Below are 1,034,862 nucleotides of genomic sequence, written 5' to 3'. Positions count from 1 at the left end.
GAGGAGCGCGTCCGCGTGTCGCTCCAGTTCTCCGGTGTGAGGATCTGTACGAGGGGTAGGTCCTCCCATGGAGCTGGGAATCGGTCCACTAGTTGGTACTGGCGGAGGTGCAGTTTCTGATAGAACTGGTATCGGTTCAGCTTCTCCATGGCCTGGGAGTTGAGCTGCCGTTCTTGCTCGAAATCCCGAGGGACCTGCAACTCCACTAGGACGCGTGCCCTCACTAGGAGGTGGAACTCCCACTGGTAATGGGCCAAGGCTCGACTGGTTTCGGTCATCAGGGTTTTCATGCCGTGGTGCATCTCGTGAGGCCCTCTCCGGTGAGGGTCTTCGGGTTCTTTCCCTTTCCTTGAACTTGCCATAGTCTTCGGCGTCGTCGTCGGAGAAGTTGTTGAGATGAGGGGTGAGGAGGACGCCGGTAGATCCTGGTTGTTGAGGACTTGTTCCTCTATCAATTCGTCCAGCATCTGGTCGGTGAGGACTTGTTCCTCTTTCCACTCGTTCGACATCTGGATTGGCGACCATAAGGACGACATCGGGGGAGGAGTTTCTGGATGGAGACGAAGCATCGTGGTCGTCGTGGAGGAGCATTCAAAAAAAAAGGGAGAATGTGTTTTGAGAGGGGAAGAAGGTGAGAAGATGTTCTTGTTGGAGTCTTCTTGTCGCTCCTTTTATAATCTTTCGTCCCTCCTCTCAGGCTGTTCCTGGACGGGGTTTGTCTGGGTATTGGTCATGGAAATCTTTCATGGCTTCTTCCGCTGTTCCCTTTAGGAGAGTGTAGGGCTCCCAGGTGTTGTCTGCTTCGGGATATCCCATCCACTTGACCAAGTATTTGGTTCCCCGTCCTTGCCGTTTTGAGTCCACGATCATTTCCACTTCATAATGTTCTTCATCGTTTAATACTTCCGGTATTGGTCGCGCGAAGTTTTCTCCGTGGGCTTCGGTTTCTCTATATTTGGTGAGCACGGCGGCGTGGAACACCGGGTGGATTTTCCACTGCGGAGGGATTTGGAGCTTGTACGCCAGGGTCCCTACTTTTCCCAGTATCTTGAAGGGGCCATATCGCCTAGGGGCGAGCTTGAATTTAGGATGGGTTGTCCGAATATGGGTTCCTTCTAACCATACTTGGTCTCCTTCCTCCCATTGGGGAAGTTTCCTGTGAAGATCCCGGTCTTTGGCGTAATTGCTGGCTATTTGTAAGCTAGCAGCGGCTTCTTCCTGAACTTCTGTGATTGTCCTAATGCGTTCAGCTACCGCAGGTACCTTTGTCTCCAGCGCCGTGTCAGCTGAATAGGGGGGATTGAAGCCGTATAGCACTTCGAAAGGGGATTTCCCGGTGGCCGAGTGTTTCCGTGTGTTGTGTGAGAATTCGGCGAACGGCAAAAGGTCTACCCAATTGTCCTGATGGTAGTTGCAGAACGTTCTCAGGAATTGCTCGATCTCCTGGTTTACCCGTTCCGTTTCTCCATCTGTTTGGGGATGATATGCCGTGCTGAGAGCGGCGGTGATTCCTAGCCGTTTCCAGAGTTCTCGGGTGAATTTGGCCGCAAATTGAGGGCCCCGATCGGACACTATTTTGGTCGGCAGTCCATGTCGATTGAAAACGTTATTTTGGAAAAGCACGGTTGTTTCTTCTGCCGTGATCGTTTTCTTGCATGGGGTGATGACTATGCCTTTTGACAGACCTTGATCCACTACCACGTTAATTGAGTCGAAACCTTTGCTTTCGGGTAGGTCCGTGACGAAATCTGTCGAGATGAATCGCCAAGGAACGTTGGTGGTTTCCAGAGGGTGGATAGGTGGATGTGTCTTGTGTGTCAAGTTCTTCGTAGACTGGCATATGGCACATCCATCCACATATTCGTGGACGAATTTAGTCATGTTTTGCCACCAGTAGTGTCGTTGCACCATTTCCAATGTTTTTGCTCTACCCGGGTGTCCTACCGCAGGTGCGTCGTGATGTGTTTTGACGATGAGTCTTCGGATGACGTCGTCTTTGGGGACGCATATGTGGCCGTTGCGTCTGGTGATTCCGTCTTCGTATGTCCAATGTCCCAATAATCCTCTCATCCCTTGTGGTCCTACTCTTAAGAGTTTTGCGAGGGCTACCCTCGTTAGGGCATCGTGTTCCGATTTCGAGTGTCGGATGAGGGAAATGAGGTTTGAGGAGGCGATTTCCGTGGATTTTATATGCCGTGTCGGGGACGGTTCTACCAATGTTTCGTCGGATTTGTTGAAAAGCTTGGCCGGGAGTAAAATTTGAGATTTGTTGTCAGATTCTACCCCCTCACTTAGATCTGGACGCCTGGACAGAGCATCAGAGTGATTTGTCGATCCTGCTTTATAGCTGAGTGTAAAGTCGAATCTGCTCAAATAAAGGCTCCAACGGGCGTGTCGTCGTGATAGGTCTCGCGCCGTTTGGAAGTGTTCCAGGTTTTTATGATCTGTCCAAATCTCGAAGGGGTGTCGTGCGCCTTCGAGGTAGTGATTCCAATGTTCCAACGCTTTGATTATAGCCAAGAGTTCCCGGTCGTGAACATCGTAATTCCGCTCTGCTGGTGAAAACGATCCAGAGAGGAAAGCGACTGGGTGCCAGTCACCATCTTTTCCTTCTTGTAGAAGGGTAGCTCCATAGGCGATTAGTGATGCGTCCGTTACTAGTCGATATGGGTGCATGGGATCTGGATAGTTCAGGACAGGTTTACTGATAAAAGCTTTCTTTAATCGTTCGAAAGCTTCTTGGCATTTTGTAGTCCAGTTCCATTTCTCGTCTTTTTTGGTGAGGTCGTGTAGGGGGCGCGCGATGAGTGAGAACTTGTCAATAAAGCGCCTGTAAAAATTCCCTAGACCCAGGAAGGAGCGAATGTCGCGGACTGTTCGTGGGATTGGCCAATCTTTTATTGCGTCCACCTTTGAGTCCTCCATGGCGACATGGTCTTTTGAAATTGTATATCCCAGGTATTGGAGCTTTTCCTTGTAAAACTCGCATTTTTCGGGTTTCAAATATAGATCGTTGTCGCGTAGGATTTGGAAAACCTGGTTTAGGATTTTGACGTGTTCCGCCATGGTTTTGGAGAAGACGAGGATGTCGTCCATATATACGGTTATCTTCCGGGCTGTGATGAGCTCTCTGAAGATCATGTTCATCATAGCTTGGAAGGTGGCTGGTGAGTTGGTCAGGCCGAAAAACATCACCGTGGGTTCGTAAGAACCTAACGGAGTGATGAAGCTCGCCTTCCACTCATCTCCTTCTTTGATGCGTATATTGTTGTATCCCCATCGCACGTCCAATTTGCTAAAAATGATGGCCCCTTTTATCACATCCAGTAGTTCCTGGATTAGTGGAAGGGGGCACACATTCGGGATGGTGTGCGAATTTAAGTGGCGATAGTCCTGTACCGGGCGTAGTTTTCCATCCTTTTTTCCTATAAAGAAAAATGGGGCTGCTGTTTGCGAGGTGGATCGACGGATGGTTCCTCTCTCCAGATGTTCCTTGATGAATTTTCCTAATTCGTCGTGTTTCTCTGGGCTCAGGGCGTAGATTTTGGGCACTTGAGGTTTGAATGTTGGTTTCAAGTCGATGGCATGGTCCCAGTAAGTGTGTTCTGGGAGTCGCTGGGACTTTCGTTCGCTAAAGATGTCCAAAAATTCGTGATGCGCCTTGGGAACTCTTTCCTTTAGATTGGTGACGATAATCTCGTCTTCCAGGTCTTGGTCGAAACTGGCAAATCCTGACGGTTCGGGGGCCAGTTTCCGAATAACTGGGTCCCGGGTGGCCGGTTTTCCTGAGGGTTTGTCTGGGAGATCAGGTTCTCCCCCGTTTGGTGAAAGAGATGGCTCGTCTCGAGCCTTTCGTTTCTCTTCTGCGTATTTCCTTATGTCCTTTAGGAGCCATTTCCTTTTGAGGTATGCTCGTAGTCGGACGCCAAACGTTCCGCTGTGATCGCGGAGTCCTACATCTTCTGATAGTCTTCGGAGATGTTCCAGGCGCTGTTTTTCGCGCTCATTGATGCGTGGTTTGTGCCGTGGCTCCACGTCTGATAACCGCCTACCGTATGGCGGTTCTTCCCTTGCCCTAGTGAACCCATATGGTTGCTGGCATTTCTGGGGGCACCGATCAAAGTGCACTTCACGTCGCCTCCATTCGATGGAGGGATCGTGGTATTTCAACCAATCTGTTCCCAGGATAAGGTCGTCTTTCCCTAGATTGGAGATAAACATCTGGACGCGCTCGGTATGCGTTCGTCCACTGATGTCCCGAATGGTGAGGTTCACATCCAAGGCGGATCGGATGAGACCTGCTTTGTTAATGGTGTCATCGACATTCCGGACGCGAATGGGGTTATTGAGTGTATAGGTGGGGAAACGATGTCTCTTGACCCAAGTTTCGTTTACTATAACCCCTTCGCAGGCCGAGTCGATGGTTGCTTTTGCTCCAGCGTTTTGACTCCTGTTTGATACTTTCACGTTCAGGCGTATGGGGGTGATGATACGGTCGTTCATTGCTCCGATACGAATACAAGTGCGGGCATCAAACTCGGGTCGTCCTTGACCTCTCTCCTTCGCTGGCGAGGGAGAGGTCAGGAAAAACGCTCCGCGTGTCCCAAGATTACTTCTCTTGCTTCATCTTCCCCTAATTCTCCGAGTACTGCTCCGATTCGAGCAGAATGACTGACGCCTCCGTCTCCCCGTCGTCCGTTAGGTAGCATAGCGCGCTGCCCATGGTTCGTCTGGGGTCGTCCGGATGGGGTAGAGTGAGGACGTTCCATCGAAGGACCAGGTTGTGGTACCCGCTGGTTGTCGCGATGAACATCCTCTGTCTCCATTCCTCGATATATTCCCGCTTGGTCTCCCATAGCGGATGCGTCGTCTTCTCCTTCAAGATCGACCGCGCGGTTTCCTCTCCCTGTCGTACCCAAGCGTCTCTTCGAGTTTCCTCGAACTGGTGGAACGCCTCTGCGGGCCGACCAGCAGTTAGCGCTAGAGTGTCCTATCTTTCCACAATTTGAACAAGAGGTGGCTCGCTTGCCATCATATTTCCGCTTTTGGCTAAGGGCATTGCGCTTGCGCGTTGCGTCAATGTCCATGTCAACAACTTGGTTGTTCATTCTGCGAGGGGCGTTTGTGGAGTTGTAGCGGGGAGAGACTTGGTTATGAAAACGATTCAAATAATCGCTTCGAAAGGAGGTGGAGTTGGCGAGGATGGCCTTTTGAGCTGTTCTGGCTCGAAGTCGTCCATCTATTTCGCAGGCTGTATTGATCCAGTCCTGAATCGTATCCTTTGGCTGAACTTCCTTGTCATATATTTTGTCCATGACGCGCGGGTCTAGTCCGCGTTGGAAGTAAGGGACTTGCTCTTTATCGGAGATGTCGGCATCGGCGGCGATGAGAATGAATTGGTTGGAGTATTCATCAACCGTCATTCGTCCTTGGGAGAAGGCCATAAGTGCGCTTCGTGCCTTGTCGGTCTTGCCTGTCTCCCTGAACTGTAATTTGAACTTGGCTAAAAAGTCCTTCCAGGTGCCTAGATCGGTAGGTGGGTCTGCTCCTACTGATTTGAGGAGGAAGTTCTCCGCCCAAGCTCCCGCCGTGCCGTATCTCATGCATGAGAGCACAAGGGATATTTTGTCTTGATCGGTCTTGTACCGATCGGATTCTGCTGCGAAAAGAAGGAGGCATTGGAGCATGAATTTCTGGGATTCAATGCGGTCGCCTGTGTAATTGTCTGGGAGTTTGACTTTTCCTCTTCCGGGTTGTACTGTCGCGGAAGGGGTGTTTGTAGAAGTCGAAGCTTGTCCCGACATTTCGGCGAGTGGTTCGTTTCGGGTGTTGATCGGTGTTTGGTCTGGTGAGTCGGAGTCTGATTCCGAGGTTGTTTCCTCTTGCTCCGAGTCTTCGGGGATTACCGGCGCCGGTTCCCTGTATTGTGGGGCTAGTTCCCACTGAGCTTCTGTTTCGTTCCAAATATCCTCTTCTTCTGTTCCGTCTTCAAGGGTGAAGTAATAACGCCCGTTTCGGTATGAGCAGTTATCGTAATTCGGAGGGGCAGTTCTGTTATTGTCTTCGTAGACCCAGAAGTCCCCTTCGCGCCGGATAGGGCGATTGTTGTGACGGAGTTGGTTATTGATACGTCTAGTGCCGGGTGGGTATTCCTGGCCTAGGTCTTGCTCCAGAGTGTGTGCAGTAACGCTTTCTCAATGGGGGTCTATATCCCCACTGAGCAAGGTTATGAGAGAGGGTGTGGCAGCAAGCTGGTGCGAGCAAGGTAGGGGCAGAAGAGTCTATTCTAGTGTTACGACTGCTCGTCGGTAACCCCAAGAGTAGGAGGTTCTTCCCTAGGTCACTCGTGGAGGATGTGTGGAACGGTGGTCTCAACTGTACGTGTAGCACAGGAGCCAGAAGTGTATTGCGTTATAGCAATGAAAGGTACTGTAGGAAGACAGTACTGAACGAAGGTTCCTGTATGTGGAGATACAGGAGAACGAAGAGAATAGACTGAAGATCGTCAGCCTATTCTATGGGCCTTTTATACTACTTTGGGAAGTAGGGCGTGGGAATACCGAATATGTATCTGTAGGTATTCTCTAAGTCGTCTCTCTCAATAACGACTACTCTTGTGCTTCTCCGTTGGTCCCCTTCCGGCCAGGAGAGACTAGGAGGTTCATGCCCTGCGTGTGAGTAATTTATAAGGCGGCGTTCCATGCCCGCTAATACAATAGGCCCGTGATACTCGACCAACGATAAGGTGATCCGTTGGGAGTGGATGACCAAGGTTAATATCTGTACCTTGGTGTACGCCTCAACCTGTGAGGCCGCGTGATATTTGTGATGATCGTATCGGAATAGACCGCCGTGTAGGCCCGATAGAACGTGATCATAACAGGTGCTATTTGTCTTCTTGAGGACTGTAAACCAGTGCAATTGGTAGGAAGAATTCGATGGCTCATAGACTCCAGCAGCGATCTTGGTTTGATAAGTCGGCACACTTTGTCATAGATGCCTGGTGGAATCGGGATGTTGCGCTGCACCCAGGGCTTGTGCTCAACTACCAGCATATTGACTGGTGGGAAGAAGTCCTCGCGGAAACGTCCGTATTCCAAATTGTCCCAGGCGAATCCCATCTCTTGTAAACACATGAAATGGTGCATGAGCTGTTGTTCGGCCAGCCAAAGGAAGTCATCCGAGTGGACTTTGTCGATGAGGTCGCGTCGTTCGGCTGTGTATCTGCCGGTCGGCGCAAAGGGTGGGGGGTTCGGTGTTAGTGTCGGAAGGGCAGCGAGAGGGTCACTAAGGATGTTCCGAATGATTCGGAACTTTTCGGGGAGGTCGGCCAAGACTGGTCGTGTTTTCTGAGCAACCAGTTTGTACTTGCGCTTGGCGGTGAAGATGGCGACTGGGTCGGCGGTATTAGTGGAATGGAAAGAACCGGGGACAACTAAGGAAAATAAGGATGACATATCAGAATCGAGATTGTTTTTGAGATGATTTTCGGGCCCCAAATCGGAGGCCATAATGTATTTGAGACAGAGATCGCGATGAGAGGGAAATGGAGAATGGAAATCTGAGGATGCTTCAATAAGTGGGAAATTGGGGGTATCATGATTGGTGGAAATGATCAGTGCAACTTTTCCTTGATCTCGGGTCAATTCATCGAGTCGCGAAAACCCACTTGTCTTCAGTGAAGGACTTGAGGCGGTCCTTGTCTGATCGTCAGAATGGTGGCTCGTTGTCCCTTGTTCGGGTCGCTGATGGTGATCATGTGGTCTTCATTTGAATAATTTTTGACAATACTTTTGGTGAGGATGTTGAAGGGCTGACCGAGGAGAACGTCGTAGGCTGAATTCCAAATGATGAGGATGTGGAGGTACAGGGTGGTGTCGCCGATGAGGAATGGCACATTGTGTGCCAGGCCCAAGGATTGGTCGATTTCGCCGTTCGCCGACTGCATATTGAGGACGATTTCAGGGTCATAGATGAGTGCCAGTTTGTTGCAAATGCCTTCCGACATGGCAATGACTTAGGAACCTGGATCGATGACACATTCGACTTCCTGCTGATGATCAACAAGGGGAACAATAGACCTTAGGGCAGACAATTCTTTAGCAACTATCAATGGCTGAGGAACCTGACTGGGCTGTAGATTCTTCAGATATGTTTCGTACATGTTGGGGATGATGATTGCACTAGGCGGAGGTGTTTCCGGTTGGTGCAGGATGTTGATGAAGGAGGAGACAGTCAGTTGAGTCAGTGGTTCAAGGTCGTCGATGGCATAGGGTAGATTGGCATCTTGGTAGAAGGTCCGAACATTGCTGGCATCTTTGGCAGGCGATCGGCATGCTGACGTGGCTTCCCTGACCTGCAAACGGACTTCGGCGGAGAGGGAGAGTAGTTTGCGCTGGGTAAGCATCACCTGAGTGGCCATCACCCTGTTGTAGACCTTAGCTGCTACCTTCTCGTCATAGATCGGCGCCGTGGTTTTGTAGGCCGGAGCGTCCTTCTTTGCCAAGGGTATCTTTGCCGGGGCTCCCATGTTGCATTTATGTGGCGGTGCATAGGTGGCGTCTTGGGCTTTGGCATATGGGTGGATTGGAGCATCGTCCTTGGCTGGTACCGGGGGTGGTCACTGAGTTGGGGTGGTCGGTTAGGGTTCGGTTTCCAGAGTTTCGGTCATCACTTGTCATTCGGGGACCGGTGAAGGGGTAGGTGCCGAACATCTTGTCTGCGCCATTTTGCATGCCTTCATGCCCCACGTTCAGAGTGCGAATAGTTCACATTTGAGGCTCGCAATTTGCTGGACATTGGTGAGTTGGTAAGTTGGGGTGATATCCAGCAATGAGGGGGAATCGTGACAGGAGGCTATTATCATCAGGTGAGTCGGCGCCGCATTTACCATGAATATCATCTGTCCAGTTGCCAACTGTCCTGGATTCCTGCGATGCCATTTGTCAACTTGGTCCTTTAGGTTACTACCTATGATTTCTCTGGGTACAAATGCCCCACTTGACAATACAACCTTCCCCTCGATATTCCGCTTGCATTTGCCGATCTGAATATATTTGGTGACATCGGGACAGGTGCACATGAAGTGTTCGGGACTGCCACAGAACATGCAGTTGTCGCCGCCTTGTCCTGGTTGTTGGGATGGTCGATTGGCTGGCCTGGACATCCCTTGAGCTGCGATGGACTTGACAAAGGTGTTGGTGAGTCGTTCAAACATGGTTGCCAGGTCTTTGGCTTTGATTGCATTGGTGGGTGGCACAGCGGGGGCTGCTTGAGAGATGTCGGTAGAGGTTGTGTTGTAGGCGGACATGGTGCCGTGCAAAATGAATCGGGCCGTGTCATGGATGTCTTGGAGGTTGTATGGGCCGTCTGGGAAATGATTGGGGAACTTGAGTTGTAGACATTGCAAGATTCTTGCCCATAGCTCCAGTTGGAATCCTCTAGCGAAGGCACATTCTTGTTCGGCAGCCAAGATTTGTGCCTTGCTAAGGAGGAATACCATGATTGCCAGGAATCGCCGATGATAGTTGCCAAGTTCGCTGAGAGACAAGATGCCAACCCTGCTTGTTTCGCCAACTAGCTTGTCCATATCTGATACCGACCATTTGCGCTCTTCCTCCGATCCGGGGTACAATCTGTAGACTTCTTCGCAGAACTCCTTGAATGTCTTTGTGGCATCAGTGAAAGTGGTGAGTGATTCCCAAAGCTTGCAAGTGTCGACGTCCAGGAATCAGCAAGCATGTTTCTTCTTTTCCTGTTCGTCTTCTATCGCTGACCAACCAAAGTGGAAGTCTAGATTGGCGAAATATCGTCTCAATTTGCAGGGTTGATGGGGGTCAAAGGTCGGGGCCGTTTGATCTCCACGAGCAGGCATGGATGGGGTTGCCATAGTAAGAAAGTCAAAGGTGGGAGAAAATATATTGTTTGCTAAGGTGATCAGGGATGGAGTTGCTGGTTCGAAGGAGCATTCTAGTGATGTTGGTCGGATGGTCGGCATCCAGAAGACGGGGCTGCGTGGGATTAACGGAGAGATGGAGTTATGGGGAGATGGTATAGGAGACAGGGGTGATTGTTCTAAAAGCGCAAGATCAAGGATGGGGGAAATCAGTGGGAGTAGCAATTGGTTTGGCAACAACGGTGGGGTTAAGAAGAAAGTGGAGTTGGGTGGCGGCGAGAGCAATGGTAAGGATTCGAGATCAAGGTAGTGATGGTGGGATAAATGTTCTGGGACTATATCGGCATCTCCGAACAAACTTTGGTTGGCAGATGTTTCCTGAGTATTGAAGCTGTCAATAACTGTTTGTCATTCTTTGCGCTCCGCTGTTGGTCAGGACGAGCGATGTAGATTCCTTGAAGTAATTTTGAATACTAACCCCTCGCGGTGGGCTCCAAAATAATACACTAGAGGTGGTTCTAAGTGCCGAGCACAATACTAAAACAACCTCTAATGCAGGGGTGCTGGAGCTAGTATCTAATACACAAGGAATTATTAGTAATGACTTTAGAAATTGAAGGCATAAGGAGAAGCAATGGGGAGTGTGAGATTATAGCACCCAAATAGTTTCAGGACTGCGCCAAACACCGACTGAACATTTGATTGGTCATGTTGGGGACTCGGTCGGTAACAAGAAGGTAGTGTCACAACTAACAACTACGTGCTTCAAGAGCCACATGGGACTCTGACAATATACAAGGGAGGATGGGGGGGTACGAATGAAGAGACAAGTACAAATGCAAATGAGGCTGAATGATGAGGATGACAAGTTTTCAGAAGTTGACAAAGACAATTTCGATGGTTGAGATGAGTGCAAATGAGCTCTAAACTGTGGGATGCAAAAGCTGGTTTATTCCAGAGTTGTATGTAGGTTTTTTATAGTAAACAGTGCCCCTAAGTGAAATTTCGAACACGAAATGAGAGTAGATGTCGAATGGACGCCAAGCCCCAGCGATCAGAGAAGATAAGAAGGTAGGTAAGATATCTATATGGGTTCCGAAGGTAATAAGGTAAAAAGGTAATCAGTGATGTCAAAATCCCAGACATTTGGGATCTGTCGCCCAAGTGCAGGTGGCTGGAACAGGTGTTGGCGAGCCAATAGCAATAAAGAAGAAGTAATGTATGACCAAGGTGGCCAAGTCATGGTGCAAGATTGCGTTTGACCGACCATGTGGAAGTCGGGAAGATAAGCGATAAGGACCGACCGCCTCACGGAGCACATTGGTTGACACGGAATACCAGCTCTGATCTCGTAAACACCTATCGTAACACTCCTATGCAGTCATGGTAAGTACATGACATATGGGCAAACTGACCCAAGTGCTGCCAAACGTCCTTTGGAGGGTTGCAGTCGGTCGGGTGGGGACCAACCGTGTTTGGTGCAAGTCAGCATCTTTGGTACTTGTCGAGCGCTGTTCGGTATCTCCCAAAAGCTTCCTGAATACCTTCCTCAGACCCTAGCATGGGTGCATGCTTATCACCATTATTTTGGAATACCTCGAAAATAGCAAAGTGCTGTAGGCCTCCAAAGCATATAGTTCCTTGCCACATTGCTAAGGATAGTACAACAGTGCCATCAGCCATGCGTAAATGTTATTTGGAGGAATGCCATCCAGTAATGCTTGAAATGTGCATTCGGGGTTTTTTGAATTGATAAGAGACATGGACTAGATAAAGGGCTGGTAGGTGGTTTGGGTGGTTTAGGAGAGCACAGAATAAAGGTCAATGATATCAATTGCTCATACAAAAGAAGTATTAGACATGATGGTTGGAGTGGTATCTGTGTCTTTTGTGGTGCCGCCCCTGGGCATTGCAGCAATATGTCTGAGGGCCCATTGTCTGTTGATGGGAGTCTTAAATTCTAGGGTCATCTGTTGGCCTTTTATGTAGATGACCCTTCCCCATTTCCCTGCTCATCACTGATGTTTTTTACTTTGTCATTGTATTCACCAAGATGCATCCTTCCCATTCCATCTGTGATATATACAAGGTTGACTGCGGTGGCGTTGGTAGTGGCAGCGTTTGGTAAGCAGATGATGCCAAGCTCACAGTTGCACAATGCACGCCAAGCCGTCTCATTGCGTAGTAATTACAGGTCGTAAGGTATCTGACAATTAAAACTGTAGTGGCTATGAGTGCCATATTTGAAGCATTCCCCCAAGCACAGTTTAGCCATTCCAGGGCACAGGGGGTATAGGTTGGATGTGGAGGCTCGGCTACCAGGACCATGGAGGGCAGTCCAGTTGACAACTTGTTGGTTATATAATGTAGTGCTATTGACTGTGGCGGGGCAGAATGTAGTGCTATTGACTGTGGCGGGGCAGTATGGGAGGAGGTTGAGGAGGCAGCTGAGGTTGCAGCATTTGGTCTCAGGTAGGGGTTGCCTGCCTAGCGGCCGACACTCCTTGTTGAATGGTATGAATGTATTTACATGAACACCCGTGAATGGGGCATTGGCATATCCACTAGTTGTGCATTGCAGGCTGGGGATGCTAGGTACTATACTAGGCTGTATGGGTATTGGCTGGACAGGGAGTGTTATAAAGGGAAGGGCTCAAAATCTACTAGGGCAATTGTTAGTGACTGTCTGTATCATGGTGCACAGGCATGTTTTGTCCTTTGCTTTGATTGCCATATGGTCAATGTAATCAAAAATGGCTTCCATATTAATGCCACATATGGATTTCATGAATGCCGTCCAATTGGTGTGTGTGAACCCGATCTCGGTTTTCAGGATGTCAGAAAGGTGCTGTCTGACAGATTGGATGTACGAGGAGGATGCAGCTAGTCCAGCTTGTATTATGAGTTGTAAGGCATCATTGCCCATTTTACATGGGTCTAAACCTTGATTCCTCTGTTATCAACTTTTTTGCCCAAATCTTTGTCTCAAAACCTAAGTTTTAAGATTTCATCCTCATATTCTCCTTGTTGTTTTTGAGTATGTTCTGACTTCGGCCATCATTCCAAAAAGGCAGCTTTAAAATCCATCTAGTTGGCAGTTTGGGCTGCTGTTAGGCCATTAAACCAGTCATCTGTATTGTGCCTGGACTTGACATAGAACAGGAATCGGCTGATTGCGAGGGTTTCTTCAGTGTTGAAGTGTATATGTTTCAATGGATAAAGGAATTCTTGGGAGCTCTCTGCAGCCCCTAAGTTGCCTGAGAACAGTTCAACCTTTTCTGTCATGTGTGGTTTGTGTGGTGGGATTATAGGAGCTAGGATGGCAGATGTGGTGATTGTTGGTGTGATGAATCCAGTGGGTAGCAGCAGTTGTGATGGAATGTGTGTTACAGTAGGCTAGAGGCTGTATTTGTCTGGGGTTTTGCTACAAGAAATGCTGGTGGAGTTGTGGAATGAAAATTTAATAGATGTGAAGATAGATGGTGTCGATGGGAATGTGGAGAATGTGGAAGAGGAGTGCGGGGATTATGTGGCTGTGGGCAGTCTCTGTAGGAATTGTACATGTAAGTCTCTAATATATAATGTGGGGTTGTTCAACTGTTGTTTGATACTGTGGTTTTCTGAGGGTATCGGTGCCAGCGTGACTTCTTGTTGGCAGTTGTAGTAGCAATGGTTCAGTAATGCATTGTTGCAAATTGCACTCTTGTCACTAAGATGGAATGGGCAGGGATCGTCAGTGGTATCACTTTATCTCATCAATGTCCCTCTACCGTACATCCTATGGCTACTGTGGGGGATGTTGCTGACTAATGTCTATGGCATTTCCCACTCTTGTTCTCTCTATTCTCCACTATCTGCCACTCTCTGCCTATCTGCTCCTCTTCTCTCTGCTTCCCTATTCTAACATGCCTTATAGATGGCTAATAGGAGTTCTATTGTGCTAGGAAAAAATGGGTTCCTAAGTACTTTGCTTCCAATATAGCCTAATCTTCTTGTATGACCTATATGTAATGATTACACTTCACTTTGTTCATGATCTCTATTGTAAGTCCTTGAGATAGTAAGAGTAGATGCCCATATATTATTAATATTGAGGAGATGTCAGTGAATTTTGTCAAAAGAGACTGCAAGGTTCTTCTTTTTCTTAAGTTTACCTAGAAAAACATCTTCTTTTAATTAGATCTGATTATTCAAAATACTAATCTTAGCTAATCATATATTATCCATAATCAATTTTATAATCAAATCTACAAGTAAAAGTAACATTGTCTATACTACTATAGTCCCATCGGAATCTACAATCCAATTACAATTTTACACATTTTAAATCTAAATTGTGTAAGTGCTACAACCTCATTTTTACTGTATTCATTATTTCTTATTAGTTTACTATATCATTGTCTAGTGCCTATATTCAAATATCAGCCCTAATTTTCAGGGCATTTATTGACCTCTTTATATATAGGATAGATAAAAGATAAATATCTAAGAAAATCAGAAATATTGAGAAGGCCTTATTCATATCAATATATTTAGGTTACCAGGTAAATAATTTAGATCGTGTGGCTTAGTAGTTTAGAGCACTAGTCTAGGATATACAGGCATAAGATTGTTGGTTCATTTCTAGTAATGGGCAAGTTTATAATAAGGTGCGACTTTAGTTTGATTAGTAAGCTTTATGCATACTCTATGATTGGAGGTGTGGTAATAGTAGAGAAACCATAGAACTGGGTTGGTTGATATTTTTCCAAAAGTCCATATAATAAATTAGCTTTAATTAGCTCTAATTAGATCTTATAATTTCAGAATTAGAGAGGGGGTAAGCTAAAATCCTTAATTGTAATTCGCAAAAATATAGCTATATTTATGCTTAACTATGGTTAATTTAATATGGAGCTTTTCCCTGATATCTATATTATAGTCTAATAACAACATACCATATATCTAGACTATATATATATGAGATATCTACTTTTGTGAGGAATATAAGTGACCTGCTTTTAAACTATGCTCTACAATGGCCAAGGTTTCTCTTGATGAAAACCTTAATAGTGACCTTGTCTGATTGTTCAAGTACTTGACAAGCACCCTAGATGCACTAGAAGCAACAGATTCCCAAAACTAAGCTTTCTAAACAAATAGTAAGCCAGTAAGGCCTATAAGGGTTAGATAGAGTACTATAAAGAGATGAGCATAGTTTGCTGGGAATAGGCTAGGAGTAGACTAGGAGTAGTAGTGCTTGAAGGTATGATAGGGCTTTGCCAATTATCCTGACCTTTAGTGCTTAGTTAGGCAGGTCTAGGCTTAAGAACCTAGTTTTTTTGATGCAACTCTTTCAAAAATTATGCAAGACTCTAGTCTATATCCAAATTAATCCCCTCTTATAAGTAGTAGGCATTTCTGCAGGAATTTAATATTTTTTTTTATTTGTAACTATAATATATATTTAGTATGACAAAATCCATATTATCTACTTATATGGCCTTATACTGCTAGTTGCATACTTAACATGCTATAACATAATATGCTCTTGTGTAATTAACAGACTATATTTGCCTGACCTACAAATACTATACTTGCTCATTTCAATTTTATATATTATGGCTAATGAGGATTGGTACACTTTTATAGGTTTGGAGGCTCTTAAAAAATTATTGATGGCCTTGTTTTATGGCCAGCAAGTACTCATAACTAGTAGCTTATATCTACCACATGCTCTCTTAGTGGCATCAACCAACTTATGGTCACTATATTGGTGATGGGAAAATGGCAGCCACATACCTGCTATTTCTCATACTGAAGAAGCTCACTATAGAGCCTGATCTTCCCTGGTATGGAACTAGAGTTCTGGACAAGCCTATCATATTGATGATTACTCTTCTAAGTGACCTTGGGCATGATAAGATAAGCTACTAGAGTATTGTTAGTCCTAGAAGGAACAACTGAATATTACTTAAGGTAGATAAAATAAAAAGGCTTGGTATTGCAGCCATGGTGCTCAATGTTGACAATGTCAAGACTATCTCTAAGAAAGGCCAGAATCTATTAAGGGAAGTGAGTTAATACAAATAGAAAGTTGTCATTGTGTTTTCTAAGTAACTCACCTTTTTATAGTTTGACACTGTTCTATAAACATGCACTTTCTGCAACATCCTTGTACTATATATGGTTGACAAAGCCCATATTGTTACTCTATAGAGCCTCATATTTCACAAGCCATATGGCCAGCTCAGTAAGATTTGCACATAGATACAATTAGACATACCTATTCTAGTATTGATAGTGACATCTATTGTTGAGATTGAGGGCCATATGATAAAGCAATTAGGGATTCAGCAATATCAAACACTGTAGCAATCATATAAGCATGCAAACCTCCAGTTGGCATTTTACACCCTCTTACATGGTCTTGATGGCCATGAATTTCCCAATCTTGCATAGGTTACATGTGCCTAGAAAAAGACAATCATTTATTGCTTCTCTATTGACCTCAGCCATTATCTTACAGTTTATCTATGGAGGCTCCTTTTCCTAGGTAAACAATATTTCACATCCATTCAAAAATACAATGGACTTACTTGGGCTAAATCTAATGCATAAGCTGTGCACTTATTTGCTGATAACCCAAGGCCTTGATCATGATTGTGATGATAAAGTCCAGCATGAGAGTTGATATCTGAAATATTGAAGTGTCCATCAACCTGGGTTTACCAGAGTTAGCTGAAGCTATACTTTAGCAAAATGGTAGAGCAGGTCACTAGAGTGAAGCAGAAATATATGGATACATGTGTATTCAAGCCTTAATTGTAGCATTGGTGGTAGTAGAGAACTAGAGAAGTATACGGTCAAAGACAGGTAAGGGAGATAGCTTGAGTAAATAAGCAAGCAAGAACATTGGGTTCAGAAAGACAACCCACTTAGAGGATCCTTACTTGCAATGCTTGATTTGGGCATATATATAGAATGAATGCCTTATAGTCACCTTTAATGTCATGTTTGGTAGCCCTTAGATGTATTCATATAAGAACTGCTTCAAAGCACAGTGGCACTTACCATGTTTAATATGCTTATAATGCTCCCAGTTTCTCTCCATGATTATACAGTCTCCTTAGGATGTCTCTTTCTCCTGCCTAGTCATTGGTGGTCCCTTAGATGCTATAGAGAATGTGATGGATATTAAATAAATCACTCTGATACCTAGCTCAAGCTTACCAAAGAGATAAGGTAGCATACAGTTAAAGGTGTCTACAAGTTTCAACAAGAGCTCTGGCCTCTGTAGAATACTACCAAATCATGGTACTTACCTTTAGTCTTCTTTATCCTATTAACTATCTTTTTATGGCTTATAGACCATTTTTACCTAGTATATAATTGGGAGATCCTTGTGGAGATTATGGTGGACTAAAAATATCTTAAAATGGATAGTAATACACTATATAAGGTGATTAAGAGAATGAATAAGGAGTTTGACAATATGTTTGTGTATAGGAGAAAGAAGAGTGCTGCAAAAGCAGCTCTAATATAAGCATCCAATACTGCTTAGAAACTTAAACTAAAAGTATCATATGCTAGTAGGAGTTCTGATTATACTGTTTTATAACTGATTATGTTATTTTAATAGACATGAGTAGTACAATTGTGAATGAGGGCACTCAGCTGAGTAAGTCATAATTTGGTTATGTTGATCTAATAATTGAGCAGCTATAGCTTATGATTTCCTTCCTATAATAATATTGCAGTCACTTCTACCTTCTTTAACATCCACAGTACTATTGACCTTCACTACTGTAAAGGTGCCTATAGTCCAGTGCATCAAGAATGACCATGCTAATAAAAAGAATGTGTGTATGCTTGCTAATAATACTTACAATCCCAATAATCTTGTGTTAATACATACTAGGAAACAATAGAAACCAACAGGAGTTATAACTCCAAGAAAACATATGAGGCTTATTCATGGTAGGAGAAGGGCATAATTGTTTAGAGTAAGTACCAACAATCAACTACACGATTGTATTAGCTGACTAAGAAAGCAATAATTGCCTATTTTCATAATATATAGGTGTATACATATATGTGGAGGCATTAGCAGTGTCCGCAAGGTCTTGAGTTAAGGTAGCTATAAAATTAGTAATTTTGCCTTCATAAGCAAGCTTAATATAGCCAGCTGTAAGTGAGTCTGAAGAATAGAAACCCTTGTTGTTGTTATAAACTGCTTGTTTAGTAACCCTAAGAGTGGGAGGTTTTTCCCTAGGTCATATGATAAGGAAGAGTAGAATAATGGTCTTGACTATACAAATATATAGGGGTAAATAATATTTAGGGTAGATACAGTAAGGAAGGCTATAGATGAAGTAGGCAGTATGAAGACTATCCAAAAACAAAGAGAATAGACTAAAGATCCTCAGTCTATTCTATAGGCCTTTTATACTACTTTGGAAAGATGTGAGAATATTGTGTGTATCCTTTAGGCATTTTCTAAGCCACTGCTCTTTCCCAGTGACTAATCTTGTGCTTCTCCTATCAACTTCCTTTAACCTAGGAGGATGATGGCTTGTGATTCCCTATGTGAGTATACCTTTGTGAGCCTGTCATTAGTCACCTCATATTATCTTGTTGTCACACTCAACTAGTGATGATGATATCTACTCAGAGTTGATGACCAAGGATGTTACCCTAGACTGTGATGTCTGTGCCATAATAGACACCACCTAGTAGTTATGATGATTGTTGCCAGTATAAACTTGACTATAGAGGCCCTAGCAGACTATGATTATAATAATTGTGATACAGCACAAAACAATGCAATTTGTGCTCTCAGCAGATACATATCACTACCTTTATCTTGTTTTCAGTATCAATGTCTATATGGCCCTTTCTTGGTGTTATAAGAAGTACCATACTCTTTATCTCTTCTTTTAGACAGAGAAAATGATGCATATGGGCTAGCACATTTTAGTACCACTTATCTCCAAACTCCTTGCCCTTATACTGGGTGAGCACTTCAAGCCAAAATTTGAAATGCTCTTGTATAAGATTGAGCTTATAGAAATAACCAGACTTCTCTTTTAGGTTGACAAGCCAATTATTGAAGAAGGCCAATTGGATATCCTTAGGATATTTGCATATAATGTTATAGTATATCTTGAGCAGATATTGAGTATAGGCTGTGTTTCCAGCTCCTTCAAATATAATGATACATACTTGGATACCTAGTGAACCATTGATATCTTGTATTAGCAAAAAAGCACTGCTTATTTTTAGCACTTCCCATACATAGCTAATGTTACCACTTGCAATAGCCTGGCACATCTCCAGGAACCATATACTATCTCATATCAATAAAATGGAATTTATGAGCAGCTAGTCTCCCTCAAATACCTTGTCTGTAGGAACCATACAATTATCCTACTCTATCTTGCTAAATGGTTCCACAGCCAATGAAATATGTTCCTCTCTACTTATATTAGATCTAGGGTGTATCTTGAGTGCACTTTTATAAGCTTTAGTGCTAAAGTACTATTAAGCAAGAACTTCAGCCTATCTTATAAGTTTGGCTAGTATTAGGAGATTCTTACCAGTGGCCAAGGCTTGAAAATGCCTGCAAAAATTAGTAGTATTCAGTGCAACCCTAGGTACCAGTCATTAGCTTGACAATAAGCTTTGAATATAGTAGAAGCCAACCTACTCCTAATATTGCAAAATGTGTCCTCACACAATTATATCAAGTAGGCATGTATTCATATAGAAGTTGATCTTACTAAGATCCAATAATATAGGGCTATTGATAGCACTAGCTATAAATCCTATAGTGGAAGGATCATCTAAGCTACTAGTTTTCTAAGCACCTTAACAGATTTGACTCAAGTCTGTCCACTTAGTATGCTAGATTTTAAGCACACTATGTAAAAAGTGAAAGAATTTGAAGTCTCTCTCCTTGCTTAATAGGTACCTTTTTATCCTATTAATATTTGTGAATGTTAATCCATCTTCACTGAAGAAGGATATTTTACCCTGTGTTGATGCCTCCTTGATTCTAGTTTAGGCTAAGAAGTCAGCAATGGCATTCTTTGCACTATATAGAGTGATTTCTTCAGCACTCATTGTACTAAGGGGATGAACTTTTGAATATCAATAAGGATTGATTTGATGCTTAAGAGCCTGCTCCTTGAACAAAGTTACAATAGGTCCATAGTGGCCTACAAGATTGGGGACCATGTATCACAAGGATAGACACCCAATAAAAGATTAATATATTTTCTTGGTGTTTGAAGTCAATATTAGTTGCCAAACTCTCCATAGTAAGTCTCTTATATTTTCTTTTTGTATACTACTCAAGGACTGGCCTTAGATCAAAAGCTCCATATAGACAGTCCTTTATCTCTGCTGCTGTTCCTCCAGTACCAGTTATTATATGGCTTTGCCCTCTTATATGTTGCTTCTAGTGCCATGCATAAACTTGGACATCATCCATGACCATTATGAGATTCTTCTTACCTATCTCAAACAAAGTATGTAGAGTGGCATGCTCCTCTTTTGCTATCTGAATAAGGCCCCAATAAGTAGTCAAAAAAGGTATATACTATGCAAGCCAACTGCCAACTCTGTATGTTGCATGATGTGCCTTAGACCTGAACAATGTGATTAAGTGACAAAGCAGCAATAGGTTGGCCCATTAATTCCATGTATATATGAGCTCATTAATAATGCTTGTGACAGCCTTTTCAGAAAACCTCAGTAAGTCAAATCCTCTATTACACAAACTGGACCAGACTTACAATCCATTCAGGTCAATGCATGTTCTTTTTTTTGCTTCTATGGCTTGCTTCCTGGTTTTGGTGACACAAAATTGGATAAAAGATGCCAAGGTATAGGAGCATAGTCTTGGTACAAAGTTCTCATTCTTTAAAAGGAAAATCCACTAACAAGATCCTACAAAATAGCCACATGCTGGCCTGTCAAAGCACGCTTTGCCACTATGAGATAATCTGCTAGATTAGCTCTTGTTTGGTCACTTGGTTCATCACCTACAGTCTGCCTACTGGCCTCTTTATCTATCTTCTAAGGAGCCACCAAGTCTATTAGCTGTTTACCCTCAGTGAGTGTCTTGTCTTCAACATTATCCTATTCATCTTCTGATCTAGAATCTTTATCCATGGCTATAATATCTGAGGCTTCCTTTGACTGTGGGTCCTCCTATGTGCTAGATAGACCAGTAAGTATTGCTGCTTGTAGTTCCAGTGCCTTAGAAGTGACACTATATAACAAATCCTTTTTTATCTTTTATGAGGCCTGTACTCAAAGGCTAGAGTTATTAGAAGCCAGGTATGGTGATTTCTTTACTAGCTAGGCTATCATAAGCTTTAGTGCCCATGTTGACAGAGTAGGACATGCATATTCTATAGACTTAGCAGCTGAGTCTATCAAGAAGTACTTATGTATATTTGGATGAGAATAGGATAGGTGCACTACTAGGTACATTAACTTAATAATATGGTAAGGTGTGTATTTCATACTTCCTGATGAAAATTTGTTTATAAAATGTCAATGGCTATTAAAATGATGCCACACTAATTTTTTTCACTATCATCTTTTGTTTGCCTAGTTCTAAAAACAATATATAAAAAAATTCTCCTAGAGTCTAATTGGCCTGTCAGACTGTAGCTAGTAAAACTTCAAGCTTTTGTGCTTTGGGTCAATGCTGGATGTAAGCACATTTTACATAGGGTTGTAGCTAAGCAGCAATAGGTCTATCTTCTACAGGTGCAGTATTTTGGACAGAGTTAATATTGGGATTGGGTGTTTGATAGAAAGGAGGGGGTTCTGTGTAGGGATTGTGTAATTCCCTGTGAGCAATAAAACACAAGGGATGCATGTCTCATATGTTGTTTTGCCTTTATCCACTTTCTCTCATAGCTATACATGATAATCACGCTGACGCTCAATAAATTACTAAGCTCGGCATCTTTCGGCATGCGTTCAAAAACTCTCGAGCAAGTACGGCAAACGCCGAAATCCCAATTTGGAAGCAGACCCTATAAGCAGAACGACCATCTTCTGCGTTAGGTCAGCAACGGAGACTAGCAAGACCCTGTAGATGTGCGGTGCTCAGATCCGCTCGCACTAAGTCTACGGTATCCCAGATCCACCAATAGCCATGTCACTGCTGAGCGACCCTGAGTACGGCTTCATCATCTCTTAAAAGATCTCGTTCAATAAACATCATATCCTTTAGGTTCCTAGTCCATAGCCTTCGTTTAAATTACCTCCGCAACGTCGACGATCCTTATGGGCCCCGCCTCATCTCATTGAACCCATCCTTTTCCTCCAACCCATATATCGTCGCCGCCTCTTTTGCTGACGTCGATCGATGGCCGGAACTATCTGCACCGTCGAGCCCCCCTCTGTCTGAAGATGAGGCCGATGGTACTCGTATCCGGCACGCCTCTGGGTTTCCTGGTGCAACTGGTTTGAGATATACCCAGACCATCTTAGGGCCTTCACGAACGGGATTCATGGGGATGAGAACCGGTGATCGCAGGTCTGGCTCAGCGCGGCGGTCAACACGCTACGCTAAGCGTGATGAGGAGCGCAATGACGATCCGCCTAAGGAAGCTGGCGGCGGCATCAGCTCCCAGCTAGGGTCGTTGTCCTCCGATGGAGAGGATTTATCTGCTGCCGATGACGAAGACGATTTTGACGACGTCGGTGATATCGACAACAGTATTGATATGGATGGGGATGAATTTGATACGTAAGTGCGATCTTTATGCTACACTATTCTTTCTGAATATCTTCGTGAATAGACATTCCCATCTGAGTCCCGTCAATGAATGTTCAACGATCGAGGGCATGTCGTCCGATGCATCCCCATTTCAAAGCGAGAAGCCTATCGATTCCTATTTTGAGATGGTCACTCCACCTCCTGTGAAGACAGAAGATCAATCCTCTGACGACCGAAGTCCTGAAAATCCTGGGGATATCGCGCCAGTTGCTGCTGACTCACCTCTAGATGACCTTTTTGCCCGACAAGAGATCGTCCTTAATCGTCCCGCAAAATCCGCGCTCAGCTCTTTCCTTGCTTCCTCCAACACAACGAATCCCTTTTCTGATCTTTATTCTTCGATTTCTGGGCGAGGCGTGCCCACTTCTGCGGCGACCACCATCACAATATTCTTTCCCCATGCACGGGAGCCTGCAGGGAAGCCAATGGAGCTGAATGTGAGAAAGGATGCCACGATGGAGGAGGTCCTAGGGTTCGCGTTGTGGAACTATTGGGAAGAGGATTGGCAACCAAGACTAGGTGAAAAGGATGAGTCCGACGACACACTGAGTGCTGTGGGCTGGGTTCTGCGAATTGCAGAGGATGATGGTGAAGTAGACGAAGATTTCCCTCGTAAGTACTCATTCTATCGCAACATAGAGTCTTGTTTAGACTTGTTCACAGCACCTGACCGGACGGGAAAAATCTCGAAGTTCAATTTTGATGTTTATGCTGTACTAGAAGCGACTCCTATTCAAAGTAAGTCTGGTTGACATCTTTGTGTTCTTCTATTGATCGGGCTCCGGATCACCATTTACAGTCCAGCAGAACAAGGTCCTCGAAAGTAAGATACAGCGCAGTCCATCTCGTGTTGCAACCAAAGTCAAAAAGCCCGAAGGCCTAACCGTCGCTGGTCTAACAATACCAGGCTCATCTGGTCCTGGTACCAGTGCCATTCTTGGATCAACCCTCGGGAATTCCCTGTTCTCCTCTTCGTTAGGCCCCTCACCTAGCTACGGCCCTCAGATGTTCTTGAGGATCCGTGTTTTAGATACAGCTGATGCGGTCCACATCTCCACAACCATTCCTGTGTATGTTCACTGCCGATCATCATCCCTGGGAGTTATGTTAATGATCGTTTAGATCGGCGACTATGTACATGCAAGAGGCGCTTGAAATGGTTTGTCGGAAGCGAAAATTGCAGAATGCAAAGGAGTATGCACTTCTGCTCGGTGATATGAGCATTCTCATCCCTTTGGATCGCACCGTCGCCAGTCTTCAAGGCAAATCCGATTTGATGCTGGTGAAGAGATCTATGTTACCTCGACTAGGAGTTGATGTTGGAAGGATGACTGGCAAAACAACAGATCCTAATGGTAAGTCCTCAACAGCGAGCAGAGATATGAGCGACTCAAATTTTCACCTCAGCATCAATCTTCAAGAGCATGTCTGATGTCCCAGAAGCACAGTACAGCCTTGCTGGTGACTATACATCGGCATATAAGGTTTGCCTCGCATTGATACTCGAGGGAGAAAACACTGATTTATGAGTTATATATAGAAATATACAGTCTACCGAAAGATGCCCATGCTTGTTGGTCGACACGAGAGAACACTGGCGATTGATGGGGCATATATTCACGTAGGCTCACTATCATTATCAAGCATTGTCATAATATAAATGTTATCCCATCATAGATTATGCCTTCCTCGAACAAAGCAAAAGTGGTGTTTGAGAGTGGTAAAACTTCATCATATCATATCAACAGTATCATAGCATGTCAACAATCTGCAAAGTCGTCATCATCCTTCCGCTTTATTGTGCATCGTGATGGTGGTAACAAACGATATGAGTTTGAAGCAGAAAGCCCCATACTAGCTAGTATGTTTGATATTTTTTATAAAACAGGCACATATGCTAATATGTTTTTAGATGAGATTGTGCAGATTATTAGGGGATTAAAGACTATGCTAGAAAGATCTGGAACTATAAACAAGTCTAGAAGAAGCAAACAAGTAGGATAATATGACTTTTACTATGTATAATGCATAGGTTTTTATGCCTAGTAAAAATTCCTCATAGCTAAGAGGATAGGGTTGGAAAGTGCTCATAGAAACAAGACTAGGTACAAGCAGGACAAAAATAGATACAAAGCTGTTAAAAAAATAAAAGAACACTCCTTGAACTTTAACCACTATATGGCTAGGTTTTTTTCATAATTTGCAGCTAAGCAGGGGTGTGTGTCTACCAATATATAAGATAACTAGCTTGCCTTATACAGCTAGCCTATTTATTATTGGTACTTGACAACACTCTCAGATAACATTTAGCACATAATAGAAAGGTAGGCTAGAGCCTTAGATTCACTACTCTACCATATGTGATACCTTACACAATGATAATGCTGCACTTATGATAGCTCTATTATTTGAAAAAATCTGATTTGTTAATACTATTTAAATTAGAGATAAATAAGAGCTTGTGGTCTAGTCAGTGCTAATGTTAGCTAATCACAATTCCATTTGTGCTCAAGTAATTAGTTGGCTAATTATTTACTAATATAGAGCTAATTGCCTATAAAAACTCAACATGTCCTTGCTTAAATCATTAGACAGCTCCTTAGTATGAAATATGTAAGCAGAACAATTATATTGCATCTAGACACTATATTACAGAACTCTATGCATACTAAACTATAGTGTCCCCCTGCTACTGATCTACTCTGCATCTTTGCCTCAAACCTAATTCCTCTTATCAAACACAGGTTTGTAGGTGGTCTTCTGCAAGTGTAGGTAAAACAAAGAGATAGTGGCAAGAAAATATAAGCTCATACTTGTCTTATACAAGCATAGGTGGAGGTAGATGGCAGTAGCAAGAGAAGATAGGCCTAGGCAGAGGTGAAAGGCAGCAGTGAGAGAGTACAAGCCTACACTTATCTTATATAAGTATGGATGGAGATAGATGACAGTAGTGAGACAAGGCAAGTATAGAAGGTTTTAGAAGGTGATAGTAAGAGAAAATAAGCCTGGGTAGAGGTAAGAGGCAGTGGTAAGAGAGTACAAGCCTATACTCATTGTGTACAAGATGTGAGGCAGTAGTAAGAGAATACAAGCCTATGCTCATTGTATATAAGTATAGGCAAAGGTATGAGGCAGCAGCAAGAAAATATAATCCTGCGCTAATATGCTAGAGGTGGCTCTAAGTGCCAAGCACAATACCAAAACAACTTCTAGAGCAAAGGGATGCTGGAGCTAGTATCTAATATACAAGGAATCATTAGTTATGAATTTTAAAAATTGAAGGCATACTGAGAAGCAATAGGAAGGATAAGATTATAGTGCCCAAATAGTTTTGGGACTGCACCAAACACTGACTAAACATTTGGTTGATGTTGTCAGGGATTTCAGTTGATAACAAAAAGGTAGTGTCATGACCAACAACTACGTACTTCAAGAGTCACATGGGACTCTGACAATATACAAGGGTGGATGAGGAGTATAAGTGAAAAGATGAGTACAAATGCAAACAAGGTTGAACAATAGGGATGACAAGTTTTCAGAAGTTGGCAAAGGTGATTTTGATGGTTGAAACGAGTGCAAATGAGCTCTGGACTGTGGGGTGCAAAAGCTGATTTATTCCAGAGTTATATGTATGTTTTTATAGTAAATAGAGCCTCTAAGTAAAATATTGAACAAGAAATAAGAGTAGATGTTGAATGGGCACCAAGCCCTAGCAAACAGGGAAGATAAGAAGGCAGGTGAGATGTCCATATGGGTTCTGAAGGTAATAAGGCAAAAGTTAATCAGCAATGGCAAAATTTTGAATGTTTGGGATCCATCACCAGGCATTAGAGAACTAATGAAAACAAAGAAGAAGTAATGTATGACCAGGGTGGCTAAGCAATGATGCAAGATTGCATTTGACTAACCATGTGTAAGTTATAAAAATAAGCAATAAGGACCAACCAACTCATGGAGCACATTGGCCAACATAGAATACTGGCTCCAATCTCATAAATACCTATCATAATACTCCTGTGTGGTCATGGTAAGCATGTAAAGTATAGGCAAAGTGACCCAAGTGCTGCTAAATGTTAGTAGGTTGTGGTTAGTTAAGTGGGGACCAACCATATTTGGTAATAGTTAGTATCTTCAGTACATATCTAGCACTGTTTGGTATCTCCCCAAAGCTTTCTGGATACCTTCCTTAGACCCTAGAGTAAGTACATGCTTATCATCTCCTCCCTACTGAAATCCTAACTGTTCTCAGTCAGTGGTCGGTAGCTATGAGTTGGAGTAAAAAAAAGTGGCATGGAAATTGTGGTAGTGTGGAAATACTACATATGAACAGGGTACATAGTATGTAGGTGTGGGAAAGAGTCAGTAACAAGTGATGGCATAGAAAAAATAGCTGTGGCATGTAAAGGAAGACTGGAGCTATGTTAGCAAAGTCCTATAGCATGGAAAATGGAGCAAAGGTGTGGAAAGACTGGATTGGTATATAAAAAAGCCCAGGGCAGTGTTAGCAAAGTCTTGTGGCATGGAAAACATGAGTGGGAACTAATTAGGTGATGAAGCTGCTAAGCCCTAGAGTGCCCCAGCTAGGTGCTGGTGTGAGAGTCATGTTGGCAAAGAGCAGTGGCACTAATTTCAGCCTCTGCTGAGCACCATGACATGAGGCCCAGTTAGGTGATCACTATCACTTATTGAGCCCCAGTGGGAACCCAGGCTAGCATAACCTAGATAGAACGAGTGACGTCTATCTTGCGATTGGCCCATCTATTGTCACCTAGTACTATTGTAAAGCATAGCAGAATTTTTTTACAAAAAGATGACTCTTCTGACAACCAGGCACCCTAGTACATCTTTCACCCACCTTCTTGAAACAAGCGCAAGTCGTCCAATGACTGAGCGTACTGACTGCTTTTCCTATCAGGCCAACCAAGTGACATAATCAACCGAACGCGGTGCGCGTAGCTGGTCCTCTGGGTCATGTCTATAACGCTCGACTTTGTGCTTTTCCATGTAAGTTCTCCATGTTTACCTTCATTGGTCAAATTTTCTAATATCTTGTTGATCTCAGGATGCCCCAAGCACCCAACGGCCTTTATTATTGCAATTGTCCCCTGCAGTGCGAGGGGACCTGGCAACAATGTAGTCAGAGAACCCACACTCAACATGCCCCATATCGCTATGTCACTCTAGCACCATCCTCTGTTTTTTTTACAGATTTTCTAGATACTCTGCCTCCCCAGGAATATGTCAACAGCTCAACCATATCGCAAGGACTACCAGAAGGAGCACCTGCAAACCATCGGACATTGGCACTGGTAGACTATTCTGTTCTATTCGCTTATATCTCCATTGTAACTAAAACTTGCTTCATAGTTACAAAGGGCTGGTTCTCCACTTGAGCTTGCAAGGGCATCGCTTGCCAGTTCCATCCCAAACCATGCCAATTTGGCAGCCCTACCCTCGAACGCGCCCCTCGCCATTCCCGTGCAAGACTGTACAGCTGCGTTAGTCCCTTCCAAACTGCTTCTGCTCTATAAATGGCATGACCCTGGATCTGGATTGGCTTCTGGTACGGTCACTGGGCCAAACCCACTGCCAAGCAGCACATTCTGTGAGGCCTCGTCTCTTCCCGGGAGCCAATTTGACTTGGGAGCTGTGTGCATTCATGATATCAATGAGATCCCTCAGTACTTCAATCATCCTTCTATGACAGACAACAATCTACCCCTCCTGCCAACCGAGACACACAACGACTTCGGTGGAGACCCAAGTGGACATGATCTATCGGAAGGCATGTAGGATGAATCACTTGACAGCTCTGGTCCAGATCCTGGTAGCCTATAAGACAAGGAGATAGAGGGTGCTTGCTTGGTGCCAATCTCTGTTCCAGAGGTCGCCGTGGACAAGGACGAGGATGAGGACAATATCACGGCTGAAAATTCCCCCTCTCTCATAGAAGACATTCGCCTCACTCAATCTTTCATCTCAGAGCTTCGTTCCACAACCTTGAAGAATGGTGATCTCTCTTTGTCCATGGTTGAAGCACTGCAAGATCCCACCCATTGTCCAAAGGGTCCCCCGGTCGACCTCAATAACCCTGTGCTCCGACTGTCTCTCGACATATTCCTCACTGTCAGCAATGCCTCACAGCAAACTTACAGTGACATTTGCACAGCGCTGCTAAATTATGATCCCAGCCTCAAGATACTGTCATTCGAGCAGATATAGCGCCGTGTTGCCAAAATCAGTGGTGTTGTGCCTATTATTCATCACATGTGCATCAATATCTGTATTGCTTACACAGGACCATTCCGTGACCTAACAGAGTGTCTAGTGTGCCATGAGCTCCAATATGACCCTCTCAAACCAGGGTTGAAGGCCCCGCAGCAGGAATTCCACACCATCCCTTTGGGCCCACAGCTTCAAGCGGCTCGGTGTACCCTTGACAGCTTCCAAGCAATGCGATATTGCCATGCATGTTACGAAAAAGCTATCCAGAGTATCACAGAGAAGCATGGCCTCACAGAGTACCAAGATGTTTGGGATGGTACTAATTTCCTCGGCACAGTCAAAAACAGGCATGTTGAACAACACGACTTGGTCATGATGTTTTCAAATAGATGGGGCCCAGCTCTATCGCAACAAAGCTTTGGATTGTTGGATATATATTTGGGTACTGTTAGACCGCTCACCCGACATGCGGTACAAGAAGAACTTTATCTTGCCTGGGGGGTTTATACCTGGCCCCTCGAAACCAAAAAACCTCGATTCATTCTTATTTCCTGGCTTGTATCATCTAGCGGCACTACAACATGAAGGGATGTACCTCTGGGATGCAATAGACGATGTGGTGGTGCCCTCAGTCCCTTTTCTCGCTCTGGTGACAGCGGACAGTCCTGCCATAGCTGCAATATTTGGAGGTGTAGGCCATTATGGGGCCTATGGATATTGCTTATACTGTCCCTAGAAAGGCCAGCACAAACCAGGAGGTGCTCAGTACTATCCTGCATGCTTGAGACCTCTTGATTCCGATGTAGCCACTTCAAATCACCCTGATTACAATCTCCGCGAAGTTGGGACTTTGTCTGGCCTGCAGACCGAAGAGAGGCATGTGACCAACTATGGTGTGCATTAACACTGAAGATACAACAATTAACAGATATCTTGCAAACTTGGAATTTGTCTCGAACTCTTGCTCCGCAGCAGAGTACCGTGCACGCTGACTCCAAACAGGGGTGTGCAAGCCAAGTCTTTTCAGTGGTTTGGACCCGTCATGTCACCTTCACATTCTGGCTCTGTTTCCTGCAGACCTCATGCATTTGTGCTCCTTGAATCTCACTGAACTGGTTGTGGGATTGTTTTGTGGGACACTTGACTGTGCTCCGTCAGACGATCGAGCTCTATGGCTGTTTGCCATCTTCCGGGATCCTACAGTTTGGCAGGCTCACGGGAAGGCTGTCGCTGCTGCAACACCGTATCTGCCTGGGATATTTGATCACCCTCCACGGAACCCAGCAGAAAAGATTAACAATGGCTACAAAGCCGTGGAGTTCTTAACATGGATTTGTGGCCTTGCGCCGGCCCTTCTCTTTGGCGTCCTTCCAGACATCTTTTGAAGACATTTTTGCAAGCTGGTCACAGGCATTTGTCTTATCCATCAGCAGCAAATCACACATACTGAAATCCGACTGGCCTATTGGCTGTTAATAGAGTTTTCGGAGGGGTTTGAAGAGCTTTACTACCAGCGGAAGACCGGTCGGCTCCATTTCTGTCGCCAAAGTGTCCATGCCCTATTGCATCTTGCTCAGCAGGTCACTCATTGCGGCCCACCGGGATACACAACGCAGTTTACAATGGAGCAAATGATTGGGGATCTTGGCAGCGAAATCAAGCAACATTCCAACCCTTATGCAAACCTCTCGCAGAGGGGGCTACGTCGTGCGCAAGTAAATGCTCTCAAGGCAATGGTACCAGACCTCAACGCCGTGACAAACACACTCCCGTGCGGTGCATAAGCTCTGGCTAACAATTATGTTTTTCTATGCGCGAGAGATTCCTATGCTTGGATGGTGCTCCCTCGGAGGCAACGGTCATCAAGGCTTGACAACACAATTGATACTCGTTCCAGAGTATGTGACAATGAGGCAAAATGGGTTCCTAAGGTCTGGCAGTAGGCACGGTTGCACCTGCCAAATGGGCAGGTCACTCGTTCATTGTGGAAAGAATCATGCAAGGCACTGCATAAGCTTAGGATCGCCCGCAATGTGAAGGTACTGTAGCATGAATTGGCGGTTCACATTCCCTTAAATGCTGACAATCTTATCAGGTGTTATTCAGAGGAATGACACAGTTTGCTGAGGTTCGCTTCTATTTTTCATCGCGCATGCAGGAAAAGGATATCCCTCTTGCCCTCATCAGTTTATTCTCTCCGCCCGACCCTGGGCTCATGGAAGCCTCTTCAAATACTGTCCTTTCTTGTATGCATCAAGGTGATGATGGGCTGGCTGTGGTTGAGGTTAATTGTATTATTGCAGGGGTTGCAATGGTCCCATATACAAATGGGCCTAATAGCATAGGGACCTGGTTCTTTGTAGCCGAGAAGATGGGACTTGATGTCACATGCATGGATGGTAGACAAGAGTCGATTGTCAATGAGTAGCATACAGCACTAATAGATCTATGGACCTGTACACCTACGTTTAGATGGAAGACCATGCACGGCCGCAAGGATCAGTATACGAGCAGCAAAGAGAGGCAATTGTGCCCCTCTCTAAGCGTGCTATAATGTACTATTTCTAATTAAGTCAGCCTCAAACTCTAATTGGCATATGTGACTGCATACTTTTTCTCTGCCAATAGCTTCATCAACACCCTTCCTGTGCCCCCTGCGACATGGTCTATGGAATGGCCATGCCGCTGCCTATCCCTCCTATGGTCCCTACAACTCCCTCCAATTTTCCATACCATCACACTCCCCACCAGTCAGAATCTGTCAGCTCTTTGTTTGGCATCCAAAATCTTCACACGGTGTCTCAGTTTAGTTTTCCTAGTGACTATGGACTTCACAGTAGTCAAGGTGGGACCCTCTTTGACAACTCTTCTGATAGCCCAGGATTTTTGGCACATGGACATATGGTGCCCGCAGGCGGACTAACGACATTGTATCCTGGCATGCCTTTGATAGGGCGTATAAGTGAAGTCAATCAATATGTATCTAAAAGCAATGGCACCCTACAACACCCAGAAATACAGGGCAGTAACATGGCAGAATCATTTACCCATGGATCTCTGAGCACTGAGCTGGTTGCATTGCAAACAGAGATCAGAGTCCTACAGTAAATTCTTGAATTTATCAACACTATGAAATGATATTACAACAAGAAGCCTGACAATTTGCCTGCTCACATAGATCGGCCTTGTCAGATATACTTGCTGCGATACCCGAGATACTCGTGTTGAGCTACGTGGCCCTCCTAAACAACTTCGTAGTCCCAGATCCTGTGCCCTATGTGATACATTTGCGTGAATCGGGTGTTGTGGTTACCAATAGTCCTCTTTGTATATGAGATCCATTGCTTGTTGTTAAATGGACAGATGTACAACTAGTCACTATCTGGACAGCCCAAGACTGGGCCGAGGTTGCAAAGGACGACAACATTACAGACACCAATCAAGTGAAGAAGAAGAAGGGGAAGACAAATGCTTACCTAGGGTTCAACATGACTATGAAGTATGTCCAGGATGAGTCTGGTCATGTCATCTTGGGGTATTATGCATTGGAGATACATGATATCGCCTACCAAATGTGGTATGAGCTCTTACTGCAATGCCTTGCCCTTCTGAAGTAGTCACACATTACTCTATGCGCTGCTGACTTTTACTACCAAGAGATGGCTTATAGATTTCCGCCACTACAATTTTGTGGGGGTTCGCCTGCGCACTGGAAGGCTTGGCAGATTGCCACCAACAACTATCCCGCTTTTGTGCAAGGGCTCTCCAGAAAGAACATGGCCCATCTGCTGAGGCCAATGCCATTAGCTGCCATGGCACCAAGGCCTGCCGTGGCTGACATTACTCCCGCAGAGCCTGAGAGCGAGAGTGAGATGGTGCTGTTGTCAGACCTCCCTCTTGCCTCTTGCTTGAAATAACAACCTCCCAACCACACCACTGGATTGCAAGCAACAGGAAGTACAGCGAAATATCAAAAACGTATATCTGCCGCCAATATCCCTACTTGCTCAACAATTACCATGGGTTTGCAAGATGCCTTGTTTGTTTTTGTTCCTGTTGATGATACCTGATTAACACTTTTACTTTAACAGGGCAGATATCTTCACGGAAACATTACCCCCATTGTCTTTAGACATAATAGATCAGCATCGCACAGGTCATGCAGTGGTTCCCAATAGTACTGACTGTGCCACGTCACAAGGCAATACTCAATGTGGTACAAGGCCAACTTCTACCCAGAGCATGCAGCCAGCACCAATCACCATTGATAACATGATGCTGGAACGTGTTCCATCTTGCAATCGCTCTTTGACACCTAGTTACAATGTAGGTTCTTCATATTGTCATGAGCCAAACACATGCACTGACATATATCTAGGACCTAGCAGAAACTATATCTGTAGCCGAAAACATTAGCCCAGACACTGTCACCAACCATGTCAAAGATGGCATTGCTGGAGTCTCTGTTAGCATGCCTGCGCTCACATTTGTGATGACAGATGAGGCCTCAATAGCAGAGCAATCAATGACAGCGGGGCTTGTTCCAGGTACTGCCATCTCGCTTAGCATAACGGAAGCAGGCCCAGTAGCATTGTGGCCACTCTGAACAATCATAGCAAGGTGTGTCTGCATTAGGAATAGGGTTTAGTGTGGTCGCATTCTGACTGCTAGTTATACAGAAACCTTTGTGGGTATCAATGGAAGGAAAGAACACTAGATGGCAGCAAAAAATACTTCAATGTTCACTGGAAACAGTTGTCTAAGTCAGACAGGAGGGTGCATATGCTAGGGTTTCTGTGAAGTCGTTGTTGTGTTTTGATGACATCGTTATTTGGTCACACAGATTTACAACGACCAAGCAAAAGATATGGTATGTATAATCTTATTGGCACTATGGTGATTGGCTTACTCGTTCCATGGACAGAAAGCGGCACAGACTGCGCGGGGCACCAATTGCATGCCAAACTGATGCAGCTGGTGATACAGATTAGAATGTTAATGGTTTTTACCAGCACAATGTCGTGCAATTATGTATACAGAGACTGCTAGGTGGTAATATAATCTACAAGCATCCTGGATAGAAAATAGTGTACCTGACACGGTGGGTGCTAGCAGGTGATAGGACCACCAATAATGACAATATATTCTGCTATCTTGTGATAGGAAAGACTGATTAAGGAACACCAGTTATCTAGCAACCAATAGCAATACCAAGGTTATGAAATATGTTATGGTGGTACTGTACCACGATAGATCACAATAGAGGAAGTGAGACTAATGATCTAGCAAAGGGCCATTTAGCTATCACATGATAGCAGGTTCTATCTCGGTGCCTCTCGTTGAGCATGCTAGCTCTAACTAGCATAGGTTCCCACTGGGATTGAGCATCCAGTAACTAAGCCCCTTGTCACCCTGCTCCTACCACTTCACTTCATTATCTCTTCTCCTTCTAGCATGTCCGCTATCCTTTTTATCCTGAAGACCAAACTTGGTGAGTATATGCTCTCCTTCCTAGATGGTGCCACCAAATACAAGGACTATGAGGCCTGGGGGCAGGGTTTTGCCAAAAAAGTGGTAAGTTAGCCCCTTTTTTTTGTTGCTACTAGCTGCTGACATCTTTTCGGGCTGTTTTCAGCCATTCAGTGCATAGGCAAGACATGCCCAAACTCACCACCTGGATTGCCAAGGCCAAGCATGGCCTCAATTATATAGCCATGGCAACTGGCTAGCCTAGGGAATACATATCCTACCACAGCAGGTAGCACACTCTATGACATAGCAACAGTGACAAGCAGCTGAAGCACAGGCCCTGGAAGAGGAAACGGCATAGGTCGCTATTTGTTAGGACCATGTCCTAACACGTGCTTGGCATGTGGACAGAAGGGAAGGTCAGGTGTTTCTTTGGACCTGAACAATTAACGACTAGGACTGTGACTTGACACGCATCTAGGCACGTAACTCAGGACATGGTCATGAGCTACACACATGACTTGGATTTGGACTAATTATCATTTACATGCTGATGCATGAATGCTTACAATACTATGACTTATTCTTCCTATATTTGCTACGAGGGTTACAATAATCAATCATGATTGAGCTTCATTTGATATTGCTGCAGACAGACATTTAATATACTTACTACATATGGTTATATCAAAGAGCCATGGAGTACAAACCATGACTGCAGATTACTTAGTATTTAGAAGCATGGACCATATGTTCATCCTACCCTAAATAGCCTGTACTATATATAGGAGAGCTGAGCTTCTTAGAAGATCAGCTCATTCACTTTATATACATCTCGATCTCTGCACTGCACCTGGCATCTGGCCCCTTCAGCCCACACTTTGTGAACTCTGCCAGATCCATAGAACCATACTTAGTCTAATGAAGCACTAGACTCGTCTCAAAGCTCTTATCATTCTCTACCGCCTGCAACATATCAAGGACTCGCTGCTTATCAAGTCATTTGTTAGGATCCCTCCAAAGTCATCTGTTGCATTGGAGAAGACTTGTTCATACTAGACAAACAACGACACTTAGTTAACCAGCACCTCCTCCATTTATTCGAGAACAAGATCAATAGTGATCAAGAATTCCTGAACCAAGCCAGAAGACAATCAGTTGTCTTTATACGTTGGGCCATCACTATCACAATTAGCCCAGAGAACCCTTCTTAGTGTAACAAAGTGCACATGATAAGCTTAGCAGCTTAACACTATTGCTGAATACAAGGCTGAGAAGGCTAAGGTGGCACAGGCTGCTGCTGCCCTACATATAGCCAAAGGTGATTGTCAATAGTGCTGGGAGGCCTTGGTGAAGGCCATGTTCAATGGATTGATGGATCTGGAAGAAGGAGACTATCAATTAGCTGCCCTAAAAGCAGAGTCCATCCTACCCCTCCTCCTCTTTCTTCACTCTCCTTCTCCTTCTGCTCTTGTCACATCTTTTTCCCATCCTGCTCCTTTTGTTGCTGACTCTTCCCATCCTGCTCCTTCCATCACCGACTTGCTCTCTTGTCTCAGATCTTTGATCACTGATCCTGAACTCCCCTTCATGACTGCTGCTATAAACTAAATAAGTGTGGATCTAGTCACTTCTGCCGCCCCAACTAATATGAAGGGCAAGAAATCAGCTGCTGCTATTGTCATTGAGTTCATGTGCCAACAGATGCTGACTGCTGGATAGGTTGTGCTTTCTCTGGGTCCTCGCACAGGCCAAATGTTGATGGGATTTCCCCTGGTGGAAAAGAACAGCACTAGTAAGGTTCTTAAGAATCCCCCTAGACTGCTTCTTGGTAATATCTTGGTATGTTCCCTCCCTTTTGCTGCCTTGTCCTGATACTGATCTTCTTTTGTTTCTAGGCTGGCTATGCCTGTCATCAGTGTGCCGACAACTTTACCACCAGGGCAATTTATTGTTATATAAGGCCTGGCCAAGTATCATGTATTAAATGCACTGGGTGGGCATTAAAGGACAAGGGAAAGGGGATATCAAAGAGGAAGGGGAAGCCCACCAGTAAGGCAAAGTTGACCAGTAAGGTAAAATTGATCAAGAAATTGGTGGAAGAGGAGCTGTCCTACCCAATAAAGAGATGTAGGATAGAGGTGCTTGTTCCCAAACAGTTGGTCAGGGACAGCATTATGCAAAACAAAGGTAAGTTGTTGTTTAGTAAAGTTTTAGAGGGGCTTATTGCAATTTGTACAGCCATTCAGACCAGGAAGCCAGTGAAGCACCTGCTAGTGACTACCTAGGCTGTCTCTTTCTCCTCTCATCCTTCTTGCTCTTGTCTGGCTGCCATTCCATCCTCTTTCAACTCTTCTTATCTGTCACTAGCCATTATACAAGGCATTGCCTCTGGGATTCAGTACTGGATTGTCATTGCCAAGGGTTTGCATGCCTTACTGGCATGTTCAATTGCAATGTGGCAGGCTGAGCTAGAGTCACTCAAAGCATGTTTGGGTCCTATGATCTTGGACATGATGATGGTCAATGATTCATTGCAGTTGGAAGGTTCAGATATGTCTGAGTCAAGGGATTTTATACCTAACAAATGAATTTGGGCCTTTGTATAATAGTTAGAATATAAATAGAAGGAGAAGAAACTGTTCTAAATGAAATGTGATGTTCAGTGAAGCCTAAAAGCACTACTCAGGAGATCAATTGGCAAAATAATTGTGTGAGGATATGCGTATAAGTGGAGTGCCCAATAATAGTGAAGAAGAATAAATTGAAAATTTGAAAAAACCCTCAGTAAGTCATCATAGGCATAAAACCTTATGGTTTTGCACAAATCAGAAGAAGTCTTCAATATGACTTGGTACTTGAAGGAATGATAGGAACATGATGGGCTAAATATTCAGTCAGCATTTGGTTGGTGGCAAAAGTACTAAAAGATGTGAAAATAATTGGGTATCAGTCTATGTCTGTAATGGATAAATGAAAATAAGGAATGGGTATATCTGTGAATTCTCCTCCCTACTGAAATGATGACTTTCCCTAGTCACCAACTGAAGAAAGTAAAGGGTGGGAGGGTAGGATCAAGTTGGAGGTTGCTGAAGCCACATTTTTGTCTTCCACCAATTAGACTGAGCTGGTGTCGGCACCCTCATCAGTATTGTTGTCCTTGGCATCATTATCTCTTGGTCAGGAATCTTCTATGGCCCGAAGGCATTCTTGTGGGATGTTAAGGAGGGCTTTAAGATTGGCAAGCTTCAGAGACCTACAAGCAAAATAAGGAATAACATGGAATGCTGCCACTGGCTGATTAAAGACTGATCCATCGAGTTTGGCCAAAATATATGCTCCTCCCCAATTCCTAGAAATTACTATCAATGGTCCTAAATACCATGGATGCATCTTCCAATTGAGCGCCTTTTCTATAGCTGTATTATGCATCAGGACAAGCAAGCCTTGGTAGAAATTAAAGTTATAAGGGGTGGCCAAATACTGCTGTTTGAATTAGATGATGGTCTGGACACAAATGCTGACTACCAAGCTGTGAAGGTGGGTGAGGTCTGATTGGCATTTCTGCAAGGCAATAGCATGTCGGGCAATAAGGTTAATGGTGCTGAGAATTGTGGTCGGCAGTAGCAAAAGGTAGGTAGCTTTGGCAATATCGAGGGGGAGATGGGGATGGGTTCTGGTCACTGCAAAGTATGGTGAGCAACCCATTTGGTGCCAAACAGTACTATGATCAGCCTAAAATACAAAATAAGCAGCACAATTCCACTTGGCCTGGTTTTTATCCACAGCTTTGAACAGAGCCTGCTAAACATTGAAGTAAGGTCATTTAGCAATGCCATTTGTGTGGGAATTGTAGCCTGAAATGCAAATGTGCCGAACATGGTACTTTTTCACTAATTAGTCTAGTGCTTTGACAAATGCTGGTCTATTGTTGGAGACAATCTCTACCAGTGTTCCCCATTTACAAAGGATGTCCTCAAAGATCCAGTTAGCAAAGAATGAGCTTGTTTCATGCCAGAGCATTCAGAATTTGGGGTAGTGCAATACTGAATAGTAGCCTTGAACAAGATACTTGAAACCACTAGTGGTCAGCACATGCATAGTGTCCATATACATCTTTGCAAAGAGTAGTGTAGGCATGGCAACAATTGGGGGGATAAGGACATTGTGGGTTTGGCAAATCTGGCAAAGGTGACATATCCAAATGCACTAGGAAATGTCTTGCCTCATGTGTGGCCACCAAAAGTGTTTGGGAACCATAGTGGTAGTAGCATAGAATCCTTTGTAAGCAATGTTGTCATGGGTGGCAGTAAGAATTGCAATTTGACTGGAGGGTGCTGCAATAATCTTGTGTTGGCCATATGAGTCCTTTATTCATAGCTTGTTGGCTGCGATGAAGAACTCAGTGCAATATTATAGAAAAGTGGCACATTTGGTGTTAAAGAGAGAAGGGGGCTGAACCAACGTTTAGTGCCAGTCATAGACTAACTAAAGGTGTTCTTTAGCTTCCAAGGCTTTCTGCAATCTTAGAATATCTAAATAGTTAATAGCTGGCTCCTTATCGGCTAAGTCAGTGTCAATTGGGTGGTTATCTATGAGTGAGGAGGTAAAGATGGCAGTTGTAGAGGCTAATATAGAGGATGTGAATATGTTATTAATCTGATAGAGAAAGTTGTAGAGATTGTTGATCCAGTCATCAAAGCCATCTTTGGATTCAGGTTGATTGGAGGGTTGTGGTGGTCATCAGGAGAGTCTATCAGGGCCATAAAAGGTCCTAGAGACATGGACAACTGTGAAATTGAAGGTGAGGATAGAAATGATCTATCAATTGATGTTGGCACTGGATTTGGGATCTAGGTTAGTAAGCATGCCCTTGATGTAGCATGTGTCTACTTCAACTATCAGGTTTTGCATACTGATGAGGTATATTTTGAGTGATTGGAGGGCATGAAAGAGGCTGTAGAGCTTGAGCTTTGGTTGGGAGAATTGCGATGTGTGATCATTAAGGGTGATGGAGCCAAATTGGGCATAATACTGAACCTAGGGATTGTTGAGCACACATTGACAAAGATGGAAGCCAACTGCGATTTGGGAGGTGTCAATGGCAAGGATAACATTGGCTGCTGAATTATAGTCAATCAGCCAAAGGGCTGGCAATTTGAGAAGTGCTAACTGGAGGTCATCCTAGGCCACTATCTGGTCTGGGCCAAACACAAATGGAAAATCTTTGTATGTTAACATATTTAGTGCATGCACTCTATGTGCAAAATTCCGAATGAAGATCCAAATGACTCTAATTGTCCTCAAAAAATGCCCAAACATCAGAGAGATCCCTGCATGGTCCTCACTTTATAATTGATTCTACCCTTGATTTGTCTAGTAACTTTCCTTTGTACATACAGCAATGGCTGACAACTGTGATTTTAGCCATGCAAAGTGTCACTTTGTGTCCCAAAAATATGCCTCTGCTGTACATCATCAAAAAGACAAATAGCACCTCTACTGGCACCAAACTCTGAATTATTTACAGCCTCAAACCCCTGAATACAGTCACCATCTAGCATTCAAGTATGCCCTTATATACTGATCAGATCACTAAATAGTTTGCAGCTTGCACTTGCAGCAGCATTCTGGATCTCTATGTCAGATATAATGAATGAGGGCTCACTAAATCATCTTACAACTTCACCATGTCCTAGATTCTGTTTGGCACCCACCAACTTGTCACCCTGCCCATGGGATGGACAAATTTGGTCCTGATCTTCCATGATGATGTCATCCACATTCTCTAGCCAAACATCCTAGACACCACCATTCCTTTCATCAATGATGTCCCAATTCGGGGTCCACCAACCCAATATAAACTTCCAAATGGCAGCTTCAAGATGCATCCCAATAACCCCAGCATATGACAGTTTGTGTGGGAGCACTTTCAAGGCCTTAATTGGGTAGTTCAGTGGATGACTGTGAACTAGCATGATTAGTAGGAAGAATTCGACAGCTCATAGACTCCAGTAGTGATCTTGGTTTTGATAAGTCAGCACACTTCATTATAGATGCTTGGTAGAATCAGGATGTTGCGCTATACCCAGGGCTTGTGTTTAACTACTAGTATATTAATTGGTGGGAAGAAGTCCTTGTGGAAACATCCATATTCTGAATCATTCCAGGCAAATCCCATTTCTTGCAAACACATAAAATGGTGCATGAGCTGTTGTTCGGCCAGCCAAAGGAAGTCATCTGAGTGGACTTTGTCAATAAGGTTGCATTGTTCGGCTGTGTATCTACCAGTCAGTGCGAATGGGGGGGGTTTGGTATCAGCATCGGAAGGGTAGCAAGGTCACCAATGATGTTCTAAATGATTCAGAACTTTTTGGGAAGGTCGGCCAAGACTGGACATGTTTTCTGCATGACTGATTTGTACTTGCACTTTACAGCGAAGATAACAACTGGGTTGGTGATATTAGTAGAATGGAGAGAACTCGGAATGACTGAGGAAAATAAGAATGACATATTAGAATTGAGATGGTTTTTAAGATGGTTTTTGGGCCCTAAATTAGAGGCCATAATATACTTGAGACAGAGATCACAACAAGAGGGAAATGGAGAATGGAAATCTGAGAACACTTTAATAAGTGGGAAATTGGGGGTACCATGATTGGTGGAAATGATCAGTACAACTTTTTCTTAATCTTGGATCAATTCATTAAGTTACAAAAATATGCTTATCTTTGGTAAAGGACTTGAGGGGGTCCTCGCCTAATCATTAGAATGATGGCTCATTGTCCTATGTTTGGGCCACTGATGGTGATCATCTGGTCTTTGTTTGAATAATATTTGACAATGATTTCAGTGAGGATATTGAAGGGCCAACTGAGGAGAACATCATAAGCGGGGTTCTGACATAGACTTGAAGGTATAAGGTGATATTGCTAATAAGGAATGGAACATTGTATGCCAGGCCCAAGGATCAGCCAGTTTCACCATTTGCTGACTGCATATTGAGGATGATTTTGGGGTCATAGATAAGCACCAATTTATTGCAAATGCTTTCTTATATGGCAATAACTTGTGAACCTGGATCAATGATGCATTCAACTTCCGGCCAATGATCAATGAGAGGAATAATAAATCTTAAGGCAGATGACTTTTTAGCAACTATCAACGGCTGAGGAACCTAACTGGGCTGTAACTTTTTCAGATACATTTTGTACAGGTTAGGGATGATGATTGCACGAGGTGGGAATGTCTTTGGTTGGTGCAGGACATTGACAAAGGAGAACATGGTCAGTTGAGTCAGTGGTTCAAGGTCATCAATAGCATAGGGTAGCATCCGGAAAACCACCCCCTTGTATTAGCTCCAGATTATATCTAACAGTGTCTAAAAGTATCTAAAAGTATTAATAGCATCTAAAAGTATCTAATTTCCTAATTGGGAGCAACACATTGTAAGCATTGGATTGGTTTCTAATTTTATAATATTAGCACTAATTCCATACCAAGAAGTCTTCAATTAGCAGTAGGAAATAGTAAGTACTACTGCTCTATCAGTGAGAAGGTAAAGATATGGCACATTCTATACTATTTCAGCATATTACTCTCCTTCATATATGCCTGCACCATTATCTTGTAGCTCTTTTGCTGACTTTCTAGCTGCCTTTACAAGGGACATGGAAAGAGAGAAATATGCATTGATGCCCCCAGCCACTTTGTTGGCAGCTTGGCAGCTGCCATAAGAGACTATGAAGACCTCAGTACCTTGGCCTTGCACACAAGATCATTGAAGTTGTCATTGTTAGCCAATGCCTGCTACTGGTCATTATAGGACACAATATGCAGGTTGGGTTTAGGGATGTGCTACACACAGCCTTGCAGACCTTGTCTGTTAGTGCAGTGGTTAATACTGTCTTGTGCAGCACATAATCATCACTACTCTTGATATTATAATACTTAGTGCCATCCACACTGTCCATTGCCTTGTTATACAGAAAATGCTCAAAATTAGTGTTTTTCTCTAGCTATTCAGCTGTGGACAAGACAGTCATGTTGGTATGTGATGCTAGAATGATATATTTGCCTGTCATATAGGAAATATGTGCACTAAGCATATCAAGATTATCTCTAACAATCTTGTGCTTATTTATACATAGGCATGCCATATATATACTCTTGTCCCCACCTTTTACTTCACTAGTGGCCATTTGGAAAACCCCTCTCTCTTATTGGATCTGAATTATTAATAATCATTAATAATACTAATTTGAGCTAATTATGGCTAATTATTCATAATTATGTTTTTGGTCAAATTTGCAAATTAAGGTAGCATTGTCTATATTAGTAGAGTTCTATTGAATATTACACTTAATCATAGTTTTACACATTCTAAATCCAAATTGTGTAAGTGCCATAATTTATTTTTACCCTATATAAAGTGTATTATTTATTTTCCATTGGTTTATTATCTTCTTAGCTGGTGTTTAAACTAAATCCTAAAAGGCCTAACTTTTTGGGTATTTATTGACCTGTTTATTTATTAGATAGAGGAAAGATAAATGTTGAATAAAATCAGAGATATTGAGGTTGCCTATATTATATCTACTTATTTAGATTACCAAGTTAATATATTAGGCCTTGTAGCTTAGTAGCTTAGAGCATCTATTCTGGGTGCTTGTATATATGAGGTTATTGGTTCAACTCTGGCAAAAGGCAAGTTTGTTGTAAGGTATATTCTGTGTTTAGGTATTTAACTAGTGCACTAATGGATATGACTCTATAAGAAGGCTATGAGAACTATGATGCTTGATTTATTACTATTTTTCCGGAATTCCAAGTTATAATTAATCCTAATAATTCCTAATTTGGGAAAATTATGTCTAATTAGAACATGTTTAGGGAGGGAGTAAGCTAAAAATGTCTAATCCTAATCTTTTATAATTTAGTATAGCAGAGCATCAATTATAGCTAATTAGAGCTTAATATAAGGGGGTGGTTTTCCAAATGAAGTCCTTGCAGAAATATCCATATTCAGAATTGTCCTAGGCAAATCCTATCCCTTGCAAACACATAAAATGGTGCATAAGCTGTCATTCAGCCAGCCAAAGAAAGTTATCTGAGTGGACTTTATTAATGAGGTTGTGTTGTTTGGCCGTGTATCTACCAGTCAGTGCGAATGGTGGGGGGTTCAGTATCAGCATCGGAAGGGTAGCAAGGTCACCAATGATGTTCTGAACAATTCAGAACTTTTTGGGAAGGTCAGCCAAGACTGTATGTGTTTTTTGCATGACTGGTTTGTACTTGCACTTTATAGCAAAGATAACAACTGGGTTGGTGATATTAGTAGAATGGAGAGAACTCGGAATGACTGAGGAAAATAAGAATGACATATTAGAATTGAGATTGTTTTTAAGATGATTTTTGGGCCCTAAATTAGAGGCCATAATATACTTGAGACAGAGATCACAACAAGAGGGAAATGGAGAATGGAAATCTGAGGACACTTTAATAAGTGGGAAATTGGGGGTACCATGATTGGTAGAAATGATCAGTACAATTTTTCCTTAATCTTGGATCAATTCACTAAGTTACAAAAATCTGCTTATCTTTGGTAAAGGACTTGAGGGGGTCTTCGCCTAATCATTGGAATAATGGCTTATTGTCCTATATTTGGGTCACTGATGGTAATCATCTGGTCTTTGTTTGAATAATATTTGACAATGATTTTAGTGAGGATATTGAAGGGCTGACCGAGGAGAACATCATAGGCTAGGTTCTAAATGATGTGGACTTGGAAATACAAGGTGATGTTGCCAATAAAGAATAGAACATTGTGTGCTAGGCCCAAGGATCATTCAATTTTGCTATTCACTGACTGCATATTAAGAATGATTTTGGGGTCATAGATGAGCACTAGCTCATTACAGATGCCTTTAGACATAGTGATGACTTGTGAACCCAGATTGATAACAAATTCAACTTCTTGTTGATGATTAATGAGGGGAACAATAGACCTTAGGGCAGATGACTCTTTAGTGACTATCAACAGCTGAATAACCTGACTAGGCTGTAGACTTTTCAGATACTTTTTGTATGTGTTGGTGATGAGCATGCACTCACACTAGAGTCTGAAGGAGGTATTTGGGAAGCTTTGGGGAGATACCGAGCAGTACTAGATAAGTACCAAAGATGCTGACTTGCACTGAACATGGTCAGCCCCCATCCAACCGACCATAACCCACTGAAGAATATTTGGCAGGACTTGGGTCAGTTTGCCCATACTTCATGTACTTACCATGACCACATAGGAGTGTTACAATAGGTGTTTATAATATCAGAGCCAGTATTCCATGTTGGCCAATGTGCTCCATGAGTCAGTTGGTCCTTATTGCTTATCTTTCCAACTTACACATAGTTAGTCAAATGCAATCTTGTACCATTGCTTGGCCACCCTAGTCATACATTACTTCTTCTTTGTTTTCATTAGTTCTCTAATGCCTGTTCCTGCTACCTATGCTCAGGTGATGGATCCCAAACATTTAGGATTTTTCCATTGCTGATTAACTTTTGCCTTATCACCTTTGGAACCCATATGGACATCTCACCTGCCTTCTTATCTTCTCTGTTTGCTGGGGCTTGGTGCCCATTTGATATCTACTCTTATTTCTTGTTCAATATTTTACTTAGAGGCTCTATTTACTATAAAAACCTACATATAACTCTAGAATAAACCAGCTTTTGCACCCCACAGTTCAGAGCTCATTTGCACTCGTTTCAACCATCAAAATCACCTTTGCCAACTTCTGAAAACTTGTCATCCCTATTGTTCAACCTTGTTTGCATTTGTACTTATCTTTTCACTTATACTCCTCTTTTGCCCTTGTATATTGTCAGAGTCTCATGTGACTCTTAAAGTATGTAGTTGTTGGTTGCGACACTACCTTTTTGTTACCGGCTGAAATCCCTAATAGTACCAACCAAATATTTAGTCAGTGTTTGGTGCAGTCCCAAAACTGTTCAGGCACTATAATCTCACCCTTCCCATTGATTCTCAGTATGCCTTCAATTTCTAAAGTTGTCACTAATAATTCCTTGTATATTAGATACTAGCTCCAGCACCACTTTGCTCTAGAGGTTGTTTTGGTATTGTGCTTGGCACTTAGAGCTATCTCTAGCATATTATTTTAGAGCCCACCACGAGAGGTTAATATTCAAAATTACCTCAATAAATCTACATTGCTTGTCCTGACCAATAGCAAAGCATAAAGAGTGACAAACAGTTATCAACAGCTTCAATACTTAGGAAACCTCTGCTGACCAAAGTTTGTTCGGAAATGCCAATATAGTCATAGAACATTTATTCTACTATCACTATCTCAATCTCAGATCCTCGCCATTGCTTTTGCCACCACCTGACTCTACTTTCTTCTTAACCTTACCTTCATCACTAAATCAATTACTACTCCTGCTGATTTCCCCCATCCTCAACCTTGCACTCTTAGAACAATTGCCACCATCTCCTATACGATCTCTCCATAACTCCATCACTCTATTAATCCCACACAGCCCCATCTTCTCGACACCAACTGTCTGACCAACTTTACTAGAATGCTTCTTTGAATCAGTGACCCCATCCCCAATCATCTTAGCAAACAATATCTTTTCCCCCACCTTTGACTTTTTTACTATGGTGACCCCATCCATGCCTGCTTGTGGAAATCAAATGGCCCCAACCTTTGACCCCTATTAACCCTATGAATTAAGATGATATTTCACTAATCTGGACTTCCACTTCATTTAGTTAGTGGTAGTAAACGAGCAGAAAGGAAAGAAACATACTTGCCGATTCCTAGATGTTGACACCTATGAACTTTGGGAATCACCCACCACTTTTACCAACACCACAAAGATATTCAAGGACTTCTATGAAAAAGTCTACAGGCTGTACCTTAATGATAAGCATGCACCTGCACTAGGGTCTGAGGGAGGTATTCGGGAAGCTTTGGGGAGATACCGAATAGTGCTAGATAAGTACCGAAAATGCCAACTTGCACCAAACACAGTCGGTCCCCACCCGACTGACCATAACCTACTAAAGGATGTTTGGCAGCACTTGGGTCAGTTTGCCCACACTTTATGTACTTACCATGACATAGGAGTATTACAATAAATATTTACAAGATCAGAGCTAGTATTTAGTGTTGGCTAATGTCCTCTATGAGCTGGTCGGTCCTTATTGCTTATCTTCCAGACTTCCACATGGTCAGTCAAATGCAATCTTGCACTATTACTTGGCCATCCTGGTCATATGTTACTTCTTCTTTATTTTCATTAGTTCTCCAATGCCTGTTCCTGCTACCTATGCTTAGGCAACAAATCCCGAACATTTAGGATTTTGCCATTGCTGATTAACTTGTACCTTATTACCTCTGGAGCTCATATAAACATCTCACTTACTTTCTTATTTTCTTTGTTTGCTAGGGCTTGGTGCCCATTTAACACCTACTCTCATTTCTTGTCTGATATTTTACTTAGGGGCTCTGTTTACTATAAAAACCTACACACAACTCTGGAATAAACCAGCTTTCACACCCCACAGTTGAGAGCTCATTTGTACTCATCTCAACCATTGAAATTGTTTTTGTCAACTCCCAAAAACTTGTCATCCTTGTTGTTCAGCCTCGTTTGTGTTCATACTTGTTTCTTTGCTTATACTCCTCATCCTCCCTCATATATTGTCAGAGTACCATGTGGCTCTTGAAGTATGTAGTTATTGGTTGCAATACTACTTTCTCATTACCAATCAACTCCCTGACCCGAATCAACCAACTGAATATTTGGTTGGTGTTTGGTGCAGTCCCAAAACCATTCAGGCACTTTAATATTACCCTTATCATTATTTTTTAGTGCACCCTCGCTTTCTCAAGTCCTAACCAAAGATTCCTTGTGTATTAGATACTAGCTCTAGCATCCCTGCATTAGAGGTTGTTTTGGTGTTGTGCCTAGCACTTAAAGCCACTTCTAGCATATCATTTTGGAGCCCACCATGAGGGGTTAATATTCAAGATTACCTCAAGGAATCTATGTTACTCATCCTAACCAACAGCAGAGTGTGACGAATGACAAATAGTTATCGACAGCTTCAATACTTAGGAAACCTCTGCCAACCAATGTCTATTCAGAGACACCGATATAGTCCCAGAACATTTATCCCACCATCACTACCTTGATCTCAAATCCTCACTATTGATCTTGCCACCACCCAACTCCACTTTCTTCTTAACCTCACCTTTGTTGCCAAACCAATTGCTACTCCTGCTAATTTCCCCCATCCTCGATCTTGCACTCTTAGAACAATCACCTCTGTCTCCTATACCATTTCTTTATAACTCCATCTCTCTGCTAATCCTATGCAGCCCTGTCTTCTGGATGCCAACCATCCAATTGACTTCACTAGAACACTCTTTCAAAGCAGTGACCCTATTCCTAATCACCTTAGCAAATAACACCTTCTCCCCCACCTTTGACTTTCTCACTATGGTGGCCCCATTCATGCTTGCTTGTGGAGATTGAATGGCCCTGACCTTTGACCCTCATCAATCCCACAAACTGAGATGGTATTTTGCTGATCTGGACTTCCATTTTGTTTAGTCTGTGGCAGTGGATGAACAAGAAAGGAAGAAACACACTTGCCAATTTCTAGATGTCAATACTTATGAGTTTTGGCAATCGCTCACCACTTTTACTGATGTCACAAAGATATTCAAGGACTTCTGCAAAGAGGTTTACAGCTTTACCCCAAATTGGAAAAAGAGCATAAATGGCCGGTATTAGATATAGACAAGCTAGTTGGCAAAACCAGCAGGGTCAGTATCCTGTCCCTTAGTGAGCTCAGTAACTACCATTGGCAATTCCTAGTGATCATGGTATTTCTCCTCAGCAAGGCATGAATCTCTGTCACTGAACAAGGATGCACCTTCGCTAGAGGATTCTAGCTGAAGCTATGGGCAAGGATCTCTCAATGTCTACAACTAAAATTCCTTGATCATTTCCCAGACAACCTGTACAACCTCCAGGACATCCACGATATGGCCAAATTTGTCTTGCATGGCACCATGGCCGCCTACAGCGCTATCTCTACTAACATCTTTTAAGCAGCCTGCACCATGCCACCCACCAATGCAATCAAGGCCGAAAACCTGGTGGCCATGTTTGAATGGCTCACCAACACCTTTATCAAGGCCATTGCAGCTCAGGGGACATTCAGGCTAGCCAATTGACCATCCCGACAACCAGGACAAGGTGGCAATGATTGCATGTTCTGCAGCAGTCCCGAATATTTTATGCACGCCTGTCCCAAGGTCACCAAATATATTTGAATAGGCAAATGCAAGCAGAATATCAAGGGGAAGGTTGTATTGTCAAGTGGGGCATTTATACCCAGAGAAATTACAGATAGTAACCTGAAGGACTAAGTTGATAAATGGCACTGAAGGAATCCAGGCTAGTTAGTAACCAGACAGATGATGTTTATGGTAAATGCAGTGCTGACTCACCTGATGACGATAGCCTCCTATCACAATTTATCCTCATTGCTAGATATCACCCCAACTTACCAACTTACTGATGTCCAGCAAATTGTGAGCCTTGAATGCAAACTATTTGTGCTCTAAATGCAAGGCACAAGGGCATGTGAAATGGCATAGATAGGACATTTGGCACCTACCCCTTTACCAGCTTCTGAATGACGAGCAAAGACTAAAACTCTCAAACCTAAACCATGACCAACCATCCCGACTCAGCAACTGCCCCCGGTACCAGCCAAGGACAATGCTCCAATCCACCCATATGCCAAAGCCTAGGACACCACTTATAGCACCAAACTCCGAATTGTTCCCAGCCTTGAACCCCTAAATGCAGTCACCATCTAGCATTCAGGTGTGCCCCCATATACCAATCAGATTGCTGAACAGTTTGCAGCTCGCACTTGCAGTGGTATTCTGGATCTCTATGTCAGATATGACAAATGAGAGCTCGCCAAATCATCTCATGACTTCACTACATTCCAGACCCTGTTTAGTGCCCACTGACTCATCACCCTGCCCATAGGATGGATGAATTTGGTCCTGATCTTCTATGATGACATCACCCACATCCTCCAGCCAGAGATCCCAAACACCATCATTCCTTTCATCGATGATGTTCTAATTTAGGGCCCACTGACCCAATACGAACTTCCAAACGGTGGCTTCAAGAGGCATCTTGACAACCCCAGCATATGACAGTCTGTGTAGGAGTATTTTCAAGGCCTCAATCAGGTGGTTCAGCAGATGAAGTATAGCTGAGGAATGTTTTTGGGATACAAGGTGACACTCTGCATGGCTAAAATCACAGTCATAGGCCATCATTGCACATACAAAAAAAGGTTGCCCGATGAGTCTAGGGTAGAGTCAATTATGAAGTAAGGACCTTGCAGGGATCTCTCTGATGTTTGGGCATTTTTGGGGACAATTGGTATTGTTTAGATTTTTATTTGGAATTTTGCACACAGAGCACATATACTGACTATGTTAACACGTAAAGATTTTCCATTCGTCTATGGCCCAGACTAGATAGTGGCTTAGGACAATCTCTAGTTGGCATTTCTTGAATCACCAGCCCTTCAACCGATCAACTATGGTTTAGCAGCCAACGTCATCCTTGCCATTAATATCTTAAAAATTGTGGTCGGCTTCTACCTCTGTCAATATGCACTCAACAATCTGCTGATACGCTAAAGGTGGCTCTAAGTGCCAAGCACAATACTGAAACAACCTCTAATGCAGGGGTGCTAGAGCTAGTATCTGATGCACAAGGAATCGTTAGTTAAGACTTGAGAAAGTGAGGGCGCACTAAAAAGTAATAAGGAGGGTGAGATTAAAGCACCTAAATGGTTTTGGGACTGTACTGAACACCGACCAAATGTTTGGTTGGTTAAGTTGGGTTGTTGATTGGTGACGAGAAGGTAGTGTCACGACTAATAACTACATGCTTCAAGAGCCACATAGGACTCTGACAACATATGAGGGAGGATGAGGGGTATGAGCAAAGAAATGAGTATGAACACAAATAAGGCCGAACGACAAGGATGACAAGTTTGTGGGAGTTGATGAAAATAATTTCAATAGTTGAGATAAGTACAAATGAGCTCTGAACTGTGGGGTGTGAAAGCTAGTTTATTCCAGAGTTGTGTGTAGGTTTTTATAGTAAATAGAGCCCCTAAGTAAAATATCAGACAAGAAATAAGAGTAGATATTAAATGGGCACCAAGCCCTAGCAATTAGAGAAGATAAAAAGGTGGGTGAGATGTCTATATGGGTTATATGGGTTCTGAAGGTGATAAGATAAAAGTTAATTAGTAATGGCAAAATCCTGAACATCCGGGATCCGTTGCCCAAGCATCGATAGCAGGAACAGGCATTGGTGAGCTGATGAGAATAAAGAAGAAGTAACGTATGACCAAGGTGGCCAAGTAAAATAGTACAAGATCATGTTTGGCTGTCCATGTGGAAGTCTGGAAGATAAGCAATAAGGATCAACTAACTCATAGAGGACATCAGCCGACATGAAATATTGGCTCCAATCTCATAAACACCTATTATAATACTCCTATGCAGTCATTGTAATTATGTGAAGTGTGGGCAAACTGACCCAAGTGCTGCCAATTATCCTTTGGTGGGTTATGGTTAGTCGGGTGGGGACTGACCATATTTGGTGCAAGTCAGCATCTTCAGTGCTTGTCTAGTGCTGTTTGGTGTCTCCCAAAGCTTCATGAATACCTTTCTTGGACCCTAACATGGGTGCATGCTCATCATCTTTTCCCTACTGAAATCCTGATTGTTCTTAGTCAGTGGTCAGTAGCTATGGATTGAAGTAGAAAAAAATGGCATGGAAAATGCGGTGGCGTGGAAAAAGGGCGTGTGGTATGTGGATGTGGGAAAGAGTTGGCAACAAGCAATGACATGGAAATAATAGTTATGGTATGGCAAACAGAGTGGTGGCATGGAAAATGTGGTAGTGTGGTAAGTTACATGGGAAAAGAATTGGTAATGAGTGGTGGCGTGGAAAAAAGTAGGTGTATGGGAGAGATGTGGCAAAAGTGAATAATTGGCAAGGGGATATTATAGCCAGGACCAGGTTGGCACATAAGAGAGACTGGGGTTGAGTTGGCAAAGTCTGGTGGCATGGAAAGATTAGGTAAGGAAGTAGCTGAGATCTAGAGTGCCCCTAACTAGACACTAGTATGAGAGTTATGTTGGCAAAGAGTGGTAGCATGTATCATGGCCTTTACAGCATGCCATGGCACTAGGCTTTGTTAGGTGATCATCTGTTGATTGTTGATCCTTCAGTGACCAAGTCCCTCATTGTCGTCTTTCTACAGCTTCGTTCCTTCGCCATGTCTGCCATACTCTTTATCCTGAAGACCAAACTCAGGAAGTACATGCTCTCCCTCCTGGATGGTGCCACTGAATATGAGGAATATAATGCTTAGGCGCAGGGGTTTGCTAAGCAAGTGGTAAGTTAGTTCATCCTCTTGTTTGTGCTTAGATGCTGACACCTTCGCAGGCTGTGTTCAACTGAATGGTGCATGGGCAGGAAGTACCCGAACTTGCTGACTGGATCGCCGAGGCTGAGCACGGCCTTGATCATATGATCACCAACCACTGGCTAGCCTAGGGAACATGAATCTTGCTACAGCGCATGGTGCACTTTGCTATGCAGCAACAAGCAGTTGAGGCACAGGCCCTGGAGGAAGAAGCTGAGCAGGTAGCCACTGCCGAACATGAGGCTGAGGAGGCTGAGGTAGCACGCGCTGCTTCTGCCCTTGAGGTGGCTGAGAAAGATCATCAGCGTTGCTGGGAGGCACTAGTAGAGGTGAGATGTTCAGTGAGTTGCTTGATGTGAAAAAGGGGAATCATCAGATGGCTGCCCTAAAAGCCGAGTCCATTCTTCCCCTCTCTCTCTTTCTTCATTCTCCTTCTCCATCTGTTCCTGCTATGTCCTTCTCTTGTCCTAAGCCCTCCTTTGCCCATTTGCCTTCTCAACCCAATCCCTTGGTCGCCGAGTCCAACCTTGCATCCACAACCACCACCTTGCATTGCATAAGCATTGACCCGGTCACTTTGGTCACCCTAACCAATATGAACGGCAAGCCGTTGGCTGCTGCTGTTGTTGTTGAGTTTGCGCATCAACAAACACCATCTTTTGGCTGTGTCATGCTTCCACTAGGCCCTGGTTATGGCCAGATGTCAACAGTTTGGGCCTCAGAGGAATGGAATGGTGCCAGTAAGGTCCTCAAGAACCCCCCTGGGCTAGTATTTGGTGATTGCCTAGTGCATCCCTTCCCTTTTGCTGCCTCCTAAGACTAACCTTTTTCGCTTTTAGGCTGAGTATGCTTGTAGTCGATGCTTGTCCAATTTCTCGACCATGGCGTTTTGCTGCTACACCTAGCCTGGTTAGGTGTCTTATATCAAGTATGCCAACTAGCAAAAGGGGTGCAGTTTCCAGCCTGGGTGGACACCAATAGGTAAAGGAAAGTCAACAGGTAAGGGGAAGTTGAAGGGGAAGGCTTCTGACAAGTTAGAAGCAAATGAGCTATCACACCCGTCAAAAAAACACAAGGTCGAGGTTCTCATGCCCAAACATTCAGTTGCTAAGAGCATAGTGCAGATGAGAGGTGAGTACAGGTCTGATTAGTGCTGGGATGAGAGCTTATTAGATTGTCTCAGGTGTGTGGGCCTAGAAGCCTGTCCAGCATCTTCCTACCATCACTTGTGCTGTTCCCTCCTCCTTCTGCTCCTGTTTTGCTGCCATCCCCACCCTGTTCAACTCATCTTGTTTGTTTCCAATTGTTGTGCAAGGCATCACATCTGATCTTTGGTACTGAATTGCTATGGCTGAGGGTATGCGGGCTTTGTTTGGCATAGTCAATCAAGATGTGGCAGGCAGAGTTAGAGTCACTTAAGGCATGGGCAGGTCTGTCTACATCTTCAGATGTCATCTTGGTTGAGGATTTGTCAGCAGTGGAGGATTTAGATATGTCTATGTCAGGTAATTTTGTACCCGATGAGTAGAATAGTTTTAACAGTTCTACAGTAAAATATAATAGAGCAGCAAAGGGACTGTCCTGAATTGAAAGAGCCATTTGGCTTAGACCAAAGGCATTATTTAGGAAATTGGTCAGTGAAATTACTGTGGGTGAATGTACTTGTAAGCGAAGTATTTGGCAGAAATGAAGAAAATAAATTGGAATATTAGAGGAAGCCTCAGTATGTTATCACAGGCATAAAACCCTATGGTATTGTGCAAATCGGAAAAAGTCTTCAATGCAGCTTGGTACTTAAAGGAGTGATAGGGAAAATGAGTGCCAACTATCTGGTTAGTGATCAGTTGGTGGCAAAAGTACTAAGAGATGTGGAAATGATTGGGTGTCAGTCTATGTCTGTGATGAATAAATAAAGATAATAAATGGGTATATCTGTGAATCCTCCTCCCTACTGAAATCATGACTGTCCCCAGTCACCGACCAAAGAGAGTGAAGGATGGGAGGGTAGAATCTAGTTGGAGGTTGCCAAAGCTGCATTGTCATCCCCTGCCAATTGGACTGAGCTGGTGTCAGTATCTTCATTGGCACTATTGTCTTCAGCGTCGTTATTGCTCGATTGGGAATCTTCTATGGCCCAAAGGCGTTCTTGTGAGATGTTAAGGAGGGCTTCAAGGTCAGTGAGCTTCAGAGACCTGCAAGCAAAATAAGGAATAACATGGAATGCTGCAACTGGCCAATCAAAGACCAATCCATTGAGTTTAGCCAAAATATATGCTCTTCCCTGATTCCTAGAAATTACTAGCAAAGGTCCTAAATACTGTGGACACATCTTCCGATTGAGTGCCTTTTCTATGGCTGTGTTGTGCATCAGGACAAGCGAGCCTTGGTGGAAATTGAAGTTATGAAGGGTGGCTGAATGCTGTTGTTCAAATTGGATGGCGGCCTAGACATGGGCGCCAACTACTGTGCTATGAAGGTGGGTGAGATCTGATCAGCATTTCTGCAAGGCAATGGCATATCAGGCAGTAAGGTCAGTGGTGCTGAGGGTTATGGTTGGTGGTGGCAAGAGGTAGGTGGCTTCAGCAATGTCAAGTGGAAGGAGGGGATGGGTTCCAGTTGCTGCAGAATATAGTGAGGAACCCATTTGGTGCCGAACAGTAATGCAATCAGCCCAGAATATGAAATAAGCTGCATGATTCTACTTAGCCTAATCTCTATCAACAGCTTTGAATAGAGCCTGCCAAACATTGAAGTAAGGTTATTCAGCAATGCCGTTTGTGTGGGAATTGTAGCCCAAAATACAAATGTGCTGAATGTGGTACTTTTTTGCTAACTGGTCAAGCACCTTGACAAATGCTGATCTGTTCATCTAGAAAACCACCCCTTTATATTAAGCTCTAATTAGTTTTATTTATGCATAATTAAGAACAATTAGGATTAGACATTTTTAGCTTACCCCCCCTTTAAACCTGTTCTAATTAGACATAATTTTCCTAAATTAGGAATTATTAGGATTGATTATAACTTGAATTTCGGAAAAATCATAATAAATCAAGCATCAGTGTTTTCATAGCCTTCTTATAGAGTCATGTCTATTAGAGCACTAGTTCAATACCTAAACACAGAATATACCTTATAACAAACTTGCCTTCTGCCAGAATTGAACCAACAACCTCATGTATGTAAGCACCCGGGACAGATGCTCTAAGCCACTAAGCCACAAGGTCTAATATATGAACTTGGTAATCTAAATAAGTAGACATAATATAGGCAACCTCAACATCTCAAATTTTATTTAACATTTATCTTTCCTCTCTCTTATAAATAAATGGGTCAATAAATACCTAAAAAGTCGGGTCTTTCAGGATTTAGTTTAAACACCAGCTAAGAAGATAATAAACCAATGGAAAATAAATAATACACTTTATATAGGATAAAAACAAATTATGGCACTTATACAATTTGGACTGAGAATGTGTAAAACTATGATTGAGTGTAATATTCAATGGGACTCTACTAGTATAGACAATGCTACCTGAATTTGCAAATTTGATCAAAAACATGATTATGAATAATCAAGATCCAATAAGAGAGAGGGGTTTTCCAAATAGCTACTAGTAAGGTAAAGGGTGGGGACAAGAGTATATGTATGGCATGCCTATATATAAATAAGCACAAGATTGTTGGAGGTGATCTTAATATGCTTAATACATATATTTCCTATATGGCAGGCAAATATATCATTTTGGCACCACATACCAATATGACTGTCTTTTTCACAGCCTAATAGCTATAGGAAAACACCAAGTTTGAGCATCTTCTGTATAACAAGGCAATAAACAATATAAATAGTGCTAAAAATTATAATATCAATAGTGATGATGATTGTGTGCTGTACAAGACAGTATTAGCCACTATACTAATAGACAAGGTCTATAAGGCTGCATATAGCATATCCCTAAGTCCAACCCACATGTTGTGTCCTATAATGATCAGTAGCAGGCATTGGCTAACAATGACAACTTTAATAATATTATGTGCAAGGCCAAGGTACCTAGGTCTTCATAGCCTTTTGTGGCAGCTGCCAAGCTGCCAACAAAGTGACTGGGGGCATCAATGCACATTTCTCTCTTTCTATATCCCTTGTAAAGGCAGCTGGAAAGTCAGCAAAAGAGCTACAAGATAATGGTATAGGCATATATGAAGAAAAGTAATATGCTGAAATAGTATAGAATGTGCCACATATTTACCTTCTTACTGATAGAGCAGTAGTACTTACTATTTCCTACTGATGATTAAAGACTTCTTAGTATAGAATTAGTGCTAATATCATGAAATTAGAAACTAATCCAATACTCACAATGTGTTGCTCCCAATTAGGAAATTAGACACTTTTAGATGCTATTAACACTTTTAGATACTTTTAGACACTATTAGATATAATCTGGAGCTAACACAAGGGGGTGTTTTTCCAGATGAAAATAGCATAGAATGTGCCATATCTTTATTTTCTCACTGATAGAGCAGTAGTACTTACTATTTCCTACTGCTAATTAAAGACTTCTTAGTATAGAATTAGTGCTAATATCATGAAATTAGAATACAATCCAATGCTTATAATGTATTGCTCCTAATTAGGAAATTAGGCACTTTTAGATGCTATTAACACTTTTAGATACTTTTAGACACTATTAGATATAATCTAGAGCTAATACAAGGGGGTGGTTTTCCAAATGTTCTTCTCACCAGTTAATATGCTAGTAGTTGAACACAAACCCTAGGTGCAGTGCAACATCCTGATTCTACTAGGCATTTATAACAAAGTGTGCCAACTTATTGAAACCAAGATCACTACTAGAGTCTATAAGCTGTTGAATTCTTTCTACCAATTGTGCTGGTTTATAGTCATCAAGAAAACAAATAGCACCTCTACTAGGACCAAACTCTGAATTATTTACAGCCTTGAACCCTTGAATGCAGTAATCATCCAGCATTTAGGTGTGCCCCCATATACTAATCAAATCACTGAACAGTTTGTAGCTTGTGCTTGCAGTGGCATTTTGGATCTCTATGTTGGCTATGATAAATAAGGACTCACTAAATCTTCACATGACTTTACCATATTCTAGACCTTATTTGGTGCCTACCAACTTGTTATCCTACCTATGGGATGGATGAATTCAGTCCCAATCTTTTATAATGATATCATATACATCCTCTAGCCAGAGATCCCTAATACCACTATTTATTTTATTGATAATGTCCTAATTCAGGGCCCACCAACCCAATATGAACTTCCAAATAGCAGCTTCAAGATGCATCCCAATAACCCCAGCATATGACAGTTTGTGTGGGAGCACTTTCAAGGCCTTGATTGGGTGGTTCAGTAGATGAAGTATAGCAGAGGCACATTTTTGGGATACAAGGTAACACTCTGCATGGCCAAAATCATAGTTCTTAGCCATTGCTGTATGTACAAAGGAAGGTTATTAGATAAATCAAGGGTAGAATCAATTATGAAGTGAGGACCATGCAGGGATCTCTCTGATGTTTGGGCATTTTTGGGGAACAATTAGTGTTATTCAGATCTTTATTCGGAATTTTGCATATAGAGTGCATGCACTAAATATGTTAACATACAAAGATTTTCCATTTGTGTTTGGCCCAGACTAAATAGTGGCCTAGGATGACCTCCAGTTAGCACTTCTCAAATTGCCAGCCCTTTGGCTGATTGACTATAATTCAGCAGCCAATGTTATCCTTGCCATTGACACCTCCCAAATCGCAGTTGGCTTCCATCTTTGTCAATGTGTGCTCGACAATCCCTAGGTTCAGTATTATGCCTAATTTGGCTCCATCACCCTTAATGATCACACATCGCAATTCTCCCAACCAAAGCTCAGGATCTACAGCCTCTTTCATGCCCTCTAATCACTCAAGATATACCTCATCAGTATTCAGAACCTGATAGTTAAAGTAGACACATGCTACATCAAGGGCATGCTCACTAACCTGGATCTCAAATCCAGTGCCAGCATCAATTGATAGATCATTTCTATCCTCACCTTCAATTTCACAGTTGTCCATGTCTTTGGCACCTTTCATGGCCCTGATGGACTCTCCTAATGACCATCACAACCCTCCAATCAATCTGAACCCAAAGATAACTTTGATGACTGGATCAACAATCTCTACAACTTTCTCTATCAGATTAATAACATATTCACATCCTCTATATTAGCCTCTACAACTGCCATCTTTACCTCCTCACTCATAGATAACCACCCAATTGATACTGACTTAGCCGATAAGGAGCCAGCTATTAACTATTTAGATATCCTAAGATTGCAGAAAGCCTTGGAAGCTAAAGAACACCTTTAGTTAGTCTATGACTGGCACTGAACGTTGGTTCATCCCCCTTCTTTCTCTAATACCAAATGTGCCACTTTTCTATAATATTGCACTAAGTTCTTCATCGCAGCCAACAAGCTATGAATAAAGGACTCATATGGCCAACACAAGATTATTGCAGCACCCTCCAGTCAAATTGCAATTCTTACTGCCACCCATGACAACATTGCTTACAAAGGATTCTATGCTACTACCACTATGGTTGCCAAACACTTTTGGTGGCCACACATGAGGCAAGACAGTGCATTTGGATGTGTCACCTTTGCCAGATTCATTAGACCCACAATGTTTTTATCCCCCTAATTGTTGCCATGCCTGCACTACTCTTTGCAAAGATGTATATGGATACTATGCATATGCTGACCACTGGTGGTTTCAAGTATCTTGTTCAAGGCCACTATTCAGTATTGCACTACCCTAAATTCTGAATGCTCTGGTGTGAAACAAGCTTATCCCTTGCTAACTGGATCTTTGAGGATATCCTTTATAGATGGGGAACACTGGTAGAGATTGTCTCCAACAACAGACCAGCATTTGTCAAAGCACTAGACTAATTAGTGAAAAAGTACCATGTTCGGCACATCTACATTCCAGGCTACAATTCGCACATGAACAGCATTGCTAAATGACCTTACTTCAATGTTTAGCAGGCTCTGTTCAAAGCTGTGGATAGAAACCAGGCCAAGTGGAATTGTGCTGCTTATTTTGTATTTTAGGCTGATCATAGTACTGTTTGGCACCAAATGGGTTGCTCACTATACTTTGTAGTGATCAGAACCCATCCCCATCTTTCCCTTGACATCACCAAAGCTACCTACCTCTTGCCACTGCCGACCACAACCCTCAGCACCACTAATCTCATCACCCAATGTGCCATCACCTTGCAAAAACACCGATCAGACCTTACCCACATTTGCAGCTTGGTAGTTAGCACCTATGTCCAGGCTGCCATCTAATTTGAACAATATTATTTGGCCACCCTTTGCAACTTTAATTTCCACTGAGGCTTGCTTGTCCTGATGCGCAACACAGCTATAGAAAAGGAACTTAATTAAAAGATACATCCATGGTATTTAGGACCATTGATAGTAATTTCTAGGAATTGGGGAGGAGCATATATTTTGGCCAAACTCGATGGATCAGTCTTTAATCAGCCAGTGGCAGCATTCCATGTTATTCCTTATTTTGCCTGCAGGTCTCTAGAGCTTGCCAATCTCAAAGCCCTCCTTAACATCTCACAAGAATGCCTTTGGGCCATGGAAGATTCCTAATCAAGAGATGACAATGCCAAAGATGACAATGCTGATAAAGATTCTGACACCAGCTCAGTCCAATTGGCAGAGGACAATGATGCAGCTTTGGCAACCTCTAACTAGATCCTACCCTTCCACCCTTTGCTCTCTTCGGTCAGTGACTAGGTACAGTCATGATTTTAGTAGGGAGGAGGATTCACAGATATACCTATTCCTTATTTTTGTGTATTTATTACAGACATAGACTGGCACCCAATCATTTCCACATCTTTTAGTACTTTTGCCACCAACCAAACACTGACCAAATATCCAGCTCATCATTTTCCTATCATTCCTTCAAGTACCAAGTTGCATTGAAGACTTTTTTCAATTTGTGCAAAACCACAGGGTTTCATGCCTGTGATGACATACTAAGGCTTCCCCTAATATTTTAATTTATTCTTCCTTACTATAGTCGGACACTTCACTTACAAACACATCTTCACATAAACATTTTGCTGACTGATCTACCAAATATTGCTTTTTGGCCTTACTAAAACATTACATTTGACTCAGTACAAGTTTTATTTCTCTATATATTATTTTGGACTACACATACAGAACTAGGAACTACTCATTAGGAAGAAAGTCATCTGACACCAACATTCCCAAATCTTCTGCCTCTGATGAGTCCTTGACCAAGATAACGTCCGAGGATGTGGATGGATGTACCTATACCTTAAGTGACTCTAGCTCAGCCTGCCACATCATGACCAAGCATGCCAGTGAAGCACGTGTACTCTCAGCCACTGCAATATAGTACCAAAGCTCAGACACAATACCTTGGGTAACAATAGATAAGAGGCAAGATGAGTCAGTAGGAATGAGGAAGGCAGCTGAATAAGTGTGAGAAGGGCAGGTAAGAGTAGAGATGGCCTTAGCAGTGGTGGGAAGCCACTGGACTGGCTTTTGGGTATGAGCAGCTATACTGAATAATACCAAATAATGAGCTCTTATTTCTAATCCAATCAAAAAATAACTCACCTTTTATTTGGGCAATGCTATCCCTAACTGACTGCACAGGGACAACTACCTCTATCTTACAACACTTTAAGGGACACTCCCTCTCCTCCAACTTTGGCACTGGCTGCTCCTTTGACTTCCCCTTCCCCTTCTCCATTGGCATCCACCTAGGCTGGAAGCTACACCTCTTTAACTCCCTGGCACATTTAGTGCACAGCACTAGCCCAGGTTGCTGATAGCACTGGGACACCTTGATCTAGAAGGTGGTCACACAGCAATGACAAGCATAGTTTGCCTAGAAGAAGGATGATTAGCAATAGGAAAAAGTGGTAGTAAGAGGGAGGGAACTCACCAAAACATCACCAAGTAATAATTTGGGAGGGTCTTTGAGCATCTTCCTGGCACTATTCCGCTCTATAGAGGACCTAACTATTGACATTTGGCCTATCCCAGGGCTGAGAGGAAGGACAACGTGCCAAAAAGATAGTGTCCTTTGGTGAGCAAACTCAACGACAACAGCCACAGCTGACTTTTTGCCCTTTATGTTAGTTGGGGCAGCGGCAGTGACCAGACCCACACTTATTTAGTCCAGGGTATTAGTTGCAGACATAAGCGCCAAATTAACAGTAGACGGGTTAGGATGGGATGAGTTGGTGGATAGGTTAGGATGGAATAAGTCGGTGGACAGGTTGGGATGAGAAAAGGATGTGGTGGCAGAGGGAGAAGGGGAGTGAAGAAAGAGAGGGAGGGAAAGGATGAACTCTGCCTCTAGCTCAGACAGCTGATGATTACCCTGTTTAGGATTGAGCAACCTATTGAACATGGCCTCCACCAAAGCCTCCTAGCACCACTAACAATCTTCTTTGGCCAACTGATAGGTAGCAGCAGCCTGCATTACTTTGGCTTCCTCAGCTTTACATTTGGCAATAGTGACCTATACAGCCTTTTCTTCTAGGGCCTGTTCTTTAGCCACTTATTGCTGTTTCTATGTTGCAAAGTATGCCACACACTGTAGCAAGATATGCAACCCTTAGGCAAGCCAGTTGTTGGTAGCAACATAGTCAAGGCTACTCTCAGCTTTGGCAATCTAGGCTGCAAGTTTGGGCACATCTTGCCCACATGCCAAATGATTGAAAATAGCCTCTAAGGATGTCAGCAGCCAGCAGAAGGCAAAGGAAAGGACCAACTTACTACTCATTTAGTGAACCCCTGCTTCTAGGCCTTGTAATCTTTGTATTTGGTGGTGCTATTAGGAAGGGCAAGCATATACTCCCCAAGCTTGGTTTTGAGGACAGAGAGAATAGAGGACATGCTGTAAAGGCCAAAGGGTTCAGACGAGGAAAAAAAGTGGCAGGAGAGTGGCGATAAGGGACTTAGTCACTAGAAAATCAATAATCAGTAGGTGATTGTGGTTACCTAACAAAGCCCCATGCCACTGCACTCAGCAGAAACAACAATAAGCACCATTACTCTTTGCCAACACACTCTCACACCAGCATCTAGTTGGGATACTCTAGGTCTCAGCCACTTTCTCATCTAATTAGTTGCCACACCATAGGACTTTGCTAACTTAGCCCCAGTCTTTCTTGCACACTAACCCAGTCCTTTCTATGATATCTCCTTGCTGATTATTTACCTTTGCCACATTTCTCCCATATACCCACTTTTTTCTATGCCACACTTATTACCAATCCTTTTTCTATGTAACTTGCCCTACCTCCATATTTTCTATGCCTCTACTCCATGTTCCATGCCATAGCTATTCTTTCCATGCCATCACTTGTTACTAACTTTTTCCCACATCCAAACTATCATATTTTCCACACTATTTTTTTGTTCACTCTGACTCATAGCTACTGACCACTGACTAAGGATAGTCAGGATTTTAGTAGAGAGGAGATGATGAGCATGCATCTGTGCTAGAGTCCAAGGGAGGTATTCAGGAAGCTTTGGAGAGATACTGAGCAACACTAAATAAGTACCAAAGATATAGACTTGTACCGGACATGGTCAGTCCCTACCCGACGGACCACAACCCACTGAAGGATGTTCGGCAGCACTTGGGTCAGTTTGCCCATACTTTATATACTTACTATGACCACACAGGAGTGTTATAATAGGTGTTTACAAGATCAGAGCCAGTATTCCATGTTAGCCAATATGCTCCATAAGCTAGTCAGTCCTTATTGCTTATCTTTCCAACTTACACATGGTTGGTCAAATACAATCTTGCACCATTGTTTGGCCACCCTAGTTATACATTACTTTTTTGTTTTTATTGGTTCACCAATGCTTGTTCCTGCTACCTATGCTCAAGTGATGGATCCCAAACATTCAGGATTTTGCCATTGCTGATTAAATTTTACCTTATCACCTTCTAACCCATATGAACATCTCACCTACCTTCTTATCTTCTCTATTTGCTAGGGCTTGGTGCCCATTTGATATCTACTCTTATTTCATGTTTAATAATTTACTTAGAGGCTCTATTTACTATAAAATCTACATATAACTCTGGAATAAACCAGCTTTTGCACAGTTTAGAGCTCATTTGCACTTGTCTTAACTATCAAAATCACTTTTATTAACTTCTGAAAACTCATTATCCTCATTATTTAACCTTATTCACGTTCATACTCATCTCTTTACTTATACCCCTTGTCCTCCCTTATATATTATCAAAGTCCTGTGTGACTCTTGAAGCACATAGTTGTCAGTCACAACACTACCTTCTCATTACTGACCAAATCCCCAACACAACCAACTGGATATTTAGTTGGTGTTTTGTGCAGCCCCAAAACTATTTAGGTGCTATAATCTTATTATCCCCATTGCTTTTTAGTGCACCTTCAATTTCTAAAGTTGTCACTAACAATTCCTTGTGTATCAGAAACTAGCTCCAGCACTTTTTTGCTCCAAAGGTTGTTTTGGTACTGTGCTTGGCACTTAGAGCTACCTCTAGCATATCATTAGGAATAATGATCATGCTAGGTGAAGGTGTTTCTAGTTGATGCAGGACATTGACAAAGGAGGAGATAGTCAGTTGTGTCAGTGGCTTAAGGCCATTGATGGCATAGGGTAGATCAGCATCTTAGTAGAAGGTCCAAATATTGCTGGCATCTTTGGTAGGTGATTGGCATGCCAACATGGCTTCCCTAACCTGCAAACAGACTTCAGTAGAGAGAGAGAGTAGGTCACACTAGATAAGTGTCACCTGAGTGGCCATTGCCCTATTATAGACCTCGGCTACTACCTTCTTATTGTAGATTGGCACTATAATTTTGTAGGCTGGAGCATACTTCTTTGCTCATGGTATTTTCGCTGAGGCTCCTATGTTGCATTCATGTGGCAGTACATAGATGGTGTCCTAAGCTTTGGCATATGAGTAGATCAGAGCATTGTTCTTGGCTAGTACTAGGGATAGTTGCTGGTCAGGGTGGTCAGCTGGGGTTTGGGTTCAGGAGTTTTAGCCATTGCTTATCATTTGATTAGTAAAGGGGTAGGTGCCAAATATCCTATCTGTGCTATTTCATATGCCTTTGTGCCCTGCATTTGGAGTGCAAATAGTTCACATCTAAGGCTCACAATTTGCTATACATCAGTAAGCTAATAAGTCAGGGTGATATCTAGTAGTGAAGGCAAATTGTGACAGGAGGCTATCATCATTGGGTAAGTCAGTGCTGTATTTACCATAAATATTATCTATTCTATCATAAGCTAGCCTGGATTCTTGTAGTGCCATTTGTTAACTTAGTTCTTTAGGTTACCACCTATGATTTCTTTAGGTATGAATACCCTATGTGAAAATACAACCTTCTCCTTGATATTCTGCTTGCATTTGCTAATCCAAATGTATTTGGTAATCTTAGGATAGGCATGTATAAAGTGTTCGGGACTGCTGCAGAACATGCAGTTATTGCTGCCTTATCCTAGCTATCAGGATGGTCAATTAGCTGGCCTAGATGTCCTTTGAGCTACAATAGCCTTGACAAAGGTATTGGTGAGCCATTCAAATATAGTTACTAGATCTTTGGCCTTGATTGTATTGGTGGGCAGTGCGATGGGGCTGCTTGAGAGATATTGATAGAGATAGTGCTATAGGTGGCTGTGGTGCCACACAAGACAAATTAGGCCATGTCATGAATGTCTTGGAGGTTGTACAAGTTGTCTAGTAAAGGCTCATCCTTATTTGGCTACTAAGATTCATGCCTTGCTAAAGAGGAATACCGTGATCACCAGGAATTGTCAATGATAGTCACTAAGTTTACTGAGGGACAAAATGCCAACCCTGCTCGTTTTGTTGACTAGCTTGTCTATATCTAATACTGACCATTTACGCTCTTCCTCCGATCCAGGGTACAGCTTATAGACCTCTTTGCTATTGCTACTACCTTATACTTATCCTATCTCTCTCACTACTACTATGGACTTTTGCTTGTGCTTATTTAAGACAAGCACACACCCATCTTATCTCTCCTACTACTGGCTTCTGCCTATGCTTATAAAAAATGAGCATACATCTGGAAAAATTACTTTCTTAATTATGCTTAAATTCTCTGTAATTATATAGAATTTCTGCTTATTATGATTATGGATTTTTAGCTTCCCCTCTCTTTTATCTACAGTTTATAAAGGCTAATTATCTTGAATTATGCGTAATTAGCTCTAATTACACATAATTTTTATTCAAATTTTCTGGAAAATAATACTTAACCAAGTACTGAGGTTAGTTACTAGTACTATGATTATCTACAACTTTTGAATAGAGCCCAGTTATAGAGACTATCAGTTAATGATCTATATCTAAAATTGTACCTTACAATACACCTACTCTAAGCCATAGTTGAACCCACAACCTCATACATATAAGCACTCTAGCAAGATGCTTTAAACCACTAAGCCATAAGGTCTTACTTACTTAGCTTGTTAATTCAAATATATAAACACATTTTAAACAGTCTTAACATATTTAGTTTTATTCCACATTTATCTCTTATTTCTTTTACTTATAAGTAGGTTAATAAATACCCCAAAAAATAAGGCTTTCAGAATGTGAGTCCAGATACCATATACCACTATTAAAAACTAATAAAACATTGAGAATACACTTTATATCAGGGAAAACTATTTATGACACTTACTTAATCTGGAATTTGGATATGTTTAATAATAATTAGAAAAATACTTTTTTATAAGACTCTAATCATATAGACAGCATTATGTTGATTTGTTGATTTGATCATGATTATAATTAATGATAATTAGATAAAATACATTATAACTAGCACTGATTAGTATTGTTAATAATTATGATTTAATAAGAAGGGCAGGTTTTCCAGATGTGCACTTATCTTTCTTATGTGCCACCTCCCACCTCCACCTACACTTGCATAAAATAAGTATGGGCTCATATTCTCTCATCACCACCTTTTACCTCTATTGTGCTTATTGTTACGAACTGCTCGTTCGGTAACTCCAAGAGTAGGAGGTTCTTCCCTAGGTCGCTCGAAGAGGATGTGTGGAATGATGGTCTCGACTGTACATGTAGCACAAGAGCCAGAGATGTATTGTGATGTAGCAATGAAGATTGCAGCAGGATGACTGCAGTAGAGTGAAGAGTACTGTAGGAAGACAGTACTAGAATGAAGAGAATAGACTGAAGAACCTTAGCCTACTCTATGGGCCTTTTATACTACTTTAGGAAGTAGGGCATGAGAATACCATATATGTATCCATAGGTATTCTCTAAGTTGTTTCTCTCAATAACAACTACTCTTGTGCTTCTCTGTTCGTCTCCTTCCGGCCAGGAAAGACTAGGAGCTCAATGCCCGATGTGTGAGTAGTTTGTAAGGCGGCATTCTATGCCCATCGCAATATGGCTCGTGATACTCGACCAACGATAAGGTGATCCATTGGGAGTGGATGACCAAGGTTACTATCTGTACCTTTGTTGTACGCCTCACCTTGTGAGACCACTTGATATTTGTGATGATCGTGTCGGTATAGACCACCGTTAAGGCCCGACAGAACGTGATCATAACAATACCCCCTTTCTACGTCCTATTTGCCTGGTAGGACAGCGCCTTGCGCTTCATCGCCACTCCATATATGATTTGCTTTCTTAATTCAAAAACTGGTTTCCGGATGCAACTTCCGGGACATGACTTCGTTTTCTGGGAGGAAGACTGACTTACGTTGTTTGATCCTCTAGGAGTTTTCCTTCTCCGTTGAGCTGTTTGTTTCTCAGCCATAACGCAGGGAGTTCCAAGCCCTGGGCCACTAGGATGTTTTTTCTTCATCTGTAAGGATTAATTTTGCCACGGTAAACTTCTTCGCGGTCTTACTTCCAGCCTCCTCTGGAACAGCATCAAGAAAGGCGTATGAATGCGAGTGGTGTATGGATGAATAGAAACTCTAGCATGTGGGTTCCAAATTCGTGTCATCAGATTCTTCTTCTTCCTTCTCCGAGGGCCAAGCCTCAGTGTTTCCAGGATAGTCGTTCTATCCTTATGACTTGTTAGTTCCTCTTGACGACGAAGCATGCCCACTGACAAGTAGGTTGATTGCTTAACCAAGGCTTAGGCCTACTTCTCCAGACTACCCTATCGTCGTCCCAAGCAGTATCGCCCCCATACAGTGAGCTCATCTCCAGTGAGGTTGCTCGCCAAATCCCAAGCAGTATTTGTTGAGCGCAGTGACAATGAAGCGACTGGCACAGAGAGAGTGCCAAAAAGAAGCTCTATAACGACAGGACTGTGGTCCAGAGGGTAAGAGTCTAAGTAGATACAAAGAACAGAGGGGAGCGCACCTGTGGTCCAGAGGGTAAGAGTCTGAGAAAATAATCGCCCTCGGACCACGGGTATTTAAGCTACACAGAACAATAAGAAACGAAATAGGAAGGTATGACATCAACGGGTCATTACATGTGAAACATCTTACAAAGCGGTCAAAAGCTCCACCTGGAGCTCGGTCCGGAGTGTCAATGACATCACACCGGACCGCCTCATCCGGCTAACCCGGTGAAACAACTGAAACAAGGTGAGACCAAGTGAAAACAAAGTGAGACAGTCCAAATGGAGAAAGAAAGCAATATACCCGCTCTGGGAACGGCTGTAGGGCCGCTCCCGGCTGTAGAGGCGAGTAATCAATGAGTCCCAAAGGGGGCACCCATGTGGCATCTATGCCACATTAACCAGAACGGCCAAAAACAACAGTATTGTCCCCATATGGTGGACTCATCTCTGGTGAGGCAGTTTACGGTGTCCAGAGTTTGTTTGTCACAAACGTGGGCCTATGGTGGGGAATACCACATGTAGTGTTGGGTTCGAGGCAAGGATGTGAAGAGAATTAGACTAGAAGGGCGCCGCGAGGAGCAAGGAGGAGTCTGACTCCTTCTCCAAGTTGGCCCATTCACATGCACGAATAGATCTCAAGACCACAGCTGATATATTGTTCGGGTTGTGAGATATATCCACAATGCAGTTTAAACGTCTTGCCGGACGTTCCGTATGTTGAGCGCAGTGACAAAGAAGCGACTGGGACAGAGAGAGTGCCAAAACGAAGCTTTATAACGACAGGACTGTGGTCCAGAGGGTAAGAGTCTGAGTAGATACAAAAAACAGAAGGGAGCGCACCTGTGGTCCAGAGGGTAAGAGTCTGAGGAAAGAATCGCCCTCGGACCACAGGTATTTAAGCTAAACAGAACAATAAGAAACGAAAAAGGAAGGTATGACATCAACAGGTCATTACAGGTGAAACATCTTACAGAGTGGCCAAAAGCTCCACCTGGAGGTCGGTCCGGAGTGTCAATGACATCACACCGGACCGCCTCAGCCGGCTAACCCGGTGAAACAACTGAAACAAGGTGAGACAAGGTGAAAACAAAGTGAGACAGTCCAAATGGAGAAAGAAAGCAATATACCCGCTCTGGGAACGGCTGTAGGGCCGCTCCCAGCTGTAGAGGCGAGTAATCAATGAGTCCCAAAGGTGGCACCCATGTGGCATGGATGCTACACCAACCAGAACGGCCAAAAACAACACACCTTCCTGATTGCACACCTCTACAGCGTCCAAAACACCCTCCTAATGCGGCACATCCTCTAGTCCCATCAGGCCGCAGCAAATCTTCACCTTCTCAGGTGGAACAGCCTTCGTCAGGATGTCCGCAGCGTTGTCCACAGTAGGAACGTAGGCTGGCGCAATCACACCAGCCTCTACCTGGTCCCTGAGCCAAAAGAATCGAAGATCGAGATGCTTCATCCGCCCATGGTGCTCTGGATTCTTGCTAACTGCAACAGCCGACTGGTTATCGACACGGAGAATTGATGGCTCGGACAGGGAGTAGCCAAGTTCAGTGAGCAAATTCCGCATCCAGACGATCTCCCGGCCCGCATCAACGGCAGCAATGAATTCCGCCTCTGTGGTCGACTGTGCAACCAGTCCCTGGAGCTTGGAGCTCCAGCTGATCGCTCCAGAGCCAATGCGCAACACATATCCACTGGTGGACCGTCCGTTGTCTGGGTTGCCTGCATGATCAGCATCACAGAACGAGGTGAAGAGCTCCTTGGAGTCGGTGGGACCATAGACGAGTCGATAATCCAGGGTGCCTCTCAGATAGCGAAACAGATGCTTCACAGCCTTCCAGTGCACAATCCCAGGATTCGAGTTGAAACGGCATAGGACAGAGACCGTGTGGGCGATGTCAGGACGAGTGGCGAGTGCAAGGAACAGCAGGGAACCGACAGCAGAGATGTAGGGAACCTTCTCCATGTACTCCTTGTCCTCAGTCGATACAGGAGCCATGGAGACAGAGAGATTGGTGCCAGGGACCATGGGAGTCTTCACAGGGGTCGAGTCGGCCTGTCCGTAACGCTCCAGCATGTCTAGGATGTATTGGCGCTGGAAGAGCATCAGGCGACGATTAGAGCGATCCCTCGCAATCTCTATACCAAGAAGAGCGGTGGTAGGCCCCAAATCGCGAAGCTTGAACGACCTAGAGAGCTCAACGACAAGATGATCGAGCAGGGACAAGGAATTCGACGCAAAAGTGCAGTCATCCACAAAGACAGGCAGAATGACCTTGACCTGATCCTTGGCATAGACATAGATGCTGTTGTTGTTTGTGGCCGTTCTGGTTGGTGTAGCATCCATGCCACATGGGTGCCCCCTTTGGGACTCATTGATTACTCGCCTCTACAGCTGGGAGCGGCCCTACAGCCGTTCCCAGAGCGGGTATATTGCTTTCTTTCTCCTTTTGGACTGTCTCACTTTGTTTTCACCTTGTCTCACCTTGTTTCAGTTGTTTCACCGGGTTAGCCGGCTGAGGCGGTCCGGTGTGATGTCATTGACACTCCGGACCGAGCTCCAGGTGGAGCTTTTGACCGCTTTGTAAGATGTTTCACATATAATGACCCGTTGATGTCATACCTTCCCTCTGGACCACAGTCCTGTCGTTATAGAGCTTCTTTTGGGCACTCCCTCTGTGCCAGTCGCTTCGTTGTCACTGCGCTCAACAGGTTATGGGCCCTGCGCTCTAGCGACTTTGCTCTACATTGCTTTATCGACGCTTTCTGGTCTCCCATCTGCTGTGCCACTCCTTTCTGGCCACACCCCATTGCTGCCACATCTTCCCCATTGCTTTCCCTGCCTTTCCCATCGTCACACATCGCTTCCAACACCTTTCCCTCCTTGTGCCACTCGTCCCACACCATGTCTGACCCCTCATTCGCTCTCCCTTCTGTCTCCCCTCTCAATAATCGCAACTATCCTTCCTGGTCCAAGGAGATCAAGGCCTGGCTTCGTCTCAAAGGCCTGTGGCTTCTAGTCTCTGGTGATGAGACAGCCCCTGTTGGCACAAAGGAGAAGCCTGCTGAGGCAAGGGAGGTGGCAGAGTGGAAGAGGAATGCTCAGAAGGCTGCTGGTGCGCTCTTACTATCAGTTGAGGACCAGTTCAGAGGCGTCTTGGATGGCATTGAGGACGACCCCATTGCCATTTGGACCAAACTGGAGGAGCAGTTCAACAAGAAATCTGCTGGATCACGTTTCAACGCAATGGAGGACCTCTTTTCGATCAAGAAGCGCAACGATGAGTCCCTCCAGTCCCTCATTCATCGTGTGGACGAGTCTATGCGCGTCCTGAAGAACTTCCGCGACTCTGGCTTCGATCTCAAGAAGCAGGATGAGGAGCTCACTTGCATGGCCCTCTTGTGGTCTCTCCCCTCCGAGTTTGACACCTTCTGCTCCTCCCTCAGTCTCATGGACGTCTTGTCTCGCTCCAAGCTCGAGGACGCGTTCAGGCGCGAGGATTTGAACCGTGCGCGTCGTTCTGATCCCACAGACTCTGCACAGGCCCTTGTGGCATCCTTTCCTTCCTCTCCCTCCTCTTCCTCCACCTCCTACAGACGTTCTAGGCCACCCAGGAAGCAGTACAAGTGTGACTTCTGTGGTGCCACTGGCCATACTGATGACAGGTGCTTCAAGAGGATTAATGAGGAGCTGAAGAAGTCCAAGCCACAGCAGGCCCACTCGGTTCAGGCCCCTGAAGCCTCTGGTCCCATGCAGTTTGCAGGCAATGCAAGTTTTCGTTCCCCTGCTCCATCCCCTTCATCCACAGCCCCCTCACTCGTCACTGACCTCGATTGGAATGCGGACACAGGTGCGACCTCTCATATGACGCCCCATCGCCACTGGCCTCGCAACTATCGTCCCTTTGTCGTCCCCATTCGTCTTGCAGACTCGTCTGTCATCTATTCTGCTGGTGTTGGGACTGTGGTGTTCAATCCGGTCGTTGGAGGCAAGAGGGCGCAGTCTGTGGAGTTCTCAAACGTCCTGCATGTCCCTGATCTCGGTTGTAATCTCCTGTCTGTGCTGTATTTGACTCAGCACAAGCACTTCTCTGTGCTAATAGAAGGATCTTCGATGCATTTCTCCCGGGATGGTGCAGTGTGGTTCATGGCAATCGTTCCTGATGGTTCCAACAACGCATATCTTCAAGGGACCACATCCACCGTTGTTTTGCAGTCTGCTGGTGCCGCTTCTACTCTCCCTCTTGACTTGTCCCTGTGGCATCGTCGTCTCTGCCACCACCACCATGCTGGAGTGCAGAAGATGGTGAAGGAACAACTCGTTACTAGTCTACAGCTCGATTCGGACATGCAGCCTGACCCTGTGTGCGAGCCCTGTCTCTCTGGCAAGATGCACGCTCACCCCTTCCCCTCCACTGGCTCTGTGACCTCCAAACCGCTTGAACTCGTTCACTCTGATCTCCACGGTCCTCTCCCTGTTGCAACTCACTCTGGAATGCGCTACTGGATCACCTTCATTGATGAGTTCACCAAGCTCAAGGTGGTCTATGTCCTGCGCTTGAAGAGCGACGCGTTTGAGGCTTTCAAGCGCTACAAGGCCTATGTGGAGAACCTGACTGGACAGCGCATTTTGGCTCTGCAAGATGACAAGGGAGGAGAGTACATGTCCAATGCCTGGGACTCGTTTTGTTTGGAGCATGGGATTGCTAGGAGGCACACGGCGCGCAATCGGCCACAGCAGAACGGCGTGGCAGAGCGTGCCAATCGCACTATCATGGAGGCCCTCACTGCTATGCTCTCTGAATCGCATTTGCCGCTTGTCTTCTGGGGCGAGGCTCTGGCCGCTTATGTGCACGTCTGGAATCGACTCTGGACATCTACACTGAAGGGCAAGACACCATTTGAGATGGTCCATGGGAAGAAGCCGGACGTTTCGCACTTGCGGGTCTGGGGCTGCTTGGCTTATGTGCATGTGCAAAGAGACAAAAGGGATGGATTTGGATCGCATATGGAGAAGTGCGTGTTTATTGGGTATCCTGAGGGCTACAAGGCATGGAAGTTCTACAATCCTGCGACTCGGAAGGTCATCATTTCGGAAAGGGCAGACTTTGATGAGCGATTCTTCCCTGGCACTCGCAACTTTGATGCTAACACCCAGTCTGCCACCCCTCCTCCTTCATCTCTGTTCAGTCTTTGGGATGCAGATGTGGATCCGGTGCCGGTTCTGGGGGGGGAAGCAGATGCTCCTCCTCCTGCTGGTCATCTAGAAGATGCTCCCATCGATCAGGATCATCCTGTGGCAGACCCAGCACCTCCTCCACTTCTTGCTCCTGCCATTGTCCCTCCTGATGCTCTCCCTCCTGTCATTCCAGCGCCACCTCCTGCTCTTAGAACGCGCTCCAGGAATCGCTCTGCTACCCCTGAACCAGGCCCATCTGTTACTCGACGCTCCACTCGCACTCGTCGCGCTCCTGGGGAATGGTGGAAGGTTAGGACACTGTCTGCAGACAATGATGCTCATTCGGACACTGCTGAGGACGCCCCTGATGCTTCTGGAGAGGCAGAGATGGAACCCATTGTTGAGGACGCATTTCTGGCTGAAGTCGAGCGTGCCCTGTTCACCTCTGGTGCTGAAAAGGCTGAGCCCTCGACATATCGTCAGGCAATGAAGCGTCCTGATGCAGATCAGTGGCAGAAGGCGGCAGAGGAAGAGATGGAGGCTCATGCTCGGAATCGCACCTGGGACATTGTTCCACTCCCTAAGGGCTGCAAGGCAATTGGTTCTCGTTGGGTTTTCAAGGTGAAGCACAACACGGATGGCTCTGTCGAGCGCTACAAGGCTCGTCTCGTCGCCAAGGGCTTCAGTCAGCGCCCTGGGTTTGATTACTTCGAGACATTCGCCCCCACAGCCAAGTTTGCAGCCGTTCGCGCCATCCTTGCTCTCTCTGCCCTCGAGGACTTTCACCTGCGCTCTGTCGACATCTCCCATGCGTTCATCAATGGCGATCTGGACACTGTGGTGTACATGGAGCAGCCTGAAGGATTTGAGCAGGGAGGACCTGAGATGGTGTGCCGCTTGATGAAGGGCTTGTATGGGCTGAAGCAGGCGAGTCGGCTGTGGTACAAGAAGCTCAAGGCGGTATTGGAGCGCATGGGATTCAAGGCGATCTACTCTGACAACAGCATCTATGTCTACACCAAGGATCAGGTCAAGGTCATTCTGCCTGTCTTTGTGGATGACTGCACTTTTGCGTCGAATTCCTTGTCCCTGCTCGATCATCTTGTCGTTGAGCTCTCTAGGTCGTTCAAGCTTCGCGATTTGGGGCCCACCACCGCTCTTCTTGGGATAGAGATTGCCAGGGATCGCCCTAATCGTCGCCTGATGCTCTCCCAGCGCCAATACATCCTAGACATGCTGGAGCGTTACGGACAGGCCGACTCGACCCCTGTGAAGACCCCCATGGTCCCTGGCACCAATCTCTCTGTCTCCATGGCTCCTGTATCGACTGAGGACAAGGAGTATATGAAGAAGGTTCCCTACATCTCTGCTGTCGGTTCCCTGCTGTTCCTTGCACTCGCCACTCGTCCTGACATCGCCCACACGGTCTCTGTCCTATGCCGTTTCAACTCGAATCCTGGGATTGCGCACTGGAAGGCTGTGAAGCATTTGTTTTGCTATCTGAGAGGCACCCTGGATTATCGACTCGTCTATGGTCCCACCGACTCCAAGGAGCTCTTCACCTCGTTCTGTGATGCTGATCATGCAGGCAACCCAGACAACGGACGGTCCACCAGTGGATATGTGTTGCGCATTGGCTCTGGAGCGATCAGCTGGAGCTCCAAGCTCCAGGGACTGGTTGCACAGTCGACCACAGAGGCGGAATTCATTGCTGCCGTTGATGCGGGCCGGGAGATCGTCTGGATGCGGAATTTGCTCACTGAACTTGGCTACTCCCTGTCCGAGCCATCAATTCTCCGTGTCGATAACCAGTCGGCTGTTGCAGTTAGCAAGAATCCAGAGCACCATGGGCGGATGAAGCATCTCGATCTTCGATTCTTTTGGCTCAGGGACCAGGTAGAGGCTGGTGTGATTGCGCCAGCCTACGTTCCTACTGCGGACAACGCTGCAGACATCCTGACGAAGGCTGTTCCACCTGAGAAGGTGAAGATTTGCTGCGGCCTGATGGGACTAGAGGATGTGCCGCATTAGGAGGGTGTTTTGGACGCTGTAGAGGTGTGCAATCAGGAGGGTGTGTTGTTTTTGGCCGTTCTGGTTGATGTGGCATGGATGCCACATGGGTGCCCCCTTTGGGACTCATTGATTACTCGCCTCTACAGCCGGGAGCGGCCCTACAGCCGTTCCCAGAGCGGGTATATTGCTTTCTTTCTCCATTTGGACTGTCTCACCTTGTTTTCACCTTGTCTCACCTTGTTTCAGTTGTTTCACCGGGTTAGCCGGCTGAGGCGGTCCGGTGTGATGTCATTGACACTCCGGACCGAGCTCCAGGTGGAGCTTTTGACCGCTTTGTAAGATGTTTCACATGTAATGACCCGTTGATGTCATACCTTCCTATTTCGTTTCTTATTGTTCTGTGTAGCTTAAATACCCGTGGTCCGAGGGCGATTCTTTCCTCAGACTCTTACCCTCTGGACCACAGGTGCGCTCCCCTCTGTTCTTTGTATCTACTTAGACTCTTACCCTCTGGACCACAGTCCTGTCGTTATAGAGCTTCTTTTTGGCACTCTCTCTGTGCCAGTCGCTTCATTGTCACTGCGCTCAACACAGGAACGCGAGGTATGGTCAGGAGAAAGGTCCTACGAGTCCTTATCAAGAGGGTGAGAAAAGTAAGTAAGCATAGATAAAGTGTTTCATAACATTACCCCCCCCCTCTAGGCCGTCAGTGCCAGAGACGGTAAGTAATAGTCGAGGAAAAACATAAGCAATGCGTGCAATCTGAGTCATACAAAATAATACTTAGGGCACAGATTCTCGCTGCCCATAGTCAAGTCATGACGCGATAGCCCTTGAGTACGGACGTCACGATACCCCACCTCGTTACCAACCATGCGGGGACTGCGTTCTAGAGCTGAGTCCCTCGTCTCATCATGGCAGTGGGTACCGGCCCAACGGATTCGAACCGTCGTCTGCCCCGGCAGTTTTACGTCATACCGGACGAGGGTATCTGTCGCTCTCTAAGCTCCACGAGGGCGGAGTACAACGGGCGCGGTGTCGGACTCGCTAGAGTCGTGTTCAGTGAAAGGGAGGGGAGGTCGGGTTCGCGTTGAAGAGCGGATAAGACCGAGACGCGCGGGGATGATGTGATAGCGGGGGGAGACTTGTGCGAACCGATATACATCTCGTTCCCTGTCAGTTCTCGTGGGGTAAGTTCCCAGCATTGTGCGAAGCGGAGCGCCATTTGAGGCCGAAGACGAGGCACGAGATACCACAGCCGTGGTAGGCATATGATATTCGGTGGAGGGAGTAGGGTCGTCAGCAGGGTGAAAGGAGTCTTGAAGGGTTTGCAAGCCCATGAGTTTTCGCTCTCTAGCATTGATACGGGCAATGATCGTGCCTTTTCGGATCTGCAAGGCTCGCTGTGCGTGTCGAACAAAACTTCTCTCCTCTTCCAAGATCTCCAACGCCCTCTGAATCTCCGGTCTAGTCGGCCCTGACACAAACTCTGGGTTGGGTGTCCCTTCGATAAGTCCCATCATATACACGACGGGGGTTGTGAGGTAGGTTTCCCTATCCGGGAAGACAACGCCTTCGTTAGCTTCACGGATCAAAGGGGGTGGTGAGGGGGAGGATGAAGGGGATGTGGATATGTCTATGACGTTGAGTACGGGGGACCCAGGGGTTTGTGCCGCGGCTGCTTCTTCTGCTGCGTTAGCGTCGACTAGAGCTTGATACCTCCTCTCTACTTCCTCCATTTGATCTTCCTGCTCTCTCATGCTGAGCATGCGAGTTTCCTCCCTGACGTATCAGGCCTCAAAGTCTCCTACTTCTGACACCGTGGGGGAGTAGTCAGGGGTCGGCGTTTGTTCGTCGACAAGGGTGTTGTCAACAGAGGAGAGGTAGAGGGATTCGTTAGAGGACATGTTTTCTCGGGGTTAGATTGGAAAGGAGTGGTCGAAGTGTTGGAGGGATTACAAGGATCGAATTTGGGTTTTTATACGTTTCGTGCTTCAGTAGTTCCATGTTTACAAGGGCCTCTCGTAAAGGTAAAGCGTTGCGTCTTTGGTCAAATGCCTCCAAAAGTTCTTTGGCATTCCCTAAGTTTGCCCTTGTGATCCATTCGTCCGCCGAACTTGGGTACCCTTTCCAGTGTACCAAGTATTGGTACCCCCGTCCTCGTTTCCTCTTATCGAGGATGTCTTCCACTTCGTATTCTTCTTGTCCTTCGATTAGGTCAGGTGGTGGCTGTTCGAAGTTGGGGCCGTGAGCTATTGTTTCTTTGTATGGTGTAAGTAGAGAGGCGTGGAACACGGAGTGTATTTTCCATGTTGGCGGGAGCTTCAATCGATACGTAATTGGCCCTAGCTTCTCTTCTATTTGGAATGGTCCGTGTAGCTTAGGGGCTAATTTGTCCTTTGGGTGTGTAGTGGTAATGTTTTTTCCTGAGAGCCAAACTTTCTGTCCTACTTCTAGTTTGACTTCGTTCTCGGTGGTTTTTCTCTTCATTAATTCTGCCGCAACTTCCAAGCTGGCTTTCGTTTCTTTTCGAAGCTGTTCTAGCCTTTCCAGCCTTAGTTCCACTCCGGGGATGTCAGACCTTGGTGTGATTTGGGGTACGAAGGTTGGGTTATAGCCGTACATGAGTTCAAATGGTGATTGGTGTGTGGCCGAATGTTCCCTTATGTTGTGTGCAAATTCGGCATATGGTAGTAGCTCAGGCCAGTTCGTTTGTTCGTAATTGCAGAATGCTCGCAGGTATTGTTCTAATTCTTGATTTACTCTTTCTGTTTCGCCGTCTGTTTCGGGATGATAGGCGGTTGATAGCGCTGTTGTGACCCCTAGTTTTTTCCATAGTTCTCTTGTAAATCGAGCGGCAAATTGTGGGCCTCTGCCGGAGATGATCTTCTGTGGGAGTCCAAATCGTTTCCAGACATTTTTCATGTAGAGATCGGCCGTTCCTTCAGTATCTATGGTTTTGTCGCACGGGGTGTAGATGACTCCTTTAGTGCTTCTGTCCACTGTTACGTGTATTGCGTTATATGATCCGACTTGTGGAAGATCCGTAATGAAGTCCATTGTGACTGTCTGCCAGGGTCCTTCTGGTATTTCGTTAGGAATGAGCGGAGTACGTGTGAGATGTGTGATATTTTTGGTATATTGACACGTTGCACATCCTGTTACGTATTCTTTTATGAATGTGGACATTCCTGGCCACCAGAAGTTGTCTGACACTAGGACATAGGTCTTCCATCTTCCTAGGTGTCCTGCTGCTGGTGAATCATGGTACATTTTTGTAATTTGTCTTTTAAGTTTATCGACTGGTGGAACGTATATTTTTCCTCTGTGCCAGATGAGATCGTCTTCGTAATTCCATTCTTGTAGGCCTTTTGAGAGTGCTCTGGGTCCGGATGCTTTGATAAGTTCTATTGCGTCTGTTACTTCTTTATCTTTGGCTGTGACTTTTTTTAACTTTCGTCTTAGCTGGCTGTTGAGCATTTCGACTGTTCCTCGTCCCGTTGCACTTTTGACGAACATTTGAGGTTGTAGTAGTACCTGATTTTCGTTGTCAAATTTTACCCCCTCTTTTAGGTCTGGACGCCTGGACAGAGCATCGGGCCGGTGGGTAATGCCCGGCTTGTGGATGAGGGTGAAATCGAAGCGGGAGAGGAAGAGTGACTAACGTGCTTGGTGGCAGGAGAGAGTTCTTGCGGTAGAGAAGTACAAGAGGTTCTTGTGATCGGACCAGATCTCGAACGGGTGTCGTGCACCTTCAAGGTATACGCGCCAGTGATCAAGGGCGTGTATGACAGCAAGTAGTTCTTTATCGAAGATATCGTAATTCCATTCGGCCGTATTGAACGATTTGGATAAGTAAGCGACGGGGTGCCACCCGTCATGGGGCGTTTCTTGTGACAGGATGGCTCCTGAAGTGAAGTCTGATGCATCAGTCTCAAGACGGAATGGGTGATTACCGTCCGGATAGACAAGGACGGGAGTGGACGTGAAACAGCGCTTTAGTTGTTCAAATGCTTTGTTTCTTTCGGGGGTCCATTCGAATGGGACGTCTTTTTTCGTCAGGTTGTTAAGGGGTCGGGCCGTAGTGGCGAAGTCTTTGATGAACCTGCGATAGAAGTTTCCAAAGCCCAGGAAGGATTGTACTTCCTTTAGGTTCTTCGGAGTTGGCCAGGCGGCAATTCCATCAATCTTAATGGGGTCCATAGATATATTGTCCGTGGAGATGATGAATCCGAGGTATTCAACCGTGTCCGTTTCGAAGGTGCACTTGGAGGGTTTCAGGAACAAGTCGTTATCCAAGAGTATTTGCATAACTTGGGTCGTCACACATCGGTGTTCTTCGATGGTTTTCGTGAATACCAAAATGTCATCCATGTAGACTGCCAGGACCTGTGCTACAATGAGGTCATGGAAGATGATGTTCATCATTGTTTGGAAGGTTGTGGGTGAGTTGCAGAGGCCGAAGAACATTACGAGGCATTCGAACAAGCCGAATTTAGTCATGAAGGCTGTTTTCCATTCGTCGCCTTTCGCTATGCGGATGTTGTTGTACCCCCATTTCACGTCAAATTTAGAAAAGATCCTTGCCTTTGACTTGGCGATGGTTCTTATTATGTCATCAATTAGGGGTAGTGGGTATTTGTTTTTTATTGTCCATTCATTCAGTCTTCGATAATCTTGAACCGGTCGTAAGCTTCCTTCCTTCTTTTTTACGAAGAAAAAGGGTGATGCTTGCAGGGATTTAGATATCCTAATGGTTCCTCGCTTTAGATGCTCTTGCAGCATCTCGTGTAGCTGATCTTCTTCTTCTTCCGTTAGCGGGTATAATTTACATCCTGTTGGTTCCCATCCTGGTTTCATATTGATTTTATGGTCCCATTGTGAGTGCTCTGGGAGTCGTTGTGAAGCTTCTTGGCTGAAGATTTTGGCGAACCGTTTAAGAACGTATGCCGGAACTATTTCCTCGATAGGTCGTTCCGTTTTTGCCTTGTTCACCTTTTCTGCCAGCTGTTGTGACTTGTTTCCGATGGAACCGATATGAATTGCTTCGAAGGGGTGTACTTCTAGTGGGTTTTGATAATACCATTCCTCATAGAATTCGGAAAAGAAGGTATCTTCGATTTCGTCTTCTTCTAAGTTGTCTTCTATTTTGGAATACCCAATCGTTCTGTTTCTTCTTTGCTTGGTAGGCATTAGTGCTTGTATAGTAAACTTAGGTCGGCTGACTAGACACGTGGTGGCGCAGTTTGAAAACGTAAGGCTGTTTTTTACCCAGTTGATTTGCGGTTGTGTTCATACAGCTAGTCCGTTCCTAGGATCACATTTTCGCCTCCCAGGTTAGCGGCTAGTAGCTCGTATTGTTCGTCATGATAATCGCCTTCTTCGTTTGTTATTCTCATGAGCACGCGGGCTTTGTCGGTGATTTTTCCTCCGTCGTTGGCTGTTCCATCTACGTTAAACACAGGGATAGGCCTGTCGATTTTCTGCGTTGGTATGTTGTTATTTAGGCAGAATTGTTTGTCGATGAAGAGTCCTTCTGCTCCCGAATCGATCAATACCCGGGCTTCGGTGGTTCCCTCTCTGTGTTTTAGATGCACGTTTATCCTCATAGACGATTTCTGATTGGATTTGGTGAGCCGTATGAATGTTTTTACAAGAGGGTCTGGGGTAGGTCTACAGTACACCGGGGCTGTAGGCCTATTTAAAAATCCGATTCTTTCTGCTTGCTCATCTCGCTTAACTCCTGAAGGAGTGCCTCCTGTTCGTCCCACCTCATCTTCCCGATAACCCTTTGGATCTCTTCTCGGCTAATCTCATGCTCCTTCTCACGTACAGGCGCATCCGGTCCGGGTGCGTGGGCCTGGCGAGCTGCGAGTCTGGCTTGGAACGGGTTAATTGTCACCACGCCTCCACCTTGCGTCGTAGCGCTTCTCTGAGTACCGTTTGAAGTTCCTGTTGAGAACGTTCGGCCATAGCCGCCTCCTCTGCCTCCCATCCTGCCGCCGGTCTGAGTCGAGCGGTTCCCCATCATTCCACTACTCTGTTGAACATATCTAGCTGACCCTTCATATACCCTAGACGAACCCCTGACAGGGCATTGGTTGGCCATATGTCCTTTCTGGCGACAGTAAAAGCACCCACCCTCCATTCTGAGGCGGTTGCGCTCTTCGTCGGTGAGGGTCATTCGGACCGTATCCATGGCCATAGGGACAACAGAATTATTCATGGAGGATGGAGCGTTGGAAGAGTTGTAGCGGAAGGGGTTGTTGGATCGAACAGCAGTGGAGGGTACCGAGCTTTTTATACTCTGTAGCTCCCTCCATTGGTTGTCGAACCTTCGGGTGTATTTTACCCAATCGTCCATGGTTGTCGGCATGTCAGGGAGTCTGTATATCTGCTTGAGAATTTCCGGATGTATGGCGCGACGGAAGTAGTCGACGGTGGACTCGAGATCGAATCCGCTTTCTCCTGCCGTCATGAGGTAGTCCATAATGAATTCGTCTGCTGAGCGTTTTCCCATTCTCATCATGAATAATTTTTGTCTCGCCTTTTGTTCGAGACTTTCATCTTTGAATGCGTCAGCTAGTTCCTTCAAGAAACTTTTGAACGTTCCCCATGTTTTCTTTGTTTCCGTTGCTTTGTATTCTCGAAGTTCCCTGTCGAAGTAGTATTTCTGGGCGAAGAGTGATGCCGTTCCTTCCCTCATGTATGATAGCACCATTAGGGTTTTGTCCTTGTCGGAGTCATACTTGGTCAGGTTGGTGAGAATGTACATGTGACATTCGTAGATCCATTCTCTATATTTCGACCTCGTTCCGTCGAAATCTTTCAGCTTGTTTCCTTTGTCCGACATTTCGTCTTCGTCATCTGTGGTTTCTGCGGCTGGTAAAGGGTTCGGTTGTGGATTCGGGTTTGGGTTTGGTTGACTCGGTCCTGCTATAGGTTCCGGGTCTTCTTCGTCGACCGGGGTTAATACTCCTGCGGGAATTGGGGTTTCTCCGATGTCTTCTTTGGGGATGTCGACTGGTGATAGGACGGGTCTTGTTCGAGTGGGGAAATCGATGGTTCTGAGAGGTGCTTTCCTGTCTTCCCAGGGTACTAGCGGGGCGTCAACTGTTCTTCCGCTATTCTGTCCTCCTACGTAAACCCAGTTTCCCTTGGATGTTCTTCTGATAGGTTGTCCGAAATGGACGTATGTGTCAGAGTGTTTCAAGTAGTCGGTTCTGTGTGGAACTCGCCCTACGCTTCTTCCTGAACCTTGGGAAGTCGTCTTGTTGGATCAAAGAGCCCGCACTAGTCTCGACCTGATCAAGGTTCGAGGGTCAAGGCAACAGCAGCTCTTCCTAGCCGGGTATAGTATTTTCTGCTTCTGGTATAGTACCGTACGTAACATCGAGTGCAATTGTTTTGGTCGTACCTCCACTGGGTTGATTACCAGATAGAAGTATTCTACAACCTGAAACGACCCACACTAAAGTAGAATCGTCCAATCGTTCGCTCGAAGTGTATAGTAACTATTACGGTCAACGGACGCTTGTCTTTTGGGACTGCCTAGCGCCGTATGTAACTAGCTGGTGTTTTGCTGCAGAGAAAAAGGTGGAGTAGGATTTGTGAAGAGAGGCTATCCAGATGTCACGAACGGCTGTTCGAGATGAGAGGATCCTAGGCCACAAATAACGCGGGAGAATTGAAGAGGAGGATCGGGACTGATCAGACTAATGTCTTAGAATCAGAGAAGACTGTGTGAACAGCAGTTCTTAGATTGGACAGAAGTGGATAGCCTAGGGCCTCCACACTGCACCACAGTATGTATAAATATGTACAAGCAGATGCACGGACCAAGTATCAGTGGAACAGGAACGCGAGGTATGGTCGGGAGAAAGGTCCTACGAGTCCTTATCAAGAGGGTGAGAAAAGTAAGTAAGCATAGGTAAAGCGTTTCGTAACAGGCACTCTCTCTGTGCCAGTCGCTTCGTTGTCACTGCGCTCAACATATATGTGGTAGTTATCTTAAGTATCAAACTAAGACAGATTTGCTAATAACATTCTATAGGTATGAGCATAACATATAATTATTATTTGTAGAGCAGGAAGTATTTGCAAGATACACTAAAATTTTATCGATCACAAATAAATAGTACCAAAAAAATAGTTTTGGTAGTGAATAGTATGCTGTACAAGTAGGTGATAATGATGTAAGATGTGTACACCTAATCAAGAGTCAATATGGAACATCTCCTAGAATAAGTGCCATTTAAGAAAGGGGATCAATATCTGAATTAGTTAGTGTTGTACATAGACAAATAGCAACTTCAACTCTTAGCTAAACAGCAACACATAACTTTAAAAAAAATGTGTAGAGATATATAATAAAGGATTCTTACAATGAGTGTACTTATTAGTTAAGTATGAGCATATTATCAATGAACATGTAAGAGTGCCTTATCTGTGTACTACAACAACCACAACTATATTTGGTAATGAGTTCATTTATGAGTATACAATGTGATGAGAGTATTAAATAAGGACACTTAATAGTTTAATGAACAATAACTAGTTAATTTCCTGGTTTGGTAGACATACCCTGAATAGTATAGCAAGAAAAAATAGTCCAAAAAACAAGTAGAGGGTATAGTACTTGAGTACTTTTGCTTTCTTGCCAACCAAGGAGTGTGGGGTATATGAGAGGTATGTATACATTAAGTGTGTTTTTATGTGCTATAGTAGGATGTGTGTCTAACTTGTATAGGATAAATATGTATGCATTAAATAACCTGGTCAATTATGCTTAAGTATATATATGGAAAGAGAATGGGAAAGAGTAGGATATTGTTAAGCCAGAGGCTTATTATATATACTAATGCACTAAGAAGGATTCCCTAGACTATTTGGATTATAATGCTCTAATAGATCCAAAAAGAATGAAAGGGCAGTATCTCACATGGCAATATATGAAAACCACATGATAACCTAAAGCATGAGGTTAAAACAATTACTTTATTGGCCAAATTATTAATTTCTCTTCTCCTAATAAAAGCATTTTCTATACTAAAAGTCCAAAAAAGGGAACCTAACAAAATATAACAAAATCTATGAAGCATAAGGCAAAATAGTCTGACTCTAATCATTAATGTACCTTATATTTTCAACTCAATACCTGCTAAATCCATGCATTCTATGTATATGTCTTTTACAGTAGTGGAAAACTCTAAGAATATTACTCAAGTTAGATCAAAATGTCTAATAACCTATAAAAAGAGTATAATAACCATGATAGAAGCACACACAATAAGAGCACATATAACAGGAGCACATATAATAGGAGCACACATAATAAGAGCATATATAATGGAAACATATATAATAAGAGTATACACAATAGAAGCATATGCAATAGGAGCATACACAATATAAGCACACATAATAAGAGCACATGTAATAGGAGCACAGGAGCACACATAATAGAATTACATATAATAGGAGCATACACAATAGAAGAGAAAAAAGCACATATAATAAGAGCATACATAATTATTAGCAAAATTGCACAAACCATATATACTTATGTATTTAATTATATACCTTGTAACCTCCTCAAGACCTCCAATTGGGAGGGAGTTAATATATAATTATATAAGGGACTAGAAAAAATTATAATCTTTATAATTTTTGCAAATTTCACAAGGCTTAGGGAAAATATAATCTCCTTAAGGCTTAGAGAGAATATATTTGCACTTAGCCTGAAGCAGAATATATTCTCCCCAAGCCTTAAGGAATTTATATTCTGCTTAAGACTAAGTATAAATATATTCTACTTAAGATTGAGCATGAATATATAGCTCTTTATCAATAAGCAAGAATATATTGTTTGGCAATGCTTACTGGGCATTGCATTGTGCCCAACCAAATTATGAGCTTATATTATATAGTCAGACTATATAAACGCGGCCATTGAAAGACAAGTATATATTGAACTTAAATGCTATTAGTAAGTATCTATCAGTAAGGGCCATGGAAACATAGGATTGAGAGTACCATGGAACACTACAAAGCATAAAGCACAAAAGACAGACCCAGGACATAAGAGGATAGAGTTAAAGATAAGAAGAATGAGGCAGAGTTCTAGAGATAAAGGGCCATAACAGCAACAGTTAGTATTATTTAGGACCTCCCTTTCCCTTTAGAAGTTAATATAGTGCCAGTGTTTTTTTTAGCTGTGTGTACTCTTAAGGTATGGCTACTATTGATGTCATAGTTTGTGTACATAGCTATATGCTTGCACAATTATAGTATGATATTGCTATTACCATTACTGCCACTGCTACCACTGTCATTGTCATTGTTGTACCCTAGCCACTTGCATCTACATGATTGAAGCACAGCACTGTTATTATTATTGTTTTCATTGTCATTATTATTGTTGTTATGTGTGGACCTCTTGGATAAGCTAGCAATGGGCTTATCAAGGTGTATGTTCTAGTTCATATCCACAATATATAATGGCAGGCCTCGGATACCTTTACCATGATACATAAGCTGGATGATAGTTAGAGTGAGAGCTAGAGGGCTCAATGAGCTAGTTGTTAAAGTACAGTCACTGTAATTAAGAGTAGCAATAGTGTTGGTGCCACCTCCAAGGGTAGCATAGGAATTCGAAATCAATGGCAATAAGAGGTTATTTGATTGTTGGCTAGAGGTACTGGACCCAATAAAGGTGAAGGCATGGCAGGAGTTTGTGCGCCAATATTTGGATCAGTAGGTTGTACTGTAGATATTGATGCAATGTATTAGTAGACAGGAATCAGATATGAAGATAGAATACTTCATTTTCTTCAGCCTGGTGTTGATAAGTATGTAAAGGGCTTCCTACTCACTGTCAGTATTATTGGTATTGTTTTTGCCTTTAGGATTGGTCGCCACAAGCCCTGATTCATGCCTAAAGACCATTCTATGTGAAATTAGGTTATGGCATGCAATGGGAAGAAAAAATAGAAAGGAACTTGTTCTATCAAGCAAGAGTCTCTTTTGTCTACTTATCAGCCTAATACTTCTCAAAAAGATTGATGATTCTGCTGTAGAATATAAGATAATTAAATATTCTATCATTTAGGCTCCACATATCAATGAAGCTAATAGCAAAGTATGCCTGTAAACTAGTTAGCATGTACATAAACATATTAATCAATGATGTACCTAGCAAGTGGCATATGTAATAGTTTAAGGCATTACCATATAGATGCTGTACAATTTTGTGTTGCCACTCTTGGTGTATATTATTATGGCACCTAGCACTGATTTTGCAGCTGAGGGTCCTATTTATATGGCTTTTTATATCTATGCAATAATAGAGTGTCACCACATTGGTGATAGCATGAATGAAAGCTTACATAGAGAAGAAAATGGCCATGAAACAAGCCTTTCTTATAGTTGCTAAGGTCATATTAGTAATCTTTATATAAGAAGGTAGACCAATGCTTGGCAATGACCTTGATCTTGTTATCCTTGAGCTTGTTCTAGATGCTATAGAAAAAGAAAAAGAAAGTCAAAGAAAGTCAGTAATCATCACATAAGTGAGAAAAATAAAGATACCCTATTGGGTCCTTGTCAAATATTGCAAGGTACTTGTTAGGGCATAAAAAATGCACAAGCATTTGATGTGAAAAGCCACAATCACACTTGTTGTTCAGTATGAGTGCCAGTTCCATTGGCTATATGACTAAATCAAGTGGTGCATACTTAGCAACAAACTTCTTTATGTGTATTGTATCAACAGTACAAGCATTTGTGCTACTTTTAATTATCTAATAAGAGGTAATTACAGCATATATAATATACCTACCATGTTAAGCAGCGACTAAAATGAATCCTTATTACCTTCAGACTTAGCCTTAGCATGAAAGCCAGGGATGAGGTTGATAATCTGTTTGAAAATCTTAAGATATATCTTCTTTTGTTCCCTTGATCTATCCAATAATCCTTGATATATCCAATAATTAAGGGATAGTCAGTGCAATTAGCAGTCATAAGCTCATATATGAAGATCTTCAGAAGAGTGTCTAGTATTAGAATGATTGCCCAACTTTGTATCTGATGTCATATGGTGCCCATATTCTATATACATGCTAATGTGGAAGATGTCATACAAAGCTTCATAGAGATTGTTCCCTTGAAGAATCCAGTATGCAGTGCTTTTATAGACATCTTGATTATCATGCCTGTCAAGAATGAAAGGAGTTAGTTGATAAGAATAGAAGAAAATATAACTCACTTCATAGCATCCTTTTTAGACTTCTTGTCCTTGTATTGTGCTATGCTTTTTGGTATGCAGCATGCATCTTCTATGGCAAGTTTTGCTATTATTTTGTTGTGATTTGAAAGAAGCCTGGAAGATTCCTGGTCTGAGTTAGAATCATTGGAGGGAGAGAGTCAATAGGGCATGGCTAGATAAGAGTGTGAGAGAAAATAAAAGTGGTGATGAAATGATACAGTTATGATGCATTAAGTGGTCATATGACAGGCTCAGATTTTTTTTTGCAAAGTCACTCATCTTTTTACTTTCTTTGCTCAAGGAGGCTCATATGCCCTTAATAAGCATAAAAGCTCTAATATTTTTGCTATTTTTCCTCCTTGTAATAGCTCTGTATTGCATCACCTGTCTTTGAAGCTTCAATAACCAATGCAGTCTCAAGGCGCACTAATAAAAATAAAAATGCCAAGCCTATTAAAACATACAAGACATTACCTTTTAGCAGAAGTGTGCTTGGAAAGAACGGGAGAAAACAAAGAGTCATCCAAGAAAAAAGTCACAGATATCAATGGTCCCAAAAGAATCTACTATAAAGATAATTTTCATTATGTATATGTGTACTTATCATTTGCTAAACAACCTTGATATTTTGTGTCTTTCAGGGAAATATTCTGGACTTAATGCTTCTCCATGAAACTAAGATGGTTTAGATTTAATTTTCATATAATATTTGTTGTCAATCTCCTGCATAAGCTCAAGCTTAGTATATGAAAGTTAACCTTCACTCATTTGATGCAACTACTCTAAGTAGTAGTAGATAATGCTATTTAAAAGCTGAATCAATGGCAAGCTTTCCTCATCTTTTACATGATATAAACAATTCTTATGACACCTACATTACAACTATTGTGCAATTTCCACCTTTGATCATGGTATGATATAACAGCTCCATATTAAAAATACTTCTTTTATATGAAAGCTTGTAGTGTAGGACTTTGAAGACCTCTTACAGGTCTGTACTAACCCTGACCCAAGGATTAGCTACTAATCTTGATTTCACAGTATGCTACACCTATATTTGAAGGCCTTTTGCCTGCACCCTATGACACTGTCATTGCCAACCTCCTCTTTGACCTTGCAATATAGTATGCCTACACCAAGCTTTACCTACACATGGACACTACCCTTGAACTCTTTAGCACTGCAATAATCATACTTAGCACCACAATGAGTTGGTTCATCAAAAAGACCTGTATTACTTATAATACCAAAGAACTCTCTTATAGCCATATGAAGAAGACATAAGGCTGCACTAGTCCAAAAGTCTCTTATCACAAAAAACAAAGACCAGCCCAAAGCTTTTTGGTTCTGAAAGGGTGCAAAAAGTATTCAACCTAGTCACATACAAGTATCACTCCCTTAGGGACTACATATATATGATCCTATGCTTTAAAATAATGGACTTATATAGTATTCAAGTAGTAAGTTATTCTCTTTCTTTGCAAGAATAAAACTAATTATCTTTTATATAGGGCAAGCTTATACATAAGATCATTAAATATCAATATGACTATACTAACAAGAATAGTTTTGTTCTATAGCTCACAAGACATGACACTTGTGAATGCCTTCTTTGCAAAGTTGTAAAGCAGTCCAACAAACATTATAGGTATGAATAAGCACATGCACATAGAGACAAATGCAAGAAGGCCAAATTACTCCTTTTTTATAAACTCCATTTTAAAGGAGTTTTTTTTTTTTTACTTTTCTTTCACCAATGCTGGTGGCAACTATTTATATAATTTAACTTTTAAAATCTTTTTTTTAAAGGATTTCAAAAGTAAAATAGTCACTATCATATTGCTGTCTCAATGAGGAAGCACTTCAGTATTTGGTATTGGATTCACAACTACTCTAAAGACCCCATGCTCAAGGTAAGTAATGATTGTTGCTATCATGTATGAACTACTTAATTTAGTATGACAGGATTTCTTGCCTTGTCTTCAGGACCATCTCCTAGCATACATGCTCAGACTTGCTTATAATAATGATGAACAAGATTTCACAAATAAGGACCATGACAATATCACCATTATCAATAACTAGCTGTTCCAATACAGTGTGCTCCATATGAACTACACTACTTATAACATGTGATAGCAGCAAGACTTGATGAACACCCAAACCTAAGCTGATATTATGGTCCTTTCACAAGAAAACAGTATCCCTGGCCACCTAGCACATTTATTCTAATACATGTATATTGTAGGCATTTTTAACTACATGGTTTACCACCATGACTATTCCTTCAAGCCTAAGTGAATGGACTTCCTATAGGTCTGATAGTTTGGCCTTGATACTGATATGACAGGTGGCTGGGATCACAAGTGGTTGCATAGTGTCACTTTTATCCCTAAAGACAATCCTGCCATATCTGGATTCTTGGACCCTAAGAAAGTGATCAATAGCACATTATATTGATTAAAATTACTAGCATAATACAAACAGATTTATTTTGTTTTTAATAAAGCACTTTTATATTTATATGTAAAATCTTTATCTATACCTTAGAAGACAGATGTTTCTTCTCTATTGGACATTATCAATAACATTGAGAAATATGAATTTGAAGAAATTATAGACTCAAAGATGTATTCTAGAAAGTTAAAGTATTTGGTATATTGGAAGGAATATCCTATTAAAGAAAGAACTTGGAAACCTATTGGGAACCTATCAAAATTTTGGGAATATATTGATGAGTTCTATAGGAAACACCTCTCTGCCCCTTAATATGTTAATATTTCACAAATATACTTTCATAAGATTATACATAACAATATTTCTTGAAAACCCATGCTTTTTGACTAGACAGATAGCAAAATAAAAGGACTTAAAGATAATAAATTAAAATTATAGATAATCCTCTTAAAAATAGGGTGATGTCATAACTTAAACATAAAATTTTCTTTTCTCTTTCTTTTTCTTACTTAATTATGCTGAACCATTTACATGACTTACTTATATAATATTATTTTATGGTCTATATTTAGATACATTCACTTAAGTAGTTACCTAATATATACTTGCTTGCCTTTGCTATATAGCTTGTATGTAGAGTACATAGTATATATAGAGTTATGTAGCTAGCAATAGATCCCCAGCTTTAAGCTGGTTTTACCTCCACCCATTAGGACCATATTCAAATATATGCTTCAAATGTGACCTAGGAAGGAAGTCAGGTAATATACTCATTACTCAGACTTAGACTATGATTCATTTTTAATTACTATTAACATACTTATACATAAATACTTATGGTACATAACTTATTCATATGCTTCAGCACAAACACTTACTTACAATAATCATGATTAGTTCCTGGATTGCTAATGATGTGGACAGATATTTGATATACTTATCATATATAGATAAAGTACAGACTATAGACTACTAATCTTGATTAAGGACTCAATTATCTTGGTGCCTTAACATTTATGATGTAGATTAGTATTCAGAAGTACAGACTAGATCCATGTCCCATCCTAAATAGCTTGTATGTATAAATAGCTAAGATGAGCTTTTAAAAAGCTCAGCTTGTTCACTTTGTATACAACTTGATCTCTGTACTACACCCAGCATTTGGCTACCTTCTAGCTTACATATTACAAACTCTGCTAGATCCATAGTATCATACTTAGTCTGATAAAGCACTGGATTTGTCTCAAAGCTTTTATCATTCTTCTGTCTCTATAACATACCAAGGACTTATGGCATATAGAGTCCTCTTTTGAAATCTATCTCATATTATCTGTTGGACAGGAGAAGACAATCACATGTCTAAAGAACATTATCTTTTTCTTGAGAATCATTTTCTCCACTTATTCAAAGACAAGATTAACAATAACTTGGAATTCCTTGTGTAAGCTCAAAGACAAGCAGTTGTCTTTAACTATTGGACCATCACACTTTAGTTAGCCTAGACAACCTCTATTAGTGCTTAGCACATATAATAAGCCTGCCAGCTTAATGCCACCCCTCTAAACTCTCTTATCTTTCTAAGATAGTAGAGCAAGTGCCTGATGACAGAGAGTTGTTGTTAATAGTATTATTAACTATAACAAAGTTATACAAGTACTCATGCCCACGAAAAGTGTTTGAACAAGTGACTGTGACATGATATGTCTCCTAGTTTCTGACTGTCTTCTGAGAGCAATTGTAAATGGATTGACAATTTGATAGTCTTTATCAAGAGCTAGGAATGCCTTTTATACAATACAGTAGCTAGAATCTTGTATGCCAGCTTTTTGCTGCCTAAACCTGTAATTTCTTCCCATGCATGCTGTGCTGCTAACCATAGGTTCTCAAGAGAATTGCTGGCATCTGGAGTATAAGCAACATGGTTTTTGAGCAGCAGCCATAATGGCTTGATAGGGTTAAGATCAGGTGAAGATGGAGGATGTGTTAGGAGTATGATGCCCAGTTTCAACCAAGCAGATTTTGCGAGGCAGCTTGTGTGGGCTAGTGCTCTATCTTTGACAACAAGCATGAGATATATCTGCTGCTACTCCATCCTGTCAAAAAAATTCTTTAGAGGCTCTTCAAGAACCTGTGCAACATACTTTTTTACACCCAAGCCTCTACCTCATCTTTGGCCCTTCTTACTCATGGTTGTAGGCAGAAATTCTAGCTTGATCAGTGGACCTTTCACACTATATGCAATACACCCCCATACCATGATAGATTTACAACCACTCTTGAAGGTTGGCTGTATGTTCATGGAAAGAAATTCTTCACCTGGTAATCTCATCACTCTCCTATGCCCTAGCCTCTCTTCTAACTCCAACTTTGCCTCATCAGTCTAGACAACCTCATTCCAATCCCTTGTTATATTTTCCTTTGCCCAAATGAGACATTTCCAGATAGCCGCTGGTAATAGGAAGGGCTTGCGACGTGCAACTCGGTGGTGGTAGCTAGCAGAAGTTGCTATGGTACAAACTTGTTGGGATGTTACATATTTAACATGCTTGGAAATAATGGGATAAGGGTCTAGATAGTGTGTACAGATCTCATAAAAGACCCTGCACTATATATGGCTATCAATAATATGTGGCCAGCCAGATTGAGAGAGACTGTGTCAGGTATGGAATTGGTTCTTGCAAGTGACAGTATAATGGCATGCTCCAACAGAAGCACCAGTCAAGGAAGCAATTTTTCAATATGAGTATCCAAGATTATGCAAAGCAAAGATCCAACCTCTTTTTGAGGGTGTAAACTTAGTGGTTCTAGTAGAAGGCATGAATTTCTTAAGACTACTGAGGCTTAGCAACTCATATAAAAGCTTCATGTGATGGTGTTCAAACACTTTTTGTGGGCATGAGTACATATTACCCACTATAACAACATGCTGCTTATTGACAATACTACAGAGTTGTATACCCTCTATATCAGTAGTAAGAAAGTAGCTGCTACAACATTATCTTTCAAAGTATAAGTGCTGAGGGGGCAATCTTCCAAGACCTGCTATCATTTCAACCAAGGACTTTGAAAGTTACAAAGCTATTCCTACTGACATGCTTGTTCCAACTGTTATACCCACTTATATGCTATTATTAACTATCCTTAGCCTTCTAACTCTGGACCTGAGCAATATTCTTGGGAAACAGGTAAGTAAATAGCTTCAGTACTTTTGTAATCTCGTCTAGAAAGATTATGAAATTACTATAATGCCATCTACAACTTTAATAAAGACTGCCCCTCTATTGCCTAGTTCTCTATTACCCAAGTTTCTCAATAAAGTAGCTCACTAAACTGTCACCAAAAATCCTTTATTATTCTCTATTGTCATACCTATAAAGATTTCTTGTTTCAAAGCTTCCCTTGTTCACTATCCAAACCAACCTCTTATTGACTTTGTGCTTTTTGGTCTCTATCAAGGTTTTTGGCTGGATAACAACACTTTTTGTTAGTAAGATTCAGGAACCAAAGACTGACTAGGAGCCAGAGGCTGTCCAAAACATAAGTAAGTGTTCATGAAAAAGCATGTAAATTGGGTAAGTATGAAAGTGTTTATGTGTTAGTATATCAATAGTAAGGAATCATGAATGAGTCACTACTAAGTTACTATACAAGCCTACCTTCTCATATGCTTTGCATGTGTTAAAATGTGGTCCTAGATATGGACATACATAAGTGGTTATCTTATTATACTTAGATCTTTGATAATAAAGCTTATTATTAACCATAGATCTCAATTGTTTATTGCTATAGAGTTATTCCTGACACCTGTCACTTCATAGATACATAGATTAGCTTTAGAAGCATGGACCAGATCTTGATCCAGCCCTAAAATAGCTTTATATATATTTAGACAAGTCAAAGAGAAGGCATGCTTCCTTAGCTCATTTGCCTGTAATATACTTAATCTCTGTATTACACCTAGTATCTAGCTACCTTTTTAGCTCATACTTTGTGAACTCTATTAGATCTAAGAATATCCTTACATGGTCTGATGAAGCACTGGATTTATTTCCTCACTCTTATTATTTTCTAATATCTATAATGTATAATGGACTTACTATTTTTTGAGCCCTTAGCTAGATACCTCCTAAATTTATCTGTTAGACAGAAGAAGAAGACCCTATCCCCTAAGATCATCAAGACATTCTTAAAGACTATCTACTTTATCTTTTCAAAGACAAAGCAGATAGCGATCCTAAATTCCTCTCATGAGTATAAAGACAATCCATTATCTTTATTTATTGAAGTCTTATGATTTAGATAGCCTAGAGAACCACTTTTAGTATATAAAGTGCACATAATAGATCTCTGACCTAACACTTGAACAAGCTCTTCTATTCCCTACTCTATCAAAAAAAGCTAGATTGCCAACATCTACAAGCACTAACAATGGCCATTAAAAGAGAAGTACAAACATAAAGAAGCTCTATCTAGGATAGAGCCAATAGCTCAAAATCCCCCACAGGAATCCTAATTATTGCTAGGCACCAAGCATTAGGAAAAACATATGCTAGAGTAGCCATATTTTGGCTACAAAAAGCCCCTAAATATTTCTTTGACATTGATAAGTTTGGATACCCATTTAATAAACTCTGCTTCATTAATAACCCAAACTCCTTCATTGGAAGAAACAATATAGGACTCTATACCATCCACACCATCTATACTATTAATATGGATGACAGAAGACCAAGTGACTACCTACACACTCTTATCCCTAATTTCAGAAGAGCCCCTATAAAAATCATTAACTGTGACAGAATCAGAGAAGAACTTATCTATAGACATGAGTAAAAAGCTTACCATGCAATTTTTATTTTGTGGATATTCACCACCATGAAGTACAACAAGTTGGATGCAACTAAATATCCACTAGTTAGAACCAAAATTAACAGGATTATATTTATCATCCACAGTGAAGAGTTCACCCACAAAACTTATTATCTCTAGGCCCTCATCTCTAGATAAATGTTCTCCAAAATTATCTAGCTCCTTGACCAGATCAACATTTTTATTAACAAAATCATTAAAAAAGACCCATATGCCTAGGAAAGCTTACTTATAAGCCAAAGATATACAGTTTCCTTCTACTTTAAAGAATGAACCATTGAGTTGACACTCTTACAAAGATATCTAGCAGAGCAAGGATATATCTCAGACCCTGCCAAAGTTCTCAGATTTCTTCTAGAAGATTCAGACCTAAAGATCATTTATTACAATAAAGCAAACAAACACTTTTATGTCAACAACCTTCTCATCAGATTCACATCTTAGAAGGATTTTTTTATTCCTGGAACATGTCCTATTAGAACAAGAAAATCTATAGAGGACCAAGCCTACAGACTATTATAAACTGCTTGTTTAATAACCCTAAGAGTAGGAGGTTCTTTCCTAGGTTGCACAATAAGGAAGAACAAGATGATGATCTTGACTATACAAGTATATATGAGAAGATAGTATTTACAGGGAGTATTTGAAGATGACAGTACTAGGCAAAGGGTACCATTGGATGGTAATACTGAATGAAGACTACTATAAGACAATAGTAGCAAATAAAGAGGATGGACTAAGGGTCCTTAGCCTATTCTATGGGTCTTATATACTACTTTGGAAGTTATGAGAATTCTAATAATTTCCTCCAGGAATTTTCCTATGGGCATTACTCTCTCTCAGTGCCTACTCTTGTATTTTCTTCATTGTTTCCTTTTAACATAGGAATTCTGACAGGATGGATTCTCTTGTGAAATAGTAATTAGACCTTTTTTTAATTCTCCTTTTAGAATATATTTCCTAATACTCAACTAGCAATGATGATATCCATTGGGAGTCAATGACCTAGGCCTTGAAGGGCCTTAGCAGACCATGATTATAACAATACCCTTTTTCTATATCCTAGTACCTAATAGGACACATGCCATGCATGATTTATTGCCATTCCATATATGATATGCTTTCTTGAGCCAAACAAGGAGCAGATGTGACTTCTGCTATGACTTTATTTTCTAGGAAGAGAGCCAACTTATGTTGTTCAGTCCTCTAGGAGTTTTCCATCTCTCTTGAGCTGTTTGTTTGTGGACTCTTGGGGTTTTCTAGGCCCCTCATCAGTAGGATGTTATTCCTTCATCCACTAGTTTTGTTATGGACTGAGCTTGGATTCTCAGGCCAAGCTGGTTCCACTATGTCTACCAAACTGTATTAGTTGGGCTTGAAAGAAAGGCATATATGTGGAACAGTGTATGGATAAGTAGAAACTTGTCAATGTGGTTTCTTTCTAACACCATCATATTCTTCTTCTTCCTTCTCTAAGGGTCAAATCTCAATGTTTATAAGATAGCTTCTTTGTTCCTCATGATTGCTGTGCCAAGAGGGACTCTAGACAAGTAGGTTGATTGCTTTACCAAGGCTTAGGCCTACTTCCCTATTGCAACCACACTTGCAATTTGTTTTGAGTCTGGTAGGGTTCCTTTAACAATCCCAACTAGTATCACTCTCATATGGTGAGCTTAAGTCTAGTGAGATTGGATGTGCATCCAGAGTTTGTTTGTCACAAATGTGAGCCTATGGTGGGAAATACCATGTATAGTGTTAGATTTAAGACAAGAATGTGAAAAGAATAGACTAATATTGGTACTCCTATTAAGCTGTATCACTCTTATATAGTGAGCTTATTTCCAACTGAGATTAGGTTTGAGAGCCAAAAGAGAGTCTGGCCTCTTGTTTTTTGACAGATACCGACCTATATGTGCAAGAAGATTTTTGCGACCACAGATGGTAATTAATTTGGGTCATGTAAGGTAAATCCAAAATAAGCAGTTTAAATATCATGTAGGATGTTCCATAATTTGACATCTTTGCAGACTTCATGGCAATTTTATTTTTATCTTGCAGGACAATTATTTTGAGATGGCTTTTGTGCAGTCTGCTAGTTTAAGAGTAAGGTAGGGACAATGCAGTGCACAGACACAGACCCAGTCCACAACACTCCACTACTATAGATACATAAAAGTATGTACATGTCTAAGTATGCAGCATGCCACATTAGATGTTAATGATAACAAACAAATAAAACAAACAAGGGCAAGGTCATTGTGGACCTTCTTCATCATTAACATGGAGTATCTGTAAAAGAGAACTTTTTTGTATGCTAGAACATACATTGGTGATGTACATAGGGCCCTAGACCAGGTTTCAACTTCTTCAGATCTCTACTAAGGCATGATGAGAACAGTTCATAATATATCAAACTAGATAACTTAGGCCATGTGTTTTGGCTAACTCAGTTTAATGCCATGAGCTAGGCAACTGCTATTATCTAATGTTGTCTTCCAAGTCACAATAGATATTGTCTTCTAGAGATGAGGGTAGTTTACCATTATTTTAGACTTGGCTAATATATTGTCATCAATAATAACATTGATTGACAATCCCTATGCTAAAAAGGACAAGTAGTTTATTATTATTGTGGACATATTGTAGCTAGGATAATTCTAGCTCTAATATAATCTTTAAAACTGAGGGACAGTAGTTTAATATTATTTCAGATATTAGCTAGTTTAACATTATCCCAGACATTGGCTCAAGGAGCAGTCAGGACTTGGGAATAACCAACTCAATATCATGATTTCACAATATACAACTATAATGAGTCTTGTGATCTAGTTTGCCACAACTAGACCTTTGACTTTAGACATATATTCTAGTTGCTTGCTGACTAGGTCTTGGAGTGGAATTTCTTGTCTTTGACTCTAAGACTAGACTAGTGCACCACAAGAAAATGCCAGCTTTTTCATGTCCCCAGATATCTTATCTGGAATTAAGGAATTAAACCAGAATGACATCATGATCCCCCACTAAAAGGTAGAAGAATATGGAAGCACCTGACCATTTATAAATAAGGTTCTGCAATATGGAAATTTGGGTTTCGTGCTTCACCAGAATATATTCACTATTCATAGGTCAATAGTAGTTTAATGTCATTGCAGATAGAAACTAGTTTATCGTCATTGTGGACCAAGCCTTTGATAGTTTTACATCATTCTGGATATTATTTTCTGCTCCACATTATCAAAGCTGACATATTTTTTATCTCCTAGTGGGTTGAACACTCCCATTTATCTGTACATCAGTATTGGTAGGGTTCCCTAATACAGAAACAACCTTGTAAAACTAGGGATCCAAAGTAGGATGCCTAAATACCTATCATACCTTGACAATAACAATCATATAAGGAAACCTTGTTCTGTAGTCCTTTTATACCAGTTATGTTTCTATCCTTCTTAGTCTAAAAAAGGAGAGATGGCTTGTTAATACCAAATATATTCCTATTGGGTTCCCTAATGTATAAAAAAACCTATAAAACTAGGGATCCAAATGGGATCATCTAGAAAACCACCCCCTTGTATTAAGCTCTAATTAGCTATAATTGATGCCCTACTATACTAAATTATAAAAGATTAGGATTAGACATCTTAGCTTACCCCCTCTCTAAACCTGTTCTAATTAGACATAATTTTCTTAAATTAAGAATTATTAGGATTAATTATAACTTGAAATTTCGGAATAATAATAATAAATCAAGCATTACAGTTTTCATAGCCTTCTTATAGATTCATGTCTATTAGAGCACTAGTTAAATACCTAAACACAGAATATACCTTATTACAAACTTGCCTTTTGCCAAAGTTAAACCAACAACCTTATATATACAAGCACCTGGGACAAATGCTCTAAGCCACTAAGCCACAAGGTCTAATATATTAACTTAGTAATCTAAATAAGTAGACATAATATAGGCAACCTCAACATCTCAAATTTTATTCAATATTTATCTTTCCTCTATCTAATAAATAAACAGGTCAATAAATACTTAAAAATTCAGGTCTTTCAGGATTTAGTTTAAATACTAGCTAAGAAGATAATAAACTAATGGAAAATAAATAATACACTTTATATAGGGTAAAAACAAATTATGGCACTTACACAATTTGGATTTAGAATGTGTAAAACTATGATTGAGTATAATATTCAATGGGACTCTACTAGTATAGATAATGCTACCTTAATTTTCAAATTTGATCAAAAACATGATTATAAATAATTGGCCATAATTAGCTCAAATTAGTATTATTAATGGTTATCAATAATTGGTTTCCAATAAGAGAGAGGGGTTTTCCAAATGGCCACTAGTAAGGTGGAGGGTAGGGACAAAAGTATATATATGGCATGCCTATATATAAATAAGCACAAGATTGTTAAAGATAATCTTGATATGGTTAGTACATATATTTCCTACATAGCAGGCAAATATATTATTTTGGCACTACATACCAACATGACTGTCTTTTCCATAGCCTAATAGCTAGAGAAAAACACTAATTTTGAGCATCTTCTGTATAACAAGGCAATGAATGGACAGTGTGGATGGCACTAAGAATTGTAATATCAAGAGTGGTGATGATTATGTGCTGCACAAGACAGTATTAACCACTGCACTAACAGACAAGGTCTGCAAGGCTGTGTATAGCACATCCCTAAGCCTAACCTGCATGTTGTGTCCTATAATCACCAGTAGCAGGCATTGGCTAACAATGACAACTTCAATGATCTTGTGTGCAAGGCCAAGGTACTGAGGTCTTCATAGTCTCTTATGGCAGCTGCCAAGCTGCCAACAAAGTGGCTGGGGGCATCAATGCATATTTCTCTCTTTCTATATCCCTTATAAAAGTAGCTGGAAAGTCAGCAAAAGAGCTACAAGATAATGGTATAGGCATATATAAAAGAGAGTAATATGCTGAAATAATATAGAATGTGCCACATCTTTACCTTCTCACTGATAAAGCAGTAGTACTTACTATTTCCTACTGCTAATTGAAGACTTCTTAGTATGGAATTAGTGCTAATATTATAAAATTAGAATCCAATCCAATGCTTATAATATGTTGCTCCCAATTAGGAAATTAGACACTTTTAGATGCTTTTAACACTTTTAGATACTTTTAGACACTATTAGATATAATCCAGAGCTAATACAAGGGGGCGGTTTTCCAAATGATACCTATATATTTGTTGGATTAACTCCTTGATAGCAAGGATGCGAAATGCTTTGCCATAAGTTTGCTGCCTTGTGACATCTCTGCTATATGTGTTGCATATGCATAGTGCCAGTATTGATCAGATACTTCCCCCCACCTTTTTCCCTTTTCACAGTTTAAAGACATGTAGGTCTGGTAGTTTGGATGTCATTACAGATAGAGGCAGTTTTATGTTGTTGTGGATGATCATACAATTTACTGTCATGAGGGATGTTCACAGTGAAGATGACAATGGCCACCTACTAGTTTAAGGTTATTGCAGACTTAGCCTTCTTCAATATTCATCAGCTTTATAATCTCCTCATCCTTTATTGGGCCTATAGTATGAATCAGCATCCTCATAATTTTCCAGGTCCTTATACTCCTGTGTTTCATCTAGGGCATCCCAGGCATCTAAATTGCTCCAAGTCCAGTAGCAATTTGTTCTAGTCTCTATATCAAGCTGCTAAGTTTGTCAATTACATTAAGGACTCAACTCCTCATTTACATAAGATTGAGAAGTAGGAGTAGCTTCTCCATTTCTTGATTGTATAGCTTGCCCAGTTAGTGTTCTATAATAGTTGGTCATCTAGGTTCCTCTGCTTTGATGCCCTTTATTTTGTCTATAGATAGGTAGTTCCTTATCTATAACCCAAAGAACATGGATAACATTTTGAATAGTATAGTTCATATTCAAAATGCCCTAGCTTCTAGAAACCTCTGTATATCTAACTGGCAGGCTTCAGATAACCATATGTTGAATCTGGATAGGCAGAATTATAGGGGAACTAGTTCATAGTTCCACTGAGAGAGGCCAGGTGATGACCTAAAAGGGGTCAACATGCTGAGGGGTAATGGGACCCAGTTTCCTGGAAAAGAGGAGTGCTGTGCTGATAGTAGTTCTTGGTTAACATAAAGGGTGGACTTGTCAGAATAGATGAGGAGGGCTTGGAGTTAGTTGTCCCCTCTTGCTTCCTATATGGTGATATTGGGATAAGTGTCCAAGGCAAGTCATTTGATCTGTTGGCTTGCACAAGCCAGTCATCAAAGTACCTCATTATTCTCATTTCTTGGTTGTCTTACTAAAAAATTAGCAAGACATTGGAGTGCTATGGCAGTTGCCATTTATATTACTGTAGAGATGGTATTTTGTTATAGAAAAGCATCTGTATGTCATTCTAATTCTCTGGGCTGAGAATTTGCACTAAGGGAAGGAGTTTCTAAGGCATATGGAGGCAATTCGACAGTCAATATTGTATTTGGTACAATTCCTGGTAAAATCAGAATTAGAGTATTCATTCTAGTATTTGATTATTGGTGTCTATTTCTTGGTCTAGGTCCCATATGGGTTGATTCTCCATCATTTCCTTAGATTCTGTTAAGATGTTGATCTTGAATTGCAGATCTACTAGCATTGCTAGAGTCTCAGTTATTAGGGTTCTCAATCAGTAATAGAGTTCTGGGGTTCTGCCACACTAGTGGTTTGATGTCTCTTTCTTAACTTTGTTTGAGACTAAGATGGAGAAAGAGTCAGGCATCTTGGCTTTGGACAGCTTGGAAATATTATGGGGCTCTAATTTATTGAGTTGTCTGAGATCTGGGTTGATCATGGCTAGAGTGACATCTAGAGAGGAGTTTCTAGATAGTGATGAGAAGGTGGATTCATTATGAATAAGCATTTTGCAATGAAGGGAGGTGTGTAAAAATGTATGGAGGTTAAACTCTTAAGGCAGAGGGATAAGGGTCCTGCTCCTTCTATATGCTTTTTAACATTAATCCTGTAGGTTAGGGTTTGTCAGAATAGGCCTGATGGAAATCTTGGAGGGCCTTCTTTGCTGTCTCTTTTAGGAGGGCATAAGGTTCCCATGTGTTGTCAGCCTCTAGATATCCTTCCCATTTCACAAGACATTTAGTTCCTATTTTTTGTTGTTTTGAGTCTAAAATAGCCTCTACTTCATAATGCTCTTCATTGTTCAATATTTCCAGTGGTAGTCAGATGAAGTTTATGCTATAGGCTTCCATTTTCTTGTATTCAGTTAGCATGGTGGCATAAATACCAGATGAATTTTCCAATGAGCAGGGATTTCTAGTTTGTATGCCAAGGGTCCAACCTTGGCAAGGATTTTGAAAGGTCCATATCATCTTAAGGCTAACTTGAATTTTGGGTATATTGTTCAGATATGGGTTCCTTTTAACCAAACTTGGGTCCCTTCTATCTAATGTGGGTTATTTCAATCAGAATCCTGGTCTTTAGCATATTAGGCAGCCATTTACAGACTAGCTATGGCTTCTTCTTGTACTTTTATTATTGACCATATTCATTTTGCTATCATGAGTACCTTGGTTTCCAAAGCTCTATCTGCCAAATAAGAGGGATTGAAACCATATAGTATTCTAAAAGAAGATTTTCCCATGGCAGAATGCTTCCATGTATTATGGGGGAATTTGATGAATAGAAAAAGGTCTACCCAATTGTCTTGGTAGTAGTTGCAAAATATTTGGAGGAATTGTTCAATTTCTTGGTTTATCTGTTGATGAACATACACCCATACTAGAGTCCAAGGAAGGTATTTAGGAAGCTTTGGGGAGATACCAAATAGTGCTAGACAAGTACCAAAGATGCCAACTTGCACCAAATATGGTCAGTCCCTACCTAATTAACCACAAACCACCAAAAGATGTTTGGCAGCACTTGGGTCAGTTTGCCTATACTTCACATACTTACCATGACTGTATAGGAGTGTTATAATAGGTGTTTACAAGATTGGAGCCAGTAGTCTGTGTCAGCCAATGTGCTTCATAAGTCAGTTGGTCCTTATTACTTATCTTCCCAACTTTAGCATGGTCAGTCAAATGCAATCTTACACCATTACTTGGCCATTATAGTTATACATTGCTTCTTTTTTATTTTCACTGGTTCTCCAATACCTGTTCCTGCTACCTATGCTCAGATAACAGATACCAAATGGTTGGAATTTTGCCATCACTGATTAACTTTTACCTTATTACTTTTAGAACCCATATGGACATCTCACCTACCTTCTTATTGTTATGATTAGGTCTATTGGAGCCTTGTGGCAGTCTATGCCAATAACAATCATCACAACCACTAGGCGGCCTTATAGCATGAGGTGTATATTATAGTATAGAGTAATATCCTTGGTCATCTACTCTTAGCAAACACTACTATTGCTAGTTGAATATTATAGGGCATATTGTAGATGACCAACACAGGCTTATACATATGGACTCATAGAGAATGGAGCTCCTTGTCCTCCTGGTCAAAAGAAGACAAGTAGAGAAGCAAGAGTAGCACTAAGAAAGAGCAGCAGCTTAGAGAATGTATAAAGGATATATTTGGCATTCTCATGCCCTTTCCAAAGTAGTATAAGAGGCCCATAGAATAAGCTACAGATTTTTATTCTATTCTCTTTGTTTAGTACTGTCTTCCTATAGTACTCATTACTCAAGAATAGTCCCCATACTATTCACATCTATAATACTATCAACTCCTGTGCTATGCATATAGTTGATACCTTCATCCATTCTTCCTTATTGAGTAACCTAGAGAAGAACCTCCTACTCTTGGGGTTATTGAACAAGCAGTTCATAACACTTATCTTCTCTGTTTGCTAGGGCTTGGCACCTGTTCAATATTTACTCTCATTTCTCATTCAATATTTTACTTAGGGGCTCTATTTACTATAAAAACCTACATACAACTCTGGAATAAACCAGCTTTTGCATCCTACAGTTCAGAGCTTACTCACACTCATCTTAAACATTGAAATTATCTCTACCAACTTTAGCAAACTTATCCTCCTCATTATTTAGCCTTGTTCATATTTGTACCCATCCCCTTGCTTATACCCCTCTTCTATCTTTGTATATTGTCAGAGTCCCATATGACTCTTGAAGCACATAGTGGTCAATTGTAACACTACCCTCTCATTACCAATCAATTCCCTGACCCAACTTATCCAACTAAATATTCAGTTAGTGTTTGGTGCAGTCTCAAAACCATTCAGGCACTTTAATCTTACCCTTCTCATTACTCTTTAGTGCACCCTCACTTTCTCAAGTCCTAACTAACTATTCCTTGTATATCAGATATTAGCTTCAGCACCCCCTGCATTAGAGGTTGTTTTGGTGTTGTGCTCAACACTTAGAGCCACCTCTAGTGTATCAACACAGTCTTAACAACACACCTATATAGGAAGGTTAATAACTAATCCAGTTATAGGGGGTATAAAAAGGATGGTTTGGGGAGTGGTTATAGGGCTTGCTACTACTAGCTAAAAAATCTACACAGTATTTAAATTTATTAATTTAATAATAAATAAATAAAAGGATAGGCCATATATTAATGAGTTATTATGATGTATAAGCATGTGGCTTTTAGTATACAAACAAATCATGTAACAATACAGGCTCCTACCCATCTAAAGGTGAGAGGAAGTGGGTGACTATGGATGATATATGCCAAGTAGATTACAGTCACATATAAAATATTTCCTAATAAGGAACTTTTAAACTTTAACCGCTAACCTCTCACCAATGGCTGGCATAAAACATTGATAAACAAATGCCACCCACAGTGCCAGCCACCCAAATTCAAAGCCTAACACTAGTTTAATAACAATATATTTTATTCTTTTGTTTATTGACAAGAAATATGAAATGGTATGTTATGTCACATTGCAATAGTCTTGCCTTCTATTAAAATGGGTCTACATCCACACTTAGATGATATTCTACAAACTCTTGAATCATATTGGTTCAATCTCTCAAAATTACTACTATCCATTCTACAAAGCCCTCTTCATTCTGACTACCCTACCTATTAGCATCTTAGCCAAGATATCAGGAAAATCCTTTCTACTCTCTTCCTACACCCTCACTATTATGAACAAATCAGGCTCTGGGTGCATAAAACTTCTGCCAAAGTCTATGCAAAGAGAATTGGAGAACTCTCAGCAAAAGAAAATAGATGGCACTTTAGTGCCATCTATGCATCCCTTAAACAGATCCAGGAGTTCCATATTCACAACCTAGCAAAAGATATTCATGCTCAGGCTCCAAAAATATGGGATCTTTTAGGTGCTATGCTTACCACCAATGCTACATAACACAGTGATTTAAAGTGCTCACTAGTAGATGGTAACATTCCTCACAATAATGCTGAAGATGATGACATGATCTATTAGAATGAACTATCAGACATAAGCAAAAATGAAGCTACCAAAATGGAATTAGATTACAATGAGACTACTACCAAGAAAGCACCACTGCATAAGACTCTGCTTGTCCTGGTAAATAGATGCTTGTTCTAGAAGCATATAACCTTAACTGACCTTTCCATCAGAAACAGGTGTTGATTGTCAGTATTCTGATGCAATCACACAACCAGCACTGCAATGCTTTCTAGAAAATCATTGGAGTATTTTTGCACTCATGTAACACACCTGAAAAGGTCATCAAGACAATTACTAGACTTGGACTCTCAATCTTGATAGGCTCTATTTATAATGCCATTCACTCACTTTCATAAAAAGCCCATAAGTATATCCAAGAAGTTGGCCAGTCACTTGTGGCATTGTATGCCTATGACAACCTTGATATTGACTTCAAAAGATCCCTGTTAATAGTAGAGCAATCTGAGGACACTTTAACATACCTTACTTCTGGTCTGCTCTTTCCTCTCTAGCACAGAGTCAAGCTCAAACATTTGCAGTGCTCAGAGCTTTTATGGTAGTACTCAAAGTTAAATAACATGGTTCCAAAGGTATCATCAGCACCAAATCCCTTAATAGTGGATGGTAATATTGAAGAAATAATAAACCTCCTTCATTAAGGAGGTGTTGGAGATCTCACCAATGATATGGAATATGATCCAAAAAAAGGAAATGACTCATATGAAGATAGTACCAAGCAAGCACATCTTGAAGCGCTAAAAGACCTTCTTATACATAATATGTGTGATGTGACACTATATGTGATTTTCATTCAAGAAGACATGGGCACACAAGAGCATGTCAAGTCCTTGCTCATGGAATGTGCCATCAAGGACACACCTTGGCATAGGTTCCAGTTTACAATCTTTATATTAGGGTTCTTTCACCTAAAAACAGCTGCTGTTGATGCAATATGGAAGATCTTTATTTAGCTAAAAGAAATGCAATATGATCCAAAATCACTCCAAAGTTTCATAAGAATCCTCGATCTATGAGAAACCAGGAAGATTGCCTTAAACCCTGGCTTTCATCATATGCATGAGATCATTTCTCATGTAGGGACTGTGCTTTGTTTAGATTGCTGAAAAGTTGAATTGCAGAAGCAAAAGGAAGACTAGGCAACTCTGGAGGACTTTGTGCAGTTACAACCATCATTTGGAGACCTTCAAAAATTATTCTACAAACTGGTAAGTGAATATATCATAGGTAAGAGCATCAATATTTACAAGTTATGTGCATAAATTGGAACACTTCATAACCAGCAACATGAAAATGTTCTGCTGCTGCATCAATGTATGCTCCTATATGAAAAATTAGCATTTGCCATCAATGCTGGTAACACTGGAAGGATCGAGACTCTTTTTATACCATGAGTCTGCTTGTTCAAGGCCACCAGCAAACACAAATATGCCAGTGCAATGCATGATTTTCTCATGGATGTGCACTTTATGTATCTGTCTGGTCTTAAGTGAGTGTTCAGCCCCCTTTGAGAAAAAAATAAACACAAAATGACTCACATAATATGGTATAGACATGCTGTGTGCTACAATGTCTTAGTAAACCCAACAGGTCAGCTGAATGCTTTCCAAGCTATGGATTGGTTAGTAGAGCTCAATAACCTGTGTACCAAGGTAATTCTGTGCCTATTGTAGCCATGCTCCAGTGCTGATATCATCTTTATAGCATACATATGGCAGGTCTAGCTCCAAATATATACAGCACTGTGTTATTGACAAATCACTGCTGGTTAAAATCTACAGATGTTGCCACAAGCAACTCACAGATGAGGTCAAGCTACTAGGCCTGACATATAGACACATTGTGAGAGATATAAAGAAAATCTACACCAAGCTGGGAATCCATATTCAGATAGCCCATCCCAATGAGACCCAAAGGGACTGCTGTATGTTGTATTCAATTCCAGATATGCTGGACAAAGGGCTTGCCACATGGGCCAAAATGGACAAAGGCTCAGGGGCTGGCACAGATGGTAATGATAACATTGGGGCAGTGGTTGAGATGGAGGATCTCAAAGTTAATGAATAGGGATAAATGAGCAAATATAGCTATGGAATATAGATAATAAGTAGTGCTATCTGGAGACCATGATAGTCTATGTGCACCATGCACTTTGCTTCCTCTTGAAATGCCACATACTTCCACCGCCGTCAGTCAAAGGCTCTTTAATAGTAGAGACATGGGCTCACTATGGTGAATAGACACACTTGAAAGGCATAGATGCCACAAACCTGGATATGCTCTCTGTCAACATGCAGCTTACTTACTATCACATTTCTCTGAATCCTGTGCATCTTCCTCTTCCCCTCCCCTATATTGTTGTTGCCATCGATTTCCTTTTTGTCACTGATTTGCTAATCCACAGCACATAGGTAGGTGTTCCTGCCCTTCTTGCATGGCTTGGTACGTGTTCCTGCACCTTATCCCTAATGCATATGCACATTGTGGCCTCTCTGTGGGCCCTTCCTCCTCATCCTCAGTACTCCTCACAGGCTCAGGCTCAGGCTCAGCAGCACAACTAGCACTGTACAACCTGCTATCTGATGCCAAACTGGTGCTCTTGAGCAGCATCACATGTGTGTACCCTTTTGTAGCACTCACACTAGTGCATGCCTTCAAATGCACAGAGTGCCTTTTCCTCAGGCTATTGCATGTGTCTGACTGGGATGAGTGCCTCTGGCAGCTGTGGTTTGACATGTTTGCCAACATCACTGCACTCACAGCATTAGCCAGGTGCATGCTGCCTGACGCCCCTGCTCTTGTACCACACCTGATCATGGTGAGTGAGTGGCCACTTTTGCGCACTTCATGCAAGGCTACTGAGCTTATGTATGGTTTCTTTGTGGTGCACAGGAAAAGGTAGTGATAAAGCACTGGCTGAGCAGGCAGTATAGAAGCGAGAGCTATATGTTGGTGGTAAAGCAGATTGAGGTGCTAGGCATGGGAGATGATAAGTGACTAGGGTTGTTGGGACTCATCTGTTATGAATGACATGGGGAATCACTGCTGCCCTGGTTCCTACAGAAGGTATCACTGGCATCATGGAAGAGGATGCAAGCACTGGAGGGTGAGAGATGGATATCAAGGGCTTGATAGCCATAGGTGAGAACATTGATAAGCTACTCAAGGAGTCATATAGCAAAAGAGGCCCCTGTTGCCTCTATGGCAGAGTACACATCGCCCAATGTGCCGGCCTATGTAGGTAGTATAGCAACAGGAACATCCACAACAGCACTTGCATTTGTTGACAGAGAAGTGGTCCTATTTAGGGAACCAAGGGTCCTGAACCCAGCCTGCCCATGTTAAAGCATGTATGGCCAACAGATCTGCCAATTAGAGGCTGTAATACATGAGTTTATTATCACTTACAATATAAAATGTAGGAGCATACCAATATAATCCTGCCCTCCATAGCATGCACATATTCACTTTCACGCAGGTTGCGAACTGCTTTCTGGCACTGCTAATAGTGCTAGCAATTGGCCAGAGGGGCTCAATAGGGTGAAAGGAGTGTCTGAGCCCTTGCGGGGTGCTATGTTGGCAATGTGAGGTATCTCATCTCTTGCAGAGAAAATGGCCACTCCTTTTACAGGGTGACTCTCTGCCTAGCATAGGCATATGCTGCAATTGCTGGCTACCTTGCAGAGATCTAGCTTTTAGCAAGGTAGCTGATAGGGCAGCCATGACATACCTATATATTTTATAGCACCACAAGATCCATATGTCCAACCTTTGATGCCTCAAGCCATCCTAATATTATAGGAACCCAAGCTTGCCAATGTGGCATTAGCCTAAAGTGCTGGTGGGTCAGGTACTGGTGGAGGGCAATGATGTTAGATTAAGGCAAGAACCTTACTGCCAAGATTAGGTATGCATATCTGATACATGAGGTTCCCAACATCCCATACCTTATTAATAAGATGAAAATGAGCACCGTTGATAATATGCTGTAAGATCTCATTTGGCATCAGGATCCCAGGGCCTAATGTCTTAAGAGTGGTATGGCCAAAGAGCTATACCATCTGTTTCTTGTGAAAAACATAGAGCACCTGCTGCAAAGCATTGTCCTACAGTGTTGTCTCATACTTGCCCTTGACTTGTGTGCATAGTGTTCGTGTGGCTGGCCTTTTTGTAGAGCTATCATCCATCTGTGCAAATGTCATAAACAATACTAGGGAGCACATCTCGCAGCAGATGGAAGGTAGAGGGAGATAGCACTATAAGCACCCTGCTAAGAGCTTATGCCAGCAGAGCATATGATCCAAAGTTAACAAGAGTTAGGTAAGAGCACACTTAAAGACAAGCAAGTGATATACATAGTTTGTTGTTGCCAAAAAACATATCCACCACAGTATGGAAACAGATGTATCCTGCTTAGAATGGGTTGATGAAGTCATTTAAGGCTCTATATCATTGACATTTATTTTAAAAGCCTTTGGTCACACACTTGAGGTTGTGACCGTATCTTGACAATATAACAATCACCTTTCTGTATATAGATTTGCCTCTTCATCAGTACTAGACAGATTGTCAAGCTCATTGTCAGATCCTAAGCTCTCTCTGGGTTGGGTGGCACTACCAGATATGTGATGACTATGTTCTGCATCTTTTAGACCCCCCTCATTATCAATCACATGAAGTCTCTTTTTGTTAGGCTTTCATCTGGAAAACCACCCCTTTATATTAAGCTTACCCCCCCTCTAAACCTGTTCTAATTAGACATAATTTTCCTAAATTAGGAATTATTAGAATTGATTATAACTTGAAATTTTGGAAAAATCATAATAAATCAAGTATCACAGTTCTCATAGTCTTCTTATAGAGTCATGTATATTAGAGCACTAGTTAAATACCTAAACACAGAATATACCTTATAACAAACTTGCCTTCTGCCAGAGTTGAACCAACAACCTCATGTATGCAAGCACCCAGGACAGATGCTCTAAGCCACTAAGCCACAAGGTCTAAGATATAAGCTTGGTAATCTAAATAAGTAGACATAATATAGGCAACCTCAACATCTCTGATTTTATTCGACATTTATCTTTCCTCTCTCTTATAAATAAATAGGTCAATAAATACCTAAAAAGCCAGGTCTTTTAGGATTTAGTTTAAACACCAGCTAAGAAGATAATAAACCAATGGAAAATTGATAATACACTTTATATAGGATAAAAATAAATTATGGCACTTATACAATTTAGACTGAGAATGTGTAAAACTATGATTGAGTGTAATATTCAATGGGACTCTACTAGTATAGACAATGCTACCTGAATTTGCAAATTTGATCAAGTACATGATTATGAATAATCAAGATCCAATAAGAGAGAGGGGTTTTCCAAATAGCCACTAGTGAGGTAGAGGGTGGGTACAAGGGTATATATATGGCATGCCTATATATAAATAAGCACAATATTGTTGGAGGTGATCTTAATATGTTTAGTGCACATATTTCCTATATAGCAGGCAAATATATCATTCTGGTACCACATACCAATATGACTGTCTTTTCCACAGCCTAATAGCTAGAGGAAAACACCAAGTTTGAGCATCTTCTGTATAACAAGGCAATAAACAATATAAATAGTGCTAAAAATTATAATATCAATAGTGATGATGATTGTGTGCTGCACAAGACAGTATTAACCACTGTACTAATAGACAAGGTCTATAAGGCTGCATATAGCATATCCCGTCTAACCCACATGTTGTGTCCTATAATCACCAGTAGCAGGCATTGGCTAACAATGACAACTTTAATGATCTTGTGTGCAAGGACAAGGTACCTAGGTCTTCATAGCCTCTTATGGCAGCTGCCAAGCTGCCAACAAAGTGGCTGGGGGCATCAATGCATATTTCTCTCTTTCTATATCCCTTATAAAAGCAGCTGGAAAGTCAGCAAAAGAGCTACAAGATAATGGTATAGGCATATATGAAGAAGAGTAATATGCTAGAATAGTATAGAATGTGCCACATCTTTACCTTCTCACTGATAGAGCAGTAGTACTTACTATTTACTACTGATAATTAAAGACTTCTTAGTATGGAATTAGTGCTAATATCATGAAATTAGAAACCAATCCAATACTCACAATGTGTTGCTCCCAATTAGGAAATTAGACACTTTTAGATACTATTAATACTTTTAGATACTTTTAGACACTATTAGATATAATCCAGAGCTAATACAAGGGGGTGTTTTTCCAGATGTTGTGGGAGGCTCCCAAAGCTTTTATTTGGCACACATATGTCACTGATGGTGCTCTCTTGCAGCAATCCTCTTCTCCTTTTTGTTGTCAAAGTGCTTTGGCTCAACCAAAAATAATACAATCATGTGCTGTGTGAGATCTTGGGCTCCTTGACTAAAGCACTGCCATAGCATTGATACCCTAGAGGTGGCTCTAAGTGCCAAGCACAACACTAAAATAACCTCTAATACAGGGATGCTGGAGCTAGTATCTGATATATAAGGAATCATTAGTTAGGACTTGAGAAAGTAAGGGCACATTGAAGAATAATGAGGAGAGTGAGATTAAAGTGCCTAAATAGTTTTGGGACTGCACCAAACACCTGACTGAACATTTGGTCAGTTGAGTTGGGTTGGAAAGGCGATCAGTGACAAGAAGGTAGTGTCATGACCGGCAACTACATGCTTCAAGAGCCACATGGGACTCAGACAATATGCAAGGGAGGACGAGGGGTACAAGCAAAGAGATGAGTACAAACGTGAACAAGGCCAAACAACAAGGATAACAAGTTTTTGGAAGTTAACAAAGACAATTTTAATGGTTGAGACAAGTGTAAATGAGCTCTGAACTATGGGGTACAAAAGCTGGTTTATTCCAGAGTTGTATGTAGGCTTTTATAGTAAACAGAGCCCCTAAGTAAAATATTGAACACAAAATGAAAGTAGGTGTCAAATAGGTGCCAAGCCCTAATGAATAGAGAAGATAAAAAGATAGGTAAGATGTCTATATGGGTTCCGAAGGTGATAAGGTAAAAGGTAATCAGTGATGGCAAAATTCTGAACATTCAGGATCCATCACCCAAGTGTAGGTAGCAAAAACAGTCGTTGGCGAGCCAATAAAAATAAAAAAGACATAATGTATGACCAGGGTGGCTAAGTAATGGTGCAAGATCACGTTTGACCAACCATGCCGAAGTTGGGGAAATAAGTAATAAGGACCAACTGACTCCCGGAGTATATCGGCCAATATGGACTACTAGCTCTAATCTCATAAACACTTATTGTAATACTCCTGTGTGGTTATGGTAAGTATGTAAAGTGTGGGCAAATTGACCTAAGTGCTGCCAAATATCCTTCAGTGGCTTGCCATTGGTTGGGTAGGGACCAACCGTGTTCAGTAATAGTCGGCATCTTTAGTACTTGTCTAGCACTGTTTAGTATCTCCCCAAAGCTTCCCGGATACCTCCTTTGGACTCTAGCACAGGTGCATGCTCATCAGCATAGACATGGTGCAGGTTGCACACTATTGAATAACAAGTTCAATATCTGGCAGGTCAATTCCCTAAATGTCTATAAGCATAGGATAGCTGACTGTTCATCTGATAAAACCTCACCATGCCAAATGAATTGGTGCAAAGAAGCCCCCATATGTCACCATCCTTTATGGCTTGTAACTCGGTCTCATGGAATTGCTCTGTCATATGAGCATTAAACCATTTGATTTTCTGGCAATATTGCATAGGTAACCAGGCATGTAGGAATTGACTCACCTTTACTAAATCTGTGATCTTGTCAAAAAATATAAGGAATTTTTTAGGTGGGTTATCTGGAAAGAAATTGTTAGGGATGAGGAATACAAGATCCTGGAATGTATAAAGAGGGTGCTGCAACTTCCGCATGGCCAATAAAATATTGGTACGATTATTAGACTGCTGAATGAGTAGATAGAAAGCTAGATTGATTTGCAGAATCTTTAGAACATCACAGTAGATGGCAGGTAGTAAGGTGGCAGAGGTCAAGTGAAAGGGGATGTTGCAAGGTATGAGATATCACAAGCACTTTGCTCCCTTGTACTCTGGCTGGAATCCACCCCACTTGCTAACATAGTGTGCCTTGTCCCAAATAAGACTGATAATTTGAAAAGTAAACTGTTTATTCTTCTAAAGCTTCTCAAAATCTACATTCTCCTTTATAAGCTCTTTAGAGCTAACAATAATGGCACAATACTAGCCATCATCAATTGCCTAATAAATTATGAGAATGAGAGGCTAGTGAGAAAATGATATTTTGTACATTACCTAATAAATTGCAGGGCTAGAAGTTTGCCCTGTAAGTGTAACTGCTGGAATACCCAACTTCATCTGGAAAAACACCCCCTTGTATTAGCTCTGGATTATATCTAATAGTGTCTAAAAGTATCTAAAAGTATTAATAGTATCTAAAAGTGTCTAATTTCCTAATTGGGAGCAACACATTGTGAGTATTGGATTGGTTTCTAATTTCATGATATTAGCACTAATTCCATACTAAGAAGTCTTTAATTATCAGTAGTAAATAGTAAGTACTACTGCTCTATCAGTGAGAAGGTAAAGATGTGGCACATTCTATACTATTTCAGCATATTACTCTCCTTCATATATGCCTATACCATTATCTTGTAGCTCTTTTGCTGACTTTCCAGCTGCTTTTATAAGGGATATAGAAAGAGAGAAATGTGCATTGATGCCCCCAGCCACTTTGTTGGCAGCTTGGCAGCTGCCACAAGAGGCTATAAAGACCTAGGTACCTTGTCCTTGCACACAAGATCATTAAAGTTGTCATTGTTAGCCAATGCCTGCTACTGGTCATTATAGGACACAACATGTGGGTTGGACTTAGGGATATGCTATATGCAGCCTTATAGACCTTGTCTATTAGTATAGTAGCTAATACTGTCTTGTGCAGTACACAATCATCATTATTATTGATATTACAATTTTTAGCACTATTTATATTGTTTATTGCCTTGTTATACAAAAGATGCTCAAACTTGGTGTTTTCCTCTAGCTATTAGGCTGTGGAAAAGACAGTCATATTGGTATGTGGTGCCAGAATGATATATTTGCCTGCCATATAGGAAATATATGCATTAAGCATATTAAGATCACCTCCAACAATCTTGTGCTTATTTATATATAGGCATGCCATACATATACTCTTGTCCCCATCCTCTACCTCACTAGTGGCTATTTGGAAAGCCCTTCTCTCTTATTGGATCTTGATTATTCATAATCATGTACTTGATCAAATTTGCAAATTCAGGTAGCATTGTCTATACTAGTAGAGTCCCATTGAATATTATACTCAATCATAGTTTTACACATTCTCAGTCTAAATTGTATAAGTGCCATAATTTATTTTTATCCTATATAAAGTGTATTATCAATTTTCCATTGGTTTATTATCTCCTTAGTAGTGTTCAAACTAAATCCTGAAAGACCTGACTTTTTAGGTATTTATTGACCTGTTTATTTATTAGATAGATGTTAAGCCGCTAGGCTTATCACGTGCACTTAATGCACTAAGTAGGGTTCCCTAAGCTAAAACTAAGATTGACTGCCCAACGAATGAAGACGATGGCTCGTCTGCGTGCGTGATCCAAGAAGTCTTGGTTACTATTGATCTTGTCTTCGAACAAGTAGAGAAGATGATTATTTATAATCGACCGATGTTCTTCAGGAACGAACAAGTCTTCTCCGATAGAGCAGATCACTTCAGGTGGATCCCAGCAAACGACTCGATAAGCAGCGAGTCCTTGATAAGCGATAGAGACGGGAGAATGATAAGGGCTTTGAGACGAATCCAGTGCTTCGTCAGACTAGGTATGATTCAATTGATCTGACAGAGTTCACAATGCATGGGCTTGGAAGGAGCCAGACGTTAGGCGCAGTGCAGAGATCAAGATTGTATACGAAGTGAACGAGCTGAGGCTTCTAAGAAGCTCAGCTCGGCTATTTATATGTACAGACTATTTAGGGCAAGCCGGACATATGGTCCGTGCTTCTAAACACTAAGTACGATCAATGATCGGCATATGTAATCCGCAGCTCTGTGCTTTTATCCAATTATAGTAACAACGACAATTGTCTGTCCGCATCAGTAAGTAATTTAGGAACACAGTTAAGTGACGTCATAACGGGCATACGTAAACGTTCAAGCCGAAGCTTGTGAATGAGTCAGTAAGGTAAGCGTTCATGCATTGGCATGTATATGTAATCAGTCTTTGTCACCCAAATATGCCAATGAGTCACGTGCCGAGCACGTGTTAGGACGCAGTCCTAACACTACCCCCCCCTTTTACACAAGTCTTCGGTGTTTATGACATAGACCAATCGTCGGCGGCGGCTCACGCAGGTTGTTGACATCGTAGGTGGGGATGGAGCGATTGGGATAACCAGTCCAGAGGGCCGTGTCGATCATGCGTTCCCAGGCAGGTTTGTGATAACCATATTCCTCAGCCACTTTATCCATCTGCAACCTAAGACGATTAGTGGCTCCGCGATGCGCGTCATAATCGCGTAGAAACTGATGCGCCATGACGTCCGTTCGCATCCGAATATGTGTGATTGAACAGGCTGCGAGGAGATGTCCGCTACGTCCGCATTCCCAACAATAGCGTACCTCTGGTGGAGCAGGAGACGCGGGAGGAGAAGGGGTGAAAGCGGGGGTTGCGGGCTAGACGAGTTCTGATGCACGTGCTCCTTCGCGCCAATCTTCCGACGTGACTGGAACCGTTGCAGGTTGAGAGGAGGGCGCGTCGACAGGCTCAGTAGAGGTGGGGCCTTCCTCAACGAGGGTCATGGATGAGGGTGTAACAGGGGGTGCTGGGGGCGGCGTTGGAAGTGGTCGACGAGCCTCGCGATCCCAGACGGTTTGTTCGGGGTCGTAAGGGGGACTAGCGGGGAGCATGGGATCGTCTTCTTCCAGGTTAGGGATAGGGGCAAGCTGGTTTCCCGGAAAGGGGTCGGTGTAGGCATGGGGGAGCGTGGCCATTGCCCATTCTTCAACTGCCGTGGTCCTTTCGGCCGAGACTGCATGTTGAAAAAGCACCGGGATGTCAAGCTGGAGAGGGGGAAGGGGTGGCGAAGGTGCGAGGAGGGGAATTGGTGCTAGGGACGATTCTCTGAGCATAGGGAGGGAGAGGATGAGGGATTTGACAGGGGGACGTGCAATATTTCCGGAGGTTCCCGGAGCGTCAATGATCCTCTGTGACTCGTAAAGAAGCTCCTTGGGTCGGAGCAAGTGATACCCATCCTCTGCAATGACGTCTGATCTTGCCATGTACCAGGGCCTCACGTTGTCTGATGGGTTAGACCCTTCGGACCAATACGCGGCGACGTGCTGCTCCCCTCGACTATTCGTGGGAAAGAGGCGTTCCGGCAGCATTCCACCCGGCATGTATTCTTCAATGACCAACCGTTCTCTTCCAAACCCTGTAATGCGGAACCAACGGATGGTATTCCGTCGGAAGGGGATTCGTGCAAGAGTGTCGACCCATTCGGTTGGGGAGTGGTGGAGGAGGAGACTCATGGCGAGGGAGCTATACCCGGTAGGGCGGTAGCTGATCATGTCGCTGCGGAGCGATGGGAGATTAATGAGTCCCTTGTTCATCACAATCTGCTGTAAATAGAAAAAGAAGTTTGTGGGATCATCCAGCCCAGATTGTTCCAACATGATCGGGGCCTCGTCGTCGGTGAAGGTGATGTGATAGAGTGCGCCGACAAGGTTGGGGTTCAAGTAGCGGGTCAAGTTATAGATGGGGGAAGGGTAGACGGGAATGAGAATGCGGGGAATGGTATTAAATAGAGTGAATACTTGTGCCGCACTAGGCGTGTGGGGGTTCATGATGCGACTAGGGAGACTGGGGACGCCGATTTTGAGGTGTGGGTCGTCTATGGTGATGCCGTCAATGTGGTTGACGGAGGCGAGGGAGTCATAAGAGTCGTTAGAGTCGTCGGTGGCGGTTGATACAGGGCAGAGGATGAAGGGAGGGGAAGTAGAGTGGGAACGAGCGGAGGGAGAGGTAGTGTGGTGGAAGTCAGCCATGATGTAGCAAGGGGATTCGAGGAAGTGGAATTTGTGGACGGTCAAGGACATGTAGCTGGGGAGCTGGAGGAAAGTTTTTTTGTCGACGGTGGCCTCGTATTTATACGAGGTCACTGGTGATGAGACAAGAGCCTTGGCAAATGGTTCTGACGAGAAAGACAGCGAGAGAGATGGCTAGAAAGGTGGCGGTTGTGACAGAGGTGTAAATGGCTACCTCTGCTAGAGTGGGGTTCAGGGGGGTCATAGCCACTTGCCTGGCCATGCCAAACCGCGGTTCGTCTGCTTTTGTAGCTCTTGGTAGACTTGTACTTGCCAATTAGAGCTGTCCGATCGTTTGTGCTGCGGCACAGATCGAGACGAGCCTAAACTGGGCTTCTTCAATTATGTTCCTTGATCGTCAATCGTTGATTCTGTCCTCCTTGACTGCAGAGGTACTGATCGCTTCTTTAACTGTGTCATCCGTTTGTCGATTGCTTTCATGATCTGGGGAATTTCCAATTGTGTAGATAGAAGTCTTCTTCCAATTGGATGCTTTTGAAGCTTCTTTTTGATTTGGTTTTCTTCGGCAACTCTGTTGTATTCCAGCTCAATCGTTAAGGCTAAGATTGAGGCTTCCATTTCTCTGACTACGGAGGGGTGTCTATGATAAAACTCCATGATGGCTTCTTTGGCGTTTGTAACATTTGCCGCCGCTTCCCATGAGTTGTCCGATTCGGGGTAGCCCTTCCATTTGATTAGATACTGCAAGGTCTTCCATCGTCCAAAGCGTTGAGCTCCGACAATAGCTTCAACTTCAAATTCTTCTTGCCCTTCGATCAGGTCCGGGGCCGGTTTAGGATAGTTTGGGCCATAGACCTCATTCTCCTTGTAGGGTGTAAGTCGACTAGCATGGAAAACGTTGTGAATGTGTTTCCAGCTGTTGGGCAGTTTCAGCTTGAAATTGATAGTTCCGATTGTGTCGATAATTTCAAATGGTCCAAATCGTTTGGGTCGCAGTTTCTCTGAGGGGTGACCGGTATGGATATTCTTTCCATCTAACCAAACTTGGTCTCCTTTCTTGAAAGGCGGTAGTTTTGTTCCGAAACGGTCATGTTGTATCCTCATGGCTTCGGCTGCAATTTCGAGGCTGGCTTACGCTTCCTTCCTAGCGCGTTGCAGAGCTTCGAGGCGTGTGTCAGCGGTGGGGACATTCATGTTGCCTATAATGGCTGGATATGCTCTGGGTTGATATCCGTGTAATAGTTCGAATGGGGATTTCTTTGTGGCTGAATGTTGGTGTGTGTTGTAGGCATATTCTGCGTAGGGAATTAATGCTGCCCAATCGTCTTGTGATGAGCTGCAAAAGGCTCTAAGATATTGTTCTAGTTCTTGATTCATTCGTTCGGTAGCGCCGTCTGTTTGTGGGTGATAAGCCGTGCTTAATGCTGATTGGATTCTGAGTTCTTTGAGTAGGGCTTGCGCCACTTTTGATGCGAATTGGGTTCCTCTGTCTGATATGATTTTATCGGGTAGTCCGTATCGTCTCCAGGTATTTTCCAGTAGGATTTGCGCCATTCCGTCCGAGTCGATGGTTTTCAGACATGGTGTGATTATTGCCGTTTTAGTAAATCTGTTGGTTACTACGTGGAGTGAATCAAATCCTTTTGATTCCGGGAGATCGGTGATAAAATCCATGGTGATTGTTCCGAATGGTCTATCCAGAATCTCCGTTGGTTGAAGTGGTACCATAGTAGGGTGCATGTCGTTTTTTGTAGATTGACAGATTGCGCATCCTTCCACGTATTGATGAATGGTGTTTGAGATTCTGGGCCATGTGAATTCTTGTCCTACGGCCGCTAGTGTTCCTCTCTGTCCTAGATGTCCTGCAGCTAGATTGTTGTGATTTATCTTGATGATATCTCTGCGTAGTTGTTCATTTTAGGGGACGTAGATTTTTCCTCTGTGTAGAACGAGTCCTTCTTCATTGTTCCATTCTTGTAGTCCTTTCTTCATGCTGTGAGGGCTTAGTGTTTTGACTTTGGTTAATGTTTCTAATAACCATTTGTCTTTCTTGTTTGCTTCGATGATACGATTTTTTAGGTCTTCGTCGATTATTGTGACACCTCCTCGTCCGGTTGCTCTAATGTGGAATATCTGATGGGGGTCTAGTGATTCTTCTGTGCTAATTGCGTTGACTTCCGCAAAAGGTTTTCTAATCTTTTCTTGTTTTTGATTGAAAAGTTTGGGTTCCAAAAGTGTTTCGCCTGAATTGTCAAATTCCACCCCCTCTTTATGGTCTGGACGCCGTGACAGACCGTCGGATTTATTGGTGACTCCTGCCTTGTGCATTAATTTGTAGCCGAAACACGAGAGGAAGAGTGACCATTGTGCTTGCCGACGGTTTAACTTTTGGCTTGAGCGGAACCATTCCAGATTTTTGTGGTCCATCCAGACATCGACCGGGATTTCGGCGCCTTCTAAATAGTGTCGCCAAGCTTCGAAAGCTCGGACGACCGCTAGCAACTCTTTATTATAGATAGGATAGTTGCGTTCTGTTGGTGAGAGTGATTTGGAAATGTAGGCGCAAGGGTGCCATTTTCCATCGGGGGCGACCTGTGATAATACTGCTCCGGTAGCGAAGTCAGATGCGTCACATTCAATGTGGAAGGGATTCTTGGTTTCTGGCATAACAAGTACCGGGGAGGATATAAAGGTTTTCTTTAGTATTTGGAATGCGTTTTTGCATGCTGGCGTCCAATCCCAGTTGCGATCTTTCTGTGTTAACTTGAATAGTGGTTTGGCTATTTTCGAGTAATCTTTGATAAACCTGCAATAGAAGTTGCAGAATCCTAAAAATGATTGTACTTCTTTGACTCTGGTTGGTGTCGGCCAGTCCGTGATACCGGCTATGTTGATTGGGTCCATTTCGAGGTGTCCGTGAGATATGACATATCCGAGATAGTCGATTTTCTTTTTGTGGAAATGGCATTTTGACGGTTGCAGGTACAAATCATTGTCTTTTAGGATTTGTAAAACTTGTCGCATTGTTTTGATATGTTCGTCCATGGTTTTGGAGAATACCAATATGTCGTCCATGTAAATTGCCACTTTTCCTGCGTAAATGAGGTTTTTGAAAAGCGAGTTCATCATAGTTTGGAATGTTGCTGGTGAGTTGGTGAGTCCGAAGTATATCACCAGTGGTTCATACATTCCTAGGTTTGTGACAAATGCTGCTTTGTGGACGTCCTTTTCGTCCATGCATACGTTGTTATATCCTGTGTCGATATCCACAAGTGAGAAGTATATGGCTTCTATTAATAAGTCCAATAGTTCTTGAATAATTGGTAGTGGATATTTGTTCTTGATAGTCATTTCATTGAGTTTCCGATAATCCATTACTGGTCGTAATTTCCCGTTCTTCTTTTCAATAAAAAAGAACGGCGATGCTATGTGTGATTTGGATTCCTGGATGAATCCTTTCTTCAGGTTTTCGTCAATAAATTTCTTGAGTTCTGTTTGTTCCATTGGGCTAAGACTGTATAATTTAGGTCTGAGCGAGTGTTCCATTCCATCCTTGAGTTCAATTTTGTGATCCCAAGGGCGTTTAGGCGGTAGTTTCCCTGGTTTTCGTCCTTCGAAAACTTTTCTATAATCCCAATATTCTTTGGGAACTATTTCTTCAAAGGATAATTCGGGTTTCCCTTTTGAAGCTTCTTCCGCTAATTTCTGTGAATTTGTGTGTTTGGTTTGTTTTCTAATAGGTTCCTTCCTAGGTACCGGTGTGTTGGTTATGAGGGTTTCTGTAGTTTCGGCTCGGTGGATATCAAATTTTTCTTTGCTGTCATTGTATAGTTCGAGTGCCTCTAGTTGTCCTGTGTCAAGGCATCTGACGAGATAAACTCCGTCTTCCTCTAAATCTGTGGAGGGAAGTGCTGATAGTCGAACACCGTCCTCTGGAATATCCTCTTCAGCCCATGTGGGTGTCGTGTAATGTTTGGCTCGGGCTCTGAGATATTCCGGATTTCGTCCTTCAGGTTGCGAACCTCAGATGTTAGGTTTTATCCGCAGATGTGGTACTGTAGTATTTCCCACTTTCCGGCCTGGCTGTGCTTTTCCTGGTTTTTGCAATGGTATTGAATAGTCATTTTTTCTTGGTACTGTCTCTATGCATTGTATTTCTGGGTTTTGACATCCTGGTTTTCTTGTAGCCCTTTTTGCTTTAATAGGTCCTCCTTTGATTTGACAGGAGAGTGGGCATCTAGTAAAATGTAGCCCATAGGCATGCCAGTCGACCTCTGGGTTGTGTTCTAACAACCAGTCGGTTCCTAAGATGACATCTTCTTTCCCGATTTCGGCTATATAGAATTTTGCCGATTCGGTGTGTGTTCCCCTAGAACTTGTAGTTTTAGTTCTGCGAATTTTGTGATTGGTCCTCCTTTAAATTCCATGTTTTGGACCGTGTTGACTGGGATGGGGGCTGGGGTTTTCCGGGTTTTTATTCTATGCGTTTCCACGAATCTGGGGTGCATGAATATTCCTGTTGCTCCGCTATCTACGAGAGCTTGAGTAGCAGCTTTTCGATTCTTGCCTATTAATATTGTCTTGATTCGGAGTGATGGTGCACCATGTGATTTCATTTCCGAGAGATACAATATATCTGGATGTCTATGCTCTTGGTCAATGTCTTCATTGGCCAGCGGAGCGTACCAATTTCCTGCAAGAATCCTACTCTTCACATCTGCTGCCGATGGAAGAGTCTTTAAAAATTCTTTGGTTCGCTAAAAGCACGAACTTCTTCAATTTCGTCCATGCTGAGGCCCATCATCATTTGTTGAATGTGGGCGACCCTCTGCTTTCCTTCCTCTTAGTCTTCTTCATCACCTCCTTCTTCTTCTTCCATGGCGTGCATCATGCGGTGCTTTGGTTGGAATCTTCCTCAGGAAGGGGGTGGGAATCTTTGTTTGGGCCGAGAGGGACACCCGCGCGCCATATGCCCGGGTTTCTTACAATAGAAGCACTTGCCTTCTTTGGCGAGTCGGCTTCTTTCCTCAGGTGTGAGCTTCTTGAAGCGAGTGCAGATGGCATCGGCCTCCATTTCTGCTGCATCTACGTCTATTGGGACGTATTGCGATTCCCTTTCTTGGCGAGGAGGTGCGATGTTGGAGTAATAATTGCTTGGGGTAAAAACTTGGTATTTTCCCTGCCTGAGGTCGCGCGCGCGCATTTCTTCTATGCGCATTGTTTCGTGTCTTTTAGCTTTCGCTACCAGTTCTTCCCATGTATCTTGTTTGGCAGGATCTTGGTAGATTCCTCGAGCCAATTCCCATTTTAGGCCGCGTAGGAAATGTGTTTTCTTGGTTTCTAGGTCGACTCCAGACAATTCTGCTATTTGTTCAAAAAGTTGGAGGTATGTGTTAAAGGATTCTTTTCCTTGATTTATTCTAGCCAGTTTGTCTCTGGCGTCTGATGTCTTGTTAAATTCCTCAAAATCTGTAGAGATTTTCTTGCGGACTGAGGTTTTTCCTGTGGTTTCCTTCCATGTGTATAGAGTCCAGTCATCTGCTTCGTTTCTGGATTTTGTGAAATTTCTAGACCATATACCGGCGGATTCTCCTTTCATGTATGACAGGGCATAGGCGATTTTAGCGAATTCGTCAGGAAAATCATATTTCCTGGCGAGGATCATCAAGTCGATTTCGTGGAGGAACTGCTTGGTTCGTTTCCTGTTTCCGTCAAAAGGGGTTGGTTTGGCCATGGCTGGTCCCTTGGACTCAGGATTTCTAGGATTTGTCGACATTTCACTGGTTGGGGGCTCCAGATCGTTAGGAGGCTCTCTACTTGGATTTGGTTCTTCTTTAGGATAGGTCGCAAAGGGGATTTCGAACGGTGAAGGGGTTCTGACGGGTTCCGGTGCAGCAGTTTCTTGTACCGGAGATTGGACGGGGGTGTTTCTTTGAGATGTTCGACTTCCACTGGCTGTTTCTCTGGGTAGGTTATATATGTGTGGCCTTGGTGTGTTACGATTCCGATTTGTCGGTGATTTAGGCTTGATGAGTCGGAGTGCTCTGACTGTTTCAGCAAGTTTAACTGTTGGTAACCCGGGTGCGGTGTGGATTTCCTTTCCTTGAAACGGTCTTGCGTAATATTCCTCTTTTCCGTTCTGGGTATAGAATCCCCAGAGGATTCCGCTGTGGTAGAAGTGTCTGTTTTCCTGGTCGCAATAAACGTTGTCCGGGTCGACGTCTTCAGGTAAATGTTCGAAGATGTAGATAGGATCGTTGTGGTATGGGGGCGGGTATCCTTTTGGAAGTGATGGCTCAATGGTTTATTCTTCGAAGTGGAAGGGAACTTCGAGTCTTCTTCCGGCCCTAAGTCCTTCTTGGAGAGTAGGTTCTCTTCTGATGATTTCGTTGATCCCGATATTGATTTGGTCAATAAGCGTGAGGATCTCGTTGATGGTTTGTCCGCTGATGAAACTTCTGAAATAATAAGTTTTGAGGGCGAGCTCTCCTCTTCTGATAATTGATACAGTTCCGGTGATTTCCGTTCGATGGGGTGAGTATCCAGTATTGTCCAGTGTGTCTTAATTCTGGGTGGTGTAGGTCCAAAAGATGATAATTGCGTATTGACTCCTCTGTTCACTTTTCTCGACGAGTTCTCTTCTAATTCCTTCGGAATCCACGCCTCTGGTGATATGCCTACGGAGATCGGCGATGTGTGCTGCTGGAAAATTACTGGGTCTGCCGTCGTCCACATCAATGGTACTTCTTGTGTGGAGAAGGTTAAGTCCTGGGTTTCCAATGGAGGAGACGGGGGTCTTTGGATCATTGATGAAGCAAAGCCCGGGAAAAGGGAATCCGAATCCATTGACGAGGTTGAAGAAGTAATCGTGGTATTGTTGTAGCCTAAATATGGCTACTCCTGCGTATGCGTTTCCAGTTACTGAATATCTAGAGGTTGTAATAGTACCCGTGGGAATTTCTTGGCTGATGACCGGGGTGGTGGCCTCGGGTCTGAGTATGTCTGTGTTTATTGCTTGACTGATCTGTGTGGCTCTGCGGCTTCTTTCTTCTAGTATTTGTCGAGCGACTTCGGCAAGAGATTAGATGTTTTGTCATTCCAGGGTGTGATAGGATAGGGAATAAAGAGCTCGTTCAAGTGTTAAGCCGCTAGGCTTATCACATGCACTTAATGCACTAAGTAGGGTTCCCTAAGCTAAAACTAAGATTGACTGCCCAACGAATGAAGACGATGGCTCGTCTGCGTGCGTGATCCAAGAAGTCTTGGTTACTATTGATCTTGTCTTCGAACAAGTAGAGAAGATGATTATTTATAATCGACCGATGTTCTTCAGGAACGAACAAGTCTTCTCCGATAGAGCAGATCACTTCAGGTGGATCCCAGCAAATGACTCGATAAGCAGCGAGTCCTTGATAAGCGATAGAGACGGGAGAATGATAAGGGCTTTGAGACGAATCCAGTGCTTTGTCAGACTAGGTATGATTCAATTGATCTGACAGAGTTCGCGATGCGTGGGCTTGGAAGGAGCCAGACGTTAGGCGCAGTGCAGAGATCAAGATTGTATACGAAGTGAACAAGCTGAGGCTTCTAAGAAGCTCAGCTTGGCTATTTATACGTACAGACTATTTAGGGCAAGCCGGACATATGGTCCGTGCTTCTAAACACTAAGTACGATCAATGATCGGCGTATGTAATCTGCAGCTCTGTGCTTTTATCCAATTATAGTAACAACGACAATTGTCTGTCCGTATCAGTAAGTAATTTAGGAACACAGTTAAGTGACGTCATAACGGGCATACGTAAACGTTCAAGCCGAAGCTTGTGAATGAGTCAGTAAGGTAAGCGTTCATGCATTGGCATGTATATGTAATCAGTCTTTGTCACCCGAATATGCCAATGAGTCACGTGCCGAGCACGTGTTAGGATGCAGTCCTAACAATAGACGAAAGATAAATGTTGAATAAAATTTGAGATGTTGAGGTTGCCTATATTATGTTTACTTATTCAGATTACTGAGTTTATATATTAGACCTTGTGGCTTAGTGGCTAGAGCATCTGTCCTGGATGCTTGCATACATGAGGTTGTTGGTTCAACTCTGGCAGAAGGCAAGTTTGTTATAAGGTATATTTTGTGTTTAGGTATTGAACTAGTGCTCTAATAGACATGACTCTAGAAGACGACTGTGAGCACTGTGATGCTTGATTTATTATGATTTTTCCGAAATTTCAAGTTATAATCAATCCTAATAATTCCTAATTTAGGAAAATTATGTCTAATTAGAACAGGTTTAGAGGGGGGGTAAGCTAAAAATGTCTAATCCTAATCTTTCATAATTATGCATAAATAGAACTAATTAGAGCTTAATACAAGGGAGTGGTTTCCAGATGTTGCGGAGGTCATCTTTGTTTTGCTTCCCTAAGATATTCAAAGGTGTGACTATAATCTGAATTCTAGATGCAAATAGTAATAGCATCCAGAATGTCAGTGTCTTTCCAGAACCTGTTCCAGAATGTCAAGTCACATCTCTGTTACCCTTCAGAATTGCTTCAACAACCTTCAGCCACTACAAGCATGGGTGCTTCTTAAGGAAGCTCAGAGTCTTCTTGTAAATTTGGCTCAAAGAGGGAAGCTTTGCAAGTGCCAGCATAGGATCATAGAGTTGACAGGATGACAAAAGGCATGCAGTAAATAGACTGATGCAGAGTGATGTGACATAACACACCATTTCATATTTCTTGTCAATAAATAAAAGAATAAAATATATTGTTGTTAAACTAGTGTCGGGCTTTGAATTTGGGTGGCTGGCACCATGGGTAGCATTTGTTTACCAATGTTTTATGCCAGCCATTGGTGAGAGGTTAGTGGTTGAAGTTTAAAAGTTCCTTATTGGGAAATATTTTACACGTGACTGTAATCTACTTAGCACGTGTCATTCATAGTCACCCACTCTCACCTTCGGATGGGTAGGAGCCTGGTAACAATATCACAAGCTCACCTGTAATACTATGACCTCATCCTCATATACTACAACCCAGTTATTAGGGTGACTAGGGTGACACCGTGTACGGGGAACTGCTAGAAATCTCAATTATTCGGTGTAGGAGGTGTATGATCAAAGTTCAAATTTTGTACTAACTGTGGGCAACGAGTGAGGTGAAAGTATTGAGTCAGGAGTGCTGATGACGTACTCGATTTTTCAGCGACAAATAAACTCATACTTTTCCCCGTTTACTCATCTTATAGACGCTGCTAAGTCACCAGATTCCAACAGGGGTGAGCTAACCTGTCCAGCAAGGAAACCTGCTATTTGCCGTCAAATTACGGACAACTCATCTGGTTATCGGGGATGATTTTCCTGATGCAACATGCCTGCGACGCCGGTCTTGATAGCGCCCAAGACGAGTGTGGTGGCGACTGGGCAGACTCCCGATCGCGTGAGGCGGCGCTGGGGTGGTATATGCGGATTCAAGAGCGCGAGAGCGAGCGAAAGGAATATTCGTGTCTGGTGTGGCAGGCGTGTATCCGGGTATATACATTCATCGATGTCGTTGTATGTACTCTATTTGTACAGTGGAGTGCTCCAGTATTTGGTATGGGTGTTATGTCGTCGTCGTCAGCTCCTTGCGGACGAGGTCCTTGAGCTTGTCCTCCATTTCGCCAAAGATCTTGAGCGCGTCGGCGAGCTTGCGAGTACTCTCTGCGTCGGCGGCGAGGGCCGCACGGAGGTTGGCCCCGCCAGAAGCGAGGTAGTCGGTCGACGGGTCGGACGAGGCTGTGAATTAAATGCAGTATGAGATGAGGAGCAGATATGTGAGAGCGATGAGGACTGGGACGAACATTCGGTGGGGGGTGCTGCGGGCGCGCTCGGCGGAAACTCTGCGGCAGGGAGGGCCGCGAGTTGGTCGAGGACTGACCCGGAGAGGGTCAGGTGGTCCGGGTGGAGGGACACCAAGGCGAGGACCTGGTGCGTGTCAGCAGACATCAATGCTCAATGGTCAATATTTCAGCCTGAAGGCAATATCGGACGATCAATTTACTTCGGCTGCCGTGACGATGCTGTTGGGTAGACAGGTCATGAGACGGTGCGGGGGAATACGTTCGGTCACGCGAGACGCACCTGGCGGGCATGATGAGGGTTTTGGATCCGATCTGCTTGTACGTCTTGACGATATCGGCGATGACCAAGGCCATCGGGTGTTCGGCGGCCGTGTCCTTGTACTCTTTCCAGATGCCGGGCTCGAAGTGGACGCGCAGTTCTTGGGTCGCAAGGACAGATTAGACCGAGACTGTGTTAGGCATGGGTAGATGGGTGTGCCTACCGTTAAAGTACGGGGCGATGTAGAGGCATCCGGCTTCAGAGGCGGCGAGGGCCTGCGAGACGGAGAAGAGGCAGGTGGCGAGCGTGCGGATGCCGATCTTCTCGAGATATTGGCAGGCCACGATAGATTCAGGAGTGGTGGGGATCTTGATGGATATCCGTTCCCTGTACCGACGATGAGCTCGTGTATAGACAGATTCTGGGGAGCGCTGCTTGCTTGGGGATGCCGTTGGCCTCGAAGACGGAAACGAGACGTTTCGCGTGTGCGATGGTTTCCTCTGTATCGTAGGCAGCTGCGGGGGAGGTCTGGGCATGAACGCGGCCCGTGAGGTGCGGGTATACGGCCTTCGCGAGGAGGACGGTCTAGAGGGCCATCGATGAGGATGGACAGGGAGACGTCTGTGCCAAAGGGCGCACGAATAGATCGACGGCATCGTCGACAATGCGCTGCTCGTTGAGGACCTTGCCTCTCGCGCGTGCCTTCTGCACGGCTTCTTTGAAGAGCGGCAGACGCTCTGGGCGGATGGACTCGGAGTAGACGATGGCCTGGTTGGAGGTCATGTCGCAGAAGCGCTCCGTCGCGGAAGTGTGGCGGGCTGCAACATCGGGGTCCATAGAGTCGACATCGACGACGAGGGCGGTGCGCGTCTGGGCGAGGAGAGTGGTAGCCATGAGCAGAGAAGGAAGGAGATGTGCGATCGCGGTGGGGGTGGGATAGCTGAGTGCGGAGCATAAGGACGATCGCGACGCGACGGGCGGGAGGCGCCGAGGTCACGTGTGGACGCGTCGGGGGCGTCGGACGAGTTTGGAAGTGGTTGGAGGCGGTTTATCCAACGCCCGCATGGCCAACATGCTGCACCCGCACTCGTCCTCTCGCCCTGTCTCCCGCTCCTCGCCCATCAGGGGCACGAACACACAGCGCAACCAGCTCGTCATGCATGACGTCTTCGCGAACGTCGCATCCCAGCCGCTCCATGGGCTCGATCCTGCACGGACATTGATCAGCCCGCCCCCAGAAGACAGTATGCGGGCGGCAAGCGCACATCAAGTTTGTCTCCTTCATCTACATACATACACATCGCTTTGTCCTCTTCGTGGCACTGACCAGCGCCACGTTTTTTTGTTCCTCAATCACACCCTTAGCCTTTGTACTACTCGAGATCGGGATCGGAGCCCGCACACCCATCGTCCTCGGCGTCGTCGCATCCTTTCCAGCCGCTACGCTCAGCCACCAACGCAAACGACACCGATTCGTTTAAGCGCAAACGAGCCCCGTCCTCGCTGTCCAAGTCGCACATGAAGCACGCAGGCCCACTCGATCGCGCCACGCGCCCGACAGACCAGGGCACTGACGAGCCCTCCGAAGCCACTCCGAACCCAAAGCCCCGCAAACAAAAGCGAAACGCGCGCGCCGTCTCCCCCGAGAGCCCCACGCGCTCCATTCTCCACCGCCGCTCCGCGTCCCCCTCCAAACCGACTTCGCCGGCCAGGCACGTCCTCTTCCAGTCTCCTCCCCCCGTACGCGACGTCAACGCGGACAATATACCCCCACTGTCTCTCGCGGTGACCCGCACTCGCCAGCGCACCTCGTCTCGCGCGCGCTCGGCGACGCCTATACCCCACTATGAACCCCCGACCGAGCGCTTCACTCCCCCGCGCGAGGTGCTCATGACACCGTCGCCGTCCAAGGCCAGAGTCTCCAAGTCCAGCAAGCGCAAGTCCGTCGCGGGCAGAGACGCCCTGAAGCTTCTGATCAAGAAAGAACCGCCCGACATCGACCTCAGCAAGCCCCCGCCTCCACCGTCGCCATCGGACGACCCCCTCCTGCTGCGCGGGAGACCGCGCAGGCAGAAGATGCAGGTGAGGGTGATGACGCCTACGATCATGAACACGCGCGACACGCCGTCCATGGCGTCCACCTCGCCCCCCGACGCTACATTTCGCGTCTCCTCTCCTCTGGCAGACAAAAACAGCCCTATTGATCTGACCCTCCAGTCGGGCGACGAATCCGACATGCTTCCGGCGCCGCCAGTGTTCGACTTTATGGGCGCGGATGGGGCCGACGACGGTTGGAGCTCGGGTGAGGAGGGCGGTCAGGAGCAGCAAGCGCAGGACGAGTGGGAGGAATCGGGGGAATTTACGGGCAAGTTTACGACGGTGAGCGTGCCGACCAAGGCAGATCCCCCGACGAGCGCGACGAGGGAGAGGATCGAGCACTGGGGAAGGCCGAAGAGTCCCCATCCGCTGAAAAAGAAGGGGGGATTGTCGTTTGTAGAAGAAGGTGAGGAAGAAGAAGGGACATTGGGAGACGAAGAGATGGACGAGGAGATGGGGAGAGAGTTTGAGACTGAGATTGAGCCTGGGTCGGCGGCGGGACCGTTGGGGACGGATCAAGAGCAGGATGTCAATCGGGCGGCAGAAACAGGAAATGGGCAGGGAAGTAGCGGAGCGAGGGCCGATAAGGAGGACGACATGGAGCAGGAACAACCGTCGTTCGCGGACGAAGGCCCCCCACCACCTGACGAACCCAGCGAATCTCCGGAACGCCATAGTCCTGAGCCTGATGTGGAAGACGAGTCGCTAGAACGCCGTAGTTCTGAACCTCACGACGAAACGGTCGAGGCCGTGGCTCCCCCGTCACCCGTTATTGGAGCGGGGGAGGATGAAAATGTCGAAGAGCCGGGATCCATGAACTTGGAGGACTCAGAGCAAAATGAGCCACATCCGATGGATCTGGACGTGTCGCAGGAGTACTCCGTGTATACCTCTGCTGGGGATGTCGAACCACCGATAGAGGAGACGCATGATCATGAAATTCCTTTTATCGCGAAGGCAGAGTTGAGCTTCGAGGAGGCGGTCCCCGAAGAATATCCTGCAGAGGTTGGTGATGTCGCAGCACCTCAAGATATCTCTGTTCAACCGGTGCAGCAAGAGTCACTCCTAGAGGAGGACGATCCATCGCAATATTTCGAGCGTGAACTATCCTACATTAGCAACCCAGAGGAGAGGGTGCAACCCCTCGTTCAGCCTGAAAGATCGCTGGATGTGGAGATGGAGGAGGAGGAGGAGGAGGAGGAGGAGGCTGTGATTGATCGACACCTCTCTTCTGAACCAGGTTTGATTGACGATGATTTGTCTAGGGAAGCCGAGGTCAGTGGCCTCGCAATGTATCCAGAGTAGTCATCTTAACGTCCTCGAGCAGCCAGATGAGGATGAAGACATGATCTACACAGACGATGAAGCTGAGGAACGGAGCGAGGATGAAGAAGAGGAAGACGAGGAAGGGGACCCGAGCGTCGTGAAGATTGTTAGTGATAACCCATGGGCGGCTGCTCGCGCTGCTGCCATTCTCAAATCGGTATGCTTTATTTTCCTATTCATCGCTCTGATATTGACTGTTTTGGCGTTGTAGCATGACTATGACATGATTGTCAAGGACGTGAACAGCGCCCGTCGCTCACCTCGGACCGTTCAGTCTCTGATGAAGGACGCACGTCGCGCGGACGCTTCCGCCTCGGGTGTCAGCAAATCAGTCTCGCCTGCCCGTGGAATGGGGCGAGGGTTCACGCCCAGCAGTCCGTCCATGACGCTGCCAGAGCTGCTAGATCCCCTCGAGGCAGAGCCACCCTTGACGGGAACGCCGAGGAGATCCGCAGGAGCCATGCACCCGTTCCGAACGCCTTCACCGGCGACCTTTGCACCCCATACGCCCGAGCCGGGCCTCCATATCGATACAGACGGCCCGAGGGACTGGTCTCGAAGCGATTGGAAGTTACTTGACGCATGCTTCACGGACGAGCGGCTCGAGGTCGGCCAACGCATGGCGGTAGACGGCGAGAGCGGGGTACTGGGGGATGTCGATCGGGTGGATCTGAATAACGTCGTCGATCGGTTCGTCGCACTTCTAGGAGGTGCAGACGTCATTGCGCGTCTCGGTTCCGCATGGACTCGGTGAGGAACCTCGTGCGTGACTCGACACGTTGCGTCGCTAATGGCCCTTGCAGCGATGATCTGCTCAAACGAGCGAAAGCACTGCAAAGTAAGCAGCGCGCTGGGAACGTGGCGCCGCCGACGCCGACGCTGCGCCAGCCGCCCGTTTCATCGACCACGCCTTCCGTGCCAGACTTTACCCCGCTCAACCGTGGCCGTTTCGTCTGGTCTTCGAATCGTCAAAAGTTGGCGGCTCCTACGTTCGCTTCGCGCCTCGACAAGCCACCACTGCCCCCATCTTTATTGGGCCCCCGCTATTCACATCTCATGGAAGAGGCGAGATCCGTCAGCCGATCTTCAGACGACGGGTCGAGTGTGATGAACAATGATGACGCTGAGCTTCCGATAGATTCAGATGAACCATCAGTTGCGTCCAAAAGTACATACGGAGAGGAACCGCGAGCTGCACCGGCACCGCCAGGTATCGGCAGCCGTGTCAAGGGGTTCTTCTTCTCCTACCTTCCGACCCTGTCCAAGACTAAACCGCCGCCGAATGCTCCTTCGAGCTCGCGGCCCGGGCTTCCTCTTCCCCCTCCTGAGATGCTAGAGAAACCACGCGCGCCCATCTCGACGCCCATGAGCAAACCGCCGCCCAAACCCTCCCACCCTAAGGAGCTTGTTAATCTGCAGCCCGCACCGCCGCCTCCGTCGAAGATACCCCGCCTACAGACGAGGCCACGGCGCCTCGTGGATCTTCGGCCCGTGACGTCTATACCGGAGCCGTCGCAGCCCATCCGTATTCCCAATGGGCCGAGAAGCAGCGGGGGAAGCGTGAAGGATCTGGTGAGGAGTTTTGAGGAGATGGACAACAGCTCGTCGTCGATTGGGCGACCTAGTTCGCAGATGTCGATGCGAAGCCAGACGGGCACGATTGAGACGAAGGGGGGTAAACCGGCCTGGAAGCCGTGAGATCTTATAGGTTTTTTTCGCTGTCGTCGCGTGTTTTATGGTATTTGCTTTCTTCAGGCGGAGCGTATGTTCAGAAATATCTTGGTTTTTATTCTAAGATCTATGCATCATGTATCTCAAGTTTTTATTCGGGCCGCTTGGAAGGCAGAATTTAATCTTTTGTTTTGTTTTGTTTTGTTTTCTTGCTCCATACAGGAAATATCTTGTCGGGCGGCAGTCTGCATGTGGTCACGCGTAAACTTGAACCTTGTTTAGATTGTTATCGATCGGATCGGAGTCGTTGTTGACTCAACGTCGTCAAGCTTGTGTTTTGTTCGCTAGCTATCTGCGCAAAGATCATCTTGAACGTGAACAAAGGCCTCCTAGGATCCAGAACCCAGAACCGAGCTGTGAACTGCGAGCTGCGATCGTTGCGAAATTCTGCCTCGAGACTCGATCACTTTCCCGGCTTTCCTGCGCGGCCCTTCTCTCTCATATACTTCAAACGGCAATTGTCTTCGAGCGATAGCTCATAGCGATCATCCATCATAGGTCCCGTATCAACGATATGAATGCGTTCACTGAAAGAAAGGCTTCATACAAGCAACCACCCAATAGCATCACGGACAGGATGCTGTCGCAGAACGCTCGACGTGCTAAAGTGAGTGTGCTCTCCAGACAGGTGCCGATGAGCCCTAACGAACTGATTTTAGGCATTAGGAGAGCAAAAACGAGTGAGCCCACGCTCCTCGTTCTCTCTCTAAGTACACCCGGTTGAACATGTCCTGTTCATTGTACACCCTTTTGACAGAGACGAGCACAGCGCATCGAATCTGAACGTCATATTGATCTTTTCGCAGATCTTACCCTTGGGCCTTCTGATGACGAAGTCGATATAAAGCGCCGAGGGCATCAATCCACTGCTGATGAGGATACGATCGTGCGAGAGGGTGTAGGCCAATTCGCCACTTTACTTCAACCAGGACCTTCTGTCTCCGCACCAGAACCTCATGTCGAGGATATACCTGATGCATCCATGGAAGTTCGAAAGAAACAGAAAAAGAGAAAGGGGCACACGAAGGCACAGCCGCAGCCAAAGGTGAAGAAACCGAGCCCCTGGGCAGACAGGTGCATGTATGCGGAGCTTTTAGAGATGAAAGAGATGGAGCCGTGGGTTATGGCGAGTGAGAGAGGAGAAGGACATGCCGACGGGCTGCCGGACGATTTACAGACAGGCTGGGTTGCCGTTGCGCCTGTTCCGGTGGGGAAGAGGTGTCTCGCGGTTTCCCACTTTGGGAGTGGTGTCGTGGGTGTCGGTATGGATCTCTATTTTTATCGCTGTCTCGTTCTTTGTCACTTACTCATATCGTGTCGGCTTAGTGCCTAACACGACCTTACGATCGAGGGTGCTTGGGAAGCCGCTCATGCCGAGGTTTCCCTCGCCCTTACCGTCTGACACGGTACTTGACTGCATCCTGGATCAAAACTGGAAGGTCAACGGCGTGATTCATGTGCTCGACGTGCTGAAGTGGAAGGGCCAAGATGTGGCAGATTGCGAAACGTCTTTCAGGTCGGTTCGAATCTCACGTTACATTGATATACGACGAGTCAATGACGGCCGCCCCGATGTTTGGCGGTTCGTAGATTCTGGTGGAGAGATACCCGCCTTTCTGAGCTTCCTCCTCCGAGACCACCGACAAATGTCGCACCAATTGCGCCGACCAGCAACACATTAGGTGGCGTTGCAGAAGGATATCACTTCCCATACCCGACATCATTTTTGCCCGTTTCGTATCACGTAGACACAACGGCTGCGAACCTTATATCCCATGTCATACCCCTCGCACGATCCCCTTACACTGTCAGCGTCTCGGTCCCAGTGTCTGCGCCGCATCCGCAAAGCGAGGCTGCTATGGACGTGGAGACCACACAACCAACAGTTCGGTCAATACAGACGGACGTCAAGTCGGACGGTCTCTTGCTCTATGTCGCGCAGGCGATATACGAACCAGGGACAAGCCCGTTGAGTAGCTGGGTGCCGATTACTGGGCCCATTCAAGAGGATGTAAAAGCAGGTGAGTCCGGATTAGAGATGCCTATCGATCAGGCAGAAAGCGCTAGTCGAAGTCCATTGGATGTGTTCGAGAGGTTAGTCAATTTGATGAGTGTGGCCTAGCATAGTCTTGACATAAATCCCAGGCTCATCAAGAGACGAGTCAGTACACGAATAGGAAGAGCGGGTGAAATATCGATGCAGATGTAATTTTCCTTGTACTGGATAGCTCAACTTGTACTTCTGTGGTGATTACAATCATCAAATTTTCATCTGTAAGTGAACTGTACACAAGGATCATACACGATCATCAAACGTTATAGCATCACGTCGTCCAATCATAACAGGTAGGTGTCTCTTCCCCCACTACCGATCACCGGCCTGGGCATAGGACCACCACATCTCTTATACAGAAAAGCGTTCCTAGGGAATGACAGGACCATCAAACATTGAACACACCATGCAATGTATATTACTTACCCGGAGTCGGCTCCCTTTGATTTGAATCCACGGTACGATGAGGAAAAACAGGCCGGTTACAATGCTATGATTTAGAGCATAATGTTAAGTCTGCCGCATTGATGCATTAATTGCACTCACGCGGCCTCTACACCGAATGTCTGCAGTGCTCCGTGCTTTGTAGCCCATGGGACTTGGAAGTATGCGACGCTGAAGCCTCCAAGCGTGCGTGCAAGGTTCACCAGTGCACTGATTTCTCCCTGGAGGGCGGTCAATTAAGGAGGTTTTATAAGATAGAGATTACGTGCCTGCCGCTTAGGGAAGCAATCGTTACAGTAGGCATCTTGTGATCTTTTTTTCAGTATTCATAGCGGAGTATTTGCTTGGGTGGTACGCACAAACAGCAACAGTGTTGATCATCACAGCAACCTCTGCGATACCCCAACCCATCACAAGCGCACCAGGCGAGAGACGCATTTGTAGAGATGCCCCCAAAACGACGAACCCGCAGATATACAAAGGTACGGCAAGGTAGCACGTCCTATCCCAAACAGATGAGTAGGAGAAAATAGCGTATTCCAGCAGTACGTACCATAGCCGACTTTCCGCTTCGAAAACACCTCCATTGCGACGAATACTCACATTCATGATCCAATCGTTTAGAAATCGGCCGACTACTTCGCCAATGAGCACGGCAACCTGTGCGAGGCATGAAACAAGGGTCCACATTAGATATGAAACAGTAACTGACAATGGGTGTGCCATAGGCACCAGCGATGGCGAAGGGGCTGAACCCAAATCCAACTGGAGCAGGTGCCCCGAGAAAGACGGCATTGGTTGTCTGGCAGGAGTCACTTCAGTTCGATGATCTATGAAAAACTTATGGTACATACGTTAATCCCAATGCTAAATCCGAACAGGAGGCCCTGGCACGACGGGTTCAATCACAAGATGGGAACAAATCAAACGACACTGACTTCGAAGAACAGTATACCAAGCAGATGTGGGCGCCATACAATGTCAATGCACCCCAACATGATATCTGTCCAGGAAGACCGATACTTAGCCATCTTGAGGCCCGTGACCCCGATGAGTGTTTCAATGCGGTATCGAAGCCCGAACGATGGGCGTGGAGGAATAGGCTTGACTGTTCGATCATACATACTGGAAATAATAAATCAGAGGACAGAAAGAAGATAATTATAAGATTCATACGTCTCTTCACCGAAAAATACAATCAGGGCGAGCACTATGGCACCATAGATTGACCCAATTCCATAGGCCCATCGCCAGCTAAAAATATATTAAAGCGAGTAATCTAGTTCAAGTCGAATGATGTACCTTGCACGCGCAACTAAAAATCCGAATGCAAATGGCGACAAGAAAGGGGATATGATGAAGCCCATAGTCCATATGTTCAGCTGAGTTCAAGCGTCGAATTTTTGGGCTGTGAAATGAGATCATTACATGACTCTACCTTTCGAGCCTGAAGATGGAAAGGGTAGATATCGGTGACTATATATAGTCCCTGAAAATGATGTGAGCGCGATACCAAATGAACAAGGGTTTGCTTACTGTAACTTGCGGACACGTTCTACATAAAGTCAGTAAGTCGTATGGAACGCCAGATTTAGATTGACACGCACCCAAAGAATGCTGTTAAGCATCGCATTGCTGGGATAAGAGATGACATGAGAATAGGGTCGTCAATGAGAGTTTTTAACAACCCGCTCACCCGTGAATGTATTGAGATTTGGTGCAAAAGTGCATCCGACAAGGAATCCAAGACTTAATACCTATTTCAAACACCTAATGAACAAGGAGAACACAGCGACATATCATATAATATACCTGCGTCCAGAAAAGCACAGGCAGACGACCAAAACGTCGCATAAGCATGACAGCAAAGATACTTCCCCATCCTGGATTCATGCATTGGTACAGATCAAGTCAATCGAGGATGACATGACTTCTCACCCAAAAGGAAGATACTCCAACTGACAGAAGCTCAACAAAATTGGTATATTGGGGGTATAAATATTCAACGCACTTCGAAGTCAAGTTGTTGATCACGCCCGTGGTCGTATTAAACTGTTCCGCCAACGCAAATATAGAAGCAATTCCTGCGTATAGTTCGTAAATTGCGCGCTGCAAGTGAGGAAGAAGCAACCAACCTATCCCCGAATCAAAATCTGGTACAATGGCAGCCAGCGTAATGATGATCAATTGAATTGCCTTGCGACGAGAGCTCCACTGTCATGATGTTATGTCAGAGGTCATTTGACGGGAGATGGACACAAAGCGCTCGAAAAGATCATTGAGCTCACGTTTTGAGGGTCTTCGGGGTCATCAGTAGGCTGAGGCCAAAGGACCTTGGATCCGTCCTTTGTGAGTTTCAACTTCGATGCGACCTTTTCACCGAATTCAACCCGAGCTTCGCTGCATGTCCCACAACATCAGAAATGAATGTAGACAAGACGCTGCAGGGTCTCACTTGGGATCCACCACCAAACGGCCAGCACGATGCTCATGGTAAGAAAGCAGGTCGATTTCAGAGTCCACTGACGCCGACTCCTCGATCACAGACTTGTCCTTCTCGTGAACGCTGGCAGTGTCGACGGGGGGTTGACTTTGTGACATTGTGGAAGCTAGACGTGAAAGGAGACAAGCCCGGCGAGGGCAGAGGGCCGCCCGCATCTATACCTTATGTATCCATCGGTTCTTTCCAGGGACAAAACCCCGTGGAGGTATGTAATGTCTTCTTTTGGATAATCGTGAGCATCTTGTGATAAACTGGGTAGTCACCATTCAACACGGGTTGCGAGCCCGGCTGTGCGGCGCAAATTTAGAAGATCTACCCGTGAACAATCTAGGATCACTTACTATAGTCGTCTCCATTCTGCCAGTGAGCAACACTGCGCGACTATCCATAGCCATTCTTCATTCGCTACTAAGCCAAGGGGTGAGAATAGGGTACAGGCGTGTGAAGTGCTGAGATGCTGGATTATGAGTGTATGTAACGTGATACAGATATATGACCAAGATCAAAAAAAGATCATCGAAAGCGCACAAGTCATCAGGAATGCGAAGACTGTTCAATGTCCTGATGTCCTTGTTTGTCCATTGCTAAGCGATCCATAACTTTCCTCACTTCTACATCCCAATCAGTGGCGAGGCACAGATGCACACCAACAACGGCGCAATAGACAAGCGATACTGTTAGGCCGATCCACAAACCTTGCAATTTCATCCCGCATCTGAACGTGAGCCATAATCCAAAAGGAATCCCTGTTTACAAAGATGATTGGTCAGGGATAAAGAACACGTAGAGGTAAGATTGTTCCATACCAATCACATAGTATGCACTGCAGAATCCCACGGCGATAATTCGCCAGCGATCAAAATCAAATTCGACCCAAAACAGAGTTAAGCTCGTGCACGCACCTCAAGTTAAGCAAGGCACCTGTGAACTTTAGACCAAAAGAATGTCAATGATAGAATCGTGTGACTTCACGAAGGCAAAACTTACTTGCTTGCCTCTAGCTCTCAGGACACCTCCAGTAACGGCGCTCAGAGCGTCGAAAACTTGGAATAGGGAAACAAGGGGTAAGATGGATGCCACTAACGCGATGACAGCTGCGACAGTCTGTTGAGTGACATCAATAGAAGTGCAGGTATGCAAGAAGACTCACCAGGGTCGTTGTTGAATAGGTAGCCCCAAGAGTGTCTAAAAACAAGGAAGATAGTACTAGATAGGCAGAAACGATCAGCCTGCAGTAACATTCTCGTCGGTAAGATGACTGACCTGGAGATACCTGCGAGAGCAAGTGCAAGCAGCAAAGATATTTGCGTGGTTAATGCTGCGCGCTTCGCATTTTGTTCGCCCAGTAGATTACCGATTCTAAATAGCTTCTGTGAGCCCAGCATAGCGGACGATTATTGAGGGTCATTTACCGTACGGAAGCCGCGACGCTCAGAGCAAATGGGGCTTGGAATGCGGTGGATGCTGATACCAAGAGGACTGACTGGGTGGCTAGCGCGACAGGACCAAGGCTGCGATCTCATAGATTAGTTGTCTTGTATCACAGTTGAATATCAACCACCCACAGACTAGCAGCAACTGTGATAAGAGAGAGGTGAGTTATATATCTGTCTTCATTTTAAAACGACGTACGACCAATGAGCTCCCAAGACCACCACTCAGATGCAGTTTGACCTTGATAAGTTGTTGAGTATAATACGTTCAGAGATGGATAACAAGCGCTACTCACCAACTCCGGCAAGTCCCAGCTGAACGAGTAAACCCAGATTTGTAAAACTGCGACGAGACAGAGGATGCCAAGCCGTTCGCGGGACAAACCAGACACCGTAAGCTATGGATACCAGAGAAACCAGATTAAACGAGATTGCGGTCGCAATCGGAGCACCGATGAAGCCTAGAGAAATAGGCTTGGGTCCCCAGACTAAAAAAAAAAGTATAAGAGATGGATCGGAATGCCAGGAACATCAAGGATCCACTTGCCAAGAAGATAGTTCAGAAGCGCATTGATGGGTGCAATTGCGGATATAACTCGGGTCGGGACAGCGAATAAGCCTAACGTTTGAAACATTCATGAATGACTTATACATGAAATTTGTCGAGATTTGGTACCTTGAGACTGAAAATATCGACTGAGGAAACTCGAGTTAGCAATGGATCCTGGAGAGAGTGAAATCAAAAAGCTCTCACCGAGATATGCAATTGAAAGCATAGGCGGGTAGACCGATCGAAACCCATTTGAGGTACACCGCCGCAAGGTGTGCGACCTCCGGATCTTGTCTGAGACCAAGGAGAATCGATTCTGAGCTGAACCAGATAGCGAAGATTGGCTGGAGAGAATGATGTCAATAATAATTCTGATGAATAGACAGACAGATCATTCCAAACTTACGATAAGAGTGATACTCATGACAACGGCTATTGTTCGGCGTCAGCTTCTAAACATAGCCCCAAAGGCGTATGAAAACACGGACCCATTCGCTGAGACCATAATCCTACGAGCTCAGGATGTGAAGATGTCCAGGCGCTGGGAAGCATGGTATCCAGGGTGCTTGTAAACCCTTGGATAATACTGAAGCCTGACACGCTTGCGGTCATGGATCCAAGCGTGGATGCTGCTAGAGCAGTCGTAGACAGATGTCCGAGTGAAACAACAGACGCAATGACGAACGAATACTCGAGAACATGAGTTCTAAAGACGTTCATGTCAAATTCGTTATCGTAGGACTTGATGAGAATGGAACGAACCCGTAGACTGGCAAAGTATATTTCATGAGAATACGCAGCTCCTCCCAGAATAGGCTGCGAGGCGCATGCTCTCCAGCTGCGCCTGGGAGGTCGTCACTTTCTTCCTCAATCCGAGGCACAAGAAGGGGCGTGAATTCGTTAGCAAGCGTGACTGGTGCAACAGAAGTGTCGGGACGAGAAGCTATGGTCGGGTTCAAGGGGCGGATGAAAGGCGTCGGAAAGTTGCTGCGACGCTGGTGGGTGGAAGAAGCGTCGGAGGGTTCTCCGGCATCGTGATTGTTATTACTAGCTTCGAGTTCTTCGTTAGATGCGATAGTATTAGTGTTTTCGTCCAGACTACGAGCAGCGGCATAGCGAGATAGGATGGCATAATCCGAGGGAAGAGAGGAGGAAGTTGCATAGTGCATGTACGTCTGGGACATGGTAACAAGTAGGCTTTACCGTGGTCTCAGCCAAGGAAGAGATAGCAAAGAAAATGCAAAAGAAAATTGCAGCCTGTTAGGTCGGCTCCGAAGAGCGCCTGCGGTAAGCCGGAGGAGACCAATTGCAAGACGCGCTCGACATCTCGGTCACGTGCCGGACAGGTTCCTGCCAACTGCCGCCTAAGGTCCAGCGACATTAACATGAGTTCGCATTCCCTTCATCTGGCCGACCTGGTAAACGAGCTCCAGAACTCATTTAACAATCCCCGTTCTGAATCAATATCATAGGTCAATGAAAGTCTCGACTTTCCGGCACGCATAGCGTCCGTACGTGTCGACGGCGCCCTCCACACGCGCAAGACTTTTCTCGCTTCCTTGATTGATACTTATCTTCCCCATGACCAACCATCGAATTTAGCATCCGTTCTTCGCACCACGCGAGAAATCAGCCATATCCTTCAGCGCACTGATGTTTTCAAGTCGATAGACGTCAAGTTGGAACGCAGTCGCGCAGCTTTGGCGGGAGAGAGCGATGTCGACGTCATCTTCACTACACAAGAAAGGGGTAGATTCTACGTGAAAACCTCAACTGAAGTGGGGAATAACGAAGGCTCAGCAGTGAGTCTTGGGCATCATCGGCTTGAGCATGGGGACCTCAACTGTTCTTACAGAACGCAACAGGACGCATTCGTAACGCATTCGGTGGAGCAGAGGTGCTCGAGGCGAACGTCTCTGTTGGGACGAAAACACGTCGCTCTTTCCATGCGACATTGTCTGCGCCGGTCACATCGACTCTCAAAACCTTTGGCGACGTCTCTGTATTTGCCTTGGACAGAGATTACACCGGCCATGCGAGTTGTACCGAGGGGTTGCGTGGGGTTAAGGCGACATTGAAGGTGAGTAGAATCCGACCTACATCATTCATATCCTCCACGAATGCCAACAACTCGTCCCAAGAGCGGTTCGCCATCGACAGGACAACACGAGGTAGGCTATGAAGCAGTCCTCAGGCATGTCGGAAATCTAATGCCCTCTGCGTCTATCAGGTGAGAGATCATGAACATATTGCACGCTCTGTATATACTGATGTGACGGAAAGTATGAGAGAGGCTACCGGCCAATCAATCAAGTCCTCTGTCTTCCATACCTGGATCCGGGATACCCGAGACGCAAAATTCCCTAGCAGCCGAGGATATTTTACAAAGCTGTTCCACGAGCTCGCCGGTCTGGGCGGTGATGTTTCATTCTACAAGACCGAAGCCGAAACTCGGATATCTCGTCCTCTCTTGCCAGGCCTCGTGAGTCTTGCCTCCTTGGTGCCTTTCACGATCGGTCTGACGCAATGAAGTCTCTCTCGCTTTCTGGCCGTGCTGGACTGCTTTATAGCCTGAAAGGCCTTTCCCGTTTCTCGGATCGTTTCCAGTTAGGGGGCCCGCTCAGTGTTCGCATGTTCCGCGCGAATGCCATGGGCCCCCGTGATGGCTGTAAGCATCTAGTCAAACATTGTTCTGAGATTCGGCCCTAATTTCCTCACTTTGCGAGTAGCCGACGCTGTTGGCGGTGATGTATACTGGGCAGCTGGACTTAACTTGACATCGACCATTCCTCGCAGGACACAATGGCCACTGCGAGCGCAGCTTTTCGTCAATGCCGGCCAATTACAAGCGCTGCAGCCTTGTTCGTGACTTCTCCATCTTGAAAGCACCTACAGTGACTCATGTTCTCAGGCGCTCTAGCCAAGACATTATCCAGGAATCTATCAACTTGCGCTTTGCAACCATCCGTATCTGTGGGGGTGGGGCTCGTGTACTTGTTTGACCCACTCAAGGTCGAACTTAATTTCGGCGTGCCGCTGGTCGCAGCAAGGTCGGATGGTTGCAGAAAAGGTTTTCAGATCGGGATGGGTCTCGAATTCTTATAGCACGCTGGTAGTCCTGTCGAGGATATGCTTATACATTTTTTTAAGCGGCTAGCTTCGATGTCGGATATTTTCCTGAGAAGGAGCCTTGCTGCGAGCCTGTACGAAAAAAAATAGACGCAGACCTGTCAAATTCTCTGAAGCGTGTTCTTTTTTCTACTGGAATCGCCAGGTCTTGTCCCCGAATCTTTTGACAATTGACTGTGTCGTGGCGTGCGCTTCGTAGCAGAAATTCTTGCAGTATTTACCTTTATTTAATGAGACTACTACGAAGGAAATACGAGGTCGCTTGCAACTTCGGAGCCACGACAGTAGAGCCCATCCAACGACCCCGACCAGTTTTATCCCGGAATAAAACCTTGGATAAACTTTAAGGTTTTGTTTTGATAATTTCCGCGGACAAGCCCAAACAAACACTTTATTAATATCTATGGGTTTATCCACGGTTTATCCCAGGAAAAACCCTGCAGTGCACGCAGTGTTGAGCAACTCGCCACTTTCAACTTCCCTCTTGCCATGATTTACTTTCTATACTCTGAGTTTCTTATGGCCAAGCCTCCTCATGTTATCGATATCAAGGTGGATGCGAATGAAACGATAGACATTCTGCTCTATCAAGTCTATAACGAGTTCAAGATGGAGTTCGAAGGAGCAAGGATCGGCCTGGCAAGGCTTTCTCTCTATCCTTTGGTCAGCTACATAGTCGTCACTTTCATCCATGTTGCTCATGCTGTATCAGCCGTCCAATCCGCCCATTCAGCTCCCTCCGTTGGAGACGGTGACGGCGGTTCCTGAGCGTGTGGAGAAGTATCTGCAGTCTCATTGCCCAACTGAGGCTCTTGTCATCGACCGCTTGTCAGACTACATTCACGAAGGGGAGTCCCCGCGGCGCGTACATTTCGTTCTTGATATCAGTGATGGTACGTGGTTCACCCGTGATTTCTTTGCGCCCTATTCTGAACGTTCTCGCCAGAACCTGTGGCCACCCTTGACAAGGCTGAGCAAAGTCATACACCTCTTGAATATCTAGTCACAGTGGTCAACTGACAACACATGTTCACAGCACAACTGAAGGTCATAGATGCAGCTTTTGAAGCCCAGGCACCGTCATCGGTATCGGCTAATGTTAGGACGTTCAAAAAGGAGCAGCAGGAACGGCCAATCTACAATGGCCGCGACGGTTTCGATGGTCCACCGATCACTCTGTACAGCTCCATTTTTGCGGAGCTCAAGGAAAATCTGGCCAACCTTTCCGCCGTCACGCCCAACGCGGAAGAATTGGGTCAAGTAAGAAAGCTCTTCCATGTTTCGTCCAAAGTCTACGAGAATGAACGCGAGCGGATTGCAGGAATGCTACCCATGCTAAATTCTCTGCTACATACCACCATATCATTGTATGTTGCTCAGACCGAGGCTAAAGTGATCCTCGATGGCTCGGTGTTCGCGGTAACCGAAGGCAACAACCGACCAATCGTTCTCCTCGAGTGGAAAAACGAGCTTGGGATCGGCGGCGACCCTTCACTTCAGATTGCACTCACCTATCGAAAGTATATCGCGCAAAAAATCGTACGTCTTGTCTTCGCGTCGTCTACCTGACCATTCCTCACACCTTGCAGTTCACACGCATTCGCAATGCATCCAATTGTCCTTGCATCCTAATCGCAATCGGCGGCCCTCATATCTGCATCTTGGGTGCTATCTTTGTCGACATTGTCATCGTCCAGCCTTTGACAGGCTACTTGTTGCTCGGCGGTAACCCTCTCAAAAGGGAGGCCGCGGACCATATCGCACGCATCTTCCACGTGGTAGCCAAAGCTGTGGGGAAACTGGACGCCATGTACATGAAGCTTAAACCGTCCGAAATACCTGTACACAACCGTCTACTCCCTTCGCCCACCTACCGCCCAGGCTCAACATTTGAAGATCAAGATGCGCTATCTCCTCTCAATCTAAAATTTGAAAGGAGATACGATTACAAAGGCAGACATCCCCAGGAATATCAGCGACCTATCTTCTTGGGCACGCTGCGTGGTCGAGATGTCGTGATCAAGTTCTGCGAAGCATACGGTGTCCAGGCACACAAGCTGCTGGCTGACCAGGATCCCCCACTTGCACCGAAACTGCATCTCGCCGTCATGGTGCGCGGTGGGCTGACCATGGTCGTCATGGATCGCATCGAAGGTCAGAACGCGTTCAGTCGCTTCGGGAAATCTTATCCTCGAGACTCAGTCTCGCCATCTGAAGTTGAAGACTTGTCTTTCAACAAGGTGAAGGTAGATGTGAAGAAAGCCATAGACCTTCTCCACGCGTCCAACTTGGTCTTCGGGGATCTGCGCCGCCCGAACATCATGGTTGTTCGGAGGCCGGGGACAGGTGACGCATCCGAATATGATGGCGGGATGCTGATCGACTTCGACTGGGCTGGGCCAGTGGGGCAGACGAAGTATCCCTCAGTAATCAATGACTCCGGGGAGATTGATTGGGCCGAAGGTGTGAAAGCTGGGGCCCTCATCGAAAAGCATCACGATTTGGTAATGTACCAGAGGCTATGAAACGCATCATGACATCGTGTATATATGTTGCCAGGTGGCACGATAATTGGAGCAGCGATGAAACCCAGTGAGAATCTCCCTACGTCTGACAGGACGAGGTCGAAAACTTCCCATGGGAATGAGACTAGGTGGCAACAACTTCTTTATCCTGACCTTCTCCTTTTATCAATCGCAGTGAGAATACCCCCTGTGGTGGTCAAAGTGTCGTTTTATTCATTCCGCACAAAATATCGTCTGTGACACTTCCGCACGAAACTTTCCGGGTGCGAAACAATAGATAAAGCTAGTTTCCACGCGCGAATTCCTCACTCGGGCTTATTTTGCGCCGCACCGCTCTGCTCTCCTCAGTCATTTACCATCGTAGATGGCACCCCAGATATCAATATCCCTTTTGCCTTCCCTCGATTCCACGCCCATCGGTCTCTTCGCACCACCACCCCGCCGCCGCCTCACACGATCAGGACCGTCAGCACCGTGACGCTGAACCCCGGCGCCGTATAGTTGAATGTCCGCCCGGTCGCGACCACGCTCGTCTTCGGCGCTACCAAGTCTGGCGTCGCGGGCGTGTTGCTGTCCGTCTGGCCGCCCGTGAGCACCTGCGCGGTCCCGCGCGCGCCCACGTCGAACGGCAGCTCGAAAGTCAGGCCCGCCACGGTGCCGACCGTGTTCGCGACCTGCAGGCGACGCGTGTCAGGCGATCGTGTCTCTGCAGACGAAGAGAGCGCGGGAACGGGGCGCGCACCTTGATAATCACGGCGGCGGGCGTGTTCTGGCGCACGACGGACCAGAAGAGGGTACCGCTGGGCGTGGGCAGCGTGCTTGGAAGGTACTCGTCGCCGCGGTTGACGCTGAAGAGCTGCACGCGAGCGGTCAGCGGTCGCTCGACGATGGCAGATGTCCATCCCCGCTTACCTGCTGCACATAGTAGCTGGTGGACCTGTACACGTGGCCCGCACTGCATGTGGACGATCAGCACCACTCCCGTATAGGTATCACTCAGAAGGAAAGACTTACTCGAAGCTGACAAGATTCGGAGTCTAGCCCTATGTAAGCTTCTCTCCTCGTATCGACTCGCAAAACGACTCACCCATTGCGAGCTGTTCACATGCTAGACGCGAAATCAGCAACACTCTCTTGGCAATACACGAGCACGCAGACACTCACGCCCAACAGCGGTGCATAGCTGGCGGCGAACACGATGTCGCTGTTCCTCTCCAGCCCAGTCATGAACGCAGCCTCGCCAGAAGAGCCTACAATTCCAAGCCTTGAGCAAGGGCACTCAAGCACAACGAACTCGAGACACGCACTCTCCATGGTTGGCCACAACAGCCGGCCGTCCGCCGGAGCACCGAAGATGTCATTAGGGTTGGTGGAGATGGCCGCATACTCGCCCTAGAACGCTCATCTGTCAGGCCTCTGCACGATGCTCCTGAATCAAGGCCGACTGACCTCGAAGTACGTCGTGCCATTGCGCTGCACGTCCATGAGCATCTGTTTTACTCGAAAACGTCCAACAAGATCGATACACGCACCTGGAAGCTATCGTAATAGAACGAGTTGGAAGCAAACCAACCTACGTCCGCCCAACGGTCAATCTCAACATTGTCTGGAAGGAGAACACAATCGCGCACGGGGTGTCTGGTACACGTGCACGTCGTACGACTTGGGGACGGGGTGCAAGACGGGCGACCAAGCGTCCGTGGTCCCGATGAAGCCTGCGCGAAAACGCCCCCCAAAAAAGTCAAAACAACGCGATCAATCAAAACGCATCAAGAGCGACCCACGGATGTCGGGATACAGCGCCGACAGGTTACCGACAAAGTCGGGCCAGCGATACAGATAACTGCCCCGCCCCGCCGCGCGATTGCGTGAGCGTGAACATCGGACTCAGCCCTCACCCGCGCACAAAAAAGCTCACCTCGAAGCGGCGAAGAAATCCTGCGAGCGCGGCGTAAATATTTTTTTATAAAAATCAAGCAGCGTGCGCTCAGCTGACCGCGCGCGCGTCGCCGTCACGAGCAGACGTCCAGACGCACCTCGTTGCCAACCTCCACCCACTTCAGCTCGAACGGCTCGGGATGGCCCAACGAAGCTCGCAGGGCTCCGCCGGGCGTTTCCGTGCTCCCGACGACGAACTCGATCTGTCCCAAGTCAACCCGACATCAATCGCATGACCACAGCAACCCGGACTCGCATCACGCACCTGCTGGCGGGCCTGCTCGATGTAAGGTGCCAGCCCGGCCTCGGGCTCGCTCGCGCCGTTGAGAGAGTAGCCCGCCCAGATGGCCATGATAGAGGCCATGTTCGCGTCTTCCGTCCAATGCAGATATTCAAGAAGTCCCAACCCACTACAGACGTCCATCTGAATGAGATCAAAGCAAAGTGACGCGAGCGGTCGACTCACTCTGTGTTGATGTAGCTCCAGTCGCCGAGGCGGCCAGGACGGTCGGTGAGAGGGCCCACGGTAGCATTCCATTGCCAGCGTTGAGGAATCGACTCGCCCTCCTGCAAATCGAAACGAAGCAAAAAAAGTTACATCCATATCCGGCCCAAATCCAAAGAACCGCACTCACGAGGTTGTTGCCACCGACGTAACGGAAGAACGACGGGTTCAACTCGGCCAAAGCCTAACGAAAGAACGCGCGCGATGAAATACAGATCACGGACAAACCCAGACCAAGCACCGCGCGAATAGAACACACCTCGGCGATGTCGATCCGCATCCCGTTCTCCCTGTCCTTGAACGTCGGCGGGAACAGGCTCAGCAGCGCAAAGTGCGCCGTCTGTCCCGCAGCGCCCTCGAGCGTCACCTGGAAGCTGTTCGCGGTGTCGCTGGCGGAGCGTGAGGGCTTCAGGCTGAACACTAGGGGCGTCCACGATGCGCTGGGCGTGACCCGGGCGGACTTGCTCGCGAAGACGGTCCCGGAGGACGAGACGATGGAGACGGTCAGCGTGACCGGAGAAGTCGTAGCGGAGGCAAAACGGTAGTGGAGGGAAGCGTTGTAGGTGAACGCCGAGTTGACCGCGATACCTAGAATAATATCATGCGTCAGTCACATGAACTTGTGCGAGGCGGGACGGGTGCCGTACCCCAGTAACCTTCGTTGCTGAAACCGACTGGGCCAGAGCTGTTCGAGGGAATTGTGACCTCGAGAGCATTGGGCAGCGCAGAAGAGAGCGGGGTGGGATCTGCAACGACAGCGATCCCTGCGCCGTTGACCGCGTGCCAGGCGTTCAAAGCGGCTGAGGTGCCTGATGCAACGCGACATGAGCGGGAAGGACTTAGATCATGGCAGATGCATACCGGGCGTCACTTTTTGGAACGCGCGATTTTGTAGGACTGAGGACATCGTGAGACGAACGAACGAAGGTAGTTTGACGAGAGGACGCACGTTCTCCGTAAAGACCTCCATCGCCACTCTGCAGGCAACAAGTAAGTATTCTACGAGTTAGGCACGATCCATGGCGAATCGCGGCTCACATGCTGTGGATGAAAGCGGTCAGATTCGATCGACTAGAGCGTGATGAATGCAAAGCTTACACTGATATCCTGCAGAGCGAGCACATATTCGTTGTTGTCTGTCAAAAGAGACGCGGCTTTTTTACACTTACCTCGTACATGAGTCCCCCTTCGTCCGCAAAAGGTGAGCGAACGATCACGATCGAGAACGCGGCACGAAACTCACATAGGGTAGAAGGTATAGCATGACTGGGAGTGCCTTGCACGACCACCGTAGTTTGAGCATTCGTCGAGACTGCAAAGGCAAGCGACGCAAGCACCGCGGCAGAGGCGATGGAGAGCATGGCGGCGAGTGGTGCTCGCCTCCCCGGTCGTGCATTCTTTTTGAATACAGACGGCGGGCCGAAGCGGGGAACGGTAGACCTTGGCGCACGGAGGTTACATGTCAGAAGAGAGGGATCGCTGCAGCATCCTGGAGAAGTTCCAGGGACGGGAGATGGAGCGCGCGCTGACGGATATAGTTCCGTCCTATGACGGCGGGCAACGCGCTCTAAGAAGGGGCGGACATGAGCAGGACCGGACCGTCGCGAGCAGGGTGACTGGCAGCGGGCGCGCGCGTGATCTGCAACGAAGTTCGAAGACCGAGGGCTCAGAGGGCCAGCACGCGGCGCATACTCGGTCTAGGCGGCGGCGACGAGCACGACGAGGTCACCTGCGAGCACCACATCGGGCCAGCGATCGGTCCTGTTCACGTGATCCGTCCCGACACGTTGATCACGAGGATACTTCAGGCGCCACAACCGCGTTCCGTGACCGCCACCGCCACCGCCACCGCCACCGCCACCGCACTCTCCTCCGTCCATGGCCAAACGAAAGCGAACAGACGATGACGCTGACTACGCCGATCAGCCGCGCCCTGTACCCGCGCGCACGAAGACACGTGCAGCCCCTAGATCACCGCAGTCCCCAGACGCGTCCTTCGCAGCCCCGTCGCACCCTGCATCCCGACACATAATCTCGCAGCCCGAGCCCCTCCAATCCGCGCTCCTCGCATGGTATTCCACAGTGCACGATGCTCGCCGAATGCCCTGGCGCAAGCCCTACGACCTCTCCTTTAGCCCAGAGGAGCGTGCTCAGCGCGCCTACGAGGTCAGTCGGTCATTCGCGACCGTACGCGTCTGAACCCTCACCGCGACGTTCATACAAAGGTCTGGGTCTCCGAGGTCATGCTCCAGCAGACCCAAGTCGCCACCGTCATTCCCTACTATAACAGATGGATGCAACAGTGCGCGTCTCTCCACATTCTACGCGCGTCATACACGTCCGCTCACTCCACGCTCACCCTCTCAGGTTCCCGACCATCAGACATCTGGTACGTCTGTGCGTCTCCATCCTATCGTCACCCATCCGTCCCATGCACATCGTGTTCCCGACGTCGACTCCTCAACGGCTTCTCACTTCCTCTCCTCCACAGGCGTCCTCCGACATAGACACTATCAACGGCATCTGGAAGGGTCTCGGATACTACTCGCGCGCCGCGCGCCTCCTCTCCGGCGCCAAAACGGCCGTCGAGGACTTCGCCGGCCGCCTCCCAGACAACGCGAAGGACATGGAGTCGCGCATCCCCGGCATCGGGCGCTACAGCGCCGGCGCGATCTGCTCCATCGCGTACAACGAACGCGTCCCCGTCGTGAGCCCTCCATCCCCCATCCCCCATCCCTCATCTCCGCTCTCCCTGCGGGCACCCGTTCTCGCACGACTGAAAGCCCGACGCAGCTCGACGGGAACGTGCACCGCCTGCTCAGCAGACTCCTCGCCCTGCACGCGCCACCCAAGGCCAAGGCGACCCTCGACGTCCTCTGGTCCGCCGCCGCGACGATGGTTCGCGGCGCCGCCCGCCCCGGGGACGTCAACCAGGCCCTCATCGAACTCGGGAGCACCGTCTGCAAGCCCCGTGACCCCGACTGCGCCGCGTGCGTCCTCCAACCGTGGTGCGGCGCCTACCGCGCCTCCGCCGCAGACGTACGTCGCGCCATGGCTGGCACGAGCGACCGGCGCTGACCGCCCTTTCTATCTATCTATCTATCCATTTAACGCAGCTTAAGCCGTCTATACCGGACGTCCCGGATATCGAGGAGATCTGCACGCTGTGCGAGCCCATTCCGCTCGCGAGCGCTGTCGGCACGCCCGAGCCCCCTGTTACCTCATACCCCATGAAAGCAGAGCGCAAGAAACAGCGAGAAGAAACGGACATCGTCAACGTTGTCGAATGGCGCAACGCCTCCGGCAGGTGGTTCCTGCTTGTCCGGCGCCCAGAGGGAGGTCCGTCCGTGCACCCCCAAACCACACCCATCCGAAAGCTCACCCCGATATTCCAGGCCTCCTAGCCGGCCTCCACGAGTTCCCCACCTCTCCAAACGTACCGACCCCGACGACACCCGCGGAACTGAAACGCCTCCCGCACTCTCTCCTACGCCCGCTCCTCAAAGTCCCGCCTCTCCCACCCTCATCTGGCGCCGCCCAGCCCACGACGCGCTCAAAGCCTGCAGCGCACGCGCCGGAGGCCATAGGGGCCTCCGCTCCTGCGCCCGGGGCGGCGTGCCAGATCGTAAAGGTCAAGCCCGCGGGCGACGTGCTGCACGTGTTCTCCCACATCCGCAAGACATATCGCGTGGAGTGGGTCGTGCTCGAGGGCGGCGGCGACGCCCCGCCTGAGCTCCTCGTCCCCGAGCCCGAGCCCGAGCCTGCGGCGTCTCGCGGCGGGCGGGGCAAGCCCAAGCCCAAGCGCAAACCCAAATCGAAGAAGAAGAAGAGCAACGCGAGCGACGATGAGGACGAGGACGAGGACGAGGGCGACGGCGGTGCAGGGGCGGCCGCTCCCGCTTCTGCACGCCCCTGCGCCGCGATGTGGGTCCCCCTGGAGCAAGTCGAGGACCAAAAGTGAGCGCCGTTCTCTCTCTCGGACGGGCCTCCTGCCCTGCCCGAGCGAAGCTGACCCCCCTCTGATCGAACGCAGCGTCGGGACGGGCGTGATGAAGGTCTGGAAGCTTGCGCGCGCGCAGTGGGAACGACGTGGTGGCGGAGGTGGTGGCGGAGGCGGCGGAGGTGGTGGGCTCGAAGCGTACGGGTTCGGGCCCGGATAGTGGCATCTCTGCGCTCGAAAAGGCGGCAGCAGTACGGTGATTTAGAGTGATTTAGACGTTTTTTTTTTGAATGCTTGATTTGTCTGATGGCCGACGAGGTTTCTGTCTGCTGCGTGCGATCAGAAGGTCGAGCTGGTCAGTTCGATCGCTTCACTCGACCGCGTTCCGAACCTCATTGATTCCTCAAGTCGCACGACACGCAAAGTTCAAAACCGTCATTTATATTCATCAAGATAAGATACACAGTTCCCTCGTATGATACTTAGACTATAGCTGTTGACAGGCTTGCGACTGTTTCTCGCTGGCATATAGAACACACATGTCAGCAGAACCAAGTCTGAGAGCTCGGGGTTCAACATACACGAGCCTGTACGCCGCCCCGGCCAATTTTCGAGCCCAAAGATGATAATCTCCGTGGCAACGAGCACCCTCTCCAAAGGTATTGAGAGCGATGATCTCAGGCCGGAAGTTGAGCTGTCGCAGTAGAAGGTTCAGACCCTCTCCTAGCCAGGGATAGTAGTGCGTATGTCAAACGAAGAGGCGGTAACAGGATATTCTTGCAACGTACTATTGTGCACTCCCAAGTAGCGAGGGTCGTGGCGCATCCAGTAGTAATAAAGGGCCCATGAGGGGTCCGAGCGCAATTCTTCGGGCTTGATATCTTCAGCGGCCTCTGCGACAGCAGATTCTTCGAGGCCACACGAGTAGAACACTGACGAAAAGTCAGTCGTGTCAATCGCATGTGAAGTACTACTACTCACTAGCTATCACCTCCTGTGACGACATCGTTGGTGCGAAGTCAAAGGTAATGTTTTTCCAAAAGTATGAGATAGTGAGGGGATTCTCAACGTGAGGGATAGATTGTAAGTCTGGGCCACCCTGTATTTGTCTCTCATCGAATGTGGCGTATGTGTTTTATGACGTACATCGAAGCTGTATATCTTTTATGGCGTGTACTTGTGTGTCTTATCCTTCCGTGCCGTCCGGCCCGTCCCTGAAGGAAATATTTGAGTTAAACGTATAGCGTGAGGCAATTAGCACTGCACCTTAGAGGCTACACACAACATATGATAGGCAATATTTGACGTCCTCAAGAAAGCCCACCTGCGCTAAGAGACAAGATACGTTAGAGACAACCTGGACCACGACCGTCTCGAAGAGGAAGTTTGACGAAATAAGTAAAGGTAACGAAGCGACTAGAGAAGCCGATGTGGTGGTCCGACGGGAGAAGAGAAGTGTTGCGCTTAACGATAGATCGGTCACGCAGAATATAGAAGCGTACATGCGTGCCGTATATCTTTCTCAGCGTACATTTTGAATGGCGTGTATGATTTGCGCTGTGATGATGTACTCTATGATTCTGTCGTCACCGGAAAACAGACGAGCATTGCTCTCGTATCGAATATGACGTACCGTATAGAGCCGTATTCAGATAAGGACGGGTCCACCCCGTGCGGCACCAGGAGTGAGGAGTCTAGTGATAGACACCAGTGTATCCTATAGGCTATGAGGTCGTAGTGCAGACGAATTTTACACCTACAATTTTGAAGCTCCAGCTCGCATCCAACTTGATTTCGTGATGAGTGTCGTGCTGGTTTCTAACAGCCGTGGTGGGCCTGGCTTTCGAGCAAACTTCGGAAAAGCGCCGTCTCTCCAGCTTCCTTAGCTAGCTTTCGAATTCAGCAGAAAGTCCAGCTTTGGATTTGGACTGTCCGAGCGCTGCGCGCATCACGAGTAGACGGCTAGACGCACCTCGTTGCCGACCGCCACCCACTTAAGCTCGAGCGGCACCGTCTTTGGGAGTAAGGCTGCTGAGGTCACGCCTCATTTCTCGCCTGAAGCCATCGCACCCCGCCAACGACACCATTCCCCAAGTCGCACAACACGCAAGGAGCAAAACCATCGTTCATATCATCTCGAGAAGGTACACACTTTCCTCATAACATGATTAGACTATTGCTGTGAAGACGTTTGCGCCTGTCTCTCACTTGCATATAGAACACATATGTTAGCCGAACCAAGTCAGAGACCTTGAGACGCGACATACGCTAGCCTGTGCGCCACCCCAGCCAAGCGCTGAGCCCAAAGACGACAATCCCCGTGGCAAAGCGCGGCCTCTCCGAAGGTGTTGAGCGCGATGATTTCAGGCCGGAACTTAAGCTGTTGCAGGAGATTGTTCAGACCATCTCCTGGCCAGGGGTAGTAGTACGTGTGACAAATGAAGAGGCGGCAACAGGATAGTCTTGCGACGCACTGCCGTCGACTTCCAAGTAGCAAGGGCCATGGCGCATCTAGTGATAGAAGGGCCTGAGCCCGCTTCTGTGGGCTGGATATCTCCAGCAGCCTCTACGGCAGCGCGTTCCCCGAGGCCACACGAGTTAGAGACTCAGGACGGAAAGCAACTCGTGGTGTCGCTCGCGTAGGGAGCACCACTTACTGGCCGTCACTTCTTCCTGCGACGACATCGTTATACAATGCAAAAGGCGATCCCGATGCTATTGCGCGCAGTTGCTGACGCGCTAACGGCCCCACGCAGGCCGACGCGGCCACCAGTCTCCATGTGGACCTTCCACTTCGTCGTTGCCTCTGACAAATCGAAGTCCCAATGACAGACGACGGACGCGTACAGTATATAAGCGAGACCTCAGCTTGTCGATCGACGCGTCGGGATGACCTGCCTTTTATTGGAACCTCTTTCGCTCACCAAGCCCCACGAAAAGAGCATATTCTTAGCATAGCACGACTAGCTGCTAAGCGAAGTCAACAGATTCCACATGCGAGAGCTGTGATGTACCCTCTACTCATCAGTCCCTGAGGGACGGTGGACGCACCCGAGATCAGTGCAGTGTCCTGCATCCATCCTGCAGCAGCAGACTTACAGATTTCAATAATCTGTCGGCAAGAGTCTGGTGAGCGGGTATCCTTCGATGTCACCCCAGGTCATCGCCGACCATTTCTGCGGGTTCGTCTTCGCGTCGTGGTAGTGCGCAAAGGCGAGGGCGGTGTGCTTCGCGCACTGGTTCGCCGAGATGCAGCCGGTGCCCGTGGCGAGGCCGGTCATGGCCACCGTTTCGACGGGCAGGAGCCGCGGGTCCGCGGCTGCGCGCGCGTTGTGCTCATCGATCTCGACGAGCAGGGACCAGACGCAGTTGTACACGAGCTCTCTGTGCCACGCGACGGAGCCGGGGAAGCGCATGGTGGGACAGAGCGCGACGAAGCGGCATGCGAATGGATTCGCGGCGCATGGCGTGTCTGAGAGGGGGATAAGCGTGCATGTGCCGGGGGGCGCGAACCCGCGCCAGCGGCGGTATAGTACCGCTTGAGCGGTGCGCGTGAGGGCAGACGGATCGTCTGGGGGAGCTAGCACATCGGAGAGGATCTGGTCGAAGCTAGTCGACGCAAGCACGGCGGCGAATCAGCCAGAAGACGAGCGTCCATAATGCATCGCCAAGACTCACCCACCATCAAATCGACCGAAGGAGTTAGCAGGAGAGACGATGCAATCAAAGGGAGATTTTAGGTCTGAGAGTGCACTTTCGACGATGGTGACTTGAGCCTGGCATTCTTGGGGGACGAGGGCCGCGAAATCCTGTCGCCACGCGTCGACGAGGTCGGTGGAGAGATCGAACAAGACGAAGCGGGGAGGCATGAGGAGTGTGGAGGTGTAGGGAGGTGTACGGACTTAGACAGGGGCCGCGGCAAGGACGAGTCGGCGTGCCGCGGCAGACCCAGCCCGGTCTCGTAATCAGCGAATATAATCGTGTTTGTGGTCCGACTGCGCCCTTTCCTCCTAAAAAGCCCTCCGCCGCCGTCTCCCCCCGCGTTGCCCTCAGCCTCTCCTTCCTCAAAGGAGACCTCCCCTCCCCTGCCCACTCGCCCAACTCAGACCCGTGCACTCACAATGTCCAAGCGCATCCGCATGTACACCGCAGAGGACGTTGCGGAGCACGCCAACGCCTCTAGCTGCTGGGTCTCCTACAAAGGCCGCATCTTCGACGTCACGCGTTTCCTTCCCGACCACCCCGGCGGCGACGAGCTCGTGCTAAAGTTCGCCGGCCATGACGTCGAAGATGCGATGCGCGATGCGACAGAGCACGAGCACTCCGAGAGCGCGTACGAGGTTCTCAACGAGTTTTTCATTGGCAGGGTTGGCGTCGGCGAGAACCTCGTCAGCGACGACTGGGTCCCTGCAGATGACTTCCACCCGGAAAACACGGACGAGGCGAAGGATTACGAGAAGAACCAATTCTTGGACTTGCGGAAGCCCTTGTTGAAGCAGATGTGGGAGGCCAATTTCAGGTATGTGGGTGTGGTTTTGCGATAGGCCGTGCAGCATGTTGATACTCGCCCAGTAAATCATACTACCTCCAGCAAGTGCATCAGCCTCGTCATCTTTCAGAGCCTGTGCGTCTCTTCGGTCCCAGTTACCTCGAGGTACGCATTCTCTATCACCTCCTGACGAGTCGTTCACAAAACCGCTCATCCTCCTCCCAGGTCTTCACGCGCACCAAATGGTTCGTCATCCCCACCATCTGGCTGCCCATCGCAACATACCTCGGCCTGCGCTCCATTTTGCAATTCTCCGGGCCTCTCCCGCCCCTCACATCGAATCCATACCTGCCGCTCGCCGCCCTCCTCTCCCTCCCTGCCAGTGCTTACCTCAAGACCGGCGCGTGCATCCTCATCGGCAACGTTGTATGGACCATCCTCGAGTACACGCTCCACCGCTTCCTGTTCCATGTCGACTACTACCTCCCCGACACACCCATGTTCCTGACGCTCCATTTCTTGCTGCACGGGATCCACCATTATTTGCCCATGGACCGGTGCGTGGATCTGTTTCCCCTTGCTTCTTTACATACCACGGGCTGGCGGCTGCTGACGCTGGAGACAGGCTGAGGCTCGTCATGCCCCCTGTACTCTTCACGACGCTCTCGCTGCCCTTCACCCGCCTCGCGCACAAGCTGTTCCCTGCGGCCGTGGCCAACGGGATCATCGCCGGGGCCTTCTTTTTCTGTAAGTATAGCACAACCTCTCGCTCTGCTTCACCGCTAACGATCCTTCCCCCGCCAGACGTCATCTATGACTGCATGCACTATGCGTAAGCGCCCTTACCCTTGAGCTTGAAGACACGTCAGGAAAGTTCTAATGCGTCATGGGGACTTCTGACAGGATGCACCACACTAAGCTGCCCGCGTACCTTCGCGAACAGAAGAAATACCACCTCGCGCACCACTACAAGAACTTCGAGCTCGGGTTTGGCGTCACCAGTGCGTCTTGTTTCTCTCCCTTTTTTTGCGTCGTATGCCGTTCTTCGTTTCATCTCACACATATGGCTGTACAGGCAAGGTCTGGGACTACGTCTTTAACACCGTCATCCCCCTCTAAGGACCAAAAGCGAGGAGGCCCACGAAGTCGTCCATACTTCCTCATATTCCCCCATGACGCGCCTGATGAGGCGCTTTGTTTTGTTCTGCCGTTCTGATGATTAGACGGACGGTTTGGCTATCTTAATTAGTTTAGAGGATTTGTGCATCCCCGCTCGTTCCATTGGTGCTTGCATTCTTAATCGTTGGCCGTGCCGCTTTCGAGTCCAACCTTTGATATGTTCAACGTGTGATCGTTCGTATCTAGTTTCGCGAGCTTACAGATCTGCTACATGAAACACCAAGTAGAACACTTTTCATTTGTTGTTAAACGCGGTCACTACGCGCGACCGAAGCAACGTTTGACAATCGTTTGACCCTTGCATCAATACGCGTGCGCGCGATATTTCTGCTAATAGCCACCCTATCAACCTCGAAGCCCGAGCTCTCAACTTGTTCTGTTCCGGCGCCTGACGAGAACATATCGAGGATCTCCTCGACATCCACAGACTACCAGGCACTGACGATCGCATTCAACAAGCCTCTGGACGCATAACACGAAGCAAAGCCTTCATCCCACAACCCTTCGAGGAATCGAGGACACACGAGCACACCCACAGCATGGGTAAACTGAACTTCGACCCGGACGAGGCAGCCCTACTCAAGGCGTACAAGATCTCGACGCTCTCCCCGTCGTGAGTGGCGCCCCCCTTTCCATCTCACGTTGCGCGACTGACAGCCTGACTTTCTCCGTTCTTTCATTTTCGTTCTGTGATATCTCATGCTATGCTATGCTACCCCGGCTGACATGATGCAGGAAATGGGAAGAGGCAGATCATGAGGACTCTGTTGCGGGGCAGATTATCAGCCCCACGACGAGCACGTCCGAGGCGGAGGGGGACCCGCTCGGGCTGGGCGCATTCGTCGAGTACGTCCCGAGCGCAGCTCGCTCTATGCGCACACAGATGACCCTGAGCCCTCCCCACCGCGGACAGCGTGAAGAACATGGACATGGAGCAGCGTGCGTCCGCATACACACTTCCCGCTCCCGCTCCTCCTTAATCGCCCTCGCCCTCGCTTGCATACCTATACCTCCATACAGGCGCGGCCATCCTCACCTCCTCCAAGTCCTTCGACCCCAAGGCCTTCCTTTCTGCCATACACCCCAACGCGACCTACCAAGACCTCGCCGCCGGCATTGCACACCTCCGCGCATCCATCGACTCGCGCTCCGAGGCGATCCGCGTCCTCGTAGAGGACAACTTTGACAAATTCGTCGCCGTCAAGGCGTCCACCGACGGTACGCCCCCTTTCAGTCTCTCCAACTCTCTCCTGTCCTTCTGTCTATTCCCGTCTTGTTACCTATCTCTTGCTGTGAGCTGAGTATCGCACGCGTGCGGCTGTTTTAGCGTTGCACCTGGAGATGAAAGAGGGTCTGCTAGCCCCGTCGACGGACTATGCGTCCAAGCCGCTGCGTGACCAGCTAAAACGTACGTCCCCTCCGTGAATCATCCTACCCCAATTTGTCCCCTCTCGGAGCACAAATAATCGGGTCGTGTGGGCATTGATTTGATCTCGTTATCACATATGTAGAGGCCGCAACGAAAGCGAACCAAGTCTTCCTCCCCGTGCTCGAGAACGCGAGCAAGGCACAAAAGCTGCGCACCACGCTCGGTGTATTCGAGCGCTCGAAGTTCTTCTTTAATCTACCCACATCCATCGTGGAGTCCATGGAAGCCGTATGTCATTCTTTCTCGAACCCTCCATTGTCTCCACCTCCGCCAGCTCTTGGTGCTCACCGTCCAAACATCACAGGGCCGATACGAAGTGGCCATGCGCGACTACAAGAAGGGCAAGTTCATGCTCGAGACGCGGCCCGGTCAGCTCCTCCCCATCGGAGCCTCAAAAGACAGCCAGAACACGACGGCAGAGCAGCAGCAGAAACGGATACTGGACAAGGTCTGGAATACCGTCGAAAAGGCGATGAGCGAGATGCGGGCCCTGTTGCTCGGGCAGCTGCAGCAGCCTGGGAGGCCGGTTGAGGACCAGGAGAAGACGATCGAGTGCGTGCGGTCGCCGCATTTCTCGTGTTCGTGCTGACTTCATGTTCGGCACCGAAGGATTTTATTGGAGCTGAATACTCCGGACGATCCTGTGTGGACATACTTTGACGCCCAACATAGGTTTATCCTGGAGCAGATGAAGAAGACGTATCAGATTGCTGTCGGAGTCGTGCACAGTATGTGTTTCCAGGGCCCACGGCTCACCCCTTGTTCTTCGGGCTCACTGCGGGACTCTAGGCAAGAAGGAGAAGACGCAGCCGTCCATACAAGGCCTGGACTCGTCAGATGCGGTCTTGGCATCTCAGTTGCAGACATGCGTCGCGGCGTTGAAGTCGAATCAATCAGAAGCCGTCCTATGTGCGTTCTCTGTGCACCTTTCTCTTATTGACTGAACGAAGCGTGACGGCCACCCACAGCTCAGTCGGGTGGACACGAAGTATGGCAGACAATCGTGGACATGGTCAAGGCCGTGTCCGACGTGATGATGTCAGCCCTGCCTAATTTCTGGAGAATCGCCAAATCGTTCTTGGATGGTAAATACAGAAAGGTGCGTCCCTCTTACTCGTAGTAAAATCACCCGTCCAAGTGAATAATCATGCACGGCGCAGTCTCCAGGATCCTCCAACTCGCGCCGCAGTCCCTCACAAGTACGCACCATGGCCCTCGACATCGTCAAACTATACATCTCCCTGCTCTCCGAGTTCTTCATTTTCTCCGATATGGCTGTGATGACGCCTCCAGCCGCAGGAGGCGATGGCACTCCTCCGCTGATCCCAGGTCACTCAAACATACTGACGACAGGCCATTATCTCATGCGGATCCTCGGCGAAATCCAGGAATGCGTGAACGAGGTCAATGCGATGGAGGTGTCGAACGACACGGCTACGAGTCTGAAGGGTCTGTTGGAGAGCGCGCGGTGGAAGTTCGTGGACATCCTGGTAATGGGATGGTTGAGAGGCAGGTTCTCTTTTTTTGAACGATCCCTAATGTCGAAGTCTAAAGAGTATTCATTTCTTTTCAGATGCGAATATCTTCTATCACCTTGAGACCTGGACGACATCTTTGAGCGAGCCGTACACGACCGTTTACCTGGACGACATCCAGCTCTTTCAAAAGCATGTCACGACCTACTCCTTCAAGCTCGCAGGCGGCGTCGACCTCTCCTCGTCAGCGTCAGCGTCCTCGTCGAGAATGGTGAAGCAGTACCCCATCCCCTCGGAGTTCGTCGCGAAGATCACCAAGGCGTTTTTGGACACTTTGTATGCGTTCCTGGACGGGCTGGTGCATCTGGCGTCCGACGAGTTGCCTGTCAGTGTGGACAAGCCGGTGCAGGCGCCGGGCGACACCGTCGTACATAGCATGTCAAACTTAGACCTATCAGACGTCGTGAGTGCCTTTATCGTCGCAGCGGGGCTGGGCCGTATCAGGTTGCTGAGGTTGATTCTATCGGACGTTTTAGGACACGCGGACAATTTTGGTCGTGTCGAATATCGGGTACCTCAAACAGGTACTAATCCCAAGCATGCTCAAAGAGTTGGAGACTGCGTTCAACGTGTCCGCGGAAGCTGATCGTCAGGTAAAGCAATTGAGTCGTACTCAGTTGTCCCTCATACTGTTTCACGTCACACTGTTCCTCACCGATGCTATTTTGTAGAACCTAATGAGCGTGGTGGATGAGCTCGACCAGACTCTGTTCGATGGATATGTCAAGCCCAAGGCGGCGGTGGTATCCAATGCCATACGCAGCGGAATCCTGGATCCTTCAATGGACTGGTATGAGACGCCTCAGCCCACAGGTGCGCCTGTCTTCCTATTCGTTCCCTGTGTCATTGATTCCAAATCTGCACTCTTCGCAGAAATCCGTCAATACATGTACGAGACGTTGATGTACCTCGTCGGCGTTCATGCGCAAGTCAACAACGCCGCGGCGCCTCTCTTGGAGCGCACTCTGAATGCGTTGGTTGAGGACGTCGCGGAGGAAGCTTTGCGATGCTTCAAACAAGTAAAGAGATTTGGCATGGGCGGCATGCTCCGTGTAAGCAACTTATCCGTCTTCAGCTTCCGCGGTCATCGCCGGACTCATTGCCACCATGTCACCTTCTACAGGCGACGCTAGAGATCGAATTCATGCATCAAACTCTCTCGCGTTACGTGACATCATCGGCAGCTAAGACGCTACAGGACCTGTACAACAAAATATCGCAGGCATATGCGCGGCGGCCGGGTGACGAAAACCTGCAAAGCCATTTGGACGGCGTCAAGAAGACGTTAGCAGACACGCGGCGTGCGACAGGAATTGAGTTTCTATGCTTCAGGGCCACCAAGGAGCGCAAACCTGCGAGCAAGGCGGAAACCAGCGGGACTCCTAAAAAGGATAGAGAAAGATCGACCAGGGAAGGGAGGTAGGTATTGACCCTGGTGCCTGCGGAGTCTTCACATGATATCTCTTCTTTCAAATCCTGGACATTGTGGTCGAGGGCTGGATGGACTAGTTACGATAGGTGATGTAAAAATAGTAGAAGATACCCATGACGAAACGATGCTTGTGTGTATGTTACATGGGTGCGGGAGAACCACTGTGCTTAGGCAAAATCCGGTCAGATAGAAGGAGCGAGGTCAAGCAAAAAGATCGACGAGAATTGTAACGATACCCAGAACTAGATGAAGGCAAATGCCGTGAGTGAAGAAGTGAAGGAAAGGGACAAAGGGAGCGCACCAATCTCGATGCCGATGAGGGCGATGACGATCTGTTCTAGGCGTTCCGAATGGCGACTTGAGACGGACTCTTTCAGAAGCTGCAGCATATCTTGCAAAACCTAGGATCCAGAAGAGATAGATCAGGAAAAGTGATCATGTCTCGACAGGAAAACGAATTACTCCGACGCGGGTGTTCAAGAGGTTGATACGTTGCGGGAGCTCTAAATAGCTCCGTGCAGCGTCATATAATGGCTGGAGATCGGGATATGTCTGTAACCAATGATGTGTTTGATAATCGACAAGGCAAATGGAGAATCCGCAGCTCACCCAGAAAACGTCTGGCGAATCCAAGACAGATCCAACAGAGGCAATATTAGATCGCAAAAGAAAAACCTCGCCCATCTTCTTCATGATTTCTGTCATGACCGATTTGTCAATATGTTTCTCTGGGCGCCGAGCTGCAAAAATAGTCGCACCCTTATGAGGCATACCGATCTTGCCTGTTTCGCTGATGATCTCCGGGTAGTCTTTTGTCTCCTCGATAGTAGTCGATATTCGCTCCTCGAACTTGGAAGATGTTCAACGCGAGCGTTAACATAGGATAGGATGGATGATTTACAAGAGAAATCTTGACAGATTGCGCCAGAGCGTGTGATAGCGAAAGCTTGGTCCTATCGCAAAGTTATCAAAGCACCTGTAGGTTGACGGAAAACGTACATGTAACTCGATCCCTTGCGCAGTGTGATCACATCGTTGTAAATCCTTCAAAACCCCAATCACTGAAACTGCCAAAATTTGACCCAACACGCAAGCTCACCGACTGTAATTAGCATAGTAGAAATTGAGATCTTCCATTTCGACGTCCTGCGGGGCTTGAAATAACAGATTCGATCACAGCATTCAATTGAAGAAGTTGATTAGACGATATACCTAGCTTCTCAATCTCGAAACGTTTTCTAAAGTCTCCCATGAATATATATGACTATCATGCGGCTGAGTACTCACAGCGAAGACAAAAAACGCCTTTCTTGTGCTTCCGTCATGCCCCAGATAACGACAGTCCCATATGGGAATAAAAATATTTCGGCCTCGCTTGCGGAGTTATCGAATTTACTCTTCTTCTTGCCTTTTTGTGCATTGTCTGCCTCTGGCTCGGGGCGTAAGTCGGGAACGCCGAGGAGATCCCCTGTTTGAGATTCAGTGGGTTGCCATCGCACTTTCGACTGGCGGGATGCGGTCGGGGAGGAAGGCACATCGTAGAGGTAAGGGGTATATACGACATCATCGATCATGCGTGGATTCGTGTGATAGGACGTCCGTCGAGCGTTGAAGAACTTCATAAGATCTTGGGATACATATGAGCTGTGTGAGAGTGGGCATGTCAAAAACCGTGGAAGAAAATATAGCGCGACACTGTTGTACCCTGCCGTTGCGTATGCTGTAACTCGGGGTAGAGACCTTGCCTTTTTCTTTGTGAGTCTCAAGGCGTCTCTGCGGGCAGTTCCTGCGGGTATACGTGCAATCTGGTCGTACACCTGGTTCAACGATGAAAAGGTAAATTTCGGGCGAACATGCAAGAAACAAAGTCTCTACACACTTCGACATCCTCCGTCTCTTCTTCATCGTCCCCTTCGTCATCCTCGCTTTCTGCAGTGCTTGCAGATCCATCCTCCCTGTCTTTCTTGACCCTTGATGGTACCAGCATTTCTCTCTTCACGGAGACTGGCTCTGGTTCCGGTTGTTCAGGGAGAACTTTGAGCTTGCCTGCTACCTTCGTGGACCGATTTGCACCTCGGTGCTTCGTTTCGTCAGAAGGTGTGAGAGACTGATTTCTATGAGCTGTTTGATTAGACAACATTGTGAGCGGTCGGATGACAGAGATGTGTGAGTTGAGAGAGAAAGCTCAGTAATTCAGCAACGAGCGACGCAGACGTCACACACAATGAAGGCGCTAGTCACGTCCCTTGTCACACCGAAGGTCACTCGTGTCCTTCAAAGTCGCACACTGGCACCACCAACGTTCCTTTCTCTGTTCTACTGCTCAAAATAATTCTGTCATCTTTGCATGACGTCCTCTGATAATACAGCCAATCCCACTAACTACTCCGCCAAGGACTTCCTCTAGTCAGTACCCCGCCTCTGTCATTGACCTACAGGCCTCCAATTGACGGAGTGCAGCTCAGTTCTGAATCTTCCCAGAGCTGCATCCGACAATGAAATAAGAGAGCGGTACCGGGCTCTGTCTATCGTATTTCATCCTGATAAACAACATGATGAGTCCACGAAGGAAACGGCGAACAGACGGTTCTTGGAGATCCAGAAGGCGTATGAAGGTATATACAACCCATACACGAATGATGGTTGATCCTGCTCACAGCGTCGAAGTTCTTTCCGATCCATTTCTTCGGTAGGTAATATGTGTTATGCTGGAAATGCGCTTCATTCACCCACGAATAGGCAGGTCTACGATGTGCTAGGTGCGCTCGTCAGTCTTCCTTCGGTTTGCTTGACCATCGACCATATAGAAAAATCTCAGGCTATGATGGCCTATCCATTGATTGGCCACCGCAGCTTCGCGACATGCCTCGAGATCAAGTCGGTCCTTGCAATTGTACTGCCGTTTTTCTACTTACACTTTCCAGGTTCGACGGATTTTAACCCAGACAACACAACAACTCAAAACCCATAAACTAGTCGACATGATAAATCCTCAGGGACAAATGACCTTTGGTATCGATGCTCGATCTCTATTCACATCGGACATCCCTACCAGCGGCTCAACTTGGGTAGAGCAGGCGGCTGATAGGGTCTCTGATATTAGAATTTCGTCATTTGTTCTCCAACATACAATTCAGGTAATTTCTCAATCGCCTGTCTCACGGGCGTACGTTAAATTGACATACCTTAGAGAAGCGTTGATGCAAAAACACAAATAACTGCAACTGCCAAGATGGGGCGGGGCGCAGGTGGGAATGTCCTAGGCACAGTACGACATCAATACTCACCGCGTCTGAGGTTTGAGGTAAAGGTGATCGGTCGCGTTTCACCCTTGTAACTGACGAGAGCGATTCGCTGCATATCACCATAGGCCACGGCATCCCTTCTTCGCTCGCGTCTCCTCAGCGTCAAGGGAATATATCTCGGCGATGACGAAACGATAACCGCTCAGACGTCGATGTCACTGCAATCGCCCTCCTCGCCACCTCCTCTCACGGTTACGTATAGCCGCCGCCTGTCCCGCACATCACCTATACATGGTGTGCTAGGTTTACACGCCGGAGAGATGCCTTTTTTCACTCTTGACATTCGGTGCCCATCTCCCTTTGATCTTACCTCCCAGATTGGGGCAGGGGAAGAAAGCCCTCGCTCATCAAGTTCTGGATCCGTTTCTGGACTCAGCAAAGGTCTCACTTATTCGTCATATGGTGTCACGCTGGCGGGATTGGAAACAGGTTTGAGAGCGCAATGGGGTGTTACGTTCTCAGAGCTTCAGCTCGAGACTAGGCTATTACTGCAACTCAACGTGAGGGGCCTTTCATGGGCGCTTGTTGGTAGCTGGGGTGACGATCAGGGGGGCGTCTCGACATCGGTGGAGATAAACGCCGGCGGTGTAGAAATGAAATTGGAGTGCGCGGCTTCGTTTCTATCGTTTATTTCTCATTGACGGCGATCTATTTGCTCAGCCTGACCTACCTCGGGCAGCGGCTGGTCGTGCCCGTTACAGTGGCTGATGATTACGACCCTTCGCTTGGATTCCTTACGGCAGTTTTACCCACCACCGGCTTCCTTCTGGCGTATCAGTTGATCTTGAAACCTCGTCGGCGGAAGGAGCGAGCTGCGTGAGTACGGTTCCGTAACTTCATTCGCCTTGCTGAGTCGCCTCATTGGTGCACCCTCGCGATAACGTTTCCTAGGTTCTTCCGCAATGCGCGAAAAGAACTCTCAGAAGATCGGGCATCGGTGAGGCGCGAAGTCGAAGAGACGATATCGCTACTCAAGGAGACCGCACGGAAGCACATGCAGGCCGAAAAGGCGAGAGAAGGTAGAGATCCTGCTCCTCGATCGATCTCATTCTGATCAGAAGTCCCAGGCCTAATCATTCTGGACGCAAAGTATGGACCCACGGATTCGGATCTGGAAGCCAGATCTCTTGAAGTGGACGTAACCATCCCAATCCAGGCGCTCGTGTATCACAGCCAACTGTATATTCCAGGCCACCGCACAAAGGTGAGCAGGGTCCATCAAATCGAGTTGCTAACCATGGCTTCTGTTCCGTTCTCGCGCTCCACGTTCAAGTTACCGTTTGGAGAAATCATGGTCGCTGACTTTGCTATTTGATAGTCCGGTCTTCAAGGTTTCTATGACCCTGCGCCGTCCTGTAGCAAGGCACTGCGGATACGTTACTCATTCCTTGGCCGTATGCACTACGCTGAAATACCAGACTTTGTCCCTGTGGTTCTGCCACTCGAAGGTGAGGCTACAATTGACCTGTTCCGTTCACGACAATTGTTAAGCGTCTTTCTATTGTGCCAACAGATCACCTCGTCAACACCGCACTATTATAAGGCCACCCTATTGTACTGCCCCTGAATTCACTGCCCCCACTCATGGACATCGAACTTTAGGCACTCACATCTCACTCGCATCTGTGTTGAATGATAGAAGACAATTAATGCATACAATGTGACGAAAGGGCAGTGACGCGACATTCGGCTGTGCATGTGAGCTCGGGCATTCTGGCCTCGCCGAGACTTCGCCCCCCACGCTTGCAGAATAGTGCGCCCACCAAGGTGAGAATCGGACGGTGGACTCGGCTCCGGTTAGTTGCATAAGGCGGGCGAAAGGACGCCGGTAAATCTGAAGAGAAGAGATTGGAGATGGATTGCCGGACATCGCACCGCTAACTGTCGCGAATCCGATGCCAGCATGCTTAGCGCTGGACATCGCCGAAGAGGAGGTGATTCTTCGAGGGAGTTCTTCAGGAGGTCGGAAGCAAATGAGAGATCGCGGTCGATAGAGTCGGATGACCGGAGTTTGATGACCTTCGCGTTTGTGTGTTGGAACAATGCTCGACGCCTCCGAAGATCCGTGGCGAGCGCTGAACCGAAACACAATAAGCAGGACTTGGGCTAACTGATGGCGAATAGCCTGATGCAGACTACAGAGGTGTTTGAGTTTTAGGCGGTTGCCGACACATACGCTTTTGTATCGAACAAACCTTGTGTAGGTAAGCCCCGTTTGAGGGGTGCGCGCAACGTGCTATCAGCTCTGAGTGGGATCTAGATCGGCTACCGCGTAAACGTGTTTACATACGGCAACTTACGGACTGACTCGCGGCCCAAAATTGACCGGATAGCGTAAAGGGCTGTAAAGGACCGTTCTGATTGTAATATTGGACGATAACCGGCCACATTTGGACGTCGGAATGTCCCAGAGTGGAAAGCGTGTCCTAGCGTCTCCCGCCGGACGGATTCTAGGAAGCGTTTTCGTCCTTGGGCTAGGGGATTTAATGAATCTTAATCTGGTAATCTTCTGGCGAAACTCAAATATAAGCTTCTTAGGGCCGACCGAGCCGTCTGTCCCTGACAGACTTTTGCGGCTATTTGGAGAACATCTTATAATTCTCCACTTCGGTCATGTTCCCTCCCTCCTCCTCCTCTTCCTCGCCTCATCTACACCCCATCCCAAATGTCCCCCACCTACAGGCAGCAGCCCACCCTCAACAACGTCCGCATTCGCACGGCTCAGGATGCTCTACAGGTCTTTTACGGCGTCGCCAGAAACACCCTCACCCTCTTATCCCGTCGACTCGATACCGACGAGCGCAGGCAAATTCGCCCCGGAAACGTCTATGTCTGGGAGGACCGCAGCGCCACTACCTCCGAAACCGCAGGCCTCAACATGGAGCGGTGGTGCGTTCATGCCGTCTCGAGCTCTGTGGCATAGCCCTCATGCTTTATCTTTCCATATCAGGACCGACGGCATGTCGTGGGGGCCTAGCAGAGGCAGAGACGTGAATCTCATTTATCTCTATCCACGCAGAGCGCACCGTTCAACGGCTTGTTTTCGTTGCAGGAATTCCTGCTCTATTTTCAGAAAGACCCACAAGTAAATGAGAGAACCTCCCTCGCCGCGCCCGCGTGAGCATCTCTCTTTATCTTCAACTTCAAAATGCGCACTCATCTTCTCGTATCCAAAGTATAACGCAGCATATTCCCGAGTCCGACAAATTCATCAAGCAGACGTGCAGCGTCTTTGTATCCCTACCAGAAGACCGCGCGCAGGGCATCACGCGCAAGTGGCATCTCAGTTAGTTCCCTTGTTATTCTCACACACCGCTTCACTCTCCTGATCCTATTATTCTAGCCGCTTACTTCAATCGGCGAACCGCTGACATACTGGGAGATATTGGCAGCATCCCTGGTATAGGCGATGTCTCCATTCCAGACGGCTACTTTTGGAGTGCGCGGACTTCGAAGGATAAAAAACATGACCCTAGGCCGAATGGACAGTTGATTGCTTCCGAACAGAGCTTTACTGCCTCCTCCAGTGCAGGCGCCCTGTACACCATCTTTTCATCATCCAGCTCTGAACCTTCCCCTTCTCGAACATTTGAAGCTGCGCCCCCGACTGAATATACGTATGTGGCGTCGCAACCGCCTCCTCCTCATGATCACTCCTATCCAGTTGCTACCACGTCACGTACGCAACGCACATACGCTGCTTTCCGCTCTCAGTCCCATCTGACCCCTCCACTGACCCCACCGCTCAACTATATGCCTCGCAATCAATTTCCCCCGCGGTTCCATCCTTCGGAAGGTACGAGACGAGCGTACGAGGACGCTCCATCGCTCGTACCCCTCGAGGATCTTAAAGCTTGTGGGAGGATGTACCGAGACCCAGAGGACGAGCACGCCCTACGGAAGCTCTCACTTTTACGCGCTTCGCCATCGTCAGCTGTTGAGAATGACCCCGCCCGCACCAGGAGTCCCTCGGTCGGTGACACCGGCGATTACACCTCGGAATCGCAACAGCAGCCTTCACGTGGAGCAGCCTGGCTCTGATCCCTTGTGTTCCTCGCGACGAGCGAACAAGCAACCCGGGATCATATCTAGTCGACCGGCAACGCCATACCTCATGCCCGCGTGTGCCGCATAGCCGTTTGTGTATATCCCTCCCGTCCTCCTGGTCATATCCCCCTCCCGTCCTCCAGGCAGTCTAGCCTCGAGCTCCTACGCCGCTGGACAGGTTCCCGAATGTTCTTACAGGCGCCAAAGTCGCGTGCTCCCTCATCCGATTCCGCTTACATTCTCTGATGCCCATTCGACGAGCGCCTCGGTGTATACATCACCATGTCCTTTATCCTTTTTTATCTTGTCCGCCTCCCTAATCGGACTTGGGGCTACCGGTCAGACGTCGCAGATCGCGCGCAGGACTTTTCCCCGCATGTGTATCATTTGTATATACTTATTCGCACCTTATTCATGCTATCCCTGTTGTATCTCTAGCACGGTTGGCCATCGGCGTGCGCTTTGCTGCGCCATTCGTGTTTCCAATTGTCGGCGCAATGCTCTCCCTCACACAAGAGCAGATCAATGTACAAATGCTATACTCCTCTTTTTTTCCATTTGAAATCTACGCCGTATGGGATGGAAGTGGAAATCCTCATTTGTCACGATTTTTCGTTCTACATCCTCTCAGACCAATCACATGGGCCTAAGCTGAAGCTTGCTTGTCATAGTGTACGTACAGTTTGTGTAACACGAGATCGCAAGCATTTGTAACCACCCAATGCGCGCCTGGAGCAGTTGTCCTCGTCGAACTCTTCGCACAAGAAAGGCTACCTGATTTTGCAAGCCATCCACATGTGCGCCGACTCGAACTGATGCATCGAAACACCACATCCCGTTCGCCGGCAGGCCTACCCTCAGGATGCGAGTCAAGCAGCGTTACAGGATAATTTTCTTCAAGGGCATCGACGACGAGAGCCATATGATAGAACGTCGGCTCAAAGCTCAACGTCGGCATCGTCGGCGAGGGAGGGACGAGGACGCAGAAGACTGTCGAATTATGATATCCGGTATATCCGCGGGCCAATGGTGCAAGCAGAAAACCAATCCAAAACACTTACTGCATGGCTGAGTCACCGCACACTCCGTAGTTCCTTGACTTGGTGAACCAAAACTTCTCCGATAGCGAGTCTGCATCGGAGAGAGGTAGAAGAGTCCGCCGTCGATGGTCGCCGGCCCAACTCGAGTCCGTCATGGCCTCGCCTAAGTGAATATATTCCTCGAAGCTCGAGGATGAGAGTAAAAGACAGCCCCCGACTCGGGTTGCCATTTTCGAAAGATCCGGAAAGCTGGAAAGAATACCACCGCCCAATGCACCTAATCGCAGGCGGATATGTCGCTATTACTAGCTTGAGGCCATGCAGCCTATCATCGTCGTCGGAGACGGAGGCTTTTCTTTGTCTAGATAAAATGAGCGCCGCTGCGCAAGGGGGTCTGCTGAGATTAATATGGCAAGCACTTTCCGGGGACAAGGCGGAGGCTTAAATGGAGAAGAGACGAGAAATGGTTGTCTTCCGGCGCCAAGAGACGTGGGTGGTACATACAAGGGCTGCAGACATGGGACTAGATGATACTGACTCTAAAGCTGATAGGCACTTCCGCCCGGATCTATGTGGTGTGCAGACACTTAGCTATAGCCTTTTTTGATATAAACCCAAGCTTGGCGATGGAAACGAGTCAGGTGTGCTGACTTATAAATCGGGGAGCTGTTGGAAAGCAAGAGCGCCTATGGGCTGTTGGAACCGGTCCAGAGCATCAACCGGTCATAGAACTTGCGACGCAACATTCTTATTGCTTACAGGGAAGGAGGATCGAGATTGCAGCTAACCACTTGAGTCGACAACTTAGAAGAGTCTATGGTCCTGCAGATAACGATCATCAAACATCATCAGGCCGGAATCAATTTGTAAGTCACCCTTGTTTAGAAAAGGGTGATAACCCCACTTGGCTCAACATCAATCCAGGCAGAGCTGCATATCATGCACATACAGTGCGGCAAGGTGCTCCGACGAAACCAGCAGACTAGCTACATCGAACATGGCTAGTGTTCCAGAGACCAGCTATATCGGTTGCTACAGGTTCCGGTATTGAAACATCTTACCCCAAACTGGGGAAGCGTTGAATCCTTATCCTTGGAAACAACGATGCCCATCATTGGAGACAACTGGGCGTAATGAGCCATGTCGATTCTATGTAAGATTTAGCACACCGCTTAGGCTTCAACCTAAACGAAATTTCAAACTGGTCCACCGCCGGCGGTATGTTCTCAAGTCCTAGCGAGCCCTATGTGAGTGAAGCGCTCGGATGCGCCCCTTGGGACGGGCTGATGCTACGCGAGCGAGTTTGGACATTGTCGGGGGTTACACAAAGCCCAGTGGGAGGCGCCATGAATGGCGGTCAGCGGGTGTCCATCCAAGCCCATTTTCTCAGCTGCGTCTGCACATCGCGGAAGGAACGGTGCCTTTTCCACGCACCACATCGACGACCGCACGTTGAAGGCACATCTGCTTCTCTACCGCATTTAGATTTAGACACCAAGTTGAGAAGTCCAATCAGTGCTTACCGGCTCTCTTACTAAGTTGGTGGCCAGGGCCTGGTGCCAAACCTTCTCCAATCACTGGCATCTGATGCCGGCGCACCCCAAGTCTGCCCAGACAACAAATACTCCTGAAGCAAAACGTCATTCAATGTCAGTGAAGCAGGCGCCCCAAAATAGGGGAAGGTCGCGATCCCAGGCACAAGTGGAGGCCATGTGAGGTACTCACTTATGGAGCCTGCGGCTGCGTGGCTGGCGATGAGAAACCGGATTGGGAGAGCAAGAGGCACGTTGATGGCAATTTCCACGCAACCTCGTCCCCTGGGCGCTCGTATTTCTATGGAGTGTTCATTCGGTGCTTCCTGGGTTCCTGCGGACTTGTGTCGTAGATACTTTTTAGCCTGGAAGGAACATGCGACCTGCTCCAAGGGCAACTCTGCGTCGCCACAGGAGGCAGCTGTAACAGAAGGGGATACGTCAGCTCCCAGCCGGCGATAGATGATGTATCAGGAGTGGCTACAGACGCAAGCTGCCACTAAGCTGCTGTTTGAGGTGGGCCAGCCGTACCTTGCAGTATGCACTGTCGAGTCGGCTACGAGCGCCTTATAGCCAGACACAGCTCGTGCCAATAGAGCCTGTTTCAAATTCGTCTCGCTGGCTGACGAGCTCGGATATCTACATAAGGGTAGGAGGTTAGCTTGAAGGAGAAGATGTTATCGGAAAATGCTCTCCCGGCTCGCGGGCTGCGGCTGGGCATGACCTGCCCGCACGCATCGGATATGAACAGCCATTAACCACCCCCTCAATCGATTGTAATGTAATTTCGATCGAACGGATCGGAAGCAGCGTTTGCGACGCACAATTCTGCAAGCCCCGGTCCACAAGAGTACAAGTCGTAAGATACTTGCGAACATGTTTCATAGTATGACCAGCTTCGAAAGAAAGCAGCACGCGCAATGTTGAGTACTTAAATATTAGAGAGACGCTGAGATGCGGTCCCATAGAGGGGAGGCAGTTGACCTAGCAAGTAGACGAAGATGGTCAAGCTTGCTGGACGCAGCGGCCACAAGCAAAGCGCAGCATCATAGCCATTGCTTACCAACGTGCAAAGAACCGGCCCGGGCATCCAGACATCCAGCTTTGAACAGCTCTAAACCTGTTTGGAGCGATTCACGAACACAAACAGACCTTGATCCGAGCCTAAGCATCTACGCCTGAAGTCATCTGGGCCCGAGAATGGACAGACCAACGCCCGGGCAGTTGAAAGTGCTAGAGCACCCCTCCCTCTTCGTGTACACAAGCGCTCATGCAGACGAACCATAAGTGAACCTACCTCGTAATCGAGATAGAGTTTGGGTCCAGCGCTCGCTGAGCAAAATACTCGAGACCTATGTCACACGCACCAGCTGCATGTGCAGCAGCGCAGACTGACCCAAAAAAAGACAATTGAAACACATTGAGAAAGAAGAAAAGTGAGAAAAGAAAGGGGTGCCATGCCATGCCATATCCCCACACCGGTTCCCTCACACAAGAATGTACACGGTAGTACCGAGAGGCTCAAGGCTCAATAAATACCGCGTTCCGACCGGACACTCTCGCTCGCTCGCCAATTCTTGCCCATCCATGATCCGTGATCATTGTCCATCTGCCGTTTACAAACACCCTTCCGTCTGCGGTGCGACGAGCAACGTGGATGAGCTCTTTGCACGCTGACTTTTAGTAGTTCTTCTTCTTCTCGTCTACCGAGAGGCCGCCTGCGGAGAAGTCGGTCGCGTGAGATGCGGCTTCTGTGCCAGAGTGAAAGAACGAGACGCACCAGGACCCATGTTTACGAGGAGGATGAGACCGCCAACGATTGCTACAATTCAAAGATGTAAAGAGAAGATGCTTTGAAAAGGTAGACATTTGAAAACTTACAGAGGGTCTGGAAGAAGTCGTACCTGCCGAGATCACGCGTCAATATCGAGTTTCAGACAATATTCAATCAGACTCACTTGAGGAAGTCTCGCGCCGGGTGCGCAGAGTTCACAGACCACCAGTTGTTGACGGCAACATTGAAGATGGAGAGGAGGATGACAAGGAAGGATGCCGACCACTTGGCTTTGAAGCCCACGGCGACCATGACACAAGCGACGAGCCCGATGAGAGACACCAGTGCGCGTCCGATGCTCCATTTTCCTTGGATGATGAAACCGAGGAAGAGGAAGATAAGGAGAATGCGGCCGGCAAGGAGGAAGCTGACGTCCACCGGTGCTTCAGTCAGCGAGCAAGTCGTCGCGGCGGAAAAGCGGAAGTAACGCACTATTTCCTGCGGTCGTTCTCAGAGAGGCTCGGGAGGCCGGCGAAGAGTTTCTTGCGGGTGATCATTGAGTCACTGAAGACCATGAAGAGCCCGCCGATGACGCTGAGGTTGCGGAGGAAGAAGTTGAGATCGAAAATAAGCCCGTATCCGAAACCTTGAACGATGACGACACCGAGGAGCCCCGCTACGGCGTACTCCGTGTGTCGTTTCGTGATGACTGCACCCGAACCCACGAGCATGACCTGACGGAACGGAGCACACGTGTCACAAATGGCAGTCACCGGGATACGTTTTAAAGTACTCACGATGACGTTGATGAGCAGGAACAAGTGGGAAATTCCCCAGGGGAAGTGTCTGTGTCTTTACAACGCGAGAAAGTTGAGTGCGAGGCCGGGCGGGACACGAGCCGCGGACGAGTGCGGAGAGCGCGCACGTACCTCTGCAAGTACCAAAGCTGGTCGCCCCACTGAGTGACAATTCTGAGCGCGTCCTCGAGGAAGGTGACGACAATCATGAAGCGGCCAATGGCGGGGAGATGGGGCTTGAGCGGTTGAGCGTATATTTCGATGTTGTCCTCGGCCAGCTTGCTATACGTGCGGAGTTTCTCGATGGGATCGTCGGGGTCGGCGGCCCTGTAACCAGACGAGGGCCGCGAGTTGCCAAAGCCGTGAGGGTCTGGGCTATATGAGCCCTGCGGGCGGGCGATTGAGATGCGGGAGGACATGGTGGACGGTGGAGGTGGATAAGGAACAGAAGAGGTGCGCTCGCTTTGGAACTGGCGACGTGGCGGCGAGCGTGTGAATTTGAGTCCTGCTCGCAGGGTTGGCCACTACACCGCCCTATTGATGAGGACAATTTGGATGGGCCCCTTTCACTGGCATCAAAACATAGTTACTGTTGCAATCAGCTTCAGCCATCATTTTTTTTCTCCAGCCTGATGCTGGTGGGAACGTCGTCAGACACGGCGCGCTGCCGCTGCGAACAGCGTGACTCTGGTGAGTCACATGATGTCACATGGAGTGTCACCTGTGACCACGTTGACTTGCAGGTGCACACGGAACATCATTACAGTCATTTACCGGTCCTCTAGACACCATCACTCACCTAGACACCTGGCTCTTTTACTGCCAGAATTCGAGTTCCTCTGCACTTTAAACTCTACACAATTCCCGAGGGGTAGTGCTGGATGGCACAAATATATCTGGGTACTTTTTTTTGCTGGTGTGAGTCTCAAACAGGTGGGAAAAAATTCATAAGCTTCGGCATTGCCCATTTTTGAATTTTTGAGTGTGCATGGAGGGCTGGTATTGTGTGCTTGTATAAGACAAGAGAGGTTCATGCAGTCTGAAAGATGTTGGTATGCTATTGGTGTACCTACTTAACACAATAGTGACTTGTGCAACATGACAAGACCTTCACAACTTCCCAAATAACGTGAACTTACACCACAGGCCTCTAGACAGTCACAAAATGTCACAAATGTCACACTAGGAACACCTGGTACTCAGGGTGGCATGCATGGTCTGCCTACCATTACCCTTGTGAAGATTCAAGGTCTATGGCATGGCTCTGGTATTGCTCACATATGCTCTGGAGTTTTATCCCCAATTTCTCTACCCTCTTGTCTGTCTACTTCAACTCATGTCTGTGTCACGTGTGACAGAGCCCCAAGGTGTCTAGGTGACCCATATGTCACGCTTTGCCTTCTCCCACAAAGTTTTTTTGTTTTTATACCTTAAAATGCCTTCGTTCGGCCTGAAACTTTTTGCTTGTATCCTTCTTATGTATGTGAATGAATGACCTCAAATAATGTACCCATGAAAATAAACATCCGAGTCACTAAACATCAAAGCAAATTGGGTGTCTAGAGGAGTGGTGAAAGACTGTATCAGTTTGGTCGAAATGCACCCGGAATCGTGGGTTTCTGTCAGCTCGGATCGACGAAAGCGTGTGAGATTCGCATGAAAGCCGTTTCCATTATGGACTTGTGTGACTGCATTTTTGCCAAAGTGGCGTCGTTACATGGCTTTACTGACTCGTTCGTCGACGATGGCAGGGCAAGCGGCAGACATGTCGAAATGGCACTCTATCCGTCCATGGCATCCCCGCCTCTCCCTCTCCGTTCGCGAGATCACCTCCGTCTCCGCAACCTTCATCCTCTCTTCTCTCTCCTCCCAGACAAATCTTTCGCTCATCCTCGACGGCGAGGACGACCACGCAGATGATGGCACCGTAGCGCTGTCGTCCACCTCCCCTCATCAAATCATGTCCGATGCTCTCTCGGTAAAGGTCAACGGCGCCTCGTGGAAGCTCTTTCTCATCCGAGTCGACGACGAGGCAGACGAGGCGCTGATCATCATCTACGGACTCATGCCGGGAAGACAGTACGACATCGAGCTGGGAGTCCTGCCGGGGGAAGAGAGGGTGAAGGGACAAATCGTGACCGAGTCTCGCGGTGCGCATCGCTTTCATTCGTCGACCCTCAGCTGCTTGATTTAATTTTTAGGTCGCGACAACGACACGGACGCGAATCAGGACGTCCCTGAGCTCACCCACCTGTTGAGCTCATCTTCCCAACCTAACCTCGTCGATCCCTCTCCATCTCCCCCCTCGCCGTCTCCCCCCACCACGCCGACGTCGACCACGCACTCCCATCAGACCCTCGAGGAGTACATCGCCTCTCTCCAATCCACGCTCTCGCATCTGCAGAACGAGCACACCACACTGCTCTCCTCACTCAAAGCTGCTCGACGCGATGCGCAGAAATCGCAGTCTGCCCTGCGCTCCGAGATCTCCTCTCTAAAAAAGTCTTCGCAGAAACACGCCGCCGGTGATGCCAGGGCACGACAGAAGGTGCGTGCGTTGGAGGAGGCGGTGAAGCAAGCCGCCAAGGGCCGAGAGGACGTCGAAGCAGAACGGGAGGTCGTGGAGGCCGATCGGAAGGATCAAGATGCGGAAAGCGAGGAGAAAGAAAAGCAGTGGGAGGCCGTCAGTAGGATGGCTGAGGAGGCGCGGAAGGAAAGATTGCTCAGGGAGAGCGAGGACAGTGCGCGGCTGCAAGTGATCAGGACGGAGCTGGCGGCAGTAGAAGCGAGGCTGGAGAAACTGAAGTATAGGCGAGAGAAATTTGAAGGCAAGAGTGGCAGCGAAGAGGAGGACGAAGCAGCTCAGGACAGAGACAAGGAGAGTGACGGACAGCAAGACGGCACCAGCAACAACAAGGGCCTCATCCGCGATCTTGAAGACCGGCTGAGAAAGATCCAGCTAGAGAGGGAGCATATCGAGGCCGATCCATATGGCTACATTGCCTCTAACGATGACGCCCCCGACCCCAACACCTCCACCTCCACTGACAGTGCCGCCTCCCAGGCCGACCGTGCCGAGTCCGTACCCCGTCTCAACAACGGGCACCACCACGGGCACCACCACCACCACAGCCATAACCACTTCCACCACCTCCCCTTCGCGCCGCGCGGGAAGCGGCACGCGCCCTTTGGACCCCACCAACACCCACAACACCAGCAGCACCAGCACTCGCACACACATCCGCACGTGCACCCGAGGGCGCAGAACCAGTTCACCAGCCCGCCCGCGGTGCGACAGGTTCAGCAACGCTCATCCGCGCAGCAGCAATTCGGCGCGCGGGGGGCGATGGGGATGCAAACGCCTGGCGCCGGCAGCGGGAAGCGGAGGGCCGCCGAGGGTGCCGAAGGTAATAGTCAGTCAGCGCAAGGATCTGGATCGACGTTGTCATCGCTTGCGCCCCCCTTTGAGCCGTCAGTGGTCAGGATACATGGGAAGGAGGGCATGGGTCAGGTTCGAGGTAGCGGTGTTGGTTCGTGGTTTGGAGCCTCAGGGAGCGATCGATAGGTTTTGGTACCTTTTGGCGGGAGGTGCTTGTGGGAAGTAGTCTCATCGTGTATTGCTTATTTATCTAGGGTGGTTGCTCCATAGCTAGCGTAGAGGTAGTTTGCTCCAGTATAATATTTAATTGCAACGATAACCATCGTCCTACCTTCGAATCGGATTCGAAAGTGGGTTTTCTCGTTCACACCCACCGGGAACAAGGTCGCACCCGGGACATACAGGGAGATAGAACAAAAGAAAGCAGCACACAGATATCGAAATCCACCTGTCCTCCGGATGGGTCGTGGGACCTATAACCGTCTGAACGTATTTTTACTTCCACTTCTGACCCCCCGCCTGCGCTCCGTCCTTCCGCTCCTGTCCTGCTCACTCAACCCCTTCCCACTACCATACGGTTCCTCGCCTCCCCGCTCCATGCCTGCTCCGAACCGCTCCACACCCTTCCTCGTATCTTCCTTGCCCTTGCCGCGCCGGCGCTTCCCATCTGCATCATCCCCATCGCCACCTGCATACTTCTCCGATGAACGGCCAGAGGGTACCCAACTCATCTCGACGGTGCCGTCGGCTTTGCGCACGACGTGCTCATCAGCGGAAGGACGGTTCTTAGAAGTAGAGAAAGATGTGCGAGAATTTGACCGCCGTTGACCAAAGGAGAGGGACTTGGCGGTTGCGTTGGAATTTGCGGTGTTTGGGCGCACGGGAACGAGGCGAACTTTTGCGTGGGCTTTGTGACGACTGGCCATTTCGCTTTTTCGCGCGGCCTCGTGTGATGGACGCAGATCTAGGAAAACAAAGTTTATGTTCAATGCCTGGTGAATACAGACGATCTTGGAAAATAGATATTTACCACCAGCATCGCTGCTATCATCGCTACCAGAGCCATCTTCGCTGTCAGTGCCGTCATCCGACGAATGTTTTTCGCTTTCCTCTTCCTCGTCCTCGACGGCGGTTTTACCTGCTGATCGCCCAGCACCCTCCTTCCGGCCTTCTGCCCATTTACCCTTACCCTGCGCCGCGGTCGATGGGTTGAGAAGTGCAAACTCTCTGCTTTGCGTGTCCACCTCGAACTCAGGGTCTTCGAACAGCGCCTTGAACCGCGGATCGGTCAAAAGGTTCGCAACTTCGCCCTTGGCCGTCTCCTCTCCTTCAGCAGCCTCATCGATATCCATGAAATCCACCGCCTTCTTCCGCGTCTTGCGTTCCTCCCGCTTGCGCGCACGCTCCGCATCCCTGGCCACCTTCTCAGCGAGGGCTTTGTTGACCTTGACGCTGGCTTGGTCCTTGCGCGCGCGAATGCGGCCTTCGGCGAGCTTGTCGAGCTTGTCTTTGACCATCTTCTCGCGAGCTTCTTCGTACACATAAGGATTGGTGATGACACGGGCCGCATCGTACAACTTGAGTGAGATGAAGTAGCCGTGCATGTACGGTTTGAGAGCCGCAGTGCCGGTCAAATGGTCCAAACCAAGGCTGCAAACAAGATTACCGTCAGATACTATATGGACGGATAATGAAATAAAATAGCAACGCACGTAGCAAGCTCGGCCCGAGAGACAAACTTGTAGTCTTCATAGATCCCACGAGCACCACCAGCGCCCTCTTCCATCTCTTCAGTCAAGTTCTCCAAGAAGGAGCACCATCGTGGAGCAGGGCCTAATTGCGGGATATAGTACGTTGCCATTTGTATACCTTCATTCGCGGTCATGAGCAGGCCGCTGCTGGGGATATGATGAATATCGTTAAGATCGTTCGCGGGGGTGAGCGACGTGAAATTTGTTGAAGGCTGATAGGAAGAACAAGATGCATTGAGAGCAGCCCAACCATGATGTAAAAAAGAAGATGTACGCTATTTCTGTCCCAAATCTTTACGACCTTCTTGTCTGCACTGAGTATGAGGCCGTCACCTGCCATCCTGCTTCCGCTCTCAATCCAAGATACCCTCTTGACAGGGAGACCGTAGCCTTGGTCCTTGATGGCAAACGGCTGTGGGGAACGGATATCGTATAAGAGTGTGTGGCCGGTCGATGTGCCGACTGCGTATGATAAGCCGTCTGATCGAGACGAAAGGGCGGTAATAGACAAGCCAGATCCACCCATGCCATCCGTGCCATTCAACAGAGTTGAAGACCCTAGGTTGCCAGAAGGAAGGAGACGCGAACGTGGTAATCGCAGGATGCCGACATTACTTCGTGAGCGAGGATCCCAGAATTCAACGGTCCCATTGCCGTCAAGGCCAAATGCACATAGCCCATGTGCTGGGTTGATGTCGATCACGTTGACACCCTCAACACTGTCGTCGTCATTCCCAAGCCCGAGAGGATTTAGGAAACGGCCTTGGTCCAGGTTGAGTCGATAGACTTCAGATCCTGACGCACCGAATAAGGCGTCGCAGGAAGGAAAGTGGTATGCGACAGAGCGACCGAAACGAGGTATTCGTGTTCGATAATGGAATCCTCCTTGCGTATGCAGTTCAATAGTACGATCCGCTTGAAGGTGCAGAGATTTTGTCCAGTCGTCGGATAGAATCTGGGAATGTGTTTAGAGATGGCTCAGACATGGAAATACGACGATAACCTTGGAAGGACTTTAATCTCCAAGATGGGTCTGATGCCAAAGAGGAGGGGACTCACTATAAAATCGACATTCTCCGCGTCTGAATGCCTTTCAAACTTCAGAGCCAACTGGTCCAAGTCCCAGACTCGCATCTGAGGCTTATACGTGCCAGTCGCAATAATATGGTGCCCATCTCGTGTCGTCCGGACACGATTGCTCGCTTCGGGGAACTCGAAATGTTGGATGAGCTCGATGGTGCCTTCAACATGTTCTCGGACTGCACGTTTGCCCTTGGCTTTGGCAGCTCGCTTGCGAATGAGCCAGTCTGGCAGCGAGGAAGAAGACCCGGCAGGAGCGCCATTCACGGTATAGATTTTGACGGAATTTGGATCGACGGCCACCATTCTTCGGTGTGTCGAAGGACTGATATTGACAAGGAAAAGCGTGCAAGGGCTTGGGACACTGAAAGCCGAAAGAACCAAAGGGTCAAATTTTGGTAACATGTGACGTTCTTTCTGCAGCACATGATGCGCGCGTCTCGGCGCGTGCCCGCCTTTCGCCCTCTACCGTAAGTAAAAGCCCACGAAAAGGAGAACGGCGCTATCACATATGTCTCCTCTTGAAGCTCACAAGAACAAGATATAAAAACTAATAACGAAAATTGTCAGCTACATTGTGTATTGGACATAGTGGGCAGATAGCTAGTAAGTACAATATGCTCTGTAGACGAGGTGCGTTCAATATAACCTAATCAACCCTTCTCTGTAGTCCCTCGTGGGTATAAGCTACATGCAGTCATATATTACGGGATTCAACACAAAGTCAGTACCAAACTTGAATACAAACAAGACTATAAAAATACGAGTCTAGTGATTATCACCAGTGATCTATACAGCCACAGCCGTTGCCATTGTTGCGACCAGAACAACGCAGTAACTCCAAAAGGAGACGAATAAATCAATGCCTCCAGAATGAGGCAAAGATGCCAGGGCTGGGTCGTCGATGACAGATACATTGGAGCAACTCGAGGGCAGAAGCGAGGAAGACGTCTCCTCGCTGGCCGACGCGGTTTGGGAGAGGGTGCCTGGAGGAATCCCAGATAGTGATGACGACGGTTGAGATGAGTTCGACTGTACATCATGAGCGACCTGCTGAGAGGAGTTGAAGCGAATTATGATACTGAGTGGGAGAGACTACACTCACCGGTTCTGACATCCTACAGCCCCAGAAACAAATTCGTCGATTAATCTCCCAGCGAGGATTCCTCAACCCCGCATGCGAGGAAAGTTCGAAAGCAGTCGACAAACAGGAGACTAGTTACCCAATATTTCAGCTCGTTACAACATGATATCTGATGTAGAAGGCGGTAGACTCACACTGAAGACAGAGAACTAGGAGAATGAGTGTCTGAACGAACCTCAAACGCATCAATCGGTAAAGAACGATGGAGAACTGAAAGCCTGATTGGGAGGCATGTAGGGTCTTCTAGAGAAGGAAAGGGATGGACCCACAACTCAGCACACTTATACTTGTGCTTTGAGCCGTAGTCGTCAGTGTGTGAGGGTGCCGTGAGGGTGCCGGTCTACGTTTCTGAGACAAGAGCGCATCCCTGCGGAAACATAGCGGGGTGAAGGGTTACGCAGCCTCCCGGACTCTCTGGACACGGATATGCCACTTTTGAAAAACAAAGTAACGACCCATAACGGTCTGCGTTCCTGTCGATCAGTACGTGGTACAGGCCGAACTGAGGTTCCGTAAAAGCAAGGCGAGGGAGAAAACGTGCGCCTACATGTGGTACAACGGTGCGTTGAAACGAATTTGTAGCGGAGAATGTCAGATGACAAGTTAGTAGGCGAGACGGATATGGAAGTAAGTTTGTTGGTCCACAAGCTTGCCGTCATCTGTGTGACGAATTCGAGGCGATGTGTACCTCAACGGGTCTCTTTGTTCCCAAGTAGGCAGGCGGTTTGTAGTTCTGCAATCATTGCCAGAGATCTTCTATTGTGCCTATGGGTTTTGCACTGTCACCACACAGACTGTCCTGTGCCGATCCGGATGTAGCTGCCAAGGGACGTAATAAGGGACCAGTACTTGCCCCATTCTTGCAAAGGGATAAAAGGGCCTTGGGCCCCACATCCTTGAAGTCCTCCTATAAGTAGCCCACATAGTACGATTGATACCTTGTAGCCTGGCGAAATGGGAACCTCTATTCACTTTCCAACCAGCTCTATTGTGAAGAATCGAGAACTAGGCGGTGCGTTTCTTGTATTCTTCATGGGCCCATGGGCCGTAGTCATTGACGCGTGCATTGAACCCGAACGACTCATCCTGTCAAGATCTGAGATGTTGAATTGAGCCGATGCATTTTGTTCGAAGCTATGTCTATTATACAAACATGGGTTTGAATTTCCTCGCGTGTACGACGAATAGGATCACCAAGTCGTCTCGGGCGGGAACATCATTGGCCCCTGGACTTCTTCGCGCTTAGTGGCGCCACAGAGGTGCTCAATGAGAGTGAGAGCAAAGGGAAACGCAGTGCCTGTCCATGCTCGTCGCTGATTGCCATAAATACGATAGTGGAGAGAATGGGCGTACCTGGGCCACGGCTAGTGATGAGGTTACCCGAGACGACTACAGAATCCTCACGGTAGTCATATTCTGAGACGTTCACAGTGGTCATCTCGCTGATATATCTCAAGGCAAACGTCAAGAACGTACCTGTCTCAAGCTTTGACTTCACAGATGGATGAGAGGTCAATGGTTGCTTGGGAAGCTTCGACGTGAGCGCCGCCATGCTTCCTTCATGATGGAGTAATCAGAATGAAAAACCCGAAATTCAAGACAACGCTACTTGCCTGCGCAGATCATACCTACAATCTTCTTCTGTTCATAGAATTCACGTACAAGGCGCTGCACAGCGGGCGACTCAGCCATTGTTCTCGCACCCTGTGCCCCACCTGGGATGATAATCGCGCCAAACTTCTCCTGCCGCACGAAAAATGAACTCTCTGTATTGGATCTTCATGAACTTGTGACACGCACGACTCGCAGAGCTTGTAGAGAGAAGTAAGTGTCTGGCTGAATTCGGATCCCCCTGGAGCCCTTTGCAAACGGAGGGCTGATGCGCGCATCCGTATCTGCTGCGCTTGCGTCGGAAGGGACGAAAGCGGAGGTACAGATGATCCCAGCGCGGACGAGAGTGTCATAGATGATAGTGCTGCAAGTTGGAGCAGGTCACTCTTATAGTCAAGGGATTCCTGGAAGATATTACGGACAACTCCATCTCTTCCGTGCCATCTGCTAGTAAAATGAGTGCTGAGACCATGATGAGGATCAAGTTCAGAATGATTTGAGAAGAAATTCTGATAAGGTGCGGCTCCCTGCGGCTCCAGTGTGCTTCGAGGAATATGGAAACCAGGGTTAGGGCAGTGTTAGGGCACGTTACACAATGACGTAACATTGCTGGTCAACCTCGAACTTCCAACTCTCGTAAACTTTCAGTGGCCCATTGAACTGGAACGTATGTGTTTCCCCTTTGTTATATGCTCCTTTTCGAAGGCTTGACGTACTTACTGTAATTCTCCGATATCCGGATACAGAAAATCTTGTTAAAATATAGTCTGAGCGACGTCACGTTCAAGTTAAGCGGCTCCGAGGCTCTGAGAAAAATCAGGCGGAGTCATTTGCTGCTGAGACTGAAGCCACAGGCGTAATGTCTGTATTATCGATTTCTTCCGTCGTCCGACTCTCCTCTGGTAGCCAGCCATCCATGCACTATGGGGGCCATCTCACTCAGACCTGCTACCAGGCCACTCGATGCCCTTGCTTGGTTTTGGCGTATACCAGAACTATAATACAACGGCATCGGTCCTTGAAGCGTTAGCTGCGGGCTATCGGTGCGTTGGTCGAATGGTATCCCTTTGACCAACAGATACTTCTCTGACCTGCAATCAGCCACATCGATAGCGCTCAGGCGTATTGCAATGAGGCGCACGTCGGTGAAGCCGTGCGCCAATCGAGCGTCCCTCGCAGCGATGTATTCGTCAGTGAGTCCCCTTACACTTACCACACTATGACGGGCGGTTTTGTCGATCTGTATCGATGTGCATATCAGCTACGAAATGCATCAACAAGACGCATGGGTATGAGAACACCCTGCGCGGCGTCGATACGTCACTTGAAAAGCTTGGATTCGGTAAGCCCTATCATACATGTACAATCGTATCTTGACTGTGCATGCTATGGTCACTCAATTCAGATTATATCGACCTTTTCCTCATACATGATCCTATGTCTGGCACTGAACGGCGTCTCGCGACATATCGAGCCTTGCTCGAGGCGCGTGACCAGGGGAAAATAAAAAGCGTTGGAGTATCAAATTAGTTCGTGCGATTTACTACCACAATCGTCCCTGATTTCGACGACGACACATTTCAGCGGTCTCAAGCATCTAGATGAGATCAAGACCGCCGGACTTGAGTTGCCCACCGTCAACCAAATCGAGGTGCGTGGCCTGTACTCGATCAGTCTGGCCACTTTATTTCCATCCACAGCATTGCGTCAACTCACCTTCCTTTAGCTGCATCCGTTTTGCCAACAGAAGCCTATTGTGGCGTGGTGCCGCGAGCACAACGTAGTCGTGCAAGCGTACTGCCCACTACTTCGTGGACGTATGGACGACCCGGTGTTGGTCGACATCGCTAATAAGGTAAGTGATGAAACTGGGACGGATCGGCATGAAGTTTGATCACTGCTATATGTGCTCTGGCATCTTAGCACGGGCGTGATCTAGCACACATCCTCCTTCGCTGGTCGCTACAAAGCGGGTAAGCTCCGTGGGCACGTAACCCTCCTGCCCTGACTCTGACTTCTGACGTCGACGGCGGCAGCTATGTCCCTCTTCCCAAATCGGCGACAGCGGTACGCATCCGTTCGAACATATCGCTTTACGACTTCGCTCTAGACAAGAACGACATCGCTCGTCTCGATGCGCTCGACCGTGGCTCTGCTGGTGCCATCAGCTGGAATCCCGTGAACCACGCGTGATCGAATGACTGTCTATAGTGCGTCCAAGGGACTATGAATACACAGTTTCTTTTATCTACAGTGCTGGGGTGAGTGTCATGGTCAGGCCAAGACAGAGATCGATAGTTCAAGAAGGTCAAGACAAAGCATACACACGAATACAACATAACAAACCATATATACAACTACAACGACAGGATGACAAAGAGGCAGACGCAACTAGCGTCTGACACGTATGATACAATGCGCTGGCGAATCAAAACCAAACGCTCAGCTACACGACACGATGCAATTCCAATCAAGAATCTCATCAAATCCAACACAAGAGCAGCAGATATCAAAACAATACACGACAGTGAACCAAAGATCCCGCGCAAGCTGCGGACTACTCCAACGTCCCACTCAATGCCGGCTGGAACGGATGCTGAATCGATCGTAGAATGGGCCTGTACAGACCTTGTAATCTTTTTTCGCCTTCGCCTTAATCTCACCCAAGTCCCGCATTGCGACATTCCAAGGGAAGCGGCTAGACTTCGGGCAATGCACGTATGCGTACGACGCACGCACGAGCCTCACATCATCCTCGCTGAAGAACAGTAGCTGAGATGTGAACTTGTTTGCGATGCCTACGAATTTGAGCGAGTATTTGCGGAGAAAGTCTTGGCGTGTTGTGATCGCGAGTCCTGTAAAGCCCCCTTTCTCGTCCTTTTGCTCTTTTCTAAACTCCTCAAACAACTTTTCAACAGGTCGTTGGATCCTCTCCACAAGTTCCGCCTCCATCGCTGCACCTGGCACCTCCATCGGCTGTTCCAGGATCCGGACCACGAGGTTTTCCAGCATCACAGCTTCCATCTCTATCCCCGCAAGTCGCACGCTCTCGCGGATGTCTCGGTCAAGGTCGGTCAAGGTCGTCCGTGCTCGCTTTACATCTTCATGAATGAGATTGCCTAGCGTCGCCGCCCGTTCTGCCTCGAAATCAAGGCCCGCACAAACATGCTTGACCACCTGCAGCAGTCTATGGCCAAGGTTTTCTTCCATCGTCCTGCGCACCCCCTCCAAGCGTTTTTGAGCCATCTGCCACGGTCTCTCAAGATCATCGTCCTTTGATGGCATGTGGGCCGATAGGTCGTCGAAGTAATGTTCCACAAAGGCAAGCTTTTCATCACGGACTTTGTTTGCATCGCTCGTAAGCTCATCCATAATGAACTTCGTGGACTTCAGTACTTCGCAGCGATGGACCAAGTCTCGCTCTTCCGAAAAGCGGTCCTTCCCTTTGCCCTTTTTGTTTTTGTTCTTTTTTTCCAATAGTCGGTGGCGCTTCCAGGCGGGTTCTCGGTTGGAGCCGAACTTTTTCTTGTCGTTCTTGAGGACTTCGGCGCTGACGGTCATTCCCGTTTTGGAACCATCTAATACGGTGCAGAACCTGGATGCTCATGGTCAACAGTCCTCTCTTAAGAGAAGAGCAGAGAACCTCTTACATCCAGGCCAGACGAACAGTGTCTGGGTGTCCATAACCAAACTGATAAATGGAGTTGTCGTGAAGAGAGGAGTAGATCCCCACAACAGAGAGGTCACGCAATGGCCCCATCAGGACCCGTTGGCGTTCATGCGTGCGTTTGGACACCGGTTCTGATTCTGGCACGCGTTCCAAAAAGGCTGCGACGCTCTCATTCTCCTTCAGGAAGGAATTTTCGAGATCCGTAGGAGGGTTAGCGAAGTCGGCAAGGGCATTTTGAAAGTTATCAACGATCTCCGGCTGCCAGATACATTGCACTTTGTCGCCATCATAGTCGCCTACAACAGATGTCGATCAGACCCCGGTGCAACCACACATTCTGACTCTGCCACTTACCGGTCCCAAGCATACTTGCCAGATGTCGAGCACCCTTGGTCGAGAAGATGATGACATCGACGTAATGATCGAGTTCGGCTTTGAAGACGGCTTTGACCTTGGCAGTTTGATGATATCGTGAGTTTGGCTCTGGTTGACAAAAATAAAATATACCTTCTGAACATCAGTAGGAAGTTTGCACGGGTTTCTTGTCACCTGGCAAGTATTACGATCAACAATCTCATGCTCTGAGAAAGTCACTGACTAGAACATCTCCAAGCACTCTGTCACTCGTCGTACCATCTGGTCTGATCAGGTCCCGAGACGAACTCTTAACATGAATCTCGCCCTCCTCTAGAATGCCACACGGATCTGTCAAGAATTCAGAAAGGGTAGCGACAAATATTGAAACATCACGCACCTGGGACAATGAACGCAGAGCAGGCCATAGGTATTATTATCCTGCATTTAGAGCAGTACGAGTTAATTGACTTCTTGATAACCTCGTGAAGTTTCTTCGCCAGGATGGGATTCTCACTCGGCAAGAAACCTGAATCGAGGAAAACCAGAACTGTCTCTTCGAGAGATGAAGGACAGCCGCTAACAGTATCTGCCCACCACGCAGCCGACTGTGGCTGAGAGGACACAACTGCCTCATCATCATCACTATCGTCTGACTCCACGTCATGGCTACGCAGACCACGGACTCGCGCCGTACCTGACATCTGCCGTGCTGCTCGTGCAGGAATGACACCGCCTGCCTTTGCAACGGTATTCCATAGCTCAGCCATGCCGTTCTCACCATCCCAGTCCAACAACTTGTCAACGACGTCGGTGAGTGACGCACGTAAAAGAACTTTGAAGTGAGCAGATTGTACTCCGTTTTCTGCAAGGTTGATTATTGTCTCGTTGGCTAGACGTACATGAGTAGTCATGTGTGACGCTCGCAAGACATCGACGATGCGCTTCGCGGGATCGACAAGGGATTGTGGAGTATATTTGATTTTAGTTTGAGAGGGCCTAACCCAGACAGTGGGATGCTCTCGACCGTTCTCCACATCACTAGGATGTCTTAGCAGAAGGCCCTGACCGGAAACCAATCATCAAACCACTCCGCAGTGCAACTTTGCCACAATGACACATACCTTTGCCCCCGCAATGCGGCATTGGACAGCAGTAGGCATTCCTGCCCAAAATCCCCTTTTGTACAGTGCCATCAATCCACTAGTGTTGATGAACCCGCAGCCGTCGGTCATCTCCATTTCGCTAGGTACCTTTCCGCTCCCCTTGAACTCAGGCGAGACTTGACGAAATGAGCACGAAGTATATGAAATATGATCGGTAGGATTGACTTACTGATTTCAGGTTCATCTAGTATCTCATTTTCGTTCAGGAGGACACCCGGGACCGAGTTGGACAACCCCAATGCCATGCGTGCTGCCCATTTTGCCACAGTCTACAAGGTTTTAACGTCAAGAGCACAAGTTCGCTGGCGAAACGAAAAGTTGTACCTGTGTGAAGTTCGTATGCATTGAGTTGTGCCATTCAAAGAAATCCAGTAGGCTCATGCGGCGGCTTGTTTTAGGGTAGGCCCTAATGACCCCATCGGTGCATCCCTCGTTTGTGGCCATGAGAAACAAGTTGCGCTCCTTGTTGGCATAGAAAAATCGGTACACTTGCCCGTTGACTATGAAAGGCCGGACCAGAAACATCTGTAGCCGTTCGATCTTGCTAGCCAGGTTGAGGTCCTTGTGTATCCGGACGCGGATCAGCCAGTCAGACCCGAAACGACGGGTGAACCGTGAAGAGGAACCAAGCGCAGGCTGTTCGAGGACAATCTTGAATCTTGACTCAGTCCAAATTAGCTTTGCCGGAAATTGCACCTGCCCTCCATACCAATCGCCTGCGGTGATACCAAGACATGATAAAGCATTTTTTCGAAAAGCTTCGTCCTCTCGATCCAGCTCTTCCCAAGGGGACTAAAGACCAATTTCAATTAACCGAAATGTGCATCGTCAAATTCAGACACGCTGACAGCAAACGCACCTTTGCCGCCGCTTCTTTTGCATAGGCGTCATTATATGTGGTCGATCGGATCGAGCTACAAGACCTCAGAATGCCGTTCACCTTTGGTGCAGCCTCCGAGTTTGACCCTCGCAACTTGTCCAGCTTCTCGAGGTCGATATTCCAGTTGATTGTACCTTGAGAGACAAGTCGCGCGATCTCCCATTGGGTGCCGATGGCCAAGTCACGACTTTTCATGCATTTCGATATATTTTTGTCATATGCCTACAAAGTATGTCCAGTAAACTCGCTCGAAACAAGAATACTACTCACAATAATATACGGGTCCTCGTCCACAATTCTGCCTCTCGACGCTGAGCTAGAATCACCCTCCAGTCCACGAAGCACCTCAGAGCTTGAAATTATTCGCGGCCGCTTCGCGCTGGGAAGATTAAACGAATCTGAGCGGGAAATTGAGGTGCTATCCTCCAGGGCGTCAAGGCTCCTCTTCACAGATTCATGGCTTCCTGAGGATCTTGTAAGGGGTGGTGTGCCAGTATCGAACGATTCAACCAAGGAAATGTCAAAGACGGAGTAGTCTGTTGTAGGCTGTGATGCCGGGGACGGAGGACATGTGCATCCAGAATGGACGGGATCCTCCGCTGGGTCCTCGGGCTCAAGTGCTGGATCCCCGTGCTCGTATATCGAATCCATCTCGAATCCTGAAGAACAACAGACAGATAGACAAATATAACAAGGAGATTTAGATCAAGATCTATGTTGGCAGGGTGGGACAGATGGGGCGATGCTTCAAGATAACTGACGGTGGCCTTAAAGAGGCGGCGCGAGGCTCGCGTCGCGATCCTATACACGAACACGTGACTAGTAGCTCTCGCCTCGAGCTGTGTCCGCTCCCCCATCACTAGCGGCTCAAAAAGGGCAGTCTACGTTTCATCCTATTCTGTACATTTTTCTTCTTCTACCAGTGACCAGAGAACGATGATACAACAGCTTGACATAGTACCCTATTTAATACGAGCGGCCAAACAGGGTCCACCGTTTCGCATCACGACCACACGCAGGACACTTGGTCTTGCCAGGCTCAATGGGCGTCCAACGGCTCTGATCAAAAGGAATTGCAAGTGACTTGGCACCAGCAGAAGGGGCACGTTCGTCCTGGGGCTCCGCACTGCAGCCCGAAAAATCTCTTCGGTAAGCCATATTGAGGATAGAGAAGCAACACTCACGCTCGGCCACTGCGCTCTTTGATATCGTCCTCACATTCCTCCACCTCGCACCACGGCAAGGCCACGACACACTTGTCATCTAATGTCGGAACCACTTCCTCCCATTTCGTGACTTCCTTGGTACGGGACGTGAAGGTCTCCTTAGCTTTCTCAAACATCTCCCGCTGGATGGTCTCCAACAACGCCGGAACGGCTTTGTCCAACTCCGCCAGAGCGAGAGGTGCCTTCACGCCTGTGTCTCGGCGGACACCGAGTGTCTGCTTCTTCACCAAGTCCTGAGGCCCGATCTCCAACCGCAAGGGCACTCCCTTCTGCTCCCACTCGTTGAACTTCCATCCAGGGGTGTACCCGTCCCTCAAATCTGCCTTGGCGCGCACACCCACCTTTCTAAGAGTGTCGACAAGCACCTGACACTTGTCGTTGATTTCCGTCCTCTGCGCCTCGCTTGTCTTCGCTGTGATACCACATGGGACGACGACGACCTGCACGCTCGCAACGCGCGGGGGAAGGACGAGACCTTGGTTATCGCCATGTACCATGACCATGACACCAATCGTGCGCGTTGACAGACCCCAGCTATTCTGCCAAACATAGGTCTTGCCCTGACCAGTCGGGTCGTTGGGATCCTCGACGAAGATGTTAAACATCTCCGGCCTTGAGAAGTTCTGCCCCAGGCAATGAGACGTGGCTGCCTGAATACCGCGCCCGGAGGTTGGAATAAAGCCTTCAACAGTCGTGGTGTACAATCCACCGGCAAACTTCTCCTTCTCCGACTTTATGCCAGGGATAACGGGGACAGCCAAGAGCTCTTCGTAGACCCTGCGGTAAAGGTCCAAAATCTGATGCACTTCGGTATCAGCCTCAGGCTTTGTCAGATGCGCAGTGTGTCCTTCCTGCCAAAGGAATTCACGCGTGCGGAGGAAAGGCTCTGAAGATGGCAGTGAGATAGCATATTGAGAAGAGAATCTTGAATTGCCTACGAGGGTTCTTGAACTCCCATCGGACAACACTGTTCCATTGATTCAGTTTCAAGGGAAGGTCACGGTGGCTCTTGATCCATTTTGCGTAGTCTAAAAAGATAGCGATCTGATCAGACACTGACAAGTTTTGATCGCTCCACAGTGAACTCACAAGGATACATCGCAGTCTCCGACGTGGGGCGAATAGCGATGGGTTCCTCGAGGTCCGATTGGCCACTATGATACCGATTACAATCAGGTAGCGACTCGCAAGAATAACGCATGATTGACTTACGCCCGTGTAACCCACGCAACTTCTGGGGAGAAACCTTCAATATGGTCCTTTTCACGCTCTAATACTTTCTGGGAGATAAACATGGGAAAAGACGCGTTGTCGACGCCCATTTCCTTGATCTTTGAGTTGAACCATTCTATGTCAATCGTGAGCGTTCTGCAAAGGATTGCCGCATGCGGGACTGACCTTGGATAATCTCCCAAATACTATATGACCACGGTTTGAGGATGTAACATCCGCTCACGCTGTAATAGTCAATCATATCTGCCTTGAGGAGAACCTAGACAAAGACTGCCTCGGTGACTCGAGTAATATGATATAGCGCCACACTCACATTAGTATACCATGCCGCAAAATCAACCTCCTTCTTCACCCCGATAGCAACCTGCACAGCGCCCTCGATCTTCGCCTCCTCTTTCTCCGACTTTTTATCCTTTTTTTCCTTCTTCTCTGTCTTCGCCTGCGCAGTCACACCACCCACAGCCTCCGTCTTCAGAGCTGCGAAATCCACTTCGATCAGTTTGGTCTCTGCGGTCTCGAGCGTGCGAAGGTAGGTAAGGATATCTCTTCCGGAGAGGAATAGGGTTGAGCTTGAGGAAGATGCTCGGATGGCCAGTGGGGCCGTAGAGGTAGCGAGAGAAGCATCAACAACAGTGACGACCTTCGGGAATGTCTGTGCGTCCAAAGCGAGGGGAGAGACTGCAATATATCGATTATAGTATCTGATCATGCATCGAGAGAAGCAAAATCTTACGAGAGTCCTTATTGAGTGAGAAGAACTCGGAAAGCAGATCCTCCGACGCGAGCCTGAGCTCTTTTAGATTCAGCTTTTTCCCAAGAGCATTGGAGTTGGTCTCGGTCTCATCGCGTGCGATTACAACCACGGGAATCGGGGTAGCAGATTTTGCGGTCTTGGGCTTGAACACCAGCGTCTTAATGAGTTCGAAGTCGTTCGGGACCTGCTGTGTGCCCTGGAGTGCCTCTCGCCATGCAGCAGGAGAAGTCGTCTCCCCATGCGACACAGACGTGGTGGGAGTGATGGAGAGTGATTTGAGAACCTGAGTGAGCGACTCGGGGGAGGCCATGGAGGTGGGAGATGTAGAGGAAGAAGTGAGTCGAATGGTGAATGAGGGTGGCAACCGCAGGCGTGCAAAAACTGGGCGTGACTCGATGCGTTTGGCTGTTATCAGATGTCGCCCATGACCGAACACTCTGTCTCGAGCATGAAGACAAAGACGGTGTGCGCCGTGGCCAGCAGCCAGCATCCGACCCTCGAGAGTGGGATGGACGTCACGGTCAGGAAAGATTTCGGCTATCGTGCTTTACGTTGTCCGACTCAATCCCACTAAATTTACATCGTGTCTCGAATGCTCAACAACTCGCTCGGGTGAGCGTTTCACCTTCTTTGCGATGAAGACCCAAAATACTGAGTTGCGCTGGTGATAAGTTACATTGGGAATATCTACGAATAAAGATTGCGATGTAAGAGACTTTATGCTGGAGTTGGAACAGCCTTTGAGCATCTCTCGCAGAGTATGTCCTCTTCAGGCCGCGTATACGTCCAACATCTGGGGCACTTGCTTTGGGTTGCGGTGCGAACACGAACCACTATCTCTTCCTCGGAGCCTAGAGGGAAACGTCAGGGAGTTAGTTCGCGAGAAGAAGAGAAAGTATTACCCATTATTGGTATCGAGTCGGAGTACGTCCACTCCGGCGACGAAGTACCCAACGATCCCTCATCAGCCAATGACGCATCGGACACAATAAAGAGTGTCTTGAGGAAGGACTCTACGCTCGGATATGATAAGAGAAGGAAGAAAATTCCCACTATCAAGGCTGCTGACCTTCGCGCCTTAAAAGTTCGACGAGCGGCACACCCTCCGAGGTGCCATCTGGTACAAGAATATCGACTTCGGCTTCTAATGAGTTTTTTAATTTTCTAGATATAATTAAAGGTCGACATAAGCAACGAAGCAAGACATGCTGAGATAGAACATACTTATCCTCTCGTGCTTTCTCCAGCAAGGACAACACGGCACCGCGGATGCGGAGTAGTTCAGCCATGTCCCTATGAGCAGAGGAATCCTCCCATTCCGCGGGCTACAGGAGACGATTAACAATCGTGATAAGATGTGAACGACATCACTGTCCCTCACCAAGGGTATCCACTTTTTTGTAAACACAGATTGGTCAACTGACTTATCACTACTACCCTTCACAGCGTGGTGAATCTCCTCGGCAAGGTAAGGCACCACAGGTGCCATGATATGAACCATGGTATCTAGAACCTTTGAGTGAGATTAGATGATTTATGCTCAGGAAGCATGCATTTGATGCTCACCCGCTCAAGGACAGTGACCACAGCCCTCCGATCGAAGCTTGTCACGCTATCGGCGTACAAGCAATCCTTAGTGATGTCGAAATAGAGAGAGGACATGGTAACGTTTGCGAAGGAATTGAGCGCAGTGATTACTAGGAAATTATCAGCATTATGTGCAAATTTTCGTGGAAAACTTCAACCGAACGTACTTTTCGGGAAGTTATAGGTATTGTAACCATCTAATGCCGTCCGCTCAAGGATATACAACTCGTGCATTACGTATCGTTCAGCCTTGAGATTCTTGTGAGAGAGATACTCGCAAGCCAGATGGAAGAACCTACTAAACCGAGGTCTTTCTGTTCGACCCGCACAAAATCCTTCCGATGCTCTGTTGTGCCGATGTTGCCGAGTATGAAACGTGCCGAATTGCGTAGTTTCCGCAGGGACTCGGCCGCCTGGGCCAAGATTGTCGGACCAATGGACATATCGCGCCAATACTCAACAGTTGCTGCCCATATACGGAGGACGTCTGCTCCGTAGGCTGGTTCATTTTTTTTGTCCTGCGCCAATAATCAACATTGAGGCATAGATCCAAAGATTAAATTATACCTCTCCTCCCCTGATGACCATCATCGGACTAATGACATTCCCTAGCGACTTGCTCATCTTCTTGCCCTCTTGATCAAGTACCATCCCATGTGTTATGAGGGTCCCGTATGGTGCCTTGGCATCGTGCGAGTTGGGACTGGAAACTCCAACGGCGGTCAGTAGTTGGCTTTGGAACCACCCACGATGCTGGTCAGATCCCTCTAAGCAAACATCTGCGTGGGGTCTTCCCTCCCGTGTCTCCAGCATTGACCACGATGAACCACTGTCGAACCACACATCCATAGTGTCTGTCCCCTTCCTCCATATCTCGTTCGCGTTTTGACCGTCCGCGAGCAGCTTTGGCGGGACAAACGCTTCAGTAGGTCCATTCCACCAGTACGCAACACCCTTGTCCCGGAGAACGTTCAAAATATGGTCAAGCGTTTCCGAGTCCAAAATCGCACGGTCAGTCGCAATGTGATGGAGCGAGGGGATGGGGACGCCCCAAACACGTTGTCGCGAGATGCACCATTCGGATCGGGATTTAATGAAGGATTCCAGGCGGTTGCGAGCTGTTGGCGCTCATGAGATGAGCCTAAGTATACAGAGTGTGCGACTGCCTACAAGCTTGTGGGAAGAATGACACGTCTTGGAGAGCCCGAAGCGCGTTCTCCTTAATGTTGTCTAAATTTGCAAACCATTGAGAAGTCGCGCTGAAAGTTGCTAATCAATTTCCTGCAATGCATATCTTGAACTGCTAAGATCGGGAACGCGACGCACGTTACAATGATGGGCTCGTTAGTCTTCCAATCGTACGGATAACGGTGCTTGATTTTCTCCAATTTGACAAGAACTCCGATTTCTTTTAATAGTTGGATGACGGCCATGGATCCTTCTTTCAGCACTGCTTGACCACCTAACAACCTGCCTACGGTCTCCCCGACTACCTGAGCGACTTCATCAGTGAATGTGCCTTCCCGGCCAACATGACAGAGGATAGTTGACGAAGAAGTGATAAGACCAAGGGCCCGGAATGCATTGTAATCCTCAGCTCCGTGCGCAGGGGCACAATGGACGAGGCCCGTGCCGGATTCCGCGGTAACATGCGAGGAAGGAACGATACGTAACGGCTGTGAAGGATGGATAGCCGGGGCGATAGACGTAAACAGGGGTAGATAGGCGGTGCCAACCAGGTCAGAACCTATAAATCATACGTCAGAACGAGGGCTTCAAATCAACGTAGATCAGCATACCTTTCACAATGGCAAGGACCTCGACCTCTCCGGTGACATGTGCCAGGGCAGAGAGGCGTTCTGCCGCAACGATGAAGACCTTATCTGCTGTTTCTGACGTTGATCGTACTAAGACATAGTCGATATCCGTATGCACAGCAATCCCCTATATGCATATTATATCAGTTCATCTTACAATGTATAGAGGCAGGTATGCTACCATGTTTGCAGTCAACGTCCATGGTGTCGTGGTCCAAACCAGTAGACACACACTCGTCTCCTTGGCAAGCAAGCCTCGAAGCGTGGAGCTCATACTTCCTGACTGAGGATCGATCGTAAAAGCGACGTAGACGGAATGAGAGATATGATCATCACGGTATACCAATTCAGCTTCGGCTAGAGCAGAGCGGGAAGACGGCGAGTAGTGCACCGGGCGGTAATGACGATAGATGAGACCTGGTCATTTCTAGTTAGCACAGTCCAGTACTTTGAACGGCCCAACGCATGCCTTGCTCAACCATTTTCTGAAACACGCGTAACTGTCTCAACTCATACTCGTGGTCTTCACAAATGATCAACGTTTTGAGCTAATTATGGAAATTAACGAAGAATACGTACCAAGCGTGCGATACGTCGTCTCGTCACTCCAATCTGCCATTATTCCGAGCTGCTGGAATTCCTCCTTTTGGCGTGCAATCTCCTTCCTTGCAGTCTTTAATGCCGCGGAACGAATGACGGGTGGTGAAAGACTATGAATGTCCCTCTGATCGCCAGTTCAGGGTAGGCACTGACCCTAGACACTGTTAAGTACGTACTGTGAGCCCTTGAAGTGCCTTATTCTCGATGGGTAACCCGTGGCAATCCCATCCTGGCACATAGCTTCAACCAACAAGTGTTTTGAGGCTGCTCATGATAGGTTGTATTCAAGGCTTACTGTACTCGGTGTCCCAAAGATACGTGGTATCGATTAATTATGTCCTTCAATATTTTATTCAAGGCATGCCCTGTAAGATATTAGCACGCAGTTTATATTCCACGCCTGAAACGCGTACCCATATGGAGATTCCCATTGGCATATGGAGGTCCGTCATGAAGGACAAAGGATGGCCCGGTCGCATGCTCGTTCTGACTCGACAAACAGGTCTCATCAACACGAGCATTCATAACATGACAAAGTATGAGTCCGACCTGCCACCTATACAACCCGTCGCACGTTTTGCTCCGAAATGCGAGATCAGTCTTCGACGGGTCGGTCCAAAGAGGAAATGCTGTCTTTGGGAGTAACAAAGTCTTCGAAAAGGCTTTATTGTTGATAGGCTGTCCCCTTCGCGGTGATAGAGCCGAGAATGCGCGAGAGTCAACGCATGGTTTGAACAGGTGCTGAAATTTCGAGGAGAGTCGTATAAGAGAAACTCCACGGGAGTGCATCAGCCGAGGGCTCCTCGACGAGCAGGCCTTAGCAAAGTAGCAAAGTCAAACCGCTTTCTGCGTCAAAGAAGAGTGAGGCAGAGTCCGAAGTCCAAGTTCCCACGTTCATGCATTCCTGCAAGGCGCCTGTGTCTGCCTGTGTACCTTCCGCCGTCCGACATGATGTCCCAACAACACATGCTTCCTTCTTGATGTATCGCCTTTGCTTCGAACTCTTTCAAACTCCTGTTGATGAGCAGGATATCACTGCATATCACCTGCCATCTTGATTGTCCGTCAACACAAATGGTGTATAGACAAAATACGCCTGAAATGACACCGCGAAGTCTAGATCGTGGGTTATCTCTGCCTGCTATAATTTTCACCAATTTCCCTCTGCCGCTTGCCATCCAATGTGGCACGTCCTCGTTGGCCCAGAAAAATGTTATGCGGCTCCTGTCCTCCGAGCTGCCTCGCCCAGCAGCAGCATCAACACCGGACGAAACTTTCCAAATCTGACAACGAATGTTCTCTGGAAGATTTCGAGAAGAATGTTGAGGATGAAACCGACTTCACGACCAGAAGGAGCAGAAATTAGGGACAGAAGCGCAGCTGCTGCTATTGCCTATGCTGAAGTTGATAGCGGAGGAGAAAGGTATCCTTTCATATGCCCATAGGGCGACAAAGTCAGGATGCAATACTCTATTGACTTCCGAATATTCTGTGCACCCAGCGCTTTACGAGGTCGTGCGCTCATTGCGATGATACGTACAACAAATCGATGAGAATGAAACCACAGAAAACACGATGTTGCGCGGTTCCCATGTACTCAAAATGCAACCTTCCCTCGATGACGCCGATAGTTTATTGCAGAGCAGGATGGGGTTTCCACTCCTCACTCAAATAACAGATACTACAATAGAAGACAACTCACCTCCGAGCAGCCCTACTAGGTCAAGTCTAGTGAATGCAGCCCGCGTCGGAATAAGCGCGAAGATCATTCGGGATAGAAAGGGAAAAGGATGGGCCCTATGAGTAACGGCATAGCTTCGGTGCGTGCCTCTCCGCAATGGTGAGTAATTATGCAATGCTATGACCATCTCGAAGTCCTTCTTTTGGCTCTTATTCGCCTCGCATAGGTGGTGAAGAGTCTGCGCCCGCACATCATCAGCTTGGTTTTAGTCGCGCGATCACTTGAAAGAACTCGACTGTAGTCACCGACTTTCAAGCTTATCCAGTTTGCCTTTTGTGAATGTCATTGCTCAAAACATCTCATTCAAATCACCGGTTCGTCTATCAGATTTACTCGTTTGACTACCTGCAATTGCGCTAGCACAATTCATCGCAAACGCAAGGGCAAGCGTTAGCTGGCCCAAATGAGCACCTTCGACTCGCCATGCTTCATTTGTTATGGCCAGCGCAGTCGCTACGTAAGGATGATGAAACGTCTTCAGCCGCCCGCATTTTACTCTTCCCCTCCTTTATCCGCGTTGTTGAGCATTTCAGGGGTTGAAGGTATTATGTTGCTGCACACTGAATTCGACGATGCCTTATCTCTTCCTGGTGCTCGCCTACTTCTAATCGTATTCAAGAGTATGTTCACTACGCAACACCATCTATCAGGATCCAGCATTCCACGACCATTCGCCACAGATCAAACAATGGTGAGTCAGATCGAACTAATACTCCCAATTGTTGATATCTTTGGTCAGGGTTTATGACACTGTAGTTCAAGGTCTATGTCAGCGTGGCACAGCTGGTACGAGGTTCTTTTGATCTTGTACCGGATTAAATGGCCACGACCTGATGGCATCTACACTGACACAATCGAAATATGAAATGCGCTCATAGGTAATGATGTTTATCTTTTGACCCACGATCGTATTGATTGACCACAGAAACATCAAGGATTTGTCGCCCTATATGGCGCCTAACAAGGGAACGACTGTATCACGGGCCAACTTTATTTGCGTGGTTCTAGCACGCGAAGGCAAGTCTATCTATTAACTTCGGAACAAATCTTCAATGGTATAAAATCACAGCGTCATGCCTAAATATGGTCCTTTGCCTGCCGTGCGAGGGCCTGCTCGTAGAGGACTTCGAGCTCTTCATTGAGGGCCATTCCTCCTCGGAAATTGAAGAGGCATGGTCACAGAACTACATCGGCACCGAAGCCTCAACTGTTTCGGCTGGTGTACCCATCGAACCCCATGGGGATTCCCACAGACCTTCGATTCATACCAAGCTGAAGTCTATGAATAGGAACAGGTCCTAATCCAGCAGCGTCTGATATCATGTTGATGATTGGCTGATTCGTTGTCGCGATTTAATTTGCCGTTCACACCATTCAGATCATTGCCACCTCATCTGCGCCATGTTCACAAACGAGGCATGATCACCGTCCACTACGGACTGCTCGGCTTCAGCTTTCATTATGACTAGAAGCCTCTCGGTGATTCCCAACGCAGACCTGCATTGGGATGCGGCGCGTAAGTGGTCACTACGCTCTTCTAGTGCTCAATCCCTTTCATGGCCACTTTGAACTCTCCCCTGGACTCGGAGCATTCCATACACCGTATGCACTCTAATGGCGTTTACAGAGTTGTCTGGTTTGCCTGATACGATGGCCTCGAAAATCTCCTGAGTTAGTCACAAAACAGCCCAATCGATGGTCAACAATCCTCAAAACCGCCAAGAACCAATCTTCAACTGATGGGATATCACCTCGTTCGAGACTCAGACACGTCCATACATGTTTTGAAATCATATCCTGGGCCTTCCCGGATAAACGCGATTTTGGAAACGAGAAAGGGACTGGACCGCGTTCGAATTCCTTGTCGCAAGAAGGAACTCCGGTTCGCAGTCCGCAAAACGCAACGTTCCGCCCCTCTTTCCTTATGGAACTTGTGGACGCCCTACGCGATCCTGACTGGATCATATAGGTGACGCCACGAGCATCCTATAAGCTCTTTCATTTGCTCAATCCTAAGCGGACAATATCTGATCAAGCATCGAGTCCGCGGAGAAGCATACAGCTCCGGAATCTACGCGAGATTCATGAAACCTTGATTAGCAGCGTCATCATATGTACTGATGTCAATCTCGAAATGTAAATTCGAGTAAGTAGGTGATCTACTTATCAACCCCCTTACAACGAACCTTCTTTCTGCGTCTAGGTCTCGATCGTAAGAACTTCTTGTGCGCTGACCGTGGGATGGACCTATGCTGTAACCGTGGAACCTTGTGCCAATGCGTATATAAAGGCTATCATGATCGCAGGACCTCCCCACACCCATCGGTTATCATAATGTCCACACTCAGAGCTACACTCGTCGTCATTCAAGCCCTGTTCACGCAGATCGCCACTACGCCACCGAACAAAACCCCCTCTAAGGGCCGGTACCACACGGACGAGTGGTTCATCCTACGTGTGGCCCCATTCATATTCGCGGTAGGCAAAGTAAAAAAAGCACCCTCACGCAGTCTGCTGATCTATACTTGTCCCTGATTCAGCTTCAGCAGCCTTTCATCTGGCTCTGCACATCGCTTGAGGTCCTCGCACTGTTTCCGCCCGATTATATCCCCTTTCTCTCTCTTCTTCATCTCCCTCCTCGCTCCGAAGCACATTCATTCGTGACACTACCCTTCCTAGTGGGCTTTGCAGCAGCAATAACCGGCTCTATTATTCGCGCTATCTGCTTCCGAACTCTGGGCCACCTGTTTACATTCGACCTGACAGTTTTTGAAGGCCACAAACTCGTGACCTCCGGTCCGTACGCCTATGTCCGACATCCGAGTTACTGCGGATCCCTTCTACTCGTTTTCGGGATACCTGTCTCGCAACTTACCCGCGGCAGCTTTCTCGTGGAAAGCGGCCTACTGAACCCCCGTGGCCTTTTCGTCATCACAATGTGGGCATCGTGGTGGGCATGGAGTGTCACGGTCGCTGTTCGTCGCGCAATCGCAGAGGACCAGGAGATGAAGAAGCAGTTCGGAAAGGAGTGGGAAGTATATGCGGCGAAAGTGCGCTGGTGGTTTATGCCGGCACTCTTGTGACCGTCGTGATCGTGGATACAATAGCCCGTGAGGTGGCGTTCATTCTTCTATGATTTGCCGTATCCGTTCTCACAGCGAGCCTCTTTCGATCATCCAGCCTTGCCTATTCTAAAGGCTACCATGTGATCATTAGACTAGCGCCTGCGTGTACCTCATCTTGACGATATCTAGAGGATGTATGTCGTGCTGACGCGAACCCATATAAGAAATGTAGACATCCCATTGCAGGTGAGTTTCGATGTCAACCATCTTATTAAAACACATCTATTCTGGTCACTTTCAAAAGGTCCGTGCGTATCTTTAACTGTGAGCGTTGCCTGGCGGTGGTCTCTATTTTTAGAGTGCGCTCCGCTCACTCCGTTCTCCCAGACGGCCACCACGCTCGCGTGACGATCATCCTAGGAATGGACTTGGTTGGATCATTCCTCAGATCAGCGCAAACAGGCCTTGTGATAGTACGAGAGATATGTGATGATGAAAGCGCATAATAGCGCACATAAGTAAAGCCCCAGAAAATTCAGCGTCCAACAGACAAGCCAAAGAAGGGTATGAGTGACTAGAACTTGAAATCACTGTAGAACTACTTATGAATTGATAGAAAATGGGTAAACTTAAGCACAAGTATAATACGTTTATGCCCGGAGTGGATCATTAGCAACTCAGCAAGTACGACAAGAATAGCACAGCCAAAGGACCAGGATCGATGGTTCTGAAAAGATACTGGAGAATCAAGAAAGATAGAACATAACAACAGTATGCAACAAGAGCGCCTGAAGCCGACAGCAGAACGTACAGCGATGCAGCTTGATGTTGTTCGCGCCTACATCATATGGGATATTGGTTGGGAGACGAGCGCATCAATCGTCGTCCTCGTCGTTGTCGTAGTTATTACCGCCATCGTCGTCTTCTAGGTCGTCCATGCCATAGTCCTCATTCAGCACATACATTGCGGGGAGTTTTGTGGATTCGTGGTAGGGCTTCCGCGCCACCCATCGCACGAACGCTTCTGTCTCGTCTTCGACGGTGGTCCTGATAGCGCGCCTTGAGATGTTTGTCTTCAAAAGTTTCATGCGCTGATCTCCTTTGACCACCATTCTCTCATTAGTGCGATGGAAGGCCCAAAGTGCTTCTCGGACCCTGAGATGAAGGATGGGATGGTTAATAACAAGATTAGAGCATTCAATAGAAGAAAATACACGAACTCATCGATCCTGCGATCTAACATCTGCCAATTCAAAACCTTGTCGAGGCGCCAAATGACTAGCTTCTCGCTCCCTTCTCCCTCATCATCCTGGGGATCTGTCTTCGCAGGCTTTAGAGGCTCTAAATCAACGCTCTGATCGAGATTGAGAGCCCGTCGTAAAGCCTGTACAGTCATCTCGTTGGCAAACTCAAGGAAATCCTCGGGGATCAGAATGGGGATCAAGATGTCTTTCTTTGGGGAAAGTACTTCGCTAATGGTGCTGCCATATGTGGTGCGCGCAGCGGATATCGGCTTGTCTTCGAGAGGAGATTCGCTGATCCAACCAAGGTTCTCCTGAACATTCGAGGCCTCTTTTTCGTTGAAACCATCGATGGCTCGCGCAAAGCCTTCAATGCTAAACGATTCATCCCATGCGTAACTGGATGCGTTGGATGTCAACCTATGCTGGTCAGGGCGAGAGGGCAGATTCGCCACTCACGGGGGCGAGTCATCGTAGGCAACCTGCTGGAGAGGGCCTTCGCCATACGTATCCGTTGCCCAGAGGTCTTCGAAAATCCTGTCCATATAATATGTTGGTATGCTGTCGGCACATCAGTTTATGCGCTCACATGATGTTTCCGTTGACCTCTTCTTCCCACAAGGCGACGTGCCTCATGAGAAGCGAGAATCCAGTCAAACAACTTCTCCCCAAAGGCTCGCTCGTGACCTGTGCGTAGCTCTCCAGCATCGCATGTGAAAAGACTGGTTTATCGCTTTTGACGGGAGGGTAGGCGCCGTGCGGCCAATGAAAGGGGCGGTTGTGAGTGCCGACTTTTTCGTACTCGGAGATGATCTTTTGCGTCCACGATCGAGAGTCCGAAGCGATTTTGGGTAGCGTGATTTCGGCGTACAGCCGTTCCCCGCGTGCAATGGCAGAGAGCTTCTTCCGATTCGAGTAAGTCGAGAGAGCCGCGATGTACATGGGAAGAATACGTATGCCATAGCCTTTGTTCGCATACTTGAACACTCTATGAGGAACTCAGTAAATAGGACGACGAGAGCTGAAGGAGATTGACCTTTTGTCTCGAGTAGCCTTTCGATCCCCTAAATAATGGCCGTTGATGAGGTCCATCGTGAAAACATTGGTCCCCGCTAGAGGAGACGTCAGCGATGTCCACCAAGCATCTGCCAAAAGAACTCACTGTCCAACGCACGCACACACCGCGGAAGCATAAACACGTTGCTGCCATCAAATCCAGCAGCGCAAATATCGAGGTCGAAATTCAACAAAACCTCTCTCGGACTTCCGATCAACTTCAGGACGATCTGCACCCTCCGACGCGGCCACTCCGAGTACAGCGTCACCGTCTGCGAATTCCGCACCACGAGGAAGGGCGCGCCATCGGGAAGATTTTTCTTGTACGTGGCGGCGATGTGTTCAATCTTTTCGTTCGCGAGGTCCGGTCCGAGGCCGTAGACGTACATGTCGATGTCCGACGACTTCCACTCGTCCATCTTATTGACGTGAGGCGCGTCGGCGTGTTTTGGAGGGATCTCCGGGGTAAGGAGGGCGCCGAGGACCACCCCACCCGCAACGAAGACATTGTCCCAGTTGAGGCCAGTCAAGATACCGTCGGTCATGATACCCCAACGTACTCTGAACGCATCCGAAGTAGGCTGGAGGTAAACCGCGTCGACTCGCCTTGCGTCGAGGATAGTGTATCCGGGAAGAGAACTCAACGGATCGCGAGGTATCTTGACGGCGAGGGTAGCGCCAGCGTCATCGCGGACAGGCGCGTGGCCAGGAACAACACCAGGAACGTCTTCAATCCGAATGAGCCCAAACATCCAAGTCTTAGTCTGCGGCGTCGCCGAGCTTGGCTTCCTAGAGATCGAACGAAGGTACATCTCGTTCTTAAGAACCCTAAAAGGAGAGCTCATCAGGAACGAAACACAGGCTCTCATACGATGCCGCGACATCATACCATTCGTCCACGTCCGCCAGCAGCTGTTCCCCAGCGTCGACCCGGGTTTTCTTCCTCGGTCGTTCAGCGACGTCCTTCGCGACCGCCAGCCCCGCACACCTAATCGTATACGGCACCCGCTCCCACGTCCAAAATTCCCTACCTAACCCCCGCGCCCCCTTGCCCATCGCGCCCAGTATCACCTCCACGTCCTCCTTCGCGTTCTCACCCAACACGCCCGCGAACTTGAGCCGACCAAAGTCGAGGTCAGCGAGCTTGCCCACCCCGGCGTCCTGCCGGAGCTCGGCCTCCGCCTTCGTTTTTTCCCAGGCGGCAAGCTGGAGGTTCACGGCGGCCTTGGCCAGGTCAGCGGCGGACGCCTCGTCGCCGAGTAGCAACGTGCGCAGCTTGGCGGACGCAGCAGTGCTGACGACCGGTCTATGCTTCCCGCCTCGCTCATACCGCGGTTCCTCTAGAATAACGAGGCAAAGAGCCGTCAGTCGGTGACGCGGTCATGCGGAAACACGACACGCGCGACCGCCGACCACGAAGGACTCAAGCGCAGCACATAGAAGAAACAGATGAGCTCACCACTAGGCATCACGATATTGTCCTGCTTCGTCATTCCAGAATCGAGACGCGAAAGGAGAATGTTGGGCTCGTTGGAGACGTCGATAACCTGGCAGGATGAAGTCGCCGTCGCCTGCGATCGGACGCGAGACTCATTCATATAACGCGCCGAACACGGTCACATGATTCCGTTAATATAAGCCGCGGAAATTCAAACATTCAAACCTCATATCCATGAAAACCTGACAACCCGAGCTCAGAGACCCATCGCGCTTGCTACACCACCCAAAAAGTCATTACACGGCCCACCGCAAAAGAAACCTAACGTACACGTCACACAACCAACAACATCAAACACAACACTCACTTCACTCCACTTCACTCCTCCCTCTCCCCCTCCGGGCGCGGGCCCAACAGGATCTCCAGCGCCTTCACCCGCTCCTCCCACGTCTCCACCTCCTTCAACTTATGCCTCAGCATCTCGATCTCCCGCCCGATCCCCATCCGCTCCTCTTCCGTCCCCACGCGCGTGAGCGTCCAGCTGCCCGTCCCGTCGCCCGTGAGCGTCAACAGCTGCGTGTGGTACTTCGCGAGGGACGGCCTGCGCGCGTTCACAGCGTCAGAACCGCAGTACATGATGATATGGGTACTGCTGCGGGCTACGTACCGGAGGGAGATCGTGATAAGCGTGATCCCCAACATCTTGGCGTGTTTATACATCTGCCCCTCCACGTCGCTAGACACGGCGCTCGTGCATTCTACCGCCGCAGACAAAAAGAAAAAAAAATGAGACCTCCGCCTCGGCTCACACACACAATCCTACAACCACTCACCATCCAAAATCGCAAACTTGGGCTTGTGATAAAACACCCTCGCCATGGCCATCTATCCACCGCCCCACCGCACCGCACCGCACCGCACCGCACCGCACCGCACCAAGTAAAAAGTCAACAATCCCGCATCACGCCGAAATCAACAAAAGCAGGCCCCACTAACCCGTTGCTTCTCGCCCCCGCTCAACACATCCCTCCACTCCTTCCTCGTCATCCACCCGCCCTCCCGCTCCGGCAAATACGCCAAATGCGCCGCCTCCAAAATCTCCATCAGCTCCCGCTCGCTCCGCCCCGACTTGACAAACTGCGGGTACGTGTGCGGGTAGACGATCCTTTCATCAAAACACGTCAACAGAACCACGCGCGCCAAACGAACGCGCGCGACTCACTGGTCCAGCAGGCTCCCGGAAACCATATACGCGCGCTGCGGCACGACGAACACGTCCCCCCTCCCGGGCCGCCTCACGCGCCCGCCCCCACCCGGCGCCCACAGCCCCGCCAGCACGCGCGCCACCGCCGTCTTCCCCACCCCGTTCGAGCCCGTGATCATCAGATGGTCCCCCGCGCCCAGCGCGAGGCTCAAGTCGTGCACGAGCGGCGCGGCGCCCGGCTCCGTCGGGATGCTCACGTCGACGTGCTCGAGGCCGATCGCGGGCGCGGCGCTGGAGGCGGCGGGCAGCGCGGGGAGGTGGTGCAGGTTCGAGAGGAGGGCGTACAGCCGCGCGGTGAGGCCCGCGAGCTCGAGGAGGTCCTTGTAGGCGTACATCAGCCGCCCCCCGGCGTCCGCGAGCGAGAGCAGCAGGCGTCGGGACGATATGTAATCTGTGTGAAGCGTCGCGCTTGAATTCAGCCGCGCCGCGCTCTGTGCGATGCGGTCGGGAACGCACTCTCTGTCCGGCTCGCGACCTCGTCGTGCGTCTCCGCAGGCCGGGCGCCCGTCTGCACGCCCACGGACCGCCTGCGCGTGAACAGCACAGGGATCGAGATGAGGCAGTATCCCGCCGCGGACCACAAATACTTGATCACGTAGTCCTCCGTCCACTCGTACGCGATGCGGATCTGCCAAACCTCGCCGTGAGCACAAAAAAGAAACGCGACGTCCGTTCCACGAGCCCGCCCACCCACCTTGAAGATCGAGTTGACGTGCTTGATCAGCCGCAGGTACGCGCGCCACAGTATATCGCGCTCGCGTCTCCCGCCGTCATAGAACCTGCGAAAGAGAGCGGCCAAGGGCGTCAGCCACGCCCGCCTCGACGGGCAACGCACCAGCCACGTCCACTCACGCGACCTCCTCGCTCTCCCGCCCGACGCGGCCCACCCCCGCGCGATACTCCCCCTCCAAGCGCGCCTCGACCGCCGCCAAGCGCCCAAACGCCGGCGTCACCGCCCTCAAAATCCGCGCGGTCACATAATAGTTCACGAACAGCGCGACCGTGCCCCGCGCGCCGAGCGTGCGCGCGAGCTGCGACGTGAACAGCGTGAGGTCGAGCAGCGGCTTGAGCACGTTCCCGTACAGCCCCGATACGCTGTCCGCCCAGCTCGCGATGTCCGCGGTCAGGTACTGGTCGACGCCGTCGAGCCCGCCCTCGCCCGCGACGCGGTAGTAGCGCAGGTGCGGGTCCGCGGAGAGGTAGAGGTCGTGCGTGTAGCGGGTGATCTTGGTGCGGAGGCGGAGCGAGAGGCGGGATTGGAGATGGTGGATCTAGGAAACATCAGCGACGTCGCGACCACGCCGAGCACGCCGTGCATACCATGGAATTCGTATAGATACTCGGCACGGCAAGCAGGAACCACAACCCCAGACCGCGCACGAACCCCTTCCCATTAGCACTCACCTGTCCATCAAGCCCACATCAGCAACACGAACCCCACCGCCAAAAAAGACACGCGATGGCGCGGCGACGCACCAGATCCCGCACGATCCGCCCGTCGAGCCTCGCCACCCCGACGCTCAACACCGTCCTCAGCACCAAAAACACGCTATGCAGCGCGACGATCGCCGTCTCCCGCGTGCGGTACGACGGGAACGCGATCCTCAAAATCGCAAGCAGCTGCCGCGCGAACGCGCGATCCACGTTCGGCCTAACCTGCGCCGCGGCCGGCAACAGCGCAAAGCGCTCCCTGTTCTCCTCGAACAGCGCCGCGGGGGTCTCCCTAACTCGCAGCTGCCCGCCTCCGTCAGACGCATTCCGCTCGCGGCACGGCAAAAGCCACAAACGCACGCACCTTCACGATGTCCTCCCGGAACGGCACCAGCAGCGTCTTCTCCCCGCCCGGCCCCTCGACATAAACCTGCTGCAGCGCCCTCGCGCGCTCCTCCTTGCTCAGCGTCTTCCCCCTCTCCCCCCTCGCCGCGCGCAGCGCACGCAGCGCGTCCCCAGGCGCGGTCACGATGCGCGTGCGGAGCAGCAGGGCCGCCGCGATGGCGAGCAACAGCAGCGGCGTGCGACGCTGGCGCGCGCGGCGGCGGAGGTGGTGCAGGAGGAGGAGGAAGAGGGACGGGTGGGATAGGAGCTTGGACTGTGCGGCCATGGTGCGGACGATACGGATACGGTGGTGGGGTCGATGAGGTTCAGGTGGGGGTGGTGGGCGGGCGGTGATGGATTGTGGGCATGGTGAGGAGGGAGTGCCAGAGGCCGCTTTCAGCTGATTTCCCCGCTCGGGCGTGCGCTGACGTAGCATGTGTGACGTAATCGCCCACGGCGCGCTGAACGGCTAGCACCGCACCGCACCGCACCGCACCACATCCGAATTCACGGCCTCACAAACTCGAAACCAGACAAAAAAGGTATATAAAAAGGTACAAAAAAACAATCCGCTGCTTTGCTATCGTCACGTACAATCCAACGTCCACTTCCACACCCACCCACCCACCCACCCACACACACACGCAAGGACAGACAGAAACATAGACAGACAGACAGACAGACAGACGAAGACGGGGAGCGACGGTCCGACGTCCGACGGGCGGGCGAATAAATAAACAAGCAAGACACCTCGAGCGAGCGGACGAGCATCAGAGTGCGCAGCGCGGCGGGTATGGGGTATCAGGGCCGGGTATCACAGCGCGAAGGCAAACGAGACGACGGGGCGCCATACGCGTGCGTCCGGGGATGGTCGAGGGTCGAGGGCCGGGGGCCGGAGGTCGAAAATCGAGAAACGAGGGTCGGTCGAGGATATATGGAGGATCGGGGATCGAGGGTCGAGGGTCTGTCGAGGGACGAGGGACGCTCGAGAGTCGGACGAGCAGTCCAAACGGGCGTCGGCGCAGATATATGGAGGTCGCAGCGCGCACGGGCACGGGTGTAGGCATGGGCGTAGGCACGGGCGTGCAGGGTCGGGCCCGACGGCGGGGTATATGTCTGGTATATGTATATGCGTTACCGAGGGCGAGTGATAGCCTGCTCGCCCGCTCATGGCCCGCACACCTTCTCCCCGCCCCCGCCCTCGCGCTCGTGCGGCGCCCCTCCCGCCTCCTTCGCCAGCGCACCACTCCCACCAACGCCAACGCCAACGCCCACGCCAACGCCAACGCCAACGCCCACGCCAACGCCCACGCCCACGCCCACGCCCTCCACGCGCACCTCGATCCCCGCCTCCGCACAGCACGCCAACAGCGCGCGCACCGCATCGCGCGTCTCCACATCCACCGCGTCCTCCTCCCTCTCCTCCACGACCGCCTCCGCAGCCTCGACGTCGCCCTCGACCGCCGCGACGACGCGCACGCGCATAAGCCGCAAGCGGGGCAACCACCGCGCCGCCCCGTCGTCGCCATCGCCGTCCACCTCGTCCTCGTCCGCATCCCTCTGCTCCTCCTCCCGACCCCCCGCCCCCAGCGCCCCCGCCCGCCCCCTCACCCACTCCCCAAGCGCCACACACGCCTCTCCCACGTCCTCGCGCAGCACGCACGCCTCGAGCGCACGCAGCGGTGCGCGGGCGGCGCCGAGCGCGTGGAGGGTCGGCGCGAGGGCGGCGGGGGGGACGAGTGCGGAGAGGCGGAGCGCGGAGAGCGCGGGGAGGCGCGGGTGGGGGTGGGGGTGCGCGTCTGCGGCGGGGGGGAGAGACAGTGCATCGGGGGAGTCGGGGGAGTCGGGGGAGTCAGGGGGGGAGGGGAGGCCCGCGTGGAGGCGCAGGGTGCGCAGGGCGGGCCATGGCGAGGACGGGGAGGCGGGGGCGCGGCGGAAGAGGAGGGCGGCTGCGAGGGCCTGGTTGTGTGCGGGCGGGAGGTCCGGGTGTGCGCCGATGTCGAGCGAGGTGAGGGTGCGTTGCGCGGCTGTCGAGAAGGTGTAGGACGCGGACGCGGGTGCGGGCGCGGGCGCTCCGTGGGCGGCGGAGGGGGCGGAAGGGCCGGGGATGCCGGGGGCGGCTGCCCAGGCGGGGTGGCCGAGGTGGGTGTCGAGGATGGCGAGGTGGTGGAGGGGGAGGGCGAGCAGGGCGGGGAGGGCGAGGTCGTCCGCGTCGAACGGGGAGAGGGGGAGATCGTTGGCGACGAGCGGGAGATCGGGGTATGCGGGGAGGGCGAAGGGGGGGATGGACGAGGGCGGGCAGAGGAGGTCGGGTGCGGCGGAGAGGGAGCGGGTGATGCGTGTGAGGGAGAGGTGGGTGAGTGCCGGGAGGGATTTTGCGATGGCGACGACGAGGCGCTCGCTCCTGGATGATCGTCGGGGGGGTCAGCACGGCGCGGCAGGAGAGGGCGAGAGGGGAGAGACGGACAGGGGGACGTCTGCCTCGTCGTCGAGGCTGGCGATGTCGAGGTGTGCGAGGCGCGGGAGGGCGGCGAAGGAGGGGAGGATGTGGGGCGCGAGGCCGCGCTCGAGGCGGAGGGCGAGGCGCTCGAGGCGCGGGGTGGAGGCGAGGAGGGCGGCGAGGGCGTCCGTGCGCGGGGTGCGCGGGTCGGACGGGGAGGCGAGTGCGCGGGTGGAGATGTCGAGGGCGCGGATGTGGGTGCGGTAGGCGGGGGGCACGTGGGCGAGGAAGGCGAGGAGGGCGGCGAGGGACGGGAGGGACACGGTCTGTCCAGGGCGGGGGGCACGTGAGCGGACGCGGGTGAGGACGAGGCGGGAGACATGTACGCACGCGGAAGAGGGCGGGGACGCAGAGTGCGCGGAGGGCCTTTGAGGTGCGTGCGAGGGCTGCGAGGGCTGTGCGGTCAAGGTTGTCCTGGACGAGGAGATGGAGCTCGGGCGGGATGCGGTGGGTATATGCGCAGGCCATGGTGCAGCGGGGGCACTGGAGGTGAAGGCCATGGGCGTGTTAAGTAGTCGCGGTCGGGGGCTGCAAGCTCGGCCGGGTGGTGCGTCGACGGGTGCGCCACGCCCTCGGCCTCCGTGCCGGTCGGTGCTGCCCTCGCAAGACGGGACGCGATCGTCCAGTCTGCCGGGTCCCCCAAGATCCGTCCACGCCGTCCCATCCACGTCGCGTCCAGCACCCGCGCCTCAGCTTCCATCCCGTTCTGTCGCCCTCTTCGCAGCTGTCAATCCCGTCACCCTGTCCCTCACAACATGCCCCCCCCCTCCGCCGGCACTGTAAGCACCCCCGCACACACCGTCCCACCGGCACCCTCGTCCATCAGCACCCGGCCCCAGCTGGCTCTCTCACACGCACGGTGCTCCTGCGTCCATGTAAGCAATCCGCTGCCCACCCTTATCTCTGATTCTGATTCCTGATCCTGATCTCCGCCCCGCCGTCCGTCCGTCCATCCATCCCCCGCCGCCCACCCTCTGTCAATCCCAGCACTCAGCGCAGCCCACAGATCTGTCCGCGATCCCCCCACCCGCGTCCCTCCCGCCTTTCCCCGCCGCCGCGTGCCATCTGCCATGTCCCCGCGCGCCCTCCTTCTGCTCTGCCCTGTTCTGATCCGCGCCAGCCCGTGCCCGGCGGTCTCCTGCCCTACGCCTATCTGACACCCTCGTCGCCCGGCGCCCATCACGCACGCACCCACACTCGAGTGCCCCGCAGAGGCGCGTACGCGTCCGTGCCCCTTTCCTCTTCCCTTCCCCCTTCTCCACCGTCCACCATCCGACGTCTCGGCCTCTCAGCGCCCCAGCCTCCCACCGTCCATGCCGTCCCGTTCTTCTCTGTCGACCGCCCACTTCTCCGCTCCGTTCCCTCTCCTTGCTCTGTTCTGTTCTTCCTGTTCCGTTCTATTTTCCCGTTCCGTTCTATTTTTTCTGTCCCGCTCTAACTCTCTGTTCCGGTTTTTTTTTATGTTCCGCTCTATTGCGACGTTCCGCACCGCTTCTCTCGCCCCGCTCTGTTCGATCAATATTCACACACGCGCGGCGCCCAGGTCCAGCCTGGTCCATCCTTTCGTGCATGCATGCATGCACGCACGGCGCGCGCGCGTCCTTGCCAGGCTCCCTCCTCCTCCAGCTCCCCCGTCCGTCCGCGCGCGCCGCACGATCGCGTCGCCGCGTCATCCGTCGCGCACACCAACCCTCGTCGAACCCAGCTGTGCGCTCGGCCTTGCATGGGTGTGGGGCTGGTGGCCGGGCAGCGACGCGACGCGCCGCCGACGCACCGACGGGGCCCACGCGCCCCAGCTTGCCCCGCAGGACGCTCCCGTTCCCCCCCCCCCCTCTCTCCCTCCCCAGCTCTCTCGCGCGCGGGCGCGGTCGATCCTCGGTGCGATGCCGAGCATTGCCGCGTTCCCCGCCCACCACGCGCCGCTCGACCCCTCAGCCTCTCAGCGCTCTAGCGTCCGCCCCGTCCCGCTCTTCCCTGTCGACCGCCCACTTCCGTTCAGTTTCAGTCCTGCATTCCCGTTCCGTTTTATTTTCGTGTTCCGTTTTGTTTTACCGTTCCGTCCTATTGCTCTGTTCCGCTCTATTTTCCGCCCCGCTCTATTCGATCAATCTTCACACACGCGCGGCCCTAGGTCCTGCCCGTGTCCTGCCCGTGTCCACCCCTTCGTGCATGCATGCATGCATGCACGTACCGTGCGCGCGCGTCCTCGCCAGGCTCCCTCCTCCAGCTCCCCCATCCGTCCGCACCCGCGCGCCGCACGATCACGTCGCCGCGTCGTCCGTCGCGCACACCAACCCTCGTCGAACCCAGCTGCGCGCTCGGCCTTGCATGGGGGTGGACCCGCCGCTCGCCGCCGCGCGCCGCCGACGACGGGAATCGCGATCGGATGTGGGACCTTGTGGACCATCGAGCGTTGCGCGTTGATCGTTGCTTCTCCCGCCGGTAAGGGCTCGTGCGTATGTAAGCGACCGACCGACCGCGACCGACAGCGCACGACAGTACAACCGAGCGGGATAACTGCGAGACGACCAGGCAGCACCGCCCTGTGCGTGTGCGTGTGCGTGTGCGTGTGCGCGACGGCGACGGCGACGGCGACCATCAGGCCAGCTCGTGGATCTCCAGCGGACGCACGAGTCGGGCGTCGCGAGATCTAGAGGGGCAGGCGAGCCAAGCGCGGTTCGGAGCACTGTGTCGCGGGAAGGGTGGCCGCTGACGAGCCGGTGCCCGCGCGTGTTGCGCTCGCCTATACAGTAGCGCACTGTAGTGCTCGCCTATACAGTACAGTACAGTAACGGTGCTCGCCTTGGCTTCATAAATGGGGATCTCGGAGCGGGATCTGGGATCGGGATCTCGCGTATCTGCGGAAAGGTAAGCGGTCGCCTCAGCGGCGGCCTGGCACTGGCACCGGCACTGGCACCGGTCTGCGCCGGCACTGGCACTGGCACTGGCACTGATATCGCACTGGCACTGATATTGCACCGCACTGCACCGCACCGCACTGCACCGCACTGCACCGCACTGCACCGCGGTGGTCTGACCGAGGCTCCGACGACGCTCAAGTACTCCGGGACCATCGATCAGCAGCGCGTGATCAGACGAGGACGGCACTACACATACGGCATCAGGACGGCTCGCGCGGGACCACGAGGATCGCACTCCTTCGCGACTCCCCGTCGTATGCCCGCCCCGTCCGCGCATGCCGACGAGCGAGGAGAGGTGCACGGACTCGCGAGCTTAGCAAGGGCAGAACCCGGGCGAGCTCAGGCACCGCTCGGGCTCGGGCTCGGGCACGGGGTGCTCGTGGTGCTCGTTGTGCTCCGCGCCACTGGTACAGCACTAGCTGGTATGGGTGGCATTAGCCACCTCATGTCACATCGCAATCAATTAATTTTTGTCTCCACACCCAGATTTTTGGACTCTGGAAAGCTGGTTTTAGAACAAATCCGCTGTTTCGAAGGACAAAACAAAAAAAAATTAACCCTAACCCTAGAAAATGGCGAAAATCATCTCGAAGACCCGGCATCTTTGTGTTTATTGCGATGACCAGAAGGCATAAGAAGTAGTTCACAGTGTATATATCATAGCTAAACAATGACAGAAAGTGCACAATTATTCTGAATATTTGCCACTGCTGTCACACATCACGTGATGTGACAAACGGCGAAATTTCTGGGGAAAAAGTTCCCACCGAGAATTTTTTGAGAATTTTGGAAGAGTGCTCCGACCAGTCGGAAGGGTTCATATTATTAGAGGCTTCTGTGCATTATCGCGGCCAAAATAACCACTTTTGAAGGAGCCTTGGGCAATCTCATTTCGCGCCGCAGTACCGATGCATCGATGGGGCACGCACGATCCTCTCCAGACGCGATTCGGAAATGCAGGCTTGCCGGGCTCCCTCCGTCCAACTCCGTCCGCCCGTCGTTGTCGGGACCGAGGTCGCGTGCACGTCGGGGTTCGACCTATATCCAACGGCGGCGGGGCCTGTAGTCAGCAGGCTTGTCGATCGGTGCCCCTTGCATGCTTCGGCCCCGCGACGACGCGACACGGACACGGACACAGACACAGGCCGGCCAGGACAGACGGACAGACCGGGACGGACACGGACAGACCCCCGTGGAATTCGAACCTAGGACGACAGACCGACGACAGGAACCTTGGAGGCGCAGGGGCGGAGGTGTCGGAGCCGCGAATCCAGGGGCGAGCCCCTCGAGCTCTGTCAAGATCAGGCGTCGGGCACCTGGACAGCGATCGATCGCAGGGTTGCCTCTGCCAGCATACTGCCAGCATGTGCGGGCACGGTATGGAAGGGTATGGAGCGATGGAGCGCACCGTGCGGCTGCGGGGCCGCTGCAGGATCCTGGGAGGGCTTCGACGCCGCGCCGCGCCGCGCGCGTCGGGGAAGCCGGCATTTTCGTGGTAGGATGCGCGCGTGCTGTCGGAGCGGGGGTAGGTGTCGTGCGTCGTGCTCGTCGGGAATCGGACGATCGCCGAACAGCGCGAATACCAAGTCCTCCGTATCCAGCCCCGGGCGTCGAGTTCGGGTGCAGCTAATACCCGTCGCGCCACTAATGCACCTTGCTGTTCGGCTTTCAGTCGAGGTCGAGTCCCGCCCGTATCTGGGTGCAAGGTACGCGCACGCATCTGAGAATTTTTAGCATAGGACTACGCACTACCACGCAGCCAGGTCTGCGATCAAACTGTGGCGCTGTGTCAGAAATATATTTTGATCAGGCCAGCATCACGCGCGGGCTCGTACCTCGATGCTACGAGGCGAGGTACAGTACAGCAGGGGTACTAGGTGCGCTCTTGATCAAAGTCAGTCACTCGAATGCTCCTGAACGTCACGTGGTTTGGTGATTTCGAGAGCGATGGGTTTGATGCTCCGCGCGGTCGTCGGGCCGTGGTATCATGTAGGCGGGCGCTTGACGACATCGATGAAAGTGAGACAGAGACAACATGAGGCTGGAGAGGACTGACTGGTAGGGACCGGCGCAGTATGGCGGGGCGCCGGACCTTCCGCAGGATTCGAAATAGGCTGAAGGATCGTTTGGAACAGGGCCGATTGCGTGAGCGCGCGCCTGCCGTCCAAGTATGTGCATATGAGAAAAACGCAGGTGGCAAAGACAGACGGGCACAATAATCCTGGGCGTCGCGCAGCCCAATAACCTTCGCGGCTCCGAGCTTCTTGCGTCGCGCCCAAGTAAAACCCGCATGATTCAAATTCAAGATGCCCCTCTGCGCATCCTGGCACCCGTAGGGCCCGTATATTCCAAAAAAGGGCCTGAACCCACCCAGCTCGGCCGCGGCCAGGCGGCCAGATGTCGCGTTGTCGATGAATCCATGTTACGTTCGTCCCTGATCAGAGCTGGGATGGAAAGGGAATTTCAAAGACACAGATACAACGACGAACAATCGTCGAACTGACGATAGACGGCAGACTACGGCACAAGACGACGAGGGGTGGTGTTCCTGTGAAATCGGGGGAAGTGGCGGAAAAGTCTGGGAAAGGGCCATGATTGACGCCACGGAGCAACGGGACTCAATCCATAGTAGCTTCATCTCTAAGTACGCCGTGGAACACGGTCCTCTGGTGCTGTGAATTGTCCGGCCTGTCGAAGGAAGTCATGCCATACGTACGCTGAATTTCGGGTCCCAAGTATCCCCAAATGCGCGTTGGAAGCACCGTAAGCCCATAAGGATATAGGAAACGCCCGATCGTAGAACGACAAAGTAGCCATGCCAGATCGAGTGACCAGACGCATCAATCCTTTGAATTGAAACGCCACGCACTGTCTGGTCCCTAATTCACCTGCACCGGGTAACAGCAGCTGAGCACGTCCCATGGTTTGCGCGACCCCCTGAATTCATGACCAACAGGCCCCTGCTATTGAATGCGACTGCATACCGAGGGCGTAAGTACGTATGCGCCGAATATGTCCTTATACGACCCGGCCTAATCTGTGTGTCGGTGCGAATAGGCCCTACAGCGTAGGCTTCCATTAGTCTTCGAGGACTTACTGTACGCGAGGCGTAATCTGCATGATGTGCATGTGCCGAACGCGGGCGTCTGAGTTCGCATACGCGAGTCGGTATGTGTCGACGGAAGCGCCCAGGAGCCCGAGGACGCACCCATACATAATACGAAGGTTCTGATCAGGAGCAAGCCTCCGATGAAGCGAAAGCAGAATCATCCATACGAGTCCGTCCTGGAGAGATGCAGGCGGGTGCGCACAGGCCTAGACCCCTGTAGCCGCTATGCTGCGTCGTCGGCAAGTCGACGTCAGTGGCACTCTGACGGCAGCCTGTCAACCGTGGGCATCAGAAATCCAGATATTCCACCGTCAGCCACATTCGGTGCGGAACGGTACGCAGAGCATTGGCGTTAACGCCGGGCAAGGGCGGCGTGGGATGCACAAGTAGGGAATAGCCGAAAGTACGTGACGTTCGAGGTGCATAAGACCCGAAGGTTGATCGGGATGCCAATGGGTGTGTCAGGGACTTGTTCCAGTTGTCGCTCTCCCTATGGAAGTTGGAACTGCGCGAGACGTTATGCGAGCCTCCATTGACCGAGTATCGAGGTCTTCGGCCTTCAATAACGGCAGCTTACAGTGAAAGCCGACACCCCAGAGCGAGCGCGCCGGAGACTGCAGAGAAGATAGCAGTCAGCCAGGAGCAGGAAATTTTTCAAGATGCCCCGTTCCGCAGCCCATGCCTCATGAATCACCAAGCAATCACAGCGCACGGGAGAAGGGTGTTCTGCTTGGGCCCAGCCTGGCGCGTCCCGCAACACATGACGGCAGGAAACTATCACGTGCATGGGAAAATATCAAGGCCGGCCACCGGCCACTGATAATCTGCGGCCGGTGTGGCCGCGCTTGAACGAAAGGGAGATGCGTGGCGATGGTGTCCAGCAGAACAATGATTCGGAGTGTGCGCTATATGCGTGAAAGACGGGGTTCGGTGCGATATACCCAATATGACGTGTGAACGCGATCGCGTGGAGTGTGCAATCCGTGAGCAGGCAGATGTCACAGCAGGGGCGTGGAGGATGCGTTTGCGGCCGTGCAGAATAACGATCTAGAAAGCGGGCCGAAGCCAGAGATTCGTGGCAAGGACTGCCCAATCTTGTCCGAGCGCAAGTCCACGTAGGCAATCTTTCTCTCTGCAGTTTAAACTGCTAGTTGAGTGGGTCCGAAACTCGACATATCCCAAGTGGTCGCAAGTCCGTAGCCGTTCAGCGGATCTCACGAAGGCACTGCAACACAGTCAGCTCGCGGGAGTCACTATCGAATTCCGATGCGCGTGGGCCATGACGCGCCTAGAAACCTGAGTGCGCACAAATGTCAGATTGCACAGAGATCATGAGGGAGATGGGGCAAGCAGCGGTACCGGCAAGGACTCATGCATCACAGATGGTACGCAGACGACGCTCGAAGAGCTCGTGCGCAAGAGCAAACCATCAATTGAATCACATCAGTGTCAAGGCAGAGCAGTGCAACGCTACAGAAAGGTGGCCTCAGATCAGCGAGTGCGCCCCACCTCCATGTCCGTAGGCACCAATATCAGGCAAAGGTCGTCGCGGAGCGGGTGCGCGATCAGAAGAGAAGAGTGTCATATGAAACGCCTGGGCTTCGTAGCAGGAAGGCAGAGGGAGGCGTGGGCTCAGTATCAATCAGAAATTAAACAGGCAGCGTAGCAGGTGCAGCGAGCAGGTGGTGCGGGGATTCTGTCTCCCACAGTGAGAATATCCAGTTTTTCGGGACTATCTTTTCACCCCCATCCCCGAAGTGCCCGCATTAGTAGATGCCTTTTGCGCTTCTCATTCCGTGCGGCAAGGGCCCTCAAGATGACAAGGAGCCTCAAGGCGACAAGAATATACTCGGGAATACTCCTTCTGTGTGAGCGTGTCCCTCGGGTGTTCGACGGGACCAGGGGCCGAGGCAGAGAAAACGGGACGAAGACCGGTCGGGCTCCGCACCGGGAGGGCTGAGATGATCGAGGATCCGGATCGACGCCGGTCGGAGGTGTGCAAGATCCAAGGAGTACGAAAGATAGCGCACAATTCAGCCGAATTGAGAACCGATCCCGCGGAGATTGAGGCGAGGATGGAGCGGAAAGGCAATCTCAAGCGCGCTTGGAGTCGAGCTGGCCGTTGGTCCGTCGTAGATACCTTGTACGAGATCGCATCAGCAAAGACGAGTCTAAAAGCAAGATGCTTTTCGAGCACATCGTTAGATTGTCGAAGGAATATTTCCAGCGCTGAGATGGCACCGTGCATACTCGGTCCGAAATTCAATTGCGTGCTGTTGATCTTTTTACTGATATATACGCACGCATGGGGACCGTCATAAACACTCGAACATTTTCAGCACGCTCTCACCTGGTGTGAGATGCAGTCCCCCCCACGTTTTCTACCCGAAATTTTTTTTTCATGCACCATCAACAGTGGACACGAGGGCATGATGCATGGCGGATTGGGCCGCGCGAGCCTCGCCGATGAGCAGCACCACCGGTGTTCACGGCGTAAGGAAGGCGGTGAGCACATCAGCATTACTTTCGCTCGAGGCGGCTCCTCGCTCGCTCCAACGTGCAATGACTGTGCAATGCGCACGACACTGGTGTAACTGATGTCAAAGGGTGAGGATGATGATCGCGCGAGATTCCATAGCTCGGGTTCGACTACGCACGCTGCGACACGATTTCCTCGCGTTGCAGGTTCGTTTTTTGGGGGGTAGCGGCCGCGGATGGATGGGCGCGGTCGAAAGCGGTAGGCGTGAGGGCGTGATGCATGGCGGGCTGACCTCGGCAAGGAAATAGCGAGCATGCATGCGATCATCAGCATCAGCGCGCAGTCGCGCAGCGCGAGCCTCGCTATGTGCTGGCAGCACCGCCGACGTTCGCGGCGCGACGAGGGCGGTGAGCGAATCGGGAGTCGCGGGCTTGATGTCGGCGGGGATACCGACTGGGAAGCATGCTGTAAGACGCCCCGGCTGCCCTCGTTTCTGTTGGACTCCAAAGTCGTGTCTGGCTCGTTGCAGTGGAAGCCTGGAGTGATGCTCGAGGTGGGAGTTAGATGTAGCTAGTGTTGGTCGTGCCGCGTTCCCTATCGCGACGCGCGTAGCCTTGATCTGCCGTTGGACGACCGTGCCTCCCTCCGACGATCTCGATGAGACGACCAGCGATGCGACGAACAGATGGGATGGGCGAGTGCTGTCCCTGTGAGGGCCGTTCAGAGCGACGACGCTGTGTTCGAGGACGAACAATGGACGGGATCAGGACAGCCTGGTTGTCCATGAAGATCCCTGTCGGCGTCGGCGTCGGCGCGATTGGGTTCACGATCGATACTGCATGATGGACGGAAGCAAACCTTTTTCTCGGCTAGCGTTGATTCTGAACTCCGCGACAGCGTCCGGGGGAAACCAGGCTCAGAGGAGATGGGCTCACGCGCGCAGTCGTGGAATGTCTCATGGTCGATGCGACTGTTCAGAAACACTTGGGTCTCTGCGCAACGCGCGGGCATCACGCTTTGCTGGATGGGGGTGAGGATCGGTAGTCCCATGGCTTGACGGAGAGTCTCGAGGGTGATCGCGATTGTCGAGGTGGGCGTGTGTTGTGATCAGACCCCTCCAGCCCCGCTTCCTCGCGTCCATCAAATCTTACGGCGAGGCCCCGAGCGCTTCCACAGGCCGAACGCCCAGGTCTGTATGTAAATTGATAATGAATGAAATCAATGAACGGTGCAGGATCCAGCCACGTGCGGTGGGGTGATGCGGCTAAAGAATGTCTCTTTTTCTATTCTTCTCTTCCGTCCAGCCTCGGTGCGGTAATGCGACGGTCTGCCCCATGCTCCTTTTGCTCCACTGCTCGCATCGTCTCCCGGTCCCCTCTTGCTCCTGACCACCACCACCACCACCACCACCGCCGCCGCCGTCGTCGTCGTACGATCCCCTCTCGACGGCTCCGACGCCCCATCACCTACGCATCCCATATACGTCTTCCCGACGAGGCAATACAAACTCCGTGACAGTCCGTTCGAAGCAACGAACCATCCAAGGCCGGTCTGCTCTTCTAAGCGCCCGCTCAACTCCCTTATTCGCCCCCCCAGATCACACACTTTATCTCGTACCACCATCGCCTGCCCCCCGCCCCCCTCCCCCTGCGCGCGCACCATGCACCCGCTGAGTCCATACGACGACCCTTTGACCTACCTCGCCGAGCCACCGCACGACGAGACGGACGAGGCGCGCGAGGCGCGTCTGCTCGCGGAGCAGGAAGCGCGCCAGATATCCGACCAGATCGACGACCAGATTAATCAGGAGAAGCTCGCCGCGAAGAAAGGCCCCAAACCAGTCAAGGTCCTCTTGCTCGGTGCGTGCGCAGCCTCTGAGTATTCTCGATTCCTCGTTGAATGTGCGTGCGCGCGCGCGCTGCAGGCCAGAGCGAATCAGGTATGTGGCGTTTTCCTGCAGGTCGGTCGTTGGGGCATGCTGAATCGACTCCTAACTTGGTCCGAAGGGAAATCTACTACACTAAAAAGTACGTCTCCAGCTTCCTACCCACCCTCCCCTTGCCTTCTAGCGCCTCTGGACGACGATGTATTAAAATGACGTATGGCTCTTCTTGCCCTTCATGGGACAGATTTCCAGCTCATGGCTTCTCCGAAGGCAAGTTGACGAAATTACCTAGAAATGACCCCGAGACGCATAATATTATCCCCCCCCTTCTTCTCCTTCTCCGAAATCTCCTGCCTTCTGCACTTATCCTCATGCTCTCATATCGCCAGGCCTTCCGCGCCGAGCGCGTCATCTGGCGCGCAGTTATCCAGCTGAACGTCGTGCGCTCGATCCACCTCATCCTCGACATCATGTCCGAGGCGCACCGGCAGCAGCAACAGCGCGAGCGCGACGCCGCCGCCCGCGTGTTCCCCGCATCCCCGCGCTCGCTCTCTGACGCGGCGCACGCGCTCCCGAGCCTCACGGACGAGCACCTGCGCCTCAAGATGCGGCTCTCGCCGCTCGTCCAGGTCGAGGAGTTCCTCGTGGGCAAGCTCTCTGCGTGCCCGACGGGCAAGTACAAGCGGTCGGCGCACTTCGCAGCGCTGACGAACTTGCCGCAGGATAGGCTGGGCGCCGGGGGGGACGGCGCCATGAACAGGCGCCAGCGGGTGCAGGTCCCGAAGGAGCTCGAGGTGAATTCGTGGTCTGGGTGGAAGGGTAGGTTGGGGAAACTGGTGGGTGCAGAGAAGGAGGGGGACGAGGAGGACGACGGGATCGACTGGGACGACCCGGACGACCCGGGAAGGATTATACATATGTGCGGGGACGATATGATGCAGCTGTGGGCGGATTCGCTTACGCACCAGTTGCTGAGGGCGCAGGGGCTGCGGCTGGAGGAGATGTCAGGATTGTGAGTTGGCTCCGCTCCTGACGATTGTGTGTCGCGCGTAGAGATGGAGAATTTGGATGGAATCGTTTCGAACTCACGTCGCGATGCAGCTTTCTAGATTGTTTGCCTCGGGTCACGGCACTTCGTTATGTTCCATCAGACGGTACGTCCACGCATATAGCCACCGAGTATAGTGTTGAAAGCTCACATGCTCAACGCCAGACGAAATTCTACGGGCGCGAATCAAGACGTTGGGTGTCTCAGAACATCGATTCACCCTGTCGGCGAGTAAGTGCACCAATGTTTGTTTCTTCCTCAGTCCCTGCTCACGAATACACCGGTTTCCGAGAAGACAGCATTCTCAGCCCCGAGTGGCGCGTGTTCGACGTCGGCGGACATAGATCTAGTGTGAGTTATTTTCTATGTATGTTTCGACTGTACAAAGGAATTGTGGAGGTTAACAAATGACGTTTGTGATCTAGCGAGGTTAGAGAACCTACCCTTGTCTCGCTGGTGGCCTTGCTTTGCTGTCATTGTTGACGTTGACGATGGTTCTGGTTCTGAATGGCAGCCGCGTGGATACCCTTCTTTGACGACATGGACGCCATTATCTTCCTCGCACCTCTGAGCCCGTTTGATCAGGTCCTGGAAGAAGACCCGGGTGTTGGCCGGCTGGTGTGTGAAAGCTCTCTCTCCTTTCCCCGCTTCCTGTACTCGGTAACTCACTTGTATGTTCATTCATGCCCATACTGGATCTCCTCGATACGTGCGGGAAACGGGACGCGCGCTCACCTCGGCTACCTACGATTGGGCTCGGGCGGCGGTCGCGGCCGCAGGAAGACTCGGTGCTCCTGTGGAAGTCGGTCGTGTCGAACCCGCTGCTCGCACGAACGAACATCGTGCTCTTTCTGAACAAGTGCGACATCCTGACGGAGAAGCTCAAGGCGGGCGTGCCGTTTGCGCGGTTCATCACGTCGTACGGGACGCGCCCGAACGACTACGAATCGGTGTCTACCTGTGCGTGCGCCTGCCATCTGTTTTGTTTCGTGATGACGCCCCTTTGCGACGTTGTCGACCTTTCCCTCCTTGCTGTCTCCTGTTTCGCGATCGCCGTCTTCTCTTTCCTCTACCTCCGCACCGCCGTCGCCGTCGATCGCCGTAAACTGACGCGGAAGGGCCCCGCTTTGCTTTGCAGACATGCGCCGCAAGTTCGCCGGGATCTTCAAGGACCACTCGCGCTCGCCAAGGCCGTTCTTCTGCCACTTCACCTCGGTCGTCGTGCGTGAAGTCCCCCTCGCTTGCTTCGAACGCGCTATGCCGTATCTGACCGCGCCCCTTCTGCTACGAATAGGATACCAAGGCGACGCATCACATCCTGGTCGATGGTACGTGCCCGTCTAGGCCGTCGTGCTGCGCGTCGCTGAAGCTGTTTCTTTGTTGTTTCTGTTCCCCGCGGTATCTCGGATTTTTTCGGGAACAGTCACGGAGCTGGTCATGCGCGACAACTTGAACAAGTCGTCGCTTCTCATGTAGAACGCGTCCAGATTCGCATCTATGCTGGGGTCAATCGTTATCTGTGATTATCATTCATATCTACATACCAGAGTCTTATTTTGTTGTCGCTGTACGAGTCCTCGCCCATTTCCATTTCCGCTATTTGCCCACACGTTGTAACATCTGAACATTTGAACGATTGCTCGCTGATCTGCGGGCGGGCTACTCGCATACCTCAGTGAGCTCTTGCTCCCAAAACGACGTGTTCGCTGACGTCTGGGCAGGACTTCGATGAGGATGCAGCGAGCGACGAGCGTTCCATGCGTCGAGGCTGGCGCCGGATGTGGAGATTTGTGAGACAGCAACGGAGGCATTTTCCGGCGGTGACGCAGACAGGAAACGCAGTTGCCGAAAGCGGGCATCCCCAACAAAAAAAGATGACGTAAGCGATCCCCAAGGGCGGGTTGCGGAGACCAGGTGTGGCGTTCCTTCCGCTGCGCAGCGAGAGAGGATGAACGCGTGCGTAGTAGGTAAGTAGTAGCGCACGAAAGAACAATGTTCGGCGGACACAATGCATTCCGTGCTGCGACGAACGCACGAAGCACTGGGGCGGTGTGATGGAGGGGCATCGCAGCGCGGATGGAGACGCGGGCGTGTGTGTTGGGTGTTTGGGCGGGAAGCGTGCACCGAGCTGCAGCTCCCCAACGCATTGTGTGAGTATATAAACCGGCGCGCGACACGTTCCTAGCCACTGCCTCCCTTCCCTTCCTCCATCCTGTCCTCCGCGCTCTCTTCTCTTCCTTCCTCCCGTCACCCATGTCAACCGTTTATCCTTCACGCGAGACGCCTCCGCCCGACGTCGCCCCCTTCACCCCGCCGTTAACTCCGCCCCAGTCAAAAGCCGCCGCTCTCGGGGCTGACGCCCCCGCAGACATGAACGTCCCGGACAACTACGTCGACTACACCCTCAAGACCACCAAGGCCCTCCCGCCCGTAACATGGGAGAACTGGTGGAAGGAGCTCAACTACATCAGCTTGGCCGTCCTTACCGTCACGCCCCTCATCGCGGTCTACGGCGCGTTCACGACAAAGCTGAGGTGGGAGACGGCGGCGTTTGCGGTTTTCTATTATTTCGTCACCGGGCTCGGTACGTTTTTTGTTCACCGCGCCAGTGGGCTGTCCCCCCAACTTATCAAACGCCACTCATTTAGGCATCACTGCGGGCTACCATCGTTTCTGGGCGCATCGGTCATACAACGCGTCCAAGCCTTTGCAGTACTTCCTTGCCGCCGCAGGTGCTGGCGCCGTGGAGGGCTCCATCAAGTGGTGGTCCCGGGGCCACCGCGCCCACCATCGGTACACCGACACCGAACTTGATCCTTACAACGCCCATAAGGGTCTCTGGTGGTCGCATGTCGGCTGGATGATTGTCAAGCCGCGCCGCAAGCCTGGTGTCGCAGACGTCAGTGATCTCAGCAAGAGCGACATTGTCAGGTGGCAGCACCGCTGGTACATCTGGCTCATCTTCGGCATGGGCTTCGGCGTCCCCACTCTCATTCCTGGGCTTCTGTGGGGTGACTGGCGCGGTGGTTATGTCTATGCTGGCGCAGCGCGCTTGTGCTTCGTCCACCACAGCACGTTCTGTGTCAACTCGCTTGCTCATTACCTTGGCGAGGCGCCGTTTGATGACAAGCACACTCCGCGCGACCATCTCGTCACTGCGCTTGTGACCATCGGCGAGGGTTACCACAACTTCCACCACCAGTTCCCTATGGATTACCGGAATGCCATCAAGTGGTATCAGTATGACCCTACGAAATGGTTCATCGCGCTTTGCGGCATGCTCGGTCTTGCCTCGCATCTCAAGGTGAGCTCGAGTATTCCTGGCCAGCTAGACTGTCGCTGAACACGATTTAGACGTTCCCTGACAACGAGGTCAAGAAAGGCCAGCTCACCATGCAGCTCAAGCGCCTGCGTGATACACAGGATGGTTTAGAATGGCCGCAGGAGACCCAAGAGCTTCCCATTATCTCTTGGCAGAGCTGTCAGTTCCCTTGCATCTGTCCCGTAATCGCGCTCTTTCTGATTGCTCATTCCCTCACAGTCCAGGAGCAGTCCGAGAAACGTCCATTAGTCCTGATCTCGGGCTTCATTCACGATGTTGCTTCATTCATCGATGAACATCCTGGAGGTCGTCATCTCCTCGTGAAGAACATTGGCAAGGACGCGACGACGGCGTTCTTTGGCGGTGTTTACGACCACTCGAATGCTGCGCACAACGTACGTCTTCCATCTTCTGCCTGTCTATCTATTTTGGCTCATGCCTGCGTTCTAGCTTCTTTCTATGATGCGCGTTGGCATCTTGCACGGCGGTCAACCCCACGGGCTGGAAGAGAAATCCGTTCCGCCGTCACAACGGCTGCGGGTCGCCCGTCACAACGAGCTCTCGAGTCCCTACAGTTCTACCGCGTACTCGGACGGCGAGGGCATGCTCGGTTAATCGGCTTATTTGCATATCGTTCTCTTGTCTGCTGCATGATTGGATTGGTTAGAGTGTTTGCATATTGGCTCCGTTTATCGGTTATAGTGAATGCGACCCAGAGGTCCAGATAGCATGAGCTTGGAGGTAGAGTGGCGTAGGGGACGGCGGACACGACTTCACGAATCAAAATACGAACGTTGTCAGATGGATTGCGTAGTCTACGAGCGCGAATGAGGGCACGGAGGGCCCCGTCGTGCGGTCGAGTTAGACACTTTGGGAGCCGCATATTTTGTGTAATCGATTCAAATTGATGCATATGGTTCTGTGTTTTTATCTGTTGGAACACAAAGCTGTGAGGCGTGGACGAGGTGAGTGGGATCTTCCTCTCAGGGGAGTCATTTTGGGAGAAGTTAGAGCAGGGCGGCGGCAGACCGCGGCCCGCTGGATCTCTTCACTCGTCCATGCAGAGGCGTCACCATCATCTTGCGCAGAAGAGACGGTCGTTTCTGGGAGATCGTGATCAGCTGTCGCCATCGTGACTCTCTTCAGAATTCAGCATCTTGCATCTTGGACTTCACGCGCTTCTCGTCCTCAGCATGGGGCGTGTCGACCGTGCCGGAGGGGTATATCTATGAGCTGGCTGGTTCTCCGGACGATGGAGCCTCGGTCTTGGATTTGTCGCAAGTCAGCTTGCTCTCCTCTCGCCTCGCCTGGACTTGAGATTTACTGCAATCATGCTCGGTGTCGGAGCTATGTTCTTGCTGATGCTCGCGGCTATGCCTGCGGTGCGCGCTTCTTCTGCGACAACGGAGGCGGAAGCGGCGGGGGGTGGCCGCTGGCCGACGCTCGTGAACGTGACGTTTCCGCTGAGGCTTGCGGTCGAGCCCGCGTGTGGATCGTTGGCCGCGACGGGGAACGCGACGCGGTTTGCGGAGGTGAACGCGGGCCTCGTGTTAGGCGCGACGAGGTGCGTGCCGCGAGGGCGACTAAGGCCGGGCCGTTCCTTCGGGATCCGTACGACGTGCGTCGCTCGCTGACTTTGGTGCGTGCGCTGTGCAGGACGGTCGTGGCGTTTGGGGATAGCTGGACGTCGAACGGAGGTGAGCGCTTGTTTTTTGTGTTTTCTTTTTGTGGCCAAACGGCGACGGTGCTCCTGCTCCTCTCGCCTGATGGATGGGCCGCTTGCGGATTTTGGGACGCGTCGGTGGGTGGGCAGCGAACGGCACGGTGCCCGTCCCGCCCGTGCTGTGGCCGCCCTCGCCGTCGGCGGGCTCGCGGCTGACAGAGAACCGGCGCGCGAGCAACGGCTTTATATGGGTCGAAAACATGGCGAACGCGCTCGGGGCGAAGCTGCTCAATGTGCGTTGAGACTTGTGCTGACGGACGTCTGTGCGCGTCGACTGATTTTCTTCCCTTCCTGTCCTTTCCTGTCCTTTCGTTTGGTTTGGTTTGGGGCGGCGCAGTATGCGTGGGGCGGCGCGGTGATCGACAATGCGGCGTATAACACCACGAACCCTGCTGTCGTACGTCCGTTCACGAATTGTGGCTCATCGTTCGCGCCCTCATCACGAATCGCATGTCAACTCTGTGTGTGTGTGTGTACGTGCAATGTGCTTAGGGCGGGACGCCGCGCACGGATTTCATAGCGGAGACGCGGCTGTTCATGCAGCAAGGCAAATTCCTGGACGCGCTCGTCCCGAGCGAGACGCTGTACACGGTCGCTTTTGGAATCAAGTGAGCGTTCGTTTCTTTCGTCATATGCTCTACAGGCTCCATGAGCACGGTGATTGAGTTCCGGACTGTATTACAAGCGACGATGGACAGTTCGAGCTAGGTATGTACTGGCGCGGCGAGGACCGTGCATCTGGAGAGGAGGACCGCGTATTGACTGTTCTGTTCTAGGAGGAGGCGACTACGATATTGCGTACGAGACTTATGTGAGATTCATCTGGGGCATGGGCGATCCGCGGTTTACTGACGTCTGTGGTTGTAGGTAGGCAAGCTGGGAGAGCTGCAAGCCGCGGGCGCGAAGAACATACTCGTGCATGGGGTGAGTGCCACACTATGCATGTGTTTCACTTCCGGTCCGTCGTGTGCTGTGGGGATCGACATGCCTTCGAGCTTGAAAGCTTGAATCTCAATGCACGCTGATGCGATGCCCTTGTAGATGTATAAATCGCACGCGGGGACGGACGCGCTGCAGGACCGGGTGTTCGCGTACCTGCGCGAGGCGCGTGCGACGAACGGGACGAACGTCGCGTTTGTGGACTTGCATAGGTGCGTCGCGCGACGTGCGAATGCTCACCTCGAGCGCGTGTTTTCTGGTTGGGGGGGAGGGGGGGGGGGGGGCTTTCGCGTGCACCCGGCTCGACGCTCACATGTGCTTCCTGGACGTTCCTGCATGGGGCCCGGATCGTGATCCTCGATCCTCGATCCTCCGATTTCGATATCGAACTCCGATCCGTGAAGACTGTTTGGCGCGATCCTCGACGACCCGGGTGCGTTCGGGTACGTCGGGGTGGGGAACGCAACGTGTTTGTTGAGTGCGACGAGTAGCGTGGGCGGGTGCGATGATCCGAGTGTGGAGGTATTTTGGATTCGTGAGTGGTTGGGTTTGGCCTCGACACGACACGATGGGCTGATTGCATCTTTTTACTTTGGGTCGGTCAGCAGGGCACCCGTCGGCGACGACGCACGAGCTCATCAGTCTGTACACGATGCGGGTGTTGGAGGTGTGCGCATCCTGATCTCGTGTTGAGCGATTAGCAACCAGATCAGATGTGGAAAGGTGTTCATTAGTCCTCGGGGCTCTCAAGGTAGACTTAAGTCCATGATCGTTCATGCATGGCCGATTTGCTCGTTGCTAACATGCTTTTCATAAAAGAAATGGGGATATGCTGTCTGCGCTGATATCGGACGTCTGTGAATGGGTGCGCCGCAGAGAAAGACGCTGATGACTACAAATTAGAGTGATGCGCGCGACGTAGTACGCGTAAGCACGTACTCAGCCGTCAGAGCATGAATGCTCCGGATCTGAGCGATCAGTGCAGGACGTGAGATTGCACGAGATTGTCCGTGATCAGGAGGCGATTTTGTTCATGTCCGTTTGAAGCGTGTAAGATCCTAAGTCAGACTACAGAGGGTTCCGTGGGGCGAAAGGACTCGGTGTCCGATGCTGGTGGAGTGGTTGGAAGGTCCAGATGCCAGCCAGCGCTTCGCCGTGCGCGCTGTTGGAGTCAGGAATGTCACATTTATCGTCAGCCCAGGATTTGAAAGTTCCACTGTTACATGGGGTTCGACGCTTGAATCATCGTGAGGATCATCTAAGCAATGTCCATTGTCAATCGATATGTGTTCATGTCACTGCAATGCCTCGCAGGCGGGGTCACGAAGAGACATGGTCAGGTCCTCCATTGTTTATCCGCGCGTGTATGCATGTATTTGTCGAGACGCACCATCCGCAAGACATTGCGGTCAGGTGTCGACGAATGAATGATACTCCCTTGCAAGCGGGAGGAACAGAAGCAGAGTGAGTGAAACAACGATGGCGTTTTGGGGAATATATGGCGGACAAGTGGGTTGCCGCACTCGATCACATGGCAGTGGCAAATGGTGGCAAATGGTTGAGTATTACGTACTCTGGGGCAACTGTGCCGTCATCGGCGCTGTTGCGAACAACGGCCACAAGGACACAAGCGGATTGATCACCACTAGAGCGGTGCGGACAACACCACCCAGTGCCGCATCTCTCGCATCCACCTGCATGTCCCTTGTTCTCGCTCCTTAAAAGGCCACACTTTCCAATCCGCCCTCGCCAGGAACCTGCCTTCGCACAGCACGCTTCCGTGGGAGCGTCTGTCCTGAAGGAGAATATCCTTCGGATTTTAGTAACGGCTTTTCACACCGTGGTTACTGGACAAGATGGCAAGTCTTACTCTTCTAGCCTTGCATGCTCTCTTGCATGTTCCCTTAAATGTTGGCTGTCGAGGAACTGACTGAATTCATACAGGAGATCTCTGGTACACCGCCCCCCGACTCACCTCCCCTCTCGCCTCCAAGTCTCATGCTCTCGTCTAACACCTCCGAACCCTCCAGTTCCACTTCCACGATACCACGGTCTCGTTCCCCCCCTCGAACACCCGAGAGAGGTCGTAATCGTCACGCACAGTTATCAAAAGATCCAAACCGAGTTCCTCTCCATAGACGCGGGACATCGAGAACTTATGAACGACTGGAGGATTTATTGAGGGAGGCTGGCTACAAGGAGACTCGTGTGCTCACACCGGAGACAGAGAGGAGGGAGGCGGAGGCGGAGGAGCGTCGAGAGCGTGCGCTGCAGGGTAAGACCGGGATTGTTGGTTTCTTGACAGGGTTGGTGCAGAGTGTGGGATCAGGCAAGCCAGACGTCGGCACCCAGAATTCTGTCATCGAAGATACAGAGAGCATACAGCCACAGACAGTATTGGACTACTCGCCGCCGACGTCGCCTTTGGTCCGGAAAAAAGCCACAACATCCCCTCTCCGACATTCTCATCTTCCCGGTGAACCTGCCTTGATCCCTTCGTCGTCGTCTCAATCTGCTTCTGGATACGCGTCGTCCGCGTCTTCTTCAAAAGAATCAAGCCGTGCCCGACGGACTGTCACCCAGCAACATGCCCAGGCTCGTCTCCAGCAGCATCTGCGCCGTGATCAGCGTTCTGTCCGGCCGCAACCCTCTGTTCCCAGTAATATGCAGACCTACTCTCAAGCATCGCCAGCCCGCGCCTACTTGCGGCACATGTCATCCGCTCCAACTATGCCAAGGAGGACGATGACTCCGCAGCATGGCTCTGCACCACATGGTCGGAATGTCCATACACCCAACGGCGAGGACACTAGCGAGGACCAACCGCCAATGCCCCCTTCATGGCTGGAAGTCGTAGCACGCGCCGTCCTTGGTGTTCCGGGTGCATACATTGGCGGGCCGAGCCGCATGGCCTCATCTCAGTTTGCTCGATACCCTGTTTCTCAGCCGCCGAGCCGCAGCAGCACTGTGCACGGCCGTGGCAAACGGCCCGGCTCGGCGCTGTCGGAGAACATCATGAATCGTCCGCGTGGACATCAAAGCGGCTCGATCCATTCAGGTTACTTGCAGCCGCCTTCGTTGCTTATGTGCGCGACCCGAGGAGAGACTTCTCCTGGGACGGTGATGAAGACGGAGGTGGTTTGTCGTTCCGCCCCAGCGTCTCGTTCCTCCTCGCGCCTTGGAACGCGGCCGGGTCCATCAGGTCCGATGCTACATGAAAATGGCTCGGGCAGGTGGAAGGGCAAGGGCAAGAAGCTCATTCGGAAGCACCCGCGAAGAGAGCCGGGGAGAAGATCCCATGGTGCTTTCAGCCTAAGTACGCGAGTAGAGGAGGATATCTGGAACGAGCATCGTCCGGATCTGGGCTGGGATGTCGAGTATGACTCGTCTTCAGACGAGGATGAAGGCGAGATCAATCTCGCTCGGTTGCTCGTGCCGTCTAAACGTCAACAGTCCATCCAATCTCTTCGACGACACTTGGATACCTCACACTCGAATTCGGGTGCTAACAGAAGACCCCCGCCCGGTCCTTGGTCCCCTGAGGATGACGATGATGAGAGCTCCGGCCTTTTGCGCCGAAGTCGGAGAGGTTCGCTGAACGATGGGGATTGGGGTACGATGACAAGCTTCGATCGTGTGGGCAGCAGGCGGAGAAGAGAGCTCCCCAGAAATTGGAATGCTAATGGTGTCGGTAGATAAACAATGTCGGCCTTTCGTTCTCATCTGATCTCCTAGTACCCTGGGATCCTCTGTCTGATGATCCGACCACCCGTGAGCTGTTGTCGTGCCTTTTTGGTGATAATTCTCTGCACTTACTTGGTCTTCGACGAAGCTTCGGGATTCTTCCATTCCTCCTAATCGCTATATCGCATCACATCCTACTTGTTACATTATAATACGCAGCAGCATCGTACATCCATAAACGTTATTGGTATTCATGCGTACAATATGAACGTCACTCCTTTAGATTTACTTCACCTTTCCCCTGTTAAGTACTAGAACCTAGTATGCGTTATTTGACAGTCCCTCTTTCGAGCAATACTGCGCGACTTCCTGGGTTCAACACGCCGTTTGAGGAACCCTTTCACGGTAGTTACATAACATATATCACGTGATCGCGTTCGACGCGTGGGCCATTCCCACGCCTCCTCATACAAGTAGTTCGACTCTTGTCGCCTACCATCAAGACTCGTGTCCTTTCGACTGTTTCTTTCTTTCCTCCTCTGTCAATGATGCCGATCACGACCACACCAAACAAGCATTCTTTCTATACTCCTAATGTTCCAGCGTCTGCGCCTGCCACGCCCGCATATACCCGATCCGCCAAGTCCAATACCGACGGACCTCCTCCAGTAACCCCTCAACGTATTCCGCGCGCCCACAGACATCAGCATCACCTTCAAAATTATTTTTCGAACTCTCCATCAACTCCTGCTAGTACTCTCTCGACACCTTACACACCTCTGAGCCTCCGCAATGTATGGTCGAACGACTCGTCGGCGCTGACGACACCTGTGTCCGTCGCGAGCTCAAAGCGGACCGGTTTGTCTGTATCGCCTGAATCTTCTGCGAATGGCTTTGGAGGCGATGCGGGCCGAGGGGAGATAGCCAATGACTGGCGTTCTCGCGCAGGTGAGAATGGGATCCGAGTCGCTTCGGTCAACGGGTCCAAGGACGAAGGTATGTCCTTCTGTGGACTGCTATGGTGCGACCGTATTCATGTCTCTTGGCTTAGGTGCATATATGCGTCTAATTTTGGTCTCTTTGAACACACGCGCTGACCCTGCTTCTGAACCCCCTATTCCCCGTCTGTCACAACGTGAGTATATGCGCTTTATCAAGCGGGAAGCGTGTCCTGACGGAAATTTCCAGGCCTTATCCTCCTCTCGATCGCTCAGATGGTCAGTACACGTTCTGATGACTCATCCTGCGCGCTATATTGATCGGCTGCACGCGTTCATTTTGTATTGGATGTTTTAGGTAGGTGCCATCACTGTCGCGAATCTTTTCATTGATACCGACCGAATTTTGCAGCTCTTCTTCCACCTCCCTTTTTTAGTACACAGCGTCGACCTCGCTCGCAGACTCTGGCACATCAGTCGCAATTGCCTCTCTCACCACAAGTTCAGAGTCAACCGCATACTCCCGGGCGCCGTACGTTAGCGGCTTTGAACACCCCTCCTCCCCTGGCATCCAACGTCAATCGACTCAAAGCAAAAGGAAGCTTGACTGATCCAGCTTATCCACGTCGCCGTCAACCGTTTGGACAGGTACACAGTTTCTACCGCCTTGCCATGTAAAGCTAATCTGTCACCATAGACACGCACCGATCTCTTCGACATCGACGAAAATGATCCTTACCCGACGATGTTTTCACCAATACAGCGTCTTGCGATTCCTTTGGCACTGAATGGCCCTTTTGACAGAAATGGATTTGACGACATGACTTTCCCGCGAATTCCCGCACCTGCATTATACCCCTTCGAACGCCCAAATGATCCATTAAAGACAGACGATTCCTGTTCTGTATGCGGACAGACTTCCTCGTCTTTGGCAGTCTTGGACCCCTGCTCCCACGTCTTGTGCTCTGCGTGCTTGACCAGCGCCCTGAACATCGTCGGTGAGAAGGACATGGAGTGCGCAGTTTGCAAGATAGGGGTGGCAGCCTTCCATTTGCGAAGCTCTGGCGCGAAAGGAGCTTCCCCACCTAACACGGCACATGGGGCGTCGCAGCACAGCAATTTTGGGACCAATGATGCCGATGGTCCATTTGGTCATTTCAACTTCTTTAATGTCCCGGAGACAGCCAGCCCCCATGGCTTCGGTGGAGTACGACATACACCGGCAAGGCCAGGGGAACTACCTGTCCTGCGAATCGACAACGTTCCTTGGGTCAGCCGTCTTCGCAACTTTGTCACTCTGCCCTTTTCGACTTATTGCGTTATTGTAGGACATCACTCCTCCTGCCATTGTCGCGTGGTTGAGGCACCCCGTTCGCCGGGTTCATGTTCTACTTGACCGCAAGGGAAAGACATTCAGTCACGCCTTTGTGGAAATGGTCGATGAAGAAGCGGCGAGGCAGGCTCTTAGAACGGCTCAAAACTCGGTCCTGGGGAAAGGCAAAAGAGCCCGAGGTGTCACTGTTACCCGAAGCGGACAGGAGGAGTTGATGAAGGCCTTATTCCCTTCCTGGCAGGGACGCTTTGATGGCGTTCACCCCTCTCTCGCCGGCCTGAGCAACGAACAGATCTATGCTGTTTTGGAGAATGGCTTGATTTCCGACTCTGAGTTGAAGGCGCTACTCCATTTGATCCAATCACCTGACGTACGTTGTCTTTCGATGCATCCATTTTGCGAGCCGCCTTGCCAACCATCTCACTGTGTCTCTTTCCCGATCAGTCTCATTTCCTCAAAGTACCGTCTCTCCCTTTCCACTCACTCATTAGCATTCTGTCGAAATTTCCCGCCAATCAAGATGGTCGGATCTATTCCGGGTCGTCCAAGGAAATTCTGTTCGGTATGGCTGTTCGCTTCATGTCCCGGAATTTGCTAATTCGTTGTTTGGCACCTAGAAATCACTATCAGTGAGTGTCCTCATTCTTAGCCCTCAAGCTCCTTTGGGACTAACCCGCCACATCGCAGCCGCACTTCAAATTCTCATTTTGCGCAACACAGACGAATCCACTGCGTGCGATCCCGGATTACTTGCGCAGCTATCCCAAGCGGCTGTGGCATGCCAAGGTGAGATGGTACATCCGAGAATCTATTGCTTTGGCCAATGACTCGTTACTAGCCTTTTCAAGGGAACAAATCGCGAACCTTGCGAGCCTTGCGAACACCTCTCAACACCTCCTTCTCCCTCGTAGCCCCGCGTCATCCATCAGTGCTCTCAGCTCTCACACGCCAGACCATTTATCTCAGCGACACCCAAACATTTCTCGCGCCTCTGTCCAAGCTCAATCCAATCAGGCTCTTCAGCGTGGGCCTTTCGACGTGCTGGCCAGGGAGTTCGGCGTTGACTCCCACCTCGTCGAGGCTCTCGCACACAGACTCTCCGGATTGCGTTGAGCGAGGCTTATTTTAATAACCACACAAGTCCACGAAAAACGCTTCCATGTCCATATTGCAACCTTCTCTTGATCAAGGCTCACCCTCAAAAGCTTTTTTTTCTCTGTCAGTCTGGACTCTTTTTAAATATAGATCACCGTCACTGCTAGCACTGTCGTGTTTTATGCTCTCGCTATTATCGTCATCGCTTTCAATTATGCTGTTGTTTTCGTGCTTGTTGGGTTTCATAGGGCGTTTTGGGGGGTGCTTCTGTGTTCTTCTGCTGTAACGTCGAGCGTATCGTGTATCGTACCAGCTAGTTTGCTATCGCAAACACTTGTCAATAGGAGTCCATACCATGGTCAGGACGGTGTCCTTGGCCGTTCTCCTGAGCTGGTCTGTTAGTTTTCGCTTAACTCAGATAACATTGTGAGAATCCTCACAGAAGAAGCCGATATCTGCATAGCAACCACGTGATCCACTCTACCTAACTTAATTGGCGTCACTGCTTTTGCTCGAAGCAGACAAAGTCGAGTCCTTGTCCCCCCCAATCTTCTTCACCCTTGTTCTCTTTCTATCTGTCGCGGTCGGATAGAGTCAACGTTAACGGCTTCAAGAGGAGGTGACGATGAGCTCTGACGGAATTCAGATCACTATCCCAGGTCCGACAATGCATCCAATGATGCTATTTCATACACTCACCTTGCTTTCATAGACTTTGATGACGAAGATTTTAGTTCGACTTCAATTCCTTTTGGGAGAGTGCCAGGAACCTCTGGATTTGGCTTTGGAGGAGGATTGAGTTCTGGCCAGGAGTCTCCCACCGCGACGACGCCCATTGCTCTTCCTGAACGCTCCGACCGAGGCTATTTCCATGCTCGCGGCGATTCAGTTACCTCAGAGGACTCCAACTACTCCGCACGACACCCCACTCGGAAGGGGTCTATGCCGTTTGTTCACACGCAGCATTCGTCTCTTGCTAACTCTGCCGGCTCTCCTTTCACCAAAAAGACCTCGTTTGCGTCTATCCGAAATGCGTTCAAGAGCGGTAGCAAGTCCACTGAACCCCCTCCTATGCCGCCTCTGGATCATGGCGTGTACCCGGTCTTGAAGAATCCGTTCAATCGATCGAATTCATCCCTTGCGCATGCGTCCGCGACATCCTTCCGCAGGCCATCCGAGAACATGAGCCCTCCATATCCTCGACCTCCGACCCCAGGCTCTGTCGAGGCTCGATCTGCGCGAGCGACCCCGGCAAAGACTAAGGGCCACGCTTATGGTCGTTCACAGCATTCTCATTCGGGTTCCATATTTCATACTTCGGATGTCGGAAGCGATCACGGGCATGGTTTCACAATTCCATCATCTCCTCCTCCTGTACCACCCGTGCCGAATGGATATTTTGGAAGCTTTTCTCAGAGTGAGCTGCCACCATATGCAGAAGCAGAGGAGGAGATTGTCTCGGTTGATCCGCGCACGCCCTCGGAATATGCTCTGCATGCTACTTTCTTCCGATTCGCTACATCAGCGGAGATGAAGATTGACGCCTTCTTGCGACAAGGGCTCGTACGTTTCATCGCTCGCGAATATTGATGTTCTCTAATGACCGATATCGCAGGACCACGAGCCACCTCTTGCTGACTATTTTGGCCCTGGGATTGATCCTGTGTTTGATGACCTGTTGCAGACTCTCGGCCAAATAGGACAGAAGCATGCTAAGCCTGTTGTCAATTCGATAACGCGGTGGCGCCGCACGCAAAAGGAGGCTGTTTCTCCTGATCTCTTGCGCCATCACACAGGCCAGTCGCCAGCGACATCCCGAGGTGTCCGACATCTGGACACGTCTATGATACTGAACGAACGGAAGTCTCTGGCTTCCATCTACATCATGTGCCGGGCACTTATCGCTGTGATGCAACCGTTGTCGAAAGATGCTCTCGGCGAACAGATGGGGTACAAGCTCGAAGAGACCATGTTTGAGCAGTTTCGCAAACCCGACTTGAAGCTGCTGACCCAGAGCGCCAATCATAGGACGAATGCAGAGCTTTATGCCACGCTTTTGGGTCACTTGGCGAACACACGGTGAGCTTCACGACATGCTCATCCAAAACGGCACTGAAATCGTCCAAAAGCTTTTCGAGTGTCACAGACCGTTTTCTGTCTGAGATGGGCCCAGTTGCTTCCGGGCATGTTCCAAAAGATGGTGACATGAAATATGAGAATCTTGTACGTGGATTGAAGCATGTTCAGATCAAGGTTAGCGTGCTCCGATATTGATGTACAGCTTGTTCCATTATGTGCTCATCGACTGCCGTTAGGTCTGGCCCCCAGAGTCGTTCGAGGAGGGGGCCGAATTTATGGAAGCATTAGCGAAATCTTTTGAGAATGCGCATGGCTTCCGATTCAAGCTTGCCTTCGCGGAAACTCTGGTACATCTGATGCACCCCATTGCTAAGGTAGGCGTATTTGTCTTTTGATCTCCATTTACTAAATCGTGGACAACGCAGACGGCCCAAGCTGAAGTGAATCACCCTCAATGGGCAAAGGCTATAGAGATTATATATCCGAAAGCCAGGGACATGGCTAGCAAACCTCGGTATTGGCACGTGGCATACCCTCTCGTCATCGTCAGCCTTTGTGTTGCGCCGAACGAATACTTCCTGCGCAATTGGCAAACTTGTTTTGAGGCTAGTCTGACCAAGTTGAAAGTACGTTTCACCCGACGTCATCTACTCAATTTGACCTGATGCAGACGCATAGGAGAAACCGTTCCGCATCCCAGTGATGAACGGGATGATGCGCTTGGTCTGGACCTACATGTTTCGCTGCCGAGAGTCTGCCTCGAACTCCACATCCAAGATGGAAATAGTCTTAAAACATTTCTTTCCTCCTAACAGATTGCCCATCTTCCCTCAAGAGGATCACCTTGAGCCCTTCATCTATATAGTACATTTTGTCTTTGCGCGGCATTTCGATTTTGGAGCGGAGTTCACGTTGAATCTTCTGCAGGAGCAAGCCATGTCAACCCAGCCGCCCAACCCTTCGACGGTGCTATCTCCAGAGCGAATGGCTATCGCGATACAAGCCATGTTACTCACCTTGCATTTGATGGAACGAGACGAGCCAATTCCGGTTTGGCCTTCAAGCTCGGACTTCTCTGGAGCGCCATCATGGCAGGATTATCCCGCCTCCTCAGACTTTCTACCGTTGACCATCCTATCAAAGCCGGGAATGCAGGAGTTCTATGACAGGGTCGGGATACTGCTGAGCTATGTCGCCGCCACATGTGCAAATGCGGTGGGGCGAATGTCGACTTTTGATGAGCAGTGGTCTGTCACGCGCATCAATCCATCCTACGACGAAACTCACAGCTACATCATTCGTCGACACCCTGATGCAACTGTCGCGTATCCTGCACAACTGGTTCCGCAGATTAACTTATTGCAAACCTGTTTTCAATCCTGGCCTCGAATTCTGCATACCTCCCTACAATTGGATGACGCGGTTGACATGCTGGTGCGGGGCGTCATTCATATCGAACCCGCCGTTGCAGAGGCAGCTGTTCTTGCTCTGCGTCGGTTCATGTCGAATCCTCAATATGCTGACGCTGTCCTTCAAAATTATACCTCATTTTTGTTTGACACTCCGCATATTGCGCAGGAAGGATCAAGCTCAAAATTGGTCATTGAAAGCAATCGCTTGCTGAACCTCTGGGTCGGTCTTCTCGATGGATGGGTACACGACCTTTTGCAGAGAAAATCGGAGACTCTGTCGGACGAAGAGATGGCGGCGGTTGCTTCAAGAATTGATGAGACAGAGGCAGGGGCTCTTTTTCTTTTGTGCCACGTATCCCGCCCTGTTTACACCGTTGGGGTCAAGCTGCTGCGTATGCTCGGCCTTCTAGTTGCCCATCTATGGCCTCAGCCGACGTCTCCTCAAATAGCCTCGATGGACGTCCGAATTGTAGACATACTTCATGGGCGAAGCTCCATCAAGATTCCTCTTGACGGATTCGACCACATTTTGGACCCAGCTGATCTGGAGCGCTTGAAGCAGTGGCGGGACTCCGGCAAGACTGATGCATATCTACGGATTGCAGACAGCGAAGATTCACGCGATCGTACCATATGGCAATGGATCTTTCCGGGGTTCATGCACTCTTACAGCAGTGATGGAGCGGAACACACACCGGCTACCGTAAACATCCTCCGCGAGACACTGATTGCTGCAGTATCTCGCTTCCATCCAACCATTGCTGCTGTGGCAGGTCTTAATGGTCGTATGCCTTCTGGTCCATCGTCACGAGGTCTAGCCATCAATGAAAAAGAGACTCGAACACCAGTCGATAATCGACAACTCACAGGGCAATGGTACATGTGGACGAAGGTTCTGTGTTCGATTGCCTCGATCGTAGACTATCGTCCTGCTCTTGTCCAGCGGGAGCATTCTCGTGCTCTTTCGGAGGTCAATTTCGAGCGAGAAAGGTTAACAACAACACGTGGTTTGGTTCGGTATCTCGCACCCTTCCTTGACTCCGAGCACTCCATGTTCAGAGACGCGGCTGTGTTCTGTATCAGCTCCTTACCATCTCGAGGATATCCGCAGCTTCTTGAAGACCTTGGTCTGCTCGCCCATCGCCAATTATTTGACGATACAAGGATGAAGTCTGGAGCCACGTCAGTCGCTGAACGAGGACGTCGACAAGAGCGGCTGTTCACTGCTGTGGCTCGTGTATATTTTCTTACTGCACACTACCTTCAAGATCACCGCTCAAGCGGTCGAAAGGCAGCACTGTCCCCCATTCTTCGGTTCGTGCGAAATACACAGGCATTCCTCACATCCGCGGATTGCCGCGATCACTTCAAACTTCAGAAGCTGCGACGTTACTTCTGTGGGACAGTTGAGCGCTTATTTGATGGCCTCACCACGCTCTCCGATACGGACCGCTTCATACCGCCCAATATGCACTTGTCCCTCTTCCGTCTCTGTGAAGAGTGGTGTCAAGTTGGTCGTCAGTCGGAGTCTGTCAAGCAGCGCTTGATCCTTATGCAGAGGGCAGCCACGAATGCCGTAGCTGACGCATCAGAGAAGGGCGAAGCCGTAGCTGTCTTTCAAAAGGAGACTAAGCTCTTGTCTAGGGCTGCCATTGGCGCTATGGCATCCCTATGTGTAAGTCTCAATCTCTCTTTGACACAACTGTTGCTCATCTTCTTTAGTCCAAAGCCTACTTTCCCCCTGATGTATCTTCTGGCTCACCAACGGACCAAGCAGGCACAGAATATTTCAGAGCATTGGAGCCTATAACGACATTGGATAGACTCCATAGCGTCTTGGCTTCACTTGATATCTCCGTGCAGACCAGTGGAAAGTGAGTGTTCAGTTTGAGAGGCAGGTACACTCAAATTGATGGCCGTCACAGGAAAGCCCTAAGAACACTTCTAGCATGCAGCGACAGAGATCCTGGTCTGGTCAATGAAGCCATGCGGAAGGCCTTTGTTACGGTCAAGGACATCGACACCAGCAATGTTCGCTTCTTCGAAGTCGTTGCAGACGTTATTTGCAGCTCTCAAGGCCATGGATTTCGCTTTGATCAAATCGTATGTCTAGGCCTGTATAACCTGTGTCACCCAGCCCTCCATGTGCGGACCTCCGCTTTGAACATTCTGGAGTTCATCCACGAGGAGTCTTACGGAATGCTATCCATGGCTCAATTTGAGGCTGCGATCGGTAGCCCCGCCCCAAGCACATATCTCCATGCACACCGTCTTATCTCGGATGTCCTGGCCGGAGAGCATCCAAACGAAGCAATGGGCGTTCTTTCTCAATTCGCAACTTGGTTACCTCAGTTCTTTGAGGCATCAAACTCACCACTCCTCCTCCTTCAGAGCCTAGAATATTGGAGTCCTAACATCAATCTGATGACCGATGATAGGTCTGGCCTGTCACGAGAAGGGCGAACTGCTCTTTATCATCTCATGTCATTCACGCTGCGCTATGCGGAGAACTACGCTGAACAAATCCAAATGCTCTGGACCCGATTGGTGGATGCACCATATCAATCGAATGGTCATGCGACAATCCGTTTTCTACTTGAACAATCCCAAAAAGTTGCCAGCATCACCTATATCCAGTGTGCATCCAGAGTTGTTGCCTGTCTGTCGCAGTCGGGAATCGGGCGACAAGTGGTTGAAGATCTTTGCAGTGTCATAGAGCCTGCTCGCATGCTTCCTGACATAGAGCACAAGTTGGCATTCCCTGACGCGGACGACATGGAGCTATGGTCTGATCTAGACGTCCTTTTTGCCGAACATCCACGTCTATCACTAGGCGCTGGACAATACGCTCTTCTATTCCTTTCGGATGTGGCATTGGAACGCCTCTGGGAGTTTCACGCCGAGTTACCGATCATACTTCATGCAATTTGTGTCCATTTGGATCATCGTCTAATTTTTGTCCGTGACCATGCGAAGCATATGCTTTTTCAACTATTGCGCTCATGGATACCAGGATATGATGAAGCCTCTGATAGGGGTCTCTATCCCACTCGGAACGCGCTCAAATCCGCCATCAGAGACCTAGAGCAGGACATGGAGCGAAAGCTCTGGAAGGAGGACGAGAATAGCGCCCAATCGGGGCCGAAGATGCATTGGCTTTGTGCTCGATTGTTGAGTCTTCTGGAGCCATTGCATCCTGGTCTTGCGCAGCAATGGGGATCTCTGGCCTTGTTATGGGGCACAGCATGCACGATACGACCCATAGCGTTTCGTTCTTTACAAATTTTCCGCGCTCTCAGACCTTCCGCAACTCAAGCTGATCTCGCACTTCTACTTGGAAGATTGTCCAACACTGTTGCCGACCCTGACGAAAACATTCAGTTATTCACTGCCGAGCTCATTCAGACGCTGAATGTGTTGGTCGAGAGCGAGGAGTTAGACGTCTCACTCGTACCGCAGATGTTCTGGTGCGCATGTGCTTGTCTTTCTACGACAGTAGAGGTCGAGTTTCTGCAGGTTGTCACATTTTTTGACTCCCTGCTATCCCGTTTGAACTTGGACGACCAAAACACTGTGGAATTCCTGCTCTCTCAACGTCCGCACGATTGGAAAGGGTCCTCGTCTTTACAATCCTCTTTGCTCATCGGATTGCGGTCATCCAAGACCTTCGGTGCCACCATAAAGCTTCTAGAACACCTAGCCAGGTTCACTGACAATAGGCTGATTGACCCGAGCGAGGGCCGTGTTCGTGATCTGTATACGATTTCTTTGCCTTGGTGTCTCAGGGCCATGGCAGACGAGACACACGACCCAGCTTTGGAAGAATTTGCCACCAACGTTGGGTATCTTGCCGAACAGGAGGGTCGGTCCAGTATTGCCCGAATCATGACTTCCTTTGTCAAGGGCCGGTTCCGAACAAAGGATGATTTTCTCCGACAGTCCGTTTCCAGTCTACGAGAGCATTACGGGGCTGAAAATTGGACCGAAGTCGTCACACTTCTCGTCGGCCTCGTGCTAAATCAAGAAAAATGGCTTCGCGTCCAGTCACTGCAGATTCTCAAGGTTCTATTTCAGCAGCGAGAGACTAGGAACCCAGTGGAGCTTTTGGGATCCGAGTTGTTGATGCCACTATTGCGGTTGCTAGAGACTGACCTCGCTGGGCGAGCTCTGGAAGTTTTAGAGGAGCCGATGACTATCTCTGGTGGTGGTCTTCCAGCCAAGCAAGTCCTCCGTATGAGTATGCATATGAACATGCATATGAAGCCCATTGCAAAGGAAGTTGACTCAGTGGCGGATATTTTTGGCATGCCTGAGGAGTCCGGATGGTGTGTCCCACGACCGGATCAACTCATGAAAATGTGCCGCGCCAACGTCATGGCCGTCTTCAACTCCTACAATCTTCCTTCACGACCATCCCGCATCGATTTTGAGCCTGAGGACATCGAACGTCTGGCACCACCAGATCCACTGGATGAGGACTTGGGTGGCTTGGTTCAGAATTTGCATGAGCTGAGCACGTACTTCCAGGACGATGAAGTTGATCTCAAGGGAGCCACCTTACCTGTGATGCCCAGTCACCAGCTCGAGGCACGAGTCGCTGCCATCCTTGCCAAATCGACGGAGAACATGGCAGATCTCCCGCAGACGCCCTTTGTTGATGTCTTCCGTGTTGATGACATCGCATCCTTCGCACCTAACGACTCTGATGACAATTCTGACTTTAGTTCTGATTCAGAAGCATTTGTTTTTGACTCTCCCTCCGCTCTTCGTCAGATGCAGGGCGGGAATGGCTCGAGACTTCAATAACTGTATTTATTATGTTCGCATATTCGTGCTTTCATTTTACCTTTCCAATTAATCTGACATCTTATTTACTCTCTCGTCGTACAGAATTACACTATATACTGGTCATGATTTGTAGAATCACACACTCGCACTGCATAGAAAGCTCTCATTTTTCGTTTGGATAATTTTGGATTCATCACATACTGTGTCTTGATTGACAGGGCTCATTCCTGAACTGTAAGATTCTGTAGCAGTTAGTAGCACAGACGGCATGTATAGTCGGACTGATATGGTGTATTTTAACATGGGACTGCAAGGAGGTACTGCTTCAAGCCTTCAGGCTTTATGACACATGCCATGATTAGTTCGTGAAGACATCTCAAGGAAATATGGATTCTCCATCCGTCGACGTATATGGGCTAGAAAGTTCGCTAATCCGAGCTATACGCAGCCGTTGCGATGGCGGGACAAATTTGTCCTCAAGGGCATGAGGTTGGCCACCAGCCAAGACCCCTACACGCATCATTGACAAAAACTGTGACAAGTAACTCCAGTCAGGTCATTTCAGCGTTATGGTGAGAACAAGCATGGCTCACGTTATGAGCCGCATTCGAATGATCATACACTCCGCCAAAAAAAGCGGTGGTTGCGTCCTTTCCGATGTATTTGGCTAACATGTGTCTCCCGCCCGGATGCTCCTCAATGAATGAGTTGACATCGTGAATGAAGCCGGCAATGAGGACAAGTGGCCTGTTTATAGATTGCTCCTGGACTAACATGAAACGAAGCATGGTTATACGATTAGTTCAATGATAGTGCTATCTGAGAATGAAGGAAGAACGCACACTCTCGCCAAGAGACGATGGGTAGATGGTCAACTTGTTCAGGCCAAGAAATCCCATCTTGAGTCTCTCGCAATCGCTTGAGCTGCATGGTGAGCTCTCCCTTCTTCACTTCATTGTCAGGGAACGTCTGAATTAAAAAGGTCAGGTTGAGAAGAATCTACTGAGGTAAACTAATCCGCACCTTCAAATGGGACGCCAATCCCAGCTTGCTACAAACCCAAATGAACCACTTCGTCGGGTCGTACTGGTACCACTTGATCGCATTTCTATAATCCATGGGGAACTGATGATGGAAATTATGATAACCTTCTCCGACAGTGACCAAGGCCGTAATGAAATGATCCTTGGGACTGTGCTTGTCGTCGAATGGCGCATCCCCGAGATAATGCGCAAGCGAATTGATGCAGAAGGTGCTGTGGTGCACGAAACACATCCTTACCGCACTCGCATATACATATCCTCCTCTCCAGTCTCCCCACCACAGCCCCGCAATCAACGTCGGCACACCAAAGCTCATAATCATCATCAGCCAAATGTATCGTCGGTGTTGCCACCGAACAACGTCGTCCCTGTTGAGGTCACTGATGTCGGCAGAACCGGGCCTGATGCGTGGCTTGAATATGACCCAACCAATGTGAGCCCAGACGAGTCCTCTTTGAACATTGTAAGGGTCGAGGTCAGTGTCCGTGTAGCGATGATGCGAACGATGTTTTCGTGACCACCATTTGATGGAGCCTTGGGCGGCACCAGAGCCTGCTAAAGCGAGGAGGTATTCGAGGGGTCTAGTAGCATTGTAGCTGCGGTGCGACCATAGGCGGTGATACCCCGCCGTAATGCCTGAAAACAACGTGTCAGTCTACATCGACACAGCGATCATGAACCCCAAGGTAATGGGGTCCCTCCAATACGAAGGATGACTGAGAACTGACCAAGACCCGTGAACAGATAGTACAGAATACCGAGCAGAGCAGTCTGCCACCGCAGTTTTGTGGTAAACAAACCATACAACATGACAACGTGGGGGAAGCCAACAACAGCGAGATTGAGGTAATTGAGCTCTCGCCACCAGTTATTCCAAGAAATCGGCGGAAGGGCCTTCGACTTCTTCAAGGTGTAATTGACAAAGTTATCTGGTACCTCGAACTCGACGGAGTCAGCCGGACTCTGGATATTAGAAACATTATTGGCGTGGCCTATCATCTCAGGCGCTCGTGAATCGTAAGCCTTTCCTATGAGAGGATGTAGCAGGAGTCGAAATTAGGGATACCAGGGGAATGAGGAGAGATGAACGCGCCCGTTTACTTGTCTTTTGTAAGTCTGAGTCCTCAAACGGTTGGGGTTGGCTTCTACGCGCCTAGGGAGGTCGAGAGGCCGAGTCTTCAAATGGATTGTTCTGGCCTGGACGCGACCCACAGGCTCCTCTCCCCAAATTGATCGAGTTGCACGCGGCTTGGAGCAATTTATCACCTTGGATCCCGGTCCAACGCTCACCGTCCCACTTGTTCATCTCGCTGTTGTAAGAAAGGCAACACAAGTATAGCGTATATGCGGAACTGATGAGATCATTTTAGCATGCCCAGCGATGCTGATTCGGCACTTGAGCTCATCACATTGACATGAAGTGAAATTCGAGTGTCTCATCGCTAATAGTCACAACCGTACAAGCACACACCCTTCTATATGTCCATCTTGTCTGCTTCCCAACCTGGATTTTTCTGCAGGATAACAAAACCTTCGAGCACATGCGCGAAAGGAACGAATTCCTCTGTCGCAAGCTCTGCGCGTTCTGTTGTTGCCAGGCGTACAGGCGTCTGGTGTGTTTGGAAACCTGAGATTGTTCGCGGTTTGCCAGCCTGACCAACGACATCGATGGCCTATACAATCGAATGCAGTCAGACACAAGGCCCTCGTCGACAGACACAGAAACTCACCTGGCCAACGCGCACTGTGACGGGTGCGTTGTTCAACTCCTCATCAAGGGTAATCATGAATCGCGGGTACATGGCCGTCACAAGGAAATACAACATCCAATGATACTTATCAAGCACGACTGAATGTCGACCCCATATGTATTCAGTTCCGGAACAATTTTCAAACGATTGCATTGACTCACATGCTTTGGCGTCTGTGAAGGCGGTCAGTGTAGCCAACAGACCCGCGACCGCCGTCCGACTCATAACCGTCCGATCTAAGAAGAAAGGATTGATGCCGATTGTACCCTTGCCCATGTGCACAAGGCCCTGCGCGATCCGCACGACGAACAAGCAATCCGGTTCTTTACTGTAATAGCCAGCAAGTTGACGGAGCATCTGCGCAAGGCGCGCATTGTTTGTACCAGCACCGACTAGACCCATGGCGAAGATGGCATTGAGTGCAACTTGCAGATCGCTATCGTGGCTGTACTTTGAGAGGGTATCCAGAACAGAGAGTTGTGCATTAGAGGCGCTGACGAGCCCAATGGCTAATGGAACAGTCTTCCGGATAACAGGCTCGCCGTAGTGCATCTGTAGAGCATTTGAGAATGCTAAGCGAAAGGTATCAAGCTATGCGGACATACAAGATGGTTGAACTGTCTGAGGGACATTTCGGCTCCCACATCCTCGCCCATCGCCAGTAGTGCGATGCCCAGGACGGCGAAGCCCTGGAATGTATCGTCTATCGGCATGCTTTCTTCTGCCTTCTTATCGGGGTCGTCTTCTGATCTCCCTTTGTTCTTTTCGATGTGTTCATCACAATGGTGGAGCATCGACTGAACTCTGAGAACGTTGCCTGTGCCCGCAAAGGCGCACATCTCGACCAAGATCTGCACTTGCTTTGAAACTTGATGCGGGATCGCTTTGAGCGTCTCGATCGTAGCGTCGTACGAGTCACTTGCTTGTTGACCTGAGCGAGCCGAACATCATGAGGCATCGACTCTGGAAGCCAAACATCACGGTGCTCACCAAGGTACAACAACGCAAGTCCAAGGCCCATAAACCGTGCCCATTTCTCTTCGAGAACCTTGTCATCTCGTTCCATAAGTGTTTGCAAGATTGTACTTGAGGCCTCGCCATTTTCGCTCCCTACAAAAATGAAACCGATTGCAAGAGCTGAGAGTGATGCGATCTCCATTGACACCGAGTCGTCGGCAACGAGAGGTAAGAGGAGGGAAAGGATGTCCTCGCGCTGAGAACCAGCATAAGCGAATGACAGGCCGACGATAGCGCTTGTCTTGAGTGGGACAGATTTATTCTCGACATACTCGCCCAAGAGCGCAAGCGCTGCGTCTGCGTCTGAGCGAACACCCGTATTCAAGATACCCGTTGCAAGCAACGCGCCGGCCTAAGGATTACAGATGCGTCGTTGGGATCGTGAATCTCTTCAAGTGACGATTGATACATACCTTGATATACTCTTCTGACGAGTACGTGTACTTATCCACATGACTCAATCCGATATCTGTATCCCAGAGTAGACTTAAGCCAAGACTGGCCGCAGCAGACATCATGCCTGTTGAGAAAGTGTCAGATAGATCCAAAAAAAAAGATGATGACAAGGCGTACCATGATCCTTGTTCTTATAGATCCAACTGCTGCCTTCGTCCGCTTCGACCATCAACTTGTCGTTACCAAATCCGGCATTTACGAACGCGTTCACGAATGTGCCCGCCAAATTCGCTCGTGCCGAGTCAACGTTGGCGGTAGATGATCCTAGACCAGTAATCAGCCCCTTATTCAATTCAAAATCATGTGAAGCGCAGCTTACTCGTGTTCTCGAGATGACTTTTATACACATCTTCCAAGTTCAGAGCATCTGCCACACCGACCTCCTTCCCAAATTCCCGGAAATGTCTGCTTATATTGGTGTTGTACAAGCAGTCCATGAGTTCTTGTGACAATTCATCCTCCGCATCGGCATCCGCAGAAGAGGTCTGAAGCCATTCCAGTGGGATTTGCGCGCGTGCAAGGATGAATGCTAGCTGCCGTTTCATAGTTCTGAACAGTAGTCAGACAAGATTCAATCGGAGGATGCTTCGACACGCACGGGTTGTTTGGCGCATGGAAGTCCGCCTTGATGAGCTCAGAATCATTCAAACGAATGGCAAGGGCAAGGGCTTCAGGGAACTTGTGATGCTGTACGTAGATGGTATGTGCGGTGCGCAGGAACGCGACGTCATCTTGTGGAGGTAGCAGGTTGACACACCTTTGAGAGGGTTAGTAAACTATAATTGGCTGTATGCAACCGGTAACTCACGCAATCATATACGCGCATACTCTCGAATACGTGTTGACGTCGACGAGTTCTGGAATTCGATCCACAATTTCCAATTCCTCCAATAAATCAACCGCATCTGGCTCCGCATTGTGCCCAAGTAAAAACTTAGCGCATATCATCGCCAAACTCTGCAGATCCTCCACGTTACCAACGAGAGGAGGCGCATCTTTCGCACTCTCTCCCTCCACGTCCTTGTCCGCTGACCCCGGCTCATCACCTTGCTCCCGAAGCGTATATTCCTCGCCCAATTCGGCTGCTAGATGACGAACATATTCGTGCCCCCAATCTCCGGGGTCTGGTAGAGGTGATAACGAAAGTCGAAGCGATTCTGCAAGGAGGCGGTATCGAAGGGTGCCGCGAGGTTGCGTGTCGGAATATGTCATGGCGAGTACCGAAAGTATATCAGCGAAGAGGCTCTGGAATCACGATGATCAGTATCAAGCATGGAATTGCATCAATGAAGTGGCTGATGATCAGTTCACAAAGCGCCGGAAAACGAGTACCAAGCGGTGCGTGCTTCCGCATGGAAGAGGCTGCATTTATGGCAAGTCTGGTTCGCAGTCTCCTCATTTGTAAACACAACCTGTATTACCATACGCTCTTCGAAAATCGTGCGAACAGCACGCAAGCTCCACCAGGCAAGATGCAGATGAAGACGGGTATGATGTGCGTACCTTGTCTTCTGACACGGGCCAGGTTTCATACAAGGATTGGAGATCAGGGTAGTGTGGTCGAAGAAATTTGAGGGGTTTAGGTACGGAGGTCATCGATGATGTGGAGGTCTTGATGAGTGTCCGAAGGGTCTCCAACGCAGGGCGGTATAGACTGGTGTCTGGCTCCTTCACAGGTTATCAAGACTTTGCGCTGAGGGTCCATTGACTAGTGCAACGCACCTTGAGCCGTTCCACCAACATCTCCAGTTCGTTCTTCAACTGAAGATCCTCTTCTGACTTTATAATGCGTAGCAATGGTCAGTGTGTAGCAATACATCGCCCACCGTCACATACCAGGTCCTCTCCTTCCTTTGCATCAATAAATGGCTTGGCATTCTCTTTATCTGCGGGTTTCTCCTTCCTCTTTGGGTCATCAGATTGAACAGAAATCGCGAATTCTGTGGGTGCGGGCATGGTGAAAGTGAGGAGGCTTGACAATGAGCGCGAGCTGGACGCGCGTCGTGTCACGTTCATGGCATCACGGGGGGATAGTCACTCTGTGACAAGCAAACCAGTTTCTCTCCGCACCAGTCTGGTTCGTTTCAGAAAAGCATAATGCCACTCCGCACCCCGACATCCTGAGAAACTGGAGATGATAAGAACATACAACATATGTATATCAATTCCCTCAAGTTCAAGCGTGGCTCGGATGCACCTCTTAATATGGAGATTGGGTGTTTTGGTCGCAGAGCACGAGTGTCAAAAGCATCCGCACCTGTCTAATTTATTCTGACCAGCAAGTGGAGGCGGATGAGAGGGTGTCGGCGAAGCACAGATGTAATTTGGCTGGTCGTGCTCGTGCATGAATAACACCGTGAAAGTCAAAGTGTCTAAGTTAAAGTCAAAGTCAAATTCAAATTCAAAGTCAATTCAAGGTCATGATCGACGTCAAAGTCAAAAGCAAAAAGTCATGGGGCCAGCGGAGGTCAGCGAGACGCCTCGCCATCACCGCCGACATAGGACCCTTCTGCGAGGCGTGCATCGCTCCGCGAATGCCCACGAAGCGGCATCGTCGACTCAACTGTCGAGACCGAGCTCACCGAGCTCCGCACGCTGCGCCGCCCGCGCCCGTTCTCCCCCTTCTCGCCATCCCACCTCCTCACGCCCTTTTCTTCTCCCGCATCGTCCTCCTCAGCCTCGTACCCTCCCTTCGCTTCTATGTCCCCCGCGGCAGAGACCGGCGCGGATAGCACGAACGGCGTGATGCCTGCAGCGGCGGCACTGCCCGCTGCGGGCACGCAGGCGCGGGGCGTCGTGAATGACGGGATGGTGTACGGTGCGGGCATCCTCCTGCGCGTGGCGAGCAGGAGCAGGAGGTTCACCGTGCCTGTCCGTCAGTGCAAGCCGTCCGACCGCGATCGCGCGGAGGAAAGGGGGTGGGCGAGCCTGTGAGCGCGGCGAAACGGCCATGCGTGCAGCACGGGAACGTACCGCTTGAACTGTATACAAAATCGGCAAAGAACGTGACAGAGGTCGGAACGTGCAGCCCCGCGAAGCACGCAAAGCGTGCGGCGGTGATGGGGACGATCAGGAGCGTGTATGCGACCTGTCAGCCGGAAGGCCGAATGAGCAGTCCGTCAGCGGGTGCAAGAAGAAAGGCTACAGGGGACAGGCTTACGGGGTACCTGACGCGCGGGGCCATGCTGTCATTAAAGGGTGTTCAGCATAGATGCGAAGTGACACAGGCGCGCACCACACGACGACAGCCGCGACGCCCAACATCGCCGAGTCAAGCATGTCGCGCCCAAGCGCAAGCCGCCACGCGCTGCCGCGAGGGACGACGTGCAGTGCCCAGCGGCCGCTTGCGGTGCGTGCGAGATTGCCGCGCACGCGGAGGAGGATGCAGGTGTAGAGTACGAAGCTCGCCGCCGCAGAAAGCCATTCCTGTGTGCGCGACGTGCGGCGCGGTGAGACACGATTGGAGCCAGCGGCGCCGGGGGCTATCACGCACGAAGAAGTATTCAAGAAACGTCTGTTCCGCGGGGTATGCGTCTGTGATCCAGCACCTGATGAGCATGCAGTGGTCGACCACAGGCCCGCAAATCAGCCCGGTTCGTCCCCACTCGTACGATAGGAAACCCCGACGCACCAGTACCCGGAGGGCCCGTAAAAGTCCCCCTTTTCCTTCTTGTGAATGGCGAGCGGCCCTAGCACCACGATGAATAGCACGCCCACCCATCCAAGCAAGGTCGCAATCGTCGAAGTCCACGCGGCGGTGGCGAGGCGCAGGCGCAAGAAGAGGAGGTTGAAGACGTGCAACGCGAGTATGAACGACCTGCACACACACGTGGGAGCCATGCCATCATCGTTCATTTCACGCTCAATATTCAGGCTCGGAGGGAAAGAATATACCAGAGCGCCGCGCCCACGTTGCCCGCCTGTTTGAGTGCGCCTGTTCGCAAAACCGATGCATCAGCCTCTCTACGCAATGAGTGAGAAAATCCCCGAATATCCCCCAAACGGCTTCGACTTTACGTGAAAGTACGACAATTGATAAAGTAAATTGAAGCAAAAGAAGCGAAACAGAGAATAACATCAACTGCTCGCACCTTGTGCGGTACACAGTCGCCCTCGCATGACGCCGCCGTCAATGACCCAGCGCGCGTCGATGAGCGTACCAATCGCCTGGACGAGATTTGCGAAAAGTAGCGACGCGAAGTAAGCCGTGATGTGCATCTGGCACGGAAATGGCCGCAGAGCTTGCATCTGCTCGCGCATTCCGATTCGATGGGTGTTCAGGAGCGTCGAAGAGAGGCGGAATGCAAAGGAAAGGGAGAGGGAGAGGAAGTTAAATCGCACGCGTGCTTACCGCGAACGTGAACATCACCGCGAATGCCGAGAGACTACCTGCAGCCACGATAGCCTGTGCATCCATCCGCCCGACGAGATCATAGGAAACAAACAGATCAACAAATTCGAACACCAAGCTTGGTGAGGGGAACATTCGCGCACCGTGACCCATCCGCTCGTGAGCGCGTCATATGGTACCGCGCCCGACGCCACCGATGCTCCCGTGCCCGACCCGAGACCCGAGAGAGTTTCTGTGACGTTTAGCATCGTCGTGTGCATCGTGTTCGCGGCCGCAGTTGCAGGATTCAAGGAATTCGCGTGAGAGAGTGCGGCGCCCATCGTGGTTGCTGTATTTGCTTTAGACGGGACTACTGGGGGTGACTAGAGGTGAGTGAAGAAAAAGTGTGGGGAAGGGGGCAGGATGATCCGGGAGGATCCTCGCAGAAAGGGTAGTCCGTCCTTCGGTGAATAATGCAGCCGTCTTGTTAATTGACTAAAGGGAAATTCAATTGAAGGAGTGCTCCTCGAGACCTGCTCGACACCAGTAGTGATTGATGGGTATGAACCGGGACTAGCGGATGGGGGAGGTAAAGATAGATGGAAGGGAGAGAGAGGGCGGGAAGATGGATGTGGCGGTCCAGACGAAGATAAATACAAAAATATTTGAAGGGTGAGAACGGGGACGGGCCCAGCTCGGGCGACGATAGACCATTTCCTGTGCTAGATATGCGTGGCGATGCCTCCACCAACGCCGCCCACGCATCGGTCGGGTGGGGTGGCCACATACAGACACATACCGCCCACATCCCGCTCGCAAACGCATGTATGTCAGATAAGGACCTTTAAGGACGCGACATTGCAGTGACATTGCTGGATAGACAGAGATCTGGATGGAGATGCAGAACTGATGCAGATGGAGCTGTGATCGAGATCAGTCGGGTAACACAGGGTAGTATTGATACCCTCCGAGAAAGTCACCATGATCATCAGCTAGATAACGAGGGTCACGGACACACGGTACTTAGAGGTAAGTGGGATGGGTATTCCGCTCCCGTTGCATCCAGTGTTTGAATATTCAATTAACCAAAGAAGTCTCGAGGAAAAGGTTCGTCCAAAATCACGACGGGACAGGACTGGGACAGGACGGGACTTGTGATGTTGAATAGGCGTACACACGGTCCAGGAACAAGAGGCAACACGGGATGTCACTGGAATGTCGATGCCATCGACAAATATCCACCGCATCTAGCGCTCGTCCGGCACCGTGTCATTTGCTGTCGTTTGTCGCGCCTCGCTTCTTTCTCGTTTCTTTTTCCAGCTCGATCGTTGCTGCTCATGAGCGCGCCACTAGCGTGCCTCGATGATCCTGGTTGATGTTATCCTTCGGGTGAGGCCTGGTGAGGTGATCGTAGTATCTCAGGCGCCCTGATGATCAGCCACCGTCGCGTGGCAGCGGCTGCTTCAACGACTCAAACACGACAAGCTCATTGAAGTCTGTTCAGCATCGCAGTGTGCCATGCAGCAATATGAATTCGGGCAGGACATGACTCTGTGGGACTCGCTTTTAGAGACGACTCGATTGTGAAGGCTGGAGCGGCAAGCTGCTACATCTCGACCCAGGCTCGAGCCGCTGAGCGCTGGTTCTCGACGTCGACACCGAGGGCGTTCTCATTCATGCCTACATCCCCCATTGTGTCAGGTTCGACTGCCTTGAATCGTCACACTCGTCTACACGGCCACGATGTGAGTCCACTTTCACTCTGACTCATATATATCCTCTCTTCCTTTCTTCCTGCTTTGTCGCCTTCTCCTTTCCTTCCATACTCAAACCAACCCCAAATGATGCATACCCACACACCCTCGCGGAGAGTCACTCGATGAGGCGAAGGTAGCGCCCGCCCGTTCTGGTCCGCCCCACATGCCAGTCCATCGCGGCGTGGCGTGTGGACGAACCGCTTGTGCGGGGCTATCAAGAACGGAAAGCTGATGGGTTCTGCGTCTATGCGTGATCGTTGGTGCTGCGAGCTTCGTGTGCCGCTTGGCCATGCTGACTTTTACTTTTCAATTTTTGTTCAGACGGGCAGATCGCTGACTTTGTTGTCGTCTTCGTAGTCTCGTGCTTCAAAGTCGCCACTAGCCACCGCACTAGCAACTGGATACAGCCCGACGAGGCGAGGATTCAGATTCATCATAATTGAAGCAACATCAGTAAAACAGATGACCACCTCTCCACTCATTGCTGGACGAGACCAATGCCCTTCTCTGCTAGATCGCGACTCCAACTCCGCAAGATATGCTTCTGTACCTTTCCACTAGCAGTCTTCGGCAGCTCATCGGGTGTTCCGCTCTCTCCAATGAACCAAACCCATGCCGGTGCATTCTTACAATAGAGACAAAGGGAAGCAATCTAAGCAACACAGTAAATCATGCAAGAGATGTGTACCGCACCTGAGGGTTAATCTTTTCCCCTACTATCTTGCGAACGGCCTCACGAGAGAGATTCCCATCGGGTTTGGAGACAATCCACGCACCGACGACTTCGCCATATTTCACGTCAGGCACGGCAACGATCGCGGCCTCGATGATTGAGGGATGAGCGGAAAGGACGTTCTCTATTTGGACAGGGAATAGGTTTTCTCCCCCACGAATGACGATATCCTGAAAAGGAGTGCCTTCAGTTCACGATCGTCTGTGTTGAAACCTCGTAATAGAATACCTTGATCCGACTGATGACTAGGACGAAAGCCAAGTTCAGAGAAGCTTTCGATGAAAACCAGAACCACGTACTCCGCAAGTAACCTTGTTCATCCATGACAGCCTCGTCGCCTGTATGCATCCATAGCGTCTCATCGTCATCTGGATTTCTCTTGATGACAGCTCGGGTGTGTTCCTCGTCCTTCCAATATCTAGATCAAATAGTTGTATCAGTTCGGTAGACAATTCCGAACAACTCCTGATAACGAGCCCTTTTTGAACAAGGTAACCAGAGACGAGAAGCTCTCCTGGTGTTCCAATGGGTACGACATTGCCACCCTCATCAATGATCTTGGCCTTGACATGAGGCCGAACCTTGCCGACAGTCTCCACTCGCTTTATAATAGGATCGTCGATGGTAGTCTGGAAGGACACGGGACTAAGATAGCGTTGGTTTCATATATAATCGTTCATATTCGAGTCGGGGCCAACCTAGTCTCAGCTGCAAAAGGAATCAATGGCCGCGAACGTCGGACGAACGTCGGAGAGGCTCTCACTCATCCCGTATGCAATCGTCAGATCGCGGAGATTCAGGTTTTCAATCAGCTTCCTCATGAGCCCGATTGGGATAGGCGATCCCGCTGCAATACCTGTTCTAATACCCATGCGTTATTAATTGGGTCGTTTGTCCTGAGATTGCGGCTAAGACTCACCGTAGACGACTGAGATCCAAGGTAGAGCCCACTTTCTGTCTGTGCTCCACCTCTGCGAGTACGCCGTAAAAGTGGGTGGGTACACCGTGCAGCGCAGTACACCGTTCTTGTACAAGGGCGTCGACAATCGACGGAGGGTCGAAAATTTCAGATGGGTAGACAATACAGGAGCCATAAGCCCAAGCAGCAAGATTCCCTAATACGAGGCGTGCATGACAAGCAAGGTTCACTTCTTGTCATAGCAGATAAAGGAGATAAAACCTATCAAAGCAGTGGAATAATGGCGGAACATTGCCTGTGGAAGTATTGAATAGATAAGAGTGCTAGAGTGAAGATTGAATGACTACGCTCACAAACGACGTCATGTTCCGTCAGACGCATCGCATCCCCAATCGAAAGAGCGTTGTTTAAGAGGTTGTGATGTGTTAGCTAGATGCGGTGATCAATCATCCTGGCCGCAGGTATATAGACATGGAAAAAGTCACCGAGACGGCTTTTGGTGAACCAGTAGTACCACTGTAAGATTGCACGCAGAAAAAGTTATAGTTGCCTCTGGGCACAACCTGGAAACGCTACCTAGTGAACTGCATGTTCATGATGTCGTCCTTATGGAGGGACCGTGTCATTTCCTCCACTGCCCGCGACTCCCTGCCATCATCTCCCCAGATCAGCACCTCCCGGAAGTCTGCTACGCACTTGATATTTTGCTGGATTTCTTGAAATTTCTTGAGATCTGACAGGTTGTCGACGGCGACGATGTGTTTGAGTTCTGGCAGCTGTTCCTCCTGGATATTACCGGGACTAGCGTCGCGCAGGGACGGAAGCGCATCAGCGAGAAGACTGAGGTAGGATGACTTCCGGATCTGCGGGACCAGGAATACATGATTGACACCAACGAGTCGGAGGGTGTCGATCTTTGACAGTTCGAAGGATCAAAACGTAGCAACCGGAGATACAGATCGTACATACGAGCTCGTTGACGCGGTATGCTGGGTTGACAGTTACCGAAATAGCACCAATGATGCTACACGCCCACTGGAGCATTGCATACGCGCTAGATGCTCTTATAAGCATTATGAACTTCAAGCAGAGCAACTGTAGATACCTATTGTTACCCATGACAATGGCGACTCTGTCACCTTTCTTCACGCCTAACCCAACAAGTCCTCGAGCGAGAGCGGAAATGTTCATGTCGAACTCATCGAAGTCCCAAGCTAGATGACCTTCTACGCCTAAATTCCGTGACAGAGGGCCTCCGTGGGGTCGGGGAAGTTCGTGAGAACAAATGAGGGCCGGACGTGCGCGATGGTTAGCGAGGATTTCGTTGGTAAAAAACTCAGGCAATGTCCTCTGGTCGAGTGGAGGCTCCTGTGCCCCCTCAACTGCTGACAGGGTTAGGTGGCGGTGTGAGGTAAACTTGCGAAGCCGTTGAAATTGGGATACCAAACTTCGGCAAGAGCTAGGACGCAGGCGGCGGCTCCAGCTAGGGGCATTCAAAGACATCGAAGGAACGGTTGGCATATGGTTAGTAGGAAGTTGGGTGGAAAGGTTGAATACGTCGACTCTACGGAGCCCTCAGGGGACTTGTGCGGGGTAATAATGTCATGTGTCTTTAAAAGCAGCATCACGTGTGGTGCCTCCGATTCTTCCCTTTTTTTTTTGTTCCGTTGGGTTATAGAAACTTTGAGGCGGGATGTTGCAGACCGCTGCAGACATAGATACAATGAGCATTGAATGCCGTAGGTAGAATGCACAGATTGAACGCAGCGTGACTATTGCTTACCGTGCTATATTCACTAAAAGCATGGTATCACGCAGTTTCATGTTTACGGCAAAGAGCTGACGGTGAATATTGATAAATTATGCTGTATTATCGAGCGAGTGTGTCATAATTTGCCACACAATGAAGCAGCACAGATGATGGGGAGGCAAAGAGGCCACAGCAAGCGCGTCTCATTATCAAAACCCGAGGCACGTGAGCAAACGCGACCGTGTCGTATTTGGCAATATTTGTTGTGGTTGAACTCGGGACCAAAACCGGCGAACCGAAGGCGCTCATCGCATCTGCCCTACCACGACTTCCATCCCTCCCTCTCTCCCTCCGTTTTCTCGTTGAAATTGCTCACCATTTCTTCTTCTTTTTATGGCTTCAAACATTCCTGTAAGTTTGCCAATCTTGGTCGAATTTCCCAGCATTTGTCGATCTCTGTCATCGTAGACAAGGCGTGTAACACGAACGACACGCACTACTGTCCTTAAGGACGAAAACGCCAATGCGCGGCCCCGGATCACCACGAGGGCTAAGCCACAATCGAACTCGGAAGTTCCAGTCAAGGCCAAAATCTCTACCCGTGCGATCAGTGGTACCGTCTCGACCAGGGCGAAGTCCGTAGCTAAGGAGGTGTCATCCGAGCAGGACTCAGCTGCCCAAGGAAAACGAAAACGCTCGGCTTTCGGCGAAGTTGCTGGCTTTCCTAACAACACTCGACCCAAAGCTACCGCGTTAAAGGGGAAAAGCAAAGAGGAAGCTCCAGCACCCGCCAATGGCAAATTCGACGGCATCGTGTTGAAGCAGAAGGCCTCCACTACTGTCGCACCTGCCATCCCGCGACAGCCTCTGCGTACCGTCTTAGCCCCTGCGCCCGCTCCTACGAGGACTTCAACGCGTGTAACTCGCGCTTCGGCGGCGGCTGGGCAGCACCGTGGCGTTAAACCCACCCCGGTTGTTTTGCCACCAACGGATGATGCGATGGCAGTCGACACACCTGCTTTCCACCCCCCACCTCGACGACTCGGAACGAAGTCATCAGTGACGGCTACGACAGCCAAGAAAGTTTCTGAACCTGCTGCTCGCAGACCGTTGTCCCATACCGTGAAGGTCGCGCCCCCCGAAGAGGACGAGGCGGAGGCCAACCGTGTGTTCAAGAAACGGCGCACGTCGTCGGATGTGCCGGACGATCACCTAGCCGCCGTTCAAGAAGAGAATGAAGAGAATGATGAGGCACTGCAGCAGCAGGAGGCACAGAAGGCCGTACAGGAGTTGTCCAGGCATCTCGAACAGATCGAGCGTGAGGCGGAAGCTGATCCTGATGATAACTGGGTCGACCTTGACGCTGAGGACGCAAGTGATCCTTTGATGGTGAGCGAGTACGTGGTAGAGATCTTCCAGTACTTGAAGGAAGTTGAGGTACGTTGCCTACGCTTTCGATTTTGACGGTGCCTGACGCCTCGAACGACAGCAAACCACGATGCCCAAACCCAACTACATGGACAACCAGAGAGATCTTGCATGGAAAATGCGTGGCATTCTCACTGATTGGCTGATTCAGGTCCACATGCGATTCCGTCTCTTACCCGAGACACTATTCCTCGCGGTGAATCTCCTTGATCGTTTCTTGTCTTCACGCGTAGTTTCTCTTGCGAAGCTCCAGCTCGTTGGCATCACTTGCATGTTCATTGCTTCCAAGGTTGAGGAAATCGTCGCCCCATCCGCCAGCAACTTCCTCTACTGCGCTGACTCCTCGTACACCGAGGAGGAGATCCTCCAGGCGGAAAAGTACATTCTCAAGACGCTCGAGTGGGCCGTGAACTTTCCCAACCCCATCCATTTCTTGAGACGTATCAGCAAAGCCGATGAGTACAACGTCCAAGTGCGGACAGTGGGGAAATATCTGTTGGAGGTGCAGTGTGTGGAGTGGCGCATGGTTGGTACCCCACCATCACTGCTCGCGGCGGCGGCGATATGGCTCGCGAGGTTGATACTTGGGCGCGATGGCTGGGTGAGTGACTTGACTCCGACATCTTGAAACTACCATAGCTGACATCGGCACAGACCCCGAACTTGGCCCACTATTCGTCGTATCCAGAAAGTGCTCTGGTTCCGACAGCAAGCTTGATGCTTAACTATGTACTGAGACCGGTTCGGCATCCCTCGTTTTTCAAGAAGTACGCGTCAAAAAAGTATTTGAAAGTCAGTCGCTTTTTTTTTTACCCCAGCTTAGTATGAGAACCTCATGTGTATGTAGGCGAGCACTTTTGTGCGGGAGTGGGCATTGCAGCGTTGGGAACAAGACGAGCAAGTTGACCTCCAGGCTGAGCTACCGTCATTAAAGGCGCTGATCCGAGCGGCGCGTGAGCGTGCGGCGGCGGCTGGTCTTGACCCCGATGACACTGAGGGAGTTGTGCTTCACATGAATCTCTGATCAGCTCCCTCGGCACGCATTGTGCTGCGGCATTCGTTTCATGTACGCTTTGCATTTCAGCTCTCTCAAGCCATATCCACGCATATTTTTTATTGGTCAATATAGCAAGCACTTCACCATCCAATTTGTGGTCTAGACCTCGTGTCTGTCCTGGATTCCACAATGCCCCTACGGACATTCTCCTGCACTGTGTATACCCTGCATCCGGTGCTAGGCCCAGTACCCTTTCGTCATCTTGCCGTTCATCTCCCGTTTCCGCCCTACCTTACCGCCCTTGACGCATTCAGTCCAATCGTCCTTGCTATCGCCGCTCTCTGTCTCGTCGGAAGTTGCCCCTAGCTTCGTAGGTGACTTGTTTCCGCTCACGCTCTGTCGTTTGCCTGTCTGCATGCTCGTTCTTCCCCGCTTGGAGCCGTAATACTTTCACCCTTCACTTTTCATCATCACAAGCGATCCCCCATCTAAACTCTACGCCTGTCAGCGACACCGCCAGACTATCCTCGCATTGTTTCGATTTGTCAACGTGTTTTTTTTTCAGTCTACCGATGTTATCGATTTTTCCCCCACATCCCAATTGACATTTTTCTTGTACATGCCTTGGATCAATACCGTCCTCCGGCGTTTTCCCACAAGCAACTGTATACTCCTTCCGTTCCAATGTGTCATCAATCAATAACAGTTTTAACAATTTTAAATCGTAGAATATTTTCATGACGCTGAAGACTGCTGAAAGGTATCTACTTGATAACAGTGTCTGCATATGATGTGTGTAATGACTCTGGGAAGGAGTACGAACGAAAAAGCTCCGGCTACGAAGTCATCCCAAAAAGGCAACCCGATTACCATAAATATCCCATTATGACGTCGATGCACACCTCTCTTCCTCCTCCGACCACGCCAGCAACCAGCGGGTCTCTGACGCACGGGCCATCCATCGACGATGACCGACTACATCCGCCGCCTCGTCTCGGGAGACAAGGCCCGCTTCCATGACAATGAGCTCAATCTCGAGCTAGGTCTGCCGTCATTCCCGCCTCATCATGTCATCGTCGCCACGCCCTTATATCGTGACTTTAACAGACCTAGCCTACATCACCGACCGTGTCATTGTCATGGGATATCCCGCGACTGGTCTTGAAGGGCTCTACCGGAACCGCCGCGATGACGTTGCGCGCTTCCTCGCACACCGCCACGGCACTAACTTCTGGGTCTTCAATTTCTGCCCTGTGCGCGAAAATGCGTATGACGCGGATGTGTTTGGTGGACGCGTCAGTCGGTATCCGTTTCCAGACCACCAGTGAGTTGTTTATTAGCGTCTTTTTTGATAGGTGGGGTGCTGGGTGTGGCATTATCGCACGCATGTACGGTTCTGTGCGCGTCTGGCTCGAAGCTAGATATAAACCTACACGCCTCACCTTGTCTCAAGATGATATTGTTTTGTCCTGACACAATGTGCACGGAAATCACACGATGTACTTCACTTCCCATGCGAAGTCGCGTAGCAGGGCTTGATGCTCAGAAGCTTTCACCCTTTTGTAGTGCTCCACCCCTCGCGATGCTCACCCTCGTTGTGCGTGAGATGAAATCATGGCTCGACGGTGCGCCCGAGCGCGTCGCCGTGCTCCACTGCAAAGGTGTGTATTCTCGTCCACTATGCCTCTGCTCACCGCTTCTCACTGCTCGCTGCGCATAAACTTACGCGCGCAAATCCACAGCTGGCAAAGGTCGCTCGGGCACCCTCGCCTGCGCATACCTCCTCGCGCTCGACGATGATAGCCTTGTGCCTCCCCGTCTCCCACGAAACTATAGCGCGCACGACCGGCGGCGTGTGCTCTCCATGTCCGATGCGGCACAACTACAGCCGGCCGCACTGAAACCTTCGCCCTCGCATGCGCCAGTACTTCCGGACCTCTCATTTTCTGCCCCGCTTGTGATCGATGCAAATTATGCTCGAAAAGAGTGGTCGCAGGGCGACTCTAAGCAGCTGCATCCTCCAAATGATCCCCAAGGAGATACGTCCGAGCACAAGCGCACGTGGGCTAAGGACCGTGCGGACGAGGTCATGGCTGCTATTCCCTCTGACAACGATCACGCGAGCACACAGAAAGGCGCGGAGATGGCCATACCGGATACGGCGCCGGATACAGAGGAAGAAGCGGACGTGAAATTGAATGGGGCTGCTATGACCGTCGGGCAAGGGAAGACACATCGATCACACAGGTCAACCCTCACGTCCGTGCTTGAGCTGCATACGTCCCGGCGCATGCGCGCGCCTTCCCTTTCGTCTTCGTCTTCGTCTAGCTCATCGTCCTCTTCGTCTTCGTCGTCTTCATCGTCGTCCTCATCGTCGTCTTCAGCGACAGATAAACGCAAGCATAAACAGAAATTGGGCGTCTCAATTCCGTCGCAGCGCCGTTGGCTCCATTTTTGGAGTCTTCTCCTCGCGGGCGAGGGCCCCACGGGATTCTGGCCGCCTTTGCCGACCTCCGTATACTCACTGACGCTTTCTTCTTCGCCCTCCGCGCACGCGGAAAAGCAGCTAGAGATGCCGCCGGCCCACCCGCGCGTACGTTTGCTCTCAGTCACTGTTCGCATGCGCCCAACTAGCGGAGTCACGCTTGGCGTCGTCAAGGCCGCGAGCCATGTCCTCGAGCGGTTTGGTGGGAAAGGCGGCGCTCGTTCACAGGTGGGTGACAAGCGCGAGGGCGACGACGCGGCGGGGAACGGCGCGGCGTTGTGGGCTAGCCTGGCCAGGTACGACGACGCGCTGGTGGATACGCTCGAGCGCTGGGAGCGCTGGAGCAGGGATGGGGCGTCTGCAGGTGGGATGGGGAAGTTGAGGGCGGGTGGGGACGTTATGCACGGCGAGGCTGAGGGCACACATGGGGAGGAACGCTTACACAATCTGTTCGTGGGCGACAAGTGGGATGGGAAGAAGATGGTGCGCAGCTTTGCGCGGATGAGGGCTGGCTCTGGCGCGGAGAAGGTGCGCGAGGGCAAGGGAAAGGGAAAGAAGCTCATCGTGCAGACAATGCGCGTACATGGAAGCATGAGCGGTGTTAATGTTGGTGGCGAAGGCGAGGAAGAGGAGGGCGTTGTGCTGGACGCGTTCAGGGAGGTTCGAATAAAGTTGTACATGGGTCAGGTGAGCCTAATAACCAGCTTCATACGATAACACTTGCACTAGAGACCAGAATCTGAAGCGTCTTGCTTTACAGGTGTTTCTGTGCTGGCTCTGGATCATCCCTGCGTTCCTTCTCCCACCGCAGCTGCTCTCCCTTTCTCCTCCCAATCCATCTTCCGACTCGATCAAGCCCGACTCGAGCAACACTTCCACCTCCCCCATCACGTCCGCCTCTCCCTCCACCTCCCCAGACTCACCCTTGATGGATGATGCAGACCACTTCACGCTCCACCTCGCCAAGTCCGACCTCGACTTTCCGATCAGGCTCGGTGCGTCGCTCGTGTCCGTCGACCTTGCGTTCGCGCGCGTCGCGCAGGCGTCTGCCGTGCAGCCGCCCACACGGACCAGGGGCGGCGAGGGTGCCGCCGGAGAGGGTGTGGAGGTGGGTGGTGGCATCATCGGTGGGGCCGTCGGTGCGATGGAGGGCGCGGGTGGAATCAGGGAGGGCGTGGAGGCTGTACAGGCGTTGGGAAACTGATGCAGGCGGGAAAGATCGCGTCGAGGTGAACTGCAAGGGATTGCGGTGGAAGGATATAATCTCGAGCCATTATTGCGGGCACTTGCTGGAATCTAGCACTAACATTTTGAAGCATTGTAACGGTATCGAACGATCTTCATGATGATAATGAGCACTAAAAATCAAAGAGGTGATGCTCGAAGACCAGCTCGGTACATGGGTCTGGTACGAAATGGATAATTTCCGAATTGGTTCTGGTGCGTTCTACATAGGCGACATCCTCTCCAACTTCGTCCCAAGTGCGAGCAGCGCTTTTGATGTCGATGTTAAGACGCACGTCGTGCTGCTAGACGAGAACGCCCGACCACGACGGCGTTGGGCAGCCCCCTAATAGTCACAGTAGTAGTAGTAGTAGTAGTAGTAGTAGTAGTAGTAGTAGCCACGAGCATCATCAGGGTGGCGATCGGCTTTACCACGTCCGCCTTCTCGGGTTTGACATCCCCCCGACTGGTCGAGGTCGAGGTTCCGGCCGGCGCGTCGACCGTGCACAGCGGCAGCACGTGCATGAGAAAGGAAGGCATCGAGAAACATAGCATCGAGGACGATTCAACGTACCTGGGTGGAACTGGCGAGGAGAAACTCTTGCCGCAGGGTAAGATTTGACAGAGCAGCGACGTGTCATCTTCGATGATCATGACATTGACATGACATGGGGAAGGCTCGTCTAGGAAACGCTCACGGACATCGCAAGCCTTCCGAGCACGGGCATCTGCGAACCATGACCCGCAAGCAACATAGACGACCGATGAAAAGGGTGCACCTCTTTCGCCGATGCTGGCAACCACTGCCGAACCGACGCCGGGCGAGCGTCGCAGGCGGATACTCAGCAGTGATGGATCACGCACACCCTTCGCACCGTACGCGAATCATGCCATACCATGTACCGCCTCTCTGTACGTACACACACACCTACGCACCTACGCACCGATCCCAACAACAACAAATGGCTCCCGGCTCCAGGGTGAGCCCACTCGACGCTCACGCACCCGCGCGCTCATCAGTCAGCCAACACGCTAGCACGCTAGCACCTCTCAAACACCCGGTACAGATCCGGCAAATCCGCGACCTGCACCACGTCGCGCGCGAGCAGCGTCTTGGGCGCGACCAGGTACCGCCGCGCGGCGGCGAACAGGACGTGCTGGATCTGCCACTTCTCCGCCTTCTCGGCGGCGGCGGCAGCGGCGTTGTCGGCGTCATTTGCGTCAGCGTGCGCGTGCGCCGATACGGCCTGCCCTGTCGCATCTGCATCCGTGTGCGCGTCGGCGTCGGCGTGCACGGCGGGGTGTACTGGGCCCGGGACGTAGAAATACGCGAGCTCGCGGAGGAAGGTGTCGAAGCACTCCCGCTCAGAGTGCCAGTTCACCTGAAAGGAAGGAGGAACAGGACCGGTCAGCGCGCCACAAACGCAAAACGCAAAACGAAAACCGCAAGCACGGCCACTGCGCGCGAGGGCGAACCTGGGGTCCGAGGCGCATCAAGAACAGAGGCAGCCGGTCGAGGTTCGGGACGTAGTCCTGCAGCAGGAGCGGCAGCGTCTCCACGCGCCCGTCGGCGGAGATGCAAAAAGAAAAGTACTCGGCGAGCATGTCGCGCCGCGAGACGAGGGTGTCCGTGATGGCCTGCCGTGGTGCACAGTCAGCTGATCGCGCGCGCGGACGTGGGGGGTCGAAATGAGGCGTGCTCACGTCGACGATCTGGGGCTTGCTTAGGGTGCTCCGCTCGGTCCCTTCTTCGACCGCCACGGCGAGCTCGACGAGGGCACGCAGCGACGGGGGCGGGTCGAGCTTGAACTTCGGCAGGTTTCCAAACTGGCGTAGCCCAAGCTGATAGAACAGCTCCTCTCTATTGCCCGCGACGACGCGGTGGCGCAGACAACAACAACGATCAGTCGATCAGCAACAAGGGTGAGTCGGAGCGGACGCGCCTACGTACCCCAGTGCACCGTGGCCGACGAGGTACAGCTTCGTGGAGTACTGCACGAGGCTGAGCTCCTTCTGCAGATCGACGACGCCGACGAAGACATGCTTCGCCATTATCTCCGTGAGCTCTGTCGTTTCGCACCCGCATTCATTCGCGCGTGCAACGCTGAGATCAGCCGCCTGAATGGACCTGCGCCGCAAAGCAGGCGACGAGCTCACGTTTGTGCGCCCCGCCCGCCACTTTTTTCCGCAGCTCCTGTATGCTGCGCAGGTAGCACACCGACTCGGGGATGTGTCTTTCCTTCGCCTTCGGTGACGGAGCGGTGGACGTTGACCCAGTGCGGGGAGCGCCGCCGGGGAGTTGGGATGCGACGTGGAACATGGAGTCAAGCGTCCGGTCCGCCAAAGAGGTCCTGACCTTGTGCTGCGAGAGCGTCTTCTTTTTCAGTGCCGGCGCCGCAGCGGACGGCTCTTCGTCGTCTTCGTCCATGGCGTCGTCGCCATCGCCATCCTGCGCCGTTCTGTATTTGTTCCCGAGATCGGTCTTGGCGAACGCGCCCGTGAGCAACGTCTGGCAGTGCTCATCAGTAAGCATCCTAGCGAACGTCCCGACGACGCGTCATGCCTGGTATTCGAACGTCCGCTCTCCCAGCCCCGCGAGCTTGCGCTGCACCCCGTCGGCGACGCGCTCGACGATCACGTCTTCGTTCAGAAAGTGGACCTCGCGCTTCGTAGGGTGCACGTTGACGTCGACGGTGGTCGGGTCGAGCTGGAGGCTGCGACGGCGCGTGGTCAGGATCTCGTCACAGGGACAGATGACGGAGGGTACTTTAAGTAGACAAAGGGCGATGTGCCCTTGGGCAGGACTCCGCTGTAGATGGATTCCATCGCCCGCTTGATCCGCGAAGACTCGACCAGCCGATCTGTCCGCGCGCCGTCAACTCGCGGCCTCCTTCGCGGGGAAAGGTGCAGCCTTCGGAGACTCACGATTGATGAAGAGAAGAAAGGTCATCTTCTTCGCGTGGTAGTTCGCGTTCGTGAAATGCACCTCCGCCGTCCATCCGCCGCTGCGTTCACCATCGCCATCGCCATCGCCCTCCGCGGCCTCGTCTTCGTCCTGGTCCATCTCGTCCGCCTTCCTCTTGCCCTTGCCTTTCCCGCCGCCGTGCTTCTCGGACGAGGAAACGCGCAGCTGCACCAGGTCCTTCGCGATCGTCTGCCCGTAAAGGAGCCGGATTGCCTGATGCGTCGTGGACGACGAGGGCGTCGACAAGTCGGGCGTCGGCGAGCCCGCCTAGCACACACACCACACATACACACAAAAGAAAGAAAGAGAGGAGACACGTGAGCGCATATACCCCCACGGAGGCCGCGCGCGCGCACGCGCACCTTTTTGCAGACGAAGGACACGCCAGCGTTGTGCACGGCGTACTTGGTCAGCACGTCGAGGATGCGCGCGTACTCCTCGGACGAGCTCCGCAGCGCGGACAGGCGCGCGGTCGTATTGTAGAACAGATTCTCGACCTGCATATACGCGCGGGATAGGGTGAGCCGTGCCGGTCGACGCGCACGAGAGGGGAGAGGGGAAGGTGTGGAGCGAAGACTGACGGTGATGGTCGTGCCGTCGTTGCCGGCGAACGGTTTTGGGTCGGGGCTGAGCCCCGGCTTGGAGGGCGCGAGCTCGCCGTCGACATAGCACGCCCTGCGATCCGAGCGCGTAGAGATGACGGATCAGGACTCGACCCGAGTCGGCGCGTCACGGACGGGCACGCACCTCCATGCACAGGCATCTGCCTTCGTCTTGGTGATGACCGAGAGGTTCGCGACGTGCGAGATGGAGGCGAGCGCCTCGCCGCGGAAGCCGTACGTCGCGAGGCGCGCGAGGTCGGAGAAGGAGGAGAGCTTGGACGTGGTGAAGCGCTGCGCGAGGATGGGCAGGTCCGCTTTCTTTGTGAGGGAACAACACCGATAGGTAAATGTCGTGCACACAGCATGATGGCAGGGTGACTCGGAGGCTGACCTTGATCCCGCACCCGTTGTCCTGGATCTGCAGCAGCTTCAGGCCGCCGTCCTTGACGGTGACGCGGATGGACGTCGTGCCCGCGTCGAGGCTGTTCTCGATGAGCTCCTTGAGCGCCGACGCGGGCCTGTGTATAATCTACACATGAGACGTGTCAATGTGCTAGAGAGCCCGCGCGGCGCGCAGACGCACCTCGCCCGCGGCGATGCGGTTGATGGTTATCTCGCTGAGGCGACGGATGGGCTTCGGCTCCTGCGGCTCGTCATCGTCGCCCGTCGGACGCGTCGACATGGAGAGCAGGATGAGATGTGTGTTGTGCAGACGCGTGCGTGGACAGAAGGAGCAAGCTGCAGGGTCCGTGCACGTGACTTCCTCCGCCCAGATGTCATGTCCGCCTCAACCGCGCCGCCCGTCCTGCTCTGCTCTGCTCTGCACCACTCCTCGCTTTCCTCTTCGCTTCTTCTCCATGCCCCGAGCGCCCACGTCCTCCACGATCTCCACACCCACACCCACCGCACCAGCACCCATGTCGTCCGCCCCGAACCCGAGCTTGCCCCCGCCAGACAAGTATCGTGGCGCCGTCATCGAGGTCAGTCCCTCCACAAAGACGTCTCGCGCATCCATCCTCTCCCTTGCTCCACACGCCGCGCTTCACGCCTTGTAGCTCACTTACTGTTTTTTCTTGCGGCTGTTCCGTAGGACCTCCAGCTGCCGCCCGCGTTCGCGCTCCCGCAGGACGAGGGCATTCTCGCGCAATCGAGCTCGTGTACGAACTGGAGGATGAACAGACAAGTGCACTGGCGCCGCTGAGAGGGCTTGTCGGCTCTTCTGGGCGTCGGCGGAGTGTCAAAGACGGGTGTGAAGAAGCTCTCGACGACGCTGTGTTCTGTTCTCGCGACAGATGCGACTGGCGGGCGACGGCGGATGTCTCGGAGATGATGAGGTGTCAGTGCTCGTGCACGCTGATGGAGAGCATGCACAGGAGAATGGTGAGTGAAAATCTGTTCTGTATTCACATCCATTTTTTCTCCAGACAGTGTGAGTCGCGCACGATTGGCGGCGATGAATGCCCATGTACGCTGACTCCCCCCCGATGGGCTGACCCTACGCAAGCCCAGCTGGCTCTTTATATGACCTGATCGTGTAGCGTGCTTTCAAATCCGACGTTCAAAGTATCCCACAGCGCTCAGAGCCCGCAGCGCCGCGCCGCGGCCTCATCAGTCCCTACCTGCCCTATAGATCAATCGTTCTTCGCTATCGAACCGTCGAGGCTGAACAATGGCCGTACTTTACTTCTGAGATGGGGCAAAGGGCGCCGCGTACCTTGTGCGCGCGACGCGGGCTAGCGGATAGTAGGTACCAGGAAAGCACGAGGAAGAGCACATCGTTACAGAGCGTGCGCTGAACACCGGTGCACGATGAGGCTGAGGGCAGGGTCATCGCGGCGTCTATCTCCGCGTCAGCATCTCTCGCAACATCGGCATGCGCGCAGTTCATTATGGCAATGTTAAGAATTAAAAGTTGGCAGGTACGCATGTTTAGGTGTAGGATGTAGCAATAGCAACACAGTTACAATAAGGGGAACAAAGCCAACAAGAGGATGGAATACAGAACACGGGTGAGGGGAAGGTGTTCTGTGGGGGCATCTGGCTGCTTTGCATGAATAATATAGATGTGAAACAAGATGTGAAACAAGACTCACCATGCGCAAGAGCTCACCAAGGATTGTGGCATCTGTCCCAGTACCACATCGGGTCCTCGACAATTCCCAGCTCCTTCTGGAGGATCTCGATCACCTCCTTCTCGTCCTGTTCGCACAGCTGGTACCTTTCCATCGTGTAGTTGGAATACAGTGCGAGCATAGACGTTTGGCCGGTCACGGTGAATGGCATATGGTAGAACAGCATCGCATTACACATTTTCGCCAGGTGCAAGCGAATGCCAGGTATGGCGGAGATGTACAGGAGGTCTGGATCGAGGGGCCGGGGCTTCAGGAAGAGGTCGTGTTTTTCGGCGTAGCGCATAATCTGCTCGACACTGAGTGCGAAGCCAAAGTGCAGGATATCGGCATCCTCGTTTCGGCTGACATTGCAGTCGTCCGGGAGTTGGGCAGTAGGTGTTCGGTGTTTCGTGGCTTCGATGAAGTTCTTGAAGAATGCATATTAGGCCAGTACGGCGATGATAGCGACAAGAATAGCTAACCTGTCGGCGGCAGGCTCTGGCACGAGCCGTCATCTGATAGCCTGTGAATTGGTTTCTCACAGGGTTGCCATCAGCGTCGCGCTCAAACTCGAGGCTGTAGTCGATGGGGGTCTCAGAAGAGGACATGGGTATCAGACTAGAGAAAGGTGCAGAGTTGTCGTGCAAGTCTGTGTCAAAGCCTTGCAGTTACCTCAAGCCTCAAGCTACCCCCAATTCAGCTCACATTGTCCAACCAACATGCCTTTGCATCTCTCGTCTTGTAGTTCTGTGTGGATATACATCCTATTCATATTCCCATTATCACCATCCTAGCATTTTTTTTCTCCACAGAACTGGGAGATTAAGGAACACTTGTAGACCACTGTGCTGGCCCACAATGACAGAGCTGCCTTTCTCAGACTGTTCTGCCTACAAAGACCCAGATGTGAGCACACTATATATCTGTCTCTTGACATTATAACGAACATGAGAACAGGTGATTGCTATCTCGCGTAGAGGCTTTTTTGCAGATATTTGTAATCTGGTGTCACAGCACATTGCCCCCAATATCCCCCGAGCATATTCGGGTTATATAAGTAATATATCCGGTATATACTGTGAATATTCCCAGACCCCCCATTGGTTTATTAGAATTTTATCTTACTAATAGTCACAACATACCTTGAATATCCCTGGGGGATATTTGGGGCTTAGTATATCCATAGTATATTCCAGGAATATTGCAGCTCCAGAACATTTAATTATTAATCAAATACAATTAAGCCATTTGAGGCTACATGATGATCTATAGGCAAGGGATCCACAAAACATAACTCAGCAGAAAAATCAGGCAAATCCCTGCTGGAAGGTTCATGACCTCATGGTCAAGAATCCATGTTGCAGTGGTGCTACAAAAAAAAGACAACATTGCCACACCCCACTTACTCATCCACACCCCATACCTTGCTATATACACTACAAGGTACCCTTAATCAGTACCGAGGGCCACAACCTAGTAAGAAACGGAAGCATGTACCAACATCACCCCATTAGGTAATCATCCACCATCTCTCTATACTATGGAAAGAGTTCCACCATCACCACTGATAAGCAGGCACCTACGCTAGGGTCTGAAGAAGGTATTTGGGAGGCTTTGAGAAGATACCAAACAGTGCTAGACAAGTACCGAAGATGCTAACTATTACCAAACATGGTTGGCCCCCACCCAACTGACCATAACCCACTGAAGGATGCTTGGCAGCACTTGAGTCAGTTTGCCTACACTTTACACACTTACTATGACTGCACAGGAGTATTACAACAAGGTGTTTATGAGATTGGAGCCAGGATTCTGTGTTGGCTGATGTGCTCTAGGAGTTAGTCAGTTCTTATCACTTATCTCCCTAACTTTCGCATGGTTGGTCAAACATGATCTTGCACTATTGCTTGGCCACCCTAGTCATACGTTACTTCTTCTTTATTTTCATTAGCTTACCAAGGCCTGTGTCTGCTACCTACACTCAGGTGACAGATCCTGAATGTTTGGGTTTTTACCTTTGCTGATTACCTTTTACCTTATCACCTTTGGAATCCATATGGACATTTTACCTATCTTCTTATCTTCTCTGATTGCTAGGGCTTGGTGCCCATTTGACACCTACTTTCATTTTGTGTTTGGTATTTTACTTAGGGGCTCAGTTTACTATAAAAACCTACATACAACTCTGGAATAAACTAGCTTTTGCACCCCACAGTTCAGAACTCATTTGCACTTGTCTTAACCATTGAAATTGTCTTTGTTGACTCCTAAAACTTGTCATCCTTGTTGTTTAGCCTTATTTGTGTTTGTCCTCATTTCTTCGCTCATACCCCTTGTCCCCCCCTTTTTTGTATATTGTCAGAGTCCCATGTGGCTCTTGAAGCACGTAGCTGTCAGCTGCAACACTACCTTCTCATTAACAACTGAATCGCCAACATGACCAACCAAATATTCAGTCAGTGTTTAGTGCAGTCCCAAAACCATTTAGGTGCTATAATCCCACACTCCTCGCTGCTTCCCAGTGCACCATTGATTTCTAAAGTCATCACTAACAATTCCTTGTGTATTAGATACTAGCTCCAGCACCCCCTACATTACAGGTTGTTTTGGTATTGTGCTTGGCACTCAGAGCCACCTCTAGCATATCACCACATCAAGACGACCCAAAGAAGCATCATGCCAAGCACCCTATGAGTTTGCAGGCAGTAGGGATGCACAAGCATGACACCTCAATGAACAGGAAACCTGCGCCTCGTAAAAAGGATTCTTTCAAGACACCATATTCAGCAAAAGGTTAGTGTTGAGCAATGGTTAACAAGATGGAACAATGCACTTACAGACTGCAATACTTATGTGCATGCCCTCAACAGTGCAATTAGCTCAGGAGAATGCTCCTGCTGCTATTGTGGCAAGACCATTCTATGAGGTTACTGCTACTATTGCAGCAGCACCAGTTGATGTTATAGCAGCACTGTCCTGTGAGGTTGCTACTGCTGTGGCAACATTGCTCGGTGTTGCTGCTACTATTGTCACACCAGTTCTAACACAACAGCCACCAAAGCTAATTCTGAAACCACTCCATGAACCTGGCACACCTGTGCTAACACTGCCAGTGCCAACACTAATCCTTCTAAGTCTCAAATGCACCCCACCCTACTTGCACCCACCCTTTAGTCTGTTCTCGCTACTCATGCATTGATAATTGCACTTTCATCCATGCATTCACAGCCAACTGACCTCCGTTGATCCCATTAAGGTGCACTCATGCACAGACACATTCCTGCACCAACTATTGAACCTGGATCTTACAGCATGCATGAGAGTGCACAGCCAACATCAAGATTGTTCAAGGCACCGTCAGCAGTCCCCGTTTATGACACTGGATGAGGAACACCTATGTGAGAGCAAGGGAGTACTCATCTAATCCCAACAAGGAGCACAGGTCGAGGCCCTAGCACCCCACTGCGAGGCACTCCGGTACTTGGCATGAGTTGTGCACCAACACTTCTAAGAGGCAGAGGTTGTGGGATGGCCATAAGAGCAATCCAAGCACCTATAAGGGAATCCTCTCTGGCCCTGATGAAACCCAATGCAGTGGGGTCTATAGGTGAGATTGTGGTGTAAAGGGAAACATAAACAACTCATTAGTATAAATTTAAATAGATAAAAAGGGTTTTGTGGTCAAAAACATACTTGATAGACTTTCAAAGCTCAAGTTTCAGTTCCCAAGGGTCAAGTGGATGGTTGAAGATATGGTTGAGTCATTTCCTAGCACAATGATGATGTCTATGAGCCACAATCTTAAAGTCTTGTGCAGAGAGTTAACTAAGGCAACTACAAGAAATAATGAGCTTGAAGGAAAGCTGGTCAACATGATAGGACAGATGACTGACTGGAAGATAGAGATGGAAACTTTCAAGGCAAAGGTGAAGAAGGGGAGGGAATAGCAAGATCACAGGGATGCTGGAGTGCATCTCAATCCTATCCTGTCAGTAAGTGGTATATATGAAATATAACACTTGGCACTCAAGGTGAAGGGGCTTGGCTGCTATCAGATGATGATATGAAACCTGTGCTACAATTGGATGGATATTGCACAAGATAGTAGGACCCTTCCCAAACCTCTCTCTATGAATAAAATAGGGGAGCATGAGTACTGGATGACTATGGGTAAGGGAGCAGATTTTAGCAGAATCTTGTGCCTAGGATAGAATGATCTATTAATGAGCATGGGTGTTCTTTAGGCACCAATACCCCACTTTTTGCAGCTTTTCAGTATTCTTTGACTGTTCAGCATACTTAGGACTGACCGATCCCAATCTGTTTGGCAATCTCAGCCATTTGTCAAGTGCCAACTTTCCATTTAGACCTCCGCACAGTCATTTGGAGCTGTTTACAGTCATCCTATCCATCTATTATCACTCTCAGCACTAGGAGCTCCCCACAGACTGTCATGGCCAATCGCCGATCAGTTCAGTATGCTTCACATGGTCAGCATATTCAGTCGGCTTCAGTGTCCCAAATCGGAGGCAGCCGAACACTTTGTTGACTCAGAATGGATCTGTCTTTCTATCTCTTATCATCCTTATGCCTTTTGTTGACCTATCCTTTGTTATCTTCAGAGCTCCCAAGTTTCTAAATAGTTTACCCATGTGGCATGTGATTCTTATCACCAGGTCTATGTGCACTCACCTTGGCAATCTCTCCACTTATTTAGACTTTAGAGTTATTGCTTCTTATCTTATAGTGTTTGCAACATCACTCCCTTATCTTTTTTACCTTTGATTGCCCTTGGCACACATTTCCAATTGCTTTATGCCTCTGCTAATTTCCCTATCTTGTACCTGTTCAAACTTACTATAAAAGGGCACCTATGGCCTCACAATACATTAGCTTTGGCTCCCCCCTTGTTCCAATTCCATTTGTGTGCTTGTGTCTATAAGACTTTGAGCTATTGCTTTTCAACCCTTATTCACGTTTTGCCTCTTTTTTTGTGTTGTTGCATTTGATTACAGCCTTCCATCAGAGCCCTTGACATCTTGCTCTCTCCCTCTCATCTAGTTTGTCATCTTCTGTCAGTGTCTAGTGTGGCCTTGCACCCATTCCCTCCCCTTTGCATCCCAATCAAATCCCAATCAAATACCGACTGACCAACTGACCAACTGACTAACCAACCAACTAACCAACCAACCAACCAACCAACCAACCAACCAACCAACCAACTAACCAACCAACTAACCAACCAACCAACCAACCAACTAACCAACTAACTAACCAACTAACCAACCAACCAACCAACTGACTGACTAACCAACCAACCAACCAACCAACTAACCAAATATTTTGATTTTGGAGTTGTTTGTTTGCTACACTCCAAACACTTTCAGTATGCTCCCTTGTTGGTTGTTGCATAGCTTATAGTTCCTTGCATACTAGAACCAGCTCCTGCCTACCTGCGCTTATAGGTGTGTTTCTTGGGTGTGTTTCACACTCAGAGGCATCACTAGCATATCACCGTGGTCTGCAAACAAGTTAGGTTGGGCCTTCTCAAGGTTGTCAGTAGTAGCAGATGCATTACACTCATGTCCGACAAAGCATTGGACGTATATATACTAGCCTGTCCTGCATCATCTTGTAAAATAAGGATTTAAACATTAGCAATAGTACTAGAGCATCCAAAAGAATTTTTTGGAGGGAATAAAACTCACCAAGGTTCATTGGTGTGCTACTTCAGAGTTGGCACTCTTCATCTAGCCTATCCATAGTGCCCTGCTATCTGGTATTGAATGGTTTCTCTTGTACTCGCTTCACCGGACCCTTTTTTTTTCTTGCCACTAAAAGTGCTACAGTCAGCATATCTGTGTGTTGACATTAGAGGTGTCGATAAATGGTGCGGCAGTGCTGGCGGAGAGGCAGTGTTTGTGCATGGCATCATTTACAAGGGCATTCTTTGAAAAAAGGGTCAGGATTCTTGGTTCTTGAGGACATGTGTAAAAAAACAGGTGTTTATTGAGAGCTGTGGAGATATATGCAATGGGGTGTCCAGGGAAGAAGGATAACTTAAAGAAATTTTGACATGTCCGGATCTGGCAATGCGCATAGGTCAGGGTCATCTCCTAGTTAGGAATGACTAGGGGATATTTGGGGGATATTCCCTCCTTGGTATATTCCGGGTATATTCAAGAATTGTTGCTAATATACCCTGAATATCCCCTGGGGATAATTGGGGGCAATATGCGGTATGTGGCATGCTTCTTCTTTTAACCAGATGGAAGCCCCCCTATATGCACTCTATGGCCGTATTCTCACTGACTACTGTACTATCTCGGAACACCCATCTGGAGATATAACCTTTGCCTGCCATCCTCATCTATTCTTTGTTCATGGCAAAGCCAAAGGTACCAAGAATTATCATGAATGTAGGAGTCCAGACCTTGCTGCATTGATTACCTTTCTCCAATACTGTGGCAACTTAGGTGCTCTGTATAGGAAATCTTGGCTGATTTTTTTGTTAGAGATCAAGCCCCTTGCACTTGATGAAGGTTGGGATACTCTGGAGGTGAGGCGCACGTCAATGGAGATGATCTCAAATCACCTTCTGCAAGTAAACCAACAAGCGCTGTTTGCGTTTAGTCATCATGCTGGAGATGAAATCTTTTGCTTTCTGATCATCGGCACGTTCTTCAGCTTGTTAAAGTATACTAGGCTATCTACTACTGCGTCTGAGGGAGAATCATCTACAATATTGTCTACACTATGCACACTACCTGGTCGGGCTCACAAAAGGCAGCACTTGCACTAATCACAAGATTCTCCCATCGTTCCTGAGCCACTATACTATGGCGAGCCAATATTCCAACAGGAATTTAAAGACTTTGCCCCATTGTTTCTGAAGGCTTTGAATGATATCACATCGGCCATTGGGTTCTCATTTCAACCTTCGTTCTTCCAAGTACCGCCAGGCAATCATCACACTGCTCTTGATGAACATATAGTAAGCCCTTGAAATGACCTGAGATCCATGTCCCACAGCTCATTATTTTTCGCATGCATAGAAAGCTGCTAGGGAATATATTGAAAGCATAATTGCCACTGAGCGATGGCCCAATGATCTTAATGTTGCAGTATTGAAGGGTGATTTTGATCTTCCCTCACCAATTGTTCCAACATCCGAGTACAAAAAAACTGTGCACGCAAGCGATCAAAACGTGCCGATTCACTTCCTGTTGCCCCCCGCAGACGTTCAAAGCGCTCAGTTGTGTCAGGCAACAACAAACCTCTTCGCACTTTACCTGATAGCGGAGATCCATTTTTGTCCATCAATATCCACTTGCCTTCACCCACTCCACTCTAGAGGCCAACCCATTCCAGGTAGTATGGCTTCTGCAGTAAAGAAGAGCAAAGCGCGAGCAATTTAATTCCATGTAGCATCTGAGGCATCGTGCTCGTGTACTCCTTATATGCATTCACCCTTTTTGCTATGTAACGTATGCTAGTACACCGTGGCCAACGAGGTACAGTTTTGTGGAGTACCACATGAGGCTGAGCTCCTTCTACAGATCGACGACACTGACGAAGATGTGCTTTGCCAGTCCAAGTGCACAGAGACGCCAGCTCAGGACTCGACTCAAGTTGGTGCATTACAGACAGGCATGTACCTCTATGCACATGCGTCTGACTTCGTCTTGGTGATGACCGAGAGGTTCGCGACGTGTGAGATGGAGGCAAGTACCTTGCCATGGAAGCCATACGTCACAAGTCGGAGAAGGAGGAGAGCTTGGACGTGGTGAAGCACCACGCGAGGATGGGCAGATCCACTTTCTTTGTGAGGGAACAATGCCGATAGGTAAATGTCGTGCACACAGCATGACGGCAGGGTGACTCGGAGGCTGACCTTGATCCCGTACCCATTGTCCTGGATCTGCAGCAGCTTCAGGCCGCCATTCTTGATGGTGATGCGGATGGACGTCGTGCCCATGTTGAGGCTATTCTCAATGAGTTCCTTGAGCGCCGACACGGGCCTGTGTATAATTTACATACAAAATGTGTCAATGTACTTGTGCCCGCAAAAAGTGTTTGAACACCGTCATGTGAAGCTTCTATATGAGTTGCTGAGCCTTATTAGTCTTAAGAAATTCATGCCTCCTGCTGGAACCACTGAGTTTACACCCTCAAAAAGAGGTCAAATCCTTGCTTTGCATGATCTTGGATACTCATATCGAAAAATTGCTTCCTTGACTGGTGCTTCTGTCTGGGCATGCCATTATACTGTCACTCACGAGAACCAGTTCCATACCCAACACAGTCTCCCTCGATCTGGCTGGCCACATATCATTGATGGCCGCACACAGTGCAGGGTCCTTCATGAGATCCATACACACCGTCTGGACCCTTATCCCATTATTTCCGAGCATGTTGAACATGTAACATCCCAACAAGTTCGCACCATAGCAACTTCTGCTGGCTATCATCGTTGAGTTGCACGTCGCAAGCCCTTCCTATCACTAGCAGCTGTCTGGAAACATCTCATTTGGGCAAAGGAGAATATGACAAGGGATTGGAATGAGGTTATCTGGACTGATGAGGCAAAGTTGGAGTTAGGAGAGAGGCCAGGGCACAGGAGAGTGACGAGATTACTAGGTGAAGAATTTCTTCCTGAGAACATATAGCCAACCTTCAAGAGTGGTCACAAATCCATCATGGTATGGGGGTGTATTGCACATGGTGTGAAAGGTCTGCTGATCAAGCTGGAATTCCTGCCTGCAACCATAAGTGAGAAGGGCCAAAGACAAGGTGGAGGCTTGGGTGCAAAAGAGTATGTTGCACAGGTTCTTGAAGGGCCTCTAAAGGATTTTTTCGATAGGATGGAGCAGCAGCAGATACATCTCATGCTTGTTGTCAAAGATGGAGCACCAGCCCACACAAGCCGCCTCACAAAATCTGCTTGGTTGAAACTGGGCATCACACCCCTAACACATCCTCCATCTTTACCCGATCTTAACCCTATCGAGCCATTATGGCTGCTGCTCAAAAACTGTGTTGCTGATACCCCAGGTGCCAGTAATTCTCTCGAGAACCTATGGTTAGCAGCACAGCATGCATGGGAAGAAATTATAGAAGAGGAGATTCAGAGACATACCGGGAAGATGTCAGAGAGAGTTGCACAAGTTCAGGCAGCAAAAGGCTGGCATACAAGATTCTAACTACTGTATTATATAAAAGACATTCCTAGCTCTTCATAAAGACTATCAAATTGTCGATCCATTCACAATTGCTCTTAGGAGACAGTCAGAAACTAGGAGACATGTCATGTCACAGTCACCTGTTCAAACACTTTTCGCGGGCACAAGTATTAGAGAGCCCACGCCTGTGCGAGACGGCCCCGCGCGGCATGCAGACGCACCTCGCCCGCAGCGATGCGGTTGATGGTCGCCTTGTGGAGGCGGCGGCGGATGGGCTTCGGCTCCTGCGGCTCGTCATCGTCGCCCGTTGGACGCTGATACGCTAGTGATGCCTCTGAGTGCGAAACACACCCAAGAAACACCCCTACAAGCGCAGGTAGGCAGGAGCTAGTTCTAGTGTGCAAGGAACTATAAGCTGTGCAACAACCAACAAGGGAGCGTACTAAAAGTGTTCGGAGTGTAGTGAACAAACAACTCCAAAATCAAAGTATTCAGTTGGTCAGTCAGTCGGTAGGTCGGTCGGTAGGTCAGTAAGTCGGTAGGTCGGTAAGTCGGTCGGTCGGTCGGTCGGTCGGTTGGTCGGTAGGTCAGTCGGTCGGTCGGTCGGTCGGTCGGTAGGTCGGTCAGTCGGTAGGTCGGTCGGTTGGTAGGTCGGTCGGTCGGTCGGTCGGTCGGTCGGTCGGTAGGTCGGTAGGTCGGTCGGTCGGTAGGTCGGTCGGTCGGTCGGTCGATGTTTGATCGGGATTTGATCGGGATGCAAAGGGAAGGGAATGGGTGCAAGGCCACACTAGACCCTGGCAGAGGATGACAAACTAGATGAGAGGGAGAGAGCAAGACGACGAGGGCTCTGGCGGAGGGCTGTGATCGAACGCAACAACACAAACAAAAGGGCAAAATGCGAACAAGGATTGGAAGGCAATGGCTCAAAGTCTCATGGACACAAGCGCACAAATGGAATCGGAACAAGGGGGGAGCCAAAGCTGATATATTGCAAAGCCATAGGTGCCCTTTTATAGTAAGTCCAAACAGGTACAAGATAAGGAGATCGGCAGAGGCATAGAGCAATCGGAAATGCGTGCCAAGAGTGATCAAAGGTAAAGAAGATAAGGGAGTGATGTTGCAAACACTATAAGATAAGAAGCAATAACTCTAAAGTCTAAATAAGTGGAGAGATTGCCAAGGTGAGTCCACATGGACCTGGAGATAAGAACCACATGCCACATGGGTAAACCATTTAGAAACTTGGGAGCTCTGAAGATAACAAAGGATAGGTCAACAGAAGGCATAAGGACGATAAGAGATAGAAAGACAGATCCGTTCTGAGTCAACAAAGTGTTCGGCTGCCTCCGATTCGGGACACCGAAGCCGACCGAATGTGCCGACCATGTGAAGTGTACCGAACCGATCGGCGATCGGCCGCGACAGTCTGTGGGGAGCCCCTACTGCTGAGAGTGATGATAGATGGATAGGATGACTGTGAACAGCTCCGAATGACTGTGCGGAGGTCTAAATGGAAAGTCGGCACCTGACAAATGGCTGAGATCGCCGAACGGATCGGGATCGGTCAGTCCTAAGTATGCCAAATGGTCAAAGAATACTGAAAAGCTGCGAAAAGTGGGGTATTGGTGCCTAGAGCATACCCATGCTCATCAACGCGTCGACATGGAGAGCAGGATGAGATGTGTGTTGTGCAGACGCGTGCGTGGACAGAAGGAGCAAGCTGCAGGGTCTGTGCACGTGACTTCCTCCGCCCAGATGTCATGTCCGCCTCGACCGCGCCGCCCGTCCTGCTCTGCTCTGCTCTGCACCGCTCCTCGCTTTCCTCCTCGCTTCTCCTTCATGCCCCAAGCGGCGTCCTCCATGACCTCCACGACCTCCACGACCTCGACACCCACACCCACCGCACCAGCACCGATGTCGTCCGCCCCGAACCTGCCCCCGCCAGACAAGTACCGCGGCGCCGTCGTCGAGGTCGGTCCTCCGCCCCCACATCGCACACAGACGCCCACATCTTCTCTTCTCTCTTCCTCTCTACACGCCGTGGCGCCCTCTGACACGCTTGCTTTTTTTTTTGTGGCCGTCCCGCAGGACCTCCAGCTGCCGCCCGCGTTCGCGCTCCCGCAGGACGAGGGCATCTCCCGCGCGATCGAGCTCGCGTACGACAGAGACTTCTCGCACATCCCGTACGTCACGGAAGCCTCCCACTCCCTCCTCCCCGAGCTGTGCCCGGGCTCTTCTTTCTCTCCTCCCTTCTCTCTCCCCCCCTCCCCCTCTCTCTCGCTTACCGCGCTCCTCCCGAAGCGTGCTCGATCGCAAGCGCAAACCCCTCGGATACGTCGACGTGGCCGAACTCAAGAAGAAGTGGGAAGCAGGCGCCGCGACACCCGTGAGCTCCCCATCCCTCATCCATCCGTTCGCGCGCGTGTACGCGCGCGCGCACGCTGACCGCCCGACCGCGCCCGCAGTCCGACAAAGTCGCGTCCCACATGACCAAGTTCAACCGCTCGCCCTCCACGAACCCCTACACCGTCATCACGCCCGACACGCCCCTCGCCGACGTCGAGCGCTTCCTCGCGCGCAACATCTTCGCCCTCGGTGCGTCCCCCTTCCCCTTAACCCCGCGCTCTCTCCCGAGTCCCGAATCGCGTACGGAATCTGACCGGCGTCCCGTGCCGCCTGGCAGTGACGGACTACGACCGCAAATTCGTGCTCGCGGTCGCGACGTCGCAAGACCTCGAGGTGAGCCCGCCCGCACTCCACGCACACGTGCCCCGCCCACTCCCCACTGACCCGCACCTCGCGACGACCCAGACGTTCGTCTCCCGCCGTGGAATATAACACCCGCGCCGCCGCCGCGCGCCCTCTCCCGTCACCCCGTCACTTCGACCAGTATCCGCCGCCATCGCCATCGCCATCGCCATCGCCCAACGCCAACCCACCGTCCCCACCTCGACTCGGGGACAAGTATCTAATCGTTCGCTAGACGCCGCTCCCATCATGCCAACCATGTATCCGTGTATCTTTTATCCATCCCTATCGAGTCGAATGAACGTACGCGCGCGCGGGCGCGTCCGCCTGACGCTCCCACCGACCGCGCGTGTCTCAACACATGGTTCTCAAGGGCTCTCTGGTGGGTGTCCACCATGCGTGAAGTGTAAATAAGGATGAGAAGTGCACGAGGTTCGCGAGGGCCCGCAAAACGCGACCGATGCTACGTATGCAAGTCAGATCGCCTCGGAAGCGCACCTCGGACCGACAAAGCAACTCATTTACGGATACCGTAGAGTACATACACAGCACACAACCCGCCCTGTGCGCTTCTCAGCCCTGCAGGTCCCTACTGCAATCCCTAAGTACATCAACATACTAGATAACTATACTATATAACCACGCATCGCTGCTCTGGCCTGGGTGCTCCGATCCCGCGTCCCGATCGAGGTGCGATCTGAAAGGCTCGACGGCGATGACGCGCTCGTCTGCTCGTTTCCCACCCGAGGCAAAGCAGCACCGCAGCAGGGACAACATCACGTGGACGTGCGCGATGCACGCACGTCGATCGAGCGACTATGGAATGCTCGAGGGGCCGCGCATACTGCAGCGATGGAGGGACGTCGGGGAGGGAACGGGTCACGCCACTGTCAAGCCTTCGCACGGCCAAGCGCCAGGCCAGCGACGCGGGATCGGCGGGAGGCTTGGGCCTGTGGTATTCTACACGACTTGCTGCGCTGTCCTGTACTGTCGTTCTGGCGACGCCTGCGCCGCGATGCGACGACGCAGGAGGCCGGTGGGGTACTCGTGGTATCGTACGCGCAACGCCTCGCGAGGGGAGGCGAGGCGGGATGCTCGAGTCTCGAAGTCGCGTCGACGAGCGCATCGAGCGTATAAGCCTCGGACGGGCCTGCGGGCGTCCTGCACGGTGGCGTTCCCGTGTTCGGCGCGGAGGCGGAGAGCTCTGGCGGCACTGTGCTGTGCTTGGACGGCCTCCGATGGTTTGTTGTACCTACAGTAAGTACAGTACGCGCTGGCTGGTCGCCGTCGTGCGCTTCCGCTTCCGATCCGCAAGTCGATGAAGGTAAAAGTAGGTAAAAAAGCGCGCGCGTGTGTCACGGCGGGACGGTTGCCATGGACAGCGTCGTCGACGCCAATCAGGCTCTTTCCCTGACGGGCACTGTGCTAGACTGTGCTCTGCTCGCCCATCAGCGCATAAGGAAGTGAGTAAGTTACATTGGATGGGGCACTGATGGAGCAGCGGCCTCGTGCATCAGGCCATCAGGCGTCGTTGGCGCGCCTGGCCTCGAGTCGCGCCGCGGTCCACGGAGGCGGCTCGCGGCGGCACATTGCTGGATCCTCAGACGTGCTCAAACGACGGCGGACGAGGGTCCTCGGAAAGCGAGTCGATGCCTTGCGAGGGCGGGGAGTGCGCTGGCAGTTGGCAGCTGGTGCGTGGGGGGGCGAGGGGATCGCAGATACGAGAGGACGCCACGGTGGGTGGCCAGGCGGACCGGGCAGCCGACGACCCTTGGGGGAGCAGCGGCGCGCGTTTGCTTTATAACACGGGTCGGGGGCGCGTTGGCAGGGACGTCGACGATGCTCCCCCTCGCACTCAAGGTCCTCTGGCTCGTCCTCTCCGTCCTCGGTCAGTCCCCCGTCGTCCCGCACTCGTCTGCTCACTCGCCTCACTGCTGGCCGCCGCACAGGCACCGCGAGCGCCTGGGCCGTGCTCATCCCCTTCGCGCACGCCGTCGGCGCAGCCTGGGCCCCCGTGCTCTACTGCCTCGCCGTCACCGTCCTCCAGGGCGCCTTCTGCCTCGGTGCGTCCCCAACTCGTCCCCCCTCGTCCCCTCCCACACGCGCACGTCCTCGCTCACTGCCCCCGTCCGCAGGCATGATATGGCGCATGGACACGCACCGCATGCCGCACGCATTCTGCGTCGCACAGACCGCCCTCATGTCCGTCTCCGGCCACGTCCTCGCCGGCGTCTGCGCCTCCTTTACCGCCGCGCTCTACCTCTCCGTCCACAGGCCCCAGCGCCTCCAGAACACACCCTCGTGCGTACCATACCCCCGCCCCCATGTTACCGATCCCCCGCCAGAGCGCGCGCTCATCCTCGCGCCTCGTCGGCGCCGTCGTGCTCGTACATAGGCCCCTCGCCTGGCGCGCGGGGTACCTCTGGCTCGTCGGCGTGTTCCCCGCCGCCGCGTTCGCCGCCTACCTCACGGTCATCCTCCGCCTCGACGCCGTGCGGCCGTCCAACGACATGTACTGCGACGCCACGAGCCCCCTCTGGTGCGTCTCCCATCACCCATCACCCATCAAATCACTTCATTCATCATTATCGACCCACCCCCGAATCCCCATCACCCACCCGTCACACCGTCTATCACACCGTCTATCACACCGTCTATCGCCCCACCTCCGCACCGCCGACCCGCCCCGCTCCTCGACGGCAGGCCCCGCCTGCTCAGCTACGCCGGCGCCCCGCTCCTCCTCGCCGCCCCATCCCTCGTCCTCTCCTCCCTCACGGGCTGCCGCATCATCAAGATGCATAGCCAGACGCGCCGCTGGAGATACACCCATGCGTCGCGCCCGTCGTTCACGCGCTCGCTGCCGTATTCATCCTCAGCGGCGGCGGCGTTCGAGCCGGCTGACGTGCGATTGGACGTGAAGCGCCCGGCGTCCCCGCTCCCCCACGCTCTTCCTCTTCCTCATCCTCATATCCATCCTCACGCTCTTCCACTCCCTCTCACACCCCATCCCCACCCCGCTCCATCCTCGACAAAAGCCTCCGCCTCCGCCTCCGAATCCACCCTCCACGCCTCCCTCTCCCAACACACGCACACGCACGCACATACACACACACCGCCGCCGCCGCTCCCCCCACTCGATCTCTCCATCCTCCCGCCCTTCTCTCTTCCCCTTCCCCCGTCCCTTCCCCCGCCTTCTCCCTCCCCCGCATCCACGCACGCCTCCCTCGCAACTACAACTACCGCTACCACCACTGCCACCACCACTTCCTCGCGCCGCTCGCCCTCCCCGTCTCCAATCACCTTCGCCCCCGTCCCGCCGCCGCTCCCGCGCCCTCGCCACGGCCCAGCCGGCGCCCCGAGCAGCGACCCGGCCGCGCGGTACATGCCCGCGTTCCCCGACCCCGGCGCGTTCGGCGCGTACGACGCGTTTGCGGTCCCCCCGGGCCCGGCGGGGGCGGGGGCGGGGGCGGCGATGGTAGATCGCGAGGCGTCTGCGCTGGCGGGTCTTGTTGGCGTCGCTGGCGCGCGGGCGGATTCGGACGAGGCGCGCGAGGAGGAGGCGGGGGCAAAGATGGGGGACGCGGGGGACGAGATCACGCTCGAGGTGCTGCGGTGGGCGCGCGACGACGACGGCGACGACGAATATCAGGACAACGACGACCACGGGCCCAGCGCGAAGGGCGCCTCTGCAGGGCGCGCGCTGTCCCTGCCCCTGTCGCCGCGGCCGCCCCCACGGCAGCCGCCGCGCGAGTGCTTTGCGTATGGGCGGTTCCTGGGCGCGGGTGCGCGCGCGCCGCGGCACCAGTCTGTGCGGCCGTCGACCGACCTCCGGTCGGCGATCTGGCGGTTGACCGTGTTCAAGCTGTACGTCCCGTCTCCCGTCTCCCGTGTCTCCCGTGTCTCCCTGCCTGCCCGCCTGCTCCGCCTCGCGCCTGCACCGCCGTGCCCCCATCGTCCGCGCGCTAACGCTTCACGAACGCACGAACGCACCGCCGCGCGCGCGCCCGCAGGTCGTTCTTCACCGTCGTCCTCCTCGCGTCCCTCTCGACGCTCGTAGACCTCGCGCGCCACCGCCCGCCCGCGCCCTTCGGCACGCAGCACGTCGCGCTCCTCCTCACCGCGTGGGCCCCCCTCGTCGTATTCGGTGCGTCTCCCACCACCACCACCACCACACGCACACGCACCGTGCACCCCGTGCGACGTAGCGTCTTCGCGTCGTAGCAGCTAACGCGCGCCTTCTGCCCTTTCGCCCTCCGGCCCTCGCGCCGCTGCGCAGGCCATCTCCCGGGCGTGCGCCATAGGCTGCCATTCGGCCGCACCCCGCCGCCGCCGCCATGACCATGACCGCGCGCGTCCGCGTCGCCCGTCCTTAGCCGTAGCCGTAGCCGTAGCCGTAGCCGTAGCCATAGCCATGATACCCCCGCAGAATGCCATCCGGCGCGTGCCGTTCACATCTCATCACCTCTCATCGCAACGCCTCGCACACGCACACGCACACGCACACTGCTGAATATGTACCCACTCGCTCTCGCTCTTACTTGCACCTTGTATGATGCTCGGTTGGGCGGATGCCTGTAGTACGCGGGGCTGATACGAACGTGTGCAGCGGCGCCACCGGGGGGAATGTTGGCTCTTTGGTGTGCCGGGGGAGTGGCAAAAGCGGGTGTGTTCTGTTCTCGTGACGCGCGCGCGACTGGCAGGGGGCGGAGGACGGGGCAAATTAAAGACGATCAGGTGTCGGTGCTCGCGCACGCTAATGAATAGCACGCAAAGGAGACCGGTTTGAGAAATTCATTTTCTTATTTATAGCGAGATAGAAAAAACTCGCTATCCACCAGATGGTGTGAGGTGCGAGGTGCGAGTCGCGCACGATCGGCGTCGGTGAACGCCCGTGGACGTGTACGCTGGCTCTCTCTCGACGGGCTGGCCCGCTGGCCCCGAACGCTCGCCGCTTGCTCGTCTCGCGCGGCCGGCGCACGCACGCGCAAACGCGCCCCCGCGGCCTCCTCTGGGGCATGCGAGCGCGCCGGAGCTCGGGGCGGATTTGAGCTCTCGTCCCTCGTGCGCGGAGACGGGGGAGGAAGAGCGAAACTCCTGTGAGTTGAGCGCGGCGACGCTGTGCAAGCCCAGCTGGTGTACGATGCAAGCAATGGCACAGTAACGGTAAGGGGGCAAAGCCAATAAGAGGGTAGACCCGATTGTATCGTCCTTCAGCATTTGGCTGCTTTGCATGAATAATATAGATGTGAAACAAGACTCACCATGCGCAAGAGCTCACCAAGGATTGTGGCATCTGTCCCAGTACCACATCGGGTCCTCGACAATTCCTAGCTCCGTCTGGAGGATCTCGATCACCTCCTTCTCGTCCTGTTCGCACAGCTGGTACCTTTCCATCGTGTAGTTGGAATACAGCGCGAACATGCACGGTTGGCCGGTCACGGTGAATGGCATATGGTAAAATAGCACCGCATTACACGTTTTCGCCAGGTGCACGCGCATGCCAGGTATGGCGGAGATGTACACGAGGTCCGGATCGTCAGACCGGGGCTTCATGAAGAGATCATGTTTTTCGGCGGAGCGCATGATCTGCTCGACGCTGAGTGCAAAACCAAAGTGCAGGATATCGGCATCCTTATTTCGGCTGACATTGCCGTCATCCGGAAGTTGGGCAGTAGGTGTTCGGTGTTTCGTGGCTTCGATGAAACTCTTGGAGAATGCACATCAGGCCAGTGCAGCGAGGTGCGGCGATGATAGTAACAAGAACGGCTAACCTGCCGGCGGCAGGCTCTGGCACGAGCCGTCATCTTGAAGCTTGTGAATTGGTCTCCAATAGGGTTGCCGTCAGCGTCGCGCTCGAACTCGAGGCTGTAGTCGATAGGGGTCTCAGAGGAGGACATGAGTCCCAGACTGGAGAAAGGTGTAGTGTTGTCGCGCAAACAAAGACAGGCCGCATCGCGTGAGAAACATCATGACTACTGCTGTACTGCGTCGCTTGCACCTGCTCTCACAGACTCTTACGCGCCGCCCCCACAAGCAAGCGACCAAGGCGACGCCGATGCACCCCACCTGCATCAGATACTATGTCTCCACGCATCTATCGGCCGTAGCGCGCGGGACCGCTTTCGAAAACCGGTCTCTCCGGATCCTGCAGGACAACCTATCCATGTCGCTCACGCGCGTCGGCGGCAAGTCGGACGGCGGGGTCGATCTGGTCGGATGGTGGTGGGTCCCCAGACTAGGGCAGCGCGACGACAATGGTAGGTCGGCAGCTGTGTCGGATTCGGCGGGGACGGGCAGGACGCCGTGCGTGCGTGTGTGTCGTGGGTTGGGTGCTACTGCGCTACTGATCGACGTTCTGCCCGTGCGTGCGCAGGGTCCGGCCGAAGGCGCATACGCATCCTCGCGCAGTGCAAGGCGGAGAGCCGCAAGATGGGCCCGGGGTATATCCGCGAGCTCGAGGGCGTCGTGTACAAGTTCCTCGCCGAGAGCACCCGCGCTCAGGGCCCCCGTCCCACCGCTGTGCCCGCCGTCGCAGCAGCTAAAGAGGCCCCGCGTCCTCGCGAAGAGCCCTTGACCCCTGTCGTCGCCCTGCTCATCTCCCAGTCACCCTTCACCCGCGCTTCCCTTCTCGCCGCCCAGTCTTCCACCGTCCCGCTCTACCTCTTCCACCTGCCCTCCCCAGACCCTCCTCGCTCTCCACGCGAACGTTCCCCTCGCGACACCGATTCGGTACCCCACGTCAGTTCAGGTACCCCTCCCATGTCCGAGGGCGCGATCGGGACGGCCTTCTGGAACGCCGCGCTCGCGTCGACGCGAGGGATCTTAGGGGGGGAGATGGAGTTGCGCTGGGAACGCACGCTGCCCGAACCGAATGCAGGGCTGTTTGGTTTGGGAAGAGGGAGACCAGCGCTATGGTGGAGAGGACAGAGGCTGGCGAATTGGGTCCCCCAGCATTCCTCGATCCAATAACCACAGGCCCTTTGTACTCAAACTTTGGATGCTTACTCTCTAGTACCTCTGAAGTATCATTCATAAATGATCTGCTTGCAATGCGAGCATAGTGCGTGTGGATAGAGCATGCTTAGGGCCAGCTATTAGCGGCGGTTTGTGGACTGTTAATAAAAAGTCTCGCTGTCACACAAGTATCCAAAATGATTCTGTATATCAGCGTCCAGTCTTAGAGGATCTGTTGCTCCAGGGACTAACAACAAAAATAGGACTTTCAATTCAACAATGACCACCGCAGGGGTCGAACCTGCAATCTCCTGATTACCTAATCGTAGTCAGACGCGATGCCATTTCGCCAGGCGGCCATGATGATAGCCCTGCCTGAATAAATATGACCGTTTTATCACCAACAGCCATCTCCCGACATCGCAACATTGATCGACGATTCGACGAGCGGTCGAGCGCAGTCGCTATGGAACTTACAGAAAAACGCACCGAAAGCAAGGTCGATCTACAATGCGCCCCTCCATCTAGTATAATATATCCATGAGTGCCCCAATGACACTAACACTTGCAAATCGTCCTCGCTCGCAAAGCAAATCTCCCGCCCGCACATCCATCCGCCCGTCGACCCGCCCGTTCTAGCCGTACCGCGCCTTCAACCCGTCATATATCCAAAAAATCACCGCGCTGCTCGGTATCGAGCGCGCGACGGTGACGCCGCAGCCCGCGTAGAGCCCGCGGATCCCCTGCGCGCGGTACATCTCGCGCCCGACGCCCCAGAACGAGCGCCCGCCACCGCCGGCGGGGGCGGACCCGGGGCGGAGCTCAGCCTCGGTCTGCATGGTGCTCTTGACGGTGTCCGCGGGGAAGAGCGCGAGGTTATACGACGCGCCCGCGCACGCGCCGCTCAGCGCGCTCTCCCAGGACGCGAGGTCACGCGGGCGGGCGGCTGCGTGTGTGTCATATGCATCATCGGTGGAGGAGGAGGAGGGGGAGTAGGGCTGCGGGTGCCGCGCGAGGAGTAGGGAGGCGACGAATTCTTTGGTGGAGAACCATGCGGCGGAGCCGCCGGTTTCACGGATGAGCGTGCCGGTGTGGCCGAGCCAGAACCCGCGGAGGCCCGTGGTGCGGAAGGTGTGCGCGATGATGGCGAGCGGGCCGGGGAGGGAGCGCACGGAGGCGGCGCCGGGGGCGGAGGGCAGGGCTGCGGGAGCGGAGACGAGCATCTGGACCTGCATCTTGCACTTGACGAGCTCTATCGGCGTACTGTCATCCGGGGCCCTGCGCGTGAGCACGAACACAGATCGCGCGAGAGGCGCCATAGATAGGGACGCACAGGAGGAAGCTGGTGATGGCTCCCGCGCCGCCGGCCGCGAGGGCGAGCTGCGGGAGGGAGAGCGCGTGTGTCGGCGCGAGGCCGCTCAGCGCGCGCACGGCGTTCTGCAGCTCGCCGTACGTGAGGAAGAGGGACGCGTTCTCGACCATGGCGCCGACGATGGGCGCCGGGAGACCCTGCGTGGCATAATGGCGTTAATTGGGACGCTTCGCGCCGGATCAGACGCCACCACGCGCGCTTGTGGGCAAATTTTCATTGCTTCACGGAGCGGCGGGAGCGTGTAGGACGGAGGATGAGGGCGGAGGAGAGTAGAGGGCGAAGGGACGCACGCGATAGAGCCCCCGCACGCCTTCCTTGTTATACGTCTGCGCGAGGCAGTCGAGCGGCCCGCTGAAGCGCGCGGTAGAGTCGAGGACCTGGGCCTGCAGGCGCACTTTGGTGAGGTCGAACGGGTGCTCGAGGACTTTCGAGGCCATTCCCGCGACCTGGTATATTCGTACGAGAGTGGGTGAGTGAGGGTCTCCCGGAGAGACGGCGGGGGCGTGCGACTGACTCACGCTTCCAAAAGCGATGTCCTTCGCTGCGCGCTCGGTGGGCGAGCCTCTGTCATTTGCGACAGCTGGGTTGAATGCGTCTGGGGCGGTCTCCATGGGGTATCGGGTGGCTTGTTTCACAAGTTGTGACGAGTCGGAGTCCCGGGGTCTAGTATAATGCGAAGCGAAGCGGAGACGGTGATAGAATTCAAAGCGGAGGATGGAGACGCAGATGGGCAGAGAATTCAATGTTATGTGGTCAGTTGCATGGAGGCGATGCAGTCGGAACGTGAGGCGCCAAAGCAAATTGTACGAGAGAGGCTTGCAGGCTTGACGTTTCGGCAAAGGACGCGGGGTCCGCCGCAAGCATGGCTATCTTATCTTATCAGATGGACCACGCTCTCCGTGCTGGTTTATGATCGATCCCGAGCCACGAGATTACCACGCCGGCGAAGCTCTTTTGTTCGCCGTTTGGAGTCGTGTGTTTTGGACTCTGGCCGATACCAGATGCCTGGAATAATAGGTTTTTCTAGACCTCAGGCAAGGGTTAGCCAAGATCATATGAACGCAACTCGAGAGACAATTCCGCCGAGAGAGTACCGAAGTGGACGATCAGGGCGGTTCCGCCGCCCAAGGCGAGCAAGTGTTGTATTGGATACTTAAGTGGTGTATGCTGCATATATTCGAGAAGCGTGGGTGCCCAATAAGCTTCTGGTGCGTCGACGAGCAGACCTGCGGGGGCAGATGTTACGTAAAGGGGATGCAGGGGTGGCGGGAGCGAACTGGAGTTGACTCGAGACAACTGACGACGACTGGGTGGGCGTGCATTCATATATGCTCAACAGCGACCGCAATCAACTCGCCTCTCTTCCTGCCACACTCTTTAGCGGTCCACGTTTTCGTCCAAATACAAGTCCGCCGATAGCCGCTGATCCATCCCAGTGCCTATACCCACAGAAGGCAGCAGGTGCCACTGGGTTCTCCAGATATTCTCACATACATAAGGCGTATTCCAAGACCGCTCTCACTTCGACCGTCTTTCACTCAGACTGTCTCTCCGACTCCGATTGTGAGTGATGACGCCAGCCCCTTCCCTTCTCCCCCTTCCCTCCCCCTTTCTCCTTGCTCTGCACTGACCCCGCATCCCATCCTTTGCCATCCAGATCCATTCTTACCAAGCGGTTTCGCCACTACAACTCAACTTCTCTCCAGAAATGGCTGGGCCACCTTCAAGTCAGAAGGGGCATAATCGCCAACATCCTCCAAAAGTCTGTCTCTATTCTCGTCTTAATCCTTTCAGTCTTCTCATCGGCTCCCGATTGCCGACCGTCGTAGTCCACCCCCCTCCCATCACACGACATCGACCCGAGAGAAGTATGCGCCAACTTCATCCAAGGACGCTGCAAAAATTGGCCCTGTCCCCGACTCCATGTTGCTCTCACTCCAGATGTACGTCGCATCCGAACTCGTGTGTCTTCATCACTCACGCTTTCCTTACCCACATAAAGATGCTCAACATTCTGCGCCAATCAAAATCGCATCCGCGTGTAGACGCAGACGGGTCCACGGTCGCCCGCACCGCTCAGAATACGGTAAGAATATTGTCCGGGCCAGATTTTCGAATATCCCCGTTACTCTTCTGTGTCTGTATCCGTCTTCTCCAACGTTTGGAGGAGCGCATGCGTTCACCACAATAAAGGGGGGGGGGGATATTGGGGTGCCCAGTGCTACATCTGCCGACAGGCGGCGTCCTCTTTGACTGCGGCAAGCACCCAGGATAGGTAGCAACCCCACCCTTTTTGGCGATCCATGCGCCGCAGCGAATTCTCCCCTTGAGTATCCCCTTCAATGATCCCCAAGATCGTAGCGTTGTTACCTCCCCCAAATGATCTAAAAATGCAGGGGAGGGGGGCGTGTGCAGCTGTCACTGTCTGACTGTCAAGGAGCGGGAATGACGATCCAGCATATAGGTGGATGCGAATGATCAACTTCCCCTCCTTTGACGGTGCGTGGAGCCAGGAACTGTTTAGCTATCACTTAGAAACAGGGCGTCGAGTTGGTGACACACCCGTGACGCGATGTTTCACCCTACCTATCTTTGTTGTTTGTAGTTTCTGCTTCTGTTTCTTGGCCTTCAGCGCTCCACCTGCGACGCTTCTCTACGTCTTTCCTGCGAATCGCTCGAACTGTGCTGATGCGCAGCGTTGCTCTGTTTCATATATCACAGGTATCCCAAGATCGCGGCCCATACCCGCCCGATGACTCCCCCCCCTCCTCTGGGAACGTAATGCTCGGTTCCAAGGTGCGTTGTCCCCGTTCTCGTCCGCAATCCTCCGCCGATCGTTCATCGCGTGGGATCTGCAGCCCTCGAGACAGTCCCTGCGCCCAGGAGACATATGTCCGTACTATGCCCGCGGTCAGTGCAGGTGGGAACAGTGTAAATATCTACATGTAGATCCTGGGCAAGGGGATCGTCCCCAACTGGAACAGCGGCGGCAGCCGCAACAACACCAATTTCAACAGCAGCCGCAACCGCAGCAACCGCCTTTTCAACAGGTACGTCTCATCGGCGGAGAGTCCGTTTGGCGCCGCTCATCCTGGGTGTATGCGCCTGTACATATTCCTGTCCAGCCGCGGCTTCCACCAAATAGTCCACCAGGACTTCCAGGCCCCAACTCTCGCAACATCCATACCCAACAAGTCATCAACGATAATCTGTGTGTCACGTCCTCGAGACCTCTTTCTCCTATTCATCAGGAGAGGAATGTCCCTGTCATCAGATTGCCCCGAGGGAACCCGTCCGCGCCCACTTACGAGTTGAGCCACGAGCGTCCTCCGCTCCAAAATGTGCAGGTCTATGGCTATAGCCATGCCCAAGCATACAACGATGCGTATCCCATGCAGGGCATCCACGTGAGCCCCCTCACGCTTAGATGTTTCAATGGTCTGTTGACGACGACCGGCGTCTGTAGGACGAACGTATGCCGCAGGCCGTTTTGCCGCCGAGGTTCCGGAACCTCGCTCCTCGACATGCGTTCGCGGCGCTTATTCCTGGTGAACTAGTCCCGGGAACGGTCGTGTCGTACGCGAAGACGGAGGGCGGTTCTGGCCCTCAGAGGAGACAAGGTGGACCTCGGCCACGCGACGCGACGAACTCCGGGGGCGTCGGCTCGAGCGTGCCTACGAATGTACGTCGCCTCTTCCTTCGTCTTCTCTTCTTCCTCTCTCCTCCTTCGTCTCTCATTTCCCCGAGACTGACGAGCTTTCTGACTTGATGTGGCGGCTGCCTCTTTTTTCGCGCACGCGACTTTTGACACATGACATGCGACACGCGACACGCGACACGCAGCTCCCCGCGCCACCTCCGCGTGAGCAGGTGCCTGACCTGTCGTCGGAAGGGTCGTCCGCGAGCGACTCGAGCATCGCGGATATCGATGTGCCCGCGTCGTTGGCGGCGTCGGACGGCCGCGCCGCTCGGGAGGCTCGGGAGGCTGTGGGCGTCGTGACTAGAGGTGTAGGTCTTCTCGCCTACTCTTCTGTATGAGTTGAGGAGTTGATCGTGGCGATCGCCCCTACGCAGCAGGCCGCAAATCTAGATTCGGGAGACGCAGATGTGGCTGATGGACCCCACCGTGGCCGGTATGCTAACGCCCCAGAGGTCATCCCCGATCACATCTGCAGGGACTGGTATTTTAAAAATAATTGCACTAGAGGCGTGCGGTGCCGGTGGCGCCACGAGAGGTTCACTTCAGATAGAGGAGAGCCCGTACGTGTATCTCTCTGTGTTCTAACCCTCCCTTAGGCTGATAATCGTGATGTACGCAGTCGGATGCATCTCCCCTCCCGTCGATTGGCGGAGTTCCCGCCCCATCTGGCAGTTATCAAAACGCGGGGCCAAGCGTAGTCAGAGTTAACGCCAGCGCAATGCCTCATAATACAAGTATTGCTCAAGAGCCGGTACGCATTCAGCGTCTGTGTGTCCGCGCCTCTGTTGACTGTACCTCTTTCAGTCTGCGGTCGGCTCTTCGTCATTTGCGAGGCAAGGCGCACCTCATAGATCTACCCATAGACCATACCATAGACCACCACCTCCTGACCTGCCGTTCGGTCTTTGCTGGGAATGGAACCGTACACGCACTTGTAAGGATGGCCCGCAGTGTCGATGGGCTCATCGGTTCCCGAATGCGGATGATGTGCCGGCCGCAAACGATACGGTATGGTCAATCTCTAAGTGTGTGTTGCTTCACGTGCTCATATGTTATCACAGACCCCAACTGTAAGGAATAATGTTCCTGCACCTTCTGTATCACCAAGTCGCAAAGTCTCCCTTCCTGTGCAGCGATCTGAGGACGCAGCAGCGGTAAATCGTGGCAATACAGACCCTGTGAGTCGCTGTGCTCGCGCTGTCTGTTATCGTCGTTGACTTGTACGTTGCACAGAAGGCATCCACGACTCTTCCCCCATCGCCCGACGACAAAAACAAGGATAGAAACGTATGTCCTGCAGAGCACCCGTCTTCAATGCATCTCTAAAGGTTGATGGTCGATTAATCAGGCGCCTCCACCATCGGAGGAAATGGTCATCAAAGTTGCAGATCCTACACGGGCCACCTTTGGGCCCGGTTTCAAAGTGCTGAAGGTCGTCACCGCGTTGGACTCTCGCTGGATCGCGATAGCGAATATCCCCACACGCGTGGGGCGGCCCGATCTCGAGAGACTGCTGAAACCCGTTGGGCAGGTCGCCGATGTCAAGTTCCGCGAAGATTCTTCTTCCACAGCGTCCTTTACGAATGTGAGGGTGCAGCTATCTACACACGCAGAGGCGACGGCCGCTGTTGATTCGCTCGACGGCGTTGAGGTCTTCGGTTCCAGGATTCGCGTGCGCCTCGCGATCAGCACGAGTCTTCAGAACTCACGCTTACAGGACTGCTATGTACGCTTTAATTGGAACGTGCCCTGTCGGACGGGCTTCGCGGGCTACGATACCGAAAAGGCTGCGCTGGCGGCGATCAAGAAGGCGGACGGCTCTACGCTTCGCGGGTACTGGGTCACGGCCTCGATGTACACGGGCCTTCCTTGTGTTGGTCAGTTCAATGTACGCTTCACAGGTATGCCACCGAACGCGAAGGATAAAGACGTTCTGCGATATGGCAAGACATCCGAGTCGGGCATCATGTTCTCGCGCCCGAACTATGACGCCAAAAATTACGGTATAGCGGCCGTACAGCGGCTGCTGAAGGATTTCGGGAGGGTAACGTATTTCGAGGTCGTTCCTGCGCCGTACAAGGATGGCGTCGTGCGTGGGTGGGCACAATTCGACTCGCCCGATGTCGCCAAAGCGGCGTGCGAGCTTGACGGCTGGAAGCAAGATGCGTTGGGCGGGGAAAAGTTCCACATCCAACGCGTCCAGTCTATCATTCGTCATGTGCCGATCGAGGTCTACCGACTGATCAAGCGCGATATCGACGAGTTGCGAGATTCGCTGTGGAAGTTCGCTAAGGGGGCGCAGATCCACCAGCTCGAGAAGACGAGCAATGCTCCTGGCGACGATGGGATCGAGCTCAAGGTCGTCGCCGACGATCATAAGATCATCGGGCAGATCAAGGTGAAGCTTGACGAGCTCGTGCTTGGCGAGGTTCTCAAGGATGACCGCGGTAAAGTGTGGGACGACTGGCTAGGTTCCTTGGCGGGCGTCGCGTTCCTTGACAACGTGCAATCCATATACCCCGGCATCTTGATGAAGCTGGACCGAGTCCGCCGGACGCTCAATCTCGTGGGCAACGAGGGCGATCGCGGTATGGCTAGATATACCATTCTGAACAAGCTCAAGTCCTTGGAAGAGAAGAAGATCCACATCATCCCCCTGCAAGGGCGCTTGGTCGGTCTTTTCATGGACGCGGATATCATCGAGCTCCAGGACAAGCACGGGAAGGACACTGTTTGGTTCTCCCTTGATATGCCTTGCATCCGCGTGCGGGGAGACGACGCGCTCTTCGAGGAGGTGCAGTACGTGGTACGTCGGGCACAGGATCGTCACCCGCATGAACGGGACCGCGTGCGGAATCACTGTCCCGTTTGTTTCGAAGAGGCGACGACGCCCATCTCAATGGAGTGTGGGCACACCTGGTGTAAGAGCTGCCTGACGGGCTATCTCGTGGCGTCCGTAGACAACCGATCGTTCCCTTTGCGCTGCCTCGGCCAGGACGCGACCTGCACCCAGCTCGTTCCTCTCCGTACCGCGCGCGACGTCCTTCTTCCAAGCCAGTTCGACGCGCTCACTCACGCCGCGTACACCACCTACGTCCAGTCTCGTCCCGACGAGTTCTTTTACTGCCCGACGCCCGACTGCTCCCAGATCCACCGCCTCGGGCCGAAGAACTCGGTCGTGACCTGCCCCAACTGCGTGTGCCGTATCTGTCCGCACTGCCACGTCGAGTACCACGAAGGCGCGACGTGCGAGGACCGAGACGAAGGCATCGACAGGTTGTTCGAGGAATGGAAGAGCCTGCACGACGTCAAGCGGTGCCCCGGATGCAAGGCCCTTATCGAGAAAGCGGACGGCTGCCACCATATGACGTGCACCCGCTGCAAAACGCACACCTGTTGGGCATGTTTGGAGACTTTTCCGTTGGGCGAAGGTATTTACGACCACATGCGCCATGTACACGGCAGCATCGGGCTGTAGGGGCCTTCGGCGCCGTTTGTCTATTTTCTTTTACTGATCGTTACGTTCCTTTGTTGTTGATACCATCATGCGCTTCGCCTCTTGCTTTCTTTTCGTTTTCTCACCCCTTCGTTCTGCTATCAGTCGACAGCACGGGACTGTCTGTTTGTACCGGATACGGATATGATTGTAATTTCTCCACTGTGTACGAGTATGCACGTATCTTACCTTGGCCCGAAGGCCACCACAATTGCGACGAGAGCTAAAACAAGACGAGGGAACGGAAGCAATACGGATGGATGTAACGAGACACATGGAACAGCGAGATGGAGTCAGTGGAGAGCGAAAAAAGAAAGAGAGGTGAGCGGATGTCGATGAGTAGACAGGTAATGATTGTTGGTACACATATGAAATAGATCCTCGTCGTCGATGGCCGCAAGTCCCATCGTCCCATCCTCCGCATCTACAAGTACACATGCGTGATAAACTGTCGAGGAACAACGGCATGAGGAACCGACAACAGCAACGGCAGAAAGTCAATAAGCGCGCGACGCACCCGTTCGTAGGGCAGCTGCGGCGGCTGGCCCTTGCTCGGCAGGCTCTCCTGCAGCTCGGGGCGCGACGGGTCGTAGCGCACGAACGTGCCCGCGTGGTCGCGGTAGCCCTCCATCGGGGACGGGTAACTCGCGAGGTCGGGCGGGTTCGCGTACTCGCGCGGCGCGTACACGATGTGCATGTCCGTCGTGAGGTAGTCCCCGCGCCGGTTCCAGAAGCCCCAGCGCAGGCGGCGCGTCCACGTGCCCTGCGGCGGCGTGCGCATCTGTGCGGGCGGCAGCGACGTGTGGTGCGCGCGCGGGGGCGCCGGGAGCGGGTTGCTCGCGAGCGCGTCCGCGTGCGCGCTCGCGCTCGCGCCGGTGATGGTGCTGGTGCTGGTGCTGGTGCTGGGGGCGTACACATGCCGCTGCGTCTGGCCCTGCTGTGCCGAGGGCGCGTTGGCGTTCGCGCCCGCGCCGGGCTGCGGCGCGTACGGCTGCGCATGGCCCCCACCGCCAGAACCGGGGGTGCCGGTGTGCGAGTACGGCGACGTGCGGGACGGCTGTCTCTGGGACTGATACTGCTGCGGATGCGCGCCGCTAGACGCGCTCGCGGCGACGTTGGAGGGGTACGGGCTGGAGATGTTCGTCGGCCGCTGCGCCTGCGACGCGGAGGGGCTCGCGTAGAACTGGGTGGGTTGGTGGTGCTCGCGCGGGTACTGCTGCTGGTGCGGATATGGTTGCGGCTGCGGCTGCGGCTGCGGCTGCGGGTAGGTCTGTGAGTGCGGGTGCGGATGGCGCGGCGACGGCTGCAGCGACGGCGGATTCGACGCCGCGCGCGCGGACGACGGCGTGCTCCGCGTGCGCACGGACGAGTGCGGGCTCGTCGTCGTGGATGCCGAGGCCGTCGACGACTGGGGCGTCCCGTGCTCCGCGATCGCCTCGTAGAAGCCGCCACCGCCGCCACCGCCACCGCCGCCGCCGCCACTGCTCTGGGACTGGAACGGGTAGGTCGGGCTGCGCGATGGCTGCCGCGAGTAGCGGCCGGGCGTCGGGCTCGCGGCCGGGCGATGCGCGTGCGCGGGCGTATGCTGCCCGTGCGTGGGTGTGTGCTGCGCGTGTGCATGCGCGTGCGCGTGCCGGTGGCTCCGACTCTGGCTGCGGCTGTGTATGCGCCGCGCGGGCGACGGGGACCGCGACCGCGACGGGGACGCAGAGGACGACGACGACGGGGACCGCGACCGCGACCGCGACCCGCGCCGCACCTTGTCCACGCGCACGAGCGGGCTGAGCATCCCCTCGGGCTCCTCCGCGAAATACAGCAGGTTCGCCATCTCGTCCATGAACCCCGACTCGGGCATCGTCTGCTGGCGCACCAGCGGCCCCGCGCTCGCGTTGCCCGCCGCCGCCGCCGCCGCCGCCGCGGCCGTTGCTGGCGCATTGGAGCCCTCCGCCGTCACTGCACGGCCGCGACTGCTCGGCATCGTGTGCGAGCGCCGAACGGGCACCCTGCTCGCCGGCGTCGGCGAGTCGGCGGGCCATGCAGGAGCGGCGTTGGGCGGGGGTCCCCGCGCAGACGCAGACGCAGACGCAGACGCGTCCATCGACGGGCGCGCGGCGGACGACGCGGCGTTCGCGCTCGACGGGTGCGGGTGGGTGTAGTAGTTGGGCGTGCGCACGATGCTGGGCGAGAACGTCGGGCGGAGCTCCATCACCTCCGTGAAGCTCTCCCCCGCTCCGTCCCGCGTCAGGCTCTGCGCCTGCGAGGGCCGCTGCGCCGTCGGCGCAGGCAGCGTCTGTCCGTTGTGCTGCTGCTGCGGCGGCGGAGCCCCGCCCTGCGCCTGAGATGTCTGCGCCGTGGGACCACCGCCGCCACCGTCAGCGCGCCGATTCTCGCCCGACTCGCCGGCGGCGGGGCCCTCGTCCTCTTCCTCGGGGAGCGCGGGCACCCACGTCCACGGCGTATGCTGAACGCCGTTCCTCCCCGCCGCGCGGCCTCCCGCGTGCGGATCCTGCCTGGTTGGCCAAAGAAACGGGTCAGCACGTCTCGTCTCGCTCGAGCATTTCTCCGACCGCCGAACACAACACAGAGGTGGAGAACAGATGAGCGGAAGGAAGGAGCCGCGAACGAAGCAGATAAGGGCAGAAACAAAAATAAAAACGGGCAGACGCCCACGCCCAAAACGCCCAAAACAAAAAAAAAAAAAAGTAGAACCCACGACACGCACTTGATATGCATATTCTCCAACCCCAGCCCATTATCCGTCAACTGCGTGCTCCAATACTCCCTCGACGAGTCGCTCGGGCGCGGATGCCAGTACTGCGGCGGGATGCCCCACCCGGGCGCGATATTGTACCCGACCGACGACGGGTGCGCTGCGCTCCCGCGCGCAGCCAGCGCCGCAGCGCCGCTAGCTGTCGACACGATCGGCTGTTGCTGCTGCTGTTGCTGCTGTTGCTGCTGCTGCTGCTGTTGCGGCGGGTACCCAGGCCCCGGCGGCTGGTAATGCCACCTCCCGGACGCCCACCGCGCCGGGTTCACGCCGGGGGGCGCCGGCGGCGGCGGCGGCGGGGGCTGCGGCTGCGGGTGCTGCGTGGGCGCGGGGTAGCGCTGCGGATTCGCGTGCGCGGGCGCGTAAAGGCCCGGATATGGGCCCGGGGGCGGCGGGGGGTACGGGCCTGGGTAGTACGCCGCGGGCGGGGGCTGGTGGGGCTGGGAGGGGGGCTGGCCGGGGTAGGGGGGTCCTGGGGGCTGGCGGTAGAGCGTACCTGTGAGTGCCGCTTGGGCTTGGGCTTGGGCGTGCTGTGGTGGGGGTTGTTGGGGAGGGCGTGTGGAGGTGGAGGTGGAGGCGGCGGCGGCGGAGGCGGAGGCCCAGGAGAGGGGGGGTTGGGAGTAGGAGATCCAGGGTGGTGGGGGTTGGTGGGGTTGGTGATGGGCGTGGGTGTGGGCGTGGGCGTGGGCGTGGGCGTGGGTGGGCGCGGATTGGGGAGGGGGCGGGTACATGCTGGCATGGACTGAGGGCGCGGGGGCGGAGGTCGAGGTCGAATGCGGAGGGAGGGGTCGGCGACGCGAGGTCTGCGCGGGGCGTGTCAGATCTTTATGTGCGGCATACAGCATACGGCGCGCGCGCGGGGGCGAGACAACAAGGGGGAAGAGACGATGACAGGCGAGATCGCGGCATCACGGCGTGATGGGATCGGAAACGGCTGGGAGGAGAGGGGACGCGCACACGGCGCGCAGGGCCGGGCGTCGAGGCGTCGAGGCGTCGAGGCGGGGGCAAAGGGAAGGCCACTCACGATGGGGATCCGATCGGGCGCGGGCAGTGGCTTCGCGGCGCAGGCGGGTGTCGGCGAGTCGAGGGCGAGCGTCGTCGAGCGGGTGCGGAATGCGCTGCTCTGCGATGCTCTGCGATGCGCGACGCGGGCGATGGGGGCGATGACGTTTACGTTTGAGCGAAAGGCGGGGGAGGGGCGTAATTTGAATTGGACTCACACACGTCGGAGAGCGGAGAGCCGGCGCCTGCGCGACGAGACGGGGACGCAGGATCTGTGGGGCGGGGCGAGGCGAAGGAGAGGAGGAAGAGGGAGGTGGGCGAGAGTTGCGTGGAGGGGGCGAGAGTTGCGTGGATGGGACGATGATATAGAAGCGGGGATGTGTGCTTACCAGCGGAGAGGCTTGCTGCTGCTCGCGAGAAATAGACGCCCAGCAGGTGCTTATTGTGCGCCACCCCGCGCTGCCACCGTGTCACGACGGCTGCGGCGGTGCCGGTCTAGGCCGCGTTGGCGCTGCACGCGTTTCTGAGGGTGCTCGACGGCGACGGCGGCGGCGGCGGACGGAGCGCGAGGCGAGAGGAGGGGAAGGAGAGAGCAAGGGCGCTGGCGCTGGCGCTGGACGACACGCTCCCAGGCCGCTTCAGGACGCCTCCCTCGCTCTTCTTCCCTCCGCGGTGCAACGCCACGAGCTCGCCACGTCGCCACTCTCATCGACGCGCATCGCGCACTGCAGCCTCTCTGCCCACCGCTCCCTCGGCCTCCGCCCCCTGCCCAGCACCGGGATCGTCGCTCGTCGCCTCCTCGTCATGCTAGCTTGCTACCTAGGCTGTCCGCAGCCCGCTCTACCCGACGATCCGCCGAGGCTTCGCATCCGTGCACCGTCTGCCCGCCGCTCTCTCTCTCTCTGTCTGTGTTCGAAGCATCTAGATTCGCGCCGGGCGCTGCTCCCCATCCTGCACTAAGAGTCGTTTCTCGTTTCTCGCGTGTCATCCGTCGCCTCGATATGCCCCGGCGCCGCCCGCCCCGACGGCGACATCAACGCCGCGCTCGCGGTGCGCCGCCCACCCCGCATCCAACATCCTGCGCGCAGACGCGCAGAAGCCCCGAATCTCCGCCATCACTGTCCAGCAGCCCACATCGCCAGCCTGCGTGTGCTCTCTCGCATCCCGACGTCCCGTCCCCGTCCCCGCCACGTTCAGTCGCGCGCTCGACTGGTGCTCGGTCCTGCGTCGCCGTCGTAGCGCGCGTTCACCCGCGCATGCGCACCGCGGCGGCCGCGCGGACACAGTTCTTGCGGATGCGGCCTCTCTTCGCCCCCGCTTGCGCGCGCGCGCGCATGCGTCTAGCTCTGCCCCCCAGACATCGAGGCATCGGCCCGGCCCGGCCCGGCACCGTCGTGTCTGCAGCCAACAGAGCGCGGTAGCCTGTCGGGAGAGGCCCCGCTCGTACCCGCCAGCACCGGCCCCCCCTTTTCTGGCTTTGCGCGGAGTGTCGACGAAGAACGGGTCGACGGGGCGACGACGAACGCTCGCTCGCGGGAAGTTGCCGTCGGCGAGATGGGGTGCAGAGGCGCGGGACGCCCGACCGCGACGCGTTCGTCTCGTCTCGTCTTGTCTCGTCTTGACGAATCTCGTATCCCACGAGCGCCCTGCGCGCTGCCGTGCGAGGCACCAGAGCGTCGTTCCCGTGGTAAACAGGACCGCGGGCCCTCCGCGCTCGAGGCGGCACGCACGCGCGCACGCATCCCGCGAGGCTGGGGCCACCTCTGCGCGCAGGCTTTTTCTCGGCGATCGGGCGGCCGGGCGCACGCTGGCCGGGAGCGCGTTCCGGCCGGGTCGTCGACGCGACGTGACGCGACGTCTCACTGCTGTCGACGCCCCATCTGGGATCTTGCGGTCTGTTCTACCGACGTCTCCATTCCTTCTTCTCGTTCTCTGGCTCGGAATTTCGACTTTTTTTTTTCATTTTTCGTTGGTGTCTCTCTACGCGGTATGGACTACCGTGACCGCGGCCGGTGTGTGTATGCTATAACGACGCTTGGCTGCTGTGTTAGTTCCGAGCCGGGACGTCCTGTTTTCCATGAATGAAGCTCGCCTGTGTCAATCCACATTCGACGCCGAGGGACGGGCTCGCGGGAGATGCACGGAGCGGGGGGTTCGCTCCAACTTATGGGACCCCGCATTAGCTCGAAATCGAAATGTCGCCACTGCTCTCAAATACGATCGATGCGGGCTCACAAATGTCGCGATCGGGGGCGCCACCGGTGTGTGTGGCAGAGACGCCGGTCACGTGCGACGCGCATGATGCGACGCGACGCGCTTTGCCTTCGCGGTCCCGCCAACATGACCTCATCCAATGCACCGCGCCAGTCTCTTTGTCCGCCGGAGCGCGAGGCCGGCGAGACGGAGACGAACGGCGCACGTCCAGATGCAAAGCGCCCCGGGGCTCGCGTCCGGTGGACGACCCCACGGACGGTCCAAGTGCACTGGGTCCCTGGCCGGCACGGGCTGGGGTGGCCCATAAAGAGCAGGTGCTGAACGCGGTGGATACGGCTTTGCCATCTGCCGTCCACCCACCGCCACGTCCCACACCCTCCTCTCTGCTCTTACCCCACTCTGCTCTGCTCTGGGATGTCGCTCTACGGCAACGGGCCCGGCACCGCCAACGACTGGCACTTCATCTACGCAGCCTGCGATTACCTCTTCAATTTGTTCCCCAAGAAGGCGGCCACGGCCATCGAAGATGAGACCGACCTCGCGCAGGACAAGGTCGACCGAAGATCAGAGGATGCCACGGCCACCGAGACCACCGTCTCGCTGCAAGACCTCCTGCCTTCCGACGTGGAAGAATTCGACAATAGAGCTTATGTCTCGTCGTTGATAACTTCTATCCTCTCGCACAGTGAGCAGCCGTTCCAGACCGGTTGACTCAGATATCGACTCATGTTTCCTGCTGATAGAATTCGAAACACCCGTGGCTGCCACTGCCGACATGCCACAAGGGCCCCCTCCTACCGCCATCTCCAAAGAGTCGATTCCATCAGCAGCAAGGAAACAGAAGCGGGTTGACGATGTCACTGACACGGACACTCGCTCACGTTCCCTGCAACTTGGTTCCCAAGCACCCGTGGCCGCCAGTGCCCACGTGCCACACAAATTGCCTCCCCCCGTCGTCCCTGGATCTTCGACTCCGTCGCCTTCCGCAAAAGCAGCGGGGAAAAGGAAGCGGGTCGACGATGCCACTACCGCACGGCACCCCTCGAAACGAACAAAGATGGACAGCATGGGCGCGGTTGAAATAACCCTCCCACCGGCCATGCCACCACCGCATCTCATGGTCTTCAAACCAACCAACGAGGACGTCGATGCCCGTTCTCAAAAGAAGGACAAGCAGAGACCACAAACGGCCGCGCACGCGCGCGGCCCACGCCTCGACGATTCGACGTCACCTTTCCAAGGGCCATCCACAATGCCCAACTGGTTCTACACCCCGCCGGTAAACGGCCTGGCTCCCTATCCATACGAGGCCCCGCCGACCTCGCACGACACCTACCCAATCTTCAACGACGCCGCGGGCCCTCCCTACGGCGCCCCTCCGACCGCCTCCGACGGCACAGAAGACTCCGACGACGTCTTCTACGACAGCGGAGAGCCGTTCTACAGCGACCTACAGCTCTTCGGCCATATCGCCGGCGCCACGGGGCAGTTGCGATATGACGTGGAGACCCTCTCGGCCGAAGAAGCGGCATGGCTGGACCAACTGGCCATCGCTTTCGACGCGCGGGTCCCCAGCGACCGTGCGCAGGCGATCCCCGACACACCGCAATTAGATGCCCTCTCGAACAGCCAAGAGGCTTGGCTCTCCCAGCCGCCGTTCACTCCCGGCGTGCAGGTTCCCACCGGGCGCGCGCAGACGGTTCCCAACACACCGCAATTGGATGCCCTCTTGGACAGCGGAGACGCCTGGCTTGTCCAGCCGCCACTCGCTCCCGGCGCGCAGGTCCCCACCGGGCGTGCGCACGCGGTCCCCAGCACCCCGCAATTGGTGTACAGCGTGCCACAGAACCCAAACGCCGCGCAGTACTTCGGCAATAGCGCGGCCGCCGTCGCAGCGGCCCACCCACCCGCCGCGATCCCCCACCCTGCCCCGCATCCGCACCCGCGTCCGAGGCAGACTCTCTACGCGTCCACCCTCAAAGCCGCCGCTCTTGCCAAATTGCTTCGTCCCGGGAACTTGAACACTTAGAGAGCGCGTCGGACACGCGTCTCGCACGCACGGTGACGAGGGATCGACGGGCGTGACAAGCGCTTGGTGCGCTTGGTGGAAGGAGGCGCCAGGGTGCCGCCGGACTGTCGGAGTTGCGCTACGGCGGGTGCGGGGGCTCATATCGCGACAGACGAGCGCTCTGCGCACTTGGAGAAACAGGCCGGAGCGTCGAGCGGACAAGACGATGTCAGGAGGTGAGTCGTCTTCTGTGGCTTTCACCCTTCGTCGATCGCGCACTGACCTTTATTGCCCCAGACATCGCCCTCTTGTATTGACGCGATCCACCGCCTCGCGGCTAGCTTCGACATATGTCGCGGGCGTCGCGCGCTCCTGACGCCTCCGACGGAAAAGCCATCTGAGCACGACCACCAGCGAGTCAAAGCAACCCCGGTCTCCCCGCCATGTCGCCGTCCATATATCCTCTGACCAACGACCAAAGCCCTGGCCTTGGTGGACCCCGCGTCCGTCGATCCTTAGGCAGTACTCCAGTCGCCGCGGGGACACCGTATCCGTACGGTTGTAGGCTCTCCATCGTGAATTTGACCGATATCATCCCGTCGACCCTCGTACAAGATACCAACATTGCCAAGATCAGTATCACCAAAACTTTACCTAGACGCGGCGAGTCTGCCGCTCGTCGAGAAGATCCCATACATGAATGCCTTGGCGGCGTTAGCCGCTTCGGCCAATCGCGCCCTCGTATTGAGTCGAGGCCCATCAGCCCTCGATGCTTCACAGTCTCATCCACGGTCTTATGCAATGCGACTTGTACAGACATAGGTTAGACTCGACGTATTCGGCGATCGCACAAGTCGATCCGCAATACTTTTCATTCTGACTCTGTTATTTTTTGTACGCCCAGTTTGTGTGCAAATCATGATAGGTCGGCCAGAAGAGCAGAGAGTAGGACGGAATAGAATGTAAAAATGATCTTGGTCTGATTCGGTCGCAATCGTACCGGTTGAATGTGCGAAAAATATTGCGAATCCTGCGTGTGGGGGTACAAGAAAACTGCGTGGTGGGCAGGTGGCCCAGAGATCGCTGCCAGCTGCTTCTCGATCTCTCCTCTTTTGGTGTCACGGCAAACCCCGGCCCACTTCCTCCCCGACAACAAAAGACAGGCACGCTGCGGGAGCTCCGATGGAACACAAGTGACGAACAACGCAAATGTACGCGTCATGAAGACTCCCGAGACTGCCCTCTTGCAGCCGACGGACGGTTGGATGCGAGGTGAAAGAAACTGCACAGCCTGTGTCTGAGGCGTGAACCACTTCATTTGTCCGACCCAAATTGAGATGTGGTATAAATTAAACCAAAGCGAAGTCCAACAAACCTCCTCATCTCACCACTTCCCGCCTACTGCCCAACCTACAACCACCGCCCACGCCACTCTTCCACAAATATGTCGCAAGATCTTGAATCGTTCACTGCCAGTGATCGTTACAGCCTTTGTCGGGCCTACGTCTACCTTTGCACGCTGTTCCCCAAACCATCGCCCAGCTTCCCCGTTATCCATGCCGGTGGGGAAAGTGATGAAGAGCCTGCGGGCTTTTCCGTCTCATCTCCTACATCCTCCCAATACTCCTCTGCCACCTCAACTGCCACCTCTTCACCTTCACCTGCCTCCCCTTCGTCTCTCGAATCCCCAGCCTTACCCAATGATGTCACACTGCCACCTGCCTCACAAGACTTGTCAAAGGTCGCTACCGCATCAGCAACCTGTGAAAGCAGGAATTTGTCACCATCTCCAGACCTTCCATCCCGTCCAAGAAGTGCCTATAATGACGTGCTTTCTCAGCCAGAAGTAGAGGATGCTTATGTGGCAGTCCAACATATGCCTCAGTCAACGCCACCCACCTCCTATTCCACACCGTGTGAGATGCCTGTGGTCTCATCCACCTCCCTTGGGAAGAGGCAGGCAAATAACATCGCTTGGTATCCATCCAAGAGCAGGAGGACGGAAGACATGTGCATGCCTAAGCAAGTGCTCCTGACCGCGCTGCCGGAGACAGGCCTCAGCAGGTTCCCAGGAACTGACGAACACGACGAGGGCCACGCCCTCGACACTTACAACCATATATCAGGAGATGCCGCCCACATGGAGCAATTCCACGCAGGCGGCCTAGTGCCTGACAATGTACAGCTGTTAGGCCGAGGGCCTTTCCCGTCGCCACTCTCGCAAGCCCCCTGGTTGACCGAAGACTGGGCATGGAAAAACGTTCCACAGATGTCATACCACCAGTTCTTCGACGCTATCGCGCCGGCCTCTCATGATGGTCCAGAAGGTCATTATGATGTGACGGAAACCACCCAGAGCATGCTGCAGATGTTCGAGGCAGGGTTCCATGATGTACCACCGATGTTCGAGGCAGAGGAGTTCGACAGTGAATTGGAGACGTACGAGGGACGGAGGAGCTCGAATGCCGCCCAAGAGGGCCAGTACGACATCCAACAGACATTCTGCGGCGGCCAACAAGCATTCTTCAACGAGACGGAGACTGCCTACGACGACCGTGACAGCCAGAGTGATTCCCTGCAGATCTTTGGTGACGCATCGGAAACGTTCTACCCCAGCATCCAGTCCGTCCAGTCCGTCCTTGATGACACGCTCCTTAACGACGCTCAAGAGAACGGGTACGATGCCCTACCGATCCATCATGAAGCCTCGCGATCCTTCGAAAACATCGAGCCAACCCCTAGTGCTGCAGAGTATGCCAACGGTGATGTCGCGCAATTCGATGTGCCTCAGTTCGTGCAGGATGCCCTGCACCCCTTCAGAGGCGTCCCGCAGGGCGTTGCCAAAGCCCTACCCATTGTCGTCCCTCCCCCGCCAAATCCACGTCGAAACCAGACACCCTACTTGTCTGGCGAGCATAACTGCCACCCTTGCCGTCTCGGATTCAATGCAAGAGGTGACGTCGCTAGGCATGAAGGCACCGCAAAGCATGACAGGCGCATGCGCCAACTCAACCCGAACGCGGAGTCGAAGCTGCGTCTGGCTTGGTGCAACGTGTGCGGAGGCGCGTTCGCCAACGCATATACGGTCTCCAAGCATAAGGCGACGCAGCACGTAGAGTCTGTGTGAGGCGTCGGAGAAGGGGCAGAGGTTGTGAGGGGTGTTAGGAGGGGAGGAAGGTGGTCCGGCGTGCAAAGTTTCGTTGACATTCAGCAATAGCACACTCACCGGCTTTCATGGCCACTTCTCCCCATTTCTACCTCCTGACTGCGTTTCGGATCGATGCGGGGGATTTGTCCGACTTTTCCATGTATCGCAGACATTGCGCGCTGCAGCAAAGGCTTCTGATGTGTCGGACGGGGATCAGTAATATATGTATATATATAGTCGAATTTCCATTGTTATCTACTTGACCTCAATCGAACCCTGCCTGTATTGTTCTTGAATCAATGTGCACACAGCTTAGATTGAGCTTATGATAGCAACTGTGCCAAACAGCGGGATTTTCGATAATTCCTTGAGACGATGTACGTCCTAGATGTCGCGATGGATTGTCTAAGTGGAATGGACGCAATGCGAGACACGGAGAGGAAAAGAGAGAAAAGGCCCGGGGTTTGTGCAAGTGAATGCTGCGATGGATGAGCGTGAGAAACGACGTTTTTTATGCAACGGCCTGCATAGCGTGGAGTGTAGAAATCAACAAAAATTCAGCGACGTTGGCCCTCACACACCAATCGCTCGTTCTCTCCTTTCGTTCCCCGAATTTCCTAGTATTCAACCAAATGGCTGAAAAATATCTCTTATCAAGATTCAAGACGAGCGAGAAAAAAGGCAAGACCGGAGTGAGTACTGATCATACTGGCCTACTCGCATTGCGAGATGCGTACAGAGACACAACAAGCAAAAATCGAGATGGGCGGCGGTAGCAGCGCGCAGGTACATATGCTTATATATCTCACCAGAGGAATAACATATGTAGATGGTGAATACATGTGACATAGATGTAGACCACAGACGAGTGGGCGGCGAGGACAACAGTCATCAAGACAATGGGCTGTATTGAAAAAGAAGATTCCGGCGAGACGAGAAGAGAAAGACAGTGGTAGGGCAAGAAAAAAGAGAACGATGTAGTCACTGAAAGAAAATGTGATCTACGAATTTCACTCATCCTCATCATTGGCGACGATGGATTTCCCGACTTGCGCCTTGGGTGCTGTCGTTGTTACTGATGCTGATGCCTTCCTCATAGCTGTTGTTGTGCACTGCTTGAGCAGGGAAGCCGTCTTCAGCGCAGATGAGTCGGGCGTTATCGCTCCACCGATACCGAGGCCCTTGCCTGCGCCCGAAGACGCGCCGTATTCATGGCCGTCAGCGTACAAGAGGCGCACGAGCCATGACACAGGCAGACGCGCTCGAGTGGATGCGTCCTGGTACCGCAGCGCTCGCGTCGCATCTGCCTCCGCCATCGTTGTCCGAGTCGAGCAGAGCAAGCATGGCTTCGCGCAAACGACAACGCAGAATTTGCATCGTTGATCTTGTACTGTCCAAATTTGGTCAACAGACGAGATACGATGATAGTGACCTGATGGGTAAAGCAAGGTAGAGGAGTTTTGTCACAATTTGATCTAGTGGCGGTGAGACTAGGAAAATGTGCGGAGAGCGTGCGCCTAAAATAGACTCGACATCAACGACTGCGCCATCATAAAAATAGAAAAGGTTGGGCTCCGTTGGTGGCAAGCCGTGACCCGAAGGTGGCAGAGGGTGGCATAGGGTGGCAGCTGCTAACTCCCACACTCTGGCTGGCTCTGTCAGCAATTAAGTTCGAGGACGGTTTGGGGACGCAGCTGGACAAATATGGTATTCCGCAGCACAGCTTTAGACGGAGGCATAAAAGCCAAGATCTCTTGAGACCTGCTGTGCTGTACCACCTATCTAGCCCCATATTTGGTAGCCTGCACAAAAAATCAGCCAACATCCCCATCTCAGCACTCTTTACCTACCTACATCCATCCCCAGCTACACTGCCACTGTAGTACAAGAATTGTTGCAAAGACCACTTCAAGAGCACTGAACACGGCAAGTCGTCGTCATTGTCTCGATACTTTCGCCCTGTCCAAGACACATGTTACTTTGATGATAACCACCTTTATGACCAGACTTAAAACATCCTATCATGCCAGCCCAATACATGCCACCACTATTGGCGCCTACCTCCTCCACACCACCTAGAGAGACCACATATGGGATAGATGACATGGAATGGGTGGAGTCAATCCTTGCACCCACACCACCTGTGACAGCATCCCAAGGAATCAGCAATGACAAAAAGGGTAATGCCCTCAGCACCAACGATGATATATCATGGCCCTTGGACATCATGAGGCAACTCCCGACAGCCAGCCCAGACCCTAACATTATACCGCCATTGGCCCGAGGGCTTTTCCCATCATCGGCATCAGACACCTCAACCACCACGGACTCGACTATGCCATTGGCCTCGAACAATCACCAACCAGCCTTTTCCAATGCCATGCAAGCAATCCATGATGATCAACAATGCTTTCATGGTGTCAAAGAGACCACCCAGGCCATAGCACAGATGTTTGGAACTGGGGTGTTCGACGTCCCAACACAGGCAGCCGATACACAGGCAACCAGTGTTGGCCAATGGACCCAGCAGACCTTCCATGATGCCTATCAGAGATGCTATGGTGCCATAGAAGCCCTATACAGCATCCAACAGGCATTCAGGAATGCCCAGGTCATGTATGGCACCCAGCCCCAGCAGATCTTCAGATACATCCTCGAGAATCTCGGGACAATCTTCAACACTGCCATGCAAACCACTGGTGAGGCCCCACAGTTGGAGGTGGACCTACCATGGTCCCTACAGCATGCCATGCAGGCCATCGACAACACGTCACAAAGTGTCACTGGAGCTCTGCCCACTCCAATCCTACCCCCGTTGCGTCCGCGTCTAAACCAGACACCCTACATGTCTGGTGAACATAATTGCCACTCCTGCGGACTCGGTTTTCATAGCAAAAATAGCCTCGAGAAACATAATGGCAATGTGAGGCATCACACGCGTCTACAAGAACTCAATCCGGACACAGAGTTGCATCCGCGTCAGGTTCTGTGCAACCAATGTGGGCATGCGTTCGCAGATGCATATTCACTTTCGAGACACAAAAAGAAGCACCACGCGGAATCCGCATGAGGTGTCCCGAAAGGAGGACAGGGGTCGTGAGGGTAAGGAGTAGGGGAGGTGATCCAGCGTAGAAAGTTTGATTGGCGTCCATCGATGGTGCACTCACCTGTTGATGAGCGCCTCTCCCCGTCTTCACCGGTTCACCTCTTGGCTACCTCTAGGATCGACGTGGGGAGATTTGTCCGGCTTATCTATGCATTGCACTGGACTGAACGCCTTTGATGTGTTTGATGAAAATCAGTAATACAATACAGAACCAAAGTTTCAATGTTGACCACTCTACCTCTATCACACCGCTACTCATATCGTTTCTCAATCAACACAGATATGACTCGGATGCTCGCAGGCCCACATTGACCATGTACTGCACGGTGGGAGTTTCGAAAGTCCCTTGACATTGTTCCCGTCGAAAGTGTCGCGATGGGTCGTCTGAGTGGAATGCACGTAATGTGAGAGGTGTGGAGAGGGAAAGCGGCGAGGCAAGCCAATGCAATGATGTGGATGAGGATGGGACACGACGGTCCCCGCGCCAATCCAACATCCCATCGCGCGGAGTGCAGAACTCAGCGGCGTTGGCCGTCCCATACACCAATTGCTCGCTCTCGCCTTGTGCTCCCTGAGATTCCTGGTGGAGTCTATAGCCATCCAAAAAAAATGGCGGATAGCTACACCCCCATCGAAGCTTGTGACGAGCGAAAAAAAGGTCAGCAGTGCAACACCGTGAGTATGTACTGATCGTACTTGGCCCACCTACCCGCATTGCGAGATGCGCACAAAGACACAGCAAGCAAGAATCGAGGCGGGCGGCGGTAACAGGTACGTATACTTATATATCTCACCAGAGGAATAACCTATGTAGATGGTAGATACGCGTGACGTGGATATGGACGGCGAAGACCGAACCGCAGACATGTGGCCGGCAAGACAAAAAGTCATCAAGACAATGGGCCGCATTGAAAAAGAAGATTCCAACGAGAAGGGAAAGACAGTGGTAGGGTAAGAAAAAGAAGAGAAGATATAGTCATGATGAAAAGAAAATGTAATCTACCAATTCCACTCATCCTCATCGTCAGTGACGATGGATTTCCCGCTTTGCGCCTTGGGTGTTGTTGTCGTTGTCGTTGCTGATGCTTTCCTTGTAGCTGTTGTTGTGTGCTGCTTGAGTAGGGAAGGCGTCTTCGGCACGGGCGAGTCGGGCGTTAGCACGACACCGAGACCGAGGCCTTTGCCGGCGCCCGAAGATGCGCCAAATTCGTCGTCGTCGTCGTCGTCTAAGAGAGACGCGGACCGTGAAAGGGGCAGAGGCGGCCGAGTCACAGGCGCGGGGGATGCATGATGTGCGGTGGGTATTGTGGGCGAGGACAGGGCGGCGAGGAACGACTGCGAGACGTCCGCGAGCAGCCAAGAAGCGCGTTTTTGGCTCTTCGAGATGCTGTTCGTCAAACATCGACGTGAGCCAACCGCAGTAGATACAACAGAAATACAAAGAGAAAAGACGGGAGCAAAAAATACGCACGTCTGTCCGACCTGCAACTCTTCGATCTTCTTTCCGACCGTGCCCACCCAAGCCAACCCCGAGCCGAGGCCTGCACCCGGCATAGAAGACGCCGGCGGCAACCGACCGCCGCTCATGCGCTTGCGCGCCTGCGTCTGTTTCACACTCGCCGAGTCCTGACACTGCAGCGCCTGCTTCGCATCTGCCCCCGCCCCAGCCGCAGCGTCGTCATCGTTGTCCGAGTCGAGCGGGACGAGCGGGACTTCGCGCGAGCGGCGGCGCAGAATCCGCGAGCTTGTCGTACTGTCCAAGTTTGGCCGCGACGCAGGCGACGCAGGCTGTGAGTGCGACGGGTGAAGCGGAGGAGGCGGGTGGCGCCGCAAGAACGCGGGGTTCGGGCTCATGGTGGGCGTCGCGCCTGTGTCGCGCACGATGAGCTCCTGCACACCGTCGTCGACGCCGTCCGCAGCCTTTGGCGCCGCCGCCGACCGCGGGGGAGCCACGTCTTCGCCCAACGAAGATGACGAAGACTGCGAGAGGCGCGTGCTGCTGGTCGTCGCATAGGCAGAGGTTGAAGTCGAGGACATCGAGCCGTGCGCCGCGTGCCCGCCATGCCCGCTCCCGCGTTTTGCGAACGGAGAGGGACGCGCGGCAAGTGAGGGCGTGCGTGCGTGTGCAGAGGCTGACGAGGAAGAAGACGGAGACGGCGAGACGGGGATGGTGCCAGCTGTGCTCAGTCCCGCAGCAAGCAGCCTGCCGACGCCTTGTACGCCCTCCACAATCCCATCCAGCACTGCTCCGTTGCTTGCATGCGCCATCCCCAACCCCGCAGATTCAGCTGTCATTGAAGACGCACCCTGTGCAGTAATCTGCGGCGGTGCGGGTGAGTACGTCCCAACTGTGCGCCCAAACTCGCGGTGCACGATGCGCTCCCACTTCTGCTTCAGCTGAAGGAGCTCTGATTCGTGTGCGACGAGCTGTGAGCGGAGCTCGAGACATTTGGATTCTTTCTGTGCAATAAAGTGGAGGAGGTCGGCGTGCCTGAGTGATGAAAACATGAGCAGGAGTGAAAAATGGCCTGTTCAGAAAGAGAAGAACGAGAGGGTGCTTATGAACTCATCGACTGGACGCAAGCACGGATGCTCCCTGCATGTGTCGCATGTGTACCTACACCAACACAACAGCATCCGACGCGAGAGCCCCCCGAACCGCAGCAGACACCACGAAGAACATCAACTCACTTTTCCGCCAATGTCAACACGACCCTCTCCGACGAGCCCTTTTCTGCTCCGAACGCAGACCCCGACGCGCGCCTCGCCGCCCTCTCCCTCTCCCTTTCTCTCTCGCGTTCCCTCTCCTGCTCTCTTACACCAGCCCCCCGTTCCCCGCGCGCCGACAACGACACGCTCCTCCCTAGCCCTTGCTCCAACCGCTGATTCATTCCTCCCATCGATGACACCGCCGACAGCGGCGTCGTCGGCGAGCGTACACGCCAATGCCTTGCGCTGTCTGGCGGGAGATACGATATCGACGACTGGCGGCGCGCAGCCTTGATCTGCGCGGTCGCGTCTGCGTCCGCGTCGGACGCACATGCCGAGGCCGAGGCTGAGGCGGAAGCAGAAGGCGAGGCGGACACGGCGGTGGGGGAGGTAGAAAACGCGGGGGCGGACGCGAGCGGCGCTGTCATCGGTACGCGAGCATTCGAAGACAGTTGTATGTCATCGTGCGTGCTGCTGATGGTGCTGTTGCCGTTGGCGACGAGAGGAAGGTGCAGCGGCCGCGGCGCGCGCGTGTCGATAGAAACGGGGCGCGGTTTGGATGGTGTCGAGAAAGACGACACTGATGACGAGGATGGGAGAGTGATAGCTGCGTTCATGTTCGTAGATCCAAATTCATTACTTGTGTAGACGATACTGTGTAGAGAGTGTCAGAGTAGTTGTAGATGCGGTGCTTGTGTACCGGGGTAGTGACTGAGAGAATAAAGGTGTGAACGGATAGGTAGAGGGGGACTGGTATGGTTGCAAGTGCAAAGAGCGGTAATCGACAGCCGGCTGCGGTGGGAGAACGAAATTGATTCTTGGAGACTTTGGAACGATGGCGGTCGCGCTAGTCAGCCACCGCCTACTCACGTTGCGGATACTAGCGTTTATGTTCTCAATAAGAGTATTTTCGTAGATGGACGACGGAATGTTTGCACAAACAAGACTACGAGGGTCAAGGACGCGAAGGAGAACCGAAGTTGCAAAGTTGTATTGCTGGAAGTTCTAGGCGTCTACGTCTGCTCGCTACAACATTCCCCGCCCACGTCAAATCGCATGTCCACCCGCACTCAGTGTTTTGACTCCTTCTCTGCCTCTGCGATGAAGGTCTTGATGCTATCCATTCCGATAAGCGACTGCCGCAGACACAGGCAACACAGCACAAACGGAGCACGTACAAGTCCTCTTCCTCCCTGCAGACACAAAAGCGCAAAACGAAAGCACAAGAAACGTGCCAGTCAGACCACAGGACAGCAAGGAAATCAAGGCAGGACTCGGACACGCACTTGGAACTCGAATCGATCTTGACAGCGTCCTTCACCTCCTGAAGCGAGGTCTTGGGAGCCTCCTTGCTCCCGCCGGATGCAGCGGCGTAGGAAAGCGCGGCAGTGCCGACGAGCGTGCCCAACGCGAGGAATTCCGTTTTGACGGCCCGGCCAAGAACAACGCTATACGAGCACCCGCGCAAGGTTGTGAGCATACACGGTAGACTACATAAAAGAGAAGGGGGTGCGCACTAGGACATGGCGAATAGAAATGGAGGAGATGTGTTGAGTTGGAACTCGTCGACTCAGATGTGTGTGTCGAGGATGCCGGCCGTCTCCGGGGGTCCTGCCGGCTGCTCCGAGAGTCCATAGGACAGTTGTATCACGTGATGCGACACGAGGCGCGTCGACCGGCGCGTCTTCTGCCGCAAGGCTGGCTGATGGCGTGCACAGCGGGCACGTTGGAGGGTTTGTTTTTGGAGTGGGAAACCCTCGACCCCCTCGCGTCTCTTTGCTGGCCCGTTTGCAGCGATCAACACGTCACGAACCACGATCTGACGCACGACCGCTACAGCCTTTGTAACAGCGCCTCGGTTTTTTTTACATTCTCTCTGACTTATATAGAGCTCTCAGTCTGCTTTTGCCGCCCGTGTCCTCTGCTGAACCTTGTATCCACCACAGACAACATAGAAATTGTATCCACTCACGATGCCTGCTTTTCCTTCATGGCGCGCCTTTCTCGTCTCCGTGCTCCCTCTGCTGCCTACTGCAGCGTGCTACGACATGGTCCGCGAGTACTCGGGTCAGAGTTTCTTTGATCGGTGGGATTTCTACGGGAGCTGGGACAACCTGACCCTCGGTGCGTGCGTTCTCTTGATCCTCACATACAGAAGCTGATGCGCCCCGGATGGATTGTCAGGTGATGTATGGTGGTTGGACCGGACCTCTGCGCTCGAGCAGGGTCTTGCATACACAGATGCTCAAGGCCGGGCAGTGCTCAAGGTCGATAACCACTCGGACGTCCCGTGGAACCAGAAGCGGAACTCGGTGCGTCACCGACACTTGGAATGATCGCCTGGCCCGATTGCTGAATCGATGCCGTCATAGATCCGCATTACTTCTCAAGATTCTTATGGCGTCGGCAGCCTTTGGATCATCGACCTCACGCACATTCCATATGGCTGTTCCGTGTGTTTTTCTTTGCCTGAGCATAGGATGCTCAAAATCAAGCTCATCATCCCTCGATTTATTCACATTCTTCGTCGTAGGTTTGGCCCGCATTCTGGACCAAGGGCCCCGTATGGCCTGGTACGACGTCTTTCTCCTCGTGATAATTCACTCACCAACGACCCATCCTCATCACAGATAACGGCGAGATCGACATCATCGAGGCCATCAACCTAATGCCGAACAACCAGTACGCGCTGCACACACTGCCTGGGTGTGCGCAGACGCCCGGCGCGTGGCAGACGGGCCAGTCAGGCACGATGGACTGCTCCACCGCGAGCGGGTGCATCGTTGCTGAGGCCGCGCCGAACAGCTACAATGAGGGCTTTGCACAGGCGGGGGGAGGCGTGTGGGCGACGCAGTTCGATGTCGCAGGAATATTGTGAGTGTCCGTTGTGGATCCGGGCGTATATCGCACGTGCGTTGTATATGTTGACTGAATGGGCACAACCTGTCGCGCGCAGTATCTGGTTCTGGAGCGTGAGTCGTTTTTCATCTTGTCTATTCATAGTCCGTATATTGGACGCTCACGGTGAACGTTCGTCATACACCACGCACCGCAACTTCAGCGTGAAAATATCCCCCAATCCATCCTGCACGCAACCTCCACCTCGGAGATTGACATCACGGACTTCGGCACCCCTTCCGCAAGCTACCCCGCTTACAGCTGCAACGTCCCGCAGTTCTTCAGTGCTCAGCAGCTCGTGCTCGATATCACTCTCTGTGGACAATGGTGCGCGCTATTTCTTATTGACGCGCTAAAGCCGTTGCGGTTGGACAAATTTTGAGGCATGTTGATCGGACTGGCCACGCCACCTTCTCCCACCAAATCTAGGGCTGGGCTGTCGCAATTCTACACCCCTCAATGCGGAGGTTCCGGTCCTACCGGCCGCTGCGTGCGTCTTTCCCCCTCTGCCCTTACGCCCACTGATTCCTCCTTTCGTTTCCATCTCTCGTCTTGCACCATAGTACGACGACAACGTCGTCGGCCCCGGGTCCCCCAAATACGACAACGCCTACTTCGAGATCTCCTACATCCGCGCCTACACGACGGGTGCGCCCGCCCCCACGCCCGCCGCCAGCGGCGCCTGGTCGATCCCGAGCGGACAGACCGTCGTGCCAGCCGTCGCAACGCCCACGGGCGCGGGCGCCGCCGCGTCGACCGGGCTCGCGGACACCGCGAACACGTCGCCGAATGCCGCTGTCGGTCGGACGAGCCTCGGGGCGGGTGCCGCGGTGCTGGCGGCGTGCTTGGTGGGTCTGGTGTCGCTTGGCCTCGTACTGCCGTGAGGCGGGTCAGTGCGTGCTGTGATTGCTGACGCTGTCGTTCACGCTCCGCACGGTTGCTTGGCGCGATGTTTTTCGTCGACTCGGACGCTGGTGTGTCGGGCGGGCTATCTTTGTTTTTGGCCCATTCTTTTCTTGTTTTATTTTTTTATGACGTTGATGATGTTGGTGACGACGCTTATGATGACGGCACGACGCTGGCGACGGCAACGGACCACCTGCTGGCAGACGGACTGGGACTGGAGTCTTTTAATGCGGAGCGGTTGGGACTGGCTGCGATAACTCTCAGCTTGAGAATACCTTACGATTGTTTTCATCGCAGTGCGCCCCAGAGGCTGCCTAGATTTATCAATAGATGACTTCTGATGATACTGGCATAGTTGTGATCGGGTGCGTGCGTGGAGGTCGGGCTTTGCGGCGCTGTTCGTTGAATGTTTCGCTTCTGCGTCGTCTGCGTGTATTCAATGATCTTTGTATCCACAAAGCCTTGCCCTTCGATGAATGAAAGTTTCGACGTATCGTCGATCGAGTGTTCGGCCAATCTGAGTTCCCAAGTTGTTGTTGTCAGCGAGGAATTTAGATTAGATTGGATCTAGATCCAGATGCATCCTTCTTCTCCCACCACGATGACCGTCATACCGTCGTGCTCACCCTGCATCCCAGAACCAGTGTAGTGCCTTCACTCTTGATCAGATTCATTGTTGAACCGGAGTGCTTCATCATATTATATAGTTTTCAAATCGCTCCTAAGACACTGCCCGCCGCGAGCGCCGACTCACCTCAGCATCCTATCGAAGTCATCGGTAAGATGGTAAGTGCCTGACTATTCGAGAACATGGACATCTCCAAGCCTACCATCTGACAAGCTGTTCATCGCTCCGTTGTCCTCCTTTCTTTGACGGCGTCTCATAGTCACCCTTCCTCGGGCGCTGCATATGTGAGCTTATGTGGTGTCCACTGCGAGACCGTCTCAACGACGGGCCTAACAAGTCAACATATAGCAAGGCACATCTCCACTTCAGGCCTAAATGCAGCTGCCACCATCCTTGCACTCGAGGCGCAAACGACAGCGACTCGAGAGCACTCGAGCGACTTATCTGCGATATAGAACGGAAAGGACTGCCCGATCAGGAACACGATATCCCCGAAGTCTATGCGCCCCAGTGTCGATATTGGGATTGAACATGCATGAGGCTGATGAGGCTTGATGTAGCACGAGGAAGGCATCGCACGCATTGATATCGTGGGTCAGCTGCGTTCTCACACACGGCTCCGTCCGCCGCGCATCGGCAAGGGACTTCTGCGCAAGGCAATTCGAGGGCGCCTCTCGGGGCATGGTTCGAGAAGATTTTGCTCTTATACTTCTTGGTGGGTTTCAGCCGTGTCAGCTTCCCTCTCTCCCCACCCCGTCCATCCCTTCGCCTTGGGCGCCTCTGGTGCTTTCGAACACGCACGATGGTTGTGTCCTGGCGCGCGGTCTTCGTATGCCTGCTCTCTCTTGTGCTGGGTGCGTCTTGCTACGACGTTGTGCGCGAGTACTCTGGACAGAGTTTTTTCGACCGGTGGGATTTCTATGGCAGTTGGGATAATTTGACGCTCGGTGAGTTGAACAGGACTAAATGGATCACTGTGTGCACTGTTTCTGAACGGATGTTTGAAACGAACGCAAACGGTCTTCAGGCGATGTGTGGTGGCTCAACCGGTCTTCTGCGGTCGAGCAGAATCTTGCATATATTGACGCACGAGGCCACGCCATCATGAAGGTAGACAACAGCTCCAACGTCCCCTCCAATCAAAAACGAAACTCGGTACACCTCTCTTATCTTTCTTTCTAGTCTTTCATTGACTGCGACTATATAGATCCGCATTACATCGCAGGATTTTTACGATATCGGCAGCCTGTGGGTCGTAGACCTTCTTCACATTCCTTTCGGCTGCTCCGTTCGTGTTTTATTCTCGCGTCGTGGCGCAGTCATTTTTGTTGATGAAACGTCTAGGTCTGGCCTGCATTCTGGACGAAGGGTACTCTATGGCCAAGTATGTTTCGAGCGCTCATAGATCTAAAATGTTTCAAAAATCTAAAATCCTCGTTCGCGACGTAAAAGACGACGGCGAAATCGACATCATTGAAGCTATCAATCTTGCGTCGAACAACCAATACGCCCTCCACACCCTACCCGGATGCACGCTCGCGCCTGGCTCCGCACAGTCGGGACACCCAACAGCGACAAACTGCTCCGAGGGGAGTGGATGTGTCGTCATCGAGTCCGCGCCCAACAGCTACAACGAAGGGTTCGCGCAGGCGGGTGGAGGGGTGTGGGCGACACAGTTCGACACCGCGGGCATATTGTGCGTGGGATTCACCCTTCCTGCCTTCCATCTTCTAATCTGATCCTTGCCCTGCTCGCAGCATGTGGTTCTGGACTGTACGTTCTTCTCGTACGTTAATCATGTGCATTGAGGGACTTCTTGCGTTCTATTTTGCATTAGCGCGCGAACGTCCCAAAATCTATCTTGAGCGCGACGTCTACCTCCGCCCTTGATATTTCAGATTTTGGGACGCCCTCCGCTAGCTATCCTGCATCTACCTGCAACATCAGTCAATACTTCACGCCTCAGCAGCTGATATTCGACATTACCCTTTGCGGAGACTGGTCAGCACGGACTTCCGCTGTGTAGACTTTTGCCTTATGATACGTTTCTAGGGCCGGCGTTCCCCAGTTCTATGGCCCTTCGTGTGGAAAAACTGGACCGACTGGCCTTTGCGTGAGCGTGGTCCACCCCACCATATCTCTCGCATATTGTAACTGATGTTCTCCTCCTATCAGTATGAGGACAGCGTGCTGGGGCCTGGAGCAAAGTTCGACGACGCGTATTTCGATGTGTCTTACCTCCGAGCGTACACGACTCTAGCTGCACCTGCTGCTTCCGCTACGCCAGCCGCTCCTTCTACTCCGCCGGCCTTGGCCTCGGCCATACCTCCTTCCAGCACCATATCTGCTGCACCCTCCAACTCGGGGACCGCCGTGGTCACGGTCGCGAGCACGCTCGCAGTTGCGTCTAGTGGGTTACCAGGCTCGACGGAGACATCGCGGGCAAGAGGCTCTGAAGCAGGGTTCGTTCTGGCGTCCTTGTTGACTGGAGTGTCAGTTGCCCTAGGGTGGATGGGGTACTGATCTTGGTGCGCTCGCGGTGGTCTCCACCGACTGGACTGGACGCTTCGTTGCTTGTCTGTTCGTGTTGACTTGGATTCTTATCTTAGACTATGGACTATGATCTGGTTTTTACTGTTCCCATCTGGGATGGTGATTCTTGGGCTAGACGATTGAGTATATACTTACGTGTATGAACATACACTCACTTTTTACATTCGCGATTACAATATGCATATACTTCACGATTGACGTCCGCTATCGGCGGTGGATTGACATTTTGGCTCACACTGAGAAGGGTGAATTTGAATGGCCGCCTGGCGAAATGGCAAGCAGGTTCGACCCCTGCGGTGGTCACTATACGATCTATCAGATCGTCCATGCATTTTAATACTGGCTCTTTGCACAATGAGTTTTGGCGAAGGAAGAGCGGGGCCTTGGTAGGGCTTTGCTGAGGGACCGCAGGGTCGGAGATTGAGGCCTTTTCCATCCTTTTTTCGGGTCAAATCCATACGCACTGGGATCGAACCTGGTCCCTGTGGTACCCCTACGCTTGTGACGTTGAAACCATGTCAGTCTTTCGACAAGGCCTTCGGTCCTCCCTCATAAACTTTCCTCGTCCTCCACCATGCACACATCGTCTGGTGCATTGCTCTCGTTTGTCACCTCTACCCAAAATTATCTCTCGCTCTTATGCCTCCAAGGCGAAGTCCAAGAACCGTGACCAGTCGTCTGACGCGCCCTCAAGCAAACGAAGCCCCGTCGCGACCTCATCCTTGGTTCCGGGCTCACAACAAGCTCTATCTGATCCAGAAGCGCAAGCCGAGCATGAGCGCGCGTCTGCAAAAATGAGCACCGCGGTGGAGTGGTTCCGCCGCGAAGCCGCACAGCTCGACGCGCGAGCGAGTGGGCGCGTCACACCGCAGCTGCTGTCGCCCGTCCGCGTCGCGTTACCCAGCGCTGAGGGCGAGGGCGTAGAGGACGTGCGGGTGCGCTTGGAGGAAGTGGCGACGGTCGGTGTGCGGGACGGTTCGATGCTCGTCATCACGGTGTTTGATGTAGATGTGAGTGCTCTCGCTCCAGATGCGTAGGCGCATATATGAATGCGAATACTTGTTGCTTGTTCTTTGCCGGTATGTGCATTTCTGACCTCGATGGTTTGTGCTCGCTCTAGTAGACTCTCAAACACGTGGAAGCGGCCCTTTACGATTCCAAGCTGCCCAACATCGTCCCTCAACGTGCCGACGAGCGTACGATCAAGATTCCCATACCAAAGTGCGCATCTACTCACCCTCCTTCAAAGCGACCCTTCCCCCCTTCACGAAGACAAGGAGTCTTCGTGGTCATACACTCCGTGAACGTAGAATCAAACTGACTTCACTTTCTCTGACCATGCTGGCAGGCCGACTGTAGACTCCCGGCTCGCGATGTACCATTCCGCCGCGCGGCTGGCCGAAGACACGCGCGCGCAGATAAGAAAGCAGCATCAAGCGAGCATCAAGAAAGGAAAATACGGAAAACATTCCATCGAGATTGACGAGGTGCCTATTCCCGTTGCTGCCCGTTCCGCGTATGCCTGCTGACCCAACGTCCCACTTTCTTCCTTTATTATCGTCCTTGTCGGGCTATCTATCGTGGTAGTTTCAAAAATTGCACGACCGTTTCATAGGTGAGGTCGACACCGTCCTGGCGCAACTCAAGAAAAGCACTGGTGCTCGGTAACTTCCATAGTTGATCAATTGACATTACTTCTTCTCTCGAACCTGAGACCGTTTGTTGTGCAAAAATCATATCATTGAAAAACATGTCTAACATGTACGCGTGCTGTGTTTAACCCTGGAAGATCTACGACGCACTGTTGAAACTATTCGATCTATGCATCAATTAATAAAGAGGCAATATAACTGTCATGGAGAGCGAATAGCGGTAAGCATGAGAAGTCAAGAGTGAGCAAAGCATTTCATCATGTTCATCTATAGAGCGGGCATGAAGATTTGAGCGCCTGTACTTTGTGAGTGGCATCATAGACAGTGGGGGGTATATGTTATGGGAATGACTGTCCCAGTGTTGGTCTAGTTCAGCACTCGGCCACGGTGGTCCAAACCGAACACTAGTTCACAGAACAGGATCAGCAATGCGAGAGACGAACTGAATTGTTTGGGACTCACAGTTCGCCAATTCCTTAACGCTCAATCCTGCGGGATTTCGGGTCATGAACTTCCTCTATCGTAGAATATGATGTGCACTCACGTCCAAGTTTCTTGCCTGCGCCCTCTCCAAGACTTCCATCTGCAAGAGCTTGCTATAACGAATCCACGTCAATTGCGATTGGATGAACTCAGAGCGAACAACGAACCTTGCGCTCTTGCATAATGAGCACTCGATCCTCGACCGTGTTCTCGATCACGAGTCTATGCACGAACACCTCTCGCATCTGGCCCAAACGGTGGACACGATCAAATGCCTGACTCTCGACAGCTGAGCTCCATGCTAGGTCGAGCGATATCACGCCTGTGAGTAGAACCGAGATGAAATTGAGATCGCATACAGAGAAGGGAAAAATCGGAGATATACTGACGGTTCGCGCGAGTTAAGTTCAAACCAACACCACCGCACTTGAGGGACATCAACATCACTGTGGCCGAGTCCTTGCCCATGAAGACGCGGACGGCCTGGTCGCGTTTGTTGCGTGCCATATCGCCCTGGTATCTGTGATCGGAGGCAGCATATGAGGATCATCTTCATGCGAAAGTGGAGAGTGATGGAAGGCATACTTGACGTGCACGATGCCTCTCTCTGTCAGGTAGTCGGAAACAAGCATTAGACACTGAGTCCATTGAGAGATGACAATGGTCTGGGCACGCAGGGTCAGCCGAGAAGTTCTCGTGGTTAAAAGGGAACGTCTTTAACCTTTTCATCTGGATTCTTGTCTGCCCAGTCACAAAGTAATTCCATCATGTGCTGCAGAGTGTTGTATGAGAAATGCGACCCTTGAACTCAACCATAAGCGAACGCACCTTCATCTTGGTTGATGGCAAGAACTTGTGCATCAACTGGATCTGCTCCTTTGGCAGATCTTGCACATGCTTCTTCTTTCCGAAAACGACTTCGTCGTCATCTGAATCCAATACGATCGGCCTGGCCTTCGTCTTTACCAGGCGCTTCTTCAACTTCATCCTCTCTTCCTTCTCCTCTTCATCCTCGTCACTTTGCACAATGAAGTCGCTGAGATCATCGTCCGCGTCCTCATGCTCGGAGTCGTCCTCGGAGTCGTACGCCTTACGAAGAAGTCTTTTCCTAGCGACAAACCGACGGGCTCTGCCTTTGCCCTTCACGTCGATGGGCTTGGCTGCTTCGTCGTCGAGCATCTCGATATCGGAGTCCAATCTGGTGTAGGAGCGTTCTCCCGTCGGGTTTGACCCGGAGGCCTGCGCTTTGCTCACCGCCATCAAGTCCTCATCTGTAGGCATGAATGCCGAGCGGGCATACAACTTCTCCTTAGTTATAGGTGAGCGGCACGTGGGGCCTGAGAAAGAGTCAGAGTGTTGATCTATGTAGCTTATTTCAGGGACGTACAAGGATGTTCGTTGGCCTTGTATTTTTGTTGATCGTTGACATCGTCAACCCTGGGAACAGCCAGAACGTTGCCTGTCATAGCATGAGCATCGAAAATCTATTGCTGAATGAATGAGACTCACAGATACACTCGCGGCAGAAGATGTGAGTGCACGGTGTAACAATTGCGGCGGTGAACGTGTCGAAACAGATGGGACATTCCTCATCTTCCACGGCGGCATCCGCTGACTGTGCCAATGATTAGATCTTGTGGACGAGGATCAAGGAGAATGAACAACGAACCTCTTGCTCCGCCGCCATCCTCTTGAGTACAACGTCTCTCAGCTTGTACTTCATTCGGGCCACGAACTCAGTAGAAACCTGCTTCCTTGCCCTCTCCAACTCATCCCGCGCCTCGTAGGAAACACCTTCGTCTGATTCATCAACTGGAAGGATGAAGGCGCTACCACTTTCTTGGATCAACGATGGATGAGAGCAGATTTGACGAAGGCGGAGCAGCAGCACAAGTACTTGGGAATAGTTCCTAGAGAAGCCCATCAGCCCAGAAACTGGATCACACAGACGATCAAGGCCTACTTCAAGACTGTGCCGGCTTGGAGGAACCTGTTGAAAGTCGCTTGCGACTGGGTCTCGACCTGGTGCACGAGTATAAGCTTCTTGAATATGACATGTAGACAGGACTTACAATACGGTAGACATCCCTCTCTTCCGCTGTGAATCCGAGTTTGGTCAAGTGTACCTCTTTGGGCGGCAACTCGATTAAACGCTTTCCATCCAGCATCGTGTCTTTCTTTCTGCGCAATAGCATGGACGTGAAGATCGCCTGCAGCCGAGTTGCAGCAAGGCTCGCTAGGTGAAGGGTTAATTTGATGAAGATTTTAGGTAAAGACATGATAACTTGCGCTGTTTCCTTTCAGGCTTCGCCACTTGGTTATTGAACTCGACCCAATCGTACCATGGTCGTATTCTCAGAAAACGGATGATTGCGTACGCATCCGATAAGCTGTTGATGATAGGTGTACTGCCGACAACATCATCAATGAGGGTCGTTCGACCGTGAGAGGAGGAAAACAAAACGTACCCAGTCAAAGCCCATCTGTATACAGCCTCCAATTTCGTCACAGCGCGAGAGATACGCGTCTTTTTGTTCCGAATGTTCTGCGCTTCATCCAGGATGACACGGTACCACTGGGCTTGTCTATGAGCGAATAGACTACAACAGAGACAAAAGGAAGCACTGACATCCATTCGCAACAATATTCCCACTAGCCACCGAACAAGCTCAGCACAACGATATGGTCAAGTCAAAGAGCAACGCACATCCTCTTTTCTTCCCGACCTTCTTTTTCTTTTTGTCCTCTTCACTACTAGAGCTCTCACCATCCCAGTAGTCGACCTTATTGCCTCCCTTTTTATTCTTCCTGGCCTTCTTCACCTGTTCCTCGGGATCGGGCCACTCCATCGCAAGGGTCTGCAAACCAGGCCAACAGCCATGTCAGAAAACATTCACTCTGTGAAGATCAATCATCTCGCACTTACGTGGAAGGTTGTCAGCACGATATCATACTTTTGCAAGTCGACCCTGCGTTTGACCTTCGTCGGGCCTTCAAAGATAGATGTTCAACGAATGAACGATGTATGAGAAGTTCCTTAAGGACGTACCGTGGTATATCAAACACTTCAAATCACAGTTTGTCTTCATCTCGATCTCCATCTGCCATTGGTCGAGTAGGGCAAGAGGAGCAACGATAAGCGTCGACTTTTTGAGAGGGTCGCGGGATTGATTCGAAACCAGCATCGCTAACCTATCATAAAAGGCGTCAAAATCACAGAAAGGCAGTGAGTCAAGCTGATGAGTAGCGTACATCTGCACAGTCTGAGGCGAGGAAACACAGTTAGTTCATGGAGCAGGCTGAATATGCACTCCTTCACCTTTCCGAGACCCATTTCGTCACTCAAGCAGCCACCTTTGTGCGGACCTCTCTCTCGGTCGAGCATCCATGCAACACCGATAGCCTGATGAGGCATGAGAGCAACCTCCATACCGGGCAAGGGTTGGTATAGCCCAGGAAGGCCGAGCTTGACAAGGGCATCATCCACTTTGGCGTTGCCATCGAACTGCTCGGCATTGCCAGCAGCGATCAAGAATTTATCGATGCTGAATACACAACAAACAGCCAATGGTCTAGAATCATCGAGAAAAAAAAATAGAAATGACGAACTCATCAGCGTTAGCCACTGGGCCTTCGAATGTGTCTCTTCCCCGTCCAAACCAGTTGCCATCGTCATCGTACACCTCGTCGTCGTCGTCGAGGTTAGGCAGCTGGCCATTCATGTACTGTTGCACTTCATCTTCCACTTCGTGATCCTGAGGAGCAGGCACGGGAAATAGACGTTGCTCCTTCGAACTGGAGGCCACGGGCTGGACATCAGGTGCCTTGGCCTTACCAGCAGCGACACCGCCTGGCTCTTGCCCCGCTGCGGATTGGGCCAACACAATCTTAGGCCTCACATCAGCTTGAGTGGAAGCTAAAGGTTTCTCTTCATCCGAGTCGGTGAACGGACTTGAAGAACGGAATGGGCTTGTCGGGGGAGCAGAGGGGCTCGAAGGAGGCAGCCGGACATTCGAACCGGATGCCACAGGCGTCTGAGGAAGGTGAGCGTCACCGCGGAAAGGAGAGGAGGGCTCGAGCAGGTAGTTGACACGATCATCCTCATCGAAGTCCTTCTTGACAGGTGTCGTTGGCATGTTGAAAGCGGGATTGTGTTCTTCTTTGACAGACGCCCAAGATCCATTGCGCGAAACGCCAGGAATCTTCGCGCTCAGCCTGGCTTTCTCCGCCTCCATGTCCGCACGATCTCTCTCCCACGCAGCAACACGCAGGAGTTCTGCCCTCAAAGGGATGGACTTGCGTCTGACTCGTGCGATCTGACCATTGATGTCAGCAATGTTGCTCTGCAAGTCACCGATCCTCGCACGGATATCTGCTGTACTCTGGGGAGTAGGCAGCGTGTGGAGCATGCCCTGAGGGGACGCTCTGTTGGCTTGCGAGAGCGGTTTCTTCGTGGGCGTTGACGGAAGAGATGGTAGAGAGTCAGACTCGGTCTTGATCTTCTTGACTGGACGTGCATCGAACAGGGACAGATCAATCAATTCGGACTCTTCGTCTTTGACCTTGATAAGGGGGCTTGCTGTCTTCGATAGAGGACTTGATGGGCGTTTGGACGGAACAGATGCCACAGTACTAGTAGGCTGTGAATCCAAGAGCAAGCGCTCTCGGGAATCTGATTTCGCAACACTAGCGTTGACTGAACGACGAGTAAGAGACAAAGAAGAATCCTGAGGTTCCATCTTGAGAGGAAGGTTGCGGCGCAAATGATGGGAAGTAGAGGATGAGAAGGTCTATTGTGAACGTTGAAGATTATGTATGTTTTGGAACGTGTCAAAGCTCTTACAGAAGAAGGCCCCACCTTGGTGGCCTTTTCAGCTTTGACCCGGGCATCCCTACTCGCCACATGTGCAAGACAACGAGTTATGTGGACCTATGTGGCAGTCGGTCAAAGCTAGAACAACGCTTGATCGGAATAACAATTCACACACACCCTATATGCGGAAAGAGATCCCAATCCATCTCGAATGCCACCATCCTGAACCGACAGGCGTTTCCCGAGCCTCACAACCGCAGAATCACAGCCACTCTCAAGGCACGTCACAATGCCAACTGTGAAACACAACAATAAGAGTCAACAACTGAAAGCACGCTGGTCAAAGCGTCACTTACAACCACTTCCCTCTTGCAACACAATGGAAAACTAGTAACAATACAGAGTCATTGTATGGTGAAAAGAAGACGGGGCAATAGCATACATTCATATCAAGCGGATATTCATTAGCATGTTTCCGCAATTCGGACAGATACACTGCAGGAATACCGCTCTCCTAAAGACAAAACATACATTAGCGACACAATGAGATGATGATCCATCACAACGTATCCAGAATAGGGACATGTCGACAGGGCTACTTTGATCTTCCCAAGCATTGTGAGTATTGCCTGAGAGGGATAAAGCACAGATAGAAGGTCGAGACAGCACATCGCTGGCGCCGCTTCTAGCACAGCCACTGACGCAGCAAGTGAAGAAAAATGAGGCTTCCGGCACATTGTAATTATACAAGGCCATTTGCTCCCTGACGCAACAGGCATCGCTTGCCACCAACACATAAACCTTCGTCCCTCCCTATGGCTCACATAGCAAGCTCCATGCGCGCACTGTTTTTCCAGCCCGAAGAACTGAAACCACATTACAAGAGGGTTTACGACGAAGCAGACGAAGCAAAAGAAGCAGAAGAAGCAAGTGACAAACAACGTACCGGGATATCGTCGTCGAACCCCAATTGTTTCTTCGCCCACGAGCGGAGCTGCTCGCCCGAGCCTTCTGAGGTGCTCATACTGGATCTATGACAGGGAGGTCTGGAAACCACGGCTCTGCTGCTAGCGCTGGGAAGAGAGGAAGAACGCGTCGACGTGGTTGAACACACGACGCGACGTGATTTAAATGGCGCGTACGGATATCCCACGGCCTGATCAGGCATTGTCCGACATACCCTGATTGGACGGCGCGCCCGACGCGTTCGAGTCACGGTCCCGCCCGGTCCCGCCGTTGCCGCCTGCACCACGTTTCATGTGCAACTCGTCTCATCGCACAAATGGCGATCGCTTCAAATCCTCTGGAATGCCCGTTCCGCGAGAGCTGCGCTCGCCGATCGTCAACGACAGCCCGGTAAATGCAGGTCAAGCTGCGCATCAAATCCACATATCACGATCTTCGAAAGCCCAACAGCTGTAGGCTTGTGGAAGCATGACTGTGCACATATACTTAGCCCCTCGTGCGTCTGTTCTCTTTCCTGTGAAGCAGGGATCACGGAGCTACTGACCATTAAAGGATGGCGTTCAAGCATGAGCGCCGCCAACGAGTGATCAAACGCTCGGCTGATCGTATGCAGCAATTGAAAGGATGATACAGCCACGCTGCCTACCCTTCTGTTGATCCGTGCGCAGTGCCATGTACATACGAGTGACGCTTGTGCGCACGCATCGATAGAATGCACCTGGCTCAACTAGGCCCACGCTTGAACGGAGGAAGGTAAGGAACAAAGTCGAAGATGGTGCTTACTTTCCTTAGTCCATCACATATCACTGCCATTAATGCCGCAAGTCTTCCGTGCTTCTGTTTTACGCATGTGGGGTCACATGGTCACAGCTCTATTGCTTTCTTGTGTGCGAAGGATTCCTTTTTTAAGCACTGATGGACAGCCGCTATCATAACGTCAACTCGGTAGGATAGTGGAAGCACGACGCTAGATAGGACAGCTTCTTACCGCTGTTGAAACGACGAAAAGGATTCGGATTTTGTGCGTCGTTGTCTCTTTTCATTCTATTCCTGTGCCGAGCGTTTGATAATGTGGAGCATAATCAGTGTGTCATGTACTCAGAGGCACTCTGTGCACCCGAATCTACTTGACTCCAGAGCCTTGTTGAAATTATCTTAGAACGTCTCCCATTCTACGTTTGTGCCATGCTGCTTGCGTGTTTGTTCGATTCATACGAAGGCAGACCCTGCCGCAGAGTCCACAAAATCGAATGCTTGTTGCCTGACCACCTTGACCATGACATAGCAGATCGGCGGATGACCCTTGGGATCGTACATTCACACAGCGTCGGAACCCAATAACATGCGAGGATAACTTATATCTCGGGATTACCTCGCCTTACTCGTTCTCCAACTCACGTACCCTCTGGCCCATCATCTAGGCCGACCACGCTCCCAAGTGTCTCTCCTATGCTTCCAATGACACTCGAGTCCTTATCCTCTTTCCCAAGTAGTCTATCCACAACCTGTTTTCCACCTGTCTTCTCCGCCTGTTTCGAAATCGACGACAATGACGCTGGGGGCACGTACTCTCTCACGGCACCTGCAATCGCTCTAGCGAGATCAGGCGATGGCACCCCGAGCGCGTTCGCCAGCTCCTCGATACGGCTCTCGACTGTTATGCCCTTCTCGTGCCGCCCACCAGCTGGGCTATCCTTCCCTCTATGCTTTTTCAAGAATCCTAAGCTCCAACTGTTGCTGTGCACGGAAGGCGTGGTTTGCTTAATGATCCCGAGTGTTGTGGAGACGGTGCGATACGCGTAGAACGCGAAGAACGTGGCGGCGATGAATGCTAGGACGTAGATGGTGCTCGAGGCGCTTGTATTCGAGAGCGGGGCCGAGACGGAGCGCATGCCTCTGCTTGCAGGTTTCGCGGGCAGGTCGCTCTTTTTCGGTGTAGAGACATCTGCAGGGGTTGGCAAACCAATGTCACCCTCACCGGCGCGCGCGCGTTTACGCGTCGTCACCATTGTCGCAAGTGGATATAGCGAATAATAGAGCAGAGCCTGCACTGTGTTCACGGAGAGTCTATGCGAGGTCACCTGCAGGGATTAGCTCGCGAGACGCAAAAAGCTATGTCTGAAAAGCTCACCTGTATTGCAAGGAGAACAAAGGAACGCAGTGCGTGCAGATGTGTCGAGGGCAGAAATACGTGGACCAGATCCAGCGACGTCATAACCTAGCTACCTATACGTCATCGCTGTCTGCGCCTATTTGCTTGGACCACGGCGGCTCCTCAGCTCTCTCGATGTTGGAGGGATAGTCGACGTCGCTATCACCCTATACTGAACCATGTGGCGAAAATTCGACTTTATCACTGTCGAAACGACCGAGCGTGTCCCAGTGCCAACTTTGCTCGTGGGAATGTATCTCCCGATATGGTCTCACCAATACCAAGTCGTTCAATTCCATGACTTGGGGCACCTCATCGCGAAAACCCTTGAACGAAGTACACTAGTAACTTTAGACGCCGAAGTCTAATATGGGGTCATGCGCCTCGAAAAGCAGCGGCTCAAGTAATCAGCGTTCACCATGTCAGTTTTCCTGTTTATTACGAGCTTCTCTATGCTTCACGTTCCTCGGAATTCTGCCAGCCAGACGGGGGGTTCGATGCGGTAGCAAGAGATACGACGGCAAGAGGATGTCATGAATAGAAGCCATCGCCCTACTTGAAAACAAAGCTCAATTCGTTCATCTAGCATGAGCCTTGGAATTCAAATATTCAATCTTGTGACTGACTTCAAAAGACGCATGCTCCGATGATTTCGCAGTATGTCGGTTCGTCGATAGTATGTACCACGCCGTTCATAGTTGACCCGTTCCTACAATCCTAGTCATTCTTTGACAGCGAGACGCTAGGCGCCTAGTCATCAGTCTGGCCTTCTAACTCCCATAGTCCTGCGCGCAGATTCGCTCAGCCCTCTATGAAGTAGACAATGTAACAATCGAATTCACCTTTCCCCCGACTCTCTTCGCGAACTCCAAGAAGTTCCACATCAGCTCTTCCTTGGTCTCCACATGCAGCGAGTGCCCGCCGCCCTTCAAAACTCTTACCTCAAATTTATCCTCCTGAAAATGCGGTTTCATTAGCTCCTCGACCTTGTCCAACTTGATCTGCGCGTCCACAGTGCCCTTGAGCAAACACAGCGGCAGACCCTCCCTCCCAGCCTCCCACAGCTTCTCGATGTCCTGCTCGCGCTCGCACACGTGCCTCATGATCTTGGGCGAGACCGCATGTCCGTTATACAGGCACTTGAGAGCGAACGGCGTCGTCTCGGGAGAGACGAACAGCAAGTCGACGAACTTCCAGTAGGCGGCTTGGTTCGAGGCGATGGATCCGGTTTCCAGGCAGCCGCTTAGGGCAGCCAGCACTTCGTCGGTGCCGAATTGCGCCACGAATGGCCCAGCGCAGGGGATTGCGGCGATGAATAAGAGACCGGATATGGTTCCTGGCGGCAGGTATGTGGCCACGTCCGTGGCCACCGTGCCTATATTCGGAGAAAATCAGCATAAGGTCCACTCATCACCATTTGCTCGGTCGCGCACCACCCATGCTCCTGGTATCGCCAAAAGAACGGTCAGTGGAGAATGGAGCGACGGTAAGGGACGACCGGCTGACCATGCGGCAAGGACTGGCTTCACCAGAGAGAATGCGTCCAGCACGGCTTTGAAATCGTCGGCATACAGTTTTGACACGTAGCTCTCTGCAGTCTCAGGCTTCCCGCTGCGGCCGTGCCCGCGAATATCGTAGCGGACCTGCCAATAGAGATGAAGGCGGGGAATAGAGCGGGAGGATCGCTACGCACGATGTAGAGCTCGTCAAGCAACCGCTGGTCCGCGCAGAACTCGTCGAACACGACACCACTAAGGCTGAAGCCGTGAACAAGCACGACGTGCAGGTTCCGGGAAGAGCCCGTGGCCTCCGCATAGATGGGTGTGCCGTCCGAGGAACGGACGAATTTCATGACCGAAGGGGGAGCCATGCTATATGTGGGGTGAAAAGGCTTGCGCCGCGGTATACCGGATGCGGGCCACTCGATGACGATATATATGTTGCAGGGAGTTAGAAAGCCCTAGAGCAAGGTAGCGCGCCACGAAGTCGCATCATACTGCCACTTCGCGAGGAGCACCTGCGCCGATCCGGACATCTGGCTCGAATCGACGTCGCTCAGTCCCTCTAGAACCCTGCTCTCGTATCAGGTGATGCTATCGCGCGCGACCATCAGGTTCGCGATGTGCTGGTGGTGTGGTTCTCAGTGCTTAGCGCTCGCGAACGCCGATGACCGTGGGCGCGCGAGACGGTGCATCGTGGCTGGAGTGTTCGTCAACGAGGTGAGTGACGGCATCACATACAAATGTCTGTCAGTTTCTACTCTTCATCGACGCTAAACCTGTGAACGAACGATCCTCATGGAGTCAGCAAGGCGCATGGAAGGTTGCACGAAAGCACATCTCAAAGACCAGAAGAGCTCTGTCTGTAAGACTATGCCCTAGAACGTTGGACGCTAGAGAAACAAACAATCGTATTCAGAAGGTCAAATGAAGGAACCGAGACAGCCCTGAAGCCCTGAACGCCAGAGTCAAAGCGATGGGTATGATGTTCGCTTAATCCTGGATCGCCGACTAGTAGCGATTAAGTGCAGTCAACGGATCGTGGAAGCTGCCGATGGGATGAATGCTGATCAACCAAGTACGTCGGAAACTAAAGGACTTCATTGAAGTCTTTTGTCTAGCTAACAAAGTAATCAGCTTTTTTGCAGGCCAGTTCACAAAGCGGACAAAGCAATGAGGTATATTGCATATCGCTGCAAGACAACACATGTAAGTAGGGAAGCACTGAGGAACACGTCAGACGCATTCAGCCTGCAAGGTAGGATCTCTGTGGCATTCCTTCCAAGCTCCTGTACCATACAGTGAAGGCATCGAAGCATAGAATATCACAAAAGTGATCATAGAGGGATACGGATTGATATTGCACCACAAACTTCAGATGCTGCGGGGGGGGTCAACGCGGCTTCTGTACACACGGGTGCAGCACTACCTCGAATGCGTGGGGCCGAGTGAGGCCCCAAGCTGAGGGATCGGATTGGCATGCCTTCATGGCTCGCATTAGAGGAAACATGGCGAATCAGGAACCAGAGGACTGTCAATCCACGTCATGTCAAGACGGTGGGGAAGGTCAAAACCCGGAGACGTGGGCGCTTGTGGGCGCTCGCTGTTAAACGGGCCGGCATGTGATTACATAATAAACGCGTTCATTTCGCACGGTCGGTCGCCGCTCGCGTCACCGACGCGTCTGATTCAAGTCGCCGCTCTCGAGACGACATCCGAATTGTAGCCTGTTTGTCTGACTATCTACCCACCATGGCGCTCATGTATGGAAAAGAAAAGGATGACAATGATCTGGGTTTGTTACTTCGGCATTTTATCTATCCTGTTCACTTACTCCGCGTCGTCTTTCAGATACTACAGACCCTGGCTTCTGCACGTTCTTCTCTAAGCTGCCCGCAAAATCTCCAGACACGACGGGAACTGTGCGACTCTTCTCTCGGTATGCTAACAACGATAACTTCTACACCGCGCATGGGCCGGATGCGCTTTACATCGCTCAACACGTGTTCCACACCAACTCGGTGCTAAAGTATCTCGGGGCAGGCGGACGGCAGGCAGGACTGCCCAGCGTGAATTTAAGCTCGAGTGTGGCAAAAACATTCCTGCGGGAGGCCCTCACAGTCAAACAGTTGAAGGTGGAGATATGGGTGCCAGAGCCTGGGCAGGGAAGAAAGGCGAAAAAGTTCGTATTGGACAAAGAGGTATGGGAGTTCTAGACGGCTGCGATATTCCGCTCTGAGAGCTCTGATACATGCATATCGTGCCGTATTCTTCTGGAGTAGGCATCCCCTGGCAACCTCTCGGCTGTCGAAGACCTTTTGTTCATCGACAATGATATCCTATCAGCACCGATGGTCATGGCTATCAAAATCTCTTCCACGCCGTCTGTTCCAGGGTCTTCGAGCAAAGTCAAGAATAAGACAGTCGGTATCGCGTTCGCTGACTCCAGCACTCGCCAGCTCGGAGTCGCGGATTTTGTGGACAATGACCTGTTCTCGAACACCGAAGTGCGCTTTCAAGCTTCTATGCTTCTTCATTCCGAAAGGAAAACCTGATGTGCAGTGTCTAGACACTCGTAATTCAGCTGGGCGTGAAAGAGGCTTTGATAACCACAGGGACCGCATCGGGCTCAACAGATCGAGATTTTGACCTCAAGAAGCTCAAAGATGTACTTGATCGCTGTGGAGTGGTCGTCACTGAGAGGAAACCCAGTGCGCACCATATTCTGTTACATACTCCTACCATTGGCCCATCATTAACTCTTAATTCTAAGGTGAATTCACCGCGAAGCATGTCGATCAAGACCTCACTTGCCTTCTCGCTGCCACCCCTTCTGTAACAGCTGACGTGTCGACTGTGATTCGTACGCATGTCTTTTGAAAAAAATAACTCTGGTGCTGATGACGCATACATCCATCGTTGACAACAGCGCAACTGAGCCTACCGACTGCACCAGGCGCTCTGGCGGGCCTACTCATCTATCTATCTCTCTTATCTGACTCTTCGAATCACGGTGCGTGGACGATCCGCACGCACGATCTCGACCAATATATGCGCCTCGACGCCAGTGCACTGCGTGCGTTGAACCTTGTCGAGGTTGGAGGGGTAAGTGCAGCCCATTATGTTACCTAACAATTCCTGTTTGGGTTGTTTGAATGGTGAATAAGTCGGCCACAAGATGCTGATTTCAGAACAATGTATTCTAGGGCACGTCGACGAGAAACACCACGCTGCTGGGCCTATTGAACAAATGCAAAACCGCGCAGGGTACTCGTATGCTTGGCAGCTGGCTGAAACAGCCCCTCGTCAATAGACACGAAATATGTTCGTGATCTCCTGCACCTAATTGTCTCTTACTTGACTACTGACAGCTCATTAATGCAGTGAAAAAGCAGGATTTGGTCGAGACCTTTGTCGAGGATGGAAACGCGCGAAAGACACTTCAGGTTGTTCTTTCTTGTTAATACCTTACAGCTGTATTGACCACATCCCAACTTCTAGGACGACTTCATGAAGTTAATGCCGGATATGCATCGTATCAGCAAGCGGTTTCAGAAATCCGTGGCATCGCTAGAAGATGTCGTGCGCGTGTATCAGGCTGTGCTCAAAGTACGTCGTGCCTCTCATCCATTTAAAAGTCTAGATTGAGCATGGTCCTTCTTCTGTGACATGCACATTAGCTCAAGGGATTGATAGAGACACTCAAGCACGTAGATACAAGAACCGACCGTGCAAAAGAGCTCATCGATGAGATGTACCTTACACACTTCGAGGTATGTGCACACTCCATTTTCGTGTGCTATAGCTCATCTACCTGCCGTAGAAATACTCCGAGTCGCTTGAAAAGTACGCCGAGATGGTCGAGCAGACACTCGACCTCACCGAGCTCGAACGGCACAATTTTGTGATTAAACCCGACTATGACGAGCGATTGCAGAATCTAGCGGACAAATTGTTCGAGGTCCGTGATGGGCTGGACACGGAGCATGCCGAAGTCGGCACGGACCTGGGGCTGGAGCTTGACAAGAAGCTTCATCTGGAAAATTCAGCGACTTATGGTTACTGTTTCCGTTTGACGAAAAACGTGCGTGCTCCTTCATTATTTCACAAGACTGGTCAAGAACGATGACATGGCGCCGATCTAGGATGCCAAGGCGATACAAAACAAGCGCAAGTATATTGAGCTTGGGACGATAAAATCAGGGGTATACTTCACGACGACAGGATTGAAGGAACTTGCCGAGGAGTATCAAAATGCGACGCAGGCGTATTCAAAAACGCAGAGTGGGTTGGTCAAAGAAGTTGTGAGCATCGCTTGTAAGCTTCGTTTTCTAGTCTGTAATCCATGATAATAACCTCGACGTTGACCTGGCGCGATTGCTAGCAACATACACACCGGTACTAGAGGCGCTCAATGGCAATCTTGCACACCTGGACGTCATATTAAGGCTTGTCGTGTTTCCTCCTCCGGTACCATGCCAGGGCATTGATGTCGATTTCTCGCTGCAGTTTTGCTCAGGTGGCAGTAAGCGCGCCGGAGCAGTATGTCAAGCCCATAGTGGTCGAGAAAGGTGTGTATGCGCTGTTACGGTGGATGTGCCAACATCTCATGTGTGCTATGATCTTAGGAGCAGGAGACCTTGTTTTGAAAGAAGCTCGGCATCCCTGTCTTGAAGTCCAAGATGACATGAGCTTCATACCAAATGATGTAGAGATGATAAAGGGTATGTTTGTCGAGTCCGTTCTTTCTTAAACGAGATGACTGACTTGATACCCAGACAAAAGTGAATTCCAGATTATTAGTGCGTCTGTATTATGCTTGATGTTATCCTTCACGTTGACTGGCGCACCCCGTCCTCAGCCGGGCCTAATATGGGCGGAAAGAGCACTTATATCCGACAGGTTTGTCAATAGCTTGAACCGTTCATAACTACGATGTTCATCTTTCTTCGCCAAGGTTGGCGTGATTGCGCTCATGGCGCAAACGGGCTCGTTCGTGCCTTGCTCGGAGGCACAAATACCCATCTTTGATTCTATCCTGTGTCGTGTGGGCGCAGGGGACAGTCAGCTGAAAGGGATCTCCACGTTCATGGCGGAGATGTTAGAGACTGCTACGATCTTGAAGGTGCGCCAACGATGGTCTTTCATGGTTCTGAGTGACCTACAGCCGATCTCTAGTCTGCCACCAAAGATTCGTTAATTATCATCGATGAGCTTGGTAGAGGTGCGATCTTTGCAAAGTATCGCGGCCTTGCCTAATTTTGACTCGATCTGCATAGGCACATCAACCTATGATGGCTTCGGACTTGCATGGGCAATTTCAGAGTAAACTTCTCAATTTGAGATTCTCGACGACTCCCGCTAATCAGTATCGCTGTAGGCACATCGCGTCGCAGATTCACGCTTTTTGCCTCTTCGCAACCCACTTCCACGAGCTCACCGCTCTCGACCAAGAGCTATCGCATGTGCAAAACTTGCATGTCGTTGCGCATGTGTCCGACTCTTCCGAGACATCGAAAGAGAAGGACATCACGTTGCTGTACAAAGTCGAACCCGGTATGCCACTTTCCGACATGTCTGTAAAACTCTAAGCTGAGATTGGCATCTAGGTGTCAGCGATCAAAGTTTCGGTATTCATGTGGCGGAGCTGGCTAATTTCCCGGAATCCGTAGTCAAGGTAAGCCTTTATATTCTTCAAGTCAGTCTGAGTCTGAGTTGATCCGTCCATAGCTTGCGCGGCGCACGGCCGATGAGCTTGAGGACTTCAAAGTCGGTGCGTGGATGCCTTCTATGCCTTCGCGTGCAGCGCGTATACTTATGTACCACGTACCACAGATGAGTCGTCAAAAGATGGAGATTTCTCACCAGAGGTCACAGAAGAAGGCATCAAGATAGTTGAAGATCTACTTAAGACCTGGGCTTCACGTACTTCGTCTTCATCCATGGACGACGGCGAGGATGTAATCATGTCCGATGAACTGTCACCACAAGCCCAGTTAGAAGAACTCAAAACGTGCTTCGCTGAGATTCAGCCACGCATTGATGGAAATCCATGGGTCCAATCTCTTCTCGCCTCGTTATAGTCTGTCCTGATTCATGTTCTGTTTTACTCCTCACCGACGGAGGGTAACGCACCCGTAAACTGTACATTGGTATTCGCGCACGCTATCACTTGCTATGTTTTGCTATGTTGCTATTCTTTTGCTCCCGAAGCTCATACGGACAAAAACAATCGTGTTATCGACATCCTGGATACGAGAATAATTCTGAATCAGAGAAATTGCGTACCCAGGAGCGGGGCGGAAGTTAGACGGAATAGATGCATCATGTAGAAGTTTACAAGGTCATGAATTCTCGACGATTCCTGACGGATGAGCTTTGAAAAACCATATTAAGATCGAACACGCATCAAGTCACTTGAGTCCCATAATTCATCAATTGCTGCTGTTCTCCTTTTGTCGCGGATTCGAGCTATATCTAAACCTTGTGCTCGCGGATCATACATGGGGCCCATGTCAGCCACACGGGAGTGGATCATCTGCCCGGGAAATACAGGTCGGCCTCGTGCATAGTTTGGTATCCTGGAGTCATATATCAATGCCTGGAACTCCTGAAGGCGACTTTAATCTCACAATGTTGTCTTATCACCTTTATATGCCAGGCGTCGGATTGGAAGGAGCTCCATCAACCTCCACATATGCTTCATCGAATCCTCAGGCAATGCCAGGGGGCCCTCGATAGGGTCGATCCACTGCAAACGCAGGCCACAATGCGCGGCTTCGCTGTGCATCCAGCGAAAAGACAAATCTGCAAGAAGGTTGTCCGGTGTTCTGATCCCCCTGTAATGTTGAGGTCAAAGAAAACCAAGAGGTATTGGAGGCGTCACGGCCTACATGTCTCTGTGGGTTCCTGGAAACCAAACTTCTTTGATCTGCATTGAGCGTGCATGGTCTGCTCGTGGGTAAGGCCCTTGCGCGTACGTTGGCATAAATTTGACTCGACGCTCATCTAATGCAAGAGCGTGACGGAAAAAACAGATGTTATTCATAGAGTCAGGAGCGATTGGTGGGCCGTTTGCCCGTAATCCAATCGAGGACACGGAATCCCTGAGCCAGTCGTAGCATACGGTGGTGAGATATTCAAGCTTGGACGAAGCAAAAAGCATCACTCACCAGGCCCCCAAGAAGTGCACTGGTACAGTCCTGGAGGCGAACGTTTCTTTGAAGAGGGTCGTCAAAATCATTGCATCTGGTTGATGCTTCGCATGCATGTTGATATAGAGCTGGTATGCGCTACAGGCCACGGATATCAGTACTTCTCTGACAACGCGCTTTTAGTTGGCGATACAAACATCGGCACTTGTGCCTCGTTATTTGGGAAGGGGACTCCAAGCTATGGTATTCACGATTTCATTCAAGTCCGACACTAATGATCAACGTGTGATATAGAACTCACTGATGCGATTATTGCCGCAAGCACTCGAACTTGATATGCACCTCGTGAGAAACCTAGACAAGGGCGTCATAGTGAAGCGCCAATGTATTTGTCTGCGCGAGAGTATGCGTCATCTTGCATACGTACCAAATAAGTATACACGGTCTCCGTCCACGTAGTTATTAGACAACCAGATGTAAGCCTGTTGGATGGTTTTATGAAAATCCCTAGAAGTTTGTTGTATAAACTGGACAGAAGATAATCGATGTATATGTGCGTACCAGCCAATGGCCAGATCTATCTTGCTGTTCAATATTTGTTTCCAATATTCAAACGAGCGCCAGGATGGTAGAGCCGGTACAGTGCCCATGCCATTGTGATAGAACGCAATCTGTCGTTCTTCGTGACCATTCTTTTTGATGTGTCTGTAGAGATCAAGGACTGCGGTACGCTGTGACAGAGGCGCGTGATAGATCCAGTGCTCTCGAGCATTCTGCAAAAAAAGCGCGTACCTCAAGCCCAAGTCGGCTTGCAGTCCCATCGATGCATATAATTATGTTCTTGGTGGTGTCCGTTTCAGGCTGGCATTTGCACGCCGAGGTCTGATGGACAGAAGGCAAATCATCTCCTACGTTCCTGAAAAATCATCATGAACGTGCGGTATGGACTCGAGGACTGATCAGGATACGAACATCGAGGTGCTTTGTATATCGCTATCGCCACGCGGGTTGACGCTGGTGACTGAATCCACTACCTCAGCCTCTGATGGCGAATTCCTGGACATTTGGAAGGTTTGTATGGGAATGCGACCTCGAACTCGTTAGCAACTACGGCGTAACCTGTGGGCGCTTTGAATCCATCACAGGCGGCTTCCAATTGGCCGAGTTTCAATGTGACTCGTGTCAGCCTCGTTTTGGCACTCGTGCTAGACTCTTCTTTGACAATTTTGTAGGACGACGCAAGTCACCAAGCCTTCTTGCTCGCTGAAGCAACATGGCAAACAGCAGTGTAGGCTCGCCAGATAACAATACAGATCGCGCTGACGCTATGTCTGTGTCCGTTTCTATGCTGTAACATCTAGCTCACTCACAGAGTGCAGACGAGAGGATTCCGCATCGCAAGCCAATGAGAAAAGAAGCACTACGTGTGGATGTGGTGTGTCTGGAAAACAATTGATAGTGTGCATCGATGGAACATCGAACAAGTTTGGGCTGGAGGTAAGCTTCAGATTTCATCATTTCGTACTCCGAGAAGGTCCTGAGTCATGCCTTTGCCACTGACCACATCAGCCGACAAACGTCCTCTTCTTCTACCGACATATCCGAAAGGACCACGATTCGGGCCAAATCGCGATTTACAACAGCGGTGTTGGAACTGAAGTAAACAGCCCATTTACCAATCTCATTGACCAGGCGGTAGCGTTGTAAGTTCCACCATCATTTGCTTCCGAGTCGCTGACCGAGCCCACTCTGGTATCCTGTTTCGTTCCACAAGGACATTACGAAGGAACATCTTGCGTGCCTACCTCTGGCTGGCAGATAACTATACAAGGTCTGAGGATCGAATATATTTGTTTGGTACCGACATCGCGACGGCTATGCACCACTCCGAGCACTGATCATTACCTTAGGATTTTCGCGAGGCGCGTATCAAATTCGGGTACTTGCAGGAATTCTTGGAACGGTACGAGCTTCTCATACACGCTACTTGCCTACAATGAGACAGCAATGACTTCTGATGCTGCATACAACAGCTCGGTCTTCTCCATCGTCACAACGAAGCGCAGCTACCGATGTAGGCTTTCCACGATGCTACACAAACCATGCTCCCAGGCCTGACGGTGCTCTCGAAAGTGCTTATGACATCTATAGTAGAATATGCAAACAACAGAAACGCGATGAGGAAGGTCGACTGCATGGGGTCGATGGAACATACGTCGGAGAAGTCGCACAGCTTTTCAAGGACACATTTACAAGAGATGTTAGGGTGCATTTTGTGGGCGCCTGGTGCGTACACCTTTCGGATGACTCGTGCAAAAATTGGTGACTCTGGCGGGCTACGCAGGGATACCGTGTCCTCGGTGCGCTCTCAAGATCAGGCCTTGCATTTTTCAAACTCCAGAGTCTGCTTCTTTCGGCACGCACTAGGCTTGGATGAACGCCGAGTCAAGTTTCTCCCAGAGTATGTTCACGGGGGAGTGTGTCTCAACCCGGAGCGTGATACGGGTGCAAACACCACTGCTAAATTTCCTCATGTCAAGGAAGTGTGGTTTGCAGGTAAACACTCTGACATGTGAGTTTCTGTCAGCGCTCGGGATCTTGTTTTGGGGCATCCTAATACCTGTCTCTCTAGCGGTGGAAAGAACATGGAGCAACGCATACCGGACATACTACACATGCCTCTGTTTTGGATGAAACACGAGGCGATGATCGCCGGCCTACAGTTCAAGTCCGAAAGCATCCTCTGGAGTCTCAAGTGGAGCGAATCGCCTGTTTCCGCGAAAATAGACTTTCCCAAAAGCTGGTGGCTCTTGGAATATCTGCCCTTTCTCCAGCGGACGTACAAAGGCGAGCGGTCCATGTCATGGTGCAAATCTCCTTATGAGCTGTACGTTTTCAGAACTCAAATAGCTTCCATAGGCTGTTTCATCGCCAACGGGGCCGTGTGATCGTTCCAGGGCAAAAAATACACTCTTCGGTGCTTCAAAATTCGACCTACAAGCCATTCGCATCTTTTCGCAAAAGAATGTGGGCGGAATGTAGAGAAGAGCGCACGGCATACCAGCCAGAAAATATATGGGAAGAGGACATCTTCGAGCAGCTCCAAGCCATTCATCTGCTCCATGCACTCGATGCAGACACACATGTTGAGTGGCATGACCTGTTGGAAAAACCCGATCTTCTCGAACGACTTGCGATCGCTGTCATTTCCGGTAGGCTCGAAATTCCGGTCAGATCCCGTTCGCGAAGATACGACTCACGATCGCGGCGCTCGGCCATCATCGATAAACAGGAAACACTCAAGGGAACATGCTTGAGAATGCGATCAAGGCGCTTGCTCGCATGCTCGAAAGCGACAATGCCGATCTCAAAGTCGGGAGCGCACACGTGCTTGCCAGTGTTGCTCGATACGGTTCGTGGATTCCCGTGCAGATATTCTTTCTGCTGATGGTATGCAAAGAGCACACACATACCCATTTGAAGGCCCATGCTCTGCCTGTGCTCGAGCACTCGCAGGATCCAGATCCTAGAGTTCATGCCGCGTTCACTGAAGCTCTCTATCATGTACAGAAGATAGACCAGAATCAATAGCTTTGCGGCATGCACATGCCCTTTCAAAAGAGGTTACTGTGTCATAAGTTTGAAAATGAGCCACTGAACACCAATAGGCGCCGATGCGACATTCACGCCGACGCACAGACACTCGCCACCTTGTCTTCCGCCTCCTCGAGAAACGCAGCCACCTGCCAGCGACTTCCTTTTCCGTCGAGATACGTTGGGAGCATAGTGCAACTCACTCCCGAGTCAAACCCGATCTTCTGCATGAGCACGATGCTCATAGCAATACGCGAGGCTGCGAGTCAGTGCCAGGATCAAATGCGGCGGGGCAATGCACGCACGTAGACGCCAAGTACTTATCGTCGGGGATGGTGCCAACCTGACATATATATATACATGCGAAGGAGAAAGGATCTCCAGTGTCGCGCTGGGCGACAATGTAAGGGATGTAAGCGGACAAATGAGCTACGGTATGGATGTTATAGGGGCGTTCTGACCAGGGAGACGCGCTTGCAGAGCTGTACAGGAGGCGAGAGTGTTTTCAGGGGCAGCAAGCGAGTGACATGGAGAGATCCTGGCTGCGACACATCAAGATCATCGAGAGGAAACGTCTCAGGATGGTTTGAGCTGGCCAACCAAGCTGTCGGATGCACAGAGGTGTGGCTGGGTCACGCTCTCCACGCGATGTTCTGCAATTTCCATGCGGGGTCCTAAACTCCCGTACTCCACGTCGAGCATGCCGCCGAAGAGGAAAGCTGCCGCGAGCAAGTCGGGTAGCGGCGACGCCGCCATCCTAGTCGACCCCCCTTATCTCTACCTTGGGTCATGCACCTCTGCCTCTACCTCCTTCCTCTTCGCACACGCCATCACCGATGTCCTCAGCATCGGCGCCTCGCCCCCTTCCACCGTCCCGAACATCAAGTACCGCCGACTCTCCCTCTCCTATGACCCAGGATCGTCCATCGACCAGGTCGTCGCCGAGGCGAGCGACATCATCGTCGCGGTCGCCACGACCCTCGCCGGGCGCGTGTTCGTGCACTGCTTCGCCGCCGTATCGCGCTCGCCCACCGTCGTGGCGGGCTACCTCCTGACGAGGAAGAGCGTGCCGCTGAAGGACGCGCTGGGAAGGCTCGTCCGGGCAAGGCCTGCCATCTGCCCCAATCCCGGCTTTCTGGCGCAGCTGAAGGACCTCGAGCTGAGGACGCGCGGGGAAGCCTCTCTCGACCTCAGCGCGTTTCCGGCGAAAAAAACGGATCGCGTCGCGCTCTTTAGCGAGCCTGGTCAAAGTTAGATTGATGATCGCCGCGCCCGACACCCTCGCTGGTACGAGTGGTTATCGGCGGCGCTTTCTATACTCGCGTAAGCTGCATGGCCTCGCCCGTCGCCACATGCAGAGTTTCGAATAGGAAGGTACGGGTGCGGCTGCCAGTTCAGTGTGCCTAGGGGCTATCGTGGCTGCGCAGGATACATCAAGAGAATTTACCGACGCCAAGCGAGGATCACTGAGCGGGTGGACAGCTTAGACTTGCGGCAGGAGACTGCAATGAACGAGTATCGGCTTAGAGGCTAGCGTGCGTGTGAGAACGGTAGACAGTGACGAGAGCGACGAGAAAGAAGTCGAGGTCCGAATTACCCAGTCCAATAATGACTTCTTTTGAGAACACAATTGCTCGAGTCTTTCGTGAAACATGGGCACGCATCATTTGATTATTTCTGCATTGCAATACGTGTGTGTTATGCGCCTCAAGCGTGTTGGTACGGCCCAACGCTCCCCGCTGGCTGATCAAGCGATCAAGGTGCATATATGTTCCAGTTCGTGGCCTAGTACGGTGGTCGGGCCTGGTGCTGGTGTCGGTGCTGAAGTCAGGGCACATCTTGTGTACAAGCTAATAGCAGACAGTATGTGTGGGGGGCAAGGTCCCACATAGAGGGAGAGCACGGTGAAATTGCACATGTGTCCAGTAGGCCATACATATGCCAACCCAGACAATGCTTACCCCAAGGTGGAGAGGTCTGCATCTAACCGAGTATGAATGTAGAGATCATGTAAATTGTCGGGTCGATCAACTGGTTGATAGAATTGTTACTCTTCTGTAAATATGTGAACTGGCTCTTCCCAACCTTGCAATATGTATATTCAGCTTCCGATAAGTCACTTTTGGAGTGTCTGAATTGGGTGCACACAAGACGGCCAGAGCTTTCAATGTCAAGGAAAAGACGGGAAAAGACAGAACAAAACAGTTGAGTTACAAAAGAAAATTTGTGTGGGTCCTTTCCTCTTGGCATTCTCCCAATCTCAGCCGAGGGTCAGATGCCGAACACTTTCGCGCAAGTTCTCCGCGTGAACGGCGAATCTGGCATCAGAGCATCCTATAGTGCGTTCAAACAGTTGTTTGAACCGCGCCTTGTGACCGTTGATGACGGGATACGTGTTGCTGAGCCCGCGGACGTTCAGACAGTATCGTTTCGATTCGACCTCCTGTTCTGTTGCATATCCACCCCATGTTGCAGAACCGTCCGCGGACTTTCCAGGCCTCTGAGGCTCTCCATACGTCAAACGGCAGCGAAGGTTTTGACCCTGCTGGAAAGAAGCGGATACGCAAAGGTCCATGAAGATCACGAGGTAATTTGCGGGCTTATAGCGGGGACCTTGTTCGGGGACGATCCATGGGCCAGCCAGACAGTCAACAAGAGTATACGATGCCGCCTTCGTCTTCGCGTTCGCTTGCCAGGGTGTATAGATAAGATTTCTGCAGTCGAACGGCTGGCTGAGGTCGCCTTGATAGCCGACAAAGAATCCGTCGATGACCGGCTGCCCGAACGAGCATTGTATGGCTGCATGAGAGGACCAGCATTTATGTAGGAACTCATGAGTTAATTCCGTTATGATTTCGTCGACCTGAACGATGTGGGTGAAGTTGATCCAGACATTTGCGGTATTATAGAGAAGGCGATCGCGCGTTTTATTTTTCTTGAGTGGAAGACCAAGCTGGGGCCCGAGTAGCGTTTTCAAGAACGTAGACAGTCGCAAAGGCACGATCGCATGTTCTTCATTGGGATTGTCAGGAGGTTTCGTCATGGTAACGAACTCGCCCGCCTCCTTGAACGTCCCTGTGTCTCGGCTGAGAATCATCAGCAGCTGACAACATAATTCGCCTCGAAGGCCTCGATCGATCACAAGGCCTTTCAAGATCAGTTCGTCAAGCAATGTGTCAAATGCCCTTTTGTAGTTATCGCCCTCGAGAAGTGCTGTGACGGCGGCGACGGAGAGTATTGGCTCTGATGGGGCTTCTGTCACGACAAGGTTATCAGCGACTCCCATCAAGACACGCATGTGGTTGCGCACGGCGGCTACAGCCAGACGACTAGAACCTTCGCCTTCACCAATTTCTAATAGGACTCGATGGGAGAAGGCAGCGAACACATGATTTCTATTCCCAGGGTTGAAGCCGCTGGCGCCAAAAAGTTTGAGGCGCGCAGCGCGCAGAAGACTGCTGCCAGTACTGAGGGCCCACCAATACTGGAGCACAAAACAATAGTGAGCACTGCAAATAGTAGAAGTAAGTACGATTCGCACTCACAGGTCTGCCATACATTTTTAGGTGACGTAACAGAAGTGCCTGTTGTGGCGTTGACAAACGATCATTGCTAAGGTGTTGATTAAATCCAAGGTACATCCACGGATGCAGCATACTGAATTTGTCCCTGAGCCGGAAGGATGGTGCGATCTGTCCTGGGGGAACAAGATCGTACAGAGACGAGTTTGTATCTAACAATAGAAACCAGAACTTGACAGGGAGGATAAGGTGATCGGCAGCCTTGACGATGCGCTGAAGTGCGATCAGCGACATCTCGTTCCTAGGGGGTATCAACTTGGGGTCGGTAGAGATTCCAATTCTGGAGTTTAATGTGGTGCATTCGTCGAATGCGATTATGAATCGACGGTGACCGCGTGAATGAACGAGCTCTGAGAGAGCCTCCATATGGGGCCGTACAAGGACACGAAGTAGCGATTTGTGCCAAACAAGAGCGTTCGTGCGGTGATCCGAGAGTTCAGGGTCATCCATCGGTCTCGAGCGAAGTTTCCTAAGTTCTTCGCGATGATTATGTAGCTTTGCCTCGGCCATGTCCTCGACCTGCGTGAAAAGTTGATGACGCCTGGATTGCTCAGAACTTCCAGGATCGGTAATATCCCAATCACTCAAGAAATCCTTCGGCGTTGACATTGACGGCTTCTCTCGGATCCCGTTAAGCAATAGCTCTATCAACGCTCCAAGGAAGGCAGCTGCCAGTTCCTCCGCCTCAAGAATCCATTAGTTTGGCCAATTTGTTATAAAATTGCGATTACCATATGAGGGTTCTTGAGGACTGCACGGCTTCTTGTGAAGAAATGCACCGCAGGGGTATCGGTAGGAGGCCATCCGGTTGTTGGCCGCTCATCTTGTCGTAAGCAGATGCTTATACTCGGTATCTGCGAACAATAATTGAAACACGAAAAATAAACAAATAAGGAGACCCAAATGACCCACCCGTTTGCTTATTTCTTCGATCAAACGTGATTTTCCTGTGCCACTCGACTGTACAATGGCTACAGTTTTGCCATAATGAGTTTCGGGATCGTAATTACTCTCATAATGGTCGAGGGCTGTCACAAAATTGTTCGCTGTTTCGCCAAGGTAAGGGCTGCGAAAATTCTCCCAGAGTATATGCGCCTGGTCCACACTATCATGATGCATGTCAGATCAACGAATCGACTGATCAAAAGAGTATCAACGGTTGATCTAAATCGTACTGAATTCCGGGTTCTAGCGAGAAAACTCGTCAGTAGGCCTTACCACGGTGCTAAACAAGAGAGAGTAAACACACCGCAGCCGTTCATGAGGAAATGTACAAGGTCGCTGTCTCGCATCAAATCTGTGAGCGCCAGCTCTGATTTCAAAGGATGCGGTGCCGTGAGATTGCTATCAATGAAAAGAGCCTTCAGCAATGTATCGGAGACCGCTATGCCTCCATGCGCAATTTCTGATACCATGTCAGCCAGCCAGCTTTTTGCGAGGGTGGAGTGTGTGGATGGTTTTGGTAGAAGTTTTTTGTAATCGTAATACTTTGTCAGGTGATCAAGCAATGTGGATTGAGAAACGTCGGTTAAGCCGAGAGTGGACAAGTTCGCAGACAAGTCATCGACAGAGGTATCGATATCTGACATTGAGGTCTGCGATGGCAAGGTGAGACCTCAGACCGTTCTTCGCATAAGTGAAACTCACAAGTGAAATGAACACACGCTAATTATTGCGCGATGGGAAGTGTTCGAGGTGAAGTTTCTGGTACCATAGGACCAGGTTTGTGTCCAGACTTTCTGGCCTCCACGTGGCCCGAGCCTCGTGCTTACCAAGCGCAATAGGCTATCATACTACGAGTTTCGACAGGACCCCCGGTAATAGAGGGACAGGACGTCCACTGACCTGGACAAAAATTGGCCGAATGGCGGGGGAAGGCCGTCCGCAGGATGGACAAAATTGGGGGGTTTGAGGCAGGTGGACATCCTCAGATCCGGACAAAACTAGGCCCTCAAGAGCTCGGTTCCGGGTGCCGCCCCAAGGTTGTTGATGTGGCGACGCCCGTGCTCAGTTCTCCGTCGTCAGTCTTGATCTCAGTGCTTCACCTGTTTTGCTTTAGCTGTACAAATATATTACTTGCAGCGCCAAATATTCTATTTTCTATGAGAGATCCTTGCTTTCGTAAATATTTCCCACAAAATTATGGATTCCAATGTATCTGGGGCAAAAATCACAGCCCATTGCTCTCTAGGCCTGCATTGGTGCCAGGTCCTTCGTGTTCAACTCCAAACCCTTTCTCGCTGCCTACGCTGTAATGCCTTGCCCACAAGGCGATGACCTTGAGGAAGAGAACCAAAAGGCTTTCAAACCTGCCCTCTGGATTAGCCAAGGAAAGCTGTGGAAGGACATACTACTTCATGTTGTCAATACCTATCATTGTGACTTCGCTCTCTCTGATCAATGGTCCAAAAAGCTCCCAACTAGCAACCTTGCAGTGCATGACTTTGTTCATTGGGAATTCCCTCCATTGTCCTCGACTTTGGAGTTTAGCAGGACAATCTCATGGTACAGCAGCGATCATCCCACAAAGACATCAGATGCATCCCTTTTCACTCATCTCATGTCCAGACCAATCCCTCCAATCAAATTTCTTGATGCTCTCCACAAAGCATCACATCAGGCATGGCTTGATGGTGCATGGTCTATGGTGGACCCTTATTATAATGATGGCCGCATGTGGTTTCTGCTCTGGATGTTGTCACTGTGGCATATCTTGAGCCAGCTTGTAACTATGTAGAGTGGCTGGAGTAGAGCACTGTTATGATCACGTTCTGTTGGGCCTTAATGGCGGTCTATACTGACACGATCATCACAAATATCAAGCGGCCTCACAAGGTGAGGCGTACAACAAGGTACAGATAATAACCTTGGTCATCCACTCCCAACGGATCACCTTATCGTTGGTCGAGTATCACAAGCCATATTGCGACGGGCATAGAATGCCGCCTTACAAACTACTCACACACCGGGCATCAAGCTCCTAGTCTTTCCTAGCCGGAAGGAGACGAATGGAGAAGCACAAGAGTAGTCATTATTGAGAGAGACGACTTAGAGAATACCTATGGATACATATATGGTATTCTCACACCCTATTTCCTAAAGTAGTATAAAAGGCCCATAGAGTAGGCTGAGGTTCTTCAGTCTATTCTCTTCGTTCTCCTGTATCTTCACATACAGGACTCCTCATTCCAGTACTATCGTCCTACAGTACTCTTCATTGCTACATCGCAATACATTGCTGGCTCCTGTGCTACACGTACAGCCGAGACCATCGTTCCACACATCCTCCTCGAGTGACCTAGGGAAAAACCTCCTACTCTTGGGGTTACCAAACAAGCAGTTTGTAACAAGCACTGCTTTGGGTTGACCAAGAGGCCCTGTTGAACCTGGGATTTAACATAGTGTTTCCCTCTGCTCAAGCACTGGTAGTGCAGTGTGGCTGGAACTCGTCATTTCCTGTGGGGGGAATAGTTTTCACAAATTCAAAACTTCTGCAGCTCCTGCAATACAAGATGCTATGTGACAACATCTCATATATCTTCATCCATCATCCGCAAGCCCACCTATGAGTAGAGAGTATGCTCAACTCCATTCACATCATTGTACCATCACAGCTCCACGACATCTTGCAACTTGCCGCCCAGAAGAAGGCATACAGCGATAAGGACATCCCATCGACTTTGCACCAGATCGAAGAGCTTGTCTAGAGTCACTCTATATTGCTCTCATATTGTTAGAATTGCAAAATGAATTGTTTTGACATTTTCATCGATTTTTTGCGGCTGGACACTCAGTCTGGACAAAAAAGGGGGCCCTAGGGAGGATGTCCGCAAAATCCGGACAAATTTTGGCGGTTCCAGGCAAACTAAGTCTGGACAAATTTTGGCCTGTTTTAAGATGGCAGTGGACATCCTCTCTGCCTATTACTGGGGGTCCTGTTCCAGCCTGTCGCTTCGTGACTCTTGCACAGTGCTTAATAGTATTTCTTGGGGTTAGGGTTGAATCTGAGTTTTGTAGTTTAGTTTTAAGTGACTATGAGGATTGAAATATTCTGTGCTAGTTGCAGACTATGCATTGATTATAGGCTAGCATCTGGAAAACTACCCCTTTGTATTAAGCTCTAATTAGTTCTATTTATGCATAATTAAGAACAATTAGGATTAGACATTTTTAGCTTACCCCCCCTCTAAACCTGTTCTAATTAGACATAATTTTCCTAAATTACGAATTATTAGGATTGATTATAACTTGAAATTTCGGAAAAATCATAATAAACCAACCATCACAGTTCTCATAGCCTTCTTATAGAGTCATGTCTATTAGAGCACTAGTTCAATACCTAAACACAGAATATACCTTATAACAAACTTGCCTTCTGCCAGAGTTGAACCAACAACCTCATATATGCAAGCACCAGGGACAGATGCTCTAAGCCACTAAGCCACAAGGTCTAAGATATGAACTTGGTAATCTAAATAAGTAGACATAATATAGGCAACCTCAACACCTCAAATTTTATTCAACATTTATCTTTCCTTTATCTTATAAATAAATAGGTCAATAAATACCTAAAAAGTCAGGTCTTTCAGGATTTAGTTTAAACACTAGCTAAGAAGATAATAAACCAATGGAAAATCAATAATACACTTTGTATATGATAAAAATAAATTATGGTACTCATACAATTTGGACTGAGAATGTGTAAAACTATGATTGAGTGTAATATTCAATGGGACTCTACTAGTATAGACAATGCTACCTGAATTTGCAAATTTGATCAAAAACATGATTATAAATAATCAAGATTCAATAAGAGAGAGAGGTTTTCCAAATAGCCACTAGTGAGGTAGAGGGTGGGGACAAGAGTATATGTATGGCATGCCTATATATAAATAAGCACAAGATTGTTGGAGGTGATCTTAATATGCTTAATGCATATATTTCCTATATGGCAGGCAAATATATCATTTTGGCACCACATACCAATATGACTGTCTTTTCCACAGCCTAATAGCTAGAAGAAAACACCAAGTTTGAGCATCTTCTGTATAACAAGGCAATAAACAATATAAATAGTGCTAAAAATTGTAATATCAATAGTGATGATGATTGTGTGCTGCACAAGACAGTATTAGCCACTATACTGATAGACAAGGTCTATAAGGCTGCATATAGCATATCCCTAAGTCCAACCCACATGTTGTGTCCTATAATGACCAATAGCAGGCATTGGCTAACAATGACAACTTTAATGATCTTGTGTGCAAGGACAAGGTACCTAGGTCTTCATAGCCTCTTGTGGCAGCTGCCAAGCTGCCAACAAAGTGGCTGGGGGTATCAATGCACATTTTTCTCTTTCTATATCCCTTATAAAAGCAGCTAGAAAGTCAGCAAAAGAGCTACAAGATAATGGTATAGGCATATATAAAGGGGAGTAATGTGCTAAAATAGTATAGAATGTGCCACATCTTTACTTTCTCACTGATAGAGTAGTAGTACTTACTATTTCCTACTGATAATTAAAGACTTCTTAGTATAGAATTAGTGCTAATATCATGAAATTAGAAACCAATCCAATGCTCACAATGTGTTGCTCCCAATTAGGAAATTAGACACTTTTAGATACTATTAACACTTTTAGATACTGTTAGACACTATTAGATATAATCCGGAGCTAATACAAGGGGGTGTTTTTCCAGATGCTTTAAGACGGATCCAGTGCTTTATCAGACTGAGTATGATTCTTTTAGATCTGGTAGAGTTCACAATGCATGAGCTAGGAGGATAGCCAGATGCTAAGTGCAGTGGAAAGATTGGGATGTGTGCAAGGTGGGCAAGCTGAGCTTCTTAGAAGGTCATTTTGGCTATAAGTATGTACAAGTTATTTAGGGCTAAATCATGAGTGGGTATTACGAAACGCTTCACTTATGCTTACCTACTCTTCTCACCTTCTTGATAAGGACTCATAGGACCTTTCTCCCGACTACACCTCGCGTTCCTGTTCCATTGATACTTGGTCCGTGCATTTGCTTGTACATATTTATAGATACTGCGGCGCAGTGTGGAAGCCTCAGGCTATCCACTTCTGTCCAATCTAAGAACTGCTGTTCACACAGCCTTCTCTGATTACAAGACATTAGTCTGATCAGTCCTGATCATCCTTTCAACCTCTCTTCTATCATTTGTGGCCTAGGATCCTCTCGTCCCGAACAGCCGTTCGTGACATCTGGATAGCCTCTCCACACACAATCCTACTCCACCTTTTCTTTGCAGCAGAACACCGGTGATACGCTAGTGATGCCTCTGAGTGCGAAACACACCCAAGAAACACCCCTACAAGCGCAGGTAGGCAGGAGCTAGTTCTAGTGTGCAAGGAACTATAAGCTGTGCAACAACCAACAAGGGAGCGTACTAAAAGTGTTCGGAGTGTAGTGAACAAACAACTCCAAAATCGAAGTATTCAGTCGGTCAGTCGGTAGGTCGGTAAGTCGGTCGGTCGGTCGGTCGGTAGGTCGGTAAGTCGGTCGGTCGGTCGGTCGGTCGGTCGGTAAGTCGGTAAGTCGGTAAGTCGGTAAGTCGGTCGGTCGGTCGGTCAGTCGGTCGGTCGGTCGGTAGGTCGGTCGGTCGGTCGGTCGGTCGGTCGGTAGGTCGGTCGGTCGGTAGGTCGATGTTTGATCGGGATTTGATCGGGATGCAAAGGGAAGGGAATGGGTGCAAGGCCACACTGGACCCTGGCAGAGGATGACAAACTAGATGAGAGGGAGAGAGCAAGACGACGAGGGCTCTGGCGGAGGGCTGTGATCGAACGCAACAACACAAACAAAAGGGCAAAATGCGAACAAGGATTGGAAGGCAATGGCTCAAAGTCTCATGGACACAAGTGCACAAATGGAATCGGAACAAGGGGGGAGCCAAAGCTGATGTATTGCAAAGCCATAGGTGCCCTTTTATAGTAAGTCCGAACAGGTACAAGATAAGGAGATCGGCAGAGGCATAGAGCAATCGGAAATGCGTGCCAAGAGTGATCAAAGGTAAAGAAGATAAGGGAGTGATGTTGCAAACACTATAAGATAAGAAGCAATAACTCTAAAGTCTAAATAAGTGGAGAGATTGCCAAGGTGAGTCCACATGGACCTGGAGATAAGAACCACATGCCACATGGGTAAACCATTTAGAAACTTGGGAGCTCTGAAGATAACAAAGGATAGGTCAACAGAAGGCATAAGGACGATAAGAGGTAGAAAGACAGATCCGTTCTGAGTCAACAAAGTGTTCGGCCGCCTCCGATTCGGGACACCGAAGCCGACCGAATGTGCCGACCATGTGAAGTGTACCGAACCGATCGGCGATCGGCCGTGACAGTCTGTGGGGAGCCCCTACTGCTGAGAGTGATGATAGATGGATAGGATGACTGTGAACAGCTCCGAACGACTGTGCGGAGGTCTAAATGCAAAGTCGGCACCTGACAAATGGCTGAGATCGCCGAACGGATCGGGATCGGTCGGTCCTAAGTATGCCGAACGGTCAAAGAATACTGAAAAGCTGCGAAAAGTGGGGTATTGGTGCCTAGAGCATACCCATGCTCATCACCGGCTAGCTACATATGGCGCTAGGCAGTCCCAAAAGACAAGTGTCCGTCGACCGTAATAGTTACTATATACTTCGAGCGAACGATTGGACGATTCCACTTCAGTGTGGGTCGTTTCAGGTTGTAGAATACTTCTATCTGGTAATCAACCCAGTGGAGGTACGACCGAAACAATTGCACTCGACGTTACGTACGGTACTATACCGAAAGCAGAACTACTGTACCTGGCCAGAAGGAGCTGCTGTTGCCTTGACCCTCGAACCTTGATCAGGTCGAGACTAGCGCGGGCTCTTTGATCTAACAAGACGACTTCCCAAGGCTCAGGAAGACGTGTAGGACGAGTTCCACACGGAACCGACTACCTGAAACACTCGGACACATTCGTCCACTTTGGACAACCCATCAGAAGAACGTCCAAAGGAAACTGGGTTTACATAGGAGGACAAAACAGCGGAAAAACGGTCGACGCCTCGCTAGTACCCTGGGAAGATAGGAAAGCACCCCTTAGGACTGTAGATTCCCCTACCCGAACGAAACCCGCTTTATCACCAATCGACATCCCCAAGGAGGATATCGAAGAAACCCCAATCCCGGCAGGAGTATTAACCCCAGTTGACGAAGAAGACCCGGAACCTATAGCAGGACCGAGTCAGCCAAATCCAAATCCAAACCCGCAACCAAACCCTTCCCCAACTGCAGAAACCACAGACGACGAAGACGAGATGTCGGACAAAGGGAACAAACCGAAAGACTTCGACGGTACGAGGTCGAAATACAGAGAATGGATATACGAATGTCATATGTACATTCTCACCAACCCAACCAAGTATGACACCGACAAGGATAAAACCCTGATGGTGTTGTCATACATGAGGGAAGGGACGGCGTCACTATTCGCCCAGAAATATTACTTCGACAGGGAACTACGAGAATACAAGGCGACAGAAACAAGAAAAACATGGGGAACGTTCAAGGACTTCCTGAAAGAATTGGCCGCTGCATTCAAAGATGAAAGCCTCGAACAGAAGGCGAGACAAAAATTATTCACAATGAGAATGGGAAAGCGGTCAGCAGACGAATTTGTCACAGACTACCTCATGACGGCAGGAGAAAGCAGATTCGATCTCGAATCCACCGTCGACTATTTCCGCCGGGCCATACACCCGGAAATCTTTAAACAAATTTACCGACTTCCTGACATGCCGACAACCATGGACGATTGGGTGAAATACACCCAAAGGTTCGATAACCAGTAGAGAGAGCTGCAAAGCATAAAAAGCTCCGTACCCTCCGCCGCCGTTCAATCTAGCAACCCTTTCCGTTACAACTCCTCCAACGCTCCATCCTCTATGAATAATTCCGTTGTCCCTATGGCTGTAGACTCAGTCCGGACAACCCTCACGGATGAAGAACGTAACCGCCTCAGGATGGAGGGTGGGTGTTTTTACTGTCGCCAGAAAGGACATATGGCCAACCAATGCCCTGCCAGGGGTTCGTCTAGGGTATATGAAGGGCCAGCTAGATATGTTCAACAGAGTGGTGGAACGATGGGGAACCGCTTGACTCAGGCCGGTGGCAGGATGGGAGGCAGAAGAAGCGGCTATGGCCGAACGTTCTCGGCAGGAGCTTCAGGCGGTACTCAGGGAGGCGCTACGGCGCAAAGTAGAGGTGTGGCGACGACTAACCCGTTCCGAGCCCGACTCGCAGCTCGCCAGGCCCACGCACCCGGACCGGATGCGCCTATACGTGAGACGGAGCCTGAGGTTAGCCAAGAAGAAATCCAGAGGGTTATCGGGAAGATGAGGTGGGACGAACAGGAAGCACTCCTTCAGGAGTTAAGCGAGATGAGTAAGAAGAAAGAATCGGATTTTTAAATAGGCCTACGGCCCCGGTGTACCGTAGACCTATCCCAGACCCTCCTGTAAAAACATTTGTACGGCTCACAAAATCCAATCAGAAATCATCTATGCGAATAAACGTGCACCTAAAACACAGGAAAGGAACCACCGAAGCCAAAGTGTTGATCGATTCGGGAGCAGAAGGACTTCTCATCGATAAACAATTCTGCTTCAACAATGACATACCAACGCAAAAAATCGACAGACCTATCCCTGTATTTAACGTGGATGGAACGGCCAACGAAGGAGGACAAATCACCGACAAAGTCTGCGTGCTCATGAGAATAACGAACAAAGAAGGCGACTATCACGATGAACAATGCGAGCTACTAGCCGCTAACTTAGGAGGCGAAAATGTGATCCTAGGAACAGACTGGCTGCATGAACACAACCCGCAAATTAACTGGGTAAAAAACAGCCTCACATTTTCAAATTGCGCCACCACGTGTCTGATCAGCCGACCTAAGTTCACCGTGCAAGCACTATTACCCATCCGGCAGAGAAAAAACAGAACGATCGGGTATTCCAGAATAGAGGACAGCCCGGAAGAAGATGAAAGCGAGGACACCTTCTTTTCCAAATTCTACGAGGAATGGTACTATCAAAACCCACTAGAAGTACACCCCCTCGAAGCCATTCATATCGGTTCCATTGGAAACAAGTCGCAACAACTGGCAGAAGAGGCAAATAAGGCAAAAACGGAACGACCTAGCAAGGAAATAGTTCCGGCATACGTCCTCAAACAATTCGCCAAAATCTTTAGCCAGGAAGCTTCACAATGACTCCCAGAACATTCACAATGGGACCATAAAATCGATATGAAACCAGGATGGGAACCAACGGGATGTAAACTATACCCACTAACAGAAGAAGAAGAGGACCAACTACACGAGATGCTCCAAGAGCACCTAAAGCGAGGAACTATTAGGATATCTAAATCCCCGCAGGCGTCACCCTTCTTCTTCGTAAAAAAGAAGGAAGGAAGTCTATGGCCGGTTCAAGATTATCGAAGACTGAACGAATGGACAATAAAGAACAAGTACCCACTACCCCTAATCGACGACGTGATAAGAACCATCGCCAAATCGAAAGCACGGATCTTCTCTAAGTTTGACGTAAAATGGGGGTACAACAACATCCGCATAGCGAAAGGTGACGAATGGAAAACAGCCTTCATGACCAAGTTCGGCTTATTCGAATGCCTCGTAATGTTCTTCGGTCTTTGCAACTCACCCGCTACTTTCCAAACAATGATGAACATCATCTTCCACGACCTCATCGTAGCACAGGTCCTGGCAGTCTACATGGATGACATTTTAGTATTCACAAAGACCATCGAGGAGCACCGACGCGTGACAACCCAAGTTATGCAAATACTCTTGGATAACGACTTATTCCTAAAGCCTTCCAAGTGCACTTTCGAGACGGACACCATTGAGTACCTCGGATTCATCATCTCCGCGGACAATATATCCATGGACCCCGTCAAGGTTGATGGAATCGCCGCCTGGCCGACCCCGAAGAACCTAAAAGAAGTACAATCCTTCTTGGGCTTTGGAAACTTCTATTGCAGGTTCATCAAAGACTTTGCCGCTATGGCCCGACCCCTCAACGACCTCACAAAGAAAGACGTCCCATTCGAATGGACTCCCGAAAGGGACGACGCGTTTGAACGACTAAAGCACTGTTTTACGTCGACTCCCGTCCTTGTCTATCCGGACGGTAACCGCCCATTCCGTCTCGAGACTGATGCATCGGATTTCGCTTCCGGAGCCATCCTGTCACAAGAAACGCTGAACGACGGGTGGCACCCCGTCGCTTACTTATCCAAGTCTTTCAATGCAGCCAAGAGGAATTACGATATCTTTGATAAAGAACTACTTGCCGTCATACATGCCCTCGATCACTGGTGCGTGTACCTCGAAGGCGCACAACATCCGTTCGAGATCTGGTCCGACCACAAGAATCTCCTGTACTTCTCTACCGCGAGAACTCTGTCCCGCCGCCAAGCGCGCTGGTCACTCTTCCTTTCCCGCTTCGATTTCACCCTCGTCCACAAACCAGGCATTACCCACCGGCCCGATGCTCTGTCCAGGCGTCCAGACCTGAAAGAGGGGGTAAAATTTGACAACAAAAACCAGGTACTACTACAACCTCAAATGTTCGTCAAAAGCGCAACAGGATGAGGAACAGTCGAAATGCTTGACAGTCAACTGAGACGAAAGCTAAAAGAAGTCACAGCCAAAGACAAAGAAGTATCAGACGCAATGGAACTCATCAAAACATCAGGACCCAGAGCACTCTCAAAAGGCCTACAAGAATGGAACTACGAAGACGACCTCATCTGGCACAGAGGAAAAATATACGTTCCACCAGATGACGAACTTAAACGACAAATCACGAGAATGTATCACGATTCACCAGCCACGGGACACCCAGGAAGATGGAAGACCTATGTCCTAGTGTCTGATAACTTCTGGTGGCCAGGAATGTCCACGTTCATAAAAGAATATGTAACAGGATGTGCAACGTGTCAATATACCAAGAATATCACACACCCCATATGCACTCCACTCATTCCTAACGAAGTACCAGAAGGACCCTGGCAGACAGTCACCATGGACTTCATTACGGATCTTCCACAAGTCGGACCATATAATGCAATACACGTAACCGTGGATAGAAGTACTAAAGGAGTCGTCTACACTCCGTGCGACAAAACCATAGACGCCGAAGGAACGGCTGACCTCTACATGAAAAACGTCTGGAGACGATTTGGACTTCCACAGAAGATCATCTCCGACAGAGGTCCGCAATTTGCCGCTCGATTCACAAAAGAACTATGGAAGAAGCTAGGAGTCACGACAGCGTTATCAACCGCCTATCACCCCGAAACAGACGGAGAAACGGAGAGGGTAAATCAAGAATTAGAATAATATTTGCGAGCATTTTGCAACTACGAACAAACGAACTGGCCCGAACTACTACCGTACGCCGAATTTGCACACAACATAAGGGAACATTCGGCCACACACCAGTCGCCGTTTGAACTCATGTACGGCTACAACCTGACCTTCGCACCCCAAGTCACGCCGAGGTCCGACATCCCCGGAGTAGAACTACGACTGGAAAGGCTGGAACAACTTCGAAAGGAAACAAAGGCCAGCTTGGAAGTTGCGGCAGAACTAATGAAAAGAAAAACCGCCGAGAACGAAGTCAAACTAGAAGCAGGACAGAAAGTTTGGCTCTCGGGAAAAAACATTACCACTACGCATCCAAAGGACAAACTAGCCCCTAAGCTACATGGACCGTTCCAAATAGAAGAAAAGCTAGGGCCAATTACGTACCGGTTGAAACTCCCGCCAACGTGGAAGATACACCCTGTGTTCCACGCCTCTCTGCTCACACCATACAAAGAAACGACGGCTCACGGCCCCAACTTCGAACAGCCACCACCTGACCTTATCGAAGGACAAGAAGAATACGAAGTGGAAGACATTCTCGATAAGAGGAAACGAGGACGGGGATACCAATACCTGGTACACTGGAAAGGGTACCCGAGTTCCGCGGACGAATGGATCACAAGGGCAAATCTAGGAAATGCGAGAGAACTTTTGGAAGCATTCGACCAAAGACGCAACGCTTTACCTCTACGAGAAGCCCTTGTAAACATGGAACCACTAAAGCGCGAAATGTATAAAAACCCAAATTTGATCCTTGCAATTCCCCCAACACTTCAATCACTCCTCTTCAATTCACCCTCGAAAAGACATGTCGTCCGACGGATCCCCTTACCTCTCATCTGTTGATAACACCCTCGTCGACAAACGAATGTCGCTCCCCAGTTACCTCCGCTCCCCCACCGTGTCAGAAGTAGGAGACTTTGAGGCTACATTCGTTAGAGAAGAAACTCGCATGCTCAGCATGAGAGAACAAGAGGATCAAATGGAGGAAGTAGCCAGGAGGTATCAGGCTTGAGTTGACGCTAACGCAGCAGAAGAAGCGGCCGCGGCGCAAAATCCCGGATCCCCCATCATCGACATATCCACATCCTCTTCGTCCCCCCCCTCACCGCCCCCTGTGATCCGCGAAGCTAATGAGGGCATCATCTTCCCAGATAGAGAAACTTACCTCACAACCCCCGTCGCATACATGATGGGACTTATCGAGGGGACGCCTAACACAGAGTTTGTGTCAGGACCGACTAGACCGGAGATTCAGAGGGCATTAGAGATCTTGGAAGAGGAAAGGAGTTTTGTTCGACACGCACAGCGAGCCTTGCAGATCCGAGAGGGCACGATCATCACCCGTATTAATGCTGGAGAGCGAAAACTCATGGGCTTGCAGAACCTTCGAGACTCCTTTCATCCTGCCGACGACCCCACTCCCTCTACCGAGTATCACATGCCTACCACGGCTGTGGTATCTCGTGCCTCGTCTTCGGCCTCAAATGGCGCTCCGCTTCGCCCAATGCCGGGGACTTACCCTACAAGGACTGACAGGGAGCGAGACGTATATCGGTTCACACAAGTCTCCCCCCGCTATCACATCACCCCCGCACGACTCGGCCTCATTCGCCCTTCGACACGAACCCAACCTCCTCTTCCCTTCACTGAATACGACTCTAGCAAGTCCGACACCGCGCCCGTTATACTCCGCCCTCGTGGAGCTTAGAGAGCGACAGATGCCTTTGTCCGGTATGACGTAAAACTGCCGGGGCAGACAGCGGTTCGAATCCGTTGGGCCAGTACCCACTGCCATGATGAGAAGAGGGACTCGGCTCTAGAACGCAGTCCCCGCATGGTTGGTAACGAGGTGGGGTATCATGACGTCCGTACTCAAGGGCTATCGCGTCATGACTCGACTGTGGGCAGCGAGAATTGGTGCCCTAAATATTATTTTGTATGACATGACTCAGGTGCATTGCTTATGTTTTTCCTGGACTATTACTTACCGTCTCTGGCACTGACGGCCTAGAAGGGGGGGTAATGTTACGAAACGCTTCACTTATGCTTACCTACTCTTCTCACCTTCTTGATAAGGACTCATAGGACCTTTCTCCCAACTACACCTCGCGTTCCTGTTCCATTGATACTTGGTCCGTGCATTTGCTTGTACATATTTATAGATACTGCGGCGCAGTGTGGAAGCCTCAGGCTATCCACTTCTGTCCAATCTAAGAACTGCTGTTCACACAGCCTTCTCTGATTACAAGACATTAGTCTGATCAGTCCCGATCATCCTTTCAACCTCTCTTCTATTATTTGTGGCCTAGGATCCTCTCGTCCCGAACAGCCATTTGTGACAGTGGGTCCATGCTTCTAAATGCTAAGTAAAATCAACAATTGAGATGCACCATCTGCAGTCTGTGCTTTAACTATATACAGTAACCTATTTGTAAGTGTCTGTTTGCATCAGTAAGAATCAGGAACCAATCATAATAGTTGTGAGTAAGCATTGAAGCCGAAGCTTATTAATGGGCCATGTTACGTAAGCGCTCATGCGTCAGCATGTAGGTGGTGGTTAGTCCGAATCAATAACATGAGTCCAAGCCAACAGCACAAGTCCGAGTCACGTGCATACCACATGATTATACCCCCTAAGTCATGTGTAAAGCATGTATCAGGATGTGGTCCTAACACTGGATTTGGGCAGATTATGGCTAAGGGAAAAGATGGATATGAATCAGCAAGGATGAGTCAGGGCTGGCTCTACCTAATACTGCTGGATTGGGTATGATCTAGCATGATCTAGCATGATCCCCCTAGATCTGTCATTTTCCAGCACAATTATCAAGGAGGCCCATGTTGAATGTAATTTTGTCTAGTGTGGGCCCTTAAAGATATAGACCTATTATGGCCAAGACAGGTTCCTTACTATATTTTTTGTCTTATCTTGTCTCATTCAGCTTAACAAGCTGGATAAGCCAGAAAAGACAATCTATGCATTTCTTGGTATGTAGGTTTGGGATGGTCTATGTCATGGTTGAGGTGGGGAGACAGTGGGGACAATGCTTGGACACAACTTGTTAGGATGCTGGTGGAACCATGAGCAGAGAATGAATTTGCACTCCCTTTTCCAACACTCTGTGTCCAAATGTCACACTTGATACCTTGTATTTTTATACAAGTGCAACAACACCCTGTGCATTCTCTTCACATAGCATCTCTTCACATAGCGGAACCAATATATATGAGCTACAGTATATTACAGAAAAAACCATGGACCATCAAGATCTTTCCTTGCATGCTCCAACTCATCCAAGGCATGACATTGGGCTTGCAAAGATATAATTCACCTTTCAGAAATCTCAAAATCTCAGGAATCAAGTCTACACTATTTAACATGATTTATGGACAAAAGAATGAGGTCGATATGTCGAGCAATGGGCGAGAAACACAGATTGTCTGAACATCGGTTTTGTCCGAACATAGGGCCAGTGACAGTACATCGATCACCACGAATCGCAATCTGGGTTACATCGGCGGCTGATCTGACGCCTCGATTTCCTCCATCGCCTCAATAACGCTCGCGGTGGCGCCTTCCTCTGACTCTTGTACAGCGTCGAGTGCAGTAGACGGTGTCACGGCGCCAGACTCCACCTCTGGCTGACGCGGCTTCTTCAGAGCCGATTGCTGCGCTGCCTCGAGCCCAGCAACTGTCAAGTCCACCCCGAACACCCGGAGGCTCAGCGCGCTGAAGAAAGAAGGAGATTCGTGCTGAGAAATCAGTGACAGGTTCTCATCTTTTGAACGCGCACCTTTTTGCTTTTTTGTCGATCATGAGTGAGACCGAGGCTGTGGATTTCCAGATGGGCAGGACGAGGTCGTGTGTAAGACTGTGTCAAATAGAGATAAGTCGTTCATCGACAAAGGAAGAACCAAGAGAACAAATAAGACTCACGAAGCGCCCTCCAGCGACCCTTCTTTGAATCGCGCAACGTGACTTCCAGTCGCTGCTCGTGAAACAGAGATCAGAACAACCCACAGAAGGCATCAAGGTACAACGTACGTGTCGCGCTGATAATGCCAGCGAACGGGTCCTCAAATGCGCTCACCAGCGGATAATACGACTCCACCAGGACCTTCAGGTCGGCAACGGACGCCTCCAGAATGGCGTCCTCTCGTATATACGGCAGCACCGCTGGAAGGCCCTCGCTGAGGAGCCGGAAGGGAGTATCCTTGGCCTCTGGCGCTGGCGCTGGCGTCACGTCCATCGACGCCGGTGCCGACTCCGATGGCGCCGCGCGTCCGCGACCGAACCCGCCTTCATGTTTTGTGAAGATCTTCGTGCCCGCGGTCATCAGTCGCATGCGCTTGTAGTCGTTGCACTGCAAGACGGCATGGACGAGGTCGTTGGTCAGGTACAGCGAGCGCGCGGGATCGCCGGCGGGGTTGCGCACGAGCACGTTTGAGGCGGGGAACGCGGGCGTGAGCGAGAGCTGCCGGCTGGAGGGACATGCACAGTGCGTGCGTTGAGATTTGGTTTGGATGCAGAGGAGAGTCAGATGGGTCGGAGGTCGGGAGCAACGTACATGCATCCCTGCACGATCGGATCATTGGGCGCGATGAACGTGTATGGGTTCTCCTTGAATCCACCGTCGCCTGACTGCTTCCCTTTTGTTTTTGTTTTTGTTTTGTTGCTATTTGTGGTGTTCGGAGGCGCGTCCGGCGCAGGCACAGCGTCAAGACGAGGCGTTGATGGTTCAGTGGTCCTGTCGTCCTCTACAACGGATGACATTTAGCGACTGACACCGTTGTTCAAGATCAATACAAACCTTCATCCATTGGCTCTCCACCCTCGACGGCCGGTTCGGTCTCGACAACTTCAGCCGTGGATAAGTCCTCGTCGCCGGCCAAACGAGCTCTTTTTATCTCAGGTTCGTCGGATGCTTCATCCGCGACACGTTTCCCCTCTCTGTATCGCATGAACGAAATCTACTAGGGGCCAGCACAACATGGACTCACCTCGGAGACTTCGTGGAGGACGACTTGCGTTGCAGCACAGCGACGAAGAATCCGCCGGTATCCTGTAAGTGGGGGTATATGCGCATACTGAACGCACCGTAATAATTATATTTCTACACGTGTTTTTGTAACCAGCAACATAAGCTCACCATCGTTCGAGATTGAGTCCCTGGACGTCGGATGGAGGCCAGTGGCTTCGCCCAAGCCTCGTGTCTGCACGCCTGTTCGCCGGGAGCGAGCGAATGCACTCATCATATGTCTCACAGAATTTGAGATCACGGTCGACCGAGGGAATCCATTTGGTCAGACCAGGCCGCCGAACGAGGGAAGGGAGCATCTCAGACACGTCGACAATCTCAAAGTCTACCGGACCGCAGCGGATAACAAGAAGAAAGATCGAAGGGTTCAGTGCCCTGACGTGCATGCGGGAGAACGTGGAGTCCTCACCAGGAATAGTACGGAGGGCCTCAGCGACAACCGCCTCATTTTCTATCGGATTGAGCGAGCAAGTCGAGTACACAATCCGGCCGTCCGGATGCAGCATTCGCATCGCACGCTGCAGGATCCGCACTTGTAATCTTGACGCCGACACATATAGTACAGTCAACACGACCACAAAAGAAGACATAGACCCGGCCGACGCACCCATGTAACCCGTTCCCATCCATCGGGTTCCAGTACTTCCAGATACCGACATTTTTACGAATGGTGCCGTCGCCACTGCACGGTACATCGCACAGAATCCTGTCGAACCGCACTTGCCGCCCACCACTCACCTGTCTTGCCTTCTTCCGCTTGGTGTTCTCATTCGTTTTCTCGTCCAGGCCGCCCATCGCGTCTGGGTCCGAGTCCGGCAGCCGAAGGGCGGGAAAAATGCTTGCATCGACATTCGTGACTAGGAAGCAGGGACTCGGAAGGCGTGCGGACTGGTGGATGAGGAGGTGGGTGCGCTTGTAGTCGCTGTCGTTAGCGACGACAATGCCCTCTGGAACATCATCAGTCACATGCAAAGCTTCGAGCAGTTGAGCGGTCTGGGGACACGTGAGTATTCATATAGCATGCCACGATCAAAAAGTGGGAAGGAGACATTGCGGGGAAGGTGATAGAACACACCTTGGATCCTGGCGCAGCACACATATCTAGCACCTTGTGGTGCGGCTTAACGTCCAGGAATAGTGGAGGCAGCATCGACACGGCCTCCTGACGCGAAATGTTCCCCTATTGAAAAAGATAAAGAATCAATACATGAGTAACTTCTAAACATTCATGACGAGACACAATACGCACGACTTCAGTCTCGAACACAAGGAATGAATGGAACCTTTTGAATTCAGGCGACTTGCGAAGTACTTTCTTGGGAACGTTGAGCTGCCAAGCGAGGCCATTGGGGTACCTGGACGACAAAAGGGATATCAGGTTGGGGACACTTGCTGTTCACTTCCTGAAATGATTTGTGTATAGCGGCGGCCGCAAGAATATGAAAGTGGACTCCAGTGTATATCGAGCAGGATGTGGTATGAGGGAGGTGGAGATACGAAGGGAGATTACGGATTTTGAAAGTTGTGCAACAGAGAGGCTTTGGGCATAAGATATTACTTACCAAGATAACTGAACGGGCGGGACAACCAGTGCATCCTCAAAAACAACTTCAGCGAGCTGCGGAACGTACGTCTTCGTGATCGTATCACTCAGGACTTGGGCAGTTCTGTATCATCAGAGCATCACTCAATTTATCCACGATTTTCGACAAAGGACACTGAAGGAATAGGAATGACGAGGGCAAGAAAAGATTGGATCACGCACTGCCGAGTCCCCGCAATCCGAAATGTCGTCGGCAGTGGCTCGCGCAAAGTCTCCATAAAAGCTGACCACTCGTTCTGGCCTTCGCCTTGGGTTTCACCAGCAGAGATGATTGCCTGCCGTCTGTAATACTCTTCGAACTTCGCATTCTGCATGTCGGATCGCTCAAGAAGGTCTGTGCGTCCTGCACCGTCGTCCGTATTGACTGCCGGTATAGCGACTTGGGAAGAAGAATTGCGGTTCCCCCTCCCTCTACGAGATTTCTACGGAAGTGGTATGGGCGGGAGACAACGGGCTGTCAAGATGAGGAAACAGACCTTTGGGCGAGGCATTCATCAATTTTTTTTTGCTTCTCAAGACTTGACCCTTCTGGAAAAGAAGAGTGAGAGTTTTTTGTATATGCTCGATAAAGAGCTATCGCTGTAATTTCAGAATAAAGAGGTTGAAGAGATGATCGCCGGACGTTCAGAGCCCTTACAAATTGTCGAGTCAGATCGTGACTAGTGACCTCTAGTGACCACTAGTCTTCTCTAGTGACTTCTAGTGACCACATTATAAGTTCACTTCTAATAAACGAACCCACACACTACCCATACGGACGTCACATCTCCATCCCCCAAACCTCAAACCTGAAACTACTTCTCAAAGTGGTGAGTCTGATATAGCTCCTTATGTCGGTAGTCTCATTGTTCCTCAGAATCCTCATCATGACCGACGACGAGATGGTCTTAGGCTATTTGGTCGATGAGATCTGGCTGCGGGATTTAGCAAGACACGCCAATGTCATCGGCAAACCCAATCCTGCTAGACTTGCTCTCTATCCCGAGAGTATTCATCGCCGATTCATCCAGCATCACGAATTTTCAGCCTTATGCTTGATAGGACGGAGAATCATCGAAAAGTTAGACATCTTTGGTCTTACGATGTGTCCGGTATGGATCTCCAACTCTGAGTCTTGCCTGTGTTGGTCTTTCCCATACTCCATGCATCCATCGAATCGATCACCGCAAGACAAGGTACGTTTGGCATACTTTAAAGAAGTAACAGGTATGGAAGGCGAGCTACAATGGTGGCCATCGCTCGATGGAGATGTGCCACCGGAGATGCAAGACATGGACAAACCGCGCGAAGATTATTGGCAGATGTCGATATGTTCGCAGCCGGGATATGAGAGGGGATCGATGATCGACTTCTCTTCAGGCATGCGGCATTCTTTTCTTCATCTCGCTGCTCTTCTTACCGGCTTCATTCTTCACCAGCGGTACTTCCTGGTATCAGACTGTCTCGTGACAAAGATGGGCGCAAAATCTACCCTCCGCCATTCATCACGGAAGACGAGCTTGAAAATCAAGATGAGAACTCGCCTCCCTCGTCCGCTCCCTCTTCGCCGCTTCCGTCGACAAACATCCCAATGTTCGTCAGCGACTCGGAAGACAGTGACTCAGACTTAGAATTGGACTCTGCCGACTGCGAGTCGGACGCTGGCAACCCACAGATGGAAGGTGCTTACTTTTGAAAGTTGTGTGCGTTCTGCGGCGATATGTTTCAAATCACAGCGTGTGCTATCTTGTTTGCTCTTTTTGCTCTGTCTCAGTTGCCTTATTTGCATTATTGCCTTGGTCTATCTGTTGTATGTTTCGTCGCTTTCTCCAGCTCTTTTGCAATTCATGGTCCTGCGTATCGTCTTTTTATCAATCGCCCCTTCTGCCGCTCATCCGTTGCACACTCGCACACTCGCACACTCTCGTGTATTGCCGGTCCTCGATCTTCCGTCTCACGGCAGGCAGATGCTTCCTGAATGCCTTATCTCCCGATGAAGCATGCATACTTGCCTTCGCACTGGCTGGTGTCCCCGGACTTTGCTCAAGTGCACCGAGAGAGAATGGCCAGAGGGTCGTGCGTTCAGTGCCGAGCGGAGATCAATCAAGCTCCAGCCAGTCATCATCCAACTTTTCCAGTCTTCTCCTGGTTCGTACGAAACCCGCTTCTTAACGTGTTAATTCACATCTCTTCCCTAGATTGCCATCTATTACCATGCAGCTTGTCCTCGGGTACTTGGTAAATGAAATCTGGCTGCGGGATTATGCAAAGCAACATCAGTACTATGGTGACCTTGATCCCGAGACTCTCGCCCTATATCATGAGAGCGCATATCCCATTCTCATCCGATCAGAGGAGATGGACGGGCTATATGAAGCAGGATGCGACCTGATCGCGCGATGTGGCATGCGCGCTACTCTCAACCCCGTATGGATCTCGAACTGCGAATCGTGCTTCTGTTGGTGCATTTCCCGATCATTCCATCCCAATACACGGACCCCGGAGGAGGCGGCGCTTTTGGAGAGATTCAAAGACCTCATTGGCGCAAAGGGCTAACCATCGTTTTGGGGCTCGATCGATGGAGATGTTCCCAAGAGTATGCAGGATCAGGTGAAACCGCGCAAGGAACACTGGGAGATGGCTCTCAAACCGCTTCCTGCTGAAGATATGTTGCCACGATCCGCCGACCTCTGCGAATTTTCTGACAGTGGTTTGTCAGTGTGTCGATCTGATGAGCATGCATTGGTTAGGGGCAAAGGATTTGACGGACAAGATAGGAGGACGCGCTGATGAACCCGATGGATGTTTCTTCACTGACGAGGACTTCTTGGATGAGTCGACCGATACTGAGTCGAAACATGATGAATCCAGCAGTGATGAATCGAATGGAAGTGGTGATGGTATTAACACAGTTTGATCAGGATCCCGTTTATATCTTTATGTCACGCTTTCTCTCTCTTCGTCAGGTTTTTTTTCCTCCTTCCATCTGTATGTCTCAGCCTATCTGAGTAGTATCTTAGTACAGCAGAGTGTAGCTATATTCAGAGAGCTTGCATTACCGTGACATGATCTGACTATCCACGGCCTCGACCACCACAAGGAAGGGCGAAGCACTCAATTTTTCGGTGAGATGTCAGCTCAAGCTCGTTTGTGCACCCAGATATTCGAAATTCCTGACAAGCGTACCCGCGCCTCCACTGAGCGGCTTCTCCTGGGTAGGGACCACCGCCTGTTCAGCTTCAATCTTCCTCTTCACTGACCCTGCGCGATCCCCACCCGCTCGAAAAGCCTGTGCTGGTCGCCCAGCTCATACGTGACCGCCATGCGCTCGAATGCCGAGGGCACCGACTCTGGGTCGAGCTCAACCTGCGCGCGGGAGTAGACAAGTCCGGGGATAGAATAAGGCAGGAAGTATTGAGGAGCGACGGGGCTTACTACTGACTTACTACGGATCTCGTCAAGCAAGTGGGCTTGGTCCATAGACATTCCCCCAGGGCCCACGTTGTTCGCGTTGACGATGTGCATGTGGAAATGATCTGGGGCCCACACCCGTATGATATTCAGCGCCTGCCCGCGCAAGACATACAGGAGCTCAGCTGATAATGCACAAAACATCGGGGCTCGCTGGTCTCCTGCGCCTAGCGTTACTTGACAATCCTGTAAGCTGAGTGCTCTTGACCATTGGGACCTGCGCACGCGTCCGAGCATGATTGCCACGAGATAGAGCGCGGAGATGGTCAGGAGGTTTCAATTTCAAGTTTGGGAGGATGCGGAACCCGTGCGGGTCCGTCGCAAGCGAGTGGATGAAGACCTTCTCGACCTCGAAGGTGCCAGGCAGTATGTCCTCGACCCTGTGCAGATCATGAGAAGGGCCGTATAGTGGAAGGATGGGGAATATCATTGGGTGTGCGAGGTGGGAAACGCGTCGATATAGGGTCTGACAGACCCGGCAGCGCGCGTGCAGAGAGGTGTAGAGTATGCAAGCACTATGCAAGCGCATGGCCTTGTCGACCGCTTACCAGCAATTGAGCATCGCGAAAATACCGTATAAACCCTGCTCTCAGACTCTGATGAAAGTCCAGTTCAAAATGATTGAAGCAAGTCCCATTCAGAATAAACGAAGTGGCGACCGTGAGAGGCATAGGGACAGGACCTGACAGGACTTGACGAGACGTAGCAAAGGGGCTCAAGCGCTCATTGCACCTCCTTGACCTCCCACATACCACCTCAGGTCTCCCTTGCCCCTTCGCCACAAGAACACGAGCAACTCCGATCTGGACACGGCAAGGACACAGTATGTTAAATCATACAGACGAAATGTAAGCCAAAGATTGTAAATACACAAATAAATAAGTCCGCCTTCTCCCAGCACAGATCGATGAACAGCGAGAAACCGTGATATGAATGAGCATATTACCACATCCACATCGACCCGATCGAGTGCAAGGGAATCCGTGGGTATCTGGAATGATAGGGTGAGAAAGGGTAAGAGCACACGATCGATTAGAGGACGGAATGGAGTACGGCAAAGTAGGGGTGGGAAGCGGAAGAAAAGCGCATAAAAGTGGCTACTCCCTGTCAGTTCTTTCCTCTGGCCGTCCTCGTCTTGGTCCACTTGGTTCCCGTCGCCTTTCCCTTTCTCCCTATGGCCTTTGCCTTTGCCTTCGTCTCTTCCACCTTCACCTCTGTCTTCGTCTTCGCCTCCCCCCGTTCCCCCTTTGCCCTTGTCTCCTTCGCCTTCTTCCGTGGCAGCTCAATAACGATCTTGTGCACAGATCGTCTGTGCCTTATCAACTCGTCATTTCGGCCGAACGCCGACGTGCAATCTTGCTCCTGGCACTTGAAAGGCTTGGGGCCCTTGACCTTCCCTTTGATGCCTTTGATCTGGGCCACTTGTCTGGCATGCTTGTCCGTGCGAAAGTGCTGCTTCCACTCTGGCTTCTGGTAGAAGCCTTCTTTGCAGTCGAAGCAGTTGAACTTTGTCGACATGAACGGCGCCTGCCTGGGTCCCCACATATCCTGTTCCAGGGCCGTCAGCTGAGAAGGTGGATGCCCTTGGGCTGACACTTGAACATTGTCGAGAAGTGATCGGTCTCTGGGGACACTGTCCTTCGAGTCCGCCATCCTTGATTTTAATGTGTTTAGCCGGAGGGTATCGTCCTCACGGTCAGTGGAGGTGCTCGATGTCGCCTTCAAGGAAGATGGCCCTCCGCCTTGTACTGACCGCCTTGCACGCTTGAGGGATGATCTCCTGTCCGAGCGATCACCGCCTTCTGTGCGCCTTTTTGATCCCGCAATTTGCGGGGACACAAACTGGATGCGAGGCTTTTCTGCTAATGAAGAAGGCGCAAGGCGGTTGCGGGGAGTCACAATCGGCAAAGATGATGCAGCACGAGGACAGTGAGGGAGGGAGGTTAGGGGTGATATAATGAGTACAAGTTTGGTAGCGTGAAGATTGGAATAATGGGCTCACCCTTTCTGACACGCCGCTTGCCAACAGCTGCCGGCTTGCTCGCTTCATCGGCCACGAACAGTAATTCTTTGTCAGAGAGGTGTGTCTGTTCCTTCCTGACAGCTGAGGAGTCTGTGACTGTCCGAGCGCTGGTTCCCATACCCTGTGGCATGGTTGTATCGAAGTGCATGCCGGGGTCCAAGTCTGTGAGGAAGTTTGACCCGGACGGACCCTGGAAGAATTCGTCCTCATCGAGTTTGAGAGGGATGCCGAATGTTGGTGGGCCGCTCATGAAGTCGCTCGACTGAGAGCGATTGTCGAAAGCGTCGAAATGCTGAGTGTCCAACGAGTTTGTGGCAAACAGTTGGGCGCCGACAAAGTCTGTGGGGCAGAATGCGGCTGGGACTTCGACGAAAGGCAAGTAGGGCAAGTATGGCAAGTATGGCAAGTATGGCATCCTGTATAAAGAACTTTCAATGGGGAGGGTTGAAAGTGGGAAGGGAGTTTGAGAAGGAGTGGCTCCTGCACGTCCACCGCCTTTTTGTAGATTCGCGAACCGCGCCCGGTCGCTTTGTTTGCTTTGTTGCGCTTAGCATCAGGGGAACCTTATTCACGTCATTCGCTTTTCCTGTGCCCAAGTCACCGGGACCAGCCAAGGCCCATTGCTTGGACGGTGGACAATGCTCTTTGCCCTCGGTCTCAAGTACACATAGCTTTCGACCTCGGCTCTGACTTGTGTACCGAAAAAAGTTCTGACTCGGGACTCGACCCTTCACGATAAATTGTGGATCAGGATGTCTATGGACACCTCAGTCCAAGGACTGCTATTCCGGTGGATACTGTTTCGAATTCTCTTCTGGCAAGACGGATTGAGACAGTGGCTCAGGCTGACAGTGGTCAATATTGAGCGCTGAGCGGCGCCTGGATTAGATGCGTCGAAGATTTAGTCTCTTCAGTACCGTCCGCGCACAATGACACCTAACCGAGCCTGTGGCGCTGCTATCATCTTCTTGCTCTCAAATGTACTCTCAGGCCCGCCCCACCGAGTAAGTTTTTTTCTATCCTTTGCTAGTTGAGGGACACTTGAAGAGCGATAGACTGGGTTTCCTGTTTCTTAGGCGCAGGCCTCTGTCTGCTTCACATCAGGACACCGCGAAGCTTCCGCGGTGCACATCCTCGTTGTGCTGGTTCTTGAGTTTTAACAATTTCGACAAAGTCTCGTTTGCACGCCACGACAAGGTCAAAGTGACAAAATAGCATAGACATGGACACGACATATATGCAGTGAAGATGAGAAGTGCTCACGCTTTGAACACGAGCATTCCGGAGCTTTGAGATCAACGAAGAAGACTGAAATAAGGTGTAGTATATTGCACTGGGATAGTAATGTCTAGCTGTTGAACTCATCGTGAATAGTGTATCTCGTACAACTACTCCTCACCCGCAAGTATCGTCCCCGGACTAGCCCCTCTACTACGAACTCAAGGGCAGATCCGACGACTGAGCATTGGCCTGTAGGGCGGCACTGGTGGCATCGTCGTCCTCGGCATGGAAAAAGCGGCGACAGTGTCCTTCTGATGGGTCGTCGGTCAATCATTCAAGGCTAGATGATAGGTCTGCGAGAACTCGATGTGCTGCCCGCATTTCACGCGTGAAGATAGGCTCTGAGAAGGGAACAACGCAGAGTATTTAGCCATTGCCTGGAGCCAGCGTTCGAAGGGAGATGGCAGAACACGTACGTACTCAGGTGATAGTGATGAACGGACCCCCGAAGGACCTAATGCCTAGAAAAGCCCTCCGCCGTCCTGAAAACGGAATGGATGGCAAAACACCTGCAAATCGTGACGAGGTTCATTGGTTGTCGTGTCCGGAGGCACGAACTAGATAGCGTAATGGAGCAGATCCAGAAAGCGGCTCGGGGCTGTGGCACGACGCTTCTCCACCATACTTTTTTCACAAGGGTGACACACGGAAGAGCAAATATGAGTTGTATCTTCTGCGTCGTTGCGCGGTCTCCTGAAAGCACGGCTGCAGCATCTGCCTTACCATCTTGACCGGCGGAAGCTAAACCCCGGAAGCAGATGGCGTTGTTACTTACAGCATTTGCCACCGCGAACAGTGGAGATGGAGTTCCCTTTGTTCGTGCGCGGGTCGGAATTCTACAAGGAGAGAGCGCGAGAGGATGATGAGCTTAAACTTCCCACTTGACTTGACTGGGGCTCCAGGGACAAAGTTCGCATGCGTGTGCTTTGACTCGACCTCCAACCCGCACTTTTCGAGAGGCTGTCCGCGCGTCTAGATGTTCTCCTCGCCCTCCGAGACACGATCCGACGGCAGCGCATGTTCTGCCTCCACGTCTGCCCGATCTACGCTCGACCACACGCTTATCCTCGGTCGCCCCAAGATTAGCCGGCTCTGTCCCCTCTATCATCCTGTACACACGAGGCTTCCTCATAATCGCAAGTAGCCTTCCGTCCTCACTCATCGCTCTCGTCAGCCTGCTATGGTCTTGTGTGACTCCTGTATGCTAGCTATGAGCCTTGACGTCGACCAGACTGGCGTAGCGGTGGGCGCCTAGCTGGGTTGATTTTCTCGGCTGCTTCGCTTGTTCTTGACACATTATGAGAAATATGTGTCCTGTTCTGGAAAAGATCAACCTCGTGTCGCCGAACATTTTCCATCCAGCACTGTCACTAAAGTTCCAGCGCAAGTATGGCGTTAAGGGTGATCAGATAAGCGTGTATGGATCAGAATCCAATGCGACAAAGTCGGGACTAGAAATGGAAGCGCGGGCGTCCCTGGGCGTCCGCCTTGTACGTGAGGATTGATCCCAAGCTGCCGTGAACGATTGAGTGGATTTCTTGCTGGGGGAAAATAAGGGTGCCTGCCAGTTGCCTGCCATGAATCGATAATTATGATGATCGTAAAATGGTATCGCAAAGGCCCCGATTGAGTAACTGTTCGTGATATGTCGATGCACCGTGGAAAAGAGATGGGGAGCCGAGATGTACGTGACACCAAACGCAAGCAGTCACACAATAGTTACACGGTCACTAGGTACGGTTGTAGAGGGCTGTGGTAGTGCTGTGGTCCTCTCGGACCGCCACGACACTCAGGTGAGTTCTCTGCTACGGCCACGTCCAGCGCGTTCTGACTTCTTCATGCACACGAACACGCATCGTCGCTGCTAGGAACAAGCTCTGCCGCGCAAGAACCCGTGCATGACCCGGATGGGGATTTTCACCGTCCACTTAAATCAGGTAAGTCAACTTGCAGCACTGGAGGCAAGCTGCGGGACGAGCTCCTCGTCTTCCCATACCAGGCACTGATGCGCGCGCTCGCAAAACCCATCATCATGCACCAGCATACAGGACCTCGCCTACCGGTTATATCTCTGTTTCTTCTACCCGTTCCAAAATGCGTTTCCTCGACTATTTCTTTCCTTCCGTGTCCTCGCGCGTGATAAAATCTAGTGCCATTGACTCTTTTCAAGACACTTCTATCGTGATGGGGCCTTTGAGCGCTCTCGGTCCGACGAGACATCTTTTCTCGGCTCAGCCTCGTTCTTAGATTCTACAACCTCATCGCCAATACTGTGTCATCAAGATCATTACTAGGTACGTGCAGACTCGTTTGGTCGTCAATTTTGGAGGCATGGATGAGCTCATAATCACGATCTGTACGCGTGATGGTGCGGAGGCTTTGCACACATAAGCCTCGAGGCCAGGCGAGAAGCCATCGTCGGAGTCTTAGGGCTTAGGATCCAACTTGATGCGTGTGTACGATGAACGCGCTGGATCTCGCTTGTTATCATCCGCTAACATCTTAGATTTTTCTCGATGACGATAACGCCCCCGAAGCGCTCGTCGGAGCCATGTCTTCCTATCACGCGACGATGCGGAGGTTCTGAGCGTATATGCCTTGAGGCCAGGCAAGAAGTTATCATCGGAGTGCTAGGGCTTGGGGACCCAACTTGACGCGCATATATGCGCTTTGGCCGCGTTATCGTCATCAAGAAGGAATACAGGATGCCAGCGAACGACGCATGACAAGCGAAATGCGCCCACCAGAATCGTGGATCTTGGTCACGCTACAGCAAAGCTAGGTGAAGTGCCACCTCGTTCCAGAACATGCAATTCGCTCGTCCTGGGATCGATGGCACAAGACCGGGCTGTGTTCGCAGCGCTCCGCCATAATCGACTATCGAAATTTTCTAGCGTATATCTCCACGCATTTTCCATTATTCTTGCTTGCAGCTTCAAAGTGCAGCCGCATGTCGACCTCTGAATCCAAATATGTTGATATTGAGCATCGTGCCATCTTGTTTTTGCGCCTCCTTGCGGCATGCAGTGCCAGGCACTTGTCCAACTGTGACTTGCTCACTGGTACCCAATCACTTTGTCGGGGTTTTACTTGCTCGCTTTGTGCTCGCAGGGCATCGCTTTCAGGCTTATATATAACGCAAAGTGCAGCCTTGATACTGATTATCCCTTGTTTTCTGCAATGTCCTCACACGCAGGGTTGCCGACGCCGCATGAATTTGGGGTGCCGCCACATGCACAGGAACATATGCCTGAGACGCCAGCCCCTCCACCCACGGATGAAGAGAACGGAGGTGAGCATGTACGCTGCTACTTATTTTATTTTTTGTTAACTTGTGGTCTCGCTGTTCCAAATTCACCTTTCGGACGTTCCATCCTCTCACACTGGAACCTACGAATTGTGTTCTGGTTTGTGGTAATAGATGTCCCGCTACTCACGACCTTGCCAACGTGGACGCCAATGCCACTGAAGCTATGGTTCGGCATCATGTACACAGTCATGCTCATCTGTCTTGCTATCGCGCTAGAGGTCGTGCACTTCTACAATCACAAGCATAACGGTCCGTTCCCTGTCCTGCCCGCAGTTGTGCTTGATTAATGTATGGGTTGAATCTGCAGGGTGGGCGACGAGCGGAAGGTTCTCTTCGTCAGACGGCATTATGCATTATGTATACGTGCGTACTCATGAGGTTGTATTCATCCATGTACATTCTAATCTTCATTTCCATCTACATCTCCGTCGTGTGGTCGTGATGCTGTACGAATAGACCTATCCCCCAGCATTCCTTGCTATGAGTCTCGCTGGTCTATGGACTTGGACGGATACAGAGGTCAAACGCTTGCAGGCAAGTGCTCCCCTTGTTCATGGCATTTGATTTGAAATCACGATAGATTTGCTCAGCCGTACGTTGACCTTATCCACGGTGATTCTCCCGCGGATCACAGCCTCTTGCTCGACTATACCCGCACACTGTACGTCTGGGCTCCTCTATTTTTTTTTAGATTTCTATGCACTCATATAGCGATTCTGATGGCAGTAACCTGATTGTATGGATAAAGGCGATATTAAAAAAGCACTACCTCGTTGCGCTGACGTCGCTTATGACGATCATGACCTTAGTCTTCCAGCCTTCGGCGACTGCGCTACTCGTACTCCGGGATACATGGATGCACACCAATATAGCTGTCACCAACCTCCAAGAGATTGGGTTGAACCAGAACCAGCAGTTTCAGGATCTCACAAGTGCGTGTTCGCACCCGCGCAGAGTCGCTTTGAGTGTCGGCTGATTTTGATTTAAAAAATTCATTCTTGTTAGCGTTTCTTGGAGCGTCCGGGTTTGCCTCTTCTAAAATCTTGTATGGGCTTGGTGATGCGGCATTTGTGCGGGATGGGTATACTGTCGGCGAGTTTCACGTGAGTGAGCAATGATTGGACCAGCGCAAAATGACTCACATCATATGGCTGGAGCACAGTTACCCCTAGACATCGCTTCGGAAGGGACGGTGTTTGCCACTACTACAGCCATCCTCAGCGATACTGGATGTCGCCGACCAGACCAAGTGAGCCACTCGAGACCTTGCTTTTTCTCTGCCATGATACTGAGCATGAGCAACAGAGCGTGCAAATGAGCCAACATACCGATGGTAATGGATGGACCAACAGCGTGACATTCAGCGGGTGTGCATACTCCTGGACCGTTGACAAGTCTTCGCAGCACCTGTTCGGCGCGCAGGTCATGGCGCCCTGCTCCGCGTTCAACACCACCGTCGAGTTCATGCCCGTCATCTTCTGGTTCTTCACGTACGAACCTACCGCGATGGCGTCCGTCACTATGTGCGCGCCGTCGATTACGCTGCATAATGTCGCGGTCACGGTGGACCTGAGCACATCGAACCTGACGAGCGTGCAAAAGTTGAGTAACGTCGTGCCTGTGGATGGCACATCAACCCAGCATGCGGGGAACTTGACGGGCGCGCCAATCAACGGGCAAGCGTACAACGGCCTGAGCTGGCCACAGAGCCAACTCGTGGCAGATCCGTTTGTGAATCTGCGCGCGCAGGCTATTCAGCTTCAGTTGCCCGCTGCTGTGTTCCAGAATGCAGTGCAGAGCCAGGAGGGGCTCGCGGCTGCGTTTATTAATAACATATTCACGGAGCTGTCGGCTACTGTCTATGTGAGTGTTTCCCTGGTGTCAGTGCGAATTCATCTGTCACTCAATGGTTTCCGGGGATCCGCAGCGCTCTTATCTCACGATGCTGGCCAAACTCGTGTATCTTGTGGACACGAACGACCACATCAACGTGCGCGTTCAGTCCATTGAAAAACGACTGTGGTTGAGGTATGGGCTAGTTCTCCGACTACTTCCTGACATGAGACCTTATCGCTGCGCCCGTCCTCGTCTTCGATGACAGTAAAACCGCTACCCATCTCCTAGCCGCCGCGATGCTCGTAGTCGCCATATTTGGTGGACTCATTCAATATCTCCACTGCCGCGGCCGAGAACGCCTCCGCCTCCTCCACTGCCCCGGTACCCTCGCGTCTGCCACGACCATGACCGCCTCCACTCCCATGGCCCAGCTGCTCGATGGGCGACAGTATGGCCCACACATCGAGGCCACCCTGCAAGGAATGACGTTCGGCATCGATTCGGCGACCATGAAAGTCGTCGTGGCGGGCGGGAGCGCTGCCCAGCCTTAAGCCATGGGTGGCGGCAGATCACATTCATGATAGGGTGGTGTAATCAATCTGGTACGGGCGGCGAGGAGCTGCTCTGGTGGTGCGCGGAGAGGTAAGAGCGTGTTTGTGCAGTTCCAGAGGGAAATAGGACAGTGGCAATCTTACGACATGAGATGAGGTTGCCTCCTTCCTTCCCCTCTCCCCTTTCTTTGCCTCTTTTCATTCGAGATATTTCTCAAATATACATATACACATACTACCAACGTCTCCTTCGGTCGTGGGCTCTCAATCACTCGCATCCTTCAGTTTGTCTCGTATAGTACTGCAAGTATCATCATCATCCTTCCCTTCTCGCATTTCGTTCTTATCTACGCAATATACCAGTTGAATCTCTTTCAGGCTATTTTTGTCGTTGTCTTTCCACTGAAGATGATATTAAGAACAGGAGAGACCACTCAGTGTCCCAAAGTGTTACGTTACTGCAGAGCATCAGGCACGACATGCATGGCACGAGATGGCACGGATTTTACGAAAAAATTATGTAATGCCTATAACAGGTTAAAGGCTCTAGTAAGCATTTCAGGGGCTAACCGCCAACAACACCTTGAAGTTAATCCTCGTCTAAATGGCAGAGTGTATAGCACACGCTCTAAGTCAAGTATAAAGAATTCATGACAGTTCCGCCAAGGCTTTCGTCATCATTTGAAGGGATCACTTGGTAGCTCCTGACCATCGACATGTCATGCAGCACTCGCAATTCCAGACGCCTTCACTACATTCTGCTTCACCCCACAAACGATATGTACGAAATTAAATGGGTCTCTGTGTCAGATACCGTATTGGCGGCAAAGAACGGAATCACAATCGCCGAGTTGTCTACTATAGTGACCGAGGATATCTGTCGTAGGTGGAAAATCGAGTTTGATCCTGATGGTTTGACATTCCACCCTGTAAGTAACCTCCTCTCTGAAGTCAGGGACGTCCTGATCTTTGAATACATCAGGTTGAGGGGGTAATCCGCGTGCGCGAGGTCAACGTCGACTTCTGCGAGAGGTTGGAAGCAATGTGCACAGCAAGTCGTGCGTGTCAGAAGGCAGCGAAGGTCAGATATATCGTCAAGGCGGAAGATGATGATTCATTGTTGGAATTTCTGGTCACGGCGAGCGCGATACTAGAACTTGGATAACCACCCCATCTTCAGGCGTCTACGAATGTGGAACCGACGGACCCCAAGGCAAGACTTTGTTACAGTACGTCTGGTCGAGCCAATTGCGGAGATGCTACTGACGAGCATTTGTCGGTTAGGATTGGATGAGGTCATCGGAGCTGCGACTACTGAGGGGGCCCCGTCCACAAACGCCAGTGCCAATCTTTATAGGACATATAAAGTGGGGCCAAGTCGGATTTTGGACGGCCGGTTCGGCGATGGAGGGACGGTCAACATAGGGCCGCCGATTGAGCTCTACCATACCGTCTTTGCCAAGTTCCGCGCGGACCTCAAGGATATGAGCAAGAGACCCACCGCGAGACCTCACCCGATTGTGTGTCGCTGCCGCTAGAGATCCCGCCCAAAGGTACTGTGGCGCCGTTATTGATAGAGGAGAAGGGGACAGGTAATGATCCGCGTGCTCAGGCAGGGTTATCATTCCTGCAATATTAGGCGGATCCTTCGGTAGGCATACCTCTCTGTCAGATCACGGAGAGTTTTGATAACGCAGTTTTGTATAGCGCGTAAATATTCGTGAGGCGTGTCGTTGTCCGACCATTCTGGTGGCGGTGGCTGGGCCTTACTTATGTGTGATGGGGGCAGTCCTGTTGGACAAGGCGGTGGTTTAACATCTGACGGACTGGGTATTTATCGGACAAGATCGACACTCGGGGAAATCGCATGCGATGAACTTGGCACGTATGTTTCAGTGTCTCGCGAATGCGGTGGACTCCCTTTGCGAGTGGTACTGGACGACGCCTCTGATTTCTCGCGATTTCTCGCGCTTCTTCCCGGAGATCACGTCCTATTCTTCTAAGGGCCAAGAGTTCCAGTTCGTCTATAAGGCACGCCTCCACCAGCATGATTGGTGCCTCACTTTCCTGGCAAGGATCACGGTGAATGGGGCCGAGGGAGACTCCATCGTGGTGAAGTTTGTGGACAGGTACGGGATCGAGCCACATGAGCTGTTGACATCGGAGGAACTGGCACCGCGCCTCATGTACTTTTCGGACCTCGCGAAGAGACGTCCGGGGCACTGGTACGATGGGTTTGGCATGGTAGTGATGGAACACTTGGAGGGAACAACGTTGGCGGACAAGTATGCGAGATCAGTTGTTTCGGACGATGTGCGGGCCGCCGTCACAAAGGCAATCGGGATTCTCGCAGGGAAATATTTGGTGCGTGGGGACCTAAGGAGGTCAAATGTGATGGTTCTGAATGGTGATGGGAAGGAGCAGGTGAGGATCATCGACTTTGATTGGTCAGGAAGGGCAGAGGTAGTGAGGTATCCTCTGTTTCTGTCATCGTCGGTGTTCCCTGCTGAGTTGGGAATCCGCGACTTTGAGCTGATCGAGAAAAGCCATGATGTTGTCATGGCGGAGAGGATGTTTATTAGGTGATCACCATCTAGTGGACTCGGTTTCCAGCACGCCACGAATGTTGTATAGGAGCGTAGAGCGAGCGTCGTTGATCAGGGTGAGCTATAGACAAACCACCAACATGGTGATACAATTCAGACTGTTACGAGTAAGTCGAACCATCTTCCGCTTGTCGACAGAGGCTCGGTCGTGCTCATTTCTATCTAGCTACCAATGACGAACAGCAGGTTTTCAGCAGTAAATCTGACTGGCGTGTGCGTGCCGTGTCGGCAACACCTTCGTATTTTCGACTGCAACACATCTACGTCTCCAACGACAATGTTAAGGACAACGTCGCTTTGTACACATACGTCCTTCCAAGGAATAATCTTCGTGCGTTCATCATAGCAGCAGACCTGAGTTAACACTACCTTTTATCATAGAGAGTCATACAGGCCTCTCAGCAGCTCCTTACCAGAGTGGCAGCATGCTCGACGACGAAACAGTTTTAGCCTATCTGATTCATGAGGTCTGGCTGCGGGAGCTCGCAACAGATGCCAACCTTATCGGCAAATACAATCCCGCCGGACTTGCTCTTTATCATGAGAGTGTCCATCGTCGTATTATCCAGCATCACGGCGTTGTGCTTGATGGGGAGGGGATCCATTACCAAATTTGTTATTCCTGGCCTCAGAATGCGTTCGGTATGGATCTCCAACCCGTACACTATGCCTCCATTGGACCGGTCACCACAAGACACGTGTCTAGAATGCTTCAGAGAAGTAACAGGAGCAGAGGGCGAGCTGCAATGGTGGACATCGCTCGATGGAGATGTGCCACCGGACCAAACCGCGCAAGGAACATTGGCGGATGTCGATATGTTCGTCGCCGGGATATGAAAGTGGAGAGATGATCAGTTTTCCTTCAGGCACGCGGTGTTCTTTTGTCTACTCTACTGCTGTGATGACTACTGTCCTTCTTCTCCAGCGAGACTTCCTGGTATCAAACTACCTCGCGACGAAAATGGACGCGAAACATATTATCCGGCACTCATTTTGCAAGAGAAATCTCCAAACAACAATGAGAACTTGGCTCTCTCGTCCGCTCCATCTTTGCGACCCCCTTCGATGAACATCTCAATGTTCGTCAGCGACTCAGAGGACAGCGACTCGGACTTTGAATGGAAGTCTAGCGACTGCGAGTCGAACACCGTCAACCTTGAGATGGAACGTGCCCACTTTTGAGAGTTTCGATGCCTTATGACGAGATCTGTTCCACCAGCGTGACCGCCAGTCTTGCGTTCTGCTTCGTCCCATTGGCTTTTCCTGCATTGTATCACCATGTTGATCTGTCTGTTGTATGCTTCGTCGCTTAAACGGAATAGAGGATGAATGGCACTCAATTTTTAAGCGTGATGTCAGCTCAACAGGACCCGCATCGTGTTCAAGTGCATCGAGATATTCGAGATTCACGACAGCACGCCTCCGTTCCTTTGTAGCTTGATCACGAACGCCACCTATTCAGCTTGAACCAGCCTCGTCGCTCGTCCCATCCTCACCCTGCACAATTTGCATCTGCTCGAATAACCCGTGCTGGTCGCCCAGCCCATATGTGAGCGTCATGCGCTCGAATATCGATGGCCCTAACTCTGGGTCGAGCTCAAGCTGCGTGCGAGAGTAGACGATTCCAGGATAGAGAAGCAATTGTGTAGAGCGGTCAGTAAGCAGGCAAGGCTGATAGACAAAATTTTGGACGTGACTTACCATGGATATGATGTCGTCAAGCAAGTGGGCCTGGCCGACGGACATGCCCGCTAGGCCCACGTAGTTCGCGTTGACAATGTGCACGTGAAAATGATCTGGGGCCAAGGCCAGTAAGTTATAGAGCACCGCGCGTGGCAAGACCTAATCGCGAGGGTTGGGTGAGGAAGGATCGGAGACACGTACAGTAGCTCGGCTGATAGTGCACAAAGCACCGGAGCTCGCTGGGCTCAAGCGTCCAGCGCTCCTTTACGATCCTGTACGCCTCGCGCCGGATGCTCTTGAGCATTGGGACGTGCACGCGCCGCAGATCGCGGAGGCTTCGCACGCCATGTTCGAGCGCGAGCGCGACAAGGTAGAGCGCGGAGACGGTCGAGAGGTCCCATTTCATGTCTGGGAGGATGAGGAACCCGTGCGGGTCCGTCTCCGGTGAGCGAAAGAGCACCTTCTCGGCCTCGGAGGCGCCAGACAATATGTCCTCTACCCTGTGCACATTTTTTGACTTGGTACAAAAAGGACAGCGTGGTGAGAGAATTAAGGTTACCATTGGGTGCGCGAGGCGGGGAAGGCGTCGATATATGGTTTGACAACGCGCGCGTACAGTGCGGGTGTCTCGTGCACCATGTGCACTTGTTGCCGTGAATACTAGATCGCATCAGGTAGAAAATAGCTTGGACAGTCATCATCACAGCCATAAAGATGCGTCAGGATGATGTATCTGACGAACCTTGCGGATGTGGACTTCTGTCGCGGGACAGATGACGTTGATCTTGATGTCCGGCCTTTCTTCTGACGATCTGAGCCAGCCAAAGAGCCACGAGTACTTCCCGTAGTGAGGTCAATTTCGAGGTCCAGACATCAAGGATCGAATGGGAGAGGGGCTGGACTCACGATGTCGGTGCTCTCAATCAGCTTTGTACTGCCGACGAGGTCATCAGAGAACGCAGGCAGGGCGGTTTTCTCGATCCGTATGATCGCGGCACTGGGATTGACATCGTCACTTCCAGACGTGTTTGAGAGCAAAGATCCAAGCAGGGTGATCGCGTGGGCAAGAGGATCTGTGTCGGATTGTGAGCGGATCGAGAAGTCGCGCTGCAGGAATGATGGAAGCAGACTACCTTCGTTCAAAACGCGCTCAAACTGAAATTGTTCGAGGTCGAGGGTCATTCTGGTATGCAGATGAGACTCTGATATGGCGTGTTTTGGTGCTGGCTGTTCGCAACTGCCACTGGTGGTGGTGGTCCCGCGTGAAAGGCCTCTGCCGTCGAGAGCAGGACTCGCTGAGTGGGAACTGAGTTGCATTTGGCCCTGACCTTCTCGATGCTCCTATCGCTCAAACTTTGGTCCATGTGTCGCCTCTCTGGTTGCTACATGTCGTCATCTAGAATCCCATCTCTTTTTTCCCCCTGTGATTCTGTGTCCGAACCTCGAGCACTGTTGAGCTGCTTGGGTTCGCAAGTCTCTGTTCCGTCGCATCGACTCATGATTCGAACTCCAGCTCCACGATCGGGGACTCTGAGGAGCAGCAAGCTCAAGCCCGCAACAACATCAGTCGTACATCGCTGCAAGAACAGACATCTCGTCGTGCGCGATTGGAGGGGGGAGGTTGAGCGCGTGACTCTCGCCTCGTGCTCGCGCGGCGGTGGGCGCTTAGCTGAGTCGGGTTTCTCGGCTGCCTCGCTTGTTCTTCATCTGACACATGTGCTCTTGTTGGGAAATCTATGCTATTTCAGAAAATAACACGACCTCGTGTGGCATTCGTACGACGCTGTCACTGATTGAGGTGATAGAGGTTATAACCACAAGTGTCGTGATGGTCGTACGTGGTCAAACGTGCAGAACAGAATTCTCGAGAACGACGCGTTTTGGGGTCCAAAATTAGAAGCGCGGGCGTCCGACTTAAACGCGCTGGCTGATTCCAAGTTGCTATGGACAATTGCCGGTGCTGGTGGGAGCCAAGAGAGGTTACCATGACCGATGACAATAAGACACATATGGCAGAAGTATTGGTTGAGCAAGTGAAGCCGGGATGTCGAAACCCGACGGCGGTGAAAAGAGGTCAGACGACGCGTGTGACGCGGCGCGCAGGAAAGAGTCACGCGTTTGTCGCACGGTCATTTCGAGCGGTTGATCCAGTCGTCGAAGCAGCCTTGATGAGAGCACGTTACGGTGATGCTTTCTGTCCGTCGCTTCCCTTCTCTCCTTCCGCCTGACCACCTCCACCACTCCCACATCCGCCACAGGTCAGTCCGCTACTATCATGAGCTGCAGCACCTGCTGGAGATCTGATTGACACAAACACGCGTTGTCGCAGCTAGGGTTCCGTTCTGCAGCCGCGCGAGGACCTGTGCATGACCAGGCGGGAGGCGAATCTCACCGACCACCTCCCGAAATCAGGCAAGTAAGCCTTCTTGAGCGCCCACTGTGAACATGAAGCAGAATGAGACCCTCGCTTCTCTTGCCGGGCCTCGATGCGCGCGTTCGCAAACCTGTCCTTAAGTATGCATTGGCATACACGAGCAGTACCGGGGCCTCGCCTACCGCTTTTCTCTGCCCTTCTCGTGCCATCTGCTCAACTATTCATTTCACTCCATGCCCTAACGCATGGCCTATTTCCAGTCCTTTGATTCCTCCCAATACGCTCTTCTCGCGATGGAGCCTTTGAGCGCTGCCGGTCCGACGAGGCAGTCCTTCTCGACTCGGCCTCCTTCTCAGGATCCACGACCTCTTCCCACGGTGCCTGGCACACAGAGCCAACTACCGATCCTAGAGTATCAGGGTTATCAGGAGGTACGTGCGGACTCGTCATGTCTTCGGTCTTGGAGGAACGGAGGAGCTCAGAATCGTGTTCTACGAATGTGGCGGTACGGGGGCTCTGCGTGTATATGCCTCGAGGCCAAGCAAGGAATGATCGTCGGAGTGCTAGGGTTTTTGAGACCCCATTATATGCGCGTTTTCGGTCTTCGGACTGCATATCGCTTGTCATGCATCACACCCAAGGATCCCAGACTCCTTCCCGATTACGATAACGCGATCGAAGCGCTCGCCGGAATCACGAGTTCTCTGGTTACGCGAACCTATGCGATGTGCTGTATGATTCCAGAAGATGCAACTCGCATGTCCTGGGATCGATAGCGCAAGTTCGGGCTGTGTTCACAGCGCTCCACCGGTATCGACTATCATATTTTTGCAGCGTATATGGCCATACATTTCCCTTCCTGTCTACGTACCGCCCTGCCGCCCATGGTTTCTGTCCCTATAAAACGCGCTGGCTGTTTGCTTATGCCTGAAAAGGGCGAGCGTATACTGAATCCTTGATTCATGATATTGATATTGGGCGCCGTGCTATCTTTTTTAAGCTTTGCTCGCTCCCGGCGGTGCCAGGCACGTCGCTCCACCTATCCTAATATCACTCACTCATCGGTCACTAGTCATTTTGCTGGGTTCTTGCTTGCTTGCTTTGTGCTCGTATGACATCGCCTCAGGGCTGTGCCTATGTCTGTTATGATGTTTTCCTCGTCTTGATGTCTTCATGCATATATAGTGCAAAGCCCAACCTCGATACTAATGACCCCTCGTTCTTTCCCAATGTACACACAGCTCCGCACAGACTCGCCGACGCGCAGCCGAGCGAGCCCGAATGAACCTATGACGCCGTCGAGGACGCCTTCGCACCCCGATGTCCCAACATCAGGCTTGCTCACGCCCGAGCACGCGCAATATGCAACGTATGCGTCCCCTGAAAAACCGGCGCCGTTTGCACATGATAGAGGTGCGCATGCCCCACTTAAATTTCATCTTTGAAGTGAAGTTCACTCCTCTGAACATATATCTCGAACACGATCAATTCATCTTCTGGAACCTACACCTCGCGACCGGTGTTTGTGGTAATAGATGCGAACGGGCTACCCTTATCCATGCCGGGGTGGACGCCGACGCCACTGCAGACTTGGTTCTGGGTCACGTTTTCAACATTGCTCGTCGCGATCGCTATCGCGCTGGAGGTCGCTCTCGCGCTCACAAACAGGAATAACGGTGCGTGCTCCGCCCTTCCCACACGTACGCGAGGTTCATTTACTCTTCTGACATGCAGGGTGGTCAACAAGCGGGAAGTGGTCATCGTCAGATGGCTTAATGCACTATGTATATGTGCGTATACACGTGCTAATATTGGTGTGGACGCTCATCTCCGTCTTCATTTTCACATCTTATCAATAGACTCTTCCCCCGGTGTTCGTTGCGATGATCCTCGTTGGTCTTTGGGCGTGGACAGATATAGAAGTCAAGCGCTTGCAGGTATATCCTCTCTTTCTGAAATTGTATCCTTCCGAAGGTATTCAATATTCTATCACTTTTAGCCGTATGTCGACCTTATCCATGGTGATTCCCCGGCGCAACACAGTCTCCTGCTTGACTACACTCGTACACAGTACGTTTGGGATCCGCCCTTTTTCCCCACTTCTATGCAGTAACATTGATGGTGCCGAACGTAGCAACTTCATTGTGTGGGTGAAGGCGGCAGTCAACAAGCATTACCTGGTCGCGTTGACATCGCTCATGGCGATCGTGGCTCTGAGCTTCCAGCCTCTGGCGGCTGCGCTGCTCGTACTCCGGGACACGTGGACGACTCACCCCGACATGCTCGTCAGCAACCTTCAAGAGATCGGGCTGAACCAGAATCAGCAATTTCAGGATCTCACGAGTGCGTGTTTGTGCGCGCGTAGAGCCGATTCGAGTGATGGCTAATTTCCTCATTTTGAAAATTTGTTGATCATGTTCAGCATTCCTTGGAGCATCCGGGTTTGCGTCATCTAAAATTCTGTATGGGCTAGGCGACGCTGCTTTCGTGCGAGATGGGTACACTGTCGGCGAGTTTCATGTGGGTCAACAAACATTGGACCGGAAGAAAAAAGACTGATAGGGTCGGAGCGCAGTTACCCCTGGACATCGCTACGAACGGAACGGTCTCTGCAAATACCACAGCCATTCTCAGTGATCCTGGATGCCGCGGACCAGACCAAGTGAGCCCCCTCGAGACCTTTTTTTATCTGCGTGATACTAAGCATTGGCAACAGAGCGTGCAGATGAGCCAACATACCGATGGTACCGGATGGACCAACAGCGCAACCTTCAGCGGGTGCACGTACTCCTGGACCGTTGACAAGTCTTCGCAGCACTTATTTGGCGCGCAAGTCATGACGCCGTGCTCCGCGTTCAACACCACCGTCGAGTTCATGCCCGTCATCTTCTGGTTCTTCACGTACGAACCCACCGCGATGGCGTCCGTCACCATGTGTGCACCGTCGATCGCGCTGCATAATGTCGCGGTCACGGTGGACCTGAGCACGTCGAACCTGACGAGCGTGCAGACGCTGGGCAATGTCGTCCCCGGGCAAGGCAACTTCACGCAGCATGCAAGCAACTTGACGGGCGCGCCACTCAACGGGCAAGCGTACAACGGCCTGAACTGGACGCAGAGCCAGCTCGTGGCAGATCCGTTTGTGAACATGCGCGCACAGGCCATTCAGCTGCAGCTGCCCGCTGCTGTATTCCAGAATGCAGTGCAGAGCCAGGAGGGACTCGCGGCCGCGTTTGTGAATAACGCATTTGCGGATTTGTCGGCAACTGTCTATGTAAGTGTCTTCCGTAATTTCTCCGGCGGCCTGTTTAAAGCGAGTGCAAGTTTGTTGATTGTCTTTTTTGCGGGTGGGGGACAGCGCTCGTATCTCGTGATGCTTGCCAAACTCGTCTATCTCGTGGACACGAGCGATGCTATTAACGTACGCGTTCAGTCTATCGAAAAACGGCTGTGGATGAGGTACGGACTATTTCTTCACCCAACCTCAGACAGGGCGTCTCATCGCTGTGCACATCATTGTCTCCGACGGTAGCGAAACCGCCGTGCATCTCCTCGCCGCCGCGATGCTCGTGATCGCCTTCTTCGGCGTGATCATTCAAATCCTCCACCGATACGACCGCCGCGACCTCCGCCTCCTCCACCGTCCCGGCACCCTCGCGTCCGCGGCGGCCATCACCGCCTCCACGCCTATGGCCCAGCTGCTCGATGGGCGACAGTACGGTGCGGACATGAACGCCGCCTTGCAAGGGAAGAAGTTCAGGATCAACACGTCGACAATGAAGGTCGTCATGGAGGGCGAGCCTGAGTATTACTCGGAGACCGCGCGGAGTCCTGGGTGGCGGCGGAGCGCGTTCGTGACGGGGTGGAATAATCGATTTGGGGCGGGCGGCGAGGAGGCTGTTTTGGCTGTGGCAGACGATGGTGGTACCGGCGCGCGGAGGGGAAAGAGCGTATTGGGGCGGTTCAAGAGGGGACAGAACCATGATGAATCCGTATCGTGAGACGAGGTTAATCGTTCTTCCACCTCTCCCATTGCAGCTCTCTCCCTCTTCTCGCCTAATTCGTCCATTCTCGGTGCAAACAGACTATTTATATCCCCGTTCTCGTGGGCTTTGTTCTTTACCTGTATCTTTCGTTTTGTCTCGTGCATTGTAGGGTATCATCATCACTGCTTGCCTCCCGCATTTCGTTCCATACTACATTTTCATCCAAGCGGATTTTTTTTCCTCTTGGATGTGATATTACTGTCGTCGTACTACAGATGTTGGTGTACGAATTCGATAGCATTCCAACATGTTGTGTCTCTGATTCTATAGACCTGCAAACCGTCTGTTGGTTCAAAGGGTTTCCTTGTTTCAGTCCAACATGGAAACAGAGATACCGGTTATTTCCGCGATCCGCAAAGAAATATACAACCGCCCACGGCTAGGTACACAAAGTTCTATAACAGGCTAAGACTGGAAGTTGAAGCGTGGCGCCTAGAACAAAGAGAGGAGAAACTTCAGGGCAGCGGATGGAGCCACGAGGTACGAAGAGCGGGAACTAAGAATGGCACGAGCGGTTGCAGAGCAAGGTGGGAAGGCGAGCAGGCTTGGCGGAGACCAGACCACGGAGACGCCAAAACTCAGCGCTCAGCTCCAGCGAAGATCGTCACCAGCAGAATCACACAGCCTATCTGGTATTCTTGACATCCGCGAGCGCACCACTGTCCTCGAATCGGCTTGCGCGGAATGGAACCGAGGCACCGCTCGCGTCAAACATCTGGAATGTACTTGTTCTAGCGGTTGTCCGCGGATCAATCTAAAAAAAAAAAGGAAGGAAGGGAACATGCTTGAATGTCAAGGGGTTCGGCGCTACGTGAATCAAAAGTGAAGCGTTATACCCCTGGCGCACCGCGGTGGGTACAAAAATCCTGTGTATAATCATGCGAATCGCAAAGGTGCAGAATAAGATGAACATCTTCACAGACCGAATCAGAATGGATAATCTGCAATCAAATGACAGGGCTTACGATCGTAGGAGACGACAGCAAGCCTCGCATCAGAAACACGAGAAGTCGGAAAAAGAGAAGACTAAGCTGGACGATCGGATGGAGGTCGAAGCTATGAGGCGTCGTTAAAGCGTCGACTGATTGAGATCGCCAAATGAACGTAAGTTGAGGTTACTTTGCAACATGTATCGAACAATTGCCGGGGCATGTGGGTAAAAAAGACCAACGACGTACAGTCCCGTGAGAATGAGAAAAGCGCGCGAAGCCCTCCGCTCATAAACTCGGAAGGAGTGCGTAGGTCAGAGGTTTCCGAAAGGCTGATCTTCAGCGTCGTGGCCGTTTCGTTGATCTTGCGCATCTCCTCGTGTGTTGAGGCCGTCATCTGTTTGATAGCCTCGGCTAGCTGAGCAGTGGAGCGAGAGACGTCAATTTGAATCCGTTCGGTTTGGCGCGCTTGAAGAGCGTGTGTGTCGAAGAGGGACGAAGCCTCACTTGCAGATCGAAGAAGCTGCAAGGTCATCTATAATGGAATTTAAAGACCTGATAGCAATACCACTGTGAGAAGACTTCCCTGTTGTAGACTCTCCATATGGGTACCCATGATGGACCACTGGTTTCCTAAACCATCCTAAGGCGTAGTCATTATATGGTCATTACGAAGGCGGGAACAACGACATACTGCTAAATTGACAAGACGAACAAAGCTTTCGTCAGTGCTTCTAAACATTGCATCCAGCCGCAAAACCAAGTCTTGCTCGACATTTGACGTGAGAATGGTTAGCTTGTCCGAGTGCTGTATGCAAGCAACAATTACAATCGATAAACGAAAGCCAGGCCTTTAAATCCTACAGATCGCTCAATTGACCCAATCACAGAGTCTATCTGTCGATATATGCGTGTTATTAGACATATACGAGAGAAGAGTGATAGCACGTACATTGGAAAGAGCATAGACCAAATGCTCTTCGTTGCGCTGCAAGAGCTCCGATAACAGTGATTGGAAAGTGATTGTCGCCTGGTAATGTTATACACAGAGCAAAAGCACGGTTAAGTAATAAATACGGTACTTGGCGCAAAACGTCCTCGGTTTTTTCCATGACATTGGCTGAGATGACATCTATCTTTCTCGAAGATGCTTGCAGGCCGTCGATGACAGCTTGCGTCTCCTAGAGAGGAATGTCATCATCCGCAAAGTATACGATGATACTCCATTCGACTGACTGCTACAAGAGCACGCCAGTGCACGCGACCTTCTTCGTGTGTCTTGCTTAAATCAAATAGATAACGAATATATGCGACCTTCTCAAGCGTTGCATTCTTATATATCTCTTGAGCAGTGTCTGGACAAACTCGCTAGCTCAACAGATTGAAGTCAGCACGGAAAACAACATACCTATAGAATTTCCCCGTTGAAAGGCAAAGCATAATTGAGCTGTAAAACATCCCCGTCGTACTAGGTTAGAAAAGATTGAGACGACAAGGCTCACGAATCTCCCGAAGATAACCTGAGTAACTTGCCCAGAATTGTGCACTTCTAGAGATAGCTCTGTCCATAACTAAACATGAGCTCGCACAAAGAAATTTGGGAACGCTCACTCCACGCAATCAGCATATGGCATGTCTTGGAGAGCATCGGTCTTAGTGTTCAACGAGAATGCGGCACACTCCATAGGCGTGGACTGATATTGTGCTGTCTTAAGCTCGCAAAGGGTCATAGAAATAGCGGCTACAGAAATCAGCATAAAGCAAGAATGCATAGGCTGTATATACCTCTAACTCTACTGCCTTCATCCATATCAAGGTCCTCACAGCGTATGTAAATTTGCCCCGCAGCTTGTCGGAAACAGTCTGGCTTCCTATCTTGTAGTGTTGCGATATCTAAACAGCTGATTGTAAAAAAAAGTTTATATTGCAAATCCCATGCCTACCAGGTTTGCGAAATAAAGCATTGAAGTCCTCATTGCCGATGTCTAGGTCCTGGAAAACTTGTGGCGCATGAGGCATCAACATCGGCAATCAATCAAAAAAATGCAAAGCAAGTAAAACAGGGCAATACCAGTTGAAATGGCTGCTTGTATGCGCGGGCTTCCGAAAGCCGGTCGTAGACTCACATAAGGAGTATTCCTTGACACGACACCCGTGACACAGAGCGGGCCAAATAGCAAGTATTGAAACATCATAGCAGTAAATTCGGACCTGTGGATGTAACGATGAGTAGGAGAAGAGTCAGAGATTGGAAGATCTCGATTCTCGACCAACGGTGGAAGCTGGTGGAAGTCGCGAGTAATGTTCGCGGGCATCCCGGCCGTCAGTCGGCTTTCATATGTACCGATAGCACGTGGCTGGCAATGGAAACTGAGCTTCTATATGAGGGCTCTCCGCTTTCCATGTCTCTCACATCGTTGCTTCACGTCCTCCTTCGCGCCCATCATGTCTGCAGATGCTGTTAATGCTGCTCCAGGTACATTCCTTCATTTTCTTCCATGCACGATTTTTAAGGTGTAGTCACATGGTTGCCTAACTATGCGTTTGCTATTTACAGCGGCGGCTTCCGCACAATCTACCTTAATTGTCCACCACCTGAACAATTCTCGTTCTCAAAGGATCCTTTGGTTACTTGTAAGCTCATGCTTTCTCTTGGTATGTTTTGTGCCCTAACCTGCTGAATCGTCTCCAGGAAGAGTTGGAGGTGCCCTATGAGATCAAGCTTTACCAGCGCACAGCCGAGTTGCTTGCTCCCAAGGAACTTCTCGACATCCACCCCCTTGGCAAGTCTCCCGTAATCACAGATGGAGACGTAACGTTGGCTGAAAGTGGCGCAATCGTTGGTCCGTCCCTTACTTCACTGTGCTGCGTCATGCAGATCTAACATGTTTAACACAGAATATATCATCTCTAAATATGGCGGTGGCAAAGCTTCGCCTCCTGATGCCGGGAAAATTGATAACCTCTACTGTGAGTGATCAGCATGTCATTCTATTGAGGAGAGGATGCTCGGCAATTACTTATGGATTTTGCCCATACTCCTAGTCTCTCACTATGCAGAGGGCACATTGATGCCCTTGGCCGTCAACAAGCTCGTCTTCAGCATTGTTCCAGGGCGTAGCCCCTTTTTAATCAGGCCAATCGTTCGGACTGTGTTCGATCAACTCACTAACAGACTCGTTAATCCTCAACTCAAGAGAAATCTCGATCTGGCAAGTGACATAGTTCTTTGATGGGAAGTCGTACTAATCATGGTGATTGGTACTTAGGTGGAGGCTCACCTTGCCAAGTCCGGTAATTTCTTCGCTGGAGGTAACGAGCCGACTTCCGCAGACTATATGATGCTATTTCCCTTGGAAGCCTTGACCGCTCGTTCGAAAGAGCATATCGGGCCGAGGGTTCAAGAATGGGTCAACCGTATCCACGAAAGGTGAGCAAGTTGTGTTCCAAACTTTACAACAATATAAAGCTCAAGATTTCCTTCTAGGCCTGCCTACAAACGAGTGAGTGTGTTGAGCCGTGATCAAAATCGACCTAAATTGCACTCTATTTTCTAGGGAATCGAAAAGGGAGGACAGTACGACTATGCCTGATTGCCTTTGAGTAGTCGTGTAACGCACAGCTTCTCCCAATCGTTGATGCATCGTTCCGGGCAACGCATGCGCATTCCAAAATCAGGATTGTATTCAGGCTCATTTGGACAAACAGGCGCATAATTTTGAAAAGTCAACATTTTTTCATGAGAAACCAAGCTCTAAGGGGTTTTCAAATCGTGATATAAGAAAACAGTGGAGACGACGAGAAATGCTAGGGTTACATCGGGGGTGCCAGGGGCTAAGAGACAGTAACTGAAACAGTAAATAGGCGAGTGGTAGTTTAGTGATATGAGAACAATGTGTGCCGATGAAAGGATAGTGGGGAAGAGACAATCAAATGCAACACAAAATGAGAAGTGCGAAGTCGAAGTTGAGGGTATAGTGGATTGAGTTACATACAAAGCTCTATATGACGGACTTACATAGACAACGCACAGCAAGCAAACAAGATGATCGACGCGAAAAAACAGAGCCCTTGGGAAAGCGTATCATGGTGCACTGAAGGGTTCAATGACGTTCGTCAGGACGTGCCTTCCGATGGCTGCTGCCCCCAGAGTGCACCTTCGCTTCCCAAATTGCATGGCCCTCGCCTTCGACCCAGTTACCCGTGACGGGATCGCGTTCAAAGTCGCCGTCTTTGTAACCGAATCGCTGCTGCAACAGCTTCAGAAAGGGGTTCCGAAGGGCAGGATCCATGCGGACGCTCTCGCCGGGGTGGTAACTCCCAACACCGTGACGAGCAAGGCTCTCTTCGAAAAGGGCTTCATCGAAAGAGCAGCCACAGTTGAGGCGCCCAGGGGGTGCCATGCGCGGAGGGTGAGCCCGGCGTTCCCGCCGAGTGTCGTGCCACGCGCAAAGAGCATTGCCTGCGCGGTTCAAGGAGCAGAGAAGTTTGACTCGGGCGTCATACCTCGCTTTCCAGGAAGCGTTAAAGGTGGTAGGCATGGGAGATGTTGGCAGAGGGGTGGGAAGTCCGCTGACGGATGATGGTCCGGCGAACGATGCGCTGTGCATGGGGTTGGCCAATTCTGCCTCCAATTCCCGGATACGGATGCGAGCCGACTCGTTGTAAAGCTCTAATTGGTTGATTCTGTTGCGTAGACGGCGGTTCTCTTCATCAAGGGCATGGGCGGGGCGACTGGGGGAGGAGGATGCGATGCGTCCTTGGGTAGGGAAGGTTGCAGAGTGTGGTGTGATCTGACCATGCACCATCGACTGCGATGGGCGAACTTGCTCGAAGCCAAATTGATCCTGATAAGGGGAAGAGGCGAACATGGAGGATACAGACTGTGAATGCTGAGAGCTAGATGGTTGTGGAGGATATGTTCCGGGATTATAAGATGAATACTGTAAATAATTGTTCGTGGCATTGTCGGGATGAACGGAAGGCGGAGGTATATTGGAGAACGAGACAGGGGTACTCTGGTCTGAGTCACCTCCAAACCCAGATGATTGCATGGTGGCTTGGGGAGGGACGTCTGGTGAAGGATGGATCCATACCATGCCAGACGCGACGTCATATGTTGGACCCCTTTGTTGGGATCGAACATGAGCAGAGACATCACTAGTAGGCGAGGGAGACCCGGAGTAGTGTGACGCGGACGAGATATGTATATCGCCCATCGCGCCTCGTAGGCTCGAGGAAGTCATGTCGGAACTCGAAGACGGGGGTCGATGACCCATGAGTGAAGTCTAGTGAAATGGGCAGTCTACGTCAGAAGGGACGACAAACAACGTAAAAGCTGGGCACTGACCTGTCCAACAGCAGTGGTGAAGGTATATGACTGAGCGTCCCCTTCTGAGGATGAAAGACATCAGGATTATATACGTCGGCAAAATGGATGCGGACATACCGCTTTCCGTTTTGATCCATTGACCATAGTTTGGGTCTGCCATTTTTGAGGGATTTCCACGTGTATCCTTAGTTTGAGAAGCACGTGCCGGCGGGTAGCGCGTTTAGTACGTGTAAAAGAGAGATGCCGACGAGTAGGGACGGGAGTGAAGTAGAGATTGACAGGTAGCGGATTCGAAGACAAAGAAAGAAATTAGATAGTCGCCGTCGCTGGAGCGCTGGCTCAGCTATGACCTCGAGAGTCAGCTTGAGAGATCGAGAGCATGGTGAGGTCTGTTAAAAAGGAGGCGGCGTCGCAGCTTGTATAACACAGGCAGTGCAATCCACAGCCCGAGGGGCCAAAATTTTAAGGTCAGCTTGTGCTACCTGGACGATGGTGTCTCGCGACGAAGGATCAAGGGTCGCTAGGGACTATGATCTGGTGCTCTCGCCGATAATTGTTGAAGACAGTACGACAGGCTGTACACGGGAATGATTTAGTCCAACAATCATACGCGAGTAGTACCTTACCACTGGCACCAGATGAGAGAAATCATGGTTTGAAATGATCTGCTGGGTGTTGTGTGATGCCCTTTTACTCCTTTTTCCCACCCAATAGCGTAAACAGAAACCCGATTATAATCGTTGCGACTATCCCCGCCCAAGAAGGCGATGGCCACACAGGAAAGCCGCCATGATGCATTTTCCTCATCATTGTGTGTGACACGTACCCTTCGGCCGTTTGAGATGCTGTGGCGCAGGTTTGATGTTACGATACGGCAGTGCGCTGGCGCTCCGCCCTCCGACTGGCAAGATTTTCATCATATTATCAGAGGCGCTCGGGTTGAGAGATGTTCGACGGCCATTGAGAAAGGGAGATGGAACGTATCTCGTTGGTCTTCGATGGGCTCGGGAGGACTCGGGGAGGGCTCGGGCGGTCTCGGGCGGTCACGCGAGCCTTATAGTTACACGTGATCCTTACGACTCTATACCACATCTAAAGCATCCTCGAGCTTGAACGTCGCCAAAGCTATAGGAATTCTTTGTGACTTGAGCATAGCTTACCTCTACAAACATCGACACATATTTTCTGGTACTATTGATCACATTCATTGCAGACGCTGATGAGCTCAAGGTGCTCGATCAGTGATCACTGCCAGTGGCCCGACAAAGCCTGCGACCCAGCGTCAAAGGGCACAATTATCCAAACTGAAACCGATCGCCCCTTCTATAAGATCCCAGAGAGAGGTTCCCAGCTCCGAATATCAGGTACAAGATCTCAAGGAGATCTGCGTCCCCAAACTGAGGCAGTGTCTCTTGGAACCCCCCTGGCTCTAGTCGCCGCCCATTGACTCGTGCCGATCTTTTCAATTACTATAGATGCCATTGGAATGGGCGTATCCAGTGCACCGATATTCCTGATCAAGAGTGGGACGTCAAAGTGAGCTCACACTTCTCATGGCCACAACGTGTTGATTGTAGGTCGAGTAACTCTATTATTCATCATACAGGTTGTTCTCTGAATACTCTTCAGACAGCTTGTGACCAATCTACAATCATGTACTACGTGGGTGAAACTGTACTTTCCCGGATGGAACCGAGTTCGATGTAGTCTGCTACCACTTCAGAGGCATCTAGCCCGCGATCATCACATCAATTTTTTTATTGGGAACATGTCTTTGCGACTTGCCGTACTATCTGCGTCAACGGACCTTGATCGCTCGCACGCTCCGACTCCTTTCCCTTGCCACGTTGCGTTCCCGTTGTTCCGCAATCGCCGCCCCTCATCAGTCCTCGATCTTCTGACGATTCCAGGGTTACACACGGTCAGTGATTCGTTTCTGCTACACGGGGCGCACAGGTGAAAATTTCACGTTGTATGAAGCATAGGACTCGTACCGCGGCCAACATCCATGAGCCATGTGCATGAAAGGCAAGATCGTGTGTAGATCATTCTAATCAGGCTTGTGGAAAGGGCGTTGTCGACTCAGGTTTCAAGCCACTTGCAGCGACATCTCAAACACTGCTAGGTTTCTACCCCATAGTCCTTAGTAGATCCTCGCTCGCTGCGTAGGCATGCCGTCGGGCCCTCCGATCAGCAAACGGTGATCATCATTCTCCGTTTGTCTTGGTTCAACTTCGCCTCCTGCCTCCTTCCGACCCTGTATCATAAAGTAACAGATCTTGGCATTATTCTCTCTTCGTGGCGTGAATGCTCGCTGGGTTGTATCAGACCTACCTTCCGCCCTACTTCCACCCTGGGATGCCGACGAGCCGGGCAATGACTTGATCCACATTCAGAAAATCCACAAGCTTATGTCTAGATCAGGAATGAGTTGGGTATGCTGTCTCGATTCTGTACATAATGACCCCAATCGGAGGGAAGTGTAGGACACGTCATTACTGAAAATACCGCCATTCTATGCGTTTCCAGAGCGATGGCAATGTGCATCATCGCTAGGTAAGTACTAGGAATTGAGGTCACCCATCAAGTGATGCACTCGACTCGAGGCGAGTATAAGACTCTATGTTGATACGATAGCTTCCGCCAATGATGCACTTTTGAGTTATTCCATAAGCTTTATGACTCTAATTGCTGTGGGTAGAGGTCGACATCTCGCCAAACTTTCCCTTTTGGAAGGTATTGGCTTCAAAGGATATCAGCATATTGAGGAAATATAGACATAAGATACACACCTGGACTCCGGAGGTATGTTAACTTCACCAGTCGCGATGTCAATCTTCACTGTTCGAGTGATTTCTATGGCTGGCCTCCCGGGACATCTCGAGAGATGAATTTCATGCTTTGTCGATTAGCAGAAGTGCAGAGAATGCTTACATCCTGAATATTCGAGGCACAGGAAAACAATGAAACTGAGGACGTCCATCTTCCCCCGATTGGAGGTCACAGGAGTATTGCAGTATTTCTGCAATCTGGCATCTGGGTAGAGATTCGGGGCTACTAGTATCATCAACAACCTTCATGGCTTCAAAAGCAGATCAATGTCTAGAGAGCATTTCAACAAGAACAATAGACAGACCAACTTCGCTGGATGTATATTGAATGGTGGAAGTTTGAACGACTCCGCTCGTGGGGCAAGAGACCAGCGGACCAGGGCATGCATGTGCAAGATTCCAACGTGAAACCACGTGCGCGACTCCACCATCAAAATTGGATTTTCTTCCAATCGAACGGTTTTCCCTAAGCCCTCCACCAGCTCCCCTCTCCATTTTTCATCCCTTTTCCATCCCCCGTCTTTGCCCACAATGGTCTTTAAAGTCGCAGGTGAGCTCGAGCGGCTTTTTACATGCTTTGATGTTGATGTCATCTGTGATCATCGACCTAGACATTTCTCTCGCTGCCTTTGGTCGCAAAGAGATTGAGATCGCCGAGGTTGTTACAGCCAGTGTTTGGATGCACTTTGACGCTCAATAGATGTTCCTTTTAGAATGAGATGCCAGGGCTTATGTACCTCAGGAAGAAGGTGCAGTCAGTCTCAGGATATATGAGACAGGCGTTTGACATCACTTGTCCATACAGCATGGTGCAGCCCAGCCTTTGAAGGGGGCCCGTATCGCAGGATGTCTTCACATGTACGTCAAATACATGTTACAATCTTCTCACCTATCGGTCGATCTGTCATTGACTTTTGATCGACAATCTCAGGACCATCCAGACTGCCGTTCTCATCGAGACTCTTACCGCCCTCGGCGCAGAGGTTGCATGGTCTTCCTGCGTAAGTATCAGACGTCTAATCTTGTCATCACCGAAATCCAACACTTTGATCTTAGAATATCTTCTCGACTCAAGACCATGCGGCATCCGCGTAAGCTCGCTCACGATTGTTGCTGGTCACCGAATCTGACTTTCATGGATTAGGATCGCGGCTACTGGCGTTCCAGTTTTCGCTTGGAAGGGTGAAACCGAGGAGGAATACACTTGGTGCATTGAGCAAACACTCTCTGCCTTCTCTGGCAACCAGCCTTTGAACCTGATCCTGGATGATGGCGGTGATCTTACCACCCTTGTCCACGAAAAGTACCCTCAGTTCCTGAAGGGTCTGCAAATTTCCACGACATTACCCCTTTGGCATCTCTGATATGGGCGCCGCACAGGTATCAAGGGTGTCTCTGAAGAGACTACCACTGGCGTGCACCACCTTTACAAGGCCTTCCGCGATGGGAAGTTGAAAGTTCCCGCCATCAATGTCAATGACTCCGTTACAAAGTCCAAGTTCGACAATTACTATGGCTGCCGTGAATCGCTCGTTGACGGGATCAAGCGTGCCACGGATGTCATGCTTGCTGGCAAGGTTGCGGTTGTTGCTGGTTTTGGTGATGTTGGAAAGGGTGTACGTGGACTTTCGCATGTCGTGTCGAGTCATGTCTCACCCGTTTGTTTATCAGTGTGCTGAGTCTCTACGCTCTTACGGTGCTCGCGTCCTCATCACCGAGATCGATCCCATCAACGCTCTTCAGGCTGCGATGGCTGGATATGAAGTCACTACCATGGAGGACGCTGCTCCCCGTGCGAATGTGTTTGTCACTACTACCGGTAACAGGGACATCATTACCGCTAAGCACTTCGAGGCTATGCCGGAGGACGCTATCGTATCAAAGTAAGTCACCATTGTGTTCATCGAATACGTGGGCAAGGAATGACCGCTTATCACAGCATCGGTCATTTCGACGTCGAGATCGATGTCGCCTGGTTGAAAGCGAACGCCAAGCAGGTCATCAACGTCAAGCCCCAGGTCGACCGTTACACAATGGCGTCGGGCCGTCACATCATTCTTCTCGCCGAGGGTCGCCTGGTGAACCTTGGGTATGTAACCCTACTTGATAGAATGCATCTTCCTGTGTCGTTGACGTTACATTGATAGCTGTGCTACTGGTCACCCGTCTTTCGTCATGTCGTGCTCGTTCACGAACCAGGTCCTTGCGCAGATTGCTCTCTGGACAACTCCTGAGAAGTTCCCTCTCGGTGTACACATGCTCCCTAAAGAGCTCGATGAGGAGGTCGCTCGTGCTCACCTCAAGACTCTCAATGTCAAACTTACTACGCTCTCTGACGTTCAGTCCAAGTACCTGGACCTCCCCGTCAACGGTCCTTACAAGGCCGACCATTACCGCTACTAAGCTATTTTGCCCTTGTGTGGCAATCGTGGCCTCAACGCCGCCTCTCACCGACCGGAAGAAGGATGATAGAATCTTCAACGTTCCTTTCATATTGTGGTGTGTAGAGGACGAGTCTCAACGCTCTCGTCCGTAGGCGGAGGATATCGGGGCGAGTTTCGTGCCGCGTAGGTGCGGGGCTCCAAGGAAATTTGGGAGTGAGGCGGGCGAGGTTGCTGAGCTACTTAGAGTGGTATATCTGTCAACCGTTGTCATTCGTTGCAGGGGGCCTCAACGAGCCCCATATTTAATTCAATCCTTTCCAATTGGAGTCAGCTTCTGCTAAGAAGCAACGTCATAGCCTAAGTCGACTTTATCCGCTCAGGCCTTGTTTACCTTCGTCTACTCACGAATTGCCGAATGCCATGAACAAAGCTTCCACTTCACAATCAGAATTGGGAGCCTTCGTTGTCCTCGACGCTGATCAGTCGTTGCTCAGGGCAAAGCTCGGGGCGATATGATTGGCTCGGGCCGATGAAGCGATTGTATTTTCAGTTCCTCATACCTTTCTACCTAATACCATTGTCTTTTCAAGCCATGAGCACAGATGTATCATCTCTCGGTCCCATCGATCCCGTGTCCATACAAAATGCTGAAGAAGAGAAAGCTGCACCATGGATAGTTCGGAAGCTTGTTGGGGTGAGTCAATATCGGCTCGGAAGACTGATGGTAGAGGCAACGACTCTGCAGTGCTTGATAACATTCAGTGTCTAGATCGATTGTCTGTGCATACAAGCCGAGAAACCCTAGTGCTAATTCGTTATCATGATCACAGTCAATGACCGGGAGGATCGTGATATCGTCCTATGAGTCGTTGCGCGCAGCCGGAACTAGCGTGATATGTCTTTCCCCGGTATGTCCCTCCCATTGTGAATAATCTACATACTAACTTTAGCAACATCTTATACCCTCACCTCGGTACTTGCGCCGTAACGAACATTGCATACTCCTCCAGTGGGGCGATTCTTCGCCGTTTCTCTTACCATGCATCCGTTTTCGGGATCTCGCTGTCCATACCGTGATTGTTGCTACTGTCAGTGCTCAGATCTTTTGTTCTACTTTAAGGATCTCCATGCTCACGAAACAGGTACATTTTTGTAGGGTGGAGTGGCTGCTGTAGCCTCCCCCGTCATGGGAACTGTGACAGACGCTGTCATTTCCACCGTAGGGGACTCAATCCTTGTGGAAATCGGCATGCATGCTGGGTTTGACATCGGACTTAAACTTGCAAATGACCTGGTCATTGGCGAGCCGATAAAGTCTATGATACCTATCCACTCGAAAAAACTTGAGACGACGAGCGTCAAGACCATACTGATCACGCTCAAATTCAAGCATACTTTCGAGGATGCTTCTCTGGGTTTTTACAGAAGTAGCGTGCACAAGTGCGTGTATTTTGGCGACAATTTAAATAAATAAAAACAGTTGATGATGAAGGTGATTCCATTTTCTAGGGATAATTCGCTCTTTGCGACTGTGAAGGATTATTTGGCGGTTGAGAAGGGATGGTTCTCTCCATACCTGTTTGCGAGTGGCCGAAGGCCGATCATCCCTCGCTCGATGAAGCCTGATATTGTCTTCTGTCATGGACCGTTTTTACCAGGTAGTAAAGCCTTTACGTTGGTCGTGATATTTTATTAATATTTTATTAATCGCTTGACTTCCAGGTGACTACAAGATTGGCGAAACTCTGCTTGCTGAGTCGGCCTCCGCGTTCATCTTCGCCGCTCCTCCTCCCACGTCGCCACCCGCTCCCGAGGAGCCTCACGGACTGAACCGTCTCTACAACTTGAGCCTTCCTTCGCTCTCCAATGTCTTCGCTCGCTCTCGTACTCCCTCTCCGGAGCCGCAACTCATTGCGCTCCCGCTGCCTCCCACACCTCGACGCTTAGTCCTTGTCATTGTCGGTTTGAAGCCTCACCGACACCTATGGACGACGAGTGCACGGCCCGGCGAGAGTGTGATTTACTACCAGTTGTTGAATGGATGCCCTGCACTCGTGGTCCCCGTCAAGGTGGGCGCGCCCCTTATTGCGTGGGACGGGCTCACACTTGAGCACTTGTGGAAAGTAAAGTTGCCAGAGGGCGATGAGGTGGGAGAACCGGGTAGTAAGTTTGAAGGTATCGTGAGTGTGTTGTACGAGTTTTTGGACATGTGTGTCGATTGGGCGAGGGTTATTCTTGAACCTGCAGGGACAGAGGAGGAAAAGGGAACTATGAACGAGAAAGCGCCGGAGGATGAGAAGAAAGATGCGGTCAAAGCGGCGCTCAGATTATTCGTTGCCGGCGCAATCAGGAGCGGAGAGAGTAAGGCAGTCAAGGATGAAGTGGAGAAGGAACGATCTGGAATCGCAATGTGGCGGATTCCTTGATTGTTCAGATGAAGATGAAACTGGTGAGAAACTCAACTGGGATGGTCTTCCCATCCCAAAATACTAATCACGACCGCAACAGATGCGGAGAAGTCACCGGTGTATTTATGGAAAAAGAAAATCAACGGCGGCGTTTAGGTACTATGCTCGAAATCGAGGACAAGGCTGACCATATCTACTTAATTCTATCAGCTCGCCGGCTAGACCTTCTTACCCGAATCTGATACCTCCCTACTGGAAATATCTTGAGCAGTGTACATGGAGAGTTTCACGACTTCGAGAATATCCTTCGCTCCTGATAACATCATGATCGTCGTTGCGGTTTCGGCTTGACGCCCCGGTATATAGGAAGTCAATTATACGGTGTATGAACATACTTCGCCAACTTTGATGTCAAGCCACTGCCGTCAGAAACCCTTGTTACATTGAAATCCTTGATTGTGCCTACAGCCCTAGGAGACGTGATAAAAACGAAGTCTCTATGTAAGGCTACAACTTCTTGCTACGGATGTGCAACAGATCGTCCTGCCACTATGATTCGGAGTACGACGCAGACCTTTTGTGAGAACCAGATGTGAAAGCACTGAGAGACGTACGGAACAATGAGAGCGCCCGACCCACGTGCTTGTACTGATCGTAGTAGACAGCGCTCTTGAGATGAGGATGGGCTGATGGACCGGCACTGTCGCACTATCAGAGAAAAATGCACAGTCGCAGGTGGCATCGCATTTCAAGTTTGCGCTAATTGAGGAAACAGTGGAGCAGGATAGGTCATGTTTGCAAATTTTGGATTTCGTCTCAAAAGTCGCATGAACCATTGAACCAAATTGCGGCTTTAGAGGAGCTGAGAGGCATGCAAAGTTGGCACATGCTTGCATTTTGATGGCCCTTCAGGATGAGTCGAAGCATTGCTGAGCCTGATCTTCCACGGCAGGGTCTCGGCGTGTAGTACGCGTGAGGTACTTGTGGTACTACTAGTAGCAGGAGCCCGAGGTGTCCCGAGGTGTGGCGGAGGCGCAGTAGGCGCACGCTATTCAATGAGTCACCCGGTTTATCAGTTCCTCATTCCTTCCCATTAACCGCTCTCTCTCATCCCATAACATACTCGGTCTGCTCTCTTTAAAGCTCTTCTTATATCTCGCAGAACACCGCTATAGTCTCGAACGACTCATTGCATTCGGCCATAGATTTTCCTGCCTTGGACTTGTCTGCGTTCGGATGGTTTCTCCACATCCGCCTCCTCCAAATCAACCAACATTTTCTTATGCAGATCGTGCAAGGAATGTCCTTAAATCACATAATCCTCCGTCTCAAAGACCCTCCATTGTCAGTGAACATGCTGCTGCCTCTAACATGCCACATAGTTCCACATCTACTTCAGACGCGTCCAAGCCCTCTTCTCTCATCCCGAGTACCGGTATCGCATCCAATCCATCGATATCACCTACCAGAACCGTTCCATTCCCTGCATCTCCTACTTCTCCAGTCGAAGGACTCGTGGTATGCGGCACGAACGGTGACGTAACTTCGACGATACCCACCAAAACGGCACCTATCAACGTGTGGAATTTGCGCATGGAACAGATGGCCCAGGCTCGTGCTTCGTCTCGCCCTGTACAACTGCGCTCTCAAAACAATATGTTGAGCTCAGCACGAGATCTTCCAGACGATCCCTCAGTGAAGCTCCCAAATCCGAACAGCATCGCCACGCAGAATGGACTGCCATCTCTGCGTATAGATGGGAACACAGATCCGTTCGCAACTCGTGCCCTCAGTCAAGCCCTCGCTGCCGATATTCCACGTGCACCCGCTTTAGTCAACGACATGGAAAACTGGCCAGAGGTAGGACAGTCTGTCGGTTCATCAAGTAAGGGCACGACTCAGCATCGCCACGATGCTTCGGAGAGCACCGAAGAGCAGAGGAGGGAGGACGACGAATCTTCAACAAGCCTTCCTATACTGCCGAAGAAGAGTGCGTCACTTGTTATATTCACTACTCCACTCTCTACTTTTCGCACTATACATTCAATTTCCTTCTATACCATCTACTTCCATCTACTTCCTGCAACGCGAGCGTATTGACTATCAATTTCACGGATACTAATACTGGCAATCCCATCGTTCTTTCACACCATTGGACAGGCGAAAAGACGAAGTGGGTTTTGATGCCGCCCGAAGAATTACAAGCGGCTGCAGATGCCTTGCAAAGAGCGAAACGTTCCGAAAGCCACTCGTCGTCGCATTCGTACCATCCCCAACATTCCACCCATCCTCGTTACCCCAATGCCCATCCAGGAAGCTCCACCTATGGATCGCAAGGATCGAGCAAGGATCCCTCAAGGGTGGCGTCGACGAATCATTCGCGGATCCATAGCCAAGCAAGCAGTGCGCAGTCAAGTCCGAAGCATCATGTGCGAGGGCGACGGCTTCTCATGAAGGACATGCCTGTTGGTGGCATGATTCTTGGTAGCGCTGGCGCCCGTGGGAATGAAGCAGGCAAGGCAGACGTTACCGTTACCCAGCAAAGATCATCAAGGAGGCAATCGCCTCAGGCTCCCATCCACATCAGCCCCACATTTGTCTCAACCATTCCTTTCTCTGCAGACGCTTACTCGGCGGGCGGACCAGATGGGGCGATGCATTATATCCCTCATAGCCACATAGCCGCTCCTCAACCTAACCCACCTCATGAACAGGCTACTTACGAACCTTACCCTGGACCAGGTCCTAATGGATATCTGAACTATGTGCCACAGAGCTACCCGCCAGGGCAGCATATATATCCACACTACGGATATTATGGACAACCGTACGCCCACTGGAGTGTGCAGGAGCAGGTGGCTATGTACCCGCCTTACGCTTCGTTTCAAGCAGAGCAGCAACGGCTTCCGCAGCAGCGAGCGCTACATAACCCTGAAGGAAGTTTGCCTTCGCCCACAATGATCGTAAAACCGCCGCCGCGAGAGTCCGACGCTATCGCTGGATATCGCGAGCTCGCACCTCCAATATCACGTGAACCAGACAATATGCCCAGCGTCGGAATTGCTGTCGGGCCCAGAGGGAGGCGTGCGAACAACATTGTTTTCGGGAGCATCGGCGTATCGGGATCGAGCGAGAACCCCAGTCCGATCTTGCCTGCCGCTCACTTGGTGGAGAAACCTGAGGATAGTAGAGAAGGGATTCTACCTGACGCGGGGGAAGATGCGGAGAAGCCCGTCATGAAGTTCTCGATCGGGGTGGCCCTCGGCGAAGCTGGTCCATCACAGTTGAGGCCAAGGAGACGTTCGCAGGCCCGGACTCGGGGAGAAACCGCTTTTGCATCGTTAGGCAGTGGGGTGCAGGAGTCACAAGAGTCATCAAACCAAGTAGGTGCAGAGGGCAAGGAGGTGCAGGTCATCGACTTAACAGATCCCGAGACGAAGTGGGAGTTCGGGACGACGAGGCGGGCTAAAGGCAAGGATGCCGTCGCTATTCCTGCATCCTCGCCTGCTCTTGGGCCCGTGAATGTAATTTCTAACCCTGTCTCTGCGGTGGCGACTGGAGGGGCGCCGTTCAACGTTGGAATACTGTTCAGCGGTCCATCACAGCCCTCTCCACAACGTCTGGATCAACCATCCCCGCCACCGCTGCAGCACCCACCATATATTTCGATACCGCTGGATGATCTACAGCTTCACACGGGCATGGGGCCTTACCCAGTTCGTATGCCATCCCAACAACCGTTATCGGGAGAGAGTACAGACGAATGGGAGGTCAAGGATTTCGGCTACGGGTTTGGGAGGGCTAGCGGGACAGGGTATGCGCCTGTATTAGCAAAGGAGGAGAGGATGAGGAGAGAGAGGGAACGTGAACGTGAACGTGAAAGAGAGAAGGGAAAGGAGTCGAGGGAGCAGGAAAGGGAGACCGTAATTGGTGCGAATGGTGCGGCATCTGGTTTTGGGACGAGGCCGAGGAGGGGGTCGTATACCGGTCACTTGGAACCACGACGCGGTTACGGAGGATACGAGCGAGGTGGGTTTAGTCATGACCGGGGAGGGTTCGGCGAGAGAGGCTATGTTCGCGGTCGAGGGCGGGGTATGGGCGCTGGGTATGGAAGAGCGTGGTCTCATGGCGCTTCGAGGGGTGGATTCCGCGGGTATAGTAATGACTATGCCCCCACCCACCAGTCGCCCCCGTTCACAGTCGCGCCTCCTCTGCCACCACTTCAAACCCTACCCCTCAATGTGTCCACACTGACGCAGGGTGAGATATACTATCCTCAACAGGAATATCAGGCATACGTTCCACTTCAAGGGTACGAAGAGTACGCATACCGGCCATACGTACCCGCCTTCCCCCCTCCACCCGCTTCTGTGGCGGCTTCTGTTACTCCACCCCAACTCATACCGAGGCCCATATCGGAATTAACATTTCCATTGGACCCAACACGGTATCACCTACTTGCGCAGCTGGAATATTATCTGAGTCCGCAAAACTTGGCGTCAGATTTCTTCTTGCGGCAGCAGGTGAGTGGTCGTGTATACGGCTGCCCAGGGTATGCTAAATGAACGACATTTTCTGCTATAGATGGACTCTCGCGGATGGGTATCGATTCGTCTGTTGGCTTCGTTCAATCGGGTCAAACAGTTGACGATGGATCTGCTGCTTGTGAGGGAGATGTTGACGCTTTCAACAACTTTAGAGGTGAGTCCCGATGGGGAGCACACACGGATGGGTGCTGGGCAATGGAAGCAGTTCATGCTCCCCACTGCCGCAACGAGCGTCGTCGAGGGAGGCCTGGACACTATAGGTGGGGATGAAGCCAACGAAAGAGAGGGTGAGACCGTGGATGGTGAGGACGGTGATGTGGAAGTGGATGAAGTGGAGGAAGATGAAGTGGAGGAAGATGATGAGGAAGATGAGGTTGAGTTTGTGATGGGCGGAGAGGCAGGGCAGTTGCACCCTTGGGTCATGGCTTCGTAGGACCTCCGTTCGTATGAAGGTGAGTAGGGATGATCTGGTTTGAGAGGGCTTCTGACAGATGTTCATCGGCTGTCAACTTTTAGACGGGCCCCAGGACTATAGATTCCACTATGGTGAATCGAGGAACAAAACCTCACACGCTAAATGATTGTTCAAGATAGTTTGCGCTCTGTATATCCCCTCTGTCGCCGTGCTCCTGGGTTATCGTCATCTCATCTCACAAGTGGGCCGCTACGTCCTCACAGCTTGAGCGGGTCGAGAACAGCCCGTGTATTTATGCTCTCTTTCATATGCCCTCTTGCTTCCCAAACATGTCATCTCTTGTCCTCTCCAGTCAACCTCTATCGCACACTTCTAATTCTCGTCTGTTTGTTCTCATGATAGTTTTTTTGGTCGCTCTCGATGTCATACACTATCCTTTCCCATCTCTTCCCCTATATGCTCTCTCTTGCTGTTTTCCTTGAGTGTGTTTTAGACGTCCTTGTTTTCACAATGTCTCTCATCCCAGTCTATCCGTTTGCCCGGCCGCTCACGAACACCTTACTACACCGTCGTCCTACAGTCCCGAATCTGACCTCTCCATGTCGCCCACCTTTACGCGCTGTAGTGCACGCTTGCATACACATACATACGCATACGCATACGCGTCCCACTCGTTTTTTCTCCTCTGCTGGCCGCGCTGATAACCTTCTTCGCAGTTCTCCGGTTTTCATGTTTCAGTGAATGCTCTGTCTCGACGCGCCGATGTACCAACCCTGTCACTCCTTTGTACATGTTACGTTACGCTCGTTGTCTCTTGGGATACGCAGTCCTGTTGTGCGCTTGAGCCGGATGGAGTAAAGCTTGAGCGCTTGAGCGCTTGGGCACCAATCTACGTCTGTATTAATTCAGGGACTTGCGGGTAAGTGAGCCTATCCGCAGAGGGGTCATGCATGAGGGTGAACGGAAGGGATACAAATGGGGATTGATATGTTTTGAACCGATGGGTTTCAGAAATTTCAAGGCGGGGTGTCGTGAAACTAGCAGCTTCGCCCAAGCTCCGCGGCTCGCAGAAGTCGACAACTCTAAGCACGGTTCATGACTACTTATTCAATGAAGTTCTCGTCGTTGCTGTGGGCGTGAAGGTGCCTGAGACGCTGATTGGTGGTCGGAGCTCTCCCGTCACATTGTTGCAGCGCGCGCCTTGCAAAACCCGACAATCAATTGAGCGCCTACAACGATGCTGTAATCTGCTTGGATACTTCTCATCGCTGTGTGCCTTGGAAATCCGTTTCTTTGGCTGTCCGCTCATGGAGAGCCAGAAGCCTGCCCCCGCTTGGATTGATGTTCGTCGGCGATGCCGGGCAAGTAGCGCCTCGCGCTCGATCCATGGACCAGATCCCTGCCCATTGAGATGTGCTCGACTGGCTGCGACCATCGAGTCGAATCTTGCATCCCCCGCAGACGCAAAGCCAGGAACCAGTGGAGCAGGCCTCGCAGAATGTCCCTGCTGAAGCCCTACACCGTCGTCTCCACCTCAACAGATCTAGTTGTCACGGGACCGCAACTGGAACGTTTATCCATCCCCTCTGACCGCGATCTCACAGTATCTGGCGTTGGGATCGCGCAGGATCGCGCACGCCGCACGGGCGTCGTGACTAGTACTAGTCTGCGACATACGGCCATCGCACGGGTGTGGGCAGGCGCGGGCCTGGTATGATAACGATGAGTAACCGAGACCCGGTTTCAATGCGTGGCTGTCGCCCCCCTACGGGCCTCGTCGCCTTGGCCCCGACCCTTCGCAGTGGCGGTTTCCCTCTGAATACATGGTCGAGTATCTTCCGATTTATCACGGCCCCATTTCATTTTCTGCCTTTCCAATTCCAAGCGTCCCGATTTTCTCGCAGATCTCCTTTGCGCCCGCGCACCACTTGCTCGCTGCTCCTCACCCTCGAGCCAGAAGCGACGTGATTTTTTTTGTAAGCTATCCCGCCGTTCAGAGCTCCAGCCATCAGCGCTTCAGCTCCCTGTCCATCAGCCCATCTCTCCCGTCCTTTCTGTACCCGGCGTGCTTCTTTCTCTCACTGCCTGATTATTTATCGATCGGTCCCTTCTGGTGCCATCGACTGTCTCCCTTCTGACCATCGGCACAGGCAGTGCGCGGACAGTCCAGATACTCTCCTAGATGACCCTGCGCGACCGCATCCGACAAAAGTCTCCCCACCCGGATGTTACGGAGGCGGAGTCTACATCAAGATATGACGAGGGCATGGATGACTGGCCTCCGCCGGTGCGGGAGACGGCGGCGCAGAGGGCACTGAGATTGGACGAAGAGCGAGAGGCAAAGCGCGTGAACGACGAAATCGATTTGGCCTTGGAAGCAGAGCGGCTAGAGCGGCAGAAGAGAAAGGTGGATGTCAAGATCCTCTTGCTCGGTGCGCCTCTCTCTCTCTTTCTCATCCTGAACATCTCGCGCCTCGCAATATGAGCGGCGGGGTATCTCAGTCGCGCCGATGGGGGCCTTATGTTTAATCGTGTTCGTTCATAGGCCAGGCAGAGTCAGGAAAGTCGACGATCCTGCGCAACTTCCAGCTCCAATTCACGCCGCAGGCCTTTCGCGCAGAAGCCGCGGCCTGGCGCGCAGTCATCCATCTCAATCTCGTCCGCTCTGTGACGTTTATCCTCAACCTCCTCTCCGACGCGCCCTCCTCCCCGACCACGCGCACGCGCGCATATGCGCCCTCGCGCCCCTCGCACGCCACTTCGCTCTCGCACTCGACCGGGCACGGGCATCCCGACTTCCCCGTCGAGATCAACGCGGGCGACTACGCGCACGCGCCGGCGCCGCTGGTACACATGACCGACGAGCTCCGCCGCCTCTGCATGCGCCTCTCACCGCTCCGCACGGTCGAGGCAGGCCTCGCGCAGTTCCTCTCTGCGGACTCCGAGTCGCACCCGCGGGCGGAGCCCGCCCACCGCGTGACCGAGCGGGCATTCGAGGTGTCGGTCTGCCCTGGGTCGAAATGGAAGGCCCTGTTTGGCCCCGCGCCGCATCCGACCGCACTCGCGGACACGAGGACGAGTCAAAGAGCGCACCCGCCACATTACGAGGAGCTGGAGGACGCGCGGCGCGTGATTGAAGCGTGCAGGGAAGATATGGTGGCGCTGTGGCAGGACGAGACGGTCCAGGAGAGTTTGAAGAACCACAGCATGGCTTTGGAGTTTCAGTCTGGATTGTGAGTCACCGTTGGAGCTCTTTTACCCTTTTGTCGATTGTGTAACGGGAATTTGATGGAATAGCTTTTTGGACGAGGTCGATCGGATTGCGGTGCCAGGATACGAGCCTTCGCCCAGTTCGTACCTTGGTATTCTGCAGGCATTCGTTCGCCTCATTTATCGTATCCCCATCCTACAGGCGATATTCTCAAAGCACGGATACAGACCATGGGCGTGGAGGAGCATATACTGAAGATGGAGACAGGTTCGCGGCCGCCTTCGTTCATCGTCGCTCCCCTGGCTGTTTTCAGCTAATCTTTTCTCTCCCTCATTTGATCTCGGTCTCGTAGTGGCCGACAACGGGCAAACGTGGGGTATCTATGACGTCGGGGGCAGTCGGGGGCAACGAGGTCAGTGCAGTGCGCGTTTCAGGCCATCCAGACACTCGAGCTGATGGCGCTTCCGCTTCTCCCTTTGGCCATCAGCGGCGTGGATACCCTACTTTGATGACTGTGAGTCGTGTTTAGAATAGGTTCCGATCTTGGGTTACTATCCTGATTGGGTATGTGGCGGTCGCGCAGTGAACCTATTGCTGTTTCTCGCGCCGATGTCCGCGTTCAACCAGGTGCTTGCGGAAGACCACTCTGTCAACCGACTCGTACGTCCCCCTTCGCGCCATAGCATAGCCGGCGCTCACCGCACGTTTTGTTCTGCCTGGGACGCGGCTGCAGTGGGACTCGTTCTACATTTGGAACACAATATGCTCGAGTCGGCTGCTGAACAACGTGACGTTCGTGCTGCTGCTGAACAAGCTGGACCTCTTGGACGCAAAACTCAAGGCGGGCATCCAGTTCCGTCGGTTCGTGACGAGCTACAAGGACAAGCCGAACGAGACGGATAGCGTTGTGGGATGTGCGTGTTCCCTCCTTCGTTGAGGGATGCTAGAGTTGCTCAGGGTCTGTCACGCGTGTCGTTTGCAGACATCAAGAGCAAGTTCTCGGCGATCTACAAACAGCACTCTCCTCCAGGAAGGCTGCTTCGCGTGCACGTCACCTGCGCGACCGTACGTCCCTGTTTCGTCCGTAGCCATTCTGCTGCCGCCTGACCTCCGCGCGCGTTCCTTTGTGTAGGACTCAAAGGCGACGTCTATCGTGTTGGAGAGAAGTGAGCATTGTTTCCTGCTGGCTCCACATTGAGGCTTGTAGCGGTTGCGCTGACGCACGCATGACAGTACGCGAGTCGATCATGACGAAGCACTTCAAGAGCGCCGACCTCCTGTGAACGCCGTTGCGCCAGGCTTTGACAACTCGCACGGGCGGCACGCCATGTGTATGAATCTTGTCGTACATCTGCCAGTGCACCCCAAGCTAGTATACCTTCATGGTATCAGCGGATGCAGCTCAGTACTACCGAGCAGACTCGTGCATACCACTAGCACGCCACTGAATTCACGGTTCACCGTACCTTTACTTCCACAGCGCTTCCAACTTCGTGCTTACAGTGCGCGAACCCAGCCTCTGTTCCACTCCCTTATTGTCGATCCCCAATGTACGGACTCCAATACACTTAGTCTATAGATGTAACTAGCCATCGCGCCGCCGCTCTTTTACGCAACCATGTATGAGAAGCACATATACATCTTACTAGTCGCATCTCCCAGTCTGCATGCGCTCCCTCCTTTCCCGCTTTTCTGGGTCCGTATTTATCTTTGTCTATCTCTTTCGTCTCTATTTTATTGCAGTGCCTTTTTTCGCTCGACTTGCTGAACCGCGTTATTGCGTATTCCGTCTCGAGTGCTTGAGTGCTTGGGTATCATGAATGTGTGCGGTCCGCGCCGGCACGCTCTGTTCCTGGAGAGGTTCCATAGCGAGCCGCCTACGTCATATCACGGTCGACGCCGCCGCAGCACTCACGCACCTCGCGCTGTCCCCCAAGGTCCAACCCTCACCCTCGATTGTTCGCCCTCTCCCTTCTCCCACGTCCCACGTCTCTCGCCTTTCTAACGTCCATTCGACGAACCAATATCACGACAATGTCCGTGCGCGGCTCTGACGTCCTTCTCATCCTCGTTAGTGCCCATCTTGTTTCGCCCGGAGCAACTTTGCCATGTGCAAAGGCGGTGGGGGTGCGAGAGGGCGCGAAGCTGAATCATGATTTCGTTCGTGCGTACAGGTCGCCATCATCTTCCCCCCCGCCGCGGCGGCGTTCATCACGGGCTGCAGCTGCGACTTGCTGATCAACATCTGTCTCACCGTGTACGTCCCTCTCGAGCCCGGCTGCCCTCCCGCTCGTCCACTCAACTGATCTGGGGCGCCCACCGGATTTCCCACCGGATCCCATATTTTTTATTTTCCCGTCGCTCTGGGCCGTCGCCGCTCCGCCTCCGTCGACCGCACACGTGCGATCCTCGAACCTCGCGCGGCGGGCATGTCCAGTCTCGGATACCTCCCGGGCCACATCCACGCCTTCTGGCTCATCTACCGCAAGATGAGGGCGGAGGACACGTACGGCCACGGCGGGTACACCTGTGCGTCTCCCCGCGTTTCCGTCCCTCCTGTTTATCGCGCTCGATGCTGATTTCACGCTTTCTTTTTTTTTTTTGGCAGATGTGGGCAACGGGCAGTATGAGCCCGCGTACGGTGGGCTCGGCACGGGGGCTTCGCAGCAGCAGTTTGGACAGCCGCAGCAGGCGCCCGTGCCGAGCTACGGCGCTACGAACATGTGACGGAGGCGCTGAGCGCGACGCGATGTGATGCGATGTGATGCTAGTTATATGCTGGCTTATTCAGGCCGACGATATCGCGTCGATCTCGTATGCAGTGGGTTTTGATTTGTTTTTGCGGAAGTGGAGAGGAGGGGCGTCTCTTTCCCCTTTTTTTCGTTTTTTTTTTACTCTTGTAATTTACCGAGGACGAGTTCTTGATTGCGATTTCTACGACCGCCTTGTGTTTGTCTTGTCTTACTTTCGTCACTCACGGTATGTGTAGCTTTTTGAACGACTGAATGTACACGTGCGACTGGGAAGGCGATGTTGCACACCCAGGTCGTGTGTGAAGACCTATGCTACGTACATCGTTCTAATGAGGCTGTGTGAGGGTGCGAGGGTGAAGAATCTAGCGAGGATGCGGCGAGCGACGGGGACGATCGCATACACGCGTGGCGAACGGATGCCTTCAACACAGGCGATGCGCATGGTCTCGGATATCCCTGATACCGCGTACGGCTATCGCGGGCTGGGCGTTTCACGCCATGCGCGTGGCGACCATCATGCGCTCAAAGTCGGCGAGGCTCATGCTCTTGTCGGGCGCGGTAGAGAACGCGGCGAGCATCTCGAGCATCTTGCAGGCCGATCCACCAACCACCGCAAACGAACGAACGAACGAGGTGTTCGTCCAAAAACGAAAAGAAAAAAAAAGGTCCAAAAAGAAAGAAAAAGTCAACGCGAACGACGGGAGGAGGACAAGCGCGGACGCGGACGCACCTCGTCCGCTTTGATCTTCTCCCTGAGAAGCCCGGCCGCGCGCTGGATCTCTGCGATGCCGAGCCGCTTGGTCTGCAGGGCGGGCGCGGCGGGGTCCGGCGGCGCGCCGGAGGGGTCTGGGAAGAAGAGCGCGAAGGCGGCGAGGGCGGCACGCTTTTGGCGGGCGGTCGGCGGGCGGGGGCCGGTGGGGGAGGGGGATCGGGGGCCGGGGGACTGGCGAGAGGTGGTGCGGGTGCGGGTGCGACGCTTTGCGGGGTGTGGGCTGCGAGAGTCGGTGCCGGCTCGCCGTTTGCGAGCGCGTTTGGCGGGGCGGGCACGTGTTCGGGGCGTCGGGGCGTCGGTGTAGGCATCGGACGACGCGTCGGAGGATTCGGACCCCGCGTCGTCGTCGTCGTCACCGGTGTCCTCGTCCACATCCATGGCGGCGACGTCCTCGTCCTCGTCCCCGTTTCCATCTTGTTCATCTTGGCCCTCGAGCAACACGGCACAGACCGCCCTCCAGTCCCTCCTGCTCACCACCTCTCCCGCGCCCTCCTCCTCCTCCTCCTCTCCCTCCCCTTGGCCCGCGCGCAGACCCCGAGTGCGCCACCCGGACGCGGCGTTGCGGAAGACGGTGAGGATCTGCTCGTCCGCGGGTGGGAGGTCGAGCAGCTGAAGCGCGTGCGGGATGCGGGAGAGCGGGATGTGCGTCGCGCCCGAGACGGAGGCGGAGGTGGGGGAAGAGGCAGAGGCGGAGATAGAGGCAGAGGACCGCACGGGGGACGGGCGCGGGGGGATGGTGTGGGGCGCATGCGGGGCGCCCGGGTCGTCGAGGACGAAACCGCCGCCGTCGCCGCCGCCGTCGCCGTGCGTGTCTGGGTCGGGGACGAAACCGCCCGGCGCGTCGTCGAGGAGAAATCCCCCCGCGTCGGCGTCATCGTCGACGAGGAATCCGCCTGCTTCGGGAGACGCAGCGCGTGCGTTTGGGATAGGAGGGTGGCGCGGGCCAGGGGCTAGGGGTGCTGTTGTAGTTGTAGTTGTGGATGCGACGCCGATGGCTTTGTCGAAGGCGCGGTCAATATTGGTGCGCACGCGGGAGGGGAGCGCGACGAAGGTTGCGTCTTCGTGCTCTGGCGCGTCTGAGGGTGAAGGCGACGCCATCGTTGACGGTGGAAACGCAACGGTGTAAAATCGACCTCCTGATAGTCCCACCGCGCTCGGGGCTGCTCGGGGTCCTCGCGTCTCCTTCGACCAAGATGACTCTGCACAAATAAAAGCTCATCCTGGCAGCTACGCTATCTACCCTAACAAAGGAGAGACCAGAAATAAATCGAGGATCGACTAACTGCCACACTGAGGAGGCCGACCGGCCTGTAGTACCATGGGTCCTCAGAGGCTCTCTATCATGTCGGGACGTATGGAACTCGAGCTCGATCCGTATCTTCCATCGCGAGCCGTTTCAGTATAGCTCGAGGCACACCACAGGCCAAGCTGGATTTAGGAACGGGCCAGCTTGAGGTTTGCGATAAGGAGAGGGCGACGGACCTCGACGGACGCCCAGGTTTGTACAAACAGACATTTTCACCAGTCTAGGTATGTCATGACAGTTGCATCTTGTTTGTGCAAGCGGTGATGATCACAACGCATGGCATAGCAAGAAAACAACGAGAGAGAGCGAGGCGTGCAGGTATATAGAACGGCCAGATGAGGCGACATCAAAAGTGTACTTGACACAAGAATGAAAAAAGGGTCATGACTCACTTTCAGTGCACGTCGCTGTGCTCCACCGAGTCCGTCTCTGCCTCTCTGTTCTCCATATCACAATCGCCTGTCTCGCTGGCGTCCGGTGATGAAAGCCTTAGCGTCTCGACATCGCTTTCACAAACCTGCTCTGTTGACAAATGGGGGCTCAACTCTGCTGGTAAAGATGGCCGTACCGTCTCAGAATCACTCTCAGAGGCCCGCTTGGCTCGCTTTCTCAGAAAGGGAGGAGGCTCAATCATCATCCCATCCTCATCACGGATTATTGGCACATCCTCGACCCTCACTAGTAGATGCACAGCGATCGGACAATGAGCACAGTTGGAGAAAGCAGATGCGTACGGAGGTCTCCAGACTCCTCGTCCCATCCTGGAAGGGACTGCAGCGTCAACCTCCAGCGATCCTCGCGCGGCTCGCTCATGTGTCGCACCGCTCGCGGTGCATCCCCGTCAGTCGATGCCCACCATTGCGGCTCATCCTCCTCGCAGATGACCGTCTTGAAGAACTCGAGCCGCGCGGTCTTTTTTGCTGATCGGCCTTCGGGGTGCATGGAGAACGGAAGCGACCAGTACATGCAGGAATGACAGTTGAAGATATACACAGGCAATATCCTGAGACCTCGTATCTTCACCTTCTCGATGATCCGTCTCCCAAGAGCCATTGTGCCCTCAAGCTCGTGGTGTTGCATCAGTTCAGAATGGCGTTCTTCTTGATAGAGGGCGAGGTAAGCGGGGTTGGGGTCGCCGATGTATCCAAATTTCTTCGCCAGGTTCCGTAACCATATCTCGTCGACCGAGTAGCCTAAGACCATGTCCTCGCCGATGAACATCATGGGAGACCGGTCAGTGGGTGGGACGACAAACAAGATGTAGCCCTCAACAAATGTACAACTGCTGGCAATTACGTGCAATAGCGCGTCGGTCACAAATCACGTGTAATTTAGTAACGCGTCAATGCAGACCGCGGCGTCGCTTCGATGCTGGCGTTGATTCTAGGGAAACTTAGGTCTGTCGAGATAACTGTTTCACATTGTCAAGTAGTGACGATTATAACGTATAGCAATCAGGATTGCAAAGAACAGAAAGCAACTAGACATAGCGAGACGTGCAGGGATAACAATCCGATATGGCGACATCAAAATCAGAACAAAAATAAAAAAGGCCACGACCCGGTGCCGCTTTGAGCGGCAAACATGCTCTTGTAACCCACCTCAATCCTCTGCCTCCCCATCCTCCATATCACAATCATCTACCTCGCTGTCGTCTGTCGGCGGTGGTGGGGAAGAGGGCTTTTCTGTCTCGACATCACTCTCATCCCGCTTTTTGATGAAAATGAACGGAGGAGGCTCGATCCTTATTCCTCTCTCGTTACGGGTTACTGGCGCGTCCTCAACCCTCGCTATGCGATACAACCCGGTCAGGTTATGATGATGTATGGAGAGGGCGAATGCGTACGGAATCCTTCACTACTCCCGATCCATCCTGGAAGGGACTGGAGCGTCATCCTCCAGTAATCCTCGCGTGGCTCAGTTACGTCCTGCATTGCCCGTGGTACATCGCCATTCGTTGACGCCCACCATTTGGGCTCATCCTCCTCGCAGATGACTTGTTTGAAGAATTCGAGCTGCGCGGTCTTTTTCGCTGATCGGCCCTCAGGGTGCATGGAGTATGGGAGTGACCAACACAAGCCGATTTGCGAATTGGAGATGTACACAGGCAATATCCTGAGGCCTCGTATCTTCACCTTCTCGATGATCCGCCTCCCAAGTTTGATGGTTGCCCGGATCTCATGACATTGCATAAGTCTTGTATGGCATTCTTCCTGATAGAGGGCGAGGTAGGCTGGATTGGGGGTGCCGATATAACCGAATTTCTTCGCCAGTCTCCACAGCCAGACCTCATCGACCAAGTAGCCTAGGACCATGTCGTCTTCGATAATCATGTTGAGATTACGGTCACTGGCTGGGATGAGAAAAAGAAAAAGGTAAGTTCTGACACACGCATGCAGCGAATTAACATGGTTGGGGTCATAAAACCTATGTTAATAATATTAGCAACGTAAGTAATTATCAAATCTTTTTGAGGCAAACACTCCATACGAAAAACCAAAAAGAGCACATATGTGCGAAGGCTCACACCGGTAGAGAGAAGATTGTGAGCCATAAAGGTGGCAGAGCCTTCTTTTCTTACCCGAAAAATATGAACGACGCTGATCTGTTGGATTATTTTTTCTTAGATGGTTGAGGTCAGATGCACCTTCGGGCAAAGATTACCGCTGCGGATGTATTTCTATGTATTTGTGTTGGGAATGTGGTTTCCCCCCGAGTAACAGTGCATAACCATTGGTTAAATTAAAGTACTGAGCACCTATAACTACCCATGATTTATTTTCTCTTACTCCGAAGCACTTGCTCTCAGCTACTCCCCCTCCTCCCACTGCAATTCCCCCTTCCATTCCTAACTCCCAGATTGACTGGAGTTGGTAATTTTGAATTATTAACATCACTTTATTTTCTAACATGTAAATAATTCGAATTTCTAACATTTTATTAATCTTTTATTTACAAATGTTATTAATCTGTTACTAACACATGTTAATAAAGGCTCGGAGGCCAGCATGTTATTAACAAATGTTAGAAAATCTTGGGGAATTACTCACGGAACCCTAGTTCTGCCGAGATTGTCTGGAAACTTGCCACATGAGTGGCACACGGGGTATAAATCCTCCTCAAGCCCGCAGAGAGTCTACATTGAATCAATGCCGCCCCGAAAGTCAGCTGCCAAGAAACCGAAGGCTATCTCCACCTCGAAGAATACACAAACCCCGGATCTTCCTCAGAAAGCTATCACAAAGGAGCTCGACCCATATCACCGCAAGCTCTCCATATATATTGCCTCTGCACGCGATGCGAAGATCAACATACAGTGTCGCGAATCCGCGTGGTACGGGGCGTGGAACTTCGTACTAAACCACCACTTCTTTTATAGTTCCAAATTTTACATCTACCCCCAGTGGCCGGTGTGGAAGTTGAAGAAAGATTCAATCAGCTCTGACGTCTCGTCATCCACCAAAGCTCAGAAAGTGCAACAGCCCTTGCCAGCTTCAGCAACGAAGGATGACTCGGAGTCGACTCATTCAGACTCGTCGGAAGAAGATTCCGAAGAAGAAACCCGCGATGAGCTAGATTTGTTGCCTATGTGCGTGCGCTGATCTCTGTATTTGACTTCTGGCTAATGCTTTTTGCTTGTAGAGCAACCAAGAAAGGAACAAACTCGGATCAGCGCGAGGATGTGCCAACGAAAGGGAGCCAAACCCCAATCAGTTCTGTACTTTGCCCCAAAACCTTCAATCTCTTGCTCTCACCCTGAGGTCTCCCATCGTGGATCCATTCTCAAAGCTTCAAAGACACTTGCCAATACTCTAGGTCACCAGTAAGATACATATCGTGATGCTATATCTAATCTAATTCCATTTATAGCGCTCAAATTAGTAGCACAAGAGCTGGAAAGTCTGTGGCCATTGAACCCGTCAAAACAGAGAGTGGGTCTTGGAATGACAATTCAAGGGAGTGAGTCTTTGCTCAGTTGATTTACTGCATCTCAATGCTCAACTTCGTCGTCATAAACAATTTCCCTTCATCCAGGGTTGACCAGCCACCTTCCTGTGTCAGCTGTCACAAAGCGCGGCAAGATACCAGAGAAACGAAACGAAGGTATCATTCGAAATACAGCCATCTTAAGCAAGATCGGGAAGAAGTCTGCGACGATCGCTGAGGATAGACAGACCTTCGAACCCTATGGGCATACAAAAAAAAAATGTATGTCATTTCTGCTCAACATATTAATTCAGCTCAACTTCGCCATAGTGGTTTCAGGTTAGGGGTGCAGACAGCTGGACGATCGACAAACAAGTCCGAGAAACTTGTGACAAAGTTGCTATCTGAGCGATAAATTCTAAACTGCGCACGCATTGCACACTCTCTGACTGCATACCACCGTGTTGTAGTGAGGACGATGATAGAAATCAATCCGATGAGGCCAGTTCACAGAATGATGACACGCCGAAAAAGTGAGTTTAACCTTCTACGAAGCACCTCCTTGATCTTGAATTGGTTTCAATACATCGAAGCCTGCTTCCCTCAAAGGCATCGATCGCTAAACCATCCCGCCAGACCAAGAATATCAAGAAAAATCTCCGGAGGAAGGTCGGAAAGATTGCAGTCAAAAGCGACACAACCGGTTCAGACAGCGATGGGCCTAGGAACGATACGTCAATGCGAGCTCAATTCACTTCATCCGTCATAAGGCTTTTTATCTCACCCTAATCTTTCCAGTCAGAAGCACGCTCAGTCAAAGGCCACGACGGCTTTAAGATCTACTGGCCCACAGAGGGTAGTTGTGCCTTCTACCGAGAAATCGACATCAGTCCATGAGGACTCGGATGATGATTCTAGTGATCTGAAATCTCAGTGGAAGGATTCGTCTCGGCTGCCAGATTTCGGCATCTTACGCCTCACACCTGATGGTCCAGTGCCTATTGACAACGTCCCGCTACTAAATGACGCCGAAACCGTCCTTCTTATGGAGGTCAAGAGGCTAGTCGAACAGGATCACTTGAGCATCACAAAACGGTTAGCAGAAGCACAGGAGGATCTCGAAGTTCAGGCTGCGTACGTCTTTTCTCGGGGTGCGCAAGCTTCCGTTGTAGCAGTGGCCGTCGCCGGAGAACGATACATGCGGGCCATTCTGACAAAGAACCACGGATGCCATCATGCACCCTGTCGGAGGATGAGGACCCAACGTGGACACCCGTTGCAACCGAGATCAAGCCAGTCATCCTGGTAGGTGAATGGTCACCTCACAAACATATCATCACCGTCGAGGCCGACGCAGAATGGGAGGAGATCAAGTTGCTGCTATGAATTTGGCAGCCCAATCTGTACAATGTTTGGAATCAGACTTTGTGCCTATTGTAGATTGACCACCAAATAAAAAACCCGTACGAATTCAGAAAATTTCGAGCACAATCTGGCCCCAGTGCCTACAGCATAGATGTGAGCACGAGAGAACATTAACAATCGCGTCTAGGGCCGGGAAAATTCTGTGACGAAGAGATAACGCCACGAACAACCTGGAAACCTCCGGAAAGACGAGTCATTGCTGGGATGCACCCGCATAGGGATGGCAGAGAAAGGAGATGGATGCCCGTCGAAGATAGGTTTTGGAACAATCTCGAGCTCTCGAACAATATTCTGAGACCGTAAATGGGGTGGGATGGGATATCGCTTGTCCACCTCCATCAGAGGCCGGTTCAACTGACCAGCATCAGCATCGACTGAAACGGGGACAAGTTCTTGCCTAACAAATGCATCGCCGATTGAATCATCGTCGTTGAGGAATATTCAACGAGTCTAGAACTAGGATGATTTCAAGAGTTTCAGTATGCTAATACTGCGTGCGAGGGAGAGGTCGATATACCGGAATCTGCAACCAGCTGATTCTCCGCCCATATCCATTGTTCCAAGGCGACTGCTGAGACACGCTCCTTGTTCATCTGAAACAGGATCTCCTCTTCGTCCTCAATGCCAATTTGTACTTCAGCGTTGGAGATTTTGCGCCAGATTCCACAGCCAGACCTGACTCCTCGCCAATTATTATACACTTCAAATCGATGCAGACACAGACAAAACGAAGATATTAAGACATAGTGTGCCCAGGGTTGGAAGTTTAAACTGTTCAAACTGGGCCGCTGTCCGAAGTATTGTTACTCTTGCATCTGGAATCGCCCCCATCCGACTCACAGTCGCTCGACTCACTGTCTAGGAAGTCGTCCGCTGTAAAGAAAGGCCTCAGGTCATTTGCACGTTGACGCGCAAGCGTGCGTTCGACCTTGTCAGGATCCTTTTCTGTCACTGAACGACACATGCTTGTCAAATGGATAAATGAGCACAGAACTGGGAAGAACTCACAGGCACCGATATACTTGATCGGCATCCGGCCACCATCAAATGATTCCAGAGACATCTGCCAGTGTTCCTTCTTTGGCTTCGCCTGATGCAGCATGTTCTCCGGCACATCCCCATCGATGGTGGTCCAATAGGATGGCTCGCCCTTTGCACCAACGAGGTTCTTGAAGCGCTCTAAGCATTCACTGGTCTGGGGGGTTCGTCTATCGGCTCGAAAAGTTTGGGGAATCGACCAGCAGAAACATGACTTGCAGTTGGAGATCCATACCGTTTTCAGGCTGGCATGAATGCCTGACTGAGCGATAAGATTACGCGCAGCTTCGCGCATGCCTTCGAGCTCGTCGAGTCGAATGACGAAGGGATGGGATGACTCGTGATATCTAGCAAGATATGCAGAATCAGAATCGATGGAGTATTCATGTTCCCTTGCATAATCCCGCAGCCAGATTTCATTCGCTAGGTAGCCAAAAACAATATCCATGACCTAAGAATGACTAGATAAACAAGAGGATTGAAACATAAGATATGTGGACATACCAATGATACGAATATTAGGACGAGCTGGAGAGTAGAAAGTTGTTTGGATGTAGCGGGTTGTGGACACGAATGTGAGACAGGGTTGATCTTATCTTTGGCCATTACGTTATATGTACTCATGGCCGAACTACCACGTGATTTAAATCGGAATACCTGTACGACTTAGACATCTGGCATAGCTCATCTTCATAAACACATAGTGAAAGATTAAAGCGCGCAGTGAGAATCCCCCCACAGCTGGTAGGACGAGGTAGGACGAGATCGGAGCGTCCTATGCCGTCCTACCTCGTCCTATGGCGTGATAGAATCTGGACTTATGCCATCAATCCATGTTATGTTGGTGATGTTAGGTGATGTTTCCCGGCAAAGTTTGGCAACCACCTGCATGAATTGATGAGTGAGCGACACACAATGCAAGTTGCAAGTGGACTTTACAGGACTAGCATATAGCTGGTGGCTGGTCATTTTTATGTGATTTATCAGTTTATTGTCGGCAGGTGAGTTAACCCTATGCCGGACCCTGGTGGCTGACCAACCGGCGGAACCTCGTGAGGGAAACCGGAAACCTGGAGAATAGTTGGACAGCCGTATCCCCGTCGCCCCGATGCAAGTGCTAAGTGCGCTCTTGAAGTTCAAGATTGACATTCTACCATCACTGAGCTCCCATTGACGAATATGGACGAAGGAGCAAGCAGCGACCTCCACCTCTTGAAAGGAAACAAATTCGAAAGAAATTTCTTCAGAAGAAGATCAACGAAAAGAGAGATGGACGATAGGTGAAATTGCAGTCACGATAATGTGGCTGCCAGGGCAATGAGAGATCGAAGAGACATGAGTTCAAGCATTGGCTCACATAAAGCTCTACGCGCCGATACACTCATTGATCTCGAAGCATCTCCAGAAACATGACAACGTCCTCCGTCACCTGCGCATCGGCACTCGTGTTCCTACTACCGCTCGCCCTTTTCCCGTTATCCCCGTCGTCGTCGCCCGCTTCATCGTTCGCCTCCTCGCCCTCTCCACGCGCAATCCGTGACATGAAGGCCGCATACAAACCCACGAAGTCTTTCGCAAAAGTGACGAGCGCGTTGAGCTTCTCCCGCCGTGACGCACCAGGCAGGGCGTCGAGCACGATTTGTTCGTTTGCGGGGCTCTGCTGCATAAGCAGGCCAAAGAGCACCGCGAGGTGGCCGCGCACAATATGCTTGCTCGGGCCGTCCGCGTCCAATTTCGTGTCGGCAGAGTCGTGCTGCACATGGGCTCGCACGAGACATTCAATCGCGCTGATACGATCCAAACATTGGCATGTTTTGGCGCAAGCGCGCTTGCTTGGGCATGTAGGACTCAATTCTATCGATGAGATAAGAACGATGCCAGGTATGTAATGCGAGGAAGATGGCTTACTGGTCTTGCGGCATATATCCTTAGCCTCGTCATCTGCTTGGACTAGATTCGTCAATAGACCCAACGCCAGACACAACCTGTCGAATGCCTGAGCATCGCGATCAAGGTCCTCGTCTTCGATCTCGGATTCCGCATCCTTGGGGGCAGTCTTCGCGGAGATAGGGCGAACGGAGTAGGAGCTCGTGATGAGAGAGACGATGACGTGTATCGTGAGTTCGTGATGCAGCAAAAGCTTGCACCAAGCGGGATTGTCGTGTGAGAGATTAATGAGCACGCGCAACGCCGATTCGAGACATTTAGTTGCTATAGGAAGAGGTTGAAGTTAAGCGGATTACCCAAAGAGAAGAAAGGACAGACGCTACCTAGATTATAGTGTGACGCATACTCGGGCACCTTGAGCATAATGTTACCGACGGCACACAAGCTTACGAGACCATCGGCCAGGGCCTCCTGACCATCACCATTGACGATATCGTCACACAGACTGTCTCGATCATCGTCTTCGGCCCACCGGCCCAATAGGAACGAGTCGATGATCCGGAGGCAGTTCTCGATGTGTGCGAAGAGTGGCACGTCGAGAGGCGTTGATGATGAAGGCTCTGGAAGAAGAGGCAGGCCTGCTGCGTAGGCAGACAGGCGTAATGGCGAGAGTGAAAGTTCAGATAACAGACTATCGTATATAGAACGGAACCGGTCAGGGTGAAGATGGTGCGCATGGAGAGTAGAGAGGGACTGGGAGATCAGCTGGCGGAAGGATGGGCAGTCCCCCGCAGTGGAAAGACCTGATTTTTTGACGATCACAGCTTTCAAGCTTGCGAGCTGGTATGAAAGTCAGAGATAAAGATATTAGAATCTCAGATGGAGTAATACACTCACAGTTGACTTTTCTATCTTCCCTATGCCGGTCTTCTTCAGCTCTAGATCGCTCGCACCACTGGACAATAGCTCGATAGGATCCTTGCCTCGTTCCATCGAAAACAACATCCTGCACAAGGTCAGGACAAAATCATGATTCTGTGCCAGATCCTGCAGATCGCGTGGAGTCTGAGAAACCAGAGCGGCGAAGAGCACCAGGATGCCATCGAGGACTAGGTCACCGTCGCCCGCGCCCGCGTATCGCAAAACGTCCCACGCTCGACTGAGGAAGTCCGTAGTTTTGGCGCGACGAGCAAACTCAGCATCACAAAGCTTGGTGACAATCTCCAGTGCACTAGGTCAGATTATATCAACGACCATGGCCTGAGCTGAAGGAGAGGAAAAACTTGCCTCCCTCTTCGCACCCCGACCCCAACGTTTTTACCCATGCCCTCAAACAAGTATCCAACCTCGTCCATAAAGCGCCTACTCTCGCCCTTCGACCTCAGTTCTGTGATGCTCTTGAGATCATTCATCATGTTCGAAGGCAGAACAACTCTGCTACGCTCCTTCGCCTTGCCCTTGCCCTTTCCGCTGACCGGTTCAGGCGATGGCGAGCGCGGGAGCGGGTCGTCTTCGGAATTATCGACGCCCCAACGTGATCGCAGGTCCGCGTATGACTCTCGCGTGTTCTCGAGGTCGAGGTCGTCGTCGAGAGCCCCGGGCACCCCGCTAGCTGGGACTGGTACCAAAAAAGAGCGTGACTTTCCCGCGTAGGTACGGATCTGGGATTGTGGTACCGCAGTAGCTCGTGCTTGTGATTCTGATTCGCTCGTGGGTGTAACGGGAAGCATAGGGGCATTTGATCCGCTACCGGAGGCAGATTGCGACGCTCCTGCAGCTGGAGTGTCGACGAGGGTGTCAGCATTGCGCAGAGACCCAGAAAATGATATGGAGTTCATAGACCCGGGTCGGTTGTCACTGACAGCGGCACCCAGCGATGGCTCGGTGCGTGAGCGGGCGAGCATGCGCTTGACGAGAGGCACCTTCGGTTTGTCCGGCAGTTTTGAGAGCCCCGTTTTCGGGGTCACAAAGTTGAACAGGTCGGATAGGTCCTTAGCTGGACTCCTTGGGGTAGAAGGCCGAACAGAGTCTAACGACTTCGACGGGGTGATCGGAGATCGCTTAGACGGTGAATTGGTTGGGAGAGGGGTGAGAGGGGATGTGGAATCAAAAAGGTATGACTTGAGTGGTGTACGGGCCAGGGATGGAACCTTTGCTTCGCCTGGAAGCGATGCAGAAGTTTCACGGTGAGGAGAATGCCGTGGGAAGGTCGCAAATGGCCTATTCGTATCTGAAGAGCCAATAGTCAGAACCGAGATTGACTGGAAACCGGAAGACATACTTTTCGAACTACTCGGTCGTGATTCTTTAGGTCGCAATGATGTTAAATTCATAGTCGAGACCCTCGACGTAAGTTTTGATGTGGACAAAGTGCGTTCTACTCAAAAAAATAAGTGTCAAATATTGTATATGCGGAGACCGATCATACCGCCCGTCGAAGATGTTCGTTTTGGGACGGTAGTCTTGAGGGGCCTAGAGCTCTCTGTTCGAACGATGAGCCAATAAGTCGCCATGAATGATCATCCAAAGGACACACCTTTTACGGCCCGCTGGGCAGTACCTCGTGAGGTTGACGCATAAGCCGGTGTTAGCTGAATAGCCGCCTTGCGCTTTGGTGCGATGTTCAATACAGGTAAGATATCATCTGAAACAAATGACATTACACCATCCAGTCCAGAAGTACAATGCCAGACATACCATCATCAATGTCAGACCCGCCAGTTTTCGATCGAATAAATGCTGAAGAAGAGCAGGAAAGAGTGAACTATGGCGTTAGCTCTCACAAATCAAGCAGCAGGGTTAATGCCAAGATAAACATACCCCGACTCTCTGCATGGATTCGACTACTTTCAGGAACAGGAGATGCGCCTTGTAAGAGAACATCGATATAATTAGGGCATACCTTGAGCGGAAATGCACCAGGACTAAATTAGCATGACATACCTCTCGAAACAACATTAGCCCTCGAATTCTTCGCGGACCGCTCCCGCTCTGATTCCGAGTCTTCTTCGGTTGACATTATCCTTCGCCTCTGAAACGAGGTCGAAGGCTTCAATGGGCTGTGATTTCTCTGAGGGGACGGTGTTGTCCTATGAGGAGACTGCAAGAGCACCTCTACTTTTAACCGTTTCTTCGGTGACGGCGAGTGCGTCTCGTGTGGTCCTCGGACTTGTTCGAGATATTTTTCGGGGAATATTTGAGCCACGTCTGAGCCACTGGGAGGTTTGGAGGCATCGTGTATGCTTCGCGGCGAGAATGTTGTTTTGTGAGGGGACGGCAACAGTACTTCTACATGCGCCCTCTTCTTCGGTGAACCTCCACTGGACGTTGGCTGCTTGGGAGTTTCAGTGGAGACATTGTCCACATTGATGTGTGGTTTTCGAGCCGGTGAGTTCTTCGAAGGAGAGACAGGCAACAGTACTTCAACCTGAACCCTCGGTCGTTTCCGTGAATGACTGATCGGTGTCGTCGTTGGCGTAGTCGCAGGCACGTCTTGCAAGGGGCGGTCATCGTAGCCGTCGTCAGACACGGTGTGCGGTCGTGATCGCTTCAAGCCCTTGTAGCTATAGGTGATGCGAGAGGTCATGGCGGCGGTGTCCAAGCAAGCTAAAGTGACTGCTCAGACGAAACCAATTATGGGTCGCTGCTGCGTGACGCGCTGTGATGCGACGCGTTCGTCACCTCGTCACAATCCGTCACAGCCTCTCTCTCTCCAAACGTCTGCAAGCATTCCAATCCAGCGTTCGCCACCGCCGTCGTTCATGTCGTCCATGGAAGCCCTCCAAGCAAGGCTAGAGTCGTTTTCAAAACCAAAGCGCGTCAAACACACATCGAGCAAGCGCACCGTCTCCGTCAAGTGGCCACATCCTGACCACTTCTTCGCGACACCCAACGCGCTCGCAGAGGCTGGGTTCTATTTTAGCCCCAGCTGGGACGATCGGGACAACGTTGCCTGCTTCCTGTGTGAGAAGGAGCTTAGCGGGTGGGTGGACGATGACGATCCGTTTGTATTGCATTGGGACAAGTGCAGGGACCACTGCGCGTGGGCGCTTGTGCGATGTGGGATGGGAGATGGGAGTCGAAAGGGAAAGTACGTCTGCTGCTCTCCGGTGCTGTTAAGACATGCTGGTATCTGAGATTGTTGTCGCCAGAGTTCCGGTGTTGAAAGACCCAGCGTATCTCCCTACTGGGAAGACTATGGTCAACGCTCGATTGACTACGTTTAGGACCAACGCTCGGTGGCCTCATGATTTAGAGAAGGGGCATGGCGCTAGCTCGTCCAAGGTGAGAACCTTCATTTTCTTCCGATACCTGCCATTGACATGTGTGCAGATGGCCAAAGCTGGTTTCGTATACACTCCACAAGTCTCTGGAGACGACACTGCGACATGCTTCTTCTGCAACACATCACTTAGTGGGTGGGATGCAGAAGATGAACCACTGTATGCTCTTGCTTAGTTCACTTCGATGTCCCCCCCTGACCGGCTGTACAGCGAAGAGCATCTCAAACGAGAAAAGAAACTCGGCACGCCATGTCCGTTCTTCTCCACTGCAGAATCTGCCGCTCCCGCCTCCTCCCTCGGCAAATCTACCGCCCGAGCACCTTCCTCACGCGCCAGCACCAAACCACCATCACGGGCAGGATCCAAAAAGCCTCCCGTTTCACAGCAAGGACCCTCAGATACTTCGTCTTCTGAATCAGAGGACGATCTAGCCAGCTCCACTGCCCGCATGCTCGCACCCCGCCGAGCCCTCAATCGATCGACGTCTGCATCGAGCTTAGCGGCTGACTCTACGCGGCGCTCTATGAGGTCTTCCAGAAGTAAACCTCCCTCTGAGCCAGAGGAGGAAGCTAGCAGCAGCGACAATGGGCGCCGAGCGTTAGGAAGAAGTACTCGAGGCAAGACCAAGGGAAAGGCCAAGGAAAGAATAGAAGCAATTGAAGAGGAGGACGAGGATGAACAGGAAGAGGCTGTCGTCAATAGTGGGGGAAAGGGAAAGGGGAAATCCAAGGCAAAGTTTCCAAAGGAAAAGAAGGCAGAGAAGGATATGGATGCACCTGCTAAAGCCACGAGGAAGCCCAAGGTGAAGAAGGAAGAGGATGCGGGCGATGAACAAGTTGTAGTGAAGCCAAGGGCCAAAGCTGAGAGTTCGAAGAAGGTAGTTCAAACGACTGACGACGAGGAAGCTTTGGAGCGGAAATCGAAACCGAAACCGAAGTCAAAACCCAAGGTAGGCAGGCCGAAGAAGAAAATCATCATTGAGTCTGATGACCAGCTTTCCGACGCTGATGATGCGGAGGTGGAAGCCAAGCCTGTGCGAAAGGGTAAGGGAAAAGCAGTACAGAGCGCAATAGAGGAGTCGCAACCAATTGTAAAGACCAATCCAAGAGCCGTAACGAAGTCGAAGTCGAAAGCGAAGGCAATACCCGTCCCCCCACCAGTGATAACAGATTCGAGCTCTGATGCCAGTGCAGAGGATTCCCCTACGCCTAATACTCCTGTGAAGCCAGAGAAGCAGGCGCGCAACGGGGTCAAGACACAGCAGACTTCGCCACCTTCATCCGAGAATGTCGAAATGGACGACGCGGATGACGACGACGCGCAATCACAGCCTCTTCCATCACCTGCTCTCAAAAAACCATCGAAGACTAGAGCCAAAGCTACAATGAACTCTTCGGAGCGGGGGGATCCTGCCGCGGTTGCACGCAAGCCATCTTTGGACAACGCGCGCAAGCAGACTGCTATCACAACTGCTGCAGATAGAGACGCAGAGAGGGTGACGGATCCCACACCCCGTTCGGAGACGCATTCGAGGAGTGAGGCCAACGGTTCAGGCAATGCAAGTAGTAGGCCACGATCAAAGAACACAGCGAAGGACACTGTTCCTTCTTTATCGAAGTCCTTTGATGTCTTTTCAGACGAGCTGATGCATGTCGACGTCGACGAGACATTTGCAGCTCCTCGAGGTAGACCCACCGAGCCAAGTCAGGAACAAATGAAACGTTTGTCCACCGTGTTTGCTCCTGTGGCGGCGGCGGCGGGTTTACCACAGGCGGAGGAGATCGAAATGGCCGACGTCGAGTACATGCTGGAACCGTCGCCTGTCCGTGCCCCCGCCTCGCCCTTCCGTCTATCGCCGTCCTCGTCTCGAGCTTTCTTGCCGCCGTCTCGTTCTCCTTCGCAGGCACCATCCTCACCATCTTCACCGCATCCCCCACCGCCAGCATCGTCCTCCATTCCTACACTATCATCTCGCGACTCGGATCAACAGCTTGTCTCTGACGCTGACGCTGATAATTTTGCCGATATCGGGTCCCAGCCCCTTATACATACGGGTATGGTCCTCTCGGAGGAGGAGCGTAAGATGACTATCGAGCAATGGATACAGAAAGAGATCAAAGTGAGAGCTGAGCGGGTGAAGGTGGAGATAGAGAAGAAGATCGCAGCATACAAGGAGAAAGTTGAAGAGACAAGGCGAAGGATCGAAGCGTTGTAGAACCCCCTCTGCGAGTGGGAAGCACATTGTCCTGGTTTTTCTGCTGAGATGTTGCTTTGGAGCTACAACCCTTACTTTTTGGCAAAAGGCAGTCGCCTGATCGTACCCGTCGCCAGCCGTTGTTTGCTCGTCCGTACTTTTTCAACGAGTTTTTGGCCACGCGCTTTCCAGAACGAACCACAAGACTTTCCAAAGTGGGCTAAAATCTGCTAAATTTGGCTTTTGATCGAACCGACGGCAGATCATTTATGTCATGCCGATGGTAACGACCAGGCCATTTCCTGCCGTTTCACAAGCTGCCTTCTCACCCTGTCTCTCTCTCTCTCCTCCACCCACCCTACACGACACTCTTTTATACTCCCCACACTAGTGTCCTTACATTCTTCTTGATTGCTAGTTATGCTCGCTCCGTTGCTCACCGTTGCCACTCTTTTGATCGGTGCGCCCGCCGTGCGTGCATCGCCATGCGTTGCAATGGACATAAATTGGAACCTGCTCGCCTTCGGGCTCGGTTCGAAGGACTGGAATGCAGGAACACAGGATCAGTGGGGCAGCGGTGAGTGCTTGTTTCACAACGTCAGGTGCATACGTCTGAGCGGGAAATCTGACGGCGTGAAGCAGGCAAGGCCACTGATATCACGACGAGCGGTCGCCCGTAAGTGTCAATGCCCTTCATGGGCGGAGTGCACCCGTTAAATGAATTTTCTGCAGACCATTCGATGGTGCGAACACGTCCTGTTACCTTTCCCAGGTATGTCGCTCCCTTCTATATATAGCTTCCTCTGCTGTCAAAATGCTAATTGGATTTACAGTTCACAAACGCGATCTACGTAATGAACGGCGACGCTTCCAATCCTTCGAACATCCATCTCTACGATGCGACCGCCAAGTCGTGGTCTACACAGACCGTGACCACGGGGACCTTCGACCCCAGCTCTTTCAACGCCATTCTTGACCACGACACGAACGTTTTCTGTTCGTACTTTTTTCTTCTCTGTTTAGACGACGAAGGGACGGAAGCTCAGTTTGAATGCAGATGCGGTGTCAAAGGGCGAGCTCTTCTCCTTGGACATGGCTCTTCTGACGAGTGCGAACGCCACTGCGCTACCGTGGAACGATGTCCAGAAGACTCCTTACGGGGACAGTTACCAGCCCGTTATGGCTCTTGCGCAGAACCATATCCACTTCATCGATGTTCCTGGCACTCCTGCTGGCGACGCGAATATTTTCGTGATCCACTGTGCGTACGATGTCAATTTTGAGATGGAGGGTAAATATAATTGTCCAACCGTTTTGCAGTTTCGTACTTCCAGCCGGAGGTCCAGTCCTACCCCATCGCGGATGGTAGCACATTCCCCGCCACGCACGGTCAGGCATCGTCTTTCTTCCAGGAGTCTGGTGTATGTCTTTTCGTATCATTTCAATAAGACATCTCATATTGATGAACTCACAGGTCCAACAAGAGTTCGCTTTCATCCCCGACGATGGCTCCAAGACCTACGTGATCAATGTGGAGACTAACTCGACGCAAGCCCTCGCCGGGCCCACGACCAAGGACGCCAAAGCGACTTACTTCGCTGGTCTTTCGTCTCTCGTTCAGCTCGATAGCGCCGGTGCTGTGTCGTACCTTCCTTACCAGCAAGGTAACACAGCGGTGAACTCGGCTGCGACATGGAGCCCGGTTTCTGCGCTCTCGAGCGTCGTCCCAGTCACCACTAGTGCCAGCTCCGCCGCGGCATCTGGTACCGCCAAGGCGTCGGGCACGGCCTCTAGCACAGGCAGTGCCAAGGCGTCGTCGTCTGCGAGTCCGTCGTCCTCGAATACTTCTACTTCGGGTTCTTCGAATGGCGCGATGTCGAAAGTATTCATGAGTGGCACCCTCGGAGCGTTGGTTGTCGGTGCCGTCGCGCTTCTCCTGTAGTGCACGTCATATCCTATCGTATGTTCATCCGAGCCACCACCCTTACTAGCATACAATTCTTCTCATACCCCTGCACTCCGCGTTTCCCCACGTCCACCTAATCCTGCATCTTCTCGCTTCACAAAAGATGAGCAACGTCAGTGAACACCTCCACCACCGGATGGACGGGGCGTTTATGCTTGACCCTCTCCCAGATTTTGTCTATGTTTTCCCCGCTCTACTTTCGCGCTTTCACCTCGTCGTTCTCCTCGATGTGTTTGACAGCTTTTGGACCTGGAGATATGGATTTACATAGTGATTGCTAGCATTCGCCCAGTACCATATTTACTGAAAACTGGACGATTTTTATACAACTTAGCTCATGGACTCGAGATCGGAATGAATGCCTGAGAGAATGCCGAGATTTTTTTTCGTGCCACCTCGAGCCGTGCCCATACCGAGTTGCACTACGTGCTTGGGAATATTTGAGAGAGATCATTAGGTTTTTATTAGTCTCCGTGGCTGACCTTACACAAAAGACAGTCGTTCCGCGCTTAATAGGGTTTCCATGAGAAGGTCTATTATGCGTCTGTTTTGGGTCCTAAAAAGGGGTGTCACGGGTCTCGTTTCCACGCCACCGTGTTTCGATGTGATGAACCGTGGCAACTGACCGCGTCGTGCAACAGCCGTTGGCTCTAATCATCTTTCTTGTCTCGATTTCTTTGCATTCAACATCTGCTTTCACCACCAGAAGGACAAAACCCGCGATTACTCCTTTGCTGGACTTAAATCGACGCGACCTCTCTCTCCTCGAGCATCAATAGCGGTGTAATCAACCTCGTTGCAATCTTGCACATCGTTCCAGGCCCCCGCACTATTATACCTCACCAGTACTTTTTCGCCACACGCCGACTCGTGCCCTCCTTCGAGACCTTGCTCACCCATCCAGTCTTACTACTCTTAATATCGAACAAATATGTCCGACCCTTCGCGCGCTTCCGTACCCCCAGAAGACTGGGATCGCTCAGAAACAGACATGCAACGCACTAGGTCATCCCACATTGTTTTTCCCTCTCATGGATCTGAAGCCTCAAATGGAGGTGCCTTGCATGAAGGAGCTCGTGGTGGTGGTAAGCGGACGTTGAGCGAGCTGTTGAAGCTACACGCCGAGAAAGGGACAGACGTAAATTTCAGCCCGGAGGAAGCAGCTAGAGTCGCCGACGTCCTCAATCAATGGGTGCGTACCCCCTTGTCCCTCTATACGTCCTTCTTTGAAATCGTCCATGCCGGCATCTAGATCAACTCAGAGTCATCCCCATACGAAGGCGATGACGATTTTTTCGCTCACACACAAGATGACCTATCGATAACGCGCCGTTCCTCTGCACTAGATGCGTCTGGTCGCCCGCGAGGTCAGAGCGAGAGCGTGATTGGAAAATCATAACCCCCACGCACCCCCTCGACACGTTCCTGGAGATTCCACCTTCCCCAGCTTTTTTTTCATCGGAACCGTCCATCGCATTCGCATCACCCCCGCCTTTTCATTCATACCATTCCACACGCCCAGTAATGTCTCACTAGCATCTTCACGACCTCTTACGACTCGCTCACGGCCTTGCACGTCAATCATGCCCTATCTATTCCTTCATCGCTATGTCCAGCAACACTGTTCCCTTCAACTGAATCACTCATCGCACTAATTACTTGTGTTCTTTTTCTGATTTTTTCATATATTGCTCTGCCCTTGCTTTTCTGCGCATATTCTCGGATTCTAGGACGAATGATGTTATTAAATGCGTCGACTGTAGACAGTCGAGATAGCTCTCAGACAGCAAGCGGTGAACAGGAATAGCTTAGGTATGGGAAGAGGTCAGGCCCGGATGAAGAGGACGAATGAAGCTCGCCTACTTGCGTGCTGCTGTGGTGCTTTCATATCGCTCTGTTGTGAGTAGCCTTTTTGTGTTCTCTCAAGGTATCTGAAATACTGAACGTAAGAATCATGCAGCGCCGGATGCATATATTGTATACCTATATTAAATCACAAAGGAAATTGATGTCAAAAGGCAGTATTCGCAAGCCCGTTTCCAGTCTTTTTGGCTGATCAATAGTGTGACCTGTTCAATTTTTTGTTCTCACCTTTAATATATCGAAAGGCGGTCGGCGCAGGTATGAAAAAGGTTCGCCTTCTCGTGATCGAGGATTTTGATGCTCATTACCCTGACCACGGTTCTTTCTCTAGGGCCCTTGCAATACCACCCAAAACTCCGTCCGTAAATAAGAAGATTCAACCCGACCGTTGGCGATTTTTCCGCACCTTGTCTTTGACATAAACGTCTTTGACCTCGTTCGATCGCGTATGCCCTTGTCACTACCCCGATCGGTATCATAACCAATCCGAGGCTAGGGTTTGGTAGTGGTTTGGTCCAATACGACGGGTACCTATTCAGAGAGGACTGAACTAACCACTTACGTCTTCTCCTGCTTCAGGAATAGTGGCCACGAGTGCATTCATGCGGATACGTACCAAGTTTCTTCTGGTCGCAGACCTACTCATATCGGCTCTGGATCAACCTCAGGGCACTACCGCATCGACTTCGAGTCGACTTCGGTGCTCGGACGTCGTCGTCGATGCTTACGCGTTACGAGCGACCGCACTAGCGTCCATCGAAACGGCTCATTGAACTCATAATCAAATACCGGATTCCATCGACTTTCGACATCTATGAAGGTACATGGGCGTCCCGCTCTTGCCCGAGCTTCTGTCCGAGGCTCTTTCATGTGTTCGCTATAAACAGCCAGATAATGAATCCCTACATGCGTTCGCTATAAACAGCCAGAAGAATCCCTACAGCATCGCCTTGTTGGTTTCACCGAGGGTCAGCTGCATTGGGACCAGCAGAGATCGTAAAAGGCCGGAGAAGGCTGACATCATGTCCGAGGGGGGGGGGGGGGGGGTCCCGTCTGGTTCCGTCAATTGCAGGAAGGCCTACAACGGCTTTCAAATTGTAGTCTCTTCAGCTGGAGCTTTCTTTGTGAGAGATCATGGCCCCACGGTTTCTGTGGAGGCAGTCCGTGCGCTTCCGTGCGATGCTTTTGGCAGTTCTCTACGACGTCGAGCTTTCACATGCAAGTCATGTATTGCCAACCCTTGATCAGGCTTCCGTACCTCCCTGAATTCCGAGATCTTGAGTAAGTGGACAAGGATGTGGGGCTTTTATCAAGTCCTGCCGCTGACCGTTCTTGCATGGTCTTCGGGACGCTGCCTGACAGGGGCGTGGTTCGACCCTTTGTATCAATTCGGGCTCTTGTGACGTGATGTGATTGCTGCTTGTTCACCGCTGTGACTTTGACCAGAACCCCACATCGTTGCTCCTTATACGTAGAACGACTACCTTCTGCGTAGGGCAAGCAAAGAAGACTGCCTTTGCTCCTTTTCAACGACCAGTAGTCGAAGCCCAACTTGATGCCTGACGTTGCTCACGGACATGCTTACGGCATCTTCTGCTTTCATCACAGATGACTGACGCCATCTTTCATGGTGTTGATAGGACGCCTCACGTGAACAGGCAGATGAAATTCTCGGCGCATCCAGAACACCATGATTACTACCATCGACTGGCATTGAACGGATGCGGAGAGATATGTGGGATATCCAAGAGGGGCGTGGTAAGTCAACCCAGATTGATCCGAGCTTCTTTTATATACTTACTTGTCAGAACTACATCCATGTCAGACATCGGAGGACTCGTTACGTTGACATGTTGCGCCTGTGTGGCCTGCTCTCCCTACGGCTTTCGCATTCGTTTTCTGTGGCGTTTCCGCGCTACAAGTCACGACCCGCACCCAATTCCGACCTTCCTTAGATGTAGAAGGTTCTTATGATGTGTTCGAAACGCCACTTGATGGTTATCACGAAGTCCTTCTGCGCGGATCAGAAAGTGGCAGGCGCTTGTATACCTTTGTATGCACGATGGGGTTGTTTATCTTTATGCAAATCAGCAGCGATCAGGAGCAGAACCAAGATTACCTGAATTTTACAAGTAGCGGTGTGTGTTAGACGTGATAACAAATGCGCAGCAATATGTACTTACGATTTATATAGGTCCAAGCGAACCTGCTGTGTGTGGCCTGGAGGGTCTTTTGGATTGGAAAGGATCTAATCAGCTGTACCGAATCCCCGCGGCGGCACGGCGCGCAGGCCGTCATTTGCCTTTGTTCTCATCATCAAACATGTGGGGAACTTACGACATATCTCTTAAGCTCTCGGAGTTCACCCCAAAGTCAGATTCCTTGCTTGACGCAGTTTTCGCCAATCGTTCCTTGGATTATCGGATTCCCCGGACGAAGATTCTTCGTGGAGTCACGTACATCGCCCTCTTGCCGGACCTCGTGTCCATGGCAAACATTTTGCACATGCATGCAGGCAGCCCACGAGCCGGATGTTAGATAAACTGCGCGTGGGGGCTTAATACTGGTTTCCTCCGCCTCTCTTCCCCACTTCTCCTCCTCTAGAAGGTAAGTGCACAGTAGGCTTTGTACACCATGTTTTCCAACGGCCCAGAGTATGAGGCGCGGTGAGTATCGAGTTACTTCACATATTGTCCCACTCACGAGCATGTCCCCATGTAGTCTACGGAAGCCGTTCTCGCCACCCACATTCACGCTCAAACAAATTCATGACGCCGTCCCCAAGGATCTCCTCAAACGCTCTGACAAGAAGGCAGCGTTCTATGTCCTTCGCGACATCACCCTTGCGACCACGTTCTTCGCACTGGCCACGAAGATCGGCGCTGCGACCAGCTTCATTTTCCCCGACGGAGGTTGGAGGGCATCTTTATTGAAGGCGGGGCTGTGGGGAACCTATTGGTGGTTCCAAGGTCTGGTCGGCGGTGGTATATTCTGTCTCGGTGGGCGCTTCTTTTGACAACCCTCACTTTGATTCCGTCATCGCTCATGTATTCTTTAAGGCCATGATGTACGCAGAAATACAAAATCTCCGAGCTTGTCGCCGTTTCTGATGTCAAATTCTTCGTAGGCGGGTCACGGCACGCTCTTTGCCTCTTCGGTCTTGAATAACATTGTTGGCTTTGTTTTGCATTCGGTCAGTCTCTCGAATATTTTCGTAGGGGTACTGATCGCGATTTGCTGTTCTAGTTCCTCCTGATCCCATACTACGCTTGGCGGCAAACCCATCATGCTCACCATGTGCGTTGAATTCAATTTCAATTATCACGGCTCCTGGTAGCGCGTTGTTTACAATTTGATCGATGCAGAAAGCAACCGGCTGGATCGAGCGTGACGAGAACTACATCCCTCACTATCGCAAGGATTACAACCTCCCGCCTCGCGAGAAGGCCAAGAAAGCCGATTATGCTGAAGTCTTCGAAGAGACCCCCATCTGGACGCTCGGGCGAGTGCTGATCATGCAGGGCCTGTGCGTCTCTCGATCCATTTCCGAGATCATCTTTGCTGATCACGCTTGTCGCAATGAATAGGGGATGGTGGCTCTACTTGTCGTATGTACCCCTTGCAGTGAACACAGAAGGAAGCTGATTTCTTTCTTCAGTCAGAACACTCTGGGCTCTAAGATGTATCCTCCTGGCACGAACCACTTCGACCCGAACTCCCCACTGTTCAAGCCCAATCAACGTACGTTTGATACCCATATTTGATACACAAATCGGAGCTCATTTGGCCTCATAGGCAACTCCATCATCATGTCGGATATCGGTATCACTGCTATGGGCGCTGTCCTCTCTTATGTTGCGCGCCACGTTGGGTGGATGGCAATTGCCAAGTACTATTTCATTCCCTACATGGTGCGTATCTGCTTCTCCTATCTACTCAAAACAAAACTCAGCAATCGTCATCTCCCAACCTTTAGCTGACGAACCATTGGTATGTGATTCGCGTCTCTTGCATATCTCACGTAGTTGCTCAAGACGCCACCCCATTTTGATATAAGGATTGGTATGTATCATAAAAACTTCCTCGTTGCTTCGACTGAATTATTTTCACAGTGATGTTTACCTATCTTCACCACTCTGATCCAACGATCCCTCATTACTTCGGCAACGAATGGACTTTCCTGCGCGGAGCTGCGTCAACCGTTGACCGACCCCTCATGGGCTGGATGGGGCGCTTCTTCCTGCATAACGTGCGTTATACCTGAAAGTTTGTTTCTCTCTCGACACTGATGTCCTTCCTCAGATTTCGCATGACCATGTCGCGCACCACTTCTTCGTTGGCGCGCCCTTCTGTAAGAGCTTACTCCTTACTCCACAATAATTGAAATACTGAATCGATGATATAGACAACGGTCCTGAGATTACTCGTCGCATTCGTGGTGTCCTCAAGGACGAATACAACTACGATTCGACTGTATGTGTTTGCACATCGTCTCCTTTTGCCCTTATCTGAAACCTTCTATCTGATCGCTACCAGAACACCTTCTACGCCCTCTGGCGCTCCTTCACGCAGTGCCTCTTCATCGAGGAAGACGGCGGCATTGTGTTCTACCAGAACAAGTGGGGTGAGACCACCCGAGAACTCGCCCCTGGTGCTCTTGGGCAGCTGGCTGCGCAGAAGGCCCAAGCGCAGAACGACGGGCAGGAGCTGGTTGAAGTCGTTCACTAAATGTTCATGTCCGCGGTTACCTCCAGTGTAGGCCTGATTTTACGGCTCATAGATGTAGATAGGATAGCATTGTATGCAGTAGGAAATGTGCATGTTGTGTTTTACCAGTGAGCATGCCGGAAATATCCGGAGCGTTTTAGCCCGCATCGGGTTCTCTACGTGTCTGGCAAGTTGCAACCACAGCGACACTTCGCTATCCCAGGCTAAACCTCAACACCTTTCGTCTTGTTCCCATATAACACGTACTCAATATCACCTTGTGTTATGCGAGGATCCGTGGTAATCTCCGTCTGCGTAGCCCTTGCATAGATGGCCCTTTGGAGAATGATCAGTGTGTCTAACATCCTTGCTTCCCATGAAAGCGTGAATCAAGAAGAATTTCAACGCCTGAGTCATTGGCTGCAGGTGCTTGAGGGTCGCTAATGATTGAAGGAAGTATTGACCACGATACTCGTACCTTGGGCCAGGTTTTTGCCCAAGTAAGCTGTTTGTTTCCACATCCCCCATATGCGACTTATGATACCTTTTCACATGTGCCGCTATTTGTGTATCTCTTCGATCTCAGAATACTCGAAACGCAAGAAGTGTTGCGACGGCAAACACGACCGGCTGGAGAATCTCAACCCTGTGAACTCCTGTGAGCATAATTCTTGCTCGAAAAACGTGTATCTTCTCACCGGTATCTTTGTTCTCGTAGAATCGTTAACGTTCAACGTTCACCAGAAAATACATCACGATGTCGGTGGTCGCAGATCGACTTGTTCATAATCGCAATCACACATCTTTTTAAGACCCACATTGCCGTCTATGGGTCAAATGATACCTTTTTCCAAATCATTTCCGATGGCCGCATGGAGTTCCCGATTTGGAGGGACTATGTCCATCTGTTTCGGTGTCTAGTCGAGTACAGGAGAACTGGATCGCAATCCACTTCTCAAAAATCCAATCCAGGCCTCTTCATTGTGCTTCTTGTTCCATATGAACATATCTCTTTGTGTCCAAGGTCACTGCGACTTCCCATCTTTGGCCTCCTTCTAACTCTGCATCGTCTCGAAGCCTCGGGCATTGAGTGCTTTTGGTAGGCAGCCGGATGTCAGCTAGGTTGAACCTCGGCATGTGTTTTGTCGGATTCCTCAGAGTCAATGATTCTGGCCCTCTCATGCATGCCGCATGATATCAATGTCCTGCTTTCAGAGCTCATACTGTCTCACGTTCCCTCACTGCCTACTCAGTGTTTCCCATACTTTGATTGGTCACGAGCAGTGGTTCGATTTAGAAGTTGCCGAAGGTGCAGTTGTCCGTATTGTTTACCAGCGTTCCGATTCTGACTGCCTCGCTCCTCACGTGTGCTTAGCAGTGCTCCTATACCGGAAGCGACACTATGTAGCCCCGCTTCCCGATAAGAACCGGTCTGGTTGTGAATGCGCGGTTTCCACTCAAACCATCATCATCGCCCCTTGAGAGTGAGTGGATGTCTGCCTTTGCCTTACACTTGTAATGACGAACCATCACATAAGGTCATACAGACATGCCTGGCGAACCCTCCCCAACCTCCGCGGTGTCAAGGTCTAAGATGTTACAATCTTCAGACGGATCCAAGATCTATGCAGAAGCCTCAGGCAATCCCAAGCGTCCACATGTCATCCTAATGCATGGTTTTACTTTGAGCGCTGCCGTTTTCGATGAATTTTGTCGATTGCCGCTCCTCCTCGAAGAGTTGTATATTGTGAGTCAGTTCGGTGCATAATCACTATATGCTGAGCATTGATGCTATGGGATTCCAAGGTGAGATACGATATGCGTGGTCACGGACGTAGTGCAAAGCCAGATACTCAAGATGGGCATCTATCACGGCTGTATGCAGACGACTTCATGACCGTTGTCCGAGCGTTCAATTTAGAATATCCTATTTTCGTAGGTTGGTGAGTTCGTAGTGACACTGGCAGTTTGGGTGCATTCAGTCCCTAACGTACTTTTGCCTCTTAGGAGTATTGGAGGTAATGCCAGACCTTCTCACGTTATACTTGACAACCAGGTTTAACGTTTGATCTAGGGGCGATAGTTGCCGACCTCTGCGCTAACGTGGATCCCCTTCCGATCTCTGGGGTTCTCTACCTGGCCTCAGTCCCCCACACATCCAGTCTTATGTCAGGCAGTGCGACGCAATACCTCCTTTCTCTTATCGCCTCTTGCGACGATCACTCCACGACTTCATCTGCCCTCTTGCGCCTTGTCGACGGATGCTTTGCCTCGCCACATGCGCCTCCGCCTACATTCCAGACGCATTGTCTTTTTGCCGGTATGCAGACCCTGCAAAGTAAAGCAATCCGGGACGCGGCATCACGGCGGACCCAGGAGACGCATACCTTATGGGAGAAGATGGAAGAAGGACTGCCTGTGTGCGCAATGCACGGGACTGACGACATGCTCGTCGATGGAAACTTCCTGGAAAGAGAGCTTAGGAAGCATGCGAAAAATTTGGACATCAAGATCGTGGACGGTGCGGGCCATGCATTATTTTGGGAGATGCCGGATGAGACGGCTGAGGTCGTCGTTCAGTTTGCGAAGAAAGTGTGGAAAAGGGTGAGCAAAGCAAGTTTTCGTTAACGAATGGAATCGCACTCACGAGCGAAGAATGACTTTCAGGATGCAAACTCTGTTTGATGCCATTACATATTGCAAGTGGAATGTACAATAGGATGGGCTTTTTATGATGTTATCTCTATGCATGTCTCTCCTGTCCGCTGAAGCTGTGTTGATAGGTCAAACATATAATGAATCTCGAATGTGATGCAGCCGCAATAGTTGGCACGTTCCTGCGTCTAAGGCATGTGACTGACTGCTACGGTCGCGTGATCACGCGTCACTGTTCTTGATCAATGTTACGGTCTTCGCGCGATGGGCCGACATGCCCAAGACTACGATCATGGTGTTCAAAACTTATCAAACGATGATCTCAAATCTCGAAACAAAAATCCTGGCGACGTTCTTCATGAGTAGACACTCCGGATGTATAGATCCACGATGTGGCGCCTGTTTTATAAACCATCTAACATTGATGCTGCGTAGCCATATTATGCTTGCAGCGACGATAGAGGAATAAAGTTATACATCCCATTATGAAATCGAATACACGTACTCTGAACAGTGTATCTTGGGTGCGATGCAGCCAGTATGACGTTATTATGTGTTCTATCAGCGAAGATTGGCAGTGGGTAACCCTCTGAAAGGCAATCTGAACGCGCACAAGACAGCAGAATACGCGATATAGCATAGGCATGGCATGCTCTTCATATCGCGATCCGCCTCCCATGTTACGCTCCTAGGAGGATCAGCTCGAGAAGCACAAAATGTATTGTCGGTAATTTGGATGTGCACAAAGACAGCAAAGCGGGGCGTGGAGCACAACACAATGAAATGAGATCTCCTACTTCACGAGTTCATGAGTCTGTCATGTCAAAAGGGATCAGAAAATCCGACTGTTCTGTGGCCAAGGTGGGGGTTCAAAAGGCGGATCAGAGCTCACCTGACGCTGCACCGACTTAACAAAGTCCAATATGACCCGTGCCGTCTCCTGCGGATCCTCGTAAAATAATACATGACCTGCCTCCTCAACAATCCTCACTCTGACGTTGCTTGCTCTGCTCATGACGTCCCGCACGAGAGCACCTGCGTCTGTCAACGCGTCATGAGATCCATGATACACAAAGACCGGCAGACCCTGCTCGAGCCTCTTCCAGAACTTCTCAGTGTCCTGTGTCCTCTGCAAGATCGACGCTCTGACTGCGGCTGATTGCATCATCTGCATACCTGCTACCAAGCAGCGCAGGTGATAGGACGGAGGGCGCGTACTTGGAGCATCGAAACATCCTGCTACAAGACCAAGGAGGCCAGCAGTGGTCGTGGCAGGGTCACTGCAGGCTCTGAGCTGAGATATGAGAAATGGGGTTCCGGCACCGCTGAAGGCCGCTGGAATGCTCAGAACCGAGGATAGATAGAAGACGCCAGAGATGGGGAGAGGGTCCACGTTCGCACAGAGGTCAACAGCGATTGTCCCTTTTTCCCATAGGTCATGAGTAAGTGATGAATTGCAAGGGAGCAATGGTCGTACCTCCTACGCTCCTAGACCGGACAATTCAGTGAGTGTCCGTTGCTACTGTACGCGACACCTTACTGCAGAGTCTGCTCACCATCCTACCAATACAGGCTTGTTCAATCGAAATCCACGTACAACTGCCATGAAATCGTCTGCATATAGCTTGGACTGGTGGGCTTCTAAAGCTTCCGGTCCGCCACTGCGACCATGACCGCGCAAGTCATATCGGACCTATGCGCGTTGTTCAAGTGTTTGCTTGATGAAGTGCAGTGGTTTGAATGGACTTACGATATACAGCTCTTTCAGAAGTTCCGGCTGACGACAAAAGTCGTCAAAGACCGCACCGCTGAGAGTGATGCCATGTATGAGCACGACGTGGAGAGATTTCGGATCTCCTGTAGCCTCGGCAAAGATTTCACAGCCGTCTGAAGAATGTAGGATCTTTGAATGAGAGCTCTGGCCGGACATGGCGAGACAATGTCAGGCGGGAGACTGCAATGCCATCAGATATATATGATGTCGGGAGTCTAAGCCGTTCTCAGATTCATTGATAGCCTCTTGTTGGACGGGATTGAGGCGTGATAACAGGCAGGGTATTTCCAACAATTAGCACCAGTTAAGCATCTCATGCAGCCTCACCTAGCCTCACGCCTCACGCGTCATGTCCGCCCAACGAGAGCAAACAGGGAAGTCGCTCGGAACCACGTGTTGAATATTGGAAATTGCCTGTGTGCTGCCCTCCGAGTCTCCTGCCCTCTCCCGGCTCCGAGCCCCTCACCGAACCATCTCGACGCATTAGTCGGATAATCCCCATGTCATGCACTGGGCTGCCTATCTGTCGCATGCGATTATGTGTTAGCCCTTTTCGCAGCGATGTCCATCCGTGCTAGCTCCTACATTTGAAATAGGAAATCCATCTGGCCACTCGTGATGGCGCATTTCATGGTCAGTCGTGGTTAGATCACCAGCGCGAGAACGGTTCCACTCTGTGGGTGATCTTTTGCAAGATATTTGCGAGTGCCGTAGTCACCTGGAGGTGCGTCCTCACGCCTGCGGCCGCTCACCATCTCGCGCTTTCAGAGCTTATTTACAAGCAGGCATCGAAAGGTATCGAAAAACGGATTGATGCTGCTGCACAAGTCATGGAATGCCGGTGGAGATGCGAGACTTGAGAACACTTAATCAACCGGCACATCGTTATTAAGGATAGGGCGAGGTACATAATTCGTTGAACTTACGCCCTTCTTAGGCTCTCTCGGACTTTAGACAGCACGAACACGTGTCCCAACAATTCTATGGAGGACAGGGGCGCGAATATTCGCGTCTGCTGGCAAACGTTCGGTCTTCATGTGATTGAAACTCATATATTTCGGCAGACACAAGACAGGCGCCGCACCTGTAGGGATAGTATATCTAAACAGACATGAGGTCCATTCATCTCGCGTGATTGGGCCGCCGTGGTGTTCATACCCTCAATCAAAAGAATGATAGGAAGCAGGCTCAATGGTACCCGGATCACATTGCATCACAATGCCCCCCGTGTAAGACACTAAATTTCGAACGTCGTCTCGAGACAGAAGCTGATCGTCCTTGTATGTCTTGTAGACGGTTTGACTATTCACCAGCAAAGAATATTGGAACCAGATAGAATTATGCCCAGCCTCTCCCTCCTTCACGCACTTGTTCATCACCGGATCAAATTCGAGCTCCTTGTTCGCAAGGTACTGATCTCTTCGTAGCTGTGCACGCGTATGAACGTCACAGCTGCCGCCGGCGCGATCGTTCTAGGCCTCATCTCAGACACAAGCAGAGGCCTCACGCCTGTGAAACAGCAGTGAAATATAGTCTCCGTTGCTGACCGACACAGAAGACAGTCGCTCTGTGTTAAGAAAGTGAAATAGCTCAACAATGATGTTATAGAACACGAGGACGTGAAGAGGTGCCCTGAAAGATCGTGATCAAAATCAGGGAGGATCTGATAGAAGCAAAGGTGAAGTTGACTAACGTCATCCTCAGCCGTCTGCCCATCAACTGTGTTCGTGTGGTGATCGGTTGCAGTATGCATGTTCATGGCACTACTTCGCGTGCATGCCCAAATACGTTTACTGTGTCATCGCCAAGAAGTAGTCGGGCAAGAACCTATCTCAGCAGTGAGCATAGCATGTATACCTATTCTTTAATGGGCTTGGGTCCATCGTTCGCGAACATACAGCCAATTTCATTCTTGTAGGGCCTGCCGTTTCGTTGGTTGGCCGCAAGTTGTTTTTGGCAGCAATTGACGAGAATTGTGTGTTGAATTTATCATGTACAGCAGGTTATGGTTCATCGCTACGTAGCTCGCTGAAAAGTATTCTATGTCCATTGAAGACATAGGCCTTGAGTTTTGCGGAGAGTCGACACGAAGAACAGTGCTGAGTCATGCATGCTGCCCTCGACGCTGACGTCGATCATCTGCCAAAATATCTAACCTGGCCAACTTGCGCTTGCTATGCTGTCCTAGGCGTTGTACATATAGTCCCGCCATTCTCCAAAGACGTCTCCAGTCTTCCTTTATCGGCCCCTCCACCACGAAAATGAATTGGTCCACCTCGGTCGTCGCGGCTCAGTCTTCTGACACCGAGCCCACCATCTTCATCACGTTCGAGACCGCAAAGTATAGCTTCAACATGGGGGAGAATGCATCACGTTCCTTGGTGCAGAGTAGGAGAGGATGGAAGAAGGTCAGGGGTTTGTTCCTGACGCAGGTTGGGACTCAGAGGACGAGTGGTCTTCCAGGTAAGTGTTCTTTGGGCTTTGCAGATGAGGCTGCTGCAGGCAGGAAGCTGAGCATGCGTCACCAGAGCGTTGTCAGTCTGGTTGCATGTCTGCGGTGAAACATGAGAACAGTGCAAGGCGCTGATTTTCAGATTTAGATGAATATCCTGAGACCTTTTAAGATGGCCATGCCCGTCCTCTTCTAATGTAGACCGAGCCAGAGGAGTTGAATTATTCTGACATCCACATGTAGGTTTCATCATGTCCGTCGCCGATGCAACAGCCCGGAAACTAGACGTTGTCGGTCCAAGTGGAATCCTACACCTGCTCGCCTCTATGCGCTTGTACACTTTTAGGTTCGCTGATTTTTTCAAGACTATATCATCGCTGAATCTAAATCTCCCGAACGTAACAGGAATAGCCTCTGCGTGAATGTCTCAGAGATTCAGCCTACAACAGGGAATACCCAACTTAATCCAACACCAGCATTTTCGGACGAAAATATCACTGTCTACTCGATCCCTCTAATTCCCGGCAGTACTTCCACATCAGACCTCGCCTCTGTAGCTGCAGACACCGCTGCTCCCGAAGCGAGCTCTTTATTGAAGCGAAAACGTACTCCATCCCCTGATGCGCCCTCGAAACGTTCTCCTACTTCTCGGTCTGACCAGGATAGCAAGACGGTGTTAGAACGCCTCCGTGATGATGCCAATTTCTCCCCGTCGTCCCTCGTCGGTGCGGAAGCGCAGGAATGGCGGCGTCTCGTGGTTGATCATATGTTCACTTGGACCGAGCCTCCACCCCAAAGAACCCTGAACGCCAGGGCTTCAAAAAGAGTTCGAGGTCATCAATCCCCTATGCCAGACTCAGCCTCGGGCTCTCTTCCACAAAAGCCGCACTGGGCTGAGGAAGTCAAGACAGAGGGCACAATTAAGGCGTCTTCAACTGCTCGACGTGGGAAGGGCATCTTCAACCCCGCTGGGTCATACCATCAACTCCCGACACACACAGATCCTGCGCCGGGATCTTCGCTCGCATATGTGGTTGTGGGCCCGCGTGTGCGTGGGCGCTTCGATGCAAAGCGCGCCCAGGAACTTGGGCTCCAGGGCCGTCTCCGTGGACGGGTCGCGCGCGGGGAAACGGTGACTTATACTGTTGACGATGGGAAGGGCGGGCAGGTGGAGAGGACTGTCAGGCCGGAAGATTGCGTTGGAGAGAGCGAGAGCCCTGGAGTGAGTAAGGTCAATGCGTAGCACTGAACGTCTTGACTGAATTTTTGGTTGTAGGTGGTGATGATACTGGATGTTCCGTCGCAGGCGCACATTCCTGATTTGACATGGTCATTCGACTCGCCTTTCTACTCTACGTTCCGATCAAAAGATGCAGAAGATCTCAAAAAGTACAATGTTCACATCATCTATCATCTCCTCGGGGAAGGGGTGCTGGAGGACCCGCGATATATTGAATTTATGAACGGCTTTCCTGACCATACGCATGTGAGTTCCGAGTCAACGAAGAATCATGCTTTACTCAACGACAATATCGTAGCACCTCATATCATCCCGGGAGCACAACAACGACCCTGTGACTTTCACGAGTTGTGCATTCAATCAATTGCGTCTCAACTGCTTAGACCCTGGCATGTTTCCTCTGATCAAATATGACCTGAAGTACAAGAAAGATTTGTCATGTATGTCTATTTCTATGCTGTCTAGTCTTTGCTCACACCTCCTCATTCACAGCGGTCCCATCTCTCCCAGCCAATGCTGCGGTGATGCAGATCCACACCTACGTCGACATGCGTCCGCCCTCCAAGCCGGTCTTGGAAAGTTTCTTCGTCGAGCGTGACAGCTTCCATCCTGCCGTGGCCACCCCGCGCCCCATCTCCCTTCTCGCTTCGACGCGCGATAAGTTCACGCGCGCACAGAGTGCCGTACAAGCCGGGCTGGCTACACGCAACTCCGACGAGCCCAGCCCTGGCGACGATCTGGTAGTCATCCCACTTGGGACCAGCAGCACTGTCACGACACGGTACCGTAACGGTAAGCTTTGGACTTTGCCCGCCTGCGTCAATGATAGGATTTGATACATGCAATACCACAGTGTCTGGCATTCTGCTCAAAGTTCCCGAGCGCGGGTATGTTCTGTTCGATGCGGGCGAGGGCACGTTTGGCCAGCTCATGCGCACTTTTGGGTCGGACGCGACACAGCCGGAGAATGCATGGCAGGTGCTGAGAGAGCTCAAGTGCATCTTTATTAGCCACGCCCATGCGGACCATCATGTGGGGCTCGCAAAAATACTCGCGATGCGGAAGACGGTGGGCTCGTATGATACTTCGAAAGGTTGAGCATTTAGCTGATTGACGACGCAGCTCGACCCGCCGCCAGAGGATCCGCTGTACTTGGTGAGCGTGCGCGTGGTGCATTTATACCTCCGCGAGCAAGCCGACCTGGAGGATCTTGGGTTGGCGGACTCGCCTGTGACAACTAACGGAGTAGTCACGGTGATGAGCGACGTCATTAATTACCGCGGGCGCCCCAGTCCTTTCCCTGGGCCCAAGGACGGTTGGCAAGACCCTTTGCAGTAAGTGAATTCATTTTGAATTGGTTTTGTAACTAATACATATTCGCGCGGTGCTAGCTCCCGGCTCGCAGCTGAGATGTGTTGCGACGCGCTAGGCCTGCATAGCCTAGAGACTGTAGACGTCAAGCATCGAACGAGGGCGTACGGAGCCGTCATGACGTCCCGGGAGGGATGGCGGGTAGTGTGCGCTGGCTTCTTTCGCCTTCGCTCTCTGTTTCCTCTGATTGATTTTGGCTATGTTATAGATATTCGGGAGACACGATGCCGTGCTCGAGTCTAGTTGAAGCAGGGGATGGTGCGACGCTGCTCATACACGAGGCTACTATGGGCGACGACCAAGAAGCCATGGCACACCACAAGGCACACAGCACCGTCAGTCAGGCCGTCGGCATCGGCAGGCAGTGCGTGTTCTCAACCCACCTGTCATTTTTTTCTTTTTGCTCATCGTCCGAATTGCGGCACGGGTGCAGGATGAACGCGAAGAACGTGCTCCTCACGCACTTCTCAACGCGCTATCCGCATATGCCTGCGTACCTCTCGCGGCCGGGCTCTCCTGCGCGCGGGCGAAAATCGAGCGGCGGCGAGGGCCCGGTCGTGGCGCTCGCGCTGGACCACGCGCGGGTGCGCGTCGGGGACATGTGGAAGCTGCGCGCGTATCTGCGCGCGATCGAGCAGAGCTTCCATGATACGTTCGAGGAGGGGGACGAAGAAGAAGAGCAGCAGGCTCTGAAGGCCAGCGCAGAGCAAGTCGAGCTGGAATAAGAACCGATGCGGGATGGGGTCCCGAGAGCGGCAAGATGGCGAGGCGCGGTGTTGGATATCTCGTGCGTCTGCTGTGGTGGGTGGCGCCGTTGTGCTGAATGCCATTTGTTCACCGCTCTCGAATCGGGGGATTGCGGCCACCTGGAAATTCGGTGTGCCTTTGTGGGCCTCGTCAAATACTTGCTGGCGTGGACCGCTGTGCGGACAGACAGATAGACAGAGCGAAAGAGTATCATGCGGTATCGGCGCCATTGAACGGCGAAAATGGGGGACGTCTCGAATGTGGTTCTGTCCCCGTGATGGATATCTATAGCACTGCTACCACCCTTTGCGCCCTTGGCATCGACCATCGCATTGCGATGCGTGGGCCTCGGGCGAGAACTGTGCGTTTCACCTGCAGGTGCAGTACTGACGCTGTTCAGTGATCGTGTCTGTGAGAAAAGGGTGCGCGGTCAACCGAACAAGATATATTCGACGGCGCAAACGAAACAGAAGCATCCGAATTTGGGAAAATGGGGGAGGCGTGTTTCCTTATTGGTCGTTGTGGACGAGTTTCTGAGGTATTTGACTGGTGTTTGTGGCCCGCGTGACACCGGCGATCGTGCCTATGCACAATGACATCATGGGGCCGCCCCGCCGAGCATATAAAGATAACGCACCGCGTCCCCGTCCTCTCACCGTCTCCTCTCGCCCGTCCTCTTCCACCGACCTGCCACTTCATACAACTATAGCCGTTCACAATGGTCCAAGCCACAACCATGAAAGCGCTCTGGTACAACGCGGTGAGCAGCGCTCGCTTTGTCTGGACGACGGGTGGCATCGCGCTGACTGGTGATGGGACGCGTCGGGTTGTGCTCGAACGCGCATATAGCCAAAGGACTTTGTCATCAAGCAGGTCCCTGCACCTAGGCCGAACGATAACGAGGTTTTGCTCAAAGGTGCGTCTCTGATTTACTCGCTCGAGGCGGCAGGCCTTGCTCGCTGGGCTGAGCGGCACAATGTCATGCGTTGAGGCCCGCAAAGCACGCGAGGTGTTGGACTTCGATACTGATTCGTGTCTGTTCTTATCAGTATCCTGCTGTGGTCAGTGCGCTGTTTTCATATTCGGAATGCCGCCAGGGGAGGCGATAGCTAAGATTGGTATCATATTGTGCACTTTTACTTGGTTGAACAGGTATGTGCGGAACAGACGGCCACATTCATGAAGGAGAGTTCATCTCCACTTTTCCCGTAAGCACGATCTTCTTTCAATGGGGAGAAGGTGGGCTTTTGGCGCTGACCAGTGCTTCCATTCCTTTGCAGCTTATCCCTGGCCACGAGGCCATTGGCTCCATCGTCGAAATGGGCAAGGACGTCAAGGGTTTCTCCATCGGTGACCGCTGCGTCGCCGATGTAGGCATTACTGTCAGTTGAATCCGCCCCCTTTTGTCCGAGGTTCTGACGCGCCTAAATTTGCCAACAGTGCGACGACTGCTTCTACTGCCGACGCGGCCAATCGCTCATGTGCGAGAACTTCCGCGCGCGGGGCGTCAGTTCCGAAGGTGGTTTCGCTGACTATATCGTCTAGTGAGATATTTCACTCCTTTCTCGTTGACCCTCTGTTCATGATGTTTTTGCGCGGACAGTCCACAGAACAAGCTCTACAAAATTCACAACCTGACCGACGAGGAAGCGACGCTCCTTGAGCCGGCAGCCTGCGCAATTCACGGGTTGGACAAGTTGAACCCGCCGGTCGGGATCGAGGTGCTGCTGCTTGGCGCGGGACCAACGGGGTTGATCCTTGCACAGCTGCTCAAGCTGAATGGCGCACACAAGGTGACGCTGGCTGCGAACAAGGGTATCAAGATGGACATCGCGAAGCAGCTCAACTGCGCAGATGAGTACATCGAGCTCGACCGACAGAACCCAGGACCGCAGTGGGAGCAGCTGAAGAAAGACAACCCGTACGGGTTCGATGTTGTGGTGCGTGGACGCGTTCTTGCGCAGCAGTGGCGACGATGTTCAAAACCTAATCTTGTATAGGTTGAGGCAACGGGCGTCGAGAAGCTCGCAAACGATTCGATTAACTACGTCCGTCGTGGGGGTACGCTCATGATCTATGGTGTGTATGAGAACGCGGCACTTGTGCACTGGCCACCATCCAAGATTTTCGGGGACGAAATCAGGGTGCGTTCAGTCAACGTGTTTTGCGTCTTGTCGACTGAGCCAGATCCGCCCCTGTTCATTTAGATCATCGGGTCGTTCTCGCAGACATACTGCTTCCCCCGCGCGGTGGCCTACCTCGACAGCGGCAAGATTCGGGTCAAGGGCATGGTGCGTCGTTTTTGCCATGTCCAGATGGCTTTTTGCCGACTCACTGCTTTCCTTTGCAGGTCACGGATGTGTTCAAGCTCGAAGACTACCAGAAGGCGCTCGACAAGATGAACAGCCGCGGAGCGCTCAAAATCGCGATCAAGCCCTAGGCCCTCGAGGCCCCGGGCTCCTTTCACCGTACTGCCCCCTCCTTGCACCCCTATGTCGCATGTTCAGATCATTATTACCGTCCATAACTGAATCCCCTTCGCCACATGTGTATTCGTAGTTGTAAGCTGTATCATGATGGACCCTTCCACCAGGCTTGACACTGGCGTGTGCGGGACGGTCGGATTGGGATCGGAATGCAAGTGTTCCGCTTGTTATAATCCGTCGCTCCGTTTGTCGACGGATGAGGAGCAAGAAGGGAAAGGCAGTGGAAACATCTGAGAGAGAAATGAGATCCTCGCGTTGGCCACGCACCGGTAGTATTCAGACCCACACACGCGGGCGCTCTCTTGAGGCTGCTTCGCTGTCTTTCCGTGCTCCGTCATCCCTCCGCCCAGTGCCCAGCCAGCCTATACTGTTTAAATACCTCGACTGGCGACCGCGAGAGATACCATCACATCACCGTCCTATAAGTTAGATGCGCACCTTCCGCGCCGCGCCAGCTGAGACGTCCGCACGCGCAGCGGCATCGAGATCCGGATTCGCTCCTTCTCCATCTCAATCTGTTGCCACCACCTCGCGCTCGCTCTCGCTTTTCCGCTTATTATTGCTGCTCACGGTTGCGCTCGCGGCGGTTGTCAGGGCAGCAGAGACCGACGGCGGCGCTGGTAGTCTCGATATCACAGCGCGCGTGAACTTGGACGACGGCAACGGGGATTCTACGTACGGCGACACTTGCGGCAACCGCGACGACGCGTGCGGCCAGGACGCTTCTTATTGCGCGGATATACAGTCACAGACACAGGACGGCGCGCGCGCAGATAGTTTGGAGAATTTGGATATGGTGTCGCCTGGGACGAGCCTAGTGGGTCTGGGGCTCGGCGGGGGCGGGAACGCGAGCGGGGGCGGGGGAGGGGGTGCGCGGTATAGGGCACCGAGGCCTCCACTGGACGTGGCGGGGTATCCGGTGGCGCCGAGGGAGCTGGAACTGGAGCAGGTGCATGTTTATGTGAGGCATGGTGAGCGTCTGGTCGTTTTTTTCTTTCATCTTTGGTGGGCGGGGGGGAGTTTGGTGGGATAGGGCGCTGGAGTGCCTCGTAATGCTGAGTGCGTCCCCGGGGACGCGCTATATGCGCGCTGTGGATGTTCCTTGCGCGATGTATGCGTGTTCTTTGGCTGTCACTCGCAGCTGCGACGTGTGGTCTGCGCGCGCTTTACGCTCATCCGCCCGACAGATGGCCTGCGACCGACATCCGTCTACGCCCCATCATGTTTGTAGACCACAGCCAACGCCCCGACGCCCATGCCCCGCGCGTCCCCTTCCCATCACGATAACCGTACCCGTCGTACCCGCTCACACACTAGACCTGACACGCCCCGCGCCCCTCCTCTTTTCTTCTTCGTCTAGGCGAACGCACGCCCGTCTCCGTGCGCATGTCTGACGCCCCCGCGTCCATCCCCGAACACTGGATCATGTGCAAGCAGGCGCGCCGCTTCCGTGCGGCCGTCGCGGGGCGCGACCCGCACAGCCCCGGAGAGCTCGACGTGCAGCGCGTCGTCGAGCGCGCGGACGGGGAGGCGGTCGAGGGCGAGTGGTGCGTTGTTGTCTCGCGTCTCGTCGACGAGCAATCACGGCTGATGTGGTGATTTTTTTTTTTGTGTGCGTGCGTGCGTGTGCGTGCGTGTGTGCGGTGATAGTCTGCTCGGGGAGCTGACGGATGTGGGGAGGCAGGTGCGTGTGGTCTATTTTTCTGTTCGCTGTCTGCGCGCAGGCGCGGCAGTCGAGGCACGGCGACGGACTTTGTGTGCGTGAGCTGACGCCCTCGATCGTGTTTCCTGCGCACAGTCTACGTACAACTACGGCCGCGCGCTGCGCGAACTCTACGTCGACAGGTGCGTCTACACGCTCTCCGCGATCCCACTCGCAACGGCACGAAACCCTCATCCTCATCCCACATCTTCGCCCCGGCCTCTTCTCTCCCCCATACGATACGCATGCCTCCGTTGTGCCCTTCCGTCCCCTGCACAGGCTGGGCTTCCTCCCGGACACGCTCGCGCGCGCAAACGACGTCTATTTCCGCTCGACGAACCTCCCGCGCACGATCGAGTCGCTGCAGCAGATCGTCCACGGGCTCTACCCCACGGCCAAGCTCGAGAGCGTCGTACCCCAGGTCCGCATCCGGTGCGTCGGCCTCCCGCTCCCTCCTTCGTTCTTTCGTGACTTGACCTTGACTTGACTTGACCGCGGCCTTGGGTTTTTGTTTTTCTTTTTGTACTGGCATTTGACGGCGATGCAGGAACGGCCGCGACGAGAATCTGCTCGGCAACACGCTCTCCTGCTCTCGCCTCGGGCACCTCCTCCTGAACTTCGCAAACGGTGAGCGCTTGCCCGCTCGCGCGTTTGGAAGTCGCGCTTCGCCGCCTGTGCTGACTACGTGTTTGTTTGATCTATTGCGCAGCCGCTGCCGCCGCGTACAACCACACGCTCGAGCCGCTGGACAAGAAGGTCGCCAAGTACCTCGGAGGGAACCCTATCCGGCTTGACGGGAAGCCGCGCGCGTCTGGCGTGCTCGATACGGTGGGTGGGCACTGTGGCCGGCGTCGCCTCGTGAAGGTTTCTGGTTTCTGACCTTTGTTTTTTGTATTTCGGCTTTTTGGGGGATGTTTTTGGGGTTCGGGCGGGGCCGGCGGTGGTAGATACGCGCGGCGATGGCGCATGGGGTCAAGGTGCCGCCTGAGTTCGAGGAGCGGAGCGTCATGGACCCGATTGTGCGTTCGTTTTCTAGCCGTTTTGTTCCTCTAGAGTCTTCGCTCTCTGACCGCTCCCCTTCCGGTTTACTTCCGTACAGGAAAAAGCCGTCGTGAACGAATGGTTCGCAGGGTGTGAGAGCGCCCCGTCTACTCGATCTCTCCTCGATCTCTCCCCTCCCTCTCCTCTACCCCTCGACGGGAATCGCGTTTCTGACGTCCCTCATTTCGGCTAACAGATAAAACCGAGGAGGTCCGCCGGCTCGGCATGGGTCGGCTCCTCGCGGACCTGTCGCGCAAGATGCAGCTCAAGGCGCAAGAGCTTCCCGCCAGCACGAGCACGAGTGCCGGCGTCGTCGACGAGCAGGCGCGCACGCCGAAGATATTGATCCATAGTACGCACGATACGGCGCTCGCGGGGCTCGCGAGCGCGCTGGACGCGTTCGATGACAGGTGTGTCTGAGGGATCTAGTCTGCGTGCTGGTGGCGGATGGCTCAAGCGGCAGCGATTGCAATTGCAGGTGGCCGGCGTTCACGGCGTCCATCACATTCGAGCTGTTCCGCAAGAGGGAAATACAGGAGCCTGATGCCGCCGCGCCTGCGGCGCCGAGCCAGGATCGAGCCCGTGCGGACGATGCGGATCCCAAGGTCAACGTGGTCGCGCACCCGAACCCGGGCATGTTGCAGACCGTGCTCGCTTCGTCGCCGTTCCGGCGGCGCGCGAAGACGGCGTCGGAGCACTGTGCGTCGTTCGGGCTGCCTGCTCGCTCTGGCGTGTGTCGCTGACCGTTTTTTCCTCAACCCCTGTTGTCGCACCGCCATCCAGATGTGCGGGCGCGGTACCAGAATCGCACGCTCGTGCTACCGCTGTGCGCGGACGAGGGCAAGCATATGGCCGGCGCGCCCGAGTTCTGCACGCTTGAGGCGTTCGTGGAACGTGTCGACGAGCTCACGCCGAGAGATTGGGAGGCGGAGTGCGCGGCGGGAAGCTGAACGCTCCTATGCGTGGAGCTTTTCCTGGATCCTCCGCTTGACCTCCTCCGAGTTTCTCAATAATTTATGTATGCGATCTTCCTTGCTTCTAGACTCTGCGATAGACTTCCGGATCTCGACCGTCTCTTCGATCGTTCGCGCGGCGTCCGTGTATCTCTCGAGGTGAAAGAGATGTACAGACAGGTTGTGCAGTGAGGTTGCCAGGTCTGGCTGAAAATCTCCCGGATTCGCCTCCGCCAGCTCTCGCCAGATCTGTACCGTCTCCTCCACGGCCTTCAGGGCATCATGTAGTCGGTCGACCCTGACCAGACACGCGAAGAGACGCGCCAGGTGCGAGGCCCGCGATTGGCGCTGCGTCCGCGACTCCCGTTTGAAATCGACCTGAGAACGGTCGATCCAGACCGCCTTCTCGATTTCGCGGAGTGCCCTCGGGTGGTCACCCTTCTTCGATCGGAACTCGGAGAGGGCGGCGAAGGCGTCCGCGAGCGGCGGGTAGTGGTGCTTGGGGCTGCTCTTGCACAGCTCACGGCGGATCTGGATCGAGCGCTTGAGCGCCTTGATGGCTTCTTTGGTGCGGCCCATCGCATGCAGGCATTGGGCTAGCGTGAACAGGCAGGTGGTGAGGATCGGCTCTGTCACTTTGGAGTCTTTCCAGATCAGGGCGTCCATAGTGTGGACGACCTCTTCGACGATCGACAGTGCTTTTTGGTTGTCCGCCACGGTTTTCATCGCACTTGAAAGGTTGTTGAGGGAGCGGATGAGCGGGAGCCCGAATCGGTCAGAATCTGCGGAGCAAAGCGCGCGAAGGATGTTGACAGATTCCACCTGCGCCTTGAGAGACTCTTCATGCCGGCCCATCGCGGCCAAGGTGTTAGAGAGATTGTTCAGAGAAGATGAGAGGTCGGCGCTGAAGGCTTCGGGGTCCTCCTTCGAGAGCACACGATAGATGTCGACCGCTTCATCTACCTCGTCCAGCGCCTGGTCTGAAGAATCGCCGATCTGGGTGAGGCGGACGGAATGGTAGTTGAGTGCAGAAGCCAGCTTTGCCCGATATTCGGGCGGGTATGTCCTGTCAACACATCGGTAGGCAATCACGGCCCACCCAGCCACCTTGCAGGACTCTTCTATAAGGTCCAAGTGTCCGAGCGATAGAGAGAGTGCCGTCAGATTATCCGCAGCCTCGGGAGGCAGTTCATCTTGGTTCTTGACATCTTTCAGAGCGTCGAGGAGCTGCAAAATTCGCATCACTGCATCGTCCATGGTGTCTTCGGTGCTCCTCGAGGAATTACTGCATGTGGTTATGGAGATGCGGAAGTCGTTGGACGCAACGTAGCCGGGCAACGACGGAGGGGCCGATAGTCTGCGAGGGAGCTCTGAATCGGCGGATGGCGAGAAGGTCATCGAGGGTACCGGTGCTGAAGCGGAGGACAGCCGAGACGACGAGAGCATCTTTTCTATCGCCCGGATTTTGAGCCGCAGATAGACACTCTCGGGGATGGACGAGTCTGAAAGGAACTGCAACTCCTGTTATTTTCTCGTCAGATATGGACACCCCTGACCAATCCAGATGTACTAGCCTCTTTTGCCCTGATCAGAGCATTCTTCATGTCTCCTTTATCCATGTCATCTGCACCGATGAGACGCACGGCTTTGGCCTGACTGGACTGGGCATCCTGGATGCAATTGACGATCTGTCCTTTGATTTCTTGTCTGATCCCAGTGATGCCTGCTATCTTTTTGAGACGTAAGTCGACGATGCGATCGCATGAAGAAGCCTTGAACTTACCATGAATCGCCGATAGCACGCATCAACTCTCCGTTTGACGGTTTCGATCTTGACCGGAATGATGTCTCTCGCTTTCCAGGCTACCAATTTTAGTTTGAAAGCGGCCATCCCACTGCAAGACTGTGGTGTGATGAATCTGTTACAGCATTGCAGGCAGTCCGTCAAACCGCTGCCGCCACGTCCACGGTGGTAAGTCCTTGAAGCAAAGCAAGCGTAGGGTAAGAAGACTCGCGTTTTCAAGGCAGACAAGACGTGAAGAAACGCGGCGTCGAGGACGCCCGATTCTCCCGTTGACGATATTCCGGCCAAAGCGATGCAATTGTACAGGTTTTTGATATCGTCGTGTAGGTCTTCCGCCAACGACTGAAGCAATTGCTGGTTGTCATAGACCTGATCGAATGGTTAGAATCGTGTGAAGGAGAGATGATGGGCTCTTCTTGCCTGACTGATGCTTGATTCAATGGCGACTGCTAGATCGATGAAGTCCCTCAGAGCGAAAGGACTGGCCATTTAGCAGATACAATGAAGGTCGGAGATTCCTAGGAGTCAGGACGGATGTTGAATCCGTTATGAGTCTTTACAACAGACGCCGTATACAGCATTACGGGCGTCCATTCTTCAGGACAGCCTTTACCCTACCATACAGAGGAATCAACAGCGACGACTACAGATCCTGAGAACATCCACTCGAATGCAGAAGATTGGCGGGAAAAAATAGACTCGCCATGACCTGTGGATGACCCGGTGTCTCACATGCAGTGCTCGAACTTGGACCTGCTATTTGTGAAGCGGACAGAAATGAATTGTCAGGTATTATACAAAGAGAAAAGAAGACTCGAAGCATAGGTAACAAGGTCTTCCAGATCTATCAGAGTCACCAATCCGGGACGTCTTTGTTACGACTCCACGGGAACACTCCGCCTCGATCGATAAACGCCTTGCTGTCAAACCCCGCGTCTTTGAGTGCCTCCTTGACGCCTACTTGCAGGATAGATCGTCCGGGCCTCTTTCCTCCGTCTCGACAGTTGAGGAATCTTGAAAGCATAGAACTTCTCAGTCAGAAGCTCCACGTTCCGGAGTTTGCGGAACGGCCTACCTCATCTCCTCATCCAGGTTGAGATAAGAGTCCTTCATTGCTTCGTTGTCCTCGGGAACCAGGCAGCTCTGTTCCTTGTGACGTTCGAGAAAGGCCTCAAACTCGTCACGGGAGATCACGAGATCACGAGCGTCCCTCAACGAACCCGTCACTTCTCCTGTGTTTTCTGAATCAAGGAGAAGAACTTGAAAGACCTGTCTCAGAGGAATCGGCATAGTATCACAGAATGAGTCAGATGTCTCACCTTCCATCTGAAGGGTGAGAGCTCCGTGATCGGCCCATTCATATCTTCCTGCCAGTTTAATCTAGTGGGGCCAAGGGCGGTGAGCACAATGCTACATATTGAGTTTTCAATGAAGCAATTGCCTGGTGATCACGGTGTTGATTTTGACAATGATCCCGCGGGCTCTGCACCACTCCGCGACCTCGAATATGCGTCTAGCGTGTTGACTCGCGTTTCCTTTCTCCGACCTTCCCAAGAGGCGATTCGTCTCCGCGTCAAAAGAGTCGCACGATAGCGCCATGACATCCAGGTATCCACCATACTCGTCCAGCCACCTTTCGGTCACTTTGGAACCATTGTTCACGACAGAACAGGACTCGAGCCCAAGCTCCTCTTTGCAGAACCGGAAGAGCTCTCCGATGAATACAGGCTTAAGAAACGGCTCTCCGCCGCTTATATTGAGCTTCTTCATTCCGGCATCGGAAAGCAAGCGTAGGCCCTCCTTCGCCTCCTCGAGAGGTAAGATCGAGATATTCTTCGTGGTGTGGAAACAGAATTCGCAGGCATAGTTGCATTTCCTGTGTGTCACGATCAAGGGGGAAAGAGCGACGAAAAAGACGCTGATCGTCACCTGTGGGGGAAGTAGTTCACAGAGACTGGAATTTCCTCCGGGTCCTTGAGAGAATGAATTGCAACTGTGGAGAGAGTGTCATGGAACCACTTCAGCATCGTTGCAGAGCGATGGCTCTCGCAGGGTGCTGTTTGTGGTCTATATAATCAAACGAAGCGCCTGGAACCTCTGCGAGGCATACGCAGCTGCCCTTGACGCAGGCGATCAACTTCGAAACAGAACAAACCTTATTGAACGATTTCTTGACCAATCACGATGAACACTACAGAAGATCATAAACCGAGCAATCCAGCGCTCTCATTATAGAAGACGTTGCTGCGCCGCAGAGCGCTCCCGAAGCTTGGACACGAGGTATTGTACATGACGTACGCGAATCTGCTACCATATATTCTCGTGAATAACTATTTGAATGACTTTAGTGATAACGACGGACCTACATAATATCTCACACATCTTGCCTTTGTTCCCATATTGCTTTCTGAGATGTATATAGCGCTTTGTCCAACGGAGTTGCTACAGGATGGCTCCTATCGTCCGCGACGATCGAGCGCCCAATCCGCACTGGAAGGTTCAATTCCGCCAAGTCTTCACCAGCTTGACGGTCCTGTGCTCTGTGGAGCTCATGTTGTGGTCTAGTCGGTGATAGGGCATATGCACGTATGGCAGTATTGATGTCTTGTAACGATTGCAGATGATGGGTCACAGCGGTGTGTGGTTCTTTGGGTGCTCCCGCATCTAGTTGCGAGATCTGAGATGAGTGAAAGCTTCGGTCACTTTGAAAATGGTGCGAACCGCGTAGATGGATCAATATACGTTGGCTCATAATCCATGTTATACTATAGCTTAGAGACACTCTGTTTCGCTGTGAATCAACAACATCACCAAGAGTATGGTTTTGCCTCACCCAGCGGACTAGATGAATTTGGGGTATGAGTTCACGAATGACACAGCACATATCAAACACACCTGGATGTTGACGTCGCTTGCTCGATATAGTATTAGGTTTAAGATATTCGACGCTTTTAGGATAATTAGATCTTGAGCGCACTTTAAGCGCCAATAAAGACGCACCTGTTAGGGCTACAAAATAGCCTAGTCCATCGTACAGCATTCTGCATTGTCTGAACACAGAAACTATTCGAGCTAATTCATTGGACATACATTTTGATAAGATGAGACATTCTAAGGATAGCCAGTGGGTGGATGGTATGGGAAGACGTATGCAGGACTTACGCTGAGGAACGTGGTTGATACCTTATCAAATACACGGTCGAAACCAGAATGGTGGAAGCGTCGTAAACCATAGCCAATAAGTAGAAGAGCCAGGCCGACAGATGAGCATCAGGATGATCGGTCCCGGTGGTACAGCTGTAATATCAATATCTTAGGCACTGATCGTCGATGTAGAGCACAGTCTGGCTCACTTTCCCTGGGGCATGCAGAGTCAACAGGAGGACATATTTAAGATAAGACGGACGTACATTGCTCGAGACCGCTAGCAGTATGGAGATATATAATTCACCGGAGTAAGCGAATTCTGGGTGGCAACTTACGAACGCGATGATATAGATTAGTTAACCACTGGAACTGTGTAATGTCAGATTACCTCTGATAAGAGCCGAAACTTCGACTGTCTTACCACTGATACGACAAGAAAACCACATCCTAAAGACCATCCAACCCAGCGATTCCGACGAGAAATATTATATGTCCTAAACAAATCTTTGAGCTCCGCCGCCGCAAAAGAATTGGATACACCCCATACCGTGCTCCTAGGATTGATTGAGAGACCATTATTTGGAAAACTGATTACAGTTCAAGGGGGATTCCTTGAAGCCTAAGTAGCAACATACCTTTGAGGATTGGCGCAGCCATATAATACTTTTGACAGGTAGATGGAGTAAAGTTGGAGAAGAATCCGATGTTACTAATTAGCAGTGTTGCGATGCTGATATATCTTTGAGACTTGACGTCAAATTCTGGTTTATATCGCAATGGTGTCTGCTTACCGGATAAGATAGAAAAGTGTGAATCCAGGACTAGCAAGACAAGCATTAGAGAGATTCCTTGTCCTTCTTGCCATGATCACCTGGGTCGAAATGGGCATACGTGCCCTTTGAAAAACCTCCATTCTGCTGGAAGGGTGCATATGTAGCTATTCATCTTCAGAGCTGACATATACAAAGTTAGGAAACTGATACGACTCACTCATATACAGCGATAGATAATGCTGCTATTCGTAGATTGTTTGCAATCGCCAGACTTTGTGAAGACGATCGGGGGAGCACAGTCGCCATACTGATGAGAGAAGTGAAGTGAAGGAAGGTAGCTGCCGTCACTCATTGCCTAGTCATTCCAGGCACAGAGGCTGTCGATAATTTGGTCGTGACACATCAGTGGCTTCGACACTGGCGCCCGAACCTCACACATTTAAACGGTCGCTTAAGATCAGCTCGGATAGAAGGTGCAAGAGTAGATACTGTACTCGAGAGGGAATTTTCTTTGGCCGCCTTCTGATTGAATGTGGAGGGTAGGAATATGACTCATGTGGCTCAACAGAGCCGTCCCATGGTGAGTGTATCTTCAAACTGCAAATTTAGCCATTAGCCTTAAGCCTGATCGACCCAAATGAAGTGTGAGCGTCTCTTGGGAGTGATTGGACGCGAGCGGCAGACATACGCTAGTAAGGGATATATTTGAGCGTCCAAAGTCCGATATAAATGGGTGCAAGCGCCACATACCCCGTGCAGACCGGTTCCGTACCGGGACCAGTAGGTACCCACGCCTTTCAGACGCCGTCAAGAACAAAGGCGAGGCTGAGATTGTCTGTGACATTTTGTTTGGGCATGCGCATCATGCACAGCCGTAATACAACAGTTGCTCACACTTCTACGTCAACTCGACTGATACTGTACAAAATCGCGGTTCGCACAATACGATGAAACCATGTCACCTTTTGTTTTCCCTCCTCAAACACCACTGCGCCCCACTGCTTTCGCCACCGACCCATTTGCTAGGTGTGGCAGTGGATTGGCAGCAGAATTAAGAGGCGCAGGTAAGAACCCAGCCTGCACTAGCCATGACAGGTATCTGCCCATCAAATCGGTGGTAACTGTCACGTCCAACTGCCGCGTGTGCGGAGAGAGGACAGCCCTCATATTGGAGTCATCAAGGTTTGGCGCCTTCGTGCTTGTCGGCAAGTCGTCCAGTACGAAATGAAGTAGGGGGAAAAGCGCGTTGTCTTGCATTTCCATGACGTGCTGTTCCAGCTTCCGCCGCCAGACAAGATATTCGCATTGGTCTGTAGGGAAACCATAGTGACCGAGCGATGATAAGATGTCGTTGAACGTGGGCAGTGGAGATGCTTGCAGGTGGAGAACGGAAAGAGGGGCATCTGGGAGAGGAGATATCGCCGCAAGCGCTGTGCACCGAGCAACATGATCGACTGGAACCATGTTGACCGTATTGTTGATGTTTGGGACCAGGCCTAGCTGAATGCAACCCTTGACCATGCGCCAAATGAAATCATCGGTGTTGGTAACTTCCATCGAATCCATCAGCTTCGATTATCCTTTCAATTGAATGATTTGAACGTACCAGCAGTGTCGGAAGCGCCCACGACGTAGCCAGGACGCACGATATGGCCTCGTAACCCTCGTCTTCCTGCCTCAAAAAGTAGCTTTTCAGAGACCCACTTTGACTGACCGTAACCGGTCTTCAGGGAATGCCTAGCTCCCTCAAGATCATCGCTCTCGGGAACTCCTCTGTTTTCACCTTGAGATAACGATTCGGATAGACGTACGTAGTGTTCTGTGTCGATGGCAGATGTGGAAGAGACGAATACAAGGGCCTTCTGTTTGCCAACGGAGGCGAGTTCGATGGCGGTCAGAGTACCAATCACGTTCACAGACCGCAGTCGCTCATAAGGATACACCCAGTGAACCTGGATAAAGCTATAATCAGACGAGCGCTGGATGTCCGTGCGAGTCACCACTCACAAGAGCACCGTTATGCAATACAACGTCAGCCTCGTGAGAGATGCGCGCCCACTCGGTCTCCTCAAGACCAAACAATTCCTGATCGAGATCTCCGCGGACAACTTCAAGTCTACCTGCTGAGATCCATCTTTCGTCCCATACGCCACGATCACTTGCACCCTGTTTTAAGCGCTCCAATGCCGTTTCCGCTGTCGAAGCACGAACATGGCATATCACCTTTTTTACTCTTCCTTCACGCGTAAGAAGATCACGAAGAATGAAGGCACCCAAAAACCCAGTCGCACCCGTCAAGAATATTGTCAATGGGCGAGACGAGAAATCCGCTGGCAAAGGAGCATACGAAGGTCGTAACTTCGGCAGCAAGCCTTCATAATCGCACCCATACTCGACAACACTAGGGCCAACCTTCCTCGTGTCATGGACTGAAGGCTGAGCAGATGATGGAGTGCCGTTGGCTAGTCCAAGATCAGCGTTTCGGAGGGCATCAACCTCTGAGGCAAGGCCGCTGATGGTCGGTTGATCGAATATCAAGCCTAACGGCGCATTGATAACGAAAGTCTTGCGAATCTCAAAGATAAGTCGAGTGGCGAGAATAGAGTGGCCTCCCAAGTCAAAGAAGCTTTCATCCAGAGGAATCGGTGATGGTGCATTAGGTAGAATTTTGGCCCACAAGGTTTGCATGGTCTCCTCAGTAGTGGTCCCCTTCCGCGCGTCGGATGGGGCTCTGGGCTCAACAGATGCGGCCTGCGCTGTGTCGGGGAAGGGGAGAGCTGGCTTGTCGATCTTACCATTAGGATTAAGAGGCATACGCTTGAGAGGGACAAACACTACGAACAATGAGAAGAAGTCGAACAAGCAAGATCAAAAATGACTCACATGTGGGAACGCTGTAAATCGGCAGCTTCTTTTTGAGATGCTCTCTGATATCCTTGATCAGCTTTCTATACTTCCGAATTCCGCTAACGACATCCTCTCCTTCAGGTATGTCGCTGGCAAATCCGTCCAAATCCGGACTGTTCAATGGCACAAAATAGCTGACTAGTATTTTTTCCTCGTCCTTATCTCTCCTGACCAACGTGACATTCTCTCTTACAAGCGGGTGCTGGCTGAGGTGAGTGTCGATCTCGCCGAGCTCTATGCGGAAACCACGAATCTTGACCTGGTCGTCTGCGCGTCCTGTGCACTCAACAACGCCGTCCGGCATGTAACGACCGAGGTCCCCAGACCGATACATGCGGTCGCGGACACCCTTCCAATATTGGGCTTCTGGACCAGGCTCACCATCAACAGGCTGAATAATAGTGTCTGGTCGTGAAATGCCATCAGCAGCAAACCAGTTCGTGACGAACTTCTGGGCGGTAGACTCTGCATCCGAGTATCCTTCGGCCAACCCTCCTGAACGGACGTAGATTTCGCCGACCTCGCCAACGGCACAAGGGACATTCCTATCGTTTCGATTGACGATGAGAAGCTGCACATCGACCATCCCTTCCCCTGCAGGCATGATGTCCTTCTGCGTCGCCAAGAACGTTGGGTCTTGCGCGACGCTCGGAATCGCGAAGTACGAAACTGCACGCTGCGTCTCTGTTGTTCCGTACATGTTGATGATACGCACATTGGCTGCCAACGACTGGAGACGGGTACAATCGCGCTTTGTGAGAACGTCACCGACGAAAAAGGCGTTTAGGAGAGTAGGAATTTGACGAGTAGCTTGTGCGGACAAGAGCTGACCCATGGCAGGCGTGAGATGCGTAACAGTGACCCCGCTGTCCGCCATCCACTCGGCAAGCCGCCCTGGTGTACCAATGTCATCCGCGGTAGGGACGTGTAGCTGAGCTCCGAAGAAAAGAGGAGTAAACACTGGCACACGTCTCATCAGCAGTGGGGCAGGAAGTTTGAGATTGAATCCTCACTATCTCGTTGGATGGGGTCATGAGCGATTCCACTGAGCATTGTGAACTTCGAATGCTCTCCGATCCCGAAGCGTTGCCCCATCCAAAGGAAAAAGTGGGTGAGACTATAGTGTCTGCCCCTGACACCTTTTGGAATGCCCGTACTTCCACTTGTGAACGAAAGAGTACCTATGCTGTCTGGTCCAAGGACGATGTCTGGGTCTGTGTCGGCTAACGAGCCCTGAGCAGACAAGACATCTGCCCCGTCACTTGCGCTGCCCCCTTTGATATCTCCATTCGCCAACAGTTCAAGAGCAGGGACTTCGACACAGATTTGAAGCTCCGCAGATATGAATTGCCTCACGGTCGGATTGATGGTACCCGCGCCTTTGAGGACAACCAAACCCCTTGGCTGAGCGACCCGAAGGTATACCGTTTGACGGGAAGGCGGGTAGGCAGGATCTGTTCACGGAATGGGTCTCGGAGAACCAATCGTTCATGCTCGTGTGACGCACCAATGACGGAGAATGTAGCACCCGCCTTCAATACCGCCATCACCGCAACGACAAGGTCGACGCTTCGATGAGCGTAGACCATGACCACATCCTCCCTCCGAACACCGCCCTGGATCAAGTGGTGAGCAAGTATGTTGGAAGCGCGACGTATTGCGCCGTAGGAAAAGATCTGCTTTTCTTGAATCTGTCCAAGGGATGCAGAAGGGATGCTCTGGACCACGCATGGGCGATCAGGCCACTGACGAGCGTTGCGCGAAAAAATATCAGTGATAGCACCCTTGAAATCACACCAGTTCAAGTCTGCCGTGGGGTCGGGTAGCGTGACGCGTTGCTTAGGCGTCAAGAGAGGAACAGAGCCGACGGGAAGGAGAGGATTGGAAGCAACCTTGCGGAGTAACACAGAGAGTTGGTCAACGATGTATGTTATGCGAGCAGAGGTGAAGAGGAGGGAGTTATAGATGATTCGAAGGGAAATGCGAGGGGCAAGAGAGGCTCGACTGGAAGCGGCAGACCGAGCGACGAAGATGGTGAGGTCGGAGGTCAAGCTTGTCGACCGAACGAGATTCTCGTTGTGCTCATCTGTTTCGTCAAAGAATCGAACGCGGAAGAGAGGACGAGTGGTGTCATCTTTGTCCTTCCCCAATGCTTTAACGATACTCTCGTAGGGCACAGAATCCACCTCCGCCTCCTTTTCCACCTGCTGCACCTTTCTGACAACCGCCCAGAACGGATCGCTTGGATCTATAGAAAGCCGCAGGACGAGAGGGTCCCGCGCCGAGGCCGAAGATGAGCCAATGACAAGATCCGTGTCTCCGGTGTACCGATGAAGTAGGACTGCAAATGCGGCGAGAAGAAGATGGAACGCGGACGTGCCCGAGACCAATCCTAGCTCTTCGTCCTCTTCACCAAAGTTTTCGTTGTACAACGCAAGCTTCAAGAGACCCAAAGATGTCTGCTCAGAGAGCTCGACCAGTTGTACTGCTTCTACTAGACGTTGGCCTCCAGAAGGTCGAGGATAGTCTGTCGGCAGAGAAATGGATGTAAGATTTTGCAGCCGTGCAACGGCGCGTTCCAATGCATCCGACGACATAATTTCGCCCTTCCGCGCACTGGCGATGTTTGTTGGCGAAGGGATGTTGCCCGACCTAGTAGTACGAGCACTAGGTGACTCGACAGGACTCGACTCTGCAAAACGCGCTGGGCACGTGACCAAACGCGTCTTTCCCTTTAATCGATGCACTCCTGGTACAGACTGGTCACTGTACGACCTCCCTGTCCACCTAAAGCATGTCCGCTGTGAGCATGGATCGAAGGAGTCTTTTGATATTTGCCGCGCTCTATGGGCTCATTTTACGCGGTGGTCTCCGGTGCTCACGTGGTCCATTGCTCGAGTCTTGTGGACAAAATAACCTCTTAAATTACAGACGGGCGAAAATTCCAAGTTGTTTCGCAAGACTTCGGCGTCTGAACTGCTAAAGCGCTAAGGGTGTAGACTTGCATTGTCGCTTACGGCCATCTTCCAGGCTGCTTGATTCTCCTCGACTAGTGCATCATGCTCCGAGGTACTCTGCGACAACGCCGCCTCGTCTATCCTACGCGACGCGGTCTCGCAAACCAGCATCGTGACCAGGCTCAGCTCTTACTGCCGCAAGACTCTCCAAGCCTTCTGCCTCTTCTTTTCGCATCGAGTAATCTGGTGTTCTCACAGCGTTCTTTATTCTCAAAGAACGCCGAACAGAAATTTGTATACACGCGAACTGCCCATAATACCCTGATTCACCAAGAGCCGGTCATACCATTCTTCCTGTCAGCCCCTACAGAAGGCCAAACTGCACAACCTACTGGGTTTCTCAGGCCAGAGGTGATGCAGAGATTGCAGCATGATCACTCTATACTCCTGCGAGGATCTGGCAACTCTCCATGGTTACTTGGCAACTCTGAAGGGATGCAGTTCGTCTCATTTTCACCTGCCGTCAACCGAGATGGTAAACAATCCAGGACATTCTACATCAACCAACTCGTCGCAGAATGGAGGAAGCAAGGATTATTCCAGGATATTTTGCGAGGTATTCATCAGTCATAGCATCATCCTAAGCACTGACTCGAGCCACAACAGGCTGGAGCAACGAGGACTTTCCAATTTACCACTATACACCTGTATCTAATCACTCTCCGGAGGCCGTCAACGACCCTGTTGCTTTTTCAATCGAGCGTGCTGCTCTGCCTCTATTCGGATTTGCTAACTTTGGATGTTTACTCACTGGTCAGTTTAATGCCATTTTATCTGATGGCTTTTCTCGAACATTGCTAATCGACCTCGCAGCATATTACCGTTCTCCTGACACGGGAAAAACAATGTTTTGGATTCCACGCAGATCGAAAACAAAGCGCACGTACGTTTATACTGCAATCACCAAGATGGCCTTTCGCTCATTTCATTGTAGTTGGCCTGGTCGTTTGGACGTCACCGTCGGCGGAGGAATGAGTACCGGAGATACTGCTTCGGCCACTATCATCCGCGAGTGCGCAGAGGAAGCATCTCTTGATGCCAATTTCGTACAGGAAAACCTTCGGCCTGCTGGGGTTTTACCTTTCCCCAACAGATCTCCTGCTGGCTGGATTCTTCCTGGCCTGTATTACCTCTTCGACCTTCCCTTACCATCGGATGGATCTGTGCGGCCGAAGGTTAATACAGCGGATGGTGAGGTTGAAGAGTTCGAACTCATGGATGCACAGACAGTACTAGATAACCTCGTTACCGGAGTTTTCAAACCGAGTTCCGCGCTCGCGCTTGTAGACTTTCTGATCAGGCACGGTTTTGTAACCGAAGAAACGGATCCGCGGTTTGTGGATATCTGTCTTCAATTGAGACAGCCGATGTCTTTGCCCCTCCCATGGCGCCTCTGAACCCTTCGTGAAGGTTTGTCAGGAGCCTTTACTTAACGCGTTACGTTCAATGCTAATTTCATTGGTATCAGCGTGGACTTGTTACATTCGCCCATCGCTTGGTGAACAGTGATTGTACATCAACGTCGATGTTTCTTTGCTTTTTTGTTTTCGCTTTCTTGCTACATGCTTTGTGTGACTCTACTCATCATTGACACCTATTATCTTTAGATTAATTCGATTCTTCTTCCCTTTGAATCGAGCTCGTCAGCGCTCGTATTTGAACAACACTGGCCTTGCTGAAATGAAATCGCAGAGTGTATGAGTCAATAGCATCGTCGTGCCCTCCAGCACGAATGGTTCATTCAGGGCATCTTGTAGCGCAGCAGATTGGACGGCCACATAACATGTTTCCGGGAAAATCACATCGTCGAGATTCAACCAACCAAATACAAAAATCGACGCTCATCGTAGATATTTAGAAGAAGTCCTAATTCTCTGGTCTAGTATCCATCTCTTGGCCATCTTCCCTCGCTTTGATAGAAAGTTGGCAGGTGTAAGTACCCCAGGCGCTAGTTGCATCGGAATTGTATGAGCTTTAGGTTTTGTGATACTAACCGTTCCCATTGGAATCATCATAAATCCGCGCACGTCAGTTCAGACCAACGGCGTCGAGTCTATCGACAATCGATAATGTACCTGAGTCCAGACTCATCTCTTGCTCAGCCGCCATCTCGCTGCTCACAAACATTGAGCCGCTACCTGCCGCTACACGTCTGTCTTGCGCCTGTTGATAAACAGTACGGCTGCTCTGGCGTCTCATCTTCAGGTGCCCTTCAGTGCTTCACGTTGTTCAGTATGTTTCTGCGTATGCTCCCACTTGCCTTGTTCACGCTTGTTCACATCGCCGACGCGTACTCGATCGAGCTGTCGGTCATGAGGATAAATTCAGGACACCTGTAAGCCTCATGGATCCCCGATTGACGCCGGTCCGTCTATCCGAGGATGCTCTCTCCCATACTTCAGCGAGGTTCTGCCGTGCTACAAAAGCAGCCTGTCCTCTGTTATCTCAGAGCATCGACCACCAGCTTTTCCGACAGCGTATTGTCTCTCAGCAACTTCGTCTCGTCTCCAGATTTCCCCGAATTCGATAACCATGGCGGGAGCTACGATGAAAGCTGTTTACTATACCGCTGTGAGATGCTTGTTTCTAATACATGGATGGTTCTGACGTCTTCGAGATTGGTTGATTAGCCTCGTGAATTTGACATTCGCGACGTCACTGTGCCGCAGATTGGCGACAGCGAAGTATTAATCAAAGGTGAGCTCTTCTCGCTTGTGATAAGAGAAAGCAATGTCCCTCACCATCTTGAACCGACAGTGTCTAGCTGTGGTAATCGTTGATCACCGTATGTTTGATGTAAATTGTGGACTTACAATGATGATATCGAAGGAATCTGCGGAACAGACAGCCATATTCATGGCGGCGAATTCATCGCCAAGTTTCCGGTGAGTAAAGGACGCTTGATACCAGGGTGTTTGCATGTCTCCTGACATTCCAGCGCAGCTCATTCCTGGGCATGAAGTTGTGGGCCGAATCGCCAGGGTAGGAAAGAATGTGGTGGGCTTTTCTCCAGAGGACCGCGTTGTCGCAGATCCCAGTATAGTTGTGCGTATGCCTGTTCGTCGTAAAGAAGATCAGTTTACTGAGTTCGCTTGATACCCAGTGTGGCTCCTGCTTCTATTGTCGTCGGGGAAAGCCGCTCCTGTGCGAAAACTATCTAGGTCGAGGTGTGAGTGTGCCGGGAGGCTTCGCAGAATATGTGGCCTTGTGAGTTACAAGCATCTTTCTTTATTCGATGATGTGTGGAGAGTTCAGTCTCCACTTTTTAGCGATGCAAGCAAGGTATACAAGATTTACAATCTCTCCGACGAAGAGGCAATTCTCGTTGAGCCAACCGCTTGCGCTATCCACGGGATGGACAAGTTGAATGCTCCTGTTGGGGTGGAAGTCCTTATTATCGGTGCTGGCCCCACAGGTCTGGTCCTCGCGCAGTTGTTAAAGCTTAACGGCGCTTCAAAGGTGGTGATTGCTGCTAACAAAGGGATCAAGACCGATATTGCAAAGAGCCTGGATGCTGGGGATGTGTATATCGAGCTTGACAGGGACAACGCGGATGCTCAGTGGGCTAAAATCAAGCAGGATTATCCTTACGGATTCGATGTTGTGGTCTGTCTATTTAGCTGTCCCCTCTTCTGGGTGTATCATGATGGCGATGTAGGTCGAAGCAACTGGCGCAGAAAAGATCGCAAACGATTCGATCAATTACGTGCGCCGAGGCGGTACTCTTCTGATCTACGGCGTCTACAGCGATGAAGCGCTTGTGCACTGGCCGCCGTCGAAGATTTTTGGCGATGAGATAAATGTCAGAAACTTCCCCCGAACTGACACACACCATACTGATGCAAAGATTTTGAATAGATTATAGGCTCCTTCGCTCAAATGTACTGCTTCCCACGAGCAGTCGAGTATCTGGACAGCGGAAAGATCAAAGTGAAAGGAATGGTATGTGTCCATAGCGCATCACCGTCTTATGATACTTGAGCTTGACCCTTGTCAGGTCACCGACACATTTACCATCTCAGAATATCAGGCAGCGTTGGATAAGATGAGCAGTCGCGGGGCCTTGAAAATTGCTGTCAAGCCGAACTGAACGGAATATAACGACAGAAAGATACATCGATGGATTTTTTTTTCAGGAATAAAAATAAGTCGTTCACTGAGAGTCGACACACTGTCGACACGCCTATTTGCATCGCGTATGTGACACGTGCTGAGAACCATGAGCGGACGTAAATATTATCGACTTAAGTATGACAGGAATATGGTAAAAGCCGCTCTTGCCACTTGAGACACGCCTAGATACGCATACCAAAAGACTCATGGAAATTTCCATAGACCCTCAGCCGAATTTATCTTTGTTTCTAATCGAGCTACTCGTATCTGGTTGCTTTTTGTTGTCGGGTTTCATGTTTTTCATGCCCACCCAGTCGTAATTTATCATGAGGTACAAACAAAGGACAAACAAAGCATCTCTTGGTCGTATTACCCACTACTAGCGATATTCGAAACCATCACTCTACGAAATGTCTTCAAAACGCAAGTGGGCCGATGCACCAGAGGATGGCGAGTCTCCAGCTAAAGTCGCAAAGGTGGAGGAAGGCAAGAGTCCGTCAAATCCTGCTGCCGCCGCCGCTGCCATCGCCGCCAAAATTGCAGCACAGTTCAGCGCAGGGACGACAAGTAATGGGGGCTCGACACCTGGACAAAAAGACCCTTTCGACGCTGAGTTCACGCATGATATCGACATCAACGATGTCAGGAATCGCTATATGTTAACGAAGGGGTCGACGCAAACACAGGTGTGCCTGTTTCTTCAGTTTGATGTGTCTTTGTTTCGTTTACTGTCTGTCGCTGTAGATTCACGAAGAGACTGGAGCCTCTATCAGCACGAAGGGTGTGTGGTATCCAGACCGGGCAAAGGCGACTGAGAAGGATCCACCGCTGTATCTGCATATTGCTGCTACTACCAAGGAAATTCTGCAGAAGGCGGTCGACAAAGTGAACGAGCTCATCTCAATTGATATGGGCTCTTTGGTTGATGATAAGAAGGACGGTCGTCGTGAAAGAGTGCGTGGCCTCTACCTCTACTCTTTCATGCATCTCATCCCTTTTGAACAGCGAAAATGGCCGGAGGAAAAAATACCAGTTGGTCTTGAGTCTATCCGTAACTTCAACGTTCGCGCAAAAGTCGTTGGACCTACGGTGAGCATTGCAATCTGGTTGATGCTTTCTCGACTGACTCTGGTTTCAATGAAGGGCATGTTCGTCAAGTATATACAACAGGAGACTGGCACTCGGGTGCAGATCAAGGGGCTCGGATCAGGTTTCGTTGATCAAGAGACAGGTCGAGAATCGGATGAACCCATGCATATTCATATAACGCGAGTCATATCCTCTTCTTGCTGAACACAGACGCTAAAATACAGCTGTAAAGTGGCCCGGATGAGGGCCAGGTCGCGCGCGCGAAAGTTCTGACTGACGATCTGCTCGAAGTTGTCCGCGACGAGCATGCCAAAGTGAAAGCCGTCATTCACCAACAACAGATGGAGCTCCATCAAGCGCAAGCCCAGTACGCCGCTTACAGCGCCTTCGCCGTATGTATAGTTTACTCATACTATGGGTCGTATTACAGGCTCCAATGCCCTTTTGATATCTTGTTTCCGATTTATACATGCCGTTTTTGAACACTGACTTTTCCCTGACTATTCTGGCATTTGTAGGGTTATGTACCCCCTCCTCCGTCCGGCGCACCACCACCACCTCCGCCAGGAGATCAGCCGCCGCCACCACCTCCAGATGGTGGTGTCCCTCCCGCCCCTCCTATGGGCGGAGCAACGCCCTCTGCCGCTGGCCCTCCAGCGGCAACGGACACGGATGCATTTGCCGCATACTGGTATGTTGTTTCTTTGTCTGTCTAATAGCTACTAACACAACAACATCAGGGCTGCGTATGGCTACGACGTCAATTCGCCGCAGTTCAAAGAATGGCAAGCGAGTCAATCGCAATATGCCCAATACTACGCACAAGGATACGGTGGGCAAGAAGGCGCACCTCCACCAAGTGAACCAGCACCACCTCCCTCATAATGATCTCACGGCTTTCTTCGTGGCATCTTTTTTTGTTTGGCTGATCTTTCTACACAACGCTAGTGGAACAGTTGGTGATGACGCGACTGGTCCTCTTTCAGTTCAAAACTAGCTGCGCATAATTCGATGCTCATTCATTTAGGGATTATACTCGTCCTTGTTCTCATCTGACTTTGTATGTAGCACGTCTGCTTTTGTAGTAGCCTTCCATCTTCTGTGCTGCCTCTCCCCTCAGCCTCTCTTAACATCTTTCCGACTGCGCGCTTAAGGTTTCACCGGGCTCTCGGAATATATCAGATGACGTATCTCAACAATACGTGCAAAACGGGTTTGGGCGTCAGTCAGCAGGTCGCGGTTGCTTACACTGATTGACGACCATGCCACTGAGCTCTGTAGCCATTCTCCTGATCATCCCTTTGCTTCTGTATATATATATCTACCTCAACGATGCTAAACTGATGAATCTGCCGTCATACGTTGAGGACACGTTTTCTCCTCATCGAGTGACAGACGAAGATGCAATGCGGACCGCCGCTCGGTTAGCGGAAATTCCTATCACCATCACCAGCTCTTTGCCACCTCAAACTGGGCGGAGGTACATCATTGTAGGAGGGGTGAGTTCTAAACCCAGAATATCTTGTGCTTGATGCTAGGCGATTGCTTCTTGCTGCGGAGGCTTGTGCGCGGTGAGTTCTTGAGTCCTGACATGTTCAATTTTACAGGCAGGGTTCTTGGGTGGTTGGATTGTCTGCCAGTTGTTAGGCCGTGGAGAGGACCCGAAGCGAATTCGGGTACTTGACATACGGCTTCCGACGCGGGAGGATTTAACAACGGGACAAGCGAAGGACGTCGATTTCCGGCTCGTCGATATCTCGAACAAAAAGGCAGTCGAGAATGCCTTCCATGCTCCTTGGCCTACTGGATCTCAGAGTCTTGGAACGCATCAATCAGAGATCACTGTCTTTCATACGGCTGCGAACATCCGTTTTTACGAGCGGCACCCCGAGCTGCTCTATCTCTCGGACAGCGTAAATGTTCAAGGCACCCAAAACATCATCGATGCCGCACGGGCCATCGGGACGTCTGTCCTGATATATACTTCATCTGGATCTATTTCCGTGCGGCGCACCAGGTTCTGGCTCTGGCCATGGCAGAAGGAGCCGGATTTCCTGGTGCAGGTCATTACGGACGAAGACGAGTTAATACCCAAGCGGCACGAACATTTCTTTTCCAACTATGCGGCATCCAAGACCAAAGCCGAACGACTTGTTCGGGCCGCAGACAAGAGCCCTTCAGGGAATGCTGTTGTGCGCACGGGCTGCCTGCGTCCTGGGAATGGCATTTATGGCCCAGGGGGAGACATTCTTTGCGGTTCCTACCTTGTCCGCCAAGTCAATCCTACCTGGATAGGCAACATTTTACAGAATTTTGTATACGTCGAGAACGGAGCGCTTGCACATCTGTGCTACGAACAGCGTCTCATAGAAATCCAGCGCGGCTCTACAAACCCAGACGTCGGCGGTCAAGCATTTTGTGTGACAGATGCAGGCCCGCCGGTGACTTATGGGGACGTGTACACTACACTAGGCGTCCTGACGGAGGGCTTGACCGTCTTCCCCAAGCTCTCTGCCACCAGCATGCTTCTCCTCTCGTACATTTTCGAGTTTATTCATGTATCCCGCGCGCTCATGCTACTCTCGTCCAATGCGATTATCCGCCGCCTAGGTTCCCTCATTCCAAAACTGAACAGCGATCTGATTAATTTGCAACCGTCCCTCTTCGCCTTGACTATGGTCCATCTTATATGGGATGATTCCCGCGCACGGCTGCCACCAGAGAAAGGAGGACTGGGATATGCACCTCTGTGGACGACTCTGGAGGGTTTGTGTAAGCTTGTCGATGAACACAAGAAAGCGGGTGGGAGGGGCGAAGAGCGATCGATGTCGGGGGGCGTTAGCTTTGGTTTCGCGTCGATGAAGGCGAGCAGGGGCATCGAAAAGGTGATTGAGGGCTTGGGTGCAGAGGCCACAACGGTGAAAAATTAAAGAGGGAGATCCGTGTTGGATAATCAGTGCTGTTTCTACGGCTATGCTTGCACCTGAATCTGACATAATTATTCTAATGTAGGTGCTATGGGCCGAATCTGTCAATGTGGCCATATCAACTCGAATAGCGGATTCGCTGTATACCTACTAACTATAACCAACTCTGCAATGACCTAATTAATCTGTGGACTTCCGCAAGATTATTTTGCCTGGAGCGTCTAGGCATCCTCCCACACCTAGAGGAGCCCATCGCATCACTTCTGAGACAGGTGTCTAGCCACAACATAGCGTACGGCATTCTGCATATGAGACTCTTCATGTGAGAAAGCACTGCGACGAGGCCGTAGATTACCAGTAACTAGACCTGGAAGAAGAGAAGCAGTATTGGGTCGCCGAGGTACTTAGAGCGGACGGCGTTAAATTTGAATAGCGAGGCTTGTCGATAAGCTCACATAGGCCCACATCTACGATAGGTAAATGCCATTCGATTATACATTACTAGATACTGCGATCGTACATGGGACCTGAAAGGCCTCGCATGGTAGTAATGACAGAGAGAAAGGAAGCGGAAACGATTTACGAGGAAGAGAGGCATGAGAACGCACTTGACTGGTTCTGTGACTGCATACAAAGTTTCATATGTCAACCTCGTTCAATGTATAGAGAGCATTTACCTGAAAGCGTACGGTGCCAGCGGGTCTGATCACCCAACTGGTTGTTCAGGGAACTCCTTACGCACCTAATATTAAAAACGCAACAGAAATCACATTCAGAGTTGGGGGTGCATCCTTACAAACTGGAGTGGCCTGACTGCTGCAACATGGCAGACATTTGGTAACCAAAAATCGTAAGACCGGCCCAGGATGCATGAGAACAAAGAATGCGAGCTGATACTCAGTCACAGAATAGAAGCAAGTGCCCATCTCCTTGGGAGTCGAAGATATTCGTGGAACGATGCCTAGAGGAGGTATCGTTCGATAATGTGATGCCCTTCCTGGAAGATAAGGCATCGATCTTGACAAGGCCAGGGTAAACCCAGTTTGGCTGTCCTAATGGATTTTCTATCAAACCAGTCGTGACGACAGTAATATGCCAGCTTTCCCGCATGTAGGCGTGGTCATACTACGCCACATATTAAAGCGGAGTCAAAACTTTATATATCGCGACTGTACAGTACCCAACCCTCCGGGAATTGCCGTATCAACTGCCGAATAATCCTCAAGGCCATCGACGACCGACTCGACGACACACAACAAAAATGGTCAACATCCCCAAGTGAGCAGCAATGTTTCTACCCCGATCTCCGTCTCGACCCACACATTAGGATGTTCTGACTTGACCCGATCGAATAGGACCCGCCGGACATGTAAGTCTCTCAAAACGGCACTGGCGCCTTGGCTTGCTGCGATGTGGTATTGACATCGACTTGTCCTGCCCAGACTGCGCTCACAAGGACTGCAGGAAGCACACGTACGTCTCTTTTCTCGTCATGATCCTGAATCGTAGGTCATAGAGACGGGTTGATTGACACATATATGATGTTTTCCATAGCCCTCATAAGGTGACACAGTACAAGAAGGGGAAGGATTCGCTGGCTGCGCAAGGAAAGCGCCGTTACGACCGTAAGCAGTCAGGTTACGGTGGTCAGACCAAGCCCGTCTTCCACAAGAAGGTGCGTCCATCGTGCTCCCCCCATTCGGCCTTGACATGTTTACCCGGCTGGCTGGTGCGTAGGCCAAGACGACCAAGAAGGTCGTTCTGCGCTTGGAGTGCACTGTGTGCAAATACAAGATGCAGCTTTCGCTCAAGCGTTGCAAACAGTGCGTGTCCTGCTCCCAATTTCAGTCGCATGGTGTCTTACATCTTATGTGACGCAGCTTCGAGCTTGGTGGTGAGAAGAAGACGAAGGGTGCTGCACTTACCTTCGTGCGTTGGATCTCTCAAATCATCCATCCTCCGTTGACTAACGCCGAGCCTGCAGTGATTGTGTACGCATCTTGTTGTCTTTTGTTTCTCTTGTGCACTTTTTTTTTGCTCTCGCCATGTATGCAAGCCTACACGTATGATATACGAACAACCACCATGCGCATCTTCGCACTGCCATGACATCGTCCCACGCATCGTTCTATCGCGTCTGCTGGCCTACGAAGTTCACGACTGATGGAATCAAGCTTGCATGTTCGATCGAGCACGTTTGCGGCTAGTATATCTAATCTCACCATCCCTGATCATGACATTCTCGCCTTGAAGTCCGTCGTCATCAAGGACCCAATCGCGATCCATTACCATTGAATCCAGCTTGATCTAGCTCGATCCAAGAGCGACGAAGATCCGTGTGAGCTTATCGCTATTGATGGTCTTGCCATTTTCGACCGGTGACCAGGGTCCTTGGAGGCAGGGTCTCAAATTTGGGACGGCAGAGCTCCGAGACCTTCAGTACATCTCTCGTTGTTGTTTGGATAGTCCGACGTCAGTTCGGAAGGATAATATGTAGATGCAATCTTGATGTCAAGCTGATCGGCTGCACTCGCTACCATCGGCAGACGCCAGTACGCAGGCCCGTAGATCACGCACTCACTCAATACACTAGAACTGGAAATAGAAGAGTATCATTGGTTTCTCACCATTCCGAGTAGAGATGACACGTGGGGTATCTGTGTCCGTTCCATTGTCTTTAGGAGCCGGAGGCGTCAGGTTGGCGGTGATCATACAGGCTGGGCCATGGCAGGCTTGAAACTGGTGAGTGTGGGGAAGAGAAATGAAGAAACCGGCAGCGTCACTGGCTGCTATTCATAGTCAATCGAGTCTGTCGGGTTTTTACCCATACACAGATCGGGAGGGGCGTGCCGGCACCGCACAGGGGCCAGTCAGACGCGCGCATGAATGCATGCATGCCAGAGCTGCGCGCACACATGTACGGCATGCGCGGTTGGCGCTCGGGTGAGATGCGTGCGGGCCTAGGGGGCGTCGCCGTCGTATCAGGGGCTAGGGCGAAACGTGGCGAAACGTCGGGGGACAGCATGGAGCGGGGCACTATTTGGTGTCAGAAAAGGCGCGGGAAAAGGCGGGCGCCCGCTGTCGAGATCCAAATGCCGGCAGTCGCAGAACTAAGATGGGACTGGTATCGCGCTGAGGCGCTGATGATGAACGCTGCAACTAGTCGTAGAAATTAGGGCTATCGATCAGTGAATCTGGAGTTGCCGGCCCATGCGAGGTTGTCCAGGAACGAACGCGGATGTGTGATCTGGGCAGGATGCTGTAAGAACCTGTGCTATAGAGACGCAATTCAGCATAAGCTGCGACGCAAGCGGTATAGTCAAGTATATCTCTACAGGCAAGCCTAGCTAATGTGTACCTTGTTCATTAGGTCCTTACGTGACTGAGCTTGTTATTGGGCGACGGTGTTAGAACCAGTTGGGGATGAGCGCAGAGAGGTGGATATGAGGATGAAGGGAATGAGATCACTGAATGTATTGAAGGGCTTATTTACCGGGCATGAATCAGTGTACAAACTCAACGCTCAGAACCAAAAGTTGGATTCTGGCAGCGCCTCCGAGAGGGTTGCGGCTGACCAATGATATGGGATGCGTTCCGTGACGGCAGGCAGATATGGAGGAAACTTATGAGGATATGAATAAGTGTGATGCTTGTTGATGGATAGATTGGTGTAGGGAAGAGGAAGGCGTTTATTCCGTGAGCGAAACGAAAGAGCCGATAGCAGCGCAAACTGAAACACATCTCCGTTCCAAGCTGTAGGTTATGCAATCTCGGGCCTGGAAGATGAGCGGTATATGAGGATAAGCGCTGGGGAGGATTCTCGGTTCACTGGCGACGGCACAGACGGCCATGCATGCAGGTCAATACTTTTTTTTCTTTCTCCCTCGAGGCCGGGAGACATGGAAAATGATAGGGTGAAGGGAGGGGCGGAAGAAGCGCGCGCTGGAACAAGAAGCCGGGAAAGGGAACGTGTGTTAAGCGCGCAGGGTGGCCGGGGTCTGCCGTTGATCAATAAATATAGTGCATGTCGTTCCACTGCACTTGGATCTCCCCATCCTCCTCCCCACATTTTTCCTCGCTTACACGCGTTTGGTCGTGCGAGGTTCTGCTTTGCCGTGCAGAATTTGTGTAGGACGTATAGAGTTTTTCATTTATTCTAGACGCGTCGGTACGTGCCTTGCCGAGACTGTCTGTCCCAGTGATACAGCTCTTTTGTTTGGTGGAGCCGCATTCGTCGCAATAGCTGACAGGTCTCTGCCTTTATACAGTGTCGAGAGCCTAATAACTCCCCATACCCTCACCCTCCCGCATTCAACATGCGGGCCCTAATTCGTCCTGTCTCCATACATGCCGCCTCACAGCCCATAGAGACCATCGTATTCTTCTTCATCGTCGCGACCCTTGCTTATTTCCACGTCCTTTCCGCCATCAAACACTCCTCGTTCCTGGCTCCCAACTCGCCGTCCACCCTTCGTCCTGCCCACACTTTGTTGCGCGACAGCAAATGGGTCAGCGTGAGCGAAAACACTTGGTATGATGCTCGTCATTCCGAGAATGGCGTCACAACGTTGGAACTCCAGCAAATCGTGCTCTCTTTGGATGCGAAGGCTGCCAAGAAGGTACCCCTGCGCTATTGCAGTCATTTGAAATTATCTGACCGCTACTCGCTTCAGAATCTCCCCCACGTTCAGAGCTCTATGGACAATGTCACCCAATACTTAACCCACCGATTTGTTTCCTCGTCAGGCAAATCTTACTCAGACCTCTGCCACCAACTCACTGTCGACGGCAGCGCAGCGCAGTGCTTTGTATCTACCGTTCCGGACTCGCCAACTTCTGAGGTCCTCACGTTGTCATTTATCCCTGGTGGCAGGGAAGAATTTTTGTCTGCGTTCAAGAAGCAGGCGCCATTCGCTTCAGAGGAGCTCGGTAGCGTCAAGTATGTCATCGAGGACCAGGAAGCTCAGACCATCGGCGACATGAAAAGCGGCAAATGGGTAGCCTATGCTGCTCGTGCCATGGTTGTTCGCTTCTGGGATCTATTGAAGAAGGCGGACTCTCTCGACATCCTTCTCGTACTCGCCGGCTATGTTCTCATGCACACGACATTCATCAGACTATTCTTGTCATCGCGAAGCTTGGGCTCAAATTTCTGGCTGATGACAGCCATCCTGTCTTCTTCGATCCTCTCATTCATCGTCGCTCTCCCGCTTGCTGGCTACCTCCACATTCCTCTTGAGCCTGTCAGCCTCATCGAGGCTCTCCCCTTCCTCGTCTGCACCGTAGGCTTCGATAAGCCCCTTCGCCTTGCTCGCGCTGTGTTTAGCCACCCCCATCTCTTCACTCCCGCCGTTCAGGAAGGTCGCTTCCGCGGCCAGATGAAACCGGCACCCGAATTGATTATGGAGGTGCTTGACAAGGCTGCGAACCCCATTCTCCGTGACTATGCCTTGGAAATCGCCGTTTTGCTCATTGGGGCATATAGCAAGGTCGGAGGACTGAAGGAGTTTTGTGCATTGGCTGCCCTCCTCTTGACGGTGGACTGTGTTGCGATGGCCACCTTCTATTGCGCAATTTTGAGCATCATGATTGAAGTACGCAGGATTAAAATGTTCCGGAACATGTCTCGCTCGGGGCCGAAATCGGCAGACGGCAAGCCTGCCACTGTTCTTTCCAATGGACAGCTTCAGATGCCTCAGCTCAATTTCCGCCAGCGGACATCGGCTGCTGTTCTCGGCGTGAAGGGTTCATTCTTGCGGCAGACTCAGGGAACCGATGGTAAAGTTAAGGATACGAAGGAGGAGAGCCCCGTTGCGCGGCTCAAGCTGCTTTTGGTTCGTTGAGTTTTAATATGACTTGACAGAAGCTAATATTCATTTATAGATTGTGTCGTTTTTGACTCTGCACATCCTCAATCTATGCACCACCTTGACTCCTACATCTGTGATAGCTAGACACGATCAGTCTGTATGGAGCTCGACCGAACTCGCACCGGTTTCCCACAAGGTCGATCTGACTACCCCTTCCGTCTCGAGCGCCCTTGCATCCCTGGTCGCAAGCATTGATCAGTCACAGTCCGAGATCTTCGTCAAAGTATCCCCAGCTGTGCATGTTCGCGTAGTGCCTACACTCACCAAAGAAGGCAAGGCCCAGGAGGAGTATTTGTTTGACGATTTTATGTCGTCGTGGACCAATCTTGTCGGCGACCCTGTCCTCTCCAAGTGGATCGTCCTCGTCCTCGGCGTCAGCGTCGCGCTCAATGGTTACTTGCTCAAGGGTATCGCTACCGGCACTGGGTCGACTCGCACGGTTCAACCCCCACAGAGTGTGCGGTTCAAATCGGAAGATCAGACCAAACGCACTGCTGCTCGCCCTACCCACATCGAGATTCCCGAAACCCGCGTCGAGCGCTTTATTGCACCAGCCACAGTTGCGACACAGCCCCCAGTTGCACCTGCATCGTTGCCTAAGACGGCGTCCGTCAACGGCATTTCGAAGATGCTCGATTCTGTAGATTTGGCGCTCAAGGCACAGAAGCCACGTTTCAGCACTGGCGATTCGGACTCAGCGGATGAAGAAGAGAAGCAAGCCTCGACCAACGTCAGGACCCTGGAGGAATGCATAGAGATCTTCGAAAACGGCCCTCGGCCCGTATCAGTGTCCTTATCCATGCTCAACGACGAAGAAGTTATCCTTTTGGCGCAAAACGGCAAGATCGCGGCGTATGCTCTGGAGAAGGTGCTCGGAAACCTCGAGCGCGCCGTCCAGATTCGGAGGGCTCTGATATGTAAGCCCTTTCGTCCCTAGTTTGCCTCGGCGCTGTAAAACTAATCAACTTGTTCAGCGCGCGCCTCCAAAACCAAGACGTTCGAACATTCTGATGTGCCTATGGCTAATTACGACTACTCCCGGGTTATCGGTGCTTGCTGCGAGAATGTTGTTGGCTACATCCCCATCCCCCTTGGGATCGCCGGTCCTTTGAGAATCGACGGCGAGCTCTTCCCGGTCCCGATGGCCACGGCTGAAGGTACCCTTGTTGCGTCGACATCTCGCGGCTGCAAGGCTCTCAATGCGGGCGGAGGCGTGACCACTGTTATTACCTACGACGCCATGACTCGCGGACCTGCCATTGACTTCCCATCGATCACCATGGCTGCAGCTGCGAAGGCATGGATCGACTCGGAGGAGGGGGGTGCAATCATGAAGGAGTCATTTGAGTCGACATCACGTTTCGCGAAACTGCAGAGGCTCAAGTGTACGTTGGCCGGCCGCACGCTCTTCGTCCGGTTCGCCACGACGACTGGTGACGCCATGGGCATGAACATGATTTCGAAGGGTACGGAGAAGGCGCTGGAGACGATGGGCAAGTACTTCCCCGACATGATCGTCCTCGCGCTTTCGGGTAACTACTGCACGGACAAGAAGCCGGCTGCGATTAACTGGATCGAGGGTCGTGGGAAGAGCGTGGTTGCGGAGGCTGTCATCCCAGGAAAAGTTGTCAAGGCGGTGCTGAAGACGACGGTTGAGGCGCTGTGCAACTTGAACATCAAGAAGAACCTGGTTGGGAGCGCGATGGCTGGGTCTATTGGTGGATTCAATGCGCATGCAGCGAATATCCTGACTGCTATCTACCTCGCTACCGGCCAGGATCCCGCCCAAAACGTCGAGTCCTCGAATTGCATGACCTTGATGGAACCGTAAGTCTGTTCGCTTCTGTGGCGAACGCAACAAATTGACAATCATTGTCTTCAGCACGAATAACGGCCAGGATTTGTTAATGACTGTCACCATGCCTTCGATTGAAGTCGGCACCGTAGGGGGCGGCACTGTACTTGCACCTCAACAAGCAGTCCTCGAGCTGCTCGGTGTCAAGGGCGCACATCCAACACAGCCTGGACAGAATGCTCAGCAACTCGCTCGTATCGTCGCTGCGTCGGTCATGGCTGGCGAACTCTCACTTCTCTCTGCACTCGCTGCAGGACACCTAGTCCGCGCGCATCTCGTGCACAACCGTTCGCAGGTGAACACACCCTCTGTATCGACACCAGCCACGCCTGGCCCCGTGACGCCGCCAAACGGCCTATTCTGGGCACCCCATACATCGAATAACGTGTCGCGCGCGGCTGTGGCGCCATTGACGACGACGCAATCTACAATGTCGTTGGCAGGGTACAGTCTAGATGCGAAGCAGTGAGTGCTATGGATGAAGAACTGCTTCATTCTCGGACATTGCTGCCGCATTTCTTTTTCTTCTCATCCCTACCTTACACCTTCGATTCGCTCATTCATCCTCCATTATACCTCACTCATATTTTCGTCCACTTTATTCTTTCAACATTGTTGATCGAGATCGCCGCATTGAATGTGAGACATTTCCTCCAATATGTAAGTAAGCACAGGCGTTGTGTATATCGATATTGCTTTCGGATCGGATAGACAGTGCATGAAATGATAGTGCATTTAGAGAGAAACTATGACCTGTTCAGTGTGAACGTTGACGCTCGATATCGTGTACGAGGGACCTGTTTGCTGGTAGAACTACATTTCATAGCTGCCTCGATAGTACACAATGAGGATTATCGTGTACAGAGCATCCTCTTATCACTGCTCATCCGCGAAATCATAATGAAGAATTTTTGCCACCGTGTCATACCTGGCATGGAGATCCGTCCCTGCGAGTCGTTTCTGAATGCCCGCGATTCTCGTCTTCAAACGCGCTGCGATCTTTGGCCATTCTTCCGCTCCCCTGCTCGTAACCACAGGCAGCAATCTCCCGTTCTTTTTTACGATCGTTCCGTTGACCATGACCAAGTCTACATCCTGTGCCGTGGCGTGTATCACGATTCCCTTGAATGGGTCGGTGCACCCCGCGAGGTTGATCGAATCGGCGTCGTAGAGCACAATATCGGCCAGCTTGCCCGGCTCTATAGACCCGATTCGGTCTGCTGCGTGGGCGGCTTCGGCGCCTCCCAATGTGGCGAGGCGGAATACGGAGGCACAGCTGTAAGCGTTGTATTTCACCGCCTTGGGAGGGGATGTGTGTGCATGCAGGGCGTGGATGCGACCTAGTGGCGTTTGAGAGGACAACCAATTTGAAAGATTGATCTTTGGCGCGAGACTCCAGATGGGCGTACCTCGCTCCCACTGAAGGACAGAATGCATCGCAGGAAACATGTCCGCGCTGACGATTGACTTACAGTCCTGTCACCGGTGCATCAGGTACCCCAAACACAAGGCAATCACAAGAGAAATCGTACGATGCCTAATCCAACCTTGACGCCCCTTCTCACAGCTTCATAGGTGACGGGGCCCCCGTGTCCCATCCCGAGTTCGTCCTCAGGTGTAGACGCGATACTGGCACCCGAATTTTTGAGGAGCGCCCACTCGTTCTCATCACCGCCCCGATGCGTGAATCCATTTGCGTGTGAGAATATGATGTCCCCGTCTAGGAGACCAGCATTGTTCCACACATGCGCTTTGTTCCCGTACGCAGGGGCCTGTGGACCACCGACAAAGTGTGCAGTGATGGGTGTGATGTTGAGGGACCGAGCGAGTGTGACAATGCGTTTATCCTCTACAGGATTGAGCCCGAGGACGTCGTATGCAAGCCCGAGGGTCACCCTCCCATCACGCGTGAGTTTTCCTGCGTCGATCTGAGCAAGTGATTCGAGCATAGAGACCTGCATGTCCGAGATGGCTGAATCGTTGTCAAACCGAAGGGGATCGATGCTTGAGGGAACAGACTGTGCGCCATGAGACAATGAGGCTTCAAACCCCAACATCCTACAATTCAAAGACGAGGCGCACCTGACGAGCCATGCAGAGCATGCACCGAAGCCCAGATTCGGTTGCGGCTTCAATCGCCTTCTTGATATGCTCAGGGGAGTTGGCGCAATGAAAGTGATCCACAACCGTAGTTGTACCCCCATGGAGAGCTAGAGAGATGTCAATAGCATCTGACGAGCACCTGGGAACACATACCTTGCAGTGCCCCAGCAAGTTCTCCAATGTAAACGTCATCTGCGTCGACGACGCTGGCAGTAGTCCACGAGAGCTTGGCCAAACTGAAGAGCGCTGTGAACACGAGCGGTTATCCGACAGGATGTATGAAGCATACTATTCAGCCAACGTCCAATCTTCATGCCCCTCCACAACAGACATCCATAGATGCCTGTTTGTTTAAACTCAAAATAGGTTTGCATGATCTGATCGCGCGGAAGACTTACCTATGAGTATCCACAAAACCAGGAGCAATCCACTTGTTCGAACAATCGATGACTTGGGCGGCAGGTGGACTTAATGCCGCAGCATCGATACTATTTGCCGCAGCCACTTGAACTATTCGATCAGTATCGATCAATACGTCCGCCCGACGAGCGGCAGGGGTTGCCGTCGGCCCATCAGCATTCGTGAACGTCGCAAGCAAGCCGTTTTGGAGTAGTGTGATTGCACCCATGGAGTGAAGGAAGAGTGAGAGGATAAACTCAGGGATGAATGTGCTTATAACCGTCTCCCGTCATCACGGATGTCATCATGGAAGAGTACACACGAAGTGCCTTCTGAATTGTGCTGACAATTTGTTCGTGCTATGTCGGTCTAGGGTGGGTCGGCATATACTATGCATCCACTTCTCTGATCCATTGTCGGGTCAGCTGAGTTCCGAGAAACTACATTTGGGGGAAGCGAGGGAATCAAATATCATCTGTGGGCTCAACGAAAAAAACAAGCATTGTCAAACAATCCAAGTTATTGAAATCGTAGGAACCTTCACTTACAAGAGACCAGTGTTATCGTCAGGCATATGCGGATACCTATTGAGGCATTACCGTTGTGGTTCAAGACGCGAACAAGGATGAATCCATCGACCGCCAGATGGCAGATGCCGTGGAGAAGCATGTTTTACATTCAGATGAGGCACCTTCTTGCTTCACATGCCAAGATTTGAGAGCCCAAGAATTTACCTGAGGAAACCAAGACAAGCAGATATTACCCTTATAGGTACAGCAGGGCTGCGCTGCAACTGGACCATGTCGCATCGTCACCTGACCGCACACATCTATTCGATTGCACAGATGTTTTTCGAAAGCAAAATCCAGGACAGCGATGTAACAATGACGACGACAACAGCCAACAAGACGAGGGCACACATACCCCTGATTCGACCACGGCAGCGAGACTAACCATAGTATAAACCGCCGTTCGATGGCGGAGGGCCGCCTTCGTTTCGAAACGGGCCACCGCGATTTCCTTGCCGATCACGACCATTATGATACCCTCCGTCGCCTCTTCCCATAGGCGCAGGAGGACGCGGAGGCAAATGCGGAGGTCGGTTCTGCTTAGACGGGTCCCACTGCGGCTGCATATTGTTAGGATACGCATACGTTGGCTGAATGGGACCTTGGACAGATCGCATGGGGGGAGCTTCGGGAGGATATCGAGCCCACAGCGCAGGAGGAGGGGGCAAGTAGCTACCACCTGGACCGAAATTATTGGGTCCATGGAATGGGTGGTTGTAGTGAGTCGGAGGTACGGGTTTCGCGGCAAAAGGCGGTGGTGGGATAGGTGCGGGGCGAAAATTATTATTTCGAGACGGCGCCGGACCCTGGTTGAAGTATGGGCGTTGCGGTGGGTGGCCGTTGGGGTGACCCATCTGTCCATACGAATCTGGGTGAGGTCGATGAGGCATCGGCGGGGGCACTGGCTGATGATGCTGCTGACGACGGCCACGTTTGTCGAATTCATGTGATGCCTCGTAGCTAGGAAGGCTATATTACCGAGAATTTGTTTATTTGTTGTTGATGAGTCGACCAGGACGCCCGAAGAAAGAGGAACGTGAGCAACGTGTGCGAAGAGGAAGCAGACGATGAACAAGTCCCACGTTTTTGGGTCAGCAGGCAGAGGGTCTGTCCAGAAATAGTCATGCTCTAGTGCTTGAGAAGCGGTGATCCTATCTCGAGGATTGCACGTCAAAAGCTTGTCAATCAGATCGCAAGTTTCCGGTCCGAATCTGCCACAATATGAACGTGTCAGAGAGTGATGTCAAAGGAAAGCACAAATAGTCTGACTGCTCAAAAACAGTGTTCAGTCTCTTTGGGTACTGATTGTGATGTTTGACACCCTCGCAGCCTGGCAATGCATCGAAGTTCGGCCATGACAGCTGGTGCGGCGTTCCACACATCTGCCAAATTTTCTCCAGCTGATCAAGATCAGACGTTCCAGGCAAGATCGGATGTCGTAAAAACATTTCGCCCAACACACAACTAGGAAGTTAGATGTCAAAAGGATTACCAACTTGCGCATGAGAACAGAAACATACCCTACACCCCAGATATCAATTTCGCCACCATAGTGCCTTGCTCCAAGCAGGAGTTCTGGTGGGCGATACCACCGCGTCACGACACAATTCGTGTACCTACGATCTCTGCTTCTCGAATCGGTCGCAGACTCGCTGATGACTGCAGAGCTCGGGTCGAATGAACGAGCCAAGCCAAAATCAGCGATCCGCAAAGAGCCTGTATTCGATATCAACAAGTTGGCAGCTTTCATGTCGCGGTGTAGGATATGGTTCTGGCACAAAAATCAGCAACTGTATAACGGAAAAGGCGACAAGAATGTCTGACCCGATGCATGTATTCTGTTCCCTCGAGGAGTTGCTTCATGTACAGCTTGATTTGGCTGGGCTGAAGCTTGACACGCTCGTTCTCCAACAATCCTGCAAGGTCGTGGTCCATATACGGGAAGACCATGTACACCGACAGTGGTGCCTCTTTGCCTTTGCCTACTGACGTTCAGAACACAAGATGCTCATAAGTCAAACGACTTACTTCGCACGACAAACATGTCCAGTAACTGAACGATGTTCGGATGATTGAGTGCCTTTAGGATTTTGATCTCTCGAAGAGCAGTCACCGGCATACCCTCCTTCTCGTTGTGCATCAGGATGCGCTTCAAAGCAACACTTTTGCTCGTCCCTTTGTGCATGGCTTTGTGTACCTCCCTAAGCATAATGTGTTAGTATGAACTGTGTTGTCATGTAGTAGACGAACAAACCCGAAAGTCCCCTCTCCCAATTTTGTTGTCACGTCGTAGTCCTCCTGTCGTCCGCACCCCACGAACATGCGTCCGTATGCCTTTTGTTCGTCTTCGCGCGACCGATGTACGGGTTCACGCTTCTGCTTTCGCCGCGCGTCGTTTGCTTTCAGTGCATGAGGACGTTGGCTTTCCTCGCGTTTGTGGACCGCTTCGTTCTCGGCAGCAGGCAACGGCAACGGCGGTGGAGAGTGCGCGTCCTTGGGCGTAGAGGGCTTCTTTGGTAACGGTATCGACAGCATAGTGTGTGTGGGAGGAAGCACACTGCTTTTCATAGGCTGGGACGCGGGTGGCAGCGGCGGCGGTGGTGGTGAGGGAGGCAAAGGTGGGGTTTGTGGATTGGGAAAGTGTGATGGTCCCGCCGGACGCGGCGGTAAGGAAGGAGCGTCGGAAGGTCGGTAGACCTCCGCGCGCGGCCTTATATTTGAAGAGTCGCGGTACGACGGACCAGGTGAATAGTCTCCCCTTGAATACCGGTCGCCGTGATAGTCCTCTGGGGGTGACCGATGGTATTGTCCATGCGTGTCACGTCGCCAGTTATTGAATGAGTCACCGCGACGCGAATCGTAGCTACCGTCGAAACGATCCCTACCATCCCTACTATAAGCGCGGTCACTTCTGTAGTCTCGAGGCGGAGACGGCGATGCGCGTGCAGGAGGCAATCTATGCTTCACCTTGCCGGAGCCGGAAGGAGAAGCTGAAGATGTAGACCGAGACGGTGAAGCGGACGAGTGAGAAGACCATGCTCGAGGAGAACGCGCGCGACCTCTACCTCCTTCATGGTCACGTTTATGGTAGCTGTGGTCCCTCGAGTCAGTCGACGAGGTGGGGCGGTGACGAGCCCCGCGGTGGTCGTCGTATGGACGGGCATCCCGATCTCTGTCTCTCTCTCGTTCCCTGTCCCGATCACGCACCCTACGTCCATCTCTGTCCCTATCTCTGTCTCTGTCCCGACTAGATCCAACGCTAGGGTCCCAACGATCTGCCATAGACTCCCAACGGTCTCCCGGCTGCCAATGGTGGACATTCTGTCGTCGATGCTGCTCTCGCGAGGGTGGCAAAGTCGAACCTGACTGTCTGTCACCCTGCCTCATTCGCCTGTCGTCCTCCGCCAGTCGCTCGTATGACGCCGGAACCCTCTCCTTCTCTCCTCTCGGAGACAATCGACTTTCTTCTCCTGGTATTTTCTTCTTAAATGGGAACTTAACCTTCGTTTCAAACTTGGCCGCCGACTGTGGCGGTGGAGACGGTGGTCTAGTGCTTGTGCTCTGCGACACCTCATCGAGTTCTCCTTCTTCCGGCGACGATGTCGCGGCTCTCTTGTTAGGTCTTATTCTGTCTGGGGATGCGGAAGCCACGCGCTTGGTTGACCCATACCCCATGGTGACTCTCTGCACGGCTGAAGGCCTAGACGTATGTGAGCGCAAAACACGACATGAAAGAAAATAAACTAACAGCAGCAGACCGAATTATCGACAAGAGGCGAGATTTTAGGAGGAGGGTGGTGGTCGGAGGCTAACAAGTACGCACATAGGACGAAAGGCCATAGCGTTATGTAATGAACAGCCAACTTGATCGAGTCGGGCCGCGAGCAGCCTGACTCGTTGTCGCTGACTGCCATGGAACCCATCTCCCTCCCTCCAGGTTTGCAGGGTGCATTTACAGAGGCCAGCAGTGGCGGCGTGAGCGACTGGCTTCCATTTCATCAAAAAAAGCTGTACACCAATGCATTCATTGTGAAAAATGGCAAGGTGAGTTTGCTGATCACTGCCCAGGCTATCAGACCCTCATGAAGGCGTTGCATCTGCAGCTGCTTTTGGGGCTGAAGAAACGTGGCTTCGGAATACACAAGTGATTTTACTCCCAAACGAGGCCTGGAGATGTACTGAACGACGACGGCGCAGATACAATGGGTTTGGCGGCAAGGTTGAACCAGGTGAAACCGTAGCGGAAGCTGCCGCGCGTGAACTCAAAGTGAGACTTCCGTGAACTGACCAGTCATATGGACGTGACTAGAGTGCGTGCAGGAAGAGGCGGGTATCGAAGCGCCTCTCGAACATTATGGCACGTTCTTGTTCGTCACTCGCGGTGGGTCAGAATGGGCGTTCCAGATAGAAATATTCCGCGCTGAGGATTACAGCGGTACTCTTGTCGAGTAAATTCATCTATTCTTTTATCATTTTCAATATCATTTATCAAACCTGGTCAATGTAGGACGGATGAAATGCGGTTTCAGTGGTTCGCCATGCCAGAAAGTGCCAAAGCTGAACCATCGCAGTTTACCGCTATATCTTCTACGGCTGCAACCGAACCTGATCTTCTGGCCATACCGTTTGACAACATGTGGGAGTCAGACAAGTACTGGTTACCCTTGCTACTCTCGAAGCATCGCTTTATCGGGCGCACGGATTTTGACAGCGTCAGTGAATCATTCGTCCTCAAGAAATGGTGGTTTGGAGTTGCAGCATAGATCGAAATACGCAGAATGTCTCGACTATACCCTTGCATGAATGGCTCTTCGATAAATTGGAATGCTAGTCACGTTCACTCGTTTCCTGCGAGCGCCTCTCCAAGTAGCTGTAATGCTGCAGAGGCAGAACCCCAAGAGGTCTGGAACCCAAAGCCTCCATGCCTAGTTGTTTCTTTCAAGATCCCCCACGGTCAACAAAATAATGGGGATCACTAACCCATAGTTATGAATCACAGGTATCTTGCATTCCTTCGTTCTTGGCACTTCGAACCATTCAGTTTCCAGTCGAATTCCGCCTTTGCGTGCGGGACGCAGCCCACAGCCCTCCTCCAGCAAGATCGATCGTAAGTCTTCGATCGAAGGCTCGCGTTCTTCTCTCACCAAAGGTGAGGCTAACTCAGGGCACAGAGCGAGTCCGCGCCGGAGTATATCAGTAGTCGTCTCTGGTCTAGGGATCGGATACCTGTGTGATGTAGCGGGACACTTCAGCTGGGGATGCCATGGTAGCAAAGGTATGCATACCAATCATTGGCGTCTCTCGTTCCACCAACAATAACCTGAGAATTTCATCAAAACAGTTGGCTACCTGATCGCAAGATCAACGAACATCACCGTTCCTCCTCGGAATCACGTATGTCCCTGATCCTGCCGAAGATGGCACCAGAGACATCCCGGCCTTCACCCACGGCGCATGCAGCAACACTGTCTGTCCGCGTACTGGATATACACTCTGATCTTCCACGCCTCCAAGCGTCCGCGTGCCCATCCCAGCGCACACGACGAGCGCGTCTATGGAGGCCTCATTGAAACCGTCACACGTGCGTTTGCGTGTGAACGCGGATAGTCCTCCCTCGAGCACCTGGTCGACGTGCTGCACAGTACCTCGAACGACTGTACCACCTCGCGCCAGGAAACGCGAGAACAGGTATGGGAGATAGACCGGCACATTGATGTTGATAGCCGTCATGCTGACTGCCGCCTTGAGATCGGGGATATTCGGTCGATCGTCGGGCGACAAGTGGCGAAACTGGAAAGATCGAGGAAACATCATGAAGAAGTCAAAAAATATCAACCCAAAAGTCACTGACGTCTGGCATGAAGGAGAGGTCGTAGCGCGAAAAATTGGGGTCAAAGTTGTAATACTCTGTTTGAGGTGCTCGCAGAAAGCAACCCTCAGCTTCCCCGCCCGGCCGAGACAGATCCCACATGATCTCAAACGTTTCCTTCTCCAATTCTTTTTTCTTTCAAAGTTACGACGGGTTTGCACATCCCATTCAACGAACACTCACTCTGTTGCTGTGGATCGCCAGTGATTGCCATGACGTGATGCGCACCCTATATACATTCCATCAGGCGCATACTCTCTTTCAAAACTCATCGAGATGAACTCCAGAACCGAAGTGCTTACAGCCCAATGACTCGTGTACTTGATAGTCTTCTCGTCTGTGGGAAACGTTTCAGCTATGATGGAGACATCGTACTCTCCCCTTTCTTGTATCTTCAGAGCAGTTGTGATACCGATTATTCCTGCTTAGAACACTAAGATCGCAGCCCTTTTATACTGAAAGTGTCACATACCGGCACCCAGAACAACAATCTTCTTCTTATGGTGCTCCGATCGTGACATTTGTGGGGAGTTTGTCGACGATCCGCTTATGATTCTACAGCACTTGTGAATATCAATTTCAAGGTTCGCGGACTTGCAAACCCTCCGGTCAAATTCAGTCAACAATCGAGCTTGCGACACATCCTCGTTATTCTCGGACTTCTCTGCTGAAATCTCGCGGCTGGAGATGTTGGGCCGCTGAATATAGAAATCGTTTCGATGACGATACTTGGCAGCAGAGATTATTTATCTATATATGGCCTACAAGCGTAAAACGAAGATCCTTCAACTGGCTACCTCTTTCTCTGCGTCAGTGGCCACTTCGTTGTTTGCGTCAGCGCTGCACTTCTTCGCGAGAGCTTCCTGCTCGGCGGGCGATTTGAACACAGTCGACAGCTCGAATTTCGCATCACAGGCGAGCATGAACTCCTCCACTCGAGGCGAATGCAGCTCTCGAAGGAACGCCAGGATGTCGAGAGCGCTCTAATTGACGCGAGAATGCAAAAAGTTCGTGGGCGTAAGAAACCCGAATAATTGACATATATTTGAGGTAGCGTACCTTGACCTTCAGGTCGACGTCAGGATTCAGCGCACCGAAAACGGTATTCTCAACATCTTCAAGGGGGTTGTCAAGTATGCGGAGGACCTCAGCGGAAGCAAGGATCGCATGTGGGTTAGCTGGGTGTAATTGAAGGTAGTTCGAGTTGAAGGCCTCTGAGGATACTTCGGTGGGAAGGAGGGAAGACAATGCCTCGGACACTAAAGCTCCGACTGGGTCCGGCAATGGCGTCGAAAGCGAGGAATCTACTAAGGGTGTCAAAGGAGCTGTGCGGTCAGAGTAGCGAACTAAGGGAGCCTACGGGTCTTTTGGAAATGAATTAACCGGACGTGAAGCTGAGGATTCTCAGCATCGAGCGCCTTCGCCGTATTGAGTGCCCGTACAGCTTGCAGGTACTTCCCTACCAAAGCCGCAAGAAGGTCAGCAAGATGCACAAAACCAAGGTCGGAGATTACGTACCTCGACGGACAGCAACGTCGTAGACTTGGATCCAAACGTCGATATTATCCTTCGCTGCAGTGGTCAATGGGTTCAGGAGTTTCCACGCGCGTTCGAGCGGTTCCCGATCCGTCAACAATCTTATGCCATCGGGGTCATCGTCCTTCGCAGATCCGATTTCAAGACCTTTATCCTCGGTCGCAGATGTGGCAGCTACACGGGTTGAAACAATATGTCTTGGATTATGGCAGTGAAAACGTTCTGTGCAAACTAGCCTTTCTGTGTTTCCTGGATTTTTTGTGCGGCTTTTTTGGCTTTGGCTTTTGCCTTCTTTTTCGCGTTTAGGGTATCTGAAACTCGATTGAGTTGTGCCGCTTTCAACCATCAGATGAAAAGGCCATACCTGTTGCGACACAGTTCTTCGCAACGGTCGGGTCATCATATACTCTGACATAGATCTGAAGCGAAACGTTGAGGTCGCAAGTCCTTTTTATCTTAATTCAAAACCATGGAAAGCCCACTTACCCGGGAAGCTGAGATTGCAGAAGAGACATAACCAGGGTGGGCGTGGACCTTATCTTCCCATGACAACAAGCTGTAGGTAGTAACCCATTTCCTCATTAATACAGAGATGCTGGACTAGAACGATCGAAGGCGTACTTCAGATAGATGTTGAGCGTGAATTTGCGCAGAGAATATCCATGAAAATCGAATTGGTCATCCTCGATCTCGTCGAACACCTACACGATTGAACAGATAACGGAAACGGAAACGGGAAAGTGAGTGGCTGGTATCGACCGATGGCGAGTTTTACACAATGAATCCGAAGACGGACCTTTTGAACCGCGTGGTATTTCTTGAGCGCGAGATGGAGCTTTCCGCTTCGTCGATGCGCGTCTCCTTCCTCGATGAGATACAATAACGACTGCATGTCCTCCAGATCGGCACCAGGACTTGGTGCATCTTTCTGTATTCATGCACAAAGGCACAAAAGACGGTAGTGAATATCAATGACATCATGGAGTTAAGCTGACAGGCCGAGATCGCGGCGGATAATACCTTAGTGAACATCCCCAACATATTGTTCGCCTCCTCTATAAGGCCGGCTCTCAGCCGGTACTTCGCACTCTTTGTGTTCAAAAACCGGTCCTGGCCATCCAGCAGTCGCGCACTGTCGACCCACGCTGTAGCTCCATACGGGTCGCCGAGCCGCTTCAGGACGCGGCCTTTGAAGAGGTGCAATTCCGGCAGCGTCGGCGTGTGTTCAAGCGCGAGGTCGAGAAGATCGAGTGCGCGAGAGTGGCTGCCAAGGGAAGAATGATGTTGCGCGAGGAAGTAGAGCGTCCAGAGATATGTCGTGGGTTCCTCTGGGTCCGCAGGAGCTGTGGCGGAAGACGATGGGTCCGGCAACGGCTCGCCGTTTAGAGAATCGCCCTTCTCTTGCGTTTCCCGGAAACCTTCCACAAGCTCTTCGATAATGGTTTGTTTTTGTGTATCTCGGTAGAGCGATTTGATGTCGGCAAAGAGGGATGGAACACCCTTTTTGAGACCGCGGAGGATGTAAGCCCGGGCCAGTGTCCGGAACTCGTCCCCTGTGAACAATCAGAAATCATGGCATCAGCACAACGCAAAAAAGAGCAATCAAACTGACCTTCAGAAGCTGTTAGTGCTAGACGTTTAGGCGTATCCGCGAGGGGAATCAAGTCCGATATATCCTGAAGTATTTGCAGTGCCTCGGTACGGTTCGATGCTGTAATGACATCTATCTTGGATCAGTATATAATCACAAGCACCAGAGTTTAGCATACTGAGATCGACGCCCTTATTGAGCAATAGTCCTCGGTAATGGTCATAGTTGTCCGGATTGTGCTGAATAAGGTCGCGCCATGCCTGTTCTGCGGCGTCTTGGGAGCCCAACTTGGACAGCAAACGAGCTTGATCAGCCGAAACGAGTCAGACCAAATGCTGCGAAGATGATCAGGCTCAAACCTCTAGTTTCCATGATCGCCACTCGGTCTACAATCGTTCTATCTTTTGCGTTCGGGTCCAGTATTGAAAGTGCCTCCGACCACTCTCCCAGCTCCTCCAACACACGAACATGAAATAGCAGTAATTCGGAGTGCTCAAAATCGTAGTCCGGTATATTCTAAGCTCGCATAAGCATTGAAGATACATGACCTTACCTTTCACTTCGGACGCACCTTCAGAGACTGCTCGTACATTTCCAGAACCTTTTTAGCCTCAGAGAAATTACGGTTTAAGGTGTATGCAACGGCGAGCGAAATCCAATTCTGTCGCATATTAGGACGTAGTTTGAGCAGGAGGTGCCGTGTGTCTATCAAGGCGTCGAAATGGCGTAATTGGGTCTGTAGGTGCGCTGCATCGCGGAGGATGTTCATGTTTTCCTGTGCGTAGAAGTTAATGACAATGCATGAAACCCGACGCGCGTTCAATGTAATCGAGGATGTGTGCCAGAAATACCATGTGTATCGCTATATGTCCTGTGATACGTCACGGTGTCTGCCGATCAATCTTTGCCTGGTGCGCAAGCGCCATCCACTGATGGGACATATTATAGTGAAATCCAAGTAATGGAAATGCAGGCGGGCCTAATTCCAGAGTTCCTTATCTCATGATATCGACATGCTCTGATGTCGATTCGCAAGCGAGAAATGCACAGTGGGAGCGCTGGGATGGGAATTTCTGTGGTAGGTAGCAAGACGCATGCCGCACCTTGTCAAATCGGAGGGCCTGTGTATAGGACTTCAGGGCCTCCTCGTAGTTCTTCTCCCCCTTTTGTATGAGACCGAATACATGCCAGACTATATGTGAGGTCAGGTCCAGCCGAACGCCTTTCTTCACCGCTTCGAGTCCCTCGTCGCGCTTGCCCAGGTGCGTCTGAACGAGGCCCTTCATGCACAGTGTCTCTGGGATAGGTAGAATATACGAATCAGACAATACAAACAATGAGTTTCTGCCTACCGCCATGCTCAGGGTATTTCTTTAGGATTTGGTCTGCTGTTTTCAAAGCCTTCTTGAGCTGGCGAGTCTCGTAGAGCGTGAGGAGTTCGCGGAACAGTGTAGACTCTTTTGGGGGAAGAGCACGCTTCGCTGGCACTGGCAGTGTTGATGGCGGCATGTAGGCAACGAAGACGAGAGGAAAGGAGCAGAGACGTTCACTGAATGCTGAAGCAAGCAGGAGGAGTTATATTACGTAATATAAGGGACAACAAGGGTACACAACGCGTGTGGTGAGCACGCGCTTCAGCCGCCGTCTTCCAAAGCCCTCTCCTCCTTCCATGGTTGCACAAACTCGCGGCGCAGGCCACTCCTCCCCCGGAAAGCTCAAGTTTTACGACAAGCTTGTCGGGAAGGGCCTTTCGACAGATACTCTCCTCAAAAAATTGAGGGCGCTCCACACAGAACTCGCTGATTTGGATCAGGAGGTCGTCGACATCAATTCTCTCTCTAACGCACGCAAGGAACTCGTTCATACCTCTATCTTACTTCATAAAGACAGAGGCGTCAAAGCCTACGCCGCCTGTTGCCTCTCCGATCTCTTGCGCTTATACGCGCCCGACGCCCCGTACACGCATGACGAGCTGCGCGACATCTTCCAGTTCTTCTTCCGCCAGCTCTCCGCGGGCCTGAAAGGCCCAGACTCTCCATACTACAACGAGTATTTCCACCTTCTGGAGTCGCTTTCGACAGTCAAGAGCGTCGTCCTCGTCTGCGATCTTCCAAATGCAGACGAACTCATGGTCGAAATATTCCGCGCCCTATTCGGCCTTGTTCGACTAGACCTCGCCAAGAAGATCGAAATTTTCATCGCCGATATAATGGTGGCACTGATTGATGAGTGCCAGACGCTTCCGGCGGAAGTGTTGGAGACCATCATGGCGCAGTTTATGGACAAAATCACTGTGAGTTCGCCGTTCTCGTCTTGTTGCAATTGTGGCAAGTGCATAGCATGGAAGGTCCAAGATGCGATTTGACTGCAAGACCCGCAACACTGGTCAAAGCGCGTGCTTTCCTGTTGTTGCGCTCATCATTCCCATCTCCGCTGCATTGTCCATCCTGATATGAAGTATGTGTGAGGACCACTAGGCGGTAAGAACGGATCGGATGCTGCGCCCACTCGTTCCAATTCTTTACGCTGCCCTTTTCGACATATTTCTCAATGCGGAAGGGCTATACACCCCACAGTGTATATGGAGAGCTCATACTTGTACTATGAACTTCGGTATCGGAAAATGAAATAATAGGTTGACTGACAACCTTTCTCTTCCACAGGGAATGGACAATCCAGCTTACAGATTAGCTGTCCAAGTCTGTAACGCTACAGCTGACAAACTCCAGCGGCACGTTTGCCAATACTTTACCGACATAATTGTCCAACACTCGCGTGAAGAAGAGTATGACGAGATTCGAACTGCACACGATCTCATTAAGCGGCTTAACCGCACATCGCCAACGCTCCTCCACAATGTCGTTCCCCAGCTTGAAGAAGAACTCCGCGTGGAGGATGTTCAGTTGCGCACGCTCGCAACACAGGTGCTAGGGGAAATGCTCGCAGACAAGGGCGGCGCGGATCTCGTTAGGAAGTATCCGACGACGTGGCAGGTGTGGTTGCTACGACGGAATGATAAGTCCGCGGCAGTGCGATTGGCGATGGTAGAGGCTGCGAAAGGCCTCATCGTCAACCTCGCAGAGCAGAGGCAGATTGTAGAAGGTGTGTTCTACTTAGTCTGACTTGTTTCGGAACTGTGCGCTGATATGATAATTAAAGAGTCGCTGGCGACCAAGTTGCTTGATCCTGATGAGAAGGTCCGCGCGACGGTGTGCAAGCTGTATTCTCAATTAGATTATGAGACCGCTCTACACCACGTCTCGAAGACACAGTTACAATCGATCGCCGGCCGAGTCTTGGACAAGAAGGTAAACGTGATCCAGCTTTTCCTACATTGCTTGGAATAAGTTTATTGACTGTGTCGATATTCCAGCACTCTGTTCGTACCGAAGCATTGAACAGCATGGGAAAATTATATAGTTTGGCATACTCAGAGATGTGAGTGATCTTGAGCATGGAGGATATACTAACACTGATAATCCTTCCTTAGTGAGAATAGCGAGCCTGCTGCAGTTCGACAATTCTCATGGATACCTGAGCGTATCCTACATATGAGCTCAACAACGATTGAAGTGAAGTACGCTGCATCACATATTCCCTGATACCTCTACCATTCTCACATAACTTTACTCTGTCAAGAGCGGCGATAGAACAGATCTTCGCTGAATATATTCTCCCCTTCCCGTCTGTCTCCGGCCAGCGAAATGTTGAAGTTGATGAAGCGGCATGGACTGACCGAGTGTTGACGGTCATGAAATTCATGGATGAGAAAGCAATCACTACCTTACTGGGTCTCACCGGCATCAAGATTCTGTGAGTTCTTTAACCCATCCGATGATCTGATTATTCAATGATGTTTTGATTCAAGCCGTCCCTCTGTATACGAGAGATTCGTAGAACGATGCATAGAAAATAATGTTGGTATTTTCTGCCACCTCTCATTCACCAGGCTTATTGATTTTTCAACAACCTCAGGGTGGCATCATCGATGAGGATGAAGATGCGGTTGTCAAAAGACTGGGCGAGACCATTCGCAAGATCGCAGGTTTGTCTTTGCTTCGACTTGAGTCTGCAATGTCTTAATCTTGCTACTCAGGATCGTTGCCTGATCCACAGAAAGCCTCTGATGATCTGCATGCCTTCGCCAAGATGAACGAAGGCAGACTGTACAAGATGTTAAAGACGTGCATGGATACCCAAACCGACCTCAAGACGTTAGTAAAAACTACAGTGCGTGTCATTCCGGATGGAAAAAAGCTTTTGACAAATAGCGGCCATTCTGTTGTTAGAACGATTTTCTGCGTAGAATCGAACAATCGTCAGCCACGATCCTACCGACAATGAGTACCCTCCTCCGCCGATCCAGCCTTCGGTTTATCAATCAGTCCTCCTTGCCAACCCTCATCAAGCGTCTTCAAAAGGGTGACCCGGCGGGTGACGGACACGGCACCAGCCAAGCGCAGCTATCGGCCAACAATGCGGAGGTCGTGCTCGTGTACATTTCTAAGCACTGCCCCGCGTTGTACAAGCCCCACGTTCCAGAACTGACCAAAGCCATTGCCGACGAGAAGAATCCGAGACTGGTGGAAGTGTGTCTGCAGGCGTTGGCTGCTGTCGTGAAGTGGGACGAGAAGCTGGCCCCAACTGATAAGTGAGCGAATTCCCCGTTTTCGTTTTTTACAACCCTGACCAGCGTTTGCGGTGCAGGCGCACGACGGAGCGCGTGATGCGCTATGCTCTCGAGTCCAATCACCGACATGCCAAATTTTGCGCGCGGCTGCTCGCGAAGCTGAAAAATAGTGATGAGATATGTGCGGACCTCGTAAACGTAAGCCGCATATTCTAAGACCATATTCATCGCATTTGGATTCATTCTGCACCGTGCGAATCAATCCAGACGATCTCGGATAGCCTGCCAGAGGTCGATGCCGACAAGCGCGTGGCGCACCTGGCTGTCTTGAAAGAGTTTGCACTCATTGCTCCGGATGCGTTCGAGCAGAGAAGCGAGGATATCATGGTGTTCCTGGTTAGAAAAGTCCTGACGAGTCCAAGCCCTGCAGATCCGGTATGTGACTTTGCTACTCTATCCCTGACATCCGTATGGACGAATCACTTCATTCTATCTATCAGGATGATATGGACGACGAAACAGAATGGATAGATGACGATAGCATATCATCAGCTCTTCGTGCCAAGATCATGTCGCTGAAAGTTTGTCGCAATCGATGCATGGCACATGCGTCCTCAGAGACGGCGCTCGAAATCGCAACTCCCGTTCTTAAGATGTTCGTCACTTTGCTGGAGCACAATGGAGCGCTTAGCCCGGATAACAACGATGAGTGAGTAGCATTACTGTTGATTCTTCCGCGAGTACGTTTGTGCTCAGATGTGCATATACCTAGTCCCAAGGTTAAAGCACGGATGCGATTGCAGGCTGCTGAGTCGCTCCTCCATCTCTCGACTGTCGAGAAATATGCAAGGTTCTTGTCAGCCAACTTTGTGTTGTTGGCGTTGAATATGCAGGTATGTAGGGCGATCGATCAAGTTGTGGTGGCACGTTCAAGGTAGCCTTCTTTCAGGATTCCTGTTACCAAGTCCGCTTGGAGTTCTTGCAGAAACTCGTCGCTCTATTGAACCCCCGCAGGCTCCCCGCTCATTTCAACGTCATTCCGTTCATGACTGTGCATGACCCGGAAGCGGATGTCAGAAACATGGTACGTGTTGTGTACTGAATTGAGATGGAATCGTTGACAATGTTTCGTAACGCAGGCGAAGGCATATGTAGCATATGCCTTCAAGAATGCCCCGCCAGGTGGGAGTTTCTCGCATCTTCGTATAATGAACCTTCCTCATCATGACTTTGTCACTAGCCTTGAAGATAGAGAATTTCGAGATGATATTCATCCGATTCTTCCACCTCCTGGCTCATCACCCCGATTTTGCCATGACCTCTGAGGTCCTTCCTGACATGGCCAAGTAGACCCCGTTTTACACCCTCGATACATAGATCCACTAACGCTGAAATGTAGATACATTGACTTTTACTTGGAACTGATTGCCTCATCCGACAATATCTCTCTCTTATATCACCTTGCTGGGAAGACGAAAACCGTCAGGGACTCGCAATCTCACGCTTATAGCGAGGTGCGCGAAAATATGATATTTCTGAGAATCCCGCTCATGGCGTCTACCCCTCAGAATATATACGCTTTAAGTGAATTGGCGCAACACCTCATCAAAGTCCGCGCTCATCTCCACTCGTGGCCCCTGCAAAGCTATCCAGGCAAGATCAAATTGTACTCGGATATTTTACGCCCATTGCCCAGCGCAGATGCTGTGAACCAAGTAAGACCACCTACTTTTCTTGCACCATGGTTTTGACTCCGGTCCCTGGCAATCAGATATTGAAGCACGTGTATCTTCCAGAGGAGACTTTGGAATGGCTGAAGGAACAAGCGAGATCTGCTAAAGCGGTCAATGCTGATAGCAAGGCGAGTACCCGTTCCCACTCTTTCATGTGTGAGACCTCACGTGTTTAGTACAGGAGAAGGCCAAGGTCGGGCGCAAACCGACAGGTAAACGCAAGGCAACGGCACCGCGTGCCAATGGTCACGCAAAGTGAGTCGTCCGTCCGTGGTTTTTTTGGGCAACCAACTGAAAACATCTTTTCTAAGGCGACCAAGGGTCAGCAATCGAAAGCGATACGAGGAGGATGATGAGGAGGACGATGATGAAGACGAGGATGAGTCCTCCCCTCCCGAGTCAAGCGCTGATGAAGGCGAAGGGTCTGTCGGTGAAGCGAAATCCAACTCAAGCTCTGAGGAGAATAACGAAGAACAAGTCGGTGAAAAACGGCTGGGTCGAGGAGCGCGTACTAGAGCCATGGTGAGTCTGACACAGGCATCATCACCATAGGGTATCATTTATTGACGGATATCCTAGGCCAAGATCAAGCAGCAGATATCTCGAAAGACGGCTAAGAAGAAAGCGTAGCAAGAGGCAATGCCTTTGCGATGTTCTCGCACACGATTTATCCTTATTTTGGGCTGGTTGATCACTTTAGGATCTCGTCTGTCTCATTGCTAAGTATCTTTTTCTGCTCTGATGTTCTGTTTTTGATAGTTTAAGCCCTGTGTATATCTCTGTTCGAATATCATATTCCGCACGTATTCATCAAGCTTTATGGTGTCTAAGCGAATATCCACGGCAGTAGTGCCGTTCTGAAAGAAAGCCAAGTCTTTGAGAAATGTGCTGGTGATGTACCCGCATATTGACGATAGTGTTGAGGCAAATTAGCACTTCGACACGGCATCTGCCGAGCGATGGTGCCTTGGGTCCGCGGCGTCTTCACCACAACGGTCGCCGTCACTGGCGGTCTGCTACTGGTCTGCCACTGACCGCCATGGATCTCCCATCAGGTGTTCGTGCTCGGAAAGTCGGGTCACCCGCAGAGAAACCTTCCTTACAATCGAATAAGGCGATCAAGGTAGTGTCGCGGAAGCAATCCTCATCTACTAGTCAAGTTCGTGTAGATACTACGATCGCCGCTGATGAAAGAGACGACACACAGCGCGCTCGCTTCAGCGACGTGCGGCCTCGCCAGACTATGGTAGCGGGGGCAACCCGGCCCTCCCTCATCGATGGCACCCAGAGAGAAGACGGAACGCAACACGCCCGCATAATTGATCCACCTCGGCAGCGAATGCAATTCAGAAAAACCATATCTGCTCACCCAAACGCGTTCGTCCACCACCGAGACAATAGAGCTCGCACGAAGGGCACTTCTTACTTTCCGCCATCGTCTAGGCAATCCGCGTGGTCCGATGGTCCATCGTACTCGGTAGCGTGATCTCTTCCGTCTTGATTGTAGCATACTATTGACCCCAATGTCTGTTTCCACCTTTCAGAGCAGAGATCAAAGAGAAGGTCAGTCGTGTTGCTTAATATCAAAAATTGCTGAATGGATGAGGAAGAACGACGTTGGTATTCGAAGCGAGCCACGACCCTACCCCGCGCCAACCCATCGATCCTGCACATAATCCCAAACTTACGGAATTCTCGAGAAGGATAGCCAATACCGTCACAAAATCTTTACCGACAATTGATCCGGTCACTCGCAGCATCTTAGATGAGCGAAGGGAGCCTGAGCTCTCTGCTCGGAAGCGCCAGTACGACCAAGACAGGGGATGGCTTGGTCTACGAGGGACAGATTTCATCCGATCTAGAAAAGGTCATTCCCGCCCAAGATGGGATGACATCGAGGATGGCGAGGAGCCAGCACTCGCTGCAAAGAATCTGACCGCGTCACTGTACCATGGCATCCCTCTCATAGGCGGTCCAGTGATCTACTTAAACACGGATGCAAGGTCAGTAGACTTCTTACTTCTCGTTGAATTGTTCATGACAGAATTGATTATTAGCTCCGTCGTAATTCGGAATGGGAAGGTATATGGCAAGGCGGCAAGAAAACTCCACTACAAAGAACAAATTTCCAATCAGACAGCTAGAAAGAGAGCTAATTCTGTAAATGGTGCGTCTTAGGTGCATGTAAGTACTCTGGTGGCAGTCAAACCAGTCAAGCAGACCGCGAAGTCACCGATATCGAGGACTCGATCCCGCCGCCAGACCTTGTCCGCCACATCTCCAGCCGACCAGAAAGTCCCTTGGGTCAGCTCAAGGATGCCTTGAAAGCACTGACGTTGGCCACGAGCATGCACAAAGGAGCGAATCGGCTGCCCTTTCTTCGGCGGAACATGCGTCGTGGTTTCGATCAGAGTTGCGTCAGGAGAGGCGTACCTACAAATCCTCAGGCGCCTCCCCGGAAAAACGTAAGGGTCATCTACAAAAAGGCTCCTGGTAGTGAATTGGACAAAGACGACGATGAGGAAGATGATCATGATCATGAACTAGAGATAGCCGACTGGTATTGTCCAGTATGTGAGGTCTACGGGCGTTTTCCTACACGAGAGATGCTGCAGAGGCACATGGAATGGGACCATGACGAAGTAGAGACGGAATGGGAGCTTAGCGGTGATCAAGTGAATATGAATTTCGTCATTCAATGATTGAATCTGACTGCCGATCATCATCCACAGTCATGGTCGATATCTCTGGTTATACATCGCGCCAACTCTGATGATGATACCTCTTCACAGACAGTATTACCCAGGTACGGCATGTTTAATTTTGTGCTATATGTGGTACACTCACTGATTTTGCATATTAGTCGATCGCCTTCGCCTGTTGGACTCTTACAGACAAATTTGGACACTACTGGAACCCAAGGCCTCCCGGTATCAGAATCGATTCACCGCCCGGATTCACCAGAGACGTCAGCTTCTGTTTCGACCACTCAACAAACCCCTGCCCCGCAATTCAAGTTCAAATTCCAACCGCCCACGACGTTCTCGGCCGCCGACTCCATGCGGGCGTCGAGCATGACCTCCCAATCCTCATCACATCTGCTTCCAATCCAGCGGCAGAGGTCCTCATCGCCGCCCGCAGCGCTCGTTTTTGGTTCCGACACGGATCCGCTCGGACCGGTTATGCGGGCGCCTTTGTTCCCAACCAAACTGGATAACGGGAGCGTGCTATATTATTCATGTCGTCCTGGCGGCGGCAAGCTGTACGACCTTGTTGGATCGTTGCCAATGGATCCATACGGTGTGCTGTCGTGGTCGGTGATTCACAAGGAGGAAGAGCTGTTCGAAGCCGATGATGTGAGGGACGAGGATAAGGTGATGCAAGCGTTATGGGGTAGATGGGTTCTGTTAAATCGGTGAGTCGTCCCTCGATGGGTGTGCCGCTCCATATGGATGTTCCCGCCCATCGTTCCTTTCTAGAAACACATTCGTTGAAGATTCTTGTAAATGGGTAAAAACCTTCGTGGATGAGTACTGGGTGACAATCCGGCTAGCTGCTGGATGGCGCGCGCTGCGGAGCCACTTGTTGGTATGTTCGAACACGCTGTTGAACATGCAACTTGATACGATTACTCGAGTTCATTGATACAGGTGCTTGCACAATCGAAATTTCTGACGGGTAAAGAAACTACTGTAGTGTTGCAGCATTATGAGGGTTTGGCCGGTGTGAAATGACACCATGTCCATTTCATATCTTGGTCCCCGCAAAATCTTTATTCTAGAGTAATCCTGTATCCTAACTGCACTTTTGTGTGCTGAAGAATCAAATTGCAATGTCTGCACCTTTACACAACAGGGCGTATTCGATACTTCACGAACATCTTGGATTTGGTATCGAAGCTGATCAAACAGATTCCGCGGACAAGCAATTTTCAGTTGTTCTAAAGATTTATCCACTATCAAGCAGCGGGCTATATTGTATCGCTTTGGTCCGAGATGCTCCAATCGTTAAAGAAAAAATACAGCTGGTATTACTTCTCGTCTCCTCATTCTCGTCTCCTCATCGAGATGGCGGGAGGCTCTACGGCCGAACCATCTTCTGTACGCATCATTCACTCCTTGACTTCGACTTCGCTCATCTCTGTCTCATTGCTTCCAGGCACTAAAAAACGACCAGCACGGTCGCCCCGCGCCTGGCGCACTCCGTAGCAGTCGGAGTCTGTACGTGCGATTTAGAGTCCGCGTTTTTGGGCCGTGTTTGCTTTTCCGATCTTTCTTAGTCAACAGCGGCGATTTTGTTTCTGGGCCTTCTCATGAGCGATCCTCCAGCTCAGTTCCAGCGACCCCCAAAATTATGAAATATTACTCGGTGGAGCTCGGCATTGCCCCCACCAGCATTTCACCACGTATGATACACAACCAACAACTTAGATTTTGTGATTGTTGCCGAGCATGATGGTCCATAAATGACTGTCATTGTGCAGGTGGTAGAGAGTTAAGGTGTGATTTGGGGTCCAAGATCCATTTTGCGGTAACTAATGGTATGTATGAAGGGTTTTCTTGGACAAAATTTGAACTTTTTAGGGTCTGGTCAGCAATATATAACATTTTGTAACAATTACTGACAAATTCCATATAAATGCCACAATTGCCGGTAATTGTCCATAATTGGCAGGTGGTCTTTTGTCACACTGTAGGCAAAGTTCCATGGGATTGGTGATCCTAGAATGATTACCTAATAATTTCCTGCCCAAAAGAATCAACATTAGATCCATAAATAAATTTTGAGCAAAAAGGGAATGTGCTCTCTAGTTTTTGCACAAAGTGTGCTTGGAATATATCATGATCTGATTAAAAACTTGTTTTGGTATGAAATCAGGCTGGAATTGATCAGAAATTTCATAAATTCCACAACATGTGTCTACAGGACACAAAAAAAAGGACATTTGAGCTAAAATCACAAGAAACTCATAGATCATATCCTAAACTCATCCTAAATAGTCTACTGATCCCATTCCAATCCCATTCTGAAGGAATCAGCTTAGAATCTGTGGATTATTTAGAATGAGCTTAGGATGTGATCTATGAGTTTCTTGTGATTTTAGCTCAAATGTCCTCTCTTTTGTGCTCCATAGACACATATTGCAGCCTTTATGACATTTTAGCCTGATTTCAGCATGATCTTATTCTGAAACAAAATTTTAATCAGATTATCATGCAATCCAAGCACACTTTGTGTGGAATTTGGGGAGCACATTGCCATTTTGTTCAAGATTTATCTATAAATCTCATACTGATCCTTTTGGGCAAGAAATCATTAGGTAATCATTTTGGGATCACCAATTCCATAGAACTTTGCCTGCAGTATCAGCAATTGTCAGCAATTGTCAGCAATTAAGCACTATTGGCAAGATGTGTCAATTGCCAACAATTGCTGGTAATCTGCCCTCAATCTCGTTACTAACAATTGTCCATTATCATGGTTGCCTTTTTAATCCCACCTGATCTCAATGTCATATCTGCTTTTTAAGCTTTCTTGGATCTTGTTGGACCTTGTCAGATATTGTTATGCCTTGCTACTCTATCTCTCAGTCATATTGGGGTGCACTATACTATGCCACCCATGGCCCTAGCTGATTGTTAGCAATTGTTGGATGCTGTTGGGTTGAGGGCTGTGTTATAGACTTGGAGATTGTTGGCAATTGTTGACAATTGTTGAGTATCTAGAAAGAGTTTTCGAGGGGTTGAAAATTTGTGAGTTTTGTAGAACGGAATTAGTAAATCGGTGGCTAGATGAGTCGCACCCAATTGCGGCAATTTGTGACAATCGTAGTCGGACATTGTCGACAATGTCCGACAATTGACGGCATTTGCCAGGAATTGCTGAGATTTGTTGAAAAACAGGTGTTCTTGAGGTAAAAGCTTTGATTTTTGTTCAGGTTGGTCCCTCATAGCCACGAGGCAACTTGCGCTCTTCCATGTCACACAGCGATTAAGGCACTTGCTAAGGCATTCTGGTGCGTCGATTCGATCGTCTACCTTGAGGCTGGTCCGAGGCGCAAGTTGAGGCAACCTCGAAACGTGGTGTAGGTAAGGCAGCGCTTGTCTACACGTCCTTTTTATACTTGGGCAGTTGCACTGCGCAGGGTTTCCTCAAGCGTTACATCACGATAAAGTCTTCAATCCCACCGCCTGACGGTATGGCAAAAACACAAACTTGTCCACGATGTAACATAGTCGTCGCCAGAGCCAATTTTAACAAGGTCTGAGCATCATTCTGTCGGCCATACTGCGTCCATCAGTGACTGAATTTGTACTAGCATTTGAAGGACAATCATCCCATCATGTGCAAGCGATGTGGTCGTAAATATGCCTTGCAGGAACACTTGGACTCGCACTATCGTGACGCAGATGCTGATATTCATCCAAAGTGCAAACCCTGCCAGCTAGGATTCAAAGGACAATCCGAATTGGACGTTGTAAGTTTCATCTTACCATGAGTCGTCACAGAATAGCACATTACTTTCCCAAATGTTAGCACAATAGTTCCACACACGCACGTCTTGTGACTCCGCCTGTCGCTGCGCCATCGCCTAAAGTCCTTCCACCTTCCTTTTCTGGACCATCAAAGCTCTCTTCCAGAGTGGAACCGGCCTTGAGCAAAGTCGGTTCAGTAATCCGCGAATCGGAGTCTCCGATAACCCCCACTCCGCTTACAGTCCCACGAGAGGTTCTAGAGGTTCTGTCGGAGAGCAAGAAGCGTGCCGAGGACCATCCACCGGTATCGTTGACTCCTCAGAGTGTCAGCCTCGTCGTCCTCACCCTGCCCCCAGGTGTCTCCGCACACGGTTGAAGACCAAATCGACGATACCTACTCGGTAGTGTCATATCTCACGAGCCGCACCCCATCCCCTCTTCCGCTGCGCGCGGAATCAGAAAGGGCTCAAGACCAATGGGCTGGCTTCGACGACTCAGCCCCCGGGTTATCACTCGACGATCCTGATGCTCTTCTATATGATATCTCTCCGGATACAAACAGGAGCAGGCAGGATGAGCAACCCGGACAAGACAGTCATTCAAACCAGCCGAAGTGAGTTTCGCTCCATGAACTCCAAAGGTAGATCGTGTACATACCGACCCCGAATTGAACAGTGATTCTGGCCACGCCTCGACTAGCTCGACTCTGCGTACTGACGAGCCGCGACATGAGAATGAAGGTACCGCTTTCACCTCTGGTAGAGGCACAGACGGCACCTCATATATGACCAATATCAGACCAGCAATTACCCCCCACCTCTCCACATGTTGAAGCGAACAAACAATCTTCGGCGGGTAGGGCTTCACCGGGAAGTCCAGTCGCCCCTGTATCTAACCACGCCGATCCTGCGGTGAGGTATGTATCACACATATACTGCAGGTTCTGCCGCAGAGATCCCTGCGTAGAGGTCACCGCAACTGTGTGCGGCCACATCTTCTGTAACAAGTGAGGAATTTTCATTCGTTAATATCCTTCGTGTACGCACTGAAGGCCGACTTCATAAGGTGTATTACTGACCAGGTCATACGGTCGTCCAGCTGTCCTGTATGCGGTGCAGTGACGTTGTTGTACAGCCTATTTAAGCTCCATGTTTTCTAAACTGTTAAGCTTGTTGTTCTAGCCATATAAATCATTTCGCTTTTTTTCATTCGCCAGTCACCAATGCATGGGCCATGCCACAGGATTGTTCTGATTACAAAAAATCACGATAGCATTAGTCTGATTACTCCTCAACGAGACCCATCGTAAAATCAAGACACCACACAATAAGATGAGTGCGACATGCGCATAATAAAATAGAAAACACTCGCAGCAAGAAAAAAAAATACAAACCTCAAAAGTAAAGGTCCCGATCCACTAATCACAAATACGATGTCAACCTCTCCGGACACGCGCGGCCCTGTCCGCCTCGACCAACATATCGACCACCCGGTCCCTCGCGTCGTCCAGAGCAGCGCCCATCTCTCCCGCATCCTCGCCCGCATAATCGAACGCCTCCGAGTCGAGAGCGACACGCAGAGCCATGTGCAGCTTCGCGTTCCTCCTCGACGGTGAGGGCGGCGGCGAAAGGATAAGTGAGATGCCTCCACGACCGGTCCCCGAGAATGGGACGAGCGCGGACGGGAACAGCCGGCGGTACAATACGAGGGCGGTAATCAGCGTACGGATCTCGGCTTCTTCGCCATCACACTCATCATCTTGATCTTCCGAAGGAGATTGCGAGATGTCTTCGTGCTTGACGAAGCCCGCTTGCCATATACGCTCCAAAAGAGCTGCAAGCTCCGCCGGTCGGCCGCCCATAGACTTACCAGCCTCGATACACATGCGGCGCTCCTGTTCCTGTCTGTGCTCTTTCTTCGCATCATAGACGTGGGCGGGAGCACCGTCTTCAGCCGACTCGTGCAGAACAGTGCGCACGAAGAGTAGAGCTGCATGCCGGTGTACCTGTTCGCGGATGAGTAAGGTCGCGAGAACGGAAAGAGGGCTGTGTCGGTCATAGTCTGGGAAGCGACACACATCCGTGTCACTGATCTTGGAGGTACGGAGCTGAGCAAGTCGAGAAGCGGCTTCGTCCACCGTCATGTGGTCCAGAACCAGACGCTCAAAAGGTCGGACAACGCGTGCTCTGCTGGCCTTCGCCCAAAGAGCTGACGCCTTCGTGTGAGAGAAAGGGTAAATGATGAGCGCTAGTGTCACGAGATCTATAGTCGAGGCTGAAAAAGAAGAGGTATGCGAGATCATGCCCCAGTATGCCGAAAGACGTGTGCTGAATCGCAATGAGTCTATAGATCATCCAGAAAGTATAAGTCTTCGGCTACAGGCACAGAATGAGGCAGAAAGCTGAACACGTACCATTGAGCGCAACCAATTCGCCCAACCGAACCCAAGCTCGCTGCTCCAGCTGCATACGCTCGATTCCCCTCCCGCTGCGCTTCCATCCTTTCAATATTCCCTGTACCAACCCGATAGCGCCAGGGTATACGCCCAGCGCCGCCCGTAACTGTTCCGCTTCATCTGGCCTACCATGACACGATGGCGAGAGCGCATCAATGAGTGCGACACGATTGAAAGTATCATTCTTGCGGGAAGAGAGAGGTGTCTCCGATGTAGGTGAAGGCGGGGGCGTCGGCAAATCACCGGCCCGAAGTGCCGTCAATGACAACAGGCGCCCAATGCGCAGCGTCTTGGGCAGGAGCGGGAATACGATAGAGATGAAGACAAGCGCTGACACCAAAAGGTGGAACGCTTGTATCAGCCCCTGCCACCCAAACGCGTACCTTGAAACCGATGTTGTAGCATAGGACGAAGGCGAAGTGAGGACAGAGCCAGAATGACTGTGATGTGCATACGAGGGTGGCGACGATGTAAGGGGTGAATTGAAGAATGAGAAGAATGCGAAAGCAGCAAGCAGATACTGTTGTGGTGCGGGCGCCTGAGCTTGCGCAGGCGCAAAATTTTGCATCATCCGCTGCTCAGTGGTGCCTACATCCATCGGGACCGCTAAACCGGCCATAGAGGTATCCACAGGCGAGATAGGCTGAATAGGAACTTTGCGCGGTCTGCCTCGCTTTCGTTTCTCGGGAACGACGCCTGATGCAGTTGCAGTGCTTGCACTCGCGCTGGGAGTAGGCTTACTCGAACGCTCTTTCTTTGGCGCAGGTTTGGAAACCTTTGGCTTCTTCCGCGCGCGGCCAGTCTCTTCCTCGTCACCGCCATCTTCGCTTTCGCCATCATCTCCTTCGTCATCTGTCGCAGATCCGTCGTTCTCCACCTCATCTCTTTCGGCGCCTCCGAATCTTTGAGTCCACTCCCGCTCCCATTCTCGCAGAAGTGCAGGTCCGCCGACGAGGCCGGAAACAAGCGAACGTAGCCCGTCCTGTTCGCGCTTCAGGCGTGCCTCGCGTCTCTTCAATACCCTGAATGCACATGAGCAGACATCCAGCGATAGAGACCGAAAAATAAGACTGACCGAATATATTCTGTAGCTTTGCCTAATACGTTTGCTTTGCTGATTTTCCTCGCGACTTTAACACCATCCGCGAAGCCCCTATCATCCACATCGTCTTTCACGTCTCCATCGTCTTTCTTCTGATCAAGCACTCTCAATGCTGGGACTGCATTCTTCAAACTTTGTATCCGCGCATTCAGATTGGTCCGGTACCGTCGCTCAATCGTCGTGTGACTTGTTTTCGGACGTCCAATCACAGTAGTCGTGGGTGTTGGGGCCGTTGCAGAGGGCGTGGAAACGGGAGAAGAGCCAGTCGTATCTGAACCTGGGGGAGACGACACTGCAGATGAGGGCACAGAGATATCTTGAAGTATAGGCGGAGATGGGGACGGCTTCGGAGAGGAACGTTTGACTGAGGAAGAGGGTGGGGGAGTCGGGCGAGCAAGGCGGGGAATAGGTAACTTCTGAACCTCTGTAACTTTCATCAGATATAAAAGCGAGGATGGGTGCAGGGGAAACACTCACCAGTCGAATGCGGTATGTGTTGGGTTTGTCCCTGAACGGGAACGGCAAGCGTCACTCCGGCAGCCAGCCTGACACGTTGCGCGAGCTCGTGCGCGGGGTCTATTGGGTGTTCAAAGTTTGCCCCAGACGATGGTTCGGTTGTAACGGCATGATCCATGGCCGGCGACAGCGACGCGCCTGACGATGAAGACGACGACGTGATACTCAATCGCCTCGGCCCAGATTGAAGGTGTTGGGCCGCCTGAGAAGCGGTGATAACCATATCCGCGTACATGGGGTACTGAAGCGCCAATGACTCTGGGGAGTACATCGCCGGGTTGGTCGGTGCAGCAAGCGCGGCCTCGACGAAGAGCTTGTTATCGAAGTGGAGGTCGCTGGGTTGAACAGCCATCGACCCGTTGAAGTCCATGTCCATTGGCAGCGAGAAGTCAAAGTCCATTGCGGGGTCGAACTTCGCCTGACTCTGTTCCTCGATACCCTCATGCGTCGGCCAGATATTTGAAAACATGGACCAATCGGCGGGCGGGCTCTCGCCTTGAGATGAGGACGACGTATCCTCCGTACTGGAGTCAGTGTGAGATACATGGCTGAGTAGAAAACTAAGTGGATCCGAAGGATCGAAACTTGAGGACATCATGGACATTTGATCTTCAGCATAAGCTCGCTCGTCCAGGGATCCTGTCGACGACGATGCAGACGACATGGACGAGGTTCAAGGGGAAGAGATGTCTAGGCCCCGGCGATGATGAGGGTATAAAAACAAGAGTTGCGCGACGCCGCCTGGTACGACAGAGAATCACACCACTTTCCTTGCTATCGTCACGCAGTCACACACGCGATCACATTGCGTCACCATTGTCACACATGTCACGCAGCTTTTCGAGGAAAAGGGCGAGGAGGTTGAGAAGTCGTACATACATCACTTTACACAGTATGGAGACAGAATGGCAAGGATACACAAGTATAGGTACAACATTCCAAGGACGGCCGAAAATCAAGAGCACTTTCCGAGTCGACCTTGATCACACAACCTCTACGAAGTTTGCGGGGAATATTCCAACTCGGCCGCCGGCTTTCCCCTTCCACCTGGGTACCAGATGCATGAGTGAACATATATCGCACGACCACAAGGGACAACGAACCATGTATCCGTCGTATCACTCTTTTCCGTGATCGTGATGACGTCTCCCTTATTGAATGACAAGTCGCCGCCCTGTCCCCCAGATTCAGTTAACGCCACATGCTTCAAACTAAAGGTGCTACTTGCCTGTTGCCCCTTGAAATCGAACAACGCAATGGCCCTCGCCACACCCTCGCCAGGATGAAGCGGCCTCGTCAACTCAGCCTTCGCCGCAATCCGCAGTGATGGCTTATGCCCCTTGTCCGTCGAAGACCCGTACAGATCGCCCTCGTCTTCGTCAATCGACGGCGCAAACGGATTACTGTCATAGCTGTCGTATGATGGATACGCTGCGGCGCTGGCAGATCTGCTGTGCATGATTGGCTTCGGATTGAACCTAGACAGGTCGAGCGAGGTGTTCTTCGACGATGTGTGGCTGAGGCTCCCTCTCCCCAACATAGGTGAATTAGGTGAGAGAGTAGATCCAAGTTGAGGACGTGGTGTGCTATTCGGTGCGTCCGGTACAAAATCGGATTCGAAGCGGGTCCCAAAGTTCTGCGTGCTGTCGGCGCGTGGTGCGTCGTCCCAAGACGGTCTCCCAGCCCCAGACACCGAAGAACGGTCAGAACCAGTGATCGTGTTGCCTTGTGTCGGCGCATCTGTGTTGAAATAACTGCCCGAGCTCTTCTTCCTACCCCACGACGCCGGAGGAAACGCATTGCTGTTCTTCCTACTCTTTTTAAGGGACGCAGGCCCTTCCGTGCCCGAGCTGGCAATCCCACCGAATGCATACCCGCCATCTATCGGCGTTCCCGGCGCGCTGTGATCATCCTTCACCCAATGGCGATTTCCCGGCATGCCTGTACAAGCATCTAGTGTATGAATGAGCCCCATGGCAAACTCGGGCGGGTCTACGGACCCGCTCAGCAGGACTTTGACAGACACGTCAGATTTGTACGCCTGAGCATTTGCGTCCTGACGCTCGACGATGACAGAGCCCTCCACAGACACGCCGCCAAATAACCCGCGCGTCTTCGAGTAGCTGTACCTATGAGTCACAACTTCTGTGTTAGCGCTGGTGGCGATCAAGAACGCTGTTAGACAAACATTGCCGCTACTTTGCCGCTGGTATTGAGGGCGCCCGATGCTTCTCCATTACGGCCTAACGGTCCCACAGCCAAGCTCATATTGCCGCCAAGAGTAAGAGATCCTGCTGCCATAAACGATCTCTAGAAACAAATCACGAAGTCAAATAAATGCGATGGCGTTGGACAACTCCCACTCAAATCTAGGCTGCGGGACGGATAGACGTGACAGGCTGACAACACCCCTTGTTCGCCTTGGTACCACTCACCAGATTTGAGCGGGAACATATCACAAGGGTGACTTACGATAGCCTATGCAGAATATACATGTTACTCAGCCACGACGAAGATATGACGTTGGCGGCAAGGACGATGCTTACTGATCTCGAGTTCAAGACAATGAGGAAATCTGTCATCTCTGCGCCTGCCTGGCCGCCCACACCAACGCCTGCCAGTCCGATCGCACTTGGCGCAGACCAAGCTGTGAAATGATGAAGTATGTCAATGACATGCTGCGGCGACCGGTCACAATTGCATAATGAGCATTATGTTTGCGGGGCGGACGGATGCACGAAGCGGATGCACGGCAAACGGACGACTCGGCTATTGACCGATGGAAGGAAACAGCAAAGTAATTCAACGCATACGGCGTGCAAGCCAGCTAGAACACCATCCTTGATCGTGTCTGCAGCATGCTGGGGTATGTCACACCTGCACAAAACCATACGTCCAGAGAAGAACATAGACAAGAAGTACTTACTGCCGTCATCGAGTCTTGCTATCACAACACCGCTCCCTGCCCTGGCTGAGAACAGAAAGCCGGCTTTGAAAACACTGAAAATCGCGAACCCACGCGCATTCTCGAGCACGGTGCGCGGAATGACCTGAGAAAATTTGAGAGAAATAGAAATCAGCATTTGCTCGAGTAACAATAGGCTGGAACTAACCCCATCCAACCCGTTATTTCCGCTATCGACGAACGACTTGACTGTAGCATTCAGATGGTCAGGTTAGTTCAGCAGAGCTCAGGTTCACCCTGTCTTCAAGACGAGCGCACGCACAGATCTTTGCGGCCTTGTCGCATTCCTTGGGTAATGTTTGTGGCAAAGGGCTATTTAGCTTCATGAATCCCGAATCCTATGAGAAGAGAGTGTATGGGACCCGTGGAGGTCAGGAGCAGGCTATTTGAAGTGATCCATGAACTGCTCCCGGCAAGGTTCGGCAAGCATCCGAATTCGGCAAATGCCGTGTATAAAGAGAGAGCGTCGGAACGTTAGGCTTTTTTCTTTCAACGCCAACACCTTATCACTCCTGCCTCGCTTTTCATGCTCAACGAGGAAGGGGACATTTGACGTTGGCCAGAGGAACATCTTCTCCGCCTTCGCTAGCAGCTCTATGCCTTGTGGAAGCAATTATTTCCATGAGAGTGATGATGGTCTTCTAGATAGTAGTGTGAGGAACATGATTTTTGTGTCCGAATATAATCAATTCTTTTTTTGCGAATTCAATTGTGCAGTATCACACTAGTATCACTGCCATGACCTTAGAGTCAAAGTCTCGTCTGCACACTCGAATGGGCAGGTGCTCATAGGCCCATCCGGTCGTTCCTTGTCATAAACTCAATCATTTCAATCAGCCCAAGAACGCCGATATCGACATAACGTCTGGAAGATATTCGAAGAGACCATGTACAATATCACCTTACAATGAGACGAAAAATGCTCTTATACAGATCTCGTTGATTTGGGAGGCCAAGGCAATCAGTAACTTGCATGCAGGGAGGAAAGCTGATGCACACTGATACCACTAACGTCTCGCAGATCTTTGTGTTCATCAGAGGCAGGAAAGGTCGAATGCAGAACAGGTAAATACACAGCGGCACATAGTAAACAGTATTGCTCATGCACTTCGTGCGGCGGCGGCCTTCGCCTCCTCAGCAGCGACAACAGCAGGGTTGACCTTCTTGCCATCCTTCCACCGAACACGGGGAGGGGGGGCACGGTTGCGACGACCCTCGCGCGAGCGAACGCGGACGACTGAACGGTCATGACGTGAGTGAGAGTTGGGATAGAAGAGCTATGACTAGACTGACCATGCGAGTGAATAGCGCAGGAAACGCAGTACGCGATTTTGATGTACAGTTTCGGGATAACATACTCTGCATGAGAATTGCCTAGTTAACGCAAGGTTTGCAGACCTCACAAAAGCCATCGACGCACCAGGGTAGACAGAGGCCTCGCTGATATCACGAACAGCAGCGCTCTCGACCATGTTTCTTACAGTGAACCTCTTGATGGCCTTGTCCTTCGCAACCGCGCGCGAGCAGTTGGAGCAGCGGAGGAAGACGACGTGACCACGGCCCTTTTTGTTGCGGCCGCCATTTCTTCGCTTTTTAGTCTGCGACCCATGCCCCAATTCCAGTCAGTATTCCGCCCGAGAAGAGTTGGTATCACAAGGTCCATCCGCGCGCTTGCACATCCATCCACCCTTCTGACCGCCCATCCATCGCATTCCACTAACGATTTCGACGCTTCGAGTCGGTGACAAGGAATCCTGGGGCATAGAGACTGAGATGGTGAACACTCACCATGTTGAAAGTTGTCGAGGGTCTTGAGGAGCAGCGGTTATGACCACACTCAGCTGGTGTGTCGGTTCTGGTACTGGCTCTGATAGTCCCACGCCATCAAGAAAACCCGGAATACGTTTCTGTGGTGACAAATCTCCAAGTGAGGAGTCTCCAGGGTCCCTACCCATTCAGGGAACGCGGAGTCGGACCTTCCTTTTTGATCTTTGTGGCTGTAGCTGGCTTTTGTTCCCGTTTTTGTTTGGCCCATGACAGACGAAACAACAGAACAATATGGCCCTTGTCTACCATTGTCTGCGTTTGATGCTATAAGTGTACGTGGCTCTCATTTCTTTTTACTATCCTCCGTCGTCCCCACCCTCCAGACATCCTTTTCGAGCCCGGTGCTCTACGTCACGATACGACTGCTCATTCTGTCATTACCAGTCAACTCCATTGCCTCCAATACATCTCGCCACCGTCAAAAATGGCACCCATCTTCATCATCGCCCTCTCAATCATGGCCTCCTCGATGGTATTAGCTCACCCGTTTGCTGTTGATAATAGCACTCTCCTCGCGAATGGCCAGGACGCGCAGGTGCTCAATGCCGAGTTCGCTGATCTCAAGAGCACAGACCCGTGCAATAGTGTGTAACTTCATGTGGCTTATGAGTTATTGATATTGAGTTTTCTCTGCTTCAGATGGCGAAACTGCTTGCATCAAAAATTCATTTGCCACCTGTAATGGGACGTCATGGGAGACACAACGGTGCCCTTCGAGCAAGCAATGCTTTGCTCTTCCTCTAATTCGAGGCAATGGAACAGTGCGTGGCTGTGCTACATGTGATACGTAGATGTGTGCTGACGCCATACTATTTACCAGTTCGTTGCGTGCACAAGTCCAAACAATGCCCAGTCTATAATATCTGCGACTGGTGCGAAGGGTGGCGTTGTATCAACCGCATCATCAAATGTCACAGTTTCTTTCCCTATCGTCAACTCTACCTCGAGTACGGACGATAATGACGATGACGACTGCTCCTCGGACGACGATGACGGCAACGATGACAATGGACAGGGCGATGGCACCCCAGACGATTCTGGCGACGACAGCACTACAGTCACAATCACGATCACTCTCCCCGCAAGCGGCTCCGTCACCCTACCCACTGAAACGCAGACCTTCCCTCCCGCAGAGGCTTCTAGCCTCATTTCGTCCCTCACCGCCGGAGGTTCCTTCTCCATTGTCACCATTATCCCTGCCAGCTCTGCAGTTTCTTCCGCAACCGCTAACACCGTCAGCGCGGCCACCGGGGATTCGCGCAACGGTGCGGTAAATGCCAGTGCTCCGACACCCACGACAATATTTCTCACTCCTCGCCCTAAATCGGCGACGGCCACTCCTACATCCTCATCGACAAGCGGGGAGTACGCTGGGTATTGAGCGTCTGAGCTTGATGATCTCATTGACTGTCTCTGTATCCTTTTTGAGTTCTTGATTCTGTTGGGTTTTCTTTGGGATTTTTCGTAGAAAGATTGGCATCTTATGACACTTAGACTTGTATTTTGTAGCGTGGACCGCTGTAGCCTGTCATTTGCTGTATCATAAAATCAATGGTGGTATCATCAGTTATATTGATACCTGCTTGACTTCGAACACCCTCAAAATTGTGAGCGCCGATGTATCTCTGCCAGAGATCAGACTACTCTCAAAGGTGTCTAGTTTAACGGAATGTTCATTTTGGCTTTGCATTACATGTCTCCGAATCCGTTCAGAACAAAATCGTGAAATGATGGTCAGACCATATAAATAGAGCGTGGTATAACGGCCATCAGCGAAATGCATCCTATAGCGAGAACTAGATGAAGTCAACAACGAAGAACGTGATATACATACAATTGAAAAGAGCAGACGAGAAACACAGCCAAGAGACATTAAGCAATGCAAAGCGAGATAGACGACTGTACTACTCCTCGTCGCTTTCCTCAACGGGCTCCTTGACCTTCTTCGCCCGTGAGGAGGAAGGCTTGCTTTTCTTAGCAGGTGGTTTGGAACCAGACGCTTTTGTGGCAGGACGCTGTGACGCAAGGGACATCAGTGTTCTGAAGCTGAAGCACCACATAGGTTGACGGTGAAGCACACCTTCCGCTTCTTGGTGGCCTCCTCAGGCTTGGGCTGAGCTTCGTCGTCGTCGTCATCAACCTGGTCCATTTCCGCCGCGAAGTCCTCACCAGACTCATCGTCCTCGTCCTGAGACAACGTGATGGCATGTTGATCAGTGCACAACTCATGATTCAAGGCGATTAGCGAAACTAGCCTTCTTTTTCTTCGCTGCTTTTTTAACGATTGGCTTCTTGACGCTCTTTTTCTTTGGCTCATCATCCTCGTCTACCTTCTGAAATTTTGTATCAGTAACGATGCGAAGGACAATCGAACATTTCACCCACCTTTGCGCGAGGTTTTTTGACAGCCTTCTTCTTGGGTTTCTCCTCTTCTTCGTTATCATCGTCCCCGTCATCGTCTCCTTCTGGTTCGACCTTCTACGAACATTTGAACACTGAACATGCGGAAAGGTAGACAAGAATAGCCTACCTTGGCACGAGGTTTGCGAGTCACAGGCTTTTTCTTGGGCTTCTCGTCCGCATCTTCGTCATCGTCTTCCGCCTTCCGAAGAGCAACAGTAAGACTATATCTAGTCGGGGTAGAAAAGACCCAGTCACCTTCTTGGGTCTCCCTCTCTTAGGCTTGTCCTCTGTGCTATTCTCTGCCTTTTTCTTCGGGGGCGCTCTCTTCTTGGGCTTCTCCTCCTCGTCGCCTTCAGCTTTCCTTGCAGTTTCAGGAATGTCTTCGTCGGCGACATGGCCGGCTTCCCAGGCTTTCGTCACGCGCTCCTGATCCTCCTCCTTGAGGTCATCGAAGCCATCCAACTCAGAAGCCTCGTTGAACTGCTGCTTCATGTTCGTAAAGATCAGTGGGGTTACACAGCCCCAATGGCGCCATGCACTGAATCATAGGAATGAACTGTGTTAGGAAAGCGGAAGATTAGGAAGGATTGCACGCACTAGGAAGTGTGGCCTCGGAAGTCAACAATGGTGCCAACCCTCAGCGAACCCTTAGTGAGGGTCGTGCCTGTTGATAGCGCACGCGTCAGTACAACAGCAACACCCTTCAGATGAAACAAAAAGGTTACCAGCACATGGCTTCGGTCCTAACAATCCAACAAACGCGTGCCTCGGTAAGCCCAACCTTGAACACTGAGACTGATATGCAGCGAGCCACGTACCTTTGCATTTTGCCCTGTTGTTTGCAGAGTATTCCAGACGGTAGCCAGACTTCTTCGTCTCCGTATCAGACATCAATAGTATTTTCCGGCAAGTGATGGGATGGAAAGAGGTGGGGAGGGAAAAAGAAGAGACGGATAGAGCAAGGGCGAGTGGCCATGCTATATAATGCGCTGTCTTCAAAGTCCGCTATCCGTCTATACAGCTTGGGCCTTGCCCTTGCAAGCTATCACGGACGCAAATTTGCATCATAAACCATGAAGCCTTCCTGTTCCGACGCCATTGTTAAGCCCGAATATCAATCAGGAGGTGTTCATTTAGCCGAGACTATGCATTTTCGGTGACTTTCGTTTTTTTGTATGGCTTTAGAACCGAATATCTAGAGTCTAGACGTGCCTGAGCACGGTCTCAGCCCACTCTTTGCTTTGACTGCACAAATCCACAGACAACGATAAGACAAACGATGCTGTCAACCAACGAGAAATGTGTACATTTCATATCACCATAGTAATAGCCAAGAAAGTATCGTATGGCAAATCCACAGACAATAACGCAAAACGACGACGGTGATGGAATGGCTCCCACACAAAAAACTCAGTAATTCAACTACGCCATCTAACTCATGTCTAGCTTCAGGAGACTGAATAACATGAGTGCTGCATCACAAACTGGACACCTGGCGGTCGTTCTGACTTTTTCTGTGATGCAGCTTGAAGGATCATTAGGCATCAGCTGATGCGCTAAAACTGAGAACGTGCTTACTCGTAACAGAAAATATGCCCGCAGGCTGTTGCAGTAACATTTCTGCATGGATCAACCCGACAAACTCTACAATGAAACGAGATGGATTGGACAGATGTTTTGCCATTGGCGCTGTCGATCTCGTTGCTCTGTGCATGAGATGGGCTGACTAGGGGTTTGAGAGATTCTACAGGAGAAGGGACACCTTTGAGAAGGTGAAAACGGGAAAGATCTCCGGATAATGATGTTCGTGCAAGGGGACCCTTCGATCGAGCTGTGCTAGGTGTGACCTCGAGCGAGATACCAGTCGCATCCTTGATTCTCTCGAAAGAATTTGGGAGATTGTGTGTATCAATGCTCGGCAAATGAAAGAGGAACTCCTCAAAGACAGAAGGTGCCGTATCCTGACGAGGAGTCGATGCCGGGGAATCGACAGAATCATTCGCGCTTCGACTGATCGACGGCGAAGCCCAACTCCTTTTTCCTGTGCGGTCCGACGTATGAAAAGGTGTCGGGTGTCGTGAAAGCGAGAATTCATGATACAACGCATTTCCCAACATATGAGCTGCAGGTATGTCCTCATCCGTTTCAGGAAGAGGGGTCAGTGTTCCTAGTGCCGAAGTCATTGTCTTGGAGCTGGAAAGAGAGAAGACTGAGCTCGAGCATGACGAAGCATCAGGCGCAGTGTTGAAAATCTTTCGATGCGTCATTATCACAATGATCAGTGAAGAAAACTGGACACACATGCTCTCGATATCGATCAAATGTCCCTAATTTATTTGAGGGCATTGGCGAGGAACGATAAAACTGCGTTGGAGTTACCTGGACTATCGGCGATGCAGTCGAAGACGACTTGAGGTGAGGACTTGATCTCTGAGATGAAATTAGCCAGAGATACAGCGTCTAAATGGGCGGAGGGCTCACCACGGCAGGTCCGGTAGTGTAGGAAGATGAGCAAGGAGTGTTCAAGACGTGTACACTTGGTGTGCGCTATAATTGATAAGAGTTGTAGAATATGGAGAAATTTGAAGCAAGATTCATACATTGCCAAGAGTATTGCCATAAGATATACATACTGGATGGGCACTAGATTCTTTGATATGCGGTTCCAATTCCTGAGCAGTAGCGAACGCCGACGGACATACTTCGCGTCCATGTTCTGAGTAATGAGATGTATTGTTCTGTAGAAGTGTGTTTTGCGTAAAAAGAGTGTAGGAAACCTCCAATTCAGTGGTACGAGAACATTCACTCACCTTATCAAGGGTTTCGACCCCGACGGCACATCGATCGCATTTTGGGCGATTAGAAGGATTGGGACAATGGCCTTCTGACTCGTCTACATAAAACCCACGGCCGTTGCAGGCGACACAAGAGACCTGAGCCTAGCGCAAGGATATGCGTTTCGAAAAAGTAAATATCAGACTGGTGTCGCAGCGATCATCTATGTAAGTGTCGTTACCTTCGTCAGAGCCTCGTGACTATAGATACCAAGGTCGCATCGAGGGCAACTTGAATGGTTAGCAGAGATATGGTGATGCAGCTCTCTAGCACCTTCAGAGAGGAAGTCGCATTTGCATGTATTGCAGTGAAAGAGATGCTTAGATTCTCTGTGCTATAGGCATGATACAATCAACGGGATAATATCACAAAAAGGAGTTCGAGCGTAGTCCCGCACCTGAGTATAGGCCTCGATGTCCTTGAAAGTGCGTTTGCACGTGATGCAACACGGATGTGCCCTCGCAGATGTTCTAGCATGCTGAAATAGAGCGTGGTCCGTCTCAAAGTATCGACGTTTGCACAGACTAGACGGACAATAAGGCATTTGACAGCAAGGAGATTAGGTGAGAGGCTGTAGGGGATGGAGGTTCAAGCTCACAGGTGAAATCGAAATGTACAGCAAGCAGCTCATACATGAACTATGCGGCCTCATGAAATGCATGAGGATGTAACTGCCATACACTGCGCAGATCTAGAACGCATGTGCGCAGCAACCCTGATACAGGCCGAAACTGACAAAGGGTATGATCTTCCACAATCACCTTCCTGCGATGTGGCGAGCGGGACGTGCAATGATGCCGATACTGACGTGGCCACCGTCATGTGTCCATGCCAGAGTAGGGAATAGAAGGTAAAATAGATCCTACTCCCACTGGAAACAATCACGAGTCGCGTTGATGTCACATCAACTACTGAGGCGTGCTCGCAAGCCTCATACGGAAGGTCCGAGTACAGTATACCTCTTATTATGTCTTAAATGCGCTCTGAAATACAATCATCAGCTGCAGCTTTCTCGGAACAATACCCAATAGTACTCACAGCGTTCTGGTATGAACCTTGATATTCTATAGGCGGAGAGTTGGATACATACAAACATGATTCTCATTCAAGATCTTCGGTCCTCCAAGAGAGACGTCGTAAGCTCGTGCAAGAAGCTCACAATTTTAGAGGAAGTGCCAAGTATCAGCGTAAGATTCCCACGGGTGCGGAACAGACATGAGTACAGCTGTGACATATCGCAGCGCTGTGAGTGCGCAAAACATCGGAAATCATCAGAGAGTGTCGTATTAAAATATCATGGAGGGCAGAAATTTTTTGCAGCATGTAACTGTGGATGATGCTGTCGAAATAAAGAGCGGAAAGCATAGGGTGATTCATGAAAGAAAATTCGGAAAACTTGACAGCGATGATCCACTGTACCACGTCCAAGAGTATACGCTTGAGCTTGATCGTCGATCGATCTCTGCCTTCGAACCCGGCCATCGGTAAGACTTTTAGTGCTGACGCACCTTCAGCTGGTCTCAACCACATCGAACTGTGTAGCCTAAGCCACGTGCTTTGGAAAGATATCCATCAGAACTCCACCAGAGCCACGCAGCTTGTCATTGATATCGTCCTCCTTCCACTCGTCCATCTTGAGGTGCTTCCCGAATATCTCTATTAATTGGTCCGAAGTCTTGAGGGCTTTGAGAGCAACATTTCGAGATTGCACCACATCAGGGAACCGCCTCAAGTATCTTTCTGAAAGGTAGAGCGGGATAAAGAGTCTTCGAAGCGTCTCGATAAGATTGATGTGTGGGGTGCTGGGGAAATTTTCAAGCTGCGTTTTATCGAAAGCAAAGGGCGGCTCGATCCTGGAGTAGGCCAGCTTCCCCTTTCCTCCGTATGTTTCCCCCTGCATGATTCTGCGTATACTGTCGAAATGGGTTTTGATCGCGTCTTGGAGGTCCCCAAGCTGGTCTTCAGAAACTCGACTTGCTTGGTGGCGGGTGCTGGTGTAGAGCAACACGTGAGGAGCGGATTCTAACTCATCGCGACGCTCGTGTCGAATACTGACAAGGTCTAGGAGACGGGCGGCCGAGATGAATTGCCAAGTCCCCTGAAGTCACGCAATCATTCTCGAATCAAAATAAATCGATCGACTGAAGACGCACCGTTCTCCAGTTTGTCTGTACTCCATGGTCGACACTAGGTTTCAGCCTTTTGGACAGATCCCAGTCAATGCCTATCTCTTCGTCCGATATCAAGGTGTGATCGGTACTAGTATCACCTTATTGCCGACTTGCTTTATATACTTGCACATGTGCTGCACAGATGTCGATGGAAAAATAAGCTGTCACATATACGATGGACTTACTATTCGCTGTATCGCGTATAGCGCCACAAAGCTGTTTCGTCGATGAAAATCAGCTCAATGGTCGTCCTCCATGGCCTAACACTACCCAGTAAGGTTTGTGGCGACTAGGGGGTTTGGAGTTTTCGCAAAACCACGCTGTTTGAGTGGGCTCATGTGGAGCATGTTTTTCTTCCTCGAGCACATCGCGTACAAGTTCATGTTCGTAGCTCCCCTCGTTGGACATCATTTCGAAGGTTTCAGGAGGGTTCTTGTCAAACTCTCTCAGAACAGTGTCAAAAACTCTGTGATAGGCTTAGACCTGTGTAAGTATTTACCTCTTCAGTAGCTATGTATTCTTGTGCTTTTTTAATAGTTGACATTTTTTAATAGTTGACATCGTATGCATACTGTGCGGGTGTTGAAAAGTCAGGGGTAGAGCAGGACATGCCAAATAGATATTTAAAGGCTACTTACGATGACACCGAAGATACCAGAGACTACTGCCACAAGTCGTGGCTCTCCGAGGTTCGAACAAGTCACAAATTGTTCGTGACCACTGATGGTGGCCATTTGTCCGCGACATAGTCGGCTAGCCACGTGTTCACTGCTGCAACACGTTCGCTGGATTACTAGTGGACATGTCTCATGATTAACATGATTAAGTGAACGATTAACAGCTCGCCGGGAGGATGGCCTGGTCGTTTCTGCGTCCCATTATATCAGACATGGTGTCAAACAGCAATAGATGTGCATTTCACATGGGGTCAGTCGTACTCTGCACACACGTATGTACAAGCCTTGATAAATCACGAGCAGCCTCGCTCTTGCCTCAATGCAGATTCTGTAGAAAATCGGCTTGCTGCGCTGATAGAAGGGTTACCTTGCCTTGTGAGCGTGGCAAGATTGAGATAGACGTACCTTCACTGAATGCCTAGCCCTGGGGAAAGATAGATTGGCGATGACGGGGGGTGCCTGTCTCACAGAAATTTTTGAAAGACGACGTAAGTACTATTTAAATGTCTGAGGAGCCTAGATTGCACGGCGTCAGTTCTGTGGAGAGTTGTAAGAGTAAAGGGGAGTTGTGAGATGTTATGCGCAAATTTGCCTCTTTTGCACAATTATCACAGCAGACTCGTTTTGAACCAATCTTCTGAGAGACCTCCCACAATGGTCATCCGTGAAAACTTCAAGCTCCAAGCTTCAAGCGCGCAGTGATGAAGACTAGAGCGGCTGAAGTCCAAACGTTGCTGAAAGCACTCAACATGAAGAAAGATCGTTTTGAGATGTTGTCTGAGAGTAGAGAGAGATGGTTTCAGCTTGTACATCTTTACGATGCTACATGGATCCATGCTAAACATCTTACTCACCACGCGCTATCCCCGATTCAGGAGACAGCGAAGAAGAACCCGGCGAGAAGGGAAGGGTAAAGTGACGTACGGAGGCAGGTCATATGAGAGTAAGTGAGATTCAAGGCAAACATCTACTGATGTGGAATATGTAGAATGCACGACGCACATGTGTGATCAGCGAATTTCTACCTTTTTCTCGTCGCTGGATCGATTGCAGAATTTCGAATGCCAGCCTCGGTCTGAGAAAAGGAATTCTTCTTCTCAGCTCTTGATTTGAGACTATCGAGGAAATCTGCAGAGAGCTGTCGGCAATCAAGGAAAGGAAGAGAAAAGGCTAGAAAAGGTAGGTTCACCCAACAGCTTGATTGAATGCAGTGGTACGGCAGATCTCGATGCGTCTTGCTGGCGTGTGATGTGCTTACGCGATACAGTGTCAGGATCTCAACCTCCTTTCTGGGAGTTTCTGTGTCGGGAGTCGAAGTAGTGTCGAAGTTCCTGCAAAATCCTCAGCTTTCAACGACCTCGTTAATTGCTCGTATGCTCATCCTTCTGAATCATGTTATCCTTCAACTTTGCACAACACGTTCATTGAGAAATCTAGCAGTATACAGCATACCCGGTAATGCACCATGGTTCCTTAGAAAATTGGAGACCCGACCTTGCAGCTGCAGTCTATGGAATGTTTCTTTTCGCCTTCTTGATCCTTCTTAGGTGATTTTCTGTCGTCGATTTTTCCATCTTCCGAAAGCGTTCTCCGACGTCCAAATGAGTGACAGCACGTATATATGGGACTCTAGTCTCTGACGGAGAAGGGCGACGACCTGCTTTTCTCTTCTTGCATCCCTGCGCAGCGCACGGAGCGCACGAACTTGTTGGAATATTCCAGCGCCGCAGGCATGTCTTCTCTTCATCCTCCAGAAGTGAGCTTCCAAATCTCTCTCTCTTCGTTCGAAGTTGGGCCAACTCGGTTTGATAGCATGCCCAGATACTTGTCATCGGAGGTGGTCCTAGTGGCAGCTATGCCGCGTCAGCTTTGGCAAGGGAAGGGTTTGATGTCGTGCTTCTTGAAGCTTCTGCATTTCCAAGGTATATGCGCTCAGTGTTGACGTCCTCACTCTAGTCTCATATTTTATCGGAGATACCACATCGGAGAGAGCCTCATACCATCTGTTCGGTACCAGTTAAGATTTATCGATGCAGAAGAGAAGGTTGCGGCGCATGGATTTGCGCGTAAGGTGCGTGCATGTTCCTGCCAGTTTTGGGAACTTCTCGAAACCTATCTAGATACTGCATACCAGCCCGGAGCGGCGATGAAGTTCAATCAGTTCAAGAAAGAAGGATGTGAGTTTTTCTATCTGTGACGCGATTTTGTTTACCCACGCCAAATCCACCAAGACACCGATTTCGTTGCCCTTGGGCATGATAACAACGCGTGGAATGTCGTATGAATTTGCGCCCCTTGCAAGCGATTTTGGCATCACTGAGAAATCTCTTCAGGTTCGCTCAGAATTTGATGCTTTGCTTCTTGACCATGCATCTGTCTGTGGCGCCAAAGTCTTTCACCCTTACAAGGCTACCTCTATCGCCTTTTCTTCAACTTCATCAGCCTCTTCCCCACTCGGCCGACCCACCTCTGTCACATGGCTCCATACGTCTTGCGCATCCACCAATCAATGCACCGGTATCATGAGTTTTGACTACCTGATCGATGCAAGTGGCCGCGCCGGCATCATGTCTACTAGATATTTAAAGAATAGGCGCTTCAATGCCAATTTAAAAAACATAGCCATGTGGGGCTACTGGACGGGCGTAGGTACATACGCACAGGAGACTGCAGCTGAGGGTGCGCCATGGTTTGAAGCGCTTACAGGCATGTTCTGCTTCGCAGGTTCTGTTTATATCAGCTGATAAGCATGGGCAGATGAATCGGGCTGGGCGTGGTTCATTCCACTCCATGACGGGACAACGTCTATCGGTGTTGTCATGGATCAAAAGCTCTTCAGGAAGTCCTCTCGACCAGAACCTCTTAACTCGCCATCTATCGCTGTCCTCCCCCTTCTGCCTTCATTGTCTTCGACCCCTTACAAATATACCCGCTTGATCCCGTCGCCGGGGACGTTCAGCGATAGAACAGACCCTTCACTGTCCTCATCGCCTTACACAAACGCGACGCCCTTTTCGTCGCCCTCTCCCTCATCACCTACATTATCCTCGTCTTTTTCGCCTGGATTCTTCGCACCCGGTTCTGACAACCTCGTCGGGAGATACCTCTCGTTTTTAGAGCTGGCACCAGGGGTCAAGAAACTGATCGGAGCAGGGACGCTGCTCCAGGGAAAGAAGTCGACGGAAATTCCAGGCCCTATGTCAGGAAGCGCAAGACCTTCCTTGAGTGATACGCAGAGATCAGTCACTTTTGACTCATCCTCGGAGCGTACTCCTGGGCCGGCTCAAACAGTCAAGGCGAAAGAGATCAAGAGGCCTCTGAGCGTTGGGTCTTGCACAAGTGGCGAATTTTATATCTCAAGCCTAGACGATTCTTCTGATGGGACGATTAAGACAGCCAGTGACTACAGTTACTCAGCATCGAGCTACGCTGGAGAAGGTTGGAGGATCGTCGGGGACGCAGGAGGTCAGTTCTCTATTTTCCTTCATCGCGTGGTCTGCTGATGCTATTACGAGTAGCCTTCATCGATCCCTTTTTTTCTTCCGGTGTGCATCTTGCCATGACAAGTGGCCTTGCGGCGGCAGCGAGTATCGCAGCGTCAATTCGAGGAGATTGTAATGAGCGAGAAGCGGCAGACTGGCATTCGCAGCGAGTGACCGTGTCGTATACGAGGTTCGCATGAATGAAATCGGCCTGAGGATGAAAGCTGATAATACTGATAGGTTCCTGGTTGTAGTCCTCGGTGCATACAAACAGATGCGCTCGCAGTCTACTGACGTGCTTTCCGATGTCGGGGAAGACAATTTTGATAAAGCGTTTTCGTTTTTGAGGCCTGGTACGCTTTCTCTTTGCATTCGTGTTCTAGTACTCGCTGATATTGCCTGATTCCATCACGTCAAATCGGCGCATAAAGTCATTCAAGGAAATGCAGACATGGGCCCGCGTCTCTCTGAATCTGAAGTCCAGCGTGCGCTCGATTTTTGCACGAACTTGTTTAATCCTACTACACCAAACCAGCACGAGGCTGTGCGGAAGCGCATTGAGAGTCTGGATATAGCCACAAGCAAAATGTCAAACCTAGCCCCAGGACGAGCGAAAGTTCCGCCCACTGCGGAGTCACCCCTGCGAAGAGACTTGGGAGTTACGATTGACGAGATTGAAGACGAAGAGGCTAGTGGGACGAGGCGGCGCCAGGAATCAAAGACAAAGGAAGGGCGTGCGACCGGCGTCGATCTGGTGGACGTGGCTGTACACGATGAAAATATTCATTCAGGGAAGCAAGGAGGTCATAGGAGGCAAAGAAGTGGCACTATTGACGCGGTGTGGAACTGGTTAGGCAAAGTCGGCGGGGCGCGATGGCCTGAAGACCCAGAAACAAGGAGCGAACAAGGGGGCCGGCATTCGGAAGTATTTTCGTCTCCTCACAGCCCGCACGGGCCTGTGAGACGGGATACTGCTCATTTGATCCCCGCAGACGAAGAGCGAAACGGCAGAAGTGCGCAAGAGGCTCTGCTCGATGTTACAGCTCCCATCGTTAACCCCTCTGCCTTGGATGAAATTGTTGAGCGCATGCACCACTTAACATCGCCTACACTAACACAAGAGAAAACCTCGCTCAAGCACATTGTCAGCGTTGGATCTCCCACAGGCCTACTCCCCGCGCTCGAAATACCTGTTGTCGGCAATCCCCGATCTATCCTTGAGGCGCCTTTCATGTTAGGAGCGGATGATGCAGAGGTGGAGACGAAGCGTGTGCTGGCGAAGATCAACGCGCGAAGGGTCATTCATCAAGATCACAGTGGATTGCACAGTCTAGAAGAGGAGGCGCTCGGGGAAGGTGGATGGACGGTCAGGTTGGAGAGGGGAAAGTTGGGGCTGGTCAAGGCGCCAACCGCCTCCGATGGCCATTGCTAAGAACACAAAGTGGGAGTGGTGAACTCAAACAGCCTTCTTAGCCTTCCTGGAAAGTCTTAGTCGACGCCGTGATGAGTTTCATGCCTGCTTTGATCGTGCGTGGACACCGCTTCTATTGTCGCTACGTTATTTTGCAAGTATAGACAGGACAGTAGGCAGAATATACCTCTGCGATCTTTACTTACCACAAACACCCAGGTGATTCTACCTTTGATCTCTCTGCCATTTAAGGTGCGACATATTCCTCTTCTCACATAATCGGGCATTGCATCCAGACGCATGACCTACACATCTGTTCATATTGGCTCTGAAAAATGTCCGTTTGACTGCGGTCAGAGAGGCAAGTGTAAGCCGAGACGGCATCTGGCGGCACTATGCCGGAATTTTATACTCCGCTCTCTCGGCTCCGAATTATGTTTCCTGAGTTCCTCCTTTTTTCGTCTCTTCGCTCAAGAGGGAAACATATCTCTGTCTTCCTCACCAGAATGGCGTGTATCAACCCTGAATTTGACATAATTGTACCTCTCTACGGCAGCGTAAACGTATCCATAATCTCCGAACACGTTTGGATACACCAGCCATAGCCCAAGTATGCCGTCAATGTTCTGCGGGGTTCAGCGAGGCAAAGATGGGGTCGTACCTGGCAATCAAACGTCCTACTTCTAGTCAGAATAAGTCTTGGGCCGACCTATTAGGGAATGTGTGTCCTGCTTTCAACCTGTCACTAACATTGGGTTGCTTAACTGGCCTCGTAAAAGAATGTACTCCTTGTCTCAACCTGAACTTGTTTCCATCAGCTGTAAACCGAAAGAGTGCTTACTCTTTGTTTCATTTACGAATATAACTTCGTTCATGTGATATTCGGGATGAGATCTTCAATTTCTATTGGGACTTAGAAGGACATCTCACGCGCAGCCACGTTTCCAGAAAAACACTGTCCTCGTGGCCTTCATGAGGCCGCCTGTCATTTTTATAGAGATATAAAGACCTGCGCGAGAATAGATCGAGACCACCAACCCTTGACTGGATTCTGTACCATCAGATTCACACCGCTTTCCTCAGGCAGGAGCTGGACATCATGCCTTCCTGCCCATCGGCACAATGCTCTTTATCCCTCCAGGATAAGTTCTTCAACTCTGTTGAAGAGTTGATGACACATGCCAACGCTGCACGTGGGTCACATCCCCTGTGCGTTGAATGTCAGCGAGTTTTCAAGGACAGACCGTCCTACATCCAGGTAAGTCGCATTGAATTCTCCCAAGTCGTCTTCTGTTCAGATCTAGGATGGCACTCTATCGGTATATCAGCACAACGATACCAAGCATACGATATATTGCGAAAAATGCGACAGGAAATATCACTCGCAGACAGCCTTGGACCAGCACTACCGCGCATCGGCTGCTCATCCAAAGTGCCGGCGATGCAGTGTCGGGGTAAGAGACAAAGATGCACTTGCTGTGGTAAGTCATGTCATAGGTCATCATCCACAACGCTCATCGTTTGTCCTGTGATTTCTCCTGTCATCGACCTCTTTGCCCTCGAAGCATATGGCAGATGAGCATCCAAGAGTAAAGTGTTGCGGGTTGAGCATGTTCAAAGATGAATTGGACAAGCATTACCTTAATTCTTCAAACCACCCGCATTGCGAACAATGCTTTACTGGCTTTGTGAATTCGACAAAGCTTGTCGAGGTGCGCCATGTCGCTCAATCCTGAACACAGGTTTTAAAACAAGCCCTTGTCTGCACAGCACGAGCTTGCGAAACATACAGAGCAGGATCAGGAGCCGGAGCAAATCCCCGCAGTGCGCTGCGATATCTGCGATATCGCGTTCACCTCCATGGATCACCTCAACGATCACAACAGCGATCCAGGCGTCCACAGCTCGTGCGGTATATGTCATCAGATCTTCAAGGACACACCTACGAAGATAGAGGTACAATCATATTTCTGTAATTTATATACCACCTTCATACAAGTAAACTAGCACTTCACCACTACACACGTCCCCCAGGAGCCTGATTCGATGTCATCCAGTAATATATCTCCGAATGTACGCACACGTCCAAGCCCTTCCATCGAGCACATTTCACTGACTTGACAGTCTCGCAGAAGGTTGGATCGTGGCGTAGGCAAAGTCTGCCACCATCATCTAATGCGATGTCTCAGCACGCATATCGACAGCCAAATGCTCTGCTTGATCAGACGACCAATGTGCCATCGAGATCTGCAACACTTGAGACTCCTAAAGGTTCAGCGGTAAGCAGCAATCCTACTTTCTACTTGTCTCTCACCGACAGGCCCTCTTTGATGATCTGAAATCTGAAGGCATTCTCCCACCCCCGGATTGTCGCGAATAGAATAGAATCACGAGTAAAGATATCAAAAGTGCCGCAATATCGCAGAATACTAATATAGATCACAGATACTATCGGACACATTATATTCCAACCATACATCAAGCGGTATTACGAGTCCACATGTACCAACATCAGCCATGAATCGTACTGGAGTGGCGTCTCCGAAAAGTGCAGATTTCATCAACGATATCTCAGACGCTCATACGAGCCCCTGGTCGGGTTTCAAGACGGTTGATCGCAGTCGAACGATGCGTGCTGACTCCGCTACTTCATCTGGTTCGTCGCAGCCTAGCAACGCTTGGATCCGCCAATCCCAGTTAGAGAGGAATAGCTTCATACCAGATTATGTGGCTACGCCACCCGCTTTTATTACATCTTCCCGTGATAGGATACCGCCGCCACCGCCCCTCACGACACTCCCGTCGACGACATCCGCTATGCACACGCCGATCAAATCGCACCCGCTCTCACCATCAGAGCCATCTTCATCCCATTCAAGGATTTCGTTCGCCGAGACCCCCTCTGGTGATCTCTCGAACTTTCACTTACTCAACGGCGGTACAGATGGCAGTCCCACAGGCTCGACGGACAGATGGAAGCGCGATGATCTCAAAGACTTGGAGAGTGCGGTAGAGATGGACGTATTCTCAGTGTCCACACCGTCACCACCGCCAGGGTCGATGACTCCCCAATCGATTCTTCCTATGCCAAGGAGTCGTGCGTCTCTGTCCTTGGCGACTCTTGTGCAAGCGACGCCCACAAACGGTGGCATACAATCCAAGTTTCATTGTCGCTTGTGCGCCCTCGACCCTTGTAATGAGACGACAGCCACGGCTTGTGGTCATATATTCTGTAATAGGTGAGCTGACGGTTTCCATCTTTCCGGGCTCCGTGGTGGCTGACTCAAATCTGGTATTGTTGAAGGTGCATCGTGGAAGAAGTGCGGAGGAATGCACGTTGCCCTGTCTGTCATGCTGCAATACTCTTATTTGCGCTGCTGAAGCTAGACCTTGTGGCCTGAATGTTAAGTGCGGCTCCATGTGCGAGGGATCTGAATTGAAGAGAGTTTAGGGAAATCACAATGTTCTTAGTGTCTAGTGAAGGGTGAGATCAGCTTTTGCGCATCGGGCTGTTGGCGAGGATCTTGTGCTTTCTTTTTGTAATGGTTGGGGATTCCTCTCGATCGACACAAGTCTTGAGAAGTTGAACGAAGAGATCGTTTTCTAGACATCTTCGCCAGCGAGTATCCTCACTGGCTTTTGGGCGACAATAAATGTACCTTAAATCTCTTCGCAGGTGTGCCACGGAAAGAAAGAAAATTCTGTCGTCATTATTGTCATTTGCTCTGCCAAAGGCGAGCTGGTTGGTGTGTCTCCCTACTATGCTGGGACTGGAGTTGAACAATATTTAGCTATTCTGGTTGCCTAGGTCCTGCACGCTCACTAACAACTCTAAAATCACTGTAAATACCTGACCAAATATATCAATTTCCTGATGGCGTTTTTTTTGTAATTGTTGAAGGCGAGGAAAAGTGTCGGGCAGTGGCCGAGAGGGGAGACTCGAAAAACGGCGTTGGGCCCAGAGTTGGACGATTCATCCGAGCCTTCAGTCACGCTAAGTCACGCTTGCCGATTAGAAGTCCGACGGATTGTCTGCTTCGAGACTGCATGACCGGTAGACCCTAGATATTGAATCCATTCAGCTAAGACTTTTTCTTGAGCATTGTTCAGTAACTGCTCCCTTTCATGAGCATTTTTCGGAGTAGATGACTTCTTTAGATAACAACGCCGCAGAGTGGAAACTGAGATTCCGAAAGCAATGGCAGCCTGATTATAGCTCGAGTGTATACCATCCCGGAGAGATTGATAAGCGGCTTCAACAGTAGACTCACGGATCTCCCTTTCCTTGTCTCTCTTTTTCTTGCCTGAGGATGTCATGAGTCTACGACGTCAGTCCGAGCACAAACGAGAGTCTGCCTCGGCACTCCTGCACGAGGTCCGCCAACGGAACACGTCGGAGCTTCAAAAGAAAGTCACCTTTCCGAGGCCAAAGTCACTCTGTGCATCCTCTTGCGCTGATATTTTATTTGAGGCATGAAGATTCTACTGATCACCCTCGGATTTTTTCACATTATTTTCATTCATATACATTTCCTGCTCCTTTTCTTAAATGAGGTTTAGAATGCAAGATCGGTTGGATCTGGGCTCCTTGTTGCAACAGAGAGTCAAGATTCTACATGATTTCTCTTTTCTGCCCCATGCGCTTATTTTAGAAGTCTAAAAAATATATACAGCTAATCTATACATACACATTAACATAAATGAATATTTTCAGGGCTGCCGCAACAATAGGGAGAAAGTTATATTGATTGTTCAACTCTGGTCCACTGTTCAACTCTGGTCCCAGCATAGTATCGTTCATGCATGGCCTGTGTGTCTCATCCGACTGTGATATTTCTGATAGCGCGTCCGATTAGTGACCTCTCTCAAAATGACTTCTGACTCTAACCGGGAACAGAACACTCTTTGGATTCCACCAGCACAACACATCTTTCGAACTTAGTTGACCGTTGGACGCATGAACACGTCAGTTAAGCGCAGGCACGAATTGTACTATACCTCAATCAGTCTTGACCAATTTTCAAAAATAACAGCAAGAGCAGGAAAACCTGTCTCGGATCGTGTAGCCGTCACAGTATGGCCCCTGTACGGCACAGACCTTCAGAAACTCCTGAAAACATGAGGCTGTGAAATAGATCATCCGCACTCCACCATTATGAATTAGCCATCGTTCCATTCTGCTGTGATCTGCCACCTATCTGCAACGCTCATGGGCTCCCTTGAGGGCGATCGCTTGTTTCATGATGGTCGTGGGTGGCCCCAAAAGAAGCTTGGCCGTGCGTCTGTTCGAAGACCCTCAATTATTTGTAATGAAAAACGCTTTTTCGCCTTTGTCCACCCAAGCTCAATGGCCTTAGGGTCACAAATTACACGGCAACAAGGCAAAGCACAGGTGATCGAAACTTTTTGCGAGGTACCTAGCGCTACCTGGTGCTACTGTGCACGTGTCTGGGCTCGCGGGGTTCAATTTCGCTTTGATTCGGCTCTTTGCGGCTTTGCCTCCAGTTGCAGGTAGCGTAGGTTCCGCAACACGCGTGCTCGCCCAAACTTCATATCCACTGATTGTGGCACTGGCCTCTGGTATATAAAAGATAGAAACAACAAGTAAGCACTAATTCATCGTCCTCTGCTCAGCTGCTGGCCTTTGAACATGTCCTCACACAAAATCTCTAGTTCACAACGTTTCGCCACGACGCCAGGTCCTAAGGCGGACGAAGAATACCGATTACTTGCCGACGAGATGAAAGGAGACTTTTTTGGACCCATGCCTGTCTCAGAGTTTCTCTCCTCCTTCATGCAGAAACCACGCAAGAACCCGCCCAAGGGCTACGTTGAAGCATTCAAAACTGTACCCAAGAATGGAGAGCCAGGCATTGAAGACGGATTTGTAAGTCTCTGTTTCTCGGATATTTGTGGCCATATGTTGAAGATTTATCCGATTTTTAAGATTCGTGCTGTACATGAAGCGGAACTCTGCCCCCAATTCATTTTTGTCAACACTACCACACGCACGGACGCAAATTACGAGCGAAAACCAGACATATCTGTTTACCGAAAAGCTCCTGGATTCAAGGAGAGAAATACAAACTTTCGGATAATGGAGCTATGTATCGAGCGCAAGCCAGAAGACCAGGACCCCTTCACAGATCCCCATCCGAGTGCAACATCTCGCGACACACACTATTTCTTGACTGACACGCTGGAGGCGATACACCATCGAGGACAAATCTGCTCATACGCGGGCTGCCAGTTCTCTGTGCAAAACTTGGTGTTCATGTTCTCTATGCTCTTGCTTGGTGACTATGTCCGCTTCCTTCGATGGGACCGCGCGGGAGCCATAGTCACCGAACGGGTCAATTGGAGAAAGAACCCTGAGATGCTCGCTACGTTTCTGTGGCGGTTTGACCGTCTCCCCTCAGATCAGCGTGGTCACGATCTTTCAGTCTCAAAGCCCACAGCTAAACAGATCCGAGTGGCAAAGCGGCATCTCGACAAACGAGCCATTTTTTTAGCCAAGCTTTTAGGACAAGACGAGAAGAAAGCGAGAGGCCAGTACTACTCATCAGACGAAACATTTCGCAAGTTTCGTATGATGGATGAAGATGGTCCTAGAGGAAACCGGGGGCGTTTCTTTGTGGCATCCAGTCCTCAGTGGCAGAGTGGCAGCCCGACAGGGAGAGCCACGGATGGGTACATTGCTTATGATACTAAACAAAAGAAGCTTGTTTATTTGAAGAACAGCTGGCGGTACCTAGAGGACGGGCTCGAGAAGGAGGGAGATACATATAAGCTTCTCGAAGAGCATAACGTGGCCGGAATCCCGAAACTGGTATGCGCAGAGGATGTCAAGGACTATGAGACACGCACGCACGAGTTTAGTGGAGCAAGATGGTGCTGCAAGGTATCCGAGCCCCCGAGTCGGCACAGGCTTTACCGGCTGGTGCTAGGCGATATCGGACGGCCTTTGAGCAAATTCACATCCACAAAACAGCTTTGTAGTGCTGTACGCGATGCATCCAAAAGTAAGTCGATTGTTTCGGTTGTGGTAGCCTGATCGCTGATCAACATTCTTCTATGCAGCGCACGCGCAAGCATATGCCGCAGACGTGCGACATGGTGATATCAGTGGAGGCAACATCTTGATATCAGATGAAGGAAAAGGCATGTTGATTGACTGGGATCTGTCTGTGAGGTTGCTACCTGGTGTCGACCAGGCAACGCAGACAAAGTTGCAAACGGTGCGTAATCAATTGATTGATTCCCTCTGCCTCGAAATTGACCGCGTGATGCCTGCAGGGGACTTGGCAATTCGTCTCGGCCGCCCGACTCCTAGATCATCAAAGTATGCGACATGAACGCCGCGATGAACTAGAATCCGCTCTTCACGTGTTGCTCTACCACAGCATCCGCTACCAAGCGAGCAAAGTTTCTCCGGAACAACTTGGGGACCTTCAAGACGCGGTTCAAACCCATTTTGACAGTACTCGCAGAACCATAGAGGGGAGAACATACGGAGGAAAAGGGAAGCTGGCCTACTTCATGCTTGATCCTCCCCCTGCCTTCCGAGAGTCGCAGCTTGACATTTTCCTCACCGCTCCGCATGTCGATCTTATCGAGACACTTCGAAGACTGTTTATCCCGCTCTACACCGATGCAAAATCTCTGAAGCGGGTCACTGACCTGGCGAAATCTCCAGATGCTGCTCTAGAAGTCCTCACAACTTCGGACCGATTCATCGAGATCTTCGACACGCAACTCGAGGGACAGGGATGGAGGGATGATGACACTAGTGACGAGCTGCTCGGATGTGATAGGTTCCTTACCACGGCGACCGGCTTGGTAGGGGTGACTCGGCACAGTAGGCTGAAGCGGACGTCTAATCAGGCCAATTTAGACAATGGCTCCGCAGGAAGTGCAGCAAAGCGATCCCGAAAGGAGTCTACCCCAGGGTCCCTTCCTTCTGCAGTCGAATCCGAAGAGGAAAAATAGGCATCTCTGAAGAGGTGCTCGTTCAAACCCAATAGGTGTGCTTGATTGCGCAAATCCCCATCCCGCCCTCGACCATGTTATTTACTCTATGGCTGTTGTTGCATTACGTGACTCCATGACATGCTCTACTAACAATATATACCAGTTCGATTGACGTTATGCTTTGCTTGTGTACCTACTAGTATTCTCGTCATAATGTTCATATTAATATGTGGTTCTATTCTTCCAATTCGATGGTCGGACTCGCAAAGGCATGAAAATCACGAGTGAGAATGTGTTGATGGCTGAAACGTAACAGAGAGTGGGCCAGAGTATATCTAGGTGGCAAACAACTATCTGCGTGTAGGCCGGTACATGCACAGTAAAAGATGGAACTTATTCTTCGGCGAGGAGTGATCGATCTCATGTGCGAGCTTCTGCTGTTCAGGTCTCCCTTCGGAATTGGCGTACGATGCGGCAGCTGGGCAACTGTGAGCAATTCTACTCCGGGCTCCACAACTCCGGCCTTGTTGAAGATGGATAGTCTGCGGTGCTGTTCCTAGAGACACAAGAAATCAACGCCGAAGTTTTGAGGATAGGCTATAAAGAAGAGTAAACACACAGACACAAATTTCTCTGTTGCTGGCATTGATATGGAGTGGAAAAGTGCCGGCGTAGGAGTTGCATATAATCTTATGATATGGCTTTCGCTCCGCTGTTCATGCTTCTCGAGCATGTCCCAATTTCCTGTGGTCACTGTGATTGACACGGATTACGCACTCGAATCACCTCAACTTCCCGTGGACAATGCTGGCCAATACCAGACGGCAAAGCGCCGCCATACACTTTTCACGTAGCATTGCTCAATGATGACTAGGAATGTTATCATTGCTTACCCCGAGTGCAAACGGGTTGTCAAGCTCATCACTGAACATCTGACTGATGCTACTAATCAGTATAAATCCTGCCATGCAGGTCTCTTGGATAGATAAAACAACCCACCTTGCATTGCAGTAAACCCATGATATTGGGATGATCATGGCACATATGGTTCGTCTTGAGTTGGAGGCGGTGACCAGTGCCGCTAATGCCGCTGAGTCATCCCCAGGAGGCTCCACCAGCTTCCGCCCTCCAACTAGCAAAAGAACGGCGACCATACTGCGACCATCGTCGAACTTAGAACTCATCAATCATAATATCATCTCATAAATTCACTGCGATTGAAACACCATATATAAAGGCCTGGCTCGTTGTATCATCTCGGGGCCTGTATCGTGTGAACGAGTCTTATATCACTCCCGGAGATTTTCTCTACCAAAGCGGATTCTCTATCATGACCATGGCGGAATTTTGAATGATTCCCGGATGCGATGCAGGTATCAGCCTTGTCATAACCGCGTTTACTTACCGTATCTCCGTGCAGTTTCAACGTCGGTCATCGCATTCTTTTCTCCATACTTAACTCACGACCGAGGCACGTCTAGGCCAGGATAGGAGTCGCAATTGGAGCTTGTGAAGGCTATGCCTCCTCCGAGCAATGTTCGGCCTGCTGACGTACGTCTGAGACATCTGCTCATCCGCTCACGTATATAAACCCTTCCTTGAGGCCAATTACGCCCCAACCTATCTTGAAGTCGATCTTCCAAGTGCCCATCCACCCCTATTTTTTTCCCATACCCCAACTTGACGTTTATCACCCAATTTTTTCTTTGAACAATGCCCGGATATCTCTTCCCTGAGCAGACGTACTGTGCGCTGTGCGACAAGTACTTCACTACTTCCGAAGCTCGCGAAGAACATGTCCAGTGGTCGTCCAGGCACCCGCAGTGCGAGCCGTGCCAGCGCCGCTTCCCCAACAAGAATGCCCTCCGCACCGTATGTCATCCTGTTTTTATTATGCTCATCTCCCCCCTCAAGCCATCATTATTTGAATAGCACTACTCCTGCTCTAAGAAGCATCGCTACTGCTTGCTGTGCGATAAGGCATTCAGCACTGAAGGAGGTTACAAGATCGTATGTCCCCTATTTTTTCCTCCTATGTGGACACTTCGTTTACAAATTTATGATTCATCTAGCACCTTGAAGCTTCCCCCAAGCACCGCACTCCCAGTGTCGTTGCAACCTTTGGCCCCTCCTCCTTTGATCAGACGAAAATCCGTCCAGAGGGTTGGGAGGATGAGTGCGGAAAGAAATACTTTCCCAATGATGGTCCTACCGACGAAGAGGATGACGTCGAGTACGAGGAATTTTGGGAAGAAGACGAAGAGGAAGAGGAGGAGGAGGAGTGTGCGGATTCGCTCGAATTTGTACCTCCCACAACCGAAGGAGGAATTGATCTGCTCATGGTAATTTCGGACCTTCTCTTCCGAACGTTATACTGATTAAGTTTCGATCATAGAACGCCATTAGAAACAAGTATAGTCACGTCAGGACCCTTGCAGAACTCGCCAGATATAATGACAGGTCTCGCGCGGGCCCTCTGTTACACGAGGCCTCGTACAGGCGGGCGGTCAGTGTCAAGCTCACCTGTCCGATCTGCCTCGCAGGTCCAAGTGACTCGTGCAGCACTTTAAAGTGCGGGCACCTCTTTTGCACCTCGTACGTACTCTAAAGTTGCATTCATCCGTACGTCGATCGCTGATATCCATCCACAGATGTGTGGAGGAGACCTTGGAGCAGGATCCGGCATGCCCCGTTTGCTCCGAGCCTGCGAATGCAACACATCTCATTGAAGTGAAGCCTTGTATCGTTTAAACAGAGATGAATGAGAACAGTCGCCGGCATCCGCTTTCAATACATGATTTTTTTTGAAGCTTTTGTTGATACCCTTTTCATTTACCCATACGTCGCGTCACCACTGTAAATTACAGTTGTGCTCAAGGTATATGTAAATACATACTTATATTCAGTCGTGTACACGACTTGGCCCCCAATGTTAAATCTTATCAAACCAAACATCAGCTTCACTCTGCACGCCTCCGCCTTGTCTCTGCCTTTTCGTTATCGGGGTATCATCAACAGTCCCAACCCATCCAAACCCAACGACGCCACCATCTTTAACAACAAACTCCGCCATTGCGCTGTTGAATGGTTCAGTCTTCTCAAAAGCACTTCTATTTCTACCATAGCCGTCTGGAAACAATGAAGTGGGACTGATATTGAATCGATCCCCGCCGGAATGTACGAGGCGGATGTGCGAGCTCCAAAGACGCGACCACGCGGCAAAGAGCTGATGAGATGTATTGCGCGGCGTTGTGGTGACAGAGTCGACAGCATTAAAATCCGAAAGCACTTGCGCGCAGTAAGATGATATCTTTCCCGACGCCGAGGCATCGCAAAGTGTGAATGTGCCGTATCCTTTGCTGGTGTATGTACCCGGATAGTTCGCAATTGGAAGCGACAGCGCAGTAGACGGGTTGTTCTGCGAGCGGACATGATTTCCGTGCTTGGTCGAAGACGCCGCCTGGCTCTTATTCATGGACTTTTTACCATGTAGACCAAGAGCCTCCCGGATGGCCTTTTTGACCACCTCTCCATTGACTTTCGCTTTGTTATCAGCGTTAGCAAGTGTGATAATGCCAAGCCCGTCGGACGGTAGGAAGGCGATACGCGTCGAGATGCCTGGGATCGATCCATCATGGGAAATCACCTTTGGGAGCGCCAGATCCTATGTTGACTGTGATAGCTGCATAGATTTTGAAAGGGCGCACCTCACGACCGAGATATGACTGCCTGAACCATCCCATCCCATAGCCTTCAATGGACTCATCGGGAGACGGACTCTTACCAACGCTGACTGCGTGCGCAGTGGTCACCGCATCAAACGCGGCATGAGGTATGACAGTTGCGTTAGTGGAGGGATTCACGCCGGCATTGAGCATGGTGCGGACCCATTTATCCTATATCACCCATATTTCATGAAACACGTTCGCAGCGCGAAAAAAAATGGTGCCCGCTCACGAGGTCTGCAACACTTGAAATAACGCCACCCGCCCCAGCGTTGAGCTCTACATTCTCTTCCGTGAACCAGAATGGGATTCGCCGGCCAAAGCCTGTCCACATCTGCGTAAGCTTTCCCGACGCAAAGGCTTTGTTGGGAGAGAATGTTGTCGATGTCATGTTCAGCGGTTTGAATATTCGATTAGAAGCGAAGGTTGTGTAGGAGTCGTTGGTGTACTTGGTGACAATATATGCACCAACCATGTACATCTAGAGGTGGCGTATTTATCAACGGAATGCAACACTGAGTTGTGGAAGCAGGTACTTACTTGATTGTTATATGACCATCTCTCTCGTAGCTCAAAAGCCGGCCTTAGATGTTGCAGGTTTGTGACTATATCGTCTAATGTATCATTGCGTCCGTATGAAAGATCATGCCTGAAAGCTGCGATGAATAACACCACCAGACCCTTTCGTCAAAACAAGTCTGGTTTTGCACTCACCTGGGCATTCCACTCATATGCGATAACATATCCTTCACACTGGCTTTCTCGTTTGCCCACTTTTCCATGAGGTTCCATTCATTTGGAAGCAAGTCTTTAACCTTTGTGTCCCAGTCGAATGTCGCAAGGTCGGTAGGAAGAGGAGTGCTATTGCGATTGTGGGCGTAGTCGTCCATCAGAATTCCCATCGACGCAGCGAGAAATGCCTTGGAGCACGATGCAAGGTCAAAGAGTGTCTTCTCGAACACATGCCTCGATCAATGTTGCCGCTGTTGCGTATAGAAGGAGTAGAAAACATGTACTCACGTCGACATCGACTGGCTCTCCATCCTCCGTCCGGTTTCCGAACATTCCGTACTCGCTCCTCCCGGCGTGAATGACGCCCAATGCATAACCCGGCACTCCCTCTTTCTTCAAAAGCTCTTCGACGTATGTCGAGAAGTCTGGAGTGATCACCACGTCGCTGTGCGCGTCACTGAAAGCTCCAGAGGTAAAGACAAGCTGGTCTGAGCCATGCTGGAGTGAGTTTGAGTTGGTGGCAAAGCAGGTAACAAGCCAAGCGAGACCCAAAATCCCAAATGAAAGCCCTTTTTGTAACATGCTGAAGCTGAACAGCTGGGACCGGTTCGTATATTCGGTGGTAGATAAAAATTAAGATATCGAATCTCCGCCCGACACTACACCTACAGCAGTTTTACAGTAAAGGATGGAACATCAAAATAACAGGAGATTTTGCAAAGCTGCATCTTGCACGAAATGCGTGCATTTCCTTTCAGAGAAATCTGCTACATGAAACTCGAAAGCGCCTGCTCATGCCTTTTCACTGTGTTCGCCGTCATCCACTCAGTCAGTCAGCGCAGATCTCGGTGGTCTGAATGGGGTATCTCTGTTATGTGTTATACACGGCGAGTGCGGTCAAGGAGGTGCATGTCGTCGAAGTTGGACGCCCGCTTCCTTGAATATTTTAGCTGAAGCTTCGTCCCTGAGATGGAGATTAAGAAAGACAAATGGGGTGTATTGATTGAAGTACATACACTTTGTAGCTAAAGCTATAAACCACCTCTTTGACACCGGTTTGTACAATCTTGACTGTACACGTTAGGCATGGGCAACTATGTTTCAGTTAAGCAACAGTACACCTGCATGATAACAAAATAAACCAACGTGTTACAATATAGGACAGCGCCGTCGCCAATCCTATCTCTGCCTGCTTCTAGCAGCGCGTTTTCTTCGGCATGTAGGCACAGGCAATCTTCTTTGAGCGTGGAAGTACCATTGCAGCGCGCACAACCTCCTTCATTGCAATTCTTGAGACCGCGCGGCGTTCCGTTGTATCTGAACAGATAGGCTTTAGATCAGATGAACGTATTCTAACAATCCACGTACCCTGTAGCAACTATACGGTTATTCTTGACAAGGATAGCGCCCACACGACGCTTCATACAATTGGACCTCATTGATGCCAGCGATGCAAGTGTCTAATCTACGTATAAGTCGCAAGGGCAGAGCAACGGAGACGAACGCACCATGAAGTATGTATCCCAGCTTGGCCTCAAGCGGTCTGGATTCAGAAGATCCAAATCGTCTAGATATGAATGTAGAGCTTGCACAGAGTCGAAGTGATTAATGACCCTCAACGTCACAAATTTACTCAGGCCATGAATGCTAGATTGAACTTCCTCGATTTCTTCACTGCCCTGTTTCGTCCGAGAGCTTTCGCCGTAAAAAAGAGCATCATGCTCATAAACAAAATCTTCGAAAGTTGGGACATTTCCGTTCAAACTAGAGGATGTAGATGTCAAGTCGTCCGAAGGGATGCACGCTAGGACTTACCTTTCGTACGACCTCCGGTATCTCACAAGCAAAGGCGCGTCGACACTGACCAACATGAACCATGGGCGCTTCACAAACCTCTCCACAGCATCTGCAACATTCAGGTCGACCGTGACGAAATGAGAATTCCAATTGAGGGTAGTATAATCCAACAGCTCCGACAGCGAAGAGAAATGCAGCGGCTTGCGTTTGAACTGATCTGGAAACCTCGTTGACACTGGAGAAGGCGCACTAGACGGAGTGAGGAAAAGAAAGGAGCTTCTCGACTCGACTTTGTCTGTACTGCGGACGCCTTGGAGGACTGGTCTTGCATCCGCATTTATGTTATTTGCATTGACAGTCGGGCTTGAATTTGAGTCCCCGTCGTCGTCAAAGAAATCAGACGCATCGTCTGCTGAATCTGGAAGCTGAAGCGTTGAATGAAGCCCATTTAGCACAGGCAGTAGAAATTGCGGCAATACTAAATGACCTCGTCATCTTGTTCCGATGGAACACTTCCCAGTGTTATTGGAGTGAACCCTTTGAGTATAAGGTAGTCCTGAATGGTGGATTTGCCAGAGAACCGCGTGCCTACGACTGCGATGAACATGTCAAGATGCCGAACAGACGCTTAGATTACCTGGCAGGTTGTTATCAAGATGAACATGTTCCTAGCGACTGCTATCAGTCTGCCGTCCCTAACCTCAAATTAGGTGTCAATACGTGATTCCCTCACAATTTGTCCTCCGATCTCACGTGCTGTACCAATTGCTCTGCGGTTAAGCGCTAAAATTTTACATTGAAAGAAGACAAGCCAAGAGGAAATATTGTCTTTGTTTTACATCCATGCCCACAAGTTTTATAAGAGTGTAGACTAGTACAGATTACAAGAAGATATGCGCCGGTTCTTTGTCGATGAAAGATGTCAAAGGTACACGGCAAATTTTTACAAATATCCCAAAATCATAAAGAATTGCGCTGTCTCTAGTGCGCAAACCTGAAGTCCAAGCGTCTGTTCCCGATATCGTTTGTCGTAGCCAAGTATTCAGAGCGTTGCTGCGGATGACCATACGTTAATAACCCAGCGCTTGGAGAACTAAGGAGTGAAAGCAAGCACACCTCTGGAGTCATTGCATCCCAAATCTTAGAGCGCTGTCGGTTTCGCCAGATGTAGTACGCCTTGGTCCCGGGATACAAGACAAACAGGTTGATGCAGGATATTGTGATCAAAGCGCGGTTACCTCTTCGATCTAGAGAAAACTTTATGAGTGACCGAGCTATGGTCAGACCTGCAAGGCACCTTACATCTGGGGGCATCATCCGCACGATATATGTACGACGCAACGACTGAGCTTGCTTGCACAAACATATTATATATTGAGGCATTGACGGTTCTGCTGGCTACAGCACCCGAGTTCCTCGAACACCAACCTACTTGAATCGGATGCGAGTATGGGTATGACAGTAGGCCGGATGCCAATCCCTAGAGCAATATTATGTCAGTCATCTCGGGAGAAGAAAGTGTCGAGTACAGAGAGCATACGTAGAAGATCCATGGATTGGGATTTGAAGGAAGGCAATAGATTGCAATCAAGAATGGCAGAGCCCAAAAGTCCTCCAGACTAGCTACGATAGCACGATCGTTGACTTGTTCCGAGACGAAAGTCAGGGCAAACATGCTGAAGATCCCGGCCACAGTGGAGGGGATGGTAAGCAGATTTGTCTTGAATGTGCTGAATCTGTACAGGTCAAAAATGATTGAATGACGGTGAATAAGAGTGGATGATTAAGAGCGGATGAGAGAAATAAAGAAGGCGTACCCGAGATTGCGTAGTGAAAGTGTAAGGTAGGTGGCAGGAGGGGAGACTGGTATACCAAACATAAGACCTCTTGAAGAGATTATATCAATATCAGGTTATTTCACGAAAGGGCGAAATATACTTGCAAGATATACAACGGCCACAAGTCATAATCGCAGATCGCAGTCCAAAGTCGCTTCGGTGTCAGACCTTCACGATTATGCATATCGCCTTTGCTGGGGTCGTCCCTAAGTATTCGGTTCACGCCGATGATCTCTTCTCGCTCCGTAAACCATCCATTTGGTCTGAACCATGTTTTTGTCTGTGTTGGAGAGGGCGGCATCATGAAGAAAGTCGTAACTCCGACCACCAAGGTGATTAGTCCTCTGTGAATAAAATCTCAAAACTGTGAATGTTTGACAGAGGTGCAAGCAAACATACTCGACGAGAAACAGCCATCTCCAACCGGCCCTTCCGAGGACGCCACGCATGTGTAGTACTCCGAAAGCGATGAAACTGGCTATAATACTACACACGTTAGATGACATCCAGAAAAGTGCTAGCCTGAGCGGTAGCTCGGTCTTCGTATAATAATCTTGAAGAGTCTCTGTTAGCTTGAAAATTAGATAGGTGTCGAAAGAACTTACATGACAGGTATAATATTAGATCTGGGATGAACCTGGAATTTGATTCAATACCGAAACGTCAGGGACAGCGAGATTCCTACACACCCTCCCTGGATGAAGCTTGAAAGATATTAGCGGATTCCTGATATTGAAAAAAAAAGATGGAATATCCTACCCTAACAGCGCCCGACATACAAGAAAAGAAGAGCGGCCGGTGAGCCAGAATTGGCCGACAGTGACGACGCCTAAAAAACATCACATAAGCTTCACACTTTGCTGCCCGTACAAAGGCGGCTCACTCCATGCACACATCTGGATTGGGATCCAACGATCAGGACCGAGCTGGAGCACAAACATCAATACAGGGTCAAGCATACAATGAAACAAAGACTCACTCGTTTCGAGACCATCTGTGATGGTAACTCCGCGCTCAAGAATGCTACTCGGAACACGACGTTCCCTAGATTAAAATCTGAAAGAAGATGAGAACCTTGCTGTCTTGCTGTAAGATAGAGACGTGCCGTTCGTAGTCAAACCTAAGTCATGCAAGAAGTTATCCGAGTTGGCTTGACTGAGATTGTTCCGGTCTAAATTTAGAGCCGAGAAGGAAATGGCGGCCCAAAGCATGACCCTCCAGTCAATTTTCCTGACCAACGCCTTTAAAAATAAAAGGTATGGATTCAATGTCTATAAGCACCGGAGAAGCGCGACGGTCATGCCTTTTCCTCCCTGTATGTCCATCTTGCATTCGGATTGAACCGGTGTCGATTTTCATACTTCTCCGACGGCAAATAATGCTTCGCGAGAGTCGGGTCGTCGAAAACTGAGCGCTTCGTAGCAATCGCGTCCAACTCGCCCTTCTTGAGGTTTCGACGGAGCAGCCAGTCTGTGAGTCTTGTCTTCTCCTCGTCAGGCTCAGCAAGGTCAGCAGTGGAGACCCGCTCGCTCGTATATGTATCAGCAGCAGATTTGTGATCGAGAGAGAACTCCGAGGTAGAGGCTCTGCGTTGCCCGGTGGGAAGCGTGTCCGTGCGAGCCAGAACAGGCTGAGAATCAGCTAGGGGAACGGTGGAGGCCATAGCGAGTCGAGGACGTCGAGGAACCCGACAATTGACGCGGTCAAACAGCAGCGAAGATGATGTCCCGGCGTGAAATCCATACAGAAGCACCCGAGGGATGTTTTAAAGCGAGAACGCGAAGGCACCAGGGGAGAAAACACGCAAGCACACCATCTGGAGTGTACTTTGCGCATTCTAACGCTGTATGAAATTGCGGCGAAGCCAAAACCTAGAAAACGTGGACGAAATGCACGCCGAAGAGAGAGCTCGGCATGACGCAAGATATGTTCGCACTCACGCCTTCGAGCGAGATACAGATAAGCAAGGACAAACTGGTTATCCAACCCATGTCCTTTGCTTCGCGAGACTGCTGCGCGATGGCCTCAGCTGTGAAAGCCACAGGAACGGAAAAAAAGGAAAGATAGACTATAGCGGTATGTACTACAGCGATATTCCTCATAATAAGGAATGGACAAATGATTACATATAAAATGAGCAGCGACGGCACAAACGAAAGAGGATCGAGTTCTCTAACCATCGGGCGCTTGATAACGCCACGGAGGGAACAAAAATAGACCTAAATACGTGTGGTGGGACTCAGGTGCTAAAGCACCCGCCCGAAACCATTACAATGTAGGCATTGACTTTGCCGTTGCCGTCGTGTGCCGTCCATGCCAGCATGGTCACCCGAAGCGTAAAGCACAGAATACACATAGGCGAACAAGGCCATAACTTAGAACAAAAATCGTAGGAGATCCAATATAAAGGGAGACATCTGCCATCTAATCCTCATTCGGAGCTGATGCTTTTTTCAACAAGTCTTGATAGTCCATGGCTAATTTCGTCAGTGTCTTGCTGCGAGCTGTTCGTGCGCAGACTGTGAGCTTGATTTTGGAACCTCATCAATTAACGTACCAAAAATCGACAACACGTCCTTCAGCAGCTCGCGTTTGGAATATCCAAGAAGCGTCGGACACCAATTGTCTTCCTTGGCCATTCCAGGCCGCCTTGAAATCGACATCAATATCGACATCTCTCGCACGATATCATAAAGACCGTACCAGTAGATCGGTCCAAAGAGTTCCTTCACCAATTCCTCAGCCTTCGCCCTGAACCCCTCGTCTGCGATCTTCTTGGCGTATACCAATAGTACCTGCTTGTACTCATACTCACTATCTAACACTCGCGCAGCATGAAGTTTTGACTCGAGGTGACCTAGCGTCAAAGCAGTTGTCCACCACGTTGGACGGGTCGCAGAGTGAGATGGTGGCGGCATCTGCTCCGATATCACACTCTCAAGGCTCGTGACGAGCAGGCGGGAAGACGAGGCATTGGCCGTACGCTGCCGACCCGACCATGCATCTGAACCCGAGGCCCACCATGACTCCGTCAGTTTGACAAAGGAAAGCAGAGAAGAATCGTAAGAAAATGCGACACCCGATGTGGTATGAAGCACGGGACTGCCATTAGGCCGAGCGGAGAGAGATGTGATAGTGATGGGAACCCCATCGGACACGGAATTTGGGGAGATAGAGAGGAGTGGCAAAATTGATGCCGGAGGAAAGTTAGCCGACATTTTCTTCACGTTCCTGAGGGTAAATTAGCATGCGGGGATAGTTAAGCCCATCGAGGACGGTTCTCACCAAGAATACAGCGTCCCTGTAGATGTAAGTGCGATCAATGACGATTTACTGCCACATAAGAAGCTTGTTGGTGAATCCAACGTAAGAGTTGGCATCAATCTAGACAAGGAATATATCTCGAACATGAGCCATGTTTGGGAATGGACTAAGTAATGCTCACCTCCTGCCTGTCGGAGAATAGATGTTCAAGCAGCTATCTATCATACCAACTGCACAGAAGGAGCTTGTGGCAGCCAGAGTGATGATGGGGGATGGTAAGTAATCCAACCATTGCGTTTGCTTCCCGCTAACATAGGCCACTTCAGTCAAGCCTACCAAAAGCGTCTATTCAACATCAAGTAGCGCTAGCAAAGCAAGTTGACTCACCTCCATCCGCTGCATTCTTTCCCTCAAATACATCATCACCTACATCGACCACTTTGATTTCCAGATACGTCAACACGCGGGGTACTTCGAACACGTTCTGAGCAATCGTTGCTGCAACGGAGCTCCCCGCGCGCCCGATTGAATGTACGCTGATTTCTTCAATTACAGGCCTGCCCTCACGCACTCTGTCTCCTCCAAGTGTCCTGGCCTTAGTCGGTCTCTCGTCCAGGAAATCTAGGGTCGAGCTCTTGCGTTTCCCTCTCCCGCTCGCGTCTGAACTCGCAGAATCAATCGAGTCAATGGGCACATCTAAGTGCATACTCCCATCGGAGTCGACTTGCCGGGAAACGATGGGCGGCGAGAACGGCGACAGCTCCGGCACAGACGCAGCCACACCAGGCCCAATGAGTGGCGAAGCCAAATGCGATTGGATATGTGAAGGAGCTGGTTTAGCGGAAGTATCGGAGAAGGATGTAGATGAGACCGGTGGGATAGCAGCTGACGGGACGGTAGCGGAGCTCGAGGAACCTCCCAAAAACGATGGCTGAACCCTCTTCGTTGTCTTTCTTTTTGCTACCAGCTTATTGATGCGCTCTCCATTTCCGTCATTGCTCCCACCAAACGCACTCGCATTTCCAGAGCCAGGTGTCGGCGAAGGGGGTGGGGTCATTCTCTGGTCTGACCGCCCAGTGTGGGAATAGCCTTCAGGGACAGGAGGTAGGACAAACCCAAACTTCTGGAGATATTGTTGCTGAGCGCTGTGCGGGGCAATGCCTTCAAGTTCTTCTGGATCGAAGCTGAAAGCTGCAAGTGTTCCATCAGACGAGACAGCGTACAATGTGAGGCCATCCCACGACCTTTACGAGACGTCTCAAAGGAGAACCGGAGATAGAGCGATAATAAAGCTTACCAGCTCAGGTCCATTATTTGTCTCTCGAAAACCTCCTTTGCCACGATGAGTGGCCTCGCTGATTTGGTCTGCCATACAGACACAGAACGGTCATCTGCACCTAGCGCCACCACAGAGCAGATATTAGACGTTGCAACTGGTGCTGATGGATTACGCAGGAAGATGTGTGGGTTGTATGCCTGTGACTCAAACTTAGGGACTCTGGATATGTGGAGCTGGTGTGTCACTCACTGCTACTTCGACTGTGTTCTCATGTCCAACAAGACTGATCTCTGAAGTCCAACTATTCCGCGCAATCACGGCTGCAATGAACACAAATCCCATGTTATTTGTTGCATTCGACGCAGTTATGTGTGCACCGTCGGGTGACCAACTGTAGAATCATTCAGAATACGAACCCAAAGTATTGAAATCGCAAGACGAACCTCAGACGCCTGAAGAACGTGCTCCCTGGAGAGTCTTCAAAAGGTTTTACAACTTCTGCCTCTAATTCCCAGTCAGTAGTTCGCCAAATCTTCACGCTGCGATCGTCGGATTGAGTGGCGAGGAATTCGCCGACTGGATCCCAGCAAACGCCTTTGACGAATCCTCTGTGCTGGTCGATTTTGCGTAGACGCTCTACAAGAAAGTTGAAATTAGCTCAGGTGATTAGGAACACAGACATATAAACTCGGTTGAAGACTTTATGCTACTGTGCCAAACCATCGTTATTTCTTTAGACATATGCCAAACAAAATTCGACGACAGTATGCTGATATATAGTGATATGGTTGAGAAGAAGGGGTGACGTACCTAAAGTGTAACCACACCATATCATAACCTGAGAGTCGAGTCCTACCGAAGCCAGGAATCGGTCGGCTGGTGACCACGCGATGTCCGTTACATCTGTACACAGAGATTAGTATCCGGTATGAGTGCATTTTGCCAATCCCTGGACATGTAGTTCTTCGGTATGACAACATGGGCATTGAAGTGATCAATGCGAACTTGGACGCCCGGGTCGTGACTGTACTCACCACTCTCATGTCCAGGTAATCTCTTCAACGGTTTCCATCCCTCGACGTTGACTTCATCCGTTCCCCACACTTTACCCTTCGCGGTCCTAACGCAGATCAGGTATCCGAAATGACTGAGCTGCGGAACGGGCGACACTCACGGGTCTAAGTCCCAAATCATGACGATGGTGTCGTCGCTCCCGCTCGCAATCCACCGCCCCGAGTTTGCCCATCGAACGCACAGAACAGGGCCTGTGTGCATTGTGAGAGTGCAGAGAGATTTCGCAGGTCGATTGGAAGCCTCCGAAGTGGCGTTGAGAATCGGCTTGGTGCTCCATATGCGCACCTTCGCGTCAAGACCGCCAGTAGCGATGCGTGAGCCATCGGGGTGAACGTGTACGGAGAATATAGATAGACGTTTCGGCGCGGAATCGCTCTTGCTTGAAGGGTCTGTTGAGTTGTTAGAGTCAGAGGTGGTAAAGGTGGTAAACCTATCCAAGCGTATACCTTTGTGGGCAACCCAGGCAGGCTTCGTGAACTTCATCACGACTTAGTTCTTGTTTCGACGTAGTTTCTGACCTATGCAATGTGAACAGCCTAATATTGGAGGACACAGTGAAGAGTAAGGAGATGTTAAACGAGCACAAAGGAGATTAGATGCAGTCGCAGCGCCACTCTGCCGCCACGCTGGGCATGCGCTATTTGACTCTATTTGTACCATTCCTTAACAGGGCGTCGAGAAGTCGAGACAAGGACACTCAATAATAGTCTCGCTCAATGAACTCTGCAACAGATGGCGCTTACTCTCGGCGTCGTTAAACTTCAGCACATCTTCTCATTGGTTGATGTGCTTGTGATCCTACTCGGCTAGACCTGACATAACTCAGTGTGGACTCAGGATTCCCCTTCAGTACAGAGAGTTTGATCAACCTTGAAGCTTGAAACGTCGAATATTGAACGATTATCGCCGCTAGAACAGGGTTCGAATGTCACAATGACTGTACTTATAACGTATTCTCCGTGATCGGGTTGCGTCTACCCTGATGCCGCCCAGGATGTTTTCCGTCGGCGATGCATACAGTAATAGGACTGAGGCCGGTCAACGACCGAGATTGCTATACAACGCGTCCAATTGCAGGCACGTACGTTACACAGTGGAACACTCAGCAAGCCATCTGATCATTCTCTAGGTTCAAACAGCGTTTATTACTGACGTCAATGTGAAAGGGCATGCAGGTATAAAAGCCGAGAAGCGGATTCAATGCAACCCAAAACCTTCCATACTCACGCATCTCCACTCACACAGCACACGTGTAGCCAACATGAGTGATACTGTAATTCGTGAGGTGTGTCCCCACTCATCCCTATTCCCTCTGACGCTGACACTCGTGAGAGGTCGCTACAGGCGTGTGGACATTTTCTCGGTGAGTTCCAAGGCCTCCCCACACTCCCCCTTACTGACTCTTTCAAAGACCGTTCAATCGCTTTGGATTTTTCCCCGTCGGTGGAAGATCCACCGCAATCAAGTTGTCTTCAGGAGATGTTTGGGTCCTCGCATCGACGCCTCTCAATGATGAAACCAAGGCGAAGCTCACAGAACTGGGTCCTGTCAAGTATATCGTCAGCCCGGATGCAGAGCACCATTTCTTTCTCGGTTAGCCGTTTTCCTATAAATAGAGTCGTATGAGACTGTTGACGCATGCATGGCATCATTCTAGCTGAGTTCCACAAGGCGTACCCCGAGGCGAAGCTGATAGCTGTCGAAAACGTAGTGAACAAGAAAACGAAGGAAGGCCTCAAGTTTGCTGGATGTGAGAGCCTCGACTGTCAGGCTTGTTCCATAGACGCTCATGTTCCTGTCGCTGCAGTTTGGGCGGACAACGCCCGCGAGCCAACATTCGGCTTCGAAGACGACGTGAGTCATGCACACGACGCATGTGTGATTGGCGAATAACTAACCCCGCAACAGATCAAGGCTTGCTATTTCTCCGGCTTCAAAAAACGAGACGTAGCCTTTTTCCACCCTGCGTCAAAGTCGCTCATCGAAGCCGACTTGGTTTTCAATCTTCCCGGTACCGAACAGGTGATCGACAAACTATCTTCCGTCTTCCATCGTTCTCACTACTCCAATTTGCTTCGCAGTACTCGAAATCATCGTCCTCCGGTCGTATCCCCTTCATCAGTAAAATGAATCCTTACTCAGGAGTAGCACAAAGCATGGCAAAGGGCGCTGCCGACGATAAAGAGTGTGTGCCTATCGAACCTACCAGTCCGTCGCTCATCGTTCCCTTATGCAATCACAGAGCTATGAAAAGAGATGCCAAGACGGTCGATGAGTGGGACTTCGAAAGGATTATTCCATGCCACGGGGTATGCATGCTGTTTTAGTCTAAAAAAAACACAGACTCAATAAATGCTCTGCTGACATAGGACGTGATTGAGAATGACGGGAAGAAGGCTTGGCGCGCTGCGTACAAGCTTTACCTTCAATCTTAAAGCTTCAAGCTTCAAGGCTTATGCTCTTTGTATCCTTTGCTAACTGCGGTATCTCACTCCACACATATAACTTGTTCGTCGAATAATGCACATCTTGTCCCATTTTCACATGAGTACCATTGCAGGGGATGCCCCCAACGCGCAGACGTCACATGTCGCATTCGCTGACTGATGCGATCACGTGAGATTACTCATTCAATCACGTGCACAGGAACCCACACATCATTTGTCAGGGCTGCCGAGACGCCCGACTGTTCCTTTGCTCTGGCCGCATTACGCACACCAAGATCCTGACATCTCAACTTGAGGCCTGAGCAGAAACCTTCACTGAGCCCCCAATGTCGAAGGCCGCCGACACACCAGGTGCTGTGGCTGAGCGGAACTGTCGCGCTCTGGACTGGTCTGGGACCTATCGCAATAGCATGGTTGCCCATGTGCGTACGCAAGCACTGTCAGCAACCGAGACTCCAGCCTCCGGCTACGATTTCTCCGCTCCCCGACTCTGCTCCCGTTTTTACTCCATTACGCTCCTATAAGAGTGAACGCACCATCTTCCAGCTTCTCCCCATTGTTCACTTGTTGCACCAAGTACTTTGATCACTTGAACATGTCTGATATCATCATCCGCGAGGTAATTAACGTGTCTCGGCCTTCGACTGGCGCCCCAACACGAATCTAATCTGTCTTTGCACGACTACAGGTTACGGAGGGTATTTGGACTTTCTCCAAGTATGCCCCATTTCTTTATCTTCACCTTTCCTCTATACTATCCCTCTCGTACGCTTCTTCCTATCCAACTGACGCTTGCCATAGACCCTTCTTGCGTCTCAACGTTCTTCCTATCGGTGGTCGTTCGACGGCCGTCAGACTTTCCAACGGCGATGTCTGGGTCCTCGCCTCGACGCCTTTAACTCCGGACACGAAAAAGACGCTGGAGAACCTCGGCCCGGTAAAGTATATCGTTGGCGCGGATTCCGTACATCACTTGTATCTCGGTGCGTCGCTCCTCCTTGATTGAGGAAAGAGGGGGATTGAACAGGAGCCATGTCTCGTCGAATGCGACAGGCGAGTTTAAAAAGGCCTATCCCGATGCAAAGCTGGTTGCTGTCGAGGAAGCTGTCGAGAAGAAGAAGGGTGAAGGGCTGGACTTTGCTGGGTGTGAGTGGCGCGTCTGCATTTTCTGTGATGGTGTGCTCAATTTGGGCATTCAGTCTGGGGCGACAAGCAGCAAAACCCCAAGTTTGGCTTCGAGGACGAGGTAAGTCGCGTACCACTCACTGCTTACCCCGCCTCGACTCATCTTGGCTCCACTCTGTACTCCGTTCCCCAACGATGCAGATTGAATCATGGTAAGCATTTTCGGCACTGCAGTCATCTTTACGCCACCTCACGTACCCCTCCGTGTAGTTACTTCTCCGGATTCAAGAACAAGGACGTTGCATTTGTCCACAAGCCATCGAAGACGCTCATCGAAGCCGACCTACTGTTCAACATGCCCGCATTGGAACAAGTATGTCATTTATCACCTCCTGCAGCCCCCCACTTACTCACTCCCTCCAGTATTCGCGGTCATGGTTCTCCGGTCGCATTCCTTTCATTGGTAACATTGACCCTTACACCGCGAGTCACAAGCGCATGATGTGGCGGCTCGGCATGGACAAGGAGTGCGTTGCCCGTCTCCTCTTTTCTGCCTCCCTGTGATCCTGACATTGTATATTACTCCAGAGCCATGAAGCGCGACGCGCAGACGGTTGCCGACTGGGACTTCGAGCGAATTATCCCTTGCCACGGTGTATGTTTACCAAGAAATCGAATCTCCATCGCACACTCTGATTTCATGGTTTTCAGGATGTCATCGAGAAGGATGGAAACAAAGCCTGGCGTGCAGCATACGAGTACTACCTCAAGTGAGAGTTGCGCGACTGTTTCTATTTTTGTATGGAATAGGGGGGGTGAAATGTTTCAACTTTATTCAGCCTATATTGTATCCGCAGTGTTTGTCTACATTTTTCAAGTGTTCTAAATAGTACTATATGCACCTAAAATCCTAGTCGTGTATGGAAGGATATGGGGCGATTTTCCTATCCATTTTTGTTGCTTTCGAAAAACCGACGACGCAGCCGCCAAGACACGCTTTCTGACGGCTAGGCTCGGCAAATTCCGAATAATGTGGCTGACGTCTCCTTCCAGGAAAATCGTTAATAATACCCTATAATACCTCCACTTCCTGAAGCTAGTGAGTAATCATCTGATTTCTCCATATGACTGTCTCTCAACTCACCCCTCCTTGGGTACATTCAAAGAGGAATGGCAGGCTCGTTAACGTCTCGATCTGTCTTGTTCCACTCGCGTTTCGCAATGTCTTGCCTCTTCATGATATTCCTGTGGACTGATGCACACCATGCCCGTTTGTCACCGATGCTCGTGAACAATTTACTTGGCCTGGGTAGTGGCTTATGATCTCGAAAAGAAGTCAGAGTCATCCACAATGGTCTCTTTGAAGGCTTTCTCATACCAACTGACACCGGCGCGTGTTCCGCATCACCAAGGCCGAGTTTATTTAGATCCCTCAACTTATAGAGACTTATGGAGATTTGAGTCGCCGACATTCGGAATCAGGTTCAAAACCTTTGACATGGCGTAATGCTGATTCCAGGCGTTCATTGCTCCGGGTGCAACATCGACCTCGGCCGATGCGGAGATGTTCGGGAGAGGGAGTTCCTAGCCTGGCTGGAGGCGGCAATGGTGTGGACGTTTGACTATGTAAGGACCATCTGCTATCTTGGTTGACAATGGTGTCTCGCCATAAAAAAAATCTATTTTCTCCAGACCTAACCAACGTCCGCAGTGCATTTGTTGATGTGCAGCGCTAACAGACCATCTCGGAACTCAGATTATCACTTTAAGCATTCCTCCGTGTCAAATTTCTTCTGAGATGATAGAGTGCTAGGTGACCGGTGACGTGTTATACAGTTCACTCCGGTAAGCATGTAAACACTCATCAGCTACCCAGCGAGCAGGTCACACAAGCTACCGAGATAGCCCACTTTCCTTCGATCGCCGAAGGAGACCGCGATATGAACACTCTGTATCTAGCACGAATGCCAGATTCATTCAATTCAGGGTCAGGTCAAGGGAGCTTTGATCCCCCATTAATCATACCAGAGCATACCGGCTGCCTCGTTCCGCGCCGCGCTGATGAATGTCGCGCCATTTTGAAGTTCATTCCGGATACATGCTCTCGGACCGTGGTGATGATTGATTAGATATCCGACATATTTGAATGCAGAACACTGGCCAATAGCAAGGACGTCACTTCCATACCAGATGGCTGGGCACCTCAAGGCGTTGATACAGTTTCTTGTCGCGTGAGGATCATCATGCTTCTTGCTGCGATCTTTGCGTCTCGCTGCTCACGGCCGTAGACCGTACCAGGCCGCCGCATTCCGCTCTTTCACCTCTTGCTATATGTATGTTCCCAAGACCCCATTATCCGAGTCTTCGACGCCGTCACCTGCCCCATCCTGTCACTTCAAATGGGGGCTGACGGGCATGCAGTGAGCCCTCAACTTTACATCCCTGACCGTACTTAGGGCTTATCTGACAGCTGCTGGTATACCTAAGGGGATCACTTGAACTCTGGGCGCCTCGAGATCGGGTACTCTTTCCAAAGCTGTCGCGAGTTGTGCAATATCTCACCATGCCCTTCGCAGACCTGCCCCTTCGCCTGTACGTTCACACGTTGTGACGTGGATACTCCTCACGTATAAGGTGCTGCAACGCTGCGCATTTCTGGGTATACATACATGGACTCCCGTCTCCGTAACCTTGACTGGTTGACCCACGCATCACCTACTATGCCTGTCTGCCCTCACCCGACGTGCAATTGCGGCCATAAAAACATCAGTGCAGCACTGCTTAGTGCGCATGTTTCGTCTGCTGCTTGGGGCTCGTCGTACTTCTGTACCAAATGCAAGTGCGTATGTCGAAGTCCCGCGGTGCTGAAGGACGTTAGTATTTTCATCTCTGTGTTTCGTACGTTGAGCTAACAGCATTCACCCGCATTAGCACATGAGCAGGGTGCATAGTGTTGTGGCTGCAGTACCGCCGCTGCCATCAATGTCAGCCTCCTCCTCAAACAACATCAACTCGTGCAATACATGCAATCGGTTGTATTCGTCTGCACCTGCTTTGCAACAACATTTTCGAGACTCCACTAATCATCCCAACTGCGGTCGGTGCGACATCGGTTTTAGAGATCCAACAGCCTTGAACATTGTACGTTGCATTATTCCCTCTATATACCTTGATATTAATCAACCGAACAGCACATACAAGCTGTGCATGTTCCGATCACTTGCGCCCCATGCGGTGGCCTCCAAGTATACCGCGAGGATGTGCCGAATCACTATCGAGTCTCGCCTAACCATCCGCGTTGTACGAAGTGTCCAACTATTGGATTTGCAAGTACAGAAGCGTTCGAGCAGGTTAGTCGGCGGGCCTCCTGTCTTAGATCTCCGGCATGCTGATCGAAGAGCACAGCACATCGCCAGCAGCCATCCCGAATTTCGCTGCAAGGCCTGCGGACAGAATTTCAGTTCAGAAGCCTCATTGGAAGGACATTATCGAGATTCTTTAAAGCATCCCACATGTCCAGAATGCAAGATTTCCTTTATAGATGATCGAGCGCTTGCTGAGGTCATTATCCTCCATATCTATCATTGGTTCGAAAATCTGAAATTGAGAATCACTTAGCACGTCTTGGCGGTGTTCAACCCACTTTTGCAAAATTCCATCAAACTTGTTTTCAAGGCGGACCTTGAAAGAGAGGTTGGTCTCAGTATCCAAGAGCTAGGGTAGTTAACAAATGTCTCATAGAACGACTTGCCTCAGGCAAGGGCAGAGGCTTCTTCGGTCAGTAGTCCACTGGTCGAGGCTGTTGAGACACCAATTCGATCCGGGCCTGTCGACGCGGCGTCTCTAACTCCCTCGGGACCTTCGAATTCGCACAACGATGATGTGTCTAACACTCAAACATCGGTAAGTCTGGAACTTCATCGAGTGGCTTTCGCGTCGTCCATGGCCTTACCGTTCATGTTTAGTCCCCATCAGGAATGACGATGTCTTCCAATGCTAGAGCCGCATCCCTATCGACTGCCCCGACCTTACAATCAACCGTGCAAATCACTCCTGAAAAGAAAATACAGAGCGTTGAGGCTGAAATAGAGCTCGATCTGCCGCTCCGTGAAGATGAGGACTCTGTGTCCATGGATGGGGCGCCTGTCGTTGCACCAGAGATACGGCCATCACTGACAGTGCTGGTTTCCCCTCAGCCTAAATCACCAGCACCGACGTAGGTTATCCCTTTACCGTCTCGTCTTCATTCGTTGAGGTTGTATGCGTTGTAGCCGCTCCTATCAATCATCAACATCTTCCGGTCGCGATGATGATAAGATTCACGGTCTTCAAAACATCAAGGCAGTGTTCAATGATCGTTCGGTGACCCCGCCCAAGGGTTCTCCAAATGATTCGTTGAAGCCCTTGCTTACGCCGAAAAAATCGGCCACAAACACTCCCATGATGTTTTCGCCGCCGTTGCCTCGCTCTCCGCACAACCCTCTCAGTGGGAGAGTTTCGAAATTGAGTCATCACTTGTATTCCGACTCTGCACGAGCGACCTCCCCTGCGGCCTCGCTTGCTGCTCGGTCATATCATGACCATGTCAACAAGTAAGTTGGCGCTATTCACATCGCAGACAGCATTCACGTACCACAATCCTGTAGCTCCACGCTTCACACTCCACCAAGCTCGCCAGGCGTAAGGCAAACGGCGCCCTCATCCGTGCTCAACCGACTTCCAACCCAAGGTATTTTGGACTTGGAACCTCAAGGTATCTTCCTTGACTTACTCTGGATTCACAGTGGCGACATCACCAACCCCCTCGCACGTTCAATCGGCATCAGTAATGAACCTGCTCGGCCAACAGCTGAAGTCGCCATCGTCGCCTGCATCTGCCAATTCCCCGCCCGGCGTCAACCGCTCATCACCACCGTCACCCCCGTTATCTGTTCCGCGATCTCGAGAAAGGCTTGAACAATCTGATCAGACCGCAAAGACGGTGTCCCATGTATACTGCAGATTGTGCCGCAGGGATCCTTGCCGTGGCGCGACAGCAACGATGTGTGGCCACATATTCTGCAATAGGTACGCTCGATTCATCTTGGTCGAGATCTTCGATTTACTGACTGTATCATAGCTGTATCAAGAACGAGGTCGTGAAGAGCTCCTGCTGCCCTGAGTGTGGAACGCCTCTCTTGTTGTATTGCCTATTCCGTTTGCAGATCTCTTAGACCCACGTCGAATGGACGATTTATAAGTTGTCTCTGTCAAGTCTCTGGGTGTTTCCAGTTTCGCCCTGTACCTCGATATTTCATTCGAAAGATTTTCTGCTCTCCAATTTCCGGTTTTAATTTAGTTTTGAATAATGAAGATGACTGTTTAATCCACCGCTGAGATGGCCACGGATAGATATGTGTGGAACCAGCGAATCGACGGTAGAAACACGCGTCTGAATCAACGACTGGGAAATAGAATACACGCTGTCAAAAAAGAGGATAAAACGCTCAGGGATGGGGAGGACATCACAGTCAGGGAAGGGAGACGAGTTCATGAAACGAGAACAGTCGCGGGGGAAACAGGAAAGGGGCATAGCGGAAGGTAAGACGTCGCAGAAGCAGACGCTGTGGAACATATGTGTACCACGAAAGGGTGAGGCGGAAGAAAGACACGAACTTTCAAGTTTACCAGACGGTGCGGTAGAAGTCGGCGTTCGGAAACCGCCTCCTGATCTGCTCCAGGAGGTACCAGCCAGGGGTGCAGTAAGTAACATGATTACTGGTCGAGCCGGCTTTGTTTTCTCCTAAGTGCGGTTGCCCAACAATGTAACCTTCGCCTTCCTTGGCACGCCCGATGAGAGAGCTCGAGTCTCCCTTAACTGAGAAAACTTCGGCTTTCTTCAGGCGCGAGTTGTAGATAGCGAGCTCCCTAGACCAGACACTGGTGTCGCTGAGAATAAATGATACCAGGCTGGCGTAACGTCTGACAGTGAAGTCGGTAGTGTTGCCGTCTTTACCAACGATAAAGCAGCCCTTGCCTTCGCTATCGAACTCCGTGGGGTTGACTAGGTCCTCCTTCGTAGCGCAACCCACGATCCTAAGCTTTCTACCCCGAGGAAACTTGAATGTGGTCGCACCAACACCCCAAGGATAAAACAGTGCCATAAGCTCTTCAGGAGGATATTTCGATCCTAAATTAGGTTGTTTTCACTAGACGAGGCAAAGATGAGAAGGATCGAGACGCACCAAGGTCGACGACATTGCCCTCAAACTGATCCCCGACCTTCGCCTCAGCGGCCAAGAACGCACCCCAGCCCGATGTATAACGTGTGCCGCCTTCGACGTCGACCTTGATGGTTTCAGCGTGTTGGACATAGCCGATATCACGGTGGAGCTTGATGTCGAACCAGTACTCAATGACTTCGTTGTACCGAGACTCGAGCTAGCGGAGGGCCTCGTTCTCGTCATCCAATTTGCGTCGATTCGCGGCGATCTCGGCCCCGTCCGGATTTTCCGTCCTCTCCAGCCCATCGATCTCTTGGATGTGAAAGCTGGCGTGAATGCCGTGGTCATTGATAGCTCTCTTCGTCTCATCGAGGCCCTGCTGGAATCGACGGACTCTGCAAACTCAAACAGAGTCCTTGGGTGCACCGCCTTTATGCTCGTAGTCGATAGTGGCGTTCTTGCGAAGGACGTGACAGCTGCTAGCTCCATAGACATTGTTGCTGGGATCGCCATTCTTGTCTTTGTTTTCGTGAAACCATAAGATGAGAGTGCCCTGGGAATCATCCTTCTCCATCCCTCGAGTCACAAGAGGGATGCCGAGAAGAGCAGTAAGGAACCGACGGACGTGGTGGGTGTGATTGGTGCTGCCGACATGGCTCATAAGGGCCGGACCTGCCAGCCTCTGCAGGACGACTTCACGCCTTTCAATTGCAACATCATGGACTCCATACTCTCTCAGAAGCCTGAGGATCTTTTGGGAGACCTCGTGGGCGGTATCGGAGGCGGACCCAGGTTTGATACCCAGCCATATGACGACAGGATTGAGACGCCCCTCCCCCTCCTCCCCCGGTGTTGCGTGGGTGAAGAAGCGGGCTGGGTTGATGGAGGACCAGCGAATCTTCCAAGTCGTCGTGAGCCGTTCAGCAATCTCGGGACCGACAGATTCCCAGATAGGATTGAGCGAGGTATCATAAGCTTCACGGAGAGACTTGACAGGGATATGGGCGTATGTTCCGACGGGCTTGGGGAAGGGTGTAGTGAGGAAATCCGACCTGTAGACAAATACAGGGTGGTCACCGTCCTCGGTGATCCCGTTGTAGTATGTAGTCCTCTCGTACTCGGTGGGAGTGTACTGGGAGATGTCGGTGGCATCGCTGGCGAAGGTGAGGGTGGGAGACACCGCAGACAGTGGGCTTAGAGTCGGAGAGCCCCTGTCTTGGCGAGCCACGACGTCCATGCACTGTGAAGGCCAAAATAGGAAGCTCCAATGAAACGGAAGGTGGTGTCGGCAACGAACGAAAGCTTTGCGTCCTAACACTAGTACAGAGGCGATTACGGGGAGCACTTTCGAACAAGCTCAAGCAGCTTGTTATCGACATGTCAGCACTCAAGCATCCCTCGCAACACGAAAGCGATTCTGAAGACGATTCTGACTATGTTCCACCAGACGTGAATGACGGTAAAGAACCACCTTGACTCCTTGTTTACATCGCGTTATTACACCAGGTTCCCAGAACACAGCTCTGACGACGACGACCGCGAATCAAAACGCCCACGGACGGGCTCTCATGATGAAGAGCCCACGCACGAGCCTGAAAGACTCGACAAGAAGTTAGTGCCATGCCTTTGCTAGCATTGAGCTACCTTTGCCTCATCTCCAATGTCCGTTCACAAGCACAGGGCTCGCGAAGCACTATGGGCAGACTTTCAAGCTTCTGCCTCAACGCCGCCATCGAGGCCAGCGAACGAACCGAATAAGATGATCATGATCGAGAAAAAATATCGTTTTGCAGGAGAGGACGTGATGTGAGTGCTTCTACATGAGTATTGTGCAGCTGATTTTCTCGAGCTCCACCGTCACAGAGAAGTGAAAGAAGTTGCAGCGGACTCTGAGGAGGCTCGGAAGTGGCCTGTGTGGCAATCACCAGAAAGCAACGACAAAGCCTCACCGATAGCGGCTGTCGAACCTGCTGCGTCCACGTTCCCTGAAAGTAATGCAGGTGTGGACACCTCACAACATCCTGTCGCCCCACCTCCCCCACAGCCACTTGCAGGCAAGAAGCCAGTTCGCCGCAAGCCAAAGGTTCAGCTTGCTGCTCTACCATCCTCGTCTGCACAGAAGCCGAAGAAGCTAACCACGTTGGAGAAGTCTGCTATCGACTGGCAGGCGCATGTTGGTTCCCAGGAGGATCCTCAGCTACAAGATGAGCTAGAGGCCAACAGGAGAACAGGTGGATACCTCGAGAAAATGCAGTTCCTACAACGTGTAGAAGATAGAAAAGATCAGGCGTTCGATGCGAGCAGGGACAAGAAACGGCGAAGGGGTTGATTGGTGGCAAGCGCACACTCGTCATGTTACTTTTGTCTATTACCATCGTCTCACTCCGTATCACCGCTTCCCTCTTACAGTACTGTACAATTAAAGAATCAACTGCTTTTGAATTTCGAAACAATAATGCCCTTGCTATGCAATGATGATCCTCTTTCGCCCAAGGCTAACACGATCGCTCCTCTGATTATCTCCTCAGGTTCACCTCGTAAAGTAAAAGACGACTTGGTCCGCACACATTTTTTTGAACGAAAAGCACAAAAGGGCTCTCCGGGAACCATAAACAAAGTCCCCTTTGAGCACAACTTATGCGCATAGGCTCCTTTTTGTGCAGAGGCTTATTAGAGAAGTTTTATGAGAGCGTGTCTTATGCCGATATCGAAGTCGTTTAGGAGCTTTGTGGATGGGTCGGCTTGGGAACGTTCTTGTCTTCGTGGGTATTGAGGTGGGCCTCGATGCATCGAGATTACGACAAATAGTCACACCGCGCAGCTTGGCGTGGATCCACACATTGAGTTTCACCATGTATAGGACATCTTGGTCGTCCTTTCGAAATCTCTAGAAAATGCAGGATACGGTAGAGAAACAAGAGCTTAAATTTGATGTAGAAGGAGCATAAAAAACACCAGAAAAGCGATCCTCTTCTTGACATGGTAGCGATACCCGTACTATTCAACAGACTATACCAATGTCAAAGATTGACCGGCCTGTTTATATGAACAGCCTGATCGAACAAAGACCAGTGGACATTCACAAGATGCTGAGGAGAATATTCCAGATGTCAGATATTAAGTATTCAATCTTCAGAAGAAGTGTACCTTTTACTCACCTCACAGAGCTCCGAATAATCTTTGAACCCGATGTTACATACTCTACAACTCGGGTGCTTAGTGATCTCTTGATCATAATGAAGTTGGAGCGATTCTTCAGATAAGAACGATTCATTGCACTCTTCGCAGAATACATTTGGATGACTTTCCCGTATATGCTTGGCATTTTGAGTTGGACGAGCGTCAAGGCAGAGCTTACACCACTTACAGCAAATAGCTCTTCCCTATCCGAGAAGCCACGCTGACAGAACGAACAACGATCATGTTGATCAGAGTCGGCGTAGTGGTCATCGAGCTCATGCAGTCGAACCACGCAGTCTCTGCAAACTCGACATTGCACCAGCCTGTGACGTGCCACCTCGTGCTGAAGAACGCTTTGAATCTTAGGCAATATAGCGCAGAGATGACACGCACATTATCACGCTCCTCTTCATTGATAAACCTTTCATCGCACCACGAACATTCTGGATGTGATGAAGCAGTGGTTTGGTGCTGCTTCAATGACTCGTTCGAGTGAAACGTCTTGGCGCAGCAGTTATATTGAGGGCTATGAATGGCTTGTAGATGCTGAGCGAACGCCGGTACGTTGACAAACTTGCGATCGCAAGATTCGCAAAAGGGATGCTGCAGCCTTGATGAGCGCATGTGCTGCTCAAGAGCAGTATCTGAGATAAACGTGCGACCTTGACAGGCGGGGAGGGGACAAATGGCTGCCATGAGCATGAACGCGGTAGACTTTCAGCTTCAGGGAGGGGTAGGTGTTGATGGTGACGCCGCTGTCATCCTTTTCAGCCTTTGCCCGCATCAAAGTTTACGTCCCAAGAGGGAGAGATGTATCCTGCTCAGTTCGATGGAAACTCTCGAAGTGCATTGTGGTAGATAGACGTCCGCGCGGAGATGAAGTGGAGACTGACCACATCATCTGACTTCTTCGCTTTGGGATATCTCTCTAAGCTCTGTTGGTATCGAATGTCATTCAGATTTTCAGAGCGTAAAACAGCCCCCACAACTCACTACATGAGTGAATGACAGCTTGGTGCTCGATGGTCCTGGATGATGTTTTCACCGGCAAATCAGGTGCAAAGGCGAACCAACAAGGGTTTTGGACGTGCACGGACATTGTCAAGATCGTCTAGATTGAAAGCAGGTTTCCGTAGGAATGACAGTGGCCCTTTTCCGTAACGTTGGATGCTAGGTCGCAAGCATGGTGAGAGTTCCGGATCAAGCACGATGCCATTTGCGGCGCCACCAAGTTTCTACGAGATCGACTCATCCTTTTTAGCCACTTCCAATACCTACAGGACATATCCTACGCACCTCTGAAATTTGCTATCTTGCATATAAAATGTCTCCATCGTCTCGCAGTTCTCCCGTGATCATCATCACAGGAACGCCTGGTACCGGCAAATCGACTCATGCCCAACTACTCGCGGAAGAATCTCCCGTACCACTACGGCACGTCAATGTTGGGGAGCTCGTGAAGGATAAGGATTTGCATGAAGGTTATGACGAGGAATGGCAGAGCTACACCGTCGACGAGGACAAGGTGCGCACACCACCAATCTGTCTGCGCTTCTGGCTGACTTTCCCTTGCCGTCAGCTTTTGGACGAGCTGGAACCACTGGCGTCGGAGGGCGGTATAATCCTCGACTGGCATACATGTGATATATTTCCAGAACGATGGGCGGATCTCGTTGTGGTACTTAGATGTGATCACACCAAACTATGGGAGCGGTTAGAAAAACGGTACGACATGTTTCTTCTACGATCTCGAAAAAGTCCTGATCTGTACTTCGTTCGCCAGGGGATATCCCTTGAAAAAGATCCAGGAGAATAACGAAGCAGAGATCATGGACATAGTTATCGAGGAAGCGCGATCCTCGTATGCCCAAGAAATCATCGTAGAATTGAGAAGTGAAGGGACAGAAGACCTGGAATCAAACGTCTCGAGAATTGTACAATGGATCCAGGCATGGAGAAAAGATAGAGGGGCCACAGAGACAGATTGATAAAAGTCCTCGGCACCTACCTTCACCGCCATTCTCCGTCCATTGGATAGAACCTGGATTGTCCTTCACATCTAGTGGCCATCAGGAGCTGCACAAAAATATTTACCGGAAGACTTGATACGCCAGTCTCACTATTTTTGCGTTGGTAGGACAAGGCCAAAGACTGTGCAGGGATCTCTATGATCGTCAGCATCGCTGAGAAATCCAGCAAATTACTCTCAGCCAGTGCTCTGACCTATTGACTATCGTGATATGCGTATGATTAAGTCTAGAATATGCTAATAAGCTGGAATACATGCGTGAGTACCAGGAAGTCATGATGTAAAAACTTGCTCACAGTCCACAGTGCCAAACCAAAGCCGCTCTGTCGTCATATCATCCGCTACCGCCTCTTATAAGGCCAATCCGTGCGGCAAGATTCCTTGCTTGGAGTGCCTGTATCTTCTTGGACCTTGCATATACAAGGAATAATCCAATTGAAGCGAAGAGGACGTTGCATGCGACGAACTCCCAGAAATCTGCCCGCTCTTGCACAACTATGCGTCCACAGCTCTCCCATGCAGGCGTCTCGCCTTGTGGTGGGTCGGAGGAGTGGCGCATAATGCCATGATCAGGCGGTATCTTCGAATCATAGGGAATCCGGTAGGTAGATGTGCAATGCATGAGACGTCGGTTGCCAAACGGTTGGCAGAAGGGTTCGTGAAGCTGGGGTGGCGGGATCCATCAATGCCAACAGTGCTTCAAGGTCATATTTGAATAACAACGGCACTCACAGCATCATCTGGACATGGTTCACATGGACCGAAAGGTCGGCAGACTACGTCTGGTGCAACAGCTGGAGAGGCATCATTTTGTGCTAGTGCTGGAGCAATACATGAGAGAAAGAACCTAAATAACCATAATTGAATGCAAATATCAAGCACGTATGCCTGGTCAACTTACAGCAAAGCTGCGGTCCTCATCGACCACAGCGTCGAGGACAACATGGCATAAGTCGAGCGTGGGAACTCTGACAACCACCGAGATCCTCCAAGTCCGACAAGCCAGACTCAACACGTAGTCGGAAAAATCCAGACAGTCTTCCAATTCTTGTTTCTCTGTAGCATCTCGGTCAACCATGTCGCGACGTGCAGCGATCATCGAGGAATTCGACGACGACGTGGACCTCCCATTGCCGTCGCGCCCCTTGCCCAATACCGGCACACGCGGCGCGATTCTGCAAGAAATCACAGATGTAGACGATGCATCCGATGACGATGAAGCCCTAGACTTGGTGGAACCAACTGCAGGTCCAGCTTCGCCGCAAGGGCCAAGCCAAGGAACGCCCGTTGTGACAGACATAACTCCATACAAGAAGTTGGTGTCGTCCAAATCATCACATTCACGCTCACCCATTGGACGCGAACAGATGGACCTGCATCTACCCTATCTACATTGACGCAAAGCAGCCATATGGCACTGGAGTCCGGCGTATATCTCGCGAGAAGAGCGTTTGGTGGCCGCTCAGCAAAGATATAGCTGATGCGACCAATCGCCTTGGATTGGGCACCCTGCACGAAGTCAACAAGGCTCACCCGCGAGATTGGGAGAACCCAGGTCGTGTACGCGTACAATGGAAGAAGGAGGGGCGGCTTATGAACCCGCATATCAAAACCAGTATGCAGTTCTCTTTACATCTTTCTCCGAATCGTCCTTTGAGCGCCCGTCGCAGAAAAACAGCTACTGGAGATGATATCCTTCCAAATTCAACGAATCAAGCCTGACTATATCCCTAAGCCCCCTTTCTCTTATCCGACTCCTGCTACTCCTCCCACGTCCGCTTCGGCTGCCAAATCCTCGAAGCCGAAGTCCATTTCGTCCAAATCCTCCGCGTCGGTCCCCAAATCTAAGGACCCTGCACCTCCGAAACAGACCAGTCGCCCTCTCCCCAACCCACCCGAACCTTTGCCCTCACCCGCCAGCCGCATGTCCGTGTACTCTCCTGCCTTGCCTTCTGGCGTCCTCGTCGATACAGTGAAGGCTGGTATGAATGCGGAGGGTGCAGCTCCTGGTGTTGCCGGTGGCGGTGCAGCAGGTAAAGGAAAGAGGAAGGTTGTACGAGTGAGAGCATGATCTGCTGTTTTCAGGATGTATACCAAGCGATAATTTAACTGTATTCTCATGATGCTGATTCCGTCGTAGTCCCCCGAGACTTGCTAGCGCTCATGGACTGACGTGCGATTTTTGTTTGTATTATTTTGAAGGTCAAGGTGGCTGGTGGTGACAAGCTTTCGGTAAATCCTAGTGTTTATGTTCATGATGCAAGCAGCTGATGATATGTGGTTCTCTTTAGATAATGGATTTTTGACCATTCGTGTGTTCACAAATGGTGTGCTTTCTTGTCTTTTAAATAGAGTGATTCCTGACACCCATTAAATACAGCAACCATTGTGCTGATTCACCAGCCTCGCCTCCATGTGCAGCCAGCGTTCTGCTCCTTCTCCGCCCTTCATTGTCCCTGGGAAAATGCGTTCATTCGACGAAGGACACACACCTCCAGGGGGCAGGTAGTTCGCCCTGGGTGTGTGTTGAACGTTGAACGTTGAACGTTTCAATAATGCGTATCGATCGCTACATCCTAGCTATTCACAACGGCGACTCGGAGTGAAGTGCGAGCACGGTGTTTTGGCCGTGACTTCAACCATTGACGAACATCAGACCGCAAGGTGCAAGCTACCACGCGGTATCTGAACTTGAGCCTTTTGAAGACAAAATCGAAGTCACAGGCAAGTGAAACATCTCTTTTCTGGCTGCTTAGAACACGAGGTTAGCCTGCATGAAAGACGTCCGCTTGCTGCAACTTGCCCTTCGCATCCTCCCTTACCTGGGAAAGTCGATCAACGGTGTATGGGGCAGGCAACCCCTGATATCGACGCGCTTCCTCGATTTGAGAGGTTTCTGAGTCGTCTCATGTCGCTCAGGAGGTCCTCCGGTCACTAATGATATTATTTCATGATGGCCTCGCTTCAAACATGCTAATCCACGTGGTTGCCGTGAGGTCTCGCTTCCTCGAGGATCTCAAACAGGATGAGCATTATATGTTCTTATTGTTCTTTTCCAGCTTCCCAATGGTTGTTATTATCGGCGCAACTAGTCGGGCCATAGATTGTCATGATGGACGCGATTTTTTTTTTTGTTCTATCGGCATGCTTTCTTGTGTTTGCTTTCGTTCTTGTTTTCCTTTCCGAGGTGCACACGTGAGAGACCACGGAAGCGTGTGCATCCATTGCGACTTGGACCGCTGTCGGGTGAGTCCGCCGTGCATTGTTGTAATTTTGACCGGACGGTTTCCACGTTCCAGCCTCGGTCTGAACACCGTTCTAATCTACATAAGCACGTCGACCATCATGCATATCACTCACGAACGTCTCCCTCACCCCCTTTACGCCCCCGCTGACAATGCTTCTACTTCTTCCCGTCCTTCTGAGCGTTTCCATGGTATGGGCTGCGCCCTACTGTTCCCTTGCGCCTGCTGCGCCGTCTGGTTCAACGGCAACTTCTGCAGGCGGAAGTGGAGGTCACAGCAGCAACGGAACAGGCAGTGGGTCTAGTGGCTCCCCTGGTTCTGTCGTAGCAGCTACATGGTGGGCCAGCTGGCACAGCAGTGACTTTCCTCTATCCAGTATCAGCTGGTCGAAGTACAGCTCGGTCATCTACGCGTTTGGGTGAGTCCCCTTGTGTGTGGTAAATTTAATAGTAATTTGACCAATCCTTGGCCTGCAGCGTTACCACGCCTGATGCTGGAACTGTAGGGCTCCAATCATCTGATGAACAGTTGATTCCACAATTTGTGCAGCTCGCTCACCAGAATGTAGGAGTGTTTTGTAAGCTCAGTCTGATCAGTACTAAGATAATGCTCAGAATGTCAATGCCATACTATCTATCGGTGGATGGACCGGATCACAATACTTTTCTACCGCAGTGTCGACGGATTCAAATCGCACAGCGTTTGCTCAAGCTGTCATGAAAGTAGTCTCGCAATACAATCTGGACGGGATCGAATTTGAGTACGCATAGTCAGGCTCTGATACGTGTTCTTGTTCATTGAGTCACTGTCTTCTGTCTTCTGCATATAGCTGGGAATATCCTAATCACCAAGGGATTGGCTGCAACACTCTGTCCCCAGACGACAGCGCGAACTTCCTGACCTTCCTACAGACACTCCGAAGCCAGGACGGCGCCTCGAACCTCATCCTATCTGCTGCGGTAGCAGTCACCCCATTCGTGGGATCCGATGGCGCGCCTATGTCTGATGTCTCAGGCTTTGCAAAGGTTCTTAATTACATCGGTCAGTGCCTCTGACAAAAATCTGGGCATTTCTAGAATTCTGACATCCATTCTGAAGAGGTTATGAACTACGACATCTGGGGAAGCTGGTCTCCCGAGGTTGGCCCGAACGCGCCTCTGAATGACAGTTGCACACCATCGGGCATCGCGCCCGAAGGATCTGCCGTCTCCGCCGTCAATTCATGGACAAAGGCCGGATTTCCCGCCGAGCAGATCATCATGGGCGTCGCGTCTTATGGACACAGTTTCCATGTCGCCACGAGCTCCGCGCTGGACTCTTCAGGCTCGCTCGCTGCGTACCCGCCATTTGACAAGTCTCAGCAGCCACACGGCGATAGCTGGGACAGCGATGGCACAGGTCCCGCAGATCAGTGTGGGAATCCTCCGGCGATTGGAGGCGTCTTCGACTTCTGGGGTCTCATACAGGGAGGATTCCTGAACGCGAATGGGACAGCGGAGAGCGGGATTGAATATAGGTTCGATAATTGTAGTCAGACGGTATGTCGTGTCTTTTTATTTCCTGGATCGGTCACCTCATAACGAACGACTGTGCTCAGCCGTATGTCTACAATCCGAACACACAAGTTATGGTGTCTTACGATGATGCGACATCGTTTGGTAGGTGATTCGTTCTCTGTTGTCGATAAAGTTACTGAGATTTCACCTTGTTTAGCTGCCAAGGGCACATTCATCAGCCAGAGCGGGCTGGCCGGGTTTGCTATGTGGGAGGCCGGCGGTGACTCCAACAACATTCTTTTGAACGCTATCAGCACTGCTCTTGGCTGCGGTGACTGCTGATAGACCGCAAGGCTTCCGTCTTTGACGCTTGCAAGGTATTTTATCGACCCCTTAAATTAAACCCTCCCTCTGGAAAAATCATGAGTGTGCTTTTTTATGACCATGTGTATCATATACCGCTGTAATACCAGTACTGTGTCTCACCTCGAAAGCACGCCAGTGCATACCGCCAATTGCGTTGTAGAGTACATCCGATGATACAGGCAATATACATGGCTACGAATGGGATTTCTTGAGTCCTGGCCAGCATTCCCATTGCCGCCTGCGCTATTTTCGGGGCAAGTACGCCATCTGAGTGTGCGGGTGGGTCTACGAACACTGAGGTGTTCATGAATTCACGAATTGCCAACAGGGCTTGGTCGGATCGATATTTTTAGATTCCGCAATTCTGCATACTACGGCCGACTCGATCTATCCGAGCCTACCCTGGAATTGCGGTTCGTTTGTTGGACAACATTATAATCAGACGCTATCAATATGTCGACTAGGAGTTGCCAAGGTTGCCGGAGCAGCTACCCACTACCCACGCTCAGGCCAACGCCAACGGATCGCTTCCGACGGGATGAGAACATGGGATGACGCATGAGTCGCTGGGAACGAAGATCGATAACCAACCGCATATATATAAGCACATCATTGACGCTCTCACCGTCCACTCCTGAGCCCCCCCTTCTTCCCACCGAGCACCCCAGCAACGATATGAGTTTCTGCAAGGACTGCATCAGCGGTACGTCCCAAACCCCTTGAAGATTACGGCAAGCGATCTGTCAAGCCGGATCCTTGGAGCTGGTGTCTGAGCGTTCAATTGTATTACAATCTAATCGCATCCGATCGTACTGGCAGGCGTTCGCCACGAGGGCACTCCCGAAGGCATGTTCTTTTCCCTCGTCTGAAGCTGGATGGGCCCAAAAGGGCTCTGCTGACGTCGGTGCTTGTCGCAAACAGGCAAGTTCGAGACGATCGGTGGAATCAGGACCTACGTTGCGAAGCCCACCGTCGACTACCCCAAGGACAAAGCCATCCTCTTCCTAACCGACGTCTTTGGACCCGAGCTTCAGAACAGTCTCGTGCGTTCTATCTCCCCCTGCTTCCATCTCACGACTTATCATCATGCCATCGATACCCCTCAGCTTCTTGCCGACGACTTCGCCAGGAATGGCTTCCAAGTCTACCTCCCTGATCTGTTCGGCGGCGATCCCGTCCCTGTCGACGCTCTCAACCCCGGGGTGCGTATATTTCATTCTTCTCATCGAGTGTACAGACGGGATGATCTGAGAACGTCTTGTCGCGTGCAGTCAAACTATGACATCATGAAGTGGTTCCCGAACCACGGGCAAGCGCAGACGCGTCCTGTCATCGACGCTGTTGTCAAAGCGCTTAAGGAACAAGGCATCGCCGCCATCGGTGCCTCTGGATACTGCTATGGAGGTGTGTCAAAATCCTCGCATTTATAGCTGTGAGATGACTCTTCATGGCGACTCGTCCATCAGGTCGCTACGTCTTTGATCTTGCCTTTGACGGCGTTACCGCCGTGTCCGTAGTCGCCCACCCTTCGCTCCTCCAGCTCGAGGATCTCGACGTATGTAGACTTTGCCTCCACGCCATCGTGCATCTCCTTTTGACACCCATCTTGTATCCATCAGAAATATGCAGCGTCCGCGAAGGCTCCCCTTCTAATCAATAGCTGTGAGGTGGACACACAATTCCCCGCCGAGAAGCAGGCCAAGGCAGATGCGGTACTCGGCGATGGAAAGTTTGCGCCTGGATACTTGAGGACTTACTTTGATGGCTGCACCCACGGGTTCTCGGTCCGTGGTGACATGGTGCGTCCCCGGCCCAATGCGATGATCTCTCGAAATGAGTACTGACGATTATGCATTTGATTGTAGAGCGACCCGAAGGTTAAGGCTGGCAAGGAGGGGGCGTTCAAATCGTCTGTCGAGTGGTTCCTCAAGTATCTGTAAGCGTGGGCCTTCGGATGAGAAGTCATTGTGAAGAAGCTGTATGCAGACTGTACTTGCGGAGCATGGACTACACATATGTATCGAGTGCATTATTGTTCATTTAGATTGAAGTTCAGACCACACTCGATCTTCAGGCCTTCAAATCTACATGACTTGCAAGCACAAATATGTCGAAACAATAAGCAGGTATAATAACTATTAGGGCTACACCAAAACGATGAATCAAGCAGAAACAATTCAGTTCACCAGGAATCCAAAATTAACGTTATACAACTAACTGCACAGTCTCCGAAGGATGCCTGCCTCGTGTGCGGATATCGGATGCGCACATTTCCCTACGCGGACGAAGCGACGGAAGGACTGGGTGAAGGGTGCAGGGTGAGGAAGATGGAGAACGACGTAGGCGCGACAGTGACGGCGGGAGATGTGGCAGAGCCCGTTAAAGATGGCTGGCTGGAGGCGGAGGAAGAGAGCGTGCTTGTTGCCGCGCCAGAGGAAGGGACGCCAGTGGCCGCTGCTACAGAGGTGGCATTGGCGGAACAATTGATGGTGACGGTGACGGTGACAGCGGGTTCGGTAACGGTAACAGCGGGCGCTGTGACGGTGCCGATAACCACCAGCGTCGAAATGGACACGCTGGACGCGTTAGATGCCGCAGGGGCCGACGCAGACGCGGAGGCGGTCGACAACGCATCCGTGGATTGCAACACCGGGAGGGCCGACGCAATTGGCGTCGAAGACGCAGGGAGGGAGGACGAGTTGGTTGACGTCTGCGCAGGCCCATATGCGTCGGCGGAGGACGTTGGGACGATGCCACCAAAAGAGAAGCTGAAGTTGATAGAATCCCTCAAAGCGGATGCGATCTGGCGCCTGTTGAACTGAAGAATGCTCGATAACGGCGTGGCATTGGCGAAGGGCCCGTTCAGGAATATGGTCGGACGGATTGCAGGGGTGGCATTGTCGCTGCCGCTCTGGTCAACGGAGGGGGCACTCGCAGTCGCGGAAGGCTTGTTAAGGAAGATCGTCGTCTTGAACGTATTGTCGTTGTCAACGGAGGGGGCACTCGCGGTCGCAGAGGATGCGTTGAGAGAAATCGTCGTCGCGGACGTTACCGGTGCCGCTGTCGTTGAAGGTGCAAAAGAAGCTGGCAGTGATTGAGAATTTAGACGTGAAATCCTGAGATCCAACGATGGAACGTACTCTCGCAGTCGTCTGATTGACTGTACGCGGGCGCAGCAGAAGCACCACAGACCGAAAGCGCAAGGAAGATCGAACCGAGCGTGATGAACTGCATGTCGATGCCGAGGAAATTAAGTCTGGGTGCACGTCGGAAGAGAGGGTGAGCAACAGGCAAGCTTCGTGCAAGGCAGGCGATGAATGAAGAGCTGAGCTGCCGTAGAAGAGCGCCTGGCTCCAAATTCTATGGCGAGATCGAAGGATGAGGAAATGGGCCTGAAGAGCATGTCGACAATTCTGTGAGCTTTATATGTTGGCGAGTACAATAGAGGCTCAAAGCCACCACCAGCCGCCGTCATTGTCATCGGTTGCACACTCCGCGGCATCAAAGCCACCACCGATTATGGCACAACAAAGGGCTTACCATAAATCATAAAGTAAATAATTCTCCGCCCACAACACGATAGTAACACGATCCGGCGACAGCGTTTAAGCAATCGCACATAACCACGACGCTGTTCGATGCATGCGCTGTCACTACATATCTGATATTGAGGGCATTTAGTTTGACCACAGAAACGCCGGATTGATGAAAACACCATGCAATCCTCGAATGTATGTCTTGCATCTTAAACTTCCGATATTGACCAGGATGACTGCAACTCGCATTCAGACTACGAATCCATTTTTATCTCTGCTATCTACATGCCATAGCAACTCTGTAGGTGGTTCCTGTTGTCCAAATGCCCCCACTTATACTCTTTCAAGGACATCCAAGCTATTTATAGCTCCCATCGCACGGCCTTCATGAGACAGCAGCGAACAAAGCTGTTGTCACCTGCATTCTCCGGGATGACCATCGACCCTGTCCTTCGCTCGCTTGTAACCGAACCTGACTTTCAAGATACACGGCATGGCCTGGTGTTTTCCGCTCGGTTGCCGACAGCCATCCGAAAACTGACCGGGCACATTCAGCAGAAGCTAAAGGCCGCTGCACCATGTGAGTCGGCCCCTTCTCATCGAAAGCCTGGGCGATCGCTAGAAGTACTCATTGCAGGCTTATGGCTCGTGCCTGCAGAGTATCTGCACATGACAGTACTAGAAGTCACTCACTCGCAAACCCCAGAGACAGTTGCACATTTAGCACATGCGATGCGCGAGATCATTCCTCGGATTACTGACTTCACAGTCACGCATCATGCGCGGGTTCTAAAGCCAATGCTATCCTGTGACAGCACCGCCGTCTCGCTATCCTTCATTCCTGCTGCCTGTGAAGGGCTTACCGTCGAGAGCAGCAGGACAGCGGAAGAAGACGCCTATACGTTCCTCCATCTTCGCAAAGACCTTTATGAACTGAGTCTTGAATCAGGAATCGTGCCTGAGGCCCGCTACGTCGTTCCTACCGCACATTTTACCATTGCGCGGATTATTGCCGACACGGATTTCGAGACTGAGGTAGGGAGCCCCGATCAGACGAAGATTGCAAAATGGATGCAGACAATCGAAGAGGTCAATACATGGTTAGAAAGTAATTATTGGCCTGGACCAGGTAACGAGTTCCAGAATGGCGGCGTATGGGTCCTTGGTGAGGACTTTGGATTGGATTGTCGGGCTGGACTGGTATGGTATGGAGGTGGGACGACATTGAGGCAAGGGAAATGTTCCTAACCTCATAAAGTATTTTCGATCGTAAATTCCAAACAGCCTATCTATTGTACGAGCTGTGCAGCTGTCCAGAGATTCGTCATTACTACACATTTATCGGTCTGCTGAGTAGGTGGTTGAAGGTAGAACCAGCCGAGATAGCATAGCCCCTAACCATGGTTTGGGGTTGCGGAAACCCCCGATATTGTATTCAAAAATCGGCCGATGAAAACGCCAGCATTGAGCAGTTTTCGATGCTGCGTCTCGTCTCTCGTTCCCTTCGACCCTCTCTGCACTTTGCTCATAGAACCATGGCATCTACCCCAGAATTCGTGAGTTCTGTTCTCTTCATGTTTACTGGCACAATCGTTGCTGGACGAGAGAAAAAGAGGGTGTGGGCGTTCTTGAAAGGCTCTATCTACCGGGCGCTGCTTTGCTTGTGAGGATGATAATATGTCCATTGGTATGTGTCGACGCCACGATCAACACATGAATGATACTAATGTTTCTCCTCTCTATAGTTTCCTGCTTTCGGTTGCGCGCCTCCTCTACTCCTTCCATAGATTCACTCCTATTCACCGCTTCCATGACTATCACGGTCTCATATTCGCTTAGCCATATTGTCTGACTTTTCTCTATTCAGAACAAATCCTTGTATGCCCCCCTCTCCGAGATCGACCCCGTCGTTCAAAACATCATCGACAAGGAGACATGGCGGCAGTACTCTGGCCTCGAGCTTATCGCGTCGGAGGTCCGTCTTTCCGTCCCCCGCACGCATATCTAATCTTTTGCGTCTAAAACTTTCATCCGACAGAATCTGACGTCAAGGGCTACCATGGAAGCCAATGGCTCTATCCTCACGAACAAGTACTCTGAGGGTCTTCCCAACGCACGGTACTATGGTGGAAACGAGTACATCGATGAACTCGAAGTTCTTTGCCGCAAGCGTGCGCTTGAGGCATTCCACCTTGACCCTGCTAAGTGGGGTGTCAATGTTCAACCCTACTCGGGTTCAACAGCTAAGTGAGCCACTTTTTATTGAACACACCATCTCTCAATACTGAGTTACGTGCAGCTTTGCTGCCCTTACCGCCCTCCTACAGCCCCAGGATCGTCTCATGGGTCTCGGTCTTCCAGATGGTGGTCATCTGACCCACGGTTACTACGTGCGTTACTGTGTGTGTCTGTGGGATCGTCATATACTCAAACTTTGAGTAGACTGCCAAGAAGAAGATGACGGCTTCTTCGATCTACTTCCAGTCTCTCCCCTACGGCCTCGATCCCGCGACACAACTGATTGACTACGAAGGTCTTGCGAAGCAGGCCCGGATTTTCAAGCCACGTCTATTGATCTGCGGTGCTTCCGCATACCCTCGCGACTGGGACTATCCCGCACTTCGCAAGGTCGCTGACGAGCACAGCGCATACTTGATGGCTGATATCGCCCACACCTCGGGTTTGGTCGCTGCGCAAGAGCTTGCCGATCCTTTCGAATACTGCGACGTCGTGACCACCACCACGTGAGCGATCGACCCCTCCATTTTTTTGTTGAAACCCGCTCTGACAGTTTGACATAGACACAAGACGCTGCGTGGCCCTCGTGCTGGCTTGATCTTCTTCCGCAAGGATGGTGAGAACCACAAGGATCTCGAGAAGCGCGTCAATGATGCTGTCTTCCCGGCTTGCCAGGGTGGTCCCCACAACAACGTATGTTGCGTGCCTTATCTCAATCCTCACATGTAGGAATACTCATGCTCGCTTGTAGACTATTGCTGGCATTGCGACTGCTCTTCTCCAGGCGTCCCAGCCTTCGTGGAAGGCCTACGCGCAGCAAGTCGTCAAAAACGCGCGCGCTCTGGCGGATGAGCTCGTCAAGAATGGGTACAAGTTGCAGACTGGCGGCACAGACAACCACCTTGTCCTTTGGGATCTCCGTCCCCTTGGTTTGACTGGCTCCAAGGTGGAGAAGGTCGGCGACCTTTTGGGCATTACCATCAACAGTGCGTTCCTTCTCGTTGTTCTTACACCTCCATTGAATTCTAACATATCCTTCGTCACAGAGAACGCTGTCTCGGGTGATGCCTCCGCCCAGGTTCCTGGTGGAATCCGTCTCGGCACTTCGGCTCTGACCTCTCGTAACATGCTTGAAGACGATGTGCGTCAGGTCGCGAGGTTCCTGCACCGCTCTGTCCAGCTTTCCCTGTTGTTGCAAAAGGAGGCCGGCTCCAAGCTGCTGAAGGACTTTGTGAGGGTAGCCACAACACCACAGGAGGGCAAGGAGGGCGCCAGGTTGGTCAAAGAGCTGAAGAAGGAAGTGACGACGTTCGCGAGGCGTTGGCCCGTTCCCGGTATCGAGGGCGAGATCAAGCGGCCTGCGGGTGTCGAGGAAGACGACTAGGTCCGCATCGCTCGTTTATCCGTTCGTACGTTGTTGGTTGGGGCGAGGGCGAGGGTGAGGGTCAGGGCCCGCGTGTAGGATTTTGAAGATTCAACGTCGTGCCGGTATCTATCATCGGTGGATGGGTCGGCACTTGTAGATCAAAACGGACTTCAACATTGTCCGACCCCGTGTATTCATATTCATTCACACCATGTGTTGACACTTCGCATGGCAGGTTTAATGTGGAACATCATTCTAATACACCTACATCGGCTCAATGCGCCTGGGCATCTCGATATAGATTGATAGTTTCTAAAGTCGTGAGGCAGGTGTTTGCACCTACACTCGTCTGTGAGGCCACTAAACATCACGAGTGGCCAGTCACTTGTCACTAGACGAGTGATGATGCTACCCTAAAATTTGAACACTCTGTTAGTCTTCCTATTTACCCGATGAAAGATGTTCACTTCCGTCATAAGTAGCTATCATCCTTCCAGAGGCCCAATGGGGCGTGAGAGACGCTATTCAAGGACGAATTGGAAGAAACCGCGCAGTTGAGCGGGGCCGCGTCTCAAGCGGATGTTGAGAACGGGGGAGCCTCTCTCGAACATATTAGGCATCAACATGCCGATGCTAGAGCTAGCAGGGAGCACCGGTATGCATCATAAGACACGGACGTTCCGTTCGGGATTTCATCGAGCCCCGGGGGAGCGCTCCGGGTGCGGACCGAACTTAACCGACCGCTCCGGAAACGGAGAGTCACGTGGCGCATCTGCAAGGGTGTGAACTTCCACTATCGCAGCCAGCATCTCGTCCATGACCACGAACCCCATCGGCACGCCTTTCTCCAATCCCACCCATTGACTCGCAGACGCTTTTAAAGAGGTTCAGAAGGCTAAGTCTCGGCTGGCTTAGCCGCCTTGCTACGTGATTCACGTCGTGGCAAACTCGTGGTGATTGGTGAGTCGCTTGACGAGACGCCAATGGACACGCCGCCCGCGTCAGAGAGAGCCATCGCGGGTGATCGGGAACACATCATGTTGTTTAACGAGCATGCCGGTGGCGACTAAGAGGTATACTGCGACAGATCATGTGTCAATGATTCGATCGGCCTTCAATGCAGTATGTAACATTACTGCCCTCGTACTTCTCCGTTTATATGCTGATGAAGCGTGGTCCAGATGTTATGTGCGCTAGGGATGGGCTTGAGGTTAACCCCTATGCTTGATCTAGTGTACCATAGCTTGTGCACAATATGACTTGTTCGTTGTCGAGGCAATCGTCTCGTTTTCTAAGGAGGGTGAAGTTAAGAATGTCTGTGCTATAGTTAACCAGCCCCACATCTTTCCACAGCACCCTTGTTGTCAGCATCGCAAGCTTCCCATTCTCACTCAGTCCCACTCGAAGTTCCCCGCCTCGGATACCGGAGCGCACTCTGCTCTTCTGTGTAATCGATGGGCGGCAGTCGTCGTCTTGGGCTATCTTCGGCACTTTTCGCTCGTCCCACGACGGTGCTTGTGTTGTCGTATACTTAGGTGTCGGTGTTTTCATACAGATACCCACTCGAACTTCGGCAGCACCCTGGAAAGCTTCAGCTAGGGTCTTGCTAAATTTTCATTATGAATGATAGTAAATTGTGAGTCCCCTTCTGGACGTAGCTTCTAATGGGGCCTATACTCTTGGCTTCTTTTACACCAGGCCCTACTACTCATGGCGAAAAACGCGCATCACCTAATCTGCCCAGGCTATTGTGGCTTCCTATATTGCCCGACAGATGGACGCCTACACCAGCTGACTGAATGTGCTGGAGGTACGAAACGATTCGTCGCCCTTCATTTCTCCTCTCCAAATCTGAGCTGGCAAATCCCGACGCAGCAGGTCTCGTGATATCACCGCCCGACAAATGATCGCTGTGTGACGAAGAGGGGCGTTGACGAGTCGCTCGTCATCTGTGTCACCCTGCGCAACATGCTGTTCCAGCTCTTTCTGGCCCTCTCTGCGGGGTCTCTGAGGGGATCGCGCGGTATCACCCGAATCACGTGTGGGCGTTCGTTCGTTTACCATTCGGCGGGTTTCCCGTTTGGGAACACAGCTCGAGTTTTCTGCATACTGGGGCCAAATACGATCGACATCAGCGGGCGGATGCGCTGGATTCCAGAACTCCCTTGAACCCATCCTGGGAGTCCCCCCGTACTATATCATGCCACATCATTGCCTTGGCCTGGTCCACTCTCCCTCTCCCTCGCCTTTCATTACCCCCTCTCGACCTTGTGAATATGGGTGTCCAGGTCGCTCCCCTTCCCGATCCTATTGTTCGTCACACGACGCTCAAGACCACCTTCACCGGCGTTCTGAGCTCTCTCTCCGCCCCCAACACGCCTGTCCTCCAGTTCAGGGGTATCAAATATGCCAGCATCCCCGCCCGATTCCGCCAGTCGAGACTCTTCACAGCATACCATTCACATACTGATGCTACACGACATGGGTGAGTCTGAGCCCCTCTTGGCCTGTTCCTCGTCTCATGCGCCCTTGTCGATCGTAGTCCCATTTGTCCTCAGCCCAGAGGCGCTCCCATCGAGGAGACGCTCTTTGGCTTTTCCAAGGACGAATGTCAACCGCAAAATCTCAAGCAGAGCGAATTCGAATGCTTGAATCTCAACATTACTTGCCCTGCAGGCCTCACCCGCCAGTCGCGGATTCCGGTGATGATTTGGATCCATGGGTGAGCTATGAGTTCATGATCGTCATTCATTTCAATGCTAAACGCTGTTTCAGTGGTGGTAACCGTGGAAGTGGATCTCATTGGCTCTACGACGGAGGCGCGCTTGTTCAAAGTAGCGTCCAGTTGGGGAAACCTATCATCCTCGTGACTATCAAGTGAGTCTCATGACTCCTATCTCCTTCCTCGTATAACTTAAGCTTTTTCAGCTATCGTTTGGGTTTCCTCGGCTTCGCGGCCAGCCCGAAGCTATTGGAAGATAACTCGCACGCAGGAGACTTTGGTGTGGGCAACTATGGCCTTCTCGATCAACGGAGGGCGCTTGAGTGGGTCCATCACTTCATTGCTGATTTTGGCGGGGATCCATCAAACATCACCCTTATCGGACAAGACACGGGCGCGTTTGACATTCTCTGCCATCTTACTTCCCATGCCAATGCTTCTTATCCGCTCTTCCACCGCGCTATCATCCAGAGCCCTCTGATCGATACTATCCCCGACATCTCAAGCGCTGGCTCGCATGTCTTTCGCGCCATGTCCGCCCTGCATCTCTCCACTGTCGAAGACTTGCGAAGAGTCGATGTAGACAAACTCCTGTCGCTCAATTTTTGTGGTCACGCGGTCAACGATGGCACGTTCTTCATTGATGGTTGGAAGGATCTTCTGTTCCCCGAGGTTCACCCCCATCACCAGCACCGGGTGCACGAGCCGTTCGAAGCCCTTTCGCGGCACCTTGCCCACTCCCATTCCCGAGTGCCGCAATCCATCATGATTGGTGACTGTGCATGTGAGTCGTCTACCTTCGAACATTCTGCATCGCTGTGGACGCCATCCGGCGCCGTGCGTCGCTTGAAGGCCATCTGCGGGTCGCTCTCCCGCGCAGCCCCTCTTCTGCGAGCGTATGACATCGACACGCACACGCATCCTGACGAGCTTCCGGAGCGTGTGCTCGAGCTCGTCAACGATGCGCGTGTAGCATGGCCGGTAGATTGCATCACCGAGACGTTCAGGAGTGCAGGAGCAGGCCATGGCTCGAAGGTGTGGCGATATGTCTTCGATCAAGAGACCCCTAAGCGTGGGATCCCACACCACGGAGCGGACGTGCTGTTCCTCTTCGATACTGCTCCTCCTGCGGACGACACTTCCTCGTTCGATGCGTTTGATTCTTTCGGCTCTTTTGACACATTCGAAACCTTCTCCGACGATGACGAATCCGACGATGGCGATGTCTTCCCCGCCGACTCGGTATCCTCCGGCTCGTCCGACCCCTACTGCTTCGGCGGCCAATGGACTCTTCCACCTGTTTCGTTCTGCACATATACCAACATCCGGACCACTCTCCAGGCCCGCTGGCTCACGTTCGCGTATGGACAAGCGCCATGGTCTTCGTCGGAGAACGCTGTGTTCGTGTTCGGTCCTGAGGGCGAAACTGGTGAGAGGTCGTTGGAGGTGTTCGAAGGGCGGAGGCGGAGGGCTGTCTGGAAGACGGCGTTGGCGTCTCTTGGCCTTGATATGGTCAGAAAAATAGGGGTAGAGCTGGGCAACGGCCCCGTGAGCAACCAGTGCATGGCGAGGATATAGCGGACGTTGCTTTGGGCGTTGGCGTTTCGACGCCTATCACGGCTCATGGTCCTCCCCGTCTTTGCTTGGTATATCTGCCATCGAACGGTCTATAATCTTCGTCCTATTCCTCCTCGATGGCTTCTTCCGGATTCCTCGAAGGACCATGGGTCTCCGATCTCAGCTGCCCCTGTCTCATTATTTCTTTCATCTTTCATCTCACGTCCGTACCTCCATCCTCTAAAAACGTAGATGAGAGCGCGGTATGTTATGTTTGTTTGGTTTCTTCTTTTCCAGGTCTCTCTCTGTCTGGTCTCAGGTTCCTCGGATTATTTTTCGGTTCAAGTTCTCTGCATTCACGCCGCACCATGTTCCGTACCACCGTATGCATTTATCGTCTCTCGTCCCCGCCCTCGTCGCTCTCATTTGCATTATGTATTTTATCCTATAAGTCGCTTGCTATTACTGCTTTGGATATTTACTCGACGTCTATCACTACCTACGCTCATGTCGCGCATCTGCACCAGAATTCAAGCCTCACGGCTGTGCATCTCTGATTCATGTCATACCACCGAACGTTGCCACGCTATTATTTGGAGATAGAAATTATGACTTGAATAACATGGTTCGTGCAAGAGAGTGGAGGGGGCGCTTTCGAGCCCTGCCGCGGATGTCTCCGAGATCGAATCGAATGAAATCTCAGTTGGAAATTTAGTGGTCGAGTCATCCAAGTGACATGAGTACATCCACTCCCAAGCGCATATCTCTCAACCCTCCACACACCAGCCCACTCTCAACATGCCCATCCTAGGTCTTGCTCCCTCTGCTACTCCCACAAGACCTGCCCACTTCGACATTGAGCGCGTCATCCGACCGAACATCCTCTCGCTGCACCCCTACCGATGCGCTCGCGACGACTATTCCTCGGGCATCCTGCTCGACGCGAATGAGAACGCGCTGGGGCACTCGATATCCGCCGAGGCGTCATCGCGATCTGGCGGGGACGCTGTAGATGCCCCCGAGGTCGACGCGATGCTGGAGCTGGACTTGCACCGCTACCCCGATCCCTCGCACCCGTCTATCAAGTCGCGCATCGCAGAGCTGCGCGCGCTGCCGGGGACGGACTACGTCTTTCTGGGCGTCGGGTCGGACGAGGTCATCGATCTGCTCATACGGGTGTGCGTCGCGCCCGGGAAAGAAAAGATCTTGACGACGCCGCCGACGTACGGGATGTACTCTGTGTGTGCGCAGGTGAACGATGTCGAGGCGGTCAAGGTCGATTTGGAACTTGGTGCAGAGTCCGGTGAAGGTGGAGAAAAAGGCCGGTTTAGTCTGCGGGTCGACGAGGTGCGAGCTTTCTCCTTTCCTCGAGGAGATGTCGGGATGTATATGCTGAATTCTGTGCAAATGATAGGTGAAGAAAGCTGTTGACGCTGACCCCTCTATAAAACTCATCTTCCTTTGCTCTCCGGGTAATCCCACTGGCACGCTCATCTCCCTTTCTTCCGTCCGCGCACTCCTCGAGTACGAAGGATTCAAAGGCATCGTCGTCGTCGATGAAGCATATATCGATTTCGCCACAGAAGGCAGCAGTGCCGCTGCACTCATCGCAGAGTACGCGAATGTATGTGTGTTGCAAACACTGAGCAAAAGCTTTGGCCTTGCCGCAATCAGGCGCGTAGGACATCTCTTCAGTTTCTACGACTACGCATTATCATTAAACATACATATATCTTCTTCATCTAGGATGGGCGTCGCGCTCGCTCAACCCCCACTCATCCAGATCTTGTCCAACACGAAGGCACCATACAACATATCTACGCCCACTGCCCACCTTGCCGTCCGCGCCCTCTCCCCCTCCTCCATCAGCACAATGAAATCGAAAGTCTCCGCACTCACCGCATCCCGCGCTTCTCTCCTCGCTGCCCTCACAGGCCTCGCACCGCTCGGCCTCGGCCCCGCGATCGGCGCACACGACGCGAACTTCGTCTTGGTGCCCGTGCTGGACCGCACCGGCTCGAAGCCGGACAACGCGCGCGCGCAAAAGGTGTACAAGGCGATGGCGGAGGAGGAGGCAGTCGTCGTTCGATATCGTGGCGGAGAGAAAGGGTGCGCGGGCTGCTTGCGTATTACCATCGGAAGTGAAGAAGAGAACAACGCGGTCAAGGATAAGTTAGCGAAGACGCTTCAAAGATTCTGAATTTTGAATAGATTAGACTTGGATCCTGCTGCTCGAGGGACTCCAGTGTCTATTGCACTAGCCCAGGGCAGAGAATAAATTATTATTATATGGTACGTTCTCGCGAATTTGAGAGGGATCAAAAGGGAGGTAAGCAGATGTCTAGGCTTTTTCGCGGGCTTGCTCTACCAACTTGTTCATCTCCCCATTTTCAAAGAGCCTGCCCTTATCCTCCCACATCCCTTTGGCCGCCTGAATCGCAAATTCGGCAAGGTTCTCGACGGGCGTGATCATAGACATTGCTGAAAACACCGGCGACAGTACAGTGTGCATGAAGCGCGCCGTCGCCCCTCGCTGATGCTGTGCGTCCTCTGGATGCTCTGGCGATGGGAAGAAATAGGCAGGTCGGAGGACAGACGCCTTGACCTTTCCTGACGAGCCATCGGCGAAAGCAAACAGCGCGTTCTCTGCACGGCCCTAGAATGCGACATCATGTCAGCGAACTTGAAACGCTAAGTTCGAAGAGATGAGTGCGTTACCTTCGACCTAGCGAACAAGATCATGCTCTTGCCCTTCGAGTCTGCCCCGTTGCCGCTCACGAACACGAACCTGAACGGCTTCTCGCCGCTGCCCACCTTTGCCTCCTCCAGCGCCCCTAAGAACGCGTTCAGGTAGCCCTCGGTGATCTCGACGTATTCCGATTCGGAGACGCTGCGCGAGGCCGTGCCGAGGGCCCAGATGCAGGCGTCGTGCTCGGCGAGCGTGGGGAGCAGGTCTGGCGGGTACGACAGGAACGACGGCTGGGTCAAGGCGGTGAGCTTCGGGTGCGTCGGGGGTGAGTCGGGCGACGATGCGGGCGGGCTGCCGGGCAGTTTCACCCAGGCGGGGAGCGGGCGGCGCGCTAGGACTGTGACGTGAGACACAGAGGGGTCTTTGAGCAGGGCCCTGAGGGTTGCGAGCCCGGCTAAGTTGATGGTCAGCGACTCGTGAAAGAGAGTAGAGGACGTGATCACGGCTGTGGACGCACCGACGCCTGTGGCACCCGTCAAGAGAACCTTCATAATTCTGCTCGAAGATGGAAGAATGTTGGACGGTCACGAATTGGCATGAGGACTTACCTTCACCTTTATAGAAAGGGATGCCGCTTGCATCATACGGCCTGTCAGCGGCGCCGCGCGCATATCTACTAACAGTCTGACGCGTCTCAGCGGCATCCTGTCAATGGTGATGGGCGCTTAAGTTCGGCGCTTACACACTTGTTTTCTTTCCCAGGATCAATTTCGAGCTAGACGAGCAAGCCACAAGGGAATTTGAGATCTTTTTATACAGTACATGCTGTGGCTCATTCGCAGAAACCGTATTTTCACTTTGAACGAACCTGCCGTACCATACAGCGATTGACGCAGTGGATGATTTCCTGGAATATGCTTGAACGAGGCCAACACACCTGCACCCAGTACCAATGATTGTGATAGCAGCTTCATTCATGAATGGTACCATACTAAGCTGTTCCACCATTGACCGCCGAGCTGGCATGAATGCCCTATTGTGGAGATTGAACCCGACTTGCAGATGGAAGATTGCGCTCTGGAATTGCTGTAAATTGTTCCAAGAGGCGCCTACAACCTCCTACAGTGAATGGGCTGATATCAAGGGCGATGGGATTCACGTTCGATGATGCGGGATACTAAATGACAAGGGCAGCCAGTGAGATTTAGTTTCAGTACGATCAAGCTGAAGCATCCTGCAGCCCATGCAGTTCTGCTCCAATTCTTCCGGGCCATAATGGTTCAGCACCATTTAGGGACCTGTATCCTGATGCAGTGGGTAAAGAGGTCAAGAAAGCTCAACAGATGGCCGCAGAAGAGTAAGCGCCAGACCTGGCAGCTTACCTATTACTTACATAAACAGCTCCCTGTAGATCATGCGTCGGCCGCAGTGCTGATTCTGTTGCATCGTCGTCCTCTATATCCAAGTCGTCCGCCCCAAGGCTCAGTATTCGCCAATCATGCACTTTTGGCTCAGAGGATGCGGCAAAATTAATTCACATTTGGCCTGACCCATCGTTCTCTAGAAAAACTCCTTCAAATTTACGACTCGAGTTCCCGAGATTCTGGAGATGAATATCCGCCCGAGCAATGATCGCTTTAGGCCTCTTTCATCGGCCCACACACGCTGGGTTTATCTGTTTCAGCGACGTTGAAGGATCTCATCTATGTGTTATAGTTGAGACGGTGTATAATCAGCTTCATCGTGGCCGTTAAACATACTGAACATCAAGTATCAGTGGGCCATGCCCGAGATTGAGACGAGCATTGTCCGAGTCCAGCGTCACCCGTCTGCAATTCTTCGCGCTGTGCCTTGCCCGCTCTCTGGTGTTGGACCAACTACATCAGCTCTCGGATGGATATCGGTCGTCTTCTATCGCTTACCCCTGCGGACTTGCGCGCGAATATGTCCTATTCTTTTCTTCTTCCCTTGTCACCTTGGCGGGAACCATATAAAGCGAAGCTGGGCTAGGTATTGTCCTCCGACATTTGAGACATACTTTTTACCTTCGCAAAATGTCTTTGAACACGCTTGTCACTTTGGCCACCTTTGGCGTTCTCGCTTCCTCTGTGCAGGCTCAACAAGCTCTTTATGCACAGTGTATGCCGACAATATTCATATACGGTGCCATGTTGTACTGATTTAGCTCCATTTGCTTTGCGTAGGTGGTGGGATAGTGAGTGATTCACAGCCGATAATTCAAGATCTTGTGATAAATCAATCCATCTGCTAAAAGGGATGGACAGGAGGCACTACCTGTGTCTCCGGTGCTGTGTGCACAGCTCAGGGCGACTGTCAGTCCCTTGCACTTTTCTATCTACTTTGAGAATAGTCTTGATTTTGCCATCAGATTACTCCCAATGTCTGCCAGCATCGGCTTCCACTGTCGCAAGCTCTTCGGCAGGCTCTAGTTCTTCGGCAGGCTCTAGTACCTCGACATCTACCCCGCCCGCAAGCACTGGCTCATGTGCGGCGAACTCTCCCCCCTCCTCTGCGGGAAAGCTCCAATTCGCAGGTGTCAACATCGCGGGCTTCGATTTTGGCTGCAACAGCGACGGCAGTTGCACCGCGAGCGCTGCCTGGCCTCCCCTGACTGAGTACTACGGCGCCGACGGTGCAGGCCAGATGCAGCACTTCGTCAACGACGATAAATACAATGTCTTCCGTCTTCCCGTTGGTTGGCAGTTCTTGACGAACGATGTGCTCGGCGGGTCCATCAACGAGGACAACTTCGTGAAGTACGATGCCTTGGTCCAGGCGTGCCTCGCTACTGGGGCCAGCTGCATCATCGACGTTCACAACTATGCGCGCTGGGACTCAGGGATCATCGGTCAGGGTGGTCCGACGAATGATCAGTTCGCTGCACTGTGGTCCGGAATCGCAGCCAAGTACGCAACGAATTCGAAGATCATCTTTGGCGTGTATGTCTCCACGTTTGCAATGGCGGGTTCCTTCATTGATGCACGTTCGTACAGGATGAACGAACCCCATGATGTCCCTGATATCACTGCCTGGGCAGCCAGTGTGCAGGCTGCTGTTACGGCCATCCGCCAGGCAGGGTAATGGAGAGTTTTCTCAGGTGCTCTTATTCTTCTGATGCTGTTACATCTACACAGCGCGACAACTCAGCTCATCCTCCTCCCGGGAAACAATTGGACGTCTGCCGCTACATTTGTGAGCAACGGCTCCGCGGATGCGCTTAACAAAGTTACGAACCCGGACGGCAGCAAGACTAACCTCATCTTCGACGTGCACAAGTACCTTGACTCTGACAACTCGTGAGTCACAATACAAATCGTTGACACAGTGCTAAAGCCTGTCGTGAAGTGGTACGCACGCAGAATGTGTGACTGACAACATCAGCGAGGCATGGCAGCCTCTCGCTCAGTGGCTTCGCTGCAACGGTCGCCAGGCGTTCAACACCGAGACCGGCGGCGGCAACGGCGATGACTGCGTCATGTATATGAACCAACAGATCGCATACCAGGCTGCCAACTCCGATGGTAAGTGGCACCCGCAACGGCCTCCATCATCTGGCTGACGTTGATGGTACAATCTTTCGATTAGTCTTCCTCGGATATGTAGGATGGGCGGCCGGAAACTTCTATGCCACCTACGTTCTTGGTGAGACCCCCTCTGAAAGCGGTACCACCTGGACCGACACCCTCCTTGTCTCTGGTGCAATGGCTCCGAGCACGAACGGCTTAGTTGCTTAGGATGGTGCAAAAGAGTAGGTAGTCGCCACGAATGTAACAAAAGTCGTCGGGCACGTTCTACTAAGATCTCAGGTGAAACCAGACAGGAAAATAGGCGGACCCCAAGTGAAAGCTATGGGTGATTTGCACAATGTGACGGGGAGACGGATCACGACTGCCAAAGAACAAATGAATTGTCGGACGAAATGGCTACCATAAAACTCAAAAGTTTTGAGGAGCTGTAACTTTCAAGAATCTGTGAGTCGCCTGTTGTCGAGAGAGAGCCTATCGCGTCCACACTACGGTCGTAGAAGACGTCGACTGGTAGTCTCTTTCTTCTCTATAAACGTTGGACAACGACAGGAGACACGCCCACCGGTGTTGATCCCGTGAGCCATGAATGAAGTAGAACCTTCACTGTAAGGACAGCGTTCAAGACGAGAACAGAGGGCAACGACAGTGCTGAATACGCCATCTACGCAGGCCAGAAGGGCTTCTCAATCCTTCAAGAGCCCTCAATATTTGATGCTTTGAGTCACCCACAAATATTCGATACCTTCAAAATATCGTACATCGCAGACATCAAGATTTGAGATGCTTATACAATTTTATTTGTCAATGTGGTCTTTGAAGAACTGGAAACACTCATTGAATACTATTGCTGATCGAATCAGACACAGCGCACCTTGGTCAAGAAAGTTGACGACTCTTTGGGGTATCGCTTTTGAGTCTCATAGTCGACATATGTTGCCCCAAAACGCGGCGCATAACCATCAGCCCTGTAGTATCCCTGGTTAGCTTGCGCGACGCGAGTGAGGGATTCACTTCATATCGCAGGCCGTCTGCTTACCATTCAAAATTATCTAGCAAGCCTGAAGCACAATGATTGGTTTCGTCATATGCATACAAGTAGCATCTTGTGGATACACTCACTCCAAGCGAAGTAGGATCGGACATCAACACTATCTTCTGTAAGGGCATCCAGCATAGCGTTGACATAGCCACTGTAATATTGTACTCGATCGCGGTCCTTGATAGCTTCATCGATAGACATCTTGTGCTCATCCTTGCGTGGAAAGCCGTTCTCGGTCACGCTGGGGGAATTGATGAAGAGTGATGCTATCAACATGGTGGAAGGGCTTACTAGACAGGCTTTCTGTACGTCTGCAAAAGTGTATATATGGATGTACCAACAATTAAAAGGTAAATAGGGCGTACCTGCCACACATATTTCAAAAGCTGCATCATGCAGCGCGTGAACTCAAGACAGTCGATATGAATGGTGCCCTGCTCACCTCTCGAAATCCTGGGGCATCTGTTTTAGGATATTTATCGGCAATGACAATCTGACAGGCATTTTAGCAGAACATACACGTTTGGAGCCACGGAACATGGGCTGAAATGCCAACTTCAAGGTGAGATCGTGACATCTTCCGGAAGGACGATAGTGCGCTCGCCTTGTGTACCCAGCTGCGTGCCATCAGGTCTCGTGAACGTATACTTGACTTTACCATTGAACTCCTCCTCTCCTCCCTCCTCTTGATTTTTGAGAGGATGAGTTCACAATTGAGCAGAATAGTGACTTCTACTCACGCACGAGGTGGCTTGTGTAGGTATTCAAGCCAAAAAAGTCAGATGAGGTTGCACGCAGGACGCTGATCTCCTCATGTGTGAACTCGGGAAGTCTCGATCCGAGCATGTCTTTGAGAGCTTGCGGATACGCCGCCTTGTAGATCGGATCCTAACGAGAAACAGGTGAGACAGGGCTAGCATGAAACTCTCTTTCGGAAGTCCCTACCGCAAACCATCCTGGAGAAATCAAGCAGCCACTTCATTTGCTGCCTAATTCTTGGAAAGACGGCCATACTAACCAAGAGTGACATCCATCGCACGCTTCGTCGCCGCCACATCTGTTCATAATACCTCGTTGAGGATTCGTACACAGTTAAATCACAATACACGTACTGGCATCGGAATCATCGTAGGGCATCAACCACGATGCATTGAGAGTAATACCGATCTGGCCGTCTTGTAACTCCTTGAATTTACTATTGTAAGCCTGCACTGTATATGCATGTGCCAAAATCTCGTTGTGACCGACGCTGGATGGGACATCTCAGACACAGGGATTTCCAGTAATGTAAAGATAGGCGGCCTTACATCCAAGGCTCTGTAGAGGAATCGCCAGCTGGAGAAATTTTCCTGTCGCTTGATCTCCCGGGAGCATGTACACCGTTCCCGTACCCCAGAACGCTTACGCACCAGGGTTCATTGATAGTGATCCTGGTAAAAACAAGTGAAGACTTATCAGGCCGATAAAGGTATCATTAGGAGGACGAACCAGTCTTTGACTAGATCGCCGAAGGCATTGAAACAGGTCTACCAAATCGGACGGTAAACCCAGAGATATGTACGTCCACGATAGGCCAAATTACCTCTGCGTAAAAGACAAAATCTTTCACGATCTCGTCTTTATTGAGCCAGCCACCATAAGTCTTCTCCAATTCATCAGGTAAGTCCCAATGATATAAGGTCTAGACAGAATCATCGATAAATGCACTCTCAACAACTCGGCCACTCAGATAAATTTACCACGAAAGGATGTATGTTATTCTCCAACAGGGCCTCAATGAAGCGTCGATAGTGATTTATTCCTGCTTGATTCACTTCTGAGTGGCGGCTGCCTGTAGGGACGATCCTAGACCACGAAAGGGAAAACCGGTACGCCTTGACACGGTAAGATTTGAGCAAAGCTACATCGTCCATCCAAAACTTGTAAGATTCCGTCGCTTTATCCCCCGTTGCACCATCCGCAGTTCGGTTGGGCGTGTGACTGAAAGTGTCCCAGATTGACGGGAGGCGACCATCTGCATTGGGGGAGCCCTCAATCTGATAACTAGCTATGATAGATTCGTCGATTATTTCATGGCGTTGCCGGCCTGCGTCCTCAGGCTTCAGAACGCGAGATCTTACCTGTGGCAAAGCCCCATTGGAATGTCTTCGGGAACACGTTTTGAGTCATGTTTCAGCAGTGCTGTTCAGTAAGTATCTGGGGCAGCGCGAGGGATGTGAGAATGGGAGCAACGTTTGAATAGCTAGTATTTATGTCGTTCGGAAGAACATCGGCATTTGCCCAGTCACAAGACAGTGGGTTCCACAGGCAGATTCCAGACGAGATATGTTCTATAAGATAGTCGACATGCGGGAATGAAGCATGAAATGGGATTGAAATGTGCATGAAAGGTGACCGCGAAAGTCAAGTCCGTGACCCGTGGATCAGATGAGGCAACCCGAGGCGCGTCTCACTCCTCGCGTCCAACTCGAAACGCTCTTGAACACGCGCACATCTCGGCCACCATCACTAAAGAAAACACGAGAACCGAAACAATGCAAACAGGACTCATACAAAACGCACATAACGATCTCGTTACAGATGCAGCCTACGATTTCTATGGGCTTCGCCTCGCCACATGCAGTGTTGATCAGAGGTCGGGCTTTTGTTTGTTTCTCTCGTCTCAATTTTGACTCATGGCATGACATTCCCTTTCATTTCTTTGTTCCAGAATAAAAATATGGCAACTCGACGAGCAGAATGGAATCTGGAATGTCACTAGTGACTGGAAGGTGCGTCTTCGTCTTGTGTGAAGATTGAAACTTATGTATCGTCTGGAAGGCTCACGACGCAGCGGTGTCAAGGGTTAGCTGGGCTCACCCTGAATTCGGGTCCGTCATAGCCTCTGGGTCGTTTGATCGCTCAGTAAAAGTCTGGGAAGAGACGACCCCCGACATCGACCAGCCACAACTCAATGGCAATGCGCCTTCCTCAGCCTCAGATTCACGTTGGGTAGAACGCGCCGTGAATACTGATGCCAAGGGAAGTGTTCGAGGGGTTGAGTTTGCTCCACATCATTTTGGTCTCAAGCTCGTGCGTCGAACTGCCTATCGTTCTTGTCTTCAAGCTTCCCTAACCTTGTCTGTGGCACCCCCCTTAGTCTACGATATCTTCTGACAATCACATTCGCGTCTACGAATGTCTAGAAGCGCCATCATTGACCAACTGGCAGCTGATCGAAGAAGTTGATGTTCTCTCCATCCCCTCCATGTCTTCCGCTTCCGCCTCGCACACGCAAACCATTGCCGCAGCCACGCCTACACAAACACACGCCGCACTTGAAGGGCCGCCTCCCTCTGTGGTAGCTAATGCACTGCAGCAACATCAAAATCAGCCTTCGAGTCGACCAGGAACGGGTAACAGAGAGGCAGATGGGGGTTGGTCCATTTCTTGGTGCAAGGAGAGATATTGGGGCGAAATCATCGCAACCAGCTGTGGGACCAACGGGATCGTCAAAGTACTTTTTCCGGCTACCTTCTCAACATTCCCCTTGTTTTACCTGATTGAGTCTGCAGATCATCCAGTTTACACCCGCTCGCCGCCCGACAACTCTTCTCACTCTCGATCCATTCCCTAAACACGATCCATCGACACTGGCAAATATTTCGCAAGCAATGGACCACGATGGCCCAGGCCCCTCTGCTATCACGTCTGTGGCCTGGGCACCTTGCTGTGGTCGATCGTATCATCTCGTTGCCACAGGTGGACGCGACGGACATGTACGGATATGGCGTCTGAAACCTCCTGCTTCAAACGACGAGCGAGCAGAAGCCGACGAAACACGGTGGACTTGCAGCATCGTGGCTGATTTCGATCATCACAAGTATGTCCTCTTTCCATATGCAGGATGTTTGACTGAATCAGTTGCGACCGCCTGTAGGTCTACCGTAGGCCGCGTCGAGTGGAATATCACAGGGTACATATGTTCTACAGATGTAATCATCAATATCTTTGCTAAATCTTCCTTGACCACTAGAACCATCCTATCCTCAGCAGGCAATGACGGTCGAATCCGACTCTGGAAAGCCACAACTGGCAATGTATGGCGGCCGGCGGGAAATATCACTGTAGAACAAGCAGAGGAACAACCTGGAGGCGATGTGGAAATGGATGACAACGGACTGATAGATTGATTGGAACTCAAATGGCTTCTTTAACTTTGCATTGGAGCCATAATTTCACCAACAGCCCTCTTCAGGCTGCGACTAGTGCAAACTCCACTCCGTCGAGATGCGTGATGAGTCTGCTGATGCGCTCAACAAGCTCAGCCATGCATTCATCTCTTCTCGAAGGGCGGACCCAATGCTACGCCACCGTAGTTGATCCGTTTTACATATCTACCGTGAGCATCTTACCAGTTCCTGCAATCTAAGAGGGTACATGATATCGGCGTCATGGCAAACTGCACAACTCTCTCAATGTGATATTAACGTTCTACATTAACCATCCTCCATACCCTTGCCGTACCGTCGTCACCCGTTGTCGCAAGAAAGTCTTCATAACCCTTTCTCGGAGACCACGCAATGCTATTAATGTCGGCAACACCGTGAGCATTCTCAATGCGCGCGATAAGCTTAGAGTCTGGAGGCGTCCTTGACGTCGCATTCGCCGACTCCTGAGTGACAAGGCTTAGATGAGAATGAATTGTATCAATCGAGGGGCGAAAATCACGCACTGTAAGCTCCCAAACATTTATCCGACCATCGCCACCGGCACTGGCCACCCACCCGAGGAAGTTATCGTCGGTGCCCTTCTTCCCTACTCCCCAGCTGACACCGTAGATCGTTCTGTCATGCCCCTCTAAGATACTCACGCACACCCACTCATGGTCTCCTACCCTTTTCCATACTCTGATCGTACAATCATCGGAGGCGGAGGCCAGATAACGCCCATCGGGAGACCAAGCTAGTGACCAAACCGTCGAGGTGTGCCCGCTCAACGTAGCGAAGCAAAACCAGTCCTCGCTAGGATCGTCGATGTACAGCTTTATAGTGTCATCATATGAGGCAGATGCAAGTATCTGTACTATGTAAGCGAGGTGAGCTGGAGTTAGGTAGGCAAGTATCGGTGGTATGAAGGGACAAACTGACTTCTTCATGTGGATGCCACGCAACTGCCTTGACGTCTTGCGTGTGTTCCATTAACACGCCCATGCACTCAAAGTCATGGTCTGGACCCGCTGCACGTACCAGTTCAGATCGGTCTCCTCGCACTCTATGCTGGAGCAACGTACCTTCCCAAACCCACACAGTCTTATCGCGACTACAACTCGCCAACAGATTCCCCGATGCAGACCATGCGACGCTCTTGCATTCTGTCTCGTGCCCTTCCAACAAGGCCATGCACTCCCAACCGCCCGCCTCCTCCTCTCCCGCCTCCTCTTCCCCCTCTCTTTGCCAAATTCCGATATTGGCGTCGAAAGAAGCCGTTGCAAGCGCGATGCCGGATGGAGACCATGCTAATGCGCGCACAGTCTTGTTATGCCCTGTGGAGATAGATGTATGCAGCGCGAATGCAGGCGACGAGTCGGCTCCTTCAGCATAGCTGTATAGTCGGACAGTTTTGTCTGCGGAGCAAGTGGCTAAGAGGGGCTTGGTTGGGTTCCAAGCGACGTTCCAAACCCGATCGTCGTGTCCTGTCGGTCACCAGTCGTTCACCATTGTGTGAACGGAAGAACCCAAGAAAAAAAGACGCACCTGTGAGCTCCGCCACAGAAACGAGATGGAAAGAAGTATCAGGGTCCATCTCCTTCAGATATAGTCAATCCAAATCAACACTGCAGAGAGTGCCCCCTAACTTACAACTGTAGCCATCGAACCTGGCGAATGTGAGTCAATAGAGGTGAACTCATCTTATCAACACATCTAATCTGGCCGACATGTATCGCGTTCTTGAATTTCTCACGTCCGCCACCTTCCGCTACTCGCCCTCAGCTTGACATTTTCCTCCCCCTTTAGCTTGAACTGTTGTACCTTCTCATGAATTCATGGCCTCATAATAGCAAGGATAACTTCGTCTATATCTGTAGCAACTCATCCCCCGTCCTGAAGAATTGGATCCAGTTCACCATATCGCAATCAGTCGCTATTCGGTGGTTGGATTTTGACCTAGTGCAGAATGGCTGCTCTTTGAGCTGTGATGTTGAGATATCGGGACTACTCACCAAACAGGCACTGACAGACTCTTTCACAGCTAAGACCCATCGAAACTCAGATAAACTACGCTCCAAATTGCCACGTCCATTCTCCACGGCGCACATGTCCTCTCGGGTCTTCTGCACCACTCTCAAATTGACACTGAATTGGCTGCGCTACTCCTTTTTATCTTCACCTTCCACTTCCCGTCTCATTCTACACACGAAAAATCCAGCACGGATCTAGGTGAGTCATATCTGGTTGGCAGCATCAAGTCATATCATGCCCGATTCACACACATGAAGTCAGACGTGCATGTGAGGATCAGCTGTCCTTGCTTGTTGCAGGCCTAGTCTCTATCTAGGAATACTATATGCTGGAGCAATGCATCACGTCTGAGCCCGTGGACCTATTCGCTTGCGCTATTTTGGGTCCAAGTCATTACGCTGGTGTCTCCGATGCCTTTTTCGATGTTGCGGATCTTCTACGTAGGGAAGGACGCTCGTCTTTGATTCTGCCGCTCAATTCGTATGGGATTCCCATCGGCACAGTATCATTGTTGTTCGGCCAGGACTGGATCTAAGGCAGGTCTCCTCTAGGTGATCACAGGGTTTCGGACGACTTCTCCATGGAGCCGCTATCCACCTGTCAGATAGTTTACTTGGGTAGAAGTCATTGCGCATGTCAGGGTGCGTCAGGATGAGCACACGCTGTTTGATTATTGCCACTCTGCGAGCGATCACTCCTCTCAATCATCACCAGCCTTTCGCTCGCCGGATCATCACCAATCCTCTGTGTACCTTCACGTCTAGATCGTCTCTCACGAATGCCAAATTTGCCTTCCTATCGCCTTGCTTCGACCTCTTGAATGATCATCATCGACCTGGCTAGTGCAGATGACTGACACCTGTCTTCCTCTGTTTGTATTCATTCCAACTGCTTTGACTCTGCCGGTATCAGATACGACGAATCAAGGGTCCACCTCCCACGCGAAGACCTCTCGCGTCGACTTCTTTAGGTTATCAGATAGCGCACCCCGAGGTGCCCTGATACACTCAACTACGCCCGCGCGGAGGGCGAAGTTCTTCGTAGTTCGTTCGACTCCGCGACGCCGGGTGCTGTTGCAAGGCATTTTGGGGTATATCTTATCTGATGCATACCCCGCATGCTCACAATTGCCTCTCTTCGCGGTATCGTGTTTAAGCGTGTAATATTTAGCGGACATCTACCTTCCGTAGGTACGTATAGTATGATGTAGATGTGTTCTGGCGCTGATCACGGTGTGTCAGGTCAGCCGTTCGTTCACGGTGCCATTATAAGAATAGCTTGTCTCTTTCCAAAGCGGCACCTCACCAGGTCACAGGAACGTTGTACGGCATTGCCGGAAGAACCCAAGTACAGTCAACTAGTCAATGCCTGGATCCAGAAAATTTTGATACCGTACACGCGCTAGGAACATCAAAGTTACAGGCCTTCATCATACGATCGTTGCGGCACGTTCGCCACGGTACAGGGAATAGGTCATGGCTGTCTCGAATTGCTCGAGGCTTGTCTGTCCCTTGATTTATCGCGCCGGTCGTGGACAATTTTGGTCTCTGCTCATCAATATCTACATCTACATATTCATAGACGAAGCTTATTACGCCACCCCGTTGCATCATTCAGATCTAAGTCCATCACGGACCCCCGCGCGCTACGTCTTCTCCCGAATACCTCCGTCCTTCGACTTCCCTGTTTGAGGTCTTCAATTTTTTGCGCAGATCACGTCTTCGCGCAGTATCATGCATGGCTACGGCTTCGATGGGCGAGCCCACACCGGCACCCATTTCTGCTTGTTTTGGCGCACGCGTGAAGGGCTCGCGAAGTCTTGAACACCACATGTGCAGCCGCTCAACGTTACCCAGGCTCCACAGTGCCCCATGCACGCCTGCGACGCTTCGCGAAGCACAAGTGCGCACGGATCGTCCTTCGCATCGAAAGTTTCTTAGGCCCCCATTTGCGACTCGATTCGCTTCCGTGGTTCTCCAGATCATGTTTGGGTGGACATCCACAGAACGAGCTACCGCATATGTTGATCGTCCTGTGTCGTGCACCCTGTATTCGGGCACAGCGGGCACCCGCCCTCACGCGGATTCATTTTCATGTGCCATGTTCAATTCGACGGCCGACACATGGACGCAGCTCCAACGCTCGCCCCGACCCCATCCGAGATACGCGTGTTTGTCCCTCAGCAAATATCGAGCCTCGCAGTCTTGCCTCGTCGGCTCTTCATGCGTGCATGTGGATCGGCGCTTCCAAGCCATTCCAAGCCGCTGGGCCCGTTCGCCGAGCACTTCCCTCGCGTGACTCGCGGGCGGTGGATTCCGAGGCATGGCAGGCATGGCTCAACTCCTCTCCTTGTGAAAAACAACGAGGCTTGATCATTGCCCGAGCGTTTTTTTCTCGCCTCGCCAAGCGTGCCCAGATTTGCCAGAAAATATCTGCATCAGCGACTGAGAAGGTGCATTATATCTTATCAGATAAATGAGGGTCTCCATCGCATGGTGACCGGCGGGACCTGACCTGCCGAGCCTAGCCACGATTCTGATCTCGATCAGATTCGTGCCTGTTGGTCCCGGACAACTCAGTCTGAGACCGCGAAACCACAATTGCCTCAGGAGACCCCCATGGGCTCCCATGGGACGATTCATTTCAGTGCGGGCAAGTCTTTGCACTGTCTTTGCTAGTAGTCTTCCTTGTGTGTATCTCGTAGAGGAGCTGTGAAGAAGGTAACAGCACACGCTATTGGTGAGACTGCACATCGACCTCGAGGCTTGCGCTCGACGCTCGTATGTACTGCGTAGAACGCAGGAACTCTTGGCACGGAAAAAGCTGCGGACGGTGCACGGACTCCGCGCGATCCCTGTTCTTCCACCACGCAGTGGTCGCTATCAATACATCCTGAAAAATGAGGAGAAACGAGGGCGCAAAAAAAAAAAAAAGACGCGAGCAAACATCCGGAGCTGGAGCACGTCATCCAAGTGGGGGCAAGGACCGGATCCAAGATCGGATCGGGCGTGCATCGTCCGACCCTTCCGATCATCGCGACTTGGACTGACTTGGCCATGGGTCCATCGAGTGTGCGTCGACGTTCGCAAACAGACAGAGTCCAGCCAAGGCCGCCTGTCCGTCGCGCTGTCTCGTTTTCCTCAGAACGGGCACTGAGGTTCAGGCGTGCATCGACGTCGACGGGCGTCAGTGCCAAGCGTGCACAGGACTGCGGGCGCTGCGCCGTCGAGTGGACGAAGCGAAGGCGCATTGCGCGGGGGCGGCGCGGGGACGCACCCTCCCGGAGGGTCTCGGGCTTGGACTATAGGTTAGACGCCTATGTGAACCAGGCGGCGATGAAGAGCCCGAGCGCGGCGCCCGTGAAGATCCGTTGCGGGCGGGCGGGCGGGCGGGCGAGCGAGCGAGTAAACAGGCAAGAACGGGGGCTGAGAGGCTGGTCTACGCCGTGCGGGTGTGCGCGCGCTGCGCACCTGGATGCGCACCTTGCGGATCATCGCGCGCTCGGACGCCGTCCCGCCGCCTGCGCGCCCCTCGTCCCCAGAGGCCCTCAGTCGACCTCGGGCCCTCACGCGCGCGACCCCGCCTCCGCGCCGCGCGCCGCGCGCCCCGTCCTCCGCCTCGGCGCTGTAGGTGGGGGCGGTGGGGGCGCTGCGATCGGCTGCGGGCGCGGACGCGCGGGGATCTATGGGGGTTCCGGGGAGGGCTAGTAGAGGGCTGGGCGCGGATCTGATAAGATGCAGTTTCGTTGGAGTTTGGGATTGGCGGGGTGGGGCGGGCGGGGGGCGTACGGCACAGTATGACAGAGTATGACAGAGTATGACAGAGTATGACTGGCGTATGTACTCTGCGTGGGGTGTGCCGAGCGGATGGAGACGAACGTGGATGGTCGTTATGATGCATGATGCCTCGGTACATTGGGGTACGCTGGGGCATAGCAGAGTAGTATAGCAGAGTAGTATAGCAGGGTAGTATAGCAGGGTATATCAAGGCGCACGGTGCGCCGGGGACGGTAGTGAGCGCGAGCGGCGAGCGCGTGGTCGTGTCTGTGCGTGTGCGTATGCGTGTGCGTGTGCGTGTGCGACAGACGACGGACGTTGGAGCCGTGGAGGGCCGTTCTGGGCTACTATCGAGACTCGAGCGTGCAAAGAGGAGCTTGAGCACGCGCCGAGGACGGTCAAAGACACTTCGGAGACTCGAAGGACGGTCGAGCGAGCGCCAAGTCTGATGTTCCCGTGACCTAGGCGCCGCCGGGACACTCGATCGGGAGGCCCGGCTGGGCCCGGCTTCGGCGCTTCAGCTTCCAGCGTCGAGCGTCAAGCTTGGGGTCAGGAGCTGCTGCGTGGCATACGGCACTGGCGAGGCACCGACGAGGCCCTACGCTGCTCGTACGAGTACGAGTACGAGTACGAGTACATACGTAGCCTTGCGCTCGCCGTGTCCGTCGACTTGGCCGTTCCCGCGATCTTCCCTCACTCGGCCGCACTCGTCGAGTCAGCGACACACAGGGGGACTCTCAACTGTACAGCCGTCCCAGTCGCCCAGTCGTCGTCGTCGTCGTCGTCGTCGTTGTTGCACGTATCCGCCAGTAGTACTCATAAGCAACAGAGGCATGCATGGATCGGGGGTACAAAACCCAAAATAACCGTCTCGGCGCGCAACCCCGTTACAGCGGCAGCCCCGCCTCCCCCTTCTCCCTCTTCTCCCTCCTCCTCACGCCCGCCGCGCTCTCCCACCGCCCGGCGAGCTTCACGCGCCCCTCGCGCCACTTTATCCACACGAGCGCGACGATCGCCATCACCCAGTACAGGCTGTACGCGAGCACGGACCCGATCGTCGCCGAGTTCGTCCACCCGAAGAGCGCGTTGAAGATCTGCCAGCCGCCGTTGTCGAAGTTGTTCTCGGGGTTGCAGCAGTCGAGGTGCCAGACGGAGCCGTGCACGTTGTACGAGCCCGGCCCGTCGCCGCCCGTGTCGTCTACCTCGCCGCCGACGCTGGGGGGGGGGGGGGGGGGGGGGGGGGGGGCGGATGGGGGAGAAGACGTACATGTTGACAAAGTGGTGCATCTCGAAGGACCACGCGGCGCGGCTGAACAGCCCAGCGCCGATGAGCAGGATAAAGTTCGTCATCACGACCAAGAAGATCGTGAGCGCTGCACGCGCGCGTCAGCACGTACGCCACCGCTCATGGCCAGCTCGAGGGAGAAGCGGGGGAGGATACGCACTGGAGCGGCTCGCGAACGCGTAGATGAAGAAGCCGCAGATGAGGCCCGCGATGAGGCCGACGATGGCGGCGATGGGGATGGAGGTGGCGGACTGGCCGAGGGTGACGCCGCCGACGAAGACGACGGCCTCCATGCCCTCGCGGAGGACGGTGATGAGCGGGAGCAGGAAGAGCACCCACTTGCCCGTGCGCGTGCGGCCGTCGACGTCTGTGTGCGCGGGCGCGATCGAGCGGGGGTCAGCGCAGGGACGGTGCGGGTAGAGACGGGGGCGCGCTCACGCTGGCCATCGAACGCGGAGGCGAGCTTGACGCGCCATTTGGCCTTGGCGCGGTCGAGCTTGAGCATGGTGATGCCCATGATGAAGATGATGATGGACGCGATCAGCTCGAAGATGCCTGCGCGCGCGACGCGCACAGAGTCAGTCAGCTCGCGCGCCCGGCGACGCGCTGTGCGGGGGGCGCACCTTCCCATAGGTCCTCGGACTTGGCCCAGAGGTCGGAGGCCTTGGTGAACCAGACGGCGATGAAGGCGGCGCCGATGGCGAGGGCGATGAGGAGGCCGATGGCGGAGCCCGCGAAGATCTGTCTCGGGCGGGTGAGGTCAGGTTCGCCCGGAGGGAGGGAGGGAGGGAGAGCGCGCGCGCGCACGCACCTGGATGCGCATCTTGCGAATGAGGCGCCGTTTGGAGAGGGCGTCGACGGCGGGGACGGCTGCGAGCTCGGGCTGGGCGCGGACGTCTGCCTCGCCCTCGCTTGACGCGGCATCGGGTGTCGGTGATTTTTTCTCGGGGTCGGCACTGTTGCTGGCGGCGGCGGCGGCGGCGAGCGTGTCCGGGGCGTGTTTTTCGGAGTCGTCGGAGGCAGAGATGGAGGGTGCGGTGGCGAGGCGGGCGGGGTCGTCGTTGACGATTTGCTCGACGAGGCCGAGGAGGACGGAGATGATGATGGCGGCCTCGAGGGTCTCGCGGAAGACGATGAAGAATATGGGGACGGAGAAGAGGTTGCGGGCCATTGCGTGTGGCGGCGACGGGGGGGAGGAGGGAGGAGCAGGGAGGAAGGGGAGAAGGGGGGCCCTTGGAGAGGGACGGGGGATGGGAGGGAGGGGGGGGATATAAGTATTGGAAGGCGGGAGGCGGCGACTTGGAGGGCGACCAGGACCCGTCTGATCTTATCGGGTGGACCGGGGCGCGCATCTGATAAGATGGGAAATTCGCGCGCCAATAAAGGGCGCGCGCCGTCTCCGCGGGCCCGGGGCTGCCGTGATGCGATGGCCGTTTCGGGCGGGTTATCTGATAGGGCGGTGGAAGATTCTTATCAGATTAGGGGCGCGCTCCAGGGGACGTCTCCCGTCCACGCCTCAATATATCCCTCGCTTCATAAACCCGTTCCATCCCCTCCCTCCACCCGTCCCTCCTCCCTCCCCTCCGCCCCCCATGCGGTCCGCCCCGCTCCTCCTCGCCGCCCTCGCCCTCCCCGCCCGCGCCGCACTCAAGGAAATATGGTGGAACATCACCTACGTTGAAAACGCCAACCCCGACGGCCTCTTCGAGCGACAGGTCATCGGTGTCAACGGCACCTGGCCGTGAGTGCCTCCCTCGTCCTCGCCCTCAGCCTCGCTCACTCCTCGCCCGTTGTGCAGCCCGCCCCCGGTCGACGTGTCCACGAACGACACCCTCCTCGTCCACGCGCACAACTCCCTCAACGAGCCGACCAGTCTCCACCACCACGGCATGTACTTCAACTCCACCTCCTGGATGGACGGCGCCGTCGGCGTTTCCCAGTGGTGCGTCCCCCGCATATATGCGCCGCTGACTCCACGTGACCCTCCTTCTGTCCCGCAGCGGCATCCCCCCCGGCGACACCTTTGACTACGTCGTTCCCGTGAACGAATCCGGCCAGTGGGGCTCTTACTGGGTCCACGCGCACGCCTCCGTATGTCCCCTCCCTTCCTTTTACGTCTCTTACGTCCACTCACGACTTCGCAGGGCCAATACGTCGACGGCCTGCGCGCACCGCTCGTCATCCACCCCGAAAAAGAAGCCCACTCGTACGACGCGGAATACACCGTCGTCCTCGGCGACTGGTACCACGACCAGCACTCCACCCTCCTCGACCAGTTCATCAGCATCTCCAACCCCGGCGGCGCCGAGCCCGTCCCCGGTGCGCGTCCCCGCCCCGCCACCGTTCTCTCGCTGCTTCTCCCGCTCACGCTTGCCCCACACCCCACAGACGCCCCGCTCATCTACTTTGCACAAAACGGCGCGTACCTCGCCCCCGCCCCCGGCACGTCGCCCTCGGGCTCGACGTCCGCCGTCGGCTTCAACGAGAACGCGACGCTCGCGTTCGAGCCCGGAAAGACGTACCGCCTGCGCGTCGTCAACACCGCCGCGTTCGCCATGTTCTTCTTCTGGATCGACGGCCACGATATGCGCATCATCGAGGCGGACGGCGTGCGTCGCGTCTGCTATTGTCATATGGGAGTCGTGCTGACCCTTGCGGCTTGTTTATTTGGTTTCATTGGCTGTCGGTGGGATAGACGGACATCGAGGAGTACCCGATCGACCTCATTAGCGTCACCGTCGCGCAGCGCTACTCGGTGCTCGTCACCGCTAGGAACGACACCAACGTCACCAACTGGGCGATCCACGCCAACATGGACACCGACATGTTCGACACCGTGCCGGACACCCTGAACCCGAGTGCGTGTTGAATTTCACATGTTTTCTCTCTTTTTTATAGTTACGGTCACTCGTGCGCCTCTGTCGACTTTATTCTCTAAAGTGGGTGGATATATGCTGATGTGCGCGCAGACGCGACCGCCTTCATCACCTACTCCGCGAGCGCGCCGCTCACCGACCTCGGGACGATCGACGCCTACTCTGACGTGCCCGACATCGACCTCGTCCCGCTCACCGTCGAGGCGATGCCGCCCGTCGACGAGACGTACGAGCTCGAGGTCACGTTCGACACGATGGACGACGGCACGAACCACGCGATGTTCAACCAGGTGACGTACAACGCACCGCTGGTGCCGACGATACTGTCCGAGCGCACGCTCGCGGAGAACGCGACCGTCGCGGAGGCGTATGGCCCGAACCACATCGTCGTGGATCATCTCAAGGTGTTCGACATCGTCGTGCAGAACGGGGACGCGGGAAAGCATCCTTTGTGCGTCGCTTCCCGCCTCACACCGCGCCTTGCTGACCCGGTTCTTTCCCCTCCGTGCACCGAACGACGCGCAGCCATCTGCACGGGCACAAGATGCAGATCGTGGGCCGCTCGGAGGACTACACGTCCGACAACGCGACGCTGAACCCGCCGATCGTCGAGGGGCAGAAGAACCCGATGCGCCGCGACACGGTGCAGGTCCCCTCGGGCACGTCCGTCACGCTCCGCGTCATCGCCGACAACCCCGGCGCGTGGTTCTTCCATTGTGCGTGCCGTCCCTTTTTATTGCGCCGTTTGATTTTGTTTTGTATCGCTCTGTTTTGGCGACGTTTCGGCTGACAGGCGACGCACAGGCCACATCGAATGGCATCTCGAAGTCGGGCTCGCCGTGACCTTCCTCGAGGCGCCGGCGCTCGTGCAGCAGCGCGGGAGCGTCCCGCCGTACCTCACGTCGCAGTGCCAGCAGCTGGGGATGCCGATCTCTGGCAACGCGGCGGGGCACGCGTCGACGACGGACCTGTCGGGGCTCACCGTCGGGCCGTTCCCGCAGCGGAACGGGTGGCACTCGAAGGGCATCGGCGCGATGGCCGGGTGCGTGCTCGCGGCGGTGCTCGGGATGGCGTCGGTGGTGTGGTATGCGAGGGGCGAGCAGCTGAGCGAGGAGGAGGTGGAGGAGGAGACGAGGAGGAAGGTGGAGGAGAAGAGGCGGAGGGGGCGGTTTTGGGGGCTTGGGAAGAAGAGGGAGTGAGCGCGGATGTGAGGCGGGTGCGGGTGCGGGTGCGGGTGCGGTTTGTATTATGGGTATGAGACGAGACGCGGTGGGATCCTGGCTATGAGGTTCTTGGATTGTTATGACGGTTCGCCATGCGATGCGATGAGACGCGGAGGACGACGCGCACGATGATCGTGCGACGGCACTTTACACTTATTTACTTACTTGCCCGATCGTGCATGTATGCGTCGCGCCCCACCCCACGGGGCGCCTACTTTTTTTTTTTTTGCGTCCTCGTCGTTGGCGAATTCTTCGCGCTGACGGAGTTGGATCGAGAGGCATGGAGGCATATGTATGCGTGCGGCGTGCGCGAACTTGGTCTGCTTCCGCGAAGGTGCGACTGGCGAGTCTGGTCACAGGAGGGGTTTGTCTATGTATCGAAGGAAGAAGGGCTCGCGGGCAGTGAAATAGAGGCGGGTGGGTTGAGCGAGGCCTTCGTCCGTCGCTATAGCGGGCTATAACGGCCCATGTCTGGACTCTGCGGATATCGTGTGCCGGCCTTCCTTCGTCGACGTGGCAGACTAGCAGTTGTCAGCCGCGCGCAGCGTCGTACACACCGGTGGGCTGCATGCATGTTTTGCTGTTCAATCGTTCCGCCCATCAGTGTGATAAACATCATCGTTCGTTCACGTCGTCAAATCAAAACACGCGCCTTACTACCCTCACACGAAACCCATAGCAAAAAAAAAAAAAAAAAGAAACGAAAACTATCCCTGAGCCGTCCCGCCAGATTTCCCTGTTCGCGATCGAACATCCGCACCACGCCTCGCCCGCTTCACGTGCCCCTAAGCGACTCGTCCGCCATGATCTGCGCGAACATCTGCAGCGCGGCCTTGCCGCGCGGGATCGAGGCCCACTCGTACGCGGGCACCTCGTGCCCCGCGCCGAAGAAGCGCACGTACGAGAACGTGCCCGCGTTCTTGTACAGCCCCGCGGAGACGCCGTCGACGGTGAAGTTGGAGAACGCCTGCGTCGCGTACTCGCGCGAGAAGTTGGTCTTGAGGTTGTTGACCTGCGTGCGCGCGCGCGCGGGAGTGTTAGTTGAGCGCGAGAGCGGAGGGAGGGAGGGCTTCACCATGGCCTCTACGCCGTTAAAGTTGAGGATGTAATCCTAGAAGGTGAATGTCAAACCGGGTCGTTGCTGCCCCTTGCCTGGGAATCACGTACAGCGTCCCCGTCGTAGATGATCGTGCGGACCTGTTCACGGTGAGCAAATCGCCACGAGCGCAGCACGAGCGACTCACCCCCGCGTTGATGACCGTCTCCAGATTCGGCGCCGAGTTCCGCATCCAGTCGCCGGTGTTCGCGAAGTTGTTGTACACGGTGTTGCTGGTCTCCTTCCACGTCGCCTGCGCGCCGATCTTCGACGTCACGGCGTCGCTGGTGAGGTAGTCGGTCAGATCCGGGGGGTACGGGTCGGGGTCCGTCGCGGGCACGTAGTACACGTCGTAGTCGCCCGCGAGCGGCGAGAGCACGTTGTTGTTGCAGTAGCTCTGCGCGGACGAGCAGACCGAGTTCGTGCCGTTGTTGTAACAGTTCTGGATCTGTGGGCCCCGCACGTCTGAGCCGCCGGGCGCGATGTGTGGAGGAAAGGAGTGAGAGGACGCACGCGGGCACGGCAGCCGTTTGTCTGGTAGAAGGAAGTGTTGGCCTGTTTAATGACAGAAGAGGAAACTAGGGGGTGGTACGGGTTGTTAGCAGCGTAAGTGATGTAGCCGGGGTATTGCGACAGTGGGTCCTAGTCATATTTATGAGGAATCGTTGAGATTGGCAGTGAGCGAGGCGCATACCGTGAGGCCGTCGCCAACGCCGAGCACTTTCAGGTTAATCGGAAGACCAGAAACCGAACCATTCGCGACCTTTGCATTCTGTTCCAAGAAGTACGCAGCGAACGTCGGGCCGTAGTGTCCGCCGTAACTGCAAAGCACAGGCGATCTGAGCACGCACAAAGCATCGCGGACGGAGGGAGGTGAGCGAGACGCACGATTCGGTCCAGATTGCAAAGTCTCTGCTGGCGTATTTGCTGAATCGGGAGTCCGAGAACCAGATTTGGAGGAACTGCAGTCAGGCGGTTCGTGGTGAGCGCCTATACCACACACGAGTGCCTTCAAGAGGGTTGCATCGTACCTTCCACACGTCCGACGCCGCAGCCTGAGACGTTCCGACAGTCGTAGAGCCATATGAAAACCCGACACCAACAGGCTGGTCAATGAATAACCTGCCGGCCGAGCTCAAGAAGGCGCAGTTATTGGATCAACATCAGCAACTCACACATTCGCATTCTCGTTCCATCCATAAGGATTCAACGCGACGCTGCTGCTGTCGTTGCTGATGCGGCACGGCCCGAGCTCTTGGAACAGGCCAAGCATACTCGAGCTTCCCGGCTGACGACGCAACGAGGCGATGAGCTGCGGAATTAAATGCATCGAGACGGAAGAACAGTTTTCTTACTCCGCCGTTGAACCAGGTGATGAGGGGTGCCGTGTCTGGGTTGTTGCGCGCGGCGAAGAACCAGAACCAGATACTCTCGTTCGACGTGAGGTCTCCGTACCCCGACGCCTGGTACACGCCCGGCGTCGTCTCTACAAAGTCCACAACCCACTATCAAACCATTGTCCGACCTCGTGGACACAGGGAAAGTGAAAGCGCGCGTACCGCAGATACCAGAGTTTTCCGTCACGCGCAGCGCGCCAGGTGTGATCGCGTCCGCAGCCGTCGATGCATCGGCCGTGAGTGTCTCCGCCTCTGGCGCGCTCGTAGTTCCGACGCCTCCGATGACGCCATCGACGACCGGTATCTGTTTCGCGAACCCCGTCGCGGGGAACGCGAGGGCTGCAGCTAAGGCAGCCGAGAGCAGCATTCGCAGGGACCCAATCGCGTTCAATGTCCAAGAGTTGGAGGATCAAGACCAGGGTCAATAGAGCTGAGGACAGAGCAGAGCAGAACAGCAAGCAGAGAGATGCGGGTGGGGCAACGGTTCGATGGGCTCGCAACGTAACGGTCTTATTATATATATTTCCGAGCTAGCTATACCATCGGTCGTCAGTCCGAGCTATATCGCGAAACGATCTGATTCTGAGACCGTCCGTTGAGCGCTGCCGCGTGTTGGAAAAATGATGTCGACCAGCGATAGCGGCACCCGATACTGTTGACTCAGCTGGTTCGCTGGCTAGCGAGGTGACTGGCACAATAGCAGAGACCGGGAGCATTTGCTCAGATCAATCGCAAGTCTCCCGGCTGAGACCCCCGCTGCGGCCCTTGTGTCTCCTATTTGCGTCATCTGGAGGCAATCCTGTGAGTCGAGTGCTACATGCTGCTAAAGTGCTGGCAATGCTACAACGGTGTCGAGCGCTGGCGAGGCCGTTGAGCCCTGAAGGCATGTGTGAGGCATGTGGAGATAAGTACAAGAAGGGGCAGGCTTACCACCGCAGCAGTGTACATGCAGAGTCAACTGATCGTGCTTCTCGAAGCTCCAACATATCCCGGACGATATATCTGTATCCCTGCCAATCACGTGTCTGCATCCATTTGTTGTCAACAAATTGAACATCGACGGTTTAATCGAATCACCTTGCACCTGGCGAGTAAAACCTGGTATCCTCTCAACGCCCTGCACGAAGCGCAAATCGTTCGTTTAAGAGAGCTTCAAAGGTTGATTTGCAGCAATTTACGCCTCCCAAGGTATGTTTACTCATCTTCTTCCACGACAACCTGATGGACTCTGAGCCTGCCATCACTCTCTCCCACGCGATGGTCATCACCTGGACCATCATTAGCTGCATGGTACTATGCCATAGCGCGCGCTCCACGAGGCAGAGGATCGAAGGAGGAATTCGAGTTCACGAACCCCTCCGACTCAATGCCCTAGCTCGTAGATCCGAGCAATACTCCGGCTGCTTCAATGCTTCACGAATCGTGATGCTAGGGCCGCTTCGTGTCTTCATGCGCCTCTGGAGAGCTCTGGCATCAATCCGACTGGCCTTCGTGAAGATCTCTCCGACATAGAAGCCTGTCGCTTCAACATCGAACTGCCTACAACTCATGGCCTGCACGCTCTGGCGACTAAGTGGATGTGACTCCTGACCTAGGGCTCAATAGTCAGAACCAGAAGTAAGTGCCATCATATCGCATCGCTATGTATATTGTACCGGGTGGACCACTGATTCAACGCTATCATATCGAACGACCACGTCACCTCATCATTGTATGCACGCGTGAGCGGACAAGACTTATGCACATGGTTTCTATCTTTCTATTTTAAGTCTGTGTCATACCGCGTATATCGGCCGAGCCTGCTCACTTGGTGCAGCATGGAGGACTCATCACGTTGCAGTGTCGCACGAGTCTCAAGGGCCTGTCATTGTCAGTATCCAACTAATATGTCTTAATTTTCCAATCTTTACTACAACATCAGTGTCAATATCAATCCATTATTATGCAAAGCCAAGCTCACCTGACGTTCATTAGGATGCTTTTCCGATACAGTAAGTACAGTAGCTGGAATGTTTTTTCGGTAACTGCCGCACCCAGGCGACCAAGATAGACCTTTGTTCACCATCAAGTCAAAGTTCACGATGCCTCCCCGACTAGCTCTCGATATACCACTCTTCAATCTCGCCAATGCCACCGTCAGCCTTGACGAGCATGCTGTTCCATGTTGTTTTCGTTTCCTTGACTGCAATGCCTTTATCGACTCTGACGTGCTCCGCATAATCGAATGGCCAGATGGATCTTTGCCGGAATACTCCTTTGCTGCCATCTCCTACCCTTGGCGCGATCTCCAAATACCAACAGGGACAACGCCTCCCGAAGGTAGCTTCAGTGTCAAGGGTGCCGAGCATGCAGACCACATCAGCATCGATGTTCTGCGCACGGCATGTATTGCAGCACACTGTTTCGGAAGATCGATACTGTGGATAGACAGACTATGCATTCTGCAGACGAGGAAGGACGACAAAAACTGGCAGATCCAGCGGATGTTTCAGATCTACGCCCACTGTGACCCGTGTCTCGTCTTCCCTGGAGGTCTGGTGCGGCTTGCAGGACTATCGGAGCCGACTACATGGATTGACAGAGCGTGGACGCTCCAGGAGGCGTCGGCGCCTGGGAGGAACAGACTGAAGTGCGTGTTCGCGTTTACCCATACGACATACTTCGATTTCCTGGAGCAGCAATGCGGATCCAGATTTAGCCCCAAGTTCATCGAGTTTCTCCATCACACCCCCAGTCCCCTTCAGACCATAGTCGAGCCAGGACGTTCCGCGGCGTGCGATCTTATCGAGCTTTTTCGACTGATGGCGGGGGGTGTGGCTGGTTTTAAATACCATGAGCCGACGCTGTCGATGCACCACGATCATTTCCCCGTTCGAGTCATCTATACCCCCGCCGCAAAACTGTTACAGCGCGCACTCAAAACTGGGAGATCAGGTCAGTACCTGTGGGTATCGGCTTTCGCACGGTCGTCTTCGCGGCCCGTCGACATGGTCTTCAGCCTCATGGACCTGCTCGGCGTCAGCCTCGATGTCTCGCAATTCCACGCCGCGGAGCGTACGAAGGCGACAATCAAGCTGATCCAGGTGTTGATGGACCGCGGGGAGAGGGCGACGTGGCTATATATCGCGCCAGAGATGCCGTCGTCTGTGGAGATCTCGACGCTGCCTGCCATGCCTGAGACGTCTGAGAGTGGCAGGGCGTACATACGTACGCGAGAGGGGCCTATGCTGGCATTCGAAGCGATCGGAACGCAAGATGTATGGCAATCGGAGGGAGCACCGAAGGGCGTTATGTGTGATTCGGGGTATTTCAGGTTTTATTCAAGAGCGGCGTTGGTCATTAGAGGGGACGGTGGGTCTTTGGGAGACACGGGCCGCCGTCAGACGGCAACGATGAGAGCCTACGATGACAGGGAGACCTGGGCGATTGTCATCGGTCGTCGAAAGGAGCTGAATCGGGACCCAGATACGGGGCACATCAGGCTCACACCCAGGTCGGCGCCGCCTCCCATTGGCGTGATCGAGATCACGCTGCTGTTCGCGGAGCGTCACGGGTACGGGTTGTTTCATCGGTTAGGGATGGAGCGAGAGATCGATGAGAAGAGTGTAGCGGGTTGGAAGTGGACTTGGCGGGAGTTTTGCGTCGGCGGCCCTGGGAGAGGGGATAGGGTGAGGTTCAGCGTGACGCCTACTGGCCCTGTCTTCCAATCGTAGCAGCGTGCGCCATGGGCGCCACTCCCTACTAAGTGCTTCGCAATGTGTCTCCAACCTCTGCAATATTCAAAGGTATTAACACATCTAGGCGTCCAGGCAATTGAATATTCGATAATAAATAGGTTCATTCGTGGTCACCTTGTATGACGTGCACGTGTTGTAGGCACAGCATGTTGGTGGCATCCCACCCACGTCGACGAGTCCATTAGGTGTGCGTAACGATGAGGACATACGATAACGATGACAAGGAAAGGTATGTCGTGTGCCCCGAACTAACATCCCCAACGAATTTTAGCTGAAAGACATAGCTTGACAAAACCCACTCCTTAGTGAACGTCGCATCCTAGACGAACATCTCGTGTCTCGTAGCCACTGCAGAGGCTTGGCAGATATACGCAAGAGCTAGGATAGCTAGATTGTCTGCGGCCCGCTGCTAACAGCGTTGATAACTTCGATGAGAGTGATTGGAGAGCCGCTGCACCAACACATTCTGCTATGGCTTGAATGGCTAAATGAGATGTGCGATATGCGGCCAAGCCTACCAAGCTAACCTGTCTTGCTGCACAACGATAATGCGCCTCGTTCAATACACGTCAAAGTTCCGTGGATTGACAGCCTACAGTATTAGTGACTCATCATGTTCTTGCTTGATCGTTTGATCAGCTTCGTACTTGAAGCAGGCCTCGAGGGTGACGGTGGGAATAAAGACGTACCGTCATACATAGCAGATGGCTGACTAGAGACGTCGCTGTAGGTATCGCTGATCTCAATTCCATCCTGATCATGAAAAGCCAATTATTACGGTCAAAATAAAAAGGTTGACACTATGATTAGTGCATTTGTTAGACAGTAATCCTCGTGTCCGACCTCGGAAAAGGAAGGGAAACAGCTATGTGATCAGGGAACAAAAAGGGTCATTCAGCACCCTAGGGGTCTGGAATTTGACGAGAAAAATAGGAGCCTGCAACGAGTATCAAATCTGACGTAGGCGAGCAACTTACGCACCTTACACCGAAATTGAACAAGTACAGCCTAGTGCACGCGACCTCTGGAGAGACCGATCTAAAGTATTGGCTGATATTGGCGCAGGTTCTTCACTACTCACACTGGGAAAAGAAAATAGCTGTTATACAACATATCACCATATATACTTGCAGTCGCTCATTCCCGACATACAGTGTCCTTAATCGAAGCAAATTCCACCATCGATGATCACTGTTTGTCCTGTACGTTTATCAGACGGGAATGTTCAAGATTCAAGTGAACTTCTATAGACGCATACCTGTCATGAACTTGGATTGCGGCGATGCAACGTGCGACACGAAAGCTGCGATATCTTCTGTCGTCCCGGTGCGCGCATCCGGCAGTTTCATGAGCTGTATATGGAGTCACAACCATAAAAAATTGGCACATTCGACATTCAATAGTAAGACTGACCTCTTTGATAGGGTCAAGCCCGCCATCGCCGACAGACTTTGCTGTTGACGGCGTTGATAGGGTCGAAAAGATCAATTAAGAATGGATACTGATACTTACTCAATTTAGTTGGAATTATGCCTGGCGCATATGCATTCACGGTGATGTTATGCTCGGCGAGTTCCAGTGCTGTGATATATAAGGAGTTGTACGATCTAAACAAGGAAGGGTTACATACCAAGACACTGTGTCAGACCTCGGATAGCGAATTTGGACGCGCAATAGGCGGTAAGTCTAGCAAAGCCTGCCAACTGCCATGACGAATGTTTGCAAGGAAGAAGATTCAAGCAAACCTTTCTTTCCGCATATTGAAGACGCAGCTGCTCGAGGTGTAAGATTCTTGGGGGCCGATGGGACCTTCATGAACAGAATACATACCTATAAGCCGCCCACCATCTCCTTGCTTGATCATCTGGGCAGCCGCATACTTGTAGCAAAGAACGACACCATCGAGGTTCACAGACATGAGGCCTCTCCATTCGTCAAGAGATACTATTCCGAGACCGTGATAAGTCAAGGATGTCCGTCGAGTAATAGTCAGGTGAACGAACCATCAGTTATCGCAGAGATCTGGCCCCCGAAGCCTGCATTAGCAACCATCTGACGCATAAGACATGTTAGGTTCGTTACAACATGCAGAGAGTAAACAATCACGCACAACATCCAATCTACCAAACTTTTCGACAGCCTTTTGGACTAGATTCTTGACGTCGTCCTCGACTGACACATTACCTGTATATGCAACGGCTTTGACACCCTTCGTCTCGATCTCGGCGACCACTTCGCCCAGGGCTCCTTGTTGGCTCTGAAGATCATTCACTATAACATTGAGTCCGTCAGCAGCCAAACGTAACGCAATGCTACGCCCAATGCCTTGAGCAGCCCCAGTAACGACGGCGACGCGGGTGTAAGCAGAGGTGGTCATGGCTTTACCGGTGTATGAGAATCTTAGGATGCCTTGGGTTTATATACCGCACGATAATCCGCAAAAGGAGTAAACTCACCGAAGTTAGGCACGAAAGTCGGAAAGATCAACAGCTGATCGTTTTTGGGCGCCACAACAGTCCCATTTGACGACGGCAAAGCGAGATGTACGCTGCTAATTGAGGGGGCGTGACGGCGATGCGGAACAAGAATGAGCCCATCACGACAGGCGTAAACTCATGTCAAGAGATTCTGTAAAATGCATTCTAAGGGCCCGCGATAGTCACTGAAGCTATGGGGACTGGAACCTTCCCTCGAGGAGACCTTTATCATAAAAAAGGTCTGTTCGTGGGAGGGCCCTGAGCGTTAGGGGGCCTGATGAGAAAAAGAGTCCAACCCAAGTTTAGATACTTGAATCAAAAGGGAGGGAAGACAATATATGGGGATGAGCGGTGTGCGAGACGCCGAGGATGATGGTCAATCATAAACCGATATGACGAGCCATCCTGAGCTAGGTGAGAATCCAACATTGGACCCTTGAGTCTCGGGGAGTGCTGATAGCACCGTCCAACGTCAAAACGAGTTGATTGGTACAGTCGGCCTAAGCCCTAGCCGTATGTGCTCAAGCAATCTTGGAGCGACAAAAACGGACTTTCTACAGAAAAGCAGCCAGAACATCGGTCATGATGACATCTCAAAGGCTATAAAGCATCTAGAGTCAAATTCTTGAGCCGTAGGCTTTGGCCGCAATGACCCAACCAGCTACCAGGCGTCTTGGACGCTGGAGCGCGGCTGTGAAGCGAGTTGGGTAGTCACGTGCATCTTTCTATTCGGCCATTGCCGCGCCAGATCGCAGGCTCCCGACACCGTCTCGAAGTTTTTCAAACTTGGTCCCTGCAATCGACCGTACCCTTCCTCCATTGTCACCAACAATATCAGTTGTGATGACAAAGTATATCCTAGTATCAGGAGGTGTTGTGAGTGGCATTGGAAAGGGGGTCATTGGTACGAAACAGTAGCACGACTCGTAGCTCGTGTATTGAAACCTGTTCTCGCAGCGTCGTCGACGGGCCTTTTGCTCAAGATGACGGGGCTCAAAGTCACTGCCATCAAAATAGATCCTTATATGAACGTAGATGCGGGCACTATGCGTCCTACTGAGCACGGTGAGATCCAGACGCGATGCAGTGAGAACGCGTTTTTGACTCATCGGAGATAGGTGAGGTGTATGTTCTCAATGACGGCGGTGAAGTCGACCTGGATCTCGGCAATTATGAACGATATCTCAATGTAACGCTATCCCGAGACAACAACATCACGACTGGCAAGATCTACCAACAAGTGATAGAGAAAGAGGTGTGCGTTATTGCCCCTATCCGTGGACTGTGGCCCTTATGACATCCTAGCGTCGGGGAGATTATTTAGGAAAGACCGTCCAGGTGAGTGTACCTTGTATAACGCGTATTTAATTGGCTATTGCCCTGATGCACGCACCCCAAGATTGTCCCCCATGTAACAAATGCTATACAAGACTGGATAGAGCGTGTCTCGAAAATTCCTGTAGACGAGACAGGCGAGGAACCAGACGTGTGCATCGTGGAGGTACGTGTTCTCCTCTCGCTCATCATACAGCGGACTCTTCAACAATGACATAGCTTGGCGGTACCGTTGGTGATATCGAATCTGCTCCCTTCGTCGAAGCCATGCGACAATTCCAATTCCGCGTAGGCCATGAAAATTTTGCACTTATTCACGTCTCGCTCGTGCCAGATATGCACGGCGAGCAAAAGACAAAACCAACACAAACGACTGTGCATGCGCTGCGCGGTTTGGGTTTACTTCCCGATCTGGTTTGTCCCGTAATTCGATAATACTACGCTCGCAGGACGTTGATCAAGTACGAATGAAGATCGCATGCCGCCTCACCGTTTCACAACCACTAGAAGCCGCCACCAAAGAGAAGATTTCAATGTTCTGCCACGTTCATTCGGAACAGGTCGTCGGCGTGCACGATGTGTCCTCTGTGTACCATGTTCCATTGTTGCTACAGTCTCAGAACATCGTCGGGTTCTTGAAAAAACGGTTGAACCTGACTAGTATTCAATTGACGCCGCAGATGCAGGAACGAGGCACCCAATTAGAACGTCGGTGGAAAGGCTTAACTATCGAGTCAGCAGCATCTATCTTCACTCGGATCGTTCGCGTCTAAAGTTCATCTCAGTCAGGAGCGCCTCTTCGACACGGTCTCAATCGTGTTGGTGGGGAAATACACTGACCTCAAGGACTCGTATATGTCCGTAACAAAAGCTCTAGAGCACTCGGCATTCCGATGCCATCGTAGACTCATCCTTCAGGTCTGTTTTCACCACACCATACGTCCCACACGCTGATTTATCGATTAAAAGTGGGTCGAATCGTCAGATCTGGAACCCTCTACGCAGGACGAGGACCCTAAAAAGTATCACGATGCATGGCGAACCATTGTCGGCGCTGGGTAAGCACATTTGAATGCCTAACACAGATAAGAGCTGCACAATACCGTAGGGGTATACTCGTCCCGGGCGGATTCGGCGAACGTGGCACTGAGGGGATGCTTCTCGCGATCAAATGGGCGCGAGAACAGAAGATCCCCTTCTTGGGCATCTGTCTCGGCTTCCAACTCGCTGTCATCGAGTGGGCGCGTAATATTCTCCGCCTCCCTGGTAAGCATACTGTCCTTTGTATCGAAATTTTGTGCCATATCAATCAGACATTGTTTCCAGCTGCCACCTCGACAGAATTCAATTCCAAGGCTGAGGACGACGTGATCATTTTCATGCCTGAGATCTCGCGTACTCACATGGGCGGAACGATGCGTCTCGGTCTTCGCCCGACTGTCTTCGAACCCGGCACCGAAGAGTCGTCGGTCATGCGGAAACTATACGCGGGCGCGGGCAAGATCTGGGAGAGGCACCGTCATCGGTACGAGGTCAACCCCAAATTTATCGACCGGCTCCAAGCCAGTGGATTGCATTTCGTTGGCAAAGACGAAAAGGGAGAACGGATGCAGGTGCTGGAACTACCTGGTATGAGTGCTCACATGTTGCCCATCAGACTTGAAAGCTAACCGCCCACGTGTTAATAGGACATCCTTACTTCATCGGTCTTCAGGCTCACCCTGAGTTTTGCACGCGTCCACTCAATCCATCACCACCTTTCCTCGGTTTCGTTGCTGCATCTTGTGGACCTGATGTCCTCGAGGCTGAGCTCGACAACCAACTGAAGAGCTTCAAGCCTCCGCATCCTGAGGAATCCATGGTTGGGGAAGAAGTCCTCGTCGAAGGGGTCGACGAGTCTGTCGATGACGGGCGCGAGCGCGTTTTGTCGATGTCCGAGAGTCGATAGAGTACGTTGTAGACTTTTCATATAGGAAAGCATACGTGTTTTCCTCGATGTTACAGAACCCCCACTCCCCCCCTCTTTTCACCCCTGCAGTCATCAGGGTTTCTACTTTGTAGACGTTGCTTGTGGAATTAAATTGACTTTCACTAGGTTGCGATATCATAATCGGGATCACGGACAAAAGAGGTAAGCAACAGGATACCCTCCATGTGTGGACCAATTTGATCAACAACCGGCTCATCAACAATTGAACCCCTTCCCTTTCGCACAAGGAAGAAGCGCTCCACGACAAGGTATCCAGCAGGCGAGTTGAGCAGACGGAAGGCGGATGCTTCTTTGTCTGCAGAGCCTGTGAAGAGGCCCTTGGCGACAGCAAGCCGCTCTGTGTCGCTGAGATTGAGGGTCTTAATCTCGCTGACGCGCGCCCGCCGATGTTTGCTACTCGACGATTGGAGATATTGTCGACGAGACCAGCAGTCCACGCCAGTCTCTCTTGCGCTTTCTCGATCCGTCTGTACAGCTTTTCCCAGTTGAGTGCATCTAAAGTCTGAAACCAACCAAAGAATGAGCTGAAGGTAAGGATCAATGACAAAAGCGCACCTGGGATATCACGCTCTCCATGAACATCTGGCTCTCGATGTGACTATTCAGCGGTAGAAGCTCAGCGGTCGCGTCTTCATTGTCTGCGTTGTTTTCTTGCTCGATGTGCTCCTTTCCCTTGTTCGCCCTCACTGCCGCCTGGCTCGATAAGGTCTGTAGCCCTGCCACCTTCCGCTCCATTTCGTCTTGCATCCACATATTCTGCGGCGCCAATGCTATCTGCAGCTCTGAGATCTTCTGCTCCAGCTCCGCCTTCTGCTGTACCATTGCTTTCTGCAGGTCCACTTGCTGTTGTGTCAATGCTTACTGCAACCTACTCTCCCATCGCGCTTCGAGATCTTGCTCTCACTGCGCCTGATCTCTCTTGAACGTTGCTCTTTCTTCTTCCCGCTGCTCGTCGAGCTGGGCCATGAGGTCAGTGGCATTGGCCTGAGACCACGATGCATCACGCCGCGTCCTTAACTCGTTAGACTTCTCGTTCAACATGTGCTGCACAGAAACATATTCTTGAGAACTGGAGGCAGCTCGCTGTGTGCGCGTGTTAAAGAATACGGCGTAGAAGATAGATACCGAAACATCGGGTATCAGGCTGAGGAGAGTGGCCTTTTTGCCGCTGAATGTTCGTGACCCAAGGCAATCTTGGAAGTAGTAGTATCAGTATCGGTCTACAGCGCACTTTCGACGGCATTGTAGTGGCGTCACCAGGATAATCAATTATAGAATCCTCATCCCCGGGTTCCAGGTTTCCCGAAGTCATCGTAGACCTTCGAATCAAGCACTGCGGCTGGTGTGTCACGGGAGATAGTTATGTCGGCTGAAGACGGTCCTCAAGGGAGACGCGCGCTGACGGCGCGAATGTTATTTGCCAACATTGGTAAGGTCAAGTTTTTCCCCACCTATAGCAGCCTATGATTTGTGGATCCGAAATTTGGCGGGACATCAAACTGTCTCAGTTTCTTTTGCTCCTCATAATGAATGAATGTAACAAACAGCGAGCGGCGCACGATGTGAACCATACATACTTTTTGGCGATGTAAGTAACTCTAGCAAGGAGACTGAACTGTGACTGATGAGGTGGTGAGGAGACTAGATGAATGCGACCATTATGAGTATAGTACAAGGTAACAGCAATAATGTAATATATAGTGCCCCCTCTCCCCGTCTACATCTGCGTGCTCCTGGCAGTCAAAAAGGGAACTCACGAAAGACTAATACTCGTCCTTGCTCTCCCTTCTTGGCCGCGTCGCGCCCTTTCCATAATCGTACCGCTTGCTGCGATATTCCGAAGGCTCTCCACGAGGATCGTCCCTCGAGAACCGATCACCACCTGAAGGCCGATCGCCACCCGAGAACCGATCGCCATCAGTCCTATCATGCCTCGGGAAACGCTCACCACTGCCCATTCTATTGTTCCTCTGGAATCGGTCGCCACCCTCGCTGTCCCATCCTCCTCTCTCGCCCTCGTCCTCTCTGGAGGCTCGTGTGCCTCGACCCATCCAGTGCGGCTGGCGCGGGTCCGTCCTTCGCTCTCTTTGAGGAGCCCTGCCGAAGTGCTTTGTCCTTCCGTCCGAGAAGCCCAATCGCTCAAGGAACGCTTGGGAGAAAATAGGAGCCTGCGGCAGACCGAGCGCCTGAACGGACCAGTCCATGAGACCCTTAACGATGACAGGCTTTTGAACCCGCAATTCGGGCGACTTGGCAATATAATAACCCAACATCGAGCCCACGGTCTCCCTAATAGCGGACTCGTCCAATTTGTCCAATAGCGCAGAAACGATAGTAGGGGTTTCTTCGACCATCGAGGATAGTGTCTGCGGGTATTTCGTGGGTAACCGAAGAGCTTTACGACCTGAGCGATCATATTGCGGCTCGCCGTGTTCGGCGACCTTAAGACCTTTCCAGAACGACTCCGGTTCTTCATCGTATTTCTTGGCGAGTTCCTTCACATGTGAATCAAGCTCGGTGAAAGTGAGAGGCTTCATCGGGACATCTGTGAGCTGCCAAGAAACAAAACCGATTTCCCAGGGGAGAAGGACAAGGTCGCCACGTCCGTTCGTTCCGGCTCGTCCAGTTCTGCCAACGCGATGAACATATAATTCAGTGCCGCCGGGGATACCGACTTGGATGACGCGCGTCACGCCGGGGTAATCAACTCCACGAGCGGATACATCGGAAGTGATAAGGATGGAGGCGCCGCTTTTGTCAGAGCGGAAGGCATCCGATACCGAAGAACGCGATTCTTGTGTCCGTTTGGAGTGAATCTCGTACGTCCTAGTAGCAGTGCCTGCCGGAAGGGTCGTCTTAGCCAATTGACCGAGTAGCGTAGAGAAAAGCTGAGTCATCTTTGTCGTGGGAAAGAAGATCATGATCTTCGACCGACCGGGGTTGACAAGCTGATCGTGGGCGATGAGGTTCAAGATGTGAGGTATCTGTTTCTCGGCCGTGGGGAGGACAGTGTGGTACTGGGGCACATGTGCATGAACAGGCGACGAATCAACAGGAACAACATCAATGAAGGTGTGCTTCTTGTCGAGAGCCGCGCGCGCAACCTGCTGAATGGCTGGGGAGAGAGTAGCAGAGAAGAGGAAGGTCTGGCGAACGGGCTTCTTGGGCAGAAAATCGATGATGGCGTCGATGTCGTCGCGGAAGCCCATCTCGAGCAGTGTGTCCGCTTCATCAAGAACAAGCTAAAACAAAGCCCTGATTTAGTGATGGACGTGTTTGAGAAGGGAGAAATTTTACAATCTGAGTCTTCCTAATCCCTTCAGCAACCTCTGGTTCCGTGTGCAGCAAATCACGAAGACGACCGGGGGTAGAGACGACAATATCGCGGCGGCCCTTCATCCAGTCGCGCATCTGATTCCGTTTGCTCGCACCTCCGGTAAACAGCCTGACTTCGAAACCCTTGTGCCAAAAGCTTGCCCTAATCGCCTCGTTCGCAATCTGGGTTGCCAACTCTCTGGTGGGGCTGATGATGAGCGTGCCAACCTGTTGTCTCGCGAACGAAAGTTCGGCCCTGTGCCTCGCATGAGGATCCGAGATACCTGATGTCTGAGTATCAAGGCCGGCACGTTCAATGGCCTTCAGTCGAGCCTCGATAGCGGGGATCAAAAAGGCGAGCGTTTTTCCTGTACCAGTTTTTGCCTTGACGAGGAGGTCTCGAGGAGGTGATGCGTCCGCATCGACACCCGGTTCATGAGGATCGGAAAGTTTTGGTAGAAGAGGAAGGACCGCTGCCTGGACGGGTGACATGTGAGTGAGTGTGAATGGACGGTGGGTGAGTGCCTTGAGGGTATTGTCAGAGATGGATCCCCTCAAGCTAGCAAAGGTAGGCTGCTTGTTGTAGGAATCGTTCTTTTTGTGACTCTCCGGTTCCTCCTGCGGCTCGACAGGCTCGCCAGGATCGAGGTTGACGGGCTCTTCCTTGAGCGCACGCGCGAGGATGTGGTCATATCGCCGACATGAGGGTAATAAAGGATTAACTGGGGATATGCACATATAGTCAGCCATTGAGCCATGTTCAAGTCGAAGATGATAAAGTCGAAGCTCAGCGCACAACAATGATGGGAGGTATGACAAGGAATGAAAAGCAAGAGGACTCACCCCGGCTCCTGGCCGACAAAGTAACAAGACCTCGGAAAGACGTGAAGGCATAGACGGGCGAGCGACAGGCCCTCATTGCCGTCGACCGTAAAGACGACGCCATGGTTGCTCGGTAAAGAGAGTTGCTGGCAAAAATTCCTTCTGTACTTAAACGGGATAGATCACGTGACATTTACGTATGATGAGTCCCGCAAGTCTTCTCGCATCCTCGCGGCGGCCCGACCTCTTTTCTAACAACTCGTAGTGTAGGAATATAACACCAGCACCAGACATTACACAAGCCTCAAGTTGCGACGTGGAGATGTCCCTGTGTTATTAAACATCATCATCTGAACGGATTGTTTGAGTGCACAGGCTCAGCCACTCACACAAGAAGCGAGATGATGTCCCTCAATCATGCCCACATAATAAACACTATTGGTGCTCCTTGTTCGACGCAAGAATAGAACGAAAATTCTACTATTCAGTACTCATAGTGACATTCACTGGCAACGTCCGCCGTTCTGTCCCATTACCTACTAAATTGTATTAGGAGGGCATGTGTCTAAATAAACAAATGCTGTCCGTGAATATGATAAACTATGGACCTAACAATTCGACGTGTAGCGCGGACACACGGATATCCCCACTTCCTTCGACATATGTGGCGTAGAAGCAAAGTCATTCAGGATGACGAAGGAGTGCAATGTTCTTTCCATTTGGCAACGAAGTCACTCGGGAGACCAGCCCACCGGTCATCCTCAACGGTCACAACGCGATATGGTGAAAGTGGCGGTGGAGCCATAGCCAGCTGTTCATCAGACGGACTAGGCAGCAGACCATGTTGGAAGAAGTGTAAAGCCTCTACCGCCGCTAATCTTCGGGATACATCTGAGGTTACCATCATATCTAACAGAGGCGTCATCATGGGGGCATGCAGAATGAGGTCCTGATCATATGTTACACAAGATATTAGCATACTTCTTTCAAACATTGTACAAGAGAATTACCTGAAACATGTTGCAGAACATCACTCCCAAAGCTCCGACGTCATATGCGAAAGGGTTGTACTCAAGTTCACCTTGACGAGTGTCTCGAGGATAATGAATAGATGTTGTTAAGGACTCCTCGGCCTCATGATAGAGACAATAGGGCGGTATGATGAATGCGTAGTCGAAGTCGATGATATTATATATCACACTATCCTGACCCCCGAAGAGATCGCGCGTTGATTGCCATGATTTGATTGGAACAACTGTTTCGCTTTGATAATGATCCATAACTGCGTTGGACGCTTGCAGGTCCTATATATCTCTTTGTGAGAATGATACATATCAGATCGAAAGACGCTTGAGCCTTACCCGGTGAGCGATGCAGTGTAGATGCAGAGAAACCAAACCCTGTAGACCATCAGTTTAGCAGGAGAACTACCGAGGTGTGCAAGGGATGAGATACCTTGAGCATGCCCTGTATAAAATTAAGGCAATCAGCCATTGTCGGGAAAACTCTATCGCCGCGGAGAGGGCCCCATCTGAACAATGTCAGGTATATTCAAACAAACAGAATCAACGTACACTGACCTGGGCATGACCGCGAAGCAGTACTTGTCATATTTCAATAAATCCAGAATAGGTACGACGTTTTCCAAGCTGTCTTTGGGGTGGATAGAGGAAAGTTGGTGAAAGTAACTGACTGTTCAATATTCTTCCGAGCTCTCGGAGATGACCTTCATGACGACGTGGCGATTCTGACTGTCCTGTGCTGGTAGAATTCGAGCCTGTGTTCCATTTGAATCAAGAAAATTGTTGATCAAAAGAGAAGAAGAGACGCACACGAAGTTGAAAAGCATAAGGAGGATAGTCTTTGTGAGGCGAGATGTCGTTCACGAAGTGCGCATAGGGGAAAGCGGACTCTTCATTTACAGGTTCATGGGAAGGAACATAGCAAAACGAGATATGGACAGGCGGGTCTCCTTCTGGCCGACATTTCACCCTATAGAGTGCACAGCCTCTCTTTTGAAACCATGGTCGCATCGTTTCCCAAAATTCTGCACGCTGTTCTACGGTCTCATTTCGGTAGTCAAACCTAATCGGGTCAAAGTTGATCTGTATGCGAATGGTGAGAAGAGTAGAAAAGGTTTTCGGCTAGACTAACCTGGATGCCGTCTTCTATAGTTTATAATGAGAACAAGGACTACTTAGGTGGTACTGATGAGTTTGCGTTGGCAGAGGTTGGCAGAATCTCGCTTCATCATGGGAAGGACATAACATGTGTAAACTCTGACGTGTTGTGCGCTTGCAGGTGGTGTTCGAGCATGTTCTGTCCACGAGGTATTCATGGTCGCTCTTTCCGTCATATCTCTTCAGCTCTACTAACTCTCGTCCACACCACCAAATCACAAATCTGTAGAACCATAATATTGAAAAGCTTTGATGTCTTATACCGGTTTCTTCGATGAGCTCCGCAAGATCCCCCCAGTGACGCGCTTCCTATGCGCGTCGTCCGTGGCGGTCACAGTACCGGTCATGCTGCAGCTTTTGAGCCCGTACAGAGTCCTCTTTGTGAGGGAGTTGGTCACGCAGAAGTGGGAGGTAAGCTCATTCTTGTAGTTGGTGCGGTCGTTATGAAGCGTGGGCTGATGCGCTCGGTTTGTGGGGGATGTGATAGATTTGGAGAGTCTGGACCAGCTTTTTTCTTGGAAGTAAGCTTCATAATACCAGCACGATTTCCATGGCTGATATGCCGCTCAGGTTCTGGATTCAACTACATCTTCGATATAATCATGCTCTAGTTCGTGTCGCCACTACATCATGCCTCGTCGCGATATCTCATATAGACGTGGCTCGGGTTATCTACAGTCGAAACTCGGATTCACTTGAATCAGGGCAATTCAGTGGGCGCTCGCCTGACTACGCATGGCAGCTAATTTTGGCTGCCGGCGCGATATTGGTATATTCACATCCTTCCATCCTACCATTGTTTTTGAATACCGTACTAGGGATTGAATATTCCCCTGAGGACATACGTGCACGCGCGCGCCCTTCTGCTGTGCACAACATATCTTTCAGCTGCTCTGTCGCCAGCTGAAGCACAAACCTCATTCATGGGGCTCATCACATTCCCAGTGAAATATTTTCCTTACGCTCTGCTTGGTTTGTACATTCTTTTATTCCTGAAGTCTCCAGCTAACATGTGATGAACTCGGTATACAGCCATGGATCTTGTAACAGGTGGGCCGAACGCCGCTGCTGTGAGTGTCACTGGCCTTGTTGTCGGACACCTTTGGTGGTGGACCATGTTTGGAGACGATGGGCGTGGGCTTCCTGGCGTAAGGGAGTGGGGAAATGCGCCTGGGTGGCTGAGAAATCTTGTAGCTAGTGGTGCAGGCCCAAACCCGGGTGCAGGAACGGGCGTTCACGTTATTCCTCCGCGACCAAGGCAGGAGAGGACTGGTGGGGGGAGAGCGACAGGATATCAGTGGGGATCAGGGCAGCGATTGGGGGAGGATTGAGACTTGATAAAGACATACGGTCGACGTGCGTGGACATGATCTGCCCTATGGTCTTTGAATGATCCATTCAATTTTGTATGATTATCCCGAGTGGATACACAGCAATGCAATACGCTCAGTGTTCAAACATCTTACCGACTACTCTTTCACGCCGTACTTCTCCCAGTATTGCCGCATCCCACTCAAATCCTCATCCATCCCTTTTTTTTCTAACCACTTCATCAGATCACGCATTTTCACGATCGCTTGGACCCTTCCTTCTCCGCCCAACTCACTCTCAAGCTCCTGTACCGTGCTGCTGTTCCCCTTCCCGATCTCCTCCCGATCCAAACACATCACAACGCCGACAACTTCGCCACCTTCCCGACGAATCGTTTCGATCGCGCCACGCACAGCTGTTCCGGCAGTCATGACGTCGTCTAGGATGAGGACACGCTTGCCGCGGACAGACACTCCGACCATGTTTCCACCTTCTCCGTGATCCTTGACCTCTTTGCGATCGTATGCGAGACCGACCGATATGTCATGTTGCAAGTGCAAGAGCATGGCGGTGCACGCAGCTAACGGGATGCCCTTATACGCTGGGCCAAACAGAACATCGAATTCTGGAAGGGGCAATGAGGAAGAAGGCGAGAGAGCGGAGGCAATGACAGAGGAGTAAGCCGTGCAGAGCGTCGTGAGCAAGGGGCCAGTTGACAAAAGACCGGCGTTGAAGAAGTAGGGCGATACACTGTGCATCCTATCAGACAGTGTGCCGGCGTGAATATGCAGATGTCTCGTCGTACCGTCCTGACTTCAGGGTGAACGACCCAAATTTGAGAGCTCCGATTAACATAGCATTGTCAATCAACTCCACTTGATAGGGCTGTAGTGTCGAAGCCATTCCGCGATCTCGTCCTTTTCCGCGTTTTTTTGGGTGCTGCAGGTTTCAAGGGAGATTCCAGAGGGCAAAAGTCTGCGGCGCGGCAGATGGACGCAGGGGATCTTATCTTATCTTGCCCGATTAGAACGTTGTGGAGAGGGGCTTGCATGTGCCAGCCATTCCGTGTTCAAGACCGACACAATGCTCTCTACAACATCCTGATCCTTGGGAGCAGCTTACTTCAAACTATATGAACAGTATTCACCCTTGACATCTTTCACGGCTTTTTCTATCTCAACAGCTGCAGCTATGCTCTCTCTGTTCGTGGACCATAGCCCTGCCAATCCAAACGATCCGGAAAAGCAGGACAGGGCAGGACAACCCAATGAGCAGGTCGACGCTGACTCCAATGGAGAGGATCTTGACGAGCATGATTCAGGAGGAATCTCCGAAGAAGAGAGCCCGGAGGAGCATGCACAAGACGAGGACGGTTTTGAACCCACCCATCGTGTTTCCACATCCACATCCTTGGCGAGTAGCTTCCAGCGATACTCTCTTCCTCCCTGGCTTGTCAAAATCAAGGATATCCTTTTCGGTAGTCACCCCCATGATGACGTTTTCATTCCTAATTATCGGACTTTGCCCATCGTCTCTGGCAGCCTCATACCTTTTTCCATCTTGCTCGAGATCCCTGGCTTGACCGAGCACTGGTATGTGCGCACCGAGAACAATCAGATTGTCGAGATCAAGCTAAACTCCGCATTATTGGACGTGGCGATGAGTCTATCCATGGCGTGTGCGTTGATCGCCAACGCGGCTCTGGTCGTTCGCTTCTTGGAGCGGAGAGTAAAGGCGATGACCATCATGTCTGCGGTGTTTCTGACTATTCATGGTGCGTGCATCTTTTCACACTCTGTCTCATATTCTCAAGTGCCAGAACAGACCTGATCAACGTGGTCACCGTTCTCGTGTTCGGTATTGAGCATCGTGCTAATGACGGTTTCACGTACGGCCAGGCCTACTGGCTAACAGTCTGCTCGACCATCGTATCAACGATCACTAACGTCACTCTTCTGTGGGATTTCTTCACTACCCCGAATTTCTCGAGGAGCGGTAAATGAACACTATGTTTATAGCAACGCTCGTATGCTGACACTATATATAGGTAGCGGTCTCACTCGAAAGCAACGCTCACTCATCCTTATCACAATCATCTTCCTTTCTTATGTGGCTCTCGGTGCTCTTCTTACCTCACTCCTAATGGACCTCTCCTTCATCAACGGACTATTCTTCACCATTGTCACAACGCTCACAGTCGGGTTTGGGGATATCGTCCCAATCACAGCTGTACAACGTGCCGTCGTGTGCGTCTATGCCTCTTTCGGGATTGTCATCCTCGGCGCAGCAATCCGTCTCATCAGCGAAGCGGTCATAGAAGGGTTAGAAATTGGCTACCGTCGTAGGGTGCGGCAATATAAAAAGCAAAAGCGTCAAAAGCGCAAGGAAGCAGAGCAGGCGAGGAAATGGCAGCTTGCTATTGAGAAGAGGCTTAAAGAGCGGAACTTGGACATATGGGTGCGGGATCCGCCGCCTTTGGGACCGGAGGTCGGGAACACACCATCGAGACTTTCCATGCCGTCCTTGGACACTCGCTCATTCCACTTTCCTGTCACAGGCGGGGCGCATTTGAATACGGAGGGACTTTTTGCCACAGAGCTGGAGGCAGCAGCTGCCGAAGCTGATGTCCCACTCGACAAATTTGTCCATCAGCGAATTGCGAGACCATTGGGCAGGATACGTGGTGCTACGCACGATTCTGGGCTCGCCCCTCGTAACCCCAGTCCTGGTAGCGGGTCTGCGCACAGTGCTGCTCCCCTTGATATTTCTTCTCAAACTAACGTTGCAGAAGCATCGAGCAAGACCCGTACCAGAATGTCTCACTGGTGGACCTTGAAGAAGGTAGAAAAGATGAAGAATAATATTGAGGACGTTGACTCCCCGAAGGCTTTTGATGCCGTCAAGATGTTGGAAAAAGAGGAAAAGAGGAGTCTGTATACGAAGGTTTGCCTATAATCATTGATGATAGCAGTTCAGCGTTGTTGATTTTTCACTAGCTTGCATTAGCCTGGACTGTATTTTTGATATTCTGGACAGTTGGTTCCGCGATCTTCTCGCTGACGGAGAATTGGACATACGGTTCTGCGATGTATTTTTGTGAGGATTTACGTCGCGTGCACCAAATAATGACAGCTTTGCTCACCGTGTCTTCTACAGGCTTCATAGCTTTCACGACCATTGGATACGGCGACTTCGCGCCTGTGACTCCAGCAGGCCGTGCTATCTTTATTTTTTGGGCATTATTGGGTGTGGGTGCCATGACGGTCCTAATTGCTGGCACGTCATTTGACTTCTTCTTTTCGTCGTCTAATTGAATCATAATGCAGTCATTTCCGACGCCTTTTCCTCCAAATACAGGAGCGTGATGCATGACAGGTCTTTTGATAAAGCCATTCGACGTTATCGTCAGAAGAACCGAAAGTCGAGCAGAGACAATCGTCCCCCACCCGTGCCAGCCCCGGCTTCAGAATCTCAGACTCTCGGTCGAGCTATCCAAGCGAACATAGGGAGTTTGGCGGCACCACCTTCTACTCCACCTACCACATCCACTCCCCGCTCTCAAGTCACGACTTTACGAGAAGCAGAACAACGTCTATTGGACCGGTTCGAGGCGTTCCCAGAACTAATATTTGAACAAGTAAAGATGCTCCGAGAGCACATGAAGTATTTTCTCGTGACCAATGGACATGCGACGTCAGAGGGGATGGGGGCACTGCTTGATCCTCAGGGCATCGCCAATCTGAAGGATCAAGAAGTCCCCGACGATATGAAGAAGCTCTTGAATGAGATTGCGCAGCAGGAAGGAATGAGTGAGAGGCTGAAGGGCGAAGTATGGCAGGACGCGACAGCGCGCAACGTGAGTGACTAACTCTATCTCACGTATTGTGACTCTCTAATGACCATTTTCACCAAAGACCTTGTTCTTGTTGAGCATAGAGAGTCAGTTCTCATTTTAAACCTGACCGGTCAGTAAACTGACTGTACCTGCCCCGTTCTTAGAAGGAGTTCGCAAGATGATTGATGCAGCAGAGACTGCTTTGGTTATGATGGAACAACGAGACCGCCTCATCTCCGCTACTCATGAGCGCCCCCCAAATTCCACCCTTCCTTAGCCTAGAAGAGCTCTAGCAGGAGGTCTGATGTCTTATTCCAGGTTTGTTGAGGATAATTATTTATTTGGAAGACGCCCCCTTTCTTTCCTCGTGTCTACATTCTTTTTACCAAGGACATTGGGATATAGTGCAGATGGTATAGGTTGTGTCCGGAGGGGGGGCTATTTGTATCTTATTCGCCCTGACAATCTCTTCATGTATTTCTGGCATTTCGGCGGGTGATCTCAGATCTCAGATCCTAACATGCCGTGATGGGACCCACTAGCGCCTACCACGATGCCTCGACGGACAGTCCCAGGCTGTGCGTCAGCGAAAGGTTCTGAAACTGATAAATACCAGCATTGCGCACCCCTGCAAGTGGTACACCAGAATTGAGTTTTCGACAGCCACCGACGCAGTGATAGTAGGATCGGACTTTATTGGGTATTTTGACCACTTTCCCATCCGCATTAGGATCGGACATCTGTGGGGTCCTGGACGGACGTGCTTTCATGGCTAATTTCACATTTGACTTCGACCTCGCTGACGACCTCGACGATGATTTCGACCTCATCCCGGCTCCGTCGCAGATCAACTCGGAGACGAAGACAGAACCTGCGTTATCCCACGAAGCAGCACTTTTTTCGGAGGTCTCTGTTTCTGAATTAGTGCGTCAAAACGTCTCCTTCAAGCTTCAAGGCTTCCTGCAAACTCATCTTCATCATAGCTCGACGCTGTACCCGAAAGTATATCCTACTCTCCCTTACACATTCCCATTGTGTCAGGCCGCGCACCAGTTGCTCTCGCCCGTCGCGATTTATTTGATGCGAGACTCCAAGTGATATCGCAGGAAGGCGCGGATGACGAGGATAAGACGGGTGCGCTCGATTTCTTGGCCGCACCTTCAGATCTCGTGCCAGGCGTCTATGAAGGCGGGCTGAAGACGTGGGAGTGCAGTGTCGATCTTGCTGAGTGCTTGGAAGCGCAGGCTGCCAAGGAGGGTGAAGATTGGGTGAAGGGCAAACGCGTATTGGAGGTGCGTTCATGGTCTTCGAGAGAGACATCAAGCTAAAATCTGTTGGTGATTTCTTTAGCTTGGATGTGGTACAGCTGTTCCGACCCTCGTCCTTCTGCACCAGCTATTTGCAGCCCTCGCAACATCAGAAGAGAAGGCTTCAATCGAAACGCATATCCATCTGCAAGATTACAATCGCTCTGTTCTGGAGCTTGTCACACTTCCAAACATTCTACTCGTATGGTGTAGGCGCTATCACCGCACTCGTCGTGAACCGCACTGACTGACTTTCGCTTTCGATGGCAGACATGTCGCCCCTTTCCTCAGCCTACCGTGCCTCCCAACCAGATCTGCCGGATGATGCAGATCCCCAGACCCCCGGAGAACTTTCGTTCCCATCTGAATTCAAGCAGGCTTTCCTCGACACGCTCTCGCGACACCACATCTATCTGCGCTTCTTCTCAGGATCATGGGACGGGCTCGATGTCAACGTCATCTGGGGCTCGAATCCAACGCCTGACCCTTCGTCCAAAGGCCCTTGGAAGACAAAATACGACGTCGTGTTGACATCTGAGACGATCTACAGGACAGATAGCTTGCCCGCTCTGTTGCGCGCCTTGCGCCACGCGTCACTAGGGGCTCCTTCTCTCACCGAAGATGCAACGACAGAGTTGGTCGAAAAAACCGCCAACATATCTCTTTGCGGGGACATAGAGGTATCAAAAACGAGTCTATGCCTGGTAGCAGCGAAGGTTCTCTATTTCGGCGTCGGGGGTGGCGTAGAAGCTTTTGTGAAAGCCGTCGAGGACCAAAAATTGGGTACGGCGGAGACAGTTTGGGAGCGAAAGGAGGGAGTAGGCAGGAGAGTCATGCGAATACTATGGCGATGATGATTCCGTGGAGAAAAACAAACTGGTTGTGTTCACCGTAGGCTGATCGGCATCTGAGTGTCTGACGTCCGGTCTGACAGCACACTTCGTATTTGTAGGCGCAGGTAGACGCTCTGGCCAAACCTCGTACATGGTCAGGTGCTATCAGATGATAATAGGCTTGCGTGCTGCGCTCTCAGCCCGCACCACCTCGTAGTTTAGGGCTACTATGATATCATCGCGTTCCTCACCAGTACTATCTCATGTTCCTAGTCGGAACTTCAAGCAGCACCTGAGCGACAATGGCGGCTAACAATGGAAATCAATTCTATTCGTCTCCTTCCAAAAGAGATCGGTGGACGCGAATACGAGTATAAAGTTTGCTCAAAAACTGCTCGCGGATCATCTTTTCTAGGGGAGCCAATACCAGTCGGTGCCGGGACTCCACGACTTGTGTGCCTGCCGTGAAGAGTTTACACCTCCAACCCTTCCATCTGCGCAGTACCCGTACGTCCCGCCGAGAGCATTTTCGCGGTCTCGAACGCATTTTGTTCCAAGACTGCCTTTATAAGACTGCCTTTACAGGACTCGAACAACACTCCACGATCATCCCTTCGATTCATGGATCCGCCGACCTCAGAACCAAACCCTGGCATCCAGCTAATCTCCGCAACACGCATACACCCAGACTCGCACTCTAAAACCCCACCGACCCCGCGTCACATCCCACTCTCCATCCTCGATGCCACAGTCGCGCGCTTCGCGCCCACGTGCGGCGTCTGGCTCTCCCGCAGACGGTGCCTCGCGCTCAGCCCTGTCCGTCGAGCGGCTCAAGCTGAGCCTCGCGAAGACCCTCGACGCGTACCCCCAGTGGGCCGGCCAGCTGCAGTTCGCGCCGTACGCCGGTGGTCCGCACACCGTCGACCACACGCGGCGCTTCGGGCGCCTGATGCTCTCGTACGGCGCGCAAACGGACCCCAGAGTCGAGCTTGCAGCCGCACACTGGCCCCAACCGCTCTCCGCGCTCGTCCCAGACGCCGCCGCGCGCGCGGGGGGCGCTGGGTGGTGAGACGCGGGGCAGGTGCCGCTGGCTGCACTGCTCCCCGCGCACCCCGCGCTCGCGCTCCTCGACATGGCAGAGTCTGACGGGCTCCCCGGCATGATCGCGCAGCTCACGACTTTCGCGTGGGGCGGCCTCGCGGTCGCGGTCGAGCTGGCGCACCCGCTGGCGCACCCGCTGGCGCACCCGCTGGCGCACCCGCTGGCGCACCCGCTGGCGCACCCGCTGGCGCACCCGCTGGCGCACCCGCTGGCGCACCCGCTGGCGCACCCGCTGGCCGACGCGCCCCTCCCCGCGCTCTCGCCCGCCCTCGATCTGTTCCTGCTCGACCGCGCCGCAGCGGGGGGACATCGACGCCGCCGGACCCGACCCCGACTTGATCAGGGCGTCGCGCGCTCCCGGTCGACCGGTTCGGCTGGTGGGTCTCGGGCGCCGCGTGCCCGCCCGAGCTGGGCCCCAGCGCCGTCGATCCGCCAGGCACGTCGATGCCGTGGGCGGAATGGGACCGCGGAGCGCCCGTGAGCCATGTCGAGGTGCACGCGATGTGGGAGGAGGCCTCGGAGGCGGGCTCGGGGGCGGGGGCGGGGGCGGGGGCGGGGGCGGGGGGCGCGCGTCACGCGCTTCGACGCGCTGCTCGCGCACACACGCGGCAGAGAACGGCGCAGGGTCGGCGCACGCGCACGCGCACATGCACATGCACGTCGCGCTCGGCTCGAGCCCGCGCTGCCCGACGGCTTCCTCGGCTCGCCGATCCTGCTCGCGCGCGCGACCGGCGCGACAAGGCGCACGAGGGCTGTGCGCAGCGGTTCTGGAGCGCGGTTCTGGGCCGGCGGCATCCGCATCCGATCGCGACGTCGTGGCTTGGCCTCGGGGTGTACGACGTCGATTTCGGCGGCAGCGGCGGCGGCAGGGGCAGGGATGAGCGCCCGCGGTACGTGGAGGGCGTGATGCCCAACGTGGATGGGTACGTGTGGAGGATGGAGGCGGGGCTGGAGGCGCGGCGCGGGGAGCGGTGGTATCGCGCGGGCGTCGGCGTGTCGTCGCACCTCCAGGCGGACGTGATGCAGAGCGTGCTGGCGGGTCCTGCGATGGGGAGATACGGATACGGCGGCCGGTGACCAGATTCGGTGTCCTGCCCTGCCTGCCCTATGCCGCCGTCGCAGGACTCGATCGACACGTGCTCGGGATCCTCGTTTTCGTCGGCCAGCTGTGCGATGTCGGGAGCGGCGTGGCTCGTAGCAGCCGTGCGGTTATTTATTGCGTGCGTCGTCGTCTGTGCGTGCATGTGGGCGGCGCAGGCGGCGCAGGCTCTCGCGGTTGGCTCCTCAGAGCGGGCTGAGCGCTGAGCGGTCGTGCGTGTGGGAGACGGGGTGCATAAGTATCGAGCCTTGTCGCTTGAACGTCGAACTTGAACCTCGCCGCCTACCTCGGCACCTCGCGACCGATCCTTGAAAATAGACATGCATCTTGCGCGCGAACGCTGTGAAGAACCGCGTGTGGAGACGAAGAATGATACAGTACACAGTACACAGTACACAGTACACAGATGGACCGCCGGCGTGCTTACAGATTCCGCCTCCGCCTCCGCCTCCGGCACCGTCTGGCCGTCTGGCCGCCAAGAAAAATACAGGGGGGGAAGGGGGGCTCGTAACGCGCAGAACGCGAGCATACGCAGCGCGAGTCAGACCTCCTCCTCGTTCCCGAACGCGCCCTCGCCCTCGCCCGTGTCCTCGCCATCCGCATCCCCGTCCACATCGAGCTGATCGACCTCCCCGTCCGCATCGAGCTGATCGACCTCCAGCGCCTCCGCCTCCGCCGCCGCCTCCGCCTCCGCCGCCGCCTCCTCCTCCGCCGCCGCCTCCTCCTCCATCGCGCGCCGCACGAGGCGCTCGATGCGGCGCTGCGCCCTGTCGACGCGGATGCGCGTGAGCGCGCGCGCGGGGGCGGGCGTCACGACGGGGAGCCGGAGCGGGGAGGACGAGAAGGAGGAGAAGGAGAGGTCGCGGGCGCGGTCAGGATCGGGGTCGGGGTCGCGGGAGGGGGAGGAGGGGAGGGAGGGGAGGGAGGCGGGGAGGGCGGGCGAGGGCGGGGAGGCGGGCGGCGTGGGCTGGGGCTCGGGCGGCGCGGCGGAGGAGAGGAAGCGCTCGAATGTGTCTGGGCGGTTCCAGTAGCGCGTGTCGAGCCCGCCGTCAAAGTCGTCCCCGCGCTCGTCCCCGCGCTCGCCCCCGCGCTCGTCCCCGCGCTCGTCCCCGCGCTCGTCCTCGTCCTCGTCCCCGCGCTCGTCCCCGCGCTCGTCCCCGTACGGCGCTCGGGCCTTCCTCTTCGGCTCGGCGCGCGCCGGCGCGGGGAGGCTCTGGTGCGGTGCTTTGCGGAGGACGGGGAAGACGCGGGTGGGTTTTGGGGGCGCGGGGGGCGGCGCGTAGGACGGGTCGAGGGGGACGGAGCCGAAGGCGCGGAAGACGAAGGGGGTGTTGCCGACGCCTCTGCGGGGGGCGAGTTTCTGCGTGTTGACCGTGATGTGGACCGTCGTCCGCTCGTCGTGGTGCTGTGCGTGTGCGCCGCGCGTCGTCAGCGACCCGTGCATCCAGCCACGAACGAACGAACGAGGAAGATGTTGCGGAGACGCACGTATGTGATCGCGTGGTGGACGTCGCCGCCCTTGGTCTCCCAGATATGCGCGAGCGAGAGGTCCTCCTCCGTCTCCCAGCGCCAGTCGTCGCCCTCGATATCGAGCGCGTTGGCGAGCGCGTCGTCGTGCTCCGCGCTCTCGACGAGGCTGAGGATGGACTGCGCGGAGTAGTACGGGTCGCGGACGCTCGAGAGCTTCGCCCACGTGCGGGCGCTGGCGATCTGGCCGGGGCGGGGCCCCATGAGGACCTGGTCGTGGGCCTCGAAGAGGTAGCCGCGGGGCGGCGGGGAGCGGGGGGCGGCGGGGGGCGCGGGGTTGGGGTCGCCGGAGAAGAGGAAGAGGAGGAGCTTGTGGAGGTGGCGGAAGGTGTAGGAGAGCGGGACCTGGACGATGCGGTAGACGCCCTGCGCGTCGTAGGGCAGCTCCTCGCCCTCCGGGAGCTGGGCGGAGGCGGGGGCGCGGGCTGCTGCTGCTGCTGCTGCTGCGGGATCGCGTCGCGTGGGGTGGTGCCGGGAGCCCGTGCGGGAGGGTTTGGGTTTAGGTTTGGCCGTGGAGCTGGGGAGGAGCGGCCATTGGGCGGGGGAGAGGGCGGGGCTTTTGACGAGCTGGAAGCGGAGGGAGAGGTGTTTGGAGAAGGAGGTCGCGGGGGGGAGCTTGAGCTTCTGGAGGCGGTGCTTGAAGCCGAAGGGGTTCGTGGGGGAGTCGGAGGGGACGGAGGTGGAGTACGGGGTGTAGGGGGTGTACGGGGTGGAGAGGACGGAGCTGGCGGTGGAGGCGGTGCGTGGGGTGGAGGCGTGCGTGGGGGTGGACTTGGGGAGGGTGCGGAGGTTGGGACGCTTGGATGGGGAGGCGGGCGCGGGAGACGCGGGAGACGCGGGGCGTTTGGGCATCGGGTGGGTCTGCGCGTGGGCGTGGGCGAGGGCGAGGGCGAGGGCGGTTGCGGTTGCCAGCTCGTCTTCGCGTCCAGTAAACGTGACCCGCGCGACGCGTACAGCACGTGCATGTGACCGTTCGCAGTGGGCCGCACGGGACACTCAGAGCCTGGGCTTCGTCGCATGTCGCGACACGACCGGGGGCATCACGGATAATAATAGCTCTCGTGGATGCGTCGCCGGCGGCACTCGTCCAGTCGGCCCTCGCTGCGACACTCGAGCTGCTCATCGCCACCGGGAAAGTCTAGCATCTAGCTACCGCCAGACATATGTACTCGTACTGTACGGTTGTGGCCATTGTTGAGCGGTGCACGTTCATGGCGGCCAGAGCGGTCCGGTCGCTGCAATTATGCGGTTACCCGAAAAAGGAAGTCTAGCCCGGTGTGGTGAGGAGCCAAGCCTCCCTCCAAACACACTCGCTCAGAGCCCCAGCGCCTCCCTCTTCCACACCGCTCTCTTCTCACCCTCCTTGCTCTTCGCCGTGCTCATCGCCCCTCAAGCATGGCCGCTCCCGCCCACGAAGTCGTTCTGGCGAGCAAGGACAACGACGCCGCTGCCGTCGCTGACGAGGACGCACCGGGCCCTGCCATCTCTTTGCCTGAGGACACCGGAGAGGGCGGTAAGCTGAGCATGATCGTGCAGCTCGTCAAGAAATGCTTTGGCGTGAAGGATATCGCCGCTATGTGAGTGCGCCGCTTCATGTCTGGCCATGACCGGCTCCCGCCGTGCGGCCCATCGCACCCCAACGAACGCTCCACGTCGGGTTTTCTGCACGTCTCCGTTGCGAACATGGAGCCCGACGCCGCCTGAATTCGGAGCCCTTGGCTGCGCTCTGCAAATATCGTCGTGTTGGGGTGCACCTACCGCTCGAGCAGGGCAGTTTGCCTGGACGACGGGATCAGCCTCACGAGGTGACAGGGCGTCCAGACATCTCGCTGTAATCGGCGGAGAAATCAGAGGCTCCCTCGCTCCACCTTGTTGCTGGCCGAGGGCGCCATTCGAGCGTTTCATCATGGGTTCTATGAAAGCCGTGATGTCTTGCCATCAGACGACAAAGATGGGCACACAGCTTCTGATATCCACCCTTCATCGTCAGAGAGAATCTTTGACTTGTCTTTCCGCCTTTGTTACTCGTCGAGCCCCCCTCACGCATCATTTTCCGAGCGATCGTTGACATCTCTGTCCACAGGCGTCTTTCCTTGCCGGCGTCGTTGCTGGAGCCAATACCCAATCTCGAATACTGGCATTACCTCGACAGACCAGACCTGTTTGCCGCGCAAGTGAAATCGCCTGCTCCACCGCGAGAAGCTTGACTAACGTGCATGCGTAGTATCAATGACTCCGAGGATCCATTCGACAGGATGCTGGCCGTGCTCCGCTTCACGTTCTCCAAGGACCTCCGACACATAGTGAGTTGTTCGTTCCCACCAACTCTCACGACGCACACCGACGTCCTCGGCTCGTCGCATAGCGGGGCAAAGTCTGCAAGCCGTACAACTCGGTGCTCGGCGAACACTTCCGCTCTCACTGGGACGTGCTCCCCGTATCCTACGAATCGGACCCGTCCCAACCTCCGGTGCACCACATGTACCTGACCCCAGAAGCCGCCGAATCGAGCCTCTCAGTCGCCAGCCGCACGGCCGCCCTGCGTCTCACGCGGTCAGAGACCGTCAGCCTCAAGAGCGCCAAGAGCGCCAAAGGCGGCGCGAAGTCCATCGCCGCGCGGTCGAGCGCGTTCGGCGGACTCCTGTCCAAGGGCTGGAGCACGTCCGCCGTCCAGTCGACGGCCGCGCCCTCGCCGGCGTCGACGTCGACCGTCGAGTCCAACGTCGACGCGCGGCTCTCGAACCTCAGCCTCGCGGAGACGGACGGGCAGACCGCGGCGTCGAGCGAGCAGCCCGAGTCGGACGACCCGCGCGCGCCGCACGTCCGCGTCGTGTACCTGACGGAGCAGGTGTCGCACCACCCGCCGATATCGGCGTTCTACGCGACGTGCCCCGCGCGCGGCGTCGCGCTCGCGGGCGTCGACCAGATCTCGGCGAAGGTGACGAGCACGGCGACCGTGCGCATCGGCCCGGGGCACGCGAACAAGGGCATATTCGTGCTCGTCCAGGGCGGGCACGGCGCGGGGGAGCAGTACCAGATCACGCACCCCGTCGCGCAGGTGAACGGGATACTGCGGGGCAGCTTCTACGTCACCGTCGGCGAGTCGACGATCATCACGTGCACGGGCGGGCGCGGGTTCGACGGGAAGCAGCTGAGGGCGGTTATTGAGTACAAGGAGGAGGTGCGTTGCTTTCTTTTTTGGGGGGGCGTCGAGTGCCCGGGGGCGCGGGCGGCGGGGTTGCTGATGACGTCGTGCGGCACAGTCTTGGCTGGGGAAGCCCCAGTTCGCGGTCGAGGGCGTGATCCACACGTACACGCCGGGGGCGACGGAGCACGAGGAGTGGACGCGCGTCAAGCACGTTCCGAGGGAGTGCGCGCTCGCGTACCTCGACGGGGCGTGGCGGCACAAGGTGCGCTGGCGGCGCGCGGGCGCGGCGGGGGGCAAGGAGGAGTGGAGCACGCTGATGGACCTGTCGACGCTGCACGTCGTGCCCAAGGCGGTGCGGCCGCTGGAGCGGCAGCTGCCAAACGAGAGCCGGCGGCTGTGGGAGCGGGTCACGACGAAGCTCGTGAGCAAGGAGTTTGGCGAGGCGACGAGGCACAAGCACGCGATCGAGCAGAAGCAGCGGGAGGACGCGGCGGAGAGGAAGAGGAAGGGCGTCGAGTGAGCTTTCGCGCGCTGTTTCTTTGTCTCGCGAGGCTGATGCGGATGGCTGCAGGTTTGTGCCGAGGTACTTCGAGAAGGACATCGAGTCCGGTGTGCCGAGGTTGACGCTGGACGGGGAGGCGGCGATAGAAGAGGAGCTGAAGGAGGACCCGGCGTACACCCCGGAAGACGCGCACTCGACGATGCCGGTCGCCGCGCCATGATCGCAGCGAGCGGACGTTTCGCGCGCGTTCCGGGCACGGCTGCTCGCCGTGCATGCATTCTTTCTTTCTTTCTATCTTTCTTTCTTTCCGATCACGACTCTTTACGATATTTCCTGGCTTTTTTTTCTTTACTTACGTCTGGCCGGTAGCCCATGCGTTCGTGAGCGACCTTGGTCTTCTTTATGGTTTCGAAATTTGCGTTGTATATGGTTGGTTCGGATATGCATGCAGGAACGTCGGTTGGTTTCATCAATACCTTGCGCGGAACATGCATCTGTGCTTCATGTGGTTTCCAGACTGTGTGACACGATGGCAGGGCTGGGTGACAAGATGCACAGAGCAGTCACGCCAGGTGCAGCCTTGGAGTGCTCGAAGATATCCGCACGTACGTTACTCTTAACGGTGTGGGAACGCGGCGCCCGCATCATTATTGCGTACGCGAGCATCTTTCTTTTGCTAACCACGTTGACCAGGATCTGTGGATGAAGACGCCATGACGCAAGTCGGTGCCCGAGGAGCTGAGATATCCGCCCTGGTCGACGTGCTCCGCTCTGCAGACGCGTCGGCCTCCGCACCAGACCTCTCTTCGAACCAAGCGGCAGCGTACCTCTCCCATCTCACCACCCTCTCGCTCCCCTCTCTCCAGGCAGAGCCCACCAACCTCTCCTCGACCTCGTCCCAGCTCACGAACGCCCTCACGACCCTCTGCACGTCCTCGTACCCCACCTTCATCTCCCTGCACACGGCAAACACCGGCCTCTCAGGGACCCTCTCGTCCTTCTCCGCCTCCCTGAACCACCTCCTCGACGACATACCCGCCCTCGAATCCGCTTCGCGCTCCTTCCTCACAGAGATCCGCGATGTGCAAGCGGAGAGACGACGCGCAGCGCTCGTGATCGAGCACAGCGCAAAGCTGCAGGACGTCCTGGAGCTCCCTCTCCTCGCCGAAACCTGCGTCCGCAACGGCGCCTTCCAAGAAGCCCTCGACCTCGCCGCCCACGCCGCGAGCCTCGCCGCGCGCTTCCCCGACGTGCCAGTCGTGCAAGACGTCCGCGCAGAAGTCCACCACGCCGTCCGCGCGCTGCTCGTGCAGCTCCTCGGCACGCTCCGCGAGCCCGCGAAGCTCCCCGCGCTCTTCAAGGCCGTCAGCTTCCTCCGCCGCATGCACGTGCTCCCCGAGGACGCGCTCGCGCTCGCGTTCCTCACCGGCCGCCTGGAGAACTTCGACGCGGGCCTGCTGGCCGTCGAGATGGGCGCCGAGCGCGCGCAGGACAGGGAGGCGTGGGTGCGCTACCTGAAGAAATACATCGACGTCTGGCGCGAGGGCGTGCACGACGTCGTCACCCAATACACGACCATCTTCCTCGACCGCCCTACCGCAGCCTCGACCGCGTCCGCCCCCCCACCGCCGCCCCCCTCGCCCACCGTCCGCGCCCTGCTCCCGACGTTCACCTCCCACCTCCTCGACCGCCTCCTCGCCACGCTGCGCACCGCCCTGCCCCACATCCCCGACCCCAGCTCCCTCACGTCCCTCCTCACGCAGCTCACCTACTGCGCGACGTCCTTCTCCCGCCTCGGGCTCGACTTCCGCCTCCTCCTGCCCCCGCTCTTCGAAGACGCCGTGCGGAACAGCGTCGCGCGCGAGCTGCGCGACGCGACGGAGGCGTGGCGCGGCGCCCTCAAGCGCGCCTCCAAAAGGCCGAGCGCGTGGCTCGCGGTGCCCGGCGCGCCGCCGCCGCAGGAGGACACGCTCGCAGGCCCGCCGCACGCGCCGCCGCACCTGCTGGCGTCCTACCCGCCGCTCGCGGAGTACGCGAACGCCGTGCTGGGCATGCTGAACGGCCTCCGCCTGCTCGCGCCGGTGTCGCTCCTGCCGGAGCTGCTGCGCGCGCTGGATGCGGCCGTGGTGGACGCGGCGCGGGCGCTGTTGGAGTATGCGGGGCGTTTTGAGGGCGAGGCGGAGCAGAAGGGGGTCGTGGCGGCGACGGGGCGAGTCTTTGTTGCGGTGTTCGTGCCGTTTGTGCGGAGGGCGTTGGTGGAGGGGGTTTATGGAGCGACGATGGAACAAGGGGGCAGCATGAGCGAAGATTTACGGACGACGGTTCAGCAGTGGGAAGGATGGCTCGGCGAAGTATCGAATCCTGTTCATTAGTTCTATTCCGGTAATACAGCATAAGAAAACAAAATAAGTTACGCGGGCAAAGAGAAACGCCCTCGGCACTAGATAAAGATAATTGAACAGCGATGCAGCTGCCATTGTGACACAACCAGGTCCCAGCACATCTATATTACCCCCCTTCTCCCAGAGCAGACATCATGGCTCAGCCTTGAAAACCTCCCTCAACTGAACGATGACCCTCTTGGCCGCATCCCGCAGGGTCCCATCTTGCTCCACCTGCTTCTCCGGTTCGTCGGCGCTCGCCTCTCCCTTCTCTCTGAACCCGAGCTTCATCTCGTCCGCAGCCTTCCGCACCGCCTCGTCCCCCCGGACCCAATCGCCCACCCGCTTCTCGTTCCTCCAGTACGCGAGCGCGCGCCCGCGCAGATTTGGGTCGCGGAGCGCCGCGCCGCGCGTGTAGCGCAACAGACGCGTGCGTGCGTGGGCCATGTCGGTCGTGGTCGAAGCGACGCGGAGGCTCGCGCTCAGCGGCGGCGAGGAGGCGTTTATCGGGAGGAGGTGCAGGACGGGCAGGAGGGTGAGGAATAGGATGTGGCGGAGGATCCAGAGGAGATCGTGCCACTGTGGCCCACACCGTGGAGTGAGTGTTTCCGCCTGTTGGTTGGGGAGGTAAAGGAGGGGCGTACCATGAACACGATGTCGCTATTTTCTTGCAGAGATATTGGGACGGTGTAGAGCCAGTAGGCCTCTCCGATTGCGAGGGATATAAGCAACGCGATGGAGAGGGAGCGTCGGCTTTCGTGCCCGCTTCCGCGCGTGGTGAGGAGCCCCACGACGAACGCCTCGCGGACGTATTCGAGGAGCGGTCTGGGGAAAGCGATCATCGCGAAATCTTCGAGGCTGTGGCAATAATCGCAAGATTCGACCGTCTGCTGCCCGAACCTGCAAATTGATCGGAATGCTCAGGTGAGCACAAGCGTAGCAATGCAAAGCAGCGGATGGCCGCGCACCGGATGAAGACGGTGCGCACGTCGAACGAGTTTAGGCGCGTTATGAGCGCGTCGAGAGAGGGCGAGAGCGTCATTGTGGGATCGTGCGCGGCATGCTCTAGAAACACGGTGCGGATATGCGCCGTCGGTGTCGATATCGGGATATCCAACGAAGTGAATATATTAGGTGGTTGGTGGTATATGAGCGTATACAGGGTATACAACGTGTGCAGGACGACGAGGACGGTCAGTGGTGTGCGCAGAGGTGGCCGGGGAATTGCAGTCGTGGGTGGTTTTCGGGAGCGAAGCCATAGCACCACAGAGGGTGCGCTGATGGCGAGGAACGTGTAGATGAATATGTCGATAGTGCCGTGGATGAGAGTCATCGCAATGCAAATCGGTGGGGAGGTCGTGGCGAGCTACCAGATGCGAGGTGTTTTGGTGGGAGAGATGGCGAGCAGGTGGCCCAGGGAATCTCAGAATGTATGAAGAGATTTCTAGAGCTCGAAGTAATGTTTTATCATCTATGTCACGTCAAGTTCGAGCGGGTGAGTGGGTGAGTGAGTACAAGGAGAGTGGGCCACAACATTTGCAGTCGGGCCGGCACTTGTCGGAATTGCAAAATCTGATAGCAAATCACAGCCATAAGTTGCCATCGGTTCAATGGTCTAGTGGTTATGATTTCTGTCTTACACTAGCATGTCTAGTTCACAGAAGGTCTCCAGTTCGATCCTGGATTGAACCACTTTTTCGTCTGTCCAATCCTGAGGCCTGATTGTTAATTTTTCCACATTTCGCTGGTTTGCAGCAACGATCTTATGACGTTGCGAATCCATTGTTCACAACTCAGAACAACCTCGCTGAGATCATCAAACAACCAAATCAGAGTCTGTAATTGTCCGAGAGCTAAGCGCCAATCGATAAACATTGGCGACAGCTCTGTATCAAAAATGTGAGAAGGCCTAAATGTAGAACAGTACGGTATCGAGTAAAGTGTGATCACAACATATATAAGACGGCGACGGCGACAAGTGTGAGATGAGATGCATGAGACATGAAATACTTGAGACATTCCGGTGTGGGATCATGATCCGGGGACAACATTAGCGATGGGTGAAACAAGATGGCCGATGACATATGGATAATAAAACTCAGGAGATGAGGATGCGAACAAGGTGATCGATAAGTGCAGGAGGTGAGTCGCTTGACGTGTCTTGTTAGTACAATAACAGTCCGGCCAGCAGACTGTCCGTGACTCCTCATTGGTTAATCTCTCATGGGCGGGGGCATATCTGGCATCATGACGTGCATCGGGCGCATGTTGCCGAAGCTGGCTTGGTGGTGCAGCGTCGGGGTATCGTCGAATGTGATCTTCGACGGAAAGGCCCCATGCCCTTGATACGAGTTTGACGCGTTGGTGAGCGTGCCCTCGAACATGCTCTCTGGCGAACCGGACGCGGTCATTGCGAGCGGCGGGCTCGCGGGCTCGTCAAACTCTGAGTAATCGTATTGGGGGACAGGCTTGCGTGCTGCACGGCGCGCTGCGGCCGCCGAACCTGACCCGGAGCGCTCAAGGGGAATCATTTCGGGAGACGCAGCGCCTGGCGCATAGGAGATCGGCCGGCCTAGACGCGCGTGGGCGATGGCCTCGATCGACTTTGAACTGTGGTGCCCGTTCCGCGGGGGTTCTGGGGAAGACAAGGCACGCTGGGAAGAGGGGCGGGAGCGGTAGTTGGCGGTGGCGACTGAGGAAGAGGAAGATGTGCGTTTGGTAGGCGGGAGATAGTAATGCGGCGGGACGGGTGCTTCGCCATCCGCAACGATCATCTTTTCCTCGGCGATAGAATTGATTTCCTCGTCTGACCCAATGGGTGTACGCCCGAGTTGAGACGCTCGAGCGCTCGGAGACGGGTCGTGCATGTTTTTTGACAGGCCATCGCCGCTGTCTGACGTGTGCTTGGCTTTCTTGAGGGAACGGGCGGTCACCGTGGCCAGTCCGTTCCATTTCCCATTACTACCGCTGTGTCCGGCCTCCGCGCCGAGGACCCGAGCCCGTCCACGAGTTGGACGACGCCTGCACAGCCAGAACAAAATCGCTGCGAGTACTGCGGCCACGAAGGCGACACCGCCCACGACACCGCCTGCGATGGCACCGGCATGTGAGCTTTTGGACGATCCTGAGACGAGAATCGCAGACGTGGAGGGAGAAGGCGACGTCGATGATGATGCGGATATAGTTGCGGACGCAGAAGAGGGTGAAGGGGCAGAACCGATGACGCACGACGTATCGGTGCCATTGTGGACGAAGAAAGACTCCGACTGCGATGACAAGGAGGCGATGGAAGCCTGTAGCACATACCACCCCTGAGGAACATCGACTTGGGTCCATGTCCAATTACTTAAAGATGGGTCGAGGTCTGTGCCGATAGTTTGTGTGATGGACAATGTGTCCCGCCGTGCGGGGCGAGCTACACCATCGCTCTGCGTGTTCGTGGGCGGTGATTGTTGGGTAACGTCGCTGTCCGTGATGACCAGTCGAAGTCCGGAAGAGGATCCGAGGTAATTCCAGGTGACGACCGCTGCACCGCATGTCCACATTTCAGGGACAGTGTTGAAGAAGAGTGGGAGAATTCCATTCGACGAGGACGATGTAGGAGCGGAGGACGTAGAGGTGGGGGTCGACAAGGATGGAGTCGATGAGGGGAGATTGCTACTCGGGAGTGGAGACACAGAGAGCACACCACCTGGAAGACTCACAGTCGCCATGATAGCAAAGAGGAGAGGTCGTGGATGGTCGAGCGTCTAATGAAGAAAAGATGGAGATGAATCGCTTGACGCCCGCAGCTTCTAAGTAAGGGCAGTGTCAGGGCGTAAGGGGAGAGTTAGGAGGTAGCCGGTCAACCTGAGATGCCCTCTCAAGAGATATCGACGATGACCGCCGCCTGCGCAGTGGCCCAAGTAACCCGTAAGATGGTGTGTGTCCTGTGTACAGCGTCATTAAATGATACAGAGCGTCAGCAAAAAATATGAACCAGTTGGCCGATAATCCCCGATCGCCGACAGATGTTCAGCGACTTACAGACGAGCTTTCCTTGACCACCTCAAACTCCAACGTCGATGACAGCAAGGCTTAGCGGGTTCTGAAGAGCTGGGGGTGCAGCTTTTGCCTGGCGGTGAAGTCAACGAAGATGAACGGTGGAGGGAGAGTTGTGGAGAAGCCACCACCAGTACCCCATGTTCAGTGCCTATTGTCAGATCTGTGTCACAGGACGCGTATGATTTCCTCATAATCTGCGCATCTTTTGGGGTCAAACCGACCCCTATCGAGGTATCACCCATCCGAGACTGTTCCGAAACAAGTTAGGTACGGCTGCAGTTTGCATCTTTTCTGCGGTAATGGACGGCGTCAGCGTCGAGCCGCCTTGAGTTGTGATCCTCTGAGCTATGAACATACTCGCTTTGGTTTCGCTCTGATGATCTTTATCTGGCTTTGATTCATCCTCGTACGACTTGGATTATCAGTGACCTAGCAGAAACCGAGTGACTAGTCGCCATTATATATGCGACTAATCGCCCCTTGGTTCCAGGTAGTGTCAAGACCGTCGACTCAACAAGGTCAGTCTCCTGCCCAGCTTCATGCTACCAGTAACTCAGAGTTCCATTTCCGTGTCAGCTAGTATCTTTCCCCGCGTGGACTTGATAGGCCGTCTGTCTATACATAGGCACACCTTAAACAGCTTGCCGAAGACACTCGCTGCCTTAGCTTTACAGCTTCAACAGTCTTCAATCCATTCGCGAGCATACCTTCGATTAGCATGCAGGAGATATGCGCCGAATCCCGACATCCATGCAAGCCCGCGCACCCCATACACCTCTTTAAGCACGCAAACCGATGCCAAGTGGCTGCACATGAGCGCCCATCGACGCATTAGGTGCCGCTCACGTCAGAGGCGGTTAGCTGTCGCTCCTTGTTAGCACCGCTTGCGGTGCACAGGTCTCGAATCTAGTGCTCATTGCTCATGTCCCTGAGACTTTGGAAGGGGCTGTTGAATACAACGATAGGCTCTTCCTGTGAGCTTGCATGTGAGCTCTTGTTCAGTCTTCAGATGCATGTCTCATAATGATACACAGTCGATGCTGCCAATCTCATTGGCGAAAGCGAGGATACAATCTTACCACGCACTCCCAACTGGCGGGCGAGAGGCGCGCTCTGTCGATAGCATTGATAGCGCCAATGAGAGGTCTTCTGTCCATTCAGGCAATCTCATCAACAGTTCTATGGTCACCGATTGGCTGACAGGGATGTTCAAGTTATGGCGGTGCATGCTTTTGTTATGCTGAACCTGAATACATCGATCAGGATGAAACTGTGTCGGGCTTCTCGCTGTGAACCCGTCTTGTTTAAATGCCTCAATACTCTTCCTGTTTTTGCGACTATCTGTCTTTGATCCCCTCTTATGTTTCTTTCTTTCCTCTGCATCTCCGCCTTTTTGCGCCTGGCGTTGGCGGCACGCTCTGACGTCGTGGCCCGCGATGACTACTGGCCACCGACAATTCATGAAGTAACTGTCGGTGGATTGCTAGGAGATGCCAAGACGCCAAATCTCATATTCAACCCAGCGGTCATCCAAGCTAAGAAGGGCGAGATAGTTCGATTCACCTTGTGAGTCGCAGCTTGATCTCTATATCTCTATTCCTCGCTTAAGCGCTATTCCTTGGACAGCAATGTGAAGAACCATACAGTCACACAGTCATCCTTCGATGCTCCATGCTCGAAGATGGACGGAGGGTTCGACACCGGGTTGTATGTATCTGCTTCTGTCGTTTCATGCCCACGACAACTCATTCGCATTTGACGCCAGCACCAATGCTGTAGGCTTCAATCAGAGTTCTGATTTTCCCACGTTCAACTTCACGGTTACCGACGACTCCAAACCGATCTGGGGGTACTGTCGGCAAGCTCCGCCCCCTCCTGGCCCAACACACTGTCAGTCTGGTATGGTTTTTGCGATCAATCCTCCGTCATATGGGAACACCTTCGAGAAGTTCTTGACCACCGCGAAGGCGTCCCACGAGCAAAGTCGGCCTCTAACGCATTATGTTACGGTGGGTGGTGTGAAGAGTGACGGCACTCCCAACTTGGCGTATGACCCGCCCATCGTGAAAGCAAGCCCGGGCGATAAAGTTCATTTTACCTTGTAAGTCGTTGCCCCTCTAGTGTATTGAGACGTTGCTGAAACGTTCGTATCTTGATAAGCAATGTCAAGAATCACACTGTGACGCAGTCTTCGTTTGGGTCTCCCTGCGAGAAGCTTTACAACGGCTTCGATTCTCAATTGTGAGCCTAATCACGCTCTTGTCCGTGAAGCTGTGTGAAAACATCCGATATTCTATAGCAATCCTGTAGGCGCGAACACGACCTCGAATTTCCCCTCTTTTGAGATCACGGTCAACGACACAAATCCAATCTGGGGATATTGCCGTCAAAAGAACCCCTCTTCCCATTGCGGTGCTGGCATGGTGTTCGCTGTCAATCCACCGGACTCCGGAAACACGACATTCGACGCGTTCAAGACGCGAGCAATCAAAGAACAAGGGACCTCTACCACGAGTTCTGTCGCTTATGCATCTGCGACTTCGTCTGTGTGTTCGTCGCAACCTACGACTCATCACGTCACTGTGGGCGGGCTGCAAGCAGACGGCAAGACACCGAATCTAAAGTATGATCCGCCATATGTACAAGCGAACCCTGGAGACACAATTCAGTTCAAGTTGTAAGCCCCGACTTCATTGCGCTTGATAACTTTGAATTGATCATGATTCTCATTTCAAGTCTAGTCAAGAACCACACTGTAACGCAGTCGTCCTTCGAGGACCCTTGTGAGAAAGTCTATGGAGGGTTTGATTCCGAATTGTGAGCTTCCTTGGTACTTCGCTTGATAGACCCACTAACGTGTACAACCTTCAGTAAGGCCGTCAGTCCTACTCAGGCTTATGACCTCCCGACTTTTGAAATCCTGGTTAACGACACGAAGCCAATTTGGACACACTGCCGTCAGACGAATCCCGTCTCACACTGTGGTTCCGGCATGGTTTTCGCCGTGAACCCTCCTGCGTACGGGAACACGTTTGATAAATTCTTATGGAAGGCGAAAGCTCAGGGCTCGGGGACGTCCAATTCCTCTGGCTTTTCGAATAGCTCTTCCTGCTTTACAACGGGCGCCAAAGGCGTTAGCTTGTCATCCGCCAGCACGAGCGGCGACAGCACAGATTCCGATAACATCAGCAAACTTCTACGATACATCCCGGCTGTTATTGGCCTTCTGGGTGTCGCAGTCTTCCTTATGTTGACGCTTTGTGTCATCGGTATTCTCCTTCTCCGTCGCTCTCGTGGTAGCTCCTGGTCATCGCGATCAGTGAGTCCAAGCTATCAACCAGTTCGTGTCTCAGGTCCATCGATGAAGGCGGAACAGGCACGCTTTCATGACGACGTGGCTAATTATGGGGATGGCGCGTAAGTGGTGCGAATAGTGGAGCCATTGATGGGTAATTATTCTTGGTTACTCTCTTCTGTCATAGATGTGTCTCCACGTATATTCTAGTTCACATAATTGCCGCGGACTCTCTGAGGATGCGTCGGACAACATTACTCAGCTACTTATTCCACGTTCTTTTTTACATACCGTGGACCATAGTTTACATGACGCTTTACGCGAATGTGCTATACTAGGGACTTCTGCACTATCGAGTGATCAATCAATCCTACACCGCTTGAACTGCGCTACGATCTAACTCACCTTCCATCCACATGAGCACTCAGAGAACCACAGGTGAAGTCTATAACAAAAATCAACAAAACGCAGGCTCCTTCTCTATCGCCTGATATCTCACGTACAGAAAATGGCGCCCAGCCTGCCTGAAGAGAAAATATATTATTACAGAGAATATTTGTGAAAAGCTCTCATTAAAGGTAATTGCAAGTCAAAGAACCGCAAAGGCGTCAGCATCTTGTTCAGGCGCTGTGTGCATACTGACAACACCGCAAACCAGCAACGAAATGCTTCCGGGTCACGTTGGTCGGTTTTTGACCTTTGAATGACGGGAACACGCACTGACGTGCCTCTGTGACGGTAGAAATGTCGGACTCAGAGCAACCGAGATACTGGGAAAGTATGATCACATTATGTGCTCACTCGATCCCCGACCCCTATCCTCTTGTATAGAATCGAAGTACGAAGTGTTTCTCGGCTGGTCCCGCGCCCGTTTTGACTTTGGATTGAAGCAGCAAGTCAAACGCGGACGACGTCTCTAGGCAGGTGATCTGGTACCGATACCGATAAGTTAGAAGTTGCAAAGCTTATCATCAGACATCTTCCTCGTCGGACGTGTATTGCGATTATCAGCAACTGTATCTTGAATCACGCTTCAAATCACCTCGACTTGGCCGAAGGGTATAGCCGAGGAAACAGAGATGCTGAAGGGGTCATGGGAATGTTAAAACCGATCTTGTGAAGATCTGGGAAGCTTGCGACGTTGAAAGGTCAGCGTAGGGACTATGATCGCGGAGCAATTGATACATACGATCCCATACAGGCCTTGCGTTTCTCTATGGAACGACACTACTTCTCAGTCCAGACTCAAGCACACGGCCTCGGACCGGACCAATTCAACGCGGGATATCGGAGGCAGAGGGGCGTTAGCTATATTATAGAGAGCAAAGATCGAGAGTGACAAGTCATAGATGCTGGTCCTACAGTTATGGTGTGATATGTCTATGTGGTGCGAGAGCTGAAAAGAAATCTCTGGTGTCGTGAGCTCTCAAAAGCCAGGCACTCAAGATTAACCTCCTGAGCGACGACTCCTCAAGGGAAGCGGAAGCCAAGGCCTGTGTCGCCGATTGTGTCCCTTATGACCGCTAGATGCGGAGAGACCAACTTTCTGTATCTTCGCTAGCCTGGAAAGAATCATTCACATGGGCAGTCCGGCGGTAGAGATAAAAACAGGGTACCTTCTGAGACCAGTCCATGATACTAGAACAGCTACAGCTGTAGATAGAACAGACATGGCGACAAAGGCGTAGGGGGTTGCTTCGATGTGACTTGTTAACTGAAATAGACGTGAGAGATGGGGAGCTAAGAGAAAACGGAAGACATACATTCATACCGAAAAGCCCAGCGATAAGGGCCCCCATGCCGATGCCCATGGTCCCTATCGAAACCTTAAATAAATCGTGAGATGCATTCTTTACCCTGTTTATGCGACGATACCTTCAAGTCTAGAGCCAGCAAGGCATTGCGATTAGAGTCTAATATGAGTTCGACTATCTCTTGCGTGGATTGGACATTGCTCTATATATGCATGTGAATATCGAAATAAAGACTGCCTACGCATCACGAACCTGTGTATTTTCGGCCTCGTTAACTATCTCCTCGACTTGTTTAGAAAAGGTTTCAAGGAGGACTTCGAGCTCATCGTGGTCATTCAGGGTGCGTGCGAGACCCTTCTTCTTGTCGCTAAGGTACATGGCTGCAAGGTCCTCGTCTACGTGGCGCAAACCGCATTAGCATGGTGCCGTGCAACGACGTGAGAGTTAATATGTACCTTGTTCCAACACCTCGTCTATAGACTCCTGAACCTAATAATAGGGTGATCAGTGAAAGTCCTCGGTCCAGTGACAAGGGCGAGTGTTCACAAGTTTGGCTCGATTCAGGAAGCTTGTGAGTCGCCGCGAATAATGCAGAAGTCGTTTAAACTTGTCATGATCGATGTCATCCTCAAGTTCTGCCAGCAGACCGCCGAGAAGGTTCCGAATGAAAACCATCTCGGCTTCCAGGGCGCTTACAACAGAGAGGAAGATGGATTCCAATGCTCTGAAGCATGTCTGCTGTTCGTGAGGAGCCGGCGGTCACCAATACGTCCATAGACTCACAAAAACTCATATGGCAGCCCAGCGCCTTTCATCTTGAGATTATGCTGCGGGAGAGTCAGGATCGCCGTTGATGAAATGTTGATGAAGCCATACTTCGAGATGATATAGAAAGACTGAGTGTAGCCTTGAGTCTGTGGACCCATACGTGTCGAACAATATAACAGCATCTGCCTTGACGAGTGCGCGGATGTGTAAAACATTCACCTAGACGATGAACGATGAACTTGTTAACATGGGATGCGGAGCGTTGGGGGTGAAAGGTGACTTACAAGGATTGCTTCCCTTCTCACCAAAATGGTTGGGACCAAATTTGGAATCCTGGAATCAATCTTCCGCAGGTCACGCGGCTTTTCACAACAGAGCGTCACCTGCTCAGTTGCATGTGGGAATGGTGAACAGAATCGATTTCTTACGTTTAGACGATGCTCGGAAGAGAGGTCCGATCTTTTGAACTGTCCGGAGATGGTCTTCACGTTCCCTACTCAGACGTAAGTAACCATTCTATCAAAGGCTGTATTGTCATGGTACTGCGCCGATTTTATGCAACAATGCTGGGTGGATGCGTCATGTTCCGACCAGGCCTCAGTACCCGAATTCATCTCCGCAGGAGCATTTTTTTCGGGTATGATTGCCATGAATACATTAATGCACCCAAGATTCGAATGCTTTGACCACCACCAGCACCGTGTCCATGGGGGAAAGGCGTTTACTCACCACCCGCATCCAGGATTGTGCCTACAGAGAAAGTGTTATTTTCAAAAACTCCGCGCACAAGCTCAAGGGAGCGACATACATCGCAGCATCAAGTCTGTCTGCTGACGCCCCTTGATAGCCTTTTCCAATATAGCCGCTTTTGCAGCCTCCTCCCGACCGTCAGATGGACCTGTGTATGACTCTTCTGGCCAGATATTGAATCTCGAGGTCCATGACATTGCGCGAGCCCCTCTAGATGAGATGTAAACGCTATGTAATGATCTAGAAGAGCGAGAGTGCGATTTTCTAGATGAATTTCTCATGACAAGGGGGCTGGCGGTCGCGCTGCTGGCGCACGATCCAGTGAGGCCAACGCGACTCCGAGAGGGGAATGGAGAGGCAAGGGGCATCACATAGCGAGCGTAGGACCTCCAGAGGCCTTTATGCATGCGCGTAGCGTATGGACGCGGTTTGACGCGAATATCGAATGTTTTCGAGCCTAAAGCACTCGAGACGGAGCGGTCGGCTTTCGCGCAATTTCGCGCGCTGCAAACACTCGCGGACGAGTGACAGCTAAATCATGTGACCTCTATGACGTAAATACCGACGAGGTGGCACTCGCCTACAGTAGACCCCGCATTCTTGCTTACCACCCCGCATTCTTGCCCTTCCTTCCCCACAAACGCTTTGAAACAATATGCTTCGAATTTAACCCGCCCCAGTCGTCAGCAATCCATCGGTGATAAATGTTTGAGGCGCAAATAATCGTATCTCCTGTTATTATTACCGCGATCTCGCATTCGGGAAGTTTTGTTCCGCTCAGGTCAGACGGTCAGCTGTTCTCGTTTAGAGTTGACGCTCGGCGCAACGGTCGCTGAAAGAGTGCCCTGGCTCATAACGATCTAGAACGGTGTATGTCGCTCTTGATCTTTGCGAGGTGCCGCTGCGTGTCCCGGCCCTGCGGTTCATCGTGAAATTCACTTCGCACATTGTAGCATGTGACGCCTCCATGGACCTCTCCTTGTGTACATAGAGCGTCCTTACACAACGTGCACGGTCCCCCACGATCGGACAATTCCGTATCGGCAAGCCCTCAGAAGTAATTCCGACTGGGTTATTTTTTCCGGGCTTGGGACATTCGGTCACAGAACCAACTAATTCATATCCCACCAATCGTCTCTTCCTGCCTTCTCGATAGAGTTCAACCTTTCAACCTCCTCTCATATCATGTCTGTAACCCGGCAACTCTCCAACATCCCTCTCCAATATGCCTGAGACCCGTCGACTTCTGGAGGCAGCGACTGCCCTCTCTCAACTCCTCCGCGCCAGCGGGGTTCCCCACGCCTTCTACGGAAGTTTATTCACTGCAGTCGTTACTAGCAGCACACAAGCCGATGTACGATGCTTTCATGTCGTCTGACAGTCCTTCCACTCATCGGAGTCAAGGAAATCTTCTGCATAGTCGAAGGGGGCAGCACTCATCCATTCCGTCGTGTGCGCCAGGCGCTCACAGGCAGGCAAGACATCACTATCACCGCCTCACCATGGAGTAATCGGTATGCTCCCCAAGTGATCTCCTCATGCCCTCGTTGACAAACATGTCTCAGTCTGCATGCAAAATACCATCGGTGCATTCCTCCAATAGAGGTAAGTCTCTCTATTGTATCAGCTGTGCTCTGCACTCATACCCTTCGACGTCTTCAAGATCGAGATACTACCTGCAGGGGAAGCTGGTCCTCGGCGCCTAGACGCATTGACCGTCACCGTCATGAGTGGTATCCCTTTCTTGTCGATATCCGAATTCATCCGCGCCAAACTGAAAACGTGGTTAATGTGCGTGTCGCGCCTTCTACATCATTGTCTCTATTCGCTGAGTGCTGATTCTTGCAGCCGCGGATCTGAACGAGACGCACAAGACATCATCTTCTTCGTCAGTCGATATTGGAACAGCGTTGATATGAACCGTATCCCAGAGCACGACATGAACCATTTTGTGGAGGTCTATGGGGCTGCTGCGCCAGGGTGGGCGGCATTGAAAAGGAAGTATGGTATGTAATGCCATGCCGAAGGCATGCGGCGGACATCGGATTGTGATCGACTGATGGCGGTGGTGTTGGTGAGGTGCATGTATGACTGATAGTATCGATAGCAGCAGAGCGTTGGGGCTCTAAAAATCCCAATGGGAAAGATCATAAATTATGCAAAGGACATCTTCTGGAGGTTATGGTCATCTCGCCCACTTCTATCTATGAACAGCTAGTGATATCAGCTTCTCAATGAGTTGTCCGGTGGGTCTTCGAAGTTCATAAATCAAATTGTCGTCTCGCGGACATCCTGGAGGCAGAACACGTTAACTCGCATCGCAGGTCGAATCGTCAAATCTATATCTGACTCCGACATGCACTACTAGCCTGAGTGCGAACTGTTCAGACCCGAGTCCAAAAGCCTCGTGTCCTTGAGGATCTCCCGATTCTGCAATGCGATTGCAATATACAGGATTACGTTCATCACGTATCCAGTTGAGCACCCCCACTGATTCGATCAGATGACGCACGATATTCCCACTCATGTAAGACATTTTCTCTTGCTCGGTACGCGAGGCGTGCTACCACATTCGCCAATAATACCTCTTGCAGACAACAATTCCAGATTAGCGCTGGTTCTTGCGCTATTCCTGGTTGGGCGGCTGTGAATTCCGGTGCCTCTTCGAGTTTGTCAAGACCTATCTCCGCTGGAGTGACGAAAACCCGAGAATCGCTGGACCCAGCTCGCGGACACGGAAAGCACACAGAATGATCCTCGTCGACAAGGTTTGACATCGAGAGCGTCACCTTTTGATATCAGATGCCCCCTCTCACGGGACTTGCCTGTGCGCTACCGGGTGGTAAGTTCGCCGCCTTGTCGCCGCCGGCTGGTTTTGGCTTATCCATCTGAAGTAACGCTGAAGCCTTGCTTGGGGAGAGACAGCGTCTGTAGGAGCTCAACAATCCTTAGTTGGCCTATTGAAACGCTTTGACCAGTGTGTCTTGACAACTCTCCGAGAACTTACGAGACCCTTTTGAGCATGCGGGTGTATTGCCAAAATGCAGCGGCTCTAGGCATGTGCTCTGGATTGTTCCGACAACGTCAAAATCAGCGGGATATTCTTCAGCTATTTCCCACGATGACACAGACTCTCCGGCCTTCAATGATGCATATGCATGTGAAGCGGTAGGTATGCCAAGATTTCGAAGAAACCAGAAAATGCGCTGAGCGAATGACTGATCCGGGGGAAAACAGCCATGAATTACGGCTCGGAGCTGTTCCTACCAATACAATCGTATTTACGCACCTTGCTTCCTCAGATCTCAGAGCACAATGCTCGATAGACGCTGCGGCGAAGTCATCGTTCGACGTTCTGACAGTCTGACAATTGAAATTTCTGAACTTGATAGTGTCACGTACTCACATTCTGTGTGACGCTACTGTCACGTAAGTGACACATGTGATGGACCAGTGACGCGTACGCGTCGAGTTGGCGGCAAAGCTGCAAACGTCTTCCACTCTCCTGCTTGACTGGTACTGCTTCAAATCACTATGCCTGTCGCAATCCAGACATCGACCAACCCAGGAGGAATCAAGTCCTATTATCAGGCCAAGATAGAAGCCGCAGAGCTTTTGATCAACCAGAAGACACAGAACCTGCGCCGTCTGGAGGCACAACGCAATGCATTGAACGCGCGGGGTAAGCATTCCAGAACATAGCCTTTCACGCTCATGAAACAAGATTCCGAACAGTGCGTCTTCTTCGAGAGGAGCTTCAACTTCTACATGAGCCTGGAAGCTATGTCGGTGAAATTGTGAAAGTTATGGGCAAGAACAAGGTGTTAGTGAAGGTCCAGCCCGAAGGGAAATACAGTGTGTTCGAGCTCATTCTTCCCACTCGGCCCGTATAACCATTTTATCTAGTCGTCGACTTCGACGCAGAAATCGATGTACAAACACTCACACCCTCTCTTCGTGTTGCCCTTCGCTCCGATTCGTACACAATTCATAAAGTCCTCCCCAACAAAGTCGACCCCCTCGTCTCTCTCATGATGGTGGAGAAGGTTCCTGATAGCACATACGAAATGGTCGGCGGTCTCGATAAGCAAATTAAGGAAATCAAGGAGGTCATTGAGTTACCTGTCAAACATCCAGAACTCTTTGAAGCCCTCGGTATCGCGCAGCCGAAGGGCGTCCTCCTGTATGGACCTCCAGGTACAGGAAAAACCCTTCTGGCCAGAGCGGTCGCCCACCACACCGATTGCAAGTTCATTAGGGTTTCGGGGTCGGAATTGGTGCAGAAGTATATCGGCGAGGGAAGCCGGATGGTCAGGGAGCTATTCGTGATGGCTCGGGAACATGCGCCGAGTATCATCTTCATGGACGAGATCGATTCTATCGGAAGTTCTCGAGGGGAGAGCGGCTCTGGCGGCGGTGACTCTGAAGTCCAGCGAACCATGCTGGAGCTGCTAAATCAGTTGGATGGCTTCGAACCCACCAAGAATATTAAGGTGGTCATGGCCACTAACCGGATAGGTTTGTGAATTTCAAATGGAAGTCTATGGTACCCTGAATTCGCTATCTAGATATTCTTGATTCGGCTCTTTTACGGCCTGGGCGTATCGACCGAAAGATTGAGTTCCCACCACCCGGCCCCGAGGCACGCGTTGCCATCCTTCGAATTCACTCACGCAAGGTCCGTCAACACCACTACACACTTTGTATCCTTTTCATCTAACCGATTGTGCCAGATGTCTCTCCAACGAGGTATCAATCTACGCTCTCTCGCAGAGAAGATGGGACAATGCTCGGGTGCAGAGGTCCGAGGGATATGCACAGAAGCAGGTACGCACATCGATTTCCCTGCGAGGAACAAACCCCAAACGGACACATCTTGACATCTCCGATAGGTATGTACGCATTGCGTGAGCGGAGGCAGCATGTCACGCAAGAGGACTTTGAGTTTGCCGTGGCAAAGGTGAGTTCCTGTGTCGCTTCATATCGCATATGCACTGGGGCTCATCAAATTCACTCCACAGGTTCTGAAAAAGAACCAGGAAGGGAATACTTCTGTCAACAAGCTATTCTCATGATGTCTGTGTGCCCCGGTTTCTCATTTTCCTGTCGTCGGCGTAATCATCCTTTCCTGTGTAATATGGACGCACACTTAGTCGTCGATCAAAGCAGGCATGCAACATCGCAAATGATGGTTATCTGTGTTAGCTGTATATTGCTTTCCGCTCAAGAGGCTTATACATTCAGCCACATAAGCCAAATAAGATCGACGATCCTACGCCAGCCGACAAACACCTGGCGCACATTCTACCTAACCTATCAATAGGTCAATTTACCGGGCATAACATAGGACGCATCACGACGCGATCAGCTTCTTTCTTCGAAGGTTTGACGTGAACTCATTACCAACTTAGCAGCGCAACCTTGACATTCCACTCATTCCTTTGACCGCGGTATGAACTCACAGTGTGAACAATTCCTTGCCAATAACAATCTCTCTTATTCAGATCTGTACCGGGACACCCATCAACATATGTTTGATGTTTGGCCAACCGATGACTGTTCTTTGACGTACAACGGCTATCCTCTGTGTCAGATCGGTGTATGAAGTACTGGCATCTTTATTCTTCTTCATAAGTCCGTTGGCTAGTCTCGTCTGCGCTGAGCTATCGCTGCGTACCCTGAAAGTTCTGATGTGACCTGCCATATTATGTAGAATTACTAAAGTATGCAAATATCTGGTGCTTGAGGAATTTTGCCGTGGAGGCAAATGGGCCTCATAGCCTCCATTTTTTTTAATTCGGTACAGCTCCAGTTTACAAGTTATCGCTTGGTTTGTCGTGCTGTAGAAGTGCTCAAGGCTACAGAGAACTCGATCAAAATGCACAATTCGTTACGGTACGCGAGGGACGGCGGATTCGGAAGTGATCTAGAAGTCGCGGAGTGTCTGAAAGAACTTGAGCTCCGCCTCAATATCCAGCAACAGAAACAGTCCTGCAACTTCACCAGCAACATGACCGACAACAATGCCTCTTGACGCTACCCCAAATCTCTCAGCCCTCATTGGGCCGATAGTAACGTGAGAATGGGATAGGAGTTTCCAGAAGATGCTCGTGGTAGGTTGACGTTGGCCTGGCATAGGCCGCGAGGCTGAATTTTAAGCGCTCTTACTTGAGATCCCCGTCTCGTCTCCCCACCATTTCCCGCTGCCACCTCGACTCCATAAACCAGCAGCGTGCGTGCAGCCTTCAACTTAGTCACCACCTCTCGGACCATCGTGATCTTTCCCGAGATACACCTCGGTGCGTTGATGGTCTGATTTTTCTGTCGTTCGCTCATCAGCTTCTTCCTATCGTATGGTGACTTGCAGGCTACCTTGATCTCAGTATCATTCAAGATGGTCGGAGTCTGTCCTCACCTGCGATCGTCTGGTACCTGTGCAATCGAATCATGCCCATTCAACCATGATGTCATATTCTGTGAGCCATGCCAACGTATTTTGACCAGCATCAGAGTCTATGAAGCCCATGCCCGTGGCAAAAAGCACCTCAAAGTCATATCTGGGGCGTCAACATCCTTCCACTGTCCTACATGCGATGTTAACGTCAGCGGAACGCACTGCTGGGAACAGCATATCAATGGCAGGCCCCATCGCTCGCGAACTGAAGGAGTGGGTGCTCCAGTCGATGTACAGCCAGAAGAGGTCCATGCTCTCCCGGGGCAAACACGCTGCCAGCTATGTCACGTCAACGTCAACAACGGCCATTGGAGTTTACACGTTACCAAGCCGTCTCATAAGCGACGAGAGCAGTTTGTTGCTTATAAGTCTGCGTTCGATGAGGCCTCCAAAGACAAACATGGTGTCACAATCTCTCATGGCGATTCCGGTATCGACTTTGGTATTGTTGAGCTGCAGGATGCAGAAGGAGGTGTGCGAGTCGAGCTCAAGATCCAGATGACTAGTCAATCCACCCGGATAAAAATTACAGGTCTCAAACTGGCTTCGACATCGTCATCACTTTCATTCCATTCTCCGTATGTGCTTCTACATCATCCGTAGTTCGTCTCATAATTTTGCGCTATAGTTTCGCATTTGCGGTTCCTAGTCCTTCTGTTCTCCAGAGCGGTCGTGTGACTCGTGTGTACATCACGTTTCAGCAGTCTTTGCGCGGCAGGTATCAAGATCGGCTGGAAATTGCCTTTGAAGATATCGGTCTCGGTCAACGTTTCATCATTGTTCGCGCTCTTAAAGCCATCGTAGGCAGCAAGGCAGACTATGAGGCACTCAAACCTGTCAGCCCCTATGTACCACGGAAGACGACTAGGCGTTCGCCAGAGACTGAGGTTTTGCCGGGCGATCCGCCACCTGCTACCAATGCAATTAAGTGGGTTGTATCACTGCCAGTGGCCCCGATTCCAGAATCCATCTCTTCTGTCTTATTTGCTGGCTCTGTCTCGGAGATCATCGCCCAACTTAAAAGGACTGTGTTACCACCGCATCTGAACGCGACTACATATTCACGCCATTTCCAGTCTCTCATTTGGATCGAGGAGAACCAAATGGAGTGAGTCTTGTATTTGCAAGTGGCCGCTGAATGACACTGATCTGCTTCACTCTAGGAATGATCTCCACATCTATGATATGGATGATGCTGTACTTGATCGACACGGCATATATTACTAGTCAGTTGCCTGCGAATATCCAATTTTAACCATGTACTCACCTAGTCGTGAAGTTTGAAGGTCCCAGGGCTGGCTGAGAAACGTCCGAGTGTCATAACGGGTGAGCGATTTCGCCTGCATAGTCATACAATCTTCATAGCTTAATATGGGTACAGGTGATTCCATCCTTGTCCAACGACACGGTTCCGACCGAGGGAAGTGGTTCGAAGGCCGCGTTCACTTCGTCCGAAGAGAGGAGGTTGGGCTCAAATTCCACTATTCGTTCCCTAACGCCGAAAGGGGTCAACTGTATAATGTACGCTTCAAACTGAACAGATTCCCTCTGCGACGACAGCATCAAACCCTGGTTACTGCATTTACACCGGAGCGCATATTCTTTCCAATTAGGCAGCACATCTTCGCGAAGCCACGCAACACGCCCTTCTCTCTGTACAATTCAAATCTGGTCAACAATGCCCCTCAGCTTGACGCCGTGACGTCTATCGTAAAATCTTCACCAGGCTCTGTTCCCTTCATCGTTTTTGGTCCGTGAGTACACGATGTTATCCTCCTCCTCTTTCTATCTTACCGTTCCATGAAGGCCAGGAACAGGCAAAACGGTCACAATCGTCGAATCCATCCTTCAAATCATACACGCCAATCCTCAAGCCCGAATTCTTGCATGCGCGCCAAGCAATTCTGCGGCCGATTTGATAGCCAGCAAACTTATATCCCTTGGAGCTCGAAAGCTTTTTCGATTTTATGCACCTAGCCGAACTCAAGAAAACGTCCCGGATGCCTTACTCCCGTTCACATACCGCAATATCGATGGCCTTTTTTCATCGCCTGAAATGCCATTTCTACGACGGTATAGCGTCATCGTTTCGACCTGCGTCTCTGCGTCTTTTGCTCATGGCATCGGAGTGCCGCGTGGACATTTTTCGCATATTTTTGTAGACGAAGCGGGCCATGCGACTGAACCGGAGGTCATGATCGCGATCAAGACGATTGCTGATTTGAATACGAATATTGTGTTGTCTGGCGATCCGAAACAACTTGGGCCTATCATCCGGTCCGCTGTTGCGCGTGATCTTCAGCTGGATATCAGCTATTTGGAAAGGCTCATGAATCGAGAGATTTATGACACGAAGAGTGGCCATGGCATCACGTACGTCCCATCTGTTGTCCTCCACCACAAATCTCGATCGTGAACTCCATCTCATTCAGGATCGTGAAATTGACCAAGAATTATCGCTCGCATAAGTCCATTTTGAAGTACCCCAACGAACGCTTCTACGCAAATGAATTAGAACCTTGCGCGGACAAAAAAACAACAGATTTTTTCCTGGGCAGCTCTCTTCTCGCATCCGGCAGATTCCCGATCGTCTTCCACGCTATGTCAGGGCAGGATGATCGAGAAGCTTCGTCTCCATCGTTTTTCAACGTTGAGGAAATTCTACAGGTCAAAGATTATGTTGTGCAATTGCGTGCTGATCGACGTTTTCGAGTCTGTAAGCATCCAACTCACGTTTTTGTGGATTGTCTTTGAAAATCCGTTCTGTTACAGCGGACCATGACATCGGAATCATAGCGCCTTATCATGCCCAATGTCGCAGGATAAGCAAAGCACTCAGCGGTGTCGCCGACGACATCAAGGTGGGCAGTGTTGAAGAGTTCCAGGGTCAAGTACGATTCTTTTCATGCTTTGCTTAGCAAGCCACTTATAGTTTCCCGTTCTCAGGAGCGAAAGGTGATCATAATATCAACTGTGCGCAGCAGTAGGGAGTTCGTTGCATACGACCTCAGACATACGCTTGGCTTCGTTGCAAATCCTCGTCGTTTCAATGGTGCGTCTGCTTTTGATTTCTAATTTCAGGACTCGAAGTCTGAAGATATCATAGTCGCAGTGACTCGAGCACAAGCCCTGCTCATCGTTGTCGGGGATCCTTACGTCCTGTCTCTTGATCCTCTGTGGCGTTCTTTTTTGAACTATGTCCACATCAACCAAGGATGGAAAGGTATCCCAATTCCTTGGGATCCGCGCGAGCCTGTTCGGGACAGTGGCGGATATGACGCTGAGCTGAGGGAGCTTGGGCTTGCTGATATGAACGATTTCACTCGTAGGATGGAATCATTGACCTTAGAGAACGTTGACGATGTTAACGAGGCTGACGCAAATGTCGATAGGCCGTGGAGAGATGTGGAGTGATAGGGAGGGATGTAGCTGACTGATATGATCTATGAGCGGGTTTTCGAATATTTTCTGCGAGATGCTTGTCCCGATCTTGACCTACCTTCAAAAATTGTGCTGCAACCTGTAGCGACTTGTAGCGACCTATATGCTTGGTATTTTGGGGCGAGAATGTTGTGCAAGGCAAGAGTAGAAGAGCGTAGAGGAGTGCAGCTTGCGGAGTTTGTGAGCTCGAAGTCCGCTTTGAAGCCTCACCCTGCTTCACCACCGGCGCGACCTGGCAGGCAACTCGCATATCGTGATTGCCAGCACCGTCACTGCACTTCCTAGGCGAACCCGTAGGCAATATTTTCATTGCTGCTGGTCCAACGTCCAGATCGTGCTTAGCGCTCTTGTTGATGATAAGACATAGATATAAAGTCATACCCACTTTGTTAACCCTTATTCGATGCGCCTCGAGGCGTCTAGGTCCTCGCTGCGATCTCCTTCGCGACTGGATTTTCGTAATCTATCCTTCGTTCTCATCATATCGTGTGGGCGCTTGTGGGCGCATATACTCAACGGACTCTGGAGCCACTGGTCTCCTTGCGTTTGGGTTTGCCTCTATCACGATCGTTGTCGTTCGATCCGAGCATCCAGCTTTTGCGCTAATCACAGCGTGTCGACACCGATTTTTTACTGCTGACTCACAAAGTCATCATCACCTCGAGCTGATTCATCGACGCTGCCGGTTACCTCATCGGCATGGCTCAAGTTTGCCCACACAACGTCGACTTCTGTGAGTCATGTCGACGCGTTTGCACTAGTAGCGTAGGCTTGGCTTAAGAAGGCAGCGCAATATGTATCCGGAATATCCAAAGCCTTCCATTGTCCGGCCTGCGACCGCAACATGAAGGGAGCACAGCATGTCACTGGTAGACCTCTCCGCTCGCATAATGAGCGAAGGGGTGCACCAGCCGACCTGCAGCCGGAGGGGGCTCCGGTTCTTCCTGGACATGTCCGCTGCGAGCTGTGTGACATTGCCGTCGGCGACGACCTCTGGGCGTCCCACGTCGCCGGGCCTGCTCACAAGCGACGAGAGAACTTGGTTGCTTATAAGTCTGCATTCGATGAGGCTGCTAAGGGCAAGCATGGAGTGACGGTCTCTCATGATGAATATGGTGTTGATTTTGGTATCGTGGAAGTGCAGGACGCAGAAAGAGGTGTGAGTGTGGAGCTCAAGGTCCAGATGATCGATCCTTCGTCCAGAATCAAAATGATGGACCTCAAATTATCTTCAACCACGTCTCCTTTTGCAACCACGTCTTCGTATGTCCCACTTCACACTATTTTGTTCAGTCTTTAACCTTGTCTTCAGCTTCACATCAGCGGCTTTCGGTCCTTCTCTCTTGCAGAATGGTCGTGACTCTGGTGTATGTGTCACATTCCAGCAAGCTTTGCGCGGGCGCTATCAAGACCGGCTCGAAATTACTTTCGAAGATCTCAGCCTTCGTCAGCGTTTTATAATCGCTCGGGCACTCAAGGTCGTCGTAGGAAGCAAGGCAGATTATGAGGTTCTCAAGCCCGTTGCTCCCTATGTGCCTCGGAAGCCCGTCAGGCGCACACCGGAGACTGAGATTCTGTCAGGCGATCCGCCACCCGTCCTTACTGCAATAAAGTGGGTCGCCACGCTCCCGTTGGCGCTGATACCAAGGGTTGTATCCTCAGCCTTATCTACTGGACATGTCTAGAACATTGTTGCCCAGCTCCAGAGAACCGTGTTGCCACCATCCATGAACGCAGATACTTACTCTCGTCACTCTAAGGCCCTGCTTTGGACTGAAGAACACCGAATGGAGTGAGTCGTATGCGTACGGGTGACATCAAATGATGCTGACGTGCCTCACTCGAGAAATGACCTCCAGACCTACGATATGTACAACGCTCTGCTTGACCGACATGGCGCATATTACTAGTCAGTTGCGCTTGAACGAGATTTTCTCCACATATGCTCACCCAACTATGAAGTTTGAGAGTTCCAGGGCTTGCAGAAAGGCGTCCAAGTGTCCTGACGGGTAATTACATTTCTCGCATCATTCGGTCGTGATTAGCCTTACGCATCGCCAGGCGATTCTATCATTGTTCAAAGTCATGGCGCGGATCGAGGGAAATGGTTTGAAGGCCGCGTTCACTTCGTTCGACGAGAGGAAGTTGGACTCAAGTTCCACAACTCGTTTTTGAGCATTGATAGGGACCGGCTTTATTATGTGCGCTTCAGATTGAACAGAATCCCATTGCGACGGCAGCACCAGGCTCTAGATACAGCAATGGCTCCAGAACACTTGCTGTTTCCTATCCAGAAACATGTTCATGCGAGGGCACGCGACACAATCAATATCACTCCGTACAACAAGATCATCACCAACAATTCTTCTCAGCTAGACGCTGTGAAGGCCATCATAAATCGCCCACTAGGCTCCGTTCCCTTCATTGTTTTTGGCCCGTGAGAACTTGAATTTTCTTTCTGCCTGCCTTCATCTCATTTTTCGTTGTAGGCCAGGAACAGGCAAAACCATCACCATCGTGGAATCCATCCTTCAAGTTTTGCGTGCTAACACCGAAGCATGTGCACCAAGCAACTCTGCCGCTGATCTTATAGCAAGCAAACTCATCTCCTTGGAACTGAGAAGCTCTTTCGCTTCTATGCTCCCAGTCGAGATAAAGAAGATGTCCCAGATGACTTGCTCCCGTTTACAAGCACCAACAGCGGCGGCCATTTCTCTATGCCTCGAATGCTATTTCTGCGACGATACAGGGTCATAGTCTCAACTTGTGTCTGCCTCCTTTGCTTATGGTATTGGGATGCCGCGTGGACATTTCTCACACATCTTTGTGGACGAGGCAGGCCATGCGGCTGAACCGGAGGTCATGATTGCAATAAAGACGATGTCCGATTTGGAGACGAACGTTGTGCTGTCTGGAGATCCGAAGCAGCTTGGACCTATCATTCGATCCGCTGTCGCGCGACACCTTCAGCTATTTGGAAAGGCTCATGAATCGGGATATCTATGACCTGAAGAAGGGTCATGGAATGACGTATGTCTCATTTTGCCATGTTTCTCAGAGTACTTTCTTATGACATTCAGGATTGTGAAATTGACCAAGAATCATCGTTCGCACAATGCCATTCTCAAATATCCCAACGAACGTTTCTATTCCAATGAATTAGAGTCGTGCGGCGACAAGGGCACGGTAGATTCTTTTCTTGGCAGCCCTCTACTTGTTTCCAGCAAGTTTCCAGTCGTCTTTCATGCCATGTCAGGCAAAGATGATCGGGAGGTGTCGTCTCCCTCGTTCTTCAACATCGAAGAGGTTTTACAAGTCGAAGCTTACGTCCAGGCTTTGCGCTCTGAGAGACAATTTCGCGTCGGTAAGGGTATAATTTGATGTTTAGTTCTCCAACGATTGACACAGTTTCTTTTTACCTACAGCGGATCAAGACATCGGCATCATAGCGCCTTATCACGCTCAATGCCTGAAAATCCGTAATTCTCTCAGGGCATTTGCTGATGGGATCAAGGTCGGGAGCGTTGAGGGATTCCAGGGCCAAGTATGTTTTTCTCTCTTTCAACTTGACAGGTTGCTCATGATCTTACACCTCCAAGGAGCGTCGCGTGATCATCGTCTCCACGGTGCGCAGCAGTATAGACTTTGTCGAGTATGATCTCAGACACACCCTTGGATTTGTTGCAAATCCCTGTCGTTTCAATGGTGCATCCTCCAGGTACAATCTTAGAGTCTACTCTGATGGATACCACAGTCGCGATAACCCGGGCACAAGCTTTGCTCATCGTTGTCGGTGATCCTTATGTCCTTTCCCTGGATCCCTTATGGCGCTCTTTCTTGAACTATGTTCACATCGACAAAGGATGGAGGGGTATTCCAATCCCATGGGACCCGCTGGAGCCCGTTCGGGACAACGGCGGCTATGGTGCTGAGCTGCGCGAGCTTGGCCTATCTGACATGAATGGTTCCACTCGTAGGATGGAATCGTTGACTCTGGGGAGCATCGATGATATTGACGAGGCCGGGGCAAATGTCGGTAGACCTTGGAGGGAGGCCGAATGATGTAGTATACTGTACAATAGACTGGGGCGTTTTAGTCTGATGCAGCCTATTCTTGCCTTGATATCACGCCCACATCCTATATGAATCGCACACGAATATGATGCACCATCTCTTGATGTCACTAGGAAGCTTTGAATCAAACCTCGCAACTATAATAATAAAAAACCGTCGTCGTGCTCCATTAAAACCAACCAGCAGTGACTGAAAAAAGGCTTAAAAAGCTCTACAGAAGCAGATGTAATATACGTAGTCCGCACCGCTGGTATCTATTGATGTCCTTCCACACCAACAATATTTACTCAAAACAGTGCTCCTCGCTTGGAGCAATGTCGCTATGACCTCCGCAAATCGCCCTGCGACCCGTGCGGCGAGGCCGAGTTGCTATTACTTCGCGACACATGTCGCGACCCAGGAGCCGATCCCTCACGACTGCGGTTCTCTCGATCCCCACGCAAGCGCGTTCGCTCGTTGACTGCCTCGAGCTCGTCATCCTCTTCGGACAGCCTATGCAGGCCGACCGCTTCTCCATCCGCCTCGTCATCTTCAAATGCATTGAACAGCGTGGCCGTTTGTGAACGGTACAGCGAGTTTCGCGACGCGCGCCGTGCGTGGGTGAGGCCGGCAGACCCAGGTACCGGCGCTGACCAATCGTCAAGAGAAGCACGTCCTTGGAGAGAAAGACGGGGATTCATGAGGCCACCTTCAAGTGTAGAATGGCCGTTGGCGGCTGCCGACTCGGGCTTGCGAGAAAGCTCGAGGACATGGATGCCGAGGAAGGTGACTACGAAGCCGGCAATGAGCGAGACGGTGTTCGTGGGATTGTCGGTGTTGAATCCTTGGAAGAGAATGAGAGAAGCGACGATGGTCGCGGTAGAGAAGCAGACGTAATACATGGGATTGACACTACATGCGGGGTCAGCGGGGACGTCAAGAAGGCGGAGGAGAGATGGACGTACACATTAGTCGAGAAAATGTCGAGAGCTTTGTTGAAATAGTTCATCTGGACCATAATACAGCCGGCGACGACTACGCCGAATACGTAGGTGCTTAGATAGGTGAATTGATTATTACCAGCAATTGTGAGTTTGACCGCGATGCCAAAGCCTTTGACAGCCATGATGGAGACGGATCCCACGAGGGAGCAGATAGAGATGTATACGAGCGGATTTGAGCGACCGTAGCGAGGCGCGACGGAGTAGATCATGACGAGAGAGAACACGAGAACAGAAAAGCAATACATGAGAAATCCTTATAGTCGTGTCAGGGCTGAAATTTATATATAGAGTATCATGCACACCTGGCTGGACCGCATAACGTAGAACCTCGTCGACAGTCTCGATATCTTTGTCTTCTGGGGCGTGTAAAATAATGATGAGGGAGCCGATCAGACACAATGCACAGCCCACTCGTCCTAGGTGACCGAGCTCTTCCTTGAGCAGATAGGACGCGAGAATAGCACTGAAATTTGTTGGAAGTAAGTCAAATGAACAGGACGCAGCAAGATAGATATCAGAGAAGAAGAATTTTATTAGGGTATCGTAAAAGGATGGGGAAAGTGACACCCATGTCAGATTGAAGCAGGCGAGCACCGGGAATTCTACTGAGGAGTGAGGTGAGAACGTTTGAGTGTCTAGCTTGTACGCCAGGACTGTGAACCCAGTCGAACACAGGTGCAAAGATGGTGGAAGAATCGAGGTGCTAAGCCTCTTACTCTCCGTCGCTCGGCTGAAAAGACATACGGCAAAGAATATATGAACACAAGCATACGCACCCAATTATAACACTGAGGGCGCCTAGTGGAGTAACCAAGATCGGAGGTGCAAAGGAGTAGGCTGCGAAGTTTGCCACTGCGGTTCAAGCTCATCGATCAACTACAGGCTACTAGTAGATGTCGCAGGACTCACATTCCCCCAAGACGACTAACCGACACGCGGCGAGCGATGTTTAGCTGAGCCTGCCTTTCCTCTGCATCGTTTGAACTCACGTGTGGATATCCCCGCCCACCAGATTGGATTTTTCAGATATGCATAATCGTCTGAAGCAGAAGCATATGCGCTTTGTCGATCCGCTGCATCATTCAAGCCCTACGTAGCCTAGTGAATATAGGCATGCCAAGCGTCTACTCGGTTTGTGCACACCTTTTTTGTGATGATGAAGCTTGTGCCGATTGCTAGCGAGCTGGACATAGCCAGAACGAGGCCAATGTACTTGTCCTCAACCATTTCCGCAAATATAGAGAGTATTCGTAGTAAATGAGTGGAAGGAGGACGTTCAGAGTCGTTATTTTAGTGAAGGGGGCGTGCCAGGGACAATGATGCCAGCGCTAATAAAAGATACTGGGGTCTTTACTGCTTATTCCAAAGCTGTCAGGGGGTTGTCACTATGTCATCTAATCTAATCTCTTCCAGAAGTGACAGCCGCGCCAATGGGGGTGTTGCATGTTGGCACACAAATCGTACACAAGCACACCATATCGTCCGGCAGCTTCAAGGGATAAAGGCATATCTTTCTAAAAGATCGATTTGCCAAGATCTACACCCAATCAAGGTCTCCGGATTGTTCCTTGGAGCACATGCTTGCATCTGCCTTTCGCGTCTTTGGCACTCACCATATCCGGTGTCACAGATCCCCATCCTATCGATTCTATTCCTCGTCTTTTACCATGGGCTTACCTGGCGCGCAGACTGTTGACACATCGGCTAGGCTCGATGCATTGCGCAAGCTGATGGCTGAGAAGCCAGTGTCCGCGTATGTTGTGCCGAGCGAAGACCAACGTATGTATGCAGTTTGCTCAACGTAAATTCCATTGATTCACAGCTACTTGGTCCAGATTCGAGCGAGTATCTCGCGCAGTGTGATGAGCGCAGGGCTTTTATTTCTGGATTCACAGGCTCAGCAGGTGTGTCAAATCCTACGGCGAAGACAACAGAGAGTCTCATGGCTTGAAGGCACCGCAATTGTAACGAAGGGCAAGGCATATTTGTTTACCGATGGGCGTTACTTCTTACAAGCTGAGCAGCAGCTGGACAAGTAAGATTGCGCTTTCTCCTCAGGTCTTTTGGTCGCACTGAAGATTGACTAGGAACTGGACACTAATGAAGCAGGGTCTGCCAGGTGGGTTGGTCATCGTTGAAGTCGAGAATTCATATTTAATACCATGTAAGATGTGCCAACATGGCAGGAATTCATCAAAAAAGTAGGTGTAACATTCTTGGTGCGAGGGTCATACTCATTGCGGCATTTCTGTAGAATGTTTCGAAGTCAGACCGAGTAGGGATAGACCCAGAATTGATTGCAGCTAGTGCGTTTCATGGACTACATCTTGCTTCTCATATATACTTATCTAATCTTTTGCTCTGGCATAGCCGACGCGAAGTTTTTTCCTGAGACCAGCTTTTCGTTCACTGAAAATCTAGTCGACAAGGTCTGGGGTTCTGATCGACCTGCACGTCCCAAGAGCCATGTCTTCCCTCTCGAAATCAAATACTCCGGTATGACGACCTAATTCCGTCTAAGAAACGGTCGCATTATTTGAACGAGTCCCTTTCCAGGCGAATTGCACACTGACAAGTTATCCAAGTTACGTGATGGACTACGGAAGAAGGAGGTACAAGCGTTGATAGTGACGATGCTGGATGAGGTCGCGTGGTTATTTAACCTGCGGGGTGCAGATATTGACTTCAACCCTGGTTTGTCTACGCTTTCTTCTATCGCGTTTACCAACGGCACGGCGATTTAACATATTGTCACAGTGTTCTTTGCGTATGCGATCGTGACGCTTGAAAAAGCCTATCTTTTTATCGATCCAGAGCAAGTGGATGCCTCCTTGAAGAATCATCTTGGCTCACAAGTTGAGACCCGGCCGTATGCCGATTTCACAAGCTACTTGCGACGACTGGCCAATGAATTGAAGGTATCTTGTTCGTCCGCCGTTCATAGTATGCGCGTTGATGCCTTGAAATCTAGTCCTCATCTTCTGCTACTGTCAAGGTTCTCTTGGGAGATAAAGCCAGTGTAGCTGTCGCGGAGGCCATTGGCAGCTCCAATACGACTATCGACCGATCTCCCGTTGCGGATCTCAAGGCTATCAAGAATCAGACAGAGATCGCGGGCTTTCGCGCCAGCCATATCAGGGATGGAGCTGCACTCGCGAGATATTTTGCGTGGCTCGAGGCACAGCTGAACGAGGGCAAAGAGATCTCTGAAAGCGGTGCTGCCGATCAATTGGAGAGGTTCCGTGAGTTAGTGGCTTTTTCTTTGTTTTTTCATAAGCAATTTCAGCACTGAAACGATGTGTAGAGAGCTCGACCTATACAAGGGTCTATCGTTCACAACGATATCTTCGACGGGGCCAAATGGAGGTACAACCCGCTTTAAGAATCATGATGGACGAAAGTTAACTGTTGAATAGCCATCATACACTATTCTCCTGACCCACATAACAGCGACATCATCAAGAAGGACCAGGTATGTCATTTATGCTTATCTTTTGCATGTCGCCCTCTAAAGTTACTGAATCGCAGATCTACTTATGCGATTCAGGCGGTGAGTGGTCAAGTTCCTGCATTGAGGGTTTTCGATTTTGACAAGATTACATAGCACAATTCTTGGACGGTACTACTGACGTCACGAGGACATGGGTAGGCCCCTGTGGGGTGGAAATTTAATGCTTATTTCGCTTATGCCTCTTTGGTAGCATTTCGGCGAACCAACCGAAGAAGAGAAGAGGGCTTTCACCCGAGTGCTTCAGGGCCATATTGCCATCGACACCGCTATCTTCCCGGCTGGAACATCAGGTGCGTCGTATTCAGAGAAGTTATAGTCGCATCAAGTTGAAGCATTCATCGAACGAAGGGTACATAATGTAAGGTCGACTTTCAAGCCAAGGAAATATGCCTTAGTCAACTCACTTTGGTAACAGTGATACTTGGGCGCGGCGAGCTTTGTGGCAAGACGGGTTAGGTATGTCCTGAACATTGAACATTACCCACAACAATTGCTCATATATACCTCAGACTACAGGCACGGCACGGGACATGGAGTCGGGCACTTTCTGAACGTGCATGAAGGTAACTCGTGTTCAACACTGGAAATTTGGCTTCGAATGTCACGCCGCTTCCAGGTCCGCATGGTATTGGCACTCGGATAGCATACAACAACACGCCCTTGAAGCCTGGCATGACAGTGTCAAATGGTCCGCGGCAATTTGACTCAATTGTATCTAATATGCGCTGAGCACCTTGTTTAGAACCGGGGTACTATGCTGATGGCCGCTTTGGTATTCGCATCGAAAACGTCGTAATCGTCCGCGAGGCAAAGACTCCGAACAACTTCGGCGGCAAGGGCTATTTGGGTTTCGAGCACATTACTATGGTATGTCTTCGAACCTTTCGTATGTTGGTTTGCTAGAACAGATCGTTGCGCAGTGCCCGATCCACAAGAAGCTCATTGACACTAGCCTGCTGGCGGTGCAGGAACGAGACTGGCTGGACAAGTATCATGCAGAGACTTTGGCGAAGGTAGGCCCCTTGTTGAAGAACGACCTTCGCGCGCTTGCATGGCTCGAAAGAGAGTGCGCGCCTTTGTAATGAAAGGTGATGCAGAAATATTTGCGATACTGCCTTCCGCGACTGTGTGCACATTTGACCTGACCTCTTGCATGCTACGAGGACGCGTCAGTATCGATCATGCTGGTTGGCTGTCAAATTCTCATTGATGTATAATCTACAACAAGGTAATCTGCGGCTGTGTATTTTGCATTGACTGTGTTTAGTCGACTGCTGAACCATCTTAACTGCGGCTCGTGCCTGGATACATTGCGCCTTCTGGTTCTTTGCCACCTGTGTTCAGCGAAGGGGTCCTACCTTCACTTGAATTGAAGTCAGCTGTGAATTCGTTTAGCATGTGCGTGGAGTTGATCCGAAACGCGCTCGGGACGTATTCTTGCAGACTTGTTCTGTGATCTGTGGACAGGTCGTTGCCTGTTGCCGCACGGTCCCGCTACCATGTCATACCAGAAATGGACTCCAACCCTTTGCTAGATGGAGCACTGTAGAGCGCCGTAACAAAAGTGGGACAAAACACGGTATCTGAGTACTAAAGTTGATGTCACTAATCCAGACTGGTGCGCCATAGGCCATTCTAGGACTTGGGTTCTCATCCATCATCCATCAACATCTGTCACGCTCGCCCTTCTGAGGAAGGAGGTAACGAGGACCTTCCGAGTACAGGCCAGAGCGCTTCTTGCTCTTGCCTCCCACCATTCTTACCTTTCTTCCACAACAGCTCACCGATGTCGCCATACTGTCCAGAAGCGTTGCAGTCAGGCCACTGTACGCGTTCTGGCTGTCGCGACCAGCACGATGTCGCAGAGTGTGTGCCATGCAGACGGTTCATTCCTACCCAAGTGATGCAGGCGCACGTCAACGGACGGGCGCACTCGACGGTCGCCCAGGCTATCCATGGCCCGCAAGTGATCCCAGAGGCATCTGCTGTTTCCTATCTGCCCCCGTCGGAGATTCCTATGACCCTTGCAGAGGGCGACACGACCACAGCGAATGAAATAGACACTGGAACTGCTGTCCCTCCGTCAGACAGGCTGGGAACATATTGTCCAGATGCTCTTCGGACAGGTGTATGTATGCGCCCTGATCGGTGCCGTCACCGGCATGACATCGAGCACTGCGTACCCTGCAACCGGTTCATCCCTGCGTTTCAGATACACATTCATCTTGGTGGGAAGCCGCATCGAAAGGTGCTTGATAGAGGAGATGCTACGACCCCGACATCGCATATAGGCGCCACCTCGACTACTGACCCGCAAGTTTCGTCACACACGCTTCCGGACGCCCCCATATCCTCTACCCAGAGCAGCTCTACCGTAGTGAAAAGCACAGATATTGGCGCCCCTTCAGACCCCCTCGGAACGTATTGTCCAGAGACTCTTCAGACAGGTGTATGTATGCGCCCTGATCGGTGCCGTCACCGGCATGACATCGAGCACTGCGTACCCTGCAACCGGTTCATCCCTGCGTTTCAGATACACATTCATCTTGGTGGGAAGCCGCATCGAAAGGTGCTTGATAGAGGAGATGCTACGACCCCGACATCGCATATAGGCGCCACCTCGACTGCTGACCCGCAAGTTTCGTCACACACGCTTCCGGACGCCCCCATATCCTCTACCCAGAGCAGCTCTACCGTAGTGAAAAGCACAGATATTGGCGCCCCTTCAGACCCCCTCGGAACGTATTGTCCAGAGACTCTTCAGACAGGTGTATGTATGCGCCCTGATCGGTGCCGTCACCGGCATGACATCGAGCACTGCGTACCCTGCAACCGGTTCATCCCTGCGTTTCAGATACACATTCATCTTGGTGGGAATCGGCATCTGGAGGTGGCTAGACGCATTGACACCGCGAGGAACACACCATGCCCGTCGACTCCCTCGCAGCCGCAAGCTAGTCCTTCCCAGAGCGATACCACTGCTGTCAATACTCCCAGTACTGCGTATGCAGAGGACGAATCGAACACTCTACCAGGACCAGTGGCAGTCCCAGGAGCATCTTGGTGCGATGTATGCCGCATACTCGTGTATGTGGGAACGCAGGGGTTCGATGCGCATACACAGGGTAAATGCCACAAATCAAATGTCGAATTGATGTCCACGGGCGCTTCGCCGGGCGCAATCCCCATCCCTGAAGGATTCGCGCGTTGCGATGTCTGCCAGAAGACATTTAAACGATCGAAACGGAACCTTCATCTCAAGTCACAACAACATTTGAATCAGCAGAAATATGTGTCTGCGGCCGCTGTAGGTCGAATTGCAGGCGGTGCCGAGGAAAGAAGCTTCAAGGCAGTCGAAGGAGATAAACACGTCGATCCTGGCAACCACAGTGGTATTGACAAAACTCTCGGTGACGCCTCTGACGATGGCGATATTATTATCCATCCTACAGACGGCCATGACTTTGGCGTCGTGGAGCGGGCCGATGACCAGTCTCTGTTCGCCTCAAGCGTGGCGAGATTCACCATCCATCTTGATGCGTGCGCGCCTGCATCGCTGAGGTCATGCCCCAAGGTCTCATTGATCGAGGTCAAGCTATCATCCTCGCAGTCATTGCAGACCGACATGTTTTCAAGGTGTGTCTGTTTGATCCCATTCGTTCATGCCAGTACATTGCTGATCTGTACTTCAGCTTCCTTGTAGAAATCGAGGGAGATTCAAGATGGATAGAGCCAGATACCTCGTTGCGTGTCATGGTGACTCTGATTCCTTCTTACGAAGGCCGCTTCGAGGACAGCCTTCTTTTCGTGTTCCATAACTTCTCCTCAAAGACCGATCTCACAATCTCTCGCCCAGTGTCCGGCATCGCAGGTTCATTGATTGATCAAAAACGCCTGCGAGTTCCTGAGACGCCCCACAGATCCCGTCGGCCGCCACGACCTAACCCTTCGAACTTTGTTCCATTGAAGCCTCCCACATGGACGAGAACACAATATGAGAACTTGCTTCCCGAATTTCCCTTGCCATCGACGTTTGCAGAGACTCTGCACTCATCAAAGTTTGATAAAGAGATCAAGCACGCTGCCCAAGCGCCCATGCCGGTCGAACTGAATGTCGACACGTATCGAGATTACTTCGAGACTTTATTGTGGCTTGAAGAGGCGTACATTAGGTGCGCTCTATGCTTGTATTTTGGCGACAGCTATTCTGACCTTTCAAGCAAGTCGTGATCTATTAAACATTGTGATAGGTGATGTTCGAGTTCGACCTCGATATCCAAGATATCAGTACGCTGTTTCTGTTTGAGGACATTATTCCGTCTGAGAGTCGTCGTAGGATTGATTTCGCTCACGAAGATGAGCTAAATTTGCCAGACATCAAAGTCGGAGACTACCTCATACTCGACCAACTATCGACCGACACATGCTATGAAGTGCGCATACATTCAGGCGGGTACTTATTCATGGAAGACGGATTTGTTGGACCACTTGTCCTTCGCGTGCCAAAGGGGTTTAGCACATACCGTGGCTTCAAGTTCGGCTTGAGATTTGTACTCAATCGGATGCCGCTACGTAGAATGCATCTCGCAGTATCAGCCCCGTTCAAATTTGGTCCGGCCAGGGTGCTTTTTCCTACACTGACACCGACACCCACGACTCCGGCATATGACGTCGGCGAGATCGAGTTTTACAACTTAAGCATTGGGCAGGATGAGGAACAAACTCGAACAATCTGTTCGATACTGTATCTGCCGCCTGGTAGCGTTCCATTTATCCTGTATGGCCCGTGCGTCGCATTTTCTTTTTCTCCTCCGATTTTGTTCTTATATATGGAACAATAGCCCCGGCTCAGGGAAAACGGCCACGATCACGGAGGCGATTCTCCAACTACTCAAGCGTCGCTCTAGCTGCAGGATTCTTGCATGTTGCCCTAGCAATTCTGCAGCTGATGAACTAACGACACGCCTCTCAACTCACTTGTCCACAGGCGACATGTTTCGTCTCAATGCCTTTTCTCGACCTTTGCAGGATTGTAGGGAGCCAGTGGTACCGTACACTTTGAGTAACGATCATGATACGTTCGCTTTTCCTCCCAAGTCTGCCATGGTCAAATTCCGCATCGTTGTGTCTACCTGCAGCTCGGCGGGCGTCCTTCAGAGCCTTGGTATACCCACCGGCTATTACAGTCATGTCTTCATCGACGAGGCCGGGCAGGCCGAGGAACCTTTGACCTTGATTCCTATTGCCGCCGTTGCGGGCCACGATACCAACATCATTCTAGCTGGAGATCCAAAACAGTTGGGACCTGTCGTAAAGTCGCATAACGTCGGGTTGCGGCGTAGCTTCTTGGAGAGGCTGATGTCTCAAAAAATATATGACCCTGCAGTCGGGGACGGACGGACGTAAGGCTTTTTATAATCTGGCCTCGCTCTATCCCTCTCATCGCTGCTTTTTAGGATCGTTCAACTCAAGAATAACAGGAGATCGCACGAAGCAATTTTCACCTTTTCCAATCAACGTTTTTATGACAATCAGCAACAGTGTGCCGGGGACCCTAAGATCACGCATTCCCTGCTAGGCAGCTCTGTTCTCGTGAATAAAGCATTCCCCGTCGTTTTCCACGGGATCCAGGGAAGGGACAGATACGGAAATTCGAGATCGTTTTACAATATAGAAGAAATTTCGCTCGTCAAAAAATACTGTAGGGACCTTGTCGGGGATCGAGAGAGACGTGTTGGTGAGCGCCTTCGCTACCTGGATTAATTGGCATGGATTGACGGGTCTTGGAACCATAGAGGCGGCAGAGATCGGTGTGATCAGCCCGTACCGGATGCAAGTCCGGGCGATCAGGAGAAGCCTCAAAGAAGAGAACTTAGGCGACGTGACTGTCGGATCGGTCGAGCAGTTCCAAGGACAGGTGAGTGCTACCATTTGCAGTCTGCTGGGGATGATGGACCGACGTCCTTCGTGATGTAGGAGCGACGGGTCATCATATTTTCGACAGTGCGAAGCAACACGAAAACCACCGAAAGGAAGTCAGCGGGCTTCATCGGAGACCCTCGTCGTCTGAACGGTGAGCGGTCCCCACGTGCTTATGGCATATACATAGATGCGATTGTTGATCCCTTGATGCTTACTTGCTGCAGTCGCGCTGACGCGCGCGCAGGCGCTGCTGATCGTCATCGGCGACCCGGCGGTCCTGGGCAAGATCCCGCTGTGGCGTGGGTTCTTGAACTTTGTGCACATGCGGGGTGGGCACACGGGGAAGAACTTCGACTGGGACTCTGCGACAGACGAGCCTGACGCGACGGAGCTCGTGGACCACGTCAGGACGAGAATTATGAAGTGAGGAGAGCGAAGGGCCGTTCGCCTGTAACAATACGCATCGCCAGCTGGTTGTATTTGTAGTGTGTATGTTCCGGATCGTCGATGTGCCAGGCACGTCGCGAGTGATGAAACAGAGTCTGGCGGTGACCCCACCTTTTGTGTGCTCTACAGTACATGCTTGTTTTTTTTTTTGCTACATCCGCCCCCGACGGCTCAACGTCGAGATATAAAAGAAGCTCTCCTCCAGGATAGATGTGTAGCCCTAGAACAACCACGGGCCTACTGATGCGGGTCAGTCGATCAGCCAGCGAGTCAGCGAGACGGCGGGGAGCGCGCACCGCGGCCCTGGGGCCCCTCGGGCTTGATCTGGAGGCAGCTCTGGTGGATGAGGTTGAGCGCCTTGACGGCGTCGCGGCCGTCGATGACGCACGAGATGTTGATCTCGTTCGCGCCCTGGGAGATCATCTCGACGTTGACGTTCCCGCCGCCGAGCGTGGTGAACATGCGGCCCGCGATGCCGACGAGGTGGCGCATCTGCTTGCCGACGAGCGAGAGGATCGCCATGTCGCGGTGCACGGAGACCTGCGCGCGCGCGCGAGCGTGAGTGTGAGCGGGCGTGAGCGGGAGCGGCAGAAACGAAGGGGGGAAGGGGGGGGGGGGAGCGAAGCGCGACGCACGGAGCCGGACTTTTCGAGCTCGCGCACGACGCGCGCGAGCGCCTTGCGGTCGAGGACGTCCTCGATCGCCATGCTGACGTGCACCTCGCTCGTGCTGATGAGGTCGACGACGACGCCGAATCGATCGAGCGCGCCGAAGATGCGCGCGAGGAAGCCGTGCGAGACGCTCTTGCGGTTCGAGTTTACGTTCAGCACGACCATGCGCTCCTTGATCGTCACCGCCGTCGGGAGCTTGCGCGATGCGCCGCCGGCGCTGCTGGTGGTGAACGCGCCGTTTTGGGTGAGGAGCGGCGAGAGCGCGCTGGGGAGGGAAGGTGAGGACGGGGTGCTGGAGGCGGAGGAGAGGAAGTCGGGGACGGCGTCGAGGTCGAGGTCCGGGTCCGGGTGGATGACGGTGCCGCCGCCCTTTGGATTCTCGACGTTCTTGATGCGAATCGGGATCTTGCGCCGGATGACCTGCGACGCGTGAGTTCACAAGAAACCCCCCGAATGCCGCCACCGCCGCACGCACCTGCTCCATCGTAAACGGATGCACGACCTCGCTCCCATAATACGTCAGCTCCGCCGCCTCCTCGGGCGAGATGAGCGGTATCAGGCGCGCGGTCGGCACCTTGCGCGGGTCCGCGGTGAAGATCCCGTCCACCTCCTTCCAGATCTGCAGCTCCGCCGCGCCGAGCCCCGCAGCGAGCAGCGCCGCGGCGAGGTCCGTGTAGCCGCGCCCGACTTGCCGCAGGAGCGAGCCGGGGACGGGGCCGAAGAAGCCTGCGCGCGCGGGCGGGGGTGCGGGCGGATATGTGGATGGGTGGACACAAAGTCAGCGTGGCTCATCGCGTGCACGCAGGAACATGCAGAACGCACCAGTAACGACGGGCACGCGCGGGCCGCACTGCAGAACGCGCTGGGCGATGGCCTCGGCGACGGCGTCGTAGAACCCCTGGCCGAGCGCGCCGTGCGCGTCCGCGTCCGCGTCGTCGTGCGCCGCGGCGGGGACGACGTTCTCGAGCGAGACGAACTCGGCGTCGATGCCCTGTTGGGGGCGGTGGCAGCGGTGATGCGGGGCGGAGCGGGGCGGGGCGGCGAGAGTGTTGGAGAGGTTGGAGGGAAGGGGAGTCAGGGGGTCAGAGAGAGAGAGAGAAGAGAAGGGGGGGAGGGGGGACGCACCTGGTCGCGGAGGGCGGCGACGACGAGCTTGCAGCCGAGCTTCTCGCCAAAGCCGACGATGCTATCGCGCGAGCGCGGCGATATCTCGTCGATGACCTGCGCGGGGCGAGCGTGAGCGGACGGCGCACGAGGCACGCACACGAGGCACACGATCAGGACGAGGAACAGGAGGGAAGACGGGACGGGAAGCGAGGGCGCACGCACGCACGCACGCACGCACGCACCTGAGTCGCGTACAGAAACGCGCGCAGGCCATCGCAGTCGCGCGTGATCTCGGCCTCGAGCTCGGCGCGCAGGGCGGGGTCGCGCACGGCCAACTGTGCAGCCGCGATGTGCTCCGCGCGGATGACGTCCACGGTCGCGCTGAACGGCGGCGGCGGCGGCGTCGGCGTCGGCGTCGCGGTGGGCTGTGACGCGTCGCCGAGGGGCGTGAACACGAGCGACGAGGCGGGCGCGGGCGATGCTGCGCGGGAGGACGGAAAGATGGGGGACTGGGCGGAGGAGGAGCGGCCGTGTACGAAGGGCGTCGCTGTGCCGGACGCGGGGGCTGTCGAGTCGGATGTGGCGGAGGCGGAGGAGGAGATGGAGGAGGAGGAGGAGGGGCGGTGGAGGGCCTCGGCGGCGGCGCGGAGGAGGAGGTTGGTTGTGCCGAGGGCCTTTGTGGAGCCGGAGCGGGCGGAGCACACGATGGCGACTTTGTGCTGGTCGAGGTAGTCCCTGCACGGCGCGGCGAGTCAAGTCGAGTCAGGGCGGCGGAGAGGGAGGTGCGGAGGGAGGGAGACACGCACGGGACGATGTGCGCGGCGATGGTGGCCGCGAACTTGCCGACGCTTGTGCCGCCGTATTTCTGCACGAGCCAGCGGGCGGCGGGGTCGATCGAGTTCTGGTGGAGGTTTGGGGGCGTGCGCGGGGGCGGGGTGCCTGGCGCGGACGACGAGGTGGACAGCGAGGGCGAGAGCGCGGACGACGAGGTGGACAGCGAGGGCGTGGGCGGTGAGGGAGAGGGCGGCGAGGGCGAGGGAGAGGAGGAGGGAGAGGAGGAGGGCGAGGGCGAGGGCGCGGGGAGGGCGCTCATGGCGGTGTGCAGACGCTTGCGGGGATCAGAGAGCGCTGGGGCTGGCTGTGCGAGCGAGCGAGCGAGGGAGTGTGCGTCGGCGGGCGCGTCGGCGGGCGTCTGCAGCGAACAAAGGTGTCGCCGGGCAGTGCAGGAGCCCGTCGACGAAGACGACTGACTCGACTCGTCCATAATCCCGACACCCGACATCCGACATCCGACATCTCCGAACGGACCCCGTAGCCATCTCACCCCGGGGTCCCGCTCGCGCACTCAGCCGGTCTCAGCGAACAGAGGGCCAGAAAAAACACATGCAGGGATGGCCGTTCTCACGCGGCGCTACATCAACGAACGTCGCGGGCGGCGGTACACGACAGGTCAGCCGGTCAAGCGAAGCGCGACGCTCGACGTGCAGGCAGTGGGCACTCGGGAGGCATGGAGCGCTGAAGGCGGGAAACCAAAGATGCGAAAGATGCGAAAGATGGGAAAGATGCGAATGGATGCGCGCGTACTACTGTGCTACTCACTCCTCGTAGCACGTGCATGCAAAGTGTCAAGTGCGGCAGACCACATAGCTCCACGTAGCACACCCGAAAAAATCATCGCCATCGACAACAACAGCAACAACAACAAAGAAAGAAAGAGAGAAGGCACAGTGTAAAAAAAACTCATAACCAAGCAAGGAGTCAGTAAACAATCCATCAAATCAAGCAATCAAGCAATCAATCAATGAAGCAAGCGAAAAAAAATGAACACGGTCAAAGAAAAGCAAGTAAAACCAGCACAGCGCCGACACACGCGCACAACCAACAACCCCAGAGGACAACAAGCACCGTCCCCCCCCCGTCCCGTCCTTCCCTGTCCCGTCCTACCCTCCCTGCCCTTCCAGCGCCCATCCGAATGCCGACGCGCGCGCTCTTGCCCCGCGCCGCTCGACGCGAGAGGCGAGCCTCCTCCATCGGGCACGACGCGGGACGCGGGACACGGGACACGGGGCGATCGGCGGTCGGCGCAAAAGACCGCGGCAGCGAGGGAACCCCGCGCCCAACGCGGTGCGCGGAGCTCGCGACAGGCGACGGCGCAGCCAAGGCCGGAGCTCAGCCGGAGCCCAGCCGGAGCCCACGCCGCGCCGCGCCGCTCACACGAGCTTCGACTGCCGCAGGTGCTGCCGCAGCACGATATCGCGCACTGCGCGCGCGCGCGCGATGTATTGAAAAACAGGGAACAGCCCGTCAGCCCCGCGCCCGCGCCCGCGCGAGAGAAAGAGAGCCACGCACCGCTGACGAGGATCCCCGCCGTCGTCGCCGTGTCCTGCCAAAGACGCAGCACCGTCAGCACGGGGGGACGCGCGCGCAGAGAGAGGAGGGAGGGGAGACGCACCGTGACGGACGTGCAGAAGCCGTAGAACTTGCGCGGCGCGGGCGAGTACGCGCGCTGGATCGCGCTAAACTTGCTCCGAAAATCTGGCCCGCCAAAGCGACATCGACATCAGCATCCGCGCGGGTGAAGGCCCCAACAAACAGCCAGCAGCCAGCAGCCAGGGGGGAGAAAGGGGAAGAACAAGGCACGCACACTTGCTCGCCGTGTCGACGTCGTTCGAGCGATCGCCGTAGCTGCGCACGTACTTCGCAAGCCGCGTCCCCGCGCCAAGCTTCCGCGCGAGCAAATCGCACTTGTTCAGGAAGAGCACCAGGTCGACGTGCGCCAGCAGCCGATTCGAGCACACCGCCTTCCACAGCAGCACGCTGTCCTCCTGCCGCCCGCGCGCGCGCGCATAATGATGATGATGAGGACGATGAGGACGATCAACACGCGAGGCGGGGTCGGCGGGGTCGGGGCGCACTCACCAACCGGTTCACTTTAGGGTCCTCCGCGAGCACCTGGTCGAACGCCGAGATCGGCGCGAGGAAGATGATCGCGTCCACTGTGTGCGCGCGCGCGACCCGCCGACCGAAGCCCGTCAGCAACGTCGCTCTCCCCAGGCACGGTCCGCGAGACTCACCGTCGTCGAAGAAAGGCACCCACGTCGCTGCAACGCCAAGCCGTGAGCAATCGTCGTCGCCGTCGTCGTCGCCGTCGTCAACACCAGTGCGCGGCGGGGCAGAAACGAAGAAGGGACTCACGTCGCTGAGGAGTGGAAGAGAAGGCGGGCGAGCGCGAGAGGCGGGTTCGGTCAGAGCGGTACAAAACAAAGAGGACGCGAGAATGTGGGGTGGGGTGGGGTGGGGGTCAAGAGAGAGAGAGGGGGGGAGAGGGGGAGCAGGACGGCCGCACAACCCCTCGCCCGCAAACGCAGCGCGCCCACGCCCTCCCCTCCACCACCCCCACCCCCACTCAAAAAAAAATAAAAATCACAGAAACAGATACGCCGAAACAGCCAGCCAGCTCAAACGACCCCCCACCCAGCGACGCGCACGCACCTGGAACCGCGACCCGCCCACATCCACGATCCGCCACTCCGTCCCGCTCTGCGGGCCCGCCTCGAGCTCGAACTTGTACTCCGACACGCCGATCGTCTTCAGCCGCGCCTTGAGCACGTCGTCTGCGCAGGCCGCAAGAGGGCGTCAGCACACGACGCGCGCCGCAGCCGCAAGGAGAGCGAGAGATGATGAGCGCCACGCACCGTCCGTCGGGAAATAATCGTGCGCCGTAAGCCGCGGCAAGTCGTTCAAGAAACTGCAACCAAAAATCAACCATCAATCGTCGATCCCCGTCACCGCCAGCGCCAGCCCTCCACCGCGCCACGCGCCGACCCACCCACCCACCCACCCACCACCCCCAAAGTAAAACCCACGAAAAAAACCACTCACAACCCACTCTCGTCCTCCAGCCTCACCCGCTTCAGCGCCAGCACCTCCCGCACGCGCTGCGACCCCCACAGCGCCATCAGGTCCTTCCGGCACGCCCACAGCGCGCTCTGCGGCTCGTCCGCCGCGCCCGCGCCCGCGCCCGCTTCTTCCCCGCCTCCGCCTCCGCCGGCACTCGCACCTCCGCCCGCGCTCCCGCTCCCGCTCCCGCTCCCACGACCGACCACAGAAGACGAGGAGGAGGACGACGCGCCCGCAGCGCCCCGCAACACGTTCGCGCGCCACCTTCCCGGCCTAATGAATATCTCCCTCCCCGCGCCCTCCAACGCGCCTCCGCTCCCGCTCCCCGACGCAGACGTCGTCGACGACGCACCCGACCCGCCCCCTCCCATCGCTCCAACCCCCGCGCCTAAACCAGAACCCAAACCCAGTCCTACCCCCGCCCCCGCCCCCAGATCCACCGCCTCCTCCTCGTCCGGCGGCACCAGCTGCGCCTTGAGGAACGCCTCCGCGTGCCGCAGCGGCAGCAGACGCAGCGCGAGCGCGTCCAGCGCCGCGTCCGAGTCGTCCGCCGCAGCGTGTCGCGCGCCGACGCCGACGCTGTGGTTGGGGTTGCTGGGGTTGTTGTGACCGCTGTTGGCGTTGGTGTAGCTGTGGTTGGCGTTGGTGTGACCGTTGTTGGTGTGGCTGTAGCTGTGGCCGTTGTTGTGGCCGTTGTTGTAGCTACTGCTGCTGTTGAGGGCTAGCGCGGGCGGGAGCGGCGGGAGAGGAGGGAGCGGAGGCGGCGACGGCGCGGGCGAGTAGCCGTCCGTGAGGTCGTCGTACAGCGTGTCTTCCTGGTCCTGGTCCTGGTCCTGCTCTTGGTCCTGCTCCTGTGAATGCGAATTTGAATGCGAGTGCGAATGCGAATGTGAGTGCGAGTGCGAATGCGAGCGCATAGAGTGCGCATGCATCGAGTGCGCGTGCGCGTGCTGCGCGTTATGAGGATGGTGCGCCCGCGGGCCCTCGTCCCACCCCGAATCGATCGTCCTCGCGCGCGTGCGCGGCTGCCCCGCACCCCCTCCATACCCCCCACCACCCCCATACCCATACCCACCGCCACCGCCACCCTGCGCGTGATGCCTCGCATACCCCCTCCGACGCGCGTCGGCCTCGGCCTCGGCCTCTGCGCGCGCGTCGGACAGGGCGGCGAGGATGGTGTGCACGGAGCGGATGAGGTTGAGCTGCACGACGGCGCGCCAGTGGACGCGCTCCTCGCGGAAGGCGGTCGGGGTGTAGAGGCGCTGGAATTCTGTGGGGCGGCGCGGCGAGGCGAGGCGAGGCGAAGTTGGGTGCGGGAAGAGGAGGAGCGGGGAGGAGGAAGGGACGGGGAGGGGAGCGAGGGAGCGATGATGGGACGTGACGGGATCGCAAGGGGCGAGAAGGCAAGAAGGAGCGCGAGAAGGCAAGAAGTGAGCGAGGCGCGGGGTGCGGGGTGCGGGGTGAGCGCGTGGCAAACGGGGCTGGGAGCTGGGGTACTCACGTCTGAGCGTCGTAGACTTGCCTGCGCGCGCGCGACCAGTGAGCACATGGCCGCAGAGCGCAGTGTTCAGCGTTCAGTGCGCGGTGTGCAGAGAGGACGCCGCGGCGGGGACAAATATCCGAGCGGGGCGGAGAAAGACGTGATGTCACAGGTCAGCACGGGTCGGTCGGTCGATCACGGAGACAGGCAACTCTATCAATCGGGAGTGACGGGGCGCATAGCGCGTATGTGATAACGCTGATGGCACGCGCGGGTGGAGTGATGGGGGAGAAAGAAGCAGGGCCCGCGCGCGGCCAAGGGAACGGGCAAGTAGCAAGAGGGCAGAGGCAGAGAGCCGAGCAAAGGCGAAGGGCAAAGGCGGAAGGAAGAGGAGGGAGAGGGCACGCACCGGACTCGGACTGGCCGAGGAGGAGGACGCGGACGATGCGGCGTTTCTTGTTGAGCTGGCGCTCTGCGCGGATGGCGTCGTCGATGGCGCGGGAGACGCGGCGGGCGTCTTCCTCGCGAGCGAGGCGCAGGGCGCGGGTGTCTGGGGACTCGTCTGGCGGGGGGCGGAGGGCGGCGGCGAGCGGGTCGTCGTCGTCCGGGGTGGACCTGGAGTGCATCTGCGGGTGCGGGTGCGGCTGGGTGCGGGTGGGTGCGGGCGACGAGCTGGGTGGACCGGGGCGGGGCGGGTCGTGTGCTGCTGCGGCGGGGAACGTCGAGAGGAGTCGCTGTGTGTCGCCGGGTGGGGAGAGAGCGAGAGGGTGGATGGAGAGAGAGGAAGCGACGCCCGCGGAGAGCGAAAGGGAAGCGCCTTGCCGTGCGCGGTGCCTGCCCTGCCGTCCGCCGTCTCTGCAGTCTATCTATACCCTCCCTCCCCACTCTCTCACCCCTCTCTATATCCATCCCACGCTCTCTCACGCACCCGCCCCTAGCCCCATCCCCGCTCACCCCCGCACAAAACGGCGTCCAATCCGTGACGCCAACCCTCGCCCTGCCCTGCCTCGCCTCGCCTCCAGCCCCATGGCCCCAACTACCCTAACGCGTTCACAGCGCTCCCCACCGGCGCCCTGCGCGCCTACTATCCCCACTATCCGCCACCGCCACCCACCACCACCAGCACGACTCTCACCCGCCAGCCCACCCGGCGCCGTGGCATCCTCACGCCCCTCCAACCCTGCGGCCCTGAACGCCCTGAATGCTCCTGAATGCCTAAACGCCTGAACGCCCGGGGGGCCCGCTCGCCCGCCGCCGCCCATCCACCGTCCCACGCACACCTCGAGGCTCCACCCATCCATCCATCCATCCAACCATCCAGCCGCGCCTGCCTGGCGTTAAACTGACAATAGACAACCACTACTGCACTCCTACTCCTACTCCTAGCATCAGCATCACACGATTCCTCCAAGTCCTCCAAGCGCTCGAGGCACTCGAAGCGAGCAAACAAGCAGTTCGTGTCCACAAAGACTCCACAAAGACACAGACACAGACACGGACACGGACACGGACACGGACGCGGACACGGACACGGACAGGCACGACGTGCCGCCCGACCGCGACGCGCCAGGCGCCCCGCGCATCGTTCGCAGCCGCAGCTGCACCTAGCTGCACGCACCTCAGTATCCCATCCCATCCCATCCGCCGCACGCACCGGGGCGCGAGGCGCGAGGCGCGATGCACACGCACCGCGCGTACAAACCTAGTAACCCAAGCAACTCGCAACTCAAGCCGCTCGACACTGAGCAGAGCGTCCGGGCGCATGCGGGCGCCTGCAAAATAAGCACTTAGGCACCCGGCGCGCTCAGATGCGCTCAGACGCGCAGACGCCCCACGATCGAGGACGAGTACCGTCCGCGCACTCGCACTCGTACCGCCGGTGGGTGGGAGATCTGACGGCGAGGCGCCACGGGGTGCTCCAACCGCGCTCCATCGCGCGCGCTCTCCGTCCGTCCGTCCGTCCGCCCTCGCCTTCGCCTCGTGTCGGGCCTGATCGGCGCGGCCGATACAGCGGCACCGTATACGCTCGCCTCACGCTCCCTTACGTACTGAGTAGCTACCGTACTGGCACTTGCCATCAGAACACACGAGGACACCCGCTGGCGTACTCGGGTCCCGATCCCGAACTCAATCAGACGCGCGACGCGCGGGCGCCCGAACGCGGTAATTACATTGCGAGGGCCGTCTAATAACAGATGGATAGGTAGGTAGGTGCGTGCGTGCGTGCGTGGCGGGCAGACGGCGAGTAGAGCAAGAGGTGTAGTAGAGACTACTACGAGCGGTGGTAGTAGTAGAGCCGATCGGGAGCGGTGGAGACGGAGGGCGGAGACAAGAAATGCGGACGGGACGGGGACGGGGACGGGGACGGGGCGATGGGCTACAAGAGGGGGTTCTGAGGACGGGGCTCGAAGGGTATGATACAAAATAAGCATGGATATCCCGAGACGAAGAAGAGCGCGAGATGAAAATATAGATATGCAGCGCGGGAGAGTCAAACCAAAATTCAAAAGTCCACTTGGGGGCCTCCAAGTCCCGTGGTTCGTTTTGCGGACACCGACCGACGTGCGGAACTCGAAGCTTGAAGATCCCGTAAAAGTCGCGTCGAAGCGTAAGGCGTGAAATCGGATGAAAATCGCAAAAAAAAAGTCGGCAAGGGCGTTGAAGCGCGCGCGTTCACCGAATCGGAATCATCTCGGGGACCGGGGGGACCGCCATCGGTGTACCGAGCTGGACCGTCACTATAAGCACGCCGTCGCGCATCTCCGCGCCCACGTCGCGCGCCTTGCGTCCCCAACGGCAGCCGCAAAACACCACGACACCCACAAATCAGCGCCCGCTCCCGCCGCGCCCAAAACCCAAACTACTCGAAGCACGCACCTGCGTCCCGGGGGGGACGTGCAGCCGGCGCACGAACGGGCCGTACTTGCGCTCGCGCGTCGTGTGCGCGCGGCCGTCGCGCTCGTCCGCGGCGCCGGGCGGGAACGGCGCGCGCGCGCGGCCGGAGATCGTGAGCTGCGGCGCGCGCGTGAAGCGGCACGGCGCGAGGCCGATCTGCACGTCCTCGCGCGCGAGCCCCGGCAGCTCGAGGAGCGCGGTCATCGTGTTCGTACGCAGGCTGTAGTGCACGTCGGCGCGGATGCTGTATACCGTCTCGCCCGGGGGGGCGCGGGTCGGGCGCGTCCGCGTGCTGGGGCCGGCGGGGAAGAGCGCCGCGGGCGGCGGGGCGGTGGAAGAGCGGGACATGCTGGGCACGGTCACGGGCGGGCTGCCGCGGGGCGATCCGTGGGTGAAGAGGCGTCAGCGACCGAGTCCTGGTGAAATGAGGACGAAAAATCGTGAGCTCTGCGGCGCACCTCATGGCTAGATTCGCAGGCGCTGCGCCCGACCCTGCGGTCGCACTTGCACTCGCACTGGTGCCCGCTTGCGGCAGAGCGCTGTAGTAGTATCCGCCCCCAGTCGGCGTCGCCGCTGGAGGAGGAGGCTGCTGATGATGCAGAGGCGTAAATCTCACACTGTACGCTTGTTCACTCGAGCGCCCGCTCGAGCCCGCAGCAGTGGGCGTGGCGCTGCCGCGCGCGCGAGCGGGCGCATCCTCTGCGCTGTGCGGTCGCCGATAGGGGTGCACGCGCTCGCGCTCGGCGTGGACGTGCACGGGCGACACCCGCGCGGGGCCCGAGGGGGCGATGGCGCCGGCCGTCAACGGCCGCACAGCGCTGCTCTCACCCGTCGTCTCGACGTGCAGCCGCGGCGTCCTGCTGCCCTGCGCGCGGCGCTGGCGACTGCGCGGCAGGGGCGCAGGGCGCTCTTCCAGCTGAATCACGGTGGGCGCGTGGTTTTGTGGCGGGGGCGCGCCGCCGTAGAGCGCATCTTGCTGCATTGCGTATTCAAACTGCTGGGCACCCGCGGGCTGCTCTTGAGCGGGCAGCGGAGTCGTGTCGAAGTCCCACGGGCTGGGGTATGTCATGGGTGTGCTGGCACCCGCGCTGCTCTCGCCCGGCGTTGAAGGCATCATTGCTTGAGGAGGAAGAGTGGAATAGTGTCCGGGGTCGCTGAAAGTGAAACAGTATGGCATTCAATATGCACTTATATCACCGGCTGTGCGCCAGGAGGACGATTTGTCGAGCTCTCCTGGGGTGCCAGCACGCCTTATATACGGTTGCTCACGTCGAGTGACTCGTCCGCTGCGGTGCCGCCTTGGGCGAACAATGCGCGCAGTCGGGCCCGCCGGTTGCCTTATTTGGATCCCTGCGCCGCGGGGATGTAATCAGCATCCGGCCGTTGCCGCACAGCGCTCGAGAACGACCCAGAGCTCGAGCTCAACAACCCGCATCCATTGCTAAGCTCGTTCTAATGCGCAGGTGTGAAGGTCCCGAGCGTGCTCGATGCTGCTGGAGGACGACGGCCGAGGACCTACATCACGTTAACGGCGAATGATGCCAACATCGGTGTATACCTCCCTTATAAACCAAAACAACAACGGTCTATACTTCTATTCATGCCCTGCCCTCTAAACTTAGCTCGGCCGGCATGGCGGCCCCAGATATCCCAGCCAACAAATTCTTCACCGCCAACGTCGCCATCCCCAACCTCGTCTCGAACGTTGCACTCCCTATGTGCGGTACCACGATGCATCTATCGCAAGGAAAAATCAGACATGCCCGGCAGCCACGCACGACTCCCTTACCTCGGCTCCTTCACCAATGGGTGGTCCGCGCCGATCTTCGGCTCGCCCTCTACGACGTCCAATCCAGCACCCCATATCCAGCCTTCTCTGAGCGCCTTGACGAGTGCGTCCGAGTCGATGAGCGTCCCTCTGCTCGTGTTGACGATCACGCTCGTCTTCTTCATTCTCCTCAGGAACGTCTCGTTGACGACATGTTTCGTAGCGTCGCCTCCGGGCGCTAGCACGAACAAGACGTCGCTCTCCGCGGCTAGCTCGTCCAGAGAAACCTTCCGGACAGCCTGAAGTTTATGCTGCGCCTTGAGGGAGGCCTCGAACTCGGGCTTCGGCGGGGACAATGGGTTCGAGGTATAGATGCAGTGCGTGATCCCGAACGGGACCAGGCGGGCCAAAGTCGCCTGCGAGATGCGTCCAAAGCCGAGAAAGCCGACCGTGCGCGTCGACGCGAACGGGCCCGCGCTGAGCTGGGGGCCGCAGAACCCAAAGGGCGCCCAGTTGAAGCCTGGCCACTTTCCGTCGTAGACGGTCATCCTCGCGTCCGAGCGGCATACACAAAGAGTGGGGGATTTACCTCGCCGTTCTGCACCATAGCCACCGTCTCGCCGCCGTTTCGGCCGGCCATGAGGGCGAGCATCACGGACAGGTCTGCCACTGGTGTCGCGCATGGCGTGTGGTCAGATAAGAAAGCTGCGCAGTTTCGAATGCATACCTGCATCTGTAAGGACGTCTGGCGTGTAGCCGACCCGGACATGCCTTCGAGAGACGGCCGGGAGGGTGACATGGTCTGCACAAACAAACAGTCTTTAATCGACATGCAAGCGATAACATCCTCCAACATACCGTATCCGACGGACATCGTGGACACCACTTTTAAGCTCGGTCCAGCTGAACAGCTGGATCAGGTCATCATTGGCAGCAAAACTCGGAATTCGCCGCACCTCTATCCAAAAGCTCGTCGTCGACCTGTGTACACGCGCTGTATCTGCACATCTCTAATAGAGCAACGCGTAGGGACGTACCTTGTCCGTCAGAAAGACGAGCACGCCCGACGCGCCATGTATATTGTCCAACAGCCACCGTCTGTCGCATATTTGGTCCTCAGGCCACACAACGACCTCATAGCTCACGTTAGCCAGCATCATGGGCGGCGTATAAGGACTGCGGATTCACTTCGAGGTCCTTCCTCTCGTACAAAAGCTTCATGACATCTGGCCCCAGATCGCGACATACCACGACCTTCGGACGACTGCTGGTGAGGTGAGAAGCAACGGCTGTTAGACGACTATTGATAGAGGTGAAGGACGCGGAGGACCCAGAAGACGACATTGATTTCAAAACACACGAATAGTTTGTGCACTGACAAAAGTCGTCAAAGACGATAGAGGAGAAATCTATTCTCGGCCTGCACCCATGTTATGGGGAGAGGTATGACTGAGCCCGACCCGGCCCGGCTACCCGCAAGTACATAACTCAAGTCACTTGATGGCGGATCACGACGTGCCAAAGCTTCGAATGTATTCTGTACACTAGTTTGATCGTACACGGTTGACCTCTAAAATATATCTGAGCGACACAGCGGACAGCTAGACGAGTGACTTGAATGGAACCACTGGAGAAAGCGATCTTCAATTCAGCGCTTGGCATGACCAGGAGATCTCCAGAACACACCTTGAAGAGACACGACGAGTGGAACAAGTTTTTGCACGTCTTACATGGTTTGCGAGGCCTGTCTCCATCGATGGCACTGATGATACTGTACAAACATCGATCACGGTCAATACATCGCAAATGGACCAATTGAAAAATGAAGCGTACGAGTAACAGATCGCGCATTCTATCAAGCCCTCGAAGTGTAGCGAGACGTTCTTTTTGAAGAGACTCAGAGCATCCGCGATATGTCCATTCTAAAAGGTGGTCAGTTCATGCACCGCCAGTGATGTATGCCCGCATACCTGATACATGACGATCTGTTGCGTCCCCAGTAACCAGCCTCTCCAGCGATTTTCCGTGACACCGACCCGCTTCGACTCCTTGACTTCGATCCCATGCAGTGGCCAATCCGTTGGGATTTTGAGGATGATCTCGAGCTGCTGCTCGTCGACAGTGAACACACCCGTCACTTCGTTCGTGTTGCTTGCGACCTTGACGGCGAAGTTGTCGCTGTTCAGCTCGGAAGTCACTTCCGGGCTCTTGACGTGTCCGAGCTCGTGCCCGATGATAACGGGCGAGAAGTGCTGCGATGTGTAGTTTCCGACCGACGTCGATAGTGTGTAATCTTTGCAGTCCAAAAGCCACATGCGGAAGAGAGACGGAGCGGTTACAAGCCCACGATAGTAAAGATGAGCAGCAAAGAGCGGTAGGCTGAGGGTATTTTCCGGGTCAAATGCTATCGGTTGATTAGTCCTGATGGCCATGATGGTAGATCGAAAAACCTACATTCGAGATAAAATTCGTCCACTGCCCATATGCCTAGCTTGAAGAACTGTCCGGCTCTTCCATATAACCCCAGGGCATCCAACACCAGTGGTATGAAGTGTTTCGCAATGAGGTCCAGGCTTCTCAGGTGTTCCGTGTACCCCGATCTCACTTTCATCGACTTTATGAACTGAAGTGAGAAAACCGACCCCCACGTCATACACAGAAAAACTTACAGCGTTCTGGAACAGATCGAAGGTGACCATCCAGCCTAACATGCAGGCAAACGGCTGTTCTAATGGTTGGAAGGTGAAATGTGAACATATGATGATGGTGCGCATACCGATCCCTCCTCTTCGTCTAATGTTGATTGAAGTAAGTTGACGAGTTCCACAGGTAGATCGATCTTGACATCCTCGGTGTTCACGCCAGATTCGATCACAAGATATTCAGTTCGCTTCTTCGCCGCTTCACGAAGAAGATCATAAGCCATCTTCTGGACGTCGATTGAAGGGTCTGAGAGGAGATGAGACATCTGGAGACGAATAGATCAGCTATCAGTCAATTGAGGAAATGACGAAGTTACTGTGGACAGCATCTCATGGTTGATCAAGGAATGAGGTAGGTTTTGGACGATGGACAGCGCTGCTTCTCTGCACGTTGATCGTGGGGTGGACAAAGAAGGGGATTCTTTTAGACGATGAGTTGTGGTCACTTTCAGCTGACGAGTCAATGCGTACTGGGTTCAGAGGCAACAAGGTCTCTCAGCAAACTCAATATTGCTATCTGCCTCCGTTGCCAATCTGCACGCAATGCCTTATTATATGTCACTTGATCTTCAATGACCTGGATAAGCCGTATCGTCCTCCACAAGATCGTCAATGTCATATCGTCGTCGAACGAGGAGTTCTACGATTCTCATAAGAGACAGCGGTGCAAGAAGTTGGAGTAACATACCTCGAGATTGTTTTCAATAACATCAAAGATGAAATCCCAATGACTTCCGGAAACATTTTGCAATATGGGTACAAGATGGTAGAAGACCGCCGTCATCTCGCTCTCCACGTCTTCATCGATTTCCTCATCGGAGGCTATCCATTGCTGACATTGTTTCATGAAGTTCACGGCTCGCGGTTGAGGGAGGAACACCACATCTGAATCAAAGTCGGGAGCAGTGGCTGCCAGCCTTCGCAGCAAGAGGACACCGTCGGTGTTGGCTTTTGTCGAGGGAATGCCTAGTATCCCAGCAGCCAGCTCATTCCTGTACCGCTCCAATCGTGGTGGCTCTGAGCCGAACTGGACCACAGCAGTGATAATCGCAAGTGCGGTCTGGGGTGCTAATGAAAATGCCATCAGCAAAGTGTCCGGACTAGATATCCAGAGGGAAAACCTTTACCCGACTTTTCGATCTTACGAGCCAACCCCATCCATAGATCTGCCTCTCCTTTATCCGCGTCTCCAACTATGTACTGCAACGCAGCCAACAAAACTGCCGAGTCCCTATATGAGTCTGTCCGCATCGCAGCGCTGACCAACTCGACAACAAATTGGGCCAGTTCTCCTTCGACCTTCGGCCTGCCATCGGAGACCGCATAAACCACAGTTGCATGCCATTTACCCTCTGATGGCACGACCAGCATATACGCCGCCAGTTGTCGTACTTGTGTGATGAGATCGACAAGTACATTCTTTAAGATCCTGTCCGAAAATATAGGACTAGGAGACAATGGCATCTGCATCAACTCATCAGCGTAGAATGAAAGAACAAGTAAATGGCGCAAGGCCCATATGCTCGTCTTCGCTGCATGGCGATCTTCTACGAAGACGGAAAGAAGAGTGCTGACAGCTCTTGCATATGAGGTGAACCCATATATATCTGTAGAACATCCGGAACCTTTTGCTGGGTCGAACGTAGATGATGGAGGGACAAGAGGATGGTTGATCGCTAAACTTGGATGCGCAGGATCAGAGCGTGAAGCCTTCAGCTCGTCATATAGACGAGCTTGAGAAGGCAGTATGTTCTCGAAGGCGACGCTTGTCACTCCAGGGTTGTCTTCCGTCAGAACCTTGATGATGTCGCGAGGGCTGGATTGAAGAGGATACGTTAGATGATACAGGGCCACGATGCACTATGGCTCACCTCGCTCGTGTGCTGACATCCCACACAGCGTCATGCAATTGATGGATGATCATCTCCAAGATTACAGCTCTCAGACCATCGGTCGCACGACCGAACCATGATGTCCAAAGAGCCTTTGCTAGCACGACCGAGCGCGCACCGTCCAAATCACAGCACTTGGGCAACAAGTAGGCGAAGAGGAAAAGGCTAGGTAATAGGGACGAGCAAACAGATTCGTCCGAGGACAGCTCTGGCCTGACTTCAAAGGACGTAGATAAAACATCCAAAAGCACGTCGAGCCTCGCCAAGTCCACTTCGTTTCTTGAAGATACCGACTCGAAGTTCTCGCCGAAGTCAGAAATAGCGTATTCGAGTAGGGCCTCAAAAGAGTCATCCGTCACGAAGGGTTCTGCGAGCGTCAGTAATAAGCATAGCCCGATGCAAAAACGACCACCAGACTTACTCGCAATGCGTATAAGCCTCAACAACAACGGCAAAGAAGAAGTATCGTGACCCCCGACTGCATCTGCAAATAGCTTGTTAACTGATTGGTCGAATTCTCCTTCCGCAGCGGTAAGATGTTCTGGGAGAACACCAGCCTGCGCAGCGTCGACCAGTGGCGGCAGAGTGGTGTAGATAGCATCCGAATGCGTCGAGATGGACGATAGAAGAGTGAGCCAGAGATGTAATGTACCGACTTGATCTTGACGATGAGAGAGGTAAACCACGAGCAGATGGGGAGAGAGGGTGAGCAAGGTATATGCGTATGTTCGGATTGTCTGATCAATAAGCTATGAAGAAACAGATTCGATTAGATATGAGAATTGAAGAGCGATGGAACCTTACCAGTGCAAACTCGGTCTCGTGGAATAAGGCATCCCCAAATGCCTCGATTACATCTGCAAGAGTGGCCACAGCTTCGCGTGCCCTACCAGTCTCTGTCTCCGCTTCAAGTGAAGCCAATATACTCTGACACCGGGTAGATATATCTCCAGCGATAGTATGAATGAACGCGTTCCCAATCGTATGGACACGGCTTCCGCGTTCGAATGTCGCACAAAAGGTCTTCAGGACCGTCGACACGAGATGCGAATCATGTGCGCCGGCGATCATAGCGTGTGTTTTCATGGACGGGGAAAATGCATCCCACGCCGCATCAAAAAGACCTAGACAGAGTCAGCCAGCAGAAAGCGGGCGATCAGATAAACAACATATCCTCACTGATGTCGACTCGTTCCAGTATCTGTAAGTTGTTTGCCATCAGCACACCAGCTACAGTCGCATCAAGTCTCAACTTTGTGGCAGCGAGCTCCTGCCACACGCGCGCGTACTGATCTGCCACAAGCTTTTTCACTGCATCATCGATACTATTCACTTGTGTCTGTTGTACTTCTCCTGCTGGAGGTGAACCGTTCCGCACACGCCGTATGATGAAGGTCATGCACTCAAGGAGGGCGGAGAGAAATTCCCTGGAAGTAGATGCGCGCTCCAATGCGCTCAATGCGCGACCATCTATAGCTGCCCAGAATGAGGTGAAGAAGTCTGCAGCTGGATAGGTCGGGGGCGACGAAGAGGCTAGGAGGATCTGAAAATTTCGTGAATAAGCCTCTACTGAGTATGCTGAAGTTGTAGCATACAGAGGAGGGAATTGTAGAGAGAATAATTAGCACTGTCGGATATCCTTGAAGCGGTGACCCTGAGCATCCGAGCTCCAAGAATTGTAAAAATTCATGGTACGCCTTCGAATGAGAGCTAGACGTTACAGGCGTTAGAGCTTCAGTGCCCGGTGCAGGAGAATTGGTGCTTTCGTCCGCATCTTCCATTTCTGAATCATCTTCGCCGTCGTATTGTTTATTTAAGTCGACCGAAGCCTCCAACTCCCAAGCGCGCGGAAACTCTGTACTTCATATTCACAAAGCCTCCCAAGCCTCAGTGCGTGAGACGTACCTTTGAGGAAAGTCAATAAGGGCCGCCACATAACACTTCTCACTTGAGTGTCTGGTTCTACAAACGCAGAGCGGAGCACTGCGACGCTTAATAACTCTACCAATGGATCCATTTGATCTATGAGGCCGACTTTCAGTAAAGAAGGCGACGCTGTCATGAAATAACACACCCCTCCAGTGCTGGAGCAAAACCTGAAGCAAAGACCATGCAGATGTTCGTACAACAGGCTGCGCGAGTCCAAAGCTCTCCATGTCGACAAAGGGACACGCGTCTGCATAATGAAGTGAGCTCCAGAGAGCCGGATTGGAGAGCATGTCCATCAGGTCTTGGAGGGATTCAGATCCGGCATTCTTCGCGCGCGCATCTATAAAGAAAGCAGACATTTAAATCAGAATCAGAATCAGAATCGAAATGAAACGGTCTATCTTCTCAGACCATTACCCATTACCTAGTAACCATTGCACAACACCCAATCCTCCGACCCTCAATCTAGCCCTCCTGTCCGAGTCGTTTTCTTCATCTCCATCACCTCTCATACGACTACCGCCGTCCTCATCCTCTTTCTTGACTGGTGCACTTGGCACAACGCGTCCATGCACCTTCTTTGGCGGTGTTAGATCCACAGCAACCTGAACAGGATTAAGGTATAGATAAAGTTCTGTGGGATTGAGGATGGCTCGCTGCACGAAGGCAATGAGAGAATGTAAAAGAGTGCCGAATATATGCAGTTTATCGGCGGAGACTACGAGCGAAGTGGCTTCCTCCCAGGAACGGCGCGCGTAGATAGAGACCTGGCGATCGACATCTCGGGAAGCCATGCACCAGCTGCCTAATATCGACTCGGCCTGATCCTCAGATGCAACATCGCGGATAAAGAAGAAGACTTGATCGCGTAGATGAGGAATACGCAGGAGAGTTGAGTGTAGTCCTGCCGTGAGCAAGCGTATACGCCGTGAGGGATGCGTGAACAGTGATGGGATGTAATGCAGCTAGATGCACGGGACAAGATATCAATACATGTGCATTCGATGAATCTCAAGATGAAGCTCATGGATATTGGACGCACCCAAACTGGTAACATGAGCACCAATATCTCCGATGTATAGCTCCCTTCCTCCTCCTTCTTCGCCTTGTCGATCCACCCAGCCTGCAACTCTTCCAAAGCCTTCGTCTTTGTCACAGCATCCTTCTTACTGAATTTTCGGAGGACTACTAGCAATTCTGGCGGCAGCTGATGCGCGAGTCCCAGTGTATCGAGCGGATCTTGCTGAACAGGCGCAGGCTTCGCAGGTGCAATGTATACTTTCTTTTTTGGCTCCTTGTTCTTGCCCTTGTCTTTACTTTTTGCTTTCTTCTCGCGAGGCAGGAGTTCCGGTGCTGGAGTATCCTTGCCACTTTTGCGGGCGTGTTTCTTGCGCGTCGCAGACGACGCCGACGACTGACCCTTCGCCATGAGAATTGTACGCGGAAACTGGTGGTCAAAGGTAAGGGGTTTGGCCTCCCCTCGGGGGAAAGGTGAAGAGTCGAGGCAGGCAACCCGAGTCATACCCATGCGTCATCAATCGAACCGATTATTCAATCGAACCGATCGCAATCTCCTTTGCTAGCAGTATCTCTTTGAGAGAAGAGTCTGGCATTTATTACAGCAAAGAAAATACAAGATGGTATATGTAAACGATATGGGAGATACACCTACGATGTTTTCGATGCAGATTCCAAAGCCTCCAAACCGTCTACCAAATCCTCCATCGCGTTTCTCACCCTACCTCCTCCTTCCGACGCACTGCCATGTCCAATGCCCGGCTCCAAAGGGGCACTCACCCTGGTTGGTACTAGAGGCGTGCCTCTTGGCTCGAACCCAGGTGCGATCCTCCTCAGTGCCTCCCGCTTCCTACGCTCCTTGTCCTCCTCTCGCGCACGGAGGAGTGCTTCCCGACGGGCCGCGTGGGCTGCAATTGTTTGTCGTCTGGATGATTCTAACATGATTATATGCGGCTCTAGCGTGAACGGGTATACAAACTGCGAACCTAGATTGTGAGACGTGAAGATCAGAAAGCGGAAGGCTGATACGTACGTATTCTGTGACGCTATCTGGTAGAGGATGAATATCTGGGGGCATCTCTACCTGTCGGAATGAGATAGTCAACCCCGAATGAAGGTCAGGAGTCCAGATGAGACGTACGGGTCGAGGCACACGCAGACTGGGAGATTGGATAAGAGGTACATGAGATGCAGCAGCGTACTGAGATTTTGCTAGGGTTCCAATGATCAATATGAACCGCTGCAGCGCGAGATGCATACTTACAGGGATCGGACGCCATCTGTGACAATGTCAGGATAGAAAACGATATTGAGGCGGAGGCTGGTGGAAGTAAGGTCGAGTGTTCACGGAATCGAGCTTTGCGCCTGGAGCGCCCGGGCCGGCTGATCGTGCCTCTAGAGCAAGCTCACGGGCCCGCACACCAAACCTCGATGTCGGTCCCGTTCGACTTTCCATTTCTTGGTCTGGGGTGCACTGATTGAATCATCTTCGAACCCTTCCATTGCATTCAACGTCCGGACCTTACAGAGGCACACGGCGATGTCTGATACTTCTCCATTCTCAAGAGCTTGATCCCGCTTTTCGATGGTTGCGAAATCGCAAAGCTCGAGCAGCATCGTGTTATGACGGCCTGACACGGACAGGGGTATCTTGAGTAAGTTGCAGCTATCATTCAAGTGTAGATCGGAGGGACAACTAGGAGTAGCCTATGTCGTTAAAGGAGATTTTCATTGTTCATTGTCTAGAGCTTCGCGGCCCTGCCTCGTCAAATCGATCAAGTTTCAACGCCGTCTCACGAAACCTTCTTCTGCGCCATGTGCTGGTTGAGAAGGTCATCTGTCATCGCTTCACGCTACGTGGCGGCATCGTGGCGTAGATGTCTGCGAGCTCTTCCGTCTCAGGAGTTCGTGTGTTCCCCCGTAATGAAATGGTGGTCGTGACAGTTTTACAATTCCTATGGGCAACTAGGAGCTCCTGCGTTCCAAGTTTCCCCGATATCGTCGATCTCACATCATTGGCTGTGCTCGGAAGAGTTCCTCTTGTTCCCGCAGTGTTCCCGCCTCGACTAGTCTCGACTGCGGGCCAGCCTAGGCACCGCCATGATTTTGCATCCGTTTCTGGGGCTACCATTGCCAGTCCATTGCCCGCCATTGCCCCTGTATCGTGAAAATTTGAAAATCATTACACGTGTACGACACTTGTACGACGTGTGCCGGAAACTGTTTCGTCGAAGGCAAAGTCGTCAACCGAGAAATGACATCTTGACTTTCTGTAGCAAGCTTCTCGCCCCCTGTCCCTTGTCGCGATCGTCTCGCATACTTGGGCGTGTGGACTCCCTCCCAGATCCAATACATTCACAACTCTCCATACTTCGGAACCGCCCCAAGCACTTCGCCTCCATTTTATAGAAACCCCTCTAGAGCAGTAAACTTTGGGCTAGAATCAAGACCTAGAGCGGTGTAAATCTGGGTCCGAACCGCCCCTAATTTTGGGAGGCACCCGCTGATTCTACCGGAAGTCTGGTGAGTTCAGTGAGATCGCACGAATCCATCCGATAACTTACGTTCTCGTCATGGTTCCCGATGAACAAATAGAACCCTTTTGATGACAAAACGCGAAGACCACTTAGGGGAATTGTAGATCACGGGCCCATTGCCACGGGCGGGAAACTTTAGTTTACCGCCGAAAGATACTTCTTCCGGAAATCAGCGAGGCATGTCCGATGCCCTCTATGGCTTGACTGACCTCGATTCGCTCATGCTTTCTCCGTGTGGGCGACTATCATGACGTCCCGTTCAATCCACGAAGTTCTCCGCTGCGGAGATCAGCATGCACCCGCATCAAGCGCCAGCATGAGTGAGGGGTCGGAACGAGGGGGGGGTCATCGCGGCGGAACCTCCGATCGTGGCACCGTTTTTGTGCATGAATGCACAGGGTCGTAACGCACGAATTCTATTCAACTCCTATGTACAACCCCACACCCGCTGCGCATTTTCGCCAATTTCTCATCTCTCGACAGCGAGGCGTTTAGATTGGTCGTCGTGGGGGAAATTCCGACCAAATCAAGCGATATGTTCGCTCGTCGCAGCAAAGGGTGGAGTGAAGCATAGGGTGCTTTGGGTGCGGCCGTCAGAGCAAGCCAGAGTCGTTGTCCATGTGTGGCTATTTTTAGAAGCTGTTCCGGAGCCGTTGTTCATTCCCGCCGGGGATGCCGGATTTGAAAGGCATCCCTATCTTCGCCAACGTAAGGCGACCCTGTTGTCACCTTGCAGGTGAGCCTCGGATAAGTTAGGGTGTAGACGCTCTAGACTCATGTTCTGCCGGACTTCTTTTCAGTATGGAGTCGAAACAGATGCTCCTTGGCTCCATGAGCAAACCGCTTTCGCATGTATCGGCACGAGGATGCAATGCTCTATAAAGACGTCCTGCTTTCCGCCGTAGCCAGTCTCTCTCCAGCTCCTCTCGCCTTGTGACCAATGGCTACTGTCACCTTTGCCAATGCGCCCTCTCCATCAGCTACTATCTCGTGTGGCTCATGTACCCCCTCCTCGCTACCACTACCTTCCATGCACTTCGCGATCGCACAGATCCAGGATAGTGTCTGTTTGATCCAGCGTGCGTGCTATCGCCTCCTATGACATTGTTGGATACTGACCCACCATCCGCTACCCAGTGTCACCTACAGTGCCTGGGACAACGTCCTCGGCTCTGACTGCAGTCGAAGTCCAGATCTACCGCCACGAATTTATTACCATCTTCCGCTATTCCCATTCAGCGACAATTCACCCCTCTGACATCCACATCATCGAGTCGCTGGACGAGCGTAGCGTGCTGAACGAGGAGGAGAACGGCACAGTGTTCTTGGCGCGAGACGTTATGGGGCGTTTGAGTAGCATGACAGACCGAAGACGGTCGGCAATGCTTCCGATAAAAAGCTCTAGCGCTTATTATGGGCGGCCGAGTCGGAAGCAATACCATCCATGACCAGCGACTGTGGGAACGAAGGACAGGACAGACTTGCGCGCGTCGTGTACGATTATTGTATTCTACTTAGCTGGGAAGTGAGTGGAGTACCCACTGACTACTTGCATTTCTATCTAAATTACTGTAGCTTGTGACACTACCTTGCTAGTACCTTACCCTCCTCGGCGCGATTCGGGTACTTGTTCTCATCAGTGCTTGAATGTTCACGAGACTGCGCGCTTACCTCGATCACCGATCGTTCTCACTGCTCGGCATCTGAGCGCTCCAATGTCCGACTTCCATCTTCTCCCATCGTCATCTTCGTTTGCCTACATGCGCTCAACATCAAACCAAGTGATGAACACGCTTCGATTTCGTTTGCGCGTGTGTGTATATACCTTGGCCAGAACTTTATCCCGCTGCAACACATATTTATCCAAAAAATGCACGTCCACACGGTGCCGATTCGACTGGCGAGATCTCCCAAAAGTTTCAAATGAGATGGAGGAGAACTGATGCACACCAATATATACGGACAAAGTGAGATATGCTCAGTTGTATATTCAATGAAATTTACATTCACATTCCTGAGTGGTCTCTTCCTCAGCATCAATTGTCCCCAGAAACCGCCTTTGCCCGCTCCGCCACGGCCTTCGTGTCTATGAACTCCTTGATCACATTGATCTGCGGCTCTTTTCCTGCAGAGAGCGTGAACAGGAAGATAGATTCGTTGTCGTAAACTGCCCCGTTGGCCAACTTCGTGTACAATCTCGCCTGTGGAGGGCGGAGAGGCATTTAGGGGTTGACTCGCCAGGAGAAAGGAGAAAAAGAAACATCATACGTGAGTCCATATCTTTCCTTCTGACTCGTTAGCATCGTAAAGCTCAAACTTGACATGGATGCATGAATAAGTGCCAAAGCCAATGATTTGACGCGATAAATTGGACACCCACGTTCATGTTCTGTCCACCCAACAACGCTGCAGTGCTCTTCGCATGAGCGATGCCATGCTCTTTGTTTTTATTCGGATCGCCTGCACTTGCAGGCAGAGTGACGTGCAGGTAGTCGTCCGAGAGGAGAGTTTCAAGTGCGTTGAAGTCCCATTGCACGATCGCTTGGAACCAACGTAACACGGTTTGGAGCTGGGGAGACGGATTCGAAGGCGGCGCGAACATTGTTGGGCGGCAGTGTTTGGCTACTAACATTTTGGCGAGCTCCTTTATACGTTTTCTTGCTAGCTGAGCGGTAGAGTCGACTTCGACAGAGCGATTTCGGCTCATGAATCGAATATCGTTGATTGACACTGGCATGTATTGTATCGCTGCCATCAACTGCCAAGCCTTCTCATCTAGTTTTCAGGGAAGCCATGTCACAGGAAATTCCATGTCATATATTCAATAGTCGCGACTTCAAAATAGGTCGCTTATACAAGTGGTATCGTAAAACACAACGTATCTTCGAGAATGTCCCCGTATGCCTATCCTTGTACTGCCTCTTCTCCGGAGATCCCCTATCCCTATACGCGATTACTCAAAGAGATCTGCCAATTTCTTGGTATCCACAAATTCATCCATCACGCAGATCTTCGGGCTTGGGCCCTCTTCCAGCGTGAAGAGATGGATGTACTCGGAGGAGAATGGTTTGTCATCGTTTGACACGGCATGCAACATCAGCTGTACGGCGACATCCTCCAATTATGATCTAGCGGGCACCGTTGAATAGACGTACATGAATCCAAATGCTTCCAGGCGCTTCGTTGACCGCGTATATTTCAAACTATTGTCTCCTGCGTTAGCCCGATGCTAAACAAGGACACTTGACAGAGCATACGAACCTCGACAGATTTGAAGGGCTTCATCGCTTTCTCTGCAAACGCGATCCCTTCCTCCTTGTTCGATGCCACTGGGCCTTTGCTTCCCGGCAAAACTGAATGCTTGTAGTCGTCTGTGATGAGCTTTCCGAAAGCATCAAAGTCACGACGGCACAAGGCATTCAGCCAATTATGCACGGTGCTGAACTGCGCCGACGGGTGCTGAGGAGGTACGTATGCATGCATATTTCGGCTATGTGGATGGAAGGGGCGCGTAGCTAGTCGGCAGGTGTTCTGAATATGGAGGGCTGTTGAGAGGATCCGAAGAGAACCCGAGTAACGACAAGTACGTTGTTCGGACGCCGACCTTTTATGCAGCCCTCACGCCCCTTATTTGAAGCATTGGCAGGTCACTTTATTGCTACAACATGTGATTTGAGTCAGTGATGTTGGGCCTATCGACCTCAGAAAAAAGCGATCATTTCATATCGCCGCCCGAGGACCCCAGTGAGCTCCGGCAGCAGCTTAACACCACCAGAGCTCTGTTCGACAGCAATATGTTGACGAAACAGGAATATCACAAGCTGAAGGATCGGCCATGAGTGACGCTATGCCTGTCTACTTAAGATGCATGCTTTGCTTGACATGAATGTTGGACGGTCAATGTTACCCCATCAGAGGTTATACGGAGCGGAACTACGGAGGTTAGGATATCAGCAGGACGTCGTCGGAGATTGGACGATGTACAGCCCAATGATGGACACTCCCTTTTTCATGCTTGCTCAAATCCAGCCCCCCTGTCAAACGCCGGTGAGCGGTATGACCCTGGATGCGATGGCAATCTGTGTCTCGTTTCAAGCAAAAACACAGTGTGATGAGAAAGTGGAGGCTTCGCCCTTAATGACGTGAGTCCTTGTCCTTCCATTGCTTAATATTGTCATGAATCTTGAGTTTGCCTATTGCTCCTTTAGAAGTCTCCAGGATTTTGTCGCGCTCCTCATTGTTGTTCGACTCGGTCCATAGACTGGATCTCCCACTCTCGCGAGCAGTACAATTTGCCGGATGAGTCTCACATTGATTGATTTCTCATAGACGGTGGAGCATGGCTGGAACTATAGTGATTGAAAATAGTGTGAACATATTCAACAGCAGGACATCAACTCAAATCGACCTCCTTTGCTTTATTTTATCAAGGTTCATTTCTTATCTTGTAACAGTAGGTCACTGGAAAGTGAAGATCAGTGCTCACAGCTTGGTACACGAAAGTATCCTCAAATTCTCAACCTCAGTACACGTTGGTTTCAATGACCATCCACTGTCTCTGACCCTCAATCCTGGCGATCACTCTGCCTTCTTTGTGCCCACGAATTCGTCCATCACTGTGATCTTCGGGTCCGGACCTTGATCCAGTGCGAAGAGCTGCATAGACTCGGCGTTGGTATGATCTCCTTCATTCGTTACTGCACGTTGCATCAACTGTGCACAAATACTTCCAATCAGCATCTAAAAAGCATCCTCGAATTGACATACATGGATCCATATGTTCCCCGGCGACTCGTTGACAGCGTATAACTCAAACTATCGTCCACTGCATCAGCTCGATGCTAAACAAGGAAACTTGACAGAGCAAGCGAACCTTAATAGTCTTCAAGGGTCTCGTTGCTTTCTCTGCGACGTCGATTCCCTCTCGCCTGTTTGACGCCACGGGCCCTTTACTTCCCGGCAACACGGAATGTTTATAGTCCTCCGCCATGAGCTCTCCGCAGGCACTGAAGTCACGACGGGACAAAGCATCGATCCAGTTCAACACGGTGGTAAGTTGTGCTGAAGGATCTTGAGGGGATTCGTATGCATGCATATTTCGTTATGCTAGAGGAAGTCTGGGGTGAAAGTTAGTACAACCTAGTTATTCCTCGAGTTCTCGGTGAAAATGCGATAATGAATTGACAAATAGTAGACTGCTGACTGGGCTCTTTATATAGCCCCCCCGCTTCATTTTCCGCGAAGCAAGCATCTGGCTTCAACGACAGGTTTGACTGGTTGGAGCGATTGACATAGAGGCTGAAGTTCAGCTCCGACGCGACATCAGCCCACCCCACCGTGGTCGGTTCACCTAGCCAATCTATCTTGTCATCGACAACGTCATAGATTGAGCTAACCACTGCTGCATACGACTCCGGTGACGATAGATCAATGATCTGTGAGGTTATTTGAGGTATATGACTTGATTATATGATCTTGCATGTAGTGTCAGCGGTGGAGACCAACTCTTGAAAAAAGCCTGTGATTGTATGGTCGAAAGGGGCTGCTAAGTACACAAATGGAGTCTATACGTCGTCCTGAAGACAATGCGGGGGTAATCTGTGTACTTTGCTATCTCATTGGGTCCTCAAGGCTTGCTTTATCAGATCCGCAGCCTGCCACCACACCAATCAGCGTCAGCCGCGACGGAGGTCCTTTACTGACGTACTTTCTCCGCGATGGCATAAACTGTAGCTTGAGGGGCTGCGCCGACAGCGAGTGGGAACACACCCGAGCCTACAATACGCAGGTTTGTTGTATTGTATACGCGTAGACAAGGATCAACAACGCCTGGAGCAGGTAAATTTTAGCATGTAATATGTCCATAGTCGAACATAACACATGCCTCCTAGAGCCCGAGGTGCGAGTGGAGTCGAGCCCACTTGATGGAATGTTGACTGAAAAGTGGAGTGGTGAGCGTTTCAGAAACACAGTTGCCTGTTGGAGACGCACGATGACGCCCTGGCGGACATATCTATCACCACAATCAATGTCCTTAGCATATGTTTCTGCTCTTTTGGTAAAGGCTTTGAAACGTACCCATCGAATTCGGTCACATTGGCTGGAGGGGCATGCAACTGAGCAATCGTGTCGGATATAGGTTTTGTGGCCATCCATTTTCGGACCCAGGCGGTGCCCAATGCGTGCACGGCGACATCTATATTGCCAACACGCATTAGGAGAGATGGTCTGATGACGAGAGTGAGACCTACCAAAGGGGCTCGCAAAATATTTGGGATCTATGAGAGGATTCGCGAATGGATTGGTTGAGTTGATGTGCTATGTGGCATCGATCAGTCGCCGGCTACAACGAGACGACAAATAAACGTACCACAGATCCACGCCCAAATGGGTGCTTTGAGGGGTTCAGTATCGGGAAAGGGGCCGGAACCGCCAAAGGAACTCACCAAATTGATAGTCAGGATTGACACATACGAATTATTCCCTTCGGGCGTTGATGCAGCACCCCCACTGGGGGTGACCGCAAATTCGGCCCAGGGGACCTTTCCTTCCTTCATCCAGCGTTCCAAAACCTGATCTTGCTTTTTCGACAATGATGAGGTGTTCGTAGACTTGGACAGCGAAGATGAAAGCGCGAGGCTCAGATTGTTGATCTCGCTTTCCGAGAGGAACGCTTGCAGGGGTGACATTGCGACGTCTGCAGTATTGTATGTGAAAGCACCAGTGTGGTTAGCGGTGCTGAGGTATGTGTGATGAGCAATTGAGAGTTCAGACAAATAAGCAAGAGCGTACAATAGCTCCTGCTGCTCCTCTGCGAATGTTGCGTTGAAGCGCAGCTGGTCTATAACCATTGTTAGATGACAACCGTCGAATGCTGGTGGGACAAACCAAGAGTAAGCACTCCCGGCTTTGCAATGAAGTCAGACGCTGTGAGAGTAGGGTCCTTGACAGCGAGACCCATCAGTATGAAGACAGCATTATTGTATGCGAGATCAAGAGGATTCACTTGTAAATTCTCTCCTACACCCGGGAGGTGAATTTTCGTCTGAATCCCGAGGCTTTTCAATAAATTCTGATCCCCGACACCACTCAATTCCAAGATCTGTGGCGTTTTCAATGGTCCTAGGGGAAATAGCTTGCTCAGATTCCGTTCGAATTCACCCCCATCGAGTACGCACCTGCGGCTAATATGACCTCCCTTACAGCCCTCGCAGATCCAGACCATTGGTTGCCCTCTCCACCAACAAAGTGGACAGATTTGGCGGTCAGCTCTCCGTTTCTCCCCTCCGTGAAACTGACTTTAGAAACATGTGCACCAGTCAATACTAGCAGGTTCTCACGGCCCAGGATTGGGGCCAAGTAGGAAGTGGCTGCGGTTGAGCGCAAACCCGTGGCAGGGTCCACAGAGCGGGCAGCAAGAGAGAAGTCTGCCGAATTGCCGGAGTCCTGCAGTGCGTAAGATATTAGAGACTGAAAGTCATGGTAAAGTCAGCTTACAGGGTCCGAGTTCGTAGGAATTCCGAGTGCGTTCGCAGCAGTGACCCCGGCTGCGATGACGGGAGGATAGAAGTTATTATATCCAATCTGCAGCAAACCATCCAATATGAGGTATAGTCTCGGCGCTTTGGGTACATGATCTCACCGGTAAGGTTCCATTTTGTCCGTGTGCCGAAGCTAAGGATTGGGTTATAACTTGACCGGGGAGAACATTCGGTGGCGGAGGAAGCCATTGCTCAGACTTCTTAAAATATGGAAGAAGTGCCTTGAAGCCCCACTCTTCTCCGTTGCCGAAATCATTTGCCCAAGCATCATATTCTTCAGCTGCACCACGCTGCCAAACCTGACAATTATAGAAGCATATCAATTCATGCTGTCGAGCGTAACATGGAAGAGTCTCTCACCATTGCACTCAATTCGCTTGAACCTCCAAGGACTTTCCCGCTGCAGGCAAATGACACGAATGAGCATAAAAACAATGTCAAGAAGAAACACTAGACGTACGCAGGCTCGGCTATCACTCTGCCGCCCAAGTTGGACTGAGGCACGCTAGAAAAACTCCAATCATACGTCGAGTTCCCTAAAGCCGCACCAAACTGCGCGGGTATAGTGAGGAGCGGATCATTTGGACGGTATGTCCCTGCATCGAGTACACCAATGCGGAGTGACGGCAATTCAGATAAACGCGCAGCAAGGACGAGCCCTGAAACACCGCCTCCCACAATTAGGACGTCGAATTGCTGTGCTGAAAAGGTGCGAGGGTCAGAAATTATGCCTTGGTAAATGCGAGTAAGGTAATGTTATCAAGATATGATACAAGGCAGATACCATTAGGGCGTGCACAGACGCTCGGGAGGGAAAGGCACAATAGAGCCAAGGTCGAGCCACAGGTACTGGGTCGCATAGTGGTAGAGCCTCGCTTGCCGTCCCGTCAAAGAGCTGGCTCGAAGGCGATTGACGAATACGGCGGTTGTTTAATATGTGGCCCTTTAAATAGTGCAGAAAACGACAGCAAGTGCCTACATAGAATGAATCTCATAATATCGTTCAGAGCGGTCGCGAGTTAGCTGATTCAGAGCCTGGCCACCAACCAGAGACCCAGGAGAGTGCGACTGTTCGCCTAGTTGAAGCGAGCTACTCGGGACACCCAGGCTCGAAGCTCAATGTGAACAGACTTTGAGGGATGGCTATCATCGAAGGAAGTCAGAGTCCGAGTAGTGACACGGACTGCTTATTCTGCTGCGAGCCGACTGTGCTGGAGAGTACCATCGTTCAGCACTCGACAAGACAGTCACGTAGTAATGGTGTGCATTATGCCATTGATTAATACCCCTCCAACGGGCTATCCTGTTTTTTGGCTTTCCAGATACCCGCCTTTTGACCGCATGATGGAGAATTGAAAGAGGTATTGAGAGAGGTGACGAAGGCGATGAATGGGGCAACTGAATGTTCAAACTCCGCGATGCTGTCTATCAGCGTTTATCTTTTTTTTTCTGGGTGAACTATCAGCTGGTCCATGTGCCGTCACTTCATCCTCCCCCTTTGGCATTCAATCAGCTATCTAGACCCAATTTTCGTGATGGTTCGATCTCGCAGCAGACTCTGTTTCTACCTCCCCTCTTACTCTAGGTCTCAATTGACCCCTTATACACCATGCCGCCCTCAGTGTCTAGCATGGATGAGAAGCGCAGTGCCAAGGAGCTCGAGGCTGGCATCGTGGCAGATGACGCCATAGGAGCTGAAGTTGAAAATCTTGGATCGTCGCCGGGTTCGGAGCCGAACGCCTTTCAGAAATTCACTAAACTGCTATTGAAGTGGGGCATCGAAACGCATGGGTGCGTGGATATGTTTTTGGTTGGAAGGGCGAGCAAATCCTCAAAGTTACTCACCTGTCTTGGTCAACACTATAACCTGTGTAGCATCACACCTATCCCCCCGGAAGATAGGACGGATACGCGCCTGTACCAAATGTTCTTTATCTGGTGTTCGGCCAACCTCAATATCCTGGCGTGAGGGATTTTTATCGAGACCATCAACCTAAAGTAACATCGTTCTTGACCAGATTCAGCACGGGAACAGCAGGACCAGCCTTTTTCTCGCTCGGTCTTAAAGACTCTCTTGTCACCATACTCATGGTCGATGTCATGTCCGTGCCGATGTTTACAATTCATCAGCAAGGCAAGCTGAGATACTCACTTATCGCAGACTTTGTGCAGTCCCGGCATACTTGTAGGTTCAAGTTTCGAGTTCGACATATGTCCTCTGATTTTTTTTCGTAGTGCTGTTTTTGGTCCAAAACTGGGAACCCGTGCTATGGTCCAAGCCCGGTTCTCTTGGGGGTAAATATGATAAATTCTTACATGTATGCTCTCCTGACGTCAATTTTTGCTCCAGATTCTACGGTGCCATGATCCCGAGCCTCCTCAATGCCTTTTCTCTCCAGGGATTTCTCATCCTCAACACAATTGTCGGAGGCCAAACACTCGCTGCTGTATCTGACAGTCTTGACGATACCCTCGGGATTGTAATTATTGCTGTCATATCACTGGCTGTGAGCTTCTGTGGCTATAAAGTCATCCACATGTACATCTACGTTGCTTTGAAATTCTCTGGTACATCGCTAATGTCATGAGCAGGTACGAAAGCGTCGCGTGGTTCCCAAACTTGATCGCGTTTTTGGTTATGCTCGGTGTTGGTGCAAAGCACATCGAAAATGTCCCTACGCCTCCGCCGTCACCGGCTTCTGTGCTGTCATTCGCCTCACTCCTGGTCTCTAGTGTCATCAGTTGGTGTACGATGACTCCAGACTACGGAGTATATCATAAAGACTCGCCCAGGTTCGTGCTGCCTTCTCATTGACACGCACGAGATACTCACGAGTATTTGATAGCTGGCGTGTATTTATATACGTCTATCTCGGATTCTTCGTCTCTAGTGTTGGTGGTTTTGGCATCTCAGTTCCTGGGAGCATTTATTTACGCACGAACAGCTCCCGGGCCATATGTTGGGTGCTTCTTTCGCAGCAAGCGCGTCTGCGGTGCCGGCCTGGCAAGCGGGCTTAGGCAACGGCAACAATGTTGGAGGGCTGATAGAGGCTATACTCGGCATGTCAGGAGGATTCGGAAAGTTTTTGACCGTCGTCATCGCTTTGACCATTCCGAGTGCGGTTGCGCCGACGATGTACTCGTTTGCTTCTAGTTTTATGGCTGTCACGCCCATACTCGCGAAAATCCCAAGATATGTCTATGCCGTCGTTGCTACCGCAATGTGAGCGCTGTCTTTCTATCTCTAACACGAGGGAAGAAGTTGACCTTCAAACGCTTCTGTCTCAGCCTCATCCCGGTCGCGATCGTTGGCGCTGTACGGTTTTACAACACTCTTGTCGATATTCTTAGTAATTTACCCCATCTCCATGCTTGAATTTCACTCACGTTCATCCAATACACAGGTATCATTGGCTACTGGACCGCCTCCCATGCCGCAATCGTTATGTGTGAGCATAGCATTATCCGACGAGGACGGTTCGCCAGCTACAACGTCGAAGATTGGAACAATCCTAAGCGACTCCCCCTTGGTTTTGCCGGTGTCTCTGCCTTTCTTGCGTCGGTCGCTATAATTATACCGTGCATGTCGCAAGCTTGGTACACTGGGCCTATCGCTGCGAAGGGAACAGGCGATATAGGATTGCTCACTGGGTTTGCAGTGGCAGTAATACTATATATCCCTTTGAGGCTGATAGAGAAGAAGGTGGGGCGATAAATAGGGAGGGATACATACTGACGTTGTATTGCGAGAATCGAGAGTTGGGCTGATGGCTATGATAGGACGAAGTCAGTTCAGCCTGGTCCTCAGAATACACACTCCTCTTAATGGGACACATATATTGGAACGAGTCAAGTAGCTGCTCTGTGGTCGTGGTTAGGTGCTGCAGTCGTTTTGTTTAATGGATCCTACCAGCTATAACCACCGATTTCAGCCTCACCATAAGATGCTGTATTTTCGTATTTTTCAAAGCCGGACATCACTATAATGTACAATGCTCCAATATGTTCAGTAGATGTATATCCAGAGAAGAGAAGAGATGAACACGGACAGCTGATCATCGGACAAAATTAGAGAATGTATCTGTCGAGAATAAGTGTGAACCTTTGGGTTCATCAAAGCATTTTACGTCCTGTCTGCGTGTTCGTCAACAGGGGCGACGACCTCAGAGGGACCGCCTAGTGCCACACTCCCAGCCCTGCTCCGTGGCACGAGCTGTCCTGTTTCTGCGATACGAGCACCACGCTCGACACTCTCTCTTCGTGAGTTCCCACGACTCACGCTCCTCCGCAAGCTCTGAGAGTCAGCGACTCGTCGTTCAAAGTTCCCACGGCGTGGCACGCTTCTGTGGTTTGTGTGGCCTTCGACTGGAGAAGAGGAGAGATCGCGGCGCGGCCCATGGTAATAGGCCGTTGGCGAGCCGAACGAAGAAGACAAAGATGGCGGGGGGACGGAAGGGTAGGAAAGTGGAGCCGTGCGAGAGGCACCGTTGGCAATGGCCGTAGGAGAGGTGGAAGAAGGTGGTGTCGTCACACCTGTGGTGTTGCTGATATAACTTGCAGGGTTTGTCGAGATCAATGGGGAAAGGTAAGGTGACTCGGACGCCGACGATGGTGAGTGGGACAGAGGAGTGGTCGATTCAGACGTGGTATGGATAGGGCGATGAATTTGCGATGGCGGTCGTGGAATGGGAACATTGGGTGAGGGGTGTGTGGCGTGGGCAGTTAGAGGGATAGGCGCGGAAGCAGCGGGGGACGACGTATTCGACATTGAGCGCCGATGTGTGGGCTGTGAGTACAATTCGTGCGAGGACGAGAGCCCAATCAGGTTATCAACCGATAATCCGAGCTACATAGATGTGAGAGGCTATGTGTAGTGGTAGAAATAGAAGAAGACTCACCCGCCTCCGATGTTGTATCAGTTCCTCCCTATAAATTTCATTCAGTCGCGTTATTCGAATATACTCTCGCTCCATATCAACCATTCTGTTCCTCAAAAGTTCATTCTCTCGTAGCAAAGCCTCTAGCATGATGTCTGAACTGGGTGCGAGGGGGTTGCTTGGCATTGATCTCGCCGGACGCCCATGCTCTATCGAAGGCTCCCCTATGCCATTGCCATTGGAAAGGTGGTTCTGAGACTGCATCTGGGATGATTGTTGAGCAAGACGAAGAGCGAAAAGCTCTCTAGAGAGTCTATTGACATGCGACTCTGATTCGGCCTCCAACACATTCTCAAGCTCGATTTTCTCCTCTTGTAGCTATTTTTTAATATCAGTAAACAGATAATTGCCTTGAGATGCTCCCTCAGCTGCAACAACCAGATACCTTTTCGAGTTTGCGTGACAGGACGTTGATGATTCTCTCCTCCTCAGCTTCATACGCATTAATGAGGTCTTCTTCGCGCTTGCTGCTGGTGCTAGTGGCTGACAACCTTCGGATAGGAGGGGATAAGGACATTAGATAGAGTATTGTTTCTGGAAAATCTGCTGTGAGATTGATGAAGAAGACTTCAGTTCAGAGCCAGCAGAATCCAGATGGCTTGTGGTGGGAGGTGTAGAGTACGGTGTTAGCGGCAACCGGGGTCTGTGGCCAAATTAATTCAAGGGGCGCGCATTCTCACCTTCAGAGGCCGGCTCTTCCCAAATTGTGTCCAACTCGGATTAACACCGGAAACGAGGTATCAAATTCACGAGAATAAGGTGATAAAGACGACGTAGAATAGGGAGAACGATGAAAGGAAACAAATACATAGATAATCTCCATGACACTAATTCAGAAATCGTAACCTTCGACTTTGAATACTTGCCCGTACAACAAATAGCTCTGCATAATTGTCAAGATTGGCGGAGGAAGCCCCATGCTCAAAAGAGTATTCCAGATTTTGGCGTGACCATGGATCTGTTCGATTTTAAAGAAGCAACGGGCAATTTGTGACGGGAACTACCAGATGGCGGGTCAGAATATTGGACAAAGTGAGGTCATTTTGGATTGAGAACGGACTCACAGTCAGCTCGGCATATTCTGCGTGTTGATATGCTGCGACACGAATCGCTGCCTGCAATGTGCGCATGAGGTCACCTTCCTCTGCATAGGTTTCGAGCAATTTCGACCATGGCTTGAGCGAATAGCGTGGCGTATCTAGACAGCGTTGATACGCCTCTTTTGCCTCCTCCTTGTGGTGTAGCCTTAGGCCAAGATCTCCCAAGATCTCCCACTCCATTCCCGTCTTACGATACGCAACGTGCTGCGTTTTGAAATGTGCAACCTCGGCACGAAATATTGTCCACACGCGCAAATCCTGTCAGTTACACATTCAGCCACTCCTCATTAAACTCACAGAACACCGTTGCCTTACCTCATATAGAACCATGAATAAGTTATCGAGCCAACGCTCACATAGTCGCTTGTTGCTGAACGAGAATGGCTCCGGTGCAGAAGTCCCCGGGCTTTCACTGTCATCTTGTTCTCCTTCTCCAGCAGCGGCTTGTACAGGAGGCTGCAGCTCCGTGCCGCCATTTACGCCGTTAGTTTTCACCTCGCTATTCTCACTAGCCTCTATCTCCTTTTCCATTTCTGCCTTCTTCTCTCTGTTTGACTCCGTCGAGATTCGGATCGTTGGAATCTCTCCTTCAGCGTTGAGATCCTTGCTATTCGATGCACGCCTGGACGCTGGCGATACCACCCCTCTCGTGCTTGCGTCATCATCTGCCCCCTCTAAGCCTCCTGTCGCCAGAGTGGTGCCCTCGGACACAAGCGAATCACGTACAGGTACTGCGGCGCCATCTTCATGAATGATCACATCTGACGCTCCTGTTGAAGACTGAATGTCAGACTGTGCCTTCAGCATGCGATATTCTTCTTCCATGACGAAAACGGCACTCCGCGTCTTGAGCAATTCGTCCCAACCAATTTGCGATACAAGGCGGGTAAGCAAGGAATAGGCCCGTGACCATGTCCCGCGGAGACCTGGTGCTGGTAACCGCAGAAGCGCGGCATCGGCCTGTTGCGCATGGTAAGAACGACGGTTTTGGCTTCACCGACATAAGACAGTGCCTACCTCGTCATCATCGGTTTTTTCCCGTTCTGGTAAGATCTCACCGACCGATGACTTGACAGGCAGATGAAGACGTGCTGCAGTTAGATTGCGGTGTGCATCACGGCCATTATAGGTGAACATGGGACATGAATTTAAGGTAAGTAGTGCCTGACAAGAGTGGAGTCGTCATAAGTCATCATGAAAGACGTAAGTATCTGGTACCCACAGATTCATACTGTCCCAGATCAATGTAAATGTCTGTGAGCTTTTCCCAAGTGACGAACTCGCTTGGTGCACAGTTGACAGCCTGTCGCGCGAGTTTGACAGCCCATTCATGCTTCCCCTTGGATCGTAGGAACTCGCACTGCGTATGAAGAAGTGTGTATGATTGGGGCGTCTGCTTCATAGCATTTGCCATTATCTGCACAGCTTTCACCTCCTCGCCTGATTTAAGGACCGACGAATCAGAAGCAATGACGATGCTGGTATGGTAGAACTCACTCATTCCGATATAGCTTTTAGCCAAAAGACAAGCGACCTCTGGTTCACGCGCTGAGAGCTTCTCGAACAAGTTGGCAGCATGTTGGAACCTCCCACTATCACCGAAGTATTTCATAATGCCTGCAGTAAGATGGTTTGACACTACTGTGGCCACCTGGATTTCCGGATCAGAACCAACTTGCCATCCTACGTGACACGATGAGATGTCGAATATAACAGGAAAATAACAGACGAGCATGTTCACCTTTCATGAATAGCTCTTCAGCAGCTTGTAGGAAACGAATCTCGGCATCTGGAGTTGCAATTGGCTGTAGTCGGCGGTATGCGTCAAGTTCGTAGGTAGAGTCGTCAGAGTACAGGATAGCACGAAGGACAGCAGATAGATAAGTCTCCTGCCACATTTCGGAAGTCGCCTTATATCTGGATGCGAGCAGCATCAGTTGAATCGAGAACAAATGGCATCAGAGCACGCACCGGTCACCACGCAAGTCAATCACGTATGCATCAACTCCTCCTGGGATTTTTACATCTACACGGACGTCTACGCGAGAAAACGCATTGAAGCAACTGGTCCACAGCTGAGCGTCTGGAGGATCGTAAATGAGCACTGTGCTCACCAGTAACAGCCATTCTTCAACTTCCAACTTGTCCCCTTAGAGAACCAGGCCTGTGGTTCTTCAATAGAGTACGTGAGTTGGTTGATGTATGCTGCCAGTGATGCTGATGACGATGCATCCACGCCCGAGACATAATGGTATGAGCCGATCTGCGACTTCACTGTCAGTAGATGGCGAACATAGCACGATCCGGCACTCACGTCGCGTTGACCGCTCTTCCCAGTGCTCTTCACGACATGACATAAATCCGGAGGCCCTAATTCGCGGAACCCAGCTGTACAAAAACAAAGCCACTAAAGTTACGACGAAGACAGGTAAGTACGTTAACTGTACTCACATAGACTTTCAGTACGAGCCATTAAGCTTTCGCCCGGGTCGACCTCAACGATCTCGGGGACATCTTTGAAGACAGCTTCCGCCATCTTGGAGGGATGATATATGGGCAGTTGGGGCTGAAATGCGTACTACCGAGTATGGGAAGGTACGCTCAGTGGGGCTCCTTTCGGAGTTTGAAAACATTCTCGGCGTGTAAGTGAGATCCAGAGACCATTCAAGAGACGTGTATCAGATTAACAGTAAAATAAAGACCTCCATCGGAGGCTGGAAAATACAAGGTATCGGGTCTCCAGCTACGTTAGGATAGAATGTTAGTCTGAGGAGATGGGCAGATGGCTCTCGCTAATTCATGTTCACTTCTGGGAATTTTTTACTTTCGGAACAGCATCACGCGAAAAGGTTTTTTCTGAGGTTTGAATCTCCAATGGGTATGAATTAGTAGTAAATAGCACGTTTGATCAGTAATGCGGACAGATACAGTTAATTTGCTAAGATCTAGGACGAATGCAGGCGCCTTGCTGCCGAAAAACCTGCGGAAAGGCCAAAATCATGATTTTGAATCGGACAATAGTAGAGATATCGATATCTCTCCTGCCTCAGACCTCCATTGGATCAAGAGTACTGACATCCTCAGAAGCTCTTTACAATGGGTATGTACTCTACGACTATCACAAGTACATAAGAACAATGCAAAAGTCGAAAGAGCTTTTTTGGCAATGCGGCACTTAAAATCATGGAATTTCTTTTACTTCTCATGTGAAGCTGACTACTGTCCGAGGACGTTGACTGCGTTGAGCACGACGCAGCCTAAGAGCGTGAATATGTGTCTGCTCTCACACTTCTGATCAGGAAAGCACACCGCACGACAACGTCACACAGTACGTTGCGAGCCAGGAGTACGTCCGCAGGCCGTAGATATGCCTCTGCGCCAAGGTACGAAAGTCACCTCGTCTAGATCTCACCGCGGCGGCTTCGATTTCCTGGCTTTAAATATGCCAGCAGAATCAACAAGCAGATCCTGAAAGCAAAGCTGCTCTGATAGAGGTGATACTAAGCGGAAGATGCTAATGGGCTTCGTAGGATTCTGGCGGCATGACGGTCTCCGAGTTGGACTTGAGGACCCACCTGGACCCACACCACGTATCGCGATGTTGAGGCTGCCCGTGACAAGGATATATCAAGTATGCGGTACTGTGTGACCAGATGGCGACTTTCAAAGGCAAAACAGCTGCGCCCTCGGCTCACCGGGCGATCCATCGCAGTCGAAGATCAAATGTCAGGTCGAGGTGTTTCATGATCGTGGGTCCGAAACCGGGGCATTGCGCTGGCCTTGCACAGCAGTACTCCCGTTGAATTGTCTGTCGCAAAGTAAGCCATCATACGGGTGTGTGGCCAAGGCGTTCATATATTCTGATATTGGATGCATTTCCACAGGTTTTGGAGCAGTTCTAGATTAATAAATCGGAGTCGAACCTTGTTTTAGATTTGAAACTAGAAATCTTACAGAACCATAAGACCATCTATGACTTGGTGAACGCACGCACTTGATATAAGCGGAGCTTCAATCACGATCTGCCTCCGTGCAGCCAGCACGGATAAGTCCACCGCAGATACACCACAAGCCCACCATCTACTGTTCAGCTTCGATAACATTGGATAATGGCATATGCAGTGGATCTTGATGACTTGGTTTTGCTAGACTCTGGTATCACAATGATGATTAGGTGTTATGGAGCGAAGCTCTTGTCTGTGTCAGTGTTTTCGCCTTAGCTCGCAGGATAGCGACGACAAGGTTCAAGCGGAGTTCAAAAAACGCGTTTACAATGGCGAATCTGAACTGGAAAGGGGGGGGGAGCCCCCCTTCCAGTTCCAAAATCTAGAAGGGGGGTCTCAAGCTCCGACAGAATGGATTCGCTCGTGCCGACGCGGCAACCAAGCCATCGGAAGAATCTAGCATTTAGAACTCGCTCTAAAGGCCTGTGGAAATGCATCCATTCCATGACTTGGTCATCGCCAGATACCGCATATAACAAGAAATGAGGTCGTCATCGTCCGTGGGCTGAAAGAGAGTGTGAAGGCCAAGGCTTAAACATGAGTCAGAGGGTAAACTAGATCTTGATGGCTTTGGCAACGACGAGAAATTCATCTTTGGTCAGAATCATTATCGATATCATAAAGTGCTGGAGCGTCCTAGTCGATTACCACCAACGATGGTCACGGCAAATTGAAAGGGATGACAAAATAGAGAAAGAGAGATTTAACAAACCCGAACAGCAAAAGAAAAAGCAATTAAGGAGAGTCCATCATGTATTGCAAGATTGATCTCCTAGGGCGCCAGGATCGGTGAGATGAATGACTTTGGGTATGGTCCTCCTCCGTATCTCTCTCGACCGGCTTATCGATGTCAACGTCCTTCTTTTCTCTCCAGCATCCAGCACCACCATCGATCCGGCTTTCCCAATCCCGTTTCGCCTCATCGTGTGCGTACCCCGTCCCAGTTCTCCTCCCAGGAGGCACGTACACAAACGTGGCCCCCGAAGACTCTCTCGCCATCTCCCGCAGCATGCGAATCATGTCGTCCACCTTATAGTATCCTGTACAACACCCGCATTGGCTCTCCGGTCTCACGGGAAATTGTGATGGCTGTAAAAGAATTCGTTCTAGTATTTCCGAGGGCGGCAAGTATGGTTCCCAATCTACGGGCTGCGCGATGGGTTCGGCACTCCATTGATGCCCTTGCAGACCGGGAAGTCTTCCCGGAACGATTTGGCGCTCTGCGAGCTCGGAAAAGAGTAATCGACAGAGATCGAGGTCGAAGGCGGCAAGTTCGGAAAGACGGATGTAAGAAATTTTGGGTGCTAGTGGGCGGAGGCGCTGTAAGAAGAGCTCAAAACTGATCGGACATATGAGGTGAAGGCGGTGTAAAGAAGGAAGGGTCGGCGTCTCGACTGGCCTGCTTGTACTCGCGCCAGTCTCTGCGTAGGGTTGACTGACAACGAGCGTGTCTGGCTCGGAGTCGGTGTTAGGATGGTCCCGCAGTTTGACATCAAAACCACCGCGAATAGTGAGGTCCTCAAGCCGAGGGAAATTTGTCCCTTTGAGGTCGGAGAAAAACAGTCGACCGCTCGGGCTGATGTGTATGTCATAGCACATCATTGTCAACGTACGGACGCTGTCGGCTGCATAAGCAAGTATGCGCCTGATTGCCGCGGTCCATTCTTCCGCCTCGAGGTCAAAACGCCGATGAGTGAATTGCCGTTCCTCAGCAGTCCTCGCCGCATGCCACTGAGAAAGTCGAATGTCCCTCGCGGAGGCACCAGTCCTATTCGACACGAACAAGTGCGAAATCAGACGTCTAGTGTGAATGGTGACTGTGTCCGTGGATGTGCCGGCATCATGAAGAGTATTGAGAAGAGCGGCGAAGCCCTTTGCCTGCGCTAGGTCATATATAACCAAGCTCTGCCATTGATAGGGTGCTGATGCATGGCGGATGTATCTGTTCACAGCGGATAGTGCGCGACCTGTGCGACCATCGTCCGTGCATGCGAGCTCGAAAATATAGGCATGAATCTCCAAGGGGCAATTATTCATCGGAATCCGTGGCGTGCGGTCAGGTGCTTGTTGAGGACGGAATGTTTTGAACGCAGGATTGTAAGGCTGCGCAGGGTCAAGGTGTTATGTGGCGGGTTTATATATACTCTGCCTGTAACACATTAGGCGGCTGTATACATTCCGAGTCCCATCAAGTCTGGCACAAGGCTCACCCTGGCGCCTTGTCTGGAACAGTGATCCTACAAAGATGCCCTGCTCTTCAACGAATAGCGCTGAATTAAGATGTGGAATGAAAGCTAGTAACCGGCAAGCAGAGCTATTCTGAAACACGCCGAATCTTGCGAACTGCTGCGTTTGTGAGATTGTGGCGTGCGCGCGAGTCCTTGAGGGAGGCTCGCGAACGATGGGAGGAAAGGGAGCTCGTGCGATCCGCCACCCCGTGATGCTTTATGTACATCCACGCCATACATTTCGCACGCGGAGCGTGGTCTACATATGGACAATGTCGATCCCCAAACCAGCGTAGCGAGGGTTTATCAGAACGGCGTAGGGGAAGTCTATCCAACACAGGGGAGGCAGGGAGGGTCATGTGGCGGCATGATGGATACGATGTCCCTTTTCGGAGTGAAACGACACGTCACGCCACAGTGTACAGGTTGATGATTGGTTGACAAAAAACTCTGACAGTCAAGAGGAAAGAAAGAAACGAGAACAGGCTGAATGTTACACGAACGCGAGTACCTCCAAAAAGTAAAGTATCCCCCCTGATGATCCCACTGCCCAACAGCGAACCGCACCTCTGTTTATCTGGACAGGGGTGCTGCATTCTCCTTCTCCTTTACCCTCCCAGCTACCTGATCCGCCAGCTGCTCAAACTCCGCATCCGCTTCCTTTCCGTCTACCGCCTCCTTCAGCAAGGACATGGTGCTTTCCAGGCTCCTCCTCCTCGTGCTCGGACTGGTCATGGTCGTGCCTAAACTGGCCTGACGTCCGTGTCCGCGCCGGAACGGCGAGTTGGACGAGGTCGGTGATATGGGGGAAGTCGGACCGTGAGGCCCTAAACCAGGCGAAATGGTGCCATTTGAGATGGCCTCTTCCAGGGCAGCTGCAACCCCATTAGGAGGTGGCGGTACATATGACTCTTCTGAGGGAGTAGGAGGTTGGGACATATACGCCTTGCCCTCTTCAGAGTCTGCATCAACAAGCTCGGGCGGCAATCTCTCATTCTCGATGTCCGACTTGCGACTAGGATGTGCGAAGTGAGTCAATGTTCCATCACGAATGTAATAGTGACACATACGCATCATCGAAACCGTTGATTGCATCCTTGATTCCTTCTGCACCGAGTGCCAGCGTACCATAAGGAAGCTTAGTGGAACCTGTGATATTTTTGAGCTCCGAAACGCGTTCTGATTCCTCACTGCATGAAGGCTGATCAGAAAAGGCATTGTCTGTCATCAAAAATATTCTCACCGGAGCAGCGAAAAAACTCGGGATATGCGTCCCACAGCCAGGATCTTGTTCCTGATGACCTTCCTTCTCTCTGCAGAATCTTCCGAAGGCGTGGTGGGCGAAACCGCTGTCTCCTCATCCGAACTCTCTTCCAACTCCTCCTTAGTGCACGTGTTGAGGACAGCCACCAACATATCAGTGACTATGAGAAAGGAATTCACTGATTTGCTACTTGAATGTTAATGATATATGACGTACTCTTCTCTCCAACGAAAGGAAGACTCCATGTGAAAGCATCCATGAAGTTTGGCAGCCAGTATGGGTGTGGGGTGCAGTTGAACTGGCGAATGTTCAGTACATTACTTTCGTACTTCAAGATCGCTGCCTTGTTGTTGTAGACGTCGAGATAGTTGGGAGCGGAGAAAAGAGTCATGACCGACGGGAAACCAGTAGTCCGGGTTTTGCGGTACATACGATACCTAATCTCCCGAATGTAAGTGCAACACTGTGACATTAAAGATCGCGGAAACAAACCCGGCATCCTGTGCTTCGTGCGCACGGATAATGGAGAGCAGCCGGTTCCGCTCCAGGAACTGGCATGCTGCTTGATAGGTGAAGAAGTACGAGCAGCCACGGACGTGGTTGTGTATAAAGCTGTCCGTGATCTTCTCATTCCCGAAATCCTCGACGGGATCTGACCATAGGATGTCACACATGAGACCCGATGTGGGGGGTTCGCGAAAGCGATCGATCTGATGCAGGTTAAGGACGGTGATATGTGATCTGCGACACGCAGAGACGATAGAACGTACGTTGCGGATATCATCCAAAGTATTCAGCTCAGGGGAGAGGCCACCATGAATGCAGAAGAATTGCTTGTTCATGATAGCCGCAAGGGGCAGTGCGCAGAAGGAATTCATGCATGCTTCATATATTCGCTCTGAATACTTGCGCTTGCCTTATCGTTGTGGTTAGTAAGCTGATCATGAGTGGAAAGAGCAACGCGTACATTCCAGTTTGAATGTGAAATAGTCAGTCAAATGCCGACATTCGTGATTGCCACGAAGAAGGAAGATGGTGTCGGGATACCAAATTTTGAGAGACCAGAGATACAAAACACACTGCGACATAGAATGAGGAGCCATCTTGGAACGAGCGAGACAGTAACACATACTTCTATGCTGAAGTACCCTCTGTCGACGTAATCGCCCAAGAAAAGATACCGTGTGGTTGCGGGATTGCCCCCGATCTCGAATAGCTTCATCAAGTCGTACTGCACACGACGTCAGATCAGCGCGGAGGCGAAATGGCTACGGACATACATATTGCCCGTGAATATCCCCACAAACTGACAATAGCAAAGTTAATACGAGTTATGTGTGGAGAAGTCTGATCAAAGCAAAGAAATGGAAGCAATCTGACCAATGGTAGATAACACCACCAGTCTAGGTATGAAAGACCCATTGAAGGCTCGATGAACAGAGCAGCGCGATTCATTGTACACTGATTCGAGTAATCACCGTGACGCAGCTATAGCAAGAAAGGCACTCGAGGTATGCGACTATACCGAAGCAATCAAACCGCACGGAGAGAGATGGTAGCAATGCACTAGAGCTGATATACCCCTATACCTGATGCTGCCAGCTGTGGCCCAATGCAAAGAAGTCTTTAGACATGTGGGGGCCATAACATATTCCGTCTTGGAAGCCAGAAATCGTAGGACAGAGACAAGCGTGATTGACTCACCGGTGACGGGAGCGTCGACGCTCAACAAGTTAGGCTCTGCACGCAGTACTTCGGTCGCCTTTTCGATAATATACATGGCATGCTCCTCGGATAGACGTCCCTCACGATAAAAGTGGTTCTTCAGAAAAGCGACATCGGGCTTGGTTGGGTCTTGTCGGGAGAAGAACTGTGCGTCGGTGGGTATATTCATCGCGGGGGCTTGAACCTATCCCGCCGACGGCCATACACCATCCGGGCTTCTCGTCAGCACACCACTAGCGTTGGGTAAGGATCACGAACACACCTCCTTGACGACTCGCTCCTGGGTGCTGATGGTATACCCATTCTCGAGCTGGTGTTGTGTAAAGTCGATCTCGGGGACGACAGGCTTCTCCTGTATTTGGATGATTGCACGCTCGATTTGTGTTCTTCCGGACATGACAAAAACGAGGCAGTCGTGGTAGGAGGAACGAACGGAATAGAAAACGAAACGGGAGTAGCCAGACAGATGGAATCCGTCGAGGGTGAAGGGCAGTTATCCCAAGGCGCGCGTGCAAGCGGTGTTTCAATCCACCTGCGGCTGTCTTTGGTAACCACCCCTCACTGCTTCTCTTGCGTCACAACAGTTCTTGCACAGTGAATTTCCGTTCAAGCGCATCCTACAGGGCCTTTATACATGTGGTTGTGGAACATATTACAAAGTGGTGCTCTATCTATCCATCGCAGCACTAAGCAGCCGACATCGAGCCATCGCATTGAACGGCGCAGCTTTGGGCAAAGTCCCTTTGATCACGAATCGAAGTACGCAGATAACACCCTCCTCCCCACGTTGAAACCTAGCAATGAGACGATATATCCTACGAGAAGGGGCAGCAGCGGCGCCAGCAGAAGCTCGGATCGTATTAAGAATGGTAATGCTGTGAAGATAGTTAGTTGATTGCTCGTGAGCTCCATGGTCCCCGTTTATCGAGGCATACTCACCGTTCAGTCCCAAGTAAATCCCGTATATATACTGAGCAAATCTAAAACAACTTAGTATCAGCAATGACGATTTTCATAGTGCAGGTGTACGTGCTTACGCTGCGAGGTATAACGTATTGCCCACCCATAAGCAGACCCAATTGTTTTTCATGATGACAGGAACAAGAAACAATTGTGCCAGATATAGTGTGAGATACAAGGGAAAGAAAGCATTCGTATGCACATCAAACGTGTACCCCCACTCGACGGCGGAATCCGCAGGGGTTGAATGGGAGGGCGGTGAGAGTAATGTTCGGTTCGCAAAGAACCTGCCGGAGTCGTTAGAGGGGAATGCGCATCTTGGCGTGGGATCATACCAAAAAAATGTCGCCACTACGATGCCCACGAGAAGAAAATCCCGAAAGATCATAAGAAGAGCCAGGCGGACAGCCTCGAGAGGGCTATACGACCATACCACGGACCACGCAATTGCCGAAACTGCATTGTAAGCGCGTCAGCGCATCGTCTAGAAGATGATGACGGAAAGAAACTCGATTTGCCTATTAGACATGCCGCTATGAGAATTAAAATGGCGGGGTCATCTCTGGCCCATGTATTTTTGGTCTCTGGAGCATTTGTGAATTTGAGGCAACGCAATCATGATAGACGCCTATTCCTACGTTTGTGAAAATATACATTTCGATACCTATGTGTAACTTCAATCGGAGAGAATAACGCACAATATTTGAGAGCATGCTCACACTCTCTTGGGGGCCAGGCAAAGGTAGGTCAATTGCCAAGCAGCCAGCTCAAAATCCTGTGACGCGAACGTCCTTCTAATAGATCCAAAGTTATCTATTGAGGCTCGCGCACCATATGCTGAAACCTGAGCAGTCTCCGAAATATGACTGGAACGCGGTTCGTGACGGAATGAGATGACTGGAAGGACGATCCATTCTGGCTCGGACCAGCGTTTATGGGTAGGATAGCCATGGTGTTATGCGCCTCTGTGCGCCGAAAGCGAGAAAGAGACAGATTGAAGTGAGCAAAGAATAAAGTTGGCCAGAAAAAATGAATCGACTGGGCAATTAGCGACCACAATGGCAGTCTCGGTGTCGAAAGCCACTAGGTGTGCACTGTGGCGCAACCGACGTCGGAGAATCAAATTTCGAACAACGCAAGAACAACCGTGACAGAGATTTCCGGTGGCGGCAGGAGGCTCACAACTTTCGACTGCCATCATGGAAGACGACCACGAAGCTCTCGACTGGGGCAACGAAGACGACGAACCACAAAATCCTTCTCACAATGGACCTCACTCTCATAGCAAAGGTTTGGACATTGATTACAGGCGAAGTGGCGACACAGAAGATGTCGAGGATGCTGTCTCTCTCGGAGGAGACGAGGATGACATTCAGGACTACATGACCTACCAGAGCAGCTCTGACAAGCCTGGCAATGTCAAGGCGACACCTGCTCCTCCAGCTTGGCAAAGGGCTCGAGGCGATGCGTCCAAGGTGGAGGCGGAACGCGACACGACGCCCAGCCCTCGAAGGGAGTCATCACCATTGTTCCAAAGCCCTACACGAGCAAACTCCTCATCCAATCGAATTCATCCGCCTCCCCAAAATCTCACTCATGCTCTACCTCCCAAACCTGTTGTCTCCTCGGCATTCCTGGCTATGCCTTCGACGACAGCAGCAAGCCCGATGTCTATGGCGCGCCGAGACAAGGAGCGACGTGTTAATGGAATGGAAAAAGCTATCGATTCCGTAGAATCTCTGCCATCTGATTGGGAGGTTAGATATTCTCGCAGTGGTGGGCGAGATGCTTATTATTACAACCTCAAGACGTTTGAGTCTACGTGGATTCGTCCAAGTATGAACGACGGAAGATCACCTTCACACTCCGGCAAAAGCAGGCCCAGGGGGGATATTGGCATTTCTTGGATAGTTGGGCGAGATGATGATGTGTTGACTAACGATATACCAGCTCCTCGTGCCCGTGTTGGTGAGGTGCCGCACGACGATGGACTCTCTTACGATGATCGTCATTACAGACCTGGCGACGCCTTGCCACCTCCTGGAGCGAATCAGGCCAACGCTCGCGAAGATAGGCCGCACCCCAGCGCATCATCTCGCTTGCAGCCTTCTGGGAGAGAAACACCAGATTTCGATGACCTGGAACGGCGGCAGCCACAGGGTGATTACCAGCATGAACTTGTAGACGGTCCTAGGCGTGGACGCAGAGGTTCTTCTGTACAACCTCGAGACAACGGTGTACATCGAGCGTCCGACAAGGACGACTTGCGTCCTGGTGCTCCTTTTTCCTATCATGACTCTGATCACAGGCAGGACATCCATGATCCATACGCTCGTGATGCTCCTCGTGCTCCATCAACGTACAATCGTCCTTACCAATCAGACGTCTTCGCAGGTCCTCGGGAGGGTCCTCGTGAAGCTCATGTCTCTCAGGAACTCCATTCTAGTGGTCAAAATGCTACGTGGGCATCATCGGCTCCAAGTACGTTGTCCACATCATCCCCTCACCCTTCCACCTCTCGTATCGTGCGCCTCGGCTCCTCCCGAGGTGGAGGACCTGCATCTATGGATAGTCTCGAGAAGCCTTGGGAGTCGAGCTGCGCTGCGCTCATCGACCTTGTCCTGAACCGACTCATGGGCGCTCATGATGGACCTCTGCGTCTTGCTTCCACTTTCTCCCATCCTTTCCATTAATCTATCGTGATCGATTCTCAACTGTCCTTTCCCTCCCCTGTTTCATCATCTAGGACGCAGATCTCTGTCGCCTCGCAATAACGCTCGATCATCGCAGTACCCACGGCAAACAATAGAACGTCCGCAATTTGTGCCACGAGCGGACATCTCGTCTGCTCGCCCTGTTCCAAGGCAGCCGAGAAGTGACAGTCGTGCTCCAAGCCCTGCTCCGCGCCATTCATATATGGACTCTCACGCGTACGCTCCGTCTGAGGCGGTGCCTTTAAGAAGAGGCAGGGACAGCGACGTAGTCATGTCAGATGCAGACTACGATGCAAAGCGTCGTCGCACTGATGCACATACTGGTGATTCGGCGCCCGCTCGCCGTGTGCCACAGGAGGACGCCGATGTCTATCTTTCACGCGAACAATCGTACGAATCCTCGTCGCCGATATCGGGCAGTGCGCAAAGTGACTCTCGTACGTTAATCTGCATCAGTCACGCTCTATCCTCATGTCGACTGCCCATTCTCCCCGCCTATCAATCCACTTGTCATATCATCTTCTAGGTCTTCGTAAACGTATTCCCTTACCTCCTCAAAGCGATCGATTCCGCGAGATGGCTCAAGCTCCTTCAGGTCCAGTCCCTAATCCACCACCCCCGTCTCGCACTGTAGTGTCTAGTCGTGCGCCATTCCAATCACAGATACCTAGCAGGTAAAAGGAAAATTATTTCTGATTCAATCTATGTTCTCACATTCGCCTCATAGCACTCCGTCAGGGCCCCGTAATGCTTTGCAGCACAACATGCATGCTTTACCACCGCCGGCGGCGTTTGACTATCATTTGGATCGTCGTTCCTCAGGCCTTGTCGCGCCAGGGAGTGCTAGAAGCCGCCCACTTGAAAACACCGGGCATACGTTTGCAGTCGATTCTACGAGCAGAGACAAAGATGCGATGGACGTTGACACTACATATTCATCTAGGGCTCCTTTCGACAATCCTTCACGCCACCGTCCAGCTATATATGAGAGGCCACCGCGTAGCGAGGTACAAACTCGCGATTTCGTACCAAGAGCTCCACGGGGTTTCCCTGTTCAGCCACCTCATGGACCACCTCCGTCCTCTCCCACAAATCCGTCCTTCGACCGAAGGCCCCATGGTCCAGACTATGTCCCGACTCGTCCAAGAGAGAGGCAGCCTCCTGCTCATCCGAGGGACTCGTGGCCCGGCCATCGTGAACCTGCCCCTTCGTCCTATCCGCCACCGGCGGCTCGTGTCGTCCACCCCAGACCGAACACGACACTGTCCGGGAATGCCACTAGGCCACTTCCTTATGAGTCTTCGCAAGAGAGGCCGAGTCGGGCGCAATATGATAAACACGAAGCGCAGTATCAGGCGAGTAGTAAATTCTCTTATCACAGCCTTCGTGTGGCTTATCAAATTCCCAGGATGTCCAAGCCCCTCGAGCTCAACGTCATGACACTCCTTTGGGGCCCGCGTCCAAAACCTCCACCACAAACAGTGTTCCTGCTGCAAGCAGAAGTGGTCCTCAACTTGGACCTCCACCGCCCATCCCATCTCAACTTCCACCTCCTTCTACACTGACCCGGCGGGGGTCTATCCATACAACGCATGTCGAATCCGGGCATAGTCACCCTACCCTAGAGCCTGCCCCTCACTGGGAACGGCCATCGGTGTGTAATTTTCTTGCATCAACGTCGTCAATCGACTTCACATTGACCTGTCACGCTAGTCCCAAACGATGAGACCCCCGCTGCCGCGCATGCCACCAGCTTCCTCACACCCTACTCATTCGGACGTGAGCGAAGGCATGACGGCTCACAATGGAGTGAGTGGTCTTTACTGGCTGCATAAACTTCGTCTGATCTTGATTCAGTCATTTGAGCAACCATCGTCTGTTCCACGTCCCAATGCTGCTCAGCAGCACCGGACGAATCTGGTCCCTGCTCCAGGTCAGGGCCATGAGCGGCCGGTTAGTTTTATCAAATTTCCACTCAGCTATAGTATGTTGAGATCACAATTGCTAGTCCCGCTTCGGACCTCCCTTGCAACAACCGTCTGTAAGCCAAGATATCCCTCGAAACATCCCTCCCACCGAGCCCAATCGCACATGGACACGACGCGAACCGACGGCAGAACTTCCCCATGCGCAAGAAAATGTGCGTCAACTCCCAACGCCACCTTCTCGCCCGTCAGGTTCTTGGGAGCATGATGCACACACTCGTCCTGCTCCTCGTCATACCCGGCCTTCGCCTGATTACGGTCCTTCGTCTGAAAATCCGAGACTTAGACAAAGCCACTCAAACGTGGATCTTCGAAGTGATGTGGCGCCTCAATCACGGCCTCACCCATCACGGCCCAGGTCTGGCTCGATGGACATGCACCATCCCGTACTTCATCACAATGGAACCCATGACGGGAGTTTTGTTCAACCTCGTCATGAGTCAAATTACCGAAGTCGAGAGAGGTATCCTCCTCAACCTCGACAAGACTCTGCGTACCCACCGCCGTCCCGTACGCAAGAGCGTGTTCCGGCAGTCTGGGATCGACCACAAGAACCCTATGCGAATCACCCTCCGCCACCAGCTACAAGCTCTCGTGGCCGTGGACATATGCCTCCGCCCTCTACTCGATTCCACGGCCAGGATTCCACGTTTCGAGGACACATCACTCGCCCTTACGTGTCAGATTCTGCGCTCGGAAGATACAGTGAAAATTCGGCCTCACTGGACCGTCCGGGGCGCGAGATGCTAAACAGACCCCTGTCGAAAACTCCAGGAGATCACACCCTCTCTCCTACCTCCCACCGCGGGCCATCCTTATTAGATCGTCTTTCGTCGGATTCGATCCCGACGGCCGCAATGCCATCGCTTAGGGACAGAGTCGCAGCCAGGCATGATTCGGACGCTATGGGAGACGCGGAACAATTGGGGGACGAGACGGTGGACGAAGACTTTGGCGACGCTGACGACAAGTCGAGTCTGAAGAGAAGAGTTGGAAAGGTTCGGATAAAGAGGCCACACTGAGTGTCTGGTAATGTGATTGAGCGAGTTGGTCGAAGAACTATCGTTGTCATGTTGTTTCGTAATTGCAATATTTTAATTATTTTTGGTGATCGTTGTTCAATTCAATCTCAGTTGGGCTGACTTGTTTCACGCCCTGCGCTCTACAGAATGAAAACCAACTAGGCAGGCGCGTTCAGCACACTACAGCATCCAGGTTTGCGCAATGGGACATAGCCTAAACCACGTGGTCCGCTTGACATTCTCGGTGAAAGTCTGAACTTCCGACTTGCACGACTATCATCTATCATCGTCTCTACCACCACCACCTCGATATTGTCCTCAAGGGGAAAGTCGGCCGCGTAGAGCAAACGAGTCACGACAGGAGCTATCTCAGCAGGCATCAATGGCCTCCCTACGCGATGCATTCGTGCAATATATATCGAGAACTTCCTACTTCTCATTATGCGCTGATATAGCCTGTGCCTGTCTCACGGTCTACATCCTTTCGGCATTGAGCACATCGAATAGCCGCCTTTACCCTCCCGGTCCTCCGGGATGGCCTATCGTAGGCAACGCGTTCCAACTTCCCCTTGGTAAACACTGGCTACTGTTCGACAAATGGACGCAAGATTATGGTACGGATTGTCTGATATATTCCCAAATGTTTCTGAAGGGATGGGGCTGATTTGATGATGAATTTAAAAGGTGATATCTTCAGCATTTCTTCCTTGGGAGAGACGACGATCATCTTGGGATCTGTGAAAGCAGCAATCGATCTGTTGGATGTACGAGGTCAGTCGAGTCTCTGAATAAACTTCGCGACGCTTCTTCATCTATGGTTTCAGGCAACATCTACTCAGATCGTCCGCCGGCAACCATGGCAGGAGATCTGTACGCAGCGCGCTACCTCATTCATTTGTGAAATGTCACCAAAGCGTCAAGCAGTGTCGGTTGGAATCTTGGACTAGGGTATGCCCGATTTGATCCTGCTTCTCCTCAACCTCTGTCCAGCAAGTCGCTGTTCCCTGTGTCCTCTAACGCTCGCTTCCGCGAACTGCGAAGAATCTTTCATGTCTCAATTGGCCCTCGCGCATGTAAAAGACCAGATTTAGTTATAATGCAGGAAGAGGAACGTGCCAGGCTTCTGGGGAGGCTGCTTGCAATTACAAAGAAGGATGAAAATGGGCTTGACATTGGACATGTTATCAGGGAGTAAGCTTCAATTCGCCGTCTTCGAATTTGTGATTCACCGATTCACTCTGGCTATGTTGATAGATCTACGGGATCCCTGATTCTGCTACTCACATACGGGTATAGAATCACCAGTGCTCACGATCCCTTGGTGAAGATCGTCGAGGACGCGATGTTGGGATTCGCACGTGCTTCAGAGCCCGGTGCTTTCTGGGTAGACCGATGGCCGATCTGTAAGCTCTGCGTTTCCTTGCCGTGTTCAACTAACCTTAGCACAACGTCAGTGAAGTACATTCCTGCTTGGTTGCCGTTTGCAGATTTCCGACGCAAGGCCAAGCTCATGCGAGACGACAGGGAAAAGCTCTACGATCAGCCGTTCGACTATGTGAAGTCACAATTGGTCAGTCTGGTCTAAAGTTCTTATTCCTATTCTCGTAATCTTGACCAATCAAACCCCTATGACCTCAGCGAGAAAATAGAGCTCTGACATCTATCGTGTCAACGTTTATGACTTCCGACGAAGATGATCACAGCGGGAAAGAGGAATCGGAAATACAGGCGGAAGAGGAACTGGTTAAAGCAGCTGCAGCTTCTCTATACTCAGGTTTGTCTTGATTTGAGTCGTCAAGTCTTTGAAATGAACTCCAGGTTTTCAGGGGGTGCCGAAACGGTAACGGCATTGCACCATCATCTGCCTATGAAGCTGATCATCATGTGTGCGGTCGCAGACACAGTCGTCACTAATGTCTTTCCTTCTAGCGATGCTGATTTACCCTGACGTACTTGCAAAAGCACAAGCAGAGATCGATGCTTACCTAGGTCCAGCTCGTGAAAGTTATACGTGCAGGATGCCCGCGATCGAAGATATACAGGAATTGCCTTATATCAGTGCTCTTGTGAAGGAAGTATGGCGCTGGAACCCTTCAGTCCCCCTTGGTATGTTCGAATCTATTTCCGAACTTCTCCAAAGCAAACAAGAATCCCCAAAAAAATTGGCAAAACTTATCCCGATGTACCTTAGGATTAGCGCATCGCCTCACTGAGGGCGATGCTTATCGAGGATATCATATTAAGAAAGGGTCAACAGTATACGCGAACATCTGGTCAGTATATTGGATGACCTGCGCACTCATGTTATTTATGGCGTTTATGTATGCACAGGTCAATCCTTCACGATCCCAAAACATACCCTGCACCATTCGAATTTCGGCCTGAACGATTTCTCGACGAAGGCGGCCAACTCAGAAAGCTTGAAAAATACGAAGACCCAGGCTGGATTGCTTTCGGATTCGGTAGGAGGTAAGCTGGATAACAACAAATGATTTGACCATCTGATTTGAATGCCAACGTTCATATTTTCACTCACAAGGATCTGCCCGGGAATGTTCCTCGCAGAGAACTCAATCTCCCTCATCATCGCATCTTTGCTTTATGTCTTCAATATTGAAAAGGCAAAGGACGTAGATGGTATGGCTCTCGAACCGGAGGTGGACTACGACGGATTCATCTGGTATGTTTTTATCTGACCTATCCAGAGGATCTGCCTTTCAACGCGAGTCTTCACACCTCAAGTCATCCGAAGCCTTTCAGGTGTCGAATATCCCCTAAATCGAGATCTGCGGAGGCATTGATCCTGCGGGAACTTCCCGTGCCCTCCGAAGACTTGATATTGAAGTGACTTTTAAGTCTGCTTTCACGACTGTTGAATGATGAGCGTAGCGATTTGTCGTCGAATGATAGAATAGGACAAGTTGCCTCTACCAATCAATGGTTGCGTCCGCAGAGCCGCGGCCCCTCTCGGCCTTCTCGGACGTGTAAGCGTTTCTCATCACGTGAAAGCGTCTCCATTTCTGGCCTACGCGTCTTTGTTAGAGGCGTCTTGACGAAACGGGTCTTCTGTGGTGGTCTCCTAACGACCTTCTGTCCCTTCTCGTCGGCGCCTATAATCTCATCTCTTGTTCTCTGACTACCATCTCCTGCATATCTCCTGCCTATATAGCTTGGGGTGAGCCAAGCGGACCATATCACTTGTTATGCGTCTCGATACAGCCATCAGCTTCGTGGCGATTGCAGGGTTGGGTAGCTTGCATGGCGTAAGTGCGTGGGGTGCTGCTGGTGAATTCTTTTTTCCCCTCTGATCTCTGGTGTAGTCCATTCGCTGGTATCATTATTGTTTGAGGATACACTGGCTCAAAGAAGGCTTAGAGAATGTTCAGTCTGCAAACTAGGCGCTGACTCACTCACCTCACAGGTCATGAAATTGTCGCAACTATTGCGCAAATCCATCTTAACCCTCCCGTTGTCCCTCTGCTCTGCTCTATTCTCTATCCCAATTCGTCCAAGGACTTTTGTTATATCTCCTCCGTGGCCACATGGGCCGATAGCGTGCGCTATCGCTCTGAGTTTCGCTGGTCAGCGCCACTCCACTATGTAGGCGCTGTAGGTGACCACCCTTCGGATTCGTGCGTCTTCCCCGGTGATCGCGGCTGGTCCGGCCGACAGGGCGGCAACGTATTGGCGGGTATCCGTAACGTGACCGGCTTGCTCGAGGATTTCGTGAAGGAATCAAAAGCAGGCGTGCGTGTTCAGACTGGCGTTAAGCGGACTATAGACGATGGGCTAGGAACCGCGCAAGAAGCGCTCAAGTTCTTAATCCACTTCCTTGGTGATCTGCATCAACCTCTTCATTTGACTGGGCGAGATCGAGGCGGGAACGGGGACAAAGTCTCATGGGATGGCCGTGTCACCAGTTCGTTTCTTCGCTTGTTCTTGTCTGTCTTTGGCACCTAACCAATGAATCGTCTGTCCTTCAGATCTTCACTCACTTTGGGATGGTCTCCTCATTGCGAAGGCCCTCCGCTCTATGCCGTCTTCCTCGAACTACTCCCGCCCTCTTCCTATTCCCGCTGTCGAGTCTGTGCTGCGCGGCACTATCTACGATCCTTACATTCGTAAGATCATGTGGGAAGGTATTGGTGTGGGGGAGTACAGCACCACCCCTGGTAAATGGGAAGACGAAGTTGAACAGTGGCTCGAGTGTCCGTCCACCTCCGCACGCATTCAGATTCCATCCTTTGCCTCCGGACCTATACAGATGCTCAGCCAGTTCTTTAGGCAGACCGTCCTCGACCTTTTTACAGGTGGACGCATGCAGCAGGAGACCGACGATGAATTTCTGTGCCCGCAAGCGTGGGCTGAGCCAATTCATCAACTAAACTGTGATCTTGTGTGGCCGAAGGAGTTGGACGAGCCTCCATATGGCAACTCCGTTCGCGAAGATCCCAAGTCGGCAAGGGGGATGGGTCCTAGGAAAGGCACATATTTAGAGTTGGATACCCCGGAGTACGCTGGCAGGATCACGAATGAGTGGGTGGTGGAGAGGCTGTTGGCTATGGGCGGGATTAGGCTCGCCGGGATACTGAATGAGATTTTCGCACCATTGGTGGAGAGTGGCGCGCAGCAGGTGTGAGAACGATCTTCTAGTCGGGGAGGCCATGTGATAGATGAGTGCGCAGAAATCAGGGACTTGGATCGACTACACTGACGACATGAAATGATATGTACCATAAGTTGTGACATTTTTAACAGAGCATAAGACCGCGTAATGTACCTCATTGCATATGCCCTGTGACAGGCTCTCCAAAACCCTGCGCGCACAATTTTCGGATATTGAAGCTCTGCAGATCGAGGTAGCCTTGCCACGACTGTTCGTATTGGGTCTGAGCCAATGCCCGATGTTCAGTATCAAATATGACTCGAAAATCAACTACATTGGTAAGCCTTTGTCAATTGACACATTCGAATTTTGCACAGCGGGTGACACAGGATGACCGGTGAGTAGTCGATTCATCAGCAGTTAGTGTGGCACTGTCCATTGATTTGATCAGGTGAGAAACCGCCTTCCTAAGACGCCTGCGTCCCTGACCGCAACTGATGATCCACACCAGGATCATTCACCGCCTCCCGTGTCTATTCCGAGAAGTGTTGCTCCACTGCTGAGCCGCCGATGCCTGTGTTTTCATTTTGCCTCTCTCCAATCCCCGTCTTCAATCTCTCTCTCAGCAGGTCTTACCTTGGCCATGAGCTGATTTATTCGAGATGGCTTCAATTCTGGTCTAGATTGTCAAACTTGTCGACCGGTATAGAATCTATTTGTTTCGATCAGCCCACAAAAGTCCTGACTTTGTAAAATAGACCGGCTGATCACCCTGCTTACTGCTGTTTAGGCTACTTAAGCGCTTGGCTAGCTTTTCCACAGCTTTCTGCCCCGAATTTGCCCGGAAGACCTTTTTAAACGTCGCCCGCCCCGGGTCAATTCCCATCAGTAACTTTCATCCACGGTCATCCTCTGTTCAATTTTTTTATCCTGCCTAGAATGCCCGCTAAGGAGTGGACGACGAGCGCAGAGAAGTTGTGGTTGCAGGACCGTGTCCGCAACGAATATTTACAGCTAACTGACCAGGCACGCACCGAGTGGTGCAGAAAGGTTGTCAGTGACTTTATAGAGACCTTTCCTAAAGAAAAGCGCGAGCTCAACGGGGTCCTGGAGAGCGACGCAGAGGTCGACGAGCGATGGGACATGGTCTCGAATGTGCGTATTTTAGTATTGCTCTGTACTATTTCTTTGCTCATTCATTCGCACAGAGGGTCAAGAAATGGATCAAGAACCACCGCAAGCGCCTTGCCTACGATCTCCCATCTCCGGGCCCCCATCGGCAGGCCAATGGAATCCGCAAGGCCCCGCGACGCACGAGGGCGAAGTGCGCCCGCGATGTCATCCTCAAATGCGACGGGCCCTCTGCTGCCAAATTTTGGGAACTAAATAAATGTCATAGAGAGCGAACAATCACCAAGAACGAGAAAATGGCTATGTGGGGTACCTTCATCACCGAGCGGCTGAAACGTCCTGAGGTCATGGCACTCTGTCAGGCGAAGGCACAGGAATACAATAGTCGAACTGTTAAAACAGTATCTCCTGCCCCTCATAGCCTTATACGTGGTGATCTTTCCTCTCAGACTGATTTAGTTGGGATCGGTACAGGCGTGTATTCGGGCGACCTTTCTTCACCAGCACTGCCTGCAAGCTCGCGTGATTTGAGATCGCCTTCGCCGCCTGTTGATCTGTTCGGCTGGCCTCACAATCGAGGGCCAGCCCTCGTAGATTGGGAAGATGACTTTATGTTTTCATGCAGCCAAGTTCTCGGCGAAATTGGTTTTGTCTCTCCTCCATTTGAATATGAGCTTATCATGAATTGAAAGCCTTCTCACCGCTCGGACGTTTTTCTCCTGCTTATTATGGTCATCTTGTAATTCGGTGCGAGCGAGTCTCGCCGTTCAGACGTGTTTTTCCTGCTTGCCACGGTCATCCTCTAGTCTAATAATGTCTGTATGCTGTCTAGATACCCAATGCCTTCATTGTTTGATGTCTCCACGTAGTTACTTCTAGCACATTATATACATGTAGCCGGCTAGCTCCTTCGATGTTGTTATTTCCTGGTCTTCACAGTATATCATTCGACATGATTCTACGTACTCTAATAGAATTTGATAATGCAATATGTTTCCGATATCATCTTTGCTATTCTGAGATTTGTTGATTCTTTGTTTCTTGATCGCTAATAAGGCCATCTTGATCGACGATCTAAGACCAGACGATCGTGGGGCTGGTGGCCATGGTTATGATGACTCGCTGACTTTGCTCGACGCCGCGGCGTCACATTTAGGGCCGGATGCCACGAGTCAGCCTCAGTAAAAACGGAATTCAGGTGAATGTCAAGCTCAGTCCAAAAAATGGTCTTTTGTCATGTATCCGTTAAGAAAAAGGCGCGAAAAGTCATGCACAAGTCATAAACTGCCAAAATTGGACACAACTTTCACACGACTTCTGCACTGCTTTTATGACGGATACATGACAAAATACCGATTTTTTGACTGGGCATGCATCACTACACGATCGCGGGTCTCACGCTTGAGTAAGGCTTGCCTCTCGAAGACTACTCGAAGGACCCGATCAATCATTGCACCTAAGTCTGTCGAGGCGCTCACCTCAATCTGCCACGCTAGCACTTGCAGGCTGACCTCATTTAAGCTTCTGCACTTCGCGGTTTGGACTGAGGCCTCAGTCTAAGTCGCGAAGTGCAGAAATTGATGATGGGCTTTGGGGGTCTAGAACAGAAATTAACTGGCCCTACAATGGTACGTTATCGTTGCCTATCTTTCTCAAAGGAGCGTCGTGGCAGCTGAATGGCCATTACGTCAGGACTTGCGGACTTGCCATGTTAACGGCGGGCGAACGGCATAGTGCTGCACGGATCTCAGACTGCTTCTATTCTGATGCCGAAGTCGCTCGCCTTGTAATCTTATGGGATTAAGTTGAGAGGTCCATCCTTTCCACGCCTCCTAGGTGTGTGTTGATGGTCTTCTCTCCTACTAGAAAAGAGATCAAAGTTAATGACAGATTTCAGGTAGTCTCACTGGCAACTACAGCTTTGGCACTCACAAGCCACAGGTAGATCAAAACACTTCTTTGGCGAATGCGAAATTTGAAGACTGGATATAGTCGCAAGCCAACCAGCTACCCTGAGTGCTGCCCTCAACTTCCCTTCGTGATGTCCTTCGATAGGCGCTGAATGACATGTCATCCGACTTGGTTCCGAAGTACGAGACATGCAGAGTCGTTGGTGACTGGACGATAGCAGCTGATCAAATTCGCTGCTAAGCTACAGCCTTAGGGCGTTTAGCATTAACAATGATAAACGTCACCAAACAAAATATGTCTTTATCTCCCGGCATGGAATCGCGCACGGACACCCCTCCATCAAATTGTCCCCTCCCCCTCCCCGTTTTGCCCTTGTCTCATCCTCTTTCTTCCCCTTCACGCGAGGACCGCGAAACTAACGGCGACGCGAATGCTAGTCGGCACTAGTCTAGACCACGAAGTTCACACCTTGCGCCCATCAATAAGAGCCCTGTCTACTGCTCTGTCTCTCAAGGCTTCTGCCATTTCCCACGCTGACCCCGCCTCCTGTTAGCAAACCTGATTATGAAGTAGGCGACACCTTGCCTCCTGCGGTCCGGTTTTCTAATGCCTGACATTGGATGTCTTCGTGATCAACTTGTTTCTCTAGCTGTGCTCGTCGGCGAGTGCTGTGCGTCCCTCCCTCGGCATGTGGGCTCCGTCCCTCGACTACAGCATCGACCGTCCCTCGGCTACATCATCGACCACCCCTCGACTACAGCATCGACTATCGTCTACTTTGAACGCTACTTCCCTCCCCTCCTGTCCCTCCCCTCCTTCCTCGTGCATCTCATGTCGACCACCTTAACCGCACTGACGTTATGTATATCCCTAACAAAATTCAAAGAACAGGTCTCGTAATATCCAAGACACTCACGTTGATCGGAATCTAGCTGCTTGTTATGTATTTAGCGCATTGCACATTCCTCGTGGTCGACCGGCGCCTCGTGGGTACCAGAATAAGACGAGCTATCCCGCCTCCAGTCGTCTGGTCTACTTCAGCATGGCAGGGCAATCCTCTAGCTACTTACCTATTTCTACTCTAACTACATTCGCTGTCAACGACTTGACTGCCTCACTCTCAACTCGCTAGTTTCGTTCTTTAGCTGTGGTTGGCCCGCTGTACGACTACTGGCTATGTCACCTGGGCTCTGCACCGTATAAATCCCCGGCACTGGCGTCGTGATATTGCACACCTTCTCCAAGACCATCCGCGAAGCCCGTTTTGTGCATCAACTTCGAGGTAGAGCATATGTTTCTGGAGCAAACACTTTCTGATCTCGATTGTCTTTCTCAGAACCCACTCTCATACCAATGACAATGCCCCATCTAGAATGGACCACCCCAGCCGAGAAGTCGTGGCTCGAGACTCGTGTCCGCGCAGAGTACACATACCAAACCGACGCGACGCGCTACAATTGGTCTCGAGGGATTGCCCGAGACTTTATGGATGAATTTCCAAGGGAGAAGCGAGAGCTTAAGGGGAGGCTGGAGAGCGACGAAGAACTTGAAGAGCGCTGGCGCAAGGTAGAGACTGTACGTCGGACCTGTGATATATTATTTACCCTTGTGCTAAACATTAACCATCATCCTTCAGAGGGTCCGTACATGGATCCGAAATCACCATAATAGAGTCTTGCATGGACCTACATCCCCATCCATTTTGTCTCCGAGCCGCCGTACTCGCACTCGTACTCGGGCCAAGAGCCCGCGCGACTTCATTCTCAAAGGCGACCAGCTCACCGTCCACAAGCATTCCGAGTTGAATAAGCTGCATCGCGAAGGCAAAATCACGAAAGCCCAAAAGATGGCTCAATTCGGTCGGTTTGTGTCGGGGCGGCTCGCCCTTCCTGAAGTCAAAGCGCTGTGCAAAGCGATGGCGGACGAGTTCAACCAAAGTCGTCATCAAATCACTGCCTCCGTCGAGTCGACAGATTCTCTTCATATCGCTCAGCCGCCCGCTCCTCATCCTGAGGCAGTCGCAGGTCCTTCCTTTACACATCACTTTGAGTACGTTGCATGCATCGATGTGCCGCCACCCGATGCCCATGTTGATGATGCCTCAGATCGCTCACAGTCGACCGGACCGTCGCCTCTGAGTCTTTTAACTACTCTCATGAATTCCTCATGCTGTTGAACGACGATCATATTCATTATGCGGAGGATCTCTTCCCTGTGGAGGAGCAGGCGCAAGCGGCAGACAATGTTGTGCTGGTATGTGGATTACTTCTTTCGTTGGCGAAGCTCGCTTGTGCTGATAACATTTAGGATCATACTTATACGTACACCTTTCCGACGGACATGCTACCCACACTATTAAACACATCACCTACTATTCCTCAACCAAACTCCCCGTCTGCGCTGCTGGACGACTCGCACCCTAATGCCGAGAACTCCTTGGGCTGGTAGAGTGTGAATTGACGTCCACTCTTGGAATTGAACATAAGTATGCTCAGAGCAGACTTTCTTCTCATGATATATTGCTTGATGCAATCAATTTATTCGTTCGCGATTTCGGTATCCCTTTGCATCCGTGTTTGGATATCGATTTAGGGTCGGGTTCTGTGAACGACATCCCCTCCGAACCAAACACTCGTGTTCAAGTCATCGAACACGCCGTTCCCGCATCGTTGTGTACACAAAAGTCCATCCGTATATGCATTACAATCTAATTTGCATATGCTACGTGAGCCTTCTGCGTGATTATGAGAGCCAATCAAAGGAATTTCGAGGAGCCTCCATTTGCGGAACGCAAGGGGAGGCTCAACATCTATAACGGGACATGAAAGGTGACACATGGTTGAAACCGGTCCGCCGCGGCGCCGCTTATGAATAGCATCGTGCACAAACAACGTGCTCCAAGCTAGATCAAGCCTGGACTTCGACTAGTAGCTAGTAGACACCACCCTCTCCGTGGACACCAGTACATGTTGGGTTCTTCTTCGAGCTTCCAAGGGATGGGATATGCCTCCGACGAAGCCTGTGCGCGACCATCGACGGATGCCTCGAGGCATAAGCGTGTAGACCACGTCAATGCCCAACTGCATCATTGTAAATGGCTGGTCCTTTGGAATATACCGCACATCCTTTCTCTCTTGGACACTCATCCTCGAGTCTTGTTATCCTCTTCGCATAATTAAAATGTTCCGTTGGACACTTCAAGAAGAAGAGTGGCTGCGACAGCATATGACGCGGGGCGGGTCTCAAGATCGTAAGCATTGGATGAGTTCGCTCGTCAGTGCTTTCCTGCGGGCTTTTCCTCCAAGTCGTATGAAGAAAGGCGGGATTTGGGAGACTGACGAGGAGTTTTTCGAGAGAAAAACCAGGATCCCTACGGTATGTGCTAACCTATGGAATTTGCAACATCTCTTTTCCTTTATTCTGCGTGAACTTTGCTCATCTGCTGAAGCAACATTAGAGGATTGATAAATGGGTGCGAAACCATTATCCTAAATTATGGGATCACACTTTTGACTCCCAATCACCTCAATCGGGTGAGCTCCCGTGGATGCGATTGACCCGGAAATTGGAACAGCTTCTGATCATTGACTCCTATACAGTTTCTGCTCAATACGTGGATTCTGCAGCTGGAAACAATTACGCCGGTGAATATATTTTTACTTTTGTTTCAGTTTCCGTATGTTGATCTTGTTCATAGGCGATCTCTCGTTTAAAAACACGACGTTCAATTTGGGTAGCAGATTAGCAATTCCAAATACTCCATCGTCGACGTCCGGACCACGATATAGTCACCCTACCCAGGTTTTGGCGACACCAGGAATGTCTTCCACGAATGGGTCCGCTCAGCCAACATATTTCTCTCCAGGTTCTACAGGACACGTGGCTGCTCAGTCTCCAATGTTTACTTCCTCTGCCCCCCGTTTTCCAGCCTCCACTTCGGTCTGTTTCGAGAAAATTTGGTATATACTCTTTTCTGACAAGTCTATACGTAGACAAATGTACCTCCCCAAGAGCTGGCGAATAGCATCATGAACGCCCCTCAAGATGCACAATATACCCCCTACACGAGAGATACCTCAGTTCCGAACGCTTACGTGACCTCGACACTCTACGCTGTGCCTTCAACAGAGGCAGCAGGACAAGCTCGTGCTCCGGTCTCTGTGCTACCCAGCGGCGACTTCACGCACGGACAACGACACGCCGCAAGCATTACCTCGGATACCCGTCATGGTCCTCAGTATACCCCCTCTCAGCACAATACCCCAGCTCATCAAACGAATGCATCAACGGTCCCAAGCGCCTACGGTGTCGTCACAGGCGCTTATATTTCCAATATGGAAACATTATACCCAACTCATGCGTCGCCATCGATGCCTGCCACGAGCCAGGTAATCCTCGTTTTATCTTTTGGGAGCCGAAATTTAATTGCGCTCATGTCGACGATTCCCAGAATCAAGGTCGCAGCCTATTGAACGGTATTGTTGATGACCGCTTGGTCGAGGCGCTTGGTGCAGAAGTGGACTCTACGGGTAGTGTGTGGATCAATCTCCTCGAACGCAGGCAAGATTATTCATACACTAGCCGCGCGAGAGTCGTCAGGGGCGAGCTGCATGATGTGATGTTCAATTATATTACTCGTCGCAGGCCATAGTTCCCAAGCATTCTCATGGCCGCTCTGGCCAGCAACAATCCTCGTGCTGCTACCTTATCCCTTGGTTTTCTAAGCTTTTACTTTGCAGGTTATCAGTTGTAATTTATCCCCCAGTCGCTGTTGTTCAGTCGCTGTTGAAGAGCTCGCGTGGCATCTCCTCTGTACTAGGTCTCTTGTAGCAGGAGTACCGGTCTGACGGGTTTCTTTTATATGCTACAGACTTTGATTGAATATTTATTAGTAGGACTCTTGTGGCCGGAGTTCTTGTATCAGGTGTTGCCACGGACTTCAGGTTTTTATCGCGAAAGTCTTACTATAACTCAGCTCTTGAATATTTATTTGAAACAGATATATCGTCAAGGTGATCATTTACCGAAAGACATCTGGCTCTGTAATGGATTGCAGGGACACAAGTCCGGGTTTCATTACAATGACCAAAACTCAACCAAAGCGCGTGCGAGATGCTCAGACAACGCAGTGATGAATGACTTTCTCGCAGGCATGCAGTACTCGTATGATGAATTTATCGGTCAAACGGAAAGACATCAGCTCCGGTGGCGATGTAGCTCGAACAGATGCTGTCGTAAACTATAAGTGGGTGCGAAAAGAAGGTGAGGGTAGATTGTAGATTGTCATAAATCTGGTTAGTGAGGAGCCCGTCAACGCCGTGGTCCAGAAATGTATCAACCAGTGGAAGAAAGAGTGACTCGCCATTCAGGGGTCTTGCGGGCTGCTTTCCCTTTCTGAAGAGCTTCGGAGGGACGTGGTTCGGTTCAGATAGATCAGCCCGCATCTCGTCTTCGGAAACGAGGCCCGGGATGTCATCGTCATCCATATTATCATTGTCCGTCGAAGATTTCTCTGTCTTCCAAAGATGTGGACTTGGAATCGGGATGGGCCTGCACGCATCCGTACGAACTTCCTCGTTAAATTGGCCTTTATCTGATTGATCGTGTGGAACAAGCTCCGATGTCTCGTTAAGATGAGCCGGGCTTGTTGATGGCGAGTGATCCTCTTTATCTGGTAGAGTATCTTTGACGATGGGTCCTGTGAACAAAGGGAGATATTGCGGCGAGATAGTAGGCGCGGAGACACCTCCATACCATAGACCAGATACAAGCCCGGGCCACTGATTTGTTTGGAGATGGTATCTGTATTGGGAACCGAGCTGTCTCTATGAAGGGTGTGAAGTTACGAGCGCACAGCGCCAAAACCAGTGCAACAAAGACTTGCCTGCTTGGTTGATTCGTGCATTTCATCGAAGGAGCTGACTTATATATATCATGATCAGCGACGGAGTCCCCCACGCTCTTATCAACGTGTCGGCGTGTGCTGCTAACGACTCAATTATTATGACCGTGATTAAGGGATATAGCTGATCAGATATACCTGCGTTCATCCAGCGGAGGCGTTGAAGACCTTGAGCGCCTGCGTGACGGACTCGAAGAGCGAAACTCCAATGTAGCACCCTCCAGATGTTTCAAAAGGTCCTGAGATAAGCTTTGAGTATTGACGTAGAAATTTTGTTGTCTCCTGTTACAATTGATTGAACTGATGAGAAACGAAATTCAAACGAAAGTAAATCCTACTTTTGCAGAGAGCAGTCCGAACGACGCTTAGCATCATCACATTGAATCTCTGTCTGCTCCGCTGGTCTGAATGAGCTAACGGCAGGCTTGGCCTTCCTGGTCTGTTCCTGGGCCATCTTACGGAATTTGGCGTTGACTTCCGGAATTTCTAGCCTTTCTGTAGCAAATTTGCCCAGTAGGCTCATCGCCTGTGCCTGAGTGAGTAGATTGTCCTTCCGGAGAGCATTAAGTTCTATCCTCTTGTCCTGGACCGCGGCGTCGTACTTGAGCAAAAGGTCTCGCGGCGACTTCGAGCGTGCACGCGGGGGAGACTTAGGAACCGAGATAGCCTTCGCCGTGTATTTGTTTGACTTTGGATGGTCCAGGATCTGCGCACGATGATTCTTGATCCACTTCTTGATCCTCTGAAATGAACCCGAATGGAAATTCTAGTAAGCGCTGCTGTCATTCGACGGTGGCTCATAAGCCGCACAGGTACAGATCCAAAAGTGGTCAATTTTGAACATCCTCTGTGCAGCCGAGTGTGTTCAAAGTCGAACATGTTTGTCTGTACGTGAAGCGGACAAGAGGGAAGATGAAAATGATCGTACCTCCGGGGCTTTATCCCATTTATCGCCCTCGTCCCCCTCCATGAGCCTGTCGAAATCCCCGTCCGTAGGTGTTGGCACATGCTGGAATCGATCCTTGAAGTCCGTGATGACCTGCCGGTACCAGTCAGGGCGAGTAGCTTCCGACTGTTCAGGATATTCCTCCAGAACACGTTGCTTCAACCATAGTTCCTCTTCGAGATCCCACCTGAAGCTGGCGGCAGGCATTACGGAGACGATGGTTGATCTCAACCGATCTGGATCGATCTGCCAGATATGATAGCGGAGACGAATCTAGCTGCCGGGGTCAGCGATTCGCAGGAGGGTCGCCTTTGAGCCAGCGATGCAGGTCCTACAGTCCATGCACGATACTTATATGTACGGATTTTTTCGGCCTCGTGCTTGCGTGGCACTGCATGGTGCGCCGCAGCGGCGTGCAATCAATGAGGCTGGTCTGGTCCGTGGAAGTTTCAACATAAAGTCGTGTGAAAGAACGGATCTTCACAATCTTGTGACCAAAATCTCGACATGAGCAAAATATCAGAGCGTGTTTTGCACAGATTCTGCTCAATTTGGGCAGAGTCTCGGGAGGGAAACGGCTGGAATTGCGAGCTCTCAAATCATTCTGCTACCACTCGTGCATTCCTAGGCTACTTCCAAATCACACACCCTTGCAGATAGTAGGCATTTCGGCCTGAATTTGATATCTTTTCAAACTCAGCTCACCCACGTGCAAAGTAGCACTTTCAGGTTAAGAGAAAGCTCAAAATATCATTTACGGGCAGCCTTGATGCTCAGAAAGGAATTTAATTGACATAGAAAGGTAGAAGCATAGAATAATAGTGATGAAAAGATTTGAGCACAATGGATGGTGTTTTGGGCTGGACTCGAACCAGCGACCGGAGCAAAATACAACCATTCATTCCAACTCGCCTATTGCACCAAACAAAAATATATCTAGTGGGCACTATATATCTAGCTGGTAAGCATTTTCCCCTTGTGCGTCAGGTTAGGTGTCACATTCCTCGCAAAGTCCATCATTTGAGAGCGGCAAAGTCCATCATTTGAGAGCGGCAAAGTCCATCATTTGAGAGCGGCAAAGTCCATCATTTGAGAGCGGCAAAGTCCATCATTTGAGAGCGGCAAATGCCGAAATCAGTACTACCTGCAAGGCCCCAGCATTTGGAAGCAGACCTTATACACAGAACGACTATCTTCTGTGTAAGGTCAGCCACGGAGACTAGTGCATTCCCGAACATTACATTCTTGATACAAAACAAGAATTACAATCCAAATCCCATCTCCCAAAAAACCCATTACTCTCTCGGAGAGCAATTAGTAGTAATATGCGCGAACCCTGGAAAACATCGTATCGGAGCGCGACTCCACATCAGTAATCAACACTGAGCACAACAATACAGACCAGCCATTGATAGCAGTATGTCAGACGGATGATAGATGGTTAATGAATAATGCTATGAGAATGGTATGGATGGCGTCCGAGGCGACTGTGTGATGAGGCCAATGAATCGATACAATATATCATCTCAACTTGCGCGCGTGTGCAATAGAACGAATTTGTGTGCACGGTCACACTGTTATACATTGCTTTGATTCTATCTGGAGGATTGTGAGATCCAGCACTCCTGAGGAGAGCCAAGTACTCACCCTATGCATTTCGTAATCATTGGCTGAGCTCGAAAGCGGGGCTAGTTCAGGTCGTATGGGAAGTAGGGGGGTAGCGCGTTGGGTTTGGGATGATATAAGCTCATAGTCGCAACTGAGTGCGAGTCTAGGCGGCTATAAGTAAACAAACGTGGAGGTGAGTGTAGGGCGGGAGGTATTCACCATTTGGAGGCTCAAAGGGGATCGAGTCACGTTGGCTATAGTATGGCAGGGGGCCACCAACTGTGTTCGTAGGATGATACATGTTAGGTGGGAAGGTGAGAGGATACATGTTAGGTGGGAAGGTGAGAGCGCTGGGCTCTTGGGGGTATGAGGTCGTCGTAGGCTGCGCCTGAATGTGGGAAGCATTGAAAGGATCCGAGTATGCATCCCGAGCCTCACGAGAGCCGTACATATCGTCGTATCGTGGTATAAAGTGTGTTTCGGTGGCGGGAGTGTTAGGGGTGGTATAGCCATGCGATGACGCAATTGAGTAAGGATCATACGGACGAGGGTGACCAGCATAGGCCACGGGTGTTGGTCTCTCTATGAAGTCAAAGGCACCTGCCAGCGAGGACTGGAGGGATGGCAGACGACGCCGGATGGGAGTGGGCGCTTGAGTGAAATCACATTCACGCGCAGTCGGAGCATAGGATGAATCTGGCGGAAGCTCGACTGGAGAGGGTGCATCCCTTGTATCCGCGGCGTCTTGGTGCGGAACGGATATCTCGAACAGAGGAAGGGCGGGTGCATTGAGGAGCGTAGGAGAAGGGGCTATAGCCAAGGCGAAAGCTGGGTCTGGGGTAGTTTGGTTGTAGGACGATGGCGAGGGAGCTGTATTAGGGTTATCGATGGGTGGCGCAGGAGGCTCTCCAGATGAAAACTGATTGGCATTGGATGGAAAATCGCAAGATGAGATGAACTCTGAAGATTCCACCGCGTCCTCTGCATGGGTGTCGTTAGAAAATGGCGTTGCAACGCTGGACAACGGGGTAAATGCGCCCAATGGGCCAGTGTCGAATTCGTTTGGTTTGAATGAAAAATTCGACACTGGGCTGAAGGACGACACCGTCGTAACCACCGAACTGAACACGGGATTCAACTCTGAGGAATTATACTCAAATAAAGACAATGCACCTCCGCCTTCGGTGACCATCGTGGCCAAAACTTGCAGGATGATCAGCATGGGCCATCCACCCAACCGGAGAGCTGGTGGGAAGAGGTTACGTAGTTGGTGATCAGCGATCTTCAGCGATGAAGAGGAGATGAATCGTGTACTAACATGAAGTTCGGTTGTCGAGGGACTAGGTCCGCGAGGCTGAGGTTTTGCTGCCGGGAGCCGCCCTTGAATCCCATCGCCATCTCCGTGTATTTCTTATTGATGGCATCCGTCTTCATCATATCCGTCACAAACTGATTCATCAATCTGGTGCGTTCTTGGTTGCTGAGAGGGGTTTCCTTGTTCAAGGCATTCAGCAGTGCGCTGTATTCTTTGACACGCGGGTCTTGGTAGCTCAGATCCCTGGCACTCTTGGCTCTGGTCCGCTTCGATGACTTCGGGTAAGGGGCACTCGAAGCCAATGGCGTCGCTGACGTCGCTGAAGGTGTCGTCGATGCAAGATCGGGAGAAATGACATTATCGGCGTGGTTGTCAATCCACTTTCGAACCCTCTGACATCATCGAGTGAGTCTCCACATATAAGCGGCCAAAAAAGCGAAGACGCCCACCCCGGGTACCCTCCCCACCCTTTGATTCATCTCTTCTGGCGTCTCCAATATCTCTCCATCTGCCGTCAACACGCGCTGTACGGGAGGGAAAGCATGCTGGAAGTCCAGGACGACCTGTTTCTTCCAGCCCGGTAGCATTTGCTTGGTTTGTAGAGCATAGTCCTGAAGGACTCGGTCGCGCAACCACTGCAGCTCGGCGTCTGTGGTCCATCGTTTGGGGGGCATGGTAGGATCTGTTCAATATTGAGATGTCAAAAATTCAGTTCAGTTGCACGGAGGGGATACAGGGGACTGCAGACACAGTCCCCGATATATAGAGGGACGGAGCGGGGGCAAACGTTGGAGGGATGTATAAGAAGCGATGCGATACCGGCGTGGGACAATGTACCCATTGAGAACAGGGTTTCATACTCAGCCTCATATAGTCGATGTTGCAGCCATGGATCCCGGTGTGTGCCATTTTTTCTTGGGCGGCAGATCTAAAGCCTTACGTGTAGCCTCATCAGTGCGCTCGAAATGCAATCCCCTGTCTCCCGCCTCCACAGCTAACGAGTGAATGAAGGATGATTATGTCAAAGCGCAACGAGAGATGAGCTTAAAGTCAAGCAACGTAGGCAAAGTGGAAGCACGCACCAGAGTCAGTGCAGTCCAGAAGCAGTGCTGTGAGGGCACGGGGATAAGGCTCAATCCACCGCTGTGAAAGCCAGACAGCGTTAGTAACCCTAACGGTGCCGAAGACTTCTGCGCCGGCAGAACACATGTTAAGGGCAAGTTCCGATCGTCCGAACATCGCTTTCGAGTTTGTTGCGAGTACAAACGAGTTTTGCCGCTGCAAAAAAGAAAAGGTGTTGAATGCATCTCATGCGCATGGTTCTTGCCAAGAACGTTAACGTCAAGCGACTTGGTCATGACGGAAGACTTATTTGAACCAAGTATGCTGTAGACTTGATCCGATATATCCTGCAAGACAATTATACGACATGTAGTAGATGCCGCAATATTGAATGCCTCCATACCTGATCCCTTGGACTGCATATTCGCGCGAGAGGGTCTCTGAAAAGTTGCGGCGTCTATCGAGGCTCAGGACTCCTTGGCCCTGAGGAACTTGGTCGAGGCGAGTCACTTTGGCTGATACTAATCTCACGAGCTGTACGAGCTGTATACAATGTATGTGATGAAAATCCTACGTTCGAGCATTAGCTCGAAACTTGATCATGGGTGAAACGAAACACACGTACCATGCTATTAGCAATGAATATAGATTGAGTCAATGAACAAAGAAAAAGACAGAGATACAAACCGGATGATCAGATGAAGTATGCATGGAAGATCATGCTACGCGAACATTTCGCGCCGATGAGCGAAAAGAAAAGAGATCAAATCAGAATAGATAGATAGATAGATAACACAGGCAAGGAAAGGTAGACATCGTTGTCGTGCACAACTGAGAAAGAGCCAGAATAAAACCTGACCAATGGCCACGATTCGATTCTCATAGATGAGAGGACGAAGAGAGGGAGAGAGAAGGGGTATCGGGCGACCGGAGAATCGTGGTCTCTAGGCAAGGGGAGGCTTGCTTATATACCACCGATCGCCAACCCTACGAATGGGCCTACTGACGACAGATGCCACGTCATTATCTCCAACACGCCAATAAGTAAACAGGGATAGCAAAGTTGTTAATATGTGGGAAAGGAGCCGCGAGGCAAACAGAAGGAAACCAGCCAAAAGAGGACGAGAGACAGCCAAACCATTACAAAGATCCGCGAGACCATGATGCGAAATCGTTGGTGGGACGTAGCGTAATTGAACGTGGCGGTGGGGGTCGCGTCTGCAGTAGTGGCAACCGGTGTATAGCACGGTGAGCGTGATCGTTATCTGAGCTTGTAAGTTACTGTCGTCTTGTGTATCCTTCGTTACCGTCATTATGAATGAAGCCTAGAGAAGCGCGTCCTTGTCGGTGCCTATGCCGCGGCGGCGGCAGTGATGGGCGGTGAGACGGTCCGCTCACTCGAACACTGGCCGCACACCCCACCCGATCGTCTGGAAGAAGGTAGGCATGCAGATCATGGAGATGATAGCGATCCCAGCGTAGACGAACACCTTCGTCAACACTAAAAAATAGGACGTCCGACAAGGACATTAGCGACATCAGCACCAGAGGTTGTGTTCACAGATGAACGAAAAAAAAACGGAAACGAAAAGAGAACGGAAAGAGGAACGAAAGAAAGAAACAAGAAAAAAGCAAGAAGAAGAATGAAATTTGACGAAAAGGAAAGGAAAAGGAAAAAAAAGAGACGGCAGAAGCACAAGCGAAAGAAGGATGAGCGAAAGGAGAGAACCCGATAGCGAGCACGAATGAAGGATGAGAAGCACAAATGAGTGAAGGAAATTGGAAGTAAGAAGAGAGAGAAGAGAAATCAGATAGAAAGGAAGAGACAGACAACAGACGGCCACGCACCATCCGCATCATAATGCTTCACGAAATCATCCAGGCCCTCCGCGCCCCCCTCATCTGCCTCCTCAAATACAACCGCCCTGTTCTTGTCGTACACAATTCCCCCCTTCTCTTCCCACCCCGCCGCCCTCCTACCTGCCATCCCCCTTCTCTGCACCGCCACACCCCCAGACCCCGCCGCCCTCCGCGCGCTCGCCATTCCCTCCCCCTCGCCGCCGACCTCGCGAATCTCCAGCGTGAGATCCATCACACTCGGAATCGGTCGAAGATCGGCCGGCGGGCCGCGCGCGTACTCCGTCGCGGGCGTGTAGTGCCGCCGGTTCGGCAGCCGCACCGTCTTTGCGAGCCAACGGAACAGCGGCGGCAGAGCAGCGTGCAGGGCAGGCTTCGCTAGCAGACGGAACGCGAAGATGGCGAGAATGCCCGTGGCAAGCTTCAGAAGCGACATGCTCGCGAAGACTATGATGGTGTTAGGATGCGCGAAGGAGAGGGCGGGGTAAGACGAGGGCGGGAACGTGGACGGGTCGAACGCGGGGTATTGCGCGGAGAACCATTTGCCAAGAAGGATGCCGAGCATCACAGAGATGAAGGCGATAGCGTCTTCGAAACAGGGACAATCGTCGACCGGCTGCGGGTGCTGGTTGACAAGCAAGAGGCAGAGCGCGGTTACGAGAAGAGGACCTGAGCACGGTCAGTGGCACGTCAGCATTCTTAATTATTTTGATGAAGATAAAAACACTCAGAAGGCACACGTGCACGAGCTGCCTATAGAAGAGGACAAAAGAAAAGACACTCACCGCTCCAGCCGCTCCCAGCGACCCAGCGTTCCACGACAGGCATCACCGCCCACTGGAGCGCCCACGTCGACGCGCCGAGGGTCACACCGACCGTGCAGTCGATAAAGCCATGCATACCCGTATACAGCCGCCCGCCGACAATGCTAAATACATAGAAGACCAAAAACACGACGCACGTAACAAACGCGCGAAGTGAGATTAGGTCAGACACGAGTAGGGTGTGCGCGTGCGCAAGGAAGAAGAGTGCCATGGAGGTCCCGTTTGTGGAGTGCGTGGAGGGAAACCCGTACTCGAGGTGGTGCGAGCCGATCGCTAGAGCGATCATTAGAAAACGAGCTGCTAAATAAATAAGAATCCAACGTCACGTACTTAGTCGCGACACGGGTGGGCTGAAGGGGCGCGGAGAGCAGGCGAGGTCCTTCAGGAAAGACGAGGAATAACCACCGAGCGCAAGCGCATAGACAAGTCTGCGCAGAGCATATGGCAAGTAGCGTTAAGATGACCACCGACGGATATGCGCGCGAACAGCCTGGATACGCACCCTCGCCCAAGGTCTTCGTACCCAAAGAAAAATAGCGCAGGCAGGAAAAACATGAAGAACGTGTGTGTCCCGAGCGTCGAAGTGTATACAAAGTACATGTCAAGCCATGGGGTTCGCACGCGGTCCTAAATAGGGATTAGGGGCGCCAGTAGGAAATAGACCGTGAGCAAATGATCCCTCCATGCGACTAGAAGCTGTGCGCCTGCACCTCGTGTTGTCGAAGAAAAGACATACCTGCATGCTCGCGAGGACGCCGGTCTCCCACTCGACGCACGAGACCAATCTTCTCCTGAGCGCGTTCCTCCACAGCGGAAGCGTACTGACATACACTTCCTCGGGCAAGCGCCCTGCAGCTATCCCACCGCGGCCGTGTTCGCCCTCGCCCTCGCTAGTCCCTTCGAGCTCTTCAAGAAAGGTACCGTTCTCAGAGGGAGAGTAGAGCGAGTCAGAGTCTACGTCAAAATTGAACTTGGAAACATCAAGCTGGGCGAGGCCGTTTTTAAGAGTGTAGGAAGGTGGAGGAAGAGAGGCGGGGTAGGTAGCGCGCGGGTCATCAGACATGGTGGAGGAAGAGGAGGAGGAAGGGAGGGAGGAAGGGGAACAAAGAGAGGGGGAAGAGTAGTTGAACTTGGGCGGCAATGGACACTCCCGGCACGACACATACAAAGGCGGTCGCGGGGTTACGTAAAATCAATTGTTCCGGCATGCTTACTCACGTTTGTTGACCTTCTGCGATGGAGATGGAGATGCAATGGACTGTGGCCACTGGCAGCCTTGCAAAGGGTCCCAGCGCTTACAATCAGAGAGCCTTATATACACCACGCCACGAGTTTTCTCCGCAGACGGAGGAATTACGATAAGTCGCAAGTCATGATTCGCGCGGTGGGAGTTCCTTGGGCTTCTCCGCGCTCTTTGTTCCATTTGGAGAGCAAAGATCGATGGATCAGAGGACAATGAGCTGTCCTCTTCTATCCCACATCGGCATCGAGTCATCCTAGGTCATCCTCAGACCAGGCCAGCCCAGGCCCCACATCCGTCCCGTCAAGCTTCAAGGCTGGAAGCAAGATTGGCTAGTTATGCCTCTGACTACATCCCCCCACCACCCACCCCCAAAACTCAAATGCTCTGGAAGGGAAAAAAGCTATCGTGCCGCCGAACCTGGCTATATGGTCCCAGGGTATAAGTAGCGCCAGCGCTGATCGAGCGATTTCGGATCACGATAAGAAGATAGGGCAGATTCAGCGCTGCCTTAACAGAAGACATTGCACAACATCCGATTTCCAAATTTATGTACATTCGTACTCGAGCACTCGAGGCACTCCCTGATATACAACTGGCTGTCTCGATCTTCGCCGCGGAGCGCGTGTATATATGTAAACCGAGAACGAGGCCACGAACGAACAGACAAACAGACATCACAAAAAAAAGCGATCAAGCTGGGGAAGGGCAGGACGAGGAGGGGCAGGGTAGGGCAGAATGAAATGGAGGTGGATGGAAAAACAATCGATGGACAGCTGCTGGAAACCGAGATGGATTAAGTATGCCAAATTACGAAATGCCATCGAATAAAATAATGAGAAACGGAAAGACGACGCAAGGCCCGCGAGGGCGCGGGGAGCGGAACAATGCAAGGATGACTCGAACGGAAGGACGCCACGACGACAGATGAGAGGAGGGGATGGGCGTCTTTCGACGACGCCGAAAGACAATGCTATGAGATGCAGATGAGACGGAACCAAAGACGAGACGAGACGAACGAACCACGAGGACCGAGGTATGCATGAGGACAGGGCAAGACAGATCAAGGAGGGAAGGGGGGGATCGAGAAGAAAAAAAGAAAAAAAGCGAGCAAACAACGAGAGTGCAAGCGAGACACTGAGCCCGCAGAAGGGGCTGACAAGCCTGGCGATGACGAGGAACGAAAAAAAGGAAGGAGGGTTGGAAGGCACATCGAACGACCAGGAAGGACGGCGCAAAATTGGAGACGCACATACTGTATATGCAACGGAAACCCCGGTGGTTAACAAGACACGGCAACAACTCCCCTGTGAAATCCATCTGCTCCCCGCTCCCTCTTTTCTTCTCCACCTTACTTCTTCCCTAAACTCAACGCCCGCATACTCTCCTCCAAGATGTCTGTGACAGAAACACATGAACACCGATCCTTCGCTGTCGCTGCCATCGGCGCCTGCACAGGCGCCGTCTGCACCTGTGCGCGCGACATAGCTGGCGCGCTCGCTGGCGTCGGCATATCCTCGATGTCCACGACCTTCACGATCGCCTTGCCCTCCAGCACCCTCCGCACCTTCTCCGCGTCCCACGCCTGCTGCCTGGACCCTGATGCCCCCGGCGAGGACATCGACGGATGCGTCGAGCCGGAGAATGCCTCCCAGAACGCGGACCCCAACTTCTGGAACAGCGTCTGCGATGCCATCGCCGCGATGAGCGCGTGCTGCGAGTTCTGCACGTCCCGGGGCGCTGTCGCGCCGAGCTTCGGCGACGGCGGCGGTGATGGGTACGCGAGAGAGGAGGACGTGTGTTTGCCGGAGAGTACGGCGGAGAGGTTTGTGTGGTTGGAGAGCGGTGTGCTGGATGGCTTGACGGTAGAGAAATAATGTGGGCGGAGGTTCGAAGCAAGACCAGTGATGGGCGCATGAGGGGGCTGGGCAGACAAAGCCTGTTGTTGCTGTTGCTGCTGATGCTGTGCCGTGGCCATGCGTGCCCAAAGCTGCATACGATAGCTGCAAAAAGCACAGCATTGAGAACTAGAACGTTGTAACTTTCAATAGAGGAAATCAACATACGCATCGAGCATCTTCATCGTGAACGGATTGTTCTCAGCAAACGCGTCAAACGCGCCAGGCTTGCCGCCCTTGACCGGACCGAATGCCGCCGCGGCGAGTCCAACCTTGTTGACGTTGAGACTCGGGTTGATATTTTCCTGGAGCGAGGCCGAGATAGAGCGATCGCTGCCCACAGGCTTGACGTTCGCGAGCGGTTGCGCAAACGACTCAGGAATGAGGGTCGTGTGCACGGGCGTGATCCCGCCGAACGTCGCACTCCCACCCCAGAACGACTTAGCGGATGCGAGGCGCGGCGACGATGGCAGATCTTTGTGCATGTTGGGCGTGACAAGCGGCGACGAGGTGGTGCTGGCGCGGACGGGGGGAGGGATGGGCCCAGGTGGAGGAAGAACGGGCGATTCGGCACGACCCGTGAGGAGCGCCTTCTTGAGTGCGGAAATTTCCTGCCGCAACGCGCTGTTCTCCGACTTCGTAGACCCGAGCTCAGTACGAATGGCATCGATCAGGCGATCGCGCTCTGCAATATCGCCTTCGAGCGTCGTGATGTACTCTGCAACGGCGGTCAGAATACATAAATTTGGGAGAAGAGAAGAATGTGCGGATTCACCCTTGCGCCGGACGCGGAAGTTGCGCGCGCTTATCTTATTGCGCAGCTGCCGCTTTTCTTTGGAGGACATCTTCTTGTACTCTTCGGGAGAGGGCCGCCAGTCGTCTGGCTCGTCTTTGTTGTCGCTGTCTTTGACGACCGCACTGACTATGGGCTTCTTCTGGACGCCGCCTGACTGAACGGTGCCCTTGCGACCTTTGCCCTTGCCGCCGACCTTCACTGGGGCGATGGCGGCGAAGAGATCGTCGTGATCTTCATCGCCCTCGTCGCCCCCCTCCCCTTCCTCTTCCTCATCGATATCGCTCATGGGCTTTGATGGGCTGCCGACAAGCTGGGGATCAATAGCGAGGGGAGGGGACTGGCCTGTACTGGTGGTTCCAGACTCGGGGCTGCTCTCATCTTGCGAGCCCGAGGACGACAAGCCCGAAAAGGCGCCGAAGAAGTCGTAGGGAGCGCCGGTGATGGGAGGAGGCGGTGCGAGTGGATCGACTTTTGTGTACTCATCGTCGAGGTAAAAGTTGAAGAAATCGGTCGCTTGCGAGTCAACGATTGTTGGGAGGAATGGAGCGGGGGGCGAGGGGAGGGCGGAGAAGGAGAGGGCTGGGGAGTTGGATGATGCACGAGAGGAGGACGACCCTTGGCCCTGTTGCTGGGACGAAGAGCCACCGACGAGGAGGTCGAGGTTGAAAAACTCAGAGAAGTCGTTTGGATTGACGACGAAAGGGGACGGCTGGAGGGGATTATCTACGAGCATGTCGTAGCAGACGATGATGAAAATACGCTCAAGTTATTGTTGAAGGAGGGAGGAGATGCTTATGGTTGTGCGAGATGATGGGCAGACCGCAGCCTCAGAGTGCGTGTCCTACCCAAAGATGGCCGCTGACATAAGCCGCTTCCCCCGGTCCTTACGCTGACTCACCTCCTTCCAACCTTTTCCGTCGGTTTCGACGGCCTTTTCCTCCTTCGCTTTCGTGTAAAGATCCCCTCCTCGCCCTCCTTCGCACCCTGCAAAAATTTCAGTAAATACCAAACGATACCCTACACCCGAGTCGTTCATTTCTCCCACCTCGAACATTTTTATCACATCTTTCCCTGATTGACAGACAACGTGCAACCTGCCTGTTGGTGCCGTCATATCATGGCAGGACTTCGAAAGTCCGTATTTGAGTTCTTGTCGGACTTGATCGTTCGGTGATTGAGGTTATAGACCCCACGCTCGCTCCGAATAGCTTCCTCGAGATCAGGGCATCTTAGAGCCATAGTGTTCGGAGTGCCTCGTCATCGCCGAGTCGCTTTGTAGACTATGCTAAGGGAAATTTATACCGATGGCATCGAGGCGGAGCGTTGAAGCCTCTTATGGCAAAACGATGGTCCTCATTCCTTTTTTCATTTTTGAGTATGCCGAGCACTCGAAGATACTTCCGAATTTTGCCGTGGGTACAACCTCATGTCTGAATATCAAGTCTTCTTCATTGCGACATGCTCAAACTTCTTCACAGGCAACCTCGATAGCGATCCAATTGACATACGTGAACTGTCCTTATTAATAAGGGCCAATCCGCAAGTTGGGGCTGGCCCCGAAATCTTGTTCCTTATCCCTTGCTAACCCACCGCTACCCACCCATATTTGCCTCTCGACGCCACACTGGCATTTCATGGCTTCTCACACCCAATCAAATGATCTTTATCCGATAAGTAACGGACCACCGACACGACTGGTTTGAAACCATGGCACCTTGGCCGATTGAACTCCAAGTCATCTCGCAGATCTTACAAGCGTTTTCTCGGCTAAATGCATGATCGGTGAATATTGGTATTCAGACGAGGGGGTTGTAGAGAGTATCTCCATGGTTTCAAGGGTACTACTCCAATTTTTTTTTCTTCGTCGTAGCAGCTGATCGAATGACACCAGAAAATGCGCCAGCGATTGACCAACACATCGCCTGAAGAGATTCAACACAACCACCCACGCCGTCGACTCAAAGCTGCCCAAACAGACATGGGAGAGCAGCGCCCAGGGTAGGTCGAGCGACCAGAAAGATGAGTGGACGCATTTGGACGGCTTGACGGACCAGTGTGGAACTTAGCGGCCATTGTCCAGATCTTTGATAACGATGTATGCCTCGATTTGTGCCATCCGTTTCTGCTTCACAATACCTCTCCAGTATACTTAGAAACAATCTAGGTGACCGCAGGCAACACGAACCCAGACGAGTTATTCCCGATAAGATTTGATATCATGGACTGCGACGTTCTCGCCGGGGACGAGTGCATCTATCACGCCGCTTCGCATGTCCGTCAAAAGCGCAAGGTGGGACGCTCTGGACTTGTTGGAGGCGAGACATGAAGCGGGCATTGTACGATCGGCCTTTCAAAAGTCCTGCCATCCTTCCCCACCGTCGCCATATCTTCAAAGCGCTTGCAGCGCCATTTTTCAACATGCGCGCACGATTGTCAGGAGCTCCATTTCGTTGAACTTGATGGTCCATTGAGTTGCGCCTCCCATGTGGGCCTGAAAGAAAGGACTGTGCCAGTGCGCCAGTCGCTCGCATCCATATTAGGCTCGACACCTTCCTATTTCATCCACGCTGTCACATCCCTTCCGGTACTGACACTCACATCCACTTCCTCTCACAAGGCCTATTTAATTTATCCAAATACGCTCGGTCGGGCAAAAATGGAACGCCGTAACGAGTAGAAGGTGTCGATAATACACTTGGGCCTGTGACGTCGGTGTGCGACAACCTACAAAAGCGCAATGTGGACTTCAACGTGCACATCGTCCCCCTCGTTATCTCTTCCGCACCCTCCATCTCCATCCTCAACATCCTCCAGATCTCGCTTCTTCTTCCTCTGTCCATTAACGTAAAGAAGAAATAGACATGGCCGCCGCTCAAGCTGCACCTATCACTTTCTACACTGCGAAGGTGCGTATGGTTTCAAGCGATAAATGGTTGTTTCTTGGAGAACAAGGTACTGATTGTGTGGTGGTCTGGTCTTTGATTCAGGTTTGCCCCTTCGCCCAGCGGGTATGTCGTATCTGACTCCATTTGATATGTTCAATCGAGAGACTGACGAACTCGTTCGGCGGCGTTCATGCGAATGCACAGGTCGAGCTTGCGTTCGCAGAGGCTGGTGCACAGGTCAACAGGTATTTTATTGATCTGCAAGCCAAACCCGACTGGTACGCTCCCAAAGTCAACCCCGCCTCCAAGGTACGCCATCTAGTCCTTTCCTCCCATTTCATAATCGCTAACATCACCCTCAGGTTCCCGCAGTAGCTTATGGCGGGCCCGTGGTTCCCGCCGATCAGCCCTCTCCAGAGAGCACCAAGATCGTTGAATCTCTTGTCCTTCTCGAGTTCGTCGCCGACCTCTACCCCAACGCGCAGCTCCTCCCCTCCTCCCCTGTTGATCGTTCCCGCGCGCGCTATTTCATCGATGTCGTCTCTAACAAAGTCGTCCCGGGCTTCTTCTCGATGATCGTGAAAGCCGAGGGCCATGATGCGCTCCTCCGCGGGCTCGAGGAGATCCAGTCGCTGCTCCCTTCTGAGGGCGGCTTCGCCGTTGGCGAGAAGTGGTCAATCGCGGACGCGGCGCTCACGCCGTTCTTGGGTAGCGCGGATTTGTTCTTGAGGAACGACATGGGGAAGTACCCCGCGGGCGAGGGCCCGAAGGTGCACGCAGAGATCTTCCGAGGGGCACGGTTCGCGCGTCTGCAGAAATATTTCGCGGACGTGACGGTGCGCGAGAGCTGGCAAAAGACGTTCTTCCCTGTGCGTGTTTGTCTTCTTCTTTCTCGTGTTCCATTCCCTGGATGAGTCGTGGTGCTGATTTATATGGTGAATCTAGGACCACATCATCGAGAAGGCGAGCAAGGCTCTCGCACGCCCGGCTCCCGAAGTCTAGATGGTATGATACGTATGATTTGATGATATAATCCACTGTACACATATACGAGCAGCATGTAATGGTCATGCTCATTCCAACACCAAATTCAGGCTTTGAACCGCGAACGCACATATTATATTCGAAAAGCCCGTCGATCATGTATAGATCTGACGATAACGAGAAAAGGTGATCAGCGGCATCAGAGAAGCCATCATCGAAAGGAATTGAAATGTTAAGTGTCATATTGTCATGTCGTGGAATAGCACTGACCCAATACATCTCCGAAGGGCAAAGGACTCGGGACTGCGAACACAGCTTGAATATACGGTGAAGAAGACTCGATAGCAATGAAAGTTGATGCTCCGAGAATTTGCCGTCGCAAAAAAACACAAATTGAAGCTGCATCACATTCAATGGAGTCATACGGTGACCTCGGTTTGATCAAGCTTAAAAAAGCCATCAGAAACAGACGTCCGTGAATGATTCACATTCACACTCACCGAAGTTGTCAAGACGAAACCCCCTGCAAGAGAGCCGACTGGACTCTGCAGATTTTCTTTGGAGGAGCCAAGATGATTCACCAAGCAAATTTGGCATCTGTAGAGTTCTACCCTGTTCTACGCAAGGGTTAGAGCCATCTGAAGAGAGTTTCAGTAACAAGTTGTGATAAGGTGTGTAACATCTCGTATTATTTGTTATTAAACAGAGTTACATCATGGTGCTATAGTGTAGTGGTTATCACTCGGGATTTTGAAGTGAGTTTCCCGGAACCCAGGTTCGAACCCTGGTAGCACCTTAAGTGGTCGGTTCTAGTTTTCTTCACTGAGCAGATCCTCTAAGCAAAGTTCTGTTTTACAATCTAACTAGTTGGGCAGCATCGAAGTGACGATAAGAGCCGAGCTTAAAGCTTCAGTCGTTCATATAATGACATCCAGTTGGTCGGAATCAACGCCAGCTGCATGTACTACTGATGACACAAGCGCGAGTGTCTAGATATATTGAGCGCTAGAGTATGTGGACAATGGCTGGCATGCACGAGCGTAGTCGCGAGACAATATTCCTCGCACCACCTCCCAATTGCCGACTGCATCCCATCTCCCGACCACATAAAACCTGAATAGGAAACTGAGAAGCGAACAAAACAAATTCCGGCAGCCTAGACTTCGTGTCAGCCTTGAGTCGGGTGATATAGCGGGTGACAGGCTTGATAGAGGGCTGTGCATTTGGCTAACAGCGTTTCGCGAGGCAGATGACCGGGGCCGAGGGCATCAGGTGAGTGTCGGTGTAGAGAGATGGGGAAGATTAGGTGTTCATCGGAGCAGAGATTGTGCTATCGTGACCGGTTGGCCTGTCGCAATAGGCGGTTCGCTGGGGTTTGCGGGGAGGAGGGGGAGATATAAGTATTGGGGGTGACGTGGATTGGGATTCCTTTTTGCCATCTGCCTTGACTCACCTCCGCAAGCCTCTAAAGCGCTCATGCTTCTGGCGTATTAGAGTTCGGTCCGTTCGCCTGCATGCGTCGAATTTGTCGTCGCGGTCTTCAACGAGGACTGTTTGCGCGGTACGTATGTATGCCCTGCTGGCTATGATCGCGATTTAATGATCTGAAGCAGCCCTTGGTCCTAGGCGCTGCCTCCTGACGAATCCAGACTCAACGAGCATTTGTCGAGCAGAATCAGGAGTGGCGAGCGTACCGCTGTCTCTTCGGGCAGAGCACCCTCAGTGAGTTCTAGTCAACATTACTCCTGATATCCACTGGCCTTGTCATGTTCAGTCCTAGAGTCATATATCATGTTGTTCTGTGGTCGCATCGTCCGAGACCGCCGAGTGATGGACTTGCGGCGCACGGCCAACAGTTGTCGATTGGTCCGGCTTGAGTTCTGTTGCTCATTGACCGGTGTCCGGGGGCGATGCAACGGCAGCCGTACGGTGTTCCGGGGCGCGATGTGGGGCCCCGGCTTCTGCGACTCGCGATCGCCTTGTCAGTCTCAAACGACTGGGGCCGTTCGCCTTTACTTACTGACCCCCACTGGCCCGATTATTCTCTCCTAAGTGTTAATGAACGAACCGTGTCATGCAAGGCTGCGCCCCAGACGTCATCCGAATTCCGGTTCCCTGCGCTGCCACGCGGCGAGGTCTCTTTCTTCTCAGTTTTCTCTGACATTGCCCCTGCCCACGTTCAGCTGCATCTACGTCATCTCGGAGCATCTTCATCAAGCGCCACAGCCTGATGCGGACGCTGGCAGACGTCAAACTTGACAAGGCCCGGCGAAACGATGCGGATACCGCTGTCAATGTTCCGATGTATCGAGGGCGCAGAGTTCGACCCTCTTTCAGCCATCCATCCCCTCGATCGTGTTTGGCCGTTGCGCCGACGAGGAAATACCAATCACATCTGATGGAAGTCGCAGATGTGAGTGAGCAACTCGTTGCTAATGGATGCACTACCCGCCGCAGCGCAGCGCTCTGATGCGCATCTTACGGCTCCTTTTCCACGCTCCTCCAGGTACCAGGCAGCGTCCGTAATACTCAGTCCGTAGCGCGCTGTCGCCGTATCGTTTGCCTTCTCTTTCCGGCTTGCTCAATACGGACTTTATCCGGATCTCACACAATCGATTGATGAGTTTGGAGCCCTGCTCGCGTTCAATGATCAGGATCAACGTTCTCTCGATCCCGGGGCTGACCAGTCCGCCAGGATGCTTTCTGGGGTGCAAAGATGACATAGGCCCGCGAGCGGCGCGAACGGGACGGTGCGCTGGCAGTCCCTCATCATGACATCAAGCTGCGGGCCCCAGGCACTCTGAAAACCCTTTCATAGATTAATGGTACGACCTCAAAGTGAATATAGACAAAAACCTCAGTGTTTTGTGCCGTTCGCTAGTTCAACTGGCGTTTTAGAGCCTTCTAGATTGAGTGCGTAGTCCAGGTAAGTTGAAACTGACTCATATCTTACAATGTGCTTCTGTTTGTCGGGTGCTCCACCAGAAGTCATTAACCGCTGTCAGCCGTCTAGTACGCTTGGCCCCAAAGGCTTTTCAGCGGTCCACAGACGTAACACATACGTATGCCGAGAGACAGAGAGGTAAGGCGTGTTGTGCGTTTCCTTGCAATGCTTACTTTCTCATGAGGCCTCTAGCTTCGAACCCTTGGCCGTATGGTTCTGTGAGCGAAGGACTGGCTATGGGACCGAATCTGGGGCCTGCAACATGAATTCCCAAGCTTGGACGGACACGGATCATGGATCAAGGGATCAGAACTGTGGTGCAAATCAGAATGGCACGCTTCGAACAAACACTTGCCGGATGACAATGTCGGAGTCTAGACGAGGCCTCGCTCTTTGCTCGTTCACAGCAGGTGTACTGACCAGTCAACGAATAGCTTCTTCACCCCGATTGCTCGGTTCCGTTGAAAGGAATATACACAATTGTGTCCGTGTGTCCAATATTTGCCGACCAATCCTACCTGTTCTCTCACACAACGAACCGTCTGTCGATCTATTCCCTCTACACAAGGGGCAGCACCGCACGCTTCTTTACGCAGTGTACCTTCCAATGCCCTGGACATGTGGTACCCCCTCCATGCCGTCGCTGCCTTCGCGAGGTTCCAGTGTGTCTCTCCAGAATCGACGAGGCCCCACAGATGCTCTGAATATCTCTCACCAAATCTTCACGGTCCCGCTCCAGTCCTTGTGCCTGGCCCTCCAGCGCTCCCTCCTCTACACCTCTCGGCATAGCTCGGCATTGTGTTCCTCGATGGATCTCCCAGTCCATAAGGAAGTGGCCTTCGCACACGATCTACATGCGACTGAGGCCTGCTCTCTTGTACTTTTCATGGGAATCACGATGGGACATTAGGTGCTTGTAGAATAACACTCATGGTCCGGTGCTTGGCGCACCTGATCCTCCGCGGTGTCCTGAACCGATCGTCTTCATCTTCAAGCGCAACTCACGTAAGTTTGTCGCTGATATGGCTCTCTCGATGCTGCGATAGACGTCGGCCGCGTACTTGATGTGCTCCGTGCTGCTCACTTGAGGTCACCCGGACGCGCTCGTGGAAATGAAGCGGAATCACCTCACCCATCCCGCGCCTCACCATTCCTGTGACCCTGAATTTCCTGGGGCATCTTCGGATTGGGGCTGTCGTTCTACATGTAGGTAGTCTCGCTGTTCTCTGTGCCGATTCCCGATCGCATACAAATCCGGAGATGCCTTCTTCAGTTATATAGCTACCTCCCTGCTCAGCCTGTCATTACAGCCGTCCGCATCAGCGCTTGTAGCCCTTGCCTCGCCGCTCGCGCATGTCTTGTATAGTCATGGCTGGCGTGACGTCGTGCTGTAATCTCTGACAGCCCGCGTTGGACGGTGTCTACCTTTGCTCTGGCCGTATACGGCGGCCCGGGTCCCTCTGTGACTCGCCCCTATCTCCCAGATCGACATGTCTGTGTTTGTCCTTTATGCGTTTTGACTGGCTCGCGCACCACGCCTCTCGCGCACCCGCCTTTCCGCACAGACGGTCACGCTCGAAGGACCCTCGTCGACATCTCTGGGCTTCCTCTTTCCCGCGAGCGATTCCGCCTCGTGTCCGTGTATGTCTAAATGCCTCCACAAAGAATAGCAGAAGCTCGCGCGGTTTGGGTTGGCATCGGCATCGGCGTCAGCTCTTCTACCCCACACGAAGACGGATGGCAGAAGATCGAGGCCGGATTGGGCTTAGGCGGGTCGAACGTCTATCTCGCGCTCTTCACTCACGTTACTGCGTCCAGATCGGGCTCAGACCTGCGCAGACGCGTCTGCGAACGGACCGCTGCATACACGCGCGCGTACGTACAGCGGTGCGGTCCCTGGTCCGAGAGGGAATAGAACGGCCCCTCGTTGTGTTGCCGTGCTTGTGTGCCAGCGACGCTATTCGCTCCCACCCGTCCCTGATTTGTCGCCCCTTCGTCGCGTCTTCTAGAGTCGGGCGTCCGTTCGAGAACGCGGACGAGGTCGCTGTGCCAGGTTCCGCGCACTGGACTTCGTCGGACCAAGTACACGCCTGCGAGGAACGTTAGTATCACAAGTGTTCGACTCGCCTTCCGCCAATGATACCCCCTTTCCCCATACTTCCCCTGATTTCCCCACACTCTAAATAGGGCACGTGGCGTCAGTGGCGCTCTTCGCGAAGGAGGATGCGCTCAGCCTTTGTGATGGGGTCTCAGTCTGGGGTTGACATATACGCTACCGGGGACATCATGTACTTAGCAGCTGTCAGACGACGTGGGCCTTAAGTCCGAAAACGACCGCACGACTTCCATGCCAGATTCCATCGCAAGATCGGCCGGTGCTACTTGGTCGACGCAACTGGACGCCCGTGCCGTCGGTGGGCGCTTGTCGCAGGCAAACGCGGCCCGCAATCAGCGCCTGCGCGTCTCGCAAGTCGGTCCCGATGGACCTCGCCACTCTCTGATGTACTTGGTTTCTGCTTTGAGCGGCGCAACAATCCTCAGGTATCTCGAAGTGTGCGACTGCAGGCTTTGCAAGCTCCGAGGCTGCGCTGCCTCGCCGCGACCTCCCCTTGATGATGGTCTTTAGCTTGAGGCGGGGACCCTGTCTGCTTCTCGGCTCGGAAAGTCGGTGGGCCTTTGTCTCAGGTTCAGGCCCGCTCCCTTACTCCACAGGCGTTCTTGCTTCGCAAGTTCCTCGTCTGCATATGGGACTGGCTTTTCGCCGCGCTCGGCCGATCGCCTCCGCCAGGAGCCCATTCACGCTGAAACAAATAAACGCCCACGAAAGTCGACGCCCGGCATCTGCTATACACCCGGGGGAAGGTGGGGGGCCGGCTCGGTGCACCGTCAAGCCTTTGAGTCTTTTTTTTTCTCGGTCGACGTGGAATTCTTGGCCTGAATGGCCTCGTGCATTTTCATCCGTGAGCGTTGACTGAGCACACTTGCGGAGTCTGGGATAGGTTGCTGAGCTAATGGGTGATGGGACCACGCTGGCAGGCGATCTGGCTTTCTGTGGGCAACGACAAGACTGTCGGACGGGTTTCATCTCGTTTGGCAGGCTTTTCGTTCTCTTACCAGCCGCTACGCTATCGGCATATCCAGCCTCCCGGTTCCACACCTGCTATTTGATCCCTCTTTCAAGAACGCACCACGAGAACGGGACACTGACAGCGCCTCAGGCCGTGCCGTCCACGGCTTGTTCACGCCCCTTTCCTTCGTTCTCGATCCCCCGCGCGGCCCGTGCTGCATGCTGTGCCCACGCTCAAGCCGAGTCCCTGCTCCAACGGCCGCCACCAAGGCAATCGCATCCCCGCCGGGTGGCGAATTGAAAGCCATGTACAGCACGCGCTGCATATACGCAAGGTCGGCTTCCATTCCCTCATTCGCTCGTGCGCGAATGCGAATACGCCCTTGCCCCGTCTGCGCGTGCACGCGCGTGCGCGCGTATCAGAGCGCCGTATGCAATCAAGCTTGTGCGCGATTCTGTGCGCGCGCGTGGGGAGGAGGCGAGGCGGGCTCCCGTTGGTGTTTATGAATAGGACGGGCGAGGCTGTATCGCTTAGCTGAGCAGGCCGATCGCCTGTGCGTGCGGCCGTCCAGGCTGGCCAGCGCGTTCGAAGGCTCGCATACCCGAGCGCAGGCTGTCGTCGACTCGAGGTGCCTTCCCAACATACAGTGCTTATACTTCCCAGCGTACTGCTCTGAACCAGCAGTCCGTCCAATCGCGTATGCCCGATCGCCTCCGCTAGCCGATACACGTATGTACCCCGCGCATATACGCGTCGCGAGCTGTCGCGGTGGCCACGGCCGCCTAAGCGTGCCTTGATTTGATGGGTCGCCGTGCGGGGGCGGGGTATGGAGGCCCGATCGGGACTCGGGAAATGGGGGAGGGGAGGGTCCGAGCCGCGAGCGCAGAACGAGCGTGCGGAAATACCATTCCTGGTCGCGTGCGTTTAGCGTTGCGTCGATCGGATCCAGTCGGTTCCGTGGGGTTTTCATTTCACGCGTCCGCATAATGTGAGCTATTACGAGGGCTGCGCAGGGTCGTGGCTGCTTATGAGTTTTCGTGTCGGACGGTGGGACGCGAAGGGGCCGGGGAAGGGCAAGAAGGGAAGCTTCGCGGGGTTAGGCTGGAGCAGTGCAACGCGCCGCGTGCAGCGCAGGACAGTGTGCGTCGCCCGGCGGACGCGTACTCGCGACGATGTTTCTCGTCTGTGCTCGAGTAATACTCTGCAGCAGCGCCAGTGCGCCCGATTTCGTGATGGTGCCGAGTCAGTCGCGAGTGAATGAGGCAGCGACCAATGGCGCGTCGGAGATCGCGCTCCGCATCGTCCGTCGTTATTATAGACTCGGGTGATCTGCTCTGCCCCCCCACACACACACCACCGCGATCTCGTACGATCCCGAGGTGCGACGACGGCCGTCAAATCACGCGTGAGTCATGCGTCGCGGGCGGGCCCAGGCGCCGCGCCTGCGCGCGACTTGGCCTGACTTGGCCCGTCCGGGTCTCGAGCGCAAGTCCCGAGACACATGCCGGCGGACTCGACTCTCGTCTGCCGTGCCCCGCCCTGCCCGCCCGCCTTGCCTCTGAGGCAGACGCGAGCACGGGCAGGCCAGCAGCCCTGGCGTCGGCGCCGTCGGATCAGCGCTTCGGCGATCGCGCTCATCGGGAGCGTCGCGGTTCGCTCGGATCTCGCCCCCCCGCGGGGCAGACAGGATGCGGACGCGGTGAAACCGTCGTCCCGTCTTTGCGAGCTCTGCGACGCCGCTTGCCACTATGGTACTAAATACTGTGCAATGCGCCCTGCGCTCGCTCGCGCGAGCACACACATGTACGAGTGCGACTGATGTATGCGCCATCGGGCGTCGCGGCTTCCGCACGCGCCGCGCCGCGCCGCCTGTGGTCTCGAAACACTTGATCGCGCGTCTCGTCGGGATATCCGACGCCGCACGGGGCGGGGCGGGGCGGGGGCGAGCGCGCCCTCGAGCACCGTTGCCTCCGCCTCCGCGTCCGTCTCTCGGACGTGAACTGAATGACGTCGCGCGCCGCGGTGGCTCTAATACAGTCTGCCTGTCGATCCGATCAGCCCCTATCCCTATCCCGTTCACCGCTGACCGCTGACTGGCTGACTGTCGACTGACGGACTGGCGGACTGGCTGACCGACGCCAAGCACACAGGCAGGACGGCGGCGCGCGAGGTGCGCGCATATGCACAGGGCCCGCGAGCGTCCATAGCGCGCGTCCGTGTGGGCCGACAGTCCAGTCGCTGTCGCTGCCGCCGCCGCCGCCTCCTGCGCAGATGTATGATGCCTTGCCGGCGTGGCGCGGCGTGGAGGGCAGGACTCCCCGATGCGGTCGCCTTGGTCTCGATTTGGTGTGGCGTCTAGACGCTGCCGCGCACGGTGCGCGTGTGGCGGAGGGCGCTGTCGTGCTACGTCGCCGCAGTACCTATGGGCTATTAGGACCACCCGTCCGTCCATGAATCCACACATCGGGAGCGCGTCGCGCGATGTCCTCGCGCCGCCGAAAACGAAACGGATGCAGGGGCATCGCGGCGGCTGCGGTCTCGACGCGTTGGGGTGCGAGCCCCGAACCGCGCGGCGCGGGGCTTCGAAGTGGGCCGCGCGCTTGCTTGTCTCTCCCCGCTCCGGGGGGCGTAGCGCGCTTCGTATGCACGCGGGGTTGTTGCGCGGCAGGGTTCGCGCGTGCGGTGCGGTGGGCGCGTGCGGTGCGGCGAGAACTAGAGACGTACAGATGCATGTACGTACGCCGTGCTCAGATCAGAGCGCATATGCGTTGGAGGCCGGGGTCGGTGTTCAAAGCGGACGAGAAGCAGGGCGTGATTTTCAAACGGGACCCTATTGCTTCATTTCGGGTAAGGGATGCGCAGGGACACAGGCGCGCGACGGGGTGCGGAGGCCTGCGGGGCCTGTACGGAAGAAAGGCCGTGTACGAGCGGGCGAGGGCAGGGACGGGGAGTGTTGGGCAGGATCTGCGCTGGGGTGGGCTTGGCGGGGAGAGACGCGGACGGTCGCGAGGGCAGGGATGGGACTGGGTGTTCGCCCGCGATGGCGATCGAGGCGGGTGCGACGGCGGGGTTACGTGGGGGTGTGCGGGGTATGCGGGGCGTGCCTGGAGAGACGAAAGGGTCGATGTCCGCGCCGGGGAGGAGGTGCGGGGGTGCGTGGACCGCGGGGACGGACCGGGGGCCGAGCGTATAACAGGGCTGGCGGGTGCCGGACGCGCCTCGAGTGCCCTCGCTTGCCTTGCCCTGCTCTTCCTCTGCTCCTGCTCCTGCTCCTTCTCCTGCTCCTGCTCCTGCTCCATCTCCCCGCTCTCGTCTGTCCTGTGCTGCAGCGCACCCTTCGCCGAGCATGTCCTTCTTCCCCGCATCCGCATACAAACCCCAGATCCGCCAGGAAGGCTTCCATCTCCCGTCCCCGCCCCCCTCCAACCCGTCTCCCCCGCCCAACAACAACCCAAACTCCGCGAACCCGTCCGGCGGCGCGTTCGACCCCGCCCTCTTCATGCCCCACTTCCTCAGCGACCCCTACGCCTCCCGCAAGGACCACGCGGCTCAGAGCGGGCCCAGCATGGACTTTGGCGACGAGCTCGCAAGCCTCATGGCCCACTCCCCGCCTCCGCCCCCGCAGCACCACCACCAGAGCCACGAGCGCTCCACCCACTCCCCAGACACCGCCGACCCCCACCACGCCTCCAACCCCAACGGGAACGGCTACGACTCGGGCTACAGGCACAACATATTCGACATCTCCGCGCCCTCCTTCTCCGCCTCCTCCCACCACCACCACCCCTCCGCGTCCTCGCACAACCCTTTCTCCCTCCACCGCGACCTCCCCTCCCTCGCCCACCCCGCCTCCTTCGACCCCTACACCGCTAACCCCCCGCAGCACTTTAACGCCACCCTCCCCGCCCTCTCCTCCTCCCTCCGCTACGACCCGCACGATCCCTCCGCTCCCTCCTCCGTTTCTAACAATAACAACAACAACAGCAACGGCAACGGCAACGGCAGCAGCAACGGCGGCCCGCCCTCGTCGTACCACGGCCTCGACTACCGCACGCACCACACCCCGTCCCCCGTCGGCGCCCTCCCGCCGCACCACCACCCCGCGCACCGCTCGCGCTCGCGCAGCCGTGACACGGGCATGGGCATGGGCCTCGGCGTCGGCATCGGAGCGATCGAGCCCCCGAGCACCCACGGCGGGCCCGCGCGCACGACGCGCGCCAAGCGCGGCAGCATCTCCTCGTCCTCGCCCCCGCGCGCGCACGCGCACCACCACCACCACCCCCCGCACGCGATCCTCATCCCGGGCGCGCGCGCGTCCTCCGCCGCGGGCTCTATCGGCGGAGGCGGGGGTGGATCGACGACGACGACGCCGACGCTGCCCGTGTCGCCGCTCTCGCTGCACGCGCTCTCCGTCTCGGGCTCGTCCTCGTGGTTCGGCCCCGCCCCGGCGTCCGCGAACGGCCACGGCGGGCACGCGGGGCACCACGCACACCACGCGAGCGGGGAGTACAGCCTCCCGACGCCCGAGAGCCTCGGCGGGTTCGCGGGGTTCGGTGGCGGCGGCGGCGGGGGGATGGGCGTGAGTCCGAAGGAGCTGGGTAGCTTGGGCGGGAGCATGGGTGGGATGGGGGAGAGCCCTGGGGCGGGGCTGGGGCACGTGGGCGTCGGGAGCGTGGGGAGCGGCGGGGCGGATCCGGTGTCGAAGCAGTGAGTGTCGGTGTTTGGTCCCGCGTTCGATCGCCGATTCTCGGCTTTCGGCCTTCGGCTTTGTGTTGTCTTCCTTCGCGGGCGTTCGCTGACCGTCCTCCGTCCGCCCGTGCAGAGCGCTCCTCGCGAACGAAAAACGGCGCCGCCGCCGCGAGTCGCACAACGCCGTCGAGCGCCGTCGCCGGGACAACATCAACGAGAAGATCTCGGAGCTCGCGACCCTCATCCCCGAGGCGCTGCTCGATCCCGGCGGTGCGTGTCTGCTCCCCCCAGTCCCTATCCTCTCCCCGTCTCCTCTCCCCTTTTCACTATGCTCACGCGTCCCCCACCTTGGCCGCACCGGACGTGCAGCCGCCGCGACGCCCACCTCGCCCACAGCCGAGGACGTCCTCTTCGGCAACCTCTCCCCGATCGCGAGCGCGAGCGCCGCCCCCGGTGCGTCCGGGTCCTCGGCGTCGCCGAAGGACGAGGACGGCACACCTGGCTCGGCGCCCGCTGGCTCCAGCGCCGCTGCAAGTGCTGCGAGTGCCGCGGCAGCGGCGGCGGCGGCGGATGGGGCTGTCAAGGCGAATAAGGGGATGATTTTGAGGAAGAGCGTGGATTATATACGGTGCGTTCGTCATCGCTGTTTTTGTTTTTTTTTGCCAATCGGGCGGTTGGTCGGTTGGCGTGTGTGTCTGCATTGTTTGCGACGAGGCGCTGACGGATGTGTGTGTTCTTTTGCGGCGTGGGCGGTGCGGGCGTTGCGGGCGTTGCGGGCGTTGCGGGCGTTGTGGGGATTCGGGCATGCGTGTGCAGGTACCTCCAGCAGCTCGTCTCGGCGCAGGCGACGCGCAATCGCGAGCTCGAGGCGCAGCTGCAGGGCCTGCGGCAGTCGCACTCGCCACAGTCGCACTCGCACTCGCACTCGCACTCGCAGGCGCGCGCGGGGTCGAAGGACGGCGAGGGGGACATGATCCTGCACGAGGAGATCGCCGCGCGCGGACGCGGGCACGGGCACGGGCACGGGCACGGGCATGGGCGGAGCGGGAAGGCGGCGCGCGGGAAGCGGTACCGTGGGGAGCTCGCGGGCGTCGTCGAGTCTGCCGAGGGCGAGGGCGAGGGCGAGAACGACGAGAGCGGCGAGAGTGCCGAGAGTGCCGAGAGTGGTGGTGGGCGCGGGGCGGACGGGGCGGGTGAGGGTGAGGGTGAAGGCGAGGGCGAGGATGTGGACGCGATGGACGTGGAGGAGGGCGATCTGGAGATGGTGGATGGGGACGAGGAGGGGAGCGCGAGCGCGAGTCCCGGTGGGATGGGGATGGACGAGGACGGTCCGGGGGCGGGAGCTGGGGCGGGGGCTGTGGAGAGGGGGCGGAGGCGCGAGCGCGAGCGGGGTGTGAAGGTGAAGGAGGAGGAGGGCGGCATGCGGTCGTAGGGCGCAGGCTGTCTTTGTGGAGGGGCGGACGGACGGATGGATGGATGGATGGATGATTGGATGATACCGCTCCCGTTGTCGATACCCCCCCTCAGCCCGTGCCCCCCTCGAGCCCCTCAAGCCCGCCCCCTCGTCTCTTTCCGCTGCCTTCTTTCCGCCTCTGTTTTCTTTCGTCTCCCGTCTCGCATATTTGCACATCGCACGCCCCACACGACGTCCGATCTCCCCGCACCCCGCACCACCCCGCACCACCCCGCACCACCCCAACCCCTTGATCGCGCGAGTTTCGCACGCCTGTTCCCGCCGCCGCCGCTGCTGCCACGAACCCGACGACGATATCGCCCTGCCTCCCTACGACCTCCCCAATTCCCACCGCACCCGAGCAACAAAACCGCCCTATGCCCCCCTTCCTCCCGCTTCCCAGCTCGCGTCCGCGCGCCCCGCGCGCCCGTTGATCTCCGCCTCTTCCGCTTCTCTCGTTCTTTCTCTCTATGCGTTTCGGTCTCGGTCTCGGTCTCGGTCTCAGGTTCTGTTTCCCTCTTCCTCCCCTCGCTATCCTCCTCGCCGGCTTCGTACTCGCTTCGCCTCGCGAGCTCACACACTTCGATTCGGTTCCATGTCGTTTCTTTCTCGGAATAAGCGCGCGCGCGACGCGACTGTATAAGTACTACCACTGGCCTCGTTTGGGCACCCCTCTCGTCTCGTTCTCGTCACGTACTGATGACTCTTATTGATTCCCATCGCCTCGTCTCGTCTCGTCTCGTCTCGTCTCGCCTTTTTTCTTCTCTGTTACGACCGTAATGCCACCACGACGACGCAGGCGGCGGCGGCGGCGACGGGGGTCGCAGCGGTCCCCGTTACTTCATTTACTACTCGAGCATTTACGCATCTCACTTTCTGACCAACCCACTCTTACCGTGCGGTGTGCGGTGTACTCGTACATGACGATCTGACCACATCCCTACCCACCTACCTCTCTACCTCTCTACCTACCTACATGCTTACCTGTCTACCGCACACCCCTGCCATCCCGAACCCAAAACGGCGGACGAACGATCCGGTGTATGAGTACGTGTCGACGTGTACAGCGAGTACGTACGTGGTCGGGCGAAAAATGTATCAGTAATACATGCATATGTATACGCGCGCAGCTCGTAATCATCATCATCATCATCATCGTCATCACTGCGCGCGCTGACGAAGTAGAAGGCGGAAGGAAGGTAGGAAGGAAGGAAGGAATAAAGGAAGGAAGGGGGAGGGCCCTGCGCAAGTAGGTTAGGCGCGAGGAGGGCGCAAGAGGCGCTTCGGGCTCCACGTCTCCGGACGACCCTCCGCGCCGGGACGCGAAGGAGGGAAGTCCATTACCGAGGCCTCCTGCGCCCTTCGCCCAAGCCCTTCGCCCTGCGCGGCACGCCGCGGGCCAGCATCGTCGTCCTTGTCGTCGTCATCATCGCCATTGGCGGCGCAGCTCCCGGGGGCCCAACGCGAAGAGCGCCCGAGGACGCGTCGATGACCCCGCGCGCGAGGGATGCAGGCGAGGTGGGGCGAGGTGGCTGGAGAAGCAGACCTCGACCTCCTCGGGCGACGCTGCGAAGCGCTGCGATCGTCGAAGCCCGGAAGAAGCACGCCTAGCACTTACGATACTCCACCGCTCGCGCCTCGAGGCCCTCGGGGGCTGCGCAGGACGCGTGGCGAGTCGAGCAGCGGCACGGCGCGGGATGGGATGGCGTGGAAGAGAGCGGGGGAGGGCCCCGGTCCAGCACTTCCTTTCCTCCGTATACATACAATGAGTTATCGGAGAGCGCGTTTGCACACACACGGTGCGTGCGGTGGGTGGAGCACTTCGCCGCTTCGCCGCTTCGAGGCCTCGCGACGCGGGGCGCCGCGCGATCGCGCGCTGACATAGTTGGGCGCCCGGAGCAGGCGTACGTGGAGAAGACGCAGAGGCGCTGTGGGTGCTCTTCGTAACCCCGCGCCGAGTAAGGAGTGTGTCATGCGCGTGGGGACGACTGGCAGCTCAGCAGTACGCAGACGGCGAGGCCGCGGCGAACGAGGAGGCGCTGCGTGCGAGTGGACGGAGTCCGAACAGCGTCCGCGTCTGCGGCCGTAAATACGACGACGATGGCGGCGGCGGCCAAGGACCATCGTCGAACATCAAAATCGAGATATCAAGAGATGCACCAGAGATGGGAGCGTCCGTGCCTCGCGGGCGCTGGCACCGGTGCATAGACCCAGGAAGACCAAGTCCGAGCCCAAATCGAAGGCGCCCATCAGAAGCCGCGCAGGCCAGAGGAGCGCGGGCAGCTGGGACCGGACAGACAATAGGGGCGCGCGCACGCGCCCGTGATAATGGCTTCGCGTTTGTGCTTCGCGCTTCGGTACGCCGGGTATGGCATAGGGCCCGCTGCGAAGGCCCAAGATGTGCGATGCCCTCTGGTAAGTATGGGAGCTGACGTCCCTTTGTGGCAGCGTCGGGAGATGATCTGATGCGTGTGTGCGATTGGACGGAAGGCTGCGCTCGTCAGCGTCGCATTACGTTGGCGGTGTGAGAATCCCCGGCGAGCGTTGTAATGATGGAGAGAGTTTAATTCGTGGGGTGCCCTGGGGTACTGACGGGAGCATACATTGTAGGATGCACGCTGCTCACGATCAGAACGCTGATCGACCAAGGACACGGGTGCTGTGCTCGGTGAATTCGCGGCCTGGGAAGGAAGGGAGAGGCCAAGGCACTTTACTCAGCAGGTTAGATTGGTGAAAAATGCAGGGGAGCTGGCCAAGGCTGGCCACTGGCTTGCCGCACAGATCAAGCCAGGCTGTCTCATCAGACAGGCTATGACGCTCGTCGGGATCCGATTCAAACTCGAGAAGCAGAAGAGGCAGAAGAAACGTAACTTACCATAGCTTACTATGCTCGCTGTATCATCAATCGATCGTCCACCGCGCGAATCCAATATCGGGCATATCGGCACATAAATCAGCGCTTCTCTGCACCCGCAGCAATGTCCTAAGAGACCCCACACTGCACCCATGGCCTGTCATAGAGTTTGCGAAGTGCATGGCAAACCTTAGCATTTCTCATGGTAGGCAAGGTGGCAGGAACTGAAGCCTGGAGGCTTTGGGGTACTCGGGGATTCCACGCCTTCGGACGTGTGGGGAGGTGACAGAGTCCGACCAATGGTAAGGAGCGGAAAATCAATATCCGAGCCGGTCCCGGTGGACGATGTGCGCCAAAACCGACTCGTCCGAACAAAGCCTGCATTGATCGCGGTTTCGGCCTAGCATCGCGCGCAGGAGCGCGTCGCGTCTTCGGAGAGAGCGGACGAATAAGGAGCTCACACGACCAGGGACACGCCATCCGGTGTTCTACCGTAAGTAAACCGAGAGAATCCAAGGGCACGCGGCAAGCGATATGCTGAGACTATGAAGCCCATAAAGGCAACACGAAGGCATACCCATACCCAAGAAGGAAACAATCATGGACGAGCGAGCAACTGTTCTCCTTCGCACTTTCCGCGTGCTTTCTGTCCAGATCGATTGTGCGCAAGTAGAAGCGAGGGGCCTGCCATGGAAAGAGTGAAGGTTGAAATGGATATAGTGCGGATCCGAGACTGGTCCTTTTTGATTTGCTGCGCGCAGACCTGAAGCAACGGACGTATTTCACAGCACCCACATACGAAAAGGTTCACCGTAGGCCGCATCAGAACACAGCTCGAAATGAGGCTGATGTTCAGAGGGAACAATGAACGAACGCGCGAGTCGATGCAACGGTGGCCTCCAACAGATTCCGGTAACCAGCTTCCGAGCGAACAGAACACTCGACACTACAGTTCAAAAATACTAAACTGAAGGCGAAAGTTCGGGGCGCCTCGCCCGCGGCCACGGAAAGGTTAGTGAGGCACGGCGCTCTCCTGGGTCCAGAAATCGCCCCGCACCGGAGGACCCAAATCTTTGGACCATCGCGCCCGAAATGGCGGACGGTTGCGCCCTTCGTGCGCGAGTGAGCTGAGCTGCCATCACAGTGTTGACACGGCCCGCGAACAATCACAGGACTGGGACGACTTTACCGAAGAGTGCCAGCGCCTACATATACACCCTTACGCGTCTAATCCACCGCCCCTACAGTGATTCATATTCGGAATTGTACGTGGAATAACATTGTCGTTTTACTCACTTTACGTCGTTGGTATCCAGGGTTGACAGAGGATTGACTATAACCCATTTCATCAGGGCCGTAGACGACTCGAAAAACATGTGCGCAGAGCAGTATGGCATGACAGGCCGCCGTGCGCGGAGACGATATTCAGGGATGAGTAGCCCCACTGCTGCCAACGGATCATCCGGGCCTGTAGCGTTAAGCCCGCAAGGCGCGAGGTAAGTGCGATTCTGTGGAAGTCAAGTTGCCGGATATGGGTGATGTGCTGGATTACTAGGCGTCTCAGTGTTTGGGGGGACTGGAGAAGATGGGGGAACGTGATGCGGGGTCGTACGGCATGGAAATGTGGGGCAATTTGAAGTGTGTTTCAAATTCAGGGGCAAAGAAGCGAGATCGGTGGATTCGTGCGGGGCATCGTACACCCAGTTGAACGCGTGGAGAATGCTGTTTCTGTTACATAAAAGGCAAAGGCCCGCAAACAAGGAAAAGTGCCGATGGTGGACGCACAGCGGGACCGAGTCTTGCTGCCAGTCTACGGTATGGTCTACGGGCCGACATCTAGGACTGGGACTCCGAAAACCTGCTCAAGAATAGGGGCAAAGAAGTCCTGGTGAGTCGAAAGATGGCCTTGAAGGCTACGATTGGGATTGTACTGACCAACTCGATGAGGGCGTTCCCCGATGTGGCTACTGGCCAACTTGAAGAGGGCGTGTTATCCAATGTGGCTATTTCGAGTTGTGATGTGGCCACATCATATTTTGGACGCACATTGCCAAGAGTTTTCTGCGCAGCGCGTGGGTGTCGATGAAAGCGCGGTAAGGCTATATTAAAGCCAAAAGCATCAAGGTTAGGAATTCAGAACAACGGATGAACCTATAACATGCCGTCCATAAGCCGCAGGCCGTCCTTTCGAGAACCTTTCATTGCTCTGCGGGTCAGCAGAACGGGAGGCCAGGCAAATAGCTGTACAAAACAAGATATTGTCTCAGGTCTTGAGGGAGAGAAAGCCCAGACCAAGCCACAGATAAATTAGGCCTTAAGGCTTCATACTCTATTAGTCTATCTTTCCGTCAATGAATTCGACAAAAGCTGTACTCCAGAAGCCGGAAATTGTATCAGCGCTCGCCAGGTATTCCGGATGCGTTCTCGTACCTATCCTCTCATGTCGACATGACCTACGGTAGCCTACGGTCTCATTCAACCTGACCGTGCGGCACCTGGTGAGTCATTTTGGTTCGATTTTTGACGTTTCTGTTGATATGGAGACAGACATCAAAGACAGCAGAAAACGGCAGAAAACGCCTCGTCGTGTGGCGTCTGAGATTCGATGACGCGGACTCACGTTGTGCAGTCACGAGATCGTGTTCCGACTCCACGTGGCGCCAGAGATCTTGAGAGCCTGGTCGTTGATCAAGTCGACGAAGGTCGACGGCCACACATCTTGTGGAGTGTCTGCTTTTAATAGACGACAGGAATTACCAGTGAGCTCATGCATGGTCATCAAAGATGCTGGCCGAAAGGTTGACCGTGGCAGCGCCTGACTAGCCGCGTAGCAAGCTACATACCGTTTCACGAGAGCGGGAGAGGACGCAGGCATAAAGAGCACGTCATCCTACTATTTATCCTCCCGCGGACATGTGTATGTAAGTTACGACGGCTTCAGTCCCTCTAGGACGCGGCCGCACTGATATCGCAGCCGTCATCACCACCAACGCCCACCTGATCCCTGATCATGGTCATCTGTCGGGCACGCGCCACCCTCCCAGGAAATGAAACGACCACCGTTTCATCATCTGTCGTATCTGTCGTATCCGCACGTCTCGTCCCAGAATGTGCGTGCTTCCGAGCACCATCCACGAAGCGTACTATCCACCAATGGCGCGCAGCGTGATAGCAAACTTGTCCTGAAGACCGCTCTTCGACGCTCTACTCGGAGCAATGAATAATAAACAGAAGAGCTAGATTCTGGCGAAATGTGGGGCTGACAACCGTGTCATCTGAGCAAGACACGTAGGGTGCTTTGGGCGATCACGGTATGCGTCATCTGCTAAACTTCATCAAGGCGCGCTAAACAAAATCCTGACTGTTTCAGCATCTCGTGCACATCTATTCATTCGGACGACGAATTGAGTCCTATCCACTAGCGTAGACGTTGCTTCCATCGACGGCCAAGGATTCAATTGAGAGATTCAAGCGATTGGAAGTTAGACTGCAAGTTTACTCAATGACTTGTGTCAGGAAAGAGCAGTCCTCAATGTGGCAGGGCCGGCCGTGCGGAATTCGTCATGGTCATGTCGAACCTGGAAAGTGCGTGGTTGTTTTTCAATGCCATGTGGATGATTCCAAGCTTGTCTTGAACCTCCTCAGATTGCGCACCGTTTCCATTCAGATGCCTCGGTCTACTTGATCAGTAATGAAGCGGTGAACCTACTTTTTTTGTCTATTCAGATGCTCACTGAAAGCAAACTATGAGACGCACGGGCCAATCTTCAATCGCAACGTGCGATCCAACGCAAGTATACACTAGATGCGAAAGTCGAATGGGAGCCTGAGGTCAATAGAGTGAGGGTTTGCTCAGTGCTCGCCTAACCTGGCTGATCTTCTCTCTGAGAGCGAGGTCCATCCATGGCCCTGTGGACGGGTCTATACACGACGTAGCAAGATGTACGTAGCTACTTATGACGCGTATTCTACATGTGACCTGATAGTTGCATCACATGTATGCAGTGATGAGGAGCTCCCTTCCTCGTAGAAGTGTATGCACAGGTCGAAGAGCTCTTCAAAGATGCACCGGACCTCTCTCTGGCGTTCCGCGACTTCGGTCTACTCTCGACAACCCCTCCAAATGTATGGTCCGACAACAGACCTCCCTACCATGCGATTTTGAAGCATGTGGCATTACTTCACTCTTGTCCACAAATCAGATCTCGTAGACATAGTCTTTCATTACAGTTTTTTTTTGGTTCAAGGATTTATATACCGCACAGCGCTAGCCTGGGGCGGTGGGGACGTAAGGATTACAAGTACGCTACGGAACGTGACTGCTCGTGGCTCAGCTAAGGCCCGGAGGGTTTCCCTCTTTGAGAGAAGTACCTTTTTGTCATTACAGTCGTTTGCAATGCGGTACAGCGGTAGTGTAGCTAGAAGCGATCCTCTTGACGCGACGCGTGTGGCACATGTGACCCACTGGATACATCACGTGTATGTGGTGATGGGGAAGCTCCCTTCCTCGTCCCGGGTGTGAAAAATTCGAGGATTTACTGTCGCCGTTGCGCTGCGCAGTGCGCCGTGTCTTTTACAGATCTCTGTCGACGCATGGATCGGGGCGAGATGAAGACAGAGGCCATGCAAGGACCGCTGGATCCCGCGCTCGATCACAAGCCCTCGCAGCCGTCCGAAGAGCCCTCATTAACCGTCGCAAGCCCAGCGAAAGACATGCCGTCTCCTGCGCGTAGAGATGCTCCGCTTCCCCAGCCATTATCGTCATCATCAACTCCCCTTCACCTCCCCGGCGCTGCTTCTCCTTCTTACTTCCCTTCGCGCTCGGCTTCACAAAACGCTGCGACGCTGCAATCTATGGCTGGCGGAGATCCGCAGGGCGAGAGACAGCTCAACGTGTCCGATGCCCTGAGTTATCTGGACAATGTGAAAAACAAGTTCCAGGAGAGACCGGACGTGTACAACCTCTTCTTGGACATCATGAAGGACTTCAAGAGCCAGCAGTCAGTGTCTCTGATCTCTCTCTTGTCCTTCTCACCAACAATAACTTTTCAGGATCGACACTCCCGGTGTCATCGCGCGCGTGTCATCGCTATTTCATGGCCACCCATCTCTCATATCAGGCTTCAACACCTTCCTTCCTGTCGGCTACCGCATCGACGTTGGTTCTGACTCTCACTCGTCCGAATACATCACGGTCACCACGCCTTCCGGCACTGTCTTGCAATCTAATAACGATCCTAACGGATTCTCTGAGTCTCTGCCTGGCAGTGGCCATATGGAGCCAACAATGTCCATGCACGCCCAACCCGTCCCAAGCTTCCAACGTCATTTAGAACCACCATCCTCACCCGGTGAGCCAGGCCGTATCGGAGGTGAAGCTGAGAGAGCCAACCTAGGTCCAGCGATGGATTATGTGCAGCGCATCAAGACGCGTTTCAGCGACGATCCACACACCTACAAACAGTTCCTCGAGATCCTCTCCACACACAAGGCGAGCGCAAACAATGTAAGCATTCACTGCGCCTCTATATCTATTCCAGGTTGACTTTGATTCCGTGCTGACTCCCCGTGGAGCAGGCAGAAGTGTACGCACAAGTCGAAGAGCTTTTCAAAGACGCGCCAGACCTCTCGCTGGCGTTTCGCGACTTCCTTCCAGGTGTAGGGATGAGACCCGAAGACGGTGACGATTCTATGATCCAAGGCGTACTTGGGAAAATCAGCACACCAGTCATGGGCGCTGAGAGCTCACGATCGGCGAAGCGGAAACCAGCTGAGGCTCCACCGTCCTCTGTGCCGGCGAAGCGTAAGCGCAAAGCGGGGGATAAAGACAAGGACAAAGACAGTGTAAAATCGGTCGCGTCCAAGGTGAGCCGCCTCGCACCGCCTTTGCCATGTGGCTAATCGTCAACGAGTCGAAGAAAGCAAAACAGCTACAAGCGCCGCCCATGGATGCGTCAACATCATTCTCGCAGTACGCCACATCGACCGCCCCGCCCTCTCCGCGCCGATCCATACAAGTCCACCACCCACATCCACACGTCCAATTGCCGCCCTCGCCTCCAGCGTACCGTGCACCAGTTATGTCCGTGTCCAACTCCATTGCCACAGCCGCCGTAGGCTCCGACGGGACGCAGTTCTTTGCACGCGTCCGGCGCGTCGTCGACTCGCGCGAGTCATACAACGAGTTTTTACGACTCATCAATCTGTTCACGCAGGGCTATATTGATCGTGCGCGCTTGGTCCGCGAGAGCGTGTATTTCCTGGGCGACGGAGAGTTGATGTATCAGCTGAAGGAGATCTTGGGGTGGGACGAGGCACAGGACAAGGCTGCGCTTGCGCGGGAACGAGAAGAGGGGCTTATGCCAGGAAGACCTTTGGGCGTGCTGGACAGGCCGAGCAAGGAGGAGCTGAACATTCGCCATGGGAGTTACAGGCGTCTACCTGCAGATGTGAGAATTTTCCGTGTCGGTTCGAGCAGGCGTGGTTCTGATACATGTGCATGTAGGATATCAACGTGCAATGTTCCGGGCGCGACGAGATGTGCAAGTCAGTCTTGAACGACGAATGGGTATCACACCCTACGTTCGCGAGCGAGGACTCCGGTTTCGTCGCGCACAAGAAGAACATCTACGAGGAGGCGCTCCATCGCTGCGAGGAGGAGCGGCACGAGTATGATTTCCACATCGATGGTATCGTGAAGACGATCAGCATCCTCGAGCCGATCAACAACAAAGTCATGCAGCTCGGTCCAGAGGAGCGCAGTGCGTACAAGCTCAAGCCAAATTTCGGGGGCTCTGGCAAAGCCATCCACCAGCGCATCATCAAGAAGCTCTATGGGCGCGACGCTGGGCTCGAAGTCATTCAAGCGCTGCAGGAGACACCCGCGCTCGCCGTGCCGATCGTGCTCGGGCGGCTCAAGCAAAAAGAGGACGAGTGGAAGCGCGCGCAGCGCGAGTGGAACAAGGTCTGGCGCGAGGTCGACGCGCAAAACTATAACAAGGCGCTCGACCACCAGAGCATCGCGTTCAAGGCGGCCGACAAGAAGGCGCTCACCACCAAGGCGTTCGTGAGCCAGATCGAGGCCGTGGTGGAGGAGCAGATGGCGAAGCGCGCGATGCTCGTCGACCCGCTGTTCGCGCGCACGCGGCCGAAGCACCAGCTCGAGTTCGCAATGCCCGACGGCGACGTGCTGAAAGACGTCGTGAAGCTCACGTTCGCGTACTTCGCGCGCATGCCCGCGCAGCAGACGCGCGTCGATGTAGAGAAGCGGCGATGGGTCGAGACGAGGCTGTATAATATCGTCCGCGCGTTCTTCATGCTCGGCGACGAGTGGCATCAAAGTTCCTCTGCGAAACAGGGGGCACTTGCGCGGGAAGAGGAGGTGGCGAGCTCGGTCGCTGAGGCAGACGGGTTGAACGGCGCGAGCGGCTCGCACGGAGGCGGCAGGAACAGGATCGCTGGCGGTATCTTCACGGGTGATTTGCGGAAAAGTCTCTTGAAGAGCGAGCAGGCCAAATCGACGCGATCGCAGACGCGGCCGCTGCAGTCGCCTGCAGGCTCTCGGCGGGCATCGCCCGCGCCGCTGGTGCCCTCCGAAGATGACATGGAAGTCGACTCGGAGAGCCGGGCTGACCTCGTCCCCTCTGCAGGTGATACACCGTGTTGCAAGCGGCGGTCATTCTACACGAATACATGGTTTTACACTACCCTGCGTCTGATCGAGGTGAGCCTTGATGCCATTGTCGTAGATTTGGGCGAGTCTCAAAAGCTGTTTTCGATCTAAGGTGCTTTATTCCCGCCTACATCTCTTCAAGACGATTGCAGGCGAGCAATGCAGGCCTGCTACCCAGGAGGGGGGTCGGAAAAGCCGTGCGTGGACATTGGAGTACCTGATGGGGCCAGGCCATGTGAATCCGATGCCGGGAGTGAGCGCGGCGCAGTACTACGAGCTGTTCCTTGAGACGTGCGAGAAGCTGTTCGACAGCCAGATCGACCAGAATGCGTTCGAGGACCAGATGCGGGCGATGTTCGGGCTGCAGGTGCGATATGCGATTCGTCTATCGTCTGTTTTCGATGTTGATGAAAAGGTTGGGGCTAGGCTGCGTTCAAATCATTCACTATTGACAAGGTGATCGCTGTCCTGATCAAACAGGTACGTTCTTTTCGTTTACTCAGTGCATGGTCGTAGCCCATTGACCTTATATTTTGTGAAGTTACAAAGCTGGGGGGATGCAGACCAGAAACAGGATAAATTATACAAACTCCTGTCGGACGAGCGGCAACTGAAACAGCCGACAGTCGACGATCATCGAAAGCTTTTGAGACAAGCTGAAGAGATTCTTGGGCCGGAGGAGAACTTGTTCTGCATTGACTGGGTATGATCGTTCGCTGATATCTAGTGCAGATATGACTGATCACGCTCTACCAGCATCCGGAATCGAAAGTCATCACTTTCCAACTGCTGAGCAAGGACGGCTCTAGCCTCGATGATGCGGAAGTCCTGACTGGGCGATGGCAGTCCTACATCGCTTCTTTTGTCTCTGTGAGTTTTGGTATCATGAAAACCTTCGAATGACTCACCACTCTTGCTGGCAGGACGAAGACACGAAGTCCCTTCCTCAGTCCAAAGTGCGTCGCCCGTTCCTCCGTCGGTAAGTTGCAAACATCACTTTCAAATTTTACCGACACTCATCGACCTTCCTTCACTGCATCAGCAATCTGCCCTCGGCCGTGCGGAAAGACACGCCGGACGTCGTCGCGCACGGCGGACTGGAGATCAAAGTCTGTGTCCGCACATATCGCCTTTTCTTCGTGTCCAATACCGAGGATTTCCTGTGGCGAAAGGTGCCCCGCGAAGAGCACGATGCGGCGACCAGGCGACTGGCAGCCCGGAATGCTGCACGGGCGCAGCGGCTCGAGAGGCTGGACAAGGAGCTTGGGTCTGTTGCTTCTCGGAAGACTACGCCTGGTCCAGGGACAGATGGACAGTGAAAAGGTGTGCCGGATTATACCGCTGTCGCGCTATGTTATGTTATCTCTCACCCCTAGTGTGTGTAATATTTTTGTGTATTGTCTACATTATTGTTATCGGTGGATTTGTTCATGGTTTCAACTAGAGTGATTAAGGGTGTGTGTTCCATACAGGCTGGACGTGTCCGCGTCCATCCTCCCCACCGCAAGAAGACACTGCTTAGAGCGGCATGACGTAATAGCTGGCCATCTCGTTCTCTGGCCGCGTTCTCGTTCCGACAGCAGGTCTTGTTCGTATGGCAGCAGAATACCCTCGACCAGACTACATCACGACTCTTGCTCTGTCGCAGAGTCGTGCAGACCATCTCCGCCAACCCGTGCCTCACAAACACGAATCCTTGCAACATGCACGCTTGCCTGTATCTGTCATCCCCGATCTGCGCTTCGAGCAGACATACTTGAAGCGGGTGAAGCCGTACGTGCATGTTGAGCGGCGAAAGCGGACATCGAAGGGGGCAAACGGCGAGAACAAGGAGGAAACTGGGGAAGGCGAAGAGGAAGAAGAGATAGGGGAGGCGGAGGTGATCACGGTCGAGTGGGGCAAGGTGCTCTGGATCACCACGCGGGACCAGGTCATCAGCCCACTGCTGCAGGGTGCACTCTGGTGCGTAAATAATCCTTAACTTCTGCAGCTCCATCTGATTGCGTGCATGAACAAAATGGTATCCACCTTGTACAGGGGAGCCGCCGCCATCTTCATTCGCCCAGCTGTAGGCTCCCTTGGTGCGCGCGTGCGCCAATGGTGGCCGACATACAAGGAGCCTCCTCCAGGGCACGAGGGTAAGGGAGTCGGATTCCTCAGGAGCTGGGCGAAATCGCTATTCGGCGGGGCGGGTACCGCGTTTGCGGGGATCGCGAGTGTACATTGACGTCCATGTACTGAGCGCCACATACACATGCCCTTTTCCCACAAACGGACTGATGGTTGGTTTGAAAACGTCTGACTAGCGTGGCGGACGATGTCTGTCTTGTCGCGTGGGCCTGTTTCATTTGCGACTGACGAGCTATGGAGTCGGGTGGTTTAGTCCAACTGGTAGTCTGAGACGACTCGAGGCGCATATAATATCCACTGCTAGGTGCCCGACTCTCTTCAGGTTCGACAGTGATGTTCTCGTGTCTTTTGGTTTCCTTGTCTGTCGTTTCCCGTTCTTGGGCGCTGGTCGCCCCGTCCTCTCCTTCATGGGCTTCTGAAGACGTCAGCTCTATGAGCGCACCGACGTCGCGTTCTTCTACTGCCGCTGGCGGCGAGCTGGCTCCATTTGTTTTAGATTTTGACGTGAAGAGGTCGGTGTCTGGAATTCCAGCCATTGACAGGGACGATGTTGTGGTGCGTTTCTTTTCGCGCGTAGAGTCTGCATGCGAGCTGAACGTAATGGGTTTTATTCAGTATCTCGCAAATGTCACCGTCGGCGGACAACGTGCGTCCAATATTCTTGTCAGTTTATCTTTACTGCATTCGTGTATATTGACTTTTCCTTGGACGGTGGATCGGAACAGCGTTCTTGGTACAGCTCGACACGGGTTCGGCGGATTTCTGGATACATAAGCGAGAGGGCATGCAGGTGTCGAAACAAACGGAACAGCGCGTGAAGATCGAGTATGGGACAGGATGGGTGTCCGGAAATATCGCGTTTGCACCGTTCACAGTGGGCGATTTCCAGGTTCCAAGTCAAGGTAAGGAGTGATGTCATGGAAGCGAACTTCGTCGACGTGAACCAACTCATTCATATCTGGTCTTTAATTGTTATTATATACAGCTTTTATCAATGTCGATGCCGTACGTATTTTGCATCTACTTTTTTCTACTCCCACCTCGCTCACATCCTCGTCCGATCTTGATTTGCCGTTAGTCCGCCGACCTTGATGATCTAGACGGAATCTGGGGCCTCGGTTTCGACCGAGCGTCCAACATCCACTCTGCGTCCTCGTCTTCACTTACATCTCATAGCCCAGACTCATCGACGCTCACTCCGCTCACGAATATCTTCGCCCAGACGCCCATGACACCGAATGTTCTCACCCTCGACCTTTCCCGGTCAGCCTCAGGCGACGCATCGTCCTCTTCCTCTGGTACATTCACAATCGGCCCGTACATGCCTGCAGCACGCTTCGAGGGCGTGCCGCATGTGCCTGTAGCCGAGACGAGCGGAGGGTGGGAGGTCGCGCTGGACGGGATGCGCGTGAACGGGCAGCCGTTCGATCTAAACACGTCTATGTCGGCTCTGGCTACTGCGGTCAAGAAGAGGTGGCGGTGGGACAAAAGGCAGGGACAAGGAGGACAAAATATCAATGTACTGTTGGATAGCGGGACGAGCTTCGCGCTCGTGGACGACGCCGCGGCGGACTTTATCTATGGGGGGATGCAGGGCGCGAAGAGCTGTGTGATCGACGGGGGGAAGTACTGGTTCGTGCCGTGTCTTGCCACCGCGAACGTGTCGTTTGGATTCGGGTGCGTCGCCTTTGCTATACGCTTTCCTTATTTTCTCTTCATGTCTCAACGCACCACCTTCTGTTGCTCCCATAATTCAAACTCCCATTTCTGGGCTCGTCGCACAGCGGTCGGTTCTTTTCCGTCCACCCGCTGGACCTGACGCTCGTCATGGACGCGGAGGACCTCGACGGCGAGCCGCGCACGGTCTGTGCGGGCGTGTTCACGGGCAAGTCTTCGGCGCCTGACATCCGCGACGAGCCACTCTGGGTCCTCGGCGACGCGTTCATGCGCAACGTCCTCACCGCGTACGTTCATCCACCATCAAGCAGCCCTCACAAGGTGATCATCGGGCTGACTCGATATTCATATCTTTGGTTTGTGTGATGGGGACACTCTAGGTTTCATTTCGGCCGGGAGACGCTCGAGGGCGGGTTCGATGGCGCGCCGACGGTGCAGATGGCGTCCAAAACGGACCAGGCAGCCGTGGCGACCGAGTTTAGGCGCGCGCGATGGGAGGCGTTGAGGGGCCGGCCGAAGATGATGGACCCAGTGGATGTGGATTGTGCGAATGTCCCGCATCCGTAAAGAAAAATAGGCTGTTGGTTTGTCTTCAAATCAACAAAACTCATTTTCGGCTGTCATCTGGGATTATTTTCATGTAAGGGCGCATGAATTAAGCCAGAGATTTGTCTGTTCTCGGGAACCGCGTACCGCATTTAGACCTCAGACTGTCATTATGAGGTTAGATCGTTCTGTTGAGAATCGATATAAGCAGATGACCCTTCTATCCGTACAGCGATCGGCATGACATCGTTGTCCACTCGACCTGGAATTTTTTGTATATGAAATACAATGGCGAGCTGCAACGCACGGCCTGTATGGGTGTGTCGGGTTCAACCTTGCACCAGAATGCAACAGTCAAGGCAGACCAATGAGCGAGTGTTGGCAGACGATAGCGGACAGTGGACCAGCTAAGGATGTCAAATACCAGACTTTGCTTGTTCAAAGAACCAACATCTAATTGAAACGAGACTTGCATCTGTAATTCGAAGCAGACTGGGGTTGGATGTTAATTGGAGCATCTTTGTTACATGCTGCTTGGATACGTGTACATTGAGTCATATCATGAAATCCTCCATACCATCTAGACTTTAGGAGCCGGGCGTGCAAGAATCTTGCTCATTTTCTCGACAATGTGGTCCTAGATACACAATACGAGTCAGCACCGCTGCTCCCTCAAAAAACGTGAGAAGGAAGACGGAGACAAACACGTACAGGGAAGAACGTCTTTTGCCAGCTCTCACGCGCCGTCACGTCTGCGAAATACTTCTGCAGGCGCGCGAACCGCGCTCCTTGGAAGATCTCCGCGTGCACCTTCGGGCCCTCGCCCACAGGGTACTTCCCGATATCGTTCCTCAACAGCAGATCCGTGCGGCCCAAGAACGGCGTGATCGCCGCGTCCGCGATCGACCACTTCTCGCCAACAGCAAAGCCACCCTCAGGAGGGAGCAGCGACTGGATCTCCTCGAGCCCGCGGAAGAGCGCATCGGGGCCTTCGGCTTTCATGACCATCGAGAAGAAGCCCGGGACAGCTTTGTTAGAGACGACATCGATGAAATAGCGGGCGCGGGAACGGTCGAGGGGGGAGGAGGGGAGGAGCTGCGCATTGGGGTAGAGGTCGGCGACGAATTCGAGGAGGACGAGGGATTCAACGATTTTGGTGCTCTCTGAGGAGGGTTGGTCGGCGGGAACCACGGGACCGCCATAGGCTACTGCGGGAACCTGAGAGCGATGTGAGAGATTAGGAGAGGGGGAGGAAGGGCTGGATGGCGTACCTTGGAGGCGGGGTTGACTTTGGGAGCGTACCAGTCGGGTTTGGCTTGCAGATCAATGAGGTATTTGTTGATCTGTGCGCCAGCCTCTGCGAATGCAAGCTCGACCTGTGCATCCGCGCACGCCGCCAATTGAGTGCATCAGTTGCTCGCTCAAACACATTACATGAAGTCAAGTATGACGTACCCGCTGGGCAAAAGGGCAGACCTGGATCAGAAACCAGCACACAATCAATGCCTTGTTCTCCAACAATGAGCAATTTGTCGTCTGAAAGCAGACGCACCTTTGCAGTGTAGAAAGTGATCTGTGCAGCTTGAGCGGCGGCCATGTCTATTTCTTCTTTACGTTGAATGAACAGAGGAAGGAGAAGTGAGATAAAGAGGATGTTGAGGAGGGTGAGTGTGGAAGGAATGGTGAGGGGGGTGATATGCACGTTGGAGGCCGCATCGCGCTTTTATAGACCGTCGCACACTGACGGTTTCGACAGGCTCTCTCCATCAGTCTCAGTCATCTTGGAGCGCGCTCTTACGTAAACCCGATTTGAGATCGGGAGGATCGACTCAGAGGTTGCGTCTGGTTGCCTACACAAATTTATGAAGAGTGAAGCTCAACGCTCATTGCAGAATTACGAAGGGAAAAAAATACGCCAGATGAGTTGTGGTGTCCTTCAGCTCCATCTTTCGGGACATATGTTTATGCCAATAACATTTGAAACAATCCTTATATTTGTATTTGCCATACAGAAATTCATGATTGTGTGCGGTGTTAACAGGATGTCAATCTGTAAATGAGATCATCGATTGTTGTGTGCTGTCACCACTTACCATTGCCAATCCTTTCTAAAGACCATTTGCAGGAGAGGGGATGAAACTCTAGTGCTCATAAGAGCAGGGTTCACAGGGACTGCAAAACAATCAACACTTGTGTGAAACTGTAGGTAGTAAGTGCAATCTCAAAACCACTCCATTTGAATAGTGGCAGTGTGCATTTTCCTGAAGGGGTGATGACAAGGTGGCAATGATGTACCTGGCTATAATAGCAGGTAGACTTGGTAGATATGGCTCTTTGCCTCTGTGATACCTGATACTTCAACTGGATTTCAAAAGGGAAAAATCAGGATTACAAACACAGAAAAATGGGCTTACCCTTCCTCATCTGGCACTAAAACTCCCAGAGTCCATAGCTGCAAGCTTCTTCAATTATATGAGAGCCCCAAAAACAAAAAGACTCCATTGAGGCTTTATTGTATATTGTTTGATGCTATTTTCTCTAGGCAGAGATATATGATCGCTAGCTGACATCATACTAGTTTTATAAAAGACAAACTTTACAAGGCCAATATATCAGTGTACAGGGTAATGAGTAAGTTGTTGCTCAAAAACAGCTTTTTTATATTTATCTAGGATGATAAGCTGTAAACACTACTCAAGAGCTGCCATAGAATGTCTTGTTGTTTAGCAAGGAGTTTCATAAGGGAAAGGTAGTGCTGAAAGGCTCTAGATAAGCAGGATTGGAGTCTGGATATCATCACAAGTGGCTTGTTGTTTTCACAAAGAGCTCTGAGTTCCACTATGCATGCATAGTAGCATAAAATCAAAGCATATAAACCATGTTCAATGAATTATCATCAAACTGGGTTGAAGCTGGACATTCCTTCACCATTCTTGTCCTAGAAGATGGCACACTTTACAATCTACAAGTTGGCAGTTCCTCATAAGTCATGAGACATGTTCACTTTCATCCCTATATTTTCACAGGATCTGGTATTATGCTCACTTGCCATTATAATGTTATTGCAATCTTGGGCATTAGTGCCCTTGCACACTGAGCACTCAACTCTAGCTTAATGCCCTGGACAGTGGCTGAGCTCTGAGTTTCAGACTCCAATTCTCAAAAAGGTTCTTTGTGGTGCATTACATGTACTAACATACAAGAGCCACTAGTGCAGGCTGGAACAATGATCTAGGAAATAGCTGTAGTAAAAATTTTAGAATGTCTGATATTGGTAGAACTCCACAGCTTTATTTAGCAAGGATAATTTCCTCAACATAAGTACTGTACAAAGGGCTAAGATAACACACATGCCCCTACTCTAATTCTTCCCACTTTCCCCCTATCAGTGTATTTATTTCTTTACATTTATTTGTTTATAGCTAGCCTATACTATACTTCTCTTTTTTCTCCTTCAGAAGAGAGAAAGGCAGTGCCCTAACTATGTTCTTCCCTTTGTGTGAGCTAAATGTCCTCGGTATGTATCTGTGTTCCCCTTTCCTTTTTGCAACTTGCTTATGTCTGCCTAGTGCCCCTAGACTAGCAGTCTATTACAAGATACAATAGTAGCTAGATCTTTGTCAGAAAAGGTAAGTCTTCACTGATATTGTTTGTCTTATTATTCAATTGCTTTATTAGTTTACATTAAGTCCTGATCTGGCATTCTAGGGCTTTATGAACATAGTACCTCTAGGGACACTAGAATATGTCCACAACTTTGATAATGATCTACACAAACTCATGACACAATTATAAACTATAGCTGCAATATTTTTAGCATATAAGGACTAGCAAATCTTGGATATCTTACAATTTTGACAATAGCCATCCTTGGACTCTTGTGTGCTTAATTTCATGTGTTTTTATATTAATTGCTCATAATTTATTTCTTTGAATTAGTTTGGGGTATCCTCTTATAACATACTTTACCAAGAAGACTGCAGAGCTTGTACTAGATTCATGAGTTGAAAATATAGCTTCTATGCATTATAATTACCACATTTTTATTCACTCCATCTAATCATCTCAGATTATGACTATTACAATAGAAAGATAAAGCCTTATTAATGAAGACACATTAGAATTGGCTCTCACTTATAAGTCATTCAATAATGAAACTGGCCATCTTGAAAACCACCCTTTTGTATTAGCTCTGGATTATATCTAATAGTGTCTAAAAGTATCTAAAAGTGTTAATAGCATCTAAAAGTGTATAATTTCCTAATTAGGAGCAACATATTGTAAGCATTGGATTGGTTTCTAATTTCATGATATTAGCACTAATTCCATGCTAAGAAGTCTTTAATTAGCAGTAGGAAATAGTAAGTACTATTGCTCTATCAGTGAGAAGGTAAAGATGTGGCACATTCTATACTATTTTAGCATATTACTCTTCTTCAAATATGCCTGCACCATTGTCCTGTAGCTCTTTTGCTAACTTTCTAGCTGCCTTTACAAAGGACATAGAAAAAGAGAAATATGCATTGATGCCCCAGCCACTTTGTTGGCAGCTTAGCAGCTGCCACAAGAGACTATGAAGACCTCAGTACCTTGGCCTTGCACACAAGATCATTGAAGTTGTTATTGTTAGCTGATGCCTGCTACTAGTCATTACAGGACACAACATGCAGGTTAGGCTTAGGGATATGCTATATGCAGCCTTGCAGACCTTGTCTATTAGTGCAGTGGTTAATACTGTCTTGTGCAGCACACAATTGTCATTACCATGGATATTATAATTTTCAGCACCATCTACATTGTTCATTGCTTTGTTATATAAAAGATGCTCAAACTTGATGTTTTTCTCTAGCTATTGGGCTATGAAAAAGACAGTCATGTTGGTATATGATACCAGAATGATATATTTGCCTGTCATGTTGGAAATATGTGCACCAAGCATATTAAGATTATCTCTAACAATCTTATGCTTATTTATACATAGGCATGCCATACATATACCCTTGTCCCCACCCTCTACCTTACTAGTGGCCATTTGGAAAACCACTCTCTCTTATTGGATCTGAATTATTGATAATCATTAATAATACTAATTTGAGCTGATTATGGCCAATTATTTATAATCATGTTTTTGATCAAATCTGCAAATTAAGGTAGCATTGTCTATATTAGTAGAGTCCTATTGAATATTATACTCAATCATAGTTTTACACATTCTAAATCCAAATTGTGTAAGTGCCATAATTTGTTTTTACTCCATATAAAGTGTATTATTTATTTTCCATTAGTTTATCATCTTCTTAGCTGGTGTTTAAACTAAATCCTGAAAGACCTGACTTTTTAGGTATTTATTGATCCGTTGATGAGCATGCACCCGCGCTAGGGTCCGAGGGAGGTCGTCGGGAAGCTTTGGGGAGATACCGAACAGCGCTCGACAAGTACCGAAGATGCCGACTTTTACCGAACACGGTCGGTCCCTACCCGACCGACGACAAGCCACCGAAGGACGTCCGGCAGCACTTGGGTCAGTTTGCCCACACTTCACGTACTTACCATGACCGCATAGGAGTGTTACGATAAGTGTTTACGAGATCGGAGCCAGTATTCCGTATCGGCCGATGTCCTCCGTGAGTCGGTCGGTCCTTATCGCTTATCTTCCTGACTTCCGCATGGTCGGTCAAACGCGATCTTGCACCATTGCTTGGCCACCCCGGTCGTACGACACCTCTTCTTTATTTTTCATTGGCTCTCCAACGCCTGTTCCTGCTACCTACGCTCGGGCGACGGATCCCGAACGTTCGGGATTTCGACATCACTGATTACCTTTTACCTTATCACCTTCGGAACCCATATGGACATCTCACCTACCTTCTTATCTTCTTGGATCGCTGGGGCTTGGCGCCCATTCGACATCTACTCTCATTTCGGGTTCGATATTTTACTTAGGGGCGCTGTTTACTATAAAAACCTACATACAACTCTGGAATAAACCAGCTTTCGCACCCCACAGTTCAGAGCTCATTCGCACTCGTCTCAACCATCGAAATTGTCTCCATCGACTCCCGAAAACTTGTCATCCTCGTCGTTCGGCCTCATTCGCGTTCGTACTCGTCTCTTCGCTCGTACCCCCATCCTCCCTTGTATATTGTCAGAGTCCCGTGTGGCTCTTGAAGCACGTAGTTGTCGGTCGCGACACTACCTTCTCGTTACCGACCGAATCCCCGACACGACCGACCGAACGTTCGGTCGGTGTTCGGCGCAGTCCCGAAACCGTTCGGGCACTATAATCTCATACTCCCCGTTGCTCCTCAGTACGCCATCGATTTCTAAAGTCATCACTAACAATTCCTTGTGTATTAGATACTAGCTCCAGCACCCCCTTGCATTAGAGGTTGTTTTGGTGTTGTGCTCGGCACTTAGAGCCACCTCTAGCGTATCACCGTTTATTTATTAGATAGAGGAAAGATAAATGTTAAATAAAATTTGAGATGTTGAGGTTGCTTATATTATGTCTACTTATTTATATTACCAAGTTTATATATTAGACTTTGTGGCTTAGTGGCTTAGAGCATCTGTTCTAGGTGCTTGTATACATGAGGTTGTTAGTTCAACTCTGGCAAAGGGCAAGTTTGTATATTCTGTGTTTAGATATTTAACTAGTGCTCTAATAGACATAACTCTATAAGAAAGCTATGAGAACTGTGATGCTTGATTTATTATTATTTTTCCGAAATTTCAAGCTATAATTAATCCTAATAATTTCTAATTTAAGAAAATTATGTCTAATTAGAACAGGTGTAGAGGGGGGTAAGCTAAAAATGTCTAATCCTAATCTTTTATAATTTAGTATAGTAGAGCATCAATTATAGCTAATTAGAGCTTTATACAAGGGGGTAGTTTTCCAGATGTAGGCTATGGTGCATTTTTTGGGAGGAAACTATATGTCCTTGTTTTTGCTGCTATGAACTGACACTGAACTATAAAGCAGTGGCTATACAGCTATAATACATGTGATATAGGCACTATGGCAAATCAGATAAAGGATAGGCTTTTGCTCACTGCCATCTTTGACAGAGATCCCTATAATAATGATGTGCTCTCATTCTTGCCTGGTCAATGTCTTTTCCATTGCACATGTTCTGGTAAATCATATATAGGCCTGATACACTTTGATAAGATATATGTGGGAAGATTGGCACCAAAGATTGATATGTTTGAGGCAAAGGTATATGTGTTTATACAAGTCTATGGTCATTGCCCAATCTAAAGTGACTTTTAGGTCAAAGAGGATCCCTTAATTGGCATAGTATCTCAGTTAGTGCAAATGGGGGTATGCTCTATCTCTCTCAATTTATGATATCCTTCATGCATTGACCTTGCAATAGCCATTCAACTATGGCTACTATTGGCTCAACTCTATAGACAATTATGATATCTCAAATAGCACTGTCACTGAATTAGACTTATACATTAGTGATGCTTATTAGCAAAGCAGTGAGCATATCTCTTTATCTTTATTTATTGTAAATATTTAATACAACATTATATAGTATCCACCATTAGCACTGCTAATTAGAGCTGTTTTAAGCTAGCCAATGGATATTATATGGTATATGCAATTGAATACAAGCCCAGTTTGATAATGCAGTTATTATGAACTACTTATTTGATAACTCCAAGAGTAGAATGTTTTTCCCCAGGTCACATGATGAGAAAGGGTAGAATGATAGCCTTGACTATATGAGTGTCTAGGAAGGAATGATATTTATCGAGGCGTACTGAAAGACAATAGTATGAGTGAAGGGTATAGTAATATGACTACACAGAATAAAGAGTACTGTTGGAATACAGTACTAATTGAAAAGAATAAACTAAAGATCCTTAGCCTATTCTATGGGCCTTATATACTACTTTAGGAAATCATAAGAATTCCAATGCTTTTCTTCAGGAATTTTCCAATAGCCACTGCTTTCTTTTAGCATCTACTTTTGTGCTTCCTCAATCATCTCCTTTTAACTTAGGAGTTTCAATAGGATGGGTTCCCTTATAAAGTGGTAGTTAGTCCTCTCTTAATATTTCTTCTGGAACATATCTTTAAATACTTGACTAGTGATAATGATATCCACTAGGAGTTAATAACCTAAGGATTATACCTTTAACTATAATGTCTGTGCCATAGATAGCACCACCTAGTTCTTGTGATAATCAGTTGCCAATTAGACTAGGCCTCAAAGGCCTCAACAGACTATGATCATAATAGTAGTGCATTACTAATAATACATTTTGATGTGCCCTGCTAATAATACACTTGGCTATCTTAGTATATTTCTTGGATAAATAATAACAAGACGGTATAGACACTTAAATCTGGAGCATTGGAAGCTGATACAAGAGTCAAGATTGGCCCATGGGCTATGACCTAAGAGCCTATGGGTGCATCTTTGTCTTGCTTTGTATCATGCACTGCAGCACTAGCACTCATACAATCAATATAGACCTTATTAGAAATCTTGGTATATCTGAAAACTTTGGAATTATTGATTTCAACATACTGATGTTTCCATTGTAAGTCAACTATGTCCATATTTACTAGTGCTCTAACTCTACCAATATTAGATGCAATTTAGAAGACTTTCTAACTATCACATATATTCAAAAGTATGTGGCCATCTTTTTATTTTATTGTAGAGGATAAGAATAGAGATGCTGGTGATACGGACTCATGAGTAGATATCAAGAAGCATATACAAGTTCTAATCTTATGACTTGGAGAAATGATTATGGACAGTCTTTCCCAAATAATTTATTTGCTAGCAAGTGTTGAGTATTAATGTGTTTGTACACTTCTATTGCTGTACCTTTTCTTGTCAAAGTTAAATAACTCCTTGATGGACAGTTCAACTGCTCACTTTTACTCACACTATATTTGTATTAAGCATGCACTTTAATCATTATTTTGTATATCTATGGAAGGAGATCTTATATAAAGGAGAATCTCAAAGCATAGAATCACTATTAGTAGTTTTATACTTGTCTAGCACACTAGACATGCTAATCCACTAGGTTTTAGACTTCTAGTGATTCCAGCTAGGCTACTTTCAAATTATACACCCTTTTAGGTAATAGGCATTTCAACCTGAATTTGATATCTTTTCAAACTTAACTCACTTACATACAAAGTAGCATACTTGCAGATTAAGAAAAAGCTCAAAATATTATTTATAGGCAGCCTCAATGCTTAGAAAGAGATTTAATTAACATAGAAATATGAAGGGTTTTCTTAAACAAAAATCGAACTTTTTAGGGTCTGGTTAGCAATATATAATATTTTGTAACAATTACTGGATCAGCAAGATATGTTGATATACTAGAGGTGTCTTTAAGTGCTAAGCACAATACCAAAACAACCTCTAGAGCAAAGGTGCTGGTGTTACAAATAGCTGTTTAGGACAAGGAAATCCTAAGATAAAAGGAGTTCTTTTAGTTTAGAGGGATGTGTGAAGGATTGATCAGACCGATGTCCTTGAATCAAGGAAGACTAAATATAGTAGTTCCTAGATTTGACAAAGGTGGATAGCCTAAGGCTTCCATGCTATATGCAGCTACTATAAATACATACAAGTGAGGGCATAAACCAAGTATCAAGTGGGACAGAAACACAAGTTATAGACTTAGGAAGGGTCTGACATATCCTTATAAAGACTATAGTAAAAGTACAGTATATAAGCAATTTCATAACATTATTCCCCCTCTCTAGGTTATTAGTGCCAGAGACAGTAAGTAAAAGTTATTGTTCAAGAAAAACATGAGCAATGTCAATTGTAATGAGTTAGAGTCACAAAGGGAAATCATATATAAGAGCACAAATCTTGTTGCTCCCTGCTAAGCTATGGTGCAATAGCCTTTAAGTATAGATGCTATAGTACATTACCTATTATAATTATATGGGGACTGCATTTTTGAATCAAGTCCCTCTTCTTATCATACTGGCAATTACTGTCCCAATAGATTCAAACCATTGTTGACCCTGGTAGTTTTATGTTATGCTAGACAATAATGTTGTTAGTCCTCAGTGGTTATAAGCATGGGTGTCTAAGCTGCTAGAGTTATACTCAATAATAGAGAGTTGAGCATATAATGGCAGGTGGTAGAGTCTGAAGAATATTGGGATGATGTGGAAATAAGGGGAGGGGATGATAAACCTCTAAACTCCTCCTTGTGGTCCTATCACATAAGTCCCTAGCATTGGGCAAAGTGGAGTACTATTTGAGGCCATAATGAGGAACAAGATACTATAGCCATGGTAGGCATGTGATAATCATTGGCAGGGTAAAAGAAGTCACAAGTAGTTGTGTGCTACTGAACCCCATTATTCTTCTCTCTCCTATGCTAATGTAGGCAATTAGAGTCCCTCCTCTAATCTACAACAACCTCTGTATGACATGATAAATGCTCATTCCTCTTATAGTATCTCCGATGCCCTAGTCACCCTAGGCCTAGTAGGACCAGATACAAACTCATTGTTAGGAGTGCCTTTTATAAGACCTACAAAATATGCAACTAGCATAGTGAGATCATCTAGAAAATCACTCTCTTATATTATACTCTAATTCTATTTATGCATAATTAAGAATGATTAGGATTAGGGATTATTTACTTACCCCTCCCCTAAACCTATTCTAATCAGATATAATTTTCCTAAATGAGGAATTATTATGATTGATTATAGCTTGAAATTTCGGAAACACAGAATATACCTTACAACAAACTTGCCCTTTGCCAGAGTTGAACTAACAACCTCATGTATACAAGCACCTAGAACAGATGCTCTAAGCCACTAAGCCACAAAGTCTAATATATAAACTTGGTAATATAAATAAGTAGACATAATATAAGCAACCTCAACATCTCAAATTTTATTTAACATTTATCTTTCCTCTATCTAATAAATAAACGGATCAATAAATACCTAAAAAGTCAGGTCTTTCAGGATTTAGTTTAAACACCAGCTAAGAAGATGATAAACTAATGGAAAATAAATAATACACTTTATATGGAGTAAAAACAAATTATGGCACTTACACAATTTGGATTTAGAATGTGTAAAACTATGATTGAGTATAATATTCAATAGGACTCTACTAATATAGACAATGCTACCTTAATTTGCAGATTTGATCAAAAACATGATTATAAATAATTGGCCATAATCAGCTCAAATTAGTATTATTAATGATTATCAATAATTCAGATCCAATAAGAGAGAGTGGTTTTCCAAATGGCCACTAGTAAGGTAGAGGGTGGGGACAAGGGTATATGTATGGCATGCCTATGTATAAATAAGCATAAGATTGTTAGAGATAATCTTAATATGCTTGGTGCACATATTTCCAACATGACAGGCAAATATATCATTCTGGTATCATATACCAACATGACTGTCTTTTTCATAGCCCAATAGCTAGAGAAAAACATCAAGTTTGAGCATCTTTTATATAACAAAGCAATGAACAATGTAGATGGTGCTGAAAATTATAATATCCATGGTAATGACAATTGTGTGCTGCACAAGACAGTATTAACCACTGCACTAATAGACAAGGTCTGCAAGGCTGCATATAGCATATCCCTAAGCCTAACCTGCATGTTGTGTCCTGTAATGACTAGTAGCAGGCATCAGCTAACAATAACAACTTCAATGATCTTGTGTGCAAGGCCAAGGTACTGAGGTCTTCATAGTCTCTTGTGGCAGCTGCTAAGCTGCCAACAAAGTGGCTGGGGCATCAATGCATATTTCTCTTTTTCTATGTCCTTTGTAAAGGCAGCTAGAAAGTTAGCAAAAGAGCTACAGGACAATGGTGCAGGCATATTTGAAGAAGAGTAATATGCTAAAATAGTATAGAATGTGCCACATCTTTACCTTCTCACTGATAGAGCAATAGTACTTACTATTTCCTACTGCTAATTAAAGACTTCTTAGCATGGAATTAGTGCTAATATCATGAAATTAGAAACCAATCCAATGCTTACAATATGTTGCTCCAAAGCTAATACAAAAAGGTGGTTTTCTAGATGATTGTATTGATTTGTTCATAGAATAGTATTTTTAGCTGAGCTATTTGAGACATGAGCATTAGCTGATTCCAGTCCAAAGGAAAGACAAATACCTTTATTATAGGCAAAGAAAATAGAGTGAAGTAGAGAAGGGCATCATGTCCACATATCTACATAGTATACTATACCCTCTAAACTGTCAAAAAAGAATTGCAATGACAGAGGAATTATAGTAGAATATAGTCTCTTTAGCAGACTGATAAATGGTCAATGACAAATTGATTAGGTGGGTCTCTTCTATATATAGTCTGCATTCAGCTATGCCCCTTGCTTAGTAGTTGGAACATTCCCAAGGCCAATTTATTCCTATAGCTTTTTCAATGCTTTCAGCAATACACCACTATGCTTGTTGTCACCCTTAGCCATGGAATTCATGATTCCAACTGTGCTATCAGCTCCCACAACACCTCCACAGCCTACAAACATTCTCCAATAGACAGCCTATTCCTCATCACTGATATCAGGCTCTAATTACAGCCAAAATTCCACTCTTTCTTATGTTTTTATCAGGGAAAAGCTCTATATTAAATCAACCATAGTTAAGCATAAATATAGCTATATTTTACCAATTACTATTAAGGATTTGTAGCTTACCCCCTTCTAGTCTTGAAATTATAAGATCTAATTAGAGCTAATTAAAGCTGTTTTTTATATGGATTTTTGAAAAAATATCAACCAACCCAGTTCTATGGTTTCTCTATTACTACTATATCTCTAATCATAGAGTATGTATAGAGCTTACCAATCAAACTAAAGTCACACCTTATTATAAACTTGCCCATCACTAGAATTGAACCAACAACCTCATGCCTGCCTACCCCAGACTGGTGCTCTAAACTACTAAGCCACAAGGTCTAGATTATTTACCTGGTAACCTAAATATGTTGATATAAATAAGGCAATCTCAACACTTCTGATTTTCTTATACATTTATCTTTTATCTATTCTATATATAAAGGGGCCAATAAATACCCTGAAAATCAGGGCTTTTAATATTTGAATTTAGACACCAGACAATAATATAGTAAACTAATAGAAAATAAAGAATATAGTAAAAATAAAATTGTAGCACTCATATAATTTGGATTTGGGATATGTAAATTTGTAATTAGGTTGTAGATTTCAATGGAACTATAATAATATAGACAATATCCCCTTAATTGCAAATTTGGTCATAAAGTTGATTATGGATAATATATTCTAATTAACTTAGATTAGTATTTTGATTAGATCTAATTAAGAGAGGAGGTGTTTTCAGATATTGGCAAGTATCCCTTCAACACATAACTCTTATCTATCTGCATCTTCTAGTGCCTCTGGAATGTCATCTTCTTTTCTGTTACCATTTTGGAAGCTTATTCAAAGAAAGCTCACAAATATTTTTGCAACAATTCAACAAGAAAACTAGTCTTTTGGCACCTTTTTGTGGTACTACTTCTGGTATCAGACCTACAATCTGAACAAAAGGGTCTCATGATAAAAGAATCATTAGTTACTGGTTAGTGAGTTTTTCCATAGCCAGAATACTTATACTCTAGTCCAAAACCTCAAATACTGGCTCTAAAGCCCTAATAATGGACTAAAACCTTGCTTGGCTGAGTTATGTACTCTACATCCACTCTATATCTTGAAATAAAAAAAATGCTTATCCAGCCATTAAATCTATGGCAGCATAGCTAGTTAAAAAGCAGCTGGTTTGTAAGGCTGAGTCTACTATTAAGGTTTTGAGTGTATTATATCTTAATAGCAAGCCTGAGTAACAGAGTGTAATGGTGGACCTAATTCTATTGTTGTGGTTATAGCCAGGAAGCACATAGAATACTGAAGCCAAGCACATATTAAGCTAATTTATATAAATACCTTATGGAATGTGGCATCCTATAACAAAATTAGATATGCCTTATTCATAGCAAGACCTATAATTTAATGCTAGAACTTGCTGTTCTTGAGCATGTCTCAGAAGTGCCATATGCTGGGCTATTCTGGCAAAAGAAAAATCAGTGTGGCCTATGTTTCTGCTGCAGCCCATAGATTATTGCTATGCTTCTAAGCAGTATGGGTTATATCTTTATTAATTACAACTATTACCAGCCCATTCTTTAACATAGAGTTTGCCTGCAATCAGTTTGGTTTTTCAATTAGACACTGTTAGTTACATACCATGTCCTCCTCAAGGCTTTTTGTAGGGCAGATAACAATTATAACAGGATTGTTAGTAATGTAGAAGCCTTTTGGCCAGTACTGTGCATGCTCTGAAAGGGCTTGGCATACTAGAATGAACATACAAAATAGCCGACTCTTGCTGTCACCCATAGCTATGATAGCAAAGACATCAGTGCCATCCAAGAGCTGGCAAATGCACTAAACCTGGAAGCCATGTGGTTCCTTGGACTTCTGGCAAAGGAGATACCAAACAAGGGCATTTCCAGATGGTGTAGTGAAAGATTCGATGCAGTAATAGTGGAATGGGAGCTGATCGACGATAGTAAACCGCTCCGGCGGTGCTTCAGTGGTGATCTAAAGGACGACGACGCGTCGTTTGACGCGTTCAACAAAGCGCGTTGGTTGGTCACATGATGCTTACAAATGTTCACACGGGGACCATCAATTGAGGCTTGCGGTTGGATACAGACTAGTAGAGCCCGTCAACCCTAACCCAATCTCCGACCAGGAAGCGCTCAGATCTGCTCAGATTCGCCTTCTGCTGTCCTTCTGCTCGTTGTCATTATCAAAACCGCCAATGACTTGCAACAAGTTCAACCCCTTCCTGCCATAGTCATCGACTTAATGGTCCTGATCTATATCTGCGCATTTGCTGCTAATTCACGGAACCTTTACAATGGCTATATATAGGACAGCGCCTTTCGGAATTCTCCTTTTGACTCATTTTGACCTACCTTGACTCGTGCGACGCAGCGACGTGCACACCAGGATACTTTCTCAAAGCTTCCCAAGGCATACATAACTTCCGAAATAATTACGAGCATTGTCCATCATGTCGAACAAGCCACTATCCATCCCTCCACCTCCTGGGCTTTACGTCGCTCCCGTTATGTTTTTTGACGATAACGAGGAGTTTGACTTTCCGGCGATCAAACTTCACCTGCTCAGGCTGGCCCACGTAAGTTTGTGAGTCTTCTCCTAGAGATTTGGCATTTATCAGTTCTGTCAGGGAGGGGTTACTGGCATCTTCATCACAGGCTCATACGGAGAAGCGCAGCACCTTTCCCATGATGAGCGCAAAACCATCATTCGGTTCACTCGCCAGACTCTCGATGAGAACGGTTTCAAAGATATTGTGCTTATCTCGGGCACCGGGACACAATCGACGAGGGAGACGATGAAGCTCAACGTCGACGCAAGAGAAGCTGGTGCTGCCTACGCGCTCATCTTCACCCCATCAACTTGGAGAGCACGGATGACTAGGGAGGCTATCATCCGTTTCCACGTCCAGGTATGCACTTATGGCCTCCGCTGAGCCTTATATCTCATGGCGATCCAAGGTTGCGGACGCATCGCCCATACCGACCATGATCTACAACAATCCTGGCAATACAGCAGGCATCAATATTGACTCCGATATGTATGTCATCTGTTTCTCGGGTATCGATTCCTGGTGTTCTCATCGTCTTAGGTTTATCGAACTAGGCAGACACCCTAATATCGTCGGCGCTAAGCTAGGCTGCTCTGACCTTGCAAAACTCACGCGTATCGTCACCACCCTCCCTCAGTCTCAGTTTTCGGTGTTCACTGCGACCTCCGATACCCTACTCCCTGCTCTCATGCTCAAAGCAGCGGGCGGAAACACAGCGCTTCTGAACATCGCCCCAAAGGTGCATTGTCGCATGCTGAGCTTGTACGAGTCGGGTAAAGTTGACGAGGCGCTCGATATTCACCGGATCCTTGCCCACTGTGACAACGTGTCGCGAAAGCTTGGAGGACCTGCATTCTTGAAGGCCATCGTATCGAAGAAATTTGGGTATGGAGATGCGGTGATAAGAGGGCCTCTGCTTGGGGTACCGTCGGTGGATGAGCTGCGAGACGAAGACGCTGAGCTCATGGACGAACTGATCAACCTTGAGAAATCGCTTTAGTTTGGACAAACTAGGTTCCGATTGGATGTATTGATTTTTTGTTGAAGTAGGTTGTAGTTTTGAAAAGCAGCTATAAATTAAGGTTTAAGATGAGATTCTCATATACTTATACGATGTGAGTGTGAATTTGTCACAGCGATATCCCTTGGCATGGATGCGCATGGCGCGCAAACTGCTATGCTACGTATTAGGTCGTGCTCTCGTACGCTATAAAAAATACCGTGCTCGGCATCATTTTCAGTAGTATGCAGATTTTCAGGACACGGAAATGGTCTGAAATGGTCTGGAATAAGTATCAAGGATATATTCCATTACATTTCTGTTCGGAGATACCGCTCAGGAAGGGACATACGTGATTCGGCCGCGGATATCGAGGGATAGGTAGGATGATGGATGGTTTGAGATTTTGGCGTGGTCGTTCGTGAAGTCTGAGCGGCATCGTTCTTGACGATGATATCGGGAAGTGCACAGCATACCTGTACTCCGCATGAGTGTTGGGTCGTTCCAAACTGATGACAGCGGCGACAGATATAGTTGGATAATAAGAGCGGTAGAAGACTCACCTCGAGGTGGGGCCATATCATAGGCTGTGTTCAACACAAAAGTCCTTGCATGGCTGCCTACTAATGAAGAACAAAAAGACGCACGTCGCGAAGGTCAATGAGTGGTCTGCCATCACTGGGAGCACACGATGAAGGAGATTGCAATCGTCACTCGAGGGATGCAATGTTATATTGTAGGACCGATAGAGATCCAAAGGCAATGGACGGGCCTGACGAAGTGGAGGGACATTCGTGCAGACAATAGAATCGGGACATCTGGGTGGATCGGAGTCTGAATAGCGCAATGACCCGGTCTTCCCGATTAGGCAGGAATGAAGAGAGCTGTTCGAGCTATTGTTCCGCAACGACAATACCGCCTTATTACAAGAGTTTCGCTATGGTTCATTCCATACTAAAACTACTGGGAAGCGCCCCCATCTCTCCGTCCTCGCCATTTCTCTCGGTCTTCCATCTCCTTCTCGGTTCTGCTCTCACGTAGTCTGACGACTTTTTAGTACTCATTCAGACTCGACTCGACTGCAACCTGTACTTGCGTCGACAGCTTATTATCCATAGACGACGATTATACAACGACACCAGTGATGACTTCATGTGAGAAACACATCATTCAATATATGTTATTTGTATTCTAATGTGACGACCTCCGGATAGTTCTCTCCACCCACGGTTTCCTTCCATCGCTCAAGCGACAGCCAGCGGTTCGCAATCGAGGTAGCATCTCGCGCTCAAAGACGGCCCCAATAGCTTTCGCCTCATCTTCGACCAAACCTCGGAAACATTTAACGCTCCCTGTACTCTCTGAAGAGCCTGAAGAGGAATTGGTATCGTCTTCAACCTTCTCCCACAACCGCTCCCGCTCCGACTCTCCCCAACCTGCTGTGTATGACCCTTCTTGTGCACATGTCGACATCAATGCGAAGGACATTCGAGTCGCCACAGCGACCAAACGGGTCAGCAGGTATGGTAGGGCAGAGTTTGCTGGGCCACAGGGGCTGGGTGAGCTAGAAGAGGATATGTCATTGATGGCGCCCAGGCCAGCTCCCCGACCGCCCGTTTCTGTTCAGACCCGCAACGCACCCGCACCCGCAACCGCGGCTCGGACACCCTCTCCAACGCACCCTGCAGCTCATTCCCCGGATCTCAGCATGTTTGAAATGTCCTTCGACTTGTCTAACCTCCCTTCACCTTCACCATTGCATTCAGACGCCGACTCTACCCCCGCATCACCGCAGGCGAATGGTCGTCGCTCACATTCTCCTTCTTCTTCCGTGTTCAGCGATTCGACAAGCGTATCGGTCGGCATGCCCGCAACCCCGACAACGTCGGACGACGAGCTCCCTCCGCTCATCCGCTCTCGTAAAGCCGTGGTGCCTCAGCGTATCTCTATCCGACCCCTTGTGATCACCAAGTCCATGACGGCATCACATCTGGTGGAGAACAGCCCACTCGACACTTTCATGTTCACCATCGCGCCTTCTATGACCGTGGAACTTGAAGATGAGCACGAGCCTGAATCGGAGCCAGAGCGAGAACAGGCTGATGATGAATGGGTTGACGACGATGGCGCATGGTATTCCCGCGAGATGTCTGACGTCTTCACTCTCTTGCCCTCTGCACCCGTTCCCTCCCCCGCACGCCCAGATTCGCTTCCCCCCACGCCGCGTTTTATCCCAGGGGAATACCGCAGCGTGCGCCGAACGACCGGCTTTTTACCTTTCCCACGCCCCAGCGCGCAGCTCGATCCCGCATTCCCACGCCGTTGGCGCGTTCCTCTTCCCACGCGTGCACCCCCACCACCTCCACCTTCAGGGCCGCGCTACCGGTCTCACCGTGGCTCTGTTAATCGCAAGTCCCTGACGATTGCCGTCCCAGTCTCGACCTTGGCTACTCACGCGCCGCGTCCGCTCCCTCGCACACCTATACCCTCTGACGCTCAGGCGGAGGGCGCAGATATCTTCGACGATTTCTCATCGTGGGACGTGGCACCTTTTGCGCATAATCTCGAAACTGTCGCCCCGGCGCAAGAAGCGCGCCCTCTTTCACCTCCGCGTCTACCACAGACCCCACAGAGCAGCGGTTCTGCGAGCACATATTCCCATCCCAGTACATTTCCTGATGCACACGCGTTTGAGCCCCTTCCGCTGTCTCTTCCTACATCTCCGCTCCATCTCGGCTTGTTCCCGGCATCCCCACGACGTTTTGTTGAGGAAACCTCCGTGCATGCGGCTCCTGCTGCTCTGGAATCTGTCCTGACCCTGGCCGTTGTTGTTGATCAAGAGCATGAGCAGGAAACAGAGACGGAGGAAGGTCACGAGACGGGCTTTGAGCCCATGCTACGCTCGCGATGGTCGTCTTCCACTCTTGGCTCTCTTGCCGCTGAGCCCTCTACCGTGTCTTCGCGGCTCCTGCGATTCCCATTTGGGAAGCGCGCACGAGCGCGGAGAAGTAGCGCCGTCGCGGAGAAAGAGCGGGAGAAGGCTAAGGACAGGGAAAGAGGGGGAAGGGGAAGGGGTAGAGAAGCGCGGATGTCGATTGACTCAACGTCCTCGTCCGAGGCGTCTAAGAGCGAGAGCGACGAGAGCAACACAAGCTCAGGGCTGCGGAGGAAGCCGATCCCTGTGGAGATGTTCATTCGGCGATGATTCTTCAAGATTCAGTTTCCTCGATGGGCCCGCCTACCATCTCCTACCATGCATGGCTTTTCCCTTTTATGTCTCATCTCAAGCATGTTCGACCTTCTTTGCACATCATTGGTATTTATGCACCGTCTGCGCTGGCTATCCCGTTGGCGGTTTCAACACAGGTCCATTCTCAGCTTTCATCTCTTGGGTATCTCCTTCATGGCATTCTTACATACTATCACATCAGTACTCCATCCTACCCTTCGCAGCTTTAATCTGTGCTTCGTTTGTCGCATGCAGTACGCGGCCCCTCCGACCGCGCCCACATACTTTCCTTAATTGGGTTTTTTTCGGCATGTTTATGCTTATTTCTGTCTCGTTTTTCCTCCCTTCGCGTTTCCCCTTTCCGCTACGGCCTCTCTTTCATGCTCTTTCGACGGTCTCACGCTGTGTTTCTAGTAGTCACGTCGCATCGTATCGTCTCCTCACAAAGTGTAGCATATATGTCGGTCTCATCTGGACCGCTCACCCCTCCTTGTTTTATTAGTCTTTTTCGGCCACGTATGTGGCTGCAATGCCAGTCATGTTTGCCCTTTCTTCCTAGTTGTGATGGGTTGGAATCGAGATTTTGCCGGGCACTGCAAGTAGGAGGATTGGGCCGATCCAGCCTAGGTCTGATTGGCCAATAGCACCCATTCGGCTTTTGCTGATCACGTTTTGTCTCAGTGTGCTCCGCACGATCATTGTGTCTCCCTTCAACATAGCTATTTCACCCACAAGACTGTTGAAGTGATTGTGTTTCACCAGTCTTAGATGCATACAACATAGGGCATTGCAAAAGCTTCTGAGCAGATAGTCCCCGGAGGTTTGACCATAGTCATTGGTACTCACATAGGGTGCATATAAGGCTCTAACAATTTGGTTTACTTACTATATATAAACTGTTTTTCTTGATTACATTTGCCAACCACACAGCTATATGGTTCTTGAAGCCCAGTCAGAACCCAGCCTAGTTGGAGCTAGCATGCTCAACCATTGGTGTTGGAGATAGAGTGAGCTATGCCCTGATAGAAAAATGGCCCTTTACTAGATTTACTTACTCCGTAATTCTATGAGTATCTATTGGGCTATAGTGTCCTTGCGCCAGAGTCAATATTACCATCTGTGCTATTCCTTGCTATATCGCTAATGGCCTTGTACCTTATATTGATCCACTCTCCTATCACAACCTAGCAACTAGTTATGTCTATGATCGGTGTTCCTATTACGCCCTAGCAAATAGCACATTAAGTGCCCTATCCTATACCGAATTCTGCGTGTGATATATATTACTATCTAGCAAAGTATAGCATAATGCCCACTCCCGCGCTCTGAAGAAACTACCCTAGATCACTCGATTAGCGCCTTCCACTAGGTTAGCTGCCTCGCGCCGCTTTCTGTGAAACAAGCCAATAAGTTAATATTATCACAAGCAGGCCGCCTTGATCACAATACGTACCATTGATTTTGCTTCAGTAGTGTAGATCTGCATCATGACGTGAGGCCGTCAGAACATTGTCGTCACGATTACAAAAAGTGCAGTATACATACCTTTTTGTCCTGCTTGGACAACATCTTCCAATAGGTATCAAAGGCTTCCTTGGTAGCATCACAATTTTGTTCCTTCCACTGAGCTCCACAAATATTTCTGAATATTGGAATAGTCAGCACTGCACACTACAAGAGAGAGTGGATACCTACCTTGCAGTCACCGTACGTAGTGGCCACAAAGGTTGGCCAGTGTCCTTCGCACTATTGCCGCCATCTCTCGCTTCAGTGGAGCTCACGCATGTGGAGGGAACTCCGAGATTTGATGCCATTGTGATTGCTCCCGAGGCTTGTTCTACGCTCACACCAGGATTTGGTGTCATCACGGTGGTCGTTGTTGATTGTTCTGCGGCAGCGTGCCCCTTGTTAGTGTCACCGGTGGTTGTGATGGAAGTGTTGGACGTCTCAACAACACTGCTGACAGTATTGTAGGTGGCTGGCTCAACGGGTGCATTGGCACCACTCTCCGGACCCGCGGGGGATGCCCTATTGAGGGGGAGAACAGAGTTTGTGGAAGCGTTCTCTGTCAAAGCGACAGTGCTCATGGTTGCTCCCTACCATTAGGTTAGTGCACTTTTCTAGTCAGAATGATAACAAAGCCTTACATCATTGGTGTTTGCAGAAGTGTTCTCTGTCGGGGCGACAGTGCTCGTGGTTGCTCCCTGCGTCTCCGTCAATTTATTTCTGTCGAGTCACAATGATAACAAAGCCTTACATGGTTGCTAGCAGTGACATATGGTGCTGAGGAATCGATACTACTGTCCTGGGTGACTGTATGCAAAATTGGCATCAATAGTGTCATGGCAAACAGGTCGGGGACACTCAAGGGCACTGTAGTTTGCCGCAGATTACCTCCAAACAGGTTCCCATCCCTGTCATCTGTGGTAAACGTCGTGTTGGCAACTTGGCCCTCTGCTGTTGACGGTGATGATGTTGTTGTGAAGACATCGGCTCTGTAAACGACGCACCGTGAGACCAATATGACAGAAATTGCAAGAACCTACAAAGGATCTTGTGTGATCATAGCGACCGAGGGCATAGCATGGGTGCGTCGTGCTCGTTTGGCTGTGATATGTCTTGCAGATGCTGGTGTCTTGAGCTTCTGTACTTGCCGCTTGCCGCGAGACGATGGTGACAAATCATCAATAAGGACTATATCACTGTTATGTTCAGAGTCGGATAGTTGGTTATTGTCAGAAGGATTTTTTCGCTTCACTGCACTCAATGGTGCCGGCCTGAGTAAGTGTATCATCTCCTTTTGCAACAAACCCTGAATGAATGCGGGGTAGTTGTCCGTAGCAACTTTCTTGGCCTTCCAATTGGCCGGAGAACCGCCGCAAAAGCGCAGTTCAGGGAACCGGTAGCCCATCTCTTGGTAGTAGAAATCTGCCGCACTCAGAGAGATATGCGACCACTTCGGAGGTGCTAGGCCACGCAGCAGAAGTTCATACCATATCTGATAAGCTCCCTCTCAAATATCGGATGCATAATATCCATCTATGACTTGACCATGCTGATGCTGGACATACTTCATTGTCATATTGATCCCGAGGTAGGCATTGGTTTTACCTTTCTTCTTTGGGACTTGATTGGGGTCTGTGATGCCGTCCTCTTTCGAGACTTCAGCCCATTCTTGCGTCGTCCAGATCGTAACAAGCGGCACATCTGTGCGTTAGACTGGTGACAATGGTTCACGAAGGCAAAGAGGGCCATTTGGCGCAATGTTGCGCATGGTTCGCCCTGGATTTGTCGAAGCAGCTGGGTCGGGCATGGTAAATTCCGTGGGCAATGTTGCATTGCTCAATCCAACAACATCAGGGATTGCGGAGATAATGCCCTTTAATGCATTGCTGTATGAGCTATTAGAAGAGCAGAGCTTGTTGGCACCGAGAGATTGCTCACCGCAGCACATTGACTTCAGTTTGTAGTGCAACTATGTCCGCACATGAAGCAGAGGACATTTCAACGGATGGATCGTAAATGTCATTGCTCTGTGGATTAGACCGAGGCGTGGGGGTACCGGGTCCATAATGGTAGAGACTGGTGCCTGGCCCTGCTTTTCCAAAGGACTGCGCTCCCTTTCAAAAGGATGTCATGGCGGGCTCACTGTGGTCTTTAAATCAAACAGTTATTGCTCACTGTGGGCATATGCATGTTTGAGGAATCCCATGGTGTGGTCGACCCCCTGTTGGATACACCGTGGCCATGGCCGAAGCTTGGCGTACCCTCTAATGACGAGTTGAGTGGAGTGCCTCCTCTACTGCCATTAAAATTGTGGGAATAGTCCAGAGGAAGAGAAAAAGGAGATTCCGTACGACGCTCTGGCGCACCAAACAAGGCTCTGACAGCGTTGGTGCCGCTAGGTGTGGGTGCAAATAAAAACTCCGAGGCCGTTGATGATCTGCCCGAGGTCGTGGGCAATGCCATACCAATGTGGAAGGCCATGTTGCCAACAACTGGACCAGGGGAGTTGTTGCTCGATGTTGTGATGGAAGAAAAAAAGGTCAGTGCCAAAAATGCCAAATAGAGTTTGTACAAGTCCCATGATAGCACTGTCTAGCACGATTGTGCTGCGATGGCGACCTTCGTATCTTGCTCATTCTTACATTGCCATGTCCTCAAGTGATTTCGAACTGTCACAAGAGATAGGGGAGCTCCCGAGTCCTCCTCGGATGTGCCCGAGGCCTGCTGACGCCCAGGATGCCATCAGAAGGCAAGTACAGAATCACTGCAAGTTCCAACAAGACGACCTTCTTACCTAAATAGATACCTACTCATGTAGATTCCTGGCTCCCGGGAGCTACCTTGACATGCAAACCACCGACACACAGTATTTTCAACAGTGGGAATCAGAAGAAGTTGACGAGGAAAGCACCAATCTTTAACACCATCACGATGGGTTTCTCTTGCTCAAAACGCAGATGTACGGATTCGTAGTGACGACCACAGTAGACACATGTTAGTGAATACATGTCTAGACTACTCCTCAACAGTCTCCTCGACTATGCCATTCATGCATGCGACATCGAGACCGAGCTTCTCAACTACAAAAAATCTCTCCTACATGGTGGTGTGCGGTAAAGTATGCGGCACCATTGCAATGCCAGCTATTATGCACTTGACGTGGATCACGGCGAGGGCTGCGTCACCTTGATGGATGCAAGAGGCGACTGTACCGGATGACTCATGGAGCAATGTGGGATCAGGGTGTGTGTATAAGCTAACCAGCGCAAGGGCATGTTCCACGCCTCGAATGCGCATTGTGAAGAAGAACCTTACCTCTGCAAAGCGAGTGACACCCCCAAATGTTATCTAGCAATGAATCCAAACAAATTGAGCCCAAACAAATTGAGCGACTAAAAAGACAGAGTTGGGGGGGGACCGTACCTTGACATTGCGTGCTATTTGCACCTCATTGAGTGCCTTCAGTGACTCCTTCCACAGTGATCGTATGGCTTGTCCGTTGGGCAAGCATAGCCGGGCCCATTGTTGTACCATGGGAATCCATGCCGCCTCCGCACCCTCTCCCTCTGTGTGGTAGATACCCCCAGCTTCACGAAAATAACCTTTGATGACAAGAGCCTCACATGGGAGGACAGGGCGAGCACATGAATCCTTTGCCCGAAGGAGTACAAAGTTATCTCCAACAGGGTGTGCCCCGCGCGGGAATTCCTTGACATTGCGCTCGAGGTCTGGCAGCATCGTCTTCAGAGCATTCACTTGTGCTCGACGCACGCCACGTTGTGAGAGGTTCGCGTAAGGATTTGAATGCTGTTTTAGCTCACTGCCGAGATCACCGATCATCCGCTCCATTGTGTATTGAGTGGTGTATCCTGGAGGTCCGCAACGTGTAACTTGGCGAGCGAGATGAGACAGAGCATGGATGCTCTGGCGGCAGAAATGAAGCCGACTTGTACGGCGCTGATAATATAGGACCTCAAAGTCCTCCGCATATTCAATGAGCAGACGATGCGCTCGTCTGAGTTCCTTCTGAGAAATACGACGCTGGTGCACCAGACGGATACCCGCAACCAACTTGCAGAAGTGCCGCCAGAAGATTGACGGCAGAGTTCTGTAAAGAAGTGTGGGAGCAAGGCCATAGATCCAAGTCATATATTCAACCGCTTTGTACCCACTGTTGATCTTCTCCGCAGGATTGCGAGGTGGCTGGTCAAAGATACCAGGAAGATACGGTGTCGCAGCGGCCACTGCTTTACCATGTGCCTGCCATATCTGTAGGTCTCGCAAGACAGAAAAGGTCCATGAATCTCGATTGTCGGAGACACTGCAATCAAGTGTGCCGTGGAGCAAGCCCACTATTAGAATGATGAGCATGCACCCACGCTAGGGTCCGAGGGAGGTATTCGGGAAGCTTTGGGGAGATACCGAACAGCGCTAGACAAGTACCGAAGATGTCGACTTTTACCGAACACGGTCGGTCCCTACCCGACCAACGACAAGCCACCGAAGGATGATTCGGCAGCACTTGGGTCAGTTCGCCCACACTTCACATACTTACCATGACCGCACAAGAGTGTTACGATAGGTGTTTACAAGATCAGAGCCAGTATTCCGTATCGGCCGATGTCCTCCGTGAGTCGGTCGGTCCTTATCGCTTATCTTCCTGACTTCCGCATGGTCGGTCAAACACGATCTTGCACCATTGCTTGGCCACCCTGGTCATACGATACCTCTCCTTTATTTTTCATTGGTTCTCCAACGCCTGTTCCTGCTACCTACACTCGGGCGACGGATCCCGAACGTTTGGGATTTCGACATCACTGATTACCTTTTACCTTATCACCTTCGGAACCCATATGGACATCTCACCTACCTTCTTATCTTCTTGGATCGCTAAGGCTTGGCGCCCATTCAACATCTACTCTCATTTCAGGTTCAATATTTTACTTAGGGGCGCTGTTTACTATAAAAACCTACATACAACTCTGGAATAAACCAGCTTTCACACCCCACAGTTCAGAGCTCACTTGCACTCGTCTCAACCCTCAAAATTGTCTTCATCGGCTCCCGAAAACTTGTCATCCTCGTCGTTCGGCCTTGTTCGCGTTCATACTCGTCTCTTCGCTCGTACCCCTCGTCCTCCCTCGTATATTGTCAGAGCCCCGTGTGGCTCTTGAAGCACGTAGTTGTCGGTCGCGACACTACCTTCTCGTTACCAACCGAATCGCCGACACGACCGACCGAACATTCGGTCGGTGTTGTGTAGTAGTCCCGAAACCGTTCGGGCGCTATAATCTCACACTCCTCACTACTTCTCAGTGCGCCATCAATTTCTAAAGTCATCACTAACAATTCCTTGTGTATCAGATACTAGCTCCAGCACCCCCTGCATTAGAGGTTGTTTTGGTGTTGTGCTCAGCACTGAGAGCCACCTCTAGCGTATCACCGCAGGATTGCGAGGTGGCTGGTCAAAGATACCAGGAAGATACGGTGTCGCAGCGGCCACTGCTTTACCATGTGCCTGCCATATCTGTAGGTCTTGCAAGACAGAAAAGGTCCATGAATCTCGATTGTCGGAGACACTGCAATCAAGTGTGCCACGGAGCAAGCCCACTATCAGTTCGGTGAGATTCAAGGCACAGAGGTGCATAAGATCTGTAGGGAACAGGGCGGGAATGCGCAGCCGGTGTCTTGGATCTATCCCACTCAACAATGTAGGCTTGCAAAGACCTGTTTGGAGCCGCCGTGCACGGTACTCCGCCGCCGAGCGCGCTTCCGAGACATGGGTCAGATTCGACAAATATCTGCAAAGCATATGGTGATTAGCCCAAAGTGGCACATCGGGGGACATATTCTAACCTTTTCTCGGTTTCCTCTGCCGTCGGGACGATCATTGTCCGCAGGTCATAATTTGGATGATTTGAACTGGCAATATCGGAATCAACAGGCTTCAAGCATGCCGGGTAGTACTGGGCGCCCCCAGGCTTGTGGCGTCCTTTCTGAGGGCAATAAAGACGGCAACCATATGCCCCATGATGGCCAACACCACCAAATATAGAGGCCATGGCAGGACTATCAGCTGTCGCAAGGGCTAGAAAAGGACAACACTCAACAACCGCATCGTCAACTGCATTTCAAAAGTACATCCCTTCGCGCTGGAGCGCCGACAAGTGATACATCCCCGGGAATATGAATGAATCGAGATTCTTGGGCTTCGAAGGACCTGGTATGAAGCCCCCAGGTAGTACATATTTCTTCTTGTACCAAAGATCAGGAGATCGGTCCAAGATCACCCATATATATATCCAACAGTCAGAACCTTTGTTGCAATAGAGCTGAGCCCCGTCAATGGAGAACATGACAACAGGATCGTACTCCTTGATGAGTCCATTCTTCACGGCATCGATAAAGTCTGTGCCATCCCAGACATCAGCAAAGTCTCTTAGTGCATGATCCTTGTTAATCTGTCGCATGGCAGAGTTGTAGCATGCGTGACGATAACGCATTGCTCTGGAACCCTCGACGGTTCGCCTCGCCACCTGCAGCTGTGGGCCTAGCGGGATTGTCTGAAACTCCTGTCGAGGAGTCTTTGTACCTGGCTTCAGAGGATCGTAACGAGGCTCCCGACACATGGGACATGTCACTAGATCTCGGAAAGGTCCAGTGAACACAATGCATGAGTTAACACACATATGATGAGAAATTGGGACAACGCCGCTTAATTCCGCAACACGGCGTTCGACTTGATCCAAGGACAGGAGCTGGAGGGCAGGGTCATATCGCAGGAGTGACAAGCGAACATCCTCGTAAGTTTGCTCTGAAGCGTTACTGACTGCCAGGTATAAATCGAGCGACAGACAGAGAATGGGGTCATCGAGATTTGGAGGTCCCTTTGGACATAACTCTCGATCTTGCAGTGTCTGGGCTACCAACGTCCGGGGCAACATCCTCGAGTAGTTCGTCGGTGGATAGGAGCACAGTGCAGTCCTGTGCACCAATTGCAGGGGGGGGGTGACTCCGCGGCAACCTTACGTGGTTGGTGTAAGTTATGTGTGCTGCATAACGTATGGAGGTATATCCTTTCTCACTGAGATTGCTGGGAGTGGCAGTACACGCCTGCTGTCCGGGTCAACGTCATTGACAGGAAGGGCTGCAGGGTCTTGGCTGAACGACGCACTGGCTTCGGTTCCGTGAGGGTCTGCGGCAGATGGCATTACGGGGCCTGCAGAGGCTTCCGGGCCTTGGCCGAACAACGTGCCAGCTTCGGTTTCGCGAGCGTATGTGGCGGAGGGCATTACGGGGCCTGCAGAAGCTGCCGGGTCTTGGCCCAACGTCGTGCCAGCTTGGATATTGTGAGCATCTATGGCGGATAGGATGACGGGGCCTACAGAGGGTTGAGAAGTGTGTGGCGGTCTCATACTGTCACGGTCCCATACAGGAACAGCATGAGCGGAACGTGCGGATATGGCCAGGGAGGCTACCAAATGACCGGTGCTACGGGTCCCAATGGATGCCGGGTCAGACTGCCTGGCGATCTCATGAAGAGGGCCGGTTCTTAGAGCCTGTTGAATGAATGTGGTTCAATATAAGCACAGCAACGAGTCAAACAATGCTTACCGGCGCGGCCCTGCCACTGGTGAAAGGACCACCATGAGCATTTGCACAGGAGCTGCTAGATGCCTCCGTAGGCGCTATGGGAGCCAGGGTGGTGATAAAAGCTTGAAAAGATATTGAGGATGGTTTGCGGCTGTCGCGTCAGTAGGGTGTATGTCGAGTATGTGTTCTCCGACTACGTTCTTGCCAATGCCCACCGCAGTGTGCGAGACAGTTGCAATAGTACCGCCCATTAGGGGCTCGGGGCATGCTGAGAGGTGACCGGTGATCAGTTAAGAACAATAATGGAGAATAGTCAACTTACGAGGCCCGATCGGCGTACGAGACGCAACTAAGGTCCACTGGTCAAGAAAGCACGGTAGGTTGATCACATCACGTGCGCAGCCTTGCGGAAACTCGTGGAGTCGTTGGATGTCTGACCCTGTTTGGAGTGTGCTAGTAGGGCAAATGCATACATGAGGCCCTGATAGACCTGATAGACCTGATAGCTAGGTTCATTGGTATTTGTCGAGAGGAAATCTGATTCATTTTACACTATTACTAGGTGATGCTAGGTGAGCCGATCATGTGATAGACCTTGCTCATTGTGTCTAGCTCACGCTAGCTGGGGTTCTCACTGGGCTTGAAGGCCCAAAAAGGGTGATGACAAATCATCTTTTTAATTTTATTTGTCCCTTGTTTGTTCCTTTGCAACATAACTCAATTTCTGACCAGTCAATCATGCAGGTCAAAAACAATTCACTAAGCAAGGTATGTCTTTCATATCTATACACTGTAAATACTAATCTGTGGTTCTTTAGCTTTGTAGTATTCCAGCACATCTTTTTCACTTATCCTACTTGTAAAAACAATTCTATGCAGAAGCTTAGCTCCATGGGTTGCCTACAGAAGCAAATTTTCCAAGTTAGTGAGATGCACACTTGACTCTAATTAGTCCAAGTAAAGATAATGCTGTTGTCTAGCACTTTGAACTGGATCATTGGGAGAGTTTTAAGGATAGTAGTGGAGACAATGATTATCTCTTGATATAGTGGAAAGTAAGAGAAACAACATATTTATAGAATGATGGCTAATCTCTTTTCTAGGCACATGCCTCTAAGTTTCACATTATCTCAAGAATGGCAAAAGACCTTCTTGGCTATACTAGTAATATACTAGAGGCATCTCTAAGTGCTGAGCACAATACCAAAGCAACCTCTAGAGTAGGAGGTGCTGGAGCTAGTATCTAATATAGAAGGAATTGTTAGTAATAACTTTCAAAAAGTAAGGGTATATTGAGGAGTAATGGAAAGTGTGAGATTATAGTGTCTAAATGATTTTGGGACTATGCTGAACACTGACCGAGCATTTGGTTGGTTATATTAGGAATCCAGTCAGTAATAAGAAGGTAGCACTGATATGCTAGAGGTGGCTCTAAGTGCCAAGCACAACACTAAAACAACCTCTAATGCAGGGGTGCTAGAGCTAGTATCTAATACACAAGGAATCATTAGTGATGACTTTAGAAATTGAAGGCATACTGAGAAGCAACGGGGAGTGTGAGATTATAGCACCCGAACGGTTTCAGGACTGTGCTGAACACTGACCGAACATTCGGTCGGTCGTGTCGGGGATTCAGTCGGTAACAAGAAGGTAGTGTCGCGACCGACAACTACGTGCTTCAAGAGCCACACGGGACTCTGACAATATACAAGGGAGGACGGGGGGGTACGAGCGAAGATATGAGTACGAACGCAAATGAGACCGAACGAACAAGGATGACAAGTTTTCGGAAGTCGACGAAGGCGATTTCGATGGTTGAGACGAGTGCGGCTGAGCTCTGAACTGTGGGGTGCGCAAAGCTGGTTTATTCCAAAGTTGTATGTAGGTTTTTATAGTAAACAGAGCCCCTAAGTAAAATATTAAACAAGAAATGAGAGTAGATGTCAAATGGGCGCCAAGCCTTAGCGATCCGAGAAGATAAGAAGGTAGGTGAGATGTCCATATGGGTTCCGAAGGTGACAAGGTAAAAGTTAATCAGCAATGGCAAAATCCCGAACGTTCGGGATCCGTCGCCCGAGTGTAGGTAGCCAGAACAGGCATTGGAGAACCAATGAAAATAAAGGAGAGGTATCATACGACCAGGGTGGCCAAGTAATGGTACAAGATCACGTTTGACCGACCATGTGGAAGTCGGGAAGATAAGCGATAAGGACCGACCAACTTATGGAAGACATCGGCCGACACGGAAGACTGGCTCCGATCTTGTAAACACCTATTGTAACACTCCTGTGTGGTCATGGTAAGTACGTGAAGTGTGGGCGAACTGACCCAAGTGCTGCCGAACGTCCTTCGGAGGGGTGCGGTTGGTCGGGTGGGGACTGACCGTGTTCAGTGCAAGTTGGCATCTTCAGTACTCGTCTAACGCTGTTCGGTATCTCCCCAAAGCTTCCCAAATACCTCCCTTGGACCCTAGCATGGGTACATGCTCATCAGCGCTATGGCTGACAACTATGTGCTTTAAGAGCCACATAGGACTCTGACAATATATAAGGGAGAATGGGAGGTACAAGTGAAGAAATGAGTACAAATGTGAATAAGGCCAAACTATTATGATCTAGTCTATTAGGGCCTCCTTGGCCATCTATTTTAATAATGATCATCACAACTACTAGGTGCCTCCAATCATGGAGTGTACATTATGGTATAAGGTAATATTCTTGGCTATCAACTCCTAGTGAATATTATTGTTGCTAGTCAAGTATCATAGAATATGGAATAAATGGCCAATAAAGGCTTATACATACATACTCATAGGGAAACATAAGCCATTGTTTCCTTGGTTAAAAGAGACAATTAGAGAAGCCCAAGAGTAGTAGCTGAGAAAGAGCAGTAACTTAGGGATATACATAGAGGATACACATAGCATTCTAATATCTTTCCAAAGTAGTATAAGACCCACAGTTCAGAGCTCATTCGCACTTATCTCAACCATCAAAATCGTCTTCGTTGACTTCCGAAAACTTGTCATCCTTGTCATTCGGCCTCATTCGTGTTTGTACTCATCTCTTCACTCATACCCCCCCATCCTCCCTTATATATTGTCAGAGTCCCATGTGGCTCTTGAAGCATGTAGTTGTCGGTTGCAACACTACCTTCTTGTTACCTACCGAATCTCTGACTCAACTGACTAAACATTCAGTCGGTGTTTGGCATAGTCCCAAAACTGTTTGGGTGCTATGATCTCATACTCCCCGTTGCTTCTTAGTACACCTTCAATTTATAAAGCCATCACTAACAATTCCTTGTGTATTAGATACTAGCTCCAGCACCCCTGCATTAGAGGTTGTTTTGGTGTTGTGCTTGGCACTTAGAGCCACCTCTAGCGTATCAACGCCAAGGCAGAAGAAGAACAACCCACATCCCCACCTCCTCACTTGCCCTCTCCTCCGCCCCTAATCTATGAAGGGCACAAAGGAATCATTTTCCCAGACAAAGAGTCATACCTGATAGCCCCTGTTGCATACCTCATGGGGCTCATAGAAGGATTGCCAAGCATGGAGTTCATCTCAGGACCTACCCAACTGGACATACAGAGGGCGTTAGAAATTCTAGAAGAGGAAAGAGCTTTCATGAAACATGTGCAAAAGGCCTTACAGATGCAAGAAGGGACCCTCATTGCCCGCATCAATGCATGCAAGAGAAAACTAATAGGACTCGATCATACGGAACCCCTCCATGACACTTTTCACCCTACCAATGACCCCACTCCCACCACTGAATACTATATGCCATTTATAGCTGTGGTATCTTGTGCCTCATCTTTGGCTTCAAATGGAAGTCCACTTCGCCTGATGCTGGGAACTTATACCATAGGTCCAGATGGAGGGATATATAGATTTACATGTCCTTTCCCTTATTTTCAAGCCATCCCCCTGACTTTTGGTCTCTGATGTCCACCCACATGCACCAGACCTTCCGTTATTGAGTACAACTCTAGTGACTCTGATGCACTCTCCCTCGTCAATCACTGCCACACCCTCTGAAGAAAGTAGGCAGTTATTTGGTATAATGTTAAACTGCCAGGGCAGATAACAGTTCAAATCCATTGGGCCAGTACTCACTGCTACAATGAGAAAAGGGACTCAGTTCTAAGATGCAGTCCCCATGTGGTTCTAATAAGGTAAGGTATCATGGCATCTGTACTCAAGGGCTATCGCACCATGACTTAGCAGTGGGCAATGAGAATTAGTGCCCCAAGTATTATTCTCCTACGACCTATAACTGATTCTATGTGTATTGCTTATGTTTTTCCTGAACTTTTTACCTACCATCTCTGGTACTGATGGCCTAGAGGGGGGGTAATGTTACGAACTGCTTACTATATCTTTCTTGCTTTACCACAATCTGTATAAGGACATATAGGACCTTTCTCCCAACTATACCTTGCGTTCCTGATCCATTGTTACTTGGTCTGTGCTCCGACCTGTATGTATTTATAGCAGCTGTGGCACAGCAGGGAAGCCTTAGGCTATCCACTTCTGTCCAATGTAGGAACTGCTGTTAACCAGTCTTCCCTGATTCAAAGGCATTAGTCTGACCAGCCCAAACTCTTCACATCTATCATTCCCATTGTCACTCTGTCTATACCACTGCCAACTGTGGCCTGGGACTCCCTTGTCCCGAACAGCCGTTCGTGACATGTACTGTATGATTATGAAACTATTCTACCTATTAAATATGCTCTCATTGATTAATGTCAACTTTGCATCTTTGCAATACATGTGTTTATTTGTTGGCTGTCCTCTCATGGCATGAATTAAGTCTTTGAATTCATTGTTTACACGGAGGATAAAAGCCTCAGAAGGGGGTGAGATCCACATAAAACATTGGATGGGTTGACCACCGCTAACCATCAGCCCGGAGCTGGGCCTGTCTTTTGGCCAGAGCTGGCCTTATTTGTACCGAGCTGCCGAACATGGGGGTCTAGATCATCAAGCGCCTATGACGGTCAACGTGTTACGTGCTTGCTTTGCAACAGAGCTTGAAATTCCACCTTAAACCATTACACGGCTTTGCACAAAGCACAAAGCACAGGCATGCCCCCAAAATCACCAGTGTTAGGTAGTCTGGCTGTACAAGCCCCCTCTTTAACACCGCAGATCGTGCACGTCTCGCCATCAACCTGCCATAACCTCTCTCTTTTCAAGGGTGCGTTGGAATCAGTATTCGTGTTATGTATCTGACTGCAGCCCCCCTTTTACCCCTCTCACTTTGTCAGAGCTCATGAAAGAGTACCGCAGATTGGACGACACGATCACTATGAGGCTGAATCGCACGAACGCACAGTTCCGAGACCGAGACCGTCTGGGAACGGGTGGAAAGGGCAGCGTCCAGGACCAGACATGCATGTACATCTGGAAAGAACTTGTCGGTGAGCGCGATCTCCTCGGCACTTCATCAGCAAATCAAATGAGGAATTGCTACAGAAAACTGGAAACGTCGTACGGACGTGATCGAGTACTGCGTCGGCGTTGTCGATCAGTCCATGGAGCAGAAGCGACAGGCGCTAGGCGAGAAGGTTGGAGATCCCGTGGAGCAGCGGAAGATTCAGGGTGATCTGTTTGCCGATGAAGTAAAGGTGTGTCCCTTGAATACACTCCGTCGCGCATTACTGGCATGATACTGCATCCCTACATCCTCGACATTCCTCACAGAGGAATCAAGTACATAATGAGCTTTCTGTGGAGAAGATTGTGCGACAGCGCTCGCTCGATGGTAAGCTAGCATCTTCACATTCTTGTCAGGCTCGCGCTCAGGGTCTGGGTATTCAGCATTCTCGTCCCGGTGTAGATACTTCGAACCTCCATTAACCGATGCAGAGGCTCGAAAATGGTGGGACGAAGCGCACTCCCGCTCGTGAGGACTTCTTCCATCATGTGCATTTACGCTCTCGTCCTGCCTCGCATTTATCACCATCCACACACTATCCTCACGCCAATTAGCCGACTCTCAATCGTCGGGGCATACGTTGTATTATAGCACTAGCACTCAAGAACACAGTCCAGTGCACTCTGCCGCTTCTCATACACGGCATCGATCCAGACAACAAACAAGTCACCAAGGTCGGACAACGACAACGTACACATTCATCAAAATACAAGCTGGCCACACAATGCTACATGGAGTACAATAAAAGTTATCAATGGTGATAGTGTATGGAGTTCCATACGGCTCAAGTCACCATCACGTCCGTTCGCTTCGTATCCGCCCCTTTGCATTCGGGTGCGGTGACATATTCATTCAGCATGGGCACCACAGCTCTCTCGTAACATGCCTTCATCAGTTCTGTGTGCGCCGTCTTGTAGAGCGTGGAATTGAAGCTGACGAGAAATCGGCCCTCGTTTTGTAAGGAACGCGCATATCGACCATGGGTGTGATGAGTCTTCGGGCCAGCTTGTAACGACGCGCAGGATGAGATATTAACCACTGATTTGTACTGGACGTGGAATACCAACTAGCAGGCGATGAGTCTCCACGTCAAAGTCCTCGCAACCTGTTAGGAGCTCTGAGAGGTTATACTTCCCAGAATCTAACTTGAAACATGCCTGCAATGCCGATTGTGGGATAACTCACGGTTATTTAGATTTCATAGCAGATGCTCAATACTCGGCCGCTGAACAATCATATGGATCTCAGGCTGCTGTGGATATATGTTCAATATCTTCTGCCAGGAGAACAGTTGCATTGCTCGATCTGACAGTTGACCAAGATGTAGCTGCACACGCTCCTCGAAAGTGATACTGGGTTCGAAAGGTTCAAGCAAGTCAAGCTTCGAAAATAAGGTCAGCTTCATGCCCAAGATGGGAGACTGGGTTCAACCTTGCCTTCCAAATCACTAGGCTCTTCGCATCTATTGCGTGTAGAAACCCGTGCTGAGCGGCGGACTGGATGACGCTCTTCAGAGTTTGAACATTCGCATCTGGGGGTACCTTGACTGAAAACCACCCAGAAGGGTCATCTTGTATCAGGCAGTAAAGCCGGAGGTCGGAAAGCGCGTTCACAACCATTGGTCGTATCTACGTCGTAGTCGTCATTCTTTAGGAGGTATGCTGTCCCGAAACTTCAATCACGTGAGCGCATGATACCGATGCTGAGTTAGAACCTGAATTTCGGTAAAAGCCTTGCTTAGAGTTGTTCACTGTCCCGTGTACCTGTTTGAAAAACGCATTGCGCTATGCTTTCTTCCAGCGTAGATCCCTCCAATTCCACCCAGTACATAACCGATGAATTTGCCTCTTCTGTCTTTCGGCAAACTTGGAAAGACTTTTACAACTGGGAATCGTCATACTGCCGGCGCGCTATCGATTCTCTTCGAGGGATTTCAAATGGTCCAAGGACACGAAACCCTCTATCAGACGATGAAGCGTTCATCGAAGGCGAACAACTCATCAATAATGCTCCCCGTAGAGGGGTGATTTTGACTATGTCTACAGATGACGATGATTTTCTCACTGTCGAGACATATTCAGAGGATGGCAAGATTTCCAAGACTACACACGTTCCCGTACAGACTGCATCTATATCCTCGTTACCCGAGCTCAAGCCATACAGTGCGTATGAGGGGTGCACTCCAATAAGCCGCAACATCTTTCTTGGCGACGACTCCGACCACTTACCCTTCATCCCATTTGCCGATGACCCAGGGTTTGATTGGGCCGAAAATGCCGAATTTTTCACATATTTAGCCTGGGAAAGCCGATTCTTTGATCCTGACCGTGAGTGAAGCTCCAATATGTTGAGCCATCCGTCTCGTCTCATCCTGTGTGTCGTTTGCCAGAGGACTTGATCATTCTAGAAGCTGCATCGCGTCTTCAACGAGCATGGTCTATCACTCCAGAACAAATGGACAAAATGACCGTATTTCCGCGGTCACTTTTATCACAACCAGAGGTTAGTCCTGGACTCATCCATCAAGGTCTGCAAAGGTATTACCATCCTCGCATTCTTGTCCTTTCAATTCTCATAAAAACGAAGGGACTTTGTTCGCTGGCCATTTGGACGGCCCACGATTTTGGAAAACTCTGAGAAGCGAAGTGTCCCTGATGTAGACGATCTCTATGGCAGGGTGAGGAGTGCGACCGCTGTTTTCTGTCCAAATCCGAGTTGCATCGAGTATATGTGTTTAACGCATGGTATGCTTCGGTTTTACTATTCTACTGTAATAGTATGGCATAACATCTACTTGTCGACAGTGGAGGCTACATATCTGCGGCCTCCTTCTACTGTGCTTCGTTCGCAAGAGCTCCAAAAGGTCATCACACCCTGTGGCATTGCCTGCTTTTCTCATGAGACGTGGCATGAGGTGTGAGACGTCAAACCTTAGCCCCGCATCCGCACTTGAACGATTATTCTATCGATATAGGGAAACGTGGAATGGGAAGAAACTGAGCGAAACGAGCTGCGCGATTTGCTTTTACTTGACATCAAATTTACGCCCTGTGATTTGGCTGTGCTCATTCGCAAGCCTTGTCGTGAAGTAAGCGGGACGACAGCACCATCAGATACGATCATCGAGGTTCACCTCTCATTCATAGGTGTATGCGATGCGGCAAGCTTTTTTGTCTCGTACACCATCCAGAAGTCCTACTCCAGCGATAAATAACCAGGAACACTGTAAGGATCCATGTCCGGCTATTATATCTTATCTATGACGCTCAGTGTTCCCTTTCTCTCACTTTCGCGTAGCGGTTCACAATCGCCCGTACGCCAGCGATCCCTTTTAGAATGATTTCATAGCTCACGAAGTGAGACACATAGGGGGATGCCATGCATCCATACCGGCCCATGTACCAGAGCTTCGTGCCCATGCATTCGCTCACAAGCTCACTGCCAGCGAAACTGTCATTGCTCTTCGAGTTGTCAGCATATCACTTCTTCCTAATTCTGACGTCATGGCTCAACGGGTTCACGTTTGAAATGTAGGCTCGCAGCGCTGGAAGGGCTGCAAATGCAGCACTGTGGGCTCTAAGTTATGTCGCACAAATAGATGTCCATGTTATAGCGCCAACAGAGAATGCGATCCCAAGCTCTGCACAAGATGCATGTGAGTGTAGACTGCCACCTCATCCGTTGATGAAATCGAACAATGCTCTAACGTACTTTGTGAAGGTGTAGGTCCAATTTATGACAGTATCTCTGCGTTCTTGTGGATATCACTGATAAGCGCAACACTTACGCGTATAGCAAGGGACTGTCAGAATTGCGGCATGCAGCAGGCCGTCCAAAGATCGTTGGAGGTACGAGAGTCTGACCATGGCCTTGGGTTATTCACCACCGAGCCTGTAAAGGAGGATGAATTCGTGCTCGGTACGTACTCATCATCTTCCACTTTGCGGTCAGTTCATTGGTGTTCGATCCCGAAGAGTATGTTGGAGAAATCATATACGGAAGCACAATCGACTCCCGCGAGTATGTAATCGCCTCTTGCTTTCTTCCTGTACGGGATGTTGACATGGATGTTGATTGATCCACTCAGCGCATTGGCTAGACATAGGACGCGCAACTATGTTTTCGGACTCGACACCACATTCGCAATTGATGCTACATCAGCTGGCAATATCTCGCGCTATATCAACCATGCAGACGACGCAAACTGCTATTCCCGTTGTGAGTGGCTAATCTTGACACGCTAAGTGATGCACGCGTGGCCTCATGCGGTTATGACAGTACTTCAAGTGAACGATGAAAATCGGATTGGTATCTTTGCCAGTAAGCTTTCACGTTTTGTACAGCCGAAAAACAGGAGCGGCTGAAGCGATGGTCGTGCTGGTAGTCAGGGACATTGAACCTGGGGAAGAAATCTCGATCAATTATGGAACACAATTCTTCCAAGCTGATGAGGCAGTACCATAGCATTTTGGTCGAACTTACTATGTACGAAGGGAAACGAGTTTTACTCGCACTCTCTTTTTGCTTTTGCGAGTGAGGAATTTCAAGGCTGCATACTCTGATTGTGCAAATAGATCTCATGGGTGTCTTAATTAGTCTCCCAATGACAGCAACGATGGCGATCCTCCTTAACCTCCGACGTAGTCTTCAGATATCCATATCCGTCTTGACGTATACTAGATACACCTTCTGGTAAAGGATGTTGAGAGACCGTGATATACTGAGATGAGCGGCAGGATAGCAAGAATACAATAAATACAATACAATACAGTAGTCGAGCGTCTATTCTCCCAGTTGTTAATCATCATCGCCACGTCCCTCATGACCATCCCCCCTTGAATTTGAAGCTACCGCAGCTTGGTGCTGTGCGAAGAGCGCGTGCATGTGGAGGCTTTAGCAGCTGGTGATCACGGGGCAAAACACACGCACCTGCCGCAATTTTGCAAGATGAATCTTGAGCGTCTCCGCATAGTTTTCGAACCCAAGCGATATCATGGCGTAAAGGATGTCCTCTCCACCAATCGTTTTGCGTTTCTCGAGCTGGCACTTCTCAGCCGCTTCGGACGTAATGAAGCTGATAAACTCGGAGACGCATTCCTGGACACACTCCTTGGCGTCCTTCGCGATTTTTGCCGTGGGGGGCACCGCGTTCTTCATGATACGCGACACGTTGGCAATCTAGAAGGGGTTTTCTGAGTCAGCATAGCACGAAGGAGGAGGATAACACGCGTTGATACAGACGGGCAGGTAGCGGTCTTGTTCGCGATACTCGCCTACCTCCTGCTCAGTGATGGGGGCTGCCTTCGGTGGATCCTGCGGTGCAATAGCAACAGCGGCGGCAGATCCATCTGCTTGTGGAGCGATGTTGGGTGGAAAGTCAGACATGGCTGTCGCAACGAAAGATGACCAGCGTCGGCGCCGTCGACATCGATGCCCAAGGGAGCAAGAACGACCATCGTGGGAACTCGCCTGTTCCCTCCAACCGGCCCGCACGGCCGCATTGCTCCAGTCGCTCTCCCACCGACTTGTACAGGCCTGAACGTTGTCACCAACCATCACTATTCACAGAAAAATATACACGCTGGACCTGACATTCCGCATGTCGGTAACTCGCAGTTGAATTCGTCAATATATGTGCTGAGCAGGATTCCAGTGCATCTGCGTCCTTTGTCAAGTTATCTTGGCTACTTACGGTCACTGCGTCGTCCCCCACACAAGGCATCGTACTGATTTGTGAGCTTGCACTACTTGCGTTCGCAGTCAAGGCTCATTTGGGCACATTAGATGGCGGGTAGAGAAGCAACAATGCCCACTATCTCCTCGCCTCCATACTTGATCCACTCACTGTTGGAACCGCGGCCCAATTTCGAACACCCTCTGGACCCGGCCGCGCGGCGCCAGCAGCTTTCTCTAGGCCTGCGCACGGGCCTCACGCGCACAGGCGTACACCTCTGCCGCCTCGAGCCGCAGATGGAAAGCACCATCCTGCACTGGCATACAGCAGACGACGAATGGCTCTATATTATTTCATGCGGGCCGAATGCGTCTATTATTGTCCATGAAACTAGTGATGAGGGTAAGGACGAGGTCAAGGAGGTACCTCTCCAGACGGGTGACTTTCTCGGGTTTCCCGCGGGCATGCGCACGGCGCGCAAGCTCTTCAGCGGAGATGTTGACATGCAGTACCTCGTTGGAGGGAGCAGGGAGCCCGTAGATGTTGTGCATTACCCAACGTTGGGAAAACGGCTGGTACTTGACCGCACAGGTTCCGGAAGCAGTTGGTGGGTCGATACGGCAAACGCGCAAGACAGGAAGAAAACTGTCTTCGATAGCACTCTTGATTCTCTCAAATGAGTGAGAAGTCAGCCGTATCTGTGTATTTGTATGAAGGGTTTTGTTCGCGTGTTCGATACCTATGACAAGTCTCAAAGAACTGGAAAATCTTGTGTATAGCAAAACGAAGTCCTTGAAGACAAAACATCACTTCCGCACATCCAATTCGTAACTACTCTACAATATTCATCACAACCGCATAATCAATTGTTTCACTCCCGACATCCACAATGCGATATCGTCGCTCACAGTCGTCGTCAAGAGATCGACGTGAACCGCAAGCGCCGTTTCACGGTCGTGGTTTTCCATAGCTGCATGCGCACGTCAGTGTTCATCATTCAAACGAACGAGACACGATGACTGACCTTTGGTGAGGACAAGCAGTCGCTCAACGACAGGTTGAGAGAGAGACTCGCAATTCAAAGCGTCGAACAACGGGTTTATCCTCCGTTCCAAATCATCAACAAGGCGTTTTTGTTGGGGCTAGGTTACACGCAGCTTTCAGTGTCAGGTCAAGATAAAGGCAAAGCTGATACATACCGGCGTAGTCTGCTTCAAGCGATTTAGCTGCTCCAAAATGACGCTGTACGTCGGCCTGAGCAGTTCGGGTATGTGGCTACGGTCTCCTGGAGCTGCAATAATCATGTCACTAGACTGTTTGGCTAACGTGACTCGACTTGTACTCACGATATTTTGGCCCTACAGGGGTCCTTGTAGGGGCGGCTGATTGGGTGCTCATGGCCCCTGTTGGTGGGGGACCTCTTGTCAAACCCTGCGGTGGAGGAAGAACGGCGCCAGACGGTGGACCACCTCGTGGCACACCCTGTGGCGGTGGCGGAGCAAATCCGGAAGCGCCAAACTGACCAGGCCCAGGGGGAGGAGGTCCCGCACGGCCAAATCCTTGTGGGGGCGCACTCATGACTGTGGGTCCTGGAGGTGGAGTAGCACGAGCGTAGGATGGAGGGGGTCCCCCAAGTCCTGCCCCAACCGGTCCTGCAGGGGGGCCAGAAGCGATATGGCCACGCTGAGGAGGCGCGTATTGGGGCTGGGAGGGAATCTGCTGGCCTGGAGACATCATGCGTTGAGGGGGCCCAGGCGGTCCGGATGGTGGCCTTGCATGAGGAGGAGGGAAGGGTCCCGGAGGACCCTGCGGAGGATGCTGCATGCGCTGGCCTTGTGGAGGTGGAGGAGCGCGTGCCTGGACACTGCCCGGACGAGGGGGAGGGGGTAGAGTTGGAGACTGGCCTCGGCCCAAATATGCAGAGTTAGGCATGATACTTGGAGATGGGGCATTGGGGAAAGGTGAAGTGATAGCTGAAGGCTTGTTCAAACTCAACGAGCTGGGAGTTCGACGATCGGACAAGGGTGGGGCATCATTCCACCCACCATTCTCCCTTCGTTTCTGCGGGGGTGCTGGCGCTGAAATACCATTCCCGGCGGCAGGACGGGGTGGGGGAGGAACCAGTGGCGGCACGGATGGAGGCTGCTGTTGAACATAACCGTAACCTCCCGCGGGAGGAGGGTATGGCTGAGATGCCGGAGCTGGGTTGGCTGGAGTATAAACATTGCCTATGGATGCAGTAGTCACCGGTGCAGGGGCATACGTCGAATAGGTAGCGGGAGGTGCCACAGGTGCCACAGGTTGCTGCTGTATAGGAGCTCCGTACTGAGGATAGCCATATAAAGAGTTGGAAGGGGGCAATGGAGTGGCAGGTTGCAACACGGCGGTCAGGCCTGTCGGCGCAATAGCTGCTGAAGCACTGATAGCTTTACTGACACCGCCAGCAATTAGTATACGCTCTCTGCCTACAGCAAAGTCAACGTGCGAGCCAGGCAGGCCTTCGTAATGCCGCGGCGTGAGCTCCAAGAAAGCTACTGCGTCCTTGACCAACCCCTGAGTGGCGAGGAAATCGGCATACTCGAAATAACGGTCGTACAGCGCTGCCAATTTGTAGACTCTAGTAGCAGAGCCATCCTCAGGTATCTTGGCCTCGATCTCGTCGTCCACGTACCGAATCGCCGCACGGAAGACGGTGACTTTCTCGATGAAGGTCTGTAGGGCATATGCATGTACAGTATAGCGTGATACGCCGGACTGACTCTCATCCGCCAGGATCCGCCTCTCCTCTTCTGCTAACTCTTCGATCCATATGTTGACGAGGCGTTCAAGACGCCCCGCTGCAAGATATGTCAGGGTTGCATTCTTCCTGAAGCCTCGTGCCTTCCATGGGGTGTCTGGGTCCGACGACTTGGCAAGGCTGCCCTGGAACTCAAGCCGCGTGCCAAGTTGTTCTACGAGGTTCGGAAACTCTTCAGAGCTAGCGAACGTGCAGAGTACGACGAAGCACTCTTGCCACTCTTTCAGGTCAACGTTTTGAACAATATCCGAAAGGTCATTCGTGACGATAGACTGGAATAGACGCAGATAAGGCAGGGCAGTGGTCCGACGTTCGAAATACGCCTTTTGAGTATGAGCCAAGAGCTGCGGGCCACCTCTTGCCGCAAGTAGGATGGCATCAGCGAAACGATCGGTAGACAGACACAATGAGACCGCGGATTCAAAATCACCAACTACAAGAGCCTTTGTAATCAGCTGGTCCATCTCAGACTCGTCCTCAGGGTAGATTGTGAAAGTGTTGCCTTTCAGGGTATCTGAGGCGACAGAAGAGGGGCCAGATCCAATGGTCGCAGCAACAGAAGAGTCGAGGCCGTAATTAGTATGCGGGACGACCTGATCATCATCCGCGGTACTTTGACTGATCCCCATAGTGCTGAAAAAGTCAGCCGCGTCCATGTGAGGCGTGCCCACAGCGTTGTCATCACCAAAGAGGCTAGGAGCAGTTGTCGTCGACTCGCCATCGGCCAAAGGTGTGATATTAGTGTTGTCTGATGCCGCGCTCGCGCTCACTTCTGATGGCGTATTCTCAGTGACACTTCCTGCCGATTCTAGGGGGTCCTCGCCAAGCTCAGACGGACTGCGCTCGGGTTCGACGAACGAAACGACAGGCTCATGGGGTTTGGAATCCAACGTATCACCTTCTGATGGCGAGGGCGGAGTCGTGGTGGTGTTGTCAGCTGTGGCGGCCGCCTTGAGATCGGCAACGGCTTCAGCAACGCGAGCCGCGATCTCAGATTTGGAGAAGCCAAGTAGAGTGACGAGTTCCTCCCTGGAGTTGGTCTGGAACAGGCTCAAGAGTGCCTTCCAAGTTTCCTCGCTTTCCTCTGCCTTATCTGCTGCCTCGCTGCTGCGCTCGGTAGCAAGAGCTGAGAGTTCCTGAGAATCCAGAGCCACGCGCAACTTGCTCGCACGCTCGACAATGCTTTCCTCCGTGACGATATTGCGCAAATGCACAACACCACTTTGATGTCCTCCCTGAGCTGACGGCAGGTTCGACACCGAGACTAGTTGTCCGCCGTACCCGAACGAGCTCGCGACGGGCCTGCGCAACCATTTTGGCGGTTGCTTGAGCGAGAAGGTCGCCTGTGTCGTACGCGAGAAACCGGGGACATCGAAAACATCTCCTCCGTCAGGCCTTGGTGTCGTGATAGGCAGGTCACCAGAAGTGGAATCATTGGTGGACTGGATAGAATGAATGCCAATAGTTCCGTCGAAGAAAGCAGTTGCCAAAAGGTCAGGGTTTCGAGGACACCACTGAACTTGGAACGCCCAGTTATCTGCGGAAGGAAGCTACGAAAGGTGTGATGATGAGAACAAAGCTGGTAGCAGATCTACACACCTCGCCAATAATCTCGGACGTCTGGGGGTTCCAGCACAACGCGCGGTTGTCCTTACCGCTCGAAAGAAGCATGTCTGCATCCTGCTTGCACCACGACAAGGACAGCACCCCCCTCTCATGACCGGTAAGAATCTGATGACTTTTGCGTTAGACTGAGATATACCAAGGTAGAAATTGTGTCACCTTTTCTGGCGCACGAGCATTACGAAGGTCCCATACCATGATGACAGGAGAGGTGTCGTCTTCAGATGAAGTGACAAGTTTCGTGGCCTGCACGAGAAAACAATGAGAAAAACGTGCGTTCATCGCGTGCATCACTTACATTGTCAGGATGCCAAGCAACATCACTCATGCCTCGCCGACCGCCAAAGGCCATTCCACCACCCTGCATGCCGCCACCAAGCGTTCCCGCTCCACCGCCGTATGCAAGAGCGACAACCTCACGCTTACCTCTCAAATCCCAAACAACGGTATATCCAGTGCTGCTCGATGTCGCAAGAACATGAGGAACTTGATTGTTCCATGACAGAGCTGTAATTTCGTCGAGTTTGGAACTGCGTGTTCCGGGGGAGTAGGGTTTGCTCGGATCTCTGAGGTCCCAGATGTAGATCTACAAACAAGTTCAGCTGCGGCAGCCTCCCAGCGACGTGAAGTCAGGACACACTTCGCCGTTCGTTCCACCGGACGAGAACAGGCTGGTCTGGATGGGATTGAAGTCGAGACCACGTATAGGCCCTGTGTGCGTGTTGTTCTTCAAGATCAATGATTCGGAAACACTATACACACTGGAGTCAACAGCCAGCCGAGATGGCTGAACGATGGACTCACGGCGCGTGGGCAAGTATCTTCGCCGGGTCCCAGATGCCTAATTCTCCGTTCTCCATACCCGCAGCAATCACACCCTGCGGGCGGCTCCCATCCACATATCCCCATGCAATGCGGTTAAACCTATCCAACCTCATTGAATAATCCCGTCACGACAGAGGAAAAATATCATGTTCGTACCTTGCGCTGTCCGTAACGACACCCTTTGGGCCTGGTTGACCCTCCCCACCGAGGTCATACTCTTGCTTGTTCAGAAAGTCAGGCGCCCATATTTCGAGTTGGCTCTCATTGCTGAAAGACTCGTCCAGAGCTCCCGCGACTGTCCCCGTTGCCAGCAGCGGGATGGAAGGGAGCGGGGACCACGCGAATGTCGATGTCCTGTGTATCTCCTTGAGTTTCATGGTGGGTTTGAGTAGTATGGAACTGTTGCGCGGTGACGATGCCTGCCGACGTGTCGCGCCTCTGATGCCTGCCCTCAAGTACCCACGTGACCACCTCTAATAACTGGCTCAGACTGCCTCGTAAAACTGGGAACGGAACATGGATACAACTATGTGAAATACAAAGGTCTAATCACAAAACACGAATTCTCATCGCTGCACGTTCGGTCCCTTTCTCTCCCTAATCTTACCTTTCTTCGCAGCTGCCTCTACTTCTTTTCTGACTAGTTCACCCTCCTTTCTCCATTGGGTCTTCTCGTAGGCATCCCATTCCTCCCGCGCATCAACCCATCTTTCCTGCACGTCGCGCACGTCGCTCCGCGCACCCAGCATCGGTCCGGCGGCACTCGAGAATAGCGCGTAGGAGTTCGGACGCTGTGCACTAGGAGCATCTGGATCAACGACAGTCCCCTGCGGTGCAGGCGTACTAGCAGGTGGAACGTATATGTAGCCTGTTGCACGATCGATAGCTCTTGTTAGATGCAACATTGAATGTTTATCCTGCCACATCATAAGCCCCATTAGTTCAGCGCAGTGTTTCTCTCGCTCGAAAATAGTGGCACGTACTTCCACTGCCAGTGTCTCAAATCCAACCAGCGCAAAATCCTCAATGAGACCACATATTGCTAGGTTGAGGGCTGCAAATCGAGGTGTGGCAGACGAGAGCGTGTTCTCCAGATGTGACAAATCCTGTACTTCTGTGTAAAAATCCAAGTTGAAGTCTGCAAGAGACCAATAAGACGACGGGAGGTGGGAGGTGAAGGAATCTGTGTACCAAGATCCCCGTACTGCGCAATCAGGTCTACTTTTGAGAGGACGTTGACGTGTGGCAGCTCCAGGTGAAGCATCGTTCGAAGAGACAATAATAGAACCGATACATATTTGGATGCATCGGTTACATAGTGTGCGTCGCAGAGATGGACGGCGGCTAGCTAGAATAGTTTTTTGTCAGAGCCCACAAGAGTTTCAATACCAACGCACCCGAAATCCGCCTTTCGTCAGCTTTTGAACGATTCTCTTCAAGCTATGATGGTTCGTGCTCAGCTCTACCTGTCCAGGAAGGTCGAATAAGACGTATGCATCCTTTCCCAGCTCGCTCAGTTGTTCCTCCAGCCAGTCGTAATTCGCCTCCAGATACTCCATGCAGTAGAGCATGCCGCCATTGGGCCCGAGACCGTATTCGGTCATGACATCTTGAAGGGTGATGATCGATGAAATGTCGATCGCACAGGGATATGGGATGTTGTCATTAGCAGGATCCAAGTTTACAATAGAGATGGGACGATTCAAAGCAGAAAAGAGCTGGTGTTTGCCGAAGCAATATGTCGACTTTCCGCTTCCTGGAGACCCTACCACAATTTCTCCGAACGGCATGCAGAATGTCAAAAATATAGTGCCAACGATCGAAGTTGGTGAGCAAGGAAGGAAGCTTTGAAGTAAATTGCTCTCGCCAGTTGCGTCCGAACGTTAGGGTCTAGTGGTGAACCTGTTCAAGTGAGCAGCTCGGAGCAAGCTGACACCGACGCCATTGCCAGTTTGAGAGATGTCTGACAAAAAGTAAAGTTTGTGCAAAAGATCGCCGAATTTTTGGACCAAAACAACCATCTTGAAAGGGGCCACGAACAACCGTGTCATATAGAGCGCAAAATTATCGATACTGTATACATAGAATAACACTGGGGAAAATAACAAGTACTCGACGCTTGACACATTACCAGGCTCCACCCATCGAACTCAGATCTCGTAACACTATGCTTCGCTCCGTCCCAATCTGCCGAGTTATCTCGTTTTGCCGAGTAATCGGAAGCTCTTCAAACGAAGCAAGAAGATTTCCATCAAGGATACCTTTAGACAAAGGCTTAGAGACGTAGTCATTCCGTACAATACTGTAAGCGGAGTGTTAGTAAGTGGATCTAACAATGTGAACAAGAGAGTGTTTGCGGACCGGAAAGCTTTTGGATTGAGCCCAGCTGTGTGCTGCATGTTCCGCGTAAGCTGGCCTTGTAGTAAATGTAGTCTTTTGAATGTAGCCTCGTCAACCGGGACCAGGGCAGTCAGCGAGCCGTTCGGAGCTCCTACAGTCCAGATATTAGACAAACCCATCATGGTATACAGGCGAAACATACCACAGATGAGCTTGGCTTGAGGCGTGGCCATGTCCTCTCCTTTTGTTCGACGAGCGACAGTCAGAGACGTCAGATACTCCATCTGCCCGTGGAACTCAGTTCTGCACAACAAGTGCTGCCCATTCTTGGATTCAGGGTCTGTAGAGAAGGTAAGACGACTTTGGATGACCAGAATGCTGTACTCACCATGAGGGTTATATTCATATATCCTGATCACACCCTCCTCGTCACAGGAAACAATGGACAACTGTTGATCTGCGAAGAAGAAGTCCGCAGAAACAACATGGTGCTGATGTGGATCTTTCGACAAGATAGATAATTTGTATGGATCCTCCTGCAAGCACTTGAATCTCCCATCTGTAGGTAGATGGATAACTTCACGCACCTGGAAAGCAACAAACCACAAGCTCTTGACAGCATCGGAGATGATAATGAGATTCTTGAGCGCCCGAAGAGAAGTAACATAGACCCCGACGTCCAAGAACGCTACTCCAACAAGACGCTCATCCAGGTCGAAGGCTCGTATGAAGATCTGATACATCGTCAGTTACGTCATCGATTCAATGAAATATATGTATTGCACCTTCTGTCCCATGGAGGAGACGAGATACCCGTCAAGACCACAAAGCGCTGTAACAGGCCCTTTGGCATCGTCTCGACATCGCAATCGGAGTTTAAAGGAACGATTGAGCCCGGACGAAGGCTCTGGAACAACCTCAACGATCTCGAAGATATAAGTCTGGAAACACATTAGCCACTCGAAAAGAGACAAACGGAGACGAATCTTACTGCTCCTTTGACTGCAAGGTCTTCACCGCGATCGATAGTCGTCCCGACAGCGATGTAATTCTTGGTGCCCGAATCCGTACTTTCGGTCTCGAGCATTACACACTCGATGGCATTGATAAATTCGTTTGAGGCGAACTCATAACTGAGCATACGTCAGATGATTAATCAAGCCGATCATAGGACAAGACCTACCCATCCATAATAATCCATCCATCCGGAGTCAGCAACTCCAAGGTAGAGCAATCAATCAGGGGGTACGAAACATTGGGAGCTGCAGGAATATTGCCATTGGATTTTCTTTAACGATGCAAATCGAAAAAACACTGACCGTCTGGCTCCCATGTCTGGTTCCCATCCTCATCAAAGGAGGTGAATGATGCTTGCAACGAAGACGCGGCGATGATCAAACATGTTGCGGGATCGAACAGAACATTGGTGTATGGTCTTCCGCGTGGAACATATCGATAGGGTAGATCCATATCTAACCGGAGGCCAGGCATCCATTCAAGCAAGCTAGGGCCCTAGAGAGGTTGTCAAGATGATCATTTGCAACATTGTTCGCATTGAAACAAAACACTTTACCTCTTCTGTATATAATAAGAAATCTCCTTTCGATTGCCAGAGGGAACATGTTGTGAATGAGTGAACGACTGCATGCCCCGATGGGTGGAGCTTGACGCCACCCTTATTCGTGGATAAGATCCAACATGGTCGATCACCTGTAAGGAATACCCCGGAGAAGGTATTCTCGGGAGAGGGGGAAGTGACAAAGGGAACAAGGGAGCGCGATATCCGCTTCTGTTCTGCGAGGACAGATTTCTCTTGTTCATCGTGATGCTGGATATCGAAAGCTCGAGAGAGCACCTTGACGAACTTAACAGATAAGGATGCCGCTCGAGATGCTGGCGGCCAATCGGTTGACGTTTCCGACGGGACAGCTTCATAGATGGCCAGTTGACCGGATCGAAGAAACACCTATCAACGTTTCAACAATGACAGCATAACTTTGGTCGTACATCGCTCACCAGCAGGTACGGACGAGGTGATGTCTCTCCGAGGGGAGCAATGAGGATTTGGTCAACGTCCAACTCTTGCGGTTTGCGGGGAGGATCTTGTGGGAGTGATAACGTGGGAGGGTCAAAGGAATCGACGAGGAGACTTTGAAGGGAAGCCAGTGCTGTTGTCGAAAATACTAGAGTCAGTTTTGGCAATGACCAGATCTATTGATGCGCATTCGAGTGTGAGCGATGATGATGTTCAATGGAACTGTTGACCCACCTCCATCACGCCCTGCGGTCGGCATAAGACAAGCCACTGGCTCTTTGTCCCTGCATTCATTGCAGCTTGGAGAGTGGAAGTTGTGATCTGCTCGTTTGAACCATTCGAGCTGTCATTGGTGTGCGTCTGGAATAATGCAGTAGTATCCGTGAAGAAACTCCCAGCGATATAACGCGATGTCTGAAGGTGAGTGGTTCGATGAGGATGTTGACACCACAGAGGGTGAAGAACCGCACCTTTTCGCCCATTGGTGACATGTCTTTGCGCCTAATCTTGTTGCCACCCTCTGCCACGATGAACAAGCCGATGGTATCGTCTTCACGGAGAATAAGCACAAACGGGTCGCAGATGCTACAATACTTGATTTTCGGACGGTAGTTATTCCCGTCCATATTCTTGATAATTTGTCTCTCAGAACCATCTAGACACAATGAGTAAGTTCAACCAAAGTTTCTTCTGAGAGACCAACCTGGCTCGAGTACACGGATAGCATTTGTCAACACGTGGAGGATTGCGGTCCCATGGAAGAAGGGCCCTGCTCCGATCGTAGTTCCTGGTATGCGCGTCGTGATGGTGATGTCATTTTTCGGTGATCGTGCCGCGATCTAAGGAAAGTTTGAGTTATGACTGCCAGCCAGGCGCAAGCACCATACCCGGGAGAGTCCTGGTGATGGATTTGCATCGGTGCTGATGATGACGGAGTCATCGTCTGCATAGAAATGGTTGATGGGTCGCTCATATGAAACACCATTGACTTTGACGGCCTGCCGGACAGGGATCGACCACACCCCTCGTGCGCCACCAATGGCATGTAGTTTGCGTTTCGTTCGAATAGGAAGGTCGCGCTGGAGAGGAGTTGAGCAAGCATTTGATCTAGGGCTCAAAGATGCCAATACCTGGAATAAGGTAAAACCCCCAAGGGCGCCTGAACCTGTTGCTGCTACCAGTTCTGGCATAGGGCGATCCTAGAAAGACGAGTTTAAACAGGACATAGGTCTGATAGTAGATAGCATATTTACTCCATTTTTTGCCAATGAGAAAGCCATATCAGAGATCGGCCCGTAACCAGGCAAGTAATCACATAGCGACAGGTGGATGACGGTCCTCTTCTTCACCGTAGAAGCCGTCTCATTGAGTCCGCCTAGGGTAGTGGGCTGAGGGTCCTGCAACGAGGAGCCGTATATGTCTGTTGCGAAGTCATAAGTGATCTGAGTGACGTAGTGGGACCGCGTGGTACTCGCCGTCATCATCATCCACCTCCATGGCATTCGCAGCATCAACGACGGCTGCAGGAGCCGAGGTTAAGCCATTTTCGTCTATCTCTTCTTTGATGTCTTCCTCGACCTTTGCGGTTCGAAGCAGAGCAGAAGGACCGACCGTGCTTCCAATGAACAGATGCTCGCCCATCAATTTTACAACAGTCGGTATTGTGGTCTGAGCGAGCGCAGCTGTCATTGAAAGCCTCGACACGACTTTACCGTCCACGAAGAACTCGACAGGGTAGATCGTGCCATCCCTGAGGATGACGAATAATGTCCTCTCATCTACAAACACCAAGCGCGAGCCTTCCAATTGCAGGTCGCGTGTCTGGTCCTGCGGAGAGAGAGAAGGCATAGGCATGTCACTGACGCGTGATGACCAACCATTAACGGGAAGAACCACTCGGCGGGATGCCTGATCGACATGTATAATGGCGTTGCTGGTGAGCACAACCACACCTCCGAGCATTGGCGAGCATGGGAGTAGTGACATGCAGTCATAGGGCAGCCCGTCGACCGCCACGATGACTGGATAGGTTCGGGTTATCAGGTCTAATGTGAAAATGAAGAGCGTCATAGTATCTTTGAATTCTTTTAGACGGCTGAAATGCGAGAAAACGTCAATCAGGGCTAGAACATTGGAAGAAGTCACTTTACCCCGTCCACGTTTGTTGCGGTTGGAAGAGCACGGCAATTGTGGGATTATTGAACCCAGGGAGGAAAACAAAGTCGACAACATTTCGAATGCGCTCGTCGACGTCAGTCGCCAAGTCTAAGACAAAACTCGAGGAATAAGGCACATCCCTTCGATAACCAGGTGAGTCCGAGGGCAGAAGATATACATGAGGCGCTCACCTAGAACGGGTCTGATCTTGTTCCATGACATCAAGCTCAGCCTGCGTCTGATAGAACGGGAGGATGGCGAGCGCGTCTTGAGGAAGTTTTAGGGCCGCACATCGTGAAACAGGGTCAGACCGCAGCTCGGCGGTGAATAGGGAAGAGTCTAGTGATAGCTGCTTATGGCGTCAGAGGTAAGGGTTTATGTGCAATGAGTGAACGATGATATGTACCAGCTGAGGGGCCCTTTCATATGTGTGAATGGATACGGTGACAAGCCCGCGTGCCGTATCAGACCATTCAAGCAGTGCGATCTAAGGAGAATCATCAGCCAGTATAATGTCGGTGGGAAGCTTGATGACCAACTTTGGCTTCTTTGAAAGAAACAAGGAGGCGATCCAACTTGTCATCCAGAGAAGATATGATTCGTATGCCTTCCAAGCCCGTAATAGTTCCGTGAAGACGGTGCTCTCGAAGAAAGTGGAATCGAATGACAGTTGGCGCGCGGGTGGCGCCCTTAGGTCCGGTAGACTGAAGACAAGTATGAGTCTATCAGCAACGATTCTCATGCGTTTTAACGTTCGCGACCAAGAAAGAACGGGATTGGCGGCTGGTATTGTGCGTTCCGCTGTAAGATGACAGGAGGTATTCGAAATCACCTTAAGGGAGCCAACGTTCACAAAGCCTTCCCCTTGCTCATCCATTTCCACTTCTCCTTCCACAGCTTCAGTCCCTCTCCTCACATTGGACCGCCGCTCCCTTTCGTCATCCAGTTGAGCCGAGATGGGCGCCGGTTCCTCTTTGACTTCGAAGACGCGTAGAATATTGGAACGTGCGACCACGAGATTGTAGAGAGCGCGAGAAGTGATGTTGTCTTGTACTGCAGAGGTTGAAGGCGTTGGTACAGTGTCGTCGGCGATAGTCGAGGGCGTCAACTTCAAACTTGCAGCGAATTCCACACCATTAGGTGGAAGAATTTCTTGACGAAGCGCATGCATCTATGAACGTATGAAAACCAATTGAGTATCACCCAAAGTTGCAATGCCAACTGAGTCGATAGAACTACAATTGACTAAATGAGTGTCCGGGAAGATGCAAATGATAAATAATCTCACTCGTTGTGAGATCTGAGCTGTCCGGCCAGCTGCTACAGCTTTCCACGGTGTATATGTCCTCTTCAACGTTCTAAGCCGTCTCTGTACAATAGCGACACAGGCAACAGACACGAAGAAAGCGGAAGGCTTCTGAGTAGATCGCGTGACCGTCCATGAACTCAGAACATGATCGTCTTGTGACACTCTGTCACCCTTCGTCACAAACACATGTTCGCAACGTCCACTTCGGACAGGGCAATGTGAGGAGGTTTGACCAGGTCTTGTGCACTGGAATGACTCGAGACCTCTTATGTGATGGGTTCCGCGACAAACTCTAACCTGACTACATCAATTTCAGGACGATCGTGGAAGGCTGACCGTTTTTAGAGTGCGAGCCTGGAGAATATCACACATTTAGTTGACACTTCATTGTGGTCGAGATCATCTCCTCACCTTTTGGGCGTGTCCTCAATCCAGTCTTCTTCGTGGGCATGCTTAGACTGTGCAGACACGCCCATCAAACACTCAAACTCGTGTAGAAGGCATGACGTTGGTCAACCGATAGAACGCTGGCCGGGGCTTAAAGACCCTCTGTCTTATATCGACCCCTAACGCTGGTTGGCCTCCTACTCTCGTACCTTTCCTGACATGTCTTCGACGAAAAATGCCCGCACTGGGACGACCAAAGTGAGTCTGGTACTTGTGAGTTCGTTTGAGCCCGGGCTTATGTTATTCCATAAGAGCACTATGTTTGGCCTGCCCAGAGGACTGTCCTTACGCCTCTTCGACAACTCTTCACTGACCTCAGGCCTTTTTTCATCTTCATCTAAATCCGGTGTACCGAACGGTTCTTCCGTTTCCGACCCCCTACCGAGATCTGCTGCGCAACCCACCACGGCCGGGGCAAAATTCGCGTCGGCTCAGAACACGTTTTTCCATCCTGTTGCTGGTCAATTGCCAACAAACTCTGCTGTCGATAACAACTACGCCCGCAAGGGTCCCTCTGTAACTCATGGGTACGGTGTCTACCCCGGCGGCTCTCGTTATACATATATTCTTGAGGCTTCAGTCTCGTCAAAATCGGACCTTCAGTCTCTCTCGGATCGTATGTCACCGCACGATGCCGACGATGATTCAATCATGTCGTTTTCTGGCGAGATTTCCTCCGTTCGTGCATGCAGTAGTACGGAGACGCTTCTGAGCACCTTGGCGTTGACTGCGGAAAACCACCATGATGACTCGGACGTAGATGACGCTTTGCCAACTCATCCGCCTAGCCGGATAGTCCCAGCAAATCTTCCTGCCCTCATTGTCGCTCAGAAATCCACCGGCTCCGGGATTATTAACCTTTCTCTTCCAGAAGGTGCGCGCGACAGCGGCATTGTCCTTCTTTTGGCATGCTCATCGTTTCCGATTTCAGGGTCCGGTTCATCTTCAGACTCAGATAGCGACAGCACCGCCGCTGGGGAGCCTTGTCGACAGAGAACGTACTGTTCGACATCTGCGGCAAGACCGGATCCCCGACAGATTCATCCTTCCAACGCTTACCCCGCCCGCTCTGCCGCACCTGCTGCCCTCCATAGACAGGATATGGTTGTTCGGGACGAGCAACCTGGCTCGTCTCGCCAGTCAAAGCTCGACCGTCCTGTAGCAGACGGACGACAAGCCTTTCCGCCTGGCTTGTCATCATCACCACCACCCAGCCCCGTCGCTGACCGTCATCCCGAATTGCACAGCGCGCCTCCGCCCGTCCGCAGGGAGCGCAGAGAATCATTTTCCGTTCCAGCACCTCGTCCAAATGAACCCCCCGTCTTATCACGACCCCCAGATGCACGCGTCGCTGGGCCCTCATCGTCCGCTCCATCGAGACCCCCACCACAGCGCAGCCGCACGCTTTCCGACCAGAGCCAGCGCCCGACACTACCCCCATCAACACCGGCGGCATCAAATAGGATGCATCCGGCCGATCCTCGAGACGTCGTGAGTGCGCCCGCGCAAATCCCTCAAGCGGGAGCGCCCGCTCGGCCGCAGCCGATCCTCAACACGCGCTGCGTGCGATGGAACGAAAACCTGATTTGTCCGTCTCCCATACCCACCCACCAGCGCCGCAAAGGCTGGTTTAACCGCCGAGGGTACGTCTGTTCTTCTCTCACGTTCTTCAGCCCGCCGACTTTTCGTTCCCCCTTTCTCACAGAGATCAATTGTGGACGAACGTCGGCGCGTACAAGCCTGCACCGCAAGGCCAGGAATACCCTCTCGACCTACAAAATTACCCAGATTACGGCGTAGGATGGATGAACGAAGAGGGCGTCCGAATCGACATGCAGCACCGACTCATGCCCAAAGTACTACGATCTGCGCTCAAACGCCCCAAGTACCCTCAGGGTCACGCGAATAGCATCTGAGCGATGGCACGCCCTGTATTTCTACGAAACTTTTCGCACACCAGATCCGCCCCACTCAGTTATTCGCTCTATATCATTCGTGCGTTTTATTCGCGCTCATGCTGTCCTATTTTTTTTCCGGACCGTCCGTATGTCGTCGTGCGTCTGACAGCAGGCTCCGCCAGACGCGCTGTATACCATTCCACCATAGCATGCACTTGCGTAGTTGTACTTTTACACGCACACACCTTAACCGCTACGTACCTAAAAGCAATATAAAACTTATTCAACACACGCGGTCCTAGTCTGACGAAATCTCAATCGGCTCTTCCTGCCGCGCGTTCCATCCACTCTGCGGAGGGACGCTGTCGCGCATGTTCGGTATCCAATAATTCTTTTCCTCGTTCACAACCTCTATCTTGTCGTCGTTGTCATCGTCGTCGTCGTCGTCGTCGATCGCGAACATACCCATTTGACGACGATGGCGCTTGCGCCTTGGGGGCGACCCTCTCTGCTTTCCCGCCCACGCGCCCTCGGTTGTCTCTCTTGTTCCTTTCCGCTTCGGGGCGGACCTCACGTCACCGATCACGGCTAAGATTTCTGACTCTGAATGCTCGCCCTCGGCGGCGCGCGCGATCCTCTTCGTCGTGAAAGAGAAAGACAACGCGCGCGCGCGAGATGAGGAACCCGCTTCGCCGCCGCCGTCCGCGTCCGCGTCCTCGTCCTCTCCCTGTCCCTCGCTCTCGCCCTTGCCCTCGTCCCCCCTCTCGCTCTCGCTAAGCGAAAAAATCACAGACTCCTCATACTGGATCTCGACACGCTTACGCTTCCGAGTTCGAGAAACATTGCCTTTCCTCACTCTCGCCTCTGCCCCCGGGGTCGGCTGCGACCCCACACTCGGCCGCGACCGCGACCCCTCGCCCGCATGCGATACGCGCGAGCGCCGCCGCGCCTGCCTCCGTGCGGGCCTCTCGAACGCACACAGCACGCGCTCCTCAAGCGCCCCCGCGTCCGCCGGTGTGTGTCTGTCCAGCAGCCGCACCGCGCATGGGCCGAGCACGAGGTACACGATGGTGCCATAGTCATTGCTCAAGCACGTCTCCCTGAGGTAGTTCGCGAGCAGCAGGTGGATCACGAGCGCCTCCGCGTCCTGCACGCCGATCCGAGCGATCAGCGAAACGTAGTCAGTATACGCGGGCGGGCATCGGCACAACACGAGCACGAGCACGAGTACGAGCACGCACCTCTTTCCGCAGGGCGACCTTGCCGCCCGCGACGGCGGGCACGTCCACGCCCAGATTGCGAATCCGCTCGCTACGCGCGTTGCGGACGAGGTCCGTGAGCATCGGCAGCGTCACGTAGCGCTTGTTCTGCGCGACGCACTCCACGAGGCGCAGGACGCGCCACGCGTCGAGCGTGACGTCCCGCACGTCGATCGTCTCCGGCGGTCGCGTGCAGTTGTCACAGTGCCCGCACCGCGCGAGCGTGTCCCCGTCCCCGTCGCTGTCCGCCGTCCACACCGCCATTGCGCGGTCCGCGGACTCTGAGAAGTGCCTGGAGCGTGCCGCACGTGAAACGCGAGAAAAGGGGTGGTCTGGTCAGACGGTGCGGTGCGATGCGGTGCTCGAGAGTGGGTGAGGGGGCACACTCGCCTCGCGAAGTGTACGTTGCGGCACTCCTCCAGGTCCTGCGCGAACCGGAGCATGCCGTGGACTGCGACACGGGTCGTTGGCCCGCAGGTGCGATGAGTACGTCGAGCGCTCGGTGACACACGGACGGCTTACTCTTGGTCTGGCCGTCGAGATCGTCCAGGAGGATGTTTGGCCGCCTGAACGCGTCGTGCGCCTTGTAGTACAGTATACACTCTGCATCCTTGCCGTCCCTGCCCGCACGGCCCGACTCTTGATAGTAATTCTCCAACGATGTCTGCCGCGCATGAGGGAACAGTGAGCCCGGGCGATTGTAGCATGCGGCGGAAGGGGACGCACCGGTAGCTGGAGTGGATCGCCAGGTACACGGTGAGCGAGACGAGAGCGCGTGGATAGACGACGCGTACCGAATGATGAAGCACAAATCGGACATCTGCCTTGTCGACGCCGAGACCGAACGCTGCGACACGTCAGGCCGAGAACGCTGCCTGCTGTGGCGTACGCACCGATCGTCGCGCACACGACCTGCACCTTCCCCGTCGTCCAGTCTTCATGCAGCTTCGCTTTCGTGTCCTCCGCGATGCCCGCGTGATACACGCCTGTCTTGATCTTTCTCCCGCTCTCTTCCCATATACCCTTCGCGACCTTCTCGGCGTCCTATTCCAGTGCGCCCGCGCAGACGCGTCCGCATTCAGTGTGCCGGCGAACGTGGGAAGGGAGGACACGGACGCACCGCCTGGGAAAGACAGTAGATGATGCCGGTCTCGTTGGGATGCGAGGCGCGGATGTACTCGGTCATGAGCTTGAGTAGCGTTTCGTTGTTCGGCTTTGCGAGGACTCTGTAGTGCAGGTTGCGCCTGTACAGCGGACTCGAGAAGGACACTGTCCCCTTCAGGCTCGCATCTGCAGAAAGACAGAGATGCAGGCAAAAAAAAATGAGAAGGCCGACATAGTGCGGCGTGACGCGGATCCGAGTGCTCACTTCTACCATCAGTCTTGGGGCCGAGACGCAGCGTTGCGAGCAGGTCTGTCAGGACCCGCGGGGGGCATGTCGCGGACAGGGCGAGAATGGGGACTTTCGGGAACATCTTCTTGAGTTCCGACAGTGCCATGTAATCCGGCCTGAATACGAAAGAGTCGAGGTCAGCAGAGGAGCGTGTCATGGACATGGTCTGCAGGTAGCATGACAAACCGGAAATCATGTCCGAGTGACGAGACACAGTGAGCCTCGTCAATCACGAATCGTGCTGTCCAAAGTGAAAGGAATGAGTTGAAGCCAAGATCGGCGAAGGGGCACAAGTGGCCTGCGACTTGCCGAGACGGTTGTCTTGAGACATCCTGGAAAAGACCTCCATCATCCTTTTGTCCTTGTTCATCTTTTCCGGCTGTACGCATATACCCGCCCAAGATAGGTATATAGGTCTCCGTTAGCAAAAGACACAACTCCCGGAGGCATACACAGCTGAGTCACCGTAACGTAACAAAGTTTAATCTCTTTTTGCGCGCTGTTTTGGAGGGCTCGCGGGCTGAACTCTAAGCGACGAAGTACCTCGTCCTGGTACTGACGAGATTTGGAGCCGGTGAGCATAGCGGCTTCGACTACATGAATCCGAGGACAGTTATCAGGAAGCGTGCCTATGGAAAGTGGGGCGGCGGGAGGAGGGACTCACTACCGGCCTCTGTAAGGTGCATGATCTGGTCCGTCATGAGAGCGATGAGCGGTGATATGACCACGGTGCAGCCAGGAGCGAGAAGCGCGGGGAGCTGGTACGTTAGTGACTTGCCGCCACCTAGATGATAGAGGGCGGCGATGAGCGGGGGCCGGGCGAGCAGATGTCGGAGTCTAAGCAGCGTCACCTGTGGGCATAATGCAGATGATGTCTCGGCCGTCCATGTTCGCGTTGCACACGCTGGACCACTGTAAGCGAAATGGCACGTGTAGCGCGCAGAGTACGCACCCTTCCTGGCAGAGACGGAAGTCGTCGATGTTGAATATAGTTTTCATGCGTAGGCGGAGCTCCTGCGACCACTCAAAGTGTCCGTAGTAGTCCATACGCACGTCTGCAGAGGATACAGAGAAGTCCATCGAGGGTTTGCGGGAGATTGCGCTGGCTCTCATCTGTGAGTGCAGGATCTCATTTCGCTGGTCGATGCATTTCTGGCGCGCGGCTTGGAGCTTGGATATATCTTTGTCGAGGCCGGATATCTCGACCGCGAGCTCTTTCAATCTCGCGGCATGTGGCTGTATGAAATGCGTCATTCGGACTGCGATAGGATCAGAGCCGCGGCGAGAAAGCAATGACGCACTGTGGACTGGCTTGGGTGGGACATAGCTACGCGCGACCAGATTTTGCGGCGGTGCGTTGGGTGCGATGGCGTCGATAACGGCGATGGCGACCTGCCTGGCTGCCCATTCCTGGCGACAGCGACACGCCCTGTTAACACGCGTCGCGCGACCGGGGCACGCGTCACCGCACGTGCATACATTACATAACCCGTCCCACAGCATTCGGTGACGCCGAACACGCTTGTCGCAGGCTTGTGGTCTCTCCACATCCTCGATCACGACGACGAACACAACGACGACGACGACGACGACGCCGACGTCCGCACACACAACAATGGCTGCCGCTCCTCCCCCCGCCGCTGCCACCACCGTCTCCAAGTCCGAGCGGGCGCCGTCTGGAGGTCGCCTGCCCTCCCTGAACCAACTTGCCGCCCGCATCGGTGCCAACTCATCCTCCTCCATCTCCCCCGTCAACAACAGGCCTCGCCTCGCCGCCTCCCTCCTCCGCACGGGCTCGACTACCTCTCTCTCGACTACAACCTCCACCGCCGACTCCACCGCCGTCAACCCCCCCATCACCCGCTCCACCTCCCCCGGCGCCCTCTCCATCTCTCCGCCCAACTCCACCGCCGGCTCCGTCAACGGCGACGTCGGCGAGCCGCTTACCTTTGACAAGGTCGAGAAGCTCGCACAGGAGACGGGCGACAAGCCCCCGAAGAAGGTCAAGGGATACAAGAACATCCCCAGCCTTGATGCCATCACCGCGCACTACGCGAGGACGAGGACGCTCAGCGTCGACGGCACCCCTGTGCCCCCCGAGGCAGAGTCCATCGAAGATCCCCAGACGCCGGGCCTCATGACCAAGGCTCCCGAACACCCCTTGCAACATTCATGGTGCGTCAGCCGCTCGTTCGTGGAGCTCCCTCCCGGCGCTAACATGGTGTTTCACTTGTGCGGCGCACATCCACAGGACGATCTACCATGATACGAAGACAAAAATCCCCTTTACGCCCGCGGCCGTCGTCGAGGGCGCGAACCACCCCGCGCCCGCGGAGGCCGGCGTGTACGAGGCGGGGCTCACGACCGTCGGCGATTTCGACACCGTCGAGTCGTACTGCCGCTACTTCAACTGGCTGAAGCCGCCGAGCAAGCTCGACCGCAACTCGAACTATCACATCTTCAAGTCGGGCATCAAGCCCATGTGGGAAGACGACGCGAACGCGAACGGCGGCAAATGGGTGCTGACGATGAAGAACAACCCCGCGCTGCTCGACCGCTGCTGGCAGTGGCTTACGATGGCGCTCGTCGGCGAGGAGCTTGACGAGACGGACGAGATCTGTGGCGCGGTTGTCAGCCTGAGGAGCAAGGTCGACCGCATCCAGCTCTGGATGCGCAGCAAGGACGACGTGGAGCGTATCAACGGCATCGGGCGCAAATTCGTGAAGTTGCTAGACGTCTCCGAGGCAGACGGGATCGGCCTCGAGTTCCAGGTGCGCGCGCCCTTTAGGGGCTCTCCTCGCTTCGCAGCTCGCTGACTTGTCTCTCTCCCGCGGTTTTACGGAACAGTATAACACAGAAGACCGCCCCCTCCCGAACAAGTTCCTCTCCATTCAAGCGGTGCCCCAGTCCTCCTTCCGCTCCTCCTTCCACGGCAAAACCAGCAGCGTGTCGAGCCCCATCTCCGGGCCGGACAGCATGAGCCCTGTGAGCGCGGGCCCCGGGGCCGCCTTTGCGGCGTTCAGCCTCGGCGGGGGCGGTGCGCTCGGCGGCGGGATCGGCGGCGGGTGGCGCGGGAAGCGGCCGTGAGTCGCTTGTCGGGCCTCGCCTATGGCTTGCGTCTGTTTTCCCGTGTCTGTGTTCTTGTGGTTGTGTCCGTGTTTGAGTCTGTGTCCGTGTCCGTGCCTGTGTCTGTGTGCTGCCGTGGCTGCCGCTTCGGCCTCGGCACGGGAGTGAGCCTGTAGCTATCGGTTTCTGAGGTGTCAATCTGCGCATGTCGTCCGTCCGTGTCGTGTCGTGTCGTGTCGTGTCTGTGGTCCAGCGCCCAGCGCAGTCGAGGTGCCCCGTTCCGTGCAACAAGCGAAGTGCAGCGCGGCCGGAGGCGGGTGGGCGTGTACATGTACGAGGACTTGTACTACGAGAGGTTGTAAGCTGTTGTTTTTTTGTTTGCGTACGGCGGGCAAACGAGCGACGGGCGTGTTTGGTGGCCTTGTTTTTCCGTCTGGTTTCTTGTGCGGGAGACGGTGCATGCGCATTCTCGCAGAATGTCGATTGAGCGACGGTCTCCACAGATGAATATCCGCGAGACGCAGCCGTATAAAAGGACTTCGCTACCTCGGCCAACCTCAACGATGCGTAAATCAGTGCTCCACCGATCGTGTCCAGTGAGCCAACCTACTGGGACAGCGTGGGGTTAGCCCGTCTCTCACCGACACCATGACCATCGAGCAGAGTATCAAAGTAGAAGACGCCGTCGCAGACAACGCTTCCGTCCTCAACTTCCGCTCTGCGCTCTCAGAATTCAGATTCTCACCCGCGAAGAGCGAAGGCTCTCTGCGCCGCTCGCAGCGCCTGCCCCGATCCGTGAAACGCGAGTCTGAGTACGCGTCCGGCGACCGCGACGACGACGACGACGACGTGCTTCCTGCGCCACGGAAGACGTCTCGCAAGCGGCCCGCGTCTCCGGCGAGCAGAAAGAGAGGCGAGCAAGAGACGGACTCTCTGACGTCGCCGAAGAAGAAGCCGAAGAGGGGCTACGCGCCTCCCGAGACGTATGCCCACCTCGCCGCGCTGAACGACTACCTCGCGCCGGGCTTGGATGGTGCGCGCGTTACACGTAGACTATTTGGCCCGGTCCTGACACAGATTTCCATTCACGTCGGCGGCGCCCCCAAGTCGTATTCTGTGGCATAAAGTAAGCGGCGCTCCGTCGGTGCACGGTGCGCTCGCCCTGCTCTAATGAACACCGCTCCCGCGCCCGCGCGGCCGCTCAGCCCGGGATACATGTCTGCAGAAAGGGGCCACCACTTCTGCAACCCGACCAACCACTTCTACCGCTGCCTGCACGCGTCGGGTATGTTACTATGTGCTGTTCATGCCTCTGAGGTTATCTCAATATACTTGTGGTCACTTGCAGGTTTCACGCCGACCCGGATTCCGCCTACGGAAGATCACACGCTCCCCGAGCGGTTCAATCTCGGCCTAGTCAGTCCCGTCCCTGTCCCCGTCCCATATCCGCGTCTGGATGCCTGCTCAACCCATATCTTGCCAGACCAACCTCGTCGAGCGCCCCTCGACCGAGGTGCGCCCTCGCCCCTTCCCCTTACCTCTCCCCCCCTCCTCCCTTTGGCTCTGGCTCTGCAGCTGACACCGTGTATCCCCCCTCTAGGCAGGTGAGCTCTCCCCCGCCGAAATGGCCGCGTCAGTGCCCGCGCTCCTCACAAAGATCGCCCACGTGCGCCCACGCATCGTGTGCTTCGTCGGGATGGGCATCGCGCGCGTAGTCCTGAGCGCGCTCCGCGGGCAGGCGTTCCCTGCCCCTGCCCCTACGCCGCGTCCGCAGTCCCCCGATCCCGCCTCAGGCATTATCATGGAGGACGCGACCTTCGTCGAGCGCCCAGACGCTCCTCCCCTCGCGAGCCCCAGAAAAGCAGGGGCAACAGCCAGGAAAAGCGCGAGGACGAGCGCGTCCTCGCCAGCACAGGCGAAAACGAGGGCGAGATTCGCGACAGCCGCTTCGCCCGACGTCGGCCTGCAGCCCTTCAAGCTCGTATACCACCCTCCGCCCTCCGAGGTACGCGTTCTTCGCCCTCTCACCAGACGCACACGCCGATCAACGTAACGATCAACCGACAGACTATCTGCGAGACCCTCTTCTTCGTGTCTCCCAGCACTTCGGGGCGTGTGACGCGTTTTCAGGTGCGCCGAATTGAGTTTTTCACGTCCTAGGCATGCTCACCGCGACGGTGTGTACGTTCTAGGCGACGGACAAGGAGAAGATATTTAGGGACCTCAAGGATACGCTTGAGAAGCTGAAGACTGGTGCGTTGGACACGAGCCGGATGGCGGTCATCGATATCGGTCTAGCTAAGGTTGAGTAGACTACGGCGTGTTCGGACTCGCATGATGATCTCTCATTGGGATATCTATACTATCTGATAATTGGTTTTTACAAAGCATGGTGGTGCACAGACGACTAGGATCAGAGCCTGCACTTCCTTGACTCTCAAAGTGTGTTTCGGTTCATTGATGCAAGAAGCAACTCAAGAATAACGCTGTTCACCAACGGGTACATATGGTACATCGGTACACGAAAAAGAAAAAGCAAACAACCGCTACTGATACATTTTGGGAGCCACACGCAGTCCGCGAAGAATCTGCCCATCTACTCCTCCATGGCGTCGTCGCTGCCATCGTCATCGTCACTGTCGCTATCCTCGCCCTCCGCAACATCAATGGGGTCGAGCGGGATGTCGTGATCGGCGCCGACGTACGAGTCGCAGATGACGTATAGCTTGAGCGAGTGCGTGCCCTTCGGTAGCGTAAACTCGAGCTTGACGTTGAGGCTCCGAGTGACGGTCACGCGCTTGATGGAGTGCAGCTGTCGTGTGCTGGGTTCGCCGACCACGACCCACCAGTTGGCAAGCTTCTTCCCAGGGAAGTACGGCGCGACGACGGAGGCATCGCCAGCCTCCTCCTCCTCGTCTGCATCCTTGCTGAGTGCAACCTGCAACACGATAGGGCCGCCCGCTGTGTACTCTCCCTTGACGAGCTCGTGTGTGACATCAAGCGTAGGGTAGGAGTTGACGAATGCGGCAACGTCGCGCCTAGATGGATAACAGTTAGACGACATAGGATAAGCCAGAACTGAGAGCTTACATCTGTGGGGAATTCATCTGGAGGAGCGCATTCCGCTTGTCATCTTCCATCTCCATGACATCGTAGACAGATTCAATGCCAGCCTCTTTGCACCGTTTGACAACCTACGAGACGAAACATTATAAGTTTATAGTCATTCAGACGATGAGGTACGAACGTCGAGCTCAAAGTGCGGGATTTGCTTCAGTGGGGAGTCGGTCTCCCACATCGCTTGCACGCACATTTGCGACAAATCCATGGCGCCTAGAGCGTTGAGCCAAGCGTTGGACGACATTACATCCACACATGCCGAGAGCAGGTTCAAAACTTTTTCGAGGACCAAGGCTTGGTCTGCGACCAAGTCTGGCGGAAGAGTCAAGCGGGAGAAATGTGCCTGGAGGAGCAAGAACGTCTTGAAGTGGGGCGCCTCGAAGTCAGCGTGATCCAATTTCACCGGTACGCGGTCGTAGATCCGACGAAGCAGTGAATCCTCGTGTCGGCGAATGGGAATGTTCTCAAACTCGGCAGAAGAAGAGACAACTTCGAGAAGACCCTTGAGTTTCGTACGCTCTTTCAGCGACAGAGTGTACACCTCGACGGTGACGTCTATATACGAGGACAGATTGTGAGAACTGTTGAGAGGTGATGGGAAAACAGAGAGCACTGACAAGAAATGTTGTAGTAGGCTGCAATCATTCCCAAGTTGAGAGGAGATACGTCCATCTCGTCCTCTGTAATATCACGTTGAGTACACGCTGTGAAGTTGTAACCAAGAAAATCTTACCAATGGCGATACATTTTGAGTTCACAAGGTCATTGAGGGTATTCTCAACAAGCTCGGACAGGTGATCGGAAAGATGTTGATGGCTGACGTTGTGTAAGTTGTAGTAGTTGGCGTTTTGCGTCATGCGTCGGTAGAAGTACGTCCAGGTCAAGATGTCCTATAAGGCCGTTAAAAGGTTATCAAAGGATATAATCATATCGCCTTACCATTGCGTCTTGCTTGTTTTCAATCGTCCGGACAGCGATTTCCGCAAGGAAGTAATCGTGGAGAAGATGTGTGGGAAGGTGCGATTCGATGGGCAAACCTTCTGCAAGGAACTTCTTGTAAAAGTCCTTTCGAGTCTGTTGACACATCAGCACGCATCGACTCCTGTCATCCTCGGTTGGACGACAGGCCCGACCCATCATCTGCAGGACGTCCATGACAGGATAGTCGACATAGCGATGCTCCTTTCCTTCATAGAACTGTACACCCATGATGATGACCATGTAGCTGGCCACAGGGATGCTCCACGCAGTGTCCTGGTGAAGTTATGAGAAGGTTGCGCACGCTGCAAACAAAGTGAGGCTGACCTTCGAAGCTATGAGCACTTGCACTGCGCCGGACTGGAAAAGACGTTCCACAACTCGCTTATCTTGCTTGCTGAGGGCCTCGTGGTAATATGCAACTCCGTGCTTAAGCGTCTCCACTAACGTCCGATCGCTGACATGGTCTAGATGAGGCTGCAAGTCTGCCAATTCAATGTTCAAGAACCGGTCCTCGTTGTCATCGGCGCTGCAATGCAGTAGCAGATCATCGGCGGTCATCTTGCACTGCTTGCGAGAGGGTACGAAGATAATGACAGGCTTGGTCGGAGCATACTCGAGGATAGACAGATAGGCGGGTTTGGACATGGCGATCATGAGGGATGGGAAATGGGGGATAGTGAAGCTCTGCAAGTGAATATCCATGTCCAATGGTCGGGCACTGGGGCGAAAGCTTGAGTTGTGTACAGGCAGGGTACGTATAAAAAACTTACCTAGGAGGGAAGTTAAAAATGGCATGTGAAGGTGCACCTATCCATTCACCAAGATCACGAGCGTTGGCCAGCGAGACACCACATGCGACAATGCGGGTCTTGATCTCGGTCTGGGCAGACACGTACCGTGTCCTTGAGATGACAACCTCGTATGTGGGTCCGACTTCGCCACCGACGAGCTGGACCTCATCCGCAATGAGGAGGCCAATGTTTTGAACATTCTTACGTTGTCGCCAACGCCTAGAGACCACGTCCCACTACAACAAATGGTTAGAAACATTGTATGTATAGCACGGAGTAGGTCTCTCACCTGCAGAGGAGTGCATACAATGACGTCACCCTTCTCGAGCAAGCGCAAGTCTGCGCTTGTTTCACCAGTCAAACCTACAATCTCCTTCCCATCCTGCAGTTGACCGAACTTATTCCGCCACTCGGCTACCCGTTGGTCAACCATCTCCTGATATGGCTCAATGCAGACTGCGCGCTTCTGTTCGCGTTTGCTCCACAACCGCAGTAGAGCGAACTCGGCACAAATGGTCTTCCCGCTGCCTGTGGGCGCACCAATGAAGATGTTTTCATCTGAGGTATAAAGCGCTTGGAACACTTGTGTCTGAATCTTGTTGAACGTCTGAAGTGTAGTCGAGTAGATGCTTTCGAACTCCTTGTTGTGGAGTGCGGAGAGAGGGAGAGGTTGAAGATCGAGAAGGGGTGTAGGTGGAGGGAACTTCTCAGGTAGGATGAGGTGCTTGAAGGAGATGGGAAGTCGAGTTTCTGCATGTAGCCACCGGTCCGAGTTAACAGTAATGTAGTAGTTCGGTGGAACGGGCTCGAACATCGGCACGGTGAGCGTCACATTGTGCTCATCTTCAGCGTACCTCTGACGAAGAACGAAGGAGTCGTGGAAAAGAATGACCTCTCCATCGACATCCTCAACCGTGATCAGGAAGCTTTCGGCATTGCCATGAACCTTCTCATCCCAACGGAAATCGGGGATTATGGAGAGATCGATACGAAGAAGGGAGCGTGTGATAGGCTGAACCTGAGCTTGTAGCCTAAAAGCCCAATCAATACATGTGCGAAAGGGATCCAACGGGTAGACTCTTACTGAAGCTTGGGAAAGTTGTGTACAAGGCGGTGAACAAGCCGTCCCGCATTAGGAATGCCTAACAGCTCTCCGATCTCAGGTGGGCTCTAATGAACATTTCCATGAGTGACAAAAAGCTGAAGGCAAGATACAACTTACAAGATCGAAGTAACGATACCAGGGCTGATGACATAAAAGTCAATAAGCGAATAGTGCAGCAGCGAACGAACTTACGAATTGTTTTCCTTCTGCCTTCCTGATGATTTCAGAGGGAACACCCTTGAACTGGCGTAAGGGAGTCATGGAACCCCACATGCGCTTCTCGACCATTTTACACATGTCTAGAGCAGCACGAGCTGGAATAGCCCAGCCTCGCTTCAAACAAATTTCAAAGACAGCACGGAGAATGCTGCGAACGACCAATCAGTGGCTATGCGATGTCATATACGACGAGGTGCACGAACCGTCCAGCCGACTGCTGAACAAAAACCATGTCAGCAACAAGAGCAAACCCTAGGTGAGAGACAGGTCAGTCAAATACCTCTGTACAAGCGAACGATGTTGACTTACCATCAAGTTTCAACTGGGAGATGTACGCCTGCAGAAGAACATTAATCTTGGAAGCAGGCTCCTCTACACCTTCCTTGACAGGTATAGGAACGCGTTCCAACAACTTGCCCAGCTCAAGTTTCTCCTGTAGCCAAAAAGTTGTGTTCAGGTGCTATCTCGTGTTCAAACAATTCATCACGCTTACCTCCTGACGAACGGGGATCAACTTGAACTCATTCGATAGCGCAAATACCCGGAACAACTCCAAGGTTGACATTGTCGGCTTCAAGTGTTGATTGTAAGTAGCCATGGAGTTGTGTGTTACGTAGTAGTGGGACGCAATGCGGCCCAGCTCCGTGCTCTGAAACCTACCGGATGCGCGCTCATATTTGATGAGATGGCATTTCTCCAGCAGGACAGCAGCAGAGTGGGCGATGTCTGCACGCTTCTGGATCAAATTGCCGTCGTCCTCTTGGTAGTCGACACCAATGCCATAAAGCCCAGGCGACTTGAGCATACGGACGTACCTGCGAGATATCAATGAGTCAACTCGCCCGAGGACCCCAGTAAAAGACGCACAAGTAGGAATATCCGAGCCATTGAACAGCTTCATCTCTGTTTCGTATTGTCCCCAAAACAATCTCCGCATTCAGATTGTCAGCCAACTTCGACACGAATTGTGATTCGATGGGAAGTTGCTGGTTCATCAAGCTCAGGTAGTATTGCAGCTCTGAATGGTTGGTGATGATGACGCCCTCACCATAGGTATCGTACTGCGGGCGACCTGCACGCCCGAGCATCTGCAAGACATCCTGGGAGGACAACTCAACCCACCGACCCTTCTCAGGGTTATAGATCTGAGTCCCCTTGATAATAACGGTGTGCGCAGGCAAGTTCACACCCCAGGCCAGAGTAGCAGTACACACGAGTACCTGGACAGATCCGTCGGCGAACAATTCTTCAACAAGCCCACGATCCTCGCGTGACATGCCAGCGTGATGGACAGCAAAGCCAAATGGGAGAAGGTCGCGGAGGTTGGCATCTTTGACGTTATTGGCTTCCTCGGTCAAAATCTCGCGGACGGCGGAATCAGGCTTGACGAACTGTGTAATCGTCTCCTTCTCGATCGCCATATCACGGATGAACTTGGCAGTCTTCGCTGTCTCCTTCCGAGAATGAACAAAGACCAAGGTCTGGTTTTTGCCTGCCTGGTCCAGGACCTTCTCGTAGCAGACCTCGTTCATCACCTGGTAGCGCTTGATAGCCTTCTTCTCCGTCACGCCAACAAACTGCTGCTGGAGTGCACAAGGGCGGTACGAAGCATCAAAATAGAACAGCCCCTTGGACTCGTCGACACGAAGGAAAGTTGCAACGTCTTCGTAGTTTGGGAGCGTAGCAGAGAGACCTACCAGACGCACGTAGTCAGATGTCTGTTCCATGCGCCGGATCGTGCGCGCCACTATGCTCTCCAAGACCGGACCACGTTCGTCGTGCAACAAGTGAATCTCGTCAATGATGAGCAGTCGTACGAGGTTGGTGTAGCTCGTGTCAGAACTCTTCCGGGTGATGACATCCCACTTTTCGGGTGTCGTGACGATGATCTGGGTCTCGGAGATCTGTTGCTTCGTCATTTGCGAGTCACCTGTTAATTCGCCGACTTTGATCCCGAACGGGTTGAGGCGAGAGTTGAAGTTTCCAACCATCTCCTGCACGAGGGCCTTCATAGGAGCAACGTAAACAATCTTGAAGGCATCCAGGTCGAAAGCGCCTGTTGCCTCGTCTCGGTATTTGGACATCTCGTTCAAGATCGTCAACATAGCGACGTTGGTCTAGATGGTATTATTGAGATCGCAATACAACAAAATGACAAGGGAACCCACCTTGCCAGCTCCTGTAGGAGCACAGAGGAGAATGGGCTCATCTGTCCCGAAAGCGACGGGGTAGAGTTTGCTCTGTACTCTGTTCAACGACTTGGTACCAGGGAAGGCTTCTCTTGCCCAGGCAGGAAGGTCGGCGATTGGGACGAGGTCGCTGGCGGCGGTTGTCTTCTGCTTAGGTGCAGGTACATGAATTTCCTCATAACCCTTCTTCGCACGTTTGAACGAACCCTCCGGGAGTTTGCACTTCTTGTTTGACATTAGGTGACCGCCTTGGCTAAATGCCATGCCCTCGAGGTCGACCGTCTTCTTCGGCTGCAAGGTCGAGCCCGGCACAAGAGTCGCTGTCTTTGGAACATTGACGGGCTTTGCCTCGTCATCGATGTCCATGGCGTCTGTCCGCGCCTTTGCCTGACGATCACCAGTAAGTTCCCGTAGAATCCAACCAAGCCCCTTCTCCCTCATCGCAACCTCGACGTTGACCCGTTCGTCCGCATCACTGCGCGCGAGCTTCGTGCACCAGACGACAACCTCGCGGTTCTTGAGGAACTTGGTGATGACATCGTAGCTCTGATAGTCGAAAAGCTCCATAAGCTGGTTTTCGCAGTCTCGTAAACTGGACTCGGAGCCGAGAATTGAAAGTACAGACGAGGCTTTGTCTGCGGCTGTCACGGGGTCAGGGTAGACTTCGGATACCTGTCGCTGCACCCAGAAACCGTCAATGGAGTGTGGAGAAACGATGTCCTTGTCCTGCTTGGCCTTGGCCCGTCCTGATCCTGATGTCGCTCCTCCAATAACCAGCCCCTCCTCGCCGTCTTCGTCTGGCGGTGGCTCGTCACCCTCATCCTCCTCCTCCTCGTCAGACTCGTCCCGTACCTCGTACCCTTCCTCTTCCTCGCTCTCTTGCTCCTCTTCATCAAAGACAACGGCGACACCCATTTCCTCGTCAATCTCTGCATCTTTCCTCTCCATATCCGGATCTACCATGGTCTCATCTTCTGCACCGTAGTCGGTGATCTTCTTGGAGAGGTTGACCAGCTGAGAAAAAGCCTCATTGGATATCGACCCAACGACCTGCTCGACCTCCTTTTTCTTGTCGAAATCCTTCATTGCATCGTTCTTCAACGTCTCAAGAACCGTGTCTGCAGCGCTGCGAACGACATCCTGAGCCTGGTCCCCAAGACTCCGATGGACGGTAGAAAGAATGAGTTCGTAAACCTCGCGCGTCTCAGTAGTTCGTGGTCGATACGTGAGACCTTCAACATCCTGAGTGGCCTCGATGATATCTGTGTAGCCAAAACCAGTCGTCTCGGCTTTGCGTTTCGTCAGCTGCCTCTCCGTCGGATCCTGCTTGTCGGAAGCCTTTTTCTTCTTCTTATCAACATCCTTCGGTGCCTGTCTTTGGACACGCGACCCCATCTCTTTAGGGTCAATTCGTCCGGCGAGAGACGTAGGTGCGCCATCGGGTTCCCTGTCGCGCCGTGGCAAAGCAGATCTGTCTGCTGTTAAAACCAAAGAAGAGATGGCGCCATAGTTGTAGCCAGACAAATCCCGCTTCTGACCAGACATAATGGGTGAGTTATGGAGGGGTTGAGGTCGTCGGCGTCGTCGACGTCGAGATTCAAGTTTGCGGTTTTCCCAGGTCGTGTCTTAGCTAAATTGTGACATCTCCGCCGTGACATTGGTCACAGCGATGACTTGCCACACTTCCAAATGAACGTTTGGGAATGCTAGGAATTGAACATCGTACAAAATACATGTAGAACTTCCATATGTAATTTCGGAGAAGGATACAAGCCAAAACTTACCCACCCAAGGCTGGAGCAAGCCGAAAAGGGGAAACGAAATTCAAGCCTCCCAGTGACAAGCGTAGAACCCTAGAGTCAGAGTTTGTCAGAGACAATAGTCATTGCGATCACGAGCAGACCAGATTCAAGGAGCTCTGCAGAGAAAGAACCGGCTGAGACGAGCCAATGACCTAGAGGCAAAAGAACAAGTCTTCGTCGAGGTCACAGGTACAGCGGGTTCGTCAAGAACAACAGAAACGAAGGAATCGGAAGCGTCGATGGCAGCCGAGATATCTGAGATGTCAGATGATGATGTTGTAGTTGAGGTCGACGCCCAAGATGTTTGTCGAACGTCTCTGGAGTCCGTGCAAGAAAGCATTGGAGCCCCCAGCATCTGATGGGCTTTCTGTGCGGAGTTCTGACAGTTCTGACAGTTAACCTCGGGATCCGACCTGTCAGCAGGATCATAGTCAAGATGGATAACAAATTCAACGGCGGAAAAGCCTGCGCTCACCGGAGCCCGGAATCCTGTATTACGTCGAGTAGAATATGGCCTATAAGATCCTTCAACAAGGACTGATAGATCGATACTTGCGTGGGCTCGTCCATGGTTTCCTTGGATTTGAAGACTACACGGTCCTTTTGGAGACGGAGGTCTCGAAGAAATTTAGAACCGTGTGTCGGCTTGCAGCCATGAATTAGCTCGTACGCCATCGCACCCAGAGACAGAAGATCGACCTCGAGAAGGTCAGATTGGACATTCAAGACCTCCGAGACAGGAACACTGCATGTAACAGGTTGCTGATAGCTCGCATCAGAGCTTTCCGGACCGGACGTTGAAAGAAATTTGTCATCCACAAAAGGGCTGGCAGATGTCCTGGTTGTATTCGGATTATTTTCAATATCTTGTGACCGAAGGTTAAGGAAGGTCCTTCTGAGCTCCACATCTCGGGCGTTTCTTTCACCGCCACGAACAGCCTCGACAAGAAGAAACTAAAAGCAATGATGGAGCAAGATGCAGAGTCAATTATAAAAATCACGTACAGTCCCTACACCACATGAAATGGCACATGAGATGGAAAATGGCGCTTCGCATTTCGCATCACCGAGGGCACTGTGACCGTCTCTATCCTTGCCTGCATATCGAACGCTTGCTTTGTGCTTCTTGCGATGACTTGCAACTCCAAAGTCGTGGTCATGAGGATGACATGCGCAGGATGGCAAAGTAGACGGATCCTGATGCGCCCAAGGCAACTGTGCCATAATCTTGGAGAATGCAACCAGGTGGTTTGGGTTCTGGAAATACTGAGACGGCGATCTGGAATGAATGCGGTTCATCGCGTCACTAAGCACTTGAAACTCACTACTTCTTGAATTTGAGCACTGATTGACAGCTTGATCTGTCTGCAAACGATGAACGTGTCGAGATCGTGAGCGATATCCTTCGACCTCTGCCTCCTGCTACACTGATTATCTCGCGAGGACGAATTGTAAGTATTCATAGTGATGATATATGTTGAGGTGTGCAATGCAGTAGTGACAGACTATGAGAAAGATCGGCGGTTTGGTAGAAAGTTGCTGTTCAGAGCCTTGTGTGAGGTTGGGAGAGTTCAACAGAGAAATCGCTTGGGTGCCCGAAAATGTGGCGGACTCGGCGTTTGCCGAGAATTGATCTTCGACCAATAATCTCTGCCGTTTTTCCTTAGTTTTCCTTCCGTACGACGCGCGCGAGGATGACCCTGGATGACCCAGGATGACCGTGCCGAATGTAGTGTCACCCATGAAACATTACTCAGCACTCAGCTCGAGCGTTTATTCTATTTTGGATGAGGATGTTCTTCATCATGATGGCCAAAAGTTCCCAAGCACCCGTGGAGGTTCTGACCGAACAAAGGAAATGGATACACGCGCTTTGAGGCCGATGTGATTGACCGTCACTTGATACGGATGCGGCGTTTCCATTGGTATATATGTTCTACTTTGATCTCATGCGTCCAGTCTTCTGCATCTTTCCACCCTCTTGCTGCTGTCATGAACTCTTCCTCCTCAGTACCCAGGCGCGCCCGTCGCAATGCCGTCTCCGTTGTTGCTAGTGAACCCCCTGTTGAAGAGATAGAATCATATGTCGTATCAAATCCTCCTCGACCGGAAGAGCTCGTCTGCCCATTGGCAGGTGCAGTTGATTTCCCAAATAGCATCTCTCCAGGTCCGGGGCAATCCAAAACTCTCATTGTGTCAACGCAGAAGATGCCATCATTGGTACCGATTTTACCTCCTCCATCTCTGCCAATATATCTCCGGTTAGGTATGCTTTTGCTACTTATTCTTCCGCGGCTTTTTTTGACAATTGACGGATATCAGATCAAATACCCTCGCCAGTGATTCAGGAATCTCTGGCATCCTTCGCGTTTCCACCAGTCAGATCGATCGCTGGGCGAAGCAAGGTGTGTCGGACCTCGATGTCGTGGGCTAGCAAGATACCATGCGCGCACTGTGAGGCTCTCGAGAGCCATAGGAAAATCATAGCATCATAGCACGGCTTATGAAGGATGGATATCAGGGCAGGAGTGGTGTTTGTGTTGTTGAGCGTGCGGGGGCAAGTAAATGAAGTTCAACTCGATCATTATCATACACTGTACTCTAATCGCCGCGACACACATACTAGTGTACCGATCAGACTCAGGTGTCCACGTCCCTGGCGGCTCGTAGATAGCATTCTGTGTTAAAGCTTAGCGCGTATCGAAGTTCGTCTTACTTTTTAATAGATCGTCGTCAGTGGAACTTAGAAAACCCAAGCGTGCAGCAATGGCATCGTAAAATTACATGTTGTTTACTACTTATGAACTATACCTCGAATATCATCCCAAACCTTTATATAATAGAAATCTGTCAGGCTATCGAACTTGTCGCCTGCGAAGGTGCATCCGAGCTTATACTGATGATTTTTCGCCGGTCGACGCTAGGTGATGGAGATGCGTCGCTCATTTCAAGAGTTTCAATGTCGACATACCCCTGCCATCGACAGTCGTCCTGTGTGAGCAACCGTTCGCTATTGAGCATGTGTAATGCAAATCGCACCTCCGGTAACTCAGATACTGTGGCGAAGGAAATACCGATGGTGGTAGTTGGCTATAAGAACATTGCATATCAGTCCCGTAATAGGATCACATGTACGAGATGACATGCCTCCTTTCTCCCCGACATGTGGTCCATATTGGACTCCACGTGTGAGCTGAGTTGCCAGCCTTGGCGAGAGTTCAAACTCGACAACAGAGATATCGTGTACAGCTTCGCCAACGGGAGATTGAAGATAAGATGGCTGAAGGAAAGGTGTTGATTTTTCTGTTAGATGCTAGATAGTGCATGAATTTGCCAAGGCGACACTCACTGCCCAGTTTTCTACGAGGAAGATATCAGATCTCTTTTCTATAGAGATGATGGGTAGATAACATACACACCTCCGTAAGGTAAAGAATGAGGTCGATGATGGCGCATAGAGATGTGATAAGACCAGTTTGAACAGTGACTGATGGCTCTATCAATCTGTGAGACTGGAGAGTGCTATGAACGAGAGCTCACATTGTATGATTTTGTTGATCATGTTGTCGGTTTCTGAAAACCCAGTCTTATGTGTTTGCTAATGACACGCAGTGTGAGCCTCTCAAAGGGTTGTCCCAGGTTTTACTGGGGATGACTCACAAGATGATGACAAAGTATGACAGTAATCATCGTGTCGGCGGCGACCGAGAACGTTAACCAGAGGATAATGATCGGCCGAAAATTTGCGCTGTCTACCGGGGTCGGTGCTGCGACGGTGGCTGCGACGAGAACACCAATCGCACCCACTACATGACAAAGTCCTGTATTAAGCTCATGCACCATGAACAAGTGCGGAAACTTACCGCAAGCCACAAAAGCGAAAAGGCAGATGATGACGGCCGACCAAAGCTTGTCTGTGAGCACCTGAAAATTAGGATGCCCGAAGGAAGGTCAAGACCATTGAAACCTGGCCTTAAGAAGGGTAAAGGGTGCAATACCTTGATCCTATACGCGAAAAAGCACTGAACAGCCATTTCCAAGATGCCCTAGAAATTCTTTAGCTGGATAATACGCATTCGAGTACACGTTACTAGAGCTCACACCAAAAAAACAGACTGTACGACGCGGAATGCATTGTCAGATATCCTCGATCATGATTCAAATTGAAGGCAGTATTTACCTACGCCGAATGCTAAAGGAAACCCAAAGCATCGGTCAGTACCAATATACAACATATGTCTGGTATTTCTTACGCCAATTAGTAGTTGCTTGCGCAGCCATGTTGCCTGAAATTGAATGGTGTCTTCGTTTTACTGCCCTTGCCCGACTAATACTGCTTGAACACTCACCGAAATGGTTCACGAGCCGATCGTAACTGTAAAACATCACGAACACCGAATTCACAGTCTCTCCGACCACCAAGTACGCAATCTAAATTCGCAGAGAGAGTGTGAGTCAAGCCATGCATTGCTACGCAGTCTCAATGACTCACGAGTATCTTCAGCCATGACCGATCTCTATACAAAACGACTCATAAGTAAGCACATGCCTCGAAAAGGGAACGATCGCGAACCGTTTGAACATGGAGAGATACTGGTGGGCCTGGGCGAGGAAGACGCCATATAGGATGAGGTTCAAAAAGGCTCCAACAATGATCGGGCCCTGTCTATCCCCACGATCAATGATCAGATCACCATAGCATAGCCATCGAACAAATCAGAGCACTTACATTGTCCTGGCAAAGTTAATTTGAGACACGTCATCCATCCAAGGCCAAAAGAGAGGATGAGGATTAGGGAGACGGGCGCAGCGCTCAAGGGCTGGTCGCGAACGTGTGGTGACCAATCAAAGACATCCGGTGGTAGAGGCGGCAAAATGAAAATCGACATACCTCCGTGTCAACGGCTATTCGTCAGCATCACCAAGTCGCGATTGAAGAACGTTGTCGTAGAAATACGTACAGAATAATTGGGAAGCTTCCTCTCCTCGATCGTGCTCTGAAGATCTCCACTGCGCCTCATGCTCCAGGACCCCCGACAACCCCCTAGTCTCATTCCAAGACCGCTCACCTTCACGTGGTGAAGGGTCTTGCATCAAAGTAGTAATCGCCAAGGGGATCCGCATGGTGGCGCGTTATCTTGAATGCTGGCTACAAAACCTTTCGAACCCCGAAAGGGTCATTAAAGATTATCTAATATCGCAGATCTGTCTATGAAGATTAGATTGTCTGCATGCTACCACCTTGTCCAAAAACACAACAACACTACAATTCAGGCTTAAATGATAGATCTCAATCCCAGTCAAAACCCGGTTGAGGCAAGTACAGGCAAATCTTTTTGAATGATTTTGAATCTGTCCCCCTCTTTCACAATCCGGAAACTTAGACTTTTATCCTGGTAATTCAAGGCATATCCATTGATATCCATTAATATCTATTCAGTTTGATTCACCATTTATTTTTGTAAATCAGTAAAACAGCTACTTTTTTATCCATTGGGATCCATTGCGATCAATTAAACATCCATTCACACCCAATATACATTGCAATTTGTGCCGCTTGCATTATCCAACATCTTCTGGATCTTCTAGAATTGTCCCGCACCCACCATTGCCCCATACCCTTCGCTGTCATCCGGGCTTTCCCTGACCTTCCCCTGCCGTTGATATGTGCATGCCAGCTCCTGTTACAATTCCATAGATGCTCCCGCTGCCTATGTAATGAAAATTAATCAGTATTTATGGTCATTGAATGGAGGGAGTGAAACAGTACCATGTTGCACACAAGCACATGCCACTCTGGAATGCTGTCCAACCAAGCGAGAGCGCTACCGCCGCGCACTAGCCTTAGCGCACGATCACGTATAGCCTTTCGGACAAAGATCTGGTACGCACGCCATGGTACCTGCATGAATGACTCATGCTGGGAAGCAGGTTGAATGACAGAGTGGCACTCACCAAGATGATCATGGTGTGAGCTCGTGAGGTAGAGCAATAAGGGCAGCAACAGAGGTATCGGAAGCAGAAATGGCAGCCCATTCCGTCCATTGAGCAAAACCAGGTCTAGGTCAGCACCTCTCAAGACTATAAAGGAACATGCATGCATGCTCATTATCGGCGATGCCTGCTGCATTTGGTCTATGAGGTCGAATCCAAGGCACATGCCGGCAGTGACAATGTGGATGCCTGCCGCAATAGTGTAGACAGCACACATTGCAAGTAGGCCCATAGCTGCTGCAAGCGTTGGGTGTCACAACAAATGCACCAATCATGTGTCTGACAAGCGGGCCCATCTTGATGCCAAATAGCCTGTGCACGTATATGTGAGGTGCAACACAGATGAACAGGTTGGCTATGCACTAGGGAGAAAGAGCGCGTGCTCACACATATGCATAGAGAAACTGTGGTGGCCTATTGAGGAGGAAGGTGAGCTTGATTCAGGGTTAGCAAGGCAAATACTCAACACTAGCACAATGATGCATGCCTGCAGCCTTGGCTCCATCACCGCGAGCCGTATCGTCAACATGTTTTGACGTACCACCCCTATGTCCTTGGGTGAAAGCTAGGCATCATGGCAAGCATGGCCACCTGTACACCTGTAGCGAGATGGTACACCGCGTGCCAGGCTTCAAACTACATGACGACGCCTGTGAGGATGCGCGAGGAGAACACTGACAGGGAAGAGTGGACAATAGCAGATGATGCTGCATGTTGCATGACAGTATTATGAAATCAGAAATCCCAATTTTCAAAGCCTGCAGTGTTTGAGAAATGCCGAACATGGCCAAAATCATGAATATGTGTCGAGAATACACTTGAAAATACTCGTTCTGGAGCTTCTCAAACACTGTGAATTGGTGACAATCTATTTATATGGTTCTGAACACTTGCGAATGGCTTCGCCTGTATCTGACTGCATCTGACTATATCTGACTGTATCTGACTGGATTTGCCTCGACTGAATTTTCACTGGGTCTCAATCCACAGACACCCCCTAAGACACCCACCAGAATCACAAACTCCAAATACTTGTTCTCAAGCACTTAACATAGGTCCCCCTATCTTAATAACTCCACCCCCAACACAACACTACCATCTGCCAGAAAACAATGGCCTCGGCTTCTGAAAATACTGCCAAGATTAGAATTGGTGAATGCAAATAAGAATATATTTAGTTACAAACCTTAGCAGTAGCAGATTGACGTGACGATTAAGATTTTGGAGGGGCACAATATATTTGTTCTTGCCCAAACTAGTGTGGGCAAGTCACCTATGTTTGCGATGCTTGCAATTGCAGTAGAGTTGACAAAGAGCCAAGGTCTTGTCATAGTGATCTGTCCCTTGAAGGCATTGTAGCTAGATCAGGTACATGCTTCACTTGCTTTAAGAGAAACCACTTACCATGCCTTTTATCAGATATAGGTCAACTAACTGAACTTGGTGCATCATGGCAAGGTGACCAAGACCCATAATGTGGAAGCCCTGCTAAAGATTCATACACTGGCAATCAATGAAGATAATAATGAAGGTCAGGTCTTCAAATTGCTAGAGATGGGCAAAATATGTATCTGCTATGTATCCCCAGGAAGCCTTCTCCAAAACAATTGCTTCAAGCAGCTATTTAGATCTCAGAGTTTCTGACAGTGACAGATTGTGATAGTCATTGACAAGGCGCACATCACCCAGCAATAGCAAGATGATTTCTGTAAGGACTATGGTGAGCTTCAGACTCTGTGCATCATTGCTGGCACTGAAATCCCCATAGCTGTGTTTTTAGCCACTGTGCTAACACATTTTTGAAATGGTGTATTGCTCACTTGATTTGGGTAGTACACATCCATTCTGGGGCATCAACCTGAGAGCTGACCAACCCAATCTCATGCAGGTTATTCATCCCATGTAATATGCTGCAAAGACATTTGCAGCTCTGTTTGCATTTATCCCAGAAGACATAACTCCTTTGTCATTACTGGAGCAACTGCTAAAGATGATTTTTTACCTCAAATCTTGGTAGCAGGCTTAAGAGGCATGCAAAATATTACACACACTGCTGCTGCATAGCCTGCATGAGTGTCTATATGCTTTTACTGGCACAAACTCTGAGGGATTTAGGGTAGAGGCTATAGAACTGTTTGAGTTAGGGATAATTAGATGGCTGTTTGCCATGGATGTAGCAGGAATAGGATGTGACATACCAGATATTGTCACTTTGGTTATATATGGCCTGCAAGACTTGTGTTCTGCATTCCAAAAGGGAAGAAGAGCTGGTCATTAAGCAGGCTTGTCAGCACAAATGATATAGTTAGTTGAGGACTGGGCATTTGAGGAGGAAGGTAAGGAGGGGCTTAAAGAGACTGGAGATGAGGAGCTAGATGGACCTGTGGATGAATAACAAAGAGGATGGAAGCAAATCACAGCTGAACATTGCACTGCATTGGATCCCATATCACATGCCTATCTCAAGTGTGCTACCTCTAGGACATGCCTGTGAGACTTCACACATCGACCAAATCCAGCTATTCTAGGTTTTCAAGTCAGTTTAGTTGCAAGTGATTCAGATGGATCAGAGAATGAGGACAACATGCAACATGCCATAAGGTGGGAAGTGCATAGTTTGCCACCCAAACTTTTAAAGGGTGTTTATTGCAGTGCTTGTTCATGCTGGACTTTAGACAATGCTCTTGTTAGTGTACCATCCATTGATGATCAAAATCGCATTGAGGGGTATTTTCTCATCTTGGTAGCTATGTCCCATTCTTCTTTTTCTCCTTGGACTCTCAAAAACCTAAAGGCAAAAGTCTCATCCATCCTTTGCATGAAAGCAGGATATAAGGTGCTGCAAAAACTGCTGTTAACCTAGCATGATGATTGATAGCAATCCACTATCATTGTAAACCCTAGGCCATGCAGCTGGGTAATATTGGACCTCACCATTAGATGGCTTGTGAAGAAGGCCAACTGGATAGTGGGCTTGTATTTTGTCACTGAAGAGTTGCTTGACCAGATTACTGATTGGTTGGCTGGCTCCGATAAGACAATTGAAGAGCTGGTGAAGGTACCCAATGAATTTTGGGAGAGTGTGCACACACAGTGAGCTGTGAAAGCTACCAAACAGTGTGTTAGACAAGAATGAGTGGTCAAGGCGGAACCAGTGCCGCTGACTTGAGTGTGATGTCCTCTATGTATAGCTAGCTCATTTCAATGCTGTTTATTCATCTCATTTATTCTGCAGGGACATGCTCTTGCTGGTGGACATTGACATTGAGACAGAATACCCCCCCATTGAACCTTGCATACTCTTCCAAGCACCAGTCAAGACTTCTATTTTTAGACAGAACTATGGACAGGGTACTACTCTGGAGCACCTGAGGGTGTTTGATCTCTCATCAAGGTCATTTATGGTAAATCCTGATCAAAACATGACACACGACCACCCCATTGATTTACGTAACAGCGTGAGTTCATCATACAAGGAACGCTGGCTCTTACCAGCATCAATAGAGCCACCAATGCTATACCATCATGGAGATATGAGGCTTGAGCATCAGGCACACTTATGGGTGCTAGCAAGATGTTCAACACTCAATAACAGTAGGCAAGTGAGGCTTGAAAACAGAGGCACACTCATGGGCCTGTCATATCAATGCCCTTACCTGGTCTTTTCCCAGCCAAGATACTCTGACATAGAGGAGGCAAGTCAGCTGCTTTGTATGCTCTTTGGACTGTCAGCAAGGAGTTCATCAATTCAGCCTTGTATGCATGTTCACCCCAGGCTCTTTCACCTAGCCAATCTTGACACAGATCCTGCATTGTCAACCATGGAACTGTGAACACTTACCAATATGACAGTGCTACCCCCTCCCCTAAATCCTGGGCATGAAGGGCCCCCATATGCCTTTACTAGTGCTAGGCATCAGCCCCTAAATGTGCCTCTTTCTTTGTTATGGTCCTCTATGTCCACTGATCCATTCATGGCACTACTGGCTATAATGCCCATGCCCATGCCTAAGCCCCCAGTGCTTCATGGGACCTGCTGTTCTTGGTCTTTTGTAGCATGGGTTTTTGGGAACAGTGAGCGCCTGCAGTACACTGCAACTCCCCATATGGCATTGACCCCGCTTCTATGCAATGGGCAGGCAACTGAGCTTGGAATTTAGCATAAGGGATGGCCCTTGTTTCCTTATTCCAATCCACAAGACACTTAGCAAACCTTTGAGGAAGCATTTAGGCATCTGGGTATGTAATGATTGGAAAATATAAGCATATCTCATTCTCCATCAAACCCATTGCTCATGTCTATATCAGCAAAAGCACATTCCACACTGAATTCCATGTCCAATACAGTGTCAAAGTTAAGCATCCTATTTGGATTCTTGAAGGCAAATCCGAGGACTGGTTTGTCTGCAGCTGCACCCGCATTATCCTCCTCTATCTCACTGGTCCTATGCTTCCACTTTTTGAAAAGGCCCTTCTCAAGCAACGCCTCCCTGCCCTCAAGAATATCTCATATCCTAGTACATCTGGAAAACCACCCCCTTGTATTAGCTCTGGATTATATCTAATAGTGTCTAAAAGTATCTAAAAATGTTAATAGCATCTAAAAGTGTCTAATTTCCTAATTGGGAGCAACACACTGTGAGCATTGGATTGGTTTCTAATTTCATGATATTAGCACTAATTCTATACTAAGAAGTCTTTAATTAGCAGTAGAAAATAGTAAATACTACAGCTCTATCAGTGAGAAGGTAAAAATGTGGCACATTCTATACTATTTTAGCACATTACTCTCCTTCATATATACCTATACTATTATCTTGTAGCTCTTTTGCTGACTTTCTAGCTGCCTTTACAAGGGATATAGAAAGAGAGAAATGTGCATTGATGCCCCTAGCCACTTTGTTGGCAGCTTGGCAACTGCCACAAGAGGCTATGAAGACCTAGGTACCTTGTTCTTGCACACAAGATCATTAAAGTTGTCATTGTTAGCCAATGCCTGCTACTGGTCATTATAGAACACAACATGTGGGTTGGACTTAGGGATATGCTATATGCAGCCTTGTAGACCTTGTCTATTAGTACAGTGGTTAATATTGTCTTGTGCAGCACACAATCATCATCACTATTAATACTACAATTTTTAGCACTATTTATATTGTTTATTGCCTTGTTATACAGAAGATGCTCAAACTTGGTGTTTTCCTCCAGCTATTAGGTTGTGGAAAAGACAGTCATGTTGGTATGTGGTGCCAAAATGATATATTTGCCTACCATATAGGAAATATGTGCACTAAGCATATTAAGATCATATCCAATAATCTTGTGCTTATTTATATATAGGCATGCCATATATATACCCTTGTCCCCACCCTCTACCTCACTAGTGGCTATTTGGAAAAACCCACTCTCTTATTGGATCTTGATTATTCATAATCATGTTTTTGATTAAATTTGCAAATTCAGGTAGCATTGTCTATACTAGTAGAGTCCCATTGAATATTACACTTAATCATAGTTTTACACATTCTCAGTCCAAATTGTGTAAGTGCCATCATTTGTTTTTACCCTATATAAACTGTATTATTTATTTCCATTGGTTTATTATCTTCTTAGCTGGTGTTTAGAATAAATTCTAAAAGACCTGACTTTTTAGGTATCTATTGTCCTATTTATTTATAAGTAAGAGGAAAGATAAATGTTAAATAAAATCAGAGATGTTGAGGTTGCCTATATTATGTCTACTTATTTAGATTACCAAGTTTATATATTAGACCTTGTGGCTTAGTGGCTTAGAGCATCTGTTCTGCATGCTTGTATACATGAGGTTGTTGGTTTCATTCTGGCAAAAGGCAAGTTTGTTATAAGGTGTATTTTGTGTTTAGGTATTTAACTAGTGCTCTAATAGACATGACTCTATAAGAAGGCTATGAGAATTTTGATGCTTGATTTATTATGATTTTTCCAAAATTTCAAGTTATAATCAATCCTAATGATTTTTAATTTAGGAAAATTATGTCTAATTATAACAGGTTTAGGGGAGGGGGAGGGTAAGCTAAAAATGTCTAATCCTAATCTTTCATAATTTAGTATAGTAGAGCATTAATCATAGCTAATTAGAGCTTAATACAAGAGGGTGGTTTTCCAGATGTCCTTATGTCTTTCAACTTTTTTTCTTTCTTGCATATACTTATCTATGTTTTTGTTAGCTTTATTCAATGCCCTCTTTTTGTTGGTTATCCAAGGAAATACTTCTCTTTTTTCTAATATGCTAGATTTTGTGGAGGAGGTTATCTGTATCAACTCCTCAACCATGGTATGGGCAGAGAAGATGGTAGTAAAGGGGTTGTTTTGTTTAGAGGATATAATGTAGGTTGGCAAGGTAGGAAAGGAAGTCATTGAAAACATATGAGGTCTGAATGGCTAAGTGTTATGATCATAACTTATCGGGCCTGCATGGCCATCTATACCGATAGGATCATCACAACAGCTAGGCAGCCTCATACTCTAAGGCATATATGAAGGTACAGATATCACCTTTGGCCATCCACTCCCAATGGATCACCCATCATTGGTTGAGTATCATGGGCCTATTACAGCAGGCAACTTTCCCCGCTTAATAAGCTACTCATACATGGGCATGGAGCTCCTTGACCCCTTGGTTGGAAAGGGGCAAGTAGAGAAGCAAGAGTAGTTATTTCAGAGAGAGGGACAACTTGGAGAATACCTATGGGATACATATATGGTATTCTCATGCCCTTTCCAAAGTAGTATATAAGGCCCATAAAATAGGCTAAGGATCTTTAGTCTATTCTTTTTGTTCTACTGCAGTCTTCCTACTATAGTCCTTTTATTCCAGTACTGTCTTCCTACAGTACTCCCCTGTAATATATCTCTGGCTCCTGTGCTACACATACAGTCGAGACTATTGTTCCACCCTTGCTCTACGAGTGACCTAAAGAAGAACCTCCTACTCTTGGGGTTACCAAATGAGCAGTTTGTAATACTGGCCAGCCACTTGTATAGCAGCATGAATAAAGGCTTTATATGGAATACTTTAGCTGGGTGGGCATAGTGCTGATGGATTGGGTGGGTTTTTATAGAATATGGTAATTGCCTGTTTCTTAATGATGCTGTGACTTTGTTCTGGTAAGGTCAGTCATATGAACCTATGCAAGGTAAGCTTAGCATAGGGCAAGATTTTGTTACAATGTTTGTAGGGGATGGCCATGAGGGAATCAATATATGATTGCATCTTAAGTAGTACAATATCCTCAGGAAATCTTTTTCCTATACCAATCCATTCTGCAAGATTGAGCAGAGGTATCTCGGCATTGACAATAATCTCAATAACCATTTTAGGTGATTTCATAAGAAGCCAAGAAGCTGAAGCTGAGAAGCTCAAAGCTGCAAGGGTGTGAAAGTTCTGTGGTATTGTCAGGCTATGACACCAAGAGGAGATTCAAGGGCAATTTTGTGATAGTAATTTTGGTAACAAATCTCAGGAAATTTGGAGAAAATAACATGTTCCAATCCATATTGAGACTAGATATTGACTACCAGAAAAAGATCATCCCCTCCCAAATTGGCTCAAACTACCAACAAAAAGATCAGACCAGGGAATAGAACAACTACCAGAAAAAATCAGAGCTTGGCACTACATGCCGTCCCACTACCGTGGGAAGATCATATATTTGGGGGGAGGGGGGGGGGGGGGTTATTGGGGGTCCTTATGCTCCTGGTGGATTGACCTCTTAGAACTGTAAGCTACTATAAGAGCAGGCTCCTACCCACAACCATGTCAAGGGCAAGGGTCTATTACTATGAGGAAATAACAAAAAACATATGACAAAACATATGACAAATAAATGACATAATGAAGCAATATTTTGAACCTCAATCCCCAAGCCCTCTCCATCAGCAGCTGGCACAAAACATATACAAACATGTGCCACCCGGAAGATTCACCGGCGTCAGCCACAGAAGACCGGCCGTGTGTAAGATTTAGATTATTAGTAATGCGAGTGTGTGACATCATGAAATTTACTAAGTTGCACTTGGGGCTCTGGACCAAAGATTTGAAGGTTGAATAATGATATATAATGCAATGGCTCTACAAAGTCACTACAGGCCCTAAATGTCAGGGGTATAACTTGATGGCAAAGTGAATGCCAGAGCAAAAGGCAATAATCACTGGTTATATAGCACTGGTGAGGACATAAATAAATTGATGTGTTAGTGTAGTGGTTATGCTGCCATGATAAAATTTTACCCACTCACAAGGTTGCAAGTTTGAACCTGGCATGATTATATATGTTTTATTTAAACTATCAATTCTGTCTCATGAGAATAGAAGCACTGAGGCTTTTGATGAATCATATAGGAAGGGAGCATACCCGATCAAAATAAAAATCATGCCAGGTTCGAACTTGTGACCTCATGAGTGGGTAAAATTTTATCATGGCAGCATAACCACTACACTAACACATCAATTTATTTATGTCCTCACCAGTGCTATATAACAAGTGATTATTGCCTTTTGCTCTGGCATTCACTTTGCCATCAAGTTATACCCCTGACATTTGGGGCCTATAGTGACTTTGTAGAGCCATTGCATTATATATCATTATTTAACCTTCAAATCTTTGGTCCAGAGCCCCAAGTGCAACTTAGTAAATTTCATGATGTCACACACTCGCATTACTAATAATCTAAATCTCACACACGGCCGGTCTTCTGTGGCTGATGCCGGTGAATCTTCCGGGTGGCACATGTTTGTATATGTTCTGTGCCAGCTGCTGATGGAGAGGGCTTGGGGATTGAGGTTCAAAATATTGCTTCATTACGTCATTTATTTGTCATATGTTTTGTCATATGTTTTTTGTTATTTCCTCATAGTAATAGACCCTTGCCCTCGACACGGTAGTGGGTAGGAGCCTGTAGGAGCCTGCTGTAAGAGCCAAGTTGTGCACTAGTTGTACAGGATCGACAAATGTACATTTGCAACCGCTCGTCGTTGCCGAAATTGCCGTCTTCAAGTTCAAGAGTTTCTAACGCGTTTAGGCAATACCAATCGAGAAGCATTAACCCCACTTCTGTTGGGACGCTCGATGCGTGCCGTCGCTCGAGTACATAACATGAATGATAAATCAACCAATACATAAAGTCTACAATTCACAGGGTTACACATAGTCAGGTATGGCAACTAGGGAGCATGATTACACTATTAACATCTAGAATCCAAGGGGGGGAAAAGGTCCTTTACAAGTCACTGAACGCGCGCAACGAGGAGCAGAGCTCAGCCAAGCTTTGACATTACAATGCTTGGGCTTCCTTGTCGTTCAGGTCGGATGACTGGTAGCTACCAGGTACCACCCCGTCGTGCTTACCGAGCGTGACGTCGCGCATTTCGTGCGCCTCGATGTTGATAAACACCTGTGATCGATGTCAGAGGGTTTGGAAATCAGGAGGGAATGACAGCAACGGACCTCCGGGCGAACGGATGCTGTTGTAAAGGAGACAACCTGAGGTGGCTAGAGGGATGATGTTCATCATGGGCACACAAGGAGAGCACGAGCAACCAACGAGCGGGATAAAATACTCACCCTCGGATTTGCCCGAGATGGGTCATTACGATCCATGCCTTGCCCACTGTTCTCCGTAGCTGATGTGTACTTCCACCCCTCTCGCGAGTTGAGGCTTGACAACAGGGAGTTCGTGTAAAGCTTCGCAAGCGCAAGGTTAAAAATTAGGTGGCTTCGAGTTTGCACGACGCAGATGTCAGTACGTCAGTAATATTTGATGAACATAATCTGCGCTTACTTTCCAGTTGACTACGGGCGAGCCAGTTATTTTAGTGAGAACAGATATCACGGAGGAGAGTGGACACTCACATCACCCAAGTAAACACCCAAATCTATGATGGCCCATACCGATGTGATTAGTCCCGTCTGAACAGTAACTGCAAGGGAAAGACGTATGAGGCCGATAAGCCCATGCAAAACAGGTATAATGGAAAATTATGTACGCCTGATGATCTTGTTGATCGTGTCGTCCGTCGAAACAAATCCTGTCTTATGCTTCCTCTGCGCAGTGATACAAGATCAGTCGGCCGACCACGATTAGGCACAAGGAAGATAGGCTTACTAGGTACACAACAAGGATGAGACTGATAAGCGTGTCCGCCGTCGCCGAGCACACCAACCAGACGATGACGACAGGCTGAAAATTTGCGGCCGACACCGTGGGACTGAGCACAAGGATCGTAGCCACGAAGAAGATAGTGACGGCACAAACTGCGCGAAGAACGTCAGTAAAAGAAAGCCATATATGGTATCATTCAGAACTTACGACACGAGACAACAGCTAGGAAGCTGATGCCAACCATCGCCCACAGACTATGCGTGAGCACTTTGACTCGCCAGGCGAAAAATATCTGGACTGTCATTCCGATTACACCCTGTGGAAAGGAGGGAACGCTCAGTTGAGAACTTGTATCGGGTGAGGATGAATACTGCATCTGACATACATTGGTGAGGGGGCCTGAAACTGAATATGAGAACAAAGCCAAGTGCGAGAGGATAAAAGGAACACTGACCAATTCCAAAGGCTTGAAAAAATTGGCAGCATATCAGTCACAGTGTACAATACACAGAAACACCATTGTCATACCCCAATTGGAGATGGCTTGGGCAAGCTGATTTCCTGGAGATTTTTTTATTAGTTGTGCCAACGACAAGACCGACAAACAGGGTAGCCCACCGAAGTTATTCACGAGCCGGTCGTAACTATAGAACATCGCGAACACCGAATTTATTGTCTCTAGAAAGACTAATACGGTGATCTGTTTGGTAAGACCGCGCACATCAATGAGTTTCGTCACCAGCAGGGGAAAGAATGGGAAGCGCACGCACATATATTTTGAACCATCTCTGATCCCTGGAGACGAGCAATTCAGCATGTAGGTATTACTAGAATAGCCACCAACACGACGCACCTCTTAAATGTACTGAAATAATAATGCGCCTGCGACAGAAAAGTTCCATACAATATGAGGTTGAAGAACAGCCCAATGAGCGTGGGGCCCTGTCTATACACAGCCGGTTCATGTAAGAGCGTGCGAGTCAAGGAAATCGAAAGACATACACGATCTTAGCAAAATTAGGCAGGACGATTGGGGTGCTGTCCGACATGCTAGATGTACAAGGCAGAGAACCGGGGGAGGGTTGAACGTGGAAGCAGATTTCAACCAAGGGAAGCGACCTTGATGCATCCTGGTGTTATTATATGATACGCAACAGGACGGTTTGATGCGACCTGGACGACATGTACCATTAGCAATGGCGCTGTCTAGCAGATAACGCCGAAAACTAGTATTTGATCGCAGAGATGGTGCTTCGGATGTATTTGATGAAGGGGCTGACATAGCTTTTGAAAAGCAAAGTCAAAAAGGGCCATCTGATGGCACTGATGGTACGAGCACATCGTCTCTGGTGATGTGGATTGGAGCTTTTGCAAAACGGTGCCGTCGGGGGGTAGCCCAGCCAAGCTGGCGGGGCGGCAAGGGGATCAGGAGCAAGTAGCTGACGTAAGACGCATCGCGCGGCTGACTGTTCCGACCGACGCCGCTTCCGAGTCCTGTCTCAGCCCCACCTACCGATCCAATCGACTGAGACAAGCACCGACGACAATATCAATGGCTATCAATGGTCTCTCGCAAGAGGCGCCTAGCGCACGCGAGCAATGACATGTCTGCCTTTGTGGCGTAGAAAGCATGAGTGACAGCCTCTTCAAATTTCGGGCGCTAATGCCGATGTATGGCTCACGGATCAGGAAACGCACCACACACACGAAGCGCATCAGACCTGCTGATGGAAATGTCGCATGATTCACTTATCTGTTCTCGCAATAAGATAGCTTCTAGGCAATGCTGGGGACGGGAAAAGAGTCTCACGCACCTCGGACGCTCGAGAGCGTGATGCGGGAGCAGGTCAAAAACGCGGCTCATGTATATTGCACCGATGAAATTCGCAGTTGGAGTCGCTATCGGATTGTCCTGAGGACCACCCCGGCCGTTACGCCGGACAGTACGGCTGAGCTGAGGGCGCTCAGGTGCAATGATAGGCCCAGGAGAGACCTGGAGAGACGCTGACGGCTGGAATTTGTCCATCTTCCACTCTTGACGCTCGTGAGGTCTTAACACAGAACGACTGCAATCTTCTGTGTTGGTCAGCAACGGAGACTAGACGTCTTGTGAGGGTCTCAGCATCAGATTTAAACGATACGATCGACGTGCCACTCGAGATTAACCTACTTTCCGCCAACATATCTACCTGAGTCTCCGTCGCTAGAGATAACCTGTACCCGTTTTTTTTATCCAATTCTCGAACGATGCCTGTTGTCCAAGCCGGTATGGCGTCCCTCCCTCCGTCTGCACACGTGCTCAGTTTCTGTTGTCCTATCCAGGCGATGTCGTGGATAAGGTGTACGACTATGTCATTATCGGTGAGTCTCCGTCGACGGCCAGGGTCAATCTGAAGGCACTGACCGGGACGGTTGTACCTTCGAAGGTGGTGGTGTGAGTACCTTGTTTCAGGCAAACCCGTGATGATCCTGATATCGGTGGGGCCCTAGACGGCTGGGTTGGTATTAGCTGCTAGGCTCACCGAAGACCCATCAACATCCGTTCTTGTCATTGAATCTGGCCCAGCCAACTTGAACGACAACCTCCTCCGTATGTGAATTCCTTCCATTTGTAAGGGTCTACGACCTTATTGAGGGACTGTTCAGTTCGCCTTGCATCCTTCGCTGCACAATTTGGTCAGGAGAAGTACGATTGGTTCTTCCGTACGGTACAACTCCTTTCTCAAATGCCGGAGTTTCTGTCAACCAACGGCTCACGTGTGCATGCTCTGTATCCACAGGTCCCCCAGGAGAACAGCGACGAAACTCAGTATTTCTGGCCTCGGTGGGTCCATTTGCATTTTGACTCTCCAGGTCCTCCCACTTTCTCACATGACCTATCCTTCTCTACTCGTATACTCATCATGTAATGTATGTACTGAGCAGCGGTCGCACATTGGGCGGAAGCTCCGCACTCAACTTCTTCGCGTATTGCAAACCGCCGGCGCAGGAGATCGACGGTACGTTGGAATTACTCATACTGCCATTGCTACCGCGCCCGGAACGCTGACCGACGTCTGTCAATCCTATTGCAACGGCGCACACCCCTCGTCGCGGATGTGTATTGTCAGACTTCGAACGGCTTGGAAACCCGGGATGGAACTGGGCAAACTTCCAGAAGTATTCCGCAAAAGCAGAAGGGTATGCCATCTCCGTTCCCCTCACCCCCGTTGTCCTTTTCTCTAATCATTGTACTCGATGTGTTGACACGGCCTCGCATGACATTGCGTACTGACGAACATGTTGCCGCCAGATATATTCCCCCTTCTGAAGAGCAGATCAAGGAGCAGGAGTTGAATGTAGATAACTGGAAACTCGGAACTGAGGGTATGCGCTTCCCGTAGTCTTACAAAATTCTTCTGATCTGCAAGACTGTAATAGGTCCTATCAAGCTCATTGTCCCTCCACGTGTTACCCAGCCTGATTTCGCTTCTGCGCGCGTAAGTGGCTACCTCACTGGTTTGCTCATCGATGGGAGGTAGTCCAGTATGGCTCATCGTGAACTCGTAACAGACTTTGAAAGCCGCAGGCATTCCACTAGCTCCCGCACCGGTGCGTCTCGTTATATTGTACCTGGGCGTCTCATCTGAAACACCTCCTTTGTCACATTGACAGCTGAATGGAGATGTAAGTGACATCTATCGGCTGAAGGTAAATGATCCATCTCATGAACGCTGTTCAGCCGAGAGGATGGTACCCGTTCCCCATAACCGTCGACCCTGAAACCTTCAGCAGGTCTTACGCTACGACGGTTCGTGCTTAGCTTCTCAGAGACATGTGGATTTTGACCCTGGTATCATGTTTTATCTCCGTTAGGGATACTACCTTCCGAACGAATCTCGCCCGAACCTCTCGTTGCTTCTTGAGTCTACCGTCATCAAAGTTCTCTTATCCGACGGTGCCTCCTCTCTGAAGGCCACTGGTGTGGAATTCACGGTGAAGGGTATTACGGAGAAAGTTTATGTTGCCAAGTCAAGGAAAGAGGTGATTCTTTCTGCTGGGTGAGTCACTTTATGGTAATGTATCAGAGATTCCTCGAACTCAAACGTCGTCAAGCGCTATCAAGACTCCCCAGCTGCTCGAACTCTCGGGTATTGGCAGCAAGTCCATCCTGGAGAAGTATGATATCCCGGTCAAACTGGACCTGCCTGCGGTCGGAGAGAATGTGCAAGAACACAGTTTCGTCGCTACCTCATTCCGTAAGTGGCTTTTTTCAATCAAAGTTCAAGACTATTTTAGAAACGTTCGTGTCACAGAATTTAAGGATGATTATGAGCACGAGACCTTTGACATTCTCCGTGATCCCTCGAGTGCAGCAAAAGAGCTCGAAGCCTAGTACCCATTTCCCTCTTACCTTTCACCATCTGATTTACTGAGTATCATTGTTCTACAGCTCCAAAGGCGAAGGCTTCTTTACCAAAGCCCACCTGGGCTTTGTCTTTGCTCCTCTTGAGTGGCTTTCCCCGCGCGCAAAAGAGATCCACGATGCTCAAAAGAAGAAAGTTACAGAGAATAGGGATAAATACCCGGTGTGGCTGCGCGAGCAGTACGACATCATGGTCGAACGCCTGGATAACCTTGGGCCGGGGTGTGAGCTCCTGCCTTTCGCCGGCTTCTCATCTTTTCCTAGTGCGTAACTTCTTTCTCCCCGAGAAACAGGGCGACAGATTGATCTTCTCATCGTGGCAGACCCCCCGTTGGACGGGAAGAAGTACTTCTCATACTATTTGTCTATGAACCATCAATGGTCGAGAGGATCTATCGTAAGTGGGTCTAATTCCGTAGTCTGAGACTTGACAGAAGCATTTCGCGTTCAGCATATCAACTCGGCCGATCCATATGCCCAACCTGAAATTAACCCTCGTTATTTCGATGAAGAGATTGGTCTGTTCACCCGCCACCTAATATCCGCATTTTGATAACTGTTTGTCTTTGAACAGACCTTCACACGTTCGTTGAGACCATCAAGTACGTCAGGTCGCTCCGTAACTTCTCTCCTTTCAAGGAGCTGTTGGGTTCGTGTATTGTCAGATACTCGAGCACTTTTTGGTAACTCATAGAACGGATTGACTCTAGTCGCCGAAGTCAACCCGGGTCCAAACGTTAACACCGATGAGGAGATTAGTGGTAAGATTCCAAAACCTATCCAATCTTATTTCAATCTCCCAGGCTCATTTGGACATCTGTCCATGTTCCAGCTTGGCTGAAGAAGTCCATGTCCACCACCTTCCGTGAGTGCTTCCTCTCCCTTCCCCCATAGAAGAATTATTCATGGCTAGCTATGTAGACACCGCAGGGACGGCATCCATGCTTCCACGGGAGAAAGGGGGTGTCGTTGACCCTCAGTTGAAGGTTTACGGTACGGAAAATCTTCGGGTTGTCGACATGTCCGTGATTCCTCTACTATTCGCGGCACATACGCAATGTGAGTCCCCTCCAACCATCAAAATCATGAAATATTACTTAACAACAGCAATTTTCGTAGCCGTGGTGTACGGGCTAGCAGAGCAAGGTACGTCTGACTGCTTCGTATTGAGGATGCATTACTCATTGCGTCTACATCTGTATAGCGGCCGATATCATCAAGGGCAAATTTTGAACGAACTTCAGTGTGACAAGTGTAACAGTATTCGACGGATATTACAATGTAGATAAGATGTGCTTTTGATTTCATACACCTTCTGAGAGTGTATGAGGGCCTGATAGAGCGTCGTGCTGACGAATGGAACATCAGCTCTCTAAAGATTGCGACTGGAATTGTTTTGAAAGCATGGTGATCAGTATGCGACATATTGCCTAAGGGCTACTGGATTTGAAGCTCGAAGCCCGAAACCTGAGAATAATTACAAGGCTGAGTTGATTCTTAGTATCTATCACTTCACATACATAACTGCGATAATTAAAAACACGTGGGTAACTTGGTACATAGTAAACAAAAAGATTATAAAACTGATACAAAGACTAAAACCACATTATGTGCTTGATTCAACAGCAGCAATTATAGAACAATACGCACAACCGAATCAAGGAAGAGCAAAATCAGAGCGCATCAGCAGGTTTCATAATAGAAAAGGCCTCATCGGTTCCTGTCATTGGCGTGTCGAGGGTATGCTTCCTATTCGGCGATGGGTCCCGCATCTCGTGCGCCTCTATGTCGATGAACACCTGCAGCAATACATTGTAGGAAGAATGGGGGTTTCAGGTTCAATGATACGTACCTCAGGATGCACATAAGGTGAAGCGAAAGCGACTGCACTCGGCGGTGGCTGAAAGGCGGTGATATGGATATATTGTAAGCGAAATGAGAAGATGGAGACAGGTGGGTTGTGATGCTCACTTTGTGCTTGCCTGTGCTGTGACTTCCGTTTAAGCTGGTGCTGTATTCTGTCGAACTGCTCATCAAGCCCTCTCGCGCATTGAGACTTGACAACAGAGAGTTTGAATATAACTTGGCAAGGGAGAGGTTGAAAATCAGATGGCTGAGTACGAGGGCAATGGTTAATATTCCGGTTGAGCGACTCCGAGTACGAGCTGAGTGGCTTACTGCGCGGTCGACTATACACGATAAACAAATCAATTATCCAGCGAAGCACACACAGCCGAAAGTAATTTTCGACTCACATCGCCCAGATAAACGCCAAGGTCCACAGTGGCCCACACGGAGGTTATAACGCCGGTCTGAACAGTAACTACGAATCATGTTCCATGAACGTCGCCAGGAATTGATGGGGTGAAAAGAGAAGATGCATACGTCTGATGATCTTATTGATTGTGTCGTCTGTTCTCACGAAGCCCGTTTTGTGCCTTTGCTATGAAGGCGTTAGCCCGAACTCTGACTTGTGGATGCGACGGCACTCTCACCAGATAGTAGACAAGGACAGTGCTAATCATAGTATCTGCCGACACGGATGAGACCAACCAGACAATGACGACAGGCTGCAAGTATTGAGCTGCAGACGCTGTGGGACTTGGAACGAGAATCGCCGCGACAAGGAAAACAGTAACAGTGGCGACTATGCGAGAACGTCAGATGTAAGCAGGCGATCTTCAAATTTAGGCCACTTACGACACGACACGACGGCCAGGAAAATAATCCCGATCATCACCCATAACATGTTCGTGAGGACCCTGACCCTCCACGAAAAGAAAATCTGAACCGACATCGCAACGATGCCCTGTGAAACTATAAGCACAAGATTCACATTGGTCTTCCATGAACTAGAGTCACATTGGTAACAGGTCCTAAAGCAGGTTATCAGAGGCGAATTTTCCACAATCGGAGATAACAGAAACTCGGGACGAGCACTCACCCATTCCGAAGACTTATAGGCGACAATGTCACATCAGTCCCACATTCTGCTGTCCATGATGATAATAAAGCATACCCCAATTAGATACGGCCTGGGCGTTCATGTCTCCTGTACATGACACAGAAATTCTCGAAAAGACATTCATGTCGAGAGAGTGAGATACAGCGCACCGAAGTTGTTCACAAGGCGATCATAGGTATAATACATCGCAAACACTGAATTCACAGTTTCAACAATAACAAGACATACAACCTGCGGTTCACACAATATGTCAAAGATTATGGTTGGAACCGGAAAGAGAGAGTAAGGAATGTATGCGCACCAAATTTTTCAGCCGTCGAGAGTCTCTATAAAAGGACTCAGCATTTTGTTGCGCATGAAAGAAGGGAAACGAACCTTTTATACGAGGAGAAATAATATTGTGTTTGAGTGAGAAATGTGCCATAGAGAATTAGGTTGAAGAAAAGCCCGATGAGCGTGGGGCCTTGACTAGGAGCGTACAGAGCTAGATGAGTGAATTTCCAGGGAGCGCAACTCTAAACTCGAGAGACGCACACAGTCCGCGCAAAATTTGGTAGGACATTGTGCGCACTGGCCATGAGATGTTCGGGAAAGATCGAAGCGCAGGGATTGGGGGAAAGTCGATACCGAGTTCAGCAAAGAGTCCCTCGTATTAGAGATCCGTGAATGTGTAAATTATTAGACGAAAGCGGGCCCAAAAGGACGGCCCGAGGGCCATGATACCATTGGCTGTCGAAACGATTGGCTATCCGAGGGACTAGAAACCAAGTGCATATTGGTCAAGTCATGAACGTGGATACAGGACTGTACAGGACTAGCAAAGACCGTGCTTCGGATCCGTTGAAGGCTCCACAGTGCCTTCGCGCAGACGTCGAGCATAACCGTAATTGGTTGCACCCGCGTCGGATTTGATGACCAATTGCGAACAAAACAGGTATGTCTGATGGGTCGATAAGAGGTCACCGGTCGCGGTATAGAGAGACAAAATTCGCATTCGTCTGATGGAGGATGAGAGCAACGGAAGGAGACGGAGGAGACTCCGGCAAGGCCAGCTTCAAGCACCGGACTTTGCCGTGGTACAACTTTCAACCAGAAAATGATTTGAAATGTTGCACTTGCTCATCGACCTCGTCTTTGACGCGTTACGCGGACTGCTCGGCCAACGTCGACGATCATCGTGACTGCACCAGGAAATGCGCAAATTTCCTTTTGTGACTTAGCCAAATCTTTCTGTCATTTTCGACCTTTTTCTGTCATCTTCTATCTTTTTCCGGATTTTTTCATCTTTGTCTGTCTTTTTGAGCTTGTAACACACGGCTGTCTTGTGCACACCAGTAAGGTGGATCTGACTTATTTAAGAACAAATTTACTTGTAAAAGCAACATTACTTATTCCAAGATGATAAAACAATTGTGGCATACAAACAGCTCATCAGGCAGTGAGAATTCTATTAAGGTATAAGTGCATTAGTATGATGGTCCACAAACTTGTTGACACAGTATGAAGTGAATGCAAATAGTGTGTAAGTATGGCTGAAATTTTGAGGTATGAAACCCTTCCTAACCCCAATTAAATGTGTAGAGTGCACAATAGTATCTGTTAGGACCATGTCCTTACACATGCTTCATATATGATAGAAGGGGAATGTCAGGAGATACACATGCAACTCAGGCATAGACTATGGACTTGTTTGATTGCTATTCACATACTTATGCATGAATGCTTATAATGTATGACTTATTCACAAGCTTTGGCTTGAATGCTTACTTATGTTGATCATAATTAGTGCCTGGATTTATAATGATGTGGACAGACATTCATCATTGTTACTATACATGGACATACTGCAGGCTGTAGATTACTAATTGTGATTGAGAACTTGACCTTTCAGAAGTTCTGACACCTATCAAGTAGATTAGTGTTGAGAAACATGGACCAGATCTTGATCCTGCCCTAAATAGCTTGTATGTACTTATAGCCAAGATAAGCCTCCAAGAAGCTCAGCTCATTTACTTCATATACAACTCAATCTTTGCACTATGCCTAGTGTCTGGCTACTTTCCTAGCTCACATATTGTGAACTCTGCCAGATCCAAAGTATTATACTTAGTTTGTGTTAAGCTGCTAGGCTTATCACATGACTGCAGGCATGTAGAGGGGTTCCCTAGGCTATCTGAATAGTAACTGTCCAATAGATAAAGACTATAGCTCTTCATTGCACTTGTGCAAGAAAGTAGTTATTATCATTAATCCTGTCTGTTATAAACCGCTTATTTGATAACCCCAAGAGTAGGAGGTTCTTCCCTAGGTTGTTTATAGAGGAAGAGTGGAGTGATGGTCTTGACTGTACACATAGCACAGGAGCCAGAGTGTATTGCAGTAATAGGCAATAAGATGAAGACTACAGTATAAAGACTGCAGTAGGAAAAGGTATACTGTAGAAAGACAGTACTGGACAAAGAGAATAGACTAAAGTACCTTAGCCTATTCTATAGGCCTTTTATACTACTTTAGGAAAGGGCATGAGAATCCCATATATATATACTGTAGGTATTCTTCAAGTCATTACTCTCCAAGAATGACTATTCTTGCTTCTCTGCTTGCTTCTTTCCAATGAGGAGGGCAAGGAGTTCTATGCCTGTGAGTAGATATGTAAGCCTCCATTGGCCATCTATTATAACAGGCCTGTGATACTCAACTAGTGACAGGTGCATCCACTAGGAGTGGATGACCTAGGATAATATCTGTACCTTAATGTATGCCTTATGATGTGAGGCCACTTGATAGTTGTGATGATCACACTGGCATAGACCACTATAAAGGCCCAATAGGTTGTGATCATAACATTGTCCTTAAAGGGATGGAGAAGGTGGTCTTCAATAATAAAGTGATGGCTGTTTGTGTTATGATCATGACTTATTAGGCCTACACGGCGGTCTATTCCAATACAATTATCACAACTACCAGGCAGCCTCATATCTTGAGGCGTACATGAAGGTACAGATATAATCTTTGGTCATCCACTCCCAACAGATCACCTATTGTTAGTCAAGTATCACAGGCCTATTGCAGTGGGCAACTTTCCTCACCTTACAAACTACTCACACACAGGCATGGAGCCCCTTGACCTCTTGGTCAGAAAGAGGCAATCATAGAAGCAAGAGTAGTCATTTTAGAGAGAGGAACAACTTAGAGAATACCTATGGGATACATATATGGTATTCTCACACTTTTCCCAAAGTAGTATATAAGGCCCATAGAATAGGCTAAGGATCTTGAGTCTATTCTCTTTGTTCTCTCTGTATTCTCACATACAGAGCTTTGTCCAGTACTATCTTCTTGCAGTACCCACTATCCTCCTGTATCATTGCATACAGCAAGCGCAATACTATCTGGCTCCTATGCTACACTTTCAGGACCACGTCCTAACACGTGGACAGAAAGGAAGGTCAGGTGTTTCCTTAGACTCAAACTGTTAATGACTAGGACTGTGACTTGACACATGTCTAAGCATGTGACTCAGGACATGGTCATGAGATACGCACATGACTTGGACTCGGACTGTTTACCATTTACATACTAACGTATGAACACTTACGTACTATGATCTCTTTCTTATTGTGATGACTAATGTCGATCGTGATCAAGTTCCTGTCAATCGTGATTGAGTTCCTGTCGATCGTGATTGAGTTCTGATAGAACATTGCTGTGGACAGACATTTGATATACTTACTATATATGGTTATATTGAGGAGCTGCGGAGTACGAACAATGACTGCAGATTACTTAGCATTTAGAAGCACGGACCATGTGTCCATCCTACCCTAAACAGCATGTACTATATATAGGAGAGCTGAGCTTCTTAGAAGATCAGCTCATTCACTTTGTACACATCTCGATCTCTGCACTGCACCTGGTGTCTGGCTACCTTCAGCTCACGCTTCACAATCTCTGTCAGATCCATAGAATCATACACAGTCTAACGAAGCACTAGATCCGTCTCAACACCCTTACCATCCTCTACTGCCTGCAACATAACAAGGGCTTGCCACCTACAGAGTAATCTGCTGGGATCTTTCTGAAGTCATCTGCTGCATCAGAGAAGATCTGTTCATACCAGACAAACATCGGCATGTAATTAATCGGCATCTTCACCATCTCTTCAAAGACAAGGTCAATACAGATCAAACCTTCCTAAACCAAGCACAAAGACAAGCCATTATCTTCATACGTTGGGTGGTCACCATTCATTATAGCCTAAGGAACCCCTTCTAGTGCAACAGATGCACGTGATAAGCCTTGTGGCTTAACAGTATTGGTCTTTTGTCTTGAGCATCATTGGCACCAAGTGCATCCTTGGGCAGGACATACAACCCAACTAACTTGCCTCTCTTATCCTTGATGAATGGAAGAATGATCAGTTGTAGAACAAGCAGGCCTTATCTTTGGAAAAATGCACTGCCACTGAACCCACATCTTCGACCCTTTACTCATATCCAAATGCGGAGGTCTTGTCAGCCTCATCGCAGAAGATCAAGGGCAAATGCTATAATTGTGAAAGGAAGGGTCATTGAAAAGCAGAATGCCAACAGTCAGGTGGTGGTGGTTTTAATCCCAATCAAGGCAAAGATCAAGGGGGAGGAAGGAGTGGATCAAAAGGCACAAAAGGAGGTACTGCTGCCAATTCTGCTAGCACGACTGAGCCTGTTAGATTTATGGCCACCCTCACCTCTTCTGCACTCACCGCTCATTATAAGGAATCCCGAGACCTGATGACAACTTGCATTGACACTGGGGCTAGCCATCACATATTGCCCTACAAAGAAGAAATGGAGGATTTTGTCAGTATTACTCCTGAACCCATTACTGCTGCAGACGGCAAAACCTTCATAGCAACCAGATGCAGGAACCTGAGGGTAGAGATCCCCAACGGCAAGGGTAAAACATCTCCCATCATCCTACAAGATGTGCTCTATGCCCTTGGCATGGCATTCACTCTGTTATTGATCCTGCACGCAGACAAGAACAACTGCATCTGGAAAACCACCCCTTTGTATTAAGCTCTAATTAGTTCTATTTATGCATAATTAAGAACAATTAGGATTAGACATTTTTAGCTTACCCCCCCTCTAAACCTGTTCTAATTAGACATAATTTTCCTAAATTAGGAATTATTAGGATTGAGTATAACTTCAAATTTTGGAAAAATCATAATAAATCAAGCATCACAGTTCTCATAGCCTTCTTATAGAGTCATGTCTATTAGAGCACTAGTTCAATACCTAAACACAGAATATACCTTATAACAAACTTGCCTTCTGCCAGAGTTGAACCAACAATCTTATGTATGCAAGCACTCAGGACAGATGCTCTAAGCCACTAAGCCACAAGGTCTAAGATATGGACTTGGTAATCTAAATAAGTAGACATAATATAGGCAACCTCAACATCTCTGATTTTATTTAACATTCATCTTTCCTCTATCTTATAAATAAATAGGTCAATAAATATCTAAAAAGTCAGGTCTTTTAGGATTTAGTTTAAGCACCAGCTAAAAAGATAATAAACCAATGGAAAATTGATAATACACTTTATATAGGATAAAAATAAATTATGACACTTATACAATTTGGACTGAGAATGTGTAAAACTATGACTAAGTGTAATATTCAATGGGACTCTACTAGTATAGACAATGCTATCTTAATTTGCAAATTTGATTAAAAACATGATTATGAATAATTAAGATCCAATAAGAGAGAGGGGTTTTCCAAATAGCTACTAGTAAGGTAAAGGGTGGGGACAAGAGTATATATATGGCATGCCTATATATAAATAAGCACAAGATTGTTAGAGGTGATCTTAATATGCTTAATGCATATATTTCCTATATGGCAGGCAAATATATCATTCTGGCACCACATACCAATATGACTGTCTTTTCCACAGCCCAATAGCTAGAGGAAAACACCAAGTTTGAGCATCTTCTGTATAACAAGGCAATAAACAATATAAATAGTGCCAAAAATTGTAATATCAATAGTGATGATGATTGTGTGCTGCACAAGACAGTATTAGCCACTATACTAATAGACAAGGTCTATAAGGCTGCATATAGCATATCCCTAAGTCCAACCCACATGTTGTGTCCTATAATGACCAGTAGCAGGCATTGGCTAACAATGACAACTTTAATGATCTTGTGTGCAAGGACAAGGTACCTAGGTCTTCATAGTCTCTTATGGCAGCTACCAAGCTGCCAACAAAGTGGCTAGGGGCATCAATGCACATTTCTCTCTTTCTATATTCCTTGTAAAGGCAGCTGGAAAGTCAGCAAAAGACCTACAAGATAATGGTATAGGCATATATGAAGGAGAGTAATATGCTGAAATAGTATAGAATGTGCCACATCTTTACCTTCTCACTGGTAGAGCAGTAGTACTTACTATTTCCTACTAATAATTAAAGACTTCTTAGTATAGAATTAGTGCTAATATCATGAAATTAGAAACTAATCCAATGCTCATAATATGTTGCTCCCAATTAGGAAATTAGACACTTTTAGATGCTATTAACACTTTTAGATACTTTTAGACACTATTAGATATAATCCGGAGCTAATACAAGGGGGTGTTTTTCCAGATGCTATTCTGATATGATTATCACAAATATCAAGTGGCCTCACAGGTTGAGGCATATAACAAGGTACAGATAATAACCTTGGTCATCCACTCCCAATGGATCACCCATCGTTGGTTGAGTATCATGAGCTGTATTACAGCGGGCATGGAATGCTGTCTTACAAACTACTCACACACCGGGTATTGAGCTCCTAGTCTTTCCTGGCTGGAAGGAGATGAATGGAGAAGCACAAGAGTAGTCGTTATTGAGAGAGACGACTTAGAGAATACCTACGGATACATATACAGTATTCTCACGCCCTATTTCCTAAAGTAGTATAAAAGGCCCATAGAGTAGGCTGAGGATCTTCAGTCTATTCTCTTCATTCTTAGGCAGTCCTCATACTATCTACCCTCGTTCTACTGCAGTCTTCCTACTGCAGTCTCTGCAATACATCTCTGGCTCCTGTGCTACATGTTATGATCACGTTCTATCGGGCCTACACGGCGGTCTATTCCGATACGATCATCACAAATATCACGCGGCCTCACAGGTTGAGGCGTACACCAAGGTACAGATATTAACCTTGGTCATCCACTCCCAACGGATCACCTTATCATTGGTCGAGTATCACGGGCCTATTGTATTAGCGGGCATGGAACGCCGCCTTATAAATTACTCACACACAGGGCATGAACCTCCTAGTCTCTCCTGGCCGGAAGGAGACCAACGGAGAAGCACAAGAGTAGTCGTTATTGAGAGAGACGACTTAGAGAATACCTACAGATACATATTCGGTATTCTCACGCCCTACTTCCCAAAGTAGTATAAAAGGCCCATAGAATAGGCTGAGGATCTTCAGTCTATTCTCTTCGTTCTGATACTGTCCTCCTACAGTATCCTTCATTCCCCTGTATCCTCACATACAGGGATCTTCATCCACTGTAGTCTACCTGCTACAGTCTTCATTGCTATATCGCAATACACTTCTGGCTCCTGTGCTACACGTACAGTCGAGACCACCGTTCCACACATCCTCCACGAGTGACCTAGGGAAGAACCTCCTACTCTTGGGGTTACCGACGAGCAGTCGTAACACTAGAATAGACTCTTCTGCCCCTACCTTGCTCGCACTAGCTTGCTGCCACACTCTCTCTCATAACCTTCCTTGGTGGGGATAATAGACCCCCATCGAGAAAGCGTTACCGCATACACTCTGGAGCAAGACCTAGGCCAGGAATATCCACCCGGCACTAGACGTATCAATAACCAACTCCGTCACAACAATCGCCCTATCCGGCGCGAAGGGGACTTCTGGGTCTACGAAGACAATAACGGAACTGCCCCTCCGAATTACGATAACTGCTCATACCGAAACGGGCGTTATTACTTCACCCTTGAAGACGGAACAGAAGAAGAGGATATTTGGAACGAAACAGAAGCTCAGTGGGAACTAGCCCCACAATACAGGGAACCGGCGCCGGTAATCCCCGAAGACTCGGAGCAAGAGGAAACAACCTCGGAATCAGACTCCGACTCACCAGACCAAACACCGATCAACACCCGAAACGAACCACTCGCCGAAATGTCGGGACAAGCTTCGACTTCTACAAACACCCCTTCCGCGACAGTACAACCCGGAAGAGGAAAAGTCAAACTCCCAGACAACTACACAGGCGACCGCATTGAATCCCAGAAATTCATGCTCCAATGCCTCCTTCTTTTCGCAGCAGAATCCGATCGGTACAAGACCGATCAAGACAAAATATCCCTTGTGCTCTCATGCATGAGATACGGCACGGCGGGAGCTTGGGCGGAGAACTTCCTCCTCAAATCAGTAGGAGCAGATCCACCTACTGATCTAGGCACCTGGAAGGACTTTTTAGCCAAGTTCAAATTACAGTTCAGGGAGACGGGCAAAACCGACAAGGCGCGAAGCGCACTTATGGCCTTCTCCCAAGGACGAATGACGGTTGATGAATACTCCAACCAATTCATTCTCATCGCCGCCGATGCCGACATCTCCGATAAAGAGCAAGTCCCTTACTTCCAACGCGGGTTAGACCCGCGCGTCATGGACAAAATATACGACAAGGAAGTTCAGCCAAAGGATACGATTCAGGACTGGATCAATACAGCCTGCGAAATAGATGGACGACTTCGAGCCAGAACAGCTCAAAAGGCCATCCTCGCCAACTCCACCTCCTTTCGAAGCGATTATCTGAATCGTTTTCATAACCAAATCTCTCCCCGCTACAATTCCACAAACGCCCCTCGCAGAATGAACAACCAGGTGGTTGACATGGACATTGACGCTACCAGAAAGCGTAACGCCGAAAGTCAAAAGAGAAAATTTGACGGCAAGCGAACCACCTCCTGTTCCAACTGCGGAAAACCAGGGCACTCTAGCGCTAACTGTTGGTCACCACGTAGAGGCGTTCGCCCAGTTCGAGGAAACTCGAAAAGACGCCTGGGTACGACAGGGAGAGGAAACCGCGCGGTTGATTTGGAGGGAGAAGACGACGCACCCGCTATGGGAAACCAAGCGGGAATATATCGAGGAATGGAGACAGAGGATGTTCATCGCAACAACCAGCGGGTACCACAACCTGGTCCTTCGATGGAACGTCCTCACTCTACCCCATCCGGACGACCCCAGACGAACCATGGGCAGCGCACTATGCTATCTAACGGACGACGGGGAGACGGAGGCGTCAGTCATTCTGCTCGAATCGGAGCAGTACTCGGAGAATTAGGAGAAGATGAAGCCAGAGAAGTAATCTTGGGACACGCGGAGCGTTTTTCCTGACCTCTCCCTCACCAGCAAAGGAGAGAGGTCAAGGACGACCCGAGTTTGATGCCCGCACTTGTATTCGTATCGGAGCAATGAACGACCGTATCATCACCCCCATACGCCTGAACGTGAAAGTATCAAACAGGAGTCAAAACGCTGGAGCAAAAGCAACCATCGACTCGGCCTGCGAAGGGGTTATAGTAAACGAAACTTGGGTCAAGAGACATTGTTTCCCCACCTATACACTCAATAACCCCATTCGCGTCCGGAATGTCGATGACACCATTAACAAAGCAGGTCTCATCCGATCCGCCTTGGATGTGAACCTCACCATTCGGGACATCAGTGGACGAACGCATACCGAGCGCGTCCAGATGTTTATCTCCAATCTAGGGAAAGACGACCTTATCCTGGGAACAGATTGGTTGAAATACCACGATCCCTCCATCGAATGGAGGCGACGTGAAGTGCACTTTGATCGGTGCCCCCAGAAATGCCAGCAACCATATGGGTTCACTAGGGCAAGGGAAGAACCGCCATACAGTAGGCGGTTATCAGACGTGGAGCCACGGCACAAACCACGCATCAATGAGCGCGAAAAACAGCGCCTAGAACATCTCCGAAGACTATCGGAAGATGTAGGACTCCGCGACCATAGCGGAACGTTTGGTGTCCGACTACGAGCATACCTCAAAAGGAAATGGCTCCTAAAGGACATAAGGAAATACGCAGAAGAGAAACGAAAGGCTCAAGACAAGCCATCTCTTTCACCAAACAAGGGAGAACCTGATCTCCCAGACAAACCCCCAGGAAAACAGGCTATAGAGGAACCAGTTATTCGGAAACTGGCTCCCGAACCGTCAGGATTTGCCAGCTTCGACCAGGACTTAGAGGACGAAATCGTCGTCACCAATCTAAAGGAAAGAGTCCCCAAGGCGCATCACGAATATTTGGACATCTTTAGCGAACGAAAGTCACAGCGGCTCCCAGAGCACACTTACTGGGATCACGCCATAGATTTGAAACCGACTTTCAAACCTCAAGTGCCAAAAATCTACGCTTTGAGCCCCGAGAAACACGATGAACTAGGGAAATTCATCAAGGAACACCTCACTCGGGGGACCATCCGTCGATCCACCTCACAAACAGCAGCCCCATTTTTCTTCATAGGAAAGAAGGATGGAAAACTGCGCCCGGTACAGGACTACCGTCATTTGAACTCGTACACCATCCCAAATGTGTGCCCCCTTCCGCTAATCCAAGAACTATTGGACGTAATCAAAGGGGCCACCATTTTCAGCAAATTGGATGTACGATGGGGATACAACAATATACGAATCAAAAAGGGCGACGAGTGGAAGGCCGCTTTCATCACTCCGCTGGGCTCTTATGAACCCACAGTGATGTTCTTCGGCCTCACCAACTCACCAGCCACCTTCCAGGCCATGATGAACATGATTTTCCGAGAACTCATCACAGCCCGGAAAATAACCGTATACATGGACGACATCCTCATTTTCTCCAAAAACATGGCGGAACACATTCAAGTCCTGAACCAGGTTTTCCAGATCTTACGCGACAACGACCTTTACTTGAAACCAGAAAAATGCGAGTTTTATAAAGAAAAACTCCAATATCTGGGATACACCATTTCAAAAGACCATGTCGCTATGGAAGACTCGAAGGTGGACGCCATACAAGATTGGCCAGTCCCACGCACCGTCCGAGACATTCGCTCCTTTTTAGGTCTAGGAAACTTCTACAGGCGTTTTATAGATAAGTTCTCCCTTATCGCACGACCTCTGCATGACCTCACCAAAAAGGATGCAAAATGGAACTGGACTTCGAAGTGCCAGGAAGCCTTCGAACGATTAAAAAGGGCATTTATCAGCAAACCCGTTCTGAATTACCCGGACCCCATGCATCCATATCGACTAGTAACGGATGCCTCACTAATCGCTTATGGAGCCACCCTCCTGCAAGAAGGAAAAGACGGCGACTGGCATCCAGTCGCATTCCTTTCCGGGTCATTTTCACCAGCAGAACGGAACTACGATGTCCACGATCGCGAACTCCTGGCCATCATAAAAGCGTTGGAACACTGGAACCACTACCTCGAAGGTGCACGACACCCATTCGAGATCTGGACAGATCACAAGAATCTGGAACACTTCCAAACGGCGCGAGATCTCTCACGACGACACGCCCGTTGGAGCCTTTATTTGAGCAGATTCGACTTCACGCTCAGCTATAAAGCGGGATCAACAAATCATTCCGATGCTCTGTCCAGGCGTCCAGACCTAAGTGAGGGGGTGGAATCTGACAACAAAGCTCAAATTTTGCTCCCGGCCAACCTTTTCAACAAATCTGACGAAACATTGGTAGAACCGTCTCCGACACGGCATATAAAATCCACGGAAATCGCCTCTTCAAACCTCATTTCCCTCATCCGACACTCGAAATCAGAACATGACGCCTTAACAAGAGTAGCTCTTGCAAAACTCCTGCGAGTAGGTCCACAAGGGATGAGAGGATTACTGGGACATTGGACACACGAAGACGGAATCACCAGACGCAACGGCCACATATGCGTCCCGAAGGACGACGTCATCTGAAGACTTATCGTAAAAACACACCATGATGCACCCGCGGTAGGACACCCGGGTAGAGCGAAAACATTGGAAATGGTGCAACGACACTACTGGTGGCAAAACATGACTAAATTCGTCCACGAATATGTGGATGGATGCGCCATATGCCAATCTACCAAGAATTTGACACACAAGACACACCCACCTATCCACCCTCTGGAAACCACCAACGTCCCCTGGCGATTCATCTCAACGGATTTCGTCACGGACCTACCCGAAAGCAAAGGTTTCGACTCAATTAACGTGGTAGTGGATCAAGGTCTGTCAAAAGGCATAGTCATCACCCCATGCAAGAAAACGATCACGGCAGAAGAAACAACCGCGCTTTTCCAAAATAACGTTTTCAATCGACATGGACTGCCGACCAAAATAGTATCCGATCGGGGCCCTCAATTTGCGGCCAAGTTTACCCGAGAACTCTGGACACGGCTAGGAATCACCGCCGCTCTCAGCACGGCTTATCATCCCCAAACAGATGGAGAAACGGAACGGGTAAACCAGGAAATCGAACAGTTCCTGAGAACGTTCTGCAACTACCATCAAGACAATTGGGTAGACCTTCTGCCGTTCGCCGAATTCTCACATAACACACGGAAGCACTCGGCCACTGGAAAATCCCCTTTCGAAGTGCTATACGGTTTCAACCCTCCCTATTCAGCTGACACGGCACTGGAGACAAAGGTACCTGCGGTAGCTGAACGCATTAAGACGATCATAGAAGTTCAGGAAGAAGCCGCGGCTAGCTTACAAATAGCCAGCAACTACGCCAAAGACCGGGATCTTCACAGGAAACTTCCCCAATGGAAAGAAGGAGACCAAGTATGGCTAGAAGGAACCCATATTCGGACAACCCATCCTAAGTTCAAACTCGCCCCTAGGCGATATGGCCCTTTCAAGATACTGGGAAAAGTGGGAACCCTGGCGTACAAACTCCAAATTCCTCCGCAGTGGAAGATCCACCCGGTATTCCACGCCGCAGTGCTCACTAAATATAGAGAAACCGAAGCCCACGGAGAAAACTTCGCGCGACCAATACCGGAAGTATTGAACAATGAAGAGCATTATGAAGTAGAAATGATTGTGGATTCAAAACGGCAAGGACGGGGAACCAAATACTTGGTCAAATGGATGGGATATCCCGAAGCAGACAACACCTGGGAGCCCTACGCTCTCCTAAAAGGAACAGCGGAAGAAGCCATGAAAGATTTCCATGACCAATACCCCGACAAACCCCGTCCGGGAACAGCCTGAGAGGAGAGACAAAGATTATAAAAGGAGCGACAAGAGGACTCCAACAAAACATCTTCTCACCTTCTTTCCCTCTCAAAACACCTTCCCCCATTCGAATGCTCCTCCACGACGACCACGATGCTTCGTCTCCATCCAGAAACTCCTCCCCCGATGTCGTCCTTATGGTCGCCAATCCAGATGTCGAACGAGTGGAAAGAGGAACAAGTCCTCACCGACCAGATGCTGGACGAATTGATAGAGGAACAAGTCCTCAACAACCAGGATCTACCGGGGTCCTCCTCACCCCTCATACCAACAACTTCTCCGACAACGACGCCGAAGACTATGCCAAGTTCAAGGAAAGGGAAAGAACCCGAAGACCCTCACCGGAGAGGGCCTCACGAGATGCACCACGGCATGAAAGTTCTGATGACCGAAACCAGTCGAGCCTTGGCCAATTACCAGTGGGAGTTCCACCTCCTAGTGAAGGCACGCCAAATAGTGGAGTTGCAGGTCCCTCGGGATTTCGAGCAAGAACGGCAGCTCAACTCCCAAGCCATGGAGAAGCTGAACCAATACCAGTTCTATCAGAAACTGCACCTCCGCCAGTACCAACTAGTGGACCGATTCCCAGCTCCATGGGAGGACCTACCCCTCGTACAGATCCTCACGCCGGAGAACTGGAGCGACACGCGGACGCGCTCCTCCAGCGGAACACCATCTCCGCGGTAATACAAATGGCCACAGCCATGGCCCTCCAAAGACTCGCTAACTTCTCGGCAGGACAACCCGGGAATGAACATAGCGACGTACCTCGACGACTGGCTAGTGCCAGTCTCCAGATCAGAGCGCTCGCCCTCCAAACCGACCCAGACACAGCCTCCTGGTACGCCCACAATGACGGGCGACCGCGAGCCCTCCTCATCCACCCTGACGAGTTCTCCCAATACGTCAACCGAGAGCTCCTTCCAGCTCTCCTCTTCGGAGGGGAACTGGGGAACGTCCAACCAAGCAGAACCGACCCTTTCCGGGTTGTCACTTGGAACGTACCACGTCCCGGAGAACACACCACGCCTGTACCAAATCCAAGGAGGGTTCCGCGCACGGTCGTGGAGCACCCTCCACCGAGACAACGAGAGGTTTCTACAGCGCATAGCCATACCGCGACTCCCCCCTCTCACCGGATACGAGGTTTTCCCCTATCCCAAGGAAATACCGATGAGGAGGAACCGCCCGTCTATCGAAGAAACGAGGGAAGGCGGAGTCGGGGAAGCCAGACAACCCTCGGACGCGGAACAACTGCTGGCCGGAGTGTTCGACACCGGCCTAGATCGCCTCCTCCTAGTGCTCGACTTCGTACGCACGAAAGAGAGGATAACCGAAGTAGCCGCAGAACTCGCCGCACTGATTCGGAGGCTCGAAGAAATAGCTCGTGGACTAGATCCGAGCTCGATGCATGGGATGCTCTAGACGATCCCGGAAATTACGACGAAGCGGACCCCTACTATCGACCTGACGAAGGGGGCGGGGATTATCAAGGACCCTTCGATTATTAAACGAACTAATAACAGGGCACAAGGAGAAGAAAGGGGGTAAGGAAGTTGAGGAACTCCTTCCCCTCACAAAAGCATCCGAAACGATGTAAAACTATCCATCGTCCGCAACGACGTAAAACTAGGATCGTCCCTCAAGACGTTAAACTGTACGACCTCGTCCGAAAGAGACGTTAAACTACCCCGCGTCCGGAATGACGTCTAAACTATCGGACCTGCATGTCTTAAAACTGTGAAAAGATAAGAAGGCAGGGGAAGTACCTGACCATTTTTAGTCCTAGGTTCAAATGATGGTACGAATCAAGGACAACAGCGGGCATAATTCCACGTACAGCCTACGGCGGAACCTTTCACATCCTCGCTGTCAAGGAGTTAATCTGACAGATGCATCGAGCGTCCCATTTGGATCCTCAGTTTTACAGGGTTTTTTCCGCATTAGGGAACCCTCTATATGACATATACTCTACTCGTAGGTGTCGACAAGCAGGCCCTTCGCCTTGGTACAGCGAAGTGCCCATACATAACCGGTTGCAAGTCCGAGTCAAGAAATTATGATGCATAACTCGTATCGTGAACCCTCACAGTCAAGGTCTGACTGGTGTTTTGGGACGTCCCACTTTGGATCTCCCGTTTTACAGGATTGTTTCCGCATTAGGGGATCCTACAGCTGGCGCATGAGATGATGTAGAGAGCGGGCCGCCTCTACCTCACAAGTCTTCCTAATGATGCGAGGCCACAAATTACATCCGGAACGATGTAAAACTACCAAAGGCTTGGTCCGCAATGACTATAAACTACTAGGGTCCGCAATGACGTTAAACTAGTCTTCGTCCGAAACGACGGAAAACTACCATCGTCCGAAACGACGGAAAACTACCATCGTCCGAGATGACATTAAACTACCACCGACCAAAGGAGCGTGGTTGCATTCTGGCGAAGCGCGGAAGGACTCGCGTCACAGAACCCTGCCTATAAAAGGTCGAAGCGCTTCCGATATTCACTCGCTTTCTGGTAAAAGAATATCGGGTTGTCTTGGTTCAAATCCAAGCGAGGGGTCTGGGGACATGGAAGAGCAAGCATCTCTTCATGGAGCGCTCAGTCTAGTCCTGGAGTCGAAGTACAAGAAATTCCGCTCCAAGACCTAGTCAGGAGGCAACTAGGACACGTGCCTCGAGTCAAAGATCTAGTAGGAAGGGACTAGATCACGCGACTCCCGTCTGGCCCACATAGCGGAAGAACGACAAAGAGCGGGCCACTCATCCAAAGTCTATTCCGCCAACGTCGTCCGCGATGACGTAAAACTAGGTCGCGTCCGGGATGACGTTAAACTAAGCATTGTTTTTCCACAATATTTGTGGCGAAACAATGTCCGCGATGACGCTAAACTATTGTCCCTTTCCACATAGGGATTGTTCGAGGCCAATGGCATCGACGTCCGCAACGACGGTAATCTACGGGCATCCGAAATGATGTAAAACTACTGTCCCTTCGTTCTAGGGATCGTGCGTGGCGATCTTGACAAGATACCGCGCATCCGAAACGACGATAAACTATTGTCCTCTCAAGAATGAGGATCGTGCATGGAGGATACTGGACTAATCCCCCATGTGTCCGCGACGACGTTAAACTAGGTGCCCCTGAACCTAGGGGTTGTCATTGACGTCCAATCCCCTGGCCGCCAATGCGTCCGCAATGACGGAAAACTATTTGCTCCTTACCGAATAGGAGTTGTGGATTGACCGCCATGGTGTCAATCGGTCCGCAATGACACTAAACTACGTGCTCCTTACCGCATAGGAGTTGTGATTCATCACTCTGGTGCTGAATCGTCCGCAACGACGTTAAACTACTCGTCCCTTTTAGCACAGGGATCATCATCAACGTCGTCCTTGACGAGAACGACGCTGATAATGTCCGAAATGACATTAAACTACCCTCATCCTCGGAGGAAAAGCCTATCGTGACTCGAGGGACATAGTCAGACGATAGCCCGCCTAATGCACGGCGTTAAACTGCAGGTCCGCCTACCTCACGGCGTTAAACTGAGCGGTCTCATAACTTTGAGGCGTTACAAGTTATCCGGTTTGATATAGTATAAACCGTCCATCATGCCTCAGTGGAATCTGGAGCGGGTAAAGTCTGGTCTATGGCCCTATGCACATAACCGATGAATGGTCCGGCGTGCAGAAACATCTTTCCCCACAGATATTCCATGTTGATGATGAAGCAGGTCCGAGACGACCTAGAAAGTAAACTACTGGGAGGCGCAAGACGCCTTAATAACGTCCGCAAAGACGTTAAACTACGAATCGTCCGAAACGACGATAAACTACGGACCGTCCCGCATGACGTTTTAAACTGCCAGTCGTGGATATATCTCGCACCCCGACCAATATATCAGCTGTGGTCTTGATGTCTACTCGTGCAAGCGAACGGACAGACTTGGGAAAGGAGTCAGACTCCTCCTTATTCCTCGCTGCACCCTTCAAGTCTAATTCTCTTCACATCCTTGCCTCGAACCCAACACTACACGTGGTATTCCCCACCATAGGCCCACGTTTGTGAAAAACAAACTCTGGACGCCGTAAACTGCCTCACCGGAGATGAGTCCACCGTATGGGGACAATACTGCTTGGGATTTGGCTGCAACCTCACCGGAGATGAGCTCACCGTATGGGAGCGATACTGCTTGGGGCGTCATGACTGGTAGCCTGGAGAAGTAGGCCTAAGCCTTCGTAAAGCGATCAACCTACTTGTCCATGGGCGCCATCCACTGTCGTCAAGAGGAACAACAAATCATGAGGATAGACGACTATCCTGGAAACACTGAGGTTTGGCCCTCGGAGAAGGAAGAAGAAGAACCTGATGACACGAATTAGAACCCACACGCTCGAATTTCTACACATCCACACACCACTCGCATTCATACGCCTTTCTTGATACTATTCCAGAAGCGGGCTGGAAGTAAGACCGCGATAAGGTTTACCCGCGGCAAAATCAATCCCACGGGTGAAGGAAGAACATCCTAGAGAGCGGAGGCTTGGATATCCTCACGACTCGACAAACAAACAGCTCAACAGAGATGGAAAACTCCTAGAGGATCAAACGACGTAAGTCGGTCTTCCTCCCAGAAAACGAAGTCATGTCCCGGAAGTCGCATCCGGCGACCATTCATTGGATCAAGAAAGCAAATCGTATATGGAGCGGCGATGACACGCAAGGCGTGGTCCTACCAGGCGAATAGGACGTAGAAAGGGGGTATTGTTATGATCACGTTCTATCGGGCCTACACGGCGGTCTATTCCGATACGATCATCACAAATATCACGCGGCCTCACAGGTTGAGGCGTACACCAAGGTACAGATATTAACCTTGGTCATCCACTCCCAACGGATCACCTTATCGTTGGTCGAGTATCACGGGCCTATTGTATTAGCGGGCATGGAACGCCGCCTTATAAATTACTCACACACAGGGCATGAACCTCCTAGTCTCTCCTGGCCGGAAGGAGACCAACGGAGAAGCACAAGAGTAGTCGTTATTGAGAGAGACGACTTAGAGAATACCTACAGATACATATTCGGTATTCTCACGCCCTACTTCCCAAAGTAGTATAAAAGGCCCATAGAATAGGCTGAGGATCTTCAGTCTATTCTCTTCGTTCTGATACTGTCCTCCTACAGTATCCTTCATTCCCCTGTATCCTCACATACAGGGATCTTCATCCACTGTAGTCTACCTGCTACAGTCTTCATTGCTATATCGCAATACACTTCTGGCTCCTGTGCTACACGTACAGTCGAGACCACCGTTCCACACATCCTCCACGAGTGACCTAGGGAAGAACCTCCTACTCTTGGGGTTACCGACGAGCAGTCGTAACACTACATGTACAGTCGAGACCATCGTTCCACCCTTCTTCTATAAGTGACCTAGGGAAGAACCTCCTACTCTTGGGGTTACCGAACGAGCAGTTCGTAACACTGCCTACCTGCACTTGTAGGGGTGTTTCTTAGGTGTATTTTGCACTCAGAGGCATCACTAGCATCATACTGCTAGCAAGGGCTATCGTGTCTACTGGCTGGGCAAACGACGCATCAGTATCAAGCAGAATGTTGTTTTTGCAGAGAGAGGATGTGCCGATGCTGCAGACATGACCATTTAGGTTGAGGGGGAGCCTAGGCCACACAATGCCCCGGACATCCCACCTGTGCCGTGTCTGGATGCCTCGTTGATATCTGTGCCATCCACAACATCTTCTGCGCCATCCGCAATGCCATCTGCACACACGCTGTTGCCTGTGCCACCCGCAGTCAAATCACATCCACCCAGCCCTCAAGACTCCAATCAAGGAAGGGAACTCACTGAAAGGGAGCACCTAGACATTCTGGTGACGCCTCAGGATGCTCCTGGTGTCCCTGTGCCTCCGGATTTGATCCCTGTCACATCCCAGAATGACCCCATCACTGCTGCCGACACTCCTAACAAGGAGACATTGACTTATGAGCACCAGGGACATCCCTGCCAAAATGTGCAGCCATCTGAGTACTTGCAACACCTTGAACAAGAAGAAGGCATCACAACCAGCCTTCCAAGGTCCCTCTTTCTAACAGCAAGTCTTGTGGCTGGTCCAGGTGCAGTAGAGTCGAGTGCCACATAGGCAGAGGATGAGAACAATACAGAGGAAGAGGAGGGACACACAGCTTTTGAGTGTGCGATGGCTACAAGCATGGGAGTGGACCTCAAACCTGAATATTTGGAGGAAGCATACTGTGGGAAGGATTAGCCAAAGTGAGAGTCAGCAATTCTCGAGGAAATGGCCATGATCAACCATTTTGGCACCTACACCCTTGTCAACTGGCCACCCCCAGGTGTCAATGTTGTTGTCAACAAGCTCGTCTTCAGGACGAAGCGCAATGCAGAGGGCAACATTACCAAATACAAAGTCTGGCTCATCACACAGGGCTTTACCCAGGCCCCTGGACTTGATTACACCAACACCTTCACGCCAGTCAGCAAACTTGAGTCCTTGTGCATTCTGCTCGTGCTCATAGCTCATGAGAACTGGGAGGTTGACCAGATGGACATCAAGAATGCCTATTTGAAGGGAGAGCTCGAAGAGAAGATCTACATGGAGCAGCCACCAGGCTTTGCAAAACCAGGTGAAGGACACAAGGTGTGTCTACTCCGCAAAACCATCTATGGCCTCAAGCAGTCAGAACAATGCTGGTACAAGTGGCTCTGCAACATTTTTGCAAAGCTGAAGCTCATGCACTGCTCAGTTGACCATGGCATCTTTTGGTGCCAACTCAAAAATGGCATCATCATAGTCACAGCTTCAGTGGATGACCTGGCAATCTTCATGAGCTTGAGACACCATTTTAGAAAATTGAGGAGGGACTAAAGCAGATCTTTGAGATAACAGATCTTGGTCCAATTCACTAGTTACTTGGCATTGAGATCAAGTAGGACAGGCAAGCCTGCACTCTTTCACTCTTGCAGGCTGTGTATATCAATGTGATCATTGCATGGTTCAATCTTGACAAAGCCAGCCCTCTAATGATACCCCTTGACCCTTCCTTCATTTTGAACAGCACCCAGTCACCTTCAATACCTTGCCAGTATGAGAAGATGCAGAACATGCTGTTTTGCGAAGTGATTGGTTTGCTGATATATGCAGCATGCAGGACTCGACCTGACATTGTGTTTTCGGTCACGCACCTCTTGCAATTCATGCAAAACCCTGGAAAGGCTCATTGGGAAGGTGCAAAGTGAGTTTTTAGATACCTAAAAGGCATGCAAAGCTACCGACTGATGTTCAGGACAGAACAGCATGGCCTCGAAGGTTTCTCAAATGCAGATTGGGCATCACAGGAGCATCACCACTCAATTTTGGGCTATGCATTCCTTATTAATGGAAGTGCTATATCCTGGTCAGCCAAGAAGCAAGCCATTGTAGCTCTTTCAAGCACCAAGGCTGAGTATGTTGCTATTACACATGCTTTAAAGGAAGCTTTCTGGCTCGGTGCATTTCTCACTAACATCTTTTGCACACCCCACACAACACCTATTTTACTGTTTTGTGACAACCAGTCTACAATTGCCCTCGTGCTTGACAATGCTTTTCATGCACGCATAAAACATATCAATATCCATTATCACTTTATTTGCAAGGCCGTTGATGAGGGCCACATCACTCTTGCCTACTGTCCAACCAATAAGATGGTTGCTGATATCTTCATAAAGGTGCTCCCATAACCAAAGGTAGAGAAGATGGTCACATTCTTAGGGCTCCAGGCAGTTTGAGGGGGAGTGTTGAGATTTACTGTAGTGACAAACGTGCACGAAGGCACAGCGGTATGTTTTGACTTCAAACAAACTATTACATAATATGTTACCAGTTTCCTTTTATAGACTCACTCAGACATGTTACCTTGCGGAGTTGATGCCTTGGTACTATATAGTTCCTATTCACATTCCGAACACACTACCATTACCACACATTCATTGTTATCGAGCACCTCAGTCATTGTCTACATATACTAAGATGAGCTACTATACCATTTATACTTTCATAGACCTTTTACTGACTTGCCATAGTCACTCATTTGCTTGCGCTTCTATTAGGTACTTATTATATATATCAGTTATTGTTTACACACACTGAGTCACTTATTTGCTCATGCTTCTATTAGTTAGCCTCGTAAACTCTAACACAGTGGTACTTACTATTTTCTACTGCTAATTAAAGACTTCTTAGTATAGAATTAGTGCTAATATTATAAAATTAGAAACTAATCCAATGCTTACAATGTGTTGCTCCCAATTAGGAAATTAGACACTTTTAGATGCTATTAACACTTTTAGATGCTATCAAGACTTTTAGATACTTTTAGACACTATTAGATATAATCCAGAGCTAATACAAGAGGGTGCCTAACCTAACTATGATTGAGTATAATATTCAATAGGACTCTACTAGTATAGACAATGCTATCTTAATTTGTAAATTTGATCAAAAACATAATTATAAATAATTAAGATCCAATAAGAGAGAGGGGTTTTCTAAATAGCCACTAGTGAGGTAGAGGGTGGGGACAAGAGTATATGTATGGCATGCCTATATATAAATAAGCACAAGATTGTTGGAGGTGATCTTAATATGCTTAGTGCACATATTTCCTATATGGCAGGCAAATATATCATTTTGGCACCATATACTAATATAACTGTCTTTTCCACAGCCTAATAGCTAGAGGAAAACACCAAGTTTGAGCATCTTCTATATAACAAGATAATAAACAATATAAATGGTGCTAAAAATTATAATATTAATAGTGATAATGATTGTATGCTGCACAAGACAGTATTGACCACTGTACTAATAAACAAGGTCTATAAGGCTGCATATAGCATAAACCTAAGCCCAACCCACATATTGTGTCCTGTAATGACCAGTATATCTGGAAAACCACTCCTTTGTATTAGCTCCGGATTATATCTAATAGTGTCTAAAAGTATCTAAAAGTGTTAATAGCATCTAAAAGTGTCTAATTCCTCATTGGGAGCAATATATTATGAGCATTGGATTGGTTTTTGATTTCATAATATTAGCACTAATTCCATACCAAGAAGTCTTTAATTAGCAGTAGGAAATAGTAAGTACTACTGCTCTATCAGTGAGAAGGTAAAGATGTGGCACATTCTACACTATTCCAGCATATTACTTTTCTCCATATATGCCTGCACCATTATCTTGTAGCTTTTTTGCTGATTTTCTAGCTGCCTTTATAATAGACATAGAAAGAGGGAAATATGCATTGATGTCCCAGCCACTTTGTTGGCAGCTTAGCAGCTGCTGTTAGGACCGTGTCCTAACACGTGCTTGGCACGTGGACAACCGGGAAGGTCAGGTGTTTCCCTGGACTCGAACCATTGACGATTAGGACTGTGACTTGACACGCGTCTAGGCACGTGACTCAGGACATGGTCATGAGCTACGCACATGACTCGGACTCGGACTGTTTATCATTCACATGCTAACGCATGAACGCTTTCGTCTCAGTTTCGGATTGATTACTATTCACATGCTAACGCATGAACGCTTACGATACTATGCTTTCCCCCTTTTGTTCTGATGACTGATGTCGATCGTGATCGGTTCCTCTTCTATTGTGCTTACTGATTGGATCACGATCGGTTCCTTATTTCTGATTGATGCGAACAGACATTTGATATACTTACTATACATGGCTACATCCAAGAGCCGCGGAGTACGAACGATGACTGCGGCTTACCGATGTCGATCGTTGATAGTACTTAGTGTTTCGAAGCACGGACCATATGTCCGTCCCGCCCTAAATAGTCCTGTACTATATATAGGGGAGCTGAGCTTCCTAGAAGCCTCAGCTCGTTCACTTTGTATACATCTTGATCTCAGCACTGCGCCCGGCGTCTGGCTGCCTTCCCAGCTCACGCTTCGCGATCTCTGTCAGATCTAAAGAACCATACTCAGTCTGACGACGCACTGGACTCGTCTCACAGCTCTTATCACCCTCTACCGCCTGCAACGTATCAAGGACTCGCTGCCTATCGAGTCATCCGTTGGGACCCCTCCGAAGTCATCTGTTGTATCGGAGAAGACTTGTTCGTACCAGACGAACATCGTCACGTGATCAACCAGCATCTCCTCAGACTCTTCGAGGAGAAGATCAATACAGACCAACCCTTCTTGGAACAAGCCCAACGACGAGCAGTCGTATTCATTCGGTGGGCCGTCACTATCAGCTTCAGCCCAGGGAACCCCTCTTAGTGCATCACGTGCACTCGACTAAGCCTAGCCGGCTTAACACTTGAACGAGCTCTCTCTTCCCTGCCCTGAAGAAACACTCTGGACCAGCAACGACTACAGTCACTAGCAGCAGCCGCACACCAACTGCTAGAAGAAAGAAACCGCAGCAGCATCTTAGCCACCAGGATTAACCAAGCACCCCACGAAGGAACGCCTAGGTTAACAGAGACCAGCACCCACATCAGATACTCGGCAATCGGACGAGTATACGCAGGAGTAGCCTCATATCGGCTACAGCACATACAAGATTACTTCTTCATCGGAAGAATCGGATTCCCCTTTCTGGGGCTTTGCTTCACCAACGAACCCAGGACACCAGTCTCCGCAGTTGGAGATCCAGGACTCAACTTTATTCACACCAGGAATACCGTTGACATCGACGACGGAAGACCAAGTAACTTCCCAGCAGATCACATCGCATCCCTTCGCAAGCGCATCACCCAGGACGTTGATTCAGGAGGAATCAGACAGGAGTTACTCGAGAACAGTCACCAAAGGAGCGACTACACAATCTTCATCTTCTGGACCTACACCATCCCGAACTAGGACGTGCTGGATCCTACTGGATACTCACCCCATCGAACCGAAATCATCGGCACCGTATCAGTTATCCGACGAGGAGAGTTCGCCCACAAAACTTATCATTTCCGAACAGTCGTCGCAGGACAAACCTTTGACGAGATCCTCACATTCCTGGACCAGATCAACAACGGGATTAACGAAATCATCCGCAGAGAACCCACACTCCAAGAAGGACTCCGAGCCGGAAGAAGACACGAGATCCCCTTCTTCTTCACAGAATAAACCATTGAGCCAACAATCCCAAAAGGATACCCGCCCCCGTACCACAATAACCCGATCTACATCTTCGACCACCTACCCGAGGACGTCGACCCAGACACCGTTTATTGTGACGAAGAGAACCGACACTTCTACATCGGAGGAATCCTCACCGGATTCTACACAGGAGTTGGAAAAGAAGAATTCTACAAGAAACCCTTCTTCGACAAGGAGATCCACGCCGCACCCAAACTACAGACCACTAAGCTCGCAATCGTCGCAGCCGAGCTCAGAAGAATCAAGCCTAAATCACCAACACATCGGAATCGTAACTCACCAAGACCACACGTTTATAACGTACCCAGGGAAACAGCCAGTGGAAGTCGACTCTCTCGAAGAAACACGCCCGCTACATCCCCGATACAAGAAACCTCTCCCCAAACAAGCATCCGAACCCCTTCACCGGACGAAAGCACCCGGGAAGAGCATACTCAAGAACCAGATACAAGTGGAGAGCCTCCTGACGATCACCAGCCCCCGTCCAGTGAGATGTCGACAAATCCTAGAAATCCTGAGTCCAAGGGACCGGCTATGGCCAAGCCCACTCCCTTCGACGGAAACCGAAAACGAACGGAGCAGTTCCTCCACAAAATCGACCTGATGATCCTCGCCAGGAAACACGACTTCCCGGACGAGTTTACAAAGATCGCATACGCCTTGTCCTACATGAAAGGAGGATCAGCAGGGATATGGGCGAGGAACTTCACCAAGGCCAGGAACACAAACGACGATTGGGACCACTACACGTGGAAACCCACTACCGACATGACCTCAGTCCGTCAAAAGATCTCGACGGACTTCGAGGAATTCGACAAGACAGCAGACGCCAGAGACAAGTTGGCCAGGATCAACCAAGGAAAGGAGTCCTTCAACACGTACCTCCAGTTGTTCGAGCAAATCGCCGAACTAGCAGGGGTTGATCTCGAGACCAAGAAGACGCACTTCCTACGGGGCCTCAAATGGGAGTTGGCCCGAGGAATTTATCAGGACCCAGCAACACAGACGACATGGGACGAACTAGTAGCCAAGGCCAAACGACACGAGACAATGCGCATAGAAGAAATGCGCGCACGAGACCTTCGGCAGGGGAAGTACCAAGTTTTCACCCTGACCAACTACTACTCGAACTTCGCCCCGACCCCACGTCACGAGAGGGAATCCCAATATGTCCCCATGGACGTAGACGCAGCCGAATTGGAGGTCGACGCCATCCGCTTCAAGAAGCTTACGCCGGAAGAAAGGAACCGGCTCTACAAAGAAGGAAAGTGCTTCTATTGCAAAAAGACCGGGCACATGGCGTGCGGATGTCCATCTCGACCCAAGAGAAGATTCCCACCTCCTTCAAAAGGAAGGTTCGTTCCTAGGTCCCGCACTATGAGGGCCCTGGAAGCGGACGAAGAAGAGGAAGAAGAATACCGGGACACACGCAGACCCAGCGCAGACCCCGAAGAACGAATGGGAATGGGACGAGGCGAAATCGCCAATCTCCAAGCCAACAAAGAGGGTTTTTAAAGTCTCTTCCACCGGCAGCGGGTGTGAAGAGTAGGATTCTTGCAGGAAATCGGTACGCTCCTCTGGCCAGTAACAATGCTGACCAAGAGCATGGACATCCAGACACGTTATATCTCTCCGAAATGAAAACTCGTGGTGCACCATCACTTCGGATCGAGACGGAACTCATAGGCAAGAATCGAAAGGCTGCTACACAGGCTCTGGTCGACAGCGGAGCAACAGGCATATTCATGCATCCCAACTTTGTGGAAAAGCATGGAATCAGGACGAGTAGGACTCCCCACCCCATCCCAGTCAATACGGTCCAAAACACGGAATTCAAAGGAGGACCAATCACGAGGTTCGCAGAACTCAAACTACAAGTTCTAGGCGAACAAGGGGGAGCACACATCGAGTCGGCAAGATTCTACATCGCCGAAATCGGAAAAGAGGACGTCATTCTAGGAACCGACTGGTTATTGGAACACAACCCAGAGGTCGACTGGCACGCGTATGGACTACACTTCACTAGGTGCCCACCGACATGCGACATCATAGGAGGACCAGTCAAGGCAAAAAGGGCCTTTAGGAAACCAGGACGTCAAGAACCAGGAGTACGGCGCATGGTGACAGTACCGCGAGAGCGCGACTACTCAATCCCATTGCAGAAGCCAGGGAAAGGACAGCTAGGTCGGAAAGTGGGAAACACCACAGTACCACATCCGCGGATATTGCCTAAAATCCGGGGGTCGCAACCCAAAGGCACGAACAGGGAGTACTCGCTCAGGACCCAAGCCAGAAATTACACGGCGCCGACATGGGCAGAAGAGGAGCCCCAAGAAGGTGGTGGACCGCTATCGGCTCTACCTTCCACGGATCTAGACGAAGATGGAGTATACCTCGTCAGGTATCTGGAGACAGGGCAACTAGAAGCCCTGGAGTTATACAACGACCACGAGGAAGGATACGACATCCATCGCGTGGAAACCTCCATCGCCAATACACCGGCACGCAAGGCGGAGCCTGCCAAGGCAGCGATAGGCAAGCAAACGAAACACACCAATTCACAGAAATTGGCAGAAGAGGCCTCGAAAGGGAAACCTGAATTATCCTTCGAGGAAATCGTACCCAAAGAATACTGGAGTTATAGGAAGGTTTTCGAAGGTCGAAAACCTGGGAAACTACCTCCCAAACGACCATGGGACCACAAGATCGAACTCAAGGACGACATGGAACACTCGCTCAGGCCGAAACTTTACAGCCTCAGTCCCATGGAGCAAGAGGAACTCAAGAAATTCATCGACAACAGTCTCAAGAAGGGATTCATCAGAGAATCCAAGTCGCACATGGCATCCCCGTTCTTCTTTATCAAGAAGAAAAATGGAAAGCTACGGCCGGTAATGGACTACCGGAAGCTTAACGAAATAACGATCAAGAACAAGTATCCTCTCCCGATCATTCAAGAGTTACTGGATCTCTTGACAGAGGCGGAATACTTCTCGCTGGTGGACATCGACACTGGATACAACAACATCCTCATCGACGAAAAGGATGTCCACAAGGCAGCGTTCGTAACGAATCTAGGGATGTACGAACCTCTGGTTATGTACTTTGGCCTCACCAACTCGCCGGCAACGTTCCAAACTATGATGAACTCGCTTTTCAAGGACCTCATCTATGCAGGACGAGTGGCCATCTACATGGACGACATCTTGGTATTCTCAAAGACTATGGACGAACACATCAAGACGATGAAACAGGTTTTACAGATATTGCAGGATAACGACTTGTACCTGCAACCCTCGAAATGTCATTTTCACAAAACGAAAATTGACTATCTCGGGTACGTCATCTCTCATGGACATCTAGAAATGGACCCAATCAAGGTGGCCGGTATCATGGACTGGCCCACACCGACCAAAGTCAAGGAGGTCCAATCGTTTTTGGGATTCTGCAACTTCTATCGCAGATTCATCAAGGATTACTCGAAAATAGCTAGGCCGCTATTCGAGTTGACACAGAAGGAGCGCAGTTGGGACTGGACGACGGCATGCGAGGAGGCATTCCAAGCACTCAAGAAGATATTCATCTCGTCTCCAGTACTCATCATGCCGGAAACCAGGAACCCATTCCGCATCGAATGCGGTGCATCCGACTTCGCTACCGGAGCAGTATTATCCCAAGTCGCCCCAGATGGGAAATGGCACCCATGCGCATACATTTCCAAGTCGCTCTCACCCACCGAACGCAACTACCCGATCTACGACAAAGAGTTGCTAGCGGTCGTTCGAGCTTTTGAAGCTTGGCGACATTACTTGGAGGGCACTGAGACTCCGGTAGACGTCTGGACGGACCACAAGAACCTCGAATGGTTCCGATCAAGTCAAAAGTTGAACCGTCGGCAAGCAAGATGGTCGCTATTCCTCTCGCGTTTCGACTACAAGTTAACGCACAAGGCGGGGACGACCAATAAATCCGACGGTCTGTCACGGCGTCCAGACCATAAAGAGGGGGTGGAATTTGACAATTCAGGCGAAACGCTCTTGGAACCCAAGCTTTTCGATCAAACACCGGAAAAGAGCAGAAGACCTTTCGCAGACGTCAATGCAATCACCACAGAGGACGAACTGGACCCCCACGAGATATGGCACATCAGAGCCACAGGACGAGGAGGCGTCACAATCATTGACGAAGACCTCAAGAATCGAATCACAGCAGCAAACCAGAAGGACAAGTGGCTACTCGAAACCTTAGCCAAGATCCAGGAGCTAGGCCCAAGAAGCATGAAGAAAGGCCTACAGGAATGGAACGAAGAAGACGGACTCGTCCTACACAGAGGAAAAATCTATGTTCCTCAGGACGAACAACTACGCAGAGACATCATCAAGTTGAACCACGATAATCTAGCAGCAGGACACCCAGGACAAAGAGGAACACTAGCAGCAGTAGGGCAAGAATTCACCTGGCCCGGAATATCGAACACAATCCACCAATACATGGAAGGATGCGCAACCTGCCAATCTACCAAGAACGACACGCATCCGATGATGGTTCCTCTCCAGCCAACGGAGATTCCAGACCGACCGTTTGGAACGATTACCATGGATTTCATCACGGATCTTCCCCAGTCAAACGGATTCGACTCACTCCACGTGGTAACAGACAGATTCACGAAGACGGCCGTCATCACACCATGTCTAAAGAACATTGACTCAGACGGGACGGCCCAACTATTATTGGAGCACACGTGGAGAAGATACGGACTACCCGACAAGATCATATCGGATAGAGGACCCCAATTCGCGTCGAAAGTGGCACAAGCACTACTCAAGGAACTAGGGGTTAAATCGGCGCTCAGCACAGCATATCACCCACAAACCGATGGCGCCACGGAACGAATGAACCAGGAACTGGAGCAATATCTTAGGGCATTTTGCAACTCGTCACAGGACGACTGGGCCGACCTCATTCCCTATGCAGAATACGCCCACAACGTACACCAGCACTCAGCCACGAAGAAGTCACCATTCGAACTTCTACACGGATACCAACCAAGGGCGTATCCGGCGATTATAGGAAACACGAATGTCCCCACCGCCGACGCGCGACTTGAAGCTCTGCAACGTGCTAGGAAGGAAGCACAAGCCAGCCTCGAAATCGCAGCCGAAGCCATGAGGATACAGCACGACCGTTTTGGAACGGAGTTACCGCCTTTCAAGAAAGGAGACCAAGTATGGTTAGATGGGAAGAACATCCACACAGACCACCCATCGGAGAAACTAAGACCCAAACGATTTGGGCCGTTCGAGATTATCGACACTATCGGCACAGTCAATTTCAAGCTGAAGCTGCCGAACAACTGGCAGCGCATTCACGACGTCTTCCATGCTAGTCGACTTACGCCCTACAAAGAGAACGCAACACATGGACCCAACTACCCCAAACCGGCACCAGATCTGATCGAGGGGCAAGAAGAATTCGAAGTCGAGAAGGTCGTCGGAGCTCGACGCTTCGGGAGATGGAAGACCCTCCAGTACCTGATCAAATGGAAGGGCTATCCGGAATCGGATAACTCTTGGGAATCAGCGGATCACGTCACCAACGCCAAGGAGGCCGTCGCGGAGTTCTATAAACGACACCCTTCAGCACCCAAAGGAAGGGAAGCATCGATCCGAGTATTGAAGGCCGACCTGGAAGACAACCGAGAAGCTGAGGAAGATCAGGTCAGGAAACAACTCGAGAAAACCCCTAGCGGCAGGAAACTACTCGCCACAAAGGACGCTCGCCAAATCCTACAAGAGCGAGAAGATCAACGAGAAGAAGATCGAATCACGAAGGCGCTGTTGGACCTGCCAGGAAGAAGGCTTCTAGACGAAGGATACACCATTCGACAAATTCAGCTAAAGGCACGAGAGCTGAATCGACAATTCAAGGACGACGAGTACAAACTCGAAGGGCGCCGCATCGGGAAATCATACCTCGACAAGGGGACCACTCCAGCCAAGCTCAAAGAAAACGCAGCCGCCCAGCTAAAGGACGTAAAAGATGCCGGCAACAGGAGGAGAGCCCAAGGCCTCCAAATCCCGGAGACGCTTTACTCGGCAAAGTTCAAGACATTGGGAATTCTGGAAATAGCGACAGAACACGCCGAGAAGGACGCCAAATTAAAGAAGCCATCAGCACCTCCGCAGTCGAGAAGGACGGGATCAGCGGACCGACAAGAAGCGCCCAGGAAGGAACTCGATCGAGGATCCTCTAGGACTTACGCTACAAGCGAACGATCAAGCAACCTTAATCGGGAACGATCGGACCCACGCGTCAGGAGTCAGAAGGCAACCACGGACACTTCTCCAAGCAAGACCTACTCGGAACGGTCTTGGACGAAGCCACAGCGCAAACCCTCAGACAGCGCAAATTGGCGCGCCCAGGCATATCAAGAGCTGCAAAGGCAGACGAATCGCGGTTTGGCATGGCCGAACAAACGACGGTGATTCAAGCAGGAACCACCACCACGGACACGACCCGAAACACGATCCTCGCCAGGACCACTGTCGCTACGCCTACTCAAGCCTCGACCACACCACCGTCCTTACTCGCTCAAACAGGAAGGAAAGGAATCTATAAAAGAACGCTTGTCGAGACCCAAATCTCTCCCCAACTTCCCCACCAAACCTTTCCTCTACCTGGATATGTCTTCCTCTACACTCCTCCCTCTCCTCAACGGCACCACCCATCTGTCTCCACTTGCCCTCCCAATGCCGGAGCCATTCTCCCATCTCCCCATGACCGACATTCATAACGCTCTCCCCTATCCCTACGCCGACCCATTCCCCGGAAACCGGCTCCCTCCCATCCCAGTCTTTGACGACGCAGGCCGACCCATTTCTAGACCCAGCAGCCCGCCATACGATCCGGAACAGGCAGCTAGGGAACACGAGGTCCATCATTCGACGCCCGTGTCCCCACCACGAACGGGATCGCCAACGGACTGGGTAAACCATGTCCGCGAAGCGGAAAGAGCAGGAGCTGCAACCCATCCACCTTCTCCACTAACCAACAACTGGTGGAATGGCGCCCGCGCTTCGGAACGAGTCTGGCCCCCTCTCCTCAACCCCTCACCCTCTCCTCCTCCTCTTATCCTGCCGCCACCTGCCACCGACACACGACTTTGCTGGGAGTGCGATCGCCCGGGACATCTCATCGCCAATTGTCCTATCACCCGTATCCGCCGTCGCTCTGACATCACAGCGCGTAACTTCATACGCGACTACGAAGCCTACGGCGAAGTAGTCGAGCTCCTGTCGACGCAGCTGGAACATGTCGCGGAAAACTATGGGTACTACTGGCACATTCGAGACCGGATGATCGACGACGCCAACTGGGAGGGACACCCGACACGTCATGCCCCTGTCATGGACCCACGCACTTTCATGGCTCTCCCCATCCGCGGTCCTGATGTCGTCACGAGCCAACGACGAGTGTAAAAAGGGGGGTAGTGTTAGGACCGTGTCCTAACACGTGCTTGGCACGTGGACAACTGGGAAGGTCAGGTGTTTCCCTGGACTCGAACCATTGACGATTAGGACTGTGACTTGACACGCGTCTAGGCACGTGACTCAGGACATGGTCATGAGCTACGCACATGACTCGGACTCGGACTGTTTATCATTCACATGCTAACGCATGAACGCTTTCGTCTCAGTTTCGGATTGATTACTATTCACATGCTAACGCATGAACGCTTACGATACTATGCTTTCCCCCTTTTGTTCTGATGACTGATGTCGATCGTGATCGGTTCCTCTTCTATTGTGCTTACTGATTGGATCACGATCGGTTCCTTATTTCTGATTGATGCGAACAGACATTTGATATACTTACTATACATGGCTACATCCAAGAGCCGCGGAGTACGAACGATGACTGCGGCTTACCGATGTCGATCGTTGATAGTACTTAGTGTTTCGAAGCACGGACCATATGTCCGTCCCGCCCTAAATAGTCCTGTACTATATATAGGGGAGCTGAGCTTCCTAGAAGCCTCAGCTCGTTCACTTTGTATACATCTTGATCTCAGCACTGCGCCCGGCGTCTGGCTGCCTTCCCAGCTCATGCTTCGCGATCTCTGTCAGATCTAAAGAACCATACTCAGTCTGACGACGCACTGGACTCGTCTCACAGCTCTTATCACCCTCTACCGCCTGCAACGTATCAAGGACTCGCTGCCTATCGAGTCATCCGTTGGGACCCCTCCGAAGTCATCTGTTGTATCGGAGAAGACTTGTTCGTACCAGACGAACATCGTCACGTGATCAACCAGCATCTCCTCAGACTCTTCGAGGAGAAGATCAATACAGACCAACCCTTCTTGGAACAAGCCCAACGACGAGCAGTCGTATTCATTCGGTGGGCCGTCACTATCAGCTTCAGCCCAGGGAACCCCTCTTAGTGCATCACGTGCACTCGACTAAGCCTAGCCGGCTTAACAGCTGCCACAAGAGGCTCTGAAGACCTCAGTATCTTGGCCTTGCACACAGGATCATTGAAGTTGTCATCATTAGCCAATGCTTGCTACTGGTCATTATAGGACACAACATGTGGGTTGGGCTTAGGGATGTGCTACATGTAGCCTTGCAGACCTTGTTTATTAGTACGGTGGTTAATACTGTCTTGTGCAGCACATAATCATCACCACTATTGATATTACAATTCTTAGTGCCATCTACACTGTCCACTGCCTTATTATATAGAAGATACTCAAACTTAGTGTTTTTCTCTAGCTATTGGGCTATAAAAAAGATAGTCATGTTGGTATATAGTGCAAGAACGATATATTTGCCTGCTATGTAGGAAATATGTGCACTAAGCATATCAAGATCATCTTAAACAATCTTATGCTTATTTATATATAGGCATGCCATATATATACCCTTGTCCCCACCCTCCACCTCACTAGTGGCCATTTGGAAAACCCCTCTCTCTTATTGGATCTTAATTATTGATAATTATTAATAACAATAATTTGAGCTAATTATGGCTAATTATTCATAATCATGTTTTTGATCAAATTTGCAAATTAAGGTAGTATTGTCTATACTAGTAGAGTCTTATTGAATATTATACTCAATCATAGTTTTACACATTCTAAATCCAAATTGTATAAGTGCCATAATTTGTTTTTACCCTATATAAAGTGTATTATCAATTTTCCATTGGTTTATTATCTTCTTAGTGGTGTTTAAACTAAATCCTAAAAGACCTGACTTTTTATGTGTTTATTGACCTATTTATTTATAAGAGAGAGGAAAGATAAATGTTGTATAAAATCAGAGATGTTGAGGTTGCCTATATTATGTCTACTTATTTAGATTACCAAGTTTATATGTTAGACCTTGTGGCTTAGTGGCTTAGAGCATCTGTCCTGGGTGCTTGTATATATGAGGTTGTTGTTTCAACTCTGGCAAAAGGCAAGTTTGTTATAAGGTATATTCTGTATTTAGGTATTTAACTAGTGCTCTGATAGACATGACTCTATAAGAAGGCTATGAGAACTATGATGCTTGATTTATTATTATTATTTGGAAATTTCAAGTTATAATCAATTCTAATAATTCCTAATTTAAGAAAATTATGTCTAATTAGAACAGGTTTAGAGGGGGGGTAAGCTAAAAATGTCTAATCCTAATCTTTTATAATTTAGTATAGTAGGGCATCAATTATACCTAATTAGAGCTTAATATAAGGGGGTGGTTTTCCAGATGGTGACACTACCTTCTCATGAATCATATATAGACACTCCATGGATAACTTTGTGGCATACTAAAATTATTAATAAGACAATCATAGCTATAATTATATTACAAATGCCAAGTTAATGGTTTTAAAAAAGACAAGACTAGTGATCTGCAGCATGACAATAAACTATGGGGCTACCAAAAAGACTAAATACATATGCACACAAATATTTTGGACCACAGCTAGTCTCTAGAGGGATGAGCTTAATTGTCTTTGCTCATTCAACATAGGAATATAGTAAACAAACTATCTGAAAGTTGAGAAGTAGAAATACACCTATAAGATAAATATGCCATATAAAATCAAGCTTAGAAATAGTCCAATAAGAGTGGGCCCCTATCCATAGGTGGCTATATAAAGTGAGTAAAATTGGGAAGAGAATCTAAGGGATATATATAGTATTAAACCCATCAGGGAAAAGCTCTATATTAGATTAACCATAGTTAAGCATAAATATAGCTATATTTTACCAATTACCATTAAGGATTTTTAGCTAACCCCCCTCTAATCCTGAAATTATAAGATCTAATTAGAGCCAATTGAAGCTAATTTATTATATGGATTTTCGGAAAAATATCAACTGGGATGTATAAAATTATAATTAGGTTATAGATTTCAATGGGACTGTAATAATATGGACAATGTCCCCTTAATTGCAAATTTGGTTATAAAGTTGATTATAGATAATATATTCTAATTAGCATAGATTAGTATTTTGAATAATTGGATCTAGTTAAATAGGATATTTTTCCAGATATATGTATAAATAGCTAAGATAAGCTTCTGAGAAGCTTAGCTCATTCACTTTATATATACTTGATCTCTGCACTATACCCAGTGTCTAGCTACCTTTCCAGCTTATGCATTGTGAACTTTACCAGATCCAAAGTATTTTACTAAGTCTAACAAAGCACTGGACTCATTTTAAAGCCTCACTTACTCTCATTATGCTACTATCTATCATAGGCTTGCAGCCTATCAAATCTTGTCTAAAAACCCATCAAAAGTTATCTATTGGATTGGAGAAGATGGCCCTGTCAACAACGAACATTATGCCATTAATAAGAAACATTTCCTATATCTCTTTGAAAATAAGATCAATCATAATGAATTCTTTCTCACTCAAGCATAGCAAAGAGCCATACTATTCATCTACTAGACTATTACTATTTAGATAGCCTAGGAACCCTTTCCACATGCCTACCAGTCACATAATAAACCTAATAGCATCTGGAAAAATGTCCTTTCTTAACTAGATCTAATTATTCAAAATACTAATCTATGCTAATTAGAATATATTATCTATAATCAACTTTATAACCAAATTTGCAATTAAGGGGACATTGTCCATATTATTACAGTCCCATTGAAATCTATAACCTAATTATAATTTTATATATCCCAAATCCAAATTATATAAGTGCTACAATTTTATTTTTACTATATTCTTTATTTTCTATTGGTTTACTATATTATTGTCTGGTGTCTAAATTCGAATATTAAAAACCCTGATTTTTAGGGTATTTATTGACTCTCTTATATATAGAATAGATAAAAGATGAATGTGTCAGAAAATCAGAAGTGTTGAGAGTGCCTTATTTATATCAATATATTTAGGTTACCAGGTAAATAGTTTAGACCTTGTGGCTTAGTGGTTTAGAGCACTGGGATGTGTAGGCATAAGGTTTTTAGTTCAATTCTGGTAATAGGTAAGTTTACTATAAGGTGTAACTTTAGTTTGATTAGTAAGCTCTATAGATGCTCTATGATTGGAGGTGTAGTAGTAGTAGAAAAACCATAGAACTGGGTTAGTTGATATTTTTCCGAAAATCCATATAATAAATTAGCTTTAATTAGCTCTAATTAGATCTTACAATTTCAGGATTTGAGGGGGGGTTAGCTAAAAATCCTTAATGGTAATTAGTAAATATAGCTATATTCATGCTTAACTATGGTTAATTTAATATGGAGCTTTTCCCTAATATATAAGCTATCTATACCATGAGCATTTATGCATAAGCATATTAATAAGCTTGCAGTCCTTTTCAGTGTGGGTCTACTTTATGAGCATACCACATAACTATCCCCCTTGGTCCCATATGAAGCATGTATTAGGATCACATTCTAACATACAGTCACCACAAAATTGGAAAGAGTACTCAGAGCACTAGTCATTGTGAGTCTCCAAGTAGTCAAGGTAGAATGTAGGGACAAGCTTGACACTAGTCAATATTAGTATGGTAGAGTCCTATGAAATTCTTATAGAAAACAGTGTCCCATGACTTGATAAGCATAGCGACTGAAGGCTATTATAGTGATGGACTTTGAATAACTTGGATAAGTACCTGCCCATCTAATTGGGATGGCCCCTCTAATGAATTTGGTGGTAACACAAAGAATCCCTAATAGATGCTTCATTCTTGTCTAATGCTCAGTCAGTAGGGCTGCCCTTGCCTCAAATCCTTTCAATGAGGAGATAATGACCAAATTCAGTGCAAAAGTCCCACAGGTCCATTTTGCCACTATAGATCACAGGTGTGAGGTCTCAAGAACAGTTCACCTGCTATCAGTAATCTTGGGTTAGAGTCCCATGTGCATGTAAGAACACACACTGGAGTCAGACATGAACGTGGTGCAGCGCTGTGCATTAGGTTACACACTAGTGAAGGGAGTTGACAAGAGGCACCGGAAATTGCCGCGGTACAACGGGCGCCGGCCTCCGGGCGACATGGAGAACTTCAACTGATTCTAAAGGTGTCCCTGGGTGTCCCTAGATGTCCATGTTTCTTCGGGCACTGCTGTTCCTTCCTGACGTGCCTGGTAATACGTAACGTAATGCTCGGACTTTACGCGCATCCGCAGTATGGAGGTCGCACGCTGGTCTCACTCCGATCTTCTCATGACCATCGTCATGGTTGATTCGATAAGACCTAGTCTCCGTGACTGACTCAACACCAGAAGATAGTTGTCTTGTGCATAGGATAAGACTTGCCTATCGCTGACGACAATCCCGACGGGCCATTGCGACTCGGGCGAGGGTCACTGTACAACGAAAGCCAATGCAACGCCCTCCTGTACCAGCATGATGTCGTGAAACTCGAATAACCCTCCCCATTCCTGAGCTCTTACCTTGCTACATGACGTTCTGGCAACATGCGTAGCGAATTCGTCGGGACGCGAATATCCAAATGTGGACTGAAAAAAGTACACTCACTTTCGACACTTGAGCCTGACCGAAGCTCACGAACGGGAGCTATAAATTACAACATGTCCATAAATCACAGTCGTGCGAATCGAAAACCATACCCAAGTACGTGTACATCGAAAATGGCGAGAAAAGAAATAATCAAAGCGTGACGGATTGTTTAGCATTGTCAGAGTTGCGGTAATAGCCTGACGTCGTGGTGTCCGCAGCGCGCTTGGCGTCGGCCGACGTATCGCGCAGCTCGTGAGATTCGATGTCTATGTATACCTGCAGCGATAGATGGACGGGTCAAGACGAGTAAATCGAAGCGCAAAGATTCGACGTACTTCAGGCCGAACAGATTGCGATGAGAAGACGACATTCGGCGGCTGTAAGGTCACAAGAAAAACGACTGTGAGAACGAGATCAAGCAATGTAAAGGTCAGGCTCGACCGACCCTTATCCTCTGTGGACCTCTCGTCGCGTCCTCGCTTCTCCCACTGGCATCTAGGGCCGATGTATATTTCCAGCCCTCGCGAGAGTTGAGACTCGAAAGTAGAGAATTTGAGTACAGCTTAGCGAGAGAGAGGTTGAAGATCACATGGCTGATTGCGGGGGTACACTATTGTCAGTGCAAATTCCACGTTCGATGAGCTAAAATCGCTTACTGGGCGGTCGACTGTCATGAGGGTGCAATGATGAGCTGACTGAGTGCGATGGCGAAAAGGGTGGGGACTCACGTCACCTAGGTAAACACCAAGGTCTATGATTGCCCACACTGATGTGATGACACCAGTTTGGACAGTAACTGTAACCGACCTCAAATCAGAACCGAAAGCAGAAGCCAATACGATCCGAAAGACACGCACGCCGAATGATCCTATTGATAGCATCATTTGTCGTAGAAAATGCGCTCCTGTTTTGCCTCTGGGAGGAACGGCTTCAGCTTCTTCAATGAATTCACAGGAAGAGTCGTACCAGATGAAAAACTAGGACGGCACTAATGAGCGTATCCGCGAGCGCGGAGCCAACCAGCCAGGTGATGACAACGGGTCTGAAAATCTGGGCCGCTGACACCGTGGGACTGGGGATAAGGATGGCGGCAACAAAGAAGATCGCCATAGCAGCAACTGGAAGAGAGGTCAGGCAATGAATAGCAATGCATGACGAGGATTGCTTACGAGACGAGACGACGGACAGAAAGGTGATCGCGACCATCATCCAACCCTGGCCCGTGAGGACCTTCACCCTCCAAGCGAAGAATGTCTGGACAGACATCGCGATGATGCCCTGAAAGGCGCTGAGTTAACTTCAACGTAGATGCTTAAGTGCGAAACGCCTACATTAGTGAGAGGACCTGTGAGTGCACCGTAAGAAACACGTTATCAAAAAAACGAACGAAGCGACTTGCCGATACCAAAAGCTGAAAAGATATCAAAATTCCTCAATACAGAGCTCTTCGAGCATCACAAGACTTAGTACATACCCCAATTTGAAACCGCCTGAGCAGGCATATCTCCTACACCGACTCATTAGAGACTGATCATTCTCTCAGGAAGGCAGAAGGCGGCGTACCAAAGTTGTTAACGAGCCTATCATAGCTATAATACATCGCAAACACCGAGTTGATGGTCTCAAAGAACACAAGACTGGCAATCTGTATTTTCATAAGAACGTGTGTGTTATCGGATGACCATCCGAATGAATGCGCACAAATATCTTAAACCATCGCTGATCTCTGAGATGCACGGTTCAGTATCAGGTGTCCGATGAGCATCAGTAAAGCGAGCCAACCGTTTGAACGTGGAGAAGTAGAAATGCGCCTGCGATATAAAGGTGCCGTATAAGATGAGGTTGAGAAACAGCCCTATGAGAGTGGGCCCTTGTCTGTGGAAAGCGAGTGGTCAATCAATCAGGAAGATCAGCGACGCGCCTGAAGACGTACACAGTCTGCGCGAAGTTTGGCAGGGCGTTGGGAGAGCTGGCCATGGTACAAGGGCGAAGGGCAGGAAATGGATTTGTCGCAGGGAAACCCAGCCTTAAGCCCTGAAACGTTGGGTTATATTGAAACAATGCAAACCCGGTGACTTGATGCGCCTGCATGGGGAGCCTACCTCAAGGTCGCCACACCAATTACAACGACAAGGGGCATGGAGAAGGTCGACCAGTAGACAGAGATTTTGGTATCTGATGCGAACTTTGACCTATGAATCATCTGATAGGCGCCGCACCTTCGCCGCACCTCCATCTGATGGCCCAGGAGGGGCTGGAACATAGGAGTTGATTCGGAACGCTGGTACAATAGACGCTGTCCCCTATTCAATTCACCAATGAAATTGAGCCCCAAGCCGTTGATCTCTTTGGGATCATCAGATCCTGTCGCGCGATAAGAATTAGCGTACCGTCAATGTGGAGTACAGCCTACCAGATCCACGATGACGTGAAGAGCGGACACGAGCTTTGGTACAACAGGTCCAGAGGCAAATTTTTCCCCGACTGAAACTTCTTCAGGGCCAACTCGACCACTCGCTCTGTGCCTTCAGCCCACATGCGGTATGTTTTGCTTCTCATCAGCTCTTTATAAGTTGGAATTCGGAAAGAAGGCTGTCGCTCGCACGCTGGATCGCCGATCATCCCGAAAAGATCCCAGCGTGTTCAAAACGACTTATGACTGCTCGCCAACTCGGAAGCGGAGCTCATAGTGGCTCCAGGTCGGAGGTGGAAGGAACAACACCAGTGTTGCCTTTAGGAGACTAGCTAGGCTATACTCGTGAGAACGACGCCGGATGTTGAACGAAGTACATAATCCCCTCGCCGACGACAGTCACTCACCTCTCCTACATACAATTCGACTACCCACTCAACCCACGACGAAGATTGATCCAACCCGAGTCCCGGACGTGACCTTGGAGAAATTCTACTCCGAATTGGCCGGGCTATGTCAAGACGGATCTGGCATGATGAAACATCTCCTGTATGGGGCTTGCACGTCGACGCGAACTGTAGGACAACGGAAACGGTGATGCCGGGCTGAGTGGAAGCAGTGTCGGGCCGTCAGTCGTCTGGTCATGACGCAAATGCACGCAAGTATGAAAACACCGCGGGCAAAGTCCGATGTGTTCAGCATGGAATCAACCGATAAAGGGTGATTACATGGCAAGCCTACCCAAAAAGGGAAAGTTGGCCGTATAATCACCATGTAATCACCATGTTCCACTACTTTCGAGCTGAACACACGGTACTTTGCCCGCTGTGAAAGAGGGTTGTGGCCTGTTGTGGCGTTCTGTGTGTACCAGCGACGTGATTAGAGGCCACCGCCGGGCGTGCTGTCTAACTCTCTCTGGCTCTCAGATCCCGATGACCCCAAGCCCTCATTATCAGCGATCTGTCAACCGTCGCTGGGCCGCGGGCGTGCCACGATGGTCGCGAATCGTGATGACTGCATGGCGCTCTCCTCTCCCCATATTTGTCTTTATCTTGTCTTGAAGCTGTGCAGTGTCAAGCAAGGACACCTCGAAGTTCTAAGCCCTGTATGTTTTATTCTGTCATTGCTACCGTGGTTACGTTCACACCTGTTCACAGCATCTTTTGCGCTGCCTTCGCTCTCGTATATGACACGCCAATACGTCCTGCTCGATGAACTTGCGTGTGTAAGACAGCTCTCACCACTTCTTACCCTTTCTAGCTGAGCTCCCAAGGAAGTTACACAGGCTGCGCAGCCCCAAAAGGAATTCTGGCTCTCAGTCGACTCCACACTTGTCAGAACGCGTCCTTTGCTCACGCTCGAAAGCACAGCTTAAGAAGATATGCGCACGCTGTAGATAGGCGAGTGCCTTTCCTAGGAAGGGCAGGTATCTTACCTTACCCAGGACTCGCGGACCGTGACTCACAAAGAACCAATAGCCCACATGTAAATCACACAGGCCTAGATCTCTGATAACGCCGTATCAGAATCTACACGACAGGCTGAGAGGCCAGAGTCCCTGCAGGACGCCATCGGCGAACGAGCTTTGGAAACGCTCTGCCAGATCAGCCGTGCCTGTGGGTGCCCCCGACCCGCGAGGCTCGTGCAGGGTCGTTCGACGACCGCAAGTATTAGTGAAGACACAGGGCCGCGAGCCCGCGCTGTTATGGAGCAGAGGGTGACCAACCTTGCCCAACCTCACAGCGTCTGATAAACGAAGACTCCGACTCGCGAGTCGTCCAGTCTGGCGAACGCGATCCACTCGAGCGCTCCCGCGTCGCCGTGCCCGATCGAGCGCTAGCGCAGGCGAGCACTCCCGAGCCTCCACCCTGACTTATGCCCGCCGGAACAAGTGACGGGAATGCTGCCGCCGGTCTCCGCTGGTGAGACTTCCGGTCAGTCCATAGCGTGATCGAGTGCACGCCCAGCCGCCGCTTCCGACATCCTAGAGAACTCCTAGAGACCGAGAGCGACAGAGCGACAGCTTCGTCCCCTGCGTTTGCGCGGTGATGCAGCGCGTGGCTCCCTCACTTAAGTTCGGAGTCGACGGAGCGTAGCCCCCTCGCGTATTGTCGACCGCCGCGTCTCGACCGCCGCACACACACTGTTGAGTGTGCAGCATGCGGTGTGCGACTCGCACCGCGGTTCAACGTTCAACGTTCAATGAGCGGTGTCGGCGTCTGTTCTGTCGATCGCCGCGGACGGCCATGGGGCGTGCGCTGATGAGGCATGGCGCAAAGCTGTCAGTGTCCGCCTCTTAGAACTCGTGGTGTAGCCCTGAGTGTCCGGGCGCAACGTGCTCAGCCTCGTTCTCGTTCTCTGAACGGACGCGTGTGTGGTAGTATGTACGCTGTGCAACTGCGAAACACAAAATGACAAGTTGACCCCGCGCGCGCGCTCGCTCGTCCAGAAAACCCCACCCGCCCCACCCCGCGGACGCCGGCGCGCGCTGAAGCCGTGCCGAGCGTGCGCATACAGAGTACAGAGCGGCCTCAACCAGCCTCCATCTGCCTTCGACCTGAGACGGCACAGGACGATCTCGTGCCCGTACAAAAGCGACACGAAAAGCAGCACGAAAAGCGGCACGAAAGCCGCGCCGCGCCGCACCAGCACAGACGATCCGAGGGGGGTTGGGAGGTGGAAGCGCATGACTCCCCGGAGTCGACCCGATCCGACACCCCATAGCACCCTATCTGCCCAGCGCTAACTTACTTACTTACTTACTGAGGATCACAGCCGCGGCGGGTCCTTGTCCTCCCGCGACTCCCGCCCGTCACGGCCACGGCCACGGCCCTCGCCTTCGCCGGGACCGTTGTCATTGTTGCCGTCGCCATCACCGCCGGGGCTGTCGGCGCCGTGGTCGTCATAGTCGTGGGCGCTTTTCCGCAGCGACATATCGCGCATCTCGTGCGACTCGATGTCGACGAAGGCCTGCTCGAGGCAGAGAGGAAGGAAGGAAAACAGAAAAAGGAGGGTGGGAGAAGGAGGAAGGAAGGGGGAGCGCGCATGCAGACGGATGGACAGACGGCTATCAGGACTCGTTGTGCACGCTCAAGCCAACTGGGAACGCGGCGCACCTCTGGGCGGCCGGCGGACGGCGCGAGCGACACGATGGTCTCGGGCGGCTATCACAAAAGCATGTTCGACATGAGCGATCAGCGAGCCAGCAAGCCAGCAAGCCTATCCACGGCCGATCAGCGCACTCACCCTCTCGAATTCGATCCGCGCGCCGCCGGAGCTGCTGCTCGCGCCGAGCGCGGATGTATATTTCCAGCCGTCGCGCGCGTTGAGGCTCGAGAGGAGCGAGTTGGAGTAGAGCTTGGCGAGCGCGAGGTTAAAGATGAGGTGGCTGCGGGTGAACAAGTGGACTGGTCAGAACGCTGTGATGGTGCGGAGAGGAGAGAGGGCGGCTTACTGTGCGGTTGGCTAGGGATGGAGTCGCGCCGGTCAGTCGGTCAGTCGGTCAGGCGCCAGCGAGAGGGTGAGTGACTGACGTCGCCTAGATAGACCGCCAAGTCTGCGATGGCCCATATCGAGGTGATCGCGCCCGTCTGCACGGTGACTGTGCGCGCTCATCAAGAACGAAATTAAGGAAGAAGGCGGGAGAGAGGGAATGGGGGCGACGCACGCCGGATGAGCTTGTTGACCACGTCGTCCGTGTCAGGAAATCCCGTCCTGTGTCTCCTCTACGACGGGACGCCACGACGAGGACGACGAGGACAAGGACGGCGACGATGCGGGCGTTCAGCTCATGCGATCACATGCGCTCGGGCAGGCGGATGGGCGGACTCACGAGGTAGGTGACGAGGACGCCGCTGATGAGGGTGTCCGCAGCGGCCGAGGCGACGAGCCATGTGATCACGACGGGACGGAAGATCTGCGCGGCGGACACGGTCGGGCTCGGGACGAGGATCGCGGCGACGAGGAAGATGGCGGTCGCGGCGACTGTGGCGGTTGCGTGCGAGGGACGTGAGCGATGCGACGCACAAGGGAAGGAGCGGAGCGAAGTAGGGCGGGCGGCGCACTCACGGCATGAGATCACAGAGAGGGAGACGATGCCGGCGACAATCCAGGTGCTGTGCGTGAGCACCTGTATCCGCCACGCGAAGAATGTCTGCACCGCGAGCGCGATGAGGCCCTGCAAGGCCGCGATTGGATTGGGTTGAATTCGCGGGAGCGCGGGTGGGGGCCAATAGGGCTTACTCACGTTCGTGAGAGGGCCTGGATCGATGTCGTCGTCAGAGGTCAGAGGTCAGAAGTCGAAGGGGGCCTAGCGGCGCAGGCGCACGACGCACGCACCGATTCCAAACGCTGCGAAGCGCACGATAAGGTCAGCCCGATCGCCGAAGAGCAGACGGCGAGAGGATGCTGACCCCAGTTCGAGACCGCCTGGGCCCCCATGTTTCCTGCGAATTTCATGTACGTGAGACCGCGGACGCGTCAGACGGGAAACGAAGACGCGCCGCGCACCGAAGTTGTTGACGAGCCGATCGTAGCTGTAGTACATCGCGAAGACGGAGTTGACGGTCTCCAGCAGGACAAGAGCCGCGACCTGTGCACGCGTGCATGTGCATGAGTGATAAGGCTGACAAACAGGAGAAGAGCACGACATTGCGTGCACGTACGAAGATTCTGAAGCGCTGGTGATCGCTGGAAGACGGGTATCCTTGAGCGATGCGCTGGCGTCAGATGGCGGGAGCAAAATATGAGACGCACCGCTTGTGCGTTGAGAAGTAGAACGAGGCCTGGACGAGGAAGGTGCCGAAGAGGATGAGGTTCAGGAAGGCGCCGATGAGCGTGGGGCCTTGGCTAGCACGCGGGGTGCAGTTCAAGGACCGGGAGCAACGGATGGATGGGCGACGGACGTACACGGTCTTCGCGAAGTTGGGCAGGTCTTGAGCGCGAGCCGACATGGCGTAGAACAAGAAGAGAGTTACGAGGGTAGAGAGATTTGTGTATGATGTCAAGGCGAGTGTTTTGACCAAGGCTCGGAGGGGGTATTATACGGACGCTGCGGATATGTGCGAGTCAATGGATTGAGGAGAGGAGAGACCAGGACGTCTATGCGGTTGACATCGTCCAGCGGGTACAAGGGCACCGAAATGAGCGAACTGTAACGACTCCGGGCGGTTCAACGACAAGACGACATCTGAGCGTCGATCCTGGCCGACACGCACGATCGGCGTTGGCGCATCCCCGTCAGCATGCGGAGTCCGGCTGAGTCCGGCTGAGCTCTGAAATTCACACTCAGTGGGTCGTGCAAGCCAAGGCCGCTGGATTCGGCTGATGCTCCGCAATGCCATATCGTCTCCAGTCTGGCACCGCACGTCCACGACCCGATGCATGGGTGCAGCTCCAAATCTCGCAAGACAGGGCGCAGAGCCCGGAGCAGTGAGTGGATCGTGTGCGACATTGTCCGCTGCTCTTGTCTGAACGCGATCAGATCTCACGACATGGGCAGAGACCTGTACCTTCGACTTGGCTATAGCGCTTACGGCCTCCGTCACGCGCCGTCACCCGATCAGGCTCCTCCACAAGGGCGCTGCCCGCTCCCATTCCCAGGCCCGTTTCTGACATATCACGGTGCGACATCAATTATCAATGCATCAGTACATCAGTCTCCTGTCAGTAGTTACAGAACCCAGTCGTGCGTTCCCACCGGCCACCTTCAGATCAACCGTCGTCCCTGCATCAGAATACAACCTCTATGCATCAGACGGCCTCCTGGCGAACGCAACTGCCATCGATGATCAATGATTACCTAGCGCTGAATGAAGCCGTCCATTCTCCCCAAGCCCACCATCATGGGCTACCTATCCGCACCCGGCGCTCGTTCGATACCATCTTGTGTCAGGTTCCAGATCGAACGGGGTCTGGCTGCTCCTCGATCCCAGTAATCTGACTCTCGCACCCTTCCATCGCTTCCACTGCATCATACCCGACCGCCTGAGCCCACATCAATCTACAAACACTAGTAAAGGCCGAGTCTCTATATCAGCACCTACCCTGTAGCCTTACACCGCATCCGCTCTGTCTCCCGCTACTCATCCACATCCACTCGCCAATCATGCCGTTTGTCAAAGCTGGTATGGGCTTTCCCAATATCACTTCATCCCCTTGCTCATGCAATCTACAGGAGACGTCGCGAACAAGAAATTTGATTATGTTATCGTCGGTGAGCATATTCCAGTAGATCGCTTAGCGATTGGGCATTGAAACAAGGTTATCTTCCTACAGGTGGAGGAGTAAGTTGAATCGATCGAGATCGGATACACAGGGAGAGGTACGATTGACTTGTTCTTAGACAGCGGGCCTTGTGCTCGCCACCAGGCTGTCCGAGGACCCCAACACATCTGTCCTCGTCATCGAAGCCGGCCCTGCCAACCTAGACGACAACCTGCTCCGTACGTACTGCCCTCCCCTTCTCCGTCCGCTCCCACCCTGCTCACTCGCACCCCGCGCGCGTCGCAGTCCGCCTCGCGTCCTTCGCCGCCCAGTTCGGCCAGGAGCAGTACGACTGGTTCTTCCGCACCGTGAGCTTCCTCATCCTTTACTCGTCCGCTCGCGTCCGATCTTGACCGTGACCGTGCAGGTTCCCCAAGAGAAAAGCGACGGGACGCAGTTCTTCTGGCCACGGTAAGTGTTTGCGCCCGCCCGCCCGCGGCAGCTTTTTCGTCTTCACCGCCGCAAGAGGGATCTGCTGACGCGGCGGCCGTTCGTCTGGGCAGCGGCCGCACGTTGGGCGGGAGCTCCGCGATCAACTTCTTCGCATACTGCAAGCCCCCCAAGCAGGAGATTGACGGCACGTCTCTCCCTTCTCCGTGCTCTTCACCTGAGCACCCGCGCTGACGCTCCGACGGCAATTGCCAGATTTCGAGAAACTGGGAAACCCCGGGTGGAACTGGGCCAACTTCCAAAAATACGCCGCCAAAGCTGAGGGGTGGGTCGTCTGTCTTTCTTAATGGGCGCTCCCGCGCGCGTCGCGGACTGATTGGACTTCTTTCCGTTTCTTTACAGGTTCATACGGCCCTCGGAGGCGCAGATCAAGGAACAGGGACTGGACCTCGCGACCTGGGAGCTTGGGACTGAGGGTGAGCGGACACACTCTCACGGGTGCAGTGGCTTCTGACGGGGCACTGATTGATCTGGACGTGCTAAGGCCCGATCAAGTTGATCGTCCCGCCTCGTGTTACCCCGGCCGATTTGCAGTCCGCACAGGTGAGTCGCTCCGGACGCTCGTCGGGCCGCGCGTCTTACGAGTGGGTACTTCCAGACGCTACAAGCGGCGGGGATCCCGCTCGCTCCGGCACCCGTGAGTCCGACCATGCCTTCTTTCCATAATGATGTCCTCGCTCATCCGGACGCTGTAGCTCAACGGCGACGTGAGTGTCTGCGCTCCGCGGTCCATCTGCAATCCCGTGCTGACGAACCCCACATCCCGCATAGCCGCGAGGATGGTACCCCTTCCCGATCACCGTCGACCCGAAGGGGTTCACGCGCTCGTACGCCACGACGGTGCGTCTGCATGTTCGGTTTTGATGATCGTCCCCACGTGCTGAACGCTGTGTGCAGGGCTACTATCTGCCCAACGCGGCGCGCCCGAACCTCTCGCTGCTCCTCGAGGCGACGGTCACGAAGGTGCTCACGGAAAGCGCGGGCACGGGCACGGCGCTGAGCGCCACCGGCGTGCAGTTCACGCTTAAGGGCGACACCGGCACCGTGCACGCCGTGCACGCCGGCAAGGAGGTCATCCTGTCCGCCGGGTACGTCGCCTTGTTCCTCTTCGCCTAGCCCGATAGAACGCCCCGACTGAGACGCGGATGGTGTTTTTTTGGTGTTGTTGGAAGCTCAATCAAGACGCCGCAGCTGCTCGAGCTGTCTGGGATCGGCAACAGGGAGATCCTCGAGAAGCACGGGATTACGGTCGCGCTGGACTTACCTGCCGTCGGTGAGAACATGCAGGAGCACAGCTTCGTCGCCACCTCCTTCCGTGCGTCCCTTTTGCTTCTCTCCTCGTATTGGTGGTGCTGCGCCTGACGACCGCGCACCAGAGTTCCGCGACGACCTTCCGTACGAGACGTTTGATGTCCTGCGCGATCCCACGCGCGCGGCCAAGGAGCTCGAGGCATAGTACGTCGCCGTCCCCTCCTCCTCCCTTCCGCTCCCATTTTGCTGATCCCCCACCAGCGCCAAGGGCGAGGGCTTCTTCACGACCGCGCACCTCGGCTTCGTCTTCGCGCCCCTCGAGTGGCTCTCCCCGCGCGGCAAGGCGCTGCACGACGCGCACAAAGAAAAGTACGCGGCCAAGCGCGACGCGTACCCCGTTGGCCTGCGCGAGCAGTACGATATCATGGTCGGCCGCCTGGACGGGCTCGCGCCCGGGTGCGAGCTGCTGCCGTTCGCGGGGTTCTCGTCGTTCCCGAGTGCGTGTTCGCGTCGCGTCGTGCTGTTTACTGTGTGCAACGGCGGGCTGACTCGTGCGTTGGTAATAGATCCGCCGGCGGAGGGTAAGAAGTACTTTTCGTACTACCTCTCGATGAACCACCAGTGGTCGCGGGGGTCCACCGTGAGCACTTCCTCGCCTGCATCATATCTAACCGGACACGCCCGCCGAGACGCCTTTTTTGCTTGTTTTGCAGCACATCGCCTCGGCAGACCCGCATGCGCAGCCTGCGATCGACCCGAAGTACTTTGACGAGGAGATCGGTGCGTGGTCTGGGACGAGCGATACGCCGCCGCGAGTGTGTTGACACTGATGCGGATGCGGCTCTGCGACAGACCTCGAGACGTTCGTGGAGACGATCAAGTTTGTGCGCTCGCTCCGGAACTTCTCGCCCTTCAAGGAGCTGCTCGGTGCGTCCCGCGCCGGCATCGACGTCGAGCTCAGACCCGCCTTTTTCTTATCGTCTTTTTCCCTCGCGCAGTCGACGAAGTCAACCCGGGGCCGAACGTGAAGACCGACGACGATATCCGCGGTAAGCCGTCCCGCCAGCCCCACGTCCCCTCCTGACTTGGTACCGACGCTGACCCACCACCACCCGCCGCGTCGCAGCCTGGCTCAAGAAACACATGTCCACCACATTCCGTGAGCACCCCCACGCCCGCCCTCTCCCCCCACATCCACGCGCCGCTGACATGCCCCCTCCGCAATTGCGTCTCGTCGCCCCCGTCGCTCCCGCCGCGGCGCCCAGACACCGCGGGCACAGCGTCGATGCTCCCCCGCGAGAAGGGCGGCGTCGTCGACCCCCAGCTGCGGGTGTACGGCACCGCGAACCTCCGCGTCGTCGACCTCTCCGTCGTCCCGCTCCTGTTCGCCGCGCACACACAATGTACGCCCTCCCTCCCTGCGTGCGCTGCCGTCGTCGAATGTCCGCTGATGGTGTGTCTTGTGTGTGCGTGTGCGTGTAGCCGTGGTGTACGCGCTGGCGGAACAAGGTGCGTCTCGAGCGCGCTCGCTCGCTTATGGGCACACGTTGACTGACTGACTGCCTGCCTGGCCATCTTTTTTTTTCGTTGTGCACGACAGCGGCCGACCTCATCAAAGGCGCGCTCTGACCGCGCGCGACGCAAACCTGTCGTCGCTTTCGCCTCTGTCGTCCCTGAATAGGACGCCTGCGCGTGCCTCGAGCATCTGGAAATGTACTTTTAGGGAAAATAACCACGTCTGTAGTATGTACCCGCTTCGCACCCTGCAATCTCATAGCACGCGATCGCCGAAATATGGCACTTTGCGCGAGGCGAGGCAGCCGTGGGACTCGATCGGCGGTGGTTGTCGTGCAGCCAAGCCCACGACGTCGAGCGTCGAGCGTTTAACGCGTGTAAGCAGCGTCGGCACTTGTGGACTGAACCGGGGGACGCCCGGGTAGTACAGTAGGTACACGCTGGGAGCGCGCGACAAGGGCGGGGCATGCATAACATAGGGTGTTACGATAAGTCTACGATGAATCCAGAGTCGCGTGGATAGGCTTGCATACGTGATCTCAACAACGACGACGACGACGACGAAGACGAAGATAACAGGTCAGAGAGATTAGAAACGGCGCGCGAGACGAACGGAGGGGAGGCAGGGGGGGTATATACCGCGCGGCTAGTGGCCGAACACGGTGCTGACTTGCGTGCTACTACTACTACTAGTAGTAGATAGATAGATAGATTGTATAGAGATCCCAGGCGAGCGCGAGACCGTACGCAAAAGAGAGAAAGAAAGACAGAAGGGGAGAGAAAGAGCAGCGGCGGCAGGGGGCGGGATGCACCCCAGCACGCCGTCACTATCGACCACCACCGCCATCGTCACCATCATCGTCATCATCACCACCAACACTCACCCTCGCCCCGTCCTCTCCCCACCCCACCCATCAATCCCCCCGATTCGCCAAAAACGCCCCCCCATCCCTCTTCGCCCCGCCCCCGCCCCCGCCTCTTCCCCCTCCCGCGCCAAACCCAACGCTCGGAAACCCGCGCCCACCCGCGCCGGCCCCGCCTCCACCGATACGAGCGCTAGGAAAGCCCGTCATGTCGTTCGGGAACCCCTCGAACGCGGGCTCCTCGTCTCCCTCGAGGACGAGGCCAACGCCGAGGGCGGGGAAGTGCGATGCGACGGGGGAGGCGAGGCTCGGGGACTGGGGCGCCGACGCGGACGCCGACGCGGACGCGGAAGTGGACGAGGCGGTTGATTTTTTGGAGGAGGAGGACTTGGAGGACTTGGAGGGTCTTGAGGGCCTGTGGGCGCGCGCTGGTGCAGGCGCGGGGGCGGCGAGTTGTGGATCGGGGTGCGGCTGTGGGTGAGGCTGCGGCTGGGAGAGGTAGTGGTGGTTATAGTGTCGCGGCGCGGCGCCGGTGCGCGAGGCGGAGGAGGCGGAGGAGGAGCCCGTGCCGCCTGTGCCACCGGTGCCCGTGCCGTCGGGGCTCAGGGGGCCAGCGGGGGCGCGCCGCGTGTACGCGCGCGCGTCGAAGTCGGCGTTGGCGTCGTCGTCGGCGTCGGCGTCGGGTGCTTCGGGGTTTGGGGTTGGATGTGAGTGCGAGTGCGAGTGCGAGTGCGAGTGTGAGTTTGAGTGTGAGTGTGAGTTGGAATGCGAGTTGGAGTGCGAGTTGGAGCGCGACACCGAGCCCGCGCGCGCGCGGTCGAACGCATCGCCCCCGCTCCCCTGAAACCCTTCAAACGCACCCACGCCCTCCAACCCGGCCCCACCGCCCCCCGCGCCCTCCCGCGCCGCGCGCCTCGCCGCCCTCCGCTCCCTCCTCTCCGCCCTCCGCGCCTCCCGCTCCTCGCGCACCCCCCGCTCCCGTTCCTCGTGCTCCTCCTGCTCGCGCCTGCGCCGCGCGGCCTCGCGCGCGTGCTCGCCGAGGCGCGCCTCGATCGCGGACGGGTCGAGCGGCGCGGCGTCCGAGTCGAGCGTCGACGAGGAGAGCGTCGCGCGCCGCCTGTGGCTCCTGCGCTGCTCTTCCCTGTCGTCCACGTCGTGTTCGTGTTCGTCGTGTTCGTGCTCGTGCTCGTGCTCGTCGTCGGGGAGGTATATCGGCGGCCTGCCGAAGAGGTCCCAGCCGAAGAGCCTGATGCGCCTCCCGTGCGCTTTCCTCTGTTTCTTCTTCTTCCGCGCGCCGAGGTGCGAGTGGAGCGACATTGTGTCCGCGTCCGCGTCTGCGTCTGCGTCTGCATCCGCGTAAAGAGATGTTGAGGCGGAGGCGGAGGAGCTGGCTGCGTCCGCGAGGAGGCCCTCGAGGTCGTGCGGGTGTGAGTGCGAGTGTGGGTGCGGGCGCGGGTGCGGGTGCGGTGGGCGGATGCAGGCGAGGCAGGGCGAGAGGAGGGCGCGGACGGAGTCTGACCAGGAGAAGGCGGCCATAGTGCGGGACGGAGACGGGGGCGAGGACGAGGACGGGGACGACGGTGTGCGTCGGGTCGTGGGCGGTGGACGGATGGGTGAGGACCACGGCTGCACCAGCGAGCGAAAGTGTGGGGCGAGGGCCAGGGGGTGGTCCCGGGCCACGTGCCCCACACCCGCAATCACATGCTCCCCCACACAGCAGCGGTATGTCATATCATATTATATTAGTTCCAGACGTCCGCGGCGTGCACCACGACGCCGACGCCGACGCCGACGCCGACAGATCACGCGTACAGCGGGACTCGCCCGCGAGCGGCGAGTGTGGCCAGACCACAGACCGCAGACACATCACACATCACACAGCACACAGCACACAGCACACAGCACATCGGACAAAGGAACACCAAATCCCAGATACCAGACATCGTATACCACACAAGCACGAGCTACATGCACAACACCGCGTCCGCGCACGGCCAGCAACGGAGACCAGGCCGCGCGCCCCCGCGCGCCCCGCCATCCACGCGCGACGCACCGACCGCAGACGCACCGCGCTCGTCCGTGCGCACGCCCGCACGCCCGCACGCAAGCGCCGCGCCTCACTCGTTCCGCGCCTCGTCGCCCGAGTCCAGCAGCCTGCCCGACGCGCCCAAAAAAAAAAAAAAAACACACACACACACACGGCGGTCAATGCGTCGCGCGCGGTCAAGAGGAGGGCGGAGGGGGCGGAAGGAAGGGGACGACACGCACGAGTACTGTTTCGTGAGCGCGCACTCGCCGCCGTTCTCGAGGTCGATGCTGTACGAGTAGAAGTATCCCTCGGACGAGACGACCATCACCTGCGGCACCGTCCTGCCGCGACCGCGACCGCGACCAAATGACCGTCAGCGCCCGTCCACCACGCACGCACGCACACACGCGCGCAAGGAAAGAGAGAGCAGAGGGGGAGAAGAGTGGGGGGGCACGCACCCGCTGAGCGCGACGATGCAGCGCGCGCCGCTCGTCGGGAGCTTCAGGAACGCAAAGTCGCGCGCGGGCTCCCAGATCTCGGTGAGCGTGTTCGGGAGGTAGCCGCCGACGGACGCGGTCAGGTTCTTCGTCAGGTGCAGCGAGCGCCGGCGCAGGCTCGAGCTGCGCGTGGCGAGCGGTGCGGTGCGGTGCGGTGCGGTGCGTGCGAGAGAGAGAGCGAGTGAGCGAGCGACGGCGCGATCGAGACGAGACGAGACTCACGAGACGCCACCGCCGCCGCCGCCGCTGGATTTCTTCTTTCCGTCGATAAACGCGTCGTACCCGCCGTCGTCCCTGCTCTCGACGCTCCCCTCTGGACTCGCCTCCTCCCGCGCCCCACTCCCACCCGCACCCGCACCCGCACCCGCACCCGCGCCCCCACCGGCGCGCTGCCCGCCCGCCCCGAGCTTAAATATATGCACCGTATCATGCGCGCTGCTCACCGCCAACAAGCTCGCGACCGCATTAAAGCTCATCGAATAGATCCTCGCCTCGCGCGTCCCGCGGCGGAACTGGAACAGCTTCTCGGCGGCGGGGACGCCCCAGACGCGGATGACGGTGCCCTTCTCGGACGCGGTCGCGAGGAGGGTGCCGGTGGCGTTGAGGGCGAGCGCGGAGAGCGGGGCCTTGTGCGCGCGGATGAGCTGGGTGACGGTGAGGGATTTCGTGGAGAAGAGGAGGACGTCGCCGGTGGGCTGGGTGGGTGGGGGCGAGGCGGGGGGTGGGGAGGGGTGCGTGGAGAGGGGGGAGGGGGTTGGGAGCGGGGAGGGGTAGGCGAGGTAGGAGTTGTCGGCGGAGGGGGAGAGCGCGACGATGGCTGGAATGCGCGCGGCGTGCGTGCGGGCACGGCTGAGGTGAGCGAGTGCGGATGCGCGGGAAAGGGAAGGAGTGCGCACCTTCTGGGTTGGGGGTTGTCTCGATGACGTGCTGGAGGCGCATGTTGGAGATGTCGTATATGTATATCTCGTTCTCGAGGACGATGACGAGGGTCTTGCGGTTGAGCTTGACGGCGAGGATGGAGGAGGGGAAGAGGAGCTCGCAGATCATGGACTGGCGCTGCGGGCGCGCGGGCGCGCGGGCGGGCAGGGATCAGCCGCGCACACGAGGAGGGGGCGGTGGGGAGAGGGAGCGTGGGGGCGTACTTTTGTGTTGACGATCTGGAGCTTGCGCGGGCTGGACGAGGGCTGGTCGGCGGCGCCCACGAGGGCGATGAGCGACGTGCAGAAGAGCATCTCGACGATGCCGCGCGCGCCGTCGTCTGCGGGCGGGGCTTGGTGGTCAGCGCGGCCGCGGTGCAGGACAGGACAGGACGAGAGGGGAGGGGAGGGGCGCGGACGCGGACGCGGACGCACTCATCGTGTAGACGCGGCCGAAGGGGTCGCAGTTTGTGATGCTGTAGCCCTTGCGCGTGCCGACGGAGATGCAGCTGGCGGGGCAGCGGGGTCAGCGCGGGTGCAGCGACATGCGGGAGGCGGGAGGCGGGGCGGGGACGCACGTGAAGTCCTGGTTGAAGTTTGCGAAGAGCATGTTGGAGTGTGTGCGCTGCATCGAGCGGGGGAGGACGACGACGACGACGACGACGACGACGACGAGGAGGAGGAGGAGGAGGAGGGGACGGGGCTGGAGTGCCTGCCACGCTCTGTGACCCGGGTCACGTCCATCCCAGTCACGCCCGCGCGGCAGACGGCGGCGCCAGAAATGCTCCCGCCCCCGCAGCCCGCACCGTCACCGCACCACCACGGCGCACGGTCCTCGCTGCCCATCCACGTCGTCACAGGGCTGGGGCGGCGGTGCGTGTCTGGGCGTGCGCCACGATCGCTGCGGTGTCGCATACTACACTCCTCACACGGCGTCGACCAGATCCCGACCTCCTCACCGCACATCGCCTCCCTGCCGCGTTGCCCATCACGGCCCTTACGCATCTGGTATGGACCCCCGTTGACAGGCTGCGAGAGTGTACGGCGGCGCAGGCGAACAGCCCCCGGTTCCGTGTAGATACTCTGTACCCGCCTTCGTGCCGATGTAGAAACTCAACGCGCTGAGCGACGCGCACGCAAGCCATGATTGACACGACGGGGCTATCCGCCCCACCGACTCTATTCGAACACACTTCCCCCGCCCAGTAGTATCATACACGCTTCGTTCGTGCTACGCAGTGCGCACGTCCCACGCCCTCCTTCGGCGCTTCAGGGGCCGATGACCCCCGTCCAGGTATCGACGAGGTCCACGACGCAGTACCCGTTGATCGGCACGTACTGCTTCGTGACCATCTTGATCGCCTCCTGCGCGACGAGCCCGCCCACGAACGCAGCGACGTTCGGCAGGTCCGCCGTCGGCGCGCGCGCGCTGCCGGTCCACCCACGCACACACGCGCACACAGTCAGTAAAAGAGCGGACGGCGAGGCACGGGACGCGGGACGGGGGGCTCACATCTCGCCGAGCGCGTCCTCGAGCTCTTTCGGCGGCAGCGCGACGTCGCCCGCGATCGCGAGCGCGTGCGCGCGGAGCGCCTCGACCGTGGGCGGCGCGTCGGGCTGCGCCGCCGTGTGCGCCTCGAGCGCGGACAGCGCGATGTGCGTCGCGGTCTCGCGCGGCGACGCGGCCGCGGCGTTCGCTGTTGCATCGATCATCAGCGACCCCGCGCGCGCGCGAGATGAAGGGGACAGCTACCGAGCGCGACGGGGTCTCGGTCGAGCTCGCCCCACCTGCGGCCGCGGAGCGCCCTGAGCGCGTGCGCGTTGCGGACGAAGCGCTCGACGAGCGCGTCGTCGACCGGGATCTGCACGAGGCCGCGAAACACGGCGCGCTCGTGCTCCGCGCGGGCCTTGTAGAGGCGCTGGAGGCGCACGTAGCCCGCGGTGTCGGCCTTCATGTCGGGGAGCGCCGCGGCGAGCGGGAGCACGTGCGGCGGCTGCAGCGCGAACTGGCGCAGCGCGCTGAGGAGGTGCTGGAAGACGGGCGCGGCGGGCGTGAGCGCCGCGAGCCCGGGCGCGCGCAGCAGCGCGGCGGTGTCGGCGGGCACGGTCGTTTCGGTCCAGGCGCGGTAGGCCTGCGCGGCGGCCTCGTCAAAGTTTTCTTCGTCGGGCTTGGTTTTCATGGCGAGCACGGAGCGCTTGAAGGCTTGCTTCTCGGCGGAGGACTGGGGCGGCAGGCCGTCGTGCTGCGTAGGGACAGAGCGCGGGCGTCGGTGGCGACGACGGGGTGATGGAGAGGGGTGCGTGTGCTCACGGATTTCTTCCAGGCGTCGAGCGCGCGGACGAGGATGACGACGTAGGGGATGTGTCCGTGGTCGGTCGGGTCCATGCCGTCAAAGTCGAGGGACGTGGCGTACTCGAGGAGCTCGGGGAACGGCTTGTCGATGCGCAGCGACGGCGCGGTCTCCGCGTGGCTCTCGATGACTGCACACGGCGCGCGTCAGCCGCGGGGCCCGATCGACGACAGCGGGGCTCACGAAAACGCGCGCACCGTCGTGCTCGTGGTACTGGATGTAGAACTCGGCCAGGAAGCCCGCGGAGCGCACGACGACGAGCGGCGCGCGCGCGGGGTCCGCCCACAGCAGCGCCGCGAGGCGCGCGAGGGCGTCCGCGCGGAGGTTGTGCGCGATCACGAGCGAGAACGCGGAGAAGAAGGCGGGGTCGTTGTTCAGGACGTCCGCGGGGTCGGCGACGCGGGCGCGGCCCTCGACGCCGTCGTTGAGCTCCGCGAGGAGGCGGACGGCCTCCTCCGCGCGGGGCCTGCCGACGCTGGCGTGGCCGTCGAGGAAGAAGTTGACGCCCGCGTCGGCGGGGGTCGCGGTGTGGGGGTCGAGGATGGTGAAGTGGCCGATGCCCGGCAGGACGAGGTTCTTGAGGATGGAGGTGGCGGTGGCGGAGGCGGAGAGGACCAGGATGCGCGAGGACTCGAGCGCGGCCTGGCCGGTCGCCGCCCATAATCTGCCGCCGCCGGGGTCAGTGGTAGTTGGGCGAGGGGGCGATGGCGGGGGCGGGGACGGGGACGGGGAGGGCGGGCGGGCACGCACCGCAGCTGACGATCATAGCGTCGCGTTTTGTTGTCCGGCTGGGACCTGTAGACTAGACATGTCAGAGACCACGAAGCGGGCGTGCGAGGGGCGATCGCACTGGATGTTGGTCGTTGCAGACTCGATGTCCTGCGACTCTCCTGGAGACATGGCGGACGCGTTGGCGATGGGACGAGTGGCGAGGACGAGGGAGACGGTGGACGCGAATGAATCAGCGTGTCGGCGATCTCCGAAGACGCTCCCTCCCGCTCCCACTTGCCTCCAGCCCGAAAACATACAGCACGGCGGAAAATAACATGTGAGGCCGTGTCTACCACGCCGTGGACGTGCCCATCTCACCCATATCGCAGATACCCGCACCTCGCAGGATGGACGACGAGACGGCAGAGATCGAACTGGTGCGCTCAATGCCCCCGCGCACACGACGCCGCTGACGCCCGCGCAGCTGGAGCAGAACCTGAACAAGACGCGCCAGATATCGCAGCGCATGACCTGTGCGTCCTCCCCATGACACGCACCTCGGATTCACGGGATCGTGCCTCTAGCGATCTTGACGAGCTTTGACAGCCGCCTCGTCAAGCTCGAAAAGTCCATCCTCCCCCTCTACAACTCCACCCAGACCTTGACCAAGCGCAGCAACAGTGAGTGTCGCGTCGTCGCAGCCAGAGTCCGCGAGATTTTGAGGAACGTCGGATAGATATCGAGAGCGCGCTGCAGAAGATTTATGAAGTCGCGGGCAATCAGGAAGGCATCGCCGCAGAGGAGGCCTTGATTCTGCGCGGGTGAGCGACCCTGGTCTCTGCATGACTGGCCTCTCCAAACCGGACCACACAGCCCCCAGCCAGAGCAACTGTCGGTCTACCAAGACGCTCTCGAGCGCCTGAACGCGAGCATCGCGTTCAAGTCCTCTGACCGTGACTCGCGCGAGACAGTACGCTTCGTTTCTGTGCCCTCTCCACCATGTACCCACCACTACCCATCCCTCAGGCCCGTCTAGTCGACACCGGCGCCAAGAAGCTCGCGCAGCTCTTCACAAAACTCGTCGCCGAAGGCTCCTCGGGCTCTCCCCCCGCAGGCTCCGACTTTGAGCTCATCCCCTTCCCCCAGCCCCTCCTCGCCACCCTCCAGCCGCTCGTCGCCTTCCTCCGCAGCCTCCCGCTCCCGACGACGCACCCCTCGCACCAGGCCGCGCCCGCGATCCTGGCGACCCTGAAGGAGGCCCAGCGCGGATACGCGGACATGCGCGGGAACTGGGCGAAGAAGTGCTTGGAGCTCCATGGCCGAAGGGTCGTCGAGCGCGCGGAGACGATCGAGGGCGTAGAGGCTGGCAGGGAGCTCGGCAAGTGGGTCGGGAATCTGCTGAACGTCGTGGAGGTAACGTCCCGCTCGTGGTCCCCATGCGTTCTGCCTGACGTTCCTTGCAGGAGGAGTACGGCTTGCTGGTAGAGCTGGCCCCGCTGTCGGGCCAAACGCTGATATCGACGACCTTCAGCACGCTCCTGCTCCCGCTCATCTCGCTCTTCAACTCCACGCTGTCCTCGCTGTCCTCGCTCATCAAGCGCTCCCTCCACAAATACACCTTCCTCGCGCTCTCCGCCTACTCCTCGCTCTCCACGCAGCAGTCCCGGTGGGACGACCTCATCACGCGCCGCGGCGAGCGCAAGGAGAACGAGCTCAAGGACGGCCTGCACGCGCTCCGGGGCGTGTGCCTCCGCAGCTTCCCCGAGTTCCTCGCAGACCTCAAGGTCACGGCCCTCGGCAAGGGCGGCGAGCTCGGCACCGGGCTCGCGGATTTCACGGTATCGGTGAGCCTGCACGCACGGGATGCGCGTCTGGGTGCTCACGCGGCTCACGCGGTTCTAGACGATCCGCTATCTCGAGCAGATACTGGAGGTGCAGGATGCCGTCGGGTCGGCCCTCGCGACGCTCGGGGACGGCAACTGGCGCATGGGCGACGGCATGCGGATGGCGGCGAACAAGGGCCCGAAGTCCACCGAGCCGCTGACCGAGCGCATCTTCCTGGAGCATTACATCTGTGCGTCCCTCCCTTCCGTCTCCCTTTCGTGCCGCGGCGCCACGCTCACCGCCGCGCAGTCGACGTCGTGTCGACGCTGATCAACTCGCTCGCGACGCTCTCGCGGATGCAGAAGCGGCCCGCCTTCGGCTCCGTCTTCCTCCTCAACAACGTCTCCTACTTCCGCGCGCAGATCCTCGACCCGCGCAAGCCGCTGCGCGCGCTCCTCCCGCGCCCGACGCAGGACCTCGTCAACTCGAACTTCCGCACCGCCAAGGCGGGCTACTTCGACTCGAACTTCTCGCCGCTCATGCAGGCGCTCGCAGACGACAAGGAGAAGGCCGGCGCGAGCCGGGCCGCGACGAAGGAGAAGTTTACGCGGTTCTTTGATTTGTTCGAGGAGGTCAAGGAGCGCCATCGGATGGCGAGGGTGCTTGAGGACGAGGAGGGCGATCGCGGGCTGTTGGCGGACGAGGTGGTGAAGCTCGTCGTGCCGAGTCTCCAGCGGTTCACGCAGAAGAACAGGGAGAAGGAGTTCAGCAAGAGTGCGTTTATCTTGCCGCTCTTCGTTGATCGCGTCTCACGTCTGCCGCTCGGCGCGCACCTGCAGATCCCTCGAAGTGTGCGTCGCATTTACTGGCACTGGGCGTTCCACACACTGATAGTTGAATTGCAGACATCAAGATGTCCCCCGAGGAGGTCGAGGCTCAGATCAGGAGTTTCTATTAGACGAACAGATGGCACGTCTGCTTTCGTTACTGTTGTTGTCATTACTACTTGTCAAGAATATACCCGGCTCGATGAGATCTACGCTCCCGAGGTTACATGTTGCTCTGCAGTCCACAAGCCTTGCGCCCAACAGGTAACCAGCTCGTTGCAGGTAAACTGGGCCTTCACGTGATTCGCTCCGTGCTCGCTTCGCCGGAAGATCCAGGATCCTCGTCGTCGCGCTTTCCCCAATATCCATCTCCATAATTCAAGAAAAGCTCCTTGCCCTTTCGAATCTTAGTCTCTGTCGTGGATTCAGTTGACAGTGAACAAAAATCCATAATCCTCGACCGAATGGGAAACATACTTGCAAAGAAGCCGATGCGATGATCGTCGTTCACAAGCAACACTAAGTGCAGGACAAGCAAGGGTCAATTTTGGCATGGCTGCCGACGAGTTCGAGGTTACCTTTGGCTTCGACATTTTCGCCTTTGCCTTTCGCGTGATTAATGTACCGCGTCTCGTTGCCGACCCTCATACCATCGATGACGAGGTCGGGATCCATAGTGAACGCATAATTCAGATGGCGATATCTGCCAATGACACTGGATACGGGCGAGAGAATGAGATCACACAGACGAATACTAGGCAGTGTGTAACACACTCGAGTACCACGTCGCCTCTATTTGCCGAGAACAGCTCGCCGACATACTCTGCCCGATTTCCGTGAGCGGCAAAAGATAAACAAATCCTTGAAAGAAAGATCGTACCGCCGATGTATTGGTCCTTTTCGATCGTCCTGAGTGCGAATGCACCGAGCCCGTACATTCCTCTTCTGATCTCAAGACTCTGAAAGCAGGCACGTCGAGTTCACATCTGATCACTGATGAGTCGAGGCACTGATGCTTACCGCTTGGTCCCCACGTTGTATGGCTGCGTTGGAACACAATTTTTTGATGCCCTCTGTCAGACCACGGGCCTTGTCAATACTGTTCCAATAATGGTATTGGGGAATGAATCCATACTCCTGTTTTGGCGCATCGTGGTGGTACCTGTCAATCAGAGAGCACATGAAAATAGAGAGATCAAACGCACTTGACGCCGCATCCGCATAGCTCGACGTTGCACTCTCTTCCCGACGCGCGACAAGGACAGATGTCTGGGTGCTCACGGTTCTTCGCCCCGCAGTTGCTCCACTTGTGAGCACACTTGCACCCCTTCCACCTCCTCGTACCTTGACAAGATGCAGGGGTTCAGCTCGTGCAGAATTGGCATAAGACCTGATCTTACATTGAAGCTTGCAGCGACAGTTCCTAGAGCAATGCAGTTGGTTATCGAAGCACGCGCATCCGGACGATGCGTCGCAGGGCCCGGTGTGGACGCACGGCGCGGTCCTCACGTACCCGTTATGCTGACCTAGCTTATCGTCCACTGGACCGCCTTATCAGCTAAGATAGCTAGGAATAGCATGGACGACGCGTACCGAATTTCTCTTCGACCCTTCTCGTCGTGGTCTCCGTCGTGTCCACGTCGTACGCGTCCTCGTCCGGAATGAGCTCTTTGCGCTGAAAGAATACCTAGAAAGGCAGAGAGGCTCAGAGACGGATCAACGCAGCTCGACGGGACATACTTCGTAGCACGGCTTGTGACAGAGCACCGCGAGGTCGCATGGATCTGCATCTGGAAAGATCTCGAGGATGACTCGGAGCTCGTCGACGTCCGACTGCTTCCACAGCACGAGATCCTGCGGTTTTACCGCAAATGGTCAGTATATGGCGTGCGGGCGTGAAAATGTTCCTCGCCTGTCTGAGAGCGTCCGCGTGCCGGAAACATTGTCTGTCGCAGGGCTCGCCGGGGCGCAGGAGGAGACCATCGGCAGTCGTTCGCGCTCTCAAAGGAGCGAATTTTGGGGTGGGCTCAGCTGACAAGAACTGTGGTTAGTGCTGTGAGGATGTAGTGAAGACGAGACGTTGACTGACGGTGCAACAAGCAACCGTAGGTCATACAATTGAGGCTAGGACAGAATTTGGCGGAGAGGCGGTCGAGACGCCCGCGCAAGTCTTCCTCAGCCACCTCGAATGATTTCAGAGGCACGCGAACCGAGCCCGACGGGTTGCCCGGCCAAGGCAGCGGATCGCTAACAAGATGTCCTCGGAATGAGATCAGTACGATCGCCTATGTCATCGGACGTACCGCTGAAGAATATCCCATATAAGGCCACTCGCGTTGTGTCTACGGCTCTCAGGCAGAATATCATGCCTGTCGATCTCCTCAAGGCTAACCCCGTGGTCGATGTGCAGCCGCTGAAGTGCTTCTGCCTGTATCACCTCATCTGGACATCGAATGAGTGGTGCCATGGCATATTCAAGAGGTGAATATACAAGTCGGTACTCACGGTCAGGATCCCGGAATTCGCGCGAGTTGTCTTGCCATGCGAATTCTGCGAATTCTTGGGCATATTCTTCAAGTGGAAACTCTGGATCGTCAGCGTATGGAATAAATGCCATGAGATCAGGACGCTCTTCCGCCGAAAAAGACACCGAATGGATCATCGGGGTGCAGTGATCATAACTGGGATGCGGAGTCATGTCGTCGTAGATAGGAAGTTCCTCGCAGGGAACTTCAGTAACAGTGACCGAGCCGTCTTCATTGTAAGTCTCAACCACTATGGGCTCCGAGGGTCTGGTCTGCGGATCCACAACTAGATCACATAAACTCTCTGAGCCTGCCTGAGATGTCACGTCAAGGACCTTCCGTCTATCGGAAGTGCCCGCAAGGGAAGCTATAACGCGAGCAGAATATGGCTGCTCCCAAGCGTAGAACTCATTCCACACCTCTCTATAAACGGACTCAATCAGCGAGCGTGTGTCACGGCGATGAGCGAATCGATCCGGATCAGCAAGGCTCATGGTCGGAAGTATATCTAGTGAAATCACCACCGAGAAAGGACAAAGCAGACGCAGAAGACAAGATGTGCTCTGTGCTTTTCCGCCCCAAGGTTGCCGTGCGGCGTGAGTCCATGTTTGGGCATGTTTGGTACTGCGCTCACCTTGAGCGCAGCGAGTGCACTTGTGATTCCCGTGCGCAGGGGTGATCAGTGGCGCGCAGCGTTCATAGAGACAGACATGCCCGATCGCAGGGATTAAAACGAGCATATTCTATATTTTGAGAGAGGCGGAAAGCGTGTCAGGATAGCGGGGGATATGTCTGATGTGAAGCGCTAGTGATACAACATTGTTAGGGATGCTACTTTTATACGATGAGATGCAAAGGAACACCAGTCACTGAGTCAGTGCATGAGGCCCTTCACCCTCCCCTTCGCGGAAAGCCCATCTAACGAGACTTCAAGGACATCTTTCTGCTCCCCCTTCTTCCAAGCTTCCACCAACACCTTCCCCTCCACGGGAAGGATGCTATGATCCCTCGTCCCAACGGTGATGTGCATGCGGTTCCTCACGTCCTCCTTCAGCATCGCCACGAATTGATGCCCGGCTTGACCCTCCTCCCCCTCTATATCCTCGACAACAACATCCTCGACGGTGACCACCATGACCCGCCCATCCGTCAACACATGGCCGAGCTTGAACTTGAACAGCGGCGGTTTTGCAAGTCGCTCTAGGGCTCTGCATCGCTCCCACAGATCCAGCTCTCTTGGGAGCGATTTTTCGTGAACAATCGTGATATGGGGCCGCGCTGCTACCCTCTTCGCCTTCTTCAACGCGTCCCACATCTCGGTCATTTTCTTCGACACCTTCGCCTCCGCAAGAGGTCCCGAAAGTACCTGATCCAGCTCAACTTCCGCAAGTAACCCGTAGTATCTCGGCGGCCTCGCCGTCTGCCTTCCTAGGTTCTTCTTCACGCTCGTAGATGTCGTATAGCCCCTCGCCGCTGCGAGCGCCTTCCCGATGTCTTCGCGACTGGGTTTCGCGATCCCAAGCACATCAACCACGCCGTTTACCGCGCGCTCAACAGCGTCTTCCAGCGACTCGGTCAAATCCATCTCGATGACCGCGTCCACTTCGTTCTCGCTAAGCTCCTCAGACGTGTTCAAAAATTTCCAGATTACGGTCTCGTGTGACTTGCTCTCCACGTCACCGATGAGCGACTGGTGGTTCTCGCCACGTACCAGCACGCGGTCACCGCAGATCCGGTGAATCGTGGAGAGCGGTTGATCGAGGGCCCAGTTGAGTGCGAGCAGGCGGACGGGTGGACTCATTCCCTTAGTCGCGTCTCGAAAGGCTGCGCGGTGCATCTGCAGATGATTGTTTCTGAAGAGGTTAAGTTTGGTTCGCACGCGTAAGTCAATGTATAAAACGATGAATGAGACAAACGCACTTGTCCGCGATGACGACGTCGTGATTCTGAAGGAGCTTCACGACACGCTGCAAGAACACGGGGCCAGCCTTTTTCGCCCGCACATTGTCGCTCTGAGTGTGTCCAAACCCAAACATATTCGCCAGGGCGGTGGAGACAGCCGTCTTGCCTGATTAAGGAACGTCAATACTTGCTCAGTCTCGAACCGCTGAGACCTACCGGCACCAGGGATCGCGACCGGCACAATGATAGTCTTCCCGAAAGTCTTTACAGACGCGCTGTTCGCGACCGTAACGTCCCCCGCCTCCTCTGTGGCCTGCTGCCCCTGCTGCCCCTCCGCGCTCTCCAACCATTTCAGGAATCTCTCCCTGGTGGCAATAATCCCCTTCCCCTGCGTATACTTATCGAACTGCTTCCTGTCCCGTACAATCTCGCTCTTGATCCATGCAACGTACGCCTTCGTCTCCGTGCGCTTCATCTTCGACTTGGGGATTCTCGCCTCGCTCAGCGGGCCCTTCGTGGAGAGCAGCACCTTTGTCACCTCGCGCCAGTCGCGGTACATCATGTACGGCTCGTTGAACTTGACCTTGAAGAAGAACGACGAGCCTGCCGCGTACGGCGATGCGCTTAGCCCGGAGTTGTCCTTGCCCTCGCCTCTCGTCGGAGGCTCCGAGACCGTCGTGCGCACGACGAAGCCCTCGAGCGCCTCGCCTTGCCACTGTCCGGTCTTGGATACTTCCTCAGTGAAAGCCTTGACTTCAGAGATCGTGTTGAGGACCGTCGAGGCGGTCACGATGAACCCCCACTCTTCGGCGAACACATCGACGATCGATGGCGGCATTGTTTTGAATAGCTTTGTCGACTCGTTGATGCCGTGCAGATGTAATCCTGTTTTGTCGGCCGAGTAAGGCAGGACGTGCTCTTCGAAGGAGTCGTCGCACAACTAGATTTGAGTGTTAGAACATGGGACGGTGTAATGGGAGCAAGGGACACTGACCTCGGCCACGGCGGTCCAGTTGTTGTCCCACAACCGCTGTGCGAGCTCCTCCGGCGTTTTTCCCGCAGCCTCAAGATGGCGTAACAGCCAGCTCTCGCCGACCTGGGCGTGGCTCTGTGGGGCGTTCTGGATGGGCCCGAGGGAGTGCTTCGACGTGACAACGAGTTTGGAAGGTGTGAGGGCGGCGATGAAGATAATGCATCCGTTAGACTTGAGCGTGAGGGTGTATGGAGAAGCGGTGCTCCGCTCGAGCGACTCCCACTAGAATATAGTATACTAATGAGGCAGAGCACTTGGCCGAAGGAAGCGTCACGCACCGTTGTCCAGGGCACTTCGCCAATATTGAAGAACTTGTCGTAGCCCCTAGCCACGATCCTATACTGCTTTGCATCGCCAGACTCGCCGTCCACGCTGTGCTCCGTCGTGAACAGCCCTCGCGCAAGCGTCGGGAATGGCGAGGGTATATCGTAATACTTGTACTCGTTCATCTTCCAGCTGCTGATGACGGTCTCGGGCTGAGCAGGCGCGGGGTATTGCGACGACCGGACGAGCTTGGGAGACTTTTCAGAGAGGGCATGGAGGTCTGCGATGAGTTTTGAGTCGTCTTTGTTGAATATCGGCGCCATGGTTGCTAGTGGTCTACAGATGCGAGTGGCAAGTGGTGCTGTTGTGCGTGCAGTACGACAAGGAGGGAACAGAAGGCGACTGCCCGCTATGCGATGGAACAGACGTTCTGACCACATACATATAATCGAAGTCAGTTATGAGTATCGGCGCAGTACAGTCATTTTGGTCAAGCGCAGACGGGAGCGCACTGGCTTGCGCGCATGACTCCCTGAACGATTTGGACCATCTTGAACAGCTTGAACAGAATCAACACGCACCTCGTAGAGTTTTATACTGCAGAATCACCCTCGAATCTCCAGTACGATGTCAACCGTCCGAGAGTTTCTCCTTCGCCCGCAAATCGCTGAATTGATCATGGTCAAGTCGGAAGATCTTATCTTATCCATCAGTCCACGGACATAGCGCGACGCCGCACCAATACATATATTTTCTCGAAGACCCACCGAAACGACTCAGATTTCCAGCCTCCTGTAACAATCATATATACATCCCGCATGGTAAATGCATTCAAGCTTCACACCATAATCGTCATCTACAAATATACAATACATGACTTACAGCCTACCTTGAGGCGACGTGCTAGTGCATACATATAGACAGTAAAAGAGATACAGGAGGCGGATGAAATGATACCTTATAGATCTTGAAGCGGGACACTCGCTTCCCTCCAAGTGACACCCTCGTCACCGCGGACTATGAAAATCGCTTTCCCTGGATCAGCCTCCCAATGATCTACCCTATACAACGTCTCCGACATGAGCGCTATCTCTCGAGCGCGTTCGTCGTTGTCAACGATCATGGTCGATTCCTTTGGGTCTCTGAAGAACGCAATGCCGTGGAATACTTTGAGCCCCGGGAAGCAGTCCAATACCCTCGCCCATTGCCCCTACAGCATAATGGCAATTCGTCAATATTGGAAGTACAGGGTTATATGGCATATGATGTACGTACCAGATGCACGGGCGCCTTCGTCACGCCGGCCCAGTCGTACATGTAGTCCACGGAGGGCACGCGCAGCCACACCAGCCGGGGAAACATCTCTGCCACCCTCAACAGCGCTTCTATCGAGTCGAACCACGTCACTTCTAGCATCCGCAGCGCGTTGCCATCCACGTTCTTCAGCAAGTCCAGGTATCTATCGTTCAGCGGAATCCCGCTGACCTCCTCGAGAGCGCGGCCCTGGGAATCGGCCAAAATCGTCGTGAGCGGCTCGTCTTCGCCCTGGTCACTTGAGACACGCTTAAGAGAGGGCAGGCTGCCCGGTTTGAGGGGGCGGAGGGAAAGGTATTGGAACTTGAGGGATTGGAGGGACGGCGTGCGCTCGAGGAATTCAGCGAAAGGCTTGGCGTTCGCGTCTGGGTCGGCGTAGATCTCGAGGGAAAGGCAGATTAGGTTAGGGAGTGTGATGTTCGAGAAGAGGTGCGCCATGTTGAAGGACCAGTCGTACAGGGCTAGACGGAGGCTCTGGCCGCGATCTATGAGCGATAACTCTGTAGAATCACACTCGGGGTCGTACCTCGAGCCCCGGGGAATGCTGGAGCACGCCGGCAAAACACCGCACGCTCTCCTCTTGTCTCAGAAACGCAGCATTCTCAACCAGAAGGGATCTTAAATTCGTCATGGACCACATCTGGACATGCATCAGCGCTCTAGCCCCCACAGACAGACGGCACAAATCGAGTGCTCACAGGATACGTGCTCGGCCCTGCCAAAAACGCCGCAGGGGGGTTGATGGCCTGCACGAACTCGACGTGCTTCACCAGCTGATGCCGGCTCACGGCCAGCCAGATGCCCGCCTCCGCCTCCCGCTCCGCCTCCCTCGTAAAGCACAGCGACGTCGACCACGCGAACTTCTGCAGATTGACCATCTTCCCCAACGCCTCGCCGACGAGCGCGAGGCCCTCCGCATTTGAGGGCCGCCGCTCCTTCTTTGCTGCCTTGATCTTCGCCTCGCACAAGAACGACGGCACCCGTTCGGGGCCGTACCGCATCGGGTCGAGCTCCCCGATAACTTCTACGACGCGCACGTTCCGCGCCAGGTCGGGGCGCGCCGCAAGGTGGCGCCAGACTGTGTGTCGTCGATGATGGCAGCGCACGAGCCGGTAGTCTATGTGTCTTGGGACGGCGATGCATTTGAATGCTCTGCATGTGAGCGCGAACGACAGCAAGTCCTCTCGCGCATCCACGTACGACGCTACCGCGTCAACAAGCTCCGTGGGCAAGACGAGCATTGACATGCGAGTGCGCTCGGGGACTTGTAAGGCTTTGGAGGTGCGTTCCGCACGACGCGATGGACGAGCGAGGATAAGGGAGCTGTCGGGCTCACCTCGCTATCGATCCGAGTGTGAGCACGGGTCGGGCAGGGCTGATCCCTGTGTATTTGCTACTTATATACCAAGCCCTGCTCTCTTGTGACGTACAAGGTCATGATACGCACTACATAATCTGCAGAATCAGTATAAGGAAACATCATGCTACGTGCCCGGCCCAGGCTTGCCACTGCTTGTATGATGACGATTTTATTCGCTGACAACAGCGACGGAGGCGCTTGGGTGCGATCTTCGCTGGAAGAGCGTGGACAGAAAGAGCTAGAAAAGGAGGCAGGTATCGCGTTTGCGTCAGCCCATGGGAACGAAGGAATTACAAGGGTCAACGGAGAGGTCGTCCTAGTATAACTCGCGGGGTTAGTGCCGCCTTAAGATTATGAAGGCCCGTTCGGGTGAGACACATGATGAGCAGAGTATTCGGAACCTGAGGTGTTTGAGCTGGCAATGGCAGTGCCAACGCTGTCTCTGACAGCTTATTGACATCCTTTCATGTCGCCTTTCATGTCGGTATCTGAACGTGAGTGACACGGTGAAAGAATTGACTCTCTGAGCTTGCGCTGGATTCCATGAATGTTGGGAATCATAGGCTGTGAGAGCCGGTGGGAGACCAAGGTGACCCTCCGCGCTGTTCTCGGATCGAAGTTGTTGTGACTCCAAAGATCCCTGGGCTATCCACCCCAATTCCCTGTGAACCAACAAATGCCCAGCACCACCCATGCTGGTGATTGGCCATTGGAGGGGACAGGAATACATGCCGCATGTCATATTGTGTGGTGGGCATAAAAAGAATGCAAAAGATGATAATAAAGTGCGTGGCGGCACCGTCTCTCGTGCCAAAGGCTGTTTTACCCTGCCGTCCGGCCTCCCACCTCTCCTCGACTTGCTCTCTCCTCTCAAAAAAACTACACTAACTCCGCACGAAAGCTCTCATGCCTTCCCAGCAGCCTTGACAGCTTTGCGCACCCGGTCGCGACGCGCCTTCTTGTGCAGCATGACTGAGAAGCGGTCGAAGTCGTTAAGTGTCCGTCGCTTCTCGACGGCGGCGAGCTTCTGCGCCCACGACGTCTTGTTCCACTTCTCCAACGTGGATTCCTTCTCAAGGTACTTTTTGACGACACCTGAACCGGCAGCGCGGGGAAGGCCCTTGACGGTGAGGGGGGTGAGGGTGAGGTATCGGTAGGGGTAGGATTGGCGGGGGACGCCGGTGGTAGGGCCGTCGATGATTGCCTGCATTCGATACCTCAGCTGTGTTTTCTCCTTGCTCAAGAATGCGAGAAACGCACCCGGTTGTGGTCGATGATCTCAGCGATCACGGCGATATTGCCTGCGCTAGGGCCAGATTTGAGAAGCACGACTGCATCGCGAAAGCGCGCATTTAAGGGCTGAATGACGCAGAGTTATCGCAAATCCCAGTACGCACCACGGCCAATCTCGACGAAACGAGTGAAATTTGATTCCTGCTACAGAGCGCAAAGGCATATTAGTATTCTGATTCGAAGTCGCGAACATCACGCCAAAAGCTGCAGGAATCTGAAGACTACGCCCTCCGTACCGATTCGTCTTTCACATACTGTGATCACGATCATCCCTCCCCAACGTCCTTCTGCCAGCCCTCTGCTGACGCAGCCCAGCACCATCCAGACCTTCGTCATCCCATCCATCTCTTCTAATGCTTCAATTTCCACCATTCCAGCTGGATCCTTCCCCTCACAGATTCCTACAGCATACTAGCATGAATAAGGGTACTCACAACCATGGCGAAGTCTTGAGGATGTCCGTTGGCGTCGTTGTCGGCTGTTTCGATACTTTCGGGAAGGTTTGGGAGGATCGGAGTTTGAAGAGCGGCTGATGCAGCCGGGCGTTACCGACTTGCTCACTAGAGGGCATGTCTGTTAGCTCGCACCATGTCCTCGACTGTTGTCGAACCTTTGCCTTCCTCCATTCACGAACTCCTGGAAAATTGCGATAGAGCTCATAGCTTAATACAATCTCCTCCTCACACCGCTGGTCCCTCCCCCGCATTCCTCCCTCCTTTCTCTCTCGCATTCTTAGGGCCTCACAGCCTGACACACCATCTGCGTCCTTTTACCGCCTCTACGAGCTTTCGTGCTCGACTGGAACGTCCAGTTCCGCAATGAGCTGGAATATTTCTGCCCCATGCGTCCTGACTGGTCTATCTCTGTTCTTTCGACCCCGCTGACGTCGACCCCGCACGATACGCGACGCTTACGGTGCTTGCAAGGCTCATGTGTGATTCCTTCAACCGAAGGATAGAACTAGGTCTCCCGCGAAACGCTCCTGCGATTATACAGGACTTTGAGAAGCTGCAGGCGAGACCCAAAGTCCACGAACGGCTGCCGAAGTGGGCACAGCGCGTGCCTGCTCTGCAGGAGCGGATATTCATCCCGGACTCGCAGGGAAACACCCCGGTGGAAGGGGACGAAGATATTAGCGAAGAGTTTCGAGAGATGAACATCGTCGTCAGGATGCCTCATATCTATTTTATCTAATCTCTCTGCGTCGGTCGTGTCCATCCTTGGAGGTTTGTCTGTGCATGCTGCTATTCCTGATATATCTGCTCCAACCAATATTGCTTGGTTGCGCATAATTGTATGTATTTTTAGAGATTTTGTGGATCGGCGACATAGATTGTGCAAAAATCGGCACATCCGAATGTGCCTTATCCTCATACACTTTGTCCAACCCGTCAATCAATGCCTCTGTGGGCGCCGTTTCAGCTCGCCCTTTTTACTGCTGGCCCTCGCTTCTAAATCAACTGCGCAAGGTACTTAACGACGTCATGTCGTACGGGCGAAGGCCAGGTTTAGCTAGCGGTCAAGACGCCGCCAGGGTGCGGCGTAGACGTTCAATCACGATTTGTTTGAAACCAGGTCGTTTTGGTTGATCGCCTCATCGTATCAAACGTCGACAACTCTCTCCTGCCAAAAAAACAACGGGGACGATAGTAGTGCTTGGTCTCCTGGAAGACAGTGAAATGAAAATCCAAAAGGTGGCCTCGATGAACAACGTCGTATGGCTGTTAAGCCAAGTTCCTCAACTTGAGCGACTTGCATATATATCGTACGCGGCAACGATGGTCGCTGCAGCGTCCTCGGTCTTCGTCTTCGTGCGATAGAAGTCGACGTCTGACGTTGATGCGCGCGAATGAAGGAGGAGCGCCGCTCACAGCGATGATATTAGAGATGTCACGACACTTCGAAGTCAAGGCGCTGGCCACTTTGGTCAGCCTCCGTGATCTTGGCCGCGGTGAGGACATCGTGGAACACGCCAGGATGGTTGACAAGGTCCCGGAGCGTGATCATATCCCTCGCAGGGAGACAGTCATCCATAGCCTTTCGGGGATGCAGTCAGGGCTGTGTGAATGGGTGAGAACGCACTGTCGAGTAGAGTGCATGTGAGCTGGACAGGTCAATCCGCCGCGCTGGGACTTCCATACCAGTGCTATTTGTGCCCTCTGTCAGTAATGCCGAGACCTGTTTGCCTGAGATTCACGTAACTCGCCGCTTTCCAAATCCGTCGACTTGTCAGTCCTTCCATCTGATAGAGACGGGCGCAAAGATGGTAGGCAGTGCTAGAAAAGAGCTGTCAAGATCAAGGCGGCCGTGAAGTGATGAGAGAATCAGCAGGCCCGCATGATATCAAAGATGGCACACCAGTTGCAGGTTGATGTAGGGATGACCGAGGAGGACCAACACTACGACAGTTCCCTTTATTCGGTCCAGTTTGTTTTGGCTCATCATGGACGTAATTGACGAAGAGCAATCGCTATCCAGTATATGGTGCATATAGAATCAGTTGATGAGCGCGAATGGGAACTCCAGAGACATCGCTGTCTCCATCAAAACGGCCCGAGCCAAAATGCGCGGCCAAAGCATTCAGCTCACCGCAGCCGAAATCATGTGATGGAACCAACAGTGACAAGCTCGTACACAGTGGATGAGAGCCCAGCACCATGACAGGATATGGCAAGCAATCGAGGTCGTTGTTGAGTCGATGAGAGTCTACTTCAGCAAGTCGTCCTTACGATAGTAAGGAATCTGCTCCGTCAAGATGTTATAGGCCTTGGAAGTATCGGTCACGATATGTGATTGACACAGCACAGGAGGTTTGGCAGAGTCGACGATGTGGGTTAACAGGCAAGAGGTAATGTGACGCATGCTCGCACATAGCGGATACTTTGAGGCTCGCCGATGGGGCGTAGATGCTGTAACTGAGAGCGTATACCGGGTGGTGGTCTTCCCAGGAGGTTCAGTCGCGTCTTGTCTCTACTCTGCGTTTACGCTACCGGTCGGTAACTGCCTTTGTCTAGACAGGTTCGATGAGATTAGTATGTCTCACCGAAAAAGAGCTGTCCGACAGTGAAACCGGGTAAGGATAGACACAGGCTGAGACTTCGATCGAGCAGGGATGAGCAGACTCCGTTCCAGATCTGTCATGTAATTAAGGTCTCTAAAATCACCTGGATGCCATATAATGCGTAGCATTCAAATCGAATCGCACGATATGTAGACCATGAACATAGGGTTACCGGTCTAAACCCCTCTTTCTCCTTTCGATCTCAGCCTCGGCCTCAAGCTCTTGGAGAGCAGCCTCAGCCCAGCCCTGGAATCCACCCTTCTCGTATGCTTGGAAAAGACGCTCCTGGGCTGCTGACCATGACCACGCCTCAATGCTCGCATTCCCAGGGGTGATCAATTCCGTTGAAATGGGGGAGGCCAGCGACAGCGACAACGAACCAGCCGGAGATGGAGGCGTCGATGCGGTGAATGGGACTGTCGGGAGAAGTATGTCGGGTTCCGTAGGGCGGTGTATTCGGGAGGCGAGGATGGGCATTTTGGTCAGAACTATTTGTCGCATGAGCATGGCGAACTCTTGCGTCTGTATATGAGAGAAGGTTTGCGCAGTGTCAGAGGCCAAGCAACAATGATGTGGGGAAGAAAAGATAGACACTAACATCGCGCACACCAAGGTATGTTTTTACACCGACAATCCCTGCCATACCGGTCGCTACTACCACCGCGGTCGCGATGCTAAATGCCTTGAGCGTGTAGAGAGGTGCGTTAAAGGAATCGATGATTCCTTCAGAAGCTTGATCAGCTAAAGAGTCGATTGCTTGCGGCTTGTGCACGGCCTTTTGCAGAGTCGGACTATTGGGTATTGATGGGATAACACGTCTCGGTGGTGGTGCTGATGACTGATTTGACCGAGGCTGAGTGGGAGATATGTTCAGAGCATGTCTACGAGGTGGGGGGGCTACGTTCCCCGTATGCGAGAGTGTAGCCGTAAGAGCTGATGCGCGCTGTCGTCGAAGGAGGAAAAGTGGAACAGCGAGTGCAGCTGACGTGACTGCGAGCTGGCATGAAAAATAGGAGGGGAAATGGTCAAGTGCGCCCAGAGATTCATCGTCTCAGAATGATGATATTGTGACATACGAGAGACACGGGGATCCATGGTGAAAGCTTGGCTTTCGGTACGGACGAGGTTGGCAGAGTAGATGTTGATGGCGACGGCTCTGCTAGAGATGCCATGATTGTAGTATCGCGATCTGATTGATCTCGAGCCCCTCTGGCTCAGATATGCCGATAGCCTTGATTCTCCGTGAATGGGACGCTTTTGAAGTGGACAAAACCGAAGAAACAGGCAGAGGAGCCTGAACGTGACGTCAATCTCATGACCGTGGGAGTTCTTTGCCTGTCCACGGCTGTCCACAGCCGCCCACAACCACTTCACGCTTTCGTTTGCTCTATCCATATCTCTCGTCTTGAGTGCACTTGTCGCACTGCCGCACTTGTGTCTTCTCTTACAAGAGGAAGAAGGTAATGTTGCGATCGCATTGAGTAATTTTTCCATTTTCTGCGGAGGCCTCGACCATACAGTCGACGGGGCCGGGCTAGTCTCCCGAAGATAGCAATGTTGACGATTCTCCTTCAACCTCCGACGTGGTCTAGTCGTGGTCTCCGGATATTCGTTACTGGCTACAGAACGTGTTTCCCGCGCACTAAGCGAAACCTAGACTCGTCTGGCGCAAATGTCGAATGGCCCACAAGAGTCTCCGTTATTCTGATCTCATTCACCGCAGTCAATCGTCTTGACTGGCACTCCCCTAATGGTGCTGGACTGCTGTAGGCATTCACTTGACCATTGATCTTATTTGTGGATTTTGTGGAGGGCAGTTGTCTCGCTACGTGGTTTTCGTCGTACACACGTGTGACCGGAGCCGATGACAGAACTGCGGTATGCTATCTGCACACTACGGCACTACTACGGCATAGTGGCTTACAGGGTGGAGAGGTTGCAGATGTGCCTCTCGGATCCATCAGACTCCACTCTGTTCCGTAGAACTCCAGTTAGGTCCGATTTTCGAAGTGTGATCGATCGCCAACGGCCTAGTACACGTCCCAAAACTCCCGGTCAGCTCTAGTACTGGGGCAATGATGCGATATACTATCGCTTGCGTTCCAACATGCCTTGCCGATCAATATGTACGAGATTGCCTCTGAGCGACACTACTCATCACCCACTCGGCTAGCAAGATTAGTGCAGAATTCCTCTCGTAATGTTCTTCTGCCCGAAAGGCCAGATAACTCTTACTTCTTGCGCATCCGGTCGTCACCTGCAGACCTGGCCTCATGGCACTTGATTCCGTCATACGTCCCTGGAACTGCGACAGGCCGAAGACTTGCGCTCGGGTAATAAGGGTTAATGATACGCTTCGATAGACGGGCGACAGGTCAAGATGGGAGTCTTCAGCATGTCAGGTTGAGCGTTAACAAGACGGTGATGACATTTCATGCAGGCCCTCAGTCTGAAGGTCTGATACTGGCGCATGACTGGCGTCCCTGCAGTCGAATCTTTACATCTCGTTCTGACGTAAAACATATCTAATATGTCCAAGGCAACTACGTCCATCAACGCAAATACCCCTGCTTACGGCTCGCCAGGTGCATCGTGTATGCTGAGGATTCTTTTCCCTTTAGATGGCGTGAAGCCGCAGATCCGACCCTCGGCTTGGTCGAGCGCCATAAGAAGGGTCGTTCTCAAAACTAGACATCAGGTTTTCCTTGCTCCCTGCCCACCCCTTGTCAACCTTCATCCCGAGCATGGCCTCTGATCTCACTGTGATCGGTGGATTTGCAGCTGCCACTGTTGTTGCGTCTCTTTTCATCAAGTATCGCAACTGGAGAGCTCTTCCAGTTCCACCAGGCCCCAAGCCATGGCCGTTCGTAGGAAACATCACCGACCTCCGGCCCCTAGAGCTATGGGTGGCAGCGAGGGAGTGGAGTCAACAGTATGGTAAGTGTCTTTTGGACATCTCGACATGTGTACAGAGGACCATGTGTCCACTGCGTCTAGATCTCACCGGAGCCTAGATGCTAGATCAGCGTAGCTATTTGACATGGGTGCTGATCACATCGCCAATTGCAGGTGAAATCGTATACACTCATCTGTTCGGAAAGGGCATCATTTTCCTGAATAACCTCGACGTCGTCAATGACCTGCTCGATAAGCGTGCAGCCATCTACTCTGATAAGCCACGCCTGGTAATGGTGAACGAACTGTGCGTATCTTTGAGCATGACAATTTCCCGACTTTTTTTCTCATTCAAACACGTCCCTGACTCTTATCCAGGTGCGGCGTTGGAAATATGGTAAAACTGCCAAACGTCCTTCTAACGATCGGAAAAACCTTGACAGTGCCTATGATTAGGTTGTCTTCACAAACTATGGTGACAAAGCGAGGCGTCAACGCCGTCTTATGTCGCACACCCTGAGTGCCTTCCACGTCCCAAGGCAACATCAGATACTCGAAAGCGAGGCACGCAACATGATCGGCAGGTTCCTCGAGGGCGGTGATGCATTCGCGCACTTGAGACGATACGCTGTCGCTATTATTGTTCGTATTGTGTACGGGGTGGACATACGCGATGACGACGGGAGCATGAAGTTCCTCGAGCTTGAGGAAGATACCACGGAACTGTTGGCGAATGAGATCACCTCTCGTGGGGGCGTGTGGGCTGTAGATATGATACCCTGGTGTGCGTACCTGGCCGCCGGCCTTGTCGATGATATGTTTACTAACTCTTGACCTCGAACAGTGAAACACATTCCTTCGTGGTTTCCTGGTGCCGGCTTCAAGCGCAAGGCCAACGTGTGGAAGAAACAGTTTGACGAGCTCCGTGAGCTTCCCTGGGCCACTATGAAGGCCAACATGGTGCGATGTCGTTGTTTTTGGCATTTGCAGTGCTCTTATCAAGTCTTGTTACATAGGCAGCGGGCAAAGCGCCTTCGTCGTTCTGCTCGGAGCTGCTGACTCAATCTGGAAAAGCGCTCAGCCAGCAAGACGAGACTGACATCAAGGACACGGCCAATTCTATGTACAGCGCAAGCATGGACACAGTACGGCGGTCTAAATCTTGAACAAGAACGATGACGACTGAAGCATTACGTTTTAGACTGTCGTCATCATATCTCACTTCCTCATTCAGATGATGAAGCATCCCGAGATCCAGGAGAAGGCACATGCTGAGCTGGACCGCGTCCTTGGTGGTCGCCTCCCAACATTTGCGGACCGGGACAACTTGCCTTACATTACAGCGGTCTTTGAGGAGAGTCTTCGATGGGCATGCCCCGTACCACTTTGTGAGTCCCGCCTTGAAAGCTTTTTGATAGTAGAGCTGTTATCAATCAACATCTACCCTAGCCCTTCCTCACTGCCTGCTCGAAGATGATGAATATAAGGGCATGCACTTGCCCAAGGGCTCAATCGTATGTGTTCGTCGTGTTTGAGAGTGGCACAGGTTCTAATTGATATCTCCAATTTGCTACATAGGTCTTTGCAAACATTTGGAAGATCGTGCGAGACGACAACATCTATCCTAACCCCGAGACGTTTGATCCTGAGCGGTTTGTTGAAAAAGGCGATGGGTCTTACAACACGAAACAGGCTGACCCTCGGCAATTCGTCTTTGGATTTGGTCGCAGGTTCGTGTGCCGCTTAAGTGCTGTATCCCGCCGTCTACTGACCATCCTATAGACGATGCCCGGGCGTGCATCTTGGTACAACTTCTGTCTGGTTCTTAATCGCGTCATTGCTAGCTACACTCGACATCCGAATGCCGCTTGACTCTGACGGCAAGCCCATCGAACCAAATGTGACGTTCGAAAACTCTATCTTCCGGTCCGTGTTCCTTCTGCTCTATCTTCCTGTATGTCATCGCGCTGACTCGGAGTTTCAGCACGCCGAGTGACTTCAAGGTGGACATGAAACCTCGCTCAGGCGCAAAAGCGGCATTCCAGTCTTCGGCACCACTCACATCTCCTTAATCCACCTGATCATCATTGCTTTGTAATTTAATATACTGTGTACTTGCTCTTGCATCGCCTAGTTGTTGCCACATTATGATATGTATGTGTTCCTTGCTGACTAGAATATTCCTATGCATCTCCGCCGGAGAACCAAGACTAAACAGAGACCGGAACATTGCCCACAGCGGATAAAAGTTAGGGCCACCCACCCCGATGGGAAACGGATGCCATGACGCTGATGTTCTACCCTTTAGAACCCAGCACGAAACCCAAGGCGTCCTTGAGATCTTCTGGTCTGCCTATTGCGTTCGCCTCTTCCACTAGTGTAGATGCCATGACGCCTCCTTCTGTTTCTTTATCGCTCCCCTCTGCATCCATACTTCTTGCTCGCTCAATCAATTGCGATATGGCCCAAGACATGTATCCAGCCTTGCCCGTCTCCCACTGCCTCTTGGCCGGATCTGATGGTGGGACTTCTGCGCGAGAGAGGTCGAGGGCTGGTAGGTGTTGTATGACATTGAATAACTCGGATATATGGGGTGGAAGAGTCGAGAGTGGTTGGGAAGGAGAGGCAACCAAGGACTGAAGGAAAGAAAGCTGCTGCAAGTGACGCTGAGCGCGCGCAGCCTGTATACTAGATTTATGGACTGCGCGAGTATATAGTCGCTTGAGACGATGTTGCTGAACAGAGATATTTACAAAGTATATATCACCGTGCGAGGCGGTAAAGATGAGGACGCACGTTATCAACCTGCTTTCTCAACTCCTCTATCTCGTCCATCAACTCATCTTCGGTTTGCTTTCCCTTCTCCCCTTGCGCTGCATCCAGATCTAAGCCCTCTTGGTGAGGCACCACAATCTCCAATTCCTCTGGAACTTTGAAGATGTTCCTCAGGGACCACGCCTCGAAAAAGTCAAACGCGATATCTGTGTGAAACTCCAGGAGTGTCTGGAATGATACGAGACCTTGTTCGAGCTCGGTGGTATTTTCCCAAGCTCCACCAGGCGGCTGATCTTCTACCCAACGTAGAAGAAAGGTCTCAATCGCGTCGACTGCACGCCCAACAACATCGTTTGCACTATTGACGATATCGTCTAAAAGGAAATGAGGTGAAAAAGATAAGAGCTCTGGGAGGAGAACAGAGGGAACGGACGGCGCTGCGATGGCCGGAGGTGAATCTTTTGTTATTGTTGATGTCGATGTTGTCGCCTCCATTGTGCTCGCCGAGGGTGGTCGCAAACAAACGAGACGCGATAAACGCTGCTTAACGTCACGTGAATTGCACGTGACTACATCTGTTGGGATTATCGGACCACTCGCAATTTACACCTTGCATGCTTGCATCCATGAATCAGCAGATACACCTCACAGCAAATCGATGCTAACTCAATCATATTTAGGTACTGCTTAAACAAGAACGCGCAGCGATGTATCTTCAATTTGCATGACGTCAACTTGGGGGCTTCTTGCCCATGAGCACATCTGGCATCATAACTTTTCGTTCATGTTCGTGTGATCGTTCATAAGTTCATTTCCAAGCCACTGACTTTGATAGAACCCTGACAGCATAGGTCCTCGGTACAGTAAGCCATCCCAAGCTTCGTCATAACTCAGTTCGTTCAACCATTGTCCTTTGCAAATCTATCCAGGATCTGGAGCTTGATCCCTCTTTCCTCTTATTCTGATCTCTTGTTTACGGTCTCCAGATTTATGGTAGATTGTTTTCGCTTGACGAGGCGGCCAGGTATGTTTTTACCCTGCTTCTACTCTCGTAACCTGTGATCCTTGGCCTTATCATCCATTTCTATCCTCCGAGGATGAATCGTCACTATCCTTCTTTGGCACCGTGTTCACATTGCGTCTCCTGCAGCCAGTGTGTTGTGTCTAGGACGTAATCAGTCTCTATCAGCTTCTCGGCATTCCCCTACATCTGCGTCCCCTTGCACGGAGATCTGGCAGTGAGTCGTTCTAACGGCATCGCAACTTGTCAAGGACCATCGGAGATCCCCTACGTATCAACTCATGGCCTCGGGCTTGGACAGATCCAGGCGCTACTTCTCACTTTCTAAGTTCAATGATAGGTACAGACCAACGGATTACCTCCGTTTGAATGACTGATTGTGGCACATCTATCTATTCGACGACCCTTAGATTCGGAATGGTGCTTTTGTAGTTTACCTAAATCCGTGTCAGCGTTTACTGCTGTCTTACTCGGCACCGGTGACGAATGGAAGTAGACATTATGATCGCACAATACCGATACCTTCCTTAGCTAGCCTTGGCTTCGCTGAATTGACTCCGCCAGTGAGCCGATATAAGTTCAGATGCATGCGTGTGGAGAACCCGAATCGTTGGACAGTCTGTGATATACCTCGGGATCATCGCCATATAAACGGACATGCAGGTACCGCCGCTTGGGAGCTAGAGCTTTTCGGCATGTTGCCTTGTTCAACTTGGAAAGAGGGCTACGCTCGCGGTGGACATGCGAATCGAGCATCCGCGGATCCAGCCTCTCAAAGGCCATGAGATTCGTTGAATTACGTGCGCTAAAAGGAGCATGATCTTTGAATCCATGTCCGATACGCAATGTGGAAATCTAGACTAACTCTTGAGCCTAAGTTGAGGTCGCGTTCGTTCAACGCAACATAAGAAGTTTGTGAGGTTCATCGATCGAACGATCATTTTGCATTACAAGTTCATCAAGCACGGGTAGCATTTAAACATCCAAAACTACATAGCATTGTGATAAGTGTCCGTCGGCGCTGCTGCATGTGAGCCCAAATGCAGCTCAACAGGAAGCGACTCGTCTAACAGCCAGAGGGGAGGGTGGCGTCGTCGACTTGGTTCTTGGCATTGACGCCCAAGCCGCGGCTGGCGAACGCCTTCCAGAGAAGGCACTTGTTAGCACCGTTGTAGCGGTTAGCATCAGCCTGGATGATGGCATCGCGACCAGTCAAGACTGCGAATTGTCGGTTGAGTGTCATCGAATAAGAGGTCAAAATAGTACAGGCACGTACAAGTGGGGTTGCAGGGCTGGATAGGCAAAGCGTCAATGAATAGGTGCAGGAAGACAACGTTGCCCTCAGTGCCGCTATAATAATCGATCAGACAACGAATTAGCACATAGGAACCGCGAAAGACTCACTCAGGGGTAGTGCGGGCAGTGCTAGAGTAGCCGTGCGCGGAGACGAGAGCAGCGTAGACATTGTGGAGGGTGTTGGCCCAAGCTTCACCGATATCGTGGACTTCGGTGAGAGTCTTGAGCGACCCGTAGGTGAGGGGGTTCGTGGTCTTCGAGGTGGAGTACGGGTGCGAGCGAATACCGGCGGGGTCGTTGACGACGTATTGACCCATGACGTAGTCCTGAGTGTTGACGCTCTTCTGCTCAGTCCAGCTACATATACAACGATTTTTGGTGTGAGTATCGTTGTAACATCAGAAGGAACGCGGGAAAACGCACTCAGCCATGGCGTCAGACCAGCCTTCGCCCATACCGCCGGCCTCGGTGGTTTGCAAGCAACGGCCAGTTCCACCACCGGTCATGCGGTTGGTGATACCGTGGGTGTTTTCGTGGACGACAATGTCGTTCTCGAGTGCTCCATCACGCTCGGGGTTGGTCTCGTCCCAGAGGAACATGCGCATGGCACCAGATTGACCACTTGGGTGGAAAAAGTCTATCAGAATCGGGGGCAAGCGCACGAGCCTTGGGAACTTACTCAGCAGGGGTCGAGAAATCAGCATTGTCAGTGCCGGCGCTGTCCTGGACGCTGACGGTGACGCGGTCGCTGCCAGCACCACCCTTGCCGAAGTTGTTGGTCTGGAAGTTGAAGGCGCTCTCCGTGAAGCCCTATTGTCTCAAGTCAGCTCCTTCATCTCTCAAAACATGATGTAAAGTGACCCACGTAGCGGTAAGAAAAGTCGTGAACCGAATTGACAATGTAGAACGCGTTGGTGATCGCAGCGTTCAGGTTAGCAGAGGTAGTAGGGGCGTTTGCAGGGTTTTGGGTGTAGATGAAGTTGAGGCCGGAGGAAGACTGGGAGGCGGTCTTGCTCTGGGAACCCTTGTACGCGACGACGTTGTTACCGGCAGTTGTGGTCGTGGTCGTCGAGCCCGTGCTATGCCAGCCGGAGGGAGAAGCGACGGTGTCCTGGGGGTCGGTGACGGTCTCGAAGCCGTCGGTCAAAACCTCTTTAGTGATGGGAAGGACACGGTACTACCAGTGGATTGCAGGGTTAGGGAAAGCCTAGACATACATGAGAGGTGGATTCTCACCGAGGCTTTGGCAACGAAGTCAGTGATCGAGACAACCTTGTTGCTGTGGGCGTCGACGAACGCCTCAACCCACGCGCCGGTCGCCTCGTTTTGAATTTGAACGACGTGAACGAGAGCGGCACTGCCGTCGTCGAGAGCAAGGAACTCAAGAGTCGCGGGCCAGTCGTTGTACTTGCCGTCGAGGGTCTCCTCGGCGGTGGCGATGGCCTGCTCGACAGTGATGGAGGGGGTGGACGAGGGCAAGTTGTCGGCCTTGACGAACGAGGAGCCGAACGCGACAACCTTGCCAGCCTTGTTGAAAGCGACGTTGGCGACAGCGTTGGCGAAGGGGACACCCTCCTAATCATTCAATAAGGCATTTGAGCACCATCTCAGATCTCCGATCACGATCGAGGCGACTCACGTGGGCCTGCTTGACGAACGCATGGCCAGAGACGTCACCTTCATAGGCTGATTTGAGGGCAACAGCGGATTCGCCGACGTTCAGCTTGTCCTGGACGAAGGCAATAGCGGCATCTTTGATGTCGAAGTTGTCGCGCTTGGAGAGCGGGTGGTCGACGCCATCAACACCGAAAGTCTACCGATAACAATCAGCCCTGTTTCACTGGTATATTGGCATAGGGATGCGCACCTCGTAGGACGACTCGGGGTGGAACGTCTCGATCTTCAAGTCTCGTCCAACGTTACGAACGCGGTGCGTCGAATGCTTGGAAGTCGTAGGCCAGGGGGCTGCCGTCGCAGTGGACGCATAGAGCAGAGCCAGGAGGACAGAGGAGAACAGTTTGTTGAAAGACGCCATTGCAGTAAAGTAGGTGTCGATTTCACGAGTGCTTCACACTGAGTGGATGCAGGCCTAGACTGGGATGTCGAGGAGGCAGACGATGAGCTCGGAGAGTCGAAGTCTGAAGAGACAGGACTCGAGCCTTCTGCTTTTATACATGAGATGCTGCACTAGAAAACAAATGGATGGATGCTGCATGCGGGGTGTTTTAGCGGAAGAAGGTTAGGACGCATGGAAAACTAAGGCCCGCCGGATCGCTTGGCCAGTATAGCACACGGTGGAGTACGCGCAATTGACCGAGGGTTAGTGCTGATGAGGGTGGGGGCGGGTGCCAAGAGGCGGTTCCTGCAACGCCAAGTAAAGAGTAACGTGCCACGGGGTATCCGCTGCTCTCTGCTTCCCCCGTTACCCATGCAGTTCGCGATATCGTATCGGCGGAGAGCGCGTGTATAGATGTGTATATGGAAGTTGCGGGGCGAGATAAGGCTCTCGACGGTATTGAAGTGGCCAGATCGAATGTTTGCACAAGGTCCTAGGTGAGAAACGGAAATCCACCCTGCACACGAGTGCTTCCAGCGTGCAAGGTTGCAGGATAACAGCCCAGCAGACCGGTATGGGCGAGGATCTAGGATCGTTAGAGAGTATGTATCGCTGTATCAGACCAAGATACAACAACTGCTGCCCTTCATAATTGGAGGGACGGCTCTATCGCAAAGCCTGTGCCATACGCTGCATACATCCAAGAAGTTCAAGCGACGGCGAAACGGCACGATGGAGACTGATGGGGAGCATGTGCTGTGTGCTCGTTGAAAATCACTGAGAAGCTACTGACCTCGTAACGTTGACTAAAATTCTCTAAGCGGCGTGGTGAAGCCTAACAATGATGAGCCCTTAGCGAGTCGTGACTCCGGTAGTATGAAAGTCCAGGAGTCATTGGTCGCAGAAGAAAGGTCAATCCAACGTAGAAAGGAATTTTGTTCTCGTCGCATGCCTATGGTATTCAACCATGTGACCTCGTCGCGCCTCTTCATGATCCTGTCTCGAAACATGAACACATCTGCACCAGTCCTGCGCTCTTGGAATTAAATTATTATAACTCCTTTGCCTTCGTGCAACTGGTCAAAAATATAAGCATTGAACCCGTTCAATCTTGTGGAGGCTGACGAGCTCGAGAATGTACCACATGCTATTGCTATCGGGTGTCCTGAACCACACGACGGCGGCTATCCCTGCCCGCAAGTCTCCATGCTTTTGACATCGCCATAGCACGAAGACTGTCGCTGACCTGATCTTTTTGCGAAATGGTGTCAAATGACACCAGCCCGAGCAGCTACACTTAGCTGCAATACACCACGCTCTCAGTTCTCCCGTGTTTGCGCCAACGCTACGCCAACGCCCATCATGATCTCAGGTGGGAGGCGGTTCAACGCAGCAGAGACATCGACTGACTTAGGCCACGTAATCAGTTCCCAGCCTGCTGCTGTCGGATGCAACGGTTGCCGACGCCGACGCTTACCGACACTCACCAGCGCTCCTCCCAGACATGTTGCAGGGGTATACTTCCGTCCAGATTCCCACCTCAGTACCCTACCCTCAGCGTCTCCGCGTCGGTAATCCATCAAGACTCCACCGCAGACCGTGTTGCCAGAGCAGTAGCGCCGATACATTCCAGCCAGTCCAAGATCTAGACGCGGCTGACATACGCGCTCGAGTGATAACCCCACTGTATTCAACTTCGTCATGTCTCTTGAGTCCGTGAATCAACTACTGCTGAAGGCTTGCTTATTTCCATGGTGCTATGCCTATATCCTGTAATCATGCTGTTCGTCCCTTACTTGTCAACAAAAGAACAGGCTCTTGCGTTCCGCGTATCACTGGGCAATATCTGGTTCTCGGTTCTGATGTTAGGAACTTTTCTGCCTCCAGCTCGACAGAGAGCCTCTGCGACCCCAACTCAATACTCCTGCGCGAGTTTAATGACATACCTGAGACTCGATGGACTTTGATCCTGAAGCCTGAGTCTGCATAACATCAGAAACGGATCACATCGCCCCTTGACGTATTGACCCTTAGGTCTGCCTACAGGTCCTAAACGTCTGAGGACTTCTTTGAACCCCGATCATCAAGACGGGGGCGCTCTATCCGATGTACCCAAAAAAAACCAATACTCGTGTCAATATCCCTGCACTCCCTACGTCTGACCTTCAGGAATGGAGATCTAGCCTACAAATCGCTCCCTGAAACCTGTGTAGCTTTGCGTCGAAACAAAAGTTGTTCATTGCCGCCTCTTAGGGCCAATGTTTTGTCACCGACATTTGATTCTACGTATGACATGAGACGACGACTGGTTATGTGATGGAAAGCTCACCGTAGGTATTTAACATCTTTTCTTTCCTTTTGTTGTCGTCACCGCACAGTTCCCACAATATGTCTTTTTCGACCATTCTTCGCTTGGTACTTCTGTGCCTCCCTGTTGTTCTCTGGTATAGTCGCCGCCAAAGGACACTTACTATTCCTCCCGGTCCTCAAGGAGGTTTCTTCTCTGGTGTTGCGTCAGTATTGTCCAAGACCGAACCATGGCGACAATATGCATCATGGAGCAAGAGATATGGTACGTACAATGTCTCGTATTGTGAGGCGTTCACTCACCATTCATCTATAGGGGACGTTATATCCTTTCGCGTGTATAATCAACACATCGTAGTTCTCAACACTTATTCAGCCGTGCACGATCTTCTCGACAAGCGCGCAGCAATCTACTCTGACCGGCCCAAGTCATGGATGCTACACCATCTAGTTGGTCGGGAAAAAACTGTGTTCAATATCGCCGCATCCGACGCACGCCATCGACGTTATCGCAAAATATTGCATAACGAACTGAACCAACGTGCGACAGAGCGATATGCTGAAATTCTGGAAGACGAGACAACGCTCCTGATACAGGGCCTTGAGCAGTCGCCGCAGGGACTGGAGGACCACGTACGACGGTGGGCCACGTTGCTTGATCACGTTCGCAGGAGATAACTGAGCTCGAGCCTGTCTTGAAGGCATGCTGGAAGTGTGATCATGAAGCTTGCGTTCGGGTATTCCGTCGCAGAACACGATGACTTTTTCGTCCAGGCAGCGGAGGAGTCGTCCAAGATCTCTGGCTTCGCGCTTGCGCCTGGCAGATGGCTAGTCGAGTCCTATCCACTTCGTAAGCCGTCTACGCCCGCGCTTTCTCACATACAAGTCGAGTCTGAAGGGACGCCGTGACGTGATTCAGTGCGATTCGTTCCGTTGTGGTTTCCTGGCGCTGGCTTTAAACGCCAGGCGGACGTGTGGCGTCGGAGACTCGACGTCCTCACTGATGTACCACATCAATGGGTGAAAACACAGATGGTAAGCGCCTGACGGAACGCTCGGTCATGGTGCACATGGAGAAAACATTACTAAATGTGTGCGCGGACTCACAGGCTTCAGGAAACTTTATCGAGTCTTTCACGTCCCGCCTGTTGCGAGACTCGGCCGGATCTCCAGTCAGCAACGAGGATGAGGACATCGTGAAATGGTGCGCCGCTGGGCTGTACGCCGGAGCTGCAGACACGGTGAGCGCTTTATGCGTGTTAGTACGCCGGTAACCAGCTGATGATGTGTCTGGAGACTGTTTCGGCCTTGCTTTCTTTCGTCATGCTCATGGCCCTGCACCCGAACGTCCAGAGACGTGCCCAGGAAGAGATTGACAGCTCCGTAGGCCACGGCCAACCACCAACGCTCGCAGATACTCGGCACCTTGAATACCTCACTTGCGTCATGAAGGAGGTATTGCGGTTTGCTCCTGTAGGTCCACTGGGTAGGTACACTTGTTCTACGTGCGTTTCCCTGGAACACCAAGTCTAAACTGCGTTGATCCGTGTCAATCAGCCTTAGCCCATAAAGTGAGTCGAAACGACGAGTACAGGGGCTACTTGATTCCGAAGGATGCGACCGTGTTCGCGAACGTTTGGTATGTACATGAATTTGATTGCAGAATCCTCTTACGAGGCCTTTCCTGAACGAACTCTTCCGCTTCTACATCAATGAAATGTCGCAACAGGTCGATCTTGCACGACGCACAGATGTACCCAAATCCGTTTGCCTTCGATCCAGGACGATTCTACCCCTCAGACGTCCCTGGAGAAGCAAAGACACAGCCCGACCCTCGTGAGCTGGCATTTGGATTTGGTCGTCGTGTTTGCCCTGGTGCGTGTTCCTTGAAAGCCTCCGAAATCCTTCCCAAACACCATCAGACCCTCGAACGTTGAACATAGGCCTCGGCTCCGCTGTCTCTGGACTTTCTGACACCCATTGATTCGTATATGTATGTAAAACAGGCTCTTTCTTCGCCGAGGCATCTATGCTGGTAGCTATGGGAAACCTCTTGTTTCACTTCGACATCGTCGCGAAGCGTGATGGAGGGGCTCCTTCTGCGCAGGAAGTGGAATTCACGACAGGAATAACGAGGTTCGTCTGTTCTCTATTTCGGACCTCCGCTGCACTTCCCTCTCCGTGTTACTCTCTTCCCCTCGTATCTCCGGACATCCATGGCTTCGCGGCCATCTTTCTTGCGTTCTTCTTCTGCGATGTTCATGTCCGAGCCGATTTGTATTACGCGCGCGCACGCGATGTAGTTCGAATGACGTCTTTGACACGCTTCCACCGCACCCCTTTGCGGGATTGTTTGCTTCGATCGTAGTGGCTCGCGTTCTTCCTCTCTATCATCAATACGATCAAATTCATTATCTCGATACCACCTGACGCTTACTCGAGGCCGTTTTCTTTCTGCACAGCCATATCAAGTTGTTCGACGTCGATTTTCTCCCGCGGGAGACACTCGGATCCCGCGGAGAGTCCCGAAGCCATCCGAGGTAATCCGAACCACTAGGTTCGGTACCGTGTTTACGCCCTGCTTGCCCTCGGTGGACACTCAAGTTTGGTCCATTCAGTCGATGTGGGAGATCCAGGGTCGATTATACAGCACTTCCAGTTCTCGCAGTCTTGTAGATGAATCATTTCGCGGTGAAGTTCGATCGTCGTTCGCGGGGCCGAAGCAGTCTATCCCCCCTACTTGTCACGCAGGTTTCCAATTTTCCATTATGCGCTTCGCACAAATCAATAACGTCAGAAACCTTTCTTGAAGAAGTAATAGATACAGTGGTACTAAATAATGCTACAGTAGATATGGTCACAGCGTATAACAAAATAGCTAATTACTGGTATACGACGATGATGTGACACAGGCACTGGGACACAGTCTAGAAAGTATGTAGCTCAAGGCCTCCCGTCAGTATCATCAACAATATCCCATTCCTCCTCTTCAGGTATCTTCTCCCGAGACGGCTGACTATGGTGTGAGATAGAGATCGCACGCGTGCTGGCGCCCGACGCATGAGAGCGAGATGGGCGAGCACGCGAGGAGGGCGTAGCAGCCGTGGCTTGCAATAACTGAGCGAAATCGAGAGAGAAAGTAGGTGGAGTCGGTGGTGGAAGGTGTGGATGCGTTTGGTGAGAATATCTGTTGTTGAAGAGTGGATTAGTATCCAATGAATATAGAAGGTGTACTTATTATGTACATTGTGGAGAAACACCAAGGGAAGGGGGGGGATGAAAAAAGTCACGTACCGTCCAAGGTCTGTAGAACAGCAGACTGCCCACAGGTTGCTGAGGACTTCACCTGCCTGAGACAGAGAGATTTCTACGTTTTGAGTGTGTGCAAGATAGCAGACGTCGAATAGTAGCATGGCATAGGCAGTTGTGAATGAAGATTGTGGTGCAGCAGGGGTCTCGATGTATGAGTCGGAGGCGGGTATCGAGTTAGCATTGTGTGAATTGGATGAGGCGCTAGCTGCATCAGTGGACAATGATGAGATAGATGCAGAAGAGGAGACATGGAGACAATGTTTCGATGTCCATCTACAATGAGGCAAAGAGCATATAGTGAGCTACTCGAGTTCTGCTTTGTGAAGGGCGAGCTTACTTTGCCCAACTGCCTGACTCGGTTCCTTTGATCGAACGTACGAAGGGCTGCCCTACACCTAGTTTACCACCCGTCCATGTGATCTCAAAGGGTAGTTTGATCCCCAAGTAGAAAGTCAAGAGTCCGAGAAAATGGATTGTATGTGTGATCACTGCGTTGATATGATCTGGTGGGTACCCTAACATAATTATGTTTTCATGGGAATCGGTCATATAGGGGAAAGAGAGCGACGGCGTACGACGAATGTCGCCCGGAACCGGGAGCACCAAGTCACCAATTGTCCATTCGCCTTTGATGCCAGCTTTGCCACCAATGGGCGGTCGACCGCCGACTTCGACGATATTGAACACTTCCACTAGTTCAGATACAAGTCCTCCGCGCGCCTTGGCCAGCGTTTCAGAGCGCGCAGCGAGTTGTTGAGTTTCCCGGATGATTATCTGATCAAGGGGGGTCGGAGGCAGGAGATTGGCTTGAGACAGCGTGCGACGACGTGTCGCAAGGTTTTCCCGCATCGATCGAAGACGCTGACGAGCTGGCCACAGCACAAAATTAATGCATGAACCTTCCATGCGAGCAGAAAGACGCGTACTCTTCTCGTTCTCCTTCCGCAATTTCGCCAATGCCGTTTGGATTTCTGCTATACGATCCTGTCTACTTGCCACCTCTGCACGTCGTGTCCGTGAGCATGACACCGTGCCTAGAGCAGCTGTCGCTTTCTGGACATATTCATCTCGATCTACAGAGACATGCTGTATCTGTAAGCGAAAGTCGCGTAGACTGAGCGGTTCCTTAGACAGAATCCCAAGATGATTGCAAAAGATGACAAACTGTGTTCTGATGCAGTTATCACAGTAAAACTGTCTTTGTTTCAGATTGCAATTGTGGCATTCCATGGTGGCATAGTGGACGTAGATTGTGTGCGATTTGAAGCGTGCTCGAGGGCCGACGCCACAACAAGGTCAGACCACGTGCGGACGTTCTGATTGGTAGTTGCTTACCCTCCTTTCGTCTCTACTGACGGCTTCCACAGTCTCTTTCAGCCAATATGGTATAGCATCTCGCCCCAATTCACTCTGCTGAAAGTGCACAACTGAAAATCAACGGCGTAGGCACTCAACGCAGCACTCTCCTCATCCACTGCGGGATCCCCATTTTCTCTTTCACGAACTGCGCCGCTATCGACGTCCAATGCTACCCCACCGCCGCCAGAACTCGAACAGACGCACTCCCTCCTGTCGGGCAATCGATCAGTTCTAGGGTACCTCCTTATATCCCGTGGCCATCCTGCAAGCATCATCAGACATTCGGGGGTGGTGTTTGAGGGCGAGCAGGGGCGGAAATATGCGACCGCGATCGGGAAGATTCTGGACGGTGTACAGGGAGCTCTAGAAGAAATCAGCGACGAGCCGAACGAGGGAGTGAGTGTACGTTCAATTCCCATGGACGTCTTGTGTTCACGTCGATGGTGTAGGATGAAATACGCTTCATGCGAATTCGCACAAAACGACATGAAATCATGATTTCACCAGGTAGGCTGCCTCTCGCTTCTCACCCACCCCTAGTTAGCTTCTCATCTTTGTTGTTTAGACAGACGGTATCTGCTAGCGGTACTTCACGATCCAACGACATGACTCACGTCGGCCTCCCTTGTGTCCGCCGTTTGACAATACCCTCTTTAGCTCGTCGTGTACATTTGTTGTAATCTGTAGGTTTGTTTGCTGCAGCGAACTCTTTGATTCGCTCGATCTTTGGCGGGCCTTTGTCCGATAACTCCATCATCGGCCTGTCATAGCCTGCCAATGCCATACCGCGTGCCTCGCAGACAGCAGCACATGATCCAGAAACTACTTTGGCATATGATCGTACGACGCACCGACGTTCGCTCTCTCATAGCGTGGCAAATCCAGTGAGTCTACTTGATCAATTCAGTCTGCGGGCTTATATCAGCGGTTGAGGGCGATTGAGGCGATCGCAGCCTGCCAAATCCAGGAGAGGATAGATGACTAGAAATTTGATTCAGCCGTGCCACTTATCAGCATCCCGCCAACTGTTCTGCTTCTGCATGGCTAAACTCCAGTTTGTGGCATTAGCATGGCATGCTTCCATACCATCACGCAGGAGTTTTTTTTTGTGCGCAGTGAGGATCGTATGGCGATTCCCTTTCGTGCATCTCCTTGCTTGTCGCACTGCTCCTTCGACAACCGGAGCAGTAGTCTGCTCAGACTCCGATTGGAGCGAGACTCCAGATGTGAGTGATCGGTGCTACCGTTTTGTCGGCTCCCCGCTCTGTGCTGCGCGAGGGCCTGTGCGCGCCTGAATGGCGTAAATTTTATTGATCGAGTAGTGCGAGTGCGGACGACTATACGGAAGATATCATCTGGACTTTACAAAAGACGATAGCAACAGTCTTTGAGCCAGACCTGGTGCATGGTGCTGAGTCAAAGGGTTTGCGTCGAGCGTTGTCGCGTTGCTTCGAGGCCCTGGACGACCATCGACCGACCGACCGACCTCCACGTCGCTATACCTGGACAAATATCGCCAGGTACCTTCACAGATGGGTGCTCGGTCGAATAATATACCGATCCGCCGCCAGTGCGATTGCCATCCGGGGTTCCGCCGGTGTTGTTGATGACTATGATGTATTTCCCGAGACCTCGTGAAAGGAGGAAAGGGACGTCCGAGGCTTTCTTTCGTTGATATTTTGTCTTTGATAAAGAGTGAAGAGATATTCGCCGATTGGACCAGAATCCTTTGCGCATGACACAAAGATCGTACATAGGGGTCCATGCTTTTACTCCTCGGGCGCGATCATTTCAAACGGCAAAACAGAGGACGCGTCACAACGTTATGAGTGTCACGTTGGCGTGATGATGTGTGACAGCAGCGGCCAAGTGATGTCTTTGTACCTCGGGCCTCAGACCTCTCGGTATCTGCGTTCCTGGATCGTCAATAAGCGCACGCTGGCGTGGACAGGCAGCCTAGACAGCTTCCCTTATTTTGGCTGGCCTGGCGATAGTGGATAATTTAAGGTGAAAAGAGTGGAGATTGATATCGCTGGGAGAAGCTCCCTCGAACGACTGGACAGAGCGAATTGACCCATCTAGTGATCGCCCCGCGAACCGATCTGGGTGGTTCTTGTTGGGGTAGTGCCGGGAGCGAATGGGAGGAGGGGGACGTAAGAGATAGAGACGAGGCGTGATTACGTGAAGGGCAGCCACCGGTTGGGAAGAGCCTTTTAGAGTTTGCAGAGGCGAGGAAAGCTGGCGGCGGGGGGGGAGTAAGGTGGATGGCGACGACAAAGAAGCTTTGGGAACGTGCGGGAAGCGGAATGGGCAAGGAACTTTGATGGAGCTGCTCACTGCCTTCCTGTTTCGATTACGGTCGGTTTTCTCCCAGCAGCTTGTCCCAATTCCAACAGAAGCCATGGCTTTAGCGCTTAGTCCCCCCATTATTTTCATCTAGATTCACCGTCATGGACGCCGTATCGTCTCCCGTTCCCCCGCCAGCCTGGCGGGTCCCCCCGGCTACAGTCTCCCTTCCTTATATCCAGCTCGCGTTTCTCCTCCCCTCCCTTCTCTCCCCGGCACTCCACCTCCTCTCAACCGCTCTGAGCACTTCCTGCTCGCATCTCCTCGCACACAGCCATGTCTTCCTCCTCCTCCTTTACGCCGTTCACGGACGACTACCCCACCCCCCGTCTCAGCGGCCGTTTCCCAAACGACCCAGCCTACCCTGACCTCGCCGGTCGTGGCACATCCTCTCCCGCCACCCGACCCACCAGCGCCCCCACAAATCTGTCTGCTGACTGGACCAGCGGCAGAGAAAATATCTCGCACCATTCATTCTCCGGGCCCCAATGGGACCTTGCCTACGACCGCCGCTCGCTCTCCGGCCATCGGCTCGACGCGTCCGCCTCCCCGAACACCTTCCCCTCGTCCCCTTCCAGCTGCTCGTTACCTTCCCCGCCCTCCGCCAGTACCTCTCTTCCGAACGACGCGGACAACGCCTGGAATCTTATTCCGTATCACGTGGCCTGGGGCCCCGAGTACGAGGAATATCGTGCAGGCACCTTGCCGGGCCCAGAGGGGGACTGTATCTTCCTCCGCTCTCCGACGCCGCTAAAGAACCAGCGAGCGGTCGAGGCCTGCAAGAAGTGCCGAGAGCGCAAGGCTAAGGTAAGCCCTCATCCGCCTCTCCATTCCTTCCATGGGTGCTCATCGCTTTGCTGCACTTCAAGTGTTCCGGTACTCGCCCGTCGTGTGCCCGATGCACCTCACGAGGTTATGCCTGTCAATACGCCTCAGAGGCGGAACCAGACCGGGGCCCAGCCAAGAATCGTCGTCGCCGCCGAGACGTGACTACGGTCGCCTCTCCGCCGGTAGTGCGCGTCGTCGGCGACGATGTCTCTTCTGAGAAGGACTATCACACTCGCGACCTCTCCCTCAAGCATGAGGACGATCCACTGGCTTTCGCATATCCGCTGGGTGTGAGCCCTGCGGCTGTGTCATGGGAGGGCTCGACTCCCTCTGATGAGTTCGCCATGGACGAGGCGTGGCGGTTCCCCGAGCACACGTCCTCTACGCCTAGCGACGATGGTTCGCTGATCCATTACCAAGATTCAGCTTATCCTGTTCATTCGTACTCTGACGAGCTTCAACATCTCCATCTCCCGAGTGATGCCTCCATCCTTGCGCCTCGACCACTTCGTCATCTATCATCTACATCCCTCCTCGGGGCCTCCGGCGACCAGTCTTCCTCTGCCTCTCTTTCATTCGACGGCTCTGTGTCACAGACCACATTCGGTGCCCCTTTGCCCTCCCACTACGCCTCCATCGATGGCAGCTTCCAGACGCCGTCCGAGGATGCTCACATCCACTATGATCTCCCTCCATCATATGTCTCGTGAGCACTTCATCTATTATATATCCTTGCATCGTGGCATAGACTCAACAGTGTCAATCATCGTTCAGATCTACCATGTCACCCCATTACTTCTCCGGCGACGTGTTATACAATGCGCAGCACGCTGATCCATATAAACTTGGAGCGGCACCTGTCTTTCACCAAGACTTTGGGACCGGTTACCAGGAGTCGGATAGTGCTGCTGCCCCCCAATTTTCGACATACGCTCCCCTTTCATCAGCGTACACGCCGTTCCCTCGAGGCTCCTAGGGAGCTGGTGGCATAGCCACGCGGCACCGACGAGATTGCTCCCGGTTGCTGCTATTGCGATAGTGTATACCCTCTGATAGGGTTAACCCTTTCAGCTAAATCCGTGGAATCGTCTACCTTTTTGAGATTGACTTGCTGCGGACTCATTTGTGTTATATAACTCATGCTCGTGGACGATCTTCTGTCTCCTGTCACCGGTTCCATCTTGTTCACTTGCAAACCCCACATTGTTCTGTATTGACTGCTTCATTTCTTGTCTCGATTCTTGGTCTTCACACTGGTCTTGTGCTTCGTACATCTCACCGCTTGAAAAAGTATTCATTTGGTCATTATATCATACTCTCCACCACCTACACTACTCGTACAAATACGTACACTGCAATGGCACATTCGAAAATCGAGTTTTTCGACCTCCTTTCTTCTCGAAGGCCTGCTTAGCTTCTTACAATGCGACCCTCGCCCGAAGGCCGACCAAGGTACTTTTTATCCAGCCCTCAGCTAAGTAGGTCACCCGTGCCGCTTCCACGATTTCTATCTCCGAACAGAGTGAAACGCACTTCTCGATGCTTCAGGAATCAGCAGCGGCTAGCAGTCGGTGTCTCAAGCCACTTGCTATCGCTATAAGAAATTAGCACGCCTGCTGATAGATTGATGCAGCAGTATGCTCCAACATAGAATATCGTCGAACGTCGTCGACATGATGACGCAGGGAAGCGCATGTGCCCACGAAACGTTGCCACAACCATGACATGGCGACCGAGTCCAATTGGCATATCTATGCGATCGAGCCGCTGCCGTCCTGCATATGGTGGTCGATACTGATCATGTCACCTGGGCGCCTCTTTCTAGTTCGCTCCCTTTGCACGTCGTCCTCGCATCGAGCGCCACTGGCTCCCGGAACCTGCCAGGGCTATCGTGAGCAGAATGTCATCTAAATATCAACGGGGTCCTCTTGGCTTCCGCCCGCCCCCCCTGGTTTCAAGTCTAGTGTTTTTTTGTAGGTTGTGGTCGCGCAAATTCCGGGCTTCGTGTCGGCTTGCGCCGTGTCGATCTAATCGGTGACATCTGGTGACATCTGGGCGCTCGTCGTCACGCGCGAAAAGCGCTCGCCTCGGAGTCCACTTCTTTCAAGCTACAACTCCTCGTCGACGCTATCTCCTCCATGCCGTCTCTACCCCCATGACTGTAATCTGGGCTAGCTGCATATGTATAACCGCGGGACCCCAGACCAAGATATCTCGTTCGCGCTGCTTCAAGTTCTCGAAGTCCTCATCGTGATCATCTTGGCCTTCGAGCAGGTCTTTCTAGCTCGTATATTCCGGCCGTGGTGGGTGCCGAAACACATGCGTTGTGGTGGTCGGAAGTCGGGAAGACGTTGCCTTGACACACACGATTGCGTTGGTGAAGAAGTGATCCCAGGTGTGTACATCTCTATGATCATGGGACCTCCCTCTGGCATCTCTCTAATGCATTATATATGTGGCGTTTCTCGTAATCGCTCCAGCTCTCGAACGCCCCACCGTCTTAGCACCGTGTCCAGGCTCCAGAACTTGGTACGTACAGTGTGTCCGTGCGCTTCCCCTACGTACTGATGCCGCTCTACAGGTGAGTCTCACGACGACTGATGCTGTGCCCGAATCATCTCGCATTCGAATCACGAATGTCCTATGGGATGATGCCCATGGAGCGGGGAAGTCCGGCGTCCCAATCGCCGCCGGCCAACACCGTGCTGCTACACGATCGTCGTTCAACCGTTTTGGAATGCCCTATGCCGGCTTCGCGAATGCCGAGAACATCTGCTACTTCAGGATTTGATTTCACACAGTAACGTCGATCTTTCTTTTCTTGGATGGAAGTACAGTGGTCAGGATGATGTACTCTTGCCGAACTATGCTAGACACTGAGACGCCACCCCCACCCTCCTCTCTATATTTGGCTCCTGAATATGTCAGCGAGTCGTCCTCAGTTGAGGTGGAAGCAGTAGGGCCTCGCATCCTCTCGCATCATGGTCTAGTTCGAGGTTACATTCCATGACGACGTTTACATCCATCTTATCTACCCATCGCACAGCATAATCTCATCTTACAGCAGATTGTATTGTGACCGTCGTACCTTGCAATGCACTTGCTGTCAATCCTCGGAAATGTTGCCTGCTTGCAGGAGTGCTTCTCAACGGCCCTCGAGAACGATGAGCGCCTAAGGGTGAGCAATCGGTACCGCGGGTTTGGCGCGATTTCCTCGGGTTTTGACTGGATCTTTACTTTTCATTTTCGCTGTCAGCTTCAAACCGAGTTGCGCAAGGTCGCGCGTCACAGCATCATGAGGCTCGCAACCTCTTCAAACAGGCACTCAAGAGCTGATCCAAACAAACTACAGAACTTGACGTGATGTATGAAGCTCGATTGCTGGTGAGGCGGCAGGTGAAGCGGAAGATGTCGGGAACGGTGATATCGACCGAGTTTCGTTATTGAACGGACAGCTGCGCCAATATATGGATCAGCATCCTGCACCCTGAAGATACAGTCGGCGGTGAACTCTGTGATTCCCAGATTCGCCGGTCCAAGTCGAAGTGAAACTCTCCCAGTTCACCGCTACTCAATCAGCCGCCTTGCCGGTGTGGCTCCCGAGATGCGTTGCACTGAGCGTGTATCCCCAGCTCGAGCTAAGATGCAGACTGCGTATGTAACGATGCCTGGAATCCTACAGTTTTGTTACGGCTTTGTTTCTTGTTAAATGTTTACTCCTAAACACGCTTATTGAATATCCAGGATTTCTGATCTGAGAATCCAGGCAAGAGGAGTGAGATTGATCACATGTGGTGTGGTTTTTCCTCCGGATCCATAGAAGCCCCATCTTGGGATCCGAAGATGTCGAAGACAAGCTAGCAAGCGAAGAGATCTAAGGGAGGAATGCAGCCGCGGTGAGGTCGCAGGGGAAGAAGTCGATGTCAGTCAGTAATTTGAAAATGCATGCGAAGCCGATGGAAGCAGATCGTCGATATGCACTGGGAAAAGGTGCTGTAAACACCGCGCCCATAGGTGACATGGAATAATAGATGATGACATTGCCCGGATTGGCCTCGCTGAGAATCCGATAACGTGTGTCAGTTGCATTCATGCACTAGGTAGTGTGTGGGATAGGTTTCCGGCGTTTTGATTGTCCAAAAGACCATCATTGACAAAGGCTACAGATCAGCAGTATAGATGCGGCAGGTTGTCCTTTTTATATCCTAGGAAGCCGCTCGTACATCTTCACGATCAGATATTGGATAATGGCCTTGATTAATGATTCCTCGACGAGCGCGAAGCAGCAATGTAAACTCAAACAGTCAGTCACATGATGCGGTTGCCCCATACTACTCCCATACCCTCCCCTGCCAGGCCCTGCCTCCATTTGAGGACGGATATGAGAAAATAAAATTGATTATGAAATCAGATTTTGGTAAAAGCGATTTGCACCCTTGAATTTAATATTCATGGCAGAGGCAGTGGTACGAGATCTTATGAGATTCGAGGGATCAGCTGCCGATAGCTTGCATGCTGCGTGATGCCGTTAAACATATATATGGACACGCAGGCTACGCCACAGGACTTTTTTCGGTCGTTTTTGAAATTGGTTTGACTATCTTAGCAGGAGGGCGGAGGAGGGCGGCCGAATAAACGGACCTAAAAGCTTCTGCGTGCCCGGCGGTGGCCAGTGTTTATTGTGTCCTTGATGGTGGAACGCACCTTCCTCATTGGGATGATGCGGGGGTAAGATAACGGGAAGATGGCCTGGTCGAAATATCATATTGAGAGGGTGGCGTCACTTACATGATATCGTGACGCATGGGCACAATGAACCTCATGCAACTGCAGTTTACTTGGGGCTGTCGTGACACCTCAACGACATGATGCAATTGGGCAAGGAGAATACACAGAAGAGAGGGTTTCTTCGCCTCCTTGAAGACAGAAACAATATGACCACTAAGGGTGTAGCAGCCGCCACAATGATACAATTAGCGTGGAACAGACGAACAGCCGGCCCTACTGTTACCTATCTGAGTGAAGTGGACGATGATTCCGTCGAGGTCGGGGTCGTTGAAGGAGGATCTGTCAGAGGATTTTCTTTTCTTGCCTGATCCAGCAATTCATCTAGCCCTCGTTCCTTCACTGCTTTCTGGGGTTCGACATCGACAGGGCATTATCAATGACAGCGGCGTGATAGATTTACTCAGAGACAAGAGAAAGTGAAGGCGAAGAAACGGGTGCTTACTTGCACGCAGTCACGGTAGCTGGCCCATATTTTGCCGCACTTGCGCTCATACTCTTCAGCTTTCGCCTTGGAGTATTTCGCGCGTTGATCTGGAGACGCAGAGGCAGATACAGCTGGCTCAAGGTACCCTTCGAACCAAGAGTTGAAACAGGAGTCGTACTCAAGCTTGAGAGGGGTACATTCGTCTGTAAGACTGTGGGCCATGGTACAGAGCAGACTCGTCACCGCCAGCTGACGTAGCCCCATTATTGTGCCGAGATGCCGAGGGATACCAAGGCAAGGGGCGGCGCGTCTCGGTGTCATCGACATCGTCTAGCACAACATGGTCCTCGTTCTCGTCATTGGCGACCTCCACATTCCTCATCGTATTCATGACCTTCCAGCAAAGTTTAAAAAACTATTGGTTCCAGGAAAGATTCAGCAGATTCTATGCACGGGGAATATCTGTGATCGAGAAACGTATGAGTATCTGCGCACGGTCGCAGCAGATGTCCATGTCGTGCGAGGGGATTACGATGAGGTATGTACACCCTCTTAGCACTTATTGAAGGTATAACATGGCCTTTCAGAGTGCTGCTTTTCCGCAATCAATCACTGTAACACATTCACCAATCAAAATTGGAGTCATTCACGGTCACCAATGTATACCCACTGGAGACCTTGATTCGCTTAGTGCACTGGCGCGACAGATGGACGTCGACGTCCTCGTTTCGGGGCACACACACACGTGCGTTGCACGTTCCCCTGTCTTGTTTGCTACCCACACTGACCTTTCCCTGAAGCTTCCAAGCGCTCGAGTACGATGGGCATTTCTTCGTCAATCCAGGATCGGCTACTGGCGCTTGGTCAGGCGCCTTCATTGGGTACGTTTACTCTTCGTTTAGATTCATGACCTAACTTCCGGCGCTCTTGAATCGCGATCTTGAATGGGCAGCGACCCCACTCCCTCGTTTGCGCTTATGGATATCCAAGGCCCCGTGGTGGTAACCTATGTGTATCAATTAATTGAAGGCGAGGTCCGCGTCGAGAAGATAGAATACCGAAAGGATGCAGACGCCCTCGCCAACCGTGAAGCAGCAAACGCGCCACGCAGCACTGTCATGCCGCAATCTATTCCTAACGGCGGTAACGCTTCACAGCAAAGCGTATGGTAGCCTTTTTCGCATCCTCATGTGAGTCATACTGTTGGGGCCATACAACATTGCGCTGAATGTTCTGATAGACCTGCTCCTCCATGTATCTGATCTTGTCGGCCTGCAAGCGCTGTCATGTTGTCTGTGACTATTTATTAAACGAAATTTTGTTTCATTTGAACCAACACGTGTGGTCAGAACCATCATTCGTGTCTTGTTTCCAGCCATAGTGACTTTCACCGAGATCGATTCTCGGCCTTTGAAACCAAGACAACCTGTCTACGGTTTCCTTTGACCAGCCTCTAATCGACCCTTGTCTTAGCATACGATTGCCGGCATCCCCGAGTCCTTCTCAAATCGTCCGACTCAGCGCATCTTTCGTGAGCGACACCGTGCCGCCTGTCTTGATATGTGAATTTCCTGATTTCCCACCGGAGAGCAAGGCTGCCGTACAAAATGACTAGTCGAGCTGCGGATTTTGTTTCCGCTCATCATGCACGTTTGACTCATGTTTATGACAGGTGCCGTGAGCATTATCTGATCTCCGTTGACTCTTCCTTTCGTCGGTTTTGAACATTGATTCTACCTGTCATCGTCAAGTTCCAAGCTGGCCCATGACGTCCGCCGTTATAGTTACTGCGACTCCGAATACTGAAATCAGATCGCCTGGTGAGTTGATAGTAATACAATTGACATCCTGCCTTTGAGCTCCATAGTTGGAAGCGCTTCGTCGTTGATTGCTCCCAACTTACGAAATGATCGTCACCGGACTGGTCGATCCGCTGTATCCTGGCCTAGCCTACAATGATATTCTGGCTTGCGTTCAAGCGCCCAGGGTTTGATCTCAGGGTATATTGGAAACTGGGATCCTCCCTTTGCTTCCGCCGTGAGTGGTCAATACTTCCTTCATAGAAGGCGGCACGACAGCGCTAAACCATCCGTTGACATTAGACGCGTGGACAAGCGCTTACTATGCCTTGGGCGCTTGGTTGCTCACTGGTGCTGTTCTTGATCTGCTTAAGGATGAATGTGCTCTGGCCAACCAGGTCTGCCGTAGTGCAGCACAAGTCAAGCTCTCTAGATCATTGGAATGAAGTCATTCACGGCACCTATGGACAAAATTGCAAACGGATATAGAGAATAAGGCCTTGGACTCTTGCTTTTGAAAGACTGACAGCTCAGAGCGCTAGGTGATTCACCGATTTTCGGGTGCTATCTCCTCACCATCCAGATTTACGCGCTACAGCATTATTATCTCGACTCGCAATACCTGTCACGCTACTCCCGTCTCGAATAGTGTAGGTTTTCTGCTTGACCGGGTGGAGGGGGGGGGGGGTGACATCAAACACAAAACTACTCACCCGGATGAGTGGACGGGATGCTGAGGATGCAGACATCTGGTTGGTCCAAACTTCGGCGGATATTCACGCGTCCTCAGTTTGTCATCTGCCGAGTGTGCCTCCGCTTTTTTTCAGACGAGACTTTTGTGTTAACATGAATGTCAAGACCAGCTCTCGGTAAGTCATTGTTTTTTTCTCTGCATACTATTCTAATTTCATGTCCAGTCTTCTTTCTCCGCGGGCCATATAACGGATATTGGCCACTGGTAGGTACAAAATCCGAGGTTTTGCTTATCGAGTATGCATGTACCGTAAAAGCTCGCCATTCTCGTGTCAAAAGCCCTGGCAGGCTCTTCCTTCGACATTCTTCCTACCTACAATTTCAGTGTACACGTGCCAGACGGTACACGGTGGTTGTGACTACAGAATCAAGCAAGACTCTCGATCATGTCTCAGACACTGAGGTCTCCTCTTGTGAGCATTGGTCACGGCGGCGATCCATCGAAGCTGAGCCTGTTCTATAGACTTTATCAACAACAGGGCCTCCCTTTATCCGCTCACCTCGACTTGGCGAAGACAACCGGTGCTCCTGCTGTCATATTGTCCCCTTTTATAGATCCTTCGGGCAATCTAGCAGTTTATTTGACTACCCATGTGCAACCAAACCCCATTTCTGGCAGAGAGTTCCGATGATGGAGGTTTTATCTGTTGCGGATTCGACTGAAACCCCTGGTTTAAGTGGGAGTCTTCTGTTCCTTTTCATGTTCCTATCACCTTGAACACAGATTGTGAAAGGTAGGTCAAGGTACGTCTCGCGTCTTGTTATTCGCCGGACGACCCATCGAGTGTTGACCACATACGTGTATGTTCTAGAGAGGACGGTGTTAAGATGGCCCGTACGTTCTTGCATGTTCTACGCATTCACCTAACCTGGTACCTATCACGCCGCTACCCCAGCAAAGATGAGCCCCTTAAGTGATTCGAAAAAAGCGGCGTGGCTTGTTTCCCCTGTCCGTTATGACAAAGCAGGCTCGTAATTGATTTGCATGTTTCGAAAGGTTTCGAAGCAGGTTTACCTTTGAAATTGCTGCAAATGTAGAGCCGCAATAGACGTACTTGAATAGGCTTGCTTCATTCTCAGTCCCTGCCGGCCCGTGCGATTAACCGACAGAGGGGTATTTCTATCACTTCCGTACCACATTTTCTGGGTCTCCTGAGCGGCCACCATGAGGTCCATATGATGCGTCATCTTGGAATGCCGTCCTGAACCAGGTATAAGCAAGTAGTTCTCGACCTTGGTTTGTCGAGGGCAGGGATTCTTTCGCCAAATCCTGACCTGTGGTTCACGTGGCGTTTAATGGGAGGATGTACGACTCTGATAGAAGCCCATTGCTGACTTGATCTCAAGGGACATTATTCTGATTTTCTGACCGAGAACGGCGAAGCGCACACCTCGAATCGAGGCCCTCAGGCCTTAGTCCTTATCAGTCCGATGACGTTTCCTGCATACCTCCTTCAAACTCTCGGAAGCCAGGTAAATAGTAAATACCCCACATCTGCGTTACCTGATACAAGTCAATCTCCAACTAAGGTGGAGCGGGCACAGGTCTAGAACTTGATCAATTATCGCATTGTAAGAGATCTCGACACTCGATCCATCGCGCTCGAATTCGTTTACCCACAGCATCGTGAATTTGCAGGATAAATCGTTCCTGCAGATCGAGCTCGAGTAGGTCATCTATGCGAGTCTATGCGAGTCGGCTGATCAAACCACAGAACTTTCCTAACCAGATTCTCCAACTGACAATGAGATCTAATGGCTGACCGTCGTTAGCTAACGATCCGACCACCGCCTATGGTACTAGGCCAGGACTGAATACACTAGGTTGCCTTTAGAATAGGCCAAGTACAAGATCCACTTTGATATGCTGCTGACATTGAAGGGCTTCATTGCTGTTCACCGATGACCGGCCAGTCATACGGTCTATGTATTGCTACTTCGGGAATTAGGATAATAGTTAAACTCCCTGGTTAGACGGATATACGATGCATGTACAGTGACTTGTATGCATTGGTCAAGCGCCTCGAATATGCAACAAGCTGACTACTTAATCGTACAAATACGAAATCATGTTGGTGTACCGTAGAGACTTCCTAAAGCATGTCTATCATATCTTGCATGGTTGCATGCGCAGTCTGCAACATGAAAGGACGAACGCAGTGATAACTCATGAGACGAACTAAAGAGGCTTCCAACCCTCCCCGGCCGGCCACTTCATCTCGTCTCTCTCAACATTCCGTCCCCGCAGCCCAAGCGCGTCCTCCTCGTCATCTAACCCGTCCAGCGTAGAGTCCTCGTCGACTCCCACCCCCTCCTCATCCCCACTATCTCCTCCAGCGCCGTCCCCTCTGCGTGCACCGATCTGGGCCCTCTCCCGCGTTCCAAACCCAACCAATCTCTCCTCCCCTTCCTCTCTCCACAGTCCTCCGCTCGGAACATAACCCCTCCGACTCAGCCCTGCCTCCGCCTTATACCTCGCCTTATCAAATTTTGGCCCTAACCCACTAAATGTCTTTCGCAGGTCCGCTACCGTCGACTCGGGTCCACCCTCCCTCTTCGCTGACAAGGAGAGGTGCCGCGCAAGCCTCGGGAACCCCGCAGCTGACGTTGCCGACGCCGTCGAAGGCGATACAGCAGAAAAGAAGGCGGAGTGCATTGGCGAGCCGGAGGGCGAGGGCGGAAGCTGCACGCTCTCGGGACGTTTCCTGCGCAGCGGTGGCGGGATCGGAGGCGGCGATGATTGGTGCATCGACTTGGAGCGGGTCACGCGCGACACGGGTGAGGGTGGATCCACGCCAATCCGCGGAAGCAGCTTGCGGTCGGGGTGCATCGGCGGCGGGAGATCCGTTGTCGGTCGGGATGGCGAGCGGGATGGAGATCGGGACGCCGCGGGGGTGCTGGAGTACGGCTTGCGCGTGAACGTGCCGTACGCAGGGGCGGAGGCGAACGCGGGTTCATTGGACAGCGTCGCGTTTGCGATGGACTCGAAGGAGCGCGTGGAGGCGGCGGACGATGGTGGTGGACTAAGCTTCCGCCGAGGAGGGAGCGCCGGGACGAGTGCCGGGCGTGATTGGCGCTCGTCGGATGAGGACATTGAGCCAGTACTGCTGTGCCTGTTGCTGCCGTTCCGTGCGGGGCTGCGGCTGCGCGAGTGTCCTGCATTGCTGCTCTTGAGCACCTGTAGGATCCGCGTCGACTCGCGTTCTGCGTCGGCCTTCTTGGCAGTCTGCGCGGCCTTGCTCGCCTGCAAGGATGTCTTCATGAGTGCAGTTGTCAGATGCGGAACCCTTGGCACGAATGGTGGAGGAGGGGGTGGTTTCGACTGTGCGGCTAACGCTGTGGAAGAGGATGCGCTGGGAACCAAAATCGAAGCAGTCCTTGGCGGGATGATAGGCGGTTTACGTGGTGGAAGAGGAGGGAGTTTACGTTCCGCTGATTGCTTGGAATCGAGCTGCGCTGCTGCTACAACTGGGCTTGTGGTCGACTGTGTGGTCTTTGCGCGATTCACAAACGGGTTGAAGGTATGATGGTTAGGAGCTGCCGGAAGGGTAGCAGGAGGCGACGGCCGTCGATCAGGGTGGACGGGAGGTTGCGTCGGTGTTGAATGATCATTAGGTGTGTGGTGAAATGGATTCGTGTCAGATGTTGGATCGTCGAATATTGTGCTGGCGGAGGATTGGCGGGGTCGTGTGGGTGGAGCCAGTCGTGGCGGTGGTTGTTTGAGAGGGGATTGAGAACGGCTTTTGGATAGTGTCGGATGGACTGCAAGAGTAAATTATGAGGAATATCTCTCGAAGCTGATATTGAGGAAAAGTATGGAAAATATCCCAGAGCGCGCAGCATTCCGAAGGTATATGATACAGATTTAGAAAGGGATGAGAATCAGGCATGTTGGATCAGCTAACGGAAAGCTCAGCTCAGCTTCCGTGAGTACGTTCAAGATAGACGGACGAGGCATATCTACAAGAGCCAAGCGGATATGTGTGAGCGCACCAATCTGTTCACCCGTCTGTCCTAGGTCCTAATGACAGGTAAGGGACGGAGCGAAAGTCATAGCGTTAGCTGTGAAAAGGAGCTAAGACTCGACCATTAGGTACGAGCCCTGTAAGGCGCCAAGCTGAATATAGTACGCAGGGCGGCTCCAAGGCTATGCAGAGTGACGGTATCTAGTGATATTTGCGTACAGAGCCTAGCGCTGTAGCTTTGGCCACCATGTATGTGCGCAAAGGATGACATTGTGTGGCGGCATTGGCCATACTTGGCGTCAAAGCGTAGCCTTGCAGTAGAGCAGAGATCGCGGCCGGACTCGATCGCAGGAGCGAAGAGAATAGGATGACAACGAGGCTCACCTTGAGTAAATACAAGGTTTCTGTCGAGCTCGGCACCGCTCCGGACATGTAGAACTAGACGGAGAATGGCGAAGAACTGGTTTCCGGAGAGTACAGGCTCCTGCCCCGGCGGTGGTGCGAATAGTCGTAATATCTATATGGCATTCCGAATTCCAGATTGAGGTTAGCGGTAGACACGCATGAGAGCAGTATGCGCTCACAGCGTCGAGATCGTTCAAAGGCAGGTCAGGGTAACGGCCTCGGAGCCATGCACGAGCCTCGCGCGATGTCACGGAGAGCTTCTCGTAGTGGATCTCTCCTGGCGAGGTAGCATCGGGAACTGCGAGGTCTTCAAGCGAAGAGGTGAATGTTGCGTATTCATCGTCGTTGAGAGCGGAAACGTGGAGAGAAAGAGGGCGCATGCCCATCGGAAGACAGACGACAAGTTGGAGACAGAGCAGACGCTGGGCAACACTAGGCGCTCCGAGCCACGTGCGTGCTCCGTCACTGACTCAGCACTGCACACCTCCGTCTCGTCTCCTCCGAGAGTGCATGATCCATCTCGCATTGCTGCTGGGTGGAAAATGAGCTAACTGTCTTCATATCCTCCCAGATGCCTCGGAAATGCCGGCCCTACCACCACAGTGAGGGGATGAAGCCCTTACTTCTCCAAACCTGCTTCTTGCTGCTGTGCTGTTGCCGACGAGAACGAGCACATCTCTGGCTCGACTCTAAACATGGCGAACTGCTGCACAGTGCTGTCCCCGCAGTGCTCTCTCGACCTTAGACTTCTGGTTGTCGTCGTGACCGGGCTTCACTAGCTTTACTGTCGGTCGAGGCAGTGCATTTCTCTTCGCTCTTCTCTCGGGCTTTTAAGGCCCCACTTTGACACCAGACTTCTCGCTTTCGGTGACCCAACTAGCATCGTCTGTTGCCGTGCTTCACACGAAGTGGACCCCCGACTCTGACGAACGTGTTCTAACTCTCCTCCAGCCTCTTCAGCCAAACATTCTACCCATCGATGTACTTCTCTGCCATTCTCGTTCCTTGCTAGAGTTTTCGATTTTCTCTCTACAGTCCGTATGATCGTCCTACTCTAAGGTAAATCCCGCAAAGTCCGCTCGCGAGGTCTTCTCTTGTATGAACTGCATCGTCAGTTTTCATCGGTTGTCGTGTGAAAGACTTTGTCCGACTGTGCTAAGCTTTCTTCCACGTTTTCTAGGACTTTGTGGATCCTTCTATCGCAATATACACATGCCGCTGATAATGTCACCGATTCAATTCTTTGATTCACCAAACATATATTTTCACGCCCCCGCATTCTTTCATCTATCATTGCCAGGTCTGTTTGTAGGTTGGGCACCACGATTGTGCTCTCTATCATACCGATACACAATTTCGACGAACTGCAGAAGCAGTTGCCAGGAGGAAGATATGTCGTTCTGACTTTGAATGGACCATCGGAAGAAATCCCGAACTTCGTTCTGATCCTCCGACCTACGTACAATGTGCTACACTGGCCCGATCAGAACATTACAATTTTTGCGAAGGACAAAAGAAGTAGGGTAGGAAGGGGCCCGGTGACGTAGACCCACATCTTCCGGTCTTTGAGCTCTGGGACAACATTTTCATCGTCAGACAGCCACGACGCTCTCGCTTCTGCCGATTTGGGCCAGCAGGGCCTCGGATGTACAGCGTTCCCAGGCTTCTGAGCGTATGCTTCTCGTGTGACTCTCTGGAGCGAACTGACAAGCGAACTGGATGGCTGGCATCGCTCTGGCGACCCAAACCGCTCCTCACTTCCTGAAGATGCCGTGACATCGACCGATTTCGGATCAGTCCTCGGTTCAACCCTCGGTCAGCTACCCAGATTGCCCCGCTCTCCCTCACCTGAAGCAAAGAAGCACGTTTTAGGCCCATCTCGAGAATCTATCACTCGTTCGACTGACGATGATCATCGATCAACGATGCAGAGGCTTCCCTTGCGGCCGAACCCGAACGATGGTCTTCCTTCCGTGAGTCGAACACGGGAACAAGATGTGTAAGTGAAGGCTCTCGAACCCGAAGCCCTGCCCTGTTTTATCTCGATCAAATACCAATTTCTGAACGGTCTCCGGTTGACAGGCTTCCAATAGACGGAACCACCCATCTCCACTCCCGTTAATTTTGTTGTTATGATACCTTGGAAGGGCGTCTGCTCTTTTGACCTCGGCCCTGAATCGCTGACCTCTCGATGGTGGCGCACCTCGCGAATACCGACGTCAAGCAGCCTTGGCCCTTACAATGCATCCAGCTTCACTAAGCTCCCCCATCTCTTGGCGCTCCGCTCAAAGAATGGTAGCCTCACCGCCTCCCGCCCCAAATTGGCACCGATGAGCACCCGACGGCAGTGCCGTTCGACCTTCTAATAGACGAAGAGGATCGAGCGACCCTGTGCACTGCCCGTGCGGCACTTGGGCGGCGCTCTCAGAGTTGTCTTCCGCTTCCCTTCCATTTTTAGCCCCTGGTTCCAGCTGGTACCTGTACCGTTGATGCCATCGTCGAGTCCCGAGCTTGCTTGAGCATTTTTGTTGCCAATTTACCTTCCTCCGCTCTCGCACGAGTCGTCTTGAAGCGCTCTTGTGGATATCGTACCTTGATAATCAATATCTCACAGCTTCTGGAAAGGTGGAATGTTCATCGCTCACATGCATCAGGATGTGTACTCCCAAGAACAAACGTGACGGTCAGTAATACGAACAGTCACATAGACGTTGCAGACACCCATATGCTCAATCGATGCTATGATTTCGGTGCACCACCTGCGAGGGCAATCCCGGTCAATCATAATATTTCCCCTGCCACTCTAAAGCCTTGCGCTTTTCCCCTTGTGAATCCTCTCATCGGTCTGCGTCAATCTTCGGATCGTTCCTTACTGTCGGCAAAAGAGAGCTCAGTAGACGTTTTGAGCCCCTCAGTCCCCCCCATCTACATGATCTAGTGTCGCTACGATGCGGTTGTATCCTGTATAGGAACATGGAAATCGCGACGCGCTCGTGAGCGCATGTACGGAGCAACGCTAGGCGTAGGTGGTGACTGTCGCTGCGCACCTTCGCAACGCCTCTTCACAGACGCCAGCCCTGCGACCGAATCTCGTTCCATTTGCGCGCTCTCTTCGCTGTGCAGCGCCTCCCGCCGCTTCACGAGTTCCTGTGCGCCAGCGCTCCAACACTAAGATACGGTGTTACAAATGCAGCTGGACAGCATACCGTGATCTTCTCCCGTTCTTTCATGATCTCGCTCAAAATCCCACGAATGCAGTCTTCATTTTCAGCATATGCCATAGCATATTTTTCAGACTGTCCAGTCCTGGATCAGATGCCGAATCATCTGATATTAGTAAATAGAGCATGGTGTGTTGCCAGAGAGCGCATACAATTCATCACTGATGGCGCTCATCTCTTTGCCGCGAAGTGTCATCTAAGGTGCACGCATACAGGCCAGGCCAAGAGATCAGCATGCGCAAATATGCGGGCGAGGAGGAACAAATTTTCGCACAGCCTTTGCCAGCTCTCTCTTCATAGCTTGGAGGAATTTTGCTTCGCGCAATTTTTGCTTTTTATCGGCCGACTCTGCGGGGAATGAGAAGTCAGCGTGATCCTGAGCCCTTGTTTCACGCATACATGAAGCGCGAAAGCGTACTTCGCATCTGCTCTGCCAATACACTTGCCATTCTGTGCGGCGAGCGCTTGTGAGAAAACGTCGGACCACCCGAGGGAAGAGAGTGAGGGGCTCAAGAATGCCCATACCGAGTCTCGTCGCTCCCGATCGACACCTGCGACGCGTCCAAGTCGTCTGAGCGCGCGTCCAAGTTCGCATCTCGTTTTTGTTTCTTAGATTTGGTGGTATCTTTCACTACGGGCATTTTTCAAGACTCTGAGAGGAGTTCCGCTTTGAGTCGACGGTTGGTAGGTCGAATACGCGAAGAAAAGCGTTGAACACGCGTCGAGACGCGCCACGGTCGTAGATCCATCATTCCGAAGTGGGCAAGTAACTCCCAGCACATGACCGTTCCAGACTGGACAGGATTATCCTGCACGCCAACATATCCTCCATCTGTCGAGCGCATGATCCTCCACTGTATAGAAAGAGAAGAACAAGGAGCCTATGAAAGGACGGTCAAATTCCGGTCGAGCGACCTTGACAGGTCGTTGAGAGGCAACCATCAGTGACACTTGAGCGCTCAAACAGAACGACGGAGTTCAGGGTATTGAACGGCGAGACGATACTTGCGCGCAGTGTGCGAGGCGCACAACGAGAGGCAGGTGCAGCCCAGGGATATAAGCATTACTAGTATTTGAGAGGGCGACGCAAGAATTTGTCGGGGTCCGGAAATAAGATAAATGTCCAACAGAATCCACCTACACGACAAAACGTGGTGCAATGTCAGAAAGGTCCAATAACCAACCCAGACCAGCCCCAAATCCCCCAGCGCCAGACAGAACGATAGGATGGAAAAAAAGAGCGGATAAGCGAGACGTGAGATGAGTAAGTGTACGGGTGTATACGGCCGGGCATAGATGTAGTGCAAAAGCAGACATGAACAGACGTGAGGATGAACAGATCTGATAGATGGAAGGGCGCTCAACGCTCTGGGCTCATAGCACAACCCAAGCTCCGCCTATCAGTCCTAGTCCGACCGTAACGGTTGCTACCAATCCTGTCGTGACCCCTTCTAGCTTCAGCGCCCGCACGCCATTCGCGCTTGGGGGGAATGTCGTAGCCCAGGCGGCTGTAGGATTCGGCCCACCGCTGATAGTTACCGTCGGTTTCGTAGCATCGATGTTCGGACTGGATGAGCCGGAAGAAGAAGAGGTGATGGAGAAGGGTAATGAATTGCCGTACATTACTCCGTGCGTGGAGTTCAGAAAGAAGAGAAAATAATCATCAGCCTCGGGCACAGATTGAATGGCGAGGTTGACAGTGCCGATAATTGATTGGACTACCCACAGCTAGAACTTAGTCGCTGGATACGAGTCGTCAGAAGTTTGAATGCCCACCATCTTTGGCAACTAATATGAGCCCACTCTTGCTCATCCGGGAGAGCTCGATATCGAAAGTATCAACGCCATCAAAAAGCCCCTTCTCCCATGAAACAGGGTAGGTCTGTCCGTTGACCCATTTGTCGCCTTTCGCTGGTGCAGTCACCTCGAACCCTACATTGGTCGTTTACCTCCGCTGAGCCATGAACGACAAGAGTGAACTCACATGCTCTAACAAGCGGAAGGAGCAGAAGAGGGAGACAGAGACGTATCAGAGAAGAGTACATGGCTCCGTCTGGTGGGATAATGTGGCAAATGAAAGGATCTTGTCAGAGGTTGTGAGACGGCGCGCATAAAGAGGGGATGAGACTGCCGAAGGACTCTGCGCACGTGACTTACTCGTCTCCGTATTCCGTCTCCAGTGCACTTGGATCATGCGAGTCCTATCCCAGCTGACATTGTGCCATCAGCCTTTCAGAGCGGTCACTCGTACGCCTCCTGGAAAAAGATTTCATGACGATCACTATCAAGCCCCATGGCCTTATTAATTCTGAGTTATAGTGATTTTCGTTCGTTGCACCTGTTTGGACATCCATTTGGTTGGCCCGATACCCAACCTTTTTTTCTCATGTCAGCTATCATGGAAGGTGGGGATACAAACAGACTATTTGATCAATCTGGATATTTTACAACCTCAAAATTATAGAGGAGGACGATTGGCGTTCAAGTATGTCTACCTTCTTATCAAAAACTGGCGTATCAATATGCCAAATATCGACGGAGATCTCAACAGAACCTCAGTATTATAGGACACTTTTCAAGAAATGGACTTATGGACATGATCAATATAGGGATTCATAACAGCAGGGCAGACAAGATATCGGAGCATGTGAGCCGAATTTTGTTGAAATTGCTAGGATCTAGGCCTGCCATCGTCGCTACACACTGCTATTTATCTTCTCCACGAAGCTCTCGAGCCACGTTCCGTGAAGCATCATCCTCGGTTGTGTTCCCTGTATAAGGTAGCGCTGGATTTACTGACCAGGTTTAATTGGACTAGACAAATTTTAGACTTACATGAAGCTATAGAACGGCTTGGGTGTAGTCGAACTGTGATGGAAACGTGCAGGGCTTCAAGATGCCTTCGAGAGGATAGTGACATATATTCCATATCGCGTTCTTGCAGGAAAAGCTCATTTATCATCTCTTGAGTTCAGACATCCTTTGATATCGGCGACACATCATTAGCGATGACAGAATTCACTCTGGGGACCTTTGCTGAAATCTGTTAAGCAGCATTCATCTCGAGCCTTGAATTGTCGATCTCTCTCTATTGCTAGATCATCTATGCATGTGTCTCGTTGGATGCTGAACGACGGGAAACGATGGCAGTCTCTCTGCAACGCTTGTCTTGTTATTCTACCATACTAGCCAGCCTGGGAATCTAGACGACTCAGGCACTGTCGACATTCTGTGAAGCTCTAACGTCTAGTAACCCAATCGATCATAGCACACCCATTGTACAAGACTATCAAGTTACGACCTCGTCGAAGTGATTCTAGAGTCACTGTAAAGCTATCTGCCCCACATTTCAATCGATTTCGCTCACTCGACGCCCTTTCAGAAACACCTTCCACACGGTTGAGCAACAGCATCCGACGAGCGACTTTAGGATTATTATAACTCTATGCGATCTTCAGCATGCCGATCGACCGTTCTCAGTTGATAAACTCGCATCCGGACTCAAACGCTGGATGATCGAGGTTTTCGACAAAGGTATCATCAAGTTGTGCACTGCTCTACATCCTGATCGTCTAGGTTCTTTGAATGCTCTTGCAAAAGCACTTCCCAAACGATTCCAATAGAGCCCATCCTTATCGTTTGGAGACCCTGGGTGCCATACGACAAGAAAGCAAGAACTAACATCTGCTGCTTAGTACCTGTGAAGAGATACGCCAAATCGAGAAGGATGTGCCAAATTCATCTTTCATAAAGCTAGGATTCCAGACATGCCCTCGTGTTGAGGCGACACTATCACACATTCGTAACGTATCCGTTGTCCACTCCGCATGCAACGCCCGACGCGACCGATATCAAACGCGTATTTGGCCTCCGTCGGTGCGTCTTAGACTGCGATGGGGGACGTCAACTTCCCCGACCAAGCCATACATCTTGTGGGGTGTTGCTACTCTTTGTACTCCGCTACCATGTGATAAGCTTATATCCTGGCTCGATTTCCACTGTCATGAAGTATCCCGCTCGAGCACCTTCGAGCACCCAAAATTATTGCGCAGCGCGCATGATGCCTACTGCAGAGCTCGGGCTTTCTGGGGTACCGCTTCGCAGGTCTTCGAATTTCATCGATTGCCAGGGCCTTTCTTCTGAATCCAGGCTACCCCGCTTCGGCGTTGCGCTAGAACTCCTTTTGCCATCCGTTGCCGGCAGACCGCCGTGCCTCTCATTGGCACTCGGTTACCACACGCCTATATATCTCATGTAAACCCCACCCACGTCTTATGACCCTCGTCGCTGCGGTCACCTAGCTCAGTTACATGGGCGACATCAATGTAGTCTCTACACTGGGCGCGATTCTCGTTGGATGCCTTTTGTGTGTAGCGTGCGTTCAGGTTTTTCTCATCCGCAGTTGAATCTCGTCTTCGAAAAGCTGACTTGACGCGCTTCGGTTGACAGTTTGTCCGCACTTGTCTTTCTTCAGACTATCATTTATTTTTATATCTACCGCCAGGATCTGTGGAGAATCCAGCTCATCGTATGTTCTGCGCCCGTTAGCCCTAATCAATTGCTTGATCTTAATGATTCCTAGGTCGGAACCGTATGGTGCGTCAATCTTCGGCAGTGGCAATTTTGCACCATTATTTATTTATGCGACGATGGACAGGGCTCTCGATGCGACTCACGTTGCGCTGACTTGCACGGCGACATGGACATATCTCGTTTTGAACTTTGGTAACGAAGACATTACAGATTTTATCCCTATGTGAGTGATCTACGAGTTAGCGTTTCAGTCTACGAGGTGACTGATCTGATCCCGCACGAACCTTTTCAGTTCTATCGCAGTACGTCCTCAATAGTCTATGAGAACTCTTCAGCATGCGTTCACACTAGTCAGCAGTTAGGCATCGCATTCACGGTACGTTCAGTGGGAAATCTTCTGCTTGTGTTCGTTGCTCATTGCGTTGAAGGGTCTGGTTGGGTTCATTGTACAAGCGTAAGTGGAGAAGCTGTGAATGTATGTCGATTTGCTGAGAAGTCTTCAACAGGTTTTTCACTCACAGAGTTTTCCGATGTGAGCCCCCTCACTTTTGTTATCATTTCGATGAGCTGATGAGCTGAAGTGAGCAATAACCGTGTGTTGGCATCCATATTGGTGCGTGATTTATGGTTCATATGTGGTATACCTTGATTGATCTTACCGGCATATCAACGTAGATTGTCATGACAGTGGTCCGACTGGGTGCGTGTTCCATCGTAATCCATTACTGTCTCATTCTGATGTGCTAGCTCCCAGCTGCGGCTTTAGGTCAGGGTTCTTTCATTTGGAATGATGCAGTAGGCTGACGACTTATTTGTTTTAAACAGTCACGACAATCGAGATGTACGTCAACAATTCACCGGAGACGTCACTTACTTACTAGCTCATCTTACTCTAGGATGCGACTGAAGAGCTTCGGCGTTTTACTCGATCAATTCGCTGTATGTACTTCCAATACAGCCAATTTCACGACGAGTTCATTGTCCATCGTAGTGGTCTATCTCGCTCGGCCTTGCGCTTTCTTCCGCACTCGACCTCTTACTATCCGCAAGCCTCTCCTTCTACCTACGCAGCAATAAGACCGGTTTTGGCACCCAGTAAGGCCTTCTTCAAGATTGCACACCTCATAGCCTGACACAATGATGTGCATAATCCTCGCATTGCTCAGAATGGACAGGATTGTCAGCGCCATCATATTGTATACGATCAATACCGGGATGCTCACTTCGTATGTCACGGAGCTTCGGCTGCTATGATTTTTACTCTACGCCTACTGATCAGTTTGTCGTGACATCAGGATGATGACCGTCTCAACCTTGATTTGTGTCAGTCTCCTTTCATGTGTCCTTTCAACGTGTCCTCACACTGCGGTAATCACGCTCTGCTCACACTTAAGTGGTTGGTCATCCCTAACAACTGCGCGTTCCTGGCAATGCATTTCGCCGTCAGCAAACGTACGTTCCCCTTCCTTTTCCCCACCGCTTGTGTTCATCCTCACTCTACCTCCCCCTGCCTAGTCCACGCCAACTCCTTGCTCACCACGTAAGTTTTTTCCATCAATTCGCCGTCGTCTGGATCCTTTTCGTCGAGCCACGACAAAGTGAGGTAAAACGAGGTGGGGTACCAATGACGACAGTGCCAGCGACATGTCCAATTTGCACTAATGTACCAACCATCTGTCCCCACATGGTACATTATTCCTTCCAGTCTCAACACGCGCAAAGTGCTCCAGGAGTACTCGAAGCCACGCTTCGAAGTCGGGACTCACCAGCTGGACACGCTCCCGCGGCGACCGTCCGTTTTGGTGTTCAGGAAGGTGCGTACATTCACCTTTTCTCCGCCGACCTTCACATATACTCTCTGACCTGATCGCCGTCTCCGCTTTGGTCCGCAGCCAGTCAAAGGCGAGCACTACTCCGTGAGTGCCGTACCTTCCTGAGTCCATTCCCGATGCTAACCTATCTACAGCTGGATACGGGGCCATCGAAAGCTGTGGAACGTGACGGCACGTGCGAGGAACGAGATACCATGGACAATCGGCCTTCTGTCGAAGACAAGGTTGCGGCGCTATGATACGCACCCGGACAGGCACAACGCTCGGACATGTACAATACTTTTCTGGACTATCACTTGTACATAGATTTCCCACCGATCATACTATTCACCGCAGTGGACACGCGGTACAAAACAATGTTCTGATGCTCACGTTATTGTCGTGACAGATGGAGCATCGTGCATCACCCCTTGGTCACGGGCAAGGGGCATCCTGCAGGAAGGTTCAAGCTCCAGCGCAAGCAGCTGCACAAGGTTGGGCATTATTAACCCGCTATCATCTGTACTCTTCATTCGCGGGAGCTGCGACGCGGTTAACTGCCCAATGGCGGGCTTCGTCTCCGCCGGCGTCATGACACGTCTGCTCCATGAATCTGTGCAGACCAATTCATGTCTTGGCGTGACTGTTAGAAATTTTTGATGATCACTTTTTCTCTGCTCATCTTCTAGTTAGCATCTTGGAGTAGCGAGCGTTGTTTACGCCGGGGCAAGGTTGATGGCGACATGGGCGGATGAATAGAATCGGAGCATCTCGCATTTTCATATGATTCAGATCTTGATCTAAGGCTCAATACAAGACTATGAATAGTAGGTATTAACAGATTATAGAAAGACCCACGAGTATTCCGAAGACTTCCAGATTCAAGGCCCAACCAATCAATCGTAGAATCGCTTGGGCCAGGAGCTATAGATCGCGGGTGGATTTTAGCATTGAGTGCTCAACTTCTGCGGGATAGTGAGCCTAGTATAAATGTCAGGACGACAGTTCCAAACGAACGTTTAGGTAGGCAGTTGCAGCGCTCTCAGAAGCCGCGCAAGCATTCATAAACCTAGAGTGGCCAAGTTACGAATGGCGGAAGCACGGAGAGTGGCTCGGATGAAGATTCTGTGAAGTTGGCTGTTCCGCGGCTGTTCCGCGTCTTACAATGTACTCTTGTTTTCAATTCAACATCCGGAAAGCATTCAGCGACACCTACATGGAGGATCTCCTTCAAGTACGACTGTGAGGGACCGATGGACGCATGACTTGTTGACCGTCCATGTCGGTCAGCAGATAAGCAACAAACAACGCACTGACTTAGCATCGTGGTATCCTGAGGCCTCCGAGGTAGGGTAGGCGAGTGGATTGTTTCATCCAACGATACATATACTCCGAGGTCATTTAAGGAGTCACAGGCATGCACAAAACTTATTCAGTAGAAGCCTGTAGAGACTCGTGCGCGCCTTCCCGTCTTATCATCACGATGGGTAGAGCCAGTGAGCTTGCTGCCAGAACGAATGGTGTGAGTGGGAATATGAGTGCGTCCAAGGTACATCGTCTTTTCGGGAGGACCGGAGCACGATTGCCGGATATAGCCGAGGCGTCATCGACATGTCCACTTCGATCCTTCGCACGTCGTGCGTTGAACGTTCGAATCATTCTGCGCGCGACGTACAAGTGACGAGTGGAGATCATAGAATATCAGGGAGAGGTTTGACTCGATTTCCAGACATTGATAGACATCCAGCCATCCATTCGCATCACACTCGTCGCGTCCCCTCTAGTACGATGCGTCTCTGTCTTCTTTGCCGCCGATTCTCGCACCCCAACGATGCTCACCATCAACCTCCACGAAAACATTGTCACCTTCGAGGATGGCGGTAGCTCTTTCAAGGATAGTTCCTCCCATACACCAGGTCCAATTTCGCATCTCGAGGAGCTCCTCGCTCAAGGTTCTCGATCTTCGCTTTGCCAACAAGTCTGAAATATATGCCAGTTGCAGACCTTGATATACGCGATCCCTTCACTGGTGAGACACCCCTCCACAACGCTGCCATTTGTGGCGCATTCGAGACTGTCCAGTGGCTCCTCTCAAAGGGAGCTTCATGGTCGCTCGAAGATCATGACCAACAGTATGCGTACAACTTCGCCCTCATAGAAGGACACCATGCCTGCTTCATTTTTGAGCATGCCGTTCATACAGGCTCATCATTCCCATCTCTTTCAATCTCGTACCAATGCTTTGCTCCGTACCCGCGCTCAGATTACGAGCGCTACCTCCTTCCCTACCGGGACGACCCCACCGGGGGCTTTCATTCTCTTGATCGCCCCCGCAACAACTCCGCCTTCCTGTCCGAACCCTGCTTCTATATGAAACTCGACGTCGACGGGTCCGGCAAGGGAACGATCGTCGACCACATCCTTAATCGCAACCTCGTTCCTAACCGCCAGCCAGCCTCCAGTGGCGCACAAAACCCCGTCACACAATGTATGGCCAATCCCGAGACATACAAACATTCTGGTCGCCCCATCGAGAATGTCATGGTCTCTAGACGCGGCTTGGGAGTCATGATGGATTGGGAGCAGCCCACTAGTCAGTTGCTTTTCTCGGCTTTTTGAGCTTCAATTGGTCAGTGGCCCAGCCTTACCGAAATATTTATTATGATTATATATCGCAATATTTCAACAGTGGAGGTGTGCATTGATGAAAGGTCTCCACAAGGGTCCTCTGTACCGTGACTGAATATCGGATACGGCCTTGGCCTAGTACGTCCTCATCATGCTCATCTGTATATCGTACTGATCACATCACCGGCTCTTGTAACTTATACAGATCGACGTGGCCTTGCAAGAATACAAGCCCGCGGCGCACGTCATTGTCGAACCTCGCCCGGACGTAGTACACCGCATGCAGCGCAACGGATGGCACAAGAAACCAGGCGTGAGCATTGTCCAGACGACGTGACAGGATCTCTTCATCGCCTCGTCCGCGGATTCCAAAAAAACGGTCAACGGTGACGTCGTCGCCGCCGACAATGCATCATTTGGGCCCAAATTGGTAAAGCTCCATCATCTCGGCACGTTCGATGCAATCTACTTCGACACGTACGAGGAGGGTATTAAGGACCACAGTTTTACAAGCGATTGCCGTCGTTGTTAAAGGGCCCTCACGCGCGCTTCTCGTTTTTCCATGGTGTCGGACAGCATGGAGACCGGTTCGTGGCACAGGCGCGGGCGGGTTGCGATCGTCCGTTCACGAGAAACATGTCTAATCCTCTTTTGATTCGCGGCATGCTTATACAGGTCTACACGGACGTCATGGCTATGCACCTGAATGATCTTGGGCTGAGCACGAGCCCGACCGGTGCGCCACTTTGACCTATTTTTATCTCGTTTCCTCATGACGAACCTTCGATTGGCGCAACAGTACCATACCAGACGCACCGTTCTCTGGTACAGAAGTTGAGATCGACAAAGGACGTTACTGGAACGGCTTCAGCGAACCTAGAGTACGTACCCGTCTTTGCCTCCTCATCTAATCAGGAAGAGACCATGCGCACTCACTGATCTTTCAATTTCTCGACTTTCACTTCCTTACGCTCACGTGCTGCTGCCGCTCACCACATTAGCCCGCGCCAGATGTACCGAGGCTTGTGCCCCTGTGCATGCTCGCGCCTACCATCCAGCGTACTGTCATGGCCCGCGCCCCTGTTTTATTTGATGTGGACGAGACCATGAGTGCGGAGGCGACGGCAGAAGCAAAGGCAAAGGCAAAAGCGCTGGACGCTGGAGAGAATATTCGAACAGATAAAGGTAGCGTAGCGCAGAATATGGATGCTGCCACAGAGTGAATGCTCAAGCACGCAATGCTGAGTCTTTCAGTACCTCTTTCTTTGATCAAATCCTGCTATATTCTGTCGATCAATGACCTTGCCGCTCTGCTGTCGTTGTTATAGCACTGTGTCCACGCTTGTTTGTTTATTGTCTGTACGTGTATCTTATAATCACGGACTCATGGACTGTCGTAAAGTCACACTCGTGCTGGTGCCATCGTCCATCTCCTGGTTGAAAACAATTCACACAAAGGGGTAGACGAACAACAATTCGATGAAAACAGCAACCATGTGCAGTATGTATGTATGTATGCATGCGAGGATATATTGCAGGGAAGCAGTGGAGGTATGAAAAGGAAATATGCTAACGAGGGTGGAGCTTGAGTAGGGCGAATACTAAAAGATGATCCGTCAGTAGAAACGTGAACTTGGGAGACGTGAGTAGCTAAAGCAGGAGATGTAAGTAGAAGCGGTTACGAGTATATAAGCAAGTATGTATGAGAAGTATATTTGCATGTCAGTGTATATGCATGTGGTAGAAAACGTTAGTATTATGTATCAATCCGTCGACGTAGATTGGATCAAATGTGGCTTGGCGTTTAGACGTATATTGTATGTGCGTGTGCGTGTTGAGGCAGTAGGAGTATGGACGTGCGGGTACGCTGTACAGCGGACGATCCGGCCTGTCCAAGAAACAGAGGAGCGGCTTTACACGTACACGCCGTTGTGGTACTCGATTGGGGCACGAAGTATGGGAAGGGGTAAAGGCGATGGGCAGTGGGGAGGCCGAGAATGATCATATGAGCGGGTAGGGCGAGTAGATGGGCCGCGTTTGGTGTACGGCGTTTGGTGTACGAACAGATACGGGAAGACAACTGCGAACATCGATAAGAGCGATGTGGATTAGCCAATTGGTATGATGACTGTTGTGCGACAAAAGAAAAGAAAATATTTTGGCAAACTTATGTTGCATGGCTACATTTATTGCCGAGACATGTAAGAGGACTCACCTGATTAGGTATATTTTATCATAAGAGGATTTTGCCAGAGAAGACAACAGATAAAACTAAGGAGCGGTGTAGATGTGGAAGACGCAGATGAAATGCATGGGGCGGATATGCGCAGGCTCATGGCAGGATCAGACAAAGTCTGCCTTCTTGAGATGCGCGCGTAAGATGCAGTCGTAGACTGGGCGAATGAGCGAGTGAGCGGTCGATGCCGGGCGGCAATCAAAAAGGAACGCACACTTACCCGACTGCAGCACGAGAGCTGTCTCCTCGGTGTCCTGATCAGGTGTTAGCAGCTTGATCTAGAAATCGAAGTCGGCCAAAGACGGATAAGACGCACTACGACAGAGGTTGGGTAGCCGTAGAACGGTCGCGGGCTCGGCGAGTTATCCGCCATGAGACTTTTGAATGTACTGCGAAGGTCTGGGTATGTGAGATTAGTACATGGTGCCAACGTTCTGCAGGAACTTATGTTTATGGAAGGAGTGGAGGCAAAGACCGAGAAGAAGAAACACACATTTAACAGCTGTCCCGCTTGAATTGCTCCGGTCACCATAGGTGACAAGATGAGCGTTGAGTTTGATGCCAGCTTTGAGTTTGCGGTCTAACAAGTCGCACTTGTTCATGAAAAGGATAACCATGACCTGCGTAAGAGAACGAAGTCAGTTTGCGGACAAGGAAGCGATATCATAAGACAAGGCGACCTTTGCCAGTAACTTTGACGATACGACGGCCGTCCACAGCTGGAAGGAGTCTTCTAAACGATTGACTTTCGGGTCTTCCACGAGCATCTCGTCGAAGCACGAAAGCGGAGCGAGAAATATGATCGCAGTAAGGTCCGTGAAGTACGGCAGCCACGCATTTCTCTGCGAATTGTCGACATCAGCGGCAGGCGAGAATGGTATGCGCAAAGACATACACTAGTGCGGCTCCCGCCTACATCATATATGACCCATTCGCGAATCTCCTTGGACCAAGCCGAGCCTTCCTTTGACTTCCGTCGATCTTTATCCTCGGAAATAGGAGCTGTGTCGCGTTCCAACACGAGGTGGTGCTCTTGAACACCTATGGTGCGGAGGCGGGCTCGAACAATGTCACGGTCAGATGGCGAGTAACTCCGCGATGTGATGCGGTCAATACTGTCGAGGAAGCTGCGTGGATACGTGAATCAAGGGGGAACACGATCACACGAGTTAGTCAATGCGAAGTCTCTATGATCGATAAATAATGCACCCACAATCCAGACCCCTGCCATAGCAGCACGCCACTAGATTCTAACATCACTCGAACTGTATCGTCTTCCCAGAGCGCTTTCATATCGTCGGCGCACTCTGCGATGATATCCGTCGCCTCGTCCGTAACGGATCTGACGCCCCGGCCTCTTGGTTTCTTTTCCGGTATATCATCAGTACCCGAGTGTTGACTTCCTTGCGCACGAATGAAAAACTCGCGGAGGCGGCGGCGTTCAGACCCATTTTTCGTCTCCGAATCGGGCATAGGTGTCTCAAAGGGGGTAGCCCATTGTTCAGCCTCAACCTCAACAGACTCGATGTCAGATAATGTCGCTCCGAGATGGCATCGCAGATCATTCTCAACACTGCGCAAGGGCCCCAAGCGCAAGCGCAGTAACATATGCTTATCGGTGAGCTGAGTGGGAGTTTCAGAGCGGGAATTGTTACGAATGCCGGAGCCATCTTCCTCTGGATCCAAACGAGAGTAGATAGAGGGATGAGGCGATGTGAAGGGAGAAGCAGCCCGAGTAGTCGGGGTATGGCTTAGCGATATTATATCGAGAATGGTGTTGATAGAATGGACAAGATTCAGTTGAATAATGGACCGCCATGAAGCGCGTTGTTTAGCCCAGGCCTCTGGAGCATAGGCCATTTGTAGGTCTTTACGCAATCCCAACGTGAGCAAACAGAGATCGACAATAGCAAGGAACGTACTTTTGAGGGTCGTGCTCTTGCCTGTCAACGAAGACCTCAGAGAAAGGTCGGGGGCATAAGCGGAATGGACTTGCCGCTTTCACTCTGTCCTAAAAGCAGAATTTTTACGATCCTAGATTTCTTCATTGCGGCGCGCTCTGCGCGCAAAGACTCGTCAATTGCATCGCTAACACGCTGTGCATCCGCTTCTCTCTGCAGTCGCTCGGCTTTTTCCTGCGGGGACTCGTTCATGGGTGGAGCCCAGGCAATGGAGAGGGGATCGATGTCGGAGTGAAGCATCAGAGCGGGGGAAGGAGGAAGGTAGGGGAGGAGGCGCTATTCTAAGCGAAAGGAGAGACGAATGTATAGCACGCTACACGTGACCGTTTACTGCGAGGTCGGCAGGGCGATTGCGCTCGGCAGGACAGGCAGGACGCTACCGAGTGAAACGAGCTCGAGGCTAACGAAGTTGGCTAAAGTCCCTTGGATGAGCCGCCAGATTTGGGAATCTAGACCCGGCGCCATGGCTACAACGCCTGTTCGCTTCCTTCTGACGCGCGAAACCCTACCGACACCGACACCCACACAAGCCCCTTACTCCCTCTGTACGTCAAAAGACAGACGTATCACACTACAACGCGTGCCACACCCTGCGCTCACGTTTCAAGGTCACCACGATGCCCGGCGGTAGAGCCATCAAGCACACTCATAATTTAATTCTGCATCCCTGCATTCCCTGCATCGCCGTACAATGTGCGGAACCGACGGCTGAACGAAAATAAGAATGAGTTCACAGGACCTCCCGGAATATGCTTGTGCAACCTCCCATGGAGATCAATCTGGATTCATCGGCAAGGAAGACCGTACCTCGCAGCCTGCCACGCCGATCTATCATCTCACCGATCTGGCAATATCGAAGAGGCATCGTGTTTTCAAAATTATTACAGCATTAGGAAATATGGTCGCTTTGAATATCCGCGTGCTTTATCATGAAACTTGAAGATGTTGCAGACCATTAGAACTGGACTGTAGACTTTCAATCCAGATGATAGTAGACCATAGAAATCGACTTATCGTGTTGTTCACCAAAAGGAAGGTGGTCATCAATCAGCACTTCAAGATATGCGCGTCTGAATACTGTAATATGAGGGTGTGTTACGAGCTGGGGACTGTGACCTTCAGCGCTTCAGCACCTAGGGAAGGTTTAACATGAAATTTGACGTCTCGAGTACAGTGGAGTGACGCGTCTGTGGCGCAAAGATTACCGAGCCTGCCAAATAGAGGGCAAACAACGCGATCCAGGTTCCCTTAGGGCTCGTTTGTCGACGCCGACACCACCTTTTTGGACAACATGGCACGAAGACTACACTCTGGCGGAATCGGTCATGGATCCCACCATGTAGATGCATCAACCAATGTGAACGGTGTCAAGGCCGAGAAGGTGAACCTTGAGAAGAGCAGAGCCGCTCGAAGCGCGGAAGAGCCTACGAACACTCAGCAGGCCGAAGAGTATGACGATAGTAAGGATGAAATGGAGGTGGACGGGGAGGAAGATGCAGGAGAAGGAGAGGATGCAGAAGCCGAGGAAGAAGGTGTTCAAGAGGAGGGCAGCCCGAAAGGGAAGAAGCGTATCAGAGTTAATGAGAACGGCGATGCACGTCCCGTCAAGGATGAGAAGGGCAAAGCGAAAGCTCATACCATCGTTCGTGATGCTGATGGGTGAGAGTCCGTATATTATCATCGTGTCCAGTATATTCACATTCTGGCAGGTATGTTCCTGGCTCGATTGTCCGCGTTAAGCTCGAGAACTTCGTCACCTATGATCATGTGGAATTCCGCCCAGGACCCCATCTCAACATGATTATTGGGCCTAATGGCACTGGTAAGAGTAGCATTGCCTGTGCTATCGCTCTCGGCCTGAATTGGCCTCCAAGCGTGTGTATACGCTCATCGTGTTGTCGTATCGATTTACTCAACGACTCTTGCTCGCTACAGATCCTTGGCCGGGCCTCGGAGCTCAATTCTTTTGTCAAGATAGGCACGAATGAAGGCTACATAGAGATAGAGTTGAAGGGTCCCATTGGCAAGTCCAACTTAGTCATCAAACGATTCCTTAGCGCGAAATCCAAGAGTTCGACCTATACCATCAACGGGCACTCAGCGACTGGCAGAGAGGTCACGCAGAAGATGAACGAGTTAAACGTCCAAGTTGGCAACCTTTGGTATGTAGTTGCGTTTCTCATATACGTGCCTATTGATGTTTCCCGTATAAGCTCGTTCCTCCCTCAGGACAAGGTATCAGAGTTTGCAAGTATGTCTCCGCAGCAACTATTGCGGGAGACGCAGCGGGCGGCTGGCGATGAGCGCTTGACTGCTTGGCACGATACATTGATCGGTTCAGGGAAGGAGCTGAAAGAACTGCAAGAGGTTCAGCCCTCCTGTGATGATTTTTTCCACTTGCGCTGACATCACTATCTAGCTTCTGACTACGGACCGCCAGAATTTGAAGACCTTGGAAGAACGAAATGGAATGCTCGAACGGGACGTCCAGCGATATAACGAGCGCAAAGAAATCGAGCGCAAGGTGACTGAGCACGCTTGGCCCGTCAGTTCGAGGATTCTGAAATGTACTCCCAGATCGCTGTTCTGGAACTTGTCCTGCCCTTCGTGGAGTACGTCGAAGCGAGGGCTCGCTATGTTGAGGCGAAGGCCAAACAGCGGGACCTGCACAAGATCGTGCGAGAGCTCAGGGACAAGAATGCTCCGGCTCACAATCTCAAAAAGTAGGTCTGTTGACTGTTTCCTAAACTATCCCTTATTGGTATTGTGCAGGCATCTTGAAGAGAAATACAAACATCTAAATGCACAACGCGATCAAAAGAAGAAGGATGCGCAGAAGAAATTCAATGACATGAAGGTGAAATGGAAAGAGAACGAACGCCTGGTGAGTTTTCTCTCTTCATTGTGTCGTTGACATAATAATGAATGATTTGCTTCACAGCAAGGGGAGGCGGATATAGTGTCACAACGGCTATTGAGTCTTAAGAAGAATGAGAAAGACCGTCTCCGAAAGATTCAAGAGCTTGAACGCCGGAAGAACGAGATGGAACAACAATTGGACAATCCTGTCAAGACGGAGCCAATGGAAAATATAACGTTTGAGGCGGTGAGCTGACATTATCTTAGACCGACAAGCACCTCATCTGACCACCTATAGCGTCAATTACAACAAGCCGGGAATGGGATCCGACAACGCCAAGCTGACCTCCAGTTTCGTCAGAGGGCCAATGTGCAGGAAACCTCCAGGGCAGAATCTGAATTACAGCAAGGACGAAATGCGTGAGTGGCGCATCCCTCTACCCAAGGATATTCGCTCAGCGTGAAGCAGCTTATCGAATTTGGACAACGTATTCCATCGAAAAGTCGCTGCGCTGCGCAAATTCGACCCCGACTGTGCGGACGTCATCATATGGTTAAGGGACAATCGCCATCGGTTCAAGATGGAGATCATGGAGCCTGCTATTGTGAGTTTGACGGTACAAAACAAGCCGTATGTGGACGCTGTAGAGGCATGTTTTAGCGGTATGCAATTGCGCGTATGTTCCTCCTCCCTTCACGCTCTTCGCGCCGGATTGGAAAGTATGTTCCTGATGAATACACACAGACTTTTGTCGCTCAATGCGACGAAGATTATCAGCTCCTGAACAGGCTTGTAGTTGACACTCCCGAAGCTCTTGGACGCCGGGTTCGTGTCATGACTTGGTACCGCCCAGATGACGGCCGTGGTGTCATGCCCCCGCCGATGAGTGTCCAAGAGGTGTGATGCTCTCCTCTCGAGGCTCATCTAGGAATCTGATACCTTTCCTCGTAGCTTCAGTCGTTGGGTTTTGATGGATATGCGATACAATATGTCGATTGTCCCCAAGGCTTACGTACTTTCTTGCAGCGTGAATGTCAGCTGCATCGTACGGTAAGGACTGAATTCCTTCATTAGCACTCACTTCGCTCACTTTGTGAAGGCCATTGGACTCGATGCATCTAGAATCGACCCGAATCATGCTATGGATGCCGTGGCGCGAGGAGGGGGAGGTAGTTATACTACTGGTTATACTATGAACCAGGTCATGCGCTCGCGGTATGGCAAACAGCTCTCCCAGAACATGTCGCGAGAATTCGCACGCGCCAGAAATCTCGACTTCCCCGCCAGTAAGGAGCCTTATCCAATCCAGCCCTCTTTCTGACCAATCGACCTTTCCAGTTGATCCAACTGCTAAGCGTGCCATCGAGCAGCGTGTCTCTGAGGCCAATGACAGGCTCTCTATGTGCCAAAAAGAGGCAGACGCGCTTGGTGAAGAAGAGCGCATGTTGAAAGCTGAGGATAGCGAGTTGAAGAGGCAATATGTAAGCTGTCCCATTAAGTCGTCGCCCTTACATCCCTCACAGAACTCTCAAAGGCTGCCCTCGCTTCCAGGAGGAAACACGTCGAGGACGAAGTAAAACGTGTGCAAGTGTTGAAAGTTAAGATCGGCGAGTAATATTAAACTTGTTTTCCTATGCATGCGAGTTTGACAAGAAATACAGCTTCGAATCACCAGAAACTCGAGGAGTTAAAAAGTGCACCATCGGTGGAGGCAGAGCGTGCGAATTTGAAGGAGCAAATCTTGGAGTTCACGAAGAAGCGTGCTAACATTGCTAAACAATATGCGGTCAGTGGCTTTTTGATACTTTGCTATATCTCATTGACAAGCTCTGCATATGTAACCCTAGGACATCGTCCGTGCTGCTATCAGAGATCAAGCTGCTGCTACGAAGCTCGGTTTAGAATTCCTGCAAACTGGGGCCAACAAGATCGCTTTGGAGGCCCTCATTGAAGAACGTGACGTCGAGTATCATAAAGCGGTTGACAGATTCGCCCAAGGCAAGTTATGTGTATGAAACCATGCGCTGTCTATTAACGACGGGATTGTAGCCAACGATGAGTACGATCTCGCGAAAAAGGATTCTTTCGATAAACTAGAAAGAAGCAAGACGATGCTTGCTGAGGCTGACGATGATGCTCTCGAGGAATTCAGGGCAATGGAAGAGGCGAGTTCGTTGTCGAAGCAGGCGAGCTGTGCTCATGCAGGCTATATCAGAATGGAGAGGCCCATCAGAAGACATCCGAGGAAGTCAAAGACGACTTGCAGAATCAACGTCAGAGGCTGGAACTCGTTCTTCAGACCAACCCTGGGGTCGTCGATCAGTATGAAAGACGCAAGGCTGAGGTGCGCAAGAACGAGATTCTAATTTCATGAGAACGAGAACAGTGATTTGTTTTTCGAATACAGATTGAGGCTTTGACCAAAAAAATCGAGGAGAGAGAGCGGAAGGCTGGGAAGGTTGATAAGTCAATCAAAATCGCACGGGTGAGCAGCTATATCAAATTGGCGAGGATATGTTGATCGATATCCTTGCAGGATAGCTGGGAGCCTGCTCTCCGGGGATTGGTCAATTCCATTGGGCAGAAATTTTCTGCGGCGTTTGACCGTGAGTAGTTCTTTCACGTCCTCTTTTGGTGTAAAAAGGCTGAAACGGAGATTGATAGGCATTGGATGCGCTGGCGAATTGGAAGTTCAGGAACACGAAGACTACGATAAATGGAGGATCGACATCCGCGTCAAATTCCGAGATGGCGAGAAGTTACAGCTCCTGACGGGGCAGCGTCAATCCGGAGGCGTACGTTCTAACGATCTGCGTGCCTATCGCTACATTGTTAACGCGAAATATTTTGCAGGAACGTTCTCTGACTACAATCTTGTACCTGATGAGTATGACGGAACAGGCCCATGCACCGTTCTCTCTGGTGGACGAGATCAACCAGGTATGTATACAGTCAATATGTGCAGAGCGTAGTCGTTGATTGTAGCTCCAGGGCATGGATTCACGTGCAGAACGCACAGTACACAATCAATTGGTTGAAACGACCTGCAAAGCGGATAGTGGACAATATTTCCTCATCACTCCCAAGCTTCTTCCCGACCTACGATACCACAAGCTCATGAAGGTTCTCTGCGTCAACAACGGCGAGTGGTTGCCCGAAGACAGGGGACTCGGAAACATGAAGAGTATGATCGAGCATTACGTTCAGACGCAGAGAAAGAAACCAAGCGCTGCCGCTGCTTGACGAGACGGTTCTCTCCAGAGACGGCCATATTGATCTTCATCTAGTTTGCTATTTTATCTTCGTATAAGCTTATGTCACTTGTAAACATCGGTTCAATCACCTCCCGTACACGCTGTCGGCTTTAAACAGAATATACTCTATCAGCTAGGTTTTGGTTATGCTGTTTGGCTATTTTTATGCACGTAGAGAGCACATCCTCAGTGCCAGAATCTGCTAATCCAAGTTGTGTCACTGAGATTAGCTGTAGATTGTCGTCAAGGACGATAGATAGAGTAGTGTCCATCAGAGGCTCCTCGAAAGACGTTGGGTCGGCAAAGATGTGAGAGCTATGGGACACAATTTTAGCGCAATCCGGTATGCCGGCATAGAACACTTACGAGTCAAACACACCGAATGATGAGGAAGTGGGTAGTTTCTGAATCTGCAGAGGTATTTTCGTTTGTCGTGAGCATGTGGTCCGACCAGTGTCCTCGTTGAAAGTGGCTTTGGGCAGGAAAGCTATCAGGAGTCAGAGAAGCGCCAACAATGAGCGAAAACAGAGGGACGGACTATTTTTAAGGGCGGAGACCATGGCGATCAATGCCGCATCGAATGCATTCCCGTCATAGTTGATACATGTTGCATCAACATAGAGAACCCAAACCGCTTTTCCGGGATGTATGCATAACGACTGCAATGATATCAAACTCGATCTGGACATAAAATTCTCAAGGGACCAATTCACGCGACGGCAGCAAAGTAACTCACGAAACGAAGACGTCGTTCAATCTGTCAGAAAGCGTCTGGGCTTCCTCTGAAGGTGGACCTGATTTGAATTTTGGAGAACTCATCGCGGGAAGGTCGAGGTTAGGGACTAGCAGAAGTATGGGCGGGATGTTAAAAGGCAAAATAGATGGGCATACCGAGAAACCCTTCATTGGGCCGGTCAAGCTCTGGCTCTGCTATCTCTGCCTTGACGCCGCACACTATTGTCGTGTTCCCTAACCGCACGAGGGACGATCCATCCGCGGAGGAGATTGAGCCTGAAAATGTCCTCAACCCGAAAAAGATCTGCGAATGCTCTGTGAGGACATACCGACGTTCACCGAAATGTCTCGCCGCTCGCTGAACTGACGCCCGTCCGGGCGAACATCTTCTGCAACGAATCGTTCAAGATATATACGAGGATGCAGACGTTGGAAGACAAGAGCCTTGAGATGATCTTGCTCTCCGTCCGTGGTCGTCTGTGGGTACGCCATAACACAGTCTAGGACGAATAATCGGGCATCTGCGGACCAAGTGAGTATTTATGTCACAAACCCATCCACAGATAGACTTCAAGGCCAAATCATACGCAGTAATGACATCATCTTCCCCATTCGTCGATCATCAATCACGAATAACCTCCATAACTCAGCGTATACCCCAAACCACACGGAAACCTCTGGGACATGCCTGTCTCAAAAATACACAAGTATGTTGCGCTATATATACTCTTTGAATCCTATATAAACTCATCTGCAGGAATATCCATGCTCCAAGACAACTTGATTCACTTGGCCGCTATGGCCCAGACGCATGGATGGTACGTGCTGTCCTGTGGACTGGACCTTAATTAGCTCCAGAGAGTGCAGCTATACTAGGTTCACCCTATATAGGTGGGATGCTGGCCGCCCTATCACTTCAACTGACGCGGACTAGAAAGGTCAAGGCTATTCACGCGACCCTCAACAGCTTCTACTCTAAATTCTCGACAAGCTCAAACCGCTCCTTCTCCGGAAACGAGAGCACCGGCAGCGAACCGCACTAACGCGTTTTTTTTGTTCAAGCCGAAGCCCGACTCTGCGTCCGCCGTACAAGGGGGTCGGCCGATTCCTGCTCCAAGGACTTTTAACCCAGAATTCAGGAATCATTGACCCTTCTGTGAACCCAAAATGTCAGGTTCATATTTGTCTCTATCAGTCACGCTCAGTTGTAATCTGCTGTGAGTGGCTTATCCGCTGTACCATATCAGTAGCTGTAACTTTTAGAGACATAGTCGAAGTTGTCGGTGTTTGCAATGTTTGTCGTAACAAGACAAAGCTTGTCAGCGATCTGAACCCCGCTTGCAATTGACCGGCGGTCGAATAGACGTGCGTCACGAAGGACAAATTGCCCACACAACAGAACATTTCGAAAGCGATAACCGTCGGGGCCCTTTACAGTATCATCCGAATCGCGCTCGATTCAAAAAATCTCCAGCTTTCTAGGCTAGTCCTCTCTCGGCCCCCGACACGATAATGTTATGATGCGCGACATCAGAGCAAGAAGTCAGAGTATTGATCGAAGATGCCAGGACTGCGATATCTCCGCCTACGGTATGATCTTATTCGGGCAGAACCTGCCAGGATTCTGTTTGCGTCGAAAATAAGGACTCGAAGATCAGCTCCGACCGAAGCAGGTTGGACTTCTGGCAGCTTCTGGCTTGTTTTGATGGTCATCCGATCTCCGACTCCCCTCCAGTACTGTACCATGGGCTGATGAATGCGAGATGACTAGCCGGTGAAGGCTTCTCGGGAAAGGCCATCGACTTTTGGGTGGAGATTTGCCGAGCAATGTTCGAGGTAGAGATTCTAGTATGTCATACCACCCTATCTCCCTGCCCTATGCAAACGCTCAGCCCGTCAGGCGTAACAGTATAACAAAGTGCGTGCCTTCGTGTTCGAGAAAAAATACATATCGCAAGGTCGCTTTAGGGGCTTCCGGTTTGATTTGGAGCGCTTCGAGCTGATTGAGATAGAATGACCGTCATTGCGGTTATCGTTCAGAACATACCGTCGATGAGATGGCGATGACGATGAGCAGCTGTCTCGGATCAAATGGAAGCTATTTTGCTCGTCATGCTTGTCAGGCTAAGACCTCGGAGCCACTGGAGGGTTGAAAGAGACAATGAGCACTGGCTATTATTCCCGAGGAGGTATCTGACGGCCGAAACGATGACTGATAATTCCAATGAAAAATGTCTGGTACTACTTGGAGAGCAGGGCATATATCAATAATTGCAGGTTTGTGCGCACGCTGCGAGAGCGAAGGGTTGCAACACTGGTGAGCGGTTGAACCATCAATTTCGACTATGCAAGACAAGGCTCACATTGAGCGCTTGTGTAGCAAGACAAATGGTGATTCAAGACTACAGCTAATTTTGGGATCGAGGGTAAGTAATCCCCTACCAGGAGAGTACCGAGAGGAACCGACCCAAATCCTCGGCCGAGGAGCCTCTAAGTTTCAAGCACAATCCGCGGTCAAGTCACGTTATCGCGCAGAGCTTCAAGTGCTCAAGGTCGGGAAAGAAGTAAACTGATCCATGATCACCAAAATTCTTATGCCAGGTTTAAAAAGAGCAAGTGTAGTCTTTGTCGACCTCGTCGCCTGGAAAGGCGAAGCATAATAGCGCTAGTTGTGCATAGGATTTGCTTCCGTTGATGGACTTTGACAGGTCATAAGGGCCGCGGTTATGAAGGAGCCGGAAGCAGGGCTTTCACAATTCGAAAAGGTGCAGCCACAATGATCGCAAAGGCGCGAGTGATCTGGCGGTAGAATACTATCCGAAAGAGATGAGCGTCGCAAAGACAACCGTTGGGAACACTCACAGAGCCAAGCCTGAATGAATTGAAGAGTGTCTCTCGAAGCGTTGGGTCGGGGAATTATCAGGTCAAGCTCATCTGGTGTTCTGTCTCAACACAGGAGACGATTGCAAGTGTAACATCGTACTTGACGGGGGCCAGGATAAGTTCAAAGACACACCCTCACATACGCTGTGTCCCTGTAGGTCCTGTTGCTATCAAGTGATAGTACTATTTCACTAGACGGGGGCCTGCCACGTGTCGCACGCTGCGGGCAGAAGCGGCGAAGCTACCACAAGTGAGAGTTCAGAAGAGTCAAAGAGCCTGCTCGAAGGAGAGCATGAAGCTGTACAGCATGAACGAGAGAGCCCAGGAGAGGCTTTAGGGACGGATGTTTGTGGCTCGCTGGTGTCGTCCGTCTGTCTAGGGGCGCCAGCAATGTGCCTCCTTAGAACAGAACGAGTGTCTTCTGACCGGTCAGCACTGGAGACAAGTGTGCCTCGAGATATGGATGGTATGTAATAGGGCGTCGAACAAGGACGGTGTGCGCCGCAGCAAAGCCAGCAAATGGCGATGCGGGTGCTGAGCATGACACGGTGACGGGATATGGAAACGAGTGACTGGCGTGACAATGAGGGGGCTGAGGCGGCGACGGCGTTGTTCTTGAATTTGGACCTCGTTCTGCTCCAATCAGCCGCAGGGAGGCTCGTTGTTTACGTTCCTTTTATCGCTGTAGACGCTGGCTTCAATCAACCTCGACGACGGCGGGCGTGAGTATATTCAGCGCGTGTTTTGGAGTGTTTTGCCAGCCCTGACCTCTTCTGAACCATTATCTCGCACTGATTCGTCCGGCGTGGGCACCGTCTCTTCTCCTCGCCTCTTGTCCTGCGTGCCCTCCCTCCCCCTCTCCTGCCACGACCTATTCACGACCCTTCGACGATCTCTTCCATTGGTCCATCAGCCGCACCTCCCAAACCATGACTCGCTTCGGGGATTTTTCCCCCCTTTGTTCGAATACCCCTTCATATCCCTGGTGTAATCTCTTCTATCGCCAGGTCCGTTCTCCTTCCCAAGCCCACTTTCCGCGCTCTATACAGCTCTCACACGTCTTTTTTATGCGTCTCGTGTAGTTGGAGCATCATTCCTCCAGCGCCTTGACTGGCGTCTCTGCAGACCCCAATTCTGCTCCCGTGGGCATCAACCCGACCTGCGGCATCCTCAGAGCTGGCCACCAAGGTTCTCTCGGCAACATCGCTAATGTCGTCGCTTGCGGCATCAGCATCTTGGTCGTTCTTGGTCTGATCATCATGACTGGTCGAAGAAAAGCTGCCGTTGGTAAGTCCTCTCCTTTAGGACCTATCGGTTCGCAATTTCCGGCTGAGGTTTAAAGGAACGCGTGTGCCTGGAGTAATGATCGCTCACCGTTGTATCCTGCCCTCTCGTCAGGCCGAGTGGAACTTCGCTACTTCTTCATCATGTACTTCATCTCTCTCCCTCTCCAAATCATCACCACCGGGTCTTTCCTCGAACAAGGATCTACAGCTCTCACAGTCCTCACTGCCATTCATGCTGGAATAATGGCAGCGGCCTTCTGGGCCCTCCTGGGGAATGCTATTGTTGCCACGCAGGTAGTTGAAGATGGCACCTTGAGCTCGATAATAGTGCGTGACTTTTCACCAAACAGAGTCCATAGACCCGCCCTGAGTGCTCACCACTACGTCTTTTCTTCGGACCCGAAACACAGCCATTTTCCTTCTTGACGATCGCATTCTTCGCAGCAACAACCTATATCTCGCTCGACGTCGCTTTCACATTCACTCATACCTTTGGCCCGTCCAACCCACCAAACGCATTGCACAGTGTTCCATTGTTTGTTTTTACCAGCATCTGGCCCGCAGTGTAGGTTTACACTTTCGCTTGGCGGTTCGGCCCCGGTCTCACACTTTATGCTTGCAGTGCAGCGATACTGTATCTTGGCATAATGACGTACATTGTTGTTGGCGTTTTGAACGAAGTCCGACCAGTCTGGTACTATGTCCTTGCGGCCGTCCTTTTCGTCCTCAGCCAGCTCGATTACTTCCTCTTGAATAATGTGATATGCCAGGTAGGCAACGAGGGTGGATCACCAATTGCCATTTCGAAACTCAATTTTAAACTCGATTCGGCAGGGCACGTCTGCAAAAGTCGACGGCTCCTTCGTCGCCACGGTGCTGGAAACCGCGGCTGTCGGCGTCCTGTATCTGGCATGGAAGAACATCACTGAGGGTAAGCTAATCTTCACCATCTATCCCCTTTCGTATTCTCGTCTCCTTTAAATCCTTTCCGCGCTGGCCGAAATCACTGATGAGTGTCTCCTTCGTCCTTTTTCGGTCGTCCGTTTCACCCATTAGAATCTTGGGACGAAGATATCTACTACCCTCGTTGATCGAAAAATGGCCGCCGACACATCATGATTGGCTTCTATCGTCATCCCCACCTACATATGGGACATACTCACCTATCCGCTTCTTGCCCTCCATCTTGGTCTCGGCCCTCGCGGCAAGGCGTTATACTCCTAATTACCTCGATGTTGTTGTTGCTACCCACTGTTCTGGCTTACTATGCAATGCAATATCGCTGTTGTGTCATGCACTCTTATCGCCATGCGCTTTCCTCACGTTATTCACATCATAGTGGTCCCCATCCTGATACGCTGCTATGTCTTTCCTGAATCTGTCTTGCCGCGTGTACTCTATCTCATCTCCTATCTAAATTCGGTTCATTTCCTTACAAGCATATTCGGTATGATGCTGTCGAAGTGACTGCGTGAAAGGCTCGTACCGTCACCCTGTGAGCTATAGTGACGTCTCTTCCAACAGGGCGTAACCCGGTTTGCTCAAGCCAATCCCTATGAATTCACACCCTCATGTATGTCGTCCTCCTACCCCACGCGCAAGCAGTTGTCGCATGCAGTCATTCATATTGCTGCTCTTCTGTTTGTCAACGGTCCAGCCCTGTACACGCTTCACCAACCATCAGGCTACTAACATTCTAGTCGCGATCATGCACACTGTTGACGTATGCGTTGTCCACTATGCACCTGTGTTCCTTCAGGTGACCTTTCGGCACCCCCGCTTCGAATTGCGGCAACTCAGCTTTGTACTAGCGCGCATGTCTAGTCGCGAAGATTCACCTTTCCTGAAAGAGGCAGCGGAAAGCGGGCCCGACGCGCGTTGGTTTTGCCTTGTGCAAAAATGTGTGAATTATGTTCTTCGAAGAGCGAAGACGAAAAGAATGTAACAAAGGCCTGCTCTTAGGCAAGTGGTTAAAGTTGTTCTACAAAAAACGGTCCGAGGAGAGGGAGCTAACAGTACAGTGTAAGCGCCACGCTTTGATGCACAGAGCAAAGCACAGTGGCGAGGGGACAATCAAAATAGATGCTGTAAAGCAGGCAGTGTACAATATGCAGACGGGATGGGAAGCGCGAGAGTGAGGGGATGAGGAACGAGCATGGAGGATGGAAAGAATGCAGACGCCAAACGGGTGGCACGGCCACAAAAGAATGTCGAAAATCAACGGAGAAAAAAATACACACCGGGTCATGTTCACGGCGTAATTTGGAAAGGTATCACTATGTCAACACGGTCAGCCCTGAATATATGGGTGCGAGTTTCAACAATCGTCCTCTCGAATCTCGCGCTGCGTCACTGTCTGCGTCACGTCGATGCAGACCCAGCGCTCCGCAGCATCTGAAGAGTCCCGTCGGAGGCTTCCTAGACGATTCAAGACCGCCCTCTTGAACGCGTGCTTGGGTTTATATGATGGTTTATCCGACTTCCCACAGCAGGTCGACTTGTCACCTGTTGAGTTGAGTTTGCACAAGCTCGTACCGTACTCGAGGGTAGGCGGGCTGCTGACGTGATTGTAACGCGGCCGTGCAAGAACCTCAGAGGGTTTCGCGGGGAGGACAGATACCGAACGGGGTTTCTGTAGTCTGCGTCTGTGGTGAAAGGGAGAAGGGGAAGAGGGGCAAGTCGTTTCTGGAATATGAATGGTGGGGGTTCCTGTTCGCCCGGACGAAGAGAAAGGTCGGTTGCCTAAACCTAAAAGTGTTACGGAGCGAGAGTCGGGGACCTCGAGAGTAGACCAGGAGGAATCAGTGGCGGTGGAGTAACGCGATGGTGTGTCAGGGAAGGGGACGTCGATGTAATTCGAAGTTGAGGTCGTAGTGACAGAGAAGGCAGAGCGCTGAAGGAATCAATTTGAATCACCGATATAAGACCAAACCGAAGAGACAAGGCCAGAAATGCGCACCTCGTTGGGATTGTAGAACTCCGGCTCCCCATCAAAAAAGGGCGGGAATGACCCAAAAGGGTGCTTCTCTGCAAAATAATCATCTTCTCCGACATAACCACTATCGACGAAGGGTGAATCGTATTCTGAGTGATCGGAAGGCGGGAGGTCGCGTGTGTCCAATAAGGGATTCAGAACGAGAGTCTCCCCTAGCCTTTCCAGCCACGACCACGCAAACAGACTCTCCGCTTTGCGAACCTTGCTCCGCAACGCATGCGGCTTCCGTGCGGCTTCCTCGCGCTCCGTGCTCTTGAAGGAGTATGCACCCTCATTCACGTACAGCCCGTCAATCGCTGATGATGCACGAACCTCCCCGTCAAGTGTCGTGTTGGGTGTCTTACACCTCATCCCACCCGGAGTTCCACAGCGGAAGTACATATCCAGCATGCTTCTCATATCTGCCATCGCTGTGTCCGAGGAAAACTGCGCCGTGCTGAGAGCTGGGGTGCATGTTCCCATCCTGTCGATAGTGAAGACCTGCGACTGACCATCTGAAGGAATGAGGGGGGAGGATGAACGATGGGTTTCGTTGGGAGAGGAAGGGAGAAGCGAGGGGCCCGTGAAGGTGATCAAGCCTTCCTTTGGGTCGTACAATGCTGCGAAGGTGAGCGCGGTCTTGGGCGGGACAAGTTCAGACCATCGGTGAGCGGAGGGCGGGGGCGACAAGGATTCTTCAGAGGAATCTGACCGGACGGAATAGGAGAGCGAGGGTGCTTGGACGTGTATGTACGGATGAGCCTTCTGGAAGCAGCTTTTAGCAACATAGACGGTGAACATGGGGGTAAGACTCGAACCGTCGCAGTCGCGGCCGCCTTGACTGTTGAGGCTGAGGTCGTCCGGGAAGACATTGGGCAGTTCAGTTTGGACTGCGCGAGGCAAGCACGCGCCATGGAAGTAGACGGAGAAAACGAGACAGAGCCTTGTGAAGGGAGACGAGATATTTACCGCTCGGGAGTCGGGCGTCGGACTCGGGTTCTCGAGATACAATGAGCGCAGCTTATGTATCGAGAACGAGTGCGGCAGCGAGAGAAGTCGGAGTGATCGAATTGAAATGGAAGAGAGAAGTAGTGTACAGCGGGAAGACAGAGGGGATCGGAAAGAGCGAAAGCGAGAAAAGAAGATTAGTGAAGAGGGTAGGGGAAGAGGGAGAGGAGGGCGAAGCGATATAACCTCGGCGAAAGAAGCAGGGGGCAAAGGGACGGCCCTGTGGCTGGGATGTGGACGTTGAGAAGCCTCGTGGAAGGGACTCGAATCCATTTCCGGAATGTGGGTGGATTGGAGTGGGAGTATCCATGGATGGATATGGGCGTTACGGAACGGGAGGGCATGTCGGAAGAGATACAGAGGCCGCTGTGGCACGCAAATTCCGAGGCTTCGATCCACATGAGTATTTGCTAACCGCTGAAGGGACGTTGAAGAGATGGTCCATGATGGGTTGATGGGAATCAGCACGCATTTGAAACTCGCCGGTACAGTATAAATCAGTGTGCGATGGATGACCTGTCAGACCAGAAATTTCGATGAAGGGGAAGAATTCGTTCTAGTGAGAGATCTGCTGTTTTTGACAGGGAAAGCGCGCGAGTGAGCGGGGGAAGAAGAAGAAGGGGCAGGCTTACGGAAAGGCCTGCAGGCTGCAGGAAGGCAACGATAAGCACTTCATCTGACGTTGCTAACAGGATACTGTCAGAGAGATGGTGAACCTAAATTGAGCGGGAGATATCACCGAAAGTATAAAAAGGCAAGCACACGTATGTTGTTGTCGTCGTCGTCGTCGGCGATGAGGAGGAGTGGACGAGAAAGGCAGGTGGAAACCTAACCCGAAGACGCGGCACGCTATGGGCGCGCCGCGGACGGGCGTCTGCGGCCAGTCTGGTGTCCCGCTGCCGCGCCGTCATTCCTAGCGCCAACGCTCTCTTCATCCCTACTGTCCTCGTTGTCGAACACAGCGCCCATGCAATGAGCTCCTCAGGTCTCTCCCGACGCAGGGTAAATCCATCTATCTCCTCCTCCTCCAACGACCTCTCGTCCGACTCAAATGGCCACGCTTCCGCGTCTACACCTGCCTCGCACGCCGGCTCAGCGTTTGCAGGGGGGAGCAAGGTCGCGTACGACCCAAGAGACCTCCAACAAGACGACGAGGATGCTAGGACCGGTGGAAAGATGCCAAAGCTCACCATCATGGAAGAGGTTCTCTTGCTCGGCATCAAAGATAGACAGGTGGGTGTGCTGTCCCATCCCCTCTTCGATCCTCGTTCCCTCCGGATCCCCAATGCTCTCCTCTCGTCATCCACAAGCACATGTCTTTTACCTTACCATCACGCTTGCATCACCAGATACCGACTCCGTGCTGACACTCTCCAAAGGGCTACCTCTCCTTTTGGAATGACAACATCTCATATGCCCTCCGTGGCTGCATCCTTATCGAGCTTGCTCTTCGCCGACGAATCGCGATACACAAAGACCCGAATCGCCGGCGCTTGCCCCTTTCCGAGCGCATTGTCGAAGTCATCGACGAGCGCCAGACAGGCGAGACCATCCTTGACGAGACGCTTAAGATGATGAAAGCTCAAGAAGTAGAGCGTATGTCCGTCAACAGTTGGATCGACCTGCTTTCCGGTGCGTGTCTCTCGCTCCTTGCACTGCGTTTTTTTTCCTGATCAAGCGTCTGCGACTACGCCACAGGTGAAACTTGGAATGTCCTTAAAATCGGCTATCAACTCAAGCAGGTCCGCGAACGCCTCGCCAAGGGTCTCGTCGACAAGGGCGTACTTCGCACCGAGAAACGCAACTTTTTGCTTTTCGACATGGCCACCCATCCTGTCGCCGACGTTCGCACCAAAGACGCAATCATCCAGCGCGTCGTCGCGCTCCTCACTGCCAGCACGAGCTCTATCCCTGCTACAGCCCTCGACCGAGAGGGTGTCCAGATGCGTAATCTACGTGCAGTATGTCTTGTTTGTGCTGCATATGCCGCGAGCGTTCTCGACAACGCGTTTGGGCGGTTGGGGTACGAGGAGAGAGAGGCGGCATTTGGGAGATGCGACGATATACTTGCCGAGTTCTCCGTATGGCCGTTCGGCAACGCAGGCGGTGGAGGAGGTGGGAGCACTCCAGGATCGAGACGGAGGGAAGGCACGCAGATCGGGATGGGTGGATCCGTGGGTCGAAGAGAGGTGGTCCTGGGGCTAATGCAGGAAGTGAAGAAAGAAATGATAGGCGGCGACGAGGATTTAGGCTGTGAACTCGTCGCAGGCGTGTTGGAAGTCTTGAGCAAGCTCGATTCGCTGCTCTGATGTCAGAGAGATGTGGGCTGGTATAGACGCCAGTCAGTATTCGCGTCCTTTTGTTGTATGTTCTTTCTTTGATCGGCAGGCTTATTTATTTCAGCTGTTTGGGATTGAAGGTCTTCTCATGCTCCATGTGCTACTTCATGTGCGCCTGTTCGTGCCTCCAGGTCGACGACAACCATATACGTTAGGGAAACGGCCTTCATAGGAAGCAATCGCCGCGTTTTAAGACTGCATAAGACAAGCGACTAGTCAACGGATTCTTTGAATATTGCACTTCGGCAAGCCTCTCAAAAGGGTCATGTTCGTAGCTCGATCAGCCTGTAGAGACCGTCAGTGCTCGCCACTCGATGAGTATATCTCCAGTGACATGGTGTTGGAATTGTAGTCGATGTAGGCGCAACCAAATCATGGCACTAGTAAAGATCAGCGCACGGCATAACCTCCAGCCTCACAACTTCACCACCTGCTCCACACGTCTCCTGCGTGGCCTGAGCGATACATGTAGTATCCTTGATTCGTTCCGCAATCTTCTCGCGCACATACAAATGCATGCACTCGTAGCCAAAACTTTGTTATTCTTCTTGTAATATCTCGCTCTGTGTAAGGCATCTCCGCCTGTGTCTATGTTGTCTTTTTTCTCTTTGGCAGGATTCAAATTACGATTCCGCAAACACAATATTTTCCTGGGGAAAGAGGGTTTGCCTTCTAGCATATCCTCGTTCAACCACATAACGGCAGGCTCTGAACAGTGGAATGGTGCGTGAGTGTCAAAGGTGGCCGTGGTGTCGTGGGTGCACGCACCTAGGTTACGCTTAGGAACTCTGCTGAAGTGCTTGAGTCGAAATGATTACTCGGTGACCAGGTTCTGAAGGACTGCGCTTCAAAACGATGCGTAAAAGACAATATGTCGACTAACCATCATCGTCTAAATGACGTTTTAGATCTGACCTAGAGCAGTACATTCAGCTGATCCCGATCACTCTTCTTACACGTCTGCAGACCAGCGAGACAGACATCGTCGTGTATTATGTCGTATATTTAATGCACACAATGGCCATTCAGGTCGAGGAGCTCACCTTGTGGGATACATCGGTAAGCTTCGGCAGTTTGTGGACTCACGCAGCTCGCTCGCGCCAATCAAAGCAGCGAAGACCATAATTCAAACCCAGGGGTTTTCGTTTAAGACATGGTGGCGGTCTTGTAGTCCGCTCTATGAAGACGTGAAATGCATTGTATGATGTATTAGAGAATGTGTTGAAAATGGTCTTCGACACGGACACACCATATGTCCACTTTAATTTTATTACAACCTCTAATTTCGACTCGAAGATAATACTCTTTTCAAATCTATACGTACACGATAATCAAACGAAGTGCATTGGATCAAAAAGAAGGATGGCTGGGTCACTACTTAATACACCTCGATGGCCCTAGTAGCTGCTTGTAGTGCGTCCGCATATTTCTGGAATTCAGGCTGTGAGCAGGCAAGGACGCGCTGGAACATCATCTTGAATATATCTTCCAAGTCGCCGATGACGGGATACTGGGCCTTGCTGTGCCCACGCACATTCAGGCACCACCGTTCCACCTCCTTTGCGTTATCCTCTGCATAACCATCCCACTTACAACCGTCGATATCAGCTTTCCTGAACGTCAATTCGCAACGAGGACCAGTGGCAAGATGAAATGCGCTTGTGGTGGCCAAATCGAGGAAGAGAGCGACGTGCTTGGGTTTGAAGTGCGCACCGTCCTCACGAACGATAAAAGGGCAGGTCAGGCCATTAGCGGCTGATTTCTCGGCTGCTGTCGATTGAACTTTGATCTGGTAAGGAATCATGATGAAGTTGGATAAATTGAGGCGCCGCTTAATATCTCCCTTATAGCCCACTAAAAACCCGTCCATCACTGGCTGGCTAAACTTGCACTGCACCGCGCAAGTGCGGGTCCAAAGATCACGTAGGAAGTCAGGCTTGAGCTTGCTAATGTTGGTGTCGACTTCAATAAAATGAGTAAAGTTGAGCCAAACATCGCTGGCCCAGCTTATGAGGTTGTTGCGATGCTGCCGTTGGGCCTTTTCGTTGCCCAGACCAAATTTGTCCCCGAGCAAGGTAATTAAAAATTGGTCGAGTCTGACAGGTGGGATCGCGAGAGCCCGTCGGCTCTCAATCATTGGCACGAATTCGCCCCCTCTGGGCAAGGTCGCTTTGTCGCGTGTGAGTATCATGAGAAGTCGACCACATAACTCTCCCTGAAGACCTCGATCAAGCACGACTCCGTTGATGATAAGCTTCTCGAGCAAGGTCTTCATCGCGATGTTGTAGGTGTCACTTGCTTGATTCAACACCTGTGTGGCAGCAATAGCAAGGAGCGGTTCCGAAGGCGCTTTGGTGACAACAATACCGCCGACGACGCCCATCAGAATTCGCATGTGTCGAGCCACGGCGACCACGGCTACCCGACTCGCAGCGGCGCTTTCGCCAACTTCGAGCAAAACTCGATTGGCAAAGGCAGCAAGAACGTGGTCTTGGTCGGTGGCGTCGAATGAAGGGCCACGGAAAAGCTTTATTATAGCCAATCGTACCAGATCCATGTGCGTTTCGCTTGTGGCCCAAAGCTAGTCAAGTGCCCATCAAGACATAATCAAGCATCATTTCAAACGGGCACTTACCGGTCGGCCAAACTGCTTGAGGTTTTTCAATGACAGCGCGTCTTCAGGTTTTTTTATTTGCACGTCCATCTTGAACTGGTCCAATCCAAGGTAGACCCAGACAGGCAAAGGTTTGAGTGCATCTCTCAGCCTAAAGGACGAAGCAATATCTCCGGTCCCTGCTAGGAGTGGCACAGACGAATTCGTATCGAGAAGAAGGTGCCAGAATACCACTCCATGAGTATCTTCGTAATAGTCGGTAACCTTGATGATGCGTTCCAAAGCGATCAATGACATGTGTGCACCGGGAGGGCGAGGAGTTTTCATCGTGTCCTTGCCCATATTGAGGAGGGTGCACTCATCGAAAGCGAAGACAAACCGATCGTAACTCAGCGTTTTGAGCTTCTGGGCTAGATCCATAAACCTTGCCTTGACGAGAAGGAGAAAGACTTCATGATGCCACGTAATGATGCCTTGAAGCTCGTCATCTATCGGGGTTTCCGATTCAAAGCCTTTGGTTCGAATGTGTTCGAGCTCGGCTGTGTTGTCTGCAAGCATCTGTTCTGCGCGCTGGACGACATCGATGAAAAGCTCTTGACGCTGTTCTGCCGGAAATTGCACCTGCCATGCTATCATAGCCTCCTTGGGTGAGGCCGATTGGCCGATCGTATCCTTCACAACCTCCAACAGTGCCCCATAGAAGGCTGCAGCCAGTTCCTCACCCTAGCCGAACATTAAAGATGCATACTCGTAAGATGAGTTTCCGGGCTCACTCTGAACTGGGGGGCGCGGTTTTTTGCGAAGAATTCGTAGACGCCATGATCGCGAGGGGGCCAGCCTTGTGTCACCTCCTCGCTGCCTCGAAAACAAACACTCAGAGTTGGGATCTGTTGGATGATTTGAATATCAAAACGAGGGTCGATTTTTGAAGAAAGCGTACAAACGCGACTGCCTAATTCTTCAACCAAGCGTGATTTCCCGGTGCCACTAGACTGCAGGATACTGATTATTTTGCCGTAGTGAATGTCGCGCTTGTAGATGGATTCATACTCCTCAAGGGCCTGAAAGAAATCGTTGACTGCGCCGCCCCGGTATTCTTCATGGAAAGCCCTGTCTAGCCTCTTTTCCTTCTCGTAGCTGTTGTAGAAGGAAAGGCTGCTCAGTATGGAAACGAACAGGGGAAGAAATACTGCTAACTCACGGAGTCTCCGGTGGCAAATCTTCATTGATAACTCCACATCGAGCATGTCAAACGATACGTAGAGCATGTAGAGCATGAGCGACGTACTGCAAGCGTCCAAAAGAAATTCGCCAGCATGATCGCAATCGAGAATGAGCTCCATAAGATCGTAGTCGGACTTCAACGGACGAGGGGAGTTCGTATCGCCTTGACGGAAGAGAGCATTTAAAAGAGCCGCCGGGAGTTTACCCTGAGGTAGACTCGCAAGCCTTTTCATAGCGTCTTGTGCAAAGGTCCGGGGGAGATCCAGAACCTGATCGGATTGACGAGAGCGTATGGCTTGAATAACTTTTTTCGGATAGAGTGTTGGGATCACTTGGATGTTGAATTCATCTACATCAGAATCGTCGAGGGTCGCGAACCAGTGGATGACCTGTTCTTGGACATTGGAGGTAGTGGTACTAAGATTCATTTCTAAAACCCTTGCCCGTCTTGCATTCGAATGCGTGAGGCCCTTACGCCTACCATCTCGTGTTTTCCCACACCTCCCACCACCCTCCTCTGCGCCTTACAGATGCTCTACACACTTATTATGCCCCCTACTGGTTCTCAGCCGACAGGGGGAAAGGCCCCGGATGGATCAATACCGAAACCACCAGGGAAAACCCAACCCACAACCTCGTTACCGCCAGAAGCCACTTCCTCCCCAGCCGTGGCGATCACAACACTATTTTTTAATTTTGATTTTAATAATCAAATCATTTATATCCCGCACGGCGTAAGGTCAGTGGCAGCAGTTTTACAGCCAGATTCATAACGATAGGCCCAAGCTTCGGAAAAAAGGACCCAGTCGGAGCATTGAATTTGAGATCTAGACAGCGTACGACTGGGGAGAGGAGTGAGGACAACAAGCGGAGAAATCGGCATCTACCTTACATGGCCAAAATATTTCAGCGCCGACACCATTTGCTAAGCATGTTCTTTTTTGTCAAGGCCCATCATTATGAATCTGGCTGTAAGGAGGCGGTCGACGACATCATGACCAGGCAGGAGGTGCTCGTGCAGCAGATTTCCCGGTTCAGGTTCACAAAGAGGTGCTTCGAGCAGGTCATCCTGCGCTGGGAGATGAACACTGCGCCCGAGCTCCCAAAAGAGGTTCACTTCTCTTGCGCTCTCCAGTTCGTGCTCACGCTCACACTGACGCACAGACGTGCGCACAGCCTCAGCCAGCCGCTCGAGCTCCGCCGCCAGGGGGCCGAGGAGGAGTCGTACTTCAACATGGATGACGACGACGACGACGACGACGGCTCGCTGCCGCTCCCTAGCACGCCGCTGCTCACGCGTCACTAGTCCGCGGACCAGAACCGTAAGCGCCAGCGCGTGCCCGGCGTGCCGATGCCCCCCGCTCTGCATGCCAAGCATCCACCTCCCGCACGCGCCGCTCAGCGGCAGCCTCATCGACCACTACGACTCCTCCTCGCGCGAGCTTGCGCTCGACCCCAGCCTCAACCTCGACCGCCGCCTCGTGCCTCTCGGCCCTCATGGCGGCGACACGGAGGCGGGCGCGGACGCCGCGCACACCATCGCGCCCGTGCTGACCCCTACGCGCCTCCGACGCTGCGCCTCTCTCATCGACTGATCGTGGGCGCACGCCCAACGCCGACGATGCCGGCAGTGGCAGCGGTGACGAGCAGCCGAACATGGGCGGTGGCGGTGACGGTGGCGGGAGGTTCATACCGCTATCACATGTACGCGCATCCCCTCGTTCTCTCTCCCTCGTCCAGCGTCACTGTTTAGGCCTCGCCGTTCCTAAACCGTGCACACACCATCGCCATCCCTCCACGCCCCCCGCTTCCATCGTAATTGCACTCCTCGCCCGCGCACAAAGCATCATGAATATTACTGCGCGTCGACGAGGAGGCCGTTGAGCCGCTGGCAGCGGAGAGATGAACCAGGAAGAAGGAGGCCGAGTGTTACCAAGGTTAGTAACTCACGCTCTCCTCCTTTCTGTCTGCCCCTTGCCCACCACCGAGTGCCCTCGACCCCCTTGAACCCTCGAGCACACGCACCTGCCTTCGCTTGCCATCCGCATTCGTTTATGCATGACTCCTCCAGCTCACGCACGCACGCCCGACTTCTCGTCAACCCCTCCACCCGCCCCTCCCTCATCCTGCATCATTGCCGACACCGCCCACGCGCTCGACCCCGCATCCTCACATCCTCGTCTCACCTTGTCCTCTTGATGATGCGACCCCTCGGTCCCCGCACACACTCGACCCCGCCCACGCTCGACCCTGCACACGCTCGATCCCCCATTTGTCGGCCATCCCGTGCTCGTGGCTGAGGAAGTCGAAGAGGAAAGGCGGCGGCGGTGGAGGATGAAGAGGGCTGGGAGCTCAGATGGGCATAGACGATGAGAACGTCGTGATGGATGCACCTTTCCTGAGCAGGACGAACGTCATGAAGGTGTGTCGTTGTCTCTCCTTACACCGGTTCCTCTCTCCACACGCGTATATCCCAGTCTCGACTTTCTTCCCGCTCCTCCTTCGACCTGTGCCCCGCGATTTCCTCGGCAGCGACGTTCCGCCGTTGACGCCGCGTCGGGTCGTCTGTTCAGCCCACGCAACCCTGCCACCCAGCGCCCTCGCGCTCATCCCCTCGACGGTTCACATCCGCCCCTTCCTCGTGCTGCGTCGCCGCCAAAACCCCGCGCACGCTCACCCCTATGCACGCTCGCGCCCAGAATCCTCGTGCTCGTGCTCTCTGCTGTCGATGTTCCCGCTGTCGAAGTCACCATCTCCAACGGTGTCGACGCCAACCCCTTCGACATCACTGCCCCCGCCTCCGCCAGGGAACACGATGTCCTCGTCGAGTTTCTCACCCTCCTTGCCGTCTGCTACACCGTCATCCCCGAACTTCAGGACGGCAAGATGCAGCGGCGGAGGACAATGATGAACACAAGCAATGGCAGCGACAGAGAATGGGCATAGACGACAAGGACATCCACTTAGGTTAGGTTATAAGAGGTGGTAGGCGGATGGTAGGTGAGACGAAAAAAATCCAAGATGTTGGGCAGGTGAGGAGCCAGGTGAGAGGCTAGGTGAAAGGCCAGGTGAGAGGCCAGGTGAGGAGGCAGGTGAGAGGCTAGGTGAGGGGCCAGGTGAGGAGTCAGGTGAGGAGACATGTGAGAAGGCAGGTGAGGAGGCAGGTGAGGAAGCAGGTGAGGAGGCAGGTGAGGAGGCAGGTGAGGAGGAAGGTGAGGCGGCAGGTGAGGAGTCAAGTGAGAGGCCAGGTGAGAGAGTACAGCCAGTGCTGGTGACATGAGGACATCACTGATGACTAGCAGTCGTCTGAGATGAGATGCGACGTCCGAGATGTCAGGCAGTCGTCAGAGACATCCTGCCTGCGTCCTAGACGAGATGCGACGTCTGAGACGTCGTGCAGTCGTCAGAGACATCCTGCCTGCGTCCTAGACGAGATGCGACGTCTCAGCAGTCGTCTGAGACGAGACGCGAAGTCTGAGACATCAGGCAGTCGTCACAGACGTCCTGCCTGCATCCTAGACGAGACGCGGCGTCTCAGACATTTGGCCGTCGTCAGAAACACCTTGTTTTTACCACAGACGAGGGGGGGACATCTTAGACGTCGTGCAGTCGTCACAGATGTCCTGCCTGCGTCCTAGACGAGACGCGGCGTCTCAGACGTCCTGCCTGCGTCCTAGTAGTATTACCGACACTTTTGAGTCCACCGATATCCGAAACTACTGTGTTGCCAATTAAATGTAAATATAAATATGAAAAAATCCTTTCTGTAATCTTCATACCCTGCTTCAACTTTGAGGCCCAGAAGTAGTAAGATTGAATCAGGGGTTCAATAGATATGGATTTAAACAGTCTACCCCCTAAAACCAGACTGTGTGGAGCACAGTCTGGGTTTTGGGAACCAAATCGGAGGTTGCACACAATTCTGTCTGATTCAATAGGCTTAAAATGTATTTGTTATGGTACCCTAATATTTTTATTAGTAGACATGGAGTACTAAAGATGTTACAGGCAAAATACAGAATTGAAAGAAAACCTCAAAAAACCGAGTCTCCAGTCCACAATTGTCCTTGGATTTCCATTGCAAAACTAATAAAATGCTCCTACATACACTACCTTTCAAATCATACCCTAATTTCATTATTTGGATGAGGGGATCGAGAGATATGTAATTGTTTGTGATGTTGAGGGTATTCTGCAACCCGGAGACACAGTTTAGTCAGCATCGGGAAAGGGCGGCGCACAGTCGGGAGATTGCGGACCCACAGTCGTCACACTGTTGTCACACCACGCACAGTCTCTCTGTTGCGCCACACAGTCCGGCCGAGACCGCACACAGTCCGGATTTTAGCGCTAGTTCAGCGCCACACAGTCCGGATTCTCGGTGACAGTCCGAGATTTGGCGGTGAATCTGCGCCACACAGTCCGGCCGTGCCGCACACAGTCCGATGATTGTCGCGCCACACAGCCCGACTAGTAGTATTACCGACACTTTTGAGTCCACCGATATCCGAAACTACTGTGTTGCCAATTAAATATAAATATAAATATGAAAAAATCCTTTCTGTAATCTTCATACCCTGCTTCAACTTTGAGGCCCAGAAGTAGTAAGATTGAATCAGGGGTTCAATAGATATGGATTTAAACAGTCTACCCCCTAAAACCAGACTGTGTGAAGCACAGTCTGGGTTTTGGGAACCAAATCGGAGGTTGCACACAATTCTGTCTGATTCAATAGGCTTAAAATGTATTTGTCATGGTACCCTAATATTTTCATTAGTAGACATGGAGTACTGAAGATGTTATAGGCAGAATACAGAATTGAGGGAAAACCTCAAAAAACCGAGTCTCCAGTCCACAATTGTCCTTTGATTTCCATTGCAAAACTAATAAAATGCTCTTACATACACTACCTTTTAGATTATACCCTAATTTTATTATTTGGATGAGGGGATCCAGAGATATGTAATTGTTTGTGATGTTGAGGGTATTTTGCAACCCGGAGACACAGTTTAGTCAGCATCGGGAAAGGGCGGCACACAGTCGGGAGATTGCGGGTGCACAGTTGTCACACTGTTGTCACTCCACGCACAGTCTCTCTGCTGCGCCACACAGTCCGGCCGAGACCGTACACAGTCCGGATTTTGGCGCTAGTTTAGCGCCACACAGTCCGGATTCTCGGTGACAGTCCGAGATTTGGCGGTGAATCAGCGCCACACAGTCCGGCCGTGCCGCACACAGTCCGATGATTGTCGCGCCACACAGTCCGACTGTGTCGGCACACAGTCCGACTGTGTCGGAACACAGTCCGACTGTGTCGGACACAGTCCAAGTTTTCCCTCCGACTGTGTCGGCACACAGTCCGACTGTGTCGGACACAGTCGGAGTTTTCCCTCCGACTGTGTCGGCACACAGTGCCCTCCAACGTCTCGTGATGAAGCACGCCGCCACGTCGCGTCGCGTCGATCCTCCCCGCACATTTGAACATCGAGCACAACACGCTTCCTCAGCCGAGGTCTCTTTGCTCTCTCAGGACATTTTGGATTTCATTAGTGAGCTTTTTCTTCTTCTGAACCCTTCCTCTGCATGCTCTCGACGACGCCAGCAGACAACAGATGCTCAGAGAAAGTGCGCACTGCTGATAGTATTTTTTCTTACAGTTTGCAGCTGCAATACTCCGGGCACCCACTCCACGCTATTTCCACACCCTCTTCCATCTCCAAGGCTTTCTCTTTTCTTGTCAACATCCACGACATCCGTGTCGGCGCCGTCCTCTTTAAACGACTGCTTTGCGCCCACCCTGTCTCATGACGCGTGGAGCAAAGCAACTATCTTATCATGCGAGGTTGAGCACATTGAAGAGAAGAACAAGGAGCAGATGGCGATAGAGGCAGAGGAGGGACAGCGGCTGTCGAGAGACGAGGGTGGAGCGACGAGACGATGGTGACGGACACACGCTCATCGAGCAGGCAGAGCGGTACGACGGTACGTACCTCCTGTTATCGCCCTTTCCGCCTGCACCTCCCTCGACATCTACGCCTCGAACCCCCACGCATTCGTCTTCTCAGCCCCCTGGCTCCTCCTCGCATGTGTGGACCGACTACTCCTAGTAGTATTACCGACACTTTTGAGTCCACCGATATCCGAAACTACTGTGTTGCCAATTAAATGCATTTATAAATATGAAAAAATCCTTTCTGTAATCTTCATACCCTGCTTCAACTTTGAGGCCCAGAAGCAGCGAGATTGAATCAGGGGTTCAATAGATATGGATTTAAACAGTCTACCCCCTAAAACCAGACTGTGTGAAGCACAGTCTGGGTTTTGGGAGCCAAATCCGAGGTTGGACACAATTCTGTCTGATTCAATAGGCTTAAAATGTATTTGTCATGGTACCCTAATATTTTCATTAGTAGACATGGAGTACTGAAGATGTTACAGGCAAAATACAGAATTGAGGGAAAACCTCAAAAAACCGAGTCTCCAGTCCACAATTGTCCTTGGATTTCCATTGCCAAACTAATAAAATGCTCCTACATACACTACCTTTCAAATCATCCCCTAATTTTATCATTTGGATAAGGGGATCGAGAGATATGTAATTGTTTGTGATGTTGAGGGTATTCTGCAACCCGGAGACACAGTTTAGTCAGCATCGGGAAAGGGCGGCACACAGTCGGGAGATTGCGGGCGCACAGTCGTCACACTGTTGTCACACTGTGCACAGTCTCTCTGTTGCGCCACACAGTCCGGCCGAGACCGCACACAGTCCGGATTTTGGCGCTGGTTCAGCGCCACACAGTCCGGATTCTCGGTGACAGTCCGAGATTTGGCGGTGAATCTGCGCCACACAGTCCGGCCGTGCCGCACACAGTCCGTTGATTGTCGCGCCACACAGTCCGACTGTGTCGGCACACAGTCCGACTGTGTCGGACACAGTCCAAGTTTTCCCTCCGACTGTGTCGGCACACAGTCCGACTGTGTCGGACACAGTCGGAGTTTTACTTCCGACTGTGTCGGCACACAGTGCCCTCCAACATCTCGCGAGAAGGACGAGCGTCATGAAGGTACGTCGTCGTCTCTCCTTGCGCCAGTCTTCCCCTGCACACCGGTCCCTCCGCTCGACCCACGCATGGTCGTCCTTTCGACTCCATATACGCCTGCCACCCAGGACCCCCACCCTCGACCCCTCGACCCCTTCCACTGTCGACCTTATCGATCCTCCTGTCCTTGCACATTCATTCCTTCCCCTCCTCACATATATTTCACATTTTCAGTCATTCTGCCCGCCCTCTCTCATTCTGCGTTATTATAGAGACCCCATGCACACTCGACCTCTCGCCTATTTGCCTGCTCGAAGTGCTCTGATGCTACGCCCTCGTTTTGTCGTCCCCGCCGGCTCCCCTCTCACTCCCCAGATCAATTCCCACGCTCATGCCCACGCTTACGCCTACGCCTACTAGCCAAAGGAATTGCGATATTCGCAGGGAAGCGAGCGCATTCCAGTCCGTGTGCGCCGCGCCGCACTCTGCCTCAAGCAGAAGCTGCAAAGACGCGGTGCGCATCGCGTTCCAGAAGGTATGCGCGCGCACCATCCTCTCCCCAACACCCACCCTGCACTTCTTCGTGCGGTCCTGCAAGCTCAGCTATACAGCGTCATATAGACTCATCCTCCAGCCCCTCTATCTCTCCCCACGTCTCTACCCCTCCCACTGCCCTTGCCTGCGCGCGTCGGTGATGCTTGGCATCAAACAATCCACAGCGGACGAGTTGCGCAAGATGCACGGCTCGCGCACGCGGTCGAGAAGCTCGATGTTGAGGGTTCCGCAGTGGACAAGTCTAGCGAAGTGCAAAAACGGCCGTGTGTAGTCTGCGGCAGCCTGGCTCGCCACCAAGCCCAAATTCGCCGAAGGTTAATTTGGGCTTGGTGGCGAGCCAGGCTGCCGCAGACTACACACGGCCGCCGGCTTCGCCGGCAACACACCTGCCCTTAGCATGTTCTTCAACATCACAAATGGCTCCGAGCATGCCTTGGGCAAACAGAACGCAAGTGAGTGCTGGACATGTTCGAGCGCCACGAGAAGTACATCCCGCACATGCACACAGCACATCTCGTCTATCAGGAACGTCACCGCACTGCGACGCAGCGTCAAGTGGGAGCAGCTAGGTTGGCCTGAGGTAGATTGGTCGCTGAAGAAGTGAGGGATCGTTATTGTTTGCACAGTGAGTCTTCATTATGTTGACATTGAGTCCGAGTATGGGTGGGACATGGCGACACGCTCCAACCGCCTTCTGTAGCACCCTGACACACACGCCATGAGAGGATCTGACATACTCTCCCACTCGTACTATCAGCAACTAATTTCACATGCTTTGTGCGCATATATACGCGCTCCCACTCTTAGCTATTTTTCAAGTACCCCTTCTACCTGTAGTTAGATTTTTTTTCTCTCTCTCTGTATGTATATCACGACCCTGCAAACCATCTCTTCCTCTCCTAAAAAAGAGGCTATGTCTTTACACCATGGCCCCATTCACCCACACGACGTGTGGGCGAAAGTTGTGGAGAGAGTGTCGATCTGCGCTGACCTGCGCTGACCGCCAGCTCTCGACTCGACCAGATCCAGCTTCCAATTGCACGGAGGTTCTCACAGACAACATGTCTCCCCGCTGCCCACGCAACAATGGATTGCGAAACCGGGACAAGCATCAATCTGACTAGTCTTGTGAGTACATTTCTAACCTACTCTTCGATGCCCTCTTCCACACACTCAACTTTGCGAACGGGACGATGGGCCTCCGCCGATGCCCTGAGAAAGCAAGCATCGCCGAAGGCGTGTACTGACGTTTATTTTTATTTTTATTTACTTTTGCTGTCTGCAGATCCGTCCCATCCCTGCCTCGTCCTCTAACCTCGTCCACACCTACGCCCACGCTCGCCACCATCTCTTTTCCCGGTGCCACCCACGATCACCGTCGCTGAGGCGTCCTGCCCCACCGACGCCCACACGCTCACGCTGCCCGATGACGGGCCAAGCATCGCGACCGTCCGAGCGTCAACGACCGCGATGTCGACGACAACAACGACCACAATGAGGAAGGTCGGTGGCGGAAAGACACGCTGGGGGGAGAGAAGGGACGTGCGACGAGGATATTCACGAGGTATACTGCCTCTCTTCGCGCCAGCCTCCCTGCACACGCGTCCCTGCTCCTGCACGTCCCCCGCCCCTGCACTCCTGTCCTCGACCGCCGACACCGCGCGCGTGGACCTCTCCTGCGGCCGCGCTTGCGAAAAGTGGCTCGCGTGCGGGAACTACGTCTGTGTGGAGTCGTGCCATCCCGGCGCGTGTCCGAGGCAGTGCAGTGCTAGTGCAGGAAAGTGGAGAAGCAGCTTGCATACAGGGAGGGAGAGAAGAAGGCGTGCGCCGTGGTGCATAGAGACGGCGAGGAGGAGGAGGAGCAGTGGGTCGGGTCGTTTGATTGCGGGAATTCGTGCGATCGGTACGTTCTTCCTCGAATCTTCCTCCATACCCCCAATGAATTCCTCCCGTCTAACCGCCTCAGCCACCGCCTCCAGCTGAGCTGCTCACTAGTGAGAACTCGGCGCCAACTCCTGCCATAGTTATCGAGCTGCAGTTTCGACTGCAGGACATTCAAGCCTCTCTTGCCTGCTTCATCGATAAGATCCGCGCCATGGAGGGTATGCTCTCTGGGCACAAAGCCATCAAGCGTGAAGTTAGCACCCTCCGCGAGCTGATAAAGGAAAAATGCGAATTAGACAGCGTACGCGGCAGACAATGCTCAGGGACGCTGCGTGCCAAGGACCACGACGACAGCGAGTACGGCGGCGACGACGATGACGCGCAGAGTATCGCAACCGTCATGCCCCACGAGCTGGAGTGCGTCGAGGAGGAGGACGAGGAGCAGCTGGCGGCGGAGGAAGAAGAAGAGGAGCGGCGGCGGCGGCGGCGGCGGCGGCGGCGGCGGAGAGATGAGCTAGGTCGACCGATAACACCGGAGCCTACAGGGATGGGCATGGACATCCATGGCAGATCCAAAATGCACCTTGACGTGCTCAACATGCACTCACGATCGCCGCCGCCCCCTCTACGAGAGCCTTTTGCTCTTCAGCCTTCGACGTCTTCCGTGTTCGAGGAGCGCATCGATGCCCTCACCTCTCACCTCGAATCTGCGCTCGAGCTCTCACGCACGCTCCAAGCTCAGCAGGCTGCTGCGCAGAGTACCACCTCCATGCTTGAGTCCAAGGTCTCCTTGCTCGAGTCACTCGTCCAGGCGTCGCAGACCGATATACAGTCGCATGTCACTGAGGTGAGTCAAGAGCGCGCCTCGCTCACCTCACTCATCGCTGAGTGGAAGAAGGGTGTCGAGGGCTAGTGGAGCGGCGTCCGTGAGGAATGGGCTGAGGAGCGCATGCGGATCAATCAGGCGCGTGAGGTTTGGGAGGCGCGCGTGCGGGCTGCTGAGGAGGGGTTTGACGGCGCCGTCGCGAAGGTGGATGCCGGGCTCGCGACGCTGCAGCAACACCGACTCAAGGCGAACGTGAACGAGCGCAACGGTGTCAGGCTCGTCACACCCCCCAGTCCACGCAACATCTCGTCTGACTCGGGCAAGCGCCATCGGCGGAAACGATCGACAATCTCCCGAGGCCGATCGCGTTCGCACTCGGCCGAGTCGAACAAGGACGACGGTGGGTACGCGAGCTCATTCGAGGGCGTGACACTGCTCGATGACAAGCGCCAGTCAGCTTCCAAAGCACGCACGCGAGTGCCCCGGGCGCAGGATGATTCGGATTCGGACGTGCGTCATGCAAGCGACGATGCGAGGATCATGTCCTTGAAGCACTATGCCATCACCTCAGAGTCGTCGGTCCAGAAGGCATCGACAGGGTCCACGACGACGATGACGACGGAGGATGACGCTGCACACGCCTCGTCTGCCGCCGCCGCCAATCTGAAGGGCGCACACCTGGCGCCAGTGAGCTTTGTTCTCTGCGTTTTCGTGCATTCGCTCACGGCACTGTGTCGACAGATGGTTCAACATTCATGCCGTCGAGTTCACCTAACGTCTTGGACAGTCGACCCGCGAGGGCAGGTGAAACCTGGTGCAACTTGTCCGTCGACGGCCGAAGCCGTAGCGTCTGCTGCCAAACGACGGACCGGCCATGCTCCAGCAGCTCTATCGCATGCTCCAGCTCCCCCTCTCGAATCGCGTGTGCAGCCGCGCGGGAGCTTTCGATCGGGCTCTTCGCGAGAATGTCATGTCGCGCCTGCACAGACCGCCCTATATTCGCCGTGCGAAGCTGTTGCTGCAGGCGCGCGTCGAACACCGACATCCGAGGCATGACGGTGTTTCGTGGCGACGGCCTCCCATATCCTAGTGTACCGCAGACAGTGTCCGCTCGGAGCAGTCGTCGAGGTCGCTGCCTGGGCGTACATGTGCAGGCACTCATCCAGGTCATTCACGTCTCCTCGCGATTCATACCTCGCGTATACGGTTGCGGTGTATGAGCACTCGCCTATTTACAACGTTGTCTCGTGACAATGTTACTGGTATGCGGCCGTCATCTACGACGTCTTCTGCGCCCGCCTCGGTGGCAGATCAGTTGATCACGCACTCCGTGGCCCTCTCCGTGCCGGGCGCTTCCTCACAATTTTCACCATCCAGCCCAAAGACCCACCACTGGACTGCGTTCTGCCACGTTACAATCACCATTTCACGAAAGTTGTGGAAAAGGCGAGGACTGATCCTAATAATGCGAGGTTACAGGCAGCGGAAGCACGGGCGAGGGAGGAGGCAGCGGCGAGGGCACAGGCCGACGCGAGGGCAAGGGAGGAGGCAGCGGCGAGGGCACAGGCCGACGCGAGGGCAAGGAGGTTAGAGGATGAGATTGCCTTCCTCCGACAGCAGCTGGCGGCGCAGGGCTATGCTGGCCCATCCAATAGGGCAGTGTAGACTTTGTTTTGTTTCCTATATCTGTTCCGCGTCTGTTTTGGTTTGAGTGCTTTCGATGCTTTCGGTGCTTTCAGTACATGTACCCGTTCTGTACGCATAGTCTTTCTCTCATAACATGCGATGTTTTCCGCGGTCCCACATCACCAGCGATCAATTGGATGGACCTCTTCCGCCTTCAACACCACGACTGCTCGTTCTCTTTCCGCCTGCACCTTCTCGTCCTCGTCAATGGACATCCCACTCCCACACCCACCATCCATGGTCTCCGCGGCGGCGGCATCTGCTCCGACAACAATCCCGCGCCCACACTGCCCGTCAACACGCAGAGCATCGCAGCTGTTTGAGTGTCAACAAGGAAGATGAGACCTAGCTGGTGGCAGAGGACGAGGAACGAGTGTGGTGGAGAGACGAGCTGAGAGGAGAGTGGGCACGGACTCGAGGACGAGGCCATCGACGAGGGATAGAGGTAGGTTGTTGTCTCTCACTCCAGTCCACACACGTACTTCTCGTATTTGACCTGTCTGCCCTACCCTTCTAATTCTACGACCCCTCGCCCACGCCCTGTCCGTGCCAACGTCGACATCCTCTGCTAGCCTGCAAGCCTGAGATTTTCCGACAGGCCATCGTCCACGTCCTCTTCTTCCTACGGGACGATCGGTCGCAAAACCAGCACTTCGAACCTTTCATTGTGAGTTACCTTTTGTTCCTTTTACATCTCGATACCCGTTTCCTTCGCGCTCTCCCTCCCTCGCACTCTCAGTGATGCAAGCGGACGAGTGATGCAAGCGGACGACGGGCCTCCACCTCGGCCCTGAGAAAGCTTGCATCTTCAAAAGCCCTGTTATCTGCTGCCTTGATTTTCTATGTACTGTATTTTTTTGATTTAGCTTGCAAATTTTCCGTAAACACTCGCACTGTTGAAAACCGGCACTATGCCCGCCCGCCCGCTCGCTCGACCCCCCGAGCGTCGATTCCGCCCTCGTGCCCACACGCCGAGCTTGACGCACTCTGCGCGCACGCCCCCGCCCTCGCCTGGGACCCAAATCCGCGTGCGCGCGTCCCCTCGTTTCCTTGAGTCCACGCCCACCGCCCACCCAGTGCCCAACCGCCTAGGCCGTTGACGTGTATGCTCCCGCCGCCAAGCCTATGCGCGCACGCACGTCTCCTCGACACCACGCAAGATATCCCCTCGTTCTCCATCCCTCGTCTAGCGTCACTGGTGAGACCCCGCCGTCTCTCAACAGTCACTGTCCCTACATCGTCGCCGAACCTCCAACCCCCCGCTTCCGCTGCACTTGCGCTCCGCGCACGCGCACAGAGCATCGCGAATATCACAGCACGTCGAGAGGAGGCCGAGGAGCCGCTGACGGCGGAGAGTGAGCTAGGAAGGAGCGTTACCGAGGTCCGTACCTCCCTCTCTCATCCTTTCTTTCTGCCCCTTGCCCGCCGCCGAGTGCCCTCGACCCACTGGAATTCTTGAGCTCACGCATTCGCCCTTGCCTGCGACCCACATTTGCTTACGCGCAACTCCTCCAGCTCATGCACGCACGCCCGACTTCTAGTCCACCCCTCCGCTCACTCCTCCCTCATTCTGCATCATCGCCGACACCGCATACACGCTCGACCCCGCATCCTCATATCCTCACTTCACCTCGTCCTCTTGCTGATGTGACCTCTCGACCCTCACGCGCGCTCGACAGCGCTCACGCTCGAACTCTCGTTCGTCGACCGTCCCGTGCTCGACTGAACCTCATCGGCTCGTGGCTGAGAAAATGGAAGAGAAACGGTGGCGGCGACGGCGGCAGAGAGACGGGCTGGGAAGAGGGATGGGCACGGACGACGACGACGACGACGATGGGCGCACGCTCGATGAGCATGCCAAGCGGTACAAAGGTGCGTGCCTCTCGCCCTCATCCTTCCCGTCCACCCGTTCCTCAGCGCCCCGTTCCTCGGCGCCCCGTTCCTCGACCCTGCGCATGCACATCCCTTCCGCACGTCCCTTCCCCAGACATGCAGCCTCGGCAGCCTTTCTTCTTTCCCCTCCCTCCAACTCCGCTGACTCCTGATCGCTCTAGAACACCTCCTTGCGCAAGTCTTCCGGCTTTCAGACACAACCTCCATTCATAGCCCTTCCATCCATCCTACCTCCCGCCCGCACGTCCGATGACCGGTTGCAACCCTCTCGCCTCCTCCATGAGCGCGCTCGCTATCAGTCCCGCTCCACCTTCCCTCACCTAGGCCCAAAGCTCCCAGAACGGCAGCCTGCTCTCGTTAACCGCGTCCCTCTCTGCCGTCGCCTCGCCTGCCGCTGCTCTCCCCACAATCCAGACCTCCGCTGGCCGGCCGCCTCCGAGCTCGCATGAGCCCACGATGCCCTCTCCCTCGTCGATCGCCTCGACATCTCGTTGCGCTCTCTCTCCATTGCCTCGGAGCCCCCGCTCCCGAGTCCCGTCAACATTGCGGATCAGAGCCTCGTCCACCCCGCACACGTCGCCATCCAGCTCATCGTCTAGCTTGCCAATCGCCAGCTCCCGCACACCCCGCCCTCTCTCTACGTCACAGAGGCCAACTGCCGCCGCGCCAACCTTGCCGCGTCCGGGTCCTCCCCCAGTTTCCTCCCCGCTCCGCCTCCTACGACTGCGAGCACACATTCCGCGCAGGCTACGGCTACGAGACCTTCGGCGATGCCGCCCGCGTCAACGACTGCTTCGAGTGCGGACTCAAGCATGGTGACGAGAACTTCCTCTATGTGCGTACTTGTCTCTGCGGCTTCGTCCATCCTCGACCCTCCTCTCCTCCGCAGCGCATGGGCATGGCCGATGCATTCTAACCTGAAAAGCTAGAAGGTTCAGGGTAGGACAGGGGTATGGCAGGGCTAAAGAGGCCATTAAGAGGTGAAGAAGCCACCCATGCCAATATACACGGCTGACATGACGAGCCTGTCCGCGGCTGGAGAGGCTCGTCATGTCAGCCGCGTATTGACAGGGATGAGTCCCGATACGCGGCTGACATGACGAGCCTCGCTGCGGCTGGAGAGGCTCGTCATGTCAGCCGCGTATCAGCTTGGCTGAGTCTTGATACGCGGCTGACATGACGAGCCTCGCTGCGGCTGGAGAGGCTCGTCATGTCAGCCGCGTATCAGGATTCCGCTGTGCCAACAAGCAGCTGACATGATTACTCGTCACAGCTCAGAAATTAAATTGTCACATGTAATAATTATATTTATTCAATTCTAACCTGAAAAGCTAGAAGGTTCAGGGTAGGACAGGGGTATGGCAGGGCTAAAGAGGCCATTAAGAGGTGAAGAAGCCACCCATGCTAATACACGGCTGACATGACGAGCCTGTCCGCGGCTGGAGAGGCTCGTCATGTCAGCCGCGTATTGGCAGGGCTGAGTCCTGATACATGGCTGACATGACGAGCCTCACTTAGGTTAGGTTAGGTTAGGTTAGGTTAGGTTAGGTTAGGTTAGGTTAGGTTAGGTTAGGTTAGGTTAGGTTAGGTTAGGTTAGGTTAGGTTAGGTTAGGTTAGGTTAGGTTAGGTTAGGTTAGGTTAGGTTAGGTTAG

General features: G+C 51.4%; 370 protein-coding genes across 370 annotated transcripts in view; 183 read left to right on the top strand and 187 right to left on the bottom strand.

Moving 5' to 3' along the window:
- Window positions 1-591, bottom strand: part of HETIRDRAFT_162773 (uncharacterized protein) — a gene marked incomplete at both ends in the record, with an annotated part of 1,440 nt that extends 849 nt beyond the window's left edge. Inside the window, one exon of the mRNA XM_009553932.1 lies at window positions 1-591. This exon is cut by the window's left edge and continues 849 nt beyond it. Within this exon, the coding sequence (XP_009552227.1) occupies window positions 1-591 (591 nt within the window).
- Window positions 592-4,580: 3,989 nt separating this feature from the next.
- On the bottom strand, window positions 4,581-5,804 carry HETIRDRAFT_329787 (uncharacterized protein; the record flags this gene model as incomplete). The annotated part of the gene is made up of 1 exon (XM_009553931.1): window positions 4,581-5,804. The coding sequence occupies one exon, from the start codon at window positions 5,802-5,804 to the stop codon at window positions 4,581-4,583; it is 1,224 nt and encodes a 407-aa protein (XP_009552226.1).
- A 969-nt stretch (window positions 5,805-6,773) lies between these two features.
- Window positions 6,774-7,457, bottom strand: HETIRDRAFT_53799 (uncharacterized protein; the record flags this gene model as incomplete). The annotated part of the gene is made up of 1 exon (XM_009553563.1): window positions 6,774-7,457. The coding sequence occupies one exon, from the start codon at window positions 7,455-7,457 to the stop codon at window positions 6,774-6,776; it is 684 nt and encodes a 227-aa protein (XP_009551858.1).
- Window positions 7,458-7,675: 218 nt separating this feature from the next.
- HETIRDRAFT_422610 (uncharacterized protein) lies at window positions 7,676-9,997 on the bottom strand (the record flags this gene model as incomplete). Its single annotated transcript, XM_009553930.1, has 4 exons — window positions 7,676-7,998; window positions 8,026-8,604; window positions 8,773-9,645; window positions 9,781-9,997. The coding sequence occupies 4 exons, from the start codon at window positions 9,995-9,997 to the stop codon at window positions 7,676-7,678; spliced, it is 1,992 nt and encodes a 663-aa protein (XP_009552225.1).
- A 10,312-nt stretch (window positions 9,998-20,309) lies between these two features.
- HETIRDRAFT_162768 (uncharacterized protein) lies at window positions 20,310-20,514 on the top strand (the record flags this gene model as incomplete). Its single annotated transcript, XM_009553929.1, has 2 exons — window positions 20,310-20,406; window positions 20,462-20,514. The coding sequence occupies 2 exons, from the start codon at window positions 20,310-20,312 to the stop codon at window positions 20,512-20,514; spliced, it is 150 nt and encodes a 49-aa protein (XP_009552224.1).
- Window positions 20,515-22,052: 1,538 nt separating this feature from the next.
- HETIRDRAFT_461100 (uncharacterized protein) lies at window positions 22,053-24,734 on the top strand (the record flags this gene model as incomplete). Its single annotated transcript, XM_009553928.1, has 10 exons — window positions 22,053-22,075; window positions 22,131-22,649; window positions 22,702-23,291; window positions 23,343-23,417; window positions 23,479-23,749; window positions 23,802-24,034; window positions 24,087-24,163; window positions 24,220-24,300; window positions 24,357-24,540; window positions 24,592-24,734. 10 exons carry the CDS (start codon window positions 22,053-22,055, stop codon window positions 24,681-24,683), a joined length of 2,145 nt encoding a protein of 714 aa, XP_009552223.1. The 3' UTR covers window positions 24,684-24,734.
- A 3,008-nt stretch (window positions 24,735-27,742) lies between these two features.
- HETIRDRAFT_329715 (uncharacterized protein) lies at window positions 27,743-28,472 on the top strand (the record flags this gene model as incomplete). Its single annotated transcript, XM_009553927.1, has 2 exons — window positions 27,743-27,988; window positions 28,047-28,472. The coding sequence occupies 2 exons, from the start codon at window positions 27,743-27,745 to the stop codon at window positions 28,470-28,472; spliced, it is 672 nt and encodes a 223-aa protein (XP_009552222.1).
- Window positions 28,473-30,322: 1,850 nt separating this feature from the next.
- Window positions 30,323-30,688, top strand: HETIRDRAFT_54136 (uncharacterized protein; the record flags this gene model as incomplete). The annotated part of the gene is made up of 1 exon (XM_009553576.1): window positions 30,323-30,688. A coding segment is annotated over one exon (366 nt), but the record flags the coding sequence as incomplete, so codon positions are not given.
- Window positions 30,689-30,847: 159 nt separating this feature from the next.
- Window positions 30,848-31,332, top strand: HETIRDRAFT_53847 (uncharacterized protein; the record flags this gene model as incomplete). Its single annotated transcript, XM_009553566.1, has 2 exons — window positions 30,848-30,943; window positions 31,000-31,332. Coding segments are annotated over 2 exons (429 nt in total), but the record flags the coding sequence as incomplete, so codon positions are not given.
- A 1,591-nt stretch (window positions 31,333-32,923) lies between these two features.
- HETIRDRAFT_162764 (uncharacterized protein) lies at window positions 32,924-33,510 on the top strand (the record flags this gene model as incomplete). The annotated part of the gene is made up of 3 exons (XM_009553926.1): window positions 32,924-32,943; window positions 32,996-33,230; window positions 33,283-33,510. 3 exons carry the CDS (start codon window positions 32,924-32,926, stop codon window positions 33,508-33,510), a joined length of 483 nt encoding a protein of 160 aa, XP_009552221.1.
- A 2,618-nt stretch (window positions 33,511-36,128) lies between these two features.
- On the top strand, window positions 36,129-36,964 carry HETIRDRAFT_430429 (uncharacterized protein; the record flags this gene model as incomplete). Its single annotated transcript, XM_009553925.1, has 3 exons — window positions 36,129-36,215; window positions 36,272-36,563; window positions 36,744-36,964. The coding sequence occupies 3 exons, from the start codon at window positions 36,129-36,131 to the stop codon at window positions 36,962-36,964; spliced, it is 600 nt and encodes a 199-aa protein (XP_009552220.1).
- Window positions 36,965-40,455: 3,491 nt separating this feature from the next.
- Window positions 40,456-40,689, bottom strand: HETIRDRAFT_54297 (uncharacterized protein; the record flags this gene model as incomplete). Its single annotated transcript, XM_009553583.1, has 1 exon — window positions 40,456-40,689. A coding segment is annotated over one exon (234 nt), but the record flags the coding sequence as incomplete, so codon positions are not given.
- A 5,612-nt stretch (window positions 40,690-46,301) lies between these two features.
- On the bottom strand, window positions 46,302-46,665 carry HETIRDRAFT_422603 (uncharacterized protein; the record flags this gene model as incomplete). The annotated part of the gene is made up of 2 exons (XM_009553924.1): window positions 46,302-46,455; window positions 46,658-46,665. 2 exons carry the CDS (start codon window positions 46,663-46,665, stop codon window positions 46,302-46,304), a joined length of 162 nt encoding a protein of 53 aa, XP_009552219.1.
- Window positions 46,666-52,106: 5,441 nt separating this feature from the next.
- Window positions 52,107-52,936, top strand: HETIRDRAFT_422602 (uncharacterized protein; the record flags this gene model as incomplete). Its single annotated transcript, XM_009553923.1, has 3 exons — window positions 52,107-52,257; window positions 52,281-52,738; window positions 52,808-52,936. The coding sequence occupies 3 exons, from the start codon at window positions 52,107-52,109 to the stop codon at window positions 52,934-52,936; spliced, it is 738 nt and encodes a 245-aa protein (XP_009552218.1).
- A 1,212-nt stretch (window positions 52,937-54,148) lies between these two features.
- On the bottom strand, window positions 54,149-54,385 carry HETIRDRAFT_14930 (uncharacterized protein; the record flags this gene model as incomplete). The annotated part of the gene is made up of 1 exon (XM_009553538.1): window positions 54,149-54,385. A coding segment is annotated over one exon (237 nt), but the record flags the coding sequence as incomplete, so codon positions are not given.
- Window positions 54,386-60,224: 5,839 nt separating this feature from the next.
- HETIRDRAFT_119256 (uncharacterized protein) lies at window positions 60,225-61,056 on the bottom strand (the record flags this gene model as incomplete). The annotated part of the gene is made up of 4 exons (XM_009553922.1): window positions 60,225-60,287; window positions 60,333-60,436; window positions 60,639-60,873; window positions 60,970-61,056. 4 exons carry the CDS (start codon window positions 61,054-61,056, stop codon window positions 60,225-60,227), a joined length of 489 nt encoding a protein of 162 aa, XP_009552217.1.
- A 6,971-nt stretch (window positions 61,057-68,027) lies between these two features.
- On the bottom strand, window positions 68,028-68,432 carry HETIRDRAFT_162754 (uncharacterized protein; the record flags this gene model as incomplete). The annotated part of the gene is made up of 3 exons (XM_009553921.1): window positions 68,028-68,218; window positions 68,274-68,311; window positions 68,383-68,432. 3 exons carry the CDS (start codon window positions 68,430-68,432, stop codon window positions 68,028-68,030), a joined length of 279 nt encoding a protein of 92 aa, XP_009552216.1.
- Window positions 68,433-74,897: 6,465 nt separating this feature from the next.
- HETIRDRAFT_330026 (uncharacterized protein) lies at window positions 74,898-75,283 on the top strand (the record flags this gene model as incomplete). The annotated part of the gene is made up of 2 exons (XM_009553920.1): window positions 74,898-74,947; window positions 75,019-75,283. The coding sequence occupies 2 exons, from the start codon at window positions 74,898-74,900 to the stop codon at window positions 75,281-75,283; spliced, it is 315 nt and encodes a 104-aa protein (XP_009552215.1).
- A 330-nt stretch (window positions 75,284-75,613) lies between these two features.
- Window positions 75,614-76,519, bottom strand: HETIRDRAFT_455604 (uncharacterized protein; the record flags this gene model as incomplete). The annotated part of the gene is made up of 2 exons (XM_009553919.1): window positions 75,614-76,394; window positions 76,431-76,519. The coding sequence occupies 2 exons, from the start codon at window positions 76,517-76,519 to the stop codon at window positions 75,614-75,616; spliced, it is 870 nt and encodes a 289-aa protein (XP_009552214.1).
- Window positions 76,520-78,644: 2,125 nt separating this feature from the next.
- Window positions 78,645-79,061, top strand: HETIRDRAFT_330136 (uncharacterized protein; the record flags this gene model as incomplete). The annotated part of the gene is made up of 2 exons (XM_009553918.1): window positions 78,645-78,751; window positions 78,776-79,061. Coding segments are annotated over 2 exons (393 nt in total), but the record flags the coding sequence as incomplete, so codon positions are not given.
- Window positions 79,062-79,912: 851 nt separating this feature from the next.
- On the bottom strand, window positions 79,913-80,221 carry HETIRDRAFT_54276 (uncharacterized protein; the record flags this gene model as incomplete). Its single annotated transcript, XM_009553582.1, has 1 exon — window positions 79,913-80,221. The coding sequence occupies one exon, from the start codon at window positions 80,219-80,221 to the stop codon at window positions 79,913-79,915; it is 309 nt and encodes a 102-aa protein (XP_009551877.1).
- A 92-nt stretch (window positions 80,222-80,313) lies between these two features.
- Window positions 80,314-81,465, bottom strand: HETIRDRAFT_430424 (uncharacterized protein; the record flags this gene model as incomplete). The annotated part of the gene is made up of 1 exon (XM_009553917.1): window positions 80,314-81,465. One exon carries the CDS (start codon window positions 81,463-81,465, stop codon window positions 80,314-80,316), a length of 1,152 nt encoding a protein of 383 aa, XP_009552212.1.
- Window positions 81,466-86,640: 5,175 nt separating this feature from the next.
- On the bottom strand, window positions 86,641-86,885 carry HETIRDRAFT_422599 (uncharacterized protein; the record flags this gene model as incomplete). Its single annotated transcript, XM_009553916.1, has 2 exons — window positions 86,641-86,827; window positions 86,881-86,885. The coding sequence occupies 2 exons, from the start codon at window positions 86,883-86,885 to the stop codon at window positions 86,641-86,643; spliced, it is 192 nt and encodes a 63-aa protein (XP_009552211.1).
- A 1,147-nt stretch (window positions 86,886-88,032) lies between these two features.
- Window positions 88,033-88,965, top strand: HETIRDRAFT_422598 (uncharacterized protein; the record flags this gene model as incomplete). The annotated part of the gene is made up of 5 exons (XM_009553915.1): window positions 88,033-88,094; window positions 88,184-88,340; window positions 88,461-88,528; window positions 88,709-88,793; window positions 88,846-88,965. 5 exons carry the CDS (start codon window positions 88,033-88,035, stop codon window positions 88,963-88,965), a joined length of 492 nt encoding a protein of 163 aa, XP_009552210.1.
- A 2,536-nt stretch (window positions 88,966-91,501) lies between these two features.
- Window positions 91,502-91,855, bottom strand: HETIRDRAFT_54154 (uncharacterized protein; the record flags this gene model as incomplete). The annotated part of the gene is made up of 2 exons (XM_009553578.1): window positions 91,502-91,687; window positions 91,724-91,855. Coding segments are annotated over 2 exons (318 nt in total), but the record flags the coding sequence as incomplete, so codon positions are not given.
- A 9,963-nt stretch (window positions 91,856-101,818) lies between these two features.
- On the bottom strand, window positions 101,819-101,971 carry HETIRDRAFT_18695 (uncharacterized protein; the record flags this gene model as incomplete). The annotated part of the gene is made up of 1 exon (XM_009553539.1): window positions 101,819-101,971. A coding segment is annotated over one exon (153 nt), but the record flags the coding sequence as incomplete, so codon positions are not given.
- Window positions 101,972-103,084: 1,113 nt separating this feature from the next.
- Window positions 103,085-103,234, top strand: HETIRDRAFT_329592 (uncharacterized protein; the record flags this gene model as incomplete). Its single annotated transcript, XM_009553914.1, has 1 exon — window positions 103,085-103,234. A coding segment is annotated over one exon (150 nt), but the record flags the coding sequence as incomplete, so codon positions are not given.
- Window positions 103,235-106,272: 3,038 nt separating this feature from the next.
- HETIRDRAFT_422597 (uncharacterized protein) lies at window positions 106,273-106,726 on the top strand (the record flags this gene model as incomplete). Its single annotated transcript, XM_009553913.1, has 2 exons — window positions 106,273-106,311; window positions 106,364-106,726. The coding sequence occupies 2 exons, from the start codon at window positions 106,273-106,275 to the stop codon at window positions 106,724-106,726; spliced, it is 402 nt and encodes a 133-aa protein (XP_009552208.1).
- Window positions 106,727-112,191: 5,465 nt separating this feature from the next.
- On the bottom strand, window positions 112,192-112,702 carry HETIRDRAFT_330029 (uncharacterized protein; the record flags this gene model as incomplete). The annotated part of the gene is made up of 2 exons (XM_009553912.1): window positions 112,192-112,230; window positions 112,283-112,702. Coding segments are annotated over 2 exons (459 nt in total), but the record flags the coding sequence as incomplete, so codon positions are not given.
- Window positions 112,703-115,004: 2,302 nt separating this feature from the next.
- HETIRDRAFT_455599 (uncharacterized protein) lies at window positions 115,005-116,753 on the bottom strand (the record flags this gene model as incomplete). Its single annotated transcript, XM_009553911.1, has 3 exons — window positions 115,005-115,178; window positions 115,329-115,382; window positions 115,440-116,753. 3 exons carry the CDS (start codon window positions 116,751-116,753, stop codon window positions 115,005-115,007), a joined length of 1,542 nt encoding a protein of 513 aa, XP_009552206.1.
- A 4,915-nt stretch (window positions 116,754-121,668) lies between these two features.
- Window positions 121,669-122,529, bottom strand: HETIRDRAFT_329571 (uncharacterized protein; the record flags this gene model as incomplete). The annotated part of the gene is made up of 1 exon (XM_009553910.1): window positions 121,669-122,529. The coding sequence occupies one exon, from the start codon at window positions 122,527-122,529 to the stop codon at window positions 121,669-121,671; it is 861 nt and encodes a 286-aa protein (XP_009552205.1).
- A 253-nt stretch (window positions 122,530-122,782) lies between these two features.
- HETIRDRAFT_430420 (uncharacterized protein) lies at window positions 122,783-123,636 on the top strand (the record flags this gene model as incomplete). The annotated part of the gene is made up of 5 exons (XM_009553909.1): window positions 122,783-122,834; window positions 122,903-122,981; window positions 123,123-123,190; window positions 123,264-123,287; window positions 123,335-123,636. 5 exons carry the CDS (start codon window positions 122,783-122,785, stop codon window positions 123,634-123,636), a joined length of 525 nt encoding a protein of 174 aa, XP_009552204.1.
- Window positions 123,637-125,107: 1,471 nt separating this feature from the next.
- HETIRDRAFT_53821 (uncharacterized protein) lies at window positions 125,108-125,257 on the bottom strand (the record flags this gene model as incomplete). Its single annotated transcript, XM_009553564.1, has 1 exon — window positions 125,108-125,257. A coding segment is annotated over one exon (150 nt), but the record flags the coding sequence as incomplete, so codon positions are not given.
- Window positions 125,258-126,278: 1,021 nt separating this feature from the next.
- Window positions 126,279-127,769, bottom strand: HETIRDRAFT_481526 (uncharacterized protein). The gene is made up of 7 exons (XM_009553908.1): window positions 127,490-127,769; window positions 127,290-127,435; window positions 127,074-127,237; window positions 126,872-127,010; window positions 126,792-126,810; window positions 126,592-126,715; window positions 126,279-126,526 (listed from the first exon to the last, which is right to left on the bottom strand). Exons 1-7 carry the CDS (start codon window positions 127,742-127,744, stop codon window positions 126,354-126,356), a joined length of 1,020 nt encoding a protein of 339 aa, XP_009552203.1. The 5' UTR covers window positions 127,745-127,769; the 3' UTR covers window positions 126,279-126,353.
- Window positions 127,770-128,368: 599 nt separating this feature from the next.
- Window positions 128,369-131,971, top strand: HETIRDRAFT_330015 (uncharacterized protein; the record flags this gene model as incomplete). Its single annotated transcript, XM_009553907.1, has 4 exons — window positions 128,369-130,222; window positions 130,275-130,430; window positions 130,485-131,023; window positions 131,077-131,971. 4 exons carry the CDS (start codon window positions 128,369-128,371, stop codon window positions 131,969-131,971), a joined length of 3,444 nt encoding a protein of 1,147 aa, XP_009552202.1.
- A 547-nt stretch (window positions 131,972-132,518) lies between these two features.
- On the top strand, window positions 132,519-134,126 carry HETIRDRAFT_330264 (uncharacterized protein; the record flags this gene model as incomplete). The annotated part of the gene is made up of 5 exons (XM_009553906.1): window positions 132,519-132,611; window positions 132,664-132,684; window positions 132,762-133,266; window positions 133,331-133,520; window positions 133,595-134,126. 5 exons carry the CDS (start codon window positions 132,519-132,521, stop codon window positions 134,124-134,126), a joined length of 1,341 nt encoding a protein of 446 aa, XP_009552201.1.
- Window positions 134,127-134,253: 127 nt separating this feature from the next.
- Window positions 134,254-137,125, bottom strand: HETIRDRAFT_156970 (uncharacterized protein). The gene is made up of 20 exons (XM_009553905.1): window positions 136,957-137,125; window positions 136,790-136,901; window positions 136,637-136,715; window positions 136,513-136,585; window positions 136,440-136,459; window positions 136,314-136,384; window positions 136,198-136,258; window positions 136,109-136,136; window positions 136,038-136,056; window positions 135,940-135,990; window positions 135,804-135,883; window positions 135,678-135,755; window positions 135,440-135,626; window positions 135,214-135,303; window positions 135,055-135,161; window positions 134,861-135,003; window positions 134,771-134,805; window positions 134,604-134,722; window positions 134,484-134,547; window positions 134,254-134,426 (listed from the first exon to the last, which is right to left on the bottom strand). The coding sequence occupies exons 1-20, from the start codon at window positions 137,100-137,102 to the stop codon at window positions 134,409-134,411; spliced, it is 1,581 nt and encodes a 526-aa protein (XP_009552200.1). The 5' UTR covers window positions 137,103-137,125; the 3' UTR covers window positions 134,254-134,408.
- Window positions 137,126-137,447: 322 nt separating this feature from the next.
- HETIRDRAFT_156969 (multidrug flippase) lies at window positions 137,448-140,171 on the bottom strand (the record flags this gene model as incomplete). Its single annotated transcript, XM_009553904.1, has 16 exons — window positions 137,448-137,750; window positions 137,811-137,827; window positions 137,907-137,932; window positions 137,992-138,098; window positions 138,155-138,210; window positions 138,268-138,363; window positions 138,417-138,522; window positions 138,637-138,678; window positions 138,734-138,925; window positions 138,985-139,056; window positions 139,114-139,133; window positions 139,192-139,331; window positions 139,394-139,419; window positions 139,476-139,693; window positions 139,750-140,011; window positions 140,036-140,171. 16 exons carry the CDS (start codon window positions 140,169-140,171, stop codon window positions 137,539-137,541), a joined length of 1,728 nt encoding a protein of 575 aa, XP_009552199.1. The 3' UTR covers window positions 137,448-137,538.
- Window positions 140,172-140,372: 201 nt separating this feature from the next.
- HETIRDRAFT_461096 (uncharacterized protein) lies at window positions 140,373-142,092 on the top strand (the record flags this gene model as incomplete). Its single annotated transcript, XM_009553903.1, has 8 exons — window positions 140,373-140,405; window positions 140,460-140,789; window positions 140,843-141,067; window positions 141,129-141,217; window positions 141,271-141,469; window positions 141,520-141,655; window positions 141,717-141,848; window positions 141,908-142,092. 8 exons carry the CDS (start codon window positions 140,373-140,375, stop codon window positions 142,090-142,092), a joined length of 1,329 nt encoding a protein of 442 aa, XP_009552198.1.
- A 500-nt stretch (window positions 142,093-142,592) lies between these two features.
- On the top strand, window positions 142,593-144,641 carry HETIRDRAFT_446766 (uncharacterized protein; the record flags this gene model as incomplete). The annotated part of the gene is made up of 6 exons (XM_009553902.1): window positions 142,593-142,779; window positions 142,829-143,009; window positions 143,063-143,095; window positions 143,153-143,376; window positions 143,497-143,655; window positions 143,706-144,641. The coding sequence occupies exons 1-6, from the start codon at window positions 142,606-142,608 to the stop codon at window positions 144,639-144,641; spliced, it is 1,707 nt and encodes a 568-aa protein (XP_009552197.1). The 5' UTR covers window positions 142,593-142,605.
- A 449-nt stretch (window positions 144,642-145,090) lies between these two features.
- gh51.1 (glycoside hydrolase family 51 protein) lies at window positions 145,091-148,445 on the bottom strand (the record flags this gene model as incomplete). The annotated part of the gene is made up of 23 exons (XM_009553901.1): window positions 145,091-145,315; window positions 145,384-145,497; window positions 145,554-145,596; window positions 145,656-145,678; window positions 145,729-145,749; window positions 145,806-145,891; window positions 145,949-146,033; window positions 146,091-146,114; window positions 146,174-146,214; window positions 146,273-146,356; window positions 146,426-146,484; window positions 146,560-146,579; window positions 146,678-146,782; window positions 146,845-146,989; window positions 147,046-147,146; window positions 147,215-147,268; window positions 147,344-147,672; window positions 147,732-147,893; window positions 147,946-147,981; window positions 148,034-148,061; window positions 148,183-148,191; window positions 148,254-148,270; window positions 148,328-148,445. 23 exons carry the CDS (start codon window positions 148,443-148,445, stop codon window positions 145,091-145,093), a joined length of 1,929 nt encoding a protein of 642 aa, XP_009552196.1.
- A 508-nt stretch (window positions 148,446-148,953) lies between these two features.
- Window positions 148,954-151,244, top strand: HETIRDRAFT_481510 (uncharacterized protein; the record flags this gene model as incomplete). The annotated part of the gene is made up of 9 exons (XM_009553900.1): window positions 148,954-149,250; window positions 149,310-149,386; window positions 149,452-149,473; window positions 149,576-149,791; window positions 149,878-150,123; window positions 150,201-150,423; window positions 150,480-150,823; window positions 150,911-151,041; window positions 151,118-151,244. The coding sequence occupies exons 1-9, from the start codon at window positions 148,963-148,965 to the stop codon at window positions 151,242-151,244; spliced, it is 1,674 nt and encodes a 557-aa protein (XP_009552195.1). The 5' UTR covers window positions 148,954-148,962.
- Window positions 151,245-151,511: 267 nt separating this feature from the next.
- HETIRDRAFT_330304 (uncharacterized protein) lies at window positions 151,512-152,030 on the bottom strand (the record flags this gene model as incomplete). The annotated part of the gene is made up of 4 exons (XM_009553899.1): window positions 151,512-151,545; window positions 151,606-151,747; window positions 151,813-151,956; window positions 152,006-152,030. 4 exons carry the CDS (start codon window positions 152,028-152,030, stop codon window positions 151,512-151,514), a joined length of 345 nt encoding a protein of 114 aa, XP_009552194.1.
- A 2,143-nt stretch (window positions 152,031-154,173) lies between these two features.
- On the bottom strand, window positions 154,174-154,752 carry HETIRDRAFT_243160 (uncharacterized protein; the record flags this gene model as incomplete). Its single annotated transcript, XM_009553898.1, has 2 exons — window positions 154,174-154,633; window positions 154,703-154,752. Coding segments are annotated over 2 exons (510 nt in total), but the record flags the coding sequence as incomplete, so codon positions are not given.
- Window positions 154,753-155,099: 347 nt separating this feature from the next.
- On the top strand, window positions 155,100-156,632 carry fa2h1 (fatty acid-2 hydroxylase 1; the record flags this gene model as incomplete). The annotated part of the gene is made up of 7 exons (XM_009553897.1): window positions 155,100-155,543; window positions 155,597-155,678; window positions 155,739-156,070; window positions 156,139-156,260; window positions 156,318-156,345; window positions 156,417-156,514; window positions 156,589-156,632. The coding sequence occupies exons 1-7, from the start codon at window positions 155,146-155,148 to the stop codon at window positions 156,630-156,632; spliced, it is 1,104 nt and encodes a 367-aa protein (XP_009552192.1). The 5' UTR covers window positions 155,100-155,145.
- Window positions 156,633-157,231: 599 nt separating this feature from the next.
- HETIRDRAFT_126044 (uncharacterized protein) lies at window positions 157,232-161,079 on the top strand (the record flags this gene model as incomplete). The annotated part of the gene is made up of 15 exons (XM_009553896.1): window positions 157,232-157,305; window positions 157,428-157,538; window positions 157,606-157,631; window positions 157,713-157,910; window positions 158,020-158,100; window positions 158,204-158,349; window positions 158,426-158,673; window positions 158,731-158,849; window positions 158,959-159,030; window positions 159,090-159,220; window positions 159,282-159,630; window positions 159,695-160,059; window positions 160,133-160,249; window positions 160,328-160,708; window positions 160,780-161,079. The coding sequence occupies 15 exons, from the start codon at window positions 157,232-157,234 to the stop codon at window positions 161,077-161,079; spliced, it is 2,718 nt and encodes a 905-aa protein (XP_009552191.1).
- A 74-nt stretch (window positions 161,080-161,153) lies between these two features.
- HETIRDRAFT_442329 (uncharacterized protein) lies at window positions 161,154-163,257 on the bottom strand. Its single transcript, XM_009553895.1, has 12 exons — window positions 162,968-163,257; window positions 162,793-162,905; window positions 162,376-162,732; window positions 162,301-162,326; window positions 162,188-162,242; window positions 162,088-162,132; window positions 161,990-162,041; window positions 161,847-161,937; window positions 161,698-161,786; window positions 161,551-161,640; window positions 161,390-161,489; window positions 161,154-161,330 (listed from the first exon to the last, which is right to left on the bottom strand). The coding sequence occupies exons 1-12, from the start codon at window positions 163,226-163,228 to the stop codon at window positions 161,290-161,292; spliced, it is 1,320 nt and encodes a 439-aa protein (XP_009552190.1). The 5' UTR covers window positions 163,229-163,257; the 3' UTR covers window positions 161,154-161,289.
- Window positions 163,258-163,549: 292 nt separating this feature from the next.
- On the top strand, window positions 163,550-165,960 carry HETIRDRAFT_329721 (uncharacterized protein; the record flags this gene model as incomplete). Its single annotated transcript, XM_009553894.1, has 9 exons — window positions 163,550-163,730; window positions 163,907-163,965; window positions 164,013-164,225; window positions 164,279-164,392; window positions 164,459-164,997; window positions 165,054-165,209; window positions 165,285-165,412; window positions 165,461-165,639; window positions 165,712-165,960. Coding segments are annotated over 9 exons (1,818 nt in total), but the record flags the coding sequence as incomplete, so codon positions are not given.
- A 1,098-nt stretch (window positions 165,961-167,058) lies between these two features.
- Window positions 167,059-168,434, top strand: HETIRDRAFT_152483 (uncharacterized protein; the record flags this gene model as incomplete). The annotated part of the gene is made up of 5 exons (XM_009553893.1): window positions 167,059-167,282; window positions 167,344-167,383; window positions 167,446-167,510; window positions 167,570-167,679; window positions 167,737-168,434. The coding sequence occupies 5 exons, from the start codon at window positions 167,059-167,061 to the stop codon at window positions 168,432-168,434; spliced, it is 1,137 nt and encodes a 378-aa protein (XP_009552188.1).
- Window positions 168,435-170,770: 2,336 nt separating this feature from the next.
- HETIRDRAFT_390389 (uncharacterized protein) lies at window positions 170,771-171,416 on the bottom strand (the record flags this gene model as incomplete). The annotated part of the gene is made up of 3 exons (XM_009553892.1): window positions 170,771-170,947; window positions 171,004-171,107; window positions 171,206-171,416. Coding segments are annotated over 2 exons (264 nt in total), but the record flags the coding sequence as incomplete, so codon positions are not given.
- Window positions 171,417-172,692: 1,276 nt separating this feature from the next.
- HETIRDRAFT_329865 (uncharacterized protein) lies at window positions 172,693-174,002 on the bottom strand (the record flags this gene model as incomplete). Its single annotated transcript, XM_009553891.1, has 7 exons — window positions 172,693-172,730; window positions 172,793-172,834; window positions 172,894-172,916; window positions 172,971-173,213; window positions 173,279-173,520; window positions 173,584-173,638; window positions 173,716-174,002. 7 exons carry the CDS (start codon window positions 174,000-174,002, stop codon window positions 172,693-172,695), a joined length of 930 nt encoding a protein of 309 aa, XP_009552186.1.
- A 1,334-nt stretch (window positions 174,003-175,336) lies between these two features.
- HETIRDRAFT_390385 (uncharacterized protein) lies at window positions 175,337-176,257 on the top strand (the record flags this gene model as incomplete). The annotated part of the gene is made up of 2 exons (XM_009553890.1): window positions 175,337-175,733; window positions 175,785-176,257. Coding segments are annotated over exons 1-2 (858 nt in total), but the record flags the coding sequence as incomplete, so codon positions are not given.
- A 1,046-nt stretch (window positions 176,258-177,303) lies between these two features.
- Window positions 177,304-180,099, bottom strand: HETIRDRAFT_461086 (uncharacterized protein; the record flags this gene model as incomplete). Its single annotated transcript, XM_009553889.1, has 5 exons — window positions 177,304-177,926; window positions 177,993-178,612; window positions 178,675-178,925; window positions 178,988-179,668; window positions 179,773-180,099. 5 exons carry the CDS (start codon window positions 180,097-180,099, stop codon window positions 177,436-177,438), a joined length of 2,370 nt encoding a protein of 789 aa, XP_009552184.1. The 3' UTR covers window positions 177,304-177,435.
- Window positions 180,100-180,582: 483 nt separating this feature from the next.
- HETIRDRAFT_162716 (uncharacterized protein) lies at window positions 180,583-180,910 on the bottom strand (the record flags this gene model as incomplete). The annotated part of the gene is made up of 2 exons (XM_009553888.1): window positions 180,583-180,843; window positions 180,899-180,910. The coding sequence occupies 2 exons, from the start codon at window positions 180,908-180,910 to the stop codon at window positions 180,583-180,585; spliced, it is 273 nt and encodes a 90-aa protein (XP_009552183.1).
- Window positions 180,911-182,035: 1,125 nt separating this feature from the next.
- HETIRDRAFT_436865 (uncharacterized protein) lies at window positions 182,036-183,020 on the bottom strand (the record flags this gene model as incomplete). The annotated part of the gene is made up of 6 exons (XM_009553887.1): window positions 182,036-182,234; window positions 182,291-182,353; window positions 182,414-182,494; window positions 182,551-182,680; window positions 182,738-182,912; window positions 182,971-183,020. The coding sequence occupies 6 exons, from the start codon at window positions 183,018-183,020 to the stop codon at window positions 182,128-182,130; spliced, it is 606 nt and encodes a 201-aa protein (XP_009552182.1). The 3' UTR covers window positions 182,036-182,127.
- Window positions 183,021-183,511: 491 nt separating this feature from the next.
- Window positions 183,512-184,741, top strand: HETIRDRAFT_329421 (uncharacterized protein; the record flags this gene model as incomplete). The annotated part of the gene is made up of 8 exons (XM_009553886.1): window positions 183,512-183,591; window positions 183,650-183,741; window positions 183,810-183,890; window positions 183,954-184,077; window positions 184,133-184,199; window positions 184,275-184,403; window positions 184,472-184,521; window positions 184,585-184,741. The coding sequence occupies 8 exons, from the start codon at window positions 183,512-183,514 to the stop codon at window positions 184,739-184,741; spliced, it is 780 nt and encodes a 259-aa protein (XP_009552181.1).
- A 248-nt stretch (window positions 184,742-184,989) lies between these two features.
- On the bottom strand, window positions 184,990-189,269 carry HETIRDRAFT_436863 (uncharacterized protein; the record flags this gene model as incomplete). Its single annotated transcript, XM_009553885.1, has 11 exons — window positions 184,990-186,143; window positions 186,199-186,514; window positions 186,573-186,669; window positions 186,726-186,767; window positions 186,817-186,923; window positions 186,973-187,636; window positions 187,697-187,854; window positions 187,908-188,007; window positions 188,063-188,530; window positions 188,598-188,840; window positions 188,889-189,269. 11 exons carry the CDS (start codon window positions 189,267-189,269, stop codon window positions 185,123-185,125), a joined length of 3,597 nt encoding a protein of 1,198 aa, XP_009552180.1. The 3' UTR covers window positions 184,990-185,122.
- Window positions 189,270-189,584: 315 nt separating this feature from the next.
- HETIRDRAFT_330361 (uncharacterized protein) lies at window positions 189,585-192,141 on the bottom strand (the record flags this gene model as incomplete). The annotated part of the gene is made up of 8 exons (XM_009553884.1): window positions 189,585-189,744; window positions 189,803-190,730; window positions 190,783-190,872; window positions 190,934-190,998; window positions 191,057-191,192; window positions 191,243-191,336; window positions 191,391-191,755; window positions 191,811-192,141. The coding sequence occupies 8 exons, from the start codon at window positions 192,139-192,141 to the stop codon at window positions 189,585-189,587; spliced, it is 2,169 nt and encodes a 722-aa protein (XP_009552179.1).
- Window positions 192,142-192,463: 322 nt separating this feature from the next.
- HETIRDRAFT_156959 (uncharacterized protein) lies at window positions 192,464-196,785 on the bottom strand (the record flags this gene model as incomplete). The annotated part of the gene is made up of 20 exons (XM_009553883.1): window positions 192,464-192,682; window positions 192,734-192,844; window positions 192,901-192,995; window positions 193,056-193,156; window positions 193,213-193,344; window positions 193,398-193,528; window positions 193,586-193,667; window positions 193,718-193,936; window positions 193,986-194,536; window positions 194,589-194,677; window positions 194,745-195,165; window positions 195,218-195,362; window positions 195,417-195,652; window positions 195,705-195,758; window positions 195,815-195,959; window positions 196,012-196,075; window positions 196,131-196,200; window positions 196,249-196,321; window positions 196,385-196,520; window positions 196,769-196,785. The coding sequence occupies 20 exons, from the start codon at window positions 196,783-196,785 to the stop codon at window positions 192,549-192,551; spliced, it is 3,006 nt and encodes a 1,001-aa protein (XP_009552178.1). The 3' UTR covers window positions 192,464-192,548.
- Window positions 196,786-199,907: 3,122 nt separating this feature from the next.
- HETIRDRAFT_390366 (uncharacterized protein) lies at window positions 199,908-200,845 on the top strand (the record flags this gene model as incomplete). Its single annotated transcript, XM_009553882.1, has 3 exons — window positions 199,908-200,054; window positions 200,117-200,691; window positions 200,757-200,845. 2 exons carry the CDS (start codon window positions 199,911-199,913, stop codon window positions 200,657-200,659), a joined length of 687 nt encoding a protein of 228 aa, XP_009552177.1. The 3' UTR covers window positions 200,660-200,691; window positions 200,757-200,845.
- Window positions 200,846-201,516: 671 nt separating this feature from the next.
- Window positions 201,517-204,536, bottom strand: HETIRDRAFT_106581 (uncharacterized protein; the record flags this gene model as incomplete). Its single annotated transcript, XM_009553881.1, has 8 exons — window positions 201,517-201,796; window positions 201,862-202,281; window positions 202,342-202,443; window positions 202,472-202,870; window positions 202,919-202,994; window positions 203,045-203,766; window positions 203,828-204,278; window positions 204,398-204,536. 8 exons carry the CDS (start codon window positions 204,534-204,536, stop codon window positions 201,517-201,519), a joined length of 2,589 nt encoding a protein of 862 aa, XP_009552176.1.
- Window positions 204,537-204,937: 401 nt separating this feature from the next.
- Window positions 204,938-207,657, bottom strand: HETIRDRAFT_9760 (ABC transporter; the record flags this gene model as incomplete). Its single annotated transcript, XM_009553537.1, has 11 exons — window positions 204,938-204,977; window positions 205,044-205,134; window positions 205,210-205,261; window positions 205,373-205,541; window positions 205,599-206,031; window positions 206,097-206,268; window positions 206,335-206,419; window positions 206,493-206,911; window positions 206,961-207,044; window positions 207,117-207,374; window positions 207,436-207,657. Coding segments are annotated over 11 exons (2,025 nt in total), but the record flags the coding sequence as incomplete, so codon positions are not given.
- A 2,451-nt stretch (window positions 207,658-210,108) lies between these two features.
- Window positions 210,109-210,655, bottom strand: HETIRDRAFT_106579 (uncharacterized protein; the record flags this gene model as incomplete). Its single annotated transcript, XM_009553880.1, has 3 exons — window positions 210,109-210,221; window positions 210,286-210,369; window positions 210,440-210,655. Coding segments are annotated over 3 exons (413 nt in total), but the record flags the coding sequence as incomplete, so codon positions are not given.
- Window positions 210,656-210,710: 55 nt separating this feature from the next.
- HETIRDRAFT_455572 (uncharacterized protein) lies at window positions 210,711-211,393 on the top strand (the record flags this gene model as incomplete). Its single annotated transcript, XM_009553879.1, has 2 exons — window positions 210,711-210,830; window positions 210,962-211,393. 2 exons carry the CDS (start codon window positions 210,711-210,713, stop codon window positions 211,391-211,393), a joined length of 552 nt encoding a protein of 183 aa, XP_009552174.1.
- Window positions 211,394-211,415: 22 nt separating this feature from the next.
- Window positions 211,416-214,753, top strand: HETIRDRAFT_455571 (uncharacterized protein; the record flags this gene model as incomplete). The annotated part of the gene is made up of 8 exons (XM_009553878.1): window positions 211,416-211,988; window positions 212,087-212,397; window positions 212,455-212,657; window positions 212,720-213,258; window positions 213,780-213,961; window positions 214,015-214,371; window positions 214,451-214,582; window positions 214,636-214,753. The coding sequence occupies 8 exons, from the start codon at window positions 211,416-211,418 to the stop codon at window positions 214,751-214,753; spliced, it is 2,415 nt and encodes an 804-aa protein (XP_009552173.1).
- Window positions 214,754-218,585: 3,832 nt separating this feature from the next.
- Window positions 218,586-219,514, bottom strand: HETIRDRAFT_106576 (uncharacterized protein; the record flags this gene model as incomplete). Its single annotated transcript, XM_009553877.1, has 3 exons — window positions 218,586-219,171; window positions 219,224-219,299; window positions 219,352-219,514. The coding sequence occupies 3 exons, from the start codon at window positions 219,512-219,514 to the stop codon at window positions 218,586-218,588; spliced, it is 825 nt and encodes a 274-aa protein (XP_009552172.1).
- Window positions 219,515-220,124: 610 nt separating this feature from the next.
- On the top strand, window positions 220,125-222,873 carry HETIRDRAFT_126032 (uncharacterized protein; the record flags this gene model as incomplete). The annotated part of the gene is made up of 12 exons (XM_009553876.1): window positions 220,125-220,323; window positions 220,471-220,491; window positions 220,594-220,619; window positions 220,739-221,361; window positions 221,451-221,503; window positions 221,563-221,628; window positions 221,693-221,752; window positions 221,912-222,015; window positions 222,177-222,357; window positions 222,536-222,618; window positions 222,692-222,725; window positions 222,821-222,873. 12 exons carry the CDS (start codon window positions 220,125-220,127, stop codon window positions 222,871-222,873), a joined length of 1,503 nt encoding a protein of 500 aa, XP_009552171.1.
- Window positions 222,874-223,069: 196 nt separating this feature from the next.
- HETIRDRAFT_162703 (uncharacterized protein) lies at window positions 223,070-223,411 on the bottom strand (the record flags this gene model as incomplete). Its single annotated transcript, XM_009553875.1, has 1 exon — window positions 223,070-223,411. The coding sequence occupies one exon, from the start codon at window positions 223,409-223,411 to the stop codon at window positions 223,070-223,072; it is 342 nt and encodes a 113-aa protein (XP_009552170.1).
- Window positions 223,412-223,582: 171 nt separating this feature from the next.
- HETIRDRAFT_442317 (uncharacterized protein) lies at window positions 223,583-225,648 on the top strand. The gene is made up of 5 exons (XM_009553874.1): window positions 223,583-223,981; window positions 224,046-224,701; window positions 224,752-224,878; window positions 224,939-225,114; window positions 225,170-225,648. Exons 1-5 carry the CDS (start codon window positions 223,651-223,653, stop codon window positions 225,332-225,334), a joined length of 1,455 nt encoding a protein of 484 aa, XP_009552169.1. The 5' UTR covers window positions 223,583-223,650; the 3' UTR covers window positions 225,335-225,648.
- A 402-nt stretch (window positions 225,649-226,050) lies between these two features.
- Window positions 226,051-228,063, top strand: HETIRDRAFT_106572 (uncharacterized protein; the record flags this gene model as incomplete). The annotated part of the gene is made up of 12 exons (XM_009553873.1): window positions 226,051-226,283; window positions 226,376-226,416; window positions 226,533-226,675; window positions 226,780-226,839; window positions 226,935-227,050; window positions 227,128-227,150; window positions 227,219-227,253; window positions 227,310-227,366; window positions 227,484-227,593; window positions 227,786-227,824; window positions 227,873-227,916; window positions 227,990-228,063. 12 exons carry the CDS (start codon window positions 226,051-226,053, stop codon window positions 228,061-228,063), a joined length of 975 nt encoding a protein of 324 aa, XP_009552168.1.
- Window positions 228,064-230,867: 2,804 nt separating this feature from the next.
- On the bottom strand, window positions 230,868-231,410 carry HETIRDRAFT_442316 (uncharacterized protein; the record flags this gene model as incomplete). Its single annotated transcript, XM_009553872.1, has 1 exon — window positions 230,868-231,410. The coding sequence occupies exon 1, from the start codon at window positions 231,228-231,230 to the stop codon at window positions 230,868-230,870; it is 363 nt and encodes a 120-aa protein (XP_009552167.1). The 5' UTR covers window positions 231,231-231,410.
- Window positions 231,411-231,610: 200 nt separating this feature from the next.
- On the top strand, window positions 231,611-234,819 carry HETIRDRAFT_390355 (uncharacterized protein; the record flags this gene model as incomplete). The annotated part of the gene is made up of 11 exons (XM_009553871.1): window positions 231,611-232,061; window positions 232,117-232,200; window positions 232,254-232,286; window positions 232,416-232,651; window positions 232,701-233,273; window positions 233,332-233,706; window positions 233,781-233,898; window positions 233,954-233,965; window positions 234,024-234,122; window positions 234,175-234,410; window positions 234,478-234,819. The coding sequence occupies 11 exons, from the start codon at window positions 231,611-231,613 to the stop codon at window positions 234,715-234,717; spliced, it is 2,457 nt and encodes an 818-aa protein (XP_009552166.1). The 3' UTR covers window positions 234,718-234,819.
- A 237-nt stretch (window positions 234,820-235,056) lies between these two features.
- Window positions 235,057-242,728, top strand: HETIRDRAFT_329435 (uncharacterized protein; the record flags this gene model as incomplete). Its single annotated transcript, XM_009553870.1, has 9 exons — window positions 235,057-235,090; window positions 235,144-235,994; window positions 236,047-236,510; window positions 236,561-236,684; window positions 236,747-236,884; window positions 236,936-237,136; window positions 237,189-239,597; window positions 239,645-239,796; window positions 239,848-242,728. 9 exons carry the CDS (start codon window positions 235,057-235,059, stop codon window positions 242,726-242,728), a joined length of 7,254 nt encoding a protein of 2,417 aa, XP_009552165.1.
- Window positions 242,729-243,086: 358 nt separating this feature from the next.
- Window positions 243,087-244,752, bottom strand: HETIRDRAFT_422558 (uncharacterized protein; the record flags this gene model as incomplete). Its single annotated transcript, XM_009553869.1, has 5 exons — window positions 243,087-243,242; window positions 243,304-243,479; window positions 243,553-243,679; window positions 243,734-244,389; window positions 244,482-244,752. The coding sequence occupies 5 exons, from the start codon at window positions 244,750-244,752 to the stop codon at window positions 243,087-243,089; spliced, it is 1,386 nt and encodes a 461-aa protein (XP_009552164.1).
- Window positions 244,753-245,228: 476 nt separating this feature from the next.
- HETIRDRAFT_54132 (uncharacterized protein) lies at window positions 245,229-248,933 on the bottom strand (the record flags this gene model as incomplete). The annotated part of the gene is made up of 13 exons (XM_009553575.1): window positions 245,229-245,426; window positions 245,484-245,602; window positions 245,666-246,056; window positions 246,110-246,426; window positions 246,486-246,873; window positions 246,935-247,041; window positions 247,095-247,241; window positions 247,297-247,526; window positions 247,570-247,734; window positions 247,786-248,222; window positions 248,481-248,645; window positions 248,700-248,756; window positions 248,814-248,933. 13 exons carry the CDS (start codon window positions 248,931-248,933, stop codon window positions 245,229-245,231), a joined length of 2,841 nt encoding a protein of 946 aa, XP_009551870.1.
- A 280-nt stretch (window positions 248,934-249,213) lies between these two features.
- Window positions 249,214-251,195, bottom strand: HETIRDRAFT_481455 (uncharacterized protein; the record flags this gene model as incomplete). The annotated part of the gene is made up of 7 exons (XM_009553868.1): window positions 249,214-249,846; window positions 249,951-250,065; window positions 250,203-250,403; window positions 250,471-250,525; window positions 250,609-250,794; window positions 250,872-250,911; window positions 251,069-251,195. The coding sequence occupies 7 exons, from the start codon at window positions 251,193-251,195 to the stop codon at window positions 249,446-249,448; spliced, it is 1,125 nt and encodes a 374-aa protein (XP_009552163.1). The 3' UTR covers window positions 249,214-249,445.
- Window positions 251,196-253,463: 2,268 nt separating this feature from the next.
- Window positions 253,464-256,209, bottom strand: HETIRDRAFT_436850 (uncharacterized protein; the record flags this gene model as incomplete). Its single annotated transcript, XM_009553867.1, has 13 exons — window positions 253,464-253,689; window positions 253,758-253,967; window positions 254,026-254,042; window positions 254,097-254,215; window positions 254,275-254,442; window positions 254,533-254,658; window positions 254,717-254,912; window positions 255,070-255,145; window positions 255,202-255,232; window positions 255,293-255,630; window positions 255,686-255,770; window positions 255,822-256,132; window positions 256,165-256,209. The coding sequence occupies 13 exons, from the start codon at window positions 256,207-256,209 to the stop codon at window positions 253,543-253,545; spliced, it is 1,869 nt and encodes a 622-aa protein (XP_009552162.1). The 3' UTR covers window positions 253,464-253,542.
- Window positions 256,210-256,934: 725 nt separating this feature from the next.
- Window positions 256,935-258,852, top strand: HETIRDRAFT_245294 (uncharacterized protein; the record flags this gene model as incomplete). Its single annotated transcript, XM_009553866.1, has 4 exons — window positions 256,935-257,903; window positions 257,956-258,495; window positions 258,549-258,686; window positions 258,742-258,852. Coding segments are annotated over 4 exons (1,758 nt in total), but the record flags the coding sequence as incomplete, so codon positions are not given.
- Window positions 258,853-259,812: 960 nt separating this feature from the next.
- HETIRDRAFT_152470 (uncharacterized protein) lies at window positions 259,813-262,750 on the top strand. The gene is made up of 5 exons (XM_009553865.1): window positions 259,813-259,934; window positions 259,999-260,215; window positions 260,458-260,552; window positions 260,634-262,063; window positions 262,137-262,750. Exons 1-5 carry the CDS (start codon window positions 259,859-259,861, stop codon window positions 262,578-262,580), a joined length of 2,262 nt encoding a protein of 753 aa, XP_009552160.1. The 5' UTR covers window positions 259,813-259,858; the 3' UTR covers window positions 262,581-262,750.
- Window positions 262,751-262,823: 73 nt separating this feature from the next.
- Window positions 262,824-263,140, bottom strand: HETIRDRAFT_455560 (uncharacterized protein; the record flags this gene model as incomplete). Its single annotated transcript, XM_009553864.1, has 2 exons — window positions 262,824-262,946; window positions 263,003-263,140. 2 exons carry the CDS (start codon window positions 263,138-263,140, stop codon window positions 262,824-262,826), a joined length of 261 nt encoding a protein of 86 aa, XP_009552159.1.
- A 330-nt stretch (window positions 263,141-263,470) lies between these two features.
- On the bottom strand, window positions 263,471-266,849 carry HETIRDRAFT_436847 (uncharacterized protein; the record flags this gene model as incomplete). The annotated part of the gene is made up of 13 exons (XM_009553863.1): window positions 263,471-263,982; window positions 264,077-264,238; window positions 264,305-264,461; window positions 264,552-264,666; window positions 264,758-265,109; window positions 265,164-265,314; window positions 265,368-265,461; window positions 265,526-265,832; window positions 265,928-266,062; window positions 266,147-266,240; window positions 266,313-266,485; window positions 266,559-266,696; window positions 266,751-266,849. The coding sequence occupies 13 exons, from the start codon at window positions 266,847-266,849 to the stop codon at window positions 263,641-263,643; spliced, it is 2,319 nt and encodes a 772-aa protein (XP_009552158.1). The 3' UTR covers window positions 263,471-263,640.
- A 175-nt stretch (window positions 266,850-267,024) lies between these two features.
- On the top strand, window positions 267,025-267,368 carry HETIRDRAFT_106560 (uncharacterized protein; the record flags this gene model as incomplete). The annotated part of the gene is made up of 2 exons (XM_009553862.1): window positions 267,025-267,147; window positions 267,258-267,368. 2 exons carry the CDS (start codon window positions 267,025-267,027, stop codon window positions 267,366-267,368), a joined length of 234 nt encoding a protein of 77 aa, XP_009552157.1.
- A 905-nt stretch (window positions 267,369-268,273) lies between these two features.
- Window positions 268,274-268,886, bottom strand: HETIRDRAFT_330247 (uncharacterized protein; the record flags this gene model as incomplete). Its single annotated transcript, XM_009553861.1, has 2 exons — window positions 268,274-268,705; window positions 268,761-268,886. 2 exons carry the CDS (start codon window positions 268,884-268,886, stop codon window positions 268,274-268,276), a joined length of 558 nt encoding a protein of 185 aa, XP_009552156.1.
- A 971-nt stretch (window positions 268,887-269,857) lies between these two features.
- HETIRDRAFT_330208 (uncharacterized protein) lies at window positions 269,858-270,028 on the bottom strand (the record flags this gene model as incomplete). The annotated part of the gene is made up of 1 exon (XM_009553860.1): window positions 269,858-270,028. A coding segment is annotated over one exon (171 nt), but the record flags the coding sequence as incomplete, so codon positions are not given.
- Window positions 270,029-270,714: 686 nt separating this feature from the next.
- On the top strand, window positions 270,715-272,225 carry HETIRDRAFT_119220 (uncharacterized protein; the record flags this gene model as incomplete). The annotated part of the gene is made up of 4 exons (XM_009553859.1): window positions 270,715-270,733; window positions 270,856-271,071; window positions 271,149-271,451; window positions 271,942-272,225. The coding sequence occupies 4 exons, from the start codon at window positions 270,715-270,717 to the stop codon at window positions 272,223-272,225; spliced, it is 822 nt and encodes a 273-aa protein (XP_009552154.1).
- Window positions 272,226-276,030: 3,805 nt separating this feature from the next.
- Window positions 276,031-276,310, bottom strand: HETIRDRAFT_329642 (uncharacterized protein; the record flags this gene model as incomplete). Its single annotated transcript, XM_009553858.1, has 2 exons — window positions 276,031-276,099; window positions 276,173-276,310. Coding segments are annotated over 2 exons (207 nt in total), but the record flags the coding sequence as incomplete, so codon positions are not given.
- Window positions 276,311-276,947: 637 nt separating this feature from the next.
- On the top strand, window positions 276,948-277,481 carry HETIRDRAFT_53889 (uncharacterized protein; the record flags this gene model as incomplete). Its single annotated transcript, XM_009553568.1, has 1 exon — window positions 276,948-277,481. A coding segment is annotated over one exon (534 nt), but the record flags the coding sequence as incomplete, so codon positions are not given.
- Window positions 277,482-279,374: 1,893 nt separating this feature from the next.
- On the top strand, window positions 279,375-280,298 carry HETIRDRAFT_330206 (uncharacterized protein; the record flags this gene model as incomplete). Its single annotated transcript, XM_009553857.1, has 6 exons — window positions 279,375-279,431; window positions 279,549-279,643; window positions 279,762-279,846; window positions 279,926-280,055; window positions 280,144-280,199; window positions 280,272-280,298. 6 exons carry the CDS (start codon window positions 279,375-279,377, stop codon window positions 280,296-280,298), a joined length of 450 nt encoding a protein of 149 aa, XP_009552152.1.
- A 625-nt stretch (window positions 280,299-280,923) lies between these two features.
- On the top strand, window positions 280,924-281,469 carry HETIRDRAFT_430387 (uncharacterized protein; the record flags this gene model as incomplete). The annotated part of the gene is made up of 1 exon (XM_009553856.1): window positions 280,924-281,469. The coding sequence occupies one exon, from the start codon at window positions 280,924-280,926 to the stop codon at window positions 281,467-281,469; it is 546 nt and encodes a 181-aa protein (XP_009552151.1).
- Window positions 281,470-282,047: 578 nt separating this feature from the next.
- On the top strand, window positions 282,048-283,928 carry HETIRDRAFT_390342 (uncharacterized protein; the record flags this gene model as incomplete). The annotated part of the gene is made up of 5 exons (XM_009553855.1): window positions 282,048-282,096; window positions 282,158-282,271; window positions 282,344-282,509; window positions 282,604-282,747; window positions 282,912-283,928. Coding segments are annotated over 5 exons (1,488 nt in total), but the record flags the coding sequence as incomplete, so codon positions are not given.
- Window positions 283,929-285,035: 1,107 nt separating this feature from the next.
- On the bottom strand, window positions 285,036-286,105 carry HETIRDRAFT_106554 (uncharacterized protein; the record flags this gene model as incomplete). The annotated part of the gene is made up of 3 exons (XM_009553854.1): window positions 285,036-285,432; window positions 285,487-285,914; window positions 285,980-286,105. The coding sequence occupies 3 exons, from the start codon at window positions 286,103-286,105 to the stop codon at window positions 285,036-285,038; spliced, it is 951 nt and encodes a 316-aa protein (XP_009552149.1).
- Window positions 286,106-286,263: 158 nt separating this feature from the next.
- On the top strand, window positions 286,264-287,177 carry HETIRDRAFT_329363 (uncharacterized protein; the record flags this gene model as incomplete). The annotated part of the gene is made up of 2 exons (XM_009553853.1): window positions 286,264-286,519; window positions 286,582-287,177. The coding sequence occupies 2 exons, from the start codon at window positions 286,264-286,266 to the stop codon at window positions 287,175-287,177; spliced, it is 852 nt and encodes a 283-aa protein (XP_009552148.1).
- Window positions 287,178-287,573: 396 nt separating this feature from the next.
- Window positions 287,574-289,308, bottom strand: HETIRDRAFT_156949 (mitochondrial carrier protein). The gene is made up of 4 exons (XM_009553852.1): window positions 289,053-289,308; window positions 288,825-288,980; window positions 288,496-288,671; window positions 287,574-288,425 (listed from the first exon to the last, which is right to left on the bottom strand). Exons 1-4 carry the CDS (start codon window positions 289,143-289,145, stop codon window positions 287,798-287,800), a joined length of 1,053 nt encoding a protein of 350 aa, XP_009552147.1. The 5' UTR covers window positions 289,146-289,308; the 3' UTR covers window positions 287,574-287,797.
- A 934-nt stretch (window positions 289,309-290,242) lies between these two features.
- HETIRDRAFT_455550 (uncharacterized protein) lies at window positions 290,243-295,712 on the top strand (the record flags this gene model as incomplete). Its single annotated transcript, XM_009553851.1, has 15 exons — window positions 290,243-290,296; window positions 290,364-290,477; window positions 290,537-290,620; window positions 291,256-291,330; window positions 291,393-291,426; window positions 291,484-291,584; window positions 291,660-291,941; window positions 292,001-292,216; window positions 292,378-292,542; window positions 292,612-292,794; window positions 292,854-292,985; window positions 293,039-293,242; window positions 293,296-293,412; window positions 293,468-293,521; window positions 293,583-295,712. 15 exons carry the CDS (start codon window positions 290,243-290,245, stop codon window positions 295,710-295,712), a joined length of 3,945 nt encoding a protein of 1,314 aa, XP_009552146.1.
- Window positions 295,713-295,953: 241 nt separating this feature from the next.
- Window positions 295,954-299,236, bottom strand: HETIRDRAFT_422544 (uncharacterized protein; the record flags this gene model as incomplete). The annotated part of the gene is made up of 4 exons (XM_009553850.1): window positions 295,954-296,154; window positions 296,248-298,240; window positions 298,453-298,835; window positions 298,994-299,236. The coding sequence occupies 4 exons, from the start codon at window positions 299,234-299,236 to the stop codon at window positions 295,954-295,956; spliced, it is 2,820 nt and encodes a 939-aa protein (XP_009552145.1).
- Window positions 299,237-299,384: 148 nt separating this feature from the next.
- Window positions 299,385-302,034, top strand: HETIRDRAFT_455548 (uncharacterized protein; the record flags this gene model as incomplete). The annotated part of the gene is made up of 7 exons (XM_009553849.1): window positions 299,385-299,812; window positions 299,892-299,943; window positions 299,999-300,282; window positions 300,334-300,403; window positions 300,461-300,784; window positions 300,844-301,392; window positions 301,867-302,034. The coding sequence occupies 7 exons, from the start codon at window positions 299,385-299,387 to the stop codon at window positions 302,032-302,034; spliced, it is 1,875 nt and encodes a 624-aa protein (XP_009552144.1).
- Window positions 302,035-302,127: 93 nt separating this feature from the next.
- Window positions 302,128-304,097, top strand: HETIRDRAFT_455547 (uncharacterized protein; the record flags this gene model as incomplete). The annotated part of the gene is made up of 4 exons (XM_009553848.1): window positions 302,128-302,398; window positions 302,457-303,719; window positions 303,783-303,957; window positions 304,019-304,097. 4 exons carry the CDS (start codon window positions 302,128-302,130, stop codon window positions 304,095-304,097), a joined length of 1,788 nt encoding a protein of 595 aa, XP_009552143.1.
- Window positions 304,098-305,165: 1,068 nt separating this feature from the next.
- On the top strand, window positions 305,166-307,164 carry HETIRDRAFT_390334 (uncharacterized protein; the record flags this gene model as incomplete). The annotated part of the gene is made up of 1 exon (XM_009553847.1): window positions 305,166-307,164. One exon carries the CDS (start codon window positions 305,166-305,168, stop codon window positions 306,846-306,848), a length of 1,683 nt encoding a protein of 560 aa, XP_009552142.1. The 3' UTR covers window positions 306,849-307,164.
- A 715-nt stretch (window positions 307,165-307,879) lies between these two features.
- On the bottom strand, window positions 307,880-308,185 carry HETIRDRAFT_119211 (uncharacterized protein; the record flags this gene model as incomplete). Its single annotated transcript, XM_009553846.1, has 1 exon — window positions 307,880-308,185. The coding sequence occupies one exon, from the start codon at window positions 308,183-308,185 to the stop codon at window positions 307,880-307,882; it is 306 nt and encodes a 101-aa protein (XP_009552141.1).
- A 707-nt stretch (window positions 308,186-308,892) lies between these two features.
- HETIRDRAFT_119210 (uncharacterized protein) lies at window positions 308,893-309,939 on the top strand (the record flags this gene model as incomplete). The annotated part of the gene is made up of 1 exon (XM_009553845.1): window positions 308,893-309,939. The coding sequence occupies one exon, from the start codon at window positions 308,893-308,895 to the stop codon at window positions 309,937-309,939; it is 1,047 nt and encodes a 348-aa protein (XP_009552140.1).
- A 1,035-nt stretch (window positions 309,940-310,974) lies between these two features.
- On the bottom strand, window positions 310,975-313,301 carry HETIRDRAFT_455544 (uncharacterized protein; the record flags this gene model as incomplete). The annotated part of the gene is made up of 3 exons (XM_009553844.1): window positions 310,975-311,362; window positions 311,447-312,466; window positions 312,667-313,301. The coding sequence occupies 3 exons, from the start codon at window positions 313,299-313,301 to the stop codon at window positions 310,975-310,977; spliced, it is 2,043 nt and encodes a 680-aa protein (XP_009552139.1).
- A 453-nt stretch (window positions 313,302-313,754) lies between these two features.
- On the bottom strand, window positions 313,755-314,164 carry HETIRDRAFT_106543 (uncharacterized protein; the record flags this gene model as incomplete). Its single annotated transcript, XM_009553843.1, has 3 exons — window positions 313,755-313,800; window positions 313,863-313,877; window positions 313,971-314,164. The coding sequence occupies 3 exons, from the start codon at window positions 314,162-314,164 to the stop codon at window positions 313,755-313,757; spliced, it is 255 nt and encodes an 84-aa protein (XP_009552138.1).
- Window positions 314,165-314,511: 347 nt separating this feature from the next.
- Window positions 314,512-316,833, top strand: HETIRDRAFT_148298 (glycoside hydrolase family 16 protein). Its single transcript, XM_009553842.1, has 10 exons — window positions 314,512-314,808; window positions 314,869-314,996; window positions 315,057-315,137; window positions 315,218-315,257; window positions 315,315-315,558; window positions 315,641-315,656; window positions 315,746-315,909; window positions 316,012-316,072; window positions 316,146-316,430; window positions 316,692-316,833. The coding sequence occupies exons 1-10, from the start codon at window positions 314,658-314,660 to the stop codon at window positions 316,743-316,745; spliced, it is 1,224 nt and encodes a 407-aa protein (XP_009552137.1). The 5' UTR covers window positions 314,512-314,657; the 3' UTR covers window positions 316,746-316,833.
- Window positions 316,834-317,918: 1,085 nt separating this feature from the next.
- Window positions 317,919-319,866, top strand: HETIRDRAFT_66356 (glycoside hydrolase family 16 protein; the record flags this gene model as incomplete). The annotated part of the gene is made up of 9 exons (XM_009553594.1): window positions 317,919-318,063; window positions 318,144-318,271; window positions 318,324-318,404; window positions 318,461-318,500; window positions 318,569-318,812; window positions 318,874-318,889; window positions 318,954-319,117; window positions 319,169-319,229; window positions 319,292-319,866. 9 exons carry the CDS (start codon window positions 317,919-317,921, stop codon window positions 319,637-319,639), a joined length of 1,227 nt encoding a protein of 408 aa, XP_009551889.1. The 3' UTR covers window positions 319,640-319,866.
- Window positions 319,867-320,184: 318 nt separating this feature from the next.
- HETIRDRAFT_330210 (uncharacterized protein) lies at window positions 320,185-321,337 on the top strand (the record flags this gene model as incomplete). The annotated part of the gene is made up of 4 exons (XM_009553841.1): window positions 320,185-320,679; window positions 320,793-320,890; window positions 321,018-321,156; window positions 321,257-321,337. 4 exons carry the CDS (start codon window positions 320,185-320,187, stop codon window positions 321,335-321,337), a joined length of 813 nt encoding a protein of 270 aa, XP_009552136.1.
- A 53-nt stretch (window positions 321,338-321,390) lies between these two features.
- On the bottom strand, window positions 321,391-328,724 carry HETIRDRAFT_446738 (uncharacterized protein). Its single transcript, XM_009553839.1, has 28 exons — window positions 327,564-328,724; window positions 327,442-327,483; window positions 327,149-327,246; window positions 327,060-327,126; window positions 326,974-327,004; window positions 326,795-326,913; window positions 326,648-326,734; window positions 325,414-326,594; window positions 325,124-325,349; window positions 325,057-325,067; window positions 324,854-324,996; window positions 324,731-324,795; window positions 324,512-324,662; window positions 324,434-324,472; window positions 324,273-324,384; window positions 324,082-324,212; window positions 323,877-324,040; window positions 323,768-323,826; window positions 323,474-323,714; window positions 323,314-323,419; window positions 323,192-323,263; window positions 322,633-323,141; window positions 322,526-322,576; window positions 322,390-322,469; window positions 322,194-322,324; window positions 321,972-322,126; window positions 321,784-321,917; window positions 321,391-321,725 (listed from the first exon to the last, which is right to left on the bottom strand). Exons 1-27 carry the CDS (start codon window positions 327,783-327,785, stop codon window positions 321,798-321,800), a joined length of 4,413 nt encoding a protein of 1,470 aa, XP_009552134.1. The 5' UTR covers window positions 327,786-328,724; the 3' UTR covers window positions 321,391-321,725; window positions 321,784-321,797.
- HETIRDRAFT_412221 (uncharacterized protein) lies at window positions 327,577-328,724 on the top strand. Its single transcript, XM_009553840.1, has one exon. The coding sequence runs from the start codon at window positions 327,875-327,877 to the stop codon at window positions 328,037-328,039; it is 165 nt and encodes a 54-aa protein (XP_009552135.1). The 5' UTR covers window positions 327,577-327,874; the 3' UTR covers window positions 328,040-328,724.
- Window positions 328,725-328,977: 253 nt separating this feature from the next.
- Window positions 328,978-329,592, bottom strand: HETIRDRAFT_330334 (uncharacterized protein; the record flags this gene model as incomplete). Its single annotated transcript, XM_009553838.1, has 1 exon — window positions 328,978-329,592. One exon carries the CDS (start codon window positions 329,590-329,592, stop codon window positions 328,978-328,980), a length of 615 nt encoding a protein of 204 aa, XP_009552133.1.
- Window positions 329,593-330,293: 701 nt separating this feature from the next.
- Window positions 330,294-331,687, bottom strand: HETIRDRAFT_66351 (Esterase/lipase/thioesterase). Its single transcript, XM_009553593.1, has 5 exons — window positions 331,429-331,687; window positions 331,242-331,378; window positions 331,169-331,179; window positions 330,578-331,110; window positions 330,294-330,520 (listed from the first exon to the last, which is right to left on the bottom strand). The coding sequence occupies exons 1-5, from the start codon at window positions 331,603-331,605 to the stop codon at window positions 330,506-330,508; spliced, it is 873 nt and encodes a 290-aa protein (XP_009551888.1). The 5' UTR covers window positions 331,606-331,687; the 3' UTR covers window positions 330,294-330,505.
- A 1,299-nt stretch (window positions 331,688-332,986) lies between these two features.
- On the top strand, window positions 332,987-337,634 carry HETIRDRAFT_152464 (uncharacterized protein; the record flags this gene model as incomplete). Its single annotated transcript, XM_009553837.1, has 24 exons — window positions 332,987-333,029; window positions 333,086-333,435; window positions 333,517-333,741; window positions 333,804-333,945; window positions 334,008-334,097; window positions 334,164-334,339; window positions 334,441-334,558; window positions 334,619-334,680; window positions 334,736-334,843; window positions 334,915-335,007; window positions 335,058-335,318; window positions 335,380-335,538; window positions 335,570-335,704; window positions 335,754-335,805; window positions 335,863-335,958; window positions 336,013-336,036; window positions 336,096-336,136; window positions 336,192-336,359; window positions 336,413-336,458; window positions 336,514-336,559; window positions 336,615-336,790; window positions 336,844-336,911; window positions 336,965-337,007; window positions 337,070-337,634. 24 exons carry the CDS (start codon window positions 332,987-332,989, stop codon window positions 337,315-337,317), a joined length of 2,970 nt encoding a protein of 989 aa, XP_009552132.1. The 3' UTR covers window positions 337,318-337,634.
- HETIRDRAFT_446735 (uncharacterized protein) lies at window positions 336,731-339,452 on the bottom strand (the record flags this gene model as incomplete). Its single annotated transcript, XM_009553836.1, has 13 exons — window positions 336,731-336,790; window positions 336,844-336,911; window positions 336,965-337,007; window positions 337,070-337,815; window positions 337,867-338,073; window positions 338,128-338,340; window positions 338,407-338,526; window positions 338,586-338,626; window positions 338,690-338,742; window positions 338,816-338,895; window positions 338,950-339,119; window positions 339,181-339,304; window positions 339,361-339,452. The coding sequence occupies 10 exons, from the start codon at window positions 339,450-339,452 to the stop codon at window positions 337,626-337,628; spliced, it is 1,290 nt and encodes a 429-aa protein (XP_009552131.1). The 3' UTR covers window positions 336,731-336,790; window positions 336,844-336,911; window positions 336,965-337,007; window positions 337,070-337,625.
- Window positions 339,453-340,405: 953 nt separating this feature from the next.
- Window positions 340,406-341,979, top strand: HETIRDRAFT_436833 (uncharacterized protein; the record flags this gene model as incomplete). Its single annotated transcript, XM_009553835.1, has 6 exons — window positions 340,406-340,674; window positions 340,733-340,960; window positions 341,021-341,254; window positions 341,308-341,600; window positions 341,681-341,800; window positions 341,849-341,979. The coding sequence occupies 6 exons, from the start codon at window positions 340,406-340,408 to the stop codon at window positions 341,977-341,979; spliced, it is 1,275 nt and encodes a 424-aa protein (XP_009552130.1).
- A 703-nt stretch (window positions 341,980-342,682) lies between these two features.
- HETIRDRAFT_330519 (uncharacterized protein) lies at window positions 342,683-343,237 on the top strand (the record flags this gene model as incomplete). Its single annotated transcript, XM_009553834.1, has 1 exon — window positions 342,683-343,237. One exon carries the CDS (start codon window positions 342,683-342,685, stop codon window positions 343,235-343,237), a length of 555 nt encoding a protein of 184 aa, XP_009552129.1.
- Window positions 343,238-344,120: 883 nt separating this feature from the next.
- HETIRDRAFT_390312 (uncharacterized protein) lies at window positions 344,121-346,943 on the bottom strand. The gene is made up of 6 exons (XM_009553833.1): window positions 346,813-346,943; window positions 346,739-346,751; window positions 346,476-346,668; window positions 346,295-346,417; window positions 345,528-346,247; window positions 344,121-345,466 (listed from the first exon to the last, which is right to left on the bottom strand). Exons 1-6 carry the CDS (start codon window positions 346,853-346,855, stop codon window positions 344,243-344,245), a joined length of 2,316 nt encoding a protein of 771 aa, XP_009552128.1. The 5' UTR covers window positions 346,856-346,943; the 3' UTR covers window positions 344,121-344,242.
- Window positions 346,944-353,873: 6,930 nt separating this feature from the next.
- HETIRDRAFT_455536 (uncharacterized protein) lies at window positions 353,874-354,407 on the top strand (the record flags this gene model as incomplete). The annotated part of the gene is made up of 1 exon (XM_009553832.1): window positions 353,874-354,407. The coding sequence occupies one exon, from the start codon at window positions 353,874-353,876 to the stop codon at window positions 354,405-354,407; it is 534 nt and encodes a 177-aa protein (XP_009552127.1).
- A 710-nt stretch (window positions 354,408-355,117) lies between these two features.
- Window positions 355,118-355,831, top strand: HETIRDRAFT_330087 (uncharacterized protein; the record flags this gene model as incomplete). Its single annotated transcript, XM_009553831.1, has 1 exon — window positions 355,118-355,831. One exon carries the CDS (start codon window positions 355,118-355,120, stop codon window positions 355,829-355,831), a length of 714 nt encoding a protein of 237 aa, XP_009552126.1.
- Window positions 355,832-358,820: 2,989 nt separating this feature from the next.
- HETIRDRAFT_430369 (uncharacterized protein) lies at window positions 358,821-359,723 on the top strand (the record flags this gene model as incomplete). Its single annotated transcript, XM_009553830.1, has 2 exons — window positions 358,821-359,014; window positions 359,171-359,723. The coding sequence occupies 2 exons, from the start codon at window positions 358,821-358,823 to the stop codon at window positions 359,721-359,723; spliced, it is 747 nt and encodes a 248-aa protein (XP_009552125.1).
- Window positions 359,724-361,225: 1,502 nt separating this feature from the next.
- On the bottom strand, window positions 361,226-365,260 carry HETIRDRAFT_436831 (uncharacterized protein). Its single transcript, XM_009553828.1, has 14 exons — window positions 365,134-365,260; window positions 364,820-365,079; window positions 364,617-364,721; window positions 364,304-364,409; window positions 364,130-364,234; window positions 363,662-364,047; window positions 363,166-363,594; window positions 363,017-363,103; window positions 362,827-362,966; window positions 362,584-362,773; window positions 362,061-362,497; window positions 361,953-362,004; window positions 361,810-361,887; window positions 361,226-361,745 (listed from the first exon to the last, which is right to left on the bottom strand). Exons 1-14 carry the CDS (start codon window positions 365,146-365,148, stop codon window positions 361,526-361,528), a joined length of 2,610 nt encoding a protein of 869 aa, XP_009552123.1. The 5' UTR covers window positions 365,149-365,260; the 3' UTR covers window positions 361,226-361,525.
- On the bottom strand, window positions 361,247-361,396 carry HETIRDRAFT_422526 (uncharacterized protein; the record flags this gene model as incomplete). The annotated part of the gene is made up of 1 exon (XM_009553829.1): window positions 361,247-361,396. The coding sequence occupies one exon, from the start codon at window positions 361,394-361,396 to the stop codon at window positions 361,247-361,249; it is 150 nt and encodes a 49-aa protein (XP_009552124.1).
- Window positions 365,261-365,985: 725 nt separating the features above from the next.
- HETIRDRAFT_442298 (uncharacterized protein) lies at window positions 365,986-366,784 on the top strand (the record flags this gene model as incomplete). The annotated part of the gene is made up of 2 exons (XM_009553827.1): window positions 365,986-366,016; window positions 366,076-366,784. A coding segment is annotated over exon 2 (336 nt), but the record flags the coding sequence as incomplete, so codon positions are not given.
- A 66-nt stretch (window positions 366,785-366,850) lies between these two features.
- On the top strand, window positions 366,851-367,192 carry HETIRDRAFT_106530 (uncharacterized protein; the record flags this gene model as incomplete). The annotated part of the gene is made up of 1 exon (XM_009553826.1): window positions 366,851-367,192. One exon carries the CDS (start codon window positions 366,851-366,853, stop codon window positions 367,190-367,192), a length of 342 nt encoding a protein of 113 aa, XP_009552121.1.
- A 518-nt stretch (window positions 367,193-367,710) lies between these two features.
- HETIRDRAFT_430366 (uncharacterized protein) lies at window positions 367,711-370,545 on the bottom strand (the record flags this gene model as incomplete). The annotated part of the gene is made up of 7 exons (XM_009553825.1): window positions 367,711-367,865; window positions 367,897-368,002; window positions 368,072-368,232; window positions 368,333-368,487; window positions 368,860-368,910; window positions 369,252-369,969; window positions 370,110-370,545. 7 exons carry the CDS (start codon window positions 370,543-370,545, stop codon window positions 367,711-367,713), a joined length of 1,782 nt encoding a protein of 593 aa, XP_009552120.1.
- A 4,046-nt stretch (window positions 370,546-374,591) lies between these two features.
- Window positions 374,592-377,489, top strand: HETIRDRAFT_446730 (uncharacterized protein; the record flags this gene model as incomplete). Its single annotated transcript, XM_009553824.1, has 11 exons — window positions 374,592-374,703; window positions 374,833-374,970; window positions 375,029-375,084; window positions 375,178-375,270; window positions 375,312-375,382; window positions 375,433-375,653; window positions 375,727-375,824; window positions 375,884-375,970; window positions 376,027-376,584; window positions 376,649-376,749; window positions 376,823-377,489. The coding sequence occupies 11 exons, from the start codon at window positions 374,592-374,594 to the stop codon at window positions 377,106-377,108; spliced, it is 1,821 nt and encodes a 606-aa protein (XP_009552119.1). The 3' UTR covers window positions 377,109-377,489.
- Window positions 377,490-378,980: 1,491 nt separating this feature from the next.
- Window positions 378,981-379,694, top strand: HETIRDRAFT_329424 (uncharacterized protein; the record flags this gene model as incomplete). The annotated part of the gene is made up of 1 exon (XM_009553823.1): window positions 378,981-379,694. One exon carries the CDS (start codon window positions 378,981-378,983, stop codon window positions 379,692-379,694), a length of 714 nt encoding a protein of 237 aa, XP_009552118.1.
- A 1,478-nt stretch (window positions 379,695-381,172) lies between these two features.
- On the bottom strand, window positions 381,173-382,579 carry HETIRDRAFT_329514 (uncharacterized protein; the record flags this gene model as incomplete). The annotated part of the gene is made up of 7 exons (XM_009553822.1): window positions 381,173-381,316; window positions 381,416-381,510; window positions 381,599-381,897; window positions 381,957-382,057; window positions 382,140-382,235; window positions 382,304-382,470; window positions 382,531-382,579. 7 exons carry the CDS (start codon window positions 382,577-382,579, stop codon window positions 381,173-381,175), a joined length of 951 nt encoding a protein of 316 aa, XP_009552117.1.
- Window positions 382,580-383,640: 1,061 nt separating this feature from the next.
- HETIRDRAFT_436826 (uncharacterized protein) lies at window positions 383,641-387,772 on the top strand (the record flags this gene model as incomplete). The annotated part of the gene is made up of 13 exons (XM_009553821.1): window positions 383,641-383,655; window positions 383,727-383,809; window positions 384,032-384,202; window positions 385,013-385,184; window positions 385,307-385,447; window positions 385,506-385,561; window positions 385,631-385,708; window positions 385,771-385,841; window positions 385,906-386,114; window positions 386,194-386,291; window positions 386,347-386,433; window positions 386,488-387,230; window positions 387,304-387,772. Exons 3-13 carry the CDS (start codon window positions 384,065-384,067, stop codon window positions 387,770-387,772), a joined length of 2,262 nt encoding a protein of 753 aa, XP_009552116.1. The 5' UTR covers window positions 383,641-383,655; window positions 383,727-383,809; window positions 384,032-384,064.
- A 670-nt stretch (window positions 387,773-388,442) lies between these two features.
- On the bottom strand, window positions 388,443-389,281 carry HETIRDRAFT_106523 (uncharacterized protein; the record flags this gene model as incomplete). The annotated part of the gene is made up of 4 exons (XM_009553820.1): window positions 388,443-388,571; window positions 388,665-388,730; window positions 388,783-388,898; window positions 388,996-389,281. 4 exons carry the CDS (start codon window positions 389,279-389,281, stop codon window positions 388,443-388,445), a joined length of 597 nt encoding a protein of 198 aa, XP_009552115.1.
- A 938-nt stretch (window positions 389,282-390,219) lies between these two features.
- Window positions 390,220-390,619, bottom strand: HETIRDRAFT_329426 (uncharacterized protein; the record flags this gene model as incomplete). The annotated part of the gene is made up of 3 exons (XM_009553819.1): window positions 390,220-390,307; window positions 390,358-390,487; window positions 390,532-390,619. Coding segments are annotated over 3 exons (306 nt in total), but the record flags the coding sequence as incomplete, so codon positions are not given.
- Window positions 390,620-391,284: 665 nt separating this feature from the next.
- Window positions 391,285-392,339, top strand: GST5 (glutathione S-transferase; the record flags this gene model as incomplete). Its single annotated transcript, XM_009553818.1, has 7 exons — window positions 391,285-391,380; window positions 391,439-391,589; window positions 391,645-391,716; window positions 391,792-391,958; window positions 392,016-392,176; window positions 392,234-392,249; window positions 392,304-392,339. 7 exons carry the CDS (start codon window positions 391,285-391,287, stop codon window positions 392,337-392,339), a joined length of 699 nt encoding a protein of 232 aa, XP_009552113.1.
- A 510-nt stretch (window positions 392,340-392,849) lies between these two features.
- Window positions 392,850-394,238, bottom strand: HETIRDRAFT_329849 (uncharacterized protein; the record flags this gene model as incomplete). Its single annotated transcript, XM_009553817.1, has 3 exons — window positions 392,850-394,034; window positions 394,097-394,140; window positions 394,196-394,238. 3 exons carry the CDS (start codon window positions 394,236-394,238, stop codon window positions 392,850-392,852), a joined length of 1,272 nt encoding a protein of 423 aa, XP_009552112.1.
- Window positions 394,239-396,775: 2,537 nt separating this feature from the next.
- Window positions 396,776-397,113, bottom strand: HETIRDRAFT_244204 (uncharacterized protein; the record flags this gene model as incomplete). The annotated part of the gene is made up of 3 exons (XM_009553816.1): window positions 396,776-396,821; window positions 396,871-396,957; window positions 397,013-397,113. Coding segments are annotated over 3 exons (234 nt in total), but the record flags the coding sequence as incomplete, so codon positions are not given.
- Window positions 397,114-397,386: 273 nt separating this feature from the next.
- Window positions 397,387-399,618, top strand: HETIRDRAFT_412215 (uncharacterized protein). The gene is made up of 11 exons (XM_009553815.1): window positions 397,387-397,459; window positions 397,521-397,567; window positions 397,623-397,658; window positions 397,715-397,767; window positions 397,841-397,910; window positions 397,966-398,000; window positions 398,054-398,232; window positions 398,290-398,525; window positions 398,581-398,792; window positions 398,849-398,998; window positions 399,057-399,618. Exons 1-11 carry the CDS (start codon window positions 397,441-397,443, stop codon window positions 399,310-399,312), a joined length of 1,293 nt encoding a protein of 430 aa, XP_009552110.1. The 5' UTR covers window positions 397,387-397,440; the 3' UTR covers window positions 399,313-399,618.
- A 267-nt stretch (window positions 399,619-399,885) lies between these two features.
- Window positions 399,886-401,719, top strand: HETIRDRAFT_329465 (uncharacterized protein; the record flags this gene model as incomplete). Its single annotated transcript, XM_009553814.1, has 6 exons — window positions 399,886-399,987; window positions 400,124-400,201; window positions 400,304-400,381; window positions 400,450-400,733; window positions 400,803-400,954; window positions 401,016-401,719. The coding sequence occupies 6 exons, from the start codon at window positions 399,886-399,888 to the stop codon at window positions 401,717-401,719; spliced, it is 1,398 nt and encodes a 465-aa protein (XP_009552109.1).
- Window positions 401,720-402,937: 1,218 nt separating this feature from the next.
- Window positions 402,938-403,852, top strand: HETIRDRAFT_436822 (uncharacterized protein; the record flags this gene model as incomplete). Its single annotated transcript, XM_009553813.1, has 1 exon — window positions 402,938-403,852. The coding sequence occupies one exon, from the start codon at window positions 402,938-402,940 to the stop codon at window positions 403,799-403,801; it is 864 nt and encodes a 287-aa protein (XP_009552108.1). The 3' UTR covers window positions 403,802-403,852.
- Window positions 403,853-403,884: 32 nt separating this feature from the next.
- On the top strand, window positions 403,885-406,836 carry HETIRDRAFT_436821 (uncharacterized protein; the record flags this gene model as incomplete). The annotated part of the gene is made up of 3 exons (XM_009553812.1): window positions 403,885-406,224; window positions 406,286-406,700; window positions 406,765-406,836. 2 exons carry the CDS (start codon window positions 403,885-403,887, stop codon window positions 406,679-406,681), a joined length of 2,736 nt encoding a protein of 911 aa, XP_009552107.1. The 3' UTR covers window positions 406,682-406,700; window positions 406,765-406,836.
- Window positions 406,790-407,506, bottom strand: HETIRDRAFT_442294 (uncharacterized protein). The gene has a single exon (XM_009553811.1). The coding sequence runs from the start codon at window positions 407,392-407,394 to the stop codon at window positions 407,191-407,193; it is 204 nt and encodes a 67-aa protein (XP_009552106.1). The 5' UTR covers window positions 407,395-407,506; the 3' UTR covers window positions 406,790-407,190.
- Window positions 407,507-408,929: 1,423 nt separating this feature from the next.
- Window positions 408,930-411,072, top strand: HETIRDRAFT_66331 (uncharacterized protein; the record flags this gene model as incomplete). The annotated part of the gene is made up of 10 exons (XM_009553592.1): window positions 408,930-409,095; window positions 409,209-409,896; window positions 409,961-410,013; window positions 410,076-410,141; window positions 410,227-410,286; window positions 410,362-410,388; window positions 410,458-410,534; window positions 410,608-410,788; window positions 410,857-410,939; window positions 411,007-411,072. 10 exons carry the CDS (start codon window positions 408,930-408,932, stop codon window positions 411,070-411,072), a joined length of 1,467 nt encoding a protein of 488 aa, XP_009551887.1.
- Window positions 411,073-411,825: 753 nt separating this feature from the next.
- HETIRDRAFT_66328 (stress-induced hydrophobic peptide) lies at window positions 411,826-412,955 on the top strand. Its single transcript, XM_009553591.1, has 4 exons — window positions 411,826-411,944; window positions 412,049-412,131; window positions 412,312-412,403; window positions 412,483-412,955. The coding sequence occupies exons 1-4, from the start codon at window positions 411,909-411,911 to the stop codon at window positions 412,599-412,601; spliced, it is 330 nt and encodes a 109-aa protein (XP_009551886.1). The 5' UTR covers window positions 411,826-411,908; the 3' UTR covers window positions 412,602-412,955.
- On the bottom strand, window positions 412,935-414,497 carry HETIRDRAFT_455518 (uncharacterized protein; the record flags this gene model as incomplete). The annotated part of the gene is made up of 3 exons (XM_009553810.1): window positions 412,935-413,099; window positions 413,140-413,214; window positions 413,358-414,497. 3 exons carry the CDS (start codon window positions 414,495-414,497, stop codon window positions 412,935-412,937), a joined length of 1,380 nt encoding a protein of 459 aa, XP_009552105.1.
- A 602-nt stretch (window positions 414,498-415,099) lies between these two features.
- On the bottom strand, window positions 415,100-415,929 carry HETIRDRAFT_106513 (uncharacterized protein; the record flags this gene model as incomplete). The annotated part of the gene is made up of 2 exons (XM_009553809.1): window positions 415,100-415,383; window positions 415,440-415,929. The coding sequence occupies 2 exons, from the start codon at window positions 415,927-415,929 to the stop codon at window positions 415,100-415,102; spliced, it is 774 nt and encodes a 257-aa protein (XP_009552104.1).
- A 378-nt stretch (window positions 415,930-416,307) lies between these two features.
- Window positions 416,308-417,038, bottom strand: HETIRDRAFT_329536 (uncharacterized protein; the record flags this gene model as incomplete). The annotated part of the gene is made up of 2 exons (XM_009553808.1): window positions 416,308-416,495; window positions 416,552-417,038. The coding sequence occupies 2 exons, from the start codon at window positions 417,036-417,038 to the stop codon at window positions 416,308-416,310; spliced, it is 675 nt and encodes a 224-aa protein (XP_009552103.1).
- An 816-nt stretch (window positions 417,039-417,854) lies between these two features.
- Window positions 417,855-420,018, top strand: HETIRDRAFT_119185 (uncharacterized protein; the record flags this gene model as incomplete). Its single annotated transcript, XM_009553807.1, has 10 exons — window positions 417,855-418,294; window positions 418,348-418,424; window positions 418,457-418,462; window positions 418,576-418,665; window positions 418,741-418,914; window positions 418,947-419,028; window positions 419,103-419,165; window positions 419,226-419,366; window positions 419,431-419,766; window positions 419,805-420,018. The coding sequence occupies 10 exons, from the start codon at window positions 417,855-417,857 to the stop codon at window positions 420,016-420,018; spliced, it is 1,623 nt and encodes a 540-aa protein (XP_009552102.1).
- A 515-nt stretch (window positions 420,019-420,533) lies between these two features.
- On the bottom strand, window positions 420,534-421,701 carry HETIRDRAFT_106510 (uncharacterized protein; the record flags this gene model as incomplete). Its single annotated transcript, XM_009553806.1, has 4 exons — window positions 420,534-420,757; window positions 420,913-421,008; window positions 421,066-421,546; window positions 421,600-421,701. The coding sequence occupies 4 exons, from the start codon at window positions 421,699-421,701 to the stop codon at window positions 420,534-420,536; spliced, it is 903 nt and encodes a 300-aa protein (XP_009552101.1).
- A 649-nt stretch (window positions 421,702-422,350) lies between these two features.
- HETIRDRAFT_442291 (uncharacterized protein) lies at window positions 422,351-423,478 on the bottom strand. The gene is made up of 3 exons (XM_009553805.1): window positions 423,366-423,478; window positions 423,004-423,306; window positions 422,351-422,949 (listed from the first exon to the last, which is right to left on the bottom strand). Exons 1-3 carry the CDS (start codon window positions 423,403-423,405, stop codon window positions 422,477-422,479), a joined length of 816 nt encoding a protein of 271 aa, XP_009552100.1. The 5' UTR covers window positions 423,406-423,478; the 3' UTR covers window positions 422,351-422,476.
- Window positions 423,479-424,223: 745 nt separating this feature from the next.
- On the bottom strand, window positions 424,224-426,568 carry HETIRDRAFT_329612 (uncharacterized protein; the record flags this gene model as incomplete). Its single annotated transcript, XM_009553804.1, has 7 exons — window positions 424,224-425,212; window positions 425,264-425,362; window positions 425,411-425,464; window positions 425,519-425,626; window positions 425,680-425,746; window positions 425,803-425,828; window positions 425,926-426,568. 7 exons carry the CDS (start codon window positions 426,566-426,568, stop codon window positions 424,224-424,226), a joined length of 1,986 nt encoding a protein of 661 aa, XP_009552099.1.
- A 175-nt stretch (window positions 426,569-426,743) lies between these two features.
- On the top strand, window positions 426,744-429,517 carry HETIRDRAFT_481387 (uncharacterized protein; the record flags this gene model as incomplete). The annotated part of the gene is made up of 4 exons (XM_009553803.1): window positions 426,744-427,072; window positions 427,134-427,266; window positions 427,315-427,424; window positions 427,476-429,517. 4 exons carry the CDS (start codon window positions 426,744-426,746, stop codon window positions 429,478-429,480), a joined length of 2,577 nt encoding a protein of 858 aa, XP_009552098.1. The 3' UTR covers window positions 429,481-429,517.
- Window positions 429,518-429,879: 362 nt separating this feature from the next.
- HETIRDRAFT_330082 (uncharacterized protein) lies at window positions 429,880-431,401 on the top strand (the record flags this gene model as incomplete). Its single annotated transcript, XM_009553802.1, has 7 exons — window positions 429,880-430,036; window positions 430,099-430,135; window positions 430,192-430,231; window positions 430,293-430,455; window positions 430,517-430,720; window positions 430,780-430,880; window positions 430,934-431,401. 7 exons carry the CDS (start codon window positions 429,880-429,882, stop codon window positions 431,399-431,401), a joined length of 1,170 nt encoding a protein of 389 aa, XP_009552097.1.
- A 955-nt stretch (window positions 431,402-432,356) lies between these two features.
- HETIRDRAFT_430348 (uncharacterized protein) lies at window positions 432,357-432,824 on the top strand (the record flags this gene model as incomplete). The annotated part of the gene is made up of 2 exons (XM_009553801.1): window positions 432,357-432,617; window positions 432,678-432,824. The coding sequence occupies 2 exons, from the start codon at window positions 432,357-432,359 to the stop codon at window positions 432,822-432,824; spliced, it is 408 nt and encodes a 135-aa protein (XP_009552096.1).
- Window positions 432,825-435,863: 3,039 nt separating this feature from the next.
- HETIRDRAFT_442286 (uncharacterized protein) lies at window positions 435,864-438,127 on the top strand. The gene is made up of 15 exons (XM_009553800.1): window positions 435,864-435,954; window positions 436,010-436,287; window positions 436,348-436,355; window positions 436,416-436,481; window positions 436,535-436,585; window positions 436,654-436,814; window positions 436,876-436,896; window positions 436,947-437,029; window positions 437,084-437,199; window positions 437,265-437,278; window positions 437,346-437,350; window positions 437,401-437,537; window positions 437,591-437,639; window positions 437,694-437,761; window positions 437,825-438,127. Exons 1-15 carry the CDS (start codon window positions 435,923-435,925, stop codon window positions 438,014-438,016), a joined length of 1,281 nt encoding a protein of 426 aa, XP_009552095.1. The 5' UTR covers window positions 435,864-435,922; the 3' UTR covers window positions 438,017-438,127.
- Window positions 438,128-439,544: 1,417 nt separating this feature from the next.
- HETIRDRAFT_119179 (Esterase/lipase/thioesterase) lies at window positions 439,545-440,821 on the top strand (the record flags this gene model as incomplete). Its single annotated transcript, XM_009553799.1, has 5 exons — window positions 439,545-439,742; window positions 439,802-439,938; window positions 440,003-440,013; window positions 440,070-440,599; window positions 440,813-440,821. 5 exons carry the CDS (start codon window positions 439,545-439,547, stop codon window positions 440,819-440,821), a joined length of 885 nt encoding a protein of 294 aa, XP_009552094.1.
- A 525-nt stretch (window positions 440,822-441,346) lies between these two features.
- Window positions 441,347-442,580, bottom strand: HETIRDRAFT_66322 (Esterase/lipase/thioesterase; the record flags this gene model as incomplete). Its single annotated transcript, XM_009553590.1, has 5 exons — window positions 441,347-441,464; window positions 441,543-442,072; window positions 442,128-442,138; window positions 442,207-442,343; window positions 442,401-442,580. 5 exons carry the CDS (start codon window positions 442,578-442,580, stop codon window positions 441,444-441,446), a joined length of 879 nt encoding a protein of 292 aa, XP_009551885.1. The 3' UTR covers window positions 441,347-441,443.
- Window positions 442,581-444,685: 2,105 nt separating this feature from the next.
- HETIRDRAFT_390267 (uncharacterized protein) lies at window positions 444,686-448,330 on the top strand (the record flags this gene model as incomplete). The annotated part of the gene is made up of 12 exons (XM_009553798.1): window positions 444,686-444,887; window positions 445,120-445,222; window positions 445,282-445,625; window positions 445,704-446,098; window positions 446,153-446,362; window positions 446,415-446,556; window positions 446,609-446,908; window positions 446,970-447,184; window positions 447,239-447,450; window positions 447,508-447,633; window positions 447,696-447,851; window positions 447,921-448,330. 12 exons carry the CDS (start codon window positions 444,686-444,688, stop codon window positions 448,210-448,212), a joined length of 2,697 nt encoding a protein of 898 aa, XP_009552093.1. The 3' UTR covers window positions 448,213-448,330.
- A 580-nt stretch (window positions 448,331-448,910) lies between these two features.
- On the top strand, window positions 448,911-450,897 carry HETIRDRAFT_461044 (uncharacterized protein). The gene is made up of 10 exons (XM_009553797.1): window positions 448,911-448,994; window positions 449,084-449,150; window positions 449,284-449,295; window positions 449,387-449,442; window positions 449,515-449,616; window positions 449,675-449,778; window positions 449,838-450,174; window positions 450,235-450,378; window positions 450,442-450,525; window positions 450,585-450,897. Exons 1-10 carry the CDS (start codon window positions 448,953-448,955, stop codon window positions 450,672-450,674), a joined length of 1,038 nt encoding a protein of 345 aa, XP_009552092.1. The 5' UTR covers window positions 448,911-448,952; the 3' UTR covers window positions 450,675-450,897.
- A 616-nt stretch (window positions 450,898-451,513) lies between these two features.
- On the top strand, window positions 451,514-454,413 carry HETIRDRAFT_53924 (uncharacterized protein; the record flags this gene model as incomplete). The annotated part of the gene is made up of 12 exons (XM_009553570.1): window positions 451,514-451,691; window positions 452,081-452,267; window positions 452,371-452,404; window positions 452,519-452,565; window positions 452,702-452,854; window positions 452,970-453,049; window positions 453,132-453,250; window positions 453,370-453,441; window positions 453,522-453,555; window positions 453,660-453,873; window positions 453,942-454,045; window positions 454,247-454,413. 12 exons carry the CDS (start codon window positions 451,514-451,516, stop codon window positions 454,411-454,413), a joined length of 1,389 nt encoding a protein of 462 aa, XP_009551865.1.
- A 6-nt stretch (window positions 454,414-454,419) lies between these two features.
- Window positions 454,420-455,814, bottom strand: HETIRDRAFT_422494 (uncharacterized protein; the record flags this gene model as incomplete). The annotated part of the gene is made up of 1 exon (XM_009553796.1): window positions 454,420-455,814. One exon carries the CDS (start codon window positions 455,812-455,814, stop codon window positions 454,420-454,422), a length of 1,395 nt encoding a protein of 464 aa, XP_009552091.1.
- Window positions 455,815-455,951: 137 nt separating this feature from the next.
- On the bottom strand, window positions 455,952-456,307 carry HETIRDRAFT_162623 (uncharacterized protein; the record flags this gene model as incomplete). The annotated part of the gene is made up of 2 exons (XM_009553795.1): window positions 455,952-456,146; window positions 456,200-456,307. The coding sequence occupies 2 exons, from the start codon at window positions 456,305-456,307 to the stop codon at window positions 455,952-455,954; spliced, it is 303 nt and encodes a 100-aa protein (XP_009552090.1).
- Window positions 456,308-457,073: 766 nt separating this feature from the next.
- On the bottom strand, window positions 457,074-458,247 carry HETIRDRAFT_125998 (uncharacterized protein; the record flags this gene model as incomplete). The annotated part of the gene is made up of 5 exons (XM_009553794.1): window positions 457,074-457,233; window positions 457,296-457,489; window positions 457,540-457,600; window positions 457,662-458,096; window positions 458,150-458,247. 5 exons carry the CDS (start codon window positions 458,245-458,247, stop codon window positions 457,074-457,076), a joined length of 948 nt encoding a protein of 315 aa, XP_009552089.1.
- A 347-nt stretch (window positions 458,248-458,594) lies between these two features.
- On the bottom strand, window positions 458,595-459,267 carry HETIRDRAFT_162620 (uncharacterized protein; the record flags this gene model as incomplete). Its single annotated transcript, XM_009553793.1, has 4 exons — window positions 458,595-458,884; window positions 458,942-459,061; window positions 459,116-459,170; window positions 459,223-459,267. The coding sequence occupies 4 exons, from the start codon at window positions 459,265-459,267 to the stop codon at window positions 458,595-458,597; spliced, it is 510 nt and encodes a 169-aa protein (XP_009552088.1).
- A 547-nt stretch (window positions 459,268-459,814) lies between these two features.
- HETIRDRAFT_162619 (uncharacterized protein) lies at window positions 459,815-460,298 on the bottom strand (the record flags this gene model as incomplete). Its single annotated transcript, XM_009553792.1, has 3 exons — window positions 459,815-459,954; window positions 460,003-460,106; window positions 460,159-460,298. 3 exons carry the CDS (start codon window positions 460,296-460,298, stop codon window positions 459,815-459,817), a joined length of 384 nt encoding a protein of 127 aa, XP_009552087.1.
- A 660-nt stretch (window positions 460,299-460,958) lies between these two features.
- lys2 (amino acid biosynthesis) lies at window positions 460,959-465,690 on the bottom strand. The gene is made up of 6 exons (XM_009553589.1): window positions 464,555-465,690; window positions 464,061-464,501; window positions 463,024-464,007; window positions 462,148-462,974; window positions 461,747-462,092; window positions 460,959-461,690 (listed from the first exon to the last, which is right to left on the bottom strand). Exons 1-6 carry the CDS (start codon window positions 465,642-465,644, stop codon window positions 461,119-461,121), a joined length of 4,260 nt encoding a protein of 1,419 aa, XP_009551884.1. The 5' UTR covers window positions 465,645-465,690; the 3' UTR covers window positions 460,959-461,118.
- Window positions 465,691-466,334: 644 nt separating this feature from the next.
- HETIRDRAFT_23707 (uncharacterized protein) lies at window positions 466,335-467,446 on the top strand (the record flags this gene model as incomplete). Its single annotated transcript, XM_009553541.1, has 4 exons — window positions 466,335-466,620; window positions 466,671-466,817; window positions 466,878-466,947; window positions 466,999-467,446. Coding segments are annotated over 4 exons (951 nt in total), but the record flags the coding sequence as incomplete, so codon positions are not given.
- Window positions 467,447-468,596: 1,150 nt separating this feature from the next.
- Window positions 468,597-470,248, top strand: HETIRDRAFT_156927 (uncharacterized protein; the record flags this gene model as incomplete). The annotated part of the gene is made up of 10 exons (XM_009553791.1): window positions 468,597-468,635; window positions 468,695-468,761; window positions 468,822-468,833; window positions 468,894-468,949; window positions 469,008-469,109; window positions 469,168-469,271; window positions 469,334-469,670; window positions 469,723-469,866; window positions 469,923-470,006; window positions 470,062-470,248. 10 exons carry the CDS (start codon window positions 468,597-468,599, stop codon window positions 470,152-470,154), a joined length of 1,038 nt encoding a protein of 345 aa, XP_009552086.1. The 3' UTR covers window positions 470,155-470,248.
- A 301-nt stretch (window positions 470,249-470,549) lies between these two features.
- HETIRDRAFT_38044 (uncharacterized protein) lies at window positions 470,550-472,392 on the top strand. The gene is made up of 7 exons (XM_009553553.1): window positions 470,550-470,863; window positions 470,922-471,131; window positions 471,183-471,266; window positions 471,321-471,449; window positions 471,512-471,667; window positions 471,785-471,957; window positions 472,007-472,392. Exons 1-7 carry the CDS (start codon window positions 470,588-470,590, stop codon window positions 472,149-472,151), a joined length of 1,173 nt encoding a protein of 390 aa, XP_009551848.1. The 5' UTR covers window positions 470,550-470,587; the 3' UTR covers window positions 472,152-472,392.
- Window positions 472,393-472,528: 136 nt separating this feature from the next.
- On the top strand, window positions 472,529-482,669 carry HETIRDRAFT_461040 (uncharacterized protein; the record flags this gene model as incomplete). The annotated part of the gene is made up of 12 exons (XM_009553790.1): window positions 472,529-472,765; window positions 472,874-474,151; window positions 475,549-475,562; window positions 475,636-475,698; window positions 475,748-475,868; window positions 475,931-476,016; window positions 476,074-476,122; window positions 478,555-478,812; window positions 478,867-480,027; window positions 480,077-480,980; window positions 481,038-481,890; window positions 481,946-482,669. The coding sequence occupies 12 exons, from the start codon at window positions 472,529-472,531 to the stop codon at window positions 482,385-482,387; spliced, it is 5,466 nt and encodes a 1,821-aa protein (XP_009552085.1). The 3' UTR covers window positions 482,388-482,669.
- Window positions 482,670-482,721: 52 nt separating this feature from the next.
- Window positions 482,722-484,900, bottom strand: HETIRDRAFT_38032 (uncharacterized protein). Its single transcript, XM_009553552.1, has 7 exons — window positions 484,420-484,900; window positions 484,311-484,364; window positions 484,175-484,257; window positions 484,001-484,128; window positions 483,451-483,936; window positions 483,328-483,394; window positions 482,722-483,258 (listed from the first exon to the last, which is right to left on the bottom strand). Exons 1-7 carry the CDS (start codon window positions 484,647-484,649, stop codon window positions 482,795-482,797), a joined length of 1,512 nt encoding a protein of 503 aa, XP_009551847.1. The 5' UTR covers window positions 484,650-484,900; the 3' UTR covers window positions 482,722-482,794.
- A 1,003-nt stretch (window positions 484,901-485,903) lies between these two features.
- HETIRDRAFT_53822 (uncharacterized protein) lies at window positions 485,904-487,311 on the bottom strand (the record flags this gene model as incomplete). Its single annotated transcript, XM_009553565.1, has 7 exons — window positions 485,904-485,958; window positions 486,072-486,200; window positions 486,259-486,453; window positions 486,510-486,760; window positions 486,814-486,974; window positions 487,018-487,190; window positions 487,244-487,311. Coding segments are annotated over 7 exons (1,032 nt in total), but the record flags the coding sequence as incomplete, so codon positions are not given.
- A 750-nt stretch (window positions 487,312-488,061) lies between these two features.
- HETIRDRAFT_412194 (uncharacterized protein) lies at window positions 488,062-488,355 on the top strand (the record flags this gene model as incomplete). The annotated part of the gene is made up of 1 exon (XM_009553789.1): window positions 488,062-488,355. The coding sequence occupies one exon, from the start codon at window positions 488,062-488,064 to the stop codon at window positions 488,353-488,355; it is 294 nt and encodes a 97-aa protein (XP_009552084.1).
- An 844-nt stretch (window positions 488,356-489,199) lies between these two features.
- On the top strand, window positions 489,200-489,752 carry HETIRDRAFT_330154 (uncharacterized protein; the record flags this gene model as incomplete). Its single annotated transcript, XM_009553788.1, has 3 exons — window positions 489,200-489,256; window positions 489,310-489,437; window positions 489,497-489,752. Coding segments are annotated over 3 exons (441 nt in total), but the record flags the coding sequence as incomplete, so codon positions are not given.
- An 89-nt stretch (window positions 489,753-489,841) lies between these two features.
- On the bottom strand, window positions 489,842-491,283 carry HETIRDRAFT_239418 (uncharacterized protein; the record flags this gene model as incomplete). The annotated part of the gene is made up of 7 exons (XM_009553787.1): window positions 489,842-489,914; window positions 489,970-490,215; window positions 490,275-490,309; window positions 490,360-490,779; window positions 490,841-490,986; window positions 491,042-491,087; window positions 491,161-491,283. Coding segments are annotated over 7 exons (1,089 nt in total), but the record flags the coding sequence as incomplete, so codon positions are not given.
- A 281-nt stretch (window positions 491,284-491,564) lies between these two features.
- On the bottom strand, window positions 491,565-495,494 carry HETIRDRAFT_156920 (uncharacterized protein; the record flags this gene model as incomplete). The annotated part of the gene is made up of 16 exons (XM_009553786.1): window positions 491,565-491,841; window positions 491,918-492,162; window positions 492,219-492,317; window positions 492,377-492,568; window positions 492,631-492,705; window positions 492,759-492,813; window positions 492,881-492,950; window positions 493,016-493,095; window positions 493,191-493,322; window positions 493,415-493,947; window positions 494,007-494,105; window positions 494,164-494,289; window positions 494,345-494,501; window positions 494,557-494,760; window positions 495,089-495,282; window positions 495,338-495,494. 16 exons carry the CDS (start codon window positions 495,492-495,494, stop codon window positions 491,644-491,646), a joined length of 2,616 nt encoding a protein of 871 aa, XP_009552081.1. The 3' UTR covers window positions 491,565-491,643.
- Window positions 495,495-495,654: 160 nt separating this feature from the next.
- HETIRDRAFT_422479 (uncharacterized protein) lies at window positions 495,655-500,978 on the top strand (the record flags this gene model as incomplete). Its single annotated transcript, XM_009553785.1, has 23 exons — window positions 495,655-496,278; window positions 496,649-497,087; window positions 497,145-497,293; window positions 497,359-497,423; window positions 497,476-497,562; window positions 497,625-497,798; window positions 497,854-497,902; window positions 497,961-498,030; window positions 498,082-498,215; window positions 498,275-498,636; window positions 498,693-498,813; window positions 498,883-499,050; window positions 499,116-499,324; window positions 499,388-499,508; window positions 499,565-499,699; window positions 499,755-499,797; window positions 499,856-499,961; window positions 500,015-500,129; window positions 500,184-500,330; window positions 500,387-500,458; window positions 500,530-500,603; window positions 500,660-500,870; window positions 500,928-500,978. The coding sequence occupies 23 exons, from the start codon at window positions 495,655-495,657 to the stop codon at window positions 500,976-500,978; spliced, it is 3,726 nt and encodes a 1,241-aa protein (XP_009552080.1).
- A 409-nt stretch (window positions 500,979-501,387) lies between these two features.
- Window positions 501,388-504,201, top strand: HETIRDRAFT_481340 (uncharacterized protein). Its single transcript, XM_009553784.1, has 9 exons — window positions 501,388-501,825; window positions 501,893-501,911; window positions 501,959-502,351; window positions 502,406-502,515; window positions 502,569-503,023; window positions 503,081-503,154; window positions 503,212-503,763; window positions 503,828-503,936; window positions 503,999-504,201. The coding sequence occupies exons 5-9, from the start codon at window positions 502,697-502,699 to the stop codon at window positions 504,080-504,082; spliced, it is 1,146 nt and encodes a 381-aa protein (XP_009552079.1). The 5' UTR covers window positions 501,388-501,825; window positions 501,893-501,911; window positions 501,959-502,351; window positions 502,406-502,515; window positions 502,569-502,696; the 3' UTR covers window positions 504,083-504,201.
- A 2,079-nt stretch (window positions 504,202-506,280) lies between these two features.
- HETIRDRAFT_446707 (uncharacterized protein) lies at window positions 506,281-507,834 on the top strand (the record flags this gene model as incomplete). Its single annotated transcript, XM_009553783.1, has 8 exons — window positions 506,281-506,433; window positions 506,481-506,610; window positions 506,668-506,826; window positions 506,886-507,128; window positions 507,181-507,437; window positions 507,500-507,564; window positions 507,623-507,740; window positions 507,765-507,834. The coding sequence occupies exons 2-8, from the start codon at window positions 506,548-506,550 to the stop codon at window positions 507,832-507,834; spliced, it is 975 nt and encodes a 324-aa protein (XP_009552078.1). The 5' UTR covers window positions 506,281-506,433; window positions 506,481-506,547.
- Window positions 507,835-508,259: 425 nt separating this feature from the next.
- HETIRDRAFT_422476 (uncharacterized protein) lies at window positions 508,260-511,561 on the bottom strand (the record flags this gene model as incomplete). The annotated part of the gene is made up of 4 exons (XM_009553782.1): window positions 508,260-509,167; window positions 509,238-510,291; window positions 510,384-510,805; window positions 510,859-511,561. The coding sequence occupies 4 exons, from the start codon at window positions 511,559-511,561 to the stop codon at window positions 508,260-508,262; spliced, it is 3,087 nt and encodes a 1,028-aa protein (XP_009552077.1).
- Window positions 511,562-511,756: 195 nt separating this feature from the next.
- On the bottom strand, window positions 511,757-514,212 carry HETIRDRAFT_38024 (uncharacterized protein). The gene is made up of 9 exons (XM_009553551.1): window positions 514,125-514,212; window positions 514,011-514,051; window positions 513,824-513,947; window positions 513,444-513,544; window positions 513,412-513,417; window positions 513,086-513,207; window positions 512,126-513,026; window positions 512,001-512,071; window positions 511,757-511,944 (listed from the first exon to the last, which is right to left on the bottom strand). The coding sequence occupies exons 1-9, from the start codon at window positions 514,186-514,188 to the stop codon at window positions 511,881-511,883; spliced, it is 1,494 nt and encodes a 497-aa protein (XP_009551846.1). The 5' UTR covers window positions 514,189-514,212; the 3' UTR covers window positions 511,757-511,880.
- Window positions 514,213-514,962: 750 nt separating this feature from the next.
- Window positions 514,963-515,445, bottom strand: HETIRDRAFT_329440 (uncharacterized protein; the record flags this gene model as incomplete). Its single annotated transcript, XM_009553781.1, has 3 exons — window positions 514,963-515,099; window positions 515,156-515,221; window positions 515,283-515,445. Coding segments are annotated over 3 exons (366 nt in total), but the record flags the coding sequence as incomplete, so codon positions are not given.
- Window positions 515,446-516,001: 556 nt separating this feature from the next.
- HETIRDRAFT_481330 (uncharacterized protein) lies at window positions 516,002-517,280 on the top strand. The gene is made up of 3 exons (XM_009553780.1): window positions 516,002-516,273; window positions 516,329-516,450; window positions 516,510-517,280. The coding sequence occupies exons 1-3, from the start codon at window positions 516,114-516,116 to the stop codon at window positions 517,068-517,070; spliced, it is 843 nt and encodes a 280-aa protein (XP_009552075.1). The 5' UTR covers window positions 516,002-516,113; the 3' UTR covers window positions 517,071-517,280.
- A 1,148-nt stretch (window positions 517,281-518,428) lies between these two features.
- On the bottom strand, window positions 518,429-518,965 carry HETIRDRAFT_243903 (uncharacterized protein; the record flags this gene model as incomplete). The annotated part of the gene is made up of 4 exons (XM_009553779.1): window positions 518,429-518,630; window positions 518,690-518,756; window positions 518,818-518,835; window positions 518,911-518,965. Coding segments are annotated over 4 exons (342 nt in total), but the record flags the coding sequence as incomplete, so codon positions are not given.
- Window positions 518,966-519,666: 701 nt separating this feature from the next.
- On the bottom strand, window positions 519,667-521,562 carry HETIRDRAFT_430326 (uncharacterized protein; the record flags this gene model as incomplete). Its single annotated transcript, XM_009553778.1, has 8 exons — window positions 519,667-520,344; window positions 520,394-520,522; window positions 520,574-520,639; window positions 520,726-520,830; window positions 520,903-521,031; window positions 521,138-521,261; window positions 521,325-521,451; window positions 521,526-521,562. The coding sequence occupies 8 exons, from the start codon at window positions 521,560-521,562 to the stop codon at window positions 519,667-519,669; spliced, it is 1,395 nt and encodes a 464-aa protein (XP_009552073.1).
- Window positions 521,563-522,470: 908 nt separating this feature from the next.
- On the bottom strand, window positions 522,471-523,832 carry HETIRDRAFT_430325 (uncharacterized protein; the record flags this gene model as incomplete). The annotated part of the gene is made up of 6 exons (XM_009553777.1): window positions 522,471-523,025; window positions 523,081-523,157; window positions 523,284-523,314; window positions 523,369-523,564; window positions 523,598-523,608; window positions 523,737-523,832. 6 exons carry the CDS (start codon window positions 523,830-523,832, stop codon window positions 522,471-522,473), a joined length of 966 nt encoding a protein of 321 aa, XP_009552072.1.
- Window positions 523,833-525,507: 1,675 nt separating this feature from the next.
- Window positions 525,508-528,689, top strand: hal4 (putative halogenase; the record flags this gene model as incomplete). The annotated part of the gene is made up of 14 exons (XM_009553776.1): window positions 525,508-525,531; window positions 525,588-525,697; window positions 525,750-525,846; window positions 525,910-525,952; window positions 526,007-526,053; window positions 526,109-526,499; window positions 526,533-526,680; window positions 526,876-526,950; window positions 527,137-527,240; window positions 527,294-527,447; window positions 527,498-527,610; window positions 527,689-527,820; window positions 528,280-528,336; window positions 528,481-528,689. The coding sequence occupies 14 exons, from the start codon at window positions 525,508-525,510 to the stop codon at window positions 528,687-528,689; spliced, it is 1,704 nt and encodes a 567-aa protein (XP_009552071.1).
- Window positions 528,690-529,767: 1,078 nt separating this feature from the next.
- Window positions 529,768-532,069, top strand: HETIRDRAFT_446703 (uncharacterized protein; the record flags this gene model as incomplete). The annotated part of the gene is made up of 9 exons (XM_009553775.1): window positions 529,768-529,926; window positions 529,997-530,149; window positions 530,234-530,380; window positions 530,439-530,624; window positions 530,676-530,741; window positions 530,801-530,947; window positions 531,017-531,061; window positions 531,114-531,907; window positions 531,973-532,069. The coding sequence occupies 9 exons, from the start codon at window positions 529,768-529,770 to the stop codon at window positions 532,067-532,069; spliced, it is 1,794 nt and encodes a 597-aa protein (XP_009552070.1).
- A 2,249-nt stretch (window positions 532,070-534,318) lies between these two features.
- HETIRDRAFT_330527 (uncharacterized protein) lies at window positions 534,319-536,657 on the top strand (the record flags this gene model as incomplete). Its single annotated transcript, XM_009553774.1, has 4 exons — window positions 534,319-534,555; window positions 534,616-535,690; window positions 535,749-535,906; window positions 535,965-536,657. The coding sequence occupies 4 exons, from the start codon at window positions 534,319-534,321 to the stop codon at window positions 536,655-536,657; spliced, it is 2,163 nt and encodes a 720-aa protein (XP_009552069.1).
- Window positions 536,658-538,352: 1,695 nt separating this feature from the next.
- HETIRDRAFT_422466 (uncharacterized protein) lies at window positions 538,353-539,390 on the top strand (the record flags this gene model as incomplete). The annotated part of the gene is made up of 5 exons (XM_009553773.1): window positions 538,353-538,511; window positions 538,572-538,649; window positions 538,712-538,981; window positions 539,035-539,234; window positions 539,291-539,390. 5 exons carry the CDS (start codon window positions 538,353-538,355, stop codon window positions 539,388-539,390), a joined length of 807 nt encoding a protein of 268 aa, XP_009552068.1.
- A 181-nt stretch (window positions 539,391-539,571) lies between these two features.
- On the bottom strand, window positions 539,572-541,678 carry HETIRDRAFT_54196 (Metallo peptidase M56; the record flags this gene model as incomplete). Its single annotated transcript, XM_009553580.1, is given in 7 exon segments — window positions 539,572-540,285; window positions 540,347-540,535; window positions 540,597-540,845; window positions 540,905-541,020; window positions 541,037-541,062; window positions 541,079-541,314; window positions 541,385-541,678. 7 exon segments carry the CDS (start codon window positions 541,676-541,678, stop codon window positions 539,572-539,574), a joined length of 1,824 nt encoding a protein of 607 aa, XP_009551875.1.
- A 315-nt stretch (window positions 541,679-541,993) lies between these two features.
- On the bottom strand, window positions 541,994-543,500 carry HETIRDRAFT_330049 (uncharacterized protein; the record flags this gene model as incomplete). Its single annotated transcript, XM_009553772.1, has 7 exons — window positions 541,994-542,060; window positions 542,113-542,190; window positions 542,243-542,413; window positions 542,465-542,556; window positions 542,605-542,728; window positions 542,912-543,105; window positions 543,405-543,500. The coding sequence occupies 7 exons, from the start codon at window positions 543,498-543,500 to the stop codon at window positions 541,994-541,996; spliced, it is 822 nt and encodes a 273-aa protein (XP_009552067.1).
- Window positions 543,501-543,874: 374 nt separating this feature from the next.
- HETIRDRAFT_125978 (major facilitator superfamily) lies at window positions 543,875-546,394 on the bottom strand (the record flags this gene model as incomplete). The annotated part of the gene is made up of 14 exons (XM_009553771.1): window positions 543,875-543,946; window positions 544,010-544,140; window positions 544,196-544,373; window positions 544,434-544,629; window positions 544,711-544,779; window positions 544,836-545,075; window positions 545,131-545,284; window positions 545,337-545,368; window positions 545,491-545,560; window positions 545,615-545,657; window positions 545,711-545,787; window positions 545,837-545,972; window positions 546,035-546,172; window positions 546,254-546,394. The coding sequence occupies 14 exons, from the start codon at window positions 546,392-546,394 to the stop codon at window positions 543,875-543,877; spliced, it is 1,677 nt and encodes a 558-aa protein (XP_009552066.1).
- A 380-nt stretch (window positions 546,395-546,774) lies between these two features.
- On the bottom strand, window positions 546,775-550,927 carry HETIRDRAFT_390213 (uncharacterized protein). Its single transcript, XM_009553770.1, has 13 exons — window positions 550,795-550,927; window positions 550,449-550,737; window positions 550,309-550,394; window positions 550,085-550,177; window positions 549,718-549,910; window positions 549,524-549,665; window positions 549,293-549,471; window positions 548,383-549,239; window positions 548,177-548,327; window positions 548,017-548,115; window positions 547,435-547,962; window positions 547,289-547,380; window positions 546,775-547,235 (listed from the first exon to the last, which is right to left on the bottom strand). The coding sequence occupies exons 1-13, from the start codon at window positions 550,829-550,831 to the stop codon at window positions 547,156-547,158; spliced, it is 2,826 nt and encodes a 941-aa protein (XP_009552065.1). The 5' UTR covers window positions 550,832-550,927; the 3' UTR covers window positions 546,775-547,155.
- Window positions 550,928-551,609: 682 nt separating this feature from the next.
- On the top strand, window positions 551,610-552,783 carry HETIRDRAFT_106475 (uncharacterized protein; the record flags this gene model as incomplete). Its single annotated transcript, XM_009553769.1, has 9 exons — window positions 551,610-551,633; window positions 551,683-551,711; window positions 551,760-551,941; window positions 552,006-552,098; window positions 552,156-552,202; window positions 552,257-552,370; window positions 552,430-552,533; window positions 552,591-552,657; window positions 552,718-552,783. 9 exons carry the CDS (start codon window positions 551,610-551,612, stop codon window positions 552,781-552,783), a joined length of 726 nt encoding a protein of 241 aa, XP_009552064.1.
- A 509-nt stretch (window positions 552,784-553,292) lies between these two features.
- On the top strand, window positions 553,293-554,824 carry HETIRDRAFT_481316 (uncharacterized protein). The gene is made up of 10 exons (XM_009553768.1): window positions 553,293-553,414; window positions 553,484-553,512; window positions 553,597-553,778; window positions 553,849-553,941; window positions 553,995-554,041; window positions 554,122-554,132; window positions 554,191-554,293; window positions 554,344-554,447; window positions 554,509-554,575; window positions 554,632-554,824. Exons 1-10 carry the CDS (start codon window positions 553,391-553,393, stop codon window positions 554,692-554,694), a joined length of 723 nt encoding a protein of 240 aa, XP_009552063.1. The 5' UTR covers window positions 553,293-553,390; the 3' UTR covers window positions 554,695-554,824.
- Window positions 554,825-556,935: 2,111 nt separating this feature from the next.
- HETIRDRAFT_243164 (uncharacterized protein) lies at window positions 556,936-557,502 on the top strand (the record flags this gene model as incomplete). The annotated part of the gene is made up of 3 exons (XM_009553767.1): window positions 556,936-557,061; window positions 557,178-557,270; window positions 557,326-557,502. Coding segments are annotated over 3 exons (396 nt in total), but the record flags the coding sequence as incomplete, so codon positions are not given.
- A 401-nt stretch (window positions 557,503-557,903) lies between these two features.
- Window positions 557,904-559,081, top strand: HETIRDRAFT_455483 (uncharacterized protein; the record flags this gene model as incomplete). The annotated part of the gene is made up of 5 exons (XM_009553766.1): window positions 557,904-558,136; window positions 558,192-558,512; window positions 558,567-558,649; window positions 558,705-558,910; window positions 559,040-559,081. The coding sequence occupies 5 exons, from the start codon at window positions 557,904-557,906 to the stop codon at window positions 559,079-559,081; spliced, it is 885 nt and encodes a 294-aa protein (XP_009552061.1).
- Window positions 559,082-559,583: 502 nt separating this feature from the next.
- HETIRDRAFT_430316 (uncharacterized protein) lies at window positions 559,584-561,360 on the bottom strand (the record flags this gene model as incomplete). Its single annotated transcript, XM_009553765.1, has 3 exons — window positions 559,584-560,089; window positions 560,145-560,340; window positions 560,533-561,360. 3 exons carry the CDS (start codon window positions 561,358-561,360, stop codon window positions 559,584-559,586), a joined length of 1,530 nt encoding a protein of 509 aa, XP_009552060.1.
- A 522-nt stretch (window positions 561,361-561,882) lies between these two features.
- Window positions 561,883-562,452, top strand: HETIRDRAFT_329856 (uncharacterized protein; the record flags this gene model as incomplete). Its single annotated transcript, XM_009553764.1, has 2 exons — window positions 561,883-561,929; window positions 561,987-562,452. The coding sequence occupies 2 exons, from the start codon at window positions 561,883-561,885 to the stop codon at window positions 562,450-562,452; spliced, it is 513 nt and encodes a 170-aa protein (XP_009552059.1).
- Window positions 562,453-563,202: 750 nt separating this feature from the next.
- Window positions 563,203-564,005, bottom strand: HETIRDRAFT_162576 (uncharacterized protein; the record flags this gene model as incomplete). Its single annotated transcript, XM_009553763.1, has 3 exons — window positions 563,203-563,212; window positions 563,282-563,646; window positions 563,697-564,005. The coding sequence occupies 3 exons, from the start codon at window positions 564,003-564,005 to the stop codon at window positions 563,203-563,205; spliced, it is 684 nt and encodes a 227-aa protein (XP_009552058.1).
- Window positions 564,006-564,627: 622 nt separating this feature from the next.
- HETIRDRAFT_430314 (uncharacterized protein) lies at window positions 564,628-565,291 on the top strand (the record flags this gene model as incomplete). Its single annotated transcript, XM_009553762.1, has 3 exons — window positions 564,628-564,828; window positions 564,883-565,028; window positions 565,087-565,291. 3 exons carry the CDS (start codon window positions 564,628-564,630, stop codon window positions 565,289-565,291), a joined length of 552 nt encoding a protein of 183 aa, XP_009552057.1.
- A 375-nt stretch (window positions 565,292-565,666) lies between these two features.
- HETIRDRAFT_162574 (uncharacterized protein) lies at window positions 565,667-566,253 on the bottom strand (the record flags this gene model as incomplete). Its single annotated transcript, XM_009553761.1, has 3 exons — window positions 565,667-565,996; window positions 566,065-566,179; window positions 566,234-566,253. 3 exons carry the CDS (start codon window positions 566,251-566,253, stop codon window positions 565,667-565,669), a joined length of 465 nt encoding a protein of 154 aa, XP_009552056.1.
- Window positions 566,254-566,408: 155 nt separating this feature from the next.
- HETIRDRAFT_329614 (uncharacterized protein) lies at window positions 566,409-567,403 on the top strand (the record flags this gene model as incomplete). The annotated part of the gene is made up of 3 exons (XM_009553760.1): window positions 566,409-566,647; window positions 566,700-566,947; window positions 567,003-567,403. The coding sequence occupies 3 exons, from the start codon at window positions 566,409-566,411 to the stop codon at window positions 567,401-567,403; spliced, it is 888 nt and encodes a 295-aa protein (XP_009552055.1).
- A 1,283-nt stretch (window positions 567,404-568,686) lies between these two features.
- On the top strand, window positions 568,687-570,642 carry HETIRDRAFT_38004 (glycoside hydrolase family 18 protein). The gene is made up of 7 exons (XM_009553550.1): window positions 568,687-568,995; window positions 569,054-569,141; window positions 569,192-569,337; window positions 569,407-569,618; window positions 569,676-570,115; window positions 570,175-570,235; window positions 570,291-570,642. The coding sequence occupies exons 1-7, from the start codon at window positions 568,730-568,732 to the stop codon at window positions 570,413-570,415; spliced, it is 1,338 nt and encodes a 445-aa protein (XP_009551845.1). The 5' UTR covers window positions 568,687-568,729; the 3' UTR covers window positions 570,416-570,642.
- Window positions 570,643-571,080: 438 nt separating this feature from the next.
- On the top strand, window positions 571,081-572,493 carry HETIRDRAFT_390196 (uncharacterized protein). The gene is made up of 8 exons (XM_009553759.1): window positions 571,081-571,142; window positions 571,259-571,285; window positions 571,361-571,482; window positions 571,546-571,641; window positions 571,711-571,843; window positions 571,906-571,994; window positions 572,059-572,238; window positions 572,305-572,493. Exons 1-8 carry the CDS (start codon window positions 571,115-571,117, stop codon window positions 572,377-572,379), a joined length of 750 nt encoding a protein of 249 aa, XP_009552054.1. The 5' UTR covers window positions 571,081-571,114; the 3' UTR covers window positions 572,380-572,493.
- HETIRDRAFT_461024 (uncharacterized protein) lies at window positions 572,459-573,863 on the bottom strand. Its single transcript, XM_009553758.1, has 2 exons — window positions 573,580-573,863; window positions 572,459-573,499 (listed from the first exon to the last, which is right to left on the bottom strand). Exons 1-2 carry the CDS (start codon window positions 573,671-573,673, stop codon window positions 572,715-572,717), a joined length of 879 nt encoding a protein of 292 aa, XP_009552053.1. The 5' UTR covers window positions 573,674-573,863; the 3' UTR covers window positions 572,459-572,714.
- A 499-nt stretch (window positions 573,864-574,362) lies between these two features.
- Window positions 574,363-575,223, top strand: HETIRDRAFT_329809 (uncharacterized protein; the record flags this gene model as incomplete). Its single annotated transcript, XM_009553757.1, has 2 exons — window positions 574,363-574,555; window positions 574,613-575,223. 2 exons carry the CDS (start codon window positions 574,363-574,365, stop codon window positions 575,221-575,223), a joined length of 804 nt encoding a protein of 267 aa, XP_009552052.1.
- A 232-nt stretch (window positions 575,224-575,455) lies between these two features.
- Window positions 575,456-577,874, top strand: HETIRDRAFT_442258 (uncharacterized protein). Its single transcript, XM_009553756.1, has 8 exons — window positions 575,456-575,531; window positions 575,843-575,950; window positions 576,014-576,222; window positions 576,275-576,365; window positions 576,418-576,719; window positions 576,777-576,906; window positions 576,965-577,199; window positions 577,260-577,874. The coding sequence occupies exons 1-8, from the start codon at window positions 575,511-575,513 to the stop codon at window positions 577,595-577,597; spliced, it is 1,434 nt and encodes a 477-aa protein (XP_009552051.1). The 5' UTR covers window positions 575,456-575,510; the 3' UTR covers window positions 577,598-577,874.
- A 397-nt stretch (window positions 577,875-578,271) lies between these two features.
- HETIRDRAFT_106465 (uncharacterized protein) lies at window positions 578,272-578,594 on the bottom strand (the record flags this gene model as incomplete). The annotated part of the gene is made up of 2 exons (XM_009553755.1): window positions 578,272-578,453; window positions 578,516-578,594. 2 exons carry the CDS (start codon window positions 578,592-578,594, stop codon window positions 578,272-578,274), a joined length of 261 nt encoding a protein of 86 aa, XP_009552050.1.
- Window positions 578,595-578,797: 203 nt separating this feature from the next.
- On the bottom strand, window positions 578,798-579,643 carry HETIRDRAFT_119147 (uncharacterized protein; the record flags this gene model as incomplete). The annotated part of the gene is made up of 2 exons (XM_009553754.1): window positions 578,798-579,174; window positions 579,376-579,643. The coding sequence occupies 2 exons, from the start codon at window positions 579,641-579,643 to the stop codon at window positions 578,798-578,800; spliced, it is 645 nt and encodes a 214-aa protein (XP_009552049.1).
- Window positions 579,644-579,796: 153 nt separating this feature from the next.
- HETIRDRAFT_143882 (Carboxylesterase) lies at window positions 579,797-582,496 on the top strand. The gene is made up of 4 exons (XM_009553753.1): window positions 579,797-580,064; window positions 580,122-580,301; window positions 580,355-580,456; window positions 580,508-582,496. The coding sequence occupies exons 1-4, from the start codon at window positions 579,856-579,858 to the stop codon at window positions 581,877-581,879; spliced, it is 1,863 nt and encodes a 620-aa protein (XP_009552048.1). The 5' UTR covers window positions 579,797-579,855; the 3' UTR covers window positions 581,880-582,496.
- Window positions 582,497-582,625: 129 nt separating this feature from the next.
- Window positions 582,626-584,151, top strand: HETIRDRAFT_412167 (uncharacterized protein). The gene is made up of 3 exons (XM_009553752.1): window positions 582,626-583,205; window positions 583,273-583,532; window positions 583,605-584,151. The coding sequence occupies exons 1-3, from the start codon at window positions 582,657-582,659 to the stop codon at window positions 584,056-584,058; spliced, it is 1,263 nt and encodes a 420-aa protein (XP_009552047.1). The 5' UTR covers window positions 582,626-582,656; the 3' UTR covers window positions 584,059-584,151.
- Window positions 584,118-585,119, bottom strand: HETIRDRAFT_461020 (uncharacterized protein). Its single transcript, XM_009553751.1, has 3 exons — window positions 585,065-585,119; window positions 584,577-585,001; window positions 584,118-584,514 (listed from the first exon to the last, which is right to left on the bottom strand). Exons 1-3 carry the CDS (start codon window positions 585,096-585,098, stop codon window positions 584,200-584,202), a joined length of 774 nt encoding a protein of 257 aa, XP_009552046.1. The 5' UTR covers window positions 585,099-585,119; the 3' UTR covers window positions 584,118-584,199.
- A 1,482-nt stretch (window positions 585,120-586,601) lies between these two features.
- HETIRDRAFT_181247 (family 5 glycoside hydrolase) lies at window positions 586,602-588,302 on the top strand (the record flags this gene model as incomplete). Its single annotated transcript, XM_009553750.1, has 8 exons — window positions 586,602-586,686; window positions 586,752-586,762; window positions 586,823-586,880; window positions 586,937-587,507; window positions 587,562-587,645; window positions 587,703-587,864; window positions 587,914-588,089; window positions 588,154-588,302. The coding sequence occupies 8 exons, from the start codon at window positions 586,602-586,604 to the stop codon at window positions 588,300-588,302; spliced, it is 1,296 nt and encodes a 431-aa protein (XP_009552045.1).
- Window positions 588,303-588,951: 649 nt separating this feature from the next.
- HETIRDRAFT_53707 (glycoside hydrolase family 1 protein) lies at window positions 588,952-591,303 on the bottom strand (the record flags this gene model as incomplete). Its single annotated transcript, XM_009553556.1, has 17 exons — window positions 588,952-589,060; window positions 589,132-589,153; window positions 589,215-589,375; window positions 589,426-589,445; window positions 589,500-589,520; window positions 589,577-589,596; window positions 589,654-589,689; window positions 589,748-589,819; window positions 589,875-590,022; window positions 590,080-590,090; window positions 590,153-590,191; window positions 590,247-590,383; window positions 590,442-590,564; window positions 590,623-590,660; window positions 590,717-590,815; window positions 590,874-591,181; window positions 591,255-591,303. 17 exons carry the CDS (start codon window positions 591,301-591,303, stop codon window positions 588,952-588,954), a joined length of 1,413 nt encoding a protein of 470 aa, XP_009551851.1.
- Window positions 591,304-591,631: 328 nt separating this feature from the next.
- HETIRDRAFT_66253 (uncharacterized protein) lies at window positions 591,632-593,392 on the top strand. The gene is made up of 9 exons (XM_009553588.1): window positions 591,632-591,769; window positions 591,845-591,905; window positions 591,955-592,206; window positions 592,274-592,383; window positions 592,537-592,665; window positions 592,689-592,696; window positions 592,807-592,996; window positions 593,054-593,089; window positions 593,150-593,392. The coding sequence occupies exons 1-9, from the start codon at window positions 591,669-591,671 to the stop codon at window positions 593,304-593,306; spliced, it is 1,044 nt and encodes a 347-aa protein (XP_009551883.1). The 5' UTR covers window positions 591,632-591,668; the 3' UTR covers window positions 593,307-593,392.
- Window positions 593,393-593,561: 169 nt separating this feature from the next.
- On the bottom strand, window positions 593,562-595,003 carry HETIRDRAFT_412162 (uncharacterized protein). Its single transcript, XM_009553749.1, has 6 exons — window positions 594,975-595,003; window positions 594,870-594,921; window positions 594,407-594,808; window positions 594,264-594,352; window positions 593,849-594,193; window positions 593,562-593,788 (listed from the first exon to the last, which is right to left on the bottom strand). The coding sequence occupies exons 1-6, from the start codon at window positions 594,984-594,986 to the stop codon at window positions 593,600-593,602; spliced, it is 1,089 nt and encodes a 362-aa protein (XP_009552044.1). The 5' UTR covers window positions 594,987-595,003; the 3' UTR covers window positions 593,562-593,599.
- A 1,980-nt stretch (window positions 595,004-596,983) lies between these two features.
- Window positions 596,984-597,688, bottom strand: HETIRDRAFT_430303 (uncharacterized protein; the record flags this gene model as incomplete). Its single annotated transcript, XM_009553748.1, has 2 exons — window positions 596,984-597,401; window positions 597,435-597,688. 2 exons carry the CDS (start codon window positions 597,686-597,688, stop codon window positions 596,984-596,986), a joined length of 672 nt encoding a protein of 223 aa, XP_009552043.1.
- A 400-nt stretch (window positions 597,689-598,088) lies between these two features.
- On the bottom strand, window positions 598,089-599,951 carry HETIRDRAFT_455469 (uncharacterized protein; the record flags this gene model as incomplete). Its single annotated transcript, XM_009553747.1, has 7 exons — window positions 598,089-598,234; window positions 598,302-598,656; window positions 598,682-599,279; window positions 599,350-599,547; window positions 599,612-599,707; window positions 599,773-599,827; window positions 599,879-599,951. The coding sequence occupies 7 exons, from the start codon at window positions 599,949-599,951 to the stop codon at window positions 598,089-598,091; spliced, it is 1,521 nt and encodes a 506-aa protein (XP_009552042.1).
- A 67-nt stretch (window positions 599,952-600,018) lies between these two features.
- hft1 (Heterobasidion Fe transporter 1) lies at window positions 600,019-601,587 on the bottom strand (the record flags this gene model as incomplete). The annotated part of the gene is made up of 6 exons (XM_009553746.1): window positions 600,019-600,333; window positions 600,395-600,504; window positions 600,577-600,783; window positions 600,855-600,971; window positions 601,040-601,157; window positions 601,228-601,587. The coding sequence occupies 6 exons, from the start codon at window positions 601,585-601,587 to the stop codon at window positions 600,019-600,021; spliced, it is 1,227 nt and encodes a 408-aa protein (XP_009552041.1).
- Window positions 601,588-602,008: 421 nt separating this feature from the next.
- Fet3 (Fet3 ferroxidase) lies at window positions 602,009-605,217 on the top strand (the record flags this gene model as incomplete). The annotated part of the gene is made up of 10 exons (XM_009553587.1): window positions 602,009-602,157; window positions 602,215-602,361; window positions 602,420-602,507; window positions 602,561-602,735; window positions 602,805-603,025; window positions 603,112-603,274; window positions 603,386-603,743; window positions 603,818-604,008; window positions 604,097-604,741; window positions 605,195-605,217. The coding sequence occupies 9 exons, from the start codon at window positions 602,009-602,011 to the stop codon at window positions 604,489-604,491; spliced, it is 1,887 nt and encodes a 628-aa protein (XP_009551882.1). The 3' UTR covers window positions 604,492-604,741; window positions 605,195-605,217.
- Window positions 605,218-605,290: 73 nt separating this feature from the next.
- Window positions 605,291-607,375, bottom strand: HETIRDRAFT_329337 (serine carboxypeptidase S10; the record flags this gene model as incomplete). Its single annotated transcript, XM_009553745.1, has 10 exons — window positions 605,291-605,527; window positions 605,683-605,712; window positions 605,760-606,059; window positions 606,125-606,253; window positions 606,306-606,432; window positions 606,500-606,573; window positions 606,643-606,745; window positions 606,787-606,899; window positions 606,967-607,097; window positions 607,171-607,375. The coding sequence occupies 10 exons, from the start codon at window positions 607,373-607,375 to the stop codon at window positions 605,291-605,293; spliced, it is 1,449 nt and encodes a 482-aa protein (XP_009552040.1).
- A 1,714-nt stretch (window positions 607,376-609,089) lies between these two features.
- HETIRDRAFT_181277 (uncharacterized protein) lies at window positions 609,090-610,860 on the top strand (the record flags this gene model as incomplete). The annotated part of the gene is made up of 1 exon (XM_009553744.1): window positions 609,090-610,860. One exon carries the CDS (start codon window positions 609,090-609,092, stop codon window positions 610,719-610,721), a length of 1,632 nt encoding a protein of 543 aa, XP_009552039.1. The 3' UTR covers window positions 610,722-610,860.
- Window positions 610,861-611,829: 969 nt separating this feature from the next.
- On the bottom strand, window positions 611,830-613,122 carry HETIRDRAFT_481275 (uncharacterized protein; the record flags this gene model as incomplete). Its single annotated transcript, XM_009553743.1, has 9 exons — window positions 611,830-611,945; window positions 612,004-612,097; window positions 612,159-612,199; window positions 612,258-612,326; window positions 612,376-612,441; window positions 612,491-612,517; window positions 612,576-612,689; window positions 612,749-612,797; window positions 612,856-613,122. The coding sequence occupies 9 exons, from the start codon at window positions 613,120-613,122 to the stop codon at window positions 611,905-611,907; spliced, it is 768 nt and encodes a 255-aa protein (XP_009552038.1). The 3' UTR covers window positions 611,830-611,904.
- A 943-nt stretch (window positions 613,123-614,065) lies between these two features.
- On the top strand, window positions 614,066-616,533 carry HETIRDRAFT_481272 (uncharacterized protein; the record flags this gene model as incomplete). Its single annotated transcript, XM_009553742.1, has 12 exons — window positions 614,066-614,126; window positions 614,180-614,287; window positions 614,341-614,477; window positions 614,528-614,560; window positions 614,622-614,723; window positions 614,777-614,971; window positions 615,031-615,290; window positions 615,343-615,475; window positions 615,527-615,615; window positions 615,666-615,823; window positions 615,884-616,186; window positions 616,246-616,533. The coding sequence occupies 12 exons, from the start codon at window positions 614,066-614,068 to the stop codon at window positions 616,503-616,505; spliced, it is 1,839 nt and encodes a 612-aa protein (XP_009552037.1). The 3' UTR covers window positions 616,506-616,533.
- Window positions 616,534-616,648: 115 nt separating this feature from the next.
- On the bottom strand, window positions 616,649-617,369 carry HETIRDRAFT_455462 (uncharacterized protein; the record flags this gene model as incomplete). Its single annotated transcript, XM_009553741.1, has 3 exons — window positions 616,649-616,892; window positions 616,922-617,049; window positions 617,103-617,369. The coding sequence occupies 3 exons, from the start codon at window positions 617,367-617,369 to the stop codon at window positions 616,649-616,651; spliced, it is 639 nt and encodes a 212-aa protein (XP_009552036.1).
- A 650-nt stretch (window positions 617,370-618,019) lies between these two features.
- Window positions 618,020-620,789, bottom strand: HETIRDRAFT_66241 (uncharacterized protein). Its single transcript, XM_009553586.1, has 3 exons — window positions 620,706-620,789; window positions 619,845-620,584; window positions 618,020-619,789 (listed from the first exon to the last, which is right to left on the bottom strand). Exons 1-3 carry the CDS (start codon window positions 620,779-620,781, stop codon window positions 618,311-618,313), a joined length of 2,295 nt encoding a protein of 764 aa, XP_009551881.1. The 5' UTR covers window positions 620,782-620,789; the 3' UTR covers window positions 618,020-618,310.
- Window positions 620,790-621,369: 580 nt separating this feature from the next.
- HETIRDRAFT_422434 (uncharacterized protein) lies at window positions 621,370-622,272 on the bottom strand (the record flags this gene model as incomplete). Its single annotated transcript, XM_009553740.1, has 5 exons — window positions 621,370-621,633; window positions 621,695-621,988; window positions 622,046-622,084; window positions 622,140-622,215; window positions 622,265-622,272. 5 exons carry the CDS (start codon window positions 622,270-622,272, stop codon window positions 621,370-621,372), a joined length of 681 nt encoding a protein of 226 aa, XP_009552035.1.
- An 844-nt stretch (window positions 622,273-623,116) lies between these two features.
- HETIRDRAFT_329528 (uncharacterized protein) lies at window positions 623,117-624,195 on the top strand (the record flags this gene model as incomplete). The annotated part of the gene is made up of 6 exons (XM_009553739.1): window positions 623,117-623,275; window positions 623,352-623,385; window positions 623,435-623,474; window positions 623,543-623,633; window positions 623,683-623,836; window positions 623,897-624,195. 6 exons carry the CDS (start codon window positions 623,117-623,119, stop codon window positions 624,193-624,195), a joined length of 777 nt encoding a protein of 258 aa, XP_009552034.1.
- Window positions 624,196-624,333: 138 nt separating this feature from the next.
- On the bottom strand, window positions 624,334-625,078 carry HETIRDRAFT_329320 (uncharacterized protein; the record flags this gene model as incomplete). The annotated part of the gene is made up of 2 exons (XM_009553738.1): window positions 624,334-624,925; window positions 624,981-625,078. 2 exons carry the CDS (start codon window positions 625,076-625,078, stop codon window positions 624,334-624,336), a joined length of 690 nt encoding a protein of 229 aa, XP_009552033.1.
- Window positions 625,079-625,366: 288 nt separating this feature from the next.
- On the top strand, window positions 625,367-628,473 carry HETIRDRAFT_442243 (voltage-gated K+ channel; the record flags this gene model as incomplete). The annotated part of the gene is made up of 8 exons (XM_009553737.1): window positions 625,367-625,949; window positions 626,000-626,170; window positions 626,223-627,118; window positions 627,172-627,271; window positions 627,332-627,451; window positions 627,502-628,031; window positions 628,090-628,114; window positions 628,175-628,473. The coding sequence occupies 8 exons, from the start codon at window positions 625,367-625,369 to the stop codon at window positions 628,285-628,287; spliced, it is 2,538 nt and encodes an 845-aa protein (XP_009552032.1). The 3' UTR covers window positions 628,288-628,473.
- A 305-nt stretch (window positions 628,474-628,778) lies between these two features.
- HETIRDRAFT_162541 (uncharacterized protein) lies at window positions 628,779-630,171 on the top strand (the record flags this gene model as incomplete). The annotated part of the gene is made up of 4 exons (XM_009553736.1): window positions 628,779-628,934; window positions 628,994-629,302; window positions 629,361-629,526; window positions 629,588-630,171. The coding sequence occupies 4 exons, from the start codon at window positions 628,779-628,781 to the stop codon at window positions 630,169-630,171; spliced, it is 1,215 nt and encodes a 404-aa protein (XP_009552031.1).
- Window positions 630,172-632,891: 2,720 nt separating this feature from the next.
- Window positions 632,892-635,000, bottom strand: HETIRDRAFT_455457 (uncharacterized protein; the record flags this gene model as incomplete). Its single annotated transcript, XM_009553735.1, has 3 exons — window positions 632,892-633,755; window positions 633,815-634,794; window positions 634,874-635,000. The coding sequence occupies 3 exons, from the start codon at window positions 634,998-635,000 to the stop codon at window positions 632,892-632,894; spliced, it is 1,971 nt and encodes a 656-aa protein (XP_009552030.1).
- A 272-nt stretch (window positions 635,001-635,272) lies between these two features.
- Window positions 635,273-637,827, top strand: HETIRDRAFT_481260 (uncharacterized protein; the record flags this gene model as incomplete). Its single annotated transcript, XM_009553734.1, has 7 exons — window positions 635,273-635,454; window positions 635,961-636,038; window positions 636,102-636,180; window positions 636,243-636,314; window positions 636,528-637,058; window positions 637,141-637,541; window positions 637,597-637,827. 7 exons carry the CDS (start codon window positions 635,273-635,275, stop codon window positions 637,745-637,747), a joined length of 1,494 nt encoding a protein of 497 aa, XP_009552029.1. The 3' UTR covers window positions 637,748-637,827.
- Window positions 637,828-638,240: 413 nt separating this feature from the next.
- On the top strand, window positions 638,241-639,921 carry HETIRDRAFT_481257 (uncharacterized protein; the record flags this gene model as incomplete). Its single annotated transcript, XM_009553733.1, has 1 exon — window positions 638,241-639,921. The coding sequence occupies one exon, from the start codon at window positions 638,241-638,243 to the stop codon at window positions 639,897-639,899; it is 1,659 nt and encodes a 552-aa protein (XP_009552028.1). The 3' UTR covers window positions 639,900-639,921.
- Window positions 639,922-640,169: 248 nt separating this feature from the next.
- HETIRDRAFT_240748 (uncharacterized protein) lies at window positions 640,170-641,070 on the bottom strand (the record flags this gene model as incomplete). Its single annotated transcript, XM_009553732.1, has 3 exons — window positions 640,170-640,487; window positions 640,553-640,808; window positions 640,877-641,070. Coding segments are annotated over 3 exons (768 nt in total), but the record flags the coding sequence as incomplete, so codon positions are not given.
- A 784-nt stretch (window positions 641,071-641,854) lies between these two features.
- HETIRDRAFT_162536 (uncharacterized protein) lies at window positions 641,855-642,118 on the bottom strand (the record flags this gene model as incomplete). Its single annotated transcript, XM_009553731.1, has 1 exon — window positions 641,855-642,118. One exon carries the CDS (start codon window positions 642,116-642,118, stop codon window positions 641,855-641,857), a length of 264 nt encoding a protein of 87 aa, XP_009552026.1.
- Window positions 642,119-642,121: 3 nt separating this feature from the next.
- Window positions 642,122-644,043, bottom strand: HETIRDRAFT_461008 (uncharacterized protein; the record flags this gene model as incomplete). Its single annotated transcript, XM_009553730.1, has 3 exons — window positions 643,935-644,043; window positions 643,758-643,837; window positions 642,122-643,702 (listed from the first exon to the last, which is right to left on the bottom strand). Exon 3 carries the CDS (start codon window positions 643,619-643,621, stop codon window positions 642,122-642,124), a length of 1,500 nt encoding a protein of 499 aa, XP_009552025.1. The 5' UTR covers window positions 643,622-643,702; window positions 643,758-643,837; window positions 643,935-644,043.
- Window positions 644,044-645,500: 1,457 nt separating this feature from the next.
- Window positions 645,501-646,429, top strand: HETIRDRAFT_390146 (uncharacterized protein; the record flags this gene model as incomplete). The annotated part of the gene is made up of 5 exons (XM_009553729.1): window positions 645,501-645,518; window positions 645,579-645,659; window positions 645,718-646,053; window positions 646,113-646,193; window positions 646,252-646,429. Coding segments are annotated over exons 2-5 (621 nt in total), but the record flags the coding sequence as incomplete, so codon positions are not given.
- A 2,265-nt stretch (window positions 646,430-648,694) lies between these two features.
- Window positions 648,695-650,800, bottom strand: HETIRDRAFT_53911 (cora metal ion transporter; the record flags this gene model as incomplete). Its single annotated transcript, XM_009553569.1, has 13 exons — window positions 648,695-648,809; window positions 648,864-648,961; window positions 649,011-649,073; window positions 649,123-649,203; window positions 649,254-649,396; window positions 649,457-649,490; window positions 649,548-649,725; window positions 649,785-649,828; window positions 649,878-649,988; window positions 650,054-650,131; window positions 650,198-650,265; window positions 650,502-650,519; window positions 650,578-650,800. The coding sequence occupies 13 exons, from the start codon at window positions 650,798-650,800 to the stop codon at window positions 648,695-648,697; spliced, it is 1,254 nt and encodes a 417-aa protein (XP_009551864.1).
- Window positions 650,801-651,676: 876 nt separating this feature from the next.
- Window positions 651,677-652,533, top strand: HETIRDRAFT_481245 (uncharacterized protein; the record flags this gene model as incomplete). Its single annotated transcript, XM_009553728.1, has 5 exons — window positions 651,677-651,873; window positions 651,924-652,033; window positions 652,085-652,124; window positions 652,183-652,310; window positions 652,368-652,533. Exons 1-5 carry the CDS (start codon window positions 651,745-651,747, stop codon window positions 652,531-652,533), a joined length of 573 nt encoding a protein of 190 aa, XP_009552023.1. The 5' UTR covers window positions 651,677-651,744.
- Window positions 652,534-654,000: 1,467 nt separating this feature from the next.
- Window positions 654,001-655,707, top strand: HETIRDRAFT_37957 (putative 26S proteasome regulatory complex, ATPase RPT6). Its single transcript, XM_009553549.1, has 7 exons — window positions 654,001-654,201; window positions 654,255-654,374; window positions 654,426-655,037; window positions 655,088-655,197; window positions 655,253-655,346; window positions 655,412-655,479; window positions 655,541-655,707. Exons 1-7 carry the CDS (start codon window positions 654,054-654,056, stop codon window positions 655,592-655,594), a joined length of 1,206 nt encoding a protein of 401 aa, XP_009551844.1. The 5' UTR covers window positions 654,001-654,053; the 3' UTR covers window positions 655,595-655,707.
- Window positions 655,708-657,471: 1,764 nt separating this feature from the next.
- HETIRDRAFT_390129 (uncharacterized protein) lies at window positions 657,472-660,418 on the top strand (the record flags this gene model as incomplete). The annotated part of the gene is made up of 10 exons (XM_009553727.1): window positions 657,472-657,551; window positions 657,602-658,081; window positions 658,137-658,199; window positions 658,253-658,299; window positions 658,355-658,727; window positions 658,780-659,346; window positions 659,406-659,689; window positions 659,746-659,864; window positions 659,920-660,025; window positions 660,080-660,418. The coding sequence occupies 10 exons, from the start codon at window positions 657,472-657,474 to the stop codon at window positions 660,385-660,387; spliced, it is 2,427 nt and encodes an 808-aa protein (XP_009552022.1). The 3' UTR covers window positions 660,388-660,418.
- A 349-nt stretch (window positions 660,419-660,767) lies between these two features.
- HETIRDRAFT_162529 (uncharacterized protein) lies at window positions 660,768-664,476 on the top strand (the record flags this gene model as incomplete). Its single annotated transcript, XM_009553726.1, has 13 exons — window positions 660,768-661,122; window positions 661,203-661,677; window positions 661,727-662,063; window positions 662,115-662,206; window positions 662,261-662,323; window positions 662,377-662,423; window positions 662,476-662,851; window positions 662,904-663,164; window positions 663,292-663,444; window positions 663,495-663,778; window positions 663,840-663,958; window positions 664,014-664,119; window positions 664,169-664,476. 13 exons carry the CDS (start codon window positions 660,768-660,770, stop codon window positions 664,474-664,476), a joined length of 2,976 nt encoding a protein of 991 aa, XP_009552021.1.
- A 332-nt stretch (window positions 664,477-664,808) lies between these two features.
- HETIRDRAFT_329945 (uncharacterized protein) lies at window positions 664,809-666,698 on the bottom strand (the record flags this gene model as incomplete). Its single annotated transcript, XM_009553725.1, has 6 exons — window positions 664,809-665,379; window positions 665,433-665,724; window positions 665,774-665,934; window positions 666,248-666,323; window positions 666,461-666,560; window positions 666,615-666,698. 6 exons carry the CDS (start codon window positions 666,696-666,698, stop codon window positions 664,809-664,811), a joined length of 1,284 nt encoding a protein of 427 aa, XP_009552020.1.
- Window positions 666,699-667,138: 440 nt separating this feature from the next.
- HETIRDRAFT_106429 (Metallo peptidase M24) lies at window positions 667,139-670,064 on the top strand (the record flags this gene model as incomplete). Its single annotated transcript, XM_009553724.1, has 21 exons — window positions 667,139-667,250; window positions 667,307-667,375; window positions 667,425-667,506; window positions 667,559-667,590; window positions 667,641-667,672; window positions 667,726-667,777; window positions 667,842-667,967; window positions 668,028-668,165; window positions 668,229-668,389; window positions 668,443-668,717; window positions 668,776-668,837; window positions 668,888-668,943; window positions 669,000-669,021; window positions 669,076-669,116; window positions 669,173-669,272; window positions 669,331-669,340; window positions 669,398-669,438; window positions 669,492-669,545; window positions 669,599-669,670; window positions 669,725-669,849; window positions 669,903-670,064. The coding sequence occupies 21 exons, from the start codon at window positions 667,139-667,141 to the stop codon at window positions 670,062-670,064; spliced, it is 1,824 nt and encodes a 607-aa protein (XP_009552019.1).
- A 716-nt stretch (window positions 670,065-670,780) lies between these two features.
- Window positions 670,781-675,463, top strand: HETIRDRAFT_390120 (uncharacterized protein). The gene is made up of 10 exons (XM_009553723.1): window positions 670,781-670,921; window positions 671,996-672,276; window positions 672,373-672,618; window positions 672,675-673,205; window positions 673,319-673,768; window positions 673,824-674,384; window positions 674,439-674,719; window positions 674,778-674,899; window positions 674,959-675,055; window positions 675,129-675,463. Exons 1-10 carry the CDS (start codon window positions 670,886-670,888, stop codon window positions 675,329-675,331), a joined length of 2,808 nt encoding a protein of 935 aa, XP_009552018.1. The 5' UTR covers window positions 670,781-670,885; the 3' UTR covers window positions 675,332-675,463.
- On the bottom strand, window positions 675,432-678,326 carry HETIRDRAFT_481226 (uncharacterized protein). Its single transcript, XM_009553722.1, has 8 exons — window positions 677,936-678,326; window positions 677,372-677,864; window positions 677,148-677,243; window positions 676,845-677,013; window positions 676,498-676,748; window positions 675,987-676,442; window positions 675,648-675,891; window positions 675,432-675,591 (listed from the first exon to the last, which is right to left on the bottom strand). The coding sequence occupies exons 1-8, from the start codon at window positions 678,220-678,222 to the stop codon at window positions 675,572-675,574; spliced, it is 2,016 nt and encodes a 671-aa protein (XP_009552017.1). The 5' UTR covers window positions 678,223-678,326; the 3' UTR covers window positions 675,432-675,571.
- Window positions 678,327-678,908: 582 nt separating this feature from the next.
- Window positions 678,909-683,135, bottom strand: HETIRDRAFT_481224 (uncharacterized protein; the record flags this gene model as incomplete). Its single annotated transcript, XM_009553721.1, has 12 exons — window positions 678,909-679,389; window positions 679,479-679,512; window positions 679,582-679,664; window positions 679,774-679,954; window positions 680,049-680,125; window positions 680,204-680,230; window positions 680,618-680,743; window positions 680,825-680,877; window positions 681,012-681,182; window positions 682,191-682,299; window positions 682,531-682,551; window positions 682,919-683,135. 12 exons carry the CDS (start codon window positions 683,133-683,135, stop codon window positions 679,340-679,342), a joined length of 1,149 nt encoding a protein of 382 aa, XP_009552016.1. The 3' UTR covers window positions 678,909-679,339.
- A 2,083-nt stretch (window positions 683,136-685,218) lies between these two features.
- Window positions 685,219-685,644, bottom strand: HETIRDRAFT_243346 (uncharacterized protein; the record flags this gene model as incomplete). Its single annotated transcript, XM_009553720.1, has 2 exons — window positions 685,219-685,290; window positions 685,387-685,644. Coding segments are annotated over 2 exons (330 nt in total), but the record flags the coding sequence as incomplete, so codon positions are not given.
- Window positions 685,645-687,002: 1,358 nt separating this feature from the next.
- On the bottom strand, window positions 687,003-688,516 carry HETIRDRAFT_422416 (uncharacterized protein; the record flags this gene model as incomplete). The annotated part of the gene is made up of 9 exons (XM_009553719.1): window positions 687,003-687,141; window positions 687,194-687,699; window positions 687,762-687,841; window positions 687,900-687,974; window positions 688,031-688,075; window positions 688,129-688,153; window positions 688,210-688,305; window positions 688,361-688,436; window positions 688,503-688,516. The coding sequence occupies 9 exons, from the start codon at window positions 688,514-688,516 to the stop codon at window positions 687,003-687,005; spliced, it is 1,056 nt and encodes a 351-aa protein (XP_009552014.1).
- Window positions 688,517-688,742: 226 nt separating this feature from the next.
- On the bottom strand, window positions 688,743-695,124 carry HETIRDRAFT_162519 (uncharacterized protein; the record flags this gene model as incomplete). The annotated part of the gene is made up of 20 exons (XM_009553718.1): window positions 688,743-688,799; window positions 688,859-688,943; window positions 689,006-689,094; window positions 689,143-689,576; window positions 689,627-689,786; window positions 689,842-689,895; window positions 689,949-690,140; window positions 690,192-690,295; window positions 690,346-690,514; window positions 690,563-690,942; window positions 691,002-691,690; window positions 691,746-692,133; window positions 692,188-692,515; window positions 692,571-692,890; window positions 692,946-693,309; window positions 693,362-693,621; window positions 693,672-693,788; window positions 693,841-694,035; window positions 694,120-694,660; window positions 694,738-695,124. The coding sequence occupies 20 exons, from the start codon at window positions 695,122-695,124 to the stop codon at window positions 688,743-688,745; spliced, it is 5,313 nt and encodes a 1,770-aa protein (XP_009552013.1).
- A 239-nt stretch (window positions 695,125-695,363) lies between these two features.
- Window positions 695,364-695,992, bottom strand: HETIRDRAFT_162518 (uncharacterized protein; the record flags this gene model as incomplete). Its single annotated transcript, XM_009553717.1, has 4 exons — window positions 695,364-695,690; window positions 695,746-695,796; window positions 695,854-695,924; window positions 695,977-695,992. The coding sequence occupies 4 exons, from the start codon at window positions 695,990-695,992 to the stop codon at window positions 695,364-695,366; spliced, it is 465 nt and encodes a 154-aa protein (XP_009552012.1).
- A 2,197-nt stretch (window positions 695,993-698,189) lies between these two features.
- On the top strand, window positions 698,190-698,697 carry HETIRDRAFT_422414 (uncharacterized protein; the record flags this gene model as incomplete). Its single annotated transcript, XM_009553716.1, has 2 exons — window positions 698,190-698,328; window positions 698,387-698,697. 2 exons carry the CDS (start codon window positions 698,190-698,192, stop codon window positions 698,695-698,697), a joined length of 450 nt encoding a protein of 149 aa, XP_009552011.1.
- A 588-nt stretch (window positions 698,698-699,285) lies between these two features.
- On the bottom strand, window positions 699,286-699,851 carry HETIRDRAFT_455442 (uncharacterized protein; the record flags this gene model as incomplete). The annotated part of the gene is made up of 3 exons (XM_009553715.1): window positions 699,286-699,450; window positions 699,518-699,565; window positions 699,630-699,851. 3 exons carry the CDS (start codon window positions 699,849-699,851, stop codon window positions 699,286-699,288), a joined length of 435 nt encoding a protein of 144 aa, XP_009552010.1.
- Window positions 699,852-700,202: 351 nt separating this feature from the next.
- HETIRDRAFT_119119 (uncharacterized protein) lies at window positions 700,203-700,732 on the bottom strand (the record flags this gene model as incomplete). Its single annotated transcript, XM_009553714.1, has 3 exons — window positions 700,203-700,349; window positions 700,405-700,452; window positions 700,511-700,732. The coding sequence occupies 3 exons, from the start codon at window positions 700,730-700,732 to the stop codon at window positions 700,203-700,205; spliced, it is 417 nt and encodes a 138-aa protein (XP_009552009.1).
- A 1,008-nt stretch (window positions 700,733-701,740) lies between these two features.
- On the bottom strand, window positions 701,741-702,344 carry HETIRDRAFT_460997 (uncharacterized protein; the record flags this gene model as incomplete). The annotated part of the gene is made up of 3 exons (XM_009553713.1): window positions 701,741-701,962; window positions 702,017-702,064; window positions 702,123-702,344. The coding sequence occupies 3 exons, from the start codon at window positions 702,342-702,344 to the stop codon at window positions 701,828-701,830; spliced, it is 405 nt and encodes a 134-aa protein (XP_009552008.1). The 3' UTR covers window positions 701,741-701,827.
- Window positions 702,345-702,741: 397 nt separating this feature from the next.
- Window positions 702,742-705,650, bottom strand: gor5 (GMC oxidoreductase 5; the record flags this gene model as incomplete). Its single annotated transcript, XM_009553712.1, has 16 exons — window positions 702,742-702,903; window positions 702,957-703,078; window positions 703,134-703,185; window positions 703,241-703,262; window positions 703,328-703,445; window positions 703,501-703,567; window positions 703,620-703,643; window positions 703,696-703,987; window positions 704,042-704,090; window positions 704,138-704,371; window positions 704,428-704,695; window positions 704,747-704,833; window positions 704,892-705,089; window positions 705,151-705,190; window positions 705,251-705,521; window positions 705,575-705,650. The coding sequence occupies 16 exons, from the start codon at window positions 705,648-705,650 to the stop codon at window positions 702,865-702,867; spliced, it is 1,959 nt and encodes a 652-aa protein (XP_009552007.1). The 3' UTR covers window positions 702,742-702,864.
- Window positions 705,651-706,399: 749 nt separating this feature from the next.
- On the top strand, window positions 706,400-708,505 carry HETIRDRAFT_106415 (Nucleobase cation symporter; the record flags this gene model as incomplete). The annotated part of the gene is made up of 11 exons (XM_009553711.1): window positions 706,400-706,581; window positions 706,666-706,755; window positions 706,809-706,892; window positions 706,952-706,975; window positions 707,026-707,085; window positions 707,141-707,329; window positions 707,383-707,583; window positions 707,637-707,682; window positions 707,736-708,013; window positions 708,079-708,140; window positions 708,195-708,505. The coding sequence occupies 11 exons, from the start codon at window positions 706,400-706,402 to the stop codon at window positions 708,503-708,505; spliced, it is 1,527 nt and encodes a 508-aa protein (XP_009552006.1).
- A 408-nt stretch (window positions 708,506-708,913) lies between these two features.
- HETIRDRAFT_422410 (uncharacterized protein) lies at window positions 708,914-710,244 on the bottom strand (the record flags this gene model as incomplete). Its single annotated transcript, XM_009553710.1, has 3 exons — window positions 708,914-709,636; window positions 709,689-710,045; window positions 710,113-710,244. 3 exons carry the CDS (start codon window positions 710,242-710,244, stop codon window positions 708,914-708,916), a joined length of 1,212 nt encoding a protein of 403 aa, XP_009552005.1.
- Window positions 710,245-710,447: 203 nt separating this feature from the next.
- Window positions 710,448-713,374, bottom strand: HETIRDRAFT_37935 (uncharacterized protein). Its single transcript, XM_009553548.1, has 12 exons — window positions 713,279-713,374; window positions 713,142-713,215; window positions 712,942-713,090; window positions 712,799-712,891; window positions 712,569-712,744; window positions 712,325-712,510; window positions 712,050-712,267; window positions 711,845-711,991; window positions 711,594-711,787; window positions 711,143-711,473; window positions 710,792-711,085; window positions 710,448-710,727 (listed from the first exon to the last, which is right to left on the bottom strand). Exons 1-12 carry the CDS (start codon window positions 713,361-713,363, stop codon window positions 710,560-710,562), a joined length of 2,115 nt encoding a protein of 704 aa, XP_009551843.1. The 5' UTR covers window positions 713,364-713,374; the 3' UTR covers window positions 710,448-710,559.
- Window positions 713,375-715,566: 2,192 nt separating this feature from the next.
- HETIRDRAFT_422408 (uncharacterized protein) lies at window positions 715,567-716,868 on the bottom strand (the record flags this gene model as incomplete). Its single annotated transcript, XM_009553709.1, has 1 exon — window positions 715,567-716,868. One exon carries the CDS (start codon window positions 716,866-716,868, stop codon window positions 715,567-715,569), a length of 1,302 nt encoding a protein of 433 aa, XP_009552004.1.
- A 764-nt stretch (window positions 716,869-717,632) lies between these two features.
- On the bottom strand, window positions 717,633-720,527 carry HETIRDRAFT_66200 (uncharacterized protein; the record flags this gene model as incomplete). Its single annotated transcript, XM_009553585.1, has 11 exons — window positions 720,311-720,527; window positions 720,028-720,232; window positions 719,604-719,629; window positions 719,456-719,554; window positions 719,291-719,402; window positions 719,094-719,239; window positions 718,816-719,033; window positions 718,540-718,760; window positions 718,303-718,483; window positions 718,130-718,249; window positions 717,633-718,074 (listed from the first exon to the last, which is right to left on the bottom strand). The coding sequence occupies exons 1-11, from the start codon at window positions 720,443-720,445 to the stop codon at window positions 717,633-717,635; spliced, it is 1,905 nt and encodes a 634-aa protein (XP_009551880.1). The 5' UTR covers window positions 720,446-720,527.
- Window positions 720,528-720,795: 268 nt separating this feature from the next.
- HETIRDRAFT_436750 (uncharacterized protein) lies at window positions 720,796-722,073 on the bottom strand (the record flags this gene model as incomplete). The annotated part of the gene is made up of 8 exons (XM_009553708.1): window positions 721,840-722,073; window positions 721,728-721,783; window positions 721,647-721,672; window positions 721,527-721,592; window positions 721,344-721,464; window positions 721,086-721,295; window positions 720,988-721,028; window positions 720,796-720,923 (listed from the first exon to the last, which is right to left on the bottom strand). The coding sequence occupies exons 1-8, from the start codon at window positions 721,957-721,959 to the stop codon at window positions 720,796-720,798; spliced, it is 768 nt and encodes a 255-aa protein (XP_009552003.1). The 5' UTR covers window positions 721,960-722,073.
- A 134-nt stretch (window positions 722,074-722,207) lies between these two features.
- On the top strand, window positions 722,208-723,701 carry HETIRDRAFT_106410 (uncharacterized protein; the record flags this gene model as incomplete). The annotated part of the gene is made up of 1 exon (XM_009553707.1): window positions 722,208-723,701. The coding sequence occupies one exon, from the start codon at window positions 722,208-722,210 to the stop codon at window positions 723,699-723,701; it is 1,494 nt and encodes a 497-aa protein (XP_009552002.1).
- Window positions 723,702-724,641: 940 nt separating this feature from the next.
- HETIRDRAFT_442224 (uncharacterized protein) lies at window positions 724,642-725,531 on the top strand. The gene is made up of 3 exons (XM_009553706.1): window positions 724,642-725,077; window positions 725,131-725,376; window positions 725,436-725,531. The coding sequence occupies exons 1-2, from the start codon at window positions 724,707-724,709 to the stop codon at window positions 725,285-725,287; spliced, it is 528 nt and encodes a 175-aa protein (XP_009552001.1). The 5' UTR covers window positions 724,642-724,706; the 3' UTR covers window positions 725,288-725,376; window positions 725,436-725,531.
- Window positions 725,532-727,111: 1,580 nt separating this feature from the next.
- On the top strand, window positions 727,112-729,665 carry cyp55 (cytochrome P450 monooxygenase 55; the record flags this gene model as incomplete). The annotated part of the gene is made up of 13 exons (XM_009553584.1): window positions 727,112-727,343; window positions 727,414-727,500; window positions 727,554-727,599; window positions 727,654-727,920; window positions 727,984-728,132; window positions 728,184-728,299; window positions 728,368-728,503; window positions 728,556-728,569; window positions 728,628-728,835; window positions 728,921-729,002; window positions 729,061-729,198; window positions 729,269-729,409; window positions 729,472-729,665. The coding sequence occupies 13 exons, from the start codon at window positions 727,112-727,114 to the stop codon at window positions 729,575-729,577; spliced, it is 1,722 nt and encodes a 573-aa protein (XP_009551879.1). The 3' UTR covers window positions 729,578-729,665.
- A 125-nt stretch (window positions 729,666-729,790) lies between these two features.
- On the top strand, window positions 729,791-731,540 carry HETIRDRAFT_481195 (uncharacterized protein). The gene is made up of 3 exons (XM_009553705.1): window positions 729,791-730,014; window positions 730,151-730,648; window positions 730,713-731,540. Exons 1-3 carry the CDS (start codon window positions 729,933-729,935, stop codon window positions 731,366-731,368), a joined length of 1,236 nt encoding a protein of 411 aa, XP_009552000.1. The 5' UTR covers window positions 729,791-729,932; the 3' UTR covers window positions 731,369-731,540.
- A 734-nt stretch (window positions 731,541-732,274) lies between these two features.
- On the top strand, window positions 732,275-733,155 carry HETIRDRAFT_106406 (uncharacterized protein; the record flags this gene model as incomplete). The annotated part of the gene is made up of 2 exons (XM_009553704.1): window positions 732,275-732,490; window positions 732,544-733,155. The coding sequence occupies 2 exons, from the start codon at window positions 732,275-732,277 to the stop codon at window positions 733,153-733,155; spliced, it is 828 nt and encodes a 275-aa protein (XP_009551999.1).
- Window positions 733,156-735,730: 2,575 nt separating this feature from the next.
- Window positions 735,731-736,825, top strand: HETIRDRAFT_330024 (uncharacterized protein; the record flags this gene model as incomplete). The annotated part of the gene is made up of 4 exons (XM_009553703.1): window positions 735,731-735,952; window positions 736,014-736,426; window positions 736,483-736,630; window positions 736,685-736,825. The coding sequence occupies 4 exons, from the start codon at window positions 735,731-735,733 to the stop codon at window positions 736,823-736,825; spliced, it is 924 nt and encodes a 307-aa protein (XP_009551998.1).
- An 861-nt stretch (window positions 736,826-737,686) lies between these two features.
- Window positions 737,687-739,028, top strand: HETIRDRAFT_422400 (uncharacterized protein; the record flags this gene model as incomplete). Its single annotated transcript, XM_009553702.1, has 6 exons — window positions 737,687-737,752; window positions 737,835-737,910; window positions 737,977-738,021; window positions 738,075-738,316; window positions 738,370-738,765; window positions 738,828-739,028. 6 exons carry the CDS (start codon window positions 737,687-737,689, stop codon window positions 739,026-739,028), a joined length of 1,026 nt encoding a protein of 341 aa, XP_009551997.1.
- Window positions 739,029-739,528: 500 nt separating this feature from the next.
- HETIRDRAFT_442219 (uncharacterized protein) lies at window positions 739,529-740,304 on the bottom strand. Its single transcript, XM_009553701.1, has 4 exons — window positions 740,262-740,304; window positions 740,132-740,202; window positions 739,740-740,075; window positions 739,529-739,668 (listed from the first exon to the last, which is right to left on the bottom strand). Exons 1-4 carry the CDS (start codon window positions 740,285-740,287, stop codon window positions 739,661-739,663), a joined length of 441 nt encoding a protein of 146 aa, XP_009551996.1. The 5' UTR covers window positions 740,288-740,304; the 3' UTR covers window positions 739,529-739,660.
- A 420-nt stretch (window positions 740,305-740,724) lies between these two features.
- On the bottom strand, window positions 740,725-741,539 carry HETIRDRAFT_412125 (uncharacterized protein). The gene is made up of 2 exons (XM_009553700.1): window positions 741,208-741,539; window positions 740,725-741,126 (listed from the first exon to the last, which is right to left on the bottom strand). The coding sequence occupies exons 1-2, from the start codon at window positions 741,430-741,432 to the stop codon at window positions 741,046-741,048; spliced, it is 306 nt and encodes a 101-aa protein (XP_009551995.1). The 5' UTR covers window positions 741,433-741,539; the 3' UTR covers window positions 740,725-741,045.
- Window positions 741,540-742,507: 968 nt separating this feature from the next.
- Window positions 742,508-743,461, bottom strand: HETIRDRAFT_412124 (uncharacterized protein). The gene is made up of 3 exons (XM_009553699.1): window positions 743,053-743,461; window positions 742,873-742,996; window positions 742,508-742,824 (listed from the first exon to the last, which is right to left on the bottom strand). Exons 1-2 carry the CDS (start codon window positions 743,282-743,284, stop codon window positions 742,914-742,916), a joined length of 315 nt encoding a protein of 104 aa, XP_009551994.1. The 5' UTR covers window positions 743,285-743,461; the 3' UTR covers window positions 742,508-742,824; window positions 742,873-742,913.
- A 1,553-nt stretch (window positions 743,462-745,014) lies between these two features.
- On the bottom strand, window positions 745,015-745,387 carry HETIRDRAFT_162497 (uncharacterized protein; the record flags this gene model as incomplete). Its single annotated transcript, XM_009553698.1, has 2 exons — window positions 745,015-745,142; window positions 745,231-745,387. The coding sequence occupies 2 exons, from the start codon at window positions 745,385-745,387 to the stop codon at window positions 745,015-745,017; spliced, it is 285 nt and encodes a 94-aa protein (XP_009551993.1).
- Window positions 745,388-745,955: 568 nt separating this feature from the next.
- HETIRDRAFT_481189 (uncharacterized protein) lies at window positions 745,956-748,954 on the bottom strand (the record flags this gene model as incomplete). The annotated part of the gene is made up of 7 exons (XM_009553697.1): window positions 745,956-746,711; window positions 747,059-747,119; window positions 747,153-747,736; window positions 747,853-748,164; window positions 748,222-748,319; window positions 748,394-748,518; window positions 748,628-748,954. The coding sequence occupies 7 exons, from the start codon at window positions 748,952-748,954 to the stop codon at window positions 746,605-746,607; spliced, it is 1,614 nt and encodes a 537-aa protein (XP_009551992.1). The 3' UTR covers window positions 745,956-746,604.
- A 1,528-nt stretch (window positions 748,955-750,482) lies between these two features.
- Window positions 750,483-753,064, bottom strand: HETIRDRAFT_430267 (uncharacterized protein; the record flags this gene model as incomplete). The annotated part of the gene is made up of 4 exons (XM_009553696.1): window positions 750,483-751,134; window positions 751,198-752,534; window positions 752,724-752,809; window positions 752,953-753,064. The coding sequence occupies 4 exons, from the start codon at window positions 753,062-753,064 to the stop codon at window positions 750,483-750,485; spliced, it is 2,187 nt and encodes a 728-aa protein (XP_009551991.1).
- On the top strand, window positions 753,049-753,880 carry HETIRDRAFT_442213 (uncharacterized protein). The gene is made up of 2 exons (XM_009553695.1): window positions 753,049-753,663; window positions 753,717-753,880. The coding sequence occupies exon 1, from the start codon at window positions 753,130-753,132 to the stop codon at window positions 753,349-753,351; it is 222 nt and encodes a 73-aa protein (XP_009551990.1). The 5' UTR covers window positions 753,049-753,129; the 3' UTR covers window positions 753,352-753,663; window positions 753,717-753,880.
- A 590-nt stretch (window positions 753,881-754,470) lies between these two features.
- Window positions 754,471-755,712, top strand: HETIRDRAFT_436740 (uncharacterized protein; the record flags this gene model as incomplete). Its single annotated transcript, XM_009553694.1, has 5 exons — window positions 754,471-754,731; window positions 754,813-754,833; window positions 754,915-755,019; window positions 755,073-755,579; window positions 755,656-755,712. The coding sequence occupies exons 1-5, from the start codon at window positions 754,687-754,689 to the stop codon at window positions 755,710-755,712; spliced, it is 735 nt and encodes a 244-aa protein (XP_009551989.1). The 5' UTR covers window positions 754,471-754,686.
- Window positions 755,713-755,849: 137 nt separating this feature from the next.
- Window positions 755,850-756,117, bottom strand: HETIRDRAFT_162491 (uncharacterized protein; the record flags this gene model as incomplete). Its single annotated transcript, XM_009553693.1, has 2 exons — window positions 755,850-755,861; window positions 755,965-756,117. 2 exons carry the CDS (start codon window positions 756,115-756,117, stop codon window positions 755,850-755,852), a joined length of 165 nt encoding a protein of 54 aa, XP_009551988.1.
- Window positions 756,118-760,289: 4,172 nt separating this feature from the next.
- HETIRDRAFT_119106 (uncharacterized protein) lies at window positions 760,290-761,443 on the top strand (the record flags this gene model as incomplete). Its single annotated transcript, XM_009553692.1, has 5 exons — window positions 760,290-760,513; window positions 760,648-760,739; window positions 760,826-760,884; window positions 760,938-761,189; window positions 761,324-761,443. The coding sequence occupies 5 exons, from the start codon at window positions 760,290-760,292 to the stop codon at window positions 761,441-761,443; spliced, it is 747 nt and encodes a 248-aa protein (XP_009551987.1).
- Window positions 761,444-761,758: 315 nt separating this feature from the next.
- On the bottom strand, window positions 761,759-762,691 carry HETIRDRAFT_455424 (uncharacterized protein; the record flags this gene model as incomplete). Its single annotated transcript, XM_009553691.1, has 3 exons — window positions 761,759-762,025; window positions 762,085-762,278; window positions 762,352-762,691. 3 exons carry the CDS (start codon window positions 762,689-762,691, stop codon window positions 761,759-761,761), a joined length of 801 nt encoding a protein of 266 aa, XP_009551986.1.
- Window positions 762,692-764,187: 1,496 nt separating this feature from the next.
- HETIRDRAFT_430263 (uncharacterized protein) lies at window positions 764,188-767,827 on the top strand (the record flags this gene model as incomplete). The annotated part of the gene is made up of 5 exons (XM_009553690.1): window positions 764,188-764,850; window positions 764,903-766,413; window positions 766,529-766,665; window positions 766,765-767,023; window positions 767,212-767,827. 5 exons carry the CDS (start codon window positions 764,188-764,190, stop codon window positions 767,825-767,827), a joined length of 3,186 nt encoding a protein of 1,061 aa, XP_009551985.1.
- A 1,528-nt stretch (window positions 767,828-769,355) lies between these two features.
- HETIRDRAFT_119103 (uncharacterized protein) lies at window positions 769,356-772,788 on the top strand (the record flags this gene model as incomplete). The annotated part of the gene is made up of 10 exons (XM_009553689.1): window positions 769,356-769,647; window positions 769,751-770,205; window positions 770,498-770,714; window positions 770,912-770,984; window positions 771,107-771,195; window positions 771,623-771,713; window positions 771,950-771,967; window positions 772,019-772,198; window positions 772,445-772,517; window positions 772,543-772,788. The coding sequence occupies 10 exons, from the start codon at window positions 769,356-769,358 to the stop codon at window positions 772,786-772,788; spliced, it is 1,734 nt and encodes a 577-aa protein (XP_009551984.1).
- A 2,507-nt stretch (window positions 772,789-775,295) lies between these two features.
- HETIRDRAFT_460987 (uncharacterized protein) lies at window positions 775,296-779,693 on the top strand (the record flags this gene model as incomplete). The annotated part of the gene is made up of 11 exons (XM_009553688.1): window positions 775,296-775,702; window positions 775,755-776,208; window positions 776,280-776,567; window positions 776,615-777,151; window positions 777,208-778,425; window positions 778,487-778,741; window positions 778,801-778,854; window positions 778,916-779,077; window positions 779,131-779,244; window positions 779,298-779,353; window positions 779,417-779,693. 11 exons carry the CDS (start codon window positions 775,296-775,298, stop codon window positions 779,691-779,693), a joined length of 3,822 nt encoding a protein of 1,273 aa, XP_009551983.1.
- Window positions 779,694-779,968: 275 nt separating this feature from the next.
- HETIRDRAFT_330377 (uncharacterized protein) lies at window positions 779,969-780,601 on the top strand (the record flags this gene model as incomplete). Its single annotated transcript, XM_009553687.1, has 2 exons — window positions 779,969-780,336; window positions 780,412-780,601. The coding sequence occupies 2 exons, from the start codon at window positions 779,969-779,971 to the stop codon at window positions 780,599-780,601; spliced, it is 558 nt and encodes a 185-aa protein (XP_009551982.1).
- Window positions 780,602-780,936: 335 nt separating this feature from the next.
- Window positions 780,937-782,748, top strand: HETIRDRAFT_106390 (aspartic peptidase; the record flags this gene model as incomplete). The annotated part of the gene is made up of 7 exons (XM_009553686.1): window positions 780,937-781,059; window positions 781,120-781,150; window positions 781,230-781,406; window positions 781,490-781,509; window positions 781,583-782,181; window positions 782,289-782,468; window positions 782,562-782,748. 7 exons carry the CDS (start codon window positions 780,937-780,939, stop codon window positions 782,746-782,748), a joined length of 1,317 nt encoding a protein of 438 aa, XP_009551981.1.
- A 438-nt stretch (window positions 782,749-783,186) lies between these two features.
- HETIRDRAFT_481180 (uncharacterized protein) lies at window positions 783,187-784,412 on the bottom strand. Its single transcript, XM_009553685.1, has 5 exons — window positions 784,280-784,412; window positions 784,183-784,203; window positions 783,999-784,103; window positions 783,439-783,945; window positions 783,187-783,364 (listed from the first exon to the last, which is right to left on the bottom strand). The coding sequence occupies exons 1-5, from the start codon at window positions 784,322-784,324 to the stop codon at window positions 783,308-783,310; spliced, it is 735 nt and encodes a 244-aa protein (XP_009551980.1). The 5' UTR covers window positions 784,325-784,412; the 3' UTR covers window positions 783,187-783,307.
- A 5,297-nt stretch (window positions 784,413-789,709) lies between these two features.
- Window positions 789,710-790,211, top strand: HETIRDRAFT_53747 (glycoside hydrolase family 16 protein; the record flags this gene model as incomplete). The annotated part of the gene is made up of 3 exons (XM_009553559.1): window positions 789,710-789,955; window positions 790,013-790,054; window positions 790,110-790,211. Coding segments are annotated over 3 exons (390 nt in total), but the record flags the coding sequence as incomplete, so codon positions are not given.
- Window positions 790,212-797,578: 7,367 nt separating this feature from the next.
- On the top strand, window positions 797,579-799,033 carry HETIRDRAFT_412119 (uncharacterized protein). The gene is made up of 4 exons (XM_009553684.1): window positions 797,579-797,959; window positions 798,011-798,292; window positions 798,342-798,421; window positions 798,473-799,033. The coding sequence occupies exons 1-4, from the start codon at window positions 797,834-797,836 to the stop codon at window positions 798,930-798,932; spliced, it is 948 nt and encodes a 315-aa protein (XP_009551979.1). The 5' UTR covers window positions 797,579-797,833; the 3' UTR covers window positions 798,933-799,033.
- Window positions 799,034-799,876: 843 nt separating this feature from the next.
- On the bottom strand, window positions 799,877-800,756 carry HETIRDRAFT_412118 (uncharacterized protein). The gene is made up of 2 exons (XM_009553683.1): window positions 800,147-800,756; window positions 799,877-800,086 (listed from the first exon to the last, which is right to left on the bottom strand). Exons 1-2 carry the CDS (start codon window positions 800,403-800,405, stop codon window positions 800,058-800,060), a joined length of 288 nt encoding a protein of 95 aa, XP_009551978.1. The 5' UTR covers window positions 800,406-800,756; the 3' UTR covers window positions 799,877-800,057.
- Window positions 800,757-801,942: 1,186 nt separating this feature from the next.
- HETIRDRAFT_390067 (uncharacterized protein) lies at window positions 801,943-802,712 on the top strand. The gene has a single exon (XM_009553682.1). The coding sequence runs from the start codon at window positions 802,190-802,192 to the stop codon at window positions 802,661-802,663; it is 474 nt and encodes a 157-aa protein (XP_009551977.1). The 5' UTR covers window positions 801,943-802,189; the 3' UTR covers window positions 802,664-802,712.
- An 869-nt stretch (window positions 802,713-803,581) lies between these two features.
- HETIRDRAFT_329512 (uncharacterized protein) lies at window positions 803,582-805,072 on the bottom strand (the record flags this gene model as incomplete). Its single annotated transcript, XM_009553681.1, has 6 exons — window positions 803,582-803,641; window positions 803,707-803,803; window positions 803,857-804,257; window positions 804,309-804,365; window positions 804,419-804,656; window positions 804,708-805,072. 6 exons carry the CDS (start codon window positions 805,070-805,072, stop codon window positions 803,582-803,584), a joined length of 1,218 nt encoding a protein of 405 aa, XP_009551976.1.
- Window positions 805,073-806,682: 1,610 nt separating this feature from the next.
- On the bottom strand, window positions 806,683-810,170 carry HETIRDRAFT_422383 (uncharacterized protein; the record flags this gene model as incomplete). The annotated part of the gene is made up of 6 exons (XM_009553680.1): window positions 806,683-806,763; window positions 806,797-807,015; window positions 807,091-808,019; window positions 809,266-809,468; window positions 809,524-809,736; window positions 809,809-810,170. 6 exons carry the CDS (start codon window positions 810,168-810,170, stop codon window positions 806,683-806,685), a joined length of 2,007 nt encoding a protein of 668 aa, XP_009551975.1.
- A 33-nt stretch (window positions 810,171-810,203) lies between these two features.
- Window positions 810,204-810,545, bottom strand: HETIRDRAFT_26926 (uncharacterized protein; the record flags this gene model as incomplete). Its single annotated transcript, XM_009553543.1, has 1 exon — window positions 810,204-810,545. A coding segment is annotated over one exon (342 nt), but the record flags the coding sequence as incomplete, so codon positions are not given.
- Window positions 810,546-810,710: 165 nt separating this feature from the next.
- Window positions 810,711-811,511, bottom strand: HETIRDRAFT_422382 (uncharacterized protein; the record flags this gene model as incomplete). Its single annotated transcript, XM_009553679.1, has 2 exons — window positions 810,711-811,226; window positions 811,476-811,511. 2 exons carry the CDS (start codon window positions 811,509-811,511, stop codon window positions 810,711-810,713), a joined length of 552 nt encoding a protein of 183 aa, XP_009551974.1.
- Window positions 811,512-816,356: 4,845 nt separating this feature from the next.
- On the top strand, window positions 816,357-817,180 carry HETIRDRAFT_422381 (uncharacterized protein; the record flags this gene model as incomplete). The annotated part of the gene is made up of 5 exons (XM_009553678.1): window positions 816,357-816,468; window positions 816,539-816,691; window positions 816,747-816,898; window positions 816,975-817,035; window positions 817,092-817,180. 5 exons carry the CDS (start codon window positions 816,357-816,359, stop codon window positions 817,178-817,180), a joined length of 567 nt encoding a protein of 188 aa, XP_009551973.1.
- Window positions 817,181-818,743: 1,563 nt separating this feature from the next.
- Window positions 818,744-821,172, top strand: HETIRDRAFT_106382 (uncharacterized protein; the record flags this gene model as incomplete). The annotated part of the gene is made up of 7 exons (XM_009553677.1): window positions 818,744-819,035; window positions 819,098-819,210; window positions 820,533-820,626; window positions 820,683-820,728; window positions 820,796-820,926; window positions 820,987-821,028; window positions 821,093-821,172. The coding sequence occupies 7 exons, from the start codon at window positions 818,744-818,746 to the stop codon at window positions 821,170-821,172; spliced, it is 798 nt and encodes a 265-aa protein (XP_009551972.1).
- Window positions 821,173-821,505: 333 nt separating this feature from the next.
- Window positions 821,506-822,093, bottom strand: HETIRDRAFT_422379 (uncharacterized protein; the record flags this gene model as incomplete). Its single annotated transcript, XM_009553676.1, has 3 exons — window positions 821,506-821,571; window positions 821,638-821,886; window positions 821,950-822,093. 3 exons carry the CDS (start codon window positions 822,091-822,093, stop codon window positions 821,506-821,508), a joined length of 459 nt encoding a protein of 152 aa, XP_009551971.1.
- A 420-nt stretch (window positions 822,094-822,513) lies between these two features.
- On the top strand, window positions 822,514-823,062 carry HETIRDRAFT_330338 (uncharacterized protein; the record flags this gene model as incomplete). The annotated part of the gene is made up of 1 exon (XM_009553675.1): window positions 822,514-823,062. The coding sequence occupies one exon, from the start codon at window positions 822,514-822,516 to the stop codon at window positions 823,060-823,062; it is 549 nt and encodes a 182-aa protein (XP_009551970.1).
- Window positions 823,063-823,129: 67 nt separating this feature from the next.
- Window positions 823,130-828,004, bottom strand: HETIRDRAFT_156866 (uncharacterized protein; the record flags this gene model as incomplete). The annotated part of the gene is made up of 11 exons (XM_009553674.1): window positions 823,130-823,352; window positions 823,407-823,524; window positions 823,582-823,673; window positions 823,729-824,569; window positions 824,630-826,729; window positions 826,779-826,910; window positions 826,962-827,048; window positions 827,101-827,388; window positions 827,443-827,554; window positions 827,607-827,726; window positions 827,784-828,004. 11 exons carry the CDS (start codon window positions 828,002-828,004, stop codon window positions 823,231-823,233), a joined length of 4,233 nt encoding a protein of 1,410 aa, XP_009551969.1. The 3' UTR covers window positions 823,130-823,230.
- Window positions 828,005-828,127: 123 nt separating this feature from the next.
- Window positions 828,128-829,502, bottom strand: HETIRDRAFT_481171 (uncharacterized protein). The gene is made up of 4 exons (XM_009553673.1): window positions 829,025-829,502; window positions 828,819-828,975; window positions 828,611-828,765; window positions 828,128-828,544 (listed from the first exon to the last, which is right to left on the bottom strand). The coding sequence occupies exons 1-4, from the start codon at window positions 829,415-829,417 to the stop codon at window positions 828,194-828,196; spliced, it is 1,056 nt and encodes a 351-aa protein (XP_009551968.1). The 5' UTR covers window positions 829,418-829,502; the 3' UTR covers window positions 828,128-828,193.
- Window positions 829,503-829,651: 149 nt separating this feature from the next.
- On the bottom strand, window positions 829,652-835,330 carry HETIRDRAFT_37903 (uncharacterized protein; the record flags this gene model as incomplete). The annotated part of the gene is made up of 23 exons (XM_009553547.1): window positions 829,652-829,929; window positions 829,989-830,118; window positions 830,170-830,307; window positions 830,356-830,503; window positions 830,555-830,701; window positions 830,753-830,908; window positions 830,959-831,100; window positions 831,151-831,229; window positions 831,287-831,479; window positions 831,541-831,933; window positions 831,984-832,178; window positions 832,237-832,416; window positions 832,473-832,657; window positions 832,706-832,841; window positions 832,890-833,081; window positions 833,133-833,201; window positions 833,256-833,444; window positions 833,494-834,097; window positions 834,153-834,299; window positions 834,351-834,508; window positions 834,566-834,646; window positions 834,699-834,848; window positions 834,992-835,330. The coding sequence occupies 23 exons, from the start codon at window positions 835,328-835,330 to the stop codon at window positions 829,755-829,757; spliced, it is 4,326 nt and encodes a 1,441-aa protein (XP_009551842.1). The 3' UTR covers window positions 829,652-829,754.
- A 744-nt stretch (window positions 835,331-836,074) lies between these two features.
- Window positions 836,075-837,831, top strand: HETIRDRAFT_455408 (uncharacterized protein; the record flags this gene model as incomplete). The annotated part of the gene is made up of 4 exons (XM_009553672.1): window positions 836,075-836,113; window positions 836,168-836,789; window positions 836,847-837,558; window positions 837,621-837,831. The coding sequence occupies 4 exons, from the start codon at window positions 836,075-836,077 to the stop codon at window positions 837,829-837,831; spliced, it is 1,584 nt and encodes a 527-aa protein (XP_009551967.1).
- A 1,009-nt stretch (window positions 837,832-838,840) lies between these two features.
- Window positions 838,841-841,512, bottom strand: HETIRDRAFT_329913 (uncharacterized protein; the record flags this gene model as incomplete). The annotated part of the gene is made up of 14 exons (XM_009553671.1): window positions 838,841-838,960; window positions 839,055-839,364; window positions 839,457-839,523; window positions 839,595-839,736; window positions 839,867-839,919; window positions 839,966-840,116; window positions 840,193-840,362; window positions 840,442-840,581; window positions 840,652-840,706; window positions 840,781-840,844; window positions 840,931-841,058; window positions 841,130-841,249; window positions 841,317-841,369; window positions 841,418-841,512. Coding segments are annotated over 14 exons (1,668 nt in total), but the record flags the coding sequence as incomplete, so codon positions are not given.
- Window positions 841,513-842,080: 568 nt separating this feature from the next.
- HETIRDRAFT_422374 (uncharacterized protein) lies at window positions 842,081-843,552 on the top strand (the record flags this gene model as incomplete). The annotated part of the gene is made up of 3 exons (XM_009553670.1): window positions 842,081-842,640; window positions 842,717-843,236; window positions 843,313-843,552. 3 exons carry the CDS (start codon window positions 842,081-842,083, stop codon window positions 843,550-843,552), a joined length of 1,320 nt encoding a protein of 439 aa, XP_009551965.1.
- Window positions 843,553-843,736: 184 nt separating this feature from the next.
- Window positions 843,737-844,018, top strand: HETIRDRAFT_162462 (uncharacterized protein; the record flags this gene model as incomplete). The annotated part of the gene is made up of 1 exon (XM_009553669.1): window positions 843,737-844,018. One exon carries the CDS (start codon window positions 843,737-843,739, stop codon window positions 844,016-844,018), a length of 282 nt encoding a protein of 93 aa, XP_009551964.1.
- Window positions 844,019-844,467: 449 nt separating this feature from the next.
- HETIRDRAFT_241775 (uncharacterized protein) lies at window positions 844,468-845,822 on the top strand (the record flags this gene model as incomplete). Its single annotated transcript, XM_009553668.1, has 9 exons — window positions 844,468-844,564; window positions 844,639-844,657; window positions 844,737-844,816; window positions 844,880-844,947; window positions 845,015-845,044; window positions 845,132-845,271; window positions 845,464-845,536; window positions 845,611-845,661; window positions 845,724-845,822. Coding segments are annotated over 9 exons (657 nt in total), but the record flags the coding sequence as incomplete, so codon positions are not given.
- A 159-nt stretch (window positions 845,823-845,981) lies between these two features.
- HETIRDRAFT_460980 (uncharacterized protein) lies at window positions 845,982-853,481 on the bottom strand (the record flags this gene model as incomplete). The annotated part of the gene is made up of 17 exons (XM_009553667.1): window positions 845,982-846,569; window positions 846,622-846,725; window positions 846,779-847,206; window positions 847,269-847,331; window positions 847,385-847,541; window positions 847,591-847,905; window positions 847,957-848,350; window positions 848,403-848,659; window positions 848,713-849,454; window positions 849,508-849,593; window positions 849,646-849,669; window positions 849,721-849,895; window positions 849,951-849,999; window positions 850,057-850,180; window positions 850,241-850,562; window positions 850,615-851,864; window positions 851,916-853,481. 17 exons carry the CDS (start codon window positions 853,479-853,481, stop codon window positions 846,128-846,130), a joined length of 6,498 nt encoding a protein of 2,165 aa, XP_009551962.1. The 3' UTR covers window positions 845,982-846,127.
- A 363-nt stretch (window positions 853,482-853,844) lies between these two features.
- On the bottom strand, window positions 853,845-855,293 carry HETIRDRAFT_481162 (uncharacterized protein; the record flags this gene model as incomplete). Its single annotated transcript, XM_009553666.1, has 4 exons — window positions 855,064-855,293; window positions 854,744-855,004; window positions 854,214-854,692; window positions 853,845-854,151 (listed from the first exon to the last, which is right to left on the bottom strand). The coding sequence occupies exons 1-4, from the start codon at window positions 855,199-855,201 to the stop codon at window positions 853,845-853,847; spliced, it is 1,185 nt and encodes a 394-aa protein (XP_009551961.1). The 5' UTR covers window positions 855,202-855,293.
- Window positions 855,294-855,730: 437 nt separating this feature from the next.
- On the top strand, window positions 855,731-856,233 carry HETIRDRAFT_162458 (uncharacterized protein; the record flags this gene model as incomplete). Its single annotated transcript, XM_009553665.1, has 2 exons — window positions 855,731-856,004; window positions 856,061-856,233. The coding sequence occupies 2 exons, from the start codon at window positions 855,731-855,733 to the stop codon at window positions 856,231-856,233; spliced, it is 447 nt and encodes a 148-aa protein (XP_009551960.1).
- A 15-nt stretch (window positions 856,234-856,248) lies between these two features.
- HETIRDRAFT_162457 (uncharacterized protein) lies at window positions 856,249-856,425 on the top strand (the record flags this gene model as incomplete). Its single annotated transcript, XM_009553664.1, has 1 exon — window positions 856,249-856,425. One exon carries the CDS (start codon window positions 856,249-856,251, stop codon window positions 856,423-856,425), a length of 177 nt encoding a protein of 58 aa, XP_009551959.1.
- A 107-nt stretch (window positions 856,426-856,532) lies between these two features.
- On the bottom strand, window positions 856,533-858,862 carry HETIRDRAFT_119090 (uncharacterized protein; the record flags this gene model as incomplete). The annotated part of the gene is made up of 15 exons (XM_009553663.1): window positions 856,533-856,658; window positions 856,710-856,748; window positions 856,778-856,828; window positions 856,874-857,018; window positions 857,088-857,098; window positions 857,158-857,225; window positions 857,279-857,336; window positions 857,399-857,544; window positions 857,602-857,652; window positions 857,919-857,930; window positions 858,088-858,169; window positions 858,231-858,255; window positions 858,312-858,404; window positions 858,468-858,558; window positions 858,700-858,862. 15 exons carry the CDS (start codon window positions 858,860-858,862, stop codon window positions 856,533-856,535), a joined length of 1,161 nt encoding a protein of 386 aa, XP_009551958.1.
- A 504-nt stretch (window positions 858,863-859,366) lies between these two features.
- Window positions 859,367-859,949, bottom strand: HETIRDRAFT_430247 (uncharacterized protein; the record flags this gene model as incomplete). The annotated part of the gene is made up of 2 exons (XM_009553662.1): window positions 859,367-859,449; window positions 859,694-859,949. The coding sequence occupies 2 exons, from the start codon at window positions 859,947-859,949 to the stop codon at window positions 859,367-859,369; spliced, it is 339 nt and encodes a 112-aa protein (XP_009551957.1).
- A 2,158-nt stretch (window positions 859,950-862,107) lies between these two features.
- On the top strand, window positions 862,108-863,892 carry HETIRDRAFT_119088 (uncharacterized protein; the record flags this gene model as incomplete). Its single annotated transcript, XM_009553661.1, has 6 exons — window positions 862,108-862,222; window positions 862,261-862,333; window positions 862,637-862,825; window positions 862,968-863,190; window positions 863,404-863,431; window positions 863,789-863,892. The coding sequence occupies 6 exons, from the start codon at window positions 862,108-862,110 to the stop codon at window positions 863,890-863,892; spliced, it is 732 nt and encodes a 243-aa protein (XP_009551956.1).
- Window positions 863,893-868,863: 4,971 nt separating this feature from the next.
- HETIRDRAFT_460979 (uncharacterized protein) lies at window positions 868,864-870,921 on the bottom strand (the record flags this gene model as incomplete). The annotated part of the gene is made up of 15 exons (XM_009553660.1): window positions 868,864-869,164; window positions 869,218-869,262; window positions 869,335-869,485; window positions 869,552-869,562; window positions 869,623-869,690; window positions 869,757-869,814; window positions 869,876-870,024; window positions 870,080-870,188; window positions 870,258-870,271; window positions 870,327-870,338; window positions 870,401-870,433; window positions 870,491-870,572; window positions 870,643-870,667; window positions 870,726-870,818; window positions 870,875-870,921. 15 exons carry the CDS (start codon window positions 870,919-870,921, stop codon window positions 869,045-869,047), a joined length of 1,017 nt encoding a protein of 338 aa, XP_009551955.1. The 3' UTR covers window positions 868,864-869,044.
- Window positions 870,922-872,052: 1,131 nt separating this feature from the next.
- Window positions 872,053-875,658, top strand: gor1 (GMC oxidoreductase 1). Its single transcript, XM_009553659.1, has 25 exons — window positions 872,053-872,138; window positions 872,195-872,236; window positions 872,299-872,303; window positions 872,363-872,462; window positions 872,519-872,580; window positions 872,653-872,696; window positions 872,798-872,871; window positions 872,983-873,052; window positions 873,165-873,238; window positions 873,293-873,351; window positions 873,425-873,463; window positions 873,527-873,538; window positions 873,594-873,662; window positions 873,728-873,912; window positions 873,968-874,110; window positions 874,168-874,246; window positions 874,305-874,540; window positions 874,601-874,674; window positions 874,729-874,795; window positions 874,852-874,926; window positions 874,988-875,038; window positions 875,110-875,142; window positions 875,199-875,336; window positions 875,397-875,423; window positions 875,482-875,658. Exons 1-25 carry the CDS (start codon window positions 872,120-872,122, stop codon window positions 875,508-875,510), a joined length of 1,806 nt encoding a protein of 601 aa, XP_009551954.1. The 5' UTR covers window positions 872,053-872,119; the 3' UTR covers window positions 875,511-875,658.
- A 292-nt stretch (window positions 875,659-875,950) lies between these two features.
- Window positions 875,951-877,428, bottom strand: HETIRDRAFT_119085 (uncharacterized protein; the record flags this gene model as incomplete). Its single annotated transcript, XM_009553658.1, has 11 exons — window positions 875,951-876,076; window positions 876,130-876,177; window positions 876,249-876,333; window positions 876,456-876,466; window positions 876,533-876,600; window positions 876,663-876,720; window positions 876,773-876,924; window positions 876,978-877,094; window positions 877,222-877,233; window positions 877,297-877,329; window positions 877,392-877,428. The coding sequence occupies 11 exons, from the start codon at window positions 877,426-877,428 to the stop codon at window positions 875,951-875,953; spliced, it is 747 nt and encodes a 248-aa protein (XP_009551953.1).
- An 8,020-nt stretch (window positions 877,429-885,448) lies between these two features.
- Window positions 885,449-886,672, top strand: HETIRDRAFT_330248 (uncharacterized protein; the record flags this gene model as incomplete). The annotated part of the gene is made up of 1 exon (XM_009553657.1): window positions 885,449-886,672. The coding sequence occupies one exon, from the start codon at window positions 885,449-885,451 to the stop codon at window positions 886,670-886,672; it is 1,224 nt and encodes a 407-aa protein (XP_009551952.1).
- Window positions 886,673-886,749: 77 nt separating this feature from the next.
- Window positions 886,750-887,127, top strand: HETIRDRAFT_53973 (uncharacterized protein; the record flags this gene model as incomplete). Its single annotated transcript, XM_009553571.1, has 1 exon — window positions 886,750-887,127. A coding segment is annotated over one exon (378 nt), but the record flags the coding sequence as incomplete, so codon positions are not given.
- A 3,527-nt stretch (window positions 887,128-890,654) lies between these two features.
- HETIRDRAFT_422364 (uncharacterized protein) lies at window positions 890,655-892,094 on the top strand (the record flags this gene model as incomplete). Its single annotated transcript, XM_009553656.1, has 1 exon — window positions 890,655-892,094. The coding sequence occupies one exon, from the start codon at window positions 890,655-890,657 to the stop codon at window positions 892,092-892,094; it is 1,440 nt and encodes a 479-aa protein (XP_009551951.1).
- A 4,271-nt stretch (window positions 892,095-896,365) lies between these two features.
- On the top strand, window positions 896,366-896,752 carry HETIRDRAFT_119083 (uncharacterized protein; the record flags this gene model as incomplete). Its single annotated transcript, XM_009553655.1, has 1 exon — window positions 896,366-896,752. One exon carries the CDS (start codon window positions 896,366-896,368, stop codon window positions 896,750-896,752), a length of 387 nt encoding a protein of 128 aa, XP_009551950.1.
- Window positions 896,753-897,130: 378 nt separating this feature from the next.
- On the top strand, window positions 897,131-897,457 carry HETIRDRAFT_247684 (uncharacterized protein; the record flags this gene model as incomplete). The annotated part of the gene is made up of 1 exon (XM_009553654.1): window positions 897,131-897,457. A coding segment is annotated over one exon (327 nt), but the record flags the coding sequence as incomplete, so codon positions are not given.
- A 4,815-nt stretch (window positions 897,458-902,272) lies between these two features.
- On the top strand, window positions 902,273-903,295 carry HETIRDRAFT_329905 (uncharacterized protein; the record flags this gene model as incomplete). The annotated part of the gene is made up of 1 exon (XM_009553653.1): window positions 902,273-903,295. The coding sequence occupies one exon, from the start codon at window positions 902,273-902,275 to the stop codon at window positions 903,293-903,295; it is 1,023 nt and encodes a 340-aa protein (XP_009551948.1).
- A 5,039-nt stretch (window positions 903,296-908,334) lies between these two features.
- HETIRDRAFT_329793 (uncharacterized protein) lies at window positions 908,335-909,258 on the top strand (the record flags this gene model as incomplete). Its single annotated transcript, XM_009553652.1, has 1 exon — window positions 908,335-909,258. A coding segment is annotated over one exon (924 nt), but the record flags the coding sequence as incomplete, so codon positions are not given.
- Window positions 909,259-914,541: 5,283 nt separating this feature from the next.
- On the bottom strand, window positions 914,542-916,897 carry HETIRDRAFT_412107 (uncharacterized protein). Its single transcript, XM_009553651.1, has 17 exons — window positions 916,699-916,897; window positions 916,548-916,640; window positions 916,467-916,491; window positions 916,329-916,410; window positions 916,240-916,272; window positions 916,165-916,176; window positions 916,097-916,110; window positions 915,935-916,043; window positions 915,732-915,883; window positions 915,623-915,680; window positions 915,494-915,561; window positions 915,422-915,432; window positions 915,211-915,358; window positions 915,101-915,142; window positions 914,876-915,041; window positions 914,784-914,822; window positions 914,542-914,714 (listed from the first exon to the last, which is right to left on the bottom strand). The coding sequence occupies exons 1-15, from the start codon at window positions 916,740-916,742 to the stop codon at window positions 914,916-914,918; spliced, it is 1,017 nt and encodes a 338-aa protein (XP_009551946.1). The 5' UTR covers window positions 916,743-916,897; the 3' UTR covers window positions 914,542-914,714; window positions 914,784-914,822; window positions 914,876-914,915.
- Window positions 916,898-919,424: 2,527 nt separating this feature from the next.
- HETIRDRAFT_106359 (uncharacterized protein) lies at window positions 919,425-919,902 on the top strand (the record flags this gene model as incomplete). The annotated part of the gene is made up of 3 exons (XM_009553650.1): window positions 919,425-919,431; window positions 919,493-919,558; window positions 919,628-919,902. 3 exons carry the CDS (start codon window positions 919,425-919,427, stop codon window positions 919,900-919,902), a joined length of 348 nt encoding a protein of 115 aa, XP_009551945.1.
- A 45-nt stretch (window positions 919,903-919,947) lies between these two features.
- On the bottom strand, window positions 919,948-922,130 carry HETIRDRAFT_106358 (uncharacterized protein; the record flags this gene model as incomplete). The annotated part of the gene is made up of 14 exons (XM_009553649.1): window positions 919,948-920,148; window positions 920,295-920,342; window positions 920,425-920,566; window positions 920,633-920,643; window positions 920,712-920,779; window positions 920,846-920,903; window positions 921,011-921,162; window positions 921,205-921,438; window positions 921,517-921,528; window positions 921,591-921,623; window positions 921,688-921,769; window positions 921,843-921,867; window positions 921,934-922,026; window positions 922,087-922,130. The coding sequence occupies 14 exons, from the start codon at window positions 922,128-922,130 to the stop codon at window positions 919,948-919,950; spliced, it is 1,203 nt and encodes a 400-aa protein (XP_009551944.1).
- Window positions 922,131-922,513: 383 nt separating this feature from the next.
- Window positions 922,514-922,974, top strand: HETIRDRAFT_106357 (uncharacterized protein; the record flags this gene model as incomplete). The annotated part of the gene is made up of 3 exons (XM_009553648.1): window positions 922,514-922,608; window positions 922,661-922,800; window positions 922,856-922,974. 3 exons carry the CDS (start codon window positions 922,514-922,516, stop codon window positions 922,972-922,974), a joined length of 354 nt encoding a protein of 117 aa, XP_009551943.1.
- Window positions 922,975-923,284: 310 nt separating this feature from the next.
- chd3 (choline dehydrogenase 3) lies at window positions 923,285-926,947 on the top strand (the record flags this gene model as incomplete). The annotated part of the gene is made up of 23 exons (XM_009553647.1): window positions 923,285-923,303; window positions 923,354-923,392; window positions 923,455-923,462; window positions 923,522-923,621; window positions 923,689-923,750; window positions 923,810-923,853; window positions 924,235-924,308; window positions 924,377-924,435; window positions 924,491-924,529; window positions 924,588-924,599; window positions 924,664-924,732; window positions 924,790-924,980; window positions 925,065-925,207; window positions 925,269-925,347; window positions 925,405-925,640; window positions 925,710-925,783; window positions 925,857-925,923; window positions 925,996-926,070; window positions 926,142-926,192; window positions 926,270-926,302; window positions 926,409-926,546; window positions 926,626-926,652; window positions 926,744-926,947. 23 exons carry the CDS (start codon window positions 923,285-923,287, stop codon window positions 926,770-926,772), a joined length of 1,668 nt encoding a protein of 555 aa, XP_009551942.1. The 3' UTR covers window positions 926,773-926,947.
- A 625-nt stretch (window positions 926,948-927,572) lies between these two features.
- Window positions 927,573-929,057, bottom strand: HETIRDRAFT_119078 (uncharacterized protein; the record flags this gene model as incomplete). The annotated part of the gene is made up of 1 exon (XM_009553646.1): window positions 927,573-929,057. The coding sequence occupies one exon, from the start codon at window positions 929,055-929,057 to the stop codon at window positions 927,573-927,575; it is 1,485 nt and encodes a 494-aa protein (XP_009551941.1).
- Window positions 929,058-929,429: 372 nt separating this feature from the next.
- On the bottom strand, window positions 929,430-931,574 carry HETIRDRAFT_390042 (uncharacterized protein; the record flags this gene model as incomplete). Its single annotated transcript, XM_009553645.1, has 9 exons — window positions 929,430-929,675; window positions 929,790-929,891; window positions 930,009-930,170; window positions 930,270-930,360; window positions 930,430-930,864; window positions 930,944-931,103; window positions 931,190-931,305; window positions 931,400-931,473; window positions 931,543-931,574. The coding sequence occupies 9 exons, from the start codon at window positions 931,572-931,574 to the stop codon at window positions 929,639-929,641; spliced, it is 1,209 nt and encodes a 402-aa protein (XP_009551940.1). The 3' UTR covers window positions 929,430-929,638.
- A 659-nt stretch (window positions 931,575-932,233) lies between these two features.
- On the bottom strand, window positions 932,234-934,215 carry HETIRDRAFT_436723 (uncharacterized protein; the record flags this gene model as incomplete). Its single annotated transcript, XM_009553644.1, has 7 exons — window positions 932,234-932,393; window positions 932,478-932,661; window positions 932,718-933,207; window positions 933,276-933,445; window positions 933,513-933,979; window positions 934,066-934,110; window positions 934,166-934,215. 7 exons carry the CDS (start codon window positions 934,213-934,215, stop codon window positions 932,234-932,236), a joined length of 1,566 nt encoding a protein of 521 aa, XP_009551939.1.
- A 218-nt stretch (window positions 934,216-934,433) lies between these two features.
- HETIRDRAFT_390036 (uncharacterized protein) lies at window positions 934,434-936,888 on the top strand (the record flags this gene model as incomplete). Its single annotated transcript, XM_009553643.1, has 11 exons — window positions 934,434-934,463; window positions 934,511-934,559; window positions 934,611-934,706; window positions 934,763-934,847; window positions 934,900-934,996; window positions 935,053-935,439; window positions 935,490-935,870; window positions 935,929-936,100; window positions 936,160-936,624; window positions 936,690-936,701; window positions 936,756-936,888. 11 exons carry the CDS (start codon window positions 934,434-934,436, stop codon window positions 936,806-936,808), a joined length of 1,827 nt encoding a protein of 608 aa, XP_009551938.1. The 3' UTR covers window positions 936,809-936,888.
- A 478-nt stretch (window positions 936,889-937,366) lies between these two features.
- Window positions 937,367-939,696, bottom strand: HETIRDRAFT_422355 (uncharacterized protein; the record flags this gene model as incomplete). Its single annotated transcript, XM_009553642.1, has 10 exons — window positions 937,367-937,500; window positions 937,558-937,636; window positions 937,698-937,839; window positions 937,883-938,021; window positions 938,078-938,218; window positions 938,271-938,345; window positions 938,418-938,708; window positions 938,767-938,924; window positions 938,981-939,119; window positions 939,183-939,696. 10 exons carry the CDS (start codon window positions 939,694-939,696, stop codon window positions 937,367-937,369), a joined length of 1,812 nt encoding a protein of 603 aa, XP_009551937.1.
- A 258-nt stretch (window positions 939,697-939,954) lies between these two features.
- Window positions 939,955-943,030, bottom strand: HETIRDRAFT_390033 (uncharacterized protein). The gene is made up of 6 exons (XM_009553641.1): window positions 942,983-943,030; window positions 942,416-942,831; window positions 942,099-942,359; window positions 941,321-942,044; window positions 941,123-941,270; window positions 939,955-941,055 (listed from the first exon to the last, which is right to left on the bottom strand). Exons 2-6 carry the CDS (start codon window positions 942,722-942,724, stop codon window positions 940,077-940,079), a joined length of 2,421 nt encoding a protein of 806 aa, XP_009551936.1. The 5' UTR covers window positions 942,725-942,831; window positions 942,983-943,030; the 3' UTR covers window positions 939,955-940,076.
- Window positions 943,031-943,359: 329 nt separating this feature from the next.
- On the bottom strand, window positions 943,360-944,962 carry HETIRDRAFT_430232 (uncharacterized protein; the record flags this gene model as incomplete). The annotated part of the gene is made up of 4 exons (XM_009553640.1): window positions 943,360-943,611; window positions 943,677-944,189; window positions 944,242-944,355; window positions 944,414-944,962. The coding sequence occupies 4 exons, from the start codon at window positions 944,960-944,962 to the stop codon at window positions 943,360-943,362; spliced, it is 1,428 nt and encodes a 475-aa protein (XP_009551935.1).
- Window positions 944,963-945,790: 828 nt separating this feature from the next.
- HETIRDRAFT_442196 (uncharacterized protein) lies at window positions 945,791-946,841 on the bottom strand. The gene is made up of 4 exons (XM_009553639.1): window positions 946,803-946,841; window positions 946,473-946,512; window positions 946,336-946,406; window positions 945,791-946,279 (listed from the first exon to the last, which is right to left on the bottom strand). The coding sequence occupies exons 1-4, from the start codon at window positions 946,806-946,808 to the stop codon at window positions 945,980-945,982; spliced, it is 417 nt and encodes a 138-aa protein (XP_009551934.1). The 5' UTR covers window positions 946,809-946,841; the 3' UTR covers window positions 945,791-945,979.
- A 368-nt stretch (window positions 946,842-947,209) lies between these two features.
- HETIRDRAFT_455384 (uncharacterized protein) lies at window positions 947,210-947,562 on the top strand (the record flags this gene model as incomplete). Its single annotated transcript, XM_009553638.1, has 2 exons — window positions 947,210-947,302; window positions 947,365-947,562. 2 exons carry the CDS (start codon window positions 947,210-947,212, stop codon window positions 947,560-947,562), a joined length of 291 nt encoding a protein of 96 aa, XP_009551933.1.
- A 2,035-nt stretch (window positions 947,563-949,597) lies between these two features.
- Window positions 949,598-950,114, bottom strand: HETIRDRAFT_330131 (uncharacterized protein; the record flags this gene model as incomplete). The annotated part of the gene is made up of 3 exons (XM_009553637.1): window positions 949,598-949,745; window positions 949,806-949,951; window positions 950,028-950,114. Coding segments are annotated over 3 exons (381 nt in total), but the record flags the coding sequence as incomplete, so codon positions are not given.
- Window positions 950,115-952,136: 2,022 nt separating this feature from the next.
- On the top strand, window positions 952,137-954,847 carry cyp45 (cytochrome P450 monooxygenase 45). The gene is made up of 11 exons (XM_009553636.1): window positions 952,137-952,366; window positions 952,499-952,631; window positions 952,703-952,721; window positions 952,781-953,108; window positions 953,169-953,284; window positions 953,341-953,469; window positions 953,526-953,712; window positions 953,774-953,838; window positions 953,903-954,054; window positions 954,107-954,250; window positions 954,309-954,847. The coding sequence occupies exons 1-11, from the start codon at window positions 952,174-952,176 to the stop codon at window positions 954,394-954,396; spliced, it is 1,554 nt and encodes a 517-aa protein (XP_009551931.1). The 5' UTR covers window positions 952,137-952,173; the 3' UTR covers window positions 954,397-954,847.
- HETIRDRAFT_446644 (uncharacterized protein) lies at window positions 954,389-955,594 on the bottom strand (the record flags this gene model as incomplete). Its single annotated transcript, XM_009553635.1, has 2 exons — window positions 954,389-955,059; window positions 955,121-955,594. 2 exons carry the CDS (start codon window positions 955,592-955,594, stop codon window positions 954,622-954,624), a joined length of 912 nt encoding a protein of 303 aa, XP_009551930.1. The 3' UTR covers window positions 954,389-954,621.
- A 229-nt stretch (window positions 955,595-955,823) lies between these two features.
- On the top strand, window positions 955,824-956,693 carry HETIRDRAFT_390020 (uncharacterized protein; the record flags this gene model as incomplete). The annotated part of the gene is made up of 2 exons (XM_009553634.1): window positions 955,824-955,885; window positions 956,029-956,693. 2 exons carry the CDS (start codon window positions 955,824-955,826, stop codon window positions 956,159-956,161), a joined length of 195 nt encoding a protein of 64 aa, XP_009551929.1. The 3' UTR covers window positions 956,162-956,693.
- Window positions 956,694-957,035: 342 nt separating this feature from the next.
- Window positions 957,036-959,535, bottom strand: HETIRDRAFT_436715 (Metallo peptidase M36). The gene is made up of 9 exons (XM_009553633.1): window positions 959,284-959,535; window positions 959,056-959,229; window positions 958,653-958,991; window positions 958,282-958,593; window positions 958,096-958,226; window positions 957,840-958,037; window positions 957,525-957,773; window positions 957,397-957,470; window positions 957,036-957,338 (listed from the first exon to the last, which is right to left on the bottom strand). Exons 1-9 carry the CDS (start codon window positions 959,449-959,451, stop codon window positions 957,187-957,189), a joined length of 1,797 nt encoding a protein of 598 aa, XP_009551928.1. The 5' UTR covers window positions 959,452-959,535; the 3' UTR covers window positions 957,036-957,186.
- Window positions 959,536-961,860: 2,325 nt separating this feature from the next.
- Window positions 961,861-964,323, top strand: cyp5 (cytochrome P450 monooxygenase 5; the record flags this gene model as incomplete). The annotated part of the gene is made up of 10 exons (XM_009553632.1): window positions 961,861-962,044; window positions 962,096-962,420; window positions 962,481-962,629; window positions 962,699-962,814; window positions 962,889-963,020; window positions 963,076-963,269; window positions 963,308-963,418; window positions 963,509-963,654; window positions 963,786-963,915; window positions 964,242-964,323. The coding sequence occupies 10 exons, from the start codon at window positions 961,861-961,863 to the stop codon at window positions 964,321-964,323; spliced, it is 1,569 nt and encodes a 522-aa protein (XP_009551927.1).
- Window positions 964,324-964,568: 245 nt separating this feature from the next.
- On the bottom strand, window positions 964,569-966,321 carry HETIRDRAFT_37878 (uncharacterized protein; the record flags this gene model as incomplete). The annotated part of the gene is made up of 6 exons (XM_009553546.1): window positions 964,569-964,966; window positions 965,074-965,364; window positions 965,429-965,606; window positions 965,667-965,960; window positions 966,018-966,205; window positions 966,257-966,321. 6 exons carry the CDS (start codon window positions 966,319-966,321, stop codon window positions 964,723-964,725), a joined length of 1,260 nt encoding a protein of 419 aa, XP_009551841.1. The 3' UTR covers window positions 964,569-964,722.
- Window positions 966,322-966,473: 152 nt separating this feature from the next.
- On the top strand, window positions 966,474-967,059 carry HETIRDRAFT_422346 (uncharacterized protein; the record flags this gene model as incomplete). Its single annotated transcript, XM_009553631.1, has 4 exons — window positions 966,474-966,476; window positions 966,538-966,846; window positions 966,900-966,957; window positions 967,016-967,059. 4 exons carry the CDS (start codon window positions 966,474-966,476, stop codon window positions 967,057-967,059), a joined length of 414 nt encoding a protein of 137 aa, XP_009551926.1.
- A 1,956-nt stretch (window positions 967,060-969,015) lies between these two features.
- Window positions 969,016-971,017, top strand: HETIRDRAFT_460967 (uncharacterized protein). Its single transcript, XM_009553629.1, has 3 exons — window positions 969,016-969,603; window positions 969,666-970,330; window positions 970,399-971,017. The coding sequence occupies exons 1-3, from the start codon at window positions 969,073-969,075 to the stop codon at window positions 970,598-970,600; spliced, it is 1,398 nt and encodes a 465-aa protein (XP_009551924.1). The 5' UTR covers window positions 969,016-969,072; the 3' UTR covers window positions 970,601-971,017.
- HETIRDRAFT_162418 (uncharacterized protein) lies at window positions 970,692-970,922 on the bottom strand (the record flags this gene model as incomplete). Its single annotated transcript, XM_009553630.1, has 1 exon — window positions 970,692-970,922. The coding sequence occupies one exon, from the start codon at window positions 970,920-970,922 to the stop codon at window positions 970,692-970,694; it is 231 nt and encodes a 76-aa protein (XP_009551925.1).
- Window positions 971,018-971,805: 788 nt separating the features above from the next.
- On the top strand, window positions 971,806-972,415 carry HETIRDRAFT_106339 (uncharacterized protein; the record flags this gene model as incomplete). Its single annotated transcript, XM_009553628.1, has 2 exons — window positions 971,806-972,153; window positions 972,206-972,415. The coding sequence occupies 2 exons, from the start codon at window positions 971,806-971,808 to the stop codon at window positions 972,413-972,415; spliced, it is 558 nt and encodes a 185-aa protein (XP_009551923.1).
- A 2,220-nt stretch (window positions 972,416-974,635) lies between these two features.
- Window positions 974,636-975,058, bottom strand: HETIRDRAFT_330321 (uncharacterized protein; the record flags this gene model as incomplete). The annotated part of the gene is made up of 2 exons (XM_009553627.1): window positions 974,636-974,758; window positions 974,855-975,058. The coding sequence occupies 2 exons, from the start codon at window positions 975,056-975,058 to the stop codon at window positions 974,636-974,638; spliced, it is 327 nt and encodes a 108-aa protein (XP_009551922.1).
- A 118-nt stretch (window positions 975,059-975,176) lies between these two features.
- HETIRDRAFT_329931 (uncharacterized protein) lies at window positions 975,177-976,008 on the top strand (the record flags this gene model as incomplete). Its single annotated transcript, XM_009553626.1, has 4 exons — window positions 975,177-975,374; window positions 975,424-975,581; window positions 975,637-975,717; window positions 975,789-976,008. The coding sequence occupies 4 exons, from the start codon at window positions 975,177-975,179 to the stop codon at window positions 976,006-976,008; spliced, it is 657 nt and encodes a 218-aa protein (XP_009551921.1).
- A 3,362-nt stretch (window positions 976,009-979,370) lies between these two features.
- Window positions 979,371-982,144, bottom strand: HETIRDRAFT_460966 (uncharacterized protein; the record flags this gene model as incomplete). Its single annotated transcript, XM_009553625.1, has 3 exons — window positions 979,371-981,150; window positions 981,738-981,870; window positions 981,938-982,144. The coding sequence occupies 3 exons, from the start codon at window positions 982,142-982,144 to the stop codon at window positions 979,568-979,570; spliced, it is 1,923 nt and encodes a 640-aa protein (XP_009551920.1). The 3' UTR covers window positions 979,371-979,567.
- Window positions 982,145-984,701: 2,557 nt separating this feature from the next.
- Window positions 984,702-985,620, bottom strand: HETIRDRAFT_455375 (uncharacterized protein; the record flags this gene model as incomplete). The annotated part of the gene is made up of 6 exons (XM_009553624.1): window positions 984,702-984,905; window positions 984,965-985,064; window positions 985,132-985,175; window positions 985,254-985,327; window positions 985,398-985,429; window positions 985,505-985,620. The coding sequence occupies 6 exons, from the start codon at window positions 985,618-985,620 to the stop codon at window positions 984,702-984,704; spliced, it is 570 nt and encodes a 189-aa protein (XP_009551919.1).
- Window positions 985,621-986,353: 733 nt separating this feature from the next.
- HETIRDRAFT_330027 (uncharacterized protein) lies at window positions 986,354-986,909 on the bottom strand (the record flags this gene model as incomplete). The annotated part of the gene is made up of 2 exons (XM_009553623.1): window positions 986,354-986,697; window positions 986,756-986,909. Coding segments are annotated over 2 exons (498 nt in total), but the record flags the coding sequence as incomplete, so codon positions are not given.
- A 2,380-nt stretch (window positions 986,910-989,289) lies between these two features.
- Window positions 989,290-991,694, top strand: lep6 (lep6-lignin expressed protein 6; the record flags this gene model as incomplete). Its single annotated transcript, XM_009553622.1, has 20 exons — window positions 989,290-989,354; window positions 989,429-989,507; window positions 989,562-989,575; window positions 989,637-989,735; window positions 989,816-989,888; window positions 989,941-989,966; window positions 990,019-990,044; window positions 990,094-990,125; window positions 990,188-990,216; window positions 990,271-990,278; window positions 990,338-990,353; window positions 990,409-990,451; window positions 990,504-990,607; window positions 990,679-990,738; window positions 990,808-990,835; window positions 990,907-990,964; window positions 991,028-991,052; window positions 991,218-991,326; window positions 991,405-991,428; window positions 991,479-991,694. The coding sequence occupies 20 exons, from the start codon at window positions 989,290-989,292 to the stop codon at window positions 991,581-991,583; spliced, it is 1,023 nt and encodes a 340-aa protein (XP_009551917.1). The 3' UTR covers window positions 991,584-991,694.
- HETIRDRAFT_442185 (uncharacterized protein) lies at window positions 991,664-992,546 on the bottom strand. The gene is made up of 3 exons (XM_009553621.1): window positions 992,341-992,546; window positions 992,182-992,285; window positions 991,664-992,123 (listed from the first exon to the last, which is right to left on the bottom strand). The coding sequence occupies exon 3, from the start codon at window positions 991,914-991,916 to the stop codon at window positions 991,713-991,715; it is 204 nt and encodes a 67-aa protein (XP_009551916.1). The 5' UTR covers window positions 991,917-992,123; window positions 992,182-992,285; window positions 992,341-992,546; the 3' UTR covers window positions 991,664-991,712.
- Window positions 992,547-992,934: 388 nt separating this feature from the next.
- HETIRDRAFT_106333 (uncharacterized protein) lies at window positions 992,935-995,174 on the top strand (the record flags this gene model as incomplete). The annotated part of the gene is made up of 9 exons (XM_009553620.1): window positions 992,935-993,000; window positions 993,053-993,275; window positions 993,320-993,867; window positions 994,157-994,264; window positions 994,292-994,428; window positions 994,486-994,570; window positions 994,627-994,687; window positions 994,762-994,832; window positions 994,953-995,174. The coding sequence occupies 9 exons, from the start codon at window positions 992,935-992,937 to the stop codon at window positions 995,172-995,174; spliced, it is 1,521 nt and encodes a 506-aa protein (XP_009551915.1).
- A 129-nt stretch (window positions 995,175-995,303) lies between these two features.
- Window positions 995,304-996,025, top strand: HETIRDRAFT_442184 (uncharacterized protein). Its single transcript, XM_009553619.1, has one exon. The coding sequence runs from the start codon at window positions 995,650-995,652 to the stop codon at window positions 995,950-995,952; it is 303 nt and encodes a 100-aa protein (XP_009551914.1). The 5' UTR covers window positions 995,304-995,649; the 3' UTR covers window positions 995,953-996,025.
- A 269-nt stretch (window positions 996,026-996,294) lies between these two features.
- On the bottom strand, window positions 996,295-998,388 carry HETIRDRAFT_106332 (uncharacterized protein; the record flags this gene model as incomplete). The annotated part of the gene is made up of 9 exons (XM_009553618.1): window positions 996,295-996,344; window positions 996,408-996,441; window positions 996,504-996,586; window positions 996,681-996,807; window positions 996,868-997,029; window positions 997,083-997,314; window positions 997,401-998,055; window positions 998,110-998,130; window positions 998,193-998,388. The coding sequence occupies 9 exons, from the start codon at window positions 998,386-998,388 to the stop codon at window positions 996,295-996,297; spliced, it is 1,560 nt and encodes a 519-aa protein (XP_009551913.1).
- A 1,051-nt stretch (window positions 998,389-999,439) lies between these two features.
- Window positions 999,440-1,004,251, top strand: HETIRDRAFT_54146 (uncharacterized protein; the record flags this gene model as incomplete). The annotated part of the gene is given in 24 exon segments (XM_009553577.1): window positions 999,440-999,807; window positions 999,858-1,000,023; window positions 1,000,084-1,000,310; window positions 1,000,362-1,000,515; window positions 1,000,568-1,000,672; window positions 1,000,726-1,000,871; window positions 1,000,921-1,001,032; window positions 1,001,090-1,001,254; window positions 1,001,306-1,001,427; window positions 1,001,477-1,001,684; window positions 1,001,753-1,001,905; window positions 1,001,960-1,002,058; window positions 1,002,108-1,002,294; window positions 1,002,347-1,002,489; window positions 1,002,543-1,002,598; window positions 1,002,653-1,002,794; window positions 1,002,856-1,003,017; window positions 1,003,069-1,003,177; window positions 1,003,195-1,003,352; window positions 1,003,416-1,003,493; window positions 1,003,545-1,003,614; window positions 1,003,673-1,003,804; window positions 1,003,863-1,003,948; window positions 1,004,000-1,004,251. 24 exon segments carry the CDS (start codon window positions 999,440-999,442, stop codon window positions 1,004,249-1,004,251), a joined length of 3,600 nt encoding a protein of 1,199 aa, XP_009551872.1.
- Window positions 1,004,252-1,004,372: 121 nt separating this feature from the next.
- Window positions 1,004,373-1,005,489, bottom strand: HETIRDRAFT_329543 (uncharacterized protein; the record flags this gene model as incomplete). Its single annotated transcript, XM_009553617.1, has 6 exons — window positions 1,004,373-1,004,577; window positions 1,004,629-1,004,749; window positions 1,004,801-1,004,943; window positions 1,004,999-1,005,104; window positions 1,005,154-1,005,273; window positions 1,005,327-1,005,489. 6 exons carry the CDS (start codon window positions 1,005,487-1,005,489, stop codon window positions 1,004,373-1,004,375), a joined length of 858 nt encoding a protein of 285 aa, XP_009551912.1.
- Window positions 1,005,490-1,008,740: 3,251 nt separating this feature from the next.
- On the top strand, window positions 1,008,741-1,010,602 carry HETIRDRAFT_446634 (uncharacterized protein). Its single transcript, XM_009553616.1, has 7 exons — window positions 1,008,741-1,008,887; window positions 1,008,963-1,009,167; window positions 1,009,279-1,009,493; window positions 1,009,577-1,009,731; window positions 1,009,789-1,009,936; window positions 1,010,001-1,010,097; window positions 1,010,223-1,010,602. The coding sequence occupies exons 1-7, from the start codon at window positions 1,008,810-1,008,812 to the stop codon at window positions 1,010,255-1,010,257; spliced, it is 933 nt and encodes a 310-aa protein (XP_009551911.1). The 5' UTR covers window positions 1,008,741-1,008,809; the 3' UTR covers window positions 1,010,258-1,010,602.
- An 881-nt stretch (window positions 1,010,603-1,011,483) lies between these two features.
- On the bottom strand, window positions 1,011,484-1,012,941 carry HETIRDRAFT_119056 (uncharacterized protein; the record flags this gene model as incomplete). Its single annotated transcript, XM_009553615.1, has 2 exons — window positions 1,011,484-1,012,059; window positions 1,012,126-1,012,941. 2 exons carry the CDS (start codon window positions 1,012,939-1,012,941, stop codon window positions 1,011,484-1,011,486), a joined length of 1,392 nt encoding a protein of 463 aa, XP_009551910.1.
- A 1,260-nt stretch (window positions 1,012,942-1,014,201) lies between these two features.
- On the top strand, window positions 1,014,202-1,015,686 carry HETIRDRAFT_37867 (uncharacterized protein). Its single transcript, XM_009553545.1, has 4 exons — window positions 1,014,202-1,014,381; window positions 1,014,528-1,014,780; window positions 1,014,847-1,015,489; window positions 1,015,552-1,015,686. The coding sequence occupies exons 1-3, from the start codon at window positions 1,014,325-1,014,327 to the stop codon at window positions 1,015,455-1,015,457; spliced, it is 921 nt and encodes a 306-aa protein (XP_009551840.1). The 5' UTR covers window positions 1,014,202-1,014,324; the 3' UTR covers window positions 1,015,458-1,015,489; window positions 1,015,552-1,015,686.
- A 1,053-nt stretch (window positions 1,015,687-1,016,739) lies between these two features.
- Window positions 1,016,740-1,019,724, bottom strand: HETIRDRAFT_389988 (uncharacterized protein). Its single transcript, XM_009553614.1, has 6 exons — window positions 1,019,390-1,019,724; window positions 1,019,303-1,019,333; window positions 1,019,046-1,019,238; window positions 1,018,875-1,018,988; window positions 1,018,123-1,018,824; window positions 1,016,740-1,018,068 (listed from the first exon to the last, which is right to left on the bottom strand). Exons 1-6 carry the CDS (start codon window positions 1,019,556-1,019,558, stop codon window positions 1,016,866-1,016,868), a joined length of 2,412 nt encoding a protein of 803 aa, XP_009551909.1. The 5' UTR covers window positions 1,019,559-1,019,724; the 3' UTR covers window positions 1,016,740-1,016,865.
- An 852-nt stretch (window positions 1,019,725-1,020,576) lies between these two features.
- On the bottom strand, window positions 1,020,577-1,021,512 carry HETIRDRAFT_412084 (uncharacterized protein). The gene is made up of 2 exons (XM_009553613.1): window positions 1,021,397-1,021,512; window positions 1,020,577-1,021,262 (listed from the first exon to the last, which is right to left on the bottom strand). The coding sequence occupies exon 2, from the start codon at window positions 1,021,014-1,021,016 to the stop codon at window positions 1,020,618-1,020,620; it is 399 nt and encodes a 132-aa protein (XP_009551908.1). The 5' UTR covers window positions 1,021,017-1,021,262; window positions 1,021,397-1,021,512; the 3' UTR covers window positions 1,020,577-1,020,617.
- Window positions 1,021,228-1,021,625, top strand: HETIRDRAFT_329577 (uncharacterized protein; the record flags this gene model as incomplete). The annotated part of the gene is made up of 2 exons (XM_009553612.1): window positions 1,021,228-1,021,262; window positions 1,021,397-1,021,625. 2 exons carry the CDS (start codon window positions 1,021,228-1,021,230, stop codon window positions 1,021,623-1,021,625), a joined length of 264 nt encoding a protein of 87 aa, XP_009551907.1.
- A 56-nt stretch (window positions 1,021,626-1,021,681) lies between these two features.
- Window positions 1,021,682-1,022,271, top strand: HETIRDRAFT_109330 (uncharacterized protein; the record flags this gene model as incomplete). Its single annotated transcript, XM_009553611.1, has 2 exons — window positions 1,021,682-1,021,747; window positions 1,021,858-1,022,271. 2 exons carry the CDS (start codon window positions 1,021,682-1,021,684, stop codon window positions 1,022,269-1,022,271), a joined length of 480 nt encoding a protein of 159 aa, XP_009551906.1.
- Window positions 1,022,272-1,024,823: 2,552 nt separating this feature from the next.
- On the top strand, window positions 1,024,824-1,025,102 carry HETIRDRAFT_329747 (uncharacterized protein; the record flags this gene model as incomplete). Its single annotated transcript, XM_009553610.1, has 2 exons — window positions 1,024,824-1,024,874; window positions 1,024,983-1,025,102. Coding segments are annotated over 2 exons (171 nt in total), but the record flags the coding sequence as incomplete, so codon positions are not given.
- A 1,221-nt stretch (window positions 1,025,103-1,026,323) lies between these two features.
- Window positions 1,026,324-1,027,365, bottom strand: HETIRDRAFT_436697 (uncharacterized protein; the record flags this gene model as incomplete). Its single annotated transcript, XM_009553609.1, has 4 exons — window positions 1,027,307-1,027,365; window positions 1,027,268-1,027,280; window positions 1,026,788-1,027,183; window positions 1,026,324-1,026,761 (listed from the first exon to the last, which is right to left on the bottom strand). The coding sequence occupies exon 4, from the start codon at window positions 1,026,558-1,026,560 to the stop codon at window positions 1,026,324-1,026,326; it is 237 nt and encodes a 78-aa protein (XP_009551904.1). The 5' UTR covers window positions 1,026,561-1,026,761; window positions 1,026,788-1,027,183; window positions 1,027,268-1,027,280; window positions 1,027,307-1,027,365.
- On the top strand, window positions 1,026,757-1,027,838 carry HETIRDRAFT_460956 (uncharacterized protein; the record flags this gene model as incomplete). Its single annotated transcript, XM_009553608.1, has 4 exons — window positions 1,026,757-1,027,143; window positions 1,027,202-1,027,372; window positions 1,027,429-1,027,545; window positions 1,027,621-1,027,838. 3 exons carry the CDS (start codon window positions 1,026,757-1,026,759, stop codon window positions 1,027,522-1,027,524), a joined length of 654 nt encoding a protein of 217 aa, XP_009551903.1. The 3' UTR covers window positions 1,027,525-1,027,545; window positions 1,027,621-1,027,838.
- A 552-nt stretch (window positions 1,027,839-1,028,390) lies between these two features.
- HETIRDRAFT_446630 (uncharacterized protein) lies at window positions 1,028,391-1,031,432 on the top strand (the record flags this gene model as incomplete). The annotated part of the gene is made up of 4 exons (XM_009553607.1): window positions 1,028,391-1,028,823; window positions 1,028,900-1,029,651; window positions 1,029,703-1,030,317; window positions 1,030,372-1,031,432. The coding sequence occupies 3 exons, from the start codon at window positions 1,028,391-1,028,393 to the stop codon at window positions 1,029,715-1,029,717; spliced, it is 1,200 nt and encodes a 399-aa protein (XP_009551902.1). The 3' UTR covers window positions 1,029,718-1,030,317; window positions 1,030,372-1,031,432.
- Window positions 1,030,145-1,031,432, bottom strand: HETIRDRAFT_412081 (uncharacterized protein). The gene is made up of 2 exons (XM_009553606.1): window positions 1,030,372-1,031,432; window positions 1,030,145-1,030,317 (listed from the first exon to the last, which is right to left on the bottom strand). Exons 1-2 carry the CDS (start codon window positions 1,030,682-1,030,684, stop codon window positions 1,030,193-1,030,195), a joined length of 438 nt encoding a protein of 145 aa, XP_009551901.1. The 5' UTR covers window positions 1,030,685-1,031,432; the 3' UTR covers window positions 1,030,145-1,030,192.
- Window positions 1,031,433-1,031,435: 3 nt separating this feature from the next.
- On the bottom strand, window positions 1,031,436-1,033,946 carry HETIRDRAFT_430208 (uncharacterized protein; the record flags this gene model as incomplete). Its single annotated transcript, XM_009553605.1, has 9 exons — window positions 1,031,436-1,031,603; window positions 1,031,799-1,031,938; window positions 1,031,993-1,032,163; window positions 1,032,303-1,032,676; window positions 1,032,706-1,032,795; window positions 1,032,983-1,033,059; window positions 1,033,160-1,033,364; window positions 1,033,441-1,033,529; window positions 1,033,572-1,033,946. 9 exons carry the CDS (start codon window positions 1,033,944-1,033,946, stop codon window positions 1,031,436-1,031,438), a joined length of 1,689 nt encoding a protein of 562 aa, XP_009551900.1.
- Window positions 1,033,947-1,034,862: the final 916 nt, after the last annotated feature.

This window comes from Heterobasidion irregulare (genome assembly GCF_000320585.1).
Source record: "Heterobasidion irregulare TC 32-1 unplaced genomic scaffold scaffold_12, whole genome shotgun sequence".
NCBI lineage: Eukaryota > Fungi > Basidiomycota > Agaricomycetes > Russulales > Bondarzewiaceae > Heterobasidion > Heterobasidion irregulare.
The sequence above is the reverse complement of the archived record's forward strand: the minus strand, read 5'-3'. Positions and strand labels throughout refer to the sequence as shown.

Coding starts and splice junctions, on each gene's coding strand:
- HETIRDRAFT_481526 (XM_009553908.1), bottom strand. CDS start 127,744: ATGGCTACCACTCTCCTCGCCCAGACGCGCACCGCCCTCGTCGTCGAT. Junction 127,436..127,489: donor ACGATGCCGTCGATCTATTC/GTGCGCCCTTTG, acceptor ATGGCCCTCTAG/ACCGTCCTCCTCGCGAAGGC. Junction 127,011..127,073: donor CATCGCCCCGTACTTTAACG/GTAGGCACACCC, acceptor TTGCGACCCAAG/AACTGCGCGTCCACTTCGAG.
- HETIRDRAFT_156970 (XM_009553905.1), bottom strand. CDS start 137,102: ATGTCACAAAGTCAACCCCCCGTCGACACTGCCAGCGTTCACGAGAAG. Junction 136,902..136,956: donor CGTTTGGTGGTGGATCCCAA/GTGAGACCCTGC, acceptor TGGGACATGCAG/CGAAGCTCGGGTTGAATTCG. Junction 136,716..136,789: donor ACCCCGAAGACCCTCAAAAC/GTGAGCTCAATG, acceptor ACATCATGACAG/TGGAGCTCTCGTCGCAAGGC.
- HETIRDRAFT_442329 (XM_009553895.1), bottom strand. CDS start 163,228: ATGTTGTCTAATCAAACAGCTCATAGAAATCAGTCTCTCACACCTTCT. Junction 162,733..162,792: donor ACAGCATACGCAACGGCAGG/GTACAACAGTGT, acceptor ACTCTCACACAG/CTCATATGTATCCCAAGATC. Junction 161,641..161,697: donor ATTCGCCAGACGTTTTCTGG/GTGAGCTGCGGA, acceptor CATTGGTTACAG/ACATATCCCGATCTCCAGCC.
- HETIRDRAFT_442317 (XM_009553874.1), top strand. CDS start 223,651: ATGTCAACCGTTTATCCTTCACGCGAGACGCCTCCGCCCGACGTCGCC. Junction 224,702..224,751: donor GTCTTGCCTCGCATCTCAAG/GTGAGCTCGAGT, acceptor AACACGATTTAG/ACGTTCCCTGACAACGAGGT. Junction 224,879..224,938: donor CATTATCTCTTGGCAGAGCT/GTCAGTTCCCTT, acceptor ATTCCCTCACAG/TCCAGGAGCAGTCCGAGAAA.
- HETIRDRAFT_152470 (XM_009553865.1), top strand. CDS start 259,859: ATGACCGACTACATCCGCCGCCTCGTCTCGGGAGACAAGGCCCGCTTC. Junction 259,935..259,998: donor TGAGCTCAATCTCGAGCTAG/GTCTGCCGTCAT, acceptor TGACTTTAACAG/ACCTAGCCTACATCACCGAC. Junction 262,064..262,136: donor TAAAGTTGTACATGGGTCAG/GTGAGCCTAATA, acceptor CTTGCTTTACAG/GTGTTTCTGTGCTGGCTCTG.
- HETIRDRAFT_156949 (XM_009553852.1), bottom strand. CDS start 289,145: ATGGAGACCGCCCCAGACGCATTCAACCCAGCTGTCGCAAATGACAGA. Junction 288,981..289,052: donor AGGACATCGCTTTTGGAAGC/GTGAGTCAGTCG, acceptor CGAATATACCAG/GTCGCGGGAATGGCCTCGAA. Junction 288,426..288,495: donor GCCATCACCAGCTTCCTCCT/GTGCGTCCCTAT, acceptor CCCGGATGACAG/TACGCCGATAGAGCTCGTCA.
- HETIRDRAFT_148298 (XM_009553842.1), top strand. CDS start 314,658: ATGCCTGCTTTTCCTTCATGGCGCGCCTTTCTCGTCTCCGTGCTCCCT. Junction 315,258..315,314: donor CAAGGGCCCCGTATGGCCTG/GTACGACGTCTT, acceptor TCCTCATCACAG/ATAACGGCGAGATCGACATC. Junction 315,910..316,011: donor ATCACTCTCTGTGGACAATG/GTGCGCGCTATT, acceptor CACCAAATCTAG/GGCTGGGCTGTCGCAATTCT.
- HETIRDRAFT_446738 (XM_009553839.1), bottom strand. CDS start 327,785: ATGCCTGATCAGGCCGTGGGATATCCGTACGCGCCATTTAAATCACGT. Junction 324,473..324,511: donor GGTCGGGAAGAAAAGAGGAT/GTGCGTTGCTCT, acceptor CGTTGTGCTGAG/CTTGTTCGGTGGCTAGTGGG. Junction 324,041..324,081: donor GAAACAGCGCAAGTTATCAT/GTCTTTACCTAA, acceptor CCCTTCACCTAG/CGAGCCTTGCTGCAACTCGG.
- HETIRDRAFT_412221 (XM_009553840.1), top strand. CDS start 327,875: ATGTGCAACTCGTCTCATCGCACAAATGGCGATCGCTTCAAATCCTCT.
- HETIRDRAFT_66351 (XM_009553593.1), bottom strand. CDS start 331,605: ATGGCTCCCCCTTCGGTCATGAAATTCGTCCGTTCCTCGGACGGCACA. Junction 331,379..331,428: donor TGCTTGACGAGCTCTACATC/GTGCGTAGCGAT, acceptor CTCTATTGGCAG/GTCCGCTACGATATTCGCGG.
- HETIRDRAFT_390312 (XM_009553833.1), bottom strand. CDS start 346,855: ATGCGAGACAGCGACCTTGTACATTTCCTCATGAACGGCTGCG. Junction 346,418..346,475: donor TCGAAGAAATAAGCAAACGG/GTGGGTCATTTG, acceptor TATTGTTCGCAG/ATACCGAGTATAAGCATCTG. Junction 345,467..345,527: donor TAAAAATGTATGGCAGACCT/GTGAGTGCGAAT, acceptor TTTGTGCTCCAG/TATTGGTGGGCCCTCAGTAC.
- HETIRDRAFT_436831 (XM_009553828.1), bottom strand. Junction 362,498..362,583: donor CCGATCGTGCAGGGATGCAT/GTACGTTGCTCC, acceptor ATGTCCCTCCAG/CCGGCAGCTCTCGCTCACGC. Junction 361,888..361,952: donor GGGTCGCTGGAGGGCGCTTC/GTGAGTCTTATT, acceptor TATTTGACACAG/TCTTACACACGACCTCGTCC.
- HETIRDRAFT_412215 (XM_009553815.1), top strand. Junction 397,768..397,840: donor ATCGCAGGATGTCTTCACAT/GTACGTCAAATA, acceptor CGACAATCTCAG/GACCATCCAGACTGCCGTTC. Junction 398,233..398,289: donor GTACCCTCAGTTCCTGAAGG/GTCTGCAAATTT, acceptor GGCGCCGCACAG/GTATCAAGGGTGTCTCTGAA.
- HETIRDRAFT_442294 (XM_009553811.1), bottom strand. CDS start 407,394: ATGAAAACCGGAGAACTGCGAAGAAGGTTATCAGCGCGGCCAGCAGAG.
- HETIRDRAFT_66328 (XM_009553591.1), top strand. CDS start 411,909: ATGTCCGTGCGCGGCTCTGACGTCCTTCTCATCCTC. Junction 411,945..412,048: donor CTGACGTCCTTCTCATCCTC/GTTAGTGCCCAT, acceptor TCGTGCGTACAG/GTCGCCATCATCTTCCCCCC. Junction 412,132..412,311: donor ATCAACATCTGTCTCACCGT/GTACGTCCCTCT, acceptor GGGCATGTCCAG/TCTCGGATACCTCCCGGGCC.
- HETIRDRAFT_442291 (XM_009553805.1), bottom strand. CDS start 423,405: ATGCTCAAGGTGCCCGAGTATGCGTCACACTATAATCTAG. Junction 423,307..423,365: donor TGCGTCACACTATAATCTAG/GTAGCGTCTGTC, acceptor CTCTTCCTATAG/CAACTAAATGTCTCGAATCG. Junction 422,950..423,003: donor GGATATATGCCGCAAGACCA/GTAAGCCATCTT, acceptor TCTCATCGATAG/AATTGAGTCCTACATGCCCA.
- HETIRDRAFT_442286 (XM_009553800.1), top strand. CDS start 435,923: ATGTTTTCCAACGGCCCAGAGTATGAGGCGCG. Junction 435,955..436,009: donor GGCCCAGAGTATGAGGCGCG/GTGAGTATCGAG, acceptor GTCCCCATGTAG/TCTACGGAAGCCGTTCTCGC. Junction 436,897..436,946: donor GGATGGTGGCTCTACTTGTC/GTATGTACCCCT, acceptor TTCTTTCTTCAG/TCAGAACACTCTGGGCTCTA.
- HETIRDRAFT_461044 (XM_009553797.1), top strand. CDS start 448,953: ATGGTCCAAGCCACAACCATGAAAGCGCTCTGGTACAACGCG. Junction 448,995..449,083: donor AAGCGCTCTGGTACAACGCG/GTGAGCAGCGCT, acceptor ACGCGCATATAG/CCAAAGGACTTTGTCATCAA. Junction 449,779..449,837: donor TTCGCTGACTATATCGTCTA/GTGAGATATTTC, acceptor TTGCGCGGACAG/TCCACAGAACAAGCTCTACA.
- lys2 (XM_009553589.1), bottom strand. CDS start 465,644: ATGTCGTCGGATGCATTGGAACGCGCCGTTGCACGGCTGCAAAATCTT. Junction 464,502..464,554: donor TGCTACATTCTCCGTCATTG/GTGCGTCACACG, acceptor TTCCGTGAACAG/ATCCTGCCTACCCGCCTTCC. Junction 462,975..463,023: donor GATTTACAGCGTTCCCACAT/GTGAGTCATTTT, acceptor CATTGTTCGTAG/TGTTTGTCCCTCTCAAGCGT.
- HETIRDRAFT_38044 (XM_009553553.1), top strand. CDS start 470,588: ATGTCTTCAAAACGCAAGTGGGCCGATGCACCAGAGGATGGCGAGTCT. Junction 471,450..471,511: donor TGCATATTCATATAACGCGA/GTCATATCCTCT, acceptor GGCCCGGATGAG/GGCCAGGTCGCGCGCGCGAA. Junction 471,958..472,006: donor GATGCATTTGCCGCATACTG/GTATGTTGTTTC, acceptor CAACAACATCAG/GGCTGCGTATGGCTACGACG.
- HETIRDRAFT_38032 (XM_009553552.1), bottom strand. CDS start 484,649: ATGGGTGCAATCACACTACTCCAAAACGGCTTGCTTGCGACGTTCACG. Junction 484,129..484,174: donor ACTTGCTGGGGCACTGCAAG/GTATGTGTTCCC, acceptor ACATCTCTCTAG/CTCTCCATGGGGGTACAACT. Junction 483,395..483,450: donor TCAAGGTTGGATTAGGCATC/GTACGATTTCTC, acceptor CACCGGTGACAG/GACTGTAAGTCAATCGTCAG.
- HETIRDRAFT_481340 (XM_009553784.1), top strand. CDS start 502,697: ATGCACAAAGGAGCGAATCGGCTGCCCTTTCTTCGGCGGAACATGCGT. Junction 503,155..503,211: donor TCACAGACAGTATTACCCAG/GTACGGCATGTT, acceptor TTTGCATATTAG/TCGATCGCCTTCGCCTGTTG. Junction 503,764..503,827: donor AGATGGGTTCTGTTAAATCG/GTGAGTCGTCCC, acceptor GTTCCTTTCTAG/AAACACATTCGTTGAAGATT.
- HETIRDRAFT_38024 (XM_009553551.1), bottom strand. CDS start 514,188: ATGAAGCTAAATAGCCCTTTGCCACAAACATTACCCAAGGAATGCGAC. Junction 513,948..514,010: donor GAAATAACGGGTTGGATGGG/GTTAGTTCCAGC, acceptor AAATTTTCTCAG/GTCATTCCGCGCACCGTGCT. Junction 511,945..512,000: donor AGTGATACGACGGATACATG/GTTCGTTGTCCC, acceptor TCTGGTACCCAG/GTGGAAGGGGAAAGCCGGCG.
- HETIRDRAFT_481330 (XM_009553780.1), top strand. CDS start 516,114: ATGGCACCCATCTTCATCATCGCCCTCTCAATCATGGCCTCCTCGATG. Junction 516,274..516,328: donor GAGCACAGACCCGTGCAATA/GTGTGTAACTTC, acceptor TCTCTGCTTCAG/ATGGCGAAACTGCTTGCATC. Junction 516,451..516,509: donor TAATTCGAGGCAATGGAACA/GTGCGTGGCTGT, acceptor ACTATTTACCAG/TTCGTTGCGTGCACAAGTCC.
- HETIRDRAFT_390213 (XM_009553770.1), bottom strand. CDS start 550,831: ATGAAGTTCACGAAGCCTGCCTGGGTTGCCCACAAAG. Junction 550,738..550,794: donor TGCCTGGGTTGCCCACAAAG/GTATACGCTTGG, acceptor ACAACTCAACAG/ACCCTTCAAGCAAGAGCGAT. Junction 549,240..549,292: donor CAAATAATGGACCTGAGCTG/GTAAGCTTTATT, acceptor CGTCTCGTAAAG/GTCGTGGGATGGCCTCACAT.
- HETIRDRAFT_481316 (XM_009553768.1), top strand. CDS start 553,391: ATGTCTGATATCATCATCCGCGAG. Junction 553,942..553,994: donor AGGGCTGGACTTTGCTGGGT/GTGAGTGGCGCG, acceptor TTGGGCATTCAG/TCTGGGGCGACAAGCAGCAA. Junction 554,294..554,343: donor ACATGCCCGCATTGGAACAA/GTATGTCATTTA, acceptor CACTCCCTCCAG/TATTCGCGGTCATGGTTCTC.
- HETIRDRAFT_38004 (XM_009553550.1), top strand. CDS start 568,730: ATGCTTCTACTTCTTCCCGTCCTTCTGAGCGTTTCCATGGTATGGGCT. Junction 568,996..569,053: donor TCGGTCATCTACGCGTTTGG/GTGAGTCCCCTT, acceptor CTTGGCCTGCAG/CGTTACCACGCCTGATGCTG. Junction 570,236..570,290: donor CGATGATGCGACATCGTTTG/GTAGGTGATTCG, acceptor CACCTTGTTTAG/CTGCCAAGGGCACATTCATC.
- HETIRDRAFT_390196 (XM_009553759.1), top strand. CDS start 571,115: ATGAGTTTCTGCAAGGACTGCATCAGCG. Junction 571,143..571,258: donor CTGCAAGGACTGCATCAGCG/GTACGTCCCAAA, acceptor TCGTACTGGCAG/GCGTTCGCCACGAGGGCACT. Junction 571,642..571,710: donor TCGACGCTCTCAACCCCGGG/GTGCGTATATTT, acceptor TGTCGCGTGCAG/TCAAACTATGACATCATGAA.
- HETIRDRAFT_461024 (XM_009553758.1), bottom strand. CDS start 573,673: ATGCAGTTCATCACGCTCGGTTCGATCTTCCTTGCGCTTTCGGTCTGT. Junction 573,500..573,579: donor TCAATCAGACGACTGCGAGA/GTACGTTCCATC, acceptor CTTCAACGACAG/CGGCACCGGTAACGTCCGCG.
- HETIRDRAFT_442258 (XM_009553756.1), top strand. CDS start 575,511: ATGGCATCTACCCCAGAATTC. Junction 576,223..576,274: donor TACTCGGGTTCAACAGCTAA/GTGAGCCACTTT, acceptor AGTTACGTGCAG/CTTTGCTGCCCTTACCGCCC. Junction 576,907..576,964: donor AGGGTGGTCCCCACAACAAC/GTATGTTGCGTG, acceptor GCTCGCTTGTAG/ACTATTGCTGGCATTGCGAC.
- HETIRDRAFT_143882 (XM_009553753.1), top strand. CDS start 579,856: ATGGGTGTCCAGGTCGCTCCCCTTCCCGATCCTATTGTTCGTCACACG. Junction 580,302..580,354: donor GTGATGATTTGGATCCATGG/GTGAGCTATGAG, acceptor ACGCTGTTTCAG/TGGTGGTAACCGTGGAAGTG. Junction 580,457..580,507: donor ATCATCCTCGTGACTATCAA/GTGAGTCTCATG, acceptor AAGCTTTTTCAG/CTATCGTTTGGGTTTCCTCG.
- HETIRDRAFT_412167 (XM_009553752.1), top strand. CDS start 582,657: ATGCCCATCCTAGGTCTTGCTCCCTCTGCTACTCCCACAAGACCTGCC. Junction 583,206..583,272: donor TTAGTCTGCGGGTCGACGAG/GTGCGAGCTTTC, acceptor TGCAAATGATAG/GTGAAGAAAGCTGTTGACGC. Junction 583,533..583,604: donor TTTGGCCTTGCCGCAATCAG/GCGCGTAGGACA, acceptor TTCTTCATCTAG/GATGGGCGTCGCGCTCGCTC.
- HETIRDRAFT_461020 (XM_009553751.1), bottom strand. CDS start 585,098: ATGAAGGTTCTCTTGACGGGTGCCACAGGCGTCG. Junction 585,002..585,064: donor GACGGGTGCCACAGGCGTCG/GTGCGTCCACAG, acceptor CCATCAACTTAG/CCGGGCTCGCAACCCTCAGG. Junction 584,515..584,576: donor TCTTGTTCGCTAGGTCGAAG/GTAACGCACTCA, acceptor GTCGCATTCTAG/GGCCGTGCAGAGAACGCGCT.
- HETIRDRAFT_66253 (XM_009553588.1), top strand. CDS start 591,669: ATGCAAACAGGACTCATACAAAACGCACATAACGATCTCGTTACAGAT. Junction 591,770..591,844: donor ACATGCAGTGTTGATCAGAG/GTCGGGCTTTTG, acceptor TCTTTGTTCCAG/AATAAAAATATGGCAACTCG. Junction 593,090..593,149: donor GTCGAGTGGAATATCACAGG/GTACATATGTTC, acceptor CTTGACCACTAG/AACCATCCTATCCTCAGCAG.
- HETIRDRAFT_412162 (XM_009553749.1), bottom strand. Junction 594,194..594,263: donor CGTGGCATCCACATGAAGAA/GTCAGTTTGTCC, acceptor TACATAGTACAG/ATACTTGCATCTGCCTCATA. Junction 593,789..593,848: donor TAAATGTTTGGGAGCTTACA/GTGCGTGATTTT, acceptor CTTGTCACTCAG/GAGTCGGCGAATGCGACGTC.
- HETIRDRAFT_66241 (XM_009553586.1), bottom strand. CDS start 620,781: ATGAGGGCCTGTCGCTCGCCCGTCTATGCCTTCACGTCTTTCCGAGGT. Junction 620,585..620,705: donor TTTGTCGGCCAGGAGCCGGG/GTGAGTCCTCTT, acceptor GCATATCCCCAG/TTAATCCTTTATTACCCTCA. Junction 619,790..619,844: donor GGATTAGGAAGACTCAGATT/GTAAAATTTCTC, acceptor GCTTTGTTTTAG/CTTGTTCTTGATGAAGCGGA.
- HETIRDRAFT_37957 (XM_009553549.1), top strand. CDS start 654,054: ATGCCTGTCGCAATCCAGACATCGACCAACCCAGGAGGAATCAAGTCC. Junction 655,038..655,087: donor CATGGCCACTAACCGGATAG/GTTTGTGAATTT, acceptor TTCGCTATCTAG/ATATTCTTGATTCGGCTCTT. Junction 655,480..655,540: donor TTGAGTTTGCCGTGGCAAAG/GTGAGTTCCTGT, acceptor TTCACTCCACAG/GTTCTGAAAAAGAACCAGGA.
- HETIRDRAFT_390120 (XM_009553723.1), top strand. CDS start 670,886: ATGCAGGCGCACGTCAACGGACGGGCGCACTCGACG. Junction 670,922..671,995: donor ACGGACGGGCGCACTCGACG/GTCGCCCAGGCT, acceptor GCGTATGCAGAG/GACGAATCGAACACTCTACC. Junction 674,900..674,958: donor TCGAGCAGTTCCAAGGACAG/GTGAGTGCTACC, acceptor TTCGTGATGTAG/GAGCGACGGGTCATCATATT.
- HETIRDRAFT_481226 (XM_009553722.1), bottom strand. CDS start 678,222: ATGAGCGCCCTCCCCGCGCCCTCGCCCTCGCCCTCCTCCTCTCCCTCC. Junction 676,749..676,844: donor GCGCGTGCCCGTCGTTACTG/GTGCGTTCTGCA, acceptor CCGCGCGCGCAG/GCTTCTTCGGCCCCGTCCCC. Junction 675,592..675,647: donor CGAGGGGCCCCAGGGCCGCG/GTGCGCGCTCCC, acceptor GACCCGCATCAG/TAGGCCCGTGGTTGTTCTAG.
- HETIRDRAFT_37935 (XM_009553548.1), bottom strand. CDS start 713,363: ATGGCGGAAGCTGTCTTCAAAGATGTCCCCGAGATCGTTGAGGTCGAC. Junction 712,745..712,798: donor ATTGACTTGCGTGGTGACCG/GTGCGTGCTCTG, acceptor GCTCGCATCCAG/ATATAAGGCGACTTCCGAAA. Junction 712,511..712,568: donor TGAAGAGCTATTCATGAAAG/GTGAACATGCTC, acceptor CGTGTCACGTAG/GATGGCAAGTTGGTTCTGAT.
- HETIRDRAFT_442224 (XM_009553706.1), top strand. CDS start 724,707: ATGAGAGGCCACCGCGTAGCGAGGTACAAACTCGCGATTTCGTACCAA. Junction 725,078..725,130: donor AACACGAAGCGCAGTATCAG/GCGAGTAGTAAA, acceptor TCAAATTCCCAG/GATGTCCAAGCCCCTCGAGC.
- HETIRDRAFT_481195 (XM_009553705.1), top strand. CDS start 729,933: ATGCGTCTCGATACAGCCATCAGCTTCGTGGCGATTGCAGGGTTGGGT. Junction 730,015..730,150: donor AAGTGCGTGGGGTGCTGCTG/GTGAATTCTTTT, acceptor CTCACCTCACAG/GTCATGAAATTGTCGCAACT. Junction 730,649..730,712: donor ATGGGATGGCCGTGTCACCA/GTTCGTTTCTTC, acceptor TCTGTCCTTCAG/ATCTTCACTCACTTTGGGAT.
- HETIRDRAFT_442219 (XM_009553701.1), bottom strand. CDS start 740,287: ATGAAATGCACGAATCAACCAAGCAG. Junction 740,203..740,261: donor TGCACGAATCAACCAAGCAG/GCAAGTCTTTGT, acceptor CACCCTTCATAG/AGACAGCTCGGTTCCCAATA. Junction 740,076..740,131: donor GGGCTTGTATCTGGTCTATG/GTATGGAGGTGT, acceptor CTTTGTTCACAG/GACCCATCGTCAAAGATACT.
- HETIRDRAFT_412125 (XM_009553700.1), bottom strand. CDS start 741,432: ATGCCTGCCGCCAGCTTCAGGTGGGATCTCGAAGAGGAACTATGGTTG. Junction 741,127..741,207: donor AATGGGATAAAGCCCCGGAG/GTACGATCATTT, acceptor TCGGCTGCACAG/AGGATGTTCAAAATTGACCA.
- HETIRDRAFT_412124 (XM_009553699.1), bottom strand. CDS start 743,284: ATGTACGGCTCTCGTGAGGCTCGGGATGCATACTCGGATCCTTTCAAT. Junction 742,997..743,052: donor CCCCTTTGAGCCTCCAAATG/GTGAATACCTCC, acceptor ATAGCCGCCTAG/ACTCGCACTCAGTTGCGACT.
- HETIRDRAFT_442213 (XM_009553695.1), top strand. CDS start 753,130: ATGGCATCGAGGCGGAGCGTTGAAGCCTCTTATGGCAAAACGATGGTC.
- HETIRDRAFT_481180 (XM_009553685.1), bottom strand. CDS start 784,324: ATGGCCGCCGCTCAAGCTGCACAGATCACTTTCTACACTGCAAAG. Junction 784,204..784,279: donor TCACTTTCTACACTGCAAAG/GTGCGTCTGCTT, acceptor TTTCTGATCCAG/GTCTGCCCTTTTGCCCAGCG. Junction 784,104..784,182: donor TCTGCCCTTTTGCCCAGCGG/GTACGTCATACT, acceptor GCGGATGCACAG/GTCGAGCTTGCATTCGCAGA.
- HETIRDRAFT_412119 (XM_009553684.1), top strand. CDS start 797,834: ATGTCGAACAAGCCACTATCCATCCCTCCACCTCCTGGGCTTTACGTC. Junction 797,960..798,010: donor ACCTGCTCAGGCTGGCCCAC/GTAAGTTTGTGA, acceptor CAGTTCTGTCAG/GGAGGGGTTACTGGCATCTT. Junction 798,422..798,472: donor ATCAATATTGACTCCGATAT/GTATGTCATCTG, acceptor TCATCGTCTTAG/GTTTATCGAACTAGGCAGAC.
- HETIRDRAFT_412118 (XM_009553683.1), bottom strand. CDS start 800,405: ATGTCGACATGTGCACAAGAAGGGTCATACACAGCAGGTTGGGGAGAG. Junction 800,087..800,146: donor GAAACCGTGGGTGGAGAGAA/CTATCCGGAGGT, acceptor TGTGTTTCTCAC/ATGAAGTCATCACTGGTGTC.
- HETIRDRAFT_390067 (XM_009553682.1), top strand. CDS start 802,190: ATGGCTTTTCCCTTTTATGTCTCATCTCAAGCATGTTCGACCTTCTTT.
- HETIRDRAFT_481171 (XM_009553673.1), bottom strand. CDS start 829,417: ATGCCGTTCGGAGAAATTGTGGTAGGGTCTCCAGGAAGCGGAAAGTCG. Junction 828,976..829,024: donor TGACGAAAGGCGGATTTCGG/GTGCGTTGGTAT, acceptor AAACTATTCTAG/CTAGCCGCCGTCCATCTCTG. Junction 828,545..828,610: donor TTGAGACACTGGCAGTGGAA/GTACGTGCCACT, acceptor ATGATGTGGCAG/GATAAACATTCAATGTTGCA.
- gor1 (XM_009553659.1), top strand. Junction 872,581..872,652: donor ACGATTGGTTCTTCCGTACG/GTACAACTCCTT, acceptor CTGTATCCACAG/GTCCCCCAGGAGAACAGCGA. Junction 873,053..873,164: donor TATTCCGCAAAAGCAGAAGG/GTATGCCATCTC, acceptor TGTTGCCGCCAG/ATATATTCCCCCTTCTGAAG.
- HETIRDRAFT_412107 (XM_009553651.1), bottom strand. CDS start 916,742: ATGGCCAGCTCTCCCAACGCCCTGCCAAACTTCGCGCAGACTGT. Junction 916,492..916,547: donor TACTTCTCCACGTTCAAACG/GTTGGCTCGCTT, acceptor CGTGCATCTCAG/AGATCAGCGATGGTTTAAGA. Junction 916,273..916,328: donor TAGGCTCGTTAACAACTTTG/GTACGCCGCCTT, acceptor GAGTCGGTGTAG/GAGATATGCCTGCTCAGGCG.
- HETIRDRAFT_390033 (XM_009553641.1), bottom strand. CDS start 942,724: ATGGCGCCGATATTCAACAAAGACGACTCAAAACTCATCGCAGACCTC. Junction 941,271..941,320: donor GGTCGCGATCCCTGGTGCCG/GTAGGTCTCAGC, acceptor TTCCTTAATCAG/GCAAGACGGCTGTCTCCACC. Junction 941,056..941,122: donor GACGTCGTCATCGCGGACAA/GTGCGTTTGTCT, acceptor TAACCTCTTCAG/AAACAATCATCTGCAGATGC.
- HETIRDRAFT_442196 (XM_009553639.1), bottom strand. Junction 946,407..946,472: donor TTTCGTCGAGATTGGCCGTG/GTGCGTACTGGG, acceptor TTCGCGATGCAG/TCGTGCTTCTCAAATCTGGC. Junction 946,280..946,335: donor AGATCATCGACCACAACCGG/GTGCGTTTCTCG, acceptor TATCGAATGCAG/GCAATCATCGACGGCCCTAC.
- cyp45 (XM_009553636.1), top strand. CDS start 952,174: ATGGCCTCTGATCTCACTGTGATCGGTGGATTTGCAGCTGCCACTGTT. Junction 953,470..953,525: donor ACAGCGCAAGCATGGACACA/GTACGGCGGTCT, acceptor ATTACGTTTTAG/ACTGTCGTCATCATATCTCA. Junction 954,251..954,308: donor TTCGAAAACTCTATCTTCCG/GTCCGTGTTCCT, acceptor TCGGAGTTTCAG/CACGCCGAGTGACTTCAAGG.
- HETIRDRAFT_436715 (XM_009553633.1), bottom strand. CDS start 959,451: ATGGCGTCTTTCAACAAACTGTTCTCCTCTGTCCTCCTGGCTCTGCTC. Junction 959,230..959,283: donor ACCCCGAGTCGTCCTACGAG/GTGCGCATCCCT, acceptor TGTTATCGGTAG/ACTTTCGGTGTTGATGGCGT. Junction 957,774..957,839: donor TGGTCTGACGCCATGGCTGA/GTGCGTTTTCCC, acceptor TTGTATATGTAG/CTGGACTGAGCAGAAGAGCG.
- HETIRDRAFT_460967 (XM_009553629.1), top strand. CDS start 969,073: ATGTCTTCCTCCTCCTCCTTTACGCCGTTCACGGACGACTACCCCACC. Junction 969,604..969,665: donor GCCGAGAGCGCAAGGCTAAG/GTAAGCCCTCAT, acceptor CTGCACTTCAAG/TGTTCCGGTACTCGCCCGTC. Junction 970,331..970,398: donor CTCCCTCCATCATATGTCTC/GTGAGCACTTCA, acceptor ATCATCGTTCAG/ATCTACCATGTCACCCCATT.
- HETIRDRAFT_442185 (XM_009553621.1), bottom strand. CDS start 991,916: ATGACGCCGGCGGAGACGAAGCCCGCCATTGGGCAGTTAACCGCGTCG.
- HETIRDRAFT_442184 (XM_009553619.1), top strand. CDS start 995,650: ATGTATGAGAAGTATATTTGCATGTCAGTGTATATGCATGTGGTAGAA.
- HETIRDRAFT_446634 (XM_009553616.1), top strand. CDS start 1,008,810: ATGACTCGCTTCGGGGATTTTTCCCCCCTTTGTTCGAATACCCCTTCA. Junction 1,009,494..1,009,576: donor GCACCTTGAGCTCGATAATA/GTGCGTGACTTT, acceptor CCCGAAACACAG/CCATTTTCCTTCTTGACGAT. Junction 1,009,937..1,010,000: donor TGAATAATGTGATATGCCAG/GTAGGCAACGAG, acceptor TCGATTCGGCAG/GGCACGTCTGCAAAAGTCGA.
- HETIRDRAFT_37867 (XM_009553545.1), top strand. CDS start 1,014,325: ATGCCAAAGCTCACCATCATGGAAGAGGTTCTCTTGCTCGGCATCAAA. Junction 1,014,382..1,014,527: donor TCGGCATCAAAGATAGACAG/GTGGGTGTGCTG, acceptor CACTCTCCAAAG/GGCTACCTCTCCTTTTGGAA. Junction 1,014,781..1,014,846: donor TTGGATCGACCTGCTTTCCG/GTGCGTGTCTCT, acceptor ACTACGCCACAG/GTGAAACTTGGAATGTCCTT.
- HETIRDRAFT_389988 (XM_009553614.1), bottom strand. CDS start 1,019,558: ATGAAAAGGCTTGCGAGTCTACCTCAGGGTAAACTCCCGGCGGCTCTT. Junction 1,019,239..1,019,302: donor GATTTGCCACCGGAGACTCC/GTGAGTTAGCAG, acceptor CTTCTACAACAG/CTACGAGAAGGAAAAGAGGC. Junction 1,018,825..1,018,874: donor ACCGCGCCCCCCAGTTCAGA/GTGAGCCCGGAA, acceptor ATGTTCGGCTAG/GGTGAGGAACTGGCTGCAGC.
- HETIRDRAFT_412084 (XM_009553613.1), bottom strand. CDS start 1,021,016: ATGAACCTCCCGCCACCGTCACCGCCACCGCCCATGTTCGGCTGCTCG.
- HETIRDRAFT_412081 (XM_009553606.1), bottom strand. CDS start 1,030,684: ATGCCTCGGATGTCGGTGTTCGACGCGCGCCTGCAGCAACAGCTTCGC. Junction 1,030,318..1,030,371: donor CGGCATGAATGTTGAACCAT/CTGTCGACACAG, acceptor AACAAAGCTCAC/TGGCGCCAGGTGTGCGCCCT.